The sequence below is a fragment of the Lonchura striata genome, chromosome 2, assembly GCF_046129695.1.
Source record: "Lonchura striata isolate bLonStr1 chromosome 2, bLonStr1.mat, whole genome shotgun sequence".
Lineage (NCBI taxonomy): Eukaryota > Metazoa > Chordata > Aves > Passeriformes > Estrildidae > Lonchura > Lonchura striata.
The window spans coordinates 12,552,764-13,670,984 of record NC_134604.1 but is presented as its reverse complement, the minus strand read 5'-3'; the positions used below and the strand labels follow the sequence as shown (position 1 = coordinate 13,670,984).

The 1,118,221-nt window shown below is 37.5% G+C and overlaps 1 protein-coding gene and 6 long non-coding RNA genes across 10 annotated transcripts; 1 reads left to right on the top strand and 6 right to left on the bottom strand.

Moving 5' to 3' along the window:
* Positions 1-70,178: 70,178 nt before the first annotated feature.
* On the bottom strand, positions 70,179-84,147 carry LOC144248482 (uncharacterized). Its single transcript, XR_013341773.1, has 4 exons — positions 83,872-84,147; positions 83,642-83,764; positions 75,802-75,945; positions 70,179-70,312 (listed from the first exon to the last, which is right to left on the bottom strand). It is a non-coding gene; the product is annotated as an uncharacterized LOC144248482 (long non-coding RNA).
* Positions 84,148-89,225: 5,078 nt separating this feature from the next.
* LOC110476613 (uncharacterized) lies at positions 89,226-107,799 on the bottom strand. Its single transcript, XR_013342128.1, has 7 exons — positions 107,569-107,799; positions 106,635-106,834; positions 100,668-100,819; positions 98,737-98,847; positions 92,199-92,272; positions 90,824-91,007; positions 89,226-89,627 (listed from the first exon to the last, which is right to left on the bottom strand). It is a non-coding gene; the product is annotated as an uncharacterized LOC110476613 (long non-coding RNA).
* A 28,771-nt stretch (positions 107,800-136,570) lies between these two features.
* On the bottom strand, positions 136,571-146,735 carry LOC110476601 (uncharacterized). The gene is made up of 5 exons (XR_002466451.3): positions 146,551-146,735; positions 141,825-141,901; positions 139,423-139,585; positions 138,737-138,802; positions 136,571-136,612 (listed from the first exon to the last, which is right to left on the bottom strand). It is a non-coding gene; the product is annotated as an uncharacterized LOC110476601 (long non-coding RNA).
* A 149,408-nt stretch (positions 146,736-296,143) lies between these two features.
* CADM2 (cell adhesion molecule 2) lies at positions 296,144-886,885 on the bottom strand. 4 transcript variants are annotated; one of them, XM_021541238.3, is made up of 11 exons: positions 886,310-886,871; positions 501,468-501,494; positions 468,241-468,390; positions 414,309-414,461; positions 411,667-411,804; positions 405,693-405,863; positions 386,683-386,773; positions 364,207-364,385; positions 345,195-345,314; positions 305,421-305,546; positions 296,144-303,829 (listed from the first exon to the last, which is right to left on the bottom strand). In XM_021541238.3, exons 1-11 carry the CDS (start codon positions 886,368-886,370, stop codon positions 303,711-303,713), a joined length of 1,335 nt encoding a protein of 444 aa, XP_021396913.1. In that variant the 5' UTR covers positions 886,371-886,871; the 3' UTR covers positions 296,144-303,710. The 4 variants fall into 4 exon arrangements, with proteins under 4 accessions (XP_021396913.1, XP_021396927.1, XP_021396921.1 ...); XM_021541252.3 differs by lacking the exon at positions 345,195-345,314 and having other exon boundaries at positions 886,310-886,885; XM_021541246.3 differs by lacking the exon at positions 501,468-501,494.
* Positions 436,797-437,953, bottom strand: LOC144248940 (uncharacterized). The gene is made up of 2 exons (XR_013342127.1): positions 437,359-437,953; positions 436,797-437,198 (listed from the first exon to the last, which is right to left on the bottom strand). It is a non-coding gene; the product is annotated as an uncharacterized LOC144248940 (long non-coding RNA).
* A 160,891-nt stretch (positions 886,886-1,047,776) lies between the features above and the next one.
* LOC116184080 (uncharacterized) lies at positions 1,047,777-1,078,679 on the top strand. The gene is made up of 3 exons (XR_004148814.1): positions 1,047,777-1,047,801; positions 1,062,242-1,062,425; positions 1,078,590-1,078,679. It is a non-coding gene; the product is annotated as an uncharacterized LOC116184080 (long non-coding RNA).
* LOC144248470 (uncharacterized) lies at positions 1,054,314-1,106,965 on the bottom strand. The gene is made up of 3 exons (XR_013341757.1): positions 1,106,954-1,106,965; positions 1,060,098-1,060,166; positions 1,054,314-1,054,335 (listed from the first exon to the last, which is right to left on the bottom strand). It is a non-coding gene; the product is annotated as an uncharacterized LOC144248470 (long non-coding RNA).
* Positions 1,106,966-1,118,221: the final 11,256 nt, after the last annotated feature.

Below are 1,118,221 nucleotides of genomic sequence, written 5' to 3'. Positions count from 1 at the left end.
CTTGTATTTTCTGTGATTCTTTTGCTGAAGTTGATGATTGCTATATGTATATATGATAATTTGTGCAAATAAAATTGTCATATATTTTATAATTATAAAATAAAATGTTAAGATATATTCTTATAAGAATTTAAAAAAAAACCCACACAAGCCAGCAACAGGGATTGCAGCACAATGTTGAAACCACCTGGACAAAGGAGGGAGGGCTCCATTCACAAGCAATTGAACATGGCCAGCCTGGAGATGGGTCACCCATCAAGGTGGTCCAAGGAATGCCCGGATGATAAATATGCGATAAATATTCAAAACTGAGATATCCAGAGCCATCAGGGAGATAGATCTCAATACCAAATTCCGGAATGCGATTGGGTGCTCATCACGCTCTGTACATGCATTGTTCAACTTGCCACAGAGAAAAGAACTCCACATGAATATGTGCAGTCCAAAAAGGAAGAAAAGGGACTCTGCCTTGGGCAAGAAAAATCGTATAAAAATCAGCCAGACAGGACAGTGGGTGTGGAGCACAGGAGACCCTCTGCTGCAGTGGTCAGACCTGTGTCCCACCCAGCGCCAGCACCCGGGGTCGGCACTGACCTTTTTTTTCCTTTTTGATAGTGGCTTTTCTTTTTTGTTGTTATTCTCTAAATCTATACTTGGTAAATTTATTAATTTAAAAAAATTTAATAATTTTTCTTAAATTAATAAATTGGAGCTTTCATTTATAGCAATGATGTTACTTGGCTTTGCAGTAATTCTCCTGCTCGTTTAGTGAAACTCTTGAAAGTTGCCTGAGATTATTAAGTAGGAGGAAGCTTAGAGGCATAGCACAATGTGTTTCCTATGTTACTTATGTATTTAGTTTCTTCACTAATGGAATCGTGCAGTGTTCTGGATTAGAGGTTCTCTCCACCTTTTTATTTTAAATTTTTTTTTTCCCCTCTGGGCAATTTTAGAGAAGATTGCATTTGAATCCAACTCTTTAAAGGGTGCAGTCTTTTATTTTGGTGGCTGCACAATAATAGGTGTGCTTCTTGGAATGAGATAGCACAAAATCTCCTGCTGTCGGAGTCCTTGAGTAAAATTACAGCTCAGCTGAAGGTAAACATCATTTTGATATCAATTTTCATCTGCTTTCTCAAACTACTCCTGTCTAATTATGAGATGCATGCACATTCTGTCCACCCCTTCAGAAAACACTACACAAAACTTAAGGATTTAAGCTTGTTATGAAGATAAGTACCTATTTTTTTTTTCCTGTGGACAACATGTCCCAGTTGCTTTATTATGTATTTAGTCTATTAATAGAGACTGCACGGGCAAAAGGAAGTTTAAATGTGTCAGTTGATGATGTTATTAATAAGTTCTCGGTGTAGCCGTACATTTAGGGCTCTGGAATGACTCTGTGTTAACTGCAGGATGTAAAAGCGGCTCTTCACGCCGGGCAAATCGCCCGTGAGAGCAGCTGGGAGGACAGGGAGGTCCCCCTGCTGTCAGCAGGCAGGTGAGCGCAGGCGGGGATGGGCGAGCAGCGCATCGCCGGGCCCTGAGAAACCATGTCCCGCTGGCAGGCAGTGATGGATAACCTTAATCACAAAGAAGGGAGATGGAAACGAAATGAGCAGATTGAAATCCTGAGAAGGGATTATTTAGAATTTACCTCTGTCAATTCTTGTGCGCGTGGTTATAATTGTAACCACCAGGCACAGCCTGCACAACAGCTTGGCTGTTGCCATTTACAAGCAATTATTAATAACACTGTTAAATTACAAACTAATTTCCTCTAAGGCAGCTTATGCTTGAAGCTTCTGTGATTTAAATGTGAAGCGACCCCATTATTCCTTTACTTGATTGATACTGAGAGTAATTAACATGCAAAAGTTAAATCTGCTTTAATTAGAAAACCCTTGCTGCCACCTCTCTAATTATTATTGAAGGCAATAGTTTTTGCCAAACTTAACATGAAAAGTAGCTGTATAACCACAGTGAAAGGAGATGGCTTTGGACTGAAAATACCTGTAGAGTTTTTATCTTCATTTTTTTTAAAGTTTAATGATTTTAAACTGTAAATCTACCCTTAAAAAACTACATACAGGCTCTCATATTTACCAGCTACTTCGAGGACACCTGTATATGTATTTAGCTTTCATGGTGCACTATTACAGCAGGCTAATTTCTGTCCTTAGCATAGGAATTAAGATTGAGCTACTAGTCCTGAGTGACACAAATAAAGTCTCCTTCACAGCAGGGTAAATCTCTCCAGCTGTTTATGAACTGGGTATGAACAGCTGATCTCATCTAAGGAGTTCAAGCTGTGAAACAAGGCAGAGGAAATCTGTTGAGCAGGAGGTGAAATGGATAGTGATGTACTTTACTGTGAAACTGGTCATTCAGTAAGGCTGTGTGCTTTACCTGTGTCTGCTTTTACAGCTCTCTTTGGTTTGCTCTGAGATTTTATTCTGTTAACACTGTGCTGTTACACAGTGTTAAATCTGTGCTATTCCAACCAATTTGTTATGCTGGTAGAGGTGCACAGCGTGGTCTCAGAGGTGGCCTTAAAAATGAAAATGTTGCATTTTACATCAAAAACTGCGTGTGTGTGCAGGAAGGGAGCACAACAGGAGAAAGAATGGAAGTTGTATGGCTTTTGAAGTGAGGAGAAAACTCAATGTGTGGGATAACTTCCCTGAGCTAGACCTGCAGCACCAGGAAAGGAGGTGCCTGGGAGCAGCCTGTGCACAGCTCTGCTGCTGGGGAAGGCTGGGGCAAGGGGCAGCTCAGCCATCAGTGCCATCATTGTGGGGTGTGGATCACCATGGCCCTTGCAGGTGTTCTTTGAGATGTCAGACTTTTCTGGAAAAGGTTTTGCAGAATGTGTTCAAACCCTCCCCACACTGTCATTTCTATCAGTGTTGTTGATCATTGTTTTTTGGGTCTGTTTGGTTTTTTTTCCTTTTCCTATTTGGACCTCTTTCAGCTGGCTGCTGCACTATTAGAGAAGGCCAGCAAACCAGATTCCCTCTCTGACATCTTTTCTGTGTTGTTGTTGTTTGGGTTTTTAAATTTTTTTCTTGTAGTCCATCTGTGTGAAACAAGAAGAAACCATTACTTAACTAGTTGCATGGGAATCTCTGATGTATCAGTCCATCTCCAGGAGGTTTAGTGGAAATACCCACTCCTACATGCTTGAAAAGAGGAAAAGAATGCCCTTTGCATATCAGCCTCTTTTTGAGCTTTGCATTTTGTTCACGTTGAACAGTAACCTCTTACACCAGGGCTGGGTTTGGAGCTCAGAAAAGGCTGTAAGCCATGGGGATGGTGCATGGCTCTAGGCTAATGCTTGTTAGGAGACAAGCACAGCTAAGCTGATGTGCCTGGCTCGGTGGGTGCAACAGGCTGAGCACACACAGCATCCCTGGGGACAAGTGGCAACTGGTTCAGCTGCAGGATCTGAGTGGAGACAGGGCTTCCCAAGTGGCTTTATGCAAGTTTGCCTTGCAGCTGTTAAGAGTTTATCTCTTTCTCTTTACACTTTTAGATTAAAATTTTATGTAGTGTGAATATCAACTTCAGAAGCCAGCCTGGTGCAGCTTCCTTTGCAATCAAGGCCTTAATGAGACCAAGGTATCCTTTGGTAAAGGAAAGGGTTTTACTCTTGTGCCTCACAAATCTTTTTTGTCAATCGCTGTCACAGTGCTGCACGGGAGCAGGAAAGAAGCTGCAGAGTGTGGGAGGACACAATGTTAGTTTTTGACAGTAATTTCAGTCTGTTCACTGAAACCATTAATGGAAAAACTACATAAACTATTGAACTGCTTTCACAAGCTGGGCTTCCAAAACCACATAAACTTTAACCTCGCAGCAGAAAATGGAAAGAATGCTACAGTGTAGGAACACATCCTGATAAGCTTTGAGATTCTTGCAGAGATTTCTGAGTGCCTGTTGCAATGTTTGAAATAATAGGAAATACATATTAGAGCAATTTCAAGGCAGTATTCTCCAAATGTCTATTGTGTGCAATGGTAAGAAAATAGTGAGCCATTAAAAATTAATACTGTTTTAAATTTCTGTGACTTCTCTCAGGAAATGTCTTCCACTGCTATAATTGCAGGTATAAACACAAAAATGTTGGTGACCAAAGGTATGCCATGAAGAGAACTGGAGCAATTGAACATTTGTTCCATGCTAATAACTGATGGGCCAATGAGACAATCTAACTGATGGGACTTTTATGGAGCATTCTAAATTGTAGCAGGTATTCAAGATGACATTCTAATTTCTTTATACATTCTTTCTTTTAATGCAAATATTGAAAGCAATGAAAACAACCCATACACCTACAAGAGGCTATTACTTTTGATTTTCATTGCAAGGCATTCAAAGATGTGTGGACTTTATCATATCTAGACAAAATGGAGAAAGAAGTTCAGTAGAAAATGGGAGCCTTAAAGAACTGAAGAAAATGTTAGTTGAAAAATCTAATAGAAAGGTCAATTTGATGACTTCCTATACACTTTTTCACATGAATTTGAGTAAAAACTGTTAGTGTATTTTTCTTCTACGGATTCACAGCTTTCTAAACTTGGGGCAACTTTACAGGTTATATAAATGATTGTATTTAAGCATGAGTTCTTGGCTAAGTCAGGGTCTTTGCTCCTAAGTAAAGTAGGATTAAGCCACTGAACAACCAATCAACCCCCCCAACCAAAAAAGAGGAACCTCTCCCATCAAGAGCTGTGTTTCTAAATGCTAAATTAAAAGGAGTCTTTTGGCTATGAGGCCAAAATTACTTGTATGCCATGTGTGTTTCTAGATAAGTGGTTCTTGCTAGAACCATCTCACATTGAAATGACAAACAATACCAGCAAAACCCTTCCTCCAGCTGAGGCTCTCATTGTGCAGCTGTCATTGAGCAGAGCTCCTGGGTACAAACAACCTCAATGCAGGGATTTAAAAATAAAAAATGCCTGTTCAATCTTGGCTTTCTTTGAACTTCCTAGGCAAGTCTTGTCTGTGGAAAAACATTCTGTGCAATTTCAAAACATAAAATTGAATTGCCAAGTATTGTGGAATAGACTCAGACAAGCACCAAAACCAAGGTCTGAAAACATTTGAAAAGCTTTATTTACCTTCACTTAAATGAGTTTTGAATTCACATGCTTGTACGTTGGAAATGCAATTTTATTTTAAAACGTCAACAACAGAGTGGTGGAAAAGACAAGATATGGAAGCTACAGAGCAGCAGTAAAAGATATGCAGCAGAGGCAAAAAGCACTTTTCATTACAGAGAAAGTACTTTAGGCCAAATCCAACTGCACTGGAGTGAGGGAAAAGATACCCATTAACCTCTGCGCAGCTGGATTAAACCTTGCACTGGGATAATTGACTTCCTTAGTGGATCATATTCCACATCTCATTCTGTGTGTTAAGCTTTTTTCATGCTGCTTTAAGTAACATTGGTAGTGCTCAGCATTACTGTATATGTTATATGGTGTATGTATATAGGTTTATCTCCTTAAACATGAGAGGTGTCACTGAGTCTGAAAGAAGAGAAATCTTCATTGGTGGTTAGAGGCTGGGTAAGTGCATTGTAAACCTGTTCTCTGAATGCCATGGGGCATGGATAATTTTGTTCAGATTTACACAGAACCACTGACTAAAGCCCTTCAGACTGATCATGAACTTCTGGAAATCAGAATATTCTTCATTCATCACCAGGAATTCACTTTTAGGTTCAGGGCAGGTTTTGCATGTTTGTAGAAACCAGGGGATATAATAGAAAAAACAGAAGTGTTGACTGACAAAGAGATCTTTAATTTTGTTTATATATCATGAACGTGACCTAAATAAAGTTGCTGTAGCTAAAGGAGGCTAGATTTATTGTAGGGGGAAAAAAAAACTTTTATAACAAAAATAGATCTATACCCCATTGCTGAGCAGTCATTAGTTTTTATAAGTTCCTTCCTTTTTCCAGGTTCTAATTGGTGGCCTGTTGGGAGCCCTGAGTGCAGAGCTGTCAAAGCAACCCCCTTCTTTACTTTTTTTTTTTGTCACATTCCACTATAATTAGAGAGATGATTATAGCAACAAACACAGTACCAGCTGTTTGAAGCTTAATACTATTTAAGTATTACCATGCCTTTATTTTAAAGGTACCAAAACATATGGAAATCATAAAACATTTCTCTCTCTTTTCTCTGTTAAACTAAACTTTTGTATTCAGATGCTAAGCCTGTGTTTGAAGAAAGCTGGGAGGAAGGGAGAATATTTCTGAAATACCCTATAATAACTCCGACTCATCTGTACAATTCATGCAACTACAATTCCCCTTTCTATTCCATCTCTGTCCTGATATTATTTCTCTGGACAAAGAAGAGTGACAATGATACAGAAATAGGTTGGTGCAGCTCTGACAGCTTCAGAATAAATTAATGACAGTAAAAATAGCAATAAAACTAATAAAAATATTTTGAATGCTCCTTTCCTTGAAAAACTCCTTGAGGCAGCAGATGTATCCTTTCTAGATGGGGCTGCATGGCTGCTTGGGCAGCTACTGAAATTAATTTCTCTCCCAGGATTCAAGTTTTCTCTAGTAGAAGTTGTTTTCAGACAGATACTCTTTTTTTTTCCTCACCTTCTCCTGTATGTTTTAGCAGAAAGCTCATATAAAGAAAAGAAAAGGCCATACACCAGTAAGTAATTTAAAGACATAAAAGAAAAATTACAGCCAAACTTGCCCTGTGCAATATTACTCAGAAATCTGCAGAGCTATTCCAGGGATTAAAGTAACCACAGAGCTTGCATTCTTAGTTATACACAGCTAGCTTTCTGCCAAAGCACTTTAAGACTTTGGCATCTTTTGCTTTCATGTAACGGGGTATCGGGTCCTGCAGCTTTATCCCCTCCACTCAGAGCTCTGCTCCGAGAAATCCCCGGGCTTTGCTCTCCGTGGTTATTACGGGAGGGAGGAATGCGTGGCGGGAGGCTCGAGGGATGAGCGAAGCCAGGGCTCAGAGCTGGATTTGGAACTGGGATCACTGGGACACCGAGGTGGCCCTCAGTGGTGGAACAGAGAAATTAACAGAGGGATGCGCTCAGTGGTGGAGCAGAGGGATGTGCTCAGGATTTGCTCAGTGGTTCAGTGGTGGAGCAGAGGGATGTGCTCAGGATTTGCTCAGTGGTGGAGCAGAGGGAAGTGCTCAGGATTTGCTCAGTGGTGGAGCAGAGGGATGTGCTCAGGATGTGCTCAGTGGTTCAGTGCTGGAGCAGAGGGATGTGCTCAGGATGTGCTCAGTGGTTCAGTGCTGGAGCAGAGGGATGTGCTCGGGATTTGCTCAGTGGTGGAGCAGAGGGATGTGCTCAGGATTTGCTCAGTGGTTCAGTGGTGGAGCAGAGGGAAGTGCTCAGGATTTGCTCAGTGCTGGAACAGAGGGATGTGCTCAGTGGTTCAGTGATGGAGCAGAGGGATGTGCTCACGATGTGCTCAGTGCTGGAGCAGAGGGATGTGCTCAGGGTGTGCTCAGTGGTTCAGTGCTGGAGCAGAGGGATGTTCTCAGGAGTTCCCATCTTCCACAACAATTCATTTTCTGCTGCGTGCAAAGCCCGTGGGTGATTTGCTCTCTTTAAACACCATCTATGTTACCATACGAGCCAGGAAAATGTCACTGCACTTGGAACCGAGTGCCTGGGGTTGTCAACAGGGCTTTTGTGGTGCAGGTTTGGCTGGATCTTTAGGAAAGTTGCCTTTCCCCAGGCTTGGGTGACAGCACAGGCTGCCCGGCTGGGAATGTGCAGCAGAAGCAGCCGCTCCTCGTCAGCCCAGAGTCCTGCAGGGTCCCCAAAATGCTTTTGGTTTTGCTTGAACTGGATTCAAATCTCGTTGAATGATCTCTGTTTTCATTTCTATCAGAGTATTGGGAAGCTAAGTCTGGTTTCTTTTTAAATATAAACTGAAAATAAGCATAAGAGCTGCTGCTGCTCCAGTCAAATGCAGAATTTAGCTCTTGCTGGCTCTCAGAGGTACCTGAATGCAGATGGTATGATAAGGATTGCTCCTGTAAATTGTAATTAAGCCTGATTGTATCAACACCTGCTTTATAAACATTAGCAAGGAAGATGAAAGAGAAATTCAAGATAGCAGGAAAATATTTTGCTTTATTTTGGGGGTAAATAAGTTTATCACATTATCACATATCAGTGTTTTCAGCAGAGCATTATAAATGGATATTGGGTGTGAAAAATTAAGTGAGTTTTTTCTTTTCTTTTTTCTCTCTCCTCACCTCCTTGTTACTTTGTGTTTTTAAAATTAATCTTCTCCAAGAAGCTGATGTTTTTGGGTTTTTTTTTTTATGTAGAGTCAGTAGACAACTGAGCTATTTCACACTTGGGGAGCCAAATTTTGCCTCCTATTGCACATGTTCCAGCATAAATTTGGGCCTCAGATGTTTCAACAAGAGTACTGCAGGCACAGGGTGTAGAAAACTACACTGGAGCTTGTGTAGGTACTCTAGGGAGATAATACTTTCCAGAGTGGGAAATCATTTCACCTCCTGTGACTCAGTGACTTTTTTGGAGAAATAAATCTGTTTAAAGCATCCAACAGATTTAGAGAACAGAAGATGTGGTTTAATTGTTTAATGGAAGGCTGAGTGGAACTTTAAAGCCATCCTCTTCAAAGGCAAACCAAGCTTCTGGCATAAATCAGAGGAGCTTAGAAAGTGCTAGAGTTGTTGTTGAGGGTCACCAGTGTCCCAGTGACACTCCTTTTCTCTGGCCTGGCCCTTCCTTGCCCCCAGGATGTGACCTAAGCACAATTTCAGGATGAGAAATCCAACTCTTGCTCCACGGAGACAGACGTGAGGGGAGGCAAGGGGCTGACTGTGGCAGGAGACTTTGAGAGATTATGTATTTATGGATAATAAATTCATAAATATATTTATTTTTATATATGCATTCTTGGATTTAACTGTGAGCTAAATGCCTTTAACCTGTAGTTTGGCCCTAGGCAGCCTCTTTGATGGTAGTAGTGGAGAGACCCCTTTCAGAGAAACCCATCTGTCACTTTGTGCTGAGCAGTTGCTCATGCACAGCCCAGAGCAAGCAGAGCCCTGCTCTGGAGATGCTGGGAAGGACCCTGAGGGGACCCTGGTTTCCTCTGCATAAACTGACTCCCACAGGACAGCCTCCAGCAATGGATGAATAGATGGACCCCAGTGTAAAACTTTATCTGGATAACTGTGCCTTTGCCAGCTTGGAGTTTGTTTTCCTTTTTGAAATTATTTTTTGCCTTTTTTTATCCTCCCCTGAAGTTTTTCTGCTAGGAGTAAGATGGTCTCCTACTGGGATGATTAAAACCAGTTGGCTGCCTCTGAAGTGGGCATACCATATAGTGTAGCACGAGACGTGAGATGCTCTGAGAAAGCTTTTGCTTATCTATCTGCTCTACTATTGCACCAATTAAAAAGCAACTAAACAAAAAAGGACTGCAACTCCCCCTCCCCAGCCATGTGTACCTGGAGAAAGCCATGCTGAATATAGAAACTCTTGAATTTTCTAGACCCCAGTCTTAAAGCTGAGCTGTGGTCATTTTTGGTTTGGCTTCTTTTAATTGTACTAAAATATATTTTTTTGCTATGAAGGCTTAAAAATCTAAAGCAAAACACAGATTGCTGAGAGGATGGCTTTTGGTCCAAGTGGACTAGAATGATTACTGCACCAGAGAAATACAAGATTTTACATTTATTTATTTACTATGGAAATGTTCCTTATTTTGAGGCTACGTAAATGCAGTACTACACACATCCATGGAGGACTGTACTTGGAGCAATATCTGCCTATTAAAAATAAGCAGACTGTATATTCTCTCCTTCTGGAGCTGTATTCTGGCACCTTTAATATGGAATGGAGTGAAAATCACAGCCAGCTATTCAACCCTAGGAATGCAGGGAGGAGAGGTGCCAAAACAGAAGTTAAGGCCACGTGATTGGTGCAAATTAAGTTGTCCAATGACTCCTTGTGAGGAACCTTTCAAAATGTGACCTGTGTGTATGAGGGGGATCAGCCAAATGGCTTGTGGCACACCTGACTCTCAGGGGCAACAAATTATTTCCAGTTTGGTGCACAATACAGAAATTATTGGTGCTTGCTTCAGCACCTAGCTGCATTTTTTGGAAGATTATCTTATGGAAGATACCTGGAAATAGTATCCAGGACATTTTCATAGCAGAAATTGTTAATACCAACCAGTATGAATTGATCAGCCTTTCTTCTTACTGAAAGACACAGAACAGGCTTTCATGTCTGGGTGATGAACCAGAGAGACCAAGTTTACATCTTAAATATGAGCCTAAGGGATTAAAAAACCCTCTCTGATCATAATGTAGTCAGGGCACTGGGGGACCCAGGGCATTGGAAGCCACACAGCCTGGTTTTAGTGGGATCAGGTCAAAGTATCAGTGAGTTTTGGCCTGCACTGTGATATTCAAATATCTGTATCTGAGTTAATCTGGTTGTGTTCTGAACTAGCACAACCTGCAGCTGCACCTGTTTATTGGTTGGTTTGAGAATAAAACTTGACCTTTTAAATTTTCTTGGAATGGACTCTGGTCAGAATTCAGAGATGTTTTCTCCTGTCCCTGTCTCTGGATGCTGCTAAAATGCATAATGTTGTGTATAATAAAATGTCATGAGCAGGATGATAAAATTTAGTATGAGGCTGTTTGTCAGACATCTGAAGAGAGACAGCAGTGTAACTCTTCAATTTCAAAGGTATTTTGAATATTCTGTGGATTAGCTTTGGTCCCCAAACCCTCTGTTTAAAAGACCAGTATGGTTTCTTCTCTGTGCTTCATAGTATGCCACTGGCTCATAACACAATACATTTTAACCACAAGAGGAAAGAAAAAGACCCCTTTTGCTAAGCCACAAGCATTTTGTACAGAGATATGTTTTGATTCAGCTTTCTACATCCACCCCAGCCTATAATTTGCTTTGCTTCAAGCTCTGTAGGGCTATGCACAACATGTGTATATTTTTGGACAGTTATTTCAAAACAATCTTTAAAGCTTATAGGAGGTAACTTTGAATTTTAGTGGGGGAGAGCAAAGGAAGACAGCGATTTGGAAATAATCACTGTACATGCCCAGTTATGCTTTTGTTCAGAATATTAGAGGTGGCTCCAAAGACCCATATGGACTTGGGCTCAGTCACTTTTTCACGGAATGCTTGACATGAGAAAGGACCCCTGAATGTCACCTTGTTCAACCTTCCTGCTCAAACAGCATTACCTGGGCTTGACTGCTCAGGACTCTGTCCAGACAACTTTTGAATATCTCCAAGGTGAAAACCTCCACAACCTCTCTGGGTTTCTCAGATCAGAAGGCAACTGGCCAAGGTCTTTTTCCAATGTCTGGGGGTTTTTAATTTTAAAATGTGTCCTCCTGTTAGGCACTCAAGCACTTCCTTACTTTTAAGGAATCTGTCAGAGATGCCCATTGTGAGGCACACAGGCCATACCCAGAAGTAGCATCAGCAGTTCAAGTCTATGTGAAATATTTTGGCTGCTTGCCATTTTTTTTCCTTGCTCCTGTATTTAATAGCTGCTTTTCCCCCCCACCCTTTTTTTGCTTTTCTTTTTTTTTTTTTTCTTTGTGTCCTGACTTTCTGGATTAGCAGAGAGACCTTGCAAGTGGGAGCTGAAGGGCTCTGTGTGCATGCTCATGGGTGATAGGCACAAATTAGGAGTGTGGGAAAGAAGGGCTCCGACGAACAGCTGCTGTGCCATGTGCATGACTGGGTTGGGAAAGGGGAAGGCAGGTGGTTTTCTGATCAATAAATGTTGTTCTGGCCAGAGCCATCTTGTGAATGCAGTTATGGATTATGTCCCTTTCACATAATATGAATTTATGCCTCTATCCCCATAGGAGGCTTGGACTGCAGTGAATTATACTAGCATAGCTACAGTATGGTTCAAATTATCTGAGTAGACAAGACTTATTTCCAGTTTTTAATGAAACAATAGGGACAGATCCAAACCCTGTCAAAATTAACGACAGGAATCCTGTGGGCTCCTTTCCATTTATTCAAGAGCCACCTAAGAGGGCACTTTACCCTCTAGAAAGAATTTTAAATATAATTTTCTATGACTTCTGGGTTTATTTTCCCTCCCAGGCCAGTGGAGAGGACCCCTATTATTACTTCTGGGACGTGGTTCATATGCTAGCATTGGATGTGAATTCTTTGAGAATATAATTAGGAAATACATCACTTCAGCATTTTTTTTATTGTAAGCATACATCACTGTAATACGGCACTGTTATGAAATAAATACCCGATATTCTGGAAGTATGAACAATCCCATTTGTTCAAAGAACAGAAGGCAGGATCACAGAAATATGCTGAAAGCATGCTTTGCATTAAATTCTAGAGCCAGTGGGTCTAGGCCCACGGATGTGCAGCCTGTGGAGATGGCAGCAATTCTGGCAGGCTGATTAATGAAGACAGAGAAGTAACACCTTGAGAAATAAAGCCATCCTTTTCCCTCAGAGTCTGGTAGATTTTTTTAAAAGACATCTGGACAACTTGCCTGTGTACAGTGATTTGTACTACCTGTGTGGGCCTTTAGACATACCTATACTTGTTGTGTCTCAGGGGACACGAGTACATGATAATGATGCTGGTGCAACATTATTTATTTGCAATTATTTGCTCTCCGTAATTTGGTTTGCTGTTTCAACCCCTTCCAGTGCAAAAGAAATCACTGCCCAGGTCAGAAATCAATGGCTTTTTCCATAAAGGCTTAATTATCTGACACCTTGAGTCCTTTTGTGAGCTAGAAGTTTAAATTATTATTTGCCTGACCCAAGACACAGACTACTTGAATCTGAGTGTTGTAACAGATTTACTTGATCTAGTGTTTCCTCTTTTGCTATTTTTCACCTCTAATTTTCTGCCTTTTGCTTATTTCAGTGCTGGGTACCAATGTAGCAATTATTTCTGGGCAGTGGGTGCAATAAATATAGTCCTGCCTTATGCGAGCACAACTGGTGGCTGACCCTCTCCTAGAAAATGGTAATTTGTCAAAATAAAAGCATTTGGCAGATGTAAGTTTCAGACCTTGGATGGGTTGTATGGCATTTTTTGACTAAAATACTCTATTTGCCACAATTTATTATTTCCTTCTTCCCTTTGTTAACCTATCTCTAACTGAAAAAGTAGTCACAATTCAGCATAAGTGGGTCTTGTTTGAACCTAATGAATATTTAAGTAGAGGCCAGACTAGTTATTTTTAGGATTTCCTTTCTATGAAAAATTGGATTTCTTTCAGTCTGAACCCATGGTAATGGCCAATGTCAAAATGGTTGAGCTGAAGTGCATGCCAGCTTCTAGGTGCTTTTCCCTGAAAGCCATTTGTCTGGTGCCATGGAGATTTGCTTAACAAACAGCCTGGCTGGGATCCTGCAGAACACAAGTGGTGCCCTCCACATGCAGGTGCTGCCCTGACAATCGATGGCTGCAGAAACTTTGGGAAAGAACTCCCAAAAGTGGTGCTCCTGTCCATCCTAGAGCACAGGTGAACTGGAGGATGAGCATGATCCTGGAAAGGTGTTGGTTCAGGCCGTCCTACAAAACCTGTGGTAAAGCAGCAGCCAGGACACAGTTTCCTGCTGAGAAATTGCAGATTGTGGAAAAAACCAGAGCTGTCCTGGGTTGTGGCCTCAGCTCCTGCATGATGCCTGAGCACCAGCATTTCTGGTGTGCCTCTGGGTCTGCCTCCAGGCTGTTTTGCCTGCACAGTTCTTCTTGAGGAGTAGGATGAGGCTCAAGAATGAGTGAAGAAGGTGAATTTATTGCTGATTTAATGTAACTCCAGACACAGTTTACTGGGGAGGGGCACACACGGTGGTAGTGGAAAAGGGTTTAAATGTAACCACAGCCTTTCCCATGCACTTTAAAATCCCATTTGAAGTGAGGTTATCACTAAGAGTGATAGGAACTCACAGGCCCTTATGCTACCTCCTTGTCCTGCCTCTTTGCTTTGCAAACATGGGAGAATCACAGGGAGCTGAAGAAGCAACTGAATGTCCAAAATGTTTCTTCCTCTGAGGGGTCATGTGTTGAGGAAAGGTGCCACATTGAGATTTCCAGAAAGCAATATGGAGAAAAACACATAGAAAATGCCCCTCTGAAGTGACAGAGCAGAATTGAGCTGTATTATAATGTTTGGTTGTAGCAGGAGTGGTTAATTTTTGCATCAGTCAGTCCTTCACTTGTTCTATCTATATATCTATAAATAATGCCTTCTCATTAGCTTGACATTTATGGGAAAATACTCAACTGAATAACTAGTGCATAGTTGATTCTTTGTAATTAATTTTGAATATGATTTTAAATATTGATTTTGTCAGTTGATGGCTAAGGTCCTTTAAGTGCAGGCTTGGAGTCCCTGATTTTTGTTATTATTTTCTTAGCAACTGAATTTTTTAAAGCAGTCCATTGGGAATTGGATATTCATCTTCCAAATTTACAAGCAAAAACTCCTGGGATCTGGAGGAAGTTATTTCCTGGAATATGTGGTTAATGTGCATTCTTTTCTTCCCAAGGCCTGTGCTTTAGGGTGGGAGAAAAACCTATGTTAAGACTACCTATTATTTTATTATTTCACACATGTTATACAGTCATGCATGCACCTTTACTGCATATAGCATTGACAGCTTTGTCAGGCAAGCCTGACTTTCTTTAGTGGTTCCTTTGTGCGCTTAAATCTCAGAAAGTGAGCATGCAACAAATGCAACACTGGAGTCCTAGGTTCCTGCTACCACCTGTTATGGACTTGAAATTCCTCAGAACTTGGTGTTTAACAAAAAAATGTAGTTCAGCCTGGCAGCCAAGCACCTGTAGTTAAAAATCCTGTTCTGTGCAATGTCTTGTCTTTACCATGGAAGCATCTGAGTGCTCTCCCCAGCTCAAAATGAACCAGATTACCTCTGTTGGCCAATTTAAAGTCAGTCCAGTTGATAAAGTTCTGTTGCCATCTCTTTCCTTAGAAAAGTTGCTGAGGTGTTTACTTACCTGATTGCTTTTTTTTTTTGAGATCTGGCTGTGTGTCTGTACAGACCCACCAAAGTGTCAGTGCCTTAGGGCTGTTGTCAGCATGGATTCAGCTGCCACTGAATTCCATGGAATTTTGTCCTGAGCCTGGCAAAGATGAAGAACATCTATTCAAGTGCTGTCAGTGCCAAATAGAGCTTCTGAGACCAAATGAGAATACAATGAAAAACTTGAGTGCATGGGTGGACCCAGGCCTAACTTTGAAGGCTGTGATGAAAGGGAAGACTTAAAATTCAGGATTTTTGGAGAAGCAACAGGAGAAAATCTCAGGTTTTGCAGTTTGTTTTGAGGTTAGTTATTTCTCACTCTGTTAAATTCCACATCTGTAATCTTGTATGGAAAGACAAGAACTGGTGTAATTGGAGTCAGATCTTTGTTGGTGAGGAGCTGATGGGCTCTCTGACCTACCATGGTCTCTTACAGGCAGTGCAGCCTGTCAGACAGGAATGCAGGTCCTGAACTTGTGGTCTGTCCTTCAGGATCTCTCGGTGCACTCCCTCAACCACTGGATACAGCTCTGCAGCAACTGCTTCCCAGAAATGATATTTTCTCTTGCAAACATAATTTCCTTCTGCTTGTGTTTGATTCTGACCAATTGTTTCTGTTCAGTGTGATGATCTCAGCTTGGCACCTGTGGGTAATGGGGATTGAACTCTGAGCAGAATTCCAGTAACATCCTTGCTCAGGATCCTTGTTCATTCCAGAACATCACTGTTCTTCTTCCAATTTCCCTGAAACAGAGCAGTAAAGTCATTGAGGAAACAAAAAAGGGCTTTGAGATCTCATTCCATGACTCCTGTGATCCTGAACCAGAGTAAACTGAACATGCAACAATCTGCTCCTCCTCCTGCTGAGGGATCAACCTTGTCTGTGCAAAGCTCAGCCATCCTCTGTGGTGCAGGTGCTGTGTAGGGATACCAGAGCAGCTCTGAATTGCTCTGTTGGCTGTCCAAATTCTAGTATAAATTAGGATTTCAACCCTACTACTGCAGGGATTAACCCAGCCCCGGGTGCCAGTCTTTGCTGCCTTCGCTTGTGTTGACTTGTATTTTGTAATATATGGGAACTACTCAGGATGAAGAAATTAAATGGAAACAGGTCTAGCTATCCATTCACAGTAATTTATGTAGGAGATTTGGCTTTAGGCATTCCCTATGTCCTGGAAATATGAAGAAAATACTTGCTTTCCTTTGAATGAAAAGCATGTTTATCAATTACCACAGTTTAAAGTGAGTCATTAACTTTCTCTGGGATCACAGAGGACCAGCTGCTTGTTTTTGACTGATTTGATGGGAATTCTGAAAATTGTAGCTGCAGAACAGGAAGCAAAAGGCAGGAGGTGGTTCTGCCTTTACTAGGTTAACTCCTGGTTGCTGGTTTTATGTTGATATCCTTGAGTGACAATGCTTGTTATTTAGGGATGTGGATTAGGGATCAATAAAATACAGTAAAATATTCATATTTCAATGATAATGCTTCCCTTGTAAGTGGTAAGATTTCTAGGATGAAGCACCTGGTACAACTCACAAGATTTGTTCAATAGAGCAAATTTTTTTTTCCTTCTTTTTTTATTTTTTATTAGCAGCCATTCCTTGGTAGGTTCATCAAAGAATGACTTCCCTTTTCTTCCTGGATTCACTGTCACCACACAGGCAGAGAGATAGTTCAGGGGACTGATAGTGCCATGTTAGAATTAGCAATCTTTCCCTAGCCCGTAAGTAGAGACCACACTGGTATTCATGACAAAAAAACTGCTTTGTCTAGATCTACTGTTTGATGCTTTTTGGCAAACCAGACATCTGTCTGAAAGAACTGCAGAATTTTTCTGTGTATCAGCTCCACTGCATAAGTGGAAAAGATTTTGCAATATTTTTTTTTTTAATTTTTTTTTCCCAATGAGCTAGGATACCTAAGTTAAATACTTTTGGGGGAATATTTATTAATATTGAAAGAGTGTCTGGAAGTCCTCAGGATATAGTATCCACTTGCATTTTGGTAACAGATTCTTCCTTAACTGCATTAAAATAGTATTCACTAAAAAGGGTGATTCTGACTTTGAGGCTAGTAAAGCTCGTTACACCAATTCAAGAGAAGAATGGGTTTTTCTGGAAACCATTCATATTATTCCAGGCCACAGATCTAACAAATTAATATAGGATTTATAAGGTCACATGAAATTTAGGGTTTTCAGGAAAGAAAGCTTACTTTATGGTATTATAAAGCAAAAAAAATTACTGTCACTTTAATATTTTGTAAAACCTCAAGATTTATAGTAGAATGAAAGTTAAATATTGCCTTTGTTTATAAAATATATATGTATATACAAAGGAATATTATATATAATATATAATATGATATTTGGAATTTTTTACTCAATGCATGTGTGTTTAAAGATTAGTGTGGGATGGGTATACATTGTGTGCATATGTATTTTGATACACATTTTAAAAATATATTATCCTCAAAAGCATTTTTGAATCACGTTAATATACTACCAACTGATTTTCTGACTTCAGGATTAGTTTTGATTGCTGAGAGTTACAGAAGGCAGAAGTTGTGGACAGCTAAAAAATAATATGAGGAATTCATAGCTCTATAATGCCTCCAAATTATAAATACAGGAAGCTGAGTGTGAGACCAATGTAGTATTACTGTATACAAAGACCTTACAATAATCTGATTTGCCATAATTTGATATATTGTTTTTTGACAAATGGGAGCTCTGTAGTTTTTATTCACCCAAACTTTACACACATTTCTTTAATTGTCTTTCAAGAAATTTCACCTCTGGAATATTTTAAGACAAACTTAAACAGTCATATATCTGAATTGTTCTCAATTCAGAAGAATTATGAATATATATTTGGACAATTTAAGCACTATAGGAAATTTGGGTTAGCTACCCTCACAGGGTTTGAGAATTTTTACCTTTTTCTTCAAACAGTAGACCATGCAGTGATGGCCTTTGTTGACTTTTTCAGTAGACAAAATCTTCCCTGAGTGCAGGTCCTCCTTTAGAGCAGCTCTTACCTTCTTGCCAGACCTGGACACCAGCAGTGACATTTCCCAGAAGTGCACTGCAGTGAATGGGTGAATTTGAATGGTTCTAGGAATAAAGATTATTGATTTGGTTTTGGATTTTCCCATACAATGGAAATATTTTGCATAGCCCAGCAATTATTCTCTCATCCTTAATCTGCAGGTATTTACTCTTCATTTGTCCTTTATGCTTATTTCCTCTTCAAGCACCTACTTAAACAAGTGCTGTAGGTTAAAATTTTGGTTAAAATTATCCAAACCAGAAGAAAAATGGGGAATAAGAATGTGGAGTGGCTTCTTTTGTGCTTATGAGGATTTGGGACTTGCATACATGGATGCTTGACCGACTCAGAATAGGTCATTTCGTGTTACCAGATGTGTTAAAATAACAATCTCAAAGACGTTTATTTAACAATCAAAGTTAGTTCATTATTTTGGGTTTACTTTAGTAAGTCTTTAAGTAGTCTTTACTTTTAGTAGGTCTTTAAGTAAGCCAGACTAAAGTATCCAACTTTTACCTCTCCTTGTGAGAGACTGGAGGGTAATCATGCTGCAGCAATGCCAAGCAAGGTCACAATATGCTTTCAGAAGGATTTTGTTATTTAGAATATTTGGGAATAGGGTCTGAGCCAATGTTTAGTTTTGTTTTTAAAGTGGTTGTCCTCAAACACCAGATACTTATACAAATGATTATAAATACAGGAAAAATATAAATAATGGCAGGGCCTTTCAGATTATGCCAGATTCCCAAACAAGAAGTAACCGACAAGAAGACAAATCTCCTCTAGGACTTTTATGCCTTACCTTGTTTCCCCAGTTTTCCTCTTGCCAAGAGTTTTAGCAGGTAAAGTTGTTTGGCAGGGTTCCTTGAAAGTCAATGGATTTTGGTGAGGACCTGAGATGGCTGAGGCACGGATGAGTGACCCTGGATGGAAACATCACCCCTGCCATTGTCCTCTCTGCAGCAGGGACCCCAGTAACATTGGTAGTCCTGCTTGTTTGGACTGTAGCAGTAACTCCAAGATAATTTCACAGGCTGCCAAGCTTCAGACCACAGCAAAACTGTCAAATCACATCTTCAGAGTATGATTTCATCTCCTAGAATTCATTCTTGTGTCAACCCTGCCTTCCTGCCTGTTCAGGAGAGGAGAGAAGAGAGTCCTCCAGATGTCACTTGAAATGACTTGTACTGGGAATTTTAACTCTTGCTGTTGTCACAGGGGAGAGTCAGTGCCCAGGTAACAGAGTCTGAAAATGCAACAGCTTCAGTGTGAAGCACCAACACCAGCATGAGCTACCTGATTCAATCCAGGTGAAATATATCCTTCAGCACTGACTTGTCCTCTGGTTTCCATGGAGATGGATGATCTATCTTTGTATTTTTAACTGCAACGCTTCTGGAGAAGGGGAAACGTGAACAAAAACAATAACCACTATATTTTTTTTCCTAATTAAAGAGATATGCCCTGTTCTTGAGACAAACTCAAGATCACACTGATGATAAGCAAATTCTGGCAATGGTTGTTTTCTTAATTTTGAATGGGCAGCAAAGGGCTAGCTTTGTGTGTCTTTCCTTTAATGAAGTAATCACAAATTGTGTTTGGCTCCACTGAAGTCAGTGTCATTGCCCACAATGGAGTGGACATACTCCACTGACATCAGAGCTGTTGGGTTTTGCCCAGACTGCAGCTCAAGGGATTTCTCACAGTGAACCTGAGGATGAATATAAACATCTCCCTAGTGTGTCTTACACTTCAAGCAAACCTCTTTGAGGTGGATCAGCTGTGGATGGGCTGTGTAAGCCATCTCAACTACAGAAGCACTCAAAAAAAAAATAAATTCCACAATTACTACATGAGCAATGGACTTGCCACATCTTAGTGTGTGTGTTGCTATTCAGTACTAAGGCACAGCAAAAATACACTTTGATTGTCAGCTAAATGAAGTTGTGCTTTTTTCTTTTCATTATGGGTTTCTTGTCCTTTCTGAACCAGGAAAGTCATGAAGGGTTTTTTATGTGTGCATAGTGCAAGTTTTCTCATACAATTACTACTAAGTAATAGTGTCTTGAAGTCTTAGTATTGTCACTTGTGACAATAAAATTGTGTTTATAAAGATCAGAGGTTTTAAGATGTAGGACATTGAGTTGTTTGTCTGACAAAGTTGAGAAGCTTTGTTAAAATTGGCAGTTTTCTGATGAGTGTCCCTGGTCATGGAATACAAGAATAAGACATGCAGAATATGGATTGACATGCTGAATTCGGGTAGGAATCTTATGAAAAATAAATCTTTTACATTTCCTATTTTATTCATTATCTAAAATACTAATGCAAACTTGGGACAAAATGTGCATTTAGTTTTTGCCAATGTTTCTCCAAATGACAAACTGGGCAGCTTAACTTGTTAAATCTAAAGGAAAGCCAAGGCTCTGCAACCATTTTACCTGCAACTTCAGCCTCACCAAACCATCACCTATAGCAATGTGGCTTGGTCATGCCTGCAAAGTTGGCAGGGAGGTTGTCTGTATTTACAGTTCTGAAATACTGAATTAAGCATCTTCACTGATTTTTTGGTTTTTTTGGTAGTTGCTCATTCTGTGCATGAATGTGTGAGACTGTTTCATGAGTAGGAGGAAGGGGATCAAAATGAGAAAGGCAAAGGTGTTTTTAACTGCAGCAGGAAGATTATTTGGAGGAGGAGGGGAGAACCCCTCATTCTCCTGGGACAGGGATAGAAAGATTTGCTTTGCCAGCCAGTGAGACTATCTGTCTGTTGTCACCCAGTACCTCCTTGAAGTCGTGCACCTTGCTCTGTTTCCATGAGGCCAAAGTGAAAAAAGGAAAACTAATTGCAGTTAAATTTTGCTACACCTGACATGCTATTCCTGTGTTATGTGAAATGAAAATTCTTCAACTGGGACAAGGCATGAGTTCAGCATTCAGTAGTAGGTTCCTGCCAAATCTGAAGCCTTAGAAAAAGAAAGAGAGAAGAGAAAGGGAGATGATTTATTCCATCTCAATAAAGAATTTAACCATATGTAACAGCTGGACTACCTACAATTTTTTACACGTGGATGTGTTTAGATGTGGCCAGAAATAATAAAGCACTTTGGGCATTCAGTGAGTATGAGAAATTTTTGCCCAAAACAGCAGAGAGGGAGGGGAAGCTACAGGTTTTTTAAAGTGAAGTTTTGCATGAAAATACTCTCCCAAATGCATGGCTGCTACATGGCAGCAGTGATAAACTAATGCTTGGGGACAGCCATTATGAACATCACAATAATCTCTGACAGGTGCCAAATGAAATCTCTAAATCAGCCTCTGCTTTCAAAGGAAAGGAATATTCACTCTTCTACCCTTATCTCCTGCTCCATCTTCTTCTACCTGCCAACAGCTGTGAAGGCTGGGGAGCTGCTGAGAAGGCTCTTTGCAGTCTAAATTAAAGAGGCATGTTGATTTGGGAAGACTTCGTCAAAACTCTGGGAGGTGGTGGATATGCCATAATTCTGTCTCATTCATGTTCTTCTTGTGAAGAGATCCTCTTTTAAAGCATATATATTGGAGCACGGCTGATGGGCCAAGCTTGATATATTTTTTTCTCCTGGTTCTCAGGCTAATTCCCTATTTTCTGACCAGATGCTGGCAATCTGGCACCAAGGATTGTACTAATGCACTTAATTAATTTTTCTTTATTTTTTCTGGCACATAGTTCTATTAAGAGCATTGAAAAAAAGTAGTTTTAGAAAGGTGGGGATGGCTGTTCCTGTTTGGGGGGATTATATTTGGAGTTGGAGAAGGTGCAGCCAGGGTGGGAATGACAGTCCTTAGTGAGCAAGAAGTCCTCTAGGCACGATTTAGAGCAGCCTTGACATGGTTCTAACCTGTAGCATGGAAAGGTAAAATGTCTTCCAGCTGCCTGCTGGATCTGGAAGCAAGAAATTTCAGCAGCCTTCCCCTATGAGGCCCTGCAGAAACTATGTGCAGTAGCACAGAGAGCTGCTTAAAGGAAGAAAATATGGAAATTTAAAAAAAAAGTTTCAGAAATGAATTGCTTTGGGTTCTGAGGTTCAGAAGAAAGCAAGGGATGGAAACTCTTCAGAAAAAAAAAAAAAAATGAAAAAGGATCGTGTGAGCCTCAGTTAACTTTCCAAAATTACAGAGCCTGCCAGGGAGGTCTGTAGGATTGCAGACCCAAGGGAGCAACAAACCCACTTGGATTAAACTGGCTTTCCTGCCAGCTCACTAAAGACAAGTGGGAAGTCCGAGGTTTGTAATCTCCTTTTAAGTTTTCTCTGGACTTAAGTTGCTTGGAGTTTGTTTGCTTGTTCCTTTCCCCCCACCTTCCTGCCATTTAACAGGAAAACGAAGGATAAAATGCTGAGTCTCTCCTCTCTCATTAAAACACCCCAAAACAAGCACGGAACAGAGCAGAGAGAAATAACCCCAGTGACCACTGGCCAAAACTCACAAGTAGTATGTGCATATCTGAAATAGTTGGTGCACTCGCGTAGGAAATCGCTGGATATTTTACACCTCTTGCAGCGGTTTAGTAACTGGCTGTGGAAGCTCATTCCCCACTTGAGAAAGTCATGAATTATACAGTTTTTACATCTGTTGAGCATGTTGTGCTTCTCAATCATCCAACTATACTGAGCCCTAAGTTTTCAGCCTTCACAATGAGATCACTGTTTTCAAGCACGTTCTAGTGGCATTTTGTCAAGCCATGTGTGTTTTCAGGATGGGGGCAGGGAGGGAGGAACAAAAGTATGCTGCTGTTTCACAGGATTACAATCTACTTTTCAGCCTACATAAAACTGGGGCTGACCCATCAGCAAGAAATATTCTTTGTTTACTATTTCTTCTCCCCCTTGAAATGGTCTGACTTTTGTTAGGGAGAAGAGTGTAAAAGGGAGGAATTTGTTTTTCCATTTTGATTTCAATACCTGAATATCTTAGAAAAACCCCAGCCAAATAAAACAATCACCATAAAAAACCCCAAAACAAAACCAAACAAAAGCAACAAAAATCCACCAAAAGCCACAAACAGCCATCCTTAATCTTCTTCTTGATTAATTTCTGCTTCAGCTGTGTGTTGTTATGAGTTAAACTCCACTATTGAACGAGAGCTGACCATGCTGTCTCTGCGAATAAAGGAGATTTAGCATTTTAATTTTGTTTAGGTATAAGGAAACCACCTACAGTAATTAGCAGATGTTAAATCAGGCTGCTCCAGGTTCACAATAGTAGGAATCCATACAACTAAGAATAAACAGCTTAGGAAGGGCCAAGGAGGGAAAACCTCCGCCGAAATTATCCACAAATAATCTTTCCAGTAGAAGCAAACAGAGAAATTAATACATTTATCTTCAGTCACCCAGGACTCATTGAGATCCCTCCAGGCTGAGCAATTCACAGGCAGATAGTAATTCCTTGCACTGAATGCATTTGATCATTGCTATATTAAAGATACTTATTTTTAATTTTTTTTTTCCTGGAGATGGTAAATCCTCACTTAAAAATTGGTCAGCCATGGTAACACTTCTCCTGGCTTAAACTGAGGTGCAAATAACACAAAAGCAATTGATGCAATGAAGGTTGATCCCTTGCTGCATAGGGGTAGCTTAAGATATATGCATCTTTTGTACCAGCTGATTTGGACTGAAATCAAGTTGCTTGTATAGTTTTTACACTGTTTGAAAAAGATGAAGAGGCATTCCTATCTCAGTAGATAACAAGCACTGGTAGAAAGGCACTGAAAATTATAGCCCCATGTAAAATAAGCTGGAGTAGCAGTTGGATCAAAAATGTTCTTGCTGAGAAGTAACAGGCAGAGAAAACTATTCTAAAGGCAAAACTCCTCTAAAGCACTTAGGCCCTCAGTGCTTAATTCAGGTAGTCTAAGTGACTGTAATTCATCTGTTTTCCCAGTGTGTGAGTGTGCAGGGCCAGCTGGGCCCAGCTGGGCTGTGGGAGTGCAGGGAAAGAAAAGCTCTACTGCTCCCTGCTGTGTCCTGGGACAGATGTCAGACCTGCCTGATGGTGCTGATGCTTTCCCCACTACCCAGAGCTGGGCAGAGGAATGGGCAGGGAAGAAATTGGGTTAAACAGGAGCCAAGGACACTGCTCTACAACCCCTACTCCCCCACTTAGCCCTGGTGCTCACTGCTGCTCCCAGAGCACGCTCTAAGCTCCTTCCTGAAATGCCAGATCTGCTGCTGCTCGGTGGCTGGGTTGGCATGCCCAGAGAAGTGTCTTGGCTGTGTGACTAATCTTGACAGGGAGATCTAGCTTAAGTTTGGCTGAGCAGAGTCTAAACCTCATCCATTCCATCAGTTTTCTCTGTTAAGCTCAAGATAATCCTCACTTTGCGTGGACTGGAGAAACTGCACTGCCATCTCTTAGCTCATGCATGGAATATGCTTAATTTTCTCTTCTTTTTCATCTCATTAGTATATTTTAGCTAAGGTCAGCAGCATCTCAGTGAAATTTTTAGGAGGATCAAAAAGGAGTTGTGTGTATCCCACTCTTGGAGGTGATTATTGGCTTAGCTGGTTAGAGCATGGTGTCAATAACCCCAGGACTGGGGGTGCCATCCCTGTATGGGCTATTCACTTGTGAGTTGGACTTGATGACCCTTGAGGGTCTCTTCCAACTCTGATACACAGAGGGTCCTGGTAAACCATGTTATTGATCCTTGGCTATATCTCTGCCTACAAAGAGAGACCTCACACCAGCAGTTTCCACAGATGCCCTAAACAATGGTAACTTGTTATCACCCAATAATGTCACCATTGAAGAGGGTAGGGCAAGGTATGAAAAAAAATAATCTCTCCTTGGGCACAATATGGCTGTATTTGATGTTCCTAAAAATGCTTGCCCACCTGCAGTTGGATGCAATCTGCATCTTGTTTATATTCTATTTAAATAAGCAAATCTCTTTCCATACAGAACATAACAAGGCTGAGGTCTGCCACACCTAAGTATTCTCAAGTTGGGTTTAAGGTCTAGCTACATAAGCTCTCTAAGAGACTCTGCTAAAACTTCAACATCTGTTGGTGCCTCTGTCCCTTCTGTTTAGATCATAACATTCAGTGTTTCCATTATATGTATGGGCAATACTCTGACCCTTGTATCATTTCTTTACCCTACTGCAAAACATTGTATGCAGCCAGCTTTGTCAGGATGCAGAAATGCTATCAAAAGTAGGGAAAAATTGTCTGTGACTGGAATTCTACTTAGCACATATCAATTGAATGTAAATGAATGTATAAAAATCAAAGCTATCTGGAAAAAAATATCTGAAAAGGGGTGAAGCTCACCAAAGAGAATAATTCACTATAAATTACTAACTATATTTTAATTTTATGGTGTTTACACTGAGCTCAGTCACAACAGAAGTTGAAAGAAGGGGTGCAGACTGGAAGAGGGCAGCCTATGGGTAAATATTAGCTGCACTATTTGCTTCAGGACCCTGTCACAGGGAGAATGAGAAGCTGAAGCATCTTTGGTATCACCACTTGCATGTTAAAAGGGATTCCCTCCTTGAAGATATTTTTTGCATTGTCAGAGGAAGGAAAGAGCAGCTGTGAAGCTGGGCTCATCTCATGCTGACCGCAGAGCCTGCCCCACCCCTCTGGAAATCTATGCCAGATGCAGGAAAGAATGAGCAAGGTTTTCAAAGTGGACACTCAGCATATGGGAGGGAATATTTTAGCAACCAGAAAGCCTTGGATAATTTCAACAATTCTCGGTACTTGAAGTGTTTCTTCAAGACAATGTGGCCCAAGTCCCTTGGTTGTGTAAAATAAAGAGCTGAATGTCTTCTTCCCATCTATGTGGAAACCAAGTTTAAGAGCAGGCTGCTGAAAGCCTCTTTTGATATGTTGTCTGCATGCCTGCTCTGAAGCACAGCTGGTAAGAGCTGGCTTTGGAGGAGCAGCAAGCTGAGGCCAGGAGGGATATATGAGAAGGTAAAGATCTTTGACCAACCTCTGAGACAATTTGGTCCTTTTGGGCTCACTGTCTCCAGAAGGTTCCTTGATTCCTCTGCCCAAAGGCCTAACTGTTAGAACTGGGACTGAGTAGAAAAATGGTAAGAAAATGCAACAGAAAAACTTAAGAAATGCTTTATTTGCAAATATCAACAGAAAGGTTCAGCTAGAACAGCTGAACACTGAGAAGTCCAACTTTATTTTACAATTATTTTAAATGTTTCTGTAAAATCCTGTCTTTTAGGAACATAGTTGAAATTTTTTGGGCTCCTTTACCTATATACAAAAGAGAAAAACTGGAACAAAACATGTCTCCAAAGGGATCAATTTCAGGAGAGGCCTTTCCCTTCTTTTGCAGATAAGTTCCTAGGTTGAAAAAGTGTGTCTACCTGCATTAGTGCACTGAGTATAGAAAGTTCACCAAGGACATCTTGGCTCTGCCATGAGCACTCTCAGTGAAAGGACTTATTCCATTCCTCCCTTTGGACCAAACCCACCCAGTGAACTCAGCCTTTGGTGTGTTGCACAGCTGGTAGTGGATATAAGATGAAGATGAAAAAATGAAACAGGGATATAAGGAGGCAAAAGATAAGAGCAGACACTGGCACAGGGTTATAGACATGCTGAGAAAGGAGATGATTCTTCAGCTGGGAAGTAAATTGCAAGTTGAAAGGAGAGAGAGAAAACAAGTGTATATTTTCTGGTTCCTTCCTGGATTTCAGTAATAGGCTTAGGTTCTCTGGTCCTCCACCACAGCCATCTTTTTAGAGCCTTAATTTCTTGAATCACTAACTGAAAAACATTTTAATGACATAATACTAGGGATGTTTTCTGAAGAGCTTTTCATATTTTCTATCTTCCAGTGTTGTAGCAAATTGCAGTTATTTAGACACAGCTGCTGCCTTCTCCAAGTGTGTTTATAGTGTCAAGGTAGGCTGGATGTTCAAATCTGAAGGCTGGGTCAGAGAACTCCTGCCATCAGTAATACACTTGTTTTTCTCTTGTGTGATGTGCTCCTTATTCTTCTTCATGAACAATGGGTTGAAGCTATACCCTTACTCTAATTTACGTCAGCATTGGATGTAAGTGGAAATACTATATATATATATATATATTTATATATCACTGTGGGTTGAGACATTAATTCTTACATTTGGTCATCTGTCTGTCATGGATATATTTCATATCTGAGTTGAACACAATACAGGAAATTCTATTAGGAATATATTTTTCCTTGGGTTTCCCAAGGGACATCTTCAATCTTTTTCTATAAGTCATACCCAGGGGATCCTGGGCATTCAGAATTAATAGGGTGCTGCACCCTCTGGTTGCAAAATTTGTCTTCACAATAAAATTTTCCTTTGCCTTTCACCGTCAACAATGTCATGGACTGCTTTTCTGAAAATTACTCAGACTAAAATGTGTACTAAACACTCTTGCCCCAGTAGTTCCTAACAGAGTTCAAATACAGTGCTCACCAAACTCTAACTTTAGTGCTGTGGTCTGCTGGCTGAGAATTGCACTTCCAACAATCATTTAAACAGAAGCTTAAACAGAGGCATTCCCTCAGTCCAACACAAAGACATTTAATATAATAATTATTATAATGACAGAAAATGGTGTGCAGTCTGGGGAAAATAGCTATGATCATATGTTTGAGTGCATTAGTGAGCATTAAGCATTTAACTTCTCTGCCTCTCCTTCTCTTTGTTGCCATGGCCATTTCTAATTTGGGTTGTACTTGGTACAAAACTTTTCAGCACCTTCTTGTGGATCTGTGGGTTTTGTGGATCTTTGTGGATGGTAGCTGGTCTTCCTTTGGGAAAGCTTAATTCGGTAATGTCAGGTTGTGGGAAAAACAATAATACCAGTAGCTAATCTGTAAACAGTGTATTTCTAAAAGACAGAAATTTAAGGGCATCACATGTAGGATTCTGCTTTTATTTGATCCACTCCTTTTTTTAAGTCCTCTTTCTTCCATAACTTTTGAAATCCCCACTTTGTTGCCACAAGGCTGAATTAAAGGATACAAAAAACCATTTTTCTTTTTTCTGAGGAACTTTCAACCTGCAAGATCTAGGTCCTGGAAGTAAGAGAAACTCTGTGGAAACAGTGCAGTAGCATAACATTATGTTTTGTCATATCTAAATATTGTATTTCTCTGTGTCTTGCTTATTTGACTCTCAGAAATAGAGGACAATGCACTTAAAGTGACGTAAGGTCTAGAAATAAAGACTGTGTTTGGACCAATAACATCTAAATATAAAAGTATATCAGTGAAAAAGGAGAAAAATATCCCAGAGAAAGAGCTGTTTCTCTTTATTTTTAGTTCTTTAAATTTTCTCTTTTTTCCCCCCTCTTAGTAATTTTAAGTTCAAAAATTTAATACCTTTTGCAGAAAAAAAATCCACAATATTACAATAGCAAAAACACCATATCCTTTATAATGGAACACCTATTCAGGATATCAATAAGTTAGATGAGCCTTTCATAAAAGCATAACAAAAAAAAAAAAAAAAGGGAGATCTGTGCTTATCATCTATAGGAACACCTCCCAGACAAATTACAAATAAAGGCAGCTCTGATACTGCATTCCATTTCACTGGCTTCTACCAAATATATAGAAAAGAGTGTTGAACATGCTCACGATCTGGATTAAATCAGGAAGGTCATCTAAAGACAGATTTAGATCTAAGGAGAACTAGGACTTAGAAAATTCTCTTTAATCTGGCCTGCAGTACTGTAGCAGCTTTATAAAGCACTTAATATGAGTGACTTCTGAGTGCTGCTGATCAGAAAAAAAGTTCTTTGGGGTTCTTTAATTCTGCTAAGAGGACTGCCCCCTTCTTTTCATTAGATGGTTTAAAAGAAAAAATTGTTTTGCAAACCAAATCCTGTAGGTGATAGAATAGTTCCATGAAAACTACTCATGGAAAAAAACTTCAATTTTCATATTCTTCCTTCATTCTCTTCTGCTTTTAAGAGAAAACAAAAATCCCACTAACATTTTCGAATCTGATTCTCCTGAGGGAAAAAAAAATGATTCTGCATTGAATGTGTTCTTGCATTACTTTTAATAGTAAAAATTGTAACAAATTGTGACAGGGATGGAGTAGAGACAGTGAATTCAGCAGATGTCACACTTTTCTTGGACTGAAGTGACATTTGCCATAAAATGAAAAGGCTGGAAGTTCTTGTGTGTGGTACTAAAACCTTGAGGACAACATATTCAAGTAAAAACAAATCAGAGCAAAAACCCAGAGCCCAAAACAAGCTGGAAGGGTTCTTTCAATCATCAGCTGGAAGAAAGATTGTCGTTGTAATCTGGTTTGGGTTTTTACCCAGTTGATATGTAATTAATCCTCTCTGCACCTCCTTCCAAGTCTCTCTGTTCAGGATACTTGAAGAACGTGACAAATCAGGCCAGGTGGAAAGCAGACCACTTTTTCTGCATATAGAGTTACTCCTATGTGTAACTTCCTCATGTGTTACAAAATTAACCTTCAGATGGTGATGTGAGCTCTCTCCATAGCCCTTCATGACACTGCAATGGTCCAGATGGAGCTGTGTAGGGCCCAAGATCTTGGTATCACCTGTGTCCTCTTTACTTCAAAATAAAGAGGAATCCCACTTTTGAGCATTCCCACTTTTGTGTCTGTATCAATGCCCTGGGAATCACTTCTAGGTGAAGCCTTGTGCTCAGATCTCCTTTGCTATGTGATCTGCTCTTCAGCACATTGGCTTCAGTGTGAAATTATCATGGACTGAAGAGCTGCTATGAATGGGCCCTTTTTCAGAATAGGAGCCTTCACTTAACATTCAGAGTAGCCTTTCTAACTGGCCCCTGTGATTATTCTCTGAGCACAAAAACTCACCTTATAATATTGCCAAAACCATGGATAGCATGAGTTTTTCTTCACATACTGTTAAATCAGTCATGCAAGTAAAACTGAAGATCTGTATCCAGATCTGAAGGAAGTTTGAAGCACAAACTGGATGAAACTTACTTGGATATAGGTTTTCTTTTCTTCCTGTTCTTTTGGACTCACACGTATTCTCAGATGTGCCATATGGATATGGTAAAGCAGAGCCAACATTTAAAATGGTAGTTAGTATGCCATTTTGTTTTTCTGCCAAAATTAAAATTGTTTGGCCCTACACATGCTTACACAAGATGTTACTGCTTTTAGTTTAGGCCCTAATTGTAGTAGTAACTTATCTCTGATAGATAATTCATTTCTGAGGGTATTGAAACCAAGACTTCCACAGAGAAATGGTCTCAGTCAGAGGAAAGTTTAAAGGGTTGATTTAGGAATTAGGTGATGCAAACCTGTATCCTCTGTTAGCCTGTGATGAGTGTGCAATGTTCAGTGCTGTGTTTTCGTACGTAAGCAGCAGTCAATCTATGTAAGCAAACTCATTTGCATTTACATGTTACGCCTCAATCTTTGTATTCTTTCCTGCCTAACTAAATGCTAATTTTCTGTTGTTAGAAATGAAACAACTTCATCAATTTGCTGGCAATCTCTGCAGCCACATTTTGACTGTATTTGCACCGGAAAGTTCCTCCAGTGAGAACAAGAGAACCTCAATACCTCACAGGGTATTCTCACACCCTCTCTGTTTAAGCTGTAAATGATAACCACCAGGAAAAGCATCAAGTGCTCCATTAATAACATTGCTTCAATGCCATAAATCTACCTATTTCCCAAAACTCTCTGAGGCTACCTGAGGGTTTTCACAAGCTTCATCAGGCTCCAGATCTTGCCTGAGGAGGTTTTGGTCTGAAAAAAGAATAATACCAGTCAAAACCACTGTACTACCCAGCTCCCTTTCAGGTGTCTATCCAGTATCCTTGTCCGATGAGTATTGGTGGGCAAGGGGAGAGACAGAAAAGCTGTCTGCTTCTTGGGCCAGCTGAAAGCTTTAATTAGATACATTTCTGAATTATACTGAAAAGGTGTGCTTTTTAACACCTATGGTGATTTCACTGTAATTAATGTGTTTTAATTAGGCATCAAATAAGTTGCTCTCTTCTATCATCTCTCAACAATATCTCCCCAGCAGCAGCTGCATCAAACAAGTTTTATTTTCACAGGAAGTATGTATTAAAAAGGAGGAAAAAATTCCCACCCCACAAAACAGTACTAATTTTGCTAAGATTGGCCTGGCTGAGGGGTGAAACTCAATGATCAATAATAACAGAAAACACTGGGTGGGGAGAAAAGTATGACACATATCCCAAGAGGAATAAGAAAGTATGCCCTGCTGATATGGTTAATCTTCTCTGTAGGCTTGCTCTGCAAATTTAAGGAAGATCAAATTTCAGATATGCTGTTTCTTGTTTTTTCTGGCAACAATAAACTTAAATTTGAGGGAGGTGGGGGAGGGAGAGGCCGAGTGGGGAGAAAGAGCCACAGTAAAGTGTCTGCTGTCCATGTAGTTTTGCCAGACTGCTGTCTCAATTGAGAGCTGTGATCGAGATTTATTGGGCTTAAAATATGAAACAGACCTTTCATGTTGGAATTCTAAATATCTTCTTAAGCAGTAGTGAGTACCACCAAATGCTTAAAGGCAACACACTAGAGTTCAAATCCACACAATAGTTTCTCCTCTCTTGTGAGCCAGCAGATTGTAGGAATCTTGCTCCATCTCCTTATGTTTGAACTGGGGAAAGAGTATGTTGAATGTTATTATCATTGTCCAAAAATCACTTTGTCTTTTTATATTAGATTTTGGCTCAGATGGTCGAGATTGCTTGCATTTGAACATGTGCATTGAATGGGCAAGTTTATCACTTAAGTTAATAAAGAAAATGCTTGAATGCATGCAAGATGTTTGCATCTTGGTAGCACATTTTATTAAACTCTTAGTTATGCAATAAGAGCAGGAACAGCTTGGAAAAGATCTGGGCTGTTTGTTTCATGCCACTTTGCCAGCCTCCTGTTCTTCTGTTATGCCAACAGCGATGTTCTACGGGAAAAACAAAGCTGCCTGCTGGAGAAATAAATCCAGAGCCAAAGCTTTCTCTGTGGACCTCAAGGCTTGGATAGCAAAACTGCCTTCTCTCAGTATCATTATGTTTTAGAAGTATATTCAGAAGAACTTACCTTCTCCTTTAGTGTATTTAGTAGGTGCAGCAATGAGAACATATTAGGGTTGTTAGGCTGTACAGCATTGTTTATGCTGAGATCTGACTAGGCTGCAGGTCAGGTAGAAGTTACATTAAACTTTTGGTATTGAATATTTGAATATTTCAGATTTAATAATTGAATGGAGTTCCAATCAGCAGTTAAAGCCTGGCTAACAGTTTTTTAGTAGCTTGTAAGAAATGGGTCTTCAGTAGAAATTCTATCAGTGATGTGTGGACCAAGTGACCTGTTGAGTGTCCACTGCACCTGGGCTCAAGAGCTTTGTTTGTTGTCCCAGTAGTACAGGGAAAGAGAGAAAAGATAAGAGAGCAAGAAATACAAACCATAGGAAAGAGTACAGATTTCTGTATTTTTCTTTCTGTCATGAATAATATCACTGAGAAGGAATTAAAGATATAGAAACGAGTAGAAAAGTCCCTTTTTCTGATGACTGGTAGATACACAACACATGATCCATAGGGTTTGTCACCTGAATTGAGTTTCTCCTTTGAAGGTGCTGTATTTCAGCTATGCTCAAAATAATGTTACTTCCTTTTCATCACCAGCTACACCCTTTCAGAAAGGAGGCTGCATCTCATTTGATTAGTCCATGTTAGTCCATAGCAGGCTAACATGAATGCAGGATCCCAGAGGCTTTGTTCCAAGCAATTCTGTTGTTAACTCCTAAAATAAATAATTTTGACATGACTCCTTGGCTTGAAAAGGACACCAACAAGATCTTGGAGGTGTTATCCAGACCATTTCTAGCTGGAGATTTGATGATGCTGGTGGTGCAAGGACGATTTGGAAGTGCAGTGTTACTCATGCTTTAGAATTCTGCACCAAGAGTGTAGCACACAGGTGCTCTGTAGTTTACCCTTCCAGGGGGAAAATCTGGTGGGCTGAATTTAGATTTTCTTAAAATAGCTTGAGATATTTTTAGCTGAAGGGTGATGAAACTTTTGAAGCTGACTGAAATCCTGTGAAGAATCCTTCACTCTGTAGTTCACTTGCCACCACTGCTCCAGGACCCAGGTTTGCCAACATGCCAGGCATGCTGCAGAGCTCACAATTTACACAGTATTGTGGCTTGGATGGGTTGAAGAGTGATGAAGAGAGAATGGATTCAGTGTAACCATTGTTTATTTTAATCAGTTGTATATCTCTTCTAGTTTGGATAGACTTCACTGGGCAGGTCATCTGTGGTTTTGCATTGTGAACTTTATTTCTTTTTTTGGTTTGTGTTTGTTGGGCCAGATTAGGAGCAAAAACCATTGTCCTCATCTATTGGACAAAACATCCTTGCAGGATGTACTTCAGTTTTGTCTGTCATTGTCAGTGGCATTTCAAGTCATGATAAAATTAGTGGTTTCTCCAAAATGAGTGTATGGTTTTCTTTATACCATACTTTATATGCTGTTTCTGTCAGGATACCAAAGTACTGCTTCACACTTAGCAAATTTGATTTAAATATAAAAACCACAGAAATCCAAAGTCCCTATGAATGCTATAGGAATGCAGAAATATGAGTTTTCTGTGGAAAATAAGAACTGTGGATGTGCTACATTATTAATTTATCATCACTGGAGGAAGGCTCAATGTTTGCTGCAGAGTAAATAATAAATAAATTGCAAGGAAAAGGAAAAAAAATGTAGAGAAAACTCCATGTGTGTTGGATTTATTCTCTGATTTGATATGCACAACCGAGTAGCTGGTGGTCCAATTATTGATCCAAAATGTTAGGTCTGGGATAATGAACATACTTTGGACTCATTGCATTCCCTATGCAATGACCCTGATCCACTTCTCATTTCTTGTGTAATGTATGCTGCGTGGCACTATAGCTCCACAGTGGTCTGACATTTGCATTGGCAGCAGTAGGATTCCTGGATATAGGAAGAATGACAATAGCCAATGTGGGAAGGAATGGGTGACAGTCAGGGCACCAAACAGATGTAAAATATCTTGTCACTCCTTTTAACAGCTGTCAATCATGGGCCCTTACTAAATCAGACACCCCTGAGGGTGAAAGTCTCTGTTGTCTTCTTATTTTCACAGAAGCTTCCCAGCAGGAAGCATGGTGGGACAGCTTACCTGGGAAACCCAGTCTCCTGCAACTGATATTTTTTAGACAAATCTGAAAAGAAACAAGCATGGAAAGTGGGAATTCTCTGATCTTTGGGAAGGCCTCATGGCCTCACTGCAGGACTGGACACGATGCAATTAGCGTCCAATTTGTATCAGTTCCCATTAGGGTCAGATCCTGTTAGCTTGCAGCAGCTAGAGAGACACACAGATGGGTCTGTGTTCAGAAGACCAGGCCTTGTTATGCTTTTTTTCCCCCTCTTTCCTCCAATGGGATTACAATGGTCCCTGTTGTCTCCCTTTGTTTCAGCACTCCTTGATTGACAATACCCTGGGAGATGTCACTGTCCTTGCTCTGTGCATTGTAATAGCCTGGAGTACCAGGGGTGCTTTAGGGCCTTCGTCCCCTCCTTTTTTTCAGGTGTTGTAAACATCTGTCACTGCTCCACAATGACGACCTCTTGTTGAGCTTACATGTCTGATGCTCTATCACTCAGTGTCTGAGGAAGATGCAAGAGAAAACTTTAGGTAGTGACATGAATAGAGGGCAAAGAAATAGGGCAACTTTATTATGGACTATCATCTCAAAGTAGCATGTGTGGAATGTCAATTTAATAATAGAATTGACAGCTTTTCTCTGGTTTCCGCAATGCCACAAGTGTTTCTTTGACAGTTTAAAAAATAGGCCCTTTGTGGCAGGCAGTGAGTGGCACCACATACATTTGTGAATGCCCTGCATAACTGAGATTCCCCCAAATGCCACTGTCCTAAGAGCAGCCCCAAGAATCCTTCTGCATTGACTCAGGGAAGCGGTGCATGGAAATCTGGTGGACCTAAGCAATGTAAAATATGGTGTACAGTAGCTGGGAGGATTCAGGTCACCTAAAGAGATGTTGAGTTACCATTCTGTCAGGAGGGGGTTTCTAAATCAAAGAGGATGAATGTGCCGTGGCAAAAGTTGCTAAATTGCTGGCAATAAATTTTCAGATGACTGGTGACAATTTTTTCCCCCATTTTTCATTCAGTGAGCTTTCACAGAAAGCTTCCACATTTTTGCCACAGAAAAATACTAGTGACAAAACTAGAGGTTCATAATTTTTTTCCATTTTTCAACCAAAAGGTGAAAGAACTAAAAAGGCAGAAATTTACATGATTTTTATCTTTTTTTTTTTTTTTTTTTTTTTTTTGGGGAAAAAATTCCAGCTAGTTCCTCTGGTTTTGTGTTCATGAATACATCTGTTCTAGAAAACAAGGGGCATAATCTGGGGAATAATATTGCTCCTCTACAGGCTGCAAATACAAGAATAAATCAGAGAGCTCTTTTTTTTTTAATGTATTCAATCTGACATGAACTCTTAGCAGAGTGCAAAGTTTCATAACCTGTCTGCAATTCAAAAACAATGAACTTAACCATTTTCCTTTCTTTAATTACAACTCTAAAATGACAAACAGATACCACACTTTTGTTTTGGTGTCAGCTGAGGAATTTTTCTTCCTCTTTGGAGGAACAGAATCATTAAAGAAAAGGTGACTGAGCAGAGTGGAAAATAGAATAAAATTAAAACAGTAATGCCTGTATTTTGGAAATGATGCCTCATGGTATAATTTACCCTTCTCTGTGGGCACAGACTTTTAAATTAATTTTTTGCTTCAAAGTTGGGACAGTTTATTTGTCTGTAAATCTAAGGAGAGAGCCATCCAATTAGCTTTTACTCCTTTTAATGTAGTAGTTTTTCAACATGTACTGACAAATATATGGGAAACTTATAACTATATGAAAAAGAAATACCCTGTTTCCTTACCATTTGGTGCTTGTAAAATTGGTTTTCCTTCAAAGATGAAATTTACAGTGACTGGTTGAAATTGAAAAGAACCTAAGTCAAGGGAGATCAAAACTGAGAGCCCTTATACCCCCACAGAGCAAAGCAAACAATCTCTGTTTATTCCCTGTGATATGTTGGGAGAAAGTAATAATCATGTCTGAATTAAAATTCATTTCTTCAAATGGTCTGAAAAATAGCCTTAAGTTTTCCTCCTGTGGCAATTTCATAAGGAAAGCAATTACTTGTGTCTGTATGAGATTTGTCCCATTTCTCAAATGCCAGATACACATACTCTAAATCAGACTATTTGGTAACATTTAAAATTTTGAATTGAGTAACATTTGGACTTATGACAGAAAGATAGCTTAAGGATGTGTTCATTCTTCTGGAAGGAAGGAATTTTAAGGCTCCTGTGCTGTCAAAATCTGTGCTGTCAAAATTTACTAATAGGTGCATTTTCTTTTCTTTTTTTTTTTTTTTTTGTGAAGGTTTTATACATTATGAAAGAGAAATCTTCCTTTACCTGGTTCTCAGAGGTTAACATGAATGTTCCTTGTCTGATTCTTTAATTCATTATAGTTTAGAATTAAATCATTAACAAACTTGTAAAATAGAATTTACATTGTTTTTTTCCCTTTTAAACAGTCAACATCTTTGAAGTGAAAGCATAAGTCAGACACGCTTAGCTAAAAAAAAGGCATAGCTTTACAGTGCTGTCACTACAAGGAGCTGAACCACAGCCAGTTTAGGCAGTATTATATCATTGGAATTAAACTGGTTTCCTGTCCTCTTGAGAGAAAGAATTTAAAAAAGAGAGGGAAGAAGAAAACAATATTCTTCTTGTTTGACTTTTCAGCTTTATGGCCCTGTGCAGCCCCCTTGTCACTTCCATTATCCAAAGAAGTATATTTCTTTGTTTGGGCATCCAGGGCTTCTCACTGGATGTTGTCTCTCTTGAGATCTTTATGGCTACCTTACATGAGGTAGTTGTGTTGTGTTTAGCAGGAAACTCATCCCCACAGTAGCTGCACAAGAGGTTCTGTCACTGGTGGAAACAAACTCCCTCAGAACAGATTTTTATTTTATTTTATTTTATATTTTATTTTATTTTATTTTATTTTATTTTATTTTATTTTATTTTATTTTATTTTATTTTATTTTATTCAAAGGCTGTGGTCAGAATGGAGGAACATAGCATTGGACCCTTCAGGGCTATGCCCAAGGCACCACCAGAAATGGGGAGGCCTTGAGAAACTTTTTCCTGGGCCATAAAAATTGGTACATAGTGTGCCTTTAAGCCCAACTTGCTTGTAATGCAATCTATTCCTGCCAAAGGGTTCAGATCAAAATACCCTGTACTGTCTGGATGGATACAAATGCTAACCTTTTTTTTTTCTTTGAGTCTAGAAAGACAGAGAAGGCATGAATTAACTTTTGGATCTGATCACATTTTGGGGGGCTGACAGGACAAAGAAAACCAGACAGTCTAGCCCTTACTCATTCCTCTCTGGTCACAAAAAAAATCAGTTCAAGGAACAACTAAGAACACATTTCTCAGAGTTTCAGTCTGCTTCCTGTGTGTAAACAGAAGAAAAAGGAGACTTTATCAGAAATGTTGCTCACAAAACAGTTTGTCTATATCTAATTTGGAGACAAGGTTTCAGTCAGCTTGACCTCACAGTTATATAAGGCTGGTGGTCTCAATCTGTCACCTAATTAGGATTTCCCCACCTTGCCATTATCCTGTCTGCAGTTTGGCATGATCTGTGATTTCTCCTCAGGAGACCCCAAGTTGTGCAAGGCTGAGGCTCCTTTGGGTTGGGAGACGAAGCTCAGCTGAGCTCCAAAGGGAAGTTTACAGAGTCCATCCACACTCAGCCACCACCATCAGCCTCATATTCTCACCATTAAACTGGAAAATAGCTAACGAGAGCCTGGAGCCTGCAGTTTAGCTCCAGGGAGAGGGAATATGGCTTGCAACAGTTGTGGAGGCTGAACTCCCCGCGAACTGTGAGGAGCTTCCAGCTCCAGCTGTTCCCCCAGCACCCATTTGCTCAGTGCCTGGGAGGTTGCTGGACCCCTCACAAGTACTAATTGGTAATGATAGCACAGCAAGCAGAGCAGAGAGGCTGTGCTTTTGTAGAGCTCTCCACCAAAGCCAGCAAAGCCACCAAGGGGTAAAGCGCTTGACGTCCCAATTCCCAGAATTAATTTTGCACATCTTATCTATGGGGAGAAAACAAAGTTTCTCAGACTAAAAATAGTGTTCATGTCCTTATTTAGTTTTTGTGGCTTTTTTCTATTGATTTTGTTTTAACCTCATCACTTTGCTTTACCTGAGTAAAATCAGAGCTTTTGCTGAAGCGTAAAAAATTCTTTCTAAATGCTTAAAAGTTGTATGCAGGCAAAATTTTAGCACTTGTCACTTCATGACATAAATTTGATCCATTGAATGAAAGGAAAAAATCTCCAATAGAGAAATTTCTGTAGTCTATCACTTAGGACTTGTATAGTACATGCTTCAGGCACAGGGTGAGGTGATGATGATTGAAAGTTATTGGAAAATTAGAGAAAAACTCACCTGAACTAGCACAATGAACAAAATAGTCCTCCAAAGAAATGCAGTTCTATCCACTGACTAGTAGAAAAGGTACTATCCCTGATTCATCCAGTCTTAGTCCTTGTTTCCTCACAAGAAAGCCAAGTGATCACTCCTGTTGGCCAGACTCGAACAGTGATCATTTTGTCTCAGAGATAATAACAATTTTGGTCTTTTTTACCAAGGAAGGAAACCTTTCCTGTCTTACCCTGCATTCCCTCTGCAGTGAGGAAAGCCATGCTCAGTTCTTCCTTTATCTTCTAGGCCAACATGAATTCAGTTCTTTCTAACCTTCCAAAACGCACCCTTTCTGTCCATATTCTGCTTTAAAATCCTCCTTCTCCTCTTACAGACACTTGATCTTCTTCTCATTTACCAATAATACAGAATCACAGAGTCGTTTAGGTTGGAAAAAACCTTTAAGATCATTGAGTCCAATTGTAAACCTTACACAGCCAAGTCCACCACTAAGCCATGTCCCCAAGTGCCACATCTACCCTGTTTTTAAACTTCCATGCCTGAGCCTCCTTTTCTCCAGGTTAAATACCCTCAGTCACTCCTCATCAGACTTGTGCTCCAGACCCTTCCCCAGCTCCGTTCCCTTCTCTGCACTCACTGCAGCCCCTCAATGCCTTTCTCAGATTGAGGGGCCCAAACATGAACACAGGGCTTGAGGGGCCACACCAACGCTGAGTACAGGAGGACAATCACTGCCCTGCTCCTGCTGGCCTCACTATCCCTGATCCAAACCAGGATGCCATTGACCTCCTTGCCCACCTGGGCACACTCTGGGTCATGGTCAGGCACCCCCAGGGAAAGATCAGGAGTGACAATTTCTAGCTGATGTGATCTAGAGACAGCGGGTTGAAGATCCAGCCTACCCACCAGGTCCCTAAACCCCGTTGGCCTGATTTGTCCTACAAGGTCTGTGAGGGAGGAACAGGCTGGGGACACACAGCCCTCTCCTCACACCTTGGGTAAGGAAGATCACCTCTTACAGAAAGGCTTCTCCAGCTCACAAACACCTGCCCTGTACTCCCGCTCAATTCCTCCATGCCTGTTAAATCCCTTAGGTTAGAGACCTCGAGCAGTGGCAGGCACAGGGCACTGCTGGCAGCTGGTAACCACCACGTGCAGGGCTTCCACTGTCACCAAATCCACTCCTTGGCCTGGCTCTGGTCTGGACTCACACTGCAGTGGGTTGGGTTATCTCTGTCTGCTTTCCTGTAGTCTTCGCTGAGACCTCAGCTGCTATTTTCCCCCTGGCAGCTGATGCCCCATGAGCAGTGGGGGACACTGCTGGGTGTGGGGAAGGCCAGGCTGTGGGGCAGCCCCTGCCGTGGCCATGCTGCAGAACCCGCTGCCTCCTCCTTGGGGCCCTACTGCAGCAGGAGCAGCTGGTGAGCAGATCGCAGATGGGAGAATCAGCATGACATGTGAGGTTAGAGAAGGAGAGAGTGTCTGCTTTGCTGCGACACAAATGCTCAATGCCAGGATGATTTTTTTCTGGGGGAGGAGGGAAGAGATACTTCAGGTGGTGCTAGGTGAGGAGGTGTCTAGAGCAACGCATATGATTTGACACAGACTTTCCTTGTACCAAATTCTTTGGAAAGAGGTGCTTATCTCTGAAAATGAAACCCTGAGCACTGCTACATGTGCAAGTCTCTTGCTTCTAATAAATGCTAAATCTTCTGAAACATCATGGAAAACAACTTGGCAATGTCACAATAAGCTAACCAAGAAGAAGAGTTCATGTACAAACTCTCCCTCCACTGCATACCAGTGCAGTAAACCAATTTGTCCGGTGGCTGTGTAGGGCTTTTGTATTTGTAGCAAGTGCATTGTAACCCATGGCATTTTTACCCTCAGAAAGTCCCCACAAAGTAATGAATGCTCACAGGAGAGTCAAAATAAGGTACCAAATTTGGCCACCTGGTAACTTGCTGCTTCATGAAAATCATCTCCCTACTTCCCTTGGACTGGTACTAGGATTCATCTCACACCATGATGAGTTCAGGTGATCCTGCTCTCTAAGCTGATAGAAATGTGTTCCTCTCTCTTGCTGATTGATTTTCTGTCAGTGGGGTTCAGAAAATAGCTAGGGTGAGGGCAAGAGAGGTGATGGCAACTCATAGCAAAAAATATACGAGTGGGACTATTTCTGTTACAGAAACAGAATCTTCGTTTAGTAATGGGTAATGATTTTCTGAAGTGGGGCTTTTCTTAGCAACACTCCCACTTGTTCAAAAGCAAAAAAAGGAAGGAACCATGCTGCAAAACTTCTCCTGAAGTGCCTTAACTCACATTGCAGAAGAGCAGTGAATAGAACGGGTTTGAGATTAGATGCACATCTTGAAGGGTGAGGATGACACTGTACCTTTGGGATCATCCTTCCTCCCTCTCCTAAACTTTTGTTCTGATTTGTTGTTCTGAATTCCATAAAAGGAGACTACAGGAAGAGAGAATTTTTTGATTATAGTTCCATTAAATACACATGCTCCTAAACATACTCAATTCCTTCTACAGTAGTGACTCATCAAGCATTACAGTAGAAAATAGTTATGTATTACATAGGGCTGCTGTGGAGAGCAGAAAAGAATGTGATTGTGCAATTCAAGTCTCTGTATTTGAGCACTTGAGATGGGGAGCTAAGCTAAAATTACATATAAACCATTAATTTATCCATTTCCTGACTATAATTCTTTGACTGTCCAAGCAGATGGTTGCATTAACATGGGGTGGGTGAGTTTTTCTCATGCAAAATAGCAAGTTTTAAGTTGTTCCTAATAATTTAATTATTACTGTATCCTCAACCACAAATAATTTCATTCATTAACTTCAGTCTTGGCTTTCCCTAGGGTATGCTTATTATGAAGTAGATCATGTTTTAATCTGATCAAATGTTCTGCACATTAAAATTATATGGATATTTTCTTACAATATGTTATAGGTTCGAGTCAAATTTAAAGTGACTTATCCAAAATTCACATTTGGGTGAGATGTCCATATTTTGGGAAGGAGAGAGTCTGGTTTGAGAGCAGCTGTTTGGAAATAAACACCCTCAGATATTGTCTTTAGTAACTACTAATCAGATATTTCTACTCCAAGAGAGGCTTCTTTCTTACTAAAAGAAACATGTCATCTGAAGTAGAATTTTTCTTAGAAACATTGCCATTTGTTAAAGAGCAGAAAAGAAATATTTAAGTGATTTTAAATTAATTTCATGTTTACCTGGAGAGAAACTTCAGCCCAACCATCTGCAGGAAAAGGCCACTATAATTCACATTTCTATAAACATGCTGTGATGACAGGATTTTTAATGCTGCACCTGAAGGAAAAAGATAGTGTACAAATGTAGTGCACCTGCTGGCTTGGGTGTTTATATGATCAGCTAAGCAGGAGCTCTTAATACTTCCCAGCAGATCTCTGCCAGTGGGCCTGCTATAAATCCCTCCACAGCCAGACAAGTTGGCCTTTATTTTTTTCATATTGCTCTGGGCATCTCACATGACATTCCCAAATAAGGAATTGTACTACAAGCCTGCTCTGATTGCTAGTAATGACTTAACTGCAGAGGAATTATAACAGTATGAATAACAGTGGTTTGCACTGTGAATGCCTGAGCTACTCCAAAAATGCCAGAGCAACCAATATAATGTGCTTCTCACTCATAACTTTGAAATGGGAGACAAAGTCAGGGCACTTTACAACTGCTGCTAATCTGTAAACATGGGTTGCTCATTCAACAGCAGGAAGCAAAAACAAATGGAGAGCAAATAATATTATTAGCTGTTATTGGGTGTTATGGAAGCAAAATTATGCAAATGATTAAATTAAAATACATAGGAAGGGAAATAAAAATCCCTCTTGTTTAAAAAGGACAAATTGAATGGACAGAAAGTTTCTCTATTAAAGAGAAGTCCTATTAAAGAGCATTAGATTTCTGACTCCTAGCTCGAAATAAGCCAATACTGTTTGTATGTGAATGACACTGCAAACTCCCTGGGGACAGAATCCTATTAATTGTTTTTCCTTACAGCTTGTTACTGGCCTGTAAGTTTGGGCTGCACTTGTAAACTCTTTCTAGAGAGGTATCTCATAAAAGATACCAACACAAAGACTGGTAGGTTTGAAATATTTAAAAAGGCAACAAACATGAATATAACATATGGGTATCTTCAGCAAGGCCACTGAGTCACATGTAGAGCAGGGAGGTGCTTACAAATGGGCACTGCCTCTTAGTGCTTGTTCATGGAAAAAACTGGAAATTGCTGATGTGTGTGGAGGGGACATGAGAGGAGGGGAAACTCAGACCAAAAAGCAATTTCCAGATCAAGCACGGGGAAGTAAGAAAAGCCTGTGCCTAAGCTCAGCAATTCACAGGCAAGTTCAGCCACTCTCCAGGCATGATTTAAGCAAATTCTTTGGAAGGGTTTTGCCTGCAATTGCTACTGTGCTGGTAATGAGGAAAGCAGTTTCCCTAGCTGTGGCTGGCGCTGCCTGGCAGCACCGGAGGAGCAGGAGCCAGAAAGGGCAGCGGGGAGAGAGGGGGGATGTTGGAAAGGCTTTGCGGGACTCTCAGGTGCTTTAGAGCTTCTTGTAGCAGCACTCACTCTGGTGGGAACTGTGATGGGCTCTTAGCCAAAACCAGCCCCGTGAAGGATGGGCCTGACCCTTCTGGCAGGGGATGATGTGTGGTGCTTCCTGCAGCATGGTGCAGGTACATCACCCAGCTGAGAGAGCTGGTGTGCCTGGGTGGCAGCTCCGGGCCTGGCAGGAGCAGCTCTGTCTCTGCAGGGCTCATTCATCCCCAGGAAAGCCTCAGGGCTGATGCTGTGGCACCCTGGATAGCCCTGCTGGTGCCTTTCCTGGCACCACGGAGCTCCCTCCAGGGCAGACCCTTGCCACAGGCAGCTTTGCTATTTGGAGCTACAGTGAGAAACCAAAAGAATTCCTCCTTCCATGCTATAAAAACCTGCATTCCTTCCTTTGGGCAAGGCAGGCTGGATTGCTCCTCGTCTGAATTCTCTGACTTAGCTGTGCGATTTGCCAAGAAGTCTGCCTCCCTGGAAAAGAGCAGTTACCACTAATTGTTTTGCCTGAGAATCACTCTTACGAGTTGTCAACCAAAGCTGCCTTCTGGCAGCTGCCCAGGTTGCCATAGTTCTAGACAAAATGAAAATTTTATTCAGTGAGGCATCTGTATCAAAGTGAGAATTGATGGAAATATCAGTCAGCAAAACTTGTGATGTTCTGCCTGGGAGTAGCTGTGCCTCAGTGCTTTACACCATTGTGAGAATGGTGCTTGCAGAGGATGAAACTGTGAGAGCTGGCCATGGATTCATAATTCCATATAAGGAAGAATTCCATTTTTCAGATTTTGTTTTTCTCAAGATGAAGCGTGCCCTGGGTTAGAATCGCTGTTTTCTCATCTACTTGCCTACCTGAGCAGAAACACAATGCTTCATAACTTACACATTAGCCTTCAAAAACTTATTTCTTTGGAGATTTTATCAAAGCCCCTAAAATAAAATCTTTACTGTTATGAGAAAAATTAAAAAAAGAAAGCTTGCAAATCTGGGAAGTGTCTTTTCTGGGTAACATTCTGCTCCAGCACTTTAAATATTGCCAAATAAGAATTTTTAGAGAAGTTCACAATGGTATGGTAGGATACTTAATAATTTGATAATTTTGCCTTTAAGAAAAGAAAATTACTTTAAAAAACACCTGAGATGATGGAAATATTATCAATATTAAAAAGCCATTCTGAAAGGAGAAGACAAAGTTGAACTTAGATAAAAAAATAATTTTTTAGTCACAGAGGAAGATCAGCTGATACACATCTTTTTCACTATGGGGATTATTTTTCTAATGGCTGACATGCAAAGCATTTTGCCAATAAAAAAATATGGTGATTTAGTGTAGTTTGGCTCTTGATGCAGCTACATTATTAGGAGAAATTTGGACCAACCTCACCTCTGACTCCTATCCAGGATTCTCCTACAGCATACCTATGGCCACATTTCTGAGTTTTTTTGCAAGGCAGACTGGGTGGTTTTAGTCACTTTCTTAACATTTAGGACTAAGGGATTCTAGGTCCCTGTGATAAAGTCACAAACACAGGTGAATCTGTGGGTGTTGGGGAAGAGGAGTGAGAGCTCCTGGTGAAGTTATCCAGTATCAAGGCCTGTGTGTTGAGAGCTCAAAGAAAACATGAGGTGTGAGGGAATATGGGTTGTTTGTACACTTCCTTTAAAAAAAAAAATAAATCAGGTTTGATGCAGATTATCTTTTGTACCTATTATTATTTTGATGGTTTCTTGATTCCTACATCTTAGTTATGTTTCTTCCCAAATGTGAAATAATAATCCATTAACCTTGTGCCTCACAAGTAAATTTTTCCAGAGCTTCAGCCCTAAGCTGGACTTTATCTTCTGCTGTGGGTTATTGTTTGAATTATGTGGTGTACCTCAGGATTTTTGACTAGAGGGGAAATTGAACAGTGAATAAGACACTCTTAGTTGGATGCTTTCATGAATAGGTAAACCTTCTAATAGTTCCTAGGGCCCAAGACAGCTCCACTATGACTTTGCAGGCTATGAACACAAAGTGATATAAATATTTTTGATCATACCCAGTTATTTAAAAAAACAAAATTGAAAAAAAAAATGGTGCTCCTCAGTCCGTTTCTTTTTGTGTATCACTCTTGCTAATCTGATAAGCATTTCTATCTCTCTCTAGAATTTTACTATTTTTTTTTTCACAATAGCAATTGTGCAGAGTGCAGTCACAGATAATTTGCGTTTGGGCTTTTTTGATGTGCATTCTTCAGAGTCCCAGGGCAATAGTGGGATGCAAAGTCTTGTTAGACTATTGGCTTTATTATCCAGCTCATGATTCACAGGAAAATGTTGTAATGACCTCTTATACCAGCAACTAATTCTTTTAAAAGATGAAAGTTTTTTCTTCTCCTGGCACAGATATCAGAATCTGCCTTCAAAGAATGATATGGCATTAAAAGTACAAGCTGCCCAACACTTCTAAAAGAGTATTTTTTTTTTCAAGTGTATACACAAGCCAGCTGTATTTTTTTTATCCTGTGCTTCAGAGGCAGAACTGTTTCCTCCTGCTACTCAGACACAGCACATGTTAGCAATAAGTGAATCATATTTAAGATGGAGAGGAGAAGAAAAACAACTCTGAACAGAAGATTGACCCAACTCCCAAATCAAAATTAACCTATAAAACTTGGATTCGTTCAGAGAATCTTTCACAACTATGCTGGCTGTTCTTAATACAAAAGAGCTCAGGTTATTCCAATCTGGAGCATGCACCCTAAAAGAGCACCTAGACAAAGAAACCAATTTTTTTTTCTGCCATGGGCCTTCATGTCATTTATGAACCATACTACTGTGATTTCTTGTCCTTAATGCTTTTGATAAATATCTCCTTCAGAATATTACTTTCCTTGTTTTTTGACCTTTTTCAAGTTTGTTGTCTTAATTAATTGATGGTCTCCTAAAGCTTACTGGGTGATGCTGCTCCTTAGCTTAAATGAGTTTCCTACTTCCCTGGTCGTTCTTCTTCATCAGGGTAGGCAGCAACCATTTCATCTTAGCAGGCCTAGTGAATCATTCTGTCCTACAGATCTTCTGATTATAGAGCTAGTGGTCCAAGAGGTTTACAGCCACATTTTGTTTTGGGTTAACTTGCTCATGGTTTGGGTTTTTTAATATCTGTAAGAAAGAGCTCAACAATGTTTTGTACTTTCTTATTACTGTGGGAAACATAGTCTGATATGTCATATTTGTTCTTTCACAGTGATACATCACTGGTGGATTCATCATTCTCTGGGGCTTCCTCCTTCTTGGTCTATTCTGGTTCATGACCGTGAACTTGTAGGAAATATTCTCATCAAATGCTAAGTGATTGATCTTCGATTTAATTTTCTGCTTCATTTCACTTATGTCAGTCCTCGAGTGTTCCAGACTTTTTTGCATTTGACAATTAATTTTATACATTTTGTGCATGTTAGACCAGATCCAAAAGGCTGAGCATTTTTTGGCTTAAAACAGCTCCTTTTCTGGTCAAACTGATATCTTAATAAATAGAAGTTGCTTATCAATGGTAACTTTAGTGAACACATGCTGTATTTTCTCTCTTTTTCCTGTTTATCCCTGTTTCTAATTATCTCCTCCAAGACTTTTTCATGGCTCTTGAATATTACTGTCCTTTTTATGGACAGGTATTATTGGCCCTTGTTTTTCTTAAGCTGCCTTTAGTCTGACATCTTTTAAAGCCCCAAATCCCATCTCTCAAGCCCTTTCTACAGGATCTGGGATTTCAAACAAAAAATCTGTCAGCATTTTAAGAGGAAGGGATCCAAGCCTTCTGATGGGAATGTGTTGCATGGCAATCTTTGGCAATGTGCTTCTCTATTACACAAAGTGACTCCTCATCTTGCTAGCTCCTCATCTTGCATTCCACATTAAAATTACTTCATTGAAAATGGAGGCAAAATATTAATCTTGCCTTTCAATATGAATGGATTAATTTTTGTCTTAAACTTTCCCCTCTACTACATGATAAATGAATTTCTTTTTAATACTTTTTCCCCAGTGTATGGCTACTGAACCCTTTGTTTTTTCTAGTAACTTGCTTCGTAAGTTCTGACTCCACTTCTAGACATTCTTGTGTTTTTCCCCCACTTAAAGGTCTTCCTAGTGATTAGTTTCTTTGCTAATCTTCTTAGCTATATCCTTATTTCTGCTATCCTAATCTTTTTCACATTTTGGTGGCAATTACGTTTGGTGCTGTACTGAGTTTTCATGAAGCTGGGGCCACATCATTGATCCCCTTCCTCAGGGTGCACTTGGTTAAGTTCTCAGTTACCTGTTTGAGTTTTCAGACCAGGTGAATTCTCTAACTTTTTAGATTTGCCTTTTTGAAACAATAAGCTTGACTCTATGATCTATTATGTTATAAACTTGTGGTTGCCCTATTCGGGACCATTTTTATAATCGGGTTTTCTCTGAGGTCCATGCTAGGCTACCTTTCAAAAATGTTTCTAAACCTGCATTATCTTAACTTGAAATGTTGCTTCCTTAGTGAATGCCCAAAGATCACTTTCCATTATGCTCAAATGCTTTTGAGCATTTTATTACTTACATTTGCTCTCCATTCTGTATGAGGAAGCTAATGCCTTTTAACGATAGAATTTTAACTATTGTATCTGAAGTTTTGAGGGAAGTTTGTAACAGACCCTTACCTATATCATTTTAGATGTCTAACACATTTCTGATCTAGCATAAGGGATCCACACTTTTCTAGTTCCTTGAATACCTCAATGTGGCAAAATAACTTTGCTAAAACCATTCTTAATATAGAAGACTTAATATACTTAATAGGCTTAATACATTTCTCATGAGAGGAGAAGTAAGAAAAAGTGTTGATCTTTTTTCATAAATAATTTTTTCTACGCCTGTAATAATTGTCAAATCTTTTCTTTAATATATGTCCATTATTTTTTAAGCAAGATGTTGAAATCTACATATTTCAGCACAGACTATGTCAGTTCAGGATAAAATGGAAGACTTACTGTATGAGACTGTTAGACTATCTGTTTCTATATCTCAGGGTTTGTTTTGCTTGGGGAGTTGGTTTTTTGTTTTTTTTTTTTTTTTTTAATTTTTTAAAATTAGATAATCTGCTTCAATCCCAGGCCATCTTCACCAAAGTTGTTTCCTGACCAGTGTCCCATCCTGTTTTGTGCGCTTGCTTCTCCTTGCCCAAACACAATGTTCAGTGCTGGTCATTTGGATAATTTTGAAGTTTTGCACTGTATTTTGAAGCTTTCCCCCTCTGCCACATGACTACTTCTTAGTGCCACTGTGTTTTCTTGCATTTGAAGTCCTTGCTGGGGTGGTTGGGTTCCAAACTAAGGATATTGTCCCATCTTATTCAGGTTTCTATAGATAACTACTACCTGCACCACATCCAAAACAGCTCCCTGCACAGTCCTTTCCCTTCCATTCAGAAAAAACACTGAAAACTCTTTTAAATGTTTTGGTTGGATTTGAGCTTTTGTTTTTTAAGTACACCATTTCAGACCTGCCACTCAGTTCTCATTCCCAGTAAGAGGGTGACCCAGGCCACCATTGTGTCTTCCCAATATCCAGACACAAAGTTCCCTTCTCTGAGAGGGCAATTAGCTGGAGCTGGCATGGTTTGTTCTGTACCCAACCAAGCAGCAGCTGCAGAGAAGTCTCCCATGGACACAAGAGCTGGGGGAACTTCAGATGTGGCCACCACTCCTCTGCCGAACACAGATTAATTTATAGCCTCTCTGCTCTGGTGGAGTACTGAAATTGCATGCTTTTAAAGTTAATGGCAAAGCAAAGCTGTTTACCCTTTAGTGCATTCAGTTCTGATGCAAGTGGAGAAAATACTGCAAAGACAACACATTTATTATATTTTGGAAAAAATGAATACTTCATGACCTCCCTCCTCTCTGGCACTGAATTTAGCATACCTGTGTCATTAGGAGACCAAAGCAGTATAGTGCGAGGCTGAGCTCTTGTCTTCCTAAGGATCATTAGTAAATTCATGGAAGGGAAAGCCCCAAGATCTTTAATATTACAGAAGTGATGGCTTTGCCTTTGGTTGGGATCAAAGGGCTGCACTCTGAGCATGCAGTAAATGGCAAACACATCTCTGTGCACTCCAGATCTGGCACTTCCAGAGCAGCACTCGTCAGACAGAGAGTGGTAATGAGAGAATTAAATCCATGTGATTAGAAGCAAAGCACCAATGATGCAATAAAATGCTGGGAAGCATCTGATGATCTGAAAATGGGGCTGGGCTAGGGAAAGAAAGTTATGACTTCTGCTCTGGATGTCAGACTTACTGCCATCTCTGACTTCCCTACCTTTGCTTTTTCCCCTCTCACAAATACTCAGACTGAGTTTTCTTTCTGGCTGTGAAGCATTCCCAGAGTTGAGGAATAGGGAATACACCTGGATGCTCTCCTTTGGTTAAAGTTGTGTCTCCTGCCCTTGTGACCTCATCACACCCAGTGCTTCTGCCCATGGATAAGATGACCTTGACCCAGCAGGACTTTATTCCTGTTTCCCAGGATGGATTGTTAATATTGAAGGAGATAAACTTTGATTTCAGGGCCATGATGTTCCCAAGCTGCTTCTTGCCTACCAACTTTCTGTTGTTTTGTGGGGAAAACTGACCCTGCAGTGCATTGGTGAGGTCTCTAACACTGTGTGCCACCTTGTATCTGTCCTGTAATGACAAGGGTGCCAGCACTGCATTTGACAGGCTGCTGGAGATTTCAGCAAGTTGTGTGAACTACACTGGAGGGAGAACCCAGAGAAGTCCTGACAACTTCCCTACAAAACCTCATAGTTCTGAAGAAAACAACTTTATTTTGTTTTAATTCCTTTTTCCCAAACTGAAAACACAGAGTGTTTGAGAAAATGCCATGCAGACTAATTCTCCATCATTTAACTTGGGTGAGAGTTTCTAATTGCTAAGGCACCCACCATCTAACAAGTTTTCTCTTACAAGGGCACACAGGAATCTGCAGTAGAGCTCTGTCACAGGTTTCCTGTGGCTTGCTTTGATCTGCTGTCATAGGGAATTGATATTTCCTAAGGCTTTCGGCTTCCTAAACTGCTCACTGCACATTGGCGATGGCGTTTCTGTGCTGCATGTAAAAAAAGAGAACTTGTTTGCTTCATGCTTCTTCTTCTGCTGCAACTTGCATACCACAGTAGCTGTGCTTCTAGAAACAAAAACAAAAAAAAAACCCAAAACCCAAAAAAACAACAACAACAACAAAAATCATCACTTAAACATCTGCATAAATAATAATATTAAGCATTCTCTTGCCAGGCTGTCCATTTGTGTGGGCTACCAACTTATAAAAGACATTTTCTTTATTTTTTTTTCCTCAAGGCTGGTATTTTGCTTGAATTTGAATTTCTCTAAATTAACTTTTGTTCTAATGGAGCAAAAAAAAGTGCTACAAAGTCAGAAAACTTGATTCATTTTAATTAATAGCTGGTGTCTAACCAATATAGACTTCCCAAGAGACTGATCCTTTTTCCTGTGCACAGTGGTTGTGAAAGAAAAGGAAAATGTACTGAGTGACAAATAGGGTTTGAAATAATTAAAAGAGGATGAACAAAGCACAGATTCTAGGAAATATGGGCAGAGGCTGATTTTTGCATTACTCATTCTTTTTATTTTTAACTCAAATTAGGGAATGACTTTTTCTGTACCAAATCTAGTGTTGTGGCCTGGTCTCCCTTGTTGCTGCAATATGGCTAAATATAAAAGTACTAATGAGGTTTCTCAATAAAAATACTTGGTATTCCAATGTTCCAGCTACAAAGTGTGAACATCAGTGATGGATGGGTTTCAGTTGGATCACTGATTTTTCTTTTTCTTTTTCTTTTTTCTTGTTTGTTTGTTTGTTTGTGTTTGTTTTACTACTGGATTCCTTTAAATTGTTTCCTTTTGGGTAAATTGAGTATTGCAAAAGTTTTTTCTGTAGAACAGAGCAGAAATGAAATTGGAATAAAAACGAAATTGTACTTCAGGTATTAATTACAGTGCTGGAATGCTGGTGTAAGTTGGATTTCCTTTAAAATGTAGTGTGTTTATAACTGGACAAATTACACAGGCACAGATATCAGATTCAAGGGAGAAATATTCAGCGAGAGGCTTTTGTGTTTTTCAGTAACCAGACTTTATCACCTTTCCTTATGGTAACTCGTAGTTCTTAGTAATTCTGTGAATTAGGGATTGACAGGAAGAACCATGGAAATTTTGGTTAACTTCTCCTGCCACCTCCTGGACAAGGCTTTAAACAGCTTTTCCCCACCTACAGCTGTAAAACCTGAGCACAGCCCTCACACTTACAGCCATCCACTTGTGAAATTATCTTAGCCTCCCTGCTAGCACCTTTTCAGCAAAAAAGTAATAAGGAGCATGCCATAAATTAAATTTCTTCCCCAGGAAAATTCTCTCTACCCCCTGAGTTGAATATCAAAAAGTTAAACAAAATGTTTGAACTCCTGTGAAAACAAAATCCCTCAGCACAAGGCTTTCAAGTCCTAGATAGCAAATTTTCTATCTGAGATAGCGCTGCCTTTCACTGATACCAGGGTAAGGAAAGAGCCACATAGACCTTGACTAGCCTTTGTAATTAATATCTTAAATGTGGGGATGCTCAGATTTTGAAAGACATCACCACCTGAGTGGTTGTAAATCCTTCTGCTGATGCTATTTGCAACTGGCATCATCAGAGATGCTCTGTATTCTGAAGTCACAACAGTAAATAAACAAACACTATGCCCTGTGCCTTCTGAATGCATTGATCTTCTTGATTTGAATCTACTCTACTGAATTTATCTACCTGAATTACTATCCACATTTTCTTTTAAAATTTAAAATTCCTTAGCATGATGGTTTGCTTTGTTTAAACTCCTTGATGTGTGTCTCCAATGCTGGTATATTCCAGAAAAAAAATGTATTGGCTTGTACCTGCAAAAAGATTTCCTTATTTATCAACAGGTAGCTATGTAATTTTAAAAATGGTACTTTCTAGTGCTTAACTTCCACTAACTAGGAAAATGTAAACAGTGGCTTCCTTATCTTCTAGAATATTCCCCTGCTTTGGATATTCTTAATTTGCATGGATAGGATGTTGTCTTTTGTGATAGCTGGGTTGAGAGAAGCTTTGTGAAATGAACCAATATAATTGTATTTTATCCCCTGTCTAACTCAGACCATAATACTTTGTAATTCCTTCATCAAACTTGTAATCTGTATTTGAACTGTACTCTATCTCAGAGAAAAATAGCCAGACATGAGTGTGTAGCTTTCCTTTGTCCTGTGTCCCAGTGATTGATAAGCTTTGCTTCAGGATTATTGATAGAGAAGTTAATTCACTTTTAGGCCAATGTATCTACTGCTGATGTGGAAATGGAATGGTGGAAATTACACAGAAATGGTAAATTTACCTCTTAAAATTGCTGCTCTCAGAGCTAAGTACTATGTCAACTCAGATTAAACTTGGTAAATAGTTCAATGGCAAAGAAAAGCTAGAAATTCTCTTTATGTGATATTGCCAAAGTGAAACTCTTCTCAAAGTTTTTCAAAGAGCTGGAAGAAAACTCTATCTGATTTTTAACTAATCTAAAATTTTAGTTTCTCTTTCAGTAAGCAGAGGAGGGAAGTAACCTTTTTTCCCCTCTATTCTTCCTTAGGGATGTGACTTCACATTTTTTCTTGTTTCTGTCGCATGTACGTGTGGAACAACAATCACCTGTATAATCTGTCAACTGGGAGGTATTTTGCAGTTTCAGAAATACTACTTTAGGTAGCATTCTACTTCTTATCCCTCAATGAGTCAGTTAACAAGCTTTGGTGTCAAGGACTCTCTTAAAAGAGAGTTTGGCCCGTAGTTTAATAGCTCACGTCATGAAAATACACGTGGTGAAACACGTGAGGAGATGTGCTGAGCAGAAACAACCCTCTTTATGAAGCACTTCTAAGAGAAAAACAGTTTGGAGACACAAAAAAGACAAAAAGGAGGTATCAAGTCTGTTCTCCTCATCAGGGAACAGGGATGGGCAGTGTGGCAGAAAAAAAGCATAGAAAAAATACTGGCTGACACAAAATCAGAAGGGAGCTGGTGTGAGCTTAAAACCCACCTTAGATCTTGATTTCTGCCCTGATGCTTCAGCATCAGAACCTTTGTATCTGTCATGAGAAACCCCAAGTACAGTTTTGCAGCCTTTTATACCTTGTCACAACATTCTTTAATAAACTTTTCTCTTTCCTCATGTTCACATTTGTGTGAAATGAGCCTTGGCACAGACAAGAGGAAGTTCCTTTTCTGGCTTTTAGCTGGCAAGAACACTGCTGAGAGACCTTTGATGCTGTCATTAGAAAATTATTTTGTAAATGAAATCTATGACTTTCTCTTTGTGAATACACTGAGGTTAAGAGTTATTGTAGTGACAATAAAGGTTGTGTATGGTGATAATCAGTGTAAGGGTGGTGAGACTGAGGACCTCACAGTCCCTTGGTAAGAGTCACACTTGGGGCTTACAGGGCCAGAACTGAACCTGAGGGACTGAGAGATGCTCTGAATTCTTTGCAGTTCTTTTAAAATATTTTTTCCCTCTATAAGTTATAAAAATTGCATTTCTGTAAGAAACTGGTATTAAATTGTGCATCTGAGTTCTTTTTGATTTATGTTCTGTTTCTGTTGCATCTTTTGTAGCAGTAATACAGAAATAAATAGAAAAAATATTTGAAAAATGCTAGATCACTGAACATTTTTATGAGATAAAAACTTGGGGCAAGAAGGAAATAAACTGGAGAATTCTCAGGAGGTTATTAAAATTTTTATCAAGTGAAAATTGCTTTTCTTTTTGTAGAGATAACATTTTTTGCTGGTCCCATTAGTTTACAGAGAAGTAATGTGAAAATGGTACAAATCACCACCATCCTTGGCTCTCCCTCTGAATCTGCAGTCTGAGTATCTGCACAGTTCGTGTTTAAAGAATCTGGATTCAAAATTTCAGTCTCTTCTGAGGCTGGCATCCTTGCTGGCTTCCACCTTCCAGAATTAAAAGTTTCTCACCTCAGATGAAATGTATTGCTTTGGAGATTTACATCCCCAAAGCCTACAGGTGTTGTGCTCAAGTGTTGTACAAGACCATGTGCACTCTTAGCATGTGGCATAGTGCCACAGTGCCTGTGGCATTATCCTGTCACCACATTAAATTTGTCAGAGTCGGTAAAGAAGGAAACTGGGGAAATGTTACATGTAGTTGGGCAGGTTTAGAAGACTTGTCTCCCAGCAAAAGCCACTTGAAATTAGAATTGAGATTACAGCTCCTCCTTTATATTGAAAGCACAGATACCAAGATGTACTTCTTAGAAACACTCTGAGACATAAATTTATAACAGCAGTTGATCTTAAAATCAGACAGCATTCCAGGTTAGGTCTTACCTGTGAATATTTAGTTGCTATCTAAGGTTTGTTCAAGCAATAAAAAAAAAAAATCACCTCAAATTTCCAATTAAATATATGACTTGTACTGTCTACATCTGCTTGCTTCTCATGTTTACAAATATATTTAATATATATAAAATATGCTATATATTATATATATGGCCCTATATATATAAATATACTCCATATATATATATATATATATATATATATATATATATATATATACACACCTATGGAGGGTATATATAAACATAAGAAAGACTGAGGCTTGATTTGCTACGGGTGATGGAGCGGCAAACCCCATTTTGGTTTATTCTTTATAATTTTACTAAAGTATCTCTTTGTCCTAGTCTACTAGCTGCAAATTTAAAGTGTAATATACCTCCAGTTTCCCTTTCCCCAACTTTTCATTAAGGGCAAAAGGAGTTTCTCTCATGGTTCCTAACAATAGCATCTATGATAGAAATTCTTAAGTTGTTGCATGGATGGCCTCCAGATTCATTTACTCTTTTATCCCCACCTGAGCCTGACATTGCAAATACCCTGCCTTTCCAGTGCAGCTGAACGAAAAATAACCTCAGTGCATTATGGGCAGAGTCAAGAAATAAAACTTCAGGAGCAGGAGAGGGAGGGAAGGATGGATAAATGCAGAGAAGCAGGAAAAGGGAGAGAATAGACAGAGAGCAAGAGCCACCTACATCCAGCTGCTGTGTTTCTTCCTGATAGGCACCTAAAGCAGTGCAGAACTGCCAGGGCAGCAGCTCTGTGCCCCCTAAGCAGTTGCAGCTGAAATAGCCAAGTGTTTGTACCCACATCCTGTGCTTCATTTTTTGGCTCTGGGGTGATCCAGCTGCTACTTTCTCTTCCAGCACAGGTTGTGGCAGCAGGGAAGCTTCCCCCTCTCTGTGTGCTTCCAAATGGTGGCTCTGCCACTCCCTTTTGAGTTTTCACTCCACTGCGGTTGTTATCCTTGCTGTGGCCACGTTCTTTGGCAGCAGGTGGATTTCATGCCTGCGCTTCAGAATGGCCTGAAAGCACACACCTCTTCTTCTGGGGTGTTGCTGACTAGCAGAAGGAAAGGCCAGACTGCTTTTAATTATGTCTAATAATTTTAAATATTAGATTGTCCTTTTAATTAGGGATCCCCCTTTTGAATGGGTTTTAGCACAGAAGTCTTTATTGCCAACCCAGAGGGTCTTGGAAGTGTCCCTCCTGTTCAGTGAACTTCTAAGTCAGTACATATAAAATGCAGCTACTCATTAATGTTTATGCCTCATGGAATCAAAGAGGGAGAGACAGATTTCCTAATCAAAAGAGAGATTACATAGTTGTATGTTGTCAGAATGTTGCATCAGTGTTCTCTGGATGCAGTTAGTCTCTTATATCAGCAGAATTTGATGAATCCCAGTTTTCATTAGCTATCTTGACTGAGGATAGATTATTGCACATTTTCTGTAAGCAGCTTAATTTTTATTGTTCTATGACATTCCTTGCTTAGCATAAAAAATGAAAAACTGAATGGCATTTCCAAAAGCTGAGAACCCTCATCAGTAACTGTGGGGGAGTATTTTCAATCCTAACATAACAAAGATGCCATATACATGAAATCATCTGTAAATTTCTGGAATTTTTTTCCATAAAACAAACTTCCTTCCAACCAGTAGCTTCAAGAGCCACTATACTGCATGAAGGGAGAAAAATCCTAAAGGCACAGTGATCGGAGAGATAGACAATATGTGACTTCTTTATTAATATAATGAGCCATTTATAAAAAGCAAAACTTCAACAGGAAAAGGAGGCATAACATAACCTTTGTGGTATTGATTTGCTGTTCTGGATTAGCCTAGAAGGGAAAATAATTCCTGTTAAAGTGCTAAATGAAACTGTCCTTGTCCTCAGAAGTTGATCTAAGATTACAGATGTCCCAGAAGTTTTCTAACTTGTAGCTGACCATGAAAGAAATAATTTACTTTGTGTGAAGTGTAATTACTAGCTAAGAAAAACATATGTATATAACCTTATCTGTTGGAATAGTTTTAGATGTGACCAAATACATCAGAATGAGAAATGACTAATTTTGGCTTTTATTTTTCTGCTTGTGGGATGCAAATGGCCAGGTCACAGCTTAATTCAATCTTGTTAGAAGCATCTGATGGAGATCATGAACGATTTTAATTGCCCTATTGTCTAAAGACAATGCAGGGGAAGTGTCACTGTGCATTATCTGTAGATATCCCCTAGTTGTTGCTCTCAGAAACTGCAGGCTGAGCACATGGATCTTTGATCTGGCCCGGTATAATTGTTCTTTTACTCTTGTATGGCTGTGAACACAATTTATTTTACAGCAGTTAGATAAATGTACCAACGTTTCTGATTCAAGTACTCATGCATAAGATTTTCCTGTTTTGTCTGCAGGAAGTCTTCTTCAAGGGGCACAGAAAGTTGCATATAGTGAATTTTACTAGTAAAATTAAATAAAGAGATTAATCTTGCTTTAATTTTCTTTTCTTCAATGAGAAAGTAAGAGGAAGAATTAAAATTCGAGGAAGCTTAAACTGTAATACCTTACTGGGATACCTTTTCCCATTCTGTTTCTAAGCATTCTGGAAAAAAGACCCCAACCCAAACCTGTTTGGATGGATGTGACAGTTTAAGATTGTCTTAGAATTATAATCCTCATGCCAATTGAGCTGGATCCATGGAATTTTCCCACTCAAAGAAAATCCATTTTCAGATGAGATAAATTTTCTCACTCTTCTTTGAAGGGAGTGTCTGTGAAGCTATTAAATAAGGTGTCCAATAGCAACTTGTCACAAGGGAGAAAAAATGCATAAGAAATATGTTTGTCTTTAAAATATTTCAGTTCTTAGAATAGCAGAATATAGAGATTCCACCTGTTAATGAGCAATCCCTTAAACCCGTGTTGATTTTACTGGTGTTAGTAAAGCTTTGCTTGGCATTAAAAAAATCCATTTGCACATATCTCTTTCCAAGGAATCTGTTTTAAAGCTGATTGTTTTGTTAGAAAAGAGAGGAAAAAGAGTTGTTGGTGGCTTATGGACCAAATCCGCTGTTCAGATAACATCAAATTCACAAAATCTAATCTGAACAGATGTTTTGTGGCTAGGAGTGTGAAGAAATGCTGTCAATTATTTCTTTTTCCATGATTCTCTTAGTCTCATTAAGACATGTGGAGCATGTGGACCATGTCACTCTGCTGTCTATAACCTTAAAAATGAAGGTGTTCTGAAATTCCCAGGCTGCAATTCCCAGCTGAAGGAGGTCCAGACATCAGGTAGGAGTGTCCTTGGAGGCCAAATATTGCAAGCAGTGTGTCAGGAATCACAATCCTAATCTGGGCTCCTTTGCCACACACAGCCTCTTAGGCACTCGAATTCACACTGAATTAAAGGCTGTCAGTGTGGTAGAGTTAAACAACAACAACATCAACCAAATTCTAGTCTGACATTTGAAAAACACCTTTTCTTTCTGGTTGTTCTGTGCAAATGAAAGGAAGGCAGTGTGCTCCTACTGCATTTGCCTTGGTCTGTGACTTGTATATGAGAATGTAGTTCAGGCATTTGCTTTGCTTATTTTGACTGAGTTCAATCCTGGTTTTGGTTCTGTATCTGGACCTGTGGTGTTGGCCCAGATCCACTAGTGAGCTTGAGAGTAGTTCTGCTGAGCATTGCTGCACTTAAATTTTAGTGAGCTAAAATTCTAGGAGTGGAATTTGAAACAACTTCATGTGGGTGCTCCTAATGCCTGCACAGTGCACAACGGGAGGTCCATGCCTTGAAGGACAAGTGTGGGATAGCTCCAGACAGCAGGAGCAGGCCAGGCAGGAAAGTCCAACTGTGCCTTCTGTGACTGCAGAAAACATGGCCCAGGTGTATTCTGCACTCATGCATTTATTTTTAGGGAGTCCCAGGCTGTGTTACCTCAACAGCATCTCAGGCAGCTGGTCTGTGGATTCCAGTGCTGGGGAATCTTGGGTTTTGTTCCTAAAGCCAAGGAGGTCAATATCTCCTGCTGTGTGGTGCACCACAAGTCACCTCCAGTCTGTGAGCAGTCTCTCCTCAGGGAAATGCCTTTGGCTACTGTGTAATTCTCCTGGCTACCCCCTCAGGGAATAATTCAGCTCCTCAAAGCAGGAGCACTTCAGGAGATGAGCACTTGTGGCCAAGTCCTTTTCTAGGGAGACGGCTGTGAACATGGCTGAGATCACAGGCAGTTCAGGACTGCAAGAGGTGTGCCCCCCACCCCTTCTGAAGGCTTGTTTTTAACAGGGAAAACCCTGTAGCTGCTGTGCAATTGTGTTTTAGGGTCTCAGCAAATTGTGGCCCTGGAGGAGTGGGTTTGTAGAGCAAAACTGTTGGTGCAGAGGAGCCAGTGGTCACACAGGTGGAGGGGTGTCAGAGTCCAGGACATCCCTCTGGCTGACTTGGCTGTCTCAAGATCCTGGCATAAAGTCGAAAACATCTGTGGCTTCAACTTTAGCTTGTGGAAAAGGCTGCCAGCTTTGTGTGAGGAATTACAAGCCACAGAGGTTTGAATAATGTGATCGTTAACGCAGGGTGAAAAAGTAGAATTTTGGGGTTCTTAGAATGGAGTTCAGGGGTACAAGATGGAGGGATTTGGGCGTGTCCTGGCCTTCTTCTCCTTCTTGTCTTCCATGTCTTGGTGTGATGGTGACACTTTTCTATTGGTTTAAAGTAGAAACACACTGTCTAACATAAGTGATAGATATTGGCACATTATTGTAAACATAGTACGTGTAGTTTTGAGTATAAAATGTAAATGCCACCTGAGACTGGGGACAGAATGCCATGGCCAACTTGCTAGACAGAACTCAGCAGGTCAGAGAAAGAATATTATAGATAAGGCAGAATAAACAACCTTCAGAAGCTGATCCTACACATTTCAGACTCCTTTGGCTGCACAGGCTGGGAAACAAGGACTTTTACATTCTCAGCGTCATCCCAGCACCTCAGACCCTGAGAGAGGGGTGTCCCCCTAGACTGGCACCAGTTCTGGGCTGTGTACAGAGAGCCCATTAACACTGGGGAGCACCGGGTGCACACCTTGTCCTCATCCTTTGGGACAGTCACCTGGAGGCCACTGTGTGTGTGCTGTGACATTCCTTGTCTGGACTGAAACACCAGTGCAGGCATGGCCAGCAGCCAAGAGTGCTCATGAGACAGCATTCCCTAGGCAGGAGGTAAAATAGCTGCATCACTCCACAAAGCATGAAAATGATTGTGGTATTCCACTCCTTGAGCATTTAAACTGCATACCTGGAATTGCCTGGCAAAAGTGACATCTTCAGTGCTTCTCTGAGATGTAGTCCTTGCTTTAGCCGGGCTTTGGTTCACTTGTCTATTGTGCTATTCTCTTGTTCTTATCTCCAGGATCCCAGGGGCAATCTAGGAAGGATATTGTATAGAAAAAATAATTTTTATTTGTTCACCATCCTCCTACTTAGAAAAAGACCAGGGTTGGAGTTGTTACACTTTTCTAAACATTCAGTGCAGGAGATGAGCCTCCTTCCAACAAGAAAATATGAACTGCTGGGGAAACCAAACAGTTTTCAACTGTGCAGTTTCTGCTGTGGCAGATTGCCAGTCAGTGATGACATGGGGTTGGCATGGTACTTCTGACTCTGGCCTTTTCCCAGACCTGAATGTATGCTGGGAATCCTGGGATTTTTTTTTGCTGCAAACTGAAACAATTAGAAAGGCATACCCTGCTTCACTCCAGCAGCTCAAAAAAGGACGATTGCCAACATTTCTTTCATCACCAATTCTCTCTTCTGCGATTCAAACAAGGATTTAAATCTAATTCCAATACAGCTAAAACAGAAAAAAAAAATCAGGAAAGTAGGAACTCAGCTTTCTTGTTACTGCAGAGAACACTGAAAGGAAATGCTCTGTGCTGTACTGATAATGATGAGGAATCCCTCTATCCCCTCACACCCATCTATATTGTAGTGCATCTCACTTGCACTCACCTGCATGAGAGGGATTTAAACTCTATGACTTTACCCAGCCAAACCCTTCCCCTCTGCTCTCCAAAGCTTTCTCCACTCAGGCAGACACAAAAGCTCCAGTATTGTGCAGGTTAGGATGTGTTACTATTGCTTCCTACCCCTCTGAATTCATCTATGCACCAGTCTGTCCATCACACATTAAAAATGCCTAGCTAGGTCAGAGCTGTAGGGCACTTCTAAAGCAGTGAATGAAAATAAAATACAAGGGTTGATGAAAACATAACGGACTAATTTAATACTTTTTTCAAAATTTGAGTTATCATTTGCTTAATGTAGACCAGTTTACAATTAGTTTACAATTTAAGCAATTGCCTTGTTTAAGCATTTTAAGTTGGCCCTCCTTAATTTCCCCTCAGCTGCCCCTAAGTCAGAATCCAGGAGCTAATTGCATCACTCATATGAGAAAGATGTAACTGAAGAAACTTTATCCCATGGACACATGTGCTTGTCCTTCCCTTGTGTCCATTTTGGCTGTAATTGTTAAAAATACCTGTCACAAGGGCTGTGTGCTTTGCTGGGGTGGATTCTCAGAAGCTGGTATGTGAACTGTTCTGCGGATTACTGCTCATGAGCTTCTGCTAAACTCAGCTGGTCTGCACTCTGAGCAAATAAATCCTTTTATTTGGCAGACTGTAAAAATCACAGAAAGAGAGAGGGAAATAGAGGCCATCAGCCTGTTCCTGAACAGGAACATTCAGAACAGTAACAGAAAATGTTGCTGCTGCATTGCACAGTTATTAGAATTGCTTCCCCTCAAAGGTCAAAAGCATTAACCATGTTGGCAATATTTATAAATAGACCCTTTATGGAGTTTTACCTGAAGTGGGATGGAGAAACACTTTGACTCAGGAAGACCAATTAGAACCAGTAGGATCTTTTAATTTAATGGCTGCATTAGGCAAGATTGAATGAATGTTGGTACAGACAGACATAGAACACACACAGAAAATTTCACTACTTATGGAGTCTGAAATGAAATGCAATTTCAGCTTGACCACAGAAGGCCAAAGAATGAGTGGTCCTGGCATGGCCATGTAAGAGAATGAAAGCAGGGAAAGTTCAAGCCCCAACAGGGCCCTGTGACAAGCATTGCAGCTCTTGCCATTAAGGTCTGGAGGGATGATCTCTGCATCCACAGGGATAAAGTGACCCAAAAAGTGACAGGAAGCTTAGACCTGCTGCACAAATGGCAGCCAGTGGGGTCCAGGCTGCATTCTCCCAAGAATTTAGGATGCAGGTATTTCTAGCACACCATTTGTAGTGTTTACCATTGTTAACATTTACCAGTGTTAACCATTCCGGTTAAAGATGTTCATCAAGTACCCAAAAGTCAGGAAACATTAAAAGTAAGTGTGATTTGGGCATTTTAATTTGTTCCACTTTGTCCCTGCTTAGCATGCAATAAATGTTTGTACAACCTTTTTCATGAGCCCATAGGCTGATCTAGGTTTGAACTGGGTAGTGCCTAGTCGGAAAAGGCTAACAGGTCCAAACTGATTACTAGGATTAATTACTTATGAATCCACTTCGTGCAAGTCTCTTTGACTGCCCAGACTGGTTTATTGCACTGGGAGCAAGGAGCCAGCTCTTTCAGGAAATAGAATGCTGGTATCTCATTATTGAGAGTAGGCAGAAAGTAAACAGCTCTGTTCTGTGCTAAGAAGAACCTCCCCTGTCTTTCTGGGATGTCAGGTAGAAGACAAAAAACAGCTCTGTCTCTGTAGGAGCATCTTAACTTCAGTTTAATTTTTTTCACTGTGGCAAAGAAAATTAGTATAGCTTCATGGTTCTTGTTCTCAGTCTCCTCCTTAAGGTTTTATGATGAGAAACTTGTGATGAAGATGCACAATCATTCCTAGTTCTGCATTCTCCCCACTGCTGGATGGTAGGAGGAAGCTACTAAGAGAGTCATATTTGGAGGCATTGAAGATTTTTGTTAGTGAGAAGAATGGGAAATATGCTATAAATGCAAGGGTAAATTTTCAAGAAAGTGAAAAATTTCAGGTTAATTTTTTCCTCTTAGTTCTTTTAATTCCAGTAACATGGGTCAGGTCAGTAAAAATGAAAAGGAATTAAGAGATGATTGCAGAATGCAGGCATTACCTTGATGGCAGAAGTTGATTTGGCTTCATTTGGTTAAGCATCTCTTGTAGACAAGCAATTGCTTCCAATGAAGTACAGTCTTCCATATGCTAAGTGGTCTTCAGAGCTGGTGATGAGTTTGTTAAAAGGAACTTGAAACTTCAATATCTACTTTCACTCAGAATGGCTTTTCTCTATTTTTTTCTTTGTGTCATATTTGAATTCATCAATCACTTAGATGGGTGGTTTTTTTGCTATTCAGAGTGTTTTCTTGTTTTTCACTATCCTCTCTTTCTAGCCACTTTTCCCTGCTTTCATTTACTTTCTTTCAACTCCTTCCTACCTAGAGGGACTAATAATTTTTTTTAGTACGATTAAAACTGCCACAGAATTATGGTATGTTGCTTTTCTTACAGTAATATAGAAGAGTAAGTTTCCCTTCTCTTGCCCTTCCTCTCACCTTTGAAGGTTCCTGATCCTCTGAAGTGGTGCCACACTCTTGTTGCCAAATCATCTTTATTCATCCATCTGTTTTGATACAATTGCAAATTAAAACAGACAGGACATAATTGATTGTCCCAATTTATTTTTCAGCTGTAGGTTATGGGCAGATTTTAAAAGTAGATAGCGGTACAGCCTAGAGCCAGTGTTTGTGAACAAGTAAGCCATTTTAAGAAGGATAATCAGTTCTAAGAATTTAACTTTTAATTACATTTTAGCCTAAGCTTTTGAAACAACTAATCATTTTGTCCGCCTGACTTGAGAAAATGGAGAGAACTGTGAATTTCTAGAAAATGTGAAGCACCCCTGTTCTGAGGGGGCTTATTTGCTTGTTTCTTAGGACAGGCGTTTCAGAATTTGAACTGCAATTTGGGCCACCTGTCCATTTTGAAAACACAGCTCCCACCACAGCATCCTGCAGTTGCCTCTGTTCAGATTTTAAGAGCAACTCACTGAGAGTTACTTGGTTACTTACATAGCTGAGACAGGAGACAAAACATTCAACTCAAACTGATGGGCCCAAATTTGTCTCCTAAACAACTGGGAGAATGAATTAGGAGTGATATAATCTTCTAAATTGCATCTATTATGATATGATAATGTCTCATGCCAGAAGGAGTGCAGAATTCTCATAAAAGCTCTTAATTTAAATTTGCTTTGAGTTGGCAAAACACACACAAAACCAACATAGTCGATTTAACTCATTTAACCAATGTCAGCATCTAATTAGAGTATGAGGATAAAATGATGGGGTGTTACAGTTCTGATTCCCATGAAATTTTACTTATCTAGGGGCAAGAACTTATAGCACTTGGAACATAAAATAAGGTACTAAATTTAAAATATAACCCCATGCATATTAGCATAATTAAAATGCCAGATTTTAAAATGCAATTATCAAGTAATAGGAATGCTACGCATCTGTAATGCTAGAATTTCCTTAAAGCACATTAAGGACATGCAACACTCAGCAGATTCCTAACTACTACTTAATTACCCTTGCCACTTACTGCTGCAAAGATGCAGAGTATGGAAAAAAAGATACACATTTGCCTAACCAAAAGAAGGATTAGGAGATTTTCTTTTGTAGTTTGAGTACAGATAGACTTTTAGTATCTGCTGTGCACCTTGCTCAGTGAGCAACTAATGAAATCATCTGTAAATCTAAATTTTAGAACTATCCTTTGAACACTAGTTAGCATCAAGCACTCCCTATTGCATGGATCTCTGTTGCCCTTGTACAAAGATCAGCAGTGTAAGAATTTCAGGGTGCTCCTTAAAAGAAGCTTTGATTTTGTGCTCACCAACCTGTTGCCTTTTAAAAGAAAAACTTTTAGCAGAGTAGTCCTTTTGACAACATCTCTTTTATAATCAATTTTGCAGTTCTTAAGAAGACAATTCAGGTTTTCATAATATTCTAAACCATTTTGTGTAATTATTGTAGGTTTTGAGTTAATTTAGAGGCTGATGTCCTTCCTCTTAAAGCTGTTAGGAACAGTTATATGTTTGAATTTTGAATTTATTTTTTCTTCTCTGAGTTCCCTAAAAACAATGGGAAACTTGATGGTCTGCTATTACAGGCTTTAAGATTAGAAATAGCTACCTAAGATAAGCACAGATTGAGAAGTCTCTCTGGTCTGAGATACTTATTTCACAGAGTGTGGCTGTGCCACATTGCTCCAAAGGAGGTGGGAAGTGGGAAAGAAGGGTGTCCTGAGAAATTACATTTGCAATTATTTTGTGAAGTGTCTTCCCCCTCTGGTGTCTGGACCTGTGAAGAGCTTGCCTGTGTGTGCTTGCTGTGGTTACCTGGCCAGGATTAGTCTGGATCTCATCCCTTGCACAGGGAACAACCACCCAGGGGTGGTAGCTGAGTCTTGTCTTGAGAGAAGCCTTGTGGCAGTCACTGAAAATTTGGTTTCAGATTTTCTGATTCTTTCTATGAATGTCTTCACATCTGTGCTGATTATAAAGTCCTTATGCTTAAAAGATTAAAGATAAATAGAAAAAAAGGTGAAAAGAAAAATTTTTTTAAAAAAAGAGAATCTTCATAAAGGAACAACACACTAGAAAGAACAATAGAGGAATTTTGCTGAGAGGAAATGGTTTTTTGAAGAAAAGGATGATGGCATCTGGGGAATGGGGTTTGCCACAAAACGTCACTCTCTCTCCACACTTGTTAAATTAGCTGTGTGTCTCTGTACTGCCTCCACTTTGAATACAGACAGGTAAGAGGTTGAGTTTCTCCTTCAGCACCCGCCCAGAGACTCTCTGAGTCATGCTGGCCTCAGCTCCTGGAGCACTCTGTTCTCAGGGCAGGTATGAGGCATTAATTTCAAGAGACAAGCAGCTTCTGCCTCAGTGCTGGATTGCATTTCTCACAAATCCTACACAGGTGGTGAAAAACTTATGCAGGTTCAAAAAGTAGCACCCATATTAAAGACTCAGAGCCTGCACCAAATTTGCCATTTTTAGCTCAGGCATTGGGAACAGGCACAGTGAATGAGAATGGAAGAAAGAAATTAATCAAAGAGTTGTTGGTCAGGAGTTCATTAAATTTCCCCTTGCATTCACTGGACTGATGAATGCAATTAACAGCTGCTTCACTGAAAAGAGTTTTCACTCAGTTATTTCCTTCATCTCAGACTTGGGCTCATTTGATAATTGTTTTTGCATGCTGACTTTCACATCATTGACTGTTCTTCCCAACCTTGCACTGTAGTGACAAAGGAATTACAGCAAAGTTGAGCTGTTGATTTTTACTCTTTCCTTGCTAGTGATTACTTTTTTTGTGAGTGCAGCAATTCCCCTTGCCACGCTGAGATGTGTTCTACATCTTTCCCAGGACAATGGATGTGTCTGATCAAATCCATCAGGCAGGTAAGCCAGACGAAACACCTACTGCTGTTCAGAAAATAGATTCTGCATTGATTTAACTACTAGAAAAGCAAATCTCCATTATTTCAAAGAGCACTAAGATTGCCCTCAATGCTCATTTCCTATCAGTGTGGGACAGATAAAGCACTGAAGTGGAAGTCAGAAATCTATCAAATGGCTCATTGACTTGGGCCAATTTAAAATGTTTTTCCTTGTGTTTCTTGACTGTGTGTCTATGTCTGTACTGTAATAACTCTGTGGAGGAGAAACCATTTCTGTACTTGCTTGTGCAAGCTCTGTTTTGCTTGGAGTCTCCAGGTAACTTAAAACATGCCTCATTTAAACAAAGCTATGAAACACTGCAGCTCCCACCCGTTTCCTTCCAGTTCCACAGGAGTAAATAGCTTTACCTGAGAGCAAATGCAGTTTTGTGGTTTGGATTAAAATGATGTGCAGTTCCAGTTGTTGTATCCTGTGGCCTCAGGCTGTACTTCCTTGGGGGCTACTGCTTTAAGTCTTTTAAAGCAAAAAATGCTTCAGTTCAGCCCATGGACTCAAAGTGGACGAATGTGAATGTGAATTATTCCAGTCAAAATAAGCTGCCCAACTGTGGTGATATTAAGATGGGCAAATAGCTTGTATGTGGATAAAATTGATGGAGTAATATTGGAATGCTGGAATAATTGGAATAATTGGAGTAATTGAAATGCTGAGAATTCAGTTTAGTAGTAACCAGGGTGAGGAAAGCCTGAGGTGTTTAATCCATCATTCCATCTTTGTGTCCAGGGAGCAGTGCCAGAGGACAGTGAGATCTCACATCAAAAACACAGTACAACTGGGGACAGCATCCTTCTCTTGAACCATGATGTCCTTACTGCTCTGGGTAGCCAAGATGAACCCACATGCCACCAACACCTCCATTGGCTTCCGAAAAACTCCAGTCAGTGCCAAACTATGAGAGCTGAGGTCGTAATCTTGCTTTCCATCCCCAACCCCTGTATTTCCCCCCTATTTCCCAATGTATAGTGTATTTCTTTCATTTTCTCTCTCTCCTTTTCCTTTTTCCCAAGTCCTGGGCCCTGGTAGCAAGGATTGTTTTGCATCATGTCAGAGAGCCTGTGATCACAAAAGCTGCTGGAGCAGAGTTTTAAACAGTCTGATTATTTGTGGGGCTTTGTCAGATCTAATCACAAAAGGTGAGACCTGGTGCTGGGGACTTGCCAGTCTCTGATAGCAAGTGAGAGACAGCCTCAGAAACAGCAGCTGCGTTTTTTTAATCTCCACGGTTCTTTTTATATTCTGCATCTTTTTTTGAGCTTGTTTTGTCTTTGAGGAAAGATGATCAAGCTGCATCAGAAACAGCAGTGGCAACAACACACCCAGCTCACTTCAGCATCTGTTTTTCTTTGCCATCAAAAGGCCCACTAGTTATTTTCCTTGTTAGCACCCTCTGATAGATTTCCCAAACAGCATCCTTTGAGTGTTAAAACTCTGGTGACAAAATAGAAAGGGAAAAACAGAAGCTGAAAAAAATTATTTAATTCTCTACCTCCCATGTGCTTCCCTTTCGTTACATTGTGAGTTTAATGTGCGTGTCAGGAGAAATTTGCACAGAATAATAAATAAATAAATTCTTCTAATGTTCCTGGTTCTGAGTGTTAAGGTTGATTATGGAGCTGGGCAGAATTTGTTTCATGTCTTTGCAGCACCTATTTGAAAATGTCACTCTTGCTGGTGATTAGGGTAAGAAATGATAAAGTTTTATGAATGCCTCAGGGACAGAGGCTTCCTTGGAGATCTGGGGGAATTGCTGAACTGTCAATATATATTTGTCAGAAAAATCCACAAACACCAGAGATTTATGTCCAAAAATGAGACAGAGGAGTCCTAAAACTTTAGTTGAATAAAAAAGACTCAAATGACCTCAAGTAACCCCTGTGACATGAAGTAACCCCATCAAGGCTTGAAATTACCTCAGGTAACCCCTGGATCAATTAAAAAAGACTCCAATATCCTCAGGTAAGCTCTCTGACCTCAAGTAACCCTGATCAGGGCCTGAAATAGATTCAAATGACCCCTGTGACCTCAAGCAACCTCGATAAGGGCATGAAATGAACTCAAATAACCCCAAATGACCTCAAGTAACCCCAGTGAGGGCCTGAAATGACCCCTGTGACCTCAAGGAACCCTGATCAGGGCCTGAAATGACTTCAAATGACTGCTGTTACCTCAAGTAACCCAAATCAAGACCTCAAATGACCTCAAGTAACCCTGATCATAGCCAGAAATGACCTCAAATAACCCCTATGACCTCAAGTAACAGAAAGAACCCATCACTTATGTTGGACGGTGTGTTTCTACCTTAAACCAATAGAGAATTGTCACTGTCACACCAAGACATGGAGGACAAGAAGAAGGAGAAGGCCAGGACACGCCCAAATCCCTCCATCTGCTACCCCTGAACTACATTCTAAGAACCCCAAAATTCTACTTTTTCAACCTGTGTTAACTCAACTATCACATTACTCAAACCCTTGTGGCTTCTAATTCCTCACACAAGATTGACAGTTTTTTCCACAGATATTTTTGACTTCATGCCAAGGTCTCCAAGCCCCCTGCCAGGGTCTTGGGACAGCCAGGGCATCCAGAGGGATGTCCTGGACTCTGACAATTCACTAACAGTGCTTGAATGAAATGCACGTGCTCATCTTTCCTTCTTCTCAAAAGAACACCTGAACAATTGTTCCCCCTTTAGAATAAAATTTAAATCAGACAGAGAAGTTCCTGTGCCTACCAGGAAACACTTCTTGGTCCAGCAAGGGCTGCAGTGTGGTGAGCCCAGGTACAATAGCAGATCCTGACACCCTTAATCCATTTCTGATGTTTTTTTACAAATGGTACAATGGCTCCTTCCCACTCACTGTCCTGGTGCTCACCCCCTTCCCTTTGGCCTTGGGCTTCCTGCACTTTTTCCTGTTGGGGGTTGTAAAAACTGTGCAATTATCCTTGTCTGAACCTTTGCCTTTTCCTCATCCATTCTTTCATATCTTTTCATATTCCTGAGATGCCTTTCTAACCAATTCCTGGAAGAGATTCCTCTCTGCCACCTCTCCAGCCCCTACTCCTGTGAGCTCTCACACCTGTTCACTATAGAGAAACCCCCTTAAGTCCTGAGCAGCAAGCAGACAAACCCAAATCCACCGTGACTCCATGATGGCTGGGGGTGTAGGGACAGTGTCTCCCTGTTTTCTCTCTCCTGGAAGCCAGGAATACAGAAGACTTGCAGCCAGCCCTGTGTGAGACTGCAGGATTTGAAGATAAGGCAGGGAAGTTCCCAGTGCTCACTGTTCTTTCCTTATCACACAGCCTCCTGCTGCTATTTGCCTTAACAGTATTTCTCCACGTGCCCCTTTGACCAATCCTTTCCCAAACCAACACCATATTGTCCCCTCTGGACATCCACATCCTCAGCTTCCTCTGGGAGAATGTGCAAACCATCTCAGCACTCTCCCCAAGCACCCATTAGAGATTATTTTGGGATTGTAATCTCTATAGCCAAAACTCTCTTTCAATTTTCCTTTGTTGCCCTCCCTGAGCATCCTGCCATGTTTTACTCCCCGAAGCTGCACCCACCAGTGAGATTTGCTGAGATCCTTCCTGACTTTCCTTTAGTGCTTCCTCTGGGCATCCAGAGTCTGGTGGATTCTTCAGGGACTCCCCTGGTCCTCCTCTCATCTGTCTCCAGGAAGCTTGAGGGAGTATGGAAAAAGACAAGGAAATCTTTTGAGGGCTAGAAATTTTTTTCTTTCTTTAGTTTTTGAAGAAAAGCCTGCTACATTGTGATGTGTTTGTGGTTCTGACAGCATGCAATAACTGGAATTGGGGGCTAGAGAATGCCCAGGTAAAAACTCACCCCTGCAAGCAGAGTAAGAGAAATTCCATCCATCCTGGCTGTTTTGGGGGTGATGGATTCAAAGCAACTCCTAAAGGCAAAACCCCACAGAGTATAGACATAAAAGCTAAAAAATATCACTGAAGATAAATATCATTAGGCATCACGCAGATCAAAAAGTTGAACAGTGTGGTCATGGTCCAGAGGCACAAGTATCCATTAACATCAAGTCCACCACCCTCCAAATTACCTTTTCAATTTTTCTCTTTGAAAGAACTATGTTAAAGGAATATATAACTTCCACGTGGCAACCAGGGCTTCTAATGGAATCATCTAAAAGTTTTAATTTTTGAAGCGATGATGAAAACCTTTCAGATACGACATATTAACTTTAAACAGTGAATAAAAATTTTTGAAAGAACATTTTTTTTGAGTCTGAAGAAAAAAAAATTGTTGCCCTTTTTGTGTGTGTGTGTGTGTTTTATGTCACGGCTGGAAATGATGACTATTGAGTGACATCTAGTGGACGTGAAGATGCTGAACACCAGCTTTTCAAAGGTATAAAACCTTTTGAAATACATCAGATTTGAAGTGCCTGCAAAGAGACCACGTAATTAAAATGTTGTAGCAAGATGTAGGTTGCAAGCCAGAGAGACAGATTCCAGCTCTTCAAGGAAACAGAAACTTAACAAACCAAAGAAGTGTCAGATTTCTCTTTTTTACATTCCTCCAATTCTGATGTAAAAAAATAAAAAAAAATCCCTATAATTCTACTGCTCATTGTCCTACTTTGAGTTGTACTTTATAAAATCTCTATACAGAGACCATTTACCAGCACACTCCCAGAAAACCACACTCTGTCACACAGTAGCCCTGGTTTGATGGCCAGTGCCTGCTGATACGTTTTGGATGGATATTTTTCCTTTTTCATTTCTGTTTCATATTTCACAATTGAATGTGTACTTATCCTTGAAGCTTACTGGCCACAATAAATCCAGAGTTGCTTTATAGTGAGTCAATGACAGAAAAATTGTAGTTTTTCATGAGAGATTATTGAAGAAGAATACCTGAAATGCTTGCCTGCCTTAACTCTCTTTTTGGGAAAATGTATTTTTGAGAAGACCACATTTAAGAAACTGAGATACAGCAACTTCAATTTTTGGAGCTGAAGGGAAAAATGTCAACAGGAAGCTTTTATATTCCAAGGCCATGATTCATCAGGTGTCTTACAGTACACTCAAATTTGAGTGTGTAATTGTGAACTCTGGATTTTTCACCACGACCACAGACCCTTCACAGGGCTCTGTAGGAACTATTCAGCTCCACTTATTAACCTTGTTTTCCACGTTCATAAATGCAAATTCTTTTTTTTTTTTTTCATTTTTATCAGACACAATCTAAACACATCTCTGGATACACTGATAGCCTATTGATAAGTTAAATCCACAAGTTTGCCCAGAGCAGATCCAGAAGGGCTCAGCCTTGAAGCAGGTGGTTTGCAAAGCTGCAGTCACCTGGTAGGAACATTTCAAAAGGCTGCTCACAATTCCCAGCACTGAGCGTGTCAGAGTGCAGCTCTGCTTCATCCATAATGGCCTGCCAGGGTGGGGAAATCAATACCACACACCCCTAACAAGTGGGGAGTGAACTCAAGGCCACAAGGAGGGATTCAGAAGTGGTTCACATTTTAATTCTATTCCTCCTGCTCCTTATCCACCTCTTCTCCAGAAGGACTGCAGTAGCAGTTTATTTTTTAAATGGATTTTATTTGATTTACTTTTGTCTTTCCACATAACCTGCACTATATTTGCATACAGGTATATCTTTTCACAACACTTGCTCGTCTTTCTGTTACATCTTATACTTTTGTATAGGCCAGGGCTATGCTTTTAATCCAGAAGAGATGACATTTTTAAGATTCAAAACTGCTTTGTCTTTCATTGTATATTATGTTCAGTTTGCTAAATAACTAAATTTAGTAATAAAGAATAATTTAAGTTGGAAAAAATCCTCTAAGATCACTGAGTCTCATCTTTGACCACTTATCAGCTGGAGCACAGCACCTCCTCCACTGACCTGGGTGTCTGCAGAGTTGTTCCTCTCACATGTTCTCATCTTGCTCTTCTCTGGCCACAATTACATCTGAGCAACAACTTTTTCTTCTTATTAAATCTGTTATCACAGAGGCATTCCCACCATTCCTGCTGGGCTCAGCCTTGGCCAGCAGCACGCCTGCCTTGGGAGCCACCAGGGACTGGATCTGCTGGACATGGAGGAAGCTTTTGGCAGCTTCTCACAGAAGCCACCCTGTAGCTCCCCTGCTCCCAAAACCTGCCCCTGCAAAGCCTCCTGGTTCTTCTTGCTGCTGCAGCTGAAATGCTTCTGCAGTCTTTGAATGAAATAAACCCGGGAGAACTAATTGAGCCTTTCAGCTGAGCTGCACGATATGTCCCTCTCACATTACTGAGCTTTATTGGCAATTTTCATCCTCTCTCTCTCCCCTTTCCCCTTCTTTCCATCCCAACCCTGAGCTCTGGTCTGAGAACGGAGAGGTTTGTATGTGTTGGAGGTTTGCACAAACAGGACGGAACTGCTGGGATGAGTTCCTTGCGCTTTATTGCAGCATCAGCCTCATTACATGGTTGAGACAATTGCTCATGTCCTGCCAAAGATTTCTTTGTTACAGAGCATTTAAAAAACTTTCTAGCCAATAGCATATTGCTAAAGCTTACAGACAGTTGTTCTAGCTAATCACTAAAAGCACACGTACACCTACTTCACACGATGCTTGCTTGTCCTCTTTCTATTAACAATACACAATACTTCATTATTAAGCTTAAAACCTTCTACAATCTTGCTAAGCATATTTTTCTGCAATCTTAAGCTCTATCTTAGCCAAGCCTAAAACTCAATCTATTGTTTCATGTCCTTGCTTGCTGTACTATTGTAACTGTCCTACTTTCAGACTTAGCAGCTCTAAGTTCTCTGCTCTGTTTATGAGGCCAGCTTTCACATCCTTCTGAAAGTCTTCTTACCTTTACTATGTTTCCCACAATTCCCCCTCTCAGTACAACTACAAAGAAACTCTCTTAACTTTGTCATTTATTAACTACTTTGTGTTACATAGCTCTACTATAGTACATATTTTTTTATTTAGCAAAACAACGTTACAAGTTTTCTACACAAAGGCCCATCAGCAAAATTTAAAGTCTCTCACTACTCAGTGTAGTTCTTTTTGCTTGTTTATGGCACTTTTCTTGCTTGCTTTAAGCATTGCTATTTTACACTCCAGCAATTTTAATGCTATAAAAGATTTGTCTATTCAAAGGATGTAAGGCTAATTTGGTTGTAGCTACTTATTGGTGCTACAATGCCCGGCCAGTGGGAAGAATGATGTGCAGGACTCCAATGATTTCAGAAGGCTAATTTATATTTTATTTTATTATACTGTATTATACTTTATTATATTATTATGATATACTTTGTTATTTATTATTATTATACTGTATTATACTGTATTATACTAAAACTATGTTACACTAACAAGAACTATATAACTTCTAACTAACTAGAAAGCCTATGATGCTCTCCCTGACACACATGTGGATCCAATTGGTCAATGAACCCAAAACACCCTCACCAGACTCCAATCAAGCAATCCCCTTGGGTAAACAATCCCAGACCACATTCCACATGGGCACAAGCAGGGAGATAAGAATTGTTTAGATTCTTTTTTCTCTTCTTCTCTCACAGCTTCTTTCAGGAGAAATCCTGAGAAAGCCAAGTCTCTTTCTGTTCAGAGGACATGTGAATTACCACTGTTACTATTTATTGTTCTAATAAGTCTCCTCTGTTCTAAGGTCTTAATTGAAACCCTTCATTTATGTCTACTTGCACCTACTTTTTTTTTTTTAAGATTTTGAGAATTCCAGGTATATGGAGACATTTCTGCACACCTGGAGATGTGCTTGGAATTTGGTGAGCCCTTGGGGGCAGGAATGAAGCAGCACTGAGCCTTGCAGAGCTGAGGGCAGCTGTGACCTACAGGGCTGTTGGCTGGTGGGTTTCAAATCAGAGCTGCTGCTGATTCCAAATCACTGCCTAGCTGCAAGCCGAGTTATTGCACACAAACTCTGCATGAGCAGTGGGATCCTGCAGAGGAATAATAAAAATGCTAATAAAAGTGCTGCTGCCACGAGCCAGGGCAGCTAGGTGCCAACAGCTCCTTTTGAGCTTTACAGCCTGAGAGCATGGAGCTTGGTGTGAGGCACAAAATGCAGCTGAAAAGCAAAGGACACCAGCTTAGGGCTTGAACACACCTCTGTGGGCTGGAACAGATTCACTGCTGGAGAACACGGAGTGTGCAGCGCTGCTCAGACCCGCTGTCAGTCTGAACACATCTCCTCATTGCTCTCACTGAGTGTATGCTACCAAACTCACAGTATTCAGTTCCCAGGGACAGTCCCAAGAAAGGCCTGAAACTCCAGCCTGAGTGAGATTTGCTGGAGGCTTGGGAATTTTTTTGGTGTTTTTTTGCTGTTATTGCTATTTTAGTAGCCAGTCTGGACACTAACTGCAGACTTTTTTATCTTTATTTATCAAATTGATCTGACCTGGACCTCAAAGTCCAGGAATCACTCCTGAGGTTTTGCACTTTTTCTCCAGCCATGCCTGCTGCTGTCCTCAGAAAGGAAAACTGAAAGAAATCCTTTTTCATGGCAATTGTATAGAAAGGACTTTTTTTGTTATCAGTTTTCTAAGTGTGACATTGTTAACTTTGCAGAGAGTTTTGAAGTTTAAAATGGTTGGGCATTTGAATTTATTTACTTATTTTGGGGAATCAATATCTCATCTACTTCAAATACTGTTAGACTCATACTTGTCAAAAATTTTCCACTCCAAATCTATTTTTTCTCAGCATGCATGCAAAGAATTTCTACTTTCAGCTATTGATGATTCAGAGTAATATTTTTTTACTGCTGCTAAGCCTGAAATACGTGTGGTTTTAAGTGTTGTCTCAAATAGTGTATATGTATCAGTATGCTGATTCTCAATATCTCAGTGTAGATTTGTGAAGGGAAAAATACTTTGAGCATTGAAAATTCCAGTTTCCAGAATGGAAATAATTGTCATCTGTCTTTTCATTAGGCACAGTTTGGGAAACAGAAATAGAAGAGCTATAAAAGAATTTCCGTAATCTAAGATTTTTTCTTTTTTTTTTTTTTGGTCAGAAAACTCTGATCCTATAAGTGCAGTACTGCAGGAGAATTCTCATTCCTGTGCCAGTTCCTGCTATCATTAAAACCAGATGGTCATCAAGATCTTGGTCACCCCTTTTCTGATTTTAGCAAACCTAACTTTAGCTGCAAACGCATTGTTAAAAGCTACTTTGCTAAAGCTCAGGAATTCCCTGGCATTGCTGGGCTTTGCAGGTATCCAAGCACACACAGAAGAGCCTCACTGGGAAAAATGTTGCCCACCAAAAATGCCATGGGAGCAGCTGATGCAGGGTTTGATTGTCCTGCAGTGCTGCTTTCTTTATCAACATCATCTTGACCCACACCCACAATTCCAACTCACCTGGAGGAAAGGGCTGCTCTTGGAAGCCTGACTGATCCCTTATTTGGGGGTCACAGAAGTCAAACACCTCCTCCCTTTCACTCTCAGTGACTGAGGGGATTCTAATTCTGTACAGGATTTGGAGTTCTTGGAGAAGTTTGATACCTAAAGCCAGGCAAAAGTCACACTTAACCAGCACAAAGGAATATTAAAAAAAAAAAAAAAAAAATTATTCTTCCTATAAAAGTCAGAAATATTTTTTCTTATTAGTCAGTAAAAAGTATTTCCTAGTGAATATATTTATCTTTTATGGTACATTTTGTCTTTCAGTAGTTGCCAGATTGGAATTTTCCCATTTAACTAGGTTTTACAACAATATAGCAACCATTTTCATTTAGCAAAGGTACACGTAAAGCAAGACAGGCCTATAAAGCCTGAAAATGAGTCAGAAGTTACTAATGCTTATTTTATTTTGTACAAAATCTTTGGACAATGTTTCTTTCTTTCATTTCAATATATTTCATAAGGTCATCATTCAAATACCCCCCAAAAAAAGAAAGCTGGATATTTTTGTTTGTTCCTAGTAAAGACCCCTTGTTCTCTTTCAAAATTATACTAGAACTGCAGTTCAGGCAGGCTCAGACCCTCAGCTTTCTTAATTATTAATATAAATAGTTTGAAAATCTTTAAAAATGTGTGCCACAAGGAAAAGGAGAATTAGAAACTTTTGAGTTGAGCTGTACACAATCATCCTGGTCCCAGCTGGTCCCAAGGTCATGAGCATGTGAATTTACCTACTTGATTTACTTGTGTGGGCAAAGCTGCTCACAAAGAAAGAGAATTTGCACTCCTGGAGCCACAGGTCTTCCCTGCAGAGAGAAGGTTGGTAACTTTAAAGGTTGGTAACTTTAGCTATGGCTGTACAAAGTGCCAAAAGCAAAAATGTGTTATTTGCACTCTGATCAATGATAATAAATTATAAGAAGAAAATCAATTGTTTCTTTGAATCAGGATTAAGAACAGCCAGAATTACTTGCAAAAGTGCCATGATCAGGCAAGAAATACCAACAGCATAAACAGATGAACAAATTAATATGAACTGCTGTAACATCCTTCCTCTTTTCTGATGGGCAGAAAATAAAAGTGCAGGAACAACACAGCAACTAGTTTTTCTGTGTCAAGTCTCTCCAATGTTTAAATTAGGTTCATCAATTAAATTAGACATGTTATTCTATACTAGTTGCTGTTAAAATCGAATACTGTTTACTGCTGGTATCAATATATTATCCAATTCCATTTGCAGCTCCACCAGTGGTCATTAGTTTGCCTTTGGCATAGCCTGCAGGGATTTTACACAAAAGCTATTTAAAACATGTACCTTTGCCCATAAAGTCCAGTCATGAAACCAGTGATTTGAAAGCCTAACACAACTGAATTGCTTTTAAGAATAGTGTCCTGAAAATTTACAAGCTGTCAAGGTCAAATTACAAAGTTGTAATAAATGAATATGAGACTCCACTAGACATTGTTTAGTGGAGGGAGAACACTTGCACATCTAACTCCCATCAATATGCAGTGCTCTGGCATTCACTGCAGCTTTCTCCAGCTGGCTCCCACTGTGATCTCCAGAAGATTCCATAGGAATTTCTTGAAGCAGTACAAGGTGATCATGGGAAAAACCCCATGGCAAATGTCTGGCTGCTTTTTCCCTCCATATTTTGGCAATTTTCAGAATGGTTGAAAAAGTTAAATTGTTATAAACAGTTTTATTTCTTGTTAAATTGTTATAAACAGTTTTATTTTTTGGCTGTGTTTACTTTTTCTCATTTTCCCTTTCCTTTTCTTCTTTTTCCCCTTTTGTTCTTTTCCCCCTTTCCCTTCTCTTGCCCTGTATTTTTCCTTTATTGTTTTGTCCCTTCCCTTTTGTCTTTTTTATCTTTTCCTTTATTTTATTTTTATTTTTTTTTTTTTTAATTTTGACTATTTTCCTTTTTTCTTCATTTACTTTTGCCATAGCAAAGGACAAATCCAATTTAGGGGGAGAGGTTGTGGGATCTTTGTCTCTTGCAGAAATGATCATCAAGGAGGAAAAGTTTCCTGCAAGGACTCACACTATAATTGATGAAGGTTGTTGAGGTATTGGCAGAGACAATCTTTATTTTGGCATTCATTATTTAGTGAAGTTAAACATGTTTTAATGTTAAGCAGAAGGTAAGAGGTTAGAAAAAGTTTCTGAGATTACAAAATGTGGGCAAGGCATATAAAAGGTAAGGGAGTCCATCTAGGCAAACCCACACTTAACCATACACAGCTTCCTAGGCCAGACAAAAGACATAGTTAAAGAAGCAGCATTTTACTTCATTTTATACTTTAGTTTAGTTTAGCTTCCTGCTTTGCTGAGGTTCTTGTAACAACTTCACCAACATTGTTTCTAGGCTGCAAGCCCCTGCATATCTATTGGTATGATTTTTTTTTTTCTCTCATTATTTCCTCAGAGAAAAAGAACTCCTCAGTATTTATTCAAGTATATATATATTTTGAAAGGTCTGGGGTCCATTCTGTTTTTATTTTAAAATGAATGTGGTTTTGTGTATTTATGTGAGAGAAAGCAAGGATAATGAAAATTGTGGGTTGCATAAGTAGCACTAGATGGTGCTGTGAAGAAAAGTATCCAAGCTAAGTCTCAGCACAGCCTAACCGGGGTGCTGAAATTTGGATAGGCACCTTTGTTAGCTGAACAAAGCAGGGATAATCGCTGGTAGGATTGCACTCGATTATTCCCTTTAGGATTGGAAAGTGGTGGGAGCAATCATCTGATCAGCACATGGAAGAGGTCGGGTCCTCCAGGCAAACACCAGAAAATGGGTATGTCTTGTGTGACCTTTAGCTGAGTCTCAGGTGGCTGCTGAGACCTTCTCAGATGAGAACCAAGGTTAGGACAGGATTTTAAAATCGATGGGGCATCACCATAGGGAGGGGAGCAAAGCTCCTACAGGTCTGTAGCAGGCCAAAAGATGCAGAGCTCCATTCTGAACTAATTAAGGCATCAATGATTTGTTATAGAAGCTAGGAAAGTGGTGCCTACAATTGTTACCAGCAGAGAGCTTCACACCAGGAGGGAAAGTACTCCCCTAGCCATTATTTATCCTCCATCCTGACTGACATGATCAGCTGCTCATGTGATCATGATCCAGCCTCTGGGCTTTGTCTCCTTTTGAGATTTTTTTCCCTTTGTTCCATCTATCAGTAGAGGAAAAGGTCTGAAACTGCAGCTGGTGCTGCTGCCTGGGCTGCCATGGCTCTGTGGGCAGTGGTGCTGAGTGCCCTCCTTGCCCACTGGAGCCACGTGCTGCCTCTTGCATCTTCAAGCCAAAAACTTTGAAAGTGGCCCAGTGCTGTCGAGATGTCTGTAATCACCACTCTCAAATCTGCAAGTACTTAGTTCCTGAATTCATCCAATCAATTAATTTTCCCCCAGGACAAATGATGCATTAGCTTGAGACAAGGCTCAACCCCTTTGTCACCGTGTTAAACATTTCCAGTGCCACTTGTCTCTTCCTCGTCACCATCCCTTCATTCACAACAATCCCCTTCTACTCTTCCTCTCCCTAGCTGCCAGAGTCAATCCATAAAAATGGATTCATACAATTTTATTTCATGTTGGTGTTATTCCTAAACTTCAAAAGGCATAATTTATTTTGCCATCTTTATGGTGTTCCCACTTATTCTTAAATCACTTCAAAACACAGCAGATATACAGAAGGGAACTTGAATGTCTGGTGAGTGGGGTTTTTAAGTTAAAATTATAGTATTTTAATACTTCATATACAATGATCTCTTTGTAAAGTTTTCATAATGTCAGAGAAGTTCATAGAGTAAATTAGTCTGACTTCACTCAGAATGTTAACATTTATAAATCTACAGCGCTGACTTTCTGAATATATTTATTGCTGCAGAGAGGAAGGGGGACCAAAGGGCTCTAGCACTTATTTCTGCCATCATTTCTCATCTCCAGCACAGTTTGAATTTTGTATACATAGCAGTTTCTTGCTCCAGAGATGACAGAAATTACCTGGAGACTGTTTACAGGACATTAGAATAGAATATGGACAAACCTGCAAAAGAGTAGATACTGCATGCATTAAATATTAATGGCCCACATAAGTCACAAATCCAGATTTGCTTGCAGATTTGTTGTGTGCTGTATTTTGCAGTGTGAGCAGAGGAATAAAACTGGAGTCTGTCTTTTCTGAGCGCATTTCTCTCCCACATATTATTTTAGCCTTGACAATAGCAAAAGCAGAGAAATAAACTGTGCAATATTAGTGATCAAAAGCATAAAAACACACAAGGAAAAAGTCTAATTGCGAAAGACCACCAAAATAACAACAGTAATTTCTGGTTCTGGAAGGACTGAGGCCTTGAGATGTTAAATTCCCAGAACCTGGGAGGAGTACTGAGTTCTTAGCTTATCACACCTATGAAGCACCAAGCCACCCAACAATATGTCTTTTTTCCCCTCAGCAAAAAGGGAATTAATTTTTTAAAATTTTCAGCAGCATGGCTCACTCTAGGATAATGCTGATTGAAAAGCTCCACCAGACTGACTTGTACAACCTCAGGAGAACTTAATGGTTTTTATAAAAAAATGTTGATGTGACCCCTAGGAGTTTAACCCCACCACCCCAAGCAAAAGAAGAGAACTCACAATTTCTCAACCATTGTTTCTTGGCATGGAGTTCATACTTTTTTTTAGTATTTTGGGATGGTAGTACCCTGGAGACTACACCTGAGACATCTTATTGTCCCAGTTATTTCTGAGTGATTGAACAAACCACACCACAGCCATTTAAAGAATCACAGATACCTTAATCCTGGGTGAGAGAGGATGGATTGAAGATGTGCCACGCCCATGGTATCTAATTTTGGGCAATATTAAGTATATCTGCACTTAAACAATGAATAAACAACTGCTGTGATATAGTCTGTGAATCTGGAATTATCTGGGATCATGGGGCTTGACCTTTTCTGTAGCACAGACCAAAAATCTCCTTGTGAGTCTCTTCTGGAGCTCAGAATATGTGAAATATAACATTCCTTCTAGAAGATACCTGGCCTTGGCTTAAATGCTTCCCATATTTGCAGTAAAAAGGACAAATCTTGCAGTGCAATTATTACTAAATACTATTAATAATATTAGAAATCTAAGGACAGGAGTGAGACCAGGACTTTTGGTTCCTTTGTCTTACAGCAAGCTTGCCTGCAGATGTCACTCCAGACAGCTCTGTCTGATCTGGTTTTTTTAAAAGATTTCCGGTGCTGAAGGTTCCATAGCCTCCATAGGAATGTGGCACTTGGGACACAATTGGGCCCTGGGGACAACAAACCTTGATTTCTTTTTTTTTAAATGTCAGAAGTCAGTTTCACCTGGGAATGAGCTGGGGGAAGTTTCAGGTTGCAACTTTTTCTACAGGTATTCTCCATTTCTACGTTTTACAGCCTGGACAGAAATGCCTTGTCCTCTCCAAATTGTCCCGTTTGCTGTAATTGAGGATTTCCTAGGAAGTGCATTCAGTGGCTGAGGACTTTTGTAGAAATCAGAACTCCTCAGTTATCTGCCATGCAGATTTTGCTGCTTCTTCAAAGCCAAAGAAAGGGTGTTCCAAAGTGATCTCAAGATTTATTTTCTTTTAGCTATGGCGTAGAAATGATGCAATCACCCACATATCACCTAAATTTTACTATTACCAATAGCTGTAAAACAAGTTGTTATTTGCTTTCTGCTGACCTTCTACAGCTCTGAGCCTCCAGTTTCAAGCCTTCAGTCAAAAGAGGCCACTGAGAAGCAAATGAACAAAGTGTGGGTACTTGTTGTGAAAATCATGTTTCAGAAAGTCACTGCGCATATATTTGGGGAGGTGGGAATTTAATTTCCAAGCACAGCTCCCTGCACAATCTGGCATTGTCAGGGAGCAAAAGAGATATTAGGGGTCGTCTCACACAACTGCTACATTTCTTTAGTCACAGAAGTATCCAGAAATCAACAAAACCCTGGCATTTACAAGCATCCTACCACCTTCTGTAGTGCTGTCCTCGTTAGCAGAGAAGGCAGAAGTGAATTTGTTAATCCTCAAAAAATTGTGAAGGCATGACTTTGTAACTAAAATTTGCAACATGAGGAAATCAGTGGATACACTTCTGAAGCTGCAGCATAGTGGGGTTTGTTCCTTCCTCTTTTTAATTAGCTTTTTTATTTTGAGGTAAATTTTGACAAATAATTTAGTAGAGCATTGTGGTATTTTATTCATTACTGAATTATGATCCCATCAACAGTACTACATTTGTTGTTATTATTATGATTATTATTTTCCTTTATCTTCATGACCACACAATGCAGCTTCTGGAAAATAAACGAATGCTGGCACTGTACCAACAGCAAAATAAATACAGAGAAGTGTGACTAATATTTAAACATATTCACCTATTTTCCATGCAGCACTTTAATATCATTTGCTTTACTACTTTATGTGGTAATTTTATTTCTACCCAATGATAATTTAGAACTACTTTCTACTTGAATTTTGAAACTCATCCTGAATTATGCAACTTGAGTCTGAGATTACCTGTATTCTCCTTTGCAGCTTTACTGACTCTTCTTAAAATATCAACATATTTCCAAGGAAGGAGCATGAAATAGTTACTTGTAACCTCACTTGGCACCTCTTGGAAAGGAAAGAAAGTAAAAAAAAAAAAAAAAAAAAAAATTACCAGGAATATTGCTGGGGCTAAACAGCCATAGAGAGGAGACTGAAACCACTAAAATGTGAAATTTAGTATCAGAATTATAATTTAGTTTTGAAAATATGTTTTTCAGTCTCTGGGTATCAAGAAATAGTTACCAAGCAACACTGTAGATATTGGTAATGCCGGCAGCTCTATTCAAATAAAAATTATTTTAAAAATTGTCATTATCAGCAGAGCTATGTTATTGCTAGATTCATAACCCTTGGTACCTGGACCCTTTCATATTCTATTTCTTGAGCAAAAATCTGCTTTTCCTGAAGAAGGTGCCCTTAAAGTTGCCTCTGTTAGATGAAGCTTGCCACCACCTGCTGCAGCTGCCCCTGTGTTTTGCTGGGCTGGATGTAGCAAAAGCTGCCAAGCACTGAAGGGCAAGTGCATGGTGAATACATGCACGGTGTGTGTGAGGAGCAGCAAGGGAATAAGAACACTTGCAGCTTTTGAAATGGGATTTCAGCAAGAACCTTGATATTGAATCCAAATTGTTCCGCCACTCCTCAGGAAAACAGCAAAGAAATGCTTTAGATCCAGAATGAACTCCCTGTTACCTACAATCAGCCTAGATTTTTTTAAGAAGTAGACAGCCTAGCTGCTAAATTGTGTTTTGCAAGCTGGCTGCAAGGTACAGAGCCAGGGATTGCCATTCTCTTGCCATGTGGCTTTGGGGATATGCACCACGGATTTTGCTGCAGATTGGGTCAAACTGGTGGGAAAGATCATTGTCCTTGGCTGCAAGAAGTTCTAGAGCTCCTTAAGGCAGGCAGGTGAGTTAATGGTCATCTCCAAAGGCCAGGAATGACCCTCACTCCTGTTCAGTCCAGAAATGTGAGCAACTGGAACCCCTGTGGCCAGAGTGCTGGACTGACACTTCAGTTCTGTAGGGAGCAGGAGTGTTTGGGTGACACACAGACATCACAGGTAGCCAGTGATCATTGACCAGCACTGCCCAGCTGTGCAAAGTGAGTCTGGGACAAGGAAGGGCCCTGGGAGGCCCTTTCAGAAAGGAGATTTGAGTGTATGTTTTTCAATACCCCTGAAGTGGTAGAAAAGGAGACTTTACCTTTCCTTGAGAAGATGCACAATTATGTCCAAGTTGATGGCCTCATCAATTTCTTCTCCTGGATGAAGCAGACTGAATCTCTTGCTTGACCACTTGGACTGAGCATGGAAATGGTCCTGAGACCTGTGATAAATGGAAGAAAAAGTGTCAAGAATTCAGGGGAGAGCTGCAAAGAAATGGCAGCTGCTTGGAAGGTCTGATTTACAGCAGTAATAACCAAACACTTCAACCTGTGCTCTAAAGACACCTGGAGCACTCTCTGCACCTCAAAGGAGGCTCTTCTGTGCAGTGTTTTTTTCTGCATGAAATTGCACATGGAGAACATTCTCTTGCGCAGTTTGGGACGTGCCATTTCCAGCTGGCATCTGGCTCTGCAAAACAGGCAATGTCTGACACAAGATAAAAAGACTTGAGTTTGGGCTAAATCAACAAATTGGAACTGTCAGCTTCTGCAGATTGTTTTGGGGCTGACACTCATGAAAAGCTGGGGGAGACAAGAGGGGTGTCTGGTCTGCTGTTATCAATTTCTTGATCCAACAGACCAAGACTGCTGGACTTGCCCCAGTAGTGCAAAAAGCAGAAAATGGCAAAGCCAGCAGGGCAGGGATATTTGTTTTCTAGCTCCTTTCTCCTGTGAGGACAAAGGAAACTGGGGAACCCAGCAACCTCTTAGTTCCACTTTTAAATTTAGGCTGGAGGCATCCTTTTTAACATGTACATCTTCTCAAGTGATAGTGACATCTTTCTTTCTTGGTGTAAATTCTTGTAAGGACCACAGCTTAGATCCTCAAGGATTGCCTGCTGTGGGCAATTAAAAGGTTCTGATAAACATAAAGTCAATCTTTTATCACAGACATCTCTCTTCATAGGCAGTGGTAAGAGTATCCCTCTCACGGGATGATAAACATTCTAAGCTGATGATTACAATTTTTAAAGGCAAACCCTGTGACAGAAAGCCACAGTGCTGATCTTATCTCGTAAAGATGCTACATGCTGTATGTTTCTGAACTTCTGTCTGTGCCTATCTTCTTATAATGTAGAGAGAAAATTATTTGTTACAGTGTTTGTACCCAATTTAATTTAGGATGAGAAATCAGTGAGTAGGAGGAGAGGGTGGAAGGAGGGGGGCAGGACCTGCTCCATTTACAGCTCTTAAAAATAGCATGTGAAGCCAGAAACACATATAAAACTGAACTAGCCATACCCACACGCAATGCATTTCCAAACAGAGGATATCTACAGTGCTTCCCAATTATGTTCAGTTCACTGCAGCAGGTGACCCCAATTTCTTTGAAAAATCTTTATAACAGTCCTTTTTCAGAAAACCTGCATGGGGTGCTGAGAATAAAAGTCAAGGCCATAAGAGTTTCACTTACTTGGGCTTTCTTCAGATTAAAGTGTGTGTATTACATGACCAGGGAGAAAGCTGGAGGAGGATGAAGATGTTTCTCCTGCACGTGGGCATTTCAAGCCAGTGGCAAGATGAGTTGAAGACCATCAAAATGAAAAGATGAGACATCTGTTGTGCTCACCCCCTGCAGGACCTGTGCCCTGCCTCTGCTTCCTTCTCTGGCTGCTCCCATGGGCCCTGTGGCTTGGCAGCCAGGTGGGGTTGATGCTGCTTTGATGCTGCTGGACCCCCCAGCAGTGGGGATGCTGTTGGATGTGTCAGGTTTGGATCCCAGGTGGATCTGTGATGGCAAGGGGGGCCCTTGTAGGGATGTCTGGGATGTCTGTACTTAGCTAAGCTCTTTTCTTGTTCAACGTCATTGTTAAAGGAATGGAATCACTTTGGTTTTGTGACTGTTAATAAAGCAGTGCAATGGAGAGCAGGTCTGGCTTTATTTAATACATGGAAAAAAAAAATTATTTTAATATTCATTTCAGGGGCACTGGCATGGCCACAAAGGGCACAGATGAAACTCACTGATGGCACCATGAGGAGGCACCAGTGTAAAGAGCATCAGACTGTCACGGGAGGGAGAACTGCACGACCTCAGGGGAAAAAGTAATAGAAGTGAAATTAAATTTTATAGTGCAGAGGGTAAATGGGCTTGGGCTCAGGGACTATTATCACTGTTTTGCTCTATAGTGGGAGATCATTAGCTAGGGATGACTGATGCTGAGAAGGATCTGGGGGTATTGGCCATGGGACAACTGAGAGCCACCAGTGCTGTGAAAAGGCATTGACAATCCAAAAATGCCTCTGACAGGTTACTTTCAGTAAGGATGAGGGAGAGTTCATGCCATTTTAAAGGGTACTGCTTAGGCCTCATCTGCAATACTGCCTCCAGTTTTAATCAGCCATAGCTAAGAAAGATGAATTCAAATATGAGCAGTTTGCAATGAAAGGTTAGAAAGTGCCTAAAAATGGAGGGAGAAAAGTGCTTTAAAATCATCATGCTGGAGGAAAATGCCAATCTATGATGTTGCTTAGTTTGTTACCTCAGGTTTTGTTTTTTTTTTTAAATTCCTTTAACAGTGGACATTTAAACACTAGATAAACAAAATATAATTTGCTTCACAATGGAGGATAACTCCTCTATCCATTTGCAATAAAAAAGTGTGTAGCTTTGTGCTAAGATGGCCAATTTAAATTGGATTCCAAAGCTATAGTTTGGTCATCAACTGGCAGTTTCTAGTAACATGGACCTGAATATCTAAAATAATTTCCAGTGGTGCATAAATGACTTTATGGCATTTGGAAGTGTGTACAGGAATGGCTCCCAAGCCAGCAGAAATTAATGAAAATAAAATTTAAAAAAAAAATATTTAAAAGAGGAGAATTTATGTCTTTTCATTGCAGCCTTAATTCATTGTTATGCCTACTACAACATATACCATTATTATGCGGCCATGATTGTATTTCATCATCCGTGTTATGCCACCACACACTTTGTGGCTACTTTATCCTCTTTTCACTGCTTCCCATGCAGGTTCCATCTGCACAACGGGCTCCAGCAAGCTGGAACAGCACAACTTGCCCATAAACTGAAAACAAGCAGGAGCCAGAACACCACAGCTGCCTCCTCCCTCACCCTCTGCCCTGGGTCTCTCTGAAGGTCTGGGGCCAAGTGCTGGTGTTGGGAGGGGTCTCAGCAGTGCCCAAATCACTCCCCAGCTCTGCTGGGTTTAGTGCAGCACCTGGGCATTTCATGGCTGTTCCTTTCATCCTCAGCTCCTGCAGAGCCAACCTGAGTTTTTATCAGTGGGTGATGCTCAGGTTTTCAGGCTCCTGGAGGGACTTGAGCTGTTCCTGCTGCCAACTTCCTAGTTCCTAGAATTTCCATCCATTTTCCATAGACAGGTTGAGGAGGGAAAGTCCCTGAGGATCCTGTCACTGTTTTCCTTCTCATGGGAAGTGTGAATTTTACTTTTGGCGCACAGATCCAAATTCTGAAAGCAGATGCTCTCCCTTATTTTTGGGGTTGGGCCATCTGTTTAGGATAAGAAAGGTAATGGATGAAAAACCCATCTGTGATCTCTTGGTTTTCCCAAATCTGCATCCCCCTCTCTCTTCACCAGCCTTGGAGTGAATGACAGTTCCTGTGGTTCCTGTGGGACACATCACAGTCTCTTGCTCCTTTCATTTATGGACTAAATACTGTTGTTTAAAGGAATTCTGGGTGATTTTGATGTAAAGCTTAAATAAATGAAAGGTCAGAAGGTTTTAATAAATAAACAATACATGAGTAAACATTTTTTTATAGGCATCTCAGGTCAGGGAGCAGGCTGTAGCCCATGTGCCAAGCCTGTGCCAGATTTCCTCTATTCTTTTCCAAAGGAATGCTCACAGCCTCTCCCTTCTCACAACTTGATGAACACCAAACTAAAATTTGGGTATTCTACTTGTGTGACCTGTAAGACCATGGCTATTTTTAAGAAGCATCAATATGCTTCAAAGTATGTAGCAGAGTAATCACCTGTTCAGATGCCTAACCCAAAATTACTGGGATGTCAGCACATCTGCATTGAGACCACCTAGAATCTGATATTCTGTTGTGTAAGAGAAGCTTGGAATAGTCAGAAAACCTTCCCATATCTTATTACAGGATGCAAACCCTGTCTCAGTCATAATGTTGGGCTCCAGTGGCCAAATGTGACAGCACTGCTGTTTGCTGTTTGTTTAAGACAGAAACAAGTTTCAAGGCTTTAGCTAGGGGATACATGGGAATATTTGCATTAAGCACCCCTGTGCAAAGTCTAGAAAGCATCTGCTGCAACGTTTTGTAAAATATATTTTGAGACTGAAAGGAAAAATGATGTAGAGATGCTAATCAGCTAAACCCATCAATATCTAAGCATGGACCAGAGAACAGTATCTTGGATACAGCACAAACTGACAGACAATATTATTGTCAAGCAGAGAAACTATCAGGTCATACTTTAATTCTTCTCAGCTGTCCAGGGAGTTTATTTAATCTCCAGTGCAAAGGGAGGATTCACAGATATATCTAGCCAAGGCAGAATAGATGTTGTAAAGGCATATTTAATGGCATGTTGTTAAGATTCTATCATGCCCACATGTGAGCTTGGAAATGTGGAAGGTTCAACCATTCTTTTGCCATAGCAAAGAAGATACCCTTTTTAGCATAGATTGTAATCTACAATACATAATCTTTACTGCAGATAGCATCCTGAAGATTACTGGTTTTATCTATTTCTTGGTCAGTTTGAACTCTATTTTTTATAGTCCGTAAAATACCTGCACTTTTGTACATGTCATCTGAGAGTGCTTATAAAGTGCAGGTCTGCTTTCTTTTTTTTTTTTTTCATTTCTTCAGGGATGTTTCTGTACTATCAAATGAGTTAAAGTGGTTCTAGTCTGAAGTATCCCCATATAACCAGGCTCAGAAAACCTCACAGATGGAGCCTCAGGAAAAGATGCAGATGCCAAAGTCTCAGACTGCGGGGAATGCCAGAACCTGGCAGTGGCACTGGACAGCAGGAGAGATGAAAGCTGTGCAAGGGGTGACCAGGTGAATGATCTGTCCAGCCTGATGGAACAGCTGAGAGATGGGGGAGAAAGGTTAAGCCAAGGAGATGGACCAGTGGAACCCTGCTCTGGCCTCCCCCACACAGGAGCAGAGACCAGAAAGAAGCAGCCCATGAGCCTCAGTCGTGGACCTGAGGATATCTGTGACATCTGCAGTCTAACACAGAACAGCTACAACAAAAAGTTTACTTTCAAGTAGTTTTTAGCTCTGCAAATTCAAACATGCACACAAGGGACAGAAATTTAAAGAGTGGCCTTTTGGATATTTCTCTGACTTGGGATTTTCATTCCACCCCTGTGCAAGTTATATCAGGTGTAGCAAAGTTCTAAAGGTGCTATGTCAGCACTTTTTATTTAAAAAATTCCAAAGGGCAAACATTGCTGGGTATTTGTTTGCTGGACTTGTCTAGGTTTGCATGTTTGCTTAAGCCTTTAATAAAGTATCAAAGGTAGGGCAAGCTGCTGTCACTGCTCCTCAGGTCACATTTGTCACACCACCTCTTAAATCAGCAGCACAGTTACCATTTTTACTCATACTTAGCCTTGGAGGTGACTATCCAAAATTTCAACTCCTAAACCTAGACCCCATCTCATACTCATTTGCTTAATTAGCACAGATTCTTCTTGGCTAAAACTAAAGAAAGGAACCCAAATCCATATTTGCAATCATTTTTTTATGTCAAGTCATTGTATTAGGCATAAATTTACTTACATCTCTAAAAATTCACAAATCTCAAGAATTAGTATGCTAACAAAAAATAAATTAAAAATTCAGTACCTACAGATAGCACCTTTGTGGGGAAGCCAAGCCCAAAAAAAGGCATGTGCATTTGAGGAGAACTCACAGACCATAAGCATGAGCAGCATTAAAGCTGGGTGAGACAGCATTGTCTCTGCTTCTGCATTTCTTGAGATATCTGATGTGAAGAGGAAAAATAAGGCCACAGATGACAGTGCTATTGTGCTGACTTCTTTCTCAAATCCTTGTGCCTGGGGAAGAAGAAAGCACAGAAAACACTGTTGACAGTTCCATTGCATAATAATGAAAATTCTGTCCCTTGCTTTTCTGTAATCACTTTTGCCTTTAAACATGTGATTTAGCTACAAATTATCACCCTGACCACAAGCACTTCCTCCATAAACTCACTGAAAAGCAAATTAACCTTTTCTCTCTAGAATGAACTCTCCTATTAATATGAAAATCAATTCAATCCTTTTTGCTTTGGTTACCCCAGCCTGTTTGCACTTCCCAAGCTGAATAGTGACTGCCCAGTTAGTCGCTTAAGCAGAATTCATTTTAAGAGCCAATTAAAAAACCCAACCCAATAATACAGTAAGTGATCTTCTGGAAAGCTTTTCATTACTGTGTGGTTTATAATTGAAAAACAGGATGTCTAATTATTGCCCTGATTCTTCCTTCCTGACCTTGGAGCAGCTCCACAGGTGGTGAACACCAGTGCAGTTTAGCACAGCAGCACAGCTTAACATCAGCCCATGGCACCCACACACTTTTCAGCTGGCTGCAGATCCAACACATTCCTGGGCATATCTCTAAGGTCATTTGTCCACTGGATGACTTTATCAGGATCAAACTTTTCATGTTGTAAATATTATTTAGCACCTGTTCTGAAGTGGTATGCATGAAATCTTACTTATAGAAACACACTTATAGAAACAGTGGGCTTTTTATTACCCAAGGAAAAGAAATCATTCAAAGAGCAGAAGTCCATCAAGATCAAAGAAACAAAGCCTTCACACAGTGAAGACAGAGCTGCAACAGAATCCAAATGCTGGATAGCTGTGGACACACAGGGCAATGGGAAAGGATACGCAGGGTTTTTCTTTGTTCTCACCATCCTACAGTCACGGCAGATGCTAAGGAGTATTTTCTCCTCTGCTTGTCAGTCTATCATCTCTCTCACCAAAACCCAAATGGGGTTAGTAGAAAGATATTTCTGCTTTCTGTGTTCTCTCTTTTTTTCCCTAAGCTCAGTGACGCAGCTTTGGTTTTCCTCTCCCCACCACCATCAATGTATTCCTCTTTTGCAGGGAAGAATGTCTGCATTCTGCAGGATGCAGCCATAGCCAGTCTCATTCAACAATGGGCTGTGAAAAGTTAATGTGTTCAGACTTCTGATTATAGCAAAATAATTAAATCTGCAGTAAAACACTGACTCATGTGGTACCTTAGCAAAATGTCAGATTTCATGGTGGCACAGCATCACTTCTGTCCCCAGGCTCTCAGGAGTGTTGTTTTAAACTCTTTGATGACTCAAAGGAGATTAAAAGCATATGTTTTTAGGACGCTTTCAGAAACATATAAAAGGCAGAAAGAAAAAAGCTGAGATTCTGTGGCAAGGCTGAAGGTTCCTGCAGTGAGAAATGCTGATGAGAGTTCTGTCACACAACTCCTGCCTACGTGCAAGCTTAGGGACATGATCCAAACCTACATCCAAGCCCCCTGGAGCAAACCCACTGATTAGCATTCTAATTCTGGCCCAGCCCAAACACCACTGGCAACTTTCTCACGTCTCTGTAGGTATATAAAGAATTGCTGCATTTCTCAAAGGCTCAAAGAAAAGCTTGTGTCAGCTGGGGCCTAGAAACAAAACCTCCCTCCAAATGAGGACTGATCCGTGGATTTTTGGAGGGCATGTAGAGGATACAGAGGTGGTTTTCTTTTAAAAGATGGCCAAAGGAGTGTGGGAGTCCAGGGCTTCCCTCTGGCTGCCCTGGAAGGTCTGGGACCCTGGCAGGGGGTCAGGAACCCCCTGTACAGAGACCCCAGAGACATTGTCTGTGATCTCTGCCCATGGAAAAGAGTTTTCAATCTTACAGGATGAATTACAAGCTCTGAGTGTTTGATATAAGTAATAATTAAGTGTGGCACGGATGCAAAAGTAAAATTTTAGGATTCTAGATTAGGGGTTCAAAGGGGACAAGATGGAGGAAATTGGGTGTTCTCCTTCTTCATGCCCTCCATGTTTCACTGTGGTGTTGGCATTTTTCTGTTGGTTCAGGCTGGGGACACACTGTCCAACGTAGGTGACAGATATTGGCACGTTATTGTAAATCCAGCCCAGGGAGTTTCTGGTATTTAATGTTTGTCTCATCCCACTGAGGGCAGAGCCCCACACGCTGCCCTACAGGACAGAGCTGGGCAGGGCAGCAGAACATGTGAGAGATAAACAGAATAAACAACCTTGGAACCAGCACAGACCAATTATGGCTTCTGCTTTGGCAGCGGGGCAGAAAGACAGAGACTTTCTACAATCTCGGAATCATCAATACCACGGATTCCTACAAAGGAGGAGGTGGGCCCCCTTTTCACACAGCAGCCTCATTGTGTGGGCAGTCACCCAACAGACAAGAAAATGGGAGCTGCTCCTGGGACTGTAGCAGTGTTTTCTATGCTTTGGAATAAGCCAACATTGGATAAACACCCTTGGAAATCAGGGACCTTCTCTTTCTTTTCTGGCCCACTGCACCTTGGGTTAATTTAAGAGAAATTCAGCACGTTTTCTTCCTGTCTGAACCAGGAAATATTTAACTAATTCTCACCAAAGGAAATGTGAGGTCTCTTCCATTTCTCTGGGAATAATTGGCACATTGCAAACCCAGCAAAATCTTGAAGACTGCAAAAAAAAAAAAAAAAAAAAAAAAAAGAAAAAGAAATTATGAGTGCTCTTCTGGTTTCTGGGGGATAATTGAAGACCCCAGTACTCACGTGGGTTCACACTGGCTACCATCACAGGTTCTTGCTGCCAAGGACAAGAAACACCTGTAAGAAGAGTAAAGCATGCATGTAGGTCTGGATCAATTTACTTGGTGGCTGGAAAAGGAGAGGGAATTGGGGCACAGAATGGAAAAGTTAACAAAGAGGCAGGGGAGGGGCAAAATAAGGATGAATTTTCCTGCCATTGCACATCCACATGCTGCAGAATTTTGGGCACTAATGGTACTAAAAATGTCCTTCTTATTATAGTTGTCTCCTGAAAAAAAATCAGCCCATCAATGTACTGCTTTGAAATTAATCTTTACCTTTTTGCCAATGTGTACATTTGAGAAGGGAACACAAAATACTTTCCAGAAGTATAATGTTAGTACCTGTAAATGTATTGCTGACCTCTTTATCTTCTTGTTCTACCACTTGTCATGTGCCCCAGGCCAGTGTTGCTCTAACAGCTCTATTGAGTAGTACAAGCTGAGCTGGAGCTTTGAGGTATTTTTTTGTCTGCTCACTTGTTAAACGTGTCCTCTGCTTTTCCTAATGGTGTTAAACTGAACTCCCTGGATTAAGCAGTTAATACAGGTCAAAATTAGTCCTTCAGGGATAGGCCAGCCTCGGCTTGTTACTTCTCTCACCTGCAGAGATAGGCTGTGGTGTTTGTCTCCTTGTAATTTATGGTGTTGCTGGGTACTTCCCAGTAATTTCAAATACTGGTGACTTTGCTAAAATCATTTGTCAATAAAGCTACTTTTTAATAAGCTGCTGCTTCATTTCTAACTTGTTTTAATGCTGATTCAGACCTTTTTTAAGGAATGTCTACATACTGCCTTTACCTTCATAAATAGAAATACCTCCTTAAAACTTTCAAAGTACTTAGCTGCCCTGCACAGCGTGGTGAAGAGGGTGAAATAGAATATATTATGAAATGTCATAGTCAACTCGAACCAGATGAGCAATTAAGCGAGTGAATAATAATTTTGCAGCACTGTTTCTTCAGAAACCTTTAATTTCAACATCAATAGGCATCATACATATCTCAGTGTGAAATAACAACTTTATAGCTTTGGTCGGTCCTGATGATAGCAGTGCTTAGAAAACAAAATAGAGGCATCTATGACACTGTTAATGGAATGATTAAAGCTGCAGATGAAAATGCACAGGAGAAGAAATGTTCTGTTAGCTAATTTGCTTTGTGCTTTTATAGTGTCTCATGTGGGAGAATGTGGAATTCTAGGCCTGGCTGCACAAATCCAGAATGACTGCTGGCTCTACTCTAGTTGTGCTGATCTCCCTAGGCTGCCTCTGTAGTCAGAGAAGAGGCAGAAGCCTCATGTTGCCACTCAGAACTGCCCTGTCTCATTAGGCAGTTTTGTGAATTAACACCACTTGTTCTAGGTTAAAGTTATTACAGTTCATCCTCACTGTTTCAATTCCTGGTAGCTGAAATTGAAAAGCCTTGTTTTGCACTAACACCATCTCTTGCATTGAGCTTCCTTGTTTTCTTTTGTAATAAAGAGAAAGGGGACTTTGTCCAAGTTTAAAGGCAGTTTATCTTTATAGCCCTCAGTACAGGATCCATCATTAAAATTAAGCATGTACTTAATTGGTTTCCTGAATACAGATGGATCTAAGCACATGCTTAAATGCCTTGCTCACTTGAGGTCCTAATGGACCATGCAAATTTAAAAGTTCACTTCTCATTGAGATAAATGGAGTGGATAATCATAGATTTATCAGAACAGAAGCTGATGCTCACTGTATATGTTGGCAGCATCTTGCAGCATTGTCCTCTCCCTCTGCCTGGGATATCTAGAACTTGTTGAAGCCAAAAAGTAGCAACAGAATAAGAACTGGTTTTCTTCACTCAGAACAGACCACCAATACAGTATTTGATGGTAAGATATCTATGCATGTGCCTCAGAGAAAAGAAATGTTTTCCGATATGAAATCTCATAATTAAAAAAATACTGGAAATTAAATAGAAGGGAAAATCCCAAGGAAACAGAACAGAACAGTCTTATGACTGAAAAATTCACCAGCTACATCATTGCTTTGCACTGTCTTTCCTAGTATTTTTTTTTTTTTTCCATCTGGATAAGGGTTGTTGCAATGGTTAGCACTGAACACTCTGTCCAGCAAGGTGTTCCCTGAGAAGCAGCCCAGCAAAGACCAGACAGATGCAGATTTGTGTTTTTCTTGTATTTGATGGGATTTTCCTCTGTTTTATAAGGATTAAACCCATGTTTCCTCAGTAAGAAATCAGTAGTTTCTGGGGTGAGTTGCCCTATTTTGAAATAGACAAAATACGGGAAATAGTCCAAAAACTTACTGGAAGCAAGAGGAAACAGATCGAAACAATATATTCATACAGATTCCATTATTTCAAATGCCATTCTTTTGGAAATAAGAGTATGAATTTTAAACTTACTGGAAGCAAGAGGAAACAGATCGAAACAATATATTCATACAGATTCCATTATTTCAAATGCCATTCTTTTGGAAATAAGAGTATGAATTTTCCTTAAATCTAATTGTGGTGGACATGTGGTGCATAATCCAGTGATGGGCTCTGGGCATTTGGTGCTTTTTAAAGTAAAGTGCACAGAATAGTCTCACCAGTCGTTGCCTTTGCTTATACAAGGCTCAGCCCCTATCAGCTTTTTAAAATTTCTTTATATTTTATAACTTCTAGGTTTGTTTTGAGACATGTTGGGTCACAGAACTAAAAATGCTGGAAGCTAAAATAGCAAGAAACTCTGTCTAGAAAGGTGACAACCAAGAAGTTTAGCACCTTGTCCCTTATGATGCATTTCACCAAGCTATGCATGCTATATTATATAACTATTTTGTTATCACTGTCATTTTACTGAAGATCACAAAACAAAGTAAGGTATTTATGAGAATTGTAGAATTACTTGGGGGGTGAAATTAATGTTTTACAATAAAAGCATAAAAAAGACAAACCTGCTTCATGTCTCTAAGAAAAGTGAAAAGATATTAAGTAAGAACATGCTGTCATTATATTGATCTGTAATACTGCATTGCTGTGGTCATAAACTTTGCACTGAGTCTGCAAAGTGTCAGAACTTGCTCTGTCTGAACTTTTCTTGACCTGCCTGCAGCCTCTTTTCAGTTGATTTGGTTGTGACGCCAATTTCTCCAACTCTTTAGGACTTTCTGACCGATTTGCTTTACTTTTATTTATCTTTCTGTGGTGCTACCATGGTTTCACCAGTCCTGGTAAATGTGGGCCAGGCAGGATAAGAGAGACAGAGTTCAGTTTGGAGGGGCAGAGACCTGGGATGATGAAATATGGAACACAGACTTGACACCAAAAGCCCCACAACTAAAGAAATGCAGACCTGGAGCTGGGCTACTCTGCTTTTTAGGATAATCAAGCAAACAAAGAAATCGTATTGAGCACATGTAAATCCACCTTTAAAAAAGGCTGTGACTCAGAGGTGCAGATCAGTGAAATAAAGGCTGGCTGTAAAAGTATGTTAGCAGACACATAAAAGTGACCCCAAAAGAATCCAACACAGAGAAAGAGGAAAACTTCAAAGTGAACTTTTTATTGCTCCTGGTAAAGGACTTTGGGTACTGACAAGTCACTGAGAACACAGCCACCATGAGAAAGAAACCCCCAACCCAAGGGGTAAGAGGAAGACCAGAAGGGTGAGCAGAACATAATGAAAAGAGGTAGAAACGAAGTATGTGTGTAAAAATTTAACTGCATTATTTTTTTATTACTGAATATTTTCTGCACAGACTTATTCTTCTCTTTCCATAACAATTGTATGTGGAATAATAACAATTCTTGGATGAGACTCTTAGGATTTCAATTGTACTAATGATAAATTTTGACTTTGTGTATAAGGTATGTTTCCTCTTTGCCTGTAAACAAGATTTTAACTACTTAGAGAAGAAATTTTGAAATCATATAACTCTTTTACACTACCAGAAAGCAGTCTATGGAGATCCAGTGGTCAAAACTTCATATAATGAAATAACGAAATAAATTTTATCTGCTGCCAGCAATAATAAATACATACTAAAACAAAAAGGCAAACTGTGCAAAAAAGGAAAATGGTCACAATAAGGAAATATTAAACAGGAATATGCACTCTGTAGGAGTTTGTTTTGGCTTTGTCCTTTTGCAAATGGCAGGCTTTAAGCAAGAGGGAAATAATACTGTAGTTCATGAAAATAGTCTGCCTTCCCTTGTACAGTTGCTGGGGTGTTGTTGCACTGTCTCCTGCTCTGCCAGGATCCCTGTTTGTGCTCCCATGAGCTCTTCAGAAGAAGTGTTGCTTGCTCAGGCTCCTGGAGGATTTCCATCAGGAGAGCGGAGCGGGATATCGTCTCCACGCTTCTCAACGCTCAAGCACAGGAGAAAAAAAAAAAAAAAATCCACCGTGCAGTCCTCACTGAAAGACCTTGGCTTTTCAGGGGCTTGGGAAGATGTACATAGAATAAATTTTTACTGCCAAAATGGATTTGATTATTTGGAGTGGTTTAGGCTACATTTGTACAACACAGCACGTAACTGTTCTTTGGAGAGCTGCGGCGAGGTTTTTATAAGAACATGGAATGGAAGCAAAGAGGTCGCATTAATTTGTGCTTTCATAATGTTAGGACTGTAAGGAAATATATTTTAAATAAGAATTGACATAGGAGACCTTCATGATAACAGCTTATATTGAAGGAAATTATTCTTATACAAAATATTTCTCGAGGCTCATAAAAGATAGCAATAACAAACACCATTATGCAGTATCTGGGAAATTCTATTTACTTAAAATGCTTTCTGCTTTTATTATTATACGGGCTTGTTCCTTCAGTGGAAGTTCTGATTGAAGCTTGAGCAATGTGTATGATCTCATTACACCAGGGCTGCATTAGAAAATCTGATAGTGATAGCTCCAACAATGGCACCTCTCAGTTATTATCTGTCACTTGGCTACAACAAGAGCCGTGCAAATTTCCTGCCATCAAATATCTGGCAGGTGGCTGGAAAACAATATAATATTCCACATGTACCCTGTTGCACTTGAGGGGAAAAAAAAGCCTGTTCAATATCCTGAGTGTGGCTGGTTTGGAGCACAGGCTGCCCCACAGGCAGTGTTGGGTCACAGGCGGGTTTCTGCTTTGCTGGGGAGGCTACAAAAGGCCACCATGTAATACGGATACACATCAACAGGAATCTTTTCACTGTACACCTTCAAGCAAGTCACAGACAGCTTTTAGGGCTGTCATTCATTGATTTCTAGCAGCTGATTCCTTGTCTCCTCATTGCCAGTGTTCTACTGCATGCACATGTCCAAGGCCAGCTAGGTTTTTGTCTTTGAAAGATGCAAGAGGCTAGGCAATGTCATATGCTACATACCTGCATATAAGTACATATCTGCTTTCAGATTTTAGAAAAAAGGAAGGGGGGAAGATTTTTCTCTCCTTGTCCTGTGCAGCCCTCCTAAAGTAGTTCAACATTATTCTTCACCTGTCCTGTACTTTTGTGGGGTTTGTCAGTACTGACAGCTACAACTGGTGGTGCAGGGTTACCAGCTTACAGGACCTGCATCAATAGGACCTTGAAATAAAAAGCAAACCTTTCCCACTAATCTGAAGTTAATAGTTTTTTAGCCCTTTAAATCAGGATTAATTGGGGGGGGGGGGGGAGAAATTCTGAACACATCACACAGGGTAAAGTAAGATAGCAGGCTAAGCAGGAAAAATTCAGAACGTAAAATGCGAGGAATAAAATGTATGAAAAGCTGGAAAACAAACATCCCTCTTGAGAAGGATGGGTCCTTTTCTCCAGGCTTCCTTTCAAATTTTTAGCAACTTTCAGTGTTTCTGTGTTTGAGATAAGGTGTCCCTTCTCCTGGCTTCTATTTGGAGTCCTCATTGCCAATTTCTGCCATTTCTGAGGCTTCCTGTACATCTGCCCTCCTCTGCAGTAGCTTCTTGCTCCCTTCAGAAATTCTCCAGCACCCATTTCTTCAGTCTTTCCCCTGATTTCCTCTTCTCCCACCACTTGTCCTGCCCTTCCCTCCAGAGGAATTGGGAGTCTGGCTTATTTGGATGTTTCAATAGAAGGTGTAGGTCCCCTTCCTCTCTTATTTCTAGGGTATTTCTCTCCAAACCACAGCACAGGCACCAGCACCAGCCTTTTTCTCTGCTCTCCCTCTTCACAGCATTCCTGTAATGGTACCACATGAAATAAATTCCATGTGCCATTGTGTAAGTGCCTGCTGAGGATCTAAAGCCACATTAACCAGCCTGGCCTGCTCTAAAATCTGTTTGTGGCAAGGGCAGCACAAACCCCTGGCTGAAATGAGCACATGGTATCCTCCCCTTCTCCTTCCTTACCTTTTTCTGTTTCCATATCGTGGGGTTTTTCTGGCTCATTTGTTGATAAATCTTGGTGGAATCCTCACGCTGGCCATTTTGAAGACATTTGCTGACAATCTGGTAGACAGGCTTGATGAAACAGAAAATTCCCATATTGAGAATGTTAACTTTTTTCCTTTTTTTTTTTTTTCCCTGAAGGACTAGAAGTACCAGAACAAAGTTCCTGAAGAAAAGCTATTGCTTTCCCTTTATTTATAAGTGCACATCTTGATGAAATTCTGTGACTAGTTAGCTGCCAAAAACATTTAACATTATGAATTAATAAACCCATGAATTTTGTATAAGATGCTCTCTGGATTGCCTTTCTTGCTGCTGATTGCCATCTTTCTTAGCAGAATAAAGCCTCCTGCTTGAGGTTGTTGCCGACACCTCAAAGTAGCTCATTTATCCAGGCAGTAAAACAGATTTAATGAACCATGGGATACACATGATTTTTCAGAAATGACCATAATGACAATGGTTGGTGGATAATAACAGGCTATTTACCTGTGCCTGAGTTGCTTCAAATTTATTTTCTTTGGACAATTTCCTAACTCTGGCTACAGCAGCAATATGATAGAGCTGTAGGTGTACAAGCAATTTGTTAATTAAAATTAATGCTGCATTATTGAGCTGATGCATTAAGCAGATAGGTCTTCTGAAGAAAGCATGATCAGCTAACCAAGCAAATCTGGGGGTCTGGCCAGTTTAAGAGATGAAGGATTTCTCTCATAAACTGCCTACAACCTTCCTGGTGGTTGTGAGCATTTATAATCAGCATATCCTTAGGATTATTGATTCTCCCCTGTAAAGTGTAAAGCTTGCTCCTGTTGATGTCCAGGTCATTGGACTGATATGTTTACTGAAGGGAATAAGAAACCCCTTTATATTCTTATGTGAGCTAATCAGATTTACGTATAATCAGGTCGAGGATGATGGATTAGAGGGGTGGGTGATTACTGGAGATGGAATCAACACTTTAATGCATGACAAATGCTTCCTATCCAGTGCTATTGAACTCTAGGAGTGAAGAGATATTCGGAGTTTTGTCTCACCTTTATCAAAATTTGATTTGCCACATAACACAGCAGCAGTTATGGGGTTAAAATGCACACATGTGTAAAGAATATATATATATATATATATATATATATATACAAGTAATCAGGAAAAAACAGTAGGAAACAAAATCAATTCAGCAGAGGCAGTTAGATATCCTGGGTAGGTTTTATGTGAGATTTAGACATTGAATCCAAAAACACAATTCACAAAACCCTTTCTTAACCTCACTGACATCCAAAAGGATAAAGATACTTGGATGTTCACCAGAAAGTTCCCTGGTGTTCCTATCCTGCATCTGATTCTGCTCAGAAGTAACAAAAAGCAATCTCCCTCCTGATATTCCCTTCTGGATGAGGATTCTCCTTGCTTTGAAGACTGTTTTGTAGTTTTATTTAACTGCCACAAATTCAAGACATGGAACTCATTGGGCTGGAGGACTGTGCTCCATTTTCTGTCCCTTCTCTTTGTCACCAAAATCAAATTCCTTTGTAACAAAATAGGAAGAAATTGTCCATCTATAAATGGCAGATTTAGGTACCTATATTTTGAGGCTACTTGGGTGCTAAGATCATTTGATCATCACAGACCTTGGAGGGCTCCTGTGCCACTGGTATTCATTGGATAGGTAGGATTTAACCTTGGGGATTACTTAAATGCTTTGCTAATTCCTTTCTTAGCTCTAATTATGGACCTGAGCTTGGATTTACTTTATGTTAATATTTTTATGTAGCATAAACACAAACATAATATAGCTTTCTCAGACAAGCTAGCATTTCAAAATAAACTCCAGCATCTACATGACATAAGATGAATATTAAGCATTTTTAGGAGACAATTTTTGCACTTACGTAAAGAAAAAGAGAGGCAGAGAAAAGAGTTGCAGTGATAATTTCCAAGGAGCTGAGTAATCTTGATACTTTTTTCACGTGCATCCCACACCTTCAAGAGGATACATTCAGCCTCTTCTGTGAGTGGAGAGTTTTGAGATGTGTAACATTTTCTGTGTAACAACATATCAGTTTAAGGTTGTGATGAGAAAAAAATTGCTTTCAAATATCACAAGTTCAAAAGTGCAGCTGAAATTTGAAAGTATTAGTTTCACATTCTACTTAAGAAAAACTGTGAAAAGAGAAGCAGAGAGGAGACTGAGGATAAAATTCCAATAAAAATAAGATATCTATATCTAGGCAAACAGTTGGTATTATATATATCTATATAATACTGTGTGCATGACAAATATGGTAACAGAGTATTAAAGCTGCATGGTTAGGCAGTCAAAAGTTTGGAAACAGCCTAGTTAAGGTTGCTTGCTGTGCTGCTCTTCTCCATCACATTGTGAACACATTATGATTTTTTTTGACTCCAATACTTCTCTGCATAGTCTTTTTCAGATAGAATAAATATTTCTTTTATATAACCTCAGGAAACTTGAAATGTTGTTTATTTCTCTAAGCATTTGTGGATTTTCATTATCATAGTGGCGCAGAGAGTAACACAGATGCTCAGGCTGTTTTTTAGCCTTTTGTACCACTCAGATGGCACAGAAGGGCCATAAAACAGACACCACCAACCCACCTCCCCACCCTCCTCCCATATTTCCTTCTGTTGTGTCTGATATAGATGCTTTTCTTCTGCCGCCCTCCTTCTGCCACTTTTGCATTAAGTAAAATGAAACACAGCAGCACAGCTTTTCAAATGAGGGGGTAAAAAGCTGGCAACAGCCTTCCTCCATCATCACCCCTGTGTATTAAAAAAGGTGCAGAGCAGCATCTCCTGCACGCCCTCATGTGATTTGTCCTTGTCTATCTCTCAGGCTGGGTGGAGACCTGGGGGAATCTAGGTCTAACATGGGTTTCATAGCAGTCATGACCATGTTTTAACTCTCCCATCCTCCCTGCACTGACACATGGTGTCCTCTGTTTGGGGGTTCTGCTGAGCTTGCAGAGAGCAGTTTTTTCCCACCTGGCTTCTGAGGGGTCCCCAGTTCATTGCTGTTAGTCAGCAGAAAAGTTCCCCAACTTCTGTGCAGCTTGGAATCAGCTCACCTACAAATTCATCTCCCTGATAAACACACAAGCTTCAGCTGCTACTCCCTGGATATTTTTCTTGGCACAGAATTGGATCTCTGAATTTGATTCCTCTCATTTTCACACTGGTGGCTTTTATGTCTTCTAACCTCTCAATCTTGAACCAGAGCACAGCATTGTAAATCTTATACCCACGGGAAAGGGCACAAGCCTACTGTCTCCTAAAAAACCTGATATCAACGGTCTCACAACTGAGTTGTGCTGATGAAAACCTGGACTATGAATTTCAATTGCCATTTTATTCCGAGGGTCCAAATATTTGCCAAAGCATCTGATGGAGAGAAGAAAATGTTTGTGATAAATGTAGAAATATCCAGTGCATTCGTGTTCTACATGGTCAGACAGTTCAGAGGGCAAGATCACAGCTGCCAGTATATCCCCCTTCCCTTTCCAGGCAGGAGTGAGCAAACACCCAGTGTTGGATGTGGTTAATAACTTTACTACTTCCAGATGATTACCAGCACCCACCTGATAGAGAGCACCCTGAAACTGAGGAACATGAATGTTCCTTCATTCATTTTTGGATAAAATCTGCAAGGTTATTGTACATCACCCTCTTCACCAGTTTAAGCTAAGGTGGAAATATCTGAGAGGAAAAGAACCCACTTGGTACCAGGATTTCTGTCTGCGGGTAATGGCCAGGGAAGAGAAGGGGAAAATAGGGAGAGGGGCAAAGGCTGGCAAAGCAAAGGCATTTGTATGCCTTTATGGTATCTGCTAAAGGCTTCTTATTCCTATATTTATTTACTCAGAGCTGAGGCTTCAGCATTGCCCTGACTCTTACATGCTCTCTGTAATGAGTGTGCAGGGGATTCAAACCCATTTTACTGCATGGCTGACTAACAGACTAAAGCAAAAGGGGCAAAATATAAATTGTCAGCATGAGGTGGAAGCAACACATAAAAAAATTTCATACTGTATCTTTTCAGCTTCTATTTCATTTTGGAAGATAGCATAAAATTCTTACCTGAAGTGATGTTTTTAAAGCTTAAGGAACACAATGTGATTCTGTTATGTGACTTCATGATCTTTTATAAACCTATGCTTAGTTTAATAGATTTCTATTCTAAAGTTATGACAGGACAAGAAGAAAATATAATGTGTTGAAAACTCAGAGCAAGATCAGCAAGCTGTACAAAAGAAAGTAAAAAATGCTTAACTGGGAAAGTCAGCAACTCTTCAGCAATTTTATTATAAATAATTCATTTATATTGTATAATTCCCATGATTGCCAGAGACCTCATTGATTACTCACAATGGTACTGCATTAGGCTGCTCATAATGAGATGTTTATTTTAATAACTATTTTCTATGTGGATGTACTAGTTTGCAGAAGCACTAGGTTAAGGATACTTCAGTTAAGTGACTCCAGAATGAATTTAACATAATAAGGAGGACAGATGGGCTTTCAACTCCACAGCAACAGTAAAGAAAAGCACAGATCACTGCAGCACAGATCCTTTCACACTGTTCTTTTTGCAAATAAAATCTACGGACATTGGCTATTTCTGCTTAGGCTGGTTATATCATATAACCAGTCGTATAACAATTTAGAATCTTAATCAATAAAGGCTCATCACTTGTTGAGCTTGTGTTAAGCAGCAGCTTAGCCTGGGAAGAGCAATTGTCCATGTTTCTTTGACACATACTGTAATATATGGAATTGCACTGGGAGCAAGGTAGTGGGTACCTTCAGCAATGGTTTGAGATCCTGGCCTGTACTTAGTGATGAATTAGTGATTAGTTGATGGGGTTTGAGTTTTACTAGAACTTCTATGAGAAATAGATTCATTTTACCTCCTCTTGTTTCTAATCCCCATTTTTCAGGCAAATCTGGGTTCTCTTTGCTGCTTCCCTAACACCTCTTTGGTGAGCACATTTCAATATGTGAGCTATTACCCTGTGTAGAAAGCTCTCCTGAGAATCCAGCTGCAAGTCCATTTCTGTGCTCAAAGTCATTATCACTCTGGCATGATCCAAAGGCATTCACAATATCTACAAACAATCAGGGAACAACTAAAGATGCAGTCCCAGTAACTGGAATTTAAAAATCCATTTCAAACACAGAGGTACTGTAATCTGTACAAAATTATTAGATTTCACACAACTACTGAGCTATTTTGACAATTTAGTCCTCAAAAATCTGTACCAATAACTATATTGCGAAATACAGAGGCATCGGCACAGCGTGATGCGAGTCTCTGATCCCAAGTTAATCTTCCAAAATAAAATGACCTAGAAAGAATTTATTTTTGTTTCTTATGTGGCTGAGGGGTTTGAACTGTACTCTGAAGCCAGGAGGGGCTTGGAGAAGATTTCATTTGATACTTCTTTTTGTCATTTCTGTTAAACCTCCATTTACCCTCATTAATCTCACAGCAGACTCTGCCCAGCACCTTCCCGTGTAAGCATGACTTCCCTGTTGGGAAGGCTGAGCAGATGCTTGGTAAAACTTCCAAGATTTGGGCCAGCACATCATGTGTTATGGATGAAAATGTCTCTGGGCAGGTTTCAGAGGTGTAGCTGTAGCCACAAGCTCCCACTGAGGGCTTGCCAAAGCCTTTTGGAGAGAGTGCCCAGTCTCCTGTAATCCCTGCTGGATCTGCATCAGGGCTTGAGGAAATTCCAGACTTGCCCCGCCCAGCACTTCAAGCTCCAACAGCAGAATGGTGCTCCATGGACCCTCTTCTTGCTGTTTTGATGCACTGGTGTACACAAAGAGAAGCTCTGAAAGGATTGTCCCAAGAGTCTCTTTCAATATTAATCAGTCTTATCCATCACAACTCCCTCTTAGACAATACAACTCCATCCCTACTCTGGATAGATCTGTTTATTATCCAAAAGTAATATTAGTTCCCAGAAGCAAAATTAAACAAATTCATTGAAAAATATACAATTAAAATAGGACTGAAGAAAGGCTTTTTGGAGAAAAATGTGATGTGTGTTCCTGCATGTGTATGGCTTTGGTTATATAGAGGAAGAAATTAGAGGAAATACTGCTTTTATAAACTCTCGTGTCTGACAAACAAAGTAACTGCCACATTTATGACTTTCCTTTTCATGGGAAAGGGGTTATTAAGATTCTCTTCATATTGTTACAATCTGTTCTGATTTCACATTTACAAAAATACATCTAACATACAATGGAAGTATTTTAGTGGATCTTGGTCACTTTGAATCCACTTATCCATAATGCTTTGCAAACACAAGCTGCAGTAGAGGGAAGTATCATCTTTTCTCCAGAAAAGATAAAGGAGCATTAAACCAAAGTTTGTGACAGTTCATCTTCTTACACAAAGACAAAGGAATTAAACTGTACAAGGACCATTTCAGGTTCATGATATCTGTTTTAATAACCATGATCAAGGCTGCAATTTCAGTCAGTTTTTTACTTTGAATCTTGAACCTTAAGAGGTTCCCTGGAGACTCCATTTTAACATGCATTGCAGAATATAAAACATATACATGTATATATAAAATGCTTAGTTTTAATAATTTTAACTAAAACTAATTGTCTGTGTCTAAAATTTTCCCGTCCTTTTGTATTAGATAAAAGCATTAACTCTATTTGCTATATAATTCCTTTTAATCTCATCTGGGTTTTACTTTTTAAGATTAAGAATCCTATGGGGAGACTGAAAATCTCTGTTTTAATCCATACACAGATTTGTCTTTTACCATACCCAAATCTCTCTCTCATTTGCCAGAAGACATTGTAGTGACAATTTTCAGGCAAAAACACTACATGAAGAATAAGGCTGGTTTTCAGACTAGTTTATAGGCTAAGACATCACTTGTATTATTTATTAAAGAATATTTTTAAAAAATGGCTGAGACCAAATGCAATTAACAAAAGCAGAAGCACCTGAAGAAAAGAAAATTCATCACTGTTTTGCTTATTTCCACATTTAATTTGGTGCCTAACCCTTTTATCTTGAAACGTAGGGAAATAAGCTGCTTGGTGTTCACACAGTATCAGAAAGCTAAAAGCAAATTTGCCCTTGAAGAAAAGAATGGAAAGGAGAAAGATACTGGAAGAGATTCAAACAGCTTAGTCCAAGTTTTCTTTTAAGTTTCAACTTTGTCTGAAACAGAGTTTGACTCTCAGTGCTGCTGACACTGCATAAAGTGAACCCACCAGTGAGGTTTAGATGAAACCTGTGTAAACAGCAGCAGATTTCATGCTGTTCTAATACAGACCCCTGTGAAAGCACAACTGTTCAGAAAAATATGTAATATACTTCGAGTATGTGGACCTACAAACCTCAAGAGGCACCACTGCAATGGTTCTGGCCGAATGACTTCTAATTTGACACTGAAGAGGCAACCTACCAAGTAATAACTGTGAAAACTGCACAGGGACAATAATAGCTACCATAGCTGTGGTTTTAGCACAAGGAGTTCTTGCTATATATTAGTGCTAACCTCAACACAAAGCTTACCTTGCCATCAGATTACTCCTCTGTGTTTTAATGTGTCATCCAAACATAAAAAAAACCCAAAATCATAGAACCTGCTGCAGAGCACACAGAGACATGTTTACTTGCCATGTTGCTTATACTGGTAGAGAAAAGAGAGGTATTTGCAGTGGAAGAAATCACATGAAAAATAGAATAATTATCCATCTGAGACAACTGGCAAACTACCCAGGATTTCACTGGACAGGGCTGGTAGTCTCACCTTAGCCAGGAATCATTACTGAAGCCCTCTTCCATTACAGCCACTAACCTTTCTTCCCATACAGCACTTCTGCACTCAGAGAACTTCCTGGGCAGTACCTGGTCACCACAACTGCTCAATGATAGGTGCAAGGATTGTGTCGATTTCCCAGAGGCACAATGGAGTTCAGCAGTCCCAATCCAGGCCTGAGCAGGAATTAAAAATCAGGAGTTCTGTCCTGGCAGTAGTTGCTTGTAGTGTTCCTGAATCTAAAGGAAAAATTAAGGAGGAGAATAGTTATTTATTGATGCTGTTCTCCACTACTGTTCATAAGATGCATGCTTAATTCCCAACCCTGTGCTCTGCAGAGACCATGAGCACTTAAACCAGAATGTCTCATCACTTCAGTAATGACACCTCCAGGGATCTCCTGTGTAGGGCAGATGGGCTACAAAATCTGAGAAAGTGACTGATGCTGTCTTTCGTGGTGCCAACGCTGACTCCCTAAAATAGGAGCACAAGAAGCTGCTGCAACGTGGCGCTATTAAATTCTGAAATACGTGTTTATGAAAGAATAGATGAGATTCATCAATCACCTAGAGACCACTCTGGTTTTGAGAAATACTTTTTTTAAAAAAAAAGTGAGATACGGGTGTGAGAAATTAAGATGCATAAAATAAAATAAAGTCGTATGCTCCGCATAGAGAAAGTGCGGGACCTAAAAGCACAGAGACAGAGGAAAACCCACAGACACTTCTCGGTTTGCTCACCCAGCCATCAGGACGGATGGGCGCTGTCCCTTTTCTGGCACGGTGCTCGGAAACGCGGCTCAGCCGGGCTGCCCGGCACTGCCCGCGCCCGCCGCTCCGAGGAGCCGCACGGCAGCGAAAGCGCTGCGGAGCGCGGAAAGCCCAGCTCGCAACCCCGCCAGCGCCGCCAGACTCCGGAAAATATTAGCTCCTTTTTGCAAGAGCGTGCTTCTCTCGCTAGGGAAAACTCTGACCTGTCCTGATTGCAGGTAGGAAATCCTCATGGCGTTTAAAAGCATCCTGGATTTGAAGCATCGGGAAGGTGCTGGAGAGCTGCGAGCATCCTTCAGCGAGGCAGCGGCGCCTGGTACCCGCCCGGCCGCAGCCCCAGCAGCAGCCCTGGATGCAGAAAGCCCCGTGGAGATGTTTTGTGCTCCTGCCTCTCACAGCTGGGGCCGAGGAGGCCACAAGGGCCAGCTGGGCAAGAGAACATTTCAAACGGGCTGAGGGGACGGGGGAGCAGGGAGCGGCTCTGCCAGCTCATGCCCGGCACGGCTGTCGGGCCGCCTGCTGCTCCAGGGCTCTGGAGCAGATCAGAAATAAAAACATGTTTTAGCATTCACCACCTGTGACCCTAAAGCAAGGGCTGGAGGCAGCATTGCCTCTCCTCAAGGAAATGATAGGATGGGACCAATCTCTCCAGTGACTCTTGTATCAAAATCCATACGGTGGCCGTGGATCTCTTAGAAACAGCTTTTTGTGTGAGGAAGTTTCATGCAGTTTCTATCAAAGACTTTGAAGATTTTCCCAGGACTCTGAGGTTTTAAGCTGTGTGGAGGCTCTGCCACAGCCCTGGTCCTCTCAGATGTGTCAGGTCTGTGCTGCCAGGGGCCAGGCAGACATTGAGGTGCTCAGGGCTTCTGTGGTTGTGCCATGCAGCTCTGCTCATCGAGGCTGTGTTTGCTGGATCTGCTGAGAGTGAGCTCAGTGTGTGATCCATCCCTGGAACATTTTCTTTTCTGTTTGTGCACAGAACAAGGGTTTGGCACATAACTACACGCTTCTGCCTGGGAAATCCCTTGCAGATATAGATGTGTGGAAAACAGAGAGAGCAAGCAGGATAGCAGATGTAGCAGGGAAAACAAAGCTTTGAAGGCAATTTGCCCCAGAAGGATGACTCAAGTGCGATGACTTCCTCATGTTTTACAGATACTGAGCATAAAGACACAAACTTGGGCATTGGAGTGCAAGCCCCTCTCCCGCAGACACCTGCATGTCTTCAACACCATGTGCTTTCTATTATAAGTAAGGCAACACCTTGCTTTGGAGGCAGAATTGCAAATAAAATCTCTTCTAGAATCAGCCAGCACTTGCAGACGGCTTCCGCCCCCTGCAATCAATATATTATGGATAAGTTGATGCATAGACTCTGAAGAAAATGAAACAAAATGTACTGTGTCAGTTTACATAATCCAAGAGCCAATAGCCTTCATTTTCTGAGCCACCAAAATGAAGATCTAAAATAAGGAGATTTGGAGACTGGAGCTTAATCTCTGCATGGTTTGCATACTTTCTTTTTTCCCCAAAATGTCTCAAAACCTTTTTAGGGGGGGAAGAAACAACTTAAAGTGTCAGAATGTTTTAGATATAGGCTGAGAAAATGATGTAAATTGGGAAAAATGCTGCATAAACACCTTTCTTTCTGTGTCATGCTGGCTGTCTGACATATTAGATAAGTCAGAGAAAGGCAAAAGCTTTCAGGATCCGTCATCTGAATTTGCTTCAAGAACTCAGTTTTCAACTTTATTTAGATTCCTGTAGCACCCAGAAAGAACAGGAGGGGAATCCTTCTGGGATTGTGGACAACAAGAACCAAGCCCACCCTGGAAAATCATGGTTCCACAGTACCCTGCTCTCTTTGCCTCTGTGGCAGTGTGGCTACTGCTTGTACCTGTGCAACTGTAAAACATTTTAATGAGGAGAGCTCTTCAGAAGCCCTTGTTTAAACACCATGATTTCCACAGGCAGGTGATGGCTTCCATGAATCCTATCAGCTTCAGGCACTCGTTATTCATCTGAACATGCACACAGGCACTCTTTTGTGTAGGGCTAGATGCATAAAAAATTGATGGCTCTGTTGAAAACTATTGTATTAAAGATGAAAATACTCCTTGTTTATGTTTGTCATCTATTGTTTGAAATAAATTTCTCTCAAGGGTCAGTGTCCTCCCATAGAATGATTTCTGTTACTCTGATAATGATTTATCAAATGTATGTATGCAACAGAGATCACTGGCAGCTACATGAGAAATAATTTTAGAAAAGGTATTTCCTACTAATTGTAACAAATATCATGGCAACTGTCATATGAATAGCTGTTTAAAAAGTATGAGACACAACAATTTAATTCTTTTCCAGGAAACAAAAACCACAACAAAACAAACCAGATGAGAACTTCCAGAAAAAAAAAAAAAGAAACGTGTTGTCTTTTATGTAGACACTCATTCCTTTGTTGGAATATTTACATATATACTTTTACACTTGCAGATTTTCACATTTACTTTTTACATTCCTGCACAGCTCTGCCAATTGCCACGCTTTTACAAGACAAAATGAAAAGTGTCTAAGATAAGGATTAAGCAAACACTACAAAATCCCTTGGCTTGAACACCGATACAACTGATTATTGTTTTAATCTAGTGCTTCTTGGGCAGTATTTACTTACTATTTAATATTTTTTATTTAATATTTAATATTTGGTTTCATTTAACCAGGTAAGGCTTCAAGAGGATGGATGCTGACTAGTCTCTGGGCATCAACCAAGTTATCCTAAAGCCCCTACGTGTTCTGCAATGTGCTGTTAGAAATCACTCCCTGTTGAGTGCACACTAAAGAGATGGATGTCACTATCTGGGGACCTTGTGGCAAGGGCAGAGGACCTGCCAGGAAAGCAAAGTCAGAGTCTGCATGGAAGGCCCACTTTTCAACTCTGTGGAACCAAGGTCTGAGGAAGAAGGAAGCGTTTCAGTGTAAATGGAAATATCAAAACCGACAAGGAAAAGTCAAAACAGAGCCCTCCAAAGAAATCAATGCAGCACCAATTATTCAAGAACAGAATCTGCTGCTGGGTGCTGGTCAGGGAGATAATACATGTACTGTCTTTCCTGTTTTCATCTCCCCTGACAGCTTGGCCCTCTAAGTTATTTCTGTACTACTCTGTCTCCTTACTTCAGTCTTCATTCTTGAATTTTTATCACAGTGTCTCCCTAGAGCCTTTTTCTCATCCTGGGCTACTAATCTGTGGGATGATAAACCCAGGAGACAAGGCTTTTTGTGCAGTAAGCTACATTTTGGGTTTTTTTGTTCTTGCTCTGTCTGTTCTGCCATTCTTACTGATCTCTGAAACACACAGGGCAGAGGACAGTAAAGAAGCACAGAGAGAGAGAAGTGTAAGTGAAGTTATTGCCCAATGCAGAAGAAGGCTCAAGTTACAACATCTTCAGATGGAAAAACTATCAGAAGTGAGGTTTTAGAAGACGAAATGTCTTCCCTGCTGACAGCACCGTAAGGAATAGCTGCAGGGCAGAATTTTAAAAACAGAGGTTGTCTTGACCTCTCTCCAGCCTTGCATGGTGCTCAGCATGATAGATCAGGGGAAAAAATATTATAGTGGGTCAGACACAAAGATACATCACATTGCAACAGCAGCAGCACCCCTGATTTTTCCATGGCTCTGAATGACAAGAATAGGATACTGAATTTAATATGACTACAAGAAAGGTTTGGAAGGAGAGAGTTCAGAAAAGAGCTGCAAAATAATTAAGGGACTAGAGGGATTTACCTATGAGGAAGATTAAAGGAACTAAATAAATATGTCTAGTTTGGCTAAGTGGTAACTAAGGAGAGGCATTCCAACCATCTACAAATATTTGACTGACACAGACACTAAGGAAGGAAAGGAATTACTTAGCAGGAAACAAGCAGGTATATCAGGAAGTAATGGGATGAAATTAAGAAATAGAGAATTGAGGAATCTAAGGCAAATCCTCCTGAAAATGAGTTCCAATAGTCTGCAGAAAACAAACCAGCATATACACAAGTGGGAACCGTCTTGCATTGGTAAGGAGGGGGACTTAAGCGACTTGCTAGGCCTTTCCAATCTCAAATATTTATGATTCTATAATTAAGCGTTATTAAATTTAATGACATATGCCATTTTTTTTCCAGCAAGTTCTGACTGTTGCCTCAGGTCATAAGTGTGCAATTATTTCCTAACTAAAGGTCTTATATTTTGACTCATGAATCCTTACAAAATTAACTAGGTTGGTCTCCTTTTTTTTTATTTATTTAAATTGAATTTATATTAATGCATTTTCTCTTATTTCTAACTAGCAGCTATCTCCCCCTGCTCACAACTCATAATTCCCTCTTTATGCAAGGTGAGCCTGCACGCTTAGAGCTTCGTGGCACAGTGCCTGAACCTGCTCAGCCTCAGGTTGAACGCCTGCTGTGTTCAAGGGAGCTGCTGTTCCCAAGCCCAGATGACCACAGGGCCTCTTCTTCCTCTGAAGATGAGATGCGTGCAACAAAGGGGAAAAAAATGTGACATGGTATTTTCATCTGAGAGCTGTTTACAGAGCTTTGAAAGCAGATCAGGGCCGTATGCAAAGCTTCATGTCACCGCTCACCCCGGTGCCACAGCACCACTCGGCAAATGAGAGCAGGTGTACTGCCCAAGCTCCTGGCCAGGATCACAGCTGCTGGGTAGCAAGTTTCCTCTTTTCTCTTTGGCAAACTCCTTGGTTTTGATGTATACGCTTGCTTGTGCATCCAACATATACTCCAAAACATCCCCTGAAATGGGTACAAACCTAGGGAGTGATCAGAAAGTTGTGGTCTCATGTGAGCAGTCATTTTGGGGGTCCAAGTGGTTTGTACTACCCTGTTTCAGACAGCAGGTGCTGCCGAAGGTTGTTAAAATATCAGCTTTTGCTGATATTTTATCATTGGCTATGTTACATGAACTCAAGAGAGTTCATACAGTCTAACTCTTTGTGAATTATTATCTAAATATATCCTTTGTCCAGGTAAGAGTGCAGCTCACCTCCCACTGTGAAAGGCAATCTGTGATGCCTATTGCTTTTGTGATGTGTTCTTTTGGTTTCCCCGTGTAGTGCAGCTGCAGACTGGGCACCTTGTGCCATCAATATCTGACGCTCCCTTCATTCTTGGCTACTCGCTTAAAGCTCTTTCCTATTGTGTGTGCTGGACTCCAGCCTCAGCCGAGGCAGTGAAGACAGCAGAGTTTCACCAGGATGTGGTGCCAGCAGCGCCTGCAAGCACTCGGGTGTAGCGCAGGCGGCGCGGGCTCCCTCCCGGAGCGGGAGATGCTCTTCCCCCATCTCAGGCAGACACCGAATCCCCTCTTTGCTACCCGATCCTGAGCCCAGACATCCTGTCTGCCAGCACGAGTGAGAGCGAATCCTCTGAGCAGATCAGAGCTTGCGAGAGCCTGGCTATTCCATCCCAGAGTGAGTAAATCCGCAGTGAAAGATGCTGGGTGCTGGCATTACACGCTAACTACCAGGAATCTAGCTCCCAAATCTTTTCACTTTCGAGATAACACTGCAGCAATCAGGCTGAAGTGGGACAATTAAACAAAGCACTGTCTCCTCTCCCCTCCTCCCCCAGTCACTCTGCAGCCCCGTCTGTCATTTCCCAGCACGGAATGGCTGAGATGCGGGTGCCTGATAGGAAAGCTCAGTTGCTGGGAGCATTTTACAGGAGGTGTGGCTTTAGAACATCTTCCTCACTAGGAAAGAGCCACAAGGAGCCCTGGCTGCTCCTGTGGATGGTTTATCACTGAGCTGAGTCCAGCCAGAAGTAGGTGAAAGACATATAGGCAAAAGAAAGAAGGAATGAGAATATTTGCTCCTTTTTCCCAAAGCAAGAACAGACAAAATCTTGCTCTCTCTTTGAAACCCACAGGTTGTGAATACAGTTTTTTGCAGCTGTGATTAATGTCCTGAAGCATCTAAATACTTGGGGTATAAGAAGAGGATTACTGCCTATCAGAACTTGTCTATCTTTTGAATATTCTGCCCAAAGCAGCAAAACATTGAGCAATAACTTGGTACTGACAGCTCTTCATTAAGGTACAGCAGCTTCAGCCATTGCCTTAGTCCATAGTTCTCTCTGACTCCACAGCTTACTAAAACAACTTTAAATGTTGCAGTTTTCTGTTTTTCTCTTAAACCAATAACAGGAGTTGTTCTTTCACATCTGACCAAATAAAAGTATCCTTCTCCAGATTTGGACTTTTCAAGAACATACATTATATACAGCATCCATCCATCCATCCATATATATATATATATATATATATATGCACATATATACATATATATATATATATATGTATATATCCCATTTGAAAAAGTCTTTTAGACTATGTGATACAGTGAATGCTAGTTTAACCCATGTATTGCTGGAGAAGTGGAAAAAAAAAATCTGTTTTTAGATGAAAAATCCAAAGCCAAGACTTGTGGCTTCTGAATGCATATTCTTCAGAGCTTTGTATGGAATTTTAGTTTGTGTGCATTTTTGCATTCAATAGCTAGGGTTTTTTTTTTACTTTCCTCATAATTTTCACTATTACAAAATGCTTTCCAGTAGACAGTCTACATTTTCACTCTTATTTTAGGCCATTTTTGCTTCTTGCACATGTCCAGCCCCTGAGAAAACAGAACTCCCAAGTCACATATTTTTGCATCATTCTGCTTATCACTCACAGAAAATAAAGAGGAATAAAACCACTCACCATCTTCCTTGTATTTTCTCCAGGCTATTTCTTAAATGTTTTCATCAGTCAGATTTTTCTGAACTTCCCTGTGGTGGCTATTGTTGCTTGTCTCTTCAGTTTGTTGATTATTTCCATAGCTCTCAGCATAGACACTGTTCAGAAAAAATGACAACCAAAAAAACAAAACAAAAAAACAAACAAACTAAAAAAAAAAAAAAAAAACAAAAACCCCAACCCAAACTCCATATATAAAACAAAGAACATTTTTTTCTCAGGCTTCTGAACTGTAGGTCAGGCACTCTGCATAGTTACTTTACAGAGGTAGAAGAAGCTCATATATTTACTTTCACTCAGAGTTTCTGCTGAACAGGAAACAACAGACACACTTCTGAGAATGCACAAAAGGAAATAGCAGCTCTTCTTATGGACAGAAAATAAATTACCTTTGGATAGAATAAGAATATTACAGTCCAGAATTGATGTGGTTTTCATGTTATCTTAAAGAATTATGTGAAATCTTTCCTTGCTGCACTTTTTCTTTAATGAAGATGAGATGTAACTGCACCTCTGAGGCACTCAGATTCAGGACATTTGCACATTCTGTGCCTCCTAGCAGACTCCTGGCTCACTTCTCTGAGGGTAATTTCACCGTGACAGCCATGAGATAGCATCTATGGATTGTTCTGCAAAATGTAACTTTCCATTAGGAGCCAGGGGGACTATTCTCTAGCAATCAGAACTCTCTGATAAACATTTATTTTTGTCTTTTTCACCTGGACAAAACTCTGCTGAGGTGCTTGGAACACATGCCAGATGAGATCTAGTTGCATTTCTTGTAGCTACTGGAAATCCAGCTAGTGGCAGTGGCTAGCAGTGGTATCAGTGCCCAGACAACCATTCCCTGGTGTCCTGGTTATGCACCCCATCTCAGAGGGAAGGTCTTGTCTCCTGACTGCTCAGGCCTGGCTGGGAAGGGGCTGGCCAAGGACAAGGGGATGCCTTTGTTGGGAGTTTTGTATGACTTCCTTGTTTATCTCCAGGCTTACCATGACAGCAATATTTTTTTAATTTTAACTTTTGTGGAGTTTCAAGCTCCATAATTTCTATTCTTTCCCCTGCTGTTGCCTTTTTGCAGAGCAGCTAATTTTCATTCCAAGGATGGTGTACAGAGCAGCCCACTAGTTAACACAAGAGGCAGCCATCTGACAAAGGACTGGGAAAGGACTTGGGCTTTCTGTTCTAATAATCACAAGTGCCAGTAACAGGACAGGACGAGAGGCTCAAACAAAAATAAATTAATTAGCAAGGACATTATTTATGCACTGGGAATTCCTAGTGTATGTGGTGTCTGCTCTAATAACGTGTGGACAAATCACCTCCCTATGCTGTAACACCTTAGGGAGAGGGCCAGTAGAGAAAGACAAATGTAAGATCCCATCTAAAGGGAAAAAGATAAGAAGCAGCTGGAAAATCTGTGGGGAAATGCCCTGCATATGCATAAAGAGCAGAGAGATCCATATGGACACCTGCCCCTCACCACAGTTCCTCTTGCTCCTGGCTAGACATGTTCCAGAGTGATCTGCACTTAATACCAATAGGATTGTGGCCCGTGGGGATCTGAGCATTCCAAACTTGCCATTCCCAGTGTGGTGAAACAGAGGTGAGCACAGAGCTTTTAGGAGAAAAGAAAAAAAAGGAAATAAATTAAAAAAAATAAAGAAGAAGAAAACTTTTCACAACATTTTTGAAAAAACAAATGGAACCATATAATTTGTCTTACATTGCAATTACTTCTCTGCTTGAGATGTTCACTATTTTCTGCCATTGTAATTTCACATACTGGATAATTAGTACCCTCTGCACAGAAACAACAGGAATGGCTGGGCAGCAGGAGAGCTCTTTCTGGATGCTGCTAAAATAAAGTATTGTCTCATTTCTTCTCAGTGCATGACTCAAATCCAGGTGTGCAGAGGAGTAAAACTGAAAGGCCAGAATATTAAGTTAAAAACCAAAGAAAGATAGTTTGTGGAACAGTCCAGCAGAGCAAAGAAAAGCCATACTGTATAAAATTGATATGAATGTGAACATTGGTTCAAGAACTGATATGAACGTGAGCATGAAATTGGTGTTTTGAAACAATCCCCTGCAGATGACCCTTAGAATGCAGCCATTGACTCCTTATGGAGGTAAAAGTCTGTCTCTTTTTCTTTCTAAGGGATCAGACACAGAAATTGACATAACAAATCTGGGTAGAGTATTGGCTGAAATACCGATTTTTAAACGCTGTCTAATGATTCAGTGAAAGAATATCACACCTGTATCCAAATTCCATTTCGGTTCTATGGAAGCAGAGTATGATGTGCTAGAAACCAAATATTCAAGTTTCCCTTCTAAAATAAATCAGTTGATTGAAAATTATATCACAGAATTTTTGAAACTCTGAAGTGAATATGTTGATATTAAGTTAGTGGTGACATGTTTAAAGCATTTGTTAAACTATCCTTTGTATCAGGCTTTAAATGATCTTACACAACTCTGCACTAAAAGCTGTTACACGTATTCTTTAAATCATTAAAAGTTTCAGTTTTAAATAGGATAAGGAATTGAGATTTATATGGTGTGCCATTACTTCCTTGTGTTACAGCATTTGTATAGCTGTGTCCAATGTGAACATTGCCACATTGGAAATATTGCCAACAGAAGGTGAAAATGCTTCAACAGGACATGAGCTTACTATGACGACAGAAAAATGGATGCCAATATATGCTTAGGGGGAAAAAAACCCCAAACTTTCCATAACTTCTGAGTGATAAAATTTGCATTTACAGATCTGAGTGGTTGCCTCAGTTCTCTGACAAAGGTGCCTTTCACTGAGGTTGTTACCATGCTACTCAGTATTTTAAACTGAGCCAAATGCCTTTCCTCATGAAATGTCCTGTCTGCTAAAACAAATGGCAAGGAAAATCAAAACCAGGCTATTCCTAAAAACATTATTGTTAGGTAAAAAACTACTTTTACAGACTGTTTTCCAAAAGTAATATACAACTCCAGGCACAGCGAGGCAACAACCTAGAATAGTAATTACAGGTGATCTCAGCCAAATTTGAGAAATAGTTTCTTGCACAAAGCCAAGTGGAAATAAAAATTCCTCAAATCATACCAGCCAAAAAAGGGTATCATTCAGTCTCTTATGTGGTAGAATCCAAATAGCAATATTTAAATGCAATGTTATTATCCTATTTCTAGGATAGAATAATTTCTAGAGTTCATTAGAACATGATGAATTTCACTATATTGAAAATTGTTTTGAATTTAAACCGCAAACTAATTCTCAATACAAAGATAAAACCTAAAGGGGAAAAATAAATCTTACAGAATCCTCCTAGAATTAATACTGGATTCTCCAAGTTCAAATTACAATAATACCATCATCAAGAGAGTCCTCAATTAACCTCATCTGACATTCCAAGAAGAATATTTTAAGGGTCGTGAAGCATGCAAATAGAAACTTCAATTAAAGACAGACTTCATACATTGGACAGCCTGTGAAACATTATGTAACCAACCTGGTGCTTTGGTAAACACCCACAGATGATGCAGAGGAGACTGAAAAAATTAAGGATCAGCATCCTAAATCCTTTCTCAGGTAGAGCCTAGAAAGATTAGGAACTTGTTTACACGGGGGACAGGGACTCCCTTCATATTCATTCCATTTTGGTTTCTGCACGTTCGGATGACCTGCATTCACACAGCACAAATCTCAGCATGCATTATCTGCTGAGAGGAAATATATTCTGTGCTTCTTTTGGAGCCGTGGTAGATTCAGAGTGCATTAAGTGAAAGCATGCTAATATTCCTTGGGTGCAGCTGGGCCACAGGCAGCTCCTGCCCGTGTCTCCCCACCAGGAGCTGCTCCCTCTGGAATGCTGGAAAATGGCTGGGACGAGCCCTTGGCTGGGGGAAACACAACCCAGGGGTCACCCTGGGGACACCCCCTGTTCATATGACTGCTCTGGCACAAGGGCATCACCCAGCTGCAGTGGGACAGCCACCCCCGAGGAGAAAAGGTGAAGGTTCAGGCTGCTGGGTGAGGAAACGTGGCTGCAAGGCTCTCTCTTCAGGTGGCTGATTTGCTGAGGGGTCAGTGCAGGGTTTTTCTGCTCTTCTGCACTCAAGTGAGAGCCCAGCATGAATCTTTTTACACCACTGGTTTAAAACCTGTCATCACTTTGCATAGGCAGCTTGTTAGTACCAAGAAACTGAGCTGGGCTTGTGTTTTTTTTTTTTCCCTTTACTTTTCTTGCTTTCAACTTTCCTTATGCTTCTATTAGTTGTAGCAAATATTAGATATTTTGACACACCTCCAGGATCTGTTTTTCAGTGTATCTGCTGGAGACTTGTAGCTGTTTGAAGCTTTAACCTTTCCTCAGTGACTGTGGCAGAGAAAACACTATTTAGACTTGCTGCTTGTTGTGTGCATTTAAAATTTTCTGCTCCCACTCTGACTATCAAATGAGTGCTTGTATGGATTTGCACGAGCTCTATTTTATTTCATGCATGATGATAACCCTTTCCCCTAAATATTCAAAAGGGTAAGTATTTTCCCTGATCAAACCCAGAAATACTGGTTAAAAAAGATTGTGAGAATGTAGTACTCACTGTGTCTCAGCTATCCATCCCTCAACTGGTCTGTTCCCCCCCTTCTGCCATCTGACATATATTTTCTCCTTCCACTCGTTTGGCTTCTCCCAGCAGGAAATCTTCTCTTACCAGAGCAGCTTTAAAATGTGACTGCTGGCTCGTGCTTTTTCATGCAATTAAAAAAAAAAAAAAGATAAACACTGTCTCCCTACCCCCCAAAAACTATTAATAGAAGTGTACTTACTGTGCACAGTTCAAACTAAGAATAGTGTTAAATACTATATCCTAATTAGCAGAGTACAGTAATGGTCTCATTTTAATCAATGGGTTTTGAAGTTCCAGCTTTCATGGGATGCAGTGAAATACATTTCAGAATGCAGCACCATAGAGCTCTATGGCATATTTCATAGGCATTTTTCTTCCCCAATTACAAAGGGCAGAATTGCTGTAGCAGAAACATATTTTTAAGGCTTTTTCCCAGGATAAAACTTAGCAGTGCAGCTGTGAATATTTTCTCTGCATAAGAGATGCACAGACTTAGGGAGAAGGGGGGCTCTGGGCATCTTTAACCCCTGGTGTTCTGACAGTTATTTTAAAGCACAGCTGCTGCCTCTGTGTCCTTTGTGCCTGTCCTTGAGAGGTGTGACACGAACAGTGTTGGACAGCAAATCCAAGGTGAGAAGGTGAAGAGCTCATGGCAACAAGACGAGTAAAGTCTGCAGCTTTTTTCTCTTTTCTTTGTGAATTGATAATTTTGAAATGTAGCACCGTTATGGCCCCCTGTGATCCTTTCTTACCTTCAGTGGTTTCCTTTGGAAAGGCGGCTCATACAAGGAAATTTTCTTTCCACCTTCATGTCTGGTTTTCCTCCTTCTCTTTCCACGGTCTTCAAACTGCTACTATGTGAGTAGCATTGCAGGCAAATTTGACAAAGAACATGAGATTTCAAAAACGCAGAAACTTTGGGAAAATGCAGAGCTGGTGGAAGACTGAAACATGTCCTTCAGCACAGATCAGGGTTCCTCAGCCCACAGCCTTTGTGCACAGATCTTTGGGAAACCCAGCCTCATTTCTACCCATGGATAAGGAACAACACGGTGGTTGCAACCTGTGTAATTGTGCACAGTTTCTTGAAGGAGTTATAGCTTCTAAATAGTTATGTCTCCCTAATTGTGTTTTGCAAAAATAAATATTTTGTTTAGTCATCTGAGATATGTTTTTTATGAGGCTCATAATAGTAGCTACATAAAAGAAAAAGTACATTTCTAATACTTTGAATTTTTTCATGGTCCAATAGGCTAATATTAAAACAAAATGGGATAACAGTGGGAACATATCCACATCATACACAATGAAAGCAGCATTCCCCTACTTTAAAAGGTCTTTTTTCAATACTCCTGCACAGTCACAAAACAGCCTGTGAACTCCTTATGACATAATGTACTAAAGTTTGATCAAATGCACAAGAAAATGCTACACATAAAAAGAAAATAAAAAGGAAGGGTAATAATATAGCTCTGAATTTTTTAACATCCTCCATATAGACTACAAGAGTCTTCTCTGATTAAGTGATTAAGTGTCCAGGGAAAATGTGGTTTTCAGGAAGGAGTTTCTCTTCACTTCTCTGCTTTCTTAACCGTTCACTGTTCACTTAGTTTTTTATTCAAAATAACTTGCAAAGCCACCAAATTGTCAAACAGGCAGATCTAGGAATGGATATGTGTGAATTTTGTCCCAGAATTGCAGTTGCAGAGAGGAGGGTTCACAGCACACCAAAGAACGAACAAAAAAATCACAATGCTTATCGCCTACACACAAAAAAATAGATCAGAGTGGGTGGGGAGGTGGAAACAAGTGCACTAGGACAGAGATAGTGAAGAACTGAATATGCAACTGCTGAAGGTGTCACAGTCCTGTGCAATCCAAGCAGGTCACGTAGGCAGGCCTGAGAGAAGCTATTTCTGCTGATATTCAAAGCCAACTCTCCCCGTTTGAACATTATTTCCTTGTTCTTCCTTATATCCATTTGCACAGTGACTCTTCTCCCTTATTTTGTACTTGTAACTGTTTATTGTTTGATATCATCTGCTACTCACTAGAAATAATAATAAATTGAATGCATAGATTAAAAAAACCTCCAGACTCTAAAATTCGCCAATTTAAATTAGGTTAAGAAGAAGTGCTCAAGATAAAGCAAATCAGATGAAAACCAAGATGAGATCTCTGCCCAAGAGATTGCCTCTACACACCAGAGAAACAAATGCCAACTCTCTTCCCCAAATGAGGAATCAGCTCTTATGCAGTGGCCAATATGACAGAACTTTTATTTTTTCTGTCTAGTTCTTAGGAAGATTCTCACTGCATCCCACCAGACACAGATGTAATCAGACAAGTTTTAATCTTTTCTTGTAAGCCAGTCCCCTCAGCAATCACCAGCATTGCATTTCTTTGATTACCTTTCCAACTGCTCTGCAACATCAAGGTGAGGGGCTGTCCAGCCCCATACTCTGTGCTGTAAGGGCCAGCTCCCTTCTGCATCAGAGGGACCCAAGGGCATTTAATAGGAACCATTAGACATCTTTCAGAATCAACCAAGATTTTCCACGTCACCATTCTTGAACAGAACAGAATTATTATTCCTTCCTGAGTAGGAACATGATGGTTCCTCATAGGCAGACTGAAAAAATAAAAATAAAATAAAATGCAAAAATGGATCTTTTGCTGTGATGCTGCATTGCAGGTTCACATCTAATTTCTGCCAATGTTATCCACTCAGTCTTTTTCAACACTCCTGTTTTCCAAATTTTTCCTCCCACTGAATCTGTATGTTTGATTAATGTTTTCCCAGATGTCTGAACCTGGGGAAAGAGGCACTTTTGGTCTCATTTTGTTAAGTGTTAGGAATCACTTTGATGATCCATAATTTTACTGTGCTTTTCACAAAGCAGATGTGTGGCAATAGTCCCCTAAGCAAGCTGCATTCAATCGTTACAAACTCCAGAGTTCCCCTTTCTATTTCCCTTCTTTTTGTGCTTATTTTTTTTCATTAGTAATTAACCTTCACAGTTTATCATATTCTCTTTCAATGGCTTATTGAACACATTTGACACAGGAGTTATATTTTTGATCCAAACACATTTTATCCTCTCTTTTTAGTTTCATCCCTTTGAGGAATGTCAGATGAGGATGCAGTTTGAGGAACACAATTCTGCATTTTGGCTACTTTGTCTCAATCATTTAGCACATTAACTCTCCCAATATCTAATTTAACAGGAATTTTTTTTCATTCAAAGGATGGAAAGTCTTTAAACATTAAGAAGAAGAACTATTAACATGAAAGATTGTAAATAATTCCCACTTAAAGAAGGTGTACTCTGTTATCTCAGCATCCATAATTTGCAATAGTTTCACAGCTAATTTTTATTTCAGCCCTCTCTCCTGGAAAGGTGGAAATCACCCCTGAATTGTCCCTCTTATTTCTGATAAGCTCAGCTATCACAACAACAGAGAGATGAGTGATGCTATTGAATCTGACAACGGGAGGAATTCATGCAACAATCTAAAAAGAAACTACCCCTTTGTGGCTGTGCAGAAAACACAACTATTTAGATTCACAGAGTAGTTGAGGCTGGAAGGCATTGCTGGAAATTGTCAAGTCCAACCCTGTGCTCAAAGCAGTGTCACCTACAGACACATTGCTTGGGGTCATGCCCAGCTGGGGTTTGAATATTTCCAATGACAGAGACTGAACAGCCTCTCTGGGCAGCCTGTGACAGTGTTCAAGCACTCTCACAGAGGGAAAAAAAAACCCAGAAGTGATTTTGTTCTTCTTTTGGTTAAAAAGAATATTTTGTATTTCAATTTGTGCCCATTTACTACTTTTGAAAGTCACATCTCATTACACTCACAAAGCAGATTTTTTGCCAAGGTATATTCTGCAGGAAAAATAAATCAGCTACAAAAAGTGCACTTGTTTTTCCTCAGAAGGTGACAAAGTGCACTTGTCACACCAACCTAGATATTTGTACTACTGAACATATCAAAATCCTTATGAAACAAAAAATGTGTCTTATTCACTTTAATGTGTATGATAAATACACCGGCCATACACAGAAATAAAAGAATTATTTGTCAGTGAAGGTTGGAATAAAAGCCATAGAATAATTTATATCATAGTGGATATTAAGAGAGAAATGATAGTATAGTTCTTGTGCCTTCTTCTAAAACTTCAGGAGAATTTACTTGCTTGTTTCCTACTCTTAGATTCCCTTTTAGTGAGAGGCGCAGATGCATATGTATATCATGTATGCACATTAGGTCTCTGGAAAAAAAACAGGTGAAACTTAGAATAATTTTGTGACTGAGTCTCAAAATTAAACATGGGAGAACCCAGGAAGAGTCTCCGGTACAGCATTTGAACAGGAGCATTGTGTCAACTACCAAAAGATTATCACACTCAAATAATTGCAAAACTAAAACTTGGTGAATTCCATGCTTTCACACCCATTGTTTCTGGTCCCCTCCTCAGAAAGTCCTTAGGGCCTAGCTGAACATTTACCTGGTATTCAAGGAGTTCTTCTTCCTTTAACTTGTATTTAAAGGGGTTCTGATTCCTTTAATGAAGATGAAATACAAAATATTGACCATCTTTCTAATGAAGCAAATTGTACCTGAATTTTTATCAAGGTCATTCTGTTTAACTTCAGGTGGATTGCATCGGGCAGATCTTTTGCAATAAAGGCCCAGAGATCCTTCTTGTTCAGAAGGTAAAGTTGATTTTTATGTTTAAGGTGCACAAACTAACAACTCACTGTCCTCCCTGGGACTGAATACTGATGATATTTTCTTCCATTTTCTACAAACCTTTCCTTACCATGACTTGTAAAGCTGTGTCCCACCTGGGGAGCACTGCAGCCTTTCCAGCCTTTGGGGCTGATTACTCCAAGCTCCTCATTTGGGTGATTGTTATGGTTTGACACTGGCACAATGCCAGTGCCTTTATGAAAATGCAATTTTTTAAATGAATGCTGTGAAATGTAATTGAGAGCAGAGTAAAGCAGGTTTAAGCTTAGTAACAGGAAAAAAAAAAAAACTTTATTAAGCTACTACCATAAAAGAAAGAAAGGAAGGAAAAAGAAACACATAAAGATTAAAATGAAAACTTTGTAAAGCATTCCTCCTCCCACTACTTAACTCTAACAAACTACAGTGAGACACAATTTGGACCTTAATCAGGTTTCTACCCTCTGTGATCCAACAGCCCCATCCTCTACTCACAGTGATGCTTTGTAGGAAGGAGCCAAGGAGTACTGTCTGGGTTTCCCATCTGGATGACCAGGCAGGAGCTGGATTTGAAATATGCTTATATGTACACCTTCCCCTCAGCCCAGACACAGCACATAACTGGAAATGAGTAATTGGTGTAATGGGTAATTTAATTTTGGCAACTAAAATTGGTGCTCTGACAGGGACCAATGCACCTCCTTTGCTTTGGAGGTCAGTCAGGTGCAGGATGAAATTCGTGTTCCAAAAAGGAGAGGCAAGACCACAAAAATGCAAGAGGCTGGCTAATAGATGCTACCTTTTGCCAGAGGGACATTGAATGTAAAGACCTCCTGATGTAAAATGTGATTCTTCATGATATTTCATGAAGAAATGGTCCTCAGTGGTGCTCTGAACCTTTTGGACATAAGAAACCTTGGGAGGACATGTAGAAACAGGAAGTGTTAACAGCTTTTGCTGGTTTTCTTTTTTTTTTTTTTTTTTTTCCTGTGGAGTTTGGCTTGTTTTGATTTTTTTGGCTGTTTTTTCAGTGGATTTGACAGTGGGTGGAAAATGGTGACTGAGACAATGTCACAATGTTGAAACTCATCTGTCTGGAAGGGTGTAACGCCATGCGCTGTGGGAGAAGGAGATGGCATGAGGGAGGGAAGAGGAGAGAATGAGGTGCCATTTCTTGGATTAGAGCTTTCATAAGCTTCCAGAAGAGAGGAAATTCAGATGTTTAGCTGGCAGCAGTTGGTGATGAGGGAAGAGCCCTGGCTCAGTTCCTTGTCGGGCTCAGGGAGCAGTTTCCCTCCATCTGTTAGGAGTTTCTGATTAGATGAGGTAGGTTAAATCTTTGTTCCCTCTGCTCTCCCTTCCCAATGGTTGTGAAATCACTTATTTGTGTTGCTGGGAGCAAAGAGAAGTGAAATGAAACCACAAAGCCAGTGCAGGGCTTTTTAAACTCTTTGCAGGTTGCAGAGCCTGGAAAGAGATGATTAGAGTGATTGAACATTGATGGAAGTGATAAGATTGGTGAAAGGGCACAGAAGGGAACAAGGAATGATGTGTTTGCTTAATGGGATATCCATCTTAAGTTTCTCTGTCAGGCTACCTTGTTTGCAATCTGTTTAATATTTCCTCTTATCTTCTGAAAATAGTGGCTTATTGTACATTTTCTGAAACTTTTTTCAGAATGGCCAATTTTATATCTCCAAATGTGTGTGAATTGATGCAGAGAAAGAGGAGTTACTACACACATTCCATGGGCCAGCATGGCTTGTCTCAAAGCCATGCTGAAGTAAAATCAACTGCATCATGTTACAGTGATGTTTTCCACCTACAGGCACTTCTGAGCTGACTGCCATAGTGATTAAACTGAGATTGTACAGGACTGGAAATAGGGACCAGTACAAGCTCTTCGGGCAGCAATGCTCTGACATCAAGTGCTGGCAGTTTAAGAGCAGTAAAGCAGACACATGATTACAAAAATTAAAAAAAAACCAAAACAAAGCAAACAAAAAAAGACACTGGCAAAAGCTTCCAGCAAATCCCAAACACATACAGGCACACAGATCAAATAAAAAAGACAAAAAAATAAAAAAAAAATAGGAATAATATTATTTCTGAAGGAAAGGAGGAACCTTTTCATTCCTCTTCTAGCCTCTTCTCTCTTTTCACCTTCTGTGACTATTCTTGCATTCCTTACCTCTCCTGCTATGATATTGATCCATGTCCTGTTAGGGCATTAAATCCCCTAACAGACAATACAACAGGCTGCTCTATTTGTGAGGCAGCCCCTTGTTAATTCTCCAACCATTGTCTGGCCTGGCACAAAACAGTGAAAGAAAGGACAGCCACAAGCATCCCACAGCCCAGGGCAGCATCCTGCACCAGGGGCTGCCTCACTGCCCCCTCTGCTCTGCCAGCCCAGCAGCCTGCACTGCTGACTCTGCCTGCTTCATCCAGGTGTCACCTCAGGGACAGAAGTGACAGCAGCCTCTCTTCTGTGAGAGGGAAAATGAATTTTGTGATGTGGATTCTACATCACTAAAACAGCTTTCCTGCTAGGGGCTGACCAGAAATTAGGCTGAGAATATGCAAGACCCAGTTAAAAAGTTGGTTGCTTTTTTTTCAATTTAAATTTGTTATTAGGTTATTACAGTCACAAGTTTTCTTAAATGGAAATAAAAATGCACTTTTTTTTTTTTTGTCTCAATCAGTGGAAAGAGGCAGCTATGAAAAGCCAAACGTTTTTTTGTTACTATCACAGAATCCAGGCAAGTTTTGGGTTAGAGGGGTCCTTAGAGAGCATTCAGTTCTTATCCCCCTGTCCACTTTCCACTAGACCAGGTTGCTCAGAGCTCCATCCAACCTGGCCTTGGACACTTCCAGGGATGGAGCAGCCACAACTTCTTTGGTCAATCTGTTCCAGTGCCTCACCAGCCTCACAGTAAAAAATTTATTTATAATATCTTCTCTAAATCTACCTATTTCAATTTAAACCTGCTACCTCTTTTCCTATTAGCAGACTTCCCGATAAACCATCCTGCCCCATCTTTCCTGTAGGCCCTGTTAAGTAGTGGAAGGCCACCACAAGGCCTCATAAGGTTTTTAAAGTCAAATACTCCTCTACCCACAGGACTGGAAATCCAAGATGGCCAAGAAAGCTCCCATGAAGCATTTTTCTAACATGCTCATTTATAACCCAAACTAGCTGATTTACATCTCAATTTACATATATCCCACAGTGCTTCATTCCATTGATTAGACATCAGTGCATTTACATTTCCATCACTTCCACATAACAGCAGTGGTAGGTCACAGTGACCTTACACATAGCTTGTCAAAGCCTTTTGTGTCAAAACAGCACAACCCCAGAAATGCACTATCAAAACATCCCCGTCATCCAATGTCAAAACAGCTTCATCACAGAGCCTGAGCACATTCACATCCAACAAATTAACATATCAAAGCTTTATGGCTTTAATATCCAAGTAAAAAACAAAAATCTAATGTCTTCCCTGTGAAAAGAAAATTGTTCTTACTCCTATTTCCCACTGGTAATTAACAAAGTTCCTGTCTACTGGGGTGTGTCTAGAGTGACTTTTTTATTTTTTTCCCTGACAGCGTCACTAAAGTGACTGACATTTTCATTTTGTCAAACTTGCAAAAAGTGGCTGGAAGAGGTTTCTGGGAACTTGGCCTCAGCGATTTTCAAGGCAGTAACATTCTTGTCTAGGTACAAGACTATTCAACTAAGTGAACATTACAACTGAAAAATTTTGCAAACAAAGCCAATACACAGTTCTAGACCATCTCCTGTTGCATTTAAATCATCTCACTGTTCAATTTTCAGGCCATACCTATCTTAGTGCTTGGTTTCACTGCAAGTGACTAAACTGGGAAGGGAGAAGCATACACTACTTTTTTTTTTTTTTGTAATTTAAAGGAAATCAGATAAATCCCAAAGATTAAATCTAACTGTTTAAAAATCACAGTCTCAGTGCTTCCCTTGCCCTCCTGCCTATCTGCATACCAGGCAGTAAAAGTATGCATAACCACACAGTTTCACACCAGTGCAACTGAATCCATGTGAATCCCATAATTTGAATTTTAAAGCCTCTCAGTCTCTGCTTTGTTTATAAGGGAGGTTTTTAGGAACTCATCCCATCACTGGACAGCATGCCTAAATGTAAACATAAGTAGCATCCAAATATATGGGCAGTCAGGACAGCAATGTTTGGTGTATTCTTGAATTAGGACATGCATAGACAATCCACTGAAAATGCAATATTACACTCAGCTAATCTGGTGTGTCAGCACTGAAAATATTCGTGTTCGAGCAGCACTCCCAATTTCAGGCAATGACTTTCTTAATCGGTAAAACATTCAAATACAGAATAAATAAATATGAATCAGCTGGTTACATCCTTTCCATTATTTTTTCTTCAGGACATTAGCTAACAACCAAAGCAATTAAGTTTACAAGCAAGAGGGAGGTCAGAGGCACTCAGCTTTTGGCTGACTGACCTTGTAGTGGAGACACCATGTCACAGCCATTAGCACTGGGGCAGGATCTGTTGCATTTTGCTCTGTTTCCACGAGTCATCTCTGTGGCAGCACAGGGTGAGACCATGAATTCAGATTGATTAGATCAAGACAGAACAAATCAGAAGCAGCAGTTGCAAATATGTAGAAACAGACCTGACTGGTGCATTACTATAATCCCCAAGAAAAGCAACTGGGGGCATGACCACATTCCTTGATCTTGTATGAACACCTTTTATGTAATTTTTCAGATCTGGTTAATTCCAAAAGTGAAATATGTGATATATATATTTTTTTCATTATAGATGTACAGCAGTTCCCTTTTAAGGACAGTAAGCTCTGTCCTTAAAAGTAAGTATATAGGAGATATTCCCTCTATTTTAAATGAGAAGACTTCAGAATTCATGAACTTCTTGAGTGTGACAGATGTGATGAGACAGAAAAAACAATTCACTCTGCTATAATTGTGGCCTTTAGTTTATACTTAACTATGCTTTGATGGATTGCCACACTTATTAATACTTTACTTTCATTTTCTAAAGAGTAAAATAATGACTTGCAGTCTGTAGTCTGAGGACTAATCTCAGGATTTTTATGACCAGTATCACAGCAGTAAAACCTCTTAATGTTAATGCTTCTTATTTTCATCTGCTTGTCCAAGTTCTTCACTGAAAACAAGATGTGCAAAACCAATTTAAAGTCAAGGAGGGGAAGTTCTTCAGATCTCTCTGGCAGAAGATTCTGCTGCCTGAGAGTTGCAAAGGGAACAGGAGCTGTTGACATGACCTGAGAGAGTCAGATGAAGTGATACACAGGTGTGTAAAAATCTATGTTGAGGAAGAGGAGCACTGTGGGGTGCTGCAGTTACAGAAGGGAATAGAAAAAGAAAGAAGTGAAGTGGCTGGGAGGAATCAGAAGAGAGACATATGTATGAAAGAATAAAAGGACCTCATGAAATATAAAGCAGGGCAAATTTGTTCATGTAGAGCTTTGATTCCACTGGATTTTTGCTATCCAAAGAAGGATGGCTGAGAGACCTGAGCAAGCTTGGCAGGAGGGATGAGAGGAGGCCACAGGGCTGCATTCCCAAGACTTCCAAAGAAGGAGGCTGCAATGGCTGCTAATGGTGAAATGGTGAAAAGCTGCTGATAACATGGAGGATCCCAGAGAAATACTGAGAGAAAACTGGACAAAACCCCCTCTAACTGGACAAAACCTCCATTATTAATAGATCTGAGTAAGAAAGAATATCAGGGATGGCAGAGGAAGAAACACATTTAAAATGTACTTGATCACCTAAATTGTCTGCAAATACAGACCAGGAGCACCAGTACCTCTGTGGCTGAATCACTTGGGCCCAGGGTTTCAGCACTGTGGGAGTCACTCTGTCATAGATCTGAGGCTGCTGCAGAAACATCAGCTACTCACTGTCATGTGCCAGAGTGCAGAATGAGTCATTGACATAATAAATCCTCCTCTTGGCAGCAAGGAACCTGGTAAATTGGAGAGATATTTTCAGCATTCTTGCAATTCATGGCACAAATTACTTCTACCAGAATTCATTCCAAGCAGCTGAAGGGCTCTATACACAGGGCACCTGCATGTTGCCCAGGGTGAACATCAATGCTGCCACTAAACACTTTGGGATTCACTCTCCAGTCATAGGGCAGCTGCCTCTATGACATAATCACCATCAGCAGAAAGTGGGAAGTGGCTCTCAGAATAAATAAACTTTCTAGATCCACTTTAGATATGTTGGTGCAAGCTAAAATGGTTCCTTGATTTGATCATTAAACTGGAAACATAATTGAAAAACTGGGTGTCACCTCTCTGACCATGCCACAGGAATTATTCCAGTGGAGCACAACGTTGAGTAGAATTCCAGGTGGCTGGCCTAATGGTAGTGAAACACAGTCCTCTCTTTTAAAGGTGTGTTCAATGAGCTGATTGTTCTGGCCACCAGTTGGAAGCAGCAGTGCCATGATGACATTTCCACATGGCTGAGCTGTGCTTATGTGTGCCACTCTTGGAGAGCAAACCACAGAACCACACTTCACAGAGCCAGAAAGTCCCAAAATACTGGCAACAGCAGTGGAGGACAGAGGTAAACTCTTTGGACTGACCACAGTCCAATACATAAATACATAAGTCCATACATAAATACAAAAAAATAGGAAAAAAAAATACAAAAACTTATATCCTGAACATATTCCAATGACATTCCACCATTATAGCTGTTGCAGGCAATTTCTCCTCTGGTTTGATATTTTAGCTCAGCCTGCTTAAGTCTTCAGAGGCTGCACTGACAAGCAAAAAGTTTAATTACCATGTTTAGTTTGCTTCTTTTAGCATGCTCTGCAGGCTCTGTCATCATTTCACTGTGACAAGAAGTTGGGTGGTTTTTTCCTTGTAGTAAGTTCTTCGCTATTCTTGTTAAAGAAATACTCTACCAGAGATTCCTTTGATGGTTTGGTTATGTTTAAGTTGCCATTAATGCTGTTTTCCTTTGAAACTTCTTCCTCTGTGTTTACTTTCATACATCGGGTGGAGAAATGGATTTGTCTTTTTTTGTTTGTTTATTGTCACACATAAGAGAGGAGTAGATAAATCAAATGCTTTGTCCCTTGGGCTTTACTTGTGTCATCTTTACGCTGTATCAAAAATTTCAATAAGAAAAGTTAAGTAATAATTCTATAAAGACATGAAAGTGCAATGTATCACAGTGATGCATTGCTGGGAGTTGTATATAAAACAATATTTTGGAAAAAGAGATGAATTCTCATTTTTGATAGTTTATTCCTTTATTTCTTTTTCCAATTTGAAGTTGAAATAATTTTGATTTAAAGAATCATAATGAGGAATCATAGTGAAACAAAATCTCTTGAACCACAGTAAAGATGTATAAAACTCAAGGAATGTAGGAGAGCCAGCTGTATCTAACATGTCCTCATTTTGAATTGGATTTCAGTTATTTCTTCTTATTGTTACAAAAGATATAGCTATTAAACATTGGTGCTTGCAGTGGCAATAGACAAAAATCATCATATGACAGATATCTTACTACCAAAAAAAAGGAGGAAAAGGTCACCTAATTGTATATTATTGCAGATTGCACATCAGTGGAACTCAGAACTGCATTATGCAAAGTATTGTTAATGAAGAAAGGTATAATAAATGGAAGGAAGTAAAACAATCCTAAACTTGTAAAGTTATGAAGTGAGTGAGGTGGGAAATGAGAAGCACTGAAATAACTTTGCATTTTCTGCTGTGAAATCAAAAGACCAAAAGCCTAATCACATTGTCAGTCAGTAGCCAGTCTAGTGCAACAGGGAAAAAAGGCAGAGATGAGAATGGAAACATTAACAGTAGCACAATATCTTCTAATTTTTTGGATCCTTTTTATTCATCCAACTGTCACCTGACTCTGCTCCTTCTAGTGTCTCTCTCTTTTGGGGAGTGTTTTTTGTGTTTGTATGTATTTATGTCATCCCAAGCATTTTTGGCTGAAAGGTGATATGGCTTTTCTCCCCCTCTGTTGTCTTCTCCATCCACTGCCTGTATTCCTGTCTGCACAACTCCAAACCAAATCCCTTCCCACTTTCATGCAGCACTGTGTCAGTGGCTGAGTGTGACTGAATATTCACAGCGCAGATATGGCAATAGTGACACTAGTGCTGGCTTTTGGGATAACAGCAATAAGCCTTGCAGAGCTCCTACAGATAAAACCAGCCTCTTTTCTGTGATATTAAAACCAGAGCTGATCACCTAGTTCCTCTTTGTTTTTGTGTTCAGAGATTAAGAACTGATACAAAGATATTAAACCCTATACTGGATATTATGGGAACAATGACTTCTTATCACTTCAGCCATGCCTTTGACCAAAACAATTACAATTGCCTCATTGTAGAGTTTACTATAAACATGACATCTACTGCTTTACTGCCATGCTATACACTTTGAAAAGGACTCAGCCAGACAACCAAAAAAAGGGAGTTTTGTAGGAAAATGTCTTGCACTAAATACATAAACAATCCAAATGCAACAAGAAGCTTCTAAGGAAAGTCACGGCACAGATCAATCAGCACCCATGGCCAAAAAGTTCTTAAAAAATTGCACTCAGATACTTGCAATGAGTTTTCACTGCTTTATGTATCCTTCTTTTTTCTTCTCAATAGCAGGTAGGGGAAGTAATTCCGGGGTTTTGTTTGTTTGTTTTTAAACTACTAGAGATGTCTGCAGAGAAGAGAACTCCCAAGTCCTCTCTGCACTGTTTGACACAGTTATTTATGGATTTGCTGTTTTGGATGTTTGTGCTTGGAGCGCTTGGTTGGCCATCCAGTTGTCACCAGCAATGCAGTAGGAATAAAGTGTCAAATTCTCAGAAAGATTCATGTGTGTGTGTGTATTTTTAAATGCCTGAACTATTATTTTTAAGCTTTCAGCTTCAAAGATCTACTTACCATTCAATGGTTGCATTCACATAAGCACAGTTTTAAGCAGAAGGGCTCATTCCTTATTTTGATGTAGGATCAGTCCTGCTGTTTCATCTAAACCTTATCCCCTGTCATGTAGTAGAGCTGACAGAATGACAAAAATAAAGGCTTTAGTGCTAACAAACTTTGTTTGTTCTCCCTCTTGACTTCCCAAGTGCCACTGCTATTTATTTAAAAGGAGAAGAGATCAAGAACTTATAGGATATTTAAAAATAACAAGCCACAAAGAAAAATAAAACATACAAATAAACCAACTAAACAAAACTCCAGCAAAAGTGCTATTTACAGCACTGCTGAAGAACAGGGGATTCAGTTGGGCTGATCCTGTGCTGCTTGCAAACACCTTTACCCCATGAGCCATGAGGCTCAGATAACGTGCAGTGATGGTGATGTGTATGGAAGGAATCAATCCCTATTTCACATCAACACTGGAGATTGGGGGGTACCTTTGGAAGCATTTCTTTTATTCTGTCCTAGGTTAGTTCAGGCTGTCAGGCAGGCAGTTCAAAAGCAGACAGTTTTAACAGAAGGAAAACATCAAGTAATTTGTAATGTTACCTGTGATCTTTGGCACAGCTTCAAATTGGAAGGTTGATGGCAGGAGCTGATGGATGCAAGAAACAGCCCTTAAAGGGGAATGGAGAGCTGGCCTTTTGTGTCTGGGTGCTGCAGCTATTTCTCAGGCCCCACTTTTCTGTACTTTACAGTATTTGAAAAGAGAATACTCTGAAGTTAATAGAAGTTTTGCCATTTACTTCAGTGGGACCAAGACTTCATAAATATGTTTGTTTCTTCTGTTGACTAAATTGCTATTATTGCTTTCAACACGTCATCTTAAGATTGATGCCTGCACCTCATAACATGAAATTGGCCTCTGCATTGTAGAGAATACAGCTTCTGCTTGCTAGCCACTCTGCTCTCTCACACTGATGATCAGAGGAGCAAGTCCTACTGTAGCAAGTTATTTTGCCCAGAATAACTTTGCAGGGTCTTATGAGAGAGGGGATGTGTTTTACTGGGGTAAGTGTTGTGACAAAAAAGTGATCAGATTTTTGAAGTGCACAAGGTCTTCTGCTCAGATGAAGGGAGGCATTTCTCATCTCCTTAGACAAAGATCACAAGTATTTACAAAATCACAGCATATGGGACTACACTCAGGATGGAGATGGTCCTATTAAAAAGTCCTATAATCAAATCACTGCAGATATGTTGAAGAATAAAGGGGATGAATTAGGGTTAAGATTGTGGAATAGCCTTGCAGTCAGATGAGTTTTAGGCTTAAATCTGTGAGCTGAATTTGGAGATCATCTTAAAGAGTGGCAGAAGATAAGGCAGATTAACCCTTAAATTATTGCTTGCTGTGCGGAGCAGTCTGTAGATCAAAGACTTCAAGTCACTGGAGAAGTTTCTTTTACAAACAGCCAAAGACTGAGACAGAGGTGAGCTGGTACTAGCCATAGTTAGCTCCAATTCCCCAAGAAAATTGCTCAGTCCTAAGGGCTGAGAGGTACTTGGCAGCAGCAATCAATATGATGCAGTGGTTCTTTGATTGCCAGACAAAAGTTCAACAACTAAACTTTAATGCAGAATCTCAGAACAAATGTTTTAGAAATTCCAATTGTGTTAAAGAGGATTAACTAGAAACATTGCCTTAAATTTTAAAAGCACAGGTATCTAGTGGTAGGCTGGACTGTACTTAAGTCAATGTTATTAAAGGTGCACTTATAGGCCACTCATTTATTTGAAAATACTTTTGTGGTAGGACAATGTCTTAAGACAGAGAATTTAATTACTAAGCCACAATACAAGTGTTCAGTTTGCTTTTCTCTCCTATTACTCATATTATGTATAGAACACAAATTGATTAGGCATTAGTATCAATTCCTGGAACGGCTCAGTTTCCCAATGCAGTCAGATTTCTTTAGCAGACAATTTATTACTTTACCTATACTAAGCATTAATATTGTATTTGTACCTCTGTGTCTACCAAAGGAAGTCCTGTCTTTTGCTCCTGTACTTACTGGGGGTCTCAATTATTTTAATGTACATTCTTAACTTTTAATAAATCAAAGATAATTGTCTACACCATTAAACCCAGAAAAAAGTGATCAACTTGGCTGTTTTACCACCCACGCTGCACATTTCAACTCTGTTCACTTCACATTTGTTTCCATGGAACTCTCCCATAAGGAGAATCAAAAATTTCAAGGAATTAATAAAATAATAATTTATCAATAGTAAAAATTAAAATTTCCATCTGTGGCACTGTGTATGTCATGAAATATTATAATGCCCAATAGTGTAATCTGATTATATTTTAAAGTAATTATACTTACAACTTTTCATCTTTTTTACCATTCTAACATGCTGCTGCTATCTATTCTCCTCATAGCATGGAATATATAATGACAGAAATTACTTCAGCTTTAACTGATAATGATGCCAGCATCAAAATCAAACATGACTGTGAAAATCCAGGCTGAAATTCATAGCTGGATCTGTGCAAATGTTTCTGCTGAAAGTTGATATGAACTCCTTATAAAATAGTTATCCGAGAGCGGATTTTAGCCCTGGTATCAGTAGCTTTGGTGTTTTCACTATCTAGATTCTAATTAAAAGTTCTGCCTTTAGTTTCAGCCAATCTTAAAGTTGCACAACACTTCTCATTTTTGGATATTGTCATCATCCTGTCACTTAACATGAAGCTTTCCAAACTGCTTGTGTCTCCTTTGGACTCATTTTTGATGTGGATTTGCATTTTGGGATAAGGGAGAGGGGGTTTTCAGATAAATTGTTTTAGCTGTTTTGAGGGGCAGGATAAGGCTTCCCCATCACTGGGTTGAAAAGCTCTAACTCTTATTTGCTCTGCAGAAACTTGGCAAAGTGACAGCAGTAGCAGATGGTACAGAGTGGGACAAGAGGTACTGTCACCTTAGTGTAATGGACAATTCAATGTTATTCCATGACAAAGATTCACAACCAGACAAGTTTTAACTTCTGAAAAATCTCATTTTCATATGCTAGATGAGCAGTTTTTAAGGGGAGACAAGGCATAGAAGGCAGCAATAGAGACAGAAGCACAAAAGACCTTCAGAGGAGATAGCAGTTGTTGGGTAACAGCAGAAGACAGCGACAGAGGCTGACAGCATGATGCCAGCACAGCCAAGGAGCACATAAACATTCTGAGAATCATCTAACAGCTTCCCTTAAAAGAATGAGAAAACCAAGGAGGTGAACCATGAGAGGTTTTGCTGGGTGAACTGTCTGATGGAGGAAGGTGTGGAGAAGCTCACGTTTTACGGTCCATCCGTTTTGTGATGACTGACTGCACTAAGTGGTGTGGAAGTTCTCAGCACAGGAAAAAGCAGTGCTCCTGAAACACCTTACCAAACCCAAATTTTTTTTGTCTGAGTGGGAGGGAGATGTCCTCTGGAGTGTTTCAGTGCTTGATGACCCTCCTCATCATGCTTGATGAATCCACATACCCACTATACCTCTCCTCAAAGCATGAACTCATTTTTACACCAGACATAGGGACTGTTCAAATAGCTCACTTTTTGGGCTGTGAACTTCTGTCCAGAGAGCTCCATCAAGAGCCCACACATCTTAACAGGGTTCAACACTCTCAGCCAAGAGGCCTGACCTCTTGGGTTAAAAACATTGGAAAGGCTCCAGAAAGGTTTTCCCAGCTTCTACAAGCAATGTAAACTCTTTGTCCCATGTTAACAAAAGTGACAATGTAGGGACCAGCCCTGGCAGCTTGATAACATGCTGTACAGCACTACAGCAACTGCTGCCTGGGAGAACAGAGCAGCTCCCACCAACATCTGATCAGTTCCTCCCCAAAGTGCAGGGCTCGGATGTTCTCACATGCACAGGTACCTGTCTCTCCCTCAGAAGCCTTGTTGAAGACACAGATGCAGCACCATGAGATACAAATGGCAGAGATGCCACAAGTCAGGCCCAAGGTTCTCCTGGAGCTTCTGTTCTTGAAGTCAAAATTGATCATCTGCTGGCAAGAGCACTTGGTGTGCACTTGCTTTTGTGCTATCAGGAAGTACACAATAACATTTGGTTATTATTTGGTTTTCTATTAGCTCTTGATGTGAGGGATTTTGATTACACAAACTACTGTCATCGTGCTGAAACTAGATATCTGACTAAATCAAATAAAATGTTCTGTTGTCTCTTGAAATGCAGGTTTTCCATTGCTAATTTTTGCTATTTCTTTTCTCTGCTATTTTAATTTCCCTAAAAGCCAGTTTCTTGTAAGTGTAGTTCTTTGAGGTTATTAAAGTGGGACTCACCATTTACAAATATTACCGTTAGAAGCCTTACAATAATATTTTTCAATATTATGGCTATCGCACAGACTCAAATAGTGTGAAATGGCTCCAAAACAGTCTAATTTACTTGAAAAAGAAGTTTCAAGTATGTTTTAAAAGAATTGTCTGTGATTCTGCTTGCAGAATATAGCAATAAAACCATGAAAAGAAGACACAGAATCACAAAGCAGTCTACATCAAACTAAAACAGTTTTTAAGATCAACACAGTGAATTTCTTTCTGACTTTGAGTCCCAAACATGTCTCAGTGTTATAACTTTGATAACTGCTATCCATGGTTTGACTGTCATTCTTTGATAAAATGTTAGTGTTGTACTGTCATTACACCTCTGTGGCAAGGAATCACACTTTGAAAGAGAGAGAAAAATGACATTATCGGGAGCCACTATCTCAGAATCTGTTTCAAATTTGTATACAAAGCCATTATGACACCCTGCTCTGGCTGGTGCAGTAATGTTTTACAGCACAATTCCATCTGCAGATGTTGCCAAAGGACAATATCCTGCTACATTGACTAATGCATTTCCCTGTAAATAACCCTCTGATTTTTGTGGGACCTGATGCTGCCTCAGATGCCATTCAGCATGAATAAAGGTGTCAGAATATGGCCTGGAGTTATTATCTGTATAACCTAAACTTCAGTAAAGCAATGAGATACCCAGATTAATGGCTAATGCCTGGGATGATATTCCTATCTTAACCCTTGCTGTCTGACCAAAGTGAATAATAACAAGCTCATGGTATATCATCAGCCTCCAAAATACATTTGCAACAGTATGAAATTTCAGAATAAATATCTGCCTTCATTCTTTTTTATTCCCCTTGTGGATTTAAGTCAGTTCCCTAAAATATTGTTTAATATGATTTTAGAGATTTAATAGCATCTATTGACCAAGAGAGGACAAAAGTCAGTTCTCTCCCCAGCTTTTTCTCTGTAGGATAAATTTGTTTGAGAGTGCTTTTTCTTTTCAGTCTTATGTTAAGAAACTTCTTCTCAATTATCTTTGAAGCCATCAAAAAGCTTTTCCTAGTTAATGGAAGGTCTTTAATGATACCTAACAACAACATATTCCACATACTACTTTGGGATGATTTGAATACAAAAAGCATTACAACAAGCTGCATTCTATTTTTATTCATTCTTGTATAATTTTGCACACCAGCTGAATTACTAATAACAGCAAAGTCTAGCTCACATATCCACACAGTGAAAAAAAATAATAACTGATAATTATGTTATTGTATAATTTAAAATTGTATAGGAACATAAAATAAGCATGTATTTAATGATTCCATAAAGTACTCCAGAATATTTTTGAATATTGTAATAGAAAAATGAATGAAATTAACTTTGAGGTCTTTCACCATTGCCTCTATGGCTATTTTTTCATACTTGCATAATTATTTAATACAGCACAATCAAGTCTGGCAGAAATGATTGCCATGTCCATAGTTCAGCAGTCTGGGTTTCTGATTGCATTTACAGTGAATGTGTGCAAATAAAAGGCCAGGGCAATCTAGTGCCAAATTCTGTGTTCATAAATTCAGTTTAGGGCCAAAATTCTCTCCTAAGTGAACAGAGACAATGAGACTTCCAACTAACAGGGAGATTCACCACACCCCAAACAGCACAAGTGCTCCCAAAAGAAATGTGCATTTAAATGTTGAGCCAGGGCTATAGTTTGTATAATCTATGCAGGAAATGCATTTCTGCACGTGGAATTTACACAAAGTGAATTTTGGAGGAGGATGACTGGGTTTTAGGACAATAGGATAACAATCTAACTTACTTTTGCTACCCTTCAATTATGCCAAGATTAAATTACCTGAGAGAAGTACAATTCTTGATATTCCTTGGTCACAAGTAGTTTAAGTTCATAGCTTTGCCATTCCTGTGTGATATTCCATGAAGAGAGATGTTTACTAATCTGAGGAAAAAAAACTTCATTGCCACCATACTACAAAAATATCCAAGATTCAGAGGGCCACACAGACAATAAAGGGGAAATAAAGACAACTGTGATTCTAATTATTAATGAGGATGATTATCTGGTAGGAAAGCAATATAAGGTGATATTTAAGAAAGGAAGTCTTTAATTTCTTAGATGGGAGATGTGTTAAGTTGTTAAAAAATTAGAGACTGATATAATTTCCTCTGGTTACAGTTTTGAAGTGCCTATCACTGATGTAATTGCAAAGGCAGTACTTTGAATTTGCCCAGCAGAACAAACTTCTCAAAGCGTAGAAAATGGTCCTAGGGCAGGCATGAAATTGTTGCCATTAGCTCAGGCATGATGGCTGTGCTGCTGGGTATTCACAGAACTCAAACAGCTTAGAAAAGTTTGGGTGCCAAGGGGGTCTCCAGACTGAAGTGGACACTTGGGGATGTATGGCTCAGCTTGCAAGTGTTCTTCTCATACGGCACTCAAGGCTGTCCAGCAGGGTACATGAGCAAAGCCAAAAGTACATAAAAAATTATGAAGAATTTGAGAGAGAGAAAAAATGAATTCACCTTTGGAGAAATGCACATGTTGACACCTTTTCTTCTGCCACAAGTTTGTCACAGGAGTGTAACTCATGCAGATGTACTGGGATGTTTCCTTTACACTGGCTTTAAACCTGGGACAGCTGCACTCAAGGACTGAAGAGTTCTTCTTTAAATATGACAAAATATGCTGCAATACAGTAAGCAAAGTGATATATCTGGGAAAGAGACATGTTGGAAGTAGAATTGCAAACCTTACAGATAAATAAATATACTCCATAATTACAAAACATGCAACTCCATTGAATAAAAAGAGTCTAAAATTTGCTGAATGTTTTTGATGTTGATGACAAACACTTGAAACTGCTCTTCAATTGAACACCACACTAGGAAAAAAATGCTCTTACACTGCAGATTTTAGCTACATCTGATAAGATCTGTAAAGCCTGAGGTGTATTGGCAACTCAATACCCTTAATTTGGTGGGAAAGTAACTCAAGGCAGTCTTCATTGACTTTTGCTCTAACACATTAATCACAGAAAGGAATATTTGGGGTATCTGGGATCAATTTTTATGACTCCTCCAACTAGCTGGGGGCACTGATTTTTTTAGGGAATATTTCAAGTTTTTGGCTCCTTCTTGTTATGGATTTTGAGTTGTTGTTTGGTTGTTTGTTTTTTCTTTAATTGACTGACAAGATAGACTATTTCTTGCAACTGAGATACTGAATGAGCTTTTGACATGCAGAACTCTGAGGTCTTGTTTTAAAGTAATTATTTAGCTTTTCCTTGAATGACACTCTGAGAGAGATTATGGAAGAAAATCATTATAAGGTTGTACATCAGTCAGGATACTTTCTGTCCCTTCTCTTTGATTTAGACATACACTGCCAAACAAATCAAAGATTACACTTGGGAGCTGCATGCTGCTGTGATGGATCTCTGGAGAGGAAGAGAGAAAAATGAAGTTAAAAAAAAAGGTGAAAGGAAACGTGAGGAATGAAAAAAATGTTTCAGTAAGTGTTGGCTCTGCTGTCAGTCAAATGAAAAAGAAGGGACAACTTGATCTATTGCAAGATCATAGCCAAGGATAAAAAAGTAGAAGTTCTCCCTGACAGAAACAAACACACACAGACATTCATTTTGATTCACTCAATTTTTTGGGTTTCATTGTTCTTTGATAGACAAGAGCTTTTCCCCTATTTTGGTGACATGCCAATGCACCAGTATAGCCTCTTGAAGACACAATGCACATATTTCATGACACCAAATTATATACTGATATTGGTAAAGCTGAGAAATGAGAAGCAAAAAGGATGTTTTTCATTAATTTCAGAGCTATTAAAGAGTATAATCTCTTAATGCCTCAAAAGACTTGACTATTGAACTTTAACCATAAGTACCACTAATTAGAGGTCTGCAATGCCTGATATGTCTTCAGAGAAAAAAATCACAAACCAGCTCATTAAAACTGTGATGCTGGCTCACTGCAAACAGCTGTCAGGATGGGTAATTTGGGAGTGCATATGGAATGAGAGAAAAAGAACTGCTGTAAATGCAATCAAAAGCAGGGGATGCATCAAAGCAAGCCCAGTGATTTACAAGAGGGTGAGTTTGTGAAACTTCCATGGGTGGAAATAGAGAAAGTAGGCAAGACTCCTTGTATCAGGAGTCATCTCTAATAATCCCATGATATTTTCCCCTTGGTACAGTTTTCTACAGTGACAGGACAATCATTACTCCAAGTGGTGCTCTCACAATTAGCTGACTTAATCGCATTAAAACAGTTTTTACCTGTGAATGTACACAGCCTATCTTGTACAAGCCTCACCACTAAATGTTTTACACTTGATCTAAGGGGCTGAGGGACAAATACAATGTCATTACAGTCATTACAGCAGAGGGTAGACTGAAAGTAATGTTTTCTTCAAAGTATCTAAAGAACCTTTACATGATCAAAAAACTTTCATTAAATTACATACTAAAACCAATGCAAAAAAACTAAATGTCGCTAAAAAAAAAAATCCTCTAAAAGTTTACTTTGCCCAAGCAAAGTTTGATGTTACAGCATGTTCAGATTTATGATGGGAGTATCTCAATTGATTTTTTAACAGGCTGCCTTATGTAAATCTCTAATTGAGAGAACTCATTAAAAATTGTATCAGAGAAAACTGTGGAATTAATCTATGAACTTTTATTCATTACTATCTGGCCCTAGAAAATTATTTGACATCGCATATGGATGTCAAATACTTGCAGACTGAACTCTGCTGGCTACAACTCTTACTCCCAGCTTGCAGCAATGACAGACTTACACTTGAACTTAACTACTTCATTACATTTGTTCTTACATCTTATATCCCTGAAAAGTGATACATGCTCAGAAGTATGCCTCTATTATAAAACTTTACTTGTAAGTGTTCTCCTTACCTTGGAGAGTTCACTCTTTTAGGTGAGATCTGTAGGATCCCTGCACCTGAATCTGCAGGATTTTGTCCCAACAAATGCTAGAAAATAGGAAAGGATAAAATCATTGGTGCTGATTCTACATTTTCTGAGCTCCAGTTTCTCTTGTTCTCTCAGGAAGCCTCCCACCAGCTACAGTCACTGAGGAGCAGTGAGAACTCCTGATGTCATAAATCCTCTGGGATGATGCATGAAGTGAATTCTGTCTTGAAACTGCTTGATGGCCACTTAAATTTAACCAGAATCTACTTTATTGAACACCAAAATATTTTACCTTTTAAAATGAAAATGAAAACTAATTTTAAATGTTTCCCTTAAAAATTATCAACTTGCAACAGTTTCCCACCCCTCCTTTTTTTTTTCTACCTTAAAAATTGAAGATTTCAAGAAGAATTAATGTACTTAGATAATGTGCATTCTAATCTGTAGAAAACATCAACCCTCCATTTCCTTAGATCTGGATCTGCATTCTTTGTCTCCTCAGAGGCATTGCATGGCACAGATTTACTTTCTTTTGAATTTACAGTTATTTTTAAAAAACTTAAATCAGGCTGGTAGGAGCTTTCTAGGAACTTGACTGGGATTTCAAAATAAGTTTGTGTTATTAAATGGCTGGTGTTTTGGTTTTTTTGAAAGTGGATGGGGAAATACAATCTTACTTTTTCTCCTGCATCTAGAAACATAAAGCTTTCAGATATATGTGGACTTAACATTCTATTTGTTACAACTAATGTCAGAAATGTGCAGGTCTGAAAAAAATATTATATATATATGTATATATACATATACATATATATGTATATATATGTGTATATATATATGTGTGTGTGTGTGTAGTCCCATCTCTTAAAATAAATTTTACTGTGACTTATGAGTCTTTTCATTTTTAATCTAGTTTGCATGGAACAAAAAAGAATATTAGCTATTGATAAACAGAGATTCAATCACATAAACATTTTCTCTTAAAAAAAGCAGACCATTGAGAACATTTTATTTACTCAATAATCCTATATGGCTTCATCCCCAAAGGAAAACACTTTTCTAAAGATATCTGCATTGATTTTAATTAGATCAGATCAGCATAAACCAGTTCATTTTCAATAGATACTGACATTCCAATATTCTACATGTTATTGATTCAAATTTGGGTTTTGAGAATTATAAAGAGAAAGGAAAATGCAACAGAGGCTTGCAATACAGCCTGCTCTATGGAACCAGGTAAATCACACTTTGCAAAATCATTTTCCCCTCTAATAGAGTCAAAAAATGGTTATTATTCTTTAGGGTTGCTGCACTTTAATTTATTCTTCAATTCCCAACCACCTAAGCAGTTTTTTCAGACATTGCACAGTCCATCATGTGTTGCATCTATTTTCTGTTTGAGAGAAATTGTCTTGATTTCCATAACAAAATAATACCTGGTGCTATTGTGATAACAATACTACAACAATCTGAGATATCCACTAACATTTCCATTTCTGCCTTTGTGTCCAATAAACTGAGATTACACCAGTACCATACTCATCCAGTAAACTTGGATTTTGCTGAAGCACTGGTCAAACAGCATTTTACACACTAGAAATGACAGTCATAAGGTAATAATGTTTCTGTACAGAAGGATCTCTTTCCTTTTTGCACCAATAATATATTAGATCAGAAAGATGTGACAACTGATCTTGTAGAATGTGGCTACTGCTCACCAGCCTAGACCAGCCTGGGAAAATTGTTCAGGTAGAATCTCCAGTTGTTTTTCCCACTATTTCAAGGACCCTGTACCATTAGCTGGCAGCAAAAGTATTTTTCTGAGTTTGGTGTTGTCTCAAAGCTTTGAGTTTTGTTGGGAGCTGTAATTCCTAAAGTGGCCATCTCTATCTCCCTACCCACACCTCTCCTTTGTACTCTGCTAGCCAGACTTTTTCCCTCTTCCACTTAATTCTGATAAAACCTCCAGCCTCCAAAACTCCAGTACCTTCTTAGGAACATCAAGTCACTTGGCAGGCTAATTGCTTTTCTGCTCAAAGAAGTTATCAAGTGAGTACACTATTTTCTATAGTAATTACAGAGTGACCCCGGGGCAGACTGTGTACAGCAACAAACCTCAGCAAGAAGGCAGATCTTTGCTATTGTAAGTGGATAAAACTCCTCTAGTGTCAATGGGGTTGTATCTATTTCTATGGGCAGATAATTTGTCTTGCAATAGTTGGCTGCTGGTGGATATTTCCCTCGTCTTTTTAGGAAATATTTCTATATGAACTCCACCTATAATTGCAGGAAAGCAATTACACCTCTTTTACCTCCAAGGTTATGGTGACCAATACTGTCTTAGAACCCAGAGTAGCAAATTTAATTCAAGTCATTCTCTCCTTCGCCAATACGTGGATCAGGCTGCTCACTTTTGTTTTAGAGTATTTCAAAGTGCTGCTCGATAAAATCCCCAGATGGCAGAGCATTTAGCTTTCCTTCCCCAGTCAATAACAAATGTATGCTCCTTTCATTGTCTCTATTAAAAAGCTCAGGTTCAATTACATCATGGAAAATTTGTTTCTCTTTTCCACAAATTCAGTTAAAGATGAAACTTTTCTATGTCCATTGCTATAAGGACAAGGACTACAAGGAATGGATCAGTCTGTTACTTTTTCAGACTTAACTGCTTGTACCAGTGTGAGGCAGTAGCTGTTACTGGTCATGAATACAGAAGGAATAAAAAAAAAATAAAGGAAGAGGCTAGAGGGAAATATTTTAAACAATTAGCCACGAGCTCACAGCAGGATATGTATCTGAAGACAAAGCAGGAAACAAGGTCTCAATTGTTTCACAGCTATTGCCTGCTATGTATCATGCCTTGTTTAAAGATGCTTGTTTAATCATCTTGTTCTTAGCTTCACTATTTTTTTTTCCTTGCAGTTATTTTGTCTACAGGAAAAACACTGATGGGTTTTATGAAGGCTGCCATTAACTCTGTCAGCCCCAAGAGACAACAGCAACTGCAAACAGTAACTTAAATTCAGAGTTGTTAAGCTGATTATGGCAAGGGATTTAATTCATAAACTCATCCTCACAGCAAGGGGTGAAGGCCACAGGGATAAAGGAGATTGCTGGTGGTTGGATGCCTGAGTGAGATACCTTGGAATCAACACTGTGGGAAGTCAAGCATACAGTTAACAATGGACTGGTTCTATTTTTGCAATTCTTATGAAAAAAAGCATCACCTGGCAAGATAAATGATGGCAGAGTTGGATCTCAAAACCTCAAAGTCATAATAATCAAATTAACCTTGTCATAACAAGTAATCAAATTAGCTTACATATATCTGTCTAGTTTATCTCCAGAAAACTGGGGAGTGTTTGAAAATCCCATGAGTAAAAACAGGAAGATCTGCTGTGTGAGCTCCTAGGCCTATAAGCAATCAAATCAACTCCCTGAAGAAACAGTAGCCAAGGATCTTAAAGGGAATCTGTATTGTCTGAAAGAGCTGATGTGGCAATATTATCACATCTTTTTGGCAAGCATTTTTACAAAGATATAACACCGCCAAGACAGGTCCCTGTATTCACCATCAGAACTCTGACACATTCACATTTTGATGCCTTTTTTTTCCCCTTAAGTAATAAAGGTACAAAATGATTGCAAGGAAGAACCATGACCTTATGTGAGGGTTAAAGCAAGAGGTAAAAGAATCTTGGCTACTTGTATTAAAAGAAATATTAAACCTGCACTTGTACATGCTCAAATCCATGTTCTTCCAAATTCTATATTCCACAGTATAACTCTCACTGCTAAAATAAAAGTAAAAAATTTCCCATATATCAAAAAAAGGGAAATATTACTCCTGGGTGATTGTCATTGTATCTCAATATTGAAGAAAAAATAGCAGTTGTTTCTACTTATCAAGAGTAATGATTCTAACCATTGCTTCTGAATGCATGTGTTGTAGTCAGCTGTCTGCATTTCTGTTTCTCTAAAAACAGGCCAAAAATAATCCTGTCAGATTCTTTTGTTTATGTTCAAACAAGGTTTCTTTTCTGTTCTATAAGTCAGGTGATACTTTGTTAGTTTTATCTGCAGCATGTGTGATCCCATACTTCAAGTATACAATGTCTGTTTCTTTTTCATTTTTAATTGGGATTTTTAAGTGACAATACATTTTTATGCTGTACTTGGGTTTTTAAAGGTTCTCATGTCATTTTATCTACTTTAATGTGGTTTTGCTCAAAGAAAGCTGGAATTTATTTGGAAAGAAATTAGTCGCTCTCAGCTACCTGCAAGACAAGTAAATCTGCCATCACTCTGATCAGACTTTTTGTTTATTTGTTTACTTGTTTACACTTCAAGTTCCATCAGAATTTCTAGGTAAGTTTACAGTAAAAACACAACCATGGTCATCAGGAGGGACATAGCTTTAACAAGCACTAGAGAACACCAACAGCAAACTTGAAACTTGAGAAAAAGAAAATAAAGCTGAGGAGAGAGACCTGGCAGGTTACTGAGAGAGTCAAATCCATACAGGAGGAAAATTGAGACTGGTAGCTCTCGAGCTGTCATTGGCAATGCCTGTTTTCTTCCCTTGGGAAGATAAATACATTTACCTCAACATTCCAGCTTCCTGTAGTCATGAAGTTAAAATCTGGGGAATGATTTAGTTGCTCACACCAAAGATTATAGCAGAAAATGAAGCCAAAAATGTGCTTACCAGAAATCCTGATGAGCCACCTTCAGAAATGTGCTTCCATCACTTTTACACCTCCTTGACAATGGTGTTTATAACATCTTGATCAAGTCCATCTAGCCAGCATGCACATGTATTCATTGTTCATTATCCTGAGATCACCGTCTAATCTCCAGGTCCTTCACAGTTTTGTCTGTCCTGCAATGATGAGATGTCCTGAAAGAAATACAGCAGAGTACTTGCCATTTTAATTTGGATTTGCTAAGTGAATTTATTCATAAATAATAACCATTTTGTCTAAGGTATAAATACATGGCTAATAAAACCTGTGTTGAAGCGAGCAAAGATTTCCAACTTGCCGACCATCTTGCAAGTTTTTAAGCATCCTCTGTAGCAGCATCCTCAGATATTTCACACCATGGAGCTTGTGTCTGTAAGCAGTACCTGAATTCCTCACCAAAGATTTTTTCCTTCCCTAGGGTACTGAAGTTTCACTTCAGAACAGCAATAAGTCCTTTAATCTCAATAAACAAAATAATAATAAAAAAAGAATGGTCTAAATGGTATCCTGCTATTTACATTAACCTTTGAAAAGGTCTTCTGTTTTCTATATTACTCAATACAATTTTTATCCTTTACCTGAAAAATTCAGATTGATACTAAAAGCTGCATGTTTTCAAAACAGCACCACTCCTCATAAATTATCCTTTTCCAACCATACGGTTGTTTTAAGGGAACTGAAATTGCAGGAACCTTGCCATTTACACAAACGCCCAAAAAAACATTAAAAAAAAAGAATTTGAGACACTGTGGTTACCAATATGTATATATCATGCCACTATAAACTATTCTTTGTCTCACCAACTACATTTAGATACGAAAGTTCCTAACAAAAATGCATTTGGACAATAGTTGCTTTTAGACTCTGGGTTTAAAATGTGTCTGAGAGAAAATATTCCCGCAGATGGATGTAAAATTCAATTCTGTGTAGTCTACCATTTTGGAACTTGGGAATAAAAGTTCCAATTTAGCCATGATTTTTTGTTTCCATACCAGCCCTTATTCTGGGTCCATACTTTTTTGATAAGTCTTCTTTCATACATTTCTTTCTCATCATATAGATTATTTCCTTTTATTATATTCTTCCTGTTTTGTGTGGTTAGATTCAGTTTTCAGTAGAGGCTTTAGAAAATGCTCCTTTGAATAGCAAAAACAAAATAATGTGGCCTCAGTCACTTAATATATTTAAACATAGATACATATATATACACATATATATGAATATACATATATACATACGTTTGTAAAAGGATCCTCCAGTACAAGCACATTAATTAATTAACATTGCCTCATTATTGAGTAGCCTAACTGCTTCTGAGGTAGTGGACTCCTGACTTATCAAACCTTGTAAAGAATTTAATCTGTATTCTAGTGCTTTCCCTACATGTCTAGAAGCAATTTCAACTTTTCCCTCTTATATCAAGAAGGAAATGCGAGCCAGGAAGTGAAGAATGTTCAGAGTAAAAGGCATTACATTCAACACCACTTTAAAAACATTACACATGCAGTGAAAATGAAGCTTGGAGAGAGAATGCATGCTTTGAGCAATTATAGGTGAGAGATTTTTTTTTCAGATTGCACTTTATTTGTGATGTCTCACTAAACTGGCAGTTTCTTAGAGAGGGGAGAGTAATTTGAATTAATATACTATGCATTACATATATATTGCCATATGGATACTGCAATTCTTTAATGAAATAGAATTAAAAACATGTTATTTGTGGGCATAGCCAAAAGTGTATTTCCAGGGAGATGAATAAGTAGCAAATCCTTGTAAATTCATGAGGCATCATTGTAGGTTTCTTCAAGAAAGAAAACACACGTTACCAGTAATAGGAAATATTTTGGCCCACCAGTAATTAATGAAATATTTTCATAGACTTCCAAGTGTCTAATGTGCAAGCTCAAGCATCCAAGTGAGATTTCAGTAATTAATTTGTTTTAAGAATGAAAGTAACTTCTGTGGCCAGCACTAAACTGAAGTATTTAGACCTATCTTCTGAAAATGTGATAACTTAATGAATTCCTTCTTGATTTCTTTGTCTGAATATACAAACTTCAGAAAAAATGTCATACATCATACTAATACCTTATTAATGTATGTTTATGCCATAATTTCTTATTTTTTTATTCATTCTAAGCCTTCCCTTCTGTAATAAACTTTTGTGCAATGCAAAAAATTCCTGAGGAAAAGAAGAAGGTTCATTGTTACTTTAACTACAATGTTACATGATTCCAGAGGGCGTGTGTCTCTCAGGATTCAAATTACACAGTTTTTAATTAGAAAAAGTCAATAGTAGTGTATATTATAGGTTAGAGGAAGAAGTTTATATTTTAACAGGATGGGTTTACTGAATCTGTTGGAATAGTAGGATGGAATATGCTTTTTTTTACTTATCAATATGTTTTAAAGTAACTTTGACCTTCAGAAATAAAAGTTTAGGAAAATGTCCAGAGGCCCACAAAATGATGATGATGCTTCAAAAAAACTGTGTTTAAGTTGTCTTTTAGTCTCAAAAATTCAAGGCTTAAGCTGAGATGAATCAACACTTATAAAGAAGATCAGCAATGTTATCCTTACATCCCTGCACTCTCCTGACATGGAAATATTGTAAATGTCTCCAGAGAAGTCTACTATCTTTTTTAGGGGAGAAAGTCAATTGGTGTTTTTTTTTCCTTTGTCAGTCACATTAGTTTTGCAAATGTTCTTTTCTACAAGAGAGATTCCTCAGTAGAACATGGTGAGAAATTGCTGAGTGGGCCCTGCACACCCAGAAACTGTATGAAAGGTCTTGGAGATGATCTTTCCCTTCTTTCTTATTTTCCCCATCTAGCCACAAGCAAACTAAATATTTTCACTGTTCTCACTTTGCCTCCTCTGTTCTTTTCCATTCTTACATCTCATTTTTCAGTTCTGTGACTCCACTCTCTGTACTTCCCTCTCTGCTCACTTTCTTTATTACTCCCTCTTCCCGTTTATTCCAAACCAAGGCAGGTGCTATGTAACCCCCCGGGACTCTCACTCTCCCTGATTACTCTAATAGATATTTCTATCAATTCCTTATTTCTGGGCTAGACTTCCCCTGTGTCAACAGTCCCATTGAGTTTAGTGCAGCCACACACCCAAGCAAAGTCACTGAAAAAGGTTTTGAAACATTTGCTGGATGAGAATCTGCAACCAGACAGAGAATTTTTGTGGAAATTCTCAGCATGTGTTCCAGTCACTGCTTAAATATCTGGAGAACTGATCCCAAAACAGGGTTTGCTGGGCTCAAGTGATGCACAGACCTGTCCCAGGCCCTCTCTCCTTACTAAGGAAAATGGCAGGAATTGTTGAGCTCTGAACTGTGCTTCATCATATTGGAGTGAAAGCAATAATGACTCAAACATTCTTGGCCAAAATTTGTGAAGATTAATTCAGGACATTGAACACTCATTTATTAAAATGATAAAAAGTATCAAAAATTACAGAAGTATCTGGTATTTCTGTGCACTTCTGACACATAGCATTATAGCAGAAAAGGGAAAAAGAAAGGGATATGTTTTGCCCTTGAGAGCAATAATATGATTACAAGAAGACAGTTTCAGATCTAGTGAATATTTCAAACCATACATTTTAATGTGTGTTTCATTAACTTTGGGGCAGCAATGAAAAGGAGGCTCCTTCATGTTTTTTTTCATACTGTTCCACTTCATTATTAAGCAATGATGCCAAGCTGTTCACCAGGATTGCTGCTAGCAGGCTTGAACAGCTTCTGCCAAGTGTGATTAATGCAGATCAAACAGAGTTTATTCAGTGGAAGAGATTGGCAGATAACATTTATCATCTCTTAAGAAAGTTGGGATTTCCAGGCTGACGTCAGGCTGGTGATAAACTTAGAGGCTGAAGGATGTTTGACCAACTAGTTTTGCATATCCTTTAGAAGAAAGTTGAATTCCACTTTGATTAGATTTGAAACCTGAAGAGAGCCTCATTTACATGCAAAGCCTCCTCTGCTGGTTAACTTTGTTGTTAAAAGGACAAGGCACATCGAGAGGCTTATCAGTGACTGTACTTTTTTTCCTAAGTATGAAGACTGTGTGTCACTCACCAATACAGAGCAGGCTGGTACTGGCCAAATCAGCATCCTCAGGCTGCATGTAGGGTGGGGGGATAATGCAGCCTGGATTTAATTCCTGGGTGCGCTTTGTTAGCTGGAGCAAGCAGTTCCTTCCATTTTTTTGTTCTTTCTGTCTGCTTAACAGTATAAACTTTTCAGAGGCCCAAGTTCAGAGGAAGCCTGAAATACAAAAAAGTATTTTGCTGTCTTAGGCGAATATCTTTCTAAATAATGAGAAGATTTTAATGAGAAAACCGAAAGTTATTTAGTCTTTACCTTTCTCAAAAGCCATTATCCTTAGGTTGTTTTCCTGGCTGCTGAGCAACACAAAAGCTGTGTTGAGAAACTCACTCAGTTTCTAAGATCTATTGCTTGGCCTTGAACCTCTAACACAGACCTCTGCACAAAGATCTTCTTAGAATAACAGTTTTCCACTTCCTCCACCTTCCTCAGCCAAACACAGCCCTAATGGCAGTCAGCCTAATAAAAAGTCTCCAGCACAAGAAAGCAAGTTCCTAACTGTAGTCAGCTAATCTCTGAGACACCCTGTGTTGTCTCAGGTGTTTGGTGGCAGCAGAAAGCTCATTAGCACCAGATAAATCACATCCCCAGGCTCAGCCAGCTCATCAAGGGGAGGTTATTGCCCATATAAAACTCTCCTGGGCACAAAGACCTTTGCTTCCCTCCCATCTTGCCTTACACTGACATAACCTCTTCTGCCTGAGCAAGAATTTCTCTACAATGACAAAAGTCCCTTTTTGATATCACTGTGACCTACCTAAGGCCTGTGTTGTCACCACCAATTTCCATAGATGACTTCTTTGGAAAGTGTTGTAGTTCCCAAGGCTCCAAATTAGAAAGTTTACTTGGTTTATCTTCTTACAGAAAGGATACTTAATAAAATAAGAATAATTGTTTATAACAAGCAGTTTTTTCTCTATACAAGAAAAATAAGCAGAGACACTATTTTTAAAACCTCACTCTATAGCTGCTTTTAGCAACTGCAGGTAGTATTTTCTGTCATGGTGGTTTCCTCAATATGGCTGGAGCCATAGCTCAGATTTTGCATTCCTTAATAAAAGCCTTTTAAAGGTGCCCTTTTATTTGTTTGTTTATTTTCTGAGGCATTCTGACCACCTCTGTACTTAGAAAAATCTGCTACTGCTAACTCACTTTCATACTGATAACACAAGTTTGGAAATACAATCTCTCAGAGACCCTGTGCTAGACATAATTACTTCATCTGGATCTTCACCCTCAGCACTGTCTTTGGCAAAGATTCATGGCTTTATATGAGACCAAACAGCAATTTTAAAAGAAAATAGCAACAAAACCCAACAGCCCAACACATATAATCTAACGCTGCAGCTTATGCCATGGCTCATCTGGCAGATGTTCTGAAGCAAGTGCCTCTGACTCTCAGAGCTCTGGTTTCTGTTCTGTTTGCAAATGATCATTTCTGCTTTCAGTGGTGGTTCCATGCCAGATCCCCGAGGGCAGTGGCAATATGTTCCACTTAATTTCAGCTTTCACTAGACCAATATATTTTTAAAGTAATAGTAATTCAGAGTTATGACCAGAGTAATAAGGCTGTGCCCAATCTATCCTTGGGGTTGTTTGCAGATGGCTTAGTCTTGTGCTTACTGCTGGAGAGCATTGGCTCTAAGGCCTCCTTAGCATCTTCCTCCATGCCAAACTGGAGGATTTTCAAGTCTTGTCCTTTGCCTGCCCTGCACAGCAGCAGCTCCAGGTTGCTGGCTCAGGCAGCACCAGAGTTCCTCACGTTGCTGTACAAAGTTCCTTGCTCTGCTTTACTTTGGATAAGCTCCAGAGGCAGGAGATGTGACACCAGGCTGCCTCAGGAGCTCGGAATACAGCAATGCCAGACCCCCAGCAAGAAACACCTACTTCTGCCTCATTTTGTGAGGTCCTTTCACATCTTCCAAATTAAATTTGCTTCTCTTTAGCTCTCTGCAATGCCACTGTGAGAATAGCTGCATCTCCTCTCTCCTCTGGCAAGTGCCCAAAGCTCCACAGTCCCCTGTATTGCTGTCAGCTGCAGCAAAACAGCTCAAGGATCTTCTGTTCACATCTCAAGATAAAACTGGAACCAATCCAGTTAAAGGTTTTCCAGCACTACAGGCAAAGTCACTTTTGTCACCTGTAGGGTGAGGGACACAAGCCACATGAAGCAGCTCCTGCTCTTGGTAAGGACAACTCATAAGGCTTGGGCAGGAGGGGATGTTTGTGCCCCTGCTATCTCCAGGGGTTAGGGCATGACTGCCCCCCAGTCACCATCCCCACCTGCCCACAACACCTCTGCTGGGGCTGCTGGAGCAACACCCTCCTCTAAGGAGGGATCTGAGACCATGGCCAGGTATTGGCCCCTTCCCTGCTCACATCCACTCTAGGAAAAATTCTGGTTCCTGTGACAACAACCATGCCAAAGAACGAGCACCTCACTTCCATCACTAAACCTGCCCTCAGCCAGCAATGCCTGCAGCCCCTCCTAATGAGAAACTTGCACTGAAAGGCAATTTGAACATTCATAATCTCCTATATCAGCTTCTCATGCCATTAATGCCACCAGTGCTGTGACCTTTTAGCAAGATATCAGGTACTAGCAGCAGGCTCAGAATTGCAAACTTTAATTAAAAACTGTATTTTAAAATAAAACTTGGTTTAGATGCACTGATAAGTGATTTTCACTATGTGAAATTTCAGAGTGCTTTCCTGAGGAAAAAAAAAAAAAAAAAATCATTGCAAGCTTCCTATTAATTTCTGGCTAGCTGGGTTCCAAGGACAATTTTATTAAAAATGAGCAGAGTCTTCTGTAATAAAACCTTTGCAGTTGTTATGACCACCTGTGCTACCTCCCACCTTGATCCACCACATGACATAGCACAGCTAATTTTCTTACATCCTAGCAAGGAAATGGAGCTGTTAAAATTTCAGATGATGGGGCTCACATACACATATTTTAGACTTCACTATTTTTCTGCATGACATGTCTAAAGCTGACAGAGTTTGCCTAAACAGCTTTAAGATCTCTTTCTGTGTGCAGCATGGTATAAAAGTTCAGAGAAAATCATTAAAGTTTCTGAATTGGTGCAAAACAAGAAACAAGAGGAAAATAAAACTGGGTTCCTCGTTGAAGTGCAGAGCACTGACTGTACAGGAAAGGTCTCAAAGGAGATGATCTTAATGGATTACTGTTAATAAACATTACAGTTTATTAAACAGTTTATAAAACAAACAACAGGGTGGCACTCATCTCAACTGAAACAAACAGGGAAATTATGGCTCTTGAGGCTTACTCACCACAGATATATTGCTTCCTGCTCTCTCCTCAGCCCTAAGTCTAAGTTTTATGAAAACACTAATTGTTCCCCACTGTCACTCTTAACCACCAATGACTCAGTGAAAAAGAAAAACAAAACAGAAAAAAAACCCCAAAAAAAACCCGCATACACCAGCCTGGTTGGTTCCCCACAGACCAGCCTTTTTTGGCTGTGCCCATCTCCTTTTAATTTCAGGGGGCAAAACCTGCTAATCTTAGCCTGAAAGGAAGGGCAGGAGAATTCATTTTGGGGAGAGAGAGTTGGCAAGCTGAAAAATGGAAAGCAGGGGAGGAGATTATAATTAATGCATGTGGGTAGTTTACATGCTGTCTCCTCTCCATGGTGAGAATGTAGCAAGCTGTCTAATTGGAGCTTGGTTTTTGGCTCCACTTAAATTCCTCAGAAAGCATTGCACTCCACAGGCTGCATAGTTAGATTTTGTGGGTTTTGGCTACAGCAGAAGCCTAATAAAAAATACTGGGATGAAGAGGGCAAGCTATTTCAGGCATAACATTCTGGAGGAACGCAAAGAGGTCACAACTGGTGAGAATCTGCATGAAATTGCATTAGACACAGATGAAGTGCCCGATCATCTTTCTGCCCAAATTCATAAATATATTAGCACACACAACCATCAGAGTCACATCTTGTTTTTATATCCAACAACCATCCTCTTCACTGGTCTCTGACAATTCTGATAAATTGCTACTGCCCTTCAAAAGAACTTTTGATTTCCATTTCAAATCCTGCCCTGGGTGTTGCCAGTGTGTATGTGTTTAAAACAGTGCAGTGACACTCTGGAAATAGAGTGGATGGAGCTCTTTCTTGCATTTGCTCAGAGGCTTTGAAAGCCCTAAAAGCAAAAGTTTTACTACCTAAACATTTTCATTTTCAGTTTTTAAGTTTTGTTTTTAAAAAAGTCTTTAAAAATTTAATTCCCATTTTGCAAAAATTAACATTAAACAGCAACAATGCTTGCTAGTTTAGCCAAATAAAGTGGATAGCTATCCAGTAAATTATGCAGCAAATTGCAAGTTGTGTGAGTCAGATCTTAAAGGTGCAAGTCTGGAAGCCCCAAAAAGTTTCATAGCTGACATCCAGGAGAGTAAATTTATCAAGAGAAGACAATAGAGACCTGGAAGGGAAATGGAAATACAAGTCTTGAGTGGGGCATCAGCCCCAGCCTCATGCACCTATGCCGAGGTGCTCCTGTGGCCTGTAACTAGTGAATAAGAAGAATTTAAATGAAATATAGACTAAATGAAAGTTTCATATTTTGTAAAATGCATTTAGATATATATTTCAACTCTAAATGGATGCTTTAGCTAAGTGATGTGAGATAGCACTTTTGAGTGAAGTTAGAAGTGCAATTACTAATGAGGCTTAAGGAAAGACAATTTAAAATAAAATTGTGTACACAGAAGGGCAAAGCTACAGCTTCTAACACTTATCTGGAAGCCAATGTGCTCAGAAACTGTTTACTGAAGTCACAACACTTATTAACTGCATCCCATTCCTCCTAAAACACAAAATTCAGCTATAAATTATTTGGAAAGGCCAGACTCCCTACATTAATTTACCAAGGCTTCCATCCCTCTGCACAGATGTGTATTTTTAATACTGCTCAAAAGATATCAAGTACCTTCTTTCCAACCTATTCACCAGCTCTAAATGGGATTTGACATTACGAGGTCAGTTTTGTTTTGCCTCTTAGATGACTTACAAATTTGCAGAGACATAGGTTCACTGTTCTCCCATGGATCAATGTTCAACAGACCACTGGTTTTGATGGCAAACATTTAACTTTCAGCCATTAAGTAGAAGAGGAAATTCAGGTTGTAACAAATTACCTGGCATCTAAACAATGTTAAAGTTGTCCATTAGGAGTGCCTGTAGACAGTGCAACAGCACATTAGTTTTAAATTGCAAAGTTCAGTCAATGGAGTGATAGAGTTCAGATCTGAATCGTTTTACTGAGCTAGTTAAAGGCCTGAACAGTGAAATGTATTTAAAGTGAACAAGAGTAGAATGGAAATACTTTTTGATGATCAGAAGAAGATTGAAATCCCCACTCACTAGAGTAAAAAAATACTGAAAAACACTGTAAAACATAATGGTAGTTAAGGTGATTTTTCTATAAAATTGCCATATGAAACTTATTTCATTGTGTTTTAAACCGGGTGGACAATCTGAACAAAAGAAATTTTTAGCATTATATTACACTTTGTTTTTCCTACCTGCTACAGCTTTTTCTTCCTACATAGTCATGTCACCTGAATGTCTGTTCACATCAGCTTCCCAGTTAGGAGTGTTTTCCACCTTGGATAGGTCTGGAAACCTAAATAAGGCAGAGGAATAAAAAGAAGGAATATATAAAAGAGAACGACAGATAGTGGTACTGTTTGGGACAATGGCCTGGAAATGAGATATTTTAACCCTTTGTAGTTTAAAAATATTTCATTAGAAACTATTTTGGACTACGTGTCAAGTTCTGTTTACCAGCTGCTTTTTACTGCATCACAGATGAGGAAGCACAAAAAGTATTTTTTTCATGAAATGTTGATGTGAAAAAAGTTAAATATGCTGGTGAGTGCAAGCTCCCATTCCAGATGGGATGTAAGTGTTAGTGAACTATCTGGAAATGCAGCCACAAGCATGATGGAGGGAACTCTCAAACTTCTCAATCAGACAATTTATGGGGTTTTAGTTGGTTCTTGGTGTTTGCCTCCTCTGCCTGACTCCCTGCTTTGAATTTCTCTACTCTATACTTTCTTGCCCCTCAACAGAAATGTTTTGTGTTTATCTCCACTTTTAACCTGAATTGCAGTTCCTTGAACAATCACATTCTTCTGCTGTACCAGGGATCCTAAAAGGAAGCAGACCTGAGTGGAGATGAATCTGAGGGGTTTTAAAACATAAATGAAAATGTGAAAATGGAACTCATATAAGCCTGCAGAGACAGTGACAGTAGATAATGCTTTTCTGTTTCTTGATGTATATGTTGAGAGTGTGTGCCCTGAAAAAGTAATGGTTAAACATAGGAAGGCTTTCCTTGGAGGAAACCTCAGAGATGCAAAGGAGGAGACTGGTGGAGAAAGCCATAAATAAATGTAAGGAAAGAAGAAATGAAGGAATGAATTTCAAGGAACTGGAAGGAGAGGGGAAGCAGGAAGGGAAACAGATTAAGGAAGTCTGTGCAATTATTTATTTTATACAGCTTATTTAGTCAGCCCATCTAAACTCTTTTTAAATTATTCCACTTTGCTCACAGTGATAGCTGCAAATTAACCAAAATGCCTAGGCAATTTTTGGCCTAATAGGACTGATTACAGGTTTTTTTGTAATAACCACCAGACATGTTAGTTGTAAATGTGTGGGACAACCTCTAGGTGTTTTCAATACTCAGGAAAATTGCATAATTTAAAAGATATTTCATTCACCCATGAGTGTATGGGTAAACAAATATCAGGTAGAAAATTCTGTCAACTTGGAAGACCAGGGGAATTCTGGCTACATGACCACTGTTCCTTGCTGAGACTGTTACTTCTCAAGAATGCAGGCAGATATTGTTATTTGGAACTCAGTGGACAAGTTTATTCATCTTCATGAGTCTAAAACACAAAGGAAATGAATACCACTATACAATCTCTCAATTTACAGATCTCATGATCAATTACTACAATTGTGGCAATCAATTCATTAATACTGAAGATATCTCATCACTTTAGATATCCAATATAAATATCTTCTTGGAAATCAACTGAAAGAAGCTGCATAAGAAAAAGGAAATTCTTAGAAAAAGAGAAGCCAAATGAGCAAACATCAAGCCTGTGATGAAAGCCCAAAACATTAAAATTGAGCACTCTATGACATCTCTCAAAATGAGCCAAAATAAATCCAAAAATGTCCAAGAAGTGCAGCTATTAGTCACTGCACTTGCCTGATATATTATCTTGAAGAATGAAAAATTTCACAAAGGATGGTCATAAAAATATACATCTACAGGAAGAGTTCTGGCTCCTCACTGTTTGTGTGGGAATTATTGTGACAGACGGTTCTGCTCTTTTCTTGTAACTACTGAGGCAATCAGTGCTGTTGAATTAGCGCTCTTATTTTTATTAAAAAAAAAAAAAAGCTGAATTCTTTTCAGGACTGAGAACACAATTTCAAATTTAGTGTCTGTCAGTGCTGACCTACAACTAACAAGAAGAAGAAAAAGAAAATATACATCCTGATATCACAAAACTTTATTGCTATACATGAAGTCATTATTATTTGTACTTCTTTTCTGACATTAAAAGGTGATTAAGGCATTCTTATTAAGATTATCCTGTGAAATTAAAACAAAACACATCTAACCTGAATGAGGCACTTAAAACATTTTAGAATTATTAGTACAATAATGTCTAGAGTAAAACATAATCATATCACAGACCAAATCAATGATCTGTTTTTGTTTTCTATATATCAAGTGTTTTAAATAAAGGAATACAATTTATTTCCTCTCTTGAAGCATGAAGACAGAAAATCTTCATAGGAATTTATGCTACTATAAGCAGAAAACAATATGCCATCTAAATGGACAACTGCCTGCCTGTATCTTTTTATACTTGCTTCTGCATCAATATTTCTCTGTTTATGCATCCTGTGGCAATGAAAACCAAGGTCAGTTTAGCACTATGATAAAAAAAAACCCTGAACATGAATAAATTTTTATTAAATTTTATCTTGTAATTCTACTTTACTTTGTGTGACTTTAGTTTATTCCCTAATGAACTTAGTATTTTCTACATCTGTTTTTTAATGGGTAACATGAAAACTACACAGCATTTGAGGTGAAGAGCCAGCATTCACTAAGGGCATAAACCACTTTTTTTTGTATTACCAGATCTGTTTTCCTTTCCATACTGCCTAAGCCTTCTTATGATTGAGCTGTTCAGAAGAGCACTGAGGTCTTTTACTCCAGTGGCTGCAGGGGAACAAGAAAGCTTAAAAGATTTTGGACCATATTAGGATGTTCAGCAGAGAACAGATGAACTTGGCCAGACCTGTAGGACAACTGTTTCACAACTGTCAAAGTCAGGTCTTCAGTAACCTAATTTTCAATGTCTTCTTGTTAACAACTTTAAGTTATACTTCTGCTTTAACATACTAGATAATTACACCATTTTCTCAAGAAATACTCCAGCAAAGAATGGGAAAACACTCACAGCTCTTAGGACTTTTTTTCTCCATGTCTCCCCCTGCTCCAAAAATGGAACTTTAGCATCAGTTCTGTGCACAAGGTGGGAGCACTGAAGTTCTGGACTATACTTTCACAGGTGATATTAGTGATGAAGGAGAATGATGGCAACAGATGTGTCAGGGTGCTATTTTTCCATCATACCTCTCAAAGGTTGCATAAATTAGAGATGTTTAAAAGTGTGTTGTGTTGGGACTGGGTAGCAGACAGCCTGGGTACTGGATCAGCTTTCACCTCCAGTTGTAAAATTTTAAGTTCACTCTGCTGGAAAATGCTTCCCTAGCAATTGAGAAATCACAGTTGATATAGGATTAAAAAAACTCCAACAACAGCAACAAAACAAACACTTCCTAGTGTACAATATAAAATGAGGGGAACAAAAGGCATCAGTAGTCAAAATCAATTAACAGCCAACAGGTGCGTTAAAGAAATAGCATTGTTTTCAATAATATCTCAAGAAAATCTTATTTTTTCAAAGGCAGGAATGTCTCACTTGGACACTCATCCCTTTGCAAAAATGTCACCAGCTAGGCTCAAAAGAAATAAGTGTTAAACTTGCCTCTAGTGACCATGGTATTTGCATTTTAAAAAGAAAAGTTGTCTCGTATAAGAAACCCGTTTTCTTCCTTCTCTTAAACTTTACTTCCCCAGTGGAAGCATTACATCATAACCCACTCCGAGAAAATTTTCTACAGATATTTCAGCAAAATATCAAACACCAGGATATTTAGGTGAAGAGTGAGAAGGTATCAGTTTGCAAAAGCCAAGGCACCAGCAACTTACTGAATAACATTAGCAAAACCCAAATCTTGCCATGACCCCAGTAAAAATGCTTGTATTGAATTTCTTTGTGAGATTTCTTATTTAAGCCAGTTGTTAATAGATTTCATGTGAGTTGGAGTAGGTTTTGTGCAGTGCTAACTTTTACACATAACATGAGGCCATATGTCAACTGCTGTAACAATCCAGTGGGAAACACAACATTCAAGAAACCTTCTCTATAATACATGCATTTCCCACAAATTTACAGTCAACCAGCTAAAATAAAGGAATGTAATTTACTGTAGAGGTCTTTAGAGGTCAAAACTAATATTATTAATTGCATTACCAAAGAACCCAAGCACATAGGCAGCATAAACACCACTAAACATCAAGTAAGGATGAAGAACGTGCACAGCCAATATCAATTCATCATGCATCATCTGAGAGGACAGGTAGTACTTCCAGAAAAGCCTGCCAGGCTGTCACCTGTGTTTATGACACTCTTGGCTTCCTCACATATGCACTTTAGCATGGTGCATTATAGTTTTGCTGCTCAGCTTTAGAGAAATTCATCTAGCACACAGTGGTGCTGTCTCATCTGAGTTGAAGCCATATGGTGCTTCCTTACAGAGAATTCCTTGGACTGTCAGGAAGACGAGCGGATGTGGAGCAGCGATGCGCCTCTGTTCCGTGAAGTCTCTTAAAACTTGCTTGGATATCAATTGAAACCCACCGGGTTAAAACATCTGTGAGAAATTACAGCTGTAATCGATTGTCTTGGCTAACGTGCTGCTGTCATGAAATCCTATTGCTCCTTTCCAGTGGAGTAATGCTTTCCAAAGAGAAGCAGAAGGGTGTAATGAGTGACGTGACGAAGCTATCAATGTTAAAAAAACCGAAGCCGGCAAATAATGGGTTTTGGATTCCTCAAGTAGAAATGCACTAAGTTAAACCTGGATAATGCCAATATACTGGGAGAACGTGTACAAAAGGAACATTTGACACAGATACCTAATATTTAAACAGCATACAATTTTGTCCTTCTGAAAAATGTCTGTGTTCAGAGATACAGAATATTTGTATTTGTACCCAATGGTAATCCAATCAAAAACGTCAGGAAAAAGCATAGTCCTCATCTCATTCTTTAAACCAGGACCTATACCTCAGTGTGAAGTCAGCTGCAGTTTTAAATTCAATCCATAAAACAATGCATTGCCAAGCTTGAATTTTTTTCAACTTCTGAATAGGTGTTTGAATAAATAACTCTTTAAACTGATTAGGTAGCTTGTCTAAGAAACACAAATGCAGGCATTTTTATGTCAACTACTGTTCATGTTTGTATATTGATATATTTGCAGGACTTGAGATGCAATAGTGTAAAAATAATTTCTAGAAAACACTTAGATGAAATGTCCTGTTTTGACCTGTAACAAAATAAATATTTTTTCCATAATGTCTCTCAGGTTACTGAGGAAACTAGGCTGGGTATCATATCTTTCCTTTCCCTGAAGGAGACACCTAAGGAATGTGAAATGACACCGTAAAATGGTCTCAGTAAACCCTTAGGTTGTCAAACCTTTGGCTGCACAGGACTAACAGCTCTTTGTAAAGCATCTGTCTTAGCAACACTCCTGCAGCCCAAAGGCTCAGACCACAAACTTTTTAAGGGAAAAGTGATGAAGGTTCATTAATGTTGATAAACCATATTTTGGTCCAGAAGCAAGTCACAGAACTCATTAGCAGGTAGAATTATAAAGATAATGGGCGAGGATTCCTGCAGCTTGGTGAAATGTAAGCCTGAAGTATTTAAGTTCTTTTTGCTTTATTACAGGTTTTTTATGGTAGTTTGCAGGCATGATCTGCAGTTTTCCTCTCAATGCTGTTTCTCTGCAGAGAAAGTGAAGAGAGGCACAAAGCGACAGAGGATTTATTTTAGCTCTCTAAGTTTAAAGCAGGAGTGACCATTCTGTGTCTCACACACCAGAAGAGATGCTATACATACTCAGCTGTGACTCATGTCACAGAGCTCATGTCTCAAGGAGAGAATTAGAAACCAGTGTGGCACTCCCAGAAAACCTGCAAAACAATAGAATTCAAGTAGAGAAATGAAAATAAAAATTACCCATTTGCAGTCAGGAAGACACTCAGTGATGAAAAGTTCTTCATGTAGTCACAGCAGCAGAAATCCTTAACAGCTGCCTGCAGGCCTGGCACTGTGGAGTGCAAGGTTCACCTCATCTGTGACTGATGATGCTGCACAAAATTATAAAAGGTAAAAAGCCCTTGGAGAATGCATCCAGGGTCTCACCTTCCTAAGTATATGAAATAAGTCCAAAAGTTACTTCAAATTTTGTTAGAACAGAAAGACCAAAACATCACCAAAATTAAAAAAAAAAAAAAAAAAAAAAAGGATGATGTCACAGCAAGGAGTAAAATTAATACAGTATGTGAAAGTCATGTCTTATTTACAGTGTTGTTCAGCCTGTTTGGTTTGTAAGAATACACTCACAAAGAGGTTTAATACAGGGAAGCATTTCATAGAACCCACAAAGAAATTATTCCACAGCATCTTGGCAAATGTGTTATGTGATCATCTTTTGTACCAGAAAGAGCAACAGCCACACCATGAAACATTAATTTGAGGTTCATTCCTTCTGTACACACAGACAGACACAGATTTTCTCTCTTTGTATGGATACTTTTATGCACACATGTATGTGAATGTAGAAATATAATGCATAGGATACATACACACAAAGAAATACCTGTATGTATCATGTATAAGAAAATAAAATGCAATATATGATGAAGATTATATGAATGATGTACATTGCAGTGACCAAGAAAAAGCAGATAACAATTGATGGGACTATACTTTCACATAATGGTGAAAAGGATTTCGTGAGGAGCCAAATGATATATCAACTCAAATTACTTTTCAAGCAACTGTATATAAATAATTTTCCCTCACAGGTTAAGAGATTTGTAAATCTATTGTTACTACAGATCTGAGTGGTTTTGCTTGCTGCATGCATGGAAACTTTACCTCAATTGAAGAACTCTCTTTGCTCACTTTCTTCTACCAAAACTTCCCAGAGTTTTTTAGAGTTGAAAAAATATCTGAGAAGTCTGCCAGCTGTTGGAAATGGTAGTGTATGTTCAAAAGGGACACTTACCTTCACTGTTGTGCTGTCATTCTAGAACATACAAAAAAGAAAATTGGAGCTGCTAGTGAAAGTGTTTCAGATATTATTCACATAAAAACCCTGAGTCAAGGACTTGACACCATTTGTCCATGATAAAAATTCTGCTCTTCACTGCCTCAGCTGGGTTGGTGTTCCTTAAGTCACCAAAGCTCTCATAACTGGTTTAATGAGGAAGTATGAGGCAATATTTTTTTTATTCAAGTGCTCATTGGCTGCAACAAAGTAAAGCCTTCCAGAGATTTGGAATGTATCATGCTAGTGTTTGTGTGAGATGTGTGAGAACTTATTCATTAACACTGCAATTAATTCAAAGACAAGGACTGCCTAATCTTTCCTTACAGATTCATCTCAGCAGACTTACAAAGTTATTGCAGCTTGGATATCATCACAAACCCAAAATCCTGTACTCCATTGATTTCTCTATACTGTAAAATCTTAGGTGAAGAAGCCCTAAATAGTTCTTACTTTCACTTCTATCTAATTTTTCTTCCATAGTGTTATCATGTCTTTGGAAAATTCATTGCTTTTCTTTCCTTCACTGGATTTTTGGAGCAAGTTGTGTTCACATCTTAGTCTTTTTGACAGTATTAAAGAAAAGAAAAACCTCAAATCTGTACATCTTCCCTATAGGAAGGCATGACTGGACATTGTAAAACAAAAAAAGAGGGAAGATAATTGGAGCATTTTGGAAGGAATTCCAGAACTGTGTCATGGGTTACCTCTCATACATAGAAGTTAGACTGTAGATTGTGACTTGAAACCAGACTGCTGAAAGGTGAAATTGTCCAAACTGCTCTCCAGGCTCAGAGTGATTTTGAATCTATTTTACAGAATGTTTTACAATAGCATTTTGGTTCAGGCCAGCAATTAAATCTTGGCAGTCACTCACTATTCACCGTGCCTCAGTCTGCATACCAAAGCAGACTCTGTGAGCACACTTCTGCATCCTGCATCAAATCAACTAAAGCATTGTGAGCTCTCCTTACGCTTCAGCCACGACGTTCTGTCCATGGGATCGGTCTGGAGCCAGAGCAAAGGCAAACGCAAGAATGCTGAAAGTTGTGTCTGCTGGATCTTCAGCTACATCTGCTTTTCCATGCTGAGCTTTTCCATTGTGTAACTTATCCTGATAAGATACACACAACTTTGGGGAGGGCTGTAATTTTCTGCTGTGCCTAAATGTATCTGCAGAGAAATAGGACCAGCTCCCAGCTGTAACTTGAATGCAATCCAGAATATGGCTACAAATCAGTGGGACAGCACTGGCTAGAAGGGTTCAGAATCATCAAGGAAAAAGATTAAATTATAAACTTAATTCCAAAATATTGTTTGATTCTGAAATGATCAGGGGATTAAATAAGGACATCACAATGATATAAATGGATTTAAAGTTGACTATGCCATCTGTGAAGTTGGCTCACAGACTGATATTGCTGGTCGATGTTGGAAGTAAAATTGCAATGCACTAATTACCTGCTCCTTAGGATCCCCATAAATACACTGAATTTAGCTACAATATGTTTAAGCACTTATTCCATAGATAATATCAAGATAAACTATTTTCAGTCAGCTCTGGCCCATTATGGGTGTAAAATAGTTGTCAGCCCTGACAACCATACAACATTTAAAATTTAAACATTTAAAATGCAAAGCGAATGTGTTTTAACCATGCACAAAAATCCTGAATTTAAACTTTTTCAGATTATTAGTATTTTCCATAATATTTTCAGAGGATATAATAAAACTATTTAGTCATTAAAGTCAGTGATCATGATTTTTTTTCCCTGTGTACACTTAATTTGCAAATTTGGCAATTCTAACTCATATTTTAATAATTTAAATTATAAAGCATGGCAGATTAGGTTTTGTCAAAAAGTTCCAAGATTGATAATGGCAGAGGTATAAACAAATCCTGTCACTTATTTTATTGCAAACAATACAGAGAGTACAGACAAAATCATATTATAGTTCTCATAAAATCTGCAATGCCTCTAAAAAATAATTAGTGTTACTATAGAATTCAAGGAATTCCAGACTGTTGAAGTAACAGTGATTGTTTGCATTGAAAAATGAAGAACTTTGTGGCTCACCCTGTACAACAGAAGGGTCTCACATTATCTTGTGGATCCAGCCAGTTCTTTCCTCCCTTCCTAATGTGTTTCAACCCAGAATGCTCACAGCCTCCTCCATATTTGGTCTCCAGACCTTTATAGTGCTTGTGATGTTTCAAATACATCCTTTCCATTCCACAGGGCCAAGGTTGCTCTGCCAGACTGAAGGGCCAGGGTAAACACATTTCCAATTTCAAAGCTGTTTGTTTTGGTAATTCGAGATAGAGAGGTTCTGAAATTGGTATACACTCATTTTTGTGTTTACCAGAGGCTGTTTCAGATCAGAATTACTCCCACAGCCCTCAACTTGCCAGAGCCCACATGTGTAGCATAATGTCTAACAAAGAACCAAAATGAGAGAATCCAAACATTTACTAAAAAAAAAACAAACGGAAAAAACAGCACTTCATTCCACTTCATCCCACTTAAGAAATAGCTCTTGCTGTATAATCATTTAATAGGAATGAGGGGTAAAGTGTTGTCTCAAAGGTAATTTCAGCAAGAAAATTGAGAGGAAAAGCAGCTTTTGAGCTATACAGGATGGTGATGGCTTTGACTATATTTTACATGAGGAGAGCCCTCCAGCTGAAGGACGTTTGAGAGACACAGTGCTTTCATGTTGCTGTGGCAAACTGAAGCAGAATCAAGAAGATACCTTGGGTTAGATATTTTTGTTACAAATTTGCAAGGCCTTGTCACAAGTTCTCTGAGGTTATTAGTGTCATTATTAACTTATCTGTTTAAGAGTGGTGCCTTGAACACTGCAATGAGACTGAATCTGCTGTAGGCGTTTTATGAGTGCTCTTGTATTCTCTGTCACATAAATACCAATAAAATGGAATGAATGATCAAAAAAGAAGAAAATTGACAAAGAATTGGAGTAGTTGCAGTGAGTCCAAGAGCAAATCTTTTCTGCAGAGCAGACTTCGGAGACTGTAGTCCTTTGCCCCCCATGAGCTGTCAGGACATAACCTACACCCAAGGCAAGGCACACTTTGGGCAACTGGTCAAGGCTCCCTTCTTGCCAGGCTCTAGGACACCAGCAAAGTCTGCAGCTTGAAATGGGCTTCTATCCAAAAAACCTTGGATTTGAATATCTTCTAGGTCAACCATCTATTTCTGGGAGAGCAGCCAGAATGAATAAACCCAGATCCCTCTTAGTCCAATGAGCAACCATCCAGAGCACATTTTTCCCCCCAATAAATACATAATCCACAGAAATTATTATCATAGCTCAATAACTTCACCATTATAAAGGAGTGAATTAACTCCCCTTCCAACATTTTACATTATCATAAGCTTGTGTGAGCAGCTGTATTTCAGAGCTAGCAATATGAAATCTTCAGTGGGACCACTATCTTTATAAAAGTTATATACAATAGAAGGAAGATTCATTCTCCAGGTAATTCATGTGTGACTTACAGTTTTTATCATCTCTTGGTAATTTTTTTCCCTCATCAGGATAAGTTTCACTGGGTATATCATGTGTTGTATTTTAAATAACAAATTTTGATGCATGATATCCAATACCATATTCATTATTCTTAGTAAGACTAGGGAATCTAAAACAATAGAAATTCTTATTTACATCTGACTTGAACACAACCCTTTTTAGTCATGAAAAGCCCCATCTGGTATGTGAGAGCACATATAGGATTACTCATATTTGCATGATGTACACAACTACATGCAATAATTCTGTAAAAATATTCAGCTTTTCTGAGAGTACCCAGTTCAGCCAATATATATATTTGCCATCAGCTGTGATCAACACATAATAAAAAATTTAAAGATGTTGCCTTCCAGAATCCTAAAACATTGTCTGAAATATTTTATCTAGCTTAGACAATAATCCAGCCAGTTTTGTCTGCAATACTTATCTCCATTACTGGAATAACTGAGCTCCTCATTGTCTTTTAGAGTAGACATCCATTAAGAAAAGTAATTTTTGCTTGCTGTTCAAAGACTGTGAAGCTCAGAACAGAGCTGTACAAGACATTTTGTTAGCTGCTCTCAAAGTTCTCTTCTACCGAAAGATGAAAGGTCGAACATTACTTGCAAAAGCATCTGAGAGATATCAAAGTTCTGTATGAAGGAGCAAAAAGTGAGCTCACTTCCTTTTGGATGAAAGGTACATGATCAACTCAGCCACCTGTAAAACCATAAATTCCAGCCTTAGGCTGAATTTCCCAAACTTTAGATTCTTTGCTGCGTACTGCAATCCCTTGCCCAGGGTGAGGAGTACATGCAGGATGCTGGAAGAAATTGGTGTAAATATGTGGGTTTCACCATCAGTTTGCTAACCTAAGCCTCCAAAAACACTCATTTATGCTTTTCCAAGACATGCAGGTACATTATAATGGGCTGCAGAGGGATAGGTCTTTGGGATTAGGACTCTTGGAATTGCAGGTGTCCAGATCTGCTGTCACAAGGCTGAGGCTGTGGTAATGGCTGCCCTGTATTTAATGACTGCATTTCTCTGCCAAAGTCCACCACATAGGCTGTCAGAGTCTTACACATATTTAATTCCTTGCATATGAAAAGTGAGGTTTTTGGCATGCCCAGAATATTTTTCGTTTTGAGTCAAACTACTCTTTTTTTTTTTTTCAGAGAAATTATCTTCCCATCCAGTGGAACCTGAGGATTTTGAACATCTGAGCAATAAGTCTGGATACCCCAAAGTGCCAGACAAATGCCACTGTAGATTCAGGATCAACTCAGAGCAAATGTGCTCTGAGTTCAGCATGTCTTAGACATGCTGGATACCACACAGATTAAATCTGACACATTCTGGGATTGCTGGGCTCAGCAGATGCGCAGCCTGGTGGTTCTGCAGACATTTTCAAGTTTTTAAACAGAAATAGGAGGAATGCCATTTAAGATTGTTTGAGCCTGTATTCTGTAGCTTCAAGGAAGGTGTTCTAGCAGTGAGTGACAGGTATTCAGGAGTGATCAGAGGAGCTCACTTTCAGTGCTAGAAATAGTTCAGTTTGTATTGAATAAATAACTGGTAACTGTGTCTGAAAAAGGGAGGGAGGGAGGGAGGAAGGCTGAGAGTATGCTACTTTTTAGACTGATAGTAAGAGAAAATAAAAAGCAATAGTATGTCTGCTGTGATCTGCCATCTTTTGTGTAAGAAGGCTTCATGCAGATTTGCTTTGACACACAGTGGATTTGGCCACTAAGGCAAGAGAGTGAAAAAACATTTCTTTGTTGGTTGCAACACAGCTGATCAGAGCTAAATCCTCATCAGGATTAGGCTCTGTGAGGCAAACTTTTAATAATCTAGATCTTCAATGAGCTATTCAATGCTTTCTGAAGAGCTCTCCATGCACCTTGCTCTTACAAAAACAAATATGAATACAGAGATGCACAAATCCTGCTGATTCTATTCACTCACCTGAAAGAACAGAACATTTCTACAGCTGGGACAGAGCACTGAGCTCAAGTGACTTGAACACCAAAAAATCCATTAAACAAGAGAACTAAATCATGGATAATCTCTACCTTTGTAGATGGAGAAATAAACTCCAGGAACAAACAAGAACAATTCAGATGATATGGAAAAATTAATTTCTAAAATCACATGATTTACATAAAGTGACAGCTATCTTAAAATGTCCTTTTCCCTGCAGATATACTTTGAGCATTTAAAGAAAAAAAATCAATTTGAATGAGGTGCTTATGAGGATCTTGATCTCTGATCCATGAAAGTATTTATTTTATCATAGACTAAATTATTGTATTGAATGAAGATATTTTCCTAGAAAAGGATATTGGTTTCCCAGGGACACTTTGAAGCTGGCCAAAACTTTCAACTCTATTTGTTTTTATGCACCTTTTTGATCTTTTCATTTGTATTCTATATCGGAAAAAAAAATGCTGCTTTAAGAAATATTAGGCATAGCAATGTGAAAAAAAAAAGGAAAGTAAAAATAATAACCTTAGGCCAACTATCTTTCCAGTTTTCCACAGTCATGTGACAGCTGAAATTTGTGTAGTTGTCCACTATACTCTGCATATTTAGCAAAAGCAAACCCACCCCAAACCCTAAATCCAAGGAAGAAATATAACAAGGGTAAAGATTATTCTTATTCCCTTTCATCTGTCACATTTCTTCTCTAGTGAACTCACAATAAATTTCTTCCATGATAAAAAAAAATAAAAATTGAGGAGTAAGTTCTACACCATATGTCAGTGTCCTGATGAGACATCTCTGTAATTAGAATAAGTGAGTAGAATTTAGCAAGGGGATTGAACACATCATGCCTTATTCTTTTGGCTTTGAGCTATTAGATGAGATCTATAAGTTTTATTCCATACCCCACTTAAGACTTCCCCGTGAAACTTATTTCAGATATGAATCACTAAAAGCTGGATTTCGAATCTGATTCTTCCCTCAGCCTCTTTTACAGATGGGAAAGCTCAAGGCTTTTCAGTTACAAATTCAGCTTTGTCCTTCCAAAGATCCTTCAAGCAAATTCAATTCAGCAGCAGAAGCGACAGGCTGGATTTGAAGGAGTCACCTGCTGACAGGTGTGTGTGTTGTGTTTGGAGGGCCAGGAAGGGCAAAAGGAGCTGGAAAATGATATCTGTGTGGTAACAGGGATGCAATAAAATTTGAGTAGTGTTATTGGATAAAGGAGAGGGATTTGCAGGTGAGGTGGAAAGGGAGAGTTGGGAGTCTGTGTGGAGAAGAGTGAATAGAGTAGGAAAGGAACAGATGGTTGTTAGTAGAAGAACCAGATAATTGAGGAGGGAAGAAAGATCAGCTTGGGAATTTCACCTTCGACTTTTGTTGTTCTCCCTTCTGTTATGTTTTACTCAAAACCCAAATAACTCTCTCACAATCCATTGCTTACTGCTCCTGATGCTTCTGGGCCAGTGAGGAGGTGCAGAACAGAGGCTTCAGGGTAGTAAAGCACAAGCTGCCCTCAAACCTTGTGGAAGCTGGTGCCACCAGAGCCTGAGACTGTAGGAACACATCCTCCAGAACAGTCAGAACAGCCTTTTTCTGCTCCAGCTTGCCTTCCCAAACTGGTGCCTGATTCCTGTGCCTTTGCTGCCTCTGCTCCCAGGTGTAAGCTCCAGCATCCACAAATAGACCCTCTGCAATCAGTGAGACTACTCATGTGAGTAATGGCTCACAGCTGGATGCAAACAGAGTCATGAGCTCCCTACATTTTTAGTTTTTGAATGTTAGTATTTTTCTTGTGTTTTTTTTTCCCCTGAGAAATTGGATAAGAAAATTGCTTTTCCTAAAATCTTCTACATTTAGGATCACAGTGATCAGCACAGCTAGACAAGTAAAAAGGAATCTTAAGTGAAGTTATTTCAAAGCTCCTGCAACTCATAGCTTTTCGTTGTTGTTCTATAAAGGTCTTTGCTGATATGGTTTTTAAAAGCAGTGAACAACTCTCCTGTGATTTCAAAACATCCCCAATTCTAGTAAATCCAGTTGTGGTGATCAGAGCCTATTAGTTCAGATGACTTTTGTGAGATCATGCTGAATTTACTTTTTAGCAAGTATCCATCCCATTTCTGGTAGGATGTGGTTTTGAGAATGCACCAATAATCTCTAGTGATAGTGTTATCACTGAAGTCACTGGGCAAAATGGATAATATTTCCTTAGGTTCTTCTGTATTTAATAAATCTGAAGTAAAAAATAGGACAAAAATCTCAGGGGAAAAGGAGGAGATTTTTTGCTGGGGAGCTGATTTTTAGGACACACTTTGAAAACTTGTTCAATGTCCAACCGTTATATCTGCAAAAAATGATGAATTTGATATAATTCAAACACCGTGCTACTGGCTACTGTATTGATGCCTTAAAATCTTTCAGATTCTCTTCAGACCTTGATTGTAAGCAGGCAAACTATCTTCTAAAAATCCTTGTACTTCCTAGCAAATGTCACAACACTCCTCGCTCAGAAGGATGATGCAAGGAACTTCATTCATCCTTAAAATAAAGCAAATCTCTAAAGTAATTCTATCCGATCTGAAATATATCTGGAAATGTACTTAAAGAATCTTATTATTTTCTGAATTCCTACTTAAAGTCTTTATGCATATTGCTTTGTGATTTACGTCTCTGTAATTATCTCTCCATCTTCCTCTCCCTGTAGCTGTCTCTGTGCAGCCTCCTCTGCCCAGCCTCTCTCTGTCTCTGCGTTGTGCAGCTGATCATTCATCACTATTCCTACTGCTCTTCATTATGCCATGGCTACAACTCCTCGTCCCACTTTCCCTGCTCCTCGTCTCTCCCTGCCTCCAGGACAAGTTCATCTTCCTTTCTTGCTGTAGCTACAGCAAGGTCACAGCCTGTTTCCCATGCTCTCCCTCTCACCTGTCCCGTTTATAAACTCTCACTTCACATCTCTATAAAGCTCTTCCTCTGTCCAGACTTCACCTCTTCTTTCCTTCTTGTCTCTTACTACACTTGAAGTTCAATGAAGGACAAAGAAAGCCACAAAAGCTGCAGGGGACAGTCCCACACTGATTTTCAACCTTATTTTTGCTGGCATCTCCTATTTCAGTGACTCCCTAATTCTGTCCAAAATCTGTTTGTGTCAAGAGAAGTTTTATTAGCAAAATTTTTATCCCAGAAGCCCACATGAACAATTGTATTTGAAATTTGGTTTAAGCCAATAAATCCATAAAACCTGAAAACCATCCCTTGACAGATAGACTTTCTGGCAAAATATTTATAGAATGATGACTTTTAGATTGATCAGGCAGAAAGATGACCATTTGAAAGTCTTGTGTTTGTCTGAAGAGGGAACATGTTCGAGGAGAGGATGTCTATCCAGCTGGAGGTAGCAGTGTGCAATAAATTCACATTTATAGCAACCTTGCCACATTAAAAATAGGTAAGGCTAGGCACATTGGCAGGATAACAGCTGCCTTTTTTCAGAATTTGCCTGTATTTATACATTATTATACATATTATATCAGGATTGCATTTTTGATGAAGTGATAAAGAAACACAAAGTTCTGCTCACTACCTCAGCTGAAATAACTTCATCTTACCAATGCTTGGAGAACTTCAAAAAACACCCCAAAAGTATTAGCACACACATGCAAAGATCAGTTGTTTCAGTTGTACTTATAAACTTCAGTCATTTTCTCTAGACTGTTGGGTTTTTTTCTTCATTTTTGTTCAGGCACAGCAAATAGATGCGTCAGCTTTTTGTTGGTTCAGTAACAGAAAAATCTCTCGAATCCGATTATCCCTATTCATATATAGTCTTCAGTTATTTAAAAATAAGTAGTTTGGAGATTTAGTTTTGCTTCAGAAGGTAAAGTAATCTTATTGTTCCCTAATAAGTATAGCATGAGTCGCTTCACTGCAACAGTCCCTCCACATTCCAGCCTTTATTGTCTCCAAATTAAGGAAACTGTTAGATGCATCTTACTGTGAGGAAATGAATATTTCTGATCCCTGCTGCTAAATAACACGGCAGAAAATTCCTCTGAATGTACACCAGACCAGTTTGCTAATATGAAAACTGTCCCTTGAATGAATTATTCAATAATTTTTAATTTCAGCAATTATTTTTAATTTGTTTTACCTGTAGACTAATATTACAGACAAAAAGTGAATGTTACTTCTTTATCAAGGGGGGGGGGGGGTGTCCCAATGAGCTCCCAGCCTTTCTTAGTTCTTGACAGAAACTTGATTGTGATAATGAAGCATTATAGCCACGGGTCTGTTAAAAGCCCTGTTTTGTTTTTGAAAGGAGCTGCAACAATTTGCTCCTGTTTGAATCAATTTTACACGATCCTCACAACAATTTTTTACTCCGTGATCATTTATTACACATTATTACCTGAGCGCTCGGGGACTCCCAGCACTGCAGAGCACTCGCCCTGCTGAGAGCAGCGGGCAAATTGATGGGCAAGCAGCCTCTGCCCCTAAAGGCTCCCAGTAAGGCTCTGGGGGGTGTGTGGTGAGGAGAGAGGTGCTCCACACCCCACAGCAGCCAAGGGACATCAGGGTCATGGTGGGGCACTGCCCTGACAGTGCCAGGTGCTCTGGTGCTGACCCAGAGGAGCACAGAGGCAGGAGTGTTTACACTGAGCACCAAAGGAGCCCCACGACCTCCCACTAATAACTAGAGAGGACAGTGAGCCTAGCAAGGGTAATTCGCTGCTCTGGGAGCAGGATCTCCGCCCCACACCAGCATAAAGTCAGACGGATGCACAAAGAATTTAATTTGTTTCAGTGGTGCAGGAGGGAGACCTAGATCTTTATGCAAATCCTTCTCCTCAGTTCAAAGAACCCTATTTTTGACAGGTTTTAAAGAAGAGACATGTTTTTCTTACATTAATGCAGTTTCCACCTCAGCAAAGCAATGTACTTTGAGAAATATCTTATTAAAAACAGGCTCTGTCTTTAAATATCTAAGAAACCCTGCCTTACAAAGCTGTGCTGTATGCAGCTTCTTGTTTTCTTAGCTTATTCTGCATTATCTAACCTACCAAATATTTCAGAAAGATTCTTTTTATGTAAAACCTGCCAAGAAGTATCAATGCATAAGTAGTAGAAAAGTAATTTTGACTAGTGTCTGCATTACCTCCAACACATGAAATTTAACCAGCAGAGCTTGAACTAAATGAAAAACATACATATTAAAAATTTAAAATAGCAAGTACAGAAAATTGAATTGAATCAGGATTCTCCTATCACTTGGGAGAATATATGAAAAATGTTTTATTGCACAGGAGAGTCCAGACAATATTGACCAAGCCCCTCTTGACTTTCTCTAAAACACTTTTTGCATTAAAAACAACCAGTAAGAGCAGTGATTTATTTCTAAATTCCCTGTGTGTGCAGAGAGACACAAAGGTCCTAAAACTGCTGACTAAGATAAATTGCAGGTTGGAATGTATTTAACAAATGATAATGAAAAATGCAGAAAAATATACAGAGGAGCAGGAGATAGCAGTGGAATGGAGTACATGACCTGCCTGAGAAGTTACTACAAACAGCCAAAGAGCAGATTCAACTGCAGATAAATTCCCCCAGCTATCAATACCTACAGAATTAAACTGCTATTAAGAGAGCACAGTGAATCCTTCAGCTGCTTAGCAAAGATGACGGGGAAACTGGTATTACAGTAGGAGAATCAAACCCTTTTTTGAGGCAAAGTTCGGAGAAAAAAATGTGATGAAATTAAATTATTGAGCAAGAGAGAAGCAGAAAAATATTAAACAAGTGAGTATTAATAGTCACACCTCCTGCCAGCATGGCTGCCTGCTGCACTGTGCCTCGTTCCACACTTTGGAGCATCTGGTGTTGGCTGGGATTTGAGGCTGGACACGGGAGGCAATGGACCAGTGGTCTAATAGGGCAGGGAAATTCCTGCCATCCTCTTTTGTACACAGGTGCAGCCAGCCCTGGTTTGCTTGGTTTGTTTGCTCTTTAAAGCTCCTCTCCCTGTTTCTCTCTGCACGTGATGGCTGCAGGAGCATCTCATCAAGCTGTCCCTGCCAGGCTCTGGCAGAGCAGGTCCTACCCTGGGCCAGGGCTCAGCAGCAGCTACAGAGATGTGAGAGCAGCTCATGGAGCAGAGCAGGTGAGAGCCAGCAGAACCTGCCACCCCCCTGCACTCACCTGCCTTCAGGATTTTCACTTTCCCTGCTTCCAGGCACTCCAGACATGAATGAGATACACCAAAAAAAATTCCTCTGTCCACTTAAGAAAGAGCTAATATCAGAAAAGTGCAGTCCAATATCAGAAAATTGACATAGAGAATTAAGAGGGGATATTAAAAGGGGAACCTGTCTTTGGTGGATAGGAAATAAATTTAATAAAATCTTCATGCTTATAAATTAATCATCTCCTACTGAGACTCCTTCACAGGCTTAATGTTGTATTGTTTGTATGACACTACCACAGTGTGGTGCACAAACACTGGAGATGGAAATAATTCCACAGGGAATTGAAGGAATTGTTCTGGGGTGCAGACTTCAATACATCACCACAGAATCCATGGTAAAGTAGGACTAACACTATTAAAAAAATTTAAAAAGAAACAGAAATATATTTTTATCTCCATGTGGGAACTGGCTTTACCATCTGGGCTGAAAAGAAAGGGAAGACACAACTAGCTCCATGATGAGCAGATCCTTCTGGAGACAGGTTTCAATATCCCTCTGTTACCAGCATCCTCCTCATTCTGCATATAACCTGAACCCCTATTCCCTGTGTCAACAGGGCCTTATTATTTTCCTTCTCTGCAAAGTCAGCCCTAGCACTTCTCCTAAGCCCTGGATTTACTTTGAGTAGAGGCCACCAGGCCAATCAAGTATTGACCTGGTGCTGTGAATTTTCCTCCACAGAAGCAACAACTCCAGTTTTTCTCCTGAATGAGTTTTCACAAAATAGGACTCTCATCTTTGAGATCCTCTAATCCATCTAAGTCTTGGCTGAACTGGGTAGCAGGTTCAGAAATAAGTGAAAGCAACACTGAGACAGAACAGGATCATATACTCATTTTTGCCTGGAAAATCAGCACTAAATTATATGACTCTGAGTAAAATATATATTCTGAAATGGAAATATTTAGCCAAATATAACTGTATTGATCTCTTCATTCATTTTTCTATTTTTTCTAACTTTAACAATATATATATTCCCACCCTGGGAAGGTCTGCTTTTTCCAAGAAAATCAGATGAGAAAGGCTTTCTGATCAAGTTAAATATAACCAAACAAAACCTGTCCTCTATGCCTAGCTTGATATTGTCACTGACTCATAGGAATGTGTTCCATTAATCCTCCTCTTTTCTGATTTTTTTTTTTTTAATTGTGCTAAAATAACTAATATTTTTAGCTAATTAAAGCCCCCATTTAGATGTGTCTATCATCAGATGGGAACATTCACTCCCACCTCACGATGTATATTTGCCAGGCTCTTCACCCACCCACCCAGCAGACTGCCAGCCCTGCAGCCTGCCACAAATACACAGATCACAATTTCTGACTTGTTCTGTTCTGCAATGACCCATGACACCCCTGAAACACAGCAACCACAGAAACTCTGCTGGTACCCATCCCAAACCAGCTCTAATCCTGTGGCAGGTGAGCACACAGAAATATTAAATGCCAAGCTTTAGATATGTCTTCTGGTGCACAGCTGTATTTAGAAGAGCACTCAATGATTTAAATCACGTTTATCTTTCTTCACTGAATGACTTGTGGTGTACACCCCTCTTATTACCCTGCTTACACTTGGCTTAGCATCAGCAGCTTTATCTTGGTAGCCAGAAGGGCATCCAGTGGTGGCATTAAGCTTTGCTTTTTTGGGACAGCACGAACAGGGATTTCCACCAGCTCTTGGATGTGCACAGTGGTGATGCTGTAGCCCACCAGTAGACTCCAAAGGTTTCCTCAGGGTGCCTGGCATATACAGCAGACACAAGCTGATGTGTGATGGGGAAAGAGAGAAAAATTTGCAAGGATGCCATGAACTAGGTGATCTCAAAGGTCTTTTCCAACTCAATTCTGTGATTCTATCTGCTTTCAGGCCACAGGTTCTTCCAGGGCTGCCAGTTGATGAGTTCTTTTGCAAGGGAGAGGATGGGGTGGGGGTGGAGTGTGAATATTTTGTGTTTCAAACCATGTCTCTGCTTTGGAAGAGAAAGACAGCAGGTCACTCATTGTTACACGAGACAACTTTGAGAACTCTGCATTGTTGGATGTATCAGACAGAAAACAGCTAAGGTGGCATACCTGAAGTAACAGGATGAAGAAAAACAGCTCTAAAATGCCAGAAAATTCTGAGCTGCAAGAGGTCTGGTGAAATTGCTCCTGATAATTTTATGTTTTTAATTTGATCTGTACAGCAAAGCAGTTTTCCCTGCTACCTGTGTCTTGTTTATAGATGAATCATCTTTGTGCTGCCACTGCTCTCAGCTCCTTCCTTCCCCATCTGTGGCATTTTTTCCATCCATGTTAATATCTGCTATTATAATGCAGTAGCAATAATGTAATATTGCTACTATAATGCAATATTACTATGTCTGAGCAGTCCCAGCAGCTGATCAAATAACAGATTATGAAATATATTCTATAACCAGAAGAATATGCTAAAAACTACCTTGGTTTTACTTTTCCCTCCTCATTTCTCCATGCCTGTTTACCTAACACATACACCAAGGTTTCCAGTGCTTTTTGTAAGAGACCAGATCCTGGCTGCCTGTGGCAACATGCTAAAGAAACATTCATTATTTATTGGATATGACATAGCCTTTCCGACATCCCTGACTCATTCTTTGATCTCTCCTGACAATTTATTTTAAAGAATTTTGCTATCTTAAAGGATTATAACTGGTACATGGTTTTCTTTCAAAAGGATTTTTAAAGAAAAAGGGAAAAAAAAAAAGAGAAAAAAAGCCTGAAACATCATTTATGTTTTTTCTACTTTTAAAAAGTTCAGCTAAGTTCACATTCACCAGTTAAGAACTATTTTCATTTGTTTCCTTTCCCTTCAGAAGCAAACCACCACTGCCTCATGACACCATTATTACAGCATTTGTGTGTGAATTTGTCCTTTCATTTCTTTGATCATGAGGTAGCAAAGACCCTTGGTGTGTCACCTTGGGGTGCACTGCATGCACTCAAAGCAAAGCCAGTAGTTCCATTTTTCTGTACAAAGTCAGAAGGAAATAGCTTCCTGAAGTGTAGTGCAGTCTGAGACAGCACCCATATCCTAATGAGATTTTTTTTCCTCCCTATGACGACATAAACAGGAAAGCTGTTAATTTTATTCAGTTATGTAAGCACCTATCTCAAGTGGGAACATTTCACTGAATCTCTGTGCTGGCTGGTCAACAGAGGTGTATAACACCACCTTTACGCCCTTAGAAATATAAATCATTTTCAGAAGATGCAAGTGAGGATCTTTTTTTCTTGCCCAAGCTCTCCGGAACTGGGATATCAAGGGAAATTTTAATCTTTGCTTCACTCATTTTGGGCCCAAAAAAGAGATATCTGAGTAATACCACCAAGATTTGAAGATTTGGGAACATGCACAGATCAAATTTCATATATTTTTAGCTTTCTGAAAGGATATTTTAATGTATTTTGAGTCAGACTGATATTAGCAAAGTTAATGTTCCTGATTGCTGTGTACAGTGTAGTGAATCATCTCTGTAAGCTGAGGTGACTATTAGCAGCAGAGGTTAAAAGTACATTAAAATTAGAAAATTTGCTTGCTAATTTTCAACATCCAGATGCAAGGGCATATATGAAAATTTACCAAGAGTCTGCTCAAATCAGAGAGGCCCTACAAGATTTTAACAGTATATTTGGTAGTGAATTGCCCACTTTTTTACACCATGATGGCCAGAATATTGCCATTAATTGCCATATAAATAAATGATAGCAAGAGTTTTGGAGAGAAGAGTGCTGTTTGAGCACCTAAACCTGCTAATAAGTTTCTTAATAAATCTAGATATCTCCCTGAAGGCAAGCATTAGAGGAGGAAGTGATGCAAGCACTCCACAACAAACAGGAATAAAGCAATATATTCTGTAGATAAGTCATTCATGACCTCACTGAGGACACCACAGTGCTTACACAGCATGATTTAGGGATAGAGGGAATGCCACAGTTTTCTGGATTTTTCACTGCCATGCATTTGAAACAGAGAAAGATGACGGACATGTATGTCTGTCATAGTAGGGGTAGTACAACCCAAAAAGTGATGAGATAATGGCTTTAGCTGATTTTACCCCACAATAATCTGCAGTGCTTCGATCCAAGACTTAAGAATTCAACATTGTTTTTGTCCCTTACCACTCTTCCCTCTCAGGCTGGCAAAAAACCTTTTTTCCTTAGCAGCCTGTGGGCAGGAGAGATCCTCTGGCTCTTGGTGAGCCTGCCAGAAAATAGGGGAATTATTCCCTGCCAGCCCAACCTGGGGGCGAAAACACAGATTTTTACATTTCTGTGGAAAGGAAGTATTTTCTCCTAAAGTATCTTCTAAGAAATGATTTGAAGAGAAGGGGTTTCATGGAATGTACCCCAGGAGTCTGTCGTGTCAGAGCGATCCCACAGGAAGGCCAAACATGCAGAGAAAAAGAAAACTTCTCAAGAGAGCTCGGGTTATGGGGGGACAGAAAAGAGGATGTCACCAAATCACTCCAGATGTGCAGACTGGGGCTGACAGATTGCTCTGGAGGCTGAAAAGGGTCCGAGGAAGGCACGAGGGCCTCACTTCTACTCAGTTATGGAGGCCAGTTATGGAGCCAAGGGAAGGATACAGGCAGATATCTGATCAGGATGAAGAGAAGAAAACCTTTCTTCCCAGAAACCTCATGCAGGGCTTTTGAGCTGCTCCTGGAAAATAATGGTTTTTAACACTAAGCATAAAAATGACATGTCTGTACACAGGAACACAGCTATCACAAAGAAAGATGAGGTATCCTTGGCACATAACACCAGAAGGCAACAAAGCAGAAGGCACGTATCAAGTACACTGATATTACAACTGCTCCTTTACCCCTGTAAAAGTACAGTGCAGGTGGGAGACTGGCAAAAATTGAATTTTGAAACTGGCAAAATTGCATTTCTATATGGGATGACACCTTTCTGCACTTTTACATTTTCCAGTTTATGAGAATTATTCTTAAAAGCTGGGACCTCAGACTGAATCATCACTGCTGTTTGTGAAGCTTGTCTTGATGCAGCCTGTTTTATTTTAGTTACCTAGACCTGTAGATTGGTCTTTGTTGCCATGATCTTCATTTTCTGATGTTGTGGCTTTATGACAGCTGAAATTCTATCACTGATATTAAGATGTGATGCATAACTAATGGCTCTAATATTCTCCTCCTTTATTGCTAGGCCTTTAAATGAAAAAGTTATTTTCAAAATCCATCCCAATACCTTTGTTCATGAAGTGAATATCATCTTCTGAAAAGTGTTTCCAATCTTTTTTTTGCTTGGAAAAATACTCAAATGTTTTATCTCTACCTTAACTTCTTCCTTTATTGGCCTTTTTCTGGCTTATCTATATCTGATCCTGCTAAATTTCAGAATACTGCATGTGCCTAAGAGATTCATTGCCTATATCTATTTTTCTGGTCTCTGGTGAAGTTACCTTTTTGTGGTACATTGGTGTTTTTATAGTTATGTCCAAAAGAAAGCATGCTCCTCCTTTTTCATGTGCAAATAAATGTAGAGTTATATGTAACACGTGGAAACTCTCTTATCCACCTCTTTGTTTATATTTATATAAATGTATTTGGTAGGCCTGCCAAATATATACATATAAATATATAAAAAGAAAGTGAAAAGAGTAGAGTGAAAGAGACCTTTCACTTTAACTTGCTGCTACACCTCATGTCTCTCATGGCCCTTGACTACTGTCTCTGCAATGCCATTGACCTGAATATTCCTGTTTTAATTTCTGCCTTGTGGAAACATCTGCTCAGCCCCTTAAGCCATGCAGGGAGTCTGGTTTCATTCAGGTGTCAGGAAGGCAGTAGGATTAAACCACTTCAATGGGTGCATGCAAGCACTGACAACTTTTAGTAGAATAGAATAGGGAATAGGAATTAGTGCTTGGATCATAATGCTTTCTGTGCAGGCAACCACAGACCTCACTACCAAAGGAAAAGTATTTGATATCAGGCACCAACTGTGCATTCAAAATAGAAAAGGCAGCAGGCCTTCTCTTGATGAGTTTAAGCTTTCAGGGACACATTCTGTCTCCTTTTGTGCTCACTCTGATTAGTCTCTCACTCCCTTTATACTCCTGCTGTAACTGGGAGGGCAGAATGTGAGTTATACAGTAGTGACATGGATGGCAGAATGCAGTCTACAATAAGCCACAAAAAGTACAATACCCCAAAAGAAAACAAAATTACTAGTATGGCATGAAGAACACTGACACTGCATAATTAAATGGCAGGATATTGGTTAAAAAAAAAAAAAATCCAATATTAGTTTACTATATTTATCCTTTATTTGCACTCCATTATTTTGCTTCACCTCCCTGACACATTTTATTTCTTAGGATTTTTGGTTGAAAGTGTAGATAAATAATCTCGATTTTATCACTAGAGACACTATTATCACAATAATAGAGACTTGAATGCCCTTTTCTTGTCTTCATTGGGTGGCATAGATTATTTCCAGATCTCATCTTTTCCACTGTGTCCAGTGCTTTTTCATTGCTAAATCTTTTGTTTTAAGCACACAGAGATGCATTGGCCAACTCCTGTACTGTGCAACTTAATGTGCTTTAGGTCTTACAAAGAAAGAATTCTCTAGACTTAAGTTGAAAAGACACTTTCCTGAGTCTTCCCCAAATCTGTTACGACATCATTATATCAAAATGGATTAATGTGACAAGACTGTGAATATTCAGGTCAGAGGGTGAGTTAAAATAATTTTTAAAGCTCATTCCAATTTAAAATTGTGTAAAAGTAGGTTACTCTTACAGTGACTAAAGCTAGGAAATACTGCTGTCTTTTTAAGCATCACAAGGGATGGATGCCAGCATGGCATCCCAAGGAATGGTAAATTCTTAATGCGAGGGATTGGATAATACATCACCTCCAAAGGTTGGGGGGAGTGATATGAAAGATTGAAAAGCCTTAAAGGACACAGCTGAAAGCTGGCTGCTGCATATCCTTGAGATGTTCATGCAAGGACTCTGTGATGTACAATGCTAAAAGAAGAGGCAACTGTGGGGTCTGTGGAGACAAGGTACCTCTGTCAGTGCTAATAAGATGTGAGGTTATCTCACCACTATGTTTGGGTCAGAAAAACACTGAAGTTTCTCTGAAGACACATGGCTAAAAAGATAATGAAAGAGCTGAAGAGCTACCACTTTTCACACAGCCTTTCCTCAGTGTAAGAAGATTAATGATAGACTGATATCACTCTGGAAGCTATGCTAAGGCACATGGAAAACAAGGAAGGTATTGGAAACTGCCAACATGGTTTCACTAAGGGCCTAAATCATACCTGCCAAGTCAAGTGGCCTAAAACAACACTGGTGGATAAATGAAGAACAAGAGATGTCATTTACCTGGAGTTGTGCAAAGCATTTGACAGCGTCCTACATGACATGTTTGTCTATAAACTGTGGAGGCTTGGATTTGATGAATGGACTACCCAGTGGAGAAGGAGTTGGCTGGGTGGTTGCACCCAAAATTGTGGTCAATATCTCAACATCTCTGGAGGGAAGAACTCATTGTGTCCTTCCAGTGTCTTAAGGAAGCCTACAAGAAATATGGGGAGGGACTTTTTCCACCAGCATGGAGATTTAGATTAGCTGTTTGAAAGAAATTCGATACTGTGAGGGGGGTGAAGCACAGCAACAGGTTGCCCAAAAAAAGCTGTGGATATCCCATCCCTGAAGTGCTCAAGGACAGGCTGGACGGGGCTCTGAACAACCTGGTCTAGTGGATGGCAGGAGGGTTTGGAAATAGATGTTTATGGTCCCTTCCACCCAAATAATTCTACAATTGTATAGTTTTGTGATGAATGGCAGCTTCATCTCAAGAAAATGACAAGTTCTCTTTTCTGTTTCCCCTTTTCCTTTCTCTGTCTTACTTGCTTAGAATTCAGCCATTATTTTAGGAGTCTGTAGGACTTTCTTGATCTCAGCAAGAACACAATCTTTATGGATATATGCAGTGTCCAGGCACCTTAAAATAACACTGTTTTTAAAAATCTAAGAAAGAACAACCCATTCCAACACCTACATCTCTATAGGGCTGAATTAAAATTTATTCAGGACTGACCTTTCTGGTTGGGTCAGACCCAATCTTCATAAAAATCATGGGCTGATGGCTCCATGTGTTTTATTTTTATGTTTTTACCCATCCTTACTTGGCTTAAGTGATTTTTTGTTTCTCTGAGCCATGGAATCAGCAGCATGGGACACAGAACAGTGGCACATTGCCAAATTGATACTTGGAGAATCAATAGTTGAATAGTAAAAAAGAGTGCCTTCCCCTTACAAAAGAAAGATGGCAATGAAGAAATCTCACAAGAGAAAGAGAGAGGTCTGTTGGAACAGAGCTCCTTGCTGCGGCCACAGTCCAAATTCTCTTACTCACCATCCCGGCCAAAGTCCATGATGGATATAGAAAGTGTATTCCCTGTTCACTCTTCCATCTCTCCTCCCAACCTTTCTCTTTAACCTCTCTTCTCTCCAGTCAACCAAAGAGTCTGAAACATTTTGTTGCATCAGTCAGACACTCTTTTACTTTTTGAGTTTTTTTGGGTTTTGTTTATCCCTTGTATTTTTCTGTTTGGCTTTGACAGTGTAACCTGAGGTTTTATTTTCAACTCCTGACTTTGGTATTTGCTCTAATACAAGCCAAGACACAGATCATGATTTTTGAGTGGGATACAAACTAAAGATGACATTTGCCTGGCCCTCTATTCCTGCCCACAGGGACTGGCCTTTCTCTCAGGGGATGTCTACAAAGCAGAGCAAAGGTGCAATTGTAGTAAGTGTCAACATACACACCCTTGTGCAGTGACTACTTTTTTCAATAGGAAGTAAAAGTTGCCAGAGACTGGTCTAATCCCTCCTAAGTGTATTCAAGCTCCTAAAACTTCAAAAGCAGCTCATTAATTCCTTGTCTTTAAAACAGAGAGATGTTCAAAGCTAGTCTCCACATAAACCTTTCATGTTTGCAATATAGCAATATTCCTTCCTCAGCAGAGTTTCTTCTTCCTCGATAAATAATCTGCCCTTTATTTTTCTAGTTTTCCAGATTAATTTTACCTAACGGGTAGTTTCTTGTCACATTTTCCCTTCTGTCACATTCCAAATTACCAATACTCATATTCTACACATCAGCAGAATTTATCTGGAACTTTTATACACCTGACAAAGATGGAGATTAACCATCCTACATTCTTACTTGATTGCCAGTGGCATTATGCTACCTTTTGTCTGATAAACCAAACAATTCCTAATCCCCATTTACACAGTCAATAACCCCCTGAACACTCCCCTTTCTCAGAGTCCTCCTTATATTTCTGCATCTTTCAATAAATTGTGCTTACTCTGCTATGGCTGTAGCCCACTACAGATTGGGAGTTTTAGCCCATAAGCAGGGAGAAGAGATCAATTTTTCCTTCATTCCAGAAATTTTTGTAGTTTTAAAAAATATTATGTGCTCCCTCTATCTTCCTTTTTTTATTTTGGCTATGCAATTTCAACCTGGTCTCTGATCTCAGACAACAGTTTCTAGGAATCTAATCATTCTTGGAACTTCCTGTTAAAATGTCTTCATCTGATCCAGATCTTTCTTTAAGCAAGTGCTCCAAATTCAGTATAACCCTTTAGCCTTGAGGCCCAGGGATCTTTATCAAAGTTGAGCAGAGTGGAAACAGTCCCTCAAGTGCCCTGCTGCCTCCCAGTGTGGCATTTGGATTCACCACAGCAGTGTGACATTTTTAACTCATGACTCAGACGTATTTGCTGGTGGTTCAAGCACAACCCCTGACCCTTTTCTGTATAACAGCTTCCCAGCCAGCTGCTCCTCATACTTTATTTATGCAGTTGACTCAGCTTGCCTACGTGAAGGATCGTGCACTTCCCCCTCTTCCATTTCAGCTCACATTCCCCAGGTTGCAAAGATAATTTTGAATTCTGCTCTTGCTGCCCAGTGTGTGCAGTTTCTTCCCTCCCAGCTCTCCCACACCTCGAGGGTGGGGATCATTAGTGAGCAACCAGGAGCACAGGGCAGCTCCAGCACCACTCTTTTGATAGGAAAGCTGATGGTTGCCTTCTGTCTAGAAGTTTCAAACAATTTTACACACGCACACACACACACGCTGTCACAGATCTCTGCAGACTCTGCTTTCTCCACTTTTGAGGATATCAGGAGAGACAGGGTCAGAAGACTTCCCAAAGTCAAGACACAAGGGATTAAGTGCTTCTTCCCTGGCATGTTGTAGGAACAAAGTACATTGGTTGAAACTATTGTTTCCCCCCAAAATTCTATTTTAAATGCAATTTTGGTTTAACATATTTCAAAATTATTTTTTCATTGGCTCCTTCAGTTCCTAAAATAGGGGTCTTGATATCCTTCATGATAACCACCATTTCTAACAGCACCACACTGATCTCATTCCTACAAATGGATTCAGATCTTGGATACAATTCAGCTGTACAAATCCTCTCCATTTTCTTAGTTGGCCCAAAATCCATTATTATTATCTTTGTTGAAACAAATAGTTTTTTAAAAAGTCTACTTTTAAGAAAAGAAAAAAAAAAAAGATTGCCACTTTTTACCCTATCCTGCTTAGTCTCAGCATACATATAACTTAATTCAGCATGGGTCTACAGTACATTGCAGACCCATCAAGACAACTTTGCTCATAATGTGATTTTCAGTGTTTGTGAGGATAGGTTATTGGTTAAACAGATGGGGGAAGAAGGGAGCGAGGAGAGCTTTTGAAGTTATGAGATCATAGAAAATTTATTCTGATGGTCGAATCAAGGGACTTGAAAACTGGTGATAAAAAAAAGGATTTTGCAATTTCTCATGTCTAGTTAAATTTGTATCTACTCAGGGCATTGCCCTTATACTGCAGCTGAAAAACCTGTAAGACATCCAAGGTTATACAGCAGCAGGGCACCTTCCCTGGCTTCTAATAAATTTAAATTAAGGGAGCTGTGAGTTATTGAGACAAAAGCTGAAATAGTCTTCTGTCTGACAGGATCAGGAAAAGCAAGTGATCCCACCTGAAAGGATGCATTTTGCTGAATGGGCATTCTGGAGTCATTCTGCTAAAATACACTTAAAGTGATGTCAAGATAAATATCCTTATTTGTGTTTGCAATTATAATTTATACTCAATATATAGCACCAGATAGAACAGAAGAAAAATGACCTTTATAACATGAGGTATTCAGAAAGAGCAGCACCAGAGGATAACTAAAAGGTTCCTATCAGATACAAACAGCTCCAAAGAAAGACATTTCTTGGATTTTGACTCAGCTGGGGGGCAATAAGGATTTACTGGGGCTGTCACAGGTCCTTGCAGCTAAAAGCCTTTGCAGGGGTAAGCCCCAGCTCGGTGTCCTGGCAAAGGCCAAGTTCCAAGAGCAAGGGACATGGACAAGGGACATGGGCATCACCCCCTGCCCCCAGGATGCTTCTGCTTCAGCTCTCCCATCTGGCTGCCCACCAGAACCTACAGTTCTCTGACCCTGTAATAAAATGTCCTTTCTGCCTCAAAAACTGCAGGGACTGATAAATTGCCTTCCCTCTCATTCCAAGAATTTCTCTTCCTCCCCTGGCACACAGAACATAATTTCTATCATTCTGCATCTGCAGGAATTCTCATTAAAACTTCTGGAGCACTGTCCTTGTGATTATCCTGTTTTTCTAAAATTGAGGGCACACTAAGGGGAAAACAAAGACTGTTCATGACTTTCTCAGAGCAATACAATACATATGCAAATAAACAGATAAAACTCCCTCAAGTTTCTTAGAGAATTTCCACAGCCCAAATGGGTATAATTCTGCTTTCTTGCCCCCAACTACAAGCAAAATTCCCCCCTTTTTCACAAGTTCAGTCTTCTGTTGTCATGAACGTTATCTGGAAACAGAGATACTGAAAAAGGAGTTGCAGTTTCAAAACCATTGGTATGTGCCAGTAAATTTATGTGTCAAAAAGAACAAGAAAGGGCTTTATAAGAGCTATAGAAGTTTACTATTCAAATACTGCTCTAGATATTTGAATAACTAAATGAGAAGATAGATTATTTCCCTTTTATCACTTCAAAAATTTTTATGTCAACAATTTCACTCCACTTCAAAACCCAGACTTGCAAATTTATTTGGCCTCACAAACTACCTAGGCCAATGAACAGCATCGTGGACATGACTTGCAGGTTGGGCAGGTATTCTAACCCAAACTTAGAGATAAAACTCCTGCTTTTGTCCAAAGGGGTCACACTTCTCTCAAGCTACTGGGTTGGAGTGTTTTTTAGACAAAGAATTCTCTCTTGCAACCACAGCTTCACTAGACCTCCCTAACAGTAAAATAACAATAATAATGATAAAATTCAGCAAAGCATAAAAACTTGTAGAACAGTAATAGTGATGCTTCTGCCATTTTTATGGGGCACTAATCTGGTTGCCTCATATGGAAGCAGATTATGGGCTCGTAAAACAGCACAAAGGATCTGCGGTGTAATGACTTTAGTAGGTACAGCAGCAGGTTTACTGCAGCTCCCTTCTTGACAAGCTGTATGATGTAGGATGAGAAGTATAAATATAAAATCAATCTAAATTTTATTTTATTGTGATTTGCTCCTTATCAGGACAGAAAGAGATCGAAGGAGAGCATGAAGTAGCAGAGACAAATGCAACAGCCTGACCCATAACAAAAGCTAATGCTCTCAGCTGCCTAACTGTAAAAGTATTTCAGCAGATGCATGGAACACTAAAAGTATTTACACAATTCATACAAATTAGCAGCTTTAAAAGCAAGTCATCAGCTATACAATAGGAAAGAGTAAATAAAAAGGCAGGATTAAGTAAATGGAGGTATTGCTCCAGAAGCTGTCATTTGAGTCACATCAGACTGTTCCATTTGTATGGAAGAATGTCAAAGCCATACCTCTGAAATGACACAATCATGCATTTTACGCCAGCCTAGAAAAAAAGGTAAAATGACAATTTTGCTTGATTGTATATTTTTTCTGCTCTGTTTACAAAAGAGTAATTATATATATTTCATTTTACATATTCATACAAAATGGATACTAACAGAATAAGACACAGCAGCTGATAAGACTGATAAACAAGATAGAGTTGTTGTATGTATTCAATGCTCAAAAAATCTACTGAACATCTTTTCGCATCAGCTACCAATATAATATCATAGTATTGTCTCTATTTCTTTGTGTCATTTTGAATTTAAAGATGAGACAAGGACCTGGTTTTGTTTCAGTTGTTGTTATTTAGTGTGTAGCAGCATGAAATTCAGGTCTGCAGTCATAGTACCTAGTTTTTAAAAACCACTGCACTTCTAAATAAAACCTGAATCTCTCTTATCATCCATGATAGGGCTGTGAAAATGGAAGCTACACCCATAATTTTTAAAAATAAACTTCTTATTAGACTTACAGTTCTGTTTCAGAGCAGTTTGGAGGAATTGTAACAGAAAAGTTGCTATTGTGCCATACTTCAATAACAATGCAATTTTTGACAGAGCCTTATTATGTACAATCTGAAGGTATTTGAATATAGTTGCAAATTCAGCCCTACCTGAATGTAAATACTATTTGAAGTTTTGGACTCTCCTGCTGCTTCCCTCAAGCATGTCCCAGGGCCGTGTGGCAGGCCCTCATGTAAGATGTCATCAAGAAGAGCTCTCCACTCCTCCACACTGTTAAATTACTGCTGGTGTTCCAGAATTGAGACCTTCAGGCACCAGGAGAGCAAATAACAGTACCTGCTCTGAGGAGTCTATAAAATGAAACCTAAGTTGTGCAAATGTCCAGTGCATTTCTTGTTCACAAGCCTGCTCTCTGAAAATGGTCTCTCAAACCTCTGAAAGTGCTGCAAACTTACTATGTGCAAACTCCCACACAGCCTCTTCCACCTCATCAACCCAGAAGCTCCATGAGTCAGCTGTTACCTTGTCTGCTTTCACATACACAAGTAGAAAATATTCACCATTTTCTCCTCATACTGCCTGATTCTGTCTTCAGCCACAAGATTTTTTTTTAATAGCAGCATGAAATTTGTGTAATAAATTAATTGAAACAGCAATCCAACAAGTGCTTTAGATTACAGATGTTTGCAAGCCTTGCCTCCAACACTGTGTCTCCAAAACAGACAGAGGAACAGAGAAAGGAACTCTTCAGACATTTTGAGGGTTTTGTACAGATCAGAGTAATGTCAAAAGCAATGTCTCTGGTGAGACTGGGTTAATAAAATACTTCTTGGTTGAAAGTGGGCTTGGTAACAGCTGTACATGCAGAACACCTGGGGAACATTATAAAATGTACCACGAATATAAAGGCCAAACATATAGGATGTTAAAATGCACACATCCACCAGAATCAGAGAAATCAATAAAGGGATCTGTTAGCAAATAGAAATCAAGTTAAATATATGTCATAAACAAATAAAAGAGTAGCTAAAGATCTTTGAGTTTCAGCTGCTGGATCTTCTCTCCCTCAACCTGGCCTTTCAGTGTCCTTCTCTTTCACATGATCAGAAGTCAGGCTGCATGGCCTGGGCAGCACAATGTTATTGCTCTGTTTTGCATCAACCAAGGAGCTATCCAGCAGCAGGATAAACTGCCATAAAAGCAAAGTTATCTTACTTCTATGTAAATTCCATCTTTGACCTGCATGCAGCTGACGGTGCATATTTTATTGTGTTCACTGAGTTTTCATTAGACCCCCTGTCATTTGCTGAGAGGTTTTTTAACTTCATTTAAATCTCCTTGTGCCTCAGAAATGTCAATAAATGTCATTGTTATCATCAGTTTTGTCCTGGGTTGACTTTTCTGAGTTTTCTGTCTCTGGATTTGATTAAAATTGGGAAATAAATAGCGAATAACATATTGATTGCAGGCTGGGAAAGGTTGCAGATAATTTATTATCTGTGAGCATGATATCAAGGTTTTTTCTACCAGAATCTTCAGACTAACAAAATTCATTCTGATGGAAAAGTGGGGTTTATAGCTATTCTTTAGTGCAAAGTAGTTTTTCAAGTCTTTGCTTGGTCATCTATAGACCATAAATCAAGCTAAGATCAATGGTAGTTACCTCATACTGTTAGTTTAGCAGACCTTAAAAAGGAAGCTATTAGAGATTATTAAACCTGAAATCACAATGCCTTACTTACAGGGGAAACAAGAAAAAAAAAAAAAAACCCAAGAAAAAATAGAAAAAACCCCAACAGACATTGCCTGTGAACATTAATCTAAACCATAATTCACTGTATTAGCAGTAATTTCATTATATTGCTTTATCCAGACTTACAGAAGAGTAATTATTTGGAGCTATATGTTTTAAACTGACATTTTTACAATCTCCAATAGTGCATCACTAGCCAAGAGAATGAAAACTTAACTCACCAGCATATGCTTCTGCACTTTTTATCATACCAATGAACCCTTAAGAATGTTCCTGCTTTCAAATCTTTCCATGACTGGGAAAATCTGAGCATAACAATGGCAATGATTTAGAGACAGCAAAATGAGACAAAACCAGATAAGACATCAATCAGGCTCCTCAGTCTTTGCTGTTTACCTCTCAAAGAGTACCTGATCTAATGCCCATTTAGTCTAGAGGAGCTCATTTACAATTTCAATTGTAATTACAGTCAGAGCCTTTGCCTCTGACTGCTGTCACAAGAGGAGACTGCTGGTATTACAGCAAACTGAATTAATAATCAGAAAACATATTAATGTGTCTGGTGGGCTGAAGAATCACCGTTCTATTTTATTGCCCTGAAATACCAACAGTGCTGCTGTTTATTAAGGACAGCTCAGGTAAGAAACTGTTCTACCACACACCAGGGAAGAATGGCAGAATGTTCAGAATTCCAGAAAGCCTATAAGGAGCACCACCAGGAGCAGAGCTCTTGATGGCAATTGGACCCCAACAACAAACCCTGTCCCCAGCTTTGGCCTGTCAGAATCAGTCACTTCTCTGTGGCTCAGGTGGACTTACAGACTGGATGCCAATGAATGCCACTAAGGCTAATTCCCAGTAGCACAGAAAAAATGTATTACAAAATGTATTACACTTTTCCAGAACCATCTGAGACACCCCATTTCCATCATCCCTAAATCCCTGGCAATCTTTAATCTTCTCATTCTCACTCGTGTAGGGAGTTAGGGAATCCACATGTTGCCTCAGATGGGATCACTTGCTAAGCAGGTTAAAACTGGTATTGTGATTACTGTAGCACCAAATTCAAAAGACCCTGAGTTATTCCAGCAGTTCTCCAGATTGAACAGACGTGGCTCCCTGTATGGCAAGTGCACAGCAGCAGCAATACATAAGCAACCAATTTATTAGAGGGCACCACCTCAGACATGTTAGTCCTTAGGTAACAGAATACAGGAATACAGACTGGAAACATTAATCATTCAATTTAAGAGACAAAAATGAAAATTGCTCAGCAATACTTATGTACATACATAAGTATATATACAATAACTGCTAATCCATACACCTGCCCCTAGGTTCAGATCAGGTTTTCCAGGTATGTCCACAGTCAGGAAACTGCCACTATAAAGTGACACTGTCAGTCAAACAATGTTAACAGATTATTAGTATGAATACAACATAAACCATTCTAGGAGTATTGGAAATCCAGAATTTAGTACCTCTGGAGCATTTAGGACAAAACAAACAAAAAAAAAAATCAAGTGGTTCAATATGAGAGGATTAAAATTAATATTACCTTCTGGACATTTTTAAAGAATAAACTTGTTTTCTACTACAGTCATGAGCAGTTGGAGGACAGTTACCATTTATTACAGGGAAGGACTCTTGTAAAGAAAGAATGAGGCAGAACTGTCTCAACAATAACAGAGAAATGAACTGTCTGGAGACAAGACGCCTCATGTAAGGTATTGAGCTGCACACAGTTTGTTCTGTGTCTTATTCATTTGTAATATCAGGGGTCATGGTGCATTTTCTGAGGGCCCAGATGATTGTATTGCTCCAGCTCTTGCTTTCTTACTAATGTGAAAACAGAAATATGAAGCATGCAAGAAAAATAGCCCAAGTTTGAAGGTGATCAAAATGGCAAACAGAGCAGAGAGTCATGCCTGTGCTTCCATTTCAAGCTGAACCCTGGCTTTAGCCTGTGAACTTTGCTTTCCAACCACATTCCCTCTGTGCCCAGGACCCCTCTTCCACCAGTGGACTCCTAGTGGTGTTGCTGTAACAGAAGAAACACTCTTACATCATTTACAGTCCTATGGGGACAGATCCTATGAAAGTAAATGAAAAATAAACATTACTGAAGTTATTCTGCTTCTTGCCCCAAATTATTCAGACAGTGCCAATGACCCAAGCAACAGATGACTGCTCATTATCAGCTGCAATAAACATGAAAAGGTAGATTCTGCAGAGTTATTTTGCATAGAAACATGTCTAATGTTTCATCTTTCAATATTTTTAGTTAAGCTAGAGAATTTCAAGAATTTCTGAGAGACTTCAGCAACACGAATTCCACTGAAACGAATGGGATTTTTTCTCCTAGTTGCTTCCCACTCTCCTCATTAAGTCTAAGATATTATTTTCACAGTTTCTGTACCTAGATTATAAATTTCTGCAGCATTTCCCAATGTACAATTAGACTTGGTAGCTTCCTACACTGCCCAAATATTAATACAAGCTAGAAACTTGGGAAGATTAAGTCCAGCTGCAGCAGTTTCATGCCCTGCACACACTAAGCTGCCCTCAAGCATTTGTCCATGGGGGAGGAATTTGTCAATGCCTATGAGAATGAAACCTCCCTGGTACAGGCAATACACCTGGCTTATAAAAACACAGAACATGAGCACTGGAACCTCATTTCCATGAAGCTCACCCATATCTTGAACTACTGAAAATTAGCATAGGACATCTAATTGAAAAGATAAGCAAAGAAAAATCTTGGCATAAGGACTTTTTTACATGAGTATTATTATTCTTTTTCCACTGCAGCATCTTTTCATTGTCATGTTTCAGGCAATGACAAACCCTTTCACCTCAGAAACAATCAATGGGATGTTTGAAGTGGTACGGGGGGCAGAGGGATGTACATATAAAATTTTTTTTTTCTGATTTCCCTAGTCACCCACTTACCAGTGATTCCTGACACCCCATCTACACACTGGGCAGCATCTGTTTTTCAAGCTGCAGCACTGCATCCCTTCAAAGCTGGAATAGAATGCTCCCTACACTCAGGATTCTGTGCTAATGCCTGCTGCTGACTCCGAGGCAATGCCCAATCAACTGCCTGAGCAAAGTGTTGACAGACCCCGGAGATGCTTCTCTGCCCCTGCCGTGATGAGAGGGCAAAAGGAGAAGGAACAGAGTCCATTAACAACTTGAGGGGGATGTCAAGGGATTAAATATTGTTCTGAGTTTTGTATGAGATGTGGAATGACTCACAGCTCCTGCTGATCCACTGGGAAGGGAGGAGCAGGCTGCGGAGTGAGGAAGAGGCTGCAGAGGGAAGGTGAGCAAAGGATGCTGCAGAGAAAGAGCAGAAATTTAGCCCAAACTTTGAGGTACAACCTCTGCTGAGAAGAAATATATAGCTGTGTTGTCTCACACATACTCTCTCCCGAGGCCTTTGAAGGGTGCAATTTGCACTGCTGCAGTTGTTTCTGAGCCCAGCATCAGAGAAGGGATTGAGCATGGATACCATTTTCTCTTGGTTTTCCCTTTGTCTGCTGCCAGTGGAATACCCAGAGCATGGAAGGGCAGCATCTACACTGTAAGCAATAGCAGAATACATCTGCACAAAGCCATAATTTAGTTCCTTGTGACCAGCTGAAGCTTGATATTCATCTCAAAAAAGGGATCTGGAAAGCTCCTCAATGGGACATTCTCAGGTGCAGGTGTGACAGTGAGCACAACTTTCCTTCCACATTTTATTACAATTAAATATGTAGTTCATAGCCCTTCACTGCCTCTTAGATCCCTGCATCTTTTCATTGTTCATTTCACTAAAACACCTTCTTTATTTAGATAAATCACAGTTCAGAAAACCCTTATGCAATTCTGAGCATTGTAAAGTTTGCTGAAATGAATCCAGTGCATTATGTGAGCAGAGAAAAACACATCACTCCTGTGCTGTTCTAGAGAATATCACAGAGAGTGCAACAAAAGAAATGTTTAATTACACTGCCACTAAGGCTTACTGAGATCCCCACCATCCTCCTCATCCCAGTACAATAGCAATAATCAAGCTAATCAGGAAGCTGGTGTTTATAAATCAATTAATACATCAATTAATGCACTGCTTAATATGCTGCCTAGAGCAGCTATTACTGGCAGTACATGTCTGTTAATTGCTTCCTTCCTACTCCACTGGCTCAGTGGGAATCTATTGGCAAAAGGCACCACTCGTGTTCATTTTTCTGATACTGAGAAAGATGCTGGACCCTCACATTTGTGGGCTGTGGCATGCAATAACCTGGGTGCCTGGCTGCCTCTCTGTTCCACTGCCCAAGAAAAAAACCTCCCTCCCTGGCACCCTACCAGAGGCAGAGGGTGAAGCACACTGCTTTGCAAGAGAAGATGTGGAATCAAGGCCACTGCATTCCACTACATCACCCCCAGCCCCTTCTCCCCTTGATCCTGCAGCATCAAGGCTGGCAGAGGGACTGCATAAATCACAGAGCCAGCCTAAAAATTGATCCTGTAGGATGCGTGTGACACATCAGCAGGGACCCTACACCTTTCAAAAACTGTTAAATGAGTATTTCGTGGAGTAGCTGTGAATAATTGCAACCTGTTTTGCCTCAGCACAGCAGCACACCACAAATCAGAAATTAGCTTCAGAGGTGTAGTCACAGAAGTCACAAAGAATTTGAGGTTACAGTGAGGTAAAGGTCCTCATGTCCATCAGTCCCCTACTTTAGCCTTGGTGCTCTTCCCAAGGTTCACTTCCTTTAAAACTCGGTACATAAAACACAGACTTTTCAATAAAGAGCAAGCTTGGTTGCTGCTGAAACTCGACAATATACCCTGGAAAAATCTGTCCCTGGTATTTCCCAGCCTTTTTTCCTCTGGTGCAAAGTACAACTATAATATGTAGTTTTAAGCAAAATGTTAACAGGCTTTGCACAATACATCTTTCACACCACGATACACCTGATTCTTCAGCCTGAGTTAGGGGAATTGTCAGTACCTATTAACCAAAACCTTACATTAAAATGGCACATAAAGTGAATTATCCATTCAGATTACAGCTGAGGTTTTTGGAATTGGTTGTATCTTGGACTTCAACTAGACTGCTGGGAAAAAAAAACTATTTTGTATTTTTGGATTTTGTTAGGAGGGATTTTTTGGTTTGGATTTTTTGGGTTTTTTGACGGATTATGGTCAGTTTTGGGGAGTGTTTTTGTGGTTTTGTTTGGTTTGGTTTTATCTGTCCATGTTATCAGAGAAAATAAACAGCACTGGTTAATAATAGATTTCTTGAGTTCAAATCTCCATCTTCCTTTCATTTTTTCCTCTTGTGCTTTCCCTCCCTAAAGTGTGAAAAAAAATCTTAACTTTCATTATTGCTTAAAAAAGGATAAACAGGAGATTTTTCTGTTATGAGAGGTTATTATAGACTAGCAATCATGTTATAATTCTACTTAGCTGCATAATTGTTGTAGTTAAATTGTATTACTTTGGGCGTATGACATATCAATCCATTGGCTTTCTATACAATTAGACTTCAATAAATCAAAGTAATTTGCTGCCATATTATATGCAGATACTTATATGAGATCTCGTTATCCTCAATCTGCCACAAAAGGTTTTATATCTTTGTGCATGCAAAAAAAAAAATTATATGGAAATAATTTGTTGAATTTTAAATTCTGAGACACCTGAGGTTTTTGCACAAACCTTAAAAGAGTTTATGTCTTTAGAGATAGCTGTTCAATAAAACCCAGCAAGTCAGAGACAAACATAAAACAGAGTAGCAATGATATATAAATACTGAATGTTCTCCACAGAAAACCAATGAAAACACCTCAAAAAAAGAATCTCCAAACCAGCAAATGCAAAGCAGATAGTGAAGTTAGAAAAAAAATCAGGCTAGAAACTCCTCAGGTGTGGAGAAACTAACTCCAGCCATCATCAGATGAGGTGCTAACTCCCAACATCTTTATTAAATAAAGCAACAAAGATAAAGACACACCACAACGTACAAAAAAAAAAAAAAAAAAAAAGGGAAAACGAGATATTCTGGAGCTGTGAAATGGATAGTAAATTTGGAATGGATGATGCTTTCAAAGGCACTCTGTATTGACTGAGCACTGCTTCAAGTGAATGGAAAAGAGCTCTCAGCAGCTGAGGGAGCTGTGCTAGTTCAGTGTTTAGTGACTTTGAAAAGTTCTCTGTGTAACATGCAAGCCCCAGCAGCTTTCAAACTTGCAACACACTGATTACACAAACTTCCACTGTCCACAGGCCTGGGGTTTCAGTGCTGGTGCAATTCGCAGCAACAGTCGTGGTTTTAGTGAGATACCTGCCAAAGAATCCTTTTTTTGTCTCTGCTCAGCCATATAAATACAAAGCCTTTTGAAAACTCAGCAGCCTATGCAACCTCAGCCCTGCAAACAGGGGAAACAGTTCAAAACTGAAGGATCATGCCATTCCCCAGGCCAAAATTAAGTCATATAATCATGGTTTGAGGCATGATAGTTGGCTTCAGATTGCAATATGAGGAAATAGCTATAAAGCCCCAACACCCACTCCCTAATGGGGAGAACTCCCTCTCCAGGATATTTCTCCCATGCTGGCCACAAAACCACAAGGTGGTTTTTTAATTTGAAGTAAAACTTTTTCACTGGAATGGGCTTAGTTTACTTTACAGTTTCCAAGGGATTTAAAAATGGGGAAAAAAACACCACCCACCTTTTGGAAATACACAAGACATTTAAACAATAAAAAAAACCATCCTTCTGTAGAAAATAATTCATGGCTATCCACAGATGCACTGCTTAGAGATGCAGTCTCAGGAATGATACTACCTGCTGTACAGTTCTTCTAATTCAGATAAAGTGTATGTGAAGAAAAAACATTACATAGACACTTGCCTTTGATTCCTTGACTCTCTTACCATGTCTAAAAAGAGTTCACTGCTCTTAATTCCATTATTCAGCATAGAAAGATGTTTTTCTGGAGCACAATAGCCTACACAACCAGCAAACTCCTGCTCCTCTGTGAACTTTTCCTTAATGAACTTCATGGAATAGAATTTGCCAAGTCTGGACACGTCACTGATTCTCAAATACACCAAAGATTTATAGGCAGAGATTCTGGCATGATTCACTGTTTGCCTCTGAACTAAGATATAGAAGGCACATTTCTGGACAGGAATGTAAAATAGTGCTAGCAAGGTAGTGCTGAAGGAGAGCAAACAGGGGAGAAAAGGAATTTCCATACACAATTTTTAGGATGAGAAGCTGGAAAAGGACAGGAAAAGTAAAAAAAAGACAAGGAGAAAGAAAACTAGGTCCAACAAATGGTGAAAGAGACAACAATAATCAAGATTAAGAAAAGAATTAAAAGAAATAAATAATTGCCACACATAGCATGATTATGGGCATCTCTTAGTACATCTGCCAGAAAGAGAAATGTAGGGAGCAACAGCTTACATTTTGCCACTCTAGGTTTAAAACTGACACATAATTCAAACAAGGAATTATTAATGCAGATTTTGGTCCTAAAAGTACTAGCGAATGCTCATAGTTTTATAAATTAAAAAGTAGTAAGAGATAGGGTATGCAGTAAAAAAGCAGACTGATTTCTGTGTTCCACTGAGAAAGCCTCTCAGTGCTGAGGTCAAGAGGAGAAATCACCAGACTGAAAATGGTTGTGCCAGTTCCACATTTCAGAGTCATGGACCATTATGGACCTTCATCCCTAGGAAGAGAGGATGAGGTTGCACTTTCTAATCAAGAAGAAAAGGTACTACTCTCCTCACTGAGATAATATATTATTTCTGAACAGCTCCAGATCTTGCTTCAAATCTACCACATCCTTCTTACCAAGCAGCTCCAAATTCATCACAAGCTACCAATGAAGTGAAACCATAAGGGAAGTTTGTTAGTAGAACCCAGAAGACAGAAATGAAGAAAAGAGTGACAAACTGAACTTGCCATTCACAAGAACCAGTCAACATGTTTCTATAAATGACTAATCAGATATGAGTGAAAAAGTACTTCTGGTAAAATGGATCAAGATAATCATACAAGGTTATGAGATTGCAATATTGCAAGGGAAAAAAAACAAACCACCAAACCATCAAACAAAATAAAACACAACAACAATATCATTATTAACACTATCCAGAAGGTCCATGGGGAGTTGAAACCACTTTTATTAATATATATTGTTCAGTATTTAGTGATTTAAGTTTGTAAAGCACTTTATAAAAGGTAAGAATAGATGACTGGTTACTCCCCCTAGGACACTATTCCTTTCTCCATCACTGCATAGCTTTGCCTATACATTGACTATACAAAATTAGATGTTTTATTCTCTTCTTGCACAGGTAATTATAAATGTAATATAGACGTGGTCTTCAAAAGTAACATTATCGTGTCCTATGAAATGTTTGTTTAGCATGTTTAAATCACAAAACATCCACTATTACAATTACCCCAGGGAAAAAAATCTTTTTTTTTTTTTCTAGTCATTCTTATTACTTTTAATTCTTTAAGTATTTCTTCATGTGGAGAAAGACACAAATGAGAACTCTCTCTGTACTTTTTATTATCTGCTGTTGTAACAAGTGCTGTGAGGATGTAAATTAAAGACTTTGTAATGCCTCCTGTCCCTGACCAGGGTCATTAACCCAGCAGAACACATATTATCCTGTGTGTCTCAGAACTCTATTTTGTGAAGTTTAAACTGCAAACCCTTAAAAGATCCTTGAGCAGGGCTGCCTTTGACATCTTAATGCAATCTCTGCTGTTAAGTCTCCTAGCTGATTTCCTATGTAATATGTGCAAGATTTTGATGCAATTCCAAGCTTGTTTCCTACAATATAAAAATGACAGAATATCTCAAGTGCTATGTCTGCTCTGTGAAAGCCACAAAGTGTTTTTCAAGTAATCATGGAATCTAAAGTGGGTTGCTTACTATGACTGAGTAATGCATTTCAGAGATAGAAGTGCTTTTGTATATATAACATCATGATTTTCCCTTTGATCTCAACTATCACATTCAGAAGTATCCTAATCTTGGAGTTTCGTAGCTCCTCTTGAAAGTTTATCAAACAAAGCTTTCATGAAACACACATATTCTTTGGTATACCACATATTGTGATTTCTTCCTTTCGGTAATCGTGAGCCTACTCCTCCCCATAATATTTTTGAGCAAATTGTGCTTGAGATAGCCCATTTTAAAAACAGTCACTGTCTCCTTACATTGATGTGAATTTTAGAGTTTATTTAAGGTAATTAGGCAACACAAATAGGAAAAAAACATCCCAAAAAATATTACACATATTGCAAGAAACTATGTGTCTCTATAGAAAATGAGACATTTGCAACAGTATCAAAATTAAATTGGCTCCAGCAAAAACAGATTAACTTCTTTTAATGAACAAAGCCAATGTCAAAAACATGGTAAATCCAGAGTGGCAGAATCCACGTTTCAAACTTTTCTCTCTACTTCTTTTTTTAATGATAATGAGTTGATTGACATCCTCCCCAGAGGGGCAGACTTCTGAACACTGATAATATCACAAGCAGCTGAGCAGATTCTTTCACTAACCATTCGAAATTGCTGGGTATTGTAAGGTATTCCTCTGCTAGTGCTGACAGTAATGAATACCTAGTTTTGCACAGCTTCAACCACATGGGGGAATCACATTTTACTGTCTTCAATTTTCAGCTGGTAATCTCATACACCAGCATATTTAATACCCTTCTGATTTATAACAGAACACCCACTAATATCTTCTCAAGCACATATTTTCAAATCCTTGCACTTGAGGACTTCACAGGTGGGGGGTAAATTGCAAGGATTTGCCTTCTAAAGGTTTAGCAGAAGTGCTGTTACCCCCTACCTGTGTGTCTCTCTGTCCCTGCCATATTACAGACCCAGAATTACAGAATCCACCATAAATCTTAATTTTCTGGGCTTCCTCATGGGAACAGATCTTGCATCTGGAATTGGGCACACAGCTCTCTGCAAGAAATGAACATCTTTTCCTTCCCATCACTGCCCTCTGTGTGTGTGCCTCCAGAGAAACAAAACAATTAAAGCTCACAATATCTAGGTGTTTAGCTACTCTCAAGTATTCACTGCTGTTACCAATGAGCTGCCAGTCCAGGGCTGGTGACTTTCAGTGACATAAATATCATTCCATAATATTCCCAGAACTTTGGGAATTCCTTTGTCATGAAGAACTGTGATGATGGGCTCTAGGATCTAGAGGACACTTTCAGCTCCTGTCAAATCACCTTCAAAGAAGTCATGGGGTTTTATCCATTTCACCAGATCTTTTTTGACAGCACTAATGGCTGATTGTTGCTTTAACTATTCACATAACATGTCATAACTCTGTTAGAACATCTGTTATTAATTTACATTGCTAAAGAGCCAGCAGGAGCTGCTTTGTTTATTTTCCAGCAGTTCTTGCTGTGTGGATGCTTTGGAGAAATGATGCAAGCACTGTTCACCTGGTGCATATTTAGACCCTTCTCAGTGACTGAGCTGAGAGTGTGTAATGCATCTAATAGGAGAGGACAGCCCTGCTTCTTTAATTGCAGTCAACACGTGAACCACGCTATCTGTGGAAGCAGATGGGTTCTGACAACAATTTTTCAAATCTTGCTGAAATGCCACGCTAGTCAACATGAGTGAGGTTTGATCATTCAGCTATCAGAACAATCTGACTTGTTCAACTCTCTCTTTTGCAGCACAAAGTCCTGGTCTGATGTTAGCTGTGTTTGAAATAATTTTTATTGTCACTCAAGACATCGTGGCCCTAGAAGTTATGAAAGATACATCAGAAGCTTCTGATGTGCTTTTGGCCTTTGATTTCTATCCAGGCTTATAAAAACATTTGCAAATGGCTCCTCTTGGGAATGCAACACTCGGACTGAATTTTATGTAGAAGCATCTAAAAGCTTTCTTTCCACAACTGAACAGAGAAGAAAGTACAGCCAAGGGATTGTCTTCTTTGTGATAAACTTCAGAGTTCAGCCCTAAGTTCTGGTACCCTGCTTGTCCAAACTGAACACAAACCAATTAAATTCTAGGGTTTTGAAGTCAACCAACTGGTTTCCACCAAAACAAAACTGAGTTGTTTCAAATATTTTACTCCAGATATTTACTCCAAATATTTTACCTACATTTCATTGTGGATAAAACTGTGCTGCTTTGGTTCTCCTCACTATGTGTAGTCCTCCAATACTATACCACAGTATCCACTGCATCCTAAAATCTGCCCTTCCTTCTGTGTTCCAAAGCATGCAGTGCAGACTTTTGGCTCTCACGCTAAGAAAAAACCAAACAAAGTTAATTTATAGTCTTTAACAATATTTCAGACATTTTGAATTAGGCAAGAAGCCACTCACATGCAAATAACCTTGTTTAAGGTGCAGCTGCAGGAGGCAGAGGAGGTCTGGATCAACTTCTAAGCAGTGCTGAGACACTTGCCTTCCAGAGCAATTCCACATTTTTCTTTTCAGAGGCATCATTACTGCACTGCTGGCTTTTGAACTCACGTTGCCATAGCAAACACTGCGCATTGTCTGGTTATTATTTATGCTTTGAAGGCTTCTGTAGGCAATTATTTCAAAACAGAGGTATTTGCATTCTTGAGACTGAAATGATGTTGTGGATCTTGGAATTCATAACCCAGCATGTGCCAGCTAAATCACTGCTTGCATTTGACCACTGCAGGGTTATGCAGCTTGCCTGGGATGCTGTTGTTGGCAAGATAGTGGAGGGTCATTTCTAGATGAGAGAGAGATGATGAGAACTGGGGCCTCACAGGCCACTTTTGACAAAGAACAAGGCAGGAACTTTTGTCACTTCTAAGTGACAGCAGGAAACCTTGAGATACGGAACTTACTTAGTAAAATGACTAAAACAAAACAAAGGTAACCAGTTCAGCATGCACACAAGCCAACCCTCCATAACTCAGCAAGAGTCAATGAATTTAACAGGAGGTTACATATAATCAAGTGCATTATCATCTGCTGAATAAACTGTGAACAGTGAAAAGTTTATCTGAAGCTTGTAAAGCTGCACATATTTTAATGGTAGCAAATAAAACAGGAAAAAGGGGCTGTGCTTTAGGCTTTCCTAACTGTCTAACTTGTACTGTACAGAAAATTACCACATTACCTTGTAAAGAGCCTCAGGATCTGCCAATTCTTTGTAACAAAAGCATGGAAATGTCTAAGCATCAAGTATTTTCACCATCAGTGTGTTCATCTCCCTAAATAGCTCCAATACTGTGAATTTTTACAGTTACTCAATATGTACTGCATGTACCACACAACAAGTCTCCATATATGAATGAGGGCATAAACTTCACCTGTGTTTTGTTCCTGTAAATTGTGCCACACTGAGCAGGAAAAAGACTTGGATCATAACACTTGCATGCTATTTTCCAGAGCAAGACAATACCTTAGAGATGAACACAAGATTGGGAAGCAACATTTTTTTCCCAATTTAGTGGTTTTGAAGGTGGTGTGACACTGACATCAGATTTAAATACCACCAGTAAATTCTAGAAGTAAAAATGAAATCCTATCAGCCTGAGTTTACACAATTAACCACAGCAAAATCCTTTAGATGCCCTTCACTCTTTTTGTGTTTATTTCTAGATTTTACTGGTGTGATTTTGCTACAAAAAATTGAAGTACAAACTCTATTTTTCATGACAGGATGTGGTTTAGGAGATATTGTGATGTTAAAGAACATTTTACATTTTATCTTAGGTTGTTCAGCTGATGTTCCTGGCTATTTCTGGAGGGATATTTGTTACACAGCTTTGCAAGTGGCCCACAAGCATTTGTGTGTCTATCGAGACATGACATGACCAAATAAAATTGCTACATACAAACACTTTGTTTTTTTGCCTAAGAATAGATATATAAATGCCTGAGAGACGCCCTTAGTTTCATATTTATTAAAACAATCTAAATTCTTGAAGATTTCTTGTGGGACAAAAAAAATCTTCTACTTACAATCACTTATCACACTACTGCACAACAGAGAGTTAAATTTATTTTGTTATTGTATATAATTTCTTGTTAATATTGTAATTTTAAATAAGGATACCCGTGCAGTAGAAACACAGTTGCTGGGATTTTTCAAGCAAAAAGAATCCTGGAAAGGCTTTGATGGCACTGAGATTACTTGAGTAGCCATAGAAAAATGGACAAATTGAAGGCTGGTAGGCAACAGGAATAATCAAAGATGATCAAAATAAATAACTCCTTAGCACTGACAGATTATTTGTTGGCAAAAGAGGAAGCAAGGATATGGGGGAAAATACAATTTTAATAGAAGTTTAGTTGAGTGCACTGCAGCAAGGAATTTGAGTGCAATGCAAAATTGCATATTGTTTCACTTGGCTTCCACATGCTTTCCTGCCATGCTAATGAGGAAAATGTCTTTAAAAGATCAGCAAAGAAATATGAGTTTGTACCAGAGAATTAGATTTGGACGCAAGGTCATAAAATTTAGGTCACACAGTCCAGTGCACAGAGCAGTGCTGATAAATTCTGACAGAGGTGGTAATCAGTTAGGATGAAAGGAAAATAAAGAATTAAGGAAAACAACAGTTTTCACATGGCTGTAGTGCACTAAACAATTTCTATACTCAGATGCAATACAAATAGCTTGAAAGAAAAGGCAACCTGTAGTGTGATAGCCATTTAGCCAAATGCTCTGAAAGCTGAAGGGCAATGTTCAAATCCTTTCTGTTTTAATAAATAACACTGGTATGAAATGAAACCCAGGACAAAGAAGATAACCAGATGAGACCCATATAGCTTAAAACAAAGAGCTCAGATATAAATCAAGTCACCACGTTGCAGACTGTAGAGTTTTCAGAATTTAGAGGGTGCTATTTTCCAGTATCATGCCAGAGTCAAACTAAGACTGCCAATTACCAGAAAATACATCTGAATTAAAATCCTGTGTAGAATCAAATACAACCCATGTCCTTCCAATATTTTCCTTCCTTGTATGAGTCTTTCTCTGTCTTCTAGTCTTACAGCCTGGGCTATGCAAACTTAAACACAATGTATAATAGGAACATGATGCAGCATTGCCTAAAGCTGATGAAATTATTTTCTGCAAATAAGGATTCTGTGAAAGAGCAGGGCCTCAACCAAAACAGATATTAGAACCACATCATTTTGAGAATGAAATAACCACATATTCAAATAATTCTAGTCTTTTAACGTAATTAATCTTAAAAATCCTCAAGAACAATTGTTTCATGTTAACAAAAAAGGTGTCAGTGTGAAACATTTTTTTTCTTTTTTAAGTTACGTAATGTATGGAACTGTTCACCATTGGCCTGTTGGCAGTGCACAGAAGCAGAGAGGCTGTGCTGAAGGCATAAGAGCAGCATATTTGTTAAATCCTGAAGTGATGTAATTAGAAAACTAAGCACTGTGATAGGGCTTAGTAAGACAAACAACAAATGCTCTCAGCCAGGAGTTTGCTCATTTTAGAGCTGGAATAAAGCACTGCCTCAGTTTTCCTCCTTGCCAAAACAAGTTGAATTGGCAGGTTGTATTAAACGTCTCTTTGAAATGCATTTTCCCTAAAAAGATCAATCAATTTTTATTTAATAGGCTTGGATGGAATTACTTACTATTTCCAGGATACAATTTGTTTATACAAAATAGTAGCTTATTTCAAAGTCAACACCATTCAGTGTCTATCCCTATTTTCATCAATATCTAAGTCCCTCAAGGGTTGAATAGCTCCTGTAGTCTTTACCAATCCTTCACAATCCTTTGGGAACCCTTTTCAAAAACCTATTACAAATGCTTCACTCAGATGAAAAGCTCTATGTTGTTTGTTTTTATTTCACCCTGACCCTTCCAATTTCCATGTGAGGTTGGTATCTTCCCTGAATGCCCAAGGGTGTCTCATTGTGCCAGTGACTAAGATAGTCAGTTTGTCTTATATGTACCCATAAGCACTCTGCCAGCACCATGAAATCCTCTTACCCCAGACACCCACATGTTCCTCTGTCTCTTCCTCTCACAAAACTATAGCTTGAAACAGCCTGGCTGGTCCTCAGCTGCCAGTATTCCCAGAATGGAAAGGTCTTTTTGTAACAATAATTTGGTGAATATGTCACAGATCAAGCGGACAAAAGAACCCCATAATAATAATAAAAAAAAAATATATTACTGTCCCCACGTAATGCCATTCTGAAGTGAGTTAAATATAGGAAATTCCCAGAGTCTGGTAACTGGGAAACAGAGGCCAAAAGTTTAAAGGTGTGTTGTGACAGGCAGTCAGCACTGGCCATAGATACAGCCAGACTGCTGCCTTATTCTGCCTTGCTTCTTGCTCAGGGGGTAATTTCTGACAGAAGCTGTGACTCACTGCAGAAGGTGCTATTTATCATAACTATGTGTAGGAGAGTGAGGATCCAGTTTGAATAAAAAGTCTGATCTGCATCTTTAATGTATGATATAGTTTATATTTTAAGTTATTAATGAGTATGCTGATCTGAAGAAAGAAATTTGTTAAATATTTAATGTTAAACAAGCTTTGCTTAAACAAACTGGAACAGAAGAAATTTCTGAAGTTGCAGTTGCAGCATTTTCAAGCCATGAGTTTATCAATATTCAAATACTTATAGGAGATGTTTGGGAATCTAAAGCCACAAAACAATCTTGCATTTTTATAACACCTTTAAATCAAAAGCATGTCAAAGTGTTTAACAAACTGCAGGCAAGGATCATTTCACCTAAAATTAAAACACAGACATGGCTGCAATGAGCTTTGGAAGTGGTTTAGCAGCACAGGGGATCACTGCACAACAATACAGGAGAAGAACAAAGCTGCTGCAACTTCAGAGACTCAGCATCAGTAGGGATTTAATCCTCAAGGTTTATGAATTCATATCAGCATGTCTGCAAAGTTAGGTCCCCACATAATTAAAGAAAATAAAATCCATAATAAATTAAACAGATTGAAAACAACTAATCAAAAACACAGACTATTGTGGCTAGCCTATGAGTGTATTTTGAGAAGCAGGATGAGACTGAGCTCAATATTTCTTTATTGAAATACAGCTTTTTCTGTCTGCTGGGAGACAACATATTGGTAACAGACATATTCTGTGGTTCTGGTCATGGTGTAAAGTAAATAATCCCCCAGAACAATTCTGCTTATCAATCATCAACAGCTGGTCTCTCAACCTTTTCTCCCCACAAAAAAAATTGGTTCTTAAGATCACAAGTCCTGATGGAACAATGTTTCTTGCATAACTGCATAAATAGTGCACTGCCCCATGGCCCTCCGGCCCCGAAGTGCTGGAGCACAGTCCTTACAGTCAGCTGGAAAAACAGGGACAGAAAGGGCAAAGCCAGGATGAATACTCACAAACCACTGCTCAGAATGAATTGCTCTGGATTTGGCTCAGTATCTAACAGTCCTTTTGCTGTTTGAGGTATTTTTGATCTTAACTGATTGGCACTACAGCTCTGTCTTTAAGGCTACGTGGATTCCTGTTTATAACCACAAAAAAACCCCAAAAACCCAACAACAGTGATGAAGTAAAAGCACCCACTTCTTCAACCCTTGCCTCAAGGAACCCTGACAGGAAACTAAGCTAAAAGCAGTCCATCATAACACACCCCCAATTCAGTTGTGATTTTGGTCAGCCTATTTTTAACCTCATTGAAAATAGGTGCAAGCAGAGCTATCCCTGTGTCTGCCCACTGCAATCGGACCAGCTCATACATTTCACTCAGTGATGCTCAATTTGAGAAATTCTGGAGCAGTCCCCTGGGTGCAGAGCACACCCTCAAACAGACTTCTGAGAGAGACCAGTCCTCGCCAGGTTGTAATGTCACTGTTTTCTCAATATCTTTGCCTAGAATCCTGAATCTTTCACTCTGTGGTGCATCCTGTGTCCCCTGTCACAGGAGAGCAGAGTCCATGCTCTTGTCTCCGCCCAGCTACCCAAGTGATGCCTTTGTAGCACTCTCAAGAGAGCTAGATTGGTGAAAAATCAGTCTCTTCAGGCTGAATTTCCCATAGAAGAGTTCTAAACATGACATTTCTGCATAAAAGGCAGCTCTAACAGAAATCTGTCCATCTGCACATAGACACTGCCTGGTTCTCAGCTCCAGCCAGTGAAACGCAGGTAACAAGGATGTTCCACAATAAAGTTTTGTGAAGTTAACTCTTTTAGAGAATAGGAATTGCTCAGACACTGTAGCAATGATATAGGAGCATATAGAAAGATCTACAGGGTTGTTCTTCCTTCTTAACTGTCCACATTCCTATTCCAACTGGCAATGCTCAGGAAATATAATCCATAAGAAAGGCAGAGAAAGTGGCTACAAAACTGGAAATAGGCAGCCCCTATCCTGCCCTCAGGTTTGTGATTTTATAATGAATTGGCACTTTGGGCAGCCACCTGAAGATGAGTCAGTGCTGTTCCTTAAACATGACCTCGTAGGAAGCCAGAGTGAAGCATCCTGATGCAGTTTACAATTCAGACAAGTTAGATAAGAGTGAATCAGCCTTTTACTCTGCCCTGCTGGGAAAGAAAAAAACCAAAAAACAACCTACCAAAGAGTCAAATGGAAAATTCCTTTCCAGCTGCACACATGACTTTAGTTTTGGCCTTCATACAAGAAAGAAGGGCCATGTTCAAGTGCATGATTCCATGTGCAGTTTCCAGGTGGCAAAGGCCAGATCATTCCTTATGTGGAGACTTTCCAAGTCTGTGTGTGTGTGCAGTCACATGTGCACAAATGAACATTTCCAAGTGCTGGAGTGGCATTCATTATTAAAACTATCAAAGGAGACGAGTAAATTAAAGAGTCCACTTAGCCAGCCACCACTGGAATTTCACTGGAGGGCTTCTTTTTCATGAAATTAAGGCCTCTGATGGTGATAGATATTGGCTGGGCTGTTTGTAGGGTTTTTACAGCTTTTAATTAGCCAGGTTGCTTTATAAGAACTATTTTATATCAGTTGTCCTCAATGATTCTGTAGATTGCATATTAAAATTAAAAATTAATAAGTAAAGCAATCAGATCTGAAAAGACCAACATAATTCTGATTGTTATCTCAATAGATTTCTTGCTGTAATTTTGAAAATCACTACCTAATATAACAGGCTGATCACAAACAGGTCCTCTTCTCCCAGTTGAAAGTGTGTGACTTCAAAAAGTGCTTACTGATGTTGGAACTTGATCTTTCAGCAACATTTTTTTCAGCATGTCAGTGATATGGTACAATTAGTTCCTCATCAAAAAGAAATACAGCATCTCAGACTTCCAATTTTGCTATTGCAAGGATTTGATTTAACATCCTGAATACCCAAACACTGCCAGGCAGCTGGGAGGGAATGGGATGCATTGAGATCTATCCTTTTTATTAAAAGCATATTATACCTTAAGGGAAGTATGTTTTTCTATAGGGACTGCTCCACAATTTAATTACAGCAGACTATCCTCTCCTTTTATGAGATTCATCGGAGCTCAGGAAGCACACTGTGATTTGTATCAGCACATCCTGCCCTGTCAGACTGGAATGGGTAGTTATGCTCTGTTCAGAAAAAATAGTATGGTTGGCAAAAATTCTCCGGACAAACTGCAGAAATGACAGTACACTGTTGCCTCCACAAGGGAACATACATCATCCCACTAACAAACTATTACCCACCAGAAACATCTCAGAAACATGTGCTGGCTGAGGGAATACAGCACCTCACTATATATATTTTTTCCCTATACAAGTCAGGCAACAGTTCTAAATTTCCAAAGTGGCATTTCATTTCTTTTGGGTTTTCTTGGGGGATTATATTTTACAGAAACAGAAATGCTGAAGACACCCTCAGGAGAAAAACACCCGTGCATTTTGTATATTCAATATGTTTCATGATTTTAAATTTCTTTAAATCCTTTAGTTGCATAACACAATATTCTCATTTTCACACAGACATGCACAAAAAGGGTCTAAGTACAACACTTAGGAAATCAAACTACTTCACTCCTCAACTAAGGACAGAAAATAAACAATGTAATCTCAGAAGTACAGTGAAATCTACATCAAATGTTGTCATTGCAGAGAATGTGCTTCTACTCATCATGGCATCCCCATCTTATGGAAGGGAACTGACTACATACTTATGTAAGTATCAAGCTCATTAAGTAGAGCAAGGAAAAAGGGATTGGCTGAGAGTGGTAAGAAAGATTTTGTTAGTGACATGCTATTTAAAACACTTGATAACTAAAAAAAATGTCATTCTTCCTTTACTGCTGGGCAACACTTTCACTAAGACAGCAAAAGGTTCCAGAACTGTAAACTGAGAGAACTCAGGCAAGACTGACAATCTTGGAAACTTGGTGGTCTCATGGAGTCTTAACAATTTTGTTCCTTTTGGTTGGTTTTGTTTTTATTCCTCCAAATACTCCTCAGTGCCAGCATTATCAGAATGGATGACTATGTCAACTATCTTCTCTTTAAAACAAATTTCCAGCCTACACATTTTTGAGAACAAGAATAAAACACAATTATCGTGCAAACTAACAACACAGAAATGAAGAGCAAAGAGAAAAAAATCAAACCAATCAAACAAAAAATCCTCAAAGTATTATTTTTAAGGTATCACTCATGTTTTATTATATCCTCCAGATTTTTTAATGCTTGGGATGTGTAAAATTGCTCATTTATTATCTGCCTTGTCCTGTTGTCAGCTGTTTTTACTGTCAAGTCTTCATCTGGTAGTCATGTGCCAAGGAAGAATCTTATGTCCTTGTTCAAGGATATCACAGCTGACAGATGCTGCTGTCTTTCCAGCAATGGTGCACAAGGAAATGCTATCCCATCCCTGCTTTCCTCAAATCATGCAGCAGGCTTGCAGGAAGGACTGCCTCTGCACGTCTTCCTTCTCCACACTGAGCACCTCAGACTGCATTTTAAGGAAGATCCCAAAGGAAAAGTGTAAATATGAGTTCCTCAGAAGCTGGTCATCTGAAAGAAGAGAGGATGCTGGAGGTTCCTCTAAGGGTAGTGTTGGCATGGACAGTAAACAAGTGAAGAATATCCACAGTGGGCTGAGAAAAAACCCTACCTAGCCAGTCCCCTGCTTATCCAGAATGCCTGAAGGGCACAGACAATCCCATTGTCCTTTGGCAATGGGACACAGGGTGGATGGAGGAATTATCAGCCAGAATTGTCAAGCTCGGAGGTTGTATCTGTCCTGACTTGGACAATGTATCAGGTTAACATTACTTTCCCATGTTTGCTTCCCTCAAAGGACATGGATAATGCCCAAAGGCAATCTGACAAACTTTTAAAGGCATCCTAAAGAAGAAGAGTAATTCCTGCTAAAAGCTTCCGTGATTCCCTTCCATGCAGTAATAGCACCACTTCTCTCTATTTTTCCATGAGGGCTATCTGATCTGGAATCAGGTCTCCAAACAATTAAACTGACAGAGGAATAAATAATGGGGAAATTGCATACACAAAGAAAGGGAAACCTTGTAGCTGAGCAGCTGTGTTGGCAGCATAGGTGCTGAGCCACAGGCTACTCTCAGTAAGGCCTGTGACATGGGATTTCTCTGGGCAAAGACCATGAAATGATTTATAATTTAAACTTGCATTATTAAAAAGCAGCTCTAGATATTTGTGTCTGTCAGCCGTTCTCTTGATTTTACAAGGTACTGACCAAGTTGGAGGCCAAGTTATTAAAAAATAATCTTCTTTGTTGTTGCAGTTATTGAACTGATGCTATCAGAAGGACTCTATGATTTATAGCATGTGTCTCTAGGGAGGCTTTAGTCCATTTTTTTTTTTTTTTTTTTTTTTTTTTTTGCTCCTCTTGATATACATTTAAATTTGCCACTCAGTAAGATTCCATTTCTCTCTTTCCCCATGTGAGCGCAGATTCTTAGGCTACTCTACCCTATTCTCAAGCAAAGATGAGTTTAGGCTGTGGTACATCTTTCTTTCTAGTTTGGAATTTTCTAAGATCATTTTCCCCAATCAGCACTTTGTCTACAACATTTTGTCAACCTGGAAAGACTTATATAAAAACTGTATGACTGGTTACACAACGTTCTGTGCTTTCTGAAGCTCTGGAAGAAATACTTGAATGCTCCTGGAAGTTATTGTGTCCTGTTCCCCTTTGCCACTTACAGTGGGAAGGTCACACACAGCTGTGCTGGCCCTGACTGCTGCAGGGTCTACAACTGCAAACAGAATGACAAATCCTATTGGAACTGGAGAAGTTTACTAGTCAGAGTGCCTGTCACAGCCCCTTGGATTTTGGGATCCTAATTAATACCTTTGCATGGTACCAGCCAACAGGATGGCTTTTAAAATCTTGCTCAGGATGTGCAGTGCAAGGCTGTTGAGATGTCCAAAGAACCTCACTCACTCTGCATGTCCTCAGCTTAGACACAGCAGGAACTCAACCTTTTGCAGCCAAACCTCAGTCTGCACTTGAGAGCACAGCAGGACTTTAGGTCAGATCAGGACCTAAAACACTTGCAGCTTCAGCTCTTGCAGGCCTCCACTTGGTTCAACACACATCAAGTAGAGAGGCACTGGATACAGAAACACAGAATCAAAATAAGGTTGGAAGAGACCTCTAAGATCATCAAGTCCAACCTATGCCCTAACACCACAACTAGACCATAGCACCAAGTGGCAAGTCCAGTCTTTTTTAAGACATATCCAGAAATGGCAATTCCACCACCTCCCTAGGAAGACAATTCCAGTATTTTATTATTCTTTCAGTGAAAATTTTTTTTCCTAATATCCAACCTAAACCTTCCCTGATGTGTCTTGAGACTGTGTCCTCTTGTTCTGCCAGTTGCTGCCCGGTGGAAGAGCTCGACCCCCACCTGTCTGCAGCCTCCCTTCTGGAAGTTGTGGAGAGCAATAAGGTCACCTCTGAGCCTCCTCTTCTCCAGGCTAAACACCCCCAGGTCCCTCAAACATTCCTCACAGGGCTTGTGTTCCAAGCCCCTCACCAGCCTCGTTGCCTCCTCTGGACGCGCTCAAGCATTTCAAACAAACTTTAACAGAAAAAAAATCAAAAAGTATTAATGGTTTCTGAGAGCGGTGCACTTTGAGGCGAGAGGAGCATGTGCAGAAACTCAGAGAGAGTTGTCTCACACAGACACAGGCAGGTAAGAGTTAGGGGCCTCCTGGGCTCCTCTGGGCACAGCAGAGGCTGCCCAGAGAACTGGTGATTAACAGCATTTTACTCTGCAAGAGGCGGCCCCTCCTGGCTTCTGGTTTCTGATGAGTTCCTGTACCTGGGGAGCTGTTGCCTTTCCTGATGAAAGCTGGCACGTGCTCCTGAGGTTCTTGTTAAGCTGGTAATTATGCCCTCTCCCCTTCTCCCTGACTGGAAGCACAGATATTTGGCAATGGAGTACACCCTGATACAGGTCTACATGGACATGGAATATTCATACTCAGTACAGAGAAGCATTTACTTCTAGGCAGTGGCTCATTTGATCCAGTTTCTGCCACTTAGAATGAGTCAAATAACTTCTTATACTGACATTTCTCTCCCCTGATGATAAGTAGGGTCTAGAAAACTAGCACAGATCTAGATATGGTAGAAATCTGCAATTTGATGAGGTGAAACCCTAATCCTCCCAAGGTTCCTACATAAGGCAGTAGAAAAAGTCATGCATCTTAAAAGAGTTTCTAAGTTAGGCTGATATTGCCAAGCACAGCTAAATATTTCTATGGGAGGAAATAATCCAAGCCAAAGGAAAAGAAAAGTGAAAATAATCTTTTTGGAAGGAAAACAGAAAAAAAAAGTATTACAGAAAGAAGTATTACAGAAAGAAAAAATACTGCAAAACTAACAGAGCACTGTTAGTTCTGAGCCTTAGGAAGTTCCTCAGAAAACATTTCTCAAAGAATTCTTGTGCCTTTGCCCCAGTTCCATATCTCTTAAAGTGTTACTAACTTAAAGACAAGCACAAGATATCAGCATGAAAAGAAATCTCAGCAGCTCTTGACACATCCACAATTAACCCTGTAAACCATTGGGTTCAGAATTTCAAGATCAATTATCTTGACTAGAAATAACTGACTCATCCTGAAGATTTGGTTATTAATCTATTTTAGGGTACTTGGAAATGCAGTGACACTATATGAAGAAGGGACCAAAACTTTTATTTCTTTTCTATCATGGAATGCCTAACAAATAGGCTGTACATGTCATTCTCTTTTTCTCTGTGGTCTAAGAAAGCTTACAGTGTTTTCTGAAAATTGGAACAGCCTCACCATGAAGAGCGTAGTGTGATTTTTTTCCCCCAGAACAGCCTGTAATTGACTCTCCTCAAGGAGATGGGAAATACAGAATTGAGTTTGTTCAGGCTGAAACAGAATTGAAATTCTTCTACAAAGACAAAAAAAGCTCAGAAAGAGCTTTCCCAGCATGGGAATCACTGGCTGCAGAATGTTACACCACCACTGGCAGTGCTCACCCCCAGCTCTGTGTAGATGTGCAAAAGGCAAAGAAGAGACCTTTGCTGCCTCCTTCTCTTTTTCCTACCTCACTTCTTTACACTTCCTGCCAGGATATCCCCTCTCCCTCCTATTACACCTCAGACTGTGGCCCCAAGCTCACACCACCTCCTGCAGCTCAATTTAATTGCATCCCCCTGAGAGGGATCCCAGGAACTGGACTTCCATGATCCCCATGGGTCCCTTCCAGCTCAGGATGTTCCACAATTCTGTGATTGTGAGCAATCATAGGAGAAGCCACAGAGTGAGGTGATACTGCAGCCCACAGCAGCAGGCAACCAGAAAACAAGAAAAATGCCACACAGATACAGCTGCTCTCAGGGGCAGCCTTCTCTGCATAACACAGAGGAGAGGCTGGAAAATGTGCCTATGCAACAGGGATATTTCAGGCACAAGGGAAGTTTCTGCATTCAGGCAGGTGCTTCCACAGTCCCCGACCCAGCACAGACAAAAAGAAGCTTCTCGATAACGCCTACAACTCTGAAAAGACAGAAAATATTACAGTAAAGGTAGGAGGCTGAGAATGAAAACCCTACAAAAACCAGGTTTTGGCTTCATCAGTGTGAACCAACCCTCTTATCTGCTCAGTTAAATAAGCCCTGAGAGAGCTTCAGTCTCTGGGGGTGGGTAAGGACGTGGGGAGCGGGGGCTGGCGAGGGTGGGAAGGTGAATGCTGCAGTTCTCCCGCTGTGCTTTCTTCCACCCCATTCAAACCCGAGGGAACGCTTCCATTTCTGTGTGCCCACAGCAGTTACTGCAGGAAGAGAGCCAGACTGCTCCTCAGCAGGAACTGTCTTTAACAAAGGGGCATCTTCTCCTTACAATGCTTTCGCTTCAGGGTTATTTTAATCTGAAGCTTAACAGAATATAGAAGCTGTTTTGGTTAAAAAGCCTCAATGGACTAAAAGCATGACAAAGGACCTGAGAAAGGTTTTTTGTCTCTTTGCTTCATCTAAAACTTTTAAGCCTGCTTTTTTACTTCAAGATATGTTTTAGATACCAATGTCTGTATCTGAGCTATTAATAGTTGATGGGTTTGGGCTGGGTCCAAAACCTATATTCCTTCTCCTTGCCTAAGGTGAGCAAGAACTCCTCTTCATACTGACTGCTCCAGAGCAACAACTTCAACAAGCTGATGTTAAGCTCTAATCAATTTAAATTATTAAAGTACCAATTCGACAAAACCTAACAGAGTCTATTATTCGTAGAAAATTCAGAAGTTGTTCAAAGAGAATGTGGACAAAAGGCTGCTTGCATCATAAAAATTATTTGTTATGCCTAAACTCGTTGCTTATGTTATCTGACATTGTAGACCTTGCAAAGCAAACCCAAATCTGATCCGAGTCATTCTTTACGTTAGGGCTTTCCCAGTGACTTCTCTCAAGTAATGGATGTAAATGGGGCAAGTACCATCTCTCCTTTCCCAAATAATTTTAAAGTTTTATTTATATCTGAATTACAAGATCCATTCACTACTGTGTAAATATATTTCCTCACCTTGACATTCATGACAGCAGACAGAAATCACAAGGTCAGCATCCACCCCAAAGCATTATAATTCATTGTTTTACAAGGAACATTCTGATTTCTCTGACTTCATTCTCTGTGTGAGCATGGCTGAGTGCCAGCTGAACCACAACGATGCCCAGGACCCAGAGAGATTATGTGGGTAAAGCACGTCCTGCAGCTGTGATGATATTTAGGAAGGGGCTGATCATGCTGAGAGTCACTTTTGCCACACAGTAAATCAGCAGAATGAACAAGTATCCTTTATCCTAAACTCTGTAAAATCATTGCTTTCGCAGAGATTAGGGAATGGTTCTTTGGTGGTATTTGGTGGGGAAGGAAATCAGTTCATTTAAAAGACCTGTCTACATTATTTCTGGAAATATTGCTTGCAACAACTGTGTATTATCAGCACAAATTTGCAAAGCTGTTTCCTACAATTATTGTATTTTTTTCAAATTTAAAACTTTCTGATTTTTTCACTAACACCTTCAGCAGTGCATTCACACTCTGAACAGGGGGGCTGCTCCTGTGTGTTTGTGAGCAGGCAGGGATGAGAGCTGCCCCTGAGAACACATCCATTGCACCACAGCTGATAAATGAAAGCAGGGGAGCTCTGAATACAGCAGCTACAGCCCATAAAAGGGCTGAAATGGAGCTTCTCTGAGTACAGTGCAACCTTTCCAGTGGCTACAGGTGGCTGCTGGCACTGGTGAGGCAGCAGGCAAGAAGGAAACCCTCTGCAGAGCAGCTACAGCATCGTTCATTGCTACCAGACACACCCACCAGCATCCGGGCTGAAGAAAAGACCATAACGGGAAAAAATTTTTCCATTATGACAATCATAAAAAATGGGAGTAAATTCAGAGTTGCCATTTGCCATTCATTTGAATGAAATAAAGATAATCTGAACAAATCTGTGATGTTGTAAGACTTTTGTACTAATGGAATGCCTAGTCATGGAAGTTTCAGTCTAATTAAACTGAAATTAACACTTATTTTCAAACAAAAATGATGCAAAATAAATAATTGAAAACCCAATTAGACAAATACTTTTGAAATTTATAATATATTAAAAATTCACCCAGAAAGAGTCTCAATTTTGGATGAAGTTGCCGAAAAACACATATCTCAATCTCTGTTTTCATTAGGATTTGAGGAATTACTCATATGCCATCTTCATCAGTGAACTGGGCTGAAGGGGCATCTCAGTAGCCACATTCTTGAAAAACACAAACATGGGGAATATTCAAATTAATAATAAATATAAATTCTTTTGGGAAGAGAATTTACCTCACCTTGAAACTCTGTTTCACCCATATTTGAACACTTTGAAGAAATAACATGGTGTACAGGGATATAGGATTCTTACATTACAATAAGAAATGAAATAGCTGCACTTTTAAAATATTTAAAGCATCCATGATAATTAGTGGACAAGGGCATAAACACTAGAATCTGCAGAGCACAGAAGGATTAATGGGTAACAACGAGACGCAGCAGAGTATTAAAGAGTGAAATGTAGCTCTTGGTCAAACAATAGTCATCCATTAGTGCATGTTTAAGTGAGCCAAAAATTCGGAGTAATACCCAGATATGTATATTGCAGGATGAGATTTAAACATTTGGAGATCACAGCCACGAAAATAATGATTCAGTTGAAGATGAGGTCAGAGATTGCCTGTTCATCAACTGTGAACACAATATTGCTGTTAACAGCTCTAATGAAGTCCTTGGAGAGAGGAAGAAGAATGAGTGGTCCCAGCATGGATGAGACAGCTGTTGGAATTCACGCACCCAGATCCAGTGCATTCTTCATGGAAGACACAGGAATGCTAGAGATCTCAAAATGAAGATGTGTGGCTTATGTGACAACCTTTCAAATTAATTGGCTAATGTATTTCAAAAAGATTAATTCTTGAAATTTCTATGAAAACAAGGAAGCAAGGAATGCAATCCTTTTTATGTTCCTGCTGAGAGGCTCAAGTCTGGGTTCAAGCCATAACAGCTTATAAGAATTCCTATCTCAGGACCCCCTTATTATATAAATTATTAAAATATTGAAGTCAAAGGATATGTGGGTAGTCAAAACAGCTGAGAGAAAAGGGTCTTGACTTCTAGTGTATACATTGAAAAAGAAAGTTCCAGTGAAGCTGAATAAACCATTTCCTATCAGAATCTCTCCTCTACTAAATTAATTAACTTTCTGGAAATTTACAAATCTCTACTCACACCTCAAAGATTTGCTCAGAGTTCTGACATGACTGATATATCTGACAGAGATAAAAGTGTTTTGGAACTAAAGGCTATCTTGAACTGCATTTTAAGATACAATAAAAGCTTTCCTTATTCTCTGTTCAGCCAGGAAGTACCTGCTGCAGTATTCGTGCTTCTCCACTGCCTTTATTTCACCATGAACAAAAGATTGCTGCCCCAATAACAATAATAATAGTACCAGTAGTGATTATATTTATAGTCCATTAAGTTTCAGTTCTCAGGATGATAGATCCTTTTTAATAATTGCAAAGATAAGATTTTACTTCTCGCTATTATCTGCAACAACACAACATTGCTTAAAGCTTTTTCCTTACCAATTTGGCTCCTCATATTGGATGCACACAGTGTTTGTTCGTTACAAGAGAGCTGCTCATTAGTGCTGAACTGTTGGCAATGATCACTGGAGCATTTGTGTTTTTACCAAAATAAATAATTAGCAACTGTGCGGAAGATATTGGATGTAGAGGAAAATGGAACAAAGAAGGATCAATATGTTAAATTTTTGAGCAGCTCATAGGCTGATGAATGACCTCAGTGGTACAACACCATTAATTGCCTTATAATACAGTTTACACAGATGGGGACTTATTTATTTGTTCATGAAGAGAAGGAGCTTTTTAGGAGGGAGGAGCCCATACAAAGTCATGGACAAGTCGCCTTTAGCATTAGGCATGTCATTAATCAGACAGTGCTTATTCCTGTCATAAATATGTATGTCCTGTTTTCAGAGATGACAGCAGTGGTTTGAAATACTGTTTTTAAGATTAGCAAAACAAATCTCTTGGATTCATTTTCCAGCCAAATGTGTGAGATATGAGCTGAAATCAGTGCTGAGCAAAAGCACTGTTATACCCCAATCTATTTTTTTTAGAGCTACGTTTGCAGAATCACAAAACAGTTTGGTTTGGAAGGGACAACAAAGATCATCCAGTTCAAATCCCCCTGCCATGGGCAGGACCACCTGCAACTAGATAAGCTTGCTCAGGGCCCCATCCAACCTGGTCTTGAGCATTTCCAGGGCTGGAGCAGCCAACAACTTCTCTCTGCAACCTGTGCCAGGGCCTCACCACCTTTTAGCAAATAATTTCTTCCCAACACCTAATCTAAATCTGCCCTCTGTCAGTTTAAAACAATTACAACAACTATCTGTCTGTATAAAAGGCCCTTCTCCTTCCATTTTATAAGAGCTCTTTAGGTTGAAGATGATTTTCTAGACATGTAGAAATGTACTGTATTTTCCTCAGTTCAAGCCTAGACACTCCAGTCTCTTATCCTTTTCTTTGCAACTGATAAGGAGCACAGTCCAATCTCTTTGCAACTGATAAGGAGCACAGTCTAATCATATTCCAATCACCACAGTGATTCTCATCCACACCTCACTTAGAGGAAGTTTAGAAGATTATTACTCCATGATTGTGTGTGCTATCTCCACATGAAAAGGAATGGCAATATTTTGGGGCTAATCCAACCATGTTCAATGACCCTTTTAGAAGGGGAAAGAGGGCAGTAAGAAAAAAAATATGATATACAGAGGCAAAGAGGGCAAATTAAAGTACTCTTAAGGAAACAGAGAAAAACAAAGAAAAGGGAAAGTCAAAGAGCCCACAAAGTAACTTTTTAATTCTTTATTCAATGGAAGCCCAACATTTGGAATCAAGTGAATCTCTTTAGTTTTCTTAAAATAAGATTCTGGTATGTTATGAGGGGCAGTATTCACAGGACCCATATAGCAGGGACACTAATCCTACTAAGATTTAATGTTGGAAAGTTCAAAACAAGACAAGCCACTCTTTTGACCCTGTATGAAAAGGAGCAATTTCTAACTCTAATTTGACAGTGAAGATGTAAAAAAATTAGAGGAAGAGAGAGAATTTAAGGTGAAATATAATTACAAAAGGTTTTAATCAACTCATCCTCCAGAAGAGACCAGCGAGGCTTCTTGGCTATGATTAGTCTATCAGTTTTTCCTTATCAACAGTCTGTGTGAAGGTGACATGAGAACTTTTTCTCTCTCCCACCCCTTTTCCTCGACCACATCTCCAAAAATTTAGACTAGCATGAACATGAAATTTGCTTTTTTTTTTTTGCTGAAGGAGTCAGTAAGCAGCTTCCTCTGAAGCTTACCAAGAGACTGGGCAGGAGCCCCACTTTTGAGCACTGACCCAGTGCTGCCAGTGAAGCCTCAGAGCTTCCTTTTCATTGCTGCAGGTCATCCCAAAAGCACGTGCATCCTGCCAGGCACGGGAGCAAGAGAGAGCCACACTTCAGCTGTGCAGCCCTTCTCCACCAAAGCAGTGCTGCTTGCCAAGCTGCAGTGCCAGCAGAGAGCCCTTTGCAGAGGAGCTGTGGTGTTATCTCTGCGAGCTGCCAATTCCCTGAATTCCTCATTATCTACGCATGAAATCCGGTGGGTGCCTAATGCCAGCTTAAACCACAAATCAACACGGTACCAGCAACAGGGTAAGTAGGTGTCTTCAAAGTATGCAAACACAGCGTTGTAGGCAGGCATCTGTTGGTGCTATTGCACTTTTATTCCTCTTTTGCAGTTACTTCAGTTATTTATAAAGATAGTTAGAAAATTCAGAGAAAACTCCTTTTCCAAGTAGGAAACTGACAGCCTGCCTGCTGCTGCCCCTGCATAAGTTGCACTATTTGTCTTCCAGACAGAAGCACCTCTCCCTAGTATATTAATTAATCTTATGCTTCATATTCTTCAGGAAATTTTGTAGTGTTCTGTTAACTTGAATAAATGTGGAATGACCTCGTTCTTTAACATAACCTTGTGAGAGGACTTTCCATTGAAATGGGACTTGTTCTTGCTTCTGTACATAAAGTTCCAAGGCACGTTACTCCCCTGGGTCTCTCCCCAAGCTGAATTTCAGCTCTTATCTCTTGAATAGCAGAGGAGTGAGAATTATTCTCTATGAAATATCTATATTTCTTCTGATTTTACAGTTCAGAGATGTTCCCATGAACTATATGTCTTAAAAATATATGTCCACAAGATTAACCTGCAGAAATGTAGTATACATACATACACCTGGCTTCCTTTTACCAAAAAAATAAAATAAAATCAATGAAATGCTGTATCTTGTTCCATGTTAGCACTTAACTAGTGCTCGCTTCACTGACTGCCTTGAGAATGATTTTGCTTGTCTCTGCTTGTCTTGCTTTCCTCATTTTACCTCATTTGAATTTTCAGAAATCACAGAATCATTACACTTGTAAAAAAACTTTCAGATCATCAAGTCCAATTATTCAGCTTGCACTGCCAAATTGCCACTACATCCCCAGGTGCCATATCCAGTCATTTCTTGAAGACTTTCAGGTGGGTGACTCAACTTCCTTGGGAAGCCTGTTCCAGTGCTTGACCACCTTTTTGGTGAAGAGATTTTTATCCAATACAAACCTTCTCTGGTGCAACTTGAAGCTATTTCCTCTCATCTTTCCTTGTTACCTGGGAGGAGAGATCTACTCCCAACTGCACCACATCCTCCCTTCAGGGAGTGGTAGAGAGTGATAAGATCCTCCCTGAACCTCCTTTTCCCCAGATTAAACACCCCAGAACCTTCATCCTCTCATCAGACTTGTGCTCCAGCTCCGTTCCCTTCTCTCGACTCACTCCAGCCCCTCAATGCCTTTCTCAGAGTGAGGAGCCCAAAACTGAACACAGGATTTGAGGTGTGGCCTCACCAATGACAATTACAGAGGGACAATCCTGCCCTGCTCCTGCTGGCCACGCTATTGCCGCTCCAGGCCAGGATGCCACTGGCCTCCTCGGCCACCCGGGCACACCTGGCTCATTTCAGTCGCTGTCAAGCAGCACCTCCAGCCCTTTTTCCACTGGGCAGCTTTCCGCCACTCTTACCCAAGCCTTGTAGCGCGGCATGGGGTTGCTGTTACGCAAGGTACATTCCCAGTTTTCTCACTTGTGTTTTTGTGGGTTTTTTACTAGAAAACTTTGCTACTTCTTAGCACTTCTATTATTTATGTTTCTAAATAATTATATTGCAAATGGAGAAACCCAGGAATGATCTTTCCCACAGATACTTGGGACAGAGAAATTAATAACCTTGTGACCTTAACCAACAAATGCCTATCCTTTATAAGTCTTTTTTCATGCTAATTTCCAAGTTTGATACTAACACTGCTTAGCTTTTCTTCAGAGAGAAGGAAAATATGTCCTGATAAGAATGAATTTTGATGTGGCTAGGACTAATTAAAGCCTCTATAGTTCCATTTGCAAAACTCATAAGACTTATGGTATCAACTACACACAAAAATACCCCCATAAAATCAAACCAGAGATAAAAATGAAGCATCATGGCACTTAAGTATTCCTCAGCTGGGAGCTGCATTAATGACCTTTAGCCTTCTCCTATGTTGCAGAGAGAACACAGCAACCATTGACAATATTCAATATGGGAATCTAACTTATTGCATACCTAAAAATAAGACAATTATGTCTATTTTTAAAGGTGACTTTTTATTAACAGGGCAGACCTGCTTGTCCTCATGCCACAGTCAAGACTTCTTCATACTTTGAGGCCCAATAATCAGTCTAATCCAAAAATGAGTAATTGATGCCATTGCTCACTCTGAAGAAGTTTAGGCATTCACTTCTCATTGAGTAGTAATGTCCCTGTTCAAAACCTTGTGAAGTATCTTTATTCTGTTTAAGAGAAGAAGTCAAGAAAATGAACAAACTAAGCAAATCTCAGGTTGTGGTTGAGTAAGCATTTGTATCTGGATTGAAAGAAACCCTCTGGATTTCAGATTTATCCCTTCAAATTAGGCAAGACTCATTAATTTGATTTGAGGGCTAAGAAGTCTGGATAACCAGCTCCATTTTGAAGTGCTTTTCTGAGAGATGGCTGCAGATAACACAGGGTGGGTGCTGTTATCACATCCACTCTCATCCCTTTCCTCATTAGCAGCACTGCTTTCAGGACTCTCGGCCCAGTTCTCCATCTCTCTTTCCCCAGAGGGGATAGGAAAGTCTTCCTTTCCATTTCATTTTTCTCTTACTCCATCCCATACACAAGAGCCTTTCTTAAACCTTTGTTCCCACAACCTTGGACTCCAGGGCTCCTTCCCATCCCTCTTCCCTATTCTCTCTCCTGGAATCAAAATCAGAAAACAATCCCATTTGCATTCCTGAGAAATCACAAATAATTTCTGTAACTGACAATGTAATGTAAAATTCCAATTGGAAATAGCCTCCCAAAACAGAGGGAAAGGCTGCCCACGCTATGACCACACACCACATACCTTACAAAAAACAATATTATGTGGAGATGACAGAGATGTTCAATAATTTTTCAGTTGTGACAAGACAGGGATTTAATCTTGACAATGTTTATCCTCTTTTCATTTTTTCTTTTTTAAGTTGCAATGAGATGGGTAAGCAACAGAGGAAAAAAAAAAATATCATCTTGACTCTACTGAATTCTTACAGAACCTGCACAATGTTCAGGTTTCCATACATTATGTCCTGTGGGGGACCCCGTCTGGAATCCCTCATGTTTACAGCAATCATAGAAGTCTCTATGGGTCTACCTCACTGAATAATTTCCATATCCCTTTTCATTTAAAGCTTGTTTATATACTGATTCAAATTAACAAGAAATCACCTGATTAGAATTCTAGATACTTCTCACTAGCTCTACTACAATTGGATTAATTTGAAAAAACACATAAACACCACTTACAGGCTGCTCTGTATATCTGATGAAAGAATTAACTGCTTGTGCAGATTTTGTCACAGGTTATTCAACAGTCATGGCAACTGCATTTCAAACAAACCCAACATCCCAGCAAACACAAAGTTTTCTGGAACACATATAAACCCTCTTAAAAAACACATCTAAAAGAGCAGGAAGAAGGTAGTAGGGTTTGAGATAAGACTTCCTTTGAACAGGCTGAGCCCTGATAATGAAAACTCATACACTCACACAAATCAAAGTGACAGACTCAATATAAACATGCAACAGAAATTAATAATAAATCCTTCCTCCAGCAGAGACATTAAATGAACAAAATGACTGTATGACCAATTAATGATAAGGCAACAAAAAGTACATTCAATGAAGGTGCAAACATAGCAGAGAAGCCAAATTATTTTTTAACACCACTGTTAATCTGGAAAACACCCCAGATCATCATGGTCAAGTCCTTTTGGCTGTGAGATTTGTCAGAGGGTCCATATGAAATTGAAATCATTGCAGAAAAAGTCAAGACACAAATGGACAACGCGAACAGGAGGGGCTCACCTGGACCAGATGGTGTCCACTCAGGAGTTTCAAGGCAACCTGAAGATGAAGCAGAAAAACAGCAGGTTATAAATTGTTATAAAACTGTGCTGATATGTTAAGATAAAAATAGGGTGTCATTATAAAATAAAATAAAGTCAAAGAAAATATGTCAAAGGAAGAAGATGGAAGTGTGATGCCTGTACATGGCCAATTAGCAAAAGCCTTAATAAAAGACAGGATGAGTAGAAACTTGAACAAACATGATCCACCTGGCAAAAGACAATGTGTCTTTTCAAAGAGGCAGTGCCTTAAAGACCTTTTTGGGCTGTCTTTCTTGGATTTCAGCAGAAATCTAGATAAAGATCATACATAAAAAATTCAGCCTTTCAAAATTTTTTTCAACAAAGTCTTTCAAAAAATTTTTTGGGAACTATATGGACACATGCAAGGAAAGTATTCCTGGCTCAATAATAGGCTTAATGATGGGGTAAAGAAGATGTAATATGACAGGGTCTCAAGCAGTGAAAGAAAACCATCAGTGAAATTTCCCTGGGACCCCTGCTGTTCTATATGGCCATAAATATAGCCTCCCAAAGGGGGCCAGTGGTGAGCTGACAAAGTTTGCTGATGATACTGAGTTATTAAAGTAAGAAGGACAAGACTCATGAAAAATTGCAAGAAGATATTATGAGACTGAGCTGAGAAGAGGATGAGCAATAAAATGTCAGATGCTGTTCAATATAGGTAAAAGTACAGTTAGTCAGACAGGAGAAAAATAATCTCAACTCCACATTTAAAGTGATGGCTGTTGAGCTGAGCATTACAGCTTCAGAATGTGATCTTTCAATTGTGATAGACAATGCCCTGGAAATGCCTGCTCACTGCTCAATAGTAGTTGAAAAAGACAAATCACAGTTAGAAACTATTTCAAAATGGAGACAGAATGAAATGGAGAACTCCATTATTCCATTGTATAAACCCATGGTATCCCCATATCTTGAATGTTGGCTATTCCTTAACCTCAGAACAACTACAGTAATATGAAATATGTGGACAAAAAAAAAAAAATCACCAGAAAACCAAAGGTGTAGGTCAGCTTTTGCATAGGGCACAATTAAGCTAAGAATCTTTGCCATGGAAATTAAGTGACTGAGGGAGGATATGAGAAAAATTTTCGCTATCATTGCTGGTAAGTAAAGAGTGTCTAGGAATAAACTGTTGATTTTTTTCTGAACAGAATCAGATCTAGGGGCATGAAATTAAGGTAACAGGAGACTCTCACACATATTATGGGATGTAAAATCTGGGTTCAAGCAGAGACAGGCCCTAGAAGAGAAATTAGCTACTAAGCAGAAGGAGAGAGACTCGGCATACAGTTTTCTGACTGAAAAAAACTGGACACCAGTAAAAATAGTGAATTGAAACATCCCCCATCTTTACTCTGCTTTTATTCTTCCTTAAACTTTCACTTATAGGCTCCTGCAGGGTCAGACTATAGAACTTTTGGTCTGACCCAACATGATTGTCTTTATGTGTTCATGGCTTTAGGCTGCAAGGCATGGAACCTGAAACATATTAATATTTCCCCTGTGTATTAAATATATTACAAGTGAAGAATGAAAAGTTATTTGTAACTGCCTCCTACTCTATACTGGAATTTGCCCCATATCCAGTTCTCAGCCAAAAGGAGCATTGATCTCCTATATTGGGGCTGTTTGTGCTACATAATCTGCTATATTTCTGTCACATATAGGCCAGAAACGTGCATAACAACTCTCTCTGTTTTTACTAGCAGCAGGAGAAATATATGCTTAATTTTTTATTTTTGCATGGAGCAGTCAGAATATTTCCCTTTGATTATTTAGATAGTGTAATGGTTGTTTAGCACACTGCAAGGAAAGAAAATGCTAGAGATTATGGCCAAACTAGTTTAAAAAAAAAACATCTGGACAAATAAAATATTTACATTGAATAGATTTCACATTGCAGTGCCTGGGATTTGGCAACAAACATTACAAATCATGAGCAATATAGAGAATACAGAATTTAATTAACAAAGCTAAAGATGGAAAAGAAAGCACACTGATATATGGAATGTGGCTCTCAGCTTCAATATTCAGCAATAAAATAACAAGCCAATGCTTCTAAACCAATCTGAAATGAGTGAAAAACAGAAGCAACATAGTTGGAAGGTTATATTTCAAAATGCAATTAGTGTCAGAATATTTCAGAACTACTAAAAGCAAATAAGTCACCAAGTTCAATACAAAAGGAAACACACATGACAAAGAAGTAATTTAGAGAGGGAAACAACTCATTATTTTTATTATTTAAATCTAATAATCATTAGATTAATTTAGGGAAAATTAAATGAAAGCAAAATACTACATCTTCATATTGCCAAATAATTGGTGTCAAAGAAATTTTAATTTACTGGAAACAATCCCTTCTGTGCAATTAAAGGGAAAAAAAATCTTATTATGAATGTTAACTAGTAGCTTTCACTGTAAAATACAGCTCTCCAAAGATTAACCATGGTTTAAATGAAGGACTACAGAACAGGATTTCCTGTGTTCTATATTAATGAAATTAAAACAAAACCTCTGAAAGAAGGCCTATGTGCAACAAGAATACCAAACTTTATCTATTACTTCATTTTTAGGGATCTTTTGGACAAAACTAGTATTTTATTGTGCAAAATACTGAGAGGTGCTTTCAGAAAACACATGTTCCAGCACGACTGCCAGGTGGCTGCTCACGTTAAATCAGAATCCAAACATTTGCATGGCGTTCCCACAAAGCCACGGCGCTGAGCGTGGCCAAGATGTCATTTACATGACTGAGCAAGAGGCTCCACCTCCCCTTGGCGGTGACAAGTGCCTGGTGCATCCTGAGCGTGTTGAGGACTCACTGGCAAGGGCCCATGTGGAAATTTGCAGTGCTTCAGCCCTGACCAACCTCCTCTACAGAAAATTCCCAGGCACTTCAGATGAAAACTTATCGGGGTAGAGACTTTTCTCTTAACTGCTACAGGTTGAATACAATAGAAATGGGCAAATGTTCACATTTTTTTGATGGGTGCTTAGGTTCAGAGAAGAACATCTCTCATCTAGAAACATGTCTGGGAAACATGTCCCTGAGACACAGGGAGATCAAGTGACCTCTTTCTTTCCAGTCAGCCAAGAAATGTGCCATCCTTGCAGTGCCTTTCACTGCAGCTCTTTTGCTGCAGCCAGGAACTACAGACAAATGGCAACATGTAAGAATGAAAAGAATAATATAATCTTTGTATTGCTTTGACCCTTCCAAATTCAGGCTCAGCTGGAGGTCTGTGCACAGTGTGACCAATTGCTGTTTTAGCAAACTAATTTACCCATCTCTAATCAAGATGCTAACAACCAGCTGCATTGATTGTATTCAGCACACAGCATTTCTGAGATGCTGTGAAGGCTGACCCAGAACAGAGACTAGACAGAGCTAAAGAATAAAGCAGGTATTTATTAAAAGGCCTCAATGGATGCACCTTGGACAGCACAAAAGCCCAGCCAGGGCTACGTCCAAGATGAACCAAAATGGTCTCAAAACCGGTCCATGATGACCTGTCCCATGTCTCACACTTCTATAAGTTCTGGTGCATTTGCATACTGGAGTTAATGGTACAATTGTAGCTTTAACTTATGAAATCCCATCCGTCTTGTTTTTCTCTCTTTAGTCCATCATTGTTTATGCTCTTAAGGCTGAAATTTAGATCATTTATCCTTAATCCCCAACTGCAGAAAGAATTGTTGTATCTATCTACCTACTCTGTGAAGAGATTTTACCATCCCCTAATATAAAGCCCATAAATACACACTAAAGCAGTACAGAATCTGAAAAATATAAAAACTGAAACCTGAGTCGTCATCTGTGCTCCGCCGAAAAAGATCTCACTTTAGACCACGCTCAGCCAAGAGGGTTTTTCCATCAGGAATCCACAGGTGTGAGCTCTTTGGCTTGGGCTGATTGTGTATCCCTTGGATGACCACTCAGACCTGTGCAGTGCTGAGAAAAAGCCCTGTGTACAGCACGGAGCAGGAGCAAACACACCTGATTAGCCCCTCATGCTTCCTCCCCAAAGCACTGCTCCCTCCTTGAGCCTTGGCCTGCAGTTTTCATCACAGGGTAGAGGAGAGACCTTTTCCCACTCCCAAGGGGACATTGCACACTCCTCCCCTCGGGTTTCTCCCTTCCAGATCACCCTGGGCAGCTTTCCAGGGTAATTGAGTGTTCCTGCTCCAAGGCTCCTAAAGGAAGTGAATGAGAAGCTGGGAAGGAGAGAAGAGTCCAGCACCACAGCATGTTTCCATGTCCTGGGGATTTGTCATATGAGTGAGAGCCTGAGCAGAGCACACTGTGCCTGCCATTTGCTCCAGATGCCCTCATTGCTCTACTCTTAGTCAGTATTCAGAAGAGCACTACACACAGAGCCACAACAAGGAGAACGTCCTTTCACCCTTGATTTAGGCTGAGCTGAGAAGTCTGGTTTTAATGAACTACCTGGCTACACCTCGCAGTGGAAATCCATCATGGATTCCCTGCCTTTTGGAGGAGGGATCAGGGTTTGCTTCGCTCTTGCATGCATGCAGTCCTCTGCAGAAAAGGTAAACAAATAGTCCTTAAACCAGCTCTAGAAAGATTCTTCTAGAGTTGATGCCAGGAGGTACAGCACAGTAAAAGGTGACTCTGCCCTCATCACCCTTTCAACTACAAAAACAGAGGAAAAGTTTAATTACCAGGCCTTTGCAGGAAACCATGCCACAGAAATGAAGAACTTGTTTTGTATATCTACACTGCTACAAAATTTGCTAATGTAAGCACATTTCTTAGCACCTATTAAGAAAATGTGACTATCAAAATAGTAATTGACACAAAGCAAATGGGGATGGTGGCCATGAGCATATCTATGATGTATATTTTGTGACGGGCACATATAATACAGGCAGAATTACCAAACAACAGTAGATTAATTTTTTTCTTAAAACACTAAAAACCAGAGAAGCTTGTCCAGGAAATTTGCTGATGAAGGAGGATCCCAGAGCTCTCACTGCATGGTGGTATCTTTATGATAGCTTCAGCAAAAAGATACATTACTTTAGTGCAGGGAAGGTGGAAAGAATGAAAAACCAGGAAACCACAAGACTACCTTGAGGCTACAGACTCTGGAAGCAAAACACTGCTGCATTGTCTTTTCTGCTGCAGAGCCCAGGGTGACCCTCCAGTTGTGTTTGATTTACCTGAGTTCGTTCAGACGTCACAAAGAGCCCTCAAAGAGGGGCCATGTGGCACACAGAACCGACAGCTTCCATGGGCTGTCTGAAACACATCTTGGAGCTCAGGCTCCTCCAGCAATTACACTGTGATAAGAAATCATTTCCTGTAAACTTCAGCCCCGAGTAACTCCTCATGGTCCATTTGAGACAGTGTTTGTTTTCCCTGCTGTAATTTTTCAGACACTGTCATACTCTATTTACTCACATTGCCATGGCTTGTGGAAGATTTAATTTCAATTGATATTTTACTGTTCTAAGGTAATTCTACACCATTATTCAAGTAATATACGTGCACACACTTCTTTTATAAATATATTGTCAGATACTCGTGTTGTAATGTCGACTCTTCTCAAATTAAGTTTTAGATATTTTTAATGGCAAGAAAACTACTAATATATATTTATGGATAGAAAGGTAACCTCCATCTACTCATCCAAAATAAACCATTATTTTTCCCTTAAAACCACCATTCTCCAAAATTGCTGTTTAATTAATTACTCAGTACCCACGCTCTGGGGATACATGTATTTCTTTGATTTGGTTGAGCAAGCTCTGAGACTTCAGTCAGTTTAGCACAATACCAGTAGGTGGAGTAATGGTAAAGCAAATATCTGCTTCAGCTATTTATATTTATAAACAGCCATTTTTAATATCTTTTGCCGAGATTTGCATGATCTAGTTGTACATATAAATATCTGCCAGAAACATCTATACATAGAAAGATATATTACTTACATGCACATACTTAAAAACATATAGATTAAAAGAAAATACTCAAGCCATGAAACACTTCTTTGTGCTAAATCTAGCATTCTGTGCAGTTTTCTTCAATTTCTCTGTATTGGGTAATACATTTTGTGAATTGTGCTACAAGAAACCCTGCATTCCCACACACTTAAAGAGAGCTGAAGGGAGCAAGGACTCACTGCAAGTTCCACTCTGGTATTGAGGCCAGTTGGGATGTGAGAGACAGCTTTGGTTAATGGTGTCATGTCCTTGCCAACCTGCCGTTGTGCAGCGTGCCCAGAGCCTTCAGCACCCTGGATAGGAGCATCATTAGCAAGACCTGTGTCCCGTGTCAGGGTGGAGGGTGGCTGTCATGGGCGAATGCCCTGACGTGAAGTAAAAGTTTCTATAGATGCAGCTGCTATTATTTATTCCTCTCCATTGCATAAAATCCTCCCAGCTATTCACCAGGACTTCAGATAAACACTAGCAACTTCCAAGATTTCAGGTAGGCAACAGAGCAGAGCCTTAACAAAGGCTGAAGAGCTCAAGAATCACTACAGCAGCTTAGTCTCCTAAAGCAGTAATTTTCAGCTTCAATTTAAAGCCACTCCCATAGGTGCTATCAAAATACAGAAACTTCAGAAAATTAAACCAATGTGCACTGAAAGAAATAGTTGCATTTCGACTGCAACCTGTAGTTTTTGCTCAGGCAGAATTCCTACCAGTCAGATGCAGGGTGGTTTTTTTCCCTTTCTGATAAAACAAGCAGGCACAAGTCCCTCAGTCAGTATAAGAAGAAAACTTCACAGTTATTATTAATGTCTTTTCTGAGTCACAACATTCAGATAAGAAGTGCAGTACGCTTCTGTACAGGTATCTCGGAATGATGTCTGAATCATAATAAAGAGAATACATTCCCTAATATCAGCGTTCATTTTATAAGTAAAATTACTTAAAGTGAGCTTTGACTGCATGCAAAAATTAAAAACTTGGTTGGGTTATCTCTATCATTCTTCACTAGGAGATTCAAAAAAAAAAACCCCATATGTGCAGAAGTCTAATTTTGCTCTTAGTGATCGTAATAAATTGCAAATACCAACACAAAAGAAAAAAAAAGGACAAGATTTTCTCTGTAAAATTAATATAGGTCTAAAGAACTGCAAATATCAGACTCATTTTATGCACTACCTAGTATTGGTAAGGTTATTTCCCCTATCACCATTTGCTTTATGGAGCTACATGGATTATTAATATTAAAGCATCTCGTTCTCCCCACCAAATCCACAAGTTCAAGAAAAAACATTTTTTCACATTAATTTTAAAAGACTGAATCCATCTGTGTCACCTTCTCCAGGATTGCTCAAGCTCATTATAATTTTGCTCTAATTCTGTTTGTAAATTACTTATGATTCATTTGGGTTTTTTTTTACCCTTCCTGCATGAAGCATTTAGTAAACTAAGAGTACCTGTACTCTTGCCCCTGCTAATGCAAGCACTGCAGAGCAATCATCTTCCACCTCTCTATTTTTCTCAGGGAGAAAAGGGGGATGTTCAGAATTACAGATATTTCAAACTAACCACCCATTTTCTGTCAGATAAAATATAGTCATACCCCTGAAAACAAACATAACCTCAGCTTATACCAGAGAAAGCAAGTGAGCAAAAGATGAGGGTAAAACATACCACAATCATTCAATAAAAAGAGCTGGAATACTAAGGGAGTCATGAATTAGCATGTTCTCAAGAGATCACACTCGAAATATCTGACATGTTTTGACACATATGGAAAGAGCAAATGAGCTTGAAAGTTAAAGTAGAAAGGGAGGTTTTGCAGAGCTGTTGCCTCATTTAGGGCTGTATTCTTCAAGCTCCTGTGCCCCTCTGGCAGCTCCTGCAGCCTTGCCAGTGGAGTCAGCCAGGGCACAGCCTGCACAGGAGGGGAGGTGGCTCCAGCACTGGCCCCCTTTGGCAGCCAACAAAGCAGAGGACAAGCCCTCCCAAAATCCAAGGCAGCACAGGCAGGTGCAAGGCAGCGAGGATGGGGCCAGGTGAGAGGTAAATGTGCCGCACAGGGTTGCTGTGGCCTTTTCCTAAAAGGCAACCCCAGTTCACCCTCTGCCCTGCTCCTTGCTCGCTGCTACGCTGGCTCTTCGTTCCTTCTTGCTTTGAAGCAGCAAAACGTATGACTGTCTGGGAAAGAAAACCCCACCTTTTTTAGAAGCTGAGTGCACAAATTCAGTTCACATCTGATCATTTGCAAAAAGGGAGTGCAGAGGGGGTAAGCTTGTATTACACACTGACACTCATTCTTCTGCATATCACATACCACTGGCAGAACAGGACCTACTACCTGAATTTTAGGCTTGTTTTTTTCAAAAGAGACAAAAATGTCTTTCTTCTTCTTCACCATGTGTTTCCATCTTAATTGAGACCAAAATTGTTTTCTGCAGAGGCTTTTATTCTCATTTCAGGAGGATTTAGACTGAACAGGAATTCCCCCAGTTTTCAAAATGATCGCCTACTGTTACTCCAAGGTTACATGTTGAGAGCTCAAAAAACAGAGCTATTTTGAGAAAAATCATACTGTCTGCACTAATTTTCTAATAAATCCATGTACGTGTCCCTGTTTCATTGTTTTATCCCACCCCTTCTTTTTCAGGTAGTGAAAAATTTCTGCAAGAAGGGCATTGACCCTACTGTAGTCTCCTATTTTCTCACAAGGAATCCTGTCTATAGGGAAAAAAAAAAATCCTGTAGCATTTATGTCAAGAGCCTTCCTTTTCCACTGATGACAGAAAAGATGAATCAGGTCAGTTTTGCACTCCTCTTTAATCTGACTACAGAGTTTTCAGATTAACTTCTACCTTGCCATTCACAGTCATACACAGCATAAGGTTGGGAGGTCTGACATGAGGGGCTTAGGGGATGATTTAGTGATGTATTTGCCCTTTTGATTTGTTTCTTGATGTCTCCAAGTCCAGAGAGCCCCTTTGCATAAATGTTATCTGATGCTGCCCAGAAAGGTAAGCTCACAATGCAGCAGTCCCTTCTGCTGGTGCTGTTCCATTTCTGTGCTGGCGAGGGGCTGGGTCTCTGTGTCATGGTTTGCAGCACTTCATACATTGCTCCCTGGGCTCAGAGCCATGGAGAAAAGAGAGTTTAGAAACCAGAAGGGAAGTGGGTCTTAGTCAGATTTGCTATGAGGCAGAAATCAAGGGCAAGGCTGGAAGCTCTTGGCAGAAAATGAGATGAGAGAAAGTGAAGTGAGGGCAGAGGGGCATGAATAAAAAACAGACCTCTTCTGAGAACTTGAATATACTGCAGGTGAAATCCAATATTTAGCAGAAATATTTTTCTTTCCTAGAAGAACTGTGAAAAACTATCTGAGCCCTGCATGCAAATCTTAGGCTTATAGATTTAATTCAGGTTGGAAGTGACCTTGGGAGGTCATCTGCTCCAACCTCCGGCTCACAGAACAGTCAGAGCTGAATCCATCCCCACTCTGCATTTGTGAACAGGCATGTAATGAATACCATATTCTCAAGCAAGTGTCCTGGTCCAAGGAAAAAATAAATAAAAAAATCACATCCTAAAGCAGCTTGACATCTGCAAGGTAAAGGACGCATCCAGCAGTAGCTAACATAGGTATTCATTACACTATCACTTCAAAGCACAGCTTTCACATGTTAGCAGCAGCCTTCTTAAAGCTTTGCCTTATCTGCAGTAGCACAAAATCTCAAGTAACATGCAGAAAAATGAGCTACAGCAATGCTTCAGTGGTAGAGGGATCAGAGGAAACCTCAAGAAAGATGGGAGGGAAATGTCCTTCGAGTCCTCCTAAATTTTCTATATAGAACTGCAAAATATGCTATAGCAAGAATCAAGATTCCCCACAGAGTTCATGTAAATGAGAGCTCTAAAAATGTGTGCTAGATACCAGAGGATTTGTTCATTATTAAACTTATATTGTGTTTACCTGTGTAGTGAATATTGAGGAAGACTTAATTGCATGCTATGTCCTTGCCCTCTGACCTTCATGTTAATTACATTTTGCTGTAGTGAGAAATAGATGCACCATTTTCCCTTATTTCCCTAGGACTGAGACAGTTATTAATTCCTAATAAGATAGCTTTTTCCATCTGCAGAAGGCTATATTTTCTTTTCATTGCATGCACAGTACTCCCAGAAGCTTTTCATTTGCATATATTGGAGATCACTTCACCCATTTAACACTTCCAAAGTAAACTTCTTTAGAGCCACCGTGTGGCTGTGCTCTGGGGTTTAATCTCTTCTTGTAATTATTCTATTCCTGTAATTCCTGATCTGTAATTATAACACCCACAGAAATCACCAAGATGAGGAGGTGTGTATATGTGTGTATATATATATATATCCTCACACATATGAGTGTGCATGAGAAGCATGGCTGCTGGGTGTCTTCCCTGAGGTTCATATTTTGAGATGTTAAATGTAAAGACTGGTCTTCAACGTGCTTCCCACTCTTCCTGTGGAGCTGTTTTTGCCATGTCATGTGGCTTAGTTTCCAACAAAGGTGAGGTTCTTTTCTGCAGAAGATTTCCCTTTTTTTTTTTAATCTTTAAGAATGTGCTCTTTATTTCAGATGGGATATTAATTGAAATTATATTCTACTCCCATCTTCACCTACTAGCTTAATAGTCATCACATTGCACAAATTATTTTTAATACCTTGAAAAATTCATTAAGTGAACAAAAGATCCTGACATAAGTCAAAAGATTTTTTTTTCCTCAAATGTGAAGTTAATAAAAAAGGACTCTAGAATATTAAGGTCTACTTCTTAAGCCAACTTTCTTCCCATTTTAAAGAAGGGTCTTTCTGCTTATTTCCAGCAAACGTAGACACTAAGCTCTGACCAAAGATATTATTAAATCAGACTATTTTAACATGTGCCAACCTTCCAGCAAAAAAGGAGATTTTCAGAATAAGACTTGTTTTCTTTGTTAAGAGACTGAGCACAGAAGGCAGCAGTTAAGCTCCTTCTTAGATTTCAAGCAGGGGAAAATCTGCCATTTATAAGAGGACTTCAGTCCTCAGAAAAGTGTCTGTCACAGAGGCAAATAAAACTGGATGGAGAGGGAAAGAGAAAGCATAGCCTGTATGGTGCCAGTGGAAGCATCATGCCCTGCTGGAGCCTGTAGAGGTGCTGAAAGGGCTGAAAATCAGTTGTTGTCACCAGCAAAGCTCATTTTCTCTGAACTGTCAAGCATGAAGAACATATCCTTGTCTTCCTCTAAGTTCAAGACATCTCTCCAGCGCTGGTGTACTCAGGTGGGTTTACATCCACACGTGCACCCCAATGAACCAGAATTATCATCAGGCTTCCCTATTGATAAAGAAAAAAAACAAACCAAAAAACACCTAACAAAACCCCAAACTTTCTGCCTTTTCTCTCACCTTACAACCCCAACAAGATCTGGCATTTGAAGGAATTGATCCAGTGAAAGCCTGCGATAAAATGGATTTGGGACAAGAGGCAATTTGTTTTTGTGATAATCATGGAGAGCAAAGCAGCAGGGTATTGGACAGATCCATCTATCCCCCCACCAAACTATTTTCTCCAAGTCCCCCCAGCCCAGAAATCCATTTTAACATAATTTCCCACTCCCTGATCAGTGGCAGTTCAGCTTGCCTTGCCAGGAGCTGTAGGACAGGGCTGGTGAGAGAAGGACACACCCCTGTGCCTGGCATTGTCACACTCCCTGCACTACTCAATGCCATTTAGTTCCAGGCCACTGTGACATTACCAACAGGAATTTAGTCCACTTAACAGACTTGCCATAGCAAAACAAAAAAAAAGGGAATTACCTTTATTAACAAAAAGCTCTTTCCTTTTACTGTTAAATCTGGTTTTGCATACAGTGTAAACATTGAAACTGGTATGTGATTACTTACAAAGCATTGTTTTTTTCCCTATCAATTTGAGATTTTCAAAGATAACTTGATCAGTCAGAAATCAATAGAATTCCCCACTGATGGGCATGAGTAACTCAATATGTCATATCTTACATTGCTTTTTCTCAAGTTGCTCTACATTCATCCATTCTATTTGACTGGTGTGTAAAATTATCCTTTCCAAGGAGTCAGGGGGCAAGAGCAACAGAAAACTTCTCATCCCTCCCAGGCTTGACTTGGAATCCAGTAGGACTGAGCACATGTCTAAGTGTTATTTCATGTGGACTGGCACCCTTCATGGCTCTTAAACTTTCATGAGCATGCATTTGTCTGAAAAGTGGTGGGAAGGTTAAATAAACCAAACACATCTGAAACTTCTTTTCCCTTGCTGCATTTCACTGCAATGCAAAAATGCCTCCACTTAGAAACAATCAAGCTTTTCATAAAAAAAATTACTGGTTGGCTGATTCTCATACAGCTCTGAAAACACTTCTACAGCTCATTTTAGTAAAAGGCCCTCCATAGTTGAGGTATTTATCCAGCTATGCTAAACATCCCAACTTAACTGCAGTGGTTGACTAATCAAAAGTGTTCATAGCACAGTAACATTCCAGACATGCACTAGAGCCTAACATATAATGCACTGCAAAATAATTCTACCCATCCCTTTAAAACATATGACATGTTTTAAACTCTATTTGACTGCCATATCCATATTTCATATTGTAGAGGAGCTTCAAGCAACCTAATGTGGTAGGATCATGAAAATTAATTAAATCTTTGGCCTTTCTACTCTGATTTCCAATTACTGTCCAGGATAGTGATCATATTCTCATATATGGCTGAGGTAATCCACTATTTTTTCCACTAAGACAAACTTCTGCATTACTAATCAAACAAGGTAGACTAATAGCAGTTTGTTTGGTTTAGCCTGAAGTCCATAAGATCTCTGAAAGGTTAGATTAAAAAAAATTCTAATAATCCACATAATTTCATCAAGGAAAATTAGGCTAAAGCTACCAGTTCAAATAGGCAAGAGAAAACCACCAATATCCTTTGATATTTGATACAGAAGAAGAACAAGTAATGAACTTATGACACATTACTACCTTTATCTTCTAAGATTTCAACCTTCTTTCCTGGCTTGGAGTTGACTTTTTTTTTTAATTCATAGATGGCATCATAAACTTTACAGCTGTAGGCCTCAACACCAGGTTAAGAATTGCATAATGATGTCAAAACTGTTTCTACTCTCATCATTTGGCACACATAGTCTTAAATCCAAACAGGGTTGTTAAAGATTAAAAGCAAAATAAATGGTCTTAAAAAGCCAGATAAGCTAAATTGGTACAGATTATACACGTCTCAGTTTAAAATCATTAATGGTGCTCAGAGTAAGAGATTAAAAGACAAAAATAACCTAATTAGAAAAGATTTACAGTGGGGAGTTGAATTTTTTGTGCTCAGAGCAAGGCAGGATTTGGTCTGAAGCTCACGACAATGCATTGGCAGTGGTGAGGATGACCAGGAATGTTAACTAGCACAGCTCTGCCCTAAACCAATCAAAATTGTGTGAAGAACAGCTGAAAACAGTTTGGACATGGCATCTTGCATATAATGTCTGAGAACTTCTCTCACTTTGCATTGTCTGAACAAAAGAAATGTTTAATTATGAGCTTTCAGAGATTTCTTTCACTGTACCTATAGCATGCAAAGCAGTGAATCTCAACAACAATTTTCAACAAAAGCATGTATATTTATAAGCAACTCTTATGCTATATTTGTGAAGGGAATTCTGAATAAAAGGTAGCTATACTACCAGTGTTGGATGATTTCTTAGCCATCAGCAGGAAAGCTGCAAAATAACTTTGACTGAACTGAGCACTCAAGGGTAAATTCAGATTTCAGTTACCCGTGTGTAATGCCAATGATTTGCATTCAAGAAGCTGGGGTAAAATCTGGCCTCAAGGAAATAGCTTGTGTTAGTGCCATAACCTTTGTTTTACAGGGAGCACAGCATTTGGCCCAGAGGAAAAATACACCTCTTGTAAACCAGGTAAGCAAATGGGCACAAACCTGCTCAAGACATCACCAACATAAATCAGAAATAATCTCATTTCCATTTAAAAAGAAACTAACACTCTATGAAAGAGAAGTCTGCATGGTTGTTCTGATTTTGCTATTAGAGAGGGATTTTGGATTGTACTCCTTGGATGGGTGACTAAGGTCTGCCTTTTTCATTCAAATTCATTTGTAATTTACCCATTAGATGCTGATGGTTAGTATATGAAGAATTTATTGCTAGATTTCTTTAGCTATTAAATTTTCCTATAATCAGCTTCACCCATTCATGGCTACAGCAACACTGGTCAATGTTGATATCATCAAGATCTCTGCCTTGGTTAAATATCTCAGAGTGGGGCCAGAACATTTTTGCCTTCAAACTCTCTTCAAAAAACAAGTTGTTACACTGACAATTAGAAAACAATCAGGGAGTAGTTAATAATATCCTTGAGAACAATGTGTTAAAATAAAAAATGCATTTTTGAATTCTTTTTCAGTTCAAAATTGCTTACATTTCTGGTAGTGTTCATGCTTTCACCATTATCCTGGTCTGCATTTTCACATGTTCAGTGGGTCACTTTCAGCCCAGCTTCTGTCCACTGCATAAGATGATGGTGAGAAAAGCCTGAAGACCAAGGCTGAAGAATTTCAATGTACTTTTTGCTCCTGCCTGTGGTCAACCTGCTGGTCACAGGACAGCCACGCTGCATTAAATCTATTATGTATTTTTATTGCTGGTTCTGGCCAGGAGGCACTGCATGAAGATGACACCCACTGCCTTGCCTTAGCCATGCTCCATTAGGAATGAGTAACAGAAATATTCCTGCTTCCCCTTGCTAGCACGTTGCCTAAAATTCCAACTCAAAATTCAGCTGGTATCACTGTATTTATCACTGTTAACTACACGTGAAATGCTTATGAAATTATGCCAGCACTTCCTCCTTATTTCCTGTGGTTAAATCACCTGTACAAAGAAGTTAAAAAATAATTTCCTTATCATTCTGTAGTTTATTTTTAACACTGCTAATCTGTGCAAGCATATGACTTAACTGCCACAAAGATTTTATGCAGCCCTAAACGCTGCTCTGAATATTTGTCTTCTTTCCCAATTCCTACCTGATCTACAGGCAAGGCTTCAGGTACTAACACAAGGAATAATTTTCTAGCCCATTTTAAGCACAAAGAGGATTACAAATTTTTCAAAGAGGTCTTATATTCAAACCAGTATGAAAAGAATGATAATAAATCTTCAAATATCATAATTATGTTGTTTTGGACAGCAAACAATTTTTGGACAGCAAACAAATGGATATTCTATATTTATAGAGATGAGCAGCCACAGTATAAGGAAAAATAAAACCACAGGAATTTTTGTTTTATTGGTCTCTCTGGACTTGCTGCTGCATTAAAAAAAATAAACCAAAACTAAAAAACAAACCAAAAAACCCAAGAAACAAAATATTCCCAGCCAACTCATAAAAAAAAGCTCATTTAAAAAAGAACAACCCAAAAACCCCACAAAAACCAAAACTCCAAACAAAAAAAAAAAATCCCTTCAACAAAACTTCAGTTCTTCTACTACCATGCTAGATAGAAAAACAACAGGGTATTTCCAAGTTACATTAAAAAAGACCTCAAACACACTCTGTTTCCATAGCTTTAGTACTTGTATCAATATGATCATGAATGACTGAACTTAGGGTAAACAGAAATGAAGTCTGCATCTCAAAATCAAAACTAAAGCACAAAACAAATTTTGCATAAAATTTCAGCCTCAGAGGCTAAGTAAATGCATGTTCTCCTGCTAAGCTTCATTCCTGAGCCAAGGACACATCTTGCTTTCAAACTTAAAGTACAAATAAGAAATGTTTTTAATGAATTCAAATCATAACCATCCAGTCCCTGAGGAGTGGGGAAGAATCAGTTTTGTCTTGTTTAGTCTATTATAAAGTCATATTATTCCCATTTGAAGGAGATGCATCATCTGTGAGGACTCCATCTAGTTCATCCTTCCAGAACATGAGCATCTTTCCATTTTCACTAAGTTGCACAGTTTCTCACGTATGCCATGTAATACATTTCCATGGGGGAAAAATAATAGAGATCTACCACCAAGAATCATGTCCTGCCGAGATGGTCATCTGTGCTCCACAAACAAGAGATCTTTGTACTTGCAGAGGTACATAATTCAGCAGGTTTCCCTTTTGTGTACCTACCCAAATCCCCCATGCCTGATGAGCAAACAGAGCCTGTAGAAAACACAGTTTCAGCTGAGCAGAGGGGATGCAGCTCGCCAGGCTGAGTGCTCCCATCAGCACACAGCGCTGATCCCTGGGTAACCAAACGGAGTTTGGCTGCAGAAACTTCTCCTGTGCAAGGAGGAAGAGGCACTCACTCACTTTTGCCAGGGTGCCGGGAGCTAAATTAAACATTCAGTGCTCAGCTCCTGCCCAGAGAGCCCAGCATGGGGATGGGCAGTGCTGCCTGCAATGGCACTGAGGGCACAGCTCAGCTCGCCTCCTTCCTTGCTCTGCTGAGCCCTGGAAAATTGTAGGAACTGGAGCTGGGTAACCTAAAGCTGGCAGGGCACCTGTGCAACCCACTCACTCTGAACTCTGTGGTTTTCAGCATGGCTGTTCTTTCGCCATCCTGGTCATTGATAGTTAAGTGATAATTAAGCATGAGACAAATCACTTCAAGACCAGAAAAGAAAGCTGTATATCACTTTTAACCAATACGATAAATACAATTAAAAGGAACTATTGCTGTCTCTCTTAGTTTTCCTCCATATATATCAGCTGTCATTCCTTGAGCTTTAAAGTGCTTGAATAATAAACCTGCATGGAATTGAATTACTTCAGTAGCAAGTTGATTAGTTCCCACATCCAATAAAATGTCTGCAGTGTCTCATATATTTGGCATTTAATGTTGTAATTAATAAGTCTTGATCATGTGCCTCTTACAGCCACAGGTCAGTGACAACAGTGACATTCCCTTTCTCAGCAGGAAATTGAGCCTCCAAGACATTTTCCTAAGACACTTTCAATTATGATAAATTGTCAGATTTGCTTCAGTCATTTTGAGAACTACTTGAAGTATATCTTTCCAGGTAAAAGCAGTGCAACGATATAAAGCAGAGTTGGTTGGAGTTTGTGAAAATCACATTTTGGGGAGTATTTAAACTTTTTTAGGATCATTATAGATTCCCAAGTGAAAGGTGTGCTTTTTCAAGTATGTGTCTTTCCAAGTTAATCTAGCATTTCCAGTAGAGTGCCAGGTACCAAATTGCTTTAAATCTTTGTAGCTCCATTGATTTCAAAGGTACATGTTCAATTTATTCCACACAGGGATTTGTCCCTTTAATTTAATATGTTTTAAAGGCAATGTTGAATATCATTTATACTCCTTTTCTTTTTAATTATGTATTCAAGATATTTTCATTTATTTAAGATTATTTTGGGATGTTATTTGCTTTATTTTTCCAATTATGTTGACACCATGACCACTAAAATACTAGCAGACATACAAGGATAGAGGTATTTTTCTGAGTTATCATCTAAAACATGTGAGATCTAGTCCAGACAGAGGGTTGGGGGAAAAAAGAAAAACAAAAAGCAATGCTATGAAGCCAACATTACTACAGCTACTTCTTTGTCACCCACAAAAAAAGATACACTTTTTTTTTAACTATTTGCAAGATTACCAAGCTCAGCATATCAAAAAATTTAAGTACTGACAGCAAAATAAGCCTATGAATTTCTAATTGCTAGTAAGAATGAAAAGATGCCTAAAAAAGGAGGGAAAACATTGCACTTAACACCTCTGATACAATATGCCAAGGGGATAGAGAGGCAGAGGGAAAGAAGGGGGAAAAAGCATCCTTTATGTCGCTTCCCTTTCCTGGATCTTTGTTCAGTTACACTCTCTGATCAAGAAATGTTTTCTCTGAATTGAAGACAAATTTCTGAGAACTCTCTAATTATCAGCCTGGCTGCACATACTTAACATTTACAGTCCCACCTTGCTGTTCGTGTTTGTAATGCTGCCAGACCTGACGCACACACACAGATTAGACTCCCAAGGTATTACTAATTTCAAGAAGGAACAGGGTTTGGGTCCTCTTCATTTCTGTCTAGTTTTTATTTTAGTCTTCAGGGACAGACTTTATCGAGGTTTCTCTTTCCTGACAATCAGAAGAGCTAGAAACTTATTTCAGCAAAAGTTGAAATTTTTATACAGCCATGTAACAGGATGTTAAGAGAAGGAATTTGAGCTATCATGAGACCTGATGCTACTGCAATAAACAGTAAGAATTTACAGGATGGTATGATGCAACAAAAAATAGTCATACTTTCATCAAAAAGAAGAATTTCTCAAGCTCCAGAAAGCATGTTATTAGTCCTCTAAGTTTTGCAGGGTAAAAACCTCAGGTTAGTGAGCTCACTGCTTTACCCAAAATCATGGAGCCAATTAAAAAAAACCCCAACAAGCAAAAAAAACCCAAAACCCATATGGAATCAAAGACCTTTAGGTTTTATCACCTGCTGAGTGGGAGTGAAAAAGCTGCACCTTGCTTTAGACCTGCAGTGGATATTCCTTGAGGAAACCCTGTGTTTCTTGCTTTAGGAGGCAACTCTGGGTGCTGGAAATGCCAAGCACTGAGAAATGGCAAGGGATGAAATCCTTTCTTGCAGAGACTGAGTTCCTGCCCCTCTGTTGGAATCTGTGGTATTGATGATTCCGAGATTGTAGAAAGTCTCTGTCTTTCTGCCCCACTGCCAAAGCAGAAGCCATAATTGGTCTGTGCTGGTTTCAGGGTTGTTTATTCTGTTTATCTCTAACATGTTCTGCTGCCCTGCCCAGCTCTGTCCTGCAGGGCAGCGTGTGGGGCTCTGCCCTCAGTGGGATGTTACAAACATTAAATACCAGAAACTCCCTGGGCTGGATTTACAATAACGTGCCAATATCTCTCACCTACGTTGAACAGTGTGTCCCCAGCCTGAACCAATAGAAAAATGCCAACACCACAGTGAGACATGGAGGGCATGAAGAAGGAGAAAAAGGACAGGACACACCCAATTTCCTCCATCTTGTCCCCTTTGAACCCCTAATCTTGAATCCAAAAATTTTACTTTTGCACCCGTGCCACACTTAATTATTACTTATATCAAACACTCAGAGCTTGTAATTCATCCTGTAAGATTGAAAACTCTTTTCCATGGACAGAGATCACAGACAGTGTCTCTGGGGGCTCTGTCCAGGGGGTTCCTGACCCCTGCCAGGGTCCCAGACCTTCCAGGGCAGCCAGAGGGAAGCCTTGGATTTCCACACCCCTCTGCAGAATTCTGAATGTCCTTCACACCTTTTTCCCCCGCAGCAAGGTGTGGTGTGAAGACCTTGGAGTTGTCACCTGCTGGTGGCAGTAACCCCAAGTGGCACAAGCCAGGCTGGACACATCAGCTCAGGCTCAGTGGCCATCTATTGTCTTCAGCACGGTGGCCAGGGGAACAGAGCTGCTCTGGCACTGCACAGCACACACAGCACCCAACAGCTCCTGGAACTTTGGAGTTCTCTTGTGCAGAAGCCCCTGGTGACAGTACAGATGTGTCCTCAGGCTTGTGTCTCAGTGGGCACTAACATTTAACTCAGCAGCACCGGTATTACAGCCAGGGCTTCTGCACCACTAAATAGAAAACAAAAACTTATTGCAAACCAAAGAGTGCCACCATAATTTCCTCACGTGCTAAGTACATACAAATAATATTTTTTGCTGCTCTAAAATCCTTCTCTCTACTTACAACACCACACAGTGAAATTTGTTTTGATGTTGTGCTCTAGCAAACAAATTTACCAGTTCTGAGAGTGTTTAAGATGACCTCTTTTCTCCTCCAGATTCCACAATATATTCACCCTTACTTCAGAGAGGTTGTCAAGGCACTTTATAAATGTGAACACTAATTTATTTTGCAAATTAAAAAAAAGTAAGTAGCCTCACGAAACACTTTAAAAATAATTATGTTTGTATTACAAATTAGTAAGAAAAATCCAGAAAATTTGCGGGAGACTGAAACTAATTATCTCCTTGGAAACAACCAGTAAAGAACATGGACCAACATTAAGCAATTCCAAAGAAATTAAAACAAGAAGAATATTTAGAAGGACAATTGTTAAATAATTAAAAAGGAAATGAGATAAATACCACAGACTGAACACAATACAGAAAGAATAAAGAGATGAAATTTAAATAAGGGAAAAATAATGCAAAATCCATTTACTGCAATAGCAGAAAAACATGAAGCACCAATGAAACCCTGATTCTCATAGGTAAACAGCCTGACTGATAAGATCCTGCTTTTCTTAACTGTAGGAATTGCACCCAAAGGTGCAATCAAAGGATTTCCTATCCTCTGGGTTTGTAATGTGTTGTTTTGTAATTTGTAAGATTTTTATTAAATTCATATGATAATTTGAGCTTTTAATACTTTCTCTTTGAAGTACACAGAACTTGGGAAACAATTTGTTCCTGTAACTAAGAGAGGCTCCATCAAGTATCTGTAAATATACTATCTTTTTTAAATTTAAAAAATCACCCACAAATTAGATGATTTCTTGAAAATAAGAAAAGCCATAATCTTAAAATTCACAAGGTTTAAAGTAAGTGTGGGAAAGAGCTACTGAAAAACATGAGCAGTAAAAAATCTTCCCTGGCTGTTCACAAGGACTGTCCTTTATTTTGTATATTTTTTTGTATATTTGAAAGGTTCCTGGTATCCTTGGACAGACATCCCTCTCAGAACAAGCTTTGTCTACACAAAGTCATTTCAACACCCATTTCACCCACACCAGAGGAACCTTCATCACATCAATTTTCACTCACTGCTGTGTCATAAAATCCCTAACTGACCCCTATTCTCCTCTCTTGTCTGACTCACTGACTAGCAGGGACTGGGAATTTTATGGTGACAAGCCTATTCAATGGAAATCAGTGTCCTGCCTAACCCAGATGCTTTATACAGGAAAATCTTTATTATTTCTATGCTTCATGTTTTATATTTCAGGATGTAAGGAAGAAAGGAAGACTTTGGAGACAATTTGATCTGAAACAGAACACTTGTGTTTTTAAACCAAAATATGCCCCTTCATTTTGAATTCACCGATATTCGATTTCCCAAATCTGCCAGGACACCTCACCAGAGAAATTTGTTTGTTCTAGAGCTCACCTTTTTCCTGTAGGTACCTTTATTGAGCTCCAGCTACATTTACATACCACAGCAACCCCTCCAATTAAACTCTTAAGCACACTGTTAGACACATAAGACTTCAGTGTCTGAGAGAGTTTGAGCCCAAATCTGAGCCAAAGTAGACAAGGACTTGAGTTTTAGTTTTCATAAGGCACTGCCCCCACTCAGGAAAGCACAGTGTAACATCCAGCCTAAAGACTTCTGACAGTTCAGAGGGTTTATTGGGTTTTCCACTCTAAGAATAATTTTATTTTCCTCTTATTCCAGGAAAAAAACAAAGATTTTGAAACCACAATTTTCCAGCTTCTTCAGATCTCTTTGGGTGCCATCCAACTTTTATGCCCCTACGGCCATTTACAATGTCCCTTAACACACCCATCCTTTTCCATCTCTATTTCCTCCCCAAATGCACCCATTGTCACTTCTCCCACCATCATGCCTCCCATCCCAGGAGATCCTGGGGCTTGAAGCAGCCACGGGCAGCAATGACAACAATGACACCTCAGCCTGAGTTAGGGCACTAAGTCAAAACCAGAGGTACAAACCTTGGTCCCAGCCCGCTGGGAGAGAAGGGAAAGCTGTTCCCCCCAGCAGATTTGGGAGGATGAGCAAAAAGAAGGAGCTGGAGCACAAGGCAGACTCTTAGAGGTAGCTGCTCAGCAGGGAAGCAGATGTGCTTTGGGCCGAACCTCAGCTGGGTGCAGCATGAAGAGAAACCGGCACAAAGAAGAGGCAGGAAGGATGAAGTAATTGCTGATCTTTACAAGCCCTATGTAAAATACCATTCATAATGGTGATGACAGTCACTTTCTGCAGACAGGCACAAAGGGCTTTTTCTTCCATGGCACTCTGACAGTTTAGGCAGGAAGAGAGAGGTGGCTAGTGGAAGCAAATTGTCAGCGATCTGTCACCATAGAGCAGATTGCTTTTCCCCTCCCGAATTTTCCCTCCTGAGTTGAGATTAGTCTCTATTGAAACCCAGGGTTCTGTTCATCACTGGCCAGCACCCACAGGGATGAAATTTCTTTATCAGATCTCTCTAAATAACTAGTTGAAGCTCAAATCACTGTGACCTTAGGGAGAGGAGGAATGGTCATTGCCAGATTCCAAAGAACAAAGCGCGATGTAAAATAAAGCTCCATAACGAAAAATCATTATAGCTATTTTTTTGGCATGCAGGTTGCTGTAGCACAAATTCAACCCAATGCAATCACAAGGGAATTAAGGCAAATAAAATTACTGAAATAAATTACCACTCTTAAAACTGCTTCAATTATTCTATATAGCCACATGTAAAACAACAGAAATTAATCTGAGAAGAAAAGATTCAGTTACACATGAAATGGTGCTGCAGAGTACCAGGAGTTTCTGAAAGCAAGAGAAATTCTCCTTTGTTTTATTTGACTTTGTTTTGATAATCACTTTGCTGTTTACCCAGGTATAATGTCATCTTTGCAGAATACTAAGATCCATGTGGAAAAGAGAAATGTCTCCTAATTATTTCCTTCTAAAAGCAAACAAGAGAATTTCATATCTTGTGTAATTGAATTTGAAAAATGCCAGGAAAGTTTGTTCTCTTTATAGCTAAAGTTAAAACAAATTACTTTGGTGAGGGCTGAAATAGGGGATGGGAGGAGCACAAGTTTCCATTTAATTTCCAGGTGCACACACACTTTGTCTTCAGTTGTCAAAAGGCAGCCTTTCCATGAGAGGCTACAACAGACAGATGAAATAAAAGCAAAGCCTCTGTCACGGGGGCTCTGCCTTTGTTCTGTATTTGTGCAATGCCCAGAACACTGAAGTGTTGGCTTCGAAGCCAGATATAAATAATCGCGGAAGGAAATGAAAGAATCACACAGAAGAAATATAATACATGGACAACTTGTAAGAAGGGATAAAACTGTATTTATGCTGTTTAACCCTTACTTATCTAGCTCATGATGCAACCTTGGGGAAAGAAGTTATTTAATTACAAGTCAGCAATATTTACAACAGTATTCTTTGCAGAATGTCAAAGGTAGCACCAATGGAACATTAAACTCCTATGTATTTATATAGCAATCATACTCTGTAGTAGAACAGCTCAGTTTCTCCCTGTGGAGCATGGCCCACTTTCACACAGAGGAGCTCATGAAAGCCCTGATCAATACATTGAAATTATCAAAGTATTGACAAGGAATAATTTCTGCATGCCAGGGACCAGGGGAGCCTTTGATATCTATATGTATGATCCAGAAACCCAAAATGTCTCCTTGATCTCTGGGACAAGAACAAGAGCAAGGTGCCAGCTCCCCTGCAGCCTGGGTCCCTGTTGCTGGCCAGTGAGCTGCTGCTCACCAAGCCCAGCCCATCAAATGCTGTGCCTCAGTGCCAGGACCCTGCAAAGCTGGATCAGAACCTTACAGCACAGCATAATAGGGGATATATTTCTCCCAAAATTGGCAGTTCTTATCCCTTTCAACAGAACCACGACACCAAAGAAAAAGTCAGCAATTTTCCTGGGTTGATAAAGCTCCAACAGCAGGAAAAGTGAGAACATCATGGAAGTGATCCACCATCCATGGAAACAAGACAACATTTGAACTTGCCTCTGTCTCTTCTGTGCATTTGAGTGGTGCATAACACGTGGCAATTAGATCCAGCACTTAAGTACAGATCTGTGCAGCCTGCTCACCACAATGTGTGGTGATGAGGGAAGGGAAAAGGTGCTCCAAGTACAATCATTTCATTCCCACTGCACAGAGAACATCACAAACTGAACCTGTGAGGCAGACAAACATGTAGTGGATTTTGTATTTATTAGATTGTCACATCTTAGTTGGAAATAGCAGAAAGAATTAATAGGATAGCCACAGTCATCTGCATACTTTGTACCACAGTATCTCAAGCAGTACTTTGAGATCTTGCTGCTCTTTTGTGGCTTTGCAGGAAAGATAACATGAAAAGGTAGACAAGATAATGAAAGCTGGCTGCTTTCAGAAGGGTGTGTAGACATTTTCTTGAAAGTATAGCAGGAAAACTTCACCAGGCAAGCAAGTGTACCAATATTGCTCAGAGCAGAGCTACAGAGTAAAAATATATTGGTATTGTGATTTTAAAATGCCATGTTCATTGAGTGAGAAATGCATTCATGACAACATACAGAAGAGATGAAAAGAGAGAGTAATATCTCTGATTTCACTAGATGACTGGAAAACTATAGAAAGCAAAGGTTAAAATGTTACAGTGGCTCATTTTTTTTTCCCCCTGCAGAGGAACCTGGCAGAGGCACCTTTTGCTGTTGGTACGACTGCTGATCTACAACTGACATGAGGTTCCAATGGAGTTATTCCCAAATCATCCATGTGCAAAGAAAGCATCTGTGTTCTGTTTTCACCAGACCACAGGGCTAGCAAGCGAGACGCCAAAGGAAGGAAATGCTACAGCATCATCACTGCATTGAAGACAACAAGGCTATTTCAGAAGACAGCAAGCCTGATATTAGTTCATATTATAATCAAAACAAATCAAGCATGGACAATTTGGATCACCTCACCAGGCTTTAGACACGCAGGAGGAAAATGTGATGGTAGCCAGTGGAAATATGATTCTGATGTGCTGTGCTGAATGGCTACATTTGTCATTTAGCATTCAGAGTTCCCAGACTCAAATTCTGCAATATCCTCTGATTGCTGATTGTTTCTGGAGAAGTAGTCAACAACTTAGCAAAATAAATGATAATACAGTGGCTTTTCAATCTACAGTTTGTATTGGATTTCAAGCATTTGAGATGGAAATACCAACCTGCTTGCAGCTGCTGCGCTTGTTGAAGAGCAGAGATCAACAAAGAATCAACACTGGCACTTGTAACCACATAGTAACAACATAAAAGTGAAGACTTACATTCAAGTGTTACATTAAAAGAAGTCCTGTAGAAATAAAAATAAAAAACCCTAAAAATCCTGTATCACAAAATTGTGAAACATGAATGGCTACATCAACACAGCCACAAAATCTGTTATATAGGAGAAACAACATGACAGATATAAAATGTATGTCTCTGCATTTATCCCAGATAAAAAAAAAAAGAAATAATTTTTTTTGAGCTATAGCTAAAGCATAGAGTATAACTAATCAAAATAAAATAATATATGCAAGAAAAATAACACCAAGGAGAGAAATGAGGACAGGCACAATAGATAAGAGAGTGATAGATGAAAGGGTAAATCAAAAACTCTCACACAGATCTTTTAGCTCAGCAAATTTAATGAACATCTTGGAGTTTTCTAAATTTACCAAAGAAGCACTGCTGAACATCTGAGTTGGAAAAACTCCTAAGCTGAGTATAAGAAATATAATACAGGCCTAAAGAGTTTGAAGGAAATAGTGGAGGAAGCCAACAAATATTAAAACAAAATACAAACTGAGGAGCTGGAAGCTTGATGAGATAGCTGCAGCACAACGTGCAGCTGATGCAAGACTTCTTGATGCAAGTCTTGAATTCTGAGTGGTGAAGTGTCAGATGGTTTGTCTGGCTCTTTTGAAATTCCCACTGCCAGGCTGTAAGCCTCTGGTCAGGAAAGGAATGGCATTTTTCTCACTGAATCACTGAGCCAAAGACCCATCATCCTGTCAGGGGCTGGGAGGGGCTGCTGATGGAAGACATGTGTTTGGATTAAGAAACCCAGTAATTTCCCCTCAAAATAAATACATTGGCCCAAGTGCTCCGGCTAAGTGTGAGTTCCACTGTGCTCTTCCTACCTTGATTTTCTCTGTGCTTTTAATTGAAAGCTGTATTGCTTACTGTCCATCCTAAAATATTGACTGTTTCTGCTGTGCCTTGCTGGACAGCTGCTGTGTTATGGCCCAGAGGTAATTGATGGAGAGATGCCCCTGTTCCCCACGCTGGCTGTTCCACTGGGGAACAGAATGTCTTGCTTAATGCCTGCAGAGATCTCAGAGATCCTTAAATGAAAGGCATAAGAGCACAAAATACCATCATCATTAGCTATAAGGGCCACTGCAGAGCAATGGAAAAATATTCCTTTTCCCTGCCCATCTGGGGTTTTGCACACTGTCTAAGCAGTGCTCCCATCCCCTGCCAGCTCAGAGAGCAAAAGATCAAATCTGTGCCTCTGGCATAATAGTGCAGAGTGCTAATTACAGAACTACCATAAAGCATCTGCTGCAATGCATAACTGTAATTCCTTGGCATGCACAAATACAGCACCTCTGTGCTCAGAGAACAGTGCTGGAAGCAAATCCTGGAGCCCAGAGGGTGAGTGGGCCTCGAGGGAGTGTCCTGGTGCACAGGTGAAGGGGTGCAGGGAAAGGCACTAACCCCTGCTGCATTTCCTTTGTGCAAAAGAGTCACAAGTGCAGGCTCTGCACTCAGAAACGCAGCAGCAAAGCCCTTGAAGCTCCCACCTATCCCCTCCCAGAGCAAGGTCAGCCACCCAAAAGAGAAGTAGGGCTCTGCTGAGGAATGCACAGAAAAGAAACCTTCCTTTCACAGCCCAGGGTCTCCCAGAATTAATTGTTTGTGGGGCATTGAGGAGCCTCACCCTGCCAGGGGACATCTCAGAGAGGTTTGGTATGAATTCCTCTTCCCCAAGGCACAAGCTCTCCAAGAGGTCCTACTGCCAGGCATTCCCTGTTGCCACTGCACAGATGTGTATAAATAGGATGTCTTCGCACCAAAAATAATACTGGCATAAGCAAAGTGCACATTAAGAATTAAGATAAATCTTCTGTTCATATTTGTTTGGAAAGGGATACTCCTCATTCATGCAGTTACTGTCTGCAGGGACCAAGAGCATTCATACTCTAAATATGATGTTTTCTTGCTTTTAGGGTTGGAGGGATGTAGATGTCATCCTTCCAATACAGCTCTCTGTTCTAAAGGACTTAAAAGGCCTGTCTAAAAACTCATCCAATATATCGGACTTATAAACTGGGAGGTGAACTCCATCAGGATGGAGTCTCCAGGAAAGTCATCAAATGCTCCCTTATTCCCAGCTGTTGTACATGGATTTTAAAAAGTGACACAGACTGTGCCTGCATTCTGCACCAGGGTCACAGGCAGAAATTATCTGCTGGAAGCTTTATGTTACTATGAAGCTTCTCTAACACTACAGCCCTGATGTGTCAGAAAACTGTGCTTCAGTGCCTGCAGGAAATACATGCCCCGGCCTATTACACCTCTCTTTTCAAAGAAGAAACACTTACAGCAATCATTGCTATTATTTCTAAATAGTATCACATTTTAAGCATCAACACAAAATAGGAACCAAACCTGGACTCTGCTTTGCAAGAAAATAAGGGACAAATGAAGCCATTCATTTCACAATACCAATATATGTGCTAACATAACTAACCCTGAAGACAATAAGGTCAACAACAACCATCAAAAAAAACCCAAAAAAAGTAGCCCTATGAGTAAATTCTGTGAAAAATGCAAAAGTTCACCAAGCTGTAGCTGTTCTGCTAATATCTTCACAGTAAAAACAAATGTAGGCACTTATCTATGCACAATGGCACATGAGGAAATGAATATGAAAGCTCTTTAAGGCTGAAATGGATAAATGGAGATGAAACACTGCTTTTGATGCAAGGCAAATCAGAGAAATTGGAGGCTTTTGTGTGCTGAGTTTCCTGTATTTGTTTTGTGTGCATAGAACCACCTTTAGTAATTCAATATTAAAATAAGAAGGTTTCTTCCTGCCAAAATTGAGTATCAAACGAGACTGGCACCCAGAGGGTGTCTGGGCACTGGTCAGAGCACCAGCCTGACAGAGTTCAAGGAGTGCTTGGACACTGGTCCCAGGTACATGGTGTGACCCTTGGGGTGTCCTGTGCAGGACCAGGGGTTGCACTCTGTGATCCTGATAGGTCCCATCCAACTCAATTTCCTATGATTTTATATGTTCTAATATCTCTGCTGGCACAGTCATCTGAAAAGTAACTACAAAAAAATCTGCTCAAACAATGTGAGGAGTGCAGCAGACCCTTATAACTGCATTACACTACCAGTGCATTTAGAAGGGAGCCATTGACCACAGTGCTCCATTGCCTAAATCAGTCAGGAACACAGCAGGAAAGAAGTCAAGAGAATGTATTTTAAAAGGTGTTGCTTCCATAAAATCCAGAGATAAAGAATTTATTACTTCTGTCCTCGTTACTGACCCGATTCTACTGAAGATTGCTTATGATGGTACATGGGTGTACATGAAAAAATCAAGAAAGTTAAAAGATCTTTTTTCTTAAAAAAATATATGTGGGAAATGCATCTGGAAATTATCTTTGGGACTAAATAGATTTAGAGATGTTACTGTGTTACTTACTATTTCTTAAATTAATCCGTAATACAAAGTTTTTCCAAACGAGCTGTGTGAGAATGGTTGAGAGCAGCCTTGACTGGGGTGTTGGTTGATGAGGACCTCTCACTGTGAGCTGGCAGTGTGTGCTCACAGCCCAGAAAGCCAAAAACAGCCTGGGCTGCATCCAAAGTAGTGTGGCCAGCACTTGAAGGAGGGGATTCTGCCCTCCTGCTCTTCCAGGAGTCCCCACCTGCAGAGCTGCATCCAGCTCTGGGATCCTCACCACAGAAATGACGTGGAGCTGCTGTGGTGGACGCAAAAGTGATCAGAAGATTGGAGCACCTCTGCTCTGAAAACAGGCTGAGAGAGCTGGGGCTGCTCAGCCTGGAGAGGAGAGGGCTCCATGGAGACCTCACTGCAGCCTTCCAGTGCCTAAAGAGGATTTACAGCAAAGCTGGAGAGGAACTTTTCCCAAGGGCAGGTAGGGATTGGACAAGGAAGGGATGATCTTAGGCTAAAAGAAGGTAGATTCAGATTAAATAGTAGGAAAAAAATTCTTTCCCATAAGGGTGGTGAGGCATTGGGACAGTTTGCCCAGAGAAGCTGTGGATGCCCCATCCCTGGAAATATTCCTAGGCCAGGCTGGATGGAGCTTGGAAAACACTGCTCTAGCAGTTGTTGTTTCTGCCCACAACAGAAGAGTTGGAAGTAAATAACCTTTAGGGTCCCTTCAAACCCAAACCATTCTAGGATTCCATGACATGAAAAAAATACAAGAACAGAATTTTGGACGGCTGTACTAAAATTGGGGAAAAAAAAAATATAATTGTTTAAAGTATCTCATAGGATCTCTGCTTGGCAACATGATGTCAAACCCTTAAGGCCAGAGACATATTTTTCTTCAGGTCTTTATTCTTCCAGACACAAGGAATTTATCAAAGCCTGCAGAAACTGTATAAGCAGCTTGACACTGAACCCTGTGAGCTGCTGAGTATTAAGGGAGATCAGTACACTCCTTAAAGTTACTTTTGAGAATTCTTGATTTTCTTTACAGAACATGGAGAAAAGTTGAGTGATTTAAATACAAGTTTATCCAACTAGAAAAAAAAAAACAGATAAATTGAGAGTTATTTGGGACTGAAAATTGAAAAATTAACTGTTCTTAGAAACATAGGTTTTGACAAGGACAGAAAAAATTAGCAGAGTAAATTTGATAAAGAAGGGTACAATTCTCAGAGAACTAGGAGATCATATGTTCACAGGGATGGGTTACGCCTCAAGAAATTCTGGACAGCTAAAAATTATTAAAGATATAAAGGCACAACATAAAATCAAATTACCCAGTATAAAGGAGGGACGCAAAATTTAATTAGACCCCTGTTGTGTAAATCAAAAGTTCTTCATTGACTTCATTATAGAGGAAGCTATACAAGATCACTAAAGATGATAGTAAAATAAGAGCTTTAATACATAGGGGGAATGTGAAGCAGAGCTTACTAGGCAAAGAATGTACAAGGTAACAAGAAATCATCCTAAAATACACTAATGTAAGGTTAAAAACAGTAAGAATATTGCCCTTTCTATAGCGAGAGAATGCCCACAGAGCTTAAGTACTGCATGCCTTTTTTGCAGTCAGTCTTCGCTAGAAAAATGATGAACAACTGACATAGGCACCAAAAAGTGAGAAAAGGGAATAAACAGCTCAGAGAGAGTTATGATTTGTTTTTATATTTCATAAGCCTGATAAACTTCATTTTGGGGAATTTAAAACATCTGAAAGTTGGAGGAACTTTCCCATTAATGCTGTTCTTTCAGGATCTCTGGAAAAGAGCATAACTCCAGAAAACTAGAAGAGATAAAATATAAAATGTATTTCTGAGATGAAAAAGAAAAAAATGGTAGAAATTATTATACATCCAGTCACTTTAACCTACTACCCAAAAACCTACCAGTACAATCAAACAACTCTTAAGATCCAGCAAGGAAACAAGGACAAGAGAAACTGGGAAGAAAAATTCTTATCAAATCCATCCAGCATCTCTATCTGGTGATATAACAGATCTTCTGACCTGAACTTTTCTGTGACAGGAAGAGTGGTAAATCATGCACTGACTCTGTGCTGCTTATAGGGAAGTCACAGGAAACACCAAGAAGTTACTTTAAATACATATAAAAATATATATATTTATAGATTTATTATATATATTTATATATATATTTTAAATATATGTGTATGTATTAGGGCCTTTTTTGTCTCCCTTGAGAATGGCTTTCTACACAAACAGCTACAGTTCAAAAAATAAAATAAAAAGATTGCACAAACTCAGCCTGAAGAGCAACCTGCTAAAAGCCAGACAAATACGTGGTATTACAGTGGATCACAGAAGGAACATGAATCAACAATGTCGTTCACTAGCAAAAAAAGGTGGACATAGAGGCAGGATTAGAGACAACAGCATAAACCACACTGCTTCTGTCTTCCCCATCTTTTGTCAGTTTTGCTGGAGCGAAGGGTTCAGCTTTGGGCATCACCCAGCCATAAAAGTGTGGGCTGCTTGCAGAGATTCCTGAGGATCAGAGGTCTAAGACACAGAACCTACAAGGAAAGGCCAAACAAATTGGAGTTGCTAACTGAAATAGTCTTCAAGTAAATTAAAGGCTTCTGCAGAGAGAGAAGGAAAAATTTATCCTCCATGTCCATGAAGAAAAAAGCCAGAAACAACACGTTGAAACTGAAGCCATGGAAATCCACTCTCCATCATCAGATTTTTTTAAGAACAGGCAAGAGAAGCATTTTTCAGGAAATGCAGACAAGCTTTGTCTTGTCATTTTCTGCACTGTCTTCCCTCAGGGCATTCTGAAATCCCTTTAAAACCTATAATCTATTATTTGAAATCAGTCCCCTGCCCATTCAAAAAATTTACTAAGCCACAGTATTTCCTTTTGCTATCCTGAAAAAATGTGATGGAAATATTTTTTAAAAGGCTGTATTTTTTCGTAACTGCTCCAATTAGTATGATTGTCAGATGTGAGTAAGACAGGATTTGCTGGAGTGATTTGGGTCATGGTCTGTTTATGATGAGGCTTTCCACTTCTACTGTGACATTTACTAGCTGAGAAAAAAAACTTCATAAAAATAAAACTAATGAAAAAAAGTAGCATTTTTTCAAACATTGACAGTATTGGCCTCTGAATGATTTCTGTTTCTTACAAAGGCAAAAGGTCAAGTTATCTCTTGCAGGAAAAAGCTTATAATCAATTGAATTTATTATCTTTCTTATTATTTAGGTGATTAAAATCTCCTGCATTCTATCTTGAGGTAATCACCACACAGTCCTGAATATTTCATGCAGTCACAGAGATCTTGCCTAAATGGGAGCATATTTTCTCTTTCCTGTCACTTAGGTTAAAGCAATACCAAAATGTTTGGTTGGTTTCTTAAAGCTATTCACATGCAGAATCCTAAGACAGGGCCACCCAGAGCATACCACTACTGACTATCAGGAGATCTGGAAAAATGAAATTAAATCAAATTCACAAGGAATGTAAAAAAATGACATACACCATTCCAAACAATCTACTAAATCACTCATCACGTTTCCTTGTTTGAAACGCTTCTAAATATTCTAAGTTTCCTCCACCCATCCCTGGAGGTTGTCTCATTACACACTTGGTAAACATCTCAAAAGCACATATCCAAAATAATTTTTATCTGAAAGGAAATAACCTAAAGAGTTGGCTTTCTACATAAGGAGAAATAACTTCCATACAAGAGCAGATACCCTGTTCATGTTTTTAAAGAATTCCTGAATTTAAAGGTTTGGAACTAATTTCTCATATGCAATGTTTTCTTACAATCAGTAACATCAGCATGAAACTCTTCCCAAGTATTACCTCCTTCCCCAAATGTTCTAGAAAGATGACCCTTCCAGTTTACCTAAAAATACACAACATTCCTAAAAACATATTGCACTAATCTGTGCACAAAATTTACTGGAAACAATATAATTCCAAAAACCTTTAGAAGCACTTGAACAAAACCAAAAAATCCCATTTAACTGTTACAAAATATTTTGTTGAATGAAAACAAAATGTATTCTGAAGATACTGTCAGTGATATGTCAGCTACGCAAGATGACTCCACAATGGTGCTAACTACTGGAAAATTTCATACCTCCCACTACTGAAACACAGGTTTTTGGGGAAGAGATCCTGAAAATGGTGCCCTCCTAAGAATCTCCATTCCTTGTAGCTAACTCTTCAGCTGGTCATGCCTACCAGAGCAGCAGCACCATCAGGATTCAGAGACTGTGCCTCCTGCCCATCAACTCCCACAGCAGTACTGCACTGGGGATAGCTCTATCAAAAAAAAAAAAAAAAAAAAACAACAAAAAAAACAACCCAACTCCATTCCTCTGCTATTGCTGTACCTTGTTGTATCTTATGGCACAGAATGCAAAGACAAGAAAAATCAGCAGGACTGCAAAAAGGTGCTGACAGCTGGACTGGGATGAGATAATGTGAAAATGTGTGAAACCACTGAGTGAGATGTGGTGGAAAAACACTGGAAAATTCTGACAGAAGAATATATTATCTGAAAGGGTGTGCTTGTTGAAACAGTGAGTGACAGGACTGCCAAGGAGAATTAGTGGCTGGGTCACTGACCAAGCCAAGGGAAAGTTTCATGGTGATAAGATTACACATGACTAATGCGGGGATGGGAATGGAATTTGCTCAAGAGGAACAGTGTAAAACTAGCAGGAAATTATGGAAAACAGCAATGGCACACACCTGTTCAAGTTGCAGGCTTAGATAAACACCAACAATTTACTACTCATTTATTTAGAAGATGAAGCCAAATAATAACCCAGGGACACTAATACTAAAACAAATTTGCAATGAATGTCTAGTCTCAGGAAACTGTAGATGACAAAGAGATGAAGATTAATCTGGCTGCTTCAAGAATGTGAAAGTATTAAACAGAAAAGGGAGATCAAGAAATATCAGACTGAAATAGCTTATATCCCTCTTTAGCACAAACCACTACCAGTTGTGCCAGTGCCAGAGCATTTACTGGCTCCGCTGACTCCTATAACAATTCCATCACTGAGAATCTCCTGTTGGAAGCTTGATGTGAAAAGGAAGCAGAGATCCTGGTTTAGCTGCAAAAATTAGGAATATGGGAAATAGCAAGTACACAAAGAACCTGTGCTTGCTTTGAGACAGAGGAAAGGAGAAAAGCTCTGAGCTGGGGACTGTGCTGGTGCTAAAGGTGGTTTGCTTTGTTAGCCCCTCTATGATGGAAATGGTGGATGATAGCAGGAAAAAAAAAAGTTGAAACAGCTCAAGAAAAGATGACAAGAAACCAGAATTAAGATGAAATGTGACAGGGGAGATAGCAGAGAAAGGAAAAAAAAATAGGTGAGGAGAAGATGCAAATAGGAGCTGACAGCAAAGAGCTGTTTGGGATCACAAATGAGCTTCTTGGAAAGCAATCTGGCACTCACTGGGCTGGAGCCACTGAATTACAGGATTATACCCCAGAACTCAGCACCACAGAATCCTCTCCAAGCTATCCAAAGCAGCTCTAGATTTATTACCCTCTACAGCTTCCTGTCTTTCTTAGCTTGTCCTTGTAGAAGCATTGAAGTCAACGTTGAATGGAAAATTAACCAAGCTCTCCCTCATCTTATCTTTTCATTTCTCATTAGAGAGAAAATGTAAATGTTATTTTCTCTCTCACTTCACCAGTTGTTGACAAGTCAGGAGCTAACAGTGAGAAGACTTCATTCAGAGCTTTGTGCTCTTGCTTTTGAAGCCAGCAGCCTTCACAGGTGCTACTGGGAACAATTCAAATTGCAGCCCTTTTTCATTCAACAAGTGCTGTGACCCATGCTCATCAAACACAAAGGAAAAATTAAAAATGAAAGCCACAATGCTGCTTTCTGACAGCATTTCTTTCCAGAGTTTAGAAGTGCTCTATGCTAAATTCAGAGAAGGGCAAACCTTTCTTACAACAGTTCTGGGAACTTCAACATAGAAACTCTGGAAATAGAAAATTGGTAAGGTTGTACATTAAGTTTGCTCCACATAATTCAAGAAAAACCTTGGTGAATGCTTTAAGGTGGTGAGAACAGGATTTGGCTTACTCAGCCTACAGTAGGTTTCTTTATTTTACATTTTTGTTACTGAGTGTGACTAAAAATACTAAAACTGCTCAAATACAGAAGTCAGATGGTTCTAGGTCCAGTTATTGAACACAAGAGGTAGAGAAGAGATGAAATTTGTGGAACACAGACCATGCTCATCTTTGATTCCTCTTGTTTATTTCATCAGGTCTTTTGTTACAGAAATAAAAGAAATGGACACCACCTGTGCAGTTTTTCTATTTCAGTATATTTTTGAGGCAGGAAAAATAAATGGTTTAAGACAGAATATTTCATTCAGCTAGCTACCTCCATTTTCACAGAGGTGGGATCATACATTTAGAGATGTAATTTCAGACCAAGCCTTCTCATATCCATTTATCCTTTTAAGGAGTCCAGGATTTATTCAATGTCATTACTCTCAGCCTCAGGACTGAGGCTTGCATGATGCCTTGACTCTCCTTCCCTCAAAGAATCACACACTACAGAGTGTTTTAAAATAGGTAAAAAACTCATCCTTCCCAAAGCAAGATTCAACTCTTACAAAAAAGTGCCAGATTTGACTTATTGGAGCGCAGCCTGAGTCAAGCACAGGGCACAGATTTCTGCAGTAGGCAGTATTTTAACAGATATGATGCTTGGCTCTGCTGTTGTCTCTCTTTCACTGTGCAGTGCTTGAAGCAGTGCATACAGCTGTGGCAAATTATTCTTTTGTCTTCATGGGTTTTCAGTTTAAAACAACCCCACTCAGAATTCAGCAGGAACAGGTGAGATCCATCATCTCTCTCTGTCTCACACCAAGGATCTTGGTCCCAGGTGAGATTCCTGATCCTCTACCATGATGACACAACTCATCACTGTTCCTGCAAAATACCTCTCTTGGCAAAACCCTCCCAAGGAAAACTTGTTTTTTCTTAGAACTGAGTCTGCCTTGCCCAGAATAGGGATGTTATTCTTATATATATGAGGATGCTAAAAAAAAAGTCACCTGGAAGAGACTAAATCCTCCTGATCTTATTGCCCAACAGGGAATTTCCCAAGGTGACAGAGCTGGGAATATCTGGGTGTCACTTTGAGCTGGTCAAGCCCCCTAAGAATGGTTCCTGACTTTGACTAGAAACTAGGTGTTTTTTTCTCTGTTCTTTCTCTTCCTTCTCTTCTATAAAATCTCTCTTCCTCCTTTTTCTCTCCAGACCTCAGGAAGGTCTGTTCCTGTGAGGAAGCACATGGAGTGACATTCTGCTACCATGAAAGTCAACAGCAAAATTCTCAGTGGTTAATTAGTATTGGCACTTGGTTTAACTTCTTTAGTAGAGAGTAACACTCTAGTTCTCCAGGGATAGGGAGAGCAGGGAGCACAAAACTCCATGTTACAGATACTTCCACTATCTACACACTGCACAGTTTGGCAACAAGCAAGACTTAACTCTGATTTTCCTTCATTTTACATTCCATCATCCCTTCAAATGTATTTAATCTTTTGCTGCTTTGGGGGTTGGGCTTTTCTTTTCCCCTTTTTTCAGAGTGCCAAACCTCTTTTAAACTCTCATAAAGGCTCTTGAAGAGTGAGGCCCTTTATCTTTGCACAGAATTAATATAGCACAGGTTCCTTTCCTGTGCAGCTGGAGGCACCCACTTATGAGTGAAAGAGTGGCTCATTCCCCTCAGCCAGCCAGTTCTCAGCCAAGAATCTAACAAAGGCAAATCATTTTGGTGTTTGTCTGAAGTGTTATTCCCCATGTTGCATCATATATTCATGTTATTGTACAAGACCAACAGAAAACAAACCAGACTCAGGGAAGTAAGAAATAATGTTTTCACTGTTCTTTGCCCTCTCCCCAGGAATTGCACACTGATTATTACAGAAAAATATATTAAGACCCTAAATATTACAACAGGGAGTCAAGTAGAGGAAAAAAAAGTATTTCCTCTGCCCACACACCCTTTTCTGCTTTGGAGGTATGAATTCCTACTCCTGCTGGCTGGGATGAGAAAAGAAGGGGTATGGGAAGGAAATAGAAGCTGTGGGATGAATCAAGCAACTCTCTTCCCACTTGAGCTACTGAAGTGATGCTACACTCGGGAGATGTGAGGGAGCCAAAGAGAGCCCTGCAGGCCCCTGCTCCCCCTCCCTTCACCTCTGAGCCCCTCTCACACAAATCCTCGTGGGGGCTGCTGCCTGCAGAGCCACACCTCGAGTCATCATCCACATGGGAACAGGGGGAACAAATCTGCAATGAGCAAGAGGAAAATCCCGAGGGAAAGAAAAGGTGAAAAAAAAAGATTGACAGAGGGGAAGGGCAGTGGGAGAACACACAGACTTGTGAGATAAGGGGCAGAGGATAAACTGAGGTAAGGGGAAAACATGGGTGGGAATAAAGCTTTTGAAGAAAAAAGAGTGAGACCTGGAAGAAGATGAAGAATGCCAACAGATCATGAAAATGTTTCAGAGTATCAATAACTGCTCCTTATTCCACCTGTTTTTTTCTGGTTGTAACAAAATTATTACTGGAGCAAAAAGACAACATTTGGGAGACTGACTGGGAGCAAACTAAACACCACAAGAAAGAAGGAAGGGACAAAATATGTCTTTTTTAAAAGCAGATATGAAAAATAAACTGGAGGAGTGCACCTGTGGTCCAGGACTCTCTACCTTCCTTTTCACTAACTATAAGCATTTAGGCTCAAAATGACTCTACTGCTATGAAGTGGTTTGTGTGCCAGCAGATGTTATCTGCACACTAAGGTGCAAGAACACAAACACCAGCTCCTCAGCTGCAACCATGCAATGGAGAGGAATTTGCATGGTTGAAGCAGTGACTTGAAAATGTTGAAAGTACTATGATGGATATCTTTATACTCCATTTCCTAGAGGCTAAGCAGGAATGTATAAATGCAGAAGGGAATTTTCAGCTAAAAAAAAACAAACAAACCCCAAAAAAAACCAACCCAGAACCCAACAAACAAAATCAGTAAGAAAAAGATAATCCACTGTGCATTTTCAACTCTGCTTGTTTTTGGAAAAAGCAGAGTAAATAATTTCTATTCTTGAGAACAGCTTTAGTCAGACTCAATTCTGTCTCAGGTTGTACAGTCACACAAGGGAAATCAACCTCAAGCTACCTGGCTTATCAGCATGTTTTAGAAGAGAAAAGAGTACTTGCTGACTGTCCCCTTTGCATCTCTCCTCCAACTCACTGATGAAAGCAGCTGAGCAAACAAGAGTTGGGAAAGAAGTTTGCAATTTGCTTCACTACAGTAACAGCAAATTCTTGCCCCATCCCAACAAGTAGGATGAGCAATGATTCAGAGAATTGTCTATATCAGAGTGACTTCTGGACCTTCTTATTCATACAGTATTTCAGGCTACCCCTAAATTGCTGCTATTGTTTGCTCAACATCAAGATCAACTCCATTTCTACCCTCTCAAACTGAGATGGACAGATATGTTCTTTGATTTCTTGACCCAGACTATTATTTAGCATAAGGAAACACTATATCCCTCAAGCTGTGAATCTGAGGTCATTACTGAGATGCCAAAAGGAGTTTAAGAGATTATAGAACATGTATCTTTGCCTTATTTTGAAAGCAGTAAACACTTTTCTTATGCTTTTTTGCACAATAAGGGGAAACAAATGTCAAATGCAGAAGCAAGTTTTATCTCTGTTGAAAAAAATCACTTTTTTCCTCATTTGTTCAGTCTGTGAATAAGATTTCTATCTCAAATTCATGTTATTGTCTCTTAAATATTTTTTTTTATCTGTTGTATTACAAAAATACATGTTATAAGTCACCTCTACAGGTAGATGTCCTTTAAAACAATAAAACAAGAGAAACCAACAATCAACTACAATTAGAAATATTAACTAAACTTAAAGCAATGAGTCTTCACAGCCAGTTAATGTATGCCCTAATGACTTTTTGACAATATTTTTAGTATGCAGTACAATAGCTTGCTAATGCTGAGTGATACTTTTAAATATGAAAATGTATATTGAGATGACAGATAAAAGTGTTACATGATGTTTGTCCTTGGATTAAAGGCTCCTTATTTGTTTGCAGTGACATGAGAAATGATAATGGCTTCAGAAAAATTGATATTGTTTGTCATGTCACAGGTCCTCTGGGATCTTCCTCTTTTCTGTTACTTTTAATACAAAGGGAGGCCTAACATTGCATTAAGTCAAATCTTAGAGGCTTAGCTTAAACCTTAACATCAAAATAGTTGACATAATTCTTGATATGTCTTTAGATGTGGGCAGAGTGATTCATAATAAGCAACAGGTTTGGAGCTTGTATCCAGCTTACAAATGGCTTCAAGGCGCAGTCCCATATAGAGCACATTAACATTTGACCTTCAGGAAAAAAAAAGGCAGGAAGTCTTATTATTCAAAATCAGCTCCAAGAGCAAACATGGCAGTTGTCATCTCACCAGGCATAAAGAGAAAATGGTACATTCAGCACACAGAATCTCCCCTTCCTAATCAGTAGAAATAGATGCTTGAATTTCTATTCACCTTTCCATGCTGGGAAAGAATGCTCCAACAGCATTAACACTGGCAGAAAAGCCTGGCAGCATCTCACCTGAAAGACCTGCAAGCTGCAAAGTATTAGCCAGGCATTTTCTTTTGCAGAGGAATAAGATCCCCTGGCCATTTCCATTCTGTCCCCAAAACAACAAGCTAAACCCAATCATGCAGGCAGGCTGATGATAGCAAGAGTTTGTCCTTCAAACTCTGGAAACAGAGGTTAGGGTAGAAGCATAAAAACATTCCTGCTTTTTGCACAGCCATGGCACATAATCTTTAAAAACAATCAATAAGTCACAGTTGGCTGGAGTCAGTGTAAGACCTCCATTGCTGGCACTTTGCTTGGAGGTCCCTTCCAAGACAAGCCCTTCTATGATTCCATGAAGCCAGAGAGAAAAGAGATGTGCTGAAAGACCAACCACATAACTAACAGTTTATAAACAAAGAAAAAGATAAACTGACTACAAAGAAAACAGAAGAAATCTTTTCAAACATCAAAATGAAATTGTATATCTTCTAACAGTATAAATATCAATAATCAGAATATCCTGTGAGAGCAAAAAAAAAAAAAAAAGCAAACCTAGGTAACAACAGTAGCAGGGTTATTTGCATTTTTTTCTGTGAAACTTTTAATGAAATCAGGTACAGAATTCCACAAGCAAATTCCCACCTGCTTTGACCATATTGGAGCTAGTCAGACTTTGGTTAAATACCAGCATGCACGCACTAATCTGAAACATCTCTGCATACTTAGAAAAAAACTGTAAAATAAAAGCCAATCTGCATATGAATTATAGTTAAAGCAATATATATATTGCAGGAAAAAAGTAGCATTGTACCTGGTATTAATTGCAGTTGGATGAAAAGTCTAGAAACAGGAGTTCCCTAACCCATAATTCCACAAAATAAAATAAACCTGTCAAAATATATTTTTCCATCCTATATATTATGTTACACACTATAATGAAAAATACCCAAACTGAACTCCAAATAAAAATTTCTTTGGCAAGGTGGAAAAAAAGTAATCTGTAGTTTGAAATTTATTTTTGATTTCATAGACATTCTGGAGGTTCACTACTCTTGTAATTATGATTCAGGTTGGCAACCTCAGTTTGTGAAAAAGAATCTGCAATTAAGTGTATTGTTATGATTCCAAAAGTTGCATTTTTAGGTTTAAAAGAGATGAAATCAAGTCCTAGAACTTGGGGGGAACGGGGTGGGAGGGGAAGGAAAAAATAATGCAAACCAGAAAACCCAGCAAAAAGAATCCTCAGAGAAACAAATACCGAAAGTTACACATTTTTTATTATCTAAGTTTTTTTTAATGTTATTGACTGAGTATGAATTACATCACAGTTGCATTCATTTTAGGTATTTAAGAGATTTTTCTAAAACAGAAGGAACTACTAAGGGGAGAAAAACAAAACACCAAGAGAGTGATGAGCACCTCTTTATCAGTCTAACCTGAGCTATTACTTTAATTTGCTCTCCCTTCCTTGTTGAGGGTTGTTGGGAACACTCCTGGTTTATGCCCAAAATGTCAATGACTCCAAACAGATTCTTTGATAACTGAGAACAGCAAGAATTCATTAACATAGCAACCCAATCTGTTAATCCCTGCTGGGGATGCAGAGCTGATATAAAACTTCTTTGGTCCCACTTCACCTGAGCAGCACAGAACAATTTACCCCATACATTGATCTCAAAAAAAAAAGCAAAAACAACAAGAGGAAAAGAAGCAAACTAGGAGGGAAGGGACAGAAGAAGAGATAGTGGGGAAAGAAAATTGATGGGTCTGAATAAGTAATTCCTTAAATCCAGGAAGGAACTTGAGGAGAAAAAGCTTGTTGAAACTGGGGCTTGATTTCTTTGGGGTTTTAAGTACAAGACAAGAAGTTTCCCTGCCTAAGCAGTAAAATAGACTCAAGAAATGGGACAGTTCCTTTGCTCAGTCATTACCAGACTGAGCAGCTGTTTTCTGCAGAAAGGTTCTCCACAGGCTTTCTTTCAGAGCCAGCTGTCAGGGACCCTTCTGTACCCTTTGATCTTTGCTGACTTCTGAGGTGACAGTGTTAAATATTCTCACCCATGATCTGGATAACAGGGGGACTGTCCAACAGGAAAACTCAGGGTTTAACATAAAGAAACTTCTGCACCTGGAAAAAAATAACTCCAGTCAGCAGCAACAAAGCCTGGGGACCGACAAGCTGAAAAGTGGCTGAGCAGTAGAGGCAACATACATTATTTACATCATAGCAAGTGCCTCTTCCACCTACTATCAGTTAAAAAGCAGGGCTACTTCACACAGTGGCCTCAACTTTTCATTCAATTTCGCAGGCTAAAAATAAGTTGCAGTAATCTCATAAGGTGTCAGAAAGAAAATGAATATCAGAAAGAAAATCTGTCACAATACAGAATAGAAGCGACTAGAGCAATACATATCCTTGATTTTTTTTTATGTCTTGAATTCCAAGCCTGGTCATCTGAGCTAGTCAGAAATGGGGACAAAAAGCAACAACCCAACAACAAAAAAAATTCCAATGATTCATGGTGACCAGAGAGATGGTGAACAAAATGCGAATGAAACATTCATCAGATGCCAAGTAGCAGACATACCACATACTTACTTCAAAACAGGACCTTATCCCACTTTATTCTGTTAAAACCATCACCCTAATAACTTACTATTTCTATTAGACATACTTCTATACTTGCCTTTTACTTTTCGTCTCAGAATGTTTAATCAACATTGCTACTTAGAGATAAGACTGGGCTGACCACTTTGCAGTTCATAAGTTCTACTAGGTTTCAGTAGAAACATTATACAAATTTATACACACATCACATTTAATTTTGCATGCTAGACAGATTGAGCTCATGTTCTGAAAGTTTTCCAAAAAGCAGAACTAACATCAAAGTAAAAAGAGCCCAGCTTCCTGTTCACTTTATAGTAGGTTTGCATTTTCAAACACAGTGCATAATCATAAGTGAAAAATGGATGGAGTCAGCCAGAATTACTTTTGTAAAACAGCAATTTATACACAGAATTTCCACTATAAGGAGAGAGGGGGAAAAAAGGGAAAAGTAAGTGGGGGGGGGGGGGGCAGGAAGGAGAAGGTCTCATTTTTGAAAAATATAAAAAAAGAAAAAGTACAGCAGAAGACTTGTTAAAATGTGTCACTATGAGATTTTAGAGAAACTATGGTTACCTTTATAAAATACATCCTATCCAAAGGAAATAGATTTGGAAGTGCTGGTAAGCTACAGACAAAACAAGTGGTTAAAATGCAGAGCAGAGGTTCTTGCAATTAAAACTCATTTTAAGTGTTCCCCACTGTAAGTACCTGTGCTTTCCAATTGTTTACAAGCCTAGTAATTTGAAACTTGGACACTCTACATCTGAATGAGTTCATCTGCCCAGATGAACCAGCACAGCTCCAATAAAATAGTAGAGCCAAATGAGTTTAGAGCCACTGGGGACTTTGCCTCATGCTGTGACAATCAGGAAAAAATGTGTTTTTTTTCCCCCAGTTGCCTTCGGAGGCTTGACCATGCCACTCTTAGGAATATTTTTCCAGAACTGGTTGGTTGCCTTTTTGTTCAGGTAGAGGCTGCACCGGGGCCTGGCAAACCCCCGGCCCCACAGAGGCTTTGGCCAGTGGGGATGGCAGAGGGATCTCTCCCGGCTTCCCTGACAGCAGCCAGCAGGGCAGGAAGCACTGCTTGCCCACAGGCTCTGCAGGTGCCAGTGGGGGAGAGCAGAGAGGCAAGAGCTGACAGCTTCTGTCAGGCATGGCTGGCCATTCCCCTCCTTCCCTCCCTCTCCCTCCTGTGGGCAGAGGCTGTCTGGCATTTCATGCCCCAAATGCAGCTCCAGGAGGCAGAGGAGGGAAAAGAGGGAAAGAACAGGTTGATTTTGTGTAGCACAGTCACTCTAATCAGCCAAGTCTGAAGCATGAGAACCTGGCATTCCCTTTCCCAGTTCCCCTCCCACGCAGTTAACTGGGAGCAATCAGCCCCCAGTGCAACCTGCTGTAGATTCAGCTCCCAGGGCTCAAGAGGCAGACATCTGACCATAAGCTGCTCTTGTCTGGAGCATCAGCCACAGAATTCCAAAATTTCCCCTGAGTAAACCCAGCAGGTTTACTCCTTTTATCATAGGGCTTTACAGCTTCTCAGTCTGGTTCTCATCTTTAACTTAGGTAGAGAAAAACAACACATTTTTTCCTTTTTTGGCAAAATATAGACCCTCTGAAACTTTTAAATGCAGTCAACACACATTTATCACACTAAAGCAGATGTAGGTCTGTAGAAACTTTTTGTATGACTCCTAAAACCAGAAGTTATATGCAGGTGAAGACAGGCTTCTGTAGCACAAAGACATCCATCCAGTTGATGGGCAGCACTACCGGCTCTCCTCAGAAGTCCCATCCCTTTCAGCTTACTTCTATTTTATTCCATACATGTTGGGCAAAGCCGCATTATTTTAAGCTTCAATCACCCGCGTCAATTCTTATTCATACAGCCGAACAGTCCTTTTGACAAAAGAAAGCTCTGTGGGCCCAGACACAGGCTGGATGTTTAGGAATCAGAACCAAGGTGGGCAAACCCCTCTAAGCAGTGGAGGAAGCACAGCAACCTCCTCGCTGTGTGTCCAGAGCAGGATTGAACAGAGCAGCAGCCAGAAACGCTCCCCGAGCACCGCGGCTACGGGCGGGCGCTGCAGGCAGCGGAGAGCTGCGCGGGTGGAGCTGCAGCAGCTGCACCTGTGCAGCCCTGCTGGCATCACAGGAGCCCAGTTGCACTAGGCAGCACTGCTTTGGTCTGTGTACCTCCCACTCCTCGCAAACCCTGCTTCTAAAGCCCGGCTCTACATGGCCCAAATCATGTTTAGTGTATGACATCTCGGCTGCTCTTGCCTCAGGCCTGTTTATCTCTGTTCGTTTTCTTGCCTAGACATTCAGATTCCTTCCTCAGTAATGGGACTTTGGAGAGCTTGCTTTCAAACAGCTAATAAAATTCAAAACAAGGCTTCCTGATTTGTTTCTTTGGTACAGTATTCCCTGTTCAGCTCCTGCCAAAGATCCCCTCCCAAGGCAGGCAAAAGTTTCTTCCAAACCATCTTCCTCCCACATATTAATTAAGCATTACTCCCAGGTCTTGCAGCATGCTTGCTTTTCGCTGACCACGAGGTAATTGTAGACAGATTTCCAGCCAAGCCTCGTTGCTGGCTTAAGTGTTTTTTCCCCCCTCACTTAGGGAGTTCAAATTCACAGAGGTTGTGCTGTGCCTACTACATTATAATACATGCAGTACACTACAAATATTCTGCTGAAACTTCAGCACCATTAACATATATAATTAGGAAACCCTCATATTACCATGTTGTAGAATCAGCAAACAACATGTAATCCAAGGATTTTGGTTTTGTTTGGTCCTTTTTGCCCGCTAGGTATTGCAATTAATTATACCAGTGCTTTTTGTTTTGCAAGTATTATTATAGTTAATGATGATTAGTGTAGATAATTTTGTTAGGTTGCTGTTTTCTAGCTTAGGGGTATCACTTTCATTCTAAAGTGTTGATTGTTTCTTATCTAACTTTGAAAATGAGATTAGATATTTCTTGTATTGTCAAACTATGTAGATTTATATGGTAATTTAAAATCTGATAAGCTATGAGTGGCATAGGATTGTGTAATAAAGCAATCACAGCAGTTGACACTTCAGAGGGAATTGAGTGTTGCTTTAAAAGAGAGACAAAAAAAAAAAAATACCACTACATGCAGGGGACCAAAGCACTGGGGGATGCATTTAGGGCAACAGAATCATTACTTAACTTACAAGCAGTGCCCTCATTTTCTCTGCACCACTGGACAGGTGTATCCATTATGTGTTATTTCAGGAGGAAGAATAAAGGAAATAAATGACCGAATACCAGGAGCTGCCTAGAATGAGACAGACACACTGAAGATTTCCGTGATGGGACTTGGATTAGGGCTTCTCCTAATGCAGCTCTCCTTACATGCTTTTGCAGAGGCATGGGTGGGAGAATAATCAGGCAGGAGTGACCCCAATCCAGTGGATGCCATTTCTTCTAGAGGAAATTTAAATTCTCCTTGCAGGTGGGGCAGAAACCCTTTTGCCTTCAGATTTAAAGGCAGCTTCTAAGCCAACACTGAAAATTGAATTATGCATAAGAACTCTGCACAGAAATACCCTTTTCAGTATCTATGAAAGTGAAACAAGATTCCTCTGGGGACTGTTAGGGAGGCACATGATTTTGCAGGATTGGAGGCTGCTTTCCTTCTTACAAGAAGGAAAGGTTGATTTCCTTCTTACAAGAAGTCACCCCAGTGTACATTCTTAGGCTTGTGACTCAGGGCTGTCGTGCTGCAGCTGAAATGTGGTAGGACAGAAGAGGCTGAAAGCACAGTGCAGAGCATGCCAGGAGAAATGTCTGTTTGAATATGGCTCTTGCAAACATGATCTTGGAGCCTCCACGGGCTCTAGCTGCTCTGAACAGGCCAGGGCAGTGCAGTGACCCCAGGCCATCTTCCTCTCCCACTGAAGGACAAGGATCCCTCTCCTCCCTAACTCAGAGCATCAGAGGGAGCTGGTGCCAGAAACAAGCCCCCTCAGGAGTTCCCCTATGGCACAGCCAAAAGATGTCATTTGGAGGGCAGACTGGTTACTGGAGAAGACACAGTCACATTTCAGGACCACCCCAGAATCCATATTAAAAGAACTTAAAAGTTGGCATTAAGATAGTGGAAGAAGGGATGGGCTGTGCCTTATAAAAGTGATCTCATTTTTAACAAGAAAGAAAAAAGAAATACAGATACTTCTGTCAAGCCACTGTGCATTTAAGAGCAGCTGAGTCTCAGTCTGAAAAGCAGAGCTGTGATCTACTTGTTTCAGTTATGCAATCCATATTTTATGACCAAGTTGTGATCAAACACTATTACAGCTATTGTTCTTGCAGATTTTACATCTGAATAGTAGACACTGCTGTATCATCAGACAGCTGACACATCCCCTTTCCTGGCTGCACAGCATCAGTGGCTATCTGAAACAAGGAGGATACAAGCCCTGATCAAAGATGATGGTGGAGATCCTTTATTCTGGAATATTATAATTTTGAGTTAATAAGCCAAGAATGGAGACCAAGAGACAAAATTCACCTTGACTTCTAGAAAAAAAAAAAAATTATGGCACTTCCGACTCTCCTTTTCACTCCTAAAGTCTTATGCATGTCTTGATAATTTGGAAATGACCTGGAAAATGTACCTGAACTATGGACTGCTCCAAGTGTTCTCTATTTGCTTTAACTCAAACAAAAATATAATATCATAAATGTGTCAAGAGATAAATTAAGAAAAAAAAATTGTATTTTCTCTGCCTGAAAGAGCTTAAATGCTACAGTGCTGCTATCCTCAGTGAATAGTTTTGAGGTATGAAAGCCTTTCCTTAGCAGCAAGTGCTAATAGAATGTTTTATCAGAGCAAGCACTACTTCTGGCAGCTCAGATCTGCCAGTGAGAGACTGGTTTGCAAAAAACAAAACAAAAAAAAAAAAAAAAAATTGACTTCTGCACTCTACATCCTCTTGGGCTAGGTTGCTGGCACAATTCTGTTTCTGCTCCCCTAACTAATATCCTTGTCTTTATTTTGCTTTCTTCCTCCGGCCACCTCTTGCTCTGCCCCCCACCATGATCCATCTGCTGCTCACTGCAGTGAAACCAGCCTCCCACCCTCCCTCTGAAATCCACATTGGTGACAATGAGCCCCTTCCCAGAAAACAAAATAAAGAGTGAGCAAAGTAATCCTTCGTCATAGTCCCAAATAAGTCACAAGCATCCAAAAACCAAAAGATTTCTAGCAGAAACCCCAGAGTAAAGAAGTAAATGCTACTCAGAAAGAAATAAGCCTGAACTCTTAAATCACTTAATGCCTTCCCCGAAGTCACAGATCTGCTGTGGACCAGAGAAGTCAAATCTAGTCTGCTCCAAGGGATGAAGGGGCACTACAGGCAGGACTCAACTTCCTATCCTGCCCTTTCATCTTCAGCAATCCTTGTTTCTCATCTGACACATCTGTGCTATGGACTGCAGTGACTTTAATACCAGAGATTCATGGAGGATTTTTCATTGTCAAACCCACAGCAACGAACAATTCTAACCATTTCTGGAAAATCTTTTTCCATCCCCCTCCATGCCTGTCAAACTATCTTAACAATACTGGCTAAACAAAGCTGCATAAACCCAGTATAAATCAGCTGGTTTGCTCTAATTCAGGCTTGTAACTAATATTATTGCGCATTCATACTGCTCTAACTCAACCCAGCAGCAAGTAGTATCTGTTAGTAAAAAAGCTTTATTTGTGAGGTGCTCCTGGAACATCTCTGCATAACCAAGTTCAAAAGCAGTTGTATCTCTCTTTTTTTGGCAAACAAACAGCCAGGCAAGATCCTTAGCCTAACCAAGGAGTGTATACTAACACCACGTGCTTAAGAATATTCATAATCATGCAAATATCTTTGGCCCATTGACTGAATTCCTGCAAGTGAACAATTAGTTTCTCCTCTATAAATTTTAATAAGCATAGGGCAAACCATATATGCTGTAGCTGTTAGCTTTCTCCTCATCTCATTATAACAGAAGAATCCATTTGGCATTTGTCAGCTTTCCCTGTACGTCTTCAGGAGAAGATTGTTCTCAGTATTCAGCAGCTTCCTTTTTTAATACATTGTCATGAACAAAAGCATGCATTCATTGCTTCTCAGATGTCTCTACAGGACTCGAGAAGAGAAAGTTTTGTTTGTCAGTTGTCATACTTCAGGATATTTTTCATAAGCAAATCATTCACCATTCATCAGCTTTATGTGGTTCTACTAAAAAAAGGAAGTGCTTGCTCCACTTTTCAACACACAGATGCAACCTCATTATAGGTCCAAGGATGAACAACTCTAGATGCATAAACTCATAACCAAGTAGCATTATGGGGAGATCTTCTGTACTTTCAAACAATTTTTTTTTGTGCAAGTAGCTAGGGAAAACTTCCCTGTGTTTATTAATTAGAGTGGATAATTAAGACTAATAATCTTACTGAGTTTTTCCTTCTAATTCACAGCAATTTAGTTAGGAGTAAATAACTCTGATCTTTTGGACAACTGCCCCAGCCTTGAACAAGTTATTCCTTTTCAAAGGGACAGCTAAACACAGAAAGTGCATTCTCTACAACCATTACAAACCACATGTAGCAGAGGGGAATAAAGCCCAATTTGAGAATTTGTATCAAAGTTCATTTAAACTGCACCTGCCACAGGTCAGCAGAACCTCCTTGCTGCCCTCACATGCACACTTCTCTGAACCCAGGTTAGAAAAAAATGACAGGTAACCGGGCAAAAAGAGGAATTTGCTAATTCTGTTGGGGTGGGGAATATTCTGACACATAAGTACACTATACTCTTTCTATCCTTAGGTCTGCAACAGCTGCACAGGCATGGGGATCCTGGTGTTATGGCAGGGATTGCCACAGAGCCCTGCTGCCAGTTTTCCAAGAGGCTTACCACTGCTTGGTTTATGTATCTGAAGGAATATTGCAACAGCCAAAGGCAAAACTCCTTTTGCCATCTCCATTTAGCAAAACATCCGATTTGTGATTCCCCCCACCCTGCTCTTCTGTAATGCTTAGCACCTTTCAGAAGCACACAAAGCACTGTCTGTCACAGCCAGCTGTTTCCTTTCTACACCTTCCCAAGACAGCCCTGAATGGGAATTTCATTAGCTGGCTCCAAATGCAATAGGCCAGGTGTGGAGAGTGTGTAACTGCAGTCACTCACCAAGCGCTTCACTCAGTAATGTAGAGAAACAAACAAAAATCCCACAATAATGCAGACTTCTGAATAGAACTTTATTGCTGTTACTGTACAGGCAGGGTGGTGGCACAAAGACACACAGCTGTGGCTGTCATTCCCTAAAAAAGGACCAGGAAATGAGTTTGGGCACAGGACCCTGATCATCCAGATTGGTTTGCGTATTTCATTCCTATCTGGTTTGGGTATTTCAAATATACACATCCATCATGCTGCCCAAGTAAATCCAGGGTTGGAGCTCACTCCAGAGGTGACAAAGATGGCATTCCACAGGACTTGGATTTATTTTCTCTACAGTTATTTACCAGTGAGAAGGCTCATTACAGAGAAAAAAAATAAATCCAGACTGCTACAATTAATTGGATGTGATAGGAGATGTTTCAGACTGAAAAAGCCACACAGACAAGCAAAGCAGTCCTGGGGAGCCAGAGGAATCCCAGGTCCAAGGACCACCAAAGAACAGATTTGGCTAATCTGCTCATGCAGGCTGGACATGAACTAGAGAATACCACACAGCCCTGGGGGGAGGGACCAGACGCTCTTAGAGCTGTAGATGCAGCATGTATGCTCATTCACCACCAGGGTGGATGATAATTGTTCACTGCAGATATGGCCAGTGCTTTTCAGATACCATTTCTAAAGCTTTACACTCTGAAAAGCATTTAAAGTCTTGAAACAATCCAAACAGGCCCAAGGCAGTCTAATTTTCCTTTCAAGGAGTTATAAATTTATTCTTAGGCTCCTTATTAACAGACCATTTTTGACCCAATGGCCCATGATCTCCTTCACATCGAGCTACAGCCTATCAGTCAACTTCTGTTTAGTTCACAGATCATCAATGCAATGGAATTTAACAGCTGCTCAGGAGCTATTATAGTCATTCATGTCAATCTGATTATCAAGGGTGCAAAACAAATGTCAAAAATCTTCAAGAATAATTTTAATTGATATTTACTGACCATACACAAGTAGCAAGCCTTTATACCCTAGCCTTTTCTCCAAAGGGTAAAGCCAAACTACCTTATGACCAGGGAATTAGAGCTGCCAGAACAAACTGGTCAACACAGTAAACATCAGATGTATTCTTAAGCTGTAGGAGCTTAACAACACATTTACTCAATAAATCCCTGCTCTTCCTTTCATTCCTATAAAACTAGCTAAACTTCAAAAAGAAGTTTGAAAGAGAATATTTCTTTATTACGACTTCATATTGGATTTACTGTAGGTCTTTTGTGCACTTGAAATGCAATCCTCAAAACATCATGAATATATGAAGGCTCAAGAAGAAAAAAAAAGTTGTTTTACAGAGGAACAATTTTTATAAGGCAGAAAAAAAACTAGTTTGAGGTCAGATGTATGTTTCAAAGCATGAAATATAAACATGTACATAAACTAATTACTGGGAAAGAGAAAGCCCTGATGAGCTAACAGAACATAAAAAACCAAACTCAAACTGTAGGCATGAAACTCAGCCTTGAGAAATTGTCTATAGCAGTAGTCTTCATTTTCTTTAGTAAAAAAAGAGGTGTGGGCAGAGACACCAAGAGAGGCATTAAGTCAGTGGTTAAAACATTTAAAGGGTTCCACACCTTTTTGGAAAGCACAACCCAAGAAAGCCCCAAAACTTGGAGTCAAGGGGAAGAAGCTACAAATAACCAGACTTCTGTAAGTTCAGGGATGAGCTCACACATGTGAGCAAGGGGAAGCCCATCTGTGCTCCTTAGCAGAGGGAGAGGAAGGTGATGAATGATTTGTCTCTTTCAATAATTTCTCACAAGACTTCTATGCATCATATAATACACCTCAAAGAGCAAACAGCTGCTGACCACAAGCCTCAGTTCTTCCACTTCCAGAAAACATTTTCACACAGAGTGACAAGGTTTTTTTTCTTTTTCTTTCCCTATCCCAAAGGATTTTGGAGGTGTGTGAAAACGAATTAGAAAAGGAGAAGCATTACTAGAGCAGCATTCAGGTAAAAGGTAAGCATCCATTTTCATTCCCTCAGGCAGAGGATGATAGTACATTCTAAATTACTAGATAATAGGAAGTGATACCCTCCACCTCCTCAACACCTCTCCTCCTAGATACCTATTAAAGAGCAGCCTTAGTCCAGAGCTGTAAACTAAAGGTTTTAGGAAATGGGACTTAGTGGTTTGCATTCAAACCATCACTTTTGCTCCATGTGTCATAGGAGAGCTGATCACATCCTCTGAGGTTTCCATTTGTTAGCAAAAAGGCAGCTGGATGTCCAGCATGACAATTTTAAGTGGCTATAAAAGTCACACCTTGCTCTTTCACACCTTCTTGAAAGAAGGCAACCCATCATGAAGTTCTAGATTATATACTCAGACTTGAGGACTAAATATGTTTAATTCTCAGGTATATCAATTATCTGTTTGGTTTAGCCCTCATTTTCTTTGTGAGTAAAAAGGAATATTGGAATTTAGAGTCATTGCTGGGACACAGAATCCCTTGCAGAGAAAGTGAAGACTACTCAGGTAGCAAGGCAAATTTATTAGGAGGGAATTGCAAACTCAGCATTCTCCAAGAGAACTTAGTCTCAAAAGAATAAAATTAATTTGATTCAAAAGAAAATCAAAAGGGGAAAATTTACAGATTAAAAAGGCAGGCATTATATTTATACATATAAATAACTGATACATTGAAATAAAAAAGAAATTCTTAAAGCCAATGCTTTTGCTGGTTTTTCAAGGTCAGAGTAGATTTTCCCTCACATTCAGAGGCAAAACTAGGACGACGTATTAAAAGCCATTTAGGACTACAAAAGATGATCAACTCACTTAGAAACCAAATGCAACAAAATGTTAACTATTAAAAATATTCTGTTTGTTTCTATTAAAAGTTTTCAAAGTGTTTGTTCAAATAGTTCAATTGCCATACATGCATGCCACAAAACTGTTGATCTAGATTAATTATCCTGTTCCCTTTTAAAATGTCAGAAAAAGGGGAAGTTCTACACACTTTTTTTCCTCTGCTGTGTCTTTACATTCAATCCAGGAGGCAAAAGAATACTCCTGCTTTAAACCTTTTGACTGCTCTTCAAGCTTATTCTTGCATAAAGCTTCACCCCTATTTGAAACAACTCTGCTCAGAAATAGAGATCTTCTGAATTTCAGAAATGAATGAAGCAGATTGCTCTTTTCAGTGTCAAATCAGTAGGAGAAATAAATAAGAAATAAACAGATGAAAACTGTTTAAAAGCTCAGCATTTACACACTTGTGCACAGGTGGATTGCACAGAGCACCAGGCTGCTATTAAATCAGAGTAATCAGTTAGACACATTCACAGAAATCACTATTTAGAAAGCCGCAAATTTTTTTTTTTTTTTTTTTTTGCTTTCAATTCTGTGAAATGTGGGTCTTCAACCTAGCCAAGCTCCCACTTTTTGGCTTGATAGTATTTTGAGAGAGGAACTTTTGTATCCCTACAGAATTAACAGGATCCTCTCATTGTCTCATGTTTACATCCTATTTCCCCCTAAAGGAGAAACTGCCTGGGTGGAATTGAGGGGTTTTGTGCCAACCATTTGTTCCACACTGGCCACTACACTTGTCAGGCAGGAAGCTGCCTTGATTAAGTTATTTGTATTCCTAAGAGACTTCCTACTGCCTGGAAGTCAGTCCTCTAACCCTGACCAGGAACAGCTGAACAAGTGACAATAGTCCTGGCTGGTTTATGCCATTAAGACATAATGCCTGTCTCACCAGCACACATTTAAATGGTGAAGCCAAAGTTTTGCTGCTCTTTTCAATACACCAGTGTACCAGAAAGAGCCAAGCAGATTTGCAGGGACAGCTCTGGTGCACAATCAGAAATCCTCAATGTGATTTTGAATCCTGAACTCCCACAGGTCACACGTGTCTGCTGTTCCCTCTCCACTCGCTCTTGGCTTTCCGAGGTGCCTCCCAGCTGAAAACATTTCATTAGAGTTTTATAGCACGGATTTGTACCCAAATACATAAAACTTGAGCTGGAGGGGACAAAGCATCAGAGCATAGAAGTTCCTCTCAGAACAAATGGAGACCGGGCCAGGCATCACATCCTACAAAGGCAGGATGAGACAAAGTGGCTGCACAGCTGACTGTGGCTTCTAAAGCTGACTCTCCAAAATCCCACCCTTCCCTTACTCTTCAGAGTTCCCTGTCCAACTTAACCAGGTTAAAAGCACTTCTAGCTCACCCTGTTTCTCTTTTCTGCATCACTGTGGCTAACAAGTGCAGCTGAGGGTCTTTTTAAGTAGAGGCAAAGAACTGCTCAGTGTTCTGATACAAAAATATAGTAAAAATGTAGTTTTCGCTCTCATTACACAGTTAAGAGGCTCACCCTGAGAGAATTTAAATTTAATCAGAAAACAAGCAAATGCAGTAATTTGATGAAGTAGATGAGTAAGCACACAGCACTTTCATGCAGTTCTGTGTTTAACTACTTTGAAAATACAAAGCTAAAATAATTTCCAAAATTCCTTGACTTTTTCCTTACTCCTGCCCTTCTTAAACAGGGAAAATAATAAATATAATTTAAACTCCACATACATTCAGGGCAATAGCTGATTCTGCAACCCATTAAAGGAAACTCCAAGGCAGGGAGTAGTATTAGCAAGTGCTAACCATTAAAAACATTTTTAAGTTTCCCTGCAATACTTTTCAAAAGAATGTTCAAATATGCTATTAAGCTCATTATTTCTTTAACATTACAGATATTAGCATCATCATAATACCACCATTCATACATCTTCCTTTTTTCTGTCTATTCTTCTTCTAAACTTGCTGTCCTCTTCAAAGCAAAGTTCTTTTACTTAAAAAAACACCCTTCTCCCTTGCCAGCAAAGCACTCTCATTTTCTTCCTTCAAATCCCTCCATATAACCTACATTTCACTGAGATTGACAGTAGTGCTCTAAATGCTGTCAGTATCACACCCTATCTTACAATTTTACTCTTATCCTGTGTATCATATTCTTCTAAAATCAGATTCTAAATTGCTCGGGGCTTAAAGTCAACTTTCTACTTTTCTTTATCTTAAATCATTCTAAAGGGCCAAGCTCTTCCCACCCTGACTGGTTAATTTGCAGGAGCTTTGTGGCAGCCAGAAGTAGAGACAACATTACTCTGCCCATGAACTAGGAGCCAGCTGAGCACATGTGATTGCAGCTCCATGTTTTCCACATCAATGGTCTGTGTCACTGACATAAAAACAGGCTACGTGGCATTCAGAATGTACATCAAGGTCAGCTGGGTGCTGCTCATTTTCAGGAATGTCTTGACAGAGCTGTGACTATTTAATTAATTTCAATTTTCATAAGTTAAATTTAAAAAAAAAATCAGGTGACTTAATTATGATTTTTCACATTATGTCCTTAAAATTATAGAATGAGGTGAAAAGTATAAATGTTAATCATGAAATTCCAGCAGCAGATTCTGTAAGTGAGGCAAGTGAACTGAGATTGAGGAAAACAAGAAGTTCTCTGATAAATTGAGGAAAACAAGAAGTTCTCTGATAAATTGAGGGTGCACACTAATATTACAGCAGCAGAGTATAGCAAGGACTACATTCAATAGTCTAAATATAATGTGGATGTCATCAGAAAAAAAAAAAAATCCACCTTCTTGTTAAAGGTGATAGAATGTTAATCTTTTTAATAAAGGAGAAAAACCTTTTTTCATGATAGTTATATGGATTTAATGGAACCTCTCCCTGTCAAAATATTAAACCAAACTCATCCCAGGAGTCCTGACCATCTAAAACATACATCATTCTCTACTCCTTTTGAAGTAGCAGTATATACCAGTGAGCTAATTGACTTTTTTTTTAATATAGAAAGCCTTCATAAACATAAAATGAGCCAATTTAAAACATTGATGGTCTTTGTACTGAAGTGCTGATGAGATAAAAAGCACATCTGAATTACAGAAAGCACTGGCATTTTAGAAAAGGTACCTCTGAGAAATTATTAAAATAATTTTTGCTTAGTGATTTTCTAAGCCAAGGAGAGAAAAGCCATTTTACACAGGCTTATTTTCTCCATCAGCCAAGGCATCACAAGGGCCTTGGTCTGCTTTTAGAGCTGGGGCACAGGAGCAGAGCAGCTTTTTGAACACTGCAGTCTTATCATCATTACAACATGAGACAATCGGGATCATTCCAAGTGGCAAGAGTGATGTGGCTCCCAAAATATCCTGCTGGGGCATGGCAGAGGCTGGTGGTGCATGGGTGGAGCTCCTTTTCTTTTGTCCTGTTCTTACCATAGGGACAGGAGACCAAAGTCTCCTCCTCCGTGCTGCTAGGAGTTGGTGTCTAACCCAAGCCAGAGAGGCAAGGATTGCAGGACACTGAGGTGGCACAGGTCAAACAGGAATCAAAATCTGCTTTTTAGTCTTCATAAATTGTAACCGACAGGAAAGAATCCATTGTTTGGCATCAAAGGAAAAATACATTCCAAGTACAAATTAAAAAATGCAGCCCATCATTTATTTCAGTTGAAAGAAACAGCAGAGGTGATAAAAAAATAGCAATATAATGAAGGCATGCTGTTTGAGAGAGAGAGAGAATAGCTGGAATGCTGTTCAGTGCAGTGAGCATGGATGCCTCAAAGAGACTGGGCACTACAGTGTCCCAGCCCACTGCAGGACATGCACAGGCTAGTTTCTAGCTCTGTGTTCAGCTCAGACTCACAGGAGATTTAAAACCCTGACCCTCAAGAACTGCAAGCTCTGAATCCCAAATTTATCCACAGCCACACTGTGACACAGATTATCAGCCCTGTTGTAGCTGAGTGTGCACTGGAAAACATTGAATGTGAGACTACTGGGGGACCTTGGAAGCTGGTCCAAAAATACAAACCTGTTACCCTTTTCCTAGAGTAAAGGATGCCTTATAAAGTGTCCAAAGCATGGATTGTCTGAAGCCCAATATAGCTTTGAGATTTTCTTGCTTTCCTTTACTCATCTGTTCTTTTCAATCTCGTACTACAAGCAAAGCTTCACTTCTACAGCACAGAGGCTTCAGCTTCTTGCTCTATGGGGGAGTTATGAAGCTCCAAAGGCATTTTAATAGGAATACTGTAGCACAGCATAGAGGCAAGAAAAAAAACTAATCAAGACACTACATCTGAGATGAAAAGTTACAGCTTTCTCCTAAAAGTTACTAGTTTCTCCTAAAAGAGAAAGTAAGTCAGGAAAGTTACTCTTTAACATTCTCTTTGATCTGTGTATGAATTCTTCATTTAATTTGCTTAAGCTTGAAAAATGTGGACAAGGGAGAGAAGAATTTTTTATGAGAACAATGGTTTCACATCAAACGAACTTCGTTTGAGACTTCTGAAAAGGCATTTACCTTATGTATTATAAATGTTTATTCTAGACCTTTCCCACAGTTCAACATAAAGTGAAATGAAAAAAATAAATCATTACATTGTACAGGAGATGCGTCTTGCTAAAGGTGGAAACCTTTTGAATAAGATAGCAAATTTAGACCTTATTACTGAAAAAGTTACACTCAACATTTGCTATGTATTTTTGAAATAGGCAATGGATATGAGATATGGAACAATAACATGGACTCCTTGAGAAAAGGACTCCTCCTGAAAAATGCTGTATAATAGATCTGCATAGTTCATAATGCTGTTCAGAGGATTTTCAATGCCACATTCAGACAGCAGCTCCACAAACAGCCTGTAGGTCAGAAGATTTGGATGTCTGCCTAGGAAGCCACTGGGGTGACCCCATTTTATTACCTGCACCCAAGCCCGTGCCACACAGCTTTGGGATTAATAAAGGCATTTGAAATTGATAAAGTCCCCCCAGCCTGCCCAGCTCTCCAATCCCTCACACAGGCTGGCAACAGCACAATCTCACGGTGCCACCACTGGCCCTGGGCACAGGTCAGCACCACCGGGGAGGTTGGCTTTCTGCCCTAGAGACTGAGAAGTGACCACAGAGTGGTTGTGCTTTCTCCTGGCCAGTTTCCTTCAACTTGACTGACTCCTCAGCTGGGAGCAACGAGGTGTGGTGAGGAATGGGCCACCCACAGCGGGGCAGGCCACTGACACTATCCCAACACCGTGCACCAGCTACCACCAGTGCATTGCAGGAATGTTCACTGCTGCACCTGGGTGCTCAGCTCTCCTTTACTGCACATCTCTACAGAGGAAATGACCAACCAACCCCATCTCGTCAACTGCTTCACCAAATATCCCTTCTATGGCCTAATGCCAGCACAAATGCTGCTATAAACATTAGAGAGGTATAATTTGATCCTCAAAGCCCCTTGATCCCTTTCCCTCCTTCAGCCTTGCAGATAAAGGGTGCATCATGAGGCTCATTGTATGCAGTTTTGTCAGAAGAGGCAGTAAAAGCTGGTCCCATGGTCACATTAAATGTCCCTGGGTACCTCTTGTTAGAAGAGAATAAGGACTTTTTTTTGTACTTTCTTCAGCCAGCTTTTCTCCCAGGGTGATGTACTAAGTACCTGCCAGCTGTTTTACATTTGGCAGAGGGAGCTGAATGCCTTTTTTTTTTTTTTTTTTTTGCAATGAAGGCCACTACATACATGCAAGCTATTAATTCAAAGAAAAATGGGCACTTTGATGGAGAGATGCAAGTCTGTGAGGCAGAGATGGGTTAATAAATGTGAAAACGAATCCTCTAAGGATAATGTGCCACCGTCAAATAGTAAAACAGCTGAAGCACCATTCTGACATCTCTTCAGGACACATGATATTCTCTTAAAATGTGGGCACGGGAGAGACTTTTGATGTCTGGCCCTATCATTTATATTTTTAGAAGGCTATACAAAAATACTCTGACACCCTGAGGTATCTAATGGTTCAACAGTTCTGTACAGTAGGTTCTGCCTCCTTTCTAAGGCACACAAATCCATAAACCTTCACTGACCTGTAGTGTCAGTACGTTTCTGCCTGCAGCCCTTTTTTTCTGCTGTGTTAGAAAGCCCGATGAGACTGCTTATTGAATTTCTTCCTTTCAACATCAAAGATACCAGTCATGCTCTCCAATTATTTAATAGATTCTGCTACAGTGGAGATCACCAATTCATTTTCACCAGAGATATCCAGTCATTGTAAAGAGCAATTATATATAATAACACCCTAGCTGTTCTCAAACATTCTTTTATCAAACACATAGCCCAGTGATTACCAAGATGGGCAATGATCTGCTATTGATAATAAAATTTAATGTCTTTGGTGTTTTACCAAACTATCAATGGCGTTGCTCTGCGGACCCCAGCACTCAAAATGCAGCAGCAATGTTTGGACTGCCTTCTGCTTTAACTGTTAAATATTTATTTCATGGTCATGCTCTTTAAGCCTCATAGAAAGGTGCCTCTGATTCAGCTTTTTGCTGCGTGGCAGTGCTGTCTGGGGGAATGACACAGGGAGACAGGAGATGCTGACTTCTAAAGCCAGTTCTGTTGCTGGGCAGCCTGAAGCAAGATGCTTTGTCTCAATCTCCCCAGCTGTAAAATATTCCTACTTAACTGTGCACAGGGGCTGAAGATCAATTTGCTAATGGCTGTGCATTAGCACTGTGCACAGCTCTTTGAACATATAATATGTCCTAAAAATACTAACCCTTTTTGCCCTTATTCACAGATGACTTTCCAGACCAACAGATTAAAGTATTCCTTTTCCAAAACTTTTCCTGAAATAAAAAACTCAGTGGTAGCTACTTACTGAGCCTCATCTCTCGGTGGCTCTGAGGTGGCAAGTCCTCGACTTGAAGTAAAAACTTTTTCTAACCCTTCCTTTTACAGCTGTGATAAAACCAGAGGCAAAATTAGAGCAGCGAGGTTCACAGCGCTCAGTTGACCTCGAAGCATAAATTGTGAAGAGCAAAATGAGAGCATCCACCTTCTCCAGACTCATTCTGAATCCAACCAGCTGACAAAGGCTGCAGTGATGAAGATAATCACTGTCTTGAGCAGATGGATGGCAGAGACAAGTGTAAAGTTCCCTGCCCTAGAAAGCTATTATGTCCCACAGGCAGTTCTCATGCATTTCAAAAAAATCCATATTCCAGCCAGACAACACAATCCTCTATCTTCCATACCTTATCCTTTCTCACTTGTAGGGCTACACTAGACACAAGTTTCCCTTGGCATGTTCTCCTTTTCTGCCTTACAAATCACCTTCAGGCCAGCAGTGGCCATTTGCCTGTTAGGCAGGACAGGAGCACTGCTCCTGCTGGAGCAGACTGCAGCTACCACAGAGCCTGCCCACAGCACATCCTGGGGGCCACACAGCAGAAGGACAACATGCTTATGCATGAAATGCATTTACATGAGGCACTTCAACTGCCTGAAGCCTGTTTCATTCATTCCACCCCCTGGAAATGGAAAGTGTTGGACATCTCTTTTCAGAATTTACCAGGCTGAAGCCTTAAAGAGATGAGTTGACTGAAAGGCAGCAAATACACACGGGTGCATGTTGGCAGAGGGTGAGGGATGAGCACTCTCCTGGGAAGAGAGGATGGGTGGGTGGGTGCAATTATTCTGCCACAGGAGCTCGGATCTTTCACCCAGAGCAGAGACCCACACAATCTGTATGCCAAGGAATTCTCTGGCTTTAGGCTGAGCCAGGCCCAATGTGTCAGGAAGCCACAGCATGGTGGGGGACACTCATCCTATTCTGCCTCTAAAATCAGCAAGAGTCTGGGGGATACTCAAAAACATAGCGTGGCTGTGCAATTTTGTTTACAGGATTAAATCCCATAGACCAAGGAGACCATAGGTGTGAGCAGCAGGCACCAATCCCTGTGTGGGGACTTTTTGTGGGGTCAGGGACTCCACAGTGCTCCAGGAGAAGCACTCCTCAGCGCCATCACCCCGAGTTTCAGCACAGTAACTGGCCTAGTTTCCCTCTATCACCTGCTCCAGCTCAGACCTATAATTGGAATTCATACCCTGCAAAAGTTAGAGCCTGCAGCTAACAGACACAGCAAATTATTCAGCATAATCTGCACTGGTTTTCATGTTGCCTGTTTCCCACTCCTTCCCAGTCACTTGCAAAAACTCTGTGGGCATAGAGGAGCCATGTGAAACAGCCATAGCAGAGGGGAAAGAATTTTTCCTGTGCACATGGCTTCTCTACTTCTTATTCCAATGCCACATCCATTCTTTTTCCACACCAGGCAGCTGTGAGACATTGTTAATATAGCACCTGAAATCTATTTTCATCTAGCATTCAAAACATGACTGTAAATGGTTTATTATTGTCATACTTTTAGATTACTTTAACTTTAGGAGCAGTGCATTTCTGCTCTTCATTTTTCCTGGCAGTACACATTGCTTCTCTTCCCTGTAAGGTGAAAGATCTATAGACTGCTAGTTGTCAGTGCTTGCAAGTAGCCATTTAAAAGCAGATATTTTTTGTCAGCATTTTTATTTGTGAAGCTTCTATAACAGATTTGGAAATTGAAGCCCTTGATTTATCTCTAGGCTGAAAACTAGACAGAGGGAAGGACACCATGAGCTTTAGGAATGAAATTACAAACATGTCATTACCTCCTTTAATCTGCTCTTGTTTCTGTGAAATTGCTCCAGACAACCCCAAAAATCCATGTGCTTTTACAATAAAAAAATCCTCATTTCAGGCTATATTCCTCCCATATTATTTCAGGCCTCTCACTGTTAACTTGTGCAAAAGCAAAGGCTAGTAAATAGACTTCTTTTTAACTTGCCTTGGAGTTAAGACAACAGACTCAAGCAACATACAAAACAGTCATGTCTAGAAATCACCATCCCCCTCTCTCTTTGTATTTTCCTTGTATTTTTTTGTCTTTTTTTTTTTTTTTTTTGCATATTTATTAAATCTCATTTGTCTCACAGGAGAAAATGGTTTGATAGTGAGTCAGTTCAGGGTATACTTGGCATAACATTACATCACATCTGGCACCCTGAAACCATGACTGACAGAGTCTGACCAAGACACATGTGATGGGAGTAGCAGGGGTTATTGCAAAGCAGGAGTGAGAGGCGTGGGCGGAACTAGAGTGAGAAAGTGGCAAAAAGCCCAGCTCCCATTTGTCTGCTCAAGCATTTCTATTAGCTCCTGTTTTGCCACTGTACTATAGGCATACACAGAAATGAAAATAATCAGTTTGTGCTGTCACCCATGTGGCAGCATCCATGGGTGACTGAAAAGCCTCTGCTGTGATGAGAAAGGCCTGAGTGGGGGTGCAAAGGGATGCACAAAGTAGAGCCCATTTCCTGAGCCAGTCCCCAGGTTGATGCTGGCACTAGTGGCAACTCCCAAGCAAGCAGTGCCAAGTGGAAAATCGCAGCTTGCTGGGTGTATAAAACTCCCTTTTGGGCTGGCTGGTGTGTTTCCCATGTGAGAAACACTCTGGTCATCCTTCAGCTATTCACAACTGAGACAGTCTCATCTGATGGCAAAAGAATGATGGCCTCATCCTTTGTATGTTTTTGAGTGGTGGAGAACAACTCTCAGGTCTTACTTGGGCTCAGAAATCAGACAGAAAGCAGCAGCAACAGTGCCTTCATATCTTACATGGGTCTCAGAGGGCAAAAAAGTCACCTGCTGTGAAAAAAGTCTCATTTCACTCAGAAAAAAACCTGGGAGAAGGCCACTCTGACGGAGGTAATTCCAGCCTGCATCTTCAAGCTGCTGCACCACTACCACAGAGCTGAAACAAAGCTGTGCTAGCAAGGAGGAGAAATGTGTTCTTCCCCTTCTATCTTAGGTGATCTGACTTTGCAGAAGAATGGGTTAGGTCCCTAGCTGTTAACCTTAAGAGTTATTCTCATCATCATTGACCCAGTAAAGCTGTGATCTTATTCTTCTGAGAGCTAGCAGTAGTGACAAACAGACCCTGGAGCAAACGTGGGCATCTCTACAGCCCTATCACTTCACAGAAGAGCACTCATGCCAGAGCTGAAAACACTGACACCAGGGACCACACAACCTCATTACCCTTCCTGGTAAGTCTGCTGTTTGACCTGGTTTCTGCAAAAAAGTTCAGGCAACAGGTTCCAGTACTGAGCCCAAAAGAATATCTGATTTATGATCCACTCAGCTAACTTGTCAAAGACTCAGAAAAAGGTGAAAGTTCAGAAATATCCCTTTTGTGAGCATCTCATGCCATCCAATTCTCCACAACTATTTTAAATGCATCTCTTTGCAGTGGCCTAAGGAGCTACAGCCTAAACACCCAGATCCATGCCCTAGGCACCCACACAGAGTCCAGAGCTCTGGACTCTGCTGTGGCAGAGAGGCACTAAAGATCAGATATCAAAACACACAATTTCAATCCTTAAGCCCATTTACCAACCCACCTCTATGTTCTCAGATCCCTCTCTGTGACACAAAATCACTACCCACCCTTTATCACAGGTGTCTTGGGAGAATAAAAGCAGTAATCTCCTAGAAAATTTGGATGCTGTACTGAATAAAGGTTATTAGTACATACCACCATGCTGCTGTTGTCTGCCTTCAGAAGGGAGAGCTGGAAGCTGTGGGTAACAGCATTTAAGCAAGAGAGGGCTCTGGGCAGAGATAACAAATAGGCAACCTGATTTTCTCTCTCCTCCCACACCCACTAAATGGCCACATTTATTGAAATGGCCACAGCTGAGGCCAATGGTAGCCAGGTGCCAGACATCACCGGGGCAAAACCAAAACTGTGTGTCCTGAGGAGAGAACAAAATCAGCCCTGTCAGAAAGTGATGAGCAAAACCTGTGTGTATGGGACAGAGAGCTGGACCTTACCAGAGAAATGGTGTCCATCTTCTTTAAAAAGTAACGCTGCTGTCATTAGATCAACCTTCTTTTGGGAATTCAAATCAGTGATGGAATCACCAGAGGAAAAGAAAGTAATATTTAATCATTGAGGTTTAACAAAAGCCATGTTGTCATTAGCCATGAGCCACTTTAATGATGATTCCTATTGTTAGGTGTTCAGGCTGCAAATTGCCTTCCCACATAACTTCTGTCACTGTGATATCTTTGTGATGAATGTAAAAAATTGCTTCATAACTTGACCATAATAAAGCATAATTCAGGCTTAAAATTATTGTTTACATCTTTCACTTATGGCATAAATACTCTTTATGCACAATATAAATAATTTTCCATATTGATTATGTAATGACATTTTTCTACAGGCACATAATTTTATCATTTGTATGACATTTCACATTATTTGGGGACAGGTAAATTTAAAACACTTTGTTGCATAATCTCCATTTTGGAGGAGATCTTTTGAGATAAACACATCAGACATCAGTGCTTGGTGCTAAAATTAAATCTTCATCTGCCTAAATGTGTGGGTTATGAGTGCAGCAGAACCATTTACATGTCAGTGAGATGGGAATCAATTCCGCAGAATGGAAAGATTACTTAATCTGAGATATATTTTCTTGTTTTAGAACTTGTGATTGACAGACTACCTTATTACTCTTCCTTTTTTTCTTAACTTTAAGAATATCTAATGAAATTAATCACAGCCTAGAGGAGACAGTTTGAAACCTGCTAAAAATTATATATGTCAGAGCAAGCTTTACAACTCACTTGGACTAATTTGCTGCTGGCAAATATATCATTGTCACACACTTCTGTAAACTTTGCATTTGCAATCTTTTGAACTAACCACACAGACTGAAGCACTACTTTTCAAATTTTAAGAGTGTGATAGAAGTGTTGATGCAGGGTTTCTAACTCGGCAATAGCTCAAATAAGGATGTATTGTTATAATCCTATATTTGCTAATAAGTTGTTTAGTCCATATCAGAACACAGCGTAGAAAATAATAATTTTATGACTTTCAAATAAAGCACAGAACAGTGCTCTAGAGATAAAGTCAAAAACTGGAGAAATACGTCTGTACGGGAACTTGTACTTTATGTATCAGGTTGTACCTTATTATCAAATAATATCTTTAAATAATGAATATTATTATTATTAATGAAATCACACAATAATTTATGTTTCTTGAATGGACAAAGAGGGTTGCATTACCCGATACCCAGACTATGCAAACATTTTATACAAGCAGCAAAAGTCAGAGGGAAGTCTCCAGCAGGTTTTGTCTCTTCAATGCCTGTCACTACTGTCAGTTCCCTGTAAGTTCTTGATTTCTGTTTGAAACAAATATGAGGAAAAATATCTGTGCTATTAAAACTCCTGCACTAAAGCAAAGCCTTAATTACAACCTCCTATTCTCCTGAGTCGAGTTACTGACACATCTGACTGTCACACAGCCCATCTGTTTCCGAAGTTGTTTTTCTGCGCGCTGCCGAAGGCGCGGCAGCGGGAGCCGAGCTGTCCTGTGGAGAACTCTTCTCCAGTGTCAGCATTCCGAGATGCTGCTCACTTCCACTCTGGCTGCTGCCATTCCAGCTCTGACAGCCATCTGAGCTGGTTTATTAGCAAAGTCAGGGCATGCTGCTGAATTCACTTTCTTTCTACGTCGGTGGTTGTCACAGACATTTGCTCCCCTGAGACCACCTAAGTGCAAATCTAATGGGATTTCTAATGCATGTTAAACTAACATATTAGTGTGAGGCAAAGGCTAATTTTTATATCACAATCTTTGAAGGGTTTTAAAAGTGTGCCTTAAATCACTTCGTACGTGGAAAATATGGAATGGATGAGAGACTTGCTCAAAAGGCAGTACAACCTAGGTAACCTGATACTGATTTTGTTCCTATCAGCTCAAGGGATTTGGGGAAGAGAAAACCCCCTAAAGTAACTCCTCCTGACCCAAACATGTTGACAACAAAATAGATTTGTACTGACACAGAGAGAGTCAGTGACAAAAGGTGCCTAGGGATTTGAATAAATATATTTTGAGCTATCAGTATATATATAGTATATATATATTTATATCTCAAATATCTTTGGAGATTAGATCAGATGCAGATCTGTACTCTTTAGCCACGTTGTTGTGGGACTTTTGGTTAACAAGAGGCACAGGCACACTGTAAGAGAAGCAATCCCTGGCTTCACTCATCACAGATCAAATACCATATGAAATGCAGGTTTGCAAGACGTGTTTAGACTTTCTAATTCATTACAGTAGGAAGCAGTAAGAAACCCAGCTACTTACAGACTCTATTTAAAAAACAAACAAATAAATCAAAACTTTGAATACTGTTTAAATCTTTCTTTCTTACCCCTTTTTCTTGGCCTCTTTTTTTTCCCCCTTTTAATTATGAGAACTTTGATAAAAAATGTTACTTTGATAAAAAATGGTACAAATAAATTTAGGAAGGAAACTAAGGGATCACCTCAATAATGTTTTGAAAATTATTATTAGGATTTTTTAATCAATTAATGGAAAAGGCAAGTCTTCTGGTGAGAAATGATTTGCAAAGGGACTTTTCACACAGCAGTCTTGCAGTGACACTTCTGCTTTTGGTTTAAAGCCCAGCTCTCCACTGAGGAAATGTTGCTGTAATCCTGTACCAGCCAGATGAAACTGCTGGATCAGTCCCATTTAAAAAAAAAAAAAAAAAAAAAAACCAAAAAACAACAAAACAAAATTTTAGCTGGTTCTTGGTGCCAGCTCTGTTCCAGAAAAAGGGCTGGTTTTTCACAGCAAGCTGAGCACTAGAGTGAGTGTTTGGCCAGCAAGGAGCAAGGGGATGTGGGTTAGTCACACTCTACCAGGGTCTTTTCTTCTTTAGAAATCAGTCATTTGCATTTCTTGCAGCTTTGCACAGCTACTGAAAGCAGCTGTGCCCAGTGAATTTTATGAGGACATTTAATTCCCAGGCCTTTCCCTGCAGGCCCACATTTCACTCACATAACAACTCCTTAGGAATATCTACTCATGGTTTTTTCATATCATATTTGACAAATCCTCCTGTAGCCCTTTACAAAAAAAAAACCCACCCTGCATTCCCCTGACTACTAGTAAATATATAGGTCTTCAGAGAAAACAACAAAAAGTAAATACCGAGTCCCTCCATTATTTTCAGATTTTTTTTTTCTGTTCAGTTGTAATTGCACATTTTCTAACTTGATACATGGGTAATTCACTACCAGTATATGGTTGTGCCAGACACTGATCCTTCCCAGTATCCTCCCACTCCAATTTCTGTGCATTAGCTGAGAAACAAGCTGTAGAGTTGTCCCTGATTCTTGGGAGAGGTCAGTGCATTAACATTCATTTTTACAGAGGCTAGACAAGGTTTGAGTCAGTACTGCAACACTTCATGCAGATTTTTTGGACATCTCTGATGCTGCCTAATGAGAACTTTGGCATAAGAAGTCATTCAAAGGGAAAAAAAAAATAAGCAAAAAACAATGAGGAAAGAAAGAAAAAAAAGGCTGAAACAAGCCTTTCTTCATACCCTGCCCCAGCATGACACCACATTCAACACTCTGCAAAAACAATAATTGGGTTCTATGCTTAAGTACATCCAAATGAATCAGGAGTAATTTCACAGAGGTCTAGGGGAGTTAAGGCTTATTTTAAACTGAACTAAATTTGGTATAACTCAGCCTTATTCCTATGGATCTCAGTATCACCTTGTTTCATCCATAGGTGATGTCTGCCAAATCACTGTTGGTCATTAGAAAACCTAAACCCATAAATTAGCTGGCTTGTTAGGGATATAGGGCAGCAAGGGCTTTCCTTTATATTCTTATATAATGATCCCTGCTTCTACAGAGTACTTAATTTCCATTTGCAAGAGAATTTCATGGCTTGTACAATGAACTCTGCAGCTCATGAAAACTCTGACAATGGTCTTCACTCCTTTCTTTTGGTTAATTGTAACAAATTTCATTGGCTGGTTACAAAGGAGATTATTTCTGGGAAGGAAATTCCTGCCTGAGGTATATAAGGAGGTGAGAGATTTTAAGTTTTGTCTCTTGAGCTTATTAATAGGGCATCAAGGTTTAACCTCTTTCAGTATGAATTTAACAGAGGGGTTTTAGAGTTCCTTTTAGCTGTGAAGCAGCGAGAATGCCACTGCCATTGTCAGAGAGTAACTGTCTGTCATTCTTTTTTGCAAGCACCCTAGTAAGTGGGTGGCAGCTGGTGACAAAGGCTGTGACTGCACTTGCCATTTTCTTGTGATAGCTGGAGCAGAGCTTTGGCCTGAAGCAGTTGCTGATGACTTTCTTGTGTCTCCAGGAGAGCTTTGAGAGAGGAGTTATGAAGATGTAAATATTTATATTAAATATTCCCATTCCACTTGAAGCTGCTGGTATACTTTTACCCCAAAAGAGTAGGGAATGCTTTAGATCACATCATCATTTCCCATTAGTTGTGGGGAGAGGGCTTCTGGTGCCTACAGGAACCTCAAGCAATTCCCTTTTACCTTCTTGCCTCCTACAGATTTTATGCTCATGGTGTTGCCTGTAGGCAATCTGCTCTCCCCTGGGCTCCTGAGTTCAGTGTGGGTTTTTAGCAGTACCCTTTGATCAGCTCCAAGGTTGCCTGTGAGTGACAGTGGAAGTCCTTTCTGTTGGGAATCTGATGTGATGCCTCCTCAGTCCCAGCTCTGGGGACTTTAGGGCATCTCAGCATTGTCAAAGTGACAGTCTGCCATCATCTTCTTCCAGATGCCTTTTCTCTCTAGGGCTTTGCTTTGAGATTTCTTTCATTCCCTTCCCGAGCTCTTAACAGTTTTTGCAGTTTGTATCTCAGTCTTTAGCTATGGCCCTCTCCTTTAATTGTGAATATCACATTCACATTTAACTGTGAGACTTTCAGTGCTGGGAGAGGTATTGCAGCATTTCCTCCTGCCAACACCTTTCTTTTTCTCACTTTTTTTATATTTCTCATTTCTCTCCACCCCACACAGCCTATATAATTCTCTTCTCCCTGTTCCTAGCTCCTTACAAGTTCTGTATTTGGTAGCTTTGAGCATGAAAGGGAAATACCATTTTGTCTGGTTTGCTCTATAAAAGGGCCCGATGATCATGATTCATTTCCTGAATAAAAACACAGATTCAATGCCACAGGGGCATTGAAAAAGGCTTTGCTATTTTCCTCCCACTTTGAAGGAAATAAAGAGTGGTGTTGGCAGAGAAAAATGTGTGATTTGGTGGTCATATAATACCTTGATCTGGTGCTTCTGCTGACACACACACTGCCAAACTACAGCACAGCCAAAAGCAGACACACACCAGATTCCATCCCAGCTACCAGCACATTCAGGAACTGATGCTGAATTTCCCTCCTTCTTCAGTGGATACTGCCCAGCTGTACTGAGTGTAGTGGGAAAATCCATAATATTTTCCACTGTTGCCTTTTTCCCAACCTGGAAACGAAACTCGAGATAATTTTAGTAAAAAGGTAATAGAAAAGGGGATCTTTAATCACCACCACCCCCTTTTTATATACTATGACTTCCCTTAGAAAGCCTCGATATCATCCTGTTGAAAAACTTACAGCCAAACCTGTTAGCCAATGAGTCAACTTAGAGTTAGTTTGCCTGTGCCACACAAAGCATCACTAGCAGCCATGCAGGTATAAAATAAACAGGAAAAAGAGGAAGCTGTGTCCTAAGAGACTATGATTACAAAATCATGAACTTGGAGTAGCAGAGAATGTAGAAATTGTCTACTAGAACAAGAAAAAGGCATAGAAAAATATAGGAAGTGTTGTGTTTTTGTGTGTGTGCACATTTCTGTGCAGTTGTGCCTGTTGTTTATGAGCTCAACTTGAAAAATAAACCCCCTTAGAGCCCACCACTAATTTCATGTGGTGGATGTTTCATGTGGTTTCATGTTGTATTCATATTTCAGTAATTCAGGCTGTTCAGTCCTATGGGATTAACCCTCTCATGCATCACCTTCAGCTTCCCTGTGCTCACAAGGCTTGGTCAGGGGCACTGCAACCCTGTGCTACCTGCATGAAGAGGGCACCAGCCTCACCTGTGTCCAGGTAAATAAAATTTAGGAATCACTCTGCTCCCAAGGAATGCCAAAACCAGCCCCAAACAGACACAAAGACATGGTTGCACTCCCAACAGGAGGATTGCTACCCTCCTCTCCAGCAGCTGTGACTTGTTCCCAGCTTCAGGCAATAAATGAATGTGAAGCTGGTGGCAGCAATTCATCTGTGTCACCTCTCAGGTGAGTTAGAGCTGTGCAGGGTGGCTGACCATGAGAAATGTCCTCATGCACCCTCACAGGTATGGAAAACCTGGATGCATCTTCTTAGTAAACAAGCTCAGCCTGCTTCCCATAGCCTACATCAGCTTTTCAGAATTCATTCCAAGGTCCTCAACTTTAAAGGCTGGATTTGAGTGGAGTTAAAAGTCTTGCTAGAAATCATAAATATTGACCATCATCAAGAAAATTACTCCTCTATCCTGCTGAAGGCTTTACAGGGAGAATTTGCTAAAACTGGAGCAGTAAATCTCATAGGAAGAAGGAACAATTGCAAGTTTAATCTTCAAGTACAAAGTTCTTTTAAAAATATAAAGTTCTTGCATAAACATTGGGGAGATATAAAAATGTATAAATAAGTAAAAAACTAAATCACAATGCTTCATTGCACACACATTCCTTCACGGGGTATGGATGAGGAAATAGATATGACAGCTCTTAGTCATGTTGCTTACTGCTGTTCTGGAGGGTAATCTCATCCCATGTGAGTGAGTGCAATATAATGATGTACTTTAACTGGATCACATCAAGGTATATGTGCTTTTGTCTCTGAGGTTGCCATTAGATGCTTCAGAAAAAAAAAAAAAAAAAGAAGAAAATGCACTAGAAAAATTACAGAATTATATAAAATATTTTATTTGTCCTGAGATGGAGCTGGCTAATGCCTTGATACAGGACTAAAAGTCCTTGCAGATGGTATTATTTTCTTTTCTGTTGCTTGCACTTTCTGCCCAACCTTATCTGTCAAGGTTAAAATTTTGATTTTCTTCTCTCTTTTTTTTTTTTTTTTTTTTTTTTTTTTTTTTTTTGTCTTTAGTAAATTCCCACCCGTCTCTAAGTTCAATCAACTCAAAGTCCTTGAAGTGGGAAGCACTGCTTGCTTGCCAGGTGACGGCATCAGCCTTTGAGCTGCTCCTTGCTGTTCAGTGGCTTTGCGAATCTCCTGGTTGGATCGGTTTCTTTTTGCACCTCTAGCCATGAATACAGGCTGACAAGAAAAGCCCCAAGCTCCCCCTTTGGTCCTTACTGCTAGAGAGAGACAAACCTGTCTCCCACGTTCCTGGCATGTGCAGTTTTCCTCCTCCCTCTGCTCCCTGTGCCCTCCACCCAGCTGGCAGGGCCCCGAGGATGTCCTCCCCCTCAACACTCCAAGCAGGGACGCTTGCTATCCTCACCAGCTGACATCAGTGCTAGTTTCCTGTAAGTTGCCACAGAATAAAGGAGAGGCCTCTTTCTAAAAAATCTTTCCGGCTTGCTTAAAAACACTCTCTTGTCTTCTTTTCTTCCTGTGTGCAGCCTGCAGAATCAATAAGGCCCCAGCTCTTAGCCCTGAGCAGCAGAGAAGCTATTGCTGCAAACTCAGCAGGAGGAAGAGCCAGGGCAAGCAAGGAGCCCAGAGATAATCAAAAGTGCCCTCCCATGGCTCAGGATGCTGCCAAGTGCTTGGAGCAGGACCAGAAGGCAACACACTACGACTCTTTGTCAAGCAAGGAATCATCTTCATTATCCCCACTTAATTATCTCTGAATTTCACTAATTGCACTTACCTTTACCTTAACACTTACCAAAGGGGCTGGGCCAAGTGTTCCTCTATAACATTACTTTTGAAAAACTCTGTATCTTCTTATGCAGGTGCCTGAAGACTGTTAAAAGGGAAAGGAGCCCCTCTTACACATCAGTGTTTAATGTGTATAATGCCATGACAGGCTGGTACAGAGATTCTGCATTCAATGAAATTATTCTCAGTATTCAATGTAATTTCAGACAGTCTTTATCGTTTACAAGAAAGCCTGTTTGTTTTCCCTTTTGAAAAGAGACAAACAAACAAAACCCCATGAAACTCTAAATTAAAAACCAAACCAAAGCACAAACCAAATCAAACCCAAAACCCCTAGAAAAAGGGACTCTCATTGTTTATTACAACAGAAAGTGGGAAAGGTGGTTGGGATTTTGTTGGCTGTTGATGAAAGAAAAAAAAAATATCAGTTAGCAGCATTTATAGATTTAGGATTCTTTTTTTAAGGGAACCATATAGGGACATACCAGGTTGGAGTGGTAACTGTAAGAATCTACTCTCAACCAGGGAAAGGCAGAGAGCGAAACCTCTGGCTTGTAACAGAAATCAGGACAGTACTAAAATTACAGCTTGAATGCAGAAAAACTATTAATCCAGGGGTGGATTGCATCTTTTGCTGGACTGTGTCATTTTTTAGATTGTGTCATTTTGCCTGGGTACACTGCAGACTTCCAGCATGCTGTGCCCTAAAAATTATGGGCATGTGACTGACGAAAAAGGGGAAATCTGTATTGATGCTATATTTAAAAAACTTCTTATAACACTTTAAAAATTGGTGAAGAGGACATATTTTGGTTAAGTGAAAAGAAGCAATAAAGATAAGAACAAATCCACTGAATCCAACAGGACTCTACATTTGTCAAATGTGTGCTTAGTTCAGGTCAAAGGAAAACTGATATGTGCAAGAGCACTGCAAATTCTCTGCACGGGGGTACCAATCTGGGACTGGTTTCTTTTTCATCAACACAGACACACTCAGAATTTCCTCTTCCCTCTGACTTTTGTCCCCCTCTCTTTGAGACTGGTGGCCTTCTTGCCCTTTGCAACATCAGCTGAAACACGGTAAGTGGTGCACGAAAACCTTGCATGAATTCCACAGCTCCATCATGAGGGCTAATCCACCATTTAAGTCCCACAGGTTTAAATGCTTTTCATCACTTGACCTCTTCACAAGGATGAATTTCCCCTACAGTGAGGATGGCATCCGACAGTTGTTACTTTGTCAGTCAGAAGAAACTATAAAGCAATACACAATAAATAGTATATAAACATCAAATCAAAGAATAGAATTTGTAATTCTGCCTTACAGATTATTTCCTTGGATCACTGTTTAAAATCTCAGAATGAATATGTCAATAAGAATATGATTGATTGCAACAATTCTACTGGAAACAGCAAAATCTGCTCAGTGAACAGTCTGTGTGTACAGCTACTGGTCTAAATCAACTCCACTGCCAAACTGGCAAGGACCAGGTAATATATAAAATGAATAGACAATTCAGAAATGTCCAACAGATAACTAAAATTGAAATTTTATTTTTTTTCAATAATATTCATCAGACAATTTTCTGACAAGACTTTTCTGAAAGATGAAGTGCAAATGGGAACCCTGTAAGAATGTTTAGAATTGTACATGACATTTTTAAGCGCCACCAAGTACACATTGAATACTTTGTAAGTATATAGGCATAGCAACATGCAAGTGTCATGTACCCAACATTACAATATGCATTTTGTCTGTTTAAAGTTATTAATGAGGAAATAAAATGAAATTGATGTGTCCCATCATCAGTGCAATATGTTTAATTCCCATGGGTTTTTTTTTACAGGTCAGTGGTTGTATTTCTGAACCATTCAAATATATCCTTCTCAGGGCCATAAACTGCCAGTGTAAGAGCAAAGAACACCAGCGTTCCTAAGAGAATACAGTTACACTGAGCATGAATAGATGAGGTTGTTATAGTCCTTTCACAAATTATGCCTTATTATTTATTCTAGGGAACTTCCTGGTGAACTACAGGGGTTTTGTAGTTATAAAATATCTAGGCTAAAAGTAAAGGATGCACAAGGATTGCTTTATAATTCTTTTGAAAAAGAGCTAAATAGCAACTCAAACATGTGCATTAAGGACTTGAGCCTTGTTCTTGTGAGATCAATAGGCGTACTGTACTCAATTTTGATGGAAGCAGGACATATATGAATCCACTAATCCATGATTTCCCTCTCTTGGCTCACTGTTTTGGCAGAAGCAGATGACTGTAGGTTATATTTGCATATTTCTATGAAAACTATATAGGGGTATAAGCAAATCTGCATTTGCTGAAAAAGGACAACATGTGCAACTGCATATTTACTAACATTAATCAATATGCATAGAAAAGAGAGAAAGAGGAAATGATAAAGAAATCAGCCCAGCAATTAAAGACTATCTCCTCTTTATAATCAACATAAAGACCTTATGATCATCCTTACAATCTTATTTACAAGCTATTACTTTAAACTCCCTCCCTTTGCACCTATTATAAAACCCCTTAAATTCTTCATTTTAGAACAAGACTGAGGAAATTATTATGTTTAGAAGAAAATAGCATTGGTGATTTTCAGCACTATGCACAAGGGCAGGCTAAGGCTCTCTGCAGTTTGTGCTGAGACATGAGACCAGAGCTCACACATGAAACACTGCTGGCTTGACCCTGAACACAGGGAAAGTGCTAAAGTGCTGACCCCAACAGGCTTGGCTTTGCACCTGAAATCTTAAACAAGGGAAGAAACAAAAACCCTTGAACTTTTCTTTAATAGTAGCACAGACTGCTCCTTTTAGAGGAGATAGTTTTCCTTCCTCCTTTCCAATTAGACTGCTGCTTTTAGCCCAGCAGAGAATAAATGACTTAAGACACAGAATGTGCAGGGCAGACCTACAGTAAACATAGAAGCCATGAAGAATTTTTTATTTTTTTTTAATTTTCTTTCCCCATCTACTGCAAGGCTCTGGAATCCCCTAGAACTGCAGACTCATTCAAATTGGCTTCACACCTTCTGGTCTGGTTTTCAGTACATTAAACATTGCTGAAGAAAATGAACACAGCTTGGCAACAGGATGATTCCTAGATGCTGGAAGAATTCTCTTAAGGGTTGCTGGAAGCACACGGCTTGGAGCATCCTGAGGATGTGGAGTGAAACAGAAGTGTGCTGTTCAACCATGTTTGTACCCTTATTTTCTCCTGAGTTAAAAGAAGTGCAGAGTGCTGGGTAAAATTCCTCGATAGCAAGAAGGAACTGTCCTAGCTTCTCTTAATGCCAAGTAAACAACTTTCATGTGTTTTAGAGGCCTTAGGTCCACCCTGAAAAACCCTGTAGGAAGTCCTACTCTCAAAAGAGTTTCTACTCTCTTCTGTTGACATCAAAGTCTTCTCTATTAATTTAATTTTCTCCTGCTGTTTGCAATAGTCCTTCTCTGCTCCCCATGTATTGAGTGTTTTTAATGTAAACATGCCCTGGCAATATTATGTTTAAATAGGTGAGAGACAAGTTAGGATATATCAACAGTGTTGATATTGCATATTTAATTCAAAAGCTTGCATGTGCTTTTTAAAGTTTCTTTTCATACGTGCATGCCTTACTTGGAAGGATTGTGTTGCTGTTGGATTGCAAATCATTATCTAGAGCTGACTAAATATTGATGTGTTATAGCAGTTTATTTTTAAGCTGTTTGGGATGAATCCCCAGCCAGCATAAATTGGCTCACATTTAAGGCAACAGAGTGAAGCTGATTTATACCAGCTGAGGCTGTGTCCTTATGCCCTGTTAAAAAGCTAAAACTATACCAAAATTAATAAGAACAGGGCAAGAATTATGAACCCAGAAAATATTTTTACCTGTTTTTAACAGAAAAAAAAAATAATACAGTGATTTCATTTCAAGACTAAAGCAAAGTTTCAATAGTATTTAAAATGTATACAAATATCTCATAGCTAGTATTTAGACTAAGAGGTAGATGTCATATTCTAGGAATAGTATAATGTGGAATGATGCTAATGGCAGTTGCTAAATACATTTATTTGCCTGTTACACAGGATACAAAGGAGGGTGATAGCAATGGCAACCACAAGAAGGCTTACAAAAAATTCTCTTCTTTTGCTATTCTATGTTATCTATCTTTTGGTGCATTTCTTCTGGAAGGGCATGATGGAAAAGTGTCAAGAAGGAAAAAGATCTACAATACAGAACTTCATGTTTACAAAAACATTAGTTTTATCATTTAGGGCATCCTCTGTACTGTAATGGAAGCATTTTGTACTTAAAATTTAAGATTACCTGGCATTACTGAGGAAGTAGTGGAAATTCCAGGTGAGATGATTCAGCAAAATAGGGGTCAGAAGAATGCATCTCTCTCTCTCTTCCTCTCTCTTTTTCTCTGTTGCTCCTGCTAAAAATACCAGGGCATATGGCAGCATATTTCAGCATCCTAACATACTAGGCTCCCTTGAGGACAGAAAAAAAAGATGAAACTTGTGCTGTTGAGCCAGCAATAAGATTACAGAACAGTGTTGCCAGACATTCAGAGTGCTGGCAGCAAAGCCATTAGAGGAGTCAGTGTCTTACTTTGCCTAAAGGTGTTTCAGTGGTATTTAATGGTGCTCCAAGAAATGGAAAGCAAAGCTGATGAGAATGAAGAGCAGTATTTTTTATAAATTAGTTGTCATTGCAAGTAGAGGAATTACACATATTGCATTTGGATATCCACTGCTTGTAGATGTACCTTCCACTTTTCCCTTGTGACTGTTGGGGGTCACCCCTTGCTTGAAATAATCAAAATGCATATTATAATTACATGGTTTTCCAATATCCATACACAGCAAGTACAAGATACTTACATGTAAGTACACTGTATTTACCTATATTTTTGCATAGTTTTTAGTGTGTACTTTGTGCCACTTAATAAAAAGCATTACTCATCATTTTTGTTGTTGCTGTTTTTCTTTATTAGACAGCTTGCTCAATTAAAGTTGGAGTAGCTGGGATTTTTGGTATGTTCATCACAGATTACCAGTCCCTAGGAGTGTAGAGATTAGACATTTGGAGGAGTCTGGGTAAGCCATGGGGGGAAGCTGCAGTGCGAACATGAAAGTTTTAAATCATCTCCTTAATTAAGAAACTCAATATCAGATTTAATGATGCTAATTTAATAAACTTACCTTTAATTGGAACGGAATTCTAAAGGTAAGAAGTCCGTTTTCCTTTTGGTAACACTTTACAATAAGTGGCACTAAATTACACTAGAACTGCTATGTTACAGGGAATTACATGTAACTACACTGTAACTGTTGAAAGAGCTACTGTACATGTGCGTACATGGTAACTTCAGTGCTGTTACAATCATGAATTACATAATTACAGATGTTTCTGTCCTTTCTTTTTCATTGAAATAGCTATATATATATATTTATATATATATTATACTGCAATGAAAACACACAAGATGTTAACTGTCATGTCTCACTTCGAAAAGTTGGTTTTCTTCATGTGTTCCTTTAGAGAGGGAGTCTCAGTGCAAGACGAACCATCCTTAAGTAATGTGGAAACTTTTTGAGATGTTCTAGCTTAAACTCTGAGCCTCAAGTTAAACATCAGGTTCCTTAAACTGTCTCTTGGTTTGTCAGATGACACTAAAAGAGTGGGATGATGCACCCCTTGTCTTCTGATGCACCGCTTTCTTGTTCAAATCATGAGAATGTTCTTGAAGCATCAAAAAAATAAAAATAAAAAAACAACAAAAAAAGTAAAGTCTACATCAAAAGGTTTAAAAATAATCAGCAATCGACACTGTAAACAGTACACTGGCAGAAACTAGCTACCTGGTCTGGAGAAAACTACTCTGCAAGTGAGTGAGGGAGAGGATGTCACATACATTTTAGTGAAGGTGGTTCCCATTCAGAGCCTCCATTTTACACACTTGCTGGGTGACTCACACCATCGTAAAAACTTTTTTTTTTTTTTTTTTTTCAGAATGGGAACTCGAGCAAAAGGAATGGACAACTGGCTTTTAGCCTACTTAATGTCATTAGTGTTGAGCCATGATTCTGCTTACAGAAAAGAGGGATGCCTCTCTACACCCAGTGTAGTAATTTGAACCCCTGAAGACCAGACAGGCCTGCAAAGTGCTGTCCAGGTAGAACGCTCTGCATGGGGCTTTTCCTACCTGCTGTGCACAGCTGCAAGGGACATCACCAGGTGCACGACAATGGAAGAACAAATGGGTTAAAAATGAGCACATGTAAGCAGTTTTAATTGCAAGCCAATGGAATGAAAAAACCCAAACAAACCTTTCTTAACAATACAGTTTATATATCTAGTTTTTTGCCAAGTTGAAATGCTGTTTGTATGCCAGTGGAGAATATGGTTTGAAATGGTTACCACAAGGTCAATCCTATTTTTGAAGGCCCTACCTGACCTTGGCTGGATAATGGTTCAAGTAACAACCCTACTATTCAAGCGAGCTAGAGTTAGGAAGGATGAAGGAAGGTGTAAACACCACTCTGGTGGGGAATTCCACTGGAGCAAATAAGGCCCTCATCCAGGGAAGCACTTCATTTTTAAGCATATGAACAGTGCCTTATACTCCAAGGGAACTCCTCTGATGCCTGAAGCTGACTATGTGCTAAAATCTTTGTTGACTGGGCCCCAGGTCCTGAAAGAAAACTTTGATACTGTACTATAGCTAATGTAACTTACTGCTGTGACAAGAACCCATATTTTTGGTATTAAACTGAATGACTTCCTTTGCCAGCCTTTTACATGTTTATGTTTTGAAAGACATGAATATCTTGTAAACCTATACTAGTTTTCAATGTGTCTAGTAGCACCTACCTGGTTCTCTCAAACTACCATATTATATTAACATATTATTGCATTTTTCCACAGATGGGTATGGAGTGAACTGTAAAAACAAGCATGCAATCACATCAATGCAGACTTATTTCTTTAAAATGTCATACTGTATATGATTTATTATGTTAACACTCAACCACATCATATTATTTATGTCTGTATATTTTGAAAAAAAGTGCTGCTTTGATTGACGTCACCCTTTTTTCTTAGAAATTAACAAGATAAATGCTTCAACAAAAACAATTAAAATATTCTAATATTGTCCTTAAAAGGTTTATATTCTTCTGATAAATAATCTGTCACAGCACCTTTATTTTCCATTTTACCATACCACATGATGTCATATTCCAAATTCTCCCTTCCCCACACAAAAATAAAATCCCAGGAGAAAGTCCTTTACAGCAGACCATCATCCTTTTATGTTTCACAAATACATCAACCAGAGATAAATACTTCTTTTGTCAAAGGTGCAAAAGACAGGAGCAAAGCGAGCTCCAACTAGACTTAACTTGCATTCTCCAGTGTAGAATCATTTCCAAGACCTATTATGGCAACCTTTTCTTTTCATTGGAAGAGGAAATAAGCCAATGGGCTTACAGTGTTTTGTTGTCATATTTAAGAGCATGTGATTTTTCAGCTGTCAATTACACAAAAAAAAAAATCAGAAATAATCCAAACAGAGACCTTCACTGTGGAGCTAAAAGCATGGCAGGAATTCTCTATCATTCACGGTGACATAAGTTTGTACCTCACAAAATGCATAGACAGGAATTTAATATAAAGAATTAGTCCATTTACTGTATACACAAAACATATATCTTTTGTTTTAACACTTCTATTTTTTCTTTTTTTTTTTCTTTTTTTTTAAGTTTTTTTTTCCTTTTTTTTTTTTTTTGGCAAACCAACATAGAGAAGCAGCTCTGGAACTGCCAAAATAAAATTGAGAATTTTAGCAACTCAATAGTACTTTTTAAGGATAGTAATCAAATGTGGTTGTAATTTAAAACCTGAGGCTGTGCACTGGTTGTTAGCTTAAAACTACCTTTCCATATAACATTGTGCTTCCATTGTATAACAAAGAAAAAATTAACAAGAACTAGAAAAGTTTGCTGCTGAACAGTGCTAGGACATACAGACAAAAAATACTAACACATGTTATCTACTCAGAATATTGATTTTGAGTCATATCTAAAGGGATATAATGGACATTAGAAAATGCTTACTTGTGACTGACTTAGCTACTGCCAAAAAAGTTGAATATGTATCAAATAATGTCTAATTGAATTTATTATATGCACTATATACAGATACTAAAATGCCTTGCAATTGTGCCCCATGAACACATCAAATTTGAGTAGGCAGGTGAGTTCATGTTTAGCAAATAAATTATAAAAACATAAATTACTCAGAAAGTTCTCTAATCTTTGTGATTCCAAAAGCCAGTAAAAGGGCAGGACAAATTGTTTCAAAAGAAGCTCTATTACCTAACTTTGCAGAATGTGTATAGCTACTCAGCATGTTTTCACCACTGAAACCTGGCACTGTTGTCAAGGTACCATTTAAATCATAACAAAACAAAGCAAAAAACTCCAAAAAATACACTGGACTGATAATTTTTTTCTACCAAATCCAAAAATATAGGAAACTATACTAAACAGATTTCAATTTGTGTCTCCAAGGGCATGTGTTGCAAAAACAAGTTTCTTTTTGAATGATAGACAGGTATAAAAGATTCTTTGTAAACCTCTAATCTTGGACATCACATTTTCTGTAAGTAAACTAGGACCTTACCTAATAGTACTTGTTATGAATTTCGTTCTATGACATACTAGTAGGGACATGATAAAAGAAAACTGGAAAAGAAAGCTGCATAACACTTAAATATGTAGAAAACTTGGATTAAAATGATGATTAACATTGTTAAGGCTGTATATTCAAGCACTGTATGTTAAGAGAGCAGTGGATATGATTTTTAGGCAATAAGAAATGTCCTGTTTTATGCATGATACTGTAATTATAGAATGATGATGTCAACAGCTGATTGTTGGCATAAACTGGCTACTTATAGCAGGTATGCGAGTTAATAAAGATAGCAGAAGATGGCAGAAATGAATGCTGAGAAATAATAGCCAGTTTTCTCCAGCAGTCAGCCTGATAAGTAAAACTCCAAGATTCTAGCTCTGCATCTAAATGAAATACTCTTTTTTCTCCTCTGCATTGACTTGGCTGCCTTCTGCATTGATAATGGCTGTGTCGGCATCAGGTGCATCTTCAGCTCCTTTTGCTTCATTTGTTAAATATGTTCCTGTAGGAATCAGTACAAGAGAAAAGAAAAAGAGAAAGATTAAGTTTTTGTTTTGTTTTGTTTTGGTTTGTTTTTTTTTTTACAATGCATTACAGGAAGTACTTTTCAAACAATATACTCCAATTTTTATTGAATGAAAAATATTTTTACACTGTTTTTAGCATACATCATAAAGGTGTGCTCAACTTTCTAATTTGCTTAAGAAATATTTACACTGATACTTATACTGGTAAAGGCATATATACAAATTCTAGTAAGGAAATATTTTAATAAAACTCCACTTTATATAACTGCAGTAATATTCAATATATTTTTCAATTATAGAATAAGTGATTAAAATCTTGGTTATTTCATGAAAGAGTTATCCATCAAAAATAAAGCAATTTTGAAGATTTAGAGATTCATAACAGTGCTTTTTTCTCTTCAAAGGCCACTGATCATTTGTATTTCTGTTTTTTCTTTGTCATATCTATGCCTTATTTTTACAGAATTGTATCATAGTAGGTTCCAAGAAGTATAAAATTGAGCCAGTTTTATTAACTGAACCAACTCATTATATTATCACAGCTATTTTTATGCTCTGGAAATGAATGAAAAGAAGAAGTATGTACAACAGTCAAATTTCCCTGTGTGAAAACCATTATTTATGCTGGCATAAGATGTTCATTCAGAAAAGTGAAACAAAAGAGACACACTTTCACTGGCTCATTAAAAAAAAATCTGATTTTCTCTTAAGTAGTACAATCAAATTGTAAATATGTTTTTTATCAATTTATATTTGCTAGGTATATGTTTATCCTATCTAAAATTAGAGTTACTGAATTAATACTAATGCTCATCCTCTCTTTTTTTTTTTTTTTTGTTTTTTTGTTTTTTGGGGTTTTTTTGGGATTTTTTGAGGTGTGTGGAAAGGGAATCAACTGAATTTCAGCAATAGGCCTACAAACTGTGCAGAGGTTAAATCTCAAGGCATGATTTTAGAACTAACTAGGTCAAAATCAAATCATAGTAAAGTCAGAAGTCAGTGTCACTCCATTCCTATTATCTTTAGTGGCAGAGGGGACTGAAAACGAAGGGACCAGAATTATTAAGGTAAAACCACGAATAAAGCAAAGCTAGCCCCAGGAATGAACCCCTTATTCCAGCAGGATCATTGATAAACTTATTTGAAAACTCACTACTGGATTCTCATATTATCTTTTAAACATATACTTGAAATATTCATGTTCTCTCAATGCATATATGTTCTGCTGAATTGATATGGTAATTAAAACAATGAGAACATGATGAGAACATGTAATCAAGTATCAGGAGTTAAGATTCAAAACCAAGGGGCAGTCTTACCCCTTGGTCTCCCTAAATCACTGACTTATAAGATGACCTTGGGCATGCATTAACTCCAGGTCCTTTGCCTTGGCCAGCCCACTGGAAACCAGTGCAAATTCCCAGGGACTTCACTTGCGACTGGATTGAGAACTATTTTTTGTTCAAATCATTTAGCAGAGAGAGGAAGGCGAAAGGGAATGGCACTCCCTGATGAAATCATGACTTGCTTCCATAAATGACTGAACTTCCACTAAATGCATCCTACCTTTATGTCTTGCCAGGTATCGACCAAGGAGAATTATAGAACATAGTGTTACAAAGACAACTACAGCCACTATTCCTCCTATAAGAGCGTGATCGGGTCCGGTCTGTCCAGCCAAAGCATTTGGATCTAGAGGGAGAGATAAAAAAGCAAAAGTGGTCCTACACAGAGAAAAAAAATGACAGGAAAATTCACAATACCAAGTTTTATACTGATCATCCTGAAAATAGGGCATTTTGGTCTTTAATATTCAGCACGGTTATTCCCACTTTTACTCCCAGTATCTTATCAACAGCACAGTGCTGCTTGTATTCCCAGATTGTTAAAACCCTGAGGACATCACAGTTATGAAAAATATTACCCTATTCTTCTTTGGCAGAGGTTATTAAATGAGAAAGGTTTCTAGCTTTGTCCTCATCATTTTACAACTGAAAATCTGGCCATAGCTATTTATAGAAGGAAAAACAAGGAAGTGAGAATTGGGGATCGAATAGCATCAGCAGAATAGTGTCTGCATAATACATAATTTATAGAATTGATTCTCAGTGGGGAACCCTTATATGTTCTCTTCCTCTCATTCCTACCCTCTTGCACCAGAAATAAAAAGGCAGATAAAGTGCAGCCGTGCCAAGTTCCTCTGCACATGGCTGAGTCTGCATGGATTTGGTTAGATAAACATATCAGGCAACCTGAAACTCAGCATTCAGACTCAAGCATCAGTTTGTGAATTTACTACAAGTGCTCGATTAACACCAAGTGTGTGATATCTATTACACCAGGCTGTAATAGATATCACAGAATCACAGAGTCAGCTGGGGTGGAAAAGACCTTGGAGATTGTCAAGCCCAACCAATGAAGTAACAGCACCTTGTGAACCAGCCCATGGCACTGAGTGCCACATCCAGTCGCTTCTTAAACTCCTCCAGGCATGGTGACTCCACCACCTCCCTAGCCAGCCCATCCCAATGCCCAATCACTCTTTCTGTGAAGAACTTCTTCCCAATGTCCAGCTTAAACTTCCTCTGGCACAGCTTGCACTCTGGTGTTAGACCTCATGCTGGTGCACTCAGCCCATCGATCCAGCCTGTCCAGGTCCCTCTGCAGAGCCCTCCCACCCTCCCACAGATCAACACTCCCCCCCAGCTTGGAGTCATCAGCACATTTGCTAAGAGCAGAGTGAATCAGCAGGCTCCTTTTTCCAGCTCAAAGCACTGGGAATACAGATTCAAGTGTTCTGTGCTGGTCATTTGCCTGTTCTGTTGCCCAGTATGTCACAAATGTTGCAAAGACGCAATCATGGGAAATGGCACTACTTTGGGGTGAGTAATTCTTCAGAGCTTTTAACAACGAACCAGTAACCTGTGACTGTTGACTCAACAGATAAATGCAGAAGGAAAAATTTTAATCTGAGGATCATGACATGGTTCCTATTATAATGAAAATGCCTCTGCTATGAAGTAATAGTAATTCTCTGAAGATGTTATTTGTATGTACTGTATGCTGCAATCGTTCCACTCTCACTGCTTCAAGGGCATTTCCCCTGTAGGAGCTGTTTATATTCTTCAAATAGTTTGCAAACAACTTCTTTGCTTTGTAAAAGGGAAAGGCAGGAAAACTATTTACACATTAAAGAGGGCAAATCTGTGAAGGCCTCTGATAATGCTGAGGAGGTGTGATTCTGTAATGCCATGATTACATTCTGCTGCCCAGGATTGCTATATGGCAGTAAAATGTATGGATACGTCCGGTATGGGAGCCTCATGAGGTGCAACAAGGCTAAGTGCTGGTGCTGCACCTGAGTCAGGGCAAATCCTGCTCTTGGTCCAGGCTGGGGAATGAACAGATCCAGAGCAGACAGGCTGAGAAGGACTTGGGGGTGCTGGTGGGTGAGCTGGCCTTGTGATCTTGCAGCCCAGAAAGCCAAATGTGTCCTGGCCTGCATCCAAAGCACAGTGGGCAGCAGTCAAGGGAGGGGATTCTGTCCCTCTGAGCCACTCTTCTGAGACCCCATCTGGAGAACTGCATCCAGTTCTGGGGTTTCCAGCACAGGAAGGACATGGACCTGCTGGACTGAATCCAGAGGAGGCCACCAAGTTGATGTGAGGGATGGAGCACCTCTCCTATGGGAAAAGGCTGAGCATTGGGATTGTTCAGCCTGGAGAAGACATTGCCTTTGGGTGGCCTAATTGTGGGCTTCCAGTACCTGAAAGGAGCCTACAAGAAGGATGGAGAGACACTATTTACAAGGGTTTGTAATGTGAGGACAAGGGGGAATAGCTTCAAACTAAGAGGAGGTTTAGAGTAAATTTTTGGAAGAAATTTTTCACGGTGGGGGCAGTAAGGTGCTGGAGCAGGTTGCCCAGAGAAGGTGTGGCTTCTCCATCCCTGGAAGTGTTCAAGACCAGGATGGATGGAGCTCTGAACAACCTGGTCTAGTGGAAGTTGTCCTTGCCCATGGAACTAGATGATCTCTAAGGTCCCTTCTAACTCAAGCCATTCTATGATTCCAAGATCTACAAATGCACATGTATATAAATATAATGTTCCATAGATGAAAGAAAAGAACCTTTTTTCCCTTCATTTTGCAAACTGTAATGCATTCTGCAACTACATTTTTAGGCTTGCTGGAACTCAGAGTGTTGTGGCTGCTGGATCTTCTCTTAACAATCACTTGGACTCATCAGGCAGGACTTTGTCACTTATTGCTGGCTTTCCGAGCTCCCACACCTTTCTCTTCTGGCTGCAGCAAGGACTTTGGGAAAGCACTACCATAGATATGATGGCAAATAATAGGTATTTGGCCTCAAAAAAGTTAGAAACACCTTATCTCCTGCATCCTCTTCCCCTTCCACATCCTCCCAGCATTATGCTGCTGGTGGTGACACCACAATGAGTACACAACACCAGTCCAATGGGACATAGGCTCCATTTTGGTTATTAAATCTGACCCCAAATCCTGTGCACCAGCAGGCTCACAGGGGAGACCAAGAGTGCTAAAGCACTGGCTTCCCAAAGCAAGAGCTTAGAGCATTCAGCCCTCCCCTCTCTTGCCTTGCAGGGGCTTTGTTTTCCAGACAAGAGCAAGGAGGAGGTGGCTGTTTGCTTGAGAAGATGGAAGGTGACAGCTTGCTGCAGGAATGTCAGCCTGCTTGAGCCATCTAGAAAATTCCTCCTTTGGTGGTGCCTATGGCAATGTTGAGTAAAGCTCCTCCCTGCAGCAAAAGGGCAGGACCCATTTGGACTCTGAGCAGCACCCATGTCCCCAGGCCCTGTGTGTGACCTGCAGGAGATGCTGTTTGGCAGCACTGGGACAGGAGCAGCATGAATGTGTTTTCCCACAAAAAACTGATTCCTGCTGGTATGCTGCCAGCAACACTGAAGAACAGAAGGAGATCTTTTAAGGGATAATATACTTCCTGATGCAGAGCATAATCTAGAGAAGGGTTAGCACAACTTTATCTACAGGCATTTTTGCAAAGCTGATTGAAGCACACAGCCTTAGCTCAATAGCCAGACTTACAACGCATGTCCTCTGTGAGCTGTAATAAACATTACAGATAAAAATCCTCACAATAGCCTGAGATAAATACATCTCTGTGTTTTTATCCTCTGGTGTTTCCGACTCAGAGTGACTCACTCCTCTGACATACCTGCTGTGACTACAGGAAGTGACCCAAAGCCAGACTAAACACAAGGTTTCCACCTATTAGTGTGGATGAATGAAATTCTAATACTGCTACAGGCTGATTTTTTTTAACATTAAAATTAATGTAGGTATTCATTGGATTGCAAAAGTAGCAGCATATTTTTTTCTCTAATTTCAATCTTGCTATCAAATCCAGATTAAATTGTTTGGTATTGCTAGAAAAGTTTGTCCAGAAAAAAAACCCAAAAACTTATACATAACCTATTACTATTATAATACCAGTGAAAAATTCCTTTGTCAAAAACGAACAATTCCTTTGTTAAACAGAAAAAAGAAAAAAGGAAAGGAAGGAGAGAAAGCAAAAGATGGAAGCAAAGGAAATAAAGAAAGATTCTTAAAAGTGGCCAGCATTTTCTTGGGAAACAAACCTTTTTTCCATCTCAAAATGAAAATCTGCACAACATAAACAATATTCTGAACAGGAAGCATCCCTCATGAATAGTCTCCTCATAGAAAAATAATGCCAGCATTAAATATGAACATGCTCTACATTATGCATACAGAGTAATGCGCTATACTCCTGCCTTTCATGAAATGACCTAAGCCCCATGAGTGAATTATAGATCTGGGGTTTTCTATTGTGGTATAAATAATTACTGTTTCAAAATGTGCCCGAGCAGTATCTGAAAGATAGAAATACAGGCATTTGGAAACTATGCTTTTTTTGTATTTTAAGTATTTATACAGTGAACATGCATAATAATTCAAGTGCTCTGGGCACAAGTCTAGGCAAATGCCAATAAAGTTCCTGAAACCACTGATCACTCCTCAGTTTACTTTTAAAAAGCAGAATACTATTCAGATTATTTTTAGATTCACATTTGAAGTTTCATGGACTTCACCAAGTAAATCCTACCCTGCCATACACACAGTTGTACACACAGCAAATGAAATCTTAGGTATGCAACTGTGCAACAGATACTTATAATTAAGTAATTTGCATTAAAAAAAATAGATTACACTGTTACTGTTTTAATACATACTGGTTTTTAGTGCATGAGCACAGGCAGCTACAGTAGTCATGGCCTGAAACAGTGGAATTGCAATTTTTTCAGTCAGACTATGTCTTCAGAGATCAGTTCTTTTTTCTGCTTATTTCGTCCTTTTGATGACACTAAGAAAATCTTATAAAAACATAATGACGCAAAACCTCACAATTATCTTTTATTTGCTCTTTTATTTGCTCTTTTTTCCCCCTAAATTTAGCAAGCTTCTTCAAAGCACTGATTGCAAATGCTGTGAAAATTTACCCATTTTCAGCTTTTGGGGTTTCCCTGTTGCTGTTTGTTCACAAACTGTGAATATATTTAAATTAAATAACACTCTTAAAATTACTAAGAGGGGAAAAAAATCCTCATTTTTTTAGAGATGAAACACATCAGATAAACCTTACACCTAATAAATAAGTAGATATGCACTTTTTATGACCTGCTGACAAAGTTTCAGTGTAGAATATTTTAATATGAATTCACATTTTAGTTAAGCAGAGAAATTTTGGAATAGTTTTTAATTTTTCATGCTTTTGCATAAAGTGTATGTTAATTATTCAACTAATTTCAGTTTCTTCATGCATAAGTTTCCTTTTTATTTATGCAGAGTTGACTTGACTGAGCAACTTGACTGTTGGAAAGGGTTGGATAACCCTTTCCTGAGCAAAGGCAAAACAAGCACATTTGTGAATGCTGAAACGGCATATTTTGGGGAATATGTGCTCGAGTAGTCCTCTCTTTTGCAGAACTTTATCAATATGCATTTTTGGCTCATATGCTGATGTTTTAAAAAAATCACTCTGATATTGAGATGACCTAGGTTTTGAGGCATCCAAAATAATAATTTGTTTTGACCATTTCTACTATACAAAAAAGGGGAAATATCCTAATTTGCTGTGGAGCTTAAATAGCATTCACAAAGTGAAGAGTTATTAAGTATATGTACTATTCATAAATTACTGTTCCTTAAGGCTGAGAAAAGAAAGGGCTGTCCCATTTCTCACAAAAGTACTGAAACCACCAGCCTACAGTCACTTTTACTGATTTCATGAATAATCAAATGCTGTTGAAAAGTAGAATTGTTACAATAAGGGTTCCTGTGGCATGGCTCTGTTACAATTTATATGGCTGAAAAATCTCTTCAAATGACTCCTAATTCTTTTGTATTCAGGGAGTTGTTATAACCCTCAGTACAACTCACCAATATTTCATACTTTTGCAAAAGCTATGGTTTTAAGGGCATTGCTCAAATCAGATCAGTAAAGCGATGTGCATTTTAGGATGGGAAAATCCAAAAAAGCACAAAAATTAAATAAATAGCTCTGTCTTGTTTGAAAGGCTGTTGAAACAGTGCAGATGAGTGTGAAATTGAATGGTGAGAGATTGAAGATTTCTGAAGAAAATCTAGCAAGGACCCTCAAATCAAGAGATATCTAAACCTGCACTGCTTTGAAGTGTCCTAACCAGCAGAGACCAAATTGCAACAGCTATGGGGGGAGAGTAGTTAGAGGATTTCTGAAGTCCATCAGTGAATGTAAATTACATTAGAAATATTCCCCAGTGATTTTTTTCTTCATATCAGCTTAATTTCCCAAGGAGACAAGAGCTTGTGTGATTATTCTCTTTCACTCTCTTCAAATTACTTATGAACCATGGTTCCATTACAACAAGTTTTAAGAGACAGTAAAGAACTTAAGAGTTTTGTTTTCTTATAACTAACCTGGGAGGACAGGTTGCAGCAGGGGCTCAGAGCTTATTAGATATCAGACAATGTGTAGGAAGGATGCCTTTATAAAAGCCCTAATAGAGACAAAATCTTCTGTGAAAATCTCTGCCCAAGAATCAATTTTTCATTAGATGTTTCTCTCCATTGCAAATACTTTGGTGTCCAGTGGCACAGATCCTGTTTGAAGTTTTCACATGGCTAGGTGGCATTTATAACCTCTGAGCCCATGCCTCCTCACCTTTTTCTCCTTTCCCCAAAGCTCACCCTTCGTGCTTCTCTTCCTTCTTGTCTCAGCTCACACTGCAGTATTTCCATAATTAAGTTAAAAAGCCATGAGGTACAATCTCATGGAAACCAGAGAAGATTTCTTTGTGCGGCTTATGACACAAACCTGGGTTCTGAAATGTATTCAGAATAATGCCATTGACAAGATTTAGCCATATGTTTCATAAAATATTTAATTTTCCCACCAATGCTAGTTTGGGAAAAAAAAAAGTAAAACTTTAAAAAAATCAAACCAAACAAACTAAAAAAACCGCAAACCAAAAATCTCAAAACAAAAACCTTAAAATAGAACCTCAAAATCTAGTTTTACATCAGTAGGAAAAAAGACTAAAGTGGGAGTTGTACCACATTATGGATAGAAGTTTAGAATGAAGTGATAGCTGACAAGGTACTTGCCTTAGGAAAAGTGGCAGAAGTGCTGTCTGTGATAAATGTTGGTAAGTTAGAATTTAACCATTTTAGCATCTTAATTTGGGCATTTCGGAGTTCAATTTCTCTTGCATGGCCTGGAAGGCTGAAACAGGTGTTTTTAATCTCTTTTTGTAATATACTACTAACCACTAAAGTACATGTATGCCAAACTTGTGGAACTATTGTTAAGAGGGAAAAGAAACTTTCTTCACCTTCATTTAAATTGCAAAGAGTAAGTGCCCAAAGGGGCTGGTTGTGAAATTTGTTGAAAATGCATTTTGTTATTAACCAATTCCAAACCTAAAATATGTGACAAGATTCTTTATCCTTCAGTGCCTGAAGCAAAGAAGAACAAAACAGTGTACTAATATACAGCACGTATAAACTGCTATTTTAATAGTAGAACATCATCAACCATAGTAAAGACAGGCAGCAAAAAATACTTCTAAACCTTCAAAAGAATTGATAGCCTTTTCTTGTCATGCTACTGCAGTAGCACATTTGCCCCATTTTGCCTCTAATGGTGGGTTTTTTTTCACATTACTGAATTTTATATACATTCCTATTAAGAAGAGTCTATATCCCAGAAAGATAAAAGTGCCACACTAATATTTCCACAGCTGAAACCACAGCTCCTTTTGAAGAGCTCCTGTTGCTCTCATGAAGCCAAGACTTCTTTCAGTGGGGAGAAAAATGCAAATGTCTCCTGATATGTATTTATGAGTAGGTAGCCCTTGCCAAAGTGAATAAAAGCATTACCCATACCTATTTATTTTGTAAATGCATTTTATTTTAATGATTAGAAGAGAGTTGTATACCTACAACACTAAGACAAAAGGTTTTACAATATTTTTCAGGGTCCTTAGAGCCTTGTTCCATATTTTGTGCTTGTGTCATTGACACAGTTCTTTATAAGATTTTTTTCCCTTTCTCGTCTCTTTTTCCTTAATGCTGCTGTAAAAGCTCCACTTTCCTGAAGGGAACAGTTCCCCTAATTGGAGCACATAAAAGACTTTTTATTTATTGACGTTATATTTTTGGCTGTCAATAAACTCATTAATTGTTTTAGACTTTGTCTTAGGAAAAAAAGAACTGAAATCTGCCATGTTTTGCCTTTCTCTTATTTTCTATAGAGGATAATTAAGTCAATCCTGAGTTTGAAGAAATGCTTGTCCATCCAGCTATAACTTTTGTAGGTTATAAGGAAAGAGGCAACTGGCACAGATGACATGAACATTTCCCTGTTAAGTTGAATGTGTCAACTGTTCCAGCATTTTAATTTTCATTTTCTTGTGAAGTTCCAGAATGCTCAATGCCTTCATTACAGTAAAAAAAGATTGAACTTTGGAAACATCCACCCTTAGATACATAGGAAAAAAAAAAAAAAAAAAAAAAAAGAACAAAGGAGAACCTATCTCTAGCTAGAAAAATGAGAATCATGACTTCCTACTTTAGGAGGAAAAAAACACATTTCAGAAGTGTCATCTTTCTTTTGATGACTTTCCATCAATTAATATAGAAAGATACCTGCTCTTGGTTTTCTTTGTCAAAAAAGACCAGAGACCAGATGGAGTTAGTGTGCACACAGCTCCTTTTCCTGTCACCACAAGTTAATAATTTATATAAATAATAAACCATTCTCTCATTAATACAGAAACTGGAGATGCCAGTTTCTTCTCCCTTTCTTAGAGTATCTTTAATCTGTGGCTTTTGCTCCCTTCCCACAGACTTTGATTTGCTGGAGGAAGCATGACCAGGATGCTGAACGTGGCACCTGTGCTCTGTGGAGCTGGCTGAGCGTGGGCATCTGCTGCTGGCTCCCATCACAGGGGCTGGGGCCAGACTCAGATGGTCCCTGGCAGTCTTAGCATTCACATTTCAGGAGAAAGCAACTCATTATCACCATAATACATATTAGGAATTATGGGGAAATTGCTGAGAGAGTGATCACTCAAAGCACTGAAGGGATTGCTCAAAGCTTCCTCTGCTAACAGAAGGAAGCCCCAAAAGCTAAAGCCCACTGGAAAGTGGCATAAATATTTCCACTGTGGCTTTTTTTCCACCTTGTTTTCCATGCTACCTGTTACATGAACTCCCTCACTGATTGCTTCTCAGAGCTAATCAGTATCACTGCAGAGCTCAAATAATAAATACCACCACAAGAAAGCAGTGGGAGAATGACACACCTTCAGCCAAGAAATGGCCTGAAACAAATTATTGGGGAGGATCAGTAGGGAGAGAGAGAGAGACAAAGCTGGTCCTGATGGCAGAAGCTGGGGAGGAGTTTTGTCATCAGTAAGGCAGAGCCACATGTAAATTTAGTTGACAACAGGTAAGAATGGGTGAAGATCAGAGAGGCAGCAAAAGATTCACAGTTGTACAAGGTACATTGTACTGAATATGTTCATGAGGTCTTGAAAACCAAGAAGGGCAGATTTAATTTAATTGAAGAACAGCTCTAATTAAAACTTAGTTCTGTGGTGGAAGAAAACCTATTGTTCAAATGAATTCTTTATGCTTGTCATACTAAATGTTTTTTTCTTACCAAATCAGATTAGACTAATTATAAGCCTATAATGACATCAAAACACCCCAGTAAACCAGCCACTTACAGCCAGAATCTGACACCTTATTCAGGCAATTTAATCTGTCATGGGACTACTCAGTATGAGTAACTGTAATAGAAGAGCATCTTTGGCAGTTAATAGTATATTTTATCTGTCAGTGTATCTCCAGATTAGCCATGCATATACCTGTGGTTAGGGTAGTAACTGATCCAAAAGAGGAGGCTGACTGATCCAGCTCATCTCAGAAAGAGAGATGTGAGAGACATTAGCAGAGATAGCCTGCTGTAATGCACAGAGTAACAGGAATGAGGGGTAAATTATTTATAAAGTCAGCACCACCGTTAATATGTGAGGCATCTTCTATAGCTGCTCTAATTAGGGCACAAAATCTTATAAAAGTCTTTGTGACAATGGCATCATCCATTTGTGAAGTTCCTGCCCAAGAGATAAATCTATCTTCAATTTGTTTGAATTTTTTCCTCGTGGTTTAATTGAATGCTATCCGTTCTTTATATGCCAACCCTGTACTAATGGAAACAACAATATTTTCCTCTTTTAATAATGACATGCTTGATGGAATTCAATATCTTAACCACATTCTCCTCTGGGAACATTAAGCCTGTTGTTTTCAGATGCCTTTAAGTTAAATACCATCCAGCTATTAGTAAGAGATTGTTTGCTCCTAAAGCCATCGATTGATAATGGGTTTGCTAAGAGTAACGCTGGTCTTTGCTTTCCCAAAGGCTTTCTGTATTCATAAAAAAAAAAAAATTAAGTTATGCAGTCTTTGGTTTATGGGACTCTTTTTTTTTTAACTTGGCAACATGCATTAATTTCCAGCAGCACTGTCAGCACCACTAGCTGTAACACACCCAGATCCTACCGAGGGGGTCACATCCCCACCAGTCTGCAGCTGACAGATTCATTTCCTACCTTCTCCTGAGACAGCCACGAGGACTGAGAATCCAGAGGTCCACTGTAATTACTATGTATATTTCAGATTAAATAAATGTGATAAAAGCCTCCATCTGGCTGTTGATCAAATGTGCAGAGGCAGGCTGATTTTCAGTGACATATTACAATATGTCTCTTGTAACAGTCCCTAATGCCAGCCTGTAAATTACTCACATTTGGGATTACTTGACTACGGCAGACAGAAATATTACTCACTGTTAAAGTGCTGCCTACTGGGAGCATGGGGGACGTGGTCTAATCTTAAAGCTGTTAAGCAAGGCATTAAGAAATAATGGGGCCATGTTTATTTTACTAAATGCTGATTGTGCTCACACTGTTTGAAGATGGCAGACCCAATTGAATAGCAGCCTGAGCTTGTTCCAGATGCTGGAAAGCTAGAAATTCTAGTAAAGTAGAAATTCTAACAATGGGGAAATAAGTATCAGTAGTGCTCTAGAGAAGAACCTTAAAAATCAGAAAAATCCTGCAAAATATGTCAATAGTTTCAAATTATATACTATCAGCAGAAAAGAAAATAAAAATTTAGTAGTTCAGGGCCTTCCATTTAAGAAAAATCACAACCAGAAAGCTCAAAAATAAAATAACACAAATTTCAAGGCAAAACCAGACAATGATGCTGCCATTTCATGATTCACTTTATGGCTCTCCTTCAGTGGTGGCTGCAACATGTAGACAGTCAAATTTAGTACATTACTGAAGGTCTTTTAAAAACCTATGATAAGAAATAAAGGTTGGGGAAAAAATACCTGGAGGATATTTACAGAGCAACTAATTGTGGTTTGAAGGGCTTTTCTTATGATTTACATCTTCTTGAGCTTTATAGCTCAAAGATCAACAACCAAATTAATTCAAAATTGAGAATAGAAGGCTTATTAAAAAAAAAAGCCAAATATCATTCATCTCTTAGTCAAAGGATGGATATTTCTGGTCTACCCTATTACATTGTCTTGGTTCTTATTGCACATTCATTCTGCCCAGAAAGTGTAGCAGGACACTGTATAAATCAAGGCGAGTTTTGGCCTTGTAAATTCATGCTCTAAAGCTGAGCAAAACACCCTTACTGTTGTACAGCACTTAAAAGAACAGCATCTTTGTACTGCAGTGGTTTCCACCTAGACATATGTCTGGAAAAAAGTTTTTGGAATCATTATGAGCCTAAGAAAAAATCTAGAAATATTCTTTTAATCTCCTATGTGATCATTCCAACAACTTTTCCTTTCTTTGCCTACTCAGTTCTTATTCTAACTGCATGAGATTTTCTATATAAACCCTTCACTTTAAATTGTCTCATTAGCCTGCATCACTTAGCATCCACTCTTACTTAACTGAAGTGGTTCATTAAATGACATTTCCTTTTAAAAGACCTCTAAAAACTTAGCCCTCCCTTTAGGAAGTCAAGAAGACAAATTGTGAAAGTGGAAAATAATGCTCTAAACAAATCTGGAATTAACACAACTTTTCCAAATGCCACTGCTGAGAAACTCTTTATTCTTTCTTTTCCCTTCCTTCCTATTAAGTCTGTTGCCTTTACATTATAGCCATGTAAGGGACACGATATTTCTCTCTGAAGTATTATGAATGCTGAAACTGATTAAAAATAAAGATGCCCTTCAAAAAACATGATGACACCCTCTTTGATGCAGAAGCTTTTGTTAGTCAGTGAAATTTTGGACATGACTATCTAACCAACATCTCTAACAACATCATTCCCGACATGCAAGTAATAGACACTACATTCAGCTGCAAAACAGAAATTGTTTCTGAGAACTGTGAAGCCAAGTGTGCATATTTCAAGGGTGCTACAGCCCTTAATTCAGTGAAACATGTAAGCATGTTTTGAGACTTAAGACATGATTTAGTGCTTTTGTTGATTTGGAACTGGGCTGTTAGACCTCAACTCCAGTTTACAAGACATTGGCTACTAGAGGAGACACAGGCAAGTTAAAGAAACAGCTAGGAATCCTTGAGCTGTGAGCAGCAGTGTTTTCAGCCTTCCTTGCCTTCTGGAAAGCTTTAGCAGGCTGCTCCTCCTCCCGTGGAGGTGAGATTCATGAACTCAGAGCCCACTGCGACAGGTTCTGACACCAGCACGTCTGGGGCGGCGCCAGCGGCAGCAGCGAGCGCGGCGCTGGGCAAAGTCACAGAGTCCTCCTCGTTGGGAACAGCTCTCAGCAAAGCCCTGCTCCTGTCACCTGGGCCAAGGAGGCAGCATGGGGCCTGTTCCCCCAACATCCATTTCCATACTTAAGGTGGAAAGGGTTTTTTGAATCTCATGGCCAAGAAAAGTCCTGAAACCTTGCGCTTGCTGTGCTTGGTCTGCTCACAGCAACCCCTAAGGCCCAGAGGTTGGGGAGGTGCTCCTCCAGGACATCCTGCTGGTGGCAGCCTTTGAGAGAAAGGTTTTTCCAAGGAATTAGCATGGAAATAGAGATCTAAATCCTTGCCATTCAACAAATGCCTTGATGTGCACTTTGGCAAAGTGTTCTCTTTTTATCTGAGCCTCAGTTGCTCTGAAATAAAGTGAGGTTCAGGAACAACTCATTACCTTGACTCGCAGAAGGAATTATAAAAGAATGATTTTAGATGTCACAGGAGTACTGGTAAGGCAGGCACTTCACCTGCCTTTACACACAATATTCTATATAATAGTATTTTAAAAGATTTAAAATTAACTTATGTGGGTTTATTTTTCGCTAAGCCTTTTGTTTGAGATATACATATATATTTTTTTCTTTGTTGCATGAAAGGAAAGTGAGTATCTGTTATGATTTTGCATAATGAAGAAATTAAAAGCTAAATGCTTTTATTTCAGAGGTGAGACTGGACAAGACAGCCTTATGCAGTTGTGACACTGGAAGTAATTCACACCAAGTAATCAATAAAGATAACAATAAACAGAAATATGGGAATAAGCCAGAAATAGGATGACTCTACTTCCAGATTATGGAAACAAACAGAGAAGTATTAGGGATACTGTTAAACATAGTTAAACAGGTCAACATGAACTTTTGGGTTCATAAACAACCTTGAACTTAATAGGAAAGGATGTTCCATTTTAATAATAGAATCATTGAGGATGTATGTTAGATGATACAAGAAGGTACCATAGAATTAATATTTAAAACAAGAACCAGGTATACTCTCCTGGCTTCAGTTTTGTTTTTCATCCCAGTAGTGTCTACTTTCCCACAAGTGCTAATAATTTATGCATTACAATTAAACTTAGAAAATTATGATTAAAAAGCCCTTATATTTAGTTACACAAAGTTACCTAAAATCTCAGAGGAGCAATGAAATATTAAATGCTTTATTTGTATGCTAATCAAATGCAACAACACAGTTTGGAACTTTAAAATTACATGAAGCAATCAAACTGGCATCTAGTGGTCAAGGTTTCAGGGAACAATAAGGTATTCTTGCTATTTTTGTCACCACTGAGCAACAAAAGCAACCACAGCAGTCACAAAAAAAAGAGCCACAAAATGTTAATGTTTTGGAACAACATGTGTACAGATAGAGTAACTTCTGTTAATAAGTAACTGTTGGGGCATGAACCAGTAAGCTATTTATAGAGACCATTGTGCCTTTCATTGCGACCACATGGTTAAATCTTCATGGATAATCTTCATAAACCACTATTGTTCCAAAACCTACCTTGACTCTACAGGTATAAGCCATAATACAATATATTTCACACAATGAATGAGGAGATGCTGGAGAATTACATGCTGAAGGAGGAAACACTCGCTGTCTTCTGCTACAGGGGAAGGAGAAGAGACGATGGAGACAGGCTTTCATTACAGGTGTGCAAAGAAGAGAGGCAATGGACACAAGCTGGGACATAAAAAAGTTCAAACTAGCTATGAGGAAATTCTTATTCACCACAAGGATGGTCAAACACTAGAACAAGTTATCCAGAAATGCTGTGGTTTTTCCATGCATGGACATATGAGAAAAATTCACCAGAACGAGGTCCTGAGCATCATGACCCTGCTCTAAGCTGGACTTGGACCAGCTGATCTCCAGATGTGTGTTAAAACTTTTATTATTCTTATAGGAAATCGGCCATGAGCACCAAAAGGGAGAATACATTAAAAAAAAAAAAAAAAAAGTCTTGCAGTTTTCTGCACTTTAAAATGAACAGTTAATAATAAACCAGCATCCAGGAGGATGCCAAGATCCTGCTACTGCTTTAGGTCATGCCGTTCTTTCTGTGTTGTTTTACATTGCTGCCATCACTGTCATATCCATACTGCAAAAATTCAAAAGGCTCCACAATTCCTTTTTTCCCGTATTCTAGTGATGGACACACCGGAGTTCATATAAAACCATAGAAATTATATCACAGAAAGCAGGTGTATGTTAGCAGAGGAAAATTCTATGCAATATAAAGGGCCTTGTCTTCCTGTCACATTATTTTTTCTCAAAATAATCTAGTTTTAATCTCACAAACAGTCTCAGAATTCTAGAGAAAAAAAAAACAACAAAAAACCAAACAAAAAACCCCACCAAAACCAAACAAACTGTAGACTCTACACCAGATTATTTCAGGGAATGTTTTACAAAGCATTATACATAATAAGAGTGTCTGACATCAGCAAATTGTTCCAATGGACTTTCCATCAAATTATATTTACAATTACTGAGAGGTTAGATTTGCAAAGAAATGAGCTGACATTTCAGCATTCTGTGGCAATTGCAGTATTTTCAGTCAGGATTTCAGTTTTATGGCCAGCTTGACAAAACTATTGTAATTCTGTTTTCTCAGGTATAGCTAGGTTTATTTATAGCCAGGTCAACTAATTTGAAATATCTTGTATCTCTTTATTCAGTAGAAAAATTGTCATGCAAGTAAAACTCTGGATGGTGGTGTCTCTCTGTAATAGTAGGGAGTAAGAACCAGCAACCACAGAAATTGCCTCTCTGCCTGTCAGAGTTGATATTCAATGCACAAAACATTTTGTAGATAAAAATATGCTGTATCTTATCTCCATGTAATAACAGTGAGCACGCGTTTTTCAAAGTACACTGCAGACCCCAAACGCAGCGGGGGCTCTGATGGAAATTCCACATGGAAGCCCTCATCTAACAATCTGACAACTAAATACGTCATCCAAATCTTGTCCCCAAACCTGAGGAGATAAAAACCCTGCTGCAAAAATTCTGGCCTGAAATTTCTCTCTCCCCTGAGTTTCCTGTGGGAAAACATTCTGGTGAGCATCAGCCATCTCTCTTTTCCTTCCACTTTCTCATATCCTTTCCTCTCTGGTGACATAACTTGACTTCAAGGAGAGGAAAATTTCTCAGAATATCTGTTAATGATATTGTGTCCCAACTCTATCTAGGAGTGTGCTTACACACAATTTTCTGTTTTCTGCCTTTCACAGCTCTCTCTCATCATCCTTTTCCTCTGCTACTTTTCCATGAAAGATGCTCATACAGATTCAGCAATGCTGTCATTTAAAATGACTTTACCAGTGTCACAAGCATCTCCACAAATCCTGTAATTGCCTTATTATTTTGTTTCTGTTACTTTCTGCTATTTCTTTGGAAGGGAAGAAGTTTTCCTGGTCCCACAAAAGTAGGCTCCATGAGACACCTGGCGTTTGTTTTTTCTATTCAATGTGAATGCGTACTTGAGATAAGAACCAAATGAACATTTAAGTATCTTTAGTACATCTTCAGGCCATTTGACCAGCAAAGTCATGAAGAGCGTTCACAGAAGAGTGGCTTAAGCCATTTAAAGGACAGCAAGACAAATGCACCCCTGAAAATAGATCTTTGGATAACTGATATGCTGTACTGCACATGCCTAGAGGCAGCATTCCTTTTTTATACACCTGTGGACCTGCCTGCTCCAAAAAGTTGTTTTAAATTCACAAAGTAGGTGTCTCTAGCCCTAAGTTGCCTGAGGCTCCAAGCAATTTGTTTTACTTTAAGACCGTTAAATACACACTTGAAAACACTTAATTCAAACCAAAATGTCCTAACCACAGTTATTTTATTCAAGATGAAACAACATGAAGGGGAACAGAATCATTATGTTTCACTAGGGATGGAGAAGTTAACAAAAATACTAAAATAAATACAATTCCTCCATGCATAAACCAAAACCAAAAAAAATTCCATGTCAATTGCACTAACATTACATGACCAGCTTCTCACTAAGAGACAGAAATTAATATTAAGTCCCCAGAAATGGATAGTGATGTTTTGGGAGAAGTAGGGCTTTGTGACTTTAGTTTTAAAAAACACCCTTTTGATTGGAACTGTCTTGGAGCATTGGATAAACACAGAAGTTACTGCTGGTGCCTAGAGAGGCTACCTAGAACAGAGGCTAGACGGAGTTAAAAGAATAAAGTAGGATTTCTGTCACGGCTGTTGATTTAAAACATGATGTTTGAAGCACATGTACATTTAGTTGATAGGTTATATAGTTCATTTGCTTTCACCACTATTTAGTTTAAACAATTCCCTTTTAGCATCTTATGACAAGAATTTATAGTTAATTGACTAATTTTCTATACTACCAACATCTTAACATTTTTATGAGAACACAGAAGAAAGCGGTGTATGTGAAACCTTGGAAGATTTTCTTCTAAGCACTGCTTTTTTACAGAATTTATCTTCCAGTTATTAATAGGCAATCTGCAGAAGCCAAGATGCACAGTTAAATGTAAATCACATTGTCTAATGTTGCTTAAATTTGGTCTTCGGAACATCTGCTTTTCAAACTGTATTTACCTGTCTGCTTAGAGTCAGGAAAATTACAGCAAGACTTTTTTGCCTGAAGAGATGTCTGTCATTTCACAGAACAGGTGCAATGAAAAGCAGTTGACTTCCCTTTTTCTGAAATATGCTGGAGAAAAAAAGAATCCCAAAAAAACCTTGCCCAAACAAAACAAATAGTTTCATTTTCCTTCACATCCACACCAGCCAACCCTTTAAACAGATGCTATCATGACTGAGTCCCCCATCAGAGGCTTAGCACTGAACAGTTTAATATTGTGTTTGCTTCATGCTTGCTTTACTTTCAATATCTAAGGATGCAGCCTTGTCCCACCTGACTCAATATACATTTCAAGCTTTTAAATATTTAAGACATCTTAAAACTACCACTAAGAGCTGTAGGCTGACAGAGATGGTTTTCATCCGATCCAAGCTACTTCTGGGACCTTCTTAGTGTGAAGTGCTCAGAGATGTGTTTCTTTGTGTGGAGAAAACAAACCCCATTCTGCAGAGCACTGAACAGGTATTTTTCTCATGCACATCTTGATGTGGTGGCCTGGCATGTATATAAACACAGTGTCACTGAGAAGGCTTCTTGAACCAGATTTGTAATCTTTAAGGGAAGCCTGTCTTGTTAGAGCAGTGAACAAACTCTTGAATTGCCTCCAGACTGGTGGCAAAGAAACACCTTGTGCTGGTAAACGCCCAAGTCTAAGCAGTAAAACTTCAGGAAAGATCATATTGATCATTTCAAATTGCACATTTTGGTAAAACTCCTTTTTGTGGATGAGTGGCTTTTTTGTTTTGTTTTTAGAGACAAGCTTTATAATCACCTACTGTAGAAATCCTTGTTGAAAATGCTGACACATAAAAGAAAATTTAAAAGAAATAAAAATTTTTTAGTCCATAGACTAACACAGAGAAACAAATACTGAGGGAAGTGACAGAAAAAAAAAAATCCCTCCTCTTAATTATCAGTTCTCAGAATCTGACTTTAAATTATTCATGTGCCAACAGGATGAATAGGGTTACTGGAGGACTGAAAGAACTCTGGAGTATGGTCCTTTAAAGAAGCAACAGTGTGTAGGGGATCCATGACACTACAAAAGTACACGTTCAGTGGGTTGCTTAAAGAGAAAAAATGTTGTGAAGCTCTCCAGTACAGCACTTTGAAATGTCTCATATGTGCCTTCTGAGGAAACACAAAAAAATGGTGGCTGTGATTGCTTTTTTGTAACTGACAACAACATTTGATATCAGGTCTGGCTTTTTGAGGCAGGACCTGTGTGAAACAAGCAGCTGTGCATCAAAACCAAAATATTCTTCCAAGGAGCTACAAGAAAGGCCCAAGACATAAAAGGACTGATAATTATAACAGCACAAACATAATGAGCTCTGAATGTAATTGATGGTGAGTTGAACTGTTCTTTCAAATTATAAAAACCCCAAAATCATTAAACCATTATCAACATGTTTAGGGAGAGTTATTCTACTGCTAACATTTTAATAGTGTTTTTACACCTATATTGCACAGGAGCCTTTTTGACTAAGAACATGCTGAAAACTGAATGACTAATTTCAATATGTTATACCTTGTGAAACATTTTAAATAAATTTGAAAATCAATTATAAAAAAAGAAATGTCACACTGGTTGTGGAAATTTTGGAAAAAGCAAAGTAATGTTTTCTTCCCAGTATTTTGTGCTTATTAACATTTTTTATACAAGAGCATAAACAGAATATTTTAAGAGATTTTTAAGAAACAGAAGAGACTGTAAAGACTGTGAAAGGGAGAAAAGAGTCTGCCCTAAGAATGAAAACCTCTTTCTGTCCATTTTTCTTCACTTCAGTTCATGAACATTGTTGAGTCACAGTGATGTAACCTTGACTGTTGCTGCTTCCTACAAAATAGAACATGGTAAAATTTAGCAGAAAGACTTACTGCACCTTTGTGGGTGAAACCAATAAGGACCAAGAAAAAGTACTGTGTATATTTGTCCTCTCTGTTTGCCAGAGATGGGGAAAGGAAAGGCAGATTTCAGAGGTTCCTTAGAATAATGAATTAAAATCAGCAGGCCCTTCTCTTAGTTATTGCTGTTAGTATTAGTAGTTTTATTTAACATATATAGCTCTCTTTCCCATTTTGGAAAATTAGAATTAGTGTTATAAAGTGGCCTTGTGCTTGCTTCCTCCAAATGCTGCCCCTTTGCCCAGCATTTAAAATAATCTGTGGCAGGTTCTTTAAATAGTGATAGGAAATAAAATATATATCTTTCCCTGGATTTCAATACTGCCCCTTTCTAACCTTAATGCATTTAAAGAAAGAAGAAAACCAATAAAGAAATAAAATACAAGGAAGAACAGAGTCTCTGCTTTGGATTTGCTGTGGTGCCCAAGTATTTACTATTATCAATGAGGGGGTGCTGATACATGGAATGACATCCTCTCTGAGAAGAGTGAGGATGGGAATAGCTCCAATGGTCAGCCTCTATTCGGTCAGCAAGAAACTTCAACCAGCAAAACCAGATTTCAAGGCAGAATACCAGTCAATGCTCTACTCACTGTTGCACAATTAGCAAAAGCCAGGTAGGCAAACAATGCATATTTCAGCATGCTTTCCATTTTTTCTTCTTTCCTCTCCCCCCTCCCCCCTCCAATTATCTGGTTGCTTTGCTGTTGCTAAATTCCTTTTGTTTTCAAAGAATTTCATTTTCTGTCCACTGAAGCAAAACTGAAGAAAAGAAATGAGAAAATGATGGGGCAACTAGGCAGGTAAAATCCTTGTAAATCCTACTCCAAACTGCTTAAGATTCTGAATCCCTACTTCAGGGAGATAAAAAACCCTGTTGGCATAGTCTGAGTTGCACTGATGTCTGAGTAGGAAGAGTTTACTGTAGATTTGGAAGCTTTGCTTCTGAAAAAAAAAAAAAAAAGGAAGGAAAAAGCAAGAAATTAAAATTCTTCTGTTATGCTGGGGTTTTCTAAAACACAAGCCCCAGTGATAACTAGAAATATAAACAAACAGAAATTAGAAGCATTAGAAGTGGTCACAAACTGCTGAAGGTCTCAATTTAATTAGCATTCAAACTGATAGCAAACCATCTAGCTCAATTTGATTCATTATGAAACACTACTGGAGAAACAGAAAAATAACATAATTCCTAATGATTAAGACTGCCATTATGTATATTTGTATAGGCATCAGACTCTTTTCAAGTTGCTGGGACCAAGCCAGGATTCCAATTTTTGCCTGAAGCAGGCAAGAGATGCTGGTGAAATGGAACAGTAACATTCCTACTGCAAACAAAAGTGTGCCTTTGAGAGTGTGTGCTCAGTTCAGTTGAATTCACACGGGGGCAGAGCCTTCTCTGCATCACCCAGTGGAGGAGAAGTGCTGATAAATCTCTGCTATATATCCTTTAACATACCTCAAGCACCCTGTGTATTCCTACACCTGTAGCACTACATTAAGCTGAGGTATGACTTTTGTTTTTTCCTTAGCACCTGAAGGTAAAATTGAGACACATTTAATGGATCAGCTCAATAACTTCTTCACCCACCCACCCTAACTCCCCCAAACTATCCAGTCCTGAATATTCCCTTCATATATTCAGTGTAACGTGCACAATTTGATACATGGAATATTTTATACATGAATTTACTGGGTTAGACTCACAACCCTCTAAGCCACTGTTCTTTAACAGCCTTCACTGATGTGCAGAAGCTAAGAGCCTGTTCAGGGTATGTAAAACCAAATAACTTGGATGAAAATGTCTCCACAGATCATGAACTTCTACCCATTGACACCTCTCCAGCTGTTTCCTGTCATTTTTCTCTCACTCACAAATGGGTGAGTATTGACAAAAAACAAGAGTAAAATCCACACATTTCTCGATTTTCAGGGCTAAAAGTCAGTTTAGCCCTGAAACTAAACTGGCTGTGCCTTCTCCTGCCTCTGTCCCAGAGGGAGAGGTGTGACTGAGTAGGATGTGTGTCCACTTGGCAGCTAGAGTCCCACACCAGGCATCTCAGGAAACGCAGGGTCAGAAATGACATTCTGCTAAGAGGAAAGAACCACAGCAACCTCACATCTGGTCTCCAGCAGAGGTGCCTGCAGAGCACCATGGCTCTCCTTTCTCTGTCCAAAGAACCACAGCACATCTTCATATGTGCTCCATGACCTTCCTCAACACAAAAAGCAGCTTGAATTTTATCACCACAGGTAAAAATACCACAACAAAGTCTCTAATTACACACCATATTTTTCCAAAGAAAAACCAAAACCAAAAGCCAACAAAAAGTCACAGTATCAATTGTTTCCTTTAACCCACTATAAAAAAAAATCTTATTTTTAAGGCTCCATTCATGGATTTTGTAACTTCTGAATATTGAAAAATGTGGGTTTTTTTTTTGGCAGGAAAAACAATGCATTTGTATATATTATTCACTTCATGATCATATAAATCTTCCTTTATTGAGATCATATAAATCTTCCTTCATTGGTACTATGGTTAAATTGAGGTTTGTCTAATAGTCACCAACTTAATCTGATTCTGTAAAAACTGTGCCCAATTTTTTACCTGTGTTTGCTGTGGTAAATGAATGATGACTTACACAGCAGCATGTTTACATGGTTTGTACATCAGGAGGATTTTAGCAGTAAATTATGTTGTTAGAAGATTTAGGTTAACTATGTTGGATTAAGGTAGAGGGTTGTAGTAGTTGTGATTTAATCACCTCACAATATTCCATATTTTTATCTGTGGTTATAAAATCTGAATTTGTATTACCCCTCTCTCTGCTTTATGTTCCTTATTCCTACCATTATTGTAACAGATGCTCTTTGGGTTTCCCCTATCACTTCTGTTAATTATGGAGCCATTACTGCTATTACAACCTTGAGCCACCCAGGCAGTATTTCTTTGCACACACCACCAGTGCAATTGCCAGATAGTTTGATAATCATTTTCCCACTCAACTCACACAGTAGCTGGCCATAGAGGGAAATTATTTTTCCTTTACAGCAATAAGACTCACATTTGATGATCATTCTCATCAGATGGTATCTTTTTTTCCCTGATAAAGTGAATGATATTGTAGGATGAGTAAATGCCTTTTTCATCGGTAATTTTTATTTGCGTTATTTGGAAGGAGGAAAATTCATAACTTGATTTTATGATGTCTTTGAAGCACAGTGACTTGGCAATAAAGAGTCCAAATTAGTAGTTAATTTTGTTAAATGTGTTATATCACTATTATTTATGGCAATAATGGGGGGGTTGAGCTGCATTCTTAAGCATCTCTGTCTCCTTCACAACCATTATACTTTTATTTAGCTTACAAGTACAATCTTAAATTTAGGGGAAAAACTTGCAAATTCTGTAATAGCAAAAGAAAACATACTTTATTCAAAAACATCCTTTAGGAAAACACAAAAGACGTTTATGACTACATGCATAATGAGTTGCCTGTACACTTTTATGTTTTCAGGGTTGAGGCCTAATTAAAATACACCATGGTACCTTTGAGAAATTATTCTCTGTGACAAAAAGTTCCAGCATTTGCTATTTTTCAATCCTAGCCATGTCCTAGTCTTTAAATTTTACACAAGCAAATAAATGTAACTTTGTAAAAATAATATTTCAAAATAATGCAGACTGCTTAAACAACCTAGTTTTACTGGTTTATAACAAGACATTCTCCAATTCAGACTGCAACTTTTCTTTTTAATTTTTAACAGAAAATTAGGGGAGAAATTGTTTTAGTTTATAGTTCCAAACAATGTAGCGAGAGCACATTTTCCAGGTAGTGTTAGAGACAGAGTGGGCAGGATGACACAAATGCTCACATGTTGCATGAAGATATTTCTTTAGTATCTCTCTCTCACTTTCTTTGTCTCTCCCTGCTATACCTCACTTAGCCAAAAAATTATGGAAGCCTTTTAAAAAAATATCCTAAGCTAATAGAAACTTCTAAAGGGCAAGTTCATGAGGAAAAGGGGCACACAGTGGTGTTTAAAAATGCTGATGATTTGCGTAATGATCACTTCCTTGGTCTGATTTTTTAAAGACCTGTATCAAATGGTTTTTACCTATGTTTGTTGTAGTATGTGAACTCTGCTATGGATAGTATATTTACATTGTCTGTACACCAAAAATACGATAAATTATACTGTACCATATTTATTTTAAGTAGACTGGATGAATATAGAGGTATATTACAGTTGTGATTTAGTCATCTTGTATGTTTTAGTATTTTTACTGGTGGTTATTAAATTAATATATTTTAATTTATTTTTAAAAACATTGCAATAAAAATAGCCTTATAGACTAGTCTATAAGGCTATTAGTAGCTAGACTAGTCTAGCTAGAATAGTCTAGCTATTTTAGTCAACTTTTGGAAAGGCATATACTGATTCAACAATTTTATTGTTTCGAGTAGTAATTAAAGCTATGATTTCAGGTTGTTATGTTTTTCTTTTAAACGATGACAAATATAACATTTTAATTATTTTTTTTCTGTTCAGACAAATCTGAATAAATAGGAATATCTGTACTAGATGGGAAAACACCACCATCCAGTCAAATTTAATTTACAACAAAATGAAAAATGGAATACCTAAAGTTTCCCTTGCTCATTTAGCCATTTTTTTGACTCCAGAGTCTAGAAACTTTCTGCATTGGTGACTGTATTCACATCATTCACTTTTTCCATGTCATTTCTAATTTAATTTAACTGCTGCCACCTCTCTCTCCAGCTCTTCTCCAAGGTGAAGAGTGCTAGTGTGTTTAATCTCTCTTAGCACAGACACCATTTGCAAAGATCAGCCATCCTTCTCACTTTTTTTCCCCCCCTCAATGTGATCACATTTTTTTTTTTTGCTGCTGGGTTAGCAGAACTCCATGCTGCATTTCCAAAGCAGAGGTGCAGTATTTCCAAAGCAGGGAAGGCACACCCTAAGGGGCACTCCTTAAGGTCCACCCCACATTTATGAAGTGACAAAACAACAATTTCTGTTTGGGTTTCTGCCCCTCTCCTTGCTTGAAAATCATTCTTTCTCTCCAGCAAAAGGCAAGAGTGCTGCGGGGTCAGGTGACAGTGACAATGACACCGCAGGGCTCTGACACTTGTTTCCTGGTAGTGAAATAATTAGTACCACTTTAGGTGCCAAATGTAAGATTTTTGTGCTCTTCACAGTCCTGAAATATCTCAAGCCATTTTACAAGTGGCTTGTGAAAAAAAGCTCTACTGGGCAGGAGGGAAAAGGGAGGATTGCCCCCGTTATTACGTGAAGGAAAAATATGCATAATATCTCATAGATTTGTATACACACTTTGATATTGAAAATGATGAACCTTTCCTAATTTAATCATAAAAGTGATTTCAATTTTACATGAACTGCAAGATGACCACGCCTTTCTGCTAAATACTCTCATGATATTAAAAAAGATCTGTGGAATAAGAAAGGGGAATGTTCAGTATATGAGTAAATAGTTTTAATTTGTTTTAAATTTCTGTCTTAAAAATATAGCTGTGCAACTGCTTTCTAGCAACAGCAACATTTAGCATTATCTACTGTGGTACTGCAGATGTTCAGATATATATTTGGAAAATGAATAAAAATTTGAAGTCAAATTACTTTTTCTTTCTTTGAAGCAGGTTCTGTGGACACTTCAGACAAAATTGGGTCTTATCTTAATATTCACACTATCAAAGTTGTGAAGTGCTACATAAAATGAGCAAATAGAGTATATGCTTGATAAGTACATAACAATATAAATGCTTTAAGCTTATCATGAAAATTATTTATCTATAATAACACAGACTGGGTGCCAAGAAAAAAGAACAAACTAAAACCCCTCATTTTTGTTCTACTTGTTTCAGTATGCAATAAGTGAAAAAAAAAGAAAATGCAAATTTTTAGAATATTTGGCCAAGATTATGCCATAGTGTCTTCTAGACAACCTTCCAAATAAACTTTCTGAAATAAAAGTTCAAAGAATGGGGTTTACCCATAATGTCAAACAGGATCCTAACGTCCCACAGACACACATGCATTTAAATTAAAAACCAGATGTAGCTTCCCTGATTTCCATGGGATTGCTGAAACATCCCAACATATGTGTATTTGCAGGATCAGGGCAGGATCTGCAGCCTGACTACTGTCCCTTGTCCAGAAGACAGGAAATCAGGTCATGGGAAGGCACCTAGAAAAGTGTTAATGTTAAGAATATTTTTTGGTTTTATGTGGTCACAAACACATTAAATTAATATGCAATCCTAATATATGTTGAATGTTACGTAATGCTGACAAAAAGTTCTTAAATTTTAGTAAATTTACCATCTGTAAAGTTCAGGCTGAATAACACTGCTGGATTGCAGGTCCCATTTTTGCCATGCTCTTGCCCTGCTATGTATGTAAGGGGTGCTGCCAATGCAGCACAGCTCTGCTGCTGATACATCATTTTCCTTTTGATTGCTGAAAGAAAAGCTGTGGAATGCAGTCAGGATTAGTTCACATTCCTACAACAGTGAGTGGGCATCACGTGTTTTCCTGGGACTTAACCACCTTACAGTCTTAAAGCCCCACTTTTTTCAGTCCTATTTACTTTCATTTTTAGGTTTTTATCTGTATTTTTCTTTAACTGCAATATCGGCAATGCAAAACCAATCATTAATGCTAATGAAATACCAGCAGATAAAACTGAGGTCTTAAGATATAACATGTTGATGGAAAGAATAAATTTATTGACATAGGTCAATCAATTAACAAAATAAATAAGAAGCAGGTGCTTTTTGGGCAGAAAAAGGGTACATTCCATTTGGAAAATTCCATTTACTACATTTGCTAATAAATAACTCACCCATGGTAATTTTTGACCTAAATCTGATGTCTGAAGTTAAGCTTTAGTTGATATTCAGGACTAATGAAGCTGATTCTTGGAACTCTCAACTGACCAAGACTCTGAAATTATTTGACTGCCATTTTCCTTTTTCCCTTTTCCAGCAGCCATCCTTTTAACATACTTTTAATATTGCAATATGGCTAAAATAACTGCCCTTTTCCAACACTGGTCTTTTGAACACAGTACAAAAGACCCTCTTCTAACCCTCACAAAGAGAATTAAAATAGGTTTTTTAAGCATTAAAAAGCCATTTATTGAAGGGCTCCAGCAACAGATGGGAAATCTATGACTGTAAGTCTTCTAAACGTTTGTGTGCCTTTTTAAAAATTACATTATTCCATAACGTGAATCCTTTGATTATAATTTATTTGGAAGGGAAGATGACCTAAATTTTCATGTGTGATATTAAATGTAAAGCTTAGATCTTTCCAGGAACCTCTCTCAACTGGAGGTTTGCAAGTTCCAGTGCAACCTTAGGCAGCTGTGGCTGCCACGATATAAATGCTAGGGATGAATAGAATACAATGGAACAAAATAGAACAGAACAGAAAAGCCATGGTGAAAGGGACCCACAGTGATCATCCAGCTCAACTGCCTGATTGCTTCAGGCCTGACTCTCAAAAATCTTGATTGATGGCATTGTCCAAAGCCTCCTAAACACTGACAGGGATGGGACATCTCCCACCTCTCTCTCCAGGAAGGCTGGTTCAGTGCTTGACAACTCTCTTGGTAAAGAAATGTTTCTTAATGCCCAGTCAGAATCTCTCCTGGTGCAGCTCTGAACCATTCCTGCCACTGGATGCCAAGGAAGAGATCAGCACTGCCCTCTTCACTTCCCTCCTCAGAATCAGCCTCTTTTTCTCCAGACTAGACAAGCCCAGAGCTCAGTTAAATGGATTAAAGTCAATTCTGACTTTACCAGACAATACCCACAGTATTATTCTGAGTACATTCCTTTTTAAAATTAGTTAATCAATAGTAAAAGTGAGATAAATAAAAGGTGAATGATAATAAGAAAAAATGTGATAGAGAAATATGAGGTTGAAATGGGCAACAATAGGGAAATCAAAGCAGTTACAATGCACAGAAGAAGCCACTAATTTTCTTTTATCCAGCTTTGTTTTTCCTATTGCCTTCCTCAATCATCTGTTTGGCCAATAACAGACCTATTGAATTTTAGACACTTATGACTTTAAATACTCACTAAGAGTTTTTACCCTGGCTTTTACTGGTTTGTGAAAGCATAAAGAATTAGCAGCATCATTCTGTAGCCAACAAAAGACAGAGAAGGTTTTAGCCATGCCCAATCCTACAAAACCTAAATCAGATGACCCCAAAAGGAATGAAGACTGTTTTAAATTACCTCTTTTTAAATTCTAGGTATTGAGTATGTTTAATTTTGTTTACATTGAGAGACAAAATTGTAATATAGGATTTTGTTTGAATACTGAACTCAAATACTGCCATGTATCAACCAACCATAGATTAAAAGAATTCTTCATAAAATGGTTTAATATAGTAGGATTTTGAAAGCTGTTCTGTCTAGAAACCAGGACAGTTACTAATAGGCTTAGAAGCCTATAAAAACAGGTAACACATTTTCAACAGTAAAAAACAATTAAAAAAAACCCCTCTGAATATATTTGAGCAGCATTAACTTCCAAAGCCCTTGAATCTGCTCCTTATGTTCTATCTTCAGAATGCAGCTTAACAGTTCATCACTTTTTTAATAAAACAGACACATTTGAAAATGTTTTTTTGACTGACCCATGTGTTGTTCATATTATAAGCATTATTTTTTATTTTATTATATACAAGTGCATGCAGGCATTGCCTATATAAAAAACAAAACACAACAAAAACCCAGAAGAAAAAGTTTCTTGCCCTTGAACTTTCCTGATGTTCTTAATTTCTCCATAACACTGCAAATATAACAAGAACAAGATGTTTCAGACTGCATACAAGCCATCTATTTTATTATAGGGTTGAAGGCAAGCCCACACTACTGTGAATTTCTGTTGTGTATGAATTATTCCCCTGAATGTGTATTTAGCTGAGAAGAACTATGCAGAAATCCTACAGTCCACTCACATTTCTTAATAAATATAAAGAAACACATTCTGTATGGGAAAACGAGACTGAAATCTCTGAGTGTCATAGTAGTAATTTGAAATAAATTTTTAAACAGAAATGATTTGGTAACAATTAGTGAGTACTACTCAAAAGCACCAGAAAGAAAAAGGTGACAATTTTCATCAGAAAAAAAAAAAATTAACATAATTCCCCACAGTCACGCTATAACAGAGGGACCTAAGATAAAAACAACAAAAAATCCCATAGGGACTGGGAATCCATAAAACCACTCACAAATTACTTGGCACAAGGTCTTGTGGTGGAGGAGAGCCAACCTGAATGCAATATAAGTCTAATTTCTTCTTAGTGTTACTAATTCCAGAACTATTGGGAACAGATGCTTTCAATATGAACTCGAGGGATAGGGCTCTGGAATTAGGCAACCCTTAAAACTTAAATGACCCAGGGCTTCTATTGTTTTCAAAATCACACATTTACCCCCAAAACCCACAACAACAGTCTGACATATGGATGTCCACACACACAGTAGCAACTCAGCATTCACACTAAAAAAACTGCATTGTAAGTGATAAATGAGTTCAGAATTGGTGGCAGTAATTGTGCCAAAGAATCTCAAAGTGTGCTCAATATTTGTGATTCAGCCCAGTAACAGAGTGGATTCCTGCACTGGATGCAGTAATTGAGTGAAACTCAAAGATAAACATGAGAAATCTTCCTCTGTACAGAAAACTGTGCCAAAAATAAAACCTCAAAAACTTTACATATTAATTTTCTGTGATATCCCCATTGTCTAACAAATTAATATAGTTTTAAAAGCCAGCTTCTGTCAAGTGTGTCCAGGGACCCGGTCCAAAGTCAGTGCTGAAGTCCATTACAGCACTTTGAATTCATTAAAATGAAACTTGTCTCTTCTCTGTTGGGTGCTGAGTGCACTTCATGACCTGATGTGTATACAGCAGAGACTTGTTAGCCACAAGAAAAGAAGCATACAAAAGAAATAAAATGTCTTCCTCAAATTGTCAATCTGGGGGAATTTTCTTTCTTTTCTTTTTCTTTCTTTTTTTTCCCCTTTTTTTGATATATTCCCATAAAGATTTATATTCTGGCCTTTGTTGTCTGGGATCCTTGTCTCTTACCCTTTATGCCAGAAAAGGAAATTGTACATTAAGGTAAATTGCTACTCCTGATACTTCTTTTCCTTGACTGATGGTTTTCTATTACAGGCTTGCAAGAATTCAGACTGGAAAGAAACCCAAGCATCTTGATTGAAAAGATTTGATACATTCTTTTCAAATTCATGCTATCTAAATCACAGCAGGATGACTTGTAATCAAAGTTTTTCAAAAAGAACATAAATTTGGGGAAAAGGAAAAGGCCATTCAGCCTATTGCAAGTCATCCTGGTTAACACAGTTCTTCCAGAATAGTATCTCCCTTCTTCTTTAATGACCCCAGTGCCTCCAATTCCAAACTTGGCACAGTAGGCAATTGAAAAATTGTATTTCTTTTTGAGTGAAAAGTATTTCCTTGTGTTGGTTCTGAATTTCATTTCTTCAGTCAGTCAGTTCCAGTTCTGCTTCCCTGTTCGGTCTTTTATAGTCAGCCAAACAGTGAGTCAAGTGTTATTGAATAAGGTTTTCCACCCTGTATTTCTCAGAGTAGATGAGTTTGTAATTCTCTCTTTTTCTCAATTTTGCAGCAACAAAAAATGAACTCAGCTGTGATTACGAGACCGTGGACTTCAAACCAGACTTCTCTTCCACTCCTTTCCTTTAAAGGTGTGTTTGAAGTTAATCTTTTAAAACTCTGGCATTTGATTTTTGTTCACCTGTTTGTCTTTGCTGACTGCTGACAGACACCCACGTGCCAGCCCCTCCAGGCACTGTGGCACCCCCATTCCTCCACAGTGCACTCACTGAATCTGACACAGAAAAGACATCTCAAGTGACTAACATAGAAAAAAAAAACCCAAAAACCCAGGCATGTGATTCAACAACTTATTTCAATGCTCTGAAAAATGCTAAAAAGAAAGAAAAATTACCTTAAGAATACCCTTTTTTGTATTCACAGTCTCAATAACTTCATGTGCAAAAATTAATAGGTTGGGTTAAATAATCTCCAAAGTCACTCTGTAGATTTTGCTTTTTTTTTTTTTTTTTTTTTGTTCTGGGAATGCTATAGCTTCAAGTTTCACCAAGGTCATCTTTCATCCAAAAAACTTAATATAATTAGTATCAATTCTGCATTTTGTGAGGCTCACACTGGAAGTTATTAACTGTGTTTCAAGTGGAGTGTCAGAGAAACGAAGGGCAGAGAGAGTAATCTTTTCAGCTTCAAAGGCACAGTTGATGACTTTAGTTCACTGGTTTGTGAGAAAGACGTGCATTTTTTATTAAAGGTGTTAGCAATACATTTGAAACTATAAGCATTTTTCTCTCTTTTTTCCTTCCTTATTTCTAGAACTTGGCACCACTTCAGTCTTTTTTTTTAACATCCCACATGGCACTGGAACAGTTGCTTTAGATGTCCTTGTTATTAGCTATAACAATATTTAGTTGTACACTTTTTCTTGTAACTTTATCAATACCCTGACACAACAGAACTTGCCAAAATCTGCCTTATCCAGTTATAAATATAAAAAAAATATATCAGTTTTTGTGGGTAGTGCATTTAAAATACCATAAACACCTCTCTAAATAAAGTAAAACTAAACTTTGTGATCCCATATAAATACAGCAATAGTGAAGGACATTCAATAGCAATTGCTTAATCTTTCTTCCTGCTGTAAGAAATCAAATCTATTGCCCTTAAAACTCATCTTTAAAGATGTTCTTGATAACATCGTTAAAACCAACCAAAGTCTTAATAAGTTCCTAAAGATCTTATTCAATTCTTTCCAATGAAATTCAAGAAACAATTTCAAAGCATATTTACAGAGTCTTCTTTACAATAAATATTTGCCTTTGAGAAGAAAATGCATATGGAACGTGAAGCCTTCAAGAATCAGTCTGTGGTTGTTAACCTCAAAGACACTGAAGTGAGAAGCAAGGCTCAAGTTTGCAACAGAGATGAAGAGAAACACCAAGGGGAATTGCAGATTTTCTGTTTCTTTAGGTCCTAAATTAAGTCTACGTATGTTCTGGTGCATGCTCTTTAATAAAATAAAGGTTTCTGTGTCTCATTATAAATCTATAAAACAGAAAACTATACAAGAATTTAGGCTAACTGACCCAGCAGGTCCCCCTTGACTGAGCAGATCACAGATTTTATCTGTGAATAACACACCAAAACTACATAAAGTCCCGCTGGAAATTAACGAGCTTATCTATAGGTAAAGTTTTACTTAGAAGAAAGGAAAGTACAGCCTGTATTTCTGTAGAGGAAATACTCTGGATGTCTGCAAGCCATTGTCAAGCTTATGGGGCAGTACTGACACTAAAAATTGCCTGTCTCTCTTTGGACTGGAAAATCCAGATACATCTACTTCAGAGCTACATGCAAGTGAGATGGGATAAACTCATTTAACCAAACTGCTTGTAGAGATGTCACCAAAATATTTTGAAATCAGTAGAATTCTGGCTTTTAAAGCAAGAGGTATACAAAACCACACTTTTAAAAAAGTTATTATTTTGAAAATCACGTTTTAAGCCTGAAGAGAGGAGGAAGCTAGTATGAATAATATAGTTTTCATATCTTGTTTACAACTGAATGTTTAAAACCACTAGCTTGAGGTTAGCAGCCAACTAGAGGTCAGTTGAAAATGATCAGTGTGACTCTGGTGTAGTACTTTACACAGAGCTGGTGACACTGATGACTTCAGTCCTTCTTCCCAGGGACTTTTTTGGAAATGCCTGTACTTCCCTGCTAGCTGCACCTGGAGGCTGAGCAGAAGGAGAGCTAACACCTTACAGCCTGTGACACCTGAGGAAAGGTCTGAGGCTGAACTCAGAGCAAAGGATGCTCTTGGCAGGCACTAAAAATGCTTCCAGCAGAAGGGACTCTTAATTTGGAGAACTTCTTGTTCTGCAAGTTTACAATAGAGACTGTCAGACTGCATAATTCATATGCAGTAGAAAAAAAAAAAAAAGAAAAAAAAAAGCCAAAAAAAAAACCCCAGTGTGATCAGAGCTTAGGCTGGGAATGTTTGAATTCCTGACGCATTGCTGAAGCCTCTCTGGAGCTCAGCTATATAATGGAATCTTTATCAGACCATCAACCAATTGTGATACTTATCTGCACAGCCTTGCATTTTGGGTTAAGTGATAATCCATCAAGGCTGGAAATCATTGTGTACTTTTTAAGTTGCCTACTTCATTACTGCAAGCTGACAGCTGGATGGATTTGTTAGCGCTAGAAATATTTGTCCCAGACACAAAGAGCAGGTTCCTAATATATGATATTATGATATTTTCTTTCATGTATTCAGCATGCCTGTAGCTTAATCTATGTCTCATTTATGATATTCATTTACTTGGTAAACTATTCAGATCATGAAATCTATCTTTATTTGTTCCAGAATGCAACAGCCTAATTTCATGAATAATATGACCAAATAATGTGTAATAATGACAACGGTCTTCATCTTATATCATAATGGCTGTTAAGCACAGAAAATTGCCATTTTATAAATGGCACAGGTTTCTGCTTTAGTTTGTAAAGGTAAAAATTGCAAAGCACAAGTTCTTTTCATGGCAATGGAGGTAACTAGCCTCATGTGGGTCATGTTGCCAGAAGTTCTTTTGGTAGTTAGACTGCATGAGTGATGTTGCCTTGAGGATTACTCCTGGATTGATATTACAACTATAAAGCATCTTTTAAAAGTATCTGAGAACTGGAAATTCCACACAGAAGCATTTGGGTTTGATTTTGGTCTGCTCACAACAGACATCAGAGTATCTCTGTTTCCATTTTTCAGCATGTAGTGATAATGCAGTTTTATATTTAGCTTCACACTGCATGAAGGATTTAATCCTTCCAGAACCACATTCAGCTGCTCTTACTGCCCTGTTGCCCCTGAGACACATGAAGATATCTCATGTGGATGCACCAATACCCCAAATTCCTATCCATAAATTAAAAAAAAAAAAAAAGGTTATTTTCATACCATGTTTGTACAACCTCTTGCTTGGAGCTGGCATGGTTTTGGTCTGTGGTCACCATGCATGTGAACACATAATATTTGCCATTATTCTAATTCTGTGGGGACATAGAAATCAGTAGGAATCCCGCCAATAAAGTATGAAACTGTTTGAGAACATTTGTTGTTTTGGTTTTTAAATATTTTTGTTTGTTTTGTGGGGTTTTTTTGGGGGAGGGGTGTTGAAGGGAGTGGTTTAATTTTTCTTTTTTTTTTTTTTTTCCCAGATTATGTTATAAGAAGGTTTTCCTGGCTCTGTATCTATCAGAGCTGAAAACCAAAGAGCTCTGAGTTAGAACAGATGCTACAAGCTCCTCTGTTAATCTTAAATGTCTGAACTTTGAGAATTCACAGCACTAATTGCACCACTAAGCCTGACTAGTGGAATGAAACCCTAATTAGATGGTGCTTCAGAAAAGGAACAAAACTGTGCAACCCCTAAAACAGGCACTGTGGATGAGTAAGCCTGATGAAAATATTGCTGTAGAACTTAAGAAACTCCCTGTTCACAAAGGTATATTTTGATATTAAAAAAAATCCAACAGTTTGGCCTACCAGCTGGTTGCAGATGCTAGGGAAGGTTTTTCAGCCATTACTCAGCTGTAGCTTGTGGATGTTTCACCTGAGTAACAGCTCTGACAACGACAGCCCTGTTCAGAGATTTTGGAAATGAGGCCTGGAAAATAAGTTTGAGATCTCATAATGGTCTAACATGGGTTTATCGTGATTTTTTAACACACCATCTATATAGCTGAGGAACAAGTAGATTGTAAAAATAATGGTAATGAAAGAAATCAGTATAAAATCAAGAGACAGCAATTCTTGAAAGATGGATGATGATGACTTGAATGTCTAATGGAAAAAAAAAGTATCTAAGGCTGTTGTTTGAATCTCAACTTGTTCATCCTTCTGACAAATCTAGACCTTGGGTAAGCCAGTAGGAGACTAATGTAAAAGTAGGGAGAAAGAAGAAATAAAACCTAGAAAGTTCTAATTTTCCTACACAGTTTAACCAAACCCAGCCACGGATTAGGTTTTATGTTACTGCTACAACTATAAAGTAATATATAAATGAACTGGCTTTTAGCTGGCTGTCATAGGAAACTGCTTTTAATGTTAGACAAGGATCATTTTTTTTATCAGAGCTGAATGCAAGTAAACATGCACAACTATATTTAAAGTGTAAGCCTACCCTTATCTCCTTTGCCTCTCACATATTCTATAGCTTTTCCTTGCTTTGTTGTTTCTCTCCTCATCAATATCTCAACTTGCCAAGTTATTCAGATTATGGGAAAAAAAAATCATAAGGAAAGAACTGATGATGTTTAGCATTTTTTGATAGGAAAAAGTATGAGAACTACAAGTATTGTTCAAGTAATTTCTGCATTTAAGCTGCCTATAATGACACAGTTATTCTATTATGGTTGGATTTAGTTTTTTTTTTTTTAATTTTTAATAGAGACTTTAAGATAAAACTAGGAAAAAATAAAGAAAGTAACCTAATTTTTTAGCTAGGATGGTTGTCAGTTATGCTACTTAAAAGAAATATTCACACTTAAAGTCACAATAACATCCTCAATCCCCTCCTTATGCCACTGTAAACTCTGGAGTTTAGCTCCACAGATTTCCTTTAGGAAATCTTTATTTTATACCAGAGCAAAACCAAAAAAAAGCAAAGTTAATTATAATAAGGCATGGATTTCACTGATATATAAATGTGTGCAATTTTTGGCTTTGTGGTCACCCTGACAAACAAACTCTTGATCCCTCCAGTGCAGCTGCCTGGGAGCAGCATCACGTCTGTGCTGCACACAACAACTTCTGGAGATGTTTTCAGGCATTGCTATATAAAGCTTTGAACATTCTGGTACAGTCACCATCCAAGTGAGTCAGCTGAGCCTGAGTCACTCTGATACGTGCCATCAAATGGAATGGATCTGTCTTTTGAGATTGGGATTGACATTGTTACATTTCCACCTGTTTGGGTGGTGATGGTGGAGGCGAGAGTTCAGTCTTCAGTAAAAAGTAAAAAACAAGCAAGTTTTATAACCTCTTTTACTTCTTATGTTCCTTGATAGAAATAAGGATTTAAAACAAAACAAAATGTTCTGTTTGTGTGTGTGTGTGTGTGGGGGGGGGGGGGGGGGGATGGGTGGTGATTAACATGACAGCCCATGGGAAGGTTTTATGTACATTTGTGTGCACAGGCTTTTTCCCTCTGTGAATACAGAAACACAGAGCTGTTCTGACTTGAGGTGGCTTCTCCCAGACTGTTAAGCACACTCCCTCTCCACCTACAGGTCTTGGAAAGATTGGCACAGCACCACCTGAATTAACTTTACACTAATAAAGAATTTCTCTAATGGAAGCACCCCACTGTTGCGGCAAATCCACAATCCTCTTGTGCCTCTTCCCAATCATAAAAGGGAAAAAGTGCATGGATCCATGCACAGCTTTCACAAATAACATTACATCAATCTGATAGAAAGACTGATGTAGATATTCATACAGTGTATAATTATTCTTTCAGTACTCCTCCAGATTTGTTTCTTCTCATACATTTTATTCTCATTTTGTCGTACATTCCTCATCACGGTTATTAGGCTTTAAGATACCCTTGACAAATATATAAAGGGCAATATTCCTCACTGGCATCAAATTATGTTTATAGTTTTTTGAGTCAGTAGGTAATGTACCAGTAAAAGAATAATTAATTCCTGAAGGACTGAGAGCAAAAACAAGCATATGTTTTCTGAAAAAGTGAAAAGTTTGACTAAACAGAAAGTTTATGAATTATCATGCTGTCATCCAACTGGATCAGTAGCCTTTTTCATGTTGTTTACTAAATGCCAGGCAGATTAGGACAGCAATGAATCACATGGTTCCACAATTAACTGATGACTTCTGGAGAATTTTCTTTCTTATGAATTAAGGTTTTTGATAATGAGGAGGTACAATAATCAGAATGCAAAATGCTTTGGATTCACAGATTCCATTGGCTTTTTACACCCTGTATCATATGCCTGCAAAGACATTTCCTGTGACTGGATGAGAAGCAATGTGTAATCAAAGTGGACTATGTAAAAGTCATGCAGAAAAGAGGAATGTCTTGTAAAACTTACCTGAGGAGATTATTAAGAATGAAGCACTAATTTCAGAACAAAATTAGTGAAATCTGTCTAGAAGGTTTATTGTGCTATGGGAAACCCAGTTCAAAGATATTATCAAACAGCATACACTGCTACCATCTGTGGAAAACATGTTTCCTTAAGACATGATCCAACAAAGCAAGAGAAAGAAAAAAACAAACTAAAAAAGTTTTGGTGTTTGAGACTATATGGATAGTTTCTCAACTTAATGTCCTTATATATTCTTTAATGTTAAAAATCTTATTGTAATACGAAGCAGAGGTGTCAAAGGAAAATATGTTCATGTGATACTTTTTGCTCAGCTAGCAACAGGTAGTACTGAAAAACCTGATCTTCTCTGAAATGGCTTTTATGTCATTTTTACCTCTGTGGGGTGAGTGCTCTGACATTGGTGAGGAGGTTCAATCTTGTATTCAGGATGGCAGAACTCCACAGAAGGCACTGAAAGTCTATGAACATTATTGTTTACAGGTCCAAGACAGAGAGGGGATGAGGAGACCCAAGGAGATGCACCTTGTCCAACCCCCTCTGCCATGGGAATAAAGTACTTTGAAAGAAAGTCAGGATGAATGAAGTCATAGAATTTAAATAGCTGAATATCTGAAGTCACTGTCTCCCATCCATTTCCAAAGTGTCTCTGCTAAATGTCTTTGCCACTAATACATGGAATCATTTTCCCCACTGAACTTGGAAAATACCTCTTCATCAGAGTCATATTGACTTCTGTTTTGAAAGCAGAACCAAACAAGCTGGTGCCTTCAGCTTCTTTGCAGACCATATCTATGCTTCTTTCCTTATTCTTTGATCTGTTACCATTTGTGGTCATTTTTCACTGTAACATCCCCTCCTACCCCCCATAAGAAACAGCACTCCAGTTTCCACTGCAATCTTCCACTGTTGACTAAAACACCCATTACTTCAGCCTTGTCCTCATTGTTCATGATTAATTTCCTTATTTTTGTTACTCATCTAGTGTATCTCTAAACACTTTAGTTTTGTTAAATTTCTCACAACTTGCTCATTTCATTTTGCACCCGTTTTCATGTTTGTTCCACATTGATATCTTCCATTATTTATGTTTATAGTAACCTTGTTTTTGTGTTTTAGTGAGGTTTGATATCTTAGACTGTCAAAAAACCCAATTTCATTAGTTTATTACATATGCAGTATTTACTCTGTCTGCATTGGGATAAACTATCATTTTCCTTTCAATACAAGATTTTGAGGAAATGGACTTCCCACACTCATTTGTCCCTTTGAATATCTCCCCAACAGACTCTATCTAACACTTCCTTGAGATTGAAGTGGTCTCATCTTTTCAGCCATTTTGCTGCATTCACTTCTTTCTTTCTGGGAAAAGTGAGTGCTCATGTTTCAGCAATTGATCACTCAATTTCCTTTCTTTTACTTTCTATTAAAGCAGCATCTCTCCAAGTGTAGCATCAAATTACATGCATTCTCCCATGGGTTAGAGCTGAAACTTAGAAGAGAATTCTCCCTTTTCAGACCATTGTATTGATGCTGGACACACAAATAGTGAAAATGAACATTCCACAGGAAAGAAAATGAGGCCCTAAACCACACTTAAGAGGTGAGACAATGCATTAAAAACATCAGTACAATCATAACAATGACATAGTTATGACCACATAACAAGCAGAAGAAAACAATTCATGAAGGGCAGCAAACTTCAGCACAGCACACCAAGAGCATTGTCCTTTCAGGATGTGAGCCCTCAGAAAGCTGGAGGCTTCTGTGCTTTACACAAACCACTCTTTTATAAAGACATGACAATTCCTGTCATTCTGTTCCTTTTCAGGAAATGTTCCTCCTGCAACCTCTTAGACCCATGAATGCTGGGCTGTTTTTCATGGTCTAGCTTTCCTTTTCTGAAGGAAAAGGACTACTACAACACTTTCTCTCTTCCTTAAAATAACAGCTATTTCACATTAAAATATTAAAGATAATATTTTGGTAATATTAAAGATAATATTAAAGAATTTAAAATGTAATTTTAGATCTGATGTCAGTTTATCACAAGAAGGCCACATTATTAAAATATCTGTGCCCTGTGGAGGAAGAATTTAGGTGATCTGATACTATTAGCATCTTTACTTTTGCAAGTTAGGCAACCAGAATTTTAGTTAGTCGTACAAGTTTAGTTAGTGCAAGTTAGTTACTACAACTGACTACTAACAACACATCCAGATACGAAAGATGTCATAGCTGTCTTAACTTTCCTGGCCTAACTGCACCTCATCATGTCAACACTTGCAGTGTGGTAAAATAATATAATTTCCTCTCTTGTGCTACGAAAATTTTCAAGAGACCACATAGGAACCTTCTGCCATTTCATTTACCGCCAGAGATTTGTAGCTACCAGAAGATGATAATCTGCAAAACCTTCTGCAGACATCTTCCCTATTTAACAGTTATCTGATCAGCCACTGAATAAAAGAGTAAAATAACCTCTATATTTTGCTCATAAAGAAATGAAGCATTACTAGAAACATTTGGAAAGCTATAACAGCAAAAACCCCAACAGATGGGGGTCAGGGAGGGGAGAGAGAACTTTTAGCTCATTTACTCTAGCTCTGGTGAGATAACAACACCCCTAAAGTAGGAATGCCTTAACTATAAAAGGCTAACAAGGGTGATGTATCACAGTGCCTCTTTGTTATCAAGCAAGATTTCATCAACAGAAATTCCAGTGCTGAGATACCTAGCTTGTTTTAAAATGGTAGCACCCAAAATAACCAGTCTTAAAAAGGTCACGTTTATTTAAAAATAGCTTGCTTGCATTTTACATTAAAGTTAATTTACTAACCTTAAAAAATTAAATGCAAATGTATACAAATAATTTAAGCATCCTGTCAAAGTTCACATACACACTGCTAGAGCAATGACAACATTCAAGGTCATACGAAATCTTTCCTTAACCCACCTATCACCCTTTGGATTATTCTGTTAAATATACACTGAACTGAATGCTTGCACCCTCTCTTAAGCAACTTATATCTTTGTTTAAAAAAAAAAAATCAAAACCAAAGCTATTTCCTATTTATCATGTGCTTCCCAGGCCATAACAAAGAAGGATACTGTACCTCTGATGCTGGTGGCTGTTGCCGATGTGGTTGTGCTGGCTGTTAAGGCTACATTGGTTGTGACTGTTGCAGTGGTAAGGGAGGGGATGACAGTAGTGGGAAGCAAAGTGTTGAAAACATCTGGTGAGTGGAAAAAAAAATATAAAATAAAATCATATCATGCAAACAAAGGAGAACCATAATAGTGGTTTAATTTGTAAATACAAGTATGTTGAAAATGACTAAATTAAAACATGATTAACATAAATTATTACAGGTACAACAGGGTACCTTTAAATTCTTGACATTTATCACTCTCAATTTTTATAGTCAATCTTTGAGCACACAGAATTTAACAATCTGTTAAAATGACCACATTTCCACAGAACGAGAGAGTGACAGTTTAAGTGACAAGAATCCATTTCTTCGCTGAGCCATTTTAAATGTCTCATGTAGTAGAAACCATATACAGATGAAACATGCTGTGTCAGAGTGGGAGATGAAAAAAACAACACCATCATGCTAAAATAAACACACACATGTTAACAAGAAATGGCTGTATGTTAAAACACCCACTTTCAGACAGACTCAATGAAGGGAAAAAGGGGAGAAAATTCTACTAACTATAAGAGCTGCTTTTTCCGGATTGCTTTTCTTCTTCCCACACATTTGCTTAAGACACAGTTGTCTGCTAAGATCCAGAGCAGAATATATTTCAAAATCTTTACCCTAATTTGTAGGCACAGTCATATTTCAGTCATCCTTAATGCTTACAATTTATTGTTAGTACACATCAGTATTTTTCTAAAACATCTTCAAACTGAAAATCAGAAATTATAATAATATTACTGATAAAAAAGCATGCATGCAAGTCAGAAAAAAATTCATACAAAAAATGATGACAGCATCCTATAAAACCCTTCAGGTTTTGCCCAAGCAAGTGCAGGAATGCCAGGATTAGAAGCATGACTGTTTCTCTGTAGAGGATACGAGAACACCTGATGCAGAATGCTCCAGCACAGAGCAGAACATAACCAGATGTACACATATAAAATACTTTGATTACACTGCCAAAAGCAATAAAGACCAATATGACTTTGCTTATAAGGTGATTGCAGGTTTTAAAGAACAAAAAAACCAAAAGCTCTGAAGAGTAGAGAAAAGCCCTTCTGAGAAGACATAAGCATCTGACATTTTTCAGATTATTTATATTGCAGGTTTGAAAGGGAAGGACTCGTTTCTCAGCAGTTGATGGTGAGCAACCCATTCCATACTGATTTCACTGAAAATATTTCTGAAGGGTGCTATTCAGTGCAATAAAAGAGCAAAAGTCTGACCCACAATCTGTCTTCCCTTGCTCTGGAAAGAAATGCAATTGGTCCCTGAGTACCATCAATTCAGACTGAAATCAATGGAAGCTGAAGTAGCTCAGAGCTTTTCAGTATTGGGCCTTACAGAACACACTTCAGACACAGAATCCTTGAGTTCAGCATTGCATAATTACTCTCTTAAGGCTTCAAAGTAGCATGCTTACCTTATTTCCATGCTGGATGACAGATTATTTTCCAAATATAAAAGTCTCCTTGTTAGCTACTCTGTAAATCACCTACTATTTTCTGTATTCCTCTAGTTTTGATAAAAAAATACCACTATGCTCTCTGGAATCTATACCTGTGTGATGTTCTACTTCTGAAGCCAGAAGAAAACAAAGATCCATCTTTCATCTCTACACTGATTTTTAATCTAATATACACTGATATTTAATCCAATTCCCAGTATGAAATATTCTCAAGACAGAAAAATTAGAACAGGCTTTTAAAACCCCTCACAATTGTAGCCATATTAATCACCAGGAATAATGATAATATTACCTGGAGGGTGAGTACCACAATAATGAAATAGAACTGAGTATAACAAGCATTAGAAATAAATTAACATGTTAAAAAGATACATGTCATATGTGCTGATCTATGCAATTTCTTCTCATAAAGGGAAACTCCTTCCCTGATAAGTATCTGTTAAAAATTAAATCAAAGAGAAAAAAAACCCCACCTACATTATAAGGAGATCAAAACCTTGCTTATTAGGAAAGCTGTATGCATCATTCTTGTACGTAAAAGTAATTAGTGTGACTCAGGGTTCCATTCATTATCTTTCTTAAATACCAATTACTTAAGACTGCAATGACAAGTTATAGTTTTATGACAGAGCTATCCAATCTGCAAGCATGCTGTTTACCTATTTTACCAAATAATAGCTTACATGAATCACTGATGAACATAGAACTTTCTGGTTTCTCTTCAGATTGAAACATTTCAAACAAGATTTGTAATTTTAAATGAAGGGCTACCTAGGAAGCAGTCTAGCTACCATGAACTAGGATATGTCAGTGTTTTAATACAGATGTGATCTCATCAGATTAAAAATAATGAAAGCTTGTGCAGATATTAGTTTCCTGATGAAAGTCATAAACTCTGATGCCAAACATCAAAATGGAAGCCTGAAAGAAAATCTCTCTTCTCAAAAGGGATGCAAAAGCAAGGAAGAGCATTTGGTTTCTTTCTTTGCAGAGTGAGGTGAATTTCACTGTGCAAATGACTGCACTCTGTCTGCTTTGCTCACAGCAATGCCAGCACTTGCTCCTAAAGACCCCAGCACAAGACAGAAACCAGGAATCAGCAGCCTGAGGAGTATAACATTGCCCAGGCAATAAAATCTAAGGCTGTTCTGGACACTAGAAAGATTTGTTTTGTACCAGTTTACATTCAAGGCTCTGCCCAGTGGAACACTCCATTAACAACATGAGAGTCTGCAACAGGAATGTGCAAAGTAACCAAATAACTCATAGCTCTCCAGACAACACTTTTTGAATGCCTGGGTCATATGTCATCCTTAAATCCTCTCTGGACAGCCCAGATCCAAGCATTCTGAAATGATCCCCACCTTGGAAAGACCTGTGTGGATGGTGCCTGCTGGGTCTGACAGAATGACTCCTACCAGTTCTTCCAAGATTTATGGATTCTTATGAAAACTTTGCCTTGAAAAGGCTATTGCATAAGAGAATACAGAATATGCAGTTCAAGAAATAAACTAGAAGCAATGTCCAATGTTCCTCAGTCTCATCATGCATTGCAGGTGTAGGAGGTAAATGGGTTTGGAAGTTCCCAAAAGAGTATGGACTACAGATTAAAAAAATGATACTAAACAGCATTAGGCCATAAACATCTGTTTAAACCATATGCATCACTGTGCTTCATAGAGGGTGTCCTGCTCCATTTCATGCCAGAAAAGAGAATTACAGTTTGACCTCTTTCTAGTCCTGTAGGACTTTTGGTCTTTTATTTTTTTTTAATGCAAAGCAAACCTATCTTATTTCACTAACGAGGCACACGCTGTCACCCAGAGCTCCCTGCTGGCAGCTGCTCAGAACATGCTGTCATAGGGACAATGTAGATTTGTCCTCCTGAGCTTTCTGTATCTGCATCCACAGAATGGATTTGCAGATTTCTGCCCAAGAAATCTGTGCTGGAGTGAAACTAAATTCCACTTCCTTGTCTTGCAATTTGTGACTCTAGTTGTACACAATGTTCAGCTGAAAATGAATTTTTCTTTATGCCTCTCATGCCACTAAATACCAAGGATCATTATGACCAAGGGACCTTGCAAAGCAGAACTTTTTAATTCAAGTAGCCATACCCAAATCGCTGCACAGATTGCTATTTCAATAATACTAAAGTATTAATCCTTAGCCTCCTGTGAAGCAGAAAATAGCTATATTTTGCAGATGGGGAACCAAAGAAGATAGAAAAGCCATGCTCAGGAGATCTAGAAGTCAAGCAATAATTGTCTCCATTAATTTTGAAACCTCACTTCTAAAATGGATGTTTGTTGACAGACAGATATTCAGTCAAAAATCCAATAATGTAATTAAGTTGGTATTAACTTCATCATCTTGCTAGCTCTGAAATGCAAACAACTCATGGAGAACTAATTGTTTCCATAAAAGCTGTTTGAAATAGAAAAGGGGTTGACCTTCATGCCAAAGGACTCCCATGGACTATTTGTCACTTCTGTTCCGCAGGTTATACAGGTGAGGCTGGAGCTGGCCATTCAGAAGGAGAGGCGGGCTCCTGACCTTTCTGGTGGCACGGGGAGGTTTGAGCTGAGCTGCAAAGGCTCAGCCAAGACCCCTCATTTCAGCGAGGACCTGTCAGAGCTCGGTGCTGCGGAGAGCAGAGGAAAGCTCTGGAAAGCTGTTCCCTGTGGCACTGCTGCTTGCTAACACACCACAGGCAGGAGCCAGGGGAGAGCTGAAGGCTGATTCCCAGTGGATGGCGGAAAGAGGAACAGGCAAACTGGGCTTGGCGAGTGTTGTGGTTTGACACGCAAAAAGAATTTTCTCGGAAGGAAGAGGTCAATCCAGTCAGGGGTCAGGTTTGGATACTGACACTTGGGGTGACCAATTGAAAGTGGACACACCTCTGAGAACACAGAGGGGTTAAAAGCAGAACTCCCAGGAGAACTTTCTCTCCCTTTGGTTCCAGTCAGCGTGCAGTGCAGGATTCCCCCCTGCCCAGCATCCATGCATTGGTGGTGAGAGCACTGTGCATGGAAAAGAGAGGGTCACACTGGCAGATTTTCTCCGGGCGGTGCCATGTGTGACATGGAAGCACAGGATGTGGCAGCTGTGTTTCTCTGGGGGTCTGTGGCACAGGAGAGACTCCTCTCTCCCTCAATGGGCTGAGTATCGATTGTCTGGAGGGTGAAAACCTGATTGGGGTCCAGATTGTGTCTCACTGTGGTTTGTTGGAGTTGGGTGTTGGGAGGAGGAATGTTTTGAAAGGTTTTCATTCTGAATTTTGTGTGTGTGATTTTTTTTTTCTTTCTTTTTTATTTTATAGTAGTATAGTAGAAGTAGCTTAATAAAGGTTTTTTCCCTTGTTATTAAGCTTGGGCCTGCTTTGCTCTGTTCTCGATCGCATTTCACAGCATTCAATTGGGAGGTTGCATTTTCATGGGGGCGCTGGCATTGTGCCAGTGTCAAACCATCACAGCGTGGAAGCTGCTCTTCAGCAGAGGCACAGATGAAAGCTGCTTAGGAGTGGCAGGGCAGTGCTGGGCCAGATCGGCTCAAAGCAGTGCTGAGCCCCACCTGCCCAAAATTTCCCATTTGCTTCTCCTTGCTTGAATTGATGCCGTGTTCTCCTTGCTAAGGCAGAAGACATCCATCCATTTAAGTGCAGGGAGCCTGGATAATTTACTCTCTCTGCCAATTTGGCCCTGAGCATTTTTACTCTCCATTTCCAAAGAAATGAGAAATGGTTCTGTTTGGTTTAGCGGGCTTATGTGAAAGATAGATCTGACCTATTGAAAATATTTGACTTTTTTGGTGAAAACACAACCGATATTTTGACATGACTGAGCACAAATCAGACAACAATAGCTGAAGCTGATAAAAATGTAAAGGCTTTTGTTTCAAGCCTGACAAAGTCTGACAGAAAAATTAAAGGACAGCGTGATAATGATGGATGGTCCTTGCTGTATTTTGACTGAGAATGAAAGAAATTTTAAGTGGTAAACTGAACTGAGTGATGACCTACCTGGGAAACAATCTCACTACCCTGTGAAAAATTTAATCAGTCTGTGATATGTAGCACTAAATAATTTAGCAAGGTTTTAAATTCAAAGGGAGCTGCATTTACCTTGCTCCAAGAAAATGGGATTGAACAAAAGGATCACTCAGCTTGAACATCATGTGCCAATAGCTCCTTAGCACTTAGACTGAATGATCATGAATGCTCATGGACACGAGGTCAAGGGGTTCTTTTTACTAATTGATTCAGATTTATGAACCTCTGAAATGGCAATTATGTGCTTGACATTTTTGCTAGCAAATCAGATGTCATTAAAAATATCCAAACCCTTTTAACAAAAGCTCCATGTAGATCCATATCTATAGTTATACCAATAAAATCTTCAAGTGGATAAGTTCATATTGCAAGACATACACTTGGGCTAACTGGAAAGAATGAACAGGAACTGGAAAGAACAATAGTGTTCTCTTATAGAAAGTTTTGTAGATTGCTGGTTCATTTGTGTTTTGTTTTTTAGGTTTTCCCCCCAGTTTCAAGACCAATAGGTTTCAATAGCAAATTAAGTATTAAAAATTACAGCAAAAAAAGCCTGTTTCCTTTTGTTCTCAAAGAGCCAAGCAAAAAACTTGCAATCTGCACATCCCTGGCCCAAATTATGCCCTTAGAAAGTTAAGAATATAACTCAGAAGAATAAAGCCCATTTCAATGTTAGTATTTAGTACTGGCAGTATGGTGTCATCCCAAATCACTTAAAACAAAGGCCTGATAATACACTGTGGCACCTTTTACAACACATGCTCTGACCAGAATTGCTTGTGACAAAATAAAAAATGTGATGAATATGAAAAAACAAGGTGTAGTAGCAAGTTATTTCTGCCATCTCATTTGACACTGAAATATGAAGAAGTGAGCTGCCCTAAATTGTCTAGAAAGAACTCCTGTAGTGAATATCTCATTTATTTTGTGCATCAGAGCAACAGCAGGACTCACAAAGACCACAGGTGTGTGAAAGGCTGATTTTCCACATGTAAAGCCAGGTCAGGCTCAGGACAGATGTGAGAGCTGCCAGAAAACAAGCAGCTGTGGATCTCAGGAAGCTGAGAAGGAAGAAGCAGGAGGATGGAAGCACCTCAATGTGGTAGGAAGACCTGGCAAGGGAGGACAAGCTTGCAGGCCTGAGAGCAGTGGTTGACATTGACTTTTTCTCCTCCCTCAAGGTGCATCTGCCCAGGTCCAGGTCAGCTCTCAGGAGAGCTGTGGGGCCCTGGGCCAGGAAGGCAGGAGGGGTATTTAGGTAAAACCCACCTCTGCCACCTTCTGTGGGCACCCTACCAAGCAGAATATGCTGAGTATGCACAATCAGCATCTAGGATAGACACTGGGACTTTGTAGACACTGGGACTTTAGTAGACACTGGGACTATGTGCTTTGTAGTGCTTGTGGATACTTGCTAAAACTTCTAAGAGAAACAATAAACACTGAAAGGAAAGGGTGAGGGGTTTTTTGTGGGTTTTGGTTTTTTCAAATATTAAAAAACAACCTTTCTGCACTGTGGGAATCCAGAGCTTCCCTCTGGCTGCCCTGGAAGGTCTGGGACCCTGGCAGGGGGTCAGGAACCCCCTGGACAGAGCCCCCAGAGACACTGTCTGTGATCTCTGTCCAAGGAAAAGAGTTTTCAATCTTACAGGATGAATTACAAGCTCTGAGTGTTTGATATAAGTAAAAGTTAAGTGTGGCACAGGTGCAAAAGTAAAATTTTAGGATTCTAGATTAGGGGTCCAAAGGGGACAAGATGGAGGAAATTGGGTGTGTCTTGTCCTTTTTCTCCTTCTTCATGCCCTCCATGTTTCACTGTGGTGTTGGCATTTTTCTGTTGGTTCAGGCTGGGGACACACTGTTCAACGTAGGTGACAGATATTGGCACGTTATTGTAAATCCAGCCCAGGGAGTTTCTGGTATTTAATGTTTGTAACATCCCACTGAGGGCAGAGCCCCACACGCTGCCCTGCAGGACAGAGCTGGGCAGGGCAGCAGAACATGTTAGAGATAAACAGAATAAACAACCTTGGAACCAGCACAGACCAATTATGGCTTCTGCTTTGGCAGCGGGGCAGAAAGACAGAGACTTTCTACAATCTTGGAATCATCAATACCACAGATTCCGACACTGCACAGCACCAGATGTTGCCACAAATTGGGCTTTGTCACCTGGAGACTGGAGCAGCCTGCTGCACTCATAGCTGGTGGAGCTGCACAGAGGGACCCCAGGAAACCTGGACCAAGCATTTCACAGGAAAGCCTCTAACGTGGATTTGAGAGTTGCACTGGTGGCTCATAGCTCTCAGAATCACGGCTCTAGCCTTTGAAGCCCTCAGTGCTTACTTTAGGGATCGTTTTGCTCCCCACAGCACTCCACTGAATTTGCTATCAGCAAAAGCACTCTGGCTGCAGCTCCCTTGGAACAGAGAGAGGAGCTTGCAATGAAGGCCTGGAGATGCTGGGACACGCTCCCATCTCACCGCCCGTCAGACTCATTGTTTGTCACCAGCCCAGACATTCCAAAAGATCCCTGCCCCTGCTCCCAGTGAAGCAGAAGAATAAAACGTGACATAATGTACTGTCTCACAATACATATACCTATTGCTGCTCAGTTTTGGTGGGGAAGATTGTGTTATCTGCAGCATTTGGACTGTAGGAAGCTAATAGGCTGTAATGCCTTATTTCTTAATTTCTAGTTGTGCTAAAACCAGGTGACACACTGTCTTCTATCGCAAAGGATAAATTTAACAAAATAATTACCAAGTAATTAGAAATTGAAAATTATTTTAGTACAAGAAAAATTGAAATTCTCAAGTAGGAAAATTATTTACTATTGAAGAATCTGTTTTCAAGCCCTCTAAGTTTTACTTTATTAATGGTTATTAGTGCAAGATTTACCTCTAAGGACAAATCAAACCAAGTATTCAACAGAAAGATTAAGCTTCTATATTCTGGAGTTATATGACTATAATACATACAAATTTATTCCAGGAGTACTGTAAGACCTAATTTTTTTTCCCAAACTTAGCACAAGTTTTGCCAACAGTTAAAAAAAGTCCTTTCCAACTGAACAGTAGTAATAATAGAAAGGCCATTGTTTTAAAGGAGTAAATTTGTGTTGTATAAAAGCTCACCTTTCTCATTAAAGTAGCTACAAATATTGCATTGAGGCTTATGCAACTTGCCTGGATTTGGTGATTCAACATTTTAAATAAATAAAAAGCAAAAGTTTTAGAGCATTGTTTGAGACCACAGCCTCAAGTGAAGACACCTTACTTGTAAAAAGGCATACATACATATATATATAAATATATATATATATCTTGATTTTGTTTACAGCTTTACATTAACAAATACAGAAACAGTAAAGAATGTACCTCTGCCTTGAAGATCATTTTTTGGGTAGTACAGACCAAAGTTTAGGAAAAAAAAAGAGACAGTAGTATTCCCATTTCACAGCTGGAGAAATGAACATAGGAGAATTAAGTGGAATGTCTTATATTTTACAGACTTCTGAGCCTGACAGGGGAGTTCAGAACTGATCTCCTGAGGCTCATTCTAATGCTCTGCTAAAAAAATAAAACAAACAAACAAAAATAAACCAACAAAAAATTAAAACATCAAAAGAAAACAAAACCTCTCAAAACTGCATTTAAAAAAGAAGTTGTCCTTATACCTGCAGTGCAAATTTCACTGCATTCAGGACAAAATGTTACCACAAAAGCCACCAAACATCTTGTAAGAATAAAGCCAACACAATTTTCCCCAGAAGCACACTATTCTATCGCTATTAATATGGTGTTCTAGGCCCATTGCCACTGCTTAAAAAACACATTAAGGCTGTGATGTTCATTTTTATTCTTTTTAAGTAAGCAGACAAGCCATATTTCCTTGTTTTCGCAAACCATAAAATAGGAGTATTCAAAATTAAATGAAATAAAGTACTGGCAGCTGGCCCTTGAAAACCTATAAGGAAAAGCTAATGCACAATACAAATTCAGACACCAAGCAGCCTTGAACAAAGTTGACATCTTTCTCAGAATGACATTTGACTCTTTCTGCACACACACAACCAAAAAAAAAAAATCAAGAAGCTCAGCCAGAATCGCACTGAAAATAAAGAAAGTAAAGAGAAATTTCCCAAAATTTCCTTAGTATGGAGACATGTTGAAACTAAATGGAGGTAAGCAGATTGGTGATCTCTATTTTATTACAGTTGCTACTTTCATGTCTCTCAGAAATTCAGGCCAAATCAATGAAGTTGCTTAAACAACTCCAAACTCATGGCAATAATTCTAAGGTTAGTAAAGAGAGATAACAGGGACTGTAATTTATTTTAAATAAGTTTATTTCAAAATAAAATCAAAAGGTCCAACACTAATCTGAAACACTTTTTATCACAGTGGGATTGCTATATCTTATTGAAAATCACCTTGGGAAAGTGACTGGCACTGTGCAACCTAAAACATAGATTTTTGTCCTTCATTGCACTGTCTCACATACACTTAATTCCCACATTCCTATCACCAAAGTACACTGCCTGAGAAAATAAGGCCCTATCTTTCCAGCTGTCAGTCTTTTATGCTCTTTTTTTTGGGGTTTTGGGGTTTTTTGTCCTAGTTGAATTCCTACCATGATTCTTTGGCTTTGTATAACACATAGCTATGAATGGTGGGGTCCATGCAATATTGTCAAGATTTAATTTTGTTAAAATGATCCAGCTTCCCTTCAGGGTGGCAGATATTTAGTACCTTAACTATTATGCCATCAAGCAGGATAGTTCGCCAGTGGAAATCACAGGGTTTTTTATAAAGAATGCTTGATCATATCTGCTAATATATTTTAAAGAAAGTGATACACAAAGCAGTGCAAAGAGATTTCAGTTCCCGCTCCAAAGTGATGAAACCCAGCCAGAGCTCTCCTCCATCAGGCACTTCAACATGTCAGCATCCCTCAATTCTCCCTGCTTCCCACCAAACAAGGGTTGGGAAACCTGCAGAAAATGTAAACTACAAAATCACTGGGGGAAAAATAAATTCACTGGTGCAATGACCCACAGTAATATCTGAAGAATAAATGCTTTGCCCACTCCTTGAGTTTTTCCCTGCCAAACTTTCTTTTGTACTTCCTCCTCTCCTTAATTTTGTTTGTTTCTACACTTGCCATGAGGATTAATAAGAGCAGTTTCAGGTGGAAGATAAATCTGCCTCAGGCATGAGGTTACCAAGGAAAACAAATTTTTTTTCTTCAAGGGAGCAAACAAGCAGTGTGGATACCAGTGGAGGGAAAGCAAAGGGTCCTGACTGAAAACTCCTGAGGTCTCTGTCATAAATGACACATCAGCTTACACCACACACCTGGAGACCTCTTCCCAAGCACCAGCAAAGCTCCTTCACATGGGGTTAGAATTTTCTCAGTGCTTATGAGGGAACCACAGCCTGGTGAGAGAGGTCAGGGCATTTTGGGACATCCTCCTATGGCAGATTGCATGCTTCATCAGCTTTGGTAGCAATGGTTTTAATGGGTTTTTGCTTTATTTTTTCTCCTTGAACATGAGGATGGTTTTGAGATACACCTTTACTGTCCTTCTAGTTATTTTTGCTGTCTGCTCCCTTTTCTGTGGGAATCGTAGAGAAACATTGATGCCACAAGCTTTTGTGGAAGCTGCCAAAACACTCTGGAATCTCTGAGACAAAGCAAAGTGATTCATGTTAAGGCATAACAAGTCAGAGCTAGATTCAATGCAGAAAGTCTGTGATAGGATTCAGCAATACAAAACATGACTTTAATTACAAAGCTAAGAGAATTTTATTCTATTGCATCAAGAATTCAAGCAGTAAGAGCTAGAAAAAATAGTTTGTGATTGCAGATATAGAGGATTCAGTTTTGGAGGAGGGGCTAAAGACACATTAGGTGCCGGCACTTATTTAGATTGAACCTATGATGTGAAGTGTCATGTTAGGAAGATTTTTGAGTTTGAGGGTTTAGGGATATTTCAAATTCTTGTCAGCTGCAGTACTGAAATAATTAAATACTGTAAACAAGTGGAGAAATACCTTGCTTGCTCTAAGAAAAATGTTAATGCAAGAAACATTTTATTTAATAATTTCCCTTTCTATAACATAGAAATGCAGGCAAAGAGAAGTTCACCAAGCAATTAATAATTAAAAGTTAAATAGCAAAAATAAAATAATAAGTACTAATAATTATTAATGTAAATTTATGGATGTTAGAAATATTAATGGTTTGAGATAAGCCTCCATGGCTTATCTTCACATGTGATCAAGAGGGCTCAGATACAAAAGTTCTCAAAGCTGTCCAAGAGAGATGCATATTTGCAGAAGCTTTTCCCTACCCCTCCCAGCCTCCAAGGCATTTACATCTATCTCCAAGAGGATTCACAATCCCAGGGGGAGCAAAGCAAATTCTGATGTATCCCCTGGTATGACCAGTGGTCATTTTAAGCAACATCACATAGACAATGTTCTATTTTCTTTCCTGAATGTGAGTGAAACACTGAGGAACACATTCTCAAAAGAAAGGTAAGTTGTGGAAGCACCATATGAGAAAGACAGAGACAGGACACCCTTATCTACATTCCACCACCTCATGGTGCAGGAAAGGTTTCAATTCAGAAAAATCACTAAGTCACTCTAATATTGTCTTTATGGCTTGAGTTTCCTGAATAATAAATGGTCTAGATGGAAACAGAAGACCATTAGCAACTGTTATAATCTAACTTTATCATCAGTCTAAAGTGAAATTATTGAGTTAATCTTTTCATCATGAAGATTACATATGATGTTCATAGACATAGTAATTTTACAAGCTGGCATGTCAAAAAAAAAAAGGTAAACTGAAGTAAAGTTCAGGAAAATTGGGGCTATAAGCGATAGCAAAGGATGAAAAATTAGAGAGCAATTGTGCTACTACAGCAAATTAGTGATAATAAACTCAACAGCACTGAAGGTCAGTTAAAACAGTCAAAAAAGCAAGAGTGACATATTTGGTATGTCCACACAATCTTTTCCTTTTCAGAAATCCCATTAGAACTATCATGTCACATATCATGTGCACAGAGAAAATCAAATATTTTCGAGAGTTATGTCTTATTAAAGGCATTATCCAAAACTACAGGTTTTAGAACACATTACAATATGTATTCAAATAGGAAGGAGCTTTACATAGTAGAATATATTGTTAGATTATTGTTCCATTGTGAAAGGGCTTGGGGAGAGATTTTCTGCTGCTGAAATACTCTGCATTCAATTTCAGTGATTATTCCAGTATGAAATTAAAAAAAAAAAAACCTTTTAGAAATTATATTTAAAAAAATCACTTAATTTAAAAAGTTTTCTTTAATGAGAAAGAGTATTTTAATGTAAAAATGTAGACTTGCCAAACATATTCCTCAAAAGTATTAGTGTGGTTTGGAATGTTATTTTCTTGACCTTTCCAAAATACTTTTAAGCTTATCTGGAAAAGAAATTTGTATCTTATTTTTCTAAAGTCACCATAAATGAAGAAAGATCAGTTCATACAGCTCAACTGTACACCCCACTATTCAAGTATTTATCAACAAAAAGCAATTTCAAAGTAGCTGCCTTGAGAGGGTTCAGGGATAATAGCTGGACAATTCATCCATAAAATTAAGCCAACAACTCCACCACAAGTTTCTTGACAGACTTCTCATACCTGAAAATGTCAACTATTATTATTCTTTTTCTTCAGCCCAATAAAAACCCCTCTATTCCACAATTTCTTAATTCATCTGACTGCAGGAAATTGATCTGCATGGTGTTTTAAAGTCTGGACAACCTCTTCCAGCCCAACTAAAAGTCTTCTGGAGAAGCCAGTTTTAATTCTGTGCTAATGATTTAATGCCATAATGTTATTTTACAACACTGATGTAAAATTAGAGTATTTCAACACAATTTGAAAGGCTATGCTTTGAAGAAGATAGCTTTGGGGGAAGGAAGGCTTTTGAGACTGACCAAGCACTCATGAGCATGCTTTTATTTCCAACTGAAGCCCAGGCTCCTTTTTTTCCTGCAGGTTATCTTCTGTGCTTTTTAATTTATTTTTACTTCATATAAAATGGGAATAGGAAAAACTTTTCACCTTTGTTTTAAAGACTCAATACTGAGACTTCTTTCTTTTAATTCAAACAAAGATATAAAAAAGAAAAATCTCAAAACTAAAAGCCACACGTAGTCACATAGAGTGAGTTTCTAATTAAGTCCTAAGAATTCTTCTGAGTCTCATATTCTTGATATACCTTGATTGCTGTAAGGGCAATGTTGGGGTTTTTTACCAAATCTCCCCATTATTGCAGCTATAAATGTTATTATTGTTACATTACACTATGGCTCTGCTCAATTCTTCTTTTGCAAAGCCCAAGCTTTGTTCACATAAAGGCAAAATAGGAAAAGAAAGCCTGAGGGGTGTGTGTGTAAATGAGACACTTCAACTCGGAAAACTTTAAAGGGGGAAACTTCTAAACAAGTCCAGTCACCTCAACTTGTAGGTTCTTAACACCAAAACACAGAGCAGCCAAGATTACTGATGAGTGTGCTCTCCGCAAGGATGCTGCTTCCTTTCTTTCCCAAACTTTTTATGTGGTTTTTGTTACATGTTTATAAAGTGTCCAAAAATATTGTGCAAGATTTACCAGAGGTCTGTAGTGAAAATATTTGCAAACTGAAATTTCTATTGCCTATTCATTAAGCTTAGTTTTGAAAGAAGACAGAATATATCCTCACCTCCTCAGGTTTCTTTTCAATTTTCTGCTCTAATCAGTTTCTGCCTTTACAAAGAGATATGCACAAGTGAGTTCAAGAAATAAAGAGAACGCCCTCTGTGAGGACATCAAAACAGAAATTAAATATAATAAAAAATTCTGATTGCGGGCAAATGAACTGACAAAGACAAAATAATCTATAGTAGATAGAGGCAGAAGAGTTTGTTTAATTTCATGTGTTTTGGATTCCACAGAGTCTCCACCAATTTAAAAAAACCCAAACTTATACAGATGTACAAGTGCATAGTGCTGGAATTATTGTTGGGCACGGAAGGTGAATCTCTATTATATTTAGAGGTAGGATTTAATAAACTAAGGTGTCTGGTACGGATTTGGCATAGTGATGTTCCAGATATGGAGAATAGTCAGGCACAGAGATGTAAAACTAGACCAAAAAGTCTGGTGAACAAAAAAGGGGAGAAAAAAAAGACCATGAAAGAAGGAGAATGGCTATATGGGTGAGAATTGCAGGAAACGCAAAGTTTAAGATCAGAATTAATGAGAAGTAGAGACCAATGTGGAAATACTTGAGAGTGTATTGAAGGGAAGCAGCAAATATAATTTTAAATGCAACTTTCCAGTACAAAGAGCAAAAGAGGCCAAATAGCTTGTAAGGCTGGAGAGCAAAGAGATCAAGCCCAGACTTAAACAAACAAAAGAGAATACTTTTCTCTCAAAGCACATAACTAAATTCAGAATCTTGTTGCCACACGTTACTGTGGAAGCCAAGATGACAAATGTTTTGTAATGGGACTGGACAAGCAGGTGGAATGTAAATAATGCTACAGTTAGGAAAGGTGCAGTGGGACTTCTGGTCTTACACATTGTAGGGGATCTAATGAGGTTGTAACTCAGTCTTTCAGTTGCCTTTATTTGCAAAACATCGCTTGCCCAAGAAAAAGAACTACAAAATTGAGAGGCTGAAGACAAAGGAATATGCCATGCCACTTTTTATTCCTCAGAGATCCTAAATTGCTGGCTCAAATGCTTTCCTAGTTAAAATTTGAGCAATAAGAGCTGCCTTGACCATCCACAGCTGCTGATTCACATTCATTTCCATACTTCTCTCCTAGATAATTGTTGCACAACACATAATAGCTCTGAATATTTCAATTAATTTAATGCCTGGCTGTAGATTGGCATATCAGGATACTTCACCAAGGTGCTCTGTTTCAAACAGGGCTGCAAATTATCAACAGTGCTGTTTGCACTCAGGGGGTTTCTCAACGATGTGGACTCCTGTCACTCACTCCAAGGCGGTGCTGAACCGAGTCTTTGGCAGGGACACCCAGAGGTTCTGAACTGCTCCTCCAAACACAGCAGCTGTGTCCTCAGGTTGATTATGATGGAACACCTCCTTCCTCCACTCCAGCTAAATCACTGCAGTTATTACTGGAGCTCTGCAAGCAGAGTCTATGTTTTTGGGTTGAGCAACACGAGTTTGACAGTTTGCTCTGTTTGCCGGTGATTAATGACTAGTATTTGGACAAAGGTAAACAAAAATTCTTAATAAATTGGAAGAGAGTGAAAATTGCCTGGGGCCCATTACCAAAGAAAGGGTATAATATATCTAGCCAGAATGTGCACTTCTAAAGCATTAAGCTTGCCAATTAGAATACAGAAATGACAACAGCTACAGGCATTAAAGCCTCTGCCTTTGTTACTGCATGAAACAAATGTTTGAGCAAACTACATGTCTTCCCTTTGTGCTTCTGCCTATAAACTCTGACTTTGTACCCACCTTCCCGCTTCACAGAGTACTTTTTTACATTTATTATTAACAATAAATGTTAAGAAAAAGGAAATTAGCAGTCACATTGATTCAGAAAAGCAGCATGAGCATATTTAATAGCCCAAGCCTTTAACCTTATTCAAATAGATTCAATTTCTCTGAAGTCTGGTTTCTTTAATTATACAAAAAAATATAAAAATAACTTTTATGGTGTCAGATACTAATTGTATTGGACAGATTTCCATTCATCTGCTTACAGCAATATTTATTTTCTCTGCCATCAGTTAACATCAAAACAGTATTACATCATCATCACCACTCACAGTGGAAAAAATACTACTCTTCTGATGAAGCTCTTACATCATTAACACACAGAAAGATATAAAAATCTGTTGAAGTGAAAAAAAAAAAGGAATAAAATGTATGGAAATCACAGTACATATAAAAAAAGGAAAGCTGTGAATCATGTTGCCCCTCTCTGCCTCTGCAGAGGATACCTTCCACTCATGTCCCCTATCTCCTCACACAAGCTCATGTGGGAAATCTGGCATGTACCTTATCTTAGAAATCTGATATTTAAGGCAGGCACTCATATGATTAATGTGCTCTAACAAAGGAATAGGACAAAAAATTACATCAACACATTAAGCACAGGGGAAGAGATGAGAAATCAAAGGATACTTCCAGATATATTTAGGAAGATAAAAAATACGTCCTCTATTAAATAGAAGGATGCATCTCAGAAAATGATAAAAAGTAGGTTTTCTAGCCCCCAGAGAGAGAGAGGAAAAATATTGTATAATTTTAGGAGGATTATGGTTCACTAGAGACATTCATGAATGTAATGAGCTAAAGAAGGGGTAAGGCTGCTTAAATTTATCCATACAAAGGATTATGTTACACTTGATAAAATAATTGTGTCAGTTTCCTTTTTACTTAAAATTAACCTTACAACTCTGAACCCCAGTAAGTTGTTAAGTACTAAACATCATCTCACTCTGTCACATAACTCTGATTGTTTCAGAAAAATGGGAAGCACCTGACATTTACCTTCTCTAGTTCCAGCACTGGAATCACAGAAATGCAATTAGGAAAACTCGGGTACTCATAACAGAAAAGGTCAGCAATGAGCAAGCTAAACCTAACATGCCTAATGTGCTGCCAAACATAACAGAATGCCTCCTTGATAATGAATGAATTTACAGACTGCCAGGAAGTTGATGTAAGATAATCAGATCAACAGGAGACACGCCACTGTGCAAGACTGGGAACGGTGAAATATTCTTTCATAGAATTCTATTGCAGAGTCACCACTGATGAAAAAAGATCCCCCATTATGAAAGGCCATATTTTCAGAAATAATGACATAAATAAATCGGGCAGAAAACACAAATGACAGAAGTTTCAACATATGGTAAGTGTGGAAGCCGTTACCTCATCAAAGGCAGAGCACTTTGTGCCTGCAGCCAACCACCACCACACCACTGCCTCTGGGATGCAAAAGAGATTTTTTCTTTTCCTCTTATTGTAGCAGACAATGTAAATAGAGGTTAGAGGGTTTAGTTTTGCTGTTTGTCTTTAACACAGAAATACTCACGCAGCAGTACAGGCTCTGTGTTCCTCATGCATAGATCTCCTCCTTATTTGGGTCACTAATCCTACATAAACTAATGGTGAACTTTAAGAAAAATGAAAAGTAGCCTAAGCATTTATTTTGATAAATGATGTTCATCAACAGTGCCAATAAATATCTCATTACTGAAAGTAGCACTTACTAGAAATTTTATGCCAAATACCTAGAGGCAGGTAAACTTGTAATGAAAAATGTTTCTGATACCTTCAACCACCAAGGAAATGTACTTGCTGTAGCTGAGTTGATTGTGAGCAAATAAAATCTACATAATTCTCTTGTCTATTTAAAGACTAAAATTTGCATTATATTTTTTCATTTTATTTTGTCATAGTTATAAGGAATTGCACTTAAAAATAATAGAAAAAAGTACCATCATGAACTAAAGTGGAGGTTCTGCCTCTATATTCTCTTATATTAAAATTCAAATTATGGAAATTATAACCTTCCAGGAACTACCTGATATAAGAGAACATCATGTTTTGAGACTGATAGATCTGAATTGCCAGGCCGCATTAAAGGAAAATGCTAATTTTATATTATAGTTTCCCCTACAGCTGAGCTACACCAATCTATTTCATGGTCAATATAGAAAGCAGATAGTTTTTTCACATGACACATATTGTTTCCTAATTTATTAGGGAAAAAAAAAAAAACAATTGTAATTTAATGTGAACTTTCCTATTTTTCCATTTTATTGGAAGTAGTATAATGCATTTAGGACATGACACAGTTTTGAGGTCTGACTGTAATGATGGGCCAGGTGATATCAGCTAACTTGTATGAGCTGAATTTTCTCAGTACCAGGCTGTAACTTGCATGAAGTATCTGATGTCCTGTCTTTGGCGGTCTATAAAAAGCTAAGCAGAAAACCTCAAGCAAACATCTGTCTGTTATTTCTCTTCATATAACCTTTTGTAACCAGCTTTATCTGAACAGCTGGGCCTGAGGCAAGTATTTATGAAACAGTACCCACACACTGCAAAACATTTTTACAGGTGCATACTTAGCAAAAAGTTCACAGCAGAAGTGAATACATTTTGTTTAAAGTGTAAGAAGAGAGGCATGCCAATAAAAGAAAGACAGCACACTCCCCACAGCTAGACAACAGCATCAATAAAAGTGCAATTACACTTCCAAATTTTCTAGCTATTCTTTCCATAATGACCATAAGAACCTGATTGTATCAGCTGGAAATGTGAAATATGCATAGAATGCACCAAGGAGAGCACACTCACCATGTACTATCAGGACATATTCTGTGCTGTTTCGGCCAATGGGATTTTTTGCTTCACATCGATATGTGCCATTGTCTGTTTTGTTTAGGAAGCTGATGCTTAGAACCCTGCCATTGACAACCATTCTCTCTGGATCTGGGAGTTCTCCACCGTCCTTTGTCCACAATACTGGTTCTGGCCTGTTGGATCAAAGTGTGGCATTTATTTAGACACATGAAACATGCATATGCAACATGTACATCAGAAACAGCACATCAGCAACTTATAAATAGACACCTACCACCCCAGAAACATTTGAATTACTGGATTTAATGAACTGTCACAACCTTACCATCCTGGATGTGAACTGCTAAAGAAAATGAAAGAACAAGCAGAGAAATAAGAAAGAAGATAACTAAAAAAGAAAGCAGAATGGTAGTGCAACAGGCTAAGATCTTTCCTAAATTAAAAAAATGGTTCCTGTGAGGTTTCAGGGCCAGCAGGTGCTTGCAAGGTAAGTGCAAATAGGATGATGTGGGTGTAACTGGTTTGTAAATGGATTCTTAAACTACTTAGGCCATTCATATTCATAAGTGAACTTGAATGCAGTGAGTATTTTTCCTGAACCAGGCATATCAGTCCCAAAGTAGCACGTGTTACACACAACCTAAACTTGTTTCTCTTGCTGCACTGTGTCACAGCCCATCCCTTTCCCCACCTTTTCTTCATCCTTCCCTTAAATAAATAATTACTTGTTTCACATGTTATCACAAGCAATGCAAGATTTAACTTGAAATCCTGGATTTTCTTCTCTTGTGAAACCGTTCCTGTTTTGCCTGATGCACTCACATCAAACAGGCCAAAGGCAATGCCCTGGCAGTGATGAACCCCTCGGCAAGGCAAGGGCACCACAGAGAAGGGAACTGGCAGTCCTGAAGGTTCACAGACATCTTCCCTCTGGCAAGGCATACATAACTCCTTTCTAGAGACCCTCAAGAAGCTCCACAGTCCATGAGATCTGCCTAGCAGACAGCAGGATGTATTTATTACTGGCATGCAGCCTTTACTTGCACGGAACAAGGTATACTTTCAAATTTACATGAAGGAAATCAGCAAGAAGACTGGATTGTAACTGGGAATCAAAGGTTGGTTTACTGAATCCTGTCTATGTAATGAGCAGACAGAGCAACTGAGGCCCTTTTACACCAGTCACTTCAGCAGGATATTCACAGCCTGGGGATTCAATGCTACCTTGCTTGTGGCTTTGTGCAGCATAAGCCACATATCAATCTCTATCCAAACATGCCAGTTGTGTGATTCAGTAATAAACCAAAATATAATACACTGCTATAAAATTAGCAATTGCCAGGTTAGTCACTAGTTGCACTCCAGAAACACTTAATTTCACTAATTTGAAGCAGATGTTTAAAGCCCATTAGATATAATAAGTGCTAAGAAAAAGAACTAAACCTAAATAATTAAGGAGAAGCATTTAGCCAAAATGTGGCCTCATAAAAAGAAAAATAGTTCTAATGGCTGTAATGACATGATTTTGAGTTAGTGAATACATGTAAACAGAGAGAATTTTTCTGAAATGAACTTCTATAAAATTCAAATTAGTCTTTAAAGAAAATACTCATTCTGAAATATAAAAAATTTACACACATTTTAGTACTATTTTGGATGACACCCCGTTAAAATGTTGTTGAACTTAGTACTTGGACTGGCTATTCTCCAAAGTTTTGATTTTTCCCAGAAAATCATATGCTCAGAGAATAAAAGCAAGGATTAAGAACTGATGGTGCGACAGGCCTTATTTATGCCTTACCATAAATTTGTCTTAATCCTCTTCCTAAGCTCATTTTTATGAACTGGTATCCATGCACACGTGGTGCACAATGTACACACTTTCTTTCTGTTCAATGCAAGCGGGGAATCCAGATGTGCATGCTGGTATAGAAACATTGCCCTGCAGAGTTCCCAGCATTAAGGTGTGATTTGCTGTGATATGTTAAGGTGGATTTGTTCAATTTTCTGGCCAACTCCGCATTGTTTCTCATTTACCAGCTTACTGTGGATCTGCAATCCCAGGAGTGGGGACTCTGAAACACTTCAGCTACAATGTGCACCATTACCTGCATAAATGGCGTGTTAAAGCAACTTCTGTGCAGTGGTAATTTATGGAACTTAGGTTTTAAATTGAAACTAGATGGCATATCCTAGGGGAAAACCTATAGGATAACAAATAAGTATGAAATGGAGCTGTAGATATAAATTATTCAGGGAGCTCTGTCACATTGTAATACACAGACTCTAGTCTTACACAGAACACTTAGCTGTGGTTGCAAAATGATGTGTGGCACAAAAGCCAGGGCTTAGAGAGAGGAGATCTGCATTCTCTGAGTGTTGGGGAAGTTGCTAATCAAGAGTGAATGTTCAGCCATCCCGTGCTGTATTTGTGGCAGCAGCAGAGCAATTCCTGGGCAGCAGGCCCATAGCCAGCACATCCTGGTGGCCAGGCACAGCTTTCCCTCCACCTCACCACTCCTTAAAAGAGCAATTCTGTCACAGCCACAGAATTTAATTCTGCCTGCATTGCTGGGAAGCTTTGAGACACTTGGTCTACACAATTCACTGGTTAGGCAGATGTGAGCTAAGAACGTGAGACGTGCTCGTGCACCCAGACCATCACGCTGCCGTGGTCAGCAGCAGCAGCAGGATGCTGTCTAAGGGAAGCATGGGAGTACATCCATTTTCTGCTGTCCATTCCTCCTCTACTCTGCCAGCAATAGCAGCCATCCCCTGTCAGGGGTGCTGCAGGCCACATCTTTTGTCCTTTTTTGTGACCACTTATTATTTAGACCTGTGACTATGAATGTCTCTAATATATTTTGGAATCTGCTTATGATGTCCATCACCTATACCTACTGTAGCAACTAATTCTGGTAGTCCCCTGCCATGCAAAATGGTATTTGCTTTTATCTGTCTTTCACTGATCTCCTAGAAGTGGCAATGAATATTGCAGGACATGGTAAGTAACACTATTATAACCTTATTGAAAGTCATGATAGCCTAGTTCTTAGCAGGCCTGCCACTCCCCATTTTTATTTTTTTTTTCAACCTTATCACTGTCTACAACTTCCTGAAGGGTGGTTTTAGTCAGGTAGGATTTGGTCTCTTTCTCCAGGCAGCAATTGACAGAACGAGAGGTCACAGTCTCAAGCTGCACCAAGGGAAGTATAGGTTAAATATTAGGAAAAAAATTTTCACACAAGGGGTGATAAAGTACTGGAAAGGCTGCCTGGGGAGGTGGTGGAGTGTGTTTAAACAAAGACTGGATGTAGCACTCAGTGCCAGGGTTTAGTTGAGGTGTTAGGGTTGGGTTGGACTCGATGATCTTGAAGGTCTCTTCCAACCTTGTGATTCTGTGATTCTCTGTTTGTTAGAATTTGATACCTTCTGAGATTATCAGCAGGGAAAAAAAACTACACCAAAAAAGAGCAAAGGAATCTTAACTTTACAGCACATTGGGTATTCTTTTAGGATTGTCTGATTACCTTCATTGTCCAAAGCTGAAGCACTGGAACAGCTTTCCTTCTCTGTCACAAGGCACAGACAAGCGTGAACTCCCCACAGGTTATCCTACTGAAACCTGTCCACAGCTGCAGATCCAGACAGAGGTTCTTGCTCTTACCCAACATTTTGAAAGGGATACTTAGGTTTGACATGCTAAAACACCTGGCAAATATGTACACTCCTAATATTGTACATTTTCCTCTCCTGCATATGTTTCCAACACTGCAGAATGTAAGCTTTTTTTTTAATACTAATGAGTTGCCATAACACTGTCAATTCCTATTTGAACTGGAACAAAGAGGGATGTTTGTACAAACAGTACCTTCCATTTGTGCATTCGGTGAAATGCCTTTGAAAAAGGTTTTTAGTATAGGAATCTGAGTTTGTTAACTGCCTTTATGTTAGCCTCAAAACCCAACATAGAATCAACAAAATATGGTATTCTTTTCCAGTCAGAATGAAATGGGATTGAAATGAAGGTATAAGACACTGGTGTGTAGTTCCACAATGATTCATATTTTATATTGTGGTGCTTTTCTTACAAGTAACTGAACAAAGAAATGGTAAATACAGCAAAACTATTTTCTGGCCTTGAGAGTAGAAAACCTTTTATTTCAAAACACGTCAGAGAGAAACTGAAATATGTTGGAAAAAATAAATTAGAAACCACATGTGATTAGAAAAAAAGACCTAGTCACTGCCTTACCTTTCCAACAAGTGTTTACATAACATGAAAGTCAACAATTATATTTGTCTACTTTTTTTTTTTTTTTTTTTTTTTTGCTGAGGCCTTTGAAATTACACAGGAGTATTTTAAGACAAGATTGGCAATTTTCTGTCCCTTTCTCCACCCTTAACTCAAGGACAGTGACTGAGTGCTTTCTTATAATCCTCCTCTCTAGTGATATCTTTGTATATAACTATAATAGCTAACTTAACCTCCATTTAAAAATTATACATATATCTATATGTTTTATATCTATATATATATATATATGTGTTTTCTTTTTGAACAAAGTGAATTTAGGCAATGCAATCCATTTTCACTTTAAACTTGTTGACTCTATGCAGTTTTGTTGCCCTTCTCTAATTTTTGTGCACAGAAAGGTCATGTACAAAGCATTCTTCATTGAGTCCTTAACAAACAACGCTTGGACAACTTACTGACCCATTATAATAGCACAGGATAACCTTTTCATTTCCATAAGATCACACTCAAAAACCCAAAAAAATAAAATCAACAAACCCTGACCCACTAAAACAACAACAAAAAACCCCAAGGCCACATTTTTACATGTGCAGTCTCACTGGGGATATTCTCATCCAACTGGGTATCTAAGCATTCTGTCAATAATTTGTAGTCAATGTGGGTAAAAATAAAGATAGAAGATGAATTTGAGAAACACTAAAAAGATAAAAATAAATTCATTATTTTGAGTAGAGCCCTCTCCAAGAATACCTTTTAGTTCTCCAAACAAGGGCACACTTGTATTCACTGAAGTCCATAAAAACATAATCTAGTGGAAATGATCAAATGAATAATGATAAAGGTAACACAAGATTTATCAGAATGTTTCTTGTTGAAAACCTGGTGCAATGTTAAAAGTCATCTAAGGGAATGATTGCTTCATTAATTTGAAACTTATAGTTCTTTTGTATCAAGAAATTGGATTTTTTAGCTCTGTCAGTTAATCACCCACTTGAAAGTCTAAACCCTGGGGGAACCTCTTGTTTATATAAAGTCTCAGTCTGAGAAGTCATATTGGGATGAACGGGTTGGGGAGCATTTCATCTATCAAAAACATCAATATCCACAGTCCCTTTCATAAACGGCTTGGATAGATGGATTTTATTTTATGAGATAATGCTCTGTGATTTTCTAGTTCTGCAAAACCTGAGTAACCTTCACATAGTGTTTTCTCACCAGTAGAATTAGTAAAGAACATCCAAAGTACCTTTCCTAAAGTTCCTTTTTTTTTTTTGGAAAGAAGCTTTGAACATCTGAATTGACTATTATTACATTTACCTCTACTTTTCTCTTTTAAGCATTCTCAGCAGACATAATGTAGCCTAAAAATATTTATGATATCCTATAGTAATGCTTTCTAAATGATCAAGAATTTAATTACCAAAATGTGTTAAAAAATGAGGTGTCAACTAAATATAGATTTCAACTTTTATATCATAAAAATTTGACAGGAATTTCCAGCTATAAAGACAACAGGAACAACAAGACGTGCTGAAGCCAGCTGCAGTGTATTATATGAAAAAGGTCCTTAAATAATAAACAGAAAGAGGCAACCAAATCTCAAATGGGACTAATATTCATCATTTACAGGGAAAAAAAGAGAACACTAAAAAATAGCAAAAAAGAAAAAGATAGCAGAAGAGGAAAGCAAGCAGGCAAACAAAGAAACCAAACCAGCTAAAAACCAGTCTTCATTCCTTACCTTTTTTCCAAGACAGACAAAGCTTTTGCTTTGTTCATCACAACTTTACTTAGGTGACAGACCTCCCTGCCTGAATCTTGCTTTGGATAAATCAGGCAGTCCTCTCACCCTTGCTGGATTACAGGTGCTAACTATGCTGATATGATACACTAAATTTGCAGCTGAACATCGTTATCCCTCAGCAGACTGTGACAGCAACTGATTAAAGTGCATCACGAATCTTTTCAAAGCAAGGATATTTATTCTTCTACCCAAAGATACAAAATATATCATGTTAGAGGGTAAAAGAGTAATTTTTCATATTTGTATTTCCTCCTATCTACACTCAAATATTTGCTTGCAATTGGTATTAAGGTTCCTTTAGGTCTAAAACCTTCGCCTGTGGGAAGCTGACTGTTCTGTTTCTGCATTAATTCTCCTTCTTTTTTTGTATTTCCTCTCATCAGCTGATAATCCATTTCCTTTTATCCTTTAGTATTCTTAGAGTCCAGGGCACCCTTTGACCTCAGGCTTTCCACCTTTAACACAACTGTGCAAAGCTGCTGTTCTCTGTCTGGAGAGATTATAATCTTTATAATTGTAACTTCTTTGAAACTCTTTTACTCTAGTTTTCCCCTTTGTGCATATCATGTACCCCTGCCCCCCCCCCTCCTTCCCCAAAAAACCTCAATTTCCTTTGTTAGTCATTTTCCAGACAGCAAGGCAATATCAGACTAATATTCTGAAAAGTGCCTAATCCACATATATATGTGTATGCATATATGTGAAGCTTCTTATTTAATTCTAGTATTATTCACAATCTTCTCAGAAATGCATAAAAACCCTGCTGTGAATAATATTTTGGGGAATGGCTTTCTCATAGTCATGAAGCAGATCAACAAGAGAACTTATGTGAAATCAGAAGACAACTTATCAGTGAATTGCACCAGAAATATCCTTTGTATTCTACTATTGTAAGCAGCAGGGAGGCTAAAAATGGACAAAAAAGATTTTCTTAAAAAAAAAAAAACCAACTTTGTGAGGGACTTGCCATAGGAAGGAGTGGTCATCATATAACCTGTCCTTCTGGTATTCCATTGCCCACATTTATCATACCCTACACCTGCTGTCAAACTTCTGGTGTCTCATTTCACTCCTTCCTCCATTTCTTTTGCTTTCTCTGAATCTGACCAACTTCCCAAACAACAGATTGGACATTTGTGCTCCATTATTACTTCTCCAGACATTTCTGTACCAGGCAAGCAATGGTATCCATGAAAGGGAAAATTTGCTGAACTAATTAATTTATGCCTCCCATCACTTATGAATCTAGAAGCAAGTAATGGAAGAGGAAGAGGTTGACATATTTCAAATTTTCAAGGCCAGGCCACAACTTAGGAGCAAATAGAACTGAAGACTACTGTTTAACTTATGTATACTATAAAGAAGATGGGTAATCCTCTTTTAAATACACCATCAGGTCAGGGAATAGGCACTGACTTTTTTTATTTCCCCCCCCAAAATAAATCTGAAAAACCCCTGGACATTTCAATACAATTTTAGTATTTCAAATCAAAATACTAAGTATTTTCAACACTTTCAGTAGCCAGCTAATAACTACACTTTTTTAAATGTGTATGTTAAAGTCTGAGGCTCAAAACATCTTAAGTTCAGAGGAAACACTAAAACCTCTACAGTTTATGAACAGCTTTAATAAGAAATCTGCTTTAAAAAACTTGTCTTTAAAAAACAAATGTATGTATGGCTATACTGTTCATTTTATGTCACCAGTTTATAAATAATTTCTATTCCTTTTAAATTTTAACCAGGAAAAAAGAAAAGTCCTCCACATAAGTACAACATGCCTTTCAAAAAGATTCCTGAGCCTAAAAAGGCAGAAGGAGAGGTGTAAAGCAGTACAGCAGCAGGAAATAGGAAAAAAAAAAAAAACAAACAACAAAAAAACCTACAAACAAACAAACAAAAAAAACCCAAGCAAAAAAAAAATTCAAACCACATTAAACAATCTTATGTCATAAATCCTTCCTCACTTTCAGGGGAGCAGAGGCCTTGCAGGAGTGATGGCCACTGTGAGCTACCTGGCAATAGCTCAAGGACAAAGCAGTAGGCAACACAGGAAAACATCTGCAGGTTGGCCTGCACTTGGCCACAGGTTAGATAAGGAGTTTTCCAATTCCTATAAAGCAGCAATGATGCTGGTTTTGTATCAGAATTCTTGTACTGAAGGCTGATATAGGCACACTGCACAATGCTGTCCCTGTTCAGAGGGATGCACAGCGTGTTATCTGCTGTGCAGTCCTTCAGCAGCTCTCACACACCCTGGATAAGACACACCTAATGACATATCAGTAATTAAAGAAAAGTGACAGCCTTGTTTTCAGGAGACTGTGCAAGAAAGTAAGGGGTCAGAGACATCTAGAAGGTGCATCACCTTTATCGCTGCAGTAGAGGAAGGCAGCAGAAGAACTGTGCAGCTGCCCCCTCATCCAGAGAATGGAAATCCAGCAGAGCCAAGTACCAAACTGATGGCCAGGTAATCTCACACAGGGAAACAAGTGAGGTCCACTCACAGAAAAACAATGATGCCCTGAAAGCTTCTTTAAAATTCTAGAGATGAAAGTACTTTGGATCAGCACTGGGGCATGTCGATAATATATACCCTTCCCCTGTTCTGCCTGGGACTGGTGCCATATATTGATGTGCAAATTACAAAGACAAATCCCTTTCAGTCTCATAAACTAAGACCTACACTCTCAGAGAAGAGCAGGAAAGGGAAGAGAGGAGAATCTATATACAGATAAGTGAATATTAAAGAATAATTGTCAAACCTTCCTTAAATATTTTACTGCTGTTCCTAAAGGCTTTTTCTTTCCTGTCAGAGTACAGCCAAAATGATAAATGGCATGTAACTATTTTATTCACATGAAAAATTGTTGATTAAATATTGAAATCTCAATGGCCTGGTTTCACTATAATTCTAGCTCTATATGTTTCTAATTATGTAGTCAGTATTCAAACAGTGAAATCTTTGTGCTTCCTATGCTGCTGTTTACACTATGTTGATTTCTTCTTAACCTTTGGAGCTATTGAGAAATTAGTAGATTATTCTTTTATGATCAGTTGCAAGTAAAGCATGACTATAAGAACAAAGGATGATGGAAACTGCCGTGGATTAAGTGGACAATATCTGAAAAAAAATGTATTTCAAAGACATGCAAATGTCAGCAGTATTAAGATAATATGGTGCTCAAGTGGATGCATCAGAATGGCTGCTGAAAATTACTGGGATTAACCAGGAACTATGTTCTTAATGTTAATGAAGTACTGCTGGGGATAAGAATGCTGCAGCAAAGCATAATGATAGGATGTGCACACCTTAGTTACTATGCATGTCATAGAACAGAGGAAAATAACATCTCATCTGGCACGTCTTCAGACCTGTTTCTGACACCAAGGCTCCTCACAGCAGTTTGCAAGCATGCTGCATCCCCAGCCAGTGGAGCAAGCACTGAGGAAAATACTGATTTATCAGAAAGAACAGAGAAAAAATAGCAGAAAGAGCTTCAGCACCACCGATTTGAAATGCTTTGCATTTTCATGTTACAGGATTAAAAAAGGTGCATTTCCTTACGGTAGCCTGGTTTACATAGGTTATGCTGAAGTGCCACATAGAAATAATGGCTGGGACTAAAAAAAACAAGAAGTAGGCAGTAAATGCTGTCACACCACATTTTCAGGTCCTTTTTTGTTATGTCTGTTGTCATATCCTCAATTCCAGTTGAGGTCTGAAGGCTGTGTCATGGAGTTAATGAGCAAATATTATTATGAGGACTTTTTTTTCCCATTTGACAAGTTCTGATTTTCAACTTCTTAGATATTGCAGGCTGACACACTGATGGATGTTCACATGCCTAATTTGCAGTGTTTTGAATTTGCCTTCACTGTGTCCCAACATTCAGAAGACACTTTGTCTCTGTTATTACAATAAGCTGAGAAATCCCATCTAAGAAACGCCAGCTGTGTTTTCTGAATTAAGGTCAAATGCTTGCTGGTGTGAGAATCAAAGAGGAAAATGAAGAGTGGCTGATTCATTTCCGCTTTTTCCATTAAGTAAACAGTTGAAAATCTCATTCACAGTTATTTTCTTGTCCAAATACTACTTGTTTGAAATAATTTGCTGTTGATGTAAGACACAGTCAAGGAGAAGCCTCATTAAACTAAAATTCCTTCCTGCACAGTCCTGAGGTGCAGTGACAACACCCAGAGATCTGATAAAAGCACCAGTGCTGCATCTTGGATGACAAGCAAGGACTTCAGTACCAACCCTCATTAACCAAGGAATGCACTTCTTAACTTTCAATGCATGTAAGAACATCATGAAGTCTGGGAGATGAAGCAAAATATCTTCCTTTCACCACATAAGAAACCATTAATAACTAGCCACAGCAATGACATTTCTCAGATCTTCTGTTGAATTGTGTCCTTTCAGCAATTAAATATTTGTTGCTATATACAACACTTTATAGGAGCACCAAAGGAATGAAAATACACCATAAATTTTTGTAACTCAGTTATTTTTTTTACCATTGTCAAAAAAAGCTGATGTTGAAGCATGCTGTATTGAATCATAATAAACAATAAAATGTTTTATGCTTTCAAGATAATATAACAATATCCTAACAATAATACACTGTAAACTTACAAGTATTTGTATTTCAGAGCTAAGTTCTATAACACGGTTTGTGTCAACTTCGTTTGCATTTAAAAATTACTTCTGAAATGGTAATACAATAAAGGGAAAAAGAGACAAACATTATTTACTTAGAGAAGTTTGTTTTCTTTTCCCAAATGTGTTGTTATCTCCAGACAGAGGGGAGTGCTTTAGTTCACACAAACTTCTCTCACACAGAAAATTATTCATTAGTACCTTCATGGTAATAATTTCAGCACTGTAAAGGAGATATCCTCAAGCTCTCCACGGGCTCCAGCTCCATTAGCATCTAGTCCCAGACAGCCACAACAGCCTGTGTTCAGTGCTTAGCAGAGAAGGAGCAGCTGTACTGAGTCAGACAAAAAGTTCAGCTAGTCCAGTCCCTTATCTCCAACATCAGGGATAAGCAGATGTCTAGGGAGCAGGCCAAGCACAGATCTCGGGCATTTCTGATACCAAGCACAGTTTAAAAATACTCTGTAAACCTTAAGGACTTGCCTTTTCATGAACTTAGGCAGTTTTCCCTTGAATTACTGTGAATTTTCACCATCTGTCATAGCCATTGACAACAAATTCCCAAAGTTTACCAGTCATTATATGAAAAATTATGTCCTTGCTTGGCAACAAAGCTGGTTCTTATTAGTTAAACTTACTCTTAAACGTTTCTGTTTGCAGAGAGAATGAAATAGCAGTCCTTAACAACTACCTCTGTACCATCTACAATTTTGGAAGCATCTGCAATGTTTCCCTTCTATATCAAATAGGCCACACAAGGTTCATTTTATGTGTTCTTCAAAGATTGTTTAAAAATGTTTATAAAATAGACTTTTCGTTCTGCAAAAGGAATTCAGACCCCATTAAACATTTGAGTTTTGTTTTTTTTTTTTCTTTTGGGCGGGGGTTTCTCTTTCTTTTTTTTTTTTTTTTTTTTTTTTTTTTTTTTAATTCAGATGTCTGCTAATTCTAGTCCTTCTTATAAATTTTAGTATTTGAGAAGATGTCTGTTCTACAGATTTCTGGGATCTCTCCTGAAGCTCTGTTGTCCTGCCCTAGCCAGGTGGTGTTAAGCATTAAGTTTCCAGTCACAGTTTATAATTCATCAATCTCATCCTTGAATTCCCTTTGAATGCTGGGGTAAAACCTTCTGGTCCTGCTGACTTCCTACTGCTCATTTTGCCTGTTTGTTCCACAACCACCTCCAAAGCCCATTTAAATCTTGCTGGTGAGCACCTGAGAAAAGAGGGAATCAGTCTTTAATGTTCCCAGTTTCCTCTGCCACAGGAAACATGGATGTAGGAAATCCATCTGGCTTCCCTGTAAACCTTGATTCTCAGTTGATCATAAAAATCAACTTTCCATTATTTAATTTAAAAATAATTTTTATTTTCAAGTTTCTTTTCTAGTTATTCCTTTAGTATTCTACTTTCTTTTTCTAGGTATTCCTTTAATATTCCTGCTTACTGATTTTTTATATTTAATCTGCCAAGATCTAAGAATCTTCTCTTTCATTTGGAAAACAATTTCAGCTTTTCAAATTATAGCTTTGCCCTTATTATTACGTTGATTCCTTTTCTGTTTAGCATCACCAGCTTCTTCTTCTCAAGGGATTCTGCTAGATGATATATATTGACCCTGTGGTTCTAAACTCTTTTTTTATTTCTCTAACATAGTCCTCAGGCTGCCTGGAATGATTTAGTTCTCTTAGTTGGCCCTTATAACTCCTTTTAAACAAGATTCTTCATTATTATGTAGTTCCCCTTTTTGATGTTGATTATCATATAATTGCCCAGAGTATTTTTTGCCTCTAGGTGCAAACAGCAAATAAATACTTTTTAAAGTATTCATTCAGAAGATGGTGCTGACAGCTCCCTCAATCTGTGCCACCCTTTGGAAGATTCTAGAAATTATGTGTACAAGGTAGGAACATAGGTTAGGGATATTTGAGAGCAATAGAAAGTAAAAACAAAACAAAACAAAACCCCCACAAACAAACAAAAAAACCTACCTAATAAAAAATCATAATCAAAAAGCAATAGTAAGTAGAAACACTGATCTATCTCCCACTTACCTCCCTCCTCCTGCAGGGTATCACAATCCCTCCCACCAGCATTTCTTAACCCTTGGTAAATCTTTACAATTCCATCTTAAAAATGGCCAATCCAGTGCTCCTAAGCAGGATTAAATCAACACAATGGGAAGAGGTGATCCAGGTGCAGGGGTTGTCCTGCAGACCCTGGAGGAAAATATACTGGAGCAGCATTCTCCTGTGCAAGACTGCAAATCTCAGACTCAGTCTTTCCTCGACTCTTAAATAATTTAAGTTTTGGAAACAGTTTACCGTGGTGCTTAGAATAGTATGGATGTGGAAATTTTTAACCAGCCAAACTCAGGTCTGAGAAATCTCCAAGATCTTCCTTGCAATGCAAAAACTAGCTCATCCAAACAATGAATAATTAGTTACACTAATAATAAATTAACACAATCTATTACTTCTCTTACCTGTTTACTGCCATGCCTGTCAGAACCACAACCCTATTTATCTTGTCATCTCCATTTTTTCTGAGGTTCTGCTCATCAAAGAGCAGTGTATAGCTCCTCTAGAAGGATGGGGATTTACCCTGCTAGCTTACACCACCTACATATTCTCAAGGTACTCTGCTGTTGTAAATGTGGGGCAAAAATGTAGATATTCAATGAGCTGGTGCTCCCCAAGACATTTGGGTGTTCCACATAACATCTGCTACGCAAATTCCTGAATAGTGAAACATAACAGTATAACCAGCATGACTTACACTGAAAAAGTTATACTAATGTGTCTTTTTGTATTCTACTGCTAGTGGTTGATTCAAAAACTCTATAATTTTATGTGCAACTGTAGCTAAACACTTGTCTACAGAATCTAAGTACCTAAAAGGCTGAATGTCACATCCTTTCCCAAAACTTCTTTCTCATGTTTCAACTTGCAGTCTAGTACTTACTTAGAATTACCTGCTCTGTATTTCAATTTTATCTATTATTCTATCCCACAGGCCTTTTTTATTTTAGCATGTGTTTCCACCTGAGAGCAAGGAAAAGAATTATTTCAAAAGCCGTACACATGCAAAATGGATTTAATGAGCACTAAAAACGCTGTGTGCAGTTGTTTTTCATACTGTACTTTCTGCACTTTTATGGGTAAACACTACAAAAAAGGGATGCTTAAAAAAGAGGAAAAGCAATTATTGAATTGAGCCTATTAGGCAATGTGATCATTTTACAGAACACTAAAGGGGAAGTTCTTAAGCACTGCAGGAGGCTTTATTGTAAAGTGTAATTTTCAGACAGCCACTAATGCTCCCACCTGCTCCTTTTTGTGTCACACTTTTTATAACACCAATTTCTCTGCTTTTTGCAAAATACTGGGGAAAAGAAAAATTACAAAAAAGTGTAGAATGTCCCAGATGTGAAAAGAAGATACAAGCTCCCAGAAGGACGGGATATTTAATACAAAATGAAATTTAATCTATTGAATATATATACTGTATCTCAGCAAAAGTGTTACCTGCTTCATAATATGTTATCTACTACATCCTCGCATAATTATACAGTGGAGGTGTAATGTCAATTAAATATTGGTGTAGAAATTCTCAAGATGAATATTTACACAATCCTTTAAAATAATTGCCTTTAGCTGCAAAGACAAACTGCCTATCTGGAAAGTTTCACCAGGCAGATTTTTTTCCTACAATTCATATGACATTCTTCACAAGATTTTAAAACATTTTACTGAAAATGAGTACTCATAATGCTCATTTTCAGTAAAATGTTCTAAATGTTCTCATAATATACATATAATGTATAATAGATGTGCACTAAATCAAGGCAGGAGATATATTAACATAACCTCCTTCAAAATTGCAGTAATTAAAAAATTGGTCAACATTTCTCTGTGGTTGACAATAACCACAGGAAACAGAGTGATTAACCTCAGCTGACATGGGATATATCACATCAGATAAAATTAACAAGAGGGTGGGTTTGAGTTAACAACCACCTACTCAAACAGAATAAGTTCCTTTTGGAGAAATAGAAGCCCACACTTCTCCAAACAGAAAAAAAAAAAAAAAAAATACAGACAGCCTAAATGGGATAAAGACACAGAGGTGAAAAAGCAATGTTTAAAAAAAAAAAAAAGACAAAGTAAGAACATTTCAAGAAACTATAACAAGGGCAAAGAGACAGGCAGGACAGAGATACCAGTAGTATTTGCAGAAGACAGGTTCTATCTAACTGCTGAACAAGCCAAATTCAAAGAAAGACAACTTGGAATGGACAGAGGGCAAGACAAAAGACAGGATTAGGAGAACCTGAGCTATCCTGAGAGCTGTTCCCAGTGACAAAGAACACAGGGCTGAGAACTTTGAGGAGAGTTTCTTACCCTTCTCTAAGTCTATATCCACAGATAAAATACCCTGACCTATATATGTAGGCATTTATTCAAGCATATATTTAAAGAACCTTGCCCAAAGCTGTGTGTGAAATGTGTCCCTGGAAACTTCACTGTAAACTCAGAGTGTTCAGAAGGCATAAATCAGATTAAGATATTTTAGCTAACACTAGTTCTGGGATCAAGGCAGAGAACATCAGGGAGGCCCCTGGTTACTTAAATGCACAGCAGCTTTGTTCAAAGCCATCCACCTTTCTGCTAAGACAAAGAGCTAAACATAAAGCAGTGAAACTCCAGTACCTAGTACCTAAATTCCCTCCTCTTTCCCCCCCCCACCCCACTTACTTGATTTCCCTTGTAGATGGTCCTTTCCAGAGAAACCAGAGACTCTTACAATTCAGGATTCCTTATGTACCAATGTGCATGAAGCTTAAGGGAGAAATACTTTCATACCACATTCGTGTTTTGCAAGAGTAATATTTCATCATGGGTATGGACAAATCCATCCAATTTTCCAAATCATTAATATTTATTGATACTGCCTTTGCTTCCAATTTGAGCTGTGGATTCATTCTGCATGGTGATTTATAAACACAGAAACATGGATGCTTTTCCAGATTCATTATGATAATTCATATAGGCAGAATTGATACCAGCATTCCTTTCTAGGCTGCTAGGTACTCATGGCACAAACCCAGATAGCAGTGAATAAAATCCATGTAGAAAATGAGATAATTTCTTACAGAACCTTCATCTCACCAACCAGAGAAGCCAGGAAGTGAGTCCTATCAAAGCAGGGCAGGAAAAACTGTCCATGGACAAAAGGCTGGCCATTAGACTGGTGACTCAGAGGCTAAACCTGACATTAGGATGCAGTTTCAAAGCAATATTGGCAAACTGCTTGCACCAAAATGTTAATGGCTGAATATCAAGTAGGTTTCTGCAATTTTCTGCCCCAGATTCTGATTTCACTCTTGAGCACAGGTTTGTAGGCATGCTAAGAACTCACTGTTACCACTCAAACCAAGGATGAGCTACCTCCTGAGTGGGATGCTGTGTCACTCCAAAATACTCTTGGGAAAATAGGGACTGTGATCAATGCTAGACATAAAATATACACAAAATACACTATTTGTTGATTTTGAACTTAGGACTTTTTACTGCTTCATTTCCCAGCTGCAGATTTGAGGCAAGTGAATAATCTAATCATACAAAGGTGTGGTAAAAATAAACATTTAAATATTTGCTAAGTTCTCAGATATGATGGAAAAAAAAAAGAAACAAACATATGAAGAGTATGAAGGAACTCTAATTCCCTCTTCTTAGGGTATACATCAAATAAGACATACAGGTCATTCATAGCTACCATTCATAATTACTGTTTCACCTGAAGGAGCCAAAAATCCTCCTCAAAGGTTATATCCTGCCACAGTTTTCAGGAAGAAAATCACTATCATGTTTGGTTTTGGTGGTGCTTTTCTCTATAACTTTCATGAGCTCACAAATAATATTATTCTAATGAAGGATACCTATGTGCATTTTCTGAAATAATACAAAGAAAATCAGGATATTCCTCCTAGTACTTCTCAAAATGCCTTCCTTAGGTTCAGTTGTTTTTCCACTTGGAATTAGTTTGAACTAAGGCAAGTATTCAGAGGAAGGAAGAGATTTTCTGCTTTTTTCTTTACAATACCTTTAATCCTTAAGCCTGTGACAAAATGATGCATGAGATAAATTTCTCCATGATTTTTTCAACTTCCAAACATGTGAAACTGCAGAAATGGCAGGATCTGTAGGTGATAAAGACAGTGCATGTTGTCTGCTCTGACTCTAGCAAGTCTTTGGTGACTGTCTCCATTCATTGTACCTAGGCTGGGATGTCACTGTCACCTGGATGTTTCTACCACTCCATGGTTGAAAAACTGACTGGACCACTGATGCAGCTGAAGGAACACTCTACCCAGGGAATGGCTAAAAGTAGATTTCTTCAGGAGTCCATCCTGGGTCCTGTTTAACTTTTTAATACCAAAGACCTGGTAGAATGTGCTGATTAAGCTGGCTGCACTGATATTTCTGAGGGGAAGCCACTGTTCAGAGGGGCTTCTATGGCCTGGAGGAAATGGCCAACAGGTTCCTCATGGGGGGCAGGGAACAACAAGGAGATAAAATTCAACATCTAAGCTGAGAAGAACCTGGAAGTTGTGGCCAACAGCAGATTTAACTAGAGCCAGCTTGAGTCCAGGCTTGGCTGCTTTCAGGTGACTGAACAGGAGTTGACTCCCTTCACTGGCATTCCTCTGCCTCACCTGGAGCCCTGCCAGGTCCTTCTCAAATGAATCAGCCACTCTCTCTCTGGGTTCCCTGGGTGGTGAGGGTTTCCTGTTATTGTTAGTATTTGTTTCCACCAGCCTTTGCAAAATGTTTGTCTCACTCAAGGGAGTCTTCTTTAAACAGATGCTAGAAAAGACAGGACAATGTGTGGGAATACCATACACATCATTTACAATGACTTTATAGCCCAAGCCTTTCTCTTTGGTGTGCACACATTATTAAAAGTGAACACCTTTTCTTACATTAAAATGTTTATTTGTCCATACTTTATACTACTCTGTACATATTAGTGTTTGGTTTTGGTTGTGCTTTTCTCTATAACTTTATAAGCTCACAAATAGTGTAATTCTAATGAAGGATATCTATGTAAGTTTTCTGAAATAAAAATCTTCCCTATTTATCTCAAACAAGGCCAAATATTCACTTTACATTAGTCAACCAACTGTACTATGATTCCCCTGAGTTTCATGGAATGGAAAGACATTTCTCTAAAGCACACAGGAGACAGCTAACTTTTTCTTTGTTTCCTGTGCCCTAATTATTCCATTATATTTTGACGTCCTTTCTCCTGAAATGACACTGACTTTAAAAACTCACATATTTCATGCATGCTTTGATGAGAGTAGTGACTAAGAATATTAAATATTGAACCTTTCATTATGGGTCAGTTTTTGAATTTACTTTTGGGGCAGTTTTGAGTCACTAGACTATATTGTTAAGACACAACAGTGTATAGAAGTTACAGCTTGTGATAAGAAAACATTGGCTTTTAAAAAATTTTGTAAGCATAGATGACTGTAAATTATCATTTTGTTCTTTACTTTCTGTATTTTTTACAGCTACCTCATGTTTATTTTAAAATACTCAAAATACTGTCAAGCAATATGATTTCAGAAAAGTCTAGACATTACATAAAAAGGATGTCTATGATTTCTGAAGTTTAATTACATTTTCTTCTTTGGAAAATAAACAAAGTCTCTGTAAAACTATATTATGCTAAAAGAAGAAATAAATTAAGATGCAATAACACCTTACATATATATTAGGTAAGCTCATTGATTAAAATATTACAGACTGACAGCTGTCCAGGGATCCAGCCAAAAACACTGGAAAAGAAAGCAGTGCTAAGAATTGAAAAGGGAAGAGATTCAATTTGGTTTGAAACTACATAACAGTACCTCCAAAAAGAAATGCTGTTGAATAGTCATATCAAGCAGAGAGTTATGGAGAGAAATACATTTCTACCTGTAATTTGGACAAAACAAAAGAAGCCCAAAACACAACAACCCTGGACATCAATATAATCACAATTTTCAACAGTGTGAAGAAACCAGTGACTGAGTTTTGCAAAAGGAAATACTAAGCTAATATAAATACACATATTCAAAGTTTTCCAAAAGAAAATTCTTAAATTTTTCATGCCAACTGGGCATTTATCAATTGGACAAAATCCTCACAAATGCTATATCTCAAGATCCCTTACAATATTACATATAATAGAGTGCATCATGTTTATCTGAGGTAAACTGATGAATATATTTCTTTTTTTGCTTTGCATCAACAGAAAACTTTAATTGAAAATGTCACAGATTTTTCCATAAAATATTCCAAACACCAGCCTTCTGCTGCTGTTTCTTAGAGCTGGTGCCTGAAGTGCTACACAACTGGGTCAGAGCATCACCAAATCCACGTGGCCTGCCTCTGCAAAACCATCACAGAACAGGCAGGCAGGAAGCCTGATATTGATATCATCCCACTTCCACAGCAGCAGCACAGTGGTTACCCAAAATAAGGTCGTTTTCAGCTCCTGCCTCGAAGTAACAGAAATTAGCACAGGGGCAGACTGGAGCCAGAGCTGTCCTCATCCTCCCAGTGAGGAGCAGAGGTGAAACTGCACAGTTACAGAATTAGTGCAGTCTGTCTTTCACCCTCCTATTTTGCCTCACTGAATCACATTTCCATTTTCCTCTCCATGCCCTCTCCCACGCCTCCAGCTTCTCCCCCTTAGCCCACCCTCAACATCCCTGTTCCAACATTGGGATCTCTGTACCAAGGCCACAAAGTTGGGGTGACATGAGCTCATCCACAGCAACTGGGAACCCCGGAGGCTGGGAAAATCCCAGCCCATCTCACACGCTGTGACAACTGATGCTGCTCACATCCAAGGGTCTGAGGACATTTTTCCTCCTGTCCAAAGTCATGGCTAATGACTGGCCAAGAGAAATCTTATATCCTACATTGTGAAACCTCAGCAGGGCCCTAGCTCTAACCCCCACTACAGTTCTCTGTAGTTACTCTCTGTCCCTGGAGCATCCCTGGAGGATGCTGTTTCAGCAAGAGATGCAGAGTGCAGTTGATATCTCAGAGGTGCTGGTTTCAGCAAGTCTTCCCTCCCATTTCCTGCTACAGGACTGAAAGTTAGGAAGGGCTTTCCCTCAGGACTGTATTGTAGATTGGAAACACAGGATCAGGGTAATGATGCAAGTGGTTTGAGGGACAGAATCCCTTCCAGGAAGGTGATTCGCCTTTCACAGTGATAAGCAGTAAGATGGTGTCAGTACATTCCAGTTTTAGCCTTATCCTGCTTTTCCCCTTTGGAAAAGAATTCCTCAGCAGCAGCTATCAGTATCATCAATGTCACCACAGCCACCACCTGGCTTCACCCTTTCTCAGTTTTCATCTCAAATGCCACTTGGAAGCTTGTGAAAATTGCTCTGGGATACAAGAGAAATGCACCTCTAAGTAAGTGTTCATTTACTGCTGCCTAGAGGAAACAGGAGAGACTGTTGTGCCTGTGACATAAAGTACACAGAATTAACCCATAGTGTGCAAACAGCTGTGAAGGACCATGGCTGGCCCTGAGCTCTCCATGAAGCCCACAATTCATCACTTACCTTGTGACACTGACATATCTGAGCTCAGTGGACCTGTCCAATTCCTCTCTCTCTCCCAGCCAGAGGTACTCACAATGCAGGTTGGGGGCATGACATTCCTGTTTCTCATGCTAAGCCACTGCAAACTGCTCCCAGGAGGATGCCTATTTCTTACTGGCCCTGTGCCATCAAAAACTGACCTAATGAAGCAGTGCAGAGCAACTGAAGTTGGCAGTGCCTGTGGCCTGGACAATTAGAGGTGCATTTATTGGCAAAATATTTGATTGCCCCAAAGGCTACCACATTCAGGTTCCCTGTCTTGATAATTCTGTAATGTGAAGTATTTTTTTTCCTCTTTCAAAACCACATGTCAGTTTTGCATTTGAATCCTTTAAGGACAGAACAGAGCTTTACTTAGAATAAATAAATAAATCAGTAAACACCTTAATTAGAGCTCTCTTTTAATTATTAAGTTATAATTAGTGCCTCCTAGTTTATAAAGTATGTCCAGAATATTATGCCTACCAAATAGGCAATATTGTGTATGTCAAGGTATGTCACTTTTACTCCTCTGATTCTTTCCCTGATCCTGCTGTGAGCGAGGAGCTGAGTGGGGCTAGAATGCCTCAAGTCTATTAGCCAAAAAGAGCACTTCATCTGTTAAGTCTGAGATAAGGAAAATACTAAATATCACCCAGCCAATGATGCACTCAGGGCAATCAGTGCTGACCTCTCTCCTAAAATTAAGCACTTGCACATCTTCAGCAGATTTTGAAAATAAGGGGGAAACAGACTCTACCTCTTCATATGCAGGGAAATATTCACTGGATATGAGATAAAAGGATAACTCCTTCTCCTTCAGGTACCTTATAAAAGCCAGAGATGGCTCACAATGGATTTTTGTGTTACTGACAGAAGTATTTTTCGCAGAAATACACATACATCAGAAGTACACAGGTACAGAAAAGACCAATCATATAGAGCATCAGGTCAGACTAATTAGGTTGACTTCCAGTGTTTTGGTCTTAAGCAGGGAAGAAGCATGATCTAGGTGCTCACCCAGTCAAGATCTGGATGAAGGAGTTGCTTTAAAATGATGCAGGCACATAATATTAAAATATTAAAAAAAAAAAAAAGTACCTATGGAGTTTAAATTATGCCAGGCATAACTCAGAAGAGCTTTTCAAAATAGAAATTTTGGACTTAAATGCTTTCCTTGACCTAAATCTGACTTCAGGCACCTACATAAAGCAATTCCATGTAGACACTAAAATTACACCAGGGAGAAAATCAGCCATAAATGACATGATTTTTGTCATGTAATTTGCACCTTTTTTAGGTTCAAAATATTATTCCATTACCATTTTCAAGACCATTCTAAATCTGAGTATCATCATGACACTATATATTGATCTTTTGAGTATAAGATCAATATTTAAGAAACTTGATTCATAATAACTAAATATTAAGCAATATTAAGCAATTGGATTATATATATATGTATTTATGAGCAAATATATAACAGCCCCTCTGAGAAGTTAACTGTTTTCAAGAGTCAAGTCTATTTAAGTAGTAGATTCTGTGCAAGGGTTAGCCTCTGCAGATTTGTCTTTAAAGATATTAATAGCAAGGATGCTAATTCCAAAGAAAAACAATTTACATTCTTAAAGCAGGCTACACTTTTCCAAATCCTGGTAGAAAGAGGCAGCCAGCTTGCACATATAATTAAACTTCAAATTCCCCTGTAAATGGCAGTCAAAGTTCGATTTTTTTTCTTTTTTTGAGGCTGGTTGATGTAGGAAGATTTTCATGAGATGTTTTCTCCTCTATCATCAGTTTAATGATGTAAACAGAGATAGATTAAATGTGCACACCTTTCAGGTTGACATACCTGATGGGAAAAAAAAAATCTCACAGCTGGAATTCTTCCTGAAAACTAAAATAGATGACAAATAAAAGAGCAATCTTCTATAGACACTTAATGAAGACAGGCTTCAAGGGGTTTTCTACACCAGAGAGTACTTTACACCCCAGGAGGAGACAATGCCAGTAGATTTCTGCAGCTGAGGATTGCAGTCACAGCAGAATAAGTAAAATAACAAAAAACATATTACTTGTTAAATCACTTACACTGGTTTTCCTTTGGATTCACAAGTCAAAATTATAGATTGTCCTTCTTCAGGCCATGAATTGGAAGAAATGATTTTAACTAAAGGTGTATCTAGGAAGAAAAAAATAGACAACTTGTTGATATACACAAAAAAGATTTATTATCTAAGAGTACATTCTTCTCTATTTACAACAGACTAAACTACAGATTTAATTTACACTTGGAGACAGTTTCATATGGAGCCTTGTGCAATTTCCATTGTCTTCAGGAAGGCAATAAAAATGACCAATGTAACTAAACCAGTAACTTTTTATATCCCTAGGAGACACAGATAGAAAGCATGTGTATACTAAGAAAAAACAATTTTTTTATTTCTGTATTTGATGCAAATACTCCATTGACTATCCAAAAGTCTGATATCTAACAACAAGATAAATAAAAAAAAAATCTAGGATGAATAACAAGTACTCCATGCAATTGTTTGCCTATTTTTAGGCTGATATGATGGAATGCTACTATTAGAGGAATGAATGCAATAGTGTACATTTGAATAAGAACCCTTTTGTTGTTGCAGAAGCTTGAAACTCATAATAAGAAAGCTACAATGGGCTTTCAGATAAAATACCTTGTTACAGACATTTTACAGGATATTATTTCTGAAATGCAATAAAGCTGCCCCTAAACCATAACAATCTTAAACAGAATTTGCAAAGAGAATGTTTCAAATATCTGCCAAAAGTACTACAGAGGAATCTGCAATCTGTCTAATGTGTTTGGATTAGTTTTATAGTTTTAATTGCAAAAAATACACAATACAGCTACTGTGAATTCATGCCAAATAAGCATTTGAAATAGATCTTTAACTTTTAAAATAGTTGCCACCTGGCTTGCAAGAATATATTTTCATAGTCAACATATGACTGAGAGGGCCACCTTTATAAGGAAAAAAAAAAAAAAAGAAAGGAATGTATCACATTTTTTCCTTAGGAAGAAGAAAAACAAATTTCATTGTCAGAGTGGAAAAAAAAAATCAGATTAAGTATAAAAGTTTATATTTGTCCTCATGGTTTCTTTCTCTATAGCTTCCTAATACAAATCACTTTATCATGCAAATCTAGGATACCTAAGTTTTGTCTCATTCAATTTGCAGTTGCTCTTTTCCTTAGCAGTGACACCACAGATGCCCTCTCATCAAGTAAATGTGAAAGAGCATGATAATACTACCCCACAAAATCAACCGAAAAAAGAATTAAAAAGATATGCTGTAAAAAAAAAATATTCTAATTTTTGATTTTTTATTTTTACACACCACGGAGTAACAGCATGGCACAAGACAAGAAGAGGGAAAGGCTTAGTGCAGGCTCTCTGTAATTCCACTGAAAGTATTTTCAGCATCATTCAGCTTTCGAGAACAGCTGCTCTAACCTTACACCAGTAGCAAATCTGCTCCACAAGTTCATACTTTTAAGGACCCTGCAAACCATTATGCAGGTGACTAATCCTTTGGAGCCCAGGCTGGCATTTGCTTCATTTTTAGCACATGCTGAAGGCACTGACCTCAAGTGCCTTAATAAATCAGGGCATCAAGTACTTCTGTGATTTCAGTGGTGCTGTTGAAGATGAATAAATTACTCTCTTGACTATACATTGAACCAGAGGAGCAAATTAGTATCAGATAGGAATACATAAAGAATTTAACTCAGGGAGGGAGACAACTAATGCAATGAGATCAAGAGGTTTCCAGAGAAATATGAAAAAGAGCAAAACTTTGATGGAAGTAATCCTGACAGCCACAGGTGAAGGAAGAAATTAAAGGGCAATCTAACTATTACTCCTGGCTTAAATATTTTTTAAAATTATCAGCATTTTATGCAATACTGTAAATGACCCAAATAAAATTGAAGAGAGGATTCCAGACAATTAAGCTTTTGTCTGCATGGATCAATGCAGTTCTGTTTGCCCAAACTTAAAGTTCCCATTCCTCCTTTAATGCACCAGGCAGCTCTCTGTTCTCCGTGCACTTCTAAACAGAGCTTACTAACGCAGAAATGTCTTATATTTATCCTTTGCTCTCTAAGGCACAACAAAGTGGTGTAGGAAATGCATTTCCCTCATGGGTTTCCCTGCTAATTGACTTAAAGAGTAACTACTTGTTTCTCTAAAGCAGAAAGCACAGAGTTTAATTCAATATATAATTTTTACAGAAGAAAACAATGGAAAACTTTTGCATTTTAATAATGATTCTTTTTCAAAAAGTAGATATTCTATTTTGAGTGATTTATTCTCAATATTACTGTTTCCATTTTTTCTTTTTAGGCCATGCTTGATTTCTCTCCAGAATTAAAGTGTACACTTAAAAAGGGAAAACTTTTAAAGATAAACCTGCCCACTATTTTGACATTCACATCAACAATTTAAATGAGAAGAAATCTTCAGAATAATTGAATTGAATCAAAACAAACCTAAATATCTTATTTTTACAAAGATGATAGAATCCTGCTGACTGGTACTTTTCCAGAACACAAAATGCTATTACAAAACAGTACCTCCCACTGTGACTGCCCATTTTGGAAGAACTTGAAAAGTATAAATGTACTCTATCAATACTGTGAGTTTTGACCTGTCACACTTAAAAGTATTAATCATAACAACTGGAACATCACATGATCTCCAGCAAAAACCATTAGAAAACAGCCTAAAGAAAGAAAATCAAGAACTGTAATACAGAAAGAGGTTGATTTCTTTTCAGATATCTTTATCAGCTTGTTATAAATAATGTAGATATGTCCAAAAAAAATCTCCTCCTACAACCAGAACAAAGGAGTAGAGTCAAGGGTTTTAATGTGGGTCAGATCTTTTCCTCCTCCTCTAAACTCCATAGAAAAATACCAATGTCTACCAGCTGAACTTATCTGAACTTGAATATTTTTTAGTATTTAACCCAGCAATTTCATGACAATAAAATACCATAGGTCAGTATTCAAAGCAAAATTCTTCTGACCAAGGGAGGGATGACTACAGTTTCTTTACAATAATTATAAATGTCCTTATCCTGAGTTCTAAGAATATTATGGAGGAGATAAGTATTCCAGAAAGAATAAGTTTTGTGAAAAGTCCAATTCTATTAAAAAAACCCAGTGGTTTATATGGGTGTAAGCACCACAGCAAGGTTTCTCAGTAAAACACACTACTTTCAGTACCCAGTGACTTTTTTCATTACATCCATCTCCAGCAGTGAGAGCTTCTTTGGCCCTCCAGTCTTTAGTTTGAGTAATGAGGTCCTTATGAACTGCAACTGATTGCTACCAGCAACCTGAACTGAGGTTCAAACAGGTCTTTACATATTTTCTACCCTCCATGAGCACAGAATCTGCTCATTTGTTTCTGGACATACCAGCTACAGGTAAGAATTATGGCATGGTGGGTTTTTTTTGTATAACCTTTTGTGATTCAGCAGACCAAAGGCAAAAGTTCCACTGAGTGATTCTGCTTCATCCATCTTTCTAAGATTTGGTCTCATCTCACCTCACAAGCCTGGGGAACCTATTCCAAAGCTCTGGGAAGATTTATCTATTTTTGATCAGGCTATGGCATCTTCAGCAACTCACAAAATCAGTAAACATGTGTGGAAAAGTGATACCAGCTTATACTGGTAAAAAATCTGATTTGACACATGAAGAAATTAAACACTTCAACACTTGACTTTTGTTTTACTTTTAGCAGAAACTAATTGCAACATTCATACCTTGTGGAACTACATTACTGGCTGATTTAATCTCTGTGAAGCTATTTTCAAAATAAAGGTGGTTCTTATCAGTCACTAGACCTTTGCCCTTAATCAGATCTTCTATGCTTAAAGGTGTGTGTGTTTGCTTTCAGAATGTACTTGTTGTTTTTACACCGCTTGAAGTAAAATAGAATTCAGTATATATTTATATTATTTTATCACCAAGCCTTTATAAGGTTACATGCAGGATTAAATTCCTACACATAAATTTACTCATATAAAGTAATCACATGAAGGCTGCTGGAAAAAATCCTGCATGGTAAATTATGTTATACTTCATGTGCAAACCCTTGACAAATACAGTGTAAAAATGTAAAACTAAATTCATAAAAGTAAACAAATTTGCTAAGATTGCGAAACAGGCCAACAACAGAATCAGGCAATTAATCTCTACGAGTTTCTTCTTAGTGCCAAAGAAGTAAAAGTGGAATTTGGCCTGTTTCTCATATGTATCTTCAGAAGTCTTTGATGCCATCAGTTCTTAGCAAAACCTTTCATGGAACTCACAGCTCTGACTAGGTTTTAAATCAAAGTTGTACTAAATCAAAGTACAACCCTTTGCTTCCTAGGGTATTAATCAGCAACAGGTGTGTAGGAATAAGCACATGAAGAATCATTTTGTAAGACAAAGGGGTAGCAGTATCATGAGGTTATGATAGAAACATGCTATTTTATCAAATAATCCCTCCCTAATGTAATCATCTTCAGCCAATATAATTACAATCCCAGAAACAGAAAATAAGACCATCTTTCTTCTTGGGTGAGTGTTAGGGTGGGTGGAATACATATATTTCATTTCATAGTTATTTCTTGCTTTTAAGAAATAACAATTGGAAGCAGTAGACTAGACTCTTAAGGAGTAGGAGGATTCATGATCTTGTAGTCATCACAATTCCAAGCATGCTGAAAATGCACCTATGCAAAGAACTGTGCAGCAGTCTTTCCTCCAGGTAATTCTGATGTAAGTATTACTTTAGCTGTTTATAAACTCCTTGCCACTAGATTTCTCTACACATTTTGTTAAAAGCCAAATCTCAGCTTCCATTGGCACTCCAGTAAAAGGAGGATTAACAGAAAAAGTCTGTCTCTCCTCTGCAGAAATTTACATAGGAATATTGTATCAGATGTACAGAGACAAGTCAGAGCTCCTAATTTGCAAATTTTCTGCTGAATTATAGATTTTTTTAAAAAAAGAAATAGATGCAATAACATATTATGAAGTTTAAACTTAGCAACCCAAATATATGTAGCTGAATCCTCAGAAAGCAGAACAGAACAAGGACACCTCCTTCTTTACCCTTACCAGAACAGAATTATTATGCCAAGGGTCCTGTACTTCAGCAGTCTACATTTTAGAGACCTGCTCTACCTCCATGACTCAGGAAGTCACTTCTACACTCCCTCACTTACACATAATTTGATTTTTGTGAGAGGTTGTAATCAATCAAATCAGTTATTAAACCCCATGCAGTGATTAATGAGAAAAAGAGGTTACTTACTCCACTGAGTACTGAAGTATTCACACTACGTTGATCAGATCCAGCAAAATACTTATTTGACAGTAATTTAGAGATTAGAACATTCAACCTTTGGAGATCATGGATTAAGGGTTTGGTCAGGTTCAGAGTGCAAGGACCTCCCATGCAATAGCAGAAGTCAGACAGGAATGCCAAGGTCTCACTTCCAGCCAGATTTTGAACTAAGATTTCACCTTGAATCTGAAAAGGCTTTTCTTCTTACCTATTTCTTAGTTTGGATAAATCAGGATATTCTGACAAACTAAAAAAAAACACCCAGGTATTATAAAATTTTTAGCCCAATACACATCATTAGTTAGAATTCCTCAAGCAATTCAATACTGTGCAAATTGTCTCCATTTACATTCAGTGCCAACATAATCTGGAATATACCCTTCATTTTACATTTAGGAAAGTTTTCTAGAGCCAGATTAGGATATTGACACAAAGAAAAAAGAAAAACCCATTAAATTTTAAAAATCCCCACCTGTTTCCTAGGAATGTGTCAATCCTTAGCATCAAGTGGTTTTGGTACATTCATTCTTGGGCTTTACATGCAAAAAATTTAATTAATTTTTTTTAATTTTGAGCTGGTGGCCTCAGAGTAGCCTTCCTACATGTCAAGGATGACAATGTGTTTGAATGTTTAATTATGTTTTAAAAATAAAATAATTAAATGTAAACACAATACCATAAGCAGATCCTAGCTATTTTACTAATACCAACACAAACTTAAAAAAACTTTGTCCAAACTGGTAACACGTACACACTCAGCTAGGGCAATTATGTTTCCACACTATTATTTCATATGGAATGCAATGTCCCTTCCCATCTTTTTAAACTTGTTTATTGCATGAAGTCTGTGATTCCTACTTCCCAAAGTAAAATGACATCACATAGGATGTGGGTTCTACCACATTTCAATTAAAATCTCCTTCTGTATTATCCATTTAAGGTCACACATGCTATACAGTAATTTTGCCATAAGTTTGGACCTTCTCTTTGTACATAGCTAGCATGACTTTCTCATGATCAAAGCAATCCAATAATTAATATTTAAAAACAAAAGATTTATTTACTGTTTAAGTAATAATAAATTAATAAAGTAGTATTGGTCTCAACTTCCAACTTTTAGTTTTGGGTAGGTTGGTTTACATAATTTTAGGGAAATGGGTGATAGTGGTTGACTAGTCAACCCAGGACATAGTGTCAAGCAGAAATCACATTTCTCTTGGCTTCCTCTGTTTTTACTTCACCAAAGTATTTTTTCAGTTGTAGAATATTAAAAGACCTGGCACAGAAAAAATGTTCCATTTGATGACAGTAACATATAATGTTCAATATATACAAGGTGCATAGAGAAAGATAAATCTTTTGAATTATTTTAGTTTATGAGTCTTTGGGGTTCAAAAGGAAAAATCCATTGGTCAGTTTCTTTCCTGTATGCATGGCACCTATTAGTGTGATATATGCTGCCTAAATCTCTTTGTTTTAAAACATGAGGGATTGTTTACTTTTTTTCTTTTTCTTTTCACAATGCCCTACTTAGTCTTGAAAGTTCTAGTAAAAAGAGCTAAACCTGGTGAAAACTGTAGAAAAAAAGAGCTGGTCAAATATTTGCATGTGATGAACAAAAACTTAACAGCTCTACACAATATAGCACTACAACAAACATATTAAACCTCCAAAACAAGACTCTTCTAACTCATTAGTTTCCATGCAGCCAAATTGTCAGGTGCCTATCTCAAAACCAGGGCAGAAACAATCCTGTCCCTAATTGTGTTATAAATAATTGAAAGCAGCTCATTAACATCACTTGACCCTAGGTCTCTGCTGGAATACTTTGATTCTGATGCATCTTTCCTTTAAAAGTGACTCTCTCTCTGTAGTTGATGTTATGAACGTCTCACCAGCTGCAGCAAGAAGCTGAGATTGTTGTAATGAAACCTGTGATCCTTGCTGGACTTGCTGTTTGAGTGCAAATTATGTTAACAGCAAAAGGAAAGACATGGGAAAGGTCCAGGGAAGGGAAAACACTTTGCTGTCAGCATTTGTCAGGGGAAGCAAGAGCTCACAATACATCAGGATGTGCTACACGTGTTACTTACAATCCTCCTGCTAAAAGCATTGATACTACCACCTTATTTAATCTCTTAGGATGATGAGTAGATGGTTTTAATTATCTTTTGTCACTAGAAATTTTCTCCTATATTCAAGGATTTAAAAAGCCTTAAAAGCGCTGCTAGTAAGAAAAGGCTTTGTATAGCAACTTAGCTGAGCACTGAGATCCAACAGTGTGGAATACGATGAAGGATCCGTTCAGGAAGAAAGCTGTGCTTGTGTGACAGAGCACTTCTTCCCCCTGTGATCACTGAGCATCCCATGGATGCCAGGTTTTACCTTCCTGGGCCCTAAGCAACACAGGGCACATGTCTTATTAATTACTTGCCAGTTCAGAGCACACTCAGCTGAGCTCCAGGCAGCCCAGATAAAACGCGCAGAGCTTTTCTGTGGTGTAACATCTGTGTCACGGCTGCCAGATCAGCTGGCAAGGAAAAGGACAAGCCCCACCCTCCTCCCATTACCCACTGACTGCTTCCAGAATACTCCAAGTTCTGAATTAATAACTTAATCTTGTGCAGCGGTACCTCCTGCCTGGGTCTATAATACTCATATTTACTCTGCCATTTTTAATAAATATATTTACCTTGTTGTTTTTTGATTTGAACACAAACCACCATTTCCTCTTTGTACCAGAGTGCAAGTTACTATAACTGGTTCATTACAAAACATTTTTCTTCTTACAGTTTTAGCTAAATTATGAGCTACCAAGAGCATGTCTTTACTTCATGGTTTTACTTTATGACTGCAAACCTTCTGAATACTGAAAAGCTTTCATAAATTTCTCAGATGTTTTACTGTAGCAGTGAACAACAATTCTGGTGCTATCATTTTAAAAAATGTTATAAAAATCTAACAGTCCGATAATAAAAGATTATTGCTACCTGGTAATAAATGGCTGCCAGATGATAAGATTTTAAAAGTTTTTCCTGAGAGACTAATTCATTTATTGTCTACCCATTTTTGTCTATTTTTTTCAAAATGCATGTTTGTGAAATCTGTTTATGTCACAGCCTTCTACATTTTTCATTGCACTTTTCCTCTCTCTTATATCCTTGGAACCTTTCCATCATTTCCAGATGCAAAGATAAAATAAGCAGATACCTCTGAAAATGATGATTTATCTACTTTCTAAATTAATTAGCACTGGAGTAAGCACAAGCAAGTTTCAGGAATTTTTTTTTTCCTTCAGAAACCATGAGATTATAATAATTTTCATACATGGATAGCAATTATAAACCTCATTGAAAATTCTCTAGTCCTACATAATTTTATTTCTATTTCTAAAAATTGTAAGAAAATAAGCTTAGGAAAGAAGAGACTTTAAAATAAATTCCAAGGACAAACCACTCTGGTATGCAGAAAAATAAGCATCAGATTGGATATCCTAAATGAGACAAGAAAGAGGAGAGAGAAGCACTTTAATCAGCTCTGTGCAAGTGCTCACCATTTTTAATAGCTTTTACACTTACCAGCTGTGTATCCTACAGCTGTGAATCAGCATTTCCCCCAAATTTGGCTTATTTTGTAAATGGCAAGCAGCATGGCTTCTGTCTGTGCACTGCTGCCTTGAATAAGCACTAAGGTGCAAGTTTGCCTTGGTAATTTCAACAAAGTAGCCTGGCAGATACACAAAGTTTGATGCTCTGCTTCAGAAAAGAATGAATAACTCATTGCTTAAATGGATGAGAGGAAAAAAATCAATATTATGTAACTGAAAAATTATTTAATTCATAATATTTGTGGGTGAGTCATTCAATAATTCAAGTCATTCAAGCAATTGTGCCATGCAAATGGCATTTAATTTCAATAAAAGTATTCAACAACACAGTGGAATTAAGCTTTATGATAATACTTCAATACTTCACTTGATGGAAGTAAATACTTGGTACCATATTCACATGGATATTCCAATGTCTTCTTTTTGTCTCCTTTAAACTGCTTTACAGTTAAGCAGGACCAGAAACAGCATATGGTCCCTTTGATACCTGAGATTCCTTGATGAATTCTGTTGTGTCATCCTTAATCTCAGCTGGTTTATTTTAAAATGATGTTTTTGTAGGAAAGAGTATTAACAGCTTGTAACAGAAGAGTGTAAATACACTCTCCTGGATGCAAAACAAGAAAGTGGATGCCAGTGTGGGGGAAAAGAAAGAATTGATCAGTCAGATATTCCCTCCTGACACTCATATTACATGAGTGCCTGAATTTGAGCACCAACCTGGCAGGAAACCATTTAGGTTACTAATTCTGTGGGCACTGATTATGTGGTACTTTGTTAAAGACATCCATTGGACTTGTTTCAGCACCTCACCTGCTGGCCATGCCAGGCTCCTTCACCACAATTACTAAAACACAATAAAGGAATGAAATGTGGTAGTACATAACATGTGGCTTGGGGTTTTGGGAGGGTGAAAGAGAAACTGGAAGTACAACATCAAAGCTCCACATTCCCCCCTGCTCCATATCAAATGTTTACAACCTTACCCTGCCTTTGTCACATAATGTGTTCTTTGATCATTCTTACCTACTTTGTGCTTGGCCTTAACACATGCAGAGATAAATGTGAACACATCAGTAGCCCCTGCTGAATTAAGTGAAAGACAGAATGGCACTGTCACCCCAGTTCTGAGTGTGTGTCCCTCCATGGAGACAGCACCAGCCACTCTCCTTTACATGGCATTGCAGAATGGGTCACTGCTTTCTGAATTAGGCATTAAGTCCCATCCACACATGAATGATACGGTAGAAACAATATTTTCTTTGCAAATCAGTTCTGTTTTCTCCAGTGAATGCAAGCAATGAAGCTTAGTTTTACAACTTTCAACTTTCTTGTCTAATTATTTTTGTCATGCCACTTTTTCAGAGTAAACAGTAAAATCTGTTCCATTTAGCATCTCCATTGCCTTACACTGTGCTCTCTCCAACTTACTCATGTTTTATCTCACTTTTTGCTGTTAAGAGAAGGAAACAAAAGACAAAGAAAAGTCTTCTGCCTAAACCACATTATAAAGAAATTCTGAACTTTGAGAGAGCTCGTGACCTTTCAGTGTAACTTTATCTTCTCAGATTCTTTTGTTTAAAGCCTTCATTGTTCTGTTGTGTCTGACTTAAATTATGTTGAATACGGCTTAAGAACTATAGCACATCCATAATTGTTGGAGGAGTTAAAATAGAGTTCTGGATGCTCAGCATTTCCAAATATATTTTCAGTCCTTTTTCTGACATTCATATCAGATATTGGACACTATAAAAGTTTAGTCTATGTAAAAATAACTAAGCAGTAGCATCAGGAAATGAAAATTTGATTTGCTTCTTGAAAATATGCATCCCACCCTCATGAATGGCAAACTTCTCTTCCTTGGGAGGTTCTGGTAATGATCTCTAAATTTATTTTTTATCTTTTCCTCCAGACTGCCTCATCTGCTTGCTAGTCTTTCGTACTTTTAATATTATTAAGCCCTCCCTCCCAAACTTCCTTTAAAACCTTCTGGAGCCCACTCTTAGTCACAAACAGGCACATGGAATATCCCACCCATGCCAGATTTCAAAGTTTTTATGCAGAGTAGACAAGCCACTCTGTGTATTTTCTACGTAAGGTTTTACAAAGAAATAAATTAGATTATATTTCACTTGTAAACTGTATTTGAACATAAACCTCCAGACGGTAAAGGTCAGGATTGTACATTAACCCTTTGAACTGGATATCCCCTTTGAAAGATGAAAGTTTGGCAGTAAATGGACTTACAATTTTATGAATTATTTTGCATTTAAATAATGGATTTCTTGTTTTCATCTGTCATTAACCTAATTGATCTCATTTAAACATGCAAATTGTAGCAGTGAACTTTTCTGGTCACAGATATCATCCTTTACTGTGTACAGTAAGTTTCATTTCCTTTAAGTTTCATTTATTTCAAGCATTCATCAATATTAAAAGTTTAAGAAATGTAACTGTACAAATTAACAAAGTGCCTGCATAATTATTGAGCTATATAATTAATGTTCTACTTAATTTTCATTCAATATGAAGAGATGTAGAGTACTGAAACTGTAGCTTTTAAATTGCATTCTTATTATTACTGTTTTTTTCTGCATCTTACACTGGTAAGTATAGAAACATCCCTCCTTTAAAGGAGATAGACCAACAGCTGTTCCTCAAAGTATTGTATTTAGATATATTTATTTTCCATATTAACATCCACAGGGTGAATTCAGGAACAAGAAAAAAACAAAACAAAACCCAAACCTGTTTGGGTTGGTTGAGTATCACAAACTGGGTGAGTCTCAGGTGGGAAGCTGAATGTGTAAAAAGGATAAACTTATATATGAGAGAATCAGCTGGAAGACACCAGAATTGTCTCCTTCTTAAGGTCACAGCAATCCAGCAGAACATCTTCAGTGAAAGAGAAGAGAAGGAACAGAGCTCAGAGGGTAGATCTCTACAGGATGGGAGCAGCAGTCAAAGAGATTTTGGCTCCTTTCAGATTCAGCGAGCCATTTCTGAAAACATCCTGTTTTTCCTCATGAGATTCTGCAGGACCTGAGCAGCTCACAGGTTTTCCTGGAAGTGAAGGATATCCCTGCTTGCTTAGGCTTACAGAGATAGTCTGTGATCAGAGGCTTTGTGAAAGACAAGGTCCTGTCTGCACATCAGACAGAAAATAAAGCCCCCTCTTCCTTCTTGAGCTGGAACAAAAGTTGGCTTTAATCAATAAGATCAAGCTTCAAATATTGGCCTCCTTCCACAAGTTCCAGAGGTCTCTGAGGTATCACAGTTCCAAACCACTCAAATAACACCATGATAAAACTGTTGTAGGAAGAGAATAAATTGTGCTAGTTTGAAATGGAGAACTGCAATGCCCTGGATGTGCAAATCTCAGGTGAGGTTTTTTTGCTCTTTTTTTGTTTGTTTGTTTGTTTGTTTTTGGTGGTTTTTTTTTTTTTTTTTTTTTTTTTTTTTTTTTTTGGTGACTCTAGGGAATTACATCCCTGGAGCATCCAGGTCTTTTCACTGTATCAGAAGTTATAGCAGAATTGTGTGGTTAAACTAATTGAGTGAAGTTATCATTACACAGGCATTTTTTCTCTTGGTAACATCAAAACAAGTTTCAATTCTCACAAGAATTGCAACTATTTTCACTCCTGACTCAATACACAGGCTATTTGTTTGAGCTCACATAGTATTTTGGGACCATTTTAAAAAAAAAGTCATAGAAAATCTGGAAGGCTATGCTATGACACCTTATTATTCTAGTTAACAAATAATTTCCTGACTCTGGGGATGCATTTCTTACCAGATTGTTCATATAAAGATGGTGGCAGTGTGTAATCACACCAAACGTTACCAAATTTTATTTCTAGCCAGTGTATCTGTCAGAGTGTCACACAGTGTAATGAAAAGATGGTCACAAGCAAATGAGAATGACCAACGCTGTCTACTGATCAGAAACCAAAGAGATCAGCATCAGTGAAGGAAACTTCTTTTAACTCTCATATTTTCTTCACTTCAGAAAAACTTATTCTCTGCCTTGAGAGTAAAAGCTCCTTCCAAAAAAAGGGAGATGTGCCCTTGTTCCTGAAGCATAGGTGCCACTAAACACTGAGATAATTCTGGGAGACATACCACAATTCAAAAAAAAAAAAAAAAAAAAAAAAAAAAAAAAGTAAATTACTTCAAAGTAAAGGAGAGAATGAGGGAGATATGCCAAAGTGCAAAAGCAAAAGCAAAGATGTTTTTTAAGCACAATATTGGGGGAAACAACTAAATTAAGTAAAGAGAAAGGAGCACATGAAGAGAAAATTAGAATCAGCTTCAAAAAGACAAATGGTCACACAGTTTAAAGAAACTGAATGTGTGACACCTATTTTAATCATTTACAGTACAGAAGGACCATATGTAGGCAGCAGAGAAAAGTTTTCCTTTCCTCTCCTATTTTATCATAGCTAAGAAGTGTCCCATTTTGTGTGCTTTTGCATGGGCACACATCTGCCCTTTCTGAGCTACAAAAAGTCAGCAAATCTGGGTGGAGACAGACACCTTGAAGAGCCACAAACATATCTAACATGTGACATTCATTAGAATTGAACATTAAGACTTAATGAAAAAGTCAGGGGTTTTGTCTCTATATACTGTTCCGATGGGCAGCTCTGAGTCTTTTATATATTATATATCTATCTAAATATAGATATACCTATATATATCTATCTATTATATATCTATTATATATCACAGACACAGAGTCCAGAACCCAACTATTCACGACCCTTTTCTTGCCTTTTCTTTAGAATGCCTTATTTATTATATGGCACTACAAGTAGTGCTATATGAAGGTGCAGTACATTATATAATACAATTAATATATTTTTATATATTCACATACATTTTTAACTCATACACATTCAGAATGTGTATTTCAGAAACTCTGTTCCAACAAAAACTTTAAAGCGGTCAAGAAGAAACAGTGCGCTAAACCCTCCTAGTGAGCGTCAGGGAACTCTCTTTGATGAAATTACTCTGCTTGCACCAGAAGAAATTCTGGACCCATTTTGCCATCAGGGAAGCTTCCATTTGTTGTTACATCAGGGGTGAGAGGGCAGGGTGCTGTCAGACACGTGTGCACACACGGACACCCCGTGTTCTACACGGCCGCACAGCGCGTGCCTGATCCCATCCGCAGCCTGCTGCACTCCCTGGGCTGTCTTTACTTAATGCAAAATCAATACCTTTATTTCCAGGACAACGATTCCAACATTCTCATGGAATAGCTGCCTGATTTGAAAGTCAAGTCCAGATGTTCATTGCAAAAGAATCTAATAACAGCCCACAAAAGAAGAAGTGTGCTTATCACACAAACATGTTGGAACAGCCTGTGGAAGCAAGTTAGCTGATGGCTATAGATTTGTCAGGCTGACAATTCACTGCACATCTGCGTCTGCCAATATGGAATTTACTCAAAATTGCCTCTCTAGACACTTCTTTACATAACACATATTTAGCTTATTAGTGCTGTCATTTGGGAGTGTGGTCAGCTTTTGAGCAAAATCTCACCGAGTCCATTAGCACGGATCACATCACAGCTGCCATTTTAGAAGTGCAGTGATTAGGTTTGAAGTTCAAATGATTTGATTTCACTTTAAGGCTTCAAAAGCAGTCTCTGGGGTAGATTTACACAATTAATTTTTACTGAGGTCTGCTGGGTAATTTACTGTAGTCAGAGAATCTTCACTAAGGTAAGGTAATTACCACTGGGTAATTTTATGGCACTCCATTCAGCACAAAGAAGCATGTTAGCTGGTTGCTGCTCAGATAAGGCCTGGAAGGAAGAGAAGATGCTGCTTTTGGGAATCACAAAATGCCTGCAACTCTGAGGAGGGATGAGAAGAATTCACCAACTTCCCAGATGTGGACCAGAAGTTGTACGTGCCCTCAAAATGTCTTTTCAGGGGTGTGCATAAGGACTTAGACAATCTTTTAAACGTTGTACTTTCAAAAGGTTTCAAAATTGAAGCACTGTACCCATCATTCTTTAATACAGGAACAAAGAATATATTCTTTGTTTAGTCTGAACACAGAAATAAACAATGAAATTAAATATCCCTTTGAGATTTTTATTTATCACTTACAAGAAGCACTTCCTAATAATCAGTGGCAGCTAGGCTGACAAGCAACCTTCAGAGCAAAGCCAGAGGGGATACAAGTCTATTTTAGGTTTGCTATTGACAGTAAGGGTCACAGGAAAAATAAACTCAGCAAGCAGTGTCATGCTACCACAAACCTCTGCTGGCCAAGCAGAAACTAAATTACAGCCCAACCTTTCAGCACAGCAGCAAGACTTGGGCAATTGGGCTGCCCTGCAGTGCACAGAGCACAACATACAGATGAACAGGATTAAGCACAAGTGAGACAAAACATAAATTACAGGCAAATAAATTTAAAAAATTGGAGGAGCTAATTATCCTGTAGTCTGGATTGGGGGTATGTTATGCTTTCCCCTATTTTAATATTTTGAGTTTACAAAATTAATCTGTGAAGCCCTGTGGAAAAAAAGATTGATCACTCTCTCTTTCAAAATAATAATATAGATAATCTCCACTGCCAGAATGAACTATAAGAAAGGAAATCAAAGAGCAGCAGAAGGACTTAGACACTATTTCTATCACATACACATAAATATGAATAATAGAAAATAAAAATACTTTGAGTGTAAAAGTTTAGTCCTCAGCTTTATTTCATACACTGTAGCACTACTGGGAAAGCTTATTTGATTTCTCTATAACAATAATAAAACATAACATTTGTGTAAAGGGAAGAAGAGGGAATAAACATATTCTGTATCTGATGGCTTTCATTTTGTTAAGTTGACTTCCTCCTAAAGCTGATGATAAAAGCAGCTGTGTGGACTCACAAGCACTTCTATCTACATCTTTCCATGCACTAATTACAAATATCTGTTTTATACAGTCCCAGCATCCAAGGCAGATTTAATTTTATTCTATCCTTCACTAGGCATATATCAAAACCTGTAATTTCATTCCATTATTTTGCTTTCTTTTTTTCTCTACCTATCATCCACTGGATGCATACACAACCCTGTACTTCCTACTGTTCTCTTTTTCTTTCCTTTGCTTTTTGGTTTGTTTGTTTGTTTGTTTGTTTAGATGGAGCCACACATTCTGTCCATTGTCAGGGGCCAGTTGCTTGAAACAAAGCAGGTTTTTCAACTTTCAAACATAATTATACAGGGCAGAAATGCTTAGACAAGTTCTTATTGTCCTTTCCTTACAACTGATGATACACTGATAATTGATGAGGAGTATCTGTATACCACAGATAAAACTTCAGGTTTTAAACTCAAGTGCAATTCCAGTGAGTGATGCTTCATCTTTGTACCTTCATTCTCTGCCAAACTGATGCCCAACTGTGCTGCTGTTTGACCACTTTAAGAGATTTGCTTATCATTCTCTCACCATTGTCTGCTAATTTTAAAGATCTCTGGGATATTAGGGGCATGTGGCAATGCCACACTAACTTGGTTGTGATTTTGGAGCCTACAGGTTGTCAGATTAACAAACTCTCCTGACTTTGAGGTCCCATAATTCATCAACTTTGCCACCACCATTTTTGCCCTGCTGCAAGGTGGCATTGAGGATATATGTTGGATCAGCTTCCACAGGGTCCTGTGAGCATGATTCTTGTTGATAGAACAAGGATGTCTTTTATATGTTTGAAATCTTATGGACTGACAGAAGAAAAAGCAGCTTCTGGTGACTGCAGTAATAGCCATGACAATGGTGAAGAACACAAGGAGAATAAAATCAAGGAACCCAGTTCCAGTGTAATGTACTCCATTAGGAGTATTTGGGACTGCACCAGTGAATAATTTCAATCGTCTTTTTCCTTTAAGGTTCCCTGATGAACCATATCATCAGTTCCTTGAATCTTCTCCTTTTGTAGTTTCCTTTCAAAATTTGACCAGCATTAAGATTTTTGAGTATGCTGACCATGGAAATGTAGGTGGCAAGGACAAGGACAACAAAAGACTGATCTTAGTCTTCTTGTCACCAATAATAGAATACTTCTTTCTCCAGAGCTTTAAATGGTACTTCTCTCTGCCCTGAACTTCAGCTTCTTTTGGCACATTTATCACTTCTCTTTCTATGTATAACGACTCTGTACCAGTGCTGGAGAGTATAAAATTGATTGGTTGAAAATTAATGGAGCAAGCAGGAATGATAGAGAACAATTACTTGTGCATTATGGCTTTTGATAAGCTGGCAATCTGAGGGGGCACTAACATAAAGCACACCAGTAATGGAAATGCCCAGTGCAGTCTGACCTTGTCAGAGAACTTCAGTGAGGCCAGAGAAGAGGGAGAAGGGTCTTGTTCAAAATTTGGGGAAACATGCATAGAGGAAGATTCACCTCACTGCTATTTAGCAAGTTAGTGCCTCGCTACAAGGGTGCAAATTGGAAGGAAACAACAAATATTCAGGAAGTTTTATATACAAGAGGACACAAAAAGGCTTTTTTTCCTTACGAGGTTCATGCAAACCAGAGTCCTGCCTTTACTTTCAGGCACGTTACACTACATTGCAGCCATTTTAAACACTTTTTAGGTGTCCACTTTCTGCATTTACTGTTCCATTAAATTTGGTTCATCTCCTGTGGTGCCAACATCTTGAGCAAGGCACTGAAGAAAGAGCAAAGAATTAGGAAGAGAAGGCATGGGCAAATTCAGTGGATGATGGCTGTGCAATTTAGAATTCAAGGAAAGAAAGTTGTCAGGGACTCGTGTCTCCAGCACAGATGCATTTGACTATATTAAGAGAGGTGTTTAATAGCCATTTGGTGAAGAAGGGTCCTGATCTCCCTCAGTAAAATGATGGCTAGAATTTTTCAGAAAACATTTTTAGCACATATGCTAATGCACACTCTTCGTTTTCAGACTTTTTTGCAGATGGCATTTTTAGCAAAGTTGTCGGCTTCTGTGTACAGAGTACTTTTGCCATCCCTGCATTTTACATGTGCTGCAAGTCTTAGATGCTTACAGAAATATCCCTGTTTAGAAACAAGTTACATATGGCAGCAGTCCTTGACATAGTGCCTTAGGAGATGGTTACAGTCATTGAACACTTGCCTGCTTCAGGGATAACCTTGTCTGGTTTATCACGGGTTGATTGTACCTGGTCTAGAAAGAGATTCATGGAAGGTCTTTTGCCTTCCCTTAGTCTGACATTTTGCAGGTGCCTTTTGTTGCTATCTAGGCAATGAGATGTACAGTTGTTCTCCAGAAAACAAAACAAAACAAAAAACAAACAAAAAACCCAAAAAACAGCTGGATCCTGAAAAATGGTGGACACAAGTGAATATAAAAATGTCAGCTGATGGCATCTCTCACAGTTTATAAGTGACAAAAACCCACTGACTCAAAGGACAGCTGACTTCAGACTACAGCACACAGATAGAAAACCAGATTCATTCAACTTTGGTACATTGCACTGTGGAAAACATCACGTCCAGAAATGCTGTTTGAAAGCAAAAAACCAGCCAATATATAAAGATGCAATACAACTGAAGTTTGGATTAACTAGATTAATAATTTCTGGGTCAGGCCTAAAGATAAATCTTAAAGATCTTTTCTTCCTGAGTCTGTGCTATTAACATCAGTGAGTTTCTTTAGCAGGCTTCAGCATCATCGAGGCAATCTGCTGCAAACTTTGCTTATTTATACCCTTGTTTCAAGTTTCTGGAAACTTTCAAGGAAAACTGTGAATTAGGATGCTCTTGATGTTTAATAACACATATACATTGCTTCAATAATAACCAAAAAAGATAAATGTATTTTCTTTCCACAACTTGTCAAAGAAAACCAAGAACTTAGTCCCATAGTGCTCTCAATGGTAAAGCTGTCATTAAACTTTTTTGAGTCCCTCCTGTAAAAATAAAATAAAAAAAACAACCCATCCAACCAAATACAAACATAGGATTTGGCTAAAAGAAAGGTTTTATCTATCTGCACAATACCAGAGAACTTTGCTTCAACAGACACTCTGAAACAAAACAAAACTATAAAAGCAAGCATGTATAATGTGTATTACTTACAGTGTATTTCTAGAACCTGCATTGCTATCTGAGGTGTAGAGTTTAGGGACTCATGATCTACTCTGCAACTTACAACTGCACCATCATCACTGCGATCTGCTAGGAAATCCAGCGTGCTGCTGACTGTGAATGTTTTACGAACTGCATCTTCTTCTTTTAAATATTTAACATCTGAAAGAAAGGATAAACAGTTAGTTATCTTTCCAATATTTTGTGGAAAAAAAAGTAGACCAGCATTAGACAGCTAAATTTTCTGTCACAGTTTTCAGAAAAAACACATCTTTCATATATGTGTTGGTCGTCTCTTTAATATAAAAGTAATTAGACTGTAGTTATTCCTCAATTTGCTCTCATTGTCAGAGTACAAGATACATATTGAAAGAGAAAATTTTGAAACTGGTTCCATGATTCTGCATTCAAACAGAAATTCCATTCTTTATTACCTCTTGAATGTTTAGGTCCATATTTGATATAAATGTTCTCTGTTAGGTCATCTGAAAAAGATTATGGTCTTGTCCCATCCTCATTACTTTACGTATCCACAGTGTCACTAAACATGAAATTTCCCAAGATCATTCTTACAGCCTCTCACAGTAATGCAAAACATAGATATTACTGAAACCATGTGCACATAGTCAGATTAATCCTGTGCTTACTTTATTCATTGCTTATTCTGTTGTTTGGTTAGAATTATGCTAATTCACTAATTAAACTAAACCCAGGTGTAGTCACCAGTGGTAATAAACAATTGTAAATAGAGTATGTCACAGTATTTACCTGAATATACAAATGAGTCCCAAGACCAGAAATAAGTTTACTGCAGAGAACTTCCACTCACTGCTTTATACCCTTCTAAATTGACTTGATACTTTTGTGTAGATCCAGTTAAAAATCTGAGGTTTTAGACAGACATTGCAGTGGAGGGAGTTTTCAGCTTTGCTTAGGAAGCATCGTCTCAGTTCAAGGCTAAGATTCACATTCAGAACATTTTGTTGTAAGAAATATGTGCTAGATCAGAAATGAAGATCCAAAAGATTGAGCATTTGAGTTAAAATGTCTGAATGTATTAACTAGAATATGAGATTTTCTTACACATGCTTTAGAATTGTTTTACTTGGTTTCCAACTGCCTGCGATACTTATTGATTTTAGTTTATTTGAGAAAAATGGTAAGCTTGTTATATTGATTTATTACAGTGAAAGCTTGAAAAGACATCTATAAATACTTAAACATATATATTAAATTACACTGAGATTTCGTATGTCCTCTGTGCCCTAAAAAAGAGAGAGGTTTCAGTTTTACAAATTATACTAAATCCCATTAGAGAACAGAATGACCTAAATAAAATTTCCATGAAATATCAATTTTAGAAAGCAAATCTTCAATGGCTTAGGCTACATAGTTTTAGATTAAAAATACCTCTGACATCAGAGAGGTGGTCTTTATCATTGTCTCCAGACAGAGAAGGACACCGTGTAGTTATAGAGTTTCCATTTTTCCCTAAAATATAATTATTTCTTGCACATGAGAATTTTTCTGCCTGTTTGCTGCTACGCTTTAAAAGATTTCAATTTCTGCCATGGTCACTATTAATATTTAGGGATTAGTAGGTAAGAGAAATATTGACCAGAGCTAAAGCAAAGTTATTATAATCAAACAACAAATGTCTTCACTAATATTTAAAGCAAACACATGTGATTTTGTTCACAGAGTTAGGTTTCCAAATTTAATAATAAGCACCTATATAGGTAACATTCTGCTTATAAGTAATGTGCACATCCCTTTGCTTACTGACTTCAAGTGGGGGACAGAAGACTCCTGAAACATCAACAACTTTAATTTTATTGAGATGTTGTGGATTCTTAATCCTTTAGAAAAACAAAAGCAGTTAATTTCCTAAATTGATGTTTACAAGTTTCTCTCTAGCTATCTATTGTGTGAAAGGGTTCAACTCTTAGAATGAACTTCCTCTGCAAAAAGGGCAGTGATAAGATTCTACAAACTGTTGTCATCCTCACCAACAGAAATTTTTAGCTTGTCCTCATCAGCTGTATTTTCTTAGACGTTTCTTCATGGCAAATGAAGGTGTGATTGTGGTATGTTCTAATTGAGTGCAAACCCAACTGGATGTAAAAATGGTGGAGATCAGGTAATGGGTACACACCATCACCCAGGACATTTTACAGAATTTTTAAATATGTAACTTGTAGCCTACTGTTTAATTTGTTTTCTTGCTGCCCCTGTCTCTCCTAAATTCCTTTGAAGAAAAGGTTGAAAAGAAACCCATGACACAAGAGTTTTGTGTGGGAAGCACTGTAATGGAACAGGCTGAAGGGATACAGCTTTATGGAGGAGAACTTAGGGCTGGTAGGACATGTTGAACATCAGTCAGCGCGCAGGGCTGAAGGCTAAAATCCAGTGCCTTGCATCAGTAAAAGCACAGCCAGGGTCAGGGGAAGTGATCCTTCTCTCTTTGGCACATGCATGACTACACTGAGAGTACCAGGCCCAGTTTTGGGCTTTCTGAAGAAAAAATGCACAAGGAACCTGTTGAGAAATGCTGTGGTCAGTGGATCCGTACAAAGACATCTTAAGAAAGTTGGTATTATCTAACTTGAGGAAGAGAAGACTAAAACCAGATTAAACTGCTGCTTTAAAGTACATAAACTATGGCCATAGAGAAAAAAAGCCAGAATCCCCTCAGAGGTGTACAACAAAAGCTAATGGGCAACAAACATAAGTTACACTTAGATAAATTTGGATTATGTATCATTAAATATCTACAAATAATGAAAACACTCCACAAGAGGGCTTCAGAACGCTGAAAAATCTAGCCCAGACAGAAATGTTTCTATGGAATGTCTGTCCTGGGAGACTTTTCAAACCTGATTTGGAGAAGACCTTTAGACACTTGAGTTAACCTTGGAATAGATGTTGGGCCAAATAAAACCTGGGAATCAGCTTTGGACCCACTTCCATGACTTTCAGACAGGTGCAGGGTTATATCTCATAAGTATAGATGTTTGATAGGGAAAATAATAAATGAAAACAATGGAATGTCCATCATCCATTGCTCATTGCAAGCTATTTATAAAAGCATATACCTGTAACACACAGAAATACTCATCTCTTAAAAGGACAGTTTTTCTGGTTTTATATGGCAGATATAATTTTTGTTTATATTTAAACTTAAGTTCTGACATGAAATGGCCTTATTATCTAAAAATAAAAAATCATATTTGCTTTAGAGGTTTCTCAAGACAATGATCAGTGCCACTCTGAAATCTTTGTCTATACTAAAATTAAAGAAACTTACTCAAAGTATCTTAACTTGTTGCAACAAAATGAGCTTATTTAGTTTTAAAATCCAATCTGCCTAGGAAAAGAAACAAAAAAGGAAATCCATTCAAAATATTCCTGAAGCCTAAAAAAAAATTATTTATATAATTTTGTTGAATGAGCATGTAACAAATTTTGTTGAAAATAATAGGTAATTTCAAAATCAAAAATTTGCATTTATCTTATCCAGTATTTTTGCTCTTAATAACCTCCCAGAAATGTCACCAGAACTCTAAACTGCAGATCCCTTTGTTAAGTTGGTGCATATATGAGTGACAGAACAGTAAACTAAAAGGTGTGGCACCCAGTGCTTCACATTCAGTCTCTCTCATTACTAACACTTACTTTATCAAACACTATTCCTTTATCAGATGATGATTTCTTTTTTGAGTGATAGCAATGGAGCTGCAATTTTACAGTGGCTTTTTCCCCTTTGGTGCAACTCTGATCTCAGTGCATCATTTATATTCGTTTGCAGCATGTATAATACAGTGGAACACAATTGGATTTACTGGTGCTAGACAGACGAACTTCTAACCTTTAATGTCAGCTGCATTAGCATATCATTTCATATCTATTTTCTCAGATTTATCATTTCACCTTTTACACTGCACAAAGCTAATGTAACTTCTGCTGATGCCACTGCAGACTGGTTAGGTTATTTTATTTCTAACCTTTGAGAAATGGCAATGTGCTCTTCAGAAGACCTAGAAACCTGAACTGAAATGAATGTGCTCAGTACTTTCCTCTTATTTCTGGTTGTCAGGGGTTTTTTCCCCCTTTTTTTTTTTTTTTTCTTCATACTCCTTTTATACTCCTTTATTTCCCATCGTGGGTTTTTTTGATTTTGTTTGTTTGTTTGTTTTTAAATCCCTTTAGGAACTCTTGAGAAAAATAAATTGATTAATAAGTCAAATCAGCAAATTGCTTACTGGCTTCAAATACTTGTCAGCTGAAGGAAAGGCAAAGGTATTACACCAGATTTTACAACATAATTTTTAAAATAACATATTTTCAAATAGGTGTAGCCTTTCTGTTAGGCCAACTGTATCAGTGTTTCTCTTATATTATTGACTCTTGGAGTTATTTCCAATCTTAACATGCCTTGACTATGTATATTCATCATGCCATCTTTTCTGGAGAACACAATCTATGCTGTGCCATGTGTGTTAGTTGTGCTGTTTAATTCTTTTAACTTACATTTGATTAGATGCTGCCTTTCTTTCACCAATTTCCTCAGATTTCCCAGTACTGAAAAGAATTATTCTCTATATACTCATTTTCTATCCTTGTTACACATTTCAAATTATTCCAGTCTAAAATGCTTTCAATACTACTCTCATTTTCATTAGAAATAGAGCACCTCTATAATAGACACGATTCCATAGGCAATCATCTGCATTTTCCTTTATTCACCAATTTTATATCACAGCTCTGCTTTTGCACATTAAACTGTGGTAGAGAATAGTCAAGAAAGATAAATGGTTCTGTAATTAACTCTGTAACTTTGCTTGAGGCAGTTTATTGGGATAATGAAATCCAAAATATTAGACAAATCAGATAAATGAAGGGTGGTTTTTTGTTTGTTTGTTTGTTGTTTTTTTTTTTAAGCTGCACAGAAAAGGTGGATTCTGAATCTTTTATTCATCTGGCCTTATAGCAGAATGAATAGAGGTGACATGAATAAATACCAATGCATTATCCTTTTTATCCATCTGCTTTCTAATGGGCACCTCAACTGGCTTGGAGGTGTGACAGCATCAGGAAGTTCTCTTAACTCACCAATGAGGATTTAAAACTATTCCAGCATTTTTAAGAATATGGAGCAGAAAACTAGGCTCTAAGCAAAGAACATACCAAGTGAAAGAGAAGATGGAAAGGAAATAAACAGCTTTTTATATGCAGCTCTTTCCTAGCTCGCTGCATCCTTGAAGGCAAATTCTTGCTGTCAGCTTTGGTTTCAGTCATTCAGTGACTTTTCAGTCACAGCAGACTTTGTCCAACTCCCCCTAGCCCCTGTGAAGTTTTCCTGATCCCCTTTGAAATCTATCTTCTCCCTCCTCCTCACAGCATCCTTGCCTCAGCTGGAGATTCCGAGTTTCCCAGCTGAGATTCCCTCATTTGCTGCATCCTGGCTCTCCCTCACCAGAGGCTCCCTGGGTCTCCTGTAGGAAGTGCATTCTCCTGTCTCCTCGTGGTCACATTCTGCTATTCTGCCTCACCTGCTCACATTTTTTAGGGGTGTGCAACTTAAATCTGGGAATTAACTAAATCAGACATACCCCATGCTGGAATGGCACAAGAGAAATGAAAAGGGAAAATATCAGGGATGAGTGGTCTGACTGTGATAATAATCCAGAAAACATTTCTCTATGAAGCCTCACAGATGAGGCACAGAGTTCTGAGCAATCTAAAACATCAGTTCTTACTATTTGAAAAAAAAAAAAAACAATAAAAAGATGGTTATATGACCACTGTAGTAAATTACAATCAATTCTTCAATCTGTGTACTGCCCCCTACTCATTTCATGATGCAATAGGAGCAAATTTAAAAACTGATTAAAAAACCCCATAATTCTACAGAATGTATAGTTTTGGCAATTGGACCAAATGACACCAAAATCCTTTTAAATACCTTTAACTTCTTTGTCGTTCTTGAACCATCTGATATCAGCTGCTGGCTTACTACCAGATGTCTTGCATGTGAGCTGCATCCTCTCTCCCTCCATAACTGGCGAGGTAAATCCAGTAATTTGTGGCTTCTCAGGAACACCTAACAAGCAAACAAGCAAAATGTCTCAGATGGTGTCAGCTGCTGCCATGAATGCACGACCAACTTAAAGTTCACTTCTTCATATGCTCTGATTTCTGGAAACAGGATAATTAATTCCTCGTGCCTTGTCAGTTAAACCTTTTTCCTATTGTAAATTATCCATCAATCTGAATGGTAGTTGATTCTAAATAAATAAAGAAAGCAGGAATTATCTAATTTTCTAAGAGAAACAGATTGCAATTTAATAAATATCTTATCTCTGTATATTCTGCATGCAGGTCTAGTCTGATTTGTTACAATATTTAAACTGCTCAGCACAGCAAGCAGGATGACAAAGCACATTAGAAGCACTGCTGTGAAAATTAAACACTAAACTGGCAACAAAAAACTGAACTGACCTAAGCTGAGAATAGATATTTACACCTAAATAATGAAGACTTTAATAAAAAAAATAGGGAAAAGGGAGAGTAAAAATAATACTGGAGTCACTTTATCTGCAGAGGAACAAAACCAAAATGCAAAGAGGTATAATAACAGCTCCACTGACTACAGTGAGTTCTTCAGCTGTATACAAGTTCTTCAGAGGAGATCATATCATTTGGACATACCAGACACATAAATATCCAATTTGGAAATGGTTGTTTTTCAGCGAACCACAGAAGATTGAAAAAAAACCAAAATAAAACAAGAACAAAAAACAAAACACAAAGAAATTTGGGAAAGTTTTGATCACTGCATACATAAATCCATTTAACTTATGAAGACACTAGAATAACTTATTTTAAAGTAATACTGATGACAGTAATTTAAAAAGCTCCAAAAATGTCAGTTATATCTTGCAGCTACAGTGATTTGGTGCATTCACATTTGTGGCAAGATAAAAGACTTGGTCACACTAATTGATCTAGTGCTCTATATTTAACAATTCAGTTTTTTCTACATCTTTTTTCCATGTACAGAACAGCAAAACAGCATCACCTCTTGCATAGTACATCTCTTTAATAAATCTAGTCCTCTCTTTCAGGACAGAAAATGGTGTCTACTACAATACCTTGACACTTAAATTTTCTAATCAAAAGCAGAACAGACAATAAAGAGATTATTAGTACATAAAAGGATAGTTTATCTGATTAAAAGATATAATACATTTCAGTGGCAAAGATTCCCTTCTCCAGCAGCAAATGTCTTAAGAGTTTAAAATATTCCTTTGAAACAGGAAATTACAAATACAAAATGAAAAAAGGCAGGAATTCTGAACTGTGCAGCTTTCTCTCCGGGAAGGATAATAAATGATGTTGGGAAACCTTCATGAAACCCTTCCCTAAAATGAAGGTAAAGCTTAAAGGACTGTTAAAGATCAAGCTACTTTTGTTAATAAATATTGGCTAGATATTTTGGGGGTTTTCTTGTCTTTTTAACACCTTTCTATGTCTTTATGCCATTTAAAAGGATGAACTGGTGCACTCCTCAATTGTTTAGATCATGAAATGCCTCTATACAGAGGGAAGAGTAAGCATAGGCAGTTGCTATTCCAGAATATTTTGCTTTGAGTGGGTAGTTTTTGTCCTTAATGGCAAAGTTGTGAAGATTTTTGTAAAATTGTCTCACAGGGACTGAAAGGGAGATGTATTTCATATCCTAAGTACAAAACCAATTCCCTGGCTGGACTAATGTGAATATTACTGCCATAGAGAATATCTTACATTAGTTCTATTAAATTTAACTGTCTGCCCATCCACATATAAAAATAAAACAAAAAGGAAGAGAGTCATGTTCAGGGACAGAAAAAAGGAAAAAAAAAGAATAAAAATCAATCTATAAAATCATATAGCCTTTTAGGTTTGCAGGTGTGTTTTAGTGAACTATAGCAACTTTCGCTGATTGGGCTACTGACATTCATAGAATCATATAAAGCTTCAAGCAGAAACTTTATTTCCTGGGCATCTCTTGAAATCTATTGCTTTTCTATGTGTATCTATAACCTTTGGGGAAAACAGCAGAGCACTTAGAGGATAAAGCATAAAAGAAGCGCAAGCCCAGTGAAAATTTGCACTTTATAGACCAAAAAAAAAAAAAAAAGAAAGCAGAATGAGTCAAAAAAAATGCACAGCTAAGGAAAAATGATAAAGCTCTAAAGCCCGTTTTGATTTCATGCTTTCTGATTTTCTCCCCTTTGCCCTATCCAATAGATTGTCAGGAGATGAACACATGCACCTTCCCTGCACCCGTGGTGCTCGGGATGTAGAGGTTTTGTCCATTTCATGGAGCACTCGCTCCGTGGCGTTGGCGTGCTCCCTAACTCATTATCCTGCCACGGTGCAAACAGTAAGAGGCATGTTCTTTTTCAGCCCAGCGATATGAAACAATAAACATCAGGGGAAACTAGATCAGACGTTTACATTTATCTTCTGCCAAGCCTTAGAAAAGTTCATTCTTATCATAATTTGCCAGAGCCCGAGGAGTCGAACACTTGGTTCTTTCTGCTCAGCTCAGTTTGTGCTTACCGAGGACGGTGAGGAAAGCCTTGGAGGTTTTGACAGGCATGGTGAACAAAGAGCAGGTGTACTGCCCTTCGTCCGACAGGGACACGTCGCTGACGCTGATGCTCAGCTCGTGCCACGACGCTCGCACCAGCTCGATTCTGTTGTCCCTCAGGGCTGAAAAACAACAACAAAAAAAATCGACATTACTGTTGGATTCAGCACGTGAACAAAGCGTGGGGTGTTGTACAAGAGGCTCCATGAAGATTCCTAGAGAAACCAGGCCATAGAACACAGGGGTGTGGACACAGTTGTCCATGCAGAGCAATTTTTTTTTCTATGTGGCAAAAAATGGAAGAGTTGAGTAAGATTTTAAGGGGTTTATTGAGTGATTTTTAACATATATAAACCTAGAAACTACAGGACTTGAATTAACACTGGCCTTCCTCTAAAAATCCCAAAAATGACTTTGATTTCTGCCCCCTCACAGCTTTTTTCAGTGCCTAAAATAAATCCTTCCCAAAACCAGCTTGTTTTTCACATATTTAGAGATGTTAAGAATCCTGTATCTGGCCCTGCATAGTTTGCCTACAGATTTTTCCCGTGTCCATTACTACTAATATTGAACTGGAATATCAGATTTCTCAAATTTTGTAAATAATTATTTCTTATTACTAATAGACTGAAAGTTCCATTTATACATGCATATATAGTACACTTAACAATTTGAGGTAATTGAGTATAGTGGCTTTCCATTTCTGATTACAAATACAAATATGATTGCTTCTGTTTGCATAGAAGCAATGAGGAAGAAGGAGCATGTAGATTCACTTAAATTCAAAATGTCACCTTACTTAATGCTTTAAAATTGAAAGTATTTTATAACCTGTACTTAAATTGACCCCCATTTTCTATTGAAAAAACTGGCAAAACATTCCCAAACATTTTATTTTTCTGCAGCAAAGTTGCTTCAGGAATCTGCATATATTATCCAAGCCATTCCACAGCATAGAAATACTAATATCATAAATGAGCAAACACTGTAATTCTCCTAAGCAAACAATAAAAAAGCATATGTAACTCAGGAAGTTTAGCTGTATACCTCTAGATTGAAATGTCTTGCCTGATCAGTGAGTCTATTTTTACAGCAAACCTCTGAAAGTCAAAAGTAAAATGGGACTATGATATTTATCGAGACAGTTACACGTGCATTTGTGAGAAGAGCAAAGTTGTTGAAGTTCCTAATGTTGTTCCCTCTCACCTCTTTCCAAAGTCTCCAAAGACTCTTAGATTTGTCTAGTATTACTCTTCCAATGATAAAAATAGATAAAGAGTTTTACTGTGGTTCTTTTGCTACTAAACCTAGATGTTTCTGCCCAATTGCTGTCCAAGTTGATCCAGGTAGATTTACACCAAAATAAGAAGATACAGTGAAGATTCAGCAAAAGCATCACATTAATTTGTCTTCTTCTAAGGCTGCCATTTAGGTTTGTTCTCACCAGAAAATTTCAGCTGAATTTGCTGATTATTTCAGGGTGGGCCAGCTGAAGCTCAGCTTCTTCTTCTGCAGAGTTTGAGGGCTGAAAGGTGGCAGCTTAATCATGCCTAACATAAAGGCATGCCATGAACTTCTTCAAGGCACATCAAAAGGACTGAGCCTGTGTGTAATGGACACATTTCAGACAGAACTGAGATGTCATCTGTCCACCACAAGAAAAAAAACAAACCCACAATTATTTAGTTTAATAATATCAAGTCTAGATAATGATGAAAAGAGAAGTAACCTTAAAGGAAACAAGCAAGTGAACCAGAAGCCACAAAATACAAAGCTGACAGAACAGTTGAGAACAACAAGCTCAGGAAAGCAAAAAAGTACAATAAAGCAAGCATCTATCAACCCCAAACAGCAGCAAAGCTGATCATTTTGGCTTTAGCAGCCAAAACTCCTCACAACAGTGAAGCCAAGTAGATGGGGACTCAGAATTCCTTTCTCAGCTTGTCAATTCTAGTCAGATGCAAATGAGCAGACATAAGAATTGTAGTTTATTTCATATTACTGACCTTCCCCCCCAAAATAAAATTAAAAATTATTCAAGTTTTTCCAAATTGTTTGATCACCACCACACCTGTTTATATAATTTGGCAACAGGAGAAAAAATGGAAAAACAAAACAAACAAAGAGACTGAAACCAAAAAGCCTCTCAGCACTCCATAATTTGGAAGTGGTGACTTTTTTCCTCCCCATAATCTGAAATTATTTTAAAAAATAATGCACTATATCATCTTACATAGTATTTTAATTTGTTACAATTTTCAGTTGTTACTGCCTTGTAATAAAGATTTATGTATCTGTTGAAATATTTTCCTACAGATGGGACAAAGTGTAGAATTTCATGCCCTAAGAAGAACAGAAATGAATTCCACTACAGCACAACTGGCCTACAGATGATGCCAACCAACAGCACATCATTTTGAGCCTACAATTGAAATACAAACTGTTTCCATCAGCTACATTCCTACTGCTCCCCTCCCTCACCTCCTCCCCTCCACACCTTTTTTCACCTTTGTAAAATATAAAAACCTCAGCTCAGTCAATTTTGTGGAAAGCTGGTAAAAACAACCACTGATCAAGAGATGAGATCAGATGTTCCATGTTTCATTATGGAGTGGATTTTTATTGAAAGAACCTCAAGAAAGTTTTGTAATGGAAATATCAACACAGCCTTTACAATAAATGCTACAAAGAGCACCAACATAATACTCCTTTGCAGGAAAGCTGTTTGTCAGAAGCATTTTTGCAAGTGCTGGGTCTAAAAATAATTATCTTTTCCATCATTTTCAAATATGAATATTTGTAAGTTTCCTGTCTACACAGATAACAAGGAAAGCATATTTCACTGCTACACCTGAGACAAGGTGAGCACTTACACAGAGACTCTTTAGAATCTTATTTTCAAATTGTATTCTTGTTTCTGTAACCTCATCTGTTTAGAAATACACCAGTTTCTCTTCATGAAATTGATAGCTATGATGGATGCTAGAACTGGTTTGTTTCCATTTTGTGTCTTAGGCACATTTTGCTTTAAAGGGTGATGGAAACAACAGCAATAGTGGAGAAACCAGGGGTAATTCTAGCAACTCATGATATCCGAGCACTGTGAGTGAGTGGAGCAGGGTCTTGCTCATGGCATAAAACCTTGCCAAGCCTGGCTGATGAAGCAAAGCAGCCCATGGAGCCTGGACAGAAGGAGGCTACTGAAAGGTACCAAGTGGCAAGCAGCTCCACCATAGTATTTCAAATAAAGTTCCATAGAGTAAAATAAAAAAATGTACATATAATTAGCACTTTAACACTAAAAAGTAGAACACTGGTCTTTTGGAACCTTTTTAGAAATTCCTTTGTTTTTAACATTTCACTTTGTTAGAATCCAAACAGACCCTTCTGGCCTCTTCATGGGGATTTTAACTATGTTGCTGAATCATTACCCTATCCATAGTTTGCATACCTACAGAGATACTAGCAAAAGGATAAATAAACAGAATATTTATTTGATTTCTGGGAAATACACATATGCCAAAAGCAGTAACAGAGAACACCAGCACTGGCATCACTTTTCTGGATTCTCATGTTGCAAGCTGTTTGAAAAGTACAAAATGAAACAAGAAATATAATTAAATAGTAAATTCCAATATGCCCTAGGTACATTACTTCAGTTTTCTGTAATTCCCAGGCACATATGATGTAGTTAATTTGCAAGGCATGAAATAATTATGCATAAAACACTTGTTCCTAAGCAGACACACTTCATTTATTTTACCTGTCATTCTCTTTTCCTGTGGAAAAGATTCCTTTCAGAATGTTCTCTGACACAGAAACGAGCAACCTTGATAATTTGTATAGTTGAGGTAATTATGAGTAAGAGATACAGTCATGTATTTCAGCTGCATTAATTAGTAATTATTGAGACTGATGACCATCACAATAAACTGGCCTCCTTGTTCACACTCAAACAACGCTGTACTTTATTTTTTTGAAAAAAAGAAATATAATGATCATATGTTATCAAAGAGAAATCCTGCAGCAGGAATTATAACAGAGAGACAAAGGAACATTAGAAATTTGCCAAAATGGAAAAAAATTTCCACATTTCATACCATGAAGAAAAGGCATAGTAGCCACACAGCAGCATTTCTAATGCAATTTTGTCTAAAATGACCACATCTTTGAAGTATTTTGTGTTATATATTTGAAGAATGGGGGAAAAAACAAACAACAAAATCCCCAAATTCTCTAGAGTAATTTGCTGATATTTTGAGAATACTAACTTGACATATGCTGCCATCCTGGGATTCACTCAAAAAATTGTCTTCCTTATGTTGGAGCTCTTCTCTCTCTCATGGGAATAACATAACCATTAGTTGGAACCAGAAGGATTTCTGATACTCTACAGGTCACGCTAAACTCCCAGAATTCTAATATTTATGAAACTGAAACAATCCCTCTGATTTTCAGATTCAAACTCTCTGAATGCTGTACCATACTCTGAAATACATTTAAAGGGATTTATGTTGTGTTTCTGGATATACTTGAGAAGGCCCTTTTTCTTTCCTTCTAATAAATTCAATATACCAAGGTCTCCATAGGATGATCTACAGAATTTGCTTATAGTTGTGCATTAACCACCACCACCAGAGCAAGAAAAAAGAGAGACAGAATGGGAATAAATGGAACAAACCAAACTAATATTGTTATTCTGTGTCTTCTAAACATTCATATTTATTTTCAAAACATTGACATTTCCTTAAAAAGAAGGAGTGATACACAGTTGTTCTATTCATGCCTAACCTATCTAGTCCATATTTCCATGATGTCTGAATTCCTAAGACTTTAAAACTTCTCAGTTGTTTTTCACATGGAAAGAAAATTCATTTTCTTCCTCTTTCATTTCCATTCACACAGGTTGATTACTTTCATGCAAGTACACAAGGTTGGCAGTGTGAGTCTTTAATAATCCCATGTTTTCTATTTCTACTTTGGCATGTGCTGAGGTTGTTTTTACCTCTCAGTGGAGGAAATTCTTACCTGTCCACAGCACTGCATTTGTGAAACTATCACCTTTTTCCCCCTGGGACAGAAAGTGAATCTACTTTCACAGGATGATAATTTAGAGGGAAAAGAATTAGGATTTTCTATGCAACCTATCCAATTGGCTGACATATGTATCACTGGTGTCCTTTAAAGGTGGCATCATTTATAGGCAAAATCAGCAGAAATCATGTAAACTGAAGGTTGCAATACTGTGGAGGGATCTTTGGCTAATTGGCTGTGGAACAGTCTGACCAATTAGCAGATGCATGGCATTTCCCCCATTAGGAAAGTGATTAATAACACAGATGAGTTCAAATAGACATTCCAAACGTGTCTTTCACAGTTTTCAGTTACTTGGGTGCTGAGAATACTTCAATATCACTGAATTTTTAAACTCATTCATGTACTTAATAAATTTGGGGCATACTGAGCTTCATAAAAGGTACTAAGTAAAGGTTTAGAAACTGAAGAACTATGTAAGAATCCTTGGAGACAGGTTTTACTTTCATTCCAGTGCATTCTTAAGAATTTGGTGATCAAAAGGAAGAAATAATGAGGTCCATAGAAATATACTTTGTCCACCTCTAATCATCTGGCCATCTTCTACTTGATGCTGTGGTTTGTAGTCTAATAAGAAAAGACTAGATTGTTTTCAGCAGAGATACACTGCTGAAATATTTGACTACGTTATTTAGAGAACAATGTTCAACAACAAGATGCTTCCTCCTTTTAAAATTTTTCAGAATTTTTGCATGTTGCATAATGCATCTGCCAAAGACAAAACTCCCTTCATCAGGAGAGGTGCTGACAGCCTCACTGAGAGAGGCATCTACTCTGTGCTTGCCTTAAAAAGGCCAAAGCACCGGGGACTCAGAACCTGTCTGTACAACCTTATCTATTATTTATCAGGGTGCACAGCCTTAGATGCTTACGAGGAGAACCCAAACAGAAAGGTAATTTCTTCAGTGAAACAACAACGATTTTCCATTTGCTGCAATCTGGATAAAATGAAAAAGAGTTTAAGGTGACTTACAAGGACTTATGATCTTGAACACAGCTGCTGAGTTGAGGTTTCACCAACTGTTGCCAAGTGACAAACGAAGGCCAGGATGATACATGCCCTTCATGGGTGGAATAAAGAAAACTTTCCTGCATGGCAGATTTTCTGCACTGAGCTACCTTTTCTCTCACAATCATGTTCTGTATGCACTTCTTTCTTTTTCAGAGCACTCAAGAAACGTGACAACAGGTAAAAAGAGAGGAAAAACTTGCCTTTGAGGGTGTTTGTAATGCCTGTTTCTTGTATTAAAGAATCAGTGAACTTATTTTCTTCTTGTCTTTTGAGAATCATAAGGATGATATTTATTTTCTGAGAAGGTCTGAGGCCTGACTCTCTTTCTTATAAGAAATTTAAGTTTCAAGTCTTTGCAAAGCACACAGGCTTTGAAGTATGAAGATGCTTTACTGTTTTACTGTGTTGAAATAATATTTAACCATACCTCCAAATAATAAAACAAAAATCACATTAGTCAGGATGAAACATTGTCTTACAAGGTCTATTCATCTGGATCCTTGTTCAACAGGGAATTACATGATTTCCTATTATCCTAACGTAACTGGACATGTACCACAGCACAGTAGCCTAGAAAATATTTAAAAATAATATTTCTCAAATATACAGCTGCAAAACTTAAAACTGAAAAATGATCTGGCAAGGTTAGAGATGGACAGAATTAAAATAGATGAGATTCAATAGATAAAAGTAATTGCTAGTTTTATGTACCAAGCTGGAGATGAATGTTTTGAAAACAGTAATGTAGGAAAGGAGCCCTGAGGATTATAGAGGAAATTATTTAACTATATGTTCAAATGCAGCACCACTCTAAAAAGATGAATCCTATTCTGGGTTGTACTGATCCTTGCAATTATGGTAAAAGAAAATGCTACAACATTCCAAAATAGCATACATCACACTGTGCCATATATTGTAAATTACAGACAGAAACAGTATCTCAGTTGGGAAGAGAATTTCTGAAGGTCTACTGATGGACTACTGCTGCAAAAATAATATTAAGAAAATGAAAATAATACAATGGAAAGCTGTAATAAGTCCACATGTACCTAAGGAAAGACCAACAGGAATTAGATTTTTTTTTTGTATAATATTGAGGGTAATACTGAAAAGACAAAAAGCTATGTTTCAGGTTAAATGGGACTTCACTGTGAGTGAGAAATGTTAGACAATTACTTTATTGAAGTAGAAGAGAGAAATAAATACTAATTCTTTTGCAAGCCAAAACAAAGCTACACAGATTTCCAAGTTTGTCCTTCTGCAAAGATCAGACCAGGTAATTTTTCCTCATGCTACTGCTGTTGATACTAATCAGTGTGGCAGCAGTACTTGAAGATTCCTGACCAAGGCAGAGTTAAGCTTATGTAGGTATTAAAAACGGTCTGGTCAAATAGCACAGAACTCTACCAAGGCTATCTATGTATTTTAAAGTACAGCAGTCCTATAATACTCTTTTTCTTTGCCAGGAGACTGCTCTTCACAGTCACTGCTGGTGACCTTCATGCACTGGCTTTAGTCAGCTTTGAATGAAAGGAGTCCTAAAGAACAGAGAGCAAAGAATAACTCAGCCAGACTTTACACTTTTAGCACTGCTGCACAACCAGGTTCTACTCAGGCCTGCCCAAATGCAATACATTTTTTTGTGTGTTTCTGAAGCTGACCATGCCTCAAGGAAGCTGAAGAGCTGTATTCCCCTGACTCTGCAGATGTTGACATTACAGTTCTGCCCATTCACTAGCTAAGGTAAATGATCCCATGACACTGGAAATGTTTTTAGTGGCATGAATGAGTGTTACTTATGGTAGAGTCATGCTTATGACATTCCTTGGAAAGTCAGAGTCTTCTAACTTCTAAAGACTGTAGTCCTGTTCAAACATATTATTTCAGCAGAAGATGGAGAGACTTTCTCTCTTTATGGTGTTCTAAAAGAGATTTTTTTTCTTCCTGAGAACAGCTGTAAGATGCCCCTGTTCTTCCTGCACTTCCTGATCACATAGATACACAAATGAACGTCATCCCTCCTGCAGCAGATGGCTATAGATGCCAACACAAGAATACTCATTTTTCCTAAGTACATTAAGCAGTCAGACTCCCTAAACTCCTGCTGCAGCCATTAGAGCAAGTCATCTTCCTCCAGTGGCCAGTTAAGAACAGATCACTGCCTTGAAAATGTTAGAGAACCTGGACAAAACAGCCAAGAAATCATGGACGATTGATGAATGTATCTGCAATCAGCCCAGCAATTGATCCCAGTACCAATGGAGAGTCAAAGCCTAATGTATACATCAATACTGAAGATATCAGTGCTGTTAGGGTGACTCACAGGTCTCACTAGGAGGGAATTGACAGATGGAACAAAGTATCAGGAGAGATCCGAGATGAGTCTAGTGCAATTCCAGGGAGGATTCCAGAAAGCTCTTTGATGACTGAACACCATTTATGATAGAGCCCTTAAAGTTTTATGATGTCTATCACACAGCTGAGCAGCAAACAATCTGAATCTCCACCACAAGGACACAGATGCTCCCTCTTTTGTAGGATTTGTCTTAAGTTTTTCACATGCAGATGCGATGTGAAGGAATCTATTAGTGAGAAATGGTGTTAGAAACACATAATTAAAAAATCGGAGCCCCTCTCATACAAGCTGAGGTTAATAGATTTGAGATTGTTTAGCAAGACGATCAGAGATTCCTGGAGTTAATCCAAATTCAAAAGAAAAAAAAAAAAAAACCTGGCAGCAGATCTAGACCTCTAATTTTCATAGGAAGATGCTCTAGCATAGTCAGAGAACCAAGCTGGACTAGATGACCTCCAGAGGTACTTTCCAATGTGAAACATTCTGGGATCTTGTCATTCTGGATGTTTTTGTAGTAAGGAACCTGCATATCACAAAATACGTAAGGTGACCAGTCCTGAAGTGCCAAAAACCCTTTGTAGATATTCACAAAGATTAATCTTCTTTAGCTTTTCCTAAGCATTTTTCTCCCTCATGGAGGAGGTGGATTTGAGTCCTTCTAAGAGGAAGCAGCCAGTCCCTCCCTGCTATAGTCATTAGAGAAAAAAAAAAACAAACCCAACAACAAAAGAGAGAGAAGAAGATAAAAATTAACTTTTCTAGACTAAATTTAGTTTGTGTAAATGCACTTCTTTTGCAGCTATATTCCAAGAATGTGGTGACACAAGTGCAGCAATAAAATGTTTGGACTCCACAGTGGTGGCAAGACATATTCACCAAGTACTAGAGAATATTATTTAGAAAATAAGTAAGAAAAAACACCTGACATATGACAGCATACCAAGTACTGATGGATGCAGAGAATTAAAAAAAAACTCTACTGTGAATAAATGCATATATTTAACAGTAGATACTGGCAATAATAGATGTGTGGAGTCCTGCTACCATTGGTACTATTTATTCCCAAGATCGGACTTTTTTTGGGCCATTCACATACACCAGATATATCTGAATATACCAGAAGAAACTTGTCCATGATTAACACACACATCTAGACAAAAGCAATTGAATGTATCCTGAAATTTTCAATTAAACATTTATTGGAGGAATTTCCTTTTTTTTTATGAGTTGGGAAAAATGGCTGTTGGCTCTTTCTTGTGGTTTCTTGCCTGTCCCTTTTGCAGTTCAAATTGTAGCAAGAGGTGAAGGACAAAAGATATTAATTTGAAAAAATAAATATGGACAGCAACACCCATTTATAGCTAGAGAATGCTACTAACCTTCCCACTTGCAACAATTAATTACTATTATTGGTTCTCACACTGCACTTTGCTTAATTGATACAATTTGAAGACTCACTATGAAACCATCTAAATTAATTTGTCTTCAGTCTACTACCTATGAAAAAAGCTTTGCACATCATGATTGTCATACAAAAGGAAGCAATTAATAATTAAAAAATGCAAAGAGTTCTTTCAATAGTGATCAATTTTTGTGGTTTTTTTTTATACTTTTTAATATTTTTAATTCTCTAACAATATCTAAACAACATTTTGTATTTAATTATTTTCCCTTGTCACAGCCTTTACTATACTCAATACATATTTTTTTCCAAACAGAAAATATTTTTACTGCCTCACTGATCCATCCTTTCCTCATTTTTTCATTCCTCTTATTCCTCATCATTGTTCCTTTTCTTTGAAATCTTTCCTGATCACACACATAGGTGGGTCTTGCCAATCTTTGGAATAAACAGTCTTTTACTCCAGTTTTTAATCCATCTAGTCTCTTCCTCTTCTCCTCATCAGTTTTTAATTGACAAAAAACTCTGTTGTCATCCCTATTAGTATCATTTTTCCTATTTTCTGTAGTAAATAGTTTTATTTCCTCTGTGTGCTCGACAGGTTCTCTGAAAGAATGAGGCCACAGGAAAAGAAATTGAAGAAGAATGGCCTAAACTAATTACATACACAATATACATCAGGAACACTGATCAGAAACTCTCTAAAAGGGAAGAGTACATCAAATTAACTTATTACTTTCTATTTCCAAATAAAAACTCCCAAGTACATTTTATCTACTTCAAAAGTTCAAAAATGTAACAATTGTAAATTTAAATTACTTTACACTTATCAGCATGCTGAGCTGTATTAGGAAGAGTTTTGCTCACAAGCCCAAGTTGATCTCTGCAGTCTCCTCAGCACTGGAGAGATCACACTGTTGTAAATGCAGGCGAACCCAATGGGAAGAAATGACGATGTCTGTCTCAATTCAGAAGGCTGAATTATTTATTTATTATAACTGTGCTAAAATACATTAATATACTATATAAAAGGAGGATACTAAAACTACATACAACTTTCTCTGACTCTAATTCTCCCACAGCTGGTGACCCTCTCTTGAGAGCCCAGCCCCAGGTGGGTTGGATTGGCCATCAGGCTCAAACAATCCTCACCAGAATCCAACCAAGCACTCACTCCAGGTAAACAATTCTCCAAACACATTCCATATAGGAAAAACAAGGAGCAGAAATTGAAATTTTTTTCTCTTTCATTTCTCTCTGTGCACCTCTATGAAAAATCTTGAGAGTGAGAGAAATGTGCTTACCACATATCTGAAGTGTTGTGCTCATTTCTGGGCTCACCCAGTGGAACAGAGCCGGGGCCATACTGGAGTAGGGCCATAAAGGCAGCATCAATCATTTTGTTGTGACCTGAGCACCAACCAAGCTTCTCTATCACTCCTCTCCTCAACTGGACAGAGGAGAGAAAGGAAGAGGAAAGAACTGGATGAGGGGAGGAAGGAAGAGGAGAGAAAATATAATGAAAATATAATGAAAATATAATGAAAGGCTCGTGGGTCAGGACAAGGACAGGGAGACATTGCTCAGCAGTTACTGTCACGTGCAAATTTTGACTTGGCAAAATTAATTTATTACCAATCAAATCAGACTATCATAATAAGAAATAAAGTTGAATATCAAAACACCTATCTTCCAATGCTCCCTTCTTTTCAGGCTTAATTTTTCACCCAATATTCTCTGAACTCCTCTTTCCCAGCAGCACAGAGAGACAGAATGGGGCTGTGGTCAGTTCATGTGGTGAGTTCAGTGCTAGCTAATCACCAGTGCACTCACTAGAATGTACTTACTTATTTCCTGCTGTGACATAGGATTAGAAGGAAGGCAAACCAGGTTCAAAACTTTAAAAGAGTATAAAAAAAAAAATTATTAACAGTAACTAAAAGAAAGAGTAATAAGGATCAGAACAAAACCTTCAGGACATTTCTCTCCCTACAACCTTTTCATTACCACTGACAATGTAAAGAAACAAAACCTAAAATTTCAGTCAATTTATCACCTCTAAAATAGTCTTTCTGTTCATTTAGGGAGAGAAGTCCCCCTTGTTAATGTTATGAAGTTCATCACTCAGTATTAGTGCTGCTGCTTCCTCCTCAGTGGGAGGGCTCCTCACACTCTTCTGCTCCAACACTGGAGATAGTCCTCCCCAAACTTAAAACTTAATCACAGAAAGAACTATGGTGCAGTATTTTACTTCACAGGATCCCAAAAAGGTGCCAAGTCTTCAATTTTACATACTCAAAATCTGACTGGACATGGTCTGGGGCAATCTGCCCTGGCTGATCCAGCTTGAGCAGGGCAGCTGGACTGCAGGATTTCCACAGGTTCCTTGGAGGACTATCTGATTCATACAGCATATGCCTGTATCATAATACTACAGAAAAATAAAACAAACAAACAAAAATTTCTCAGGCATTACTCTCCACCTTTTTGGCTTTGAAATTGCTTTTGTATAATTAAAAACTGATACCCTGCAGAGTGTTCTGCTGAACTGTAATAAAGAAAACTGTTTGAAGACTATCGATCCATAGAAATAAGTCTTACCTGCCACAGGGAAAATGTTAACAGATAAACGTGATCACCTCTGGAATTGAGTGCTGTTCTGGGTAGGCCCTCCCACAGACATGTATTTTGCCAGAATAAAAAAGAATTTTAAAGACATTTGATTGAATCGGTGAAAATTTTTCCAGATGGAACAATAGAAAATGAGAAGGTGAAGAAAAGGGACCCTGATATTTGTCTGAGTACACACAGGTGAGTTCTCACATACTCCAGGATCCTGTTCTATGGGGTTGTCATCTGGTCTGAGCTGCTTTTGCCACTTGTAGGAGGATAGCACAAGCTTGAGCTTCCAGAGAAAACTTTTGCATCAGCACTGAATTGCAGCATTATGGGCAGAAATAACAACCACCATTGAGTTTGGAAGCTCTGGCAACTTAGATCTTCAAATGCTGACTTACTGAACACATTTTTGAACCCTCTATGTTTGAATAGACAATAGTCATAATGTATTAGTTTTATTTCCAAGAGGCCCATTCTGAGATCAGGAAAAAAAAATTACATCATACAGAACTCAATAAACCCTTGTTTAAAAAGCTGAATTAAAAAACAAAGAAAGAAACAAACAATAATTTTGTAGAAAAATGCTCAGAGCTAATTTCTCTAGTGTATCCTATGTTTTAAGCTTACTTTGCAGATTAAATTTTGTCTAGTTGAATCCTAGAAAGTATCACCAAAGAGTGATAAATTAGAGTAAAACAGTCCACTACCACTGCCATCAAAAAATTAAAATAAAACAAAAATTATCAAACTGTTCTTGCACAGAAAACTGCAATCCTATAAATTTAAGAATAGCAGCAGATTTAACTTCACACACAGGTGAAGGGTAATCAGAGCCATATGGATCAACACTAACTCAAAGGCACTCTAAAGCTGTATAGGAGACCATGGGGAGCTTCCGACTGTAAAATCTTGATCATAAGCTTTACACCAATAATTATAAGAGTCTGCAACCAGCTTTATCTCCAGGGGATGAAGACAAAATTTTATCCTCAGGTGCAATCCATCTTCCTAATTCTGCCAGCAGACATAAAACAATAAGTGGATTAAAGCCAAAAAAAGGAGCAAAAAATGCCTTTGTCTTCCTCAATGGCACTTTAGAGGAAAAGGTTCCTTGGAGACTGCTTAAATTCAGAGGAAGAGGAAGGGAGGGAAAAAGCTGTGGGACCACTTGAGGATCTGGCTCAGGTGTGTCTATCTAGATCCAAGAGAAACAGCTACAAATGAGGCAAGATGAAACATTTCTGACTGCAATAGACAAAGTAGGATGGGAATGATGATTACACTGCTCTGCAATGGGGATTGTGGTATCCAGCTTCTCTGAATGTAGGTGCTGATCATCCATTTTAAAATTAAAGATATATTGTTCCCTGTGAAAATGAAATCAAGGACTCCACTCTGATCTCCTCCATTACAGAACAAATCAGGTAATGTAAATCAAGTATCATCTTGTAAGGTGATCTCTACTGGAATAAATTTGACAGCAGAGACAGACGTGTCAAAGAGCCACTACAGCAATACCTAGGAGGCTCAATGGCTCTCTGAACCATTATTTGGTCTCTGATATTTCTGGCAATTTATTAAGGAATGGAAACTAGCTCTAGCTGGGGATGAACTTAGCACAAAAAAAAAAAACAAACCCCAAAAAACCCAAAAACAAACCTACAGCAAACATCTGAAACATGAATCTTTGTGCCTAAGGAAAACCTTTGGGCTCTGCTGAAATTCTTCAATTATTCAGTGACAAGTATCTAGCTGAGTTGCTGAGCTCAAGTCTCTCAGAAGGTACAAATGCCTCCAGGCAACTGCCTGAATTCTCCTGGGTCATTTAACTGGATTGTGAGTGCAGGACAGATCCTCTTTCTGCATCAGGGTAACTCCCAAAGAAAGTGCTGTTCCACTGATTTTACCCAGGAGCTCATCCACGAAACATCCCCAGAATTACTTGTTGGATCTTCTCTGGCAAACTGTGATTGTCCCAAACATGCCTTTGTCTGTCCCAAACATGCACTGTTACCCACAAGGGCCTGGTTATACAATCCTGCTCAGAAGGGGCAGATTCCAGAATTTCCACCTCACTTGACCATCTATTTGCATGCCATCACTGCTGGACTTTGGGGCATCTGTCATTTGAAGACTCCTTTGAAACTGTCCTACTTTATGTGAATACAAACATTACACATAGAAATACATACTAATTGAAGGAAAGATTTAAATGTTTTCTTATGTTTCCTACTTGCTAGCTTATTTTTTTTTTCTGCTTCCTACTGTGAATAATTGCAGAGGCATAGCTTCAGTAGGTAAAGGTGTGAGCAAAATCCATTAAGAAAGTACAAGGCCTGGATGGTTACAACGTCCTCTGAGAAGATTGGTGGACAAAAGGTCTTATTACTGGCTTGTATTAGGGACTATGACAACTAAAAATTTGTCCCTTCCTTTCCATCCCTTAACTGACTGATTCAGCTATCTGGCTACCAGCTAGAATAAGCATCCTTTCTCTGTGTCTTTGTTCCAGCATGAGCAAGGTCTGACCTGGCTTTCATGTTACGTTTAGGGAAAAGTGGAGAGTCCCAAGAAGCACTGGACAGAATCCTTTAGGTTGAAGTTGGTTGTCCAGGTTTTATTCCCCCTCATTAGGACCTCATAATGTTTAGTTTAGGTTTCTTCTTCTTCAGCTTGCTATCTTTAGAACAATCTGTTCCTAATTTTTCTTGCTCTTTCCAGACATTTCTCAGAGAGCTTATGCAATCTGAGGTAAATACTTCCTATAGGTACTTCTGCTTTTTTTTGTGGAAGCAGCCTATGACTTCCCTTGTGAAGAAAACCAATTATTTCCACATGCTACAAAGTCATTAACAAAAGCCAAGTGCTGACTCTTCAACCTACCATCACACCTATTTGACCATTTTCAAAAGACAAACCTCAGCTAAGATTCCCTTTTATTTCATCCATAAATTATATAATTAAAGGTAGGTACTGGGCACCTGTCATCAATGTACAGTACTCAAACCTACAGAGATTCCACAACCATTACATATAATGAACTTTCCTGAACAAAGTCTTAAAAAGTTAAAAATCTTGTTGCTTGTAATATCAGCACAAATAATGTTTGAATATGTGAGTTATAAAAAAGTTCTGCACAGACCAGAATTGATGGAGTGCAGAAGATGCTTCTTTTTCTAATTTCTATTCTGGTGTACAGGAACAAAAAGGGTGACATTTCTATGGATGAAGTTAAAAACACCTCTCCTCTGAAAAATGGATTCTGGTAACATCAACAATATACAATCTATACAGGGTATGTGTATCAAGTGAGGGGAAAAAAAAAAGAGGAAAACAATCGTTAAGACAAACAGCAGACTAAACCAAACCTGACAGGCTTGAGTGATGACATAATACCCTCTTACTCTGTGATGGTGACACAAAAATGCCAAAGGACACAAAGCTGTCAGTCTTGTTGTTTATCTTCTATCTAGGACTAATAAAAGGAGGTTGGAGACTGACAGAACAGACACAGGGACAATCCTAGGCATCCAGCTTGCACTCCAAAAAATGTATTGATCGATTTAGGGGTGGCTTATTTGTTATTGCCTTTTTTTGCATTACCTTTGTGAGCTCCCAAAAAGTTTTGATACAACTTTTTTTTTTTTTTTTTAAGCTATTATTGCTTTTTCAAATTTGCATTTTGTAGTTATATTTGCTGATATTGTAATGCCATAGTAACTAGGTATCAGCTTCTAGACAATTGTCCAACTTAGTTGAAAACAAAACTAAGTTTTGCAGAGCCCCTTAGGTACCATCATGTGATAAATGAAATATTATCAAACAATTCTATTTTTAGCTGTCTCAGAAAACAAAGCCTAAATGCATTCTGCCATATCAGCTCCTAACTACTAAAAATGGTAAGTGACACAGGTCTCTGTAGAGCACAACACTGAAGCAGCATCATTTAATTTTAGCACATAAATCTTCTAAGGCAGGAAAAACTACAGAGAGAGGAACAAGAAACAATCTACAGAGTGAAGTGTTGGTGAAAAAAAGTGACTTTTCTGGTTATTGCCCCATTTACTTTGTAAGAAACAACTTGTGGAAAATAGTCTGAGATGAACCAAGTATTTTTCAGAGTTCTGCAGAATAACTCAAGGGGGAAGTAACTCTGTTATTAAAAACACAGAGACAGCATTTGCAAAATTTTCCCATACAAGGATGCAATGCCATTAAAACTCAAATCACTCCTCTTTATTACTCAAGAACATTATACAATTGAAGAAGGGATCCTATAATGGGCTTCAATGCCTTACAATTAATTCCTTTCACTGGAGGGGTTGCACAGATGTATATTAACAAGGTACACCTTTAAGACTTGCAAGAGAAATTTTCTCTTTTAAAAGCAAATACAGAGGACCTTTAATTCCTGATTCATCTACCTCTCAGATAGAAACTAACACTGAGAGGCACAATCCTGAGTAGTGAGCAATCTATTCCCCACTGAGGCTGGCATGCTTCTCTCCAAAACCCCGAATGTGCTCCTGAGAAACTCTGAACTGCTTCTACTTTGGTTCCTGGGTTGTGGTTTGACCTTGTCTGGAGTCACTTCTACCTCACTGAGCCCATGGTTTCTAACTCCATGCAGTCACAGTGACTTTTCCTTCTGTCTAAACATTTGCTGTAAAGTGTTACTAGGGAAAAGGCAAGGTAACCAAGAAAGGTGGAGGAAGATTCAGCTCTCATTCCAGAAAATGGAATGGAAAACGTTCCTTTATTGACACAGAAACACAAATTGGCTGAGTGTTAACAGCTCTGTTCACCTCCTGGTTGCTGAGTGCTGGGGTAGCAGCAGCAAGAACAGGAACAAAATGTTTGGAACAGCTGAGCTGAACAGGCCTTTGAAAAGCCTTTTAAATCCCACTGCTTTATGTCCATGTGCTTGCTACTGTGGCATTTGAGATGGATTCAATTCCATTCTCCTCAGTGACTACAAACCAGTGCATCTTCTCCCTCTTATTTCAGTGATTTTGACTAAAAATGCTCTTATTTTACTACCTTCAACAAATCATTTTGCTTTAAGGTTGTGCTTTAGCACTGTACTTTAACACTGGCCAATGTAAGAGGAACAATTCATAAAATGAAGGACAACCAAAAAACTCCCCTCTCTTTCCTGCACTACACCTGCATCACAGTGCAGTTATATATATTTTAATGAGACGTGTGTCAGTGTGCTCCAGGCACATTATTGCAGCTGTTGAAGTTATTTCTCTCTGGCATCACGTCACAGTACCTGAAAACCCCCAAAGCTCAGAAATGCACACCCCATCATGTCTTATTACTTCAGGAATGCAGGAAACCTGTCTAGCCACTGAACCTGGCAGCAGGTAACTCCTCCTCCAGATCTTTTTCCTGCATTGCACTCACATGTTTCTGGTGACAACAGAGGTTTTTATTGTTGTTTCAGGTCCAGGAATCTGCTGAAGTTTCAGCCATCTTGTCTTCTTGGGACAAGGCAAGGGGAGAATATGTGAATAAAACACCTGAGTGCAATAGAGGGATTTTAATTTACTGAAGTGTGCATTAGCTGAACTGCTTCTTCCTACTGTAGCATAGTCATTAACCTTCTTAAGAGTTCAGCAGCTCTTTCAAGGACATCCCCAGAAATCTAACTGTGAGACTTCTGCCTTTTAATATAAAGATTTGTCCTTATTTTGTCTGCACTTTTTTTCAGAAAATAGGTACTTCTTGTTGTTTTTAATAGTATAACAAAAAACTTTCTGATTACACATTTCAGTCTTCTGTATTTAAAACAGAAACATGATGCACTATTATATAAACATACAGCCACAAAACTGTTTACTTATTTTCTACTTTCCTATCTGTGCCACACTCCACAGTGAAACTTAGCAACAATTAAATTAATGCATTTAAACAAACCTGTGGCTTCAAGGACAGCCTAAAAATATTGCAAGATAGCCTGAAAGCACAATGTTCTTACACTCTGATGTCAGCCTCCTGTCAAAGCAGCTTTATTCTGACTATGAAAGAATGTGATCTTGACCAAAATAACATGAAGGGAATCACTCAGTCAGAACTACTCAGATGTAATCCCTGCTCTAACACATTGCTCATCATAAACAGATTCTCAGATGACATTGTATCAGTTAAGTTTCTGGCTCAAATTTTTAAGTGCTTTACTAAAGTAACATTAACAACTTTTACATTACCAATTGGAAATTACACTCAGAGCCACGTGCAACATGTAAACAAACACTGGTACTGGGAAGAAAATAGCTCCAAACTATTCTCAAAGACTAAAAGGCTTTGAGAAAAATGAGAAATGAACTGATAATGAAAATGTCTAAGAGGTGGGAATTGCACAGTCTTATCTCAAAATTTATACCGGTCTCTAATGTCTTTGATAAACCCGGGTTTTACCTTCTACTCCTGTTTCAGAAAAGCAGATGATGTTCACTAGCAGCCCAAGAGATACTGAGTCCATTAATATAAAAAAGAGAAAAGAGCTAAAGCATGATTTCTTGTTATAACCAAAAAAATAAGTGGCATTCTATTCCTGGGAAAAGAATATAACATAAGGCTCATGGGTCAGGATAAGGGCAGGAAGAAATGACTCAGAAATTGCCATAATGGACAAAATAGGCTTGATCTGGGGAAATTAATTTTATTGCCAATCAAATCATCTGAGAATGAATTTAAAATCAAGTAAATTAGCAATGCCAAACTCTAAGTAGGAAAAACAAATGTATCATAGCACCAAACTATCTCAGACCTCTACAACTTATTATCTCATAGGGTAAAAAAAACCACAAAAATAAAAAAAATGAAACAAAATCACCCAACAAATAATAATAATAATAAAACCACCATAATTTAGGATATTTCAAGGACTGGTAAACATGTATTTTTTTTTTTTTTTTAATAAAAATTGGGAGCCATTTCCACAGCCTGGGGCTCCTTGGGGAAAATCTAAACAACTGTATTCCATTTTTCCATGGCCCATACCTAAATATAACTATAAACTGTAATTGCCACAGAAGCGCATGGTGTTGTTCAACCAGGACAACTCTCTGGAGCCACCATTCTCTGCTCCTTAGCCACAGAAGCAAGATCTTGTATGTGCACAGTCCCAGAGAAGAGTTTCCTTCTTTGTATGGGCACCTGAAATGTTCAATATGATGAGAGGGAAGCTCTTGGGAGGCAGTTTATTACTGCCTTTGTTGCCTGGCTAAAGCAGGTACCACCTCAGGGTCCCCTGTGGATGCACAGGAATGACACACACTGCCAGTGTGGAATGTCACTGGACACAGCAGAGTGCCACTGCATGGGGCTGGGCTCAAAGAGAACGCCAGGCTAAGCTGTGGGCAGAAGGGAAGGAGAAACAGGATGTAACACACAATAAAAATGTGTTTCTGCATACAAATGTACTTCTTGTTGGTTGTGGCTTGAGTTAATGACCTCTGGAACAGCCTCAAAGTAAGATGCCACAAAGAATGCATCAGATAGAGAAAAGAACAGCAGCACAGTCCCCACCAAAGCTGGTTCTGTAGTGAAAAATGCAGTGCCACAGGAGGAATATCAGTGCCAGCATGCCATTAATGGCAGGGTGCAGAGGGATCTGCCATCAATCCAGATGCACTAGCTGAATTCAGAAACAGCAATGTAAGCACAGTGATGTGGTTATACCACACCAAGTATCTGTGCTGGTATTTCTGCACAGTCCTGCCCTTGGCTGCCTATCTCAGCTGGTATCTCTGCCTCCTGACTGACATACAGATATTTTTCAAGGCTCTTTGCAAGGCTTTTGTTTTCAGTAATACAGCAATGTTGTTTTTCACTGTGGGAAATTTCCAAGTTTTTTCCTATTTACTGAGTTGAATCTGATTTTACTGGCACATTGATTGCTGAAAAACCCCACAAGACATAGAATAGTTTTATTCTTGTAACTAATTATGTGTAACCTTCATGTTAAAGAAACCTTTTATTCTTCAGATACTCTACTATGCCATTACAAAGTGGATTATAATTGTCCAGCAGGACCAGCAAGAGTGCATCAGAATTCACAGTAACGATTTACAGGACCATTAATTGCCTAAATATTTGATCAGTCTCCATCATTCATCTATTGCAATATTTATTCTAGATTTAAGTAGTTTTCTTATGCTCGTTATATCAGCAAATCATATTGGAAATAGCTCTTCAAATCAGTTTTTACAGCATAGAACAAAAAGCAACTCTTATGTCTATAACCAGAAAGATAAAGCAGAAATTATTTTCCATTTTTCATTGCAAGGTGATGTTTTTGCTAATCAGACCACCTGAGCCAATGCACCATAAAAGATCGTTTGACATAGAGAATATATATCAGAGATAAGCTTAATTACTTCTCAAAGGGGAAAGAAAACTGCTCTGTGAAATAGCAGACAGGTCTCATAGTGAGCTGACATGAGCAGACAGGGCTGATTGCTACTATTCTGCAGCTCAGACATGGTTGTATTTTACAAAACTTCTGCCAGGCATAGGCAAGTTACCCATGGTAGCAGTGCTAGAACCAATGCTGTTTTCACTTTTAACTCCACACTACTGGATCTGGGCTCTTGGGGGGTTCTGCAGGGCTCAGGCCAAGTTCTCTTCAACATCTTCATTAATTTCCTGGATGCAGGACACACAGGAATACTAAGTTTGCCAACAATTCTAAATTGGAAGGAGCAGTCATTGGAAGGAGCTGTCAACTCTCTTGAGGGCAGAGGCACCTTGAGAAATCAGAGATGGGTGATCACCAGCTGTATGAAGATTTACAAGGTCAAGGGCCAGACTGTGCACCTGGGACAGGACAGCCCTTGTTGTGTGTATAGCCTGGGGAATGAGAGGCTGGAGAGCAGTGCCATGGAAAGGGCCCTGGGGGTCCTGGTTGATGGTAAATTGGATCTGAGTCAGCAGTGCCCTGGCAGCCAGGAGGGACATCCCTGTCCTGGGGACACCAGGCCCAGCATCCTGCTCTGCTCGGGGCTGGGGCAGCCTCACCTCCAGTCCTGGGGCAGCTTTGGGTGCCACAATACAAAAAAGACATGAAGCTGTGGGAGAGTGTCCAAAGGAGGCCACGAGGATGGTGAAGGGACTGGAGGGGAAGCCTTCTGACAAATGGCTGAGGTCACTCGCTCTGGTCAGCCTGGAGAAGAGGAGACTGAGAGGAAACCTCATTGTGGTCTTCAGCAGCCTCATGAGGGGAAGCAGAGGGGCAGGCACCGCTCTCTGCACTCTGTGACCAGCGACAGGAAACAGCACAAAGCTGATGAGTCAGGGGTTGTTTAGGTTGGATATGAGGAAAAGGTGTTTGAACCAGGGATGTGGTCACATCACAGCCTGTCTGACTTCAGAGAGCACTTGGAGAACACTCCTGAGAGACATGGTGTGACTTTTGGGGTATCCTGTGCAAGGCCAGGAGTTTGACTCAATGACCCTGATAGGTCCTTTCAAACTCAACATTTTCTATTATTCTGTGACCTGGTAGAAGACTAAAATCACTGAGAGCCCTCTAAAATTGACACTAAACATTTCCAACAAAACACTCTTTCAGACAATCTGTCACTATTATTCACATCAAGAAGCATCTTAATCAGCAGGAAGCCCTGCTGCAATCAATTACCAGGCAATTCCTGCCTGTGGCAGCCTTTGGTCCAAGTAAGTCACAGTTTGACTGGGAGGGACACCTTCCCTCACCTCCTGCTCCCAACGGGAGAATTTCAGAGTGACACAGATCCTCAAGGACTCACAGCTCAAGCAGCAGATTTTTGGGCATGTGAGCCCCATGGCACGTAGCTTTGTGCAGGATTTTCCCTTTTGTATCCTAAGGTAGCCTAACTCACTGTCATGGTTTGACACTGGCACAAGGCCAGTGCCCCCATGAAAATGTGATCCCTACGTGGAATGCTGTGAAGTGGAATCTAGAATAGAGCAAAGCAGGCCCAAGCTTGATAACAGGGAAAAAAACTTTATTAAACTACCATTACAAAAGAAAAGAGAAAACTAAAGAAGGGAAAAAAAAACCACACAAAGATCCAAATGAAAACCTTGCAAAACATTCCTCCCCCCCACCACCCAACTCCAACAAACCACAGTGAGACACAATCTGGACCCCAATCAGGTTTTCACCCTCCAAGCAATCGATACTCAGTCCATCGAGGGAACAGAGTCTCTCCTGTGCCACAGACCCCCCAAGAAACACAGCTCCACATCCTGTGTTTCCATGTCACACATGGCACCGCCCGGAGAAAAAGTTTGCCATGGTGACCCTTCTCCTTTCCATGCACAGTGCTCTCACCACCAATGCATGGATGGTCACTGCCTTTAGGATTTTTCCTTTCAAGGATGCCCTGCCAAGAGGGGAGAAAACAACAGTTCAGTTTTTCATTGTTTGGGACCACAGTCCCCCCCCATTTTCCCCTGGGGCCGAGGGCTCAAGAACAGAGATCTTCTTCTCTTCTCTTCTCTTTCCTTTCCAAGGAAAGGGGGCGCCACCACAAACCCCCTAACCTTTTCTCTGTTCACTCCACTTTTGTCTTTTTTTCAGCTGAAGCAGGTCTCTTGACTCACTGGCATCCTCCCAAAACACAGTCCCTCTTGAAGGAGAAGATTTGGTTCAGGTTGTGGCTAACACGGAAAAGTCCAGCCAAAAGCCACTCCTTGTCCCCCTCCCATCCAGAATTCCTCCTTCCAACATCCCATCCTAGGGTCCAAGGTGTCTCTCTTCCTCTCTTTCAAACCGAGGAGGGGAAAGGAAAATTCACAAAGCTTTTATTTCTCAAGGAAGGGTTAAAAGTCCGAACTCTCAGGATGGCTCGATGCCCGGACATCCAGCAACTCCCACACAACTGGGCACCTTGCAGCTCCCCCCGCTCCTCCTTCCTTGCGGCTTTCTCTCTCCCTCTCAGGAGAGGAACTCTGGGGGGGGGAAATGGAGACATCCCAGATTTCTTCCACCCTTCCATCTGCAGGGGCCAGCCCGGTTCCAGTCCTTTCACCACCCTTGGGGCTTTCGGCCTACCTTTCTCAGGCCATGGGGGCTTCTCCTCCCCCACCCAGCTCGTGGCTGGGCGGGGGAAGGTCTGCACTGCAGCTGACCGGAACCAAAGAGAGCGAGTTCCCCTGGGAATTCTGCTTTCAACCCCTCTGTGTTCTCAGAGGCGTGTCTACTTTCAATTGGTCAATATCTAAATTGACCCCTTCCTTCCGGAAAAAATTATCTTTCCGTGTCAAACCACGACACTCACAGAGAAGCATAGAGATGCTTACTTAGAAATTATATTTATGGGAGCCTACATAGCTCTTCATTTAACTGCTGAGATTGTCTTCTCCTTTTTTGAGGTGAATGGAAAGGAAAAGCACAGTGAGAGGACTGTAGCATTTTTATTGAGGTTAGGATAAGGGCATAGTTTTAATGAATTATCATTAGAGTAACTGAATGATCAAGAGAATTTGCAAGATCTACCTCGTTTTTGTCTAAGATGGAGACCTGCATGGCACAAATGTTCTGGGCCACTGAGGAAGACAGTGCTTAGGAGAGAAATATCAGAAACATGACATTATCTTTCAAACTCCAAGGCATAGTAGACATGCAATCTTTAAGATGGATGTATAAATACATAAATAACCCTCAAGTACTTGTAGGTGTGCTCAAAACATCTTTTTTTTCCTTGAAGTTAAAATCATGACTTCCCTAGTTCACATTAAATATTGGTAGCACTGATTTTGCAAGAAATAGTCTTCAAAACACATCTCAAGGGTATAGTAGACTATATTACTTTCATTGAATAGGAAGTTAGTGACATAAAATCCTTCATCAATAATCTTAGAGTAGTCCTGTTCTATTCCAATGCAATTTATGCCGCTCAAAAGCTTTTGAGGTACTTTCTCCTTGAATAATAATGCCTCTTCTTTTACTTTGCTCTCTCTTGCTGGCACGCCATTTTAGATTTGATAAATCAAGCCTTAAAAATTTTATGATTATTTCAGTTGTTTCAAGCCTCCTTTCCATATCCTATTTTCCTGCCTTATGTTTTCATTCTCTTTTCCTTTCTTATGTCACTGTACCTCATAAATGTGCTTTGTTTTACAGGTTTTGCTAGTCTGGTTTTTATTCTGCCTCTTTATTATCATCTTCTGCTTCTTTTATTCCTTTTGTTTTCCCTTTATCTACTTTCATGTCTGTACTGTTACAGTGTGCTGAAGTACAGAGTAGGAGCAAAGCCACCACACATTCTAAGGAGGGTGTCTGATTTTAGAAGAGGAAGGATTCAGCCCTAATCTGGACTTTTTTTCTTTTTTAAATTCTTCTTCTTTAGTAACAAGGTAATTACTCAATTGTGTTTTCAGTTAAATTAGACTATTATTATATTAGCCTTTCCCTTTCTTTAATAGTCATTGCAAGGTTTGTAAAATGGTGGTGGCCAAGACAATGATGGTCATGGCTTTCACACAATTTAAATATATTTGCAAACTGCTATTTTATCACACTAGAGTGACAAGTACATTAGGAGAAAAGATAACACAAAAGGAACTAAATAGTAAATAACTGCATGTTTTCTGGGACACTTGCATTAAAGACATTTGAAAAGCACATAACCTGTCAAGGCTTAGATTCCCTGTCTCTTTCTCCTCATGTTTTCACACATTCTTTTCCGCTTTTTTTCAGTAACTATGTTGAAAATACACATCCATGGAAATACTCTTGAACAATTAAAACAGTCTAACTAACTATCAGGAATTTAAAGTGGAATATTTCAGATGTCAATCAAATTTCTTGTGGCATGACACAGGAAGGAGATGAAGCAATGAATTCAATGAATTCTGCACGAGATGCAGATACAATGACTGCATGCAAGGGGAGATGACCAGTCTCCTCCTCTGCATAAGAATATGTGTCTGGTAGGCCTATGTTAATGCTGAACTTCCCCTTTGGACCTTTAGATACCTTAAAAAATTAGTTTCCTAAATCCACTTCATTTTCAGAATTTGCAAAAGACAACAATTTCCTAATTGGTAATAAGAACAGAAGTAAATAATTTCATGGCTGGTATTTTAAGGAATCTTTATTCACTCCTGTTTTTCTCCCATCTGTTTTTTTTTTTTTTCCCAGTCCCTCCTTCCCCTTGCAAACATATTTCTGTTCTGTGTAAAAACTGTTTTTGCACACAAAACACTTGTGTACGTGAAACTGACCCCATGAGTAGAATACTGGGTGGCAAATCATTTACTTCTATCTGGCTCTGATTTCATGCTTATAAATAAAGTAGCAGGGCTTTGTTCTGATTTTTTAAAAACATCATCTCAGAGGTACAATTCTACAATCCATATTTAATATAGCAGATAGTGAAAAAAAATTAGTTTACTAATCAGTTTATTGAACCATTTCCTTTTATTTTTTTGACTGAAGGTTCTCCACTCTTGCCTCCTTTTCTAATGATAATTATTTTGCTAAGGCTATGAATCCATAGTTCCATTAGAGTGCAAAATAACTCTGGGAGGCAAAGTCCCAGTTCTCTCTTACACTTAATAATTTTCTTCAGTCTTTTCAGTTACTCTCAAAATGTTATGAAAATTGACAAGTTTCCTATTTCTGATGATACTTATACTAGTAATCTAATTACTTCTTCCTGTTCTGTGACTGTTATGCAATTATATTATGCCATGAAAACAGCATGTTCTGTCAAATTGCTCTTTTTGTTTCTTCATAAAATTTTAGCACATTAAAAGTAAGAGAAAAAGCATTCTCTGTAACAAAGTCACATAAAATGTGTTAGCTTTTTTTCCCTTTTTAAATATTTATAAAACTCTTACTAATTAATGAGACCTTCAATTCACTGGAAGATATTGAGCGTATGAAAATAAAATTTTACATCACAACACACAATCTCTGAGATGTTCCCTACCAATCATGTTAGATATTTCTGATTGACTCAATCAGGCACAATTGACTCAATCAGGCACAATTTAATCAGAAATAAATTAAATGTCCTCTATTAGAACAAAAATGCACACTTGATTCTTATTCATTCTCTTATCATATTTCTAGTATCCACAACTGTATAAGGATTAAGGAGCTCAGTGATGACTTTTCAGCTGATCATTTGGTCTCTTCTCCTCAATATCCAACAAGGCACAACATGTGATAATGGATGCATTTCTGGCTGATGACACTGGGATTGTAAGAAATGACAAGCTGATAACATTTCTTTCACTCTAGCTATAAGTCTGTTCCTTGTTTTAGCTAACCATAGCTAAAATGAGGGCTATTTTCTGGGGTGAACTACATCTTTAGCCTAAGTAAGAATAGAAGGTTTCCTAAATAAAAGAAATGAGTTGTACCAGAGAATACTTCTGTAGAAAAACACCAGATGATGTGTGGGTTAAATCCAAAATTAAACTGAATAAAATGTAAAACACTAGGAAACTACTTCCAAAAAGAAAAGGAAAATCTTGAACCAGAAAGGAGGCAGAATTGAGTGAAGAAATAGATTCATTATATTTTATGAATACCCAGATGTCATATTTTTGTGGGCAAGATCTTCAGGCTCACCAAGGCTGAGTCATCATCCCTGGAGGTGTTTGAGAAATGACTGGACCTGGCACTCAGTGCCATGGTCTGGTTGGCAAGGTGGTGACTGGTCACAGTTGGACTTGATCCTGGAGGTCTTTTCCAGCATAAATGATTCTATTAAGATGATTTTGTCTATTTCCAGCCTGAGCTAACACCACATTTGGCCTAAGATTACTCAAAAAAACCTACTCAATACATGACACATTTCCTTGTGCCTAAAGCTCTTAAAGTAAAACATGACCAAACCAACAGTATAATCCATGGAAATAAGGTGGAGCTGAGAATTAGACTGTCATGCTCTCAGAAGAAATGTGCAGCTGCCTCAGGTCACACAGGATATGGTCACAGCAATCTGCATTAGGCTCCTACAAGCATCACAAAAAAAAAAAAAAAAAAAGTAAAACAAACAAGCAAATAAAAAAAAGCAGCAAAGAGGGGCATCCTAAGGTGTGATTAAAGAAAACACTGGAATCACAGAACACTGAGTGAGCTGCTGTCCTCTAAAATTGTTTTGTGATGAGCCAGCCTTGATTCATGCCATGTCAGCAGAACCTGTCAGATGAATGACACACTTGGGCATCGAGCATTCATGCTTCAGGCTGCCAAATGAATAAAGATGAAAAGGTCCATCTCCATACATGCAACCCTTTCCCTAATGGTCTACCTAATGATAAGTATTATGCATTAAGCAGATGGGAGAATTGAAACAGAGGTGACATTTGATGCATATGTTAGCATCTCCTCATTCTTTTGTATGAAGTGCTCCAAAAGGCAGGGAGAGAAAGAATGAATTCTTTTCATTTTCCCTAAATTTAATTCCTATGTGAGAAATCTCCTTTCATACAATTACTCTAAATGAACAGTTGATTTGCTTGGGAATATAATCAGGATTGCAATGCAGAAGCTCACAGTAACTTTCATAGCTTCCCTTCAACAAATCATTTGGATGCTTGGCCCTCAACTTAAAACCTTTCCTAAGTATTATCCAACACCCAGGAATTCATAACACTGTTGATGTAAAATCTATGGAAGACTTGCTACTGTCCCATAATCTATATAACAGCACTGTTTAACTGCACTGAGTATTGAAAAGTATAGGCATGTGACTTCTGTGTATTTATAACAGCCTTAGCTCCTATTTTTGCTATTAAAAAGAAAAAAAAAATATATTTGGACTCATCATTTTCTCCTTAGCCTTTACAAAAATTAAGATAGCTACTGCAGATAATGAAAGGCATGTGCTCTTTTATACTGCTCCTTTTCATACAGGTGAGGAGAGCTCATCAGCTAAACTGTTTATCAATTACCATTGCAGTTGGCTACTATTTAATGGTTTATTTCTCTGAGGCAATGAGAAGGCAATTTTGCATAAATACTTTGTACCTCAGATGCTCTCCCATGCAGGGCCCTGCTCTCTTTCAACATACCTATCAATCTATCAATCAATCTATCTATCTGTACTTCCCTACAAAAGGTGAGTAAACCCTTAATATCTTGCTTGGTTTAACACCTGCTGTGAAGTGCCTCACCTGCTCTTCCCAAGAGGGCATAAAGCCATAAATCCTGTATTTCTGACTCCAGGCAGGCAGACCTCAGGTGACAGCAGCACTTGGATAATGCCAGAAGGATTGTGCCTATTCATGGAATGGAGGGGGCTAGCAGCCTTTTGTTTTTGAAAATTAGCCCGATTGTGGAAAAAAACCCAATAAAAAACAGTGCTCTTAACTTGTCCTTGAGCCAACACAGAGTTTGTTACAGATGCCAGCTATTCTAAAATTATGACTCAAAGATTTGAGCAGTAGTTTAAAGAGGTACCAGTACCTTGCTGATGTAGAATAAATTCTTTTTTCACTCTCCTTTTAGTCAGTCTCCTCACTAGAGATATTCAAGGATTCTCTGGACATAATCCTGTGCAATGTGCTCTGGGATGACCCTGCTTGAATGGGGACATTGGACCAGATGAGCCACTGTGGTCCCTTCCAACCTCACCCATTCTGTGATTCTGGGACCTTGAGAAATAGATAAAAAGGTCTGTCCATATTGACAGACCTATTTCTGAAAAAGAGGGAGGGGAGTTGTTTTTACATTTGCAATTAATACTAGGCTGTTTCAGTGCTTACTAAGAAGATAGAATACCTAGATTCATGTATGATCCAACTGGATTTTTTTTCTGTAAACCATAAGTCTATCCAAGTTTTGGGTACCCATATGTTAAAAGCATGCTTAATTTCTGTAAAAAGGATAAATTAGGGTGTAGAGTACTAAAATAATGGAGGGAACAATATTAAATATTCCTGTTTTATCTGTATTTAGAAGCAAAAAATCCATTATGACAATGACTGCTATATTTTAAAGTCATAATAAGTCACACAGGTTCTAATAATGCTTAACATAAATTTTTTTAAATTCATCGCAAAAATTAAAGCATTGTTCCTGAGTGCTTCAGGGCTCCATGTTTTTAACTGAAGTACATTAGGACCATTCAGAGAATGGGAGGAATGAAGAATGAAGCTTTGGAAAAGCCTATGGAAAAGTCTTCCCTTTCAATCTCAGTCAGCTGGGCAGCAGATGTTTTAAAAGCTATTTAATGGCAGAGGATAAGGTCCAAGCCAGCTGTGCCAGTTTTTCTAAGCACATCATGCAAACATTTATTCATATGGATGATATCTTACTATCACTGTAAGAACATTAAAATGGGCACATAAACTTGAAATGTTGAAGTTCTAAAAAAAGCCCTACCCTGGGATGATAAGTGAGTCACAAAATCCTTCAGAGTCCATGAAAATTCCTATGTCACTGTTATTTAACAGTCTGTTTTCACGTTTCTTAATCTTGAAAGTGACAACAGTAACCACATTTATGAAACAATAACTTAATAAAGGTGGAACGAACTATAAACAACATTCAGTAAAGCTAAGCAATATTATGACAACAAATTAAAATTTGAGTTGTAAACTTCTCAAATATTGTTTGTGAGTTGCATTACTTTCTTTTATCTACTTGAGTAAGCACCACTAAAAAATCTTAAGGAAATGCATATTGTAAGAAAAGAAAGTGGTTCATGTAACTGTGAAGCTTTCATTAAAATATTAATGAATATAAAAATATTATCCTGTTTATATGACTTAGCAGAAAACTGAAACAGTGACTCATTCAGTTGACAAGGAAAGCTTTATCATCTGTACACTGTTGGTACAAAATTTGAGTGTTTTGTGAGGGGAAATGGATAAGAGGATAAGATGAAGTTTCTTGTGACACTTCTAATAAAAGAAGTTCAGAGGCAAAAATTGCATACACTTGACTATATTCTGTCCTTATGTGAGCTGACAATTTAGGGAGATTCAGAATTCAAGGACTGCAATTGAAAATGGGCCAGGATTTTATCAACTAAGTTCACAGGGTTAGGGTATTAACATGTCATTCTATTGATTTTGGTGGATACAACTTCCCTTGGAACTACCTGATGAGCTATCCAAATAATTATGTAATATTAGAATTTAACTACAAAATTTTGAAGTAGGTACAGGGTCATTTGGGCCTACTCATTTTCTAAAAAGAAAATCAACTCTTGACTTTTGGAAGTTGTATTAAAATTTGTCACTAATTAAAATATTAAAATGAATACACTATAAAATATATTTTAAAATAGTACATTCTGATGATGAAGAAGGGAATTTGTCAGCATAAGAAGGAAACACACAACATGTGTTTGAGTTTGTGGAACTATCATCTCCTATGGATTAACTTTCTAGAATGAATGAATCCATTAATGAATTAATCCCATAAACAGCACCTTAAAATACCAGGTGTTCATTTGAACCCTGAGATCCTGGCAGTCACTGAAGTTTAACCAGTTCCTGACAGCCACTTTATGTCATATCATATTTGTCCTTTGTTTTAGGAGATGGATGGAAGTTTATCACCAGAGCTTTTTAGAGAGGTCTTTATAAATAAATAAATAAATAGATAAATAGATAAATAGATAAATAAATAAATTACACACACACACACATATATCTATATATAATTAACAAATACTTTGGTGGAAATTTCAGAACTACAAGCAATCATGGATTACAACCCTGACAATGTGAACTTCAGGAACTGGCCTGAGGCTGGCACTTGTTGCCACCACAGTTTTGACTGAATGAGCTCTCATTTGACCCTAAAGCACCTGTCCAGCCAAAACCTATCACAGAATGGATGACAACAGCTATTTCAGCAGCATTTGTAGAGGCAAGAACACACCAAGAGTCAATAGTGAAAGTAATAAAAAAGGATAAACTTTCCATTACAAATAAAACCCAGGAAAATCTTCCTGATCCTGTTTGTACAAGAAATTGTATATAATGCCAAAGCTTAGAAGTGGAGGGGGAAAAATAGACTCCATACCTTATGACTGGTCAAAGGAAGAAAGAATGTCATGATAACCCCCAGAAACAGCCTTCAGGAAAATAAGCACATCTTTGTTTGGGTTAATACTTTTCCTACAGTATTTACAGTTTCTTTGAGCATTGCTTATCACAACTTATTACCCATCTCAGTAGCATGAGAGAAAAAAAAACCTACCTAGGAAACCAACTACTAAAGAGCCCTTTCAAACTTGAACTTATATAATAAGCATTACTCTTCTCCTGCCTTTTATCACTGCTTAATGATGCATTGTTGGAATTGAGCACTCAGTGCAAATTTCAGTGAAAGCTTTTAACCTGATGATGGTCTGGCAATATCAAAATTCTAGATTTTTAATGTTAGAATTAAAGAGTCTCAGAGAACTAGAATTGTAAACTGTGGTTTGGTATTTCAGGGATGGCAATATTTTCTAACCACATTATGAAAACATGTACAACTTTTAATTAAGACAAAAAAATACTCCATAGGCCATTGCCTTTCCACTTTTTACCCTGCTTGGTTTTTTTTGTTTGTTTTTTTTTTTTTCAAAACACAATAAATAATAATCCCCAAATGCAAAAATATACACCTTCCACATTCAGCTACTGCTTGATTTGTTTCCATCAAACAGCGCTTAGCCTATAACCACCTTACTTGCATGTGACCTGAAAATTTATTTTTACCTTGGGAAAATATTTGCTTATAGCCAGATCTACAGTGCCTTTGGAAAAGGAAACATTTCTCCTATATATATATTTAAAGAAGAAAAATCTCTGGTATGGAAGCAGATGTGACCTTTAATATCTGCTGCAAAATCACAAGAAGCATTTTGATTAACAACTTTAGCAAACTGCTGCATTAAAATTGCTACAAATTATTTACTCAATTTCATTAACAAAAGAGAATTTCTGTGACACAGCCAAAATACTTCTGAGGAAAAGACAGCATGCTGAGTCTAGTCACGGGGCAATTGAACTCATTTAACACAGGAGGGGAAAACAGTGGAAAGCAAATGAAAAGTGCCATGGCTGAGCCTGGAAACCTCACTGATGGGAAGTGATCACATTTCAAAAAGGTTGAGATAAAGAAACCATCATTAAGCAATTCCTCAGGAGACATTAGGAGCCAGAAGCCTGGAATTAGAATTCCAGGAAGGAACTTTAAACACAGAGTACCTTCCTTTGCTTTTTCTTTTTTTTTTTTAATTCTCTTATTTACAGATCTATTGTGAATTTTCTCCTACATCTACTTGTCAGCTAACTCTGGAAGAACCTACATGGCTTTCAGGCACTGTGAGCTCAGTCCCACACATCTGATCATTCCATGACTTGATTCATAGGAGCATTGCAAGACACATACTGAAAGCTCCTGTGAACAACCCATTCATTCCTAACAGAAGCCAATTAGGCTTCTGCAAGAAAATGTTCTTGGACTCTGGATGCTAGAAATGACAATTAAGTTTTATGGTAATAGTATGACTTCCAAAATTCCAGTTCTATACCTTAAATATTGGGTCTTGTTGCCATTGTTCAAAGTCAGCAATTTAAACATTGGAGATAATTCTATACGTGATGTTGCTAAAGGAAAGACTGAGATGGAAACTCATAAATTCACAAGGAGAAAAGCTTACTTGTAAAGCCTTGTATGTGAAATAAATAATCTATCCTATCTGAAACTACAAAAACTCTGAAAGAACCTTCATATGGAAGATAACCCATATTATCACATTTGCTGTGGGTTATCCAATATATTTACACACTTTGCACTTGAATAGCACAAAGCAGTCTCAAAAGCAGCTGCTAGGGAAACAACAATTATGACTTGCTCTTGTTGTTACACCTAAATCCACATCTTTAATTTAGGTCACTGTGCACTAACAAAGATGAAGATACTCAGCCCTCAAAGGTACATACAATATAATAATATATATGTATGAGGCAAAGCAGAGAAAGAAGGGACATTTCAATCCTCCAAAGCACAGACATCAGACAGAAGCTGTAAGAGATTGATGGCCATATTTGCAAAAGTGCTTATTTGACAAAACAAAACCCTCACCTATCTCCTAAACTTCCAGAGGGGCAAGAATTTCTTATGCTCTGTCAAACTCCCCTCCCCAAAAAAACTTTCCAAAAAATCCTGAACATTCATTTTCTGTAGACCACAATTTCATAAGGGACAGATGCAAAGAGCACTTGTTCCTAAAAACAGACAATTTTTTTTATAAAGTGATCAAAGCCCTCAGAATCTTTTATCTGATGGTCAAGGATGTTCTCTGTGAAATTAGAAATGCAAATTTGGAAACTTTCAGATGGAAGATGGCATTGAATTTTAAATCATCAAAGTAGGCTTTGTTTTAATGCTTATTTATGTTTGATCCAGAGAAATGCTGCAGAAATATGGCTAAACATTACTATTGCCTTCATTAAAACAAAACAAAAAAAAAAAGGTGAGATATGAATACTTCCATCCATCTTGGATGGAAGTAGATGGATGGTAAATAAGATGATGGATGATAGTCCATCTTATTTACTAAAAGCTACATAAGAAAACTTTGATTGAAAGATAAATCAACACCATATTTCATTACTGCTAGCCCAGTACTTTAGGCATAAAAAGAATTTTTCTGTAATTATCAGTTTCCCCTCAGCTAGTTTGTGCCCGCACTGTGTCTTACTGAGAAGTCATTCTGCTACTGATACCTAAAGTACCACAAAGTGATTTGAGTTTTTTTTTCTTTTTGATAGTGTTCTTTTAGATATTCTTCTGATCTCTTTTGAAGCCATCTATGTTCCTTCTTCATTCCCCATTTTTCTTTGCAGTTATGATTTCCTTTTCTCTTTGAAATTCCCACCTTCTTCTACAGAAAGAAGCAGCCTAAAGAAGCAGAGTACTGAAATCTCACCTCCTGATGTTCTTCGAGAACCATTTGGACACTTGGTACTTAAAATCTTGAATCCTACAGAAATCTTCAGTGAAACTGTGCAAAAATGAAGAGAGCAACAAAGAATACAGAGACTTCCAGATGATGTGAGATTAAAAAGACAATCTTTAAAATGTGCTAAATGAAAGTTGGTGAGAACTTAACTTTAGCCATAAAGTGATAAGTTAAAAAACTAGAGAATGCCAAGAATCTAATTCCAAGTCTATGCATTTGAACTTAAATTCCTTAGGACTAGAACATTAGGGTGGAAGTTGATAGTTTTCATGAAATATCCTATCAGTCTCACCAAACATGTCCTTCCAGAAGCACCTCATTATATTTAAAGGATTATAGCACAAGCCTATCACTGGCACAAGCTGGTGAACGTGCAGTTCACTTGCACATTTCTATTTGATGGCATTTCTTTCCTTCTGAGTTGTTTAGAATAAACAACTTGAAGTTTACAGCATGAATTTGTTGAGATCAGGAACCCAAGAGTTCTGCTTGCTCGTTTGCTGTGAGAATGTCACTGTAAATGGCACCACTGTGCAAAGCCCTTTGGTGACCTTTCTGTGGCACACCACATCCAACCATAACAACCTGGTGAGACAGGAGAGTTCTCATCACTCTGGAGAAAGGTTCAATGATCAGAGGTTCTAAAATCTCTTTTAATCATCAATATCAGAATCAGTGACTCAGATGTATTCAGAGGGTGAAGCTGTGGGGGAGTTTCTTTAAAAAGAGCAAGCAAAATAGAGTAAGCAAAGCACAAAACTAATTAAACTTGATGCAACAAAAAACTCAAGCATTTTTGATGCAATTTATTAAGGAGAAAAAGCTGTGAAATTAACAGCAATCAAAAACTAATTAAAGTTGATGCAATAGGAGCAGCCAAAGAATGCCTGATAACATTTATTGAACCAAAGAAACATGGCTGTCAAGCTAAAAGAAATCAACCAAACTCTGTTTTTGAATAGTTACACAAAGATAATTATTCTCTGGATGACACTTACAGAATAAGATTCAAGTCATTACCTCAAAAGACAAAAGGACTGACATGCTGTGTTAAACTGCCTGTGAAAAAAAAAAGGCCTTAATACAGAAACTTCGCAAGTAATTCCTAAGTCTTGCATATAAACAAGAATGATTCATCAATCAAAAACAATGCACTGCTACTGTTATATCTATTACTTCTAAAAACTATTATTTGACAAATATTTTGGGAGAATACCTTGTGTAACAGGGTACATACAAGGCAGGGACTCCTGTATTTTCATTCTATCTTTGAAACTCATTGCCTCAGTGCCTGGGGCAAGTAATTATCATCTAGGAGTCCATTTGTTTTAGGATTAGGATGCAAAATTCAATTCCTGATGTCAAGCACCATTTGAAGTATGGCTTACTGCCAGAAATTCTTTTCCTAAAGAACGTCCTGGTGGGGAATAGTGAAGTGGATCTGTCTGCAGTGAGAGCCAGGCACTTCAATTTTCCCTAGGTAGTTGAACATCTTTTGTATCACAGTCTCAGATTTATATTAAAAAAAAAAAAAAAAATCAGACAAAAATAGATGTTCACAGATTCTAAAATATGCTAAAAGCTTTCTGTTAAACTAAAACTGCGCCTTGTAAATGCTGTAGGATTGGTCACAGTCAGGGTCGCAGTAATCCCAATCTCATCCAAAATACTCAACTTCCAGCACCTGTATTCTGAAATAATCACTTAAAACCAAACTGGATTTTAAACTGGTGAGCCCTATAGGCTTTCAAAATTCTTCCTAGTAAATCTCCAACATTATCATTATCTTCATCCTCCTCCTTCATCACAAGGCTCCCATTCATGCAATGATCAAATATAAATCTGTCTTGTAAAACATAATATCACAGCCACATGTAGCACAGATCCAAAGTAAACTATCAGATTTGGTTTGTTATTTTAACCTCAAACAGATAATAACCTCTGCTGAGAAGTTAAGTTTCCTATAATTCATTTAATGCTTTTAGGTTTCCACTTCTTATGCTAATATAATAATCATAATAATAATAGCAACAACAAAAGCTACCTGTTTCTGGTGTAGGGCACATCAAAAAGCGATGTCTGAAGCCTGGTATTCAATTCCAAAAATCTGCAGTGTGATATTAGTGACATGACTAAGGTAGGTTTTGATTATTTTTAAGTATAAAATAGCGATTTAGTCTGTTCAGTGGTTCTGATTTTCTATTTTACCCCCAAGGAATTTTTAGCAGTCAGTGAAATCCTCATTTCTTACACAATCTTTCAACTGTACTTCTTTTTTATAAGAATGCTCAGCCTTACATTGTCAAAATATCTATTTTACTTTCAGAGAGTTTATATCATTAACATGGATATTTAATGGATCCTTTTTTCCTAGTCTGTTGTGAAATCGCTTAAAATTTCAGAATGAAAGTCAAGATGTTAAACTCTTCTTTATCTTGCATATAAACAATGTCTTGCAGGGAGCACTTGTTTGTATTCACTTCAACAGCAGATGAATAAGGTTCCAGCAGAGCTCCAGTAAAGAGAACATTTTCATGTTTGTGTATTACAGATTTCAGCATCCTGGTGCAGAACTTCTTTACACTTAATATTGCAGCACCAAGTTACCTCCTTACACAAGCAAGTTAAAGCCACTGTAGAGTACAAAGTTGTATCTGCTACTCTGTGCCATTATTTGGTTTGTCACAGACAAAACCTGACTATAAAACTACTGTTAGGAGTGATAAAATTTATTTTAATTTCTTGAACACACAAGTTTTTAAAGAATAGCTGTTTCAGGTTTTTTAGTCAATTCTTCAGCAAAGAGCTTTCAAAACATGAAATCTCAAGAATTTTCACTGTCCTGTTTATATTAATTTTATAAAAATTAATTTTTATTTATTTATTTATTTAATAAAAATTCTCAGTTTTTTTCTCAATCTTTTTCTGCTGGGTAAGAAAGAACTGGGACTTACCCTCTGTGTCTAGGGCTGCCTCACTCTCTTCTCTCAGCTGCCAGGTCAGTCTCTGCCTCTTCAAGTGGAGAAGAAAAAAAAAAAATTCTACCTGCCTTTCTTGCAGTGGCAGAATATATTTAGATCACTTTTTTTGTGTGTTCCTAATACCCATGAATTTATAGATATTTGATACTCATACTTTCTTTAAAACAGATTGGAACTGGACAACATAATAATGAGGGAGCATTTTGAAGAAGAAAATGTGAGTTAAATGATGGTGCAATCATATGGTACAATTCACTAGAAATTGTAAACAGCTAAAACTGTTTTTTCTTACAGCACTTCAGATTAGATGCACACTGACAAAATCCCAGAACAAGTCTGAGAAAACCACACTGACAGTACACCCCTTGCAGGAACATGACTTGAAAATATCTGATCATTTCTAGCCACTGAGGAAAGGAAAACCTTTGAAGATTCTCGGATCATATTGTTTTCAGTACCACATAAATTACATCAATTCAATTTCTATTACCCTCTATTCCAGACCTATTAAATCTTTACTAATAGGTCTCCTTCATGTCATGCCCGTACAGTGAGATGCAAGGCCCTTTTTATCATAAGTTAAACCATGGTAATGGGGGGATGGCTGGGTGACATACTGCTCTCAGACAAGGAGAGTAATTTGCACATTTTAAAATAAGAAATTAATCCTTATCGCTTCTATAACAACTTGAAGGACAACTCTGATCCACTGTGCCTTGATCAGTTTGACGTAAAAAAATACCCATTTATTGTTGTAGATAAAAGAAGGAAAGGAAATATGACTGCTGGAATATCTTCAAAATTGTTACAAAGCACATAAAATGAATAAGGACATTTTCATATCACTGCCATTTGATCTTTTCCTTTGCTGCTCTCTCCCATGTTTGAAAACACAAACACAGATGTAGGCTGCTTGACTGTTAGAAGAAAAGGGAAGATTCTGTCACAATCTGAAAGAGAAAATTTACATTGATAAGGGTGTGGGGTTAGGGATTTTCTTTTCAGCAATTTGAGTTTGTTACTGACCAGTGTGAAAACCATCCTCTCAGGAAGCTGCAGTGCACTGATAGATTGTACACAGACCCCTTAACTTACCTCATTGCAAATTGACATCATCATTGCCAGCAGATTTTGTTAAACATGGATGAACTGCACCTCTTAAAGCCTTCAGCAGCAAGGCTGACATTTTTTGGACAGTAAATCCTCTCATTTTTGAAAAAGCAATGATATACACTTTAGGACACATCGATCTGGAGGATGAGTCCAAGCTCATCCAGGCTTAAAAACCTTGGAAATAGCACAAGCTGACCTGAGTTGCATTAACTTTGCTGAATTCCCCTACAGCCTCTCAAAAGAAGTGGTTCAAACATAACATGATAGGAGAGCGTTTACAGCTGTCGTCAGGAGCCTCTGCCTTGTGTGCTGATGTGGCCCGGCATCATCCTGCCATGATGAACTCTGGCTCGAGGAGCAAAGACAGAAAACAGAGAAATATGTTTGGAATAAACTTTTCTTACATCACCTTAACTGCAGTACAGTCAGACGAGGAATAATGTGAGTAATAAAGCAAGGACGTAGCTGGCAAGAATGGGGAAAATCTGTCTTTCTGCTTAGCACGCTTTCATCTATAAATGGGTAAAAGTATGCACATCCTTGGTAACTTCAACACTCAAACCAAGCTGGATTTTAAAAGTCTAACTCACTACAGAAGTGGATTATTTTACACAAAGCCACAACATGTTTTGTATCATTCATTTCTTCAGGAGTTGGGGTAGAAGAGTTCAGTAAAAGAGCAGGGCATCAAAACAAAGATACATCTTGTTTTTTTGCCCTCCTATTTTACAAGATGGGTGTACACAATTTTTAATAGGCAAGGAAAAAAATAAATGTGTAAAGGACCTGTACAGTTTACAGTTTATTTTGTCCCCATTGAGGCTGCTCACTTTCTGAAAATATGCATAAAAAAACCTCAAGATGCCCCAGAGAGAAAGCATGAGACATCTTTTCTGCTTCTCCTGGGAACAAATCCCACCAGAAACTGGTACAAAAAGAAACCAACACACGCAGTTATCCTACTGGTAGAGCTTTCCACAACACAAAGCAATGCTATTTAGCAGCACAGTACTTTGCAGTGCTGCCCTTTCACTTTCTGCAGCCAGGCACTCCCAGGTGCATTCCCTGAGCACATCTGTGATGGAGCAGGAAGGAGCTCCCAGCTCGGAGCCAGGGCTCTGATCCCCCGTCAGAATGGGATGCTGTTCTCACAGTAAGGTCATACTGGTGGGGAAGAGTCATTCTCAGAAGCAGTTGGAGCTGCTGGTGGTGTGCTCTCTAGTGCCAAGGTTTATCCCTTACTCCTATTTCCCTGAAATTCAGTCTTATGTCATACATGTAATACCTGATTCCTGAAGTGGGCCTTTCTGTGGTTCCAATGCAGCTCACTTGTTATGGGCATGTGAGGCAATAAAACCAAACCCTAAATTACATTCAGTTTTCAAGTGGAGGCTCTTGAATAGAGCTAATGAAAGGAAAGATGCTTTATCAGTGATCTGTGTAAGCAGGCAGATGCGTTTCATACAAAACTAGCAAAAAGCCCCCACTGACAAAACCATCTTATTGAGAAAATCATTAATTAATTGATATAATAATGCCTCATTTTCTTCTTTTTATTTTAAAAATTTCTTTCAAAATTGCTTTCTATTAAAAAAAATATAATTATGATTCTAGAATGGTGTGCTGGTTTTGGCTGAGGTGGAATTAACTTTCTCCATAGTGGCTGGAATAGGACTGTGTTTTGTTTTTGTGCTGAACACGGTGCTGATAATAGATTGAGATATTAATTTCAGAACAAGTTTCCATTCCATACCTATAAAGCTGAACTGAAACAAACACTTTAAAATTATTATTAAAAGGTAATATATTTACATCAGGCAATTTCTCTCCCCTCCTCCAGATCAAGTTTGATACTTAATGCTACATTTTGAAGGGAAGAATATTAAAATGGTGATATTTCCTGAAACACGGCAAGTCCAGATCTCACTGCAGTTAAGTTTTGAAGGAGAATAGCTTTAAAAGAGACATAAAGTTTTCATTATTAACACTCGAAAGCTTCAGTAAAGAAGCTTGTTAAGCATCAATCCACAGCTATGCCTGAAAGACAAACGTGTCTTGATGACTAAGGATGCCTGTTACAGAGAGTGTGGGTGCAGTGGTCTAATACTTTTTTCAAACATTTTCTGTCCTTCACTGTCAAAAATGTTGTCTTTTCCTAGTCTTTTCCAGAAGTTAATTCAGGATGAAAGATCAGGCAGGTGTCATTCACATGAAGCCTTGATACTTTATTTATAACAATTTCTTACTGTGACTGGTGAGCAACCAATTTACCTGGAAAACACGCAGGAGGGATCCTTGTCAGACAGAAGGAACTGGCACCCATGAGGTCTCTCAAACACTTCCCCAAGAACTAGTGAACAGAGGCTGACACAGGTATTTTAACAAGAACACCTCAGGTGGTGCTCAGCCTCCTGACTGAGAGGAACAGCATCTTGCATGATTTCAAGGCTCCTACTTGCCTCAGCTCTAAGGTGACCCTCCCAGCTGAGTGCAAAAATAATTCCAGTATGAAACTGTACACTGCAAAACACAAAAAAAGGAACATGCCCTCCCCTTTCTGTGCCCCACCACCCTGCCCACCCCAACAGATGCTCATACATGGGGAAACAGCCATTTAAAATTCAAAACAGTGACCAGACAGCATCAAGGCTCTGAGGAAGAAAATGATAAGGAAATGTTTTTATGCTAATAAGAGGAAACTGAAGCCTTCAACAGGTCAGAAAAAAATACCCATTCACAATCCTGGCTTATCTGCACAGAGAGAAAATTCCGCATGTGTGAGTCAGTTGCTAAGAAAGCTCTGACTAATGCAGATACAAGTCTGACTTTTTAAGTTGACATTTCTACTTTTGCAGTGGATCAGAACTGTCAGGAGAGTTCCCCAGGCAGAGCAGAGGATTGCAGAGCAGAGCTATTCTGCAGCAGTCTGAGCTGTGGAGTAAGTGCTTTGATGGAATTAGTAATGGTGGTTTAAGGAACAGCCTCGGATTCTATTCCCAGCACTAGCAATTACCACTCCCATAACAGAATCAGAACAAAGGAACAAAATCAGATAGAAACGAGCTGGCAAAGAGCAAATTCCCTTCTGCTGCTGCTTTCACAACGCCATTAAATAACATCTGGCAGTGGGGCAGGGCAGACAACTGGAGACAGGAGCATTTTAAAGTGCTGCTACTAGACCTGCCAAGAGCTCAGCTGTACAGAGTCCATCACGTCTCTTCTGCTTTTCTCACAAGATGTGACTGTGATAAACATTTACCCTTCAAAAATTAAAAATGATCAAAAATGTCTTTTATCAACTGCATCAGCAGAACACACTGTGCATCCGTAGATGGATTAAATATAATTTTTCTAGGTAGCTGGAGAAAAAAAGTCTTTAAAGATAGCATTTGGCATGGGTTAATCACCTCTCTCATTAAAGAAAGGAATACATACTGAGAACATCTTTCTGCCATCCGATTAAGCAATGAGCCAACACAATTGTAAATCTTGCAGAAATTCCCCATGGTTCAACTCAACAGAGACAATTCTTTACTTCTCAGACCATATCTCTCATTTTCAGATAAGCATTGCATTAATTGTGTACAAAAACTTTCTATCATGCTATTAACAGAAATGGAATATGACTGTTCTGCTTCTCCTTAGCACCCTTTGACAATTAAGAGATTGAATTATTCATATGTATTTTTAATAATATAATAACATTTTTAAACTCTGCTCACCACTCAATTGCTCAAACAGCATGCAAACCCACAACTGTTTGATTCCAGGATAAACAGTGCCACTGTTTCTTTTCTGCTGTTGTAGTGGCTGACACAACTTACTGTCTCTGTAACTGAGGTAAAAAGGATTTCAGGGTGCTATTCTGAGAATCACATGCTATGAATTGATTTACAAGTCACTGGAGTTTCTTCTTCCTATTAATGAGGCAGATTTTAAGTCTTGTCTGCACTGATTTTATTATTTACAATTAATATAAATACTAATTTTCTACACCCCTATCATGTAAATCTGATCAAGTTTGACTCATTTTCTGAAAACAGTTCAATGCAGACAAGTTTTCTCCTCTGTGCTAATAAGCAGCACAACCATGGTATTAAAAAAGAAAAAATGAGACTTGCACTGAGACTAACGATAATTTCATTCAGGATGGGGAAGATACAAATGACACCTGCTTTGTTTTAGGCAAAATAAAACAAAAAAAAACCCACCAAAAAACCAAAAAAAAAAAAAAAAACACCCAAAAAACAATCAACGAACCAAAAAAACCCCTAGAAAAATCTGAAGAATGTCAGGAGAGGAAACACTTCCTGCATGAAGAAAAATAAATAACACATATGTGCCAAGACTGTAGATTTCATTGTATATTTTTTAAACTGAGCTTTTGTTTACTGGAATAAGCTAAATCATGACCACTTAACCCTTTTGAGAAGACCCATCTAGTAAGATGGTTTTGTATTTTTTGCTTCTAAATGTTATTTTAGATAATGAGAAATTCTATTTAAGTTGCTTTACTTCCATCTAACACACACATGAGCTGTCAGTGTAATTGCATGGCATTATTATTCTCTTAGGCTGCTGCTGGACAATAGAGCTACAGATAGAAATAAAATAGTAACAGCTTGTGACAGGTTACACTTAAAATGTTTGATCAGATAATCAATGGACCTTTGCTTCCAAAGCTAAGCTGAGGTTCAAGGAAAGAAAAGATAATGGTTGTTCCAAAACTTGGGATGTATCTCAGTGAATTAGAAGGCACTTGGGATGCTGCTCCAGACTTAACGTGGCTGTCACATACAAGAAATGCTTTTTACCATCTCAGACTCCACAATGGAAATTCTCATCTGCATTTTTTCTTTCAAAAAATATTTCAGTTATTGTCTATCCACTTATATTACATCTTGGTTTTATTTTAGATTTCAGGATTTTTTATCCAGTTTTGTAATTATTTTATATTATCTAAACAGTATACTGAAAACCTATTGACATTTGACAGTGAATATGCAAATATCAATAATTACCTGTTAGTTACTGTAGATTAACTGTTAAAGGCATTTTAATGTATTTTTTTTTACATCTGTTAATATGAGATTAAATTCGCTCTGCTACTGGTTTATTGGGTTTTTTTTTCCTCTTCTCCATTTACACAATTGCTTTTTGTTTTTTGTGTTTCCTCAAGCTCCTTTTACCAAGAGAACATGCCTCTGAAAGTAATTCCATTCAGCTTGATTCAGTTCTCGTTTCAGTTAAATTTAAAGTTATTTTCTTTGGCTCACAGCAGAACATTGCAGAGTCTCTCACTGAGGTATTGAGGATTTTCACCCCATATCAGCAGCTCATCAGCAATTACTTTTCTGCACACAGATCCTTAAAGATCCAGGACACGATGATTTGTTACAATTTCTGTGCTGAAACAATCATGTCCCTTAAATAAGTTTCTACCAGAAAGGGAGAGGAAAGATGAGCACTTCTAATAATGGTAGATCCCATGCTTCCAGCTCAGAAATTGAAAACAGTATTATTTTTAGGCACATCCAGGCACTATGAAAGCACACATTTACTGCCTTTATTTAAATCTTTGGATATATTAAAATCCTCAGCTTGTCTGACCTTAATACTGTGGTCCTCCAGTAAGCTACTTATCTGGCTTTTGGATTGGCTTCATAACATCAGATGTTAGATTTGGTAAAAATTGCCTGCAATTTATTTCCCACTGCTGACAGACATTTAAATATGGTATTCTATTTTTGCTAATAGAGCAGAATTTCTATCCATGTGATAAGGTGTGAATCTAATACACAGGAGGCATTCAAAATTTTCATTTTAGATTTAGTACACATCTTTTACAAGTGAGTATATTATATATATATTTAACACACCCAGTGAAAACAGACACAAGCTGTCCTCACCCTGGCTAAGTGTGTGGAGACAAGCCTGCTACAGAATGTTCATACTCACTGTATTCCAGCCAGCTCCAACTCGGAGAGGATTTATCTCCCTGAGCCAACAGGCTCCTAAACCCTGCAACTCCAATACTGTGGGGACAGAATGTCTCTTGGATGTCTCCACCCTATTTGCCTGAGCAAGATGGAAATGTTCCTACAGTCTGGCCAGCCTCCATCTCCCCAGAGAAGCTGTCATTTCAGAGGGCACAGGGCTGGAGCCCACAGGTAGAACTCTGTTATCAGACCAGGTTCTGGGGTGGGTTTGGAATCAATCTAGTTGTCTCAGGCCTAGGTAAGGCAGAGTGGGAATTCTGAATCATGCTGATACAAGAGGCTTTTCCTATTCCATTAGTGTGTTCCTACCTGGCAGTCACTGTCCTTCAGTCGTATCCTTTGGAGTTCTTTTCCATCCATTTGGGTAATTCTCTAAAAATATGTTGTTGAATCGCTCTTCTGAACGACATTTCTCATTGACCTGTTGTGTTTTTTATTCCTCCAGCATTTACTGACTAATAGTTAATCTCCATGTTAACCCTTCTAAAAGCAGCTAAAATGGCAGTGACTGTACCACCTGCTGTTAGTGTAGGGCTGCTGAGATTATATTGCATTTCATTTTAGTTCCTGTTTCAAAGTCAGCTTTTGATTGACTGCTTCCAGTATCCCTACCCAGAATGGTGCAGAATCATAAATTTTAAATGTGTTAAGTTACATCCGTGTCTATAAGCCATCCTAAATATGTTATTTTCAGCTGATCTAATTTGCTTGGAGAAACCCTGTGGAATTTGGACAGACCTGTCTGCAATATCTTAGCTAGCTCAGATGTCTCTTCTTGGCACAGTGCCATGCAGATAGTGTCATGTTTTCAGGGGTTTCTGCTGTGCCCTTGGAAGATTTTTGTCCTCCAGATGCAAAGTAATGACTACACTTGTAGTGTGAATTTTTTCTTATTTCTGTATCCAACACCACACGTTTCTGTCTGGGGAATATCTGAATGTTCCATGATCGTCTTTCCCTTTTAATCATAAATATTCTTATGCTTTTATCCTAAAGCTATTCATTTATATACTGATATGCTGGTTCTAAATATTTGCACTTCAGTATTTTCCATTGTTGCCATTTTCCTCCGAGAAGCATAATTTTCACCAGACTTGAAAATATCAGGTGAAAATTCAGTTTTCAAACACAATTCTTTTTGTTCTCCATAGTTCAGTTTTCTTGGATTTAACAATCACTTGTATGACAAAACATTCAGGTTCTGGTCTGTCTGGTGACCCTCTTATTCCTATGACTCCACTGTGCTGAATACACTGTGATATAACAATCAGCATTCTTGCCTGTCACATAGTTTCTCCAAAAAAATAACCTTCACCTTCCCTAAGGAACACTCCTTGCTGTGTTCCTGATTAAAAACAAAATGTCTTTTTTCTGCCTACCTCCACGTTTGTTATGATGTGCAATGCTGAGCTCCACTGCTCCGGGATCTGCCGCTTATCATCGCAAGTGTATTGTCCCACTTGCCCTTCCCTGCACTCAAATAGTTCCTCGCTATCATTTGCTCTAAGAGCTGTCTGAAAAAACCCCAATGGGTTCAGAATTTAATGTAACAGGTCCATTTTCTTCAGAAATCTCAGGAAGTTTGGCTCATCCATGTAAACAGCAAGTGCAGAGAGTGCAGAGATAAGGAATTTCTCTTTGCTCCTCAACTTTGTCCCCACCCCCAAAAAAAGGAATTCTCACTCATAAAATATTCTTTGCCATTTAAAACAAAAATAGCCAGCAGCCTGAGTATCATGAAACTTCATTACAGAGTAATCTTAGCAGTGTCATCACAACTACTGCTTCAATTCATCATATACCAATGTATCAGCTTCATTCTCCATTTAGCTTGAGTGCTGGTAAACTCAATTTCTGCGCATACCCACACTTCAGCACAATATAATGCAAACTCCTACACTTTCTAACCATCTCTACAATAGGGCCATTTACTCTTTTAATTCTGCTAAGAAATGGAAAAATAAATGCTGTAAGTAGGAGTAGTTCTACTAATTTATTGCAATGAAATAATATTCTAATGCATTGTAATACATTTTTTAAATGTAATTTTCATATTCATGCAGACAATAGCTGTCAAGATATTTTAACAGACTCCTGGTCCCTTCTATCACGTTATCTTTTTCAAGGTGCATGAACACAAACATTCCAGGTTTCAAAAGTGGCAACTGGTTTTGAAACTGTGGGGTTTAAGGATAAAGTGAGACACTTGATCTCAAAAGCTCTAAGACAGCTTCTTTCTTTCCCCAGAGCACTAAGGAACTACCAACCAAAATGATTTAAGCTTGTTTACTATCCATGACCCAAAGGGAAGCTGTGCTGGGTTTGGTAGGGATGGAATTAATTTTCTTCATAGCAACCTGTATGGTGCTGTGTTTTGGGTTCATGACCAGAACAGTGTGGAAAACAGATCAGTGCACTGAATATCACTGAACAGTGTCAAGGCCTTCTCTGTTTCCCACTCTGCACCCACAGTGAGAAGGCTGGAGGTGGCCAAGAGGTTGGGAAGATACAGAGCCAGGACTGCTGACCCAATCTGACCATAGAATAATCTATAAATACAGCAATAAAATACTTGGGAGTTGTTTTTCCCCAGCAGGGATTGCTTGGAGAGTGACTGGTGCATCACACTGCTTGTGAGACGGTGTGAGTGACTGCTATTCCATTACTTGGAAATTTTTATTCCCATTTCCTTCTCTTATTAAACTCTCTTAACCTTGATCTGTAAGTTTTCCTTGATTTTGCCCTCCTGATTCTCTCCCCTACTCCCCTTAAAGGGGAGTGAGAGCAAAAACCCATTGGTGAGAAAGAAAATTGCAGCTGAACAATTTAACCCAGATTATCTGTCCCTATATGTCATGCTGTGGGTCTCAAGGAAAGATAAGAGCTGGCTACTGATATTTGTCTGGCATAGCTGTGAAATCAACAGATCTGACTGATGGGAAAAGATGCTCTCAACTACATACCTTGGAAAACTACTCCAAAAGATTTTTATTGAAAGCTCATTGTGAAAATTGTATATCTACCTCATACTTGTTTTTTGTGAAGTGCTAAAAACTTTCTAAATATTATAAAGCATTTACAGACTATTGCTATTCAGGTCAGGGAGAAAAAAAAGAAGATAAAATAAAATCCTATTCCTCTGCACTACCTTCTCCCAAACTTATCTGGCTGTAAAATAATCCTTCAATAATTATCTATATTGTTTGCTTGCATTTTTCCATTGCTTTATGTTGACTACAAGGTATTCTTTCCTTGAAAGGGTCTATTAAACTCTTAGTAACAGTGAATCTAATTTATACGTGTACCCTAGGATGGGGTTAAGCTTGGTCATCATCTCCTGTCTGATACCATCTCCACTCAATTATGTAACAGGAAGCAGAGCATGTGAAGATGGAGACATAAGTCCATTCATCATTGCTACTCGATTTCACATTGCCTAAATGCTAATGATCTCCGTCCTCCCAACAATACAGCTTGTCTGCCTTCCCGTCTTGCATAACTAATTTAAACCATCTATGTTCTACTTTCTTTTCTACTCCAAAAAGAAACATTTTCTTTGCTTCTCTGACTCATGTTTTGTGCAAGCCTATTCCTTTTGTCTACATGATCACCTACATCTTAAATTCAACTGCTTACTAGAATCATTAAATGTCTACAAGAGATAAGTTCACGATTTCTCCCCAGTCAGAAATATCCTCAAATTATTTTTGTAATTCACAAGTACCTCTGCTTGTTTATGCAGATTAGAATCTGAGGCTGAATCACCAGAGAATGGCGTAGATTTGGTTTATACTTAATAGCTGGAGCCTGGCTGCCACAAAACAAGTCAAAGGATAAGTACAGCTGTCTAGGATGGAGTTCAGTATCTATAACATCAAAAAGACAGGATTTTCACACCTGGAAGGACCAGCCTTTTGGGTGGCAGTTCAATCACTATTTTAGTATTACAATAAAAAAAATTCTCTCCACTAATGAATCCTTCGAAACATGACACTGGAATTAAAACCCCATGCCTTGTACACAGTGAATTTCCATCTCCCTCTAAATATCTTTCTATTGAGAAAGAAAAATGTCAGAAGTTGTCTTCATGGAGCTGATAGCACATCCCAACAGCCACGATGGTTTGATTAGAGACGTGGCCTAAACTCTCTTAACCCACATGCAAGTTCCAGCACAAAATTGCCACCCCTGAGAGGGAGCAAACGCTGAACCTCAAGGGTTGCTGCTGTACCCAAACATGTTCCCAAGATCACCTTAGGCACTGTGCCTATCAGGGAAGCTCTCCAGGGCTTTCCACAACCCTTACCTAGTGCACCTCTATCTCTGAAAGGTATTGAGATGATAGGGAGCTACATAAATGCCAAGCACTCTTACACGTGCAAAATCAAAGGTCATCTAAAGAAGATACATATTCTGCTGCTGAGAGATGAATAATTCTGAGGCTGGAATATCCTTTCTAATTTTTCAGTAAGATATGAAAGTGCTACTACTTGATGAACACACAGGGGACATGTCCCCACCTATGATTAGCATCAGGCACATGTCTCATCAAAATCTGTGTCAGTTTGTGGCAAACTTATCATGGTCAATGTCAACACACCCTTGTTTTACTATCAAGAGACCTGAAGACTTCCCTGTTAAGGTGGAGAGCAGGTATTTTACACTTGCCCTTGCCTGACTGAGCAAAACTCTTAGGTCTGTACACATTAGATAAAGATGCTCTTCCTTTTGATAGTCCGATTAGACATTTTTATATTGAGAAGATTAAACACCTTTGATATCAACAGCCATGGTTCAGTTGTACACTCCTCCTTTACAACTCAATATCCTGCTACATATTTATCTACACTCTCTACTGAATGGGAATATGAGAAGATGGCTGCTATAGTAAGTTGCATAAAGGTTCTTTTCAGTCTTCTCTTTATCGAATATCTCTTGTGTTCCCATGCTATGGCCTTTTTCTTATAGCTCTGCATTCATATTTATGTCTCTCTGCACTTACTGCCCTCTCAAAATCCTTAAGGAGTGACACCAGTGAAGACAAACTAAAATAACCTATATTAATTTAAAATAATATCTGTCAGTTCTACACTGTTGCACATTGTGCTTCTTCTAAAGGCAGCTATGCAATTATAAGTACTTGGGTGCATAAAGTGATACGAAGGTTTCTATGGCAATTATTCATTTTAATTGAAAATTGTGTAGGGAAAGACTCATTTCAAGTGCAGCAAGAAATTTGCATTTGTTTCCAGAGAATCTGGACTTCTGTAGGGTGAGTTGTGAATTCCTATTTTTCAGGCAGACACAATCTTTAAAATTCTCTTGGGGGAACAGGGGGTGGGAGACTAAGGTAAGGTTGTTAAGCTTATTAACATTTAGGAGCATGTATCTACTTATTCAGTACAGTATTTTTTACTTTCTGGTAAAGATTTGATGTTTTAAATGAAAGAGAAAGAATGAAAAATATTATTGATACACAATGTCCTTGAATCTCTGAGGTGGAGGAACCAGAAAAAGACAGAAGTACCAAAAAGGACAGCAAGGAGACAGATTATCAGTGAGATCAAGTCCACCAGACCAAACATTTCTATTTTTGTATATTTTAGCTACTCTGTGTTAGAATAATAATGAAGACAAAGTTATTTCAGATCTCAATATATTTTAATGTCAAAGAAAGTGTTGGAGGGAAGCAATGGTTTCACCTTGGTAAGATAATAAAAAAAAGCTGAAACTTAATTTCCTGTAGGAAAATAGGATTTCTTTATCCTCCCTATTCCAATCACCAGAATGAGTCAAACACATTTTAGGCCTAAATTTACAATGAAAACAAAGAAGACGCACTGCAAGTGATGAAGACCTGGAAACAACCTCTGAAATGTAATTTCACATTCACTAAATTCAGTGTTGCATTTTCTGTAACAAGGCTTGCCTGATTTTTTGTCTATATCATTTTAAGGCTGTATAGGCCAAGTGCCAGAAATGTCCCAAGTTAAAAATAGCTCTTGTCTCCTTCATAAATAAAAAATAAATATCAATTTGATGTGCAGGTTGGGGGTGCAAGTGTTTCTTACCAGCCACACAGTCCTCCTAACTGAGGAAAAAAAAAATAAACCACTTAGAAAGAGGTGGCCAAAGCAGTATGTGAGAGAAGCAGAAGAGTAATTTTAATAATGTGGTTTTGGTGTTAGTGTGTCTGGCACATTGTACTTCTGTACTTTAGAATATCTAGAACAGAAAAGGAAGAATGACTCCTAACTTCAATATCAATGATTGCATCACAGCTCAGAAGAATGCAAAATTACATGAGTGTGATTTTCATAATATATGTGTCATCCATTTACAATAAAATGGAGACTAATAATTAACCCCTTGTGGAAAGGCACAGGAATTTGAAGGACACTTTTCTTCCAGGTTACTGCCTCTTTTTTTCCCTTTTCACCAGAAGTTCTATTTTGGTCAGAAAATGGCTTTGCAAGACAGAGGAACCAACAAACTTGAGAAAGGAGTATGAGCATGGAAGGGGTCTTGCCAAGGACAATCCAGCAAGGGAGAGCTTTTCACTGCATGGACAATTTCCTCTATTTTTGGCACCTGTTCTGCCATATGGTTTTGGTCCTAAGGTCTGTGCTTGGACTTGATGAGATCTTAAAGGTCTTTTCTAACCTTAATTATTATACATACTGGCAGCTTTCAGCACCCTCATATTCTGCTGGACTCTCAACCCTCTTTTGACACTTACGTGCATTCCTTCATCTTACTATTTGACTATCTCATAATTATGAAAATATATAGCTATCAAAAAAAAAGGTTTCTTGAATTTGTTTTACACTACCAAACATGAAAGAAATACACTCTCACTCCCATGTGTGCCAGTCATATAAATAGAAAATAACCTATTGAGGGGAAGTATAGTTCAAAGTAAGCAAATTTGATTTATTTCTGAACATGGCGACACTCAGAGTTACTCAGCTCTGATGGATATAAAGGCTGCTGGTGATGCTGCTTATCTAAACTTCTGTTTTCGACACAGAACATAACTCTATAGCTATTCAAGCTTCCATTAATTTCCAGGGTTTGAGAAACACAGCTATTAAAAAGCAATGTTCATGGTGTTGAAAGGACAAGTAAGACCTGGAGGTTGGTTTTGGCTAACAGGTTTGAATAGACTCTGGCAGAGGCACTGCTGGCAATAAATTAAATGCAATGACTGGTTCTAGTAGAAAGCTGCTTTTTTATAGCCAAATTGTACGCCTGGCTGGGAGAAGTGGGAAATGAGGAAAGAAAAAATGGGGAAGCCTTCACAGTTTCACTTGCCATCATTTCCTGACAAAACCACTAATAAATATCTCTCTACATTTTGGCTCAGTAATGCAACCATCAAAAGGATGTGAAGGAAATATCTTTCTTATTTATAGGAACCCATACATATACAAACAGGAAAAATTGCCAGTGAAAGCTGTAACTTCACTTTCAGGAGTGGCAGAATGTTTTCCATGCAAGAATTGGATGTACTGCTCACCCCTCAGTATACTTGAGACTGGAAATATCACACAGAGTGCAAACCACTGCTGACATAAGACTTAATACCTCCAGCTAAAGGATTTGAAGTTTTTCTTCACCACATTATGGCATGTGTAATAGATGCAGAGTAATTCCTCTATAAAATTAATCATCAAATATTCCTTCAAGACTTGGGACAAGCTAAAAGTTCAATAAAGACTGTGGTCCCTTAAATTCACACACTTGAGCTCTGCACATTTCCTGTGGGGAATATAAATTGCATCTAGTACTTACAACTCTGCATGCCATTCAAATTCTGTTGCTTTAATTCATTATATTCAAAACTAATACAAACTTCAATTATTTGTTGTAAAAGTGGAGATTTTGCTAAAGCACACAGAAAATTCAATTCACACCAAAATGGCTACAATGCTCAAATTAATGTATTTGCAGTCCTCACACGTCTTTCTCAGCATCCTTTAAAATGTCACTTATTTTATAAAATATATAGATTTTCTGAGTATTGATGTGCCCTACCAAGAGACAAGGTGCCTCTGCTTTTAGTTTTGCAGACATTACTTACCCACCTGAAATCACTAATGAATACAGATAAAATGAAGGGGTGCATGTGGGCAAAGGTGACAGCCCAGGACTTACAGCTGGAAAGTTTGCACCTTATAAACCTCTCATCTTCAATCCTACATTCAAAAGGTACTTATGATTTCAAAGAAATTGCAAATCAAATGATTACACGCTACAGGAAATTAGATAAAAGAGAAAGGAACCACTTCAACACCATCAAGAGATTCTATTCAGCTATTATATTAATAGTAAAAAAACATATTTTGATTACAGCTTCTGCAGGTATAAAATGAAAGGTTTTAGATTCTCTTTTATTGAAGTGCACAGATCCACAAAGCGTTTTCAGTCCTACAAGGTGTTTTAAACTCTTGTAATCATTCAGCAAAGCATTTGGACAGCAGTTCTTTAATTTTGAGCAGAGTAATAACTGCACTTGCTAAAATATGTTCTAGAGTATGTAGCACCTTTCAAAATAAATTCAAGCACCAGAATTAACTGCTGAACTTTTGTACCACTGAAATCAGCACCAAAGCTTTTACATTTTTTAAGGCCAAGTGATGACTTTATTACTCCTAACTTTAATTTCATTACAGAATCTACTGCAATCTTTACATTAATGTTCTATTATGTAAAATGCAATACTTTTTCAGTTCAATTCAATGTCTACAAATATATTTCACTTCAAAATAATGGCCTTATTTTTGTAAGGAATGGATGTTTTCCAGTCTTTTGTTCTTCACTAATTTAACTAAAATGTACAAAATCTGTGCATGGAAACACTGGAAACATCTGGACACAAAATACAAGCATTTTTCTTAGCTGTTAAGAAGAGCTACAACGCTAACTGTGTATTGCATCAACAACCAGACTGCTGTACACTAGTGGCAAACATTTACATTTATATACATAAATGTAAAAATATATAGAATATACATTTATGCATATACTCTGATAAAAACGAGTCACAAGTTTTATGGGCTACTACTTCCCTTGCCACTCATAAATGCTCTTCCAATGTATTTTTCAACAATGCAAAATTATCTTAAAATAAGCCTTTCAATGCAAATTATCTTAAAATGAGCCTTTCAAATACTATTATTTTTCTTTAATGATTTAAATATAATATAATGTGAAAGACAGTATTTTAGTGAAGCCCAGACAAAGAAAAAAAAATCACATAATAATTATAATGGAAGACATCTATTCCTCGAATATATGGGAAATACCTTCACATCAGAGTATTAAAGAGAAATTGTTTTAAGTGTTTCTTTCTTATTAAAAAACAGTGGAGAAGCATGAGCTCAGGAAACAATTTACCTTTCTTGTCATCGAAGTACAGCGTCTGTTGAGCTGGATTTGACCACTGGAGGGAGGTGTTATCATTTTGATCGACCCTGCAGGTCAAATTTGCTGTTCCACCTTCAACAACTGTGACGTTCTGTGTGAGTGGGAACTGCCCTTGGCTGCCTGAGGAGGGAGGGAAGGGATGCAGAAAGGAAGAGAACAAGAGGAAAAAAAAAGAAAATATTTAAGTTGCAGGATGTAGTTTATTGCAGCAGCTTCCCACAGATGATAGACCCAGAATTCAATGTGATCTAGTCTGACCAAAGAAAGGTAGTACAATATGTTTTTAAAAACTGCATTTACAATATATTCTCTGTATCCAAGAAACAGCTGGATAGATTTAGAAATCTTTTCCTCCTCTGTGAGTCATATTATTTAGTTCCAAAGAAATACTCAGCATTTTTGTCTCCTCAGACATACCAGACACAACTCAGTGCAGGCAATACAGTTAAATCATTGTTGAAAACATCACTGAGAACATAACATAGAAATACAAAGATTTTAACAGAGAGGGATGGGGCAACCTTGACTGACTCTGTTTCTTTTTTATACATTTTAAAGGCCTCTCAGGATTATGCTTTCTGTATCAGGTTTGCAAAGTGGTTGGAGAGCAAATGTAGTGTGAATCTAACACTTGATGCATGCTCTGTTGGGGGAACATAACCTGATCTCATATGAAAATGGGAGAGGTGATGCAGCAGGTCTCTTTCACATCTGTGATTCTATCCCAGAGCATTATCAATCACATTAAGTTCTTGCTGAAAAGTCACTGGGAAGTTTTCCAAATGCCTCTACACAATACAGAAACAGTATCAGACAGGTTCTTGAATCACAAGCATTTCCAATGGCATAGTTAGACTAAAGTGTTTATGTAGTTTTATAGCACAACCCTTGTCAAACAGCACAACACATTCTGACAAAAAGGACTGCAAGAAGGGAGCACAAAAAAACCATGGAAGTAGTCTTTAACATGGGTGGTGAAAGAAAAAAATCTTCAATGATAAGCAAGACACGTCATTGAACATATGATTGTTATCTTGGAGATATATTATTTATTTAAGGGTACAATGCAAAAGAAAGACAGCCTAATACTCCAAATGAAATATATGCTTCTTTCTTCTCCTGCTTTTATAGAGCTTCTATTAAAAGAAACACTGAAGAGTAGGTAGAGATGCTTGCATAAGAAGGGTAATGCCAAGATTGACACTCAAGTGGGATGTGTCAGAAATTAAAAACCTCTCTACAGTCCTACAGGAGGGAACAAGCTCATAGATGTGTCACAAGCCCATCAAGGAAATAATATATACAATATCCATTAATTATACAATATCAAATCATAAACCCAGCATAAAACCTTCAGAGAAATATTCTATTTTAGTGGCTATCATCAGACTTGTTCTCAACTAAGTTAAACTGAAGCATGTCTTCTATACAAAAACATGATCATATGAAAATCTATTATCTAGGATACAGGTTTGCATATGACCAGAGTAAGGAAGTACTAAATAAAACATTAACAACTAAACCTATATTTGACCTACTGATATTGCACAAAACAGAATTCTAGCCAGATTTTGTTTTCCCTATGTAAAATAATATCAATGGCCATAGACATGGAACAAAATCACTCACATCAGTGAAATAAATAAAATATTTCCATCAAAATGTAGATCTGAATAACTGGTAAAATTTTTGTATAAATATCAACTACAGCTGTCTAGAGATCAAGATTTACCATGTACTGATATTTACTTTAAGAGGGTATTTACTATCAACAGGATAACAGATATTAGTAAAAAAAAAAAAATTAGAAATACTAAAAATACCATAGCTAATTTAAATGCTGCAAATAATAAATGCCAAAATTCTCATGACATTCTCTGTATCTGACACTTCATTAATCAAACCCTGCTTCTTGAAAACCACACATTGAGAAATATATGATGAGAGAAAAATCATAAACAAGGATGGAAAAAAAAAACAGAAAAGATTTGTAATTTCCTTCCATTTCTCCTCTTTCAATTTCAATGTGTCAAGGAACTTCAAGATATTGAATAAATTGCGTATCATTTAAATTAGAATTTTTTAAATTCAGAAAAATGTACACAGCCTGTTATTACTTCCACTAAATTACAGTCAACTTACCAAAGAAATAACCTTCTAAAGTATGAGCTGTGAATAGGAGGCTATGGGGGTAAAACACTTTTTGCCTACAAGAAGCATTGAACAGAACCTAGTACCAGAGATTAGCACAGTGAAATCTGTCACTTACATTAAAGAATTGGAATGGGAGGTAGTTTAATATAGAGCCTGCTGTAATGATTCAGGACCCTATTAACACAGATTAGGGGATCTCCCCATAATTACCCTGTATTCTCTGTCTGATATTACAGCTCTTATCATGAAGGTGTCAGTGTCTGTGCACTCTATCATTTGTTAACCACTGCCAAGTCACAGACTCATCTCTGGGCAAGAAGTAAACTATTCTGATCAACCATATAAATGGAAACTATTGATGCCATAACATTAATAAGTCAGAAGAATTTTCTTTTCTCTGGCCAACCTAGTGATATCTAATGATTTGGAAACAATTAATTTACAATACAAAAATAAAACCAAAACGTTTATCTTATCTTTTGCTAGCAGAGAATCTTTATGGTTCTGGAGAAGATGCACAGAGTTTCATGGGAAGTTTGGACTGGAGAAAGAGGTACAGAGAAAATGAGAGAAAATCTATATGGAAAATAGCCTGAGTAGAAAGAAGGGAGCCTTTGCAGGACAGATAAAACTATGTAAAGCAAGTCCAAATTAATGGATACTGCACTCCTCAAGGAAGACAAAAATTATTATCAAGTGATGGGAAAACTAAGACAAAGAAAAACTTATCTTAAAAAAAACTTAGATTTACTTTACTGTTTGCATCTAACGTGGGATACTGAAGTAGGGCTGGAAGGACAGGAGAAGGTTGTAAAGCCCTATATGAAACAGGTGAACACTAAAGAAAGCATCAACATCCTGCCCTTTTACTGCAGTAAAAGTGTCAAAGTGTTTTATGCTCCTAGAGACTCCTCCTGGTTCTTGAGGAGCTGACAATATTTTGTGGGAGAGGTCTTGTTTCTGTTAATGTCCCCTAACAAAAGCATTCCATCTTGACTTAACAAGTCCAGTAATGGAAAATTTAGTGGCTCCTTCAGTATCTTATTTCAGAGAGTAACAGCCATCATTGTTCAAACAAAACCACAAAATCTACTTCTGCTCTGAATTTGTCTTGCTGTAGCACCCAGCTTCCACTGGCTCTTGTATCTGCTCTGAAGAGCCCTCTCTTATCAAATTTCTCTTGTAGATACTTAGAGACTATGATCATATCACCCATTAACCTTCTTTTTGATAATCTAAATAACTTGAGCTCTTAAGTCTTTCTGCAGAAATCTCATTTTTCTAATCCTTTAATTAGTCAGTGCCTTTTCTCTGTGCCCTCTTCCACGTGCCCTCTCCTTTCTGAAGTGTGCAGCCCAGACCTGCAAGCCCCCCTGCTGCAGTCACAGAGGCAGAAATGCAAAGGTGATGCCACTTCTCTGCCAGTTTTTGGCATTCTTATTTGCACATTACGAGTCCCTTGGCCCCACGGTCAGACCCAGGTGTGGCTGAAGGTTCACCATGGGGCTGGGGTTCTTCCTCAGACACCCTTCCTGTTCTCTTCACTGCACTGAACACAGTGTTTTAGGTAAGTTCAGTAGAATTTATTTCCTACTTTATATTAACTGAGGTGATTGACAGGTATAATTGAGATAACGAACATAACAGGGATGTTGACCATCCTAAAGACAGGGTTACCCATCCAGCTTTCTTTCTATCCTCCCAGCAAATGGCTGGGAATGAATGACATTTCTAACCTCCACCAGCAGGTCAAGTCAATCAAACACATAAATATACATATATCCACTACAGTCTGTAAAATTACATACTGTTCCAAAATCAAATCTAGAGGGAGGACAAAAAAACTGCAATGCCTGTATGGAATACACTAATGAAGTGTTAAAAAAAATACTCATGGCCTACATTAATAATTACCTTGTATCTGAAAAGAAAAAACCGCAAGGTTATGCAAAGGTAAATTACAACAACAGTGATATTACTGCAGAAAAGAGGCTGCATCAAGACATCAGTGTCATCACATTGTATCCCAGCCCCTCAGCTCATTTTAGAAGCTTTGTAAGCAACATTATTTCAACTTTTTAGACTAGACAAAGATATGGTTAAATATATTCTACCACAGGTTGTTTTTGCAATCCTTTGTGGAGGACCAGTATTCATATCTCATTAGCCACAAGCTGTTTCCTGTCAAGAAAGGCTTTTTATTTTTTTCTTTTTCCTACCCAGAAATCATGGCTAAACTGCTTTTACATTTAACACTGACTTTTATCTCAGTATGTGATAAGTCCATGTAGAATAATTATAATTATTTGGTCCAGTTTGTAAACATTCATCATGTGAGTTCACCTCATGTTTTTTTGTTTATACTTTGGTTAGGTTTTTTGCTTGGTTTTGTGGCTTTGCTTTTGGTTTTTGTTTTGGTTTTGTTCTTTTTACTTTTTGCAATTACAATGAGAGCTCTTTAATGAGTTTAACACTCCCACTTGATGCTTAGGTGATACATTCTAATCAATTTACCAGGCTAATTACAAATGTGACTAGGTGGCTGTAAGCACTGAGAAAACATAATTCCCTCTTTAGTGTTGTTTCTGCAAAGGTCTCTTTTTGTAAAGTAAACAGTTATGTCACAAATTAAGAGCATTTCACAGTATCAGGGCAGCGAGCTTTGCCACTCTGTATCAGAAAGGCACAAAAAGAAATGGTTTTAGTTAGAGAGGATGGCCTGGAAAAGAGGTGAGAGAGACAGCAGTGAATTATCAATGTTTTGCCACATTGGTTCTACTTTTGGGAGCCCAGCTGACCAGTGTCTCCGTGAGGTAAATTAAGTTTATCAGCATGTAAGAGGAAAAAAGTAGTTTTATAGCAGAGATTTATTCTTTTCAGTCTTGCATGGAACCACAAAGCCATGGGCTTTTTATTTGATACCTCTATAGCATGGTGTCAGCCAAAACCAGAACCTATAAAAATGCAAAGGCTTAGCTGAGGAAATAAAAAACAAAGCCATAACTTGAGCAAATTATTTTTCAAAACATTTTTTAATGTTGATTTTAACAACACCAGGCCCTAAAAACAAAGTAAATATTTGGGTGTGAGGGAAAGCAGCTTACTATTTCAAATAGCAGCTTCATCTAAAGGGAGACTGTATTAATTTTGGCCTTTTTTCTTAGTAAAGAAATTGAAACATTAGGGAAAAAAAAAATATTATGATGGAATATCTAATATACTGAATCACTTTCCTGGCTTTCTCAATTTATATATGAAATAATGCAAACATCTCTCCAAGGAGACAAAGTGTTATTAGCTTGTCTTTACCTAATTTAAAGAGCAATGATATTGTGAACTGCATTTCAGCAGGAATAAGCAGAGATTTTCATTACTGTGCAACTGTGGGTTTCTTCTGACTTTGCAATGGGAATGAACTGCTTTTCTATTTTGTCAGCATGGGTACCAGATTGAAGGTTCATGTCCTGGAAGTTCTGAAGGAAGAAACTATGCAATCTGTTGCCTTTACTATTTTAAATTTTTTTTTAGAACAATCCTTAAGACTGTGGTAAAAATATCAATGACAGATTAAAAAAGACAGTTTAACCCCTGATGTACAAGTACCTGCTTTGCTCTATTCTAAAAGAAAACACAGCAATGTGCCTGCATGTTAAACTGCATTCACACAGCATTATTAAAGAACAAAAGCTTGCCTGAGCATTATTTGATACACATAGTCCTTGACTGGATGGATTCACCTTTCTTAACTTGATGTTTTAAATAGCAGTAATTTAGCTTTATATCTGGATTATAAACACTCTTTTAATTTATGCATTTATGCTGTTGAGTTTATGTTTGTTTGCTCACTGAAGAAGCATAATTTTAAAAAAGAAACAAACCAAACCAACAAAATTGTGTCCTCTAATAACTATTACATACTCCAGTAACAAAACCTCTTACAGAGAACACTGGAATTAATGAGAATACTGTAGAAACTTACTACAGAAAGACAAGTTTAGGAGAGAGAAGAAATAATGCAGACACTGCTAACCCCAGACTGTGCATTCAAGGTCACTGAGCCTTTTTAAATGTTTCAGCAATACTAAAATCATGCAAAGGAAAAGGACAAGAGTGCAGTCTCTGATTTCAGACTATGGAATTTATGTCTGACAGCAAAAATAGAAAAGGAAGAAGCCACTTCTTCCTTCCTTCACTCCACATGTTTCAGGTGTATGTTTCCAAACCAACCACTAATTCAAAATATAATTAATTTGGACTACATTACAGTGAAAAAGATTGCAGATATAAATTGGAAAAAAAAAACACATATTGAAGTAAAATTATTCCACAATGATAAACAGGAAAAAGTATGAGAGAGAATAGGGGGGGAAAAAAAGAAAAAAATAAGAGGCATAAACAGTGCTGTTTCCTAGGAATCCAGTCTAAGTGCCTATTTTTTACTCTTTTCAGGCTATCACCATGGTATTACTTGCAAGTCAATGGAGAACAGTATCCAGTGATTTTATTCAATTATTATTTATTGAAAAGCATTCTCTTCCACCACTTTGAATTCCTGAGGAAGTTACAAATCCAAACATAATTGAAGTGAACCTCATCTTCCCATAAAAGTTGTAACAAACTGATGAATTTTCTGGTTTTCATAATTGTAAATATGGCTCAGATCTTTGTGCCACTTGTCACTTGCTCAATTCTTTGTGCCTTAACAAATTGAAAAGTCCTTTTTCTCTAAAAGCAGGACGGCATCCAGTCCTGACAAGAAGAGTAAGAAACTGGACACTTTAATTTCTGTCAGGATCTGGGTCTCATTGTCATCATATTTCTATTCTTAATCTGTAATATATACCAAAGGTATATTTGCTAATCTCCCAGTTATTCAGAAAGCAAACCACACCTTTTCCCATAATTCTCCTCTATTTTAATCCTGCTTTGAAATACTTTGGGCAAATTACCCAGAATAATTTCAGAGAAAATATAAATTTAACATTAATAATAGCATTAATAATTTTGAAAAAATAATACTTTTATTGAAAATAAGTAATGTCTTAAAAATATGGAAATTACCAGAAATTGCAAAGTAATTAAAAAAATTTTGGCTAGAAGAAAAAGTATTAGAAATTAGAAATATTAACTTTTCACACAGTATTAAAAGAAAACAATTTTTAATGAGTAAAAATTAAAATATTTTTGTTTTTCATTTTTCAAATCAAACATTCCACTGAAAGGTAATTACACAAATAAAAAAATGTATCAGTAGATATGATTAATCTTTTCCCTCATTTTGCTACAATCGTTTTCATGACTTTCTCTCTCTCATTTGTGAAAAATTGTAAATCTATTGGAAAAAAATGTTCTCTTAGATTTTCCAGCTATTGAGTTCTATAAAAGAAAATATATTTGCATCTCTCTAGGAATACATTTTTCCTCCTTCCTTCATCCTTAAAGACAAATTCTGGTATTTGAAGTCCAACATGCAGGTAACCCACCTGGCAAGGACTTTCTTATTGTATATGTATTTATCTTTGTTCTCTGATAGACCTTTTTTTCTAGCTTAGCAGAACACAACCAAGATTTAAAATCCTTCCACTTTTAACTTTGTGTTCACCAACTTCTGAAATATCATTCAAAGAGAAGCTAAAAGACAGAGAAGAGGCAGCCGCACAAATAATCTCCAAGTAGTGCTGTTGTTTGAATGTTTGTGATCTCAAAAAGCATTCAGAAATCCCCAAAATGCACCACAACTGCACTGCTTATTGTGAATTACAAACATGCATGGCGAGAGCTCACTCACCAAATGGAACCTCCTGTGTTTAAATGCAAGCCTGAACTTTTCACTGTATTGAACAGCTGAGCAAAAGTGAAATTTAAAACTGTTCTAGGTTTGCCTTAGTATTTGCCCACATAGTAGCTTTATTCTTGTTAAAAATTTAGAACTAAACACGTCTTGTATATATTTACACATATATGCCCACACAGGAGAGGGGAGCGAAGAATAGTAATAAAACTGCTAATAAACTCCAGCTTGTTTCTGTGAATTTTACTTCTTTTTACTTCAGTATATTTTATTTAGACTAGAACAGTACATTTAAACACTGATCTTACCACCCCTGGTTTGGAAACAAATCTGAATAAGAATCACCTGTCATTGCACCAGTACAATAAATAAATCTTTGCTACTTGGACTTTCAACACTTTCACTGGTTAGTTTGCTTCAGATGACATGTCGTCTTCAAAGGTAAATAAAGGAAAAAACAAAGGTGGAGAAAACAGATTTTGATCACAGACTTATCTGTTCCGATTACAATATCACTGGTGCTTTTCAGTAAAATACTTTGTAGTTGTAAGCAGTACTGATAAAACTATCCTAGCAGTAAATGGGGATCAATTTACAGGAGTCAGATCTTTGAATTCTGTCAAGGGAATAAAATATGGACAAACTAAACACACTAAAAAATATTCCTTTTATAAATATAAAAACTACTGTGAAGAGTTGTGTTTTAACACACAAAAGAAACGCTGCTCTAAAGGTGGGAAATATGGTGCATGCAGTTTGATGTGAACAGGAACTTCCCTTAATGACCTTGTGTTGATCAATACCTAAACACATCCTGGCCAGCTGGGAATGTTCCCTGAAGAAAGCAGTTCTGATTCTCACAAAGGAAAAGTCAGAATGATTAATAAAGTGCTTTCCACTTGTGATCATCTGTATATTCGCAAAGTTTTCACTCCTGATGATTTCACCCATCCTGTCGATATCTACCTTCTTTGATGTTTTGACATTTTTTCTTGTGCAGAGGAGATCACAGCTCTGTTCAAGCTCATGAAAGTTCAAGTACAAAACAACAGTTTTAAAACTGACTTTGTACTTGATGGGTGGTTTCCCCTTCTCTTGGTTTACACAATAAAATAAGGCCAGGAATTTGTCTGGAGAATGACTGCTTTATACAATTCTAGCAGCTTGTTTGAGCCTAAATGGCACCAAACAATAAACAACAAAATTATTTAGGCCAGACTACACTTTTAGGCATCAGAAGCCAGGCTTGACCTACAGAAATGAAAGGCAGTTTACCCCAAACAAGGATATATATTCTACTCTGCCCTCTCCCCTTGTTGCCTCAACACTTGCTCTTTCCCTCTGCTGTGTGTCCCAACAAAGAATGGCCCTTTCCCTTCCAACAGCACCATTTGTAGTTCAGAGTGACAGGGGAGGCTTCTTCCTGTGCAACCTTCTGAGTGAAGAGAATGTTTGCTCAGGTGATTGCTTTTTGCCAAATTTCATCTGGGAACCAGGTGAATTTTTCCTATTAGCAGATATTAGAGGATTAGGATTGGATCCTGCTGTCCTTTCATGTACCTGTTTCCCTAATGAGTCTTGCATGCAGACCAGTTGTAGATGTGGCTCTAATTTTGTGCAATTTACATATCACTCCATGCAAAACTGCATTAGACTTCGGTGTACTTTGAAATAAAATCACTTACTCTCCTGATTTCCTTTTTTCCTCCCTGTGGTCTATGAAATATCCATTGATATGGCAGAGCTGATCTGCAGCAGCTCTCCCTGCTGACTTAGGCCAGCAAGCTGCTCATGAATCTAGCAGATGTTTCAGTTGTCTAGGCCAATGGAAACCTTATGGACCCTTTTTTCTTCATCTCCTCCCAGGAGCAAATGTTAGTACAGCAGATATCTGGATGTGTGCCATGTAGCAGCACAGACAGGAAAAAGCTGCTGTGGCTTTGCTGAGTATGGTGCTGTATAATGATTGTATTATTTTTTTTTTTTTCCAGTCCTCTCCAAGAGCGTTATTTACAAATCTCATGTTCCTCATGTGTAGCTGAACACAAAACTGGGTTCTTTAAAGCATTCCCTAAACTTGCCCTGTTGTGCTACTGAACCTTAACCCTAGGTTAATTCACAGATATAAATTAGATAGATACACTCATATGTTGGTCTTCTATTTCCCTGCCAATATAAATTCGGAATGCCTAAATGCAAGTTGCATTCAGCATCATGCCCCCAACAGATTGTACAGACTGTGACAATGGAAAATGTTAAGGGGATTTAGGACAAGAACAATTTAATTTTTAAAAAATTTAATTTAAAATATGGAACTGGTTTCCCAGAGAAGCTGCAGATGCCCTGTCCCTGGAAGTGTTCAAGGCCAGGCTGGGTGGGGCTTTGAGAACCTGGGATAGTGAAAGGTGTCCCTGCCCAGGGCAGGGGGTTGGAACTGGATGAACTTAAAGGTCCCTTAGAACCCAAACCATTTTGTGTTTCTATGATTCTATGGTAATTTAAAGGAAATTATATTCCTGAAATCTCTAGCTGTCCTCAAAAACTGCTTTTTGAAACCTTATTTTTCATCACTTGACCTCACTTTAGCAGTGGGTGGTAGGAGCAGTCTCCTATTCAAAATCTCTATGTTCTTATTCTAGAATGTGTTTCTTTTTTTTATTTTGACCTTTGGATCCCTTTTATTTGTGAGAATTCAACAGGAAGTCTGTCATTTCCAGTTGTCTATGAATAAAAAGCTTCAACCCAAATATCATATTTGCTTGAAATTGTTGCCCTTACTGCTCTTAAAGGTAATAATTTGGTTTAAAAATAGGAATCAGCAAAAAATAAATCTTTATGCATTTATGAAAAAGATTTTTAGATATAGGCATTTATTATTCCTGTCTCATGAGACAATTAAATTATGACTCCTCAGAAAATACAAAAAGAGACAGGACACAGGCACCTATGTGAAGTTAGTGGCAGAACCAGGAACTCAGAAGCAACTCCTGAATTTCTACACATAGCATTATCATTATCTTCAGTGTCATCTGGGCTGAAGCCTTCATCTTTTTTTAAACAAAAAAACCTAATTTCTGTCCAACAGGCTGACAGAATAACTGCATTCATCAATGACGTTCAATTGGAAAACTGCATCTTTCTTAAGAATCTTTTTTGTCTTCCCTAAAATCATACTTAGGTATGTCCTCTTGCACAAACAATCCCTTTCAGATCTGTAATGAGAATCACAGTTAAATTAACTGTATTCACAAGGCAAAGAATCAAATTAATCAGCTCCATATAAGTACCCTCATATCTGTACAGCTAAGTTCAACTTTAAAAAAAAAATTATAAGGTTAACTGAAGAAGCTACAATAACTCTATAATTGATTTAGTATAAAAATCTTAGTGAATTTTATAAAAGGTGATCCATGAGGGCTCTCAACAATAACAGCTTTGAAAAATAATATTTTTTTTTAAATCCACTGAAATGTAAGAAATCAGCAAGTAAATTGATATGTGCATTAAAGTAATTTTCTAGGTCAGTGAATCAATGTCAGTAATGGTTGACTGGATTCCTTACTTGGCTGTAAGAATATTTTGGTAGAAGCCCTTTATTTTATAATTTACTGAATTATTATAAAGGTTATTTGGTACCTAACATAATGTTGTCTTCTAGAAAAGAGAACCTCCTGCATTTTACAAGACAAATTACATGGCAGAGGAGGATGTTTGATAAAATTTACAAAACTGATATACTAGCTTTAATATAGAGATTTTAATCTTTTTTTAAACAATTACAACACCTACTCTAAGCAAGGAAATATATTTCCTCATTAGGGAAATATAAATGTCAAAGACCATAGTTGCATATCAGGGGAGGGCAGGAGAGGGGAGGAGGAGATACAGTGACTAACATCTGTTGAACAGATTGAGATAACAAGAGGTTTTTGAGACAGCAGAGTGCATTTCTCAGGTGAAGAAATGAAAGCATTACAGTGGATTAATTTGTTTCCAAGTGGAGCAATGAAAGTTAAATGGGAGTTTCTGAACTTAGGAATTTTAGGGTAAATTTTGAAAATACATAACATACAGCAGCTCTTGAGTTTAGGTCTTCAGAACAAGCATAATAATTTTAGTAATTTTCAAGCACAGCCTGTCCTATATTTGAGTAAAATAAGTTGTGTTATTAATTTATTTTTTTGTTTGTTTGTTTTTTGGTTTTTTTTTATTTTTTTCGTCCCTGTAGCTGGTCTTTGTTAGTTTTTTAAACCGACAGAGACGAAAATGCAACATGCATATTTCTACATCTTGTTGCCTACTTACATTCAACTAATTTTTCCTTTCAGTTTGCACAAAGCATATCATTCTTGGCATTCTTCCACAGAGCTATCAGAATCCCTGCTTGAAACACCACATATGAGACGAAGGCAAGAAAACTGATCCTGTTCACCAAGTGCCTTTGTTTTGAGTATCAAGATTTCTGTATTCTCAAGACCATGCACTTGTTTATGAACACTGACAAAGCAAACGAGCAAGTGCTTATAACACAATGTGCTTTATTAACACTGCTCCTGCAAATTTTATACCACACACAGCTATGTGCTTGCAGAGGCAGAATTGTTTGCAGCCACTGCAGAGTAGCTGCTTTTGTTGTGGAGTAGTTAACCAAGACTATAAAGATTTGAAAAAATGTTGTATTTGGAAAGGGGAGCTGATGAGGTAGTGGGGATTTTCTGTGATGAAGCCATACAGTTTAAAAAGAATGCACAAAGTTCTACACCTGTGAGCACAGAGCACATCAAACAGCAGAAAGGGTGAGTTTGCCCATAATTCAAGTCCCTCACTCAATACTCAGGCTCGAGGTATCTATCACACTTGGACTCTTCTTTTCAGCACTGTAGCCCAGTGTTTAGGTCTTTCTCTTCAAAACAGGCAGTGGAAACTGGCCACAGGACAAGTCCTACAAGGGTTCATTCAGACTGTTTCTCCATTTCTGACCTAGAGCAAGCACAGCTATCTCCACACTCTACCCCAGTTCACATTGTAACCATCACTTTTACTCGTCTTCCTGAGTTTCTTTCACAGAACCACAAGAAAAAAAAATCATATCAACTAAATGACTGAAGCAAGTTAAATTCTATCACCAGTGTATATCTCCCATATCTCTCCTTTGGGCCAGGCAGTTGTGGAATAGAGATCACTGTCCTCTGCAACATCATTATATTGATTTTTTAATCTTAATTTCAATAGTTATGTATCCCCCACTTTGAGAAAGTACAGAAAATCCATAACAAATTCTTTCCAAACCCTTAGTAAAAACCTAGCTTTCAAGTGCTGTTTTACTCACTTTTAGATGTTGCTCCTTCTGCTCGACTCTGAGAATCAAAGGAACAGAAAGAATGATAGCAGTGAAGACATCTTTTACCATCATGCACTGTATAAAAAGCCTGAGAGAGCTCTCCTGAGCACCATGGAATTACAGGCTATTACATGCACTCATAAATCTTTCTTATAGCATTTGTTGGACTTTCCATTCTTCAGTCCTCCCAGAATGATGAACATGGATTTATCAGCACAGTAATGCCAATATGAGTCAAAAGTTAGAAGTGTTGCTTGCTGTAAAATAATCCACATCTAAAAAAGTCAGGAGCATAAAAGTTGATCTTCTCAATTAATTTGACATGTAATTAAATCATGTCTAATTTAGCATCCTCCCACTTAGAATTTATGCTTTCAGCCTTGGAAAGCAGCTGCCTTGGAGCCTTTTGTCAAGCATGCTCCTCCTGTAGAAGAGGTTTGGGTTGGTAAGTCTACCTTCCTCTGCCACTGGTAGCAGAGTCTGCAATCTCTCTGCTGCTTCCCCCCAGATGCTCATTTCCCTGGCCAAATGCTGCTTCCCCGAACCTGAGTGCTGCTGTAACACTTCAGCTCTCAGGCTGGCCAGAGCCTGAGCTGAATCCGTGAAACGACTGGGTTTCGGCTGTCCCAGGCTGGTGGCAGACAGCTGAATCAGTGCTACCCAGGTCATGAGGACTGGGAAGAACTTCTCTGATATCAGCTTGTAAGAAAGAAAATCATGACTGAACCACATATCTGTGATTTCTTGTGTGCAGGAACTACTCCTATGCATGAGATGCATGGGGTTGAATAACAAAGCAGTAGGATTACAAAAGGTGAGTCAAAACTCAGCCAGAGGTCTCTTAAATATTACACTAAGTTTACTTGCAGAAACAACTTACAATAACATTTCAAAAAGGGAGTTTACATATTTAAAAGGCCAAGAATAATTGGTTGGCTTTCAGTTAAACATAATTCTGGTTTTGTGCTTTCACAGAAAAAAAATCCAAGGTAACTGTTATGATCTCCAAACAAACCAACATTGCAGAGACAGTTTCAGTGAAAGACTCTAACATTATTTACACTGCTTCTGGGCAATTATTTCAAAGTAATAAATTCACTGTAGCTAGAGCATCTCATTCCCCATGCATAGAAACCTAATTTTCCAGGAGTATATACAGGTTCTTAGAAGATGCCCTCTGTAAGAATAGCTTTTAAGGGCTTTGTGTTGGGATAAGAGGGGAATAAAAAAACCCAAAACTAGACCCTCCTTAGGTTTTCAGGAAGAACTATTTATATATAGTTCTTGTAGACCTGCACTAGACCATACAGAGCATTTTATTTTTATTCACTTTACTTTAAAACAGATAGAACAGCTCCATCCAAAAATACTATAAAGAAAACAAAATATTTAAAGCAAATGAATCTGCTCCAAGAAAGGAAGAAAATAAGGTGGCAAAACCAACCACTAAAATTATGATTTTTGATTTGCATAAATATTTCCAATTTTTTATGCAGTGTCATTTGGGGAAAAAAAAATATAATCCAGCAACTCTGAGACCCAGAGCTTTAATTAAGAAAACAAACGTAACACCAAACAACACGAAAGTTATCACAGAGCAGCAAGAGATAAGAACTTTGTCTTTCAGATACAAATGAAAATGTGAAAGAAATGACTGTATGTTTCAATGCTGCTGCAATCTGATTCTTCTGTTCCAAAAGCCACATCAAATGCACTAAGATGCTGGTACAAGGACAAGGAAAAGTCCAAAAGTTCTATCCCAGTCTATATTTAAGAAGTTGTACAATGATACAGAAAACTCACTTGCTTTTAACTGCTCTAACTACTGATGTTACAAATGCTTTTGCTTCAGGCTTCATATACAGAAGGCCAGCATCATGGGGAAAAAGAAAAACAAACAAACAAAAAATCAACAAAACCAGCAACCCCTCTCACTCCCCAAAGCAATATCACATTTGTTTGGACATGGGAAGCTCTGTTGCAATAGACTGGAAAAAAATGTATGGCAAATCCAGTGACTGCAGAAAGCCCTTGGAGCCCATGCAGCACACTTTGCATGAATAAATGCAAACATAGGTATTATTGCAACAGACAGATTAAATCAAATTTTTGCTCCAAAATTACAGAAACCGTAGACATTTAATGAAAGAGATCATGACATCTCACAACATCTGTTCCAACACATTTATACAATGAGAAGCTGACTCCCCCTCACTGCTACAAGCAATATTTTCTAGCTCTGCCAGACAAGAAAATCAGACAAGTAAGTAAATTTCTTATTCGTTCTCCCTCGTATACTGACAGATGAGTTGGCCAAAAGTATTAAAAGAGCAAATGGAGGTAAAAAGTAGAAGGTAGCTTTTCTAGTGTGACTGTGCTATTAAATATGAGGTAGAAAAGCTACACTCATTCTCTAAGCAAACATTCCTAAAAAGTCAGAAAAAAACTTTCCTGGTGTGTGATGACACACATTCCTGACTACAGAAGAAAAGTCAAAAGGATGGTAAAAAGCTTTCTCTGCCCCATTCCCCGTCTTGAATTTATGTTGTACTTGTAGGCTTCATTTAATATCATTAAAAATAGCCAAGAATCCACATTATGTAAAAAACCCACCAATATTTAAAACACCAAAATGTAACAGCAGAAAATAAGAAGGGACTAAAATGTTATGGCTTGCAGATGACATTACACAACTGGAATCTAATGCAGCAAGGATCCTCACACTAGACTAGTGGGGAGAAAAACCAAATTGAACTGCAAACAGAGAAAATATTTAAATCATTCCTTCAGGCAGACTACCTGCAAAGGACTGAAACATCAGAAACAGAAGAAAAAAAAAAAAAGCTTATTGCAAAGAGTCTGAACAGTGACAAGCAACTTTTAGTCAGTCTTTAACATGCCTAATTTGATATGTATAAAAGGGACCAAATTTCCAAAGGGCAGGTCTTACTACTTGCTGAAGAAATTATAAACACTTAGCAATTCTGAAATATAGCTTGGGTGGAAACAAGACTTTTAAAAATAAAGAGTGATAATAGCTTAAAATATAGCAATCACTGGGAAACAACCCAACCAAACAAAACAGAGAACGGAATAGGAAAAATTGTATCAAGCAGGAGAAAGATGAAAGAATAAACCCCATCAGAAAATGCTTAGATGACAAATTGATTCATGTCACAGAAATGCGCCAATTCTAATGATATTCTGTTTAAAAAAATCTCCAGACTTTACAGGTTTAAAATGCAGAGAGGACCAATGAGAATTTTCATTCAGAAATGCATAGTTGGTTGTTATATTATTTTAAAATATTAATGGAAATGGAAACATGTAAAACTGATTCTTTTTTTGCCTTTTTTTTTTTTTTTTAGCTTAAGAACTTACTGAATTTGAAGAATGGAATTGTCTCAATGAGTTCCAACACATTAATTTACACATTTATATGTAGTCTCTAGCTGTATCACAGCATTAAAAGAGGGATTCACAGAACACAAGGTCTATCTACATTTTCCTCCTAGAGGTCACAAGAAATAACAATAAATTCTTTAAGCAGAAGCACAGAATAGACTATACTAAGGTTTCTAAACCAATTTTCATTCTACTTCAAGTTGTGTGTGGAGGGAATTGGCTAATAAAAAGTCTTACACACAAAATCCATTACAGGAAGGCTCATTTCCCCAAAAGTGGGTCAGAAACAATTTCAGCCTTGTTAACGGGATGGGGAAATGGCAACTGTTGAAACAAGCAATGCAAGAAAGAGATTTTAAAGTCTTTGTTTTGCACCCAACCCCTAAGTTGAACAAACAAATGTTAAGGGATCAAAGCTAGCCTATTATGAAGCATAAAACTATCTCTGCTGAGAACCATAAATTATGTATGGAGAAGGCATATTTACCAGTGCTGCTAGTAATGCAGAACATCTCTGAATGAGCACTGACTGCTGAATGCCTCATGTTCTTTTGTGATGAATTATGCAGAAAGCTCCAACACAACTGTGCTAAGGTGCTGGAGTTCATGTACAGGAGGGCTTGAGAGCCATTGAATAAGTGGGAAACAAAAATATTACCTTTTTTCCTTTTCCCTTTTACTCAGGTCCATCATTTTGTGAAGAGTAATTGCCACTAACACAAAAAAGAATATGCTGAAAAAGTCAGATAAAATTATTGTCTTCTCCACCTCCTTCCATTTTTTTTTTTCTTCTCACCTACCTCTCCCCTCACCACATATCCCTTCCTCGAGTGATGCAGCTACATAAAACTTTGAAGTACTGATTGCAGTGATGCACTAAATTTCAAGAATAAAAAAGACATTTGAGAATTTAAGATCCAGCATGGTACATCAATTTGAATATTTCCTCCATCATGGACAGGTAATTTAAAAAAAAAAAACAAAAAAAAACAACAAACCCTTTTGCTTCTTTCAAAATCAGGATGGTTCAGAACAGGTTCCATTACAGTAAAGGCTCCAAAGAATCTGAAATAGTAGTCAAGTGTGGGGAATATCTATGTGGCCCAATGAGGCACAATGCAGCAGCTCTTCCCAGCTCTGAGGCAGTGAGATCCAGAAGCCATCTGCTCCACTTCCATCCATGTGCCTGGACTACTTTGATGCACAGCTATGCCCTAGCTGTGCTATTTCTGATTCAACACCTAAGTTAGCATCTCTCTTTGGTTGCCTCACTGAACTCCACAAACTGGAGTGAGAGCAGGGATTTTTAGCAGGCACATCCAAAAGCAAGTGCAGGTTTTCCCATCCAAATTGGAAGCACATAAGGACACAGCAGTCTGTCATCTGGCTCATTCCAGAAGATGGGAAACCGATCTGAAACCCCCACATGCAGAGTCATTGCGAGCCTGCTTGGTTACCTGATACACGTGTGGACTCGTGGTTGTGAGCACTTTCTTGTTTCTTAAGACAGAGGGATGAAAATCTGAGGGAAGCCATCAGGTTCAGCTAAAAATATGGTGAAATACCCTTAATATGACATGTCAGGAAAATACAAAGTGCAATTTTCCCCCAAATACTCAAAAGCTGCTCTGATTCCAATTCAAATATCATAGAATCATACCACAGAATGTTTTGGGTTGGAGGGAACCTTAAGGATCATCTGGTTCCAACCCCACTGCCACAGGCAGGACACCTTTAATCAGACCAGGTTGCTCAAAGCCCCATCCAGCCTGGGCTTGAGCACTTCCAGGGGTGGAACATGCTCAGTTTCTCTCTAACAGTAAAGAATTTCCTCACAACATCTAATCTAAAACTACTGTCTTTCAGATTAACGTCTAATATATCTTTCCTTTCTTTCTAAAAATTAGGGTTATATTTCCTTTTTTTGCAGTCAGTGGGAACTTCACCACCTTGCCACAACTTCTAAAATATAATGATTTAGCCATTTAATCTATCACTACCCCTAGGACTCGTGAATATATGAGAGTATTTTTCAGTCCTTGTGCTATTTGTGCTATCCAAAGTATTTTCTTTTTAATTAGACCTATAGAGAAATAAAAGTATATATTTTTCACCTTCTTTTCAAAGTGAATACACTGGTTTAACACAGTGCATTTTTTCTAACTTCTCATTTAAAGCAGGTGGTTTAATTTTCAAATCTTTGGGGACAAATATCCATCTTGGGCTGAAACTTTATCTGTCTCAATTCAGGAGAGAGGATTCATTTTTTTTCTCTTTAAGAAAGTTATAAACCTCATCTTGAAGTCTTTGAAGATGAAATGTATTTTCCCTATGCTCCTAACTTCAGCAATGGCCTAGAGACTTAGCAGGAAAGTAGGTCATTAGAGTCCCAGATACTTTCTTTGACACAGCTAAATGACATTTCTTCTGGAATCCAAATGTCATTTTTGCCCTTTATTCTTAGAAAAATAGATGTCAATTCCCCCTAGAAAACACTGTGATCATTACTTTTTGATAGAAAATTTAAATCAATGAAAAATAAAATAAGTTGGAGGTACTGTGTCTCTTCAGCTTCTGTTTCATATCAATTTTCTAGTCTTCCTGGGCTGCCCAAGTATGTCTCAGCTGCCAGTCTCTTCTGTTCAAGAATAAATCTAAAGGTATCTAAGGCAGCATCTGTGCATTTTGGAGGCTCACAGAGTTCAAGATCCAAAAAAAAATTCTGCTTAGTTTCACACTGATTTAGGGAAAAAAGGAAACCTACTTTAGTGAACTTTCAGGCTACAATCTGACTTCACTCTGTCATGCATCCAACAGCCCAATCACTGCCACACTGTAGATAAGGGAACAGCAATGGCTGAAACACAAATCTCAACAGGTTTTAAGTCTAAATGGCTAATTTCAATCACAAGGCACAAATTGAGAAGCCTTGTCTTGACATCCTCCTCTCAGCAGCCCAGACCTCTCCCCCAGTACAGCAGCTCCTCTAAAAATTCCCACTTGTCCCACACACATCCTAAGCATGGCTGCAAAACGTTTCAGACCGACTGGTGTTTTGTGGTTTTCTATCATGCTCCCCCAGGATACACAGTTTGTGTCTAATACAAGCTCACATCACACACTCAAGGAAATGAAGCAGAGAGGAACAGAGGAACAACGTGTTTGTAAAATAATTTGCCATGAACAACCCAGCAAGTTCTATTACAGAGACCTCCTTAGCCACAAGGCCTTAATATTAGAATGACACAAGTGACAGAACACTGAAACAAAAAAAACAAAAAACCCCAAAAACATCTCCTTGGCAGTGGGAGACCAGGGGATGGCTTACCAGAAAAAAAATTCTGAAATTCAAATCACTATGCAATCTGACTAGTAGAAATATGGTTTAGTTTAATTGATATGTAAAAATTATGTAAGCATTTAATCAAAAATCCTTTCCCACTTAATTCAGTGCCATCTTTTTCCTTTCAGGAGGTCCTTCTTGCCATCACGCTTTGCACAGGCCTCAAGTTTATCAAACTCTTGTTTTCCTTCTTTTCTGTAACAGGCTTTGAGCAGAATCCAGGGAAAGGGTTTGGACAACCCCGTCTCATAAAAAAAAACCAAAAAAAAAAAAAAAAAAACCCAAAAAAACAACAAACCAGCAAGATACAGAATCTGTTTTCCTAGCAAGTAACTTGAGAAATTAGAAAATAAATATTCACCTAGTGAAATTATAAGACATTAACAGGCCTCTCTTCTGCCCCAGGCATGGAGAAAGCATCTTAAAGCCAGTCTAATCAGAAGAAATCCTACGTCAGGATCATAACAGATTCTTTTACTGCAAATGAGGGAGGCAGATAAACTCTGTTACATTTATACTGTAAGTCAATACTATATTATGCCTCATACTTTTGCAACTTTGTTCCATAAATTCATAAACATATGTTTTCAAGTCAATATACCCTTCCAGCCATAATCTTGAACTCTGACAAGCCAAGTAAATGACCTGACATAGAAAATGTTAATATCTACTGGTCACTGGAACAGGTGGTGAGCTCCCCAAGTAACAAGTTGTGCCTCTACAGGCGCAGCAAGTCTGGTACTGAGTGATGCTGCACATATTCAAAAAACAAAAAAAACCAAAAAATATCATTGCCTGGCTGTCATGGATCACTGAAGAAACAAGAAGCGTGCCTGAATACCAAGAATTCCCAAAGGAAAGCTTTCATAATGTCAAATAATGCCATGAGTGCCTGGGAGGAAAAAAGAAAAGAAAACAAAGAAAGAAAAAAAAAAAATAATTTTAAAGTACATCATTGAGGTACTGATAAGTTAGAGTGTGACCAAACAGGAACTATGGAATAGGATTTACAATGTCTGTAGCAGATTGGAATGCTCTGGAATACAGACATAAGACACTTCAGGAATTAAACACAAAATGGTGCAAAAAACAGGGAATGTCCAAAAAAGTCTTTAAAGGATACACAGTGAGTTCAAATACAATTCTGCTGGCATAGAGCACAATTATTTTATCTATTTAGGATACAGATGAAGTAACAACATGACTACAAAGTTAATAAAAAAAAAAATGACCAGCCAAAAATTATATTAAGAAAAATACAAAAATCCATATATCAGGAAATTATTATCCATGTACTATAGGTATAATTTATGTGAGATTAGAATTTTTTTGCTGTTTTTTATCTCATTGCTTGCCTCTTAACCACCACTAAACAGCATTACACTTGCTAAATATTCATGTCTTGACCAAAAAATCCCAGCTAACAAATCCACCACAGAATCACCTTGTGTAGATTGGGAAGGATAAGTGAATTTGTTCCCTGCAAATGACCAGGAAGAAGTGCAATCTAAAAGTATCATTCATACAGAAGAGGGCTGATATATCTCACAGAAAGTGCTGGACAACCTTTAGGACTGCAGTAATAGAAATGAGAAAAAATCCCCATGCACTTGGGGATTAAAAATTGAAACTTCAGCTATACCCTAGAATCTCATTAGCTGAGAACAACCGAGCAGGAAGAAGACACATTTTCTAATTTATCACTGGATGAGTATGAATGACCAATATGGAGCAACTTCAAGGCAAGCAGTTATAAGACAGTTGAAGTATTTCTGGTAGATGTAGGAAGGCTGGATAGAAAAGATGCAGTGAATCCCAGGTAAAACATTACAGAATTTTCTTCTTACTTCAATCAACAACAGTCAATTCATACCATGACACACTGGAAAAATATTATCCTGGAAATAGACCAAAATGATGACCGGGAGAAAAAAATATAGTTGCATATTATTCACAGTGATAAAAAATTACATGTGAGAAGATGTTTATAATTAAAGATAATCTTGACAAAAGAAAAAGTTATGTGAATATACTGCCTCTGGAAATTAGAAGAGTGCATCTTTCATTGTAAGGGAAGGGTTTAGAGTTTCCCTGATGAACTAACCAGGTGAGAAGGAAGACAAACCAAAATCAAACCAACCAACCAACACCAAACAAAAACCAACAAATCCTCAGCTTTTCAGAAGAATGAAGACATGGGTGGTAATAGGTAATAGCTATAGAGATTGGTCTTGATCATCAAGAATATCTCCCCTAGTTGTTTATGTTCAACCTGCATTTTAGAAACAGCCATGGGACTTGAATACTGTACTTTAAGAACTCAACCAAATTCACATCTTTTGGGAAACGTTAACATTTTTCAGGTAAGACTGACAGTTTTACAGCAAAAACACTGATATGACATCTTCTTTAGAGTAATTGTGACAGGAAATAACACTTTGCTCTTCACAGAAGCACTAAAAAAAGTAGAATTTATTTTTAAAAGTGTAAAGTTATTAAGATAGTTGTCACTTACCTACACAAATAACTGAATATATTTTGGAAGATATTTAGAAGATCAAGATAGCAGCTGAATAAAGAAAAACTATTTACAAGAACATGTAGAGACAGGCCAAGGGGGAATAGCTTCAAATTAAAGAGAGTAGGTTTAGATCAGATATAAGGGAGAAATCCTGGACTTTGCTCACTGCTGGTGTGCCAAACCCCAGAAACTTATCTCAACAGATCTCCAAGGTCCACTTCTCCTCCTGGCCTTTTGAAGAGGGGAAAAGCCAAAGATCAGGGGAATTCTACTGTCTGCTCTAGAAAAGCATTTTTACTAGTCTGCCTTCTGGGAAATATTTATTATTGGAGTGGGATGGGTAGTCCATTACGATAATCATCACAAAAATTAAATTCTGTAAGAGAAGCCCATCCACGGTAGGGAAGCCCATTAATTCTATTCATTTCTGTACATAACATTATCTAAAAAAGAACACTGAATTATTAGCTCATTAGTGTTACACACTTATAAATTCCTAAAATGCAAATGGACATTAATGAAGGGATTGATATTCTCCCTTCATTTCTGAGCTTCTATTTGGAAAGCATTAACTGACACACTTTATGTTTCCAGAAATCAATGATGAATAAACAAAATAAATACTGCTCCCCAAAACAAATGAAAACAGCTACTTCTGAAGGAAATTAAGTAATGAAACAAAGGGATTTCCAATGGCAGGCATTTTGAATAAAAAGGGAAACTACACAAAAAGCACAAAAAGTTTTTCTACCTTGAAAAACTCAGTTATGTAGAATTGTTTCTTCATCAACTAAACCAATTCATTTTTCTCCTGATACAACACACACAGCACATATAATGTATACATATAGAAATAAGACTGACTATTAGAAAAAACAAACAGATAGGAGAGTCACCCTTCACAAAAGAAAAAGGACTGCAGTATTCTCAGCACCAGTTAAAAAAGAAGAGTCTGTGGGAAACCAATTGATGTGCTCTATTGTGCACAGGTACTGAAATAAATCAGGAGTTTAAAATCTTATCTTTGCTTGCACCCTTTAAACCAGAGTTTGGCAAACTGGCAGTGACTTCAATAGGACACAGGAGGACCTGCAAAGCCTAGAAAGAACTCTACTGCTGGCAGCTGCAAAGGCCAGCTGCACTATTCCTTTCCATGGCCTTCTTTCCAGTGTTTTCCTCCCTCCTGACAGCTACACTCAATTTTATTCTGAACTCCTTAATTTTCTTTCTCATTTATCTTTTAATGGTTTTTGTTAAGTTCCAGCATTTTAAAGATTTGTTTCATATTCTTTAAACTTAGAAGACTAAGTCGGAATCATGACTTTCAGTTAGTAGGTCTCTAGGGAGCCCATGAACAGAATGCTGTTCAACAAAAAATGAAAAGATCCAATATTTTCAGTGTTTTCGTTGAGTTTTTAAAAATTACTATATGTTATTAATCTATTAGTTAATCTATTTAGCTTCCAGATCCAATTTCATAGATTCTTAGAATCAGGATCCTAAAAAGGAAAACCTGCGTTTTTTTTTCTTTTCTGAAGTGCTGGCACTGGCATACTTTGAGTTGCAGCAATCTGTGAAGAACAGACTCATTCATCTGTTTAGCTTCCTGGGAGCCAGCAACAGCTTCCAAAACATAAATGGCAGAGGTTCCTTCTGAAATTTGCAATTATTTGCAATCCTCCAGACAGAGCTCTGGCTCTTTTACATGAGCTGAGAAGCTGCATAAAGACAATGTGATGTTGCCAGCTAGTTTTTATAAGAGATGAACTTCACTTTATCAGCTTAAAAGAGAAGGAGTTGGATGTTCTGCAACCAGTGAGTAGTGATTAAGGATGTTAATTCAGAATTAACAATTTAAGGTGGATGGTGAACAAACACTGAGCATTTCTCTCTCCTTTATCTTTAATGATCCATCAGACCTTGTGGTCAATAGACAAGCATAAATCATCCTATGACCTTTGTGAAAAATGCCTATTAAATGATTGGCTCTTTGAGAATATTAAATTGAATATTATATGTGTTATTTTGGAAAGTTATTTTGTAGTATTGTATTAATCCTTTTTAAGTAGTGTGGTAGATATAGTTGTAGGTTACAACATAATGTTATAATAGAAGCTATGCAATGTAAGATATTTTTTTAACTAGCTCAAGAAAGGGATGAGATAATCAAGAAATTCTTTGTACAGAAATAACAGCAACAAGACACCTAAGAGTTATTGCCTCCTTATGGGAAAAGACAAACATCCTTCCACCTCCTCTCTGTCTTTATGGAACCACCAGGATTAAGGGGAAGAAATTGACAATAACCAGAGAACACCCTTTGTTTGAAAATAATTTATGCATCATGTATGAATATATGAATATGCAACAGGCTATTGCTTTTAAGGGTTAATCCTTTGTTAGTGAGCCATGCTTTTAAGAGGAAAGCATCCAAATGTTCATAATTATTCACTTTTTATTGCTCTTTATTGTTCTAACTCTGATTGTCCAAATTATTATTGCTCTATTTTTTATTACTATTTTTATAACTATTTTATTACTATTAAACTTTTAAAATTTTAAAACAAGTGATTAGCATTTTTCACAACCATCTCTAATCACAGCAGATTTTTTAAAATAGTAGTGTATGAACAGCACAGGAACAAAAATCCCTCCAAAGTAAACTGATCAAGTGTTTTCCACTTCCTTTCCTTTATATGCAACCCATAATTAAAATGAGGAAGAGGAGGATGATGTTGAAGTTATTAACCCTTGGAAGAATCCCAGAGGAATGCTGAGCATAACACTTGTTTACAAAGAACTAGAGATCCCTATGAAACTATAATAGCACACATGGAAAATTCTAAGGTGATTTAGGCCTTCATGCTTCATCCAAGAATCTGAGATAGAATTAACATAAAACCACAAATGATAGCAGTGATGGTGAATCCTCAGCCATTTAAACACTGTGTGTTTCACTGACCACTAAAGTAAAACAAATTCTCTGAAGATCTGATCTCATACAGAGATTTAAGAAACAAATCTTGAGATCTGACCTAATGTGGAGAATCATTCTAAGTCCTCTGGTTTTCAAAAGAGCATTTGAGGAAAAAAAATTCCTTATACTGAAAGCACTTTTTTCACTTCCTTTTGCTGTAAAAGCACAGTGGAACAAAACCAAGCCTGAAAGAAAAGCCTGTATTTTTAAAAGTATCTCTATCTTCAGAAAAATAAAAATCAGTAACCATGGTTTTAACTTGCATCTGTTTAACTATTATCTTTTCTCCGGTATTTTAGTGTTATTGCCAATTCCCTTTTCTCTATAAGAAATTTTGAAAAAAAAAACTCCCAAATTTCAACAGTAGTTGAGTAATTTAGATATTTAGGACAAGGAATTTGACAACCTGCCTCAGAGCAGCAGCTCCAACCAACTGCCAGATACTAGGTAGGCACTCATGCCCAACAATTCCATAGGACTTCGAAAACATGATGAACGCATCTGGGGAACTCACTATATCCTTTTGATTGTGCCTAAATCAACAGTCTAGACTCTGAAGCAAAGAGTTTTGTCTGACTGGAATCTGACAAATTACTTAACTGAGCCAGTACACAGCAATATGTGTCTGAAATGCAATGCACTGCCTTTGGAAATTCTTTGCAGAGAGTCATAAGGGCTCAATGCTCAAAACCATGACCAGATTTACAGCAGCATATCCATTCAAATAGCAAATAAAGCAACCACATTTCCAGCAGAGTTCTATTCAAGTATGGCAAGCTCTCCTAATGCACTGCTTTTGACAGTCTCACATGCTTAACACCCAAATGAACACAGACAAATTGAAAAAAAAAAAAAAGGCAATCGGAATTTGTATTAACCATTGTGGAGGGAAGAGTGGCCTATCTGAAAGTTGAGGAATAAGAACTGACAAAATGCTTTAGTCAATGATAACCAGGTCCACCTCAGAATGGAGCACCCTCCCTAGAGTTCCTCTCCCACAGCTCTATTGCACTTCACAAACATGAAAACAGACATTGTCCTTATTCCATCTCAAATTCTTCTGCACTGGCTAAAAAAAACCATTTAGTCAATAAATGACTGACACATTGGCTCAGTGTAGATGCCTCTCAGATAAAAAGGACATGTTGACAGCAATAGCCTGCCCCTACAAATCTCATTTCAGGGGGGCTTTGTACCTTTGTTTGCTATTTCTGTGATGTTAGAGCAACTCTATTCCCTAATAACCAGCTACTTTAGTGAGTGGGTTATATGATCACCACTGTTAATACAGGGGTTTTTGCATCTGTTCTGAAAAGCAGAATAAAATGCATTAAAAGTAATAAAGAGGACACATAGGCTCAGCAAACTGTTCCTTCCAGAGCTTCTCCATCTAAGTAATAAAAGCTGATTCATGTTGGTTTGGTCTTCAATGGCAAAATAATTCTGGCCGGAACCACAATGGTGAGAGTTTTGACTGCGTACACATGCCATCATGTGGAATTGTCAGCTCTCTCAATATTGGAAAGACTTTACAGATGTTAGGGCCAAGCATTTCCCAAGTATAATTGCAAAGAGTAAAGGGTAGTCAGCAACTTTGTTAAGAACTATTATCATCATTATAATTCCAGCTTTTCTCCCTGAGGATCACAGCTGGAGTTTATAAGGAAGCAAAAAAAAGGACAGGAACATATTTTGAGAGATTTCTAAAAAATCCTCTAGAACTCAGGCAACTGATTTCTCTCCCAAATTTTCTAGGACAAATGGCATATATATGACATACTTAAGTAGATTTGCATGATTTTTTGAGATGTAATTATAATGTCTTACATTATCTAATGGAAAATTAAACCTTAAAATAATCTAGTGTCTTGATCTAATATGAATTTTGCACTTAAGATGATATTAAAAAAATTCAACAAGGCACACCAAAATTTTAAATTTAAACCTTCACAGTCCTGCACTCTTAACACGGTCATTTTCAGAACTTTTTTAATTCCAAACTTTTCTGGTTTTTTTTGTTTCTCTGTGAACTGTCTTCACAGACAAGCATGAAATTTGGTTCTACATCACCACTTTCTTCCTCATCAGAAATGCTGAATATTAGAAAACTCTGACCCTTAACATCCATGAGAAATCATGGAGGAAAACTGAAATCCATATGTTTCAGCTTCACAAGTTTAACCAGTGGACAGAATTTAATCCTTGGAGGAAAGCACAGGATTTATAAACTGGAAGCAGTGACCAAACTACAGGGGAGGAAATACCAAAGAGACAGTAAAGGGATGGTTATTAAGGCTACATTGGCTTTGTTATTCTCTCTGAAAGTACAATCACTTACAAATACTAAAAGTGCTTTTAATACCTTAAAGTGACATATGAAAATTCTTCCTTTAGAAGTTGAAACTGTACTTTGAATAAAAACATCATAAGATGTTACAAAGCAGAGCTCCTCTACTTCAATAGCAGTAGAATATCTGAAAAATTTCAATCAGGTTTCAGATCCCGCTATGCTGCTACAACAGTCTTGGCAAGTTTTTTGTAATGACCTTGTAGTAAAGGTGGAATATGACAGGTTTTTATTTCTACATGTCTCAAGGGTGAAAGCTTATAACCATAAATAAATGCTCTTCCAAACTACTGATTTATGGAGTTTCCCCAGGCTCTATATTGGATTCACACTTTCAACATCTATACACTTCCACTTGTTTGCAACTTTTGCCATCATATGTTACAGAATGTCATTTTTGCAGATGATACCCTGAGTTAGCTATTCCTCAAAAAAAAAAAAAAAGAAAATAAAAAAGAAAGGAAAGGAAAGGAAAGGAAAGAAAAGCAACAGCAAAGCTAATGCCTGACTAATAGCTGAGAACTTTATGAAGGCAAAGCAAGTAAGACAAATAGTAGTGTCTGTGTCTCCTTTGTGTACATTAATTTCATCCTGCTCCTTACATGGACAGCTGCTGTGTTATTAACTTAATTCTATGATAATTTTCTGAATAGAAAATATGCTTGCCTAAGTACATGTACTGAAGAGAGGACTGAAACTAGTAGGTTTAGATCCTGTATATCTTGCAATTGTGTTGACATGTTTGCATGGTTTTCAGTCAAATCTGAATGAAACCTATTCTTTACCTACATATCTACAAATATACTTATGTAGAATATACACAATAAACTCGATCACATGCTGTGAGAAAATCAAGGAGATGGCTGGGTAGAACATGACCAATGATGAAGATCAGGTGAACTCCCGAGAAAAAAAAACCTGATTCTTAACTAAAAGATAATGTAAATGTACAACTATCCAGGCGATAACAGACTATGTTTGTACAACACTCTTCACATGATTCCTCCTGACTTAAGCTTAAAATAAGCTGATACCAATTTCATTGACATAATGAGAACAAACAAAGTAAATCAAGTGAATAAAGTCCAGAGTGATCTTTGTCTCCTGGATAAGATGCTTTTAGACAGTGCATCAACCACTGTGATGATTTATATTACAGACTGAGATGTAAGCCTTAAGTAGCATTGTTAAAGATAAATTTAATCTTATGTTTCTGATGGATAAACAGTCTCCTCTTTTAGAAGTAAGGCAGAAACAATATACTTCTGCATTTGTAGAAGAAATGACTGAAAGAACAAAAATGTTTTTTCATGGTTCTCAAAAATAAAGAGAGTGTCTTTGGGATACAGATGCAATAAAAGTTAAGAAAAAGATACAAGCCAGAAATCCCCTGGATAAGTACCAGGCTACAAAAAAACAGTGCTGTTATATCCAGCTTGTGAGGCAAGTGAGATAGAGTTCAAGGCATTTACAGTAGTTAAAACTGCAATACTAAAATAGAAAATAAAGGTTGACAGTATTTCCCATTAAAAGGACATCCTCTAGAACCATCAGAAGTACAGCTTTTATGCTAGTTTTGGAGAGAGAATATAGCATTTTGTAGGTACTACAGCAGTACTTTGCTATGAGAAGCAGTGGCACTATGATACAAATGGTATTTCCCCTAAGAAAAAAAAATTAAAAATAGAGCTTCATATACAACTAAAATGGGAGAAAGAAGCATGTCAGAAATAGCTACCAATCCAATAGGTTTTTATATACATTGGATAGTATGAACACTGCAAAATTCAAGCAGTCACATCTTCCCCTCTGCAGGAAGTCTCTTCTTGGGGACTTAGGAATCTTGTTGGAAATGTCACCATTTCTAATCTGTAGGCCACAGGAGACTTAGGAAGGGGAAGAAATGCTATACTTCTAAACAAGCAGATGATAAGAGATCTTTCTGGAGGGCTTGCTTTCCCTTCTTGCAATAGAAGTTGGCCTTTATATTTTTCTTTTTTTCACTATAAGAAGTTGCCATAGTCATCCTCAGTATTCTCAACCAAAAAAAAGGAACAACAAAAAGTGCCATCAAACAAACAGAAAAACAACAAACCCCACAATGAAAATGTTCAGAAACTCTGATTTATGCTTTGAAGTGTTAAAAACCAATTGCCTAACTACAGGAGGTTTGGGACAGCTCTGGCAATAACTTCTTAATAGTAGATGACTCGGGGTGTATCAAAGAAGTTAAAATGAGGAGGGCAGAACTCCATTCCTCATCAAATTACATTTGAATGAAGACACTTGGCCCTCTCTCTCACTTGCTGGCTGAAAATTGACACATCATTAGCAGATCTGGTAAGATCATCCAGGATGGAAACTATTGTTAACTGCTGCCAGAAGAAATCTACAGCAATATTGTCCCAAAATTGTCACAATAACACTACTTAAGAGGTCAATCAGTCTTCAAACAGGTGCTCTGCTAGAGGAAATGTCCATTTATAGAGATCAAGTTAACAATTCTCATCTGGTGTATTAAGAAACAGTCCTTAAAATATTCATGCACTGAAAAAACGTCTGATAGTCTGAGATTTTCAGGTGGGATCTTCAATTTCTGCTTCATCAAATTAAGTGCCATAAATGACCATTTTCATGTCTCATTTTGCTCTCCTCCCAACCCTTTCAAACCCTTCTGAACTAGGCTTCTTGGAAATGTCCAAAGTATTCTGCCCATAAGCATACTGTGGCAGCATCTGCCCAAGAGTCCAAAGGAAGATCTGTCCTGTCCAAAATCCAAGTATTCATCTACTTTAGAGACCACAAAAAACTTCATGCAGCTTCTTCTAGGTCATCAAAAGTCTAAGAAAGAAAACCATGGTAAAGTCAAGCAATCACAGTGTAAATCTACCCTGGAACTGTGAAATCCTTGAGATACTTCAATTTGACTCTATGGCTGTGAGCAAACAGATTTAAGCGGGTTTTACTTACAGGGTAGCTGAGTCCAAATGACCTGTGGACCAGATGACCTTTCAACCTAAATTGATTCTAAGTGCCTCAAAGCAAGGCTAAAGCAGTTCAACAGCTGCTTTACAACACTTAATACAAGCAGTCTTTGACAAAGACTGAGAAAATACTTCAGGAAATAGCTTTGAATGCTATGTTTGAGAGCAAAGGCTCTGTTGTTCAGCTTACAGACAATCCCACAAGGAGGGGGAGGGAAGCGGAGACCAGCAGGAGTTTTGCCATGCTAACAATGCACAAACTAAAGACAGGTGATCCCACAGAATATCATTTAATAATGTGCTCTGGAACTCTCAGATCTTAGGGTAGGGATGAGGTCAACTGTGCCTTGCTGAAAATGGCAGCACAAATTCCAGACTTTCAGAAAGGAAAGATGAAGACCCATACATAAGAGCGAAGGCATAAAGGACTGCTGGATTTCATATTATAAGTGCCAAAAGAGAAACTCCTCCTGAGAATTATCTCAGTTGTGAATTGATGTTTCCAGTGCTGTATTAGAGAAGAACTGTTTCCCAGTTAAGTGTTAGACTTGAAAAGGAGGAACAGACCTTTCTTTGCTGCTCAGACAGAGTAATGAGGAAAGCAGTAAGGCATCATCTACTTCATGTCTTCCACCACAGGAGATTATAAAATAACTCCTAAGCTTTTGGTAAAAGACAGAACTATTGCAGGACTGAATTCCTTGTGGATATTGGGTGCTTTCATCACAGGGCTGCTCAGCTCCAAAGGAAAAGCCAAGGACTTCTTGAAGGCACTGTGCAGCTGAGCAAGAGATCTCCAAAGATAAGGCAGATCAGTGTCAAACCTCTTGCAGTACACAGAGTTTCAGCTGTGCATTCAATATGCATGTGCACTTCGGAAATAAGGGTGTGCTAAGGCTGAGTGGCACCCATGAGTAATTCTGACTCATCCTACAATTCCTGTGCCTCCAGGACAGTTTCTGTGTGAATGGCAATATATGGCAGTATCAGCTAATCACTGAATACTGATGAGATTGTGTTTATTTGTGCTGAAAAGTCGCTTCTGTGGATGTTGCTTTGGTTTGGGCTTTTCTCGTTAATTACGAAGGTCTCAAAGTCTTGACCGTTGTTACTCAGCACCACAGCTGAATACATAACAGTACAGAAAGGAGTAAAGCAAATTTCAAAGCATGCATAGGCAAATAGATGAATTTGACTTTGTTCACTCCCCTCATTCATGTCACCCAATGCATGCAAAATTTCTGAGAAAAAGATCTTACAAGAAGCCATGCAAGGGTTTAAAAAAAATACAAACCTGAGCTGCATTTTAATTATTGGTTTAATTATTCTAATGCATAAACACTCTCAACTGGCTGTGTTTTCTTTGATTATTATTATTGTTCTACAACCTCAAGCTAACCAATATATGGATTTGAACTTTGCAAACATTGTGAAACTTAACTTCCAAAATACATGTAAACTAGCAGAGATTTTTGTGTTAAAATCTGATGTTTAATTATCAGACAACTCAATCTTATCTACCAGAAATAACATAAAAATGATAGTAAAATACATATTTTCATTATTTTATATGCAAATATATGTTCATACATATAAATGCACATGCATCTGTATATATAAGCATGTATGCATTGATTTATCTGTATCTGTAAGTCAAAATACACCCCCTCAGGTTACATTTGCTACATCACTGCTTCGTTAAAATTCAGGAAATGGTTTACAGCACTGCTGACCTTACATGATTAGTTCTGAAAGGTTTACTTCTTTGTCACACTGATTTGTGGCAATCACCTTGCTGCTCTGAAGCTATAAATCTCTGCAGATATCATAGTATGCCTTTCTATATATTGGTATGCTATCAGGAACAGTGATGATCATTTATACTAGTGTGAAAAGACAGGAAATGCTTAGGAGACACTTAGGAGTTCATTGTTCTCTGTTCAGATATTTATGACTATGACTAGAGATAAAAAATATAAATTACATTTACATATTTATGAGCATTTTTATGCAATATCTTCATTTCGATTAAAGTGCCATCAATATCCCTCCATTACTATAATGCAAGTCAGAAATCTAACTACAAAGCACTTAGTTTTGTCTTTTTCCTGAAAACTTCCCAAATTAAAGCAATTAACAAAATACAGCATGAGCAGTGCTGATTGATAAACAATGCATTTAGGCATAATTATGAAATTCTAAAGAACTGATCTATCATACCATAGGACCTAAAGTTATTTTTCTTTGTTTGGAGAAGCAGAAACAACCTTGGGAGAAAACGCGTGGGCTGCAGAGCCATGCAATGCAAATTGAAGGGTGCAGGCAGAAACTCACCTCTAGCTTTGTTCTTTGTAGCAGCCACTGGAAGCAAGGAAAAGATTGCACAAGAAGAAGAGAACAAAGATAGATTAGACAGAAGTTTGAGCAAGCAAGAACACAGAGAAACTTCATCACTATTGATTCAAAGCTAACAAACACCGTTTCTAAGATTATTTGACCTATTTATTAGAGACACTGCTGTGCTGTGAGAGAGTTCAGATCTATAATTCTGTCAGAAACCCTGCATTGAGAAGTTGGAAAATACACCAGAATACACACTCAAAAAAGCATGGTGAGGATTGCAGAAAAATCACGGATCATTAGTCACAAGTAGGTGAGAACAAATGCACACACATTAGTAAATTCTAACTTAAAGCACAATTTGCCTTGCCAAAATGACATTCTGAAGAACCTAAATCTTATGTCATCCCCTTGCTCTTATTTCTTGAAATATCATTTTTTTTGTGAAGCTGATGCAAATAAGCATAATTTAATCTGCAGATATGCAAATGATTTATAATCTACTGTACAATCACTATTTTTCTTCATTGAAACCTATAATTTCAGATTGTTCTTGCACCCTAATGTAGCATGCAAACCAAAAGGAACAGATGATAATTTAACCAACAGTGACCAATGTTCAAACTCACAGAAACTGGGACAGATACTACAGCCTTCCTTGTGTGTCCTGAATCCACACAGTCTCATCCTAGTAGTTTTTCATGTCCAGCAGGGTAGCAAAAACAAACACTGTAGTTTAAAATGTTTCACTAACAACCACACTATCACCGAAATAAAAAGAACCATTGTTTTCTGTTTTCTGAGGTTCAAGGATAATGTAGTTGAAAGAAAATATTACTCGAAATGCAAAGTTAGAATGGAATCACTCCGTTAATGGAATAACTTAAATTACTCAAAAAGATCATCCAAACCTCTCTAAATTCTCAAGTACACTGTGAGAAGGCATTAATTCAAGAGCATCTCCACGAAAGAAAAGAAAACCAAAATATGTAATTCTTCTTCTGCTGGACCTTCTTGTAGGGCAAAACTACATTAACCATTCAAAAGCAGCAATGCTTGAGACCAAAAGACATGAAAGAAAAGGAGAAAGACCAAACCCTTTTCTGGTGGCTTTGCTTCTTTTGTTCATATCTAAAATGTTTGTTTGCTTGATTTGTTTCATTTATTTTTTGGTCTGTTGTCTCACCAGTCAGTCTTTACTAAAACAAGCAAGGAGTGTGTAGCAGTGAAGACCAAGTTGCCATATATGAAGAAATTGTTGAAAAAATGAAACCTTTAACTTTACAAATGCATCAAAATATCAGTTCATAAGCTGCATCTTTTTTTTTTTTTAAATTTTTTGACTCTTCCCTCCTTTATCTCCAGTTTCACCACTGTGACTTGTCAACATTCTCCTTGCAACACAAAAAAAAATTCTGCTTTGGGGAGCTACAATGAGTGCAGATGCTTCTGCAGAACTCTTTCCATAGGGCTGTTTAACAAGACGTATTCACCTGCAAACTGCCCGTAAATCTTACACACGCTAAAAATTGCTTGTGTAGTAAACAAAATTAATGACGCCATTCTAATTTTATAAGAAGCTAACAGTTTCTCCTTCATGCAAATCTAAGTTGATAATGAATGCACCGAGTTCATCAACCTGTTCATTTTATTATGCTTCCCCTGTTTTTTTTTTTCAGTCCTGAGAATTACATCTACATGAATGTATTATCATTTCTAGCCAGAATAACCCATAAGCTTAATAAAGGTCTGGAGAAAACACTATCTCCCTGTCCCCACCAAAAAATTTAAAAGCAACAGGAGACTTTGTACTTAATTAAACAGAATAAAAAAGAAAAAAAAAAAACTGTGCCTACATATAAGTACTTATATTAAAAAATATATGTACTTGAACTCTTCAGAATATATATACACATAGTTATATGGATATGTAAGTGATATAATTTATGTGTATGGAAATATATATGTATGTATATTAAAAGAACCCACATATTCCATGAAGAGACAGCTTTATTTTGAAGTGTGTGCACCAGAGAATTATTACCTATCAGTAAATAAAGGAAAGTATTAAATGAGATTGTACAATATAATTGGAAGTAGGACAGGTTACTAGGCTTGTTAGGCCAATTATAACTCTCTGCAAACCCACTAATAGAGGACTAGATGACAGTAACCTTCTTAAAAATGTCATGTTCAATACTTGTAAATTTTCCCATTGACAGCATGGTCCAATTACAAGTCAATTCATAAAGTTCAAACTGCACAACAGCCAAATTAGCTGAAAATGGTCTTACAAAATATAATTCTGCCTACAGAAGGCAACTAGCTGCAGCTGTTTCCATCTTTCTGATACTTAGCATGAAGGAGAATTCCCTTTCATTGGTATCACTGAAGTATTTTTTTCTTTTTTTTTAAAGCTGAAAGAATTTTCCTCTCTTGCCTCTTTACTCACGTTGTCACTTTGTAAAAAAAGACAATTTTCAACCTATATATATATTATGTTTGAAAAATTTTACCCACCTCTTATATTACATGTAAAGCCATAAAAGACAAGCATAGACAAATGTTTTGAATGAGAATCATCAAGACTGAAATTTAGCAGAGGGAAGCTGAGATTTTAGTTGGAGCATCAGATATGGGAAAACTCAGCTTTTTATGCCCCATGTCAGTGATAAAAGATTGAGGTTTCAACAAACAACATTACAGTCAAAGGATCCACTTTTGCTTTAAATCTTCAGCAAGTCAGTCGATTTAGCCACATTTCACATAACACATTCTCTTTTTTACCTGCTGACAAAAGGAAGAAAATCTTCAAGGAAGTGTGTTTTCCTCACCTCAAAGTAGTATAATGTATATACTAATATATCAAGACACTGACTTGAGACTTTTGTAATACAAATAAAATGGTTTAGGACTGGCCAATAATAATTTTTTGGCACAACATAACCTAAAATCTGGAATTTGCTGTGTATGGCTGCCATATTTTCTTTGTCTAAATTAACAAGTCAAACAATAAATGGATATTGATTCTGATATTTCCCTGTGTTCAGAGATATATGTGAAAAAAAAAAAAGAACATTTGTAAGGGCATTTTTCTTGTCTTAGGAAAATTATTCCGGACAGGAAAGCATACTACAGAAAAGTGTGAACAGTCACCTTTTTGGAGCTTAAGGAAAAATTTTAAAGACCAGAGAAGAAAGACAAAGTAGGTGTGCAGCTTTTGCCCTTGAGCTATTCACGGAAGTGACTTTCTAAGAGAAGCTGCTCTCAGTTTTCTCCATGTCTGACAAAACCCAATCGGCAATTAGCTTTGAGAACTGACAATCTGTTAAACCACTGAGAAAGCTGGACAGGCCTCTATGAATACACATGTTAAAGACAAAAAATGTCCGGAAGCCCTCTTCTCCTTTCAGCCTGTCCCCATCTTGGCCAGGTCACTTAACAATCTGCAGGCACCAGGCAAGATACTAACTCTTTCAGTGCACGGATAAGATTTGCAGACCTTCAATCCTCCCTCTGTTGAGAGAAAAGGACAGAGTGAGAACACATAGAGGAACAACATGAAGACACCAAGGTCAGTGAAGAAAGAGTCAAGTCCCAGATAGGAGGGATGAGGAGATGCCTTGATTTTGGGGCTGAAATCCTCTAGAAAAGCTATGGAGAAGAATTAATACATCAGATTCTTTTTCCCTGTAACTCATTGAAAGTATGGGGAGATGAAGTGTTCCAATTGTAGATATGAGCAAAGGCCTCCATGCTAAAGTAATCAGATGTTGAAGTAGCTGTGATCTCATGAGAAGTTTCAACAGAGAGAAAGAGAAGAATGATGGAGACCCTTTTGCCCCCAGGGAGAGAAGATCATCTCTGTTCCCAGGGATGAAGATGATCTCAGAGATAGCTAAAGAGAACCTTTGCTCTTGTACAGCTCATCTTTAAAATAATACCCCATAACAGGACATGGCCCATAAACACATCTGTGAAAAAACTGTGAGAGATGAGAGGGACTTCACAATTGCAGATACCCAGGCGGCTGTTATTCATGGAAATTGAAATGATGAGAGAAAGCTTTTCTCATGGAGAAGTCTCCAAAAATTGACAAGAGGGACTCCTCTCCCTAAGTGAACTGAAAAAAGATTATTCTAAACTGACTGAATTGTTTCTGTACACTGTTAGTGGGAAATAAAAGGTCGTAGGAGGAAGGAGAAGTGTTCTAAAGATTCTATTCTGAGTCTTATTATTCTTTCTTTTAGGTACTGTTAATAAACTTTTCTTTATATCCTTTTAAAGTTTTGAGCCTGTTTTGCCTTCTTCCTAATCCTATCTCATAACAGGAAATGAGTAAATATATTCCAGTGTGTGCACTGGTGTTTAGCCAGCACTGAACCCATCACATTAATTGGTGCACTGCCTGGGAAATCTCAAATTAGCAAACTAAAACCACTACAGAGGAAGAAAGACCATATTTTCAGAAGTCCGGTTGAAAGGCATGACAGAGCTACTAGATTTCTAGGTAAGGCTGAGAAATAAATCTCCTCTATTTTCTCTAGCAAGGTTACACAGTATTGTATTTTTTGAAGGCTCTTGTGGTTACAGAATATGTAAAACAAAAGGGTTGGCCACCAGGGAAAGGTCTGTGAGTGAGAGCATCACAGAACAGCAAAAACCCAAGGTCAGTGATCTCAGGAGAGTCCCACTATGAGAGATCTGGAAAGGGGAGGAAAACTGCCAGGTGCAGCTAAATTTCACAGAATTAATGTTTTTAGGGCATTTTTAAATCAGAAAAGTAATCCTGCTGTAGCTGTATTGTTAAAACAATCTTTTAAAAATCATTGCCTGAATGTAAAAACCAAGATTCAAATTTCAAAAACCCTAATATACCCTTGCTCTCAAATATCGATAATATATTGTGCTTTATTTTCTGTGATACATCTTTCTGACTTCTTGCTTTTTGTATGCCAACAATTGTTAAATTACATTCTTTGATAAATGGTGGCTACAAGTTGTTCAATATTTTCTCCACACTCAGCTGCTCTACACTGTTCAATTTTGTAGACACTTTTAGACAGATTTGATATAGCTTTTATTTTATTTTTCTCTTATATGTGATTTATTATTCGATTTGGAGTTTTGTCTTTTGTCTTTGGAGAAAACCACATCCGTCCAATTACTTCAATAGCTCAATAAAATAAAAAAAAAAAAAGGAAAAAAGCATTTCCCCCAGATATCTAGCTAACCTAATCTTTTATTTCAAAAAATAAGGGGAAAGAAAAAGGAAAGTGAAATGTTTGAGGTCATTCTTGTTCTCATTTCACCTATTGGATGCACTAAGATCAAGAAAGAGGAACAAACTGTAAAATATTTAAATTTTATAACAACTAAATACTCTATTTAGGGAAAAGAAACAAGAAAATGTCATATTCATGAAGTACATTGCATTGATTTTCTCCCAGATTCAGTACCCTACAGCTCCTGCAGTTCTGGAGGTCCTCTCTTCTTTAATAAAAAGTGAACAAATCACCAGTCACATGGATGCATTTATTCATCTTTATATCTACTCCAGCCTTAAAATCATTTAGGATCACGAAAAATGATCAGAGAACCAGCATAAACATCCCCCACCCCACAAAGTAGGAGGAAAGAAACAGCAACAACCACACAGCCCTGCTCCCCAACACATCCAACATGTAATTCAGATTACCAGTTTTAAAATAACAAAAACAACAACAAAAAACTACTTATTTTTACACTGCCTACATTTAGAATTTTCTTTTTAATTTTAGGATGATGATGACGACAACAACTGCATTTTTTCCATTTGGATAAATGGACGGATTATCGCTGATCATTTAGGTCACCTAAATGCCAGCTCTGAATCTCTGACTGGAAAATCTCCTCTGTGTGACAGAAGGCCTTAGCAGGATCATTTCCTCCAGAAAATACTGCAAATTATTAGGCTCTCACAGACTAGAGATCCATTCAAAGATACCCACATGTGCTGCAATGTACAATCCTTCCCATCCTCCTTTTCAAAACCAGCATTTTCCAGAAGCCACTGAAGGGGAAAGAAGCCACCACCATCAGCTGAAATTCATGCTGGGAATTGGAGTCTCCTGAACTCAGGAAGTCATTGCTGCTTAGACTTAAAGAGTGGCCAACAAATGACACAAAAACATGGGATCTAAATTTATTTGCTTCTGATTTTCTGATCTTTCCCTTGATTCCCTTTATTGCTATGTCTTTGCATTTTGTAGTGAATATAATTTTTATACGTAAGTTCTGCACACTCTTCTCATGGAGATTCCTAAAATATCAGATGGTGGCATTTGCAGATTTAACCAGAATGCATATATTCCTAGACAAGCTTCCTCTCTTTATGTATATAACCATTAAAAAACTGTGCAGTCATGCATATGTAACTAAATGGAATTCAAACATGTGACCTTTTTTTATTCTATTTATACTGTGTTCTATCTCTACATTATTGTATCTACACCACAAGTTCCCAAAATGACAGCAGGTAATTTCCCTCAGAAACATAAAATAGTCTTGAAGATACAACTGAAAAAGGGACAAAAATGCAAACTGGAAGGATTCTGAGGATGTCAGCCACTGCATCCTGCGTGTTTCAAGCATGAGTTATCTTTGGACCCCTCCTAACAGATTGCTTGACAAAGTGTTAAAACCTTTGGTGGTGGGGACTTCAAAAGCTCTCCAGATCACGTCATTCAGTTGCCCCTCTCAAAAGTAAATTGTTCTGCTGTTATATAACTTCACCATTATATGCAGCAGATTGGTGCAATTCCTTCACGTATCTCATACCATCCAGGAGTTCAAATTACAGCATGTATACTTCTTTAATGTAACTCCTTGCAAACCTGAAGATTTATTATTCCTGTTGTATTCTTAAAAATAATCTAAACTTTCTCAAGATAAGTTTTTCAAGTTGCACTCTATTGCCTTCCTCGGTTTTAAAACTGTGACTAGATTATCACATGCAACAACATTTATTATGCAATACTAATCATAAAATATTGAAAAACATGCAGCTCCATTTTCTTTCTGAAGAGTAGGGTATAAATATAGTAATTTTGTTCTCAATACTCATTATGACTGACATGATGGAGATCAGCAGAAGCATCTTATAATCTAAACATCACTGGAGTTCAGGATTCCAGCTGTAGCTGATCCACATTAGCAGCTGGAAACACATAACACATCACATTACAGGATAGTGAAAATAGAAGATGAATATAATCATGCACTAAATGGTCCTCTTAAAAATATTGAGATAAGACTATTTGCCTGTCCCAAAATGCCAACTTTATGCATGTTTTAATACAGCTGGACATGTAACTTCTACAAGCAATGCAAGTCGCTACTAAGAAATTTTATCAAAAGCTGGGTTTACATAAAACAGAAATTTCACTTGCAAATCAATAATTTAGCTCATGAAGAAGAGCAAATACAATTTTTATATTTCATTTTACTAAGGTAACAGAATGTTTTAAGAAATATGTGTAAAGACAGCTCTGGAGTAGTAGAATTAAGCACTGTGATAGCGTATGATCAGGGTTGTGTCAGGCAGAGGTACAAGTCCTCAGTTCTGCTTTCAGATCTTTTTCATAGTTGTTTCAGAACTTAAAATAAATATTTGAAAAGCTTGAATTTTCATTCATCCATCCCCTTAAAAAAGCTCTCAAAATTGCTAGTCATACAGAATGTGCATACACACAAACATGCCCAGCTTCCTGCTTTCAACAGGTTTCCAGAATAAAGAGAAAGGAATAGATCCTTGGAAACACTTAGCAAAGTATTTGTCTGCCACCAGGTAACAAAGGTATAAAAACAGGTGACCGGGCACAAGCAACTGCAAGCAGTGAGCTTTTGTCTCTTCTCACATCTGCAGATCAATACATACAAAAAACCTCAAATAATGCCTTGTCCATTTTACCCAATCCAAGAGCAACCTGTGACATTCATGTCTTACATAGGTTTGGTTTTTGATGAAGTATATGCTATCCTACATTATCACAAATAGAAATTTCCTGGACCTACCATGTTCATATACATTCCTTTCTGGTCACAGGTCACAGGTCTGATAGCGCACAACAGTTTAAAGGTTCTTGTATTTGAAAATAAGCTACTATGCAACCTGCATGAAATAAACACAAATACAAACAAACAATACAACAACAAAACCCAACATCAACCAAACAAAAAAAAACCCAAAACAATAAAAAAACAAAACAAACAACAACAATAACAAAAAAAAAAAAAAACTACAAAAACCCCCGTATCATCCAGAGTAAGTAGTGCAGACAAACAGCTTGGGATCTTCTTATATTACCTCTGTTTACAACTGAATCATCTACTGCAAGCTCTAACATGTTTATCAAAAGGCATCTGGTGGTTTTTGCATGGTTACTTTCCCTATTTATTTATTTATTTTAAATTATAGCCTATAGTATCTCTATATAAGAGCTGTCACAATACAACCATACAAATAATCTGTATGAAATGCCTTTTCAATAAGGTTAATCTTTGTATTAAGGATCATTGGGACAATGCTTGAAGCATGTGGGAACAAGCACACATCTTAAACGGCAGACAGTTAAAACCTTAAACAGAAAAATAAATCTCTTTTTTTTTATTCCCCAAAAATTATCCATTTAGACTTTTCCAGATATTAAGAGACAAACTTAGAAAACTAACAAGATTGATGAAAAAAAAAAAAATTCTGTAATAAACTCAGTGCAGATCTCAAACAACTGGATTTTCTTAGATTCAAATGGACATCAATGACCTAAATTTAAGTATTTCTATAACTGAAGAACTGGAATTTCAGATTCATTAGTAAACCAAATATTGTAATTTATTAGATCTCTAAATACAAAAAAAATAAACCCTTAGCCAAAATAGTACAAACCACATTCAAATGACTGTTTCAAACACACACTTTGTCATTCAACTTCATAAACATTTTAGGAAAAGAGATGGCATTCTGTATGATTTATTTATAGTTTTTATCCCAGTCTGGATAAGAGGGAACATAAGGTGAACCTTTCAAATTTATCATAATGCTATTATTTAAATGTTATTAAAAAAAAAAACCACAAAAAAGAAAGAAAGATCAACCAAAACTCTTATCATCTGCTACTCATAATCACGCAAAAAAATAAAGATAATTACTATATTTTTCTTTATATGTGGCTTTACAATAAAGGACTCCAATACTGGAAAGAGAGGAATCATAACACTTCACCATTTTGTCAGCCAATATGAAATTTGACGCTGCCTTGGCAAGACTTACTAAGCAGGACTTTTGTAGATTGAGTAAGACATGTAAATGAGGAATTATTTTTATAGGACTTCACAGTCCAGAGATAAATTTCATCCTTACTATTGATCTTTTTGACCTGACACCATTTTGCATTGTATAGCTGAAATTTCACCTGTGTGCTGAATATACAGTTACTCAGCTATTCTACAATTTTTTCACAGTTATTAAAAATACAGGAGAAAATTCACAAATCGAAGAAATTCACAATTCCAGACTTAAGATTTCATGCCCACCCCCACACATTTTTATATAAGGGAACACAAGCCAATAATTACAATGAGATGGAGGAATTAATACCAGAAACTACAAGCATATACCTGGCATATTTAGAATATGAAAACTCATAAAACAGCCACTATGTTTTTCGGAGAGGAAAAAAAAGAAAAACAACAACAGGGTATCTGTTCATAATTTCAAACATTGTTTAGAGAGATTAGAAATGAAAGTTTCTGAAAAAAATATAATTGTACCAAATAGTTTTTGCTTTAATATTTTTATTTTATTTAAATTTATTTTAATATTGAAAAGAGGCCCATTTTGATTTGCTTTGAGCATTAAACACATTTCTATTCCTCCTTGCATTATGCTGCCACTGTACTGAAATTGTTTGTATGTAAGAATCATGTAAGGACTGATCTATGTTTACAGCAGATGTACACATTGGCCATAGCTCAAAACCAGAGCAGATACATCTCATGGACAGCTCAGTTTTATCAGAGACTCATCAAAATAAGGACTTATTAGAGAAGATCTTTAGCTGGGTATGTCTTCACAGTGAAACTGTAGTCAGCACCAGCAGCTGGCAAACAGTAACATCAACAATGGTCCAGGGACCACTGTAGATGCAGCACCAAACAAGAACTTCTAAGTGACTGCTAGAAATAAATGAAGGGAGAAAAACAACATTCTGCAAGTTCTGCTGCTTTGGTGGAACGAAAAATAAAAGACTGAAGGATTTTGGTTTGTATGTAGCACAGGATCTTTAAAAACTGAGTCTAGGATAGGTGGCGAGTTAATATACTAAGCTAAGTTGAAAATTATAGATGACCAAAAGAATAAACACAGTTCTTCAAAGCCAACAGGAAAAATTAAAATACAGGGAGGTAAAAAAGAAATGTGCACAATCAATTGAAAATGAAAACTGATAATATGGAAATATGACAAGATTAAATACTTTCAAGAAACCTTTGAATAATAACAGAAAAAAAATCATTTTAGAAAATTTAAGACTAAATATAGTCAGAGCGATACTTCAGGTAATCCTCTTAATTAAGACTTAGGAACTAAACTATTCTTACTACTCCTACAATGATGAATATGTTATGATAAATAAATGATTTGTGAACTCTGTATATTTCTGAGTTTTATAGCAGCTGCATTTAAGTCTTGACAGTCACTTTGAAACCCAATGTGAATTTTATAACTTGCTGAAAGGACATGTGCCAAGCAAGTAATTTCTCAAGGTATTCCTCAGCAATGCAGTCTGAAATCCTACTAAAAATAAACCAACAAATCCCAAAAATGGATACACACACACACCCCCCTCCCATATCTCTCACTCCTCTAGACACCAAACTAGTCTGCAAGGCAAATAAACAAGACTTTTGGGTATTTCTAACTTGTTCCTTGACATCTCTGCCAACATGCATCTTCTAGACAGCATTATTACACAATTACACTGAGCTAAATAAGCACGCAGAGTCCCTTTAGAGCAGAATAGTGTTTACACCCAGTGTTTAGCTTCGATCATCACTGGAAAGAGAGGAAATATTTTGGAATGACATCCGTTTGTAGCACAAGCGTTGCGCAATAAAAGATACGGAGCGAAAGAACGCAAGAAGGAGGGCAGTGTTGCTAATTTTGCCTGCCTGTCAGGGCACAGCCCAAAGACATTTGTAGTTCAGTGAACGAGTACAGAACAAACTCTGGCTGTTAACAAGTGCCCTGCAAGAGTCAGCCAGGTCCTTAACAACTAAGTGCATAGCTCAGCAAATATTACAGGCATGTTCTTTTCCTGTACACCTCTTGGAGCCCACCAAAGTAGACGGGAACAATAGAACATCCCCACTGTTATTCCAGGAAACGAAAGAATCCTTTGAGGATTGTTTCTGATCATTTCAGCCACTCAGCTCTTTCCCATTCAGCACAATCCTTGCAGTTTAGAAGAAGTTTGCACACGCAGTCAGTTGCAGCAGAAATAGAAACTGGCAACACAACTATGACTACTCCTCCTTAAAAACCTCATACGCCTTCTCTTTAAAGAGATTTATGAATAATGGGAACTAAATAATTCATGGCACTGCAGATGCCAGTCCAAATAGCCTCTTCCTTTTTTAAGGTTTCAGTTTGTAGATGTGTGATCAAAAGCCTTCATCAGTCATGATAGTGGCATTTGTACTCAGTCCAAACAAACCGTATTTGCATCTGAATGTTTTCCATTGAAATGAGAGACTAATATGCAAGCCAAGTTCCAACTAAAAAGCGTTTCATGCTATTTAAATTCAGTCAAATTAAAGGCTGAATGCAACCTAAAAGGTCTACTCTCAGAACAGTAATTTGACACATCATAAATAAGACGCATGGTTTTGTTGAGCGGGCCTTAGCACTTGTCTGAAAATTTTACACAGCATCCTAACAGTGCTGCCTCTTGAGGGATAATAGAGGAAAATCCTATATAAGAAAGAAGGAAGTAAACAGAAACCCCATTGGCAAGTAGTGTAAAGATTTAACCTACTCAGACAGAGCTATGTGAAATCACAGAACCATTTATGTTGGAAAATACCTCTGAGATCATTGAGCCCAACCTTTAAAATCAAGCAGGTAAAAGCAATTGCTCTGTGAAGGCAACACTAATATGAAAGATATTGCCACTACATTTTTAAGCAAATAGGTACACCTTGGCCACCAAATGTACACTTTGTTTTATTCATCCTATTGACTAGTAAAGTGAAGATCACTGTTTGCCAGGTCCATTGCTCAGGTTTGCTACTACACTGAAAACTACCACAAAAATCCCTCAAAAGAATAAAAAAAAGAAAAAAAAAAAAAAAAACAAAACACACACAGTCCACAAAGATCTCAATTAGCAAATGGATAAGAATTTTACGTCAGCAAGGGAAAAAGCTGTAGGATCAGATTAAAATTCTTGCTCTTGCCAAGGGGAAATACATACAACTCTCATAAATTGAGGTCAATACTAATTTTAAAAAGACTGTTAAGAGCCTAGAATGACCTGAAATGAACCTTAATGGGGATAAAAAATATAAATCTTTTAAATTGTCATGGGGGTTTACTGTAAATCCTTTACATTTTTCCTTTTCCGCCTAAATTTTTGTGAGATGCTCCTCTTATCGTATTTAACAATGACATGTTTTGATGAAAGAAAGAAGCAAAACATTATGTATGACCTCATATTGAAACATATCACAGGTCAGATTTTTTATTTGAAGCCCATCTGCTTTGGAGCTTTTTTTTCTGTTTAGTTGGCTTTTTGAAAGGAAAAATGTATCATTTTTATTTGGAGACATGAGAAGCACATGAATAAGTTATCCAAAATATATTGTATTGAGGCCTTAATTTTAAAGTCCTTAAATTTAATTTAGTAATTAGTATATGCAGCATTCATCAGACACTACAAAGAGACCGATGATGCTCATATTAATTAATACACAATCTATTTAAATACTTAAGTAATGCATGATTTTAGGGTAACACTAATTATGAAAGGAAGAGTTTATGTGAAAAATGGTAATAGGAAGAAGAGGAAATGTACTCCAGGCATGAGGGGTCCTCTACAGACTTCTCAGGCAAACAATAGGGAATGGCTTATGGCAGACTAGCACAACATAGCACCAACTCTGTGAATGCTAATGAGTAAAGCCAAGAAAAAATGCTGGAGCACCACATATTAAGAAATGACACTGATGGGGGCAGATGTAGAAAAATGATTATCAACTTCAGACCCCCTAGAGCAGCATGAATGAAATCACATCCTTGTGTTCTGGGAAATAAAACAGGCAACTTGGATAGAAATAAAGACAGCCTTTAATTATCAAAAAGTAAATTGGGATCAGCCCATGATATTTCAGAAGTGGCATTATTAGAGAACACAATGCAGAGTTAATTCAGAAATCAGTTTGTTCTAAAGCATCAACAGCTGGGTTTAATAATAGACACAATGAAGAAAACCTCAAGACAGAAGATTATCTAGCAATTTCAATCACATTATTAGATTTACAACTACACAGTGGCAAAGAACCTGTAAGTTAGAATTATTTAAATAAAGGAAAACAATACTTTGGATTGATGAGCTCCAAGAGTGTCAAGAAATAAACTTTGAGAAAATTATTTTGTCCAGTTGTGTTTCAGAGATGTTTTATTATGCTTTTACCAAGGCAAAAGCTAACTTTCCCATTCCTTCATCACTTTTAAATAAAACAAATGCTGTCTTGTCACAAGGCAAATATATCCTTTGAATGAAAAAAAATCCTTTAGCAGCAGAGAAGGTGCTATATTTATATTTCTATTTCTATGGATTTCATTCAACAAATTGTCTTATAGTTTTTACTCTTTTCTAATTTAAGTGTATGATTATAATTGGGAAAGCATGGAAAGAGCACAACCAGAGTATCAAATTATTATAGCCAATACCACCAGGAAAGCAAAAATAGTGTCTGACTGCAAGTTTAGTCAGAGTGACTGAATAATTTATTAAGTGTTATAAACTGAACTTTATGAATCATATGATCAAATCTTACCTCAAATATAAAAGTAAAGTAGGCAAAGCAAATACTGTAGTGCCAAAACTTGTTCTAACACACCAGAAATTAACAGTTTAAAGGTTTTTTTACTTGTTTTGTTTGCTTTTTAAAGGAGGAGAATAAGACCGTGTTGCCCAAGCAAACCCCAGCCTTACATCTTCCTAGTTAACCAGGAATCTTTACAGCAAAAAATATACTTTTAGAAATAATCTTTTGTCCATTAAGTTTAGTTTTTGATGATCACCTTAGTACATCTGGCAAGTGACGTTCTGAAAACAGACAAATAATTAGGTGAACACCAAACACTGGTGTTCTACATATGTGCATCAGGTCTGTCTAAAAACAGACTGAAAAAAACTAAATACCTAAACCAAGTTTGGTGATGCTGTTCTGAAATTGGAAATGATCAAGACAGACACAGCAACTTGACACCCTGCCTGTTATCACATGAATGATAAATATTTTTATTTTCTCACCTCATATCACTATGAAAACCACATAAGTATTTGGTTAAACTGTCAGGTGGCACATTAACAGTAAAATAGATTCTCATGTATTTTAGTACTGATTCCCAGTAAGGAAAAAAGTAGCTCCAGGATAAAAATAATAACATGGAAAAGATGATGCTTTAAAGAACAATTTCTGAAAACTACACAAACATTAGCTGAAGACTATTTTATTCCTCCTTCCTTTTCTGCTTTAACCTACAATTGAAGCACACATACAAAAAAGAGAGATTACCATGGTATTTTCTTTGCTTAACCAATATTTTGACAAGTTTGAGTGCATAACAATACTTTCAAAAAGAAAAACATAAGAGCTTCAACAGTTAGCACATTGTCTACTAAGCTACACTAAAAACCAAGTACTCTAAACTCAGTGTTGTTTCAAACATCAATTTCAAATTAGATTCCCTTCAAAGAAACAAAAAGAATGCTGACAAAAAAGTGTCACTCAAGGTAAAATGCTGGTATCAATTGTGTGAGAAGCTGTCAACCAGAAAGTAACACAAGTATAAATATTTGGGCTCTAAAACAACTTATGGCAAACATACAAGTGATGAATCCATATCAGACTCAGTAGTTTTCTGGGTTTTTTTTAATTCTGCATTTCTTATGCTGTAACAACGAACAGAAATATCATTTGCACAGAGGCAACACTGCATGACCTTCCATATTTCGTCACATGGCAAACATTTCCAGAGATATTTTCACTACCGAGTATTCCTTTGCATAAACTGAAATATGCAACACATGGATAAAGTACATATCAATGACAGTTGATCAGAAAATTTATTGGAAGCCGTGAAAAAATACCTCTACAATGAATCATATGAATAAATACATTTATTTGTTGAAAACTGGCATTTTTAGTTAACATAGGTTTTCCTTCTACAATTCTAACATTTTGATTCCTTAAATGATGTAAGTCTTCTATTCCTTTTTTTTTTTTTTTTTGTCTTCCAAGCAAAAGAAAACAAGTCTTTCAGTTGATTTTATACAATTTTCAATCAGAACTGTAATCTGCCATTCAAAGAAAAAAGGCAAGAAGGAAAAAATTTGACCTGTGCAGCATGAACAAATGAAGAGGTATTTGAACAGAAAGTATTCATGTAAGAAGCAAAATTCAGGCTAAAAAAGTCTATTACCCACTGAATATGACAGGGATATTTCTATTGACTTTAGTAAGCTATGAATCAAGCAATAATTATACCATTAGATTACTGAAAGAAAAATAACAGTGATTTAGAAAAAATAAATGGAAAAAAGGAAATAGCCCTAGAATAACCCATATAATCTGATATCAACCTTGGCTAGGTGAAATTGCATTTTTCAGCATCCTGTAATGTTGCAATTATCAGTAGTCACATGCACATATTATTATATACTTAGCAGCCAAGATGGATGATTATTGTACATTATAGACTCCTGATAAAATAAATTAACTGAGAAATGCTATCAGAGAGAATATTCTTGACAAATAAACCCAATTGCTTCAAAGACTTGCTACCCAGACAAAGTGATGACTCACACAATAAGATCCAGGAATCAACAGACAACCAACACTGTCACAGCAAACAGCCACCTCCCAAAGTTGATAGGAGAGAAATAAAATGGAATCTCTAAGAAACAGAGCAAGCAGCCATGAGATTTTCTGTCTCTTGACAGGTATCACCTGTGGCTGAGCTGTTGCTCACGTAAATTATGCTGGAAACCAGTTCAGCTCAAAGGGAACCTCCAGGAAGTTGCTCACTGGCTGCCAATGCCATGACTTTATTCCCCAAACTGCCAAATGCTATTTCATACTTTCACCATAAAAACCAGGAATCCATCTACTGAGAAGCGACATGCAGTTTTATCAGGGACTTAAGTTTCTAAAAGCTGTGTAGCTCACTGAAGTGTACAAAACTCCTTGTTATGCTAGATTTTGGGAAGGGTTAAAGCACCTGCTTTAGAGGAACACAGGGTCTTTTGTACTTATTTAATTATATGTAGAAAGACAGATGAAGGTCCTCTTCAAGCTTAGTGCCATGCTGAGTGCACAGTCATCAAAATTCCATGAAAATCTATATTAACAATAATCCCAGGTAATTTAAAACCTGAAGCTCAAAGCACTGGAGAAGACATTAGAGACATAAAAGTATAATAGTAATAAGGAGCATTAAATATCAGAAGATAATCATCTTGACATCATACATTTTTTTAACATTAAGCCTTTTTACTTTGAGACCATTTTGAATTAAGTAACCATAAATCTGAATGAATGTTCCTTTCCTCTGTCCAACCCCCAAGCACTTGTGACTCCCCCTCCCCTTTTATGCCAGTACATTTCAAACTACGTGGAGAATTTAATGAAGAAACTAATGTAGCTGAAACCCATTTCTTTACATTTCTGTTGTGGCTTCAATTTTCCTTTTGAATTTAATCAGCATCTAAATTTCTTCATTGTACTTAACTATAACTGTGATGTACTTCACTCTCACAAAACCACATACTAACCTCTCCTCACATCTTTAATCTGAAAATATTTTATAAAATGCATTACAGTTATTATCAGGGACCCTGAATAGCTCTCAGATATAATCTGCACCTTGTGTCATAAATAGAAATTGATACTAACATGATAAAAACAAACAAAAATAGCACACAACTTGAAACTTTCATCTGCAAACAGGAGATATTTAAGATGATGTTAATTAACTCAGTGAATTTGCTGAATTTGATTGAAGGTTAACTTTCAAATTTTATCTTTAGAAGAACATACTTTTGACAATCATAAATAGGGTATCAGTAATACAGCAACTTAAAACAGATCACAAGATTACTGGAATTTATAGACTTTTTGCATATTTGGAGTGAACTAACCCATAAAGAAAGTGAGGGCCTGGGGGGAGGGGGATATGGGAGGATGAAGCCCACTTAATGCATGTAATTGGTCAATTAATTTATCAACTGTGAAAAAAAGGATAAAAAAAAATAATGACGGACATAGTTAAACTATCCAATTTCTTTTGAACTTTATTCCCTGAGTGTGAAAAATCTGCTACTATGAAATCATGTTAAACTTTTCACTGCAAAAAAGAGCCAATTTCCAAGGCAGTGTTTAATTAATTTATGGAGTTACTGCTGTGAAAGTTCATTGAGACAAATACTAAAGCTGTTTTTTAAGAGGATTGGATAATTTTCTGATGATAAACAACAGTGGCAGCTTTGTAAGCAAAGACAATGATTATAAGAGTGATTAAATCTCATGCTTCAGGGTACAAAATAGAATCCCTTTGCTCCAAGTCCAGCATGAACTATTACTAATAGCATTTTCTTCAACTCATAAATGCTAACTGTTAGGGTCAGCTGTGTTATTTGGCCACCTTTTAACCTGTTAGTCACTGTCAAGAGAAATCCATGTGTTAACTAAGTATGGAAGTGGCTGTGTTTCTATTTTTTTAAAATATATTTGGGCATTGGCAGTGCATGCATGCATGCATTATTTCCTGCTGTAATATTTCTACATCTTCCTCTGTGCTAAAACACTTCAATAAACTAAAACTTTAGGAAATGTGAATAAGAGTGTTTTATCCAGCAAAAAGCTATAAAAAGGAGGTAAAGTGGAAGGACGAACACATATGTGTAAAGGCATAAAATTGTACAAAATTTGACTGCCCTTTTGGTGTCCATGTATTTAGCAGAAAAAATAATGAGTCCAGACAACACATCTCATAATGCTTCACAATAAATGGCAAGACAAAGAAAAGACAAAGAAAGGAAAAGCCCACAAACTTAATAGCATCTTGTACTTCTCTATAAACAATTGGAGAACTTCAGAGTTTTATCCAAAAAAAATATGACACCACATCCTGATCACTTTTAGGCACCTAGTTTCATGAATATACACACTAAAATTAAAAGAGCAAAAGCAGTTGAACAATATTGCTTGAAACCACTAAGCCCTAGAAGTACACATTCCCAGAAATGGCAAACACCACTCCTAAAGGAAATGGTGAGTGAGGCAGCATGAAGCCAATAAAGTAGGTAAAGTCCATGCCATACTTCACGATGAGAATTTTTCATACTTTGCAACGTAATAATTCCAAGGACAGCCTGCAAAGAACTGCAACTCACTGGCAGCTGACCCACAGCTAAAATCCAGGTGGCTGCATTATTGATTCTTCCCTCATCACCACTGGTAAGACATTCATCATTAAGGAGCCAAAGCTGAAAATCCCTGACTCCTGAGATGCCACGGGAATGTCGGTGAGGCTGCTGAGGACGGGCACATGGCTGCTTTCTTTCCAATTACTGCACAGAGCAGCCAGGAGAGAGCTGCTCGCTCTGAGAGTGAGGCCATGTGCTCCTCAACCTCTGGCACAAACAAGTGACAGCAGCACCACTGACTGCAAACACTTTGCACAACTCCTATAACAAGGGCCTGAGTAAATGCATTTCAAGTTAGATTCAATATCCTGCCGTGCCTCCAAGGCTTTCAGAAGTTGCCATCTGCAGCCACATCAGCACAATGTGCCTGAGTTACTCCGTCTGCAGTTTCTGTACTTTGTAAGTTATATCTATATTCAGAGTTCATATAGTAAAAAAACCCTACAAGCAAGCAAAAAACACCCACCAAACAAACCCAAAACAAAAGAAAAACCACAGGAACTCACTTTTTTCCTGAGGAATTTTCAACTCAACTACAGAAACATGACAAAATTAACAAACTAAACCAAGAGGTTTTCTGAAACAGTTCCTTCTATTCCTTTTCTTGAGAGTTAAAAGAGTAATCTACAATAACAACAAAAAATCTAAAATCCCACCTCCCTCTTATTGTTGAAAGTAATAATGATAGGTTTAGTTCTAACAGATTAATAGTTATCCTATCTATTTGGGCTTAAGAGTAACCTTCAGAATTATTAACAGATCTATGTAAAAGACAGTTTTCAACAGATACTCAGATTCAGAGCTTTGTTCACTCCATTCACACTAAAATTCAGGAGCTTGGTCAAAACATTTTTTGTTATAGCAGCTGATTATTTAATTTTATTCTAGGAATTATAAATTATTTTTATGTCAAATGTAGAAGAAAAAACATACATACACTTATTTTTAGTGTTGAATTTCATATATCTCTGACAACTGAAAATGTCTTGACCAGGAATTAGACCAAATGACTCCTGAAGTCTGTCCCAATTTAAACTGTTCTGTGACTCTGAAGAAGTTTCTGTTACAATGCAAGAAGAACTTCCTTTAATTTGCAGGTAGAGGAAAAATCTTTTTTTAAATCACCTTGTAGACATGGAAAAAAAGTAATATGCATTTACCATTAATGAAAAAAAGGATGAGGAAATAAAAGTAGATCAGTAAAGTGGGGATAGCTCAGAGTTTTCATTCTTGCTGTTCCTAAGGCTGTGAGGACTTTAAAAATAAAATCAGTGTGCAGTCAGCAGAATGTGGCAGAATATCCAGGCTGTGCTATGGCTCATAAGAAAGCACCACCATCCTTTAATCTCCACCTGTTTTATAACTCTTTTTAAACTCCAAGCATTATTTCTCTCTTAGCACTCTGTTATTGCAGATGTGTCAGCTTCAAGCCTGGCACAGTAACACCCAGGACAGGGAAGCTGCTCACATGCTGAGAGCATTGGAACCATCAGTGCTGGGTGTTTTTCTTTAATAAATTCTACACATGTGCTATCATGGAATCCTTGGGCGAGAGAGGAGCTGGGTACTCCAGAAAATGTTATTATCATGGGTTGTTCTTTCAGAAGATGAAAAAGTTTCTCCATGTGGGTAGTTGAACACTGGGACAGGGTGCAAGAGGAACTCAAGAATCTCCAAGTTTCTTGGAGTCACTCCATTTTACATGCAATGAACTCATCTTCAACTTTTCACCCTGGGTATTTTATTAATAAATTACATATTGACTACATTGAGACACTAATATGACTTCTGATTGCAGTAGAAAAAGAATACTTTATCTCCCTATACAATTACAGTTCTTCTAATATTTACTAATTGTCACAATTTGTGAACACTTTGATATTAAAAAAAAGCCATTAGAAAATTATATTAGGATTTATAGATATTATTCTTGATGGAATTAAGATTTAAATAGGCACAGAACCTCAAGTGGTGTTGTGTATAAAAGGAATTTTTCCCCCCTCTGGTGGCAAATTCAGAATTTTTATAAGAAGCAGCCTTTTCTCTTGAATTACAAACAGGTTATTAGACAGATGATACAGAGTTTCAGGAGATTATAAAGAGATAAGAGCAGCATTTGCTCCATTAAATTATAGCTCCATGGTTAGATCTTTTAAATCATTTTTTCATTTCACACAAAACTGCAAACTAGTTCATGTTAAGGGTGATTTACATTACTAAGCAAACATTGAGGCATGTCACACCCAAGAGTTTGGCAATCTGAAGACCCAAGAGACTGAACAGTCTTGCAGTGCCATTAGCATCAAACTGCTCCTCAGAGTAGGCAAATACAAAAGGATGCTAACAAGCCATTTTGGGCATTGGTAACAGAGAATTCTGCTAGAAAGATGGTAAGACTTAGGCAGGAGAGCTCTAGAGCTACAGAGGTACAGCTACAGCTGAAACAGTTCCATTCCATGGTGTAGTAAATAACAAACAAAAACTCCAGCAAAGTTTGCCTGCTCCCCCTGCTGCAATTGTCATACTGTCACAACAGCATGCACTCACCACTGCTTTCCAGGGCTGACTTGACCCAGCCAGACCACCTCAGACACACCCAGAAACCCTTCTCATGCCACAACAGGACCTGCAGCAGCCCAGAAGACAGCATTGTTTAACATTGCATTTTATTATCAATTTTATAGGAGCTTATGCTCATCATCCAATGCTTCCATAGTATATGTGACACAGAATACTCAAGTGTTTCTGTCAATGCTTTTACTAAAATTCATCAATGTACCTAATTTCCATAGCCACTAAACAAGGTCTATGGTATTGAAAATGTCATGAATTCTCTCCCTGTTGTTCCATTTCTCTCTAAAAATACACCCTCCTGACATGTTCTCTCTCCTTAATAAATGACAATCAAGTTCCTGACCTTCAGGGCTGCAAAATGTGTATTGCATCAAACCACATGCTAGATTACAGGTAGCAAGACTGTGCTTGTCTTCCTATGTATTTGCAACTAAAAAATAAACCCAAAAAGAAAACCAACCAAAAAAACTCAAAAAACTTAGTTTTAAAGGAATTTATATGAGCAAGAACAAGATCAATATTTTACATTTGAGGTTATTAAATTTCTACTAAAGATCTGATTTATCAAAAACATCTACACATGTATTCTTCCAATTTTTAATCCACTAAGACACACATGGCATTATGTGAGAAAGTCAGAAAAGCAAAGAAAAATATCCCTGCAAATGGTTATGGGTGGCAGTTTAACACCAATATTGATTAAGCACCTGGAATATATTGGAACCTGACAGAAAAGTCTCCTGACTGTAAAAATCGATGCAAGATGAATCTGCTCATTTTCTTTGCAGATTGGGGAGTTGCACAATTGGGTATAAAGGATTCCAACACTGAGTACACCCCCACGTGTCTTTATGGTCGTGCTTCATCCTTGTCCTGCTTCTTACTCATCCTCATCCAGGGTAACTCTGGCTGCTCTGGAATGAGGGGCCAGGCTTGGAACTTTTGGGTGAGCAGGATGGAAAGATGTGGAAAAGGAAGGGTTGTGTATTTATGCCACTGAAACTCAGTCACATCCCTGAGATTCCCGACTTTAAAAACACAAAACACACAAACAAACAAAACCCAAAAAAAACCCCAAAACCAAAGATGTCTTAATTAGGAGAAGAACAGAGTCTTAGTTAAGGCTTCCTCTCCCACTTGCCCTTTAGGAGAATCTGTCTCTCAGTCTATTAAAGGATCTCTTAAAACTTCTTAAAACTCACTCCCTCCTGGGGAAGTGACATGCATATTTCCTTAAATGTGTTTATGACATCAAATTAAAGGGCTATTTTTAATTTTTTAACACCTTTTTAATTGAGGACTCCACAACTAAATACCAATTTATAGGAAAGAAGAAAGGACTTGCAAAAATGCCTGTCACATGGTCTCCACATCAAACTGCAAGAAATGCATGCACGCAGCTGAAGTGGTTGGTTAAAATAGGCTGCAACTTCTTAATTGTCTTTAGAACAGCAACACATGGCTGGACTGTAAACTGGAATTTGGATGCTGACTTCCATGTGCAAAACAGCAGAGGGTAATGATCTCACTGTGGTTACAAATCTTACTACACTGAGCACTATACAAGGGGACAGAAAATTTCTGTCTGTAGAACTGTTAATCCCTGTTATGAACTGTTAACACTACCCAAGAGTGTCAAGTCATCAAGAAAGTTCTGTAGGCCTTTAGCCCATGTTTCTTTACAAGAAAGGAGCAGAATTGTATGAGTGGGACAATGAGAAGGGTGTTTCTGGAAAAAAGAGGAGCAGATAACAGCAGAGGATTGCTATAAAGCAAAGCAAAGAAGAACACAAGAGGAGAGAGAAAATAACCAGGATAAATATGGCTGAGGATATTCTGATAAATGGACTAGGGAAAAAAAAAAAAAGAGACTTGATAGCATTCAGATTCAACAGTGACCAAACAAATGAGAGTTAATAAAAACTCTTAATGAAATCCTGGACTTGGGTTAGACTGAATAATGTCTGGAATGTTCCTTCACACTCCAGAAGCTCACTCCCTAACCATGTTTCTGAGAAGTCTAAGCCTCTCTTGAGTAACTCTCAGTGGTTTTGGCTTATTGTTCTTGGAGGGAACAAGAGTGAGCAATGTAGAAAACAGAGGTTTGAACAACATGAAATAATTTTCCACACAGATTTTACTTAGCTTCCTACAATGTCTTCAACTCTTATCAGAGGAAGCCAGGGTAGTATCAAACATGAAAACACTAATCATATGTTCAAATCTGACTTTTTCTGTGTTATTGCAGTGATTTGGACACGTTGCACAAATTAACTTACTGAAGAGGTGTCATGGAATTCTTGAAACTTCTGAGAAATTGTGCAAAAAATAATAAATACAAATGTAAGTGAGGGTGAGTCCATATTTCTAAGGCAGTTTTCACCCAACCCATGTGTTAAGCCTAAAAACCACAGCCAGCATGCCTTTGCTTAACTAGGCTGCTACTACAAAATTATCAAAAGCAGCAGACACAAGTTCATCTTTGATACTTATCTGCCATTTCTTTACTGAAATCCTTTGGCATCTCTTAATGAACTTTTTTCATCTTTTTTTCCTATACCTGGCAAAGGAATGTTGAATAGAAACTGGGGAAAAACTCAGGAAATAAATGTATGGTTTACCTCTATAGATGTTATGTCTTACAAAACAATTTTTATCCTTTAAAACTTTTTTAACCAGCTATTATTTGGGGGAAAAAAAAAAGTATTATACTAATATAATACTTTTTTATCTAAATAAGAAATAGCATAATAAAATTGTACAAGAATCACCACAAATACAACACTTTAAGAACAGATCAGCCTCCTGTCAAGTTAGGAGGCAGAAGCACCTCCTTGCAAAGATCTACACAGATGGACCTTTAGACCAGATAAAGGTCACAAGTCCCAGGATTAACAACAACTGAATATAAGAACATCCCCATTTTGTTGCTCATACTTCCTTTACTGCACAGCAAGCCTAGAGGTTGAAAATATATAAATGCATTAATAAAACTTAAGACTTTTTTCCAAATAGAACATAAGAGGGAGAAAAGAAAAAAAGTATACTTGTTCTAGAAATACAAAACATTTTATATGGGTTTTTAATTTAAATATTTGTTCTTTCAAAAAAAAAAAAAAAAAAAAGAAAATGTGGGCCAACAAAGGCCAGGATTATCAAAGAGCTCCCCTTTTCTTTCAGCTATTTTTTAAGGGCTTGTCAGTTTTTATTGTACACTCACTCCTCTTTAGACTCCTACTTGTATTATTTAATTTTTCTGCTGGCCTGTAGATAAGAAATCTGTTGTCTGCCTGTCTGCATATGTCCATCAGATATGCACAGGGAATAAAATGTTTAGAACAGGAGACAAAGGCCTATTCCTTTACTCCCGCCTGACAAAAATCAGATTTAGTGGAAGATGAAGCCAGCTATACCACTTTCAGCGGCAGCAGGTTGAAGAATGCTTTCTATTTACAAATATTATTTGTAGCATAGAGGAACATATGTTGTATGATGGATCTTTCTAAGTCTAAAGTGGCTAAAATAAGCTGTTGCACTTAGAAAAGCAGAATTTCCCAAATTTGATATTTTCATTATCCACAAGAAGGAAAATAAAATTTATGTACACAAAAATAAAGTCTATGAAAGTAAAAGTGTATTTAAAACCAAGCTTGAATATTTTATATTAAATTCCTTAAAGAGCCTTTCAATGACTGCTTGGCAAGGCTTACAACATGGAGACACGTGGAAGCTCTGCTTTATAAAGAAGATTAACACACTGAAATTCATTGGACCTCCAATGACTAAAACAGCAATGTGTTCATTAAATATCACTATAACTCTACAGGTGGAAGCTCCTCTCACTTCACTGCAGCACTTAGTGAGCAAGATTCAATCAAAGGCTCTCCTAAATATGCTTGCAGTGACATTGAGCTTTGTGCTTTCCTGTTCATTTCCCAGCTTAATCAGCATTTGTAATGCACTTCTGCCACTTGCATGAACACAGCACACTGCAATAACACTGACCATGATTGATAGTTCTTCATACGGACTTGATATTAGTGCAATTATTTATTTATGATACATACATTTATGAAAATCACTATTTCATGTATGAATATCCCTAAATGATCCTCATATGCAGCAGTAATTATTTATGATATTTTGAGGAATTATTTAATATCTGCACTCAGCAAACTACTATTTATGAGAAAAAACTCAATGCAAGATGCAAACAAATTACATCCTGAATTTTTTAACTGCACTTAAATTATTTCAAACTACAATAACAAAGATCCTAGCTAACAGAAACAGAATATTCAAAGATGTTGGATCTGAGGAAAATAGAGTGTTCATGGTTATTTATACACACTCTCACTGACATACATTTACAAAACAATTAACAGGTATACATAAGCGGCACAAATTAAAGGCCACTTAGAAAGACACTAACAGGTTATCTACTCAGGAAAATACATCCATTATAGGACTACCAATTTTCAGACTCTGAGGTTTTGAAATTTCAAGTTGTTCTTACTTCTTTTAAACCATATGATCTAGAATACATTTTCACCATTCTTAAGGGAACAAATAAGGATAGCTTTCTGTTTCAATAAATAGGTGGACATTTATTATCCTCAGAATAAATGCAGTCAGCAATATTTATGAAACCATATTCTGGATTGGAGGGCTTTTCATTAAAGAAGAAAAGCAGAATAATTAATTTAGTATCTATAATCACAATAAGTACCCTGTTCCATCTTTTTTTCTTTATATATCCCTTTCTGAAAGAGCAGAGTTCCAATTTCATCAGAAAAATGTAGGCACATATTATAAGAGAGGAACATTGTGGAGAAGCAATGAGGGAAGAAATAAAGCACACTGTAGTGCAAGAACCATCAGCCTCCAAACAATAGTGGGAACATGAGCAAAGCACAGAGGAAGGGTTAATTAGTGTTAGAGCTGGAAGCCCACAGCCAGTTGGGGGCTGAGGAGCAGCTTTCAAAGATATCAGCACGGAAATGTTCCAGAGGGGTGTGAATGGGTGTCCCTGCCCTCCTGACAGAGAGAAGAGATCACAGAGCTTTAAGTAGGAGCTCAACCAGCAGCTCTTTAAACAGTGCTGACAGCACCTGGGCCCATCACTGAGCAGGGAGAGAAGAGCAGCAAGAACTGCCCTGCAAAATCTGACTGACCTCTGCAGAGCAATTTCTAGCCTGTGCTGACAAAGCAGTGACAGGAGAAGTTCAGCATCACTGGGGCCCAGCCCAAAGAGGAGAAGCTGTGGAGAGAAGCCTGTGTCCATGCTATTGGATTTAGCAGCTGACCCAGGAGAAATGGTCAGCAGCCATTCCCTGAAGCAGGAAAAGCATTTGCTGCTGCCATCTGTAAGCCATGAGACCCAGTTGTCCCACTGTGCTACAAAAGCAAACAAAAGCTCAAAGGACTGGTTAAGAACAAAGAATCATCAAAGAACTTCAGACCAGTAAGGATCTACTGAAGCTAAAACAGTTCAGATGTCACCTAAAACTCTCTCTTCATTTATATATTTGGACACTAGAAAGTAGGGCATGAGATACAAAGGAGTCAGGGCTCAGTCCTTAGCAGAAGTCCTTGAGAAGAGACAGAAAACATTAAAATCTTATCCTCTGCAGAAAACAACAAATTGATCAGGGAAAATTTTGTTTGCTGAAACTGTCATAACCTATCATGTCATCCAGATGATCTGACAATAGATGTTTGTCTAAAGAGATGTAAACAGTTTAGCCCCTGTGTTATAAGCATTTCAAGGGCAGGTTTGGAGTTTTATACTCTTCTCTTGCTTGATTATGGTACTCTTGGTCCTACTGACACTAAACTCCAGAGCTGCCTTTAGTGCAGAAAGGCCAGAGAGCTGGATTGAAATGACACATTAGACTTCAGACTTGTCAGATATGCTCTGTGGAGAATAATATCACAGACAGCAAAATGGGGCATGAACCACTGCATGCCAGGTTCACATCCATCACTCTGTGCCCAAATCTGCAGCCCAGCTCAGGTCTGATGAAATCTGTGCTCAGCTACCCTAGGCACTTCCACCTCTAGGGAGTTTGTGGGTGTTCCATCATGATTCCAGCATGAAACGAGGGGAAAACCTCTGTTGCTCAGATTTAAGCAGCTGCCTAGATCCCTGCATGACCTTTTGGCCTTATTTCAACATCTTCTAAGAAAGATTAAAAGAATTTTTTTAAGGTTTGTTCACTTCCTTTAAGTTCTTTTCCCAAGCTGATTTTTGGTGTGTTAAATATGAAAAATAGTAGCTTTGCATCACTGAAGATAGGACACTGAGATTTTAGACAGGAAATTTTATGGGTTTTATGAAAAGCAGGATATTAATCAATATAATGATGACATTTATTCAAACAAATGACCATAATACAAGGCAAATATATTAGCCACCTCTAACAAGTAAGATGAAGGACATCACCAAATAACCAAAGATATGCTTTGATCTTAAATATGATTGCAGGATAAACTGTTCTCCAAGGAAAAAACAAATGGATGGATTTTCCAGATTCTGGCACCATAATCATCTTTTATACCTGGTGTCTGAAGAATGGTGAGATGGGTTGACCCCAAAGAGCACCTAAGCCTCCGTGCAGCTCACTATTCCCCAGCATGAAGGGGGAGAGAGAAGGACAGACAAAAGCAAGGAAAAAAAAGGTGAGTTAAGATAAAGAAATTTCAGGGAAGAAAAACAAATGAAGAAATCAAACTCCAAATGAGTTGCAGAAAAGTGAAAAAGCTGCAAACCAGGCATTGCTCAATAGGATCCAACAAACTGCTTCAGTCACAAATCCAAGGCATAGCATCACACAGGCTGCTAGGAAGAAAATTAACTCCATGCCAGAAAGAGCAAGGGTCTATCTACAGCCAAACTATAAATCTTCTGTCAACAAAAAAGATAAATGGAACTGAAAATTACTAAAACTCGTGGAATATCAGCCTTAACAGCTAGGCCCTAGTGAAACTTCTCTAATAATAAAAGGACAGCAAGCAAACTAATGGCTTGGAAAGAGATTTCATGGAGTAAAATTTACCAAAAGAACAGGTTATGGTAGGAGGATTTATTTTTTTGTAGAACAAATAATAAGTAATCTGTCATAGTTCCACCTAAAACATTCTGACTGGGGAAGCCACAGTGTGTATTTTTTGGAATGTTTAGTATGGTAAAATTAGGAAAAGACACAAAAATATTCATTACTGGAAATGATGCAAAAGATACTGACACACAAATTGAAGGTAATGAATCAAATCACTTATTGGCTTTGCTCTTACTTGTACAATGTAAAGAGGAGGAAGATGAGAATAGAAATCTAAGGTTGCAGTAGTTTACCACTTCACAAGTTAGTCACAATTGTATAAATCCCATTCTTGTAAGTAATAGGAGATGGTGATGCCATAATTGTCTAATATTTCTCTTCACATTTAAAGTCTGAGTATGTTTCATGTGAAGCCAGAGACTGACAACAAGAGTCCAAAAATCACTTTTTAATTTTTCAACACTGATGCACTGTGCAAGGTGAAAAGCCATGTGATCAGTGGAAAGAGATGTGACCCAATCTGCTCCATAAAGACAGGTGAGCTCAGAATTTTGATTCTACTCTTTGCTTTGCCTCTCCCTGACATAAGCAAACCAGAAAGAATGACCTTATTCTAATGGCAATATCTACACTCTGCTTGCACCACATTTAATACAGAAAATTCTCTCTTCTTTGAGGGCAAAGTCTTTTTCCAGGTGTATGAAATAAATTATAATAAAATCTCATCTTAATCTCATAGTTAGACTGCCTATTTCATTACTCAAGATGTCATAGAATTATGCTGTTGATTTCAGCTCCTTATTCAATTCTTCCCAGTATCTTCTGCTTAAGAGATTCCAGTCTTCTGCCTTTTCCCCAGTGCCATCCATTTGTGCCTACACCAGTACTCCTGCCCCTTGGCACCACCTTGTACACAGATACTTAATTATGCCATTAAACCAAACCTTTATGAAACCTAGTAATAATCTACATTATAACTTTTTCAGCAGCCAATGCCTGGTCACCAAAAGTGTTTGTTGCTACTGATTATTGTTCTTGCAGATCTGACAAAAAAAAAAAAAAAAAAGAGACATTTTTCTCCACTTGTACTTCTGGAACAGCACCAGTAGGAACCCAGCAAAATTTCATTGTATACTGTGAATTATGTAATTTTTTTCTCAATAAATTGACTGATACACGAGCCCTAGTCACTTGATAGTTCATTCTGTAAGATATTTCTGAGAATACTAAAATCAGTTCACAATTATCATTTAAAAAAATATTTCTGTTAAGTGCTTAAAAAATATTTGTGAGAAATAAACAAAACAGAGTTAACCACTGATATTCTCAAACTGTAGTCAAGGAAGTTGAAACACTAATTTGCAATGGCACTATCATCTATGGCTGACACCAGGAAACCAAATTACATTTCATAAAATAAAATCTATCTCCACTAAAGACCCAATTTGATGGGTCTCTCTTTTCATACTGCATTAGTTCAGGTACTCTGAATCCAAAACTATCAGATGGACTTGTTAAGAGCATCTACAGATAAGTTTGCTTTTTCCTTCTGACATCAAAATCAACAGGCATCAGATTTTTCTGACTAAGCCTGACATTCCTGCTCAGACATTCAAAGCAAACTTTTCAGTAAAAAGATACACTGATTGAGGATACCCTGAGGAAAAAACATATTTATGAGTGACAGGAAGCTGACAGCCAAAAACATATATCCCACTCTCATCTACATGCAAACACTTCAGAAGCTAGAGGGAAGCTATAAAACCTAGTTTGGGTATTAATTTTATGTTTTCTCCTGCAAACTAACTCCTTAAGCAAGCTTAAAATAATAAATAGGATTTTTTTTTCCTACTTGCTTTATGGCAGCCAGGATATGGGGTCCTGGCCAGGCTTGGGCTGGAGTCACACACAATCCCCACCTTTTATTTGTGCAGCAAACTAAAGGATTTTTGCATTCTTCAGTGGCCTGGTTCTGTGCTCTAACAAATTCCCTTCAGGAGCACTATGCTTGTAATAAAAGACTTTCAACTTCATACTCAGAACTAAAGAAGAATTTTTCAGAGTAAAAATTTTTATTACCTGAAAGTTTCTAAAGCCAGTATGAACTTTCACTAACTGAAACAGGAATATTTAACCACCACAGTCATATAAAATGCATTTTAACGAACCCCCAGAGGAATGAATCATAGCTCTTTGTTTCCCTCCTCTAAGTTGGGGAAAATAATTTTCTTGGAGCAGATCCATTATTTTCCACTGACAGAGGAAAACTTAACAATGGGCAAAGGAATTCGGCAAACACTCAGCCTCCCTCTACAAGTGCAGTGAGAGAGAAAATCAGGTCTCCATTCCCTACCAAAGGAACAGCACTGGCATTCAGCACTGGTGAGTGAGATTGCTCTCCCTGTGTTAAGTGAAAAAAATTGGAAAAGGCATTTAATTTAATGTTGTGCCTTAATCACACCATGCTTATTAATAAAAAATAGAGTTTGCACTGACGGAAGGAAAAATTGACATTTCCAGCTCCAGTACTGAACAACCGGACAGCATCAGCAAATGATGACTTGCCTCAAGAGAGCATTACATGATGTAGTAATTTTCATGCCCACACATGAAATTTAATTTGTAAATGGAAGAATAAATTGAGGGAAAAAAAGAAAAAAAAACAACTATAAAACCAGAAATCTTGGTGACCTGATAATATGGTAGTGATGACCCTAAACTGCTGAAATATCTGAAAAGCAAAACACCACCTTTGAGAAAGGGAGAGGCAGGGATAATGCTTAGACACAGGTTTTTACCACTTTATAGAAGTAATGTAAAGCTCACAAACATGTACTATTAGCAAATTAAGCCAAACAATGACTTTAAAACCAGCAAATATGCCCCAGAAACTCTGATGTAAAATTGCTGTAAAAATCTCAGGTAAACAACCACAGGTGCAGTTTTCTTATGTGAAAAGACATTTTCAGTTCTAAAAGCAGGATTTCAGAAGAACCAGGCTTATGTAATGCCATCTGTATTTCAGTGGTGGGAAATTATTTATTGTAACCAAATTTGATATAATCATACTTGTTGCCTTGTCTGACATGCATTTTAGACATATTAACACAATTTATTAAGTGCATATTAAAAATTCAATCACTGTCATACTTCAAATTACTTTTTCCTGACAGATGAGAACAACAGACATCTTACATTTATTCACTATTTCATCTTTGTCTTCTAAAATTCTCACTTTTTAATATCTGATGTATTCCAGGTGACAATGTTGAAACATTCACATTTGGGAGGAAATTATTAGACTGAAAATCTGATATTTTTCTTTGCAGTCTTTGTCTTTTGAATGTGACAAACTATTTATACATTCAGAATTCTACATATATGCATATATTTATATACAGATATGTATATATATAAATGTGTGTTGTTCCAACGTAATGACTTGTAGTAATGAAATTTTAAGAGCTTTCACAATAGAGAGTAATGAATTCATAGCTGAACCTTAAAGAGTACTTTGTAAAAAAAATTCTGGACTTCATTATTATTGATGGGTTTTATGAAGCCCATTAAAAAGTGAGTAGAAAAAAAATCAAGAGAAAAAAAATTTAATGTTTGCTTTATATTTATAACCTATTAGATATCATATGGGCTTACACATAAATTGGCAAAGCCAATGAATTTTGAGAGGTTATTTAAAAGAGTGTAACAGGAAAACAAGCAAATTTCTTATTAGTCATAGCCAAGTTACTTAGAGAAATCCTTTCATTATATAAGTAAGATTTTCTACAGCAGTTAAACATGCTGTGTATAAAATAAGATGCTAATAAAAATAATTATGGAAATTTATTATAGGTATATAAATATTAAATTCAGAATAATCCTTTTGCTTCCTAAATCAAACAAACCCCAAGTATTTATTACTTTAAAAACATGAAACCACAGTAAATACTTCCTTGGCAGGGCCTTCACTCCTTACACATTTATCTTGAATTCAGAGAGCCACTGAAGAGCTCCAATTCTTGCCTCTGCAAGAAGTTATTTCCTAACTGTGGTCTTCATTAAAAAAAAAAGAAAAAAAAGGTAACTACTCAACTACCCCTTCCCATTTGGTTTTAATTCCAGCTGCACCATTTTCCTCCAAGTTTTTGAAGGTAATCTAGGTAATCTAAATTTCAGGTTAAAAAAAAAAAAAAAAAAAAAAAAAAAAAAAAAAAACCCAAACAAACAAACAAAAAAAAAAAACCAAAACATTTTTACCCTCTTGCTTTTTGACTGCTTCATTTCTGTGTTGTATTTTTTTGTGACCTTTATCAGATCCTCCTCATTTCCCCCAGCTCTCTGCAAGATTCTCCAGTATCACTGTACTTAACAGAGGTCTCCTGTGCATGATCCCACCCACAAACTCATATAACATGAGTGAGTGTAACACCTTTAAGTACCTGTCTCACCAATCTAACTCTTTATTCTCTCCGTTCTACCACATCCAAATTGAAATCTCATTAGCCTCTTCCTCTGGTCTTTTGTTATGGATGTCTAGCATGAATTTCAGATATATTACAGCTCAAGTGAAGCTTTTAATTCTGCACCATCCCTTCCTCCCCATGCCCCCTTTTAAAATCTATTTCATGAATGCTTTCTATAGGAATAACCACCTGCATCTCAGCCTTCTAAACTTGACTTAAATCACTATATTTAACATACCCTCTGATAAGTCCTTTGACATTTTGTTCCACAGATGCTTCTTGCATAGTATCTCTGAAATATAGCCCTTCTAATTTTTTTAGAGAGAGAAAAAGGAAAAAAAAAAAAAAAAAGAATTCCTTGCATTCCTTGTTTTGGCCTAAACAAGTACAGTTTTGCTTGGTTCAAGTATGTTCCAGATGTGGTTACCACCAGAGAAAAGATTTATCAGTGGAGTTGAATACTGTGAATGTTCCAATGTGAATCTTTTGCATCACCTCAGGGAAGCAGCAACCTCTTGCATTCTAAACCCTACTATAACTAAGTAGAGCCCCAAGGAATCTCACCTGTGCATCAACACATTGGAAAAGAGATTTAAAAAATGTTATTTATTGTGCAAATACAAGCTTTCTTCATTTTCTCAGCCTTCTTGTCCTATCCCCTTCTCCACCTCAACATCAATACCAATTTCTACATCTCAACTGAAGCTGGAAGCCTCCAAAGTCAATTTTAATAGAAAGGGCAGTTCTACAAACTTAAAGTGTTGCTCTTCTTGAAACAGCCCCTTAAATCCACCTTCCTCATGCAGCCAGGATCACAACAAAGGTTCTTACAACACTCAACCTGCAGCCCACTGTGCCAACAGGACTGTAACAGCATCTTACTGAATCTATTTCTCTGTTTGATCTTTTTTTTTTTTTTTTTCTTTTTTAGCTAGCTTTTCTATTCTAGCAAGATGCAGACCATCTATTACCTTTTTGTGTTTAAAGATCAAGTAGTACAGCACAGTCTTATCACTTACACAGTGAATGAATGGAAAATATTAATGCAAATTAACTAAAAACCTGACTGTGACAACATCTTTCTTAATCTCAATAAAAATACAGCCAGTCAGAGAAACAGCTAGAGCGTGACTTATATTTTACAACCTCTTTTTTAGAAATGAAAGCTATATCAAAATATTAGGCACAGCTTTATCAGAAGTGAGGGCAGAAAGGGGGAAAAGGGAAGAATTTTATAAAATCAGTGTTCTTCTGTAGCAAAATGATTCTTAAATATTTTCACTTAAAAGCTATATCTAGCTGACAGTGTAGTCAACACTGTGTAGTTTATGCTCATATGAGAACTTTCTATCCCAAGGAATTAAAAAAAAAAGTTATTTGTCATGTATTTTATATTCTGCTCTCTTGATTATTTAGACATTCAGCATCCATAAACAAGCAGTTTATCCATGAGATCAGCTATGTGACACCAAAATTAATGGACCCCTGAGAAATATCCTTCACAGAAAAAAAAAAAAGTTGATTAGCATGCTTGTACATAGCTTAAAGGAAAGCAGACAAATTGTGCAAGAACACAAATGTCTCTAAAGACCTCAGTTTCTGCAATCATATGGATGAAAGCAACACTGTATTTTTGGTAACTGCTGCTTCACAAAGTACTGCTCATTAAGATACAAGCCTAGTCTAATAGCAGTGACAAAGGCATTATTTCAAACGCTGTAACTGAAAAAGAAACAAAAATAATGCAGCAACTTAAACCAGTAAAGTACAAATTGATTCATAAGCCAAAATAGTGCCACATAATATATCAAGACACACTTCCTCATTGGCAAGCTAGCCTTTTATATGTCTAACTAGACAGAGAGATCTAAAACCATGTCTATCTTCAGCCAAACTATTTCTCAAGTCATTGAAAATAGCAAACATGCAAAGACCTTGCAGCACGCTTACCCTTTCAGCTTGTCCTAACTCTGCAGCCCAGAGCTTTTCATGCCAAATGGGACATGGCTTTGCTTTCAAGAGGTACCCTTATGGATTCTCTTCACTTTCCTGCAGATTTGCTGCTAGAATTTATAAGTAGCACTTCAAGCCTTTTCTCCCCCTCGTCCACACTGGTTTAACTTCTTTATGATGGCAGATAATTGTTTTGGCCTTAGGCAAGGAATGTGCTCTCTGCTTAGGAAGATGGCTGCACAGCATCTTTATAAGGGAACCAAATGAGGAAAAATGAGATAGTTGCAGAACATTACATTTTTTATCTTATCAGTTATTGAGGAAATACTCTTCTATTTAGTATGGTAAGAATACTAATGAGGTCAAAGAATAATATTAGGCTCTTGGTATTTATGGGAATAAGAGTCATGATATAAAAAAAAAAAGTTGCTTAATGAATATAGTAGCAAAACCAGGATTAAACTACAAAAAACAAGCATTTCTATTAAAAGAATAAACAAAAAATAAAATTAATCCAAGTAAGTGAAAAATTGAGGGAAGTCCATTTTCTGTACAATCTATATCTTCTTTTTTACTGAACCATAAATGCATCCTATTTTTTACTGTAATTAGTATAATCTGAGTTTATACAGCAAGAATTAAGTTTATACAACATATAATGTACATCTATACTAAAATCATATACTGAAGTTCACTAACAAGGACAATATTTTAATTGATTCTCAAATTCTGTATATCTGAAAAGATAGGCTTAAAGATTTTTAATCGAGAGAACAGAAAAAACAGATACTTAAGACCTTTCACAAATGAAATTGAAGGTGGATTTTTGAAAGCTGAGAGGTGTGGCCTCAGCAGGTGACCCAAAATTGTGTACTACTTTAGTATACTTCCTCCTCTTTTTTAATATGGTATCAATACTTGTCATATAAGCTGGATTTTCTATTTTTTTTTTTTTTTTTCCTGTCTTGGACCCAAAATGAGGGAGAAAAATCCTGGTCACAAACTAACACAGAGACTGAAATTCCATAGAGGACTTAAAGCACTAGAAAGAAGCAAGGGCAAAGATAGTCCTGTTCATCACCTTAAGCAGTTCTATCATAACAGCTATAATTCTTTTTCCAATTTCCCATGTAAGTCTGTACCTCCCAAGGACAGCAAATATCATTACAGGAATACTTGAGGGAAATCTCTCCACTGATACTAATGTTTTCATTCTGTAGTGGAAGCACCAAAATCTAAACTTTGCAATGGTACATTAGAACACAGACAGCCTTTAGCTTTCCTCTATTTCTATTATTTTGTCGTTCCCTTTTTTTTTCTCCATTCACCACTCAGTACTTAGAGACCCTAAAGTTACTAAAGAAAGGAAAAATCAGCTTGACTTTACTCATGAACATGACGTTAACAGAGAAATTCAAATTTATTTTCAAGTTCGTTAAAAGTACTTGTGAATGATGCTCATGAAAAGGTTAGTTAAAAATTCATTGTATTTTTACAATAGTGGAGACTATTCTTAAATCTCTCAAATACTTATTAAAAGTCTGGCTTTATTTTGCCATGTATTTTTATGTTTTCTCTCTTTTTAATGCAGAAGATTTTAAATATAAAAGTTGGAGGCTTGATTTTCAGCAAAAAAGAACCCAAACAGGTTACTGTTAACACCAGCTCTTTTTCTCACACCCTTTCTGAACCTTTTCATATAGAGACAAACTGGAAAACACCACACTGGAAGCAGCTGAGGAAGCAAACCTAAGTGATCCTTTGGAGATTTCTGCTGGCAGCTGACTGCTCCATCTATTTCCAGCAGTGTTAAGAACACAATATGGCAACAACAAAACAAAAAGTCAAAGCTGTGGCTTTGCTGATATCTCATACTTTATACTCAGTTTGGAAATCTGTTTTGTCTTGGTTTTTTTTTTTTTTTTTTTTTTTGTTTTTTTTTTTTTTTTTTCCCCCCAGAGAAATTTGATTAACATGTTCCAGACTGAGATTTAAATAAGTATCCCTGGTTTAGCTCTTAAGAAACAAAGATATACAGAATTCCTACAGTTCAAACTTCAGACACCTTCTCAGTCACATACATCAAAATTATGATATACCTGGAGTATTTACAAGCATTTACACAATTTTCACTAATTCCTGAATGACTACATAGCAGCTCTAGTATTTAATAAAGGTATACAGTGAAATCCAAGTGGCTGACATATAAACCTCCAGAGGCAGTAGTAACCTGAGGCTGGCAGGCATCTTCTCTTCTGCTTTGGCTGAGTGACCTTTTACTTGACCTACAAGCATGAGTATCACTCAGGAATATCAATGAGAAGTACAAAAAACATCTCTCTCCTACACTGGTTCCCTGGGCAGTGGCTGGTGCAGCAGGCAACGTTAAACCCAAAATTTACACTTTGTTTTCTGGATATTTGCATCTCTCTGCCTAAAAATTGACAGATTTATCCCCTTCTGCCTTATTTCCCCCTCCCTCCAGGCTTTCTTTTTTGAAGTCAGGTTCTTCTAGAGCTGCTGCACAGAAAAACAAAATATTGACATGGCTGCCTGATTGCCATGGAATTACTCCATAGAGGAGAATTCTGAATTAACATTCAATATCATTTTGGCTTTAATATTTTGTGGTTCAGTCACTAGACCTTGCAGTTTATTGCATCTGTGAACTGCATTTTCTTCTGCCAGAAAATAACCTTGTGTTTCAGGCACTTGAGGTTGGGTAAAAAAAATATCCTCAAACAGATTTCATTAATTCAGGCAAGAGAAAGTTAATATCCCATGACACAGCCTATTTGTTTGTAGGGGTGTTAAATGCATCATTTCCCTAATAAACCAAACCACCAGAGGAACGTGTAGAAGCTGGTGTTCCTTCCCTCAACCCATAAAATAGCAGCAGTGTCTGCCAGGTAAACTCTGAGGAAAAGTACTCAATGGATAAACCTTTTTAAGTGAGGTATATCAAACTGATACAATGATAACAGGAAGAAAATATTCTGTTTGGAATCTTTTGAATGGTCTCTTCTGCAGGACACAGAAGCACAAAAGAAAGATCCTGTTCTACCAGTGTATTACCTGCATTACAGTTTGAGCATTCAGAATCCCTGCATTTCCATGTTTAGAGGAATTGCTTGAGAAATTATGGTTTTCATTTTGCTGATCTTTATGGAGTTTCAACTTGTCTAATCAATGCTATAAAGAAAACAAAACCAACCATCTGAACAGCACAAATATATGGCATGAGAAATTCAGCTTGAAAAAAAAATTGGCATAGATACAGCTGATAACACTTGCAGAAAAGAATGCTCACTGACTTTTGTAATGGAGATGTTCCCTCTCACCTCCACATACCACAAAATAAAACAGATTAGGTTCTTACTCCACAAAACATTAAATTTAGGAAAAACCTTTCCTCCTGCATGCCACAGATGAATTCACTTCTGAGCTATCATTGCTGCCCAAGAGGAATTTGAATGTCTGAAAAAAATTCAATGTTTTCCCAGCTCCTCCTATTTGTACATTTAATTCTCTGAGGATTCTCTATTAGCTGTTGGGCATGGAAAGTCAAAACATGTTTGTTGAAAACAAAAACCCTATAAACCAAAAGCCTTGCAGACCATACACTTCCCAATTGTTTCCCAAAACCACTGTCCTTGGTCTTTTAATTTGACTATCACATCCTCTTGATGGGAAGATCACAATCCCTCAGAAAGCTGAATAAATATATTATGAAAGCTAAAAATTTTTGACATCTCAAGACATTTGAAACATATAATTAGGCAAGACAATTGCCTAATGGATCACCATGAATGTTAACATTGTGACTGAGAAAGATCTCAGTACGCATCAGAGATACAGAAAATATCAAGCTTTCTGTTTTCATCCATCTTATCTAGGAAAACATATAAAAACCATCAGCCTTCCTATTGTCTTATGCAGTCCCTTATGCAGTGCTCTCTGCTGAATAAAGAAGCAATCCAGATACAGATTTTACTAAGCAACAGCTGAAATACAAATCTAGCTGCCTAGCCAACTCTCAATTATTTTAAATATGTATGTTTCACTGCAAATATCTATAAAGAGCAAATTCATCTGCCTTTACATGTTCTTACATTACCTTGAACAGAGGACTGGTCTCAAAGAAGTAAATAATTTTCTATTAGGTAAGATTAGACTCAAACAATTTAGATTCAGACAATAGAATGGGCATATTACTCAAATATCAAGGGACTTTTACCCATAAGATTGTTAAATTCCACATGTCCTGACTTCTGGACCAATGTGCACGATAGTAATCTGTAAATTTCTAGGGAGCTGGACTGGAAGGGTTTACAAATGAAACAACAGAAAGCCAGGTTCATTAAAAAAAATAAAATAGTGGTAAACCATAAACATACAGCTGTGCTTTCCAGTAGGATCTTAAGCCACTCAATGGTTTGACAAGAATTAATTTGCCCAGCTGCAGTTCACACCCCTTGTGAGAACTCCACACTATCAGGAAAGAGCTACCTCATGTCCCATGGGATGACAAGGCTCACAACCCACAGACTCTTGTGGAATAAAGCTGACACAAAAGGACTGCATTTTACAGCAGCAGCCTCAGAGCTGGCCTGTGGCACAGGCAGGACAGCTACAGCCCCAGCACCACTGCTGAGTGACCCCTGGGATGGAGATGTGCATGTGGAGGTCAGCTACAGAGGGGTAAAAATCCCTTCCAGGTGCAGCAGAGGAAGGGTGACTGTTGTAAATGCAAGGGAACCCAGCGGGAAGAAATGACGATGTCTGACTCCAGAAGGCTGAATGATTTCTTTATTATAACTATACATTAATATACTATTTAAAGGAAATACTAAAACTACAAACCTACTTTTTCTAACTACAATATGTCTAACAAACTCACAACTTGTGACCCTCTCTCTAGCGTCTTGACACAGGTGGGTTGGATTGGCCATCAGGCTCAAACAATTTTCACCAGAATCCAACCAAGCAATCACCCCAGGTAAACAATTCTCCAAACACATTCCACATGGGAAAACAAGGAGCAGAAATAGATATTGTTTTCTCTTTCTTTTCTCTGTGGTCCTCTATGAGAGTCCTGAGAGAGAGAAGAATGTGCCTGCCACAGATGACAGCATGTAGGGAAGCTCAGTCCAGGCTCGTGACACAGGATGGAAGAGCATAGTGAGGAATAATGCCATATGAGTTGTTGTTTCTGTTCTCAAATTGTCAAACCACAAATTTTCACTCAAATGCACAAATGGCATCATATTCAGGAGAACCAGGAATTTTTACTTTTCACTCTCTGCAAGGTACTTAACAGAAAGAAGGGATTCTGATATCTCATGATTGCAGGGACTGGACAGATGCTTGTATACACACATCGAACAAACATTTTGGTTTTAAAATATGTATTTATATACGCTTTATGAACACTAGCTGTGATCTGCATCTAATCTTCAGCTGTATTTGTCCTCCTTTCACCTGCGTGACAATCAAAAGAATAAATTTATCAATGGTGTTGCAAACCACTACAGATTCTGAAAGGAGTGAATTATTCAGCTGAATCCTAACATAGCTGCCCATGAGAAGTGTTTGACAGAACTGTACGATCTGCAGGGCAGAAATCCAACTTTTAATACTGCTGTATTATCCAAGCCATAAATATTTTTCTGACACTGTCAGGTTTAACATTCAGTACCGCTATAATTTCTAACCTAAACCATGAACAGTTTAAAGGATTTGTAGTCTCTTAATATTTCATCTGCTGTAATTACAGTTGTTTTAATGTGCCATATCTATTTCTGCAATTCAATAGTGTTCTTGTTCTCCAGAAAAAAAAAAAAACAACAAAAAACCAAAAAAATCCCAAACAAAATCCCCACAAAACAAAAAACTAATGTACTTCAAAGCACAAATCAAAACTGCTACATAAATTAAATAAATATTAATTATGAAACTGCTGGCTCAAACAGAGGACGACAATTACAACTTGGGAAAAAATAGTTCAGATTCATGATTATTTCAATAACCACTATTTACCTGACTAGTACAACCTGTATACTGTGTAAAAAAAAAGGCAATTAAGCAGGAAGAAATGTATCAGACCAACAAGCTTAATTGAAAGTGAGGAGATGGAAAAATCTAATTAACTTTGCAAACTAGTTTTGCCTTTGTCAATTACCTTAATTGTGCTATTGGAGTACAGGTTATGATCTTCACTAAAATTTGAATCACAAGAACATTTCTGAAATCTCTGAAAGAGAAACAGCCTCTGAATGCTTCCTAATTACGGCAACACACAACATGAAGCAGCATCACATCTTATTGAGACCCAATGTTTGTAATGTTAAGACCTCTCAGACTTTTATCTACCTACCTAACTGCTGCTGCTATTTGAAATTTGGGATGCCATTACTATTAGTCTTTTAATGCAATACTTATAAATGGGAGTTTGGCATTTCCCTAACTGTAGATTGTTTACCAAAGAATCACCTTATTTCACAGAGAATTCCCACTGAAGCCATAGAACATCCAGGGAGAAGGTACCAGAGAATTTAGCAGTGCCTGCCTGAGGGTCAGAGCAGATCAGACCTTTTCTGCCACTACAATTTCATGGCTTCAGCTGGTGCTGACTAAGGTTGGTTTTGTGATGGAGAACTCAAGTTTACACTCTGAAGTACATATTGATAACACATTAGATTCAAACACTCCAGAACCACTAGAATGAGTTGAAGACTCAGGAAAGGACCTGGAGCTTCCCAGGGATTTCCCCTTGAGGTCTGTGAGTACCTCCTTTAAGCCAGCCAAGGAGAGAAACTTCTTTCACCTCCATCATTTCTGCAGAATCCCAACCCTGACCAGCAGCCAAATAGCCACCCTGCCAAATTCCCACCCTGCCTACCTCTGGATCACTGCTCTCTCTTCACACAGAAGGAAGGCAAGAAGCCTGGTAGAATGAGACAGTTGCAAGTTAATAAGGAAGAGCAAAAGCCGTGTGTGCAAGTACAGAAAAACCCCCTGCTTCCCATTGGGAGGCACATGTTCACCACCTCCCAGGCAAGCAGGGACTCGGAGCACATTAATGCCTGTTGGGAAAACAAACACCTTAACCCTGAATGTCCCTTCTTCCTCCTGCCCTGAGCGTCTACATCTGAGCACACCACAGGATAGGGTGGGATACCCCCTTGGTGTCCTGTGTCTCCTCCCAACCTCTTGCCCATTCCCAGCCTTCCTGTCCCTGTGGGGCTGGATGAAACCAAGGTTTTGCACTAAACACCAAAACATCACTGTTTTACCAACGCTGGTTTAGCTACAAATGCAAATCACAGCACCATACAGGCTGCTCTGAAGCAAGCTGCTTGTCCCAGTACAAATTTAATGGAAGACACATTGCACTCAAAAAAGACCCCTACATATGAAAAAAAAAAAGCCAAAAATCAGCCTGAAACATTGCAACTTTCTGTGATACAAACATCCTGAACATCAAGTCACTCATGAGACAAAAATATTCCTGAGATCTCTTAATGCTTTTCAGACCTCTATCACAGCTAAAAACCTACTGCTTGGAAGAAAACTTCAGATTAATTCTAAAGCTTTTCTGACAATCCTTTTATTTTAAAAAGGTGAAACTACCTAAACTATTCTTATTAAAAAAAAATCTATCAGTAAAACAATGATTTCAAACAAAGTAATTCAGAGGAAAAGCTGTAAACAGTTGGAAATGTAAGCAAATAAAACTCTGAGAGAAAACAATAGCAAACAGTTTTGAAAATTAGTTTCAGTTACATACTCCTCATTTTCATTGTCAAAACAATACCTTCTATTCTTTGACAAATACATATTTTTATCCAATGTTGTTGTCTCCCATCACAACTCTTCTAAGCAATAAAACAAACTCCACATACCTTAAAATGAAAACTCAGTTTTCTGTAACTAAAATCAGCCTTGACAGTAACAGTTGCAAAAGATCTATTGCCTTTACATTAAAAAAGGTGGGGCTTTGTTTTGTTTGGTTTTTTCTGCTTATTCCTTTAAGAACTTAATCTGAAAATTATTAAGTGAAATGTTCTCCTTCTAAGTGTACAAATTCTCTCAGCTTGAAGTTCCAGCTATCAGGCACTTGAATTGAGCATTGGATGGGACATCAGAGAGATCAGCTTAATCCCTCCCCTATCTCAGCACACATCATATAAATCCCATTCATAGAGCTATCAACCATCAGCTTTGCTTGTCAAGGATTCCTGCCACTCCTGCTCTTCTTGAGATCTGCCTCCTCCAACAGCACATTCCAGCTGAAGGGAAAGAAATGGTGCTTCCCTGTGTGCCAGGGCTGCACTGGAGGTGACATCCTGTGACAATCCCTGTGAGCTGATGATGGGGCCACTCTTCAGCCCATGGAGAAAAAGGTTTCCTTATCAGCGGATGCAGGAAAAGACAAAATTCTCAGAATCTGAGGTGTTGATGATTCTGAGGTTGTAGAAAGTCTCTGTCTTTCAGCCCCACTGCTGGTTCCAAGGTTGTTTATTCTGTTTATCTCTAACATGTTCTGCTGCCCTGCCCAACTCTGTCCTGCAGGGCAGTGTGTGGGGCTCTGCCCTCAGTGGGATGTTACAAACATTAAATACCAGAAACTCCCTGGGCTGGATTTACAATAACGTGCCAATATCTGTCACCTACGTTGAACAGTGTGTCCCCAGCCTAAACCAACAGAAAAATGCCAACAGCACAGTGAAACAGGGAGGGCATGAAGAAGGAGAAAAAGGACAAGACACACCCAATTTCCTCCATCTTGTCCCCTTTGGACCCCTCATCTAGAATCCTAAAATTTTACTTTTGCACCCATGCCACACTTAATTATTACTTATATCAAGCACTCAGAGCTTGTAATTCATCCTGTAAGATTGAAAACTCTTTTCCAAGGACAGAGATCCCAGACAGTGTCTCTGGGGGCTCTGTCCAGGGGGTTCCTGACCCCCTGCCAGGGTCCCAGACCTTCCAGTGCAGCCAGAGGGAAGCCCTGAATTCCCACACAAAATGTACCTAACAGCAGGTTGAGTCTACAGGAGGAAAGGAGTCAGGGAAAGTAAGTGCAGTGCAGTTTCGGAGAGCTCAAGAAAAAGTAAATAAAGCTTTTGATAAAAAATACACAACAGTTCATTTAATAGTCCATACAAGTTGGAAAGCCCAAGAGTAATGTTTAAAGCTACTGAAGTCCCCTAGAGTAAGGAAAATTTTATGGATTAAATACTTAATCCAAAAGAGAAATAGATCAGCTGCCATGACACAACCTTGCAGCCTGAGGCAAAAATACTCAATATATTAAATTGCTATATAAACAACCCATGTCTGAAAATAAAGTGCACTAAAAACTAAAAGAAAAAAAATCCATTGAAAAGAGCATCCATTTTTTTCTTCAACTTTGGTGGAATGAACTCTGAATTAGACTATATGAGAAATCCATTTGGGTCTCAGATATACAAACACAACAAAGATTCCATTTAATCAGTGTTTCATACCTAGCATTTAAGAGCAGAATTGGGCTCTCTATCAGCAGTTCTGCAATACTCTGTACTGCAATATCACTAGGCTTATATCTCTAGTCTTCTCTTTAATTAAATTGTACTTTTTATTTTTAAGATATTGGCACAGCAGTTCCAGGTGAAAAAAAAAATAGCATCTTACACTATTCTGCATTTGTTTTAAACCTCTTGCTTTTCAATAAAGCTACCTCCAAAAAGTGCAGATTTTAGGTACTTCAATGGGATTACAGCTTGCCTGCTAATTCTGCCATTAAATTAATTCTGAGAAGCTCTCCACTGCAGTTACTTCAGTAACAAATAAGACTCAAGTATAAAAGATGCATTAAAACGTGTCTTGGTCCCAATGTAAATGCAGAGAGCATTACAGCCATGTAATCTCAAGGAGAAAACAGACAAGGAAGACTCTAATAAACTGCATACTTGAAAAAACAGATATGTTTTTGGTCTCATGGAGATAAAAATATAATATTTTGTATTTGATTTATGTAGCTAGAGGGGTGCCTATTAGAGCATTTATGTTTACATTTTGATTATTTATTTTCCATCAAAAACTCAAAGTTCAACAAGGTAAAAAAACAAAATATATGGTACCTGTTCCATGGAGAGGAAAAGTAGAAATTAAGCAGAGGCAAATATCCCACAGCCAGTAGGCAACAGAGATGAAAACTGAATTTTCACACTGTCAAGATGAGTTGTTTTCACTTTCAACCTTGCCTGTATTGTTACAGCATAAGCATCAATTAGATAACATATTGCACTGCAGAATCACATGCACAGGTTTCACATTTTAATAAGTGTGTAAGAACACTGAAGCACTTCATGAAGGAAGAAGAGCACTGGCAATGCAAATTCAGGTTATCTGGGTCACCTGTATCCTGAGCAACTTTCAACAGCTGCTCACAACACATTTACTCCACAGATGGAAAAGGATGAAGTCTTGGCTTCTCCAGCATCACTTTCACTCAAGTATTGGTGCTGGGGAGCTGAGAGCTGAGCACCACAAGCAAGGATCCCCCTCTCCTGCTCCCCTGGTGCAGAGCAGTGGGATGCATGCAGAGGAGAGACATTTCCCCTCCCCCATCATTTAAACTGCATAAACTGTAATATTAGTAAATCAAGCAAAGAGCTAATCAAGTTTTGATTTGCTAATTACTTCTCAATTTGATTAGAGCTGGCAGCTAATCATCTCTGGAAACATAAAGTCAACCTTTCACTCACATTTGCAAATAGGGACTTTAGTGTAAAGAAACTGATATCGTGCATTACATCCTCATAATTATTTTTTTTTCATATTTCAGTGTTTTTAACAACAATCCTAATTTTCATTATTATGGCAGCACTCTGAATAAAAACTTCATATAATTCTATGTGGCCTGGGAGGGAACATTGATAGAAGTTCTGGTACTACTAACATTAGAGTTCAAGGAGTATGCAATGCTACATTAAAAAATAGAATGCAATTTAAAAGCATAAGTTCTCATAGGAAAAAAAAAAATTTAGAAAACGATGAACAAAGCAACACAGAATTTTAACAACCAGAATCTTCAGGGCAAACCTGTAGAAGTACGACTTCACCCCATGAGAGAGAAAAAAAAAAGATAGAAATTACATTATATAGGAAAAATAAGTTCAGCTGGAATCAAGAAATTCAGGCTATGTAGTTCCACTATTTTTCTGAAGTAACAGAGAAATAGCAAAGAGAATGGAGTTATGCTCTATTTTATTTCTGTGAAGCTCTTAGCATGCAGTATCTACCTTTTTTTTTTACCTTATCTGACTCGAGGGCAGCCTTCTAAACCCACTAACTCTCTGCTGCTCCCCACTGCCTGGCTTCTGCAGTGCCTTCTTACATGAGTTTCACTAAGGGATAGATAGAAAGCTAATGCCCTGAAAAATATATCATTACAGCTACCATGCCAGCAGTTACTGACCAGAGCAAGCATGCTTTGATAGACAAAACTCAGATTAGGCATATCCCTGCAAAATCCCTTCCCTACAAAAGAATCACACCATCACTAGGTTGGAAAAGACTTCTGAGATCATCAGAAGTCATGACCTAGTATCATGACCTAGTATTTCCTCACCGAAGTGCCACATCCAGTCTGTTTGTAAATACATCCAGGGATGGGGACTCCATCCCCTGGGCAGACCATTCCAGTGCTAATCACTCTTCCAGTGAAGAATTCTTTCCTGATGTCTAACCTAAACTTTCCTTGTTGCAGCTTAAGGTTCTGTTTCCCTGTTCATGTTTCCTCTGGCTTCCATTTGATGCAGCCACCAGACTGACATTATTCAAGCCATCCTTTGTCTTCAAGGATTATCCCTCCAGATGCACATCTGCCTCCAGCCATGCATTACCTGCAGCTCCTTGTGCAATGCAGGCTCCCTTCAATCCCAACCCAACACTGGGAGAGCAGGAGCAGGGGAGCAGCAGCAGGGAATAACAGCAGCTCTGAGGACTGCTTAAAATCACCTGGGAGGCACTGCAGAGAAGGGAACAGAGCATGTCCAGTGAAGGGAAATCCTGAGGCACAGCTTGCCTCCTTCCTTTCCAGCCCCATCCTTCCAGACCTGCAGGTCAGCACCACGGCAGAGCAGATCCACAGCGGTGGGAGAGGACAGAGGTGGCTCCAGCTCCCTCGGACAGGGAAAGGAGGGCACCAGCAGCCACTTATACCCAATTTACTACAAACAGTGTGGTCTAAACACCCTGCTGAAGATACTGGGACAGAAAAAAGGAGTCAGAAAAACTGAGGTGCAGTCTTAAATAAAGTGCAGCTTAATTTAGTAAAATAAATGGGTTGATTTTAGAGAAAACGCATTTCAAAGAAAAAAATACACTCAGAGCCTGTCAAAAACATTTTACTTGGAGCTTTTCCTACAAAATACTGGGCTTTTTTCTTTTACCATTACTGTTCATTTTTAAACATCTTGCCTTCTTTGTATTATTAAGTTTTGAAAATGTCATTAAGTCCAAAAAATTTACTATGACTCTTTGTGAAGAAATTTTCAATACTTCATTTATAAATCATTTGATGAAGAAATTCAAATGGTGAGGCTTTGTTACAACTTGAATAATTTTTTTTTAGCTCCCCCCTGAAATAAATTATCTAGCCAGCTGCAACTAGCAAACAAAAATAGCTGATATTGGGGTATAAAAAGTGTCTCTACTGTCTATAATCCTTCTTCGTCTCTATGATAATTTCCTTAAAGTTGCTGATTTAATTGAATTACTGTTAATTACTTGTTTTTTCCCTCTCATCTATCCATTCTGATTTTTAGTTGAAAGCTGGAACATTAGAAGTGGAAGGGTTTTGACAGAGGAGGGTAAATAATAAAGGCACTAACAGTGTCACCAAATCTTTGGCGTCATGGATTTCCAGTTTTCAGTAGCACCCTTGCTCTGGATACTCTCATGACAAAAATGACTGATTACTCATAATCAATATTACCATCAAAGGTCATACAAATTCATCATCAGTATAATAATTATAGAACAGAAAAATGCAATTGTCACTTCAACAATACAGCATTTATTATATCTTAATAAAAATCTAAATCTAAAAGGTTAGGAATTCTCTATTCTCTTTACCAGCTTCCACGAAATCATAGAAAACACATTCTGTCTGCCTGTTCTTTAATTTTTCTCTGTAAAATAACTATGCATAAAATTTATTCTTATTTTCCCTGAAATTGAATTTGGGACAAGAAACTAAAAGGTAACTCTGAAACCTTCCAAAACATGGAAATGCAGACTTTGTGACATTTGACATACCCTATATTACATTCTCTAGCAAAAACACAAGCTAGTTTTCCCTCTAATATTATAGGTCTTGTCAATTAGAGAGTACTGAATATGACACTTATTTTTAATTGAGTGCATGTTTCCTATCTAACTTTCAGAACAGAAATACCAGAAGCTTTCCAAAACATTCTTAAAAGCACAAGATCAAAGGACTTTGGAACCAACACCTAATCTTTGGTTTTGCTGTTATCACAGGCACAGTCTGAACTTGGCTATTTGTGATTTTGGCAGTTATTTCAAAAGCACACTCAGAAAATTATTAAGACATTTCAATGGAATCCATATGAGAAAGCACTGCTTAGTTTTGCCAGCAGTGCTCTTCAAGAAATCATGTTCCTTTGCTGTGATTCTATTGATGAAACATTCTGCATTCACCTTAACTCCCAGGTCTATGCCAACTAATGAAAAAATGTCTTTTCAAATTTAAGTTATATAGTATAAATAAGTTGTGCACTTAAAGTCTAGCTTAAAAACTTAATGCTTTCTGAAATAAAACTTGAGGAAGAAATAAATTTTCCAGAGAGAGAGACAGTTTTTAAAGCACTTGAAACATACAGTTGAGATGATATCTATTAAACCAGCTACTTTTCAAACATCAAGGAAATATAACTAAAGATTGTATCTGTCTGAAATTAGAACACAACCACTCTTGCCCATCAAAGAGGAAAACAACTGTACAATTCAGTTTGAGTATTAAGTGATCAAGTGCCAAACACCAGTGGTTTAACTCAATCCATCTATTTGGTCTCTGCAACTTTAATCCTTCTTTACAAAAAATAAATGTGTTCTGAAAAACAAGGATGTATTCTATGAAGAAATTTAAAAGAAAATCTGTTGTCAAACTAGAAAACAAGTAACAGATAGGGTTTATGCTTTTTTTTCTTGCAAGAAGCCAGAATACAACAGAAAAGCACGGGTTGTATTTCTTGGGGAAACTAATTTTTCCAGCCAATTCAATTTATTTGTAGAGAAACAGTTCTCTTAGTCTTTGTTCTAGCCATTGCTCCAATAATTGCCTCTGCCAGTTCACATAACAAATCACTGGAATGATTTGTATCTATAATTTAATAAAAAAATCATAACTTAAATGAAGTGAGGAATCAGGATGTTGACAAGCTTACTTGTGAAGAACAAAGAAATTATGCTAAGGCAAGATACTAACTTCAGACCCTTTATCATGAATTATACATCAGATTTCATAGGAAATTTAGAAGTAATGAAGCTTGGTATCATTCCCTTACCTTCAAATGAATACTCTACTTATTAGCAACCAAACTGTAGTGACTAAAAGTTTGGTAAAAATTTAGTTTTTCTGCATCTGTGACCTGTGATCTGGAGTTGTTTTTAATTTTACAGCACATCTGATGATACATTTGTTGGATGAATATTTCTGGTGGTTCTGAGAGCTGGTCTACATTTAAAAAAATTCAAATTCTTCAGTGCCTCAGGTATTTTCTCACATTACTCTCCATTAAACACTTGCACATCCTTTGAGGAGAAGTAACTTTTCCAATTTAATCAAATTGAAATCCTTGTTTCGCAAAGAATCTTTGTCAAATCCAAATTTAGTTAAAAACCAATTTTCCATTAACAGCCTAAACTAATCAAATGGAAGCTTTCTAGTTTAAGAGATATATTGGTAACATACAGCCATAGGCATGAAAAAATTCCTACAAAGCCTCTAAACCTAATCTCTAACATTTCCCTTTAGGAATTTGGAGGAAAAAACAGAGCATGGAGTTGAAAAAATATGAGGAAGACACAAAAAATTATTTTGCCCAATAGCAATCAAAATGGTAATGATGAGGTTATGAGCAAAATTTGAACTGAGGTAAATTAACAACCTTTACACCTTTCACTGGGTTGTGGATTTTTGTTCCACATGTGGCAATTCTACTCAGAAATCACAGGTTCAATGTAGCAGCAAATTAGGGAGAAAATTCTAAATGCTTTCACTTCTAGTGAAGCAGTTCTTTTTCAATAAGATCTCATTTTATTCTTGTTTACCTGTTCTATAGAGTGGCGGAACATGATGCTGTGATATTGAAAGCAAGCTAAGGATCTCCTCCTAGAACAGATCTTCTCCTCCTTTCCAAATTAATTTTTTACCACACTTGTTAACACAGTAAGTCACCCAGTTCTTAGCAGCTGTATAAATTGCCTGCTCACATCCATGTTAATCTTTCAAGTATCTAGCAAGATGCCTCATGTCAAAACAATCTGATTGTGTAATTAGGTCCTGATCAAAAATGTTATTGGAAATCACCACAAATATTTTAACTTGATGGAAATATCATATCTTTGCTTTTCATTTAACAGAACATGAAGGTCTGAGTAATCATACTACAGCAAAATAATTGTCCTAATTAACATGTGTGAAGATATTCTGAGTTGAAAACTGCTGTAATTATTCCTCTGTATACAAAATATGTAAACAATTTTTGAGACATAAATCAAGAGAATGGAAAGGTTTCCTCATTTTGCAGTTAGTGGCACCAAATCAACAATTTCTGCTTTGCTGATTTTTATCTGCAAGAATGTAGAAGTTTTGAGTGAAGATCACCCAAGCTAAACATATTTGAAAACACAGTAGAAAAGAGCCACTTCTGAGAGAGCACACATTATGAATTACAAATAGGTTATAAATGGACAAAAAGTAAATAACTACATAAAAAAAGATGCAAACTGAAATCTAATTTTAACAATGAATATCAGTAAAGCAATTCTGTCACAATGTATCCTGGAAATCCCACAGCTATCTACACTTTCGTTGGGAAGGTATTTAATTGTCTTCTTCAAATTTAACAAGAATATCAACTCAGTATTACAATGCTGTCAAAAATACCTTGTGTTTTTTCCTTTTACATTTGGGATAAGCAACTGAAAAAAACCTGACATATTCAATTAATGATTTTTAATATTAATATTTTCTTTCTGAATAGTAATGCAAATACAACATTTAAAAATTTGACTAATGTGACATAAAAGTTTTCATGCAAATAAAAAAACTTTCAATGCAAATATTGCTGAACATATCCTGTATTTTATTTCTCTAAAACTGGGGTGCTACCATTATTTCTTCCCAGTTTAGGTATTGGTGGTTTTGGGTTGGTGGTTTTTTTTTTTTTTTTTTTTTTAATAGGTTGGGGGCTTTTTGTTTGTTTTCTTGATTAAGAAGCAAAGAACTTTAGAGCAGTGTATGGAGGATCAGGGCAGCCATCACTCAGATGCTAAACCTGTCATTCCAGGAACACAGCATGTGGTGTGATCTCAGTAAAACTAGTGTTGCTTATCAAGAATTATTTGAAAGACAGGTGAAATGTACTTTCTTTGTTTATAATTCAATTATTTATATTTTTCAATAATTTGTCTCTCTCTAGTTGGTACAAATTAGGCAATGTATAACTGCCCTGGTCATGTAATAGTTTATTAAGAACAAAGAGAATATCAGCCAAAAGTAAAAGTTGCTTTTCTTCTTCCAAATGTTTGAAAACAATACATGTCTCAGGAGAAAAATGTTCTTTTACATTGATGTAACTGGTGTTCATATGTTTTAGAAAATTTCGAGTTAAACAATGCAAGACTTTTTTTTAATACTTTTTTATATGACCTCATTGACCTTTGCACAGCACTTCAGATAAAAACTCCCAGCGAAACAGCTGATAAATCACCACATCCAAATAAGGGGTTTGCTACTTATTCTGCTTCTACAGATTTTGTTATTGAGGTTGGATAAATTGTTAAAATCACAACAGAGGAATGAGGTACCAAGAAAACCTGAAAAGTTGTCTAGAAACTAAAACAAGAAATAAAATTTTATAAATAACACTGGTTGGTCATTGTAAAAATAAATTGTTTTTAAAGTTCTGCTATCAATTTTCCTCATACAACATAACTTTAATAAGATAAAAACATTGAAATGTTTTAGTGTATATAGAATTAGCATCTGTTACTTCACAAGTACGAGAACAAAGAAATCTAGGATAGAACAATAGCTGAGAAAATGAAATATGACTAGCCTTTATGGGTGACATATTTGATTAATTCCACTGAGATTAATTTCTTTGATCATAAATTATACTGTGTAAATCAATATTTTGAGTACTAACTATAGGAGGGGACACATGGGAAAACCTAGTAAGAGAGTTGGCAAAGAGATACAACTCTCAGTAAATAACACGAATGACTGTGTTTATTATTATTTCATTGGGTGAGTTGTTACTTTGATATAATCTGATCTCTTCTACTGTTTCTGACCTCTTCTCCCCAACAGCAGGCATGTAACAGGCATCTCAGAGAATATTTGTGCAAGAATCCTTTTTTGTTGAGTTGTTGAATCTTTTTTTGTCATTATAGAAGTCCAAGGTCAATATTATCAAAGCAAATATATGAAAATCCAGTTTTAAAAAGACTGTTTCCAGATCCTTCCTCTCCATTCAGAAAAACAAAAACAAATATACTCAGTTTTAAATATGCCTCTCTCATGCAACAAAACTGAATTATAAATTAAACATGACAGATGAACACCCTAAAGAATCTCTCTGGGTGCATGACAGCTGAGTTACATATTAGCCAAATATGATAGAATTAATTGTCACTTTATATTACTTTCAATAAAATTGATGAATAGATTAAATTAAACAAAAATGGAAAACCTCAGTGAAGTTTTCATTTACATTAACCAAAAGCAGAAATTCAATGCTGACAATGTTAGTCTGCTCTTTTTTTTCTTTTTTTTTAATTATTACTGCTTCTAAACATAGCAAAACTTCACCAGTAATTCATTTTGCACAGGATGTGTGCATGTTCATTCTGTAAGAACACACACTATACAGTTAAAAGTGAAAATGTTATCTCATTACTGTGTCACCCTAACCAAACAGCAAATCCCTACAAGGCAAGGGAAAACACAGCCTGAAGATCAACAGGGATTCTGAAGTAGTCAAAGAATTTCTTGGTTACTTCAGGTCTAAGAAAATCTTCAATGAGGAGGTTTACCTGAAGTTTATAAAAAGCATGTGCTGTAAAAGAAGAAAAACAGGTGGCAGATTTTGGCAGGCAACTCATTAGAGAAATGTACACTAAAACCTGTTTAGATTTGGATCTAAAAGAACTGAGACTAATTTAGAACTTTGCATTTTTTAGAAGAAATATGCAGACATGCTTTGAAAAATATGAAGAAGCATGCAAAATGTTCTAATTATACTAACAGCAAAAGGAAAAGGCATTATTGTGTGTATTTTGTAATTTTTTTTTTGCCATTGTATATTTCTTACCCTTGAAATAATGATTGCCACACAGAAAAATTCTAAGAGTTTTTCAGGCCCTCACAAACTCTTGGAGAACTTTCATTAGCAAATATCTGGAGATAACACAAATGACATGAAAAAATAGAATCCATGAAAGTTCTGAAAGCCCCATGCTTCATGGGTTTTTGTGTCTGGGAGACACTTAAGCTGGTACTGACACAAAATGTTTTAGTGGAAAAAATGAATATAATAGTAACAATAAAATGTGAAATATCAGTTTTTGTCAGAAATAAGATAACTTTCATACTGAACAGAGTTTTTTGGACTTGAGCAGAGGCATTAAGAAATCTTACAACCTTTCTTAGATGCCTCTCTAATCATGTTTATTTGAGGTAAAGTGATTTCAGTAAGAAATAATGACAATTAGGTTGCATATGAATAAATTTCTTAAATTAATCATCTGTACTGTTTAACATGGCCTCTCCAGTGATACAAACAAAAATGTAATCATCAATTAGTCTGCAATACTGTCACAAGATGGAAAGTTCTACCAGAGGTGCAGAAAGAGTCTGAACTTGTTTTGTTATTTCCATACACCTGCCAAAATGGCCAGACAGGAGCTAATTTTAACTGCTTAGCTATGCAACAGCAGGATAGGTCACACTACCTTCTGACTAGCAATACATCACTGATTTTGGTGTTGTCCCCATTATACTGAAAGCCTGAATGATGATTCTGATGTGGAAATTAACTCAAAAAGAGAAATCTGGCTCAATGGAACATCAGGTATGAGGAAAAATATTATAAGAAATTATGTTTTACACAAGTGACATCTGTATACAGAGAAAGAACAACCCCCAGCACTGCCTCTAAAAAAGCATGTTCAGACAAAATGTGTTACAGATAGAAGAACAAAATAACTACAATAACTGATATGGGTGAAAGAAAAAAATAGGCAAGATATTTGTGGATACATATCCATGCTACACACACAGTGCACTTTTAACCAGGCAGTTAAAGCTTGGAATTAAGCATACTGAAACTAGCAAAGAGCATTTCTTCAAACAAGAAATTTCAAATTCAACAGGCTGGCACTTGTACCAGTCATGACAAAATTACTGAACCTGATCTGGATTTTCAAGGTAGGAGTCAGCCTTAAATATTTTTTATTCGTGGCTTGCTGACTGTCCACTACCATGAGCAGCAAAATATGCACAAAACCCTTCAATTTTGTCATCTTCTGACCAACACAGCAGATATTTATTCCACATGGTATATTCCTTGAAGAACACATCTCTAAACTCAAATGTAAACCTACATAGGAAAAGGCTTTCAAATTACACATGCATCAAAATGTATGATTTTCAAGAAAAGGCAAAGGAAAAGTGTGTGTCTGTGTGTCTCATAAAATGTTTGCCTTTTGGACTCAAAGGTTCCTGATACACAAATAGTTGCTGAGAACAGTTGTTCAATTCTTTGCCCTTTCTCTGTTGGAGGGCACAAAGAGATGGACTTGGTTTGCAATAAAATATTCCCTTTTGACTGTCTGGAAGACATGAGAAGGAAAATCCATTTATAAAAGAACTAAAGCAATCAGAGAGATGATCTCAACCCACTGCACAATCTCTCTTACTGAATGTTCTTGACAACCAGTATAAAAGGTTCCATGTTTATGTAGGGGGTTAAGATAAGTAAACACTTAAGCCACCTCCAACCTTTTTTATGATTCAGGAAGAGTATCTGTGTTTGGAAAAAAAATGGAAATAATACCAACAGACTTACCCCAAATACCAGTAACATTTGTTGTTAGAAAAAATGAATTTTAGTCTTCTACCTATATACCAGGATTAAAATATGTAGTAAACTAACTTTACCATTACAGTGGAAAATGCAGATGAAGAATGCACAAAATATTCCTTTTTTTTTTTACTGACTTATCTTGCACCTTTTTGTTTTTTTTTTTCTATCCCCCAAACTGAGTTATCCACATTGCATTAGAATTCCTTTTGCGTTTCAATTGCTCCATAGTGTGCTTATTTCTCACCTTGTTGTTTACAGCACATAAAAAGCTGAGGCAGGTGTTGCACATAAGGCTGACACTCTGTCAGCCATAAGCTGCTCTCTGGTCAGCAGCTGGTTTTATTTATGCATGAGGTGAAGTATTACTGTTAGAAGAGCTTTCCGAAGAGATTCAGAAGTAAATTAAAGAAGCTACCCAGCTGGTGATTTTAATGAATAGGTAAAAATAATGAGAAAAGAAGGGGAGAAAAAAATCATCAGACACAGAACAGAACATGATTTCACTGAAAGTATTTTCTTAAGCACATAAAGTAAGGATATTTAAGGTTAATAAACAAACCAGTGTCCACTCTGAGCTTAAAAGTAATTTACTGCTCCTGTGATCTAAAACAGAACACACTGTAATGCTCTGTCATGGTTTACATCCACACTGGGGTGGAAGAATATTTTTTAAAAAATCTCCCACATAGCTGCAGGTGATTGTTCTAGAATACAAAATATGTTCCAACAACAAATGGATAGAATGAAATTTATCAGAAATTTAATTAAAACAAGTCAAATGTACAAAATTAAAAAGAAAAGAAATGCAAAACCTGGCCAAGCTTCTCTTCACTAAATTAAAAAAAAAAAAAAAAAGATAACTGACTTCTATTTTTATAATTTTTTATTTTTTACATCTAGAGAACTCAAAAAAAAACCTAGAGAACTCAAAATGCAGCTAAGTAAGCCCACTTCCTTATGTCAGACCACAAAAAAATAGTCATTAAGTCTCCCAGTATAAGAAAGATACTGGAATGATCACCAGTGCAGGGCCATCAAGCTGACCCTGGGCAACCTGATCTAACCTGAGGTACTGGGAGCAGGCACTTGGACTTCATTTAAATTTAAATTATAAATTAAATTTAAATTATAACTCTACCTTTCTGCTAAAAAAATCCAGATACAATTTTCCAGAGGGTTCCAATTCACTAAGAATTTGAACAAGTTTTCTTTTGAAACTAAATGTATTCCTACAGAACTATTTTTTCTTACTAAATCTCCTTCCTCTGACATAGAAATTTCTTTATCCATGGAACACCCAGTGGAAGAGAGGTCTAACACATGCCCTGATTAGACAGGAGCTGATTTTCTACCTGGGATATTGGTACTGACCAGTGAAGGCAGCTGCTTTGAAATGGAACACAAATAATTATTCTTTTCATCTTAACCACAGTCAGATACTACAACTTTTGAGCCTTGGCTGCTTTCATGGTATTCTGGGCAGAATTTTGAAGACCTCAAACATTTCTGTCAAACAATTATGAATTTTCTGGCTCATGCATTTCCAGACTGTTTTAAAACAAGCACCTGTTCAAACCACACATTACTAACTTAAAGAAAATAACTTTTGCATCATGGAGGCAGTGAAAGTCTCTAGGACTACCATAGGATTGAGCAAATACAAGTGAATCAGCTTATTGTAGATCCAAATGGAGAGGCATGGGGAAAACCTGTGTTCTTCCTCTAGCATACTATGCTATTTCATACATATATGCCATATATATGTATATATTAAGGTTAACTACAATAAATCCTATATAGGTATATTTTTCCATTTGCTATCTATATGTGGCACTGCTACATGACAGTCCCTGGCTGGACAGTAGATTATTTCTTCAGCATTTTGGAAGTGCATAAAACCCTTTATCTTTGGAACTCATCTCCCTCAGAAAGAGGGACACTTTCTGAGAGAAATACAAAATATCCTTTTTGTTTTAAAGTTTGTCTTGCATTTCTATTGCTTCCTGTATTACTGGCACATTTCTCTGAATTCCCAATTTGAAGAAAATAATTTTCAGGAAAAATTAACATAAACCCCCCCCAAACTTTGCTCACTTTGCTGAGATTGCCATTTCAAAAACTGAGAAGTGTTCACTGAGGTGGAGATAAAATCTTTTCAGACTCCTCTGCCAGTCACAGAACAGCTTTGCTTGGCTTTCCCCAGAAGAGGCAAAGGGAGACAGATAATTCATGTGGCAGCTGGTCTCCCTGTGGGCAGTGTGCTGTACAGACACTTTATCATCAGGCTAAATGAATATATTTAATTTTCACATAATGAAAATTGCCATTTCAGAAATAACCACTGTCTATTATTATTTTATTCAATAAAACCCTTAAAAGAAAAATAAAATATGGAAAAAAATGACAAAGTTTGAGCACCATATTTGAAAAAAAATTACAATAATAAATTTTTAACAAATCTCCATTTTTCTAACACAATATTAGAGGTATGTATGATGCTTCTAAAATTACCCTTTTATAGTTATTTTTAGTTATTCTAATTAATCTGTATTTGCCTCTGCCTACAAGTTTGTCTAGGCCTGTTTCCTAGTGCCACTGCCATCCCTTACAACCTGCAGAAACAGAAAATTTCCTAAACAAAGATGAAAGAAACTAGATTAAATGGACTAGAACAACAATTCACTTTCCTTTTTCTTTTTTTCCATGTAATTTTTAAGCTTATAAAGAAAACATAGGTTTCTAGTTTTTTCCCTATTTACAAGGGAAAAAAAAATTCCCTTTTCCCTCTTTTCCATTTTTGTGGACTGAACTTGAGGAGAAGGGCAGGTTAGTAATTAATATCTGCTACATTTTTGATATACTATTAATTTGCCAGAAGTTATTACTTGCTCAATAATAGTTTTTACTTGCAATGGTTTTGTTGATTTTTAAGCTCATTGTGGATCCAAAAATACACAAATTCTGAACTCTGTGTATGGTAGCTGGGTTCAGCATAACTGCAGCAAGAAAGAAAACCACAGGAGAATTAAATCAACAACTTCAAAACAGTGTTCTGGATTCAAAATGCATTTGATACACATGACAAGATGAGTGACACCTGCAGTGTATGAATATCTGCTGGCTACTATTATTTTAAGCTTTTTCCATAAGAAAGCATAATAACTTTAAAATGCTGTGGAAGTGATGATTAGTGCAAAACAGGAAACAACACTTACTGGGAATGAAAAGGCTTTGATGTGTCAAAATTAAAAACTTTTAAATTTGCCACATTTTTGTTTTGATGTAAGTCAGCGTATTAATCTTGGTTATTGTAGCTGTTTTATACCACAGTATGTGCTATTCTAATAATGTCACAATTTCCTTGATCTTGTTGAAAAGATTATATAATAGGTCATTTGCTGAGGAAGCTCAAAATTTCTATATAGGGCCACATTTCCCTTGCCAGATTGTTTTTTAGTACCAAACATACTTTTAATGTTAGTTTTGTACTTTTCAATTTTTTCTAAAGACTGGAGAACTATCAGGATCTTCTGTCATGATCTATTAAAAATTCTTTGAGCTGCTTTTGTCGTTGAAATATATTCTGTCATTCTTCAATTAATGGAGATCTAGTCACTAAAGACAATTCTAATTTCAACAATACAAAATTTGGGTTGTGGCTACTATAGACCACAGATGGAAGCAAACACTTTCTCTGTGTTGATATTTGCTCCTTCTCATTTCACTGCCCTCTCAAAATACTCTGTCAGCAAAATAAACAAGTAATGTCAAGATGGGATTGCCTGGCAAAGATGATTCAAGAAAGAAGATTCAAAGTGATAAGTTCTTTTTGAGTGATGAAATCATGCATCACAAATTGCAAATTCACCTCCTGGAACAGCTGTTTACATCATGTTTATTTTACAATTAATGGAAAAGCACAATTTACTATTCATTATTAAAAATTCTCAAATGCAGTGAGACTAGTAAGTTTTAATTTCCAGTCCTAACTGCTTGCAATTTTTCTTTCCTCTCCTTTTTTCTAAAGGAGAGTTATTGAAATCCTCTTTATGTTATTGTTACATAATCTACTTTATGTTGTTGCCTTTGTATGCAGAACTCTACATATTATATATGCATAACACACTTAATATCTGATTTTTTTTGAGTATAGAAGACTTTTATGTAGCAAAATCTCTCATTTCCTGGAACTAGGTAGATGGAAAAAAAGTTAAGGCTTTTCCCATGATCATTATATGGAAGAGGTGGGTCAACAAACAACCACAAACTAGTTATATTAAAACAGGACTTTTAAAAGATTATTCCTTTTGAACTACCACTGTTAGATAACTCTAAAAGTAACTATCAGGTTATCTGTTCCTAGTCATAAATTTACAAGTTTAGAACTGGAGTTATCCAAAAGCACTGATCATGTTAGAAGTTGCATTAAAAACAGGATAAAGCTAACTCTCCAAAAAAAAATTAAAACAATTTTTTACTTTCTAATTCAGCTCATCCTACTCAATTTTTAGTAATCTTTCTGCTGTTCTCAAAAGATGCAAATGAATGTTTTAACACCATGTACTACACAGGGTCCCATTTGTTCTGCTGCATTGCAGGAGGATAACTAAGTTCTGCAGTAATGATCTGCACATGAAAAACTAAGAAAAGTATTTTCCTTTTTTTTTTTTTTTGCTAGAAAAACAAGATAAAAAATAAAAAAAAAATGCTCTGGATTTAGATTTTCTGACTTATAACTGTCAACAAGTTCTTAATAAAAAGAGCATACACAGATGTAACATCTTTTTTATCTGGGAAAAAGGAAATGCATTCTTCATTAAAACAACCACCATCTCTAACATAATATTATTGAAAGTCATAAATAGGCATTTTAAGTCTTAGGTAATAAAACTGATGTCAAATTCACCAGTAAGTTATTGTATCCCCTAAAAATTAAGAATAAACATGGAGGCAGGGCTCACTCCCCAAGAAATTATTTCTTTCTGTCACTATGACTGCGTTAGTCTCATTCTCCTACACTTCTACAGCCACAGCTTCCTGCCTTTTTGTGATTTCCATGCCGAAGCTTAAGGAGCAGAGATAAGAGGTTTGAGGCAGAGATAACATGAAAAAGCAGTTTCAGGGGAGGAGAAGGGGAAAGGAACCCTTTGGGGTTAAAATACATTGTTAGCTGGAGCATTCAAAACAAGCCTTTTACTACTGTATCTTTGGTTAACTACGTATAATTTTCTTGTCTTTTTGCTGTTCTGCTATGGGGATAATCCTTCCCATTTCTGATTTTATGAAAGACTGCAATCCCACATGGATGAACACAGTGTCACCCCTCAAACTTGACTCTGAAAGGAGGTAAAAAAAAAAGTTTACAGACCCCAGTAATTTAATAAACTAAGATCCATGTGCCAGTAGAGATAATGCTGTCATTTGTTCATTTTATTGGTACCAGATTTTCCTTGTTTGGTTTTTTTCCATTTAAGCACTAAAACTTGAACTTTCTAAAACTTGTATGCATACAAATTTAATATATACACACAATATTTATTCATATACATATACATTGCTAAGACTGACAAAGACCAAAAAATTGCTAATTAAGGAAATAGATGTTATAGCTCTTTACACCTTCAAAGCAGTGAGTTAAGAAGAATGCCAAAGACAAATACAATTATACTATATAACTATTTTATCCTTTGTTTAAATGAAGAAAGTTTTCCTTTGTTTAAATGCATGAAATTATTGAAAACAGGCACTTTATAAATGGCTATCCCTCCTTGGAATGTAATTTCCACCACGCACATTTTCCACACCCTGTGCAAGCGTGAGTAACAGCCATTGAGAAGTAGCCAAGCACTGAGCTACCAATAGGCTGCTGCTCACAAGAATTCCAATGCCTGAAGTTTCTCCATATGTTGCTAAATTATCTTATAATGAGGATATTAATTTTCTGAAATCTAAACAGGGTATTAGTCAGTATGGAGCAAAAATACTGAAATTTAAACTTATATTTCCAGAGGATTTATAGATCATATGAAGTGGGATCTTCCTCCTCCTCTTTTCCAGTTCTCATTTTCTCCCTCAAGAGCTGTCAAATACCTGGCAGCTCATCCCAGCCCTCAGCCCTGCAGCTCATAAAGCTGCTCTAAATCAGAAGTGCAAAGAAAACCCAACACAGTGACTCTGGGAAAGAAAAGTCAGTGGCTGTGTGACAGACACAATCATCAGTTTTCTCTATGATTTTCTTCCCCTGACTTCCATCATTCAGATAAAATGTCATCACCAATTTGGTATGCAGGTTTGAAGGAACATGTAGTAGTCAGAGATTTCTGTGTGACCAGGGGAAAGGGTCAGGAAGGGAATCCAACACTGAAATACCAGCTCATCAAACAACACACTTTGGAAGTGGTTTCCTCTTCCTCCTTTATTTCACAGAAGATATAAATAAGTGAAGTAAAATATATTAAAAATAACTTTTTTTCCATTTGAGTTCTCATCTCGCCTCTCCAACCTTTTCTTACTCTATATGCAGGTTTAATTACAGTGCAACTATGGGCACTTCCTCCACAATCTTAATACAGTGGCAGCGGCATAAACAGCCCAAGTGTCAGAGGGCTTAAGGAGATTTTGGGCAGGACCTGCCAAAGAAAATTAGAAGCTCTAAATGGAAATTCTGCAAAACCATATTGCCTATTTGAGATCCCACCTAGATAGTTTCCAGTACACCAAACAACCACGGTTAAAAAAAAAAAAAAAATCCAGTTAATATTTAAATTATCTGTTCAATAATACAGCACTGAGAGTCAGGCTCTTGCAAGACACCTGGTTATACAGATACTATGCTGGGGTTGCAAAGAAAGATGATGCAAACTTTTAAGCATCAGTGAAACAAATTAACCAATCTTTTCCCCATCAGCAATTACTATCTTCACCTTTTGCAACAGGAACACATGCTTATATGAATCAGCATAGAAAATAATTGTCAGTAAGAGACAAGAGTTTCTACATAAACCAAATTCATTTTTCAGAAAGCTCAAGTTTCACCCCCTCTAATTACTGAGAGTTCTTTATGCCATTAGAGCTAACATATCAGCTGAAGACAGGAATGTCTTACATGAAAGTGAAGGCTTTGCAGTATCAGTTACACTGACACCTGAAATGAATGCTGCTGCTAACAAGCCATCCCTGCACTTTCATTTCATCTGTTATCCAAACTTTACTTCATCAGACAGGAGACAGAAGTCAGTTGCTTAGGAGTGAATTTATTTACCACTCAAACTTTGTGCTGATATTTTCATCTAAATTTAAACTATCTTCAATATGGATAAGCAGCACTCATTAGTATTTTTCAAACTTCCTTCTCTAGATTTGTCACAGGAGAGTTCTCAAAACGCAGTTGAACCAAACAATTAGAGATTAGAGGAAGCTAGAACAAGCTTTGTTAATATTAAATGATTCCTACTGAAGACATGAGTAGCTTCTCTGAATTTACTTTTAAGATGGTAAACACACCCCCACCAAAGTTGGCAAAGAACCTCTCCAGCTTCTTTGCTCCCTCTTAAGGCATTTTGCAGACATGGAAATTTTAAATTAATTTGACTGCTGACTTTCACAGTGGTAATTGCAGCAAACATTCAGACTAAAAAGAACACATTACTACTCAAATATTTGCAGCTCTTGGAAGTTATTCCTTCTAAAGATGAACAATGAGAGCCAGTAGCCTTCCCCTGGCAGGCTCAGAGACTGACTATCATGATCTTATCTTGATCGAGATATTTCCTGATGGAGTGAGAGCCAGATCTCAGGCAGTTCCCACAAAGCACATTATCTGGAATAAAACCCTTCCCCTTGCTAGCAGGCACTGTGCTACCCTCCTTGCAGCTGTCTTATCTGTTCTAGATTATAAGAAGCCTTTCATGAGTTAGGCATGAAAGTAATTTGGAAGCTTTCTCAAAAGCTTGAACTTTTAGACCTACTAAATAAGGCTTAATGTTTATAAATGACATGTCAGAATAACTCAGGAGACTCTGGAAGAAGCTTTCCTGTCTTTTTTATTAGAGAGACAGTGTCTTTTTAGTGCCTGGAAACACAAAAATAAAAGTCATCAACTGACTTCACAACCTGGAATGGTTACAAAAAGGCATTGAAGCAAAGGACAAAACCTCAAATATATGCTTTTATTTTAAACATAAACCCCAAATATTCTTTGCCACTCTACTTGAGTTACTATCTCAAAAATGTTCTCAAAAAAGTAAGCCACAAGATCTTAAAATTGTCATTGAGTTTAGTTCTGTCCTCTGAGGACCCAGCAACCTACCTTTGGAAACAGTTTTTACTTGGATGGTATTATCCAAAACAAAAACCCTAATAAAGCAGGGTCAGGGCCAAGCCTAGGTCTAAATTTCTGTTACAAATTCTTACAGCAAATTGTTACAGTTTCTGGCATATTTCCTTTGATAAAAGCTAATTTGCCCTTTTCTAAGCTCAAAGCAACCTTTTAATACACAAATAACTTGGAACTGGAGACTGTTATGAATAAATCAATCTTCATAACATCCTTGAAGTGTGCTAGGAGGCAACAAGGTCTCTTTGTTTAGTGTTCAACATCATGTGACTTTAACTGTTTTGGACAGGAGATAAATAAATACCAACCTCTACAGTGCTCATATAAACTCATGATAGACCACATCAAAATAAAGCAACTTACCACGCTTTCCTGTATCAAAACAATTCACTAAAATTCTGGTCCTCTGGCTTAAACAAAGAGAGCTAGAAAAAAATCACTAGAACTGTTCTATTTTGGTTATTAGACAATACTTTTAGTTATTGTTTTATAATATTTGCCTTAGGAAAAAATACAATGACGACTGATTAAAAATATTAATGAAAACTGTCCCTAGAAAATAAAAATCTTTAATATTGCATAATAGATTGTAAAGCCTTAGCTTTCATCAACCAACATATTTCAGATATGACCCAGAAGAAATCGTTCACTCAATTGTTGACTTTTTTTACAGTATGGAAAAGTGTGTTTTCCTGGACTCCAACCTATGAATATGAAATACTGCGTGTTTCCTACCTAATTGTAGTATTGCTAAAAGCATTTAATAGTTTATATTTGTTAGTTCTAGAGGCTTACTCAACCTGCATATTTTGCCTAAATTACTCTCACTTTAAGTCTGAATCTGCTCTTACAAATCATTTTCTGTTTATTCCCAGTTTTTTGTTATGCACTAAATACTAAAACATATTTTCATAATTGTTTGCCACCGTTTTTCTCATGTTCTACCAGAACCACTGCTACAGTTGTAACATTCTGTAAAACACAAGGTTGGTATATCACATTTTTACTTCTTTACCCTTTCCCTCTGCTTCCATAAGCTATTTGATCTACATTTAGTATTTGGAAGGACACACAATCAATTTTCACCTCGAAGATTAGAAAGCAATTACAAAGCATAAACTGCTGTGTTCTACAAAACAAGGATAACACCCTAAGCAGGATAATATTACACAGTGCCTCAGGTTTCCTCTCATGAGGTGACATCAGAGGCACAGATAGAGTGAAATTGCTGGGGATGGTGATGGTCTAAATGGCTACACCAGGGCTCTATTTCTACAAGACTTTCAAAATATGTACTCATAACAAAGGGGTTGTATATTTGTTTGTGGGCAGCAATTACCTGTTTTTACTCACAGCAAGATACTGACAAAGAAGATGGTCACATCCAGTACATCCCAAGAGTTTTTCAAAATAAAAGTGCCTAGTTTGTGTTTTTTTACCTGCATACTGGATGTTAGGTTTGAAGTGTTTTCAAAAGAGAAAGGGAGAAAAGCACATCATAAGCTTATAACAGGCCTTCAAAATTGTACTGCTTACCAAAGGGCATTACCCATCCCTCTCTATCTCCTCTGGTTATCTTCAGTAGTCCAGGTGTCACACCAATTGCTTTAGGCTTTCTATATCTCCCAGTATTCTTGGTATAGTCTTTTGAAAATAAGGTTCAGGTGCACTTCCTTTACTTCTTTTGGTAATTGTGTCTGTAAGGTAGCTCCAGAACTGCTGGATGAAGATATTGTCAAATAGATAAAAATCTATGCAAGTAAATGTACTGATTATTTCACTAAAGAAAAAAATATACAGTTTGAATATATTTTAAGTATGTAGAATAATCTCCAGCAGCTTTTCTGTATCAATTATAAGAAGCTTTATAAAAACACTCTAACTCTGCTTGCTGGTTTGCATCAAGAACTAAAAGGAAAACAGAAGATTCAGTTCATTAAAACAACCCCATTTTTTGCTGCTTTTTCAAAATATTTCGCCTAATTCTTTTGAATTGCTGCTAAACTTAAGGTTGCAAAAGTTACTCATAGAAAAGGTGAAATATTGTCCACAGTAATATGACCTGTTATCCATATAGCTATCTCTACATAAAAATACTGAGGTAATTTCTAGACACTGCATTCTCCATCCTTGCCTCAGAATGACTCTGTGCTGCAGTGCAACAAGCTATCCTGGTCTGGATTAAAGAATGCAAGTACCAAGGGGCACAGGCTTCAGCACTGGGTGAACTGACCCCAGCACTTGCCAAAGTCAGCCCAGAATAAGTTTTTCTGCTTGAGTTAGGTGAATACTTGCACCAAAATGCTCAGGCCTATACAATGATAACTCTCATACTTTAAATAGCTTGTGGACACCTTTTATTTGGTGCCTGTTAACATTTCTGGTCTCAGTTCCCACAAAGCTACTTTCCATCATTAGATAAATCTCACATCGGAAAAACAATAAAATTAGTAAACTCCAAAAACCAACCAAAGGACTTCCATGGTTGAAACATGTTCCATGGCTCACCTTCCTTAGTTCCAAAATAGATTGAGATTGATGTTTGCAGACTAATGCACTCAGTAAGGCTTATTAAATATTTGTATTACTCCACCTGAACAGCAAATCTTCTCCTGCTGCACTCTGTTTATTTGTGCTGAAACTCTCAAAGTGGCTACAAATTATTTCTGCTTTCATATGAATACTTTTGGTCATATTTAATAATAATAGCCACTACCACTATTAAACAAATAAAAGCATTATAGAGATCAGTGTGTTGAATTGTAAAAATCAAAGGTCTAGCTATCTGTTTCAAGTTCTCTAAATATACAGTAAAGACAACTGGGAAATTATTGTCAATACTGAGGCTATATTAGACAGATAACTGAATTCAGATTAATGAGTTCTGATGCTTTAGCTTGCTACAGTTTTGGGGCTTTTTATATTAAAGATTGTTAATGATTTAGCATGCTTTAACAGCTTCTGAAAGGGCTTGAGTAAATAACAAAAAGCCACAGAACAAAAATAAACCAGCAGTGCTCCCTGAGACACTCTGAAACCCGGAGTGGGAATGCATTGTTTTTAAAACAAGAAATGATTTGATGCCAGTATGACTCCAACCTCAGCTTTCTGTAGCATGCTTCACTCACCATACATGCAGAATGCACTTTAATTTCATCCTTGGGTTGTATACACACATTCCTGGTATTTTTAGAAGCACTTTAAAAGTATAAAATCTATTCCCTATGCCCTCATCAATTTGAAATTACCATTTTAAGGCTGATTAAATAAGGATTAGTGCCAATGTTCTACTTATTAGTCTGTGTCTTCAGCTGGAACTGATGATGTAGTATTTGTCAATAACTAGTTCACAGCCTTAAATTCTGCAAAAAGAAACCTCTGCAAGACAGTCCATCTGTCAGAAGATTTTGCAGCAGGCTCCCATGTAGAAGAAACCCATCTATTATGGGATGATACAAGCTTAAAGTGGCATGTATCACAGCTGTTTGATTACTACTGGGAAGATGACTTGCATCCCCCTTACAGCCCTGTATCAGAATCCAGCAGTGATGGATTGAATTTCCCTGGCTTTAGTGTGATGATGGATTACCTCAGCACTATGTGCAGGAAAGGTAAAGTCTGGTCCAAAATTAACATCATAGCTAGAAGATGCTGGTCTAGGTAGTGATTTCCAGCATATCTGAATAGATGGCAAAACATTTTGAGTACCTTTCATAAATCTAAAACCATGAGATTGTAATCTGGGATTTCTCCATTGGAATAAAAGACCCTTATTAAACAAGCCCCTGGAAGACACAAATCAGACAGCAAGCTCAAAAAATTTAATGAGTTTCTTCACAATGTCTGACCTCAAATGTGCTCTGCTGTCCAGACACACCCCATTCCAGTCACTTCATGCAAACAGAACGTCCTGACTAACAAAACATCATGCTATGAACTGAGAGCTACTTTTGGTCTGCCAAGCAGAAAAAATAAAATATTGAGTTTTTAAAATTAGTGTTACTACACACCAAAATAGAAGCAAGACAACCCCTAATGATTTAAATCTTGCACCAAAACATCTTGTTTCAACAAAACTATTGTCAAGTGCCAATATTTCGCATATAAATATCACTCTACTTCAGCATGTTCCTTAAACATAGTTGTGATTGCAGTCTATTTTTAAGCATTTTGTGGTTTTTTTGCATTTTTTGCATTTTGAGGTTCCAATTAGCTAATTTAAAACCTTATTTAAATTGTATTTCATTATATTTTGTGTCATAATATTTTATGGCAGTTACCAAGATTTAGAGCAAAGGTTCAAAGAACATTATGCATGAGAGGTTCAAATCTAGCTTTCATCTTTAAAAGAAGTTTTGAAAGACAGAAAAACAATAATTTCCTTTAAAATACATTTCCCTTACCTCAAATACTTAAATTTCAAGACTAGAGAGGGGAAAAAAAGCCCAAACAATACAACTTAAACTTGGCATCTTATTTATGCTTTCCACACTTCTATTCTAGTATTTCACTTCCATATCTTCTTATCCTCAGAAACTAAACATTTCTAGAATCCATCAATGCTTTACCCTTGAATAAACTTTTCAGTATTTTGTTTCATACATTTATTGTTTTATGGGTAAAAATGTTTCACACAGGCTTTTTCTCAGCTATTCTTAATATCTTTTGATTTCCCCCTTTTTGCTTTCTGCATGAATAAAGTGTTCATTTAACATTAGCCGTTTTCCCCTCAAATACATAAAATTCACTAAAATACCCATAAAATATATTCTTTCTTCATAAATTAAATCTTTGAAGCCTGGTATGATTTTTTGTTTCTTCTCTTTGAACACTGAAGAGAAATTATCTAAGAATTAGTACTGAAAACTTAAGACTGGGATTTGGTCTAAACATTGCATCAAAAAAACTCTTTTGAATGTGGATAATGCTCAAGCATCTTTTTTCTCTTTACTTGCAGTAATATGTTTTTTATACTGACCTCATGCTGTACCAAGTGGGCAAAAAGAAAAAAAAAAAACAAAAACACTGCCATTTTGTTGAAAATCTGCAGCCCATTACCTCCCAGTTAACCATCTTATAGGAAAGATTTTAAAGCAGGTATTAATTCTATAATTATCCCTATGCAACCCTGCCAAAAAACGTAATTTTTTTCTTATGGGGAACCTTCTCTTTCAACACTCCTTAATTTCTCCTTCAGGAAGTTCATGTATCCCAAGCCTCTTCCACATCATGTAAATATTACTCTCTAAAAAGTCATAATGCAGTTTTATCAACTTAAAAAACAGCTGTAAGGTGAAATATTTTCCCTGGAGCTTTAACGTGATGACACTGAATTAGAAGTTCCAGTGGAGAATCAGTTAAGAGCAAAGAAATTGTGTCTATATGCATGCTAGTACAACAAGTCTTTGATCGTGATCAAGCCCATGGGCACCATCATTACATAAATATTAAATTGTCTCTACAAAATCATATAAAGTAATGGTTGCTAAGCAAAATATTTAAAAGGAGAAAATGCCAGACTCAAGGTAGCCTGAAAAATCCAGTTCTTGTCTACTGCAATACCACTTCTAATTGAAAAGTAAAATATTACTTTTTGTCACCAGGACTCCTGCATATTACAGTGAAACACATCACTAAAATTTACTATCATCCTTACGCTCCTTATGCAGTCCTGTGACTAAAAACACAAACCTGTATGTATTATGTAGTACATAAAAAAAAATTATTTTCCTTGTGAACATTTCCACCATGTTCTGCTGATGTATTTAAGAACTTCACAAACCTCAAGTTTATTTTCAAAAACTCTCTTTATGGAATTAAGCATTACTCTTGAATCTGTGTTACAGCTGTGCTCTCAGTCCGAGTTTCTGGCAGCCACATGGAACATCTGTAGGGTGTCCTGGTTTAATCTGGGATACAGTAAATTTTCATCCTAGTAGCTGAGCTGCATTTTGAATTTAAAGTAAGACTAATGTTGAAAACATGCTGATGTTTTAGTTGTTAGTAAGTAGTGCTTAATATAAGTCAAGGACTTTTCAGTCTCTGTGCTCTGCCGGTGAGAAATGGCACAAGGAGCTGGAAAGGGATCATGAGCAGGACAGCTCAGCTGTCTGGGAGGGAGGACTAAGTGGCTTTGAGGTATTTGGTTGCTGGCTGTGATTAAAACACTATGGAGGAAAACTCACCTGAATCCAACATTCTCAATTCTAGACCTATTCAACACTGCAAACCTTCCTTATGAGCCACAGCCACCCAAAGCAGAAATCCTCCATGTCAGTGCCTATAAGACATCTGCATGATTAACTGTTTATACATGTTGATTACCTCATTTTGCCTTTATTCTTTCTCTGTCTTGCTATTTAATTGCAATGTCATGGATGATTCCATCTTGTTTTAAATCAAATAGCAGAAAACAAAATAATTTCAAAACACTGAAATATCATATCACTGAATAATTTCAGAACACTGAAAAATTAGATTTACAACAGATCTCTCCTGAAGTTATACTCTGAATAGTGAAAAAAAAAAAAAAAACCAAAAACAACAACAACAAAAAAAAAAAACCACTGTATTGGTCACAATAAATAACAACACTTTCATAAAAATTCAAAGGACCACCTTTCCAAGGGTTTTTAAATATATTTCAAAACTCTTCGAGATACGGCTACAGAGATAGTGTAATGACCCTTTGAACCAAAGATAAAAAAAGTCTAAACACACAGCATACCATTATAATTGTTATTACTTTCACATTTAACTTTGCTTCAATCACTTGCATTTACAATGCAGCTGTTTTTATATTGACAGAATAAATATAACCACCTTCTGCCTATACTTCAGTTTGTCCACTTTCCTACCATTTTTCAATTCATAACTAACTAATAGTTTTAAAGAGGACTAATATGTGAAACTGTTTTATTAAAGGACTTCCATTTTGCTCATATATCAACAAAAAAAAAAAATGCACTTGTAGGTACATTGTACCAAGTCAGTCACTGTTGGAAACCAGTCAATAATTCTAAACTAAATTACTGCGAATTCCATAAAGGGGATTAAATAACTGAATTTTGGCTATTGGTAGCACTTTTAAACCTGCTAGTAGCATTATGTTTAAAACACATGAAAATAAATAAACTGAATATCATTCCTTTTCAAGGCACAATGAACTCACTGAGAGGCATTCTCATCTTCCATTAGCTTACCCTACAGTGCGCTCAGGGTTTATACAGATCCCGAGTCATATCACTTGTGTGGCTGAAAGTGTTCTTATTCACAGCTACCCTACAGAAAGCCTGAAGGAGCACCACTGCCACAAGTGCAGCAGGAGGGGATGTGAATCTGATACTCAATCAGCCACCACGATCCCCTGCAACAGGAACCCCCAGGAAAGAACCAGCTGCTGCCAGGGCACCTCATCATCACTGCCAAAGCCAGTAGAGTTCCCAGTCTTTAGTCGTGGCATCAACACCAAAAAAGAACTGTCATGGTACCACAGCACTCAGATGGGCGAGCGACAGCCACCACAGGGGCAACAGATGGAGGGGAAGAGGTTCTCAGGGAGAAAAACTGAGTGGACACTCTGGAAAGTGTTCCTGGAGACACACAGAGGGAACAGCTTCAGTTAAACCTGGGGATATCTAAGATTCCCAGGGTGCACAAAAAAAACAAAAGGGACTCAGAGAGAGCGCAAGCAAATGGGCATGGCCCAGGGGACCCCGAAACTTTGAAATTGAGCTGAGCATATTCTGGATAAAATCCTTATGCTGACACACACAGCTTCTCTGACAGACCACCTTTCCTCCTTTAACTTGTAAAAATCAGCACACACAATCAAAGAGTTTGGCAGCAGTCTCCCTTTAAGTCTCCACATTACCAGCAGCGTGTCCTAAACCACATCAGCAGCACACACCTCAGAATACATGGAAGGTCAGCTTTTAGTTAGCGAGTCTGATTTTAGAGGGCATCCATTTCCACTGCCATCCTCCCTATAAAATGAGAAAGTGCAACTTTACCCCACTTGAATTAGTTACTCTTTCTGGAAATACCTCCAGCTGTATGGTAAAAGCATGTTTCATGTACTGCCAAGGCCTTTGCCCTGACACAATAATCATTCTCATGTCTTAGGGGTGTATTACAGATACAAACATCTGGCAAGTTTCAGTTTTCTCATGACAGAGCTTCAGCTGGCACTGTCATGCAGCTCACATGGATGTATTCCCTGTGGATTTCAAGTTCTCTCTGGAGATCAGTGTGCTTGTAGGCTCCCCTGTTTAATATTGCCACCCAGTGAGACTGACTTTCTGCAGGCACCTCCAATCTGTAGAACCAAAACGTGAATCTAAAGCCTCTCTGAAGCATGCTCAGGCTGACAACTGCCTGCCTTCTGTATTCAGAGATACAAATTTTACATTTTCTTCACAGAAAATTCTTGTATTTAAAGATGTAATTGGAAGGAAACCCATTCTTCCTAAATACTTTGGGTAATGCACTAAAGAAGATTGATTTTCAACTTTCCCAATATCTCCTCTCAAAAAGAAACCTGATCCAATGATACTGTCATGTCACACATCAGTGACCGAGTCCTATAATCAGAGGAAACAATTTCCCATCAAACTGAGGCTCTGAAAAATATCCCTCACATCATCTGATCCCTGGGTCAAGCTTTATTAGGAACAATCCTGGCTGAGCTCAGTTCCTGCCCCTGGGACAGGGAAACTGGGGGCAGATTCTTCCCCACTGTCATGCATTCAATGCTTCCACAAGTCCTGATGGAGCCAAAACTGGATGCAAAATATAGGAAGTGGTAAAGAAGCCAAAAGCCTCTTCTTCCCTCTAATCATCTATTCCTGCACTATATAAACTGACGCAGAGTACAGGGGCAGCACTTTGGCTTTATCTAGTTACACTGCCTTTGAGATTTGATACTTATTCCAGGGGTAAAAAGAAAACAGAGTAAACCACAAAACAAACAAACAAACAAAAACCCCAAAGAAACAAGCCCAAAACCACAACATATTCCCCTTAACAAATTTTTTTCATTAATAATGAACAGAGAGGTAGAAAAAGAGCGGAGAGAAAAAAGAAAGCCAAGGCTGAAAATGAAAACTGGTGGTAACAGTGTGCAAATTCAAATTATTTAAAGTTTAGAAATGCAAGGGGAAGGATAAATCTTTGATTTTAGCAGACAGGAGGAATTGTTCCCCAATTCCATCAGGAGTGTGAAAGTAAAGCCCCCAGAACATCTGAAATAGGGCCAGTCAGCCCCAGGACAGTTTCCTGGCAGTTGAAACCACAGCAGATGGGGAAAGGGCAGAACTCATCTCTCAGAACGAGCCTCTCAAGTCAACAATAGTTCATAGCTGACTTGGGCAAAGTCAGGCTTACATCCTTTGTTCTGAGCTTCCTCTGCTAACTGCTCACTGAACACTAAATAGATTAGTACCATTCTTCTAGAAGTGGTCTTTATCTAGATGAGCTGAGAAAATGTTCTGGCTAGAAACTTGCTTCCTTCAGGCAGAAATTCAAACTCAGACGTTCACCTGTTTGCAAGAAGTTGCTTATAATTTGAATACAGAATTGGATTCAAATCAAATTTCATATGTGCCTACCTCTGGTTGAGTCCTATGCAACTGTGTTAGTTTATATGAGCAGCACTTTCTCAGGACAAATCTGATCATTCCCACTTACAACACTTTGGGTCACATCTATCAGCAGTCCTGAGAGGCACAAATAGATTTCTTGAAGGTGAAATTAAACTGGATATACTCCATGAACACCTGTAGTGCTCTCCAATCTCTGACAGATGCTCCAGCCCACACAAGGAAAGCTCTCAAAAAGGCAAGAAGCTGCTCCTCTGTTACCAGCCCTTTCAATCAACTGCCCCCTTTCTCTAATGCCACTTGACAAGGCAGAGATGGCCTTGGAGTTCACAGCAATGATGTGCACATATTTGCAGTTTGGCCTATCCTACACAGTGCTGGAGAAAAGCTTTCCAAATTCCATCTTCTCACTTAAAACACGTGCCCTGTCCATTGGAGTTCTTCAAGTACATGGCACTGGAAAAATGGAAACCAAGGCTTGGTGATCACCAAAGGAAGAGCCACTTCCCCAAATTAAACCAGGACATTGGTCAAAATTAACTTGTTAATACAACAAATTCACCTTTGCTTATATTAACAGGATTTTCTTTTATTTCTGTCCAGGCATTTTTCTCATGATGCATTCAGTACAATTTAATTGCTAAATAGAACATAGGACAAGCTATGAAAAGGAATTTGAACCAATATGCATCAAAGCAAATGAATTAAAACAAATTATTTAAGTACATTTGGAAGCTTTGGAAACTGTTATGTATCTTAAATTCTCGCAGCCCCCTCAACTTCACCTAAATGACTGCTTTTACCTATTTATGCTAGTTACAACCTAAAAAAATTCTTCCCTTTTCTTCCAGGAAGGTCCATTACAACTGTTGCCCAGACAAGCTCCTGAAATGAATCACTGTAAAAAAAAAACAAACAAAAAACAAAAAACAAAACAAAACAAAAATAAACCCAAAAAAACCCAAAAAAAACCCCAAAAAAACCAACAAAACCAACAAAAACAAACAAACAAAAAAATTCCCAGTAACAACAAAATCAAACCATAAAAAACAATAGCAGAAAAAACATTTCATTGTCTGCAGTTCGTGACTGATTTTTTTGTACTTGAGGTGGCCTTGAATCAAACCGTGTCCATCATGACACCAAAATAACTATGTGAAAATTGGTATACTGCTAACACACATGCCACTAGTAAGTTACTAAGAAGGTCAAGCTACCTGACCTAGGTAAGAAGTGCAAGTGATCAAATATTAATTTTTCATACTCTCTAAGACAGAAAGAGTGAACAATCATCAAGAAAACATACACACGAAATCCTACCTCTACATTATAAGACTGATTGCATCAGTTATATTTAAGAGAATAAGAAAGCAAATCTGAATAATTCTTCTCCCCATGCTCTGTTACTGGTATTTGTTACATTCTCATTATATACATATATATAAAATATCATGAGCAATGCTAACTGATCTTTCATTGATCGTATGGATACTTTCATTTGTATTTTTTTATAATTGCCCCACTGACATTCTTTTATAATTTGTTTTGCATGTGAAGATAGAAGAGGAATTAAGTAAAATTTAGTAAAAAAATTCCCTATGGGCAGGTTCTCTAGAGGGTATTCTCTTTTCTTACCATGTATAAGCCTCAGACCAAAGACGTGTTTTACAACAGTCTAAAGTAAAAACAAATTTGCAATTAGATGGACAAACACAGAAGAGACATGTCAGAGTTGACAACCATGCCTTCATTAAAAACAAAGCTGCATTTTGCTTTTTCATATGATACACGAAGAGATGGTTACTGCCAGCTCTAATTTGATCTTTGTTACTATCATGTCAAGAAAAGGAAGGAAATATTTCAGCCAGCAAAGAATAATTTAAAATTCCACAGGTTTCAGGCAACATCTTGACAGAAATCACAAGCACACTGCCTCTTCCAGTGATTGAGCTCATGCAGCCTCTTTGGAAAACATGGCTAAATAAAGAATTCATTATCTGCATTTTCACACTTACTATGGAAAAAAAGAAAGAAAATCTAGGGGCTGGGCAGGTTTAAATAACTGTCTCAGAGAGCCTATGATTTTTCCATCTACAAAAAAAATAACTTCACTCTGCTTTGTTGATTTTTCTTAGATTTGCCTTCCTGATACAAACATCTAACCCCTCACATCTAGAAATATTTTCCATTGACTGCTTCAATTTAGCAAGGGCTTAAATACTACTCTCTCCAAAAGCTCGTAACAACCAGTCAGAAGGATGAAACAAGCTAATAGCCTTATGGTGTATAAATCATTTGGCCACTGTATTTGAGAGTAAAGGTAGCAAACAACTGAACAACTTTAAAGGAGATTCTAGTAATAAGAGTACTTATTCCTGTGGTAAGGTCACATTTGCTGATTCACAACTGTGAGGGGAAAAAAATAGTGATTCTCTGACAGATTGCCTGGTAAAGCATGACTGAAAAAAAAAAAAGAAAAAAAAAAAAAAGAAAAAAAAAAAAAAAACCAAAAATCTCTACATAAACTCTTAAATTCAAAGAAACTTTCAAATAATGACCAAACAGATTGATCAAAATGCAAACAGCTCCACAAGATGTCAAAAATTTGTTTATGTACCCTCTGCAGTAAAGACCCTCTTTCTCTGCAATATTTCACTCCCTTGTACTTCATATTCCCATTAGACTGTCATCACACATTGATCCTGGGAGAGGAACAGGCATGGGTATTCACAGAATTGTGTTCTTTGCCTCATCTGCAGGAATTATTGACTGAAACATGTTTACCTACAGCAGTATGCAGGGTTTCACTGATAACCAACTGATAGGTGACAGCGTGCCAAGACAAAGATGCCTCCTTCAACCAGCTGTGTTTCAAGGTATTTTGTGTGTCTCAAACTAAAGTTTCAGAGATAACAGAAGGTAAGCATGCAGCTGCTTGTTCCTTCTCCCAGTAGCTTCTGTCCACACACTCTGGAAGTATTTGAATCCATCTACATTTCAGAAGTAAAAAGTTAGGATTTGGTTTCAGCAAACTACTGCAGTGTTTTGTTTGGGTTTTTTGTTTGTTTTTTTTTTTTTTTTTTAATTTGAAGAACTCTGGTTGTTAAAGGTGCATCTTTACTCAACTCCTCTGAACACATTTATCATTTATGACAGGAAGGCACTGTAAGAATCACAGGACTTTAACAAGTCACCCAGAAGGTATTTTGTGCTTCTGTTTTCATACTCTCAAAGGAAAATTTTTCAAGATACTGAAACATACTGGCACTACACAAACAAGGGAGACAGAACCCCAAAAACTCCATTTGTTCTGTATATACAGCATTACTTTTCATATTTTCAGTCTCTCCCAAACTATGGCCCTATTATTTCAAATTCTGGGCTGTAGACAAAGTGTTGCAGACAGAAGGCCTTCCCTAGAAGGGGTTCTTTTTAATTTATAGCTGACATTCGATTTTCAAGGACAGAAATAACCATTTTTGTTTGTCAATAATGAAAACTGCCTTAAGTGTTACAGCTTAAAGCACACCCAGAACACCACAGCATTCTCTCAGGTCACCACCACAGACCTGTTCAAGATATTAAAACATCTACACTCAGTTGTGTAATTTTATGAAGCCTTGGAAAAAACATCAGGATTTTTCCTCTGCTGTACTCACATTTTCTAAGTGATTACAAATTGACAAAGCCTCAGTCTCTGTCTTTGCTTGCAAATAAAACTGTAAGCCAATTGTGGATGGAGAAATGAGAAGATGAACAGGAATGATAAAATAGAATTCAACTTAGAATATCCTATGGACCAATAATGAAGAGACACAATTGATGGGATTGATGGGTGGCACAGACAATATGAAATCTGTTTTTTTTTTTTTTTTTTTTTCTTTTTTTTTCCCAGAAGAAGATTCTGAATTTGCTACTTTTTTTTTGGTAGAAAGTTGGGGAAAACGTAATGAGAAACAGGACTCTGATGGGAGTCTTTACATTTTACCAGAGACCAAAAATAATTCTTTAGACCAGTGAACAGGATCCTACCAGGGAATGGACACTTGATCTCCAGCTGCATGGCCTCAGGAAAGGCGCAGATCCACCACATTTCATCTTTCCCTCCACCCTCCTTCCATCCAGGACCACTGCTTCCTCCTTCTTTAAGCAAGTCAGAGCTACTTTGAGTACAAAATCAGCACAGTTCACAGTTCTCAGAAGGGATTTTTTTTTTCTTTTGGATAAACTAATTGTTACTTCAAGGCTGTCAAGAAAGAGAAGCAGCAGCAGGTCCTAATCCCTTTTTGTATTAGGGTGATCCCAGAGCTGCTGTGCAGGAAGACTGCAGGGGGATAGCAGGAGAAGAGAGGCACCATTGGCCTTTGCTGCAATGTACAGAAAACTCACTTCTGCTGCCTAACATCCTGAGTGCCAAAATAATATGTTAAAATAATAGTACGTTCAAAAAAAATTCAATTAAATAGTCAATGCTGAAAACCCAAACATTATAAATATACAAATGCCTACTGTACTGACATGTTCTGCAGCCACATGGCCTGAAACTCCAGCCCTTTTTTTGATGTGCATTTCTGCGTGATTTTCTTCCCTCCAAAACAATTTTTCAATATAATATGCCAAATGCTAAACCAACCACACATAACATACATGGTACAAACACTAAATGTGCAAAGCTTTATATTGTAAAAGGCTTCCTGGTGCAAATTTTGACTAAGAAGAAAAGAAACAAGCCATATCCTATAATTTGATAATTTTAAACAAAAAAAAAAAAAAAAAAAACCAAACAAAATAAAACCCCAACAAACATAAAACCAAACCATACAAGTACTAGCAACAAAAAAGCACCACAGCCCTATAATATGATCTCAGTATGTGAAACATAGAGCAATAACAAAGGCAAGAATCTATGCCAAGGCTGTGGATTAGTTCTGAGCAGCATTAAGGAAAGAAATAAAAGCAGACACAAGAATTTTACTAAAGCCCATCCCAGATTCTCTGTATTTCCTGGCATGGGCAATTTATTTTTAGTACATTAATTCTCTAGAGAAAAAAAAAAAAAAATACCAAGCCCACTGTAATTCTCCCACTTATCCCAGCTGTAAAGGACATCAACCTCAAGAGATCCAGAGCAGCCCACAGCTTTTGATGCTCAGTTTGCTTTCAATCTGAAGCCAATTCTCTTTAAGAACTGAAAGCAGATCAGTTCCAAAAGAAGAAAAGCTGAATAGATTTGTTTGTGCTGTTTGTCTGATTGGGCTGAGGGGTTTGTGTCTTTACATCTCCATAACTATATTCCTATAACATACATAAAATCATAGTGGGAGAAACCTGTTCTCCAGCAAAGCAATTTTTCAATAGTTTTGCAGTGCTATGGTTATGATGCAGAAACATAAGCATTCACATAGAGTTTGTGGATTTATTATTTAATCTCCTGCCACCCTAATTTCTTTCAGCAAAAAGAGGCTAATTTTCTTCCAATAGGATTTTATTGTCATTCACATAAAAAAGCTGAATTGATTTAACAAACTCTACTTAATGAAAAATTAAATTATTTAGAAGGACAAAAGAATATATAGTGTACAGGGCCTATTCCTACAGCAGCAGCAACTGCACCTCCAACAAGGTCAGAGAATACTGTTCCAGAAAACAGAAGCTACAAGCTAAACCCTTTTCTAAGAGTACACTGATTATTACAGATGCATTCGGTATCAAGAAAGTGTCCGGGAGCAACTTCATTTTCTTCACCAGTGACATTTTCAGAAATGGAAAGAGTTCAGTGAATAAAACTGAATTGTTGAAGACAGCAGCAGAAACTGAAAAAAAAATGCTTATAAAAAAATACTAATTTCACCACTTATTTGACCCTACTTCCTTATGGTGATAGCTTGGATAATTCCACCCTTAGTATTTCCTTCCACATATGGTTTTTGGTCCTTTACTGGGGGTATAAGGTTTTTCCCCAGACATCAGCATTGTAAGTCTGCTGATCCTTCCTTGGCAAACATTTCTCTTGTTTGTCATTTTATCACTCATTGATACCAACTCTCCCAGTCCCACAAGTCTGTGATGCTCATAGACTTTTTGCCATTGTGTCCTTGCACCTTGTGCAGACATGAACTCAAAATATTACAGGCAAGATTTAATCCCTTTTAGAAATTCATCAACTTTTGGTCTTCTCTGTCATTTCAACCAGTGGTAGACCATAATACAGCTCAAAACTTATTTCTTCTCTGGATGAAATAGATTTAGCTACTAAATATTTGTCTATTAAATAGAGAGTTTACCTGCTCATCCTGTTGAATCCTATTTCCTCACTTAATTGAAGTCAAATTTACAGACCTGCATCCTGCTAAAAACAGTTGAGAGCAACCTGAGGATATTAGAGTCTTAAACCATTAAAATCTATTGCCACATCATCACAGGATAATAAAAGAGAAAGAAAGCAAGCCCAACTTTGCCAAGCCACATATGCAAAGAAGAAAATCCAAAAAACAAACCATGACACAGAAATGAACTGTGAGTAACTCGACCTCACTTTCCTCCAGGCTCATTTTCTACTGTGGGGAAATAGCTTTCCATCTATTTGGAATCCATGGGAAGATTAGGGCCAAAACACTCCACAGCCAAGGCAGGAATGGTAATTCTATCCAACTCTTATATATCATGCACAGTTAGCAATTGTTTACTTGGCCTTCACAAACAGGCCTGGCTAGAAAATTAAAAAAAAAAAAATTAAAAAGAATGGAAAATTAATAAAATCAGTTTCTGACAAACATTTTGTACTCAAGAGATGCAATTCATTTTGATTAAAATTAAATTTTAAAGACCACCTCTCTCCAAAAATGAATTGGTTTCTATGAAGGCAATGTACCTAGAGGGATATCCTTGAAAGGACAAAGATACGGACTGGGGTAAAGATGCCATCTGTACATTACATGAGGCACTGTAAACATCTTTCAGTTTAATTGTATATTTTACTGCAAATACTAAAAATTAAGGCCTTATTCAGAATACTAGGCCTACTGAAACAGAAGAACAATTCTTCTTTATCCAGTCGTATATTTTATGTTTTGCTTTGCTTTCTCCAGAAATGCTCATATAAACCATGGACCTCTAAAAGTTAAAAAAAAAAAAATCAAAAAATAAGTAACAAAAAAAACCCACACAAAACAACACACAAAAGCTATAACTGAGACTATATATCCTTAATTTTTAAACTCTTATAATTGCATTTAATTCTAGGACAATGTGCAAGTAAATCTCTACTGGGAAGCAAAACCAAAGTATGGGGGAGATTACCAACTTCTCTTAAAGGATTTTTTTGTTGCTATACATTCTTGTTGCTTAACAGTCTGGAAAGGTAACATAAATGTATTCAACAATTAATCTATATTGCAGAACACGGAGAGAGAATTTAAAAAATACTTTGCTAAAAAAAAAAAAAAAAAACAACAAACAACCCACACTTATTTACCAGAACTTTTTTTCTTCCTGCCCCATGAGGTTCACATGATTTGTGCAGTCAGTAGCACATTACAGAACTACATGAGGCTAAAAAAGCTGAAATATCAACCAAATAGCCCATATTTCAGTAGGCATATTTCCTATATTAGGCATATTTCTTGAGCAGTGATGAAGTGTATTCATGAATAAAACCTTGCTTCATTGGACTAAGTTTGTTCTTGGAAAGTAGTTCAAAATTTATTCACATGGACACAGAGCAGTAATTTTCTAAGGCTGGAAATGTCAATGCCTATCTTGATTTGTAAATCTCCAGGCAGACTTGTGTGCATGAACCGGTATCAAGGCCACTCTGTGAACTGCAGAGCTCACAGGAACTGAGCAGAAGCAGTGATACATTCCAGCAGAAGAATGAAAAAAATAAACTAATGCATTCCTGCTACGTGTGTTTGCCATTTTACCTTTTGCATAAGGGACCATGTGAAACATATATTGACAACAGAATATAAAATAATAATAATAAAAAGAAATATTTTCATTATGTTTGGATTTCACTGCTGGAAAACATTTATTATTACCTGTTTATAATTATGAATATATATGTTTTTAAGCATGAACATAAAACCAGAATGTTAAAGTGGACATGGCATCATTGTACTCCTGCTTACAGCCTGATGAGCTTGTTTCATTTCCCAGGTTCTATTGCTCATATCCCCTACCCTGTTTTCAATTTTTTTTTTTGCTGCTGAAGCTTTGTCTTTCAAATATCTGACCTTATTGTTCACAAAACAGAACCTCACATTCCAAGAGCTGTCACTTCACATTACATCTCAATTTTGCACACTTCCTAACACAACTGTTTTTCTAGAAAATATTTCAAGTGGGGTAAGCAAAGAATGAGTTTGAATGAACACCTTCCAAAAAAAAAAAAAAAAAAAGAAGAAAAAAAGCAGAGAGTAGGTAGAGTTCTCATCTACTTCCTAGCTTCCAATATGAACATGATTGGTACAAGAGGGTGCCTAATTTCACTTTACTCCCAATTTACCTGGAAAAAGAAGCATCAGGTAGAGAAAGGGGAAAAAACTGCAAAATATTTAAATAATTTACTGGTTGACATACTTGGATAAATACACTTCTACTGCATTATTTCAGGAAAAAATTAGGAAGACTAAAAAGAGTGCAAGTGGGAAAAATTGTCAAAATCTATTACTTCAGGCAATATATAATAATTAAGGATATTTAATCAAGCAAAGGAAGTGGTAACTACAGATTGTGTGGATTTTTTTTTGTTTTGTTTGAAGAAAAACTTACTTTGGTAGAACTCTTAAATCCAGTTTAGGCTGTTTATGCATTCATAAATTGAGAATTTCATAAAAAGTGAAAGTTAAAACAAAAAAAAATATGCTTATAAAAGATAACACTTAATTGCCTTAGTGTTTCCTGTGTTTAAGGCCTTCCAGTACATTTAAAGAGTAATTCCATAAAGAATAAATTATATCCATTAACTGACTTTATTGGACATACTTGAAAGATAATATGATTGCTATAATTGATTTTCCTTTTTTGCACCGTTTTGATGAAAGCCAATTTAGTATTGAGTTCTCTAGCAGAATTTCCTGGTCTTAATAGTGCACACTTTGATCATTTTAAAAGAAGTACTCATTAAGTCCATTTGTCTAAGATTTTAATAAAATATGAGGGACTATATCAGCATGATCTATGTTCATTGCATTAAGTGTCATTTGCATTTTTTGCATTCTGGACATATCTACAATGCAATATTCATATTTATGTTCAATAGCAAGTGTATTCTGAAAAGGTGTGTAGATCTACCTGTTAATTACAGACAAAGCCTTAGCACAGAATATACAAGAAAAATAAGATTCAGGTGGTCTGTCTCTGTCCTGATATCCCAGGCGGAAAAAGCTACAGAAAATGAAAAACCAAATATTAAAAAAAAAAAACACAAACAAACCTAATCAACAGGAAAAAAAAAACTTCCACAAAAAAAAAAACAAAAACAAAAAAAACACCAAAACAACCCCCCACAAAAACCCCAAGCACAAAAACCAACTGACCATTCAAAAAAACCAACACCCAAACCATTTAAGTAGATATGAGCCTTGCTAGAACTTCAGAGGTCTGCTGCCTTTCCAAATAATGATTTTAGCTGGTAACTTAACTTTTCAATCTAACAGAGACTTGCTTTATGCTGTAATTCTGCTGAATTAGAGTTGGAGAATGATATTCCACTTTCATAATACTCAATGCTGTAAGCAAAGCCAGTTGGGGGGAAAAAAAAAGAAGTGACTAACTTTCTGCAGGATTTCATTGTTCAGCAGCTGAATGGGCATTAGTTGAAATTACATCTGTCAATTTATGTTCCTGTGTTGTCAGACAAAACACCAGTGTCCTTAAATCGAGGAAATTCATTGAAACCAATTTTCAGCTCCTATCAGTCATATCTGGAGTTGCACAATTTTGATGCTGGGCACCAAAGTGTAGAAGATAAGTTGAGATAATCAGAGAGGAAAAATAATTACTGAGCTGATAAAAACAATTGGTCAAGCCATTAGTCATCTCAATGAGCCTAGGCCTTAGGTTTTTATTTAAAAAATAATTTTAAGTTATAGAAAACTTACATTTTTTAACATTTAACACTATAAGTTTTAGTTGATGCCTAATAAAAGTAAATGCTAAATTCTGTTTTAATACACCTTGAAATTCTTCAATATAACAAGCATGTTGAATGTTTGTGCAGTTTTCTGTTTGTTTTTGTTTTTTTTTTCATCACCCACCATGCAATCCAGCTGAGATTGGATTTATTAAAATACTCTTCTGTGTACAATACTATCAAAATCTCAGAGTGCAAGACACATTCCATATCAGCATGGCTTTATCCCCTCCATTTTTCCTTCATACAGTCAAAGAGTCGAAAAGCTGAAAAATTCATCGAGGGAAACAAAAATAATTGACTTACTTATTCACTCAATATCTTGCTGAGAAAAATGGCCTAAAACAAACTGCCTACCAGATGACATCCTGCCAGTGCACACAGTTCTGATCAGGTCTATGTCCTGATTGTGCCAACAGATGTACAAACACTGGTTGATCCCTTGAAGGGCCTAGGGTGTGTTGTAACAGCAGCACAGAGCACATGGTCATAAATAAACCCAGGGAATTCAGAATTAAGGGAGCAAGAACAGGAAGGACAAGCAGTATCTACATATTTGCACAGATGATGACACAAAAAGTCATTTTTCTTATACTCGGCTATGATTAGAAGATAGTGGAAATTAATACTCATTAGAAATCCCTTTAGTGGAATTTATCATCTTAAGTTTTGTTCAAATTTGCTGTAGTCATAAGTAGTTAGGAGAGAGAAGAGAAAAAAAAGGAAGGGATGTAGAGAAGTAGAGATGATGTGCTCACGTGTGAAATTAGACCAAGATGTGTAAGCTGCAATGAGGCCACAAAATCCTGGAGGCAGAGGCTGCAGAAATGAGGCAAAACTGGCCCAGTCCAACTCAGCTGCTGAGCACAGCAGCAATGAGAGAGCTCTGGGGGACCAGACATGTCCAAACAGAAGCAGTGGCTCAAGCATCAAGCCCAACATTTTCTTTTTTTGTTAGGTTGAGAAGAAACTCCTATTTCAGCCAAATTGTAGTTCCACTGGTAAACAATTCTGCTCATCAAGACATTCTTAGGCATCATACTCATCTCCACAAAATTTTTGAGGATAGTGTAAGCCAGCAGGTAGCAGATACCTTGATTCCAAATAACATTTGTGCCTTCCATATAAAGGATATCATAGCCATTACTCAAAACTATCTTTGTCAATAGACATGACTTACTAAAAAAAAAAAAAAAGTAATTTAAATCTAAGTGTGAGCTACAAGAAAAAGGCATGACAACATATTAACCCCATCATTAAAGATTATGCTTAACTATCATAGCCAACAAAGACACACTTAGCACCCTCAGTGACTTTGCCTGAAACACCATGAGATGCTCTTAGAGCTCTATCTTTGCAAAAAAGGAGCCCAAAATAAAAAAACAAATCAATAACAATAATAAAAGCTATGCAAAGAAATTGCTTTGAAGGGCTTGACAGCCTGCCTCACTCAGCATGAGAGAACAGAACCTACAAGCTCCAGGATATCAGAAATATCACAGCAATTTCTACTCAGCTTCAGGTTCAAACTTCTAAGACTGGTAATCAAGTATATACTACAAGATCTGTTCCCATTCTTGATTTGGAAAAGGTGCTTTCCGCAATTTACATATACCTTAAACCAGCACTTTAAATTAAACCCTGGATTTGCAAACAGGAGTTACTTGACAAGCTAGATACAAACTTTTCAACAGCTTCGACATTTCAACATTTATAAACCTTGGGTTGTTATGAGCTTTGCATGAAGTCCAAACACTGAAGAATCACTTTGCAAACCCATACAGGCAGTAGAGCCCTTCCTCTCCCTTTTTTCACACAGCCTCTGCAAGCAGCTATGCCTGTCTGTGAGTTCTGTGAATGACAGCCAGCAAGGGGAGATAAAAAAAGTTTATTGTTTAGAAAATTAGGCCTTTAATTTGATGGATTAGTATTTTCACTTAGAGCCAATCATTTGATAGCCCACATACATCATCTGCAGAAGTGGGTTAAGCAGACTAGCTTTGTGCCTAAGCTGAGCACACAAAATCTCTTCATATATCTCCAAATATAAACCAATTTATATTTGCAAAAAAATTCCTAACTTGACATTTACTGCTCCTTCTGTCTTTATTTTTGGTATAAGTAATAAGCAAAAGTAATGTGCTGTATGTGCAATTGACAAGTTAACTCCTACATTATATAATATAGTCCTCTAATAATAATTGTCTAAACAATAACTGTCAGCACTCAAATACACTGTAATGATGCCTTGTTACTTTATCACTGTATTGGAGGATTTTTCTGCTCTCCTGATGTCAGGAAAATCCAAATACATTTAAAATGCTGTCTATTAATAAAGGCGAGTTCATGCTTTTAATTTTACTGTGTTTAATATAGCAGACATCAATGCTGTGGCACCTATAACAAACACACAAGTAACTCAAAGTACATTAACACAGATGTGGATAATTATTCTTTAACAAGTTCATTGATTGCAGCAGATAGATTCAGCTCATTACCAACAGAAGGAGGCCTATGGCAGAATAAAAAAAAAAAAAGTGTGCCTCAAAATCCTTCCACTTTCAATGCTGTTGCATAAAAGTTTAATAGTATAAATTGCTTCACCCACACACATTGATGGGTCCCAGCTTACTTCAGAAAAAATAAATGTTTCTACCCAAGCCTTACCTTTGGCAGTCATTTCTAAAATGAAATGGAAACCTACTTCATAAATCTTGCAATAGGTGCCAAAGATTGAAAACCTGCTTGTACAGATTTCAGCCCCTGTGAAAATATTCTGTAAGTCTTGATAAAAGACTTCTTGGTTTTGGGAGAAAATGCTGGCCCTACTTCACAAATGTTTTACAGTTTTGGTTTTTTTTTCCCCTCTTAAAGTAAGGGGTCCACACAGTTTCTTTGAAACATACCACAGCTAATTTTCATTAGGTTATTTGCAACGACATTGTTCTAATTTATCCAGTTATGAATTAGGACTTGGACACAGCCAGGCAAAAAAGGAAGGGTACTCAGAAAGCTGAAATAAGACACAGGTGAACATGGTTTCTATGGAGAGGGACTAGGGGCCAAGGAATAAAGAATAAATCTTGGAAGAGAGGATAAATAAAGATTAAAAAATAAAGAGTGGGGAATATTAAGGTCTACATTTTCCTCTCCTTGCTGGACAGATACCCAGGCTCCCTTCAGAGCAGCTGGCTGCAACTCAGCTTTCCCCACATGAACAAGGAGCTGCCAGTCTTTGACACCTGCAAGTAACAACCAGGGGAGGACTGTAAGAATATCTTAGTTTTTAGTAGCTTTCACACAGTCTGAGATCTAAGGTTTCCCCAGAAAAAAAGGAAAGTTTTCTCTGTCAAGAAACACCTGGTGAGTTGTTTGGGTTTCCTTTCCCTTAATTGTTTTTTTTTTTTTTTTCCAATACAGTCAGATTTTGACCATCCACAATACTCTATACCAGCAAGTTGTAATAGTTGTACTTTAATCTGAAAAGATTTTCCTGATTTACCTATTTCCTAAACAACCAAGAAATCATCATTCAGCACCCAGAGTAAACCATAAAAAGTAAACAATAAGGTTTAATTCTCTGTTACAACTCCTTCCTCAGTCATCTTTCATTTCCAGCCCACTCCACAGAAAATATATTTTCCAATCTAGATTTTCTTTGCCCATAAGCACATAATGCATGTAAATCTATAATTTCACTTACCAAGCATTACACCTCCAGAACGCACAGATTAATTACTAGAAAGCTCTGAAGATGACAACAAGCTCAGCCCCTGGCCCAACACACACAAAACAGATCTGAAAAAGAGCTAATGAACCTCTCTTAGGGGCACACAGCTTTTTGCTGTTGCCCTACAAGCACCATCCTCTCATGTGTTCCCTATCTCATCCTGATTTTCCAAGCTGCTGTCATTCCCCTCTGGAATGCTGGACTGGAATCCCTCACACACACAAGGCTGATTGCTCACAGGTATGTCCTATAAACTTCAAGAGATACAGGATTAAAGTTAAGGTGGGTTTTTTAAAATGATTTTGCCTTTGCCCTTTTATTTCTTCCAGATGCTGAGTTTTACTGAACCATGTCCTGAGATGTGATACAATTAGGCAACTTAAACTCTGTGTTAGTTAAGGCTGAGGATAGGATTTTTGTCAGGGTATTTTTTTACAAACATGTTAAAAAAATTTCCACAGGGGGAGTTTTTGGCCTGTTTGGGGGGAAAAAGGAGAAGGGCTGTAGCACAGCTGACAGCTTGAGGCAACTGAAATAAAGGCAACCTCATTATTATTTCTTTGAGATTCCATGGAGGGACTAACTTTTCAAGGTTTTACTGCCTTGATTTAGCTTGTAATATATCAATTTGAAGTAAAACAAAACTAAACAAACCCCAAAAATATTTAGGGCACAGCAGACATATTCCTAGGTTTACTTGCTATCTAGTGTTTTCAGAATAGGATGGGAACTAACCTAATAACATCTGAAATTCCAAATATAGAAAAGCAACACCAAAACTTAGAGAGAGAAGGAAAGACTCACATAATTATGTGAGTTCATGATGAAATAATGTGAATAGCAGTACTGAATGGCAACATTGGCTTCAAGTCATGAAGCTGCTGTGCAGGTCTCTAACCAAGTAAAGTTGTCACCACTCCTGGGTGAATTTGCAAGGATATAATAGCTTTTGTCTAGGCTTGTTTTAGGCTCACCTAAGAGCATTATTTTATTATAATAAACAGTGACAGCAATCCTCTCATTATCAGGTAACTCCCACTTGATTTGATTTGGTTTAGCTTTGTACAGTGGTCGGGTGTAAAGCCCACTGTTATTGATACCCTAAAATAATTTTAGCAGTAATGCAAAATAGTAGTTAGTTGTTAGTTCTCATCTAGCAAGCTATTTATGAATCTAGCACGAAAATGCAGATAGAGGAGCAAAATCATGAGATGAGAGCAAAGGGTCTCAAAGAACACCCAGGACTGTAGAAAAATTATTTGGTAACCAATTACTTGTCACTAACTGATGCAATCTTGAGATCTGGATCATCAAAAAAAATATGAATAAAAATACAATGTTTGTAAAACATACCATGTAGGTGTGCAAAAAGGGATAAGATGTTGCAGCAAGAAGTTATATCAGCCTCAAATGAACTCCAGCGGGAGGGGGAAATAAAGCATTTATAATAAACTTGTTCTAGTAAAGGGCACAGAATGCTGGTGACTCAGTGCAACCCACTCTTCCCTCCATTCCTGCCAGAACCTGTCAGGGCCCCAGAGAGAAAGGGGATGGCAAATGTCCCTTCAGAGCACAGCAGAAGGTAGGAAGTGTCACCATTTAACACATATGACTATTGAGACTGCAATGCAAAGCTCTTGCAACAAATTGCCAGAGATACTCTTGAATTAGAAACGACTGCTAGACACTACCTGTGTCTCACATGCTTCCAAGAGCAGGGGAAGTATTTTTCCTCCTTCCTCTCCCTACCTTTTAGACAGTTCTAAACTCTCTTCATGCATTTGCCTGTAAGCTGAGCCATAGGTAAACCATTTTCATTTTAGCTAAACATCTCAGATTGAACCAAGTGTCTGTAAGGTCAGAGAACTCAATGCTTCAATCCCAAAGCAAAGCAATGAAATATAAAAACTCCTCATTACACCCAAGGGATACATTCAAGTGTCAGGATAGCTAATGGCTACCATGAATCCAGACCATGACTAAGCCAGGCAATATTCTTATTTTAGTAGCACTGCACAGATGTCCTCAGAAGCACTGTTCACATCTTTACAATCATTTAACAATCCACAATGAGAAATAATAGGTCTGAGGGTTGTCCTTTGGTTGTTTTTTTGTTTGTATTTGTGGTTTTTTTTTTTTTTTGTTTGTTTTTTTTGTTTATACGCTTCTTGTTGCTGCCGTTCTGAGTCCACTCACATCTTGAATAAATGCATTGAAACAGATTTATGAAAACAAGGCAAAATATAACTCACTTGTGCTCCTGGGGTAGCCACTGCAGGGGTAAACTAAAGCCATCTGTTTGTTACTATTCCTGCTGCTGTGAGACCATGGACACTTCATTGTTTCCCATGTACACAGAATTATCAGACAGGCTGCAGCACCTATTTTTTCTTCTGTAGGAAGAAGAAATCCTCTCTTGGAACAGGGCATGTCTGAGATCAGCAGTGGAACACCGTGAGCACACTCGTGCAGTCTGTGCCCTACCTGGCATGGGCAATGAAAAGGTCCTTCATTTTTCATCAGTGTCTTAATCTGAACAAGTATAATTACAGCCCTCCTCAGTAATGGTAAATACAAATTATTCTGTTCTGCAAGAAGAAGATAAGCTCATTTTTTATGTTTCAACAAAAAATGAATGCATGATTGGAATAAAAAGATATTTATACCAGCTTAAATGTTAGGGTTGTATAACAGCTTTTGAAATGCCTGCACAGAAATTGAATGATTTCCAGTTCAGCATCTTAACAGTCATCTTATAAGACTACAATAGAGACAAAAGAAAGGCTTTTCTAATTTGTTACAATACTCTTTAAAGGCTACAAAAGATCAACTATAGGTCATTTATACTGTTTTATTTCCATTACAGCATATTCTTTGGACACAGAAAATTATTTAAGTGTCTTATAATTTACCATTACACACCCAACACCTTGAAAGTTTTTACCATGATTTGAAAGTGTGTGTGGAAGACAATAAATGACAATCTGTTTACTATCTTAATAAGTAAATAATTCAGCTCATAGGTTCTTGCTTAATTACAGTCTTCTCTACAATTGTTTAATTGAACATATATAACAAAAAAAAAAAAATCTGAAGTGTCTGAAATTACCATGTTAGAGATTGGAAGCCTTTAGTATTCAAGACAGAGCAGCCTGTTGCTTAATATTTTTACTTCTTTGGAAACAGCATGAATTTATTACTGCTAACCCAGCTAGCAAGTGAGAAACTTCTGAATTTGAAATTCTTGAGTGTCATGCTTTCTTCAAGAATTATTAAAATGGAGATTTGCTACAGTTTACAGTTTGTAAACTAAATCCTAAGGAGTCTTACCTAATCCTCATTTTTTTTTTTCTTCTATAGTTAGCAAACAAGTTTCAGTCAAGGTAATGTGGTTACAATCTATTTGTATATATTGTTTATCACAACAAACAGCATTTATAACAATGCACAGAGCAAGAAAAACACATTTTGCACTACTTTTATATGTTTATTCTTCCTGACACAGGAAGTAATTTACTCTGCCTTGCAGAACATTTAATCCCTTTTACCATTCAGATCCAACAGGATTTAAGGATGCACAACATCTCATGAGACAGGGCCTGAGAGCCTTCCAAGACAAACCCCATCTAACCAGCTTTACAGCCCCAGCAGGGCTCCACTTTGGGGATGATTTTATCTGCTATTTTTAGAACTGATAATTACTCATTCTGCCATACTAATTTCTAAAAACTGGCAAAAAAAACCCTGGCAAGTATATGAAATATTCTACTAAAAATTAGGAGAGGGCTATGATTGCTTCCTATTGTTTTCTAATGATGCATAAGAATAGATCTGTTTTCTACAGGGGACAGCATTTCTTCACCTTTACCAGTTCAAACTGTCAGAACTATATATATATGTGTCTATATTATATATATATATATATATATATATATATATAATATATATATATATATAATATATATGTATGTATGTATGTATGTATGTGTATGTTTTAATTTGCCCTTGGTGTAGTTATTATTTTTTTATTGGCACATTAAATAACTTGAAAGTTTTTAGGAGGTTCTCTAATAAACAAAAAAAAATACTCTAACCAAACCAACAAAAATAAAACCCAAACAAACAAACAAAAAACCAACAAAACCCTCACAACCCAGAAAAAAACCCCATCCATTACAAAAAAAAAAAAAAAAAAAATCATCCCAATCTATCTGTGGGTTGCATTTGATATGAACCACCCACTGTGCACCTCCTGTTCCAAATCTTTGGTACAGGCATTGGTTAATTCTCTGTCTTGTGTGCAGTTTTAGACAATATTCTATTTGAATTGGATACCTAGTTCTGTATTCAGTTTTCTAAACCATAGTACTAAGTACATTTAATTCATCCTTATTTTAATTTTTCTATGGAGCAGATGTTTAGTAGGCACAGGCTGCCTCACAAGAAGGGGAAAGGAGAGTCAAAGTCGTTTTTGCTCCCTTGCTGAACCGAGCAACAGAAAAAAAGGACTGAGCTCAAATATGGAGAAAAATCAAAGCAAAAATCCTGGTGTAACCTCAGAGAACCAGCTGGTGCTTAATTGCTTAAAAAGAATTAGGAGGTGACAGACAACAGGTTTATACTAGACTTTCCCAGCGTGGCACTGAATTTTGAAGAACACCTTGATCAAATCTCTTGTGTTGGAAAGGCCAACATTAAAAGGGGGAGTGTTAAAATCTGAGCAGATGCAAGAGGAATTCACAATCCCTACTCTTTTAAAGGTGCTTTGCTGTGGCAGATGCAGATGGAGCTGCTGCATCTCCATCCCATAAAGTGCATCCCATCACTGCCTGACCAGCCTGAGCTCTGGACCTCACTTATTTGCCACTGGGGAGTCACTGGTGAGAGGGGAGCAGGAGGAAGGAGGGCAGGAAAAGGGATCTGTCAGCTCACACACAACAGGTTTGTACTCCCTTGTTTGTCTTGGAAAACCACACTGTACCTGTACTAACCTATAAAAGTATTGGGAATCTGGAAGTGATACATTTCAGCTGATTATTAAGCAATAGTTCATATGAAAGGGATTCAAAATGCTGCTCACATTACACTGTACTTAAATTATTTTAGATTTCAAGCTATAAATAAATCTGCCTCTTTTGACACAAAATCTCTTTGGCTGAGACTTCATTCCCACCTTCATGCTTTGTTTGCTCATCACATTAAAATTTCTAGTTTTTTACACAGAAAGGCAAAAACAAAGCATAAAAGATATTTACATAATACTTTACATAACAAGCTCCTTTTGAGAAATGAGAATATTAAAATTTCAAAAGTACAGTCACAGCAAGTGGTAGGCGAGCAACAAAGATAAATCAAATCCTATTTCTTGCCATGCTGTGAATAGACGGCTGGCTTTTAATCATCATGATGTGCCATATGTAAATTCCATCAAAGAAGAAGTTTGGTAAATGTTATATTTCATAACCACAGGGAAGGAAGCTATTTATAAACACCAATTAAGTGATATAATATAGTCCAAAGCCATTAATAATAAAACTATTAATGTAGGTAGACATTACTTTCACATGGAGTAGTTTTTGAAGTAAACTTTTTCAAATGCATATTTAACTAAGGAAACATTGCATATCTTCTACTCAAGGTCATTTTAACTTCTCATATTTTCAGTGATATAAGTTAGTTGTTCAAGAAAGAAAATACTGCATAGAACACTCAAACCTAGAATCACTTTCTCAAAAACTCTGAGATTCTTTCCGTCATCAGGTGTATTTTATATGTGGTTAGAAATCTCTATATGCATGTATGAAGCTTAAATGCAAGTTCATGTTGGGTTTTGCCAGTCTCAGGAAACATTTGGTGATGCAAATGTCTTGAACAGAATGCAGTGAGGTTTAGCACCACAAGCCTCCAGTGGAGTAAAGCGCCCATCACAACAATATTATTATCACACTAGAATTGTGCATCACTTGCATTAGAAGAAAGCAAACTAATTTGAAAGCATTAAAAGTCATTACATTTCACAAAATTCCAAGAAATACTGTAATAATTTATGCCATAGTAATAAAGATTTGGAGTAGTTACTCTGCCCTGTCTTATACCAGTATGGTAAACTGAATATAGATGTTAAAGCTCTAAATACTGGACTAACAAATATATGTTTTTTTACAGAGAAGATGCTGAATTCAAGCAATTTTAAAGTGAATTCTATAGCAAGCATGAAGGATAGCTAATGACTGCTGGGCTAAGCCTTCTTGCAATAATGGAACTGACAGGCTACCCACTGTCTACCCCAGGAAAGACACAAGGATAGAGTATTTTACTAGGTAATAAATGCACAGAGGAATTTATTTCTTCTTTGTAGACATCAAACTTCAGACACAAAACTTCTAAAAGGTGACAATAAAGCATCAACTAAAAAAACTCCAAGCCAAACAATCCCCTCCCCAGTTTTCCAGATATTCAGTCGTTCATTTATATTTTGCTTTATCTCAAAAACCCTCAAATCTAGTTCACAGTCTCACCAGAAAATTTATAGAACCCTGTGTTTATTTTCCACAAGACAGAAAAAAAAAAAAAAAAAAAAAAAAATCAGTTACAGATTTAAAAGCAAAGGTTTTATTCTAATCAGTTTTTTAAAGGGAGCTAAATATCTCTATATTTTCAGCACACTCAGCAATGTTTGTGTGCATAAATTGAGACCTGCCATGTCTGTCTCATGATTAGGAGAAATTTAATGCTTCACTTCTTTGTCAGATTTGTTGTTTTGTCATAAGTGGCGTGTAGATTGAATGGCAGGTGACATTTCCAAAGATTTTAATAAGGTAAGAAATTAATCAAATTAATATATTCATTTTCTAAAGTGTAATGAGTCATTTGCATATAAAATATAAGAGTCTGTAAATATAAAATGAATTCCAAATACTTGAGGACATAATGAACTCCATTTCTTATATTTCTCTGTGTATGTATGTATATGTGTAGGTGTATACATATATATGTATTTATATATATACATACACACACATACTGCAGAGAAAGATTTTAAACCACTTAATTTCTTGTTTTATTCAGCAGTTTAGATTGAGTAAGAGAAATTATTTCCCCCTCCATGGATCACAGCACATAAGATAACAGAATGCAGCATTCTTTAGGGCACCTACAGAGCTCCTTATATATCAGCTGCAAAGGCAACCTCTGATCTGTCCTCCAGAAGAGGGAAATGTTCTTACAATGCCCAAAGTATTTTCCAAGGGTGAGCTCAAGGTTTGATTATGTAAAAGGAGTGAGACATATCCTATCATACATGGAATTCCATGGAGATCACTGAAAACTTGGTGGAGAGGACAGGATCTTACCCTTTGGCCACTTTGCAGAAACTACAGTCATACTGACAGGTAAAGCAAACATGGCATGGGGCTCCATATAGGAAAGAGACAGAAAATTAGCACATCTACCAAGAATAAAGAATAAAAAACACTCTCCAGGCTCTGTTAAAATATACTACAGGAAAGTCACATTTTCCAATTAAGCAGTAGGAGTTTCAAGGCTACCAACTAATTCCAATTTAATGATGCTGCCAGTGTGTGAAACAATACAGTGAAGCAAAATAAGCTGATTTGGTCAGTCAATAATTGAACATCTATTTGCTTAATGTTGATTTACAGTGCAACAGGATTCAGCTACTGAAATTTGTAACTGATGCTCCTGCCAACAGAAGAAAGGGCAGCCTTTAATTTATGAATTGAAGAGAGCTAGGACTAATTAAAGATGCAGCATAAAGCTGGGAAATAGGAACTCTAACTTGCAGTATTAAATAAATACAGACATTTTAGCCAGCTGGAGCTGAGCTGTAGTGCTAACTGCATGGGCTTGGCTTTGCACAGGGGGTTCAAGAGTGATTGCTGTTTTTGTTCACATGCACATGGCCGTTCCCATGATACACACAGGACTTCTTTACAAGTCAAAATACTATTGTCAAAAAGGAGAAAAATGAGTAAAGAGGTAAGAAATACTACAGAGAGCTCCAAAAAAAAAAAAAAAAAAAGAAGAAAAACAAAGGCAAGTTTTAGGCTGAAGAAGCACGGGCCACCTTCAGAAAACCTGGTATTTCAACATCACCTGTAGATCTTTAAGAATATTCCATATTTTCACCACAACTACATGCACAGCTCCTTCTGCAGACACTCAAGTCTGCTAAAAAGTAAGACCCAAGTCTATATAACAATTTGCCCCACTATTCTTCTGCTTCAAAATGGGCAACCCTCATATCCCTCCTGATGGTAGAAGATGAGTTCGGCCTGTAATTTCTATTTCTCAGCATGCCACGGATACTATTGGTATAGTAGAATGAGTACTCACCAAATTTATATAATAAACATATTCTCCTTAAGGACATATATTTGACAACCTGTGTCAAACAAGGTTTGTCAGAAGACTGATAAACTCCATTCTATAATCTACCTGATCACACTGAAACATTAAGAGACACAAAGCAAATTACTACATACCCCATGTCAGCCTGTTATGCCTTATAATTGTTCAAAATTTGACTAGATACACCAGGGAAGGCATCTGGAAGTTGAATTCCACACTTGCTTCAGAATGGTTACAGGAACAAGACCAAATTTAGTCTCTCACACACAACTTCTTCTTAAGGGCATTTTATGGGTGTATGTATAAGCAAAATGTTTTTGGATGAGATTATCCAACAGCTAAAATAAACTTTGAAAACAGTAATTGAATGTATAAGTGTTTAGGAATTTGCTGATCCAGATGAGCCAGACTGCCAGTGAAGGCTTGGAATCTTCCAGACAGTCAGTGCTTGGAGGGGAAGCTGAGGATCCCATCATTATTTTTTTTTTATACAGAAGTCATTGATATGTCCAGGGAGTCTATGAAAAACTCTTTTTTTCCTGAACACATCAGGAATCTCAGATTTGATCTTGACAAAACATACCAGGAAAAACTAATTTGCAGATTTGTTTTAACCTGCTTACAATAATGGAACAGTGTTCCTGTGACACTTTGACAGGCTTCTTTACTGGGTTATTTCTACTTCTTTCCTATAATTTATACTTCTCTCGCAGTATTTTCCCCTAAATTTCCATACTATCTTACTGTTACCTCCAAATCATGTTTTCTGCAGTACCTATCTACGATTTCAGCTATCTACATCACAGCAAAACCCAATTTAATTTCAGGCTTCTTTTCAATGAGAGATAACTGACTCGATCTTCAAGGAGGTATGAAGTATGTCAACCTTTGTCTTTACTATTTTCATTCTATTCCTCTTAGTATACACAATTTTGCGTACTGCTTGCCCTCACAGAGTTGTCCTTGAAGCCTATTTCTCTTTAATTTTTAAGCATCACTCTTCCACATACTTGTTTCTGAAAGCAAAAATATTTCCTATTATGAATTTAATTCTTACCAGACATATACAGCAGCTCAAGTATATCTCTATTAATCCAAGGAAAAAGACAGCTTTTGAGAAGAAGTGAGTGCAAATTGTGTCTCTGAGAAGAGATGTGGAGAAAAATAGTTATGTGTCAGCACAGTGGGGATAGAAGCTACAACTCTATTAAACTCTTAATAGAAGTATTTAAATTAAAACACCCCTTTGAGTGAGATTCTGCACTAATGTATGTTACCTGAGACTTCCCCTGCCTCTTTTTTCTCATCCCACCACTGAACCCTGGGAAACATTTTAACCTCCTGGAGCACAGTCAGCAATCCATCCATGACTGATTGACCCATATCACGATGGAAGCAGACCCTGTGGGTCAGAAGGATGCACCAAAGGGAATGATGAGGCACTGAATCTGTGCTTGATGGGCAGAGGAGACAGAAGATTGGAGAGGAGATAAGGTGGATAATAGGTTCAGCTTCCAACACCTCTTCTTGTGAAGGTTCTCAAACCAAAATATTGTTCGGAGTTCTTTTCTGTTAATTAAATGGGAGCTGAGGGGATATATAACCTGTCAAGGTCTGAATAGCTCAACCTCCAACACTTTCTTCCACAGAAAAGTCTGACTGAGGAAATGAAGTAAACATTCCTATTAAGCAGACTCCTGTTTCTTTTCCCCTCTCCTTCCCCTGCAGCAGGCATGAACTCACAAGGTGCTCAGCCATCCTGGCTACTTCAACAAGCAGTTTAGCCCCATGGTGAAAACCAAAGAGCCCTCAAGAGCAAACACAATTTATTACCATTAGAGGACTTATCACTGCAGGAGTCACTTTGTTTTACTGAACAGACATGCTAAATCTGCTATTACAGAGTCACATCATTTTTTCAGAGAACAAAGTTGCTGCTTTAGCTACACACACTTGTGCTTCTTTGATTGCTCACCTTCAGTTTGCTTTTATCACCAATTCCTGGTGCCAGCCTTAACAGAGAAACAAATGACCTAATGAATGAGAGCTGAATGCTATTGAAAAAAGGCAAATTATTCAGTTGTGATAAAAATGTCTCACTTTTTCAGTCCCACTTTTCAGTTAAAAGGGTCAAAGGATCAGAGTCTGGGCAATAAAACACAGAATAGATGATATGTGCATCCTGCATGTGCACATGGACACTTTATAACCAAAAAAAAAAGGTAGTAAAAGTTGCAAGATATAAAACTCTTTTTCTTTATAAATAACAAATGTTCTGGTGCCAAAGCTGGGACTGACAAAGTGATGCATTAAATCCTCTGCATGTGAAGAATTGATTTCTTCAGTATTTCCAGAAATGGAAGGGTGTTTCTTAGGTCACACATGGAAAGAAGCATCAACAACAAACAAGTATGGAAACCAGAATGACAAGACAACTGACTTCTGTTAAAGCCAAAAAAGGTATTTTCTAAAAAAAATTTACTAAAAAACACCAATCCTTGAAGTCTTCACTAACTTGAATAATGAAAAAAAATTACTGGAGTGAAACCTCTGATTGAACCTAAACTTGTTTCTATAAATGTAGGATCTAGTTTGTATTCAGGACACATCAATTTTCTCTTGTTTTCAAGAGAAACAATTCATTACAGAAGTCTAATGAACTCTACTCCATTTTTTATCAGGCTTTACCTTTAGGGGAGGAGAAAATGCACTAAAGACACAAAGTACTCAATGATGAAAAAAAAGGAAGTAGGATCTCTAAGTTCATTTCTTCAGAATTACATATCTACAAACAAGAATGACCTAAATACTTTAAAATTTCTTAGAAATTATAGCCTAGTTGTAATGTTAATATATGACTATATTGTAGTTGACAACTATTGTAAAAATCACAAATTAAAGGTAATAATCTCAATTGAGAAGCACTTGAAGATACAGATATCCTCCCAGTGAATACTGCAGTTTTATAGACTGTAACCATTTCTCTCACTGTTCACTGAGTAAAATACAGTAATAGTTAAGAAAGAAAAAAAAGAAAAAAAGGAGCATAATAAGAATCCTTTGCATGCTTCATTTTGAAGACAAAACATTAAGTTTTACTTTGTCTACTTTTTAGACTACTGTCTACTTTTATCAGTGACTGAAGTACATTATACCCAACTTTAAAACAGTGCAGTAAGAGAAGTGACCCATGGATTTTTATAAAACAGGTTGCTTTGTTTGAATGATTGGGCCACATCCCACGCTGCCACTCATTCTCTAGCTTCACTTAAGCTGTGCCAATCAATAAAAAATGAGATTTTGTCCTTCTGCACTATTTATGATACATATTTTGGCAGATGCAACAGAATTCAAAAAATCTACCAGGATTTTTTGTGGAATTACACAAATGTATAAACTGGAAAAAAAGTAATGTTTGTGATTGAATCAAGAGGCCTCGCAAAGCTAAGAAAATTATCATTGAATATAGTACTTAACTATGAGATTTTATCACAAAAGCTTTTAAATTAAAAATATTGTCAGCATTTTAAAGAGCACCTTGAGAGACAAGAGCGTTCTGTGTGATTTAAGGTGTATAACAAATATGACAGACAATATACACAAATGTTCATGACAGAGCAAGTTATCACATTGTCATGTGCACAGAGCTCTTTAAAAAGAACATTATTCTTTTGACAGATTTTTATTTTCAGGTTTCCTACTGCTCCCAAAGACTCACTCCCTCTTTTAAGTGGTAAATTTGATAAATCCTCCAGGTTTTGGCAGAGGCTTGTCTTCTACCCCAAGGAAGCCAAGGGAGTGAAAAACAGGAGTGGGAACCTGGGGGTCTCTGAAGAGAGTCAGGGAGTTGTCCATGCCATGGGGTGTTGAAGACCTTTGGGAAAGTGTGGTCACAGGCATCAGTTTCTGAACAGACATGGGGCAATGCTGCTGCAGAGTTCTCCCATGGCAGCTGTGGGACTGGCACCATCCTTAGTTTCTAATTGGAAATTATGGGATTGTTGAGGGCAGAAGTGCAAGGTCCAGTGTAATGCACAACCAGTAGGCTGGGTGGGATAGTCCCAGATAGACTTCCCTGCACCTGCACGTACAAACTGACCACCACTAACTCAAATACAGAGGACAGAAGGCATCACACAAAGAATTGAATGAGTATGGCTAATGGTTAACAGAATATGCTGCTTTTCATCATTCTGCATTTCCAATAAAATTTACAATAGTGAGCATTTTTTTAAAATTCAGCAGGCAGAAAAAGACAACCTGTATTTCTTTGTCTTCTCTTTGTCTTCATTATTTTTCATTGCTGATTCTTCCTACAGATAAGTCTGAATGTCATGGCACTTTGCCAAAGTGCATATTACTTCTGAATCAATTTAGATGCATATTCTATCTAAACAGAGCACCTGAGGTATCTTGGTGTACTTTCTTTACCCATATTATTGTTATTTGAATTGTTTATGTGCCTGTGAAAACATGCTGAGAAGACAATCAAAATAAATGGGTCAAAGCAAAGACTTCACAAATGGGGACAAATGTGGATCTAATACATCACTCAGGAGAAAACAAATAATTTGGTTTCTGGCATAGGCTTTTTTAGTCATCTAGAAAATCAAATTTCAAAAATAAGTGTTAAAAATAACTATCCACATAAGGCTAGGTAATGATAAAGAGAAGGATCTCTGATTACAGGCTTGTTCACTAATATTCTAACTTTTGTCTGAATATCACAAATTATGCAATTGTGTTTACTGTGACCAGCTTTCATCCTCTGATGGTTTGCACTGTTAACAAAAAATTTACTTCCTTTCTACCTGTTATCAGTAAATTGAACTGCAGAAAATTTAAAAAGACAGAAGATGACAGATTTAAGAGAACAATACACAAACATCTGCTGAAATCGTGAAAAAACAGTAAGAGCCACAGAAGTAAAAAAGGACAAAATAAAATTTTATGAGCTTCCTCTGAACCAGGAGATACGAATTAAGGTTGTAGAGTTACATAGAAAACAGATAAAACATAGATAATATGTCTACAGACATATTAACCAATGGCTGCCATGTGAGGCTTCACTGTGAGCGTCCACAAAAACGAAATGCGGCCAAACCCGAAACTGCCAGCACGGACTCTGAAAACCCTCCCTCGCAAGACTAATATAAAAATGTGGACTTAAATTATTGGTGGTTGAATTTAAAATGTTCCAGATTAGTGTCAGTCTGTCTCAATGTCCAAAGGCTCACCCTCTGTGAGGACAAGGGGACATGTAGTTAAGATGACACCAGTGAGAAGCAGAGACTTGCACTGAATAATCCCAATGAGTTCCTTCCAACTCAAAATGTTCTATGATTCTCTAATCCTGTAGTGGCCCACTGAAGCTCATGACTTGTAAAACAAAGGTTTTCATTCCATCCTCACTACTAGGCTGCTGTTCAGGGAAACTCTTCAGTACCCAGCTCCATCCATTCAGAGGACACCAAAACAGGCTGGTACCTCCTGTGACCTTGTGGAGTTATTTTAATGGGATGAAGTAAACGCTAAAATGAATTGTTGCAACAGAGCCTGCCTGAAGAAAACACAACAGGAGAAACCTGGATATTTCTTGAAGAGTTTTCCTTCACAAGCTTGATGTTGCCACTGCAAGGAAGTGAAAGGTAATTAGACTGATTAACTGAAAATCATTGAGGAGCTGTCATTCGCTCCTTTGTCAGTGCTGAAGCTGCACAGGGCCAGGATCACTCTGCTCTGCAAATACCAACAAAGAATACTTAATGAAGAAAGGTGACTGGAAGGTGGAACTACTTGAGGAGTTCTGTACCATAAAGTGAAACATTTGATATAAGTTCTCAATGCATATTTTTCATCTTAAGGAGTAGTTGCCACCTTCCAGGTTTCAGTTCCTTTATATTTCATATTATGCCAGAACTCAACTCTTTTTAGATTAATTCCTTCCAAAGAGAAATGAAGACATGAACAGCATTTCGCAGAAGAGTTTTCAGCAGAGAGATTTCCGAGGATTTTTAGAGCAGAACATAAAATAAGAAAAAGAAAGAAAATATAAAGAAAAGAAAACTAATCCCTTTTACATCTCCAAATGGTAATACTGATTAACTCATCAGATTTTATTCTAACAATACAAGAATTATTGGTAGGTTTCCCTGACATATTTCTGGTCAATTACTGAAATATTTGGTAAATTTTTAAATAACAATAGCAAAAATATTCTGGAACAAAAGCTCTGGGTATGCAGGTTTAGATACTGAAATATAACATTAAAAAGTTATGGGTTGGGTCTTTTAGAGCATTTTATTCACCTATTTGTACGTAATTTTATTGTCCAAATCATCTTCCACATGAGTAACAATAATTGTACAGGAAGACATCCTTAGACAAGACTGATAAAATATTTTCTGCATTCATCTACAAATAATTTTGTATTGATCTAAACCCAAAAATCTCCACCAACATTACATGTTTGGCTTGAGTAGTTTCATCAGAGGGCTGTGCCTTCAATCCCAGTGTCACCTGTGTGGGAGCATCCAGCAGGCATGACAAAATACACTATGGTATTGCTCTTTACTACACAGAACTTCTTCAAACAAAATTTTAAAAAATAAGAAAAGGAACACAAAAATTATGACTGGGAGACAGCAATCAGAATTTTTGAATAGTCAAATCAAGGGGAACAAAAAGAACATTGATGAAAAGTTGAATTACTCAGATGAGGAAAAATTAGTTGACTGCATTCCACTAGAATTTGCTTTTTGGTTTGAAACCCTATGATCTGGAAAGCAACATATTTACATTTACTTTTTAATGCATTAATAGCAGATTCATTGTGAAGGTTTCTTCTTAATTAATCTCATTAAAAATTAACTGGTGTTTGACTGATATGAAAACAGCTTTGATTTAGCTTTCTAGCTTTATTCCTACTAAGATTGTACAATTTTTAAAGTAACATACCTTTCTTTATTTTCACAACAGTACAGTAATTTTGCCAGCTTTTTTACAGAATGATTTTGATCACTATAGAAATGAGATTTGCTTCATCTTGCTTTTGATTTGTGTGTACATGCTTTAGGATTTTATGGTCTTTCACTAAAAGCTAAAATGTGATACAATAACATCTCCCATGTCAGGGACAATGCAATGGGGCATTGCTTTGGAGGAATTCTAGCCTAGGATTTGGGATTACCCTGCCAGCAATCTAAGGAGCTGACAAAGCATTCTAGATCACTGCCCATCAGGACAGTGCCCAACTCTTTTTGGTGGTGCCCAGCAACAGGGCGAGGAACAATGGCCATAAAATAAAACACCAGAAGTTCCATTCAACATGAGGAAGAATTTTTTACATTGGGAGCTGCTGAGCACTGGAACAGCTGCCCAGGGAGGCTGCGGTTCTCCCTCTTTGGAGACATTCAAACCTCACCTGGACATGCTCCTGTGTCACCTGCTCGAGGTGACCCTTCCTTGACAGAAGGTTTGGGATGGATGATCTCCACAGGTCCCTTCCAACCCCAATGTCTCTGTGATTCTGTGAATTACACTTTTGAAGGCTATAATTATTTTTCTCACTGTAAGTGATATCATAGGCAATTTAGAACTTTGCCCTTTTTAACTTTTCATCTTCTGTAAAAGAAACTTATTTTGGAGATTGATTTAAGAAATGTGCACAGAAACCACCATGCAAAATATTAAATTTTTAAAAATAAAGTACCAAAAAAAGGTTTGCAAAAAGCAGCCCCACAATTTCCACATAATCTTTCCTTGGATACCACATGCATATTTAATACAGCTGTGTGCTCTAACAATTTAATCTTATATTAGTGTTTCTGCACAACTCCCTCTTCATTCATGGCAAAGACAGTTTACAGGAAGGGGAAATTTCATGTGCTTTTAACCTCATAAATCTACTTATAGTCCTAAATTTCATTTAAGCCCTGCACTGGCAAGAAATCTTATAGATTGAAGGTAATTTATTTTACTTGTGAATTCAAGTCTTATATTTAATTACTTTTTCCTAAACTAGAGATGCAGCTTAAAAGGAGGGATTATCTATTATCCCTACCCATTTTTATCACAAAGAGACCGTACCTCCATTCACTATAGGTATAGAGACAAAAATCCAAGTTGCCCTAACATAACCTCACCTATAAAAACACTGCTTATAGCAGAGTTCTATGTGAAAATGATATAAAAACCCAAGAATCTCTGCAATTCGTATAACAATTTACAGCACAAACTGTTGTCACAAATTAAAAGTGACTGAAAATTGCCTTGGATAATATGGCTAATGGATTATAATAGTCTTTGTCACAAATTATCCTGAGTAGTTTTGGTTAAGCATCATGTAGCTTTATATAACATTATACTGCATTAATATGCTATTTCATCAAACTGCTCAAAATCTCTATTAATCTTAATGGACCAAAAGCAATAGATCTGCTAAGAACTTTGTTACCATCTCTTTTGGTATAGGTGTGCTGGTTGTGACTGGAATAGAGTTCATTTTCTTCACAGGAGCTATTGCAGGGCAGTGTTTTGGATCTGTGCTGGAAGCAGTGCTGGTAGTGCAGGGATGTTTTCCTTCCTGCTGGGCAGAGCTTGCACAGAGCCAAGGCCTTTTCTGCTTCCCACCCCAGGAAGTGGGCTGGGGGGTGCACAAGAAGTTGGGAGAGGATACAACAGTCAGGGGGTGGTGAACAACTACTCTTTGCATCACTTGCCTTCTTTGTGGTTTATTTCTCTTTGTTATTTCTGTTTTATTTATTAATGATGTGATGATAATTATTATATAATTTCAATTATTAAACTCTTTTTATCTCAACTCCCACAAGTTTTCTCACTATTACCCTTTTGATTCTCTCCATCCTGCTGGGAGGGAGGGAAGGAGTGAATAAATGACTGCTTATTGCTTCATTGCTGGCTGGGGTTAGACCACAACATGGCAGATGACTATTTAGCCCAAGAAGATAGATTTTATAACATAAGTATTTACTTGATAGAGAAGAAAAGTTAATAGTTATTAAAAACAAAACAAAACAATCAACCAAAGAAAAACACCACAGCCACCACCAAATCAACCAAACAGAAAAACAAAAACCAAACCCCATATAAAGCCTGGACTGAGTTATCTGCAGTCAAAGAAATTCTAGAATTTTCTGCTTCCCAACAGAGCTCTAAAATAGATCAAATTTTCAAAACAGGGATTTCAAATGCACTGAGCAAAGACTTCAGAATGGAGAAAGACACAGGAAAAGGAGCTGCTAAATTGCCTTATACAACTTCTTGCATTCTCTTTGGTTACAACACAATCATGCAGAGTTATTATGGCTAAAAAAATTTCAGTCACTGAAAAAGTTTAAACAGGAAAGTAGTTTCAGGTTGCTCAATAATGAAACAGCCAGCAACATGCAAAGAAACATCTCCAGCAACCCAATTTTTTTTTTTTTTTTTGTCTGCGCTTGAATGAAGAATTTTAACTACATTCAGCAGATGCCATCATTATGTGAGAATATCTTGATTGCTGTAACTCTGCAACAGAAAACAGGATTTGCATACAAGTAATAGCAAGCCACTCCTTGGAAAAAGGAAATGGTACTTCCAAGTGGACTTGTTAACACCAAGAAATACGGGATGCCTGCTGTGCAAACTTATTTAAGAGCATTGCATTGTAAAATATTCTAGTTGAACTGTTCCCACTGGAAAAGGATCATTTTTTTTTACCAAAAACTTTTCTTTTACTACAGAAATGCCTGGTATCATCCCCATTTTATCTTAAATAAATATGCACTATCATGCATTTACATAAAGAAGAAAACACTGATTATGTTAAAATTGTCTTAGTCTAGACCAGTTGCCAGCATGAGATACATGCAAAGTCAATTAGGTCACAGATTTGAGCACTTAACATTTCTCTCTGTACAACTCTTCATACAGTGTGAGAGGTCAGAACAGTGACAAATCTCTGGCTATGCTGTTTCATTAATTCACCAGGAACAAAAAAAAGGATGGCTACTAGGGGCCGGGAGAGATGACAGGGAGAGAAGGAAATAAAAAGAAAATATGAAAGCACAAATTCCCCTACAGTCAGAAGGATTCTGCATGCCAATTTGAGGAATAAATCAGAAATTGTTCCGTCACCCTTACCAAACTTAATGATGCTCTGCACAGTTCCCAGGTATCAATCTGATCAGATATACACAACCCATGGTTTCAAACATTCACCTTAGCTTTAGTACCATTCATCTGCTGCAGGTAACATGCTCCAAGATTAAAACAAATAGCATATTACATTTAAAGCAAGAGCATCTGCTGGAAGTACATTGCAGAACAACAGATGTTACTACACCATACAATTATCAATCTTATGCTGATCCAGTGGCACTGACAAGGCATTCAAAATGCAGCTGGACAAAGAAAGACCCTCCTATCCCAAAGTTATTCACAGAACTCTGAGTGATTTAGCAAAATAATCTTGAAACCTCTGGACATCTCAGCAAACCTTACCTTTAAAAAGCCATTTAGATTCATCACAGCATTCTGTCTAGCAGTAAAGGATTTATGTTGTTTACATGTCTTTTTGTAGCTGCAGGATTTTATGTATCCCAGTATCCAACAGTGCAGATACTGGCAGCAACAACAACAAAAAAAAAAAAAAAAAAAAAAAAAAATCAGTGCTCAGATGTGAACACAATGTTTTTAAGGATACCCCAGCACTATCATTCATTTCAAAGTTGTATTTTTAAAGGCAGGATGCAATCAAGGAAACAAAGACCTGTAAAATGTTCCAGTTGTTTTCAAGAAGCTGTACTCTACTCTTGCTGGAAAACAGCCACATCAAGGACCACAAAAGCACAGGTTGTTGAGGACGGGAAAAATATGAAACTATTTTAATTGCATTTTCCAGGAGACTCTTAGAAAGCTGTAGATGACAGACATTCCAGTACTGGATCTTGGCTGAAGCTTCTGTAATCCATTGTATTTTGTATCAATAATCACAGGTTAATAAATAAATGAGGTTCAGTTGTCTATTTAAAATATGAGACTCTTACAGAAGTTATATCCATAAACCTTGATGAGCACCAAGGATGTAAAAGGAAACCAAGCTCTTTTAGTTTTTTTTAGCATTGTCCATATGCAATATCAACTTAAAATCAAATTAAAAATATTTTGGATGCTTGAACACATCAGCCTATGCAGCACTGTCAAGCTGAGCCAATCCCACCTCTTAGCAAAATGTCAGCCTATAAATACTGTCTACAAGCAGAACTGAGTATGAAGTACCCTTATGGCACAATGGTATTTCAGGATCTTTTGACATTAATCTTGATATTGTGAACTACATGTGCAACTCCATACTTGGTAACTATTTGCATCAAACATTTTTCTTCCTTTTTTCCTTTAAATTTTTAAAATCACTTCACAAAGTGACAATATTGTTGTCTTATCCTTGCTTTGTAAATTCATAGACACACAAAATGCATCCACTATGGTAACACCATGAATTAAATAGTTTTCACAGAAGAAAAGCAGAACAGTAGCTCAGAATATATATATATATATTTATAACAGTAGCTCAGAATATGTTTTCAAGGTTTGTTAAAGATCTGCTAAGGTTGGCTACTTCCCATTCGGAAATCAAACATTTTACTGAATCAGACACTTTTCATATGGAAGGGAATCTGATGTTCACACACACACACAGTTATAGTCTCATCATAGGCTTCAGATACCTGAAATATGTTACCTTGCTGTAGTCTGATTATAGGGTGAGAAATCTGATATTCTCTTACCTAGAACACAAAAGAAAACTTGTTTTAGATTAATTCATAGCACTGCTCAAATCATACATTTTGCAAATTAAAGAAGAAAAAACTATGTACAACCAAAAAATTCAGTTTGGACTATTTCATGGTAAATGGTCTTTAGTATTAAATAAATCCAAGATATTTCGTATCATTGTCTTTCACAGATTTGCCATTTTCTCTCCTTAGATTATTAAAAACTCTGTCTTTTCCATCAAAGAAGGTCAAAAGCCATATAAAAATGCAAGTTCCATGTTTGCATTTACCTTGGTATGATTCAGGGTCTTAGCTTTCAAACTTTGGCCAGTGTGCACCACTCGTATAAATGTACACGCACATACACTGTTTTTTTGGGGTTTTTGGGGTTTTTTTGAAAGTAGAAATTCAAAGGCTTCTATAAACCTCACTCTACAGTGGTTTGGTTTTGGTTTTGTTGTTGTTTGGTTTTTTGTTTTGTTTGGATTTTTTGTTTGTTTAGCTTGGCTTTTTGGTGAAATGATACTATAAAAAATACTTCGGTTTCATTTTGTCTTCCACTTTCTTTTTCAACAATGACAAAGGCCCCATAAGTTTTTGTAATTAGTATCTTGAAGCTAAAGGAACGTCTGAAGTAGTAGTGGCATCTTCTGTTTATAATGTTTTTATACACTAGTAAATATGTATGTTTTCAAACAATCTAACCTTTACATGGTATGCATTCTTTTAAGCAAAATAATGTCACTTTAATGATGCCAACAACAAAGAAATTACAAGTTCTTTCAGCTGCTTGAACTATGGATATGGATTCTTGGGACAACTGAAAGTTTGTTCCTACAAGCTGTTTATTAACACTTGTGTGAATTATTGGAGTCTCAACCAAAACTACAGAACTGTTTACATTTCACCAAAGTTTTCCTTATGACAAAAAGGAAACAAAATATCTCTTAGTTTAGACCTGTAGCCATAAACCATCAGCTATCATATTTATGATTTTAAATTTCAGGTTTGAAATTAAGTTTAACTTCTTATGAGCAGCACAGCAAAAATGAACACAAACCCAGCCAATTTAGCATGTCTTCAACACACCAAGGTTTTTAGATGATTTAAAATCCACCACTACAAAATCTCTCACTGGTCCTGGCCCAGTATCACTGACACATACAGCAAGCACAGGTTGGGTACATTTTTTTTCCAGCACCAACAACTGTAGATCTGTTTCTTCCTTTCAACCCCCAGATGCTGCAGTTTCTTCATGCTCTGTTTGTGCAGCCATGCACTGACCCAAAACTTCTCGGTGACATTCTCCACTCTAAATTTCAAACCATTTAAACTTGAAAAACAGTTGTCTGTTTACTTTTTAAACTAGATCATTTAGTCAGGTCTTTAGTTTCTGGTAATAGCAATGCCTGAAATGGCACAACAGAGAGTGAGATAACTCTCAGTAGAGAAAGCTTTGCTGGCAGATGATCTCAACCTTTCCTTTAACCTAATTCTGTTTATTCTTTAGGTGACCTAAGTGATTTTCTCAGTGAACTGCTATGCGACTGCAAAACTAACTTTTTTTCTCCTGTGTTATTGAAACCTGTGGAAGAGAGCTTTCTTTAAAACAAACTCTTCTCCTATTCCCTCTGTTGGGCTCATTATCTTTTAAATAACTAACTTCGCTATTTTTGTAGATTTTCTTTGATAGTTGTGACTCAGTTGAGTTGAGTGATGGTCTTGGGATAGAGAGGAGGGGGAAAAAGAAAATTAACATTCCCAATGGTTAATGGTTTCTAGTGTCTATCAGATTTTATTCTAGAGGAAAAAATTGCTTGGCTTCAACCTCACAACTTCCAGTAAAGGTTTTACTACAATTGAAGAATTATAGAATATTCTGACAGGAATATGAACTCTAAGGTTTTTTTAAACAACAAAGTATATAGATCTTCTAATGTTAATGTATTTTATTTAGAGAATGTGAAAAACTCAGACGGATGCAACAGTGCTGTCATCTGAAAATATATCAAGATAGAAAAAAAATTGACTTCCATCAGGGCAAGCCAAGCATGTTTTGATAAAGGAAGACTTTGCCACATGGGATTCCTACTATTACTGTAGTCACAGTTCTAAAAATCCTCCCTATTCAGTGGTCATGCCATTTGTCTAAGACAGAGAAAGAAGAGCTTCAGAGTTAAACTGTTTCTGTTTCATCCCTCTATTTGTTTCTTTCTACTCTTCTTATCAATCTGCAGAATCTAACATGCATTTAATTTAGGATTTATGTGTATTATTCTGTTTCTAATCTGTTTCACAACTGCAGCCACCAATACAGTCTCTTGCATGTCATGTGAGAGAAAACTTAAAATGGTCTTTGGAAAAGAGAAACAGATTCTAAGGCTATATGCAGGGATTTATTTCTGTCACCTGAAATACCAAAACACATGCAGGTTTTAGTAGCTAGGACACATGTAAGAGGAAAAAAAATAAAAAAGGTATACTATTATACCCTGTATTTTCAGCTGTGAAACTAAGCAGCAGATGTTCACGAGCAACAAGTGATTTCAATATAATAATTAGTAAAGAAAGTAGCTGTAGTGTGGGATGGCAGAATGGCACTGACATGATCTAGTTTGACACAAAGGGAATAGAGAAAAGTAGATCAAGGAAGAATTCTGTGTCATGTACACTGAAGAAACAGGGAATGGTTTAAGGAAAAAGCATCACTGGAGATTTTTATAAAGGTTTAGAGTTGATTTCCATATGATTTTTTGTGATCAGAGCTTTACAAGTGAGGTGTAAATTGAAAGTTATAGGCTTTATGATCAATGAACAAGCCGAGTTCAACAAATATCTGACCAGTTAGAAATCAACAGCAGTCCTACACCAATAGCAGAATAAGAGAGAACCTTGTTCTAAAAACCCAGCTGGGAAAATCCATTATAAAATAATCCACAGTAATGGAAAAAAACTCATGATTTTATGTTGTGATCACTACTAATGAGTCAAACTACTAACTTACCTTCCCTTAAAACAGATGACATTTAGAATCTTAAAAGCGGTGATTTTATATATTTAATCTTAGCAACCTCCTTCATTCCTTTCTATAAATTAATACTTTGAGCTCAAGTATAGAATACAAAAAAAAATAAATATTTACATCTTCACCACAGTTATGCAAACTACATAGATTCAAGCCTTGTTCACAGCTCTCAGGCATCATATGAATTCTCCTTGAGCTCGACTTTGAGTTGACTTTGAAGTTTATGAGCTGAAAAGCAGCTAAATTAAGCAGAACAAAACAACCAAATGACAGCTAAAGAAGCATTAGACCCAAGTATATCCATTCAATTAATTTGCAGTTTTACCCACTCTTCTGTTTAACTGCTTTGTCAAAATTTCGACACAAGTACCATATGACTGAATTTATGCTACACACATCAGTAAGATAAATATCTGAAATAAAGGACAAAATAAATAATTCTGCACAACAAGACCTAGTAAAACCAAACAAACTCATTCCATTATTTTCTGGTTTACTTTTAAATCTATGCATTTCCTCTTTACTGGCAATTTTAAATGTTATTTTATAAATTTATGAAAAAAAAAAACCTCTTAAAGAGACAGAAAAGTATTCAAGAACTAAAAGAAGGAGCAAATGTATAAATTATAAAAGTCTTCCTGGGAAAAAGGCATAGGAGACCTTGCAGGAAACTAACAATTCTTTTTTTTTCTGTTGTACTCTGACAGAATTCATCCCAAATAAAATGTGAGCCCAATTAAGATATGAATTCAGTCCTAAACAGGATAAAGTGCTGCAGCTCTGTCCTCAGCTACTTGAAAGAACCTCCACCTGCCTTATCAAATTTTCAATCCAGTTTTCCATCTTAAATGTTGCTTGACATACAGATGGATCAAAAAAGAACACCAGTCAAATGTTGGTACCGAAGCAATAGAACATTTTAATTTTCAGAGAGGTTTTTTAACTACTACAGATATGTACTAAGTTCTCAGTAGAGATGATTGCTACTGAAACTGTGCTTTTCTAACCAAAGAACACAAGAACTCACTTCACAAAGCTATCCAGAGTAAGAAGAAAAGCAGTAAGACAAAACATGGATGAGTCTAAAGAAGATGATCAATAAGCCTTTAGGTGTAAGTTTATATAGAAGGGTGATGATCAGTCTAGAGTCCTGTGGAGACAAATATACTTTGCTCTTTGGTGTTTTATTTCCTCCCCATTAGGAAAAAAACACTGTTCTTTAGTAAACACTTTCTACTTATGTTCCCAGAGAATTCCTTATTGTTGTGGAGACATTCTTCCAGTAATAGAGCTAACTTAGTAAAACCTATAGCTTGTCACTTCCTGAAAAAGGGTGACAGATGCTAATTGTCTCAGAGGCATACACAGTCTGAAAAGATACTCATGGGGATAAATAAATATGTCTTTTGATCCAAATGCTGTCCCACTCCTGTCCTCTAAATCACAGAAACACTAGAACAAATCAAAGAAAACAATGAGAAAAAATGTGTAGTACCATCAATGTTGCTCTCAAAATAGCTGACTACATCTCCCATTAACTATATTATTTTAATCTAATCAAGGACATTAAAGTTTGCTGAGCACTTTATGTATGCAGTATAGCAAAGCACATGCAATAACAAACTCCTATTTTCCACTTTTCCACAATTGCCATGTAAGCATTAACAGAAGTAATTCTTCTTTATTGAATGATTTTCTGACGAGTTTTGAAAGCTTGGATGCAGATGTACTTATCTGTCCTCTAAAGCCAAGATAAACTCCAGTGTTAAACCTTTCTTTTTCTTTTTTTCTTTCTTTTTTTTTTTTTTTTTTTTTTGCATACATGGTTGATTTTCAAATCATGCCTTGGAACAAACTAATAATTATATATAACTAGAAACATAGGAAAATGCCCCCAATTCACACTCCTGGCTAGAAAAGCACTGCCAATGACTAATTCAGAGGAATAGTAATAATAGATTAAGGGAAAAAAAGCAAATATCAAAGATATAATCATAACAAAAAATGTACCTTCATTATATTAATCAAGTTACTATGGCACAATCTTGTAAGAAATGTTAGGAGATATCCAAACCAGATATTCTTTGTTTAAGGCTTAACTAAAGAAGTTGAGTGTGTTTTAAATGCATATGCAAAGTTTAAAAAAAAAAAAGAAAATAAAAAAAAAAGTAGAGTCGACCCAAAATATTTAATTGGTCAAAAACACTGGGATTTTTCTCCATCTGAACTTCTATTACATAGATTCTGTGTCCCAACAGACTGGATTGTAGCCTTGTTTCTCAAAGCCAGATGGGCCAGATGTAGGCTCTCAACTGTAATTTGGGGCAACAGCCTAATTTAAATCTTTAGAGAAATCAGTGTTTAAAAGCTTATTTGCAAACTCTAAATTCTGGAGTAGGATCACTACGACTCTTATACTTAAATTGTGAGGTAGGCAAATTGTAAAACCACAGGTTAGGATAGCTCTAATGATCCCATATTAAGTCTATGCCATGAGTTTCTTGTGAAATTATGTAGAAATTAAAACAGTAATAACTATTGTGTCTCATTTATGCTGATATATAAACTTTAGTTACTTTAAGAATTGGTAGCTACAAAGTCGTAATATGATTCTAGATTTCACACTATTCCTTATGCTAATGTTGAAACATTTAAAAAACAATAAGAGGAAATATGTGTGTGCTAGATATAGGCCTGGATTGAGATGCAATATCAAGAATCATAAAAACACAGAGAAGCTGTGGTTAGGTGACCTTGGCTGGCTGCCAGATGCCCACCCAGCTGATGATGTCCAAACCAGGACAGGGATGAAGGAATAAGATAAAAATCCTCTTTTTGGTTTTTTTGTTTGTTTGTTTGTTTTGTTATTTTTTTCCACAAACAAAAATTCAAGAAAAACTAATTTACTTAATTGGCAGTTAAAACAGAGTTGGATGATAAGAAACAAAGACAAAAGCCACAAAATACTCATTTCCTTCAATCCCAAATCCTCTGCCTCCTCCACTGGAGCAAGACTGGGGAATGGGAGCTGTGATCAGTCCACAACAATTCCTCTCTTTCACTCTGTGCACCTCACTCTTTTCCCTGGCTCCAGCACTGGGTTTTCCTTGAGGTCTGCAGGGGAACCTGGACCATGTCCTCCTGCTCTCCCCTTGGGGCTCTCAGGACTTTTTCTCCCATTTTTTCCTTCCCAGTCCTGGCTGCAGGCTCAGCTGTGCCTTGCCCTGGGTCAGCAGGATCCTGCTGTGTGCAGCAAGGGGCAGCTCTGGCTGCCAGAGCCTGGGCACTTGCAGCCCTGCAGATCCCCAAATTGACTTCATAACCAGGGCTCACAAGGCTGTAAATTCTCTGGGGAAGCTGGGCAACACAGTCAGCTCTATTTTGTCATCAGGCACATGTGCCCCACCTGCCATTTCTTTGTCAGTCTCTGTGCACAAGGTAGGTACTCTGAATTAGTGCTGTGACTGCTACTGCAGACAAGCAAAACACTAAATCCTCCTAGTTATCCAGCATTTTGCTTTAAGTAGACCTCTGAGTCAATTATAAAAGTATGTGTATGTGAAATTTCTATCAATAACACAACAGATGAAGGAAGAAGTAACACTATAGGGGACACGAAGATTGTTTTGTTATTGACATACACAATAATTGATTAGGTTCCTCAGCTTCTGTTGCTAGGAATTCTGATGTATTACACTCAGGATTACTAGTTAGCTTCCATTTCCTTTCAACTTTTGCCTCTGGATAAGCTCAACTATTCCCAAGAAGAAACACTGATCAAGTACATTTGTCATGCGAACAACTGTAATAAGGTAATTCATCATAGTCTGCCAGACTCTTATTCCAGGAAGACTGCTGCATTTTTATCCTTACTTAAAAATCTGCTGTCACTCCTGCTGGAAATTTTGGTAGACACTTTGGACACGTTTAAAAGCCCTTCCAAAGTGATAGTGGCAGATAATTAAGTTATCAGCTATCAAAGTTCTTTTTCACTCTCTGCAATGTTTATGACACCATGAACCTTTCTGTCTGGTTTAATCTGACCTGTTCTGAACGTGTGATCCCTTGTTCCTTCCCTTTTCCTTTCCTACTGGTAGCCAGTGACCAATGTAATTCACTACAACAAATGAACCTGTTCTGGAGGGTCTAATTGAGCAATTTTGTTTTCTTTTCAAGGTCTGAACTCAACCACATCCCACAATCTATTCTTCAGCACTATAGTGGCAAAAGAGAGCTAAGATTTTAGGTTCCCAAATGGAGGAAGAATAAACCAATGCTGGCTCATAGTTGTGTGTGGGTGAAAGTGGGAGTTACTATTTAGGCTGTCAGTAATGCTTAATGTTTTTTGCATATTCTCTAGTCAAAGCTTATTTTTTATTTTTTTTTCTTTTTTGCAAGCTTGGCACTTCACCTCCATGTTGAATCTAAAACTTCATGTACTCTTCATATATTTTCTCTTACATTTCTCTGATAGTGCTCTGTGGAGATTCATATATATTCTCTTTCAAAAAAAATCTGCTTTTTAGTCACAAAAAAAAAAAAAAATAGGGCATGAAGTTTTAGCACTGGTGAACAATATCACAAGTGGAAATGCACTGAAGAAAAAAAACTACTGAGAAGGAAGCAAGTTCTATTTTCATCTTCCAGAACAGCATAAACAATAGCAAGGAGAAAATAAACTCAATCTTGCAGATCTATTGCCTCACACACAAACACAAACAGGGCACAGTTTTAATCCTTTCACCTCGTCCATCAGCCCCTTTTATCTGTGGCTTTTCAATATAACAACGCAAACCTAATGACAAAGTGATCTTAAAAGCTAGAATCAATTTCCACTGCAGTCACAGCCATCAGAAAGATAGGGAGAGAAGTTAGACCTGATAAGCAAAATTAAAAGTAACATCAGTTAAACCCACAGGTAGATACATAGGGTAGATTGCTAGCAATGCCATGCAACCTGTGTGCGCTTGGTTTATTAACAGCATTTCATTTATGAAAGACAAAGTAGCATGACACAAGATTTATCCTGAAGCAAAGCTTCATCAAGTGTGAAAGACAGGGATTCAGCATCACAAGATAAATGAGCTCTACTCCTGACACTGGAAAAGGGAAGGAGCCCTGATAGCTCTAGGTGAAGCAAGGACCATTCTTAACGCTCACTTCACTTGTATTAATCAGTCTTCAATAAAAATGACAAATATTACAAATAAGAAATCTAAGCATGCAAAGAACCAAGTCAGTAATATTTCAGTCTTCAAAACAGCCCACCTTCCAAGCTTTGTTTGTATGTGTCTCATATGAAACAGGTGAAATGAATTTTAAAAAGACACAAATAGACTTATGCACTCAGAGATTCTCCTGTATTTGGAATTAAGAACATCTGTAACCATTTCACTTGGATTTAGAGTTGCTCAATTTTGGTCCCTGAGAAGGGAGATTCAGAAGCTAAAGTAAACATTATTTTCAAAACCAATATTTAAGTAGTATCATGCTTAGTTCTTTTTCCTAGACTTTTCACATTAGCTAAAAAATCACAGAAACAAGATTTCCAATGGAGATCCTGAAGCAATTATGCTTTGAAAGATGCAGCTCATATTGCTAATGTTAATTCCAAATCGATCTATCTAAAGCATCCAACACTTACAATTTGAGGGACACAATTTACCTCAGAGTATCAACAGAACTTGATATTTTTGTTCTCACATCTCTAGTTCCACAGCTGGATAACTCCTTGCTCACATTGTGGTTCCAGGCTTGAAGCAAACAGATGTGCCAGACAAACAGATGTCCTCAAAATCTTGGTTGTAAATTGCAGCTCTTCACTATCCCATAAACAAATAAAGTGGCAAATGTCCCTCATAGGTGAGGAAAAAGTTCAGAAGTGCAAATGAAAGAGCCCCTAACCAGGTGTGAACGGCCTTAGCCCAGCATATCCACCCAAAAATGGAAGAGCCTTTCATTTTCAATTCTTAGGGGCTTTTTGGTTATTAATCTAGTTGCCCTTACCAATCATAGCTTGTCTGAGCTACAAGCAGTGCTAAGAAACAGAATCAACAATTTCAGGGAAAGATTTCAAAAGTCTAAGAGCTGAGTGCTCATGTTCCACTTGAAGACAATATCTAATTAGAATTCCTTCATATTCTGAATAGAAAATCTGGGAGTCAAGATTTTGTATATGTGGAGTGCTATGCTGTAACTATTTAGTATTATAGAAAACCTTGTTGCTTATATGGCTGTTATGAAAATCTGCCTGGACTCTAATGAAGGTAGAGCTGCTGGAGTACATACAATGAGTCAGAACTGCAAATAAACCAAATTTATATTTTCAAATAACATTAATTTTTGTTATAAAAGCCATTTCAAAGTTACAGCACAGAGAAACATAGTTCTTATTGCCAAAGGAACCTGGGGACCATGACAACAAATTTCAGGATGCTGGATTTTAAACTGGAGGCACTCCTGTCACAAAACAATCATTCTATCCAGGGAGTTATTAAAACAGCCTAAGCAATGCAAGGCCATAAAGCGTTTGACCTCTTTCCCACAAGCCAATAAATCACAGTGCCAAAGAAGTACCACACTATCAAACTGATGAAACCATGAGGTTGATGAGAAAGCCTCCAAATTCAGCTGGGAAGAACTTCATTTCAAATTTCCAGGGGGAATTCTTGATGCCAGATAGACTGAATTCTTACTCAACATTTCTCTGTCTGTGGCGATCATCAGTTTTAATTATTTCTGACATTTTGTCTATCATACTGGATCCCTGGAGGAAAGTAATGAGTCTCCTCGTGTGAAAGGTGAAAAGAATGAAGATCACACTAACATGCTTGAAATAAATTAACCACATGATCTTGTAACTATAAAACCCCAGAAAGGATCCCATTAAACCATTTGCAACTACCAGTGTGACCACAAAAAATCTCCCCAGTAGCTGTAAAAGCTAACTAGCAACATCTTCATTCTGGCATTTCAGTTTCATTAGTTGATTTTGTGTTCTTGTTCCAGATTTAATAACAACAATTATCTGATAAAAATGATCATGCCAGTACCAGCCAACCAACGAGGGCTGCTTACCTGAGCAGCTGAGCACAGATATTTCTCATCTGTTTCTTTAGGAGTGCTTGGGAAAGAAGTTTGGTAAAGTTATCTTTAACTTTTCCATGAAGGTCATGTTTGTACTGTAATAAGACTTACTCAGCTTTTTTTGCAAAGAATATACCAATCAGCTCAAATCAAAAGCATTGCAAAGTACAAATTACATTCTCTCTCCTCCTGGCTTACTGGGAGAAGCACTGTGTGATAGTCTCAAGGAAAATTAAGCAAAGAAGTCCAACAGTCTGTATTGTCTTATCTTAATAGAATTTTAGAACAGCAATGAATGCCTCCAAAATACAACTAAGGAAAAAAGCTAATAGGAAGAAGATTATAAATTATATTTTCATACTCAACAAAATAAGTACAAGATAATTTATTATTATATTCAAAACTACAACTCAGTCGGTAAAGGCAGAAGACTGCAAAAAATAATTTAAAACACTTTCCTCTGAGAAATGCTGTTTTATGAAATATTAATATATCATTACATTTTATAAAAAACACTGATACATTAAAATAGTCTCTTTTCTCCCTATTTCTACACATAATGCACTTACTAAGCAATGCTGTGGATATATGCACACATTTATATAAATGTAAACTAGCATAAAATAAGCGACTACATACTCAGTTTTCTACTTTACGAGGTAAATTGTCTACTTTCTCTTTGTAATATTCAGACAATACCTCTTTTCTAAGGTGCATAAACACACATCTTGAGGTAACATTTCGAGCAGTTCTACTGACTGGCAAATCAAGTTCAGTCCCAGAAATGTAAAAGATGGTCAAGAAATAAAATGTTACAGTAAATATAATAAAATTTCTAGCTAAAAAAAGCTTCAGGATTCCAAGAGTGCCGAGTTCATTTTCTGTGATCTTTTAGCATCTTTTGCCATTCCTAAGTTTCTTTAGCAGAACTCCTGCGGATCTTTTTGTCAGAAAAATACATTAAGCAAATTAACTGGTTGCATTTCTCCTGGGGCCAGGAGCTACACCATATATTATAACGAGGTGATTATGTTGCCACTTTGTCACTGCTGGACTTTGCATTAAGTGTTATTTGACATATGCTTTCATGAAACGAATTAAAATAACAAGCAGTTAAATACAAGCAGCAGAACAGTGGTGACTCCACGTGCCAGTTGTGACTGCAGCTCTCTCATTGGTACCTAGCACTGCAATACACACAATTCTGAGATAAGCATTATTTCTGCTGTCAGACAGAAAAGATAACTTGCCAACAATTTTAGATGAGTAATTAATACCATGTAGACAAACATGAAATAAAATTCTAAGCTATTTTATATTTTCCCTTCTTATTGCCTTATGTTGTCAATGGGCATTTGAAGTAAATGTTTAGAAGTAATTATCCAGCCATTGCTGGAAGTGGTTTATACAAATCTGTGGAGTCCATAACTACTTAAATAAGTTAACTTAAAAAAAAAAAAAAATGAGGAGTTATTCGGCAAATTCTCAGGTATAGGGGCAGCAGAGCACTGTAGAATTGTTTTACTATAAAATTAGGCATTCATAAAAGGCTTGGGTCTGTATAAATAGTTTTGACCATGAAAAAAAAAAAAAAAACAAACCCATAATTTTGTCAGCCGCATTCAGCAGATGAACCAAACTCAGTAATAAGTTTTGGGCACATAAGCACAAAAATCAGATATCTATTCTAAAATGCATCTATTGCCTTGCAAAAGTCTTGAATTATAAACAAAAAAAGAGACATATATAAAAAATAAAAGATCTGCAAACAGGAAGGAAATAAATCACTGAAATATATTTCAGTTTAATATCATGTTTAGCAATTGCTGCAGTGCTCATAAGATGTGTTACACTAGTCAGAACTGGTAAAGTCATAAGCCATGATTTTGCAAAATTTCCCTTTCAACATCATTACTGAAACTAAATACAGAATTCTTCTGACTTTACACTGACACAAACACATCTGGGTTAGCAAGCACAGTTCTTTGTTGCACTAACTCATGCTTACACTGTTCTTAAATCTCACCTTGAATGAAGAAGGAGTAGCTATTTCAAGAATAACAAGTACTGTTGTTTAATTGAATGTGCTGGGATATTTATTACAATGTCTCTCATCACATATAACTATGCAAAGCAGTTATTATTTTTATCAGCTGCAGTTATTGAACTTCACATTCACCATCACAGAAGTTCATGCTTAACTTTAAGCTTGTTTTAAATATTTCTTTTTTCAAAAAAAAAGACCTTTTCCTAATTTTTCTTTATAAAGTTCAGACACTTGGAAACTGCATTTTATTTAATAAGCTGCCTTTGGTGTGACTACTAAAATATGCAATCTGCCCAAAAAAGAATAAAGAAATAGACATGTTAGGCTTTCATATATCATTATATGTAAAAACACGAAGAGCATTTGGCCCTTTCATTTTTGAGAGTTATCATTAAGAGGGGCAGTCTTCAGAAGATAGCAAGAGTAAAAAAGACCATTTCCTAGTGGAATAGCAATTAATAAAAGCAGAAAGAAACCCTGTAATATAGTTTATTTAGTATGAATAAACATCCAAGTGATTTGATTGAAAAAAAAAAGGATCAAGTATCTTCACTCTCTAGACTTTCCTCTTACAGAACCCTTTCGGAAATAGCATTCTTATTGAGCTATATTTCATTATCATAGGGATCTTTATTCTCTTCGTTGCAATTTAAGATAAAGAAAATATCAGAAATAACCCACTCATCTGTAAAGATACAGTACACCACAAGGTGCTTTACCCAGTGGTAAAGTGTTATTTTATGTTTTGTGCTCCTGGCATAGGAAATGGAAGAGCCATAAATCATCATGGAAATGACTGGGTTGGAAGAGACATTAAAGATCATCAATTTCCAACCCCCTTCCATGGGCAGGGACACTTCCACTATCCCAGGCTGCTCAGAGCCCCATCCAGCCTGGCCTTGGACACTGCCAGGGATGGGGCAGCTTCTCTGGGAAATCTGTGCCAGGGCCTCACAGTAAAGAATTTGTCCCTGATAGTCAATCTGCCTTTAAATGGAATAGTTTTAGTGGTGGTTCCTGAATACAAATATTCTCTTTTTTTTTTTTTTTTCCTTCTGAAAATGGATTAGTGCTTAGTGGGAATAGTGTGGCTTTTCTGACTCTTGCTTTGTATCAATTGGCAAGATGCAATTCTGCCATTTTGTAGAAATAACATTGAGCTGGTGCTATAGTGATTATGGAAAAGGGACTATGTCTCTTCTGATGCTTGATTTATCTTTCTATATGCAACTTCTAAATGCACAAGGATCTCACTCTGCTCAATAAACTGAGATCTGCTGTCCTTTCACAGCACAGAAAAATAAGACCACCATCTGTTTCTTTGCAAATACTTTATCTAAAGAGATTGTTGTAGAGGCAAAGTAAATTCTGAGAATAAAATAGAAAAAAATGTAATATGAAGTTGTCACAATACAAATAAACAGGAGATTAAGATGGATGAGGGTGGGCGTTCTGGAAGCCTGTCTAAAACCATATGGACTGATCCAAGACCTAAGATATAAATCAAAAGTTTGTGGTTTCCTAAAGAGATTTCAGTTACAAAGCCCTATGTAAATCATTAAGACGGCAGAAAGAGAGTCCTATTGTTCTTTCAATTATTTACAGGCATGTAAATTTGTTATTTAAATATTGTGACATTTGCAAATGCATTGTATGTTACCATAAACTCCAATTTATAGCAAAGCAAACTGCTTCAAGCTGTGCTGGATGGAGCAAATGGAAGCTGCAGGTGTCTAAGGAGTAAATGGATGCCAGCTTGTTAGCTGAGGTGAGAGGCTGAGGCAACCAGCAGGCTGAACTTGCATAATGAAGAGCAGGTTTCAGGAAAGGCTGAAATTCTGCAGGCAATGAGAAAAAGAAGCAAAGATAATTTTTTGTTTCCTGAGAGGGTCTGGGCATATTAAGGTAAAGCAGGAGCTTATGGTGAGAAGCTGGATTTCTGGAGGCGCTGGAGGAGCATCACTAGAACTGGTGAATAATTAGGCAGAAGCCAAACACCTCAGAAATACGTGGAGGTGGTTTTGGCAACAGACAATGAGGATTGAGGGATAATCACCAGTACCAAAATGCCAGACCACAGAACAAGAACAGTTTCAGAACGTTTTTAAGACAGAAGAAAAGGAAATGCTAACAATAGACTAATTAATATACTAACAAGCCTTTTGGTGTGATGGCTGAAACTGCCCTTTCCCCAATTAACTCTTCAAAAGGAGTTGCTGCTCCTGTTTCTTCTGGCCCCCATAACACCATTTTGTATCAAAACCAGCACCAATTCAGCTGCAGACTGAATACCAGGGGAGAACTGATTCAGCTGCAAAGCAACCTTGCATTCTGTTCACAACCTTACCTCATAAGCACTCCCTCCAAGTCAAGTCCTTATACAAGTCTACAGTGCCTGAGGCAGCAACCACTTTCCACAGGGCAGGAATATAGTGAACTAGAGGAATATAGTGAACTAGAGGGTGTGCAATGGTTTTAAAAAGACCCAAAAACTCTGAAGGTGTCAAACTCCCTCTGCTATCCAATAAAGCTGGCAGAGACTGTGCCTTCTTCAGGACTGAAGCAGAAGTGACCACAGACATTCAGCAATGGCTACTTCTACCGAACATTATTCACAACACAAGCTTGCTGAAAATTGTCTGTTAACAAGAAAAAACATTTTTTTGTCTTTTTTTTTGTCTGTGTGTAAATCATGGACCAAAAGTAAATGAGAAGTTCCACGCAGCAAGAGGTACTGGGTTTAGTAGGGGGGGAAAAAACATTTCGCCCTCAAAATACTGTCCTTTTAAAAACAGTGCATTCATAACTCTTAGTATCAAACTTGTGTGATCTTATACGTCTGGAAATCTCCACTATAAAAAGTGTGAGCAATTTTCAGATACAAGAGCCTGTTTTACCACCCTACCATTAACATTTTAGCATTTACACAGTTCTCTTCACAAGATCTATGAAGCTGGCATTATGAACAGTAGGAAGAAATAAATGCAAAACAAGCTCTTTCTTTGGCTCCAGCCCAGCTAAGTCACAGAAACCCAGAAGCTCACAGCTCAGTCTTATCAGATTTTCACCACAGGTGAAATGCTTCACTTTTTAGTTGTGAACTCTATCATATGTGCAGTGCAAAAATGTATAAATAACAGGAGACAAAATGATCTTGGCACCATCCTTTAGAATTCCACTCTTCCACCTATGTGATTTTTTAAATGAGAGATTACATTGGTGGCAAAGTATTACAAGAACTCTAAAGCAGTCCGAAGAAAAAGGGAGAAAAACTCAATTTGCTTACAAAAGAAATTAGACCTCATTTCAGATACATGTACTTTCCCTCACTTGAACTAAAAACATACTTAAAGCCTAAGCTTTGAGGGAAATTAATGTTATCTTTACCATGTGGCCATTAAACACTCAGTCAGTGGTGGAACCCTCTTGAACTTTAGTTGTACGTGTCAGCTAAAACACAAATTCATGTAATGGAAGTGCCCTCTTGTTCTACAAAAGCAGACAGTGCTCAGAAGTTATATCTATTTACTTAGACACTTCACTGTCCTTGCTGCTTGTCGCTGAAAAGCATCTCTGGATTTGGCATTAACACTTTATTAAATTATGTCATTGTGTTCTCATTTATAATTGACAAAAAAGTGATGCAGAGAAATATAAAATACAGGTCTTAAAGCTAAATTCCTAGATCCCTATGTTGTCACCTGTGTATCAGCAGACTGACCAGCTGCAGTTCTAGGTTGCTGGAATTCCACCTGACCAGCACCTCACATTCTCCTTCCCAGCTCCAACCTGAACAAACCCCAAACCATTAGAAATGCTCAGGTTTCCAGTTACAGCAACTAATTTCAGTTACTTACATTTTGAAGTACTGACTGAAGCACCTTAAATATTACAAGGAGGCAGTATGTATCATTAAATTATTGGCATGACAGAGCCCTTCTCAGAATGAAGGATGCAGATGAATTAGTGGCTATGTAATTAGAGCACGGAAGGAAGAGCAAGAGAGAGGTCCCAGAATAGCAAGTCCACACAGCACTGCTGGAAATGATCTGTCCTGTTCTGGAAGCAGCCTGGCCACATTAACATGCTGCTCTGCTGTGCCAATAAACCTTTTGAAGTTAGAATGCCCTGAGTGTAACTGTATAAAATAAGTGACACAACTTGGGTCGGGAATCGACAAGTCTTAAATCTTGTCTTTCGGAATGTTCTGTTTCAGAGCTGAAACAAGCAGCTTCATTCTGCCCCTGCCTGACGTTGGTTCTAGTAAAGCTTTCCTGTGATTGAATCTGGCTTAGCTGCTATGCCTATGTCCCAGACAAGATCCAGTTACTGCTAAGCTTTCTCACTCAGTGTGAAAAGAGATCAGATGCAGCCTCTGACTTCAGGAATTCCAGAAAAGTTTTTAAGAAGAAATTCTCTTGGGGAAGAATGCAAAAAAAAAAAAAAAAAAAAAAAAAGTTTTCAGTTTCTCACAGTATCAAAAAAGAAAAAAAGAATAGCAATAGCTTTTCTGGCCTCTCATGCATCTACTTACAAACCCCAGCAAACTAAGCACCACAAATCAGAGCTCTGGGTTTGCAGCTGAATTTTCTGAGCCTCTACTGAACCTAAAGAGAGTAATGTTCAGATTTTCTCATTTCAGTTGTACTTAATGCAGCCCTACTGCTCAGATGTGGTCAAACCATATTACATCTACAAGTGCTTACTTTGTGTCACTCGTTACCCTCAGCTGCGGTGCAATATGTGGTCAAAATCAGTAAATGTGCTCACTCTCCTCATTTTGGTGCAGATCCTGGCTTCTTTTCCAAGACAGGAGGCTCTCTTAGCACGTCTGCTTGTATCCAGCATTCTCCCCTCCCCAAACTGTGGGTGTTCAGTCCTGTCAAATAACCTGGCAGTCAGTTTTGTTCGAATGCACACTTAGATGAACTCACAACTGGCTGCTGGCCCACTTGGCAAAGCTGTTGCTTTACTTGGCCACCTTCTTCCCTAGATTCACTATAGTGCCCAAGTGGACCTGTTCAAATGCCAATCAGCTTTGTCTACCTCTTCACTGTCCCTAGCCAGGTATTGTCTGTCATAAACAATGCCCCTGCAAATAGTGAACACAAAGGAAAAGGTTAGAAGCAACACACATATGCACAAAATAACCATATAAGCCAATTTATTGTGTTTCATATAACTAATCCAAAAAATCTAATTTGCTTTTGAGGCTTTGGTTCTACAGAAGGATAAAAAAAGGACGAAAGTCTGATGCTGTTATTCTGTAACAGAAAACTCAGGCAGCTTTGTGTACCCTGGAAAAAAGGAAGACATAAAACTTCCACATAAACTCCTGGGATGCTATAAAACAACAAGTTTTCAATTTCTGACCCTGAACACTGTCAGTAAGTATGCCTTGACTGTTCAGCCTATAAATTTTCAAGGTTATTTTGAAAGTGAAAAACAAAGAAAAAAAAATCCACAAAAAACTTCTTCTCATGAGAAAAAGTCCTCATATCAACAAGGAAGGGATTTTTTTTTTTTTAAATTCATCCAGATATTATTACTGATACAACTTAAAAAGTTAAATAGACTAAGGCATGGTACATATTGTATTTTTAATATATTTAAAATTCAGTTTGATTAAAGTCCAGCAGGCAGCGTTGTAGGATATAGTCATAACTTCTGTGGTAGTTTTGAAAGATGTTGCTAGATATGAGCTATGGAACCAATTAGAGCTCCAGTTCAGTCTAAGGAAAAATGAGTCTCCAAAAATAGAACACTTGTATCACATAAAAGAAAAAGCAGATATACCCATAAACCCAAACTAGAACACCAATACAAAATGAAACTGGATTTTCAAGGAAACGTGATAAAGGAAAATGAAATACCTGCAAATATATTGTGCAGAGAATTTTAAGCTGAGCATTTCAATTATCCAACATAGGCATGCCAATGACTGCTTTACAGATACAGCTGAAGTGCCTAGTACCAGTATAAAGATGAAATTAAATATCTCTCCTTTCCCCTCCTTTAGACACTCAAACCCTTAAAATAATTTGCATATACAGGCTCTCTGCTTCTATACATCCCCTTTGAGTGAAGAAAGGACAGTAGAAAAGAGAGCAAAATGACTGAATCAAAATGTGGCTTGTTGTTTCTGAAAATTTAACAATGTGATGGTGCTACAGTGAACACAAGAAAGAAAAATTAAAATGGTGATCTGAATGCCTCTGGATGAGATGATTCTTCTCAGTTCAGCTACCTGTTAGATCTCTTCCCTCAGAGTTATGAAATGTTATGCTGCACCTTTTACTTTCATCAATTGTAGCACTCCAGCATTCTACAAAGAAAGAAGAATCATTGATGTTCTAATCTCTACTTATTTTTCTTTTAGCATTTTTAATCCTTTTCAGCTTCTTTTGAGGTACAGCTTCCTTCCAGCTCACAAAGAGGACTAATGACATCAGTAGACTGCACATGAGGGCACTTGTAACAAAATATTTGCAAAAGAATTCCAGTGCTTTTGAAATAATTCAAATTTTTTCAGGAGACAAAACTGAGCTAGCTTCATCCTCCACCCCCCCCCCTTCCAATATAATTAAAAAACACCAACCAAACAAACCATACACACACACACATCTTTGTTGTGGCTTTCTAAAATGTTATGTAGAAAAATCTCTTGCTTGTCTTTGTGTTGATCAGTGAGAATGAAAAAGACTTGCACCAAGTTGGAAACAAGTCAAAAAGCCCTTTCTGACTTTTTAATGAAATCCTTCTTATGTACAAAAGGCATTTACTCACCACCTTAATAGTCACACTGCAAGTAGATTTTATCTTGCTAGAGATTCATTTATTTCAATGAGAAACTAATCTCTTTTGTGGGATTTGTATAAAGGACTTGAATTTAAAATTAAATAGAAGGAATTGTTTACCTGCAGTAGGTAATAATACCTTTGGAAATGCCATCTATGGATATTGACTACTGAATCATGAACTTGGAACACTTAAGTGAGTTCATGCTGCAAAAATATAATGAGTCTATACTTTAGACCAGCACAGAACGAAATTAAGACAAAATTAAAATTAGATTCCAACCACACTCAGAAAAATTAAGGGAAAAATTTAAAAAATATTCTTAGAGAACAGGTTTGGAAATGTATGTAAAAATCTTCTGCTTGAAGCCTTGCAAATTGCACTTGAAGGGACTGACCTGACATAAGGTTGGCAATGGATGCAACTGGAGCTTTAATTGACTAAGCTTGGACATCTGTCTCAAGCATCAATCCTCCTAACAATAAGATTGATAGATGCAAGCTAATCGCCAATTAGAGGCAGCTCCTCCAGATCCGGGCTGGGGCTGGAGGAGCTGGATGAACTCGCACAGAGGTGGAGAAAATGAGTGTGCAGAGGGGGAGAGAGAGAGATTTCTGTCTGTTCCTTTCCACAGACCAGGAGATCAGGCAGAATTCCTAGAGCAAAGCAGCACAGTAATGAAGGAAAGGGAGAAATGCTGGCTGCACAACTGCGTGACCAACCTCCCTCTCCTCTTAAGGCACTTTGGAGCAATACCCAGTATGGTTTTACTTGCACAGCCATTAGCATCCCTTTCCTTCTAGGATACAAAGTATTTCAGCAGTAGGTAGTGTGACTGCATTAGCTGTCTGCTTTTCTTCCTCCCCCAAATACAAATGCATTATCCTTGTATCTCTTCCACATAGTTCTTAACAGTTTCTTATTTATTAGGCTTCCTTTTGCTCCTTATATGTTTAAACTCTTTCTGGACTGTCCTTGCTGGCTGCTGGTTAAAGATTATATTCTCATTTTCTCTATCAATTTTCTACCATTGCTAGCTTTAGATATACTGCTTTTAGGAAAAAAACTCCTTTTTCTTCCTAGTTTAGCAACTGGTTTTATTCCTTTTAACTGGCCCAGGCTTTTAAAAACATAGAATCATAGAAGACAGTGAATTTGAAGGATCCATCAAGATTATGAAGTCCAACTCCTGGCCTTGTGCAGGACACCCCAAGAATCTCACCATGATGATGAACCTTGTCTCTTCTCTCCCCTTTCCCTCCTCCAGATTGTGGAATTGTGTCTTTGCGAACATGGACTGTGGGTTTTATAGTTTAGTCTTATTGATATTTGGGATTCACATGTAATGCCAACATGATACACCATGAGAGCACTTTATAATTATAATTATAGTTATATTCAGGACACAAAAATTGTGCAGTGAATTTATTCTTTCTTCTTCTCTCTCCACTGTTAAAAGTTGTTTTTTTCTCAGGACACATGCTAGTTTCTTTAAATACTCCTTTTGTAAGTACATTTGCACAAGTCCTTTAATTTGGATTATGTCCTGGAAGAGCAAAATTTTTAAGAAATGTGGTGACTTTTGGAAGCAAATACTTATTTCTATTGCTGTTTATCTGTCCATTCTAGCCCCCATGTTGACAGAAAACTGCTTGTGGAAGCAGCAGTTGAGGTTATAGCAAAAGTTGCCAGGTTTGAAAAATAATAACTCGCAGCACAGACACAACTACCACCTAATAGTGCAGTGCTTTTTTTCCCTAGAAACCTCCAAATCGTTTGTGGGGTGATTTAATAGAGGAGACACTAAGAGGCACACCACATTAAATGACCCCTGATATGTTTTCAAGATAATTTACTTCTAATTTACCTATGACTTGGAGAAATATATCAACCACACCCAGAATAAAAAGAGAGTTTTTAGGGTGCCTCATGAGATGCTTTGCCATTAACCACTGGAACTAAGCTTTTACCAGGAGCAAATGCTTATTAGGTATCCCTGTACAGCCAAGGTTCTCTGTTTATTGTTAAAAATGAGCATAATTCAAAATGTCTGAATTCATTCTGCAGTGCTTAATAGGGAACTAGTACCTTTGGGGAGGGGGAAGGGAGGAAGTAAAAGAACTTAGGCTTGCATTTTTATATCTCAGTGGTCAGAGAAGTCTCCACCTACCTAAAAAGCCAAGGAAGTGATTTCCAGATATTTATGTCTGCACCAAATAAATCCTATCTCTGGCACACAAATATTTTGCAGTGGCAGCTGACTGTCCTGCTGTTGGCTGGTAATGGAAATACCTGATGTCCCAAGGGTTAAATAATTTCTGTAACAATAATGATCAAGCCATTAAATGTACATGAATATTTAATTTCAGCTGCACTTAGTTCCAGTCTTAATTGTCAAAACCACTTTGCTAAAAATATGCAAATAATTTATCTATTCTCCTCATTTATGCAACATCTTCACCTTCAGCTTTAGGACAAGGAGTTAAATCCACCAAAAAGCCATTTTAGTGACTTGTTCTGCCAATTTTGTCCACTATGCACTAGGACTATGAACTAGGACTAATAGTTGTGGTGTCATCCATTCGCCTTCACCACCCTTTTTTTTTTACCATGATTTTCACATCTTTCTCATGATCTACTGAAAATAATTCCTCTGCAATGGCTTGGCTTTATCTACAATGCTTTTCACTTGATCCAAGAAAAAAACTCCACTGTCCAACTTCAGGCTTTCAAAATAGGCCTACATTCAAAGTGTGGGAGTAACTCAGGGTTAAAATCTGATATGTGGAGTGCAATTCACTTTAAACATAAAATTATTTTAATGGCACTATTGAAAGTGCCCCTAAGCATTCTCCAGAAGCTATTAAGCCATTCAATACATCCTGCAGTGCTAGAAACTCCATGTACCCTGGCCCCATGACTACTCCACGAGGATCTTTTATCTAGAAGAGCTATATAGCAATGAGAAACAGCAGTGACTGGCACATTGCAATAAAAAAAGAAAATATATATGGCTTATTTATAATTAGTTCAACTGAGTTTTTAAAGAAAAATGTGGTTTTTTTCTGTTACATTTACTTTATCAAGACATGCAGAGATGAAAGACTTATAATGATATTACTTAAATAAATGGAAGAATAAAACCAGACAAATAAAGCTGGACAATCAACAACTATTGGAAACAAAACTTTAAAAAGTAAACTTGAAGTAGCACACTACAGCCATTAGTAAAGAAAGGAGCAGAGGATTAAGTGACAGGGCACCTAACCTTAAAGGCAGGCAAAATGCACACCTCTGCCTTGAGGCAAAAAGTCTCAGTTCTTTGAGTGACAAACCCATTTTCCATTGTTGCCTGCTAGAGGCCAAAGAGCATTTTCACCTCGTTTTTCATGACTCAGCAGAGCAACTGACTGCTACAATTTAGTACTTTTTTTGAAGCGCAAATGAAGTTATTTTTCTGTCGTTGGGAAAATCTGAACTTTGCAAAGCCTAATTAAGAGACATTATGTTTCATACAGCCTGTTCAAAAAGATGTGTACATTTTAAAATAAAATACTGCTGCAGATGAGTGTGACAACATAACTGAATCTTTTGCATGGAAGGTCTACTGTAGACAATGTGGTTTTATTATATTTGAAGGACTGACTTTTATCAAGCTGAATGAATAACAAAAAATATTTTTATTAGGCTAGCTTAGAAATGTGATCAAATTTGGACTAATGTCATTGAGTTCTAGTGTGCATCCTAAAAGGAAGATGAGAAAATCAGGCTCTTTCACCCTCACCCCACACAAGTAACTACTAAAGAAAACAGCAAGTGGGACAAGCTTCAAAAGGAACAATATTGATGGGAAAGAGGGAAAAAACCACAGTTGTAGAACAAACTTGTGAATATGTGGTGTGAATGTCATGTTTAAGAAAATCTGTGCATTAATTCAATGACAGACAGGGAAGGTTTTTTCAGGAATATTGGACAACTCACAGTTTCTTTTCTGTTAATATATATGTCTAACTGTTACAAGGCTACACTACCACTATAGTTTTCTTTTCAATCTCAGAAAGTGAAATGAATTCAAGAAAAATACATTGCCATGAACTATTCCTTCGTTTTCTAATGCTTTTCTAAAGTAAAGCAGCAACACAAAAAGATACTTCCAGGTTATCCAGCTAATATATTATTCCAAAGGAAAACCTTAAGAGTGTTGTCATGAAGTGTATGCAGAATTACCCTGCCCTATTTGCCCTATACTTCAGCAGATTCCATGCAAGCAATCAAGCTTTCAGGCAGTCTGGCACTGACTGTCCTCTTTTCAAAAAGAAACTGCCATCCTTAAATGTAAGTGTGAAAAATCAGTTCTTGGCCAAGCCACCACATCTCAGCATCTTATGTTTTCAAGTCATAAAACAACAGAACATTATTTATGCCCCTATGCCCACACTAAGATATTTCAAGTGTTTAACATTCTTGGTGAAGAAGTTAACAAAAACAAAAGGCAGAATTGTCACAAGTTATTGTGTAACTTTAGAGAAGAAGTTAAAAGAGTTCTATGAGCTCTGGCCCTAAAAATCACACTTTTTTTTTTTTCTCTTTTGTTACGAGTTTTTTTTTTAAGTTTTGCAACACACACTGCATTAAGTAAATGCAAATAGTACCAGAAATCAACACTTTCTGGAGGATGCAGTTTGTTATTGTATAATCACTATTATTCAGAAGCCTAAATCTAAAGTCTTGGTTCATAACTCTTGGTACCTATATTGTTACATATTTTACTAGTAGCATTTAAAAAAAATAGCACATTTTCTGGAAAATTATAGAAATTAGCACTTCCTATGAAATGCAACTTACCTACTGTAGCTCTAATAATGCAGGGAATGGGAAGAAAAAGGAAAGGGAAAAAGGAAAAGTTGGCACTTATACCAGGAATGGAGAAAAATATCAGGACTTTTTCCATTTCCTTTTTTTCCTATTCCACTCTACTCTTTTTCATATTTTCATCTTCAACACCAAAATATTTGCCCTATGCACTGACTCTGAGCTATACTTTATTGCTCAGCATGTTGCTTCCTTGAATTTGACTCTGTATTGCCCAACTTTTCTGTCTAATGTGACAGAATTTAAAACATCTTTATGTGGCAAAGTATATGTTTAATCCCAGATGAGATTAATAGAGAGAATCTCAGAATTCTCTATTGCTGAATATGCATTTTAGCATTCTATTTTCTGATTTAAGATATACTGGCACAGAATAGGAGTAAGGGTAAAAGCAGACATTTATACATTCCTAATCATAGGGAACATGTAGATATAAGAACATGAAACAAAGCAAGGCAGGAAACACCTTGTAAAATGGTGGCTTCCTCTTTTTCTCCACATATAATTATAGCAAGAACATCAATCTTTCCCTCAACAGATGATCTCCATCATCTTCTGCCTCCACACAGGTATGTTAGAAAGCCTTTTTCTCAGAACATGAGCATGAAGCTCAGCAGGATTTTTTTTTTTTTTTGACATAATTTTCTTTATATCCCACTCCTCTGCTTCTCCATATATGTGTAAATTTTCATATGCAGCAGGCAAAGATTTAAGTTGGGGAATTAGAAAGCTAACACAAGCCAATTGCCAGGAGCTGAAGTATGAATGTTCCCAAAAGCAAAAATATAAACCCAACCAATAACAGTGGGTTGCATTACCAAAAGCTGTGCTATGAAGAACAAATCTAGATTTTACTTAAGTGCCAACAGCTGAAACTCTGAATACATTTGGATAGAACGCTAGATAATTTCTCTTGAAGTCAAAAAATCTTCATCAGCATGAAGCTGTAAAACCCATCTTTAATTCCTACATGCATCTTTAATTTCTGAGTGAGCAACTACTAGCTCCTCACATGAAGATAATTTTTATTAAGCATGATATCCTTATACTAAAGGCCAAGAATTCTCTGCAGCAAGGGAGCAAAGGTTAGTTTTCACACCCTTCTGGATCCTACATGCATTTCCTCCCCACAGTAGATGGAGGAATTTCCAAAGTTGAAAGCTATTTTGAGCAGCTTCCAGAGCCTCTCTTTGTAACACCTTCTTAACTGTGATTTCCTAATCACTATGCAGAAGATTTCACTGCCTAATTAAAGGACTGGTGCAGTGATGAACATAAAGAATACAGAGCAGGGCTGCAAGCTAATCTACAAGCAAAACACAGGAGCTACTTGTCAAGAGTAAGGGCATATTTTATCGACAGCTGTGTCCAATAAGGATGAGTTATACAGTGAAGGTTTAATATTAATGCATTTCAGTCTTTCCCATTACTTACTCGTTATACGTACCTAGGGCATTTCCAATTCTCTCACTCTCCCTTCTTATTGTAATGCAATTAACATTTTAACCCCTCTGAAAATCCTTGTTTTTACATCATCTCAGACTTTTCCAGACAGTGCTCGACAGAGCTGCAGGTCTCAGCAGTTATGTTTTTGGCCTTTAAAATGCAGGTGGGGGTGCGTAAGTCTTGGTGATGAGTGACTCTTCTATTTGCACCTTTAAATCGCTCTTTTTCTTTATATGTCTCTTTGTCTCTCTCTCTATATATATGTTGAAATATATCAGTTTATTTATACATTTTTTCCCCAAGAGGATATCAATAATGAAACAGGAACAGATTGCTGTTATACACTGAAGACATTACCTACTCTTACGTAAAACAACTATTTTTAAGCAATATGTGGTTATTGACCTAAACATCAGCATTATGCTCCTTTGCACAGTCATGGTTCAGCTCCCTGGAGAGCAGGACTGCCTTGTTCAAGTCATCCATTCCCTGCATGGAATTCTGCCCATTTACAGCAAACTATCACCTGGGAAAGATTGAACCTCTGCCATCCATCTGACATCCATAAAGGAGCTCACAGCTGTCCAGTGAGGAGGAAAGAAGCAATAACCACAGAAGAATAATCTTATGGCTGAGAGCAGCAGTCTATTGTACCTCTACACTGCAATTGAAAAATATTAAATCAAAGTCCTCCTCATGGCTGCTAATTGTCCATTCAGTATTTGGGGGCAATTAATTTGGGACACATGGGACATAATCTGCAGACACAAGCACTCAAAACAGTACCACAAACAAAGAGAATGCTGCTATCAGCACATAAACCTCTACACATATGCTGGGAATGTCCAAATGAAGACACAACTGATGCATTTAAATTGCTGGACATACATTGTCCATGCCTGTGTTTTCCTTTCACAATTTAAGAATACTATTAATATGGCTTCAAATCACAGAGGTGTTTTAAAAGTGGATTTGTCATATTGACATGTATTTTACAATAAAATTCTCTTGCAACAGGAAAGCTCAGGTTTGCTTCCTGCAAGCAGTGAGGTGCTCATGATCTCTCCTCTCCTTTCTGACACTTCGAAGCTTTTCAGAGGGAAAAAGGTGTCAGGAGCCCAAGTGCATCTCACCTCCTGGGGCTTTGTCTAGCTAGACTCAAAGCCAATGCAAAGCACAGCTGGTGACCTTGGAGGCAGCCACTGTGACAAAAGAGAGAAGAAACCTCAGCTGGAACTGCTCCCCATTCCCTTGGGATCTGCTTTTATGCTGAGCCTCTCATCCCAGATCCCTATCTGAGCTCTGCTGCCACAACCCTGCCAGTTCCTGGCCATGACTCCTGCTGAGCTGGACCCTGACCTGACCCAGCGTTGGCCCTCCTGGTTCCTACAGCCACAGCACATGATCAGGACCCTTGGCTGGATGTTCTCACCATCCCCAGGTCTGCCTGGATTATCCAGATGGCTGCTGTGGGACAGGGCTGCTGCTGCTGAGAGCACCATCCTTCCTGCTGTGCTGCTCCCAGTCCTGGGGCTGTGTCCCTCAACCCCAGAACCATCAGGCTTGACCCCAAGCATCCCCCAGACCCAACTCCCCAGCCTGCCTCCAGCTCTGTTGCTGTGCCTCAACTACCACACCTTCCCCATCCCAGGCTGCAAGTGACACCCAGCCCCATTCAAGTTCAGCTGTGGTCTCTGCTGGCACCTGGCAGGAGGTGTTGGCAGGGTTCCCACTCCAACATCATCTAGTTATTTCAAAATAGATTATTCCAAAAAGGCTGTATCTGTAGATAGGAAAGCTCATCCAAAAAAGTTAGGAAGTAAACCTTGGTGTCCTGCAGTTTGAGTGTCTAACTAGGAGCCATCATGTAAGGGGTGAGTGAGAGGACAGAGGTTTTAACATCCCCACAGGAAAAGAGCCAGAATCACCCTCCTTTCTTTCAGAAATGGAATCAGAATGTTAAGGATAATCTTAAAGATCATCTAGGCCCAACCCATGGCTGGGGACACCCTTCACCAGACCAGTTCGTTCAAGGCTTTAAACAACTTGGTCTTGAACACTGCCAAGACTAGGGCACCCACAACCGCCCTGGGCAACTTGTTATACAAATAAAGAAGTTAGGCAATCAACCCTGGATGTGTTATCACTCAATGAGCCAGGAGAAGCTAAAGACACCTGGGTTCAGACCCAACACATATAAAGCATCCCTTCTATGTACAAACACCAATGGACAACCTATGCAGTGATAGATTGCCTCCCAACCCCTCACTGGGCACCAGGAGCTAAATCCAAGGATGGCAGAGGAAGCTGGAAGTGTGCTGATGAGCCTGTACCAGTGCAAGTACTCCTGTCACCGAAACCAAGCCAAGGATTCCCTGCTCTGTGGAAAAGCCTGTAGCAGCAATACCCGGAGGCGTCCGTGCTCTGAAAAGGGAATTTAAGTTGGGGTTGTACAAGCTAAGCAGAGAGCCAAACACCTACAAATTAGGCAAAATAGCTCCATCCCTTTGAGGATCTAGTCATAAGATATAAAAGCTGAAATATGTGGAAAAACAGCGCATGAGGAAATCAATAATTCTGTCTGTGTTCAGTGTGAAGGCTGGACTGAGTGCTGTAAATATTACATGCAGCAGGGCAATGGGGAAGCTGGAAGGAAATTCTGAATAGCAGCTCCTGCAGTCCTCAGCAGAAGTTAAACGCTGTGAGGTGACACCAGTCTGTGAGCAGGTAATTAAAGGCTGTATTAGTGTCCCTGCCTGCAGGGGACAAATCAGGGTTGCATAGGCAATCCTCATCAGTGTTTCCTAGGCTGCCAGAGCTTGCCTTGCCACCTTCAAGTAGCCTTGGCATATGTTAATTTTCATTCCTTTTAATGTCATATTATATAAACAATCCCTGTATAAAGATTGACTTCAGATATTTGTATTCAAAAAAAAGAGGAATTATCCTCTTTGTTTTATTTGAAGGATATATTATAACACCTTCGCTGCTCAAAGGACACACTGTAATTAAAGATTGAATTTTCTCAGGATTTTAACTAAATCTGTCACTTAGCTTATGAATTAAACATAATTAAACACAGAGTCTCATAAGAATTGTGCTTCTGCGCCTGCTCACTTCTGTATTGTTTCTTTCACTAACAAATTGCTAGTTTTCCAGTGTTCTGCATAATTTGAAATAACTAATGCACTTAGTAAAAATACAATTAAAATTATTTTTTCTTATTATAGTCAGAATTTTGACTTTCTTGAAGTTGTAGTTATTCCACTTCTGTCTGTGATCAAGGAAGGCAAGGAAGGCTTATCCACAGGCAACTTTGGCAGGGACTAACTGGTCCCCACCAGATGATGATATCCTTTTTATTTCTCCTAATCCTTCAGAAGACACAGGGAGCCTTTGGGAAAGAGAGCTGCCACCTCACTGAAGCTTGACATGGTGTGAATTCTCCCTGTGAGCAGCAGTGGTTGATATCCCCACTTCTGGGAGAGGGGCTGCTCAGGGAGGGGCTGCCCTTTCATTAAGAAGCTTCACAAAAGAACTCAATTATTGACCAACTCTTTCATTTCACAAAATAAATGAAACATAACTTTGGCATTTTACTATGTACAGTAAATAAGATGAAATAGATCAATGCAATATCTACCTTACATACTTTCTTACCACGTGAGTGAAACTCATTGTTTCTGCATTCATTCTACAGGTATTTTGGCATATTTAACCCATATTTACTTGCCATCCCAGGTACCTGCTGCCAGCAAGATTAGCAAATGACCTTACATGATCCACATCACAAGCCCCAGCTCCTCTTGGCTGCTACTATTTCCCTTTTAAATCTCAAATATTTCAAGCATTTTATGGTTGATTCTTTCATTGACTAAGAGCAAAAATGAAGTTGTTATAAGAGAAGGAAAAAATACTAAGTTTTACAGAATCACAGGATTTCCTTGACCTTTGGAGGTAATCTGGACCAACCCCTTCCCTTAAAAAGCATTACTTAGGGCAAATTGCTCAGAACCATGTTTGGATGCCTTTTGACTGTTTCCATGGTTTGAGACTCCACAAACTCCCAAGGAATTTCAGCTTTGCTTGCTAACCAAAAAAAAAAAAAAAAAAAAAAAAAAAGGAAAAAAATAGGAGTGTGCTGGCCACACAATAATTATAACACTCTTAACCCACCATGCAAGGTCAATTCTGATGATTTATCAGTGTCTATAAAGTTGAAATTCAGCTGCGTGTTGCTGTGCAAAAGAGGAAGTGCTAATGTCAAGAATATATGCAGAAGTACAACATAAATGCAGGTTTCACTTTTTCCCAGATATTAATAACGAAATTGCTTATTTATAAAAAGTACTTAAAGATTCATAACCACTTGTGGCTCCTTTTCTCCACAGCTGACAGCAAAAATTAAATACGAAACATAAGTCTTGCTCAATTTTAAAGATTAATACATATGTCTGCCATCATACAAAGTATGCAATTAGAAAAAATATGGAATTCTGAGTGTTTGAAAAAAGATAACACTCTTCAAAAGCGGAATTTATTTTTCTGTCAAGTACTGCCTTAGTTTAGAAATGCAGTTCATAAAAAAGTCATCTTCTCCATATCTCAGTTCTTATCTCTCTCATAAGATGAGTTAATGATGTTTTATGGCAGCTGCACTAACTTTTCCCTTCCCTTTGCTAAAATAAGGCAATGCAGTAGAATGAGGGAACAAAGCCCCTCTTTCCTAACACTTTATGGCTTTTGTTTGGTTTTCATTTTCACTTTATCGTGTACAGATTTTTCATCAATTTTGCATATGCTTATACATTTCACTCCTTTTCCCAATATAATTACTTCCTATTTCCTTAAAATTGCTCTCCCAAAACAAGAACAAAAGTTCTTGAGGCAAATTTATTATAGTTCAAAGCTCATTCTTTTTTCTGACTGTCTTTATGAAATTGAAATAAACGTCATTACCTTTGGGGACCTACAGGCTTCTGTCAAATTTAACTGAAATCTGCCAAAAGCTTTGGATATTTTCAGAGCCATGCAAAGTCGCAAACTCTGAAAAGTTGTATAACTCCTCCTTTAAAAGCCAAAACCCCACTAAGAAAACCCCAAACCAACCAAGCAAATAAAACCAGTGTTACCTTAACAAATAAAATGGAAACTGCCTTGCCTCTGAGCTATGCTTCAGAAGTATGAAATTCAAAAATTCTCCTTACTCCAGGAGAAATAGTCATTTAAATTCACTCAATTTTAATGAGCATTATGAAGTCTATGTAGAAGATTCATTTTCATAAACCAGTCTGAACTTCCAACTTTTGCTCATGATGTTCTATTACTTTTTAATGTTATTTTAATATATTCCTAAAAAAAAAAAAAAAAAAAAAAAAGAGAGAAAAGATAAAAAATGCCACCATTTTGGTGGCTTTTAAAACCAGACTAGAGGTAGTAATTTTCAAAAAACTTTTTTTTTTAGTAAATTCAAAGTTCCTTATTTCAAAGTAAAAATAATTTGGCTGAAACTCCTCCTAAGATAAGCTTTTGTTAGAATCCTAGAGCTCATAAATGGCAGAAACATCCCAAAATCTGCAAAGATAAATCTCATCTTTTAAATTAATGAAAGCCTTCATTAAGCCTTAATATATGCTGTCACTTTCAAACTAAATAATAGATGAGATTTTAACATAATCAGAAGAAAACTGCTGGTACCTGCCTCTGTTACTGTCACAGTTAAAGTGACATGGTAATTTTCAAAATAATGCCTTCTCTAAGTCAAAGAATGACAAGCACTCACCATTTAGAAAACTTTTCTCCACACAGAAGAAAACCCTTTACTATGAATTCAGAGGTATGAGTGAGCAAACATCTCTTTTGTCCACTGTGGGAGTAAAAAATCAGTGGCTGGGTTAACCAAATAAATCTGAAAAAGTCACACTAACCCTTTTCTCTTGGAAAAAATATTCTCTTGTTGCAGTAATGCTTGGCAAGTATTCTATTATTTGTTACTTTGTCATTCATGGCTGTAAGGCAAAATCTATAATAATTCTTATTAAATGTGGATTTGGGGATTAGATTATAGACTGTGTTAAAAACCTACACTTAGCATTGCATGTGCTGTGAGGATAAGGACTGAACAGTGCAGACAGCTAAAACCTTGGGTCCCCCTCCATGTTACCTGGTTTCCAAAAGGCCATGTGCCATCAATAAAAGTTTGGTTTAGGAAGCGTTGCATTTCTCTCCTGGAAGGTCACCCCTGATGGTTTCAAACCCCTTTAAGACATTCATGTTTGGTGCCCATCAGTTGTCACTATTAGAGACATTTCCAATCCTATCCCATTTCACTATTTTAGTTGCAAAAAGGATTAAAATGGGATATAATCATTTCAAGTACTTCACAAGTAGCTCAGAGTTCTAGCTCCTAGATCACTTGATAAAACCAGAGAAAATATTTAAACACTCAAGTAAGGCAACAGCACTATAGATAACAAAATGCCATGATTCAGAGCCCTTTTTCATTAGGTTAGGATTTATTTTATGGTTTTCTAAAACAAAACAAGAAAATTACAACTGAAAACACCTGCAATGATTGCAACACCTCTGGGCTGAGTCGAACTCCTCTGGGCTTTGTTTATGGAATTTGACCAGACCTTGATGTCTGGAAATTCTTTCAGGTCATCCAAATGTGCCTGGCATCTAGGCATGAAGCTATATAAAAATAATTTAAATAAAAACAAACTCCACCACCTACCTATGAAATTAAATTTATTACTCCATCCTCCCGAGGATTTATGGGTGATGACAAAACATAGCACAGGCTCATTTCTCTTTTCAGCTTCCAAGCAAAATAAACAGGACAGACTAAGTGAATAGGAAAAAGAGAGTTGTAATTCAAATAGTGGGCTTAAGGTGTGGATGTTCTTTTACATCCAATTGCTCCATGAGCTTAAGAAGCTAAACTCACCATTAATAACCAAGATTGCTCCATGATTAGAGAGCCACATCATCCCCTTTTATTAAGGGAAAGAAATGCTCACTAGACACTGAGCTCTTCGCTGACGTGACCAACAGAGACGAGAGTGCCCTGGTGTGCACAGGCACCTCTGTGCACCTGTGTTTGTGTGTCCATGTGTGCACACACAGGTGCAAGAAGAGAAGCTTTCCACACTTTTCCAAACCCATTTCCTTCCTCATGCAAAGGGGAAATTTGAAATTGAAGCTGTTCTGCTTCTGCTTTGGCCTCCTCCTACCGAAGCCTCGATTATTGTTGCTGCTTCATGTCACATCCATCGGTGTGGCACGTACTGCATATATCCAGCATGAATATTTCATGAATATTGGGGAAGCAATTGCAATGTGAGACACAATGCATATTTCAGATGACACATGACTGATGTGTTTAGAGATCTGGGCTTATTATGTACTTGCAACATTCATCTACTACCAGAAAGCTGGTCTTTACCCCTATTGCACTGAATAAAGTCAAAGAAGGAAAACAAATGTGCATTTTGAATGTATCTGATCTTTTACTGAAACAATGAATTAAGGTACTGTCATGTTTGTTTTCCACTTTCTCTCCCCAAAGACAGAGCACAGAGATAAAAACAACATCAAAACTGCTTTGTATTTGCTTTAAAACACAAAAAGTTTCATTTTAAAGAACTTTTCATGCTACACACCATTATTAAGTTTGGATTAATACCACATTTTTTAAAGTAGGACGTCTACTATAGAAACAATTCTTTTATTTAATACCTCTGATTTTCTAAATACTAATCTGTTACTTACTGTCTCCAAATGATTAATAAGATCAAATTTAAAGGGGGAGACCCACATCTAGTCAACAAACAAGCAGCTTTTAAGACAGGAACTTAGGTGAAAATTTGTTATATTTCTGCTGTATGAATTCACAGTTCTAGCAGGGGACTTCCTTCATTTTCTTGCTTTCTAGCAAAGCAAAACAAAAATAGAAATTACATCCCCACCCATAAATTCACACACATGATTTTGAAGAGGCTTCATTTGTCCCAGCGAGGGGGAAAAAATTTTGGAAGCTCAATAAGTTTCAGAGTGAGGAGTTTCCCTCAGTTTTATTCAATGGCTCCTTGCAGCTCCTCACCCAGGAGGAGTTTTAGGATCTCCAAGGTCGCAGTGAGTTCAGCCCAGGTACTGAGCCTGCCACCCCTCACTCAGGAATGCACAAGAAATTGCATGGGAGCACTGAGGTAGCTCTGAGATAATTTAAGAAGCTGATGAAGAAATATGAGATCAGACTTCATCTCAGATTAGCTGCTGCTTTCAGGTATCAATTCAAGCAGGTTATACAGCTGCTTTACAGGACCCCCAAGTTTTCCCTGCACTAAAAGAGAATCTGACCACCTGGAGAGATGCTTGCTTGCTAGAAAATTCTTTGGATCTTAACAATTCACTAAACACCAAATGGAAAAATGCCAGCAACAACTCAAAATCAAACAAACTTATTGTTAAGTCAATTGGTCTAATTGTGAAACTCCCTCATTAGTTCCTCAAACCCACCTGTTTCCCCTTCAGTGCCAGAATTGTGGACATTTCAGCTACTGTAGCTTCTTTTTTGGCCTTTATTTAAAGGGAAAGAAAATGCTGCATTTCCTTTCCCTCCTTTCTTCCTTTTGTAGATATTGCAGTGAGAAAAACAGAAAGCCTATAAGCCTGCTTATAGCTCATTGTATGTACTTATAATATTTTAAACATGTTAATTCTCTGAAATGAAACAACTCTGTCACAAGTGCTAATGCTTCATGGCCTAGGAAAAGAAAGGATTCAAACATGCGAACACAAAAGAAAATACATCTCAATTCATGCTATGCCACTGAAAAATCAAACCTAAGTTCAACATCCAGAGAAAAAAAGTTTCTTATTCTCTCAAAGGACCTAGTGAATTATTAGCATGCATTGATAAACAAAAAAAAAAAAAAAAAAAAAATTCAGAAAAATTACATTATAAAACTACATGTCAGCAATTGTAGAGGAAAAAAAAAAAAAAAAAAGGACGTAGATATCCTTTGGAATTGGGAAGAGCTTCCCAACAATGCAGCTAATTGTAATTTCAGATGGGGCCACAGGTGTTAGTCACCTAAAAGCCTTCCTGTGTGGCAGCTGCTTGTTCACTGGGGTTGGTGGACAGTTCATCCCATCAAGGAGCTCATCACAATTATCGTCTTTGTTGGCAGTCCTGGCGTAAGCCAAGAGCTGCAGGGCCACCCCTGCTCCCCCTGATGAGCAGCATGTTGATGAGCTCTGATGCTGCTTCTCCAGTGCTTCTGGAGCTCGTTCTTATTCCCATGCTTTGCAATCCAGCAAATCTACATTCCCTTGAAAAGACATATTCCTGTCCAACCTTGTCTGCCTCAGTTAATCACCGTGGCTCTAGACAGCATCCCAGTCCATGGAACTCAGGATGGGGGGATCAAAAAATGGTTCATTTTACTTCAGAAGTCAGGATTTGTTAGGAAAGACAATGTGGGATGGCCAGCACTGCTGAAAAAGAGATGTGCAGATATTCTTCAAGAAAAGGCACCAATGAATCATCTTGGAACAAGTGTCATGACTATACAGACCAGATAGGATTTTCCTAAACAGGGATGCTGTACATCAGTGCAAACAATGTTAAGGGAAGGAGGAGAGGAAATTAAAAAAGCTGAAACCTTCCCCCTGCCTTAATTCAGGAATAGAACAGAAAGAATAGCTCAGCCTAGAGACACAAATCTTTATAAAGGCTGACTGATCCCTGAAAGTCATTATAGTGACTTTTAGTGTCACTCTAAAAACAACACTCTTGCTTTTCTAAGTGCTGGCATTTAATCTATTTCTGATACATGTTAATAAAATAGTGCGCACAAACTTTTCATGCACACATACTCACATATACGTTTCAGAGTAGCATATGAAGAATTCTGTTATTCCATGATCTTGACCAAGAGTTATTAATTTTCATGCCTTCAGCTGATATTCATTCTTATCTTTCACATCATTCTCCTTACACTGAAATCTTCAAGAAAAATCTAATTTATGTGCAAACATGAGAATGCTAGGCCACTGTGTTCTGTTTCATATGAAATTCCCAGGCATCACTTAAAGCATTTCTGATGTTCCCATCATCAGAACATCTCCAATACACTATAGGCCTTTGAATCAAATAAATGAAATATAAGGAAACAAATTCTTCTGTGGTGTTTCTCACACTTCTCTTTCAGAATCAAAGAAGAATTATCAGAATATTAAAAAAACAACAAAAAAAGCAACCAACAACACAGAAAAAAAACCCAAAAAAATGCATATAAAAAAGTAGGAAATACACATATATATATATGTATTAAAGCCCAATATAATGGATCTCAAGCCTTCACACCTGGCAAAGGCAGCTGTAAAGATGTTGATTCTCTCTCAACCTCATGCTTCTCAGAAAAGCATAAAGCATCAATACACTCAGAAACAATGTGGTAAAATGAATTTGGTTGTCACATCTGAATGCTTGAAATATGTGAGGAGTAATTGAAGAGGCTAGTGTTGCTCTGGTGAGCCTTGGTTTTCCATACAGACAGCTCTGGGGTACACTTTCTTGTTAATGCTACATTTTAATTTACTATGGTACTTTTGGCTGTTGCCTTCTGAGTCATTTTATTATGTTTAAAGACCTTCCATGTATTTACAATATTATGATTTTCTATATGTTAATTTAGTCATTCACCACGTCTGGTTATTGATCGATCATCTGAGATGGTCCCAATTCTAAGCAAGTTCCCTCCACAAAATTGCATTGCAATAAAAAAACAATGACACTAACTAGGAAAAAAGTGACACTGTTACTGCAGTTTCTTAACTCAAATGTCCAATCACCACCAACAGCAAAAGGATTTCATATTAAAAAAAAACCAGCCATGCTCAAATAAAGATAAATTCAACTTAAAATACTGTCTTGGGAAAACAAAGTAGTCTGTTAATCACTTAAAGCATTAACAAAATGGAAAATTACTAGAAAAATTACTTTCTGCATTCAGTGTGTGGCACACCATTTTAGTGGTTGTAGAACTTGGAAAAAACAAGGTTAACAACTTTTAAAGGACAAAGAAGTATTTTTTAGGCAAATACAAAGACAAGAGGGTAGGACTCAGATTGCCTCCCTAACAGCAGCTTGGCTCTCCTTTACTCTCACTGAATCCTTCCTCTTCCAGTTCTTTTCTCCTCTGTTTTCATCCATTCACCAAGAAACTTCTGCCTCTCTTTGCATCTAGCTTAGACTACTTTTACCAGATTTCTTCAAGCACAATCCCTGATTAAAAAGTGAAATTGCTTGTCTGGTGAAATTTCTTTGTATCCTTCCTGCCTACCAGAAACTCAGTGAATTTTAGTGAGATGTAGACTTTCCTGACTGGCTCTACAGCACAACTGTACCCAGAGAGAGAGGGAGGAGAGGATTTGCAGATTTACCACAAGTGGGGAACCCTCCCCATCTATTCATCTCTCTGCTGAAGCTGCACATGATGATGAATTTTCCACCAGACAGTTTCCCCACCATACCCCACAGGTCCATCACAACTGAGCCAAGGTACTCAGCTGTCAAAATGAAATCCAGTGCTGGGCCATTGCTGACAGTTATCCTCTCTGGTCCTTTGACGTGTGTCTACCCAGCCCCGGAGGAATTTCACTTCCTGGCCTTCTAAAAACACCCCAGCTCTGCTGACAGCCACAGTGGAAGTGGTCAGCTCCCAAGCTCTGAGCCTCATGTGGCAGTGCAGAGCTGATGTCCCCAGGTGTCCCAGCAGCCTCGCCAGGGGAGTCAGGACAAGGAATCACTTTATTTTTATAGAAAGGTTTCATCTTCTCCTTCATGCTTCCCCTTTTCTTTCCCTACTCTAAGAATTACTGGTTGGATTGCTTTATTCTTTTTCTTTAAGATAAAACTTGAGAAACAAAACCATGGTGAGTGTCTCTGTGTCAATCCAACCATGACAGAACAGAGAAGGCCAGATGGAGGAGAGGAAAACTTTCTGCATTGCACAACTTTGTATGAAACCTATTTTTAACTAGAAAGAAAGTGATATCTCCTTCCCTAATCCTTCTAACGCCCCTGCATTGTTTCAATAGCCAAACCTTAAGTGCATGAAGTTGCTTTACTTCCACACATCTGTTAGCAAATCTGGAAGGCTGTCACATAATTACTGGAGGTCAAAATAGCAGGGCTAGCAACAGAGATAACAAACAAAATCTTGTTTGAGAAATCTCTGTATTCCTTCTGTCACGCAGAGTCAACTTTATCAGTCATTAGCTTTGTAACCTAAGCTGCTTACCACACCTGTGGGCTTTCAAATGAAACCAAAGGAGTTAGTTTTGACCTTTAAATGACTAGAAAAAGGATACTTGAGGGACATTTTCTCTGTTGTGTGATTGCTGTGCAGAGAAATTTGTGCTAAAGTTCTGTCAATTTAGTGAAGCGGGACCTCCTTGACTTGGAAATTGAATGTCCTTTTAGCTCCCCAGCCTGGATTTACTGACTCTTCTGTAATGATATTAGGTTGCCTTCTATACTAGAAAGTGAAGAAAGCTTTTGAATGTTAAAATTGGGGCTGATATTTTGAGTAGCTTAATTAAGTATATTCCTTTGTAATTCTTATAGGCAGCTGAGTCCATTAAAAAAACCCCAAAAAACCAAAAACTGTATACCAAAATAAAGCACAGTAACATTTAGTGCTATTCTTTCAGACTCCATAAGCAGAAAATATTCATATGCAATTAGAATAAAATTGTTTACGTTGAAAAAAACATTTTTTTGATTGTGAACATTTTATAATAGAGAAGCAAGTGCAAAGCTACATGTTTTAAAGGAACTGAAACAAGTCCTGCTGCAAGTTTGGATTTTGGGTCTAGGAGGTTTCTCTAATGAAACAGCAGCAGAAATTCCTGTTGATGAGGCAGTCTATCAAGTGGTGTGTGAACTAGCAAACTACTTTCTAGATGCTGTGACATGTATTAGTATCTATCCCCCAGGTCCCTAAAAAGTAAATGCCAGAACAAAATTGCTTTAAGAGCCAATTTCATGTTGCTCATTGCTTGCAAGAAAACTCTGCATCTTTCCAGCAGAATGAGATGCTGCAGGAGTTTCAGGGGTAAGTAGAAAGCAGTAACTCAAGCCAGATGAACACAACAGTGCCTGTCATTAAAGACAAGCTAAGGGAGCAAAGCTAAACCAGCCCCCCTAAAAATGCAGTGTTAGGATCTTCCTTCCTGCCTCCCAAAACAAGCAGCCCTTAGTCTTCAACCAACTTGACAATAACTCATCTGGCAAAGAGAAAGCATTTGATTCTTACAGGTTAGTTCCAAATTAACTATCTGAAAACACAAAATCAAATTTAAGTTACTTTTAGGTCTTATATTTGTCATTTATACTTTGCTACATTTTTCATGACAGCCTGCCTTTGTACCTCCACACTGATGTTTTTCAAAGTGATGGTTTTAGGGATGAGGTTTAGCAGCAGACTTGACAGTGTTAGATTTACTTGGACTTGGTGATCTTAGAGGTCTGTTTCAACCTAAATGATTCTAATTCATAAGAGATTTTTAGGTATAAGTTTCAATTTGACAGCTGAATAAACTTCTGCTTCTCAGCTTATAGTTCCCTCCTTTCTGGAAATCCAAACAATGGAACCTTCTTAAAGGACACAAGAATTAAGCAGAATGATTGAACTTATTCTTACTTCATGACAATATCCAAATTAGATTTTGCCACCTTATCATATTAAATTTAAGAACAATTATAGTAATAGGTAAAATAAGGAAAGATTCTCAAGTTCTCTAAAATATAAAAAAAAAATTGAACTAATTTACACTCTCCATATAGCTGCCAATACCAGCAATTTCTGTTAGCTAGCTCCTCTTTTCAGAATTAAATATTTTAAAAAATCTGAGATAAGCCAACAGCTTCAGTTAGTTTTAAAACTATTTGTTTCAATCAATTTGATGTAATAAAATGCATACAGAAATGCTTTTGTCCTAAACTTATAAACATTTCAAAGACATTTTGACACCGCAATATTCAAAACAAGCTTAGTCTCAGAATAGTCTGCTAAGAAACCTATTGAGCCCTTAAGGATTATTATATTGAAATTATCAAGACAGAATTATGAAGAATTATGGTTATTTCCATACAAATGGATAAATAAGGTCTTTTTTGCATTTCCAGTGTTTTAATTATGTAATTAGGCAAATAAAAGAGACATTATAGTCTTTATTCCACTACTTTTGCTTCATTTTGGCTGGAATGCAGGTAAAACACAGTTTAGAAAAGTCATTGCTTTTTTACCCACAGTCACCAAAACTTCACCTAAAACAGAAATGAAAATGCTTACATTCCTTACAGCTGGAGAGTGTCAAAATACAGTCAGTGCTTAGCTGAAATTCAGGAGTTTCTTACTGTACATAAATATTACTATTACAAAAACAGCCCTCTAAAAAAGCATTTTGCAATTCAAAACACAGCTTACTATACCATTCTACAGTGTTTCCTTGATGACTCCAACTTTGCTCCATAAAACAGACAGATCAAATTCATAAGGAGCACTTAAATCTTGACTCAAAAGAAATTTGGAAGGCATTTTGAAACTATATCTGTAAGAAGGTCTCTGTTTAATTCTGTTTCATCTGCAAACAAATCAATAACTTCAATTATAATTTTTGATCAGATCAAACTTAGGTTTAAAAGTTCTAATTTCTTCTCATCATAATCTTTCCAAAGTAAAAGCTTATCCCTTTCTAATATGTTCCAGTTGATATGAAATTAAATGTGAAAAATGGAAGCAAAGGCAGTAAGGGGTCTGGATTCACAAAACTAGAGAAAGATAATTTGAAGTATCTCCAGGGCTAGGAAAATTAAAATCAGACACAGTTCTTGAACTTGGCAGTTAAAATATAATCTGCAAATATCACCTCCTGCTATTTCTTTTCTTCTCACCACTCAAGAAAAAATATTACTTTTGCTCACCTTAACATACATCTCATACCTCTTTCCCTCTCAGAATGAGAAATCTCTGGTTTTCCTACTTGTTCTGCACCATATTCCTTATTCCAAAAGTGGACATCGTGAGAACAACTCAGTGGGAATGTTGTGGGATTTCCTGTTTATAGAGGTCAAAGTTTGTGAAATAATGTGTATATTATGAGCTAGATGCTTAGTGCAAAACCATCTTTATTTTCTTCTAAAACAAGAAGTAATAAAACACAACCACAGCTTCTAGACTCTCTCTAGTTTATGCTTATCCTAATTTATAGTTTATCAATAGTTTGCAGCACTCTCTGAATTCCTCCACATTAAAAATGTTTGTAGACTTCCCTGAAGGGACATCTGCACTAAACACAAAACATGTCTAGACGTGACACTGAGCACTGAATCATCCCTGGTCGCTCACACTGCTTTTTACTTTTATCCCAGACCCTCTTCTGGAATGAACAACCCAGCAATTCACAAAGCAAAACCTCTGTCCATCTTTTTCAGACAATTTATTCTCAGCTCTGCTCTCAGGACACAGAGACATCACAGGCAATGTTTCCCCTTACCCAAGAGAATCTCTCAAAACCAACTTGGCATATTTTGCATCCTCTGACTCCAGCCACAGCGCAGAGCATCACATATGATATTCATATTATAAATAAAAAGTTGATCAGTGTGAAAGAGCCCTGATATTTTATGCAGGGAGACCTTAAGCAGAAAAAAAACCAGTGCTGTCTATGCACTCAGACATTGTAAATTGTGGAGGAGGCCCAGAGCAAAGTAAGTTGCAGTGTGTACAAGGCTTTTGCTGGTTTTTGACGGTCACCTTGTCTTGTGCTGTGAGGTGATATTTCTAAAAGTGCTTACTGATTTTTATTTATTCTTAATTTTAAAATTAAATATAACCTCAGCTAGCAATCTATAAACTACTGTAATTATTTCTAGTTAAGTATAACTTTTTTTTTTCCCTCCCAGCTAGTGTTATTAGATACACTTTAGAATACAGTTGAAAACATCTTTTTTAAGGAACTATTCTCTATTACCATCTGTTTTATATGAAACCAGACATTTGTGACAGCTGACTAGTCCTTACATTGAGAAACTAAATCTAATATCAAAAATCCATTGATAGCAAGCACCCTTGCACTCAACAATGACATGTTACCATAGCATTATCTTTCAGCACAGACATAAGGGAAGGATAAACTTCAAGAGTTTTCATTTCAAAGAGTTCTTCTTGAGATTGCAGTAATAGTTTAATGACAGAGAGATTTTAGAAGGGAAAAGGTGTGGAAAATGAAATAAAGCTGTCCTTAAAGACTGAAATCTCACAGATTTTTGAAGAAGAGTTCAGCAGTTGTCAATGCCAATAGAATTTAATGGAGTAGATACAAAGCAAAAGACAAAATCAATACCAAGGTGTTTGTGCTTCATTTCTTTGTAGTTGTCAAACCTTTGAAGTTGTTAAATAATGACTTATAGACTAGGAATAGATGTCTACTTTGACATTTCCTTAATGCCATGTCAAGAACCCATCTACTCACACTCAAAAAAAAAAGAGTTTCTATGATACAGAAGAGAAATTCAATCTCAGAACCATGTGATATGAAATTTGCAGCACCTGAGTCTTTACACTGTCCTTGTAAAAACAATATTTAAATCTTACAAATAGTACTCTTTCTTTTATTCATTAAAAAATATAATTTAAGTAGGCATTGTGGAAAGCTATCAAACAAAAGGAGTTGAAACATCACTAAGATCCAACTCTGAACCAACCTGCAGAACAGAGCAAGGTTAAAACCAGTCCCCTCACTCCCTCAGAAAGCCAAGAAGGCAGCAAAAACAAACAAAATAATTTAGAAAAAAACACCAAACATTCAATTTCTAAACAAATAATTCTTTCAGACACACTCAGCATGCATCTATGGAATAAGAAAACCACTTTGTTGGCTTAAATAATTCTACAATAGATAGAAGACCATTCTTTAAGGATTCTCCATTGAACTGCTCCTCTGAGACAGGTCTCACTCAACCCTATCAGGTACTCAATAACCTAGTCAGAGTTGAAAATGGCCTGGTCATTGAGGAAATGGCCTCAAGTTGCACTAGGGGATGTTCAGGGTAGGTATTGGGAAAAATGTCTTCACTGGAGGGTGATCAGGCATTGAGGCAGGCTGCTCTGGGATGTGGTGGAATCACCATCCTTGGAGGTGCTTAACAGATGTGTAGATGTGGTGCCTGGGGATGTGATTTAGAGGTGAACATGGCAGTGCTGGGTTCTGGTTGGACTCAATGATTTTAGAGGTCTTTTCCAATGTATGACTGATCTCCCACAAAGCTCAGGCAAAACCACAGGCCTCTCCAGGAGAACCCAGAGCATTCAAAACAGTGGGGTACAGAGACTGTCCCCTTCCTGCTGTGTGCCTGCTCCTGGCCCACTGAGGCTGGTACAAGTTGCATCCCTCTCTCCTGCAGGACTGGAATCTGGCATGGATGACTAGCAAGTGGCATGGATGGCCAGCAAGTTTTGCTTCATGAGGGAGCTACTGCTCCCTGAGCCAGCAGCTTGGTACTCTAGATCTGGGGCAAGCCCACCCAAGGGTGTCAAACAGGAAGGAATGTAAATGAACCCCAGTTCCCAAATCTCCAGGTGAGCAGCTCTGTGGCTCTGATCCATGACTCGTGCCTGATTGAGGTTGCAGCAGCTGAAGAGGTTACTGTCCCGTCCCAAGCAGGCCATTAAAACAAATGAAGAGGATGCAGAACTTAATTTCTAACCTTGTTGCAGCTAAATCCTGCAGGGACTGTGAGTCAGCCCTCTCAGGTGCTATGGCTCATTGTCTCACATATAAACTGATATGTCCCTTGGTTTACCTAAATACTACCACGGCTCTGGAGCAGAAATGTCACTGTTCCCTCAACCCCACTGCTGGGAAAGAAACTGGGACAGGAAGGACAGACACCAGCCACATCCTTTTCATCTGCTCAGCAGGAATCAACAGAGCTCATGGCTCACAGCTCTTACACTGACCCAGAAGCACCTTGTCTAGTTTGGCTTAATCTACCTTGTAAATGCAGCATAGATGTTGAACTTTAAATTCACCTCCTTGCTCATTCTGTATTCATGCCATTTATGCAGAGATCCAGTTAAAGTAGCATTAATTATTTAAAATCTACATCAGAGTAAAAACAATATTTAAATCTTACAAATAGTACTCTTTCTTTTATTCATTAAAAAAATATAATTTAAGTAGGCATTGTGGAAAGCTATCAAACAAAAGGAGTTGAAACATCACTAAGATCCAACTCTGAACCATCCTGCAGAACAGAGCAAGGTTAAAACCAGTCCCCTCACTCCTCAGAAAGCCAAGAAGGCAGCAAAAACAAAGCTGCAAAACCTCCTTCCTGGCTTTCTATGTGCATTTAATACTGCTGGTAGAAGCTCATATCTCTGACAGCCATTTTATTCCTTCACATATTTATGGAATACTGAGGAGAACAGATTAGGCAGATTTATTTCTTTTCAAGGTCACTCCTTTAGTGATCTAAGCCATAACAAAAGCTCAGACTTCCAGAGTATTCTCATATCCTAATATTTCGATATTAAATGTATTTTAATTCAGACAAAATAGGCAGAAGTTTAGAAGACAATTATCTTGTTGGGAAATTAATCTGCTAATACTGGAATTGTGTAACCTTGGTTTGTGCTCTCACTATCAGATCTCCACACATGGTAGGCCAGGGTGGGACTTCCTTACAGGCACTCTGCAAAAATGCTGTCAAAACTATTCCTGTGCTTTCTGCTGCCTGCTCGACCTGGGATTTCCAAAGACTCTATTACAGGGTTCAGACAGAGGTACTGAAAACAGAATTGGCATAATTGAGATGAAATGTAGGGCTGATTTTGCATGTTGGATGCCTGAATATCATTAGGACTGTTCATTTTTCTATGACAATATATAATTAAAACAAAAAATCCCAGACATTGCATCAAAGTTGGGTTTTTCTTCTGCAACTGAAGTCTCATTTCCTCTTTTTAGGAAATTCTGTAGAAATACAAACCAATGGGAAGGAGACTCTAGAGATTATTTTGTCCTCCAGTAACATGTATGGATGAGATGACTTACTGAGCAATACCTTGTTAACAACTTTCAGGTTTTAGGGAAAGTGGAGGGGGTTAGTTTGCATGCTGCTTGCTTTAAGAAGTTACTGTATAATCAAAACAAGATCTCCCACAGGAGGGATTCTTTAGCAGCAAAGGAAGGCAGGCAGGCACTACCCCAGACGTTTGATATAGAGGGTATGACAGGAGGAAGAACAAAGGGACAATTCAACACCTCTTATTCTTGCTGCAGCTATAGAAAGAGCTCAGAGAACTCTGCTTCTGAAGATCTATTTAAGCAAAGGGACAGAGGCACCTGGCACAGAAGATGACAGTGAATTGCAAGGCACACATGTCCTAATCCCATGTCACCCACTGCAGGTGAAGCCTGGGATTATTCCTGTCTCTCAGCTGGTAAGGACAGGTCTCTATTCTGTCCCATGATAAACAAATCTAATTTCTGCTGCTGTCAACTGTTCAAAACACTTCAATTTCACCCCCACAGCTTCCAGAAAACACCCCAATACAAATCATAACATAAATGCAGTGATCTCCTGCTTCAGAGACAAGAACACGAAGTTCAGAGTAATGAACAGATAATTACAATTCCATACTGTTTTATGTTATCCTTTATCTCTAGAATTTTGTTTGCCAGTGCCAATTTTTGGTGCCAATCAAGAGATTGGGATACTAAGAGCATGTGATGATACACTTGACTATTTAACTAATCCAGATCCAATATTTCCCATCAGAGTCTTGAAAGGGATTACACATTCAGGGAGTAAAGGAATGCAATTACATCAAAACAGTTACATATCAGACTTTGAAACAACACAGAAAGCAGGGCCAAGAAGAGCTGTAATGTTTTTAAAGAAAGGAAGCAACCTTATGAATCTCCTGTTATGCTGTGAAGCACCAAAAAATAAGGAAAATATTTTGAGTCCTAACTGATGTATGAAATGCTTGTTTGTCAAAGTAATTAAGTGAAATAAAGCAAAAATTTTAACATTGTAAGCTATCTGATCTCTTGCTTTCATCACTGGCTAGTAGCCAGTTAATTACAGCAAATTAATAATGTATTAATTCTGTTTGCTGAAGTTATCAACAGTTTTCACTGGGTGCAAATATTCAAGTTTTGTAGAAACTGGAACAGATATTCTTTATCTTTACCTTGTACCATTTGCAAAGTGAGAAACTGCTTAATGTAGTGTGGCTATACTGTATGGAAAAACAGAACAAAAGCAACTCTGGCATAATGTCAGTGACAAACTTTAATCTGTGCCAATATCACACTTGAACTTGCACATTACAGCCAATACTTTTGTAATGCCAAAAATAAAAGTATTCCCACAACAATTTTAAGAGAGAGGCATCTATAATGATAGGTAATTTGCCATTGCAGACAAACATCTGGAGTTGTCCAGAGGCTGAACATTATTTCACATAACTGTGCCCGGCTGTGACTGAGAACAATGAATAGGAAACATTCTCCCATAACTATCCTCTAAAAAAGGTTTTATATATCCCCCAAATGGCAGAAAATTTACAAATATGAGAGTGACTGAAAAACCCAGGGGACTCTTAAGAAGAAAGTAAGTTAGGTTTCACAAGGATTTTTCAAGAGAAGGATATAATCGACTCTGCAGCCAGGACAATAGATTTTTTTCTATGTACTTAACTCTTGTTCAAAAATATATGCAAACCAAAACACAATTATATGGCATAATTCAGTTCCACAAACAAGCACAGTAATTTGATTCTGGAATGTCAATAGTTTCATTTGTTACTAGAAATATCTAAAGAAATTGTATCATGTGGTTATTTTTTTTAACTTCCAGGGACAGCAACTAACTTTTTACCCTCTCTTTTTGCACCACCTCTTGATAGGGTATGAATTTTATCATCCCATTTGCATCTTCTTTGTGTTAAGTTGCTGAGCAACACTTCCATCTCCTCCTGCCTGCCTGCTCACCAGGCTTTTGGTCCTGTCCCCCAGTTCCCTCTTTTCTCCAGCCACAAACTCCCCTTGGCTGTGAAGCTGGCTACTACATCCAGACAAATCACTCCCAAATGCACCTCACCAGCTCTACACAGTCTGATATCTCCAGCTGCCAAGCAGAAAATGTGTATTTGATGATGGCTTAAAGTGCACCATTATCCTGTCTCTGAAGTAAACCAGGGAATGCTAACAGTCTTTCTATTTTATTTTAATGCTGTGTCTGTATATTCAAAAGTCTCATTAAGCAGTGCTGCACTTTTCCTTCTAGAAGGATGCCTGTGCAATGCATTTTCCTAAGGGTGCAACAAAAATATACATGAATCACCTTTATTCATGAGATTATCTCCAGGATGTTCTTTGTACACTGCAGGTTTAGAAAATAATTTATATTTCATTTTTGCAGACTGTACTCCACCTGATAAAAAAAAGAGTAACATAAAAATGCACTGTTTATCTACAATATTTTTGTTGAGTTGGGTTTTTTTTTTTTTGTTTGGTTTTTTTGTTTGGTTTTTTTTTTTTTTTTATCTCTTCTATATAGCGTTACAGACCTGTGATACATTTGGGTCAAAAATTTTGGTGATGTATGAAGACATCTCTAATTATTAAGAGAGTCCTTGACATGATGACAAAGCTGAAGAGGGAAACAGAAGCTCTCTGCTAAGATGAGGTGAAGAGCTGACACCTCTAAGGAGACAGATCTTACTTCACTCTGTGCAAGTTTAGAGCCACTGTAGCATCAAAATAAAGCCACTTGGAGGAGTAGCTGGGAAAAAAAGTTTAATTTACCTTATTTTTCTTATGTACATATTATTGTATATAATATGTATATTATATACAATATAATATACCAAGTATATTGAGGTGGGTGAACCTCGTGTTCAAGAATATTTGAGGAAATTTTAAAGAGACATAAATTTATTTTCAGAGTTTCAAACTAACTGCAATCCACTCATTTTTCACTTCTATGTTAGCTCAGCTCCTACCTCCATAAATACAGTTCCAAAAGCTCATTTTGTGTTACTGCTAAATGTTAATTACCTGTTGAACTCTGTCTTTAGGACCAGCAGGTGACAGAGTGCAATCACATTCCTCCAGAAGCTTTAAACTCCTACTTTTATTTGTCAGCACACCAGATAAAAGTACAGTGGATTTTTACTTTAATTTGAGGGTAACTTTAATATTTTTTGTTTCAGCTTCTTTATCATTTTAGTGTTCCAGATCTGGTTTTCCAAGAAAATCTCTCACCACAGACTCCACCTCTCTGATAACTTTGCTGATGCTGCAGTTTCTGCACAACAGAAGCATAGTGTTTATATTCAAACCATTGAACTGATTTTAAAAAGAGATTAAAATGGATCAACAAAACAGTGTCTCAAAATGTGATTATTTTTAAATTGTAAATTTTCCCAAATTCTCTAAAATAACATGATGCATTATCTTGCTGCAGTAGATATAATGGAAAAGCCTTTTCCAAAATCTATTAGGTTTTTCTTCAAAATAAATATTTATATCTTTTTTAGCTAAGTTTCTCTAAAAGTCTCTATGCATTTGAAATCATGCATGACATCCATCCCTGTGAGCTCTCAAGTCACAATAAAATGATACCTTATTGGCTAAGAATTTTTAAAATGTCCCTCAGTGTTATGCAGGAGATGTGGAAGTCATGCAGAACACACAGGCAGCTAAAACGTTGCTTCCAAATTTAGGTCTGTATATTCCAGTAATGATATTTTAAAATTATAAACATGATTTCAAAATTCAGGTTTACTGCAGAAATTCAACAAGCTCATTACAAAGCCAAATTCTCTGTATCTTCCACACTATCTGATAATATTTACAATTTACATTAAAAAAAAGTACATATAAAGAAGGCACTATTGTATTGTTCTTTCCATTAACAACAAATACAGGTTGAGAATACAGGCATTATGATTCAACTAAACTAAACTCACAAGCATTACAACTTCTGGAAAACAAGAATGACAGAAGAAGAAAGTGTTTGTTCTGACTACATAGAGAACAAAATGCTTAATTTGACTACTTTTGTTTACACTTGCACCTCATAAATGAAAACTTGCATCACCAAAGCAAATATGGCAACTCTCTTAGCATCTTAACGTCCTTAGATAAAGTAATTTGGAAAAAAAACTATTTCCATAATGGGAAAATGTGATAATTTTACTGTGGAGGGATTTGTATGTGGCAGTTTTGAATGAAACTGCTTAATAGACGTGGTCATCAGAAAAGCACAGCTTGAATATCATAATAGCTATAATTTTAATTTACCTGACATAAAGAGGGCAGGAGAGGGGGTAAAAGAAGGAAGGAAGGAAGGAAATAGACTCAAAGAGCAAAAGACTACAAAGATAAGTAAAAACCAGCTTACATATATACAACAATCTCATGACTACATTAGAACTAATGGAAGCTTGCCAAGACTGGCACAAGATTAGTAATGTTATCCTTCTTCTCAGTAGTGGTAGCCACCACAAGTAAGAGGTGATGAGAACTGGAAGCCTTCCCAGAATTTAATTTTCTTGGGAAAGCACCCAGTAGATAATTCTATTAAATTCTACAATGTTAGAGATAAGGAAAAAATAAGAGTCCAAAGTTTAAATGACATGTCTGTATAGGCTGTGCAATGTGATTTATTTCTTTAAATAGGGCAAAACAGTGAAGGAAAAATGGCTTAAGTGCCTGAGAGCAGTCATCAAGGGTCTCAAAAGACAGAGCAGGAAATTAAGGAAATTTGGGCTCAGCATTCTCTTCTGAAATTTGTAGTGATTTTCCCATTTAGAGGGAGTTTGTTTAAGCACAGTGAGAATAACTTATGGCTGAAGGATGCAAATTCTTATTAGAAATGTGTCAATTGACTTATTAATAAATGCAATATAATATAAAAGTCCTTAATATGTGCTAGTAAAAGAAAATCAACTGTATTTGTAATTCTCAACAAATCTCACAGTTTAATTGTAAGATGTAATACTCCAGAAGGACTCTGCTGAATTTATTTTACTACTTGGTTCAATTTTACCAGGTGGAAACAATTTAAATGAAACTCAGCATTAGCTAACTCCCCCCTCTCTATTTACCTTTATATATTTGTGCCTGTGAGGTGTTCAGGAACCCCTTAGTAAGCAGCACAATGTGAAAGCAAAGTATAAAGTCGCATTTATAAAATAGCAAGTAAAAAGTCCCATTTCCACTGTCAGCAGTAAGATCTGCTGTGAGGTTGGGCATCCATGAGGTGACCTGGGCTTTTTGGAAAGCTTTCTTTATACAGAATCCATTGTAGGTTATATTTGGTGATATAACAGAAGTTAGGAGGACATGAAGTTCCTAAGCTTTGAATTTTTAATAGCAATATATTTATAAATAGACAAACCAGCAAAAAACTTCTTCATTTTCCAATCTGTGACAGAGAATTAAAAGTGAACCTTGTAACATCCTTTTTTCCAAAGAATGCACCCATATTTTTGTTTTACAGAATCATTGCAGCACACAGTCTGTAAAAATATTTATTTGACCAGGTTTTGATAAAATCATCTCTTCAAGTTTCAAGTTCTGGTCAATTATACAGAAAAAGTGATAAGGAAGTAGCACCTTCAGTAATCTATAGATTTAAATTCTGAAAGTTCATAGATGTTTTTACAGCAATGTGCTTCTATGGAAAGCACCCCTACAATCCAAAGAAAGTGGACAGGTCATTTTTGTCAGAAAAAGTATTCATCATGATTTTTTTTTTTTTTTTTTCCCTCAATCATGGTATAAAAAGTCCTCCCTAAATTCCTGTGAAAAACATTGATTTTAGATTTCACAAATGAAAATTTTAGTTTGCAAAATTGCTAGAGAAGCAAATGTTCTAAGGAAAAAAAGTGTGGTTTTTTTTTTCCTAAAAGAACAACAAATGTACATTATTATCTATCTATTTATCTATTCTTTGCCCATAGTGGACACCCCCAAATGCATTAAGGGGAATACTGCACAGTTCTAGTTCCCATGGTTACTGAAAAAGATTCTAATAGCACAAATGTTCTTTATAATTTTATGTTCTTGAAAGTGTTAAGACTGACAGGATTAACTACTTCTTCCTTCATTGTGTGCTTTAATTTTGTAAAATATGCATTTGGGGCACGTGTGTGGGTGGTGGGTGCCAATAAAATAATTTTTAAAGGTAGAGAGTGTAATCAGTTAAAAAATCCAAACAGATTAGTTGTTTCAATACTGAATTTTAGAAGAGCTGATCTGATTATTACCTATCTCAGCATATACTAAATCCTAATAGAAGGAAAAGGCAAAAAATACCTTTCCTTCCTCCATGACCCAAAGAATGTAAACGTGGAACTTAACTGAGAAAAGGTAATTCCATTAACAGTATTTTCCTAGAAAACAGAGAAATAAAAATACTGTAGTTTGTAACAGTGAAAATTGCATCCCAATACAACCTGTCATATAAAGAATTCAAAAGGTTTCATTGGCCTTAATTTAATATTTCTTAATAACCTTGCCATTCATTATACAAGAATAGAAAAGTTTGGAAAAGCCACTGTAAATCACCTGTGCATTTTGCACCTTGAAGAGAAGAAAAAAATACTGACATTTACTGAAGAAATAAATGATGAAACTTCGTGGAGGGTTTTTGTTTTGTTTTTTTTCCTAAGAAGACCATTATTAAAGAGGACCTGGAACAATAGAAACTAGAAAATGTCTGATATCAAGTACTGTCAGGATGATAGAAAGCACAAAATTTTGTGCTTCCAGTCTTGGAAAGCTGAGGAAAGAAAAGAAACAGTATAATATTAAGAAAGCCAATGCTGCTACTCTTCTTTATCTGCTGCCATATTGACTTCCCCAAATACTCTTCAGAATGCTGAGTAGTTGGACAATACAGAGGTCAGAAAAAATATATTTCATCATTCATTGTATATCTAACAAAAATATATTACAAATTAAAAATTAAAAAGGCTAGAGCAAGGTTTACTGCATATATAAGCAATCAAAATATGCTCTAAGAAACATTTTCCTTCCTAAATAAAAAAGCAACAACTTTGAGGACCAAATCCTTTGTACTTGGGTTTTATCAACATGGGGCTGGGGGAGAGGAAGAAATGATAAATCACTCTTAAGCAAAGTAAGAAAGTTTTCGTGCTGACTTCTGCTGGGCAGAGAAAAGTTTTCAATTTAATTCTTTATAATCACTTGCCTCAGTTAATACTGTTTCCTGACCCTTTACAACCAAAAATTGGAAAAAACAAGTCCTCTTGCTGCCAGTGAGTAAAAAGCACCGTGCACAGCAGAATACCAATTCAGCCTGCAAAGCTGGTACCATTCCTGCTTGTTGTTGCTTTCTTTTTCTGCTGAAGTACATCATTAATGAAGACTACAGAAAAAGCACAGTAATTTGTTTTTCATGTTAACCTCTTCAGCTCACAGCCACGCACAGCAAGACAGGCTGCAGCACTACCGGAATGTTGGCATCAAAATTACCCCCTTTCCTTCATGTCTGCTCATTTTGACAAAATAATGACCTGCAGACAACCAATAAAGGGCGTGGGTTTTTTTCCAAATAATTGAAGATTGAATCTACTCTCGTTACAGTTTACTGGGAGTTCATATAGGATTACAATTTAAAGAAAATGCATTCAACAAAAGCTTCCCACAGCTGGACCCTGTGTGTAGCATTGTAACAATCTGAATTCTAGGGTTAGACTACAAAGACTGCTTCATTTGCTTTGTTCAACACCCAATTTTAAATTCACTGCATTCACTGCCTTAAACTCACTTTTCCATAATGGCTAAAAAGAATGATTATTAATTACCCAGGTAAAACTTACACATATTTCCTCAGTTTTGAATGAGTTGATAAAGACTTCCCCCTGTTTAACACATTAAACTTTATGCTTACTTTTCCATTTACCTAATAAATCCATCCTCCAAATTGCAGCATAATTTTGAATTGCCTTTGAAAAGCAGAAGCTAAATTAGTGTTATCATTCCTTCATATTTCTGAAATAATCAAGTGTATTTCAGAGAGTGCTCTCTATATTTACTCTTTTTTCCCCCCATTTTAGGCTGAAAAGTTGTTCTGGTTGATTTCTTTCAGAGCTGAATTCTTTCAGGCTCCTCCATCAAGCAGTGTTGGTGTCTGGAGGACTTTGAAGCCTGAGCTGGGGACTGACCTGCATCAAATCTATCAGCTCCTGCAAGACCTGTCAAATCATCAACAAGCCCTCCCTTGTCACAGCTGACAGAGCTGTGGGACAATATTTCCTTCCTATCACTTTCATGGCCTTTCTGCAGCCTGAGGAAGGAGGGAGATGGACTTTATTGGCCTTGCACTCTGAGATGCTTTCTTTTTGGAAATTGAACTTCAGCAACAAAAGGATTTTCTGGTGTCAGCCCCAGGGGTTGTGGGGCATGCACATGTGTATGGATAAAAACTCTGAAAAGGCTAGTGGTATGAAGGGGAGATATAAACTCTAAAAATTGGTTCATGGAACTGTTAGCAGGCTAACAATCACCTTGGTCCAGAGGAAAAACAATAGAAACTTTATGAGAAACATCTCTCCACCCTTCCCCACATGGGTGGAACAGATAGGAGCGAAGCCTTTTCCCTCTCACACCTAAATGATATTTCTTCTTATGATGATTGCCTCAGTTCTGAACACAATCTTCTTTATAAACAATACTAATGCTCAGGATGACCTCTTTCACACATAATTCCTATGAAATCATTGCTATGGGGTGCTCCAAATAATTTTTCAGAGCACAGTTGTGACAACTTGTTATGGGGACCTGAGTTGCTGAAGCCAGGAGAAAGTCACTCTGTGACTATAGATCCTGGCACTGGTGTCTCCAAGGCCAAAGTGACAGAGGAATTACTGATACTTGCTGTTGATGGTAAGGGTACATTAGTTTAAAATAACTTAATAATCAAGATAAAAGTAACAGTTTACAAAAACAAAGTTCAGGGCTAAGAAATGGCCCTGTTTGTTAACCCAAAAGCCAGAAAGATCCGAAGAGAGACACAGAGAAGAAAGCTTGGCAGAGGTGTGTCTGTCATTTTTCCAGAAAGAAGGATTGCTAGCTTTTGTTACTGCAACAACATTAAAATGGAAGGCATATTAAAGATACATAAAGAACCTTTTTCTCCATTTTTTTAAAAGCATAAACTGTATTATTAAGGGAAAATAAAAAAAAGGAGCAGGACACATTTTCATAAGGCTTTATGTAGATATATACAGTCTTGCATACTCATGTTCATGGGCTATTTGCACTGAATTGACTAAAGATGCCAAGCAGAGATAGAATATTCATTTCTGAAATATAAATCATCACGGGATGAACAGTCTCTGGCACTCCCTTGGGTTTATACTCTTTGCTAGCTGTCTGTCTCAGCAGCTTCTTAAGATTGATGCTCAAACAATCTACTGCTCCCTACATACTTCTCCAGGCTTGCATGTGAATCTTCAGAGTCATATCTGAAGGTGTCAGAAACTCAGTTTATTCTCCTCATTTTTTTCATTCTGCATGAGAAAGCTATTGTGCTTGTTACTCAAATACTTTCCAAAAGCAGAATTGATCATTTGTCAGAAAATCAGGATGACAGGATATCATGCTCAGCTGTGGCAGGGGAAGTTTAGGTTGGACATTAGGAAGAATTTCTTCACAGAGATGATGATCAGATATAGGAATGGGCTGCCCAGGGAGGTGTTGGAGTTACTGTCCCAGGGGGTGCTTAAGGAAAGACTGGACGTGGCACTCAGTGCCTTGGTTTTGTTGACATGGGATATTTAGTCATGGGTGGGACTCTCTGATAATCTCAGAGCTTTATTCCAGCCTAACTGATTCTGTGATTCAGCCTGATGTAATCTACAAAATATTCCAGCATAGGAAATAAAGTAAGACCAAGCCAACCCAAAGTAAAAAAAAAAAAAAACAAACAAACAAACAAACAAAAAAAAAAAAACTGTGTCCAGGAGATACTTGAAAATTAAATCTCCTGGGCCTGGTTACAAATAAAAATGAAAGCTTTTGTAGGAAAAACAAATTTAAAGTCAAACATGTTTCTGGAATTTCTCTGCTCAGGTAGGAAAGAAACAGGTGGATAATAACCACTACACATAAGGCAATCCAAAAACATTTTCTGCAGAAACATTACACTTGAAGATAAAACAGAAAATAAAAATGTTTAGTAGAGGAATGGTAAGCAGTGCAAAGCAGTAATTAAAGAACAAAAAATATACCTTTCTATTTCTTTTTCCTGTTCACTGTTATAATTACTCTCTACAGATAGTTAGGTAATTAACTTCCCTTGTTATTTGACTGCACATAATAAATGAAGAATCAACAAAACAGAGGATACCAGGATACAGAGTAGGCCCAATTCCTGTTGCTCATGCACATACATGCTGGCTCTCACATTCACACCTAGACAAAAATACATGCGTTTCTTTATTTCTTAAGGAAGCAGAAGTATTACCTGGTTTATCGTTAAAAAAAATTAGAATATATATAAATAATTTACAGAAAAGTATTGCTTTAAGCCAGACTTAAGTCTTACTTCTTTCTTCTGAAAATAATAAAATATTAGGGGAGGACACAGTAAGTTATGATTAAACATGAAAACTTAAAACTATTGTAAGAAGAAATGTCAGCCTTTCAGTGAACACTATTTCATCAATATTTCAAAAAAATGGGAAAGGAATATTTCAAATTTACATGCGAAACAAATAAAAGTTATTAGACATAGAACAATACCTTTAGAAGAAAATGTTTTGGGGGGGAAAAAGTGCCAGGTTTCATAAGAATTATGCTTCCTGGAACTGAAAAACAGATGTAGATATATTACCTGTAGAGGGGGGCTAACACATTACCAAGCTCTGAGAAAGGAACAGCTGGACTGTAGTAAGACCTCTCTTCTAGGAGAGAGATAACACTCAATATTTAAAATATTACTTCTTCCAAAATGTTTGTCCAGACCCAATTACGTGTCATCAAGCAGCTATAATTCATGTACCTCCCTGATTTTTATGTAGTGAGAGACTGCTCTGACAGTCATCTGTCTGCCATTAAAATATTTCTCATTTTATTTTTTTTCCCCCTCTTGCTCCACTACAGCTAATGCAAATGATGTATCACTTCCCATGTAAATAGACAGTTCTCACACGTCCAAACTGCCAGAAAACTTTATGGCACTTTCTAGGACATCAAGAGTATTAGTGACAAGAAAATCTCCCTCATTTAAAAGTGCAAGAGTTTGGTTTTCACACTGTCAATTAATGAATGAACAACACCATTTAAGTGCATGAAAATTGCCTGCAAAACTCAAAATTCATAAAGAGGACTAGGATTTTTTGGAAAGATCTATCTTCACAGAGATATTGAGGATCTGCTTCTGATAGCAGGATACATCTTAGGGCTCATCCCATTTTCTTTTTTTTTTTTTTTTTTTTTTTAACAAATGAATTATCCTCATCACAGGGAGCACTATAACCAGCTCATTCAGGTTTGAAACAATGCTTGTTGTGCCTTTCTGTCCTGATAATATTGTTTTCAACAATGTGTTTTCTTTTATCAGAACAGCTTCCTCTACAGCCCTGGTTTCTGAGCAATCCAAAGACTTCCAAAGCTTTTTTAAGTTAACTCTGAGACTACAAGAAAGTGAATGGTAAAATACATGTTAAAAGCTGAATTAATTTAAATACACACAAATTGCTATTTAATATTCTAGAAATTAAAATGCAGAGATTACACAAAGGGTTATGCAGAGGTTGAGTTATTCTGGGAGTGGTCCTGCTGCTCAAACACAAGTGTCCTCTGCCATGAAACAGAGCCAGGGGTCTCTTGAACAGACAGTCTCAAGCCTGACAAAAATGTTGTGTCACGTTGATCAACTCCAGGCACATCTCTTGGCATTAGATACCTTCTCTTAAGCAACTGAAAAATGTTTAAATGAATGCCACCAAAACAAAATTCCGCAATAATTTTTTCTTTTTTCTTTTTTTTTTTTTTTGTTTGAGACACTATATAAACATATAACATATACTCCTCTTATAAAGCAGATTATTTGGTATTTAAGCATTTTATTTCTAATTTTCATCCCTGAATGTAAATGTTAGTTTTTGACTTTGACCAACCACATCATTTTAATTGTGAATTCATTTTGCAGTGTGGAAAATCTTTTTATAAGACTCTTACAGTTAAGAATAATTTGTTGTCAAAGCAGACTTTGTGCTTGCTGCAATTCTTTATACACTATTTTCTCTTTCCTAAATTAAAGGCTAGATGAGGATTTTTGTTTTCAAACACTGGTTAAACAACAAAACATACTGGCAGAAAAATACTCAGGTTAAATTTGATCTAGTAATAAATGAACAGATTCTTTATAACAAAATAATCCTACAGGACCAGAGGTGAAATGATACCTTTTTTGCCATAAATAAAAAGAGAACCAAAGGACATTAGAAATCTGATAAATTCTTCAAAGTGCCGGATCTTATCCAAATCAAGGGAGGAGTAAAAGGGAATTGCTTGCCTCTTCAGCAAGGATGTATTTCTCATTTGATTTGGTCAAAATATAGACAGGGAAGAGAATAAGACCCTGAACTGACAGACATCCTTAGAGCTCCACTAAAGTCAAAAGAATAAACAGATTTCACAGCATCTGAAGATTAGCCCCCTAGAGATCAAAACTTAACAGTTTTTTTTTTCCATCCCTGAACACCCCAGCACTCAGTACCTTTACAATCTGCTCTCCTGGAGTTCCTGCTCATAAAACAGATGGTGTGATATAGTGTCACATTAAGCACTGGTTCAAAAGAACAACTCCTTCCTTGCAGCGGGCTAATTCCTCCCCCATTCCTGAGACAGTTCACTGAGACAAACCAATTAATCAGAAAAATTTTCCTCTGGGGGTGCTTCTTCTCCAGTCAGGAACTTTGCAGCTTTTTGAGAAGACAAAAAATTCAAATTCTCCCAAAAGATTTCACTGTAAATATTTTTTTAATCTTTTATGCGGCGCTACCCAAACAAAATCACTGAATAAAGGTTTGCTTGTATTGGGATGGAATAACTTCCACCACAAAAACTAATCCTTTATTCAGGGAAATTTGCAAGGAGTCTGAGGCTTAATAGCTGTATCAAAAATTCCCACTGAAGACAGGAATGTGCTGATAAAGCACATAAACCTATCCTGATTCACTACATCATTTACAATGGGGAAGATCCATGACCCACAAAATTACTCTAATTGTAGTGTGGCTGTTGCATAAAATTATCATAGAAGAAATTCTGAAAATATGTACGAAGTTTTTTGTTGTTATTTGTTTTGGGTGTTTTTTACCAAATAAAATAATTATTCTTAATTATTTTCTTTTACTGTAGCTTTCTTTTTCTTACTGTAATTAATAATTTTTTAGGGAAGCACACTTTCACCTGAATGTCCTAAACTGAAACCAACCTCATCAACCAGTGGTTGTAGACAGAGGCATGGGCTGCCAAAGATATATTAATGAACTCAGGAAGAGAAGGATTTCCTGAAACAATTTTTTTTTTTTTTCATTTCCCATATGATCATGTGTAGTGTACATTTCTTGTTGATTTGTCTGTTTTTAATTCATTGATAAATACTGATTTGAAATCAAATTTTTATCTTTCTCATTTACGCATTGTTCCCAATAACAAAGACTGAATAGCAACAGAGTTGCCAACAGCTGGTCATGCACAATCTAAAAAATATATATAATTAATTCATGTAGATAAAAACCACTCAAATGTTTGAAAAGAAAATGTATAAAGAAATAAGATTCAACATCATATTTTACAGAATTCACTTTCCAATATGCAATTAAAAACAAACTAAAAGAACAAAAAATTCTTAATGTAAAAATAACTATTATCTAGTCTCGTTAAGAGATTATTACAGTTCCTGATTCAAACTCAACAATTTAAATAGAGGGTGTATTTATATTTTATGATCCCTTTGTCATTAGAAACTAAAAGAATTCAAAAAGATATTTTACTTTTACTTCATACTGCTTATGAAGTAATAGTAATATCTTAAAAGCTACAAAAAAATTATATTTTGTCCTGAAGTTCCCAACTTGTACCACTTTTAGCAGGTTGTGGGAGGGCAAGATATAATTTCCTTGTCATCAGTTTACCTTCTTTCTCTAAAAACCAAATAAAAAATTTCTAAAGGCTGAGGATTTACTTTCAAATGTCAAAAAAACCCTCAAAAAACCAGCCCACACAAGTTGGTCAAAAGCCACATTATTTCTTGAGTGGAAAAAATACACAAAGTGCTGTGCACTTCTCTGCTGCTTGAACACATGCTGTTCCTGTGGCCACACAAACACTTCACCTGAGCTCACCGAGATAAAGCACTCAGTGCAATGCCTTTGAAGAAAAATGTGAAATCATACCCTGTGTATGATAATAGGGACTATCCATGCTTTTTTTGTTGAGTTCCCCCCCATTTAGATTACTTTCTTTGCATAAGTAGCTCATGTGAATAACTGAACTAGAGACACAACCACTTTGTCATCTGTGGTACCTTTTGTACATATTACAGAGTTTCTGCATTAAGGATTTCCACAGGCCAAAGTGGATGCTCTGTTCTATTTAATCCCTCTGTGGACAGCACGACCCTGTGCACAGCTTCGTCTCAATCTCAACGTCATGCTGCTGGATTCAATAATTCACAATAAATATGCCCAGAATTTACAAAATTACTCCTCTATAGAAACAACTGTGCTGTTGTGCTCTGGCAAAAATATTCCATGGCTGTGCTCCCCTATCCTCTCTGCAGACACGAGGGCAGAGGACAACAAACCAGGCTGGGATAGCAGCATCACCTGGAGCTCCTCAGAGTGCCCAGTTATTCACTTTGGGGTAGAAAACTCTCCTGGAAGGACTGAGGTGATTTAACCTGGCAGGCAGCCGGGTTAACACCTCATGCTCAGAAGCAGGGCACAGTGGTTTATTGAAACTGCTAACCCAAAATACAGAGGGATTTCCAGCTGAAAAGGGAAAAGGAAGAGAAAACCGTAATCTTCTACTGGCTGTTATACATCCAAGTAATCAAACCTTTGTTACTAGGATAAAATGCAAAACCCAAATATCATTATTAAAAGAAAAAACAACATGAAACAAACAAAAAACACCCTTAAACTTAGAAGAGTGCTTGATGTTTTAAATCAATTTCTACCACGTCCCAACAGCATTCTTAATAATCCTCATTCACAATTATATAAAAGGAAGCTAAGCATTGGCTAGAGCCAACTGAAAAACTGCATTGAAAATCTTTAATTAATATAAGAGAACAAATAAAATACTTTGCATCTACTGTCTAGATTTATTAGAAAGGAAAATGACCAAAAATATCAAACAAAAGGTTCTATTTTTCGAAGCTAAGATCGCCAGCAAGATTGTTTTGACAGCTACACTGAATTTCTATTTCAGACAATGATCTTCTTAACTAAGCCTAGATGCTTAAGTGGAATTAGATGACTATTCCTGATTCACATTCACTTATGACAGAACTGATGGAAAATAAGTCAGTTATATTTACTACTTTATTCTTTAGAGACTTCTTGCACTTTAAAAAATTGCTAAAATATAAAATACATCATTTTATCAAATCAAGAAGAAAATTAAACTTTATGATTTATATCAACACCCCCCTAAACTTTTAGTATCTCCATATTAAACAGAGAGACATTCTCTACAAGTCTCTAGTTCAAGTAAGATGATTTCCTATCATCCTCAGCTGATCCAGAAGCAATGCAAAATGAACACAGTTCACATTTTTTTTACATGAAAGTATATAGATGACAAAAAAGTTAAAAATTCAAGGCTTTGATTTTGTAAGGTTCATAATGAATTAGAGAATTACTTTAGAGGAACTGAGTTTTTTCCAGTGCTTCCTCTTAAAGCAAATCATACATAAAAGCAATACTGATAGGCAGCCTAAAGAGGGCAAAAATAAATGACCAAATGAAGATGAAGTATCAAGTAAGTTTAGTAAGAACAAGGATAATGTACTAAAATATGCAGCGCCACTTATACCAATAGTCATCACCTTAAAATATATAGTCTTTATCTGAAATTATAACAATGCTGAAACTATGCCTCCCAACACATCTTTCTCTCCTGCAGTGCATTTTTCAGCAGGAATACTTTTTACAGGGTGAATTCTTCTCTTTGCCCTACAACAACATCCATTTGAAACCCATTTACAACTCCCTTTACCACTGTTTCTGCCCAAAGATCACCCCTCAAGGGATTCAGATTGATTACTTCACCAAATATATAGTGAAAAAGAGATTTTGATCAGAGCTACTGGTACAGGCAAGGACATCAAGTGATGTTACTTCAAAGTCAGTGTGCATTTTGAGGTGAACTCAGCCCTAACAAGAACCCCTGGTGAATACCAGCTCAAAGTGTAAAGTTGCAATTTGCTCTGACATTGTTTCCCTGCCACAGTCCGGCCCTTCATTTCATGTATTTAATAAAATTATCATTTTATGCCAGAGCTCAGCATTTCATTGCGAAAAATATGCTCCCCTGAGCAAATGTGGAGCACAACCTTGCACAGCACAACCACAAAGACAAAATCCAAAGCTATGAGGTTTTAAATATTTTCCCCTCCCAAATATGGGCAAAAAAAGTAGCAGCAGTCAAATTATTACTCTTTGTACCAAAAAAAGACTACATGAACTTTATAAAAAGTTAATTTTATAAGAGAAAATATGTAAAAATTAGTTTGATTGCTATGGTATTAACTCAGAATTTTGTATTTTTATTTCTGTGTCAAATCCTTTCTTTCTTTGGGCAGAATTGTCAAAGAAACAGATGTAGGATGCTTCTTTTGGGGGGCACAGCTGGAAATCAATGAAATCAAACTGATCTACACTTTTCTTTTTATTTATTTATTAATGTAGAATTAGCTTCTCTTTTTTCTGATCCTCATCCATAATGGCTAAAGAAATAATTATCTCTTTTCAATCATTCCTCATCAGAGCCAACATTTAATAATTCATTTATACTTCAGGAGACATGTTGAGACTGCTAATTAGTTTAGAGATGGATTTTATGCATAATAATTTGCAGATGTGTTATAAAATTCCCACTCTTAAAATCATCATATGCTCTAGCAGCTTCCGTGTAAATAGAATTAAATTAAATACAGACTAAAATAAGGTATTTTATTTTTTGACAAGATTTCAAATCAGTTTAGTTGACATTACTTAAAAAGACTTTTTAAGTCAAATGAACATGTTTAAAAGCACATTTTGATTGCAAAAAGGAGCATTTGTTCCAAATATATTAATTATAAATGACATTTCTATTTAACATATAGCACTAAAATGAAGCTATGTCAGTTATAGTAACAATATTTCACTAAAAATACTTTAAAAAAAAAAGTGCTGATGATGGAACTTTGGGAAGTTATTTCAAATAATAGCTGAGAAGAGGTTACCATTTTTCTTTGGGTTGGTGTAGTTTCCCTCTGTAATTATTTTATTCCCGAGTGGGACTCATCACACTGCACTGAATACTGGCATCACTTTCAGGGTGCACTTTTCAAATGTTCATAGTCTGCCTCTTTCCATAACCAAACTCTTTGGGGACTGAAAGCTGCAGATACATTTTGTTCTCGTGCATGCCTGTTTAGAAAGAACCGCCTTCTTCTCACTTTTAATTAATTTTATACTCCCATAGTCTTGTAGTCTGTGTTTTAACATTAAGCCTTTTCTCCTGTCAGATATCCACGCACCGTTTCAAAATGCATTTTCATGTATAGCAGCTGTCTTAACAACTGCCAGAAAGATGGATCTGAAGCAGGGTGACTGTCTTGCTTTTTAAAAATATTTGAGCTTTTCTCTAAGTATTTGCATGATTATTATAATGCATTTGGAATGAACACTCTTTCCAAATATTTTTCCCCTTATCTTTAATTTGTTTTCTGCGTTGATAGGCATAATCAATAATTCATCAATTTGTGAATTCCTAAGCATGCCTTTGCAATGTATTCTTTTCAAAGTTTTATTTTTCTGACATAATGAAATTAATTCCTATCACACTAAACAATGTATCTGAAATTTCTCCTGCTCTCAGTTTCAAAGCACCATCTCTGTCTCAGGGTGTCTTCAAATGAGCTTCTAGGACTAGACTTCTGAGAAAGACCAGATCAGATTACCACTTATAAACAGAATTTTAAAACTATTTTCTTGAAACTGGTATGTCAGAAGGAATTTTGTTCAGCTAAGTGTAAGTTGTGAACAGCAGCATGGGAAATGCTTTGCAGAAATAATCAAGCTCCATAAATGAGGCTTTATCTTCCTTTGACTTCAATGGATCCTGGGCTGATATCCCCTCACTCCTAGTAAGGTTTAAGTGCTGTTGGGACTTTAGGCATAAACTGTTGGCCAAGTGTGGGCTCAGTTTAGCCCAGGGGTCTACTCTGAACTTTGTGACTCAACAGAGAATCCTCCACATTCCTTTTTAATCCTTACTCTTTATTATCCTTCCTCTCCCCACTTCCCAACTCAGAGTCCAAATTGGTTGTTTTGGATTGATTTTGTTTTGGTTGTAGACTGCTTGATTTAGGATTATTTGGTTTCCTGCACACAGAGAAGGAAGCTGAAGGTAATGAGTTCCTTGGGAGAAAAGGAAAAGGAGAAATGGGAAAAGGAGTCATGGTGACAGGGGAGGGTGGCTCACTTAGCACAGCAGTAGTAAGAAGGTTAACAATCCTATCTCATTTTAAAAAATCCCTTTTGTAATGGAATAAGGCTGCATCCCCACCAGCTGAGGGAGTCAAATTAAATTGTGACATAAATCATGTTAATTTTCATATCTCCTTTGGTATAAAGGAAGACATTATATCTTGTGTTCTGAATGGGGGATATGCTGCTGTCACATGGAGCCACAGAGGGAGCAGCAGGATTCCAGACAGGGAGAGTTGTATGCCTCTAAGGAATCTTGTAGGATCTAGCTTTATGTACTTACAGAAACTTTGATTCTAAACTCCATTTATCTTTTCTAGGTTATAAAATATCACTGATGGGGATCTAAAGAAGAGGACTTTGAAATAATGTAACCAAATGTCTATGGTCATCTTAATTGAATGTTAATTCACAGCACTGCGGTCAGTTGAGGACACTGGGGTGTGAACTTATGCTTTAATGCTATTTTTCTAAATCCTCTCCCCTTTAGAAATCCTTTGGGAACAATTTTTGCCTCACGTCTTCCATTTAGCTCAATGCCCCCCCTCACTAATGAAGTGAAGTTCAGTGATTTGGTCTCATGCCTTTGGAAAAAGTTAAAGGAATAGAATATGAATGCAGTCGGTACTGCCAACAAAACCTTCTCTTAAACACGCTCTTGGGAGACCAGTGGAGATTGTGCATTTCAGAGATTCCTGCTCAACAGCACTGCTCTAACTCCAGAAGGATGCTGGTAACTTCTGCACGCAGTCACCAATGAAGTGGTGATGGCCCAGTGGTGAAGCAGGAAGGAAAGCAAGCACAGCCTGATTCAGAACCTTGATTCAATTCTGATGTTCCAAGTTTCAAATAACCTCTGTGTTACTGTTGGAAGGTTCTGGGTGAGTTAAAGAGAAAGCACTCTGCAGTGGTTTCACAAACATCTGAACTCATAAATCTGCAGGGTCTTTCTGAACATCAATAGTTCCTATGAACTAGACTTAAGGAGAAAAAGGAGGATGGATAGCAATGTCAAATTCAATTCACTTTAGACTTGTGCACTGCTTTGTTTTTCAAAGAGGTACAGAAACAAGAAATCATGAAATAGACTTCCTGCTTTTCAGGTTCAACATTGTTGTGATCCACTTCTGGATACATATCTAGCAATAACTGTCTTTATTTTTACAGGACCTAAAAATGTACTCAACGATCATGCTTTACAAGATGAGACATGCCTTAAGAAATCATCTTCTATGCTAAGCAGCTGTCATGAAACAAAGCCTCCTCTTGGGGTTCTTTATATTTCCACAGCCAATCTTGACACTTTCAAAGTTTTTTCTCTGCCCCAGCACAAGAGCACTGCAATTCATTCTACATGTTGAATCCCTGCTCCTGACTCCTTTAAGCCACCCAATCAGTCAGAAGTGACCCCTGTCTTAAAAGAATTCCAAAAATTGTAGATGAGAATTTTGAATATATCAAAGTCTGTGTACTCTTCACAAGACTTCGAATTACAAAAGCCTTTCCTGCCTTTTTTTTTTTTTTTTTAAACCCTAATGGTTGATAGGTTGTTAACATAGAAACCACTGGATAAATACACAGGTAATTAATGTAGAACAGAATTATTGCATTATTCTATAAAGAAAAAATGAGATATTTAAAATTGATACACACTTCTAAAATTGAACCCATGAATCTGCAGGTCATTTACAAGATACTATGATTGTATAAACACAACAAGCTCTTTTTGTTCTGTGAAAATTCACACAACATCTGCTGTGTACATTTGTTGCAACTGAGTAACTTGCTGAAATATTCTGTTTTCCTGCAGTGAATTAGGATGGGAGGAACTGTGTTGTGTTGTAACCATCAATATGAAAAAATAATTTTTATAAATGTTTACAGGTAATGTTCTTGAGATGAATTGCTGACAAACAGCCTTAAGCAATACTAGAGCCTGAACTGCAGGCATCAGGCACCCTTTGCCTTGCCCACACCAGCCTGGGATTTGCCCTTTGTTGCCCATGATAAAAGGACTGTAGGGAGCTCTCACCCTTCCAACCTTTCCAGAGAAGCAGCCACAGGCCAGGTAATACTGCAATGAAAACTTCAATGGTCTTAGTTCAAACCAGAAACACCTCTCTAAGAAATATAACTGAACCAGTTTATAAAAACAAATATAGCTTAATCTTTTTACTGTCTCCCTCTCTAAAATGTCATTTGTAAATGTCAAAAAAATTTCCCTCTCATTGAAAAGAAAAATAAACTATATTCCTCTTAGTTTTGTCAAGTTCTTTTGACTGTCTTGCATAGTTCCATGAAGAGAAATCTCTAGACTTTCATTTTACCTTTATACTTTTATCAGAAATGTTAAAAGCCTCTCTACAGATACTGAAAACAGGATTCTTGTAAACTGTATTATATAGGAAGATAATGGATATGGAAATTGTAGAAGCATTATGAATACTGAAATATAACAATTTTATGAATGTAGTCTGTGAGATAGCTATGCAACTATGATGAGGCACCAACACTTTTGGTTTAAATATGTTATGCTAAAACAGTTGGGATGCTCACCATATGCCTATAATTCTTAAAATGAATGCAATCTGCTCAGGAAGACACTGCCACCTCTTTCAAGAAAGCAACTGACAAGCACAGATTTGAAAGACAACATCATTTTCCTTAGCCATATATTAAATAATAAGTCTTGTTAAATTGAAAGCATATGGATGGTGAAACCTTCAAGTACACAAATCCTTGTGAGGAAGGAGAATTACCTTTCAAGGCATTTTTGTCGATTTTGAGAAAGAGCTAACCTGGGAAAACACTGAAGAGAAGCTTGTAAAAAGATATCATGAGATAAGAAGTGTCCCTTAGTCCTAGTTATATAAGACATCCAGCTACCCCTGTAGTCCTGTATTTCAATTCCTCCAGTTTCTTTATGGAGAAGAGGCCATTATTTAGGTGTTAGTGTCTGTACAGACTGATTTAAGATTCCTTGGTTTTCCTTGCTTTTTCAATATTTGTTTTCTCAAAAATAATTTGTCTTCCTAATATATTATTTAGTCTTTGAAAGAGTTTTTGAGTTAATACAATCCTTCAGAAAGAAGTAGTCCTGAACCAAAATTAGACTTTCTGAATATGTTTTGCACAGTACATAAGGACTTACAGTCCAGCATAGCTGGCCAGGGAAAGGTAGCCTGTGATTTTACTGTGAGAAATGGGTGATTTATAGACATCTGAAATTGGGAGGACTCTAACAAGGACTGCAGCAGTCAGGGAAGCAAAGGTTATGGATCAAAGGCACACAACTTCCTATTGCTTCAGAAATTACCACCTGTCACCTGGAGCTCTGCAACTGATGGGGTACAAGATATTCATCCTGTTCCAAATGTAAACTCATTTAATTCAACAGTTAGAGCAAGCAGAAACAAAAGCACAACCACTACAATGGGCATTTGGTACTTTGCAAAATTGTGGAAATTCTCATTTGCTGAGTCTTGCTGAAGCAGCACTTATCCCAGGAACAATGAGAGATGATACCACTCTTGAATACAAGTAGATTTTCATATAAATAATGGCTGTCAGCTTCAAGTTAATCACACTTTTTGCTGAGATCACCATTGTCTAAAAACAATGCATAACAATATTAAAGTAAATAAATTGGTTTTCCAAAAATAATCAAGCATACTTCCTTTACACTTAGCCTTCATATGATGATTTTCATTTCAAAGCATGATATGTTGAACATAGCTTCTTTTATTTTTTTAACATTTTTAATACTGAATATGGCAGAGTATATAATATTTATTACTGAGCAAGTAAATAAGGAACTCACTATTGCTCACAATGCAAAACTGGAAACCAATTCAACAAGTAATGGAGGGTGGGAGCGAGTTCTTTTTCTGCACAATGTGTAGCCAAAATCTGCTGTTGGAACTCAAAATGTCCCTCAGACATTTTTGGAGGTTCCAGGCCCTTGTCAGAAGCATTTTAGACACTGGTAGGCAGCTGGAAACAGCTGTGATTTTGAGTTTGAGCCATGGAATGATTTACCAACTTTGCAGGAAGAACAAGAAGGCACAAAAGTTTAGATATTATAGTAGAAGTAGTTACAAGGTAGAGGGAATAATTTTTTTAGTATTGTACAAGGGGGTTTTAACACCTGCACAGGGGGATTTTTTACTTTGTACATGGGGGTCAGAGGTTTTAAGATGGAGGAATGTAGGCCGGTCCTGTTCTTCTTCCTTGCCTCCATATTCTTGATGATGTTGGCACTTATGGATTTGTTTAGACTAGAAGAGCACCATTTAATATAGGTAGTAGGTATTGGGGGAAAAACTATAAACATGTAACACGTAATGTCCCATATAAAAGAGAGCAGCAGCTCTGGGTGGGGGAGAGAAGAAGTCAAGGGACAGAGAGGATGTCAGGGTGTGTGTGTGCCTCTGCCTGAGCTGTGAGCAAACCACAGCAGCTCAAGAAGAAAATCTTTTAGATAACTTGCAATAAACTGCCTTGAGACTGAACAACAGAGGCTGCTGAGTTTTCTTTGGAAGCAAGGGTTGGAGGAGAGACTTTTCCACCACACGGAACCCCTGAACCAGGCTGGGTTCTGGCACTCTGCAAGTCATTGTCCTTCACACAGCTCTGGATGACAAACAGCAGCACAGATTCCATAAAAGGATTGACTTCAGGTACATGGCATAAAGATCTCTCCAAGACAATGTTGCAGGCAAATATTCTGTACCTCAGGAAGATCCTAAACTGCAGCATCCCAGGGATCTGAGCATGTAAACACATGCCACTTTGACTGTTTTCCCCTGGTATTTCCTAAGCATCCTCTACATCTGGCTAGAGATTTTACCATAACAGGTGTATGTAGGATCCTTCACATTTGGGAAGTGGGGAGGAACGTTCAACAGACTTTTTGGTTGGCAATATATAAACCTGCATTTACTTAGAAGAAAAGGCATTTTTCTCCTCTCAAGAGAGCACTTTTAAACGTGAGGCTCCCTTCAACAGCTATATCCCTATTCAGAGGGGCCACTAGTACTTATTTTTCTTGTGATTTTAATTGTTTTGGTTAGTCTTTAGACATGCATTCCAGAAAACAGACAGTAATAGGTACCATAGGTCCATAAATATTATTCAAGATCAAATGATCTGAATCTAATTGAGAAAAAATGCACACTGAAATAAACTTCTGTATAGACAGCTAATAGATCATCATAAAAAACTAGGACAGTGTTTAGGCTTCAAATGAATGAACCAATGTCAGAGAATTATAGCTGTTAGCTTCACCTAAGATATATCATCATGACCCTATTATTAGGAGAGGAAAAAAAGCAAGTCTGGCTTTGCTTCAACCTCCTCACACCCCACAGTAAAAACCCAAATTCTAATAATAGAAGAGATGCCTTCAGCTTCAGATACTAAATAACAATCAAAGAACTGTTCACGAACAATAGAATATAGGAAAACATAGGAAAATATAGGAAAATAAAGGAAAACAAATTAAAATGGCCACAAATAATTGGAAAAAACACCAAAACTCTGTGTAATATGATCATGATAAACTCTTCTCCCCACCATTTAGCAAATAAACAGCAGTTTCATTCATGAGTCTAAGATTCTTTTTTGACTGTTGAACCTCATTTAATTATTTTTATAATTTGATTTCCACTAAGAATCCTAAAATGTACTGAGATCTCTGAAATGTTTACTGTCTTTAAAATAATCATTTCTTGCACATACACCAAAGCTTTCCAACATTGAAATTCCAGCTTATGGACTTTAATGTACACTTAGGTGCACCAACACAAAACATATATTGAAAGAAATTCCTAAATGGTTTTAGAGGGTGTTTTTTTGGTCAAGAAACTTAAGGAAGGAGATCCAAAATGTCATTCCATTAAGCAAACAGAAAGCTACATACATAGATTTGGACTCTATACAATCTTACCAAACATTAGAAGAGCATAGTACAATATTGCCTTTCCATATAAGCACACAACTAGTAAAACAAATAACAAAAAATCCCATAACCCCAAGCAAAGAAACCAAAACCACCACAAGAAGTAACAAGAAAAAACCCAAACAAACTCCAATTATTCTTAGAACTGGTTCCTGCATTCTTCATGTCTACGTTAAATATAAACACTTTCAATATGAGATTTTTAAATTATGCCTGAGCTTTGTTTTGTTGTTTTCTTCCTCCCTCACCTCCACCATAGGCATTCATTTAACTGAATTCCATCTAGAAGTGAGGAAAAAAAATCACTTATGCAAAGAGTCAGACAGTGAAGCAGGTTACTCAAAGAGTCATATGAGACTATTCCCAAAATAGTCTCATATGCCTAAAAGGAGTTATACTCCATGCAGACCAGAGGATTATAGTAATTTATAAATCTTCATATTACCCCTGATTCTGCAGTGTCTTTTCCTCAACTGATTAATATGGTCCTGAAAAAATTTTGCTTCTTAACATGACAATATCAAATACATTATATAACCAAATGAAATATAACTATACCTTGAATTACTTAATTTTATGTCTGCTAATACAAAGCCTCATCAAAATGGCAATTTTTAGAAAAGTATCAAATATTTGATTTTGAAGCACATTTCTCAAACAAACATCAGCGTCCACAACTGATTTGAGCTACTCAAATCTGCCATTCAAAGAGATGACAGGAATAAAACCCAGAGCTCAGGTTTATTCTTTGATCACAATGTTGCTGACTGGCAGTTTTATACAATCATTTTAAACAAAAGGTATTTCCATCAAAAAGCAGCTGTGTTTGGGCAATGACAGGTTCAAAAAGATGCAGAGGGGAAAAAGAAAAGAATCCCTCTGAAGAACTCTTTCTAATTGGCATTCTGTTAATCCTGTGCACAAAGGAAATTGCTTAAAGTACTTAACAGAAAAATAAAGTTCATCATTGTTCCAAGAGTATCCTGGGGAGAATTAGCAGAAAAAATATAAGACACTGGTTCAACATGGAAGAAAGCTTCCTCTTAAAGTGAACATATCCTACCATAAACAGCAGCAATTTGGCAATTTTGTACATTCACATGCACAATGCATTTTTCTCATTGAGACATCATCTTCCTTTCCCATTTATGTGTAAAACTTAAAAACAAATCCCTGCTAATATCTGATGATTGACAGTTTTTTTCCTCCTTCCTCTCCAATTCCGATGAAAACACGAGTAAAAAACAAAACAAATTCTGAGAAAACTGAATTGATTAACAAGAAACTTCCTTGCACTCCAGCCCACAAATGCTCCTCTATTTACCAGTACTTTTTTTCATTTTAGGTAGGAAATAATTCATATCAATGGCAGCTTCTTGGGACAGAAGAGCTTTGCCATCTCCTCCACAGCAGGTCAGTGACCTGAGCAAACACACCAGGGAAGTGAGCACAGGCTCTTCCAGAGCCTTCCTTACAACAGCTAAGGAGCAGCAGGCTGTTATTTATAACATCTCATACAAAGCAGATATGTAGAAACCACACTAAAAGTATCATATATCTATATTTAAAAAAAAAAAAAAAAAAAAAAAAAGTATGGACTTCATCATGGCTTTGGAGCTTGTCAAAAAAAAAAAAAAAAAAAGGAAAAGTGACAGAGGTGTTCACAAAACAAAGAGAAGTGAATAAGATTAAATTCATCCTACAATGTACTTCCAAAGTAATTGGAGATGCAGAAATGAGATCATTTCAAACAAAGCAGCATAAGCTACATCTTGGTTTCACTGTGGAGAAAGAGTAGGCTGGTACTTAAATAAAAGTATAAGTATCACCTTCAGAGCATTGACTATTCTCATATGATGCAGAAATTTGGTCTTGAACCATTATTTATAATCCTGATTGTATTAAAAATAGTTAAATAAATGTAGAACCTGAGAAACTTAAGCATCAACTCCCTCCCTTCTCCTTGCTGAATTAAAATTTGCTTATATTTGCTTTAGGGTTTAAGATGTTCTCAAGTCATAAACAAATAGAGCATGCTGAAATACTAATTGACATAAAATTATTTTAGCTTAGACTTCTCTGCTGTTCACTGTTACTTGCACTGAGCACCAACAACAATCAATTTATTACTGGTGGTAACTGACATTAAAATTTCATTTAACTCAGTTTTCCCCTTATGTATCAATTTGAGGCATAACTAATGTAGCATTAGCACTGACCTTAAAGAATTCCATTCCTCTTACTATTAAATTTGGCACCACCTAGACTAATCGTTATCCACAAATCCCCCACAACCACATAAAGTCACCTAAATTAGATTAGACCAGAGATAATTTATTCAAAACAATCTTATATAATTAAAGATCTTAAATCCATGTTACAACAATGGAATATAAAATTATTAAAGAGTTCTACATGACAACCAAATTACTGACTTTTTTTCCCATAAACCCTTCAGTCATATGATTGAGCAAGGTTTAGCAGTCCTTTTCTGTGCTCCACCAGTAACAAGTTAGCTGATTTCCTACATTGGACCAATGAAAGAAATAAAGATTTCTTTGTGTAGAATAGGGAGGTGAAATACACAGACTATGGAAATGTTTTATGAAATAATTACCCTTATTAATCCAGTTTATTGGCAGAGACAGAATCAAATGCTTCCATGTTACAACAGTGAAAAGAAATTGAGACCAGACCATAATTCCCCATTTCATTTGCCTCTGCTCTGGATGTAGAATACCTGGAATCTTTGCCAGCTAAATGTATTGTGGCATAAGGGTGCAGACTTTTATCTTCTGCTTAATGAAAAATATTTGTAAGAAAATGTAATAAGACCACACTATGTTTTCTTCCAGATGGGTATTTTATATTAGTTATTAGATATATCAGCCATTATTAGTTATATGAGTTATGCAGCAAATTTATTACATTTATTTATCCTCAGTCAACTCAACCATTTTCTAAACTTGCAAATGCCAATAATTCACTTTCCAGTCAAAGCTCAACAAATTATCATAATGGTCTTTTAATTCTTAGCCATTGGGGATCCTCAGGCCTCTTTATATCAAACACAGAACACATCCTCCATCAATACTGGCCTTTTCATGCAAGCTGAAGGAAGTGGCTGTGGTGATCAAAGGTCTTCTACCATTTGGAAAGAAATTACTTTTGCTGTGGGTACTGGATTCATGACACTATGAGTCTACAAGTGGAGGTACTCAAAAAAAGATAACTGTGACCGAGATTTCTCCCCTCACCTTATGTCTAGAAAAAGATTCAGTGTGAAAAACCAAACTGCAGAGCAGCATAGAACTTTCTTAACCTCAATCTTTCATCCTTGGCTTATTAGACAGCATGAAATAACACTGGAAAGAGATTAAAAGGAATACCAGATGATGGTTTAGCAAAAAAAGGAACATCGAAAAAAACCTCAGAAATCAAAAGAACCAAAATGAAAATCAAACTAGAATTTTCTACAGGAAAGCTGACTGAGCCAAGGTGCTCATTGTAAAAGCTTCCCTTAGTAATATTGGGTTGTCTTGTATATAAAATTTAGACAATTTCATATTAGTGACATGAACATTAAAATAGGCTTTCCCTTGATATTCTGTTCCCCCTGCATCAAAGACAGATTAAAGCAAAGGTTTCCATCTGCAATACTTTAAGACCTTCTCTGCAATCTAATCTATCAATTTAGGTGAGGTTGATATCACTTCTTCCCTTAACAGAATGGTCACCTGGCAGTAATCCTCCAGGTAAATTTCAAAGGTTAGAATATAAATTTGCCTTTGTAGTGGTAGATTACTATTAATGTAATAACAGTAGCACTCTTTGTTGTACATGTATTTTATCAGCCTTTACATGGTTTTTCAACATATTTAAGACATGTAAGCATCATTCTCTCATTGGCTATGAGTTTTGAATACAGTGACAGGTTAACTGAGCTGTCTTCCCCAAAGAGAGAAAAAAAAAAAACCAAACAAACCCAGATAATATCCAGGTGATAGCACAACTCAAATATTTTAAGTAATTCAGTGGAGAAGCTTCCACTTCACCACTGACTGTAACAGGATTGGAGGAAGTGGCATTCTTGGTAGAAATGAGCTTCTGCAAATATAGTTTTGCTACTTGCCTGAGCTACCCTTAAAAATAATGTAAAACTTGGAAAACTGAAGGATTTTTAACAGCAAAAGGAGGAAAGTAGAAAACTTCCTGCCCCCCCCCCCTCCCCCCCCCCCCCAAACATAAGAATTACATTGTCTAAGCAAAGATCAGACTGTAATTTATGGATGTCAGGCTGGAAAGCTTGCCTTGCTTCTGCAGTTGGCATGGGATGTAATAGATCACTCAGCCTGATTTCTACATTGTGAAAGACATCATAAAATAGGCAATTGAAATATTAACTGTTAAAATATTAACACTTTGAAGCAAGAAGAAATGAATAGAAAGTATGGGTAATAATACAGCACATAAGCAATTATATTTAGGTGTGTATTTCACCCCATACCTCTCTTTTGCAATACTGTTTTGTTATACTTTGCCTAGTGAAACTGAGCTGCTACAAAAAGATGTAATATTTGGTCCTTAAACTTTGTCCTTCACACAAATTCAGAAATATAGTAATAATGTAATCTGGCAAGAAACATTACTATTAATTTTCATTTTTAAGTAGCTGCTGCTTTATATATCACTAAATCCTCCACCCCATGCATCACTTTAATTCCTTTTCACCTTGACTATCAAAGCAGCTACAGCTAGCTAGACACAAAAATTTTATAGGCAGCTATACATTATTTATGTGGCTAAATAATTCATCTGTAATCTGTTTAAAATAATTAGGGAAAAAGCACAAGACATACTCTGGATTATTATAATCACCAAACAATAAATAGTTGTAAATCATCAATGTTTGAAGCAGTTGTATCCAGAAAAAGGATAACTACCACCAAAAAAAGGTACTCTGTACCAAAGAGGTCTCATACCCTGGCATTTTATTCTCTGAGCTAATAGGAAAGGCCCATGTACTTCATACAGGTTTATGCTTAGCTTTTGTTAAGGAGCTCAGCTCAGAACATTTCTTGTGGATAGTGCCACCTTTTATCATCTAGATATCACCTTTTATCATTTTGCATTACTATGGAGCCAGTAAAATCTCCTACTCTTCCCAACATACAAATAAGGATCACAGCAAAGTTGTCAGTCTGCACCTCCCTGGGGCAGAAGTCCTGAAAGACTACCTCCAGAATTTTCCTCTTCAAATAAGCATTTTTGAAACAGCTAGGGAACTGTCTACATTAACATGTATACAAATAGTGAAATTATTTTTGTTATCCAAGGTGATTTTGTTTTTCTGGTAATTTTTTTTGTTTGCTTTGTTTGGTTTTGGTGGGTTTCTTTTTATTACAAATTTTCCTTGTAATAAGATGAGATCCTACAAAATGTAAACAGTCAACTTACTTTACTTTGAAATGGAATTTCAGGAGTAAAATATAAGGCTCAGAAAATGTCAGCATTTTCTGTAAGTAGAATTGTATGATGAGACTTTGGCACAACAGCAGCGTTTATCATCTATTTCTTAGATATGTACAGTTAAATATTGGATAAGCTGAATGATGAAACATACTGCACGGAGTTGGAAACAAAGGAAATGCAAGGGACCCAAACATTTTCATACAAAAGGAGCTCTGAATATAAAGGTGCATCAAGCACATAATTTTACATGACATTTTGTCTATTTTCCAAAGTAGAGTCCATTTCAACAAGTTGCTAAAATTCTTTTTTTCTAAATTGTGGATGTGAGATGTAGAGTTCAAGATTCTAAACTCAAAACCAGTGGAAAAACCAGGTATAAAATCCTAACCTGTATGTCTGTTTTACAAACTCTGAAAACATTAGCTTAATTAAAAAGAAAAGTAAATGAAGTGCTGATGGCTGTTTTTTTCCCAAGCATATCAATTTGTAGCCTGTCCAGTTGTACAGTAACATGGTTTTAATTAATCTCCATCAACAAGATCAGTTTACCTGTGCTCCTGTCTATGTGAAATGAATATAAATATTACAATATCACCTATGCATTTAAATCACAGAACTCATCAACTTCTGTTGGCAAGGTGAAAGATAAAAGCTACAGAAGGTCCTTCCCAGCCTCTGTCACTAATGATAAACAGCATTAACTGCTTCTGCAGACACTAATGCTGCTATCTTGGGAACACAGGCAGCCACCATGAGAACTTTACAGCTTCACTAATCATACTCTTGTTTGTCACAGAACACCAAATAAAATCTCAATGAGAAAAGGCAATAAATATTAACAGCCATGAACAAAGGAAGGTCACATTAATATGTAGATCTTTAAATACAAGATGCTTTCTTCATTAACTAAATAACTTGTTCATTATTATAGTGTCAAGGGAGCATGAGGGAGAAAATGCATTAAAAAATTCCCTGATTTAGAGGGTTAATATATTATATACTCAACGTTTAATATTTACAGAATAGGGATTTTTGTTTGCTATGTTTTTAATTCAAGGCTGAAAGGTGTGTATATCACCTATTTTATAACCTAAATATGTTGTTCAGCTTTTTGCTTTACCCAGAAATTGATGGGTAAAATTTTGTTCTGGTCTGCATCATTTACTCCTATTACTTTTTATTTTTCTTCTTTTCTTTCCTCCCCTAAGTTTTTTATTTTTCCTCTAGATTGAGGGCATATCAGGATACAACTCCTATTTCTTTCTGATTCCAAAGCCACAGTAATGGCCTTCATTTTTTTTTCCTCAATAACTAGATAAACTTAGCCCTCCCATAAACTGTCAAATATTCCTTTAAAACCACAGTATTAGATAGACTTGACCTGCCACCAGCGTTTCAGTGGAGATGTGCTTAGGTCTTACACTTCATCTATACCAACAACACTTTTTTTACACAAAGGCTTGGCAAAGGATTGGAAAGAATAAAAATAATTCAGTACACCAAAACTCCACTCTCTTGAAAAATGCTATAACTAATCTAAATTTCGTTTTCCACGCAAGTAAACTGCATTTTTTACCTTCAGTTGCCTTATGCCCTTGTGTTTACTTTGACAAGCTGTTCTCACCTTCCTTTTACTCAACAGCCGCCTCTGTAACAAAGTTAAGGGTTTAAGATGTTCTCAAGTCATAAACAAATAGAGCATGCTGAAATACTAATTAACATTAAATTATTTTAGCCCAGACTTCTCTGCTGTTCACTGTTACTTGCACTGAGCATCAACAACAATCAATCTATTACTGGTGGCAACTGACATTAAAATTTCATTTCAGAAAGGAGAAAAATCCTGTCAGACCAATGTGACCAAACACTCCAGCATAATTCTGCAGGAAAGGTGACTCCAAAGAGGTTGTAAAGTTCATTAGAAAGACCATGTATAGAATGCAGAAAGCCTTTTGGGAGTGCAGGGAGACAGCCTGAGTGAAACAATCAACTCCAAAAATGCAACTGGAGATCGTCGGAACTCCGGCCAGGTTCAGGGGTTCCGTGTGGTGGAAAAGTCTCTCCTCCAACCCGTGCTTCCAAAGAAAAATTCTGCAGCCTCTTGTTGTTCAGTCTCAAGGCAGTTTATTGCAAGTTATCTAAAAGATTTTCTTCTCTGGCTGCTGTGGTTTGCTCACAGCTCAGGCAGAGGCACACACACACCCTGACATCCTCTCTGACTCCCCACTGCTTCTTCTCTCCCCACCCAGGGCTGCTGCTCTCTTTTATATGGTACATTATGTGATACATGTTTATAGTTTTCCCCAATACCTATTGCCTATATTAAATGGTGCCTTTCTACTCTAAACCAACCTGTGAGTGCCAACATCACCAAGAACATGGAGGTAAGGAAGAAGAAAGAGGAAGGACAGGACAGGCCCAAATCCCTCCATCTTAAAACCTCTGACCCCCATGTACAAAGCAACCCCCCCCGCCCTGTACAGGTGTTAAAACCCCCCTATACAATACTACAAAAATTTTTCCCTCTACTTTGTAACTACTTCTACTCTAAAAATCTAAACTTTTGTGACTTCTTGTTCCACCTGCTAAGTTGTAAATCATTCCATGGCTCAAACCTAAAATCACAGCTGTTTCCAGCTGCCTACCAGGGTCTCAAATGCTTCTGACCAGGGCCTGGAACCTCCAAAACTGTCTGAGGGACATTTTGAGTTCCAACAGGAGAGCCTCCCATCTCAGCCCTCCTTACACAGGAGCTTTCCCCACCCTTCTGCTGGAGCACCAGCCTGGGTTGAAACCCTGGTTCACAGCAATCCTGGCATCACTCAACAGCACCATAGATATGTGATCCCTCTTGTACACAAGCATTGAAGATAAAATGAGATTATCAGGAGCCAGTGGCCTGTGAAGGGCACAACAGCCCTGTCACAGCTCAACAGTGGATTTATAAACCCTGACTGGAGTGCAGGTGAGAACCCGGAACATTAACAGTATTCAAGACATGAGGTTAAAATTAAAAACTGTATTTTAATAATCACTTTAATATCATATTAGAAAGTCAGAATTAAGATGTAAATACATTTAGGGATACATTAAAATTGATTTTCAGTTGGGTGATTCTTTCACATATATTAATTCACTCAGAATAAATTAAATTAAATCCATTTTTGCATACTGTACTGTAAATAATTACATTTTTGAATTATTTTTACTGAATTATTATTGGAAAGTAGGGAACACAAGCATGAATTGGTATTAACTGGTCCCATGTTTAAAGTTTATCATTGAAAATTAAGTATGATCATGATCACCATCATTGCAGATGTCTAGAGGTACACATGGAGACACATCCAAGAGTGAAAACAATGCCTTTTGTTTGAATAATAAGCATTTAAATTTTTAAGCTTTTCCAGAATTTTCAGGTATCATGCAGCAAGGTGTCACTCCAGGATATGCTGTGCTGGTGGTTGTATCTTTTAATCTAATGGCTCTGAGAGTCTTTTCTCACCTCTAACTCAATTGCTGCCTTTTTAGCTTACACAAGATTTTCAGCATCTACGAATTCCTGCAGCAAGGAGTTCCTCACACCAGTGGTGTGCTGGTTTAAAGAAAGATTTCTGCTGTAGAGTTGCAATTCAGCTTCACTTTTATAACTCATGCTGAGGAGGGAACCCTCTGGAAAGAGGGAGATTCCTGAGGAGGAGTCCAGGTTAGATAAGTCCATTACCTTATGGCCATTTCCTCTTTCATTTTCCTGGTTATAGAGCCTAACAGGCTCATGCTTTCTGTCATACAGGCATACCTTCTAAACATGTAAATCCTAGACTGCATGCATACTTCATAAGCATACATAGAGATTTCATTTTTCCCTCCTGAAGTGAGGGATTTTAACAGGGAAAGGTTCAGAAAAGGCAAGTAAAAAGTCAGTCGGCCATTCACATAGATATTCAATCCTTTTCTGAGTTCATTTAAAGCCAAATTCAAAGAGAACAGCAGGATCCCAAAATGGTATTTCAGACAAGACACTTTCAAACAAGACTGTTGTTTGACTTTCAAGCAAAAGACTTTTAGAACTCATTCATCAAAAGATAAACAAACATAAGAGACCTTATCACACAGGTGCAGCAGATGTAACAGAAAAAGGGGGAAAAAAATCACACCTCTGACAAAATGGGAGATAAAAGTAGATAACAAGAAGCAAACAGGGAACCAGATTAAAGTCACTATCTTGAGACCTTGTTACAACTCAGATCCATTCAGCAGAGATCTACTTCACAGCAAAATCTTCCCTGGCTTTCAGGAGAAATCACAAAGAACTTGCCATACCAGAACAGATGTTCAGGCAATAAGTGAATGCTCTACCCATTATTCTGTTAGCAGAGAAGATTTTCAGCAAAACAACAGCAATGCAATTTACTTTCACTAGTCTGATCATGAATGAAGTAAGTGTAGGTCTCGCCCCAGTAGGAAAACAGAGAAGAAGAAATGACTGTGAATATGAAAGCTTCCTAAAATCCAGACTTTGCCTGTCCAAAGCAAATTCGGATACTTTTGGTCACAAATTACACCTTAGAAAGCACTTATTTCTCAAGGAAGGGATCTATTAAAAGTCACAACGATGGGTGACACTAAAAGGGGCAACTGGATAAAAGCCACGTGCCTCAGACAGAATCAGATCACACCAGTGGCTTCCTCAGGGGCAATTTCTTGGGCCACTCCTCAGTGAAGAGAGACTGCTTCTTCTAGGGACTGACCTCAAGAAATTCAGCACTCTTCCAATTATTCTTGTGGGAGAAGAAAGTTTTGAAGATAACTACATTCAAAAATCAAGAAATGTTTGGGAAACAAGCCCAGGAACATTAGGCTCTCATGAGAGGAAATTTTTTTCAGTAATAGAATGTGATAAATATCTTGTCAATCTCTTGTATTAAAAGCCAGAGCCCTTAGACAACAACCCAAATGGATTATTCTAATATAGAGATATATTTGAAAAAATTGTAGATCTCAAATGTAGTTAAGTGAGGCCAACTGTTCAATCTACATTGTTTTTTTGACCTAAAATTCTGAATTTGGACTTGGCAAGAGTGCTCACAGTGCAAACTTTTATCCATATTTTCATCAAGTACCAGTGATTTCAGGTGAGTTCCAGCAAGAAATTCAGTTAAGTATCATAAATAATATTATGGCTCCATGCGAAGGACTTTCTTGAGGTTTTGAAGAGTGATAGATTCTACTACATGACTAATACAGATCCACTGGGAAGTATGATAGATATGGGAACTTATTTCACCACTCTTCCCAAGGGACATATCTTTCCTAGTCAACTCAGGATGCAAAAAATAATTTATATCTACTACACTACAAAGCTCTGTTTGGGATATAGTCTGTGGAAATGACCAGCATTGACACGTAACAATCCTAGCAATTTTAAAAAATCTTTTTATTGGCCTTGCAGAGAAACAGATCAGTTGATTGACCACTGATTGTAAAAACCCTCTTAGTCAAAAACAAAACAAAAAAATGAAAACAAAACAAACAAAAACAAACAAACAAAACAAACAAACAAAAAAAAAACCAAACAAAAAAAAGGGAGATCATGTGTAATAGTCCTCATAACATGTTTAAACTATTCCTGTTGTGTCAGGATTCCCTACTGAAAATTACTTAAACATGTAATTGATCACTTATTTGAGAGCAGGAGCTATAGGTACCTCTGAAATTATGTCATACCCTAGTGTTTAAGCTGCCACGGACCTGATTCAGGGGCAACAATGATGGCAAGAGTCATCAGAGGGATTTCAGCAGAAGCATAATACAGCTCCATGATGGAAGAAGCTGTCACAGCAGGAGGAACAACAAACAGAGACACAGTCAGAGGCAATTCTGTGGTCAGCAATTCCACTTGGATAATGCCAGAGTGAAAATTTCCAGTAGGAACCAAGCAAGAACCTTTAACAGCTGCCTACAAGGTACCTTTGGAATATGTAGCCAACATCAGACAATATTGTGTAGACAATAGCAATGGCATGGGAAAAGGTATGTTAGAAATTTAATCTGGCAAAGTTATACCTAATCAGATATAGCTCCAATGAAGTAAACCTTGTACTTTAAGTTAAACATCTGCATAAACTTGTGCATGTTAAAGATCAGAATCTGAATCTAAATTGTTAGAATTAGCAATAATGCATCTGTATTCTCAATTAAATCTGTTTCAGAGCAATCTGTCACCAGTGCATAACGTACCCCTGAGTAAGCCCTGGGTAAACCCCTGGGTAACTCAGGAATTGACCAGGCCAGAGAATAAGAACTGTACTTTTATGTATGGCAGTGTAATAGAAAACAATCCTGTTCTGTGATAGAACAACTGTCACTCCCTGTCAAGGCAGCTGAAACGGAGCAATTTCTTTTCCAGACAATCTTCTGAAAATTATCTTATAAATTTGCTCAGAAAGTACATTGAAAAGTAACTTTTGATAAAATAATTCACTTAACAGAGCAGTACAGATACGGCAAGTACAAAAGATAGCAGATTCTGTTTGTGTAGCTGAGCACCATTCCTCTCTTCAGCTATTAGTAGTATCATTTTTGTAATATAAAATCTAATATTCTCATATGGTAAAGCTGCTCATTGTTTAAAAGGATAACAGGGTGTAGGCCCCTTTCTATAAACAAGATGCAACTTATCTCAAATAGAAACCATGTGTTAAGTAGATATTAACAGGTAATTGTAGTGCATTTTAATTTTATATATTTAAAATACACGTGTTACATATCCCATAACTGCACTTCCTTTTTCCTTCTTTCATCTTTAAAACATTATACAGATACAGAACCATTTCTTCCAAGTGAAAGGATCACTTGAAAGTCCCAGATATTCTCCCCTTCCAGTAGTATCATAGGTGATAAATTACAACAAATTGCAAGCCTAACAAAACAACACTTTAAACTGTATTGTCATATTTATTATGAAGTTCCTGGTTCATTGCATTTTGGCATTTTTTACAACTGGTTCTGACAGTGATTAACATGGTTTGGGCTTCTGCTGTTTCACCCAAGAGAAATAAAACACCAAAATCTCTGCAGGTGTGTAATGGGCCAGGGATTCACAATCTGTTCTGCAAAGTCAGACTTCAAAGACTTCAAAAACAAAAATACTAAAGTTGGCATCGACTCTGTAATAATTTAAAGCTTTTTTGCATATTTCAAGGAATTTTAATTTCAGTGTTTTAATCAGCACAGTTATTCAACAGTTTTCTGCAACAATTTAACCAATTGCATGATAAATTCTCCATTAGCTCTGAGTTTCACAAACCAAAAAACATACCAAGGAGTAGATCTGAAACTCAGTAACAGAGGAACCTAAATTATTAAGTACTTACTTGAGCTTGAAAAGGGGCTTTCAGTTATTTGAAGTACACTGTACAATTTATCTGATGCATATGCGTGGTTAAAATTATACAGTAATTACAAAGCAGCAATCACACAGTTGCACCTGCAGTACAGGAGCCTCAGGACAACATCCTAATTGTTTCTGTGATTACCTATCTAAAAGTAGCACAGAACTTACTGAAGGAGAGGTAAACTTCAGGTTACAGTTTCAAGTTCTTTACAGCTGAAAAAAAAAAAGAACCAAAGGGAAACCTCGAAATAATGCTTATTTCTGTAAGTGTTAATAGAAAATTCTATCTTACATGTTATAGAAATTTTAAAAACATATTTCATTATTAAATATCTTTATTAAGAAGTAGTAAAGACTCAATCACTCAACATGTTTCTTTGTGGTTTGTTTTTCCTTGAAAGTGTATTCCCTTATATACAATACACTGTATTTTATAAGCATTTTGAAAATGTTTTGCTTCCTATCCAAGTGGCATTTGTTCTTGACCTCTGGCATTTAGTTTGAAATTCAACTTCAAAAGCATAACTTCTTAAATATGGGACAAAATATTTTGATCTTAAAAGAAAACTGAAGTAATACCCTAAACATTTCCATTTTCCCTTGGAAATTATAAATCTAATTTCAAGGTTCACTTATATACCTGATATTCAAAGATTTGAAACACTCGTCAAAACAAAATGAGTAATTGCAACACAACATAAACCCATGGAAAACACTTATACCATTTTGTTGAAGGTTTCAGTCAAAACCATTGTTCTAAAGTGAAATAAAATCATCTTACTGATCATAATAAAATAACATTACCACAAAAATAAAAGCATCATCACAGAGATGAGCAAAGGCCTGGGAAGCCTGGCATGTGAGAGAACTGGGTTTGAGCAACCTTGAGACAAGAAGGCTTAGAGGAGACCTTGGCACCATGTTCAGAGTGCCAAAAAAGAAGGAGGAAACTCCCTTTTTAGAGGGAGTCCCATGGAGAAGATGAAGGCTAATGGGTGCAAGTGACTTCTGGGGAGATTCCAGCTGAGCACAAGAGGCCAATTACTCAAAAAGAATCCAATCAGCCACTGCAAAAATCTCCCCAGGGAAATTCTGGCTTCCCCAACACCACAGCCTTAAAACCCAGCTGGACAGGGGAGTGGGCCAACATGTCTAGCCCCTGCTTTTACCAAGAAACACCGGAGCAGGTGAGAGAGGTGGTGGAGTCACCATCCCTGGGTGCGTTTAAACAAAGACTGGATGTGGCACTCAGTGCCAGGGTTTAGTTGAGGTGCTGGAGCATGAGTTGGACTCGATGATCTTGAAGGTCTCTCGCAACCCAGTGATTCTGTGAATTCTGTGAAGATGATGCTCCAAGCCCCTTCCAAACTTCTGTTCTATGATTCTGAGATCATCAGAAGGAATAAGCCAAACGAATTGACCAGAAGAGGAAGGTCAGAAGGACTTTAGAAGCATTGCTCTTTACTAGAAGAGGATTAACTAAGCAAAGGGTCGATTAGAAGTAGTTTTAATTGCAAAGATGTTGATGATTTAATAATTAGGTGTGAGTGAATCATGCAGAGGAGCATCACCCTCTGTGCTGTCCTGGCTCCTGACATGGCTGAGCAAGATATTGCTGCCTTCTGAATGCCTCTACCTCTCTATTTCCATCAGCTTCAGCACCAGATCTCTAAACAAAAAAGACACACTCAGGTGTGTCTTAATTCTTTATTAAGAATTCCATATTTTTAAATTGTTTCTTTAAATTTTTATGACTTTGGTGCTCTATGTGAATTCTAATATTGTCAGTCTGAGGGAATTTTAAGAGATAGCCTAGTAACAAAAGCTATTTTATTTGCTACTCTTGGAAATCCACAAATTTCACATAAAATTGCTGCAATTTCAATCCATGCAAGGATTTAATTAATACTAAGAAAATAGTGCAGTTAACATGGCTGAAACAAAAGTAATTAATTTATGGAGACAAACTAAAACTTATAAAAATCAGTAAAATCACAGCATAACAGGAGAAAAGGTAAAATTCATGCTCAACAGAAGAAATGGCATTTGAAAAAGAAAATCTACCTAATAAGGGTGGATTTCTTAGGTTTTTCACAACGTAAAAGATGGCTTAGATGCCTCACAATGGGAATTTCTTAGAAACTCTTTGTATAAAGTCCATTCTTACAAAGAAAGCTCACTCATCCATTAGACAACAGCTGGAAAAGTAATATGCACATGATTTTTGAAAAGTAGATTTTTCAGTATATTGTCATATAGTGACTCAGTTCTGACCACAGATAGTTCCTAACACTCCTAGGACTGCTCTGGCAGTCATGATTTGCCCTTATTTTTGATACTGACAAAACACAATTTTAATATATGGTCTCAACTCTATTGTGTGGCCTCTGGTGTGGCCTTATTAGAGAGCCCAGAGGCAGAGTAAACAAAATCAGAATGTGAAAAGTTGTTGTGTGCCATCAAAGGAGAGCAAAATATTGATTTAATATAAAAAAGCACTGAATAAAAGCCCAGGTGACATCTGCCTTCAACATGTCCTGTTTCTACATAGTGTCTACTTGGAGAAGTAATAATTAAATGGGCAAAGTACTTCAAAAGTGAGTTATTCAAATCTGGACAGCATAAATAAACAACCAGAACTCATTAGAATATTCAAGTGTCCCAGATTCAAACATCAGAGAAAGAAAAATACAACAAAAATATGCTAATCTTCCCCCCCACCCCGTTAAATAACAAATATTATTTGCATAATTATCAGCTAAGCCTGTGTGGCAAAATATTAACTTTCTTTCGCAATACTCACAAAATTATGAGACATGCAAGAGCTTAACAAGGTATAAATACAGGCCATTCACAGGAGGTTTGGGTCTGGTTTTTGGTTTGTTTTTTTTTTTTTTCTTTTTTAATCATCAGACATCCAACCAAAGAACATAATGTTAGGCTTCCTTCCGCTACACCTAATCCACAATTGCAAAGTGAAAGGCAACTTTTAAATTTTTGGTGTTTTCCAGAGTTGCAGTCTCCTGATTCCAGGTCTGTAACACTATCACTTTCTCTCTATATTATAATAAACCTAGCACACAATAAGGATGTTAATTTTTCACATTAATTCAGACATTGTAATAAAGTATTACCATGTCTCCTTGATATGAATGTTCCATGATATTATTCCTATGATTATTAATTCCTTTGGCATACACTCAGAACTATTTATACTGTATATAAATTAATAAATTATGCATCTAGCAGCTACTTGAAGTTGCTCATTCCATTTTCTGTTAATTAATAATGTGGCTGTCATGTTAAAACAGAGGATTTGTGCTAAAAAAGAAGTTAAACTATTATCTATCAAACACTAAAAATGCTAATCAATACTGTTAGCCTGAAGACACTTTTGGCCTTACCTGGCATCATTTCTCCCAGATAGTTATTTTGTTTTATCTCAAAGACTTTGCCTGCAATGCTTTGTTTTCAGACAAAATGAGAAGCTGGGGAGAGCAAAGAATTAAAGTAGAAAGCTGATTGTTTGGTATATGCTAAATGATATATGTATGCTATTGGGTAAAGCAGAACTAAGACTACAGATCCAAATGATTGCAAACTATCCAAAGGCTATAAAGATTCTTGGCTGAAATGACTCATGTCCCTGAAAGTTTAATTTTGACAGATACCTATGGGATTTTCCATTTATGCTAGCCTACTGAGAAAAGACAACATCTGAATGTGCAGCTTCCATAAACATTTTTATGCTTAACTATTACAAATGCTTTCCATGTTAAATTTCAGAATGAAAAATAAGCATAGCTTAGCACTGCAATGTGTCCTGTATTTCATTTTGAGATGCAGACAGTAAAATTCCTTTACTGCAAGTAACAGAATTATTTCATGCCAAAGAGAAATTTTACTCCTCAACAGGAATGCCAGCCAGACAGCTGATTTAATTCTGTTAAGACTTGCAGGTTACTGTGTACCCCAGATTTCTTACAGTTAAAATTTCCTTCCTATGGAAAACTGATTTAAGACATATTTTGTAATCTTAAATTCTTCCCCCACAGAAGAAACAAACATGCCCCACTCAAAAAAAAAAAAAAAAAACCTAACCAGCAAACCCCCACAGAAAATTATTTATCAGGGTATAGGACATAGGTTGAGTGAATGTAGCTTGAAACTAGAATGGTTCAAATACTAAATTTTATTTTATGAAGATATCTACTAAAAGGAAACTTCTCTTTTCTCCTTTGATGTAAAAATTCTCTCTGTATACCCTGCTAATTCTACAAAGTGGCTATCCCTGATTTATAAAATTATGAGATATCACCTTAGAAATAACCTTTATACTAAAAAGATGAACATAAAAGACAAGGTTTCTCAAGAGTTCTCTTACAGATAACACTACTGGCATAATTAGATATATTATCATATACCCTTCTGTTAGAATTCTCTCTTACTGCAGCTCTTGTGGTGCTGACTTTAGTACCCCCCATGAAAAGGCTTTCACAAAACCTGAAAATCACACGCTACTGGATGATGATGAGGATGATGATAACTGATGTGGCACTCACAGCAGTGACCACACCATTCTGCTGCTATTTTGTCCCTCTGCTAGCTCTCAAATTTTAAAATAGCTGAACTCCAAAAGGGAGTCTTGAAACTCTGAAGAAGGCACCCAATTAATTACTCTGATTATCCAAGCACAGAGAAAGTTGTCAGCTAAAACAAGATGAAGCTGCTCCATCCAGGAGCCAGAGCAAGCAACCCCTTGCCACATCAGCCCAATGGCCACAGCCTCTGCAGTGCTGTGTCAGTGCTGCCCAGACAGCTCATGAGCGTAGGAGAGAAGCCCAGGGTCAGCTGAATTGTGAGCTTCAGACAAAAAAAACAGCTCTGGTGGCTCTCACACACCACATTTCGATTCTGTCCATGACACCGTGTCAGCACAGCAGGTCTAATGAGGGGACGCAGCGAGCTCAGGAGAAGCATCCTATAAATCTCATCAGGAGGAGCTGACCTGAGGCTACTGCAGCCCCACGGAAACAGCCTTTAATCTGACTCAACAAGCATTCAGGGTTTTCTTCTGATGTTTCCTAGCAGACACTCTAATGTGGCTTGACCTGTAGGATATGCGGAAGGAAAAGAACAAATACGCAAAAAAAGAAAACAGGAGGTAGAGAAGACAGAGTGGAAAAAAGTGTCCAACAGATTTTACAAGTTCATAGTTTAATATTGCTCTGTACTTTTTTTTGTACACAAACTTGAGGTACAGAAAGAATGGAGCCTGAACATGCTATTTCTAAATTATCTACAACCAGAAGAAAATGCCCAAACTATTTCTTTGTTGAACAAAATAGCACCAATAGTTCAATTTTAGCAAGAGCCACAAATGTCCATGATTCATCTTTAGGAAACTGGAGGGCAACCACAGGACTAAAACATTATTTTGAAATGCTTCTCAGTACTTCTACCATAGACAGGAAATGTTGGGATGAAATCAGATTAGGAATTATATTTCCTTTCCAACTTTAATCTTCCTAGAGTTTAGAGAGGCTGTTCTATAAACCTGAAATTCTACATATTTTTCTAACACCATTCATTTTTGTCTATCTCAGCTAAATCTCAAAAAAAGGATGACCAATGCATGCACTGGTCACAGAGAGACTGAGAATTCATACAAAACAGAGTGCTGTTATGAAGCAAAAAATTCAGCCTCTGAATGATTCAACATTGTTCTAACTATTCAGGTTCATAGATGTGTTACAGAAACATAGATTTCATTTTACATATATAGTGTTAGAGCACATTAAATGTTTATTTATCCTATAGTCTACTTATGCTTTCTCTGTGTCAGCTTAAGCCTCATCTCTTTTTTTCTCAGGCAACTTTTATGTAGCCCTTATGTTTCTACAACAATATATAAATAAATAGTAACATCTGAAAAGCAATGACATACCAGTCTTGGGAAGCTGACCAAATAAAATTGAGAATGTGGCAAAAATCCTGAGTTTCTTCACTTAATTTAAGATTTCCTCCCCCCTCCCATACCCCAATCAATTGGATTTCTAATGTTATACTATCATTTCTTTCCCTAGTTCTAATGCTGTAATACAGACTCTAATTTCTTAAGATCACCCAAATTATCAAACAGGGAAAGTCCAGGAGAGAAGAAACAATTGGATCATTCTTCTCAGAACAAGTTCCACTTCCTTGTAAAGAAGATCCTTCTCCCCAGAACTGAAGGTTTCCCAAAGCCTGTAGTTTGCCATTTCTGTCAAACTAATGATGTCTGGTCTTTTATAATTCCTGACATCAAAAATTTAGTGTAATATATATTTGATAAAAGATTTAAAAAAACACACAAGAAAAAAATTCCACATTGTGCATGTCTGTTATAAAAACTTTAACTATAAATATTTCACAGTCCATTCTCATTAAAAAGTAAAAATATTTCTCATCCATTTCTTATGTGCATTTGGGCATATAACATGTATTTTTGAAAGCACTGTCTTAAAAATAAAAATTAAAAAACCCCAAGCATTTCAAAATATATAGTGCATCAAACATACCAGCACCATAAAAATTACAAATCTTTAAAAACTACGTTTATTTACTTATTCAAAAAATAAATTTCAGGTTTAAATACAGTTGAAAGAAATAAATTATTGTACTGGAAGAGAGAAATTACTGGTTAATATAATGCCTCTTCAAAGTTATAATAAATTTATAATGATTTCACTTTTAGATGATACAACTGAAAACCTGAGAGAAATAAAGAAATATTTGCTTTAATCCCTCTAGTTACAAAATATTTTATCCTTAAGAGTGAAAAGCATCTGAATATATTGGGGTTCTGTTCCCAGTTTTTTTTTGGACACAGTATCTCACCAATGTCCCTGAAATCAATAGAAGAGCAGATTTCCAAAACCACTGGATTTGATAATTGATTTAATTAGTGGTAAAATTACTTACAATTTGTGTAACACATCTCAGCCCATCTTTAAACACATATTCTGCCAACACTTTTGCAGGAGAATAACTCAATGTAACTCAATGGATCCAAGGGAGGGGGAAGATGCCTCGGCCAAGTCTCCAGCATCCCAAAACACACAAAGGTGTTGCAGCATCTTATCCTCACCTTAAGTCACCCACTCAGTGATCACCACTGCACCAAATAAAAAATTAATCACTCCTATCCTCCAGAACACACCCACATCATGATACTTATACATCAAAAGGGTGTATTTATAATTTGTACTTTATAACATATACTTTATAATACATATAATTTTATAATTTGACATTTTATGCATCCTACATAGTGAAAAGAACACACCATGGCACTTATGAGCCTTTGTTCTTGAAATTATGTGGTTCTGTACCAAGATTTTAGTACTGTAAAGTGACTTCTAAGTTGCTATAAAATGGCATCTTGTTGGCATAAACTATCAAGTCAAACCATATAATGTAAGTTAATATTAAAAAAGAAAACAATGGCGCCTACAATCTGCATCTTGTACTTTAGATTGTAACTTCCCTCCTCTTCATCACAAAACTTAATTCTGATCTAAGAATAAATCCACCCTTCCATAAAAAATTAGTTCAACAGTATTTTTCAACAAAAGAACCAGTAGGAAAAACCTGTCTTTGCAACAGTGATTTCAGAAAAATGACTGAAGACATTCTCAAGCTGCATTTGAGGCCGTATTTAAAAGGAAACTTAATTAGTACTTTATAGTACAATCATAACACCAACTCATTTGACTTTGCTTGCTTTTTGTTGGATTTTTTTTATTTTGTTGGTTGTTTTCCATTTTTGGGGGATTTTTTTAGCTGAGAAGGAAAATTATTTACTTAGCTCAGGTTTTGAATACTTCCACACCTGCCAACTTAATTTCAGATGAATTCCCAATGACAATGGTTGCAGCACAAAAATACCCTCTTAATGTAAGGAGATATATATATATATATCTATATGCACACACAAAGTTTCATATTTCAATTGAAAGACAATATACATACAAACATATTTGTGCTGATCAACCTTTGATTGATTCTTTTGTTGAATACACTATTGATATCACAGTTTAATTGTTCTGCTACCACTGTTCACAGCTGTGAAAAATTAAAAAAATTAGTTATGCTATTTTTTTCTACATTGCAACATATTTGTGTATGGCATCATCATACATACATTGATCATACCTGAAAGAAATTCCATGAAGAACTAGAAACGACTATGAGTAAATTGAAGAGCATCAATATTCCTCAAGAACGGTACAGACAGGAATTCAGTGATAACTATATTTGCCCCATTAGAATATTCTGATAAGAATTACATTACCCTTAATGACCAGAAAGTTACTCAATCAAAATATGAATCTCCCAGTTCTTTCATTTTTTTTTCCCTATTCCTGTTACAAAGCACTATATTGGAACGAGGCTCTTCATTTTAGACCACAATTTCTCAAACAAACAAAAAAGCAACCTAAAAACCCTACAGTAACAAATCCCTTTTTTTTTTCCTTTGATATTCTATTATAGACTCTGGTATATTGATTTCACTTAAAAGATGCATTTCATTTTAAAATGCTCATGTACAAATTAGAAGAAAATAGGTTAAAATACCATAATCTAATGAATCATGGATCTGGCATGGATGAGGCTTCTGACATCCCATACATAAATACACAGCCATAGGCACATTTTAAAGCCAGTTTGTCACAGATGCTGGGTCATCCTGTCTTTCTCTGAAGTCAAAAGAATTTATGGGGCACTTCTTAATGAATATAAAATTTTGATAATACCATAAGTAACACTTCAAAGTGATATCTCAGTAACACTGCTAACAATTTAATATACTGAAAGGTATAGAAATTATTGAACCAACCCCCTTCCTTTTTAGCAAAGGCTAAAGGGAAATCTGTCATTAAAAATGAAAACCAGGCCATAAACTTAGTTATTTAACAGGTGAATGCCTGTTCATTAAGAAGGTGGAATACCTTCACATGATAAAGCAACACTGTTGGAACAATAGTCCCCCCAAAAAACTCCTACTCAAGTGTGCCTTTTAACCAAGTAAAAACATTTTTAAAATTAAAAAAAATGCAGCCAGCTCTATGTTAAAGCAAACAAAAACTTTTCACTGTGGAAACCCAGTAGCACTGAAATAAATTCACGAAGATACGAGTTGAGTTTGCATCTAACTTGAAGCATGAATAAATGTCTGTAGAGAAATGCAGTTAATCCTGTTCACTCAGTTGTGCCTAAGTAGCTTGTTAGAGAAGGACAGCGACCCTGTGGTGTGTATCTGGGTGCATGCACATGTGAACTGCCAGGGAAGAGGCATTTCGGGCAGATGGTTAAGAATAACCTCATCACTGACTTTTTCACAACTCTCCCAATTAGTGACGAGCTATTGATGAGGATGGGGGTTGGAGGTAAGTTCATAAAACAAAGCTAAGACCAAAGTCTGGATATTTCTTCCAATAGTAAAGTGAAAATAGAGTAATTTTCAGGCCTTGTTAAATGAAAACAGAATGTATTTGGAAATGTCATCAGTGGAGAATACTGGCATTACTGGTTTCTGTATACTCTGTTACTTCTATGACTTGAATTTATATACTGAACATTTTCACTTATTTCTATTCTTCAAAATACCACCCTTTACTTTTTGGCAAAAAAAAAAAGAAAAATTGACAACAACAGGGCAAATCTAACTAAATTCTGTTGAATGCTGATTTTGGGGATACAGCACATACTGCAATGTATTGGTAAGAAGAGTAGATTGACATAAAGGCAATAATATATTTTACCAGCACACTCTTAGCTATCATGCCTTATTTCTGACCCACAAGCGAAATGACAGGTGCTCTTTCTGCACATGGACTAATTTTCAGCAAGGTCAAATGATTTTATGTATTGCAACAGAAAATGTAAGTTTTATTTATGGATTTTTTTTTTTTCTCCTGAAGTTTCAATTACATGGACAGAAAAAAGATTCAAATTGCTCAGCCTCAAGTTCATTTTGTGACACAAGTTTTTCAGAACTTTTTCAAAGATACTTGACATTTATTGTATTAGCTAACACCATTATATAAGATTTAAAGAAAAGTTTTAAAATCTCTTGAACACATACGCAGAAGGGGGAAAAGGGAGGAAGCAGCAAAATTCTAAATGAAAGAAAAACCAGAACTGTCAATGCCATAATTCTTGACCTTTCTGAGAATTTTCAAAAGTAGAATATTTAATATATTGACATATAATAATATCTTCTGCATTTTCTACCTAAATAACTAAGGAGAAAGCTGCCATGAGTCCAGACAGTCCTTGTCCAGAAGACAAAATGTTATTATTTGTTTGTACAGTCTGGGATTTTTTTTGTTTTGTAGATATGTTAGGGTAGATTAAGAATATTCTGGTTTTTTGGTGGTTTTTTGTTTGTTTGTTTGGGTTTGTTTGGTTTTTAGGTTTTTTTTTTGTTTTGTTTTTTTTTTTTTTTTTGCATTACACTCTGGCTTATTTTTCTACAAGAGAAACAAATCTAACAAATTGCTTAGTTTCAGCAAATAGTTTCTTACTCCTGCTTTCTATTGCACTGTGGTGGCATTACTTCTTCACTCTATTCCTTTTTTACTCTGTGCATTACATCCTCCACCCTTAAGTTGATGAAAATTCCTCATTTCCTTGATGCCTCATCCATCCAGACCTGGGGAGCAGAGCCCGTGGTAGCTGCTCAGGAGTGCAAATCAAGCATTTCATGCCCAAAGCTATTACACAGAAATGACTGTCTGGGGTTGCATCATCAGCATTACTGCTGTAGCATGAAGGAGAAAAACAAAACAAATATTAATGGGAGAGATGGAAGGACAGCAACGAGCACAAAGACTTGTTAAATCACTGCTGCTGATTTCCCATGGCCTCCCAACTATCGACATGCAGGTGTTTCACCTCACATGGACCATCACAGCACCTCAGAGACTTCAGGGGTTTGTCATACATGGCTGAGTCAGGTAATTAAACTATTTGTTGCAATTAAATAGCATGAATACTGTAGAATCTAGTCCTTCACTCCTAAATTTCCCACAGAAATTTTAAAGTGTTTTAAAAGCAAAGATTTCGACCACCTTGCGCAACAGAAAAAATTCAGGTTTTCATTTGAAAAAGGTCAAGTAGAAGTCTCAACAAGGATACAGCAAAATATATCTGACACATATAGCATAAAAACTTCTACTAGGTTTTCTGTCAATGATTTCTCAAAAATATATTTAACAGATTTATAGCTTTCCTGCACACTTTAGCCATGAAAGGGTCTCATGGCTGTACAGCTTTTCCTTTTTATTTCATATTTAATTAGCAAATATTCCACAAAACCTAGATCTTCTGGGGGAAAAGTATTCAAAGAAGTGGTTTCAGTGAACATTTATGATTCCTCCCTGTTTTTTTTTTTATTAAGTTTGACATTTTTGACACTATACTGTATTACAGGCTATTAGCCTAAAGCAATGATTGGGTAGATTAGATTTTTAGTGAAACACTGAATGAAAAATGTGTGAAAAACTGAAATTACAAGCTTGCATTAGTAGGCTATTTTCAGAGGATAACTCCACCTTTGTTGTACAGTGAAGCAATAGTAATTTAGACCTTGCAGCTCACATCAGTGTAAACTGAAAACCATATCCAACATGCCATGACACTGAAGACATCCTCCTCTAAGGAACAGCTCTATTTAAGCAAATATCAACAAAAATATTTTTATTTGGGTTTTTTCTCCACTAATACTGGATATTGTTTCTTACCCTCCTTTTTCCTTCCCATGTCTGGTCCACCAGCAGCCCTGGGGTTCCCAGGTGGAGCTAAAACAATTTCCCTGCCCATGTGGGACTTGGGGCAGTACCTGCAACCCTCCCACACCAATCAGCCAGAGCCCTTTGATGGCAGGACATTTGAGCACCTTCCCTTCCCTTTGTGCCCTTGGAAAATTTCCCCTTCAAAAGCTCAAAGCATTAAGTTTACACATTGCCTTACAGCTCAGAATGGTTTCTCAAACAGCTCATTCTCTGCAAAAACTCTGGCAATTAAATCTTCCTGTATTTCATATTTTTCATACTAAGAAAACGTGCTGAAAAATTCAGGAATACAACATAATATATATGACAATAAACTAGGATAAGACAAAGCTTACATTTTCTGATTGAAAAAAAGCACTCTCACAGCAGGTTTTTTTTTTTTTTTTAATGTATAAGTTTCTTTTTTACATTGGGTGTCATTTTAATAAGGGAAAATGAATCAGCAGCTGATGGATGGATAGCACTTTCAGAAAGTTGATAAGATGGCAATGATACAGCCACTGAACCATGTCCCTGCCATCTCATATCTCATAACAATTTTCATTATAAAATAGACTTGCTTTAACTTCATAAGGGACATAACTCTTTTGGGCAGAGTAAAAAGAAGCTCCAGCATTTTTTAAGTTCCAAGTTACAAATAGCAGACTTTCATTCACTGCATTTACTCTTTTAAATTTTCAATTTAACAAAGACAACCTGCTTTCCACTGCAGAACAAAAACCCTTATTACTTGCAGAAGGTGGCTACAAAAACTCCATGTTCTCCTTTAATCTGAATTTCAAAGGACAATTGATCAGCCAAGCAGAGGCCAATATTCTGGGCAGCAGAGTCAGTGTGAGGATGCTGCCCTGGTGGATAGGAGACAGCAGATGGAAGCTATAGAAGTACAAGGCAGCACATCTATTTTCCCAAGCAGGGCAATTCTTAATTAATCTGCAATTTATGAAGCTCTCCATGCTCCCAAGAGTCCTCCTAGGGAGCCTTTGCTTGGCTGGTCTCTGGGGAGGTGAAAAAATGACTCCTGTGGTGCACTGTGCCTATGGCATGACACTGAGGACTCTCTACAGCACAGAGGAAAATAAGCACATGAGGAAGAAATTAATACCTAAAGCAAAATATCCAAATAGCACTGGGCTAAAAACTCAATAATAAGTTCTAAAGGAATGTCAGAATAGGGAGCCTGAACAAACATTGCTTGGAAGGGAAACAGATACACAACACAATAATGAGGCATTTAGCAAGAAAAGCTCTCCTCCAAAATCAAAGGCAGTAGCTGGCATTTGCTTTTAACTAAAAAGCCTGCTTTCCTTGACACAATATTTAGCTCTAACCTTTGCCTGAGCTAGTTATAAGGTATTTCCTAGAATTGGTGGTGTCACTTTAAACAACATCAAAAAGGAATGGAAAAGACTTTAAACACTAAATATATGTTTTTTATATTTCTTTCAATTAATTTTTGAACTACATGCAATTAGTCAAATGTAAATATTTTGCTTCACAGAGAAGTTCCCTTGAAGAAAATATCCTCCAACATAAGGAAAAATCACCATCATGCCAGATTAGACCCCTCGGTCTCCAAATTACCCACAAGAGTAACTAAAGCCTCACACAATATAGTCTTTTGGTTTTAAATCCATAAAAATGATCTTTATATCTCTATTATCACCTCAGGACTGACCTTCACTATAAATTCATCTTCCCTCTTTTCTCCTACTTTTGCAAAACTTTATTCTCCCACTCTGGAATTTCAGCTATGACGTCCAGCTGACTCGCTGTTCCATCCCCTCCTGCTTGACTGAGATACTATTTTCAGTATCTTTCCCTGGGATCTGATTACAGCATGTAGAGAGTACTGCTACTCCTTTCCTTGCAACAACAGATTGAGTCCTGGACTATTCTCACTTGGATTCTCTTCACTAGTCTCATACTCTCAGCTTATTTCTCTTTTCATATATTTCCACCGTTGTCAATACACAAATGTATCCCTCTGGAAGAATGCCATCTGGAACAGCCTTTTTGCATTGCTTTGCCTCATCAGCTCCAGCTTCTATTAAAATCTCCTTAAAACTGGGATTTTAAAATATAAATATATTTAATATGAACATTACACTGCAATTAAGGCAATAAACTCCCTTTGCTTCCTTTCCAGAAGTTACGCACCGTTAATTTCAAAACCATGGTCAACCTCAAAGTGTTCAAATGTAACAATTCTGAGTTAGTAAAACCACCAACAAGAAAACCTCGATTTGTAAACATTAACTTTGACCTGGTCTGCACATACATGGGAGCACATATAGGTACGAGTCAAAGAGAAAAGCATCCTCTCCCTCTCAGGAGAAATGGGAACCAACAACCCAACACGCTCCGCTACTTTTAAATGCTTAATTTGTCTTAGGCTTGTGAAGAATGCCATGTTAAGAAATGCTGATAGTTTGTTTTGCAGGAGCAATCTCCTGGTTCCAAGTGAGCAGCGGGAGCAATGTTTTATTTCCAAACAGGAGGCAGGAGATGTCACTTGGACTGCTGGAGTCAGTGCCGACGTTACCAACATCTCCACCACAATGTAGAGAACAGAGCCTGGTCAAAGTACCAGTGAAAAAACAACCCAAGGGGCTTGGATTGCCCTCCAAAAAGGACAGGATATTCTGTATTTTACTTGTTATTAATGGAAGGCAGCCTAGAAGAAGCTGGATTTATCTCTATATCTTTTTATATCTATGTATCTATTAGCTTCAATCTGAACTGAATTTGCACCTTACAGAGTGAGCTATGATGGTAACACTCTGGGATAGAATAATTTTCTCCCTCATCTGCATACTTCCCCATCAGCCTATTTTCCACCAAACTGCAGTTCAAGTTTCATCTGTTTTTCCTAAATGCATTCCCATCTAGCCATGTGCAAAGCACACTGCTTTCATACACGTCTAAATAAATGCACCAAAAGCAATGTACAGATGTTTGCCTGCTCTGCTGAAGCAGAAACAGAGATGGTGGAGCTTTATCACAAATATTTGTCATTGTTGTGGCACATCCTGACTAATTTCTGACAGATATTACACTTCACACAGTGTGCTGCTATTTCAGCTGTTGTAAACTTCCACAGAGAAAGAGGTTTGAAAAGAAATGGCTATCAGAAAAAATCATTACTAAATTTAGTTGCTATGCATTAACCAGAATTACATTGTAATACATGTGGTATTTTCTTTATAAATTAATGATATGTAAGATGCCTAATGAGACCTGACTGACTGAGGTTTTAATTAGAAAAACTGAACAACACAGTGATGATGTACTCATGTCATACCCAAATTCACTTCACAATATAACTAACTGGGGGTGGGGGGAAGGGGGAAGAAAAGTAGCCTGATACATAAAAAATACTTTTCAAATGTAAATACCTACAGTAAATGGAGACATGTTATTGCTATCACACATTGAGAAAATGTGTTTGGTCATCTTTTAATGCACTCAACAAAACATGGGGAAGGAAAAGTGCTGGGGTGGTTCAGCATCCTAGGACAATTTAAGAGTGCCTTAAATTTAATCATCAGCCTGGCACATTCCTCTGTAATAAGGCAAAAGTTTCAGCTTCTCCAGAGCTAAAATCAGCCAAGGCTCCCAAAATCACAGAAAAAGCCCTGGAAACATTGAAATGAAACCTTAACAAATCTCCCTCAAAGTCACGAACAACCTCATTTCTCAGTTATCCAGTGTTTGGTACCTTTTAGTTCCGGGTGTTTCTACAGTTCAACCAAATTGAATCACTTTATCCAGGCAATTAAATGACAGAAATTAAAAAAAAAAAGCTTCCAAACCAGAAGCCACAAACTGCTTCAGTATGGCTTACTGATGGAGCCACTGTATTGCAAATATGCAACCCAACTTCCCACAGTAAACAGGACAGCTTAGAGAGAAAAAAAAATTATGTTTATAGATTGGCCTACACACAAAGTACAGCTCATTCTCACTAAAAATCAGATATATTGATACTGTACCGCATTATTAGACACAAAATATGCCTACAAAGATGGATCATCCTGTAAGTTCTCTTTTTAGAAAATCACCCCTTTAAATCAAAGGTGACACGTTGATCCAGCCTACAGGATTTCTGTCTTGTTAAGAAAAATCCAGATATTTTGTATACCATGCAAATAATCCAGTATTATATGGCCCATAGAGTTCAGAATAATGTTCCTGAAACAGATTTATTACAAAACACAACAAGGGGAATTCTGTATTTTCCCTTATTCATGTATTCCTAATAAGACATATACAAAAAGCCCTCCATCTAAACAAGACACCACAGTTTGACCTGGCATTGTAACAGGCCAAGTATGAATAAACTTTCCCTTAAAAAAAACAACAACAACAACAACAAAAAAAAAAAAAAACCAAAACCACATAAAAAGCCCCGGCCAAACAAACAAACAAAAAAAAAATAACCCTCAAAACACCAAAAACCACAGAGGAACTAGTTAGTAATAATTAAAAATTACATAATTGTTTCTGTTATTCAGAAACAAAGACATGGGGAAGGAAAAGGGAACCAACAACCCAACATGCTCCACTTCTTTTAAATGTTTGATTTGTCTTAGCCTGATTCAAGGCCATCTTCACTATTCACTATTGCTCCTGTCCATGCAAACAGAGAATGAACCACAGGAAAATTTAAGCTCAGCTTCATGGATGGATTACACAGCTGATTTTGTCTTCACTAAAGCAAAATCCAATATATCTATGGAAAACACAGCAGCCCATTGAAGCCAAGAGGTGTGCTACAAGTCTCTGTCCGTGTTTCTCTTCTCCTTATTGCCCCAAAGCTCTAAACACTGATTAAAAAGAGAAAAAGTACAAAGGCTCCAGTCTGGTCTAAGACTTCTTATCTTAACCATATAATTATACATTTCCTTTTCCTGTATGCTGTGTTCATACATGGTGTGAGATGTGTGAGCAGTCACATCGAAGAGTGACTGGTAGTATCTGGTTTTTCACTTGCAACTGCAAGCAAAAAATAAATTACTTTTAACACATTTGTGCCAGATGTATCCATTCACTGTCACATTTTTTTTTTTTTTTTGGTCCTCTGCTTTTTAGAATTCTAGTTTTTAATATTCACTTCATTTATTCTACTACATGAATGCACATAAGTTAATTTTTCTTTCATTTTTAGCTACAACAATGAACACTAAAGAAATAACCTTTGCACTAAAGCATTTAATGCCATCATATCTTCTCATTTCTATTGGATTGATAACGATTGCTGACATGCCTATGCCCAAATTGGATATGGTCAGTGATTTTTATCTAAACAAGAAAAATTTTGTCAGGGCAAAGAAAAAATTACAATTTTCTATTTTCACTGACTTTTCTGACTGGTGTGTCTTTAATATTGCCAATATTCCTCTTACCTTTTTTTTTTATTTTAAAGATATAAAATCATTTGAATATATTTGGCTGGGGAATCAGAGAATCTTTAAACTGATGTGTGGTATGAAAACTTGTATCTTCACAGGGCAGATTCAAAACTCTACTTGCACCTATTCTCTGTGAATAGCAGACAAAAATAAGGCACTGTGGGATTTGGAGCAATTCACTACCTGGTTTGACTCACCTGTGGCCCCTGTCTTGGAATTGCCTTCCCTGGACTGCCTGCCTTGTACCACTTGGTAAGTAATTAACTGGAAGGAGGCAAGTACCACATCTTGATTATTCTGCAGCCCTTGTTTGGTCTACAGGAGATGGGAACAAATGGCATTTCCCAGCCACACATGGGCAGTCCAGCCTCCAGCTAGGTGTTAAGTAGGAACTTTGATTCCATATCATTTTCTCAGGTCAGTTCATAATGACTTAAATGACTTTTAAAAAAAAAAAATAATTCTTCCTCACCTGCAAAAGCCAATAAAATTTACAATGTGCAAGAGGCCTTAGTGGAGAAAGGTGCAAATGATGCAACTCAGTTTATCATCTTAATCCACACCACGTGAAATCTGATGGATTATATGTGGTGGTTCATCAGGGAACATCTCTTGTAATTATTTGCTCACAATCTTCCCACCAGCCAATAACTGTTTGTCTTAATTGACAGTGTGTAATTCTCAAACAGCTGAACCTCTCTTTCAATAATGAATTCTGTTGATAAACCCTTTGTTAACATCTTAGGAGTAAATCCAGAAATTACACATTAGTGAGATATGGAGACAAGCAGCACCTTATCCCAAAATAAAAATCCCAACTGTCAAGAGCACACAAGAGCAAGTTGTATCTCTATTCAAAAGCTATGGATTTAAACATTAATTGCCTCTTTTTTCAAGCTTTAATTTAGGGACCATTTCATTAGATTACCTTCCCTTATGGTCTTCATGGCAAATATACAGTGACAGAAATAAGAGCAGATTGTACATGGAAATGATAGAGACAATGAATACTTTTAATGAGGTCTGTATTAAAAAGAAAACCACTCAGCCTTCCACCCAAAAATGCAAACAGAAGAAAAATGCTCAACTCACAAGTCTGCTCTGAACAGTGCCAGATTCTGGCCATGCAGGAGAGTACAGGAATTGCCATGAACCCCACAGCTAAAACTCTCAGTACCAAGAGAATATAATGATTTTCAAAAGGTCTAATGTAGAAAATACTTTGTTGATTTTTTCCCCCCCACTGTCTCTGGAGCATCCCTCTAATCCCATCACCCTTTCAGGAATAAGAGCTTTCAAGCTCTTCTTTCCTTCTCAGGAGACAACTGCAGTAACAAACTGCTCAGCTATCATAAGAAAAGCTATTCAGAAAGACAAATTGTGTTAAACCCTGAGTGCAGATTGTGTTAAACCCTGAGTGCAGATAAAATTTTATTAAAGTCTCAGTTATAGAGCAGTCTTTATGTGTTTAAATACAAATTTTTTAAAACGAACAGAAGTTACCCACAGATTAATGACTGGCAAGATCTTCCATAGTATGTCCATGTCTCAGAAAAATCAGTACTAGTGCATTATTATTATTTATAGAATGGGAACTTTAAAATGCTAGTACAATGACTTTTTTTTTGTTTGAACTATTTTTCTTAAAAAAAATATATTAAAACCTAACTTTTGGCATTTTTTTGTTGAGGATCTTTAAAGTAAAGATCACTATAAAACTTTGAGTAGATGTACAAAAAATCTGTGAGAAACAACCCCTCTAACCAATGCCTTATCAGGAAAGATTTTATGTTTATGTGTGTTTATGCTCTCTCATCGCTGAATTATATTTAAGTTTTAAAATCGGAAAATGGGCCACTTCCTTGACCTCAATTGTTACACATTTTTAGCTATGAAATCTTTCTGATATTTTCATTATCGCCTGTCTAATATCATCTCACCTATCTAGCTTTGCAATGCAGTATTGTCTATAGCTTCTGTGCCTTGGGGAAGGATTTTTCATTTCATATTGTTTGTTCAGACTTTAATGAGATTCTTAAAAGTGCAATCCCTTGGATTCTAATAGAATCCCACCATAGATCAGTGGCTAGTAGGAAGTCTTTTGACATGACTGCTTTTGCAGAGAGGGAAATTTATGTTCACAAAAGTAGACTAGATAATGAAAGGTGGAAGGAAAAGAGAAAGAAGCAGCAACAGGCACTCAGATTATATTAAGTGTATAACATCAGAAGATATCCAAAAAAGGAGGAAAAAACTCACAGAAATGTTACTAGGAGTCACACTCTAAAATAAAATTGCTTTTTCCTCCCTCCTTTTCAAAGAATTTTTTTCCAAGATTAATGATAATGACAACTAGAACATACAGGATTCCACAAAACAAAAATGGGCAAACTGGCTTGGAAATTTGCTAATGAGAGTTGTACTGGTGTCTAGGATAATAAAATTTAATTTTAAAAACAATGGATAGTTTTTTAACATTCTCTCTGTAATAGATTATTCCCCTTGTAAGAATCCTACTATGATGACCAGAAACCTAAAACACTTTGTATAGAGCAAATCTCAATATCAAAAGAAAATAATTACTTGTCTCCCCTCAATATATTTTTGGCATATCTATATTTAGACATGCTTTTGGAAACTTAAGTATCTTTTGAGGAAATAGAAATAATTAGCAGGATGCTAATAATAATTCAGAAAATAGATATAATTCCATTATTTTATGCATTCATTAGTATAAAATATTGAATTTAGGAAAAAAATAAAAAGTGTCTAAACTTTTAGGCCACCTGTGGATTCAGCAAGATTTGGCAGGACAACAGAAACCACCAATATAAACATTAACTGCTGTGATCAGCCCTGTATTTAATGTCTCATGGTACTCTCAAAAGCACAGAAAGCAGACAAAAATGAGCAAATCACTCTTAAAGCTAATGTTCCCTAAAGGCAAGAGGAAAATGGTATCTGGAAGAGAAGCTGCAGAGAATAAAAATGGCTCTTCGTACTTCTTAACTAGTAAGTTCCAGCTGATTTTCATAGTGCTTTAAAAGAAAAAACTAATTTTAACATAATTATAACCTTTTATTATTCTTTTCTAGCTTATCTTCGTCTTAGTAATTATTATTAGGCACTTATAATAATATGCAGTACTATACAGTATTATTATTATTTTATGTCAATAATAATACATAATGTTATGACAGGAAGACTGAAATTCATTGAAGGAGCAGAAGACATCCAGGAGTAGAAGGCATTTTTCATTACTGAAGTAATGTAACACCATTGTGTGCTCTTCTCTCTATTAACGTCCAAAGCTGAGACCTGATCAGTTTACCAAAGTAGCAAGACAGATTATTAATTTAACTGAAATAAGCCTTATTTCTGAATCACAGATTTACTGAAGTAATAAACTATTGCAATATCAGAAGGATATTTGGGTACATTAATCCACACACTGTGCGTGGTTTAGCAGATTGCAGGTGAATACACCTTTACTTTATTGATTTTAAAATGGTTTGGAGCAGACAGCTCATGGCAATATCCAGATCAGACATTAATTTTAGTCTCCAAAATGCCTCCAACATGACTAAGCAACATCAGGTGCTCTCAGCTAGACACAGCTCTGGAGTAATTATGAACTAGCTGGTAATTAGGTGCTGACCAGAGCTTGCTTGATCCCAGCTCAACCCTCACTGCCCCGCCAGCCAAGCTACAAACTGCCAACAGCAGAAAGGGGAAGGCACCAAAAATCAGAGATGGTTTAGTGGCGTTTAAAGGCATTTAAAAACACCTTCAGCCCAGAAATCCGGGCGGACAGCCGCCTTGGGCCGCGGGCGCAGCGCCGCAGATGCTGAGCCATGGGAGCTGCCAGCGGGCAGGGGCAGCCCGGCAGAGCCCGAGGCTCCAGCAGAGCCCTGAGCAGATGCCTGGGCCAGGGCAGCAGTGCAGCTGCTCCTGGCAAGGCTGGGCTCACTCCGGGGAGCTCCGCGTTCCTATTAGCCTCCACTTAATCCCAGGCAAAACCTGGCCCTGCAAGGCGACGCACCTGAGCTAATAAGCTCCTTCTGGATCCAAAACACAGAGGGAACCGGGGGATGAGCCAGCAGGAGCCAGCCTGGGTCCTGCTGGCATGGAACAGAGCCAGCACTAATAAGCTGGGCCCATATGACAGCTTCCATGCTGGGCTGTGCTGCACATCCCAACAGTGTGGGTATTTTCAAGGTTTTTTTCATTATCCACTGTTTTCTTGCTGACTGCCTGGCATGCCACCACATTAGTCTGGCCCTAAAACAGCAAACTGTGAGGGAAAAATATGGAAAGGTCTCCTACCAATATAGTTTGGCTTCTCCTGGCATTGAGGAAGAAAGATTTGGACATTAAAAAAAAAAAAAAAAAAATGTTTTTCTCCTATGATTGCATATTTCAGCATTTTAGAAGTTGTTTCTGCCTGTAGCACGAGTTTAATAACATTTTAAAAATAAAATTTGTAATACGCCAGTGTTTGAAAAACATGAATGGCATTTCCATTTTATGTTGAGCTTAAAGTAATCCCTATGTTAAAGGAGTTGATATAAAATATGCTGTGGTGAATTAAAAACTTTCTTGTGAGAAAATACAGATTTTGTGGAAAATGTATCACAATCCTCTTATTTCTAAGATTATAAAACACTGCTAAAAAACTGCCATAACTTCTCCTTTATTTTTACTTTGGGTGAAAAAATAGTGTGCTTCCTTCACTGGAGTACAAATCTTGAGGTAACTGCACAAGATATGCCCACTCATCTTTTAAATCTTATAAGCCTGTATGTGAACTAGAAACAGGACTTGTTTTTTATTCTATGGTGAATTTAACTAATTAATGCCAAGAAATCCAACAGATATATTGCTTTTGTAAGTCATATGCAGCTGAGTTCAAATTTCTACTTTTTTTCCCAGTATAAACTGCTCAACACACCTATTTTCATCGAGTGGTGCTTTGGTAACAAACAAGACTAAATTGTCTCAAGTTGTACCAGAGGAAACTTAGATCAGGCATTAGGAAAAATTTCTTCACCTGAAAGGTTGTCAAGAATTGGAACAGGTTGCCAAGGGAGGGAGGCGAGTCCTGAGGTCTTAAATACCAATCCTAAAGGTATTTAAAAGATGTACAAATGTGTCACTTATGGACGTGGTTTATTGGTGGATGTGACAATGCTGGGTTAATGGTTAGACTCAATGATCTTAAAGGTCTTTGTCACCCCACATGATTCTATGGTTTTGTGATTCCCTATTTTGAAAGGACACTAATGCAATCTAAAAAGAAACTTCTGTGGAGGAGTATTATAGAAACATATTGCATATGCAATATCCATTTTGACTGAAGACTTTTCAAAAGGCCTCCCTTACATGAATCACAAACCTGAATTTAAAATTCAATAAAACTGAACCCTTAAGGGTTAAAAAAAAGTTGTATTTTCTTCGCCTTGAGTGTTGCATTAAAAAGAATCTTATGTGCAATGTCAACAAATTAAAAAAGTAACATCAACTTATAAACTGCTGAAGAAAATGTGACCATTTATGTGCAAAAAATGTTAAGGGTACGCTACACAGCTCTGCAGAAGACCAGGGAAGCAGATGAGGAATGACAGAACAAACCTTGCACCTTCCAGTCCTCTGTTAGCATGTTTCTTATTCAAAAATTATTTCATTAACACTCTTATAAGCACCTCCCCTTAGCCTTCTACACACAAATTTCTACACACAAGGAAAAGCTCACCTTAAAAGTCAAGAAATAATCCAAGATAATTTTATACAAGCTCTCCTTTCTGCCACAAGGTCTTTTTGACTTAAACAAAATCCAGAACATCTTAAAGCCAGGGGAGACAACTGCAGTCTACACAGACAACACAACATAATACGCAGAACTATTGTTATAAAATGAATGTTTTGTCCCCTTCTGTCGCCCTGATTCTTAAGATTTTCTAAAGCCTTCTGAGTTTACATTCTGTTAGAAAACTTTCCCACACATTTTCTATAAACAACATATTGTTTTGCATTCCTTCGTGGGGGTGGAGGAAGGTGATGTACTGGTGGTTTGTCCAATGTCTTTGGAGAGGTGGCCCATTCACTCTCCAATCCACTGTCACCTCTGGAAAAGTATAAAAGTTGGAGTCAGGAAACAAACCTTTTTTACCTTGCCATCGCAGTGGCTCATGTTGTGTTTTCTCATGTCCTATAGCAACATCCTCCCTTCATAAATTCTGAGTCTGGAGTTTTCCTAGACTTCGGTTTAATGAATTCCATTCCTAAAACATTCTGCATTTCTGTTCTGTCACCTTTCCAATTTCTTAAGACTTTTAAGAATAGATACTCAAAAAATAGGTGTATTATGACAATGACTGCTTTAGCAGTTACCTGCAAAATCACCATTACCTTCCTAGTTTCCATCTACCAGCCTTCAGCTTGTTTATCCTACAATTAAAGCTGTGCCAGAGGCTCACAGTAGGTTATCCAGCAGAACAGCAACAATCTGCCTCATTGGATGAGACTCCTGATGGAGCTCCAAGGTGCTGAGTAACCCAGAAAGGAAGGGGTAAACTACTCAGTCATGTGAGAAGTTTGTTTCCTTTATTATCATCTATACAAGCCAGGAGAAAATCCAAGATTTGGCCTTTTTTTTCTTAGCAATTCTTACAGTAAAATACCAAGATCAAAACTTTAAATTTCTGCTCAGGTCTTCTGTGTCTCTTTTCTCCCAAACCTCTTTCAGCCACCCTTGAGGTGGTTCACACTAAAATGGCATCATCAACATGTCAACATCACCTCTCTAAACTCTGCTGTTGTGAAGGCAAATTTCAAAGCCACATCTGGCACCAGAGGGTTTGCCCACAGCTGTGGGGCATCTTCCCATCTCGTGTTCCTGCAGGACAGTTCTAACATGCATCCCTCAAATCTGCACACTTGCAGACCACCACAGCTTGCTGGGGACGACTTCCTAGTGCTTGGCTCTCAATCTTTGTCCTCAGAGATGTGTGGCTAGATTGTTCTGTGGAGATTTGCTTCCTCCTTGGAGGCTGAGCAAATTTCACATTATCCTGGGGTTTCAGCAGCAGGAAAAACCTGTTACAGAAATTACTGATGACAAACCACAAGGGCCACATGGCCCATCAGTTATTCGGTTTTCAGGACATGTTATTAAATTTGCAGGATTATTTTGCCTTCATAGATAAGACTTCAATCTTTGTGATCGCCACAAATATGTCAAGGTTTCCAACCTCTACAGTAATTTCTTACCATTTTAATTCTCATTTTGGTTTACCCAGTTTTCTAGACACCTTTATCATCTGTAAGTATATGTAATTTAGGCTATTTAAGAAATACAATTATTTGATCAGAGGCTCTGAAATATCAATTTCTGCCAGAAATAAATCCATGGTAAAAGACTTGGATTCACACTTCAGTAAAAATTAGCTGTGTGACAGTCCATTCTTTTCAGACCAGCCAGCTTTGGTTTCAGTGCTATACCTGTTTCTGACTAAGCTAGAATGCCACTAGGCTATAGGAAACAATCTCGTGGCATGAAACACTGTGTTCAAGAAGTAACAAGCTGTACTTAATATAAAAAAAAATAAAAAAATAAAAAAAATGACCACCACTTTCTGATTTGCTGAAAGTACATGTACACAACCCATGAAAACACATACTTTCACGAGACACACAAGACAATATTATTGTATAATTAGGAGGAAAAACCCTGATTTTCAATTACAGCATATTATATGCAAGAGACTACTGACAATGTAAACCCCTGCAGGGAGGGATTTGTAAAATTCCCATTACAGCCCATGGTGTACTGCTGTTCACACAGAGAGGGATTTCCTAGAGCTGACATAAAACTACACTTACCTTTGGCTGCCACTGGGGTAAGTGTTAATTCAACATAAGTGATTGTTTTAGTTGTTTGTTCTGTTTGTCAGAAAGGTAAAGACACAGCAGTTATACTGTGAAATATAGGAATTATGCTTCACTTTTACCACACAACTTGAGGGGACATTAAAGATCATCTAGTTCCAATGGAAGATAAAGACATAAATAACAGTTTTAGTGCTCACTGTGAAAAGCTTCAGAACCAGTTCAGGTGCAAATGAAGACCTAATCACTGGTTTCTGTTCTAAAAGATCTTATTAATATGGTAATTTGCAGTACACAAAATGATTTTTGATACATCAGACAAGGATGAGTGCACAACGCTGAAATCACAAGTTAAATTCACAATGGCCTGGTCACGTATTTTCCTGTTGCCAGTCACAGGACATTTGAATTTGACCCAAGCACAAAAAGCCAAGCAAATATTTTATTATTTTGCATTTGCATTAGTTCAGTGCCTCAAAAACAGTCTACTCTGGCAATGTGGCTGGTGACATTCAGGTGACAGAGGTGAGGGTAATATAAGGATCTGTGCAGACTATAACGACAGCAATGGCACGTAAAATGGACTGAGCAAAACAGAAAAATGGATCCATCAAGGTAACGGAGCCTCTTCCACAAATCAGCCTGCTAATAAAGTAGCTCAGAAAGCTCAGAGTAAGTTTATGCTCTGTCTCTGTTGGAAATTAGCAGGCTGACCTTCTAAGCCGGGATTGTCAGTGCAAAACTAAAGTGTCACCAAGGTCAACAATTACACATACACACAGCAGCTGCACTATCATTCTTAGCATTTGTTTCCTGACATAGGAATAAGTTAAACTATCCTGTAATGTGAGAGCTGCAGAACTGTAGGAAGCAAAATTACAAAACCAAACAAAAAAAATCAGTTGTTTTCAAAGCCTCAAACAAGCAAACACTTGTTGCATTTTAATTGTACAATAATAAACTGGTGATTTAATTTATTCCATATGTATGTTTTAAGAGTTTGATACTAAAAATAATGAATAATTAACACAAACGAAGCAGCAATTACTCTTTTCTGCCTTTCACGTTTACCATAATAATCTATTATGAGAGCCACCAGTGAAAAGCAATAAATATAATCTCACTTCATTTTGCTGATCAACAGCAATCAGTTAATGGGTTATCATACGAGATACAATCGATAGAACAGGAAATTTAAAGAGAGATGTTTATTGCTACTTAGTGAGTACTTCTATTGATATTTTAAATTTATAATTAGAATAACAACTCATTTGCCTTTCATCATAAAAACAGAAAGCTTCAGTCCTTGCTTTTAGACTTCCAGATGCAAAAAACTCAATTTTGTTGTGACAGAACTTGTAGGAAGAACTGATTTCCCAACCTACTTTGACACAACAAAATGCTCCAAAATACTACTATTTTAAAAGTGTTCAAATTAATAAATAGAGATATTTCAACAGTGTCAAGCAAAGAAAAAAAATGCTAAGCACTAAATAAAAGAGTTTGCTCATACTGTCCATGCAGGAAGAATTTCAATAAGATTTTTACATTTTTTACACTTACCATGGACTCTATTCAGGAAGATATTTATGCATATTTCTAATCTTATTAAAGGCTTACTCACTGATGAGCTCATTGTATTTCAAGATGTGCTTTTTTTTCCTCCTGCCATGATTCCTTTAGAGTTGCACTTCATAGATAAAATAGAAAAATTACAGTATAAGTAGCCCAATAGGATGCTCCATCTGTGACATTGACATAATAAGGTGTTTCAGGAGATATAAGAAAGTCTCAAGGGCAGATCTCTTCCCAACTCCAGGCACCTAGCAGATGTCATTCTTTGTCTTAAAAAAAATTCAAGTCAAATTATCTCATTTTTGAAATTTAACATGTTCATGTCTGTTTTATTTTCTCTTTAAAACCTTTCTTTTCGAATATTTATGAAGTCAATAAAGTTTAAATCCTATTCATTAAAACTACAAGGTTTAAAATGTAATAATAAAAAAAAAAAAATAAAACCACAATCCCCAGAAGAATTCAGAAGATCAGGATTTAAGAAGAGCAGAAGGGGGAAAAAAACCTATGTTTTTGTGTTCTTTCTGGGAGGGACAGGTCTTGGCCTTTCTGAGGAGTAAAAGAGTTATCAAATAAAAGTGGGAGAACTCTGTAGAAACCGTATAATTTATTGAATGGCATCACATAGGTAGAAATTGACAGAAAACAATCTTATTACTACTGAAAATAAAACTCAGAAACTGAAATCTAAACTAAAACTTAAAAACATACTCTATTTTTTCTTACTCTTTAGACATTTTGAAAACTTCAGTTGTTTACAGAGCTCTGACACCTTCTGCACTCCTTCACTCCATAAATACAGATGAGTGAAATTCAAAGTTTTTTTGTACAACTAGACCACCTGCAAACAGCAAAACATTTTAAATGCCCTAAATAGCAACCTCAATATTATACACTTCAAATTGTACTGTTGCATATCATTCACTGGATGTGTCAAGAAGATTTTCCTAAAACTGTACATAGCCCACAAACCATAGAAGTGTATTCCTTGTTTCATTTACTGCCACATTAGTTTAGATGTTGTTTTCTACCAGCTCTAAATTCGGTTTCCCATACCAGCTCCAGTCTGGCTCAACTTTCAGGAGGCACTTAGGAATGACCTATGGAATTACCAATACCACATGAAAAGGAAGTGTGAATTAAGGGACCCCGGGAGGAATTATCAATCACACAGAAATTAGACAAGCCCTAGTGACAGGAAGCACATGGTGTAGAAGAGCTGTAGTGAAATGAGCCAGGGCACATGAAACATCTGCCTGTGGAACCTGCGATACCTCCCAAGCCTCGCCTGTGAGCCTGCTCAAAGAACTGGAGCAAAGACGAGCACGAGAAGTTATTCATTCTCATTTGACCTACTTCATCTTCTAATTAGCATTTGGTAATTGGCTGGAAAAAGTCCAATTTCCTGCCCAGTAGATGCTTCTTCAGGTATGCTGACTGTTTTGGGTTAACACATTGGAATATGGCAATCTGTACTATGTGATTTAGGAATACAAATCTCACCATAATTAAGTGGAATCCAAGTACCTAAGAGTGAGGGATTTTTGATCACTCCAAATGTTACATCATTTTGCAAAGGATGACATGAAAAAGCTGCCAGTCTAACCCCAAAGAGGGATAAGTAAATTAAGGAGAGCAATCTTGCTCTCCCATTCTGCATTTTAGGGGCGACAAAACAAACCTGAAAGATTTAGTAAAAGTTTTATAGAGAGGAGAAAAAGAACATAAGTGCACTTAAAACCTTAAAACTGCAAACTAAGTACTTTCAAAAATAGGTTTTAACTTTATGTAAAATAGCAAGAATATTCTGAACAAAATTCAAACCAAAACCAACAAAGATAATGGAGAGAGAAAATACCACAAAATAATACCACAAAACTATTTGACTGGCAACTCAAGTCAAGCTACCCTTCTGCTTTTTTTGTAAAGAAAGTAATAATTTACCAAACTTGTCAAATGAACTTCAACATTCTACTCTGCAAATCTCAATCTGAAGGATCCAGTTGAATAAACGCTCATCTGACCCTGCAGAATTAGTTCAGCTGAGGAAATAACAATACAAAATACATGCAAATATCTATTCTGACACATTTTTTTGAAGGTGGATGATAGTTTTTTTTTCATTTGTTTGTTTTGTTTTTGTTTCTCTTTCACAAAAAAGCATCCTAATTCTTAGTCATGACGAATATTGTAGGGCACCACAAGAACCTTTATAGCAATGTTTCAGTCTCAACAAGAAACTGGTGGCTAAGAGCAGTGTGGATGCTGCATCCTTTTAACTGAACTGAGTAGGCAGCATTAACTGGTAAACAAGTAAATGCATTTTCATACTGAGAAGAAGTAAGAAGTCTGAAAAGTCAAATAACAAGTGGACTTCAATTTCATGAAGTTTTAATTTCAGTGAAGGTTGATTTGATAATGGAAGGGTAACAGCATGCTTCCAGTTCCATTAAAAAATGTAAAGAAAAGCCTTTCTAGAGATAGAGAAGTGTTTTCTACTGAATCTTATCTACTGCAAAGTTCTTATTAAGGATGAGGATTTGAGGTCAATCCTCTAGTTTCAGGAAGTTAATCTAGTGATTAAGCTTTGACTAAAAATTTCAGGGATAAAGTTCTTCCAACTGAGCTTAACCTCAGCATGTGTGGTGGAATTCAAACTTACTAAATCCTCACTTGCCAGGAAGACTTGTGTTTGAAACAAAACTGATGAGTTGTTGCTGCCATCCCAACCTTGCAGCTTGTATATAATTAACACCACGACAGGTTAATCATATTCAATTGCTTCTTCTGTTCTCAGTGGCTGTTATACAATATTTGAGAAAATAAAAGTAAATTTGGAACCTGCTCCTGAAAGTACAAATGTAAATACTCAGCTCAGTTCTGTTTTGCTCTACAGAGTTTAATACATGTGTATTATCCTACCTACATGCATCCATTTGAAACCAAGGCCACTAATTAGATGCTAAATGTACCAGGAAATTTGAGTTTCAGTCATGGGTTCTGCCACAAATGTGTGATGCACTTTAAAACCTTTACCTGAAAGATACTGAGTGAGTACAGAAAATAATACTGAGTCCCATTTAATATCAGCTAATCAAAATTTCTAAAAAAGAAAAAAAAAAGAAAAAAAGAAGAAGAATGTGGAAGAATTTACCAAAGCATAAAAACAAAATGTTCCTTGCATATCCTCCAGACATTTTTTTTTTTTCATTTTCTCAGAAAATTATTCAAGTGCACTCCCAGTATTACTTGTGACTCAGTTATAGTCACTCTATGCAAAGACAGTTATAACATTAGGTCTTCACAATGTGACCCATAATGACTGGTGTTGCTGTGGTTCAAAGCAGCCAGTGGGGAGAAGAGGTTCTGTCCCACAAGGACAGCCACAAGTCAGGCTGTTCAAACTGAGTCACTTCACACACACAATTTCAAATGCTGATGGAGGATCAGATTTTAGAAAAAGCTTTCAGATTACGTCAACATTGAAAAATGCTAAAAACTCTTCTGCTAAAAAAAAAAAAAAAAAGCAAACCAAAAAAACAAACAACAAACTGTAAAGGAAACTTTCCAGTGGGATCCTTCACAAGACTCCCTGACAGTCACTCTCCTGTTGTCACAGATTTTCACTGCTGGGACCAAAGACACAGTGGTGGCCCCAGTAACCTGGCGGGTTCCCACTGCTCTCCTCGCTCACACAGTCAGGCCAGGTTTCCTCACCAGCTTGATCCCAGGTTTCCCAACACAGTCTCAGACATCTCATTCCATTCCATAAAGCTGCAGTAAGACAGAAACAGCCTGAGCTGCTCCTCTGAGGAGAAATCCCAAAGGAACCTGTGTGCTTTCGTCCCCTCACAGTCCAAATATGCCATGGTCTTAACTCTTCTTCCCGAGTTCCCCTCTCCTGCTCTACCTCCCAGTGCCCATTCACCTGGCTGGGACACCCATCTTCATGCCCTCTGTTATCAAGGCCTTTTGTCTTGGGCTCCCGCACCCAAAGCTCAAGCTGTACCTCAATCTGCAGCTTACAAATCAAGTTACTAGCACCAAATATATTCCTCAGCAAAACCAAATCCCCCAAACGTGTTCAAAGGCTCCTTGATCACTAATAAATCTTCTGTAGAGCTGGTTGAAGACACAGTTTAACTGCATTGTTGCAGCCATGTTTGCCTGAACCTATACAAGGTGGAAGTACTGAGCAGAACCACACAAGACCTTTGCTTGTTCCCTTTTCTCTTCATAGCTTCTAACACAAAGAGCAGATGGATGAGCTGCTCCTGTGCAATGCCTCATGCACACAGTTGCTGAAGTTTCTGTGGATTGCAGGCACCGAGTGGGTGCCTTCCTGCCAATTCAAGTTCAAATCCCACACAAGTTCTGCAGGAACAGTCAAGCCAGAGCACAATGCCATCTCCCAGTGCTCTGAGAAGCCAGCAAGCCCTGCTGCCAGCAAGGCTACTTAGTTCAGGTTGTACACCCATAATATTGTCTGAAGATAAAATGTCTGAAGCTACAATGCCTCCAAGTCCAAAGCTGTCTTGCAGTGTGCAAGATTACTATATTAAGCTGTCCCCCCCATTCAATCCTGAGCCTCTTGGCGTATTTCCTGGCTGTGACATCTGACCATTAATATTCAGCAGGAAAACAGTCCAAAAGTAAAACTGTTTTAAGCCTCCAAGACCATTGTTGACCTTATTTCTAATAATACAAAAGAATTTCTGTTCCACATTGTCTTTAGAGTCAGTGTGAAAGAAAACACAAAACCTATAAAACACTGTACATCTTTACCTAGTAGCATAAAGGAATACCTGGACCTAGAAAAACAGAACAAAACAAACACGCACATAAAATTATCCCCTTGTAACTAAAAAAAAAATAAAAAAATGAAACATTATTTTTACATGGCATTTCTTACTGTTCTAGTTCACTTCTCACTGTTCATAGTTTTCCTATAAATCAATGTATCTCAAAGTCATCTCAGAGCTTCAAACTTTTCTTAGCATAAAATCTTCCACCCCTGCTTTCCTCTTGCTGACAGTTCCCTGTGACTGTCAGGAGTCTTTCCCATCTTCCCCTGCTCTCTGTCTTTGCACTTTATTTCTCTGCCATGCTAAACATCACCGAAGAAATTTGAGAGACCAGACTAAAGGTGTGGTTCAAGTGCATTCCCTTTAACAACAGCACAGCTTGAGCAATGCTGGCAAAAATATTTTCGAGGCTTCATGCTACTTTGTGGATGAGCATCTTCTAACAGATCATCATTGTTGTCAAGTGAATTGTTACTGGTTTTTCCTGTTCTGCAATAAATGTGGGAGTTGGGAAGGATTCTTTTTTTATTAGATTTTCAAATGAAAATAAAGTGAAAATGTGTAAAATTATATCTGAGAACCATTTATTGAAAAAAAGAAAAGAGGGGTAAATGTTCCTATTAAAGGGGGATAGGAAAAGGAGAAAAGGAGGAGAGAGGAAAAAGAGAGAGAGGAAAAGAAACAAGACAGGGACAGCATTACAACAAGAACTACAAACTATTTGTCAGCTTTTACCTCATGTGTAATGTATGTTGAGGTATAAATAGATTGGTCTCTCTCGTGATGTTAGAACAAAGAATGTACATGTGATGAGTTTGTGACAATGACACCTTATTCAGGCTTTCAGAAAACCACACCTTGAAGAAAACCAGGATATTTAAGAACAGGTTTCCCAAAAGTACAAACATCAGGTGACAGTAAAGAGGGAGCACATGATGATGGCAAAACTGCCAGGGCTACAAACACAAATCAGAAATGGTCAATTAGAGCCACTAAGGGAGCATGGGTTTGTGAGCTGAAGCAAAAAAAGAGAGGTTTTACAAGTCAGTAAAGATCAAATTAATAAACTGTGTTTGCCAAACAATATAAATGAGCCAAAGCAGCCTCCAACCATGGAGGAAGAAACACTCTAAAGTCAACATCTTTCTCTTCCTAACCAAGAGAAGAAAGAATGATCAAAATCAGTAATTTTGAGAGTGAGGTGTAGAGTGTAGAGAGTGAGGTGCTGGCCACTCCCCATAACACCATACTGGCTTTCTACTGCATTATCACCATTAATCTTAATGTCAAGACTTTTTACAAAAGGTAAAGTTAAAACTAGAGAAAGGACTATATATAGAATGTCTGTTTCTATCAGTTCTGATTGTCCCATTATTGGGACTGATTTGTAACAGGTGTATAATTTGGTCTATAAGAATTAATATAATTATAAAAAGACAAATAGTTCTCTGAGTAGACTTAAGACTTTAATGAGATTAAGAATAAATGCTGGTTTTGCATTTACAGTGTGTTTCATTAGAACACACTAACACAGGGTGCTTGACATGTACCCTGCCCTTAAAGATTATAGTTAAGATGCAAATTTGTGGCTTGAAATGAGATAAACTTGCCCAGAAGCCTAATTTGAATCTCTATCCTTTTGACTCTACAAATTAATGAATTAGAAGAAAAAGCTGATGGTTGCTCTTCCAGAACACCTTCCTTAAGAGACACACATTAGTAACAGCAACCAAGAACCTAATCTCTTCTCTGATGGAATCAGTAATGAAAAACTGAACAGTTTCAACAAGATCCAACTGGTTCTGACCAGTGTCAACAAGTTCAAAATTATTCAGATGGTTTTTAAACAGGATTGAACCAGTTCAGCCCAGAACAAACTGCTTCCAACCCGTTGAAACCAATTTGAACTGGGTCTGAACATTTCTGACTGCTTCAGACAGGTTTCAACTGATTCAAAACAGTTCTAAACTGGTTCAAAATGGTTTTGAACTTATCAAAGCAGTTATACAGGTTTTGACCAGATCCAAACAGTTCAGACCACATCCAACCAGTTCTAAATGGTTCAATCCAGTTTTGACAGATCCAGTCAGTCTGAACAGGTTTCAACCAGATCCAACCATTCAAATAAGTTTAAATTGGTTTAATTTGGTTTGTACAGATTTGAAAAAGATCAAAATTATGAATAAATGCAGTATTTTTATATTTCAATGAAAATCTGTAGAGGTTTCAGTCCCCTCATCACCTGCCCTATGCTTTTCTGTCACCACAGTATCAAACTCCACAGAGGAGCAGCAGCAGGGGAGGTCCTGGGCAGAAAGGTCAGGCAGCCCTGTCACTGTCACCATCTTTACAACCACGTGTTTTTTCTCTATACACAGAAAAGCTCCCAGAGTATAATGACTGCAATAATGTTGAAATAAAATAAAATGGCTGTGATAGCAGTTTCAGAGAATATAATAAATGGCAGTTACACCTAAAGATGGCAAGCTAATTTGTACTCATTTTGTGGCATTATTGACAACTACACAGGAAAATTAATTAATACCTAAGCTATCTTATTTTCCTTTAAGTGATGAAGCCCTGTCTCAAATGGGTTTGCATTTTATTAAGGTGGGATTATTAGATTAAGCAAGCAAATCTTCTTTGCAAATGAAAACCTTTTAACATCTCTGTCATTAGAAAAATACTAAACTTAATATGAGTTACAATATTATGGACTATGTTTTCATGGGAGGCTGAAACTTTAAAATTTCCAATTATGAAATGAGAAATGGCTTCTATGAACTGCCACGGATAATGCAGCACAAGAAAATATTACACATATTTACTGATCTTTTAAAAGAACACATGCATAATGGGCAATAATTTATCAAAATGATGCACAGAATAAAAATAAGACACAAAGTTACAGACAATTATCACTAGTGCTGAGCCAGAACACCTGCAGAAGTTTCTTACTAGTTTGAAAGTTTTGTACTAAGAATGAAATATTTCTAATAAAGCATTTAATGAATGAACATACTTAGAATGCTGGTAAAAAAAGATTACAAACTACATCTAAAATGCAGTAGGTGAAAAACTGATGAAACAAGACACAATAAGACCACATCAGAGAAACAAGGCATCAAAGAGTGGATATTTCCAGCAACCTGAGTAGTCAAAGAAACATGGGAGGATTTGTCTTGAGGGATTTCAGTGACACCTAATTTTGTGTAAGCCTAGACAGACACTGAAGGCATATATCCAGCTAACCATGACCAGGAAAACAAAATTAAATTAAATTAAAACAAAACAAGTGTCTCCTGTGGTCATATGTGAAGGGAGAGTGAGGAGCTGTTGTAGAATAGTTGTTCTATCCTTGTCATTATCATGGAGTAATTTACATAAAAGTTTAAAAATCTTAGCATTTGTGACCAAAATTTAGATGCACGCAATATAGCTGATATATTGAGAAATGATAAAACTGAAATATAAAGATTTTCAAACAGGAGGAAGAAAACCAACAGCAGAGAAATATTAAGAAAATGTAAAGAATGCAAAGGTGATGGATTCAAAGAATGATTCCTCAAGAATTATTTCAAGAATGTGAAAAAATAGTGCTAAATTGTTCATTTACTTTTTGGTCATCACATCTTCAAGACACATCTCTGTTCCAGTTTGTTGGAGCAGCAAACCATAGACAATAAAAACAAAAAGAATGTAAAAGACAAATAGCACTGAATAAAGAATCAACTCTTTGTCTCTGTTTTTTTTTTTTTTTTAGGCCTTTAGGCTGACAAGAAGGAAATACAAGTAGAACTACAAAGCATTTTTTTTTAAAGAGCAAAAATACAATGGTAAAAGAATATTGTAATAATTTAAAAAATGTTAGTAGAGAGGAAGTAGATTTAAAAAAAAAAATCTATATTCTAAAACTGTAGCACTTTTACATTTCAATATTGTATTTAAAGTTGTAGCTATGCATACATGACATGATGCAAAACAAATCTCTTGATTTTTATATAAGATTTCTTTCAATATATGAAATTATGCCTGTCCTTGGAAGGTTGCAAAGTTTAACTAGTTCATATTTTATTTAGTACTTATGATCCTAACAGCAGGCTGCCTTAGGCCTCATTTCCACTTATTTCAGAAAAACAACATTCCTTATTCATGTACTGTCTGATCAAAGGTTTACATTTAGCACAACACACTAAAAAAAAAAAAAAACAACATATTTTGAGTAGATGTCTTACAGCTAAGTAAGAAAGTGAGCCCAGCTCATAGAAAATTTATTAGTTCAGGTCATACTCGTTTTGCAATTTGTGCACAAACTTGTCTTGTCAAATTTAAAGCATTCAAAATCAAAAAGAATAAAGGAATGGTATGATATGGATACATAATGGAATAAACACAAGTATAAAAATAAATTAATAGGAAAAAAAAATGAGGTGAGGCTTCTTTTCTTGAGTGGTTCACATTTGCATTTATTGACATTATTTGCATGCTGATTAAAACCACTTTGGGCCGAAAGGATTCCAGCAATTCACATAATTGTGCTCCTGCTGATGGATCTTTGGGCCCATCAGTCACAAAACTGAGAAGACAGAGGGAAATGCCAATTACTTTGCCTTGGGTATTTTGGGCAAATTGCTCATACTTAGACAAGCCTGCACATCCCATCAGTCACCACCTGGCAAGGTACAGAACTGAACTTCTATTTTAACCACTGGGGTAGATTAAGGTCAAGTCAATCACATTCAATTTCTAGGATGGTTTAAATACCTGGTACACCTCATACAGCCACTGACAGAACAAATAAATGGTCTGTGCAGTTATAAAAATTATTACCTCTTAAATTCTAATTCTCTTGAATTTGATGTGATATTCTACCAGACCTCTGACAACCTCTCAGGAGTTTTGCAATCAAGATGCCTCAGTGCTCATGGTGGAGGGAAGGCAGAATACAGCTGAAGTGTTTCACAGCTAAGCACCAAAATAAATTCTGGCTGAGCTTCTGTTCACCTTGCTGTGCTGAAACTAATAAGCACAAGCAGTTTTATCTAGTCAAAGACACAAGCAAAGAGGTTATTTTAAGGATCTGTGAATTGGCAATTCTTCTGGACTAAAATTAATGTCATGGAGCTCAAGACAAGCACCATTCTGGCTTACGGTGTTCTGTGCCAGTTTTATTTTACCTGAAATACAAGTTTGTTATACTTGACAAACTGAGTGCGACCAGAAACACTTCATTTGTTTTACTTCAGATGCTGCAGAGGAGACAGGGACAAAAGTGTTCAATCAAGTATTGAATGGCTTAATTTCTTACTTCGGTTAAATATTTTCCTGCCTACAAGGAAAGGAAAATGGCACCATTTGTAAAGTTTCAGGTTCACACATGACAAACAGGAAGAAAAATAAAGAAATTCTTAAAATCATTTACATTTTATATTTAATTCATGATAAAAGCAGTTATTTTCTCCATTTTAGAATGTTTCCAACTTTCTGTTTATTAAATGACTATGCCTCCTAACAGCCTGCTGTCCACTTATCAAAAGCAAATACTTCCTTAGATACAAATGTAAAACTTCACTTAAAGCTATAAATTTTGACTAGAGTTTATTACTCTTGAAATTTCTCTTTAATCATTGTGAAAGAGATCCTAGCACAACTTAAGTTTTTTCCCAAGCCTTTTTTAAGAGAGAAATCCAAAGGAGAAACAACTTGGTTATAAATTATCATTTGTTCTTAGAGTTGGGCCTAACAGTCCTTCCAAAATATTTTTCTGCAGATCCCCAATAGCAGGAGTTGAGTACCTTGTCATGTTTTTTAGTTAAAAGAATGGATCCCTCTATCCAGATCCGTTTAGTCCTTGAAGTATTTTGCACATGCATGGATTCTTTGTCAGACTTTCAGGGGTTTTGACTGAGATTCCCTTTTTCCTGTGTTCAGTGTATGTTACAGCATCAATTCTGTTAGTTCAGAAAGTCCATTTCACTCTAGCACATTTTTAACTACCTCTTTCTTTCACTTTGTTTAATAAACTAAGTAAGACAACAAAAATCCTAGGGTCAAGAAAGCTGGGCTTTTTCCTCTATGAAAGAGATGAGTTAGTAAAAACCCCTAAAAGGTCTTATTAAGGAAAATAAAGTGGATTTCTGAGTTACAACAATGGAGCTCATATCTGATTTTTGAAATAACATTTATCTACACCAGTCTCCAAATTGGCATTTCCTCTGGACAAGACAATTCTTTCTCAGGCTTCAGTCCTTGAGTTGTGTTAATCACAACCCAGGACTCTCAAGTGTTGCTTCAGCCCCCCTTGGCCACCACACAGGTGGCCCAGCAGCCACACGGATGGGCTGGGCTGCTGCCACTGCTCCATGTGCCCAGTGCTGCAGCCCCAACACCACGGGCATCAAGGGCTTTGTCCAAGATCCCCTCACTTCTTATTTCCCTCATTATGTGCCACACATTTTATCAGATAAATACTTCCTCTAGTTGTGTGACGCCCAAGTTGTGCCCTCTCGGGTATTTTCTCTAGTTTTGAATCAAGTTTTTAGATTTGCTTTTCCTTCCTGTGTTTTATTATTCCACTGATTTCACATGCTTACTGGAAACGGAATTAACTTTCTGGTTTGCTTTCTCAGTGAGGCAAATTGAATTTGTTACCTTCACCACAAATTAATACAATACAGCTTGGAAAAATGTATTTTAGATATACTTGGAAAACTTTGTAACACACTTCATGTCACTAGTTGGTATATGAATAATTCAGATTCAATTACTCAGTGACAGAGTCACTATACAAAATGCAAAATAATTAATTGTTTATTTCTTAGTGTGAAGGAAGATATTTCCTTATATTCAGCATCTGAAATAGTGTAGTGAGTAGATATAGGAACAGAAAGTTTTAAGAACAACAGAAGGAAAAATGAATGTTTCTTCCTTTCACAGTTCTAGGTTCCTGACATTACAGGTAGGCCAAGTTTAAGACATAGATGAACTAATGATTTTACCTGCAGAGTAACAATTTGTTTTGACCCTCATCCACAGGAAAGACAGTTCTTAAAAGATGAGACTTTTTCTAAAATAATTTTGACAAAGGAAAAATAATAACAATCCATTTCATAAATGAACATTTCTTTGGCAAGAGGGAGGTCTGCCAACTTTTGGAAAAAACTGGAAACCACAGCAGGGCAGGACACCTCAAACAGCTATTAATTTCATTAAAACTGCTAGGAAAGAAAAAAAAAAACAAAACTAAACAAGACCCACAACAACAACAACACAACAAACAAAACAGTTTGAATCTAATCACCTACACTTCAGTCTTTGCCAAGGGAGGAAGGAAAATTTGTGTTTGCCCTTCGAGGGGGAAAGAAAGTTGATAGAGAAGTCACTAGAAAACGGGCAGTCAGTTTGAAGCAGACTTGCTAAATTCGTTAAGTACTTCAAGAATGGACACAAAATCTCATGTTTTCCTATTAAATTTGCTTTTAACTTACCTAGTGAAAACATGCAAACTAAAAGCATTTGAACATTGGATACTAAGAAGACAAGAAAAAAGGTCAGAGAGTCTTTGAAGTCCAAAAAACTAACTTGGGTTATTGTCTAATTTAATTTTTCAGAGAGAGATAAGACTTAACACAGGTACAGGAAAAAGATAAGATAGTGACACATTTACATCTACACAGTGATAAGCCTACTCATGCTATCAACCTGCAGAAATTATCATTATTTGTTACTACGCAATGCTGAGTATTTAGGCAAACAAACTCGCATTTACCCCAAAGCAATCATTTATCCATTTGGAAAAGCCTGCATTTCAATTTGGGGTTTTTTATTCTATTTTTTTAACCAAACACACATATATATATATACAGTCTTTGCCTTACTCCAATAAGGGTTTGAGGACGTTCCTTTGCTATGGGAAAAGCTCATTCTAACCCAACAACAGAAAAATTTTAACTAGGCACTTGAAATTATTAATGGGACATAAAAGAGTGATAACATGTAAATGAAAAAAAAAAAAAAAACACAACAAAAAGAACACATCACGAAAACCCCAACACAGTCCTATTTTTGCCCCTCTCAGCAGAAACACTTCCTGCATGCTTGGACAGAAGACCTTGTTGGTTCCTCTGATATAGTTTACCATATGAAATGCACAGACATTAGCTCTGATGATTAAATGCAACAATACAATATTTAGACATAGAATTTGCTTGAAATTACAGATGATAATTCAGCTTATTTTACTTTTTCAGTGTTTAGTTCTTCAGTGAAAACTGAACAGTCATGTATTAAGAAGTTTCATTTTAGATTTAAATTCAGTTCTATCAGAACTTTATTAACTTTGAGACTAAAGCAAAAGCTTTGAATCAAATGTTCAGTAATAATGAAAAGCATATGTTAAATAGTTAAAACTCTATTAAAATAAAAGGAACAATTTCACTTTTAGAAAAGAAAAATATTACAGAAGTGATATAAGCGATTAGTAAGACTATCCTAAAATATGTATTAAAATAATTCAAATTATAGTGAATTTTTACAGCTCAAATATGCTGCCAGAGGTGGCATGAGACTGTATGGGTTTTTGTTTTTAACATTCTGTTAGTGAACCACTCCCAAATATGCTAAAAACAACATGTGTAAGAAAACAGGATTTATTGTGAATGGGTGATTGATTCTATAAGCTGCAGAAATAAATAAAATCTTGAATATTTTTTTTTTTTAAATTGAGAAGTAAGACGTGGCAACAAACCCAAATGTAAATAAAAGCATTTCTTTTGCCATTGCCAAGATTAGTCAGAATAGTCAGACTTTACCTTCTAAGAGGTGATTTTGGTAGCAGTGATAAATTCCACTAAAATATGATGCATGCAAACTAGAATTAAATTAGTTGGATTACCTGAAAATTGGAATACATCTTATTTGTTATTTCCTCGCATGCAAAAGCAAAGATAACGTTTTAAAAGGCATGGACAACATTACAATTTATTACTGCAGCACAGCCATGACCTGCTGTACAAAGCAATTACACAGCTGCAGAAAAGCCCTGCTTAATTATCCTTTCTAGTTTAGGTTCCTTCATAACTCTACTGCACAGTCTTGGCTGTACCAATCCCAAATTCTCCAGTCTGCATGCCAGGGACAGCAACAATCACAGGATTTGGTTTGCAGTGGTACCTGCAGAGGGCTGCAGACAGGCTGACACAGGTGTGAGGTGTGAACTGATCTTGTTTGTCAAAGCAGGTGCTAATGAAAATGCAAAACGATAATGATTTAAAAGTCAGCATTAATTGTTCCACTGCTGAACTCGACAGAAGGAAGAAGTCACCAGTGAATCTCTTGTCATTGAATGCAGCAGCAAGGAGCTGTACAGTGGATGGAGAAGGCAACAAAATACTTCTACGAAAGGCTGCTGGACGGGTCAAGGAGCCATTAACAACTTCCCATCTAGGGTTCAGAGTATTATTTATTTTATTCCAAGACATGCATGAGAGGAACAGATGTAAATTTATGGAACTACCTGCTGTGGCACGATAGGACCAATGGAACCAACGAAACAAAGACCTAAAACGAAAAAAAAAAATCTCCTCTTCTTATTTACTGTGCACTGCTTATAAAATTATGCTGGTACTGACCACGAAGGGCTAGAGAGCAGCCATCTTCCAAACAGGACACAAATAATAGAACCATAGAATGGTTTGGGTTGGAAGGGACCTTAAAGATGATATAGTTCCAACCCCCTGCCATGGGCAGGGACACCCTCCACTAGAACAGGCTGGTCAAAGGCCCATCCAATGTGGCCTGAACACCTTCAGGGATGGGGCATCCACAACTTCTCTGGGCAACCTATTCCAATGCCTCACCACCCTCACAGTGAAGAATTTATTCTTAATGTCTAATATAAACTCATCCTCTAAGTTTGAAGAACTTACCTTTAGTTTTATAACTACCTATCCTCATAAAAAGAATACAACACCCCTGTAAAATGAATGAAGCACAAAGTGCTGGACTTGCCCTGGTTCTCCATCAACTTAAATCCTGTTGGATTTAATTATTTCAAGCCTTGTAGTATTTAAGACATTTTGTTCTGCTGTTTGCTCACCCCTGGGAGCAGCCAACTCTGGCACAGCACAACTCTGTCCTCCAGAGGGAACCTGGACAGAGAGTGGGACAGGCCTGGTGCCCCTTGGTCCAGCAGCACCCAGCAGGTAGCAAACACAGGCTGGAGACTAAAAAATAATATTTTCAGTCCTTCCTACATAAACCACAGCCTGACCAGTCTATGGATAACAGAACTGTCCACAAGTTATCCATGTAGGTAACTTAGATGGTTTTTCGAATGTAGCCATTGTATTTTGATGGTATCTTAATTGTTATTTTGAAATACCACTTACCCTTCAAGTTCTCAACTACTCCGTAATAAAATTCCCCACAAGGTGCTATCAACATTCAAATATCCCACTCATTTAAATAAAGTACTATTATAACACAGTGAGAACAACATCACATAATTTCACAAAATTTGTTGTAAATATATAAAACTGATTACAATTTTGAGAAAGCAATATGTGCAGGAGCTTGTCCTGGGTTGTAAGATAAGCTTGTATTCCATTTGCCATCTGTCGAAGGCGAACCGGTTGGACAGGTTTTTTGTTATCTCTCTCAGAGACAATGGTTTGTGTATACACCTTTGACTGATTCAATGAAAGGCTGAAAAAATGTAACGCCGTGAGGGGTCCCACCCAGAGGGGGGAAGCAGCTCTCTCTCTCTCTCTTCGCGGGATTCCGAGAGAAGCAGCTCTCCCTCTTCTTTGCGGGACTCCGAGAGAAGCAGCTCTCTCTCTCTCTTCGCGGGATTCCCAGAAAAGCAGCTCTCGCTCTCTCTCTCTTCGGCGGCACTCGCAGCGAAGCAGCCGGCGCGCAGAGGCGACGGCAGCGGAGCTCAGAGGCAACCCCGGCGCAGAGGAAGACCGGCCCCCACTGCCACCAGATCTTCAGAGGAAAATTATACCCTTCTAAAGATCACCACTTCAGCTGCAACTCATCAACTATTGCAAGGGAAAGCAATTGTCCCAGCAAAACCTGATACTGGCATTCCTCAGGTTCTAGACTTTTTCTTTCACTAGTTTTGTTTGTACCGATTGCATTTTCCTTTTTAAATTGTTGTCTAGTTTTCTCCTAGTAAAGAATTGTTACTCCCACTCCCATATCTTTGCCTGAGAGCCTTTTAATTTAAAGATCCTCGTAATTCAGAGGGAGGGGGGTTTGCCGTTCTCCATTGCACAGGAGGCTTTGCCCTCTTTCACAGACTCCTGTCTTGTCTAACCAAGACAGAATTTGGCGCCCAACGTGGGGCCCGAGGGCATTGAGAGGGAAAAAGGATTAACAGTTCTTAAGTAATTTGGTTTTGTTGTGTGTAAAAACATCTTCAGCATCACCATGTGGTCTAGTTTACCTTGGTTTGGGTGGCATGTGATCGTAGCTATACTTTTCCCATTTGCAGACCCTTATCTAAAAATGGGTCCTATGACTAAGGCTACGGTGTCTGTTATCAAGTTTGGCTTCTGGGTTAATTGGGTGAGGAATTCATGGATCTTTAATTTCCTCTGGAAGGCAGGTACATGGATTCATAGCTATCACACGTTAACTGTATGTTTTTGGGGTTACTTTAATAACGGTACCTACTGCGAGGAAATAGCACCTGGGCAAACTTTCTCTCAACCTTTTAACCATCTTTTTGGGTCTGTTCCACCAGTTCTCAAAGGGTTAAGATCCTTTATAAGTGCTAATGATACCATACAATGGGTGGTGTTGCTGATAGTCCTGTTATATTTAGCATTCAGAGATAAGGGAAGATTAACCTGGATAACTACCCTCACACCTACACCACAGACTCGAGATGCTGCTGCTCCAGAGCCTGACCCTGCCCCACAGCCCACCTCAGAAATGAACCGCCCAGATTGGGTGAGGGTTCTGGTTAAGGAGATACGAGATACGAGAGATGCTGAAGGAGTGCATTTCCCCAGCTGGTGAGAAACCGGCCCTTTGCCTTGAGGAGGGACAGTCTAATAGTACAGCTGTGGAACCCACTAATGTTACAACTGTCCAGGTTCCAGCTGAACCACAAGGGCAGTCACGGTCAGCAGCAGTGGCCCCGGTAGAAACAAGGAAGTCTAAGGTGAAAGCAGAGCACCCTGCAGATAGGGACAGGAATGGAGGAACCTCACAACCCACAGGGGAGCCAGAGATTGCTATCATCACCGAGTCCCTGACGTACGAAAGTCTTCGCAATCTGCATAAAGACATTGTGCGACGAGGGCGTGAGGCTTATGCTACCTGGCTACTCCGGGTTTGGGATCTTATGGGTACAGGCGTGCAGCTGGACGGTGGTGAGGCAAGGAACTTGGGACCCTTGACCCAGGACTCGGGTATAAATCAGGTTTTTGTAAGGGAACCAGGGTCCCTTTCTCTCTGGGAGCGGCTCTTAATGAGTGTCAGGGAGAGGTTTATCCACAGAGAGAGAATGCAAGAGCACCATCATAGAATGCGCTGGAAGACCCTCGAGGAAGGGATCCAACAGCTGAGAGAAGTGGCAGTATTGGAGGTACTCTTTGGGAGGGATGGACGACACAATAATGACCCTGACAAGGTCAGGTGTACGGGACAAATGCTGTGGAGTCTGGCAAATCTTGGGCCATCTCAATACGCCACCTTCATTGCAACGATCAATGCTGACACCCACCGGGAGACAATAGGTTCTGTTGCCAACAAACTTAGGAATTATGAGAGTATGATTAATGGCCCAATGCAGGCTCATATCTCAGCTGTGATTAAGGAGTTTAAAGAGGAGATGAGGGAGGAGATAAGGAAGGTTAATACAGCACCCGTGAGAGTCACAGGCCCCAGAATCAGCACCCAACAATCCCCAGCTAGAGAGAGAGGGTACACCCCAAGGGCTAATCTGTGGTTCTTCCTGCGTGACCATGGGGAAGACATGGGGAGGTGGGATGGGAAACCCACCTCTGTCCTGGCAGCACGGGTCCGTCAACTCAAGGAGGGAAACTCTAACCGGGGGAGTTCCACCAAAGTGAAGGTAGCCTCAACCTCCCGTGACCAAGCTTGTGGGTACGATCTGTCAGACCCCCTTGAAGGGACCTCTAGTATGTATGCCCAGGGAAGGAATGATAACCAGTGTTAGAGGGGCCCTGTCTCTAGCCAGGGAGAGGCACGGGAAAACCGGATCTTCTGGACAGTGTGGATCCGATGGCCTGGCACATCAGAGCCACAAAAATATGATGCTTTAGTTGATACTGGTGCACAGTGTACTCTGATACCATCGGGACATGTGGGGGCAGAGCCTGTTTCCATTGCTGGTGTGACAGGGGGATCACAACAATTGACTCTGGTGGAAGCTGAGGTGAGCCTGACTGGGAAGGAGTGGAAGAAACACCCTATAGTGACTGGCCCAGATGCTCCGTGTATCCTAGGTATAGACTTCCTCCGGAACGGATATTACAAAGACCCAAAGGGACTCAGGTGGGCTTTTGGAATAGCCGCTGTAGAGGCAGAAGACATTAAGCAATTGAACACCTTGCCTGGACTGTCAGAAAACCCCTCTGCAGTAGGACTCCTAAGGGTGGAAGAACAACGCGTGCCAATTGCGACCTCGACAGTGCACCGCCGGCAGTATCGGACGGATCGAGATGCCGTGATCCCCATCCACAAAATGATTCGGGAGCTGGAGAGCCAAGGGGTGGTCAGCAAAACCCACTCACCCTTCAACAGCCCCATCTGGCCTGTGCGCAAATCTGACCAAGAATGGAGATTGACTGTGGACTATCGTGGCTTAAATGAAGTAACTCCACCGCTGAGCGCTGCTGTGCCGGACATGCTGGAACTCCAGTACGAGCTGGAGTCCAAGGCAGCAAAGTGGTATGCCACCATTGATATTGCTAATGCGTTTTTCTCCATTCCTCTGGCAGCAGAATGCAGGCCTCAGTTTGCTTTCACCTGGAGGGGCGTGCAGTACACCTGGAACCGACTGCCCCAGGGGTGGAAACACAGCCCCACCATCTGCCATGGACTGATCCAGGCTGCACTAGAAAAGGGTGAGGCTCCAGAACACCTGCAATACATTGATGACATCATTGTGTGGGGGAGCACAGCGGCAGAAGTGTTTGAGAAAGGTGAGAGGATCATCCAGATACTACTAGAAGCTGGCTTTGCCGTCAAGAAGAGCAAAGTCAAGGGACCTGCCCGAGAGATCCAGTTCCTGGGAGTGAAATGGCAAGATGGACGGCGCCAGATTCCCACTGAGGTCATCAACAAGATCACAGCTATGTCCCCACCAACCAGCAAAAAGGAAACACAAGCTTTCCTGGGTGCCATAGGTTTCTGGAGAATGCACATTCCTGAGTATAGCCAGATTGTGAGCCCTCTTTATCTGGTTACCCGAAAGAAGAATGATTTCCACTGGGGCCCTGAGCAGCAACAAGCCTTCACCCAGATCAAGCAGGAGATCGCTCATGCTGTAGCCCTTGGCCCAGTCAGAACGGGACCAGAGGTCAAGAATGTGCTCTACTCTGCAGCCGGGAACCATGGGTTGTCTTGGAGCCTTTGGCAGAAAGTGCCTGGGGAGACTCGAGGCCGACCACTGGGATTCTGGAGCCGAAGTTACAGAGGGTCTGAAGCCAACTACACTCCCACAGAGAAGGAAATCTTGGCTGCCTTTGAAGGAGTTCAAGCAGCCTCGGAAGTAATTGGCACAGAAACACAACTCCTCCTGGCACCCCGACTACCGGTGCTGGGGTGGATGTTTAAAGGAAAGGTTCCTACTACCCACCATGCCACTGACGCCACATGGAGCAAATGGATTGCCCTCATCACTCAACGCGCCCGTATTGGAAACCTGAATCGCCCTGGGATTTTGGAGATAATTACGAACTGGCCAGAAGGTGAAAACTTTGGTCTCACTGATGATGAGGAGCAGGTACAAGTGGCAAGGGCTGAAGAAGCTCCACCATACAACCAACTACCAGCAGAGGAGACCTGCTACGCTCTTTTCACTGACGGTTCCTGTCGCATCGTAGGGATGAACCGGAAGTGGAAAGCAGCCGTATGGAGCCCCACACGCCAAGTTGCACAAGCTACCGAAGGAGAAGGTGGATCGAGCCAACTCGCTGAACTCAAGGCCGTTCAGCTGGCTCTGGACATTGCTGAAAGGGAAAAGTGGCCAAAGCTCTACCTTTATACTGATTCATGGATGGTAGCCAATGCTCTGTGGGGCTGGCTGGGAAGGTGGAGAAAGGCCAACTGGCAACGTAGAGGAAAGCCAATCTGGGCTGCTGATATATGGAAAGACATTGCCTCTCGGGTGGAAAAGCTGACGGTGAAAGTCCGTCATGTAGATGCCCATGTCCCCAAAAGTCGGGCTAATGAGGAGCACCGGAACAACGAGCAGGTAGATCAGGCAGCAAAAATAGAGGTGTCAAAGATAGACTTAGATTGGCACCATAAGGGGGAGTTGTTCCTGGCTCGATGGGCTCATGATGCCTCAGGTCATCAGGGCAGAGATGCCACCTACAAGTGGGCACAAGACCGAGGGGTGGATCTAACCATGGACAGTGTTTCCCAGGTTATCCATGACTGTGAGACGTGTGCTGCCATCAAACAGGCCAAGAGAGTGAAGCCCCTATGGTATGGTGGGCGGTGGTCCAAGTACAAGTATGGGGAGGCCTGGCAGATTGACTATATCACACTGCCCCAGACACGCCAAGGCAAGCGCTACGTGCTGACCATGGTAGAAGCCACCACTGGATGGCTGGAGACTTTCCCTGTACCTCATGCCACTGCCCGGAACACCATCTTAGGCTTGGAAAAACAAGTCCTGTGGAGACACGGCACCCCTGAGAGAATTGAGTCTGACAACGGCACCCATTTCAAGAACAGCCTTATCAACACCTGGGCCAGAGAACATGGTATCGAATGGATATATCATATTCCCTATCATGCTCCAGCTGCCGGCAAAGTTGAACGGTGCAACGGACTCCTTAAGACTACCCTGAAGGCACTCGGTGGGGGAACATTTAGAAACTGGGAAATTAACCTGGCAAAAGCAACCTGGATGGTCAACACCCGGAGGTCTGTCAATCGAGCTGGCCCTGCTCAGTCAGAACCCTTACACGCAGTAGATGGAGATAAGGTCCCTGTAGTACATATGAAAGGTATTTTAGGGAAAACTGTTTGGATTAATCCCACCTCAGGCAAAGACCAACCCATTCGTGGGATTGTCTTTGCTCAAGGACCTGGTTACACTTGGTGGGTAATGCAGGAAGATGGGGAGACCCGCTGTGTACCACAGGGAAACTTAGTCTTAAGAGAGAACTGGGTGTAAGATTTCATGGTGTGCAGATGGAAATAGAATAAGGGGTGGATAATGTCCTGGGTTGTAAGATAAGCTTGTATTCCATTTGCCATCTGTCGAAGGCGAACCGGTTGGACAGGTTTTTTGTTATCTCTCTCAGAGACAATGGTTTGTGTATACACCTTTGACTGATTCAATGAAAGGCTGAAAAAATGTAACACCGTGAGGGGTCCCACCCAGAGGGGGGAAGCAGCTCTCTCTCTCTCTCTTCGCGGGATTCCGAGAGAAGCAGCTCTCCCTCTTCTTTGCGGGACTCCGAGAGAAGCAGCTCTCTCTCTCTCTTCGCGGGATTCCCAGAAAAGCAGCTCTCGCTCTCTCTCTCTTCGGCGGCACTCGCAGCGAAGCAGCCGGCGCGCAGAGGCGACGGCAGCGGAGCTCAGAGGCAACCCCGGCGCAGAGGAAGACCGGCCCCCACTGCCACCAGATCTTCAGAGGAAAATTATACCCTTCTAAAGATCACCACTTCAGCTGCAACTCATCAACTATTGCAAGGGAAAGCAATTGTCCCAGCAAAACCTGATACTGGCATTCCTCAGGTTCTAGACTTTTTCTTTCACTAGTTTTGTTTGTACCGATTGCATTTTCCTTTTTAAATTGTTGTCTAGTTTTCTCCTAGTAAAGAATTGTTACTCCCACTCCCATATCTTTGCCTGAGAGCCTTTTAATTTAAAGATCCTCGTAATTCAGAGGGAGGGGGGTTTGCCGTTCTCCATTGCACAGGAGGCTTTGCCCTCTTTCACAGACTCCTGTCTTGTCTAACCAAGACAGAGCTTCATCCTATAAGCAATATTCTTAGCTGAGATTACATAGTCCCTTTCAAACAATGTGTGGTAAATTGTTGATTATAGTCAATTAAAGGATACAATATGAAGTAGTTCTATGCTACACAGATCTTTCAACCATAGGAAATTACTACCAAATGCTATCAAAAAATGCTATGAAAACTTGTAAAAGCAACAACACACCTTGCACACAATGGATAAGTCATAAAGATTCCCTAAATCCAAAACCACTCTGGCACCTGTGTGCCCACATTAAAAGTCTTTACATTATACAGAAATTAACAAAGCAGTGTTCTATTACCAATCTCAGCTAAAGCAATTATCATTTTTTTTCTCTTCCGTTTTTGAGGTTTGATGTTACCTCATGTTAAAAAAAAAAAAAAACAAAAATAAAAAAACCTCCATAAAAATCCCACCCACAAGTATAATGTTCCCATCTCTTTGCAGGGAAAAGAGAAAACAGATGGTGTCTTTTCCACTGATAAACTAGGTAATCTGTATTCCCTTCTAGATATGCCAGTCTTGGTCTTCCTATATTTTATTTTATCTGGCACATCAGTTGCAATATCATCCTGTTTTTATCAGCCATTCTCCAGACAACCACCAATGTCTGGCACACTCCTTTGTGAATTAAATGCAAAATCAGATGGTTTAACCTGCCTCGTTCAACTCTGTACTACAGCACTGCAGAGAGTTTTCTGAAGAGGTCCTGCACAGTGCATCTTCTTAGTTTTATTAGCTTTATGTGTCAAAGTGAAAGCTTTAAACAGACTCTTCAGAAGATTTTACCACTGTAAATGGAAACAAAAAAGAACAGGCTAATCAACCATATTCAGTAAATAAGTGATGGAACAACAAAGAGCAACAATAATAAATCAAACAAATATCTGTGTTAATTGAGTCTGCTGAGTGCCTTTTCATTAATACCAGGTCATACTTGTAGAGTATGTCAATAAGTATAAGCAATACAGAGTCTTCAAGAAAAAGCAATCACTGCTGTTAACAAGTAGAATGTTGTGATGACTGCTTCCTTGCTTAACACTTGGATTAAAAAACCCTCCACTGGAACAAGAATAATGACACTTCATTTCACTGGCTGTCTCTGATCTGCTGTGGGTAACATTAAGTCAGGATGAGGCTCCAGGGAAAGAAGAGCTTGTGGTGCTCTCTGGAGAATGCTCCATGGTCTTTGCCATCTGTGAGGAGTGCTGGTTCTCTTCCAAACCTAGACCAACTCCAAATCAGGGCACAGGCTTTAATCCAGATCAGGCAAGCTTCAAAACCAGGCAATCCCCTCGAAACCACGCCGTGCCAAAGTGAGCCTAGACCAGCTCAGAGTCAGGGCTTAAATCCAGAGTTAGGCAAGGTCCTGAGTGCTGTGGTGACTGTTCTCACTGCTTTCTTCACTGAGTTTTTGAAAGGATTGGATAGCTAATATTTTAAAATCTTTAAAAGATTAAAAACTTCTAAAACACTTGCAAAGTGACTTGCAAGTTTGAGTTGTTTACAAACTTCACTTCATGAACTCAATTTGTTTCTGTTTACAGGTGTGACAAAGATATACTTCTGTCTTTGGAAATTAGCATGCATATTATATTTGTCCCCTCAAATATTGTAAATCTATAATACTACTGGTGCACATAAAAAATACATAACCAGAACTCCATTTTCTGATCAAAATCTAATTTCATGCCCAGCTTTTTATTTGCTTATACCAGTACTACAGTGGAATAAATATGCCCATAGACCAAGTAGCCTCACAGTTTGAAGTTAAAAAATATGTGGAAAAAGTATATATGCAGATTTGCATCTATTTAATCACAAATAAAACACATTGCATTTTCTTGCAGTCTGGAACTGTACCATGTTACCTTAATCATCAACAGAAGGCAAAAATCTATTTCACAAATGTTTCAAAAAAGCACTCAAAATGTAGATTTCAATGTGCTGACTAAAGCTGGTGCAAACTGCTAAGCAAATAAAACAACTGAGCCTTTGTTATTGATAGAGGGCACTCTGACAGCCCCAGGGTTCAGCAGAATACTAAACAGATCACTGGAACCACAACCAACACCACTCACAAGGGGTGCCGACTTCATTCTCAGGTTTTTCTGCAAGATAGAAACTTCTGTTATTTTACAAAGAGCAGATAAAGTTAGCACAAATGCTTTTTTCTTTGCATTTTCTTCTCTAGGTTCTATTTGTTTTTTCACAGTAATGCACATGTAACAAGATCCTTAGACTTACATCAATGTATCCCAAAAAGCCTCAATGGAAGCTACATATATAGATCCCATCAGAGGTGACAGAGACACTTCCAGCTCCTTCTCAATTAAGCAGCAGAGCTACAAGAGACAATCTCTCTCTGAGGCCATTTCTCATATATAACCATGCTACATAAACTGCTTTAAATTTTAAAAAAATTGTTAGTATTCAGACAGATCAATTTTCCAATGTATTTCACCTTTAGTTCCACAAACAATTAAGGCAGTAAAGGTTTCCCAGCCTATCACTGTTGCTACAAGCATTCTTCCCGAACGAACAGCTTCAAAATAAATGCAAATGTTTTTCCAACAATGTGGGCTGTTTGGTGATGTCCAGAACAAGCGTGGCCAACTGGAAACAAATATGTAAGAAGAAACAGCTGGCAAAGAAGATCTGCTATCGGTGTCTCACACATTTCCACAACAAATCTTGCCTCCCCTCAGCTGTTGGAAGCTGGAAAACCACACTGAACACTGCTAGAGAATTATACAGATTCTTGTTGCTGCAACTCAACATGTTAGAAAGTGTCTTTAAAACAGAAGTAGGAATATGAGTATTTTTAAAATGTTTATGTGATCGATTCCTAACATATACAGGTGGATTTTCTGATTTTAAAAGGTTATAAATAAGGAGAATCCAGAATGTTCAAACTTTTGTGGAGTTCTGTGAGAGAAAACAATCAGTCTGGAAAACATTCCTTAACATAACTAAGAAAACAACCAGCAAGAAGCACCTGCTCCCATCAAGCAAAACATTGTCTGGGTGTGTGCAAGCTATTCCAACTGGAAACAAAGTAGAATTTCATTCAAATAAAAATTAAGGTCTCAAATGAAGACATTATTAGTCAAATGATCAATGCAGATATAATAATTTATATGTTTTTATATGAGTTAAGCCTGAAAAATACTAAGCTATTTTCCCCAATTATAAATACCAATCTTAGAAATATGTAGTCAAATTGAACAAAAGCTGCCTGTTCACACTAACACAGTTGAAGTGGGAGGAGATATTTTTACAATACAATTTTAAAGACCTGTTAATTGGTAAACTGCAAATGAACATTTCCAAAAGCAGTTCATTAGTTGTGGAGGTGATCTGAATAATATATATAGAAAACCAATCTATGTCTTCAAGAATTTAGTACTAAGTATGTTATGTAACCATGACTCAGTCATCATTTATTCTGATACAAGAAGTGTTTATATTTCACTTACAGAAATATCAAATTCTTGAGATCTGAAGACTTTAGATGCTGCTCTATGTGCACAAAATTGCTTTTACTCCCAGGGGTATTCAAAACTATTGTGTTTTCCATTATTTATTTGTGATTGGATTTATTATGTGAAGATTCTGACAAATACTTACCATTGGTTCTTTATAAATAATAAATTAGCCCCATTCAGCATTAACTCAAATGCTCATATTTCACAGCTGCAATATTTAAGCAATGTGCACTTTAAAAGATCATAGCAGATCCAAAGAAATTAGGAAGAACTTACATAAACAACTAAGCTGTCATTTTATGGCTATTCCCTACTGCAGCATTTACCAGTTGCCTGCTCTAACAAACTTTAAAATTTCAAGGTAGCTGCTGAGAGCCCAACCCATGGCCCCAGGGCCTCCTGGGCTGCTCCAGCTGCCATCACCCTCCTTTGCCACCCTCTTACATTTGGTTTGCTGTTGATTATCACTCTTCCTTTCAGCCTTTTGTTTTTCCCCCTACCTAACTGCTTCCAAGTTTCTTTAAGTATGTTATCCATCTTCCAAATTCTCCTCCTGAGATCTAATTGGACTGCATTTCCTTGCAGCTGAAGCTCGCTGTGGTACTTCTGCAATGTTTCTAGTCTCTCTGTGGACCTGGCATAATTTTTTTTTCTTTTTTTCTAAACTTTTATGTATTTCCATCTCCTCATAGTTTGGTATTACATGTTAATTTTATTAGCATGTTGTTAAACCCTCTCCCTGATCATTAATAAAGACGTTGGAAATGACTGGTTCTAGCAGTGATCCCTGTGGTACCCTCAAGACACCCTTTGTTTGTAGTGTTTCAGCCAGCTTTTAATCCACATGACAGTGCTCTTTTCCAAGCCAATTTGAATTAATTTTGCAAGTCAGGCTTAGCAAAGCAACAGCCAAGCTTTTGCAAAGATCCAAAATTACTACACTGATTTTTTTCTCTATTTGTCTCCCCCAAGTTTTCTAGGTTTTTGAATAAACTAAAAGAGTAAGCTTTATTTACCAACTTAATTGATATATGCTATGTATTTGTTCTATCATATCCTTTGGAATTAGTATACAATTTTTAATACTACATCTGCATTTTTTCCTGGTATTTTACACTTCCTTCATAGCTTCTCATATTTTAGAAATGATAGGCAGTGCTGTAGTAGACACTGCCTTGCCAAGTACTGATCTGATGACTAAAAAGTGGTAAGGACTATAGCCTCAGGCTCTACAGAGCAAGCAAAAGCAGGTTTAGCTAGGAAATTAATCTGTATGGCCATTGACAGGATTTCAGAATAAGTTGTAGGATACTGTAGTTCTACAGAAATGGAGTTAACACCAAACTTACATATTTTCAACATAAACGAGAACCAGCCTACAGAAATTGTAGAGGTAAATATCAAAAGTCATAATACATGTCAATTGTTGAATAAATAGTAAATAAGGAATATATGCACCTTCCTGCATGGCTGTACATGTAGTTAAAAGGCATTTTTAATTTATTCAATTTCTTGCTTTTTATCTGCAAGTTATGAATTATTTTACAGGATTTTAACTTACTAATTTTCTAATCATAAATTATTTTTCTCAATTTGCCTTGTCAAAGACTCCTACTTAAAACTAATTTTGGTATTCCAGGCAAGTGATATTCTATATTTGGTAATTTGTCTTGGATTTTGTGTGCACATGTCTTAACTCATAGTTGTAAAATGGATTTGTGAAGATTTTTTGTTGACTTCACCTTATTGTCATGTTTATAAAATACTGCATCTAAAAAGCAGCAATACAGTCATAATTTGACAATTTCTTCTAGAATATAAGTTTTTCTTTTCTCACATGCCCTAAACTCCTTATTTCTAAAATTCTTCCAAAATAAATTTCTAAACATTTATGTCCTCGTATTACTAAATTATGTAAAATCACCCTGAATTTTGATTACTGCAAATAGCATTCAGTAGCTCCAAACACACTTTAATTTTATGCAGGGTTCTAAGAAGAACCACAAGAATCAGATATAGAACTCCAGTCTCACCATGATGGCCTATGTAGTTTTAATAATATTCACTTTAATAAAGCAAAGGCCTGATATTATCTTGATACACATAAGACTCTATAAGAATTAACAAAATAATGGACATGAAATAGAACTAGTTTTATTAAAAGGAACATGTTTTCCTTTCCAAGAAGGATGTAGCCAGTGGATTTTTCAGTACTGTGGAAGTTAAGAGATATGTGGGGAGGCATGGTACAGAAATGTTTAGTTCTGAGCTATTGGAGTCAACACAATTCATGAAGAAAAATCTAAACCCTTCTTTATGAAGTGCTTCCTTATCATCAGCACACTCAGTAGCTCAATATGAAGAAATTACATTTAATCTTGAAGTCTGAAGATTTCAAGCTTACTCATTTAATCATATTAAGGGCCTACAACTATCCTTTTTTTTCATCAATACTAAGGTTCTTCTCAATTACTGCCTACTTAAGACTTCCATTCAAAGAAGTTTTCTGTTAAAAGAAGGGAAAAAATGAAGGAAAAACTTATGCTTTTCTGTGAGCTTCTACTGGACAACAAACACCACTGTGTTGCTGGCAAACATCTGATCTGCAGATCACTTCCCATATTTCTAGGTTAAGTGGATTAAGAGAGACCATTTCACTTACTGCAAAGAATATCAGGTACAAACACATTGCAATTGCAATTTTTTTGCTCTTGTAATTAGCAATTTCACTCTATGCTTTTACACTGCCAGCTACATCCACAGGCATATCTGTATACATTTTCCATCACTGACCTCTATCCCTAATATTCCTATTTTGGTGCTCTCTGTGGCCATCTGATCCCATCCCTTCCTCCTTCTCTACTTCCTCCTGTTGTGCTGTCTCATATCCTGTTCCAAGCCTACATCGCACAATCGTGCCAACCGCTATTCAGTCACAATCTTGGACAAACAATTCGTATAAAATCAAGAAGAAATAAATTAAATCAACAACATAGGACCAGTAATGTACTCTCAAGGGGAATAGGTCTTCTCCTGGTCTTGTTTTTCACCAATCTCCAGGGCCTGATGGGTGTGCTACACCTGAAAGAAGGAAGTTGTGTGGGTTGAGAAGTGAGAAAAACAAGATATTCTAGATCTTGGAGATTCTCCTTCTCCATGACTACAGCCACAGGCATCTTTCCCACTCAGTGAAATGGAGGAAATGAGAGCCTGCCCCTTTTTCATTCTCCAGAGCTTGAATCTGATGAATCAGAGTCTCAAATGCAGATCTTTCCCTCCAACAAAATTAAGTAGTTCAAAGGCCTTGCTGTCAAAAGTTACTTTTCTTCCCTTTCTTTCTCAGGTTATTCTGTATGAAAAGTATATTCCTGCACACACTTAAAAGCAGATATTGCACAAGGGATTGAATTACCCACTGCTCACACTTAATAAGCATTTTTACATAGGTTTCATGTTCAAATTTCAGGGATTTTTGTCAAGCAATTTATGCAGGTACAAACTCCTTAAAGTGTCCGCTGGGGACATCTGTCTTCCCAATTTCATCATTTCAAGTGAACATAATACCCATGTCCCCAGGTAAAAGTCATGATGCAATTCCATCAGACAGTTGCTGTACTTTGCACAGTGTGGGTGTGAGAGCTAATTTTGTCCTTAGATTCAGAGGCTTCATTAACAGTCTTAACACATTCACTGCAGCTTTCTAAATCCTTTCAGGCTTTAACACTTAAGCTACTGCAAAAAAAAAAAAAAAAAAAAAAAAAAAAGGAAGTTCACATACAGAAAATGCTATTTCTCTAACCCAAATAAAGCATATTTTTTAGATGATGCTAAATGCCACACTACAGCACATCATTCCACTGAAATGAAATTTGTGGAAAATAAATCATAGCTAGTAAAGGCTGTATATCACTACTTTGGGCAATTTATCCTCATATAAAATATGTGAAACTCTGAATTGAGATGCATGGAGAATGGAATGAAAATTATGTGTCTATTATATGAAGGCATATGAACATCAACATAATGCATATTCCACCATTTTGCTGTTATGCCTTTATATTCTAAGGATTTCATCATGTTACACAATGTTGACTACAAAATTCAATAATTAAAGTATGTTAAAAAAAAAACAACACCTTTTTTATTCCCTTAGGCAGGTATTTTTTCTAGCTTTAATGTTTCATACAGTAGGGTAAATGCTGGCCATTTTCTGGAAAAAAAAAAATTAGAGAAAAACCAACCCTGAAACTCTTTGCAATATTTTTTTTCAGTATATATGTCACTTACAAGATGAGGGAATAAAGGATAAATTAGTCCTTTTTGTGGGTCACACAAAACTTCCATGCATAAAAATATTTTCATCAACTGATACATGTTGCATAAGAAAGCCTGTCTCTCTTATATTTTATTCCTTTAAAACTGTCCTTTATATCAAATTATAATACAGATAACTAAACTTCTACATGTTGCTGGTTTTGAGCTGGGAGAATTAAAATTTTGCGTCTAAATAACACAGAATCCAGCTATATTTCAAATTAATGTGAAAAGCTGCAGCTATATTTACTACTTCAATAAAAAAAGAAGCTTTACTGTTATCCCAGTATTACTTGCTGATTCATTTCAGTTCCTTTTCATGCTCACTAATCCTAACCCAAAGGCTGCTTCTTTTTTGATTCTGACTTTATGACTGAAGTAATACAAGAAATTTTAAATTATGGATGAACTTCACTTGCCCCACACAAAATGATTTCCAACAGCTGGAAAACACAACTTTATTTCTAGCAGCAATGAAGGATGATTGGTGTAGGAGTAATTTGTGAGAATTTTGCTTTCTACAAGCAGGGATTTACCTGGATGGGTGTCTCCCAACAGCAACTCCTGCTGTTTTCAGGCTGAGGCCTGTCATAGAACAAATGGACCCAAACTGGCTGAAGAACCAAGGTTGTTAACTGGACTATATTATACAAACATTTTCTAGGTGCTCCCACAGTATTAGTTGGGAGCAGCAGCAAAATTCAACAGAAAATCAAGATGAAAGCTAATTTCTGTCAGAATCCAAAGGCCCTTTCTTAAAGTGAATCATGTCCTCTCATAGGCTTCATTTTGAGAAAGGAAAAACTTGTCTCTCATGCAAACTACAGATATTTTGGGGATGAACAAAATACTTAGTGACTCCAAAGCTGAAGAAAAAAAAAAAAAAAAAAAAGAAGGTAAAAGACTGGCAAGTTCAGATTCTTTTTTGTTAAATGAGCAAAACTATGAGACAGAAGAGAGAAAGGAGACATGAGAGACATTAATTTTTCTAGACCACAGGAACAAAACCTTTCTGGAGAGAAACTTGCACAGGACAAAGAAAAATGCTTAATTTCCCTCTTAGTCTTCAAGATTTCTGAATCAGTAACTTTTCATTATTTATTGCCCTTTATATTAAAGATTATCTATGCTGCCTTCTGTCCTGCAAATTCAGAATTAATGCTTCCCCCTACTCCCTGAGAACCAGGTATCTGGAAGTACCTGTCATATGTGATCTGACAGTTTTGGGAATGCACCTCTAGGTCATGTGCAGGGGTTTTATTTCACTGATGGCAGATTTCAGCTCAGGAAAGAGGTTCTCATATTCTTTTAATCAGCTAAAATAGTCTAAATGCTATTTTTGCCTGCATCTCAGGTTTTCTTTTTGTCCCCCTCTCTAGACAAGTGATAAATTGCTTTGGATGAAAACTATTATATCCATATAACATGAATTTTATTTAAGAAACTAATCTTTGATTAGAGAGATTACTATTTTAGTGTATGTAATATTACAAAAAATCCTTGGATGGGTCTTACACATCTTTTTCCACATGCACTGAAATTAAGTATATTGCCAAAATGAACATAATTTTGATTAACATTAAAATTAGATCTAAAACTGTATTCTATATTTTTAATTTTAGTAATTTTTTTTAGATTTTTCAGTTTCTAAAAATACAGTATCAATTACTGAGTGAACATTCTATAAGAAAGAACTTCTCTTTCTAGGATGAATTACTACACTCTAGGTAAGGTACACATGAATACGAATGTATGAGTCACCTTTTGTGACTCTTTTCTCACTCATATTAAGAAAAAGGAAGAATTTAAGACAAGTTGTTAGTTCTCACATTAACAAAACAGAGAACATGAACATCAGATACATTACCACTTCTGGAAAAGCTGTCTGTACTAAAAGTGACTCTCTGCTTTATATGATTGAATAACCGTATTTTAACGTTCTTTTGAAGTTTTAAAAAACATTTTTAACACTGCTTCTTGTGGCAGTCTACAAAACATTTTTAAACCTTTCCCTGTCTCTGCTGGTCCTGCAAAAGGGAAGAATAAGCTCCAATAAGAAAACCAAACCGTCAGTAATCTATTTCAAAAGGCTTTTCTTGCTCTAAAACACTTTGTGGGTAAAAGAATTAATCTCAAGGCTAGGAACTACATTGTGGTTTGGTGACTTTTCCTTTTACCACAAGCTTAGTAAAATATGATAAGTGAATGGCCAAGTGACAGGTTTGCAGGGGGAGCTTTTGGTCCTCCACAAGGAAGGATGGTGGCCTATCAGTAGATGTAGCACAGCAAACTCGCCTGCTTTCCTCCAGCTAGCAGAGAAAGACAAAAGGAAAAGCAAAGTCACAATAGAGGCTTAAGCTTTGTTGCACAATAGCAACAGATTTCAGCTACTGAAAAGGCATTTCTTTCTAGTCCCAAAGAGTTTGGAGAAAAGAAACATGGTTTAAGTGTATTCAGAGGTATTTTTCCCCATAAAGGACAGCTTTAGTCTGATGTGGTAGACTGAGGAGTCAGAGTAGAGGAAGGCAGAAGTCCACAGGTGTTGATATGGAACTGATTGACAAAGGTCACAAAGGATCTTATTCAGAAACCTTGAGTCTGACTCAGCAAAGACTGCTATCCCTTAACTGCAGAATAAACACAGGATTAACTCCACAAAACTCACACTGACTTGGCATTGGTCAAGGTGGATCCACGTGGTCATCTGGATGGCTTGGCATGGGTTGTGACCACCTACTAGCTGGTGGGAGACTCCCCGGGCTTATTGATGTGGACATCATTTCTAAGCAGCTTCAATCAATCTGGACAACTTTCTACCCTTACCCTTCATCTTCTGGCAGAAGATAAAGCATGTTTAGCAGCTCCTCTAAGAACTGTTGATTCTCTGCCAAAGGTTCAGCAATATTGAGGGCAAAAGTAATATTGTTTTCTGCTAGTTGTTGTGAAAAGCCATCTTCACTTGAAAGCCTTTCTAGGGAGAGGGCAATAAGTATGGCTGTGATCCCACTGAACTCTCTGGATAAAAAGTGCAAAAGTCTGGCAAGTGCTGTGTAATCATAGAATATTATAGGATGAAATTCCACTCCAGTGGATTGCTACATATGAAGACATATGCTATATTGGGTCATCTCTTAAAAGACAGGCTTAGCTCCCTCAGTGTTTGTGGTAACTTGTGTCAGGCATTGCCATGAATCACAATAAGGAAAATAATATACAATCACTAGAGTAGAGTAACTAAATAGAACAATTTCTAGAAGATTTATCTTCTAGCAATTTTAGCTTATCAGAAAAACAAGAGTAGGAAATATCTTAAAAAGGATTCATTATATTTGGGATAATCAAAGAAGATTAAACATTTAAGTTAAAACAAATATGAAGATTCAACTTATATGATCAAGATGTTTAAAGAAATACATCTATATTCACTTTAAAGAAAAATGACAGAATAATAATTCAGAGTAAGATTTTTCCAAGAGTAAATAGAAATTTTGTAGAAAAATTAAAGAAGGAAATAATATTGGGCCCAGGACAGGGATGTCCCTCCTGGCTGCTAGGGCACTGCTGACTCCCCAGGACCCCCTGATCCCTTTCCACTGCTTTCCAGCCTCTCATTCCCCAGGGTATTCACACATCCAGGGTTGTCCCATCTCAGGTACAGAACCCAGCACTTGCCCTTGTTAAACTTCATAAGGCTGGTGACTGCCCAGCCATGTGATTTGTCTCTCTGCAGGGCGTTCCTGTCCTCTAGGGAGTCAGCAGCTCCTCCCAGTTCAGTATTATCAGCAAAGCTTCTTACAATACCTTTGAATCCTGTGTCTGTGAAGATGTTGAAGACCCCAGGGCTGAGGATGGAGCCCTGTGGAACCCACTGGTTGCAGGTCACCAGTTTGATGTCACCCCAGCCAGTAACTCTTTGTGCCCAACCCATGAGCCAGCTGCTATCCAGCTGGGGGATGGACATTTTGTCCGGAAATATCACATGACACACAACACCAAAAGCTTTACCAAAATCCAAAAAGTGACCTAATATTGGAAAACAGACCAGAAATTCTAGCATTAAATGACAAGTGTGGCCTTGGCCAGCAGAGCAATAGACAGCCAGCACTGGCATCAGCTTTGCAGGCAGCTGTTCTGACAAGGGAACTGAAGGCCACAATCCCCTACATCCTCCCTTCAAAGGGGAAGGATGCAGGACTGGCTATAAGGTTCAGCAGACCAAAACCAACTCACCTGTTTGCTAAATACAAACTTGACAGAAATGCATCTCACCCTACCATGGTAAATGGCAATTAGACTCCCCACCATTAGGTTAAAAAGTAATACCTAAATCAAGCCAGAGACATCCCTACCCTTAACTTCAAACCTGAGCCCTCAACTCAAACTGAAAAAGACCAAAATACAACTAATTCAAAGTAAAGATGAACATGTATTCAAAAAGTTAGATAAAGTTAATAATTTTGGTGACGCTTCACTAATGATTATTTAGAGGAGGATGAACAGACAGAAGAGCAAAAGTGACCTTAACAAGAGAAAGTAAATAAACCTCAAGTAATATCAAGAGATCAAGAGGGCTTTTTTATAATGAACTACAAGAAAATTCTTAGTTTTCTATTGTAATTAAAATCTGAGAAACAAGAGAATTCAATTTGAGTAGCTCTCTAACCATGCAAGAACGATATATGAGGGAAAACAGCATTTAAAAAGTAAATTAAAGATGACAAGAAACAAAAAATAGCAATTTATCCTTCAAATACTACACAGCTCCAGTTGGTGAAATGACTTCTAAACTCCAGTCATTCATTGCAAACTCAAGTTACAATCTGACATCTGATTATTTGTAACCCATGTAGCCTTGGTTGCAGCCATCAGCACATGGCAGTGGCTCTTTGACATTGCCACCCTGATGGAGATTAGTCTCTGAATTGGTATTCACTCCTGTTATACTTATTTAAAAAAAAAATCAACTCCTATGATAACATAACTTTTATTTCTTTGCAGCTACCCTTCACAGTGCCAAATACTGAGATAAAATGAATATTTGTTCAAAGCAGTGAGACACTTAAACTGACTGAAATGACTGGTGTTTAAAATACCATAGTGAAGATGGCAGCACAGTATTAGTGGTTACCTTAAAATACTATCAACTACTGAACAGTTCTTGTGAAGAATAAAAGCAACACTTGTCATATTCTCTTAGGCATAAAACCAGCCTAGTATGCAAACACAGCCTGAATTAATCAGAGGGCTGGAGTTGCTCTCCTCTGAAAACAAGATGAGGGAGTTGGGACTGCTCAGCCTGGAGAAGAGATGTTCCAGGGAGGCCTCCAAGCACCTTCCATTATCTCAAGGGACCTACAAGAGAGTTTAGGGAGGGAATTTTTGCAATATATGTATTGTCAGGACAAGGAGAAAGGGCTTTAAACTGAGAGTAGCTTGGATTAAATATTTGGAGGGAATTCTTTATTGTGAGGGTGGTAAGGCTCTGGAGAAGTTGCAGCTGCCCCATTCCTGGAAGTGTTCAAGGCCAGGTTGGATAGGGCTTGGAGCTGTCTGGTTTAGTGGAAGGTGTCCTTGCTCATGGCAGGTGAGTCAAAACAAGATGTCCTTTAATGTCCCTTCCAAGCCAAACCATTCTGTGATTCTTTGGTCTGTCCTTAATCACACCAGAATCTTTTGATCCTTCTGTTCTTCAGTTTTTAATATCAGTTGTGTAATCCCCCTCCAGCACAGAACTGGAATTGTTCAAATAAGCATCTGTCAAACCTCTAGAAATTGTTTGATGTGAGTAGACGTGCCACAGTATTTCAGCAAGGGCAGTTTTTGAAAATATTACTAGAAATCCAATGAACCAAATACTCAGAAACTTTACTGCTGATCACAGTTTTCAAGATTTTGCTAATTGAAATATTTTACTTGTAAAACTTATAATTTCAAACCACAGCATATAAGGTAGAATATCAGGAGGAATGAAGACTTATACTAAGGGAATGGATAGTAAACACAAACAGAAAAATGAGTGGCTGCAGACCCTGCTTACAATAACTGCTGTAATCCTGAGGTCAGTGTGACCACAAACTCACCATTGCTACCTGCCTGTGTATCACAAACATAACTTCCATCAGAAATCATCTCACAGGCATCAAGCTGAGACTACTTTTTGCCATGCAAACCCACTATTTTTGTGAACTCTCTCATAACAGAAATTCAACCTGCATGCTGGTAATGATTTTTTTTTTTTTTAAGATGGTTCCAGCACTGCTTACAAAAAGGGACAACTCTTTAAATTGCCTTTATAAACAAAACTAATTTATATCAGAGAAAGAGCTAAGACACGTGGGATTTACACCTTCACTTCAGTCTGGTCATTTCTCTTGGCATCTTGGCTTGATCTGTTTATTCACTTTTTTTTTTTTTTTTTTTTTCTCTGCACAATAAGACAAAGCTTCCCATTGCTTTAAATGACAAAAAAAAAAAAAAAAAAAAAAAAAAAAATCCCATTCCCAAAGAGCCCTGCTATCTTAAGTTTTCATGTGAGCACAACAAGCAATGAAGCATTTGGAGCATCAAGTTAAAGAAATTCTACTCAGCCCTTTTGTCATATTCTCCACACCCATCAAGACAGCAACTAAATCAGTAAGGCCTCCTCAGGACTGGCTGAGAGATAACCCACAACATCACAATTGAATAAGTGAAGGAACATCAGAAAACTTAGTCTTATATAAGAACTAGAATGTGATATAATTTCTGTTGGGAAAGATTCTGCAGACTACATAACACTGATAAAAAGCTGGTTTAAGATCTTTAAAGGTGAAAATACACGCTCTGGAACAAATTCAGAACTCAGTTTGGAAATTTGCTCAATGAAAATGATTAATTGCTGGATACAAGATCAACCTGTAGGAGTCCTAAGGGCATAAATAAGGACCCAAAAAAAATATTATGTATAAATACTTGATTTCAAAACTTCTGAAGCGCTTGCTGCAGAAAGTATGGAATGAAAGCAACATCTATTAGCATAAGTTTTTGGGTGCTAATATATTTTTACATTAATCAGGATCCCTCTAGAGATGCTCATGGCGGTAGCAGTATTAGTTACACAGAAGGATATTCTTTCCAATCTAAATTTGCCAGTGTAAGTATATGGAATGTAGACAAATTGTTTCTTGAAGAGAGAAGCAAATAAATGGGATCACCTGTCCTCTGGTTTCCTGTGACACATGCTTCTCCACACCAAGTTTGTCCTGGTTATAACAATTTCTTTTTATCAGTACATTCTAATCACACAACTAAAATCAATCATTGTGCTCTCTGTTGCCACAGAGATGAATCTGCCACAGCTTGAATTGCTATTACAATATACTTAGGGTCTATTATCTACTCAGGAACGACAAAAATCCTGCCAATTAAACAAAGTTATTCAGACCTCTTAAGTGTCATCAGGCTATTGTTAGAATCATTGACACACTGGATTTAAATATTTGAGATTTAGAAAGCTTAGGCATGTGTTCTACTCCTGGAACCCCTTGGTATACAGCTTAAGTTCTTCATTAATCCAAGTTGTTTCAAAAGTCCAAGATCATACTGCAAACTGCCTGGACTTGCTATAGGATACTTAAATTCTACTCAGTAGCAATTTTTTCACCCATAGTGTCCCACTAAACCATTACCACTGTAAGGATAGGTTTTGCTTCTGGGCAGCATTTCTCTCAAAACATAGCTTTTTCAAATTCTGAACATCCTCTTTGTGCTACTATTAAACCACTTTGCAGTAGCAATATTTCTGAACAAAGCACTCTTATCATTGAGTAACCCACATTGCTGAGGGTTACATGACCTTGGTGGTGCTGCAACATTTGTAATTCTCCAGCACAATCAATTATTTCATGATAATGTCTTTTGTCAGAGAATATTGTAAGGCAATGAGGACTAGATTTTCTTTTTCCTGTGAAAGAAAAGATCTGTTTTGACTGGTATACAGAAATGTTCATACATGGGTCACTGACTGACAAGAGAATTGTCAATTACTCAGTAATAAAAAAATAATAGTAGACATTTATATAGCATTGTACCTCGTACACAATGACCTTCAGGTTCATTATAATAAGTCTTTTTTGTCAAAAATAAATTGCAGTGGCCACCGTATCTTCCAACAGTTTTTATTTTAAAATGGGCCAGAAGGAAATCTTAGATTTCAAATATTCTCAATCAGTTTGCCTAGCATATTACAACAGCTATACTAACCACTCTGTAAATAAAATACAGATAGCAAGTTTAAAAAAACCTATTAAATATTAAATGCCATAAATTAAAATACTGGGCAGGAAATTTTGTTTCAAACTTCCAAAATTATTAGTAGGGAAGAAAAATGTTGCATGCTAAAAGACATTACCTCATGTTTTTAAACTTTTCTTCAGAGTCCCATACACAATCACAGCAATGAAATGACGAACAACAAGCAATGAAACAAATCACAGCTGTGAAACAACAATCCCCCACAGAATTTGGGTCATCCTCACAATTATATAGAAGAATGAAAGAAAAAAAAATGGCTGAACTTCTCAAGTGTAAATATTTCCTAATATTTAATAATAATAATTTAATATTTAACATAATACTTAATATTATTAGCTAGAATTTGGAAAACGTCTAGAAGTCAGAGCAATTGAGCAGTGACTAGACAAAGCATTCCTGGGCCAGCTTTTGCTCTTACTGACAGGAGTGACTACAAGTTTGAATTCCCTAAGGATTTTGGCAACTCTCTGGCCATGGTGAAGATGATAGACTAAACTGGAAGAGACATTCAGAAGTTACCTGGTCCAAAGCCACACTAATAGCAGGAGTGAGTGCAGTCATGTCAGGAAGTTAGAGGGCTGTGTCTTGAAATAAACCCAAGTGCAATGTCCTTTTCTGCCAACAGCTGGCTTTAGCCTTCAGAGTATCAAGCACTCACATTAAAAATGGAAATTAAAAGAAATATTTCAACAGAAGCTAATATTTTATATAACATCCAATATAAGTCTTCAGTGCATCAAAATTATCATCTCACAAATGGGGCATGATGGCAATCAAAACTAAGACATCCCAGTAAACATGTCACAATAAACTGCAATGAAAGAAGATGATACATGAAAAGTGATGGATGCTTGTACTGGGGAAACCACATTTTTTCAAAGCATTGCTACAGTTAAAAGACAGTAACATCTAAGAATAATAATGACTAATTAGCAATATCTTCAATACATTTCATGTTTAACTGGCACTGCTTCAGGAGAGTTAAGGCCTAAAATTTTAATATATCTTATATCATTGAAGATGATTGAGGGCCTTACACATAAAATATTACAGTCAAGAGCATAAATAAAATATAGAAGGAATCACCTTCATATGTTCTAAAAATGTACTTTACTTGAGGTTATAAAAAACACTTATATAGCCTTACAGCTATTTAGGTAGTAGGACACAATATGTACATTTATATATACATATATATATATATATATATATATGTACACTCAGATGCACTAACAGCACAAGGAGCTGTTAAACTTTCCTTCAAATACTGCATGAAGAAACCTAATAAACCTCTGTAGCTTAGATTTAGTTTCTTGCTGTAAAAAATTCTGAAAGTTCACACACCATAATAAAAAAAGATGAGGAGCCGTCATAAGTTTCTCACATTTTATTTCATCCAAAGTAAAAATCAAGCACACAGGTCAATAAAATTAAAAGGAAAAGCTCAGACACAAAGTTAATGGATTTCAGAACTCTGACTTTTCCTGTATGGATGCTGCCTAACAGAAAAGGCAGTATTGACTCTTCTCTCCTGCCCCATACCACTTAGACCCATGTAAATCAAACCACTTGTGTAAAACAAAAAAAAAAGTATTTTTTGTAAAACCAAACCACTTGCGTAAAACAAAAAAAAAGTATTTTTTGTAAAACAAAAAATATATATCCAATTGCTAAAACACAGCACAGGAAAAAAAAAAATCCAGCTACTAAAACCCTAAAATGCTTCAAAAATCTACTGGGGTGTTCAGCAGCTCTTGTTCTGTTCTGCTCTAGCACCAGCTGAACAAGGGTTTCCTCCCTCCAGAGACCACAAAAGAGAGGGTGACTCGTAACAAAGGCTGGACTGCTTCAACTGAACCAAAATCTCTTCATCTACTTCATCTACAGATGTAACTCTGAATGCTTAATTTCTACCCTAATAGGAGAGACCAATTTAAAAACACATCCGTTATAAATTTGTTAGTTTTAAACTTATATTCTACTTTTTCCACAACAACAACATGTTTCCATATGAATAGAAGGGGAAAAACATCTTCTATAATCAAGTATTCAATACCATCAGGTCTGTCTTGATTGTGACAAAGTCAGCTTGCCTTCATTATAAAATGAAAGCCAAAAAGACTTTTTCATTTAATGATTGATTTTGAGGTACGTTCAGAGAATGTGGAATCCAGTCCACAAGGGAACAAAATTGATAATGATCAAAGATTTCTCAGGTCATCTATATTATAGCAAAAAAGTAGCATCAAATTCAATCAGAAAAAAACATACAATTAATTCAAGGAATATAGTAGGACTCAAAATACCTTTGCATGCAAGCACTAAAATGAGTTTCACCTGGGTTTCCTCCAATGCAAGTGAAACATGTTGAAATATAAGCTATGTATCAAATCAGCTGGTCAGAAACAGAAAAGAAATTGGCAAAGAAAAAACCTGGCAAATATTCAAAAGAGAACTAACACAGAAACATAGAAAACTTAAAAAAAAAAAGCACTTATTAGAGCAAAGAGGTTACTCAACATTAAAATAATTTTTATTTAACTTTCAAGACAAAAATAAAGAAGGCGGCAAAGATTAGGCAAAGAGATGCTCTCTTTAAACACATGAGATGACAGAGCACATATTTACAAATTATATTGTGTATCACTTCTTCCTGAGCCATGATATGTTTATAAAACACCACTTCATAATCACAAGACTGTTGTTTCTTTAGTGATTGAAATTTCTGCAAACATGGTTCAATTAGAAAAGGGCTGCAATAAATTTGTGTTACCGTTAAACTCACTTTTTGTATCAGTAATATGCACTTAATGCATCTCGCCACAAAATCACTCATGCATCAGCCATGCTCTGAACCTGCATGAAAAACTATTTCTTTTTAATCCACACGTGAACGAGAGCCTGGCTATTTGAACTGTAGAAATCAAAGGATGATCATACCACTTTCTTGTCCAATAGCCCCTATAAAGGATTAGCATGCCTTGGATTCTTTTGTTGGGTGAGCTATTCAGGCTTAGAACAGACTTCTGAATGCATCATTTTAAGCAAAACAATTTAACAAAGTCTTACTCACTTCTCAAAATGCTATTTTTGAATTAATTGACATTGAATGTAATTCTATTCCACCATCCAAACTCTGCAGTCCATCCTAGCTTCCCTAACCTCTTCTAGAGGCCTGAAATGGAGTTTTTTATCACCTTGGTTCTGCACACAAACTGGACTGGACATGCATCCAAAGTAGTTTTCTTTCAATTATTTTTTATGCATTTCCCAAATATTTCATTTTCCTTACCTAGTCTGCCTTGAGAGCACTGCTTTTCATTTCTAGAAATATCTCTGTCCTCATTCATCAATACATTTCTCCTTTCCTACCTGTCCCCCAGGGTCAATCTTAAATACTTAAAATAGATCCCTTCCAGGTAGTAACACCAAGAGAAAATACTTCTCTTTCATGTACCTTCTTCTGTTTTGTTTATAAGACGTTCATAACTGGATAGAGCAAATTCTTAAAATATCTTTCAAACCTACAGCATTAACATACATCTAAAAGGCATTTATTAGTTCTATGTAAATGCATAGTAAAAAATATAAGATGTTGCTCAGCACTGAAATACAAAAGGAGAGATAACATTGATGTGAACCACTTGAATTAGATGCATCAACAGTTTAATAACATTGACAGCCTACAGCTATTTATACTTCTTCAGTGAATACTTTAATAGTGAGAAGTACCTGGATGCACTGTGTTTTCATCCTAAGTTGTCTAAACCAACAACAAATAGAATTCATGCCAGATCTGAGAAGTTGAGTAAGCATCCAGACTGCACTAAAATTGCTTTATTGCTTCAACTGCAATCTAGCACAAATATCTGTTTCCTATGCCATGGGACTAGAAATTAATGAAGTCCCTTCTAATGACACTATTTCATGACAAAAGCTCACCAATGTTTGTGTTCCAGTAAAAAAGTGCAAAAGGAAAAGACAGAAGACAAAGACAGAAAAGATCTGGGAGAATAAATAAAGAGGAAGAAAATAGAAGTTACTTCTTCCAAATTAATACATGCCTACATTAATATTTATGTAAGGCACCCGAAGGACTCAAACACCAAACTCCCTCAAGAGTTAAATGCTGGTTTAGAAAAGCTTAACTTTTTAGCACTATGTATTAATACTTTTATTTATAAACACATAATTATATGCTAAATGTTCAAGTTAAAATCTTTAAATTATATAATGAAAAAATGCACCAAATATAACTCATGACAATAGGAAGACAGATGGATTTTATTCTTAAACATAGAAGGATTTTAAAAAGCCCTGCCAATTTAACAGTAACCTCTGGGATTCTAAAATTGTGGAGGAATGGTAAACCAAAAAAGATAATCATTATGACAGATATAATTTCTATTTCCAATGGTGGTTTTTTTTTTTCTTTTTTGAAAGTATGTTTTGATTTCTAAGAGTTGGCACAAGTTTTGATTTAAAGAGTACTTACAGCTAGCTGATTAAATATTTGTGGTACTCAGCACTAAAAAGAAAAAATATAAATGCATAATGAATGAATTAATATATCTGTTTTGCTGATGCTATTAAAATGTCACATGAATTTTATCAGGTAAAATTCTTGGAGCAAGGAATGCACCCATAACTGTTTTGCACAAAGGGGAAGGGCTGTAACCATTAGGATCAACCCTAATCCAAACACCTGGAAAAGAGAAAGATTTTCTCAGTTGAAAAGATCCCAGACTTTATCATCTTGCAGGAGGTTGGGCTAGCAGCACCCTGATATAACCATTCATTCAATCTCTTTGGTTTATACTGGAGAGGAGCAAATTCCTCTCTTTCTCTCTTCTCACAAATTCCTCAGACCTTTCCAGAAAGGTCTGTCTTTCTCTTAAAAGAATAAAAATATTTGAAGACAGAATGATACATTACACACCAGATGACTCTCTTCCAGCTGTCCTTGCCACAAAATCCAACATAGCTATGTTTAAATATGAAAATTACAAACTTCTGTTATCACTTCTTCAACTATCACTGAACAAGACAACAAGTGTAAGGCTAAAAACCCCTAATCTATTCTCTAATCAAAATAACCAAGAAATCATCTTTCAGACCTGAAACTCAAGACAAGGGGCCTCCAACCCAAGAGAAAGAAAATCCCCAAAATCACTTTATAACCACAAAATACACAGGTCCATGAGGAATTTTAGAAGTTTTCTTGATAGTTGAATCTTCAGTAATTACAAAAGGAAGCTACTAAGCAATTATACACAGCATAAGGTGCAATTAAGCATTTATTGACATTTAATTGTTATTAATTGTGCCACTTTCTGTAGTAAATCACCAATTACACACAATATGCTGAGCTTAATTGTTGTACATAAAACCCACGTGTGTTTGCATATATACAGACACATACATACACACGTGTTCACAAAAACAGCTATTATATCTCATTGTTCTTAATTAAGATGGAAATCAAAACCACTAATAGAAGTTAATTTCCAATTTCATTTAATAGAAAGTGAATGATACATTTCCAATAGGGTATTTCCCGAAAGGAATTAATACTTTCATAATGAGATTATTATTTTGTCCTCCTCCCTTCCACTGTTTATGTTTTTAAAAGGAAATACAGTCTTTCTGAAGACTGTGGAACTGACATTCGTCATGCCTGGAAACCAAAACTCTCTTGATTCTCAGCCCAGCTAGAGCTTGGAAAAACCACAGAAATTCTCTCAGACAACAGCTCCAAACTGCCCTAGCCATGTCCTGGAATGCTGGATTGTCCTTGAACCCTTGCAGTCTGCTGAAACCAATGCCAATTAATGTCAGTTCTGCTGGTTTATTCTGCAGTGTAGGCACCTGTAGACTCTGAAATCAAACACGACTGCAATTGCTTTCACCCAGGTCACCACACGGCCATCAGCTGGTAACAACAGTTACTCATTACCTGCTGAAAACGTGATCAGTTTGACAGCACAGATATGAAAGCCACTTTTTCCCCCTTCCTCAAATCCACACTTTCAATTCCTCACATTGAAAGAAGTCAGCCCTCTCCTTTCTTAAGTTTGTGTTGCTACCCAAACCCATTAAAAGCTGCTATCAAATACATGTCTGTGCTATATTAAACAAGTAGAAACACAAAGCAATTTGCCTACAACAAAGAATATTCTCAAGCCACTTGTTCCTCAACAACACGTGAAAAGCGTATTTACATGTGCTGGGCAGGAGAGAATGGGGAGAAGGGAAGGGAAAGAGTGAATTTACCATGTTCTGGCAGGTTAACAAATTCAGGTGCTGGGGGAATTGAGACATAAAACCTCAAGTCGTATGTCGCTCACAATTGGACACTGCTACCAGCATCTTCCCAGTTATTTTAAGAGGGCCCTATCTCAGTCACCTCTACCAATACAAGGCCCAAAAATACAGACCAGCAACAGCAAATTTTAGGTAATATTTTTTTATGTAAGCTAATAAAGGAACAGTTCAAGTCTTATGAAGTATTCTGCTAGTCTAACTTCCAAATAACTATTAGGTGTAACATGCTGACACGTTCCCCCAGAATGGGAAATTCAACTCAAACCAAGATTGGTGGCAAGGAGCCTTTGTGACTTGTACAAGTCACAAGAAACTCAGGACTTGACAACGTACTCTGCTGAACGTCAGAGAGCTAACTTTCCATTATTTGTCAGGAAATTACTAAGTTCACATAAACAGCTTCCTTTTGATCTACTGCCCCAGGAGAGCTCAACACATAAGGACAAAGGGACAGAGACACATCTCTTCATCCTGCTAAAAATGTTTTTCCCCATGTCATCTCGCCAGCTGCCTTAACAAGAGCAAAATATTCAGGCTAAAAATAATATAATCCAATAAATATCACGTCAGGCTAGTAAAAGTCCAATATATGAAGATAGGTTAAGCAGAAAATGAGAGTCCAATAAAATACAATTGGTACTTTATAAAACCCATCAATATAAGAAAAACAATCAAAAAGAAAAAGCAAAATAACATCTTAGTGAAGATCAGCAAATACATTTTAAACCCAATTTCTTAGATAAAGCTCAGAGATCTCAGAGAACAAAGTGATTGCCAGAGTGGCCTTCCCTCAAATCAAGGGAGGGGAGATGTTTTAGCAGTGAGAAACACTGTTAGTGTTTGTTAAAACTCCTACAGAATCTATTCTTAACAACTCAGTACTCCCCTCCTCTGGGCAAATCTAAACTAAATAAAATTCAGTTCAGTCTGAAGTCCAAATTTTGAATTCAGCAAGTCTGAAGTCTTCTCCTGTGTTCCAATCTTTTTTATAAAAGTTATAAAAGGAAAGTTATATATAACTTTGCTTTTTACCTATGCAAAGGATATTTCATTTACCAATTCAGATTTAAGATTTTGACAGGTGTAATGGTCATTACAAGCAACAGGCACATTGTATTCAGACTATCACAGCACATTGTGCCTGCCAGTAAAAGTCATTAAATTGATGAAAAAGCTAATATTACTACAAGAATAAAATGGTATTATTTCTTCCTCCCCCATTTTTCCCTCCGTTTTTCTGTTTCTGGCTGTTTTTCTTACTGTTAGCAACTGAATTATTGGATGGCTACTAAAAATAACAAGTCCTCCCTTCTTTAACAAGGAAATATTCCAGGCAGTTTATTCTTTGTATCTCAAGGACATCAAAATTAGTCCAAGTATCTCACAAGACATCTTTTTTTTTTTTCTATTATACTTTACTCCTCAATATATATTGGAACGCCAACTGCCATCACTGATGAAAATGTTATTAAATATTTACAAGGAAGTTATTAAAGGAAAACACCTGAAATATGAAGTGTTATTCCTTAAGATATTTTGTTATTTTAGTGGGAGATTAATACCTTTTCCAAAAATTAGGGCTATATAAAGGTTAATCTTATGAATCTCCTGCAGAGTAACCTTTAGTGCAGAAGGGACATGCCACTGAAGCAACAGGTAAACAAAAAAACAGGGCTGAAAATGCAAGAAAAATAATTTTATAAAGCAAAAATAGTGGATATTGCTGGCTAATATACTGGATCTCATTACTATATTGCCACTTGTTTCAGATTTGTACCACATCTTTGACATGTATTTTGTCCCATTGCTATGATTCATAATAATGTTTAAAAGGCTTCTGATTCTCAGTGATTGTTTAATACTTAAAATAATTTCTTCTCAAGTAGATTTTAGAAGCAGGAACTAATTAGATTTAAGCTACTAATTTCTTTCATTCCACGAACATATATACAGAGATACCCTAGCATATGACAAAATACTAATTAATGGGAATACATAGCAAGACAGTGAAAAGCATGCTAGGAAAAAATGTTTTTACCCTAATACAATAATTCCTGTTAAAATGAGAGATTTTAATATAAAATGCCTTCCTTCTGATATTGGCATTTACAAGCTATATTGTAAATACTGCTTGTTTGCAGTAGCCTGGATCTTATTAGAAACATGTTTTTCGGTTAAAAATTTTGGGAAGATACCCTACAAGTCAAAACATGAAAGCATGAAAATTGTTGCAAAGTTAAAGAAATAATGCAGAAAAAAAAATCAGTATACAAGTGAGACAGGGCCCAATTCTGACTTGAAGAAAGGAATAAAAATAGCTGGTCCTAAAATAGGGAAATAGGCACTTCAAATTGCAACTTTTTATGGGTAACAACCATCTGAAGTGTGCTGTCAAAATCAGATTGACCCAAATGACTTGTTTTCTCATTAAATAGTCAGCTAAAGAAGAGAAGACATTCATGAAACTCCTCTGATGATTCACCTCTCTACCTTACTTCCTCCAATGTCAGACTGAAATAAACAACATAAAAATAGATCCATTGGTGAGCATAGTAACAAATTGGATTATGGATAATTTTGCTATCTCCTACAATTTTTTAAAAATTATTTCATGTGTAAGAGGAGGACAATGACAGAAAAGGAAAAGAAAGATCACAAAAAACAGCTGAGCTGTTTCCACTAAAAAACCCAATAGTTCAGAAGAATTACAAACCTTGAATAATTCAACTTTTATTTTATCCTTAGATTACTTGCTGATGAAAATGTCTTTTCTCTTTTTTTTTTTTTTTTGTTGTTGTTGTTATTGCTGTTTTATAGTTGACAACCTGCTCATTTAGAAACAAGTTTTGGTGAAAAAAAACTTCCAACTACTTCTTCCAACTACCTGCAATTTTGTCTTCTAATCTTGCTTCAAGCCCCCCACCCTTTAGTGAAAAAAATAACATTTTTCTTAATAGTACAGTGGTTTTCTGTTCTATTTATACACCAACTCACACGTGTTTTTTTTCTGTAGAAGAATGCATCCCAAACTGATGAAATCTGCACTGTGCGACTCAGAAATTCTGTTATTCTCAGCTACAGCAATCACCACTTCTATTGTAATGAACATTCCTGACCTCAGGCTAATAAAACTAGTGTCAATTAATAGCAACTTCATATTTTGCAAATACTATAAGTGTGATGCAGGAACAGAAAATTCTTGTACATGTTACAGCTACAGATGTTCTGATTGCTTAATCTTCTGTCAATTGCTTTTAGATGTTCTGACTCCAAGACTTTGTGCTCCTATATTCTTGTACAAAGCCTAGCAAAATCCAGTCTCCTGGACAACCCTAAACTACACATAATGAATACCAAGGCATCATAAAAACTGAACATAAAATGCCCCAGCAGGTAACCATAATGACACTGCTTAAAGATTATAGTACACTAAAGCTTCAGAAGGTTGCATAATAAAATTGCCAAGTGATTAATTTTATATACCAATCACTGCCACAGTGATTGCAGAGGCAAGGTTCAAGCTGCTGTAGAACAAGCAAGTGTCTGACTGGTACACCCAGGTGTGAAGAAAACAGAAGTACATCCTGACATACTCAAATACAGAACCACTATGAACAGCTGAAGTGCAGGTTTATTTTGTGGCTTTGTTGCCTTGCAATAACGTCAAAGCAGAAATATGGAACCATATGTTTTGCACTGGACCATTTATTCCACTACACACTAAATATTTTACATTTTAACAGTGCTACTGCCTGCAGCTTATTCCTTTGTATCATCACCACTGTAGTTATCACCTGCCGTAAAGTTCCTTGTTAAATATTTTCCTGATGTCTCTACACCAAAGGATCAGCTGCATCCAACTACACTTTCCAAACTGGATCTCCGTATTTGTTCAACTTTCTCTTTATTATGTGCAAGTTCTGATCTAAGCCTAAAGCACAAAAGCAATCAATGCTGAAGAATGACTAGAAATAGTTTCTTTATTCCACTCCTGACTGAATAGAAAGTTTCCATTATCTCCCTCAACATCTTTACTCTATCAATTTGACAGGGGCACATGGCTCTACACTCCACTGCCCTCAGTCCAGAAGTGTACACAGCTTTTCTATCTTTTTCTAATAAAAGCATGATAAATGATATTTTCTAGTGAAAACTACTTGTCTCCCTTCATAAGTGTCATCTTCCTTCTAATTGCTCTATACTTTATCAAAATGCATATTAGAGTAAATATCCAGTGTCAGTCAAAACTTAGATGCATGAAATACAAAAGCTTATTTGAACAAGCAGAAAATGGAAATCATTACAGCACAATAAATGCTAAACTAGTTAAGCCAGGATGTAAGACACCTGTGATCAAATTTACACTATGATATCCTAACAATTTTTGACAGATCACTGTACCTGAAAAATATTTGTCTTACAGAGAACACTATTTAAGATGCACTGTTCAAAGGTAATTGGAACAAAATGGCAAATAGAAAAAAGTTCACTCGAGGAAAGATTTTATCAAGCCTGGGATGGCAAGATAGCACACTGCTGACTGTGAAAGCAAAGCATAGCAAGCATCCAGGGAAGCTCTTGAAACAAAAATAGGAGTCTCTTGCCTCCATGCCCCTGTGGTTCTGGCAGAACAGACTCACCTCTGCAGATTTGTTTGGTCCTTACTAAAATTAGCTCAGATTTGCCTAATGGGGTCTGGCTACTGCAGGCACCCAAGATACCAGTGATGGTCTTTTGTCATTTTTCTCCTTGCTGTCCCATTATATTCCTGGCTTTCAGGCTTTAATAAAGTTGATTGGAGAGAGTTGATGAGCTGTGGTATTGTCTGGTGACATGTCCTGTGAACCCTTTTAAACCTATCTTTTACTTCTTTGTTTGTTATGAGATCCTTGAGGACTTGTGTCCCAAATCAAAGTAGCTGCAAACTGAAAAATTATACTTCTTTACATGCTTTAATTCATTGTAGCTCACAAACTTGAATGACACACCTCAACATTAAGAAAAATTCTGAAGAACCTCAGGAGGAGAATGGTATGATTAATTTCACTGGGCACCATAAAAAAAGATGAAGGTGGGGTCTTGACTGAACATTGCACTGAGAAGTAAAACTGCTCACCTCTCCAACACCACATTGCTCCATTCATCACATCCCACCCTCCTCTCCTTTCTTCCCTCCCACTTCAGGAGTTCAGTCCCAAACACAGAACAGCTGGAAGGACACAGCTCTGAGGAAAAGCCAGGCAGGCAGTGATGCCAGAGCAGTGGATCCGTCTGCAGCCCCTCACTGCAAATGGGAAACTGCTGCATTAATTACTCCAGGCTGGTCTGTGGGGGAAAAAAGGAACTGGGCATAAAAGACTAGATATTGCCTGGCAATTTAGGCCCAGGGTTAGCACTGCAGTTATCTCAAAACTGCAGTGACAATCAAAATTAATAGCGAAGCATACTTTCAGAATTCTGATACTACAGTGCTATTGCTGTGTTGCCCAGTGCTTTTTTATATGGACAAAAAAACAGGCCCCTTTATGTTAAATTTTCTCTTTAAATGTGAACTAAATCTATATCAACTTCTGTTATTTCACCATCAAAACTAAAAAAAAAACCAAACAAACAAAAAAAAAAAAAAAAACAAAACAAAAAAAAAAAAACAAGACAACCCAAAATGAAAGCCCAAGCCTCTTCCTCTATGTTCTATCAAACCTTTCTACAAGTACTCTTTTCAGACAGAAAACAGAGTTTAAAACTCCATTCTTCTAGCATTCTCCAGACATATTCTACTAAAATCCAACTGAGAGCTTGCCTGGTCATGCTGCAAAACTCAGAGTCTGTGCTCTTGGTATCACAACTGCTTTTTTGTTCTATTGAGCAGAAGATGATTTTGGCATTTTGGTTACACAAATTGAAGTATTTACCTACTAATATTTTATTCTTGAAATACTTAATCAGCCAACAGATTCTGCAAAGCAACCACTTTCCTAGCTTCAGTTTGCTACTTGGTTTACCTTTAAAACAGCCTCAGATAAGGAGAAATAAAGGCACTCATTAACAATGTAACTTTAAAAAACACTGTCCTGTGGCTTATTTATCTATGCTGTATACTCACTTTATCTGCTTGCCACTACTGCTCAATACTGTTCAAGACATACAGTTACTTAAAGCACTCCCACAATAAATGGACTGAAAAACTCAGAAGAGACAAAAGAAACCACACAGGAAAATGAGACACAAAGTCCGTGTCTTGCTTATGGAACAAGGTATTCCTCATAAGTTTTACAACGAAAAGTAAATTAAATTCATTTTTGCTATTATAATTTTCAAAGTGTTCAACGCATCCCTGTATGTCCTATATTTGCCACATCAAACAGAACTTAAATGATAGAGTCCCTTCCTCAAAAACTAACAAGATCTAAATTGCTTTAATTAACAATTATAGTAACTGAGCTTGAAAATACAGTTTGGATGCAGAAAGTAAAATTGTTTGCATAATAAAACAAAAAAGTTTTACCATTAAACCCTTTCTCCATGGGAAATTATTTGTTTATCAGAGCTGGTGCTTAATCATTCCATCCTGTTTTCTCCCCTGGGCTTTACTTCTGAAGCACCATAATCAAATACAAGGTTACAATGAAAAGCTGCTTCAGTGCCCCAGTGCACAGATCACATTCTCTTATTGAGCTCCCTGCCCTTTCCTACCTGTCCTTCCTCCCTCCCATCTTCAAACAAGAAGTACAGCTTGATCTTTTCCTTGATCTTTCTGTAAAAAGCAATCTATAATATTGACCTCTAAGAAGCTGCTGGCAATTAGATTTCCCAAGGGATTACCAGAGTGAGGCCAATGTTCGATGACTCAGGAATTGCAAGTATTCCAGGGACTTTTCTGAATAAAACCCCTTCACCTGGAATAGCTGCACAAACACCTTGGCTGAGCAAGAGAGGAGTGATCTTCATGCTACCTCCCTCTACAACTCCACTTATTGCTCCCTGTCAACCCACTCTGGAACAGCCCTTAAATCCCACAGGCAAATACCCCTCGGCCACATTTCCTACTGCTTGTAAAAGCATTCTGTGCCTCAAGTACTGACCACAGGCACAGGGTGATTGGAAGTTTTCCTTTGCTTTCCTTAATGGAAATGTGGATGGCTACAAAAAAAAAAAAAAAAATAAGACCACCAAGAACAGCTAGGTCTCCAAGAAAGTTAAAAAGAGCTGATCAAGTCCTGCCAACTCTCTGCATACAGAAATAATTTTCATTGCTCAATAAAAACATTATTATTCTTTAGAAAGAGGGCTTTCAGCCACTTTAGTGCTGACAATTCTTAGTCATACTCTTACATGCTCTTCCTTATGAGCAATTATTTATGAGTTTAAAACCATATTCAGTAGCCATCAGAGATAAATACTTTTGAGAAATTTCTCACTTGAAAATTATTTTCCCCACATACTCATGCTCTGCTGTTCTTCAATAAGTTACTCTGCAAGAACAATATAATTTGGGTTTTTTCCTACTTTGGAAAGACAAGCAAGTCTTGGGACCAGATCAATTTTCAGATTAATCCTTTCATTCCATCTCAGACATTTTTCAAAGCACTTTTCCAGACAATTTTATCTCCAAATGCTACTACAAATCCTATTCAGGAGATCTCGGGCTGTCTTAACATCCCCCTTATTTTCACAAACTGAACCATACGCCATTGAGTATATTGACCATGACACTTAAGGACTCCCCAGATATTTAGAATCTATAAATTACCTGCTTTTGAAGTAAGCTCCTTTCAGATGATTAGTAAAAAACTGGTTCAGTGTGTAGCCATCAATACACAAGTCCTCTCACAGACACAGGAAATAATGCAACTTTTAGACCATAAAAGCACAAACTCATCCAAAACTAAATGTATCCTGAAGTCACTAAGAGGTCTCAGACATATATATTTGTACTGAAGAAGTTTAATTCCAGATGGATATGTCAAACTGCTTGATATTTTCTGGAGTTTTTTGGGGTTTTCTTGTTTGTTTTTGTTTTTGGTGGGGGGGGGTGTTTTGGGTTTTTTTTTGTGCTAGATGTTAATTAACCTGCAAGGAACTGCAACATTCACTGTGTGATGAACAATCTCCCTGGGTGTAGTGCATGGAAATGCTTACAGGAGAAAGACACTTGGCAACTGTTTTCTCAGCTTTTTAAGTAACTGAGAAGTCCATCCATGCAGTAGACAGCAATTCTTTCATGCAATGGAGTGAAAGTACTACTGTGGTTTTTTTCTGCAGTATTTCAGCCACAAAAAGACATTTTTTTCATTATTTTAAACACAGCATTGTCAAACCATCTAACCTCCTTCTCTTTCATTTACAAAACCAACCTCAAAGAACATAAGAGGTATTTTAGTGTAAGTTTAAAACCCCAAATTAGGAGAGGAAAAAGAGACTGAAGAGCTTCCTTAAAAAAAACAAACAAACAAAAAAACATTTTGTATAATTCATTATGCATACATGTGCACCACTGACATGAGTTTATAAGTAAAAACAGAAGTAAAAAATCAACAACTCAAGATTTTTCTATCAGTGATAGGAAAAATTTGGTAATTGTCCGGTTTAAGAATATTAGCTTCCCTCACATTTCCAAGTCTAGTGAAATTCCTAAGTAAGAATGTCCCAGAAGACTGAGATTTTTCCAGTGAGATCAGACAGTGCAAGCAGAACAGAATACAGAAGCATAGGAACATGCAAATTTATAGTATGAATTTACAGTTGAATCAGGTCTTGATTATGTAAAGCATGTTCATGGTCTTACAAACAGTCAATTATTATTAGGAAAACACAGAAATTTTTAAAAAACCCAAAAAACAACATTAAAAAAAAATCAAACAACAACCACAGAAAATCAAAACTGCTTGACATTACCAACTGTATGATGCATTAGAGACTATTTACTGACTACCTAATCCAAAACAAATTATCAGAGCCTAAGAAAATAATCTGCTTAAACAGTTCACTATGGCATGGAAAGCCTCCTTTGACATTATTTGTGGAATAAATTTTCTTTTAAAAGAAAAGGAAGGCAAGAGAAAGGTATAATTTCTCTCTGGGATGCCACGTGAAGTGAATGCACAGCACGATCCTGTCAAACCTGGTGGAGAAAGTCACTTTACAGAGAACTACCATGGCTGCTTTTAACCTGTGCTATTCACTTTTGCACTTCTCAAAATTCTCCATTAGCAGCCAGAGTAAAATAATGATAGATTGAATTTTTCCTATTGAAACCATTGAGTTTGACTTAACAGAAAAGTGGTTGCAACAAAAACAGCATACTAGCAAAATCCATGATCCAAGAGTGCAAAAAATGTGACCTAAGTAGCGAGTCAAGAGCAGAAAGAGTAGGACAGGTTTGCCTACTCTGAATCTGGCATTTTATCCCAGATGTAAACAGAAGGAAATTACTGCAGGCTGGTACTGATGAAAACATAACTAAAATGAGGAAGAAAGAGGACCCTTCTTGCCACTCAGTCATCTTTTGGGATTTGAGGAACAGTTGCTCTGTCTTTGGCACTTTTGTGCTAGTCCAGATCAAAGAAACCAGAGGGGGATGCAGAGGTTCTCAAAGTACTTGAAGTTCCTATTGATTTCTGCTCCTTTCTGAAGCTGATCCAGAGTTTAACACCAGCATTTTTCCCTCTCTCAGATCCCTCTTCATTTATCTTCTTTTTTTTCCTTCATCTTTTCATTCCATGACTACCTTTCTGAAAAGGGTTTTGATTTAGCCAGTCAGGACTTTCTATTGCAACACTGCCATGAGTCAATGAGCAAAAAGCCCAGCAAAATCGATGACTAAGAGCATAGAGAGATGAATTTTGGCACAGTGAGCTGGGATGATTGAAAACTTACTGCACCAGATGCTCATTACAGAGTCTGGCCACTTCAGCACAGTTATTTGGACTTGTTAGGAGCTGTACTCTGATTTGAGGAACAAAAATTCAGACAGCCTGTTAATTCAGCTGCAAAGGTGCTAATCACCAAGAAGGTGGAAGACATTTTAAAGAACTACATTTAACTTCTAGAGAAATAATCAGTCTGCACCCTAAAATGTACTGAGCTTGGCAACTGTGTGCCTTGGTTTCTAGTGAGTAGTAAAAACCATGCGTTAAGCTTTGGCTACCTAGGTATATCTCCCAGTAGGTGACTGCATAAATAAAAACAACATCCTCCTGTTCTAATTTTTATGAATTTGAATTATTCTACTTTCAAGGAAACAATCATTGATCAGAAAAAAGTTTTAAGCTCATTGTGACTAACATTTTTCCACCCAGAAGGCCTTAAAAAGCAAGACTTGTTTTATGTTATAGAACAATCAAAACCAGAAAATTATCACCTCTGCCTCAAAAACGTGATGAGAAACATTTCAAGATAGGCTTAGCTTGCCAACTGCCCAATATTGTTGCAGCTGAAATAATTTTTGAAAATAAAAGTATGATAGCAGCTGATATTGGACCAAGCAAGTTAATAATTAAGAAATTAAAAGTGATCTTCAGTGTTACCACAGTTAACATTTCAACACTACTTAATCCATGAAATAAATGCATTATGCACCTTTATTCTGTACTGAGCCACTTTTCCCCTCAAAGAATGCAAGAATTGTTTAATGCATGATCAAAGTCTCAATTACTTTTTCTCATTGTCTGCTGAAACTACAAAATAGCCTAGAAAAATAAAGCCACCACATATAGAAGAGGAGAAAGGAAAATGAAAATTTTCTAGGGAGCAACAATTAATAAATAGCAGAAAGAGCATGGTTACAAAGCATAAAAGAAGGAACTCAAACCTAGGGAAGTACGTGTCAGAATTTGTACAGAGAAAATAGAATATAGAGACTGGATTAAGAAGCTACAACATGTCACAAGAAAATATAATTGCACTATATAAATTTATAACACTGCATCAAGAGCAGTCATTCCAAAGACAAAAATGAAATGTGAATGTCTAAATGAAGAGCCAAGAAATGTCTAGAACAATTTACCTTACAAGGAGGATTAATAATAATTCACATCAAAAGGAACCTCCTCCAACCAGTAAGAACTATATGAAGTATAATAATACAAATTAATGACAAACTGCATCTACATGGAGTCATTCAGGTTTTTTACCTATCTGTCCCACAAAACCTCAGGAGTTCATGAGGCTGAATCCAGTTCAGTAAATGCATCTGAAGCTATGTCAGTACATTTATTCAACCAGATTGAGCTCAAGACAATTTTCCCGAATATATTCACAATAAGGGGGTGACATTTTATTAAAAAACCATACATAATATTATCAAAAATGGCCCCGGTTTTCATTTTGTTTAATGAACTATATTCAAGACACCACAATCATATCTGAAACCTGTTATTACTTCCCTAATATAGCAGTAAGTGAAACGATGCCGTTCATCCAGGTTATTTAGCAGGGACAAAAAGAGTCAGTAAAGCCACCTGGCACATAGCAGTACAAAACAATAAAAAAAGCCAAAAACTACCAACAAACTCACGCAGGCCTGTATCAGACTAAAAAAAAAAAAAAAAATCTGACCTTAAAAAAGTCTGTTGCACATGAGAAAAAGCATAGGTCTCTTTATTTTAAATCCTGGATAGTTATTTTCATTATTCTCTTTTCCTGTAAGTTCTATAAATCTAAACAGTAACTACATAACATAAATACGCCATTGATTTGCCAATAAATTAAAGCTCATCTCACTGACTATGGTTTAACAGTCATACTTACTAGACATATTTTAAGCATTTAGAACAAGACAATAGCTAGCTGCCTTTTAGAAAAAATTATGTGTAAGAAATTAGGGACCTGGACGACAACATTAAGTTGCTTATAGTTTTCAACTTTTAGCTCATGGCTGCAAGCCTGCAATAAAATAAATCTAATGTAAGCAACTGAAAATGGTATGGAAGAGTCTAAAATATTTTTAGAGTAAAAATATTTAAGAAGCGTTCCAATGTTAAAAAGCCAAGAGATATGGAATACTCCACATATTGTATCTATAGTATAGTAGGATAGGCAGATAACCTCCATGCAAAATCTTACTACTGTTGTTGGAATATGAGAATTGACTCAACCATGAATATTTCATTAAAAAATATTATTTATTGAACTTCAATTATTTTTACTGCTGTTAGTATTTGGAAAATGTTGCAGTTTGAAAAATACTTCTCTAATTAAAACTAGATATGGTCAGTTTCTGTCCAAAAGCACAGACAAAACTACTTCACACAAGAATTAACAGCAAGTTGCTCGTGATTTTGAAATTAGAAAAAGCATTTTTTGGCTCCTCTTCTGAGGGACATAGAAGGGCATTAAAATCTCAGGTACCCACATACACACAGGTTGTATGGAACTGCTGACTATTCTCTAAAAAGCCTCTTTCATTCCTGTTGAAGGACCTAGCACTTCCTAAAAAAATTATATTTGTCTCAAAGTTTCCACATACAATGCAAATTAGAAACACTAAACTGTTCATCTGATCCATCTTCCTATATGGCCTCACATGGTTTTAGGTATACAAAAAGAGAGGAGACTGGAATTTCTGGGTAGAAATAAACAAAGTCTTTTCTCATTCATTGCAGAAGAGATTAATTTATGCTTTCGTCCTTAAAAAAAAATTCCTCAAAAATAAGCAAGCAAAGACAACTAAATAATGCATATAAATTTAGGTATGGGAGGCAGTTGAGAAGGCATAAAATGGGTTTACTAGATGAAAGCTAAAACAGAATAGAAAGGACCTGGAGTGAGGAATGTGAGCAAATAGCTCACTCACCATCACTGAACAGACACTTAACTAGCACAGTCCTATCAATCACACAGTTTGGCTTTGTATCTGTCTGCACTGCAAAAAAAAAAATGTATGAGCACCATGGAAAAGAGCATTCAGGTAGCCATAGAGATCCTCTGGCAACTTCATTAATCAGTAGCTTTCATTTTATCCTGATAAATAGCACAAACTGTTCTAGAATTCTGGACTAGAGTTACCTGCAAGAACTTCAAGCAGAAACTTCAATTCAAGATATTCTGTGGCAGCTTTATTGCTCTGCTGCTTTTCCTGAGCTAACACAGGGACCAGGTTAATATCTGTCTTTTGGAAGATGTGTAACTTCTAAAATAAAATAAAAAAAAAAAAACCCTCAAGGATTTTCACTTATTTATTTCTTTAACACCAAATCAAGAGTTCTATCAATACACACTTTCAGCTCCCAGTGAATACCACACCTCACTTATACTCCCTTCACTGTCTTCTTTTTATCACCATAGTCCTTCCTGCACTGAATCTTGCAAGATGAAGGAAGGATAATGTATTTTATTTATATTATAAGTCACATATCACGTTTTCTGCACTGGAAGTAATCAAACAAAAACATAACAAGATGTTCAATTAAGCTGCAGATCATAGACAAAGTACATCATGCCCCATTGCAACACCTCCCATTCAGTGCACAGAAAAATGCTGCACTCATGAAAATCTTGGTGAAGTTTCTCTTAGTGATTACCCTGCTTAATTCACATTGTCATTATATGGTAGCTTTGATATGGAAAAATATTTAGTGTCATATCTATACCTATGCACAAAGCTGCACCAACAAACATGAACTCTCTCAGCAGAGCCATTATAAACACTGAGGTGTATTTTCCTCTCTGAACTTCAACTCTGCATGCTCTTTGCCTGGAGGTCATGCCATGCTGCTGGTCAGAATCAGCCCTGGAGGCATTCCCAGCCCCTTGGGCAAGGGAAGCTGCCTCATTTCCCATTTTGCAAGGGCAGCTCATCTCTTGGCTTTACTTTCTCCTTCTGCACCTTCTCTGCACTTTGATCCTCAGCTCTTCCACATCCACCCCAGTGCCCAGCCCTGTTCCCAACACAGCTGCTGATGCTCTAGCCTTGCTTGCTTCCATTCCTCATGCTGCTATTCTGGATGTCCCAGCTTTCCAGACTCACATCTTGTCCATCAGCTGATGTATTTTCATCTGTGACAGCCATGACTTCAGTTTGACTGAATGGTTCTTTAGTTTGTTGTTCAGACCAGTCTGCTGCACTCAGCTGTTTTATTCCAGGTTTTCCAGGCCAGCATGACTGCCCCCAGTCATTTACATCATTTACATCATGAACATGAAACCCCAGACAGAGTTAACATCACATAAATAAAGAATACTTATTATGCAGCTTAAAGTTGCCACTGCTAAAGGCTGATTTGTCACCTTTCAAGTGAAAGCCACAAAAACACCTGATGCGATGTGTTGGTCCACACAGTGAAGTACCAGTATTCAATCTAGTGTGTACTCAAAACTCAAGATAATAAACTAAAAGAGTCAAAGAAAACCATGCTAAATGTACAAAGCAGCAATTGAAAGGAATAAAATCGGATTTTAAGCATTCTACAAAACCCCTCTTCTGTATATGCATGTACTAGAAAAAAACACTTAAAGCATACAACCAAACAAAACTCATGTCACAATTTCCTCTTACATAGAAGAGACAATTATAAAGCATTTATATAAAAGTATATATATATCAAAGTACATAAAACAGAAAAGCTTCAAAATTATTTTTGTTTCAAAGGACTTGCCAATACTCTGGAATAAATAATTTGGTTTGTAATTGCTGAGATCTCAGAAATGCTCCACAACTAGCACTTGCATATATATTAAAAAAAAAACTATCAAGTCTGAAGTGCTAGACTTCCTATTCTATTATTTCACTCTGAAGTACAATGCAGGCATTATAAAGAAGTTGTTTGCCCTAGGAACAAAATGGGGCGGGGGGGAGGGGAGGGGAGTATTTGTTTTAAATGCACATTTCACATTTGTTTGGAAGGGTGCAGGATAAAAAAAACTCCAACCAACCAACCCACAAAAAACACCCCCCCCCCCCAAAAAAAAAAAAATCAACAAAAAACTAGCTCCAAGAGGAAAAGAACAAGCAACAGGTTGTCAAAATGTTATTTCTGCAGTTTCATTTTCCTTCAGTCAGAACAAAACAAGGTGTAGTTATAGTATTCAAAAGCCAATTAACGTCAAATTTCATCTTAAACTGGGGAAAATAATGAAGTATTAAAGTTACCTGCAGATGAGAACATCCCTTATCAAGGTATATTTGAAACACACCTTTTTTATTAGACATGGTCCTCACTGCTCAAATGGTTGAGGTACTTCAGGAATTGTGCAGTTTGGCTGCACCTTGATTTTGTAGCTGCAGGGGAGTCAGCAATGAATGCAATGCCTCTGGGTTTCGATAGGAAGTGCTATGCCTGCTTCTCTATCAGCTGAATTTTAAATCTACTCATCAAAAGATTTAGGAAGATGCTTCTGTTGTCATCAACTATTTTCATATTCAGGCATTTTATGGCTCAATTAATACCACAAGCCAAGCCTAAATGTTTAGGGGAGGAGGAAGAATAGGAACATCAGGGTGGAAGGATGGATATGCTCGGGTTTATAGAACCAAAGATCTATAAGCAGTGTCAGCTACAAGCCAATGAAGGGTTCACATCAAGCTTTATGCAAAGTAGAAAGAAATAGCAACCTGACTACAAAAATGGGAGTTAAAACTGTCTTTTCTTTTATAAATAGCACAATAGAGTATCTCCAATGCTTCCAAAAGCCATTACAGCTCTAATTAGTAACAGAAGCCTACACATAGAAAGATATAAAGACTAATTTTAGTATATAAGTAAGGGTCATGTAATTAATCAAGGTGTCAGAAGATATTCCTGCAGAAACTTTTAAAGGCAGCTATTTTAAAATGCAATTCACCTTATTTATAAAATTCTGTATTTGGATCATACATGGTATCCATCCACATTTACTAGTTACTTAAAATGAAAGTGGCATTGGTATTTTACAACTGATTTGTTCCTAATACTGTTTATTAACATATCTATGCTAAAGTTTCATTGTATTTTGCTTAGCTTTTCAACTTCATTACATGCAATTCACCATTAGTTCTATACAGCATATAAGATCAATACAGTCTATTATACATTCAAGAGATCTAAGTCACCAATATTTGGATCTATTCTTATACTATCAGATGCTTCTGTTGCTAATTAATGCTGACATAAAAATTCCAGCTTTTTGAAGTCCTGCTTTTATATTAGCAATTACACATAGAATAAGGACTGTTTTGTCCCTTATTAATTTTCTTTTTTCAGGACTACCATATTCAAAGCTTTGCTCCTAAAAAGAATCCAACCTGGAACATAAATCAGTTGCCTTCATATTTCCTTTCATTAACTTGCCTTAAGTTTGTTTATAAGATCCATGCAACTGTGACTAGATCCCAACAACAGAACTGTTTAAGAGAGGAGACAATAAATCATACTTGTTACTTCATTTGGTAGTTTTAGATACCCAGGCAAATGGAAATTACCCAAAAATGCCTTTAAAATCTATAAACTACTGTCACCTTTGAAACAGTTTTGGTTCCATCTGTATTCTATACATTGGAGGTATTAATTAAGGAAACCACTGAAGGAAAATTAAAGAAAATAATAATGAAAACCACTTAATATTTTCCTATGGGACGAATTACTGACCCTCAAAATCAAGATCTGTGTAGTTCTATGAGCTTATCACTGGCTTTTCTGTATTTCAATTTAAGTAATCAGCTTAAGATTTGATAGCATAACTTTTATGAAAACAAAGTCTTCAAATTAGAGGAAAACACTGCTTATTATTTCTGCAAGAGAAACAAGAGTTCATCTGAACTTTGAGACTGTTTTAATAGTTCTTGAAAAGTTAGTCTGCTACCTAAGAATATAAAACCAGTCACAAAATATCTCTATAACACTTCTTCCACCTTTTGTAAAAGTTGTTTTTAAGCATTTAAAGAAAAAGTTTAACAGTCAAGTCAGGGTTGTGACAAAAAATGGTAGAGCCTAAATAAGAAAGCCATAACCAAATGGCTATCTGGCACCCTGAATTTATTCCATTCACTACATTTTAAATATAAATTCTCTGCCCTGAGGCTTTGAATTCATGATTATTGAGTGCCTCTGTAATCTTTGCTCTACTCACATATCCTTCTATACACGACATGCATCACATAGGACTACTCACCATTTTTTAAATGAACTTCTAAGTTTCCCAGGTTTAAAAACCCCCCTCAATAATTCGTTTCCTAGAAGCATGTTCTTTGTATGTTACCTGAATATCACTGTACAGCTCTAACTGAATAAATCCTTTTCAGTTTAGAACACATATCAGGCTTCCTAGAGAACTTGGAACCACATCTGAAGCTTATTTTAAATACTTCCTTCCTTCTCACATCATTTAAAGCAACTGGGCACTTGACAATTTAAGCATCCACATTGATAACACACTTTCAGAAAATGACAAACCACTAAATTAACATGACAAATTTCACAGCTCACAAACTAAGTATTTTAACTAATATTTAAATAAAAACATTTATGTGAAGTCAGAACTATTTTTTATGAGTTTGCAGTATTTTAGTGTATTTTTTGTACAGCTATTTTTCTATTAATTGTAATTTCTGACTGATATAGCAGACATTTCCAATGAAAACAACTCTTGCCCCTGGAGTTGCTGTTAATGTGGTACAACAAAATCCAGTAAGGCTGGGATTACAGCAAAAGACTTTACTGACAATTTTTCCCATCATACACTCAGTTGTTGATAAGAAGCAAATCCAGAATAGGCAAGCCACTTTGTTTAAAAGTCTTCCAGAAAAAAAAAACAAACAACTTTTTTTTTCCATTTTGTAACAAATATAAATTATGCAAAACCCAAAGAAGAAATATATATGTTGAGTATTAACCTACAAATTTTTTTTCCTAACAACTTCTGCAGAGGAACTATAACACCAAAGCATAATTCTGAATATTAATTGAATTCAAAATACAACACATTTATTCATAAGTTTTGCAGTCACAAGCCCAAACAGTAATCTAAATTTGGGAAATATTTTTCTGAAGTAGTTTTTATGACTGTGAATCTTAAGACTTTCATGGAACACTTGTTCCTACACAAACCAATTTCTCATCTACAATTCTAAGTTTGCAAGCCTGCCCTATACACATATTTTAAACAACAAAAGGACACCACAGTCAGACAACTCCATGAAACCAAGTATCCAATCCACACCAAGCTTCCTCATATAAAATATATTTTCAAATATTTTGCATGTTTTTATGACATGTTAATATAGCAGCCAATTGTGGCACATACCCATAAGGATTAAAATGCCATTGCAGGAGTTATTATAAATTATTCATTTTTGTGTGCTCATAAAAAAAAAGAAGAAACAAAATAATAAACAGTAGCTTTCTTACTTACCCACCACATAATACAAAAAAGCAATAAGCATAGCTGGCAAGCAGGAATTCCATTAACCTTCAGTTACTCACCTAGAAAAAAGAAGAGAATGGGATGAGCACACGTGGTGGCAGGAAGAACAGAGTTAATTTGGAAAGTACATTACCTTCCATGTTCACAAGATTTTTGAATTACACTATGTTTGAATTCAGGTTTAAAGGATGGAGATGAAAATGTTTCACAGCAAAGTGGATCACAAAACAATTCTGTAGAAGACTCATTTTGTAAAATCCAAGTAGCTCATTCAGCTGGAGCACTGACATAATTCTGTTCTGCTACAGCAAGAGGAGTGCCAAAATCTTTGAAAACCAAAATAGATAATAAAGGTTTTGAGTTCAGAATTCACTGCCTAAAGTAACATTTTAACAGAAAACAGTTACAAAGGTAATTAATTTTTGTGACTACCACAATCACTTTCAAGGTTTTCGGTGAAGCAGAAGGAAGGTCTGAAGTTTTGCCTGATAAAATTAAAACAACTTTTCTGAACGGTCACATTTAGATATTATACTATATTCTCTCTTTAGCAGAATAGTGAACACACTGTGGTTTTGGTAATACCAAATGAGTATTAACAATGATATATCCTTCCAGAGATTTAATGAATTCAGCATTTATTAATGAGTAGCATGAATGGAGAGAAATTGAATATCAGAATAAAAGTTTTATTAATCAGCATATACACATAAGTTACATGTGTTAAAAAAGGTCTGGGATCTCAAATGTTTACACTAGATAAAAAAAATAAACAGCAAAACATGTACCAAGAACACTAATATCTTCCTATAGTATGTTACACAAAATTGCATTAGCTTCAGGAAAGGCAGTGCCTTCAAATTTGGGAGATTTGCCAATGAATTAAACTCCAAAGGATGTAATAAAATGGAAGCTGCTAGAAACTGAGAGTATCTGAAAAACCTACCTACTCTACATTAGTGCAATGTGTAGTCATAACCATAGGCAATCTAAAATGTAGTTCTTAAAAAATGTCACTCACAAAGCCCCAGAGCATCCCAGCTGCCCACTCAGGTGACACTGGTGCCACACTTTCACATTTCAGTGCATGAAGAGCTACTCACACATCTCACAAATCTCACTTTAGCACCCAGACTGCTGAAGGGAAAGTGAAATGCAAAGCCACCCAGACCAAGTAGGATTACTTGGTGCTTTGCATAATCCACAAGAATTTCCAGTGGTGTACAGAGGACTGTTTAAACTGGCCCTACTATACCCCTGCCATCCTTCATTGTAAAAACACAGTTCTCTTGCACAAATTCATCAGCAAAATAAACTCACAAGTATTATAAATAGCAAGTTAGACTGTCTTACTGTGGCTAACCTAACAAAATTTTATATTGCAGCAGCTCTTAGATGCCACTGTATGTTCTTACACATCCAAGGTTTAGGAACTGCAGTTTTCTTTTCATTTTACGTTTACCTGGAGCATAACTACTGAGTGGAATAGTGCAAACAAATGAAAAAGTACATCACATATTTCATGACAAACTTTATCTACTGCCCTGCAGGAGAATTTAATCTTTAATGAGGTTCATAATGATGCATCTCAGGATCTAAGACCCAAGTACCTAAACTAGATCTAGAGTGAGATCAGGTCCGCCCCATTCCACCATTTAAGAAGAGAGCAGAAAAAATGCATGGCTAAAGGTCCAAGAGAGAACCATGGAAACATTATGGTTGGAAAAAAGGCTCCAAGATCATCAAATCCAACCTTCAACTGAATATCACCATGGCCACTAAACCACATCATGGATTGCTGCATCCACTCATTTTCTAAACACTTCATGGGATGGTTACTCCACCACCTCCCCAAGAAGTCTGTTCCAACGCTTAACCACTCTTGCAGTGAAGTGACATTGCCAAATAGCCAACCCAAAACTTACCTGACATAACTTCAAGCAATTATTAAGCAAATTTTTAAAATGCAGGGAATAAAGTCCTGAGTATCTCACTTTAACAGGTAATAATCCAGCTGAGCACACAACTTGGCCCTATTCATACAGAAAGGATTAATTTCTGCCAATGGCTGGGGAACTTCTAAAAGTATCAGGTAACTAAACTGGCACCCATAAACCATCTATTTACTCCTTATAACTTGTTTAATACTATGTGTAAAAAGTCCTTCAAATGCAGTCAGTTCCTGCATAATTGTGGACTCCTCCCATTTATATTCCAAAGTAGCAATATTTGTAATCTAAGTTTGCAAGGATAATGAGTACTTAACTCCAGAACATTAAAAACTCATGGCAGCCGAATAAAGCACTAGTGAGACAAAGCTTTTTCCTAAACAAGCAATTGAAAAACAATGAAAATAGCATTTAAAATATTTATTCACCATTACCATATGATTTAATGTTATACATCAAATTTCTATTATGAAACAAAACTATGGAGTGTGCTCTAAATCCAGTTTCCATAAGGGCAAAGAAAAAGTCACTCACCAGCAAAGAAAGGGTTTATGAAGTTCTAATATATGCTACATTGCTTTTGTTGATGTAATATTAAGAGGAGATATATTTTATTGTTTTAAATAAAAATCACTCTTAAAATCAACTGTTATACAGTAATGTAATTTAGAGAAAAAAACCCCTCTAACTTCTTTCATAAAGGCCTTCAAATTACATCAGCACCACAGTGAAAAATCTTCTAGGCAACTGCATTTTCCAACGTTATGCTTTTGTGATTTCCCAGTGTCAGACTATTAATGTGACAGAAAATTGTAGTCATTAGTCAAAAATAGTGAATAAAATGGTTTACATGCTAAAAGTGACCTTCAGACTGTCTTGTACAATATTGATAGCCAAAACAATTGCTGTTTCATGATTGCTCCTGATTAAATCAAATCATGCTTCAATTTAAAAATCAAACTACACCTCAAATTTAACTTTTTTTAAAATTCTGCACTCACTTGTTACTTTCCAATTTATGTGGGACTATATATGAAATCTGAACTTAAGTGTAGTCAGACAAAAATAGAAAGCTTAAAGATCATCAAGAAAATTTACCATGCTACTGGTATGCAAGCACAGCAATTGCATTGCTCTAGTACGGGATAATTAAAATTTTAACCATCCACACAACTTTTAAGTTGAATACTATATAAAAGCCTTGTAATTCCAAAAACACTCTTCAAAAAGGAAAAGTTCCAGAGAGCTAGCTGAACTTCAGTCTTCTTAATCAAAATTTTAATGCATTGTGTGGCTTTGTGTGATGGGAAAAGGGAACACAACACGACACAAATCACTAATTTTATTTCTTTCATTCTTTGGCAAGTAGGAAAACAGATAAATGATTAAAAACAATTTTGATAAGATAAAATTTTGTCTGTGTTACTTTTCAGAGAGGAGAGGTACATTTCATGACTTCTCTGAAAACTTTTTTTACTATCTAGCAGTTCTCTGTGATCCTGTGTGTAAGTAAATACTACTTGTCTAATTCCACTGAAGGAAGAGACATCTACAATTAATCTTATTGCCATAATGATAAATTCCACTCCCAGAGAGCTAATATTGGCTTTCAAATTAAAGGATACTTGAAACAGCTTAAGCCAAACAAATCTACTGCCTTAAAAGGAAATTAAAATAATTTTTTAAAGATCACTATTAGTAATTGTAGAGCATTTAAAAGAAACAGCAAAAAATGTATCTTTAATTCTGATAACACAGTTCCTTTAATATTTAAATTACTAGTTCTATCTAAAAGTAAATGTATGCAGCATCAAGAGCAACACTTCAAGTTTTGATCTTAAAAAAAATCACATCATCTTAAAGTATAGGATTTTAGGTTTTTTTGCTTCTAAACATGTTTTAGCTACACTGTTACACTGTCTTTCTCAAAATCCAGGTCATATAAGACAAGGAATCACACTATGAGTAAAACCAGAGAATGTCAGAGCAAGGCAGACAGCATTCTCTCTTTGCTGTAACTTACGTCAAAACCAGACAGCTTTGGTTTTTGGCTTTTGTATTTTACAGGTACCAATCTGTAAACTTAAATTTTGCATTAAGTATAGAGGCAGTTAAAGTTGTCTTTAAAGCACTAGGGTACCTTCTGTAAGCATCTGCTCTATGCAAAATACAGAAAAGTTACCTACTCAATAGATGCAATTTATGTGGAAACTTAAACAAAATACCCCATATTATGTGGCCTTCAGTGTTAGAAAAAATCTATAATTTAGGTTGAGGTGCACACCTAGATCCAGAATTCAGCTGTCTATATAAGAAAAATGATGTGACAGTTGCACATTAATGGCAGAGGTTAATTCCCAAAAACTTTCTAGTCAATTAGATATTTAAGAAATCATTTAACTAATTGAAGTAAGTTCTTTATAAGACCGGGAAAAATTGTTAAGAGGTACATTTCTAATTATCTTTGCACAGACTCTTCAAACTTCCAGTGCAATTAAGCTTAATGAAAACTTTAATGATTTAAAGACAAATTAACATAATTTTAGTTGTCCTAGATAACATATATCCTTCACAAAAGGCTGAGCAGCAACATTCTTCACACAATTTCCACACACCAATGCTCTTCCAAAATGGATAATACCTCTTGGCATGTCATCTTGGGTCAAGCATAATTTAACTATTGATTTCACCTCCTTGTAATACTAATTTTTATGGCAACAGGTAGCAAGGATGGGATTTTTTCATTAACTACTAAGTATTTTCTATCAAACACTAAACACAGAATTTTGAGTAAACAACAGGTATTTGCCATTACAGATGTTGGGCCGCTACCCAACAGAACTGCTGTCATGTTTCATGGGATATTCAGAATCCAAGGAACACAGCAGCAGAAGGGATGACAGACCACTGCCCTGAGAAGCAGGAAACCCTCAAGCAGGGCTGAGGTGCCTGACCAGGAACTTCAAGCCAGAATCTGCTGTGGGCCATGAAAAACGAGCTTCATTTTGGTGATCTGCTTATGACACAAGTTAGTGGTTAATGACAGAATCAAAAAATGTGAACTCATCACTTAGCTAACTCATTCTGTGGAAAGCTTATCTAGTTTTTACAAGGTGGTAGGACAAATCAACACAAATGTAAAATAAAAAGCTCTACTCTAGTTGAAACCCATTGCAAGTTGAAAGTTTTGCATTGGAGCTACATTAACTCACTTCCTAAACATTAAAACTCCTTCGAAGAATTGCTTAAAAGCAATCAGGACTATTTAGAAATACAGTTTTATGGATAATTATTTTTTTATCTTTTGCATAATAATCTTCAGAGATACAAGGCTATTTTTGTGCTGTCTTTTCCAAACACAATGTGCTTCTTTCATCTATTACACAATATGGATATGAGTACACTAGAAAGCAATTGCAATTATCAAAAGATCAAATATATGAGGAAATTAAAGTATTGATCAAAGCTTTCACTTTTTTGTCAATCTATTTGGAAACACACTCTACAATATAAAAATATAAAAGAGCTCATGTATATTCAGACAGCCAGATGAACACGCACACCCAGTGCTACAGAGGAATTCTTTAAAACACAGCAGATCTGATACTTGAAAGATCTCTGTATCACTGAATAAAACCTTTAGTCTAGTGACAACCACAGCGAGATCAGCATCACACCAAAACACACACAGAGATTGAATAGGCTTTGCTTTCTGAAAGTTGACAGCACTTAAAGTCAAAGATTAAAAGAGAGCACAGGTTTCCTTCCTAAGTTTAGTATTTACCATATAACATTTCAAATAAAGACACAAAAATAAAACACGTTAAAGTTTATGGGTGGTGGCTCTTGAAGTATCATCTTCACGGGTTTATTTTTTGACACATCTCTAAGTAAAACAACAAACCTCCTGAATTAATCCTCAGCTAACTGAAGGCCTAACACATATGATAACTAAACAAACTTATCTGAGCTGAGCTTTTTCTGGTCATTAGTGAAACTTATAACAGATAAATAGCTTGCAAATTAGATCTTTATACTTGCTGCCAATCAAAATTGAGAGCAGCATCTTAAGATAATGAAATGCTGAAATACTGCATCATACTGTGATAACAAATTCACCCATCATTACCTAAAAACTACTTTTTACAAGTTTGTAAGTGCAAGATATTCTTTATTTCAATATGGACCTAACAAGTCTCTTATCTTTTCAATACCAAGATTAAAAAAAAAGGACTTTAAAAATAAATTTGGAAAAGGATTCTTTCCATCACCTCCTACAACAAGAGGCATGCTAATCTTCCTAGACAGCAATAAAATCTTCCTCCATTTTGGTCAGACTCACATTGAGCTCAGCAAAGTTGGGCACCCCATGCATTATGGAGTAATGTCATGAGGAGCAGATTCACCTGCAACCACCACCACTGCTCCAACACCTTTGTCTTCTTCTGGCCCCATGACAGCACAGACATTGGACCTGCACAACTTCATCTCCTGTCAGATTCCTGAGGCTTTGACTTAACTTTCAAACAATGATCAATTTATCCCACTGCTACAGGCCAACAAGGGAATAAATAACAAAGAGTGGTTTACATACTTGGAGTGTTCTGTACATAGTTAGATTTTTCTTTAGGAGTGATATATCAACTTTAAGTATAGGTTTCTATTTTTGCCTATTTATTTTCACAATTCTTTAAGCTTCAGTGAGGTGAGTGAGACTGCGGAGGTAAAGCAATGGGGGAAAAAAAGTCATATTTACAACTTCATGTAAGGTTCCCAGGCTCCCCATGGAAGTGGGTACAGAACCAAGCCTGACAGAGTTCCAGAAGCACTTGGACAATATTCTTGGACACATGGTGTGATTCTTGGGGATGGTGCTTTGCAGGGCCAGGAGCTGGACTCGATGATCCTTGTTAGACCCTTCCAACTCTGGATATTCTGCAATGCTGTGATATTTAAAAGCATTGTTTGCAAGCTAAAAAGGGTATTTCTTCAGTCAGCTCTAGATATTAAAAAAAAAAAAAAAAACAACAAACCCATAGCACATACAAGTTACACAATTGATCAATATATTAATTTGAAAAAGACAACATTTTAAAATCTTTGCTTTTGTTTCTGAATCATACAGTTCCACAAATTATCATAAATTACATGGGGAAAAAAAGGGATATTTGCTTTTCACCACACTAAATAGCATTTCTTTAGTAGAAAGTTATTCCTTGATGCCTAGGACTGTGCCTTTTAAGTAATAAGCGCCTGACAAAATTTGCAGCTGAGAAGGCCTAATAATTTAAAAATAACTCAAAGGCTTATTTTTAATTTCAAACAAAATAATCACCTGTATTTAGCATTACACATATTTAGACAGGCTGTCTGTCTCTATTCCCAACCACCTCTTTCCATCTGTCATCTCCAACTTGTCATTTTTAAACTCCAAATATGCAGATTTTTTTTTTCCCTTGGATGACTTGTCATTGAAACTGTCAAAAACTAATTATTTATGTATAGCTATTTATTATTAATCCAGCAAAATCTTCACAGACATCACACTGCTCCTGTTTGCTCATGTCATCCTGCTGCCAGCCCTGGGTTTCGCTGCTGTTGGTTTGACACCTTTTTACATCGATCAGCCCCAATTTCCTTGTTGACCATTTCCACAGCACAGCAGGCCCAGATATGTTGGCTGCTCTTCTGCTTGTGTTTGGTTCTCATTTTATAAAGTTCACACCCTTTCAAACATTTCTATGCAAGACCACAACAGCTATAAAAAAAAAAGCCTAATTATAGAAATGTTTTATACAGAGAAATAGCTTTGACAGATAAATATTTTGATTTTTTTTTCCCCAATAATGGGTAAAACTTAAATTTTGAGATCTCTTCTTTCAAATGGTTTCACATATGAAGATTTCAGTTATGCATAAATTTTTGAAAAGACATTACTAAATGGGTCCAACCTAATTTTAAACCAAGATGAAGCAGCAAAAAAAGCAACCCTCCTTTCTGCTGAATTAATTTTCTACTTTTTGTACATTTTGGTGACACAGCTAATAAAAAAGGTAGTTTTGTCTTTATGCCTATCACTTAAACTTTTACTCCTTATTCTCTAAATTAAAACATTTCTGCACCTTTCTATTGTTCAAATTCTTGACATAACTGCAACCCCTCCTATTGTTAAAACTGGGTTTCAATCACTGGCCAGGTTACTTTTAACATCCTGTTGAGTTGAAGATCTTAATGGCTGAAATGTGAACAAATAAAAACAGATTTTCCACAGAAGAAGAACCATCACAGATTGTACATGGTGACTTGGCCTATTATGTGAATTTTCCAAAATAAATCTGTTGAAATGTATGAGTTGTGCTAACGTATTTAATTGGCAATTTTTTTTTTTTTGCTCTTCTTGATACGTTTACAAGTCTTTATATTCAACCTAAAGGAATTAACATTCCACAAGAAAAGCACAGGCTGAAATAAAATTTCCATCCAAAATAACCAAGCAAGAGAATTCCCAGAAAAAACAAAGCTACTAGAGAAACAGAATTGCAAAATCATCTTCTCAGGAAAGAGGTTCTGTCCCCTTACTGGCTGTCACAGCTCAAACTCACCACTTACAAGCAGCACATCATCCTTTTTTTCCTTTACTTCACTTACATGCAAATTTAATAGGAATCTAATATTTAGTATTTTCGTTCACAATTTTAATTATTTCAACCTTGTTTGACATCATTAGCATACGTATCTGCACTCTCATATAATTACCATAAAAACTTTTCCTTTTCTTCCATTGCATTTGCAGTGACTATTTGGACCAAACATCTGGTGTATTCCCTGTCTCACATCTGCTTCTCACAAACAGCAGCCCAGCTGATTGCTTTATTTCATTTCTGCCACAGCACATCGCCTTCAAAAAAGGAACAACTCACTTGATCTGGATCCATATAACACACTGTGTGTGTGTGTAACATACAGTCTCCTAAAAGCCATTATTGTAGGAAAAAATAGTTTAATAATAACAGCAGTTTCAACAGTCATGCAAGAGACTTTGAAGCCTTATATTAAATGTAAGAACCTGCTACACTGCTTCTGGCTGCTCTCCCAGATGCCTTTACTTTTGGTTTATTTCTCTTAAGAACTTCCTTTAGGCAGGAAAAAATTTTGTGGGGTTGGGGATGGTAGGTTTTAGGCTACAGACTTTCAGATATAATAATTTTTTTTCCAGTAGCACACACACAGAGGAAGAACTCAAAGCTTTATCTTCATGACAAGTCCAACAAATGCTGTCCAAAAACCACACTGCATGATCCACGTCTCCAGTTGGTAAGTCCCCCGTACCAAATCTTAACAGAAAACTTCTAAGAGTTTATTTATGACAGACAAAATACAACTTGACACAACCTTCAAGTTTCTGCCATGGCAAACCAAGAAAACAGGGCTGAAGTCAGTTCTGCAGGCTTCATTTTGGAATAGAAAAAAAACTCATTGTGAAAGGTATAAAAAATTACAAAAGAGCAAGCACATTTGCTAAGCTTAAGATCCTGGGCATTTTCACATCAAAGTGCTGAAAGGGGTCACTAAAATATCCATGTGGAAAGGCTGCTTGGCAGGGTGGTTGACTTACTAAATGGCAAAATACAGTCAAAAAAAATGTAAGATGAATTTAAAACAATTACTCTGGACATATTACTCAGGCTTGAAGTATAATCAAGTGGCTGAACTCACAGCAGGCAAGCTACACTACTCTGCACATGTAAGAACAGCACAGCTGATCTCATATTCGGAAGCTACTGTTGAGAATGCAGATGTTTAAATTATATGTCTATTATTCAACACAGAGCCTAGTGAACTACTGCTTCATTAGTGACAAAAATGTTTATTAGTTTTTCCTTTGATTTATTGTTACTGAATAAAGTGTGATGAGATGGTAAATAGCCTTCAGAATTTCATCACATTTAATAATTTTTTAATGATTTTTCAAGTGTTCTATGTGGTCAGAAAAAAACGTATTCAAGTGGGTTTGAGTCTTGGGGATTTTCTTGAGGGTTTGGGGTTTTTCTGTTGTTTATCTGTGGTTTTTTGGTTCTTTTTTTATTATTTTGGGTGAAATACAACAGGACAAATAGCTATAGGATCAGTTCAGGCAGGAAACCCAGCACAACCTAAAACATGATCATGACTCCACATTTTATTAAATATTTTCCTACACGAGAATACAATTTAAAAAAAAGAAAGGGGAAAAGTGAACCTAGGTCTTTGGGGTGAGTTTCTCAACCAACAAGAATTCTAAAAAGATTGGAGCAGACCTTATTCCCTCAATCACTATCAGTAGAAATCTTCTAAAATTCCTGGACTTAGAAATTACTTTCATGAAGAGTTAGTCAACAAGGAGAAAAATATTTGCTGATAAAAGAAGGTTTCATTTATTCTACCTATTGAAGGATATTTAAGCCCATGCCTGAGAGATTCCTTAGGCAGGGAAGACCTCATCATTTAAGACACCCTCAAGAGACCTGAGAGGCAATAATAAAATATATTTTGTTCCTATGGCAGTTACAGGACAATATTCAGAACACAATTAGGGCAGGAATTTAAAAACAATTGTCTCTCCAATGGGTACCTGCACTTCATCTCAAGTTATTTATAACATTGTGCCTCCCACAAAAAAAAAAAACCAAAAAAAAACCACAACCCCAAAAAAAACCACCTCTGTTAAGAACTGAGAATCTGTAATTTCAATACTGAATAAGAACTAAAGGAATCTTTAGATGGTAAATATATATGCATGTTTGGACATATAAAGAGATGTTTAAAAAATAAAGCAAGAATGACAAGCTTCCATTCCAAAATATCTACATAGATTCCAAAGACAGAGATAAAATATCGTTAAAAATCAGAGAAGACAATAATTCAGTAATTTTGTTCAAAAAAGTCTCTAAATCAGGGTGGAATTGTGCAAGTGGTACATCACAAAATACTGCTAGCTCTGTGCCAAATTCATTGAAAATTCTGACAAATTTCAAAATCTGAATCAAAAATTCCCTGGCAATATATATGCACACACAAAAAATGTAAAGAATCAACTGAATTTGTAACCAGCCACAGTTCAAGGGAAACAAGCATTGATGCCAACTTTCTACAATCCCCAACAGCTCAACCATGAAGTAAGGCAATAAATTAGTCACTGCCTTTCCAGCTCTCATTTCCTTCCACTATTTGAAAGGAGAAGTCTTAGAAGTAAAGGCCATAGGGGAAGAGCCAGTTTAAGACTGAATGGGTCTGAATCACTGAATACCAACAAATTAATTCAAGTGGACCAACCGATTCATTGCCCATTAATGGTCAAGCAACTTAAAGTTAACTAAAAAATGCCATGGATTTTAGAAATACATTTTTGTCTCAATTTTGATATTATGTTTAATATTTCTATAAGTTAAGATATTTTATGATTCACAGGTAATAAATATTATATTTTAAGTCTATAAATAACGAAATTTCTGCCAGAAGAAGTCAACATTTTATGTACAAAATCAGTGCAGAAATTAAAGCACATACACTTTCACTTAATTCAATGGTATTTGAGGAAAATTAAAAGCACGGAATCAAAATCACAGAAATACTTTTACATGTATTAGATCAAATCTACATTTCTGCTTCTGTTTTCTTAACTGTATTTTCCTACATTCCTTTAAATCTGACTTTCAGTGGAAGAGGTTCTACTCCTTCACAGGCTTTTTTGTGTCTACAGTTACACTTTTACATATCTGAACTTAGATTTTCTTAATTCTTTATAGGAACTGCAGAAATACCAAGTCCGTAGAAACTTCCCTCTACTGTTCCATGTTTGAAAGTAATTTTTCTCATCCCAAAAAGGTGAGCTGAGCTTCTTTTTCCCTTCATAATATTCCAGATATAGATTTCCAGCCTTGTCAACAGCTCCACAGATTATTTTTTTTTTTTTTTACTGTGTTAAAGACAGTACACAGCAACTGCAACAGAGCAAAGCTGATGTTGCACACACCTTCTCTGCACCTGTGCCTTTCATGCAAAGCACTCACCATGCTCAAGAGTTAAACTCCATGAATATCATTATCACAGAGTATTTATGCCATTTAGCATGCAGGCATTTCATGTATTTCTGGTTTAGTAACTACAACAGGTGAGAACAAGCTTCAGTAAACACATTTGTTTGCCTTCAAATTAGTAGTTTAACTGCATTAACATATTCATATGACAGAGATAATTCAAAGGCTCATCGTGCCTAAAACTAAATTCACATTCCTTTAAAGTCCTGAGATATATATATATTTAAAAAATAGAACTTTTCCATTATGACTTATTTCAACTACTATGTATTTATGGTGTACACAGAGAGGGAAAAACGTGCTACCAAAATGTAGCCCTTCAATTCCTGCAGGGGACTTGTGAGCCATAAGTACACGGCAGTGTTTCCAAGAGCACAGAAGTGAAACAATCTACAATAAACAATTTTAACAGGCAAAGTACCTCCTGAAATTCTCTAAACAAAGTCAGACAATACATATAACTTCAAATCACAACATGCTATAAACTGATTTCTTAGGACAGTTAAGGAAAAAAAGCTGGAGTTTTATAAATTCTCTGTTCTTTTTCTGCTAAATTACACAAACACTTATCTTAAAACAAAGACATTAATAATTCTTTAATGAGTCTGAAAATATAATAAAAATAATATAATTTTTGTATTTAATTAGTAGTTTGGACTACTAATTAATTGCTTAAAATTTCTATTTGTAACTGACCTGAAATATTTTTAAATAGTGGGTTTTACTTGTATGGGATTATTTTTTTGTTTTGTGGTTTGCTTGTTTTTTTTTTTTTTTTTTTTTTTTTTTTTGTTTTAATTTTGTTTGTTTGGCTTTTTGTTTGGTTAGGCTTTTTTCCATTGGTTATTTTTTGTTGGGTTATGGGGTTTTCTAGAAATTTAAAATCATCTCATTTAACTTTCTTCTTGCTGCTGCTTCAATATTTGTAGCACTGAAAAAGAATCACATTTTCTTTTATAACACGATACTGGTTTAGTTGATAGGGCTCAAAACGTTAGAGAAGCAAAATCCATTAACAGGATGGGCAGAATAATAACATGTAATTGGGTACACAAGGTCATCCATGGTTTTACTGTTATAAAATCCCATAACACATTATGGAAAAGTTATTTTTTCCCATGTGCAAATTTCTCATATGTTGATAACACAATTGATTGTTCATTGCCACCAAAACCAGCCACATTTTAATACTGAATTATTTCTACTGATTAATATTTTAACAAATTTTTTTTTTTTTTTAGTTTTACTTAAACTACTAAAGAGATACCAAGTTGTTGACTTGAATAACTTGTTTCAACAGGTCTTGTATGTAAAGGAAAATTCATCCCTAATTTATTTTGTTGTGAGACTTGGTAACCTCTTATCTTTTCCATAGGCAATTAGTGACAACTTCCAATCCTTCAAATCTCCCAAGCATTCTTTCAATAGGTTCTTTATTACATGCGTGTGATGTTCTAAAAGAACAAAACATCCAACTCCAAGGAACCGAACAGGAAGTGAACAGATCTCTACAGCAGTGCCTGATAGTTGAGCAGAATTACAATTTCAACTTGCTGTCATAGTTCAATTAAACAGAATGTTATCAATAGTGGTAAAGCAAATCCATATAGATTATATTTAATATTTGCCTTTAAAAATTAAAAGGAAAACTGGCTCTTAAATTTAAAATCTATCTCATTTCTGAGACAGGGCAAATCCCAGCAGTTTTTAACAAAAAGTATTATTGAAGTTATTTTAGTATCAGCTTCATGGTTCCTGCCTGTAATGTTACATTAGTAATGATGAATGAATAATTTCCACAGTGCTTACTTTTGAGAAATGTGCTGTTTTGCCACCTTCCATGAGAAAAAAAAAAAAAAGAAACACAATACAAATATAGTTTTACATTATGAAAAACTTTTTTCCTCATAACTTCTGGATAAGTCTTGATTTGAATCAAGATAATAGTTTGGCTCCTGAAATTCCAAGACAGTGAATCAATGAATAAAAGTAAATGAGAATAATTGAAGCCCCCCTGGCTCCACAAATCCACAAATACTAGAAACATGCTACTGGTGGATGTACACAGTGAGGGATTTATAAGAAGAATGACATTGCACCACTAGACACACACAAGTCTGGTGAACACACAAGAAAGGCAGGTCCTGAGAATAACCTTCCAGCCAGGAATGTATCACTCAAAGTGCCTTCCTCACCTCCCTCCCCTAGAGCCTCACACTCTTCTAACCCTTTCCCATACATCTCCCCAACTTCCACGAAACTCTGTAAAGAGAGAAGCACCCAGAACTCCCAAATGGAAGGGCTCTTCACCTCTTCAGTTTGTCAAACAACAAAGTAAAGGACATTTTGAATCAGCATCCAAAAGTGACCTGGGGCTCCCCGCACAACGACAGCTGAATTTCAGAGATGACACCAGAAACACCCATGAGACAAGGGGTGAAGTGCTTAGGTTACAAAAGCAGATCCTGGGAGCCCAGTCTCCATTTTTCTCCCAAAGATACAAAACAAGCTTCTTAATGAAAATGAGTTATGAACAAGTGTTTCCAGAATGCCCTGGAATGATCAGTGATGGCAAAGTCTAAGACAAAAACAAAACAAAAAAAAAGAACAAAGCACACCACAATAAAAAACCCCAACCCAACCAATAACAAAACTCAGAACAATTTCTTTTTCATAATACAGTAAATGAGTAGTTTTACCAAAGCAGTTTGTTAAGGCCCACTTGAATTAATACTCAAAGAGATACTGAGCAGCACAGGATAAGGTATTCTCTGGAGGTTGGTTTCTAGTTTTTGCAACTCTTTGGGCTTTGTTGCCCTTCCCCCACTTTTTGTTTTTTCCTTTGTTTTGGTTTTCTTCTTTGGTGGTTTGTTTTGTTTGGCACCTCTTTTTTAAGGAGTTGGTATTATCTGGATTGTCTTAATTACCCTTGGCAAACTAGGGGACATGATCTTTAATTATCAGCTTGCTTACTGCCAAATTAAATATATTCTGTTCCACTGGCATTTCCATATACCTATTAATCTTGGGCATAAAAAACAAGTTGATATGATTTCAAAAGATAGCGACTGAAAATTTTGTATTAATTTACTATACTGCCTAGCATTTTCCATTCTATTTTTTTGAAAATTATATGTAAATATGTGTATATGCATATATAATGAAAGCTAACACATTTTACAGCCTTTTTGTAAACAAGTGGGAACTTTCATTGGATACAAGACTTTTTGGAGCAGTGCTTTTTTTGGAATTATATTGTAACATGATGGAATGCTACAATTACGAACAAAACATACCTATTGAACAAACATTTTACAGTTTTCTGTGTGACATGGCTATTTATTTACAATGTTGATTTTAATGAGCAATTCTGTCATGGAAAATAAACATGTTTTCATGGTTCAATAAATTAGTCTGTTGATTAACCAAATCTGACAGATTTTAACCTCTAATATTTTAATCCTCTGCCACTATCCACAATACAATTTCTGCTAAGCTAAATATTTAAATTTGAAAGAATAATTTTTGTTTGCATCATCTGGAAAAAAACTTTATGGATAACCCTTTGCAAATTACAACACATGAAAAATTTATAAAACAAATTTGAAAACTTATTCCAACTGCTAGTTTATATAATTCAACTGAATTAATTTTGTATTTTTTTAAACAGGAACACATTATGTATTTATAATTATTAACTACAAAACCCACAAAACACTATCTCCAGAAATGCAGGAATATTAAAAAAAGTCTTATCAGTGATAAGTGAGAATTCGTATGCATACCAAAATGCAGTCGCATAATTCCTTCATTCTGATAAGCCTATTAATTTTTTTCCCTTTTTCCAGTTTTAAACTTGAGACCAAAAAGAACAACAAATTTGTCTATAACATAGCGTATCTGCTACCACTAGTAAGCATGTAATCTTTGGGATTTTCATTGTATTGAAAATGCCAAATAAACTTAATATAAGTACAGGTTTGATTTGTTAGAACATAGCCACTATTATATCATAAGGGCTGAAGGTGAAATCTTAAGCCCACTGAAACTGGGAAGATCATTTACGACTCTGAAGACCTTTAAAATCAGTTACATTTTCTAATACTTGAACTTATCTCTCTCTCTCCATTTTAAGAAGTTGGCTGCAAATTTTATCTTATTCTTGTGAATCCTACCGAGTTGTGTAAGTTCCCTTCTACAACAAGGCAAATACATTTTCAACTAGTTGCAGTGAAAAAAGTTTTAGTCTTTTCTTTACATGGAGAGTTTCTCTCAGAGCTACAGATTCAAGAAGTCGTATTTCTATTTTCTTACTATTATCATAGTAACCCAAGCTAAAAAGACAGATGCTAAAACACTTCAAAAAGACCTCCACCTACTTATTCTTATTACCTTACACCTAGCCTTATAATGTTCCTGTATCCTATTAGGCTTTTTCTGATCATTTAGCAGGGGAAATGTTTTTCAGATTTTCATATTTTAGGTTTTATAAACATGCTCATATCAGCAAAATTAACAATAAAAGGAACAAAGAAAATATATTCTTCTATAGTCACGAAGAGGCTTCTCAGGATCTCTAGAAGCAATATAAAAATAAATAAATAATTATTTTTAAGATATTTAAAATTGGAAAAGTGAGTGATTATAGACAGCCATGCTCCACCAATACTTGAAGTTCCCACTCAGGAAGGGAACTTCTTGCTGCTGGTAGCTGTGTTCTGTACCAGCACAGATCAGCAAGGTTGTGATTACAATGAAGGGCTCTCTTGTTTTTTTTTCCCTTAGCACTTGAGGAAGTGAAGTTGTTGAATAGGTAACATGGTAACCTTTCAATTGAGAAAATACTTTGTAAAGCTGAATTCATGAAGAGAAAAATGCAGAAACAATTACAAAAACCAAGATTGATAGAGCAGTTAATCTTGCACTATATTATATAAACTTTCAACTGTGTATCAGTCAACTAAACAAGTGTAGAAACCAACCACATTTTTTCACCCGGCAGATAATTTTTTGAGGTAAACTTAGTGCCAATGATTGTTTTCTTTGCTTACTAAACTAATTTTTCCATTTTTCTTTTTACTTCAGCATGGTTTAGAACTATAAAACCAACTGAAGATTTATCTAGTACAAGAAAAACAACTTATTTTAAGGCTCATTAAGCAATACTTTGAAGACTGACAGTCCTGCTCACTAGCTTACAACTGAATGATGCTGTTCATATACTATTTTGCCTTGGGAGTTTAATAACTTTTCTTGAGCTTTCTTGGCTTTCCTGAACAGAAAATTCAAGCACCACAGTCTTACAAAAACTGTGAATGTATAATAATGGGCAGATTTTGCTTTTGAATAGCTACCAATCTATACTAAGTGGTCAAAGTATGGGTGAAGTGGGAATTCAGAGCAACAGTTACTCTTCTTAAGTAGCATAATTTCCTCTACGAGGAACAGACTGAAACCAATCTCCACATTCTCAATCATGCCTTGACAGGTGCCCAAAGAAGAAATAAGCAAAAACACAGGGTTCTTTTGTGACAGAGGGCTCTGCGTTATCCCCACTTAACTTGCTGTTCAGTCACACACATATAATTGGTATGAATAGTCATTAAGTAGATGTGTGTGTTAATTTCTGTAATAGCTTTCTAAGTTTGTGTTTGGGCAACTGTAGTATTCTGAATCTGTGAAGTTCACAATTACTTCATTTGTATAGACACTTGAATAGACACTTGTAAATTTAAGCCAGTTGCCTGAGATTATTTCTATTACAGCTAAGATATTATTTTGTGAATACCATTTCTTTGTTCCCCTTTTTTATCTAATTCATAGTTGCATGTTACTGTTATACCCTTCTCAGTTGCCTCTCTTCCAGGTCATAGTGCACACCAGTATGCCTTATCCCACCTGAAATGGAAACCTTTCCAAAATTAACATCTTCACTATCCTGCTGTGCAACTTCCCATTTTTAATTTATGAGTTTCCAAGATAGTGTTGCTCATGAATTTCCCATGACATACTGATCTTTCCTCTCTTGTTCTTGATTCCATTTCCCTTCTGAAATTCATTAAGGGGAGCTAAACACTATGCTGATGTTTTTGGACAACTATCTATAATGTCTGCATGAGGGTGTTTTTTGTTTCCCTCAAGTAATAAAAATAGCCAAATTAGAGACTGATTACGATACTATTTCATTACCAAGCTTGCTTTTACGATGATTTTTTTACCTCTTCTTTCTTAAATGTTATCCTAGAGATGCCGCCACTCTTGCTGATGGACTCAACCTTGGCCACCTTGGAGTCACCTCTAAAATCGGCCTTAAGGGTTGAGCTGAAAAACTCAAAAAATATCCCATTAGGCAAGTATGAGTTGTTTCTGCAGTAGTAATATAAATTTTTAAGATTTCCATAATCTGATCATTTTGGAGTTTTCCCAGTACGTAACTTAATGATTTGATTAAAAGCCATAAAAGACCAAACAGTAATTTTTCTTTAGTTGTCAGTCATTCCACTCAGTCCATTCTTTTCATGATCCAGACTTAAGGCTTTACTATTTACCCAAGGTCTCAACACTAATAGAATTTACTTTATCACACAATTAAACAGCTTTCCCCTTCACCTTCAGAACTGTGGCATTCAGAGAAAAAACCTCCAGTTAAAAAGATCAAAGCAGTTCTGCCTGTAAGTCACCATTCCCTTGAAGTTTACAATGCACACACAGTTTGAAAGTTTATGCTTCTGGAAGAGAGAAAATCACCTTCCAAGCCACAGCCAGAGTCCCATTTTAGGATCTCTGGCACATACAGGTTATCTCCCACCCAAGTTGCCTAAATTATCCCATGCTCAGTGACACATCTTGGTCTTTTATTTAAATTAAATATTGAAGGATATTTAATGGAGGAATGCATATAAGTAATATTACTTCTCTATTTTGCATGAAGCCAAGCCTTAAAATCGAGGCTGAAATAAACAGCTTTATATTTGTGAGTTCCCTTCACAACTAAGGGTCCCTCTGGAAAAACTCAAGAAAGCAAACTGGAAACATTTTTGAATGCCTCTGTTATGAAACCAGCTCATAGGAAATTAACAATCTCAAAACAAGGAAAAATATAATCTGAAACATAAAATAAACATTAATTAAGAAGCAGCAAGGAAAAATCACCAAAAGTAAATTCAAGAAAAATTAAACAGAGATGGAAATTCAATGTTCACATTAGTGTGCAGTGGTAGTACTGTAGAATTTAAAAAAATCTAGTCCCCAAAGCAAGCTGTTTTTAAGTGAGCTAAGTGTTATGCTAATGTACAGTACATTTTGACAGTGCCTGACATAGAACATTGAAAAACCACATTTGACTTAAATAATAAATCCATGTAATACAAGAAAAAGTGAAGATAGAATAAACATTATGGCTCCATTTCTGCAGTGACCTCCAAGCAAGCAGCCACCAACCACAGTTCTGATGTCAATTCTGCTCCCCAATGGCTCTAAGAATGGAGACCACATTTGGCATTATTAAGCCCTCTTCTAAAAATAATCTTTTTCCTTTATCACTTACATTAGGGCACTTGGAATATGAAAAAGCTATTATATCAAATAGGGACAACACTAATACCTTGCACCTACATCCATAATTTTAATGACTTGTTCACACAAGAGGGTTTTGTTTAAAAAAAAAGAAACACCAAAAAACCTACCACACAGCATGCAATTTCAAATTCTTGAAATTGTAGGGAACCAAGTATTAGACTTATAAAAAGAATAGTACAGCAAACTATAAGTTATGAAAACCACAACATTAAAAGTTATTATTAAAGAGGCTGATTTAAAAAAATAAATCACTGTATACAACAGTATATTGTTATGTTCCCATTGTATTTGATGTACTGCACACAACAAGAAGTGCACTCAACTACTACTCTTCCTATCTGGGGTGGATTTGGCTATGTTCCTGCTGAACACCTGAAAAGGTTTTCAAAAGACACTGAAAGGAAATGAAGTCAAATAGGATGTACTGTTCTACAAACAAAACAGTTATACAGCTTCTCAAACAAAGCCTATTTTAGTCAAGAATCCTTTCAGATTCAAGTAAAATACTGCTAATAAATTCAAACCACATATCTGGTTCAATTTAGTCATTGCCTTGAATACCACACTGGCAGACAAATAGTATGGATGCAGTTTAACTTAAATAGGGTACCACATGGAAGCATCAATCAATAAATACCCTACTGCTAATCCATCCTAGCAAGAACCCTTTCTATCCTGTTCTGCAGCTCCTGGGTTCCACTTTGGTGGAGGAACTAACAGACCTGCTTTAATAGATCCAAAATTATTCTGACAGAGAAGGGAACATAAAAAGAGGCTGTTGCCCTCATAATACCCCTAAAAAAGGTGTGGCCTTGTGTGCTGGTTTTAGCTGGGGTAGAATTTGATTTCTTCCCAGTGGATGGTATGGGGATGTGCTTTGATTTTGTGCTGAACAAGGCTAGATAATATAGAGATGGTTTTGTTGTTGCTGTGCACAAGACCAAGGCCTTTTCTGATTTTCATACTGCTATGCTGGCAGGGAGGCTGGGGGTGCTTGGGAGGAGACACAGCCAGGACAAGTGACCCAAAGGGATGTTCCAGACCATGGGACATCATGCTCAGTATATAAGCTGGGGAAAAGAGGAAGTGGGGGACATTTGGAGTGATGACATTTGTCTGCCCAAGTCTCCCTTATGTGTGATGGGGCTTTGCTCTCCTGGAGGAGGCTGAACACCTGCTTTTCCATGGGAAGTGGGGAACCAATTCTTTGTTTTGTTCTGCTGGTGTGGGAAGCTGTGGCTCTCCCCATTAAGCTGTCTATATCTCAACCCATGAGTTTTCCAGCTTTTACCCTTCAGATTCTCTCCCTGATCCCACTGGTGGAAGAGTGAGCAAGTGGCTGCCTGGGGTGAAACCACATCATCTCTATAAAACAAACCACCCAAAAGGAGGAAATGTCATGTACTATAAAAAGACTGCAGTTTGGGGTTACAAAGAGCAGTCTTCCCCCACTGGTTAGTTTACTGCACTGATAAATAAAAGCTCACAGGGTTCAAAGGGTTTTCCAAGATTTTCACAAATCGAAGCCTCAAAATAGGACAAGGAAAGAGGGAGAACTAATTTCACCTCCCAACACTTGAACTTCAACAATGCCTATTGTAAAATCCCAAATTGGTTTTCCCCAGTCTTATCAAACAGGATTGTTAGCAAAGAGATTTAGAAAGTCTCCTACTGAAACAAAAGCATGTTTGGTTTGTTTCAGAGACTTCTGTCCCAAACATCAGCAATTTTCTTTTAAGGCCTGAGATGTCTTAATACTCAAAATGACAGAAAATGCAGCCTAATACAGAAAAGCTTTCTTATACCATTATAGATAGAATAATTGGGGTTCATTCTGAAAGCTCTGCTATGAATTCATTATTACCTATGAAATCCTCTCTTGGATCAAGCCAATAGCTTAGCTAACCCATTCTGTCAGCAGAGGGGGACACCACTGAAAGCACACCAACATATCTACCTAGGGTTCCTGTCCTTTCTACTCAACTACTCACCTAGAAGTGCTCAAAAACCAAGTAACTGCAGCACTTCACAACATGGCTTAATGTACATGGTGCTGCCACAAGCTGGACTTGGTCTCTGAGGTATTTCCCAAACTTAATGATTCTGTGGTGTGCTAGAAGGTGCCCCCTGCCAAGGCCTTGTGGTTTCCCTCTGTGCCCACAAACTCATCTGAGCATTTTTTTAACTTACTGGTACCATTTCTCACAAACATCCTGTGGCAGAAACTTCCAGAATGTCACAAACAAGTACTTTTTTCCCCATCTGTTTTACACATCTCTGCTCATTTAATCAAGTGTCCCTAATATTGACATTATTTCCCAAATAGTTACGCATTTACTTTACTACTTAAATGATTTTGGTTTTTTAAAAAAATTTAGTTCTATCCCTCACTCACTCTACACTAAAATGCTGAGGGGCTCCTGATAATATTACCTGCATCCCACACCCTTGATAATATTGCCAGCTTCTCCCTATTTTCTCTAATTTCACCAGCTCTTTCTTGAAATTAAGAGGACACAACTGCACATTGTGCTCAAGAGGATTTTGCATGTATTTTTTTTTAAATATTCCTAAAAAAATATGGCCTACATTTCTTTTAGGGAAAAAAAAAAAAAAAGAAAACCAACAAAAAACCCCATCACTTTGCAAAAAATAATCTAACTTGACTCTTGTTGTCATTGATTGTCACTGATAATTGGGACAAAAGAATCAGAATTCATATGAACCATATGAGAGAAGAGAAGGTTATTTTGACTAGACTGCTTTCTTCCTTCCTTCCAATTCTTAGTAGGCTCTACACTTTGGGAGAAAAACTAGTAAGATGAATTTTTTCATTAACAGAGATATTTATTAAAAGAGATATTTAACATAATTCCTCTAAAAGTAAGTATATTTGATAAAATCCTAACACTGCCAGTTATTTCAGTTCTACCAAGATATTGCATACAAATTATTTTAAATTTTCAGAACACATCCTGCAGAATAAAATCCTAAAATTTGGTCTTTTTAGAACTTGTCACTTTCTGATGTATGATAAAGATGCAGTTTTGTAATCATTTAGATTTTCTACTTACTATGAGATTTAAAAGAATAAATCTTGTGCTTTATGCAGTAAATAGTATTTGAAGTGGTATTATATACCACTACCAGAAGTGCTCCCTTATAAAGTTCTATAGAAAATTGCTTTCTGTGTTTATTGTATGTCCTAAAAAGACAATCAAGTAGATTGCATGGGGATAGAATCAACATTACTGAGCCAAAACAGGTAATAAAGCAGAAAGTCATTACATTGGTTGTCTGCCAATACAATTGCTTTTTATCAGGCAAGAATATACAGTAACATATCAACAGTCTTTTTCTTTATTTTCATTTCATGAAGGGAAAGGGCTTTCCAATCAAAACTGTGTACACAAAAATTGCTGAGGCCCATAGATAGAACTTCTCAGTTGCATTGAACCAACTCAGCAAAGAAAATAGAAACAGTGACTAAAAAGTGATTAACCTATCAAAAAAAAAAAAAAAAAAAATCTAAAATTACCTCATCAAGGCTTTCCTTACCCTGGAAAACATAGTGAGATGTGGTTATGCTTTTTTACTAATATGAACAACCTCATGAAAGGGCAAGAGGAAATAATTGTCTTCAATATTGGTATTTCATGTAACTGCACAAAATTTTGTCTATGGAAGTGGTGGATAATACACAGTTTATGCCAAGTGAGTATTGTAATCCATTTAAAAAACTAAAACTCCTCATTACTCTAAATTAATCATATGCTACAGACATTATAAATATATTTACTTCTCATTCTTATAACTACTATAACTAAGTTTCATTTTTATGGTGCTTGAAATCACAAAAGACCATAGAATACTATAAAAGCTGATTTTTTTAATGGAATATTTTAAGTATTACTGTCCTGCAGGTGATAAAAGGCAGTATCACCCCTTAACAGATGGGAAACCAAAAAAGATCAAGTGACTTTTTCCTAGTCATAGAGACCAAACTGTCCTCATTTACAACATATCAAACCAGAGTGACTTTACCAGATCAAAGCAAATCATCTTAACATATCTGGGCCAGCTATTTTTTTTTTTTTATCTCTGCTATTAAATTTACAAAAAATAGAACATAACTGACCATAAAAGAGATTCAGTAAAAACTTAATAATATAGACAAAAGAGCCATTAGAAAATGTAAAAAAAAAAAAAGATCACTTGGTCTTTTGCTTTGGCCAATTTGGTAGGTTGGTTTTTTTTGGGAAAAAAATGCTATACCAGTAGTTTATGCATGCATAACTTCTGGTGCCTCTAAACACAGAATGTGTACCCACTTGAGGTTGTGGTAATGAGATCTAATAAAAATAAATTCTTGGCTGTCACAGCTACAATGTTAGAGCAAAACAGATTCATTCAACAGCACAAAAATATAATATAATAATAAAATATAATATAATAATAATACTGCTGTGTGGGTTTTTATTTAATTGCATGAGTTTATGGGGTAACTTTGACATTTACAGATCACAGTTTGAAGAAATCAAGAAGAAAAACAGATCGGGCCTAAACACTTGGCTGCAAATTTCATCAATGCTTGAGGTTTTTGCTCTCTTCTCCCCAAAAAAAAAAAAAAAAAAAAAAAAAACCCAGAAAATAATATTCTATATTATAGCTGACTATGACTATACTTTAGCATAAAAATGAGAACATATCCTTGAAGACTGTCATGAAGTTCACATTTCTTCAATAAAGTTGACTAATTTATATTAATATAAACATTGTGTAATGAGACAATTGAATAGACTGTTCTCTTTAAAGCTCTCCACGCTATTCAGGCTTATGTTCTGTGCCTCTCACTGTCTCTCACATATTTATAAAAAATGAGACTCTCTGAAGAGTACCCAAACTGTAAGATGTCTGCTGTTACACAGATTTCATAACTTCTCCAGAGGTACTCCACTGTTCCACCCAAGTGTAAAGCACAAAACGACAAGCTGAGCAATCAAACTGAAGCAATTCAGCCTCCTCTGGATTTGAACCCTGTATTTCCACTCAAGAAACCAACAACAAATTCTTCTATGAACTCTTTCATCTCAACACACTTCACTCCCACCAGCTTCCACATCATCCTTGTCTGTTCCACCACCTGTAATCACACCTTGAACTGCAGCACCAGCTGCCTGCCACAGTTAACTCAACACACAGATGTGCTGAATCATGTAGAATCATGGATGTCATTAGCCAGCAACAAATACAGTGAGTTGCATAAACTTCCAGAGTTATTGGCAGATGAGACTAAAGAAAGTACAAAAAGCAACAGAACTAATTAATCTTTTTAGATTTGTTTTACAAGTAACAAAATAATTCATCAGGAAAACTATTTTCTGACAAATTATGTTTAGGCTTTATTAATATTAATCACCCCCCCCCCCCCAAATTAAAAATGTCTGGTTTATGGACACCCAAGTATCATTCTTTCATCTAGTATTTCTACTTATTTACTGAATTTGTCTTTATGAGATCCAACTTAACCACAAGCACTTAATGAGAAGATCCTCAGATAAGTCTCACACACATATATTAAAAAAATAAAATCCATTATGCTGTATCCATGCAATAAAAATCCATACAACAAAAAACAAAAAGCAACTAAAATGCTACAAACTGCAACTAAGCACAGTCAGGAACTTCTACCTCCTCTATCTTTTGCCAAAATATAGTTTATAGCTACTTCTCATTAAGACAGATGCTATTGAAAGAAAACAGGGGGGGGAAGCCTATCATTGTATGAAAACTCCCATTTCAGGAAGCTAGGACTCAATTCCAGGCACAAACTCACATATAATTTGACACTAGATCGGCTTCCCAAATGTGGTTTATAGTGTTATGACTAAGGGGTAGTTAAATTGATTTTCATTTCAAGTCAGAAATCAAGTTAACCTGAACCTCCCAGCAGACAAGTATATTCCAGTAATATAGGAGAAAAATATCTAAAAGTTTCTGTCCTTAACATAAAGCTCAGTTGCTAATGCAACAAAAGGGAAAAAAAAAAAAAAACACTGTAAAAGTACAATCTTCCTTCCAAAGATTGTGCAGAAAACACATTTTCCAGGATAAGAGTATGCTTTCCCCCATTATGAAGATCCAGCTACAAAACATTTGCCACTTTCAGGCATAATAATGTAGCAATAACAATAATAAATATATATAATACTGCAATTTAGGTAAAGCAGAAACAATATGTTTGCTCCTGTCCTCTCAAAGTCCAACCACCTCCATGCTTGATGGGTCACCCAAACAGAATCACAACACATTAGTCTGACGTCTCAGGCAGTGCAGTGTCCTCTGCAGCATCACCAACAAGGCCACAAATGTGTCACACCCTAACTACAATTCAATGGCCCTGCTCAATTTTGCACTGTGATTCAGTAAACAAATAATTAATTAAAAGGGAGAAAACCAAACCACTCAAAATATTAGTGCTTTTTACATATTCAGTATGATTATGGTAATATAGGTGTGGCTGTGGAGCAAGAAAAATAAGTAAAAGCTAATAAATTAAAAGCAGTTACTTGAAAAATATCACAAAAACTATCCTTTTGATACAGTCTGTTTTATGGAGTAAAAGATCTAGTACAAACCTTTTTCTCCTCTACCTCCACACCTCTTAGGAAGAACAGCATTGGGAGTGAATATGGACTTCAATTAAAGGTCCAATTTACTTAAGTGTGACAATCACACTGAAAAAATACATAAAAATAATTTTTATGTAAAATTCTATACACAAAATAAACAATGTTGAATTTCATAATGACTAGACAGAGTATGAAAGCCATTTGAAGGCCAGGCTATTCAAAATATTAAGGTTCAGAAAAATCCAAAAGTATTAGCAGGCTTTCCAATATATTATTACTATTCCTGTTATTTACCTAAGGTTTTTACTTCTCTTGAGAAAATAAAAGTCGGACTGTGGCTGAATCACTTAACATCTCCCATGTTGGAAGGTCAAACCTCTGCTCAGAATCAATGTTTTCACATTGAAAAAGAAAAAAAAAAGTGAGCTAGGAAAAGGACTTGGATTATCAGTAAAACATCCCTGCAGAATTAGCTGAATGTTTCAGAAAAACATGCTCTCAAAAATCAAATTTCTGAACTGAAAAATAAAGCAGTCAAAGAGACTGAGATTAACGCACCCTCTTCTTCTGGGAATCTACAACCACAGACCCTAACTTGAAAATAATTGCTGTCTATTGAAAAGCTTCCTAAATTGCCTGATTCAGTCTAAATAAACCCAGGAATGAATGTTCTCTTTACTTATAAATCATCAACTGATCAAAAATGCTTTTTATTATTCGAGAGCAATTATATCTTAAGAGATTGTCCATGAATGAACAAAAGCTATATAAATGAACAATACACAGTGTAAATGTTTTAAAGTAGTGTTCTAGGAAGGATTTAGTAACATTCTGCTTCAGAGTGGGAAAATTGGTTAATTATTGAGGAAATACAGTAAAGCACCACTTCTTTTATATGCATTTATATGTTTTTTTCAATGGTGTATTTTCTTCCTGAAATGAGTATAATCTCTACTGAAATCAAAATTTATTGACATAACAGAACTGTAATGTTGCTTGTAATGTTGCCTATATCATAATAAATGAAGATATCTCCCAGTGCAAAACAATATTTTTGACCTTTACCTATCTTTTGAGATTGATTAAAAAAACTACAAATACAAAACTGCATCACTGTGTTCTTGGTAAGAATTGGTAGCTTGCCTTTTTTTTTTTTTTTTAGGTAAGCACATTAGTTTATTATAGTTAGGAGAAATTAGAGAAGAATATAAACAAACATAAATCATCACTTTAATGCTACTCTGCTCACCCATAATACAATCTCTAGAAAACCAGTCACAGAACACACTAATAAACCATGAACCCCTCCAGAAGCCAACACATCAAAAAGCTGATATAGAATTGAATTGCATTAAAGACTGTGTTAATTTATGATACATTTCCATGTTTGAAATATATTTCAACTTTTGGGATTTGATTTTTTTTTTATAGGGCTTATTACTTCATAAAGGCTTGGTAATGACTCATAACAATTGACATGTGCTCTCAAATTAGGGAAATAAGCCTCTACCAGCCTATTTTTTCTCTTAGGTAAGACTAAAAGACAATCAGCACTCATTTATCAACATTATCTGAAGTTATTTGTTTGCTTATACAATATCTACAGCAAAGTTACAAGGAAGTTATTACTTGTGGGCACTTAAATGTCTTTGCATTTGTATCCAATTGCTGTCACACAGGCTGAAATCACATAGACTGGTTATATATGAGTTGGTGACATTATCTTTAAGCTACAAGTTATAATGATAGTTACCAAAAACTGTATCCTAAAATTTAAGCATGGAAACATTATTGAAACATCACTGGAATGGGCAGAAAACACATCATTCAGAGTGTTATCTGATGGTTTATTTCCCATCCATGTATTCTATTAGGAATCTTGGGAAATAATATCAACACAGAAGAAAAGAAACATGTACAAAAAAAGCCCAAGATATATTCTGAATCTCTACTCTATAAGTTAAAGTTTGAACTGCTTTGAAAAGTTCTATAACGTTTTTCTTTACTGTTGCCTAAAGTACCTTCCACTACAAACAACCTTGTTTTGAAACAAGAGGCAGGAATTCTTGGTCTTGCCTGGGTTTTTTTTTTTCTTTTAGCTCTTTCTACAGCAAGGACACAAAACTTACTCCTCCTATTTGCATATACACCTATATCATTAAGTGCATCACCAGCACTGTACAATTTCTGCACGTTCCTCTGGGATTATACAAATTTGGAAAGTCTGTTTCACTGCTTTTGTTGACAGTACAACTCCATGCAAAAGTACACAAACATAGAACTGATTGTTTCTGTGTCAATTCTCCAGCCAGCTTTGCAGGAGATCTCCTTACATTAATCCCTTAAAAGCTGCTTAGGCAAAAAAAGCACTCCCTCACCTCGAGTTGTTTTAGACAAACATAAATACAAACTCTAACTCTGGACTTCTCTACAAGCAGCCTGATTGCCATCCATTGAATCTCTTGCTGCGACAAGAAAATTTCAGTTAAACATTGCAAGTCAGGTCCTTTAAAACATGGAGCTGACGTCTATTGTGAGCCATACAAGAACTGTCATACATTTATAAATGGGCACTCTTTTGCTCAGCAGCAACATGGAAATGTGGCAGAAGCAGGATGCCATCTCAGCCTCCCACCTTTCTAACTACAAGTGTCTGATAACAGTTTCAACTACCTCATTTTCATCTCTGTGTGATACATCCTCCAGGACTTAAAAACAGTAAGACAAAGTTAGAGGTTTTCATCGACAAAAGTATTTTTATCAAAATTGGTTTTGTTCAAGTACAGCTTGAAAATGTTTTTAATCTAAGTTTCAAAACACTTGAATAGGATTTTTTTTCATTTTGCTAAAACTTTACTTTTCTGTTTTTCTGTTTGAATTCTCATGTATTTCAATCTATAATGATTTGATTTTTTCAAAATCAAACAGGAATGAGTAAACATGAGTTAGGAAAAAAGACTTCACTACACCCAAAACTAAATTACTGGTGCATTATTTCCATGGTAAACAAAATTTTTGCCCTGAATTTGAGTGACAATTAAAAAAATGTGATTTTCTCTAAAACAGATGTTATTTTCCAACTTATTCTGCCAGAAACAACCAAGGAGAAAATAGTGAGCTCCTTCTCTGCCCTCTTACATCTGCTTCCCAGTCATTCATTCCTATCATCTAAATGCCGTTTTTGACTGTGTCCTCTAGATTCTCTGAGCCTCCCAAGAGCATCCACATTTTACAAACTGCTTTTGTATCTGTGGCAACATTCTTCCGAGATCCCTGCAGCTGGAGTGCCCCATCATCACCTTTTGTCTCCCCATCCTTAGTTAAGTATGTAAGACAACAATTTTGCCATCTTATGAAAGTTAGGCAAAATAATTTTGTCTATAGCTGAAAGACTTCATGGCAAAGGACCCAAGAGAGTGAAACATCATCTACTGGACCAAACAAAAAAAGAAAATGGAAAACAACAACAGCTGAGACAAGCAACAACATAAACAAAACAAACAAAACCCAATCCAAAAACAAATAAAACACCACAAGACAAAACAGAGTATACTAAAGCTATAGTAGGAAAGTTGACACTTCCATGTGTAAACACATCATTTTGTTTACAGATGTAATACCAGGCAGCAACCAGCACTTGTCCTGCTCTTTTGGAGTGCACGAAAAACACCAATTTACATTAAAGGCTGCCAAACAAACATATATATACAACTAAACCCTAAGCAATATATACTCCAGGATTTCCCTCAATTCTTGGAAGGAACCATGGTTGAGTAGTCACAGCTACATAAAACAGCAGCTCTGCTCTAGGTAGGTGAAGGAGTGGATGTTGGCTCAAGGAGCAGACAAATCCCTTAGCACGGGAGCAGCAGCTCCGTCACACGCTGATGGGCAGCCACGCTCTGGCAGAATGCAGCAGGGCTTGTCTTCCTTGCCAGCCCCACCTGAAATGACCTCGTGCAAGCTGCCACTCAACCCTGCTCCACCAGACATCCCCAGGCAGGGAACCCTGGGTGCAGCCAGGATCGTTCACAGTCCGGGCAAGAGCGGCGGCTGCATCGCGCAACCTCGAGGTGTGACGTTCACTGCGTTTCCAGCAGCACTCACAGAAACAGCTTAATCTCCCCAAACATACACTAACAGTACAGTGTTTTTAGGGCTTTGTGACCTACATTTGAGATGCTATCATTATTTTGAGAATGCTGGTGTGACTCCTCTGAATGCAGAGCCATGAAGATGGCAGTACTAAACCCGCAACTGATCTCATTTCAGGAGGCTTCCTAGCCAAAACATCCACATGTAATACTTACTGCAATCAGCAGCACACTCAATCTCACTGAGAGCCCTCAATTTCTTTTATATACATTTACATTTGACATAAGTTATTTTTTTATAATTAGAAGTCCAGAAAGGACCACCAGATCTCTCCACTCTGAACTCCTGCAGATAACAGGAAATAGTTTCACATCAAGAACATCAATCCAGGTCAAAATGATGGAAGGAACAAAAAAAAAAAATTACTTGGCCAATTATACCTTCATCAGAGCCCAATCACAGAGCAGAGCAAGGCTCCCCCGTGCACCTCTCCCTGCAGTCTGAGAGCCCGGTGACCACCTGGGCAGCCCACCCATTTTTCTCTTGCTCATTCTGGTTCCTTCTCTTTTCCCACCCTACTTTTGACCTACCTAAAGGTCAAAATCTCTCTTAACTGGCTTTTACCTTGCTTTTGCTGATGCTATGTAACCTGCTACCAGCCACTGTCATTTTCTGCCTGTGCAGTGGACAGAAAACCTGACACTTCATATTTAACTAGTTAACAGCTAGATTCACCAGGGGGTGCCAGGCAAGAAAAAGCCTTCCCAAGCCTGAACAGTTCAGAGTGGTGGCATTCAACAGCCCTGGCTCTACAAGTCATTGTGTCTTGCAGGTTTGAGCTCCAAAAAGCAAGCCTACCACTCACACTCATAAAAAAACCTTTACACCTTTTCACATGTGCTTAAAAACACCATCTGCTGTCTGATCTCAGCATGCATTGCCTTTTTCCATCCCTCCTTTTAAAACACTGACAGCATAGAAATGTACAGGTATTCCATTTTCTGTATGGAGGATTTTCTTTCCCTGTATTTTGAGCTCATCTCTAGTGATAAATTGGTATTTATATGCATTAAGTGAAGAAAGGGCATATAGTGTCCAAGAAAGGACACTGCTGTTCCTTAGCCTGACACTGTGGTCAATTCACTTCATCTCCCCCTTGTCTCAAAACTGGGGACTCTTTTGATAATTGTTTATAAACAGTTTAAGACTCTCAGCAAGTCTGAAAAACATAAAACATGATTTATTAAGAAAAGGGATGTTGATAAATGACCATCATATTCAAAATTAAAACAGATCTGATAATGAAAACATAGTATTGCTTAACTAATCTAATTTTCTCTGGTCTGAAATAACTAATAATCAATGAGTAAGAAGAAACAGCTGCAACACTACATTTCTTTTACATGTGCTTGTGCTATTTAGTTAATATTGTAGTTATGGGGGAAGGGAAGAGATCTATTGGAAAACATTGCTTTCCAGACAAAAAAGAAAAAGTAATAAAGATGGTGAAAAATGAAGGGAACTGACCTACCCTCATTAAAAAAAAAAAGTCCTCAACAAACACTCAGTTTGTGGCCCCAAATCCAAAAACTACCACTGCAAATTCCTGCAAAGCAGGAATTTGCAAGAGCTAACTTGGAAAAGGTTGGTTTAGGTCATCAGACTAGAGCCATGTACTCAGGGGAGGTCAAGGCAAGCTTGGGTCTGCTTCTTCTGACCTGAACACTTCAGGCTGGCTCAGGGAAAGGCAGGAAGGCAAATTAAATCACCATCTGTACTAACATGCACATGTTAATGGATATCAAGTTAATTAAAAGGAAAAATGTGCTAAGCCTTAAATTAGATAAGCAACCCATTTCTTATTTTCCCTAGAATTCTACCCCACTTGTAAACCATCATGGGATGTGGGGAAAAAAAAATCAAAATTAGGAGGTGCATTCCTTTTCCCCCAGCAGCCTATGAATGATTTAAAGCTATGAGCTAAGAAACAGTTTCCTCCTATTTTATTATAAACTTATACCCACAATTCCTTAATCTGATGCCAGGAATTTGGTACAAATGTTCCATAAAACATGTGCTGAATGAGGAGACTGTGCTGCTCATGTTTTTCAGCGTATCAGAACTAACCTTTGTCTTCAACTTCTTGCAAAAAAAAGGGAAGTTTTCCAGTGATTAGGTCACTATCAAAACAATGCACAGCATGGAAAATATATAGGGCTATTGTCTAGCAGTAAATGCACAGAACCAGGACTTGACACCAGGTCTGCTAAACTACTGCTGCAGTCTTAGGTTTCCTCCACCTATTTCTTCTTTAACATCTGCCCCTATAAAAAGAAAGAAATAATTCGCTAATAGGACTGTCTTGCAAATGAACTAATTAGCATTGACAAATACTCTCCATGAATATGAAGTCACAGAATTTAATTAAGCATGTATTCAAACTTCTTCACATTTATTCACACATTTACTACAGTGCTTCTGGGGTCTTTTGCAATTCTCAAAACTTAAATACTCAAAGACTACATCTTTCCAAGTGAAAACTTGTGAGATTGATAATACTTGAAAATTACAAGAATTATACTAGTATTTGCTAATATTAACAGAGTAATAGTTCTCAAAAATCACTCATTTTAGTCCACATCTACAATACTCATGTTAAAGAACTGCTTTTCACATGATTACTTCATTATAGAAACAGAAAAAGAAAATCTCAGAATGTACTAAATTTTGATAGCTGAAAAAATAAGGACTGGGAAGGGTAGGAGCAAGGACAGTCTAACTCTGCTGAGAAATGACTTAAAAACTGCTAGGCCCACTTTTCACCAGGATAAAGAGAAAAGAGAGTGTCTCTAATTCTTTATTTCTCCTTGCTCATTGTAATGCCTAGTTTGGCCAGAAGAGCCCATCTAGGGCTTACAGACTACATAGGATTGGAAAAATACAGCATAATTCAAACAATTAAAAAACCCAATCAAAGAAGAAAACAACAAAAAACAAGAAGCAAGTCTCAAACCCCCCCAAAAGAAAAATCCAAACAACAAAAAAAAACCACAGAACACATCACCAAAAAAAAACCCAATCAACAAAAAATATTCTAAATGGAGATTCCCTTAGAATCACTTTCTTTAGAATGAGCTATATCTTCTTAATCAAAAATGTTTAAGACATTTTGCAACTTCTTCAGTCAAAGTTGTCCACACAACATATAGAAATCCTCTCAATACCTAAAGTGGTGTTTGAATCCACTGTAGAAAGATAATTTACCTTGTAGATCTGCTAAAAAAAAAAATTAAAAACCTATTAAAGTAAATACATGGTCTTCTGCCTATTTTCAGGAAATAGAGAAGAAAAAACAGACTATTTTCAGTGTTCTAGTACCCTAATTTATGGAGTAAGAACTTCAAAATATCTTGAGCACAGGAAATTTTACAGTGTAATTGACCAAATCAGGATTCATCCTAAGCACTGGATATATTTTAGCAGCGACTATCACACATTTTACAAGTAATAAAAAAAATTTCTTCATCAGTCACCAAAGGGAGGGAAGAATATTCTTATATATGGTTCACATTTGTGGACATTTTCCAATACTAAGTAGTCCCTGAATGAAGCAATTTGCATACATTTATTCAGGTAGATACTATGGCCAACCATTACCAACAGAAGCAATTGATGATGTCTTCTCCTAATTCATTTTTATTACAAATTCTCATGGGATTATAAAATCCAATATTCACAAAAGCTTCTGAACTGGAGTCAGAATTTCCCGTTACGAGTCCTAATCTCTGTTTAGACCTGCTTTTCACTGCAATCTTGTACACTTTTCTCCTCACCTACCTAGGAGTGATCTTCAGACTTAATTAGATCACCACAAATCACATTGTGCTGGTGTAGTACTCATACATTGAGTCAATGAAAACCCTCTCCATCCTCTGCTACTTTCTTCCCTCTCCTCCCTTTTTTAAAGAGAATAACCCTGAAGTACTCCCTACATCTCACAGGCCACATCTGGTTCTTCTCAGGTAAATTCTGATGCTCCTCAGATATGTTTAAGTTGGGTGTTATAACTAACCTTTAGAGCATATTCAACAATTAAAAGTGTTTTTTTTTTTTTTGGACTTAGAGTGGGATTTTCCTATCTCTTAAATGCTGGATTGTTACCCTTGCAGCACTAATTTCCTTCTCATGAACTACAGCTCATTAAAGAAGCAAGAACTAAACTTGAAGTGTACCTTTCAAAGGAAAAAAAAAAAAAAAAACACAGGAAAATACACAACCAAAAGAAAATCCCTCACACTTAAAAAAAAAAAAAAAAAAGCAATAGCAAAATGGTACTCCCAAGCCAAGACAAAAAACTCAGAAAAAAAGTAACCAAAAACCAAACTAATTTACTCAAGTTTGTTTTTCTGTTTTCTTTTGGGGCTTTCTGTTTGTTTTCTTTTTTGTAGTTTCTGTTGAAACAAAGTTATTATGATAACTATTACCTTGGATTTCAGTGCAATGTGTGGAACATCTTTTGTACAAGTTTTTTTAAATAATCTAGTTACATTCCCCACACTGTCATCTCACTGGCAATTCCAACTCGCACATCATGGCCAATCAAAGTCCAATGAAGAATTAGGAACCCGAAGTGCTCTGGTAGTATTCATACCCATGATATGTGTTAGGCATAAAAACTGAGATATATTCAGTTTGGATATAGAAATTCCTTTACTATATTGTCCATATTTTTTGTATATTGTCTGCAAAGTTCATTGCAGAAAAGAGCAACCAAAAGTTACCACACACAGAAGCACATGACTACAGAAGAATTCAGATTCATTCTTTATGAAACAAATACTTAGAGTTGCAAGAACCTGAAAATTGTTTATATTTGCTCTAGACCAAGAAGAAATTTAAAATCTGTCCACCTGGACATACAGTGAAAAAGCCATTCACCAAGATGGTTTTTTGTGATGTATATTACACATGGGTTACAATTGTTTTTTTTTTAATTCACAAAACTAAAGCAATGCTTATAAAGAACAGCTTGATAAATGTTCCTGAAGTACTGTAAATTCTTTGTCTAGTTATATTTATATGTAACTAAATAATATCAGCTTGTGGCCTGTACAAAGTCACCTAGAAAATCTTGTTTCTCTGAAGAAGTCACTGTTCTGCACAAGGCAGGGAACATTTGTGGGAGGCTGAGAACCAAGGAAGCCACAATACACTTGATGCATTCAGAACTTCAGCTGAGGCATGGCAGAAGATACAATTTAACAAAGCTTCAGAAAAGCAGCTCTTTCTTAGGAATAATGTAGTGAGGTTCCGGACCATTTTTCTGGTCATTTCTAGCACACCAGCTTTTAAGCTATTTCTCCAAGACAAAAAGCAGATAGGCATTTAATTTTTATGTCTGGCTTCCTCCCAGTGCTCTCAGGCAATCTCATCATAACTGCATTGAGCTTAGTGTTTCTTCTTTTTTTTTTTTTTTTCCTCACTCCAAGCACTTCATTTTACTTCCAATTTAAAGGCATTTCTTTCACAAGAGCTGCCTGCTGAAGCAACATCTATTTTGAAGCACAACAGCAGCTGACAACATAGCCAAAATATGGCCTACAGGGTTTGTACTTCCTTTGCCTTTGTTAAAACAAGCCTCACAGTTATTCTTAAAGAAAGGTCAATGGCAATATGGACATAGAAATAGGTCTGTGAATAAGAGACATAATTATATGTGAGATACATGGTAAGAGTCGCTTTGGAGGAAAAAAACCAGCACTTTAGGAGGAGGAAGACTATGGACCAAACTAACACAGCCTTATTTTCAGCATGTTTTCCCTGTAATATTTTAATTCCCATGTAAAACCAATCAGAAATTCAGGACAGAGGACAGAAGTTATAGTAAGTATTTGGATTAAAGGAAACAAGAGGCCTGAGTTCAAGATCTCCTGTAACACATATACCAGATAAAAATACATGAGAAGCCCGCACAAAATTAGCAAAATATCTCAGGTGATTCAGAATCATAATTTTCTTTCAAATCTGCTTCTTGGCAGGACTCGTTCTGCATCTGGTTATGATCTAGTCACATCCAGGCTCACACAAGACAATTCTGACCTGAAAATCCCATGACAAAGGCAATGCCCCAGATAATTCCCCTCCACAGGGCAGTAAATAGAGACCAATGCTGTGCTGACGATGTGAGCAGCTCCCACACAGGACTTGTGCTCCATGGGAATGGTTTGCAGGCTACAAACAATGGTTTAGAGCCATCCAAAGTGATCTAAAAGCAAGCCAATACAAAATGCAGCTAAACAGCGCAAAAAATCAACTTACAAAGCGAGTTTCACAAAGGCAGTGCTACCCAGCAGTTTTGTGTTCTAACCTCCTCTTTTAAGGTATAGTGGAGAGACAGGTCAAAGGAAAAAATAAAACAGCTGACTGTGCAGAAGTGTCAGGACTTTGCAGACAAACATGCTTTGTTGGCTAATAATACACACTTCATACTCCAGAGAGAATTGCTACCTATGCAGAATCCTTGAGATTCAAGATCAGCCTAGGAGAAACCCAAACAGTGTCAGCAGCAGCACATGCAGGAATCCAAAGGTCACACCACACTGTTAACTGTGAAAAACACACGTGGAAAGGGGAGCTGAAAAATCAAACAGCATTGAATTTGTGTATGCCAGAGACCTCTCAAGGAATCCAAACCAAAGAAAACTAATGCAGTCACAGCATGTGAATCACCCGTCCAAAAACCCTGCCAAATAAACATTAAAAAGAAAAACACTAAAAATTTTAAATTCTCACTAATCATATGAGCATAGCCATTAGATGCTGTCAATGGCTAATTAAGTATATTTGCAGGTTTTGCAGCCTTTAAGTGCAAAGAATGGGCATTTATCCAGATAACGAAATGTTCACAGGAGGAGGCATCAGCATTCTCATAGAAATATCTCTCAGTAAAACTGTGTCATGCAGCCAGTTAGTAGCAGCCATTCTTTCTCACCACTTGGGTACTTTGCCATGAGTCTTTAAATCTTTTGCCATCTTCTAGAGAAATGAAAAGCTACTTGGGTAGGTGACTTGCTTAAAAAAAAAGCTGTTTAGATGAAAAGAACCCAACCAGTAAATACAGTATTTTCCATGCTTACAGAATGATATCTCAGTTCCTAAAATTAAACAAGATTAACATACAAAAAGAAAAAGCACAATCATATTTTTTTACATTTTTTTTAAACTAGTGTAAAACAACTATGAAAAACACTAAAAAATTAGTGTTTCTGTTTATTGCAAAACACCCTGTCTACTGTTCTTGAGGAAAAAGATTAGACCTCCTTTCTATAGGCACATAATCTCTCCTGGGACTCTGGCTTTGTTTAAATGTGCATCTCTCTTTTCTCTAAAAATATTTTGTGGTTGACTAGCAGAAGCTGTTTTTATTGTGGCAATCAGAATATAGTCTTACTACAAGGTTATGATCAGCATTTTGGTGTAATCTAGAGCTTAATGTCTTTCATAATTGCCTTAAACTCCCACTGAAGTATCCATTTGAGGTGCATCAGTGTTTCTGCTTCATAGCACATCTGACCAAAGCAAGTTAGTTTGAAGCTCTTAACACCATATAAATAAACTGAAATTATTTTACATAAAGAGAAAGATTTATCCACGCACAAGAGTTTATTGGAAATATTTATCCAGTCAACAGCACACACCTAGAAGGGTAAGAATTGTGCCAGGAACTTGAAATACAGAAGCCTTGACAAACTTCAGCAAATTACTACAAAAAAACAAAACTCAACAGAATCATTGCTGAAAAGCTCTTCCTTTTTGTCTTTGACTGCAAAATGCCCTAACTCCTTACTGAATCACTTAAAAAGAGTAATACTTATCTAAACATGAGACAAGAAATAATCAATTACTGATAGGCTGCATACCGTTCTCAGTAATAGCAAAAACCAGCAAGGAAGTATTTAAAATAGAAATTATTGGTCTAAATAAAACTAGCTCATCATCAAAAAAATAACTTAAATTTAATGCTACTTTACCTCTAAAGTTATGAAAGAAAAAGACTTAGGAAAAAGAAACAACAGTACAAGAAATCCAGAAAAATGTAATTGGGTCCACGGTATCAGAAAGGATTTGCTGAAGAACAGCCATGTATAAAAAGTAAAATAGCTTGCAGTAAACCAGAAGAGACTAATAATAAAAAAAAAATCCACTTTTAGATTGTAGTGGGACTTAATAGAGATTCTGATTGTATGTATTGATCTAGTGTGAGCATAAAGTTCTACACTTCTGCCCTAAAATAAATTTTGTCTATGGGTATCTTAGACTTGTTCCCTTTCTATTTTAAACTAAAAGCACAGAAAACAAAATATGTATTTGTTATCTGCTCTCAGTGAGAGTCTTCCATTTTCAAGTATGTCTTTTGTTACTGCAATTAAGGATTCTTAGATTTCAGAAAAAAAGGCAGCTTGAGGAAAAAGTGACCATAAGCTGTATCAACATGCTGCAAGAGGTTCTGATTGAAAAAAAAACCCTGTTTAATAATGACATTGTCATTTGAAGTCAAATACAATGACATAATCACTGATAAATACACTGTGAATAAGGTAAGAAAGAAAACTAAGCAAGCCTGAGTCATTTTGAGGTATGTCAGCATATTTCTGCATCCCCTTCTGTTTTTAAAGGTAATTCATGGCTTATAATCTTGTTCTCAGCCTATAAATTAGATAATAACAGAGTTAATTGGAATGGAAAAGAGTCTTCCAGCTGGACCTCCTAGTCCAACTGCCTGACCATTTCAGGGTGACCAAACACTAAAACACAATATTTAGGGCATTTTCTAAAGGCCTCAAACACTGACAGGGATGGCACTGACCACCAGTGTTTGGTCATGGACTTCGAATTTAGACAACCACATTCTTAGTTCTAGCTTGGAATATTATCTTAGCTTCCTGACCACAGAAAAAAAAGTCATCTTAATGGCTACCTAGCTATTTATGTAAATAGATAGAAAGAAATTAATATAATAATAAAAGAGTGGGGAAATAATTACACTATGTAGGATACTTTACCCAGTCTCCCAAAAATAGGAAATAAAGGATTCTGCATGAATTTAGCAATTAAATGAACTAAAACACAAAAACAGATGTATAACATTGATACCGTGTGGGCTTTTATATTCGTGTTCTTCTCAAACTTGAAATAATTTCCATTAAAAAACTCTAAGCCCTTAGTAATAATTTTAATTCTTCCTATCCAATTATAGGATATAATATTAATGTATTAATTCTTATTATCTCTTATATCTTCATCTCCCTCAATTGTCTCAATTATGCAGCATTTTCATCACAAGCTTGCACAACTCTAAAATGCCAAATCTAAGAGTCTAAGTTGGCAAGGGCCCTTGCCTTCCTTTGCCTAATTTTCTCTTTACATCTACTATCACCTATTTAATATATTGATATATTTTTTATTATAGCCCACAGTCCCTACAGCATCAGAACTCTTGTCACTTTATCAATTCATCATTTTAAAAACCCATCTTTAGCAATAGATTCCTCCTGACTTCCCTTAAAGGCTAGAAAAAGAAACAAAGCTTATACTCTCCTATGGCTTACACTGCATTTGAGAACTAAATTTTTTGCAGACACTTCAGTAAATTATTTTCCAGTCAAACTCAAGACCCATTTTGCAACTAAGCTTAGCATTTAGTGTTTTCTTTCGTTGTGAAGGAAAACTAATGTTCAAAAATCATAAGTATAAATAGGCAGAAATGTTTCTTTAAGGTACTCTAATTAATGAATTAAATAAATATTTGAAGAATGTTTCAAAACTCTCAAGAGTAAAAAGGAAAACCCCTTGTTCCTTCATTATAAGCTAAATTATCAATTTTATGTATAAGATACAGAATATTACATAATAATTGCTGGAATGACTAAATGATGACTAAGGTAGTGCTTCATCATCTTTGCAGAAAAAAGTTAGAGTTATCTAAATGTTACAATCTAATTAATTTCAAGGGTAAACAGCAAACTACAAATATCCAGTTGTCAGCAAGAATTAATTTAACCACAGATAACTTTAGTGTTTCCTATTTATTTGAAGATTGAATTTATAAATTTTGAAACTTTTTCCATTTCATTTTCTCTTTCAAAAATAAAATTTCTTATGAAAGTGGTCTGTAACATGGATTTTTACCGTGCTTTTATGAAAAATATTTAAATATTAACATCAGATAAACTTTAATTTCCCTGGTTTTTTTTCCACAAATATCATTAACAGCTAATGATGCTAATAAAGATTCCAATGTGATTAAAAAAATAAAAGCAGACTGATATAAAAAGTTTTACCACAATGTGACACTGATATAGGTTACTTTACCACAAAAACTAAGAGGAAGAAAAAAGTTAATAATCACAAATCAGAGCACATAAAATATACATTCATTTACACACAATATAGCTGTCCAAGAGACCTAGTATTGAAGAGAAACAGAACAGGAAAAAAAAAGCCAAATAAAAAAAAAACCAAAGCAACAACAAAAAACCAAACCACAACAAACAAAAGGAGAAAGAGAACTTTGAGCAAAACTAAACTGCAGATACACCTGTACCAGAGGAATCACTCTGCCTGAGTTAACTGAGGTCAGCTTGCATCTCTTAAAACTTACTTTTCCTAAGAGATGTTTTTCTTTCCCTAATTTTGGCAACTGACAGCGTCTCAGTGCGTTTTTATCAACAATACACAGAATTATTACACTGGAAAAGGCACTGCCATATCCAGCAGCACACCACATTCCCAAGCTGGATGCCCCAGGGCCACAGTTAATAATAACCAGGCTTTGCATTTCCTCTGTAACTGCTTTTAGACAGAAGTGAGGTAATGCTGAGACATCTTAGTTTCAAGCACTGTTTGGATATTATTCCACACCCAGTATTTTGGTGCTTTCAAGTATTTTATTTCTTTCAATAATTTGGAAGAAAAAAAGGTATTTTGATTACTTATATCTTCATGTCTCCCTCTACCCTTTAGTTTCCTGCTGTCTCATAAATTTCATTAAAAATTATTAACAGCTCCAAATTCTATCATCCTGTGTGATGTCCCCTTGGATTAAGTTCAGCAGAAGTAACAGCCTTCAGCAACCTATTTCCTTGGCAGTCTGAGGCTTAGATGCTCCTGGCACTTACTGATATTAATCATGATAGCTGATCTTTTTGGACCCTTCTCTTACCTATCCTTTACTAAAAAAGCCTCTTCCATCTCACTGAGATTTTATAGATTAGGCTGGTTGACCACATCAATTGATTACCTTATTAAAACATTTCTCAAAACTGCCTCTAGCTATAGACAACTCATGTTCTTCCCCTTCTAGGCTCACAATTAAACACAAAGCTCAAACAAATTTCAAATTAAATCAGATATATTGATCAAAGAAGCATCAGGTTTCTCTGAAATGCATCTCAAGGCATCACAGATTTAAGAAAGATTTGAGTTTCAGAGCAAGTAACAGACAAGCACGCATCTAGGAAAGTCCATAACCCAAAAGAAACATGGATAAAAACACTGATGTTACTCAGAACCTAAATTATTTTTCTTTTAGTTTTTTGCACAGAAACCAAATAGATGTTAGAGAATGTATATCCAGCTTTGCAAGCATTACTACTGTTGCTGCATAAAAACCAATGCACCATTCATACCTCATACCAATATATGCATTTGCAAATTTATCCACAAACACTATGATAGTTTAACTTGCCACATTTTTGAGCATCTCCATTGAGGACTGCTTTGTTGTTGTCAGTTCACTCCACAAATATACCCTGCAAAGTTACTAAACAAAAACATTCTCTCCTTTCTGGTGAGCAAGACAACTTTTAATGGTGAGAAGAGTCTTTAATACAAATACTATCTTTAGCAACAGTAAAACTGGATGGTATTTTTTTCCCTTGGGTATTATTATCCAGGCTGACAGAAAACTATAAAGTGTTAACAAGTGCTTCATTGAAATAAAAATTAACTAGGTCAGTTCAGTTAGTCATGAAACGTTATTCCAATCTAATAGATCTTTGTTAGCACAGTATGAGGTAGAACTGCACTACAGCAATATAGTAGGCTTTCTTTCAAGTTTTTTTTTGATTTAACAGCCATCCTTGAGTTAGAAGGAAAAATAGCCAAGTATATATTCATTTCCAATGAAAGCAAACTTATCTGATAATAAATGACACATTAGTTTGCTCATAATTCTGTCAGAGTTATTACAGTTTTTAGGTTCTGAATGACTGTAATTTACCATAATTGGTTTGCAGGACAAGAGATAAATCTGACTTGCTCAATTGCAGATTCACTAAAATAATTTTGAACACAGAAATTATTTCAGAGCATAACAGTCATGACAACAATGTAACAAAACCAAAGAATTTTAATAGAAGAAACATTTGTTTGATTTTTAAAAGCAGATTGATTACTGAAAATTACCAGCCTGCCTCAAAGTTGATTCCTGATGTTATAGGAATTTGGTTCTGCACATAAACCTTCCCAGAATCAATCTTTACACTGATGTTTAGAAGGAAGAGGTGGTTGAAAAGGCATACAACCTAATAGTTCGACATATATGACTATATGTCATATATGATGCTTCACTGAACACTTCACCTCTCTCAGGTACCTGGATAGTAAAATGTGAACACAATACAGGAGAGCCAGAAAGCTCAAGTTTGCCTGGAAACTTAAAACCTCTTTTCTGTCCTGTTAGATTTGAACATTTATATTATTTTCTAATACTTCAGAGGCCTTGTAAATGTTGACATTGGAAATAGTTTACTTTTATGAATTGTTGGTCCTAATGTAAACTATAAACTGGAAAGCAATATGACAACAATGGTAGAGCAGAGATTAAGAATAATTTTGGGAATCTTTTCTTATATTTCATCTTACAATTCTAGGAAGAAAAAAAAAAACAAAAAACCCCCAAAAATCCCCACAACACACCACTAGCAGCTACACTGCTATTTAAGGAGCAAAATGTGGTAACATCTTTACTGCCTTGACCTCCCTTTCTGTTTACTTGCTACTCAAAAAGGTGAAGCAGTATGTCTATGTTCACCTTATTTTCAGAATCACAGAGCACTTCAGTCTCATATTTTGTGCTCTAATTTCTCCTAAAACATAAAAAAAATCAAAATGCTATCATACATTTAAGTATAGTTGTCATTTTTCAGGAAAAATACTGATTGTTATGGACTTCACTGGTTATTAGATGCTCACTCCTGTGAAGAGTTTTGAATTACATATGTTGATCTCAGAAAACCTTTAGCCAAGGAAGGCAAATTCAGTCTTTCACAGGTGGTAAAGCAACAAGGTTAAACTACATTCCAGATCAAAAATAAGTCTTGTTTTCAATCGGTTACTGTGGTCAAGTCAAACTCCAAAGATCCAGTCCTACCACATTAGGATCTGGTTCACAGCAGATAAGGCTCAGATCAAAACCCACAGTAATATCCTGAATGGGATGTGTGAAGGAAAAAGAAATGAGAAATATTTTTATGACAGTTGATTTCAGCTGGAGCTAAAAGGCATTGGTAAGCTTAAAATTTCATTTTCCCCAACTTGTATTCAAAATCTGAACCAGCCAAAGATTCATCTTAACTGAGAGTTTGTTGTTCCAACAGCTGAGCTGGAAATATATTTTAGACTAACAAGGTACCAAATTATCTCTGTAGCATAAATAACTATGACCCTTCAGCCTGAAAAAGACACGACAGACCAAAAAAGGCCAACACATGATTGTGAGTTAAAGAATAAAAAAAATCAACTTCCTTTCTTCCCATAAATATCTAGGGTTTGGAAAATCAGCACACCTTCACATGAGGCATCCTTTGACAGCTACAAAATGCAAAGAACTTTTTCTCTGGGAGAGCCTTGCAGAAAAATTAAAATACAGAGCCTAATACATGTGTGTGACTGAGGAAAATTACACATATCCCTTTCCATCTCCACAGGAATTGCATCAGAGTGTGGTGCTAATGAGGATGAAGGTGTTCGAAAACTCTGGTTGGACATGCTTGCACAGGCACAGGAGTTGATGTCCCATGCCACCAGCTTCACAGGAGACCTGCAGGTACCCAGCATGGGTTTTGTGGCCAGAGCTTCCAGTTATTTGAACCGAAATGGACTAAATGTGCTAAAAAAAAGCTAAACTACAAGGAATCCTTGAGAATCCTCTTATACAGACAATGTTTTCAGCAAAGGCACAAGGTTTGAGTACAGCCATGTTTGCTGTGCGTATATTTGACAGGGCGTGCAAACACATTCTTGTTTGTGGGGCAAAAATGGGGAAATGCTAGCAAAAGTACAGTTCCTTCCTTAAAATAAGCTCCATTTCCCAAAACACCACAGCCCCTTCCTTTACTCCCTTAGTTTTCCTCAAACTTTTAACAAAGAGCAGGTTAACACCAACTTTTGAAATCAGTTTGTCAATAGACAATGGTATAATTATTTTGAAATACGGCCAGTGATTCAGAAGGCAATTTGAGAAAAGCAAAAATTGTTAATGATAAAAAATAAACCTAAAACAAGGTGAAAGGTTAGCTTTGATTTTTTTCAATCTTAGAAATATCAGGTTGTAAGTACTCTTCATTTAATTAGAAGAAAACTGCATAGAACTGGTTAACAATTCAACTAAAGGTCATCCTCAAGAATTCTAAGCCCCCTAATAACTGAGCAGTTGGACTCAGTGTAAATGTTTTAAAATTAACATTCTGCTTTATTGCTTATGTTCTTCATTTGCTATTGTCTATCTGGTAATAACACATAACTCATAATTCTAAAACTAGAAGTTCCAGCTTTGTTAAAAATAGTTCAGAATTTTATATATAGGGAAAAAAAAACTTAGAAGAAAACTCGCAAGCAAAACTTCCCCAGTTTTTCACCTGTGGGGGGGACAGTATTTACTTCTTCTCTAAATGATATCTAAATAAAAGTGTACTATACCATAAAAATGTATACATTATTTTAATATTCCTTTTACAATAATGGTATATCATCAAGCCTAGCTACCCATCATTAAAATTTTGCTTTTTAAGCTCAAATTTAGAGAAAACTTTCTTAAAAGTGTTTATACTTATGTGTGTTACATATAACACATTAAAAGAAGACTATCAAAAAAAAAATATTACATTAGCAAACCTTGGAAGTTCAGACCATAAAGTAGATTAACTACTACCTTAGAACTCTCCTCATCCTTAAATGCATTCCTATAAATCATATACTGAAAAGTAACTGTTTCTCTGAATTAAGCACTTGTGTTTATTTATCATCAATGTATCTCAGCACTCTAGAAACATCTCATTTATTTATGATTTATTTTTACCAAAAAATTCCCATTAGGTAAAGGTATATATTGCTATAACTTTCTTCATAGATTGGGAACATAAAACATCACAGTTAATATTGGAGAAGATGTTTACAGTGGCCCATTAAAATTTCTGTAACCTCACAACCACCAACTATCCTCCACATACAAACACTGCATAGAAGCTATTTTCTGTGTTCATAGCAAACCTCTTCCTGGATTTAACTTTTTTAAAGTTATGAACACGCAACGTGCATTGGTACAAATGCACTGCCATTTCTAATATATTTTGGTGATTAAACATTTACCAGAGTAAAGGCTTTTGTGAAGGTCATTCTGGGGAGATTTAATAACTGCTTGGTTATTTACAAGATACTTTTCCAACACTGTTTAAAAATATAATTTACAAAAGTGAGGGAAAAAAACAATCACTGACTAGTTTAAATGCAAAGTCATTTCACAACACGTGGCATTTACAGTCTACCCTTATTTTCCTTATTTTGCATTCCTTCTCATGCTGGGATATTCAGCCAAGTCACAGCTTGATTAATTTCAGCCAGTATCAGACATGGATGGTGAGGAAGGGCATTTTGTTTCCATTTCACATGGGATGAATTCATGCCAGAGTAACAAGTGTCCTATACCCAGAAAACCCCAGAGTGATGGGATCCATGCTGGAGAACCCAGCCTCCAGACCATCAGTGTTTTAGTTCTAGAATTAGAGCCAAGGAATGGTTCTGGGTACCCCTGTGCACTTCTAAATCTAATATTTTGGCACAAAAGCACAACTGCTACAAAATGCCAAAGGGTTATCAAGAAATCCATTTTCAGTACATAAATACAACTGTTTTTATCATGCAAGTGCAGCTCATACCAAAGTCTGTCACTGACAAGAGTCATTCTATCTATCATTTAGCTTTCATGCCACTGTCTTGTTTACTTATTTCACAAGGAGTGCAAAAGCATCAAATACACTCTATTGTTGAATAAACTGGGTAATGAACAGGTGTTTTTTCTCATTTCCTGCCATTGCATTTATATGAAAAAACAGCTCAAGGACAAGCCAGCCTAGAATGGGATGGGACACACTCTAAAGTTTCCCTTAAAACTGATATGAGGAAAAAAAGAAGTAGTCACACAGTTCTGATTTAGAAATCTCTTAAGTCTCTTTCCCTCTTGAAGTAGGATATGGCTTCATCAGTATCAGACAAGTTTAAGATTGTGATCCCTGGCACAACACAGCACCATCTGTAGCTGTGAGTTCAAAGAATTTTCTTCCTTCAGATATCCAATGAAGTAACTGAAGTCCTTCTTCCTGTGCTGGTGTATCTGGAAAGCCACTCCAGGACACCTTCCATGGAAGTGACAAGATATTAAAGTCACTTATGGGCCTTTTATGTGCATAGCTTTTATGGGCCATGCTTTGGAGACATATGAAAAACTGCTTTAAACTGAATAGGAAACTAAATAAGCTTCAGAATAGGAAGCCATGAGAAAAGTCATCTTCTGGAATGATTTACATTGGAAGACCATTATTTTTCTTCTCTCTAATTCATCTGTTTCTTTTACTACATGACTTCATTTCAGCACCAAGCCACAGCAGAAACCCTAGAGACAATAGCTTCATTAACTGTACAGCTTTCATTCTCCAAATACCACCCATTAAATTGTGTAAGAATCCAATGAACGACAGTGTATGAACATGTAATTAAAGACAATTATAATACATACTCACAGGGAGAATGGGGGGCAAATTAAAATTGAAGAAGTCACATGAATGCTGACAGTCCTAACTGACAAGAGATTATAACCTGCAGCAGCTGTGAACCAGCAAGAGAGAAATGGAGCATGTGTTTGCTGTTTTAGTGGATGTCCTGGCTACTTGCCAACACCTGACCAAGTCTGAGACTCAGGAATTCTGGGTTTGCTTCCAGATTCCTCAAGCAGTTCAAAACCTTTTGCATCTGCCTTTCCTAATGAGGATTATCACTCTCAAATAATCTTCTTGGTTCTGTTCCTGGTGGCTTACTCCCTTCTATATTATGTTCCCTACTTCCCACTTCAGCTGAGCACATCAGGCCCATTTCCTTACCCAAATGCAGAGCACCCCATCACCTAATCTGACTTCAAACATCAATGCAGCCTCACTCCAGTCCAACTGCTTCCTCTCTTCAACATACAGCTCATAGAGGGCCGAATTTCTTTACAAATGAATGTGGCCTCTTTCAGGAACTCTAATATTTAAGCATTCAGATCAAGTAAAAAGCCAACCCCTAACAACAAGACAGTGCAGGAAAATAAAACCCAGCTTCTACCATGCTTACTGTTCATAATTCACATCAAAACTCTTAGGAAATAAATTAGAAAAAATACTTAGGGTTTTTTATTTCTTTTTAAACTTTATTTGAAAGCCTAATGGCACAACAGAGATAAAATTAGAACCTCAGTTCCCATAACTACAGTAACCATCCTTATTAATGCACATTTTTACAGGTCTTCTTCTACATTCAGTGGCAGCTGCTGCCTTCTGGATAACTTCATTTACTTGTGGCAGTAGAGTTCATAAAACACAGAACAGGCTCCTACTATAATGCCTATTGATTTAGCACATCTCCAAAAAGAAAAAAAAAAAAACAAAACAAATGAACAAAAAAAACCCAAAGAAAAAAAAAGATAAAAACCAAACCACAAAAAAAAAAAACAACAAAACAAAAAAAAAAAAAAAAAAACAACCAAACACAAAGAGGCTGTGCCTGAGGAGAAAGGAACAGAATATCAGGCAGAGGTTTCACTGCAATTTCATAGAAGCTGAATGAAGATGTAATGACTTGAGACTAGTCAAAGACTGTTTTTCCAGGAGTCACTGGAAAAGGACTTTACTTATCTGCAAGTGATAGTAGTGCTGTGAAGCAGCTGGCTTATGTTGACAGAGAGCTGCTCATACACCTGAAGATCAGCAAAAGAAAAAGTTTATAAGTGCAGACAACCAACCAGGAAATGGAGCTGGCCTAGCATAAAGGACAAAGAGAAACCTTGATATTGAGCAGGAGCAACCAGGAAAAACAACCTCAGGGACTCCAACAAACAAAAGGGAATATGTATTATCTGACATCATGGGCAGAGACCCATGCCATAAATGGCTTGTAAATCACCATCTTGACAGTTCTAACCCCAGGGCTTTTTCAGTTCAACCAAAAGTAAAGTTCATAGATAGCCGTAAACCATAACGCACACATATTATCTAGAAAAGATGCACAAACAAATGCTGCTATTACTTAGAACAGAAGTACAACAGGCAAATGAAGACTTGCAAATTCTCTTAATGGGACCTTGTGACTTCCAGTGAAACAGTACATGAATTTCAGTACCAGTCATGATACACATAGCAAAAAATCCTAAACTCCATGCTTGCATTTTTGGAGGCTAGATTGACTATTTCCATTCAGGAATGAGGCTCTTATAGAATGCTAGATAATGCTATAAAAATCAAGCCAATATTTTCTATCTTTGGGTTTTTTTCCTTGCAATAAATTAAATGCTAATGATTATTAGAAAAAACCAAACAAAACAGAGGTCATCATTGGACCATAGTCTAAGCCAATTTGTCAGCATCTTGAGTACTGTGTTAAAATTCTGATCACTCTATCTACAAGGATACAGGGGGAGAAAAAGTATTGGGAAAAAACCCATGAGCAACAGCAATGACAAAATCATGCAGCAGCAGCTAATTCATTTAAAAGCCATGACTACAACTCTCCATAGTCACCCATGGCACAGAGAGCAGTTAAGTATCACTGTACACTGTAATATGTTAGCCAGCACTTATCAAAATGAATTTGTAATTTAAAACAAAAGGAAGCCGTTCGCTTGCAATGGGAGATAAACCCGCTGTAGTCCTTGCCAAAAGATAAGTGAAAGCTCAATATTACACTAGGGGCTAGGCATGTTCATGGAATAACCATCAAAGGAGGGTAGTCAATTATGTAAACTCCCACATTTTGCTCAAGAAATTTATGAAATTAAGATAGGGATATTATGGGCAGTTTCCTAAATACTTGAGCCACTGCTGGAAACAGGAGAATGATATATGGTCCTTAATCCTGATTTAGTCCAGGTACATTGTTCCTGTATCTGGGCTAGAAAGTTTTCTGTACTTTGGTAGTTAGGAACACAAAACAGGATGAAAAGTTTAAGCTGTAAATCAGCATCAGCTCCTGTCTCAAGTGAAATGCAGACTGATGTGCCACTTTAACCACAAACTGGCTTACATGAGGTAAAAATCAAAAAAGTAAACATTTTTCAGCTTCTGTACATTGGCAGTATTTACAAATCACCAAGCAAAAGCAGCCTTGTGCATCAAATAGCTGCTTTCTTAGTCCTTGTCAACAAACAGAACAATTTGTCCTAATCAAAAAAAAAGCCACACAATTTTCAGACCAAAGAGCTTTGTCTGATCTACCTGAAACCTTATAACTCTTTTTGAACCACATGAAAACAGAGTTTGTCAGTTTGCTTGCCTTCTGTTTTAGAGGCTCTTTTTTTGAAGTGAGTACAGAATTACTCCAAAACACGTTGCTGGTTGAAAGGAAAGCCCAGCAACCTTTCTTCCTTAAACATTTAAGTATGGCCTTGAAAACTTATGTCATCCTGCATACTTCAGACCTGTTGTATAGGTTCGCTGGAAAAAAACAGAATGCAAAAGATTCCTATGACAATTTAATATCTCTTTAGGTCAAAATTGTATTTAACAAGCCCTACTTTCCCATCTTCCAAATAAACATAGATCATCTGAATTCTTCTCCAGGCAGATGTGAAAGGACTCTGATGGCTTGATAAAGTTCTTGATAAAACTCTGGGATGAGTTACTGAAGGAAAATTGCAAGTTAAATTGAATTTTTGCACTTATGCTTCCTTATTTCCTGTATTTTTGTGAAACCTGTTTAGGAACTAAAGACACCCCTCTGTTAAAGTTTCCTACAATTAGCTCAATGTAAGAGAAGAAAAAACCTATGGAAACACCAAAAAGAAGCGGGAGAATTGAATAAGAGCATTTTTTGACAGCTCTGTACCATATTCCTGGTATTGTAGCCATATCAATTCAGAAAAAGAGGGATACCTAAGATCTCCATATTCTTTAAATTTAGAGACTACTTCCAATAATTAATGTTTCACTATATCCATACAAATGCTAGTGGATAAGCAAAACCCAGTATTTTTATATCACACCTTAAAATTTAAAACCAGAGAAATCAGAAATAGATTGCACTGCTTCATTTCACCCAGCAAACCTTACTAAACACTTCTCACGTTTTAACCCTGTTGTTTGCCTCAATTGCTACCCGCTGGGAAGTTTCCTTTGTTTCAGTCAGCTGAGACAGTCTCTCATTAGGCTCATTTCTTTCACAGCAAAACATCTGCAATCTTGGCAATTGTTCCAGACATTTTCTGTAGGTGTAGCACTACAGTAACTTTTCCAGTGAGCATTCTCTAGTAGTCGCTAATTACATCAAATGAGATTTCCTTTCTTTGTGCTAAGAATTTCTTGATATAATTCAAGATCTAATATCGAGCAGCATGATTAATTTGTTAAGAGCCCCCACCCATTATCTCAGCTGTGATCTTTTTATTATGACCTAATCACACACACAAAAAGGGAAGAGTATGACCTCTTTAACACCTTTTCCAACTGAGTCAAACAAGTTCATTACTCCAACTTGGGCTTTTAAGCCTTAAGCACACCATCACTTTTGTTGTGCCATAACCGTTAGGCAATTGTACATATTGTTTGTTATATGTAAAGGATTTTAGTTTTTGCTATCTGGATTCAGTCAACATTCACATTTTTAGTCACTAAAACAAATAACCCATCAGGGAGGCATTTGAAGCATTAGTCACTGAATTATCCAGACTGAAATTCGACATCTCCAATTACTAGGAACAAGTCTGATCAGACAGGACACAGCCAAACAATCTTCTGCTTTCATACGAGCATCCTCTGCCAACTAAGTCTATAACCATTACTTAATAGTAACTGGTCTAATCTATTACAGATTTTAAGAAACTAACATTTGCTGTGAAAGCTTTATATAATTGGGCCGATTTGTGGTTTTTGTCATTTTTAGTTCAGTAAAACAATGCTGAAACTGCTATTGTGAAGCTGCTTTCCAGCATGCTGCAGCCCATCATCAGAGGCTGTTTTACAGAACCACATGCTCAACACTTTCCTTGGTGTGACTCACTTCAATTTCAGATGAAGCAGCAAGTCACCAGCTGCCTCCAAGTACCAGCTCTGTCAGTGTTCTCTGTGCCTGCCTGACAGACTGGTGCCAGCAGCACTGATCTGATTTTCAGTGCAGCACAGTTGTACAGATTACACAGAGCATGTTATCTGATGAGTAAACAAAATTTCATTGCATTTCTTAACTATCCTGAGTGCTTCCTGTCACCTTAACTAAGGCTGCAGGCTAACAGCCAACAAAACCAGTGCGTCCCTGAGCTTCAAGAAGTGTAGCTAATATTTTTATATTAAATATATTGATGCAATTGTCTGGGTAGATACTGGTCATTAGACATTCTTTCACAAGTCTAGATCTCAGCAAGTATTTCTCACTGCTTCATAAAAAATAAATTCCAAATCAGCATAAAACCACCTTAACAATATTTCCCTTACAGCAAAGTTCATGCACAAGCCTTATTTTGAGAACTCTTTATAGCTCAAAAATTCTAGAATTTCCTCTGTTGATCCCTGTTATTTCAGTTTGCATAATTTATCTTTACTTCAGAAATTGAAGCCGCAACCTATGCACCTAAACATCAGAAACACACATAATTCAACACATTTTAACTCTTTATTTTCTTTCCCAACTCACACCACTGTTCCGGCCATTTAATCCCTCTGTTTCAGACCATTTTATTCCCTTTGAAAATTATTTCTAACAACTACAGAAATGAATTTGCATATTTCTGACTTTTCTTTTCTTACTAATTCTTCTTTGTCCAGTGCGAGATTTGAACTTGTTCTTTTTTTAACCACTGACCAAAAACACAACTATTGTACATAAACACACATGAGTATTAATGGTTCTGGAGAACGCTCTTACTATAAAATGCAAATTTGGAAAGTCAAAAAAACCATCATAAGAAATAAAAAATCCCAAAGACTCGAAAGAAAAAAAAGGCCCAAAGTGAAATTAAAAATATAGTCCTCTTACTTCTTTTATATTAGTGCAAAAACAAGATCTATTCTTTTCAAAAGTTCCTTTATATCCTGGTGAGCTATAGAGAAATTCAGCTTCACCTGGATCACAACTAGCAGGAAGCATGAAGCTTTTGAAAGGCCTGCCACAAGTTTAGTAAATTATTCTCTTAAATAATGGAGGTACAATAAGATTCAGATCCCACTCATATTAATTCTTTCTTGAAAGGAGTACCTTCCACAGCTGTCAAGGGATTCATTAGACAAGGTTTGATTAATTTCACATAAATAACAAACTTCGGGCACAACACCCCAAATAATTTAAACCTATTGTGCCAAAACTCTTTCAAGGAAGAAACAGAAATATACATTGGCATAGGTTTCAACTATATTTTAGATGGTTTAAGGAAAAGAATAGAAACACTTCATCCTTTTTTATATTGATATGTCTCTACTGTTGAGAGAATATGATTTCTTCGTCATACCACAGATCTTCTTAAGAGTTTTGTAACAAAAAAAATTAAGTTTTTATATTTTTTTTTACCTAAACCAAAACTGAAACACTACTTTAAACTGGCCCAACAAGCACCCAAACAAGGTGTGCTCCCATGAATTATCTGCTTAATAAGTCACACACTGAAATTCAGTAAAATTGTTTTGTGGGTTCAGACTGAACTTCAGCAGCTACCCAGTTTGTGTCTGAATGTCTTTTATCTCCATCATTCTCTCCTCTTCCCTCAAATATGCATGCCTGCTGCACTGAGCTGCAGCTCTCAGGCTGCAGAGATTCTGGCATCTATTGAGAGAGAGATTCTGGCTTCTATTGAAAATTTATGAACATAACATTTGTTATGTTCATAAATTTTCAATAGAAGCTAGAATCACTCAATCCTCTCTGCCCTAGCTCATAAGTACAGCATACAAATTGCAAACTAAATCTCATTAAAAGACCTGCAAGATGAAGACTCATTTTCCACACCAAAACCAAGTCCACTTCTGCTTTTCTGATATGTGTAGGCTACTGGTTACAGATGAAAACAGCATTTATTTTTTGACATCTTCCTGTATTAATTAGGTCATCTGCATTATGAGACTGTTAAAAATATTATCAGGACTAACAGTAAATTCTTGGCCCTATCTACACATGGTGAATTCCTTTTTGTCCATAACCAGAGGCAGCACAACAGAAGAAGGGAAATAAATCCTTTCCAATTTCAACATTATTAAGCTCCTTTTGAAATTCACTTGGGATTGATTTTTCAGGGGAAAACACTGTAGGTAAACATGCCAGCCATACAAAGGTGATAGTTAAGGATGTCTGCTGTTCATTACAAGGCTTGAAACAGGATAGTCATGGAGAGGTTTTCACCACAGAGGCCTGGAGTCAGAAATGCTGCAGTTATGTAGAACCAGCCCAGAGACACAGGTGTGACTTCTGTCACAATGCCATCTCATGACATGACATTTAGACAAATATGAATAGATTATATAGATTATATAAAGAATAGACTATATTATAGATATAGATTATATATAAATATATTATATAAATATTTTATATTTAAAACAGATTATATTATAAACTATTATAACTAGATTATATTACTGTATAGTTTATTACATATTAATATTTTATATTTTTTGTTATTATATGTTTATTAACTATATCAGATCACCATTCACAAGTTCTCTAAACTAGAAAGCTGCAACAATATTTTTTTTCCCCTTGAGGCTTAAGTCTATTTTGGGATTCAAAAAAAATATTGGAAAAAACAACTATTTAACTAAGTACTACGAGAGCAACTAAAGAAATCAAATCAGGTTAGCAGACCGCATTCAGCATCTGAGTTAGATCTACATTCTATGAACACACAAAGTTTCTCAGCTAATTCAGAAAAAAAAACAGCATCACAAAGGGCAAAAATTAAAAAGAAAAAACACCACCTCAGGTCAATGAAGTAAGAAATCATTCATGCTGTTGTGTAGAGAAATCTTTTAGACTTTTGTTTTAAAATATCCCAAAGTTAGAGGACATTTTGCATAAAAAGGATGTAGCCACAAAAAGGCACAAAAAAAAGTGCCTTTTCTCACTCAAATTTTTCCACATTTCAGAAGATATTCACAGCTAAATTTAACATTCTGCTTCATCTGAAGCCAAAAGATGATTCAAAAACTGTAAGAGTATAAATGGGGCCAACCCCACCATGGTAAGCCAAATTTGTTTAACAACCTTTTATATACACGAGGTAACACCTTAACACATATTTGGTAGGAGAGAGCTAAATGTTCTTCCCTATCTCAGTGTTTCACTTACTGATCTTTCCAACAAAACCTCAAGAAACTATTTGAAAAGGAAAAAATAACTTTAGAATGTGATAAATAGATTTGCTCACTATAAATAGTTTGGGAATGTTGTAAATACTGTGATCAAGAGAGCAGATGTACAACATCTCTTAGCAGACGGTTACATATCACACCTCTAACAAGAATCAAAGTCATCGAGAGGAAAGAAAATGATGTTATTTAATTTTGCTTTAAAATAGAATTCTTTAAGGAACTATCTGGGGGCCATAAACGGCATCATGAATTGTGAAAGCCTGTAGCCTGAACTCATTTTTACAGCAGATGATGCTCCACACTACTCAAAACAAAACATTAAGAACATTTGGGAGTACTTCCCAAACAGCAAATCTCCTTCTCAAATAGTGGCCTACCTGCTTCCATGGAATTCAAAATTAACAAAGATCCCATTAATTCATAAGGGCTGCAGAAAACCCAGCAGAGCCTCAGCTCCAAAATTATTTATCAATCTATTTGATCTCAAATTTCAAAGACCTTGGAAAAAAACCAACAAGTACATTTCCTCAGCAAAGCAAGATAGTACAAATACACTTTAGCAGGAAAGTCTGGCAAGCTTAATCACCAAGACAGATGCCTAGTCATTATCCAGGATCAACCCAAAATATACAAAATGCTTTGGAAAAGCTTCTGTGAAAGTGTGGTAATAAACCATGACAAACTTCTGCCACAAAACTACTCTTTCAGGACAAAATTAGTCACTCAAAGTAATGTTACAAGGACTCCCATGTAGAAGGGTAGATTGAGTTGTAATGACTAGCAGCGCCATATCAGCTTCCTTTCCAAATAAAATATATTAACAACCTTTTCTTCAGGAAGTAAAATCCACATCTTGCTGCACATTTAAGCAAAAAATATCCAAAACCCTGAAAATCCTGTCAGGTAGGCTGACAGAGGAGCAACAAATATTCTTATTAGCTACAATTCTTATTCTTGACCCAGAAAAAAATCAAATATCTGTTTTAAGCCAATACAGTAATATTTTTTTAAAAGTAATTTGAAGAACTTAAAATGAAAAATCATGTTTGTCTGAAGTCCTCTAACATGGATGAAGTTAGTTCTGTGTTTACAGAAATACAAGGCTGGTTCTGTTACCCAGTAAATCTGTTGCTAGCATGAAGGAAACAAGTTTTAACATCAGGAAAACCACTGAACAAAGTTAAAAACATGGGAAAAAAGTCCACAGGCATCTAGTTCAGCTCAAGACTGGAAATGAGGCAGAACACATGGAAACATTTTACATGTGCTTTTTAGACCAGGAATAAGTATTTTTGCTTCGCATCAGATCATTTTTTTCCCCACTAGTAGTTCCTAATAAGATAAACCTGTATTTTCTGCATTGCCTAGTTAGTAATTTTTACAGAAGCTGATAATTCTGTAGACACAGCTCAGAATCATAAAATATTAACTTGCTAATGAAGTTGCTTTTAGACTCAGCCAAAACCCAACTGTATTTCTCAACTACCTGTGAATCTCATATTGTTCCTAGTTTATATTATCAGCATACTTTTATAAGTCATCCCAAAAAATAGCAACACGTCAAGTATCATCAAAGATATTATCTCTATTATTTCAAATGCCGTAGCAAAATTCACTTTTAAACACCTTCAAAATTACCAAGAAAGCAATACATTTAACAGTGCCTAATGACTGAAGAAGCCTTAGAAAGTCAGTGTGCATGTCAGAGCTGTTCACAAATCAGAGAGACCTTTCACACCACGGAGCTTGTTTCCAATCCCAGCACTGACAGTCTGCCTGAACCGAACACAGCAGGACAAATAATAACTGGGTATCTGCTTGCATATTAATGGCCAATATTCTATCTGCAAAAATGAGACCGTGTTATTTCAATCCCAGCAGCAGACAGAAGTTGCAGTATGTTTAAAGCCTGACACTTCCAGCAGCTGCAGAACAGCACCAACGCTGCAGCCAAGCACAGAGCGCGGCGGAACAGCGCGGGCTGGCGCTGCCGAACGCTGCTTCAGAAGCCTCATAAAACATTCCCACGTAATGACACATATTTTCTTCCTGCAAACTCAAACAGCTGGTTCTCACTGACACACGGCTTTGTCAGTGGCAAGTTCAAGAAATCCTGCACACGATCACAGGGAAACTCTGCTTTCACCGTTCTAGTCAGGAGGAGTTACAAAGAAAAGCAAACATACACACGCTCAGAGGGTTTACCTGCCCCAGGTTGGAAAACACACACAAAGATCATCAAGTCCAACTGTTAAGTGAATGGCACATACAAGGATCAAAACCACAACTCTGGCGTTATTAGCACCATGCTCCAACCAAATGAATCCTTTAAGATTTGCCTTCTCTCTGAGTGTTCCACTTCCACATAACATGCTAAATTTTCACTAATTCCCTAACAGAGCCTGCAACTTCGTCAATAAGTGTGGATATTCTCAGTTCAGTCAGAGAGAAAACGGAAGGTTTCTAACCAGGCAGAATCTTGGAAAACATTTGGGAAAGAGTGTAAATAATCCTTTCTCTCTCTTGTTCACATTGTTTATAGATAAGTTCTACCACCGAGTGTCATTCACTGCACACCAATGGTGTGATATGTTTTTACTCTGGGACCAATGGAATTGGTCTAGACAGTGCTCTCTATAAAAGAGCGATGTATTTAAAATAAATCAGAGTTTTTCTCTCAAGCCTTCTGAACTGGAATCCTTTTGTACCATCCTACCTCAACAGTGTCAAATAACCACTAAAAACAAACATTTGAAAAGCATCTACACTTGATCTGCAAACAGATCATTAAACCAAAATGTACTAACAACATTACATCTAGGCAGTTAACACAAGGTTTATTTTGTTATGGACTAGGGGAGAAGCATCCTGTTGTGACAATTTCACTGATGCTTCTGGAGTTGAGAGGAAGATGTCCCCCAGCCAATGTCCTTCTCATATTAATTCCAGGAGAAAACTTGAAGTACATTAACCACTTGGAAAGTATCTCCAACATCATCTCTCACCACGAGTACCATGAAAAAGAAAGACAGTGACATCACAGGCTTTCATTCAATATAAAAATCAACTATTTCCTTTGTTTCCCTTTCATGGTGCTCCAGCTACAAAGTCTACTACTTAAGAACAAATAAATAGTATTTAACCTCTCCACAATCTTGAATACTCAGAATAGTTTCAGAGGAAGCAGTGGATGGATGTAACTAACAGCATTTTAGCAGGATTTCTTTATAACTTAATGAAACTCCACTTTCATTGATTTTGGTAGTTTTTTTGACTGACTTATGACCAAAAGAAGAAGCAAAAAAGAGGGATTTCACATTGCAAAAAGCTATCACTCTCCCTAGGTTGCAATCAGCGTTCTTCCCCACTTGAAATAATGGTAAATTTGAAATAGGCATTTCAACTTTTCAGGGGGAAGCACTCAATTACTCCTTGCTTCACCATGCCTCATCCAGCAACAATTTTAGTTTTGATGATATAAGCAAGCTTATCCCCAGCTCTCCCCGTATTCTTCATAATGCAGAGTGGCTACAGAACATATAATATTATCTGAAGTGTTATTCTTATCTGAAGCAATTATTATTCAGCACACCAGAAAAGCCTCCCTTTCACTGGATATGGCACAAGTTAATCTCTAAATAAGGGAAGACACTGAGGGTGCAGAAAATCTGATTATTTCAGAATTCTTTCCATCTATGCTTAGCCAGTGCATACATCAAGTTATCAAGTCAAAATAAGTATCCTACACTTATTTTACAAAATAATGAGACTGAAAAGTGGAAGTTAGTTAGGATTAAACTGTAAAAGAAGAAATTACTTGGGACTATATCTATTGAGTTCAGTTGTGGTTTTCATTCATTAATGTAACAGAAGTAAAACAAGTGCTCACAAATATTTTCAGTGAAATAAAAGCATCTGGCTATGATAAAGTGGATTTATATTAATCTTCCGATCCCCTTATAAATTCTCTTTCCTTCACTTTGTGGTAACCTACTAAGAAGCAGGTCACTAAAAGAAGAGGAAAAACCTGTAAGAACTGATGCACATGAGTAGTGAAGTCCACTGATTCCTCTCACATGTTTATTAGCATTCCAGACAGAACATAGGAATCCTCAGCATGACCTGTTGTGTTTTTATAATCCTCTAAAAGAAAGCAGTCAGCATTTCAAGCCTTTCCAAAAGCTATTTATAATGAAATATGTCAAATATGTTAATAAATTTTCTAGCTCTGTAAAAAAATTCTTCTCAACAGTGCATACAGAAAGCACATCAAAGACAACAGTTAGGGGTGCAAAGGTTTTTTTGGGTTTTTTTTGATTTTTACTTCTCTTCTCAAGGCAGTACTTTTTCCCCATTTATGAATTTTTCCTGTCTGGAAATTAGGTCTATGATCTAAAAGCTAAAGAATCAAAAGGCTCAGATTTTTATATCAGGCTTTCTTACAAACATCTGCTTAGGAAAAAAAGGTTTATTTGTTTGACATCAATCAAGCGTTCAAAAGAGAAACAGCAACATTTGCTTTGCAAGATGAACTAAGTACAGAGTTTGCTAATATCATTCTGAATTTTGGAAAGCCACAAAGTCGAAAATTATTAAAATTGGCCTTAAGATCTTTGGAACATTCCATCTGTGTGGAGACAGAGCACAGCAAAGGTATTGCAGTGGCATAACTATGGGATCAGAGTCAGATTAAGACTCTTGGCAGCTGCCAACAGAAATAAAATGCCTCTTTCAACATAATAAACCAGCATATTAATATATTTCCTTAAAAATCAGGATATTTTAAATTAACGTGTTCAGTCACATATCTGTGGAAAAACAAAGCAAACTTAACTTATGGCAAAAATAAATTTGCAAACCATAGGAGATTTGGCTATTTTTGAAAGCTATTTCCTTTTCAAAAGGCAAACAGATAAAAGACAAAAATGGATATTTTTTTGTGATATCTGCATGATGATGAAGGTGATGCTCTTTAGCAACTGGATTTAGACAACTAACTCATTTCATGTAGGCCATTAAACAGATGGCCACAACTTTCAATCGTGTCCAGCCTCATGGCAGTTCAAACTCATGACCAAGAGGTAAAGAGCTTTGTATGCCATTAATAATCTGCAGGCCATCTGTTCTCTGTAAAAGGAGACACTCTAGGACAATTCTCAACATATTTTTTATTACAATATTTATTTCAAGCCTCTCCAGAAGCTTACTATTTACCACATCAAGTTCTCTCCATTTGCCAAATATTAATTTCTCATTGGAATCAGCTGTGGAAACACACAAGTTGCTTCTATTGAACAAACTTTAACTGGCATGGCACCCTAGGACTGAATGGCCTTTTCCATGCCTTAGTTGAAGCAGTATACATTGTTCAAGAGCTTCTTCAAAATTTTAAATAAAACATCACTTACATTTTGCTGGTCTCACAGATAGGCTACATTTGAACACACCAATTAGGAAAATGCTTTAATAGGAAGGCAATTGAATTTAAACCCTTGTGATAAATACCCTCAAGAGCACATATGGATTTTAACTTCCTGATGAGGTGACCTTGGCCAGCTGCCAGGCACCCACCCAGCTGCTCTCATTCCCCCTTCTCACCAGTGGAGAAGAGAAAATGGAAAAGCCCATGGGTTGAGAAAAAGACAGAGATCACTTACAAATTAGCACTACAAAAAAGAATAGACTCATTCCTGGGGAAGATTAATTTATTACCAAATAAACTAGAGTTACACAGTGAGAACAAAGACCAAAGCTAAACACCTTCCCCTCCTCATTGCTCATCTCTGCTCCCTCATTCCTGACTCCTCTATCTCCACCCTCTCTGAGTAGCATGGACTGCATTTAAAGGTCAGTCCCCAGCTCCTCTTTGCTTCTCCCTCCTCACACTTTTCCCTTTATCCAGCATGGGACCCTCCCACTGGCTGCAGGGATAAAAATACTCCTGTGGGGACCCTCCATGGTGCAATGGGGAGATTTGCTCTAGTATGGTTCTGTCCACAGGGTGCCAGGACCAAAATTGTAGGTATAAAACATTCATTTGCCACCCACACACACTTTCACTGGGAGCTGCAGAGGAATCCCTGCTCCTGCATCTCCTGCTCTCCCTGTGTTTGGGGCTCTCAGAGGTGTTCCTCACTTTTCTTCCTTCACCACCAGGCAGTGCCGCCCTCCCTTGATCCAGCTGTGCCCGAGGCATGACCACTGTGGCAGCGAGCTCAGCTGGCACCAGCTGCAGCCAGCACAGGGCAATCCTAACATTTTTAATCCTAAAAGCAAACCTGGGAAAAATTTTAATAATCAAATTGGTAAACCAAAACTTAAACCAAAAAAAAACCAAAAAAACCTTTTAAAATCAGCTATTTACAGTTTTACAAATATTTCTCATGAATTAGAAATAAAGATGCCTGCAACCAGCACTGAAGGCCTCTGATAAGACACAGTTATGTGGTTTAATATCAATAACTCCTTTCATGGAATAAAAATGCAGAGACCCTGGCCTTTTTCCCCCCACCTCCCAAGCTGAAGACAGGAAACTCTGTTCACCCCTTCCCTGACTGCACTCTCTGTACTCACAGCTTGGCACCTTTTTGGACCAGGACACAGGAGCCTTTGGGCCCAAGTGGAAACAGGCCCCTGGCACCCACACTCTGTGGCTGTGCCTCAGGCCCCTACATCTGATGCCACCAGACAACCTCAACCTAATTTTTTCAGCATTCCCATAAAATTTAAAACTCATCCCAATAATAACAAAGTGATATTGGAAGTGCTGTGCTGATTGTTTCCCTTTTCCTGCCCTTCATTTCTCCCCAGGCTTCCACAGAAGCTCACCACTGGCAGCTTGTTCCATGGATAGGTGTGAGAACCCCGGCCTTATTGTGGGGTCCCATTTGGTGGTGAAATTCCTCCTCCAACCCGTGCTTCCAAAGAAAAACTGCACAGGCTCTTGCTGTTCAGTCTCAAGGCAGTTTATTGCTAGTTATCTAACAGATTATGTTCTTGGACTGCGGCTGCTTGGTCAGCAGCCTGGGTAGAGGCACACACACACCCTGACATCCTCTCTGTCTGCTGTCTTCTTCTTCTCCCTCCCCACCCAGGGCTGCTGCTATCTTTTATATGATATATTATGTATTACATGTTTATAGTTTTCCCCCAATACCTACTACCTATATTACAAAGTCCTTTTCTACTCTAAACCAATCTGTGAGTTCCAACATCACCAAGAACATGGAGGTAAGGAAGAAGGAGGAACAGGATCAGCCCACTTTCCTCCATCTTAGAACTTCTGACCCCCATGTACAAGTGTTAAAACCCCCCTGTACAATACTAAAAAAAAATCTCCCCTCTGTTTTGTAACTACTTTTACTAAACTATCTAACCTTTTGTGACTGCTGGTTCCACCTCCAAAGTTGGTAACTCATTCCATGGCTCAAACTCAAAATCACAGCTGTTTCCAGCTGCCTGCCAGGGTCTAAAATGCTTCTGACCAAGGCATGGAACCTCTAAAAATGTCTGCGAGATAGGAACAAGTTTTCTGTGGCAATGGCACCACTAAGTCTGAGGTGCAGACCGCTGTGCCATTCCCAGGTGGCAGACAGGCCAGGCTGTCCCCAGCCCTGCCGAGGGGCAGGGACTGGGCAGCCAGCCTGGCACTGCAACTCCCCAAAGCACTCACATACATACAGGTAAAAGGATGCCAGGGCAGCTCTGACACACACAGGCTTATCTGAACTAAACACTCCATTTAGAAAGGGTTGAACTCCACACTGCATTTTCCTTTCTGCTGGCAGGGATCTGAAGTCCTGATAAAGAAGGCTGACAGATCCGAGTGCTATAAACCCACAGATGCTGGCAACACAAGCAGAGGTAGGGCTTTTAGAAAAACACAGCCACTTCCAGACCTGGACAAGCGCTGAAATGGGGTAGGACATTCCATCCCTAGTTGTCTTCTGCCCTTGTTGCCTCCTGTTAGTCTTTAAAAAGCTATTTCTCAGCAATTTTAGCATGTTGAAAAATAAGACACCACTTTAAAATCTCTCTGAAGCAAATTTAAAAAATAAAAAAATTAAACCCCAGAACCATGCATCCAGTACAAAAAGGTTGAAAAACTGTCCAAGGGGAAGTAGCTGAGATAAGTGACAAAGAGGTTGTCTAGATTTATGTCAAAAAAAGCAAATTACCTCTCTATGACCAAAAGCAATTGTCCAATATCAAACAACTTAAGCAAAACATATCTCTGGGAGTGAAATACTTTGTTCCCACACCATCCAATAATACTGAAAGATAATAATCGAATAATACATCAAATTCCACTGAAAAGGCAGGAAAACTAAAAGAAGACCCTAAACTTGAATGAACCCACTTGTTTTCCCAACTAACCTTGTTGATTTCAAGTTAAAGTCCATGCCATTTTTTGCCTCACCAACTCTTCAGAGATCACTTTCATTGAGAAAACCTGTGTGGAACAATTAAGGCAATGCAATTTTGCATATATGGAAGAGTGGGGAAAAAAGTGATTGTAAAAAAAGTGTAAAGTGGTAGAATACTATGAAGCAAAAAAAAAAAAAAAAAGAAATCCACACACTAAACTTGACTTGTTATACAGAAAACCTGGTATAAAATTTTTCATTGAGTTTGAAAATGAAGCAGTATGAAATATAACCATGTGACTACTTGTATTTTACGTTAGAGTTTTGCTAATAGGTAATACACAAGATAAATAAATCTCAACAATTCTGTGTGAAATGCAGACAGTCATTTGTCATTATTTCTTCTTTCTTTTTGGAATGGGCAGTATATCTTAAAAAAGCTTATTTAAATCACTTGTCATAACATTTTAGAAATAGCAGATATTTTCCAAAATGCTGAAAAACACAGAGAGCCATGGCCATGATGCAGACACAGGGCCACAGTGCTGCTACACAGTCAGGTGTCCCATTATGAAGTTGTCTTACTAGGCAAAAGGAATGAAGAACCAGAGCAACACTACATCTTCATTAATCCACCTTCATAACACCACTTGATCTTGCAAGCAGCAGCTGTGGGAACAGTAAGCCTACTTATGATCATCCTCTATGGTACAGCTTCAAGTATTCCTGCCTGGAGTTTCAAGACAACAACTGTTTTCTAATAAGCAGCATGCACCAGATACTCTCACAGGAGACACAGCTCCTGTCCAGAGGCTGTGACAATCTTTAACACCAAACTGGTCTTCAATGGTTCTTTTGTGTAATTGCCAGCCCCCATTTTGTTTTTGTATTTCAAGACTTTACCCCATTATTACAGTCACTGCAGTTTTTTTTCTTGTTCTTTTTCTCACAGAACTCTGGTAGAGACTCCCAGAAACTACCAAATATCCCTAGAAAAACAACACACTGTCTTTCCTTATGCACATTGAGACCTAGCAACATCAGCCACACAAATGACTTCAGCAGTTTGATCAAGCTACCCCCTTTTGGAAAACAACTGGCCAGAGCTAGGCAAACACCTGCCTGTGTTGGGTACCAAAACCATGGCAAAATTTTGGTAGCCAGAGGTGCTGTAGGTGTGGCTGCTGTGAGGAGCTGCCTGAAGCTTCTTCCCCCATGGGTGACAGAGCCAGTGCCAGGCTCTGGTGAGTCCAAGGTGGAGCCACTGGGGTCCAGGCTGAGCCAGTCAGGAACAGCAGCAACTCTGAGACCACAGATTTGAGAAGGAAGGGAAAAATCTGCACGGGAGACTCAGCACTGGAAGAGAGGACTGAGAACGAGGAACAACTCTGCAGACACCAAGGGAAGGAGGGGCAGGAGGTGCTCCAAGGTGTCAGAGCTGAGATTTCCCCTGCAGCCCCTGGTGAGAGCGAGGTGAGGCAGCTGTGCCCCTGCAACCCAGGGAGCATCACAGGGAGGCAGAGATCCACCTGCAGCCCAGGGAGCATCACGGGGAGGCAGAGATCCACCTGCAGCCCAGGGAGCATCACGGGGAGGCAGAGATCCACCTGCAGCCCAGGGAGGATCCCACACCACAGCAAGTAGTGCTGCCTTCTGGGAACACAAGAGGCAATGGGAATAAGCTGAAATAAAGGAGGTCCAAACTGTCTACAGCAAGAATCTCCCTCCTGATGATGGCAGGCAGGCAGCCCAGAAAGCCTGTGCCATCTCAGTCCTTGGAGGCTTTCAGGCTCCTACTGGATCAAGAGCTGAGTAACCTGATCTGACCTTACAGCTGATGCTGTTCTGAAAGCAGGAGGATGAATTAGAAATCTCCGAAGCAACCCTCCAACCAAAAGTATCCTACCCTGTGCTAGCATATTAGAAAACTTAGGTATAAAATATTTTCTCAATTGAATGTCATCTATCCATGAACTTGCAATACTGAGGAGCAGGACATTTTTAGTATGACTAAATACAGTAATTTCTTATTTACAAGTATTAAATAAACTGACTAACTGAAGGAAGTTACATAGTCTCTTTGGTAATCTCATTAAAGTAGTGAAAATGAACAAGAAATACTCTATTGTCGTATTTTTTATATTTCTAAATTTTAGTAGGTTGGTTTTTTTTGTTTGTTTTTTTTTTTTTTTTTAACCAAAGTATTTGCAAATAACTATGACCAGGTCAATTTAAACTTCAGAATTCCCAAATTTAAAAATCAATTAAACTATTTTTTTTGTAATTAAACAGATTACAGTAGAAACATCTGCTTCAACTGGATGTCTTCCAGAGTATTTACAATTCAAATGCAGCTGCATTGTTTAAATAAAGAAGTAGAAATAATAAAACAAACTAATAAAAAACACCAACCAGTAATCAGAGGAGAACATGTCCAAGTCTTTACTTATGCCTGATGAAATTAAAAACTAATTTAACTGCAAGTATTAGGTCTTGAAATACACCTTCAGCTGATATTTGAAATTCAAAGCTGCCAGCTGCCCTTACCAAAGGAAAATTTAAGTATTTCTTCATAAATCTTCGAAGGCAGAATGAAATAAAATTATAAGGTGAAATGTAAGGCATTCTCGTATTTCAAAATTGTTGACTTGGCAGGTCAGATGAGCTTGTCTGTCTCCATTACTTTGTAACTCCACATCAACTTAGACACCATGAGGAACTGAAGGAAGGAATTCCATCTCTCCCTGTAATTCCATTTTGTTCATTCTTGCTGCTGTGCCACCTACACTCCAACTGCTGGCTTCTGGACTGTGGAAGGGATCCAGACACAAAATAACCTAGCAGAATGATTAGCTTTAATGTGCTAGTTCTCAGAACCTGTGCCATCACAGAAACCCTTTTTCTTGTTGGCCTTGCTATTGGACCAAAAATTTTCTTAAAAAAAAAAATCACTGTACTTGGAAAAAAGCTTGTGTCTGTGAATGTAGTGAAAGAAAAAAATAAAACAACAAGGCAGCTTTTTAGATAACATTTTGCAAGTTTTAATGTTCTATTTTAACTCAGTTTGGATGGCACTTGCTGTTCTAATTAATGCAAGACAACAAGAAACATTTTTCCACATCTAAAACTTAAGTCATATACACAAAGTACTAAGTTTTCTTAGCCAGAATTTGATGCTCAGAAAATTCAGTTATCCTGCTTGTACACACAGATCTAAACCAAGCATCTTTAAATCAGAGAAATCACCAAAATAACCAGCAGTGATGAGCTTAAAAACCTCCAAACAACTATTCAAGAGAAGGGGAAGAACTGTTCTATTAAAATAAATGCTCTTCAGAGACAGTATTTCATACCACAACAGTGACAGACAAGAAAAAAATGGCTAATAAACATGAAATCACTTCATAATATAATTAGTCATTGAAGCAAAGGCTGCCAGATTTTAGCCTTTTATATTTAAAGCCCTGAGCCATGCACCAAATCCAAATATGCATCTAAATGAGCCTCCAAGAAACATACATGTCAAAATTACATAGCTACAGTATTAGCACATTTGACAGTCTGAGATAAGTATGAGCTGTGGCTCTCATTACTGAAACAAAGCATGAGTTGTACATAGTTTTACTGCACATGTACTGAAATGCCCACCCATTAAAGAGGGAAGTTTAATCAACTCGGAGAAACAAAGAAAAAAATTTAAATAGTTCATGCATAAAAGTTATATAAACAAATACAGCATCACTGAGTACTGACTGTAAATACTTCACTCATTAGCTGAAATAAGGACTAAAACCTAAAGAGCTTGTAGAGAGAAAATATCTTGCAATATAATACAGTATTTTCAAAATCCCTACGTCTACTGAATAAAAAAAAAAAATGAGCTTGCTTGAGAAGGAGGTGGATAAGAACATAGGTGATAGTAAAAAGGAGGTGATGCCAGAATAAATTAAGAGAGTTTTTCACATCTTAGTTCAGGAAGTCCATTTTCCACTGAATTTCCCTAAATCTTCTCCTGGCCTTTTAGAAGAATGTCAGACCCTAGTCTGGTGAATGACTGGGAGCAACACCATTTTAACTTGAGTTCCTGCTGGCAGCTGAATCCTTAATAATTGGCACAGATTAATTCTGAGCAGCAGAGGTTGCAATGCAAAGAGAAGCTCTGACAACTACATGTGGAAGGAAAACAAATGAAAAGTACCCTGCTATTCTAAGTAATCCATTTTAAGTAATCCCACTTGAAGTTTGACAGAGCCATAGTTAGAAAGCAATGTGAATTGCAATAGGCATCTAAGCACTCAAAAGCAGAACTGTTCATGTGACATAGAGCTCCTACAAGTAGAAACAGACCTCACTTAAAGGTGCAGGTTTTTTAATTGTGTTACTTTAATTGCATATTTGCTCTAATACATTTGTTTTCACTTCATATTTATTCTCAGAGTGATTTACTTTTTGATTTCAGACAGAAACTTTTAAATAAAGTGAACTTTTTTGTAGTCCATTCTTGTGGTAGTTGTGTGACACTTCTACAAAATTTGCTCTTTTCAAAAATATCAACAACTAGCCTAAAGCACAAAACTTACCTCAAAAACAGCACCACTATAGTGTTCCAGTAACCAGGATTGATTCATTACTCTTGAGAACACCATAAAGAGATTTTGCAGTTCACAATAAAAGATTAAGCTATTTTAGCCTGCAACCACACCAATGTCAGCCTGCACATTCAATTAGGACTATTCTGCATTATTCATAGTAAAAATTTCTCAGAGAGAAGCTTCTTTGCTGCTGCCTGTGAAACCTCCCTCTGCAGGGAGCTGCTGCAAACACAATCCAAAGGCACTGCTCACATTCAGCTGGAGCAGCTGTGAAACCCTGTTTGCACAGACACAGCTCTCTCTCAGCACAGAGAGCAGCAGCACAGGCAGCCAGGGGAGAAGCTTGGTACCAAGATGAAGCAGCAGTTTGTTCCCAAATTGAAGCAGACCTAGTTAAGTCTCAGAGAACTCAGGCAAAACTTTTGCCAAGCTAAAAGCTAAGAAATAGAGGGAAAAGGTAAAAAGGAGCATCATCTTCCAATTATCTTCTACTGCCTCTAATTCTGCATTACTTCAATTACAGAGATGTTTGTGCATCCAAGCTGCTCACAAGCATGTTTTAAACAGCAGCAACTTTGTTTTTTGCAGCTGTACGCTTTCCAGCATTTTCTGAGCTTTCACCAATCATGACAGAACCCAAGCTTTTTTTTTTTTTTTTTAATTACTATAAAATATAAAAAGTTATTCTTGAACTCATTATGCATTGTCAACTTTTACAGTACAATTCAAACAATCCAGGCTGGAATGGATATTTTTAGGCAAACATGAGACAATTTTCTCTGACAGCATTAGTTCTGCCCACTGAGCAGATGGACAATGTCAGACCAAAAGCAGTAATTCATGCTGAAACACAGGATACATCAGTTTAAACATCCATTCCTTACAGCTGGTTTTAAGAGCAGGGAAAGTCTATCTCATCACTGCCCATAATTTAAACCATGCAATTAACTACACAACCCAGTATCACACACAGAACACAGGAACTTAATGTATGCAGTGTTGCCTGAGAAAAAAATATGTTAAGAGATGCTAATCAGAAATACTAGTGCTAAGTTTTAAGTAACTAAAATTTTTTCTAAGGGGTGTTTATGAAAAGGAAAACAGTCCTTGCACTGCACTATCAGAAGAGGCCTGAAGGTATCCTGCAGACTGGATCAGCATCTCTGCTCACCTGTTCTCAATAAGGGACAGTGTTGAAGCCCTTGCTCTCATTGTTCAGCTAACAGGACTCCATGGATAGCACATTCCTGTTTTTCCCACATCAGGTGGGACTCTCAGTGATGCCTAGAGCCCTTTGCGTAACCACCAACCCTTCAGAGGTGCAATGCAAAGATATAAAAAAAAGTTATACCAAAAATTAAAAAAAATCCACAATCATATAAACATTTAGGTTGGAAAAGAGCTCCAGGATCATCCAGCCTGGCCATGAACCTAACACTGCCAAGTACATCCCTGAACCATATCCCTAATGGTAACAACAATTTTCTGTACAATTCCAGGAACAAGGATTCCCCCACTTCCCTGGGTAGTCTGTTCCCATGTCTAACCAAACTTTCAGGGAAAAGCTTTCCTAATATTCAACCTAAACCCCCCCAGTGCAACTTGAAGCTGTTTCCTCTTGTCCAATGGCTTGTTACCTGAACAACCTAGAGTATAATTCCCTCTGTGTGTGATAAAATGACAAGAACATTTTCATTTATCTACAGAAGCTGTAAATACAGACAACAAAAAGAAGAAAAATGAGAGCCCAAAACTAAAAGCTCTTGATAGTGGTCCTTGAAAATGAAACATTATGATACACTTACAGTTAAATTTCTGAAAAAAAAAAAAAAAATTGCAATAATGCTAAGGCAAATCCAAAATGGACATGTAAGACTTCCATAAGAAAAAATTAAGTATGCTAAGCTTAACTACACACAGCTTGTGGGGGGAAAATTGGGGAAAAGAGACAAATCAAATCACAGAACACTCTGCCACTGCTGCTTTTTTGCAGCATGCGCTACATCATTTCTTTTTAAGTTTATCTTCCTTGATAATTAAAAAGAAAAACCTTTAATGGCAGTTCAATTACTTAACTCTAAAACTCACCCAAGGCACTGGCAGAAAGCAGCAAGAGCTGGGCTGCTCCCCAAGCAAGGAGCTGTGGCTGACTCCAGAACAAAAGGTGAACAGAAAGCCCTGAAGTGCCCGAGCACAGCAAGCAGGGACACAAAGCATCGGTCACAGGTGCCACCAACACACTCCAGGGAGCAGCAGGGACAGGAACAAGCCAAGAACAAGCAGGGAAATCCCACTGATGCCCAGGTGCAAAGCCGCAGACAGACCCTAGCAGGATCACTTCCCTGGGCTGAGCTTAAATGGAGCTCCAGGGCTCAGGGGCAGAGGGTGAGGCTCCAGTGCCAGGTGATGCTGCTCAGGGCAATCAAGGGCTGTCAGTGTCCTTGGGGCCCGACAGATTTTTTTTTTTAGCTTATTCCACTAACCTTTAATTAACGTGAGTTTTGATAAAATTTGTTTAAAGTGGGACCTTTCTGTCCAGCAGGGTTTAATTAATAGTGAAATAAAATGCCATTTAAACACCACAACAAGCATTAAGCAGGTAAACTACGAGGATTAGCACCAAAAGAGTGCTTTACATATTTTTCTTAATCTTTTATCAACAATATTCCTATTGGCCTAATTGTCAAGGAGCAAGAAGACTTGATTCAGAAAAAAAAAAAGGCAGTTGAAAGCAAGCTAAAAAGAGTGCATCTTTGCAGACAGTATAGAGGCAAACAAACCCTTATATCTCTGTGAATTTGATGTATTTTTTTTTAGTAGATTATTAGAAACTGTTATTAAAATTGAGGTAGAAGGCTTAATTTAATTTAAAGTCAGACATTCCTGATTTTTGTAAAGGGGATTGATACTTCAGAAAGCTATTGGGGTGTTAAAGTCGTGTAAAGCCAAGGTGTTAAAAAGCCATGGACAGGGGTGTACTTACACAAAAGGCTTTTGAAAATGCTCCTTCCTCAGGTGTTAAAAGGAACAAAGCTGCCACCAGCTGTAAAATCCAGCAGGAGGAAGCACCTGGCTAAGGAGCAGTGCAGTAACACATGGTCACAGTTCACAGCAAGGAGAAGTCACTGGTGGAGCTCTGCAAGGATTGACACTGAAATTTGGGATATTCAATTAAGTGCTCTAAGATAGCAGCTGGATGGTCCATTATTAAATTATCTCAAAGAAGAGATGAATAGGAAAACAATCAAGTTTGCTGATTAAAGGCAGCTATTGAAGATGACTGTGAACATCAACCAAACACCTAATTAAAGAGGAAATATCACCTGTAACACAGGTACTACCTTAATCATAATTTATTGGAGATTGGGATAGGATTCCAGAGAAGTTTCACCAAAGATGTTCGCTTTGCTTTTGCTTCCTTTTGCCATCCTTTTTTTACTCCTGTTGTGGGCACAACCAGTCTTACATTCTATATGGAAAAGCTACCAACAGATTCTGATTAGGAATTCACATCAGCTGGAGCAGCACAAATTCCCAAGTGACTAACCATTAAACTCAGCTAGAAATATACATCCTGTTTTAAGGAAAAGAAAAAAGTATTTAAAAAGGGGAAAAAATGTATAACTTTGGGCAAGGCAGGCATCTAATTGCAGTGAGACCGCTTTTGCAACACTGAGAGAATTTCAAATTGCTTGCACCATTTGCCTACTTATCCAATTCATTAGACTCAGTTTAAACTGTATATATTAGTAGAGAGGTCACATTACAATAATGGAGACAACTATTTTATTTAGTATATTTACAAGACTGCTTCTGCTGTATTATGTTGTGACAAGTCTTGTACTGTGATGATTTCTGCCTCTGTAGTGCTTGAACTGTCTGATGTATTGACAATCTCTTCTGATCTGTGAAAAGTCATCACATCATAAACTTTCCTGTCCAAAGCACTTTTTGTCCTCCATTGGTCACTAATATTGGATAACTGCATCACATGTTTCACCTTAAGCTTGCTGGAACACCCTGAAGCTGTTAAATTAGGATGGAAACTACTTTTTAAGAATCATATTTAGCCAGGATCAAATGAATGTCTTGATCAGCACTAGGAACTGATAATAGACCCTCAAGGCAGTCCAAACTATGTAAATTTTTAAAAACCCAGCAAAGATACTCCCACAAATGCTGATATTGGTAAGGAACTACCCATCTAGCACGGTGTATTGCTTGCGGTGCAATACATCACAGCTTGCACAATAAAATCACATTTAAAATTACCTTCCTATCTATAAAGTGGAAATGACAGTTATTAAAAAAAAAAAAATCTTTAAATGGTTCCATGGTTTATTAAGGGAACTGTAGGTTCAGGCTCCTGATCGCTATAGTAGGCAAAATAGCAAGGAACACAAAGAGAGCAGAGTTAGTAAAATGTGTGGATAAATGTGATTTATATTGGAAGAGTCAACGTGGGTTTTAGAAGAAAAGGCTGGAAAAATAATGCAGTTCTGTGAGGAACAACAGCACAAGGTTAATGATGTTCCATCTAAGGAATGTACAAAGATTTTCAAAGGCTTTTAAACAAAGCCAAAATCATTCATTATGGGGTTTAGGTTTGTTGTGTTTTAAAAGGAAATCAAGCAACCACCTGAGATAACAAGAAAGGCATAAGCCGCAGATTGTAAATCCTCACAATTCATTTCAAAACATGTTTAAAAAGGTCAATCAGGAGCAGTCAACATGGATTTACAAAAAGCAAATCATGCTCGACCAACCTAATTTCCCCCTGTGACAAAGTGAGTGTCTATGCTGATAAGAGAAGCCCAGTGAATGCAATGTACATTGACTTTTGGAAAGCTTTTGAACGTCTGACACAGCATTCAGATTTAAAAGCTGAGGAAGCCTTCCAGTTGACAAGCAAAAACTCTGAATTAAGTGACTCAAGAGATTCATCTGGCATCAAAAATACTATACACAGGCATGGAATATTCTGTCCTATTTGAACAATACCTTTATTACATTAGTTATAACATAAAGAACATTCTGAACTTTATCTATGTATTACAAAGAAGAAAGGTGTCTCAATGGCAAAAAGCACACACATGGCAGAAAGAAAAGCAAATAACTAGATATTAACCTGAGTATTAGAAGGCAGCACCAGAAGAGCAACCTAATTCAGGAATCAGATTAATAGTCATTATTATCTCTCTCTCTCTCCTGTCTAAAATCCTTCTTTTCACTTATTAGCTGGATCTAGTTCAGAAAGCTGCATGAAATGGAGGTGATTCAGTGGACCCAGACTGGTGTGTTTGTTTGTTTTTTTGACGTGTTTCCCAATTCTCTGGAGTTCCACAAGAACATGGTTGGTTGGTTCCATCTGACACTTCACAAGAACCAAGGAAGCATCAGGAAGAACCGTGGCTAGCGAGACTACATCAAATAGCAGGCAACCTGATTACCAATCTTTAATAAAGGTTAAAAACAATACAACAGGAGACCACACTTATCAAAACAAAGTGTTTTGACAGACCTGAAGTGTGTTTTCTTTTGAGAATTTGTCTCTCGGGTATTTTCCATTTTCATCTGGAATGGACAAAATAAAAACAACCCTTTCCCATAGGACAAAATAAAACATAAGCTTGGCTATGTCTCTAATCAGTTTTTTCAGCAATGAAGAAAAAAAAGCGCTGATGTCCTCCATCTCCTACTTCTCCACTATCAAAACAAAGTTAGACAGGGATAAAGTAATATTCCCAGAAGAGAAAATATCTGCACCACTTGCCTATCAGTCCTGCTGAAACTCCATTTCACGTACATTCACTGATCCTAGTTGTCTGGACAAACTGGTGTACTGGTGTCTGATAGCCAATTCCCTGCGTCGTCCTTCTCACAGCAGTTTTGCTCTGCTTTCATGTAAGTTAATTGTTTACACACAATATTGGCCTTTTCTGGTACTAAGCACAGTTCCTACTTTCATGGCTAAATAGAGTTATTCTAGGCTGTGCCAAGAAGTTACAGCATGCTATTCAGTAAAATTAGAACAAACAGGAAAAATTGTCATCACATAAAATGCAGCACTAATTCATTTTTCATGACTGAAAAATGTAATTATAGAGCATTTCTAATAGAAAAGACTTTATTGCATAAACTTAACACACAATTTGCAAGTTCCAACTTATTAAAAAATATTTAGGAAGTGAATGGTTTTAGAATGTTGAGAAGAGTGACAGAATTTTCATTCATACTTATTTTTAATCAGCCAACTGAAATACCAAGATATTGTTTGCGGTGGTGTGTTTGTACCGCGCCACAACAATTGTTTGTGAGGGTTCTGAATACATCTAGATCAAATGGAATTACAATTTATATATATAATTCTGAAGTCCCATCAGTAAGTTAGTGCAAGTCACCAATATGAACACCTAAAAAAGACTCAAGTTAAAAGTCAGTTAAATTATTTCAATTGAAACATACTGACAAATATTCATGGCTGAAAGCATAAGAAAGAGAACAATAATGAAAATGAACAAAAATTCAATAAACCCTCTGAGTTTATTTCAGAAGTCCACTGACTGCTTCCTTTAAATGCCTTGGCTAGAGAAAGGGTTCTTTGTAATCAGGAGCCTCATAAGGAAAAGAGGAAGAATTCCAAAGGATAGGAATTTCTTCCTCTCAAAGAAAAATCATAGGAGCTCTTCTTTCTCCCTCATTTAAACAATTTCAGCTCAATGTCCTTCCATTGTGCACAAACCATGGTGGACAGCCAACCCGTAGAGAATGAAGGTATTGAACCATGAAAAATTTCATTGAAATCTCACTAAAACTAGTTTATAATTTTTAGGCTGTGAGCAGCTATTAAAAAATACCTCTACAAGTAAATTTATATTCCAGTGAGTTAATCATGCTGCAGCATAAGCCTGGAACATCCAATTTGGTGGTCAGAAGAAAAGACCTATACCTTTACAGCAGTCTCTATGTAAAATTAATTTGTTTTTCCCAATACATCACAGCTGTAGACTGAATTTTCAAACAGCATTCAGAACTGCCATTATCATAACTTCTGATTTCACTTGTTGCTTCTCTCTTTGTACAAATATTACCTAGGGTTTGCACTGAACTGAGACAATTCTTTTCCCTAGCAGTGATGAGTAATCACACCACTTCATTTGGCAGGCATTAGCTTTTTCAGGAAAAAAAAAAAAAATCGGAAAAATGTATGATTTTGAGAAGACTATGACAACATTATGAAGAACTTCTCAAGTTCAAGCAAAAAAAAAAAAAAAACTGGTTATAAACTTAAATCTTTCAAAAGCCATCTTTAATAGAGCCAAATAACTATGGTACTTCAGAGTAATATTACTCAGCATTTACACTGTGATTATTTAAGTGTGGTATCCAAGTCAAAAAGAAGGGCCCAATTTGCATAGAGCATTCAGACAAAAAATCAATTTAAGAGCAGAGGATGAAATTTAGAGGAAAATATACAAGCTGGATGACAGCAAACACTTCATTTCATTCCACAGGTCTCAGAGGTTTAAGCATCTATCTTGAGAATCTAACATTGTCAAATAAGCAGGTCTAGAATTTGCCATCACTAGAAAAGGAGTTGAAAAAATGAGGAACCTTTTTATATTTCAAATAACCATCACAAAAAGTCAAAGGGAACAGGGTATTGCTGATCCACTACCATTTAAGTGGGATGTATGGAATCCCAAAAGTGCAGTGGTTTAAATAATCAAAAAATGGCAAAGAAGAGAGTTACTACTCAGACAGAAGAGTTTGAATCCATCCTGTCTCACCAAGGGAATAATAAGCTTTTTTAGCAAGTGAAGTAAGTTATTTTACTTCACACTCTTATCAGAATTGTAACATTGAGTAGCTAACACTTTATAACCTGCTGTTCTAGAGAGGGAGCTCATGGAGCAGCATTCTCCAAGCCCTCTGGTTAAAGCACTTATCTGAGACAGGTGACACCTGCCAGGAACCCCTGATGACTGAGGGGGGAGTCTGCTCTCTGATTTGGCATGAAAGAGATGATGAGATATCAAAGTGGTGGTCCTTTCTCTTGTACAATAGGAGATGTCTCAGAAGCTCATTTAGTGCACTCTGATTTTCCTTCACATCTAGACTCTTGGACAAGTGACTACAGATCATCCCTCAGATATTTCCTTCCTACACCAGTGTTGTTCTGCCAGTCTGGGCTGGAGTTTCTTGCCCAGAAAGAGATGGCAGCAGACTAAACTAAAAGTATACTTATCATTTCCTGATGACTTTCATCTGGCAGGAAAGACACTTAGGGATCCCGGACAGCCAATTTCTGTAATATTATGTAGTGAAACATCAAAAGATGATGGCTGTAATCCTCCTTTACATCAACTTTTTGGAAGAGTAGCAGTAAATAGGTTTTAAAATAGTGACTTAGCACTCAGACACATTACAAAAAAAAAACAAGGCTGATTATGACAGCAATCTCTCAGTCTCCAAAGCCAAAATGCAACTTGTAACACAGAAGATCCAGCAAAAAAATGCAAATTCCTTGCAAATTTCCATGTAAATCCCCAGTGGTTTACTTTTATAACTCAGTTGCCCTCTATCAAACAAGGTACTGTTACTGTACTCATGGTTCTTTTCTCCCTCATTAAAATAAAAATGAACTCAGTAATATCAGAGGAAGGAAACAAACAAGCAGACACTAAAGAACAAATTTATATATAATCCATCAAGCTATCTATCTAAAAGGGAGCCGTCAGCTGGGATTTTTCCCCTTCTAACCTGTTCTCTTGGAAAGATCAGCTCTTTCAGATTCTAAAATATGGGTCATTAGAAAAACTGAACAGCCACTGAAATTACTAAAGAATAAAACTTAAAACTCAAGGGAGCAAAGCTATTTTTTGTGGGGTAGATATTAGGAATACAGACTATATATTGACAGTAATACACAAAGCTTCAACTCATGCTTCCCTGTAAGAACAGGAATAGTTTTGTGGTCTGTTACAGAACATATGCTTTCTGTAGCTAAATCATATATTAGTTTCTTTCAGAAAATAACTTATAAAATGTAATATATAAATTGTACTCCACATTGGAGAGAAAGTCTAGTACCTCATTTTGCACAGCTGCAATATGCTGCATTTCAATACAAATTCTAAATAGAGCTGCTTATTTTTTAATGGATTTCTGGAAAATGCTAAATACTATCAAAATGTCTCAAAGCCGATCAACATTATATGAAATCAGAAACTTCAGGGCACTCAAGCTGGGGAGGTTGCCTTCCCTTGCTGGCAGTTCCTGGACATGGTGCCATCACATCAGCAATTATTTATCAGCTCGTGTGAACTGGCAGGGAAGAACCTTTCTGTGCCCAAGTTCCCGTGTCTCTTTTCTCTGGAAGAGGGAATGCACTTTGGAGCACAGAAATCTGAGAGTGCCTCTGCTCAAGAGCACATGAAAGCTCAGAGCTGGAGCTTGATATATGAAGACCTCCAGCTCCTGGCTGAAGAACTGGGAGATTTCTAGTTTGTAGATAACTCTGAGCAAAATGCCTTAAAAAGCCTCAAACTACTCAGCACATCACGTTCTTCCCATCTGCTACACATTAACATTTACTATTCATTAAAACACCAACTGCTATCTCCTCCAGGTTTGGGGGTTTGTGTGGGGTTTGATTTTCTGTCTTTTTAAAGGTATTTCCCATAATATTTTTTTCTTCAATTATAGTTGGAGTTTTTAATCCTAAAAGCAAACCTGGGAAAAATATTTAATCTCAAATTGGAAAACCAAAACTTAAACAAAAAAACCTTTTAAAATCAGCTATTTACAGTTTTACGAATATTTCTCATGAATTAGAAATAAAGATGCCTGCAACCAGCACTGAAGGCCTCTGATAAGACACAGTTATGTGGTTTAATATCAATAACTCCTTTCATGGAATAAAAATCCAGAGACCCTGGCCTTTTTCCCCCCACCTCCCAAGCTGAAGACAGGAAACTGTTCACCCCTTCCCTGACTGCACTCTCTGTACTCACAGCTTGGCACCTTTTTGGACCAGGACACAGAAGCCTTTCTGGCCTGGGTGGAAATACAGACAGCATGTTATCCATAAAACCTCTCTGCATCCTAAATGACTCTCCACCACACTCTGTCCAAAAGAGATTAATGAGACAGATTTCCCCTCTGTCTGCTGCTCTGCATGTTTGTGTTCCATGCTGAAATCATGAAGAGCTTCAGGGCAGAATTAATAAAAATTGATTAAAACAAACTGGATCTCTATTTTTCTTCATTTGTGCCTGGAAAAATATGTTGATACATTACATTAAATTTCATTAGTAAAAGCCACAATTTAGGAAGTGTTAAATATACTCATTACTATTATTTTTTTTATTTGAGTATTTTCTATCCTTAATCTAACATGAAGATCAACTTTTCTTTCCCTTCCTGGGAATTCTAATAATAACTACATTGTTGCTTTTGGACACAAAATGAAAATACAGAACCTTGGTAAGTTCAAAAGAGAAAAAGAGCTCGTTTTATTTCTGACTTCACAATATATAGAATTCCAAAAGTGACAGTGGATTGGAGGGTGAAACTGCCACCTCTCCAACCACACTAGTCAAACTAACAGTCCATCAAGTCATTCCTCCCACAAAGAATATAAAAAATCTTTATTTACATGAACAGTGTGTGAGAACTCTAGTAGAAATATGTAATTATCAGAAGGCATAAAAAACTTTTAAAAGAACTTTAAAACTTTCAAAATAACTATAAAAGAAAACATTTTCTTAATACTCTTAGTACTGAAAGCATAAGGAGAAGGGACTGGTGAGGAGACTTCCACTGAGGAGATTAAAGAAATTTTACTTTGCTCATTAACTGGCACAAGCATTCAACCCAACAACTGAAAAAATGAATTACTGAGTAAATATTATACACAAAGCTAAAAATCCAGAATCTCAGGAAAGTGGGGATATAGGGAAGGCAAACTATAGTCATGTCTATGTTTCCAGAACACAGAATTGCAGAGTTCAAGCTGAAGCAGTGCCGTATCCCCTCCCCAGCAGATTTGTGAGATAAGATTTACTATGTTTTGCTGCTTTCCTAATGCCCAGCAGCAGCCAGAAGGTGCAATTGGGATTCTCTGTACATTTACTTGTGACCACAGAGATTCTCAACAACTCCAGTGTTCTCGTGTCTCTGACTTTACAGCCTCTAGGACAAGCACACTGAGGTAATAGGTATTTACAGCAGTGCTTTTTCTAACAAGGCACTCTTTTCCCCAAAGATATTTTGAATTTTATTTTTCAAAAATTATTAAGTGGCATAGGCATTCTCCCTGTTCCCAGAAATAGCTTTGTCCCCTTTGTAATTTACAAATTCCTTACAGCTAAAGAGTGAAATTCAATAAATCAAGCTACAGTTGTGAAGATGATCCCCATGTTAATGAGCACTTCAATAATGATGTATTATGCATAGGTTTAATAAATTTTATTTACCTTGGTCTTTAATTTTGTAATGTCAGAAAAGGTTCAAAATTCTTTTCATTATAAAGACACATATATAGTGTACTTTTCAGTTTTATAAACATGTCAATACTACTCTCATATTTAATACATCCATATTAGTTTACATGGAAGAACAGCTGTCCTTTAATTCCTCAGTCCAGTACACTTTTAATTCCAGCTGCACACCACTCCAATCCTATTTTCTCCAAGCTTGATGTTAATCTTAATCCACAATGATGTTTGCTTTCTATTGCAAAATGTAAACAAATTTCTTCCCGAAATTAACTCTGATAAAGGGACTACCCAAAAGAAAAGTGATACTAAATAAATTGTATGTCACTTCAACAATAGACATGCCCAATAACTACAAACATGCAAAATATAAAACAGAAAAAAAAAAAAAAAAAACAAAAGCAAAATATAGTCTAACAGAACTGTATAGATACCCAATAAGCAGAACCTATTTGCTACCACATCAGGCATATGCAGAAGAGTCCTTTCCATTTAGCTTCCCAAACTAACAGCCTTGAAGATATAAACACATATTTGTCAGGACAACCTCCCCGGTGTGAATGCCAATTCTGCAGAACATAACTCTGTAGGCACCAAAGATTTAAAAAAACAGTTTTTCTAGGTCAAGAGAGATTTCATGGCAGAAAGCTGCATTTACCTATGTGAATAAAAAATAACAGAAATCCATTAACACAGCAAGAAGATTCACATTGCATCAGTTTTCATCAGACTTGACTAATCTAGACTCCATTTCTTATAGCTGGATATTCTCAATTTTATTGAAGGAACAAACGGCAGATTAGACAAAACCATATTTCGATTTGCATTGCAAAAGAATGAAAAGAAAAGGTTGGTCAAACTGCAGAAATAATAACAACAAAGTAAGAAAAATTACCACGGAATTAAGTTGCTAGGATACTGCACACTAATGTGAAATCAGATATAACAATTAAAGTAAAACTATACTTTCTGGATGTAAGAACAAAAACAAGTATTAGGCTAAGCCAAGTAATTAAATGGAATATTGAAAACAGAAGTAAATGGAAGAAAGCAACTCAAAATGCTACATAGTCAATTTCATATCAAAAGCTGGAAAGGTGAATTGATACACAATTACAGACACCAATTTGACAGTAGCGAGTATAGATTAAAGGCTACTTTTGCACTTACACCATCAACATTATCTTCTGTTTTGGCCAGTTGTAGTTTAAAAATTTTCTCAGTACTGCTGAGAAGCCAGTGATATAACAGAACAGTAAAAGCCAAGTGTTAAAACAACAACAAAAAAACCCAAAAAACTAACAAACAAACAAAACAAACAAAACCCCAAAACCACTAAAAGAATACATCTAACTACTTGGGAACTGGGTCAAAGAAACTGGTTTGCATAGGAAGCTCAAGACTCCACAAAGTGTCCCTGTTAGTTTTTATCTCCATAAATACTACAGCTGCATGGGAAGAAATTCCTCAGAAGAGTGAAACTAATTAAGCAACCAAAACAAACAAATAAAAAAAAACCCAGTGAAAATAAGAGAATTCTGAAATACAGAATTTTCCTCAAACTTGTAGATAAAATGAGCACATCAGCCTGAAGGAATGGTTTTTCAAGACTGTACTAACACCAGCTTGACTTTGCATGAATAGGCAGATAGTTCTTGCCCACTTTTCATCAAATCAAGATTTACAAATTCAGCCACAATGATGAGAAATCAGTGCATATTCTCGTATGCAAGAGTAAGTCTTTGACACATTTCTTTAGACACTTGTGATTTCTTAGGTTATTTACATACTGACCTCTCTGTCCCAGGCATGCAAGTTCCAGATCTGCAGTAACTTAAATTTACTTATCTGTATTTTGTATTTTATTTGATCAACTGATGGCAGGGTGAAGCACTTTTTAAGGTGACTCAGAAAACCTTGAAAGCTGAATAAAACCTCAAAACACAAAAGCTTGATGCCCAAAAAGATCATTTACAACCACTGGGGCCCTGCAACAAAGTTAAAAGTGTTTATTATCAAAGCTAATAGTGTTCATTGTCAATATAGTGAATATATTTATTTTTACAAATATGGAGTATATTCTTACATAAAGTTACTCTGCTGTAGCAGTTTTACTATGCAAAAAAAAAAAACCACCATTCTTAAAAGATTATTTGAGAGTTTTTGAACCAAGAAAGCACTGATATTAAAATCAGGCTATTTCATAAATTAAACTCTCCAGGCCTTGCATTACAGCCCAATAAAGTGCTGGCACATGGAGCTGACAACAGATGCAGCAGAAGGAGCATCGACACTTTCAGCACCAGAACACCTGTCTGCAAGACCAGCATGGGGAAGGACAGGGCTTTGGAGCTGCAGCTGAATTCCAGATAAATCCTTACAGCAGGGAGTGATGGCAAAAAAACTTCTGACTTCATAAAACTTATGAACTTGCTGAATCCGCATGCCCTGAAACTGAATATTTCAATTATTTCTATGCAGGACCTTCAATCATTTGCAAGAATGCCTGCATATGGCTGATTTAGAGATTCTGACAACTGACCATGGCAAGAAAGAGCAAGCTCTCAGCAGAATCTGTCACTCCTTTTTTCTAGATACAAGTCATTCAAATTTGCTATTCCCCAATACCTGCTGTATTACAAAAGCCTCTGCAATGCTGCACACATCTAATCCTTGCACATAACATCCTCCCTGTCCAACAGTGGGCTCTGCTTCAAACTGCCTTTGAATCAGAGAGTTCTTGCAACTCAAGACAACTTGTTGGCTTATTTATGTCCAACAGATGGGCCATAAACTTGGAGGCAGCTAAAAGAAGAAATAAAACTGGCAAAATAGTTCTCATAAGCCAGGGGGAAGCTGAATTCACAGAAGGATACATTAAGCTTCCCTCTGTCCCCTCCCAAATATCACACCAATAAATGAGGGAAAAATCAGTGATGGGACTTTGCTCTGTCTTCTACTGTTGTATTTCACCTAAATGATCTATGGCATGCAAAAAAGGAAGGAAGGAGAGGGAAGTATTAGCTTTGGGCTTTGGATGTTTTGGGGCTTTTTAGCTTAAGATTGACTCTTTCAGACAGGCTCCAAGGATGGATAACTATAGAGTATTCTTACCTCGTGCAAAAGCCAGACATGTAGATGACAAAACAACTAGAGGGAAATTCTTCCTGATTTTTGCAGGATTACTGTGTTTACTGGACAGTTTAGAACAGCGTCAGGTCTCAGAATCTTATGTAAATACATATTTATATAATTAATTTTTCTATATATATATATATATCAATGAAATAATCATATCAGTTTATTTTAGATGTTATATTATTTCAAATCAATACAATATCCATATTTGAAACATGTTTGATACTTTTTTTAATGCAATCATATTTGGCACACTGCCAAAGTCTCAATTCAACTATACTTTTCATTTACATTGATTTTTTTTTTTTTTTGCAATGTTTGGAACAGTATAAGCAACACAATTCAAAATAAAGAAAAAGGAAGGATATACAGACGTTAACTTTTAGCATTTCTAGTTAGGATGCACTTTAAAAGTTAATGCACATGTGAAAAAAACTGTGATGGTGTCAAGCTTAGAAATGTTGGCAGCTGTAAAAGTGTTCTACCTAGGAAAAGAGAAAATTTAAGATGTCCTAAATTTGAAGCAAAACCATCAGTGTCCCAGAACTCTGTCCAAGTGGGACACACTTGCAGGACAATAGCAGGCTGGCTGTGTCCTGGACTCCCAAGTCAGGGATCAAACTTTCAGCAATATTGGGGTTATCTGGTGATGTTGCAACATCATCAGAGGAGACAAAGGAGATAGAATCATTTTTGTGTGTGTTGTTGCTTGAACGACTTTAGTGCTGATGACAATAGTGTAGGAACACACAAATGAAACAGGGCTCTAACACAGCTCTAAGCAGTATCTGAGTGATTTGTTCTGCTTTTCTCCAAAGAGGCTCTTGGCCATTGCTTCCTCCTCCTCCTTATATTCCACAGAGCCTTGTCTACTCACCACAGCCTGCTTCAGCTTCTCTTTCCTCTTGCTCTCATCCTGTCCCACTGCTTCTTCCATTTTCCCATATCCTCTTCTATTTTCCTCTCCTGCAGCCACCATTATGTTTCCTCTTCCCTACCCCTCCTTTCCTACCCTTTCCACCCCCAAAAAGCAGCTGTGCCACCCTCTTGCCCCCTTTCCCAGCTGCATATGAGCAAGTGGAGGATCCAAGGGACAGAGATGGGGGACCCAAGGGACAGAGATGGAGGATCCAAGGGACAGACATTGGGGATCCAAGGGACAGAGTTGGGGGATCCAAGGGACAGACATTGGGGATCCAAGGGACAGAGTTGGGGGATCCAAGGGACAGAGATGGGGGACCCAAGGGACAGAGGTGGAGTGACCTGCTCCCTCTGGATAGCTCTGTGTTTCTCTGAGCTGCCAGGCACACAAAGGATGCCAGCAGGAAAACCCCCACCAAGGCACAGGGCCAAAGCCAAGAGCTGAGCACGGCTGTGTGCTCCACCCATCAGCCTGAACCAGCTTCTGGGAGACACGGCAGCTGAAGATGCTGACTAACAGGGCCATCCAAGCGATGTGTAATTTTCAGAGTATTTAGAGCATATCTAACAGCTTTAAGTCGCAGAACAAATGCATCCTGGCAAAGTCAGAAATGATGAAAAATTTGGTCACTCTCCCAAGCAAAAAGGTTTAGAAACAATGCAGGAGAATAACAATTTTTCTGGCAACTGACGCTGGGAAAATAAACAACGAAACAGTCTTTTAATTTATCATCCCCAGTTTAATAATTTAAATAAGTTAAGTGACTTCTTAATGGTGCACCTAGATTTAGTAAGATTTTACAATGTGCCCTTTGTGGTAAACACAGCAAATAATGACAACTTTGAGCCTTTTTTAGCTATGGCTTCCTCATCTGCTCCAACAGTAAAGTGAATCTTTCAAAACAGTGTAGTGGAAATAGATCAGGTAGCTGATCCTATTGGTTTTTCTTTCTTCAGTAACTATGATGGAAATAAATCTTTAACTATTGTCTTGGTGCTTGCTGCAAGAGCTGAATTTTAAATTGATTTGTAAACAAACACGAATCTGTGTGAATACCACATGATGAGCAGATCTCATAAGGCAGCTACTCGGGTGTCTCACTTGTCTTAAGACACCTGCAGCTTCTGATGAAACACTTCAAAAGATTTGCTGTAATAGGCTCTGCAGAGGAAGCACTTTAGGAGTATGACTAAGCAAAGCAGAAACAGAAGACTGTTCCTGAATACTTATTAAATTAAGTGTTCAATAACACGCCTGCAAAATATTCTAAGAGAGTTTACATATGTATGCACACTTCATATCTGTATGCTACAGAAGATACACAAGCACTTTAAGTCCAATACCTGCTTTCTAAAAGTTACTCTTAATGAACTGTTTTGAACTTTTAGGGGAAGATGTGTAAGCCAAAAAACTTCAGCCTTGGTCACATAACATGAAACTGCCATGAGCAATGAGATTCAAAGACATATATTCTTTTTTACAAAGAGTGAAAACCAAAAAAAGTGCAATTCAATATACCACATATTCCCAATCACGCACACATATAAGCACCAGATTAATGCAATTTCTGTCATAAGAAGCTTTTATACATTTACAACTCTTTCTTACACAAAACAACTATAGATGGTCAAGAATCAATTTCAAAACTGTACGAACTAAGAATCAATGAAGTCTTGTTAAATGAAAGAAATGCCAAAATAATGTTTCAGGTTAAGAGCTTTGGTTTAGTAAAAAGATTAACATTATATTCAGCAGTGATTTCTTTATTCTACTGTGAAATAGCTTCACATGCTATTCCAAAGTCATAATTTTGCAGGTCTGCAAAAGCCATTTAAAAATGTTATTCAAAGGCAGAAGTTTATATATGTGTATACATGTTTATACAGGTTTATAATTAATTGAAGAGTAAAAAGAAAAAGCAAACTATTTTCTTTCCTTTGTGACTTCAACCCACAGAAGAATTTTGCAAGTCCTGTAGAAAAGCTTCCTTTTCAAGTTCAATCTCTTTTGACTGCTTGGTTGACTTGGTCTGCCAGCAGATATCACTAGAAATTAATATATTTTCAACTCTCCAGATATACATTCAAAAGCACTGAGTACCAGTATTGGGAATACAGAAATCTGATTGAGATGGGATTTGTTTGTTGGTTTTTTGGTGTTGTTTTGCCACAAAGCATCAACTATTGCTTTGTCAAGTAGCTAAATCAGAACACAGAATATATAACCTTGGACTGCACAACTAGAAAATCATTTCTGATCAATGAGAACAAAAAAAAAAAAAAAAAAAAAAAATCAAATTTTTCATTTCAGAAAGACAAAATTAAGACCTGAAGCACCTACAATGAAATGCAGCAAATACTCAGAGTCAGCACTTTCACAAGAGTTTGTCTGGAAAGACAATCTTAATCCAAGAGCAGAAACCCAAAAACCTATTGACAACCTTCTGACTTTAATGAATAGACTTTAATGACTCAAGAAACCTCTTTGATCAATTTTCACCTAAACCTGTTGAAAACATTACCAAAAATGTAATCATAAAAATGAAACAAGATAAAAATAAATTAATGCTTACAAGGAGGATGAAAAGAACAGTTAACAAGTAAGGTCTTGCAACAATATATAAAAAAGATTGAAGAAGGAAAAATATTTCCATCTGCAACATGAATTAAATTTTGATTTAAAAGTAAAGGAAATTTCAAGTTGTGTATCAGAAGACCAGTATTTTTAGTGTGACAATTTTCATGTTGGATACATATGAAAAAAAAACCCAAACTATCATTATTTAACACAAATAGAAGGTAGGAATCAAATATTCTTAGATCTTCCGAAAACAAGAAATATTTAATATATGAAATGGAAATCAAACTCTACTAGCCTCTGCTTATTTCTGAAGAATCAAAGCTTGGTCTTTGGACAAAATTCTTTTAACATTCTGATAAGCAACAATTACCACCTAGGTAAGACCGTGCTAATTAAGTATACTGATGATACTACTTGGGAAGAATTATCAGTGTAGAGAAAAAGCACAATTTAACAGTTAAAAAAAGGTTAATGACCTAAAACACTGGACCAATACATCAGCCTGAAATGAGAAATCATAGCTATTTGCATCATATAGAGAGTTTCCTGTTTTAAGTTTCTGGTTTAAGACTTGGAAGCAAAGAAAAAAAACAAAAAAGTAAACAAAAAAAAATGAAAAATGTGCACCCCAAATATTATAGTTCCTGTAAATGAAAAGCAGAGTAATCCAGCGGCAGTGGATATTAAAAATAAGGAAGGATTAGCAACAATAAATTCCTAATCTTATTTATAAATGAATTCTTGGTTCATAAAAGGGACTATAGCATGTGGCAGCTTAGAATAGTAGAATAGTGCTGATATATATTCTGAAAGCTATTAGATTAGGCTCTGTTCATAGAGGGATATTCACTCTCTGGATTGAGGCTAGTCAAGCACACAGCATTTGGATTAGAAGCATGAGATACTTGTCACTATATAAAAACTGAATTGAAGAAGTCACTCAAGCTGTTCTTCTGAAATCAGGCACAGGAAGAACCAACCACAGGAACAAAAAATATCATTATTAAAGAGATCCCACAGAGAAAAAAAAAGAAGGTGAAGAAATGAGATAATATAAATTTTCACAATATTTTTTAAAGAAAAATCAAATTATAACCATTGGTATTTAATGCCATTACGTTGCTATTTAATATTTCACCCTAAAAAGTATTTTATTATTTTATTACAGAAAGTATATGAAGCTGAACCATGTTCAAGACATGCAATTTCTTAATTCTAATGAAGAACTTAGAACACATTTTAAGTTGCAGTTTGATTAGGACTAAACTGTGTAGGGAGGCTGAACCAGCTACACGTGGCAGGGATCTTTGTACACATCTGAAATGATATTATTTTCTTATACTTTACAGCAGGCAGTCCACCCTTCACGTCTCAAATCACACGTCCTGTTTCTCTCCCTTCTGCCACACTATTGTTGGAATCTGCGGCATTGATGACTCCGAGATTGTAGAAAGTCTCTGTCTTTCTGCCCCGCTGCCAAAGCAGAAGCCATAATTGGTCTGTGCTGGTTTCAGGGTTGTTTATTCTGTTTATCTCTCACATGTTCTGCTGCCCTGCCCAGCTCTGTCCTGCAGGGCAGCGTGTGGGGCTCTGCCCTCAGTGGGATGTTACAAACATTCAATACCAGAAACTCCCTGGGCTGGATTTACAATAACGTGCCAATATCTGTCACCTACGTTGAACAGTGTGTCCCCAGCCTGAACCAACAGAAAAATGCCAACACCACACTGAAACATGGAGGGCATGAAGAAGGAGAAAAAGACAAGACACACCCAATTTCCTCCATCTTGTCCCCTTTGGACCTCTCATCTAGAAACCTAAAATTTTACTTTTGCACCACACTTAATTATTACTTATATCAAACACTCAGAGCTTGTAATTCATCCTGTAAGATTGAAAACTCTTTTCCATGGACAGAGATCACAGACAGTGTCTCTGGGGGCTCTGTCCAGGGGGTTCCTGACCCCTGCCAGGGTCCCAGACCTTCCAGGGCAGCCAGAGGGAAGCTCTGGATTCCCACACATTTTTGTACATCAGTCCTATCCCTCTCCTTTCTCTCCAGCATTTCAGAACTCTCTGCATTTCCCCATTCCCTTGCTCACCCTAAAATCCTACCAAGGCTGTCCTGTGAATCCAGCTTTGTGCTGCCCAGGAGAGAGAAAGCCAATCCAAATCCAGATTCCATCTGAAGCCTCTTCCACATGACTACACTGGTGTCTCCCAGCCTTGCAAATCCTGCCTGGATGCTTCCCCTTCCTAAATGTGCACACTCAGACCGGCAGGTGATTGAGATTAGCCTTGAAACTCCAGGATCAGCAAGGTGGTGCCCACAGAAGATCTGGTTTGGCAGCTCCCCTCACTGCAACCCATGGAAGCCAGCAATAAAAGCAACACATCTGCCACTGGAAATTTAGTGAAATTTTTTCCACTTCACATGCACAATGAAATTCATGTTATCATGTTTTTTAGATGTATCATCTTTTAGTGTTGCTAGTAAATAGCTTAATCTTCCACAGGAGAATTACTGCTTAGCAAAAAACCCTCCAAGAAAGAAAGAAAATGTTCATTAAACCACATTCAGTGCAAAACTAGAGGTCTTTCAAGTGACCTGGTGTTGCAAATTTCAGGTTCTTTTTGTGAAAGAGAAGGTTCCATTAACACATATATTTGTTACCGTTTCAGATTGCTTTTTTCAGGGTTAATAAGCTCAACTGCTTGCAAAATAAGCAAAAAGCTTAAAAGCATTTATATTAGTGGTTTGTATTTCTATTTGTTCAGCTTGTCTTGGAGCCGAAGAAATTCACAACCTCAAAATATGAACTCCTGCAGCTACAAACAGCAAAGAATTTAACCAAAACTAACTGCAATGGTTGCATTTAAAGAATGGCAAGTGGACACCCACCCATTTCATAGCAATTAATTGTGTCTCCTCAGTGAAGAGCATCTGTTTCATGAAAGTAGGACAAAGGCTGGAATGTAGCACAGCCTTTCACATCCAGCATTAACCAGATGACCCACAGTGACCTGGAACAGCATCATTCTGACTCTCTTGAACAAGCCAGTACCAACTCTTCCATAACTCAGCTGCACTGATATCAACACTCAAAAAAAAAAAAAAAAAATTAGTATGCCTTTTTGATGTAACTTCTATTTACAGAGAGCAAAACCACACATTTTCAGGGGAAGTTTTCACATTTCCCTCTCAGAACACTTCAGTTATTGCACTTAAGTTTTCTTTAGCTTTGGGCAACTTTCTCACCAGAATCCGACTCATACATGGATATTTAATTTATTGGCTTTGAATGCAGTGTAAATCAAGTGATGAAATATACATATATATATGCTTATATAGAGTTAAACTTAGTCTAAATGTTTATATACAAATATTGTTAAAACTATAGTTAAAACATAATGAATAAATGCAAATTCTATACTATGTATTTTTTTCTTAAATAATATAAAATGCAACCTGGCTTTTTTCCAAACTTCTGCATATGAATTTCTACTGACGACAGTGGATGCTGCATTTTTAAGTGGACTCTATTTCACAAAAACCTCTAAATTCCAAGATGCATTTTTAGCAGTCTACACCAAGACTAATGACTAGATCTGGCTTAGTACAGTGCTAGGATGAGATGATACTAAAAATTCTCACTGAGAAGAATGAGACATGCATTAACAACAAGTTAAATGGTTGTGGTTGCAAAGAGAAGAGTAAGGAAAACCAATGTACTGAAGATTAATTACACAAGGCTAACTAGTCCAGCCACAGCCCCATGATGCTTCCAGCTCAAGGACTTGTTTGGAGAACTCCACTTTCAGCCCCTTAACCTTGCTATAAGCTGCTGAACTGTAACTGCTCAGAAGGTGCACTTCATATGGAATAAGACAGGCTCAACTCAAAGGGTCAGTGCAGCAGGAAGAGCTCAGCTTTACTTGATCCTTTGTCTGTCATGGCATTTTGTGATGAGAAAGCCCAAAAATGAAAATATTGAGATACTTGCCAGCAGAGCTAGCAACAAGACAAAAGATTTAATGAACCAATAGTCAAAAATTTAGCCAACACTTTAGGTGGCTGAAAGCCTTACTTATTATATCACTTTTCTGAACAAATGTTAGTACTTCCACAATCTCAGAAGACTATTTGGTTAGGTGGGGAAAGACTTTTTGATTTGCTGAGATTATCAGGCAACTTAAAAGCACGTACAGGTGCAGACTGCAGAACAGTGGTACTTATTAAACAAATCCATTCTGGGATGCGGCTGCTGACAAATAGGCATAAATAAAATGGTCCTGTTATATGCATGAGGTTTCTACATGGCAATTACTTAAAATTTACAGCTTATGCACTCAGCAAGTTGAGAAAAATGCCAACACACTTGTGAGACTGAATGACTTTTCACATGCTGTGACTGCACCTTTGAATTTTCACAAGCAGGTACAGAGCAGACACATGGGCATGGGTTTGGAATGGTTTTATTTTGTAATTCCAACTTAAAATCACAGAGAACACACAATTAACAAAATCACCACAATATTATCTGAGCATTGATACTGATTACTCATGTGTTTCACAATGAAAATGAACAGAATTCCAAATAATAGTCCTGCAGAGATGAAAAAGCACAATCATCTTTGTTTCAGCTTAAATAACTTGCTTCATGGTAGAAGAGCTGGACTTCAGAATTTTATTCATATTTTTAAGTGATGCTGGCAAAGTTTCATGCACACTTCAAATTCTTTGGGGAAGTGGGGAGACAGAAGGGTAGCTGACAAAAAAAAAAACAAAACAAAACCAACAAAACCTTCTTTCCTAGGTACTTGGAATATTTTATTTGCATAGAGTCTGATAACTAACTGAATTAGGTTCATCAGATATCATGCAATAATTGCCCTATCTTCTTGATCACTTATTTTCAGTATTGATATAAATAGATCTACACAAACAATTCTTTGCCTAGCTCATAATTTTCATTTAATTCTGCTATGTTTGCAATGTTATACACAGATAAAGGTTTTCAAGATTAATTAATCATGACAAACACTCATTAATCATGAAACAACTCTCAAAAAAAAAGTATCACTATTATGAGCCTGAGTAGCCTTAGATCTCAATTTAGTTAATGTTAACTTTTAAAAGTTAAATTCAAAGGTTCTGGGATCCCACTATCAGGGAAAATGAGGACTAAGCACTGTTTACTCTAAATACTAATTATTTCCTTCAAATTCCATACTTGGAAGAGTGAATTCAAGTTAAATTCTCTATATTTACATGTTTGGTTTTCATCTGTGAGCTGTACCAGAGTCACACCCTACTCTGAAGTTATACTAGAGAATCTTCCTTTAACTGTATTTGAAATAAAACAGTTACTGTAACTGTGGCAACTGAAACATAATGAAAAAGGTAAAGTACTTGTAAATATCAACAGAAAGTATCTAAGAACTTAGAAGTGGTGCAGACACAGCAAAAGCTGAGATACTATTATGAAAAATGAGGTAGATCTCTATTGTGCCCTTCTTACAACCCTTCCATAGATACCATGGAAGTTACAATGGGTATAGTTGTTTTTTTACTAAATCAGACATTAATGTTTAGTGTTACCCTATGATCGTCACTCATATCCAAACACAAGGGGGAAAACAAACAAAAAACACACATTGGTGACAGGTGACAATGGGCTTCCCAAGCTCTTGGCTCAAAACAGACAATTACATGTTTATTCAGAATTATTCTTCATCTGATTTAATAAATTTAAAATATCAGGACTTATAGCAACACACTGACCAAACCAGAATAAAAACTTAAAAGCAATGGAGAAAAAAAAGATGAAGTCACAGATTAAAAAAAAAAAAAAAAAAAAAAAAAAATTAAAAGTGGAATGCAAAGCCTAAATCAAAGAATGTTGGAAAAAAAATTCTCACAAATAGAAATACAAAGTATTTTATGGCTCCTTTACATTGTGGCATTTTCCTAGATTAGAAAAGTAACCTTATATATGGTGTCATCTTGCACTTCTTGTATAAATTATTCATTGCAATGTAAGCCAAGGGAAAAAACCTACTGTGCCAATCCAAATGATTTCAAACAGAAGTTCCCTAAAACTCAGTATCTTATGCAGATCTCTCCCTACACTGGTAATACTCAGTAGGGGGGAGAAAACAAATAAAGAACTTACTATTATTTTAATGTACTAAGAAAACAAACCTGAGCTTTAGCGAACACAGAATCATAGAAACAGAGAATGGCTTGGGTTGGAAGGAACTTGAAATATCATCTATTTCCAACCTCCCTGCCATGGGCAAGGACACCTTTCATGCTTTTGGATGTTTCCCAGAACCTAAGCAGAACAAAAGAAATAAAGATCATTTTTATCATATTTCCTCTGTTTTGAAATAATAATATCCCTCTCTCTTCCTCAGATCTAAGGATCAAGCAGCATCCATTTTCTGAAAGTTATTTTGGAGTGTTGTAGAATGTTGTAGAAATCACAGGACATGTTCACTGCACCTGGCTTAAATTAGATTCTTAAATAGCATCTGTAACTGAGAAAATCAACAGCAGCTTAGAAACAACAGCAGCTCTGGTTCTGACACCTCACTCCTTCACATGCTCATGCTTAGCTGCTTTGAAAGGAGTGGGCTGGTGCAGAAAGACTTATAAGTGGTCCTTCATTTATTTATTGACAGCTCATCTCCAACACAGTACATAAATATCAATTTTACTGGTTTTGAATCACAACAATTGAAAATAAGTAATTACTTGTAATAAATTCTCTCTCTTTCCAGTCAAATATTTCTTTAAGAGAACACTTGCACATAGAAGGACTTGAATCAGGGGTCCAACACTTCCTGAGAAAAAGAAGAAAATACTCTAAAAGTACTGTAAAAATTAAGTACTTGCAATAATTGGGAGTATGTGCTAATCCACAGACCAAACTACAGGCTGTGGGAGAAAGTAGAAACTTCTGAAGTTCTCTGGTTTGATAATTTTTAATTTATAATATGCATTCAGAAATCTTCTGCACACTTGTACCCAATTACAGTTAGAAACACTTAATCTATTAACACTCCCCCTTTTTAAAAGTAAGTAGTCTGCTAACCCATGCAAATTGTACCACTATCCCTAAGATGCAATTCTGCAATAAGGAAATGCTAAGCACTGAAGTAATGCTGGCAGTGAGTTTTTATTAGTAGTTTTTAATGGCAGAAATTAAAATCAAAATCACAGTACAAAGTCCATTACCACACAGAGCATAATAAAATGTGACTCCTGCTTCAGAGCTAAGACTATTTGCTTGTCAGGAATAAAAAGGGATTTTTTTTTTTTTTTTAATTCTTTGTGAATTTGAGTTGTTTTGGATTTCTTTCCTATTTCCATAAATAAATTGAAACACCTTTTGTTGCTTTTCAAACATTGGAATAGCTGCTTAAGTGACACTAAAATCCCACAAAAATCAACATAAAATGAATTATTGCTTTTAACATTGGTACAAAATTGTAATTAATTGTATGGGTATTATTTAGATATTTGACTAAATCTCTAATTAGTGTCAAGTAAAAGCATGCTTTGATTGTTCAAAAGAAGAATAAAGTAAAAACTCAGCTTTCTGTTTCAGATTTCACTATGTATTGCAGCACTTCAGAAGGAATAGGGGAAACAAATTCCATGAAAAAGTGTTTTCACACTCCTCCATTAACAGCTGCAGCTTATTTTTTGAGTGAGTAATTAGATACTTAGAGCAAACACATTTATAACTCTGACCTGGCCAGAGCACATTTTAATTTCTTTTTCAGTGCAGAAGTACATTTTCCCTTTATTTCTTTATCTTCCATCTGTTCTTTCAACATTTTAGTTTAAGCAGTGGTCAAGGAGAGGCACTCTCCACCAAAGTGCTACATACTGGAGTTGGAGACTAATTAGACATTTATTATTCTGCTGCAACACTGAACACTAATAAAACAAATCTATCTCGATCCTAGGCAGTTCATTATAATCTAACTTCACTATTTCCTATTGCAGCATTGAGACAAAACAGTGATTAAAAATTTATATTTTTTGTAAATGGAATAAAACTTAATAAATTGGTTTTCTTGTTTAATTAATTGTGGTTTATATACTGCTACTACAGAATTGCAACAAATTTCTTCCAGCAATTATTGATGATCTCATTGTGCTGTTAGCAAATTAGTCCCAAAGTGTTTAAGAAACCAACAGTGGAAAAGGATTAAAAAGGTTCACACATCTGAACAAGTTAAACTGATTAGAACAAATAATCCTAAATATAACACCAAGCATAAAGTCTAAAAAGTCATTTGAATTAACTCCAAAGTCATTCAAACTGAAAATAAAAGGAAGTATATCACCATACTGAATAAAACTACACCATTCAATGCAAAAGTTCTTTTCCATAAACTATAAAGTGTTGTATTGAGCAATTATTAGCTGCTAAAGTAGCATTCTCAGTGAAATCTGAAACAGTAACTTCTTCTAACATTTTTAAGAGACCTAAATTCATTTTTTAAAAGTAGTAGCCTGGTGTTCTCAGTCCATACTTAAGAATTCAGCTGAGCAACAAAGATGAAAGAACAGCACCACCTAGTTCTCTATTTAAAAGATTTCAAATATCATCATCCATAGATTTATTTTTGTAATCTAAATTCACATATGCATGTGTATTCTGCAATAAAATCTGTCACACTGCCACAGCAAACAATACTAACAAGTTTGTCAGGAGTTATTAAAGCATCTGATGTAGATGCTTTACAAGAGTATACTGTGAAAAAAAAAAAAATAAAAAACAACTTGCACATGCAAGAATGGCAGAGACTTGCAATAATACAAATCTTTCTCTGAAGCACCAGAAACACTGGATGGATTTCTCATCTTTTCTTAATTCTGCTCTTGGGACTATTTCCCTAATTTAGCCAAAACACTGTGTTTGTATAGATTCCCCTGTACAGTAGCCTGACACCTGATAGTGTGCACACATGTTCCAGATACAAAAAATACATTCATGACACAGATAGCCCCAGAGCCTCAGTAATGTGTTTAAAAAACTTGTTACCAGTTGTTTCGCAGTTTCTTTTCTATTCTGTAAGCAGCAGAAGCCTTTCAGAAATGGGGTAGCTATTTCAGGTGTTAACTGAACTGAAAGTTTTCATGTGAAGAATTCCCCTTTTAGAGAATGAGTGGTGTGTATTGAGGCAATCCAGATGTTTAACAGGAGGCAACAGCAGCACCTCCTGCTTGCTCCTACCATGCAAACATCTTACCCAAGTTATAGCAGAGTGGCTACCAATGTTTAAATTTGATAGGCACATTGCTACACATGCAGAGCAATAATTCCATTTTTCTAGGCATGCAGATCAAGAGGACATAACAGCAGTGGAACTGTATTTCTGAAGGCATCTTCTGTTTTGACATTGATATTCCTAAATAAACTCCAATTTCTCATACTAATATACATTTCACTGGATCTTTTCTGTAAGCCTCTTAATTCAAACAGAGCACAAGTGACATTGATACTTGGAGTATTGTGGGTTGTACTGCATTCTACAGTGAAATGGCTTGTCTTGTAACATTAGAGAGAAAATGGGAGTTAACTGCACCTACAAAGTGCTTTAGCTGCATTTGAATGAGATGCTCAAATCAAGCAATTGATTTCTCTCAACTCAGAATGAGGAAAATTAAATGGGGCTATGCTGAAATGCTCTCATGCAGTATATTGATACCAATCTGCGGAAATTCATCTCAGTTCCTGGTTTTCCTATGGTAACTTCTGAAGTATTTTCAGCTCTCATATTTGCCCTCTCCTGCTTATGCTTGTAGAAAGTCTTCCATGTTTTACTGACACAAAAAAATTCAGGTGAATCGACTGGAGCTTTATGACCACCCCTGTAAAAAGCATTTGAAACCAGTGTCCCTGTCAGGAGACAGGCTCCAGTGCCAGGGACTGACTCCAACTGGCTCTCCTCCTCACCTCTGTCAATACACATTTGAGGAAGGCAGAGAAATAGTGGGTAGAAAACACTAGTAATTAAAAATAAAACAAAACCTAACCAAACTCTCAAAAAAAAAAAAAAAAAAAAAGGAAAAATAAATTCTAATCCTCTTATCACATCCATCTCACATAGTTTCTCCTCAAAGTAGGAAGAAGGATGTCCTCTAACAGCTTCTACAGAATGCACTTCCTCTAAAATCTTGACTTGTTTCATTCCATTTCCTGCAGAGGGGAAGAGGTGGAAAGTCACAGCAGGAGAGAGGTGCAAAGTCCCAATGCTACCTGCAAACCCATAGTCATACAGGGTTTGTTCCAGCCTGATCTTCACAGGTGTCTTGTCCTTCACAGCAAAGGCTTCTGTGCCAACTCCAGAAGGATGTTTTATTCCTAGAGAAAATGAGCTGTGCACATGTCCTGTCCTCCATCCATCCACGTATCTTCCATGAAGAACACTTAGGCACTGCTCTGGCACAGCTCACTCCTTGCAGAATTGACACATCAATGTAAACAGATTAGACAGGATCCAAACTCGAGGCCCTTATCCTCACAATCTTAAGAAAGCAAATCCCTCATGCATACAGAGCAGGGCTGCTGCTGTTTCCCCACTATAAGCCTTGAAGCAGCAAGCAGAAGGAAAAAAAGTTGTGTTTTTTTGTTTTTTTTCTTTCTTGGCAGGTATCCTGGGCAGACAGGGCCTAGAGGGAGATTAATCTGCATTTATCTGTGACCAGCCAGTCACATATTTTGAGATTTATTTCTGAAGATATTTACTTTCTAAAAAAACTTCAAATGGTAGGTTTTTAACGACCAATTAAAAGGAAAAAAAAAAACACCCTATGATACTAACTCTAAACAAGAACTTTTCATTTGTTTACTTAACATTGTAAAGAATAGTAGATTCTGTTTTCTTGTTGGGTTTATGGTATATTTCAGTTTGCAACAGAGATAATTTAATGAACATTAAGTGCATCTGCACTTCCAAATTCTGTGGTACAGATATCACAGTAAATGAAGAATATCCTTCATAGCACATATTCAACTGCCTTCTTTATCCAAATTTCTTGTTATTCCATTTTGCATCAGATCAGGAAGAAATTGTCCTTTTGTAGAACAGAAGTATCACTTCTAACAGACAAAAGCAGATCTGTACAAAATCTGGCGTAACTCTTTTTCTCAAAATCCAAAGACAGCTTGGGAAATTCTACAATCCTATTGTTTTCAAAAACTCTTCTCCTCCCCCCACCTCCAGACATTGCTTCCACAAAATATATAAATGCCTAGTCACTTAAACCAATGTTAAATTCCAAGCTATTTTGAAATTAATCTTACGTACTAAGCATATGGGAAAGTCCCATAAGTCTACAAGCCAGTGAGGTTTTTTTATCTATCATAAATAAAAACAAATGGCCCATATATTTCTATTGATTATATGCTTTCCCAGTGGCTCCCAAATTCACCATTCAGAATGCAGCAAAGCAATAATGATTTATAATTTGCAAAAAAAGATAGCTTATAAAGCTGAGAACATTTTAATTTTATTCTGGTCCAATTCTAAAACTCAGGCTTATTTTATGGGGAAAGTAATGAAATTATCTAAGCTTTGAACAATTATTTAAGGAGTTGAGGAATTTTGCATTTTACACACCAAAAAGAAGCATTAACCAGAAGTTTGTAAACCACAACTTTACATTTACTGATGAGAGGTATGCCACATACTTAACAAAAAAATCAATATAATAATAAGAAAGACAAATAGTTCTGCAGAAGATGGACAAATAGTCAAAGTTCTAACCCATACTTAAATTTCTTATACCCTGCCTGTCTTCAAAACTACACCATCTTGACTGTGTTTATATAAGCAGCAGTCAAGATTTGCCTTAAGACATGCTTGGGTGAGGACTTCAGCCTTTAGAGAAAGCACAATCTTTAAAGCTAATTCACTGCTAATTTGGTTTTACACCAGAAGATGAGACACACTTTTTTAATATAAAATGTCCTGTCTGTTGTGTGACTTGATATTTAAGTGCTGAAAAGCTCCTCAGTGTTAGGTGTTGTAATTTTTGCTACAATTGGTTTTAAGTTAAAATTGAAGGGATTCCCTTTTGACTGCACACATGTAATTTGTCATTAACTACAATCATCACTGAACAAGATGGCACTTCTATCTTCCTCCATATCATCCAAATCTCACCTATTTTTCACAGTGCTACAAGGCTACATGATACAAGCCTGAAGACATCAGTAACATTATTAGAAACCTGCAATGGAAAAGTTAAATAACTGTAAAGTTAAGAGAAAACTGCAATGCCAAGAAGATGCTTCATATGTCATTTAAAACCTGGCATGTAAGTTTAAGGTTTCCTCCAAAGACAAGAAGTTCTTTCATTCTTACTACTCTTATCTTAGTTGCTAACAAAAGAATTCATATAAATGGAATACTTTAATATATTATACCATTTGATGACCTGTCACAGATTTGTTAATCCTTGATTGGTAATCAGTTTAGTGAGCAATATTTCTAGTCACTGCATTTATTCTCCTATTTGCAAATGGCTGCAGTTCAATGTTCTTGTATATTTGAAGACATTAAAAAATCTCATTCAGTTTAAAGAAATTCAAGAGTGAAAATAAGTGTTTTCATTTATCAAATTAAGTCTTACTTTCTCTGTACAAATGGTGCAAATCAATGGAGAATTCTTCACTGTTCTCCAGTGTACCACAATAAAGCACCAACTAGAATGTCAAGATTTTAACTTCACACATAAAAACATATTAACACTCAGGAAAGAAAAAAAAAAAAAACAACACTTTGAAAGGGATAAATATGAAATTAACTTGATGCTAGAATATACTTTTTACAATCTTTTAATTAAAATAAATTTGATTGCTCCTGTTTCAACTAGTACAGCTTTTCCCCTGGTTAGGGACTAACCAGAACAGCCTTCCTGCCTTACAGAATAGCAGGAATAAAAGCAGGTCAAGCTACACTGTTAATCCAGCAGATGTAGGTCAGTTTGGGATAAATATCGGAACAGACAGAAAATACCACAGTGCCCGTGCCTACTACAACTGCTGCTGTGAAGTAATTTGGTCTTACTCTCTTCAGAGCTGTCAGTCAGTGTCAGTTCTTGAATCTCCAGTGCTGAACTTCAGAAAAAAAACAAGAGTTTTAGGACTCCAATGGGTCTGTACCACTGTGCTGCCTATTCAGCTTCTGCCAGAAGCAGCAGCAGCAATAATGCAGTGCATCATGTATTGATGATAAAGGTGGAACTGCATCTTCAGAAGTGGTCACAGATTATTTTTGCATGTAGCACTAGACTCTGGTTCCTTCACCTAAGGTTTAGTAATTGAATTACCAAGATTAGAACCATTATTTGATTAATACTGTGGCATATAAGAGGTTTAAAATATCACCAGGATATTTTTATCTCTAACGTAAGAAAACAATCTCTCCTGCACTATTCTTCCCAACAAACTGTTTATACAAAGAGGATGATAGAATATCAAATCTATTTAAACAACCTCCATACTGGATATGTGATGACACACTCTGTTTTACAAAAAACCTAAACATTGCCAACTCCATTCACAAAACAAAGGAAAAGCTGTAGAGTAGTTCAGGAATGTATCTCCACATAAAAAAAACTTATACAGAAAAAATTTCAGCTCTGAAGGAACTTTAGGCATTTGAATTGAGGAACATACACTACAATTATTTTTCTTGAAACTGAAGAGCAGCTGCCTATGGACAGTTAATAATCTTTATCAGTTATTTAAGGAAAAAAGGATAAACGTAAATAGAGTATTATAAAAGAGAAAAAAAAGGTGAATGCATGAATTTATAGTAATGTAAAACTATATTAAAATTGATTTGCTGCTACTTTGAATGCAAAAGTTATAAAAGCACTCACACTCTCCAAAAGCCATTTGATTAAACTCAAAATCAGTAAACACAACTCAACTCACTGCTGGAAGGAAATTGTCTTTCCCTCAAAAATCTTAAACTTGTCAAGACAGCAAAAGCCTTCCTAAATAAGACTTACATGGGTTCCAAGGTCTCTATTTTGCAAATAAAAGGATAGCAAAGAATGCAAGTATGATTTTTTTTTTTCCTCACATTTACAGATTAAAGTGAAAGGAGATGGGAAAGCAGGTAGACAAACCACCTACATTGTTCACTAACCCCTCTGTAGCTGTTCCGAGTTCCACACGCTGAAAAGTCCTACACACCAAACTCTAGCATTAAAGGTGAGCACTGGAAGAGCAGCTACACAGCCCCCAGTGTTTTGTCCCTGAAATAAATGTTCTCTCCCTCTTTCAACCCCCTTAGGATGCTATTGCAGTAGTGTCTTATGCATTGATATTTAAAGCACCCATCCTAAGCTTAGTAGCCATTAACATTAAGAGAAACGACAAACATTTAGGTTTTGTCTTTAAATTTAATTTATAAAATTAAAGGAAAAGTTCCTGAAATAGGTTCAGAAGGAAAAAAAAAAAAAAGGAAAAAAACAAACAAACAAACAAAAATATGCTACAACATTAAGGACCCTTGCAAAGACACCCACATTCATTTTTGAAAATACTCAGGTTTTTTTCCAGAATGTTTTCATTATGTAAAAGGATAATTGCTCAAGGGCAAATTCCTGAGAGAAATCATGATTTTACAATTTATTCCTTGCCACTGGAACATGGTATTTGCCTTTCTTCCTTTCAAACACTCAAACACCTCAAAAACTCCTTAGGAAGAAAGGATATGCTCATTAAGATCATACTTAATATCAATGCCATCCCAGAGGATACACACACTAAACTATGTCTAATAGTTTTATCATTCTGCATTTGTTTTAGGATGTGTATTTTAAAAAGCAGGTCAGTGGCAATCTCTCCACAGAAGACCCTACATTGTTTTGAGAGGGCCTAACTTTTGAGAGTTTCTTCCCGCTGTTCAACACAATTAAAACAAAATTGAAGTAATCCTTCTTTCTCTAGGAGAAGCCATTAAGAGGACAAGGACAACATCTCCTACTTCCACATTTTTAAATGTTAGGTGGGAAGGAAGTCACTGTTCTAGTGCAGTCAACCACACTTTGGTTGGTTATACTGCTCTTCTTTTGGCAAGCACCTGATGTCCATGCCCATACCATACATAACTGCTGTTGCCAGTTACTTCATCAACATTTGCAATGCACATGAGAGATAAAGGAAAAAAAATACACAAAACCACCTCAAAATCCAAGCTTCAATTTACATAGCTATATTAAAAGAATAACTCCTATTAAGAGAATAATTCTTTGGTGGAAAGAATAAGGGTAATCTCATTCAACACATTTTGTCAGTAGTAGGATCAGGCCAGAGGGATGAGAAAGCTAATTATGAGAACTAAGGCTTCTATAATAATAATAATCTATAACTTAGAGACATTTGCACTACATTATCATGGAATTGCAATTGACAAGTAAATTTAAAAGCAGAGGTAGATTGACTGTTCTACATTTCTGAAATATCTGAAATAAAAAAAAAGTACAACAACAAAATTAACAGGAAAGTAGACAAAAAAAATGTATTTGTTTCAACAGAGGTGCTTCTGTTGATCAGCATTTATATGGAGTTACTTTGGTGACAAACTTCAAAACTGTTTACTATTGATTTGATGCTAGAAACTTGAAAAATACTTTGAGTGCAAGAGTGAGATAAATACTTGAATGAGTAATCCCTATTCATGTTCTCCACAGGGAAGTTGTGGGACATCATCAATGGGAATATGGATTGTTTAGTTACTTCATGTTCTAAGCCTGAACTGCTATAGGATGACTATCAATAAAGAATCATGAAGAAATCAAGCAAAATAATTCATAAAATATGAACTCGCCTGAGAGCTAAGCAGCTAATAAGTCTACCAAGCCCTGCTTATATTGATGAAAGTCATATAAAGACAGACACCATCAAATAGAGTGAAAAGTTTTACGTTTCAAATTGTGTCTAAAATATTCCACATAGGGACTGTACTAAAACTACTGTCTTTTATTATGTAATTGTGTATGCCCTCACAGTACCTACAGAATTAAAACTCCATGCATTTGACTCGCTGTACACTGTATTAGCATATGAACGCTGAGCTGTCAAGACAACCCGTGTGCAGGCAGCCTTGGGTTGCCAAGGTTTTGCTAACAGAAATCCAACTGAAAATTCAAAACAAAGTCTAAATACACAAGATATTGAGTAAAGTGTAACGACTTCATCTTAAATCAGCACAGATGATCTCATTGGTCATATTCATGTTTGTCCAGGTTTGTTTGCAGGTTTTTTTTTTTTTATTCTGCTTGTAACAGATCTGAGCAAATGAAAAGAGTCTCACCCGCAAACAATTACCTGTCTTGGCTGATTTGTTGCATCAGTGGCCACAATTTCTGACAAATTAAAGAGTCCCTACATAATTTTCATTAGTCGACAGGTTGCAAGCATTTGAAGTGTCTGAAGCAACTGCACTGAGAAGATTTATCCAGTGTTGCCAAAATCTTGGAAGTGGATCGTTTGCTCCCACCCATGGCACTACCCAGTGCCTTCTCGGAGCTGAGCACATTAAGGCATTAGATGCCATTTGCATTATCACACAGCAGGGGGCTACAGCAGCTACAATTCCAGGATAATCCAAACCTGTATCTGTATCCTATGAATCCAGCAGAACTATTTTTATTGTAACAGTTTCTCACGTGGCGACTCTGGACAATAATGAGTTTACTCATCAGGTTGCATAAAAACAGTTCAGATGAAGCACTTGAGTTATTCTAAAAACATGCCCCCCCTACAACTGTTAAATTTTAAGACTGTGTTTAAAACACAATCAGAACGGAAAGAAAAAAAAAAAAAAAAAAAGTAAGGCCGTCTGTAAACATAAATAAGAGGTTAACCCCCTGGGACATCATTTAAGTACTCCAGGCTCATTACAGTGTTCAAGTTAGGAACAGCAGCAGCCAGAGATCCCACTATTTTCACAGCAAATGCTGGAGAGGGCAGAGCAGACAAATACCATCCCCAAACTCAGCTGACAAACCACTTCTCAGCTCCAAGTTATTACTCCCTCTACCACCTCCAGCGCTCCCCTTTCACAGCAAGCAGTTGACACTGGGCTTTTTTACTTCTTGTTTGCCTCGCCTCTGAAGGGACTGCTTGCTGCTAATGCTATTCCATGCACAAGCTGAGAAGAATTATTCTATTCCTCTTCCCTCAGCTGATGCTTCATCAATACTCAGGACAGAATCCTTAAGCAAGTCTCTCCACAGATCTTGCCAGAAAGGCAAACTTCCATACAGGACACATGTCAGCTTGACTCTTTGTCACCTTGTCTTTAACTTGCTTCAGTTTCACCAACAGAAACCATCGGTAATTACAGTTCAGAAGTGCTTCAGATCCTCAGGACAAAGATGTTATTCTCATCAGAGATGACAGAAAAACCTGCACGTCCCATGGCCCACAAACAGAAAATTGGAGGAATCTAATAAATCCATTGAGATACTTCACAATACAGTTTGGGGAAGTAAATCAAGCCAACAGGAAAAACTACTTTTAAATGCAGCTATTAAGCTATCAACAAGATATGTGTCTAATGGTAACTGTGTCTGCTACTTCTGTCAAAATAAATGGAAGATGCTAAGAAAACAACATTTACGAAGTTGCACTTTAAGGTGGACTGAAGGAATTTGATATTCTCTTGGATACAGTTGCTACTGAGGATAGTCTTATGGAATGTATTTATTCATCTCCTCGATTCTCCTTTACCTCAGGAAACAAGGGTTGGAGAAAATACTTCCTCTCACTTCTGCCTGAGTGTTACAAGTTCTTTATATCCCCTTGAAAGAACACTGCTGAAGTGTGGTACACAGAGAGCCTAAGTATTTCTGATTGTAGTTTTAATCGGAAGCTGAAAAAAGAGTTGTGTGAGAAACTGAAGAGAGGGGAGATGTTTTACATACACAGAGGGCAAGCTGGGTAATGTGTTAAGCATCACTTTTCCCCATCTGCAAGGACAGGCCCAATCTGGTTATTTTCACACAGTCACAGTCAGATTTTGCACTACACCCCATTTCTTGCAACACGTTTTTTACCTGATGCAGTTCACAGAGTTACATTCCGCCTGGCACACTCTCTAAACCGCAGTGAAAGACATCACTGTTTTTAATCACTGGTTTACTCTTAAAACTGCGCCGCGCTGAATGCAGCTGATTGCATCTTAGGAAAGATCAAATCCTCCTCCTCCAGCAGCAACCCCGATTTTATTGGTGACAGAAAGTCAGTCCAGAGGCTTCCCACCCCCAGCTCCGTTGCAGGGCAATGAATTGACAATTCACAGGGAAATGTAAAAGGCAGAGAGGAGCCAGCCCCCAGGTGCAGCGCGCCGCACATGTCCCCATAAATAATCCTGTATAGCACCAACACAGCAGCTCCTTGTGCGGTGACGTACCGGGCAGCCCATAAACATCGGGAAAGAATACAAATAATCCGCCCGACGGACCCGTCCTTCGCCGTTGCCCAGCGCACTCCCTTCCCCTCCCATTCCTTCTCGCGTCCCCGGCCGGGAACTTCCCCGCGAGGTGGAGCGGGGGCACTCGTGGGAGGGGGTCAGGACGATGGGGATGGCAGGGGGTGAGTGAGGCTGCCGTGTTTCGGGAACCCGGGCGGCTGCCCGTGCCCCCGCTCCGGGCTGCCAGCCGCGGCTCCCTCCGGAGAGATCGCCCGACACATGACGCAGCCATGTGAAACGCGAAATATATTAAACTTGACGTGAGATGGCATGACGGAGGCGAGCGAGGGAGAAAAAAAAAAAAAAAAAAAAAAAAAAAAGAAGGAAAATAAAAAACCTACAAGGCCACTTAGTTTAATCGACTCTTCGCTTCTCCTTCCCACACCGAAACAGCCCGCACGCCGAGCGAGGGAAGGGCTGGGAGATGCCCCGCATCCTCCCGGAGGAGCGGGGTCCGCCAGCGAGTTGCAGCGGGGCGGCTGCCCGGCCCCTCCGCACCCGCCGGGCCGCGGGGCCGGGGCCGCCGCCCGCCCCCTCGCTCCCTGGGGTCCCCGCCGAGCGGGGCGGCCGGAGGGCCGCGCCGCCATCCCGGAGCGAGGGGGCAAGCTCCCGGCGGCAGCGCAGCGCAGCGGGCTCGGCCGCCGGCTCGGCTCCCGCTGGAGCGGGAGAGGTCTGGGGGAAGCTCCCCCGCAGGCAGCCGCGGCGGGCGGGCACCTCGCAGCGCGTCGCGGGGCTTCCCTGCGCGGCGGCCGCTCCATCCCACTTGGCCGGATAACGGGAACGAGGGGGAGCGGCGGCGGGGAGGAGGGAGAGGGGAATACATCCAGTCTGGAAACTAGCTGCAGGATGAGCCGCCTGGAGCAGGATGGCGAGAGGATCCGCCGGCTCATCCGATTACCCTACGTGCGCATCTGATGCCTCGCACACAGACGCGCACCCGCGGCGGCGGCGCAGCGAGGCGCGGGCACCCCCCATCCCGCTGCCCCCCGCCGGGGGGGCACGGCTGGAGCCCCGCACGTTTCCCCGGGATGCTGTTGCAGCGCACACGCCGCTGCTGCGGCTGCACTCGCACTTTCGGGGGCACGTTCGCGGCGGGCGAGCGAGGAGGTGACGGCCGGCCGGGGGGCGGCTGCGGGGGTCGGCGAGCGGCTGGCGGCGGCGGCGGGTGAGGGGTAGGTGGAGGAAGAAGCACGGAGGGCGAAGGAGGGCGGGAAGAGGCTGACGAGGGAAGGGCAGGAAGGGTTAACAGCCGTGCGGCGCTTCAGCGCTGGATAGCGCTAGCCGAGCGGGAGGCTGGGGGCGCACGGCGAGGGGGGAAGCCGGGAGAGGGGCGAGGGAGGGAGCGGGTCAGGAGTGGGGCGGGGGGGAAAACCTGGGATGCCCCGGGCCGCAGCGGTGCCCCCCCGGCGTCCCTCCCTCCCCGCGCGTGGGGCAGGGGTGGGGAGGAGGCGGTACCTTGTACGAGGATCCCGCAGAGGCTGTAGAAGCGCAGGAGCGCTCCGGGCTTCAGCCGCATCCTGGGGGCTCCCCTCGGGCTGGGTGGGCGCCAGGCACGCAGATCCGCAGCCTCCCGCCGCTCCGCTCTCCGGGCGCTTCCTTCCCCCCGCAGGAGCCGCCGCCGCCGCCGCCTCCGCCGCAGTGTCTCCCTCGCTGTATCCAGTGGGGTGAGGAGGAGGAGGAGGAGGAGGACCAGGGTCGCGGGGGTGGATTGGGGAGGGAGGAGGAGGAGGAGGAGAAGGAGGAGGAAAGAGCGGCTCTCTCCGCTGGCTCCGGCGCTGCTGGGCAGGTTCAGGTTCCCACCGCGGAGCGGTGCCAGGTGCCCCCGCTGGCTCCCCTTGCCCCTGCCGGCGTGTCCGTCCGTCCGTCCGTCCGTCCGCCTGTGCGCTCGCCTATGCCGGGCTGTCCCGTGCCGTGCCGCCGCGGGGCGGCGGAGGCGGGGGGATGCGCAGGGACTGGGATCCCGCTCCGCTCCAGCCGCTTCCCGGCGCGAGACACAAGGGCAACCTCCGCTCGCCCCGCCCCTTTCCGCGCCGGGCCCGCCCCGGCCCCGCCCTCCGCCACACCCCGGCCCGCCCTGCGCCGCGGCCCCGCCCCCGCCGTGTCTTTGGCCCCGCCCCCGCCGGCCAGGCCCCGCCCCTCAGCCCCGGCCCGGCCCCTCGGGCGGGCGCGTGACTGGCGCACGGCGCTGCCCAATAGCCGCTGCCCGGGGTGGGCCGCGCAGCCAATGAGGAGCCGCGCTACAAAGCAGAGGGGCGCACCCCGGCGCCGGGCCCGGCTCGCGCGCCGCTGAGTGACAGCCGGCGCGGGCCAATCGCGGGGAGCGGCGGCCGCGCGGCGGCGCCGCGGCCAATGGGCGGCGAGAGCGGCGGGGGCGGGCGGGGCGGGCGCTGTCCAGGGCCGGTGCTGAAGCGGCGGCGGCGCCGGCGGGAGCGCCGCGGGCCCGGGGCCCCTCCGCCGGCCCTCGCCTGGAGCCCCTCTCCTGCCTCTGCCCTCTGCCCTCCCGCCCAGAAACCGCGGATAAAGGAAGGGCTGGCTGCCTCTCCGCGCTCCTGGGAGCCAATCCCGTGCGGGCGCCTTCACCGCGGCGGCGATGGGATCGGCCCCCGAACAATGGCAATAAAGAGCTTCTGGACTTCGGGCGGTGTTGGCCGGACGCTGCGCGGCGTGGAGAAAGTTTTCTCTGTGGAGGGTTTCTTGGGAGGGTTGGCAGCGTTCAGCTGGTGGTCCGGAATGGCTAATGTTCCGAAAGATAAAGCACTGAGCACCACGAGGAATGCAGGAAGGCAGGCAGCCGCCTCAGCTCTGTGTGGCTGGTGTTCAGCACAGCACGGGCCACCTCCTGCACAAGCCTCCCAGAGAAATCAGGATGCCAGGGTCTGAAGTTACTGGATCTCTCTGTAAACACCCTGTTGAGGAATTGTCGTGCCTTATCCCATAGAAAGCAGGATTCCCCTACACCCAAATAGTGATCAGGTATTTCTCCAGTTCTGGTTCCATCCTTTTCCTATTGAGGTTTTCTTTCCAACACCATGCAGCATATTTCCCACAGTTACTCTCTAAATTTCCACCTTGATGTTCTAGGCTTTGACAGCAAAGAGCTATGCAGAGATAAGTGGTGAAATAGTCTTCTCTACAGGAGAGGGAAGCTCTTTGAAAGCTCATTTCTCTGAAGGGGGCACGGTCTCAGATTGTCAAGGAAGTGCAATCAGTTGTCAACTTCAGGAGTGGTATCGGGGAAGTTATGCATTCTGTAGTCATATCCTCCGCTTTGTTCATTAGCAAGTGATGATTATGCCTGGCAGCATTTGAGACTGCATCAGGATTTATACTAAGTTCCCCCAATCTTTAAAAGATGCTCACATAAAATACAGAATCAAATTAAAGAATTGCATTTGTATAGTTTGGTAGCAAAAGACCATACCATCATATCCATGTCCATGCCTTTGGAGGGCTATGTTAGCACTATAGAGGATGTTGCACTGGAATCTCCCCTAGAACAGGGAAGCATTTGTAGTCTGCCTCTAATGCATGAGCAGATATTTTTCTTCACTTGTTTTTTTTTGTTTTGTTTTGTTTTGGTTTGGTTTTGGTTTTGGTTTTGTTGGTTTTTTTTTTACTCTTTGTGAAAAAAGACACAACAGGCAAACTATTCTCTTAGGGTTCAGTGCAGGTGCAGCAATAATGAACGGAGAATGATTATCAAAATATTTTAGAAGACTTACAGAAAGGATCAAGTCATCATTTTTAAGGCAGCTCTATAAATGTCAGCAAATGTTGGTGATTTTTTTTTTTTTTTGGTTGGTGGTGGAGGAAATTGAAAATACAATTCCCATAAATCCTTCACTAAGACAGGACTGTAATCCATCCTGAAATGCTTTTGCATTAATTATGACAGCTGATAGCTCTGTACTCTTGACAAGACATACTTTTGGTTGTAGTCTTGTTCCAGGAAACATTATAGGAAAGATACGAGATTCTTCCTAGCTTAGTGATTAAAAGCTGTAGAAAGAGATCCTCTGGCAGGTTAGGAATGAAGTGCCTATCTGTACATCATGGGGTTTTCAAGTATTTGCCATATTAGTACACTTAGAAAAGCTGATCTGAGGGTTTAGGAACACCAGCTGACCTTTTCTTCCCAGGATTCAGTGACATGGACATCATGTCATGCTCCATGTCAGGAGCATAACCAAAAATACCAGTTCTTGCCATTCTTTTCTGACTCAAGTAGGTCTGAAATGACCTAGTAACATGTTGATAGAGAAAAAAAATTCCCAACAAAAGTCCCTGGGTATTTTTACTAACTATATATCTGAGAAAATGTGTGATTGTAATCATTACAGCTGTCAGATATGATGCCATACTTCTCCTGATTAACTGAGGTGTGTTAATTTGATGGTTTCTGTAGGCATAGTAGCACATCTTGTGACATCCAGTGGCAGCTGATATCTAAACCCACTTTGCAGTTGGTCAGTGGAGCTGGAGCTCATGAACAGCATGGCCAGAAGCTCCATTACTTCCAGACCAAAAGGGCAAGAGGGATTCTTCAGGAAACACACTTCAGAGTAAAGAGTAATACCCTAAAATACCAACAAGAGACAACACTGAAAATCAGATGCAGGAGGTGAACATTTTATCAGAACCAGAAGAAAGTTCTTCTACATTATCCTGTTATCACCAGGATGGCATGTACAAATATTCATATGTAAAAAAATTCCTGATGCTAAACAAAGCAAAACCCCAAAACATGATTCAGAAAAAGCCATCAGATATTTCCTCTCACTGAATTGGTAAATAACAAGCTCCCTAACTTAAAATAAAATCACCTCAAGACAGTAGCTATGCTCCACCTCTTCTAAACTGAGCCATCTGTGTTGTGTTGGGTTAGACTACCTCTAGAGTTTGCTCCGAAAAACAAGCAAAATATGAAGGGATAATAATGTTTTTTAATGATGTTCCTTGATAGCATCAGTGGTCAGTGATTAGGGAGGGGAAACACAAGGAAAACATGTATTTGGATAAATATGATTTTGTTGAATTCATCAAGTGGGGGAAGATGTATAGATAATTTATGGAGAGAGAAACTTCCAGTATTACAAGCTGGGAAACATAGCTCTAGAAACAATTGTTCTATTCTATGTCCTATAATATATATTTTAAAGTAAATTTTGTATAATATAGAGGGTAGCAAAGAAGTAGTCACAATATGGTTGCAGAGTACCAAAACCAACTAAAAAAGCCCCACAGGAAATAAGGAGAAGGCAAGCTGCTAGTGACAGAAGTTAGAGACAGATTCTATCCTGAGTTGCAAAACTGCTAACCACTCATGATCACATTTAAAACAGCAGTTTGGAAAGTAAGATCTATTTACATGTAAAAAAAAAGAAAAAAAATTCTTGTGAGAAAACCCCACTGCAGCTGCCCCCTAGCCTTGAAGAAATCTCTGGCTTTAAAGCAGCCTCTTGAAGTTGTCCCTAATAAGTTCTTAATGCTTCTGTTTTCCCCACCACACCAGACAGAGGCACCACAGCTTCCCTCATGTGGAGGGTCCCTAAATCTAGGAGGGATTATGGGAAGTGCATTCCCCAACCCAGTGCACCATTCCTGGCCTATGTGGAAATCAGAGCACTGGAGTTCATCCCTGGAGTGTGTGCATTTCCCTTTTGCACTGCCTTTTACCCTATTGCTCTTTGGGGTGAGAAATTTTGAGTGGTTGAGGTAAGTCGCTGTTTTTTTTAATGGTTTGGGTTTGTCAGAAGCTGATTACTAGAAAAAAAAAACAAACCCAGATAACATTTACTTACCAGATGCCAGCAAAAATGCAATGGTTTGAACAAATACTGTAACTACTAATTTAGTTAAATCTATCCAACTGTGAAAATATATTGGCGTGAATAAAAATATATAGACATGAAACGCATTGCACTTTTTTTTGTTTGAAAAAAAAAAATTGGCTTCAGTAAAGAGCAATTGAAGTTTGAAAATATGCTCTAGAGAAGAAATGTGTTCATTTCCATAAAACATATTGGTGTGTAAATATACAGAATGTATCAGTTCCAGAGCAATATTATGAATTCAGTGAAATTTTGTTCTGTGTTAGTTAGTAAGATGAAGCAAGTGAAAGGAATTGCATGCTGTGAATACTACATATAAAATATGTGTGGGATGAAGTCCCATTTATAAAGCAATTATAAATGTGAGATATTTCACAGACTTTTGGAATAGAAAAAAAGTCTATAAAACAACCCTGTCAATGCAATGCCGATACAAAGTAAACCAAGGTCAAACCTCACTAGTATAATTCTCATTGAAAAATACCTAATCTACATTTTGAGTTGGTGAATATAATTGCAGAAGAGAATTACCAATGATGAGTGGAAGCAGAATTATCTTATTCATTACCTGACCTCTCATCCATATAATTTGTGGAATGAAGACACAGAAAAAATGGTGCTGTTAACATGATTCTCCATATATTCTAGTTAGGTCTCCAACTTCCTAGAGTGTTTGATAATTAGCAGAAGTGTGTGCTTTCCTATGCCTTCTCACCCTCAGCCAAGAAGGAACTACTTGAAGAAATGTTACTTCCCTACCCAAAATGACAGAATTGGGGAGGTATACAACTTTAACAGCTTTTGTAACATTATTTCCTTATGATTTTTAAAATATTCCAGCCATATTGTGGAATGCAGAGGTGGTTGGGCACTGGAACCCCAGGGCAGTGGTTAAGCATCAAACCTGACAGAGCTCAAGAAGCATTTGGACAAGTCTCTCAGGCACATGGTGTGACTCTTTGGGTGTCCTGTGCAGGTCAGGAGTTGGACTCAATGACCCTGATAGCACCTTTCCAACTCAGGATATTCTCTGATTTTATGATCCTTGTGGGGACCTTGCAATGCAGGATATACTATGATTCTATGTAATGGCCATAAGTAACATACTAATGCATGGAATGAAGTAGACACTAATTTTGTTTTAAATGTGTTTGAACAGATATTCATACAGCTTAGAATACATCCCAGCTAACATCTTTGGAATAAGTAAGGTTTTTTTTGTTGTTGTTGTTTCTAATATTTTGTAAATTTAATTGCTTTGCCTTTTATTACTTATGCAGAGATTATGTGATGTTACACACAACCTCTCTTGCAGTCAGTTGAAGTGACAAAAAAGTATTCAAAAACTCAATAGAAGGGAGTTGTTCCTTCTGTAGCACATCATGTCATCTGTTTTACTTTCTGAAGAACAGCTTCGATTACTGACACCAGTACAATGATTTTCTCACATGTTCTGATAGTATAAAGGAGGCTCTAGACATCTAGATCCAACATTTGGGTTTTTTCAGACTAAGATTTTCATATTAGTGCATCTTATGTTGAAAATGTTTTCAAATACAAGTCAAAGTATTTTAACTGATCCAGGGTAAGACTCATAGAATTGAACAAATACATCAGTTTGCCCATACTAAAGACTCCTAAAATATTTGTTCAAGCACATCCATGCTTTTTAAAAAAAGGCTCTAAGAATTCAGAGGACCTTTCTGAAAAGAGCATTTCTTTTGCTATCTCTATGAAATTTGGCCCACAGCATTAGCCTCAGGGAAATAAAAAAATGCACACAACTGACTTTAAAGATTATAGCCTTTATTATTTCTATGTATTCTGTCTCTGCTCAACAGTCTCCTAAGAATTAGATGATCTAGCAATGAAATACAGCTATCCTGGATTATCAGTGCTCTTTCCAGCAATGGGAATGAGACTGTGATTCTGTTAGATGGGTGGAATTGTGGGTCTCCTCCCAGTTAGGAGCAGAAAGAGCAGACTCTGTGTCTAACCAGTTCTGATGCCACAATCACCTTTATTGAAGGATGCCAGGACTGCTATACTGTGTCCTGGCATGCACACCAAAGAAATCAGAGAATATGAGAAATTGTGTTCTCCAGTTTTGCTCTTCTGTTCAGGATGCTGAGGGCTTTAATAACCTCTAATGATCCTGTTCACTGGGGGTCTCCACCCACACCCTTGGGTGAGAAGCTCTGTTTAAGCTGAGCTCTGTTAGGGGAGAGTATGTCTCTAGCTTAGTCCCTCTCCTATTTGATTATGTAAGACTTTGAGCCAGATTTCAATTGATTGCTTGATGCTGTGAGCACTGATCCTAACTTTGACCTTTGAAGTGTGATTCCTGATCTGCTCCAGTTCTCTGATGTTGCCTTGCAGCCTGGACTCCTGGCTGGGCTTTGCTGTAAACTCTGGGTCTGTCCTTGCTTCAGCGCTGTGAGACTGAGCTGTGGGTGCTGGTCTGTCCTCATGGGCTGGGCATCCCTGTGTTCCTGACTCACCTTTCCTTAGCAAACAGCCCCGCTCTTGTTAATTCCAAGCAGATGTAGTCCGAGAGAACACACTTCCCAAGGAGTTGGAAATAGAGCCAGGTCTTTGGTTTCAGAGATTTGTGTCATCTTTTGATCTGCTGACGCTAGGCAGAATCAAAAGGATATCATGTGGTACAAAAAAAAAAAAAAAAAAAAAAAAAGGGAAAAGAAAAAAAAAAGACAAAAAAGAACAGAGGAAAAATCCACAAGGGAGGAAAGTAAAGTATATTCAGACAAATTATTTTGGGAGGCTAGCTCTAGAAAAAGTACAAGTGTGATGGAAGGTCAAGGTAAAATTAGGACTTTAAATTTTACAGGCTGGAATAACGCTGAAGTTGAAATCTGAGGGAAAATAAATTGTTGGTAAGGACCACTAAAGTGATGAGAACATATTGAGACCCCAGAATGGAAGGAGTTTGTGGTCATCCAGGTGAGGAATTTAGGACCAGCTGATTATCTGGGAAATAAGAAGGATAAGATAAATCTGAAGGCAGAGTAAAGCTTTGAATAGGAACTTAGAATCCCTTAGTCCAGAAAATGGACTGAGGAGCAATGGGATGGGAAGCATGAGTCAAGACCAAAAAACAGGTAAAAAACTGAACTGTGTGATAACGAAAAACCAGAAAATAAAGTCCAACAGTAAAAAAGGTGAGAACAGAAAAAGAAGACACAAAGCATAGACAGAAAAAAAATCAAGATTTAAGTAGTACAATTTAGAAAGCATGAGATGAGATGCCAGAGGAATGGAAAGGGGAATGATAAAAGTTGCTACTAATTGATAAGACAATCAAGGAGAATAAAACTTATTTAAAACTTCAGGTTTTAAATAAAAGGAAGAAATATTGGTATCCAGATTGTTTTGCAGGGCCCGAAACTCATTGTATCTCCCTTTCATAATGCATCTGCTTTTAGTAAATACCTGAGATTCATGATCAAGTATTTATGAAGTTACTGTCTCCTCTATGAAATAGTAATTTTCTATACAACACCCTAATTGATGAGCTGAAAGGAAAAGATGTCAGGTGGATTTAAAGTCTCTGTGCCTTCTAGTAATTTGCATGGATATCAGTGTAATACCATTTTTTCCCCTTCATTCACTTCCATAAATTTTAGGGAAATACATACATTTACTGTACATAAGGATTTTACACTTAGGAGATGGTCATAATGAAAGAAATAAACTTGTTAGTTATACAAACTTTATGTTGCTTTTGCATTTTTTATACGATGAACTAAAACTGCCTGGCAGCTCTTCCTTCTGTTTTCTTCCATGATTTGTCCATCTGTTGTCCTGTTCTACCCCTCCTGCACATAACACAAAGCCTTGGGCTCAGTCAGCCCAAGAGGCTCTGGGGATGATTCATGGGCTTGGGGAGAAAGAAGACACTGATAGATAGAATCTTTAATTCATTAACTGAGAAAAAACAGAAAATATATATTCAATATGGCAGAGGTCTGAAAAAAGAGGAAAAGACAGTGTCTGAGTAACTAAATGAGGCTTTTGAGAATTGGATTATGTTTCACTATGCCTCAGAGTTCCTCTCTGATGTTAGGTAAGTCACTCAGACCAAATGTTTTTACAGTGCTAATAAATTGATATTAATGCTCATTTTCTCAGTTCCTAACTTCATACCAAAGAGTCTTATCTGCAGAAATGTGAAGTACTGCAGACATCCTAAAGCCGGCGCGAACTGGACTAAGAACACGCAGAGCTGTGTAATGAAAATTGGCCACTTGGAATTAGTGGTTACCTTTGACATTAATCTTAATTAAATACTTCATTATAATGTATCTGCAGAACGAGGACAAATTAACGTTGCATAGGCAATTCTGAATCCTGGCATTTCTTAAGCCTTTGATTTTTCAATTTTAGTAATGTTACTATGGCTTTGTATACCTATTGGTCATTTATTAGGATTCAGTTATTTACTTTTTTTTTAAATTAGCTTACTAGCTTTGATGTAGGTGCTCTACTGAAATATTTGCCTAACACTTTAAATCTGTTATATCTCAGAAGCATAATCTTCATGAATGAAGTCAGTGAAAGTTCCGGGATTTTTTTTTTTTTTTTGCCCTGAAGAGTGTGAATCACTTGTATTAAGCCAATAAATCACAAATGGACACAGACATTATGACTACCAAGATAAATAATTACTTACATTGCAGCTTGTTACTGGGTCAAACTGTGGAACTGACTTCAGCCATCTTTGGAAGAAAAAGAGTGGAAATATATTGGAGCATAAGTAAACCAGAAGGAATTATGCAAAATGCAACAAGTTGTCAGTCTGTTGAACTGTTGTTTCAGAGTAGGTGAGAGGTGTTTATTACTGTAATTGCTACATTATTTTGCATGTAAATAAACCTTTTTTTTTAAGCAGAATATTATTATTCAGGATCACATTGAAATGCCTGTGAATCACAGAAATATATGGAATACAAATGTTTAGAAGTCTTCCAGGTTTATTTTTTATGAAATGTGGTTCTAGACCTGCTAATATGTTGTTTAATGAATATGGCATATAAAGAAGTGAATACAGCACAGTTTTTAATGCTTTTAAATATAACAATGCTGTAAAGTGTTTTATTACATCACTTGCAATTTTGATATGGAACAATCAAATCAGATTTTGCTCCTAGGCAAAAAACAGAATTAAGAATTTTTAAAAAGTGTTTTTTACACTGCTTGGAGCCATAAAAAGCTATAATACAGAAAGTTTAATGGATTAGCATCCAAAATTCAAGTTTATAAAGCAGTGAGATACAAGTATTATAAAGGAACATATTTATGACAATGGAGCAGAAGAAATAATAAAAACGTTTTCAAGGTACTTGTGCTTGTTAAAGCAAATCTAAATTCTCTAATAATCACAAAATTCATTTTTGGCAAGTGCATTCAGTTGTCATTAATACTAGAGTTGTTAGAAGATGGTACTACTTTAAAATAATGACATGTAAAGTAAGAATTTTGGTTCTTATAGCTCTAAATTATGGGTCCTGAGGTTTTTTTATTAATATCAGGACTATGTTGTAGCCTATTGTCAGTGATTTTTCCAGTGATAGATGATAAGATTAGAATGAGCTGAAAATTATCCCTTGCTAGAGGCTGTGTGTGAAGATAGTGGTAAGTAGGCACACATACAAAATGCCATTTAAAAAATTCTTGTAGATTTTAGTTGTCTGAAACTTTTCACTTACAACAGAGATTTAACTCTGCCTGAATTAATTGGATTAAGCTATGTCTCCTTTTTTAAGATCAGAATAATTTTTATTACACCAAACTATAGAAAATCACTGAACACAACTGTACTGCATGTACTTCCCTCAGTTTTTCCTGTGGAAGTATAAAGACTGAAATTAGCAAATGCTATCTGAGCAGCAGGCAATCCACTGGAGGCTGGTTTCTTGCCTACAGCAGAACTCATTTTGATTTGCTCCATATTTATAGCTTTTGCATTTTACAGAGGTCAAAAAAGGTTAATTAAATAATTTCAATATTTCACTTTAACAGTATACAATAACTATTTACTATATAAAAGGTAAGTTGAAGAAGAAAAATAATAAACTTTTTGTTCAGTTCTTATGGTCTGTTGAGGAATCTTTTATCTGTCGAAAATAGAAGGTAAGACTGGGTACCTTTCCAATATTCATTGTCCAAGTATAGCTTGATATATGAAAATGTTTCATCACATCAAAACTAATTATCACTATAACATTATGAATCTCATGCTTAAACTTTTTTAAAAATAATTGTTTTTATTTCAGACATTTAATGAAGATTAAGCTGACAGAGTAGGGATTCCCTCTGTTTTTCATACTGGTTTCACATACATTTCCACAAGTGATGATGGATTGTGAATGGGAATGAAGTTTACTAAATGGCTCATCAGAATCTGGGCTGATGCAAGACATTCCTTTTGTGACTCCTTTTTGCAAGGACAAAATACAGGAACAGACCAAGACCAAAATCTCTGTTGTTTCAAGATGACCCTTAAGTCTCTGTAATAATCTGGGGCAGCTGCTAAGCAGCTATATTTTCCTGTAGCTGCTAGGTCCAGTTTTCTCTCCAAGCTTAAGCATGTTCATGAATTTCCTGGCCTTCACAGCCAAATATTTATAAAAACATTACTTTTGATCTAAGTTTTTTGTGTAGGTTATCACATCCAGCAGTTTTAGATAGTGTAAGTGCATCATTCACTCTTCTTTTACACTGAGAACAGTAAAAAAATTACAAAGGCAAAGATGTTTCTAGGGCTTTGACCTTTTGAGAGTTATGCTCACTGGTATATTTTGGCCTGGTTTTCCCCAGGGTTTGTAGGGAAATATTTGCTGCATGAGGTTTTGCATTCTATACTGTTTAAGGAATCTCTTTAACCTCTCTAGCCTGTGACTGTTGGACTCCACCACCTCTTTGAGAGGTTAGACAGTCTAATTTGATAAAAATATGTAAAGTCTTCTGACAATCCTTTTGACAGTATTCTGAAAAGAAACCCAGATAAAACTTTGCAAGTTCCAGTGAGCATTAGGTCTTTGCCTAATTCCATGAAACAATCGATTCACATTTAGCCAACACATTTATCCAAACTACATAAATTATCATATAAAGTCAGCCGAGCTGAAACTGTGGTGTTAATGTGTTATCATTAGTCACTCACTGTTGGTTACAGTCATGAGTAAGGCTGAAGATTTACAATTTTTATTGTGTCATAGCATATGGAAATCAAGTGTCTGACACTTGGAATTGTGCCAATAAAAGTGTTTTGTTTGTCTTCAAAGACCGTAATTTGCACTTCCAAATGTGACCATAAAATGGCTCACTCTCAGTATTTATTTTCATTTTGTAGTGTTTCCACAGTCTCATTGCCTGACTATATGGATCAGTAGTATAAAGTAACACTTTTGTTTTTGGTGTAGCAATGCTGGGGATTTGAATGCTGTACCTATAGGCATTCACCAGCAGAATGTTACAATTTTGAAACTAATTGTACAGGATGAATTACCTGACTATACTTCCTGATGGATGTTCTAGTCCACATGAGTCTATAGATGATGAAAAAATGAGAAATAAAAGAAACTTATCTCATTCTTTGAGTGTCTTGAAATTGAAATATCTTGATGTTTTGTACTTTTAACAATTTTGAGGGACAATTAGGAAGATGTTGCCTATATGTTGTCCATACTTGTTTTTATTAAGACCTCTGTCCTGAAAATACTTCTGAACTGTAAGGGAAATAAAATAGCTGGGTAAATGAATGTTCTACACAAATATTAAGAAAGGGCAGGATGTTTCTAAATTTCAAAATATATAATTTAGGTTAAAATTCTACATGGGCTTACAATATAAAAACCATTTTAGCCAACTGAATCTGTATATTAAAAAAGCATATAGATATAAACTTAGCCAAACTCTTCTAAGACCATTGAGATAATTCAGGTACTTGAAACTATGCAGACCCTTTAAATTCTGCCTTTCTGGAACCATTCGGGTGTGTTCACCTTGGTTCATTTTATTTTTGATCCTGTGTGAACATCCAGATCATCCACAGTTCCTGTGCTCTGTGCAGCTTCAGAGAGTGGTCTTGTAATTATAAAAGCTGTTTTTCTTCTTTATGAAACTAAATCACAATGCAAGCTTGAGAATACACATGGGTTTTTAATACACAAAAAACAGACTACAGTTAGTCTAAGGAACCCCCCTGCACCCATGTGCTTATTTTCAAAATGAATGGTTTTGTTCTGCAGAGCCATTCTTATTTTGTTTTCTTGTTTGGTGGCATAACCCTATCCTTACTTACAGGGATTTCTTCAAATGAATTGAATTGTATAAATTTCATTATTGAAAGCATAATGGGGTTTTGGTGCTTTTTAGAAATTCAGGGGGAACAAGAAAACCATTAGATTTGCAAAGATTTTTGTGGGACCTAGTAGGAAATTTTCTTTCCTCATTGTGATTTGAACTTTTCCTTCAGAAGGTTACTTGTATTAAATTAATTTCTTTTCAAAACATGTTTTTCCTTGGTTTCTTATTTTTCACAGACCATGGGACTTTGTAAATGAGTTAAACGCCTCCTTATTTTCAACACAGGAAAATCAAAAACTATCAGATCCTGGATTTTTTTATGCAGCAGCTCAAATTCATGTCAGACTGAAGAGGAAAACAGTTTGCTACTTCACCTAGTGAAATCAGCCTAAGGTTTTCTCCTGTTTTTACTGTGCTTCTTCAGTCATCATGCCCTGGAAAGTTGGTTTTTCTTCTATGACCAAGTTGTGACTAAGATCTGCTTGGGACCCCTTTTGGAAAAAACTATCACTTGACCAGAAGCAGAATGTCTTGGAAAGCTGATTAAAATCCTGCAAACTGGCAAGGAGTATTAAGACTAATATACAGGATTTTAATTGATATCTCTTACAGCAAACAAATAATAGATATATGGCCAGAATAGCTCAATAGAGAAAGAATTTAAGGCTAAAGTGAAAGTATTGAATATTTACAAGAAAAACATTACTTGATGCTGGTTTTCACCTTGGCTTCTTCCCACAGGGAATGGGATGACCCTGGCTGATTGTTGTGGAGTGAAATCTTTGATATTGTGACATGGAGCAGCTTAAGCAAAATACGTTATCTTTAATTTACCGAGGAATGGAAAAAAGCCCCCTTTCAGTTACACTGGGAAGTTTATGATCCTCTGGCTTGGAATCTCATTTATTTCCTGAAAACTGTATCCAAGAGGATCTGTAGCTCAGGTAGAGATTGTCTCTCCTTCTGTGTCTCTCCTCTCTCTTTCTTCTCTCATTGCAGCAGAAATTGTGACAGTCCTCACAGCAGGGTTTGGCTGCCACTCCACTGAGGAATGTACAAAATACTTTTTAGGCTACAGATTCTTTCTCTGCTTCTAAATTCATTTGTCTTTCTCAGATACTCAAGGTATCACCACACACTTGTGTCCACTTAGTGGACCAGCTGATATGCCCATAAGTCTTTTCTATCAATTCCAAACACACCTCATTAAATCAGCAATAGAAAAACATCTTAGATTGCAATTTTAAGAATAATTTTAATATGTCAAGATGTGGAATGTTTTTTTCCTTTTATTGTGGAAAATACAGATCTTTTTTTCATAAAGAAAATCTAGCCTTGCAATGTACATATAATTCTTTTTCTTTCAAATTTTCAGCTTTCTGAAAGCATAAACTTTGACATGAAAGTGCTCATACAGTAATATGAAGTAAATTCATTGTCTTGAAATATATTGACCTCAGTGTAGTATGTGATTTCTACTGAGAAATTAAGACTGATAAACTTTCTTACATTAAAGTAATAAAATTACAATTGAGATATTTGAATTCAGTAACAAATAAGAGTGAGAAACATTTACTGGATAGGGTACAATAAGTAGTCCACAAGAGAGCAATTGAATTGTTCTGTACTTCCCTGGTGATACTCCCAGTCTATATAAGCGGGTGCTGGGATTTTTTTTTTTCTTTTGTGAAGGAAATAATTGCTATGGAAATGTACTTCTGGTTTTAAATGTTTAACATTTGCATTCTTAGGTGCATAAGACACCATTATTTCACACTGGACTGTGTAACTCAATTGTTTGTCTATTTTATTGACAGAGTAGATTTTTCTCTACAATATTTTAAGAAGGACCTCCCTTCTGAAGTGATGTCTCTGTGACCTTTTGTTATGGAAGAGTGTTGTTAAAGCATGTCCTGAATGCAGCTGTTGTATAATACAGCTGACATTTACGATCTGTCCCACTTGAAAAAGTCTTAGCAATACATAGTCAGTGATGCACAGATGTATCATCCACCTTCCACACGATTTCATTGAGGTTCATGCTTAAACAATCAGAAATTTCTCTGAAATTGCTAAGCTCTCTTCTTTTGGTATACATTTGTCCATGATCAAGCTGTCAATTCGATTTACCAGCTTCTCTCCCATCTGGTTTTGAGTATTTAATTACCTTTTTCCTATGAAGTTGCTCTTTTATGTTTCTCTGCTCCCCATCTGAGGATCTCAGCGTGTGGAAGGACTGTGTTGTGTTAAAATTCCAGCCCTACAAATGATGCACAATGGTTTGTAATCTAAAAATTCTGTGTCATGAAACTTATCTTGTTAGTGTTCAATGATAAACATTTCTGTTGCTTTTGGTACTGATATTACTTTCCAAAGCTAAGGATACTAAACTGGGTCAAATGATGCATTTCTAAACCAGGTATGCAGTGTTTCTTACTTCGGCTCTACAAGTATGAACGGGCTCCTCATTAGTAAGCATTGCCTAAAAATTAGAGCCACTGTCATGCAATGGTACATGGCAGAAAAGGGATTATTAAAAGAAAATTCATCTGCGTTGCTACTACACTAGCTGATACTTTATTTCTTGATTTTTAGGTTTTTTTCCTAAGTAAAATGTAAATTTTTTTACCTATTTGAGTGAAAAATACTTTTGATTCCTTGCATCCCAATGATTTCCTTTACAATTTCTTAGTTCTAGTGAAAGGGACAAGGGCTATAAAAATATTCAACCACAGTTTGGAATTATACTATTGCAGAGAAATTTCTTCTGTATCTGTGATGCATCCATGGATGTAGTACATAATTCAGTACATTTTTTTCACTCACAGAATAGTGTTCAGAAAGGGGTTTAAGAACCGTGTGGCACTTGGGGACATGGTTAGTGCTGGGACCTGCTCTGAGAGGTGTCCCTGGGCTCAAGGTGGGGCTGGGGCTGATGCTGAGACAAAGACTTTGCAGAAGAGCAGAACTTTCAGGGCCTTAAGTGTCAGGAAAAAGAAGGAATGCTGATTTCTATAGCTGTGGGTGCTTGTTAAGAGTCTTCCTCCTTGTAGCTTGTAGGTGCTTCCTCCTCGTCCCACTTAGGTGGAGTTCAAGCCCTTTGTACCAACCAGGCTGGTACTGGAACTTATTGGAGGAATGGGAAACTAGAGCCAGGAAAAAGTGGATGCTGCAATTGCTGCTACTTTTCCATCCTGCACCTCTGAGGAGTGTTTTCCTTTCCTCCAGTTAAAGACCAGGCACTGGTCAGAACTGGGGTGTGGATTTAAAGACATTTAAGTCCTAATGCTGATGGGGATGTGCTTGGGAAATCCAGTTCGAAAAGGGAAATGCTACAGGTATGGGTTTGCTATAGACTGCTTTAAATATTGGTGTATTAAACTTTTTTGCAGCCAGAAATCCAGTATGTAGCCTGTGTTAATCTGAATGGAGGCTCTAGATAACCACTGGGTCTGTCTGTACAAAGAATCTGGCATAAGTTTTTATAGTATCTCCCATTCAACCAAAACTTCGAGTTCCAAAAAATAAATTCCTGTAACCAAGACACCGTACTTCAAACAAGGTTCTGACAAAGGGTAGTAGAGAGAAAGAGAGAGAAAAATTAGATAAAATAATAAACTCACAGTAATTTTTTCCTACTTTGCCAACTAGTTATATAGAACACTCAAGAGAAATAGGGAAAATGGCTTACCTTTTCCATGTAAAACCAGATTACTTCAGCATTCAACCACTGTGCTTACTTTTTAGGATAGAAATTGAAATGGGAAGTTCAAATTCTTCCACTTTTTTCAGATTAAATTTTGCATGAGTGTTACAGCTGCTATTTAATTTCATCCTGCTTAGTACTTTCATAGAAGTTGTCACAAACAGAATTTTAATTTTTTTAAAAGAACCAAAAAGCTGATGAAAAGTGACTATATAGGTTTAGTCAAAATAAACAATTTGAATTAATTTTGTCTTCTGTGGAAGTAAAGATGGTTTGTATTGCTGAGTTCCAAACTAGAGGAATTTCTGACCAAACTTTCTCATTTGCATTGCCTAACAAGGCGCCACTTAAAAAGGGAAAGCAAATAATTCCATTGTTTGGATGTCCAGAGAAGAAGAAAACAAAGCCAGCCTAGGATTTGTTTGGATGTCCAGGGAGGAAGAAAATAAAGCCAGCCTAGGATTTGTTTGGGTATTTGGGTTTTTAAAGATTGCATAGTTTATACAACATAACATCCAGAGACCATGCAGAGACTTGGCTTATTATAAGACATGGTTACTGATTTGTTCTGTTTTAGAACAGATCAATGACTTCTATACATTTTACTGCATTCTACTTGATTTTGTTAGACAAAGCCCTAATGAGAGCTTTAAGTTATTTTCCTTTTCCCATTTCTTCCCTGATTTTCTAAAACATCTGGTTTTAGCCTGGTCTTATCAGAGCTGGAAACTTCATAGGAAAGTGTTAAGATGATGCTGAGGTTCCTTAATTAACATCTAACAGAATCACCCTTAGCAGCTTTAAAAATCACCCCAATTTAAAAATTGGGCAGTGATGCTCAAATGTCTGGGAGTAGCTTGGCAATCAGGTAGGCAGTAGTATCCCACTCTCTGAGTCTTTGTTTCCACTACAATATTGGTTTTTGAGGATTATTTTCTGCCCTCTACTGTCATGTATCATGTATTTTTTCATGGTATATTTGTGTGTATTTCTTATTGCAAACAATATTTTATCCATTTCCAAAAAAAACCCTCTTTTCTTGGGCCATATGTTTGATGTTCTGCTTAATATTGTGATAGATGTTCTGAGATATTGCAGTTTCTGTCAGTTAAATGACACATTCTTTTACCTCGTGGCGCTTACCTCACATTTATTTTGCCACAGACTCCACAGGGAAGCCATCACAGTATGAAGCTGTCAGAGTTCAAGAACCATCTGAATGACATTTTTCATTTATGATTTACTTTTAGGGGATCCTATAAGGAATAGAGTTGGACTTCATGATCCTTACAGGTCTCTTCCAACATGAGATATTCTATGACTATTTTTTTTTTTCACTGAAGATTCATATGTAAGGCAGTAAGAAGGTTTGGTTTGGACTTCAGCAATGCTATTGAGAAACTGAACATTTAAATCACTTACCAGTAATTTGAAGGGGAACCTGTCCAATTCAAGAGTCAATATTTTTAAAATAGTGGACTCCTTCACACTGAGATTTAATAAACTATTGAGGTTCTACACCTTTCTGTGTCTAGAAAGGCTCTGTCATGTTTCAATAACATTTTTAAATGATTGTAATTTTTTTTCTTTGCTTCTATAGTAGTAATTTTAAGTACACTTTGTGCACTATATAAACTCCTGTAATTACTAAGGGAGAAACAAAGAAAATATACTCTGTCTTGTGCAGGTATAAGAAGATACAACCTTAAAGAATGCTTTTATTTACATTAAGATATTGGGAATCATCTCATTGTGTTGAGAATAAATTGTTGCTAGAACCTCTTTCCACTTTTGCTTATTTTTCTCTCCTGCTGTTTTGCATATTTATTAGCTTCTTATCAGAGATACTTTGAATATAATTTTAAAATAGGAAAATAAATATTTTCCTACTTTTTGTATCAGGATAGTTGCAAAGATGTACATTTTCTGCATGGTGTACAGGGAGGTAGGCATGCAATTTCCATTAATAATGAACCATGCAGAAAATTTGCCCTTCAGAGGTACAAGTATATGCATCACAAACTTTAATCATTAAAGTTGTCCAGGATTCCTGAACTACTTTCTTATCCAAAAATTATAGTATATAAAAGAATTTAATTTAGCATTGAAACATTTGGAATTCATCTGACTCATCTTGCATAAAGAAATATCTTTGTACAAAGTCAGGAAATCTGTGTCCTCTGCTGTGTGTTCCACAGAGTTTAGTGCACAGACAGACCCTGCCTTTTTCTCTACATATGCAATTTTTTGAATTCTAGTGCTTACTTTCTGATTCCATACATATCCTTTTCAGGCAAATATTAAGCCTATTATTTGTGTTGTCAGAAAACAGGTCTAGTGGTTTTTTAGGGATTCTATGCAACTTGATGTGTCATTATATATTTCTCAGGAGTTTACTAGAATATGTCACTCCTTCCTGTGCCCAGATGTGACTACAAGGGTGTTAGTTTCCTTCTCTCCTTATCTAACAAGTTGTCCTCTGCAGAGTTAGTCAACACTCCTGTAAATATTTTTATATCTACTTCCCGCTTTAAAAAGCATTACTCACTTCAGTGGAATGCACAACAGTGAAATTGAGACTATGTATTAAAATTTGAGGGATTAGGGCCTTGGGTTTGTAGCAACTGGCAAGGTCTGTGTGAAAATCCTATGACCTTGATGGAAAATGCTCTTTTGTTTTAGTGACTCATATTTGTAGGTGTCTCTTTACTACAGGACTCAAATAGAATGTAGACAACCTCCCTTTTCTGGTTTGTTTCTAGTTCAAGTGTCTTCAAACAGTTTGAAGACACAATTGTAAAAAGTATTCTGCAGACTACATTTGAAGCCAAGCTGGTGTTTGCAGTGCCTGAAGAAGTAGCTAGAGCAATCTGAAATTAGGTTAAGAAACCATGCTTTTATTTCACATTATTTTTGTTTTCTTTCTGTAGTTAAAATGAAGATGGATGCAAGCAACCTTTTTTTTTTTTTTTTTTTTTATCTGTCTTAAAAACTAAGCTTTCAATGCATTTTGTGCAGGCTTGTATTAACCTTCAGCTGTAGATGTCACAAATACTGAGTTTTTGGAAAAAAACCCAAACTTGGTAGTAGTGTTAAAAGTGCTTACTTAATTATGACACTCAAAATATGGGGTTTTATATTTTACAACCTGGCCTGGTGATGTAACATTTAATACCTTACCTACAAACTATGGATTCTGTGTTAGGCTTCATAGTTTTGTTGGCTGATATCTTGAAAGGGAACAAGGTTTCAGTTTTTTAAGAATATTTCACATACTTGTAGAGGAATTCAAACAGAAACATGGATATTTAAGACTGATGACTTCTTGCAAGTGTAATTTATTTGGAGAACAAATAAAGCCTCCTAAAGTTTCTCAAATAAAACCTCCTAAAGTTTAACAAATAAAAACTCCTAAAGGGTGCAACAATTTCCATAAGTGTCCTTGGTTTTTAGAGATATCACTTAGTTTAGTCTTAAAGCTACCTCTTCTCTGCATAACTTTTATTTTATAGGTTTTAGAGTTTTTCTTTGAAATACAGAGAAGAAAACTCACAATGTGCTGGTTTTGAATTGCACTGCCTTCCTGTTGAAGCGCTGCTTTCTTTCCAACTTGATTTGGCTTTGTTGAGCTACCTTGATTAATTAGCAAGATGATCACCTAGTTCCTTGAAGGAGATTACATCAGTCTTTCTAGAGAACTCCCATATAAATAAAATGTTGATGAGATGAGAAAAACTGATATCCAACAGTTCAGATTTGTCTTAAACCATTATTTCTTTACTGAGTAAACCCTTTCTTCATACCTCAGGAGCAAGCATACATTTGGAATGAGTAACGCCATATAAGCTCTCAAATTCTGAGCTGGCCATTGCTGGAGGGACAAGAAATCTGCAGGTAGCACCATTCTCATTTTTTCTGAAACTTAAGGAAAATTCTTAGGAGAAATGACACAGTGATAGTGTTCCCCTGATAGAAGACTAGTCTGGTTGCAGTACCTCCTATATCAGGGAGTTCCAGCACCTGCACGTGCTCCAGTGAGTCTCAGTGAACAGAAGGGGACTAAAAAAGACGGACGAATAACATTTAGCAGCTTAACTGCCTATAATCTTACCACAGTTTTAACAGATGGCTTTCACAGTGATACTGTGCATTGCTAAAAAGCTGGCATATAACCTCACTTAAATTCCAGGATTGCATTGCATTGCTCACTGTGTGGGAGTGTGTATGTAAACACATTACCTGCCTGCAAGATACATCACATGAAAAGTCAAGATTGACAATTCTTGTGGTAGCATCGTCGCTCTCTTTGGTGTTCAATACCAATGTATCTTGTTAAGATCTTGTAGAAGCCCAGAAGAGTCTTGTGTGTATGTCTCAAAGAGCAATAGCTGGATGGCTGTGAAGCCAAACAAGAATTGTTGGCACCAACAGGCAAGGATTGTTGGTAATAGCACACTGTGAGAAAGAGCAGGATGTGGCTGAAGAAAGGAGCCGGCACATTTCTGGGACAAACACCCTGTTCTAGTTCCTACAGATAAGCACAACACAGTACAGTACATGCACAGGAATGAAATCTGATGCCTTGCAAAGGCTGACCTAGAACAGAGGCTAGGTGGAGTTAAAGAATATATTAGGTATTTATTAAAGGGCCTCAATGGATACACCTTGGGCAGTACAAGAGCCTGGCCAGGGCTGCACCCAGAATGATCACAAAATGAATGACTGGTCAAGAGGTCTTTCACTTTTCTGGTCCATTAGCATATTGGAGTTAATTGTCCAGTTATAGCTTTAGGTTATGAAGTCCCATCCTTGTCTTTTTCTCTTCAGTCCATGTTGTTTGTTCTCTTGGGCCTGAAATTTGGATCAGTTGTCCTTGATCCCAAGCTGGGAAAGGAATTATTTTGTCTCCCTACTCTGTGAAGAGAGCTTACCATCACTTAATATGAAGCTCAGAACTACACACTAAATCAGCACAGAATCTGAAAAATATAAAAGTTAAAACCTAAGGCATCAGATCAAGAAGTAGGCATAAAATGTAGGGGGGGAACAAAAGTACCAAAGCCCCTTGAAGCCTTTTCTTTCTTTCTTACTTACTCTCTTCCCTTTTGCCCCACTCCTTTATCCAAACCCCTTATCTAGCATCTCAGGGACTAACCTACCAATTTCCATGCCAATTGTGTAATTTTCTGAAAAACTTTGTGAGTTATTTGGGACCCTCTGACTTCTGTTTTTCCTTTCAACCATGAGCATCTATGAATTTTGAGTGCCCCATTCCCCTTAAGGGTGGGACATCACAGATGTTCACAAGGTGGCTGTAATCCATTTATATGAATGCTTCTGGTTTCTTAACCATTCACCTGGCCATTATATCGAGACAGACTTTTTTCACTGAAAGAATAGGAAAAAATTTCTTTAGATTTATCTTTCTAGAAGTCATAATTCTTTTAGTATTTGTGACTCCTGCAATGTAATTTCATACATAAATGCTTAAATCAGGGCCTCTTGTCAGCAGCATGTGTTTTGGGGTCACTTTCTGGTGGAGATGATAGTAATGGACAATAGTTAGGGAATAGCAGGGGCAGTCACACATCTTAATGCAGTCATAACAGTTACAGATGTTTAAACCATCCCAAAGGTGGAAGCTTTAAGTTCTGCTATGCTTTCAAAAAGGCATCTAGAAGCAATGGGTAAAAGTAGATCAAAAGGCAGTAGCTGTCTCTCTGTCCTACAAGCAAAAAGGAAGAGTAACTCATGCTGTAATACTGTGCCTAGGACTGAGCAAATGAGACTAAGAAAGATTATGGTGGACATGGGTAATTGGAAAACAGCTGGGATGGATATAGAGATTAGAAAGATGTAATGAATTCTTGCTACTTATTTTTTACTTGGCAATAAATACACATTGTCTACTTTTTAATTAAATGTATATGTTTGAGGCAGACATTATAATTGGCTACGTGGAGTTATCAGAGTATTTGCATAGGGGCACCTTAGGAAATGTATAGGGGACTTCCAGCTGTGCTGGTTTTAAGAGAGGGGTTCAAAATTTCTAAACTCTTAGCAGAAGAATCAAGGAAAAGCCAAAGGATTCCCTTTCAAGAAATTTTAGTGGAAATGTCCTATAAACTTTTGACATCTATGTGATTCTTTCCTCCAGCAAGCTAGCCCTGGCAACCTCTCCCACAAAGCTGGCAGCCACATCAAAAGGCACAGTCACAGAATGTTACCTTTCCTGTAAGCAGCTTTCAGCAGAACCAAAGCCACCCTGGCATTATGCAGACAAATCCCAACTCTGCTTTCTTTTAAAGGGGTAACTGAGATTGTCTTAGAAAGGCAGGAATCATTTCCCTTTGTTTCCTTCAAAACTGAAGCTACATCTCCAGTATTATATTCTGTTTCAAAAATTGGAGACTGAACTGATAAAATAAAAGATGCCATGGTTTGGGAGGGTTGGCAGAAAAGCTGAAGTCAAAGAGAGATTATGTGGGAGTTTGGACATGCTGTAGAAACACCAAGAGAAAAACTGAAGGAGGAGATCACGAATACTGCTGCTGCTCACACTGCATTCTATTCATTTGTTTTCCCTTCTCAGAATTTCTCACTTGGTTTCTGAAGCACAGAAAACCATACCAACTTCCCGAAATGCTATCTTGATTTCAGTCCAGTGAATTTAATTGGCAGTAGTGCACAATGATTTGAAGAACAGCTACAGCCCCAAAGCCAGTGCTAATACTGCTGGGGTTTGGTATATGCTGAGAATTCATTGCATGAAGCTCAGCAAAAGATCAAGACTAAAATCATTAGTTAGGCTGACTTGAAGAATTTGGAAACTGATTTTGCACTGATCTCATTTGCATGAAGCCTGCCCTGTGAAATCACACATAGGCAGGAAGTATTAATTGTAAGACAAGACAATTTTAAAATTATTGGGTCACTTGAATAAAAATATCATCTTTGTGAGAGAGTTTATAATCCAGTGAGATCACCAGAGAAGACAGACCAGAAGACCAAACATCACACTTTTTTTTAATGTTAGAATTTTTAATGCATAATCTTCACAGCAGATTAATCCCTAGGTCTAAAACAGCTGTTTTAAGTATTTCTGTAACTAGAAATGCACCTAAATAAAACAAAAGATTGTAACTCATTCTATTGTATTTTGATCATGCAAAGAAGGTGCTGTCATTGTGGGAGAAGGGCTGGGAGGGATTCACAGGAGGAAAGAAGGTAGGAATAAAGAAGAATAATACATTCATCTATAGTTAAACATCATGTTTGATTTTTTTTTGATAATTCAATTGTGCTAAACATGAATTCTCACCTTTTGTCAAGAGAGAAAATTAGAAGCATAACTTCAAGCAGACAATAATGAAAAGAAAGCATTCATCATTCCACACTGACTAGAAAACAGCAGGAATAAATCAGACAAATCAAGCATTGTGGTAACTGTTATACAGTCTTATGCTTCTTTATACCTATTATTAATTGAATGACAATTCCTATTTATGGTGGGGTATCTGGGTCATTTGGCTTCAAAATGAAAGGTGCTTGAGGTAAGGGACTTTGGTACATTCTGCTGAGATGTGTCTACTGGTTTAAGGAATAACCTCTTGCTGGATGCAGAAAGCTAGTTGCTTTCTTTCTGTCAGTCTGCCTTTTCTTCCTTTCTTTCTGAGTTATTAAAAACTGGTAAATGAATCTTCACCTCCACCCAGGATTTTAGCTGCAATCCCAAAACCCACTGACATCCTGAATGCAGCAGAAGTGCCACAACAGGGGACCTGTGCTCAAAGGTTTGAAATTGCTAACACGCGTTCTGGTGAACAAATATCCCTGTGGTGACATTTATGAGTAGAATCTATTCAACATGAAAAATATCCAACTAAGTTAATAGTATGGCTGACTGAATGTGAATAGTGGTTTTAAGCCTATGTAACTTTGATTTCATTAGGCTTAAATCTTGAAGGATTTGCCATTCTGTAACACATTGTTTGAAGTTATCATAATTTTAGGTATTACATAAAATGTTTCTTTTTATGTCCCCCTTCTTATCCAGGCTAATTGCAATAGCGTTTGAGAATTTGTAAAATTTTAATATCCTTGGATTGTTGAAACCAGTATGGCCCTATTTCTGGGAACCAGCATGTTTTTGAATGTGGTTCAGATGTTGTTTAAGGTTTGGCAACCATTGGTGGCTACTCCAGGCCCTGTGACAAGCACAGAAGCTGTTCATGCCCCAATACTGGTTGTACCTGCCCTAAGCACAATATATTCTATTGGTAAGAATCTTATACATTCATAGAACATCAAATTTTATTTTCAACATAATATACAGATAACACAATCCTTCACTGAATTGCTTTGTCAACATATTCCAGAGAATCTTCTATACAGGGAAGAGTAAAGCATTAAGTATTACTTGTAGTGAACCTACGATTAATCCATTTCTTTTCTTTCAGTCTGGAAAAATAGCCTTGGCTCTGCAAACACTTCTGTTTCTTTTAACATTTTGTTTCCTTTGGATTTAGACTGTGTGTTGACTCTGCTGTTCACTCTGGATAACAGCCGTTCTTGCTGAATTGGTTGTTTTGGTGTCATCCTTCTCTGCACAAGGATGTGCTTGCTCTCTGTTTTCCTCTGGAGGCAAGGTCTTACTTAGACTACTCCAAAAAAGTTTTTATTTTGTGGTTATATCCTCCTATCCAGAATTTTATTGCAAGTGAGATTGCTCTGTCTCTACTAGTTTTACATATGAAAAGAAAATAAAGAAGACAAAATTGCCTTGGTAAGTTTCTTTTCAGTGCCAGTTCTCTGCAAAGTACTGTGGCATGTCAACAAAAAAGATCAGCAGTAGCAAGGCTCTATGACCAGATATACATTTGTATCACTAAAATAAATTCATTAAAATAAAATTACACTCTGAGTGAATGACTGGAATACTGAAATTGAGAAGCCCTCAAAGAGGAGTAGATATAATTTGTACATATATTATTACACAGTTTAACAAAGGTGCAGCAGTAGATTAAGATTCGGCTGACAAATCATTTTCATTTAAATAAAACCTGGAAGTAGAATTACTCATTAGTAATGTGATGGTAGAAAAACATGAAAAATCACAAAATATGTATTTTTAACTCTAACATAATTTTCTTTTCAATATATAGCTAAAAAAGGCGTAACATTAATCAGTTGCAGAGAAAAATCCCCAAATATATAGAAAGAAATGCCTTATTAAAAGATTAATTATTAAATGAAAGGAAACGTAGCAAACCCAGTATTTCTTCTGGGAATTACAGTAACATAGGATTCAAAATTGCTTTAAGAGATTATCTTAGTCTATTCAATGAAAAAAAATTATCTAACCCATCTCTGTGTGGGTTTTTTACAAGCTATGGACTTGTTTTTGTATTTCAACATTTCTTGTTAGAAAATATTTTGCCTGATGTCCTATATATGTCTTTGCTGTAAATGAAAATTATTCCTTGATAACTTCCCCATCTTCCCAGAAAATGCTGAATATGAATCCATGCTTTTCCTTTAGAAGAAACCAGATTCTCCCCAGACTCTTTTTTTTTTTTTTTTTTTTACTGAAAACCCACTATTTTTCCATTTTTTATTCACAACCAGATGTTTTTAAGGCTACTGTCAATGATGGAATTGCTCAGAAAGATTATGCTAATCTCTATAGCCTCTGAAATGATTTTAAGTCTATTGCATAGCAACTAATATTTCTTTTTGTAGTTACTAAGACTGTGATATACATTGGAAAAGTTTGTTTAATTTAATGAGATTTTACAAGCTCAAAAATCTTCTTTAGGGCTGATATATTTTCTTTAATCTAGGAAGCATAGGGGTTAAATTTATAATATAGTAGAGATGAAGATTCTGAAAAGTAATTATGCCACAGCAGAATCCCAATTCTGTAAATTTCCTGACTTCTGAAATGTTTTAAGCTTTTATACATTTGGAAAACAGAGTTGTAAGAGTCTTTTCTGCAGGAGGAGCCTAACAAAGCTAACTTATTCTGGGTTTTCCTTTTACCCCAAAATATACCAGGTGTTTTGAAGTCACTGTTATAGCAGTGCACAAAGTGTTATATCTGCTTTCAGCCCTTGATTTTTATACAATGTGTAAAAAGCAGTAACAAAAATAAGGAGCACAGGCCTGGAGAGAGAGCGATGTTCATTGGACAACAGGATGCACAAACTGCTCAAGTTCTAGGCATTTTCATTAATTGACCATTAATACTGTGGCAATGTCAAGTGTGACATGACAAATTCATATCACTGGCCGTTTTTACTCTCTCCCAAATTATATTTATTGAATTATATTTATATTATTCAAAAATTATAGTTGTGTTGGGAAATGTGCTGATTATTTTTGCCTTCATCTTGCTTTGTGTCTGATCTCTCTTTCCTAAAATGTTTTTGAAGTGTGTTATTCCCTCTTGCTTTTTCATGAGTGCAGATTCAGCTGCATATAGCAAATACAATACTTTGAGGCAGTACTATGATTTTTTTTTGTTGTATTGCTGACTTGTGAATTTATACTTGGGAATTTTGTCAGTTATGACATTCACTCTGTGCAGTCCTTTAAGCACCTTATGTGCTTCCTTCTGGAAAAGCAAGAAGAAAATCCCCCATTTCTGCAGATGAGATGCAAAGGGCATTTACAAGAACCAGCAGCTGCCAAATGATGTGCTACAGGTTAGCAGGCTGCATCTCTAAGCCAGCTTCATTTGCCAGTGCATCACCTGCTCACCTTATACACTGAATAAAAACCTGAACGGTCATATCATGGCAGGCCTTAGTGGTGGCTGCTGTATTCCTACACTAGTTTATTATTAAGACACTCGGATGTGTAAAAATATTACTCCTTTTCTGTATTTTGTTTGCTATGGCTATCACTGAGATAATTGATTTTGACCCACCCAGGTTTCTCCTTCTGATTTGTGTTTTACATAGGGAACATTTTTTGTTTGTTCCTTTTGGTCAGAAGGAAGGGGTGCAATGTAAGCTGGCTGCTGTTGATTTGGCAATGACTCCTGGTGTCCTCTGTGCCTTCATCAGAGCTGCAAATTTCTCTGGTGTAGCCCCCTAAGGACTGTGTGCTTCCCTCAGAGCAATTGCAGTTTTGGTCAGCTCTGCCCCTTTCCAACACCCAGTGCCTGCCCTGCCTGCTGGTCTTTGCATGATGCACGTGTCCCCTGCACCCTGGGGCTGCTGTGTGCTCACAGCTGGCTTTGCCTGACCCCTGGCCTACCATGCCAGGGTTTTTGCCAAGCACCATCTGCACCACCTCAAAGGAAAGCTTTTGAATTGTGCACCTGCACCTATTTTGAATATCTGAAGCCATTTTGCTGCTTCAGCAGATATTATGGCATAACCTGAATACTTTTCTTTTTTAATAGAAATTTGTCTGGAAATTGAACACTCTGTACCTTTTTTGAGAAATGAGTCACAGTCACCACTGTACTGTACCACTGAGCACACTTGACATCCATTTGGGTGATGTAGTTTGAGTTTCACATTTAAATGCACTTAGCTTTGGCTGGCATAAGGGTCTCACTGCCCTGCTCTCAGAATTATTGATATCATTCTGTGCAATCTCAGCCCTGCTGGTGCTCTGGCAGGGCCTCTGCCATGCCCTCTCCACTCCATGGGTCTCTGGAAGGATGTCAGTCTTCACACTTGCCTGTGGATTGGGGCTCAATTATATTTCTTGCCAAACACCATCTCTGTACTCTCAGTTGTTTCTGGGAAGTTTGCTTGTCTGCACTCTTGTTTTCAGGTAGGAACTTGTTTTCTTTCAATTCTATAGAGATCCATTGATTAATCACTTGTTAATTATCATTGATTAATCTATGATAATTAAGCGGGTAATAACATGTTTTTAAATATTAATCATTTGCATATATGAATATTTAGTCTTTTATTAATATCCAGAGTAAATTAATTATCTGTGGTCTTTCCCGTTAACTCATATAACTTGTACAATGCTTACTTTTGACACAATACAGTGTTAATATTTAGGCTGTACATTTTTTCAAAACAAATACACCTTCCATCTATTTGCTGCCTTGCAGAGTACTTTTGCCACAGAGAACTTGCCACAGGGAATTTATCTTCTCAAGATAAATTTGCTGTTTCTTTACTATCATTTTCATACTGAAAATTCATAACAATCAATGTAGTGCTGTTTCTTTCTCTCTGCACTCCCTATGTTTCCTTCTCAGACCTCTTACCTGCAGTAGTGCATGCTCTTTTTTTCTCTTTTTTTAATCTTTTGACCTTCAGATTATAATATTGGGCCTCAGTGATGGAAAATCCCTTCTTCTATTTAAAATGATAGACCATATACTGTCATGCACTTTCTTGGAACTGCTGAAGCTCTTGGCACACAGCTAGGTCTAGTGAGGATACACTGACATTTCTGCTTTAGGGAAAAACACTTATTCTTCCAACACTTTGTTAAACTCTCTAGCTATCATGCTATACATAGAACTGTTCCATTTCTTTGAAGAACTTTTTTTTGGTTTTTGCTACTCCTTGAAGCTTGTTCCTCCATTGATGGAACTTCTGCAGCACCTTGTTTCTTGCCTTGTAACTCTCTCTCTTGCCCTTTCCATTAATATCAGAACCAGTTCCAAGATCCCAGCTTTCATCCTTTCCTCACTGGGAGAGAAGTCAGTGCACAGGATTTGCAACAAATCCTTCAATAATTGGTTTTTATCTGCAAGTCTTTTGTGATTTATGTACAGTGATATTCCCTTCCTGCTCCTACTGTCATCATCTGCCTCGATAGCTTGGTTAGGACAATGGAATTATTGTTGGGCTCATAGTGCTTGCATAGTATGGAACATTATCTTCTCCCTGGATGAGAGGCAACTGAATGAATCAAACATATGGGTTTTGGAGGAAGAGGTCTATGAGTCACAGGACCTTATTCTTCTGTCTTTAACTTCTTAGCCCCTTCCTCCCCCCACTGTAAGCCATCTTACAGAATTTCTGTGCTGTTTCCCCTCTTGAGTCCTGTGATAGGGATTTTTTTTTTTTTAATAGTTCAAACAGTTTCTTCCAAGATTGTTTTTTGTTAAAAATCAAACTGCAAATCTTAATTCAGGTAAGTTACTGTTATCTAAATAGTAACTTTAAGTTGCTGTTATCTAAAGACAACAGCTCAAAACAATGTAAAAATTCTGCCGTGGCTGGCTTCTTATGTGGCTTTTTGTTTTGATTGATAAATTCCTTTAGAGTGAATTTCCTCAGGTGGAGGATACATTTTAATTCTGAAACTATAGAAATAAAAGTATATTTATCTAAACATGCAATATATAGAATATACGGAGGGAGCAAAATGCTCTTCCCAGGACTTTAAATAAGAATATGTAATTTTATTAATAATACTGTAATTGCCATCACATAGGAATATCTTGTGCCCATTTAAGTCTGATTTTCTAAGATCCCATAGCAAAATAATGTAAGTAACAAAATCCATGAAAGAAAATAATATCAACAGGTCTTTTACAACTCCTGGACTTTCTGGGTCCAGTGCTAAAAAAAAATTGTCTCAGCTGTCAGTGTTAAACTAAATACCTAAAAAGTCAATGAATCAAAACCCAAAACCCCCAAACCTTTTGGAAGGCATTTGAAAAAAAAGGCAACACATCTAGGAGATCATATACAGAATCAGAGATTCATTCTGAGATATTTCATCATATTTGCTTTGGAAAGAGCAAACAGTCAATTTTAGTTAGTTTCAAGGTGCAAATAACTTGTTTGATGCAACTGCTTAGGAAGATGGTTGTGGGTGCAAGGGAGGTTCTGGGATGAGGAGACCCACTTCACCTGCAAGATGTTGGGTAACACTGCGGAGTGATGGTCAAGGATTTGGGATACTGGGCCAGGACAAGCAGCTGGGAGAGCACCAATAGCCACAGCAACAGCACAGGAAGAGTGGAGAAGCTCAGATGTGGGTGTGGAGGTGGTGGAGAACACAGCAGTGAGAGCAAACTTCAGGTAAAAAGGGCGGAGAGTTACTGCTAGAAGAGTTTAACTGTTTCTTTGGGGAATATTCTAAAGAACCAGAGTGTAACATTATCCAAAGTCTACATTTCTTGCCTTGTAGAATGGGAGTAGTTGTCCTTTCTTTAGATTTAGAGATTTTATATTTCTTTTCCATATTTCTGTCATTCCCTTGATTAGTCTGGTTATTTACATAATACAAAGGTAATTATGATCCATTCTGTTACAACTAATTTACAGATGAAATGACAACTCATAATGCCTACTATTTATATTACTAGTTTGAGCAGACTGTTCCTGTACTTGGAGAAGGTTGTCTTTAAAGACCTGCCAAGTTTTTAGCTCTCTGCCCTTCACAGATGTCTTTCAATGGATTCCACCATTGAGGTGGTAACATCTAACTAACATGGTTTCCTTGTTCTGCACTTTGCTTTGTTCACACTTTCTCAACTGTTTTTTGTTTATAATTTTTGTGTGTGTGTGTTCTGAGTGAAAATGCACGAGTTTTTTTACCACAAAATGACAAGCAACTGATTTTCTGGGGAGCACCATTAATGAAGTCAAGAACTTTCACAAGCAAGGCACAACTGTTTAAGGTACTTACATTTTGTCAGCTTACTTTTAGACCTCCTGAATTTGCTAACATGAAGTTCCATGGTGTTAGCTATTTGCCTAGTTTCCCTCTTAACACTTTCATTCTGCAGTGGAAGCAAGACCCTTCTTTTCCCAAGGAACTACAGCCACTTCTCCATCCCACTTGTCCATGTATATTTTCTGACACTAGAAACCTGAGTGTGGGAGGGGACTTGGGAAACTGTCCCCCCGAATTACCCTGGGAGGTGACAGGTGTGTAGTTCCCTGCCTCCCCTGTTATCAATCAGTATGTCTGTCATCCCTTGGTGCTAGAAAATTCTTTGTTCTTTATACCTCCATTGGTTCCTTCCCTGAAACCGCTCTTTCCCCTTACCCTCATTGGTTATAACCCTGCCACTCGACCCTGACTCTGCCCCCGAAGCCTTCCCTCACTGAACGCTTCATGCCTGGACCCTCCCTCTCTTGTCCCCGTTATAATCCCGATTCCGCCCCCTGTTCGACGCTCTCAGAGCGAGCTCCCTCCCGGAGTGGTTGTTTTCCCTTCGCTCCCTGAATTGCTGTTCCTCAATAAACGCTCCTGGAAAAAAGCCGCCTGTGAGCCGTCCCGCCTTCATAGAGGAAGATTTCATTACGCTATCCGGCTTTCGAGGACTCGGCTCTCTGACAAGCAGAGTGGTCAGAGACCCAGAAGCCTCAACTGGCGCCCGAACAGACTGGCCCCTCTCAGGAGTCAGCCGCAGAGCGTCTCCTCGGCTGCATCGGCTCTGTGATCCGGCTGCCCGAGGACGAAAAGCGCCGTTCGCCGCCAGTTCCACGAGCGGCTGCTCTTCGTTGAAGAAGATCGCCTACCTCGCGGGCTGCAGACACCTCGTCCTGGTTCGACTTCGAGTTTGGGAGCAGACTCCGAACGGGACGAGACCTGCAGCGCTTCCTCTCCCCCTCAGAGGCTTTTTCGTTTTGACAGCGGTCTTCTTTGTCGTGAGTTGCTGGTGCCCTGTCTGGCACCCGACCCTGTCTCTTTTCCTTTTCGTTTCTCTCTTTGTCTCTTTGGGGATTTCCTTTTTTCTGCAGTGAGAATGGGCAACCGCTTGTCTCCTGCCCGGCGGGATTTTTACCTCCACGTTAAATCCTCCCTTGTTTTGGGTAACATTTCTTTTAAAAAGAGGGACCTTAAGGCTTTTGTTAATCTTATTTTCGATAACTTCCCTGACACCTCCAGGGATGATTTTTCTTCTCTTATTTTCTGGGGAAATATTGGGAAACTGTTATACGCATTACAAGTAAAGGGGAATTTTTCTGTGGGGCATTTTTTTCCACTTTTTCATTCTATTTACACTTTATTTAAACAAAAGGGTGAGAGTTGGGTTCCCGGTTCTCCTAACCCTCATTCCGCCCCCCCCACTCCTAACCCGGTTTCCCCTAAGGGTGGGTCGGGCAGCAGACCCTGCCATAACCAGGCACAGGGCTGCTACCGTCTCCCTGCTGCTCCCCGCCCCACTCTGTCCTCTCCTCGTCCTGGGACTGGCCATCCCAGTGCGACTCTTTCCTCTCCCCAAAGCCCTCAAACCCCTGTACCCAGTTTAAAACCATGTTATTCGATTCCTGATCTCTGTCACCACACCTCACAAAATGGCGCCGGCCACATGGCCGAGCAGCCCGCCACCGAGGGACAAAATGGCGCCTCCTCTCCACCTCCTCACTCCCTTCGGGCCCCTGCCAGTCCCCCTCAGGTTCCACCCCCGTCGAGTGCCGCCCCTGCGTCGGGTCCCGCCCCTACCACCGCGTCGATTGTTACGTCGTCGGGACCCGCCCCTCCAGCCCCCATGGCCACACCCCTGGGTGGGCCCCCGGCGGGAGGGACCGGCCTGCAGGAAGGCCACGCCCCGGTGGGAGGGACCGGCCTGCAGGAAGGCCACGCCCCTGTGGGAGGGAACCCCCTGCAGGAAGGGCACGCCCCTGTGGGAGGGAACCCCCTGCCGGAAGGCCACGCCCCGGTGGGTGAGCCTGGCCACGCCTCCCCTCAGGCCTCTTCTGGTTCCCACGCCACCGGAACCGGAAGTCGGCCTGGCCGGAAGCAGGCCATCTTGGCCTGCCGGGCTTCATGCCACCGAAGCCCACCGGCCAAGGGGAAGGTCCGAGCCCTTGCTCGTCCTGCCTCATCCTCCGATGAGGATGAGGACAGCGACAGCCCCCGGCCCACACCTAGGCCGGGAGGTGGGTGGGCCCGGATCAGGGCAGAGGCAATTAAGGATGGGGATTTAGAATTCGCAAAAGATCTGGGGCCGTTCGCAGCACCTGTGGTGAGGACCAGGGGGCAGCGGCCACACTGGGAGCAACTCCCATATGTGGAGATTAAAGAACTGAGGAAGGCTGCCAAAGACTATGGTCGAGACTCTCCTTTCTTTAAGAATGTATTGGACCTCACTTTCTCGGGCCATACATTGGTCCAGCATGACGTTAAATATATTGCCAGGTCCCTGCTCACTCCCACCGAGCTTTTATTGTGGGACATTCAATGGAGAAAGCTCCTCAAGCCTCTTCTGAAAAAACACAATTTAGCAGAGGCAATTGGAGAGGGAGAGGAAGCCATAGAAGCCCTGGCAGGGGAGGGGGAGTTCAGCCAGCCAGAGGACCAAATACTGTTACCCACGGAGGTCCTAGATGACATCAAGGAGGCTGGCCGAGCGGCACTGTTAAAAATCCCCGATGGGAAAACCCCGCTCCAGAACTTTTCAGCTATTACCCAGGGCCCAGAGGAATCTTTCATAAAATTCGTGGACCGGCTGAGGGAGGCCATCGACCGGCAGATAGACCATCCTGCAGCGAGGGAAGAGCTCCTGAGAAAGATGGCCATGACCAACGCGACAGCCGAGACAAAGAAGATATTAAGGACTTTACCTCAGGACCCCGAACCCACCATCGCACAGATGGTGGAGGCCTGCACAAAAGCCGCCTCCACCGAGACCACTGTCGCCCTTGCAGTAAGTAAGGGGATTGGGGAGGCGATGTTGACGATGAACACCATCCGGTGCTTCGGGTGTGGCCAGATGGGCCACATACAAGCCAACTGCCCATACTGGCCCCCGGAGCAACCACACTACTCGTACACACCCTCCCCAAGACCAATACCCAGGAACCCGATGCCCTACCATCAGCAGGCGGGAAACGGGTCGCGGAGCGCGGGGAGGGGCCGCGCAAGGACAACAAGTGGCCCCTCACAGCGCCCAGGCCTCCCCACCATCCGGGAGGACCGGTGGCCCAGCGGACAGTTCCGGAGGGTTGGCGGAGCCACGACGACGGGCTCCGCCTCTTCCGTAGAACCCGCAACTTAAATTCAGACACTCACCGGGTCCTCAAAAGCTCCATCACTGTGACTCTCCAGGATGAGGACCTGGTGAGAGTTCCCGCTGGGTTCCTGGAACCCCCTTACCGTAATTGTGAGGTAACAGTGTTGATACTCGGAGATTGCAGGCTCACACCAGACCGTGTTACCGTCGTTCCTGAAGTGGTGTGTTTTCAGCCGGGGTCCGAGGTCACCGTCTCAGTCGTCTGCCATCAACCACCTTGCACCATCACCAAGGGGCTCCCCTTCGCTGCCATGTACCTCCTCGACGTGACCGACCTCACCGATCCACCAGCACAGGACTATTTCGCTGGACATGACTCCGGGGAAGACAATTTTGTCTTCCTCACACAAAATGTTTGCAAATCCAGACCAATGATTGAGACTGTTTTATCGCTTCAGGGAAAGTCCATCAAACTGGACCTGATGGCAGACACCGGGGCAGACGTCACCATCATACCCCGGTCAAAGTGGCCCCGCGACTGGGAGTTGGTGCCCCCTTGTGGCACAATCTCCGGAGTGGGAGGAGCTGTCAACTCCATGCGCAGCAAACACCTGGTAAGTGTGGAGGGCCCTGAGGGACAGATTGCCACCATTCGGCCTTTTGTTGTTTCATCTAACATCATGTTATTAGGCAGGGACGTTTTGTCCCAATGGGGTGCCCGCCTCGATATCCCTAGCCCTGCATGGGATTTTTAGTATGGGCCACTGCGGAGCGCACCTCCCCACCGCTGAATTGGAAGACCGATGTTCCAGTGTGGGTGGACCAGTGGCCCCTTGTGGAGGAGAAATTAAAAGCGCTCCATGAATTAGTAGAGGAGCAGGTCCGCCTGGGGCATTTAATACCCTCCACCAGCCCCTGGAACACTCCTGTCTTTGTTATTAAAAAACCTGGCAAAGACAAATGGCGCCTGCTCCAAGACCTGCGCAGGGTCAATGAGGTAATCGAGGACATGGGCCCCCTGCAGCCTGGCCTTCCCTCACCCTCCATGCTTCCCCGGGATTGGCAGCTCGCAGTCATTGACATCAAGGACTGTTTTTTCAACATCCCATTGTATCCCGGAGATGCCCCCAGATTCGCGTTCTCCGTCCCTTCAATCAATAGGGCGGAGCCTTATAAGAGGTACCAATGGGCCACTTTGCCCCAGGGAATGAAAAATTCTCCGGTGCTCTGCCAAACTTTTGTGGCCCAGGTGCTTTCGCCGATCAGGAAGCTGTTCCCTGAAGCGATCATCCTGCATTATATGGATGATGTCTTGATCTGCGCTGAAACACAAGCTTATCTGCAGATCACACTCTCCAAAACTGTTAAGGCCATTAAAGCTGCAGGGTTTGAAATTGCTGAAGAAAAGATCCAGCTGTCAGCGCCATGGAGGTATTTGGGCTTTCACATTACGGGAAGGACTGTTGCGCCCCAATCTGTCACCGTCAAAGACGACCCACGGACCCTGCGGGATCTCCAGCAGATCTGCGGTACCATCACGTGGATCCGACCTCTCCTGGGACTCACCACGGAGGAGCTGGCGCCGCTCTTCAACCTGCTACGAGGAGATGGTGACCTAGCTTCCCCTCGCGAGCTAACACCTGCCGCCAAAGGAGCCCTGGAGAGAGTCGCTGAGGCCATACGATCCCGTCAGGCCCACCGTGTGGATCGGCTCCTTCCCGTCACCCTTGCCATACTGGGTAAGTGCCCAAACTTCCATGGTCTGCTTTTTCAATGGGACGCTGGGCGGAAGGACCCACTCCTTATCATTGAGTGGCTGTTTCTCCCGCACCAGCCAGCGAAAACTATTTCAACTCCTGCAGAGTTGATGGCTAGAATAATAATAAAAGCCAGACAACGCCTCCGGACCCTCGCAGGGTGTGACCCAGCGTGCATTTACCTACCTCTTAATTTGGAACAATTGGAATCCCTGCTTCAGACAAACGAAAGTTTGCAAATTGCTTTAGACAGTTACCCTGGACAGATTTCCATTCATTACCCTAAACATAAAATATTCAAAGACACGTTATATTTGGCCCCAAAGTCATTCAAAAATAAAACACCTATTAAAGGTGCTCTCACGGTGTTCACCGATGGGTCGGGAAAATCCCACAAATCGGTGATCACTTGGAAGGACCCGGAGAGTCAGAAGTGGGAGTCTGACATCCAACTGGTTGAGGGTTCCCCCCAGATCGCAGAACTTGCTGCAGTCGTGAGAGCATTCAAAAAATTTCAGCAACCTTTCAATCTGGTAACAGATTCGGCTTATGTTGCCGGGGTAGCAGAACGGGCAGAACACGCCCTGCTCAAAGAAGTTCAAAACAAACAGTTATTCGATTTGCTCACGGAATTAATCTGGCTGATCTCCCACCGAGAGCAACTCTATTATATTATGCACGTCCGGGCTCACACAGACCTGCCAGGAGCTATTGCAGAGGGGAACCGGATGGCCGACCTCCTTGCAATGACATCTCATTACTCTGCACCTGCACTTTCATTAACCTTACCAGACATCTTTGCACAGGCAAGGCTCAGCCATGCGTTTTTCCATCAAAATGCACCTGCCCTTGCCCGACAATTTAAAATATCAAAAGAACAAGCCAAAGCCATACTAGCCACATGCCCCAGCTGTCAGTCCTTCGCCCTTCCACCGCTGCCAACGGGGATAAACCCCCGAGGGTTGGCAGCATTGGAGCTGTGGCAAACAGACATCACTCACTATAATCCTTTTGGCTGCCTGAAATACCTGCATGTGTCCATAGACACATTTTCTGGGGCCGTGTTCGCGTCACTCCACACTGGTGAGAAAACAAAAGATATCATCAAACATCTATTCATGGCATTTGCCACATTAGGAGTCCCAAAAGCCATCAAAACGGACAATGGGCCTGGATTCACCTCGACAAGATTCGCACAATTTCTACAACAATGGGGAATTGCCCATTCCACCGGCATTCCCCATAACCCCACAGGACAGGCAATAGTGGAACGCTCCCACAAAGAGTTAAAAAGGCTGCTAGAACAACAACACGATTCGGCTCTGGCCATGACACCAGTTGAAAGATTATGCAAGGCACTTTATGTTCTTAATTTCTTAAATTGTTCTGACCGAGAGCCGAATCCCCCTGCACTCAGACACTTTTGCAATAACACCAGGGCAGTTTTGAAAGAGCGTCCGCCAGTCCTCATCAGAGACCCAGAATCAAAAATCATCTCAGGGCCGTACCCTCTGATAACGTGGGGGAGAGGGTACGCTTGTGTTTCCACAGCCCAGGGTCCCAAATGGATTCCTGGAAAATACGTCAAACCGTACCTGGAGAGCACTACCACGGACCCCCCAGCGAGGAGCAACCCAGCGACCCCATCACAATCACCACCAGATAATGCAGTGGCGTGGCGACGGAGAAAAAAGAAGAGGACCGGAAGACCACCCAACATCGTCTCCCGGGTCCTCATCACAAGGACATACCTACCTCTGCAAGACTTAACAACTTCCGCCACCCCATCCCCTCCTGTGCCGTTCCCTCTACCCTCATACCTAACCCGTCATCCCTTTACCCCTCCGTCATGAAATTTATTTTTATTTTAACCCAAAAGGGGGAGCTGGGGGAGGGGAGGGAACCAAATGTATGTTGGTAATATTGTTTTGTTTAATTTTAGTACTAGGATGGCTGCCAGAACATCATTCACCCAAAAGGAACAACAGAAGATGTCCCACTGCGCCCAGCTGGTTGCAGCCACGCTTTCCATCCTCCTGTGGCTGCATGTAGCAGATGGCTGGGTGGTACCACAGCCGAAAGAAAATGTCTGGATCACGCTGGCAAAGTCCTTGCAGCAGGATAACCTATGTCTGGCCATGGGCAACGTGGACAATCCCCTGTCCACTTGCCTGGTGGGGGTCCCCTTGGTAGCTGATGATTGGCCGGTATCCAATTCCGATCTGCTCCGAACCACGGGTAGGAGGCCTAACCCGGTCGATACTTGGGATGAGTGGACCAAAATTTTGCCCAACAGCAAAGAGGAACCCCAAGAATTGGACTTACTGGGGTCCTCCACAGCTAGATATTGTGTCAAATTCTATTATAGGAGGCCAAGTCAAAATTGGCACGGAATTGACTTGGCCAAAAACACATACCGGAAAGATGTAACACCTATCAGTAAAAAATATAACAGCCAAACCTGGTGCAATTATACTAGCCAGGTGATTTCGGTTTCATCCACTCATCCCAAGACATTGCCCAGGGGGATGTTTCTTATCTGTGGGGACAGAGTATGGTCGGGAATTCCATCTCGGCTCCAGGGAGGCCCATGCAGCCTTGGCAAGCTTGCTACCCTCACTCCAAACAGAACTCAAATTCTAGATTGGAAAAAAGAAAGACAATTGGCACGCACCAAAAGATCATATGCTCAATTCGACGAAAATTGTGACTCCGAAATTTACGATTGGGGAAAAACAAAGAGGGTCGCTGTATCCATCTTTTTACCATGGTATGCAGCAGCTAAGGCCCTCGGTGAGCTTTCTCACCTGGAGTGTTGGATAAGTAAGCATGCCAACGCCTCGTCTGCCGCCCTCTCCGATCTTCTGGCAGACCAGCAAACCACCAGGCAAGCCACATTACAAAACAGAGCGGCTATTGATTTCCTGCTGCTCGCCCATGGCCACAGCTGCGAGGACTTCGAAGGATTGTGTTGCTTCAATTTAACATCACGGAGCACTTCCATCCAAGCCAACATCCAGCGGATCCGGACCGAAGTACAGGACATCAAAACGGAAACTTCGGCTGTGGACCCCGTCCACAAACTATTGATGCAGTGGGGCATTCCCGGGTGGGCAGCCTCCATTTTAAAAGGACTCTTTTGGATTTTCATAATTATCCTTCTAATTTCAGTTGCCTTAACCATCTTCAAAAAGACGCTTACCAAGACTTTGGCAAATATTTATTTAATTAACAAGAACGGGGGAGATGTGGGAGGGGACTTGGGAAACTGTCCCCCCGAATTACCCTGGGAGGTGACAGGTGTGTAGTTCCCTGCCTCCCCTGTTATCAATCAGTATGTCTGTCATCCCTTGGTGCTAGAAAATTCTTTGTTCTTTATACCTCCATTGGTTCCTTCCCTGAAACCGCTCTTTCCCCTTACCCTCATTGGTTATAACCCTGCCACTCGACCCTGACTCTGCCCCCGAAGCCTTCCCTCACTGAACGCTTCATGCCTGGACCCTCCCTCTCTTGTCCCCGTTATAATCCCGATTCCGCCCCCTGTTCGACGCTCTCAGAGCGAGCTCCCTCCCGGAGTGGTTGTTTTCCCTTCGCTCCCTGAATTGCTGTTCCTCAATAAACGCTCCTGGAAAAAAGCCGCCTGTGAGCCGTCCCGCCTTCATAGAGGAAGATTTCATTACGCTATCCGGCTTTCGAGGACTCGGCTCTCTGACAAGCAGAGTGGTCAGAGACCCAGAAGCCGCACCTGAGGCTTAGGAACTTACTTTGGTAATAATAAAACACTGTAACAGAACAACAGAGTGAACATCATTTTCAGTCCAACACCACTGCCTTTCCCTGAAATCATCTTTGCCAATGTAACTAATGACTTGGCAAAATAAGGGAATTCCATGAGCCTGCACTTCATTATTATGTATTGAACAGATGTAAAAAGTTCATGGTGACTTAGTTTGATGTGGTTTATTTCTAAGTAGGTAGGGTTTGGGGTTTTTTATAAAGAAACCTGTGTAGCTGAACCTGAGAAACAACAGATTGTTCTTGGCCCTGATGAATACCCACAGGAATGGAGAAGGCAAAAAGGGATCTGTTGCCACCTGTATGTGTGACACCACTTCAGGCTGTTCTTTGTTCTCGCTTGCCTTTGATGTTATGGTTGGTTTGATATATAGGGAAGAGCTGACGAAAATACCAGGGCGTGATGGTATAAGCACACCATCTAAAAAGAACTGGGAATTCCTGTGGAAGTCAGGAAGACTCAGAGTGTTTTCCCACAAGAAAATACCATTTCATACCCCCTCCAGTGTAGGCCAATGTCACAATCTGCCTTTCTGCTTCTAATTCTGAAGAAGTTATTGTCTGTCCCTCCTGAGACTGATGCCTTGCATATGTGTATTCTGTGCACTGCTAGACTCGGATTTAGGCTCTGTGGGTGATCTTATGCCACCACAGGCCATTGTACATTCTGTAAAACACAATGAAACTGATAAAAGGGAAAAAGGGCATCCAGGTGAATTGCCAGAAGCAGCCCTCAGGTTTTCTGAACCTCCTGAAAATAAGACAGTGAAAAGAATATGCTTTCATCCCTCAATGCTAGTCTATCATAATGTTCCTATGCCTGAAACTCCTAAGGTTCCATATTTTCAATATTAGTACCTTTTGTCTCAAGCTAGCTCTTAATTAGGTGACTATTGTGGGAATTCTATTAAAAAAGAAACACCATTCTTGCCAAAATTCACAATTACATTTCTCCTTACTTCATTGTTTGAATACAAATGGTTTTCATGTAACATTAGAGACTTCAGTAGGTGAACATCTATATGCTTAGATAAACTTGAAAAGGTATATAAATGTTTATTCCAGCTATGTTTCTAAGTAGATTTTTCAAGGCAAGAAAACTGGATAGAATCGTATCCTAGACAGAATTCACAATGGAGAAAAGTTTGTTTCTAACTCAACTCTTTAATTAAATTGTCCAAACAAATGGCAACTCAAAAACCAGACATTACAATAACTACAGCTGGGAGAAAGTGCTCTGTTGCCTAGAGATTATTTCAAATGTTGATTCCTCAGGAGCATTGCTCTGTGATACATTTAATATACTCTCAAATATAAAATTTGGTTAAAATTTTGCTTATCTCATTGAAAGATTATTCATCTGTTTTCCCTGCTCAGAAGTAATACTTTACTGGGCTGACTTAGATCCCATCTTTGCAAGTTGTTATGTGGGTGGGAAATACTTGCTCAGGTAAGCAATGTTTTTTGATTTAAATGGAAATAGCTTGCTTGGGTAAATTACTACATGGTTAGACCAATTGCTTCTCGATTTCCTTAGTCTTTTATTCTGTCTGCAAATTGTCAACATGCATCTGTTAACTCTGAGATGATTATAGAAAGAAAAAAGTTTCATTCTTCAAACTTGCTGACACAAATTTTTTTCTGATACGCCATTCTCTGGTTCAATGGGATTTCCAAATTTATGAAAATTCAGTATCAAATGCTGAGGGTCCAAGTCTTTACTGAAAGGAAAAGAAAAATTTGTAAGTCTCTGCTAATGGCTTAACCAATGTGAGAAGGACTTTCTTTTACTTAATCTGTGCACCTTGAATTTAAAATATTTTCCGTTTTCCCTCCTGTTCTCTTAGTCTTTCCGGATTGTTTTAGGTGATCAGATTTTGCAAGGGCTTCATAAGTAGTGATGACATCAGAAAATGCTTCAAAGATAACCCTTAAGCCCTCTAGAACATGTTGATGTGAGCAGGAATAAGATGGCCTGGTTAAATAGGTAAAATTATTGGGGAAAGGATCTCCTGAAAAATAGTGACACAGGGAGGCCTCTCAGCTTGGAACCTGAGGCCTGGAAGTAGCTCTGTGAATCAGAAACTTCTTTGAAAAGAACATCTGGAAACTGTGTGAATGACAACTGTGGGAATCTGGATGCCAGAGGCACCCAGAGTTACCACCAAGAGGTGCATAAACAAGGAACTGCAACAACAATTTATCTTCTGGGCAAGTGGTAAATAGTCTGGAAAAATCAAGTTGATCTGGAATAACAGAAGACATAATCATCTCTTGGCTCTTACAGGTGAAAAATCAAAATTAGCAGCATCTATTGACTGCTCAAAGTGGTGCATCCTACTCCCTCTTGTGTTATAGAAAAGACTTCATTTTTATCTCAAATGGACTCTCTTTCTTGGAGAACATCCCATGCTGCACATAACCTTTCCTAAATAGGATGAATGCTCCTCAAGGGCTTTCTGGGACTCTATCCAGGCTTTGTGACATGGACCACCTCAGAAGGGAGGCGGTAATCTCTATACACCCCCAGTCTGGGTTACATTTTAAGTCCTGAAATCTGTGCCTGTCAGATGCAAATTAGTGATTTTTTTTTTCTTTCTCAAACCAAGTATATTTAAAGGAATAAGAGGTTTGTGTGTGTTTCTGTGAAGAAAAATCTTAAAAATGTGATGAATTTATTTTCTCCATTAGCAAGCTGTTTCCTTCTGTTGCTTTTTAAAATATATAAAAGAAAGTACAGGAAGTTTGTTAATAGCATTATATGACTTCAACTTATAAAGATATAAGATATATTCTAGATGCAATTTTGTAGTATTGGGAATGAAAACTAGTGGTGAAGCATTTAGCAAACACTACTTTTCAGAACTTGTTCTTGGAAGATTAATTTTCTTTTCCATTACACTTGAACTGAGTTCTTTTCTAATATTTTCAAAGCTAATGATTTCTTTAACCTATGAGAGGAAACCAGTAGTAACTGTAAACCTACTTTTTGTGAGTATTTTCCCTTCCCTTTATTTGATTTATTCTAATCTCCATTTTTATGCAAAGAAAAAATGAAATTGCCTGTAAGTCTCCAACAATATCCATGTTAGTATCAATACTTATTTTTCAGTCTAGAACTGAAATACCCACTGTGACTGCAACCTGCTTACTCTACTTAATTTTGATTTTTTGCACTTTCTGCTTTTTCCTTTTTTTTAGGCTTCTGTGAACATATCTTCAGCTAGAACTTTCTTATAATAATTTCCAAATATTTATTTTAGGTAAAAAATTGGGGAACCATAAGTAATGTCAATTATGACTCTGATTTGATGGGGAGAGTGTATTTTGCTAGAAACTTCTGAGTGATGTTTTCAGATACTAATGAAATTCAGAACAAGGATGCCTCTTTCCTTGTATGTAATGAGGTAAGTAAAAACCTCCTACAAAGCAGGTTTTCTGGAAATATAATGCAAGATTTCTGCAGGGTCAAAAAATTACTGTTTTTAGTCCTCAATTCTCTTTTGTGTCCTAGAAAATATTCTTTTTGTATGAGCCTTTGTGAGAAAAAAGAAAAGACTAGAAATTCAGCCAGAAAAGCTCTCAAGATGTATGTTTTTAGAACATGGGTTCCTTTAAAAAATACTCCTGCTGGGATGAAGAAAAATAGTTAATATTGTAAGATCTCTTATCCTGCTGTCGTATAGTGCCTTGAGAGTGTTATTATGCTTCCACATACTCTTTATCCCTGAATCTTTGACTTGGCTTTACAACACTGAAATGGAAAGCATTTACAAACATGATCTCGTGTCCCTGAAAAGTCTGAAGAGAAGATGTGATCATATCACAATGAGATTGTCTAGCAAATAAGAAGGACAATGACTATGCAAAAAAACCTCATTTTCCAGTGACAATCATTCTTTTATTTTGAAACACTTTAAGCCTACTAACATTCGTGAGCTAGGTGAAAGGCAGAACTTTAAATGCCATCTCACAGCTAAGAAATCAGATTTCAAATTAAAGGATGGGAAAATTGGAAATTTTATCTGATTACTATTAAAAAAATAATTCAAAGCTAGAGTCAAGCTTCTGCCAATAATCTTAGTTTATTGTAATTTAAGGGCTGTGGTAATAATCATACAAATAGACAGTTAATTTTTTCTACGTATTTGAATAACTTTTTTTTCTGAAATTAAGTACCATATTTTGTGAAGGTAGCTATTTCTTTCTACAAGACCTGAGCTGAATGGTCTATTGAAAGGCACTGGACTGACAGATGTGGAAAGCATAATTCTCTATTTAATTAGTACACTGAACTCAAGTAATGACATTTTGGGTTTTTTGGGTTTTTTTTTGTACACTGTTCTACTGGTGAGTCTCAGGTCTGCTCTGGAGTAATTACCTATATCTCAAGAATTAAGGGGGGTTTTGTATGGTTTTAACCAACCTGCACTTTGCTTTTGAAGGCAAAGTACTGTGTGAATAATGATAAACTGACAGTCTTTGGCTTCATCGGTGGACATGGAAATTGGTTACAAGTTCTGCCATTTATATATATTTTTATATCAACAAAGACTTAACATGGGCCACAAAAGAGGCATTAAAAACCATCCACCATTAAAAGATGTTGTTGTTTCATTTTGAGTTAGTTTACCTGGCATGTCATTGGAATGAGAATCAACATGATCTGGTACTAAAAAATATCTTCCCACAAAGATGGATGTGTTGACCAGCAAAGACTATTCTGTTTGGTTCAGATGTTTTGGGTGCATGTAGTATATTGAGAAGTTATCAATGTACATTTATGTCTTACATGCATAAGTTTTGATTGTTGTTTTTTTTTTTTTTCACCATTTAAATAAACAAATTCTCTCTCATAATATGCATAGCAGTATTTCCACTTCCATGAATATGGATTCTATCTTTATTTTACAAATAAATCATAGCTTCTACATTAAGAAAGGAGTAGTATAACATTGCTCATTTATATGCAGGCAGAAATACCTTATGTGTGTGGGTTTTTTTGTTCTTATTATAATGTTGTTTGTAAAGCTCTAGAGATTATAAAGTTAATTTCATTGTTGTTAAACTCCTGGATAATCTGTTCTGTGACTTTGTGCATTGTTGACATACACCGTTCAGAATATTTTTTCCTTGGTGAAGGCTGTTGTTTAGTCTTGTTTCCATTAAAGCTTGCTATCATTTATCCTGTTCATCCAGCTGCAAGGTTCAATCTCTGTCCACTGAATTTCCTTAATGTCCCATGTCTTTACTGGCCTGAAACTGTTACTGTACAACTTTATATTCTTATTTAATGGCATCACCTGTTTTTAGCTTAGAAATACATGTAATACATACACACATGCTGATCATGTGTGTATGAACATTTGTAGCTCCTTTTATGGTGAGGTGTTTAGGATTTAGGAAACTGAAAAGTAGCAGAAGTGTGAGGATAAAGGAAAATGGGGAAAATATGGAAAACAATAGACAAAAGTATGGCATTTCTGGCCAAGCTTTATAATGAACTTATTTTCTAGAAAGCTAAATTAAATGGATTTGTCTTGATTATCTGCACAAAGGGATGTAGGAGACAGGAGAATAAGAAACTTCTTTACCTGACTGTGCAGGCACTACCTTATCACCAGCCCTATCATGCAGATGTAAGTCATGGAATCATTCTTTCTTCCATCTATGAGGGAATGGACCAGCCAGCTTTCTATCAATAGAATCACATCAATCTGAACAGCTGAGCTGACAAGGAAGAGGTGAAGAAGCACTGGGATACATAATGATGTGAACTGGAAGTGGTTTTTGTATACTGGGATAAAATTATAGCTTGTGGGTAGTCTTTTCAGAGTTTTTCAAATCCTCTGGGCTCTGGGTGGCTGACAGCTGTTCCAGAAACAATATTCCATTCCACACATTCTCAGAACAAAGTGTTACTTCACAGCACCAGTAACTGTAGTGGGCAAATTAGACATTGCATCCATGGAATTATTCCTAAAAAAGAAATGTACCTGAGCAAAGAGGCACTTATGTCAACACTACACCTGTTTGGGGAACAATGGCCTAGGAAAAAACACCTCTGAAATGAAACCCTGCATGGTAGAAAAAGGAAAGGTTCAATTAGGTCCTCAAATTCCACTGCTGAATTTTTGAAAACTGAAGATTGATCTGAGCTTGTAGACACGCACATGGCTGCATCTGTGCACACAAATCTGGTATTTATATAAGACATCATTCCATATGTGCATGTCTTTAGGAGGCAGAAGTCAGTCTGCAAGAATATATTCCTTAAAACCATTTTACAATATATATATTCAATATGTTCAATATATTCCGTTCCAACCATTTACAATATACTTTTTCAATATATATGTATACAGTATATTCCATCTTCTCTGAAAGAATGATGATTTCCAATATTTTTTCAAGCTAAACATTTCCTTAAGATCCTTTGCTAAAATGGTCTTTAAAAAATTTTGTGGTGAGATTGTCACTGTGACTAGATTCTGATTTAACTCCAAAACCAGACTGCAAAGTAATAGTTTGAGAAGATGAACTTTGTAATCTCACAATGCAGAAAAGAAAAAAAGAAATTATACTGTCATTTCTAAAATGGAAAATTGAAATTGTTTCACTGTGTTTATCACAAATATATGTTTAATGGCATGCCTGGATTCACTACAGTTTTCAGATATCTTTGCTGTCATGATGTCTTGTAATGGCCAGAATATTTCCTGTCACATTTTACCTTTAATTTGAATGGCAATCACTGCTGACTGTGCTTCCTTTTCTTTCCAGAAAATTATGTCTGCAAAGTACTGTGAGTTTTACACTTGATTAAAAAGGCAGGGGCTTTCTGTACTATCATCATAATTAGCCAGATGACCAGAAATGGCTCCCAGTAGGGGTTGAAGAGTTGTTCCACTTCGGTCCTTGGAGATTTTCAGTTTAATTTAAACTATAAGCTGTATAAATATAAGCTATAAAATATCGTGTTAGGTAGGAACTCTTACTGGTGTACCTTAACATCTCTTTAGAGAGATTAGGCTATTGCTTTTGAGCTCATCATTGGCCTGTGTAAATATTTCTGGGCTCCTTTTGGGTCTTAGTCATGCATCCTGTCTAGAAAAGCCAGTGCTGGAAACCAGAGGAAGATGATATTTCTTTCTGAATCTCTTATATGAGGATAAAGATTTTCTGTCTTTTATCAGTTCATACTATTTTTATGTAATACTCAATTTATAAGAAATGCTTATAATATTTTTGAAAAACAGACATGGAAATTGCAATTGCTATACATTCTACCTATTCAAATTTCTGTTCCCATTGTATCCAAGCTGATCTAGCTAAATAAAAAATCAGTAAGATCCAATATTCTGAACTTCTTTGTTGCCTGAGTATGCTAACAGCAGAAATGACTTCCTTTTGTATCATAATGGCTCTTGTTGCTCGGTTGGTAAAGAACATGTGTGAGCATGGCCATGTAAACGTGACTTGTTATTTAACTCTTGAACTAAAATGCCATCAACAGCTACAGAGGTTGCACCAGGTGAAACAGCAAAGCAGAGCACCAGGAAGGACATGATCCATGGGATGTGTCTTACATGACAACAGAGATTTACATCCAGGAGGCTTTTTGAGAAAGCAAATTGCTGGTGGAATGTGCTGTCTTGGCTATTGCCAACCCTCCTCTTTCCTCAATATAGTAATAAATGCTTGGGGTTTTTTTCAGGCAGGGCTGTGCTGGCTGTGCTCCTGTTAATGCTGCTTAGGGTGCTGGAGGCCTTTTTGGCTGCCAGGGCATGCTGCTGGCTCATGCTGAGCTTGCTGCCTACCAATTCCCTGAAGTCCCTTTTTCTATCCTTTTTTAGCTTTTCAGGTGCCATGATTTAGAGTAAATTCTGTCCAAAACATTTAAAGGAGCATAAGGCTGTGCTGTTAAAAGGAATCAGTTAAAAAAATAAGAACATTGAGATCGGTATTCATGAGCATCCCATGAGATTCCTTCCTGACACTGATTTTTTGGAGTCATTTCATTATGTGACACAGAAGACAAAAGACAGATTTTTATTACCCTGGAGAATGATGATTTTCCTACCTGTTGGACTGAATGAATTGTTGGGCCATATTCACATAATTTTCCATTTATTAGGAAATCCTGTTTGTGCTGTCTCCTAGAGAAAGACAGGCAGAAGTCATTTAAGAACAAAATGCCTAAAAGAACATGTACTGGAGAAAGAAGGGGAGTTAAAAGCAAAGAAGCAAAGCACCCATCACCCTTATGCATATAGCTGCTGAAAGTTTCAACATTTTAACACCTAATAAATGAACAGTGCCCTGAGAAAAAGTTCTTTAAAAGCTCAAACCAAACAACTGACTTAGCAAAAAATAAGCAAAACAGTATCTGTCCCAAATAGCTATTAAATAAAAAGGAAGGAATTCATAAAACACCAACTAAGTGGGTGGAGACCACAAAATTCTTGTGATGAGTGTGTTGAATTTTCAGCAATTTTGAAGGACAGCAATATCTTCTAATTTCCCATTTTTTCCCTGTGACTTTCATGTTGATGGGTAATAAATGCAGAAGTCTGGTTTAAAAATCAGTTGCTTCGTTTCCTCCAGTCTCTCAGAAGCATGACAGCACATATCTATTTCACATCACAGTACTGAGAAAAAAAATGACACTCAACATCCTTCCCAGAAGAAACAAATTGGAAACAGAATTGAAGCTTACTCTGAACTGCTTGGAAGAGCAAAACTGGTGGTAAAGTGAGTATGAATTTGCACTACTTTGACCTTGAGGCATCATTCCTGAGAGGCATAAACAGTGAAAAGTAGGTGGCAAGAAAAAAAATCAGTACAAAAGCTGGGGGGTAATAAAGAAAGTTTAACATATTTTTTATTAACTGTTTTAAACACTTGCTTTAATTACACATGAGCATAGAAATATCATCACAGGCTTTCAATAGAATGCTGACTCAAAATAATTATTTTATTATTTTTTTTAATTTCTAGTTTCTTTCTTCTATTTCTCTGTTATTACTATTATGATACAAATTATATGTTGCCTCCAGTAAGTATTAATTAGTTCTTTTAAAAACACTTCATGGGTTCCACACAAAGAACCAATGTCTATAATAAATGGCTTTTCCCCATCCAGACAGGTATTTCAACATGAAAGAAGCAAGGTTGCATATCCTTTCTTGTGTTTCACAGTTTTGGAGCATTAAGATGCACAGACCAACACAAGATCTTTCTCATGCAAAATTACTTATCTTAAGCTGACCACTATCCTCAGTGAATAAAAAATTCATAATTCTGCTCTGTGTCTGCTCATTTGTTTGCTCTTCCTTAAAAACCAGCAGCTGGTGAAATATGTACTGGATAGAAAGGCTGCAGACTGAAATCCCATTTGGTCTGAAAGTATGTACTTGACATAGAAGGATACACATGAAGGACCAAAAGGAAAGATGTGTACCTGTTCATCCAACCATCCATTTTTATGCTACTCCCCTTTCTGCACTTTTTTGATATGCTCCAGGAGTTCAGTCTTGGGTTTTAAGTTCAATACTTCTGTCTGAAGGACATAATGAGATTTTTTTTTGAAAACATGCTGCAAATGGGATAGCAGTTTCTCAGTTGTAACCCATGAAAACTATTATTGCAGATTGATTGTTAACTTTTTTCCTAGCAAACGGTTCTATCTCACAGTGTGATCTTCTGCCCCCTTCACAGACTTGAAGTTAAAAATAAACTGAAGTTTGCACAGTTGTTATTATATTTTCTCTTAACACATGACTGACATTGGACAAAAATCACTTTTCACTCTCGCTTTCATTCTTTTCCCAAAATTTTTGTTTTGCTACTGAATGTTTCTGAAGAGTATACATTGTTTCTTCTTCCTTCTCTTCAATCCTTTTTTACTGAGTCTTTTGAAGATATCAAGAATGAAATGTTGCATACCTGTCCACTGATTTTTATTTTGCTATACTTAATTATTTGAAAATAAAAGTCACCTACTTCTGCTGACAGGTTTTGCTGGTCATTTGTTTAACGCAGCCTTGGGCTATTCAACCATTTACTATTCTAGCTGAAGGCAGCTCAAGGCATTTTCATCTGCCAGACCATAATCAGTGTTGCCTTATTCTGTGTTCCTTGTTATCCAGGCCAAATGTGTTGAATTAGTTAATATGGAAAACCTCAAATGTTATTTGGCCTTTCAAACTGCAACAAAAATAAATACAAATAAAACTGTACTCCAACTATCACACAATAATTTTTTGAATTATGTTCAAAGGCTTTCACATTTTGGTGAAATAGGTATGAACTAGAACAATAAAATCTCTAGACCCATGATACCTAGAGAGGATTCTGCCAGATAGAAGCACAAAGCCTGCAATGATTAGTCCTCAATCCCAAACCAGTAATGAAGAAAACTGATTTTCAGAACTTGGCAAGAGTGCCTTAAATACAACAAAGACAGAAATACGTATTCAGTCTTTGGTACCTATAAACAAGATTTCATTCCTTCCTTTATGTTATATTGATCTTTGTGTGAGGAGACAGTTTGTTTTGAAGCAAATGTCTCTGAGACACTTTGATTTTCTATGAGCTTTCAGAGGAAATGTCTGGAAACAAAAAGGATAACTTCAGTTTCAGTGAACTACTGAACACTGCAGCTGGGCTGCTGATGGTTTTGGAACAGCCCATTTGTATCTTTGGGTACCTTTTCACTCTGCCATAACCTGTTGTGTAGACATATGCCATTTACAGATGCTTGAGACCAAATATTCCTGGTTTTAGGAGAATGTGGGCAGCTGAGTGTGATGCAGAAGGTTGCACCACTCCTTGTGCAAGCATGGTACATCTGACATGATGCATATTTACATGCATCAGGTCTGTGGAACAGCACAGAACATGCCATGGCTTCAGCTGTCCTGGGAGTGCCAGATCCTACTTTGGAATAAATTAGCAACCAGAAAGAAATTTATTCCTTCCTATAATAGTTAATCTTTATGCCATTATTGGGCAAACTATATTTTATCATTATTTTCATAGGTTACACTGTCCCAAATTCAATACCGAGGAGAGATATGTTCAATAAAACCTTGATCCAGAAACCAGACATTTTTAAGAAGCAGTGAATTTGGCTCTGAAACACTCTTAATACATTTCTGTAAGTGTGCCTGCTGCTGCAGACATTTGCTGGTATTAAGAACAGTATGTATACTTCAAATCCGACTCTAATACTGAAAATGAAACAAAGAAACTTATAAACAAAATAAGGAAGATCATTTTGTACTCATGTTGGGATCTGGTTGGGTATGTAAGATACATTTATGTAACTGAAGTAGATAATGTTTTGCATCCTGCAGTGAGAGCATGGAACAAGTGATTTCACTGGCCATCCTGCAAGGCTGCCTTTGTTTTAAAACCTGTAGATACATAATATCAGCATAGTGACAAACTTGAACACAGCTTAATCCTGAGAAACAAAAGCCACTGTTATGCTCTTACTCCCTATGGTAATGTCATTGTTTAGTAACAACACAATTAGGAGTTTTTCCACAGTCACTTGTTTACTTCCACATGGACATTGTTTTCATCCCATAATTAGTATAATTCTGGTCAGTAAGGCACGGAACAGTGAAAGTTGTTTTAGTGAGGAGACTGACATATTGCAGTTGTACAAAATGTAGTGAACTGTGACAAGAGTCAAGGCAGCGTAATTGCCATTGTCATTGATTTACCAACAGTGTTTCTGGTGCTATTATTTGCCCGAATTAATCTGTCTGAAAATAGCTTGCCTTCACAGAGCTCTGTGAAATTAGTTTGAAGTATTTGCTCCTGTATTTGGATTAATGCAGTCTAAGAAAGAAACTTCAAGTTTCCTGAATCTCTCATAGACCCAACCTCTCTAGAAGTTGCCAGCTCCAGGGCTTCTGAATCCTAACTTCATTTGGAGCCACTGCACAGCTCCTTCAAATTCCCCTAGAAATCTTTGTCCAATGAATTCCTTCCATGTAGCTGCCTTTTCACTGTTCCCTTCACAATGCAAATTTAAAATATCAAAATATGATTTCTTTCCCCCTACAAGAAACAAAACCATACACTTTAAAATATGATTATATTTTTCATCTCATTTTGATGTATCAAGATGGAAACAGTTTTGAACTGTCATTTTGGAACACAGGAAAAAAAAAAGAGGTCTAAAATTGCTTTCTCCAAGTAAAGTTTGAGTTTTGATAAAAATAGGCTCTTCTGTGAGAATTCAACTTTGAAAAAATTACAGCAGCTTCCCTAATATCATAAGCTTTGCAGTTAATTAACAGAAATTAATGAACTCATCCTTGTCTGGAGTATCTCTTTTAATGAGGAGAGACTGTGGAAGCTGGGCTTCTGGAGAAGCCTGAGAGGGGATCTCATCGATGCACATAAATATCTCCAAGGTGGGTGCCAAGAAATTGATGCCAGACTCTTTTTGGTAGTTCTCAGTGACAGAAGGAGCAGCAAAGACCATAAAATGAAACACAAGAAGTATCATCTCAGCAAGAGGAAGAATTTTCCCTGATGGTGGCAGAGCACTGGAACATCTGCCCAGGGAGGTCCTGGATTCTCCCTCTCTGGAAATATTCAAACTGCACATGGACACATTCCTGTGTCACCTGCTTGAGGTGACCCTTCCTTGGCAGGGGGTGTTGGGCTGGATGATCTCCACAGGTCCCTTCCAACCCAAAATATTCTGTAATTGAGTTCTCTTTAAAATTCTTATTTATTTTCTTCTGAATTCTAAGTGCATACCTTACAGAGAAAAAGTAACACATCATGGAAATGCTCAAGTTTGTGTGGAGAGCAAACAGAAGATATCAGTCAGGCAAAACAAAGTTGCACTTTTCATCCTATGAGCAGAAACGATGTTGTTATTTAGAACATGGTTTACAGTCAGGATTGTTGAAGCCAAACACTGCTTTTGTATAAGCTAATGCTGCCTGTTCTGGTAGTAAAATGTTGAAACTACATATGAGAGTAATATCCTTTGTATGTAAACTGGTCTTTCATTATCATCAAAATAAACATCCAACCATTGCTAATTCAAAGAGCTATCCATCTATCTATCTATCTATCTATCTATCTATCTATCTATCTATCTATCTATCAATCTTTCTGTCTGTCTGTCTGTCTGTCTTTTTTTTTTTTTTTTTTTTTTTTTTTTAATCCAGGAGGTTTTTCTTCTTCAACATGGATCCAGATGGTTTAGATTTTTCCAACCCCATCAGACTTTCAGGATGACCAGAAATAGTGCAGCAAAACATGACATTTGGTTTTGTTCTGTAAATGTTTGGAAAGCATCTTAGTTCCTTTGTCATGAATGGCTAAATTAACACCTGTAACACAATGTAGTGGCTTGCTTTACCTCAAGGTTTGTTTCTAAGCGTGTGTTCTGCCTGTAGATTCTTATCTGTGTCCTTTCACTCACTTATGAAGACAAAACTTTGATCTTAGACATCTTTTCTCCCAGAAACATCCTCTGTGGATCTTTCAAAGTGTGCTTCTTCTTGAAGAACTCTGTTTTGAGATATAATTGAAGATCTGCAGGAACCAGCTTCTTCCTGTTGGGAAGGATGCACAGTGCTCTTTCATTGTTTCCTAGATTTTTATTACATTCTCTTACAGCATCTTCTGTCAGTTTTATTTTAAGGAAGATTTCTCTCTGTGATCCTCTGTGACTTTTACATGGGGTGTAAGATGTCAGTTTTCTTAATTACTGTGGTCAGTTTACTTTACATCATGAAGAATCTGTCTTCGCTTTTGATTTTCTAATTAAAATTAATATAGAAAATTCAGAACTGCTGTGAGTAAATATTTTATATTAATTTTACTGGCTGAATTAGATCTGGGGATGGACCAGAGTTGTTTTGGTTTGACAGTAGGTTAAGACAAAGGAAGTTTTGAACTGTTTGTATTGCTGCTGTTGGTAAAACTACTCAGTGCCAAATAAGGAAATACTCTGATCTGTTTAGTTTGAAATTAAAGGTTAAAGAAACCTGAATTATTATCATATGTAGATTTTTATTACAGAACATATGCATCTCCAGTCTAACATCTAACTTCTTAGATATTTTTTGTAAAAGCAGTTGAAAATAATTCTAAGTGTAACTAATACATCTGTTTCTAATCAGTAAAATTAAGCACTGCATTCTTCTTCTCTAGTGTCCAATATTCAGCCCAGAAAGTAATTCTTTCTTTATAAGATACGATAGAGATATCAAATCCTCCCCAACTATTTTCCATTGAGAAAGAGCTGTAGGCAGCCTCTTGCATCCCATAGATTATACAAGATCTTGAATTCTAACTTCTGAGAGCATTTGGAGGAAATGCTTTATCTGTATTATTCTGCACCTACTCTGGATTTTTTTCTCCTCTCTCATTCCCTTTCCTGCATATATTATCTTCCAACAGTTTGGGTGTATTATCTATCATCTAATTAGGAAAATTTCCTCAAACATTTTCTCTCTTTCTTCTGGGAAATGTCATTACCACCTCTGGAAAGTGGGTTCTAGATTCTCAAATGGCAATATTTCTGCTGCTAAAAGGCTTTCTCACATAGCGTGTTCTGGAAATACTTTAGAAGCAATTTAGAACAACAAAGCTTTTTACGTCCTTCTGATCTCATTAATTTTTAATAGAAGTAGAAGAAAACTTAACTGCTGTTTAATGTCAGGCAGGCAAACAGCCCTGACACTCTGCAGCCTGAGAAGAATCAGCACTGCTTTTCAAAAGACCTGGATTTGGACTAGTCACTCCAGTGCTCAGAAATCAGAGCAGGGATTCTTGGCACAAATATTTAATATTAAGGTTAAGTTTATGGTCAGGCCCTTTATTCACCTCTGACAGGGAGGAGAAAGATAGCACATCAAAAAGATGCATGGATGTGATGCCCACAAACCAGAAGTCAGTGAAACTGTGGAGAAAAATATGTTTTGTGCTTGCTATGAAAATAGAAAATATGAGCCAATTAATCATCATTCCTGAAAAATTAAGGTCTAATTATTTCTTGCATGTGTTAAAAACAGCTCTTTTTGGATCACTGCATCAGTTCCCAAGATTATGTGGAAGATTTTTAGCTTCAAACAAAATACATGTGTTTAGATAAAAGTAAAATCAATAAATCCACAGGTCAGAATAAAGAAAAAAAGTTTTTATCTGTCTTTCCCCCTGCCTGTTTCTGCTCATATAGGACTTGGAAATTCAATAATATTTAAAAAAAAAAGTAAATTGAAGCAGCATTATTGTTTTCTAAGTAGCTGCCAAACAAAAAATCCTGTCCTTTTTTTTTTTTTTTTTTTGCCTAGCTAAGAATCATTACAGGTTCAGCAAATCAAATGTCTCAGGGAATTTAAGTTTTTCTTACTTCTGCCATGCACAGAAGAAATTTGATTCTTATGCTTGCTTATAATTATTCTGATAATGTAATATCTCACTGAGTTATTTTCATGAATTTCAAGACTCTTCATTTTTCAGAGACAGGTAAAGAAAGCTTGTGGTAGATACCTGCTAGGTGGTGAATGCTTTTTGGAAAATTAGAGAAATGAACAGGGAGATTGCATTAGAACTAGACAAGAACATACAGCTGTGGGAGTGTCAGTCCTAATTTAGGAAAAAGGAAAAAAAAAGAATAAAATAATATTTTAAATGAGATTAAGCATTACACTAGGGCACTTTAAAATGAGAATGTTCCTAATAAACTGTGTTTTTCTGGTCATCGGTGATTTCTGGGAAGGGATTTCAATCCTCAGTTCCTTTTCTAGTGATGATGGGTAAAGAACACCCTTTTGTAGCTGATTTCATCTGTCAGTTCAATCTTCTTCTCCTCCTTTGAAGTCAGAATTATCTAATTCCTCAGTTAAATCAAATGTCAGTTTCTGTTTTTATATTAAAAGAATTGTATAAGACACGCTGAACATTCAGTGCATTGCTGGAATGTTTATCTTTTAGTGTCATTGATTTTGTAGACAGTTTTCTCTTCCCTTCAGTGTCCCTTTTCTCTTTGAGATGCCTACTGTGCTGCAGTGTTGGGGTTTTTTTCACAATGCCAAATAGCATCTCAGCAAGCTTTAAGATGTGCACTTTATTATAAGAGGAAAATGTCTCTCTGTCATGTACGTGATTTTGGATTGTTTTGTTTTCAGAAGGATAATGCTGCTCGGGGAATGGAGGTCGGATCAAATATATCACATCAAAACCTGCAGGTTCCAGAGACAATGCCTCGGCTTTGTCTGGCTTTCAGGGTAAAACAGCCTGTTAATTGAATGCAAAACAGAAATGCCAAATAAAAAAAATGCTTCTTTAAGGAGCTATAGATTATGGAGCTGGGTTTTGGCACTGAAGAGGCAGTATCAACAGAAATATCACTACACAACCACCCAAACTGCACTTTACTCTGCTTTTTATTGCACAATGAATACTCCCTCATCCTCTGGAACTGTCGTTTCTTAGGTGCTTATCAGTGGTATTCTGTGATTCAGAAATCACTGGATGAATCATTAACTTCACAAAGGCCTTTTTCATGTCACTAAGTACATGAAGTAGAGGAGTAGGTACACTAAGTACAGGAGTACTTAATCCATAAACAAAGGAATAATCCTTGGTTTCACAGTTTCCTGATCTAACAACTGAACCTACCCCTCTGAGTCAAGGTGCTAATGAGAAAATTGCATTGAAGCTTCAGTGTACTGAATCGAGTTGAAAATATGATTTCAGACACTTAAAGAAAGCTCTATTTTTCCCTCTTTTTGGATAACAAGTGGCACAGTAATCCAAGAATAACTTTGCTCAAATTTGTGGTTCACAGTAGGATGGGCTCAAGAATGTGTTTGGACAGACTGTCCCAATCAGCCTTCCAGTTTTAAAGGAATGTGGTGAGTTGACCTTACCTGTACACCAGGTGCCTGCCAATGGAATTTTATCACCCTCCCTCTTCATCCGGGGAGAAATACTGGAGTGCTTTAATTTTTAAATCATAAGAAACAAAACCAGATCACCAACCTGGTATTGGATAAAAAAAAGTCCTGAGGCTTAAGCATCAGAGACTGGGATTATATTATGGTTAAATTCAACTACAAATGTTTTTATATGTACATCACAAAGGATCTGTCAGCCTCTTGACTCTTACATCTTCATTTTAAGGTAGTGGCTTTACTAAAGTCTTGTATTCAAGTCCACTATCAAGTTAGTCAGAGTCAGCAGATAATGTGGGTCTGTGGTTGGTTATTAGCATGACAAAAAGGTAGATGGAAGAACTTGATGAGTCGAAAGAGTTGGGGTTGCCCAGAGAAGTTCTGGATACTCCATCTCTGGAAGTTTTGAAGGCCAGGTTGGATGGGACTCTGAATAACCTGGTCTGGTCGGAGGTGTCCCTGCCCAGGGCAGAGGGCTTGGAACTGGGTAATTTTTAAGGTCCCTTCTAACTCAAACCTATGATAAATGCTGCTTTAGAAATACATGTACTAGGCATGCTAAGAGATAAGTTCCCTTTCTTTTTCTTAAAGTCTAAAAACATTCTTTATGAAAGATGCAATTGATGAAAGTGAAGTGATATTTTTTAACAGATGTAACAAGCCCTCAATTTATGGCTTCAACTAAGAGTCCTTCAGACAAGATGTCTTGATCTGAATTAATTTTTAAATTAATATTGGAATATACTGAAGTGGCTTCTCCACTGAGAAGCAAAATGGTACTTTACCATTAAAACCCTATAACATGTTCACTATGCTTCTAGAACTGTGACTCTTGTGCTAAATTTTTTGTACATTTAGGTCAAAGAAATGTTAAAAAGTGGCATTGCAAAAAGCAAGGGATATATCTTAAGAGAATGCAGCTACTTAGGGTGCAAGTCCTTAGAACTGTGACCTGTAATATAAGAATTGCATTGTTACTTTAATGGATAATCATGTAGATATCTTTTTACATGGAAAATGTCTTTATTTTCAATAGGTCTGCGGAAAGTACTTTTCCCAGAAAAGCTTATCTAACACCCATTGAACTAAGTTGAAAAATTACTATTGATCTGGATGAGAATGAGATCAGCCCCATACTGGGAAAAATGACACACACATATATAGAATAGTTAATGTAGAAAAGTAATTACTTCTTGCTTTATAATATGGTATAAATTTAGCAATTAATCACCAAAAATTAACAATAGTTTCTAGAATTATGTTCTATCTTACATTTCAAAGTGTTTTCATCATTTTCCTATATCTATCACACAGTATCATTCTTCTTTTTTTCCTGAAATGAAATAATTTTACAAAATGTTATTGCTCCTTTAAGTACTTCAAGGATTTAATGTATAACATTAAGAGTTAAAAGGAATTTTAAGCTTAATTAAAAAAAGAAAAATATATTACACTGTACTTGGAATAAGAGGATAGTGTACTATGTACATAAAGATGTGATTTAACCAAATATAAGATGCTGCAAAGGTGACCAAAGGAAGTAACTGGCATGACTTAGAATGCCTAAGGAGTATTGGTTAGTCCAAAGCCAGCTGAGCTTCTGTACCTCCCTGGCAAGCAGCAAGCTTCAAGTGCAATAAACTTTACTATACTGATGGAAAATTAACTTGTTGAATAAGCATGGAATTGTTGTGGAGGTAATCATTTCTAAAGAACATAATCTTCCTGTGTCTGGCTTTCTGAAATGGAATGAAATTAATTAATGGAAGCAAAACTTCACCATAAAAAAATATGTTGAGGTATAAATCATCATTGAATGAATATGATCTTTATTTTTTGCAGGGTGCCTCTTAAATTTGTGTGCAATTGATGCAGTATGTCAGTCCTGGAAGAGAAAAGAGAAAGTCTGTACAGCAAGAGCTGGATGTCTTCATATCTGAGGGGTTTCTTATTCTGGTAGGCTTCAGTAGGCATATGGGGAACAGGGCCTTCTGCCTCCTGAGCAGATAAGGAGCAGATTGTGCTGATGGCAGCATTATCTGCCTCCTCATCTCCCATATGAGCTGTGACCCAGCACCATGTTCCAGCAGCCAGCCAAGACAAAAGGGGATTAGGAAGGTCTGGGCTGTGCCTGCTTATCACCCATGGGAGTGACTTTTAAATCTCTGCTGTGATTCAGCTGACTGCTACACTCGATCTGCCCAAAACCAATCAAAACAGCTGTATAACAGAAAAAAAAACAAAGCATGGAAATGTTCAAAGAACTGTGTGCTCAAAACCATTCCAAGCTTTGTCAAAAACTGAAACTCTGATTCAGAAACTGGCAAGTTTTATGTGATTATTTATACACATTATTGACTTCTACCCGGAGGAGAAGAAAACTGATTTGATGTCAACGATGACACACTGGAACTCCAGCTGAAAGAGAAGCAGAACATTCTGCAGGAATGAACTCTTCCTTGGCTGGACTCTATTAGCAGCAAGCTGACTTACAGGAAGCTTTGACACACAGAGTAATCAGATTAACCTGGAGGAGAGATGAGTCCTGAAATACTAACACTGAGAAATTGCAGATATGTGCTGATGAAAGCCACGCACCACTTGCTGTCTGCTGATCTTCTTGCTCAATATGGTACATGACAATGAAGATCAAAACCAGAGACAAAACCAGACAAATCACAGATTGTGGAGGTATGAAAAGGTATTGTACCTTTCAGCATCTTCTCTTTGTCAACACATCTATCTATTGAGGTGTGTGAGATATCTTGAGGTATCTATTTTCACCTTAGGTAAACTGCCAAGTGCATGTGAAACGAGCAGTGCAGTCGTGTCCATCTGGATAGCAAGGCAAACAGTTTGGAAGGCATTTATTGAAAAAATATCCCACAAATAACAAACTGCAAGAAATCCATGGAAGGATTACCTCATCTTTTTGCAGGTTTTTCTCCTGACTGTGTGCTAGAATTAAATCTGCTCAATGGATCAGATAGGTGCTCTGCATACTGAAATTGCAGCAAGTACCTGGACAGACCTTGTTTTAATTGGCAGACCGCACATTTTGTGATACAGGCTAAGCATGAGCTCTGCTGTACAAGTCTTTCAGCAAACAACTACTGGAGGCTCTGTCTGTGCCAGTAAGCACCATGTGACCAACTGCTGCACCAGAGGGCAAGTGATGTGACACAGAGCCTTTTTCCCCTCTAAAATAGGGTTGTGTTGTCTACACTGCCTACAGAGACCAGGGATACCCCCAAAGGCTCTGCTGCCCGAGTCAAGGTCACGTCTGCTGCACTGCTGCCTGCTCAAGGTCAATGCTGGCGCGTGGCTCCTCAGCCTTGGCTCAGTGCTGTGTGAGAAAGATTTGCCCTCCCTTCCCCATGCCCCTGCCTTGCCCTCTGCTCTTCCTCATCCCCGTTGTCTGCCCCACACTGAGCTCCTGGCTGGCCGTGGGCACTCTCACTCCTGTCCTGATTGTCCCCTGGCTGCCCTTCCCCTACGGAGCAGCTGGTGTGGCACATGTGGTGAAATTATAGCCCTTATTTACACATTCAAAACCTGTGGCTTTCTTGGTTTTGCTTTGCAATTTGCACAAAAAAAAAAAAAAACCAAAACAAACCAACCTAACTAGAATTTATTTTCCATAATATCTCATAAAAATAATGCCAGCAGGTAATTTTCTGAGCAACACACTATTAAAATAAATATCAGATTTCAGTATAGATTTTATGTTTTTTTCCTGTTTGAAAGTAATCTGGAGAATGTCCTCAATTTATTCTGCATATGGAAATTAGCTTGAATACAAGATTGAACTTTCTCCTTTACTAACTGTGAAAAATATAACACACAATTTTCTTGTGAGCTTTCTAGCTGATATCAATGCTATTGCTTCAAGATATAGAAACTGAAAATAAAGAGGCTTTACATATAGGTTTTATACATAAACATTTTTTACATATATTTTAATACATATAACTTTTCTATCTTCAACAAATAGTTTCTGTCACAAAGAAATAAACGATGGTATCCAAGGTCATGTTGTATCCAGAAAAGTTAAATTATATCCCTGTTTTTTTTAATATTTTTAAAAATTTTTCCAGGCCTATTTCTACTGAAGACCCAAAAGGGTGTGTTTATTTCTTTACACAATTTAAAATTTGAACAAGTACTGAAAAGAAAATATTATTCTTGATAACATCTCTGGATGGGACAAGGGTCAGAGGACTAGCATGCAGTAAAAATGACAAATGTGTCATTGTTAATAAAATGGCTGCAAAGTAATAATACATTTTTTTGTATTTCAAAGTATAAAACTGTTTAAGAATAAAAAATGTAACAGTATCTGGAGGATGGAAATGCTGCAAAAAATTTGCATTTTTGATAAATAATTAGTTGAACTCAACTCAAGCTCCAATTGCAATGTCATTATTCAGAAAAAGTCTGAAAGAGATATCAAGTTGTATGAAAGCCATCTTGGCTTCCTTTGCTTTTTTCTGTTTGCTTGTTTGTTTGTTTGGGATTTTGTTTGTTTGTTTGTCTTTGGCACTGAAGTAATTCTTCAGAAATAAATTTTTGTTTCTCATTGATTCCAGTTTAAAAAAAAAGTCGTTAGCCTGAGAAAATTTCAAAAAGAAGCTATGACAATGATTATAGAAGTGGAAAAGATATCTTAAAAAGAAATAACCAAGGAATATATTTTGCATATTTTATGAAAGAGAAGTTAAATGGCAATTTTATTAAACAATTGATTCAGACATGGTCATATAAAATGTACCTTTGTTCTCTTTGAGGTTTTATGTAAAGCTGCTGGCATAAGTTTATATGATTATATGAGCAATTGAAAAAATGCCAGGAAACCTTTCTTGACCATGGGAATCTCAGCTGCCAATGCTATTTGTAGCCTGTCTCAAATGAGATTTTGGCCTTGTCCACGTAGCACCCTCCTTAGTAATCCCCAGGCACAGCCCAGGCATTAGCTTGGACCAGGAAATGTTCTCAAATGACACTTTGGAAGCTTCCAGGGTGCTATGGGGGCTGAGAGTCTTTAAAATGTGCTGCAGTGTCTGCTCCATTCCAGCTGGCCTTGATGCCAAAGAACAATTTCAAAGATTCATAAATAACTAATGCACAAGTTTGCACTGTCAAGGCCTTAAACCCGAAACGTCTCCACATGAGCTCTCCATGTTTGACACTTTCCTGTTTTTACCATATCTTTATACAGGCTGGCATGTCTAGAGACCAATTAAAAACTGACATCAGACAGTAAATTGTTTAAGTACTGCAGTTATTAACCAAAATTAGTCTTCATTTTACATCCTGAATATTTTACATACTATTTCCAAAACTGAAGGTGAAATATTTCATGCTCAAGGCATTTTAGAGACACAGACAATTTAGAATCCCAGAATACGTTTGGTTTATATTAAATTTTACTTTTTATTATTAAAATACCTCTTACAGCGGTCCGAAGGTCCATCACATTATTCTCTGAATCAGAGTGAAGAGCCAACAGTCACAAAATAGAAATGTGGCCTTTCTTCTGTGGTCCTTGCAAAGATACAAAGGCAAGCATATTTTGCAAGTTTTTCAGACATTGAACACAATATGGAAAAAAGAGGTTGACCCAAGTCTGCTCTAATTTTTTATTGAGCACAGGAAATACTGCTGCTCCCCGACTATGAATATGATATTGTTAGTTACATTTACCCATTGTTAATATGGGGAAATGTAGATACATTTGAATTTTGCCTAAATAGTCAAATAAGATGAATACTGCATTCCTAGCATGTCTGTGAGGCACAGCCTTGCAAACTGCAACATTGTACCTCGTGTCTTGATTTAATTAAACAGTCACCTAACCTTAGGAACACTGACTCCATTTAGCTCCAGCATATTTTGCATGATAGAGTGACACAATTGCAGTCCCCTGGAAAATGCTTTAAAAAAAATGACTTTCAGTACTGCCTGATAAAAGCTCTACATTTTTTAAAATAAAAGAGAACTTTTGATTTATGGAAACAATGTTTCAAAATTATTGAACTGAGACCAACAGTTTTTGGATATAAGCTCTTCTTTTCCCAAATAATGTGCTGGAATAGTTGTCTCTTGATTTGTGACTGCTTAGAAGAGTGGTAAGATAACAGTTATGAATTAATTAGTTATTAATTAGTTATAAATTAGTATGAAACCAAATTTTTCAGTTACAATGCTTAAGCAGGCCATGTTTAATTTGCACTATTGAAGTTGTTGTGTAAAAGCTGTGGAATGTGGTAAAAGCACAGAAGTTCCCTGACTCCTGAGCTGTTCTCTGCATGCCAGGCAGATTGTGGTGACACCACAGGGCACTGCTACAGAAAAAAAAGAGTTTCAAAGAATGATTATGACAGGCAATTTCAGAGGAAACAACATTTCTCTAGCATTAGACTGGCGTGATAGCATTCTTTATTCTGTTTGAACAGAAAAAGTGATGGTATCTGTTCGTTACTTTGCCAGACTTGATTTATCTGGACTTTTATCTCTTAAGTGACTATAATGATGGCTAATACTAATATATAATAAATTATGCATATTTATACTGCACAAGTAGATTTGATAATCAAAGTACATGTTGATATTTCACCAACACTTACAGGCATTATGCTTTTGAAATTGGTGAGATTTGAAAAAAAATAGTTTCACTAGTTGCAGAAGTGTCAAAATTTTCTGTTTTCCTATGAGCTTGTGGTTGGCTTTAATAAACATTTAATAGCAACTTTTATTTGGCATGGAAAGCTTTGCATGAAATAAAATCTTTAATTACTTAGTTAAAATACCTGCATTTTTCTATTTACAGCTTGATAGTCACTCAGCCATCCTTTGATATTGTTATAGTGCATTTTTGACAAAAGATATTGTCTGTCTTTGAAATGTTCACACAAGAAGCAAACACAAAGGGTGAATGCTGGCAAAATGAGAATTGTAACACACATACTCAGTGTTACTCTTAGTAGTGCAAAGAAATCAATTTCTCTCAATTAAGTAATAACAGAATAGATTCTGAGGAAGGTAACAGTGAAAATCACAGTTCACCAGCAGGAGAGCACAGAGGCCCTGCACTTCCTCCCCATCCCACCGCCCCTGGGAAGGCAAACCCTGGCTTCTGCACCAAAATATTTGCACTTCCTCAGTGCCAGCTTTGCCCTTGGGACCTGTGGCAGGGGAGGAGGTGCCTGGCCTGGAATCACAGCTGTGTTTAAGAGGTGAAGATCCCATCACGCTCCTCATCCCATCAAGCTCCTCATCCCATCACGCTCCTCATCCCATCACGCTCCTCATCCATTCTCTTTGGAAGCTGCCTGAGCATGAGGGCATCTGAGTCACTGCCCACGGAGCCAAAGGAAAGTACAAGAAGGTGCCCATGAACGCAGCCCTGAGCACGATGGAGAGATTTCAATCTGCTTGCTTTGCTCCCATCTCAGCCATCAGTGTGTGAGTTACATCAGCTCAGGCTCCCGAGGCCTCATTCTCATTTGTGAGAAGGGCACTTCACTTCGCTCTGGTAATACAAAGAGGCATTAAAACAGGAGTAATTTATATTTACATCATTTTTATGGCTCTGTTGCTATTAGAAGGGTGTAAATGGCATTAGGAGAAATCACTATCAGGCTACTTAAGGTCTTTACTTCCAGGAACTACAATGCAGAGCCTAAATGACTAAGGGCATGTAAGTGAGGACATCTAAGAAAGGCATCTGTGTGATAAGGTACATATTGGAAAGGCCAGGAAAAAGTACTAGTTTAAATCTACTAAACTCATTCATAAACCCTGGGATGCAAGATCTGCTGGAGTAATGCCACTGAGTTATCTGGAAGCTGTTAACCTTTTTCACAAGGCTATATTGAATAAAATGTTGCTATCATCAGAAAGTTGTTGGCCAGTCTCTATGCTGTAAATAAATTTGAGATAAATATATTGCATACTGGAAGTATATTCATTTTATCACAGCAACACAGAAATTGCAGCAAATTTGTCAAGGATGTATAATAGGCACAAAATTGATGAACTTGGTGGCTGAACACTCTTCCTGCTGACCTGGGATGTACAGATGAAATAATGTTGAAAATGCCTAACCTCCTTTTATGTGTAACTTCTGAATACTTGTACAAATGCAGTATATTTTCGAAAGCTATTTATATCTAAATAACACATTGATAAAAGTGGCCTAACTGTGCACTTTGTTTTTCTACAAATAATATTGCAGGATTAAGAATTAATTTCTAGATCTCAACCAGTACTAGAATCTGTGAACTCTTCTGTTATTTCTGTATTTTGTTCTCACAGAAAATAAAGAACAAAACTTTTTATGGACACCAACCATTTTTACCTGTGATTTGTAGTGCTTGGTGACATGAAAAATCATTACTAAAACACAATTAAGCAAAGAAAGTAAAAAAAATCCACTTGTTCCTGCAGCTTGTTCATATCCTTTATTCAGTATCTCTGCTATTTATTTCCTCTCAGTATGTTTTACATTTACTAAGGCCAAATTTTTCCTTGCTTGCAGATGGTCTTTCTCCGCTCTGTTTTGGTCTCCACTCTGCAATTTATTGTGTCTTTATGTTTGTCTTCTGTCCTTCCAGCTTCAACATCACCCATATAATTAAGAAAGAAAGAACTAGGCGGAAAATAAACAAACAAATGAAAAATAGTAAAAGTAGCAAGATGCACACAAGAGCTCAGTGTTCAGTGTTGGCTGAATAAAAATCTCCAAACCAATGGACAAAAAATCCTTCTCTGAAATCCTAAAAATAAGTGGACTTTGGTATAGCTACATGAACAGTCATCAAGCACTAATTTATCTCCTCTTTCATGAAAAAGGCATTGTCATCTTTGACTATATTGGTCCATGGCTCATACCTATAATTTGTGAACAACAACTAAACCATGTGAAAAAATAACCCTAAGAAGTTTGTTCAATAGCTAAAACTTAACACAGTCCAAGACAGACTTTCTATAGGGAAAAATAGTAAAACCAAATAATTTATCAGTTGCTCACTAACATCTGATAGACACCAGAAACACACTCATGCACCTACAAAAGAGTTACTGAGAAAGCATTGACATTTTCAAAAATATTTCTAATGATGTATGTACAGTTTTCAGTCCACATGGAGGTTAATATATTTCTGAATTCAAATTACTCTTGTGAACCATTCCTAGAAAAAATGAAGACTGCTGGGAGACTGTAAAAGGGAAAAGCCAGGCTCTGCTGTGTCGGACTCTGTGGTATTGATGATTACAACATTGTAGAAAGTCTCTGTCTCTCTGCCCCGCTGCCAAAGCAGAAGCCATAATTGGTCTGTGCTGGTTTCAGGGTTGTTTATTCTGTTTATCTCTAACATGTTCTGCTGCCCTGCCCAGCTCTGTCCTGCAGGGCAGCGTGTGGGGCTCTGCCCTCAGTGGGATGTTACAAACATTAAATACCAGAAACTCCCTGGGCTGGATTTACAATAACGTGCCAATATCTGTCACCTACGTTGGACAGTGTGTCCCCAGCCTGAACCAACAGAAAAATGCCAACACCACAGTGAAACATGGAGGGCATGAAGAAGGAGAAAAAGGACAAGACACACCCAATTTCCTCCATCTTGTGCCCTTTGGACCCCTAATCTAGAATCCTAAAATTTTACTTTTGCATCCATGCCACACTTAATTATTACTCATATCAAACACTCAGAGCTTGTAATTCATCCTGCAAGATTGAAAACTCTTTTCCATGGGCAGAGATCACAGACAGTGTCTCTGGGGGCTCTGTCCAGGGGGTTCCTGACCCCCTGACAGGATCCCAGACCTTCCAGGGCAGCCAGAGGAAAGCCCTGGATTCCCACACTGCTGGTGCTAGAACTAGGAAATCTTGGGTCCTCACAGCTCCCTTCTGGGAGGGAGAGCCTGAATGGTTTCCCTGCCTTTTGCAGCACGGATCTTGTGCTGCAGCCTGGGGGCTGCTGTCTGTGGGACTCTTGTTTGTGTGCTGTGGGACACCTGTGGGAGCCTGAGACAGCTATTGCTTCCTCAGAAAGAAGATAACCATGCTGTGGTCCTAAATGCAATTAGGCTTTGGACTTTCTCAGATTCTCTAATGCTGCTGAAAGGAGCAAACTCCTTTAAGACTTTGACAAGGGACTAATCCCCTGAACCTTGAACCTCCAGCTGCCAGGATTATGAGCCATAAGTAAAGACACAGAGAATGCTGTTGTACTTCAGGTGGGAACAACTTGATGATCCATTCTTTAATTTTAAACTATTGCAAGAGGTATTGTTGAGCTCCTGTAAACATCTGTCATGTTTCTAATCATTGGAAACTCTAGATGTAAGAAAACAGTTACAACAAAAACTATCCCAGCTCAGCTGAGCAATTAATAAATTTGCTGTACTTTTTTCACTTTCAATCATTATCCTCCAGGGGATTCTTGGACTGTACCACTATTCTCAGATTAAAAATTTAGTACAATAAAGAACTGCAAGTAAAGTTTATTTGCCCCTTGGGAGCAAGTAGCCAGAGATTGTTGTGTCCATCAACTCTCTGCTCACATCAGCAGACAGCTGAATGCTCCTAAAGTAGCAGAAATTGCATTAGCTTTGTTCATATCAGTGTTTCTTGCAGCTTCACAGTCCAAGGCCAACAGAAAGTGCTCACTTGAGCATTCGTCTTCCCTAGTGGTTCTTACAGTCTATAATCCCATCTTCCGCACAGAGATCTTTCATTTGAGACTGCAGAAACTGGTAAATTCACAACACAGTTCCTGCCACTACTGGTCCAGGCTAATGAACATAAGATTGTTTGCATCCATTGCCAGATATTCATGTCAAATTCAAATCCTTCAGACTCATCACTGCAAATGATGTCTGAAATTAAGACAGCGAAGTAAAAAGGCTCGCCACACTACAGTTTGGGAAAATTTGTAATGAGAATGTAAGAAGTATAGAAAGTTCTTGGGAGCTGTCATTTAGCACAATGTGCAACTTGCAAGTTTTAAGTAGATATGAAAGCAAAGTGCAGAAATAAGTACTTGCTTCATGTTTTTCTGGGAAACATTTTTTGGAAAACATAATCCTGTTTTTGCCTGGAATGTTTTTTTGGTTTTTTTTTTTGGTTTTTTTTTTTTTTTTTTTTTTTTTTTGTTCTGTAAATTTACTTATCTACAAGTGAATGTATATAACTTAATTTATAAGTTAATTGGTTCAGAAAAAAATGTAAAAAAACTAAACTTACATGCTCAGCAGTAGTGATGATTTCTTTTATATACTAAATGATTAGGAAACCACTTTTTTTCACCACCCCTCTCCACCCCCAATGTGTTTGCATTATCCATTTTAATGAAGTGAGTGGAGTAGTGCAGCTAAGACCAAAGCCAGCATAACAAAAACAATGTCTTTAAGAACAGGGAAAGGATCTCACCTTTTTGGAGTTTTGAGAGAGGGTATTTTGCAGGGCCTGGTGAAATGATGTACCAAGGCACTAGTACTGGTGTCAACAAAGTAGATTGTGAGCTTCCTTGATAACCTGAATAAATAAAGAAATAGCAAAAGATGATTTGAAGCTTTTTTTCTTTGTAGAAATAATAAAAATAAAAAGGTAGGGGTTTTTATTAATTGATTTCTAATATAACTGATAATCAGCTATTTAATTTCATATTGGTATTACTTAATGTTCTCCCACCTCCTTGTAAAGTTTGATGTTAAATAGAGACCATAATTTAAACATTCTCAGGAAGAAAATGGAAAACTGATGAAGTTAGAATGTGATGAAGTTATCCATGAAAAAGGCAGAAAAAGGAGCGGGATTCTGATATGTCAGGACTTCTGCAAGCAATTCCTCTCTGCATAAAAATTTTGGATCTCTGACCTTGCCTGCATTGACTCTAACTGTGAATGTGACTCACTTCCCAACATTGCCATGGATTTGCAAAGCAGGGCAAGTGAAGGCTGCATCACTGTACTTAATTCTGATATTTGTTACACCATCTATATTAGACTTTTATTCTTCTTTATTTAAATAATTTATAAAATAGGATTTCTTTATCTGCAAATTCTGTGAAGGTGGTAAGGTAACATGTATCTACTTATAACAATAATGCAATTTTCAGCCTGACAGTGATAATCAGCTACAATATGTTCAATTCAAGGAGGAATATAAATTTTTTATCCTTCTCTGTTAAGAACAATGGAGTTTAGTGACTAATTATTTTGTTTGCTATTCCTTAAAAATAGAATAATGGTATTAAAATGAACAATTGAAAATGACCAAAAAACACATTAGACTTTCTAACATTTAATTTCCTATAAACAGCATTTCTGTCCCCCCTCAACTATATAGTTCTCTAGACACATTTTTCTGGATATATTTCAGCTGCAGAGCTTCTGAAGAGTGCCTCAGTCACAGACTTTCCAGGTTTATGAACACTGACATTTAAGGCAAGCTCCTTGCTCTGGATAATTAGGCCTCCTTTGCAGGAATTCAAACACCTGGCTCACTTCTCTCTCCGGACCATGATTTGCCCTTCTGTCCTTTGCAAATTTATTCTCCTTGTTGTAACATTTAAAGTACCTTAAATTTGTATTCGTGGGGATGGATCCTCATGTGGTGAAATGAAGCCTCATTTGATGGATTGCTGGGAGCTACTTCAGTATCCAGCAGAATTAATCTGGTTGAAAATGTTCTTTTTCCATTCTCTTGCTTGACTCATATTTGCAGAGAAATTCAGAGTGTGTTAAGTACACTGGCTGCTCATCTGAAGACAAATCCATCTTTTGAAATTTCTACTAATTCACTTACAATGTGATCCTCTTTTAAAGCCTGCTAATGTATGAGAGCATTGATGGTGGCAGTAGTGCTGCAGAGAGATCCTGTGGGTCTAAGCAAGTTATCTTGTCACTGTCTGGGACCGAGTTCAAAAGTACCAAATATCTGTGTATGAGGAGGAAAAATTCAGTCAGAAGGTGAAAAGACAGGGATGCTTTGGAAGACAGGAGGAGGCTCTGCTGGCAGTGCTTAAGATGAATAATATAATGTGCTCTAATGAATGTCAAAAAGCAAAGTTACACTTGATTCATGCGCAGCTTAAAATATTCCAGTAAAATAATTATTTTAACCAAAGATGTGTCAAGAACCATGTTATTTCTCTGACAGTGATTGCAAAAGAAAATCTCAGAGAAAAAGGCCAAAAATAGGTGGATGCTTGTTCTTTTTGACCATTTACTCTGGGGCTTTGTGAATTAGGCACTGTATCTGGAGTGCAGCAATATTTCCTACATTTCCTATTGTAAATTTTATAGCACAGCATTATTTCCAGCATTATTTGTGCCTTTGCACCACTTGTTTATTTTAACACTTCTTTTGCAAGGAAAGACTACTGAACTGCTCCTGGGATTTAAAGGTTTTTAAAACCTTTTCTATTGGAGTTAGAAATTAGAAATAGTCTTGTTTTCATTTTTATTTCCTCTATTTGACCCCTGTAAACAACTGTCAAGCTATCAGTATATTATTTTCTGTTTCTTCAAATAATTAACTGAGACATAGCTTTTATATTGCTATGAACTAGTTTCAAGTTAGCATGGCAACATGTTCTTGTTAAAAATATTGAAAGTTGCTGTTTAAGAATATACCTTGAAAAATTAAAAAAGTTTCTGGTCTCTCTACAGGTGTCCTTGTACCTTCTGTAAATATAAAAAAACTCCTATCTACTAGGTTTACAATGAGCATATGGTAAATAACTGGTTCTTTTTTTTTCTCTCTTCTGTATTTGAAGCTGGTGTTTGAATCAAAATCCACTTAAGGCAGCAAATACCATTATCACACTGTGCGACAATACACCTCAGTACTATAATTGAGATTAACTTTCAATCACTACAATTTGTGAATCAGCAATTTTGAGAGGCTTCACTAGTTTTTCCGTGTGGAAGCAATCTACCCCCTGCTCACAAAATGATGCTTTTCTTTGGGAACATGGAAGACAGTGGAGAGGTTCTTTAAAAAACTGTTGAGACAGAACATATGAAGCCAAATATAAATGAATGAATTTATATCTGAGATAAATGAGATTCTTATTCTTGAGGCTTCATAAACAAATCCTTTCTTCTGATTTCAGATTACAAGGCAAAATATGTGTCTAAAACCACTTTATACTTAATGAAAAGAACATTTTTAGTAAAGTAGGAATTCTAGATATTGTAGGATCAGAAAAACAGGTGTTAATAGCTATGTCTTCTATTGGCTTAGTGAATTTTAGCAGGTTAATAGTACAATCTAATGATTTTAGTACTGATTTCAAAGCAAGAAAAGCTACAGCCTAATGTGAAGGCACAGATTAAAAATGGGGAGATAAGACAAATACATAATCAACTTTTTTACATAAAATTGGATTTAGGCAGAATGTCATTTCGGACTTAAATCTCATTCAGTCCTTTTAGTGCTCAGCTAGGTAGTGGTTAAATCTGCTCCTAAAAAGAGATGTTTGCCCCTCTGAATCCTGCAAGAGGTCTCATCTAGTCAGAATAGGCACCACATATGTGAAAAATTTAGTCTCTTTAGAAGACGTAGAAAAAAATCTCAAATTTTTTCTTTCTAGAGAGTGATCTAATCACCAGGTTATATTTTGTTTTATGTCTGCACGGGATAGAGGAAATGGACACTTTCTATTATCACCTGCTAAGTAATTTTGGTTAGCAGAAGAACAGGAAAGATTTATTAGATCAAAAGACGCGGAATAAAAAGTTATAAAGCTCTTTTATGGTGATGAGGGATGAAGATCTGGACTTCAATATATTCTGTTATTTTACAGTGTCTTTCATATCTTGAATGTATTCTAAATATTGGCACTATGAAAGGAGCTGGCAATGCTACCACTTCCTCCTCCCAGGTAATGCTAGGAAAAGGTGTAAGTGCATAATTTTTATACAAAATTCTTATAAACTTATATTACAACAATTGAATTATGGACCTAAATTGGAGACTAGTTTCTCCTTTAATCTTGAAATTAAGTACCTGTAGCTCAGATGTGGTTTATGAGGAGTAGAGAGGGTAGTATAAAGCTTCATTTTTATTTTCTCTTTTGTTTGTTTCTAAAGTCTATTAAAATGTTTTCCTTATAGCTGTTTAAATTTCAAGACAAAAAATAAAACTTCCAAATAAATTGGCTTACATAAGTTCCACTTAAAGAATCACCTGTGAAATAATCTGAACCAATAGTATATCAAACTACTTTTTAAAAATTGGAAAATTATTAACTCTTGCAATAGTACTTAAAGAGAATGTAGACGACCAAGAAAGATTATCCTGCACATAAAATCATGAACAAATAATTTTGACGTCTGTAAGCAAAATAAAGAGTGTCCAAATTATAATTAATGTTAGGCAGAATGGTTTGAAGTTTTCCACCAAGATGAGGTCTGATCCATAAAAGAAAATGTTTTAATCCAGTACTTGATTTTTCCAACATTCAGCTTGATACTATGTGATGTGAAAGTCCATAAGTTTACATATATATACATAGGGAATTGATTAGATGGATTAAATACTTGACAGACATCATGATGTACCTGTTGAGGCGGATGTACAGAATCCCACCAGCTAGGGTTCACAGACATCAGAGCCTGCTTGCTGTGTGATATTTTTGTCAGTGATCCAGATGATGCTACTCAGTCCTGCTGGTGATGGTCAGAGATAATAAAGAACCACTGGATATGACTTAGTATAAAGCCAGGGAAATCTGAGACACTTAGATAGAAGAACAAATATAAGGAAACATCCATAATTTAGCCAAATGCACCTGGCACAGCTAATCTAAGAGGATGGGAGAGTCTGTTTTGGGAGCCCTAATAGTTCACTGATGGGTATGTGGGTAATCTTGGGTAATTGCCTCAGTGTGAGCTCCCAGCAATCCTTAATAGTACACAGCTGACCACATGAAAGGCATTGCTGTACCAGACAATGGCTTCACAACTGTTTAATATCTAGAGAATGAAAACATGCATTTTTCTAAGAGCTATTACGTGATTCACCTTTGAGAAGAAACTCTTTTCCATACGTTTATAATTGTTGACACGCCTACATGTGTGTTCTGAACCCTTCTACCCTTAAGTGGGCAATATGAGGTATTTTCAATATGAAGTTTGACTATAATTAGCTTCTCAGAATGTGTAAATAAAGGATAGTGAGTAAAACTTGGTCTCTTGCAGCTCTCCAAATGGTTACAATTATATTGTTGTTGTTTTAAATAATCATAATAGACACAGTAAAGGCATGAATTCTACAGTATTTTACAAGTATTTTAAGGTAGAAGGGAATATTTTGTATTTTCAAGGTCAAGTTCCTGGGTAATACAGGCAACAAATTATATGCAAATTATTTCAGTCACCTTACTTATAAAAACATTATGAAATTCCTGTATTCACAAGAAAGACCAAACATCACAAATTAACAAATATTCCTACACTATAAGATTTGTTTAGCTGTGATCCAGGTTTTTTCTGCATAACTACAAACTTTTACACTGGCTCATCTAGTTTATAAATCCTTGGTTTATGCAAGCTTAATGATATCCAGTCTGGCCAAAGCTTGCATTTATTATCTGTTTTGAAAAATTGCTCATGACAAATGCTAGTTTTTTCGGAGACACCCAGTGTCCCTTCCTTCATTGTCTATTCTCCTAAATGCAGAAATGGTAGTTTTCAATACAGAATAAAACTTTAGTAATTCAATGTTGATTAAGTAGGGGCTGGCTTTTGACATAGTCCTACTGAGAGAGACCTTGTACCAGAAAGGTCTTATGAATTCAAAGTGTTACTTTGAGAATATAATGCTAAGATAAAGGGTATCAGACATAAATAATTAACTCTGTTAAGCAGGGAAAATAACTGTATGATGCCCTTGGTACTTTTCTGTATTTAAACAGTGGTAAAGATGCAGAACACAAAAGGCATTCAAATCTTGAGTGACGTGTTAAAATCCCCTTTAGCTTTTCTGGTCATTATCTACTGAAATTTAGTGTACTTGATGTATTGAAAATGCTGGTTACTTTTTATTTCTACCCTTTTTTTTAGTTGGGTTTTCTTCATAATTTCTTTCATATGATTTTAAAAGCCTTCGTGTGCATGTAAGAGTTTCAGCATCAGGATATTAATCTCTGTTTGACCCGGCAAAAGCACCTGTGCTTACACAGAGTCAGCTGGTGTCAACAAACTCCAGTTAGTTGGAAATTAGGGATTAATTTGATTGGTGATTAAAAGCACTCTTTTAAACACATGAAAGTAATTTCTGTATTTGTGATCCTTTAATTTTTGTGCCCATATAATTACATTCTGTGGGTTATCTTGTTAACATCCTTCTTTCCTTGGCTTTACTGTTTGTTCTGAGTGACTTTTTTCATCACGACTCTCTTTAAACATCCCTTTGTAATGAGTCTGTACATCCAGCTGCAATCAATCTTCTGTTAGATATTCACAGACTGGGGAACCTTGATGCTACAGGCTGACAAATAAATCCCCTTCTTTTCTACTGAGTGTAGAACACTTGAAAGAAAAAAAAAACTGAAACTGTAATGGTACGAACACTAATTCCTACCGATTTCTAAGATGTCTAATTCCCTTTAATTTGTTTGGCTCAAATGATTACTTGCCCATGTGTCTTAAAAGGACTGTTCTGTCAGGTAGTATTGACTGGAGTAGCTGTGCGTCTGACTGGGTTATTTACAGAAAGATCTCTTTAACATGATTATAGTTAAGAGGCAAATTTGGATTAGGATTTGTGTGTGTTGTCAGTATCTTAGGTATCTGTTTTGGAAGTTGAGCATGGTTCATGAGGTTTCACAGATAGATCAGCTGGCAAAGATAACCCCCAAGACTGGAAGAGATGTCTCCTTATTACTTTCAGCATTGAGGAGGCTTAGTATAATCAACATGCTTTTAACAAACAGTAGTTTGTAGGTGCTGTATTTTATTCTAGATATAGACTAAATCCTGACCTATCTGTCATAGTGTTCATACTTAGGGTGAGAAGTGGGGGGAGAAGAAACATGACTTTTTATGTGGATAGTAAATATTATTTGGAAAATTCCCATCAAATTAAGAGATAAGCAGGTGTTCCAACACATGTGACTACTTACATTCTGAAAGGAAAAGCCTTGACAGACAGGACAGAGAAAGATTTTAGCTGATTGTATTTAAAATGTATCCTTGATATGGTCCATGAGTTGATCACATGATTCCATTATTTATGTAAGTACCCTTGCAATAAAGTTGAAAAGCATGGATAGGTGCCAAAGTAGGACTTGTTCAAAACCAGACCTGTTCTTGTTCAAACAATAGTTCAGCCTCTGCACTGTGCAGATCAGAGCAGTTAGCTATCAGAGAGATAAGTAAAATTGATAGGGGTAATATTCAAATTGTTATACATATCACATTATTGAACATCTGTTTTAATGAAGGATGAGCAGTCTGAGAAAGAATTGGTTATATTCACATATAATCTGCAATAGGTTACTGCAGGAATTGTATGCTGTCCATCAGCTCTTTCAATGCACATTGTAGTTGTTGTACTGTGTATTTTTCTTTTTTATAAGTCTTTTGGTTATGAGGAAAACATAATTTTATGACTCCAAAGTGGGATCTTCCTTACCCTCTCACTAAACATCCCCTTCCTAGCCCTAGGTGGCAGATTGCTTAGGTGGGAGCCAGCCTGGCACAGGTGGCAGCTTGGACTTGTATCAAAAAGAGAAGAACCATTGATCTGCTCACATCTGATTCATTAGGTGTTTTTTTGATGAAGCTGGTAAATTTATGCCCATTTGTGTGGACCTTTGCCAAAACAAGCTTACACTTTTGTAAAGTTGGCAAATTCCCTCTTCTCTAAATGTGTTTGACATTCTTCAAACTGTCATACACTAACTGGTGGTAAGAGAAAATGCAGTTGTGCTGAAATACTAAACATGCACATACAAAACCATTTTCTCAAAAAACTTTGCCCCATCCTAAGTTCAGAAGGTATTTTTATTGATAAATGACATGTATTTAACATAAACATTTTCTATGATAATTTTTAACATGATCTTGGTTTAAAAATATTTTTTAAAAAAATTGTTGATAGGATTTCTTGCATCTCCATGTGGAAACTTTAGTGCAGAATTCCATGGTATTCCGAAAACTATATTCCAGACCATAAGACAGACTAATATTTCTTTATGCACCCTTAAAATAAAGATGAGATCTATCTCCACCTGGTCCTCAAGTCCATCTTCTACTCTTTTCAAAACAGAGTTATGTGAGAGAAGCTAAGTATTATTTTCAAGGCCTGTCTCATGTTGAGTGTGACAAGCTAGTAGTTGTTTCTCAAAAATGAAGATGTTTTGGGACTTTTAATTCCTGAATAATCAGGAGATTCAAAGAAAGATTGTCTGGAAAAAGAAGCACATTGTTGACGAAGCTGCCGAATGGATTCTTTTGTAAAAGTCTGACTCAGGATTTTTGAGAGGTAACTTAACAAGGACCCTGGAATGAAGAGTTGAAAACACTGAGAAAATTTAAGGGAAGAAAAATGAAGATTGAGGATAAGACCATCCAATAAAATAGTGTTGGGATCTTTGTGGACATGAATAAAGGATATACAAGTTATCTGAGAAAACAGGAATATCTTCCATCTATGAACCTTCCCAGAGTTCAGAGCTCCACTGCTATAAGAACACAGGCCACAAAACTAAACCATAGCTTAGAAACAATGTAGTAGGAAGAAATGCTGAAAAAATCAGAAAAAAGAAGAAGACACCAGCTGTACTGAAGTAAATTCTTGCTGTCTGAGGAAGGAGGGTAAAAAAATTTTCTTTAACTGCATTTGCAGCTCGACAATGATATCAGGAAATAAGAGTGGGATACCTCCAGAAACTGACAGTCAAGCTTTTCCTTACACCAAAGTATGAACCTGGAACTCATAAACCAGCAGAAAGACTCTCAGAAAGGAAGAGTTTATCTTTTTGTTTTGTGAACTAATCTGAGCAATAGGAAGAAGAAACATATGAGGTACTGACAGTGGAAGGAAAAGCACTGATCAGCAAGAAAATAAAGGAGCCAATTTGTTTCATGTTGGATGATTAAAACCCTTCACAGTCTCTTAAGGCAGCTGATTATGATAATAATGCAAGACCACAAGCTTATGTTTTAAATTATTTTTCATCTGCTTTTTATTGGCTGCACAAGAATGAGGTTCACTTTGAAGCTATCTCTGAATGTGAAGGTTTTATTCCTTTTATATTTCAAAATGTGTATTGTTATAGAAACATCATATTAATAATCAAATGGGTGATTTTACTTCCTCTCCTCCTTTCTGATCAAGGACCCATAAACCCATGCCTATGTGAGGTTGCCATAGTTTTTAATATTTATCATATCCTTATTTCACTGACTCAGGCAAGTGTGTATATTTTTCATCTGTCAGTTTGCTACCATAAGTCAGTGCTATAGTGACATCGAGATGTTAAAAAATCATTTGGCTTTCATGTTCTACAATTTAAAGCTGTAGCTGAATAGATTCAATAATGTATATCTCCTTTAAAATACTCACACTAATCTGTTCTTAAAATCCAAACCAAACTTATGCTAACAGAGATGTGCATGAGCACCTAATATTTTACCTGCATCAGCAAATTTAGACATACATTTTGTAACTTCTGTCTTCTAAATGTATATGCTTCTCACTTTGCAATGTGCATTTCTCTCTGCCTAAAATAGGGGAAAAAGGAAGAAAAAAAAGCAAACCTAATTAGAGTTCAGTGACCATCATGCATTCTTAATCTATGTTACTGCATATTTTTCCTCCTTTTGATAATAGTATTGAGCCTTTACAAAAAACATTATTTTATCATTGCCCAATTTTGTCCAGTTATGACAGAACTTTCCTTTGCCTCACATAAGTACTTTATTCTTGCCTTTTAATTTAAAAATAACCTCTTCTGTTATTTTGGCATACTGCATTTCCCCCCATTATTTTCAAACATCTCTCTGGCTTATACATTTGAAGGAACCTATTTAATGCTTTGAAAAAGCATCTTATTATCATGTTATGCATAATTTGTTTACTGAATATGGCAAGTGGGTTGGTTACCAGATTCTAGAAGATAATCCACCTGAGAAACATTTTTGTATTGGGGAGATTTTCTGTATTTTGGATTGGAACAATCTATTATTGCTAATATTCTTTCTCAGATGTGGTAAAAATTTGTGAAAAATCGAGGGGGGTGTGTGCAATGTATCAAATGCATGGTAACCATGACAATGATTTGGTTCACAACAGAAATCACAAATACTGAAATTAGCTACACAGTTATTAAACTACCAATTAAATAGCTAATGAGCAAGTGTAAATGAGTCAGGTATTCAGTCTTTGCTCCTGAGCTCTCTTCATCATTTGCACACTGAATCAATCTGATACTTCTGGAAAGGGGAGTAGGATGGGACAAATGAAGAAATTGGAAGTGGCGCAAAAGAGGGAAATCTTTGTTTTGTGAGTCATCTTCCTTAAAAATGAAAGCATCAGAATCAAGAATGATACAACAACTTGTTGTGCATATGAAGTCAATGACAGGTGCTGGACAGGGTAATTTATAACACTGCTCCATGTGAATTCCACATATTAATAATTTAATAGCAGGATTTCCGGCAAAAACTTTTAATTGCCTACTCCATTCCATTGGGACATCATTAAAACAGGCATTTTGCAGTGCTGAAGACTAAAACAAAGTTCTAAAAACTTGTGCTCTGTCACAGTAGAAATGGACAGTATCTAGCCCCTTCAAATCAACAAGGACTGAAAGTCAAGGCTACTTACGACCAGAAGGTGTCAGAACAATAGATAAAAGTATCTGCTTCCTAAGTGCTACTGAATTATTTCTGTTTGGTGTCACAAAGATACTGGATTTCAGCTTGGATTCCAGAGGATGAAAGGGTCTTGAGTTCTTTTTGTGTCCTTTAACAGCATATCATGAGGAGCTGATGAAATTCAGTGGGCAGCAGCATGTAATGCAACTCCCCTGTACCTTAAAGAGAGTTCTATATTTCTCAGTTTGTTTGGCTTCACTCAATTCAAAGTTCCCTTTAAAACATGCTATAACTTGACAGCTGTGAGCTGAATTTTAGCTAAATTTCAGTGAGCTGAAATTTCAGAGGGCCTTTAGTAGCACATGACAAAGTAGTAATGAAAGATGGGTTATTAATCAGAATCATTTGGACTCATAATTCTTAGAAGTTTAACTTGCTCTGTACCCCCCCCCCCCCCCCCTCTAATCCTATGATGTTTTCTTTTAGGGACCATCAGTTTCTTGGAGATGTTAGAAGTCACTGTATTGTCATTTTTTGGGTCACCAAGACTCTAGAACATGATCAATTCCATTTCTGACAGGCAAGTCAATACTCTCCATTTCTTGAAACTGTAGTTCTTGCCTTCCTGCCTTCCTTATTTATCCTCACACTCCTTCTGTTCCATAGTGCTTTTTCTGTCTTTCCATGTTTCATCTTTCTTTTTTTTTTTTTTTCCTTTCCCCAAATGGCTTGTTATAAAACATATGCAGTCAGTGATTTATGGTCTAATGTGAGGAATTATCTTACTGAACTCTTCCACCCTCACCTTTGACTCCTTGAAGGTGTCCTCACCAAGTATTCTCTTACTTTAAAGAAATGACAGTTTTGTTGAATCTTTGAGAACAAACAAATACTTTTTCTTCATGTGGCATGCATTTCAATTAGTAAGATTGTTACTCAGTTGCTTTAGGTTATGACCAATGAATTGCAAACAAAATAAGCCCCAAAGAATCTGCATAATATAAAATCAAGGATCAGACAGACTTTCCAAGGGTGAAAATGCAATTCCACAAAATGCTGGTGTTGATAAATGTGAAGCTTTGGCAACACAACACATATAGAGAAACTTTATATATTTTAAGCTGTTTTTGAAGCTTACTACTGCAGCAAAGTGCACCCTTAAGTAAGGACACTGAGCCTATATTTAATTCCTTTTTTTTTTTTTTTCAAGAGCTCTTGTGGTGTTTTTTGGTGGGTTTCTTTTTTCACATGGATCTTCCAGCTGCTCCTCAGTTACAGTACAAATGTTAATGACATATGGATTTCACTTAGAAATATTAAAGAGAAAAATGTGTAAACATTGCTGAATAACTGCATATTTTGAGATAGACCACAAGGCCTAACCTTTGCACGTTATATGGAAAGGTAGCTAAGGTGAAGGGATAAACATTGGTTCTATTATACTGTCTTAGAAATAAAAAAATTGAAGAGGGCTTTCTTTTGCTTCTTCTTTTTTTTTTTTTTTTTTTTTTTTCCAAGACATTGCTATTGATCTTTTGAAATATGTGGTATTTGAAGATCAAATGCCACATCTGCTTTTGGATGCAAGATTACTTGAAAAATCTACAAAGCACATTCTGGTCATCATTACGTTTATCCTTGACTTTTGTACTGTTAAGGCGTTAAAAAGAAATTAATTCCTGTTTGCATGCAGTCTTCAAAGATACATATTTTCAATAAATATCAATATAAAAATTTGTATGTTGTCTGTTAAGTGGGTTCAGACTGATTCTTTTCTTTCACTGCTTTGTGTAAAGCTTTGTGAAAGGAGACATGGAATTTCTGGAAATAAGGAGCAGAGTCTGTATCACTCCTTTGCCAGGTGGTAGAGCAGCTTGCTGCAGCAGTTAAAAGTCTGAGCCATATGGCTCTGATCCACTGCAACTGCTACAATGGAATGAAAAGTCTGGAAAACAGAAAAAGATGAATGAAAGAGTGAAGAAGTAGTCAGTTACTTTGACGAATGTGACAAGGGCTGCTCTGAAAAACAAAATAGTCTCAATCTGTAGAGTTTGGTAAGTATCGACTTTGAAAAGAATAAACATACAATCTCTTCCAGCTGCAGAAAGAAATTTGGGCACAAGGACCCTTGTGTCTGTGTGACTTCTCATCAAAACTGATGGATATATAAGCTTAGAGTTTTACATGGCCAGTCTTGGAAAACTGGGAATTACCCAGCATAGAGTGCATGGGGGCTGTGGCTGGAGTCTGTCTTTGGCAGATGTAATCATGGAAGAGAGAACTAATGAACAAACTAATCAACTTGTACATGCTGGATGGATTGGAGGGAAGTCAGAAGAATTATGCTGACCACATCAAATAAAGGGCTAGCCCAGATTCAGCATTTAAATTTCATGCATGGATAATACAGTTTAATATTAGTATCTTCCTTCCCACCTCCCCAAAGAATATACAGTTATTAATTAACAGAAGAGTATCTCTGTGCCATCTTGCACCATTAGAACAGTTTTCTGAAAGTCTTGGCAAACATCTTAAGAGCATTTTGCTTCCTGTATTTATGTTATGAAGGAGATATTCTCCTTGACAAAGTAGAAAGTATGGCTAAAATATTATAGAAATAAAAGTCAAAAAATTGTCAAACATGCAACCTTTTGAGATGGGAAATTTGTCCCTGTTTTGAGATGAACAGAATTAGATGTCCTGGATCCCCAAGGAAGACAAAAGAGCTTTTAAAATCAGGAAGTCAGCTGTTCCTATAAAAATAAGGATTTCAAAAGTAAAATTGACCAGATCAAAGTCAAATGGGCTCATACACTCCTCTACTTCTACCCACTGAGTCTTCTTGTGGGTTCTGGACCTCATTTAGTCCTTCACTATTCTGTTTTCTGCATTGTAGCCAACTCCCCAGTGTCCATGAGTCCTCTTGAAGGTGTAGCAGTACTCACTCCTTCCTGAGTACTGCTGCTGGTACTGGGCTCCTCACCATGGTCTTGTCATCAGGTGCTGTCTTTGTCCTATGACTCTTGAGTTCTCTGCACCACAACCTCCTCCAAACCTCCTAAAATTCCTATAGGTGACTTAGGAATTGCTATCAACATTTTTTTTCATCAGAACTCCCACACATGGAAATCAGTTATGCAGCATTGTAAGGTTTTGGTATTGCAGAAGTACTGAAAACAAAAGGTTCGTGGCTATGTTTGAAGCAATTGGCAAACCTTTTAAGTGAAAATATTTAGAGCTGTTGCCTTAAAAATTTACTGGAAGAGGGATTTTTGATCTTAGAGAAATATATTTTTCAAAGACATTGAAATGATATAAAACATTTGAAGTTCCTAGCTAACAAAAGTGTTGGTCTCTATTGGATTTTATCATAGTTCCACAGTCACAACAAATTTGTAATTTTATATCAATGAAATTCCCCAACTCCTGAAGAATTCTCCCTCTTCACAAGAAAAAAAAAATTAAATAGTCTATAGAATTAAATAGTTAACAGGTAAAAAAAGACCAGCACTCCTATATGTTGTATTCCTATGTGGTAGATTTAAAAAGTTTTAATCTAGAATTTTGAATAAATAATTCAGAATCACACATATTGTGATTTTTACAAGGTCGTCATCTTGCTAGTATTCTCTCATTAATATATCATTCATTTGACAATTTTAATTATATTTGTGGTTTATACTTTTCTTCAAAGCATATACTCAATTAAGTAGGCTAAGATTACAGTAATTTTAAGGAAAGAAAGTTTGAATAAAACCTCTTCTATCCAATTGTAAAAATTCTGATTCAACAGGTTCCTCACTTTTGGTTTTCCATTTGCATGATGTGACTGCAAGAAAAAAGTGGGGTTTTCTGTCAAAAAAACACCACCATCCTTTTTTTTTCAACAATGCATCATGCAGCTCTTGGGCCAACATGAGAAAATTTGGATTTTTTAGTTAAAAAAGTGTTGGAAAGGAAATGCAATAACACGACAATGATATAACTCTTATATTGACCCTACTAAAAATCTCAGATGCAGAAGTAGTTTTGCTCAAATAAGAACTTAATTAAAATTCAAAGGCCTGCTATTTTGAGAAAAAATAGCTACTGGAAAGTGTTTTGTGAAACATGCTACCCAAGATCCAAAAGTTGTGGAATATCTAAGCCTCTGACTTTGCTACTGCTTATCTCTAGGGACTGATCACTGACCAAAAATTTGCAATAAATACTCCAGTTCTATCTTATCAGGTACGTGGTCCCCAAATAAATAAAATAATTTTTACTAATGCTTCTTTTTTTTTTTTTCTCAAAAATAACTTTTAGGTTTCTTGCATGTCCAGAATTAACCTGTAATATCCAAATTTTACATTTATATTTTTTATTAAGTGCAACAAAAACTGTCCCAGTTTTGTCTGTGTTAAAAAAGCTGAGTTTCTGAGTTTGTACAAAGGTTAAACGAGAAAGTGTGCCTTGAAACAGCCCTAATGTGCTTTGCCTTGGCCACATTTATCTTGATATTGAAATTATTATGCAATGCTTAATCCTTTTAGTACAGAGCAAAAATTCAGTAGCCAAATGAAAGGAAAATGGGATGTGTTATCCTGTTGCTATTGTTAGAGAAGTAACATTCTCTTCAACTGTTACACAGATGATTATTGTTGAAATAAATGACCTGTGCCTAATGTTTTACTATTCAACATAGCATAAACTGATGGAATGTGAAGGGCACCACAATGAAATTAGTGTGTTATCCAAAATATAATTTGACAGTAAGTTCATCCACTAAATAAGTCATTGAAAGCATTTTATGAAATATAAGAGAAGGAGTATTTGCCTCACATTTGGATTTATACAAGTCTTTTCTCCTTCTTCTGAGGTCAGCTGCCTGACTAAATAAATGTACTTTTATAAAGCAAGGTGGCAGCAAGAAACTTCTGACAGAAAAAAATGGTCTTGTATGCTCATTTTTCATGAGAGCAGCAAAAAGCTGAGATACAAACTGTGACCACACTCTGTCTTGGTTCCTTCCTTCTGCACATTGTATTTACCCATCCTTAACCATAGTACTTGTTAGTCTCAGTTAGTATTAAAATTACCAGATTTTCTGAAACTGATCAGTGCTTTGTACTGAAGTATTTTAGCTCAGGCGTTGAAGAAAATCTCATGGTTAATGTAACTTTCAATAACTCTTTCATCCTCTGTAAGATTTAAATCAAGTATGTCTGGGGATGCATTTGTAGAGGGGAGATTGAGTCATCTTCTGTGTCCATCTAATGTGAGTAGTCTCTTTTTAAATAAAGTAATTTTTATCTCCCCTGGTCTCGCCAGAAACAGAAGTCTCTGATGGTGTCATTTACTTAGCAAGAATGCAGATTTTCTTTTAACTGTGGATGTCAGCCTATAGGAATTGCTTTTCTTGATATAGTTGCCTTTTTAAAAAATAGTGCAGAAGAAAAACACATCTAGAAAACATCCTAAGAATAACATCCCTCTACCTGTGACTGCTAGAAGGGAACTAAGCAGTTTCTAAAATAAAAATCAATAGGAAAACTGTTGGGCACTGGCAACTTACTTATAGGGAAAAAAAATTGTCTTTCATAATTTCTTTAGTCTTTACTTGATTTATACAGGTGGACTTTAATCTATTTTAGGAAAATAAATTCCCTATGAGAATTTTGAGGATTTTTGTTTTCAAATGTCTGCAATACAGGTACAAGTTTTTACACATATCAAGGATTTTCTAAAAATCCAGTTTCCTAAAAATACTTAAATCTTTCAGGTTTTGGCTTGGGCTTGGGTGTATTTTTTGTGGTTTTGAGTTTAGCACATGAAGGTAAAAGTATTTTATCAACTTTATCTGTTCTGTAACTGACCTCTTTAAACAGTTTTGTCGTTTTGCTCTTACCTGAAACTGCTGCATCTGGGATCCCCATCTTGATAGAGGACTAATAGCTCTTAGATTGTTCTGAAAATCTCCTTTTAAATTATAAGACCTTGTCTAGACTGGGATTACTGTTATAAATGTGTTTGTTGGTTAATTCTGATGAGTCCCTTCATATCAGTCTAGATAAGGTGGCTGTGTCCTTAATAATGTTTTCCTGAATTTTTTGATTTTTTGTAAGTATTGTCTTTTTGATCCTCCTTTTTCTTTATGTGTGTATTTGTGTGTGTGTGTGCATCTATTTGTGTGAGAATAAGTATATGCCAATTTTACTCATTCATATGTATCACTTATTTTGCACAAATATGTGAACTAGGTGCAAGTGACTAAATCCCTTGTGTGTGTGTATGTGTAGAACATAACTATTTGATCTCTGAATAAAAGACTAATAGAATAGGCATTTTGAGGGAAATTTGGCACTTCAATCCTGTTTTAATAAAAAAGAAGCCATGATGAGAAAAGATTTCAGAATGTTTGGAAATTGTATATAAATATAAATGGTAATATTGCATAAATATAAATAAAAATATTACATTGATAGAAATTGTAATATTGCCAGAACTGTTTTGATGGAGCACAATATGGAATTAACTAGGAGTCCTACTATTAGTAATACTGAAAAAGTGTATTTCAAGAACACAAAGATAACAATTTTGGTGTTATGATAGGAATAAGTCCCATTTCCAAAATCCTGACTGGGGAGTTGGATTTTTAAAGAATTATCAAATTCCAGTTCAACTTGACAAAGAAAGAAAGGAAGACAGGAAGAAGAGAGAACTGAAGAATGTCTGGGCAGAAGTCTCTGTACCTTAACAAATACACACAAGATTAGACAGTGCTGCAAGGGCACTTTGTGCTACACTTTTACAAATAAGCATAAAAATGTTTGAACACTGCAAACTGTGTCATGAGATAATTTCTTCTCTGAGAAGAGCTGGTGAGCATGCAAGAAGCTGGCTGTCCCACCTTCATTTCCACTGCATTTTCATGTAGAATTTAGCTGTTATCATTATTATTATTAATATTGTTACTATTATTGACACTCTCAGACCTCTGAGACCCCCAGTGGATATGTTTCACACCCCACCAAGGCTGCCTTGGCAGAGCAGAGCTTTGTGCTGTCCTGGTTACTGTGCCCCAAAATGCACAGTCCAGGGCAGGGAGCCATCCAGCCCTGCCAGATTTGTGCCACTGAAGGAAATATCAAACTGCTATAGCAAAAGGCCTGGCACAAGGCAAGGAATTTGTCTCTAGGGGACATCAGAGTCCATTCATTATTACCTGTAGTTTTAACCAAAAAAATTTTCTACAAAGCTTCTAAAATACCTGAGTACACTATTTTGTTTATCCTGACTAAGTACTATACCTAAAGCTGACATATGCAGAGGTAGAAAGCAGACTAACATAATAGAAATTTAATTTAAAACTGATTAGGGATTTAAAAGTATAAAGGCTTTCACTGCACTTTCTTTTATTTATTTATTTTGTAGTCAAAGAGAAGTTGCCAGGGAACACACTCTGCCAGGACCCTACATGAATCCACTCTGACTTGTTTTGGGAGCAAATACAAAACCTTCTATAAGGCCTTGCTACTGCTAGCACTGTCACTTATTTCAATCTGTAAATTTCAAGCAATTTCCCCCGTCTTTCTCCACCAAATAAGTTAAATAAATTAAAAAAAATAAAAAGTCTCTAACAAAAGCTTGCTTGGAGTAAAACACTTATATTTAAATTGTGAAAAGCCAGAATGTGTTTCAGCTGCTGCTTTTATATGGAAGGTGTCTGGCTACTGCTGGGATAGTGACACTGGGAATTTTTGTTTGATGTTTGTGTTCTTTTTGAACCATTCTTTTCTACTGTTCTTTATTTATATAGGAATTCTTAGAATACAAGGTATTCTAAGAGTTCCTACATAAATAAAGAATAGTAATCTTTATTACTGAAATTGTCCACTATGGTTATATGCAAAACACAAATTTTCTGAAGTCTGATGTAGGAGTTGGATATCTGTGTTTTTTTCTGATAAATCACAATTAATTTGCATTAATGCTGGATGATAACCTAATGAGGATATTGACATTGGGTATAATACTCCATTGACCAACATATTTTCAGAATTTGTATTATATATATATTTGTTGTATAAACAGCTTGAATTCCATTCCTTGGAGTTAGGATGTTCTTACAAAGAAAATTACATATTTTTGCATGTGTCTAACAATACTAACAGCACCACAGTGTCAGAACAGCTTTTCAGTGCTCTACAAATTGGCAGAGTTGACAAAATAAAAAATAAAGTTAGGTCATCCAAGAAATGGACTAATTCAGTATTGATTTTATCAGTTTAATTTTGCCAGAAAGCCTTTAAAAAAGATCTTGAATTCCTCTTGGTTGGATATCTGTGAGAAAAGAAAGGAAGTTATTATAAAACAAATCCCTCAAGATGAGATGATTTTTTTCCTTCTTTTTGAATCAGTTATAACCCTATATTTCTGCCGAAACTGGTATTATGATAGTATTAATGCAAAATACTCACAATATATATCACAGTTGATTTTTTAGACTTTGATAAAGAATGATGACTTCAGATGAATGATTCTATCACCAGGAAAATCTCAGATTTACCCAGGAAACAATGAACAAGTCCTCCCCAGCTGGCATTGGCTCCTCTGTCACATTATGTGCTCGTCACTTTTTACATGAAGCCGAAGAAAATGAGCAGAGCCCCTTGCAGAGGCCATTGATGCTCTTCAGGGGTTCAAGTTCAGTAGGTTTAGGGTCATTGCTGCCATGCAGATCATGGTACGTGACCCTTTTGTGCCCCAAGATTCAATTTGACCGCTGCTTCATTGAGGTTTATTTAATAATAATTACTCTCTTCTTTGCATGGCTGTAGAATATCTTCCAGAAAAGCTTGGAGCTTCAAACTAACCCAAAATATTTTCATCAAGGAATCTCCCTACCCTGCCCATGGCTGAACTCTTGAATAAGGAAGAGAAAGCTGAGAAGACTGCATACTGGATGAGATTAATTTGATGCGATCCAGAAGGATTTCACAACCAAGCCCTTTATTATATCTTTGCTGCAGTGATAACTGATCATAGAGCAAAGATCAGTGAAGTTTTGAATATTGCCAAAGAAGATTGTCATGCCACCACAGCTAATTGTCTGAGTACCCAGTGCTTTCTGACAGGTTTTGGAGAATGCTGGGAACAGCTATTGCCCTGCAGATACAACCTGAAATAGCAATCTGTGACAGACCACCTGTGACAAGAGTTGGGTGTGCACCATTTCCTCCATTTCCCCACTCTGCTCCTACCCTCTTCCAGAGAGATGTCAGCTGCAAAGAAGCCCCGGGGGACAAGAAGAGGTCACCCAGATCAAGGTGCCAAGATGGGAACCCCCAGCCCACACCTCACCAAATCTGAATTTTATGACCAGCTGATAAACTTTGTGAAGATACCATAACTAATCAAAACTGTGCTCTGATGGAGCACAAATAAAGGGTATTTGTTGGTCAGGCTTGGCTTTTCTTATTTGAATGCTACGTGTACCTAAAAAAAGCATAAACAAGGAAACATGATGAAAAAGGGCAAGTTCTGTAGGCCATAAACAGGTGTTTATTTTCTTGCTTAGTTTGTTTGTTTAAATACACTGTATCTTCCCACTGCTGGCACAACCAATTTTCATGTCTTTAAATATTCTTCACTTTTTCATATAAATTTATTTTTCATTCAGTGTTCACACTTTCTTAGTACCTGCATAGTCTGAAATTCCTGCCTTTGTGCAAGAATGTAGCTGAAAATTGGAACACGGCTGCATTTTTCTATCTAATTGAAAATAAATACATAAAGCTGCCAGTTTTGCTGTGTCTTTTGCCTGATGAAAGGTCATTCTTAATCTTTTTCATAGTTAATGGAATGCACTATTGTGATTGTACTGAAATCTGAATGCCTTTGGAAAGTTTGAAAACTAAACAATTTTGTGCGAGATAACAGAGAAAAATAATTTCCTTTGAAGAATGACCTTTCAAAAGTGACTAGTCCCTATCTTTTCAGTGATGCCAACATGTCAGCTTCACATTGTGTACAAACCTCCCCGTCTCTGCCATATGCAAATAGCCTCACTAAAGCGGTAAGACAATGCTACATATCGTAATATTTATTTTTTCACAAATGTTCATCAGATAATAGCTTTTAAGCATCTTTGAATACAGAGCACCGTAGGGGCTGTCAGCTTAGCCAGTTGATTTTGTTTACAAAATGTCAGCATTTCCTTTTTTCTGAAAAGGACAGATGATAGTGTCTCTTCAAGAAGGGAACCTCAGCCCAACTCTCAACTTGCACCATCAGCAGTGACCTCTATTGTCTTACTCACAGCAAAGCAATAACCAAAGGTAAGTGTTGCATACATGGGAACAGAAAAAAAGGTACAAGAACGTCAAGATGAATGAGATAAGGTTATGCTCTATCCATTATCATTTTCTAATAAAAGATTGTGCTATATTTGTCCATGCAGTTTCTTCAGAAATCTTCAAATTCAAGTTTGATAAAATTGTAAGTCAGAGTAAAACTGGGGATATGCAACCTTAAGGCTTTTCCTTTAGATGAATGGTTGATGGTCACTAAAGCTTACAGTTAGCAATTAGAAAGAAAAAAAATTAAGAAAATATTCATAAATCCGCTTAAGATTAATCAGACTCTTCCTTTGCATTTTATAGAGAATTTTTACCATGTACTAAATAAATTTTATTTTCAGAACACAACCTGTTTCTCCAAGCTATTTGCATATGAGAAACAATAATTAGAAAAAATTCCTAGTTTTCTATTCAGAAATGCATTTACGTGCCTATTGAGTAAAACAGTTAAAAGCAGATGCTGCTACTGGACCATTTATGCCATTATAATGTATGTTCAAATTGTTGACAGGAATTACATGTCAAGGTACAATACATTTATGCCACATTGTGACTATATTTCCATCTTTCTAGCTTTCATTTTCTATTTTACCTTAGAAATAATATATTTTTGGTTGCCCATCACAGAGTTGTGCATAAAAACCTTTACTTTCTCGACTTGTGTACCCATGAAGTGTCATCTAAATAGAAGCAATGCAGCCACAAAGGAAGAAATATTCATATTGAGCTATTGAAACACAGGCATTGGCAAAGCCTATGTACTAAAATTATTTCATTAATTTAAAAAATACATGAATGCACACTCTGCATCAAAACAGCACTGTACTGTGAGCAGTGTTTTGTATATTGCTTGACATTAGGTGGTCATGGTATTACAGACTGAAAATGCCTTCTGGAACCACACTGGTTTGTGATTCTATGCACTTAAGATTTACATGTAGAGAAATCAGTTTATATTAGTGATATTTTATCTAATTACAAGGTGCCAGGTGAGCTGTGGGATTGGTTTTGACTTTAATTATGACATGTAATAACTTATAACTTTTTTATTTGTTGCATTATGACAAACATGGGCTTCTTTCATCTCAGCAACATCACTTCAGTATTTGAAATCCTTCCTAAGATTTTGAATTATAAACCAAAGAATTCTGTATAGCATTCCTCATCCCTATTATGCTGCTTAGTCATAAAGTAATAGAAGAATCCAGCTGCATGCTTTCTTATTTGAGAAGATTATCTGTTTATTTGGGTTGCTTTAGTATACCAACTCTTTTTGCCAACTGCTCCATCCAGCAGCAGCAGTTCTTTTCCTTTGTTGATAGCTCAGAAGTGTGAGTCATATTTTGGGAACTTCTGCATTATTTTAATACACCTTATTATATTATATGAATGTCTAACCATTGATATTTCATTTCAATAACTTCCAAGCTCCTATCCAAACCCAAAAGGATAGTTGTAATAATATTTGACTTCCTGTGATTCTAGTCTCAACATCTTCAGGGAAGAAGGTTCATCCTAATAATCTATTATAATTGGTCCCTTTGCACAATTAATAAGTCAGGTCTTATCAATCAATGACTTTCTGTTTGTGTAACAAGTGCTGCAGATACTATGCAGAGAAAAGCCTTCACCGTCAGAGAAACTGTAAAGCAAGTGAGAGACATTTTTCCTGGTGACTCTAGAAGTAAGAACCCATTCATAGAGCTGTGTTTGACAGGGAATTGATTAGGTGAGCCATCAGCTGCTGTACATAAAGAAAACTATTGTTAGAGCTTATGGGAAGCCTCCCAGTACCACAGATCCAGGGTGCATCTTCCACGGTGACAGTGCAGCAGGGACTACAGCATTTTTTACTAAAATCCATACTGAGGGATGCTACAGCAATGGGTGTAACACACAGCCTTGCTGAGGTACATTGAGGTTGTCTAGGCTTAAGCTCACTATCCAATGTGTGGAGGAGAAGTGGGCAGCTTTATTATTCCCTTTGCCATCTGCAGTGCAGCACTGGCAGAACTGAGATGCTCCTCAGCTGGGCAAAGGAGGTGGGGGGACAATTGAACCTTGCACGAGGGACAGAGTTTTCCTCCCTCTTTTTCCACCTCTCAGGATGGATGGGTAAAAGTGGCTCATGCACACCAATTACAGCCGTTTTTCTTCCCTTCTAGTTTACTTCCAGGATAACTCATTCAACAGCCAACTAAGCCTATCTCATTTGTTCTCTGTTGCTGGACAGCTGGTTGTCAGATGCAGGAACTGACCTTTCTTAGGCAGCCCCTGAGAAAAACCCCACAGAGATAATAAGTCAAGGGAGATTTGGAATGACTATAAATTAGGTGAGAAGAATCTTCCACAATTATTGAAGGAATGGTAGAACTTCAACAGTCCCTCCCTTCTGCCCTTGAGGTTTCATCTGAAGACGAGTTATTTCTGATGGTTGTCACTGTTGAAGGTTTTCCAGACTTTTTTATGGCACTGAAAGAAGTGTGACCAACAGTTCTTTGTCCCTCTACTCTGCTCTCATGAGTAGCCCAGCTAAAATACTGCATCCAACTCTGAGATCCTTGGCATGGGAAGGATGTGGGCCTGTTGGAGTGAGTCCAGAGGAAGCCACAGAGATGATCAGACAGCTCAAGAACCTCTCCTGTGAGGAAAGGTTCAGACACTTAGGGCTGTTCATCCTGAGAAGAGAAAGCTCAGAGGAGAGCTTATGGCAGAATTCCATTATCTGAAGTGGGCTTAAAAGGGGCTAGACATGGACTTTTTATGGGGTCCTGCAGTGGTAGGGGAAGGGGGGAATGGTTTTAAACAGAAAGAGGGTTGGTGTAGATTAGATATTAGGAAAAAGGTAGTTGCAGTGAGGGCAGTGAGGCACTGAGCAGGTTCTCCAGGGAAGCTGTGGCTGTTCCATCCCTGGAAGTGCTCACAGACAGGTTGGAGGGGCTCTGAGCAACCTGGTCTAGTGGAAGGTGTCCCTGCCCATGGCAGTGGGGTTGGGAGTGAATGATCTCTAATGTTCTTCCCAACCCAAACCATTATATGTTCCTATGACTCTACAGGCTGTATGGAACTAGACTGTGGCACTTCTAAGTGTTCAATAGTTGAGGATAGCTTTAGGAAAGGATGTAGAATGCAAGTAAAACCAAAAGCATTGCAAAAAACCCAGCAAATCCCATATCAACATTTTCTGGCTTGTTCTTTCTTTTATTGCCAAAGACATTAAGCAGGACAGACACTTAGGAGTTCTTACACTGCTGTTTTGTTCTGGAATTCATGCTCTTTGCTTGGAGCATCCTGGCAATTATCACAGTATCTATTTGTTCATATATCAGCAAATGAAAGAAACATCACTTTCAGGAGCCTGAAGTTAGTGAAAGAAAGAAACAGGTCTGCCAAGTGGTGGTAAATAAAATTAAGTTAAAGAAAGGGTAATGGGCTAATGCTTCACTTACAAGAAAACACTGTTTTATATATCTCTTTAATTATTGATTGCATGCTGGGTTATGGAAGAAAGGTAAATATGACAATGTAAAATAGAATGTGATATCTGAACAGATATCACATTTTGATTTAGATTTGCAGGATCGTTTTTTGGAATGTTTGGGTGTTTGGTTTTGGTTTTTTTTTTGGTTTTTTTTTCATATCTGAGATGCTTGTATAACACTCAGGTATGGAGCCCATTCTGGAATAAACAATAATAAATCACATTAGGGTTCCTTCTGATGAGCTAGCATGACTCACCATATATGTTTAGAGGACATGTCAGGCAAGCAATATAAAAAAAATCAGGGAAGCATCTGAAGTGACATTGAAACAGGCAGAATCTGAATCTCTCGACTCCCAGTCTAGTACATCAGAAATTTTCCATCTGAATATTTAATACTCCATGCTCTAGATTTAGAGCAGCTTTGTGGGATAAACATCTGGAACAATTTATATTTCAGATTTAGGTTACTGACATAGCAAAGCAATTGCAAATTGGCAGTGAATTCTTACCTTGTTTTTAAGGGAGAAAATAACACGATTATAATTCCATAACATACAGTATATCATTAAGCAGGACCAATCATTCAATTCAGGAGGAAACATTTTTCCAGAGCATTAGAATTATTTTGATCACACAAGTACATAAGCTACATATGGGACCTAATAACGTGTTTGCTAAAATATTTATAGAGTTAAATTATTCCATTAATTGAATAGTAGTTCACTGAGATTGTTTCATTTTAATATTAATATGGACAAACTATGTCAGAGATGCCAAAAATGTTCAAACACATTTCTTGATCATTCTAATTTATATAAGTGCCTTTTGGTTTAGGACATGTTCAGTGAAAGATAAAAGGAAAAAATTCTTGATATACTTTAAGGTGATAGGTGAACAAAGTGAAGACCTATATAGAAATAGGTCACAAACTATCAGTTGCATATAAGAAATATTTTAGCTTAGGTTACTGTAAACTGCTGTTTTCAATAACTTTGCAGAGGAGTGGTTCAGAGTAAAATAACTTGAGAACATGGTAATCTAAACAATATTTCTGTCAAAGTTTTCTTTGAAAGAAATTTTTATCACTTTAAATCAAAATGAATTCATTTCTTAAAAATCATACAGTGGATGTAAAACCATTCCTCTAACATGTGATCAACCCACACATACTTTAGTTTGTCATTGTTCTCTTTCATTTTGCAGGTGTGGTTAAAAAACCACAAAAGCCTCCACTTGCCAAGATGGATGTGTACTTAGTTATTTACAGCTTTAAATGAGAAAAAAAGCCTTTGTAGAATTCTGAAAACGTGGAAATTGTTTTTTCCCAGCTGGGAAGTGGGGTTTACTTCATTTTTACAAATAGGTCTGTGTGGGAACTCAAAATGTCTCTCAGACATTTTTAGAGGTTCCAGGCCTTGATCAGAAGCATTCTAGACCCTGGCAGACAACTGAAAAACAGCTGTGATTTTGAGTTTGAGCCATGGAATGAATTGCCAACTTTGGAGGTGGAACAAGCAATCACAAAAGGTTAGATAGTATAGTAAAAGTAGTTACAAAGTAGAGGGGAAATTTTTTTAGTATTGTACAGGGGGGTTTTAGCACATGTACAGGGGGGTTTTCACTTTGTACATGGGGGTCAGAAGTTCTAAGATGGAGGAAAGTGGGCTGAACCCATCCTTCTTCCTTCTTCTTCCTTAACTCCATGTTCTTGGTGATGTTGGCACTCACAGATTGGTTTAGAGTAGAAAAACACTTGGCAACGTAGGTAGTAGGTACTGGGGAATAATTGTAAACATGTTATACGTAATATATCTTATAAAAGATAGCAGCAGCCCTGGGCGGGGAGAGAGACGAAGAAGACAGCAGATAGAGAGGATGTCAGGGTGTGTGTGTGCCTCTACCCAGGCCGCTGATCAAACAGCTGCAGTCCAAGAACATAATCTGTTAGATAACTAGCAATAAACTGCCTTGAGACCGAACAGCTAAGCCTGCGGAGTTTTTCTTTGGAAGCACGGGTTGGAGGAGGAATTTCACCACCACATGAGGCCCCAAAGCAAGGCCGGGGTTCTCACAGGTCTGTGTCACAGTGTTCTGGAGTTTTATACCAGGAAACTGTGCTGCACGTTATGGAGTTCCATGGAGGGACAGAGGGCTGGCTCTGCCTCTGCTTACTGCCACATTCACCTGGTGACTGGAATAAACACGGTGATTTTCAGATATGATTGTTCCTGTGAAGGAAAAGGGTTGATTAAGCAGTGGATTTTGAGATTTCTTTGTGTCTTTTCTTATGTATACCTCCAAGAGTCGCATATGAAAGGTGAACTTCCCTCTGAAATATTTCTGCACTATACTCCAGGGGACATTATTTGGATTTATATGGGACCAAGACCATTACGCATGGTGAAAATTAGATTTTTTTTCTATAAATCAAATATTTGGGCTGTTGTTTTTTCTTTTTAGAATGTTGTGTATGTATCCTGATAAAAATGAGATTCAGAAAAGGAGGACGTATTAAAGGATCTGGCTGTATTTCAGTGTCTTGATTTCCATTACTTTCTATTCAGTATGCAAATATCTTAATAGGGAGTCATTGAGAAAGTGAAAAAATGCATCATTACAATTACTTTTTCTATCATAAGTTACTGGCCTTCTTTATCCTACTGTATGCCCAGACATATTCACATTACTTTATTTTGCATTTTTGAAAAGATCCTATCTCTGGTCTATGAGAGAGGCTTTGCTCTTGAGATATGCATGATCTGACATAATCTAAAGAGGTAGACTCTCAGCTGTGCTGATATGAGGTAAATAAATTAATATGGGAACCTGTGATTTAACCTCTTCAGTGAAATCCATTTCAGTATAATCTTCTATCTTTGCTTCTTGCAGCTTTTCTATAAGAACAGTTTAAAATTCTGAAGCTAAACTCCTCTGAAATCCATCATGTAGCTTTTAAGAGCTTTTAAATAACGTCATATGAATTTAGTGAGTTCACCTTCCCTGTACCAATAGAACTTTAATAAAACTGTGATTTCACCAATAATAAATACAGCATTTGCATAATATCTTATAAATTATTTTTGTTTTCATTTACAAAAAAAAAATAGATAATCTTAAAAAATAATGTTGGTAATTTAGCAATTAAAGACATATCTAGACATAAATATATACAGCTGGATACTCCTTTCTTCAATATTTTTTTTCTTTCTGCTAGGACAATTTTTAATTTAATTCCTTCCATGATTTCTCCACTGCTGAATCTCTGTATAGAAACTGTAGGAATATAGCAGAGGTTGCATATTGTGGCATTGCAAGAGTGCAATTCAACCTAGTGTTTGTGCACCTGAGACAGTCTGTTTGCAAAACAGAGGAGGCTCCTGGTCTTTGAAAGCTGCTGATGGAAGAGGCAGTACAATTTCTGTGGTCTTATAATAATTCACTTTTTACACTTCTGAGATTATCAGTGCCATATTACTCCAAACCAACAGCAGTCTTCAGGAGTTCCTGAAATTTTGGAAATGAAACCTGGTATCTGATGGTCTTTCTGTGTGCTAGGTTCAACAAGTAAAATGATAAATCCTACATAATTTAGTCATCAGAATGAACAATATATCCATTATATCTATATCATTACATCACTATTTATATCAACATCATTATATCTATTTAGGTCTCTCTCAGGCTTGTAAATCCCAAGCACTAGAGTTGCCAAAACCATTAAAACCTGATTCCTCTCCAGCTGGAATCATGTGAGACCCCGTGTCAGTCCCACAACTTGCCACTGCCAGATGGGGAGGTTTCCTCTTCTGTGGCTGCAGGAGCAGCTCTTCCTCCCTCCCTCACATGGTGTCATTCTGCTCCTTTTTAGGCTCTACCCAAGATCATTGCTCAAAAGACTGATTGCACTATCCCAGCAGAAAACCATCTGAAATTGCCTCATGGCGAGGCCTGATATATGTTGCAGCTAAAGCAAGGTAAACAGAGACAGCATGCAGTAGGGAGCAGTGACAAGGTGTTAGATTGGCTCAAGCTGTCTTGTGTAATTTTGTTTTTGAAAGTGAAGTGACACAGCTTTTGTAGCTTGGATATGAAAAGTAGTGTTAGCTCTGTTTGGTCTTTTTTTTGTTTGTTTGAGTTTCGGTGGATTTTTTTTTTTTTTTTTTAACTGCATGTTGGTTCTAGTACTTAGCATCTGGTTTTGCTGGGATAGAATTCATTTTCTTCACAGTGGCTAGTATGGGGTTGTGCTTTGGATTTTTAATGGAAACAGCACGGATAATTCAGGGATATTTTTGTTTCTGCTGAGGAGCACTTACACAGAGCCAAGACCCTCTCTGCCTCTTACTCTACCATACCAGGGAGTGGGCTGTGGGGGCACAAGGAGGTGGGAGGGGACACAGAAGGGACAGATGACCCCAGCTGGATGTCCCAGACCATAATGGCCTTGTGCTTAGGGCATACAGCTGGGAAAACAAGAGGAAAGCAGGTGAGAGGCTCAGAGTGATGACATCTGTCTTCCCAGTGATGGGAATGGCTGAACACCTGCCTGCCCATGGGAAGTGGTGAATGAATTCCCTGCTTTCCTTTACTTGCATGCATGGGTTTTGCTCTCCCAATTGAGCTATCTTTATCTAAACACACAAGTTTTCTCATTTTAACTCTTCTGATTCTTTCCACCAGGGAGGAGTGAAGGAGCAGCTGGTTGGTGCTAAACCGTGATATCACGTATTGAGAAAGCTTACTTTAGGTTTGACACTATCCTGGGACCTTGGAATTTGTTTGGGGCCTTGGAATTAATTTGAAAAGAGCTACTAAAATGTTAATGATTTTTTCTCTAATGTGATTTTGCAACTCCTGCAATACTTAAGTTGGTCAAATCTTTGAGAAGGGTATGTCTAGTTCTGTCTCCAGTCCCCTGGAAAATTAATTACTGGTGATCAAAGGCTTGCTAAATACATTATAAATTTTTACTAGAAAATGAAGTTGCCTATTTAGCCTTTCAATGACAGAATGTTCATGTATTAGGGAAGAGCAAACTGGAGTAATAATGGTTTATGTACAATTTTCCCCTGCCCAATGAATCCTTACTTTCAGGAAAACAATGATTTTCAAGCTTCAACAAAGAATTCCCAATTCCCTTTTATTCCTAAGAAGCTCTTTATGTCCCACTCATGGCCCTGTTAGTGCAAGCATCCTAATGTGAGCCTGCTCAACCATTTGGTCTCTGCAATATTCTGCCCCTGAGCAGCTCTGTCCAGGTTGTCTTGCTATTTATTTAGAAAAAATAAAGAATATAGAAGGAGAAGCCATACCTATGCACAAAATTAAACTCCCAAATACAGTATCCATCCCATGGTCATTAAAATAGTTTCAGCTGTAGACATAATCACCATTTGTTACTGACAATCATCACTATGTACAGTGAAAAGTTGTATAATTTCTATGTCTATAAATTAACTTTTATATCTAATTTTATGTTTCTGTTGAACTGAAAATGTGACAAATTCATTTTGGAGGCAAATAAAACATTTCAAAACAAAATCTTCCATGGGTAGAAATATCCTTCTTTCCTTATGTTTCTAAATAACTGTATTATATTATAAATAGCTTTGAAACTTTCTTTAGATTATTATTTACCATCTTTTTTAAATTAAATCAATAAAAAATTTCATTAGACAAATAGTGTCATGATTTGGTAATGAATATGGCAAACATTTTCATTAAAAGGAGCATATAGTTTTAGACTTAGACTAAATATTGGCCTATTTAACTCGGAATATCAGTCCATATACATTCACAAAGCATTTAAGTCCAGATACACACAGGGGAATAAAGGAAGCACTTATTTACTTCAGAATCAAAAGTTGTTCTAAAACATGTCTAATTAAAAAATATAGCAAAACAGTAATTAAAAAAAAAACCTACAGCAAAATAAAAAGTTATAAAGTATTGACAAAAAAGGTGCATACATTAAAAAAAAATGACCATACATTTATGATTTTTTTATGGCTTATTTTGTCATCAGAAAACAAACAAACAATACCCAGTAAATCTACAATAAAACTAACAAAAAGAAACTTCTCATTTTATCGGTGATGACAGATGTTACTTGGTCTTTTAGGAGTGAAGACCTCTTCAAGAATTATTGCTAAGAAGTTAAGGCTTAGTTACACTAAATTATCTGAGATTATTGACTTTAATCAATTTATTTTCAGGAAAGAATGTGTAATTTCTCTGCTACCTTCTGGTCTGCTGAGCCCTCATAAATTTTTTTTTTTTTTAATGTCAAAAAGCAGCTGGAATCCCTTTCTGCAGCCATACTACTTGATGTTAGGAAGGATTTTGAGAAAATAGGATAATTTTATTCACATAGAGCCTTTGAACTATTTTTTGTAGGGATCAGACTATTGATTGTGTCAGCATCTAACACACTTTGAGCAAAGACTCAGCATGGCAAAACAACTCATTCTACAATGAAACATAAGACACAATTGCCTGGAATCGATCTTATTACCCCCAAAAGCAATACAATACTTTCCTCAACTGATTTGATGTAGAATTCGCCCAAAATGATCTCTAAATATATAAATATACATTGCTGCCATTTTATTTTATCCTGTTCTAGACACAAAACTCTACTAACATATTGAGCTTTGCAACCAAATACCTATATAAAAGGTTAATTGGAAGAAAAACAAAATGCCTGTGCTCTGTTTCAAAACCCAGAGCCCAGAACTCAGTCTTACTGAAGCTTAGAGACCATGTGTTTTAAATGGCATATTAGCACCAAAAGGCTGTTTGTATGGATTTGCCTTTAACTAGCACATCAAATCTGCCTACAATTTCTTCCCATGAATTAAATTGTAAGTCTATTTAAAAGTATTTAAGCTTTAATATATGAGCTTTTGGATATATTTTTTATTTGATGTGCTATAATAAATTGTTTCATCAAATTAATGGGAACAAATGCTACAATATAATAGGTGCTGGTAATGCTTTTCTTATTATCTGTGGAAGTTACAGATCAAATTCTTCTTTCAGATAGATTGTTGTGTGATCAGCATCACTCAGTTTCTCGGGAGTTACAAGCAATGTCTTTCAGCAATTGCATGTCATCTTTCTTTGAATAATTTTCTAAATCTGACAGACAAATTCAACCTTAATGCAAGCTGAATGCCCTCTAGTTTACACTACAATGAAATGAACCATTGCAGCCCATTTTGAACACTGTCCTTGGAACTCTTTCTGGCTACAGTGACTGCATTTGTTGACATTTCTATTCAATCCTACAGCCCAGATATGCCTTTCTCCACTGTGGTTCTGGAGGAAATCTGCTGAAGTCAATGGAGGTACATGAGTTTAAATAGCTGTACAAGGAGAAATGCATCATGTGAGTTGGAGTAGGCAAGGATGAATTCACTGTCCTCATTTAACTTGCAGTTTAAGCTTGTGGCATTCCCTCAAGTTTCTGGAGGTAGGAGAATGGTGCTCTAACTCACTATCATCCTGTCAAGTACATCTGTGTGTCTTTTATTAGGGCTGCAATACTGGTTCAGTATAAAATAAAAGAATTCCTGGTTTATCAGTTCTATTACAGCAACACTCTTTCTGTGCCGAAGAAAGTGGAAAAATGGTTTCCTGTCAGTCCAGATGCTGCTGAATGAGGCAGATATGTATCCACAGGGATTTCAGGAGCAATAGTTTTGGGACATTAGACCTTTCCTCATTGCAAGGAATTAATCAGAAATCTTTGCCAGATTCTTATTTTCAATTTTTATTTTGTTATGTGGGTGCACTTTATGACCATGACAGAAGATGATTTGAGGATGAACAGTGCTCAGATTTTGACCCATTGTGCCAGGGTCCACATCATGGGCTGCTGTGCCAAGCCTGGGGACAGCGCAGTGCCCACCCTCCCCAAACAGCAGGCAGTGAAGGGAGGGGATCTGGGATGGGCTGGACTGGGCTGCTGATGGCCCTGAGCTCAGCCCCAAGAGCAGCCCCTGGGCTGGGACAGCATCAGGGAGGGAATGGTCAGACACATTTCCAGGGTGAGGGACAGGTTAGAGTGACAAGACAGATCCAAACACAAGCCACTCTGTGTGTCAGGGGCAGAGTGGATGGATGGATGGATGGATGGATGGATGGATGGATGGATGGATGGATGGATGGATGGATGGATGGATGGATGGGTGGATGGGTGGGTGGGTGGGTGGGTGGAGTGTGGTAAGTCTGCAACACAGATGTAGTGTATTTATCTACAGCTGAAGCCAATCTTGAGAGCCTCAGTTTAAAAGCAGGCCCCAGGGAAGGGATGTGGAGTTTGCCAATGTTCAGCTCCTTTCTGTTATGCTTTTTCTCATTCAGTCCTGAGCTGGGACAGCTAAAACCTTTGGGAAGGGGAAGATGCAGTAAAAGACTTTAGGCTGTGCATTTATGTTATATCTGTGTACAATAAGATGGAAAAGGTCATGGTTAGAGCAAATTAGCTGCTGTTTTGAGCTACTGTAGCTGGACTTTTGGAACCCCTTGTGGTTAAATGTTTACAAGGATAACTTGGAAATTCTTTCTGGATGAAAGCTGCTGTGGACTCTTCATTTGGGAGTAAGTCAAATCCTTTAAACTAAAACTGAGAACTTATATAGAGCATGTGTCTTTTTAGAGGAGGTCACCTTGTGCCTCTTGTTCACTATAATTTTCAAGGGGTAATAATTTACTCTTTCTCAATTTTTCCTTCCTACTTACCCATGCACTGCATGATGTTTAAAATGAGTTTGGTATTTCTACTGGTGGTTCTTTTAAAACTGACTGTGAGTTTTTTGTCTGGGGTTTTTAGAATAGCCCTAGGAGCACTAACAGTAGTTTACCTCCTTGCAAATAAGACTAATTTCACAGCATTAATCTATGAATATCTCTTTGGGGAGGCCTTGGTACTGGGTAAGGGGTAGAAAAAAAACTCTTCTCCTTTACAGCAATTCACAGTTTTTGATGGCTTCCAAGTGACTCTATTACCTCACCTTTGGAATTTCTTCCAAACATGAATTTAACAATAAAGTTGTTAGTTTACAGTAATGTTGCTCTGCCTAGTGATGGTGACTTTACAAAATAAGCTTCCCATAGTAGTTTAGTGCTGTTAAGTGAAAAACAGACAGTTTTGTGTCATATTGATATTACCTTCTTTGGGTGGTTTGGAGTCTTAAAAATTTACCCAGTGTCTACCTCAAATTTCCCCTCTTAATTCTAATAAAAAATCCCCCAAACCCAAACAAATGCCCTCCAGTTGTTGACTTGACACTGCAGAAATGTTTTGGAATTGGATCACCGTAAAGCCTTCAGGATACGCATTATGAAATCTAACATTGCATTTTATCTTCATTTTTCTGTGTAAATTCTCCTTTTTATCACCCTGCTCAGCCTCTTTTATCCCAATGCACCTGTAATCCTTCATGGCAAAAAAACCTTAGCTTGTTATTGGACACCTCCTTTTAAATTCTCAGTATGCAGACTTTTTCACAGTGTGATAAGCAGCTGTTTGCCCATGAAGATTATACCAGTAGAAGTGGAGCTGTGCTGTCCTTTCCGCTTGACACACTGACAAAGCAGGTTCTTGGAACTCATACTACACCTAAATGCTGTAGCTTATGAAGAACTAGTTTTCAATGAGAGCATCTATTCTTACTTGTAACAGCCTTAGAAATTGTCTGTTGACCCACAGATCCTCTGTTCTTGATCCTGTGAAAGAGAATAATAGGTATGTAAAGTTACTCTAACCACTTGCACAGGTATTCATAATATAGAACATCCTTATCTGTGAGCACAGGTTGCTTTCACTTTCAAATGAAGACTTCAGGTTTTTCTTTTCTTAAAAAAAGACTGAGGTAAATATTTAAATCTCTGTGACTGCTACCTTTTGACAAATGATACAGGCAGACAGGCCATTTGCTATGGTTTCTTTATTAGTTATCCAATGTTGAACTCCAGATTTTAATCTGCAGTGAAGTACAAGGTTGGGAGGTGCCTGAAGATCAAGGTAAAGTGACTTCTTCACTGGCAGGTGAAGGAGTCTCTCTGTCCTGTAGAGCAGGAACTATCCTTTGTCAGATGGGTCAAAAAGATGTAGCAAGGAAAAAACCCCATAGGTGTAGTCAGGCTGTCTGTGGCATTTCCAATTTTATCTGCCTGGATGGTGATCAAGTGAGCTGTCATAGTGGAGCAGGTCTGAGTGAGAATGTTCATAGTAAAAGCAATGTTCTTGGTTAGCAGTGTCGATGTTCTTTGCACTACTGCTGGAGATTTGTGCTTTAAACCAGCAGAAAAGCTCACAGCCTCTCTTCACATCTTATTTTCTGCCTGATCCTTTGGTTAAGTCATAATCCTATGTGTGGCATTGCAGTCATGAAAATTGTGTCACAAATCCAGCATAATGTTTTTCTGTAGGAAGAAGCAGTAAAAGGGAAGGAACTGAGAGAGGGCAAAATGTGGTTTATAGAAATCTTTGAGAAATAGAATGGTATTTCTTCCTTTATTTGAATTTAAGAGCTCTTCAGCATGCAGTGTACAGACCCTAGGACTGCTACAGAAAAGAGGCTTTAGTTTGTGCTTTCCTCTTCTTTTTGTTCCCATATTAATCACATTTCCTTTTATTTTGGAAGGGAACATAACTGTGACTATTTTTTGTGAGTGTATTTGTAACAACTTTATAATTAAAACAGTCTAAGGGGAAAAAAAGGCAAACACTTCGGCTGGCTGGAGGACTGGTCGGGGATTTAAGAATCAGTGGATAATAAGTTTTCAGCCTTGGCTTTTAATATATAAGGTTATTTTGGAGTGGATGCTGTCTTTTCACATGTATTCACAACACATAATGTCTTTTGTCAAAAGCAGAAGTGCTAATATAACATAATAAAATAATACTGCATAGTATTTATGACACTGCAAATAAGAGGAAGGGCTGAACACATCTGTGTGTATTTCATGAGAATTGTGATGATACTCTTCTGTGTTTAAAATGTTGTTTTTATTTACTGCTTTATAGACACTTCCAAGATGTTTATCACCAGGTTGTCTTTAATATATTAGTACTACTGGTTTTGATAAATGTTAATGCAGCTACAGAGAAAGACAGGGATTAATTTATAAACTTCTGCAATTTTTAGCACAGAAGTTTAATTAGTACTTTAAAATTGCATTAACTTGAAAACAAAGCAGAGTCTGGCCTACACTTGTCCTGCACTAAGTAGCCTTTTACAATGTAAGAAAGTATGTCACATGACAGCAGTGGAATGATGACTAGAAGGTTTTGTAGTTTTCCAGTCTTCAATTAAAAAAAGTGAACCAACTTGAATTCATTGTTTAAATTTCCAAGAAATTATTCTTATTAGCTCAAAATTTAGCTGCAGTGTGGAACTGAGAGAATGAAATTTTTCAGTAGAAAGCGCCTTTTCTCCTCTGGCAACTGGATTATCACTAGCTGTAATAAATAAAGTGATTTCCAAATGGAGTGTGTCTATGTACTGTGTTTTGATGTACTGTGGACTTTATATTTTATGATACTAATTTTTGACTTAAACTGCATAATATCATAATTTGAGTTGGGCACGTGTAGCTCAGTTATAAACAAATGAAAATCCAATGTCTCTTATTAAGCAAATTTTGCTTCTAACATTTAAATATTTCTCCTTCAAAATGCTGCCCTCAGACCTTGTACATTTGGGGATTTATTCAGTGGCAGAAGCAATTTATTTTTTATTTTTAATAAATGGCCCTTTCGGCACTTTGGACAGTTATAGCAGAATTAGCAGTTTGGTCACATTTCAAGTGTTCCCTCTGAGCAGCTATAACACAACCTTGTTATTTCATTATGAAATGGGATCTAAGCTTCGTGTATGTCCTGTTAGGCTGCAGTTCAAAAAAAGATAATAACCTCATGGGGCTTATCTTTGTTAATGTACTGTGACCTCTGCTATTTTCAAATTTTCTCTGGAGTGCTCCCTTAGTGCAGCCGTAGTAAAATAATCCGAAGAACTTCTTGTAATGAGAACAGGATATGTGGCACCTATAGATATTTGTGTAACATATCCTGCACTGTAAATGTGGGGGTAATTGTGAGTATATTACATTGGGTGAGCTTAGACTTCCATCAGAGTTTAGTATGTGTGGAACTACTTATACTTCTCAAGATCTGAGTGTAGGATGGCCTACAAGGCTCTTCACATACTAATAACAAATTTCATTTAACAAGGTTATAAAATTTATAAAATCACCAATTTTTTCTAGGCTTAAAGTGATTGTAAACAAAGAAAGGACTTCATTGCTTTGGCCATTGTAACAGCAGTATAAACCAAATCAGGTGTTCCAGGTTTTGCTTTTTCCACTGCAATCTGAAGAGTGCACAGCTTAAATCCTTCAGTCCAGAGCATTGCATGTCAAATTTTTTAGTATTTCCATCTGTGTATTGCATATTGAGTAGCTTCCAAAGTACAGAGGGTCTTGTCTATCTTGAGCTTTACTCAAGAAAATACAGGTTAATATCAATAGGGATCTTGGAAAAAAACATTAAAAATGCCTCAAATGTCACTTGATGATCATTCCTAAAAGGCTCAGATAAAAGGAAATTGATAATTATTTTCTTATCAAGTTATATAAGAAAACTCCTTAATTTTTATAACATTATAAAGAGATGCTCATGAAAGTTCAAACAACACTTGCTTGTAACAGTTGAGATAGCCACAAGAGAATTAAGTTTATCTTACTGGTGATTAAACTGTGCACTTATAAAAACAACATAGAAATAAAATATTGGATGGTCAAGAATTAAAAAATGAGTAAATAATAGGTTAAGTCTAGCCCTTAATAAATAAGTTTCAAAGTGAGCTATAAAACTAGAAATCCTCAGATTTGGCAAGGTTAAGTCTATCATCAGCAAAAGTATACAGATTTGATTAAATCTTGAGAAAGAATAAATGGTTAAATGACAAATTTCAAAAGATAATTTCCTTCAGAAGTATTGTATAAATAATATCTAGCAAAGGGTTGTGAAGGAATTGTATTTCTGTTACAGGAAAACGTAAGTAGGAAATATTCAGAAATAACAAAATTTTAGCATGCTATGGTACACTGGATGAAGGGAAAAATCAAGAAAATTGAGACTGGATAGATAAAAAGTAAAAAAACCTTGTCTCACAAGGTGATTAAATAACTACCTTCAGAAGTTCAGTACATACCAAAGCATTCAATGATAATTAATAATTCATGTTTCAGTCCACTATATGGCCATAATAATTAAATCTGCCTTGTTTATTGTTGGTCAGGCACATTTGAGTCCATATTGATATAAGTAAGTAAAATATTACATTAAATTGGAGGTGGTCAGGGGTTCCCACTGGGCAGCATGATTTTGGTTCATCTTAAAAAATTTGCAGAGGATGATACTTGCATGCTTCATCTTGGAAGCATTGTGTGACCTTGATTAAAGTATGCAAAGCTGAATTTTTGTATGTGTGTTCCAGTGGATACTCGTACATGAATGGTGAGCAGCTTCCAAAGAAGGAGAGATAAAGCTATCATTTTTAAAACATAACAAATATGCCTTGTATTTGTGTTTAGATACAGATATACTCTTTAAAACTCTTTCAGAATGACCATGTAATTGTCTTTAAAAAAATGAAAAATTGAACAGTTGCAGAGCTAAATCTTTCCATGGGTTAATTTGGGGAAGGCTGTCAAATAGTGAAAGTAAATTAGTGATAATGGTTAAAAATGAGAAATGGAAAGCAGACACCAGAAAATGTGAGTGTAAATCGCATCTTAGTTTATCTAAAGGCTAACAGTTATTAGGATTTTTCCCATGTCAAATTTTTTCTAGATAATTATATGACATGTGAATATCAAAGAAAGGACTTCAGATAAGAAAAAATTTAGAGTTGACACTAAATTGTTGAGAGGAGTCAAGTATAATGAAGCCTGAAAACATTCTGAAGTAATAACAAGGTTAGATGAATAGGCAACTGGACAGGTAATGTAATTCACTCTTAACAGATGTAAGAAAATCCTAACTGGAAGGAGTGACTAGATTTTTTTCATACCTCTGGCATGAAGAAGTTATTATAACCCCTGAGGAAATAAATCCCATTGTCACTGAAGTTTAAACAACTGAATGAAAACAAAACTATACAGACAAATTGTCATCAGGTATCTGGAGCCTGTGGTATCAGGCACAGTGAAAGATAGGGAAGTAACTCCCAATTCTTCAGTTGCCTAATTTAAATAAAACTTTTGTCACTGATTTTTACAGCCGAAAAGTTTGTTTCTAACAGGACATGAAAATTTGACAGTCTTTGCTTTAAAAGAGAAAGGTTTTTTGTTTCTGCAACTCAAATGTGTGAATCTCTAGCACATCCCTATTGCACTGGTCACTTCTGCTAACTCACAAAATATTAGAATAGACATGTAACTGCCTTGAATTAACATAGAAAAGTTGGAACCTTGCATTGGTGCTGATTTACTGGGAATCTAGGCAAAATCTGGCTCCTTGGTTGCTAAGCTCATACCTGATTTTCAAGCTAAATTAACTTAAAATCTGGTTTCAGTTTTAAGAGTTAGTGAAATTGTCCTGCAATGGATTTACTCTACAGCTTTAACAGAAAATATTCATTCTCTCATGCAAATTCATGACATCAAATTCCTGGTCCAAAATAGATGAGGTTTATAGAAAATCAGGTAACTGTAAGATGATGATGTGTGTTTATCTTGGGATGCTTCAAACAGATTTCAATTTCTGGACTGGTAATTCACGACAGTGACTTGAAAACGTGTCCTCCATTCTTCTGCATATGTGCAGGCTGCCCTCTTTCTCAGTCTTTGCTGAAAATACAATTTTCCTTTCCTTTTAGAACAGCCAGAGTGATTTTCTCATGGATTAAAATATGCTCCATTTTTTATATGGCCAGGCTGAATGTTCAATACTCAACTTGGAAACACAGAAGACTGAAAACTGCTTTACGTGCTTTAAAGAAAGGAGAAAAATTGAGTATCCCAAGCAGTATTGGTTACTCGGAGTTTATTATCATGGGGCAGAAAACATTCAATAGAGTTAATATTTACTGATATGAGAAATATATTTCTAATAGTAATAAGATTTGGGCATGTTAATCTTTTAGAGGAAAGCTCTGTAACCCCAAAGATATTTTATGTTAAAAATTTACAGGCTGTTTATAGACCCATTTTTAAGCTCTTCAAGCTCATGCTTGTGAGTAGTTTAAATCAAGAAAATTTTAAGAATTTATAATCTTTCCCCGCCCCCCCCCCCCCCCCCCCCCGCCCCCCCCCAAAGTATTCCATAATTTATTTCAGGGAAGTAGGTGATCATTTATTTGACTTAATCTTTGTTGAAAGTATTTTGAGTGTAGACTTTTGATAAATTCAAGGTACTAATTGTACAGATACAACTGTGACCAAGAACTTCAAAATAAAATGTTGTGTGGTTTATTTTTTAATTTCTTGCCTTATTCTACTTCCTCATATATTTCACAGCATGAGTAGGAATAGAGCAGTGAGAACTTTGCCAAAAAGGATTTTTTTTCCCACACGGATTTCAATAGTTCATCTTGTATCTAGTGACAGATATAAAATTACTATAGCTCTATTGCAGATTATACTTCTTCTCAAAGTAAGTGCTATACCATTTCAGAATATAATTAAAATCTACATGAAATAATTTCATAAAACCTAATTTTTAATTATAAAACTTTATAAATTTTGGCCGTGTGGAAGTATTTTTTTAGAACATCCAACATTTTTGTCTTATTTTAAAGTGATAAGTAGGCCATCATGTATTTATATACTGTTATGCATATAATAGTATGACATAGAATTATAGATATTTTTACTGCTGATATTGCATATGCTTCTCTTCACCTGGAAACATGCAGTAGTACTGTATCTTTGGGTTTTATTGGTTGTATTTTGCAGCTTTTTCATTTCAGAGTAGGAAACAGGATTAGAAAATGATTACTTGTTATTGAAGTAATTTTTTCTAAATCCTAAATGTACAGAAGCTGCAACTGTAAATGGTACATATGTTTTTAATCTAACTTAATAAAACAAAGAACTATATGTGAACTAGTTATATCATGAGTATAATGTTAGTGTGAATCCCTGAGATGAGAATGCCTATGCATGGACGGATAAATTTAGGTGAAATACACACCAAGTTTCATTAACTCTGTTAATTGTGAAGTAATTTATTATATTTGAAGCCATTTACTGTAATCAAACTGCAAATCTCATTTATTACACTAAGATTTAAGACGTCAGAACTCCTTGCATAATTGAGTGGAAAACGTAACAGGAGGGGTGAAAAATGAAATGCAGCTCTTGCAACTTATGTTGGACCAAATCTACAGGTAAATGGATGTAAATTTATTTTGTTCCTTTCCTGGTAGTCCACTTAATTGCAGAAACTCTCTGCTTAGTGAAAAAGGATTTATTAAAACATTTAAGCTGAATTGTGCTGATATTCATTTGGTTCCAATTAGATTAATGGCGTGCTTTAAAATTAAGTGCTTGGGTAAGGTGCTGCTGTTGAAGTTGTGTCATTCCACAAAGAGCTAAATAAGCATGATTATCCATGAGGGAAAATTGTAAAACAGCATAGTTTGTGCACTCTGTACAGAAAATAAAGAATAAAAGTATACCTGGTTTTTCTCTGGCTTGAGATACCAAATTTGGCCTGGTGTTCTACCAAGCTGTGCTGGGTCAAAGCTCACAATCAGATCTGAACTGTGCCTATGTGAAAAACTTTGTGTGCCACCTAGCATAGCTTGGTTTTTATCTAATGTATTAATTTTTCCTTAATAGGATTCTTTTCCCCTAATAGTGTCTTCTTTTCTATGGAAAACTTTTAACAGTGAATGTAAACACAGGTCAAATCTATGTAAGTGTATATAATTTTCTGTGCTTTATTTTGTAATCAATACAATGGCCCACTTACCACATTAACAGTGTGTCATCTGTCCTGAAGATGATTATTAAGCAAAATATAAACATTTAAAGTTGTTTGTATTTCTAGCAGGCAACTGAACCCTGATATAGAATACTAAATTTGAATCTAATGACATTGGGGCATTTGTGATGATTAATTGTTTTTTTTTTTGTCATGTTTTCCAATCACAGGTGAGAATATATTTTAAGTAGTCTTAAATTCTATTGTTAGAGTGGCTGAGGAAAGCAATTTGCAAAGAATAATAAATGCCAAAGATAGAAAATAAGTGTTCTGGCTACAACAAAACAATAGCCTGACAGAGTTCATTTAGCACCCTTGCATATAGCAAGAATTTTCCACAAAAGCACATTGTTTGCCATCACTACTGCAAACATATGCATTTTTTCCTCTAATAAAGATATGTATCAAATTATTCTTGTACCAATATGCACATCTAAACCTTGATCCTACATATTTCTAGCAAAACTATTTCTCTGTGCATGCAGGTAGATTGAAATTAAAATGTGATATATAGTTGTATATCATTATTTGTCACCAAACTGGAAATGAATTTTTGAATGGAACTTGATCCTCTAGTGCTTTGTGGAATCACTCTGCAAAGTAGCTAATTTGTTAATATGCTAATTTTCTAATTTCAATCTTTGTATTGGATCCTCTGCATGAAAGCTAAACCCAAATTTTTGTACAATAGGGATTCTGTTTCAATGCTTCTAAAATAAAATGAAAAAGTTATTGAAGCAATCATAACATTTTATGAAGCATGATGTAACTTCATTATAGTAGCAAGTGAATTTGAACATCTTTTTTTGTGTGGAAGAGCGCAGGTATATAAATATTTTTAGGTACTGGATTTCAGAGATATTTGAGGGGATTTTAATTTTTATTTCAATATATTTTTAAGAAAGATAAAAAAAAATCTACAAGTTAGAGAAAACCACCCAAAGTCATTATTCAGTGAAAACTCTATAATTTTGTCTTTGATTTGATCTAATGAATTATTTCCATATTAATGTATCTTTTAAATATCTAAATAAATTGCTTGAAGTTTGAAATTTAGTATAAACTGTACTAAAATTTTCAGTAATTTCAGTAAATTGCTTTGACAGTTTTCCCACACAACTTATGATCATCATTCCATGACATGTGAAGCTGTGTTGTGTTTTATGTTGTCTGCAACTTAATAATATGGGGCTTTTTTTGTTAGTCTATGACAACAACAACAAAAAAACCTAACTTTTTTGGTATTCAGTGGTAAAAATGGGCTATTTCTGGTTCATGTGCAAGACAAAATTGTCAATGAAAGAATGTGTTAAGAGCATTGCATTCTGTGACTTGCAGTTTCAAAACATGCTTGAACATATCTGTGCATCACATGGGGAGCTGCCATAACCCTGGAGGGAAGAAATGGAAGCTTAATGTCAAGTGAAAAAGTAAGTTAAAGCTTTTAATAGCAAAGCTAACAACAAAGATGAAGCAAGGAATATGTTCAGAATAAATAATTTTTTAATTTGTAGCACTTTGCTTTATATTAGCTGGGATTATAAGGTGGAACAATGACAGAAAGAAAGAATGCCTTGATACCCTCCAATGGATGCCTTTAATGCAAAGAATTCTGCTCCTAGATGTGTTATACTTTCAGACATTTTGCCCTTTGTGCCAATTTCCTTCATTCTGATCAGCCAAATTCAGACATCTGTCCCTCAGCACCTCTAGCCAGGGAGCTGATCTGAACTGCACTGTGTGTTTACATGGAGTTTAGCATCTTTTGGTTTTTCTCCTCTGTTTTCATCCTATCATTCTCCCTGTTTCTTTATGTTTTGATAACAAAGTCAGTATAAGGCAGACTCTGTCAGCATTATCCAATTGTGATAACCAGGAAAATTCAGTTATTTTCTAGTCTAGGCAATGAAGATGCAGTTCTGCTCTCTGTGTCCTTGTTAAATTAACCTTTGCCATGAGGATTTCAGCTAATCAATAACAGTGAAGTCATAGACAGTGCAAAGGGAGTCAGAAAACGATTTTCTGAATTTTGGTGATAGCTAAGAGGCAAATTTCCATACCCCTGAAGTAATCTGGCCATTCAGAAGATCATCTAGATTTTAGGACAGAAAACATTATCTTATAATGAGGGGACAGACATTGAAAATATGGGGAGAGAAAAAAAAAACATTAATAGAATGAGAAGGTAATCAACTGAGAGATTTTGTGTCCCCACAAATTATGAACACATTGCAGTCACTGTGGCAGTGCAGGGGTTCCTAATAGTGGAGAAGTTAGAGCCAGCAGAGATTGCATCTTGTTAAAGAGATTTTAAGAGTAAACAAGTGCCAGGTGTCATTTGCCCTCACTGTCAAATCCATTTTAGCCTTCAAAATCAAGAGCTTAGTCATAGTGTGAATTTTCTTTGATCCAGATATTTTCAAAAAATAGGAAAATACAATTTTGTTGCTAGCATATAGTGTTTTCCAACAAATGTTTTCTATGTAAATGTGTATTACATTAATATGATTTATTATTTAAATCTGCTCACACATCATTGGCCTGTAGAAATTGTATTAGATCTGTATCAAGATATCAGTAGAGGTGAGCTAGTAGCAAATAGTTCTGGATGACACATCCATATCTTTGAATGGAGGACAATCAAAAGGAGTCATTTTAATCCCCCATCTAATATTTTCTGCTTTCAGTTGTAACTAGTACAAGACAAGAGTCTGCAGTCCAGCAGATGCACTGATCAGATTCATTTGAGAATTAATTAGTGTCCTAGGAACTCTTTATCACAAACTGTGAGCCAGTGAAGTTCAGTTTTCCAGTCTGTACCAGTCTATTTTATTATAGAAATTGGAAAAGTAAATGAAGTTTTTGAAAGAATGTGTTTCTGAGAGTGGCAGAAGGAGTCTGTAGATATATATATAATATTCTAGTTTTTGGATATGCACCTCTTTCTATTTGTTTCTGACAATTAATCAGGACAGAACTAACCTGGAACATGAATGTGAAAGTTAATTTCTTAGATTTTAGATGAGGATAAACATGTACTGAGAGGTCCTGTGTTCTGGATAAATGATTCTGAATAAGGAAACAAATGCATAGGGGGAAAGCCTATCATTTTCATATATGTGCAAGGAAGTTTGGGATACTTAATTTATTTAATCAGGAATGTAATCCAGAAGTATATTTATTACATCAAGTCTCAGAGGCATGAAATTCCAATAGAATTATGCATCTTTTTGCAACTTGGTTTTTCTCTGAATGTTAAGGTTTATGTCTTCCTTCCACTCCTGAATATATTTGGTGAATGTTTGGCAAATGCCAAGTCATTAAACTGAAGTTTATTGACATCAAAAAGAGTCAGTCTCACCCCAGCCCAACAGGAAAGTATTGTGTACCCAACACTGCAATTGTGTTCTAAAATTTACACTTTGAATTTGAAAGAAGCACTTAGTAAGCGTGTATAAAGAGTAGCTCTGCAAGCAAGGTGTTTCTTTGCAAATAAAAATAATAATATGCTGCTGGTTTGTAATCTGTGGACTATGAAGTAGTCTGGAAACTTTTACATGTTATTTTGCTGAAAGTATTTAAATTCAATCTACATAGTAAATTATGCTGTGACTGAATACTTGCATTTCAAGGGACAATTAAAGGAAATTTTCACCTGTGTGTGTATGTTAATGAAAATCCACCTTGGCATGATTAAAGTTTTTGGAAAGATCTCCTGATATCAGATGTAATTCTGTCTGAAGGATGCAGCTTAACACCATTGAGGTATTTCCATTTGCCCCTTTCTTTTCCATTCTCTAAAATGGGAAGATCTCCAGTGCATGTCTCAATTGGATAGGCTGAAACACTGAGAAGCACTGAGCTCTGTTGCATCATGATGCAAATTTATGCTGTCATTGAGCAGAAATATTTCCTTCTTTTTTGACTAATTTTCTCATTCCAAACCACAATGATTGTGCTTTTAGTGTATCTGCCTTAGAGTGCTGTTCCAATATAAATGAGCATCCCCTCTGATGTCAGCATCCTTGCATGAGGTGGTTGCTGCAGAAAAAAATACTTTAGGATGAGTACAGTTGGTGTCATATGGTGATTGCTGCTTTTCTGGAGCAATTTAGAGTGTTATCTCCTTTTCTTGCTTAGGATCTGCAAGTAAGAAAATATCTACATTTTTTTGATATTTAGTGGAAAAAAAAAAACTTGTTTAATGTTTTCTGTGGACTTCTGCATTGCTGTAAGCTATATGTACTTTTATCACGGAAGAAATCGGGAGGAAAAAGCTCTTAAAAACAGTTTTCAGGCTCTCCATGAAAAAACTTCCAGCAGAGATTGTTGACAAAGTGCTAAGTAACATGAGAAAAGGTAGCTGAATGGAGTCACTCTGTAATTAGCATTTCTTGTCAGAAAAACGTTCTTTAGGAGTGCAAATTGTTTGAAATGAGCAGTTTTAACTTCATTTTTGAGGCAGCTAAATGGTATTTGTTAGTGAGATGCTGCAATGAGCAATAGGAGGAGGTTTTGGGTTTTGTTTTAGTACTTTTCAAGTCACGGAGGTAGAAATCAGAGATCTGAGTATGTCCTAGAGCAACTGATCTAATTCCTGATCTAATAACTGATCTAATAAACCCCCTTTGCTGATGTTTACATTAAGTGCTCTTTCTCAGTGTTTCCCTTAAAAGTTTTTCTATGTCATCTCTGGACTCTTTAACTTTTATAATGCTCTTTACTTCCTTCCTAAGTATCTTTACAATGGGTAACTACTGATGTGGTACTGTTTTTCTCTCAATTCAGAGCTTTATTTTCATTTAACACTCCTAGAAAGCAAGCTGACAGTCTGTTCACTATCCCATTGTCTATTTACATGCCCAGTCAGGCAAATAATGTATTTATGCCACTTTGCAATGACTTACCCATCTTTGGATGTGTACCTTCATAGAAATAAAAATATAGCAGCCAAAATTAGAATGTTTTCAGGACCCTTATAAAACAGAACAGTCTTTTGTGTCCCACCCCAAGTATTGTGTAAGATCAGACGTGAATCATATTTTACAGAAATACAGATTCTGACCCCCCTACTCTTTGAGTAAACCTCTTGAAACTGTTGGGCTGCTGTGCCAAAAATAGGAGTGTTTGTAGCAGCTGCTGGATTGAACGAGTTGGAGTGTCTGTGGGGAAAGCATGCAACAGTTAGACACAAATCACAGCAGCTGAGACAGACAACTAGAACAGTCTAAGAGTCCTGGGGTGTATGGAGAGGCAAAATTATTGGATTCATCACAAAGGACAGATTATGAGACATCAGTGAATAGAAATCTATCCTATTAAAATTAGTAGGACCAGTTGCAGAGTAAAGTGCTGTTTAACATGCACCAGCTGCTGCTGCTCCTCTTATCACACTGCAGGACACATTCTGGGACTGTCAAATTTCCTCCCAGCCATGTATTCTCATCAATATCTCCATTCTGCTGGACTGCTTTGGGATTTATCTTTTCTTTTCATAACCTTTCTGGGACCTCTCCTTTGATTTCTCTGGTTATGTCTTTTGCTGTAGCTTCTTCTTTTCTTCCATTCTTTGTAGGAGTCAATTCTATAGTCATTATTCACCTTATCAGCTACCAAGGGTGACTTAGGGCATGTAATTAATTTTAAGCAGTGAGCTAGCTGTTAGAAGAAGCCTAAACATATTTATTTTGTAATATGTTTTAATCAATCAGCTACAATTTAGAGGTGTCACATACAGAAAAATTTATGTGGTAGATACAGCATTAGAAAACCAGATGGCAAAGAAGCAATTGGAAATACAGCAGATGGGCAATGAATGAAATGCAAATTAAATAAGGTTTGAAGGATCTTGGGGTCTAACTGTAAATTTTAAAAGGGAAATACCTATTAAGTTAATTTTATCCTTTTCATGCTACACTATCTTATTTATTTTTTAAAATTTATTTCAGTTTTGCTCTTTCAAATAGTAGGTTTTTTTACTTGTTTGGAATATTAAAAAGTTTTTTACTGAAACAATATCGCAAAATGTACATGTTTTGTTCTGGTGCAGTTTCATGAAGGACAGGCTAGAAGTTTAGGGTAGTTGGTACAAGACTTAGTCATGTTCTGTTTAAGTACCAATATCAGGTATTATTCCTTTTTGATGTTTATCAATGAATACCAGACAATAGAAAAAAAGTCCTCTCTTAGAAATTTGTTAATTTTAACATCTGTACCTGTTTTTTTTCCAGACAAAAATAGTTACTACTTTTCCCACATAACTTGCATTTACTGTACATTGACTTGTATAAAGCATTATAGCACATGATAGATTTATCATGGAGCTTTGTTTACACTACATCTGAAGCCATTCAACTGTAAAATCAGTTTAAGAAAGAGTGAAGCTGATTTCTTTACATGATTTACTTCACTTTTCTTTTTCTAATGTCATGGTCCATATTGCAACAAATATTACCTTTTACTTCTGGAGAGAGAAATGGATTAGATACCAAATTAAAAAGGACAGTTTTGAATTCTTGGAAAAAAACCCAAACCCAGAAAACCCTGCACCCAAACCCAAAAAACCTAACAATAATTCTGTGACTAGAATCAGCAATGCAAGAAATGGAGTCCTAAAAAGGAAATATATTTTAGAATTCATTTAGAGTAAAAAAAAACCATGATAACAGTAATAAAACAACTAAAAACAACCCCATGCCTATGCTCATATTGGTGCTCATTTTGAAACTGTCAAAAAGTTGTGACAAAAAAAGCCTCTCATAGAACAATGTCTCTATGGCCCATTCTTAGAAGTGACCTAAACATGATTTTATTTTTTTTTTTGCGATTGTTGTACAACAGTACATGTCAAGTATGTCAAAAGCTGATATAAGCACTAGAAAATTTCTTTTCACATGGCCTGAATTAATTCACCAACAGAACCCAAAATCTAAATCAACTTCCAAGGATGTCAGCTGTTGTTATAGTCACAATTTTTAGCACCCTTCCAAGGCAGAGAGATGTGTATGCAAATATATCTGTAGTTGGGATTTGTGGTCCCCTGTAGCAAATAAAATTAGGGGCAAAGCCAAGAGATCCAGTGATTCTTTCAACAAAAGCTTCTAAATTCTTCATGAGCAGCATGTTTTTAGTCACTTGAACATAACTAGGTCATGTAACCATAAAAGTTGCAAGCTTTGAAAAATCTGAATTTCTTCAAAGTATGGTGAGATTAAATCCAAAGCCTTGGATCTGAAGGATGTTCACAGATGTGACAACGTGAGTGCCTGTGAACCTTACAAGAGCAGGAACAGCAAATACTTCATGAGCATCAGCTCTGATGAGTAGCTTTGATTTGGTTTGATTTTTAGTAATCTCTTCAGTTCATTGTTTAGAGTGTGGGTTGACTTTATTGCCTTGAAGAATTTCAGAGTACCATTTCTAGATTAGTATAGGCATCTGGAATAATTAATTTGAAGCAATGGCACTTTCATTTCAAATAAAAAGCTCCATTTCCTCTCAGAATTCCATAAGAAAAAATGCATAATATATTTTTTCATTTTTTAAAAGTTTCAGATCATGAGATCAGTACCTAAAAAGGCAAAATAAATATTTCTACAAAGTTCAAGTCAGAAATTAAACTAGACAGTCATGCAATAGTAAAACATGGACTTAAAATCATATGTTTAAGTAGAAAGGTCTTAATAACATCATGTTTTCCTACCTGTACTTCCAGAATTTTGTTATAAGCAGACTTTTTTTGCATCTGTGAGGACACACAAAGGAAGTGAAGTAAAAATCAAACTCTAATAAAAGTACTTTAGGATAGATTAAAGTTTGCAATAAGGAAAGGTATCAACAAATCTCTTAAATTTGACATGGGTATTATCAAACTCTGAGATACTTGTAAAACATTGATATAAATAGGTAAAGTACAGATGAAAGTGTCTTGTTTCTCTTTATGGTTCTCTCCAGATGTGTGGTGGAGCAATTCCTCAGAGATGCTGTTTCACTCTTCTCTTTTCCTTCTGATGAAAGCAGGAATATCTGCAGCAGCAACAGTCAGGGGGTTTTGGTTTTCACAGATTTGCACCCAGGAGGAAAAGCAGCTGTAGAACTCAACAAGAAAACATTTTGGGATGAGGGCTGTCACTTGCCCTGCCTGGCAGGACTCTGCTGTGGGACATGTAGGAGGGAGAGTTGAGAGCATCAGGGTGAACACTGACTTTTCCTGCCTCCATTCACCAACGCATGTGGCATCCCATCCCCTTAAAACTCATTTCATGGTGAAGAGCTTTGCAGTTTCACTTTGCAGAACTGGTCTGGGGGGAATATGAAAAGCTACTACTACCAATTTACTACAGTCTTGTACTTTTTTTTAAATTATGGCAAAGTTCTACAGAAGGTACATCTATTCTGGCTTTGTCAGAAGTACTTCAAATAAGAGTTGCACATGTGATGGATTTGGAAATATTTTTTTCAAAACCTCTTAATTGTCAACCTGGTTATGTTGTTTTAATGTATTATCAAAGTTCAGCCTGGTTATAATATGTATTATGATATTACACCCTCCTCATTAATGTTTATTTATACAATTTACTAAATTAATACAAATTTATTGTAACCTCAGAGTCAAAATAGCTGTTTTCAAAATCACATAAATTGTTTGGATAAGTACATTAAAATAAAAGGAAATCTTAAAAATTCTTTATTGTTTTAAGGCCAAAACCCTGCAGTTTTATGTTTCCAGAATATTTGTCACAGTAAAGGATTTAAGTGTAGACTGCTCTATGAGAATCACAGCCCAAAGAGACACTAGAAGTAGTTTGTTGGTGTCTATTTGTGACTGAAAAGTCCTGACAAGTTAACTGAGTTTGAACTATTCCAGTATATGTTGCACTCTCTGCTTTGACATTCATACCTGAATCCTAGTCTTGAGAAAAGACAATTTGCAGTTTCTATAATTTTATTAAAACAGAATTGAGATAATTTCTTTTTGCATAAGGTAAGAATTAATCCCAGAACATTTGCCCCAGAATGTAATATGTGTCAGAGTACACTTTAAAAATGATGAAATTAACTAACAGAAAAAAAAATACTTTTTGAAAATTCGAACACATAGTGAAGATATTCTTCTAGCTCAGAAAAATCCTTGCCTCTGGTAGTTGGGGTGAGAGGCTGCCAATATAGGAGTCATCACTCTATCCTGTTTTTATTCTCTATTTAAATAATCTTCATTGGTTAAATCATCACTGTTAGTCATTTCCAGAGACAATATCATAGACTAAATGGACTTTTGATCTGACCAAGTTCAGCCACAGATGTCCTTGTTTGGCAACTCTGTCTAGGTATGGAATATGGAAAATAGTCTCTTATCATGTAAGGACCAGGCATTTCAGATTCCTTGGCTATTCTGTTAAAGAAGGTGTATTTCCTTGTTTCAACTATGCAGATGCTAAAGGACATTTTCCATTTTTAATTAGAAAATAGGACTTAGACTGGCTTGTGCTGCTTTTTGTGCTCCAAAATGTCAAAGAGAAAGCTCATACCTGGAACCCAATGTGCTTTACAGTGTGTTGCAGGCAGACCTAAGATCCTAAATGACTTTGTGGGATGATGATGATGTGCTTGTATGTTCTCTCTCAGCTTATTGCAGCAGTGAATTTTATATCTGTGTGTTTCAGGCCTATTTCAGTCACTGTTTGACTTATAAGTTTCACTTATTTATATGTAAATTTTCATAATTCTGTCTCAGTCTTTAGACAGAGGCAAAAAATAAAGACACAATCAGGCAGGAGGCAACCCCACAGTGAGGGCCTGGAACACTGACATTTTGGTGATCACAGCTCCTAAGGGAATGAGATGGTGTGGGAAGCCTGCTAGTAAGGATTAACCTTAGCTGGCAAGGACTAGCCTGCTGGTAAACCTGACTAGCTACTTGTTTGGAAGAATAACCTAAAGAAATTTGATTGATATTTGGTTTACCTTAATTTTAAATAGTAGTTAAACTGTAATGGGCCATACAAAGTGAGATTTGGGAATTTCTCGTGTAATGGAACCCAATAGGTACATTTAAAAAGATGATAATTTGGAAAGCTTCCTAGATGCATCTGTTCTCATTCAGCTAGGGGAGAAAATGACAGGTAGGCTTTAACAATAATTCCATTTAGGTACAGTACTTAACATTTTGATTGATGGATATGTGGTAGATCCTCCCACAATAAATATATATATATATATTCTGCATATATATGTTGCTGTTCATTAACTAGCCCAGTAAAAAATACAGACTTCTGCAAAGAGATATTTTTGGTTAAGAATAAATTTTTTCTCTGAAACTCCCTAATTTGTAATTGCTAGAAAATCTTATGCATGAGTCATGAAGTTATGATATGCTAGTTGGAAATGTTTGATTATTTGATAACCTTATCCAATAACATCACAATCTGAGAGAACAGAGGCATTAGATAAGGAGAAAAACAGTGATATTTAAGGGGATTTAATCCATAGGGATGGAATTTATACAAGAGAGGTTTCCCTTGCTGTAGTGATAGATATGAAACAGCTTGTGCTCACACTGCTCAAGACAAATCCTCTGACAGGCAGGACTTGCTTCCTCTCCTTAATCCTGGCTGGCTCAGTGTGGGAATCCAGGGCTTCCCTCTGGCTGCCCTGGAAGGTCTGGGACCCTGGCAGGGGGTCAGGAACCCCCTGGACAGAGCCCCCAGAGACACTGTCTGGGATCTCTGTCCATGGAAAAGAGTTTTCAATCTTACAGGATCAATTACCAGCTCTGAGTGTTCAATATAAGTAATAATTAAGTGTGGCACAGGTGCAAAAGTAAAATTTTAGGATTCTAGATTAGGGGTCCAAAGGGCACAAGATGGAGGAAATTGGGTGTGTCTTGTCCTTTTTCTCCTTCTTCATGCCCTCCATGTTTCAGTGTGGTGTTGGCATTTTTCTGTTGGTTCAGGCTGGGGACACACTGTCCAACGTAGGTGACAGATATTGGCACGTTATTGTAAATCCAGCCCAGGGAGTTTCTGGTATTGAATGTTTGTCACATCCCACTGAGGGCAGAGCCCCACACGCTGCCCTGCAGGACAGAGCTGGGCAGGGCAGCAGAACATGGTAGAGATAAACAGAATAAACAACCTTGGAACCAGCACAGACCAATTATGGCTTCTGCTTTGGCAGTGGGGCTGAGAGACAGAGACTTTCTACAACCTCAGAATCATCAATGCTACAGATTCTGACAGCTCAGCAGCTGCTCCACAGCCCTTGGCAGCTCACTGGGGGTGCCCTGTGTGGCTGGCAGGCTCACGGTGTTGGACAGGCTCTTCCTCCTCCCACTTGGCCGTGTCAGGATCTATAAGAGAAATCAAAACCTTCCCAAACCCGTTTCATTCAGAGTCCTGAATGTTACTCTGCGCATCCTCTCTGCTCTTTCACTTGCTGCTGTTGTTGCTCAAGTGGTCAGGGCATCATCTTGAGCACATCTCTGGGTGTGCTGCTTCCTCCTCTGCTCTGGAGACCTCCCAAAATGGGAGGGAGTCCTGCTTACAGACACTGGGACATAACCCTAGGGAGAATGAAGTTGTGTGAGCATCTTTTATGTTCAGAGGATCATATTTAAGACTCTGTGTCAGGATCAGCATCACAATCATGGTGGAGTGCTCCTTCTCTTAGACCCTAATGACAGCTGGACAAAGCTCACTGCTGAACCTCTGGTGCTTGTCAACCACAGCTTTCACTGGCTACTGTGAAATCATTTCTCCACAGCTGTGGCCAAGTAGAGGTCTGGAAAGCTCCACCACACTGCCTGATCCATGAGTAGAATTCATCAGCAATTTCTCCAGGTGCCTTTCAGAGCTTTAAAGAACTGTGGCTGTCTATGGGATGTACATTCCCATGTGGCATCCCTATAAAGAGCTAAAATTTCTCACCCTCCCTTTATATCAAGGAGGAAGTCAGAGACTGCCATGGAAGGACATAAGTGGATTAACTGGCTGCCCTGGCATTTGATGCTTGGTGCCTCAACATACAATTTCCCCTGCATTTTGGCAAATGAGATCCTGCTGTGACTTTGTACCAACCATTCTAAGCTCTGAGAGGAAAAGCCCACAGAGTGGGATAGCCACAGAGGTGTTCCTGCACCTCAATAGGTTGTTTATGAGGCAGGGGGAGAGAGAAATATCAGAAGATGCTATCTTAGCCTGGAGTGGAGGATGTATCACCAGGGGAAAACAGGGAGAGTGGGAAGGTCGTGTGAGGTAGATGTTAAGGCTCTGAATGTTTAACAGGATAGTGCTCTGTAAAACCAGTGAGCACAGTCTCAGGCAGTGTAGTCCTTTACTTCAAAACTCAGTGAATGCCTTTTATTTTTTTTTTTTTTTTCATCTGAGTAGCTGAGTGTCACTATGGAAGTTGCACTTGTTCTCTGACCTATGCAGAGGGATGCCTGGCAGCTTACGTTTTTGCACTGTTTGTAGATGCCTGTTTGTTCTTGATGTTCATAAATGTGTATGGCTGTGGTTTATCAGCTTCACTCTCTGTTCCTGGCCAGAGCTGTGATGCAGCTTTCTGCCATGCAGAGCTGCTGTCTGGAGGCAGAGTTAGGTAAGCTGGTGAGGGAGGCTGCCAGCTACAGAAGCTGTTGTTCCCTGGTGTCACCCGTGCCCTGCTTGTTTCACCCTGCTCCCTATCACACCTTGTCTGCCCCCAAACAATCAGTGCCCCTTCCCTCCTTGCTCTCTGCCCTCAGTCAGACATTAAGGAAGGCTGAGCATTTGTCACAAAACCCTTTTTGTGATGTCCCCAAGGTCCTGCTCTGGCTGTGCATGCCAGGCTGCTTCAGACCTCTGGCTAGTAATTGTCATTAATTATCTTATCTTCAGGAACTTCAGAGGTTTGAGCTGATGTGGCTGGCAACATGTTTTCTCAAGATTTTCTTCAAACACCAGCCCAGGAGCAAAGTCTCATGAATGAGTGTCAGAGAAGTGGGACCAAAGACTAAAACGAGACATTAGCCAAATTGACAGTGTAGACGTGGCTGTAATTTAGAGAATTTTGAAACCAATATTTTGTATCTTCTATGAAAAGCACTTGTTGTAATCTTGTGCCTTCTCATACAGTGCATTTTGCATAACAATAATAGAGATAATTATGGTAATTACAATAAAAATTAATAATACTTGCCCTTTTTTCAGTAGATTTTAAAGTGCTTTTCAACACTGACTAATTAAGTCTAACAATATCTTGTGAGGTGGGTAACAGGTGTCTGCTCATCTCTCTGGATCCTGTCACCCACCCCAGTAGTACAGCTGCTTCTACTTAAGTCTCATTGACTTCTAAATTATCATCATGGTTTTCAGCAGATAATTTTCCCACATCCTTTCCACAGTGTGTCGAGAAGTGGAAGCCCTTTCTTACATGACTTTGGTTTTGAGAACACTGGAAATAGGCATGGAGAGGACTTATGGCTATATCCAGTGTAGTAGGAATGGGAGGCTCTGCTGCCATGCCAACTCAGGCATGCTTGACATGTGAAAATGTAGAGAGCATTTTGGAAGGGAAATATGAAAATCCTCTAGATTATGCAAGAAAATAATTTCAGATCATTCATCTGGGTAATGTTTAGTCATATGATCAAGCATATCCAGGCTTGCCCACTAGGGAGAAAAAATTAAAGTAGACTCTGATGCTTGTTGCATACTCAGGGGAAAAAAAGCATAAGGAGTCATAGCAAAAAGGTTTATAAGTTTTTTAATCTCTCCTTTTCACCTGCCCCCTTAAATATATATACACACAGCACATTTATTGCATTTTCAGATGTTAGATGAGAGATTATTAATGTTGAGGCAAACTAAACTGAGATACAACCAGTTCCTCCTAATAATCATGGAATAATCTGGACTCTGCAGCAACATAGAGGGTTTTGAGAAGGATATGAAATGACAGATGCTTGATTAAATTTTTAAAGGGTAAAGTGGAGGATGTAGGGTAAATTTTCTGAACAGTGTACAGAAGACAACACAAATCCTGTTATTAGTTTACAAGAAATGTGGGTGTTGAATAATAACAGGATTCCTACGCAGACATTTCTGATATAACTGCTGCACAAATTTACACCCATGCATTCAATGAGTTCACACACTGGAAACTGGAATGGGTCTTTCAGTTCTAATATGTTATCAAAATTATTATTGTTCATTTTCTCAAGTAAGGTTACAGGATTTTTAAGACTAGCACCACACAAAAAGCCTGATTCTAACTCTGGCCCTCAGGAAATTAATGATGACTGACAATCCATCATGAACTTTGGATATGGACACTATATCAGCCCCATATTATGCCAGATCAGGCAACTATCTTTGACCATGAGGGCACTTGTGCATCTATCAAGTCAGAAAGCACTGAAATCAGATAGTTTGTAAAAGAACACAGCCCTGAGCAGGGGAATTAGAGCATGCATGTCAAATTTCTTCTTAATTGAGTGTTTATATAGTCACACAAGGGAGTTTTTTTTTTCCTCAGTAGAACTGCAGGTTGTAGGAACAGCCCAAATGTCTCTATTGGACATGAAATGAGTGCACAGAAGCTTGGCAAGTTCAAAAGAGAAAAACACTCAGTTTTATTCAAACATCTGGTATCTATAGAATTCCAAAGGTGACCATGGTTTGGAGGGTGGAATTACCACCTCTGGTTCAAAGATCAATCAATAATTCCTCTCCACCCACAGAGAAATATGTAAACTATTTTATTTATACATTAAATTGTGGGGAAACTCTGACTCTCAAATATATAAACATTATCAGATGGCTAAAGAAGTTTTATGAGAACTTTAAAAGTTTCAAAAGAACTGTAAAGGATAACTTAACACTTTTAAAAATCAGGGCAACACCCAAATCCTCCCATAAGGCCAATCAAAAGGGTAGAGGGGCTACTAAAAACCTGAATAATTTTAAATCATTAATTCTGGTGATTAGAGAAGACCAGACATGGCATTTAAAATGGAGAACAAGTATTGTATGATAAACAGGATCAAGATGTAAGGGAATATCAATTAATTAATAAGTGAAAAACAAATGTCTCTGGCTAATGCTAACAAAATTGTACAGATTAGGGATTAATAAATGCAATGTAGATGATCTCTGGACTTTTATATAACTTTTTGAAAAATCCTTATAGCTTGTATATCTTTCCCAAATACTCAGAAAAGGCTCAGAGTACCAGTGAATCTAATCTTGATAAATCTTGAAGAATACGGTTTTCAAGTACCTTTATTGGATTGTAAACACATAATAAATTATTTAGCCTACTTAAGAGATATTATTCAGTTTAAAAAAAAATTTGACAGACGGAATTCTAAAATTATATGTTAATCTTCTTGATCTATCAACTGTGGACTTTTAAAGTCCACTGTTTAATAGAATAACATAGTAAAATTGAAATTCAACCTGTTTTAGTGGTCATTTAATATTTATCAGAAAAAAAGTGACAGGTGTTTATTCTGCTGATTGCAGAATAAAGTACTGATTCTTCACTTAAATAACTGTAGTAATATTGTGCATCACTTTATAAAATTTCCACATCTGAAAACCAACTTGTTGCCTTCAGTGTCACTCTAGTGTGGGGTATTCTAAAAGTCTGCTCCCAGGAGCTGTAAGCACAGAGAAGTAATATTTTTGATTTCAAAAACAAAATAATATGCTGAGTAGTAACTTATGCCCTGGGAATCAGGGGAGTGTCTGAATGTAGCCTTAATTAATCTTGTTGAAATACACTTTGGCTTTGGGAAGAAGAGCCAGCCTAAGGGAGAAGGGCTGTAATAATGTATTTTGCTAGTCCTTTAACTAGAAGAGTTCAATTTGAACTCTAGCTATATAATTCAACTAAAAAAAATATCCTACTTATTCACATTCAAATAAATTATTTGGTAGAATAGGAACTCTCTGGTAGAATTAGTGAAAACATCTGATTTTATATTCTTTACTTTATATGAGTTATTTGCCTTTAGGTTGTTGCTTGCAGAGCACTGGGAGGCTTCTTTCTAGACATACTGTATTTTTTACTTAATGTGACATGTCTAAGATTTTTCCCTGTAAAATAAATGGCCTGGGCACTGACACATGAAAACATTCCCAGCTGGAACAACTCTTAAAGCATTTGCTTAATGTTCTGCATAGGAGTGGATTCAAGCATTGGCTTATGAGCTTTCAGAATCCAGGCTTGGTACCTGGCCAAGTACCTGAGAGAATAAAACTCCACGTGTCATTAACCTTCCTATCCTGGTCCCATTTAAAAAACCCAAAAAACAAACCAAACTATCACCTAGCTGATCAATTTAAATTGTGGTGAATGGCAGAAGATATAGGATTAGAAATGAGGCCAACAGCAACTTTAATGATAGAAACTCCATGTAAATCATGTGGGGTTTTAGCAGAATTATGATACATGATGTAAGAAGAGATTGTAGCAATCATGTTTTTAATAGAGGACTGAAATTTTCTTTTTTAATTAGTTATTATATCTGCTTTATTAAAAGAAGCAATAGTTGCCATCTCTAATTCTTAAAAAAGTGTTAGAATGCAGAACGAGAAATACTGATTTAGAAGGTGAGAATTTTAGCAACATCAGTTATTTTGGCCTGTGAGAAGTATATAGTCTGCCTGAAACAACTACATGGATCTGGATTAGGCCTGTTTGAACAAGCTGCTATAAAATATGATTTTAGATATCATACAGAGCTAGGGAGATAGTAATTCTTGAGTTGTAATATCTTTTACCTCTTTGTCTGAATCAAATGAAGATATATTTAAAGTGGAAATGCAACTTAACAGTTGCACTTACTGTGTCTTATTTTATCCTTTATAGGGAAATCAATCAGCCAAAGAAAGAATTTTAATAATATTAATTAACCAGATAGCACTGCTTTCTCAGTGTAAATTAAAATATTCCCTCATACAGCATTCTTTGATCATTTTGTTCTTTCTGGTTTGAATCCATAAAAAATTAGGGATATATAGATTTACTGGATTATTAGTGTGACTGTAGGAAAAAACCATCTGCTTTCATGTAATTAACACAATATTAGGTTCAATAATTTGTACACAGTCAACCCAGGTTTTCTAGAATGACTTCTAAACTTGATGAGAAATCATCACAACAGGGAAAATCCATAATATTGCAGAGCAACTTGTTCTGATGGATAACTATTTCAACATCAGTTATATGTGCCGAACCCTAATATCCACAGCTTCTTGTCATGACTCTTTGCTGGAGTAAAAAGCTTATGGCTAGATATCATTTTTCCTCAGTAAATATTTATGATCTACTGCAAGTCTTTCAAAGTTTTCATCACTGTATTTTTTCATGAAAAGTATAAAGCTTGGTAGTGTATGCAAGGCATTTTTTGTTCACTAGTCATTAGTGAGATACACACTGCATGTTCTAAATGTCTATTTTAAAACCTATACAGGTCATCTTCCAGCTGGATTGTCACCTTCCCCACCACTATTAATAAACAAAAAATAGCTGGATTAGGTCTGCTCATCATTCAGCTGTTTATGCATTTAAAGAGAGTGTTAGATTATCATTTTTGCCAACCATTTTTTGCTTGAAATTTAAGTTTTATAACTGTGTTTCTTGGTTTGCAAACTATAGCTTCCTAGGCTGTAAACTGTATTTCTTTCATGAATTAAAATTCATACACTTTCTTGACTAGGTTCACCATACAAACTAATTTGCAGTCCATAATAAGTGCTGTTAGGTACAATATATCTGCCATAAAATGTTATAGTCCATGAGACTTTAGAAATGTATAATGTTCTTTCACACATATCTCATATGGATGTTCCAGAAAATGATTTCTCCAAGCAGTTATTATAAAAAGATAACTGAGGATTAGCTCCATCTTTTTTCTCATTCTTTTTTGGAGTTTACTTCTAGTCTCAGATGTGTCTGTGTCTTTAGACAACGTTACAGAAGCAGAAATGTATTTTGCATTTCAGTGATTGTACTAAGATTAGGTCTAATCCCTGCTGCTGTTTCCATTTACTGGGTGTAATGAACTTCCATGTGGAAAAAACGATCGCTCTATATCCAAGAAGAATCAGGGCATCTGCTCTGGAATCAGCCACAGATGGGTATGTATGAACCTTGAGTGTGTTTCTTACAGTGCTGGAGTAGAAAAGTGTCGTATCCAGACTTGTATTTCAGCCTTGTTGTGACAGATAACAGCTCCACTACCAGAGAGGAAAGCCTCTTTTGAGAGGCATCCTTTTTGCTACATGGAACATGAAAATCAACAAACTTCGTATCAGTGTTTGACAATATACTGAAAATAACGCTCTGTTGCTTGGGGAGTTTGTGAAAACAAGGGCTAAATGTGTCCTTGGAGGAAATGTCTTGCATGCTATGTCTCTGCCTGGTAGATCTAAAAGTCTGCATGGAATTGGTGGCTGTGGCTGTGCACAGGGGAGCACCACGGCAAGAGCAGCTTCTCTCTTGTGAAGTGCTGGCAGAGCAGGGCTGTTACAGAATTTACTAATAGCTCTTTTCTCACAGAGGAGAATCAAACTTCTCTCCTAGCTCAATCTTTGTGCTTGTATGAAGCAGTTTCCTTTCATTCCTTGTATTCAATTCATGTATTTAATTCCTGGGATTTACGTGCTTTCTGTTTTTATGTCCACAGGTCCCCCTTCATCATTCTATCCATCATCTTTATGATGGCTACTGCATCCTATAGCCCAGAATATTTGTATGGACCTGACAAACAATATTTACATTGCAGAACAGACTCTGAAGGGAACACAGTATGGAATTGCCACTTTTTATTATGGATCAATCCCATTTTAATCTATTTTGGATGCTCAATTACAATCAGAGTGGAGATAACAATGTATAAAAATTTGTATTTCACAACCTCTAAATCATATTTAATTTTCAAATTACAGATAATCAAAATTGTGTTTTTCTTTTTCAAGTATATTTGCTAATCACAGCGTTGCACTGAACAATGTCTGTAGGGTCTTGTTTATTTTGGTGGGAGTTGTTTTTTTGATTGGTTTGTTTGTTTTCTCTTACAATATTCTTTCTATTTTAGCAATTTCAGTAAGCCACAGTGCCTGTTACAATAATCGTTTGGAATGGAAAGATAACATGTAGTTATGGTAGAAATTGGAATGGAACATTTGTTAATATTTATTTTCATTTTAATATATTATTTTCAATATTTTTTTTTATTATTTCTTCCTTTTTCATGTTGTAATACAGGACATATTTGTGCTATGTGAGTTTACAAATATACCTAAATCAAGAGAAAAAATAAACTAAACAGGAACAGAGAAAGCCTATTCAGAGAATATAATATCTTAACTGAATTCTGGTGTCATCAAAGTAAGAACCTGAAGTACTTTTGCTATAAATGTAGGACTTGCTCACTTATATAAGCTGAAGCAGTCAGTTGTCAGCTCAGTGAATGGAGAAAAATTCAGTTTTAGAGGAGAACAACCATTCTACCAGAAAATATCAACAGAAAACTTAACAATTTTTTTAAAGCCTTAACTATTTTTAGCACAAACATCGAGCTATTCCTTGCTAACATTTCATTCCTCAACTCCTCTTTTTTTTTTCTTTTTTGGCTCATATTGTTATTTCTCCAATACAGATTATAACTGTTGGAGGAAATATGAGGCAAAACCAATTCTGCAACAAATGAGGTCACAATGCTAATGAAAAAGTTAGTGCAATAGTTTTTAATTTCAGCAAGAAAGCAATGTATGTCCCTTTTTCTTCCAAGGCAGCAAATCAAAGCAATGCACATGTCCAGTGCAATGGCTTCAGTCTAAACAATCCTTGCATGGTTGTCATCCACAATAATTGCAGCAAGGCAGTACTGAAGTCACTATCAAAAGTCAGATAATTGACAGAGCCCAGATTCAGATAATCTGATTGAGCCTGAGCCCAGAAAATCCCTGGGCTCCTAAATATGAGATTTTATTGCAGTAAATATTTAAGATCTGCTCACACTTCTTTATTTTTAAAGTGTTTCACATGAGTGAAAAAAAAATAAACAAGAAACATAGGCGCACTTGAAAGGGTTTAGGGGTGTTTTGTAGAGATGTGCTGCAGACGTGGATGCAGGATACATTTTGTTCACAAACATTTAATTTAAATTAATTTAGATCTCCACTTCCTTGCACCCTGTATAGGTGCCTATTACATTTCATAGTGAGTGTAATAGTACAAGTACAATTGCATTTGGTAGTGTTTAACACCTGTTTTGCATAAAATACAAGGTTTTTCCAGATGGAAGCAATAGAAAATCAATCTAAGAGGTAAAATGATTCCTTATTGGAATTAATTTATGATGCTGTTTGATTTCACCAGCTAACAGCTGCTGGAATGAGGGATTCTGCTCCTCACTCCTCACCCCAGGCCATGCAATTGTTCCCCTTCCAGTGCTGTGAGAACAGAGCCTGCTGTCAAGACAGTAAACCAGGAGGAAATATTTTGTATGTTTGATTTTTAACTTTTTTTATTTTTCTGAATATCTTTCTGTAGATTTTTGGGTGACACATTCTTGCAGTGGCAGTTGTTTGTGAAATGGGCAAGCCAGGAATTACTTTTGTGACTGTATCCAAGGGAGTAAGGTGTTTTTGGAACAGTTAGACCAAACCTTAAGAGGAGTCAAAATGTTTCCCTCATGTAAACACAAATGGAGACTGTAAAGATTTTATTCCATACCATGAAAACTCCTGCTTCCCCTCAGGCGTGTGTATGTTACTCATGGCACAAAGCTCACACAGGTAAGTCTTGGCTATGCAAGACGTGGTGTTTCAACCAACTTTTTCATAAGACTTCTCAAAATTTTATATCAGAACAAAAGACTTCCCTTGGATCTAAAGCAATTTGCTATATAATCAATATTTCTAATTAATTGCCATGCTTGGAGCTTGGGTAACTTCAGCCTATTTAGCCCTCAAAGTATAGAATTACTTTGTAGAAAAAGGAAAGTTAGTTTAATTTGATCCAGGGAACTTATATAGGAACGAATCAGTGTTTCTACCCTCAACGTACCAAAATATTGTGATTATATCAACAATAAAGTTAATAGGAATATTCAAAGGTATTAATAGTAATCTGCATGGATGAAAGACTCTGGCAAAATCCTCCACAAAAATCCATCATGAAAACTTAACTTCTTATCCTTCAAAGGCTCTTTTTAATGTTCTGTAGTGGGAATATATCACTGTGGCATTAATAGGTGATAAATTATGTAGGTGTGAAATTGGCCCTATATTTTGAAAATAAGAGTTAACTGATGTTTAAAGAAACTAAATATATAAAGTATCACAAAAATTGAAATAAGAATAAAAATGGATTTTTCTGGGGAGAGGAGTTTGTGTGTGTTGTTTTTTTTTGTTTTTTTTTAATATGGCAGGATAATGGAAAGTTGACCAATATTTAAAATTTGATGTAATTTAATATATTTTACAAGATCTATAATATAAAGACTAGAAAATGTGATAAAATTTTCAATAAGTAAAATTAGAAGAAATATTGTATACTGTTGGAAGAATCCCAAACATAACAGAAATGTTTAATAAAAATAATTGTCAATTGGATTTTAATGCAAGCATGAAAATACCCAACCACAGGAATAATTTAATCTATTCATACAAGATTTTGTATTAGAAAATAGCTTAGGGACACCGAGTAGGAAAAACCACAAACAGCAAACAGATAAGCAAATGATTGCATTTACTTGAGTAAAAATGTCCCTTTGGTGTATGGTGATGCTACCACATAAAACAAATATGTGAAAACATCAGAATACTTTTTAAAATAACATGGAAAATAACAGTGTTATAATTCTATCATGCACTCTTTGCGTGTAGACATGATGTTTTGTAGTTTCCATTTTCTCTGCTTCAAAAATAAAGATGACTTTGGGATAGATGATTAGAAATCTGGGAACACTCCTTTGCAAGCAGAGGGTGAAAGATATCTTCACAGGGATGATTAAAAAAAGAACTGGCATAAAAGCATGAATGACTACAAAAAGATGTTTTTTTTTTCCTAGATTGTGTTATCAATTCAATGTGCTCTTTATTAAAAAAAAAAAGGCAGCTCAACATGTGTTACTTTAAAAGTAATGCTGATTTTTTCCTATTGTTCACCATATTTTCTGATAGCTTTTTTTCTCTCAAAAATATTTCCTAAAGATGACTTATTTCCCTCTTTACATTTTTCCAATATAATCTATTTACTGTTGGTTTTATTTTTGGGTCTTTACTGCAAAACTAATCTGATTCTATTTATTTACCTTAGGGTTTTTGGGTTTTTTTTACCTTATGTGCACTTATTCTTAGCCATTTTCAGTACATTTTGTTTTGCTTTTGAACTTTCAAATCTTTAAACAGGGTTTTGTGATAATATTTTGCCATCTCCTATTTGCTTGCAATTTTTACTTGCTTCTTTTTAATATGTGTCATTTAGAGCTTTAAAGTGACACAGAGTGTGTCCTACAATGATAAACTTCATTTTAATATTAAAAGAATTAATTATGTTTTGAAAGTCATCCTGTTTTTTGCACGTAGAAATTTCTCAGGTTTGTGCTGAGTTACAATGCAGTGAGAGTTTTAAGGTATGATCATCACCACTGGTTGTCACATATTTTTAACTTGTCCCACAGTAGTAATAATAAAAGTCTGTGTTCCCTCTTTTGCTTTTTTCCTGATTCAGGAAAAAACATTTGGGATGTGGCATTTCAAGCATGGAGACAATTTTAAAAATGTGAAAAATTAATTTGGCTACTTTTTAAGGACTAGCTCACCACACCAAATACATGTAAGTACTGAGGAAACAACTATGATGAAAATTCTTGATTTAAAAACCTTTTTAATTTTAGTTTTTTTCTCTTGCATATGAATCTTAGAGAACAGTTATGCACAATTACGTGTGGTAAACACAAGCATCAATTAATACCAGGGGTTTTGAATTTTGGAGTTCATTGGTTTTTGCATGGAATAAGCACTAAATGTAGTGACCTTTGAAAGACAGGGAATTAAACCTTACTTAAATTCAATTTCAATAAATTTGTACTATCCCTACCAGTAATTCCTGATGTTTTTCTACAGATTGGAAAGCAAGCAAGTGTTGGGAACTGTGTTGTACATATGTGGGGTGGTTTTTTGTTTGGTTGGGTGGGGTATTTTGGGTTTTTTTTGGGTTTTTTGGGTGTTTCTTCTGTAGATTTTGTAGATTTTTTTTTTTTTTTTGGTAATATCTACTTTGCAGTATAATGAGTACAGTCTGACCTCTAGAAATTTAAGGTGAAGAAAAGTTGGATATTGAAACAGCAGAAATGTTCTGGATAAGAGCTGCAGGAAGGGGGTGACCCAGACCCAGTGCAAATGACATTTAGAAAGTTAATGTTACCACTTTGGAATCAGCAAACCTTGCTCTTTTACACTAATGAAGAAGCTGAAGACCTTATTCTTTTCAAAAGACCAGGTCCTTGAGCCTTGCTCAGCATGAGCTATACTAAGACATGATATAATAAGTAAAGTAAAATTCCAGCTGTGCACTTTACTGAGGTATTGGAAGTCAGCTGTACTCAGAAATACTAATCCAGTTCACCACCACAACACCCAGTTTGTTGAAAACAAGAGATTTTGTATATTCTCATCAGGAAAGAGTTAGTGAAGCTATGGTGAAAAGATTTTGCTACCAAAAAATAACATTCCTGTGAAAAGATGCCTCCTATTGGACCCTCCTGAGTGAACTATGACAGAAGAACAGAAAATCACCCTTTTTCTAAGGGTGCAGATCAGACTCTAATTTAGAAAGAGCCTGTTGAACTCTTCCTTGAATGATGTCTAGAGTTGCTATTTTCCAGCACCAATTCTGCCTCCTGCAAGCAACATTAAATTCCCTGAACCTTTTTGAAAGATTCCTCTTTGAGAACTGAAGAAAATATTGGTGTATTTATGTTTTGTGCTGCAGCAGGAAAAAAATAAGAGCACTGAACAGTAAGTTGCAAAGAGGCTGTGGATACATGGTCAGATCCATTACAGGCAAGATTTTTTTTTCCAAAGGATTTGCTCTGACATTACTAATATTCATAGTCCTAAAATACCAGGAAATACACAGGGCAAAGCTCAACAGTAGTGTCCTTGAGTCACACAGAGGATGGGTCTCAGTATTTTATTCACATTAGATTAGTGTTTGCTGTCTTAGAGAGCAATCTAATTGAAGACAAACAAAATAGCTCTAATGGCTTCCAATAAAAGCAGGAAAAAGGAGAGCAACAGGGAACACAAGGAATAAATGCTGTTTACCTAAATGTGTGTTTCTTTATCAACATGGGTATATCATCTTTAGAGGCAAGAACATCGAGTCAAGTATCTCCTTTGTAAGTAAATTAAATTTAAAGAAAATTTTTCTCTGAAATCAATGTATCCTGTCTTCTTATGCCTCAGACGATTTAGTGCAAGTTCTTCACAGGCTAAAGAGCTTTGTTTAATGGTTGGAGAATTCTCTTCAATTTATAAAGAATAGCCTAGAAAATGTATAGTGGACTCCTGAACCATCTTCTCAAGTCCATGTAACCAAATAAAGAATTTAGACCAGTTAATTAAAAGAAGTCTTTAAAGGTGTATTCTTGCAACAAAAAATTAGGGAGTAGAAAATAGCCTTGAAGTGCAATTAAGTTCAAATGTTTCTTTCTCTTTACCAAAATTGATTAATGCCTCCTTGCCAGCATAACCTAACTTGAAGATTTGTAATTTGGTACTGCTATGTAAGACACAATTATCATCCTAAATTTCTAATCACAACAGAATTTAGATTTTCTATTGAATTCATGTTATAAGAACTAAAGACATTCCTTTTCTTTAGCAATGCTTTAGTCATTTTTGTTTCACTAGGTGGGTGCTCTAGTCTAGGTGATTTTGTACTGGTGAGAAGTGAAATCTGAAACTTATTGCTTCAGAGCTAATGCTGAACATTAGATGCATTTTAATTTCATGAATATTGACCTCATGTGACGACTTATGAGTGGTGCTTTTCTGCAGTATTTGTAATTTGCAGTTGTGTAACTTTGGTATTATTCTTAATAAAGGTTTGGATCAGATTTGGGGGTTATTGCCATTGAGACCTTGAAACTCTCTTACTGTGTACAATGCTAGTGTTATTAGGTTGGAAGGATATTGATTTTTGCATAAAATGGCAGTGCTTTAGTCTGGAAAACCAGTAATACTCTTCTCCCCTCACCAAATTCAACATGAAATAAATAAAAGCACAATAATTTATTTAATGCATAATTTCAGGGGTCAATAAGAAATTACTTCAGATTTGGTTTGGAAGGAGAAATCTATTAGGAAATAAAAGGAAATGGAGAATGTAATAAAGTGACAGTATGGGGTGTGGTATTAGAAAGGTCCACTCATGAATAGGCAAACTATCAGTATTCTTTTTCTTTTTGGGGATGAAACTGCAGGAACACCTCTAATATTTAGTTTGTTTCATAACCTTGGTAGGCACATTTAATGAGGAAACCCTTTATTATTTTTCAGAACTCCAGAAAGTTTTGTTAATTTGAGAAGTTTACCTGATCTGAAAATATACTTTTTGAACTTAGAAAACAAGTTATGAACTGCACAGAGTCATTCAGGAAGCCCTTCTTTTCCTTAATAATTTTAAGATCATTGTCTTCTATTCTTTTTGCTTTTGCACTAAGCTACTTACACATTTCTAAATACCTAATTAACTTCCTAATTAAGATAAATGCTTTATACTCAAATGGTTTCTTTAAACTCATAACCAGTTTTAATGCAGCCACTGTCCTACATACTGCAATATAAAGTATTTTATTGTTTGCATAGGACCAATATTAAGATGTTATTACCAGTTATCTGAATTTACATACAAAATGTTTCTAAGTGTAACACTTGAGAGGTTTATGCTTTGAATATTAAAGTATTTGCATTTTTTTCACCATTAAGAAAAACACATGATTGCAATAACCTAAATATCTTCCAAAGATAAAAGAATCATTTAATGTTAAATAAGTGGATGCTTTCAATGCCTTCATATAAGACATTCTCTGAAATATAATGATTCATATAATTGTTTTAACTTTTTTTGTTGTTGTTGAAATGTAGGGTGAAAACACTCTGCTTTTACAGTAATGTTTATAGCTTTTGTTAGTATATTCCCTGAATTTTATATTTCTGAATTATCCGTGCTAAAATCTGTTTGAATTCGAACTAATTTTACTTAGAATAGAACTACTGAATAAATATGAGAAGAAAAAAACATTATTCGTTTTGGAAAGATAATCTAATTAGTGCTTGTATTTTCCTTTTCTTAAAAGGCTTTTAGGATTGCATGTTATTATTTATACCATTTACCATTTTCCTTTAAAGATTCCATGTAAAATATTCATAAAACTTAATATGATCTTTACATGTATTTCAAAACACAACACACAAAATATTGTTCTAGCACCATACAGGCTATAAATGTCTTTTATTTCCTTTATGAACACATTTCTGTCAAAGTAAATAGTTTGATGCCCAAAGGGAATTTATTTATCTTTAAAATAAGGATATCATCCAAAATTAAAGAAAGAATGCCTCCCAAATTACTGTAATTAGCTCAATGACTCCTGTTAACCAAATAGGCTCCTCAAAAGATAAGACTATTTTATCCTTAGTAGCCATCTCAGATAGAAAATTGACTGTGATCACTTCTTAACATCTGACAAAATCACAAACAAATTGGTAATAACTTTATGTTAAAATTATATTAGGGTTCTTCATGTTCTTCATGTTAGTTATTAAAGTAACTGGTAATCTTCAGAGGGTACCTGTAAGAAAAAGTAATATTTATGTAATTTTAGCTAATATATTGATCATTAGTCTAAGGATAATAAGATTAAAATTAATTTAAAATATTTTGCCTGCTTGGTCATGTATATAGGTTTTTCCTCATGAGTAAGGTCTGTTTGTTGAACGTACAGGCAAAACTTAGGGCATCCACAGAGTAATTACTTGAATCTTGAAAATATGAAAAAACCCTTCTGGTTTTATAGAAGTAATAAAGACTGAAGTAGAAATATCTGCTTCTATAATTTATAATTCATGTGTAATATATTGTATGTGTATGTAATTAATGTATAATATATGCTTGTAATTGCCATGTGTATTAATAATACAGCTAAATTATGTTTGGATATTTCAGCAAAATTCCTCAACCTGGAATCTAAGCAGTAAATCTACTATAGAATTGTTTTGAGCACACAGGTGGTAATGCATTATTTTATTGTTCCATTTATTGATTTTATTGTGTCACAGTACAAATCTGCCAGCAATGAAATAGAATATGATGATGCCAAAATGTATGGAGAGACATTTCACTTCATGCATAGTGCAGAAAGTTGTTGAACTGATATGTTAGCAATGGAAAACATACAAAAAGAGAATAAATTGTTATTTCATCCTTTCTTGGCCTGTGTGGCTTCAGCTGAAGAAAAACATCAAGTATTTTTAGTACCATCATTCAGGCCAGCTTTAGCAGTAGCTACAGCAGGCATGTTTGTATGAAATAATTTTTGTGGTTAGTGCATAAAGAGATTCAGGGTTTTACTCCCTATGCTGTAAATATTCCTACTCAAATGTTAAAGCAAAAATGTACAGTCACTGAAACACCTCAAACTATGATGACATTTCACGTTCCTAATGCCTGTTTCTCAAAAAGCCCATCCAGCACAAAATGTGGCACAGGTTCCTGGTGTAGGAGCTGCTGAGCCACCAACCTGCTTCTGCAGCTGGCCAGGGGAGCTGGAGATGGAACAGGTGAGGAATGGTTTCTATTTCACATTTCAAAGGAGAGAAGCAGTGTGTGGATTTCTGTGACAATGACCAATGCAGGAGAAATATTACCATTAAGATAACTGTGATGAGGGGGCTTCTGTCAAGGGCATAGATTCTTAATTATTTTTTTAATACTTAACCCCAAAATAAGATTTCTGAAGTTTCCTAGTGCATCCTAAATATAATTTCATTATCTATCTAGCCCTCAAGATAAAACCAAAATTTTGCCTATGAAATGTTCTCTCTTTCAGTCACACAGATTTTTAGTCCAACAGTCAAATCTCGATTCCTCACTTTTCACGTGGATTGTGAAACTCTAACAAATGGCCAAGTATCTGATATAGAAGTTGATTTTTCCTGGAAGATTTATATTTTAAAAACGAAGTTGAAAAAAAAGTAATGAGTCCTTCAGAAAAACTCGGCTTCTTGTTCCAAATTCACGAAATCCACAAGCGGTCTGGGGTTTCTGTTTGCAGGATAGGTATGTGTTGGGTGAAAAGACTGAAAATAGTTTGTTGTGTATTTTATCATTGAAACACAGACTACTGAACTCCCTGGGATTTCAAAAAGGACCTTTCTCCTTCAGGAAATATTATTGCATGATGACAGCCACAACACAAAGGTGGCACAGCAACACTTCCATTAAACAGGAAGCAAAAGGGAAGAAATGGAAACAAGAAAAATGTAAGTTTCCTTTATACCCTTCATTCCTCCTTATTCTCCTGGAGGGTGTCATCCTGGAAACCAGAGTCCCCTGACTTGCTTTATGCTATCCTCAGCCTCTTCCATATTGCCCTGAAGGAATCAGCACAGTGCAGTTCTTTCATCAAACATCCCCTACAAAGCTCCCCATCTCTTTTTGCCTTCCAAGCACGCTGTCATTTACCTTCTGTGGCACAGATATTACTTGCATTGAATGCATGTTCTTTGTTGCTGCAGTTAACTCATCAAGGCCCCCATCTGGTTTGATGTATTCTGAAGTGGGAGTTCAGTGCTTTGGGCTTTCATCTGCATGGCAGAGCAAGCTCATGCTCTCTTCTCTCTGCCTGAGATGTAAAGATAGCATCTCAGAAATATCTGAGCCCAGGGAATCAAATGCCCAGCTGAGACAGACTGCTGTCTCACACTCAATCACAAGACTCAACAATATTGCATTTCCTGCATGAGCTTCCCCTGAGGGATGGAATCCTGGAGGTGCAGTCAGAGCATGTAGAACATACCACGACAAGGGCACAGCTCTCACAAAACAGCATGGCAGCTGTCATGTTTGTTGCAAAACATGGCCAGAACAGTATGTGATACTTTTTACCAACCCTTTCCCTTCATCCTTAATACCAGTGGGATCTCTGGATGTTTTTCCACTCTTTTCTTGAAATGTTTGCTCACTTAAATCTCTTATTATAGCCTGTGTTAATGGCCAGGTTAAGATAAGTCTTGCATATGGGAAAACAGTTTAAGAGCCTTTCCTTGAAATATCTTCATTTCCAAAAATCCAAAAAATGATTTAAAGATTCAGAAATAAATGACAGAGCAGAGGAAAGAAAGAACTGGGTAAGGAGCACTGGGATGGCAAGACTGCTGTTCTTGGAGCAGGGAGTGTTTTTTAGGGCAGGCTCTGAGAACTGCTGGCTTACCCATTGTAGGTGAGGACAGCAGGAAAGCAAATCCTGCTGCAGCTCTACTCTGTGCTCCAGAGCACAACAGAGCCAAAACCTTTTTATTTTTTTTCTATAAGTTTTTGTGCAAATATAAAATTGAAGCCATGAAGATCATTTGACATGATGATGTCTCTTTGGGTATAGGCAGGAGTTAGTAATCTTGGTAACAGAGACAGTAGCTGCAAATTAGCTGCTCCTTACAGCTCTAGTGATTCCTCTAGCATATGAAACACATCATTTGGTTACATGCATCAAAAGTATTGTGGAATTTATGCAAACCAAATAGAACAAAAATAACCTTTGTTTCAAAAGTTAGATCAACCATACTTCATATATGTTTTGCCCTTTTATAAATGTTTTACTATGTTCTATGATTTTTTTTCTTGACAACACATTTTTATGAGAAGTGTTATTTAATAAATGCAAAGCTGCTTTTGAGGAAAAATATTCATACAGATCAAATGGGAGCAGTGGCAGTTTCTCACATTCAAGGTGGAATTTCTGCAAATACAGAGGTATTGGAGAACTGAGCAAGTTTGGGATGATGACTTAGTCTTTGAAAGTTCAAGTGGATATTACACTGCCCAGGCTAAGAGGGTTCTAGAGCAGAGCTTCCTGAATTATTTTTCTGTGGCCTGTGCACCTTAGTAGGTAAATATAATTGATCTGAACTAATACCAAAGAGTAATTAGTATGCACTGCTATAAGATTTGGCAAAAAAGAGACAATTTCTTCATTTTAATTCAAAACTGGAACTGAACCTTAACTTGATACACATCAGGTGGCTTTCTTAAGTTGTGTAACACGGTTGTGAAAAATTTCCTCTCTTCTAATTCACCATTTTGGGTTGGCATCTTTAAGGCAATACTTTTTCTTTGATAAATTTTGTGCTAGTATTTTTAGGAAGGTTAAGCATTGATTTTGCTCCCAGTGAGTCAGGAAATGGACTGAAGAAAGATTTTCCACCTGGCCAATAAATATTTTATAGTTCTTGATTATTGCAGAGTGGGAAATACACCTCTCCGTCACCTCAAGATTTACGAAAAAGTGTTAGAAGTTTTCAACATTTGTGTCACAGAAGAAAAAAACGAAGAAATTTTGAGTAAGTTAATGGAACAGCAGAGCAATTGCCCTCCTGCACCCATTTATTGTCCTTTTTTATACATGCATATTTATTTCAGATGCATTCTGTTTTCAGATATTCCAATTCTAGCAATACTTGCTAAGCTTCAATTAGGGAGTGACAAGTTAACTTTTTTAGCTCAGCATATGTGGCTATGTACAAACTCATGCATAAACATAAACCAAACTACCCAGTGGGGAAAAAAAAAAGCTAATACCTTTTTTAGAGCAGAAGTGAAAAATAGCAGCCAATGAAAACCACGGCTGTGCGAGCCTAATTGCTGAGAGAGCGACGCATTTGTCCGTGCCACCCGAGGAGGCAGAAAGCTGAGGAGTGGGAAGAGATCTGAGTAACAAAAGAGAGCTTTGCAGAGCTTCAGCTCTGAGAGTTGGATGTGCTGGTATGAAAGCACGAGCGCGTGGAGGCGTGTGCAGTGACAGGCACGAGCTGTGGCTGCTCTGAAAGAGGAGCAGAGCCAAGCACACAAAATCTGGAATATTTTTTCCGCCATTGGTTTCAAACCCTCAGTTTACCTGCACTCACAGAAGTGAATTTTCAATGCATCTAACAACTAATGCTTACAAAGTAACAGAAACATCCTCTAAAGCAATGTAAATTACTTTAGCAGTTGCATTATTTTTGACCTTGTAATGGGCGCTTTTGCCTCGCTCATGTGCATCCTGACTTCCAGAGCAAGGATCTCTTTCCTAATTTATAATTTTGATTGGTTTAGTTGTGAGAACTTTTACATCTCTTCCACTCTACATCCCTTTTTAACATGACAGACACTGATTTTTAATTCTACTTTCAAGACTCCTTAAAATTTTTCTCTTCCTATAAACTTTTTTTCCAGTTCTGAGAAATCATCTTTGGTCCCCAGCTGGTAAGTAACTCCATTTGCCATCTCATCCCTGCTGAGGCTCTGGTCAGACACTTTGCTAGCATTTCTCATGTGCCCCACAGCTGTGGCAGACTCTGATAACCTCCCCAGTAGTCTCCTTTGCCTTGCTAGCTATGAAAAGCTCTCTGTGTGTTTGCTGCCCCACTGTGAGCACCATTTAAATGTGTTCACTCAGCTTCATTTTACTGATGAAAAGGTTGGTTACAGATCTGTGTTGTGATTGGATTTGGCTTTAATTAGACGTCTCCTACCTTCTCAATTCTGTTTCACTGTAGCTTTGACATATTGTTGCTTTTTGACTCTTTAGGCTGACTGAAAAGACTGCCTTCCCCTTTTTTGTTGCTTATTAGAAAAATAGGATTAAATCAAGCAACCAAACATCAGTTTGTTATACCCATCTTTCAACATGCAAAAGTCCTTTTTTGTCAGAAGAGATGAAAAGTATTTGCTACTTCAGGGTCAAATGTTCCAAAAGAAATGTCAAATTCTTTTGAAAAGATTTGAAAGAGCTGCAATTCATTAAGTTTCTCAAAGAAAAGATTACAGAAGGGAGAATAAGCCTGCCTGACTACTAAATGTAAATAGAATTAGGCCAACTGTAACTAGGTGCAACAGGAACATAGTAAAAATGACACTGCCTAATATCTTAAACAATACTTTATTGTTAAATAGATCAAAACCCAAGGTGAAAACAGCTGTTCAGAGAATGATGTTTTGGGATATATACTGCTACTGAAGCAGCAATGAAGGAGCAATTAGTCATGCTGCAATGCCTACAGGAACATTTATTTCTCATTTCCTTCCCTCTGCACCCCAATAGTGTCAACAGCAGGAATAACACCTTCAGGAACCTAAATCGTCCAGTGAAGAAATTATTTCCCTTATGCCCTTTGTGTTTGGGATGTAATTGGTATCATTGATCAATGAATAATAATATTGATATTTTCTTCAGAGGTGGTGCAAAAAGGCATTTTAGGTTATTATGGAAGTCTTTCAATCATAAGACAAGGTGAGATCACAGCACTAGTTTTAAAGTATAGTACAAGGAACCCAAGAAATCAAAGGTAAAAGGAAAATCAACATCTTTGCTAGGAACATTCTTAGAAGCGGAAAGTAGGCGCAGAAGGAAGGAGTAAGTTTTCACATGAACTTTGTTTTCAGTTTTCTTGCAGTGTGTATAACTATAGACATGTTTCAGACATGAAAAAAAAGAACAACTCCAAACAGAATAACCAAAGCAATGACATATTTTACAGTTCCAGCTCTGAATAACAGTTTAGGGATCCTAAGGCTGCTAATTTTCTATTTTTCCCAATGTGATAAAAATTGTTCGAGTAACATAACAAAGAGAAATTTAGAACAACTGCTTGAATTTTTTTCATATTTTGAAATTTCTACCTTTCATATTAACTTGGGAAAAAATAAAAATTTCGCAACTATAAGCTTTGAGGGTTCTTTTTAGTAAATATATTAATCTTTTAAGAAGCACAATGTGACCATATAAACCTTCCTTCATGGGAAATATTAGAACAAAAGAGCTACACAAACTCTGTTGTGAGAAAACCTCTTGAATATTTAAGGTGTTGCAAAGGCCTATGTGCTTGTTTTTTTCACAAACCAACAGGTTTCTCTTTATTACATACTTGATATATTTATGCGTAATATACATATTTTGAATTTTATATTAATATATGATGCATATAAAATATATAAGTGCATATAAATAACTTCATACAAAAAACTTTGGTCTCAGATGTATCAAGTATTAAAAAACAAGTCCATGACAGTATTTCATAAAAGTAACAAGAGTAAAAAAGTAGTGGGATAGGAAGGAAGCTGACATGTGGCAGTTTTGTCTTTGGAGTGTGAGGTTTCCTTTGTCCTGATGTCAATTTTTCACACCTGTGTGTGATTGATTCAACGAATGAAATGCTCTAATTGAGGAGAAGCTCAGAGGTGTAGAACAGAACACGTAGCTGTTCTTTTTGGTAGGCACTGATATAAAAACTGGAGGCCTTGGAAATGTGAAGAATGTAAATGCTTCATGATTTTAAACCAGTTGGGGTTCAGAACTGTTATAATTAATTTAGATGATAATGCCTTAGAACATGATCTTGATAAAATAGAAGATATTTTCCTTCCAATCAGAGGTAGATCTGTTTTTATCTGTAATACTTCAGTAGGTTTATTTTGATGAGGATTTCTGTAATTTTTTGTGGAAAGGGTTACAAATGACTTTTTGCTTTTCTTTTTATCTTTTACTTTCTAGTTTAAGTAACAAATTTCCCCTTTTTTTCTTAATTGAAAATTTTATGTGAAGTTTTCTCAAACTGGTATGTTTATTTTTGTTGCTAAATACTCTTCACACTTTTTATGTTTTTATCTCTTCTTAGTTGTCAAAGCCTGTCAGAAAACAGCTTATAGGGGGTTTTCCTCTGCTTCTTTTCTTATTTTTGAGTGATAAAACTGTTTTCTATTCATAATGAACAAATGTGTTAAAAGTCCTGTCAACTTTCCTGACAGATGTGAAAATCCAAATGATCCTGTCATGGATGTATTTTACCCTGCAGAAGGGTTTTAATTTACTCATTTATTCCCCCTTCCTCAGGAGCAAGATGATATGAGAGACAGGAGGAGTAGAAAACCTACCACAAATTAAGAAATGTGTAAACATACACTATCCTTCACTCAAGTGTTAAAAGTAAAAAAAATTGAAGAAGAAAACAGATTACTTGCTGACATTGCAAATCTCAGATGAGCATTCATAGAAATCATTGATTTTTAGTGTGGTGCAAAAGTAGAGAAAAAGACTTTATTAAAAGTTAAGAGGGGGATAACAGGTTCAGCTGATCTCAGTAGAGGCTCTGTACTCAGAAATGTTAAATATTATAAAGATCTGTACCAGAGCAAGTTAAAAAGCATTATTATGAAACATCTGACAATATTTTAAACACACTTTAAAAGAAGGTGTAACAAATCTCTATCAAATAAAGGTATTCTTTATCAGTTCATGAAGTAAAGGAAAAGTAATCATGCAGAGTGAAGTGATCAAGGGGTTTTCCATGGTCAGGACAGATCCATTAAAATAAGTGTCCTTTTGAAATTCTTGTGAAATATTGTAAGCCAAAACTGAAACTGCCTACATAATTAAAATTTGTTTTTCTAGTTCATATGAATTTTGGATACAGTTTTGCAGTGGTAATCTCCATCTTCCAGGATCCCCTTCACTCTGCAAAATTCTCAATTCGCTTACAGAGCTGGCTGGACAATCTTGGCTAAATTTTATTTTTTGTTTATTCTCTGTTTTAGTCCATGGTGCTTATGCAGCTGTCATTATGCATATAGGATTTTGGTTAAAACAATCTGTTCAAATAAAAATATGAAACAAAGCAAACAAAGCTTTACAATTTGGGCTATAGTAACTGTTTCCTTGCCTCATGACTGGTTGCATTCTGCCATTTTCAGAAATGAGTAGCTCTTTGGAGAGACAGCAAACTTCCTGCAGGATGCAAATAATGGTTTTTTGTTTGTTTGTTTGTTTTTGGTTTTTTTTTTTTTTTTTTTTTTTTTTTTTTGCTGTGGTGGGACCTGGCTAAATTTAGAATTTTTCTTTCTTACCTTTTGAGCATCATTGTCACATCATGCGGAACAGGAAAAGGGTACCTCCCTCCTTTCTTTGGAAAGTTACATATTTTATCTTGCTGAAGCTCTAAGGGGAAGAAGACCCATTATGATATGTTTTTTCTTCTCTGCAAGTCTCTTACTAGCTCCTGTTACCTTCAGATTTTGTTCTTAGCCAGCTCATGTTGAACAAAGTCAGCTCGTCACTTAGAAAAAGGTCTGCGAATGTTAAAAGCAAATACTTTATTCCAAGTCACTCAGAGCAGGGTGGCAGATTTTTTGGGAAGCTGCACTTAATGACAATTCCATATATATTTCAGGAGTTTTACTTCAAACTAGCTATAGTCAGGATTGTAGACCGAGGAACTATTAGTATTTGGAGCATATCTGATGTATTCCTGGAACACGTCTTCAAATTTATTTTTGTCTGTAAGGAATCCAGTTTGTTTACTCCTAGGCCTCTCCACAGAGTGACACGAGGCACAGTACGTGGGTGATAGGGAGAGATGCTTCAGAAACTCTCTCTTGTTCTGGTTAAATATTTAAGTGGATGGATGAAGTGCAAACCACAGTCTTCCATTCTAGTGCTTTAAACTGTAAAGTCTATTCCTCCAGCATGGAAACACTTCCCACTGAATTTATGGGGAAAATGAGCAGACAGTGAATTATTTAACACATGCAGCAGGACTTGGTTGATTCTTTTGAGGAACTGCCTTACTGGTTTGAATTATGTTTCCTAAAAAATCTCAGTCTGAAGCTGTCACTGACAAAATCAGTTTCAGTCCATAGGGTTGAGTTTGGTAAAATTAATGGCAGATTAACTGGTGAAATACTGGAATGCCAAGCGTCTTACAGACACTTTTCAGTTTACCTGCTGGCCAAAATTCCAAGGAAAGGTTGTTTTTTGGAGTTGCATGGTCTTTAACTGCTATGCATATGCAGAGTCTGTATAAGGTGGTCAGTACTGCAGTTGATTCAGGTATGGTTGAGCACAAAAGGGTAAATAACGACTACTAGAAATAAAAAGTTTATTAGACTCATGCAATCATTAAGGTTGGAAAAGACCACTCAGATCTTCAAGTCCAACCCATGTATCCAAGTGCCACGTTCAGATGCCTTTTGAACAGCTATTGTTCATACTTAAAAATAAAATAGGCTTAGTTATAGGCAATGTCAGTGCATACATTTTTCAGCAGCACGAGGGGCACTGTACAGCACCAGAGATGGCAACATCAGGCAAAACAACTGAACAGATTTTGGAGATAAACCTAATTCCTCGGGCCACCTGGACTGATGTGTAATAACAGATTAGGAAAGAGAGTACTGCCATGATTGAAACTTTATGTTTCCATAAATAAAATGGATCTCGTCCATCAGACCAACATCATTCACAGATAATACATACATAAAACATTTAGGAAAAAAGGTTCTAAAAACGAAAATATGTAGTGACTCTGCAGTGATTTGCCTCCCAGCAGTGTGAATTTCTCTATGCTTCAGTACAACAGAAAAGGGACTGGCTGGCTATCAAGCATATGAAGCATTTAGCACTTCCCCTGGAATACCCAGAGGATACTTCTGTGTGGGAAAAAGAACTTAAAAGTAAAGATATTTTTCAGTTTAGCCTATGCCCATTTTGTAACATTGATTAGTACAATTAATCTATCTTTGTGTTTGGAGGCTATGGGGAATTGTTTTGATGCCCAAAGGACCAACAACAACCACAAAAAACAAACAAACAAAAAAAGCACTAAAAGCCTAGTAGAACACATGTGGGAAGTGAAAATGTCTGGATTAACAGGGAAATGTATTGTCTTTGAAATATATACATCTATTCATTATTTATATAAATATATAAATACAGATACACTTACTCATTTGCATTTTTGGAGTATCTTCTGCGTGGGTATTTCATTTCTTCACTATAGTTTAACAGTAAATTACACTCATGTGAGTACCAGCATATTTTTTTATGCATTTATTTTCACAATGCCTAGAGATATCTTGCTATCAACTGAGAGACACCCTTGTTCCTTCAAAGGAGGCAAGCCAGTTCAGCTCTCTGTAAACCCATAACACCACTTGCTTAAGTTATGTCAAATGCTTGATCAAACTTGCCAGCTCTGTAACAGCACTTGAGGTGCTTCACAAAAAATTTCTTGGGGAGAAAGCAGAACTCTTGTTGCAGAAAAATAATGTTTTCTTCACCTTGCACTTCTAAAACTCAAATATTCATGAAATATTTCTTTCAATAAATAAAAATGGACCTTGAAGCATGGAAATTGAACCACAAACTGCTAATATCTATGGTATTTAATATTTTTCAAAAAGGACTTCTTACTTCACATGGATGTTATGGCACTGTCTTTTCTTCAAGGTATCATTTTCAGGTAACCCTGTCAGCAGTGCTCTAGAAATCCTAAAGTTAGGCCAGTTGAAAGATGCAAAGGGAGAATCCTCCCTAAACAAAGTATCTAATCTCTTCAGCTTGACTTCTTTCAGCAGTGTATCCAATGGATTTTTTCTGCATTTAATTTTTGCCTGAGTGTACATTTACTCTTCAGAAGCATGGCAAGACAAAGAAATGTAAATGTGTTATGTTTTTATTTGTAATGTCAGGAAAGGATAACAGGCACATGAAGGCCATCTCTAATGCTCACATTTTGTGTTCAAGGTTATTGTTTCTTTAGTGAAACTCTGAAACTAAGCAGGGGAAGAGACTGCTTTTTGAACAAAATTAATTTGCATTTAAACATTCCATTTATCAAAATATTTTTGCTAGTAAAAATTCACATTTTGTACCAAGTGTTGTAAATCTGGTTAGCCGTAGATTTCAGACAATAAGTGATTATTTATTATAGAAGATACTTTTCAACAGTCTGAGTTTTGAAAATCTATTGCAGTTACTCCTTTTTGCAAGAAGAAGAAAAATCCTTCTGTGTTAATATTATTGCACATCCTGCATATGTCCATAAAATTGACAGAAAAGTGAGGACCTTTGGCTACAAATAAACACTTTTCAATTTCTCACAGTTGTCTATATTAGTCAGGTAAAATGTTACCAAATCAGAGCCTCAATACCAAATAGCTGTAGGCCTTTATTGGAAGTCTGACTGTCCTGCTTAATGTATTTCAGCAAAATTTTGATTTCTAATTTTCACTCTTTATTTTTCATTCATAACTCCATAAAGGACTTGAAAAAAATGGCAGTTTTGAAAAGGTGGGGTTTAGCACAGACTCCTCATGACTTTTTGTTGACTTTTAATGAAGCTCCCTTTGCAGGGTGAGGGTCTAACCTGAGGAGCGGCAGTGTTGGTCTCTACTCACTCACATGTGGGGCCCACAGTAAACCAGTTCCATGGAAGAGGTGAGACATTTTAACTAGAGTGATTTCTGGAATTAGATCTTTAAAAATACTTAAAAATAAAAAACCACTGCATATTGCAAGACATGCCACTCCTCAGACTTTTCTTCTTTGCCCTTATCTTCATTGGCTTTGGCTGAAGACAAACTGAGGAAGTTCCAATGCTTGAAATAGAAGACATGACTTATGCTCACATAATTTAAGAGTTTTGTTTGATTAGTTCATACAATTTTTTTCAGCATATTAATACTGTAGAAAAACTCAAAGTAATTAGTGATCTAAAGCCCATTTTACCTTACAACTGGAGTTAGGCACCTTCTCTGTTTGCTGCTAGAACTGTTACATGGAACAACAGTAGATGGATTTCCAGCAGGATTTAAACATGACAAACCTAATGACTTCAAGGAAACTAAGCATTTTTACAACCTAAAAACTCTGCACTCATGGGGTGAAACATTGAACTGTTATCTAACTCTTAAATCAGTCCAGCAGATATGGAAGGGCATACAATGGGTTCTGCACAGAATCAATGGATCTCTAACTGATTTACAGCTTTTAAACATTAGCACTTCCTGAGAATTTATTCTGCTTCTTTCTTCTCTCTCTCTTTTCTTCTCCCTTTCTTTTATTTTGTCAACTGTATAACGTATCAGTATCATTCATACAGTGTTAAGCATGAAGGTGAATTCCCTCCCCATCTTCTTGAATTTTTTTCTTTTGTGTGAAAGCTAGACGTCTATTTTTTTTTTTTTTTTCATCTATTTTTATCTATTGAATGTTCAGAAATGGGTGAACTTGTGTAAAGATCTGGAGAAATTTTGCTTTGGCAAAAACTGACTAGTGCCATTTATCCTTACCTGGGATATTTAATTTTTAAACACATCTTCAGATTCAGTGTGAAACTACTGGTATCCAGAGAGTGAAACAATGTGAAGGCTTACATTTTCAATATTTTTCCTTAACTTATGTGTCCCCCTTGCCCCAACTCTTTTTGGTTTTTTTATTCCTCCCCCCTCCCCCAAACTACGTTTTGTTGGCTTACAGGGACAAAAGCTACAGAAATGTCATTAAAAAAAAAAAAAAAAAAGTTAAAGTAACAGTTTCAAGACTTATTCTGGTGGTGATATAAATTAATTTATAACTGTGGTAATTTCTCTTTCACAGTTCCTATATTTATTGAAATCCTGGAATATATATCACAGGTATGTGATAAGTTGCAAGCATTATTTCTTTTCTTCATTAAGGGAAAGTTTTAGACTACTTTGCCTTAAAAATCTATTCACAATAATAGAGATTACTTCTCATTTACCTCTTTAGTAAGGAGCAGAATTTGAAATGTGTGAAAGTTGAGACAAGTGAACAAATGTGTGCATCATGAACTAAGTTATTTTCTAGTTAGCACTTCTACAAGGAGATTTAACACACCAAAGTTATGAGTTTTATTTTAGCACATTTGATGGATTTGTCCCAAGTTTTTTAAATACAGAAAAATCTCCTGACTACAAATGTCCCAGAATAGCTGATTAATAGTCATTCAAATATCCTGGAGATTTGTTTGAATCAACTCTGGACAAGGAACTCCTAGATATAAATATTGTCCCAAAGCAATAAGGAAAGTTTTATCCAGGTCTGTGCCAAACACACTCAAGGATGTCTTGGACTAATAACTTGTTAAATAATATTATTTTTGGGTTTATTTCTGAGTTCATTATTTAATAGAGTATTTTATATATGGTTTGTACTAAAGATGTCTTCTTAATAATTTTTGTTTCTGTTTGTCTTCTTAATACTTACTATTCAGTTTCTTTTGAAGCAGAAATGTTTACATATTTATAAATGAGAAGGAGAAAAAAATTTACCATTATTTATGCATGGTACTTATGCCCCCAGTGTCCAGTTTTGGAGGTTATATACAATGGAAAGGATAAGGTGAGTTCTGTACAAGAAATTCAATCTGTCTGCCATGTCCTAATCCTAATTTTCATAAACCTTCATGTGTCACTGAGCTCTGCAACTCCTTTACTTATTGAAAACCAAGTTAATAGTGAATGCCCTTTTTTCTGATCAGAACTCTTTTACTAGCTCTAAACTTTGATCTGGCAAATTAAATAAAGGCTGGCTGAGGGTTGGTGGTTTCCTTGCAGCAGTTGATGCATTTTCTCCTGATTACTCCTTTTTGGCATGCATTTGAGTAGCCACCCCATCTTGTAGATGGGCTATATCAGTTTATAGGCTCTCCCTGTTCTACCTGGGCATTGAAAAGTCCATTGTCACCAGCTCAACCTCTGTGAGAAGTATACTTTGCTATTGCAGATCAGATTTCTTCAAAGTGAAACAAAATAATATGAATCAATATTATTAAAAAGTAATCAAGTTGTCATGCACTAACAGTTATCAGGGAGCATTTGCAAGGCAGCATATCCTATGCATTATTTAAAACAGGGAGTCTGCTGGCAATTTTGGCATGTCATCATTCTTCAGTGCAATTTACAGGATTTTGTTGTCATTTTTAAGAGCGTTTGTTATATGATATTCTAGGCCTGGTTGCAAATATAGATTTTTGGAATCCAGTGTGTAGGTGTGGATTTTCTCCTAAAGTATAATATTCCAAACACTTAATGTGGCTATTTTTCCAATTACTTATTTTGCAGTTGCCTTATTGTACTTTTTTCCCCTTCCCTTACTTTGTGATCCTGCAAATAATATATATTTTTTCTGGTATCAGATAAAGACCAAATTGTGTAACACTGCTCTAGTAGATGTCAAAGGTTCTAAAGGCTCAAGTAAAGTAATGGATTGGAGATGGTATTATAATATCATTATTTAAATATTGGTTAGCCAGATGTTATAAAAATAAACAAAGTTGGAGCTGTTGCCCATGTGGTACAGGCCAAATGTAACTTCCTTCATTTCTTCATATATTTGCTTCTAAGATTTCTCTCCTTTCTATAATTTTGTAGACGTCCTTGTAAATCTAGAAGTGTCAAACCCACCAGAGGGTTTTTAAGTGTCTACATAATTTAAGAATTCAAACTTAATTCTGAACTTCCTGAAGTATGTACAAGTATACAAAAAAAAATATGCAGCAATTATAAATAAATATGCAAGAGTTTTCTTGGATTCTGAAAGAATTTAATAAACCTGTGCCTACCACATTTGCTGAATTAGGGCTGTTTGTTCTAAGTTCTTTTTATCATCTCTCAACCAAAATATCACCCATGTCTATTGTACTTATCCTCTCTTCACCTTGATTATGAATAATTTAAGTGTTGAAATATCATTCTTCTTTAATTCAGGGCTTTGTATTTGAAGGAAAAATAGGCAGCAGAAGATGTAAACTGATAGTACAAAATGTCCTCAAGAAATGAGAGGAGAAGAGACCATGCTGATTTTTTCTTTCCACTTTTATTTTCTTTCTCATCAAGGACTTCCATACCCTCTTTATCACCTCTTCCTGCATGTTGCTTACTGATTGTGAATAAAACCTCTTCATCTTGCTTTCAACAAAATAATTATGTCTATTCACTTTTGTCTTTTCCATAAACCAATTCTGTGTTACTTCACTTTGTCCTTGCCCATAAATAAATAAACTTCCTTTATTTTTTTCTCCTCTCAGTGTAGCATCTATTGATATATATATTGATTTATATTGACAAAATTCAAAGCTCACTCTCTATCTTTCCTGTGTTAGTTTAGATTCTGTTCTGTAACCAATTTTTTTATTGACCAGTAGGATACTGCACATTTTTCCAATAGGACTCAGCCACCACAAAATTACAGTTGGAGTTTTCTGAAAACACTGATAAAAATTATGTAGACAACTCTAGACACTCCTCTTATTTTATATGAGGAAGGGATATATAATTTCCAGCGCACCTGAGCAGCTGAACATTGGGTCCTTTTCTCTTTAAGTGAGCTTGCAAATTAATTCCTGTGGTAAATATTGCTTCAGTAAATACTGGATGTGTTGAAGGTGGAGAGCCTTCAGGTAACAATGAAAATCATCAATTTCTTTTAAATAAGTATTCAGCAAACGTTTGCTTTCATGCCTTTGTTTCCCACTTTTATTTGCATCCCCACAAAACCTTTTGTCTCTCATAGCACCAGTCCAGCTGCCAGTTTTTCATTATTACAGAAAGCCTCAGCCCTCAGAAGACAGGTTTTGCTTTACTCTCAGTTCATGACTATGACCTTCTCTAAGATTTTTTCATCTATTTCATGTCCTTATCACAGATATGGATGAAAATCTAGTCTGTTTCTATTAGCAGGATGAATGGAATTGTTCTTCAGTTGTACCCAAGCACTTCAATATTAGATCAAATTGCTTCATGGTTAGACAGAATGTCTTTCCATTTTTTTTCCCCTTCTATCTCTAGGATGGCAGAAAGCTCAGATACTGACCAAAGTCCTACTGAGGCTCCTACATTTTTTTCTAAAATTATTCTTTGTTGATACCTAGGCTAATAAATAACACATTAATTTTTTAGGTGAATTTGTGGCATTCAATTTTAAATATGTCTGCATGGATTTAGATGGGAATTTATCATAGGAGCTTTCCTTCAACAGTTTGATAGTGCTCCGACTTAAAAACAGATCTTCATGTTTTAGGCTTTTTGTATGCTAGTTTTCCTAGGGACGGGTATTTTTTGAGTGCTTCCTAATGGAACTACAATGCTGATATAAAATCTACATTAAGTATATTATTTCATTAATATTATTAAGTTTTTTAATTGTTTACAAGAGGTTGAGCATTAACAGGGCTGGTAATCTGAAGTCAGGCAACTTTGTCAGCTTCAATATTATAGCAAGACTACAGTAAAAATGAATAACCCATATAGGAAGCTAATTTTTTAATGAGTTTTTTATTAATTTAATTTCCAAAGTCAGAATATGGCTATAATAACAGCTTTTAATAAAGGAAATTTGCTAATTTGGCCTGCATGACAAGAGACAGCAAAGAACTTCAGTACTCTAGCATTTTAGAAGATTTAGTACAGAGAGCCCAACAAAAAAAATAATTTGTCACTGTGTTTACTGTCGTTTGCCTTTCCACTTGGTGGAAAGAAGAGGAAGAAGAGAGACGTGAAACTGCTTCCAGCTTTGAGGTGTGGGATTAATGGAGAGTTTATGCCTGGTCTGTTCCTGTGCAGTCAGTTCTTTACAGCAGCTAAAGTGAGTACTAAGAACAGGGCAGCAGTTGCTGTAAATGGATCACGGTCCTTGTTGAGACTGAACGTTCTTACAAACAGGTTTTATGAGCAGTGCATCTAAACCCAAGACTTCTGCATTCATATTAACTAAAAAGCCTATGTATGTTATTTATATGAAGTGTTTTTTTCATTGTGTGTTAAATTAATTCTGTCTCTGGGTTTGTTTTTTTCTCCCCTCTGCGGAGATTCCCAGGTTTCACTTTGTTAGAACTTGTTATAACATATATATTTGTCTATATGATTATAGAGTCTAGGAGCTCATGGAAATTCCTACAGGTTTGTTGCTTCTAAGATATATGTTCCACTTTCTGCTCCATGGAAAGCATTCAAAAAATAAATATTTCAAAGTTTTCCAATGTTTAATACTGATAGAAAAATTATTTCAATTTTAAATATCATGAAGCTTCTCCTATTTTGCTCTTTGTGGCAAAAAAATATTGGGGAGGAAGACTTTTTTTTGAGCCTCACTATTATAATTTTTTTAAAATAATATAATGAAATTTATACTTTCTGTTATGGGGAATTCTGAATATACTGGAAATTTTACCCATGTTTCTTTTTTTTATTAGTTGACTGATGCACTCCAGCTTTCTGTTTCTTAAAATTCCAATTGAACTTACCTCCTCTAACCTTAATACAAAGGCTAAAATGAGCCATAGATCGTTTGAACCATGATTTACTCCCAGAAAATTCTCGTTGCTTTATACACCTGAAGTATCTTGGGCATTTACTCCCTGCATTAGCCAGGGAATATCAATCAATGTGCTACTCCAGAACTAGCAATAAGTGACTCCCTCATTCATGATGAACCTATAAAGCCATAATGGCTTGGATAATGAATGAGAAAGTAGACTTAGCAAGGTGTACATCTCTCTATCAAATTTATCTAGGTTGCATAATATGTTATTAGCTATGCTATCAGGCTTTTTTTCCCTTTATTTAATGGAGTATTAAATAAATAATAATAATAATAAATAATAAATGCTTTACTTCCAAGATGGTGAATATCCTGAATTCCAGGCGCATCTTTAACATCCAATTCTCCTTTCCCCAGAGTAGCACAAGAATATTTAAGTATGGATCTCATTGGAAAGAGTTTCAGTCATAAAAAGTAAATGTGGTCATGCTGTTGTAGATTTCTTGGGGTGAAGTACAACAAAATAATATTTCTGTAGTTAGTGCCCATTCTTTTGAGTGATCTTGAACTCAGATAATTAGAACCTCTTGTCTACACCAACTTTGCCTTCTTTGAAAATGAGCTCAAATCTTCAAATAAAGAGAGATGTATTGCTTAAAATTAAAAAAACAATCCAAAATCTGCTTGAAATCAGAATGTATTTTTATGATTTTGACAGTAAAAAGTGGACAACTTTTGAGATTTACATATTTTTTTGAGAAATTGGTAGTTATGGAAGACTTTGCTATTGCTGTTTAGTTTTCTCATAACTATTTCCCTCTTTTTATCTCAACAAGATATCTTGGAAACAAGTTATAAAATCCAGCTAGAGAATGATAGAATTATGAATTCTTTAGTAAATAAATGATAACACAGAACTCAGATTAACATGAATAGCTGTTTGTTGGGTGGTTTTGATTTTTTTTTTTTTTTTAATAATAACTCAGTAGAGGAAATATAAATTTATCTTTTTAATTAAGAAAACCTGGCATGCAGTTTTACTTATGGGAAATCACATCTGTCCTAGCATGGGATAGTAAAATATGTGTCTATTTATATTTTTTGTGGAAAAATATGCAGGTTTAACATTAGATAGCTTAAGATTTCTGTTGCCCTTTCATTTCTTTTCTATTACTTACAATTAATTGGGAGACATAAATAATATAGCATAGAACTGCATTGTTTTAGCATAGCATTTTTAGTGGATTTTTCAAATTACTTTTGTGGGGCTTTGCAGAATGGTATGTGGATATGTGACAGGTATTTGGGGTGGAGATTTGTCTTTTAAGACAAAGGAAATGAAATCCTCAAAATTAGCAGTATTTTTGTTACTGTCCTTGTAGGATTTGCCTTTCATGGCATGTGTGAAAACACCCCTTAGGCTAATCACATAGAAGTGCTAAAGAGAAAAGCATACTTGGAATAAAATTATAGTATCATGATTTCTTTCATATTGTCCCTTTTGGAGAAGGACAGAGAGGGGAAGATAGGAAAATTGGCCCACAGAGGAAAAAAGATCACTGTTATGAAAAAGGCTGACATGTTCCTTGTTTTTGTTTGCCTTTTTTATTTCAATGTACTACAGGCCAGTAATAAGGTTATTGAATAATACCAAGGACACATTATCATCCATCTTCTGCTTTTTATTTAACTAAACACATGTTCAAAGGCAAATAATATGTGCTAGCTAAAAGTCTTGTTCACAGAAGTGCTATCCCTTCACATTTGTTCCAGGCCAAGTACATCTGCCCTACAATTTTGTTAATGGCCACCTTTCTAAATAAATAATAACTTCCCCCCAAAAAATTGTCACCACCACTCCCTCCCCTTCCCAAACCTTATTGATAGTCAGTCAACCATGCAGAGAAAACATCCAATTTCAGTGTCTCCTGATATGTTCTATATAAGAAGCCTTAGGTGCTGAGCCTCGAAGTTGCTTTAAGGAGGCTGGACAAGAGAAAACATTTCTTTAGAAAGAAAATGGTCAAACACTGGAACAGGCTCCCAGGAGAGAGAGAGTAGCCAATGCCTCAAACCTGTCTGTTTTTTAATAACCTGTGGTTATTTTTTGCAGTTATGACAATTGTACCAGTGAACTGTTAAGCTGAAAAGCTGAATATTTTAAAATTAAAAACAAGCTGTGTTTAAATCTTCTCTTACTCAGTATTTCTTGTATATGAGATATTTTCTGGTCACATTAAAAAGCTGTCTCTACTGACACAGAGGAAGAAATGGTCAACTAAGAACAAATAATAAGCCTTAGTTAAAAGGGTTATAGCAATAATAAAAAACTATAAAGGCTGTGCCAGTTTAGTGCTGGTGCTTACTTGGAAGAAAAGTGGTTTATTGATTGGAAATTTGCTGTAGGATTATTATTGTAGCTTTACTTTTATTGTTTTCTTGAAACATGGCTTTGCACACCCATGGTCATTTTATCGTCAATTAATTTAGGAAAAAGAAAAATGTTTGAAACAATGCTAAAGAAAAGAATTTTTATATAGTTCATTAATCCATAAAATGTTATAAATATGAGATAAGCTGGATAGACACCTGGAAACTAAAACGAAACTGGAATGCAGGGATGGTCTCAAGACATGGGCAGATTTAATTTTCTAGACCTGTATATAATATTAGTCTATGATTATAATTTCAAAGATTTCAAAGCAGTGCATGAAAACTCCATTTTCTGGCTAGCATGACAAGTCTTGGCTCATTAATAGAAACATGGAGAGTGAGAATTGAAGATGGGTATAAAAATGAGGATCCAGTAGTGCAGTCCATACTTACAGGGAGAATTATTGATTTCTTTGGCTTATCTGAGAGGTCCAGAAACAATTTTTTCAGATATATTATTTTTTATGACATATAAGGCCAGATTTACAGTAATTAAAATTTTAGGGATGTCTCTGAAATTTATAATGAGGGAAAATGTAAATAAGAAGTCTTAAGAAGTAAAACTTATGGAAGAACTAAAATGGGTTAATTTGAGTTTCTTTTTTAATCAGAGGAAAAAGGTGTTTCTTCTGTTCTGACAGGTGGGGAGAACTGCGCAAACAGAGTCTTTCTGCTGAAAACCTGAATTCTGGCCAAGTAGCTTAAACTGTACATTTTATATTGATTATTAGAGTTAGGAAAAATGAACATCACTGTTTCAGTACATGTGGTTTTGGTGATATGCTGAATTTAAAGTTAATTTAGGATGGGATTTTCTGCAAATTTTCTTTGTGAAAATATCTTGACTTCATCCTAGGAATGAATAAGATTAGTTTTTTAAACTGCGAAAATATATGAAGAACAAGTAAAACATAATTAGACCAATTTATAACAAATTTGAACATTATACATTTAAAACACTTTGTGTATATAGCTAGATTACATGCCATTTACAAGTAAAATTATATTTTATCAGTCATATTCTTTGTTTTGCAACAGCAGACTGCCAGTCACATTCATTTTCTGTTTATTCTCTTCGTCTAGTGTAATTTTGTTGTTTCCCATTTAGAATAATTCATTAGACAAATTGCTTTTAAGTTGGGAAGTCAAAGGCAGCTCTTTGTTCACGGCGGCGTAGCCGGTTGTCCTTCCTGTAAGTGGCCCTTCTGGAAACCACAGTGCTTGAACAGTTGCTGATAGCACTGCAAAAGCACCTCATGTAAAATGAAACTCGCTGTGTTCTTATTGATTTTACTACAAATGCCACTTATCCACAGGAGAGTCAAGCTCCACTTTGTTATGATGATGGTCTGTTCAGAGCAATTCACGCGTCACTACTCCAAAAGTTCAATTGTGATCTAGTGGAACCCGAGGCCTCGCAGCTTCATTCACACCTGGCAGTAAAACTCGGCTGATTTTGCAAATTCAGGTTCGTGCCTTCCCAATAAAGTCCATCTTTGTTTCACTTCGACACTCAGAAGCTGAATCACAGAATTGCTGGGGTTGGAAAGGATCTCTGGAGATCATCCAGCCCAACCCTGTTGCCAAGACAGGGTCACCTCAAGCGAGAATGTGTCCAAGTGGGTTTGAATGTCTGCAGAGAGGGAGAACCCATGACTTCCCTGGGCAGCTGTTCCAGTGCTCTGTAACTCTCATTATAAAGAAGTTCTTCCTCATGTTGATGTGAAACATTTTGAGTTCTGTTTTATGTCTGTTGCCCCCTGTCCTGTCACTGGGCACCACTGAGAAGTCTCACTCCATCCTTTTGGCCCCTGCCATTGAGATATTCTTGTGCTTGGATGAGATTTCCTCTAAGGCTTCTCTTCTCCAGACTGAACAGGCCCAGCTCCCACAGTCTCTCCTCTTAAGAGAGGTGCTCCAGTCCTTTAATCATTTTTTGGCCTCTCCTGGACCCACTCCAGTAGCTCCTTGTCTTTCTTGAACTGTGAAAACTGGAATTGAACACAATATTTGAGGTGTGACCTCACTAGGGCTGAGTAGAGGGGGAGAATCAGCTCCCTGAATCTCCCTTCAGTACCACAATAAACATTTCTGCTTTCTCTGTGCATATCACTAAGAGATTTAATTGAAAAATAACCCAGCTATTTGGGAATCTCTAATTATATTATAGTAGAGAGTACATAACCTCTATATCATAAAATAAATACAATTGTATAGAAGAAGACTGTGTTTGTACAAATATACATATACTTATGCATGAAAGTGCAAATGAGTGTGATATTTTCATCTATTTGCATTTTCTTGTTTGGACTATTGCATATGTAAAAATTAGATATTAATAGATTTCTTAAAATGTTTTTAATGCGATTTAAGGGACTTCAGACATACATCTCAATGGAAGGGAAATAAATGCAACTAAATCTCCTCAGCAGCTATGAAAATCTTAATCATGACTGATAAATTGTGCAATATCTAATTCCTGAATCAGTGAAAGTATATGAGAAGCTAAACTGCAGGGTGTCAATATATTTCAATAGAAGAAAATGCTATTGTGTGTGAATCTAATTGCCCAACTGAATATATTTTTGTACTTCTATGAAATTACATACCTCTAGTAGATTTAACTTGTAAGGATAAAGAAAAAAACTTAGTTTGAAAATGTAATCTATCATGACAGCACTACCTAGTGTGTCTGAGACACTTGAGGGTTTACATTTTCATCCTGTGACTCCTTATGAAATTCAGCAAGACAATTTTCAAGTGAGACTGTAAACACAGAAAGAACAGTTGAAGTCTTCAGAGGTGCATCCAGGTTCCCTCTTTGTTAATTTCCTGCTATTTAATGACTGAAACTCTTTGCAAATAAATTTAAACTTTGCTTTGAAATAAAATATTCCCATTTGTGACTACTTTAACAGATAATGAGTTGTTGCTAAATTAATTCTAATTTTCTTACTTTCTTTTTACCTTGGCATTGTCTCATTTCATCTATCTCCTGTAGTACATTGAACAAGTGAAAATGTTTAACTAGAAAGGAAAGTAATGGAAGGACTAGCATGTGCACCTGAAATTCAGGTTCCAAGTTTTATATCAACTATTTCTAAAACCATAACCAACAAAAGAAATAAAGTTTATATATGCTTTCAATAAAATGCCTCTACTGCATAGATAAAATACAATGTACTACTAAAATACATTTATATTTTGTAACTCAAGATACAGGGAATAAACATTGCACTGACAAAACAATATAAAACAAGCTATATTTCTGTGTAGTGATACATATAAATACTAAATAATATTAACGTGTTAATGAAGGGCTATAATGGCTGTTTATTGTGCTTACAGTTACAGGAAAGATAAGTCTAGTTGCTTCAAACAATTCAGTTTCTACTTTTCATCTTCTTGTTCCTAGAAATAGAGTACACCAAACTGTTTTGCTGATTGTTAAGTAAAGAATTTTAAACTAGATTTATTGTGACTGATGCCTACAGATACAGGGATAGGAACCACATCCATAACTTTTCTCATTAACTTTTACTTATTACTAACAGGCTTTCTCCAAGATCTACCCCTTATTAACTGCTAGTGATATCATTCACTCACAAGAGATTTAAATGTCATTGGTTACAAACTTATTAATCATAAATTCTAGCATGCAAAACTTTTCCTTTGCTGTTACTGAAGGCAAAAGTATCTTAGTCATTAAAGCACATTTGTTTCTAATGATTTTTTTAGACCTTTTAACACCCAACCAGCAACCACAAAAAAACCCTCTAAACTGAAAATTGCATTTTTAGCTCCCTTCAGTCAAACATGATCTCTTTTAACTAATGTTTGATTTGAACCAGAGTCCCAATTCAGTAAGATATTATGCAGATTCCATACTACAAATCTTCAATTGGATAGGAAATAGTACTCCACTGGAAGAAGTAATGAGGTCTGAAGTATAAAATTCTGAACTAGAATGGTTATGTTTGATTGTTCCTCCTCCCAGGCTATGGGAGATGTTTTCTATATCCTTCCTATGCCATCCCACACTTTTCTCACTTCTAGAAAGGCAATGATGTTCTGAACTCTGTGAGTGAAACCCAGGGCATATTCATTAGGTATTTCAGAATAATTTTTTTAAAACATCCAAATATTGAAAAGATTTACAAATTTGAATTCAGGAAATGCAAACATATGCTATTTGATGTTTCCTCAAAATTATTTCATCTGATTTAGAACTTGTAATTGGGTCCTTTGCAAGCAATTATTTCACTGTGATAGTCTTGCAAAGATGTGGAAAAGAAGCAAACCACATTATCAATATTTGATATGTTATTTATTAATTATAATTATTAAAAATAGTTGTTTATTAATCTGATACTAATTTAACAGCAATTAATGATTAATAAAGGAATTATAGTACTAATATTTACAACCTACACTTTAGAAATGCAGGAGCTCTTAATGTCATTGTTGTAGAGATTGAATTTTTCCCAAGTTCTTTTCTCAGATGTTACTCATATATATATATGTATACGTATATGTTTTTCATATACAATTGTTTATACATTTATAAAACAGTTTAAAAAGAGAAAAAGAAAAAAAATGTGTAACTGTTTCATAATTATAAAGCCCCTCTAAAACTGATAGTTCTGCATCCTGATAACATAAGCAGTTGCATGAGGCTGTGTCAGGGGAGGTTTAGGTGGGATATCAGGAAAAGGCTCTTCATCCAGGGGGTGGCTGGGCACTGGAACAGCTCCCCAGGGCAGTGGTCACAGCAGCAGCCTGACAGAGTTCAAGAAGTGTTTGGACACTGCTCTCAGGCACATGGTGTGACTCCTGGGGTGTCCAGTGCAGGGCCAGCACCTGGAGTCAATGATCCTCAGCGGTTCCTTCCAACTCCGGATAATCTATTCATCAAATGTGTTGGTCAATCAAAGGCCACTGAAAAGGCAGCTTATATGTAACAGGCTGTTAATTTTACTGTTTGATTTAAATACAAGGACCCTCTGTAAAAAAATTGACTAATGCAAAACTGTTAAATGCAGTTTGTTGGCTAAATTTTTATTGAAAAGAAACAGTTTTCCTGTTTTTTTTTCCTAGACAGCCTTGTATGTGATCTGTTCCTGTTCTTCAATCTCCTCAAAAGCATCTTATGAGAGGATGACTTCTCTTAGCTTTAATTCTCCTAGCCTGAGGATTGCTTACAGAAATGGTATGAATTAATATGTTATGACCTCAAATGACATGGTGGAGGAAGTGTGTTGTAGTCAGAATATATTTAAACTCTTTAATGAGAGTAAGCAATGGTTTAACAATGATTCAGCAAGATAGTTATAAAAACTTAAGTTACTATATTTCTTGTAGTTTTAGAGCAGACTCTGTAAGGAGGATGATGTGGCTACATATTTTTATTGTTGCATAGTCTTTTTAATGAGATAAAATTATTTAATTTAATGTCTATGTTTTCACGAGAAATGAATCTGTGTTTGTGTTTAATATATCTGTCTTACAGAAATGTCTGTCAAGTTGTGATGAGCTCCAAGTTAGGTACATACTATTTGCTCCCTCTAATACTTTAATTTTTTGCTAGTCAATGTCTGTAGGTATGAAATTTGAGATTTTATTTTGAGATTATATTTTTTAATTTTTTTGCTAAATATAAGCTGGTGTTGATGATTCAGAAGATAATTATGATCAAAGGATATTTTTATGGGGTAAAAACTTGTGATACTGCTTCTTCACTGACTTCAATTTTGTAACCCTGTAGTGACTTTTGTATTATTTTTAACATTTGTGCTGCTTTTCAAGGGGGCCAGAAATGTTTCATTTTGACAAAATTTATAAATACAAATTACCAGACAGTAGTTAGCAGGTGTCTTTGGGATATTCTCACTACAGAAGAGTGAGACTTCCTCCTCATCTTGGATTATTTGACCTGTGTCTGCTTTCTCCACACCCCAGTATATTTCTTCCTAGGCTATCTCTTTTTCTTGGAGCTCTGGCATGTTGCCCCTAAAGGGCTGAAGAGCTTTTAGATGTAGAACTGTTTGCCCCCAGTGCTGTGGAACAAGCTGTGCTGCAAGCACACAGCACAGGCTGTACTGCTCTGAAATACTATTGTCTGTCTTTTCCCATCTGCTGCTAAAATCATCATCACTTCCCTTCAGCCACATTAGAAAGACCTACTATTTAAAATAAAAAAGGAACAATGTCTACCAGTATTCTTACATCTATAACAACTTTATTTTTTCATAGCTCCTTCCATTTGAAAATTTCAGAGTGTCATAAACATGAGTTAATTCTAGTTTTCCCATTTATGAGTAATTTTATTTTTTCCCACCTATAAGTACAAAGGGTTGGTCCTAAACCTAGACAGCTATCAGTGACAAAATAAAGGATTCTTACTCAGAAAATCTTGCTCTGTTGTGAGCACAAGCATCTTTTATAGCCTAATTACAGGTTACACAAGAATTAACTTTTGGACACTCTTAATGAAAGGAGTTGTCTATTTCAATAACTGCCTTCAAGTCAAACCAAGCTGATGGAATGAAGTGTTAAAGTTTAACAGATCTTTTTTGTTTTATTAGTTATGTCATTGCTTACAATCAAAAAATAATACCCTTCAAATGCCCAAAACCCAAAAGTTTTACTTTTTACATTTCTTTAGTGTATTATGTGTACATATAATGCTGGTACTGACATAAAGTAATTCACAGTGTATATTAAATAAAGTAAGAAAATGAATTAATGGTATTGAAAATATCTCACTTTGAGAATTATAAAATTGAAGAATATTTTTCTTTCTGAATGCTACAAATGATTATGAATTAAATATTAATAATGAAGTGTTTCTACACTATATGCAGATCCTTTAACCTTATTAGATTTGAGAGTCAAATAGTAGCAAGCTGAGGAGAAAATCTGCAAGGACAACTGTGCTCAAAGAGGCTTAGTATTTTAAGGAAAAATATAGATAACTCAAATGGAATTTCACAGGTGTAACTATCTTACTACAGAGTAATTTTCAATCAAACCAGAAATCAAGTATCTGGACTAGAATTCTGCCATTTGGAAAATGTGTTTTCCATGTGATGTTAAGAAGATAATATGAGAATAAAAAAAGTAAAAACCCCACTTGTTTTTTTAAAGATAAATTTCATAACTGCTATTTTAATTTAAGCAACATAACTCTTAGGTCAATGCCATAATATTTCTCATACATAGTAATTTTGTGCTTTGCAAATATATTTTGTGCAAAACGCAAATTTTGTGCATTTGAAATCATAATACGTTTGGTTGCAGACTTGTATTTTTTAAAAAAACCCAACAAAAGAAATCTCAATAGTGCAATTTTGAGTATTGCTTTGTCTTATCGTTGGATAGTGCTGTGACTGATGTCATTTATTCCAGAATTATGTCTGAATAGGTGTGTGTTTTCAGAACATGTTTTTGAGAATTATGGAAGATACTCTAAAATATTTGTGTCTATACAGTCATCTAAAACAGTCACTGACTACTTCAATGAAAAGTAAAGGATGCAGAGAACTGAATGCAGGATCCTAGAACGAAAAGGAATTGTGAAAACAAGCAGGACAAAGAGTTTTTTCAGTTTCCTCCACATGTATGAAAAAAGCCTGACTTTGTTAAATACAGTGAGTACAACATAGAAATAGTTTGCTTATTTTTGATGAGTTGAATAGGAAGGTTGACTGTCTGTCCAGTCTGAAGCTCTAGAAGAAAACCTTAAAGAAGGAAACCTCTTCTGTTTTAGCTCAGTGTCACCCTTCTCTGACTGCAGCTTGTTTGCCACAAACCACATTCTGGGACAAAACACATCATGGATGAGCTGCAACCACTCCATCAGTCTTTAATTCCAAACTGTTAAAATCCTCTGCAAGCCTTAGGCAATGTTTAGGAATTAATCCCTTGTCAGCCTCATGGTTTAACAGCTTGGGTTTTTGTAATGATATTCTCTATCCCCATGATTCGTAGTAGGCAGATTGTTTACTAAACAGATTAAAAACCAAGACAGGAAAAAAATGAGCCAAACCTCTAGTCTTTGAGATTACACATAATTTTCTAAAAGGTAATGCTAAATGTTTTCATGGATTCAAAAAGAACTTGGACAAATATGGGTGAAAAAAAAAAAAATCAAATTAAGCATGCTAAGTACAAAGGGACCACCTTAGCATTGGAAATCCTTTGTAGTGTAGGAGGTTGTAAAAGTACCCTGGAAAAATATCACTCTGGTTTTGGCCTTTTATTCTGGAGGAAAACACTGCTGTAGAGAGAAATCTGGGCAGGATGGTCTGTTTTCTTTTTATTCCTACAATTTCTCTAATATTTGTTCTCACACAAATTCTAAAATGATTCAGAGTAATCTCTCCAATTCCACATCACTGTCAGGTCAGAAACTTTGAGTCAATATATAGATTTTTAGTTGCTTTAATGTTGTGAGAATTCTGAACACTGGTTTCCAGTACTAATGTTGTTCTTAAAAGAAAATTACAATAATGCTGAATTGAAAGATCCTGTTCATTAAATAATCCCAATGTTCAAACTCATTAGTAGGCTTAGATTTTCAAATAATTTGAACCACAGTAAAAGACAATATATAAAATACATAAATATATTTTAAATTGTTGTGAAGAGGACATGTCCTGTATTAATAATGTTAAAAGTGTTTGATTAGTCTATGTTGATGATACCAGATAATGTTAATGTGAGAAAAATGAAGAATATACTAATTTGTTAAGATGCACCTGGTTTTAGCACATTTCAGTGAGAAGTTCAGACATAGGGGAAGAGTAATTGCCCATCTAAAAGTGAATTCCATTTGGTGGCTGAAGGCAGAATGAATCATTAAATACATTCTCAAAAATCACTGTGATGAACTTTCAAATCCAGTGTTGAGTATTTTTAAAGATGACTTCACAAAAGAATGTGATGCTACGAATATCTTTGGTAAAGAATAGCTTTGAGATTTGGAAACTCCCAAATTTGTATGACTCTAAAAGCCACCTGAACAATCTGGAAAAGTAAACAAAATCTTTAAAAAAGGCACTTTGCACACAGCACTGTGCAGGGTGGCACTCATGTATGAATCAAACAAATAATTTTTTTAAAGTTTTTTTTTTATGTAAACTGAAGAGAACACCTGTAAATGACATTATGTCTAGTTCTAGTTTTGCCCTTACATTGAAATTAAGCAGTTTTATGTTACAAAGCATGTCGTAAACCATATCAAAGTCAATAACGTGAACAGGTATATCTGGACACTTTTCTTTAAATGTCTTGGATCTAGAATTCCCATTTACACTTCACTGCATCCTATGCTCAGCCATTAGACCACCAAATTGCAGATGAGGAGTGTTGAGCATTGGTGTACAGCTGAGAAAAACCTGGGTAACTCAGAACAAGGTTTCTCAGCACAGGTGTTTGTGTAATTATGATGTATTGGAAAAGCCCTTTGTTCAATAGCCTTCCAGCTGCCTAGAGAGTCAATTCCAGAAGTTTTTAGCAGAGCTGAATACCACTGAGCAAGGCTGCAGCAATCACCTTTTAGAGGGAACATGGATAGCTTACTTTTACAGGTCAAGGCACCACTCCCTTGAAAATGGTACTTGCATGCCAAGTAATAGACACAATAACTTCTTTCTCCACCTCCTTCATTAGCAGGCAACTTAAAAAGAACTCACCAGGGAGGTATCTGAGCAAATTCTGTAAAAAGAGGAAAAATGCTGCAGCTGAGAGAGTGTTTTAGGATCCCCCACCTCTGTGCTAAGGACAGGGCAAAGAGGAGTCTGAAAAAAACTTGAATTAAAGTGTCCTGGGAATAGCAGAATAGCTTGCCATTTGTTTATACCAAAATGCAATCTAATTGTGATTTTATAGATTTCTGCATATGTAGGCAGAGGCTGGCCCAAAGAGAACATTAACAGCCCTCACCTCAATAAACACAAATGATGGAGTGTAGAATGAGCATGCCAATACAATTTCTGTTCAAAGTCATTTCTCCTTAGAAGTCACTATAACTAGTTGAAGCTGTCTCCAAGCTATTTAGAAGACGTTTAAAATCATTTAATCACAAGCAAATGTCAGAGTATTTTTGCAATCAAATAAAATCTACCACTTCTGTACCTTATGCACTTTTAAGGACATCACAGAAAATCTCAAACCTTAACATGCTTCCAAAGTAAGAGTAGTATGTATTTTTAGCCCCATTTCACAGACAGGAAGCAGACATGATGTAATTAGAAAGAAATCACCCAAGATAATAAAACCACTTTGATTGAAATTTTCATCTGGCCAATCTTCTTGCTTCTGATGGATGAGGAAGGACAGAGTGGGACCTCTCCAGATATTTCTTGTGCCTTTCCTCACCCTGCATTTGAGCTGGAGGCTGTAATTGTAAGAATAGCCTGCCAGGGCCCCTTTTCCATAATGCAGATTTTAAGCCCATTGCAGATCCAAAGCATTACAAAAAAATGGCAACAAACTCCACAATTATACTGAAAAAGTATTTTGGTATTAATGCTTCTGTCTACTAACTTTGGCTTTCTTAATTTTGATGTGAAAAAATATAAATAATCATTCTTTGTTCATGATTTTAAATATCTAAGAGCTCACTTTGCCAAACCGGTATGCCAATGTTTATTTAGTACTGAGAGCAATCCATACTTTTGGGTTTTTTTAGCCCTGCTTTTAGATATATATATATACACAAATATTCCGTTTATTTTATTCAAACTATATATTCTGCAGGAAAATGCATAGAAAAACAAGAAAACTGAAATCTTTAGCTTCTACTTCATTGACAGTCCTGGCTTTTAGCTGAGGAGACTGAAATGAATCTGTAATTCAGGATATGACTGTGCTATGACTGTACATGATGCCATAATGGTGGTCTCTTTTACTCTCTGCTCTTTCCCTTAGCTGATTTTTTTTCTTATTCTTCTTAGCCTTTGCCTGTCACTGAGTGTCAGGCTATTAATGTTTTCCTAGGATTATGGCCAATGACAATTAAATATCTCTTCTGAATGATAACGGCTTGGCTAGTGACCATCACTCTTATTTATAATAAAGAGATTTGCTTTCTTTCATGTACATTATCTTACTCCTATCCACAGTGACGCTCTTTATCCCACAGTTGATTGATACCTTGAAATCCACTGCAACTCCTGACAGTCACTTTTCATCACTATTATCTTAAAGAATTTAATATCACCAGAACACTTAGTCACCTCATTATTACCTTTTTTTCTAGATCATTTCTGTTGAGCAGTAGATATCCCAGCAGAGCTCCCTGAGGGACTCTGCTGTTAAACCTCTACTTTTGTTGAAGCTGATCACTTAATCCTACTATTTAAGCTATTTATTAATTCATGAGAAGACTTCCCCTCTTGTCCCATGATAGCTGAATTTCCCATGAGTTAAGATATTATCCTAGGCCATAGTGTTTTTAAATTCTTTACAGCAACTCTGACAAAACAATTTAGTACTTATTTTCAAAATTCTCAGTCTATATATTGCAATATTAACGTAAAAATAAAAGCCAACCGCTTCCCTCCCCAAAACTCCAGCTGGTAACACCAGAAAAACATTTATAATGTAAACTTTGAAAGAGTTAGCATTTTAAATTATGTGGCAAAGGTTCAAAATGGAATTTAAGTTAGTTACCTGTATCATGAAGGGTGTTCCTGCATGTACTCCTTGGTTATTTTTAGTTTACCAATGGGATATTTTTCTGTAAATTAGAGATGAATTAAAGTAAGACAGGAAGTTACCAGGCTGCAATATTAATGGTTGGTTCTGTGGTACTGAGTTCATTTTGGAAAACACAATTTACAGATCATAAAAGCTAGTAATAAGATAATTGATGCAAAGCTGTAATATCATTTGGTCCCACTTGAGAGACAAAACTTAATATTAAAATATTTTTGACTGACAACATTGCCATTTATCTTCCTAGCAGGAGTCAAGTGAGAACAATAAAGTGAGAAAAGGTCTCTGTGCTCCATCCGTATCAGCTGCCATCATACTTAAAACAAATTATGTGAACAACCCCAATAAAAATCTGTTTCTCATATTTTTTTGATTTCAATACCTGTCATGGAACTTCAATACACTGATAGGATTTGAGAAGTTCTGTGGGTATGACACTTTGTGGACTTTTAGAAAGAAAAACCCAATAGTTTAGCAATCCCAGGTGTCATCAATTCAGTCACCAAAATTAGATGGCTGTTATGTAAATTATGCAAATAGGAGACTCAACCTCTTCTTTCATATTTGAGAAACGAAATATTTAATGATGTTGACATTTTTAATTATCATCAGGCCTCTGAGTTAACTCCTAAGTGGGATCAATGTTATTACAGGATCTCGGCAGACTCTGGTGGACATTTCTGCATCACATCAGACTTTATTGAACAGGTATGTGCTAGCTGTGTTTGAAAATCTGAAACAATGGACAATAAAGAAATAGATTTTCAGAGTCACCAAACAGATAAATTAATAGTGAACTTTTAAAATGGTCTGTTCTTTGGTAGTAGTCAGAATCTGACCATATTATGATGAACGTTTTTCCTATATCCTTTCCCACACCCCAACATTACTTTAGATATAAGTTAAAAAAAAAAAAATTACAAAAGTGCACTCTTGGGATGGAAATTTTATGAGAAAAGAAATATCATAACTCTAAATTTTTAATTTAAATTTATTTATCTGTCTCACATCACTAAACTATATTGTTCCTTACATTTATTTAGCAGGCAGAAAATAAGAGTCAACTGGTAGGCCAATCCAAAAATTTAATTTCAGCTCTCTCATTGGCATGCCTCACAGAAATTTCCTGATAGCTAAACCTCAGCTTTTCCATCAGCAAGAGAGGGATAACAGTGCTTAACTGAATCACAATGCCAGTGATATTATTGCTGTTGTTTGTCCTATTTTGTAAGTAGATGTAATCATCTGTGTTACACAGAACTTTCTGAGAGGAATCTACCTATCTAAATAGAGATCTTAAAATCCTGAGGATTAATTAATTTATGTTTGCATAGTTCTTTGAAGCTGTGTAACACTATATAAATGTTAAATATTATCTATTCCTAGCCATTGACTATGACTTTTGATAGGTACTGCATATCTCAGTGCACATTATCACTACAGCCCAAGTCCTCTAAAACTCATAAAATTACTAGTTTTCCTATTAATATTCTTTCTGTCCTCTAACCTTCATACTCTTTTCCTAGCCTGCTGAAAGAACTAGGTAACCACTCATAAAATCATTTCAGCCATTTTAGTCTGTTGCTTTTACTGCATAGAAACTCTCCATCTCACTTCAAAGTTCAAAAAACCCCAAACCAGCACAGAAGGACCTGCATGCTGACTTGGTGGGCAAGGGACACAGTGTGTGGCAGTGAGCTCCTGTGGGGAACAAGAAGTGATTCATATGGGATAATAATGTGCTCCTGCATCTTTTAGGGAGAATCAACAGGGTGGCATTGGATTCTTGGAATTGAGAAGGATAATATTGTGATTTTAATATATACACTCTGGCTAGGTGTCAACTCTCTGTCCTACATTTCCTCATCAACAGAAAGAAGGAAGAGCTACCTTTGATACATATTCGTCTATATATATATATATATATATATATACATATACACAAATATTCAGTTTGTCTTATTCAAACTACATACTTTTGCAGGAAAGTGCATAGCAAAATAAGACCATTGAAATTTTTAGTTTCCTCTTCATTAGTAGCAATAGTTAATTTCACAAACTCTCCAATATATTTTTAAAACATTGTAATTTCCAGTTGTACTAAGCATGGAGAATTGACAGAAAGAACATTTATGATCTATTAATATATGACTATGAAAAGATCACATATTTATCCTATTTTTAAGGATTAAGTGATTTACAATGCTCAGGTCACTATCCTATCCTATATATTACACTATCCTATCCTATATCTTAGCTGTCCACTTTTACATTTTTGAGCCTCCAGGTCCAACCTCATGCCCTAACTAAATCCTGACTCCTTCTTGAAGTGGATCTGCAAAAGCTTTAGCCTTTTCCTCTCCTGATCAGCAGTTCCTTTTCTGGAAGGAATTTTGGGCACAGTTGGAACTTGGGCACATTTCCAACAGCGCCAGTCGGCTGATTAGGAATGAGGGGCTTTCTGTCACACACACCTGTAACTGGGGATGGATTTGGTAACACTTCCATGGTGTTACCTGCATAAAAACAAGGGGTAAGAATGATTGCCCACTGCATGGCAGTGACAGAAGAAGCCAAGTGTCCTAGTGACCTTGAAACAGAAATAATTCTGTTACCTGCCAGAAAGCTCAGGCTGGGATTGAATTTTTTTTTTTTTGCAAGATTTCCAAGGAAAGTAGAATCCAAGAGTCCTTTTTATTTTCAGTGGAAAGAAGGTGCACACAAGTGTGGTTCCCTTTGCTGCAACTTGAGCAATTCACAGAAACTTTGCTGCTAATTGTGACATGAGTTTTTGACTCAGGTTTCTTCACAGGAGTATGAAATTGTCCTCTAGCAATTCTACTTGTATATATCTATGAAACTAAGAGCTCCTTTTTCTACTAATACTTTTCCCCCTTGGGATCACCCTCTGACACATTGCAAAGACAGATTTCTTGGTTCATCATTTTCTTCCTCTGACAGGGAAAAAATGTCTGTTTAAAGCTTTACTCTATATAAGTCTAAAATACCAGTGCCTCATACCCTGGCTGTACAGTGTGTTTCTATCACATCCTTTAAGAAATATCCTAAAGTGTGGTTTAATCTCATGAAAACAGGTAATTTGGCCATTGGTGATACAGTGTGAAGGGTATCCTGAAAATTTTGATTGCTCCCCTTTTTATTTATCTTGGTGGGGCAGATTAGAGGTTTCACAGATGGCAATCATTCCTCACATTAGTTGTCTAGCAAGGAAGGAATGAAATCTGCTCTATAAATTTGAAGGCTTCCTTATCTGTTGCTGTAACTCAACATTCTTTTCCTTCTACAAAGTTAAGGGGATCCTAGTGAAATTCCTGAAAGTGAAAGCCAAGTAAAAGAGGAAGGACCTTGTTGTGTTCTGTAATAATTCTCAGGGAAATACTTATCACATGTATTGCACAACTCCACTAATGTTTTCAGCACTAGGGATTAGTTTAACAACATAAAATTCTTGAATGAGCCTGTTTAAGTAGCTACTGATAAACACAGACTCAGACACAAAAAAAATAACCATTTTCTAAAATTTATTGCCTTTATTTAAAAGCAGCATTTTTCTTTTAATTAGGGATTGCATTACTTGCTAAATTTAGTAATTTAGTTAATGAATACATAAAGGAATATTAATGAACAATAACTATGAAAAAATATTAATGTCTTTTTCTAGTAAACTGGAGGGAGAGTGTGACAAATCAGTAAAAGGCAAGTAGATGTCTGTTCCTTCATTGATATTTGTCCTCTTATAGCCATAACTAGATAATCTATTTATTTATTGAAATTAAGGACAGATTTATTAGTATTAATTTATTTATTTACTAATTTATTTATTAGTGATTAGATCCTATTAGTATACCTTTTTCAAAATAAACTGCACTGACATTTACCAAATCTACTGTCATTTTACATAAATCTAGCTAGTAAATCCTAGTGTAGTGGTAATGTCAACAAACACCAATGTAATAAAAAAAATGTGGTCCATAGATTACTTCTCTATTTAAATCCTTTTGACTCTTTCTTAGTTATATGGTTTTGCAAGTGAACATCTTATCTACCTTTCTTGTTTTCCTAATATCAATTGTTGTGAAAGCGAATACTTGCAGATTTCAGTTTTGAACAACAATTTTAACGCAGCTTTTATCTGTCCTTCTGAATTTTTTCCTTTCATTTCTTTTTGAATCTGTATTGCACTGTTAAAAAAAAAAAAATCATCTTTTTCAGAAAGAACAGTACTGAGTTGATATATCTGCACTCTTATAACATTCATAGCTTATAAAATACTGGCCTTGTGATTCCTAACTCCTTGAATAACCACACTCAAGTCCAAGGCATTGGAAAGAAACATGAATCACATATATCTGACTATAGCATTTCAGTGAAAGGCTGACTGGTTTATGCCCTGAAGCCCATGGATTCAATAGATGTCTTTCATTTAAATGAGTTTTAGGTCAGATCTACTATGGCTGCACAAACACTGAAAAATCAACAGCATTTTTTTACTGGAGTGAGTAGCCTGCTTAACATGATGAGTATCATATACTACGTAACTAAATCCGTAAGAAATGCCTGAGTCCTGTTGCCCATTTAAACAAAATCAAAGGTACTTTGACAGAACTCAAGTGGACAGAAAGCTGCCTCAAAATGAGTATGTTAACTGGAAAACTGAAAACATCAGTGTCACTTTTATCACTGAAGCAGAAATTGCCGGGTTTGGGAAGAGATTTTTAACACTTTATATCTGAAGAACATAAACATCATTGAAGGACTTTTCTGCTTGGTCACGGATATTCTTTATGAAAGATTCATGTGTATTTTGTTACCACGTTCTATTTTGTAGCATTAAAGAAAAGCATGGGTGGGAGATGCAGCGATAAAATCTTTCCAAAAATATCCCTTCTTTTACTGCACCCCCTGCTTTATCTGCAGGCCTTGACTGTTTTGGACATAATTTTTTTCCCAGCAATTCCTTTCTCCTTCTTCCTTAGCAATGCCTCTGTCCTTGACTGCATTTTTGTCTTGGGATCTGTACTTTTTTATTTTTTGTGGACTAAATGTCTGCTTTGTTCATATTACTTGCAGGTTTAAAATTTTTCTGGGTCAGCAAACCTAGAAGAAATGATAAAACTTTGTCTTTGGGGACAGCTCTGAGTTCTTAGATCTGACCCTACAATGAGAATATCAAAGTCAGTGACAGACCAAAGGAGTAAAGAAGATATTGTGAAATTGACTTGCTTTGATGGTATAATATAAAAAAAGAAAATAGACACTGAACCAAGCACAAAACACTTGCCAAAAACTTAGAAAAATCCAGAACTCAATTCTATGGAACATTACTGAACTCATCTTTCATATTACTTTATACTTCTGTAAACTTTCCAATTTTTGCTGCCAATTTTCAAGAATGATGTGGTCTGGAATATTCCTCTGTGGTGCCTAACAGGATTGGGTATGACCCCATGGGAAATCAGTTTAATTTTATACTGCTGGTGTTATTTTCTACACTTAAAATTTCTAAGTCTGTGGACAACACTGAACAAAATCTGGAGATGAAAGGGACTCTAAAACCTTTTGAGTGCTCTAGAAAGATGATGTCAGAGACTACAGAATAGCCCAAAGAGCAATAGCTCACAGTTCTTTGCAAAAATTATCATGAAAAGCCCATCTCTGCAGGGTGAGAAATATAGGATAAATGCACCCAAGATAAAAAAGAAGACTAAAGAATAATCTGTCAGGAAGAGAAACCTGTTTTCCCAACAGAGTGGCCATCCTTACCCAAATCCTTCCAGAAGCAGCAGGGCCCTCTCTCTCCCCTCAGGCAGCAGCAGTGAGGCTCCAGGTCAGCTTGCAGAGGCAGAAATGAAGGAGAATAATGGTCAGATCATTAAAGAAATTAATTAAATGCCAGAAACCTGGCAGCATGGAAGTGAGACAATGGGGCTGCCCTTTCTGCAGTAGTGGATTCCAGCTCCCCAGACCGAATTACAACCTCAGATCCCAACATGACCCATGGAAACAGCAGCTGGGAAAAGCTCACTGAAGAAGCAAAGCACTTAGCAGCAAAAGGGAAGGATCAAGAGAAAATATGTTCAGATTAAAACCACACTTTTGCTGGAGCAAAGGCAACCAGGACTGACATGATCTCCCCATCAGTGATGGAAAAAAAGAAAAAAAACTGGCTGGGTTAGGGTTAGGGTTAGGGTTAGGGAAAAGAAGCACCTCCAAGCCCTGCTGTGAGAGAAAAGGAGCTTGTAAAGTCCTGCAGACAGAACTGCCAGCCAGATCAGGTGTGTTGCTCATAAATTGTTGAGTTATATTTTTTGAGGGAATTGTTGAGGGATTGGATAACAGATTGAGGAATTGTTTAAATATTGTAATTGCTAATGGGAAAACAGCACAGCTCAGTGTTTCAACTCATGGTGTGAGAAGTGAGAAAACTTCTCCAGGTTGACTCCAGCCTCTTCCAAAAATTTCTTGTATGCCCTATTTTAATCCTCCTTGCTATCTAGGAAATGGGGACAGGTAATAGCTTGACACATGTCCTTTAGGTATAATAAACTCTATAAACTCTATAAATAAACTTTAGGCATAATAAACTCTATAAACTCTATAAATAAAAAAATGTCCTTTAGGTATAATAAACTCATCAGAAAATAGGGCAGAGATAAAAGTCATGAACTGCATTTCATGAGAGTTTTTGTAATATGGTGTAAGAAACATTCATATCCAAATCCTAAAGAGTGAACATCATGTTTTTTTTCTGAAAAAAAAGCAGATTTTCTTAACATAGGGATTTAAAATTTTCTCTCTGGGATCATATACAGAAACTTTTAGGGAATGAACATCCAATAATGGGCATAAAAAGGCCCAAAAACATTATTCTGAGACATCTCTCTATTTTTTTTCTTCTCTTAAAGCCGTGAAAGGGAGATATACTTAGGACTGTGTGCCTTTTACATCCCATCTATATTTTTCCAATTAAAGGAAAGCAAATCTGCTTTAAAGCTATCACAGGGAAAATAATTTCCCTCCACAAGATGGCTCCCACAGTGAGAAACTCCAGGCTCTGAAGATTTCCTTTTTTAGTTCTTTAGAAACTAATCCCAAATCATATGATTTAATCTGTCTGCTTCTAGCTCCTGAGGATTGATGTTTATTAAATATTAAAAAAAAAAAAAGTTTTGTTTTCTTTTATGCTGCAATTATTCCATGATGCAGGATAGATAACTTTGTTATTACAATTGCTCACAATATGGGGAAAATTTCTTGATGCCTGTTTCGATTATTTTTGCTAACTGTGTATTTTTTTTCTAAAAAATCTAATACAAGTGGCCATTTCATGCCAGGGATGCCTAATAAGAACTCCCCACTGAAATCAGTGAGAAACTATGACTAAAAATCAATGGTTACATATGATCCAAGTTGTTTTATTCTAAAATATTCTATGACAGTCTTTGGGGAAGCAGTAGCAAAAACCAAATCTGGGTATTAGCTTCACAGACACAGTGTTTTCATGATTTTTCAGTGACAGAGTTTCATGGAGCTTAGCAGATTAAAGGGAAAAGAGACATCTAAGAAAATATATATAACCAAATCTGTAGAATGAAAGAGTTTTATGACTGTAAGAGTGTTTACAAGCATCCTACCTGGAAAGTTAATACCCCTTGCTCCTGATGCTACAAAAGAGTTATGCACATACATTAAAACATATCTACAAGCTTGAAAGTGTGAGAGAAGATTGAGCCATGTGGTTTTGTCTTGTTTTGCTGTTGGTAAAGAGCACATACAAAGGAAACAGAAATGTACCTTGATACAAGTGAGCCCTGACATTCTGGTTTTGAGCCTTGAGCAGACAAACAGATACAACCAAGCTTTGTGTGCTTGTAGCTAATTAGGTTTTTTTTTTTGCATACCAGCAGTACCTGGGGCTTTCCATCACTGTACACAGAAATTGCACTTGCAATTGTGTCAACATCTGTCTCCAAAGGAGCTGAGAGGCTGAGGATGAAATGCTTGCTTTGTTTACCTGCATCTCACCTAAGCTAAAAGTACATTGAAGTGCCCAGTGCTGCTGCATTTGCACATCAGCCAAGGAACTACGTGGTAAGCAGTTATTTTGTTTTTAATCTCAGGAGAGTGTTTTATTTTTCCCTCTCATACTTCATTAATGGTAACTGTGCAAAATAATTTCTTCCTTTGAGCTTATTGAGAGTTGATACACAGGATTCTGGAAAAGTCCCATGTAAAACAAAAAAAAAATATTTATTTTTTTGCTTTGGTTTTGAAAAAAATGAATATACAGGTATTTGTACCTTTCAAGAGGCAGATATTGAAAAGGATGAAGGTCATTTATAAGCTCAGAAGGATTTATGGTAAAATGTGTGCCGATATTTCCTCTGACTCAAGTTACCTTCTATTTAAGTGGCATATAAATGAGCTTTAATTAACCTGTTTGAAAATGATAGAGAAATAGAGAAAGACCCAGTGCCAATTTAATAACTAATGTTCCTATTATGCATGCCTGCAGAAAAGCCTGTGGGAGAAAGAAAAAATCACTGGGCATTTTGTAATGTTCACCTTGCAAAGCTCTGTTCTCCCAAGCCTTATGTATTCAAAAATCTGTCATGCAAAAATGATGCAAATCTGTAGTTTACATAGGATGTATAACCATGGTGTTTGGTAGAGCTTGGGGAACTTCCAGCAAAACACAGTTTAATTGGAAAATGCCATTTCATTGAACCTACAATCTTTTGCTCCAGATTTCTACAGCTGAACAAATATCCAGTGCTCTTAACAATTAATCTGACAAGGACATTCATTTTACTGAAAACTGGAAGGTTTTGGAAGGTTTGTGAAAAATAATCAACTTTTTTTGTTATTTTATTTTGTATTTTTATTTTTCTGTGAGTAGGAATTGTGCATTTTCTTAGTTTGGACATTGGCAGAGGGATCATGTATCACCTGCCTAGCATGGGCCCACATTTGTAAGTGTACTGTGTTTCCCACACAGTAGGGGAAAGTCACAAAAACCCAAATAACTGGAGTGATATATAATTAATGGGGGGCTGGATGGAGTGGAGGAAAAGACATATTCTATTCTTTCACTTTTGTATGTGTCAGAGACATATCAGTTTTTTAGTGTCCCAAAAGCTGAGGATGTACAGGGCAACAAAGAAATGGGCTCAATGTCCTGAATGAGACTCTGATTATCAGAAATATTGATTAGATGGAGCAGGTAAGGAAAGAAACTTTTAGTAAGATTTTGTTCAAGGAGTGTCACTCAAGAAACCCTTTCATAATTTTTTCCCTAGTATCTAATGATGCTGTCAATTAGAAGCCTTTACAAAGCTTAATCTGAAAGGTGTGAAAATTTACTTTCTGTACTAATGGATCTGTCCATCTATTGGATTCAAATCTAGAGGGAAATTATATTAGGGTTATACTCTGAGGTGAAAGTGCTATGGAGGAATGAGAGGAAAAAGCTATGGCAAGGAAAAAAAAAAGAAAGAAAAAAAAAAAGAGGCAGCAAGAGTTAAAGTATAAAGTATATACCTATTATGTCATTATGTCATAAAGCACTGTATTATGTTAAGCAGTTTATATTTTTTTCCTGAATCTGTGATATTATTTCAAACTATAAAAACCTCAGGAAAAAAAACCCTTTTTTTAGTTATAAAACAGTTTGATATTAAAAAAGAATAATGGAAATTGTAATTCATACACAAATAAAGAAAACAGAACATGACAGTTGAGAGAGATACAACTGAAAAATTAATTGTAGTTTATGTTTTTTGCCAACACCTTCTTGGACACCTCAGGCTTTATTACACTCACACTCCAGGGAAAAGAATTTCCTGGGTATTCTAGAAAGCACTTAATGAAAAATAAAGGTCTGGTCCAAGTGTAAAGGCCGGGTTTAAAAAAATACAATTAGTATCTCAGTGATCTGTGTTTTGCTAGGGAATATGTATCTGAGGTCTTCCAGCTCCTTTGAATCAGTCATCTCAAATATCTAATCCTCCCATAAAGGAAATCTACTGATATGTAGGAAGAGTTTACTGAACTGTAGTTGCATATATTTCTAAATGAAACAGTTTTGTTCACTCAGTTGGGATTATAGTTCTTCTACTAATATTTTTAGAGATGGATTAAACACTTATATGAGATATTGTGCTGGTTTTGGGTGAGGTAGAGCTAATTTTCTTCACAGTAGCTGATAACTGGCTGTATTTTGGATTTGTGCTGGAAACAATGTTGGTAATTCAGGGATGCTTTCATTGCTGCTGAGCAGCAATTGCACATTGCCAAGGCCTTTGCTTCCTTCCACTTCATCAGCAAGCGGGCTCAGGGAGGGGCACAAGGAGATGGGAGAGAACACAGCCAGGACAGGTGACCTCAGGGGATATCCCAGACCATGCTCAGCATACAAATCTGGGGGAAGAAGAAGGAGCAGGGTGACCTTCAGAGTGATTTGTGACTCGAAGTCACCACTAGGCACGAAGGAACCCTTCTCTCCTTGGGAGGGCTGAACCCCTGCCTGCCTGTGGGAAGGGGGGAGTGAATTCCTTGCTTTGCTTTGCTTGTGTGCAAAACTTTTGCTTTCCCTATTAAACTGTTTTTATCCCAAGCCATGATTTTTCCAGCTCTTTCCCTTCTGACTCTCCCCACCCTGCTGATGGGGCCAGGCTGAGCTGCTGACTGGGGTTAAACCACGAGAGCACTTTTGAGCTCCCAGTGTGGGACAAGGGGCTCAAGGCAATGACAGATCTGATTGGGATGTGCTGGATAGAATCCATAGCTGGTTTTGCTGCTCAGCTCTTAATGGACAGCTCCTGTGCCTGCCATGGGGCTCATTGCCTGACTGTGAGAATCTGGTACTTGTGAGGGGCTGATTTTCCTTTCACTGCTTGCTGCAGTGCTGTGCTGCTGAGCATCCCACTCTGCTGGGACTGGGAATGTTTTGTGACAGCAGTGGGGGCACTGTGCTTGCTGTACTGGGCAGGCAGGAACTCCAGTGTGGGCTCCAAATGTGTGTCCTTTAACAGGAATTTTATAGAGTAGTGTTGAGTTAGTGACCTACGCAGAGTACAGGAGATGCCAGCAGTATCTGCTGCAGATTGAGTTCATCAGTTAATTGAGACATGCTGTCTGTACAAACAGCTTCTGATGATGCCCTGAGAAGAGTGAGCTGTTGGAGAGATTCAAAGGTCCTTTTTCTGTGCTGGTGGCGCTTTGAGACAAGTAACCGAGTGTGAGAGAGGAAAAGTGTTTTCTCTCAATTTCTGCTCAATTAGAAGAAGTTGAAATATACAGGAAGTATAAAACAATTTACTCTGTATTCTCCTGAGATCAATTAGCTAGAAATCCTGAAAACTTTTATTAAAAATAAGTATAACAAATTATTCTTCTTTTATTAAAAAGAAGTATATCCTCTCACACCACTCTTTCCTTTTCATGTGTATCCTCTGTACCAAAGCTTTAATGTCCATTATTCCTTCATGAGTCTAATGATCTTTTTCGTCACAGAGAATGTTACCACATCATACATTGTTGTTATTGGCCCAGTGTGTGCAGCTTTATTTATATAGCTGTACACATATATGCATGTCTATTGCATTTATATAATTACACACAAATGTCTTCTTTCCTCAGAATACCTCCCACATTGCATTTTTTATAGCTGGATTTATGTGGAAGGAAAAATATTCACCATCGAATTAAAATACCTTCATTTTGACTTTTAAGTCTCAGCTAGATCTACAGAAAGACTTCTATTTACCTGAAAATATTCTGTTTACCGTGTGTTTAACATTGCCATTGTTCTTATGGAATGCATAAAAGAATTTGAGAGATATTAAGGTTAAAATTTTACAAGCCTCTTATTATAGTTGGTTGCTTCCATTTGAGAATAATTATTCAAAATATATCAAGCTTTGAAGACAAATAATTCAACACCCAAAATTAGAAAATAATTTAGAAGATTCATCAGTGGATCTGTGCAAAAATATCCAATTATTTTGTTGTTTGTTGTAAACTAGCACCCTTCTAGTCCAATGTAATAAACCTTCATAGTTAACAGGTGATTAAGATAATACTAACAATACACAGTTCCAATTTATAAATTTTTCTATTTCTTTATCTTTTATTCCATATTTTTTCAGCATTAAAGTTTCAAAAATGGAAAACATTTCAAAAATAATTTCAGAAAAAAAACCCTGCAATTTCCCCTTGCCCAACTTCTTTATTTACAATTTTGATGTACAGCAGAAAAGCTAATAGAAGACAATTGCTGGCAAAGCAAAGTCTAGGTAAATAGAGTTCAGAGTTGTAATAATTTGCCAAAGCCACCCCATATTGTATTGCCAACAAAGAAAAAAATTGTATCTGAAGACAACTGGGGAAAAAAATCAAAAATTTTGAAATTGATTTTGTTTTGTTTAGTTGTTTATTTACATATTAATTTACAGCAACCTAAGACATAAACACATATTTTCACAGAATAAAAGGACCTCAAGAATTTCTTGTCCAACCTTGTGCTTTGCATCCTTGTCCAACCCTGAGCAGCTTTGTGGTCATTTTATGCTGCTCAGGGTTTGATTCAAACATTTTCAGAATTTGAAAACCTCCAGTGAAGCTGCCTCCAGCATCTCAGGGCAGTTGCTCCAACATTTTATTATCCTTAGAGGGAGGAAGAAAAAAATTGTCCTCATATATGATTGGAAAAAAAATATTTTCAAATTTTATATAGTTTTCCATGTTTCAGAACACATTGCTATTTTCCACTGATTGATCACAAAAGCAATGAACATGCAAGCTGACTCTGTATCAGAACACTTATTTTGACTATATAAATTTTTAATTGTTTGTTTGTGGTTGTACCTGTGTACCCACCATTCTATGCTTAATTTCTTAATTTTTGAGAAAGCACATCTAGAAATGGCCATAAAATTGTATTTTTCTTACTCCATATCAATAACAATTGAAGAACAGAAGGAAATAGATAACTCCTGAGGACACCTTTTCTTGGAGTACAGCTTAAGACTATACAGCATCAGGAGTACAAAGTCATTATTATTTATTTATTTATCCTGAGAAATAGATTGCAGTAATTAAAAGCTACTCCAGTAACTTTAGAACTCCTAATGAAGGACGACAACCTGGGCAAGTTCAAGCAGTTTTTCTCTCAAGGAATTTGCTGTTAATAGGAAGAAAAACATTCAGAAGGCTGTTATTTATTACATTGGCTGTTTTTGAAGAATTTGAATTTTTCTTGAATTTGAAGAATTTTTCAGGGAAGCCAGGCAGAGATGATTGCTGATGAAATAGTTGCAAAGGAGCACTGGGAATTCTGAGTTGTGCTAAATTCCACATAGAGATGAAACATACAAGCAATTTGGCATTAATTGAAAATTTGGAAAGTGAAAAACTTTCAATCCATCTCAGGAATCAAAGTCAGGGTTTGACAATTTTTGTGGGGAAGGTGACACGAGCAGCACCTCTGTTGGGTTATTGCAGACAAAAAGTTCATATGGCTTTGTCCAAGACCAACTACCAAGGGAAGTCTGTAGGAACAAGACACCCCTATAGCATTAAACCTAAGAACTTTTTCTCAGCCTCCTAAAATTTTTGACTCTGGAACTTTCTTAGCCAGTATCCTGGTTGGACCTTTCTTCTTTTCATTTGTTTTAACATCCTATGTTGAGTACTCAGCATTCAAGACATCAAATGCCAAGGGACATTTCTTCGCATATCATGGGAAAACCTGACATCTAGTTTGACTTTTAGTGGTCTATGGAAGGATCACTGTGGTTTTCCAAAGGCAATTGGGCCTTGGGTTTGAGAAAATCTCCTCCCAAAAGCCAAATGGAATTGCTGTACTTGAAGCAAACAGCACTGTGGGGTTTTTGTTACATTTTAATGATGCATTTTTAGCTTGGGGTATAGAATGTATATTTATCTTGCTCAAAAGTGCCATGTAACTGATTACTATGCTGTCATGATTTTGGCTTTAAAGATCAATTTGCTCTACCATCATCTTAGAAATTGGCCAAAAGACTTTCAATAGGATTTGTATGTGTCTTATTTCTATCTGTATCTGATCTTAACAAATTACAAATAAATCCTCGACTTGGAATATATTGTTGTAAAGAGGAGCTGAGATTACCCTGACGTGTTTTCTGTTCAGAAGTGTAAATCAAATCAGCTACTCAGCACTAGGAATTTCAGAAATTGACACACTGTCATCTCCAGGGAAATACATTTTATGGCAGGTTCTCTGACACATGTAAACGTTTTGGCTTAATGCCATTATCTAAATAAAGGCATCTTCTGCTGTATTAGATCCCCTGTGATATCTAAGAAATCCACAGGCAGCTGGCAAATATCCACATTGGAACTGCAGAGGCTCTTTAGGAGAGGAAAATCTTGAGCCCAGAGACCACACCAAAGGGCATCCCAAAGACACTAAGTCCCTATGCTTTGGCAAATAGGGATATTCATTAGGAGATCACAATAAACCACATTTTTGAGTATCTGTCCTTTAAGCAATGGCATTGAGATTCCTGTCCTAGGAGGATGTGGAGGCGGACAGCATCATCAAGTCAAAAAATGAATAATAGAAATTTGAAGGATTATACTGAACATTATTTTACCTCTAGAAACTTTGATTTACACATTTTTTAAGATCCAGATTTCCCCTTCTGTTTTTTTCCCCCATTCCACATCTTTTCTTCTGTGGGCTCTCTGAGCTGTTCCATACAATCTTTCATTTTAAAACAGATTACCTGCAGTCTTACAGCAAAAAAAAATTTCTCCTGTTACTAAAGCTCCTCCCTGTTCAGTTAGCTCACATAGGATGTGGACATATTATTGGCATATAAGTGAAAAATCTGTTTAAAAAAAGTATATTCATTCCATGATGCTCAGTGGCTAAGTTAGCCAAATGATTCCAATTAATTTTCCCCTTAATTTGCAATGAAATTCTATAAATAAAGAGCTATGCACATAGACAGAAGAAATACTTCCCACTTTCATTCAATATGAAGAAGAAAAGTATTAAAAATATATGACAAAATTGATGTTAACTTAAGCATGGTTAAACAATTTGTGCTGGCCAAACCACAGCTTTAAAAGAAAGGAGTTGCTGAGAACCACTAGGCAGCAGCATAATTGACTTTTGGTGGCTTCAAAAGACCATGAACACCCCTAATAGTTTTTGGCAGTTCCAAAGGCATTTATCATGATCAATGTGCAATATTAAATAAGTCTCCTTCAAAATGAATATAAATTCAAACTCTATTTCCATCTCAGCCTTCTGGTGACATGAGGAAACCACTTGAGTTTCGCTCTCATGGTTTATGACATCCCTGGAAGGCTTTGATGGAATTATAGCCTTATTAAGTACAGTTGGGGTACATTATTCCTTAAATTATTGCAACTACAAGTCATTATTCCCCCTAGAAATTAGAACTTGCTGTACTTTCATCAACCATGTAATCTTGAAGTAAGTTGGGGGGAATTTCAACGTGGGAGGACATCTGCTTTTTAATTTCTGTCACTACTATACGTTCACAGCTTGGAAGAGTTGTTAGCATCTAATATTAACAGCCCTCAAACTTTTTTGTTTTGCTTTAAGGAACACTATTCACAACAATTTATTTGAGCAATCACTGATGTTTATACATATTTTAATGGAGATTGAAAATCAATTTTTTAACCTTTTTTTAAAAATTTATATTTATATCAGTTTCAGGACTAGTGCATGTATTGCAAGTAGAATATTTCTGTCATGAGCAAGTCTGACTAGGAGGAAGAACAAGGAGCATGTACTATTTTCTAGTTAAAAGAAACGAACCCATCTGGAAAAAAAAATGCATGGTGTTTATAAAGCATGCTACTTTTCCTCTCTATTGATATTTTCAGTCATCACAGCCTTATCAGCTTAGTTAGCTTTGTGTATTTTCTTCTTTCAACAGTTTTCACACTGCTTAGGCTTTTAAATAGTGGAAAGTATTATTCAGTGCTGCATACTGAAAAGAAAACATGTTAAAGAAAACATTTTAAAGAAAAGTCCTTAGCGTAGCACATATATCATTAAGCCTGACAGAGTTGAAGGCTTTTGTTGTCTCTCTCTTACTGTTTTTTTGGGGGTTTTTTTGTTATTTTATATGCAGCTTTGAGAACTATAGCAGGTAGGAAAAATTCTGCACCCTGTTCTCCCATAATGTTTTATACTGTAAAAAATATCTAGTTATAACAAATAAAAAATAAAATTTGTCACTACATTGAATGACTAATATAAAATTTTGTGGGATTATGGAAGAGATGGAGTCCCTCTTTTAAGTGAGTTTTAGAGAAAGAAGAATCCTTCGTTACTCAGAAAAGAAAAAAAACATTTATTTGCATCTCCAGTAATGGGTTAGAGAGGGTACTAAAAAAACAGTTTGAAGGACATATTTAAATTCTAATATGCTATAAGTATTTTGGGAGAGGTTATATTTTTATCAGTATAGCAATCTTGTTACATCCATGTGAATAGTTCTGTCTTAAAAGCATATATGCTATATTTTATTAATCAATGCTACTATTTCCAATTATTTTGGTAATATATTTTAAATTAAAAAATTTACAAGATGGGCACAAATCTCTGAAGGATTATAGTAAAAATGATCATATTTATCAAAGATGAGATCTTAAAAATGTAGCATATTGGTTTAACTTAGCTAGATTAAATATTATTTAAAATTCAAGTGCTTACAAGTAATGCATACAGTGTCAGTGGAGGGGGGGGTTGAGTTTGAATTCTTTTATAAATGAAATAATATTTTAATTCACCTTGAGGGCTTGTTCTTAAATAAATGGTGGCATTAAATATTATGAAGCAATACACACAAATGGGCTGCTGTTTAAAATCCATGAATGGCTTGCTGATGTTTCCACACTGGAGATGGCTGGCTCAATAGAAATGATGTGTTGTGCCTGATATTAGAATCATATTGAAAGACAAATAAGTACAGTACAGAAATTAATGCATTGCTATGGTGATGTAAAACTTTGTCTTCTTCTATGAAGGTAAGACAAATGTGATGGAAAGAATTTTTCTAATACGTACAACTCAAACATACTTTACACTAAGAAGCACTGGGGTAATGTCCATAACCATAGCTAATGTATAAAATCCAGAGAAATTAATGATCCATATTAAATTCCATGTGCCATCTACAAATATCAACAACAACACAGAAAGTCGATGTGTTTTTATCAGTTGCATTCTTTAAATCTAATTATGCACTACTTAGTGTTATGAATGCACATAAATTTGCCTTTCAAGACTTACACATTTTAGATCTAAAGCCCACTACAAAAGCATGCTGAGAGTCATGGGGAAAGATGAGAGATAACAGGAAGTATTTAAAAGGAACCTTTCTGGTTATGGTAGACTTTTTATTTTTAATGCAATTAATATGTTAGAAAAATTAGACATATAAATACCACCAGATGCTCATAACATATCTTCAATAGCAACACATAAATTAATTATATGTGGCCAGGCAGAAAACATGCTGAAAGCAATACTCACAGGGCTGTCATGATGAGAGCTGTAATGGATAAAATTTTTGGGATAGAGTACTATGATTTTATGTTTTCCACAGCTCTATTTGTCAGTATAAGTTTAGCCTCTCTGAAATTCCATTGAACTAACTGGTAAGGTTAGGTAACATATATTTGCAATTAAAAAAAAAAAAAACCAACCAACCAACCAAACAAAAAAACCCCAAAAAACCCAGCTAAAAGAGATTTCACTTTTTGAAGCTAATTGTGGAAAGTCAGCAAAAGAGGGAGACAAAGGTCACCATGACGTGAATATTACCAGAGATGTCAAGGTCCCAAGTCCAAGACCTTTTTTCCATAACTCAACACAAAAAATGAACCTTGGTCTTAAATATGTGACCAAACTATGATATTATCTGCTTTTCAAACTCTTTCTCTTACTCTCCCATGGTACTTTGAGAGCATTTAATTAAAGGAGTCTTCATTAATAGGTTTCCTGTGCATGCCAGATGCTAAACATGGAATTTTTTGTAAGGTACAATCTCAGAGAAGTGTTTCCTTTGCTTATTGGGGAGCTGTAGTAAGACATCAGTAGTCTAGCAGAATTTGTGAGATTTTTGCTAAGTAACTTGCTTAGGGAGGGGATTTAAAGGATGGATGGATGGTTGGATGGTGGGTTGGATGGATGGATGGATGGATGGATGGATGGATGGATGGATGGATAGGTTTGAGTAACAGAAATTCTCCAGGGCTGCCGTGCCAACTTTCCCCATTATCTAAATGTTCAGCTTTCACTAAAACCTCTCACTTTGTGATTCTGAAATACAGGTAACTTCTATCGTTGGCAATTTCCTTCTGCCAGGCACCAATGTGAAAGCTCTTGCAGGCTTTTTAGTTCCTGCCCATGCTCTTGAAGGCTTTTTACTTCCTTTTGTGCCATTAACAGTAAAGAGATTTGCTGGCTTTTAATTACTGAGAATTGCATATTTTGGCAATGCAGAGGAAGAGGTCCCTTGGTTTTATGTTCCTGGAGTGTTATAGGGTTCCTAAAGACCTGCAACTTTCCAGGAGTACTTATAATAGGATTCATACATTTACAGGGAGAAATTACATCTTTCATCATTAAAGTTTCATCACAGTCCTGTATTCTCCAACTGAACTAATTTTGCAAAGTAAGCACACAAAAAAAATCCCACCTTTGATTTCAAGCTGTGGTTTGTTTGCATATGTGGGTAAGGCATTGCAGGATTTCTCCTATCGCTTTGTGTTAAGGTATGAATATGAAAATAATGTATTTAAACATTTCAGTGTTGATGTACCGGGTATGAGTTTAAACTCCTGCACATTAAAAAAGTGAATTTGAAACATTTGGTGAATTTCAGACATAGTGATGCAATTATACATTTTATTTCTTTTTTAGTTTAGCATATGGTTCCATTATGAACACTGTTAGTAGTTTTCAGCTTTCTTCACTAAATTAAAATAAAATAAACCTCATAGAAACTGCATCCGTAGAGTTTAAATTGCCTCTTGATCAAGGAAAAAACTATATTTTACAATAGTACAATTCTAAAAGCTTCTTTGGTGGTCTCCTGTTTCTGCCCTTGGCTGTGTGAGGGGTCCTCAGCACAGGAGCTGAACAGAAACCCAGCTCTTGTCCACTGTGACCAGGAATGTGCTCAGCCACACATGAGTTACCCTGTTTGAAGCAAAGAATCTGATTGCTCTGGAAATTGATTTCAAGTATTTTCCAGTCTAAGTACATATTGATATTCTTAAAAATGTGTACTAATGATTAGTTTAGGCTACTATATCATTAATATCTATAGCGTCAGTGGGCCTGCTGTAAGATATTATATATGTAGTACACGTATATGTGGGTAAATACAGAAGTATCACTTCACTATTTAGAATTTAGTTTTCAGCTGCCAATTTTGAGCCATGTCTGTATCTATTCAGCAGGTTGTGACAATGCTAAAGAAAACTGTAGATTGGAAATTAAAAATATTTGTAGAAACCTACAATCTTTTAGAGTTTAGGAATTTTTCAAGGTGATGAACTAATGTCAATATTGATATGATGTTAACATTTTCATTTAATTATAATATTATTATTTTTATATCTATACTATTATTATATTTTTATTTATTTAATTTTGTAACTCAGTTCTGTTTAGCATTATCCTATATTAGACACATAATTGAAATAGGGTTCCCAAAAATAACTCTCAACATTGGTGCATCACCATTTGCTTTAAGATGCATTTAGGCACTTAGACTATGTACATTTAAGCCATAGAATCCTCTGGATTTGTAAGCCAATTATGAGCATATGGTGAATAAAGGTTCACTTTATATGGGCTTTTTTTTCTGTGCAGATCTACCTCTTATCTACCTTCTTACAGAAAACTGAGGGTAAAAACCAGGCACAGAAGTCTAGTGGGTTGAATGTAAGAATAATTAAATACTTAAACAGTGGCTACCTACAAAACTCCTGACAGTTTTTATTTTTAAATTACCTGTTATATTTTTAAAACCTTATGATGCTGAAAAGAAAGAACAAAAGTGCTAAATCCAAGTTAGCAGAGAAAAAAATAAAAGATGCTACTAATACCATAGGTAAAGAGAGAATAAAATCTATGTAAAAATATCCATATTAATGAATTAATGTGAAGAACTAGCAGCATGGGAGAAATCTTTATGTGGTTATATGCCACAAAAAGATGTGGTTCCTTCCAAATCTGTAGATCTTGGCAAATTTTCATTGAAGTGAAACTACTGTAGATGGGCTGATCCATCTTCTGAAAATCTCTCCACAGTATCTTTTTGATTTAAAAAACATTACAAGGACTGTTCTACTTATGGCATCACTTTGGTGGCTGACATAATTAAATTAGGTTTTGCAGAGAAGAGGGTTTGCTTTTTGGTTGCTTGGGTTTTTTTTTTTTTATGCGAGTTCTAGTTCTGACCTACTTCCCACAGGTGTTTGGAATCTGTCATCAAGTTTTGTGCTGAGTTGGCATTGTTGACTTCAGTGAAAATGTAACTCCTAAAAGATCTGGAAATCACAGCTGTGCAGTGCTTTGGAAGGGCATCATGGGCCTCCTTGTGCATGAATAATGCAAAGTCTAGTCCTGGAAGTAGGATTGTTTCCCTAATGCCATAATAATGCATTAATTTCTTTTTTTATTTATGTAAAATCAGGGAGGGGGAGAAATAGAGTTTAAAAAAACAGAAAAATTGGTAATGGGTTAGAAGACTGCACCTTTCAGTAGTCTGTTTTTCCCCCCAATTGCAAATTTTCCTGTGCCAAATTAATGCTGAGCTCTTTTTTCTTTTATTAGGCTGAAATTCCTACATTACAAAGAGAAAAATTAAGCTGAGAATTCCACTCAGTATATTTGAGAAAAGAGTTATGTGTGATTGTTTTGGAAATTAAAATAGGGAAAATTGTGAATTTTACATAATGGGAATGACTGAGCATGGCTATTTCCTGGCATAACATCATGTTACATATCTCATGTCTCAAACATTGAAAGTTCTATTTTATGGATCTGGTCAGCAGGGAATATAATGTTAAGCAATATGTTTTAATGGAGTTGCTGTTGTGCTTCTCTAATGGGGAGATTATGAAACTATAATTAGTGTAATCCTGCTTGTGTTACATAAAATGACAAAACTGCCATTTACTTCAGTAGGAACTATATTAATTATGCTGTTGTAATTAACCTTCTCCATCCCTCTTTTAAACTTGCTATTCTCAAATAACCATGGAACACTTTACAGCTGGCAACAGAGACTGGGGACAGATTAAACCAAGTACAAGAAGCAGACAAAGATGATATCAGTTAAGAGAGGAACTATGGTAGAGGATCCTTGGGAAGGGAAGTAGGAAAAGAGGCTAAAGTGAAGGGAACATGAAGGGGGCGTGTCCCCTTTCTCACAGCCTTTGCAACATCTCCTAGGGACTGTTCTGATGAATTGTGCACAAATGTGCGTCTTGCTAGAGTCAGCAAACAGTTTTTGTGAAAAGTGTAATGGATGGGGAGTGACACTGCTGAATGATAATAAAAAAAAGGAATAAAAAGGAGAAACCATTATTGATCAATGTGGCAATGTTACTGACCCTGCTGCTAAAGTTAACTTGCTATTCAGAAATCACTATTCTGACAAAAGTAAAAGCAAAGTTGTAGCTTTGTAGCTTGCTTTCTTTTTTTTTTTTCTGTATAGGGGGAAATGGTTTATAAATTTAACAAAAAGTTAGGAATTTTTACTTCAATTTTTATTCACGTAAAACCAGATTTTTTTTCTTGCAATTTGCAAAATGAACTCTGTACTATGGAAAATAGATGAAATGCAACATATACTTGGTGACTGTGAACATTCAGATTTGGTCTTCATCTCACTCACAGGAATATATTTTCTCTGATGTGCCTTCTTTTCCTTCATGTGGATCTCTCTTAAAATTTGATCCATACATTTAAATGCCCAAAGTACCCTATTTCCAACAGGGTATTGGAAATACAATATCCTTCTAGGATGGAATAGCTAAAGACATATTAAGGAAGAGGGTACATGTAAATCTGTGTGCATTTTCTCTTTTGACAAAGCCCAATTTAAATGAGCAGTGAACTGAAGTGTTGCCAAAGCACTGACCTGTCCCACCTCATCACCAGAGAAACCATGAGGTCAAATCAAACACTGACAGGAAAATCGAGCATGGCTTTCACCTGAGCATGAGAACACTCATCTGCAGGGAGAGAGAGTCTCAACCCTATGAATATTTATGCGTTTTGTACAATTATTGTTGAATATAGAACATGAACAGTCATTAGTGCAGGAACCCCACTTTTCCTCATCCTGAGTAACTGCACAAGTCATTAGACTCCAAGGTTACATCCAGCCCTCAGTGAAATATTTGTTTCACTATACCATCCTCATTTTGAATGGCATAGTGAAATGAATATTTTACTATACCATTCAAAATGTAACAACATCTGTAAGAGCAAAAAGGATCCTGCACTATTTTGAATCTAAAATCATTAAAATTCATGCATTTATTGGGGTTTTTTCAGTTTTTTTTTTCAAAAACATTTGACCATATCTATTTTATGCTCTTAAATTGATTATTGTAAAACTTAAGTGCTTCAATTACCTGTAGATATTATATTTTCTTTAATTATCAGTGTCATTATTTAAATCTGAAAATGTACCACCACCCATCCGTATCAAGCATTTATCTATAATGTCTGATTTTATATATATATATATAAGCACAATATATAGTCTTATGCACAATATATATTCTTGGCAACACAACTCCATTAGGACTGCAAATTCATAAAAAAGTAAATTAGTTGACTCAGCAGCTGCATTCTTTCTGAATAAAAAGTTCAGGCCAAACAGACTTGATTACGGGACCATTGAAGTTGCACATTGAATCTTGTCTATTCACAAAAATTAGCTGTAACCTTATGCATATCACCACTACTTTTCATTAACCTTGGCTTCCTTTGAAATATTTTATGACTATATTTCAAGATGTGAACTTGATGTTACTCAAAATATTCCATATTTTGGGGGATTTGGTTAACATTTCAGCTTTAGTATATTTAAAAGAAGCAATAATCTTGCAATACATCCCTTCCATTTAATAACCATGTGTTAACAATGGATTGAATATGCAAATATAGACTAAATTTCTCTTATAACTTTGTCTGTTCCTTTTACAAACAGTTTAGGAATCCCTGTTTTTTATTGCTTCATTCTAAAATCAATTGTCCATATTATTTTTAGACATTGTAATGATACTTGAGAAAAAGTAACCACCAAAAGTACATTTAAGAAAATATATACACATTGCTCCATTCATGTATATTTGAATCAATGCTTCTATTTAGAAATTAATTTAAAGTAGAATAAAGTTAGTGAATAGATTTCAGTTTCCCATCTGCACGCATAAAACTTCATATTAATACTTCTTCTGAGTCACAGTTTGATAAAGGTTATATAGGGATGAAACCTTTTTGATACAAGAATAATTTGAGAAACTTCTAACCATGGTTCCTTCTCTCATTTGAAAGGAGCTTAGATAATTTAAAATGCCAAGTGTACATGCACCTTCTCTTTTACTACTATCTGAAATACAGTGAAAAGTTTTTGTTTCATTATTTCTAACCTAGGAGAACTGGAATTTTTTGTCTTTCATTAAATTAATCTCTCTTTTCTATTATAACCCAAAGGTTTGCTTTTCAGATCTGGTACCTAATATCATTTATTCCAAAACTGATGAGTGTTGTCCAATTACCTATTCTTCCACTTGAGCAGTAATTGAGTTCTGTAAGAACTCTTATGCATTGTTTGAATAAGCCTGATGGAGCTCTAAAACATTCCTCAAGGACAGTAACAAGGCCCTGTGTTTGTGAGACCGACGCACAGGTAAAAAGAGAATTATGAGCTACATTTTATCTAAGTGCCAGGGACAGCTGGAAAGTAAGGATTTGACTCTCCTTAAACATATTTTGCATCAGTGGAGGTACTTGCAACTTATATATCTAAAGAGAATCAGGGCCTTTGTGTTTGGGAGAGAAAACTCTTCAGAAATTTTCAGGTGAAATCAAATCCCTTCACACCAAACCCATAGCAAGTGAGGTAAAGTGGGACAGGGTATGGTTTATTATGATACTGTGCTGCTAACATTTCTTCCTTTCCCTTCCAGATGGTCAATGTAAACTGCTCTGACAGCCACAGATTTTCTTCTTGCCTGTCAATAGCTACACTGAAAGCTGCAGGACTAAACTGTAGAGAAAGCACCCCTGTCCATTTTCTCTGAAAGGGTTATTGACACAGTTAATTACAAGGGGTTTATAAATAGGAGTTATAAATATGTGATTAAATGTTTCAGGTGCTGTTTTTCATGAAAGCTGGACACGAGTTTACTTTGCTCTTGGCTCTAAAATCTAAAATAAAGCTAAAACTGCTTTACTGTCCACTGGTCTTCTGACACCATACATGATGTCCAACAGCATCTGTGCTGTCAGTCAGTCTTACACAGAAATTGTCATCTTTCTTCCACAGTGGATCACTGACCTTTCACTGCATGAAGGGGACTAACATGACAACATACCTTCTATAATTTCTCACAATATATACTTTCTTGCTGCTACAGACATATTGACCTTCTAATCACACAGGCTTGACACTGCTGGCAGTGTGACATAGTCACTACTTTTGTTTCCTATTGCTCCTTTTAAAAACACATTCCTTTCAGGCTTCACATATATATATTTAATCATCCAATTGTTTGATAGGTGGCTCTACATTTATTTCATAAAATAACATATAATCATTTAAACATTAATATTAATAACATTAATATTTATTAATTAATAAAATTGTGATTCTTTCCACCCTTCCCAGATTAGAGGGGGGTCTCTGCAGCTGCCCACTGTTTTATGCTGAAAACTGGTGCTGGTGTTGAGATGATCTGTTTTCAGGAAGGGTTCTTCAGCCTAGCAAAAGGGCAACCTTAAAGGCAAGGTGCATGGAAGAAAAAGCAGTGCTCTCTGCACAAAGCTCTCTCCTGCAAATTTTTTATCTGTATCCCACAAAACATAAGAGAGGAAAAAAATGTATCTTCTGTAACATATAACAGGATGATTAAAAAGGAAAACTACAGAAAAGCTTTATATCACTTTGAAATTGTATGGATTTTCAGAGTTCCTATTTTGTTCCTTTTGAAAATCTGCAGACTCTTACCAGAAGACTTTCTGAGAAAGGGAATGAGATCATTTGATCTATTTGGCAAAGACATATTATTAAATTATTATGCTCTAGCCATTTACATTATCTCATCTAATGTTTGTTGATTTCTTTCTAGTCCTATTTATTATCTTTAGTGAGACCCTGATTCAGGAGTTTTCATAAACAAATATCAAACTTCCAGCTGCCAGCTGGGCAGCTCATGACCATGACAACCACCGAGGTGCCCCAAAACTTTAACTGGATAATCCTGATACCTGTTTTTCACTTGTCTGAGGAATTTTTTTTTTTCATCTGAAGCCTTTGAAGCCATTCATATTTATGCCAAGTTTTGCTAGAGCCAGCAAAGTTTCCGGATGCCATTGTTTCCATCCAAGCTGCCGCATTCCGAGATAAACAGGAAATGCACGTACGTGTTCTCAAGGATCTGTCATATGTGAGATGTAAGCTGTGTCCTCTTTTCTGGTGTGTAAACATCCCTTATGAAATATAACACTTTATCAGGTTTTATTTTGTTTGAATGGGTTTTCAGAGAAGTTGGAGAGGAAAGCATCTTCCCTGCATTTTCTCAGTCATCAGCTTTTTCTTAAAAAGCTTTATCCTTATTAGAACTAAAGCTTCTTTATTCCTTCACAGCTCTACAGAGGTTTCTTAACATAAGAGACAGTCCTATTTTCAATTTATTATTGTTCCTCTGCTATCTGGGATTGATTTTTCTCTTTTTATAAAGTTTTTTTTCCCATGCAAAGTAATTTTTCAGCATCAGGGGAGCAGTATAGCCAAACATTTTGCTGGTGGGTAATTCCAAGCACAGCAGAAGGCCTTTTTGCTGAACTTGTACACACCATTTTAAAAATGTGCCTTTATTTCTTCCACAATCTTCTTATTGAGTTATTTCAGTACACCTTGTACTTCCTTTTAAGAATACTTATTTGGCTAATAATGACTTCTTTCTAGAGCTATTTATTATCCTTAATGAGACCCTGATTCAGGAGTTTTCATAAATGAATATCAAACTTAAACTAAAATATACTCTAAATTATTTTGAATTCACAGACTAGATATTTATGACTCAAGTCTGCAGTTTTATAATTTCTCATTTAGAAGCTGCCTTTGGTCATTTTATTTTTCACAATCTTCTACCCAGCTGCTAATGTGGATATCAAATTTTGTTGCCTTTTCTTTCCTCTATGCTTCTTTCCTTTGTGCTTTCTTTTACTCCCTCTTCCAACATTAAAAAAAAAAAAAAAAATCTTGGATACATTTAAAAATGTTTTGGATTATTTTATTAGCACCATACCTAGTATTATGAATGTTCCAGTCCTATTGAATAATAATTCCACTTGCTGTTGAATAATAGCAAATACTTGCCTTTGTTCTATTTCCTTCAGCTGTGGATATTTGCACAATAAGATTATTCTGTATCTAACATACTCTGATTTTATTGTATTCTTTTTTTTCCCCTCTGTGTTTTAAAAGATGGAGTCTTTGAGGCATATATGATCTATCCACTTCTAGTTGTCTTTAATAGCATAATTATAGACCTATGATTCATCTAGTTTTGGCACATTAATGAAGTGAACTGCCACATTAAGAAGAGTAGATATTGTTGGGTTATGTTCATTGTAGGCATCCTCCTACTAGAAATAATCTCTATGAGTTTTGATTAGAATTAAAAGGTGGTTCGATTCAGAATTATTCATATTTTTTTGTAACTGTAGAAAAACTATAGCATTACTTCCAATAAATGTACAGAATATTCATAAATATTGATAGTATCTCAAAGTCTGTAAAATATATATGCATGTGTGTGAATGAAACACCTGAAATAAAAAAAGCTGAGTTTTGAATTGCTTGGTTGTTTAGCTCCAACATATTTCTTTACAGATGCAATATAAAATTTTCTAAATTTAGAAGTAAGCCTCACAAAGCTCCTCCTTCACATGTAAAATGCTCTATCATTTGGCTCAAAACCAGTAAGATGTTTTTTTTCAGTGCTGGGGTTTCAGCTCTACTTTCATTACAGACTTCTGAGAGGCAATCCTACATAATTGTCTATGAAGAGACTAAGTAGAAGCAATTAATTCACTAATAATGTCAGCAGTCAGGGTCTTTTAAAATAGATCCCAAACCACTAGAGGAATGAATGCCGATATCTAATACCCCTTCATCCTAGACTCATAAATTTTCTGTAACAAAAAGTGGAGGACTATTGAATTACTCTGTGGGTCAAACCCAGACCAGCAAGCTAATGCAAATCTGTCATTAAGCACATGACTACCAGCTCTCAGGACTGGGACACTGTAATAGTTTCATTTGGGATGGTAGGTTTGAATAACTTTTTTCAGTTATAAGTTTTTTGTCATCCAATTCTGTGAATAATCTACTTTCTCCTGTAATAGGGCCTTGGTAACTTTCCCACTAAATGTGTGTAAAAACCCAAAAGTAAAAAGATTCATTTTTTGAATACTTCTTCTAAGCTCCACCGTGAAATAACACTATTTACACGTGTAAATTATTATCCAGTGACTAAAAAAACAGGGCTTTACTATGACCTGTATATAGCTTGGAAAGGTTAAAACCTTTCAGGCAGAGTTGTACTACAGTGTACAAATATCTGTTACTGCAAAAGTTATATACACTGCTTGTATATAAGTTTACAATAGAAATTAATTCCACAGAACAGAATTTTTAATAAAAGAGAAATGAGCAAAGAAATATTTTTATAGGACTTGAATGACTAATAAATTACTCTATTAGTATATTCAGAATATTTAGATTGGTTTAGGATTCTGTTAATTTATGGGGGAAAGGGAAAGGGAAAGGGAAAGGGAAAGGGAAAGGGAAAGGGAAAGGGAAAGGGAAAGGGAAAGTCCCGTGAGATAAAGACCAAGGTAAGAAATGAAACCATGGGGGTTTAGGGGTAAATATTATTATCTCAAAGGGAGAGCTAATGATTATTCAGGTAAAGAAGATTTCAAAATTAACAAAATCCTCTGGATGGGATGATAAGGAACCATATGATGGATTATTTAGTATCTAGGGAGACAATTAACCACTCTATCCTCCCTAAATGCACATATGAGGAATTGAGGCATAGAGGGTAAAAGGGTCTATTACCCTTCCTCACACATCAGCTGTCATTTTGGGCTGCCACTGCATCCATCTACCATATTTCACTTTAATGAGTGCACAAAGATGACTGGCACTAACAACTGAACTGAAGCTACAGTGTTCTTGGTAAACAATAAGTGTACTGGAACTGGGCAATATTTGTTTCTGTTTCTAAATAAATATATAGTACTAGCTCTGAGTGTGTTGGTTTTGGTCTGGGTTTTTTTTTCCTCCGTTTTCAGCTCAGTCACCATTTCCTCTGCAAAACAGGTGAAGAAACTCTACTTAATAGGTGGGGAAAGTGATTGACACTGGTGACTAAACCAGTGCAATATGATGTAAGCTGTATTGTAGCAAGAGACAACCTCAAATGCAATGCATCAGAAAGCTGCTTTGTTGGGTTTAGATGCTAAAAGGAATTTAAAAGCTACTAGGAAAAAGCAGCCTAGGGGGCTTTTGTGGCTTTTGCTGCTCCTTTTCCTGTTCATGTCTTTGAAGAGAATTTCACCACCACACACCTGAAGCCATTTCCAGTCTTGTTTCCCTGCTCCCAGAGCTGTGTGTGAGGCAGCTGGGCAGGCAGGGGAAGGGAGGAGCACTTCTCCCACCAGCAGCTCCCTGTCATCTGGAGCCTTGCTACACATCCCTTTTGTGCATCTCAGGAGCTGGATTATGGAAAGGTAAGAGTGATAAAGGGTTGCTTACTTTTGCAAAATATTGGCCATGAATGTTTATAAAGACTCATTTCTACATTCTAAGGTATTTCAGTTCTGAAATGATTGTATGTTTAGTGTTTCCCTCTATTGCTTCAGACCCAGAGCAGATTTATTATTTGAGGTTAAAGTAGCTTAGAAGCAGATAGGATTTGCAAAATGCCACTGGAACAGATTCCTTGGCCATTCAGTATTGAGAGGCTGAAGCACTGATGCTCCTATCTGTCTTCTGAGCGATGAGCTCTTCTTTCTATCCAATGTCTGTTAGAGCTTTTGTACCACCTCCTGCTGTAGTTTGGGATACAACAGCTTCATCTGAAACAAAATTAGTCTGAAAATAAAAAAGGAAGAACCACAGTTGAAATAAAACAGGACAGAAGATTTTTATTCCGCTCTAGGTGGCATCAAATGTTTAAGCTTGAACAATGTACTTAAAGAAGGGTTCGTAGAGACTGGTTAGAAATATTTATTATTCTCATTAGAAATAAAATACTCAGATACTGAACAAGGACAACCACCAGCTACCTTGAATGGACTGCAAATACCTGCCTAAATAATTCTTCAAATCCAGCTAATATAAAAATACCCATTCTGTAGCAGGAGAAAATGCTTACATCTGCTTATTTGACACCTACAAGTGTCTGAGAATTTCATTTCTAGTTCTTGGTCTCTCTGGCTGCAAGTTAAAAACAGCCCAGCAAACAAGGACATGACAAAATAGGAGCATTCAGCCTGTGTGGTGTAGAATAATGAAAGTAATTTAGATACATCTGAGATAAGACTACATTAACTGCATTAGTGAAGCCTTTTCTCCCATAACATAATCTGCTAATGGTGCTCTGTAACTGACAGAATAAAACTTCTTGTCAATTTTATTTTTGCACATACATATTTTCTCTAACAATATGTTCTTTTCTTTGTGAATTTATGTATTACATCACAGCCTGCACTCTTAATGCTCCCTTATGAAAATTCAGACTATTCACATGCATTTTATCTGTGCTCTTTTACCATGCATATTCAGAGAGCTCTTGCATACATAGTTCTACAACCTGCTTTGAGACAATCGGTGTTCCTCTGGCAGGAACCTGAGATTTGTAGATGTAAATTATGAGGATATCTGACTATTGGAAGGAGATGAAACCATGCCATAGCTTTGCCTGCCTTGGACCTAGGTTGGCTGAAAGGCCAGGAACCTATATCATGTCCAATGTGTTAAACCTCTAGCTACACTCTAAAGCAATGTCTGAAAAGAGTAATGGCTGTAAATCTGCTTGGAATCAGGGAGTCAAGATCCCCTGAGTTAAAGCAAGAAACTGTATTTGCAGCAAAGAAAGATGGGGAGAAGAGTCAATCTGGGAACAGGCTGAGGGGTGCTACCTCTTTACAATCACTGAAGATCTGCCCTCAAGCTCCTCAAATACTATGAATTCTTTGACAGAAATCATTGAAGACCAGCTCCTCACATTCCCCACTGTGCTTCATCTTAGGGCTTTGGAAAAGACTGGCAGATGATTATAAAAATAGCAGGCTGGATAATTCTTAAAAGTTCTTCTGCCCATATCAATGATGCTTCACTGTAAAGGCAGCATTGGCAATTCCAGTAAATCACTTTAACAGGAATTATCTGTAATACCCTTCTCATACCTCTTCTTGACCCTTAGGACATGTATGCCCATTGTAATAAAAAAGAGTGATGCAACCAGCAAAGTCTTAGAAATATTAGCCAAAATTGGGATGTGCCAATTAGCTCTTCCTATAACATGTTTGCAACACAACTGGTGTGAGGCATGCCCTGAAAAACAGCCTAAGATGCTGTGCATCAAGGAAATGCCTTTGGGAAAGATCTGCAGCTGTGAGCAGTAATTGGTAAAGTGCTATCATCAAAGCCCACATGGTCACATATGCAGAGGGAGATTCATGGCACATCAAGTGTAAAATGAAAGCTGTGATATAGCAAACATGAAGCCAAAGAAATATTGGTCAATATGCTGAGGCTGCTGGCTGAAGCAGTCCCCAAACTGTGTGTAACTTTGAAAATAACAGGAGAAAACTGGAAACACAACCCCCAAACAGTTGTTCTAGTTAGTGGAAAAAGCTGATGTACAGAAATATCCCACAGAAATGAGGTGCAGATGCTGGATCATTATCAGTGAGTAATATCACAGTGTCAGTGCTCTCACAAGCATGAAAGTGATATACATCATCACTAATCCCTATGGATTTAGTATGTCACATGGTCAGACTACATTCCTCCATCTCCATCAGGCAAAGGCTGTGGACACTAAACAATAAAACTGATGTCCTTCAGTCACAGTGAATGGATGAATGAGGAACACAGATCAGTACCATCACGGAGTATAATAGTGGATTAGTAGGCTAAGACACATGAAATATGTCCTGGTATAAAATATTAAACTAATTATGAAGAGTGGTTCTGCACAGCCAACACCAGATGCTTTGATTCTGGCTACTAATCTGTTTGAAACACAAGGCTATGTCACATATAAGTGTGGTCCTGCACACTGGCAAGGTGCCCAGAGACTGTGAACCTGTGATAGAGTGGCGAGAGTGAGAATTTCTCACTCTTTTTTTTTTATCTTGCTTTAAATGGTAGCAAGATAGCTCCCTCCCTCTTAATTTATTCTGCTACATGTTGAACAAAATTAAGGGTGTGTCCCTAAAAGAAAAGAGTTCTTTAGATTTTTGGAAAGAAAGAAAAATATAATCCAATCAGCCTGTCCACTGGCATTTCAAGCACCTTTCTCTCCATCAGCAGAGAGGGAGATAAATTGGGAACATGGGTGGAGATCCCAGAGTGGCTACAGGTAGGACACCTTTTTCCTTTGTAGTTCCTTTGCTAAGGTAAGGAATGAGGAATAACTGTCCTGAAAATTTCTGCTTCAGTGATACTGAGTGGAGTTTTCCAGCCTGTGTATTCTCTTGGTCAGGGAATGAATACTTGGTAATTTTTGTATTTAGGAATAAATCAGCATGATGTGACTTTTGGAAACAACCCAGAGAGAACAAAAGAATCCAGTTACTTCAAAGTTCAGAAGCTTTGATTCATAATGGTTACCCTTGGTGATATATCATATCATGCATATTTAAGGTTGCCTGGTCAAATCAGCAAATTTGCATGGTTTTGTAGGCAAAAGCTGGAATATCATTATTAATATCACTTAAATGATTTTAGATGCTCAGCTGTAGTGATAAGAGGTGAAAACTTCTCAAGTGATTTATTCTTTTCACCTCTTGTTCCAAGACTACACTCTGCAGGAAATCATCCACCACTGCCCAGAAATAAAGCAATAGTTTTATCTTCATAGATTCAAGTGAAAGCACAGTGAGAGCAATACTGGATCATATTCCAGGAAGGCTCATGCTTTGATAAGATCTAGCTTCCAGAATGATTAAAAAAATATTGCATTGGTATTACAATGCATCATCTTTCTTTCTTTTTATCCCTTTTCCTTGGCTACTTCTCCAATTTTTATATCTTAGTTTTCTTGTCTCCTGGATTATATACAGATAGAACTAAGACAGAAGACTGAATTTCTGCCTGTGATATATTAACAGATGAAGTGGTGCATTTTAGTGCATTTAATGTGTTGGAATGCCTGGGGTTCACCCTTTTGCAGGTGACAGAACGGAGATTATACATTATGTTTTGATGATTTACTTGAAAAGCAGCTTGGCTTTGTATTTGGGTGAATGTCAACCTTTCTATGTCACCTTGATAGTTCTTTATGCTTGTGTGGTATGCAACCAGAGGAACAAAAAAATGGAGAGATTTGACCTATATCTCTGAAAAGTGACTGAACCTACAACCTTATGACTCTGTCCTAGAGGATTTCTTCCACTAACTAGCTTCAATCCAATTAAAAACAAAAACAAAAAAAAAAAAAGAAGACTCTACAATTTGTTTGAATTAAGCTCATTGTCTGATTAGAAGCTCTGACTAAGCAGTTGTAGGAATACAGTGTGTATTTAAGTGAGAAAGCTCTCTCTGGTTGATTAATCAAGGGAAAGTTTCATGGTTCAACTACTCTGCACTGGTTTTGCTGTGATTTGCAAAGAGAGGAAATCACAGAAGAGTTGTTTTTTTTCAGAAGGGTTGTTTTTTTTTTTTTTCATCTAAAGAACATGCCCACTACATTGTACTGCAATTGTATTTAATTTTTATTTGCCCACCATTCATCACCTTTTACTCTCAGGTCACACCATGACAAGAGTTGTAATTCCAACAGCACATTTCCTGTTAAGTTTGCTGTGATGCGTTGATGAGGACTATCTTTCTTTTGGAGGAGTGCAACTGTATGGGATCTTCTCTATGTTATCTATCAGCACTTTGGTTTCATTTTAAGGTGTGAAGGGTATTAAAGTTTTCAGAGTAAATTTTGATAGAGGCTTCTAGTCTCCATTTTTCATTCCCTTTTTGTAATTTCATGACGCTCCAAATTTTTCTCCAGTGCTTTAATATAACTGTGTGATAGCCTCAACCATTTCTCTTGATATTCCCCAAACTACAAGGAAGGCTTCCCTACATTTGTTTCACTTCCACACATTTTATTTTTCTTCTCTTTGAATGCTATTATTTATTGCCAGCCATAACATTTAAAATGTGTAATCCCTTTAAAACTACTGTATTTTACACAACCTCTCTGGTGATCTGAGTGGTCTGGTACTCACCAGTTTTTTCAGGTTTAGGTTGCAGGGTTTGTTGGAAGAGCAGGAAGTCTGTGTGTGTCTGAGGTGGAAAAGGCAAGACAGCAGGCCAGGTGAGTTGTTTTAGAGGAGCATATTCTTGATTTATTCCTTGTGCCTAGGTATGACAACCCTGGCAAAAGTCAATGATCACATCCAGCTTTTTTCCTCAGGATCTCATCCCAGCCAGTGCTCAGGGTAGAACTGTTCTTCGGGTTAATCAGGGTGAGAAGGACATTTTGCATCCTGGGACCTGTGCTGAGATCTTACTGGGGAATTTTGTAATGAGGCAAGAGATTGCAGTGAAGGGAAGGACGATCTGACAATGAAAGCAGCTGGATCTTTTTGAGAAACTGGAGTTTATTCCTATCTATGACATGGAATGCTATTTTGTGCTATAAAATAATTCTGACCTGACTTTTCTCACTTGTAAACAAGGTTCTTTATTTCCCTGGTGTCTTATTTGCAAAAGTGTTGTCATATTTTAGAAACTGTATTCTCCAATTAAGTATTCCCACTAAAACCATGAGCCACTCACCCCTCCTGGGCTGAGATGAGGACAGGTTGCTGAAAACAGCAGTGAGATAAGAAAATGAACATGAACAACAAGCAACTTTAGTAACAAAAGTGTACAAAATGGTGCACAGGCCAAAATGTTCACCATGGAGCCCATGACCCAGCTGCAGCCTCTCCAACAGCAAGAGAATTTCCTTTGGAAAGACTCCCTTCCCCACACCCCTGGCAGTGATGTGAGCTGGTATAGAATGACCTCCAGGTCCTGCCTGGCCTGGGACAAGTGTTTATAAATCAGAATTAAAACTGTAGTCAATAAATCCATAAACATAAAAAGTGCTGTCTAACATTAGGAATGCTGAAAAATCCGTTTCTAACCACCTCTCAGACTTCACATGCAAAATCACTTGATGCTTTTGACCTTAAACTCCCTGTGATGCAGAAACCCTCTTTAAAATTTATATAATAATGAATACATCCCCATCATTTTAGAGGGGTGAAAGGTTGGGAAATAAATTGGTATTTGGGAAGCTGTCATATAGTAGAAATATGTGAATTAAGTTTCTGTTTTTAGAACAGTGTTTTAAGAGTGTTCCTCTAATAATATCTGGAACTGCACATAAAAAATCAAGAGGAATAACAAATGGAGAAGCTTTTCATAAATTAATTCCATCCAAGCTGTGCATTGCACGAGGAGTTAGGGGATTCATCAGCTTTTCATGCTTGTGATATTATGTATAAAGAGTACCATAAGCAGGAGGACTAAATTTCAATGGCTCACATGTGGTTGTCAAATAATTTGCAGTGTAAGCCAATAATACTTTTAACATTGTTCTATGGGTATGTATATATGCATTCATGCCTATGTATATATATTGACAGATGCCGTTACAAATCATATTCATTGATCAGTTAATAAATTTTTTGGACTCTAAAACACTGTTACATGTTTCAGAGACATCTTGATATTTTCAAGCTTTTGCTGCATTTGGATCTTTCTTCCTATTTATTTTTGGCTTTAATCACATAGTTGATAGTAGAGTTTCATCTGTAATGTAATTTACATCAATTGTGCAAAATTGTTGTCAAATGACCTTGCTAATATGGCAAATCACATATAAGAGAGGGTATTTAAATGAGATCTAAATGTTTAAATAGCTTAAAATCTTAGGATTAATAACATTCAAAATGTTGACTGTGCTACTTGAGCCTTATAACCTTTCTCAAATGGATCCCTAGTTCATTATCTCCAAACCCAGCCTTTTAAAACATTATTCTGTGTCTAGAGATTGATATTTAACTTTTTTCTATTAATCATATTTAGTTTTAAGATTTGGAAAGGTAGTCCTCTAAGGTTCAGTTGACATTTAGACAATTATGTTGAGACTTAGCATTGATATATTTTGGTTGCTTAACCCTTCTTGTCAGCAGTTTTGTATTTTATGCAGACCTTGCTGGTGTGACACTGGCATTTATAGAAGAGTGAATTAATTTTAATAAAACAATTCCTGTCCATGTAGTTATAGCTGTTATGACTATTATCCAAAAACAAAGCAGTATGAAGCTATAATCAATCTATAGGAAACAGTTTCATATTAAGATATATTATTATCCCTGGTGAAAGCTGATGCTGATACTTTTTAAACTGTTGGCCTTTTTTTACAGGCCTTTTATTTTAACCATTATATGTGCTTCCCAATAAAAAAAAAAAAAAGGAGAAAAAATCCAACACCACCAAAAGAAAACCATAAAAACCAACCCAATCCTAAGTCAAAACCTTATTTTTCAGTGGTTAAAACTTGACAGGTTTATGAAAACTGTATAGGTTACTCCATGATTCTGTCTGTTGAAGGCTACAGGGGAAAAAAATCTTCATGCTATGGATTAAGGAAACTAAGGGTGTTTAATCTATAGCAAGGTCTCTGTCTTTCTGTTGTTTATTACTTCTTCCAGAATTGAAGAGCTCTTATTCTAGCTGCATCCTGACTGTTTCTCAAAGGAATACCTTTTAGGGATTGTGGGAAGATGTCAAATATGACCAGCAATATGGTATCTGGATTTTGGTATCCCTAATCAAGCTGGTATTTGATTGTAAGGCTGGAGTGTTGAGTCTGTCAATGTGTCACTGCCATTTAGACAGCAATCCATGTCCCTTCTCTATTTCTAGGCAGTAGAAGAAATATTTAATGGATGTGTCATGCACTACAACTAAACTGGCATAAAATAAAGTAGAAATAGTAAAATGAAAGTTGTCAATAACATGGTGATAGTGAATTACTTGCTTGGTGTAAACACAAATTTCAATTCATCAATTCTACTTTTTTTTTTTTTTAAGAGGTCAGAAATTAACTGAAAAATGCTTGTTTACATTTAAAGCTATTCTAAGATTACTTAACATTTTAATGCCTCTGAAGTTTTGAAAATAATAATCAGTAGATAACATACAGAACATGTTAATTATCTTCCTAAAGTTATTTACTTTTCCAAACATAGTCCTCTGAATTTTTGAATTATGGCATCTGAAGGTCATTTATGAACAATTCATATGACAATTCAGAGCTAGTAAATAGCCCAGTGTACTATAAATTACCACCTGCTCCCTTTTTGTAAGAAAGCATCTTTCAATATCCATCTCACACTACTGTTTATCCCATTTCAGACTGATGTCTACTTTGGGCAGGAAAACCTTAAAAAGAGGGTTTGAGAATTAGTATCTAATTTGTGTTCTGCTCTCAGAAGTTTTTTCCTCAATGCTCTTGATGTCTAATCTGCTTTTTTCATAAACATTTCTGTAAGTACCATCCCCAGGTACCATCTTCGTCTAGGGCAGAGGGCAGAACAATCTATTTCAGTCATAGTATCCTGATTTTGGTGGGATAGAGTTAATTTTCTCCAGGGTAGCTGGTGAGTGCTGAGTTTTGGATTTAATATTAGACCAATGTTGGAAACACAGGGATCTTTTGGTGCTGAACAGTATTTACCTTCAGTCAAGGACTGTTCAGTGTTTCATGCTCCTCCTGTGAGAAGGGGCACAAGAACCTGGGAGGGAGCATGGCCAGGACAGCTGACCTGAACTGGCCAAAGGAAAATTCCATAAAATATCATGCCCAGTATGCAAACTGGATGGAGTTGGCTGGAAGGTGTGATTGCCCAGGGATGTAGCATCAGTCATTGGGTGGTGAAGAGGTTGAGCATCACTTCTCTCTTGAGTGTTATCTCTGATTCCCTTTATTTTTATTCCCTATTATTTTTATACCTTATTTTGTTTCAATTTTGAAACAGTTCTTATCTCAATGCAAAAGGTTTGCTTTTTTCCTTCAGTTCTCCTCCCGGCTGGTGGGGTGAGGGGGCTGTTTGAACAAGTGGCCATGTGGGGCTTAGCTAATGGCTAGGGTTAAACCATGACAGAAAGGAAGGACCAGATGAAATCCTGTCCTCCTCCTAGAGGACTTGTGTGAGAGCACAGGTTGATATAAAGCTCAGTGGGCCCAGAGGGAAACCCTACAATGCATCCAACAGAGTGAAATGTGTGCATGAATGTTGGAACTCAAAATGTCCCTCAAACATTTTTGGAGGTTCTGGGTCCAGGTCAGAAGCATTTGAGACCCTGGCAGGCAGCTGGAAACAGCTGTGATTTTGGATTTGAACCATGGAATGATTTACTAACCTTGCAGGAAGAACAAGAAGTCACAAAAGTTTAGATATTATAGTAGAAGTAGTTACAAAGTAAAGGGAAGGATTTTTAAGTCCTGTAGAGGGGGGTTTTAGTTTTGTACATGGAGATCAGAAGTTTTAAGATGGAGGGATGTGGGCCTGTCCTGTCCTCCTTCTTTCTTCTTCCTTACCTCCATGTTCTTGGTGATGTTGGCACTCACAGATTGGTTTAGAGTAGAAAGGCGCCATTTAATATAGGCAATAGGTATTGGGGAAAAACTGTAAACATTTAACACATAATGTACCATATAAAAGAGAGCAGCAGCCCTGGGCAGGGAGAGAAGAAGCAGTCGGGAGTCAGAGAGGATGTCAGGGTGTGTGTGTGCCTCTGCCTGAGCTGCTGAACAAACCACAGCAGCCCCAGAAGAAAATCTTTTAGATAACTTGCAATAAACTACCTTGAGACTGAACAACAAGAGGCTGCTGAGCCTTTCTTTGGAAGCACGGGTTGGAGGAGAGACTTTTCCATCACACGGAGCCACCCCTGACCTAGGGTGGGCTCTGGCATATAAAGAGTGGGGGGTTTGCTGCAGCTGCTACTGCCGGTGGGAAGCCTGAGCTGGGCTGAGTAGGACATGCTCATCTCAGTGATAACGTTGTCTTTCACTCAGCCTAGAACCTTCCACTCCTGACAGAAGAACACTATTTATACTGCCAGTTCTTTTCCCTGCTGGTGCCCAGCACAGCAGCCAGACTTAGCTGTGCCTGTCCTCTCCTCCTTCACCTCTTCTCCAGGTGGGCAGGGAGAGGATAAAGTGAAAGGGTGGGTGGGTGTGTGAAGGGAGGCTGCTCCACGGATGGGACTGCTGCCCCCATGGAGAGAACACGTGTGTGTGTTCAGGCTGCAGCCTCCTACAAGGACAGGAGGGGGGATGCTGAAATCTTTATTCAGTTCCTACAGGCACTGCTCCCAGGCTGTCTTTTTTAGGGGAAATATTTAGAATAGCTGATGCTTCTGTGACTTAAAGTCTGATGTGAGTTGGGATTCAGAGTTGTGAGAGTACGCCAGGTTGTGTTCAGGGGCACCAGAGAAGAACCTGGCCTTTTGTTTATGTTGCTCACACAATTCAGTAGTTAGTATGTACTGTGCTATATATATTGTGTTGATATATACTTTTGAAAATAGTAAATTCCTGAATTTATGCAACAGCTAGTCAAACAATAAAGGATGTAGAGAGCTGAAATATAGAATAGGTGCCAGGATTACTCATCCTCCTCCCACTCTCTGTTGGTAATACTTTCCCTTAAAAGTAGAAGGCAATGGTAAATTTTAATGACTTTTTCCTTCCAAGTTTCTATTTTTAGATTTATAGGTAGAAGAGGCTAGCAAATATTTTTAAGTTTTATTGCTCACAGAAAGTTCCAAATGAACAGTCCTTGAGAATAAAACCTCCAGCTCTGGCAGGACACAGGAAAGGCAGAGTGTGTATAAGCTTTAGGCCTCTGTGACGTGCTTCGGCGCTGGAAGTGTTCCCGTTGTGTGACCTTTCAGCTGAGACTGCCCATCACAGTATCAATTAATGTTAACAGTTTTATGGTGTGGGTTCTTGCACTTTGAGAACTATGCTAAGACCATTTATTAACCTTATCTGATGTTCAGAATAGTCAAATGAACTGGTTTTTGTTGCTTTTAGTGCTCACTAATCCACTCAATCACTCAGTCCTTCAGCATCAAAAATGACCTTTATTTCTACAGACTGAGAACTAATTCTTGTGCTGTATTAATGCATTTTTATTCACCATATTCAAATAATATGTACAAGATTGATAGATGGTCATGTTTGTGAGATTCTACATTTCTAAATTTCCAGATTGTTTGATTCTCCCTTTCTGTACCACTCTGAACTGCATGACGCATGTACTTTGTTTGTACATGGTGAAATGCAAAGAAGGTTGGCTGCAGCTACTCAAACAATTCCATCTGAGCTTGTTTTAAGTCAGTGATTACTATTTTAATGGAAATTTGGTGAGGAAAAAAAAAAATCTTCTGCTTTCACCTGAGCTGAGTGAATATTTTGTGAGAAAAGGTTTCTATCAAAATCTGATTTTATTTTTTTTAAGTTTTACTTTGATTTCTTTGTATGAATTTTCAGATGACCTTTACTGAGAATGGTTTTTGCTTTTACTTTCATTTCCTTCAACCTTTTGTGCTATGCAAACCAAATTTATAGGTAGTGACCCACCTGCCCAGTCAGCATTAGAAATTCCTCATGGGACATGCTGTACAATCATGTAGGGAAAACCTATTACTGCTAGCAAGGACTGGTACTCAAAGATAAAACAAGTCTACAAGTGTGACAAACTATGAGAGGGAAAGCATGGAAAGCCATGGTGAAAACGTAGTGTTACAAGCTCAGATTAATAGCTTTGAATAATTTAAATGTATTGGGTTTGTTCATGTGTCTGACCTTGTTGTGATTAATGCTCAGGTCTAGAGCTACAAATAACATTCCCCTGTGCTCCACAGGAGGCTTCTTCATCTTCAGTTTTGGAGGGCATGTGCTAACCACTGCATAATTTCTAAGGGGGTGCTGCTTGATCTAGTGACTTGGCCACACTTGTGGCATTGAGGTCTATCTGCTATGCAGGGAGCACAGGAAAGGAGGCAGGGGCCAGATGTCACCTGCTAAAGACCTTGTCTCACTGTGGATGGCAGCTCTGGAATGCAGAGCTGAGAACACTCTTTGCATCACTAAAGGGTAACAGGAGAGCAGTGTGATCTTCCTATAGCTCATATTGCATCCTGACTTTTGGGAGGATGCTGAGCAGGTCACAGTGTTAACAGCTTTCCTTTCTTTTTCTTTTTTTTTTTTTTTTTTTTTTTTTTTCCTTGTTTTTTTTTTTTTTCTTTTTTTCTCAAGTGGTTTATTTCAAAATCATAAAGGAAACAGTGAAAGTTACCAATTATGCATGTTGTTTAACAAGTATCTGAATCAGTTTCTAAGTCCTTGGCCTTGGAGATGATGTATACCTTTGTAAGTACATAATTTGAATAACAGGTATGAATTGCTTCTAGATTTGCTAGAAATAGAAATAATTTCCTCAGGTTCTGAGTTCCATATAATTTGTAATAATTAACCTTATAACCATAACATGTTAAGTAAGAGTACATTCATAACTGAGAAACTTTTCTTCACGGTGTCCAAGTTCTTTACACAATCTAGGCTAAACTTGTGACATGCTCAGATAAAAGGATGAAAAAAACTACCAGCCCCAAACAAAAACAACCCTCTTATCCTGATCAACAGCTCACAAGAACAGATGTCTTTCCTGTTACATTTTTCATGCTGTTTTGCCATAGCCAGAAACAGTGTCTCTGCCTTCTTTAGAGGTTTATATTTCTCCTGAGTCTGAGTTACTCAATCAGAAAGGTGAATATCCATTTTCTAAATCCTGTGAGCCAAAAACATGCTGTGCACCTTTATGCTTTGTGCTCTAGCCATAAGAATTTCCCAAAGGCAAGTCAAATGGTGGGAAAAATTAGAGAAGAGAATGGACAGCAGTTTTCTTCCCTAAGCTACAGCCTGTTGGATGTCTCACAGCCAGAAGCTTGGCACTACTGCAATGTATTGCTAACAGCTGGATTTTAGATTGTTATTTTGGAAATTATCTTCATAATTAATTTTCCATCCTAAACACATTTGGTTTAATCATTATGGGGCAGGTTCATTATTCAATAATCCAGATTGCTAGACCAAGAAGATGAGGCAACTATGCAAAGCTTTAGGCAGTAATATGGTATTTTTAAATAGTGTAAATCTTTGGAAATACTGTTCATGGTAGACAAAACTATTAAAGTCTTAAGCACAACTCTTCCTATAAACAGTTAAAAATTAAAAAAAGAATCTACATCCAAAAATCCAGCAGTCCTATGTGATTAATTTTATAGCACTTTTTAAAATTAGGTCTTCTAGCTAACCAAGCATTTTAGTGTAAGAGCTGAGTCTTTAAAAAAATAATATAATTTATATGACTTCACTTTCTGATTTTCAAACTCTATGTCAAAGTGCAACTAACTGTGCTTGTCCTTTGGTAACTGCTCCTATTTTGCTGGTACCATGATACATATAAATTTTTTTAATACCTGAGATGGCTTCTCCATTCTCTGAATATTTTTGGTCAAGTAATTATTCTATTTACTTTAGGAATGAGGGAAGGAGTAGAGAAAAGAGGATCAAGTTGCCAACTCTTTAGCTACTTTTGCTGCCACTCATATATTTTATATATATTTTAGGTAATTTAATACTTTGTTGATTGTTTGGTTGGTTGTTGGTTTTTTGTTTAATACTGCTGACATATACTGAGTGTTTTACTGTTCTATGCCAGCATGGTCCTTTCTTAAAATGATGGCAGGTTGATAAGAGATTTTGATAATTCTGCCTACTCCTAAATATCTATATCCCCTTCTTTTAGAATTGCACATATTTTATTTGGATTCAATGCTTTTAGGAAAGTTTCAAATTAGAAATAAATGATAAAAATGCTCTCTGTATAATTACCCAACCTTATTATAATTGCAAAACACAAAATAAGTGCAAGTTATTTAAAACCCTTGCTAGTTATAGACTATAAAATGTGGAGTTAGTCTGAAATTAAATGGAAAACTATGTTAGCTCTAGTAAAATGTTGTTCTGTGTGTTTTATGTGATACGCATTTCTATTGGGAAAACAGACTGCCCTTTACTCCTCTAGTGCTTATAGGACATGTGATTCCACACTATGGTGGATTATCTCTCCCTCTGCTTTGCTTGTTCTCATAGAAAAAGTATCATACAGCATTGGCATTAGAACAAAATTCATTATTACAAAAAAGAAAAATACTGAAGTTCTACATGCCTGAACTCTGTTGAAATTGGTGAAAATACCAAGGTATAAATTTAGCTTGGGTGATATGTAGAAGAAACATTAATTATGAGGAAACCAAGAGAAAAATGTCTTGATCACTGTTATTTTTTTCAAACGTGTTTAACAAATTAACATAGACTGGCTTTTGCAACCATTATTGCAAAGTACCAGATTTATGTCTATTATGGATGAGTCAACAATAGAAATAAATTGCTAATGGATTATGCTTCAGTTCTGTTTGTCATAATCTTTTAACCTTACTCAAAAATACTTGCACTCAGAATGGCTGTTCTTCATTTTAACATGATTTAATCAAAAAAGTAAATTGTAGTGAAAGGCTGAGAACGAGATAGTCATATTTGGGTGATCACACATAGCTCATTTGCATTTTCTAGTTATGCTACTTCAGTGCTACTCTTAGAATTTTTTTCTGTGTGATTATGGGAATATAAAAAAACCCCAATCATTTCTTCTTTGAACATTTTCATTGCTGTTAACAGTAATTAATCCTTTAGTGTCTTTAGATGTCACTAAACATCTGTATTTGGCAAGTCTTCTGTTTAAGTAGAACCACTCTATAAAATATATAATTCATCCACCATTTCAGCTACTGTTGACTTCCTAATCAAGTCACTCAAAATAATTATTTTCATTTGTCTCTTTCTCTAAAGTTCTGCTGTTTGACTTCTTGGTCAAAACTAGGTTTTAGCCTTGAAAATAGAAAAGGCTACACTGCTTTATATAGTTTTTTCTTGAATCCCTCCCTAGGAACACTCAAGGCAGATAAAGGTAGATGTTCATATTTCTTAATATCAGACCAGACGTGTTTCATCCAGTTTTGTTGATTAACATTTTCCCCAAAACAGTCCTTATGGAAAATGATGATTTAGCAAAAGTAAAAAAATTCAAAGAAATATACACATTTTGGAAGAGTTTTTGTCATATATTTTTAACAAAATTAAGGGCAAAACACTCAATTTTAACTTTTTCAGAATGGATTTTTTTTTTCATGAAAGAACACTTGTTTGTAATTACTTTCATTCTACAACAGTTTTAAAATGCTCTACAAATATCTGTGAAGTCTGTATCACAAAAAAAATGTGCTGTTGGTTTTATGAGAAGTATAACATCAGAATTAAGCACTGAACTAATCTTATTCTTACTTTTTAAATAAGATGGTTTTATTTTTCTTCTGAGTGGGTAGTAAACATCCCAAAGTCGAACATTTGTCAAACTGATAATTGGATTCCAAGACAGCATGGTAAAATTTACTTTTATGAAGATAGCTGACTTAGAGCAATTCCAAATTGGAGGATTCTGCCTGCAAAATTGATGGTATCTGTCAAGGGCAAGCATTTTGCCATTTGTGGAAAGCAGTTGTCCAGGTCACTTCATAGTTCAAGAGGGCAAAGCAAAAATGCAAGCCAGTGGGAGTAAAAGGATATTGAGGATCAGGAAAAATACTGTCCCAAGCATATTGAGTAATTTTCTAACAAGAATCTCCCCACACGTAAACATTTCAGTGAGGGACATGGCTTGTTTTATGTAGAGCTTAGCACTTGTTTGCTAAATGCCACTTGATTGCTAAATGCTGTGGACAAATTAGTAGCATGCTTGAGAGAAGAAAATAATTAGGATTCCCATTGCTGTGTTCATGGAGGTCTTAAAGTGAAGCATGCAAGTCCTTATAATCATAGCACACTTTTCTGCACTCATTTCTGCTTTGGCATTTTCTTGTATCCCAGTGTTCTACGCAATCATCTACACTTTCAGCTCATTCTTTTCAGGGATACAGCTTCCTCTTTTACATCTCTGATTTCCATATAAGTTAAGAGAACTTAGCATCTGTCAGGATGAAGACATGATAGTTTTCCTGCTTTTTATGCAGACAACAAATGCTGACATCCAGTGGGGTAATTCTGTGTTGTTCTTTCACTGAATGCTGGGATGGAGCCCTGTGGGATCCCCTTAATTTGGAGGTGAGATACTGACTAAGAGAAATTACATCTTCTGGAAGATTTTGGTTGCTAAGTTATTTTAAGCATAAAAGTTCCTTCTCCTTTTCCAGTAGGAAAAGTACATAATGGTTAATTAGGCCCTCAGGGATCAATTTTCAAAACAGTGTGCAGGAAGTGTGAGCACAAATCTTATTTGTTAATGGGCTTTGTGAACATACCTCCTGTGATTTTTCAAAATTTAGAATGACAAAACAGCAACCTCATTGGAGAAGCAGGTTTAAATATATAGCATATGATGTCTTTTTCTTGGGGGCATTAGGCAGATGACATACATTAAGGCCACAGAGTGTTTTTGTGGTCATTATGCTTTATTTCCTCAAACCTTCACACAGAACAAAATACTCAATCTCTGCAGGTCCATTGATGAAATCAATCCCAAAGTTCTTAGCTACCTCCTCTTTACTTAAAGGAGGAAAAGCAACAGAGGACTAATTTTGGTGAGGAAAAACAATATTAAAAAATAAAATAAACCTTATTAAACACTTAGTTGTAAAGATTATGCAGGAATGAAATAACAAGACAGCTTATGGAAAGACTCCATAGTAATATTGCATCTAATTCTCTATTTAAACTGTTGGGAAAAGGTTCCTTTCTCTTGCACAGGAAAATGTAATAAATGCATATTATTTTTTTAATAACATCAAACAGAAGGGGATAAATGTGATTCATGAAGTATGTGAATATTATGGTATGATAATGGAATTGATTATTATCATTTACAGTAATACTGAATGTTATGACTACAAGAAAGAATTTAGAGGTAGGTGGATGTGTTTGGAGACAGGGTGAAGTTGACTCAGGGGACACACAGCTGTAAACTGAACACATTTGTTCAGTTTGGGTAATTTGTTCGGGTGTGCTCAGGCAGTTTTCTGCTGTGGTACCTCATTTCTGGCCTGGTCCGTAGGCAGATCACCTCAGGTTTATTAGCACCTTCACATTTTATAAGGTTTTAAAAGTTAAGTGAGGATCTGGATCCATGTGACTGGATACTGACAACACACCTGTGCATCGAGATTAGACACATCAAAACCTGTAAGTGTTGCATATCCAGCCTATATCTTTATTAACTGAACACTATATACATATATCTGTCCTAACAAGTGTAGAAATCAAAAAGGTAAAAAGACTCAAAGTAAAAAATTACATTTAAAATACTTAAGATTGCATTGTGTCCAAAAGACAGTACATACACTAAAGTTCTTACAATTTAAATAGGGAATAGAAAGGGTGTGACATCCTCTTCTAGTTTTCTAAACAAAAATCAAACAGCAAATGTAAATGGAACTTGGACTTCAGTAGGTCAATCAATTTGCCATTGATTTCAGTGGAGTCAGGATTCTGCCCTAAATTTTTTTTTTTTTCATGAATGCAAAAGAAAATTGTAACAGAACACACAAGTTAAGCTTACCAAACACCAAGCTGGTGTCTTATCAGCATAAGTTCTTCATTCAGTTTTAGGCAGTTTTTCTGATTATAAGACAATCTAATGAAATCAGTTCCTTCTGTGTTTTTCCAACTCCAAATGTATAATTGTGAAATTCACAAATAATGAACAAGCACAAAATTCCAACCCACACTTGTTAATAAAAGTTTTTGATTTCAAATACTTGAAGCTTCTCTACATGGCAACAGTTTCTGTCCTGAGCAGAAAAGCATTTATCGTCTTAAATATTTCATTGCTGAAGTGGCATATTATCTAAAAAACATTAGATTTCCCAGAGAAAATAAAATATATTTTGAAATATGCGTGCACCAATCACAGATTGGTGATTTTATGTCTTAATTTTACTGGACAGTAGCCTAAAGTGGCAAGTTCTATTCCACTAGACATTGTTTTGACCTAAGTGTAATTTTTTCTTTCAGTGCACATTTCATGGAATAGTACAATAGTGTGAGAATATTTATGTTGTGGTACATGATTTAAAAGCTCAGAATGTGTATTTGTTACAGTTCCCCTTTTTTACTACTGAATATCTAAATTCTGCCTTTCAGAACAAAATTTTTAATGTTTTGTTATATATGTTTGCATTTGGCATAACAGACTACAAAAGTGAAAGGCTCATTAGAATGCAAACTAGAAATTATGTGGTTAAGTGTTTAAGTTTAAATCATTTGCTTTCAAAGACAAATCTGTACTTCACAGATCTCCTGTATTTCCAACAAAGGCTAGCTAGGATGTTAGTTATGATACTGACACACTCAAATCATCCTGTAAATCAGTACTCCAGTTTGAGGGAGATTCTAATATAAGGAATGATTACTGAAACTTTGAAATCATCTGGCATCTGATAAATACATTTAATTTTTAGCTATATGTTTTTATACTTCAACAAAATTAATATATAATTTTTAAATTAATCTTTTTTTAGGTCTTTTCTGCTTTGACATCTTGACTGCCAGGACTGAAAAACAATCACCCCTCTTAGGTACTGCATGCACAGACTATAATTGTTGATCTATGTATAATTATGGAAACAGTCTACATGGAATAATTATTCAATAATATGTCTTCCATGTGGATATTCCTATTCCAGGATGGGAGTATTTTTTCCCTACCAGATTTGTAAGCATATTAAGTCTAGCTAGTCTCCTTCATAAAAATTCTTATGGAGTCATTGTTGCAGCAAAGATACTGCAATTTATGAGTTTTTCATATCTTTTTTGGCAAGAGTTGCACCACAGATAAACTCTGAGAGTCCTTCCCCCTCCTACCTGGGTTTCTCTTAGACAGAGGTGCCACCAAAGTTTCTGTTTTTTTCACACAAATCATTATAGCCTGCAAATATATACTTACATTTAATAGAAACAAAAATATTTCAAGGTCTGGAGCACTTTGTCAGTAGATTATATGGTTTTAGTTTCCATCACTGCAAAATTGAGGTGATTGTTTTTTCTGCATGTCACCCATATTCTATGCATATTTTTTGCTCTCTCTCTTACCAACTGTTTACAGGGCCTAAAAATATCACCCCTTCATGTTCCTGGTGACTTGCAATAATCCTTTTCTGTAGTCTATAGATTTTTAAAATTTCATTTAGCCAAGAGCTGGATGGATAAAATATCTCAACTTTCCAAAATATCCCAGCTCGTTCCCTTATGAGTTCTTAAGACATTTTAAGCATCCTGTCATAGATCCACAGAATCGTTGAGGTTAGAAAAGGCCTCTTAAGATCCTGCAGTACAACCATTAAGCCAGCAGTGCCAAGTCCACCACTAAACCATGACCCTAAGCACCACATCTACATGTATTTCGAATACCTCTAGGGTTGGTGATTCAATCATTTACTTAGGCACCTGTTCCACTGCTTGACCACATTTGGCATGGAGAATTGTTTCCTAATATTGAATCTGAGCCTTCCCTGGCACAACTTGAGGCCTTTTCCTCTCATCCTATCACTTGCTCCCTGGGAGAAAAGGCTGACCTCCAGCTTGTTACAACCAGAGTTATTGAGAAGGATAAGGTCTCTCCCGAGTCTCATTTTTTCCAAACTCCAGCTTCCTCAGCAATTTGTGCTCCAGACCCTTCCCAGCTCCATTGCCCTCCTCTGGACACGCTCCAGCACCTCAATGTCTGTGTTGAAGTGTTGTACCAGTGCTGAGACAGGGGAACAATCCCTGCCCTGCTCCTGCTGGCCACAAAATTCCTGATCCAGGCCAGGTGCCACTGGCCTTCTTGGCCACCTGGGCACACTCTGGCTCTTGTTCAGCTGCTGCCCACCAGCACCACCAGGCTTTTTTCCACTGAGCATCTTTCCAGCCACTCTGGAGCACTGCATGGGGCTGTTGTCACTCAGGTGCAGGACCTGGCACTTCACTTTGTTGAACCTCATACAGTTGACCTTGACCCATCAATCCAGGCTGCCCACATCCCTCTGAAGAGCCTTCCTACCCTCCAGCAGATGAGCGCTCCCACCCAACTTGGTGTTATCTCCAAAGTGAGATAACATGCTTGCTCCCCTTGTTCAGAGCATTGGTAAAGCTATTGAACATGACTGACCCCTAAACTGAGCCCTGGGGGCATCACTTACATCCAGCAGCCAGCTGGATCTAAGTTGATTTTCCACAACTCTGCCCTGGCCATCCAGACAGTGTTTTAGACAAGGAGCAGTGCACTTATCCAAGTCATAAAAAGCCAGTTTCTTCAGAGAATGTTGTAGGAAATGGTGTCAAAAGCTTTACTGAAGTCCAGAGAGGTGACATCCACAGCTATTCTGCCATCTGCTAAGTGTGTTTTACTACATCTACCTTGTCACCTTGTTGGTCTTACTCTGCATGGGAGACATTGTCTGTATTTTTTGGTCTGTGTCTGACCATCCCACAAAATATCTTTCCAAGATAATGGTTATTTTCTTTTCTAACAATTAAAAACACAATTTGTGTTCTTCTTCATTGAGTCAGTACTACTTTACGTCTAAACTTCTGAAAGTTAGCTGCCAATTCTACTACTTTACTGAGACCTTCCACCACTGAGAGTTTTTTGCCCTCCTGCTGTTCCCCTGAGCATATTCTAGTTTTATAACACTTATCTCTGACAGTTTATCTGCTTTTTATCTTGCCTAAGGTGCCCAAATCTCCTCTACTACCTTTCCCAAAACTTTTTTTCTACCTCACCCTGTATGCCAGAAAGGCCCTTCAGCAAAACTCTTTTCCTACCACCTTGCCATCTGCCAGAGCTGAGCTGGGTTTTGTACTGTGCTTGTTAAGAACTAACTGATTAGTATTAATGCAGTATAACCAGGTTTTTAAAGACATTTGCTAGCCTTGAAGAATTTCTTACTGCGTATTCTAAAGATATCATAATTTCCTAAAGTGACAATTGAGCTTCCTGTACCTCTTTGAAGCACCCTTTACAGTGATTCTTCAAGTTCCTACTTTGTCTTAAAAACATAAGTGCCTTAGGAAATGCTGATAAGTGCACTCAGGTATTTGCCTAAAGGCACCAGTGTATAAATGCTGTGACCCTGTGTGACAAGAACAGCTCCAGGGAGTGGCTTCCTGGGCTGTTGCTATCACTGGAACCTCACAATCTGTCAAGGGAATAACTGCAATAAAACTAACATTAGGACATAACAAATGCTAGTTGGGGCCATGAATTTTGACAGGGTGAACAGTTGAAAGTCAGATTCGAATTTATCCTCCTAAATAAGGTTTGCTTATTATAAGCACATTGTAAGTTTGCCCTAATATTTATGCATTGCTGAAGTTTGGGACAAATGGAACCCAGAAGCATTAATTTGTAATGTATTGTAGTGAATACAACACCTTGGTGCTGAAGTGTATTGATTATTTTGCCTTTCTAGGAAAATATCTTTGATCAATTAATTACCTTGCTTAGATATTACTCCATAAATTACAATTACATTTAAATGAAACCTGGTGCTTACCATAGATGAAAACTGATTTTTTTTTTCTTATGACTTTAGATATCCAATTTCTAGGAATAATACTAGTGAATTTCTCCCATTAGAGGCTTCTACAATATTTAAAACCAACAATAAATTCAAGAAAATATGAATAAAAAGAAGTGAAAATTAGATTAAAAACTTTCCTATGTCAATCTCTCAGGTTTATCAGACAACAGATTGTGGATTCTGAATCTCAGTCTTCTTTCTCCAATTACATTTACCAGAAATAAAATTATTACTTAGCTGATAAACTGGAGAGTGTACTTGGAAATAAATCTTAGGTTTTATATCTTTGGAAGTAGGGGCAGTTTTGGGACTTGAATGTAGAAGTTTCTGGATCTTTCAGAATTTTTTAAACTATTCTTATGCAACCAGTGTATTTTTCTTTCAGTATATCTGCTAGTAGTTATATTTGACACTGAAACACTGTGTGATTCTTAAAGAGCCACTTACTTTTAGAGATCAGTATATATAAAGAAAGAGTGGAGTAGAGATTACATTCTGATCTTTCAGGGAAATAAACTCCTAAAAATATTATCCTCTAAATTTATTTTAAAGCAGCCTCAAGGAAGAAAATGTATATTGCATTTGTCATATCACAAGATGTCTAAGGCATAGTTTGCACCCAAGCTGTGCAAAATGTGAAGTGGATCACCTTAGTCACTGCTCTTCTAAAGTTTAAGCTCTCTCTCTTAAGATAATATCAGGATATTTTAAATTACAAAACATAAACAATGCACAGACTTTTTAAGCAATTCTCTGTTTAAAATCCTGTAAATATGTCATTAAGTACATGGTAAGATATCTTTTACTGGCTGTTTTTAATGCAGTGGTTAAAACCTTACCATCCTGAAGAATTATTTTAAATAAGTAGTGAGTGCAACTGAAATTTGGGCCATTAGGGTTTATTGATTCAGCTCTTTCATATGTCAGCTTCTGTTAACATATCCCAAGGCACAGAGTTCTGGTATCATCAACATCAGAGGAAAGATTTGAAGAAAGTTGTCTTCACAAAATATGCTGTCTCATTCTCCACTTATTTGATTTTGAGCAGGAGTGTCTGCTCCTCAGATTATTTTTGCCTCCTGGAGGCTGCCTTGAGGGAAATACAGCAAAAGAACAAAGGTGTTTTTCAGAGGAAGAAGTTCCATCTTCATTTGTGTACTCTTTAAGTAAAGGTGAAAGTGCTATGGAGCTGCATGACTTGGGCCAAATGTGCACAGATCAAAACTTAGGTCGTTCTGGCTCATGTCTAAAGCAAGTCATGGTATAAAAAGATTAGTCCATTTTCTAAAAGTTCATCTCTAAGAGGGCAAATTTTTCTTGATGCAGTACACCAGCTGCCATATTGGTTGCCAGAGGGGTGGGAAGTTTAATAGACATTTAAAATTTTAGATTGCACTGGCTCCACATAGAAGTTTGAGCTGTAAAATAGTGAAATGACAAAAATGGCATAAAGTCCTGATGTCTCCACCTGGAAGGATGCAGATAATTGAGTTGGACTGAGTTGCTGGAAGCTTATCATTTCAGTGCACTTTACAGCAAAATTAATATGCAGCCAGAAATCCTTGCATCCTAACAAAACTGTGCACTTTTATAATACAATGAATCTCAGCATTTCCAAGGAAGCTTTCAAGCAGGATGTAACTTTTATGTAAGAAAGACATTCTGTGGGCTGGAACGCCATACAACACTTTCCAGGTACACGCAAACACACACACACACACACACACACACACACACATATATATATATATATATATATATATATATATATATACACATACATTTGTTCAGAGATAAGAAGTGTGCAAATTATTATAAATTTTAAGCTGGTGTAAAATATTTCAGGAAGTCTGTGACTGAATAAAAGCTCTCGGTGTGGGAGCAGGAGTATGCCAATTGTGCTGAGGAGGTTCTCACCCCACAGTCAGATCCTGAAACAACACAGCATTACAGGTCCAAATGGATGCTTCACAATGTGGTTCACAACTGGCCACTGATCCCAAAAGATAAAGAGAGGCAGGCAACATAAAGTTACGGAGGTATGGAGTTGCTTAACCCGATAGGCAAGAATTAATTTATAAAATAGGAAAGACAAAAAGTGTCTTGGATTTAGTTTTAGAAAATTCATTTAAAACAAACATTCTGACTACTTTGGAATAAAATAAGCATGAGACCAGACTCAGATCTTGATACCAACTACCTTTTGTAGAAACTACTCCTTTGATTAATATGAGTACTTGAATTTTTTTTTTTTGCTTTCTTGTAGGATAAAGCAAAACATACTTACAAGAGTGTTGTAGCTGTTTCTGTGGTTTCTAGGATGATTAATCTGTGGCTAAAGACTTAGAGAACACAGAGAAGTCTCTCTTTTCTCACATTTGGAAGAGCAAGGCATTGTCAAACGCCTTCAGACTGCGTAGGGGATAAAAGGCGCTGGTGGTTTGAAGCGATGTCATGCCCAGCAAACACCCACAGGATGGTGTATGAGAGATATCCTACACAGAGCTCTGGAACCTTGGGAAGATTTTAGAAGCTCCTGCAGCTCTGTATGTGACAAAATCAAAACCTGGGAACCTGTCTCAAGGTGTACCTACACTGCAGTGACTGAATACAGTGAGGAGTCACCTTTAAACCCTGTTCACCCTTAGAGGAAACAGTTTAGGACAGAGCAGCAAAAGGAAATTTTGCATTAAGCACTTTATCATGAATTTTAAGGCAGAGACACATCCTTGCTACAGCAATATTTTTAATAATTATATCAAATTATATAATCTAATTCAGATGTCTTTCATTGCACCAGGCATAACCAAGTGATACGCGTTTCTTAAAAAATAAACCCTTACCAGAAATAAGGACATTCCCATCAGCACCTAAGGAAGGGTTTGAAAGAAAGATTGACTTCCAGACACATGATGAAAAGCTCCATTGATTTTAGTGGAGTTCCTCTAAAACCTTCTATCTCAAACCACATTAGAATCCAGCCCTTTTTTCAGCTATACATTCAACAGAAAAATAGAGGCAAAAATTTCACAGCAGTGATTGAAGGTGGGATGTTGGTTACTGAGGAAAAAACTTATCTGGGAAAGCTACAAAAAAGGAAACTGTTTTCATACTGCCCATAGTTGAAAAATCATTCCTAAAAATTTAATATCTTGCAGTATTTTTACTAAGATTTGCCATGTAGGAAAAATCCTCTCTGAGGAATTCCTTATGACTTTGCAATCCACATCAGCATATAATTTCCTTTTCAATCTATTTAGTGATGCATTTATCAAAGATTTAGGTGTTGAGATTTTGTGCAGCCTGGAGAACTCTGAAAAAACTGTTGATATATATATCATAATACATGTGGAGGAAGAGGTGTGGGGAAAAAGCATGAACCACTGTGTTTCAGCACAACAAAATTCTACTTAAGCAAGTATGAAAATATTGTCGTTTGAAAAAATATAGCAGAGAGAAAGTAATATCACATGATGGATTTGCATTTGATATGCAGCTTGCAATGCCAGATCATCCTTTGATTTTTCTATAAAAGAAAAATATAGACACAATTAAGTATATGCATGGTGCCAGCATTAATTTAAGAATGAGTTAAATGGTTCTGGATCAGGAAATTAGATTATAATGAACTCAATGTGATTTCATTGAGGTAAGAGAAATTTAAACTTGATAACTATTTGAAAGAAGAATAGGTTACAAGTTAGCATTCTGTTTCCCTGGAGGCAAAAGAGCCTTGACAGGACTGTTTCTCTCATTAAAAGCTGACATGTATTTGTCCTAGATTATTTGCTGGCTTCACTAGAGAATTTGCGCTTATCTGACACACATGTTCTTCATATTCCTAATGGATGAGAAGTCTAATTAAGTATATACGTATGCAATTCAATCTCTCCATGCCTCCATTGGAGCAGAAGTTTACTAAACTGTTTTTAAACCAGATTTAATTCAGACCTTTTTGGCATAGGACCTTATAATTCAAGCTACCTATTTTGTAAAGGAAAGTGTCAAAATACCTCATCAGTTTGGAAAGGGACAAGCTATAGGATAATCACATGCTTTGGGCCAGATCTGAATTCAATATAATCCTAACAAGTCCCTTTTTTAATTTCAATTTCTAAATTTTTTGATGAAGCTGTTGAAATTGGATGCTAGACTTGAAAGTTAAATACATTTCTAATTATTTAATTCATTTTTACTCATATTTTCAATGAAATAAGACCCATATTAACCTTAAAAACTGAGGTAGTAAAATATGGATTGGATTTGCACTTAGACCTGTGGACAACTATTACTGTATTGACAATTAATTAATTTGGAGTGCTGATCAGTAAGATGAATGTTGGAGTTTAAAATCAACTATCAGAACATTTGATTTTAGTTCGTCTCTATGCACAAAATTCTTTGGACCTTAAAGTATATGTTAAAAATCAATATTTGAGTAAATATAAAGTCCAGTAATTTCCTTACTAATTTATATTTCCCATAGATGACCTTTCCATGACTCAAAGCAATTTCTTGGGAGGATGTTGTCTGAAATTCACAACATGAAAAATGCTTTCTAGATTATTATCTATTCTAAACAAACAAGCAAGGAAAAAAAAGTTGCAAGCATTTTGACAGAAGATTTGAGGAACATTTGGAGACAATATATAATTAGAAGGATCTGACCTTCCACAAACTGTGAACACCTTCCAAGTATGGAACTGTTATGAAGTCTTATAAAGTCAGATTTATTTAGAATTTTCCACTATTATTAATCATCCATCAAAGCCCCAAGGGCATGATAGAAGAGTTGCTGAGTTTTTGGCTTGGAGGCTTTTCCAGGGCCTCTTCTTTGCACCCTTTTCCCTGTGTTCCCACACTCCTTGCTCTTGCTGTTTTTCTGGCCTGGGATTCCCAAGGAAATGCACCAAGCTGGCTGCAGGGGAAAGAGATGCAGGCATTTGTAAGGCACTACCCAATCTGACAGTACCATGAGCTGTCTTCAAATATAGATACAGCACAGGGTGAATTTTGTCTCTAGAACCTTACAGCCTGAACTGAACATAGGCTTATCTTTTGATTTGATTCCACAAATACACAGTACAAGGAGCACTGCATATTTGCAGTTTACATAATTATATAACCAAGTCTCTGACAGATAGCTATAATCTTCCTAAACATTAATACTTATACAGTGCTCTCAGTTACCATAGAATTTGGATGAGGCAAACAATCCCAGAAGCTATAGGGGAGAACAGAACATATTTTCTAAGTGTTGTTTAAGAATTGAATCTATTTTTGATTTATCCTCTCCTGCCTCTTCTCTTCTTAATGTTAATGTTATTTAGCACTTCTGTGGAAAACTGACTTCAAAGCACTAACTCCTGACCTTCTCACAGTTTCCTTTTCTTCATCTCTTCTTCTGTTTTTATTGTTTTTCTTCAATTCTGCCTTAATTAGAAAGACATTTTACTACCTGGGTGTACTTGCGTTAGCGGTGCTTATGACAATGTATTCTTTTGGACATCTCTAAGGAATAGCTCAAATGCTTTTCTCTAGTGATGGCTAAAGGTTCAGTCCAGTTCATGGAAGTAATTGGTTCTTTTTCTCATTACTATCAGTCCACTTAAGTCATTTGTCTCCCAGAAGATGATGTAGAACTTCAATTCAGGGAGAAAAGAACACAGGAAAGAAAATGGATTTGCTGCTTTTGATTTTTTGAATCCTTTTCAGTGCTTCCCTGAATGTGGCAGAAAGCTGAATCACATCTTGTGTTTCCTCTGAGGAATCTTGAGGAACTACAAGATCACATTGCATTTTATAGTATGAAAATTCACCTGTTAGAGGAGATGCACTCCATGCTTTAAGGAAGGCAGAAGATAAATACATTATCCAGAAATTTAGGTCATTTTAGGTCATGCTTAGACCTAATCCATAACAAACTAATAATTTTATGTACTTTGCTTAGACTTAATTGATTATGTGGGTGTCCTTTGTTGGTTGACTTTTGCTTTTGTTTGGTTGGGGTATTTTTTATTTTGTTTTTTAGTCCAAGGGGCACTGGTATATAAATTCCCTCTAGAAAGCTATTCAGAAACTTCTAAGTAATTTATTAATTAACAGCTAGGTACTGTATTGCTCTAAACTTATGTAAGACATAAAACCTATTTTATTGTAGGTTGAAAGAAACTAACTTTTCTGTTTAAGATTAATATTTTCAGAAATATCATTTTGGGCATGCTTTCCAAACTGTCTTGACAAAAACACAACTAACAAAAGACAAGTTAAGTTTGCAATTAATGCTGAATACAATATTTGCAAGACCACTATACTTTGAAAGTTAATTTTATAATCCTTTGACATTTTTGAGCATGTTTCCTCCTAAGGGCAGCAAGAAAGCCAACTGCACTCAACCATATTTATCTGGGCAAATCCTTCCTGCCAAGAGAAACATTAGTCTACATACACTCATGCAATTCAAATTATAATTTAAATTATTCATTAATGAATTTGCTATTTTCAGGGCAACTACTACATTTATTTTTTTCCTTTATTAATAGAATTTTAGGCCTTTCACATGTACTTCAAGATAAATGAAGATTTTGTGCAGTAGCACGTAGGTCAAACTGGTGCTTAATCCATGACTATGTTTCCACTGGGGCTCTCATGTCAAACTTCAAACAAGTCTGAAGAAGAGAATCAATTAAAGGAAGGTAGAACACAATAATTTAGAAGCTAACCTCTCATTTTTTAATATTTCTTATGTAAAACTTACCCTTTTGATGTCTTTCCAAACTAGATCTGAGGCCTCTAATAAAAGAAGAAACATGTTCTCCTCATTAACATTCATTAAGCATGAGTTATTAAAAAAAAAACAAGCATTAGTTATTAAAAAAATAGCTTGATAATAATTCCTGGCAAGTGACAGTACTTGCGCAAAATCTTTCATTTATGGAGTTTCACTGTAGCAGACTCAGATTCTGTGGCCTGTATATTCTCTCAGTATCCTTGCAGAGACTTCTAGAGGAAGAGCATAAATTATTTCCTTACAGTCATTTTATATATCTTTTTTTTTTTTAGTAAGAAATGACAGAGCTATATCCTAAAGGATGCTTAAGTCCCTACTGGTTTTATTAGATACTCAGGGAGCTACACTGCTTCCAAGATGGAATATGTATGTACCCTACCTTCAAACCATGGGGTTCCTATCTTCCAGGATGATGAATGTAAGCCATAAAGTACACAAAAAAAAAAAAAAAAAAAAAAAAAAAACCACCAAAAAAAACAAACCCAAAAAAAGAAAAAAAAAACCCAACCCAAAAGGACAGTATCACAAATTAGAATTTGCAGCAGGTTCCTTGGAAGTGCCATGGAACTAAATGAATTATCAAGGAGTTTCTACTAAATTTGTGACCTCTTAGATGGCTAAGGACAAGGAACGTGGTGAACTCTAACAGTATCAATGTCACTGTACCCTGGCACAGCACAAGGACTGTAGAATTCCTGACTTTTTCTCTTTTTTCCTTTTTTTTTTTCTTTTTCTTTTTTTTTTTTTTTGGCATATCTGTCCTGGATAGAATGGTCAATCCGTCTTCACACTTTTGCCTGACAGCCTTGATGCTGCTGCATCTTTTGTGTGCCTGCTCTGATCTCCAAGCTTCTGCCTCCTAATGTCTCATGATAGGCCTGAGCCCTTGCATAAGGAAAGGGATTTTCTAGAGAAAAACGGGTTTAAAGCTGTCCCTCCTTATAAAACTGTACATGTCTGTACAGCCTGGAGGCTACTGCAGACCTGATTCAGCTCTCAAAACCAGGAAAAGTCCTTGTTGTGACTTTAGCAGGAGTGGAGGAAGTATCTACAGATGATAAATGTATTATTGCATAATAACGGTGTCAGCTACTCTACTTTGACTTCCTTTGTACACAAACTGGTGGTGCACAGGTTGTGCCCTTCACAGCAGGAAAATGGGCAGTGGGATGCACCCAGGAGCTGGGCTTTGGAAGCATAGCAGAAAAAAAGATATTGGGAACAAGCTGTTAGAGTACTTGCCACTAATAGGGTTCTCTGGCTGTGAAGTGGCAATTTTAATCATTTTGAAATTTGCACATAAATACACTTGTCTGTTAGAGGCAACATTTAAAATGTGGAAAAGAAATATCATTTCTAAAAATGCAGAAATGTAGGGGGGAAAAAAAATATCTATTTCCAGAAATGTTTTCAGCATAATGGGCCTGTTGGAATCTTTCAACCATAACGTGTTATCCATTTAATAATCATGTCTGGTTATACCAACTTCCTGTATAATAGTGACTATGATTTTCAAACTATTAAAATTATGCATTTTATAGGTTTTTAGCTCACTGATTTTAAATTAAGTATATTCATATTGAGGACTTCTTGAATATCTGTCACTAAGGAAGTCATCAAAATAGATTGTCAGGTAAATTAAAGCAGCAGTAAAGCATCTCACCAAGGAGATATTTCTCTTTTATGACTGGATGCTTTTGAAGTATGTTGAGGGGAGAGTTCTGAGAGTGTCTTGTCTTATGTGTTCTTTAAATTAGAATATATTTGGAGTCAGCTGTCCTGGTGTTCTGCTAAGGAAGAGATGATGGCCATGTACAAAGACTTCAGGGCAGTCTGGGGCTGAGAGAAATGAGGAACTTCACCTCCTTCACTTTGTTCAGTCAACAAAAAACACTGCATATCACATTTTATATATATTGTTTGCTCTCATACACAAAGAAGGGATTCATACATGCAAAAAAAAAAAGATATATATATATATATATATATATACACACACACACACACACATTTGTACATTCATATATAAACAAGGTGTGTGGGTGCCTATAGAAAAGGAGACCCCATGTGTGTACATATGCTTTCTGTACATTTTGAGTGCTATTTCTTTTAAGTGCAGGTCATGCATAGTTAAACATATGACAACTCTGAACATAGGAAACACCCTACACATATATTATTTACAATTTGTGATATCAAAAATGCTGGTTTTCTATATTGCTGAGAGACAAACATTTTTGACATTAACAATTTGAAACAGGGAAAAAAAATCTAAATTTAGATTCTGCATACCTGTACATTTTTTTTAGAGGATGCGAGAACAGAAGATTTTTATGGAATTTAGTGTTTTTTCTGAAGAGTTGAAATATTTTAAATTAGAACTAGTCTTTCAATAATGATAAGTTGTTTGATTTTTATGCTGTGCTTCTTAACACAGAACTTTTCTGCAGCAAAAGGTTAATTAGTTGGGAAATGAAATACAGAAAACTATCATGAATGAGACATTGTTAAGTCTTCCTTTTTCTGCCTGTCTCCCAGTCTTTTTCTAGAACAGACACTCAAAGAGGGTAAAGGCTCCTGTGTAATTGGACATTCCTTAGTGAACTGTAGCATCTTGATTCATACACAAAGAGGGCAATAAATGAATTTCATTTTCCTATAGAATATTACTGGCTTAATTAGTCTTTAGTTTAGGTTTTGTTGTTTTGGGGTTTTTTTAAAGAGCAAAGTCCAGTTGCTCTCTTGGTAAACTTTCCTAAAGTTGTTTGGTAGGAAGGTGTGCCAACAAATAATGGAATTTTATATTATATATAAAGGTATATATATTTTTTCAGGAGATGTTTATATATATTCTCAAGTGGTATTACTGAGCAGGTACTTTCTCACTGCACAAACTCCATCACAGGAACTGGTGAGAGAGAAGCAGCTAATCCATGTGCCACTAACCTGGGACACATCTGTGTCAAGCAAAATCAAAATATGAGTGTTTAGAGCCTCAAAGCACTTATAAAACAGTAAAAAAAAATTACCTTAAAGACTACAGAGCTAATATTTGATCAAATTTATATCTTCAGCTATGTGTTTTATGTAAAGATTTGTACAAACATAAATATGTAAAGCAGAGAAACTTGCACACACACCGCTCCATGTATTTGATTTTTGGTCTTTAAATCTCTCACCTCCACCTGCACTACTTATGCAACTCTTTTCAGTTCTTTCCAAGTTTCTAAAGTTTTTGCCCTCTGCCAGTAATATTTCTTAGCTGTAAAAAGATGTTAAACAAGAAAGTGAACTTTAGGTAAATATTAGGCATTTTCACACTTTTTAAGTGTTAAACATGTATTTTTAATACTCTGAAATCACTCATTCCAAGTGTTATTTTCATCCAGCAAAGCAGAAATAGGACTACATTTAATCACAATTCAGCTTTAATTTTGAATATTAAATGTTCATAATTAAAGCTTCTAAACAATTTACAGAACTCGTAATAATTACAGGAATCAATTTGTAAATTAATTAAAAATAATTTTGGCAAATTATAACTTGCGCCTGAGGAGTTTAAGAATAGAATTTGAAGCAAGATTTCAAGGTTTTATACAACTTTGTTCAGTGCCTCAAACCCTCCATTTTCTTTGGGGTATACATGACAGCTAAATTTTAATTGTAGTAAGATAATTTTTAGTTCAACATATGTCTATTTTGTACTTCATATATATTTAAATTTAAAGGGAGATGGGCAGGACTACTAAGACATGTCTTATAATCTCTTTGTGATGTGTTTGAAGCAAAGCAGTCTAATAGCAGCTTTGGAAAAGGGTTTTTTATTTTGCATGTTTGCTAGGCAGGAATACATATGCTGAAGGAAATGTTCAAACCATGGTATTTATGTGTTACATCTTGGACTAGCCAAGGCTCATGGCATTCCTGTTAGGAAGGAAATATAACCCCTAATTTGACATTATTTCCATCTATTTTGCAAGAAAAGACCTTTAAGTCTGGAACATAATGAATTTGAAAAATTAGCCCAAACCCATTTAAACCCTCTGCAGTGTAATTCTGATATGTATGTGTACAGGAAAGCAGGAACTGTTCTTGAGCTTGTTATCAAGTGAGACAAGGTTAATTAGTGACTAGAATAGCTTCAGCATTTATTTTGCTCCATTATGTTTTACCACCTGTCCTTCTTACTTCCAGTACAAAATCTCCCAGTTTTAATATGAGAAAGGAGTCACTGTTGCTCTTCACATTTGAAGTAACTAATGAATGTATATTTAATATGCAGAGTGGTTGTTCTGTGGGTTTTGGTGTCTGTTTTTGGTTTTTTGGTTGGTTATTTTTTGTTAAGTGTTTAGATTATTTAGATCTATATTTCTGGAAAGGAACATGGATTGATTTTTCAGAGGTTCAGTACACAAAATTACAGCTGGATTTTCAAGGGTTCTGTGTTTCTGCTGAGCAGCCTTGCTGAGTATAGCAAGGATTTCCAAAGGTCTCAGAATACAGTGTGTCAATACTTTGAAAATAAACTTGTTTCTTTGATGAGAAGTATACAGTGCTACTTGAACAAGTACTTGCTTGAAGGTGGAGTGTATAGAAACACTGCTGTCCATACAGGACAAAGGAAAAAACAGAATTGCTAATTAATATCCAGCTGAGAGCTAAATTTGAACATATCAGGTATACACAAGACTATGTGAGTTTCATATTCTTCATTATTGCTTTGTAGTCCAGAATAATGTAATTACATTTAATTTTTATTTATTTTTTTTTTTACCCAACTTTATGTGTAGAGAACTGAACTCCACTTGCCACTGGGGTTCCCACACAAATTCCGATTCTCTCTTTGGCTTCTGTCACTATTACATATTCAGGAAATACTCTATTTATAGATTGTAAAGGACTATTTATCACTAAATCTTAAAGATTAAAGTCTTTAAAATTCAAGCTAAATTGCAGATTTCAGCTAAAAGCAGGAGTGCAAAATGCTTGAAGTGAGTTAATATTTCAATATTCCTTTCTATGTTTTCTACTTGGTATTTATATATAATACTGTTACTTCATGCTCTTCAAAATTATAAATGAACAATTTTTTTTTAAAAATTTCAAATTTTTTTCATAAAATACAGTACAACTTGAATTACTTGACAAGGTCAAAAACATTAGGATGAATACACACAGATCAAAATGCTATCATATGACAAAAAATAGTATAAGAGACAAGCTTGTGAAAAATAGTGTGTGTTTTCCTTTTGCTTTTTTTCACTCTCCTTCTGCTCTGAAGAAAAGGGATTTCACATTGCTTTTGCAAGAAATTTGTTTTCTTTTGGTTTTGGACACTGAACCCTATGGATTGGTGTACACTGGAAACCATCAGAGCAGACTGTCCTGCCCAAACTGAACAGAAAACTCCCAGTTAGAGAGGGAAGGGGAGCTCAGCAGCAGAACAGAGGGAATGTTTGGTAGTCCAGTGAACATTGCTGTATTTTCAATTATCATGTCAACACAAAGAAACAACCTTAGCTCTCTAATGAGCTGCATTCCATCTTTGTTCATGTTCTATTGTCCTAAGGAAGATCTATTAATCTAAACTTCTGTGGTTACCTGCTGTCATTTAGCAAAATCCAACCTTCAGGGAGAAGTTTAGGGTATTTTATTTTTTGGTGACTCATTGGATAACCATGGACATCCTGTCTATTGGAGCAGAGGCAAGCTGATGTTTCCAGCAGTGCTGTTTCACACATTCTTTGTTCCTTCAAGGTTCTTGGCTGATGGACACTTCTTTACAAGGGAACACTCTTGCTCAGTTGGTCAATTAAGAGATGTGTAATGATTAAGAGATGTCTCCCTACCATCTTCTGTAGTTCAGTGAAAAATCAGTGAGATTTCGAGACTTCAACTCTCATTTTATTTTGATTTGGTTTGAGGGAAAGAAGACTCTAAATCTCATATGAGGAATGTATGGGATATGTAAATGTAAACTGTTCTCTTGAAGCCTTTTATCTTTGTCACAGTGGTCTGATATGAACTTATAGAGTTTTCTGTCCTTATTTTTCATAGGAAAGGAAAACTTAATCCCTCCCATATAATATTTGAGCAAATCCAGTTTTCTATACAAAATTTGGAGAAAATTTGGACTCCCAAATGTAGAATTTATTTTGAAATTAAAATCTCCCTCTGTATTGTAATTTGAATTTTCAGTATTTCAAAATCTAAAGCAAGTAACTGTATAATATTGTGTCTACATCTATGAGTACACTTTCCCAGGCTAGCTAGTGTTAAATATCTTATTTAATGCCTGAAGAATGTCTTATTTACTACTACTACTACTACTACTACTACTACTACTACTACTACTACTACTAATAATAATAATAATAATAAAGGTTGGAAGGGGTCTCAAGGTCATGTAATTGTCCAACTTCCAGCGTTACATGAATCCAGCTTCTTGTTTTGACTCAGAAGAATTCTTAGATTAATACTTGAGTTTATGGTTTGCTGCAATTGATAGTTGTCCTCCATCCACGCTGGAACAGATTTTCTAACCAAAATCCAGAAAAGGATTGCTTTATCTCAATTTAGAACTTGTTCTGTTCTACAATCTCTTAAAAAAAAATCAAATCTAAACCAAGATGTATATGAAGAAACCTCATTTAGATATTTTCAAATAAAAGCAACTTATTTGAGACTCCTGAGGTCATTAACTAACTTACATTGTATTTTGCAGCTCAGCTTCTCTGTTTTTTTCCAGTCTGATTTCCTTC

Bases quoted from the DNA above. Each gene is read 5' to 3' on its own strand.
- CADM2 (XM_021541238.3), bottom strand. From the start codon at position 886,370: ATGCGGCTGAAGCCCGGAGCGCTCCTGCGCTTCTACAGCCTCTGCGGG. The intron at 414,462-468,240 runs GTAAATTGTTTC...GTTGTTTTTCAG, and splicing joins GTACTTCGATGACAAGAAAG to CCCTGAGGGACAACAGAATC. The intron at 386,774-405,692 runs GTAAGTAATACA...TTTTCTTCCTAG, and splicing joins GCAGGTTCTAGAAATACACT to ATACACCTTTAGTTAAAATC.